The 1152983-nt window shown below is 40.8% G+C and overlaps 2 protein-coding genes, 1 long non-coding RNA gene, 3 other non-coding genes and 3 pseudogenes across 8 annotated transcripts; 5 read left to right on the forward strand and 4 right to left on the reverse strand.

The window, feature by feature from the left end:
* The first annotated feature begins 205469 nt into the window (after positions 1–205469).
* On the forward strand, positions 205470–205541 carry TRNAC-ACA (transfer RNA cysteine (anticodon ACA)). The gene has a single exon. It is a non-coding gene; the product is annotated as a tRNA-Cys (tRNA).
* A 63416-nt stretch (positions 205542–268957) lies between these two features.
* CPNE4 (copine 4) lies at positions 268958–955910 on the forward strand. 2 transcript variants are annotated; one of them, XM_059889222.1, is made up of 16 exons: positions 268958–269086; positions 428254–428434; positions 703594–703773; positions 759245–759316; positions 761952–762026; positions 787349–787432; positions 793151–793240; positions 901582–901680; positions 913355–913441; positions 917352–917411; positions 929563–929696; positions 937383–937437; positions 940423–940474; positions 942773–942906; positions 950297–950533; positions 955302–955910. In XM_059889222.1, exons 1-16 carry the CDS (start codon positions 269034–269036, stop codon positions 955434–955436), a joined length of 1728 nt encoding a protein of 575 aa, XP_059745205.1. In that variant the 5' UTR covers positions 268958–269033; the 3' UTR covers positions 955437–955910. The 2 variants fall into 2 exon arrangements, with proteins under 2 accessions (XP_059745205.1, XP_003585750.2); XM_003585702.5 differs by lacking the exon at positions 268958–269086 and adding an exon at positions 271537–271899.
* Positions 293349–293420, reverse strand: TRNAS-GCU (transfer RNA serine (anticodon GCU)). Its single transcript has one exon. It is a non-coding gene; the product is annotated as a tRNA-Ser (tRNA).
* Positions 433009–433085, reverse strand: MIR2288 (microRNA mir-2288). The gene has a single exon (NR_030840.1). It is a non-coding gene; the product is annotated as a microRNA mir-2288 (primary transcript).
* On the forward strand, positions 473032–478225 carry LOC100297276 (activity-dependent neuroprotector homeobox protein-like; annotated as a pseudogene).
* LOC100299975 (glycine cleavage system H protein, mitochondrial pseudogene) lies at positions 876734–877760 on the reverse strand (annotated as a pseudogene).
* A 38131-nt stretch (positions 955911–994041) lies between the features above and the next one.
* On the forward strand, positions 994042–1051062 carry MRPL3 (mitochondrial ribosomal protein L3). Its single transcript, NM_001080317.2, is given in 10 exon segments — positions 994042–994262; positions 995839–996023; positions 997033–997124; positions 999019–999117; positions 1015790–1015889; positions 1017457–1017517; positions 1033884–1033992; positions 1035986–1036063; positions 1038251–1038328; positions 1050730–1051062. Coding segments are annotated over 10 exon segments (1047 nt in total). The 5' UTR covers positions 994042–994170; the 3' UTR covers positions 1050883–1051062.
* Positions 1022288–1024030, reverse strand: LOC104971057 (ATP synthase subunit d, mitochondrial-like; annotated as a pseudogene).
* Positions 1051063–1085322: 34260 nt separating the features above from the next.
* Positions 1085323–1111620, forward strand: LOC104971058 (uncharacterized). Of its 2 annotated transcripts, none has more exons than XR_009495483.1 (3): positions 1085323–1091596; positions 1093477–1109880; positions 1110375–1111620. It is a non-coding gene; the product is annotated as an uncharacterized lncRNA (long non-coding RNA). The 2 variants fall into 2 exon arrangements; XR_009495484.1 differs by having other exon boundaries at positions 1085323–1093561; positions 1109662–1109880; positions 1110375–1111580.
* The last annotated feature ends 41363 nt before the right edge of the window (positions 1111621–1152983 follow it).

The following is a 1152983-nucleotide window of genomic DNA, read 5'->3' on the forward strand; positions in this document are numbered from 1 at the left end:
GACACATTGTAATCACCCAAAGTCCATAGTTTACACTAGGATTCATTCTTGGTGCTGTACATTCTGTAAGTTTGGACATGTATCTTTTTAACATTATGCAGACTATTTTCACTGCACTAAAAATTCTCGAAGGTTTGCCTAGTCATCTGGATTTTGATCATTCTAAGTATGTAGTGATATCTCATTGTTAATTTTATTTGCATTTCCCTGGTGCCTTTTGATGTGGAGCATATTTTCTTACCCCTGGGTTGGGAAGATTCCCCTGGAGGAGGACCTAGCAACCCACTCCAGTATTCTTGCCTGGAGAATCCCATGGATAGAGAAGCCTGGCAGGCTATCATCCATAGGGTCACACAGAGTCAGACACAACTGAAGTGAGTTAGCACTTGCATGTATTTTCATATGTTATCTGCCATCTTTATATCCTCTGTTGTGAGGTGTTTATTGTGATCTTTGACTCCCTTTTAAATTGGATTGTTTGTTTTCTTATTGTTGAATTTTAAGTGCTCTTTGTACATTTTAAATAACAGTCTTTTATCAAATATGTCTTTTGCAAATATTTTCTCCAAGTCTGTGACTTACATCCAAATTTTCTTGATGTTGTCTTTTACAGAGCAGAAGTTTTTAATTTTAATCATGTCTAACTTAATAATGATTTCTTTCATGGATTGTCTCTTTGGTGTTTTATCTTAAAAAAGGTTTTGCCATACCCAAGAACATCTAGGTTTTCTCCTGTGCTATCTTCTAGGAATTGTATATTTTTGTATTTTGCATTTAGGTCTGAGATCCATTTTGAGCATTTTTTCAGATATAAGTGAAATACTTCATTAATATTCATTGCAACTATTTTATTAAATTTATTTTTAAATTGAAGGATAATTGCTTTGCAATGTTGTGTTGGTTTCTGCTGTACAACAGTGTGAATCAGCCATAAGTGTACATATATCCCCTCCCTCTTGAACCTCCCTTCCACCTCCCACCCCACCTCTCTAGATTCATTTATTGCATGTAGGCATCCAGTTGTTTAATCACCATTTATTGAAGAGACTATCTTTATTGTATTGCCTTTGCCCCATTGTCAAAGATCAGTTGATTTATGATATGTTTATGGGAGTCTATTTCTGGGATCTTTAAACTGTTCATTTGTCTATTCTTTAGCCAATACCATGCTGTCTTGATTGTTGTAGTTTTATAGTAAGTCTTTTTTTTTTTTTTTGGTGTGATTGTAGAAATTTTTTAAAATATAAATTTATTTATTTTAACTTGAGGCTAATTACTTTACAATATTGTATTGGTTTTGCCATACATCAACATGAATCTGTCACAGGTGTACATGTGTTCCCCATCCTGAACCCCTGTCCTACATCCCTCCCCATCCCATCCCTCTGGGTCATCCCAGTGCACCAGCCCCGAACATCCTGTGTCATGCATTGAACCTGGACTGGCAATTTGTTTCACATATGATATTATACATGTTTCAATGCCATTCTCCCAAATCATCCCATGCTTGCCCTCTCCCTGCTGCTACTGCTGCTAAGTCGCTTCAGTCATGTCCAACTCTGTGCAACCCCATAGACAGCAGCCCACCAGGCTCCCCCATCCCTGGGATTCTCCAGGCAAAAACACTGGAGTGGGTTGCCATTTCCTTCTCCAATGCTCCAACAGAGTCCAAAAGACTGTTCTATACATCTGTGTCTCTTTTGCTGTCTCGCATACAGGGTTATCATTACCATCTTTCTAAATTCCATATATATGCGTTAATATACTGTATTGGTGTTTTTCTTTCTGGCTTACTTCACTCTGTATAATAGGCTCCAGTTTCATCCACCTCATTAGAACTGATTCAAATGTATTCTTTTTAATGGCTGAGTAATATTCCATTGTGTATATGTACCACAGCTTTCTTATCCATTCATCTGCTGATGGACATCTAGGTTGCTTCCATGTCCTGGCTATTATAAACAGTGCTGCGATGAACATTGGGGTACACGTGTCTCTTTCAATTCTGGTTTCCTTGGTGTTTATGCCCAGCAGTGGGATTGCTGGGTCATAAGGCAGTTCTATTTCCAGTTTTTTAAGGAATCTCCACACTATTCTCCGTAGTGGCTGTACTAATTTGCATTCCCACCAACAGTGTAAGAGGGTTCCCTTTTCTCCACACCCTCTCCAGCTTGTAGACTTTGGATTGCAGCCATTCTAACTGGTGTGAAATGGTACCTCATAGTGGTTTTGATTTGCATTTCTCTGATAATGAGTGACGTTGAGCATCTTTTCATGTGTTTGTTAGCCATCTGTATGTCTTCTTTGGAGAAATGTCTGCTTAGTTCTTTGGCCCATTTTTGGATTGGGTTGTTAATTTTTCTGGAATTGAGCTGCAGGAGTTGCTTGTATATTTTTGAGATTAATTCTTTGTCAGTTGCTTCATTTGCTATTATTTCCTCCCATTCTGAAGGCTGTCTTTTCACCTTGCTTATAGTTTCCTTTGTTATGCAGAAGCTTTTAATTTTGATTAGGTCCTATTTGTTTATTTTTGCTTTTATTTCCAATATTCTGGGAGGTGGGTCATAGAGGATCCTGCTGTGATGTATGTCGGAGAGTGTTTTGCCTATGTTCTCCTCTAGGAGTTTAATAGTTTCTGGTCTTACATTTAGATCTTTAATCCATTTTGAGTTTATTTTTGTGTATGGTGTTAGAAAGTGTTCCTGTTTCACTCTTTTTCAAGTAGTTGACCAGTTTTTCCCAGCACCACTTGTTAAAGAGATTGTCTTTTCTCCATTATATATTCTTATCTCCTTTGTGAAAGATAAGGTGTCCATAGGTGTGTGGATTTATCTCTGGGCTTTCTATTTTGTTCCATTGATATATATTTCTATCTTTGTGCCAGTACCATACTGTCTTGATGACTGTGGCTTTGTAGTAGAGCCTGAAGTCAGGCAGGTTGATTCCTCCAGTTCCATTCTTCTTTCTCAAGATTGCTTTGGCTATTCAAGGTTTTTTTGTATTTCCATACAAATTGTGAAATTATTTGTTCTAGCTCTGTGAAAAATACTGTTGGTAGTTTGATAGGGATTGCATTGAATCTATAGATTGCTTTGAGTAGTATACTCATTTTCACTATATTGATTCTTCCGATCCATGAACACGGTATATTTCTCCATCTATTTGTGTCCTCTTTGATTTCTTTCACCAGTTTATAGTTTTCTATATATAGGTCTTAAGTTTCTTTAGGAAGATATATTCCTAAGTATTTTATTCTTTTCGTTGCAATGGTGAATGGATTGTTTCCTTAATTTCTCTATTTTTTCATTATTAGTGTATAGGAATGCAAGGGATTCCTGTGTGTTGATTTTATATCCTGCAACTCTACTATATTCATTGATTAGCTCTAGTAATTTTCTGGTGGAGTCTTTAGGGTTTTCTATGTAGAGGATCATGTCATCTGCAAACAGTGAGGGTTTTACTTCTTTTCCAATTTGGGTTCCTTTTATCTCTTTTTCTGCTCTGATTGCTGTGGCTGAAACTTCCAAAACTATGTAGAATTGTAGTGGTGAAAGTGGGCACCCTAGTCTTGTTCCTGACTTTAGGGGAAATGCTTTCAATTTTTCACCATTGAGGATAATGTTTGCTGTGGGTTTGTCATGTATAGCTTTTATTATGTTGAGGTATGTCCCTTCTATTCCTGCTTTCTGGAGACTTTTTATCATAAATGGATGTTGAATTTTGTCAAAGGCTTTCTCTGCATCTATTGAGATAATCATATGGCTCTTATTTTTCAATTTGTTAGTGTGGTGTATTACATTGATTGATTTGTGGATATTGAAGAATCCTTGCATCCTTGAGATAAAGCCCACTTGGTCATGATGTATGATCTTTTTAATGTGTTGTTGGATTCTGATTGCTAGAATTTTGTTAAGGATTTTTGCATCTATGTTCATCAATGATATTGGCCTGTAGTTTTCTTTTTTTGTGGCATCTTTGTCACATTTTGGTATTAGGATGATGGTGGCCTCAAAGAATGAGTTTGGAAGTTTACCTTCCTCTGCAATTTCATGGAAGAGTTTGAGTAGAATAGGTGTTAGCTCTTCTCTTAATTTTTGGTAGAATTTAGCTGTGAAGCCACCTGGACCTGGGCTTTTGTTTGCTGGAAGATGTCTGATTGTTTCAATTTCCATGCTTGTGATGGGTCTGTTAAGATTTTCTATTTCTTCTTAGTTCAATTTTGGAAAGTTGTACTTTTCCAAAAATTTGTCCATTTCTTCCAAGTTGTCCATTTTGTTGGCATATAATTTCTGATAGTAGTCTCTTATGATCCTTTGTATTTCTGTGTTGTCTGTTTTGATCTCTCCATTTTCATTTCTAATGTTATTGATTTGATTTTTTTCCCCTTTGTTTCCTGATGAGTCTGGCTAATACAGTAAGTCTTGAAGTTGGGTAGTGTCAGTCATCCAAATTTGTTCCTCTCTTTCAATATTGCATTGGGTCTTTTGAGTCTATGCCTCTCTATATAAACTTAAGAATCAGTTTAATTACCATAAAATAACTTGATGGGATTTCAATCAGGACTTGATAATGTAATCTTTCTACTCATGAACATGGAACATGATCCCACTTATAGTTTTTCTTTGATTCTGTTCATCAAAGCTTTGTAGTTTTCTTCATACAGATCTTGTACATATTTTTGTTGAATTTATTCCTACTTCATTTTGGAAGGTGTTAATGTAAGTGATATTGTGTTTTTAATTTAAATTCCTATTGCTCATTGTTTATATATAGGAAAACAGTCAAGTTTTGTAGAACATTTTTTTAAATTTTAAAATTAATTTTGTAAAAAGTATGTTGTTGTTTAAAACCTAATTAAATTGGAAGTCAATCACAGAAAGAAGTTTGGTAAACTCACAAGCATGTGGAAATTCTGAAGTAAACAATGAATCAAAGAAGAAGTCACAGGGGAAATTAAGACTAGGTTGAGATGAATGAAAATGAAGATGCAACATACCAAACTAAAGTAATACTTGGAGGGAAATTCATAGTTGTAAAATGCCTGTATTAGGAAAGAATAAAGATCTAAAATCAATAACTTAACCTTTAAGGCACTGGGAAAAAGAAAAGAACAAACTAAACCTAAACAAGACAAAGAAAGGGAATAATAATGATTAGAATGGAAAGTGAAAGTGAAGTCGCTCAGTCGTGTCTGACTCTTTGCGACCCCATGGACTGTAGCCTACCAGGCTCCTCTGTCCATGGGATTTTCCAGGCAAGAATACTGGAGTGGGTTGCCATTTCCTTCTCCAGGAGATGTTCCTGATCCAGGAATTGAACCCAGGTCTCCCACATTGTAAGCAGACACTTTACTGTCTGAGCCACCAGGGAATGATGAATAGAGTGGAAATGAATGAAATGAAAACCTGAAAAACAGTAAAGAAAAATCAACAAAACCAAAAATTATTAAAAAAAAAAAAATCAACAAAAGAGGCAAAATTTAGCTATATTGACCAGGGAAAAAAGGGAAGACTCAAATTACTAATATCAGAAATTAAAGAAGAGACATTATTACTGACTGTCTTAGCTCAGGCTGCTATAATAATATATTATTGTGTACTGGGTGGCTTATCAAGCGTCAACATTTACTTCTCATAGTTCTAAAGGCTGGGAAGTCTGAGGCCAGGGACCCATGTGACCAGGTTTTGGTGAGAGTGTTTCAGTGGGCTGCATATAGTTGACTTATTATATCCTCGCATGGTGGGAAGAGAGCGTGCTAGCTCTCTGGCCTTTCTTATAAGGGCACTAATCCCACTCATGAGGGTGTTGCCTTCTTCATCTAATTACCAAAAGCCCTACTTCCAAGTATCATCACATCAAGGATTGGATTTCAATGTGAATTTTGCTGGGACACAACATTCAGCTTTAAACACCTTTCATAAATTAAAAAAAAAAAATGGTAAAGGAATACTGTGAACAGCTGCTGTACGCCAATAAGTTAGATAAGTTAGAGAAACTACAATCTGTAGAAAGACACAAATTACCAAAATTAAGTCAAGAAGCAGAATGTCTGAATAGGCCTATAATAAGAGATTGAATTAGTAGTTTAAAAAAATACAAAGAAAAAAATGACTTCATTGGTGAATTCTACTGAACATTTATAGAATAATTAATGTTGTGTGTGTGTGTGTGTGTGCGTGCAAATTCTTCCAAGAAATAAAAGAGGAACTTATGATTAATACAACCTGCTTTTTCAGTTCCCAGGCCTACACTTCAGTCCCTGGTTTATGATGCATCCTTGCACCTGGGCTTTCTAACACCACTTCAGTTTTTCCTTGGAATCCTTAACTGTGAACTGTCAGTGGAGAAATCTAATGAGGTGAAGCCCCAAATTCTAGAGATATTCCTGCCTTTTCCTGTCTTGGACCTCAGAGAACAGACCTGGCTGAGCTTAAATGCTATCTCTCTTTATCACCTCCACTGGTTAAGAAATGATTTAATCAGCCAAGAAACACAGGGCTAGGCTCTACTCTGTCATGCCTCTGATTGTGTTTAAGCCAATCAACAGGGGTACAGACTCCCTCAGAACATGTGACAACTGATTCTGTGTCAATTTTAATCCAGAATCTGTCTGGTAGCACCAGGTCAAGGGATGGGGTACCACAAGGGTGTGTGAACACCTGTCTAGATTTAGCCTTTTCCAGGAAAATGACCCATCTTCAAGAGGTTCTTGACCTCAACAAGCAGGACATTTTAGTGGCTGTGTCTGGCTTTATGGTCTATATCAGAAGCTTCTTGGAGTAAATTAAATCATAGGAAGGGCTTATAATAATGTCTGGGATGTAAAAACCCTCAGTAAATATTAACCATTGTTGTTCATTGCTTTTACGATGCCTGACCCTTAATGGAGACTCAGTCAATGACAATTTATTACTAACAGTAATTCATGCTAACCTTCATATCCCATAGAATTTACATGAAATCAAGAAGAAAATAATTCTGTGGGCTGTTAGTAATCTGAAAGGCATGAAACAAATGCAAGGGGAAAAATTCCTAGAAATAGCTGCATGCGTGATTTTCAAAGAATTATGAGAAAAAATAATATAGACATGCATGAAAGTATTTTGACTAATTGATTGTTACAAAAGGTTAGACAACACAATCCCTTTAGTGGTACCTGACCTTAGCCCTGCTGTGGAATTAAAGATTCTTAATAACAAGGAAAACATAGTGTGTGTGTGTGTGTGTGTGTGTGTGTGTGTGTGTGCGTGCATGTGCACGTGCACGTGCTTAGTCACTCAGTCATGTTTGACTGTGTGTCATGGACTGTAGCTCGCCAGGCTCCTCTGTCCACGAAAATTTCCAGGCAAGAACACTGGAGTAGGTTGCCATTTCCTACTCCAGGATATCTTCCTGACCTAAGGATGGAACCCACTTCTTGGATTATTTACTGGGAGGCCCACAATTTCTATAAAAGCACAGATTTATCATATGTTGATAGACATTCTAGGATATGTAATTTGAGATAATTCACACTCGTTATTCCTTACATTTTCTTTCTCATTATCTTGTTAGACTAGAGAAAATTGTTTTTGAACTTGAAATCTACGTAAAAAGAATGAGACTCCCATTGATTTTTAGTCAGTCAGTCAGTTTAGTCCCTCAGTCATGTCCAACTCTTTGTGACCCCATGAACCACAGCACCCCAGGCCTCCCTGTCCATGACCAACTCCCAGAGTGTACCCAAAACCATGTCCATTGAGTCAGTGATGCCATCCAGCCATCTCATCCTCTGTCATCCCCTTCTCCTCCTGCCCTCAATCTTTCCCAGCATCATGGTCTTTAAAAATGAGTCAGCTCTTAGCATCAGGTGGCCAAAGTATTGGGGTTTAAGCTTTAGTATTAGTCCTTCCAATGAACACCCAGGACTAATTTCCTTTAGGATGGACTGGTTGGATCTCCTTGCAGTCCAAGGGACTCTCAAGAGTGTTCTCCAACACCACAGGTCAAAAGCATCATTTCTTCGGCGCTCAGCTTTCTTCACAGTCCAATTCTCACATCCATACATGACCACTGGAAAAACCATAGCCTTGACTAGATGGACATTTGTTGGCAAAGTAATGTCTCTGCTTTTCAATATGCTATCTAGGTTGGTCATAACTTTCCTTCCAAGGAGTAATCGTCTTTTAATTTCATGGCTGCAATCACCATCTGTAGTGATTTTGGAGGCCAGAAAAATAAAGTCAGCCACTGTTTCCACTGTTTCCCCATCTATTTGCCATGAAGTGATGGGACCGGATGCCATAATCTCAGTTTTCTGAATGTTGAGCTTTAAGTCAACTTTTTCACTTTTTTTCTCCTCTTTCACTTTCATCAAGAGGCTCTTTACTTCTTCTTCACTTTCTGCCATAAGGGTGGTGTCATCTGCATATCTGAGGTTATTGATATTTCTCCGGGCAATCTTGATTCCAGCTTGTGCTTCTTCCAGCCCAATGTTTCTCATAATGTACCCTGCATATAAGTTAAATAAGCAAGATGACAATATACAGCCTTGATGTACTCCTTTACCTATTTGGAACCAGTCTGTTGTTCTATGTCCAGTTCTAACTGTTGCTTCCTGACCTGCATACAGGTTTCTCAAGAGGCAGGTCAGGTGGTCTGGTATTCCCATCTCTTTCAGAATTGTCCACAGTTTCTTGTGATCCACACAGTCAAAGGCTTTGGCATAGTCAATAAAGCAAAAAAAGATGTTTTTCTGGAACCCTCTTGCTTTTTTGATGATCCAGCGGATGTTGGCAATTTGATCTCTATTCCTCTGCCTTTTCTAAAACCAGCTTGAACATCAGGAAGTTCACGGTTCACATATTGCTGAAGCCTGGCTTGGAGAATTTTAAGCATTACTTTACTAGCGTGTGAGATGAGTGCAATTGTGTGGTAGTTTGAGCATTCTTTGGCATTGCCTTTCTTTGGGATTGGAATGAAAACTGACATTTTCCAGTCCTCTGGCCACTGCTGAGTTTTCCAAATTTGCTGGCATATTGAGTGCAGCACTTTCACAGCATCATCTTTCAGGATTTGAAATAGCTCAACTGGAATTCCATCACCTCCATTAGCTTTGTTTGTAGTGATGCTTCCTAAGGCCCACTTGACTTCACATTCCAGGATGTCTGGCTATAAATGAGTGATCACCCCATCGTGATTATCTGGGTCGTGAAGATCTTTTTTGTACAGTTCTTCTGTGTATTCTTGCCATCTCTTCTTAATGTCTTCTGCTTCTGTTAGGTGCATACAATTTCTGTCTTTCATTGAGCCCATATTTGCATGAAATGTTCCCTTGGTATCTCTAATTTTCTTGAAGAGATCCCTAGTCTTTCCCATTCTGTTGTTTTCCTCTATTTCTTTGCATTGATCGCTGAGGAAGGCTTTCTTATCTCTCCTGGGTATTCTTTGGAACTCTGCATTCAAATGCGTATATCTTTCCTTTTCTCCTTTGCTTTTCACTTCCCTTTTCTTTTCACAGCTTTGTAAGGCCTCCTCAGTCAGCCATCTTGCTTTTTTGCATTTCTTTTTCTTGGGGATGATCTTGATCCCTATCTCCTGTAGAATGTCACGAATCTCCGTCCATAGTTCATCAGGCACTCTGTCTATCAGATTTAGTCCCTTAAATCTATTTCTCACTTCCACTATATAGTCATAAGGGATTTGACCACACTGGAGCATAAGAGGAAAAAGCTAAAGGCAGATTTGGTAGCGGTAGAAAAAGCTAAAGGCAGACTGAGAGGACTGAGACCAGAGCCAGTGCTTTCAAGAACACTTGTGAGGAAAGCAAGATCCCACCCGGGGATCGTCCCAATCCAGGGATTGAACCCAATTCTCCTGCATTGCAGACAGATTCTTTACTAGCTGAGCCACAAGAGAAGCCCCCATTGTTTTTAATGTACCCTAAATACTCCAGGCAAAGTCAAAGTCAGCCAAAGATAAAGAATATTTTATAAAAATACCTCCAAATCAGTTTGTTCTCTCTCACCTCTGCCCCCCACCTGTCTGGTGGGACCTTGGTTTCCTCACAAGTGTTCTTGAAATCCCTGGCTCAGGTCTCAGTCCTCTTAGTTCCCCACCACCACCAAATAAATCTTCCTTTAGCTTTTCCTCTCATGCTCCAGTGTGGTGTGGTGTCTTCCTCCAAGCCCTGTCCTTCTCCCCAGGAGCTATTGCTACCTCAGTGGTGCCAATCCCTATCCAAAACCACCAATACTTACCCAGGATGTCCTGTAACCATAGAAACTAATGCTATTCATGTCGTCTTTATGGCTCAAGGAGATCATAGGCAAAAAAGTCTGTACTTGCTCACTAGTTTATTCAACCTTCCCTTTCCATGAATCAGACATGAGTCTACAGAAGTTCTGGAACAATCCTGGGAATGACCTGCTCTTCTCATGAGCAGAGCAGAGCGGCTCCACCCCTCACAGCCTGGGTCCTGCCCTTGAACCACACTGCCCCTCCTCCTTGCCTCCCTCCCCTTTGTCATAGCACACTTCAGATGTTCCAGCAGCCCAAATATCACAGCAAACACAGCCTGGGGCAAGTCTCAGACACCAGTTGTCACTAATGAAGTACCACTGGTAATTAATTTTTAAAATCAAACAGATCATTTTCTTTGAAGAGGTAAGCACCTTAAAAAGAAGATGATATAGTTCTTATTTCCAGAAGATCCTTCACAATTTGTTAACAAACATTTCCAAACAGCCCCATGGGTAGGTGTTACACCAGACATGAGTCCTGAAGTCACTCTGTATTTTAATCTTATCTCTGCCATTTAATTAGTTGTATATGGGACTTCACAGCACTGATTAAGTCTGGATGTTGGTCAAAACCCAATTTGGTGATGTATTCTCTGCTCTTTACATTTCTCTTTTCTTTAATGTTAGTATGTTGAAAGTAAGATAGATAATTCTCTAATAAATATCTGTGTTATTTATTTATATATAATGAGTGGCTTATTTTGTTAACAAATCCTTTGAACCTGAGATGAAAGTGAAAACTTTCGGCAAAACAGAATCTCCATACTGTATGGACTGTCTTATTACAAAATGACTGATCAGTTTACATTCCTACCAACAGTGCAGAAGGGTTCCCTTTTCTCCACATGCTCTCTAGCATTTATTGTTTGTAGATTTTTTTGATGATGGACATTCTGATTGGTGTGAAGTGATACCTCATTGTAGTTTTGACTTGCATTTCTCTGATAATGAGTGATATTAAGCATCTTTTCATGTATCTATTTGCCATCCATATGTATTCTTTGGAGAAATTCCTGTTAAGGTCTTCTGATCATTTAAACAAATTTATTTATTTTTAATTGAAGGCTAATTACTTTACAGTACTGTGTTGGTTTCTGCCAAACATCAACATGAATCATCCATAGGTACTCATATGTCCCCTCCCTCTCACACCTCCCTCCCCATCCCACCCTCCTAGGTTGTTACAGAACTTCAGTTTGATTTCCCTGAGTCATACAGCAAATTCTCACTGGCTATCTATTTTTTTTTTTTTTTTTGGCTATCTATTTTACATATGGTAGTGTATATTTGATGTTACCCTGTCCATACATCCTACCCTCTCCTTCCACCTCACTGTGTCCATAAATCTCTTCTCTATGCCTGTGTCTCCATTGCTATCCTGCAAATAATTTCATTAGTACCATCTTTCTAGATTCTATACATATGAATTAGTATACGATGTTTGTTTTTCTTTCTGACTTACTTCACTCTGTTTAATAGACTCTAGGTTCATCCACCTCATTAGAACTGACACAAATGCATTCCTTTTTATAGCTGAGTAATATTCCATTGTATGTATGTGCCACAGCTTCTTTATCCATTCATCTGTCAAGGGACATCTAGGTTGTTGCCATGTCCTAGTTGTTGTAAATAGTGCTGCAATGAACACTGGGGTACATGTGTCTTTTTCAGTTTTGGTTTCCTCTCAGGGTATATGCCCAGCAGTGGGATTGCTGGGTCATGTGGTGGCTTTATTCCTAGTTTTTAAAGGAATCTCCACACTGTTCTCCATAGTGGCTGAACATTCCTACCAACAGTGCAAGAGGGTCCCCTTTTCTCCACACCCTCTCCAGCATTTATTGTTTGTAGACTTTTTGATGATGGCCATTCTGACAGGTGTGAGGTGATATCTCATTGTAGTTTTGAGCTGCATTTCTCTAATAATGAACAATGTTGAGCATCTTTTCATGTGTTTGTTAGCCATCTGTATGTCTTCTTTGGAGAAATGACTGCTTAGGTCTTTTCCCCACTTTTTGACTGAGTTGTTTGTTTTTCTGGTATTGACTTGTATGAGCTGCTTGTATATTTTGGAAGTTAATCCTTTGTCAGTGGTTTCCTTTGCTATTATTTTCTCCCATTCTGAGGGTGTCCTTTCACTTTGTTTATAGTTTCCTTTGCTGTGCAAAAGCTTTAAAGTTTAATTTGTTTATTTTTGTTTCTATCTCCATTACTCTAGGAGGTGGGTCATAGAAGAACTTGCTGTGATTTATGTCAGAGTGTTCTGCATATATCTTCCTATAAGAGCTTTATGGTTTTTGGCCTTACATTTAATCCTTTAATCCATTTTGAGTTTATTTTTGTGTATGGTGTTAGGAATGTTCTAATTTCATTCTTTTCCACATAGTTGCTGAGTTTTCCCAGCACCACTTATTGAACAGAATGTCTTTTCTCCATTGTATGTTCTTGCCTCCTTTATCAAAGATAAGGTGTCCATAGGTGTGTGGGTTTATCTCTGTACTTTCTATCTTGTCCCATTGATCTATATCTGTTTTTGTGCCAGTATCATATTGTCTTAATGACTGTAGCTTTGTAGTATAATTTGAAGTCAGGAAGGTTGATTTTTCCAGCTCCATTCTTCTTTCTCAAGATTGCTTTAGAAAGAAGTAATCTTGAGAAGATTTGGGTATTTGGGGTCTTTTGTGTTTGCATAAAAATTTTGAAATTTTTGTTCTAGCTCTGTGAAAAATGCCTTTGGTAATTTGATAGGCATTGAATCTGTAGATTGCTTTGGGTAGTATAGTCATTTCAACAATAGTCATTCTTATACTCCAGGAACATGGTATATCTCCCCATCTCTTTGTGTCATCTTTGATTTCTTTCATCAGTGTCTTATGGTTTTCTGCAATACAGGTTTTTGTCTCTTTAGTTAGTTTTATCCTACATATTTTATTCTTTTTATTTCATTGGGATTGTTTCCTTAATTTTTCTTTCTAATTTCTCATTAGTGTATACGACTGCAAGGGATATCAGTGTATTAACTTTATATATTGTGATTTTACTAAATTTATTCATTCATTAGTTCTAATAGGTTTTTGGTGGTGTTTTTAGAGTTTTCTATGTATAGAATCATTTTATCTGCAAACAGTGAGAGTGTTATTTCTTTTCCAATCTAGATTACTTTTATTTCTTTTTCTTCTCTGATTGCCATGGCTAGGATTGCAAAATACTCTAGCTGTTAGAGTGGGCACCTTTGTCTTGTTCCTGATCTTAGAAGAAATACTTTCAGTTTTTCACTTTTGAGAATGTTTGTTTTGGGTTTGTCATATATAGCCTTTATTATGTTGAGGTAGGTTCCTTCTATACTGATTTTCTGGGAGGTATTTTTTTTTTTTTTTAATCATAAATTAGTGTTGAATTTTTCCAAAAGCTTTCTCTGCATCTATTGAGAGGTTCATATGTTTTTTTATCTTTCAATTTGCTAATGTGGTGTACACATTTATTGATTTGCATATGTTGAAGAATCTTTGGATCCCTAGGCTAAATCCCACTTGATTATGGTATATAATTCTTTAAATGTGCTGTTGGATTCTGTTTGGTAGAACTTTGTTGAAGATTTTTGCACCTGTATTCTCAGTGACATTGGCCTATAATTTTCTTTTTTTGTGATATTTTTATCTGTTTTTGTATCATGGTGATGGTGGCCTTGGAGAATGAGATTGGGAGTTTTTCTCCCTCTACAATATTTTGGAACAGTTTGAGTGGGATTGGTGTCAGATCTTCTCTGAATTTTGAATAGAACTTGCCTGAATTTTGAATAAAATTCACCTAGAATCTGTCCTTTGACTTTTGTTGGTTGGAAGATTTTTGATCACAGTTTGAATTTCAGTACTTGTGATTGATCTGTTCATATTTTCTACTTCTTCCTGATTCAGTCCTGGAAAGTTGTACTTTCCTAAGAATTTTTCCATTTCTTCCAGGTTATTTACTTATTTGGCATATGGTTGCTCATAATAATCTCTTATGATCTTTTGTATTTCTGTGTCTCTATTGTAATTTCTCCTTTTTCATTTCTAATTTTATTGATTTTAGTCTTCTCCTCTTTTTTCTTGGTGAGTCTGGTTAATGGCTTGCTTGTTTTGTTTATTCTTATAGAACCAGCTTTTAGTTTATTGATCTTTGCTATATTACTTTCATTTGTTTTACATTTATTACTGCTCTGATCTTTGTGATTTCTTTCCTTCTACTGACTTTGTGGATTTTGTCCTTTTTTTTTTTTTTTTTTTCTAGTTACTTTAGGTTTAAGGTTAGGTTGTTTATTTCATGTTTTTCTCATTTCTTGAGGTAGGGTTGTATTGGTACATACTTCCCTCTTGACACAACTTTGCTGCATCCCATAGATTTTGAGTTGTGTTTTCATTGTCATTTTTTGTAGGTATTTTAAAATTTCCTCTTTAATTTCTTCAGTGACTTCTTGAGTATTTAGAAGTATGTGGTTTAGCCTTCTATGTTTGTGCTTTTTACAGTTTTTCCCCACCCCTCCTGTAATCGATATCTAATCTTATAGCATTGTGGTAAAAAATCATGCTTGATACAGTTTCAATATTCTTAAATTTACCAACACTTGATTTGTGACCCAAGATGTGATCTATATTGGAGAATGTTCCATGTGTACTTGAAAAAAAAGTGTATTCTTCCATTTTTGGATGTAATATTCTATAGGTATCAATTAGGTATGTCTTGTCCAATGCAGGTCAAGAAGCAACAGTTAGAAATGGACATGGAACAACAGACTGGTTCCAAATAGGGAATGGAGTACGTCAAGGCTGTATATTGTCACCTGCTTATTTAAATTATATGCAGAGTACATCATGAGAAACACTGGGCTGGAAGAAGCACAAGCTAGAATCAAGATTGCCGGGAGAAATATCAATAACCACAGATATGCAGATGACACGACCCTTATGGCAGAAAGTGAAGAGGAACTAAAAAGCCTCTTGATGAAAGTGAAAGTGGAGAGTGAAAAAGTTGGCTTAAAGCTCAACATTCAGAAAACGAAGATCATGGCATCTGGTCCCATCACTTCATGGCAAATAGATGGGGAAGCTGTGGAAACAGTGTCAGAATTTATTTTTCTGGGCTCCAAAATCACTGCAGATGGTGACTGCAGCCGTGAAATTAAAAGACGGTTACTCCTTGGAAGGAAAGTTATGACCAACCTAGATAGCATATTGAAAAGCAGAGACATTACTTTGCCAACAAAGGTTCATCTAGTCAAGGCTATGGTTTTTCCTGTGGTCGTGTATGGATGTGAGAGTTGGACTGTGAAGAACGCTGAGCACTGAAGAATTGATGCTTTTGAACTGTGGTGTTGGAGAAGACTCTTGAGAGTCCCTTGGACTGCAAGGAGATCCAACCAGTCCATTCTGAAGGAGATCAGCCCTGGGATTTCTTTGGAAGGAATGATGCTAAAGCTGAAACTGCAGTACTTTGGCCACCTCATGCGAAGAGTTGACTCATTGGAAAAGACCCTGATGCTGGGAGGGATTGCGGGCAGGAGGAGAAGGGGACGACAGAGGATGAGATGGCTGGATGGCATCACTGACTCGATGGACGTGAGTCTGAGTGAACTCCGGGAGTTGGTGATGGACAGGGAGGCCTGGTGTGCTGCGATCCATGGGGTCGCAAAGAGTCGGACACGACTGAGCGACTGATCTGATCTGATCTGTCCAATGCGCCATTTTAGATTTGTTTTTCTTATTAGTTTTTTGGCTGCATGAACTGTCCATTGGTGTGAGTGGGTTGTTAATTACCTCCACTCTTATTGTGTTACTGTTGATTTCTCCTTTTATAGTTGTTATAATTTGCCTCATGTATTGAACTGCTCCTATGTTGGGGGCATATATATTTATAGTCATTTTATCTTCTTCTTGGATTGATCCCTGAATCATTGTGTAGTATCCTTCCTTGTCTCTTGTAATGATCTTTATTTTAAAGTCTATTTCATCTAATATTATTATTGCTACTCCTGCTTTCTTTGGATTTGCATTTGCATGGAATATCTTTTTCCAGTCCCTCACTTTCTGTCTGTATATATCTCTAGGTCTGAAGTAGATTTGTTGTATACAGCATATATAGAGGGTCTTGTTTTTCTATCCATTCAGCCAGTCTGTATCTTTTTGTTTGGGACATTTAATCCATTTACATATTAAGGTAATTATTGATGTGTACATTTACTTTATTTTTTGGCATTTGTTTTGTCTTTTCTTTCTCTTGTGTTTCCTGACTAGGGAAGTTCTTTTAACATATATTGTAGAGCTGCTTTGGTGGTGCTGGATTCTCTTAACTTTAGCTTATCTGTAGAGCTTCTGATTTCTCCATCAAACCCAAATGAGATCCTTGCTGAGTAGAGTAATCTTGGTTGCAGGTTTTTCCCCTTTTATCACTGTAAATATATCCTACCACTCCCTTCTAGTCTGCAGAGTTTCTGTTGAAATAGCAACTGTTAACATCATGGGGATTCCCTTATATGTTACTTGTTGCTTTTCCCTTGCTGCTTTTAATAATTTTTCTTTGTGTTTAATTTTTGTTAGCTTGATTAATATGAGTCTCAGTGTATTTCTCTTTGGGCTTATCCTGTGTGGGACTCTGGGCTTCTTTGACATTCGTGGCTATTTCCTTTCCCAAATTAGGGAATTTTTAACGTATAATCTCCTCAAATATTTTCTCATATACTTTCTTTTTCTCTTCTTCTTCTATGACTCCTATAATTTAAACGTTCATGCACTTGTCCCAGAGGTCTCTGAAACTCCTTATTTCATTTTTTTCTTTTTCTCTATGCTTCTCTGCTTCAGTTATTTTCAACCATCCTATCTTCCAGCTCACTTATGCATTCTTCTGCCTCAGTTATCCAGCTATTGGTTCCCTCTAGTGTATTTTTTAATTTTAGTTATTATGTTGTTCATTGTTGATTGTTTGTTCTTTATTTATTCTAGGTCCTTGTTAATATTTCTTGTATCTTCTCAATCAGGGCCTGCATTCTATCTATCTGCATCACTATTTATTTCTGAGCTTTTGAATCACCTTTACTATCATTACTCTGAATTCTCTTTCAGGCAGACTGCCTATTTCCTCTTCATTTGTTTAGTCTGGTAGGTTTTTATCATGCTCCTTCATCTGCTGAATGTTTCTCTGTCTTTTCATTTTGTTTCATTTACTGTGTTTTGGGTCTCCTTTTCAGAGGCTGCAAGGTTGTAGTTCTTACTTGTGAAGTCTACCCCCAGTGTGTGGGATTGGACAGCACCTTGTAAAGATTTCTTGGTGAGGGCAGATTAGTTCTTTGTCAGGGAACATTTAACAGGAGGATTCCTGCATGCTGTTTTCTATTTCTCAAGGATTCTCTGTTCCTTATCAGTTCCTATTCCAAGAATGAGTAAAGCTGCATGCAGTTCTCAGGACTGAGGTCATGGGATGAGACATGCAGTGACTCTTTTCAGCGTCAGAGACCTTGTATGTATTAGACTATTCATATTGTGGCTATTGATAAAATTTCACCCTGTGTAATAGCTGAGTAATCATCTTACTAAAAATACATAAGCCTGCATTTCTGCTAACAAAGCACCTTTGCTCCATCAGAGCTTGGGTCCCCGTGTCTTTCTTTCCTTCTTTCTCTCTCTCTCCTTGGCTGATTCTTCGGAGCACAGAGACCTGTCTGGCTCACTCTCCTGCCCAGGCTTCTAAGACTCTCTTGAGAAGGCGCCCTGTGCCTTCACCCGCCTGGAGAGGGCACCCAGTGCCTTCGTGAGAGACGCAAATCCTGTGTTGAGGGCTTTATTGGTTTTCTGCGTAAACTAGGAAGTATCAGCCTCTCTCTCTTTCACTTTCTTATTGTCGCCTCTGGACCGCCAGGTCCTGGTCCATTAAAGGACCCCAACAAGTGGTGCCCCCGAACAGGGACTCTGGTATACGTGGCATTTCAGTGAGAGGGACTCGGGACCTATTGAGGTCAGGACCTATTGAAGTCAGTAAGTACTAAGACATGGGTCAAATGGCTGGAAAGCCCCATCATTTCTCTACTTTACTTACCATTTGTTTAAAGCTCAGGGACTTTTTGTTTCACAAATTAATAGAGGCTTGCTTTCAAACAGTGGTTAAATGTAATCCTTGGTTCCCTGATAAAGGCAGTTTTGATTTAGAAATTTGGCACCAGGTCAAAGAAAATGTTGAATGAGCTGCCAAGCAAGGAAAAAATATTCCAATTGATTTCTGGCCATTTCAAGGTAAATTCTAGCCCTCTTAATATTGAACAGCAGACAGAATACTTATTGCATGTATATGAATTAGATGATGAAACTTTACAAAAGGCCCAATTAGAAAAACATAAAATATTTCAAAATTTTCTTACTAGCCCTGCCCTGGCTGCTCCATATGCTCCTCCTCTGCCAACAGGCGCAACTCCAAAAGCCTCTCCTTTGTTGGAACCTAATGAAAGTTATGCTAATTTTTTGCTAGATTAGAAACTGCTATTTCCCATACTGTAATCAGAGAAGAAACCAAGAAACAACTGGAGAAATTACTTGCTTATGAGAATGCAAATCAGGAATATCAAAGAGCTATCGCTGCAATTCGTGAGACTGGGACTCTTATTGATTATTTGAAGGCTTGTCACAATCTAGGACCAGAAACTCAAAAGATGCAAATGCTAGCTAAAACAATGGCTACTGCCTTTAAAAAGGGTAATGAAGGATGCTTTACATGTGGAGACAAAAACCGCTTAAAAGGGACTGCCCTAAGAAGGCTAATTAAAAAACCTCCAAGAATTTGCCTTCACTTCCGTAGAGGAATGCATTGGGCCAAAAGACTAAATTTAAATTTGATATTGATGGAAAACCTATTCCAGGGAACTTCAAACAGGGGAACCCCCAGGTCCCCTACAACAAAAACCAAGGGTAAATTCTATCTTTTCCCTCAAATCCTCAACATCTGGCAATGCTACCGTTAATATACCAGCCCTAGATGATTTTTTTCCTTTACCCTTAAGCAGTCCCTTCTAGAGTACCTACCGGATTTTTTGGACTCCTGCCCCCACAAACCTTCAATCTTTTATTTGGCCGATCTAGTTTGGCTTCTAAAGGAATTACTGTTCACCCTGGAATAATTGATTCAAATTATAAAGGAGAGATTCAAATTATGATGTCATCTCAGATTCTATAGAAATTCAAAAAGGGGGACAAAATTGCTCAATTACTTCTTTTGCCTTACATTTCTATTAACTCCTCTAATAATGTATGGACAGGCAGATTCAGCAGTACAGATCAAAAACAATCCTTATGGACATCATTGGTATCTGAATATGCCTGACCAAATATAAATATCAAAATTAATAATAAAAGATTTTCTGGTCTCCTCGACACTGGATCTAGTATTACTATTATTTCCAAACACTTATGGCCTATACACCTGGCCTATACAAAACACCTGGCCTATACAAAAGGTCTCTTGCCAAATTGTAGGAATTTCTCAAACCAAAGTACAAGAAATTTATCAAAATGTTTAGGTCTACCCATATGAAGGACCAAAAGGCCAACCTACAATATTAAGACCTTATGTGATAAATGCACCCCTTAATCTAATAGAAAGAGACTTACTTACGCAATGGCAAACTCAGATATACATCCCACATTTTTCCTAAGGGCCACCGCTCATTTAACAACCAAAGCAATTATTAAAATAACTTGGAAGAACGACGAGCCTATTTGGACAGAGCAATGGCCCCTTACGAAAGATAAATTACAGGCTACTAAAGAACTTATAGACAATTAGAATTAAAACATATCAAGGAATCTTACTCTCCTTAGAACTCTCCTATTTTTGTTATAAAAAAGGATTCTAACAAATGGTGTCTCTTAACAGACCTTAGAAAAGTCAATGCATCTATAAAACCTATGGGTACATTACAACTAGAGATCCCATCACCTATTACTATTCCTCAAAACGGGCACATTATTATTACTGATTTACAAGATTGCTTTTTAAATATACCTTTACACCCTCTAGATCGGGAGAAATTCACTTTATCTCTCCCTTATCCTAATCATATCAGGCCTCATAAAAGATTTCAATAGACTATATTAGCTCAAAATATGCTTGCTGCTGCTGCTGCTAAGTCGCTTCAGTTGTGTCCGACTCTGGGCAACCCCATAGATGGCAGCCCAACAGGCTCCCCGTCCCTGGGATTCTCCAGGCAAGAACACTGGAGTGGGTTGCCATTTCCTTCTCCAATGCATGAAAGTGAAAAGTGAAAGTGAAGTCGCTCAGTCGTGTCGGACTCTCAGCGACCCCATGGACTGCAGCCCACCAGGCTCCTCCATCCATGGGATTCTCCAGGCAAGAGTACTGGAGTGGGGTGCCAAATCCTAATATTTGTCAAAAATTTTGTAGCCAAGACTTTACATCCAAAGTGACAGCAATTCCCTCATGCATATATCATGAATAATATACTGTAACTACAAAAAGGAGAAACGATATTTTTGACACTGAATGGCCATGATATTCTTTAGACTCCAGAGAAAATTAATTAAAATAAAAACTTTTTTGAAATTGCAAAACCGGTTCTTCTGACACATGCAGTTAGGAAAAGGTTAATTTGTTAAAATACATTTTTGGAGCTTCAATTCTGCCTGGGAAACAAAACAGGCCTAAGAAAAAACCTAAAGTTAACTCTTATCATGTTCTTGAGATACACAGCCCACTCTATCCGGGACTGCAGCCATAAACAAAATTGGTGAAAAAAAAATTTTTTTAATGGAAAAGATATTTCCAACGGAAAACTATGCCTATCTATCTATGTCTCAATGTATGTATATGTTTTTTGATGATCCCAAAGAAAGGCAATGCCAAAGAATGCTCAAACTACTGCACAACTGCACTCATCTCACACGCTAGTAAAGTAATGCTCAAAATTCTCCAAGCCAGGCTTCAGCAATACGTGAACAGTGAACTTTTAGATGTTCAAGCTGGTTTTAGAAAAGGCAGAGGAACCAGAGATCAAATTGCCAACATCCGCTGGATCATCAAAAAAGCAAGAGAGTTCCAGAAAAACATCTATTTCTGCTTTATTGACTATGCCAAAGCCTTTGACTGTGTGGATCACAAGAAACTGTGGAAAATTCTGAAAGAGATGGGAATACCAGACCACCTGACCTGCCTCTTGAGAAACCTATATGCAGGTCAGGAAGCAAGAGTTAGAACTGGACGTGGAACAACAGACTGGTTCCAAATAGGGAAAGGAGTACATCAAGGCTGTATATTGTCACCCTGCTTATTTAACTTATATACAGAGTACATCATGAGAAACACTGGGCTGGAAGAAGCACAAGCTGGAATCAAGATTTCCAGGAGAAATATCAATAACCTCAGATATGCAGATGACACCACCCTTATGGCAGAAAGTGAAGAGGAACTAAAAAGCCTCTTGATGAAAGTGACAGAGGAGAGTGAGAAAGTTGGCTTAAAGCTCAACATTCAGAAAACAAAGATCACGGCATCTGGTCTCATCACTTCATGGGAAATAGATGGGAAAACAGTGGAAACAGTGTCAGAATTTATTTTGGGGGGCTCCAAAATCACTGCAGATGGTGATTGCAGCCATGAAATTAAAAGACGCTTACTCCTTGGAAGGAAAGTTATGGCCAACCTAGATAGCATATTCAAAAGCAGAGACATTACTTTGCAAACAAAGGTCCATCTAGTCGAGGCTATGATTTTTGCAGTAGTCATGTATGGATGTGAGAGTTGGACTGTGAAGAAAGCTGAGTGCTGAAGAATTGATGCTTTTGAACTGTGGTGTTGGAGAAGACTCTTGAGAGTCCCTTGGACTGCAAGGAGATCCAACCAGTTCATTCTGAAGGAGATCAGCCCTGGGATTTCTTTGGAAGGAATGATGCTAAAGCTGAAACTGCAGTACCTTGGCCACCTCATGTGAAGAGTTGACTCATTGGAAAAGACTCTGATGCTGGGAGGGATTGCGGGCAGGAGGAGAAGGGGACGACAGAGGATGAGATGGCTGAATGATATCACTGACTTGATGGATGTGAGTTTGAGTGAACTCCGGTGGTTGGTGATGGACAGGGAGGCCTGGCATGCTGTGATTCATGGGATCACAAAGAGTCAGACACGACTGAGTGACTGAACTAAACTCAACTGAATATCAAGTTAATGAGGTCTATTTAAATTTAGGTTCACGTGAATTGAAAAATATTCAATATTAAATATAAAGTTTATTTAAATATAAATATAATTTAAATATAATTGCTAATCTAATTAAGACATGTCTTAAATCATTAACACTATGTAATACTTTTATTATGCCTAGGTTTAAGGTAAACTAAATTTGTCAACAAAAGGGTAACTTTATATATATATATATATGTGTGTATATATACATATGTGTGTGTATATATATATGATGAAAATTTTTAAATAAACTCTATTAAAAATAATTATATTTTTAATAGAATAATCTATTATTATAATCTAAAATAATCTCTTAGGATTGGGGTAACTTAAGTTTCTGGAGTTATACTAAACTAAATAAAAGTTTATTAAATAGCTAGGTCATTTCCAAATAAAATGCCATTTTAAAACTCTAATTACTGAACATTAACTTCCTCTTACACAAAGTTTTTCTTATAGAAAAACTAAAGAGATTTTAGACTATTAATAAATATATTTAATATAATATATAATATGATAAATATATTCACCAATCTATAAAATACTAACATACAAGAAAGACACTTCAAAGTTGCTAAAGAAAAATAAGATGTATACTTTTAATAAAAGGATATAAGATATGGCAAATAAAATGATGAATACAAAAATATAAACGAGGTTTATGACAAATGAAAGAGAATTTTATGACAAATGGATTTAACTCATTACCCCGAACTTTCTTCCTCTTTTGTCTTGCATGTCTTGATCAATACAAATTCCTCTTTTATATGGGCCACACCTCTCCAAAATGAAGCTACACAACATGTTATAACCTACCTATCAACTTACTTTGCAATAAGAACACCTAATTCTATAAAAACAGACAATGGCCCTGCCTATATTTCTAAGCAAATTCAAACAATTTTTACATTCATTCTCTATTAAACAGATTACAAACATTCCTTATAATCCACAAACACAAGGCATAATTAAACAAACACTTTACACACTGTAACTGCAAATAAAAAATTAAATAAGAGGATATATACAGGAACACTTTTATCTTCCTTATCCAGAACAGACTTTACTAGATTCTAATGCAATACAGTCTTTAAGCCTATAACTATTATTCAGTTAAGTTCAGTTCAGTTACTCACTTGTGTCTGACTCTTTGCGACCCCATGAATCACAGGACGCCGGGCCTCCCTGTCCGTCACCAACTCCTGGAGTTCACTCAGACTCACTTCCCTTGAGTCAGTGATGCCATCCAGCCATCTCATTCTCTGTCGTCCCCTTCTCCTCCTGCCCCCAATCCCTCCCAGCATCAGAGTCTTTTCCAGTGAGTCAACTCTTCGCATGAGGTAGCCAAAGTACTGGAGTTTCAGCTTAGCATCATTCCTTCCAAAGAAATCCCAGGGCTGATCTCCTTTAGAATGGACTGGTTGGATCTCCTTGCAGTCCAAGGGACTCTCAAGAGTCTTCTCCAACACCACAGTTCAAGAGCATCAATTCTTCAGCACTCAGCTTTCTTCACAGTCCAACTCTCACATCCATGCACGACCACGGGAAAAACCATAGCCTTGACTAAATGGACCTTTGTTGGCAAAGTAATGTCTCTGCTTTTGAATATGCTATCTAGGTTGGTCATAACTTTCCTTCTAAAGACTAAGTGTCTTTTAATTTCATGGCTGCAGTCACCATCTGCAGTGATTTTGGAGCCCCCCAAAATAAATTCTGACACTGTTTCCACTGTTTCCCCATCTATTTCCCATGAAGTGATGAGACCAGATGCCATAATCTTCATTTTCTGAATGTTGAGCTTTAAGCCAACTTTTTCACTTTCCTCTGTCACTTTCATCAAGAGGCTTTTTAGTTCCTCTTCACTTTCTGCCATAAGGGTGGTGTCATCTGCATATCTGAGGTTATTGATATTTCTCCGGGCAATCTTGATTCCAGCTTGTGCTTCTTCCAGTCCAGCGTTTCTCTTGATGTACTCTGCATATAATTTAAATAAGCAGGGTGACAATATATAGCCTTGATGTACTCCTTTTCCTGTTTGGAACCAGTCTGTTGTTCCATGTCCAGTTCGAACTCTTGCTTCCTGATCTGCATACAGATTTCTCAAGAGGCAGGTCAGGTGGTCTGGTATTCCCATCTCTTTCAGAATTTTCCACAGTTTCTTGTGATCCACACAGTCAAAGGCTTTGGCATAGTCAATAAAGCAGAAATAGATGTTTTTCTGGAACTCTCTTGCTTTTTCCATGATCCAACGATGTTGGCAATTTGATCTCTGGTTCCTCTGCCTTTTCTAAAACCAGCTTGAACATCAGGAAGTTCACGGTTCACATATTGCTGAAGCCTGGCTTGGAGAATTTTGAGCATTATTTTACTAGCGTGTGAGATGAGTGCAATTGTGTGGTAGTTTGAGCAGTCTTTGGCATTGCCTTTCTTTGGGATTGGAATGAAAACTGACCTTTTCCAGTCCTCTGGCCACTGCTGAGTTTTCCCAATTTGTTGGCATATTGAGTGCAGCACTTCCACAGCATCATCTTTCAGGATTTGAAATAGCTCCACTGGAATTCCATCACCTCCACTAGCTTTGTTTGTAGTGATGCTTTCTAAGGCCCACTTGACTTCACATTCCAGGATGTCTGGTTCTAGGTCAGTGATCACACCATTGTGATTATCTGGGTCGTGAAGATCTTTTTTGTACAGTTCTTCTGTGTATTCTTGCCACCTCTTCTTAATATCTTCTGCTTCTGTTAGGTCCATACGATTTCTGTCCTTTATCAACCCCATCTTTACATGAAATTTTTCCCTTGGTATCTCTAATTTTCTTGAAGAGATCTCTAGTCTTTCCCATTCTGTTGTTTTCCTCTATTTCTTTGCATTGATCGCTGAGGAAGGCTTTCTTGTCTTTTGTTGCTATTCTTTGGAACTCTGCATTCAGATGCTTATATCTTTCCTTTTCTCCTTTGCTTTTTACTTCTCTTCTTTTCACAGCTATTTGTAAGGCCTCCTCAGACAGCCATTTTGCTTTTTTCGTTTCTTTTCCATGGGAATAGTCTTGATCCCTGTTTCCTGTACAATGTCACGAACCTCAGTCCATAGTTCATCAAGCACTCTATCTATCAGATCTAGGCCCCTAAATCTATTTCTCATTTCCACTGTATAATCATAAGGGATTTGATTTAAGTCATACCTGAATGGTCTAGTGGTTTTCCCTGCTTTCTTCCATTTAAGTCTGAATTTGGCAATAAGGAGTTCATGGTCTGAGCTACAGTCAGCTCCTGGTCTTATTTTTGCTGACTGTATAGATCTTCTCCATCTTTGGCTGCAAAGAATATAATCAATCTGATTTCGGTGCTGACCATCTGGTGATGTCCATGTGTAGAGTCTTCTCTTGTGTTGTTGGAAGAGGGTGTTTGCTATTACCAGTGCATTTTCTTGGCAAAACTCTATTAGTCTTTGCCCTGCTTCATTCCGTATTCCAAGGCCAAATTTGTCTGTTACTCCAGGTGTTTCTTGACTTCCTACTTTTGCATTCCAGTCCCCTATTTTTAAAAGGACATCCTTTTTCGGTGTTAGTTCTAAAAGGTCTTGTAGGTCTTCATAGAACCGTTCAACTTCAGCTTCTTCAGCGTTACTGGTTGGGGCATAGACTTGGATTACTGTGATATTGAATGGTTTGCCTTGGAAACGAACAGAGATCATTCTGTCTTTTTTCAGATTGCATCCAAGTACTGCATTTCGGACTCTTTTGTTGACCACGATGGTTACTCCATTTCTTCTAAGGGATTCCTGCTCACAGTAGTAGATATAATGGTCATCTGAGTTGAATTCACCCATTCCAGTCCATTTTAATTCGCTGATTCCTAGAATGTCGACATTCACTCTTCCCATCTCTTGTTTGACCACTTCCAATTTGCCTTGATTCATGGACCTGACATTCCAGGTTCCTATGCAATATTGCTCTTTACAGCATCAGACCTTGCTTCTGTCACCAGTCACAGCCACAGCTGGGTATTGTTTTTGCTTTGGCTCCATCCCTTCATTCTTTCTGGAGTTATTTCTCCACTGATCTCCAGTAGCATATTGGGCCCCTATTGACCTGGGGAGTTCCTCTTTCAGTATCCTATCATTTTGCCTTTTCATACTGTTCATGGGGTTCTCAAGGCAAGAATACTGAAGTGGTTTGCTATTCCCTTCTCCAGTGGACCACATTCTATCAGATCTCTCCACCATGACCCACCCCTCTTGGGTTGCCCCATGGGCATGGCTTAGTTTCATTGAGTTAGACCAGGCTGTGGTCTGTGTGATTAGATTGACTAGTTTTCTGTGAGTATGGTTTCAGTGTGTCTGCCCTCTGATGCCCTCTTGCAACACCTACCATCTTACTTGGATTTCTTGTACCTTGGTGGAGGGGTATCTCTTCACTGCAGCCCTTCCTGACCTTCAATGTGGGATAGCTCCTCTAGGCCCTCCTGTGCCCACGCAGCCACTGCTCCTTGGACGTGGTGTTGGTCCTCCTGGCCACCGCCCCTGGTCTTGGGCGTGGGCTTACTCCTCCCGGCCGCTGTCCCTGACCCTGGACTTGGGTAGCTGCTCTCAGCCATTCCTGCGCCATCATAACCTGGCACTCTCAGCCGCTGCCCCTGACCTCGGACGTGGGGTAACTCCTCTTGGCTGCCGCCCTTCGGGCATGGGGTTCTCCTGGCTTCTGCCCCTGACCTCGGACATGGGGTAGCTCCTCTTGGCTGCGCTTTAGTGCCCGGTCGTAGCCACATGTGCTTTATTAATATAGCTTTTATTAATAAAACTATTATTTTTATTGATAAATAAATATATTATTTTATTAATAAAAACTATGCCTGGCGTGCTGCGATTCATGGGGTCACAAAGAGTCGGACACGGCTGAGTGACTGATCTAATCTAATCTAATCTAATAACTATTATTAATAGTTTTATTAATAAAACTATTATTAATATAGCTTTATTTCTGTTTCCAATCTGTAAAATTCTTAAAACAAAATAACATCAACTTCAATGCCTATTTCACAATACAAAACAAAAACAAGATAAAAAAGACACCATTTGCCAAAAAAGTTGTTTGTTCCTAAGGGTATCAAAAGTGCAAAATATTCACCTTCTTTTCAAGTCTGTCTTGAAAATATAATCATCTTCCTTGACACACTGAACAGAGAGATTCAACAGCTACCAGGCTGCATTTCTTTTCCAAGGACAGGGTCAAATATATTTAGATATGAGCGACATTTCATTTATCAAGTTGTTCTGCATCAACTTCAATAATTTCACTTAGGAAAAAGTGTTTGAATGTTTGGTCCTAATCCTTTGCCCCAAATAACACAAACCACTTAAAACACAGTCAGATCCCATTTCTTTTTATATCAGGAAAAATGTATATACTGAATGAAGAGAAAATCAACCCATTAATTCAAAACCACAGCCAAATACCAGTCCCAAACAGATTTCCAGATGATTTTTTTTTCTTTTGGGCTGAAATATTTCCTAAGAATGTTTTCATCATTGTCGCTTTCCTTTCTTTCTATAACTATTGTCATTATAGCTTTATTTATTTAAAAAATTTTAAACTTACTGCAAGGAGATATTTTGACAAGAGCAGAAAAACATTTTGCAACATTAAAGGGCACCTCCCTTCTTTTGCCCATTTGATATCAAGACGGGTTAACTAATCTATGGAAATCTAAGAAAGTAATCTTACAGGGAAAGGGATATGCTTATATTTCTCCAGATGGATTCAACAAACTCATATAACTTCCTCTTCAGAAGATTCAACCTAAGGGAGACCCCAACATTCAGACTAAAAACAATACAACAAAAACCTCAGGAGGAAGGAATTCCAATACAAGCCATGGCGACTTTAAAAATTTCCAAAAAACACCACGCTCAACATCATCGATTTTATGATCTCCCTACTTAGGGACAGATAAAAACCCTTACTAATCAAACTGAAAATTTGATTTCTCAACAGGGAATGCCTCGGAATCCTGAAAATATTTTTCTTCATTATGCTTGCTTTGCTTGCTTTTGCTTCCCCTGCTCGGGCTGACTTGATTGATCACACTTAATGGGCTTATGTACCTAATCTCCCTTTTTTGTTGTAGGTTGTAGAATGGACAGATATAGGACCAATCGTATCCACTAATGACTCAACACATAAGCCCACTCCTTGGAACTTGGAGGGACCCTCTTATCCTGAAAAAGAAGAAAAACTAATTAATATCTCTCTAGGTTATGAAGTCCTTCCTTTGTATTTGGGCCCAACAGAATTATGCATAAATGTTAGCCAACAAACTTGGGCTTTAGCTCTACCTCTAAAAGAGGCCTTTTGGACACTGCTTGGATTATTTACTGCCCTTTCTTTGTCCATGAACCATGTTTACACTACTGAAACTTTAGGGAAAGAATTAGGGAAAGAACAAAGAACACTATGCAAAGAGTTTACTAATAAGAACTTTAAATATATTCCTATTCATTGGGACAAATGTCAGGCCAAATCAGGAAAATTAGCGTTAATGGCTAATCATACAATTGTTGTTTGGGGACCCCATAATATATGATTATCTAACTGCTCAAATGATATTAACAACACTGTATGTGATTATATTACTCAAATAACATAGAAGGTTACTAATACTACAATGGAACATTACCATGACAGAGGACTTCTTGGGTGACTTGACGGTGGAATGACTCCCCCTCATCCTCGCATCGTCCTTTATAAACAGGTTGGGCTTAAACAATGAGACATCTGGAAACTTGCTGCAAGCACTGAGGAACTTAGGACGTGGACTGGACATTTCACAGGGACCAATCGTAGTCATAGAAACTATTTCTTTTGTTATAATCAATCATATTTTATACAAGCCTATGTTCTACTTCCTTTTGTTGTAGCTATAGGAAATTTACAATTCAATAAGACTTTACGTTCTATAACTTGCATATATTGTAAGTTATATACTTGTCTTAACTCCTCTGTTTCCTTGAGAAATGACTCCCTTTTGATTCTTTGATCTCAACATAGTCTGTGGTTACCAATAAATCTCCAGCAGCCCTGGGAAGAAGGTCCCATGGCTGGACTTGCTTCCTGGTTACTTACTAAATTGCTCCGGTGATCTAAACGATTCACTGGATGGCTGATTTTTGGCATTTTGGGATTAATAGCTATTTGCACCACTGCTGCTATCACTGGTGTTGTTTTACAAACCTCAACTCAAACACATAATTTTATTCAAAATTGGACTAAAGATGCCCATACTATGCAGGCCACTCAGGCTCAGATAGATGAGGATTTCAAGATGAAATACAAGAACTAAAAACAGCCATCAAATGGGTTGGAGATCAATTAATAGATGTACAAAAACAGGTGATGCTAAAATATGATTGGAATTCTACTCAATTTTGTGTTACTCCTGTTCATGTCAATAATAGTGCCTACAACTGGGAACAAATCAAATTTCATTAACAAAACACATGATAATGCCTCTCTGAATGTACAATTATTACAAAAAGAAATTTTTGAAACCCTTTCTAAAAATCTGTCCTCTTCCACCAATTTGAAAACTTTAGCTGAACAACTAGCTGATCAATTATCTGGGCTAGACCCACGCAGATGGTTTCAAAACATTACTCACAGCATCGGGTCTGGAACTGTAATTTTGGTGATTGTCTTAACAATTATATTTTTCATCTACCGTTGCCTTCATGCCAAGATTGTTAAAACTAAACAAACTCTAATGGTCGGAATTCTTTTTACAAATAATATAAATAAATAGGGGGGAATTGTCAGGGGATGTTTAACAGGAGGATTTCTACGTGCTTTCTCACAAGTCCTTTGTTTCTCCTAAGCGGAACAGCAGGCTGCCCCCAGGAACTGAGGTCATTGTGTGAGACAGGCTTGAATCTCCTTTAGTAAACATTCTCTTTACGACAAACTCAATTAATCAAGACCTTTTTTACAAATATAATAAATAAGGGGGAATTGTCAGGGAACATTTAGCAGGAGGATTCCTGCATGCTGTTTTCTATTTCTCAAGGATTCTCTGTTCCTTATCAGTTCCTATTCCAAGAATGAGTAAAGCTGCATGCAGTTCTCAGGACTGAGGCCATGGGATGAGACACGCAGTGACTCTTCACAGCGTCAGAGACCTTGTATGTATTAGACTATCCATATTGTGGCTATTGATAAAAGGTCATTATATTATTACAACCTGTACATTATACAGGTTGTAATAGCTGAGTAATCATCTTACTAAAGATATATACTCCGGGAGTTGGTGATGGACCGGGAGGCCTGGCGTGCTGCAATTCATGGGGTCGCAAAGAGTCGGACACGACTGAGCGACTAAATTGAACTGAACTGAATGAACTGAAATAAGCCTGCATTTCTGCTAATAAAGCACCTTTGTTTCATCAGAGTTTGGGTCCCTGTGTCTTTCTTTCTTTCCTTCTTTCTCTCTCTCTCTCTCTCTCTCCTTGGCTGATTCTTTGGAGCGCAGAGACCCCTCTGGCTCACTCTCCTGCCCGGGCTTCTAAGACTCTCTTGAGAAGGCGCCCTGTGCCTTCACCCGCCTGGAGAGGGCACCCAATGCCTTCGTGAGAGACACAAGTCCTGTGTTGAGGGCTTTATTGGTTTTCTGCGTAAACCAGGGAGTATCAGCCTCTCTCTCCCTCACTTTTTTATCGTCGCCTCTGGACCACCAGGTCCTGGTCCATTAAAGGACCCCAACAGTTCTTGTGTTTTGGTGGGTGAAGTTGGGTCTTTTGTCTCTAAAGGGCAGTGCTGTACCTAGTGGTGTATTATGACATGTTTGTGAGCTTAGTATGACTTTTTGGGCAGCTTATCTGCTAATGTGTAGGGTTATGTTCCTATTTTGTTAGTTGTTTGGAATGGGGCATTCAGCACTAGAGCTTGCTGTCCTCTGGGTGGGGCTAGATCTAGTGTTGAAATGGAGGCCTTTGGGAGAGCACTTGCTGATTACTATTCCATGGGGCCAGGACTTCTCTAGTGGTCCAACATCCTGGACTTGGATGTTCAAGCTTGACACCTTGCTGGAGCACCAAGATGCCATAAGCTGTACAGAATAAAAAAAGAGGGAAAGAAATGGGGAATCAAACCAACATACAAACAAACAGACAGACAAAACCCCAAGACAAATGGTGAAAGAAAGCGACACTAATCAGATAGGAACAAACAAAGAAACTCAAAACTCACACTCACGAAAAGAATAAAAAAGGAAAGAATGAAGAGAGGAACACAAAAAAAGAAGAGAGAAATCAAACCAATAAACAAACCCATAAATGAAAACAAATGCTAAAAACTAGAGTAGCAAAAACACAAAGCCAAAAAAATGGAAAAAATTGTAATACAACAAAAATTTGTTGTAGAAATAGGAAAAAATAAAACAAATTTATTTAAAAATAAAAACATTAGAAAGGAAAAAGGAAGTAAAAATAAATACTAAAGGATTAATGAAAAGGAATAACAATAGAACAAAATGACAAAGGAAAAAACCAAATGTATATATGTATGGTGTATTCTGATGTATTCTAGCCTGCAGAGAGAGAGAAACAGTGGTAGTAAGAAGCACGGGGCTTCCCTGGTGGCTCAATGGTAAGCAATTCACCTGCCAATGCGGGAGACTTGGGTTCAATCCCTGAGTTAGGAATATATCCTGGAGAAGGAAATGGCAACCGACTCTAGTATTCTTGCTTGAAAAATTCCATAAACAGAGGAGCATGGTGGGATCATGGGGTTGGAAAAGAGTCATAAATGACTTAGCAACTAAACAACAAAGGAAGAAGAATATTATCCTGTGATGCCAGTTGTCCTCACCACATAGTGAGCTACAGCCAATCTGCCTACTCAGAAAGTCCTCTAATACATTTAGAAGTGTCTCTGGGGCTGGTGTGGGCACTGTGGGGTCAGCTCCTACTGGCCTTACTTCAGCTTGCTCTTGCTTCCAAAGTCTACAATTGCCCCCAAAGTCCACAATCTCAGGTTAATTTTCAGGGATTTAATGCACTGCATCTGTGGCTGCAGGAGTGAATTCCCTTCTTCTTTGTTCACACAGCCTCTGGTGCTCAGCTTTTGTTTTGGCCCCACCTCTGCTTCTAGGCTGCCTTCCAGTGTCTGTTCCTTGCACAGATAGGAGGTGGTAAGGGCTGAGGCTTATTAGGGCTCACTTGCTTAGTTGGGCTGGAGAGAGAGAGGGGTATAGCAGCCACAATTTGGGTATGTGGGGAGTGTCTGTGGTGGTAGAGACCTGTAGGAAGTTGCTACATTCTGAGGCGAGTCATGCACTTTCCCAGGGGAATTGGCCCAAGGTTGAGGGTCCCTCAGAAGAGTCAAGATTCATAGACTCCAAGGAAGTTTTTGGCAGTGACTTGCATCTGCTCATAGCTTGGTGGCCACTGCAGTGGTCATCATACCCATCTCTGGGGTCTCAGACCACAGGCCCCATCTCACCCCCTATCTCTGGCACTTGTGCCAGCCTTGGCAGCAGCAGGTCCACAAGCATGCCCACCTCTGCTATTGCAGATTGCAGCCAGCTTGTTCCACCTATGGCACTCAAGAAGCTGTGTCCTGTTGTCTGCGAGTACACAGAGTTAGAGTCCCCATGACAATGATCTCTTACCTCTCTGGCTGACCCAGGCTTTTCCCTGGACTCCCTCAGCTGTGTTGTACTAGCCTCCTCAGAGTATCTTCAATGCAGTTAACACCAGGCCTCTCCATGTCCAACCCCCAAAGCCTGAGCCTTAGCACCTAGTCCCCACTTGTCATGGCAGGTATGCAAATAGCTTCTCAGCTGGGAACTACTGGTCAGCACCGGTCTCTGTGCTGACTCTGCTTTGTCTTCCACGCACTTGTTGCTGTGCTCCCTTCTAAGGTTCTGAAGCTCCTCGCCATCCCTGCCGGTAAGAGGTTTCCAAGTGTGATGAAACTTTTCCTCTTTCACAACTCCCTCCCAGAGGTTCAGGGCCTGTACTATTTTATCTCTATTTTGTCTTATTGCTTTTTCCCTACCACTTTATGTGGAGTTTAGCTTGCCTTTTTGGAAGTCTGAGGTCTTCTGCCAGTGTTTAGTAGGTGTTCCGTAGGAGTTGTTCCACATGCAGATGTATTTTTAATGTATTTGTGGGGAGGAAGATGATCTCCACATCTTATTCCCCCACCATCTTCAACCCCTCTCAAGGGGGTTTTAATATTTTTGTGAATTCAAGGGAAAGACAGAAAAGAAGGTATCTCAGGCCTGCCTCAAATTGTATGACCTGAAAATAACACTCAATAATAAGAATATTAATATTTATGACAAGAAATCTATTTTCCTTGTGCAAAGGATGGGAAGAGGGATGTCACTAGTTGAGGTGGGACAAATAAGCTAACGGCTACCACTTTCCTCTCTTAGGAGGTACACTTAGGGCTGCCAGAGGTAGCAAAGAAAAATAAAGGACACCAAGTGAAGTTTACATTTCAGAAACGCAACTAATAATTTGCTAATATGAGTAGTGACCAAATATTGCATGAGCATCCTATATTTTGCCTGACAATCCTAAGTCCAATTATAAAACCTTCTACCTCTTCTCTTGAGATCCTGGCACCATCAAGCTTTCTGCTCTGGACATCTTACCAGACATTTTGGTAATGAGTTTGTCTGTCTGTGTCAAAAGATCAGCAGTTACCCTGAATTACAGAGCTCATATATCAAGCCTGCTCTGTTTAGTCAGTGAGGAGATGCTGGCTGGAAGGCTTCTGCCTGGCTCAGACCTTGAGAATTATCCTAATCCATTGCCCTTAAATATGCAGCCTAGAATATATGGGTCTTTGTGGCTGAAGCTAGCCCCCAAAACACTTGGTAAATGATGGTAGTTACTGTGATCCATATCAGGTGGATCTCCTGATCACTTGGCATCATCTGCTCTAGCTCCCTTGTGTGAGGAGTCTTGACGGAAATGCCTGTTCATCACAGCTGGGGCTCTGGGGAGTAGGATTAGTGACAATTACTTGAAATATATATTTGAGAAGGCTTCCCTGTTGGCTCAATGGTAACGAATCCACCTGCAACACAGAAGATGCAGGTTTTATCCTTGGGTCAGAAAGATCCCCTGGGGAAGGAAATGGCAACCCACTCCAAAATTCTTGTCTGGAAAATCCCATTAACAGAGGAGCCTGATGAGCTACAGTCCATGGGTCACAAAAGAATCGGACATGATTAGAGATTAAAGAACAACAATGCATTTGAAATCTCTAGATCTCTAGATCACAATAAACTGTGGAAAATTCTGAAAGGGATGGGAATACCAGACCACTTGACCTGCCTCTTGAGAAACCTATATGCAGGTCAATAAGCAACAGTTAGAACTGGACATGAAACAACAGACTGGTTCCAAATAGGAAAAGGAGTACATCAAGGCTGTATATTGTCACCCTGCTTATATAACTTCTATGCAGAGTGCATCGTGAGAAACGCTGGGCTGAAAGAAGCACAAGCTGGAATCAAGATTGCTGGGAGAAATATCAATAACCTCAGATACGCAGATGACACCACCCTTATGGCAGAAAGTGAAGAGAAACTAAAAAGCCTCTTGATGAAAGTGAAAGAGGAGAGTGAGAAAGTTGGCTTAAAGCTCAGAAAACTAAGATCGTGGCATCCGGTCCCATCACTTCATGGGAAATAGATGGGGAAACAGTGGAAACAGTGTCAAACTTTATTTTTTGGGGCTCCAAAATCATTGCAGATGGTGATTGCAGCCATGAAATTAAATGACACTTAGTCCTTGGAAGGAAAGTTATGACCAACCTAGATAGCATATTCAAAAGCAGAGACATTACTTTGCAAACAAAGGTCCGTCTAGTCAAGGCTATGGTTTTTCCAGTAGTCATGTATGGATGTGAGAGTTGGACTGTGAAGAAAGCTGAACGCCGAAGAAATGATGCTTTTGAACTGTGGCGTTGGAGAAGACTCTTGAGAGTCCCTTGGACTGCAAGGAGATCCAACCAGTCCATTCTGAAGGAGATCAGTCCTGGGATTTCTTTGGAAGGAATGATGCTAAAGCTGAAACTCCAGTACTTTGGCCACCTCATGTGAAGAGTTGACTCATTGGAAAAGACTCTGATGCTGGGAGGGATTGGGGGCAGGAGAAGGGGATGACAGAGGATGAGATGGCTGGATGGCATCACTGACTCGATGGACATGAGTTTGAGTGAACTCTGGGAGTTGGTGATGGACAGGGAGGCCTGGCGTACTGCGATTCATGGGGTCACAGAGTTGGACACGACTGAGCGACTGAACTGAACTTAACTGAACTGATGCATTTGAGAAGCTGCATTGCTTCATGATAATTATGAAATCATGAGTAAACTATGCTTCTCCCCTTCTTTACATTAATAGTCACAAGGGCATGTAGAAATTTCAATGGCATATTAATGATCTCTCCAGGAAACTCCTTTTCCCAGGCAGCTGGGGTGTTTGGGGACTGGGCAAGCCCAGTATGGCAACTGCTCTTCATCTTTTCAGAATGAACACAATAGTCTGGAGCTTCCTTAGGGCTTCTTAAGAGGCCACCTGCCTTCCTTCCCTTAGTCTCTCCTGACTTAGTGGGGAAGCTGGAATTATTAATAGAACTCATTGACTGAAGTTTGCAAAAGTCAACAATAAAACTAGACATTTGTAGAAAATCTTGCAGGATTCCTTCACACATTTTTTCTCTTTGTTCCAGTATCCTTGCCTGGAGAATCCCCATTGACAAAGGAGCCTGATGTGCTACAGTCCATGGAATTGCAAAGAGTCAGACACAACTGAGCAACTAAGCACAGCACAGCATGAAGGAACAAAGAGAAAAAAATGCATGAAGGAAACCAGGTATCCCACATTGCAGGTGGATTCTTTACCATCTGAGCTACCAAGGGAAGCCATTGTTCCTTCATAGCAATCACTAAAATCTCCATTTCACAGAAGAACAAGTGCTAGTGCTTCCCTATAGTAGTTACATTTCCACGATTAGAATCCAGATCACCTGACTATTGACAAGAGCACATTATATCTTACTTCCTTTTTAAATTAAAAAAATTTCAATTTTTATAATTGATTTAAAATATTATGTTGGTTTCTGCTGTATGAAATCATGAATCAGCCATGTGTATACATATATCTCTTCCCTTATGAGCTTCCCTTGTATTCACCCCCACACATCTAGGTCATTACAGAGCACTGAGCTAAGCTGCCTGTGCTGCACAGCAGCTTTCTGCTGTCTATATTACACATGATAGTGTACATATGTCAATGCTACTCTCTCAATTCATTCCCCCATCTCCTTCCCCACTGTGTCCACAAGTGATTCTCTATGTCTGCATCTCTATTCCTGCCCTACATATCTGACTTCCTTCTGTGGTTACCTTCTAGGAGAGGCAAGTTACTTCATTAGCACTTGCAGACAATTTCATGGTTCCAGAAGAAGGTATAATTCCCACTTGGCCCCAAATTTCAATTAAGGTACCATGAAACTCAGAAAATAGTACAAATTGTTTACCCCTCTGTAATGAGTTAAGCAATTACCAGTATACCACTGTTAACCCTACAGGACAGGACTTCTCCATCAATTTATATGGTCATTATTTTATAAAATAAATTTTCTTTACTGTACCTGCACTGTTTAGCATGGAAACACTAGGCATGTGTGTTTTCTGAGCTTTTGAAATGTGGCTGGTTTGGGCTGAGATGTTCTGTGCATGTAAAATATACACCAAACATTCAAGACTTAGTAGGAAAAATATATCTATCTAAAAACTATTGACTACATGTTGAGATGATAATATCTTGGATATGTTTGGTTTAATACAATGCATTGTATGGTAGTTTGAACCTTCTTGAACCAGGGTTTCCCTGGTGGTTCAGACAGTAAATAATCCTCCTGCAATGCTGGGGACCTGGGTTTGATCCCTGGGTCAGTAAGATCCTCTGCAGAAGGGAATGGCAACCCACTCCAGTATTCTTGCCTGGAGAATTCCATGGAAAGAGAAGCCTGGCAGTTTATAGTCCATGAGATTGCAAAGAATTGGACATGACTGAGCAACTAACACTTTCACTTTCACTTTAAACATTCTTTGGCCTTGTCCTATTTGGGGACTGGAATGAACACTGATCTTTTCCTTCCCTGTGGCCACTTCTACGTCTTCCAAGTTTGCTGACATATTAAGTGCAGCACTTTCACAGTCTCATCTTTTAGGATTTGAAATAGCTCAGCTGGAATTCCATCACCTCCAGTAGCTTTGTTCCTAGTAATGCTTCCTAAGGCCAACTTGACTTCAAACTCCAGGATGTCTGGCTCTAGGTGAGCGACTACATCTTCATGGTTATCCATGGTCATAAAACCTTTTTTATATTGTTCTTCTGTGTATTCTTGCCACCTATTATTAATCTCTTCTGTTTCTATTAGGTCCTTATCATTTCTGTCCTTTATTGTGCCCATCTTTGCATGAAATTTTCCCTTGATATCTCCAGTTTTCTTCAAGAGATCTCTAGTCTTTTCCATTCTATTGTTTTCCTCTGTTTATTAACATTGTTCTTTTAAGAAGACCTTCTTATTTCTCCTTGCTATTCTCTGGAACTCTGCATTTAGTTGGATATATCTTTCCCTTTATCCTTTGCCTTTTGCGTCTCTTCTTTCCTCAGCTATTTCTAAAGCCCCCTCAGGCAATCACTTCGCCTTCTTGCATTTCTTTTTCTTTGGAATGGTTTTTATCACTGCTTCTTGTACAATGTCATGAACTTCAGTTTATAGTTCTTCAGGCATTCTGAAGATCTAATCTTCAGGCACTACCAGATCTAATCACTTGAGTCTATTGGTCACCTCCATTGTATAATCATAAGGGATTTGATTTAGGTCATACCTGAATGCCTAGTGGTTTTCCCAGCTTTCTTCAATTTAAGCCTGAATTTTGCAATGAGAAGCTCATAATCTGAGCCATGGTCAGCTCCAGGGCTTGTTTTTGCTGACTGTATAGAACTTCTCCATCTTCAATTGCAAGAGGCATAATCAATATGATCTCGGTATTGACCATTTGGTGATGTTCATGTGTAGAGTCAACTCTTATATTGTTGGAAAAGGGTGTTTGCTATGACCAATATGTTCTCTTGACAAAACTCCGTTAGTCTTTGCCCTGCTTCATTTTGTGCTCCATGGTCAAACTTGCCTATTATTCCAGATATCTCTTGACTTCCAACTTTTGCATTCTAATCCCCTATGATGAAAAGGACTTTTTTTTTTTTTGGTGTTAGTTCTAGAAGGTGTTGCAGGTCTTCCTAGAAGCAGATGACTTCAGCTTTTGGCATCAGTGGTTGGTGAATAGACTTGGATTACTGTGATGTTGAATAGTTTTCCTTGCAAATGAAGCCAGATCTTTCTGTCATTTTTGAGGTTGCAACCAAGTACTGCATTTCGAGCTCTTTTGTTGACTATGAGGGCTACTGAATTTCTTCTAAGGGATTCTTGCCCACAGTTCAGTTCAGTTCAGTTCAGTCGCTCAGTCGTGTCCGACTCTTTGCGACCCCGTGAATTGCAGCACGCCAGGCCTCCCTGTCCATCACCAACTCCCGGTGTTCACTCAAACTCATGTCCACCGAGTCAGTGATGCCATCCAGCCATCTCATCCTCTGTCGTCCCCTTCTCCTCCTGCCCCAATCCCTCCCAGCATCAGAGTCTTTTCCAATGAGTCAACTCTCGCATGAGGTAGCCAAAGTACTGGAGTTTCAGCTTTAGCATCATTCCTTCCAAAGAACACCCAGAGCTGATCTCCTTCAGAATGGACTGGTTGGATCTCCTTGCAGTCCAAGGGACTCTCAAGAGTCTTCTCCAACACCACAGTTCAAAAGCGTCAATTCTTCAGTGCTCAGCGTTCTTCACAGTCCAACTCTCACATCCATACACGACCACTGGAAAAACCATAGCCTTGACTAGACAGACCTTTGTTGGCAAAGTAATATCTCTGCTTTTGAATATGCTATCTAGATTGGCCATAACTTTGATTCCAAGGAGTAAGCATCTTTTAATTTCATGGCTGCAGTCACCATCTGCAGTGATTTTGGAGCCCCCCCAAAATAAAGTCTGACACTGTTTCCACTGTTTCCCCATCTATTTCCCATGAAGTGATGGGACCAGATGCCATGATCTTAGTTTTCTGAATGTTGAGCTTTAAGCCAACTTTTTCACTCTCCTCTTTCACTTTCATCAAGAGGGTTTTTAGTTTCTCTTCACTTTCTGCCATAAGGGTGGTGTCATCTGCATATATGAGGTTATTGATATTGCCCACAGTAGTAGATATTAAATTTGCCTATTCCCACTCATTTTAGCTCACTGATACCTACGATGTTTGAATTTCATAGCTGCAGTCACTATTCACAGTGATTTTGGAGTGCAAGAATCTCCTGCTTGACCATAACCAATTTACCTTGATTCATAAACCTAACATTCCTGTGCAATATTATTCTTTGCCTTATCAGACTTTACTTTCACTGCCAGACACAGCCTCAACTGAATCATTTCCACTTTGGCCTAGCCTCTTCGTTCTTTCTGGAGCTATCATTAACTGCCCTCTGCTCTTGCAGATGGGCAAATCTGGTTTAGAAAAAGCAAGAAACCAGAGATCAAATCTCCATCATTCATTGGATCATAGAAAAAGCAAGAGAATTGCAGAAAAACATCTACTTCTGCTTCATTGACAATAAGAAAGTCTTTGACTGTGTGGATCACTGCAAACTGTGGAAAATTCTTCAAAAGATGGGAATATCAGATCATCTTTCCTGTCTCTTGAGAAACCTGTATGTGGGTCAGGATGCAACAGTTAGCACTGGACATGAGACAACTGACTGATTCAAAATTGGGAAAGGAGTACAACAAGGCTGTATAATGTCATACTGCTTATTTAACTTATATGCAGAGTATATCATGTGAAATGCCAGGCTGGATGAATCACAAGCTGGACTCAAGATTGCCAGGAGAAATATCAGTAACCTCCGATAAGCAGATGACACCAACTTTATGGCAGAAAGTGAAGAGGAACTAAACAGCCTCTTGGGGGAATAGAGGGGATTGAAAAAGTTGATTTAAAACTCAACATTCAGAAAACTAAGATCATGACAACTGGTTCCATCACTTCATGGCAAAAAGAAGGAGTAGAAGTGGAATCAGTGACAGATTTTTTTTTTCTTGCACTCCAAAATCACTATGGATGGTGACTGCAACCATGAAATTCAAAGATGCTTGCTCCTTGGCAATAGAGTTATGACAAACCTAGACAGCATGTTAAAAACCAGAGACATTACTTTACCAACAAAAGTCCATACAGTTAAAGCTATGGTTTTTCTAGTAGTCATATATGGATGTGAGAGTTGGATCATAAAAAAAACTAAGTGCCAAAGAATTGATGCTTTTGAATTGTGATGCCAGAAGAGACTCTTGAGAATCCCTTGGATAGCAAGGAGATCAAAACAGTCAATCCTAAAGAAAATCAACCACAAATATTCACTGGAAGATCTTATCCTGAAACTGAAACTCCAATACTTTGGCCACCTGGTGCCAAGAGCTGACTGATTGGAAAAGAGTCTGATGCTGGGAAAGATTGAAGGGAAAAGGAGAAGAGATCAGCAGAGGATGAGATGGTTGGATAATATTGTTGACTCAGTGGACATGACATTGATCAAACTCTGGGAGATAGCAGAGAACAGAGGAGCCTGGTGTAGTGCAGTCTATGGTAGCACAAAGAATTGAACATGACTTAATGACTGAACAACAACAACAGCATTATGAGTTATCAGCAGTATATGAATCTTCACCCACACACATTATTGTGTGTGTGAAGCATGAATTTCACCCTTATTTTTTGCATTTGTTACTGTGATGACTAGAAAATGTCAGAGGGCATTCATGATTCACATTATATGTAGGATGGGCAGCATTTCCGATCTGTAAGCTCCTTGAGGACAGGAGCCATGTTCCTTGGTAAATAGTGAAGTCTGCTATACAGCAGGTGCTTGATAAATGCATGTTGACCAAATGCCTAGAAGAAGATAAGCAAAAATAATAACTTTATAGGGGATGATTGAGTGGGATCTTATCCTCCATAGACCTGCACAACAATTAGAGCTAAAGGGATGAGAAGTAATATACATAGACCCAGTTCTTCGCTAGGGACAGAAAATCATCTTAGGATTCCTGGTGGAGGGCACTTGCATTTGCAGGAAAATGTTTGGTGACTGCAAACCTGATGCCTTAAGAGGGCATCTACCCCTGGCAGGGCCTTTATTTGCTCCAAGGATCCCACTGCATAGTCTTGGGCACATGCATCCACAGAATCCCAGCAGCTGCTTCATGGGTGAGAGTGGCTCCACGTTTTAACTCTCTTCCTCTTCCCTGTTGGCTCCATTGTTGGCCTGTTTCTGGGATCTTTGCTCTTCAACCAGCTATGGATAGCTTGGTGATGTTTTTGCATATCATCTGGGATTTTGAATGAATTCTTTACAGGGTGCCACTGCTTCCTTAGTTGCTCCCTCAGCATCACATATTCAAGTTCTCCAAACAAAGAAAGGACTCAGTTTCACCCTCATATGATTTTTGTGGGTAAAGATCACTGGCTTGGAGCACCATCCAGGGTTTATGCTGCTTTTAGACAGGGGAACTGAGATGGTATCAGTTTACTCTCTCCATTGCTGGAGATATTATCCAGGGGGAATCTTCTTAGCTTTAATTCTCACAATTGCCCTATGAGACAGGTAGTATTTTTTAAACTGAAGTATTATTGATTCACAATGTTGTGTTAATTTCTGCTGTACAGCAAAGTGATTCAGTTATATATATATATATATTATTTTTTTAAATATTTTTTCCATTATGATTTATCACAAGATATTGAATATAGTTCCCTGTGCTATTCAGTATGACCTTGTTGTTCAAGTAGTGTTATTAATTCCATTTATACTGATATAAGAACTAAGCCCTGACAAAATTAAATAACCTACCAAAGCTCATTCAGAAAGAATGACAGAATGGGAATTTGACACAAGTTTAGTCTGATTCCGAAGCCTAAATTACTAGTCATGTTGCTATGATGTTTTGTAATCAGTTAATTCTGCATTCTGAAGTTCACATTCTCTTCCTGCCTTCCTTCACAAGTCTTTCCCTGCTTTCACGGGGTCATTTTTAAAGAGTTTGAAGAAAGCAGTACCTTCCTCCTTGGCCTAATTAATTTATTTCAGACTAATCAATTTTATTTTCTTCTTCTTTTCCTCATCCAGTATGTCGAGTGGGTATGCTGCTACCATTCCATTTCCTCTGTCCAAGCAGCATGAACTGTCAGACCAATCCTATCACTCACACCTTCACTGGGAGTTGGTCATACTTCCATTTTAGAATTAGAAGAAGGGTATATAAGAAAATAACAACTTACAGCTCTTAAAAAGAATTTTTACATATATCATCTTATTTGAGTTTTACAATAACCTTGAGAGGTAGTCTTGATGTTTTCAGATATTGCAATGATTGCAGACAAGAAATTAAGTGACTTATCCAAAGTTATACATGTGATGAATTAAATAATTAAAATTTTGAGTCTAGACCATCCCATGCAAAGTCTATCCTTTTCCCACTTAAATGCACTAATACATGATGTTTATACTTATTGGCACATTAGCCCTGGGGCTTGGTTTCATGAGTTCCTGTAGTAGAGTTCCTTGGAAAGTCTGAGATTATTTTAACAGTAAGATTCACTCTTTCAGAAATATTGCAAAGGCATTGCCATTTATGTTTAAAGAAACAAGTTTTGAGAGAGTAATTGCATCTTTTTAAAAAGACTTAGCTTAGTTGAGAAACTTTCTTGGATGATTTAAAAGAAAGACAAGAGACTGAAGGAAACCATTATAAACACCTGATGAACCAACTCACAGCCCTGTGGACTCCTGGGAGAGCATTTAGTAAGGTCCCTGATGTGCAATAGGCTTTCAGTAAGTGTTCATTTCAATAAGTGAACTCATGTAGCCTCAGTTCAGTTCAGTCGCTCAGTCATGTCCACCTCTTTGTGACCCCATGAATCGCAGCACACCAGGCCTCCCTGTCCATCACCAACTCCTGGAGTTCACTCAGACTCACGTCCATCGAGTCAGTGATTCCATCCAGCCATCTCATCCTTTGTCGTCCCCTTCTCCTCCTGCCCCCAATCCCTCCCAGCATCAGAGTCTTTTCCAATGAGTCAACTCTTCGCATGAGGTGGCCAAAGTACTGGAGTTTCAGCTTTAGCATCATTCCTTCCGAAGAACACCAAGGGCTGATCTCCTTTAGAATGGACTGGTTGGATCTCCTTGCAGTCCAAGGGACTCTCAAGAGTCTTCTCCAACACCATGTAGCCTTACAAAGGTAGAATAGAGCACACTAACCTTCTTTTCCTGTGTCCAGAGCAATCAGAGCCTGAAAAACTGAGGTCACTTCTTAATATTTAGGAATATTGAATATTTAATGACTTAGCTAAGGCCAGAGCTCAGATTTATGTATGTGGGCCAGCCCTGGCTTTGGTTACCATCTATATCCTACCAGAGTCCCTTAGAAAGGTCTTTACGGAGAATGGGTGAATAGTTGTTCTGATAACCAGGTTACATTGTAACCAGACACAATTAGGATGATGATGGTGGTGAAGTTATAGCCAGTATATTTCCCCATCACTTCCAATAACAAGACTGCCTCACTGATCCTGGGGAGAGGACTAGGGCATGTCCAACAGCAAACAGGTTTCCAACAGAAATGAAGCAGCTTCATAAAGTTTCCTGTAAGATCACCACTGAATTATATTGATCAGCCCTCTAAGAAGTGTTCAGTGCTCTATTTAACAGCTCTCAGCCATATCATCACTGTGCAGTTAAATGAACTAGCATTTTTCTGGCTGTCAGGTGAGTTTTCACAACTTAAGTTAGTTTACTGCTTCTTTTGCCTCCACTCATTCACTTGAAAACAGTAACACCATTTTTCTTTCCTAGTTGGCATATATTTATAAATGCAGGTTGCTCTGCATTTATATCCAGCTTAGCGATAATGCATGCATGATGATAAAAATAATCATGGATGTCAGGGTACTGCTTTGCAGCTCACCAAGTGCTTAGTATAATCATTATATTTCCTCCACATATGACTCGTGGGATGTACTTATGATCCCAGCTTACAGATGAGGCAGAGCATGAGCCTCAGAAAGTGTAAACATCCTATTCGAATCAGGAAACTGGTAGTGAAAGGGATGGGACAAAAGAAAGGTCTTTTCAAAACTCAAAACTCTATGCCTCCTACCCCACTGCATGGAGCACAACCTCTTGTATGTCTTTCCAGCTTTTTTTCTTGCTGCTCCTCAGAGCCATCCTAATCTGTGCTGTTACATTCATAGGGAACTGTGTGCCTGGTCTTCTTCTCTATTTGCTGCCTGTTTTTCTTCTTCAGGAATCTTGTTTAACTTCTGTCCTGCTGGAAAGTGTCTCAGTCTGTTGAGTTCAGTCACTCAGTTGTGTCCAACTCTTTGTGACCCCATGGACTGCAACACACCAGGCCTCCCTATCCATCACCCACTCCAGGAGTTTACTCAAACTCATGCCCATTGAGTTGGTGATGCCATCCAACCATCTTATCCTCTGTTGTCCCCTTCTCCTCCTGCCTTCAATCTTTCCCAGCATCAGGGTATTTTCAAATGAAAGTGTCTACTCATCTTTAGAACTAGATAAAGCATTACCCTTTTCCATGAGAGATTCCTTGAACATCTCTGCTTGGCTGAAAAAGAACTGTCATTCTAAGGAATGGCTTTTATCACTTTTCCCATTTGTCTGTCCACTAGGCTACCAGTCATTGAGGGTAGGGCTTGCTTCTTTGCTTCTGTATTGCAGGACCTACCTCAGTGTCCAAAACTGGGTAGAAATATAATAAACAACTTTTGAAATGATAGGCCCATATATATTCCTTTTTAATTTTTAAATTTATTTTATTGAAGTATAGTTGATATGTAATGAGTTAACTTCTGTACAGAAAAGTGATTCACACATATATCTTTTTTCATATTGGTTTCCATTATAGTTTCCATTATGGCAGGATATTGAATATAGTTCTCTGTGCTATACAGTAAGACCTTATTGTTTATTCCTTCTCTATATAATAGTTTGCTTCTGCTAACTCCAAACTTCCAATCCATTCCTCCCTGCTGGCAACCACAAGTCTATTTTTTGTTTCTGGGCCCACATGTACTTCAAATTGTTAAATGCAATTCAATTCCATTTGGTTTATGAACGTGTCACTCCTTCCCATGAACTGACATATCCTTGCAGAGGATGTTTGGCCTCTCTTGAGGCGAGGTCTTCCAACTGACCAGTGTTCAAGTAGCTCGTGAGGTACATTTTAATTTTCATGTGAGAGCCAGAATGAGAGTCCTTTTCTTTTCAGTGGCAAAGATTATTGGTATTTATTATTAATTTCTACTCTTTAGTCTTTATAGCTCCTATTAGTTTACTTTTCTATAAAATTTTTCTTAACAATTACTGTGTACAGATCCAATTTATAACCCTTACTACTCAGAGAAATTTGAAAAACAACTTGTTCTAGACTCAAGAAGGCTGGACACTTTGCAGCTTACTCATCTCTTTAGAGCAGTGCTAAAAAATAATTTATTGTCTCAGCAAACACAATTTCTCAGTCACTGTGAATCCCACACTTGTCCTTCTCAGTGAACATAATGGTCTAAGATGACACTAATTTTCCTAAATGTAAAAAAGAGATTGGCATTACCATTAGATTTTGACAGCTTTGTTTTGCCTGGAGCTTTCATAGTTCTACTCCCTCATATATGGTGTAAAAAATTCCTGTGTTTTTAAGTAAAGGAGTGTCTTTAAAAAAAATATTTGCTAAGAATTAGACTATATGGTGCTTACTTATGCAAAAAGTATCTGTATTGGTATATGTGGGAGACACTGTTTTAGTTCCTGGCTAACAGAACTCCAGTTTTTTAATATATACATTCTTTTTCATTATGGTTTATCACAGGATTGTTTCCTGTGTTATACAGTAGTACCTGTTGCTTATCCATTCTATATAATAGTTTTCATCCTAAAATATGCTATATTTTAACTATATATAATTATACATATTTAACTATATAGTTATTTAACTATAAATAATTATATTTCAACTGTAATCCTAAACTCAGAATCCATCCCTCCCCCTGTCTCTTCTCCTTTGGCAACCACAAGTTTGTTCTCTATGTCTGTGAGTGAGGTTTCTGGGTCACATGATGGCTCTATTTTTAGTTTATGAGGAACCATCATACTGTTCTTCATAGTGGTGGCACCAATTTATATTCCCATCAACAGTATAGGAGGGTTAACAGAACCTCAGTTTAGTTTCCGGCAGCAGCATGTCCAGCCTTAACAGAATGCTTGTGATTAGTGCAGTGTATCATGGCTTTCTGGTTCTCCTTTCTCTGCCTCCCTGGCCTAGAGGTAAAATTGTGTCAGTGAGTTAATGGGAAGATTTTCTAATTAGATTGCTTTCATCCCTATCACTTCTTGCCTTGGGACCTTGAGGTGACAAGCATAAGCTTAAAGAACAAAATCCTTAGAAGGGTGGAAGAAAGCATAGCCATTGCTATATCCTTGAGGACACTTTTGAGTTTTTGAACCACCCATAGGCTCTTCACCTCTGGGCATGTTAAGTAAATGACAAATATCACCATGAGACTTTTCATTACTAGTAGTATAATTTCCACATCCACAGCAGTCAGGGACCCTATTTGCTTGCAAGGACCCATCTCTTCCTGGATTATGAGGTGCTACTCTAAAATATATTGCTTTTTCACCCTCTGGCTGACATTAAAGTTTGAGAAACACATGTATATAATAATCACTAACATTCTCAAGGGAAATAAATGTTTCTGATATGGGAATTTCAGTAGAAGGAAATGCAGAAGAGAAAGCTATTTAATCAAATTAAAATGTTAGCCCTAGGGGAGGAGAGGGTGAGATGTATGGAGAAAACAACATGGTAACTTACATTACCATATATAAAATAGATAGCCAATGTGAATTCGCTGTGTGACTCAGGAAACTCAAACAGGGGCTCTGTATCAACCTAAGGGAATGGGATGGGGAGGGAGATGAGAGAGAGGTTCAAAAGGGAGGGGATATATGTATACCTATGGGTGATTCATGTTGAGGTTTGACAGAAAACAGCAAAATTCTGTAAAGCAATTATCCTTCAGTTAAAAAATAAATAAATTTTTAAAAAGTTAGCCCTTATAGATTTTTAAAAAAGAAAGGAAAATCACAAAAGATGAAATGAGTAAAGCAGTTAAGTGGATGACAATATAATTTGTTATACTTAAGTTTTTCTTTTATAACCTTACTCTGGTGCTATACAGTTTGTAAGTAAAAAGCAAATTTAATTGATTTTTGTCACTATATTCATGCTTCCTAAAGTGTGTTTTGCTCAAGTGTTCTGAAAAGGTGGGTTTCATCAACCAGATTGCCGAATGCTATGAACCATATGCTGAGAAGGCGATGGCACCCCACTCCAATACTCTTGCCTGGAAAATCCCATGGATGGAGGAGACTGGTAGGCTGCAGACCATGGGGTCGTGAAGAGTCGGAAACGACTGAGCGACTTCACTTTCACTTTTCAGTTTCATGCATTGTAGAAGGAAATGGCAACCCATTCCAGTGTTCTTGCCTGGAGAATCCCAGGGACGGGGGACAGCCTGGTGGGCTGCTATCTATGGGGTCGCACAGAGTCGGACACGACTGAAGCAACTTAGCAGCAGCAGCAGCAGCATGAAGGATGTGGGGGCTTCCCAGGTGGCTCAGTGGTAAAGAATCCACCTGCAATGCAGGTGACACAGGTTCAATCCTGAATTGGGAAGATCCCCTGGAGAAGAAAATGGCAACCCACTCCAGTATTCTTGCCTGGGAAATCCCATGGAGAAAGGAGCCTGATGGGCGACAGTCCATGGGATTGCAAGAGTTGGACTTGACTTAGCAGCTAAACAATATACTTAATTATTTAGTGACTAAAAACAATAACGGAACTATATATTCTTCTTGGAGACTTCCAATAAACATTATTACTATAAAGGAACTGCAAAGTCCTGCTGAGAAATCCCTCTGACTTTTTCTAAAACACGGTTGTTCATGGAACTCTGTTTCATGTAATAACCATGAGCAAGCCACAAACTGTGTTCTCTTGACCATGTTTTATTTTTTAAAAATTATTTTATTTATTTTAATTGAAGGATAATTACTTTACAATATAGTGATGGCTTTTGCCACACATTGACATGAATCAGCCATGGGTATACATGTCCCCCCCATCCTGAGGCCCCCCTCCCACCTCCCTCTTCACCCTATCCCCACTGGGGTACTCGTGTCTTCTTCAATTCTGGTTTCCTCAGGGTGTATGCCCAGCAGTGGTATTACTGGATCTTATGGCAGTTATATTCCCATTTTTTAAAAAAGGAATCTCCATACTGTTCTCCATAGTGGCTGTATCAGTTTTCATTCCCACCAACAGTGTAAAGAGGGTTTCCGTTTCTCCACACCCTGCTTCTGCTGCTGCTGCTAAGTCGCTTCAGTTGTGTCCGACTCTGTGCGACCCCATAGAGGGCAGCCCACCAGGCTCCCCCATCCCTGGAATTCTCCAGGCAAGAACACTGGAGTGGGTTGCTATTTCCTTCTCCAATGCATGAAAGTGAAAAGTGAAAGTGAAGTTGCTCAGTCGTGCCCCACTCGCAGCGACCCCATTGACTGCAGCCTACCAGGCTCCTCCGCCCCTGGGATTTTCCAGGCAAGAGTACTGGAAGTGGGTCACCAGTGCCTTCTCCGTCTCCACACCCTCAGTTCAGTTCAGTTCAGTTCAGTCGCTCAGTGGTGTCTGACTCTTTGCGACCCCATGAATTGCAGCACGCCAGGCCTCCCTGTCCATCACCAACTCCCAAAGTTCACTCAGACTCAGGTCCATCGAGTCAGTGATGCCATCCAGCTGTCTCATACTCTGTCATCCCCTTCTCCTCCTGCCTCCAATCCCTCCCAGCATCAGAGTCTTTTCCAATGAGTCAGCTCTTCGCACGAAGTGGCCAAAGTACTGGAGTTTCAGCTTTAGCATTATTCCTTCCAAAGAAAATCCAGGACCAATCTCCTTTAGAATGGACTGGTTGGATCTCCTTGCAGTCCAAGGGACTCTCAAGAGTCTTCTCCAACACCACAGTTCAAGAGCATCAGTTCTTTGGTGCTCAGCGCTCTTCACAGTCCAACTCTCACATCCATACATGACCACTGGAAAAATCATAGCCTTGACTAGATGGACCTTTGTTGGCAAAGTAATGTCTCTGCTTTTGAATATGCTGTCTAGGTTGGTCATAACTTTTCTTCCAAGGAGTAAGCGTCTTTTAATTTCATGGCTGCAGTCACCATCTGCAGTGATTTTGGAGCCCCCCAAAATAAAATCTGCCACTATTTCCACTGTTTCCCCACCTATTTCCCATGAAGTGATGGGACCAGATGCCATGATCTTCATTTTATGAATGTTGAGCTTTAAGCCAACTTTTTCACTCTCCACTTTCACCTTCATCATGGGGCTTTTTAGTTCCTCTTCACTTTCTGCCATAAGGGTGGTGTCATCTGTATATCTGAGGTTATTGATATTTCTCCCGGAAATCTTGATTCCAGCTTGTGCTTCTTCCAGCCCAGCATTTCTCATGATGTACCCTGCATATAAGTTAAATAAGCAGGGTGACAATATACAGCCTTGACATACTCCTTTTCCTATTTGGAACCAGTCTGTTGTTCCATGTCCAGTTCTAACTGTTGCTTCCTGACCTGCATATAGGTTTCTCAAGAGGCAGGTCAGGTGGTCTGGTATTCCCATCTCTTTCAGAATTTTCCACAGTTTCTTGTGATCCACACAGTCAAAGGCTTTGGCATAGTCAATAAAGCAGAAATAGATGTTTTTCTGGAACTCTCTTGCTTTTTCCATGATCCAGCAGATGTTGGCAATTTGACCTCTGGTTCCTCTGTCTTTTCTAAAACCAGCTTGAACAACTGGAATTTCATGGTTCACATATTGCTGAAGCCTGGCTTGGAGAATTTTGAGCATTACTTTACTAGCGTGTGAAATGAGTGCAGTTGTGTGGTAGTTTGAGCATTCTTTGGCATTGCCTTTCTTTGGGATTGGAATAAAAATTGTTTGTAGACTTTTTGATGATGGCCATTCTGACTGGCATGAGATGATACCTTATTGTGATTTGCTTCCCTGGTGGCTCAGAGGTTAAAGTGTCTGCCTGGAATGCGGGAGACCCAGGTTTGATCCCTGGGTCTGGAAGATTCCCCTGGAGAAGGAAATGGCAACCCACTGCATTACTCTTGCCTGGAGAACCCCATGGAGGGAGGAGCCTGATAGGCTACAGTCCATGGGGTCGCAAAGAGTCAGAGACAACTGAGCGACTTCACTTCACTCACTTTAATAATGAGTGATGTTGAGCATCTTTTCATGTGTTTATTAGCCATCTGTATGAAGGAAATGGCAACCCACTCCAGTATTCTTGCCTGGAGAATTCCAGGGACAGAGGAGCCAGATAGGTTACAGTCCACGGAGTCACAAAGTGTTGGACACCACTGAGGAACTAACATATTATCCATCTGTATATCTTCTTTGGAGAAATGTCTGTTTAGTTCTTTAGCCCACCTTTTGATTGGTTGTTCCTTTTTCTGATTGAGTTGCATGAGTTGCTTGTATATTTTGGAGATTAATTCTTTGTCAGTTGTTGGGTCTATTATTTTCTCCCATTCTGGGTGAGAGAGTCAATTTTAGGTAGGTTGATAAGAAGTCCAGGGTCCTCAAGGAGGAGAAAGGGGTCTGGGACTCTCAAGGAGGAGATAGGAGTCTGGGGTTCTCAAGGAGGAGAAAAGACAAACTTTTTTTTGGTCTATATTCCTTGTCTTAGTCTCCTAAAATGCCCTTTTCTTTAAGCTCAGAGCTAATGATTACACAACAAAACAAATCATTTTGCCCAAGGATATGTTTTTCCTTAAACTCTGTACCAAGGATTATATAACAACAATTTATTCTGCTTGAGGACATGTTTCTTCTTAGTAAGAATCTTCTGACCAATCCTCTCATATTAAAATGTAAACTGTGGGAGTGGGTCTGGTAAAATCTTTCTATTGTTAGCTCTAATCCCATTATCTTAAAATGGATATTGTGAGAGTGGGTCTGTTAAGACCTTTACAACACTGAGACTTTCTTTAGATTTACTGTAATAACCAACTGAAAGTGTATATATCTCCCTTGCTAAGACTAGTGAGGGGGGCACTCTCCATCTCCCTTCTGGTGTCTGTGTCAGAAGCTTTCTCTGTCCCTTTTCAAACTTTAATAAAACTCATACACAAAAACTCTTGAGTGATCTAGCCTGGTCCCTGATTCCAAAGCTAAATCTTCTTTGGAGATCAGGAATCATTCATTATAAGCTATCATGAGGGCTGTCTTTTCACCTTGCTTATAGGTTCTTTCATTGTGAAAAAGCTTTTAAGTTTAATTAGGTTCCATTTGTTTATTTTTGTTTTTATTTACATTAATCTAGGAGGCGGGTCATAGAGGATCTTGCTGTGATTTATGTCAGAGAGTGTTGTGCCTATGTTTTCCACTAAGAGTTTTATAGTTTCTGGTATTACATTTATATCTTTAATCCATTTTGAGTTTATTTTTGTGTATTGTGTTAGAAAGTGCTCTAGTTTTATTCTTTTAGATGTGGTTGACCAGTTTTCCCAGCAGCACTTGTTGAAGACTGTCTTTTCTCCATTGTATATTTTCACCTCCTTTGTCAAAGATAAGGTGTTCATAGGTGGATTTATCTCTGGACTTTCTTTTTCATTCCATTGATCTATATTTCTGTTTTTGTGCCAGTACCATACTCTCTTGATGACTGTAGCTTTGTAGAATAGTCTGAAATCAGGTAGGTTGATTCCTCCAGTTCCATTCTTCTTTCTCAAGATTGCTTTGGCTATTTGAGATTTTTTGTGTTTCCATACAGATTTTGAAATTATTTGTCCTAATTCTGTGAAGAATACCATTGGTAATGAGACAGGAATCCAAGTTCTTGTCTGCAGAGCCGAAGAATGAAATCCACAAACATGCAAACAATCACAGTAGCAAGCAAATAGGATTTATTAAAGAGGAAGAAAGTGCAAAGCTCTCAGCAGAGAGGGGACTTACAGCAGTTTTTATATCTTTCCTTAAATAACATTAATTTTCAGTTCAGTTCAGTTGCTCAATTGTGTCTGACTCTTTGTGACCCCATGAACTACAGCACACCAGGCTTCATGTCCATCACCAACTCCTGGAGGTTACTTAAACTCATGTCCATCATGTCAGTGATGCCACCCAACCATCTCGTCCTCTGTCATCCCCTTCTCCTCTGGTCTTGAATCTTTCCCAGCATCAGGGTCTTTCCCAAGGAGTCAGTTTTTCACATCAGGTGGCCTAAGTATTGGAGCTTCAGCTTCAACATCAGTCCTTCCAATGAAGCTTCAGGACTGATATCCTTTAGAATGGGCTGGTTGGATCTCCTTGCAGTTCTTGGGACTTTCAAGAGTCTTCTCCCACACCACAGTGCAAAAGCATCAATTCTTCGGTGCTCAGTTTTCTTTATAGTCCAACTCTAACATCCATACATGACTAATGGAAAAGCCATAGCCTTGACTAAACAGACCTTTGTCAGCAAAATAATGTCTCTGCTTTTTAATATGCTGTTTAGTTTGTCATAGCTTTTCTTCCAAGGAGCAAGCATCTTTTAATTTCATGGCTGCAGTCACCATCTGTAGTGATTTCAGTTCAGTTCAGTTGCTCAGTCGTGTCCGACTCTTCGCGACCCCATGAATCGCAGCACGCCAGGCCTCCCTGTCCATCACCAACTCCCAAAGTTCACTCAGACTCACGTCCATCGAGTCAGTGATGCCATCCAGCCATCTCATTCTCTGTCGTCCCCTTCTCCTCTTGCCCCCAATCCCTACCAGCATTAGAGTCTTTTCCAATGAGTCAACTCTTCGCATGAGGTGGCCAAAGTACTGGAGTTTCAGCTTCAGAATCTTCCATCCAAAGAAATCCCAGGGCTGATCTCCTTCAGAATGGACTGGCTGGATCTCCTTGCAGTCCAAGGGACTCGCAAAAGTCTTTTCCAACACTACAGTTCAAAAGTATCAATTCTTCGGCACTCAGCCTTCTTCACAGTCCAACTCTCACATCCATACATGACCACGGGAAAAACCATAGCCTGGACTAGATGAACCTTTGTTGGCAAAGTAATGTCTCTGCTTTTGAATATGCTATCTAGGTTGGTCATAACTTTCCTTCCAAGGAGTAAGCGTCTTTTAATTTCATGGCTGCTATCACCATCTGCAGTGATTTTGGAGCCCCCCAAAATAAAGTCTGCCACTGTTTCCACTGTTTCCCCATCTATTTCCCATGAAGTGATGGGACCAGATGCCATGATCTTCGTTTTCTGAATGTTGAGTTTTAAGCCAACTTTTCACTCTCCACTTTCATTTTCATCAAGAGGCTTTTGAGTTCCTCTTAACTTTCCGGCATAAGGGTGGTGTCATCTGCATATCTGAGGTTATTGATATTTCTCCCAGCAATCTTGATTCCAGCTTGTGTTTCTTCCAGTCCAGCATTTCTCATGATGTACTCTGCATATAAGTTAAATAAGTAGGGTGATAATATACAGCCTCGACATACTCCCTTTCCTATTTGGAACCAGTCTGTTGTTCCATGTCCAGTTCTAACTGTTGCTTCCTGACCTGCATACAGATTTCTCAAGAGGCAGGTCAGGTGGTCTGGTATTCCCATCTCCCTCAGAATTGTCCACAGTTTATTGTGATCCACACAGTCAAAGGTTCTGGCATAGTCAATAAAGCAGAAATAGATATTTTTCTGGAACTCTCTTGCTTTTTCCATGATCCAGCGGATGTTGACAATTTGATCTCTGGTTCCTCTGCCTTTTGTAAAACCAGCTTGAACATCGGGAAGTTCATGGTTCACGTATTGCTGAAGCCTGGCTTGGAGAATTTTGAGCATTACTTTACTAGCATGTGAGATGAGTGCAATTGTGCAGTAGTTTGAGCATTCTTTGGCATTGCCTTTCTTTGGGATTGGAATGAAAACTGACCTTTTCCAGTCCTGTGGCCACTGCTGAGTTTTCCCAATTTGCTGGCATATTGAGTGCAGCACTTTCACAGCATTTCAGGATTTGAACTAGTTCAACTGGAATTCCATCACCTCCACCTGCTTTGTTTGTAGTGATGCTTTCTAAGGCCCACTTGACTTCACATTCCAGGATGTCTGGCTCTAGGTGAGTGATCACACCATCGTGATTATCTGGGTCGTGAAGATCTTTTTTGTACAGTTCTTCTGTGTATTCTTGCCACCTCTTCTTAATATCTTCTGCTTCTGTTAGGTCCATACCATGTCTGTCCTTTATCGAACCCATCTTTGCATGAAATGTCCCCTTGGTATCTCTAATTTTCTTGAAGAGATCTCTAGTCTTTCCCATTCTGTTGTTTTCCTCTATTTCTTTGCACTGATCGCTGAGGAAGGCTTTCTTATCTCTTCTTGCTATTCTTTGGAACTCTGCATTCAGATGCTTATATCTTTCCTTTTCTCCTTTGCTTTTCACTTCTCTTCTTTTCACAGATATTTGTAAGGCCTCCCCAGACAGCCATTTTGCTTTTTTGCATTTCTTTTCCATGGGGATGGTCTTGATCCCTGTCTGCTGTACAATGTCAAGAACCTCATTCCACAGATCATCAGGCACTCTATCTATCAGATCTAGGCCCTTAAATCTATTTCTCACTTGCACTGTATAATCATAAGGAATTTGATTTAGGTCATACCTGAATGGTCTAGTGGTTTTCCCTGCTTTCTTAAATTTCAGTCTGAATTTGGCAATAAGGAGTTCATGATCTGAGCCACAGTCAGCTCCTGGTCTTGTCTTTGCTGACTTTATAGAGCTTCTCCATCTTTGGCTGCAAAGAATATAAACAATCTGATTTCCGTGTTGACCATCTGGTGATGTCCATGTGTAGAGTCTTCTCTTGTGTTGTTGGAAGAGGATGTTTGCTATGCCCAGTGCATTTTTTTTTTTTTTTTGGCAAAACTCTGTTAGCCTTTGCCCTGCTTCATTCCATATTCCAAGGCCAAATTTGCCTGTTACTCCAGGTGTTTCTTGACTTCCTACTTTTGCATTCCAGTCCCCTATAATGAAAAGGACATCTTTTTTGGGTGGTACTTCTAAAAGTTCTTGTAGTTCTTCATAGAACCGTTCAACTTCAGCTTCTTCAGCATTACTGGTTGGGGCATAGACTTGGATTACTGTAATATTGAATGGTTTTCCCTGGAAACGAACAGAGATCATCTGTCGTTTTTGAGATTGCATCCAAGTACTGCATTTTGGACTCTTTTGTTGACCATGATGGCTACTCCATTTCTTCTGAGGGATTCCTGCCCGCAGTAGTAGATATAATGGTCATCTGAGTTAAATTCACCCATTCCAGTCCATTTCAGTTCGCTGATTCCTAAAATGTCGACATTCACTCTTGCTATCTCTTGTTTGACCACTTCCAATTTGCCTTGATTCATGGACCTGACATTCCAGGTTCCTATGCAATATTGCTCTTTACAGCATCGGACCTTGCTTCTGTCACCAGTCACAGCCACAGCTGGGTATTGTTTTTGCTTTGGCTCCATCCCTTCATTCTTTCTGGAGTTATTTCTCCACTGATCTCCAGTAGCATATTGGGCCCCTACTGACCTGGGGAGTTCCTCTTTCAGTATCCCATCATTTTGCCTTTTCATACTGTTCATGGGGTTCTCAAGGCAAGAATACTGAAGTGGTTTGCCATTCCCTTCCCCAGTGGACCACATTCTGTCAGATCTCTCCGCCATGACCCGCCCGTCTTGGGTTACCCCACAGGCATGGCTTAGTTTCTTTGAGTAAGACAAGGCTGTGGTCCTAGTGTGATTAAATTGACTAGTTTTCCGTGAGTATGGTTTCAGTGTGTCTGCCCTCTGATGCCCTCTTGCAACACCTACCATCTTACTTGGGTTTCTGTTACCTTGGGCATGGGGTATTCCTTCACTGCTGCTCCAGCAAAGTGCAGCCACTGCACCTTACCTTGTACGAGGGGTATCTCCTCACTGCTGCCCTTCCTGACCTTCACTGTGGGATAGCTCCTCTAGGATCTCATGCGCCAGCACAGCCACTGCTCCTTGGACGTGGGGTTGGTCCTCCGGGCCCCTGCCCCTGGTCTCTGGCGTCGGGGCGTTGGTTAGCTCCTCCCGGCAGCCGCCCCTGACCTTGTTCGCGGGATATCTCCTCTCGGCCTCTGCCCCTGACCTTGGACGTGGGGTAGCTCCTCTCGGCCGCTGGCCCTGACCTCATTCGTGGGGTATCTCCTCCTGGCCCCCACCCCTGACCATAGTGATTTTGGACCCCCCAAAATTAAAGTCTGTCACTGTTTTCATTGTTTCCTCATCTATTTGCCATGAAGTGATGGCACTGGATGCCATAACCTTAGTTTTCTGAACGTTGAGTTTTAAGCCGGCTTTTTCACTTTCATTAAGAGGCTCTTTAATTCTCCTTTGGTTTCTTCCATAAAGGTGGTTTTATCTGCATATCTGAGGTTATTCATATTTCTCCCAGCAATCTTGATCCCAGCTCGTGCTTCATTCAGCCTGGCATTTCTAATGATGTACTCTGCATGGTAGTTAAATAAGCATGGTGACAATATACAGCTTTGTCGTACTCCTTTCCTGATTTGGAGACAGTCTGTTGTTCCATGTTCAGTTTTAACTGTTGTTTCTTGACCTGCATCTAGATTTCTCAAGAGGCAGATAAGGTGGTCTGGTATTCCCATCTCTTTCAGAATTTTCCACAGTTTGTTGTGATCCACATAGTCAAAGGCTTTGGCATAGTCAATAAAGCAGAAGTTGATGTTTTTCTGGAACTCTCTTGCTTTTTCAATGATCCAGCAGATGTTGGCAATTTGATCTCTGGTTCCTCTGCCTTTTCTAAATCCAGCTTGAACATCTGGTTATTTCTAACCAATCAATTTAAAGGTCAAGATACTTAATATCTTTGTGGCTTCTCTTGATCCTTGTATTAACTCACCATTATTTTTTTTTCATGCCTCTGGCCATTTTATCATTGACCAGATGTATGGGTTTAAGATTAATGATAACCAGTTGTTTTTTCCTAAAACATATGGAACAGAATTTAACTATTGTCCTTCCCTAGATCTGAGTGCCTATAATTTATTAGACTAAAGACACATTCCAGGAATTCAGGACAATGGAGCAGGATGTTTGCTCAGAGTTCTACACTGGCTTCCTAATAATTTCTACCTCAGTAGTTTGATAGGGATTGCATTGAATCTATAGATTACTTTGGGTAGTATACTCATTTTCACTATATTGATTCTTCCAATCAAAGAACATGATATATTTCTCCATCTATATGTATCATCTTTGGTTTCTTTCATCAGTGCTTTATAGTTTTTTTATATACAAGTCTTTTTTTTTTAGCCTTCCCTGGTGGCTCAGATGGTAAAGTGTCTGCCTGCAATGCCAGAGACCTGGGTTCGATCCCTGGTTTGGGAAGATCCCCTGGAGAAGGAAATGGCAACCCACTCCAGTACTCTTGCCTGGAAAATTCCATGGGCAGAGGAGCCTTGTAGGTTACAGTCCATGGGGTCGCAAAGAGTTGGACATGACTGAGAGACTTCACTTCACTTTTGTTTCTTTAGGTAAATTTATTCCTAAGTCTATTTTTATTTCCCTTGCAATAGCGAATGGTTGTTTCCTTTATTTCTCTTTCTTATTTTTCATTGTTGGTGTATAGAAATGCAAGGGGTATCTGTGTTTTAATCCTATATCCTGTGAATTTACTATATTAATTGATTAGCTCTAGTCATTTTCTGGCAGCATCTTTAGGGTTTTCTATGTAGATGATCATGTCATCTGCAAACAGTGAGAGTTTTGCTTCTTCTTTTCTTATCTGGATTTCTTTTATTTCTTTTTCTTCTCTGATTGCTGTGGCTAGGACTTTCAAAGCTATGTTGAATAATAGTGGTGAGATTGGGCACCCTTGTCTTTTGGGTGAGCTCTTGTCTACTAATGTTCCCTGGGGTGAGACGTTCTATGATGATCTAAAGTTCTGGAGTTGAGCCTCCTGACTCTGGGTTTTGGTCTCCCTCTTACAGTAGCCTCAAGACTTCTCCATCCACACAGCACAGAAGAGAAAACCCCTAGGTTAATGGTAAAACAACTCTCCACAGCCAGGAACACCCAGAGAGATTCACAGGGTTATATAGAGAAGAGAAGAGGGAGGAGGGAGATAGAGATGTTCAGGAAGAGGAAAGGAAGAGTCAAAAGGGAAAAAGCAATCAAGCCAGTAATCAAATCTCTAAATGAAAATGGATACTAAAGATTAGATTCTTAAGGGTACAAAATTGATACCAAATATAAAAAAGCAGAGATCAAAAATCTAGTATAGAGATTAGACACTCAAAAATACAAAGCAAAATTGATCACAAAAATTAAAAGAAATATATGTATATGGAATTTGTTTGAAAAAACAGGTTTTTTTTTTTTTTTTTTTAAGGTGGGCTATAAGAATGAAAGTTAGAGGAGTAATAAAGAACTAAAATAAAAAAAATTAAAAAATGATAATAGTAAAAATACATCTAGGAATTTCTCTGGAACTGTTGTGGGCAGTGTGGGGTCATTTCAGTGTCACGTAGTCCCTTGTCCTGGCTTGTACTTGTTCTCAGAGTCTATAGTTGCTCCTCAAATGCACAGTCTCAGCTTAACTGCAGGGTTTTAATCTGTTGCACCTGTCACTTACAGGGTGGTTCCCCCTTCTTTGCTTATTTTGGCTTTCTGTTTGGAAGTCTCTTCACTGTCTAATCTCTGCCCTGACACCAGGGGGTGAAGGTGGCTACGTATTCAGGCTCACTTGCTCAGTTGTACTGTGGAGAGGCAGGGACACTGCAAATACTGCTAGCATATGTGGGGTGTGCTCGCAGTGGATGGACCACACTGGGGATGCCACAGCCCAAAGTGGAGGGTACTTCCCAGGTCCACACTGCTCAGGCTACTGGGTGCTCTGTGAGTGCACTGCCCCAAGAGGGCCTTGAGTTTTGTGCACTGCCCAGATCTAAGCCACTCAGGCTCTCAGGTGCTCTGCATGGAGCACCCGAGATGGGCTGTGTGTTTTGCTCCCTTCCCGGGTCCAAGCCACTCAGGTGAGTGGGTGCTCCATGAGGGCAATATCCCAACTGGGTCCTGTGTTTTGTGCACTTCCCAGGTCTAAGCTGCTTAGACTCTCAGGTACTCCACACAGGCACAGACCAAGGTGGGCTGTGCATTCTGCATCCTTCCCAGGTCCAAGCCTTTCAGGCATCTGGGTGCTCAGCAAGTGCACTGTCCCAGGTGCACTTATGCACCTCTCAGGTCCCAGCTGCTCAGTTTCCCAGGTGTGGTGCGCTGTGAGGGCACAGTTTCAGGTGTGCCATATGTATCCTCTGGTGAGCTGATCTCAGGCTGTGATGCTCCTGGCTAATGTGAACTGTCCAGGATCCCAGGAAGACACGGTTGGCAACTGGCAGCCTGCTCACAGGTCCGTGGGAGGTATGGTCTCTGGCTCCAAGATTGCAGTGGCCCTCTGCCTTCTGCCTCTGGCTGTTGCACACCTGCCTCTCGGCTCCCGGGTAGGGTGGGTTGAAAATGGCAGCAGGCTTGGTCTCATGTGGTATTTGCTAGGGCGCAATCTTTTGTTCCATGAGCATGCCACGGGTCACCTACCAGTAGCATTAGGGCCTTCTCTCAGGAAAGGTCCTTCCCCCCCCCCCCCCTTGTCTCTCTGGCATTCCCACAGTATCAGTTGCTATGTCACATTATCCCCCTCAGATTATCCTTAGTGCATTTAAACCCGGTCCTTACCCCAAGGACCAATGATGCAGCCTGTGTCTCTGCTCCCAGCCTCCATTTGCTGCTGGTAGATGGATGTGAGCATCTGAGCCATTTCTCTGCTGGTAACTGCAGTTTTGACTGCATTCTGTGGTGTGTGTGTGTGTGTGTGTGTGTGTGTGTGTGTGTATTTCGATTATGTTGTCCTCTGAGATTCCAAAACTCCACTGACCCCACCTGTGAGAGGGTGTCCTATTGTGTGGAAGATTCTCCTCCTTCATGACTCCCTCCCCAGGATAGGTCTCCCTCCCTAAATCCTTTGTCTCTTGCCGAGGTCCAGCCCTGGCTGATCCAGGGAGTTCAAAGCGGGGACGGCATTGGCGAGGATCAGGATACAATAGCTTCAATTAGGTATTAATTAGAGATGTAAAGAGTAATAGAATGAGGATAGCTCAGTAGGAAAATTCAGTGGAGAAAAGAGGCTGAGTAGCTTGGTTTATGCGGGAGACCAATAAAACTTCAAGACAAGAAGCTTGCACCACTTACGTAGGCCACAGGCGTCCTTCTGTTCTCTCAAAGGAGAGGATACACTGAGGTCTCCCCAGTCAGATCCTAGAAGCTCAGGCATAATTAGTAAGCATGGTGGGCTCCACGCTCCAGATGGAAACTCAGCCAGAGTTTGACAGAGAGAACGACATGGGGAGACCAGTCTTTCGAGGAACTGATCCCAATTCTCTATTTTCCATGGTCTACTTTTATACACTGAGATGCTATGCAAAAGTCACACGGGGTCAGCAGTCCTGACTTTTATCAAAGTCAGGTGCTTCATACAAATGTATACAGAGGTCTTAGGGGTGTTACATCATCTTCTGGCCAGGGGGCCTGCTGACAATTTATGACCTTCTCCTTGTGACAGCGGTCAGTCAACCAGGACACTTATTTCTCCAGGGGTGATTATTCTTAAAAAAGACTCCACCTTCCAAAGGTACCAGATAAAGTTACATTCCTATAGGGTGAGGGTGTAGTGGGTTTTAATTAAGGAAAGAATTTACTTAGCCTAAGGTCTAACGTGATTAATATCCAAGGTTAATACTTAATTCTTCTACATATTCATTAATGTGTGTAAGGGCAGGGGATGTGGAGACTTAGCAACAAACATTGGCTCAACAAATGAAAAACCCTTCACCAATACAATTTCTGATCAGCCCACTATACTTATACTAATGGCTTTCTAACTTTTCTAAGGAACCTGTTTTTAGAAGATTTAAAGCATCTCATGCCTCTCACAGTTGGGAGGCTGTGAGCAATCACATGTGGCTGGACAAGCCTGTCAGGCAGGCTAGAGAACCTTCAGAGGAGTTTGTAGGTTAAAACACTCTTGTCATGCCCAGAAGTTTTTATCAACTGGAGCTCTAAGTTAACTCCTTCTCCAAAAGAGGTGGTGGGGGACAGCCCCCCATAAAGTCAGAGGTGTAGGTGAGAGCACAAAGTAGTAAAGTAGGTAGGCTCTGGTTATGGGGGTAGATGCTCGAGGATTTCCAGGGGGATTCCTGAGGCTCGATCTTGCCTTTGCGTATGTCGAGCCTCCTTTCTCATGACCTTTGCCATGGGTGGAGGTCCTCACGCTGGCTCCCAACAGTCTCTATTTACATCTTTTATATTTTGTCCTACCTCCTTTTTTAGAGATTGGTTTGTTTTTCTGGGTATCTGGTGTCCTCCATCAGTGTTTATAAGTTGTTTTGTGGAGGTTGCTCCACATTCATATGATCTTTTGATAATGTGTGGTCTCCCCATCCTATTCCTCCACCATCTTGGTACTGCCCCTTGACCATGTTTTAGACTCTTCTAATAGAAATATCAATAACCTCAGATATGCAGATGACACCACCCTTATGGTAGAAAGTGACGAAGAATTAAAGATCCTCTTGATGAAAGTTAAAGAGGAAAGTGAAAGAGTTGGCTTCAAGCTCAACATTCAGAAAACTAAGATCATGGCAAATAGATGGGGAAACAGTGGAAACAGTGGCTGACTTTATTTTTCTGGGCTCCAAAATCACTATAGATGGTGGTTGCAGCCATGAAATTAAAAGACGCTTACTCCTTGGAAGGAAAGTTATGACCAACCTAAACAGCATATTCAAAAGCAGAGACATTACTTTGCCAACAAAGGTCCATCTAGTCAAGGCTATGGTTTTTCCAATGGTCATGTATGGGTGTGAGAGTTGGACTATAAAGAAAGTTGAGTGCTGAAGAGTTGATGCTTTTGCACTGTGGTGTTGGAGAAGACTTTTGAGAGTTCCTTGGACTGCAAGGAGATCCAACAAGTCCATCCTAAAGGAGATCAGTTCTGGGTGTTGGAAAGACTGGGGATTGGCAGGACTGATGTTGAAGCTGAAACTCCAATACTTTGGCCATCTGATGTGAAGAGCTGACTCATTTGAAAAGATCTTGATGCTGGGAAAGACTGAGGGCAGGAGGAGAAGGGGACAATAGAGGATGAGATGGTTGGATGGCATCATTGACACAATGGACATGGGTTTAGGTGGACTCTGGGAGTTGGTGATGGACAGGGAGGCCTGGCGTCCTGCGGTTCATGGGATTGCAAAGTGTCGACAAGACTGAGTGACTGAACTGAATATAAAACAAACCCTTCATATTAAATATGAAATATATTGCTAAAATTTATTGCTTTATTCCTGACTAGGTATGTACAACCCATATCTTTATAAATTCAGCTTGCATTAATCTTCATTTGATCTGTACTCCACCATCTAGGATTGTCTCCGCATTTTGTTTAATATTTCCAGGCAGCAGCAGATGAACCTATCCCAGCAAATATAATGAATGCTTTGTTCTACTTTTCTGATTGCATAACTATCTCTTTCATCTAGGTCAGTACTACCCAAGAGAAATATAACAAGAGCCCCATGTGTAATTTAAAATGTCCTAAAAGGAGAAAATACATGTAGATTACAGTACAATAATATCTTAGGAAATGCAATGGTTAGAGTTAAATGTACTCCTACCAAAATAATAAAGTGTGTTAAACAGAAAAAAAATTTTTGTATTGCTTCAGTTTAAAAATTGATATTAGTTAATATTAGTTTGTTGTATTGGCCATATTTCAAGCACTCAAATAGCTATATGTGAAAACTCTATTGGATAGCTCTAAACCTCTTGAGGGCAGAAACTGTGTTCCATGCAGGTCTCCCTTTGGTTTGTTTCCTAGAATACTTACCAGGTTCCCCAAGACTGGGTTAAGTGCTCCTCTTATGTGCTCCTACAGCCCTCTGCACTAACTTGTCAGGCAGTGCTTACCTCCCACATTGCAATTACTTATTTACCTGTCTGGAGGCTCCTTACAGCAAGGACTCTTTCTTTCTCCTTCTTTCTTTTTTTCTTTTCTTTTGATGTGCAAGACTCTTTTAAAAAAAATTATTTTCCATCATGGCTTATTACAGGATATTGAATATCCTGTGCTATACAGGAGAACCTTGTTGTTTATCCATTTTGTATATACTAGTTTGCATCTGCTAATCCCAAACTCTCAAATCATCCCTCCTCTTGACAACCACAAGTTTGTTCTCCATGTCTGAATCTGTTCCTGTTTTGTAGATAAGTTCATCTGAGTCCTATTTTAGATTCTATATAAAAGTGATATCATATGGTATTTATCTTTCTGACTTACTTCACTTAGTATGATCATCTCGAGATCCATCCATGTGGCAAATGGCATTATTTCATTCATTTTAAGGCTGAGTAATATTTCATTGTAAATATGTGCCACGTCTACCTTATCCATTCATCTGTTGGTGGGCATTTACATTGTTTCTCTGTCTTGGTTATTGTGAATAGTGCTACTCTGAACATAAGGGTGCAAGTATTTTTCTGAATTATGGTTTCATCCATATATATGCCCAGGAGTGGGATTGCTGGATTATATGACAACTCAAAATAGTTTTTTTGAGGAAACTCTACACTATTCTTTATAATGGATGCACCAATTTATATTCCCACCAACAGTGTAGGAGGGTTCCCTTTTCTCCACACACTCTAGACAAAACTGTTTCCAGTTGACAATTACATGCTCTGTGCTTAGTATGGGGCCAGGCATATCATAGACATTCATTAAATATTTATTGCTTTTTTGATGAATTATTAAATTCACCAAAATAAGTTGTTTGGGGAACTTTTATCAGAATAAGGATTTCTTGAAGGTAGAGATTATGATTTATTTATTTCTGTAGTCTCTTTACCTAGCATAAAGCTTAACACGTAGTAGGCACTCAGTAAATGTTTGTTGAATGACTACTGAACCCTGTCAAAACTCTAGGCTTTCCAGCCTTTCTATCTTCACAGCTGTGACTGACTGCAGCCTCAGATTCTTCCTCAGGGTTTGAGACTTTGAATCACCTTATGAAGACTTGTGTCTGACCCTCTGAGCTGGAGTCTGCCTTGTATCCTCTGTCTGGTGCTGAGGGCTGTCTTGGACTTTGTCAAACACCCTCTGCCTCCATCATCCTCTGTATGATGAAAGGCAATGGCCCCCTGGCTTTTTGAGTCCAGTCTCCCTTTGGAGTGCTTCATCTTGGATTATGCCTTCCTTTGATTTACACACTATGGTGTCCTGGTGTAGACTGATTTCTGGCCCATAACCATGGTTGCATGTACACTACCAGGCTAGATTTCCTCCTAAGTTGACCTAACTTTAGTTGTTTGGGTTTTGCAATGACAGAACATACCTCCAGGGGGAACATTCATTCACCCTAGATATGAATCATTATTTTGACAGCATTCCAGTAGATGGCAGTAAAGTGTTTTAAGCAAAATTGTCTTTTTTTCTAGTTTGCACAGTGTCCCCAGACAAGCCAGGATCTGGGCTACCAGTGGAGTCTGCCTGCAAGTCTAGCAGGAGCTTCTAGTTGTGGTTTCTTGTCTGTCTCCTTTTCCCCTTATCCTGGTAATTAATTGTACTTGGCCAGGTATACTGAGGAGAAGGCAATGGCACCCCACTCCAGTACTCTTGCCTGGAAAATCCCATGGACCGAGGAGCCTGGTGGGCTGCAGTCCATGGGGTCGCTAGGAGTCGGACATGACTGAATGACTTCACTTTCACTTTTCACTTTCATGTATTGGAGAAGGAAATGGCATCCCACTTCAGTGTTCTTGCCTGGAGAATCCCAGGGACAGGGGAGTCTGGTGGGCTTCCATCTATGGGGCACACAGAGTTGGACACGACTGAAGCAACTTAGCAGCAGCAGCAGGTATACTGAAGATATTATAAATAGGAAAACCTTAAGCTTGGAGAATGAGACATATTTCTTTAGGACAATTTCCTATTGCCAAGTATCACAGGGTAGCACAACACGGACCCTCCCCAGCCCTGCCCTGATTCTGGCACTCTGATCTCATTCTCTCACTTAATTCATCTCTCACATAATTCATCTGTAGACAACACTTGTGTTCTATCATAAGTTTGATTAAAGCTCTTTGCATGGAGCACTATGGCCCTGGAGACGTCAGAATATTCTATGCAGATTTTTTTTTAAGAGAAAGCTTTTAAAAACTATCAATAGGAAAGAATATCACTTGCAGCAATATGGGTGGACCTAAAGATTAACATAACTGACTAACTGAAGTAAGCCAGAGAGAGAAATGTTGTATGATATCACTTTTATGTGGAATTAAAAAAAATGATGCAGGTGAACTTGTATATCAAGCAGAATTAGACCTACAGACATAGAAAGCAAACTTATGGTTACCAAAGGGGAAAGGGGGGAGGGATAAATTAGGAGTTTGGGATTAATATATACACACTGCTATATACAAAATGGATAAACAAAGATCTACTGTATAGCACAGGAAACTCTACTCAATACTTCATAGTAAACTATAGTGGAACAAATCCAAAAAAGAACATATATATCTGAATAACTTTGCTGTATACCTGAAACTAACACAGCATTGTAAATCAATTATATATCAATTTTAAAAATAAGTAAGTAAAGGCATCAAAAGGAAAGAACAAAGAAATGAAAGGGAGCTAATTAGTGGTTCCAAGAGAAGGAAGGTTCCCAAATGTTTGTGATGCTAATTTTCCTTTTAGGCCCAATCCTCTGGACTGTGGAGTCATATCTAACTGTAAGATATGTGTAAAGCTGTGAGATATCTGTAAAGCTGTGAGCATCTCTGTGTGTGATGGAACAGAAGGAGGAACAGAACCTTCCAATTATTGGCTCTCATGGTGCAGTTTTGAGTGCATTTGGGAAGGAGAATTTAACCCCTGCAGGGCTAGACTCCATCCCTCCACTTAGCAGGCTCCAGAGAGAAGAGCACATCACAACATAAAGCATGTGGTCAGTTCTATCCTGTTTCAAGAGACAACTTCATACTCATGAATCTCCTTATCCCCAACTCCCCTGGGAATGTATTCCTGCTTAGGAGAGCAGAACCTGTCATTACCTTGTTTGGTTCTTCCAGGGTTGGATGGTTCTGGGTTATTTCTTAGTGGTTTGTGGGCCAATTTGATATTGATGACAAAAGACCATCACCCATTGCTTGGGAGAACTCCCCACTGACCTGGCATAGTGGAGATTTTCTCAGTTTTCTTTCCAAAAGCTGTGTAACAGATATGGATAAGATTAAAGGGAACTTCTCTCATTGTTGTGAAACATTGCTGAGGATAATAAAGAGAATTAGATGGGCAGAAAAGAAAACTGAGGTCTAACTTTTGGTCTTACCTTTCAAGCAGTTACTTAACTTTGGGAAATTCATCCTTTCTGAATGCTACTTCTTTTACATTAAATGCAAATTTGAAAGAGAGGAAGTTTCCAGAATTCTCTGATTTGGGTACTGTAAACAGCAGGCTTTTCGAGTAGAAATACTGAATCACTATGAGCAAGAATGGCAAGTGCCTGGAATGTTGCTGGTACGTTGCCCCAAATCAATCACACTACCCCAGATTTCCCTAGTGGTTCAGTGGTTAAGAATCTGCCTGCCCACGCAGGGCACATGGATTTGATCCCTGTTCCAGGAAGATCCTACACGCTGTAAGGCAACCAAGCTTTGCACCACAACTACTGAGCCCCCAGGCCCACAGCCCATGCTCCACAATGAGAGAACCCACCAAAATGAGAAGCCCATGCACCACAACTAGAGAGTAGCTCCTTCTCACTGCAACTAGACAATGCCCATGTGCAGCAACGAAGAGTCCATGAACCACAGCAAAGACCTAGTGCAGCCTCCCCCACCCCTCAAAAAAAAAAAAAAAAAAAATACACTACTCTTTCCACCACCAATTAACTGAAGCTGGCTTTCAAGATAGCCATCTCAGACTGTGAGTTCAATGCTCTACCCTTCTCATCATGCTGGAATTTCCATTTCCCTAAAAGCTCCTAAAGATGGTTAGTTGTTCATGACAAGAGTAGTCTCAACAGACTCATCAGCATAAACTCCCATTCCCAGCTTAGGCATATATCAAGGAAAGAATGCCTGAATGTGAAAACAAATGAAATGAACAACAATAAAAGCAGAGGCTACATATATCAATATAAATGAATAACATTTGATTTGTGCTCTATTAAGTAGGAGAAATAGAGGATTAAAAAAAAAAGATCTAAAATCTAGTTTGGCAAAGTAACCTCACATCTCTAAATAAAGGGAAAAAAATCTTTAACTGATGATATATTAACAATTCTGTGCTGCTGATTTGATTTCTTTGCCTTAGTATAAATTGATGCACAGTAGAGTCTGCTGTGTACATTCTCCAGGAACAAGAACCACTACATCCAAGGTCTTACATCCTTTATTCTTTAATATGAATCCTTTGCATTTTATTTAGATGCAATATTGTACAGTTCATAACATGTACACGAGGTGGTGACCAAAAACGTCCCAAAGAAAAAGAAATACAAGAAGGCAAAGTGGTTGTCTGAGGAGGCCTTACAAATAGCTTAGAAAAGAAGAGAAGCAAAAGGCAAGGGAGGAAGGGAAAGATACACTCAACTGAATGCAGAGTTCCAGAGACTAGCAAGGAGATATAAGTGAACAATGCAAAGAAATAAAAGAAAACAATAGAATGGGAAAGCCTAGAGATCTCTTCAAGAAAACTGGAGATATCAAGCGAAACATTTTATGTAAAGATGGGCACTATAAAGGACAGGAACAGCAAGACCCTAACAGAAGCAGAACAGATTAAGAAGAGGTGGCAAAAACACACAGAAGGAAAATACAAAAAAAGTCTTAATGACCCAGATAACCATGATGTGTGGTCACTCACTGAGAACCAGACATCCTGGAGTGCATAGTCAAGTGGGCCTTAGGAAGCATTACTACAAACAAAGCTAGTGGAAATGATAGAATTCCAGATGAGCTATTTAAATCCTAAAAGATGATTCTGTTAAAGTGATGCACTCAATATGCCAGCAAATTTGGAAAACCTGGCAGTGGCCAAAGGACTGGAAAATGAAATTTTCATTCCAATCTCAAGAAAGGCAATGCCAAAGAATGCTTAAACTACCATACAATTGTACTCATTTCACATTCTAGCAAGGTAATGCTCAAAATTCTTCAAGCTAGGCTTCAACAGTATGTGAACCAAGAATTCCAGATGTATAAGCTAGGTTTAAGAAAAGGCAGAGGAACCAGAGATCAAATTGCCAACATCCATTGGATCATAGAAAAAGCAAGGGAATTGCAGAAAATTTCTACTTCTGCTTCATTGACTATACAAAAATCTTTGACCATGAGAATCACATCAAATTATGAAAAATTCTTAAAGAGATGGATATACCAAACCACTTTACCTGTCTCCTACAAAACCTGCATGCAGGTCAGGAAGCAACAGTTAAAACCTTACATGGAACAGCAGACTAGTTCAAAATTAGGAAAGGAGTGTGACAAGGCTGTATATTGTCACTCTGTTTATTTAACTTATATGCAGACTGCAGCCTGGGGTGCTGCAGTTGATGGGGTTGCAAAGAGTCAGAGTATATTATGTGAAATGCTGGGCTGGATGAATCACAAGCTATAATCAAGATTGCTGGGAGAAATATCAACAATCTCAGATATGTAGATGATACCATTCTACTGGCAGAAAGCGAAGAGGAACTAAAGAGCCTGTTGATGAGGGTGCAAAAGAGAATGGAAAAGTTGGCTTAAAATGCAACTTTAAAAAACTAAGATCATGGCATTGGGTCCCATTACTTCATGGCAAATAGATGGGGGAAAAGTGGAAACAGTGACAGATTTTATTTTCTTGAGCTCCAAAATCACAAAGGATGGTGACTGCAGCCATGAAATTAAAAAAGTTTGCTCTTTGGAAGAAAAGCTATGATAAATCTAGACAGTATATGCAAAAGCAGAGACATGCTTTGTTGACAGGGGTCCATATAGTCAAAGCTATGGTTTTTCCAGTAGCTGTGGAAAAGTTGCATCGTAAGAGGGCTGAGTGTGAGTGATAGTGAGTGGCTCAGTCATGTCTGACACTTTGTGACCCCATGGACTATAGCTATGTATTTGAGCCTGTTTCTATTTTGTAGATCATAAAATAATCTGTTTTGTAGATAAGTTTCTTTGTGTCATACTCTAGGTTCCATATATCAGCGATATCATATGGTATTTGTCTTTCTCTGACTTACTACAACTGATGTTCAAATTGAAGGCATCAATTCTTCAGTGCTTAGCCTTTTTAATTGTCCAGCGCTCACATCCATATATGACTGCTGGAAAAAACCATAGCTTTGAGTAAACAGACCTTCTGTAGGCTGTCTAGGTTTGGCATTACTTTTCTTTCATGCAGCAAGCATCTTTTAATTTCATTGCTGCAGTCACCATCCAGAGTGATTTTGGAGCCCAAGAAAATAAAGTCTGTCACTGTTTCCATTGTTTCCCCATCTATTTTCCATAAAGTGATGGGACTGGATGCCATGATATTAGGTTTTTGAATGTTGAGCTTTAAACTAGCCTTTTCACTTTACTCTTTTATCTTCATCAAGATGTTCTTTCATTTCTCTTCCCTTTCTGCCATAAAAGTAGTGTTATCTGCATATCTGAGGTTATTGATATTTCCAAGAGCAATCTTGATTCCAGCTTGTTCCTCAGTCCAGCATTTCAGATGATGTATTCTGCATATAAGTTAAATAAGCAGGGTGACAATATACAGCCTTGACATACTCCTTTCCCAATTTGGAACCAGTCCGTTGTTCCATGTCCAGTTCTAACTGTTTCTTCTTGACCTGCATACAGGTTTCCCAGAAAACAGGTAAGGTAGTCTAGTATTCTTATCTATCTTTTTAAGAATTTTCCACAATTTGTTCTGATCTACAGAGTCAAAGGCTTTATTGTAGTCAATGAAACAGAAGTAAATGTTTTTGGAATTCTCTTGCTTTTTCTATGATTCAAGGGATGTTGGCAATTTGGCCTCTAGTTCCTCTGCCTTTATTATTATTATTTTAATTTTAAACTTTAAAATATTGTATTAGTTTTGCCAAATATCGAAATGAATCTGCCACAGGTATACATGTGTTCCCCATCCTGAACCCTCCTCCCTCCTCCCTCCCCATACCATCCCTCTGGGTCGTCCGAGTGCACCAGCCCCAAGCATCCATTATCGTGCATCGAACCTGGACTGGCGACTCATTTCATACATGATATTATACATGTTTCAATGCCATTCTCCCAAATCTTCCCACCCTCTCCCTCTCCCACAGAGTCCAAAAGGCTGTTCTATACATCAGTGTCTCTTTTGCTGTCTCGTACACAGGGTTATTGTTACCATCTTTCTAAATTCCATATATATGCGTTAGTATACTGTATTGGTGTTTTTCTTTCTGGCTTACTTCACTCTGTATAATAGGCTCCAGTTTCATCCACTTCATTAGAACTGATTCAAATGTATTCTTTTTAATGGCTGAGTAATACTCCATTGTGTATATGTACCACAGCTTTCTTATCCATTCATCTGCTGATGGGCATCTAGGTTGCTTCCATGTCCTGGCTATTATAAACAGTGCTGCAATGAACATTGGGGTACACGTGTCTCTTTCCCTTCTTGTTTCCTCAGTGTGTATGCCCAGCAGTGGGATTGCTGGATCATAAGGCAGTTCTATTTCCAGGTTTTTAAGGAATCTCCACACTGTTCTCCATAGTGGCTGTACTAGTTTGCATTCCCACCAACAGTGTAAGAGGGTTCCCTTTTCTCCACACCCTCTCCAGCATTTATTGCTTGTAGACTTTTGGATCACAGCCATTCTGGCTGGCGAGAAATGGTACCTCATAGTGGTTTTGATTTGCATTTCTCTGATAATGAGTGATGTTGAGCATCTTTTCATGTGTTTGTTAGCCATCTGTATGTCTTCTTTGGAGAAATGTCTATTTAGTTCTTTGGCCCATTTTTTGGTTGAGTCATTTATTTTTCTGGAGTTGAGCTGTAGGAGTTGCTTGTATATTTTTGAGATTAGTTGTTTGTCAGTTGCTTCATTTGCTTTTATTTTCTCCCATTCTGAAGGCTGTCTTTTCACCTTGCTAATAGTTTCCTTTGTTGTGCAGAAGCTTTTAAGTTTAATTAGGTCCCATTTGTTTATTTTTGCTTTTATTTCCAATATTCTGGGAGGTGGGTCATAGAGGATCCTGCTGTGATGTATGTCGGAGAGTGTTTTGCCTATGTTCTCCTCTAGGAGTTTTATAGTTTCTGGTCTTATGTTTAGATCTTTAATCCATTTTCAATTTATTTTTGTGTATGGTGTTAGAAAGTGTTCTAGTTTCATTCTTTTACAAGTGGTTGACCAGTTTTCCCAGCACCACTTGTTAAAGAGATTGTCTTTAATCCATTGTATATTCTTGCCTCCTTTGTCAAAGATAAGGTGTCCATATGTGCGTGGGTTTATCTCTGGGCTTTCTATTTTGTTCCATTGATCTGTATTTCTGTCTTTGTGCCAGTACCATACTGTCTTGATAACTATGGCTTTGTAGTAGAGCCTGAAGTCAGGTAAGTTGATTCCTCCAGTTCCATTCTTCTTTCTCAAGATAGTTTTGGCTATTCGAGGTTTTTTGTATTTCCATACAAATTGTGAAATTATTTGTTCTAGCTCTGTGAAGAATACCGTTGGTAGCTTGATAGGGATTGCATTGAATCTATAAATTGCTTTGGGTAGTATACTCATTTTCACTATATTGATTCTTCCAATCCATGAACATGGTATATTTTCCATCTATTAGTGTCCTCTTTGATTTCTTTCACCAGTGTTTTATAGTTTTCTATATATAGGTCTTTAGTTTCTTTAGGTAGATATATTCCTAAGTATTTTATTCTTTCCATTGCAATGGTGAATGGAATTGTTTCCTTAATTTCTCTTCCTGTTTTCTCATTATTAGTGTATAGGAATGCAAGGGATTTCTGTGTGTTGATTTTAAATCCTGCAACTTTACTATAGTCATTGATTAGTTCTAGTAATTTTCTGGTGGAGTCTTTAGGGTTTTCTATGTAGAGGAGCATGTCATTTGCAAATAGTGAGAGTTTTACTTCTTTTCCAATTTGGATTCCTTTTATTTTTTTTTCTGCTCTGATTGCTGTGGCCAAAACTTCCAAAACTATGTTGAATAGTAATGGTGAAAGTGGGCACCCTTGTCTTGTTCCTGACTTTAGGGGAAATGCTTTCAATTTTTCACCATTGAGGATAATGTTTGCTGTGGGTTTGTCATATATAGCTTTTATTATGTTGAGGTATATTCCTTCTATTCCTGCTTTCTGGAGAGTTTTTATCATAAATGGATGTTGAATTTTGTCAAAGGCTTTCTCTGCATCTATTGAGATAATCATATGGTTTTTATTTTTCAATTTGTTAATGTGGTGTATTACATTGATTGATTTGTGAATATTGAAGAATCCTTGCATGCCTGGGATAAAGCCCACTTGGTCATGGTGTATGATCTTTTTAATGTGTTGTTGGATTCTGATGGCTAGAATTTTGTTAAGGATTTTTGCATCTATGTTCATTAGTGATATTGGCCTGTAGTTTTATTTTTTTTGTGGCATCTTTGTCAGGTTTTGGTATTAGGATGATGGTGGCCTCATAGAATGAGTTTGGTAGTTTACCTTCCTCTGCAATTTTCTGGAAAAGTTTGAGCAGGATAGGTGTTAGCTCTTCTCTAAATTTTTGGTAGAATTCAGCTGTGAAGCCATCTGGACCTGGGCTTTTGTTTGCTGGATGATTTTTGATTACAGTTTCAATTTCCATGCTTGTGATGGGTCTGTTAAGATTTTTCTATTTCTTCCTGGTCGAGTTTTGGAAAGTTGTACTTTTCTAAGAATTTTTCCATTTCTTCCACGTTGTCCATGTTATTGGCATATAATTGTTGATAGTAGTCTCTTATTTCTGTGTTGTCTGTTGTGATCTCTCCATTTTCATTTCTAATTTTATTGATTTGATTTTTCTCCATTTGTTTCTTGATGAGTCTGGCTAATGGTTTGTCAATTTTATTTATCCTTTCAAAGAACCAGCTTTTGGCTTTGTTGATTTTTGCTATGGTCTCTTTTGTTTCTTTTGCATTTATTTCTGCCCTAATTTTTAAGATTTCTTTCCTTCTACTAACCCTGGGGTTCTTCATTTCTTCCTTTTCTAGTTGCTTTAGGTGTAGAGTTAGGTTATTTATTTGACTTTTTTCTTATTTCTTGAGGTATGCCTGTATTGCTATGAACTTTCCCCTTAGCACTGCTTTTACAGTGTCCCACATGTTTTGGGTTGTTGTGTTTTCATTTTCATTCGTTCCTATGCAAATTTTGATTTCTTTTTTTATTTCTTCTGTGATTTGTTGGTTATTCAGCAGCGTGTTGTTCAGCCTCCATATGTTGGAATTTTTAATAGTTTTTCTCCTGTAACTGAGATCTAATCTTACTGCATTGTGGTCAGAAAAGATGCTTGAAATGATTTCAATTTTTTTGAAATTTCCAAGGCTAGATTTATGGCCCAGGATGTGATCTATCCTGGAGAAGGTTCCATGTGCGCTTGAGAAAAAGGTGAAATTCATTGTTTTGGGATGAAATGTCCTATAGATATCAATTAGGTCTAACTGGTCTATTGTATCATTTAAAGTTTGTGTTTCCTTGTTAATTTTCTGTTTAGTTGATCTATCCACAGGTGTGAGTAGGGTATTAATGTCTCCCACTATTATTGTGTTATTGTTAATTTCTCCTTTCATACTTGTTAGCATTTGTCTTACATATTGCGGTGGTCCCGTGCTGGGTGCATATATATTTATAATTGTTATATCTTCTTCTTGGATTGATCCTTTGATCATTATGTAGTGACCATCTTTGTCTCTTTTCACAGCTTTTGTTTTAAAGTCTATTTTATCTGATATGAGCATTGCTACTCCTGCTTTCTTTTGGTCTCTATTTGCATGGAAAAACTTTTTCCAGCCCCTCACTTTCAGTCTGTATGTGTCCCCTGTTTTGAGGTGGGTCTCTTGTAGACAACATATGTAGGGGTCTTGTTTTTGTATCCATTCAGCCAGTCTTTGTCTTTTGGTTGGGGCATTCAACCCATTTACGTTTAAGGTAATTACTGGTAAGTATGATCCCGTTGCCATTTACTTTATTGTTTTGGGTTCGAGTTTATACACCGTTTTTGTGTTTCCTGTCTAGAGAATATCCTTTAGTATTTGTTGGAGAGCTGGTTTGGTGGTGCTGAATTCTCTCAGCTTTTGCTTGTCTGTAAAGCTTTTGATTTCTCCTTCATATTTGAATGAGATCCTTGCTGGGTACAATAATCTGGGCTGTAGGTTATTTTCTTTCATCATTTTAAGTATGTCTTGCCATTCCCTCCTGGCTTGGAGAGTTTCTATTGAAAGATCAGCTGTTATCCTTATGGGAATTCCCTTGTGTATTATTTGTTGTTTTTCCCTTGCTGCTTTTAATATTTGTTCTTTGTGTTTTATCTTAATTTGATTAATATGTGTCTTGGGGTGTTTCGCCTTGGGTTTATCCTGTTTGGGACTCTCTGGGTTTCTTGGACTTGGGTGATTATTTCCTTCCCCATTTTAGGGAAGTTTTCAACTATTATCTCCTCAAGTATTTTCTCATGGTCTTTCTTTTTGTCTTCTTCTCCTGGGACCCCTAATATTCAAATGTTGTAGCATTTAATATTGTCCTGGAGGTTTCTGAGATTGTCCTCATTTCTTTTAATTCGTTTTTCTTTTATCCTTTCTGATTCATTTATTTCTACCATTCTATCTTCTAATTCACTAATCCTATCTTCTGCCTCTGTTATTCTACTATTTGTTGCCTCCAGAGTGTTTTTAATTTCATTTATTGCATTATTCATTATATATTGACTCTTTTTTATTTCTTCTAGGTCCTTGTTAAACCTTTCTTGCATCTTCTCAATCCTTGTCTCCCGGCTATTTATCTGTGATTCCATTTTGATTTCAAGATTTTGGATCAATTTCACTATCATTATTCGGAATTCTTTATCAGGTAGATTCCCTATCTCTTCCTCTTTTGTTTGGTTTGGTGGGCATTTATCTTGTTCCTTTATCTGCTGAGTTTGGGGTGTCCTCTCTGTATTCTGGCAGTTTGTGGAGTTCTCTTTATTGTGGCATTTCCTCGCTGTGTATGGGTTTGTACAGGTGGCTTGTCAAGGTTTCTTGGTTAGGGAAGCTTGTGTCTGTGTTCTGGTGGGTGGAGCTGTATTTCTTTTCTCTGGAGTGCAATGAGGTGTCCAGTAATGAGTTCTGAGATGTCTATGGTTTTGGGGTGACTTTGGGTAGCCTGTATCTTGGAGCTCAGGGCTGTGTTCCTTTGTTGCTGGAGAATTTGCTTGGTATGTCTTGCCCTGGAACTTGTTGGCCCTTGTGTGGTGTTTGGTTTCAGTGTAGGTATGGAGGCGTTTGATGAGCTCCTGTCAATTAATGTTCCTTGGAGTCAGGAGGTCCCTGGAGTCAGGGTTTGGACTTAAGCCTCCTGCTTCCAGTTATTGGTCTTATTTTTACAGTAGTTTCAAAACTTCTCCTTCTATACAGCACCATTGATAAAACATCTACATTAAAGATGAAAATTTCTCTACCATGAGGGTCACCCAGAGAGGTTCACAGCGTTACATGGAGAAGAGAAGAGGGAGGAGGGAGTTAGAGGTGACCCGAATGAGATGAGGTAGAATCAGTAGAGGAGAGAGTGTGCTAGCCAGTAATCACTTCCTTATGTGCACTCCACAACTGGACCGCTCAGAGATGTTCACAGAGTTATACAGAGAAGAGAAGAAGGAGAAAGGAGACAGAGGTGGCCAGGAGGATAAAAGGGGGGAATGAAAAGGAGGGAGACAGATCCAGCCAGTAATCAGTTCCCTAAGTGTTCTCCACCGTCTGAAACACACAGAAATTCACAGAGTTGGGTAGAGTAGAGAGGGGTTAGGGAGGAGACACAGGCGACCTGGTGGAGAAAAAGGAGAGTTCAAAGGGGGAGAGAGCAGTCAAGCCAGTAATCTCGCTCTTTAGTGAAAAATGAGTACTGAAGATTGGGTTCTTAAAGGTACAAAATTGGTAACAAATACATAAAAGCAAAAATTAAAAATCTAGAGTAGAGTTTGGAATTTCAAAAATATGATGTTAAAGAAAAGAAGAAGGGAAAAAAAGAGAGAAAAAATGAACAAACAAAAACAAACAAAATCGCAAAAATTATAAAGAAAATACAGGTACAAAATTGATAACAAATACCAAAAAGCAAAAGTTAAAAATCTAGAGTAAAGTTTGGAATTTCAAAAATACAATGTTAAAAAAAAAGAAGAAAAAGAAAGAGAGAAAAAAACACCAAACAAAAACAAACAAAATCGCAAAAAATTATAAAGAAAATACAGGTACAAAATTGATAACAAATACCAAAAAGCATAAATTAAAAATCTAGAGTAGAGTTTGGAATTTCAGATATACAATGTTATATAAAAGAAGAAGAGAAAGAAACAGAGAGGAAAAAAAAAAGTCACAGAAATTATAAAAAAAAAAAAAGACTATAGGTACAAAATTGATAACAAATACCAAAAAGCTAAAATTAAAAATCTAGAGTAGAGTTTGGAATTTCAAAAATACAATGTTAAAGAAAAGAAGAAAAAAAAAATTCAAAAAAATTATAAAATATATATATATGAAGTTTGCTTTTAAAAAAAGGGTCTTTTTTTTTGCAAAGTAATAGGTTATAAAAGTGAAAATTAAAGGAATAATAGAGGACTTAAAATTTTTAAAACAATTTTTAAAAAAAGAAAGAAAGAATGATCGTAAAAATAGTAAAAATATATCTAGGACTTTCTCTGGTTTTGTTGTGAGTATTGTGGGTTCAGTTCATTTTTGGCTAGTTCCTTGGTCCTATTTATATTTCTCAAGATCTATAGGCCCCTTCCTATGTAGTTGGTACTAACCACAGGGTTTTAATCTATTGCCTGTAGCTTCCAAGGCAGTTCCCTCTGTTATAGCTTCTTCTGTTTGCTGGTCTCTTCAGTGTCTGGTTTCCCCCCTGACACAAAGGGGACAATGGAGGACACTTTTTTTTTTTTTTTTTTTTTAGGCTCACTTGTTCAGTCGCGCTGTGGGGAGCGAGGGAGGGATGCTGCAAACAAATAACACTGGCGTGTGCTTGCAGTGCCTCAGCCACACTGGGTCTGCCCCGGCTCACAGCACGTGTAGCCTCCCTGCCCACACTGCTCAGGTTCTAGGTTGCTTCACCAGGAACCATCAGTGGCCGGCCCTGGGCTGCCTGCACCTCCCAGGTCCAAGCCACTCAGGTTCAGGCACTCAGGTAGTGCCTGAAACTCAGAGGCGCAGACTCGGTTGGGCCTGCGTTTTGTGCCCTTCCCAGGTCCGAGCAGCTCAGGTGATGAGGTGTTTGGCGAGCGCGATTGCTGCTACTTATAGCCTCCCCACCGCTCGGTTATCTAGGTGTACAACTGGCGCACCTTCTCAGGCAGATGTTGACCATCCAGACCCCCAAGAAGTTTTAGTTAGCAAAGAAGCCTGCTTACAGTTTTATAGATAATGTCTCTCTGGGGCTGCGATTGCCCCCTTCCGGCTCTGGCTGCCTATCACCGGAGGAGGATGGTTTGCAGCCGGCTATCTCTGTTCAGTCCTTTGTTCCGTGTGTGGGCCTGGCGGTGTCTTAGGTTAGGGCTGGCTTCTTGCGTGGTAGATATCCCACAGTCTGGTTTGCTAGCCCAAGTTATTTCGCTCAGATAGCGCTCAGGGTATTCAGGCCAGATCTTTACTCTAAGCCATGCAGCCCGTGCCATGCCTCCCTGCCCAACCCCTGCTTGCTAGCGGCATGTGCAGGCATCTGTGCTGCTTCTCCACTGGGGGAGTTACTGTAGGGCTCGCAATCTGAGGGTTTCAATTGTTTATTTATTTTTTCTCCCTGTTATGTTGCCCTCTGTGCTTCCAAGGCTCGGCACAGATTCGGCAGTGAGAAGGTTTCCTGGTGTTTGGAAACTCCTCTCTTTTTAAGACTCCCTTCCCTGGACGGAACTCCGTCCCTCCCTCTTTTGTCTCTTTTTTTGTCTTTTATATTTTTTCCTACCTCCTTTCGAAGACTTGGGTTGCTTTTCTGGGTGCCTGATGTCCTCTGCTGGTATTCAGAAGTTGTTTTGTGGAATTTACTCGGCTTTTAAATGTTCTTTTGATGAATTTGTGGGGGAGAAAATGTTCTCCCCGTCCTACTCCTCTGCCATCTTAGCTCCTCCCCCTCTGCCTTTGTTAAATCCAGCTTCTACATCTGGAATTTCTTGATTCACATACTGTTGAAGCCTAGCTTGAAGGATTTTGAGCATTACTTTGCAAGCATGTGAAATGAGTGCAATTATGCAGTAGTTTGAACATTCTTTGGCGTTGCATTTCTTTGGGATTGGAATAACAACTGAACTTTTCTAGTCCTGTGGCCACAGCTGAATTTTCCAAATTTGCTGGTATATTGAGTGTGTCACCTTAACAGCATAATCTTTTAGGATTTTGGAAAAGGTCAGCTGAAATTCCATCCACTCCACTAGCTTTATTTACAGTGATGCTGCCTAAGGCCCACTTGACTTCACACTCCAAGATGTCTGGCTCTAGGTGCGTGATCACACCATTGTGGTTATCCCAGTCATTAAAGACTTTTTTTTTTGTATAGTTCTTCTCTATATTCTTGCCATCTCTTTTAAATATCTTGTGCTTCTGTTAGGTCTAAACCATTTCTGTCCTTTACTGTGCCCGTCTTTGCATAAAATGTTCCCTTGGTATTTCTAATTTTCTTGATGAGATCTCTAGTCTTTCCCATTTTACTGTTTTCCTCTATCTCTTTACATTGTTCACTTAAAAAGGCTTTCTTATCTCTCCTTGCTATTCTCTGGAACTCTGCTTTCAGATGGATCTATCTTTCCTTTTCTCCTTTATCTTTTGCTTCTCTTCTTTTCTCAGCTATTTGTAAGGACTCCTCAGACAACCATTTTGCCCTTTTGCATTTCTTTATCTTGGGCATGGTTTTGATCACCACCTCCTGCACAATGTTATGAAACTCTGTCCATAGTTCTTCAGGCACTCTGTCTTTCAGATCTAATTCCTTGAATCTATTTGTCACTTCCACTGTATAAACAACCATAAGGGATTTGATTTAGGTCATACCTGAATGGTCTAGTGGTTTTCCCTACTTTCTTCAATTTAAGTCTGAATTTTGCAATAACGAGTTCATGATCTGAGCCACGGTCAGCTCCTGGTCTTGTTTTTGCTGACTGTATAGAGCTTCTCCATCTTCAGCTATAAAGAATATAATCAATCTGACTTTGATCTTGACCATCTGGTGATGTCCATATGTAGAGTTGTCTCTTGTGTTGTTGGAAGAGGGTGTTTGCTATGACCAGCATGTTCTCTTGGCAAAACTCTGTTAGCCTTTGCCCTGCTTCATTTTGTACTCCAAGGCCAAACTTGCCTGTTACTGCAGGTATCTCTTGACTTCCTACTTTTGCATTCCAGTCCCCTATGATGAAAAGAACATCTTTTTTTGGTGTTAGTTCTAGAAGGTCTTGTAGGTCATCATAGAACCATTCAACTTCAGCTTCTTTGGCATTAGTGGTTGGGGAATAGACTTGGAATACTGTGATATTGAATGGTTTGCCTTTGCCTTGGAAATGAGCAAAGATCATTCTGTCATTTTTGAGATTGCTTCCAAGTACTACATTTTAGACTCTTTTGTCGACTATGAGGGCTACTCCATTTCTTCTAAGAGATTCTTGCCCAGAGTAGTAGATATAATGGTCTTCTCAATTAAATCCACCCGTTTTGGTTAATTTTAGTTCACTGCTTCCTAAAATGTGGATGTTCACTCGCCATCTCCTGTCTGACCACTTCCAATTTACCTGGATACATGGACCTAACATTCCAGGTTCCTATGAAATATTGTTCTTTACAGTATTAGATTTTACTTTCACCACCAGACACACCCACAACTGGGCATTGTTTCTGCTTTGGTCCATCCTCTTCATTCTTTCTGGAGCTATTTCTCCGTTCTTCTTCATTAGCATATTTGACACCTACCCACCTGGATGGTTCATCTTTTAGTGTCATGACTTTTTCTGTTTTATGCTGTTCATGGGGTTCTCAAGGCAAAAATGCTGCAGTGGTTTGCCTACTACACTTAGTATGATCATCTCTAGGTCCATGTTGCTGCAAATGGCATTAATCCTTTCTTTTTTATGGCTGAGTAATATTCCAGTGTGTACATGTGTGTGTGTGTGTGTGTGTATGTATTTCACATCTTCATCCATCCATTCATTGGTCAGTGAACATTTATGTGGCCTCTATGTCTTGGCTACTGTGAATAGTGGTGCTACAAACATTGGGGTGCATAAAGATACTGTTTATTTAGTTTATATATAGCATAAGAGGAAAGGGGTATATATACATTTATCATATATATAGTTATGACTAATTCATGTTGTTGTACGAAAGAAACCAACACATTGTAAAGCAATTTCCCTCCAATCAAGCACTTAAAAAATATATGCTACAGATTAGGAAACTCTGTGAAAGAATTCCATCAGCTAATCCATATGTCACGCAACCTTTCCAAGGGTCCTTGACACAGAAACTTGGTCATTTGGGATATGAAAATGACCAGGTGATTTGAGTTTGAAGCCCACAAAAGATACACACTGACTGAGTTATCTAGAAATTTAACCCATAAGCTTTAGTTTTCTCACATGTAAAATGATGTTGGTTAACATATTCCTAATGGGTTTGATGTAAAGATTGAATTACATGTACAATTCTTGGCTTGAAGTAGACAATTAACACTGACTTTCTTTCTGCCTCCATAAGAAATAATGAATGCACTCCTTAGGACATAGGCATTGGATAATCTGAAACTTTGTGCTTTCTGCTTTAATGCAGAAACTTTGTGCATTCAGCTTTAATGACCCTGAAGCTGTCCTTCTCTACATAAGACAGTTTAAGGGACTTTCCACTTGGTGCTATATTGATGCTCTTTTTATTGGTCTGTGCTTCTCTGAAGTGGGTTACCCATTTCTAACACTATCTTCTTCATTTAAAAGATTCTCAGCACTCGAGGAATGATACAGAACAACTACCTCATCTTCTTTCACTTGGAGAGCAATACACAAAGCATCACCCATAATTAGTGTGTTTCTGTCTTAATGTTCCCAAGTCACGCCTACAAATGGAGCCAAGGTTACTACATCCACTTGGAAAATCCTTTTCTACACCTCATCAGGAGACAGCAGAAGAAAGTTTGTGTTTCTCTCTTCCTCTGCAACTATTCTTCAGTCTGACACTGAAAACACTCATGCTTGAAGTTTAATTTGAATATCTATGGTATAAAATTACCAGCATTCAAATGCCCTAGCATCTTCCTGACAAATTAATTGCCAATACAATTTTGCATGGCAGGGGTATACGGAGGGTGGTGGAGTTGTAGGTTCATTTTACAGAGGTAATTACAGGAGCACTTGGCCAGGAAGAGCAGAGATGATACTAAGGAGGCCAATGTTAAGGATAAGCAACACCTGCTCCTTTGCCTACTCCATAGATCTTTGTGTCTAAGAAAAACATGTAATCTGGAGGGCTTAGCATCTGCCTTTGGTATAGGTAATTCAATTTTTTCAACGTGTTATGATCTGTGGCTTCCACAAATTATCTGAAACTACACCCTGTGTCACCATCACCTGGTTCTTAGGTCTTTGCCATATTTTCTCAGCATTCAGAGTCCTCAAAACATTAGGCTACTGACTTCAAATAACAAAACCATGCTCTGAGTACATACATGCTAAATCTCTTCAGTTGTGTCCGACTCTTTGCGACCCCATGAGCCCACCAGGCTCCTCTGCCCATGGGATTTCCCAGGCAAGAATACTGGAGTGGGTTGCTATTTCCTACTCCAAAGGCACGGGGTAAATGAGGTTAAAAAGAGATTCTTCATTTTGACTGGGTCTGAGGGAAGGGGTAATGGACAGGAACATCTACGGTTGCAAAGAGTCAGACATGACTGAAGCGACATAGCACTCATGCACAAAGGAAGGGGCAGTTTTGTTGACATATCTGAAAGTAACTGACCTTCACTAAAAAACATGGGGAAATATTCTGTTGGGACGAAGCATCTGACCTTTTAAGCAATAGTCTTTGCTCATTTCAAAGCCTTCATTGAAAAACCATTTCCCTGAAAGATACACCTTTGAAAAGATGCATATGTTTCTTTTTCAGCCAAAGCCTCTTACAGTAGTTGTAATTCTCTTGTTTCAGAGGCATTTCCTGCTGGAGTTGTTTTAGTTTTTTAGTATGCTTATATGCTAAGTCACTTTAGTCATGTCCAACTCTTTGAGACCCTGTGGACTATAACCTACCAGGCTTCTCTGTCCATGGGATTCTCCAGGCAAGAGTACTGGGGTGGTTTGCCATGTCCTCCTCCAGAGTATCTTCCTGACCCAGGGATTGAACCTGCATCTCTTACCTCTCCTGCATTGGCAGGTGGGTTCTTTACCATTAGTGCCACCTGGGAAGCCCTCGATTCCATATATAAGTATTAATATACTTTATTTATTTTTCTCTTTCTGACTTACTTCACTCTGTATAACCAGCTCTAGGTTCACCCACTTCACTAGAACTGACTAAAGTTCTCAATGATAATTTTAGAAATAAAAGGTTTTAACATTCAGTTCAGTTCAGTCCCTCAGTTACGTCCAATTCTTTGCGACCTCATGGACTGCAGCATGCCAGGCCTCCCTGTCTGTCACCAACTCCCAGAGTTTACCCAAACTCATGTCCATTGAGTCAGTGATACCATCCAAACATCTCATCCTCTGTCATCCCCTTCTCCTCCTGCCTTCAATCTTTCCCAGCATCAGGGTCTTTTCAAATGAGTCAGGTCTTTGCACCAGGTGGCCAAAGTATTGGAGTTTCAGCTTCAACATCAGTCCTTCCAATGATCTCCTTTAGAATGGACTGGTTGGATCTCCTTGATGTCCAAGGGACTCTCAAGAGTCTTCTCCAACACACAGTTCAAAAGCTTCAATTTTTTGGTGCTCAGCTTTCTTTATAGCCCAGCTCTAACATCCATACATGACTACTGGAAAAACCATAGCCTTGACTAGACAGACCTTTGCTGACAAAATAATGTCTTTGCTTTTTAATATGGTATCTAAGTTGGTCATAACTTTCCTTCCAAGGAGTAAGCATCTTTTAATTTCATGGCTGCAGTCACCATGCAGTGATTTTGGGGCTATGTGAAAAAAACAACTACAACATAAAACAGATAAGTGCATACATTTGATACCATTAAGTCTAGTTCTCAAGTTTTCCCTGTGATGTCAGTCGCTTTTAAAGATATTAAACATATAATGAAGATGAGATAACATTGCTGGCCCTTTAGTTCCTGGAATAATAGGATTGGAGAGAAGAGCATAAGACTCTTTGTTTGTCAAGGCTAATGAACAAGGACTTCACTTGGTTTTTTGATGAATTTGGATCTTATCCAAACATCTCATGTCTCCTAGTGAGATGGAGATCATTCCTAGTTTACAAATGAGAAAATCAAGGCTCAGAAAAGTTAAACATTTTCCCCAGCTGTTAGTGTAAGATTTGAACCCATAAATAAATGATTTCAAGTCCATTTATAGTTTTTCTATTCACTATCTTTGTTTCATCCATTTCAATATTATTTTTGTTACTCTTTCTAGCAGCATGAAAACCACAAAGCTGGGTCAAGATAATCAGCCTTATGAACTTACACAGGCATTTGTAGGACATCTACCAAACATGAGTTTTGTGTTGGGTGGGAGAAAAATACCAAAGGAATATGAGAACTTTATATAATTTTATGTTTCATCCTCAGAAACTGGAACATTGTCTGGCTCATGTTATGATTTAGTAAGAGAATGGACAATGGAAAATATTTCATTGCTATTGAAATTTCAACATTTTGATATTAAAAGCTAAGATTATTTGCAAATGTTTATTTAAGCAAACTACCAATCTATATAACACAGCATTTTTTTGTTTGCTGGTCTGAGATAAAGTTCTTTGGGGCTGCAATTCATGAATTAAGGAAAGAAATGTGTGGTAGAGGGAAAATTTTTCTTTTTAAACTTTTACCAGTTTCATATAAATTGATTTAGTTAGGGTAGCATTTAGGGATTTTTGATTTAACTGCTCAGGTGAGTTTTTCTCTAAATATTTATTCAGCATTTCCCTAGAGAAATGCAGATGTTTACCTTTGGCACATGCAAAAATGTGCATGAAACTTTCGCATTTAATTTACAGGCACCTATCATGAATCAGTTTATTTCTTGGTTAAAAACATTCATTTTGGAGAGAATTCATGCATACTTTATGAGCTAACTCTGCAAGAATCCACTGCAGATATTCTTAGAATGAAAAGGAAAGGTAGCTGCTCTAAATTCTGATGAGACATCCTGGGAAAAGCTCTCACATCTCTGATCTACAAAGGCCTTATAAAAAGGAAAATGAGAAAGAAAAATCATCTGATATGCAATATGTCAGGTGACACAAAAAATGTGATCTTCTTTTAGTTCTCATTGCAGCTTTATGAGTCAATATTGCCCTCATTTTACAGAGTGAGAAGCTAAGCTCGAGGTTAAGATTTAATCCAAGTCGTCCAGCTGCTGTCTACTTCAGCTTCATTGACTACACTAAAACCTTTGACTGTGTGCATCACAACAAACTGTGGGAAATTCTTCAAGAGATAAGAATACCAGACCACCTTACCTGCTTCCTGAGAAATCTGTATGCAGGTCAAGAAGCAACAGTTAGAACTGGACATAGAACGATGGACTGGTTCAAAATTGGGTAAGGAGTACATCAAGGCTGTATATTATCACCTTGCTTAGTTAACTTACAAGCAGAGTCTATCTTGCAAAATGCCAGACTGGATGAAGCACAAGCTGGAATCAAGATTGCAGGGAGAAATATGAATAACCTCAGATATGCAGATGACACCACCCTTATGGCAGAAAGTGAAGAGGAACTAAAGAGCCTCTTGATGAAAGTGGAAGCAGAGAGTGAAAAAGCTTGTTTAAAACTCAACATTAAAAAAACTAAGATCATGGCATTTGGTCCCATCACCTCATGGCAAATAGATGGGGAAACAATGCAAACAGTGACAGACTTTATTTTCTTGGGCTTCAGAATCACTGCAGATGGTGACTGCAGCCATGAAATTAAAAGACGCTTTCTCCTTGGAAGAAAAGCTATGACAAACCTAGATAGCATATTAAAAAACAGAGCCATTACCGACAAAGGTCCATACAGCGAAAGGTATGGTTTTTCCAGTAGTCATGTATGGATGTGAGAGTTGGACCTTAAAGAAGGCTGACTTTTGAAGAATTCAAGCTTTTGAACTGTGGTGTTGGAGAAAACTCTTGAGAGTCCCTTGGACTGCAAGGAGATCAAGCCAATCAATCCTAAAGGAAATCAGTCCTGAATATTCATTGAAAGGACTGATGCCAAAGCTGAAGTTCTATTACTTTGGCCACCTTATGTGAAGAACTGACCCATTGGAAAAGACCCTGATGCTGGGGAAGATTGAAGGCAGGAGGAGAAGGGAACAACAGGGGATGAGTTGGTTGGATGACATCCCCGACTTGATGAACATGAATTTGAGCAAACTCTGGGAGTTGGTAATGGACAGGGAAGCCTGGGTGCTACAGTCCATGGGATTGCAAAGAGTCAGACATGACTGAGCAACTGAACTGATCCAGCTGGTAAGCAGGAAATTCAAATCCATGTTCCTTCTACTGTATCACTGTCCCATCATACTTACTCACTCTCATCCTCCACCATCTACTGTCCTTGCTTGGATGTTTCTACTGCTGCCTTTTTACATGAAAACTCTTTTGTGGGAGCCAAATTTTCTACTTACTACAGAAGAACATAGCAGGGACCAATCACATTATAAAGGTTTTATGAGGAAAGCAGAAATGATAGTGCAAAGTCATCCATATTATACAGACAGAAAAGGCTGTCATTCTGGAAATCCAGAAATAGAATTTTGTTTACCTCACAGGACTTTGGCATGCTTGGTGAACAGATTCAACCAAAATGTAATTTATCAAGGATTTGAGAGGTCAGCTATTATGGTTTCCCATACACACACGTATATTGCTCTATTAGTCATACATTGTCCAATTGTTGTTATTGTACAGTTGCTAAGTGGTGTCCCACTTTTGTGACCCCATGGACTGCAGCACATCAGGCTCCCCCATTCTCCACTATCTCCCTGAGTTTGCTCAAATTAATGTCCACTGAGTCAGTGATGCTATCTAACCGTCTCATCATGTGCCTCTCCCTTCTCCTCCTGCCCTCAATCTTTCCCAGCATCAGGGTCTTTTCCAGTGAGTCAGCTTTTCATGATAGGTGGCCAAAGTATTGGAATTTCAGCTTTAGCATCAGTTCTTCCAAGGAATATTCAAGGTTGATTTCCTTTAGGATTGACTGGTTTGATCTCCTTGCTGTCCAAGGGACTCTCAAGAGTCTTCTCCAGCACCACAATTCCAAAGCATCAATTTTCAAAATTCAGCCTTCTTTATGGTCCAACTCTCACATCCATACATGACTATTATAAAAAACATAGCTTTTACTTGGATCTTCATTGGCAAAGTGATGTCTGTGCTTTTTTAATACATTGTCTAGGTTTAGACATAACTTTCCTTCCAAGGAGCAAGCCTCTTTGAATTTCATGGCTGCAGTCACTGCCCACAGTGATTTTGGAGCCCAAGAAATAAAGTCTGTCACTGTTTCTATTGTTTCCTCATCTATGTGCCATAAAGTGATGGGACTGAATGCCATGATCTTACTTTTCTGAATGTTGAGTTTTAAGTCAACTTTTTCACTCTCCTCTTTCACCCTCATCAAGAGGCTCTTTAGTTCTTCTTTGCTTTCTGCCACTAGAGTGGAATTATGTGCATATCTGAGGTTGTTGATATTTCCCATGGCAATCTTGATTCCAGCTTGTGAGCCATCCAGCCTGCATTTCACATGGTGTACTCTGTATATAAGTTAAATAAGCACGGTGATAATATACGGCCTTGTCGTAATTCCTTCCCAAGTTTCAACTAGTCTGTTGTTCCATATAAGGTTCTAACTGTTGCTTCTTGGCTTGCACACAGGTTTCTCAGGAAACAGGTAAGGTGGCCTAGTACTCCCATCTCTTTTAAGAATTTTCTGCAGTTTGTTGTGATCCACATAGTCAAAGGCTTTCTTGTAGTCAATAAAGCAGAAATAGATGCTTTTCTGGAATTCCCTTGCTTTCTCTATGATCCAACAAAACTTGCCAATTTGATCTCTGGTTCCTCTGCCTTTTCTAAGCCCAGCTTGCACATCTAGAAGTTCTTGGTTCATGTACTGCTAACACTGAGCTTGACATAGTTTGAGTATAACTTTACTCATGTGAAATGGGCGCAAATGTTTAGTAGTTTGAACATTCTTTTGCATTGCCCTTTTATGGGATTGGAATGAAATTCAACTTTTACCAGTGCTGTGGCCACTGCTGAATTTTCCAAATTTGCTGGTATATTAAGTGCAGTACTTTAACAGCATCATCTTTTAGGATTTTCTATCACCTCCACTAGGTTTGTTTGTAGTAATGTTTCCTAAGGCCCACTTGACTTCACACTGCAGAATGTCTGGCTCTTGGTGAGTGATCATACCATTGTGGTTATCCCAGTCATTAAGGCCTCTTTGGTATAGTTCTTCTGTGTATTCTTGCCACCTCTTCTTAATTTCTTTTGCCTCTGTTAGGTCCTTACTGTTTCTGTCCTTTATGGGGCCCATCCTTGCATGAAATGTTCCCTTGATATCTCCAATTTTCTTGAAGAGATCTCTAGTCTTTCCCATTCTATTGTTTTCCTTTACTTCTTTTGTTCATTCACCAAGTCGTGTTTGACTCTTTGCAACCCTATGGACTAGGCATGCCAGGCTTCCCTGTCCTTCACCATCTCCTGGAGTTTGTTCAAATTCACATCCATTGTGTTGGTGATGCCATCCATCCATCTCATCTTTGTCACCCCCTTCTCCTCCTGCCTTCAAGCTTTACTTTATATTTTCATTGAAGAATATCTTCTTATTTCTTGCTCTTTTCTGGAACTTTACATTCAGTTGAGTATATCTTTCCCTTTCTCCCTTGCCTTTCACTTCTCTTCTTTCCTCAGCTATTTGTAAAGCCTCCTCAGACAACCACTTTGCCTTCTTGCATTTCTTTTGCTTTGGGATGGTTTTGGTCACTGCCTCCTGTACAATGTTATGAATCTCTGTCTTCTGGCACTCTGTTCTTCAGGTACTCCCAGATATAATCCTTTGAATCTATTCATCACTTCCCCTGTATAATCAGAAGGGATTTGATTTAGGTCCTACTCGAATGGTCTTTTGGTTTTCCCTACTTTTTTTTTTTTTTTTCAATTTGAGCCTGTATTTTGCAATAAGGAGCTGATGATCCGAGCCACAGTCAGCTTCAGGTCTTATTTTTGCTGGCTCTATAGAGCTTCTCCATCTTTAACTGCAAAGAATATAATCAATCTGATTTTGGTATTGAACATTTGGTGAAGTCATTGTCAAGTGGAGGACCTAATTCAGACTGGATATACTGTGATCCTATGCTGACAACAGAATACAAAAGAATTTCTAGGACAATGTGATATTCAAAGAACAGAATCTTTCTTTCTAGTCAGGTGAAGGCAGTGAAAAGAGGGCAGAGGATTTCTTGGACACTTTCCCTTCCTTGTTAGATTGTAGAACTAGGACAAAGGCCCCTTATAGACATATTCTGGGGCCTTCCTTATTTCCTAAGATGCTCATTTTGCATCTTTCCTGCTGAGAGTGAACCTATTATTCTATTCCAGAGGCTATGCAAAGGTCCAAGACAAGAATTTCAAGTAAACCCAGAAGGCCACCTGGGTTTCCAGGAGTTTTCTGTTATAAACAATGAGGGCTTTTGCAAAATGAGTCCTGAAAGTGCATTAAAATTTTCCACAACAGTTTGTATAATTCCCACTAGAAGGTGCTAATCAGCAACTTTCTGGCAAACCTATAGTTAGAACTTTTTACAAAAGTACTGCAAAAAGGTTATATTTAAGTTTAAAATCTTTTGGAAAGCTAGAGCTTTGTAAAATACATTTCCTCTCATTTCCTGGTTCATAGTCCACTCTTTCAGAAATCAGAATTCAAAGGACAGTAGGGAATGAGGGAATGTAGCCCTTAGTTTATAAAGTTGCTTTCTTTAGTTTATAAAAATCTTGTTAACCTTAACATTTCCCATGGCTCAAAGAGAAAAAAACATAAAAGCAATTAGAGAATGATTCTTCTCCATCTATTCCCATTTTGTTTTCATTCCCACATAGGAGATGACTGTTCCCCTCCCCCTCCCTGAACAGAATTTTTTTTTTTAACTTATTTTATTGAAGTATAGTTGATTTACAATGTTGTGTTAATTTCTGCTGTATAGCAAGTGTTTTAACTATACAGTTATAGTTATATAACTTATATAATGGCCCACTTGACTTCGCATGGTTTTTCCAGTAGTCAAGTATGGCTATGAGAGTTGGACTATAAAGAAAGCTGAATGCCAAAGAATTGATCCTTTTGAACTGTGGTGTTGGAGAGTCCTTTGGACAGCAAGGAGATCCAACCAGTCCATCCTAAAGGAAATCAGTCCTGAATATTCATTGGAAAGACTGATGCTGAAGCTGAAACTTCAATACTTTGCCCACCTGATGTAAAGAACTTACTGATTTGAAAAGACTCTGATGCTGGGAAAGATTGAAGGCAGGAGGATAAGGGGATGACAGAGGATGTGATGGTTGGATGGCATCACTGACTCGAAGGACATGAGTTTGAGTAAGCTCCAGGAGTTGGTGATGGACAGGGAAGCCTGGCATGCTGCAGTCCATGAGGTTGCAAAGAGTCGGACATGACTGAGTGACTGAACTGAACTGATCTTTTATAATATACATATATTTCTTAAATAATTATTCTCTAATTAAATATATATATTCTTTTTCATTATGGCTTATCACAGATATTGAATATAGTTCCCTGTGCTATACAGTAGAATTTTGTTTATTATCCATCTTAGTTTGCATCTGTTAATCTTAAACTCCTAATCCCTCTCCCATCCCTACTCCTTGGCAGCCAAAAGTCTGTTCTCTGTGTCTGTGAATCTGTTTCTGTTTCGTAGATAAGTTTATTTGTGTCCTATTTTAGATTTCACATATTATATGTTATTTGTCTTCCTATTCCTGATTCCATTTACTATGATAATCTCAAAGTCCATCCCAGAGGTTTGTTTTATTTTGGCTTAATCCCCAACCAGGGATTAAACCTACAGCCACAAAAGTGAAAGCACTGAGTGCTAATCACTTGGCCACAAGGGAACTCCCTCTGGAGGTTTTTATTTGGAGATCATTTGTTTACAACGCAAAGTCCCCTTCTTGAAATGGGTGTTTTTAATAATGGTAGTAAGATATTTAAAAATGCCTGCTCAACACTTCTTGTGACACAGCGGCTGAAACAGTTCTTCTGGCACCAGTATTTTAGTGATTTCTTATCTTGGAGAAGGAAATGGCAACCCACTCCAGTACTCTTGCCTGGAGAATCCCATGGAGGGAGGGGCCTGGTAGGCTACAGTCCATGGGGTCACAAAGAGTTGGACACAACTGAGCGACTTCACTTTCACTTCACTTTATCTTGGATTATACAGGGGGATCTCAGGAGCATTTATGGTGTTTTGTTATTTTTTAATGGGCAAAGATTGATAGTTCCACTTCTAGAGGTAAACCTGAACTTTCTCCCCATCCAGGGCTGTGGGAATCCATTATTATTCTAACCAAATGATGCTTTTCCCTCAAAATCAAGTCTTCAATAATTTTCAGTATTCACAGTTTTATCTTTGGCAGGTGCTGCCCCACAATCAAGTAATCCTTTATAAAGGATAGCTGAGGGGAACATTTGAAGTAGAAAATGCTAAAAATGTAGTTCAGGGTGTAGCAGAATCAAAGTAAAACTTTGATGCTGAGTAATTCACTAAAAATCTTTTAGAAACTGTGGGTCACCTTTATCACTGCAAATGGGACCCATTTCTTTCTACGGTCAGGCCCTATCTGGTCTAAGAAGAGATGGGGTCCATAGGTTAGGTCTCAAATGTTTCCCAAGATTTTAGGATCCAGTTGATCAATCTGACCTTAACACAAAGTATGTTCTCAGCTCTTTGCTAAGTCTCAGAGGGGCAGAAATATTAAATTTTAGTGTTAAGTACATAAGAGACAATAAGGCTCTGTTAATAATATGCTATTGTATGCTCAACATCACTAATTTTTAGAGAAATGCAGCCTCAATCTGGTCAGAATGGCCGTCATTAAAAAGTCTAAAGATAATAAATACTAGAGAGAGTGTGTGGAGAGAAAGGAACCCTCACTATTGGTCAGAATGTAAATTGGCAGCCACTCTGGCAAACAGTGTGAAAAGTGTAAGTCACTGATTTGTGTCTGACTCTTTGTGACCCCATGGACTATACAGTCCATGGAATTCCCCAGACCAGAATACTGGAGTGGGTAGCCTTTCCCTTCTCTAGGGTATCTTCCCAACTCAGGGATCGAACCACGGTCTCCCTCATTGTAGGCAGATTCTTTACCACCTGAGCCACCAGGGAAGCCCAAGAATACTGGAGTAGGTAACCTATCTCTTCTCCAGCAGATCTTCCTGACCCAGAAATCGAACCAGGGTCTCCTGCATTACAGGTGGATTCTTTACCAACTGAGCTACCAGGAAAGTCCAGACAGTGTGGGGGCTCCTCAAAAAATGATATGGAGTTGCTGTACGATCCAACAATCCCACTCCTGGGCATAACTAAACAAAACTAGAATTCAAAAGGATACATGCACCACAGTGTTGATTGCAGCACTGATTACAATAGCCAGGACATGGAAGTAACCTAACTGTCCTTTTGACAGATGAATGGATGAGGATGGTGTGGTACCTATGTACAATGGAATATTACCCAGTCATAAGAAAATAATGAAATAATTCCATCTGCAGCAACATGGATGGACCTAGAGATTATCATAATAAGTGAAGTAAATCAGGCAGAGAAAGACAAATATCACATGGTATGGCTTACATGTGGAATCTAAAAGAGAAAAAAAAAAGAAAGAGATATAAATGAGTATATACAAAACAGAAATAGACCCACAGATGTAGAAAACAAACTTATGTTTACCAAAGGGTAAGGAAAGAATTTGAAATTTGCGATTAACATATACACACTACCGGATAAAGGAAAGATGGCAGGGGAGTAAGACAGGGAGATTACCTTTCTCCCCAAAAGTTCATCTGAATATGGAACAACTTCTACGGAACACCTTCTAAATGCTAGCAAAAGACCCCAAACTTTCAAAAAGGCAAGCCAATCTTCTTAGAATGAGGTCAAGCAAAAGATAAAGACAAAAATAAAAGAGACAAAGGATTTCAGGATGAGGACTTGTGCCCTGGGGAGGGAGTCATGAAGGAAGAAAGTTTTCTACATGCTAGGAAAAACCCCATAAGAAGGGCAAGGCGAAAGTTTTAGAATCTCAGAGGGAGGTGCAACAGCAGGGGCTCAGAAGGCAAAGCAGAGAAAATTCAACACAGAAATCACTGCCAAACAGCACTTCCCAGCCAAGAAGCAACTTGCAAACCTCTGCCAACAGCAGAGGATGAGGGCAGGGTGCTGGGGCTCAGGCCTGGGTGTCAGATCCCAGGGAGATGACCAGGGTTGGCAGCCATGAAGATACTCTGAGAGGGCTACTTTAACAAAGTGGATACAAGACTGGACCAGACTAGACTTTGCTCAGAGAAAAGACTGGGTGTCCCAGAGTGGCAAGAAGTCACTGTCACCAGCACACTAACTTTATACTAATAGACAGTGGCTGAGTGCCCACCTGAAGCTGCCAAAACTGGCAAAACCATTTGGAGCACCAGCCATGGAATTAGACATGACTGCCACTGCCAACGCTGGGGAAATTGCTTGAGGCAGCAGGCAAAATGCCACTGATGCAATCCTGACCCCACAGTTGGCAGCTACCACCAGACTGTGAGCAGGCAGAGGCTACTATCCACACCTTGCTGGTAGCTTAAGCATCTTGGCTCTTCCTAGTGTTAGGTAGGTAGAATAGGGAAAAGGAATCCAAAATGGCGGTGGCTAAAAGACAAGGAAGGTCCGAGGACCAGAGTGAAGACTTCAGGCAGAACAAACAGAACAAACAGCACTCCTGGCTAAGCCCAATTTGCATAGGGCAGGCCCAGGTGGAGGAAAAAAACATATAAAAGGAGGAGCCAAAGCAGTTTCTCTTGGACTTTCTCTCCCGCGTGCATGCGCACGCTCTTTCTCTCTCTCTTTCTCCCTCCCCACACACTCCTCCACTCTCTTCTCTTCGAGTCTTGGATTCTCCTGCTATCTTCTAAATAAAATGGAGCTGTAACACTGATTTGCCTAAGATCTGTAACACGGTTTGTCCAAGACCCGAGAGCTGTGATGCGCCGAGGGCTTTAATGTCCGTTGCTCCAAATCTTTGTTGTGACGAGACAAAGAACCGAGGAACATACACTCGCGTGACACTAGGGACCCACGATCTGGGACCAATTCCTCTGGGACAGCCCATGACTCACCTCAGACTGTAACAACATCTGGCAGGTCTCTATCACTACAGGCACCCCCTGATACATCCCAGTTGAGGGTGCCTTATCCTCCCCTCATCCCAGCCCAGGTGAGCAAGTGAGCCCTAATAGGGCCTCAATCTTCGCTCCCTCATTCCTGGGCAGGGAACAGACTGTGGACTCTAGGGGCAACTGTGAACTTTAGGAACAAATACAACCTGGAGTAAGCCCAGATCTGAGACTGAGCTGACCCCATACACTGACCAAGCAACAGGTCCAGAGACCTTCCTAGAAATATTGGAGGACTTTGGTGTGCATCTCTCTGGGTGTTCTGGGCTGTTGAGTGTTGTCTTCACCAACAGTCTTGGAATTTTGTCTTCTGTGCTCTGTGGCTTGTGAGATCTTAGTGCTACAGTTAGGGTTTGGTGTTGAACCCCTGAGGTGGGAGACAGGAGTCCAGGATTTTGAACTATCATAGAACTCCCAATCCCAAGAAACATTAATTGAAAAGAGCCCTCCCAAAGGCCTCCATCTCAATATTAAGACCAAACCTCACCCAAAAGCCAGCAAGCTCCTTTGCCTTGAGCCCTCCTTTGCCTCCAGCCCTTTGTGCTGGAAGCCCTATGCCAACCCTTCAACAAAACAGGAGCACAACCCTGCACATTAGCAGATTGCCCAAAGCCATACCAAATCCATAGACAACCCCAAACACACACTGGACATTGCACTGCCCTTAAGAAAAGATACAGCTCCACCCACCAGAACACAGGCACAAATTCCCCAAACTATGAAACCTTCACAAGATCCAACCCCACCCATGGTGAACAAACTCCAAGATTAAGAGAAACTACAACCTCCACAAACATAGTAAATTAAGCAAAATGAAAAGACAGAAACATACAGCAGATGAAGGAACATGATAAAAACCCACAAGACCAAACAAATGAAGAGGAAATGGACAGTCTACCTGAAAAATAATCCAAAGTTATGATAGTAAAGATGATCCAAAATCTTAAAATTAAAATGGAGGCATGGATAAATAGACTGGAGGCATGGGTTGAGAAAATGCAAGAAATGTTTAACAAAGACCTAGAAGATTTAAGAAAAAACAATCAATACAATAACTGAGATTAGAAATACACAAGAGGGAACAAACATTAGAATAACTGAGGCAGAAGAAGAGAGAAATGAGCTGGAAGATAAAATGATAGAGAATTAAAGCAGAATACAATAAAGAGAAAAGGATACAAAGTAATGAAGAGACTCTCAGAGGTATCTGGGACAACATTGAGAATAACAACTTTAAAATTATAGGGATCCCAGTAAAAGAACACAAAAGGAAAGGGCATGAGAAAATATTTGAGAGGATTATAGTTGAAAACTTCCCTAAAATGAAAAGGAAATAGTCACCCAATCCAGGAAGCCCAGTGCATCCTATACAGGATAAACCCAAGGAGAAACATGCCAAGACAGATATTAATCAAACTAACAAAAATTAAACAAAAAGAGTGAATATTAAAAACAGCAAGGGAAAAGCAACAAATAACATACAAGGGGATTACTACAAGGCTAACAGCTGATCTTCCAGCAGAAACTCTTCAGGCCAGAAGGGAATGGAGGGATATACTTAAAATGATGAAGGGGGAAAGCCTACAACCAAGAATACTCTGCACGGTAAGGATATCATTCAGATTCCAAGGAGAAATCAAAAGGTTTATAGATAAGCAAAAATTAAGAGAATTCAGCACCACAAAACCAGCTCTACAACAAATGCTAAAGGAACTTCTCCAAAGAACACAGAAAGAAAAGGTATACAAAACATGGATATAAGAGAAAATGAGGATTCAAGGCAACTTAAGTGTTTGGATGAAGTAACCAAGGAAAGGGTGACATACTATCTAACTGAAGAAGGTAGAATAAATTTGGAAACAGATATGATGAACAGTTTTGGGAAGATTAAGATGCCTGTTTGATATCCAAGTGCAGATGTCAGATAAACTATTGGATGTATATTTTTGATGTACTATCAAAATTGGAATGGTATCAGGATTGGAAATGAGAATTTTAGGGTAGTAGCATAACCATGGTAATGAAAGAGATTTCTTAAGGAAATAATCTTGATAGAAAAGAGAAAGCCACCGATTAGATATGAACATTACAGATATTCTCACCTGGGTATCTCACATTGCAGGAAGATCTGCCAGATCCCAGGATCTGGAAGATCCCCTGGAGAAGGAACTGGCAACCCACTCCAGTATTCTTACCTGGAGAATTCCATGGACAGAGGAGCCTGGAAGGCTAGAGTCCAAGGGGTTGCAAAGAGTTGAACATGACTGAAAGACTAACACGTGGACCCTTAAGAGGGCTATCGACTGCAGGTGATATTACAACTCTGATGATTCCTGACAGAGTTTGCCCAAAGTTTCCTTCGGTGTATGATTAGCTTGTTCCACATTTCCTGAGGACTGAAGTCTCCAAGATGAATGGAGGAGGTATTTAATTCCTAAAACCTGTGAAAGCTGTTGCTTGACCTTTGCTACAAACAAAAGTCCATTGTCACTCTGAAGGTGACAGGGCAATCTGAATTGAGGAAGAATTTTCTTTAGGAGTGTCTTAGTCACTTCAGTTGCCTTCTGTATTCTAGAAGGGAAGGCTTCTATCCATCCAGTAAAAGTATCTGCAAAGATTAATAAGTATTTGAAGCCCTAGAAGGAAGGCATCTGAGTGAAATCTATGTGCCAGTCCTCTCCAGGGTAACTCCCTCATAGCTGGACTGGGCTAAAAGAAAGGGAAGCTTGACATTACCTCCTGGATTACAGGTAGTACAAAGGGCACAGGCTCGAGTTACTCTTTTAATTGTCTCCAGGAGCCTTTTCCTTATAAAAGTTCATAAAACTATTATAGATACTACATCTCTCCCCAGGTTAAGAGAATCATGTAGCCCTTTAATAATTTTCAATTAGTTAGAAAGAGGTATGAGCAATTTCTGATCTATGTGTCACAATAAAGGACAGAGGGGGCAAACATACACAGAAGAACTATACAAAAAAGATCTTCTCGACCCAGATAACCACAATGGTGTGATCACTCACCCAGAGACAGATATTGTGGAGTGTGAAGTCAAGTGGGCCTTAGGAAGCATCACTATAAACAAAGCTAATGGAGGTGATGGAATTCCATTTGAGCTGTTTCACATCTTAAAAGATGATGCTGTGAAAGTGCTGCATTCAATTTTCCAGTAAATTTGGAAAACTCAGCAGTGGCCACAAGACTGGAAAAAGTCAGTTTTCATTCCAATCCCAAAGAAAGGCAATGCCAAAGAATGTCCAAGGTACTGAACAACAACTGCACTCATCTACACGCTAGCAAAGTAATGCTCAAAATTCTCCAAGCCAGGCTTCAATAGTTTGTGAACTGAGAACTTTCAGATGTTCAAGCTGGAATTAGAAAAGGTAGAGAAACCAGAGATCAAATTGCCAACATCCACTGAATGATAGAAAAAGCAAGAGAAAATCAGAAGAAATTCTGAAATTTCTGCTTCATTGACAATGCTAAACCCTTTGTCCGTGTGGATCACAACAAACTGTGGAAAATTCTTTAAGAGATGGGAACACCAGACTAACTTATCTGTCTCCCATGAAACCTGTATGCAGGTCAATAAGCAACAGTTAGAACTGGACATGGAACAACGGACTGGTTCAAAATTGAGAAAGGAGTACATCAAGGCTATATATTGTCACCCTACTTATTTAACTTACATGCAGAGTACATCATGTGAAATGCCAGGCTGGATGAAGCACAAGCTATAATCAATATTTCTGGGAGAAATGTCAATAACCTGAGATACGCAGATGACACCACACTTATGGCAGAAAGTGAAGAGGAACTAAAGAGCCTCTTGATGAAAGAGAAAGAGGAGAGTGAAAAAGTTGGCTTAAAGCCCAACATTCAGAAAACTAAGCTCATGGCATCTGATCCCATCACTTCATGGCAAATAGATGGGGGAACAGTGACAGACTTTATTTTCTTGGGCTCAAAAATCACTGCAGATGGTGATTGCAGCCATGAAATTAGAAGATGCTTACTCCTTGGAAGGAAAGTTATGACCAACCTAGACAGCATATTAAAAAGCAGAGACATTACTTTGCCGACAAATGTCCGTCTAGTCAAAGCCATGGTTTTTCCAGTAGTCATGTATGGATGTGAGAGCTGGACCAGAAAGAAGACTGCATTTCAAAGAATTGAAGCTTTTGAACTGTGGTGTTGGAGAAGACTGTTGAGAGTCTCTTAGACTTCAGGGAGATCAAACCAGTCAATTCTAAAGGAAATCAGTCCTGAATATTCATTGGAAGGACTGATACTGAAGCTCCATAACTTTGGCCACCTGATGGGAAGAGCTGACTCATTAGAAAAGACCCTGATGCTGGGAAAGATTTAAGGTGGTAGGAGAAGGGGATGACAGAGGATGAAACGGTTTGATGGCATCACTGACACAATGGAAGTGACTTTGAACAAGCTCCAGGAGATGGTGAAGGACAGGGAAGCCTGCCGTGTTGCAGTCCATGGGGTCGCAAAGAGTTAGACATAACTGAGTGACTGAACAACATGTGCCACCAACCATCTGTTCCCTTAGTTCCCCCTCTGTCTCGTGCCCAGTTTTCTTCATAAATTGAGTACCTGGATATAATATTAGGAGGATTAAAGGATTAGCCCATTTTGTTATAGGCATGGGGGCTGCTTTCTTGCTTCCCAATCTTCCCTGTCTTTTCCTCGGGAAATTTGAGGATTTCCCTTTTGGTGCCTGTAGCAGTGGATGACTGCTACCTGTTCTGGTTTCTGGACCACTTCTGTGAGATGTAAAATCTCAGCCGCCTACTTTTTAGGGAAGTTTCTTGCATTTAGCAGTCCTTTCTGTTTCAAGATATCTGCATGGGCATGTAAGACAAGGGAGGCATATTGTGAGTCTGTGTATATATTTGCAATCTTTCCTTCCCCAGATTATGGCTTGGGTTAGAGCTATCAGTTCAGCCTTTTGGGCCGAGGTGTTAGGTGGCAAAGATTTTGCTTCTGTAATGCTGTGACCATTCAAAATAGCATATCCTGCCCTCCTGGCTCCATCTCTAATGAAACTACTGCCATCAGTAAACCATTCTTCCTCAGAGTTTTCTATGACCTGGTCTGTTAGGTCAGACCTGTAGGCAAGAATGTGTTAGCTCTGGGCTTTCGGTAGGCATTAAGGTAGTGGGGTTAAGACTGTGGCAGGTTCTGAGGGTTAACTCTGGGGAGTAAAGGAGGAAAGCCTAGTACTTGATAAAGTGGCCTCCAGTTAACCTTTTATCTCTAGAATCCCTTGTACCTGATAAGGGGTCTGGACTTCAAGTAAGCTTGTTAGCTTTTTCCACCAATAAAGGCCAGCAGCTACTGCCTGGAAGCAGCCAGGCCAGCCTCGTGCCATGGAGTCTAGTTGCTTGGGAAAGTCTCCTGTAGGCTCAGGAACTTCCCCTAACTTCTGTATAAGAACCCTCAAGGCTGTCCCCTGCTTTTACAGTCATGTACAAGGAGAATATGCTGTTCTTAGTCACTCAGTCATGTCTGACTCTTTGTGACCCCATGGATTGTAGCCCACCAGGCTCCTCTGTCTTTGGGGATTCTCCAGGCAAGAACACTGGAGTGGGTTGCCATGCCCTCCTCCACAAAAAGTATCCTATAGGCTCAGGAACAAGAAGAATGGCTTTTATAAATTGGGAGACCTGGGGCAGGGGCTCTGGTACGGGCCTGCTTGATATTGTTAAAAGCTTTTACTGTTCCCCATTCCAGAGCAACTGTTTGTTATCTGGGCCTTTCGTGGCTTCATATAGGGACTTAGCCATTAGCCTGAATCCTGGAATACAAATTCTAGATAATCCTGCCATGCCCAGAAAGTAATGGAGATTTTCTTTGACTTTGAAGTATTTACACCCAATATAGCTTGCATTCCATCTAGAGACAACTGTCTACTTCTGAGGTTTATAATATATCTCAGATACTAACTTGTTTCTTAGAGATTTGTGCCTTTTTCTGAGAGACTCTGTAACCCTGGGCCCCAAGGAAATTAAGAACTTCAATGGCATTTTGATCCGATGCCTCCATGGAGGGACTACATATTAAAACATCATCTATGTACTGTAGAATAGCATCTTCTCTTAGGTGTTATTTCCATTAGCTCCTTTCCTAGAGCCTGGGCAAAACAGGTGTGGGCTGTCCTAAAATTCCCTGAGGCAATACTGTCCAGGTATATTACTGCATTTGTCTTGAGGCAGGATTGCATGTGTGCATGCTAAGTTGCTTCAGTCGTGTCCAGCTCTTTGCAACAGTGCTGGACTGTAGCGTGCTAGGCTCTTCTGTCCCTGGGATTCTTCAAGCAGGAACACTGGAGTGGGTTGCCATGACCTCCTCCAGGGGATCTTCCCAACTCAGAGATCGAACCCACATCTTGTATATCTCCTGCATTGGCAAGTGGGGTTTTTTTGTTTGTTTGTTTGTTTGTTTTTTTTACCACTAGCACCATCTGGAAAGTCCCTGAGTCAGGATTAGTCCACTCAAAGACAAACAGATATTGTAACAAATGGGAGGGTAACAGGCAGGAAGGCTAGGGGTCCCCAAGCAGAGGAAATGGGCTGCAAGTGTGTCAGACATTTTTTCTCTCTCTTAATCGGCAGGAGGAAACAAACCACAAATGTCAGACTTTTTTTCCCTTCTCTATACAAAATTAAAAAGAGGTTTCTTTTCAAATTCTGTGTTGCCATAATGACACCTGGTTCCACCTGAACTTAACTTTTCTCAAAACTTGAGCTACCCAATGCATTTTTTATGGAAATATCTTATGCCATGTTAATGAACTGTGTATTTACTTTAGACTGTCTTTCTTCAAGTTGGTCCCACCTCAGACTCAGAATCAATAATGGCTCAACAAACCAGTATGTTTTACTCATGGAAATGTTCTCTTAAGCTATGTTAATAAAACTATGTACTTGCTTGGAAACCTGCCTTTCTTCAAGATTCATGTCAATTGTTTTATGGCCCAGCATAACTCATCTTGTGCCAATGCTATCTCAAAATGCATGTTGTGGGTGAAGGACCTGGTGCCACTCTCTGTGTTTTGAGACACTTCCTTTCTCTAATTAGCAGCTTGCTAATAAGTATATAACTTCTTGCTAAAAACTAGCAAGGGGGCACCCTTTCTGCCCCCTTCTGATGTCCATGTCAGAAGCTTTCTTTATCTCTTTTATATTTTAGTAAAACCTTATTACACAAAAGCGCTGAGTGATCAAGCCTCGTCACTGGCCCCAGATCAAATTCCTCTCCTCTGGAGGCCAAGAATCCTGGCGTTGTTCACAGCTCATAGTGGCAAACTTTCATGAGGAGTGAACTGGGTTGCAGAAGAAGCCATCCTTGAGACTGAGTACAGTAAACCATTTAGCATCCTCAGGGATTTGGGTTAATATGTTATAAGGATTGGCCACAAGGGGAGGTATAGAGACCACTATGTCATTTACTACCCTAAGGTCTTGTACCATCCTATATTCTTCATTTGGCTCAATAACTGGCAGAATAGGAACGTTGTACAGAGATTGGCAGGGTAGCAAGAGCCCATGCCTTATGAATTTATCCACAAGAGGTTGAAAACCCTTTTTTCTTCCAATTTTATAGGGTATTCTCTTGTTAGGTTAAGCGGTTTCTGGCTTAAGGCTAATTCTTACAGACGGTACATTTATGACCCTTCTAGGGATTCCTTCTTTGAGCCCCTTTTTTTGGGGGGGGGGTGGCCAAGAATACTGGAGTGGGTTGCCATTCCCTTATCCAGGAGATCTTCCCTACCCAGGGATTGAACCCAGGTAGGTGGCTGCGATGGACCACGCAGGAAGTGCAGCCGAGAGGAGCTACCCCACACCCAAGGTCAGGGGCAGCGACCAAGAGGGCCAGGCTGCGACGGTGCAGCCAAGAGCGGCCAAAAGGAGCTACCCCACATCCGAAGACAGGGGAGGTGGCCGAGAGGAGCAACCCCACATCCAAGGAGCGGCGGGTGCACGGGTGCAGGAGGGCTGAGAGGAGCTACTCCATGTTCAAGGTCAGAAGGGGCAACTAGATCAAGATAAGGAGCAGCAGCTGCGCTTTGCTGGAGCAGCAGTGAAGAGATACCCTACGTCCAAATTAAGAGAAACCCAAGTAAGAAGGTAGCTGTTGCGAGAGGGCATCAGAGTGCAGACACACTGAAACCATAATCACAGAAAACAGGCCAATCTGATCACATGAACCACAGCCTTGTCTAACTCAATGAAACTAAGCCATGCCGTGTGGGGCCACCCAAGATGGATGGGTCATGGTGGAGAGGTCTGACAGAATGTGGTCCACTGGAGAAGGGAATGGCAAACCACTTCAGTATTCTTGCCTTGAGAACCCCCATGAACAGTATGAAAAGGCAAAATGATAGGATACTGAAAGAGGAACTTCCCAGGTCGGTAGGTGCCCAATACGCTACTGGAGATAGCGTATGTGGAGTGGAGAAATAACTCCAGAAAGAATGAAGGATGGAGCCAAAGCAAAAACAATACCCAGCTGTGGATGTGACTTGCTGATAGAAGCAAGGTCCGATGCTGTAAAGAGCAATATTGCATAGGAACCTGGAATGTTAGGTCCATGAATCAAGGCAAATTGGAAGTAGTCAAACAGGAGATGGCAAGAGTGAACATCGACATTCTAGGAATCAGTGAACTAAAATGGACTGGAATGGGTGAATTTGGGTGAATTTAACTCAGATGACCATTATATTTACTACTGTGGGCAGGAATCCCTTAGAAGAAATGGAGTAACCATCATGGTCAACAAAAGAGTGCAAAATGCAGTACTTGGATGCAATCTCAAAAATGACAGAATTATCTCTGGTCGTTTCCAAGGCAAACCATTCAATATCACAGTAATCCAAATCTATGCCCCAACCAGTAACACTGGTAATGCTGAAGAAGCTGAAGTTGAACGGTTCTATGAAGACCTACAAGACCTTTTACACCTAACACCCCAAAAAGATGTCCTTTTCATTATAGGGGATTGGAACACAAAAGTAGGAAGTCAAGAAACACCTGGAGTAACAGGCAAATTTGGCCTTGGAGTACGGAATGAAGCAGGGCAAAGGCTAATAGAGTTTTGCCAAGAGAATGCACTGGTCATTGCAAACACCCTCTTCTAACAACACAAGAGAAGACTCTATACATGGACATCACCAGATGGTCAACACAGAAATCAGATTGATTATATTCTTTGCAGCAAAAGATGGAGAAGCTCTATACAGTCAGCAAAAACAAGACCAGGAGCTGACTGTGGCTCAGATCATGAACTCCTTATTGCCAAATTCAGACTTAAAGCGAAGAAAGTAGGGAAAACCACTAGACCATCCAGGTATGACGTAAATCAAATCCCTTATGATTATACAGTGGAAGTGAGAAATAGATTTAAGGGACTAGATCTGATAGACAGAGTGCCTGATGAACTATGGATGGAGGTTCTTGACATTGTTCAGGAGACAGGGATCAAGACCATCCCCATGGAAAAGAAAAGTAAAAAAGCAAAATGGCTGTCTGGGAAGGCCTTACAAATAGCTGTGAAAAGAAGAAAAGTGAAAAGCAAAGGAGAAAAGGAAAGATATAAGCATTTGAACGCAGAGTTCCACAGAATAGCAAGGAGAGATAAGAAAGCCTTCCTCAGCAATCAATGCAAAAAAATAGAGGAAAACAACAGAATGGGAAAGATTAGAGATCTCTTCAAGAAAATTAGAGATACCAAGGGAACATTTTATGCAAAGATGGGCTCGATAAAGGACAGAAATGGTATGGACCTAACAGAAGCAGAAGATATTAAGAAGAGGTGGCAGGAATACGCAGCAGAACTGTACAAAAAAGATCTTCACGACCCAGATAATCACGATGGTGTGATCACTCAACCTAGAGCCAGACATCCTGGAATGTGAAGTCAAGTGGGCCTTAGAAAGCATCACTATGAACAAAGCTAGTGGAGGTGATGGAATTCCAGTTGAGCTATTTCAAGTCCTAAAAGATGATGCTGTGAAAGTGCTGCACTCAATATGCCAGCAAACTGGGAAAACTCAGCAGTGGCCACAGGACTGGAAAAGGTCAGTTTTCATTCCAATCCCAAAGAAAGGCAATGCCAAAGAATGCTCAAACTGCTGAACAATTGCACTCATCTCACACACTAGTAAAGTAATGCTCTAAATTGTCCAAGCCAGGCTTCAGCAATACATGAACCTCAAAGTTCCGGATGTTCAAGCTGGTTTTAGAAAAGGCAGAGGAACCAGAGATCAAATTATCAACATCTGCTGGATCATGGAAAAAGCAAGAGAGTTCCAGAAAAACATCTATTTCTGCTTTATCGACTATGCCAAAGCCTTTGACTGTGTGGATCACAAGAAACTGTGGAAAATTCTGAGGGAGATGGGAAAACCAGATCACCTGATCTGCCTCTTGAGAAACCTACATGCAGGTCAGGAAGCAACAGTTAGAACTGGACATGGAACAACAGACTGGTTCCAAATAGGAAATGGAGTACGTCAAGGCTGTATATTGTCACCCTGCTTATTTAACTTCTATGCAGAGTACATCATGAGAAACGCTGGGCTGGAGGAAGCACAAGCTGGAATCAAGATTGCGGGAGAAATATGAATAACCTCAGCTATGCAGATGACTCCACCCTTATGGCAGAAAGTGAAGAGGAACTAAAAAGCCTCTTGATGAAAGTGAAAGAGGAGAGTGTAAAAGTTGGCTTAAAGCTCAATATTTATAAAACTAATATCACGGCATCTGATCCCATCACTTCATGGCAAATATATGGGGAAACAGTGGAAACAGTGTCAGGTTTTATTTTTTGGGGCTCCAAAATCACTGCAGATGGTGACTGCAGCCATGAAATTAAAAGACGCTTACTCCTTGGGAGGAAAGTTATGGTCAACCTAGATGGCATATTAAAAAGCAGAGACATTACTTTGCCAACAAAGGTCCATCTAGTCAAGGCTATGGTTTTTTCAGTAGTCATGTATGGATGTGAGAGTTGGACTGTGAAGAAAGCTGAGTGCTGAAGAATTGATGCTTTTGAACTATGGTGTTGATAAAGACTCTTGAGAGTCCCATGGACTGCAAAGAGATCCAACCAGTCCATCCTAAAGGAGATCAGTCCTGTGTGTTCATTGGAAGGACTGATGCTAAAGCTGAAACTCCAATACTTTGGCCACCTGATGCGAAGAGCTAACTCATTGGAAAAGGCCCTGATTCTGGGAGGGATTGCAGGCAGGAGGAGAAGGGGATGACAGAAGATGAGATGGCTAGATGGCATCACTGACTCGATGGACATGAGTTTGAGTGAACCCCGGGAGATGGTGATGGACAGGGAGGCCTTGCATGCTGCAGTTCTTGGGGTCACAGAGTCGGACACCACTGAACGACTGAACTGAACTGAACTGAGGGATTCCTTGTTCCCTATTAAAGGGTCATCTGCTTGTAGAATATAGCCATGAATCTTCTGTATAGTCTTCATCAGAGTTAAAATAAGGGGTTCCTCAGGGCCTCCCTAACCAGAATATGACCCTGAGGAAACCCAGAAGGACCCTCTCAAAGAGAGGAGTAGACACTGAGGCACAATTAGAAAGGCATACCGACATTGGCAAGTGAGAGGCCCAGTGAAATAATGGGTTGGAGGTTTTCCATTGACACCAGTCACAGTACTGCTTTTGGAGGAGAGGTCCAGCATGAGAAATTAAGACAGAGTTTAAGTGGCTTCTGTATCAGTTATTAAACTGATTTTCTTGCCTGCCATGCCAAGGACTACGCAGGGTTCCTTGATAGAGATAGATATCTTGGTGGGGGAGTTGCTAGAATCCCTGGGCCACCTCAGTCATCCAGCATGGTCATTTCAGTAGTGCCTATGACCTGTTTGTTTGCAGGCTGGTCATGGCTCAGGGGGAACTTTCTGACAATCTCAGGCCCAGTGGCCGGTTGACTTGCATTTGCAGCATTCGCCTTTGTTGATCTTACCTCTGGATGGATATTTGGACTTTCCTGCCCACCTTGGGTTGTCCCGAGGTCTTAAGGCATGACTGACAGCAACGGCTATCAGTTGTGCATGAGTTAGGTTCTCTCTTCCTTCTGAGCTTGGTCTTGATTATTAAATATCCCAAAGGCCACATCTAAGAGCCTGGGCATAGGTGTTCCTGAGCCAAATTGTAACTTTGGGTGCTTCTGCCTAATATCAGAGGTGGACTGGCTAAGTGAAATACTGTCATGAACAAGAAGAGCTCAGTTTCGAGCAGGGTGGGCTAGGTTTCCCCCTTGAGAGACAGGAGAGCTTGGGAGTAAATCATCCAAAATGTCAAGAGAGTTGTCTGGTTCTCCAGGTTTTAAATTATGAGAGCCATATAGGGAAGGATTTTGGTAAAGGTCTATGAAAGCCTGGACATAGGGAATCTCACGTCACTTTCCAATCCTGTGATAAGGATCCAGTTGCAGAATGGTGTTATAATTCAGAAATGCATTTCTCCATTCCCCAACTTATAAAAAGGTTAGGAACTGCTACAGTAGAACTGAAGATTTGATAGGGCCCACATGGGGTGTCATTTTATGTGTTTTTATAGGGCTTCTGTTAACCTGGCTAGAAATTGTGCCAGGTTTTCGACTAGTCTTTGAGTTACTTCCCGGAGCTTATCAAAGATGGCTTTATGTCCTGCCTTTTGAAGGCCCACAATGAGGCAAGCAACCATGTGATTACCGGCTGCTTGCCCAGGTCTCCCTGCCTGATAATCCCAGTTGGGATCATCTCCGGGGACAGCCACTGCCCCTATGGGCTTAGTGTCGTCTGTCCTGTGTATCTCATCAGCATGCTCCTGAGAGGCTTGCCATACTCATTCCTTCTCTTCTAGAAGAAGAGTGGAGGAAAGTATAATGTAAAGATCATGCCAGTTTAAATTATAAGACTGGGTAAGATATTTGAATTCTTTTAGATAATTATCAGAATCTGAGGAGAAGGAGCCAAGACGATTTTCAATCTGAGATAGATCGGTGGGGGAGAATAGGATATGAACCCGAACAATGCCTTCTGCTCCAGCTACTTCCCCTAAAGGGAGGAGTAGAGCCGGGAAAGGAGCAAGGTCCTGCAATGAAGTGTTCAGTTTTAAAGTTGTTTGGACTGGTAAGGGGAGGGAATCTAGGGAGGTCGGGGTAAAGTCTTGGGACCCTCGGGGTGGGGTAGAGGGTAGGGCTGAGGTCTCAGAGCTTGCCTCAGGCACAGGCAGGGCAGGGGTGTTGGGAGCTGAGAAGGGGTGGTGGCCTGCACTTGAGAAGGAGGGAGGGAGGAGGGGGCATAAGGTGGAGGTTGTGCACAAAGCCAAAGGTCCGAGGGCCGTGGGGATCCTCCTGCCTAGTGGTAGGACTTGGAAACATGACAAGAGAGAGAAAGGATCTGAGGGAATGGGATTTCACTCACCCTTGTAACCCATGGATGAAATGTGGGCCAGTGTGTGGATGTCAGTCCAGCAAGGCAAGTGGAGAATCCTGTCCTGGAGCTCATCTCAGTTTCTCAGCAAGGTGCAAGGGAGGTGACCACTGGAGGTGGGTTAGTGAGAGGAGCCCAACCAGTTGTGATGAATCTTCCCTTCCGGGTTTCGGCACCAGAATGTAAGGGGAGTGCAGAGAAAAATAGAGCAAGCTGGGCAGTCAGGCAAGAAAAGTAAAATTTATTAGAGGGAAATGAGAGGGTGACAGGCCCTTAAAGAGAACCAGCGTCCTCCCGTTCTGACGGAGTCCTTCTTACACCCCATCAACAAAAAATTCTCTGAAGGGGATGGTCACGTAGCTGGAGGTCTGGAATCTGGTGGGCTTTCAGCTTTGGTGCCAGTGAGAAAACAGCATGCCATTTGGGCAATTTGGTCAGTCTTACGGATCACTGTGATTTTATTCTTTGTTTCAAAGTCTACATAATGAGCCATCTTATCAATGAGACCCCATGTGGGCCCTATCAAGAGTCTCCTTTTTTAACTCCTCAGTTTAAAAAAAATTCCAGTTCTTAAGGATATACTCCAGAAGTGTTTCTTCTGACTAGGAGAGGGATCCTCCCATGTTGAGTAAACTGCAACTGAGAATAAGACAGCCCTCCTAGAGTGGAATGCGGTGTCCTGGAAACACTTACCGGGAGACTTTAACCTGAAGGTGTTCAGAGTGTCCCCCAAATTCCCTTTGAACCTGATGGGGTTTTAAGCATCCTCTACTCTCCCATTGATTTCTGACCAGACATCTCTGGCCCTCGTGATAGCCTGTGCAGGGCACCCAACCCAGCAAGGCTGGAGGAGGACTTTCCAGAATAGACCGGTTGCCAGGATTTTCCTGAGGAAAGATTCCTTATCCATAGCGTTTCATCCACAAAATTTTAAATTCAGGCTTCTGGGTAGCAGCCAGCTTGATAGGCTGTCCGTAGCATTGTGGAGGCTACCAAGGCCTAGAGTGAAGGGGTTCCAATAGATATAAAGAGGAATCCTTGGAGAAATTGGGGTTGGGCACCAAGAAAGATGGTATGGTGCTCAAAGTCTGAGGGCTGGGAGGTGGAGAAATTATCATAGAGATTTCTGGGCCTAAAGTGAGGTGAGAGAGTAGATGTCAGAAGAACCCCAAATCCTTTGCCCTATCTTCCTGTCAGCTAAGATAGAATTGGGCACTGAGTTTGACAGTGTCAGGGATGCAGTTTAGGAATGATGACTAAGAAATCATTCTGTAACCAAGAGGGGTTAATTTTAAATTTACACTAAACCTGCTTCAGATATTTTAACTCTTTTTGTTATTATAAACAAACATAATGGCTTGCCTCAGGGAGATAACCTGAGCCACCCACCTGTGAAGGACTAACACATTCCCCTGTAAGGAAGTGAGACTAACACATTCCTCTGCCTGAGGCTTGCCATTCTAGGGGACGTTTTCAAGGATTGAGTAGTCTTTTTACTTTGTTTTCTCACCTTCCCCCATCTCTGATCCATAAAAGAACCTGACAGCCAGGCCCCGACAAGATGGTTATTTTGAGGTGCTAGACTGCCATCTTCTTGGTCAGCAGACTGCCAAATAAAGCCTCAACCCCTCATCTCTCAGATTCATTGGCCTATCATGTGGCAAGCAGAGCGAGCTTGGACTTGGTAACAATTCCCTAGAAGGGCACAGAGATAAGAAGTGAGAAAGAAACCTTTGAGTTGCATGAGCGAGTGAGAGCAAGAAAAAGACCCCTTGGGCTCCTGCATGGTCAGGAGGATAACATCAGCTGCCACTCAAGCATTATTTGAATCTGCAAGGCCTGGGGAATTCCCCTGCCACCCCCAATGTTGGGGGAAGCTATAATGCTATGAGCAGACAGAGATTATGCCTTGCGGGCCTTGAAAAGAAAGTGAAAGGGAGAGTGAGAGAAGGCTGGAGCCAAAGTTAGGGCCTCAAGCCACAGCTGGATGAGGCCCACAGTTTACCTTGACTTTTAGAATTCCCAGTTTCAGTACCAGATATGATCAACAGGTGACCTCGGCCTACAATGGCTTGGAGCAGGGCCTGCATTCCCAGTCAGAGATTGGGCTGGGTAGTGGTGGTGAAAGCACCAGATCCTAGCCACTAAACTTGTGGTCAGTGACCCTGGCCATTGGCTTTGCAGAAAAGAATTTCCACAAAGACAGAAAGTAGTGAAGCAAGTGAAGTATTTATTAAGAGGGGAAAAGGTACAGTACATGTGGATAGATACACAAGGGAACTCAGGGAGAGAGACAGTCAGGGAGTTGCACCCTTGTGGCAGTTGGAATTACTTTTATGGGATATTTATTCAGAGTTTCCTTTGGCCAATCATCTTCATTTACCAAGTTCAGAGTCCATTGATAGGGCCTCTATGGGGGCTCATGGTAGAAATGGCTCAATATGTTGACCATGCAAGCAAAGAATAAAATCACAGTCATCCATGAGACTGACCAAATTTCCCAAATGACATTGGTTTTCTCACTGGCACCTGCCTTCTCAAGGCTGAGACCACCAGATACCAGACCTCCAGCTACATGACCACAGGACTCAACTACAGTCTAAAAATTAACCATCCCTTCAGATAATTTTTCATTGGTGGAGTATAAGAGAGACCCTGTCAGAAAGGGAGGACACTAGTTCTCCTTAAGGGCCAGTCACCCTCTCATTTCCCTCTAATAAATTTCCTTTTTTGCCTGACTGCCCAACTCACTCTCTTTTTCTCTGCACTCGCCTTACATCCATATTTGGCATATCTCAAGACCCCCCATGTGTGCGCACACATATCAGCCAAGGTGGATTTCACTGAAAAGGTGTCTGGGTAGAACATCCCTTAACATAACTCCCCTTCAGCCTTCAAGGAGTCTTTCTGTGCAGGTGTGGTCAGGAGGTCTCCTGACTTTGAGAAGGAGAAATACATGGTATGGGCAGGGCCCAGCCTCCTTTCTTAATTGTCTTTCTATTCTCTTCATGAAGTTTTGGTCAATAGGGAATGAATCTCCAATTGCTTTACCAGCTGGGGAGAGCAGAAGGCATCTGCTGCCTGTCTCAGGCTGTCCTTAGCATGCTCTACCCTGATGACTTCATGCAATGATGGTGAGACATGAGAACTAGGACCAAGCTTGGGTTAGATGTCTTGGAAAATGAAAGGAAACACTAGAGCTGGGAGAAAGGAAGTTTCACCGGAAACACTGGGACACTGCTTTGTGAATTCCACTTAATCTCCTCTGTTTTCTAACTTTTCTACAAGTATGATGTACCACAGTTAACCTTGAACAACACAGGGTTTGGGGTGCAAATCCCCAAACAGTTGAAAGTCTGCATATAACTTTATAGTCAGCCCTCAGTAATTGAGGTTTCACACCCACAAATTCAATCATCAGAGGATTGAAGTACTGAATTTATTGAAAGGAATCCTTGTATAAGTGAATCCATGCAGTTCAAACCTATGTTGATCAAGGTTCAACTGTGGTTGTATCATTTGTGATATTGTGATTTATAATAAATATGCATTTGGGTTCTGTCCCAAGCACAGAGCTCCTAAAACCCTTGTAATTTCCTGTAAGGAGGGCAATAAAGGTACCTTTTGTTATGTTAATGAAGTTATATTTGGAACGCCTGTAAAGCAGGCGACTGTTGCCTTGGGAACCAACTCTTTATTAGAGGGTTGGAACTTTTAGTCCCTGTCCCTTCCCAACCTTTGGAAAGAGAGAAAGGCTGGAGATTGAGTTCAATCGCCAACAACCAATGATTTGAACATTCATGCCTATGGAATGAAGCATCTGTAAAAACCCAAAAGGAAGGGGTTTGGACAGCTTCCAGTTCAGTGAACCTAAACTCATCCATGTGCTGCTATGCTGGGCCTTAAATTCCTTGGACACAGAGGCCCCTTTGTTCAGGATCTTACAATGTGTATCTGGCTGTTTCGTGTCCTTTAATATCCTGTGTAATAAACTGGTAATCTAATGAGTAAACTAATTTCTTGAGTCCTGTGAACCACTCTAGCAATTAGTCAAACACAAAGAGTGGGTCATGGGGACCTCTGATTTGTAACCAGTTGGTCAGAAACACAGATAACCACCTGGATTTGAGATTGGCATCTGAAGGGGGGGGGGCAGTCTTGTGGGACTGAGCCCTTATCTGTGACACCTGATGCTATCTCTGGGTATTTGGTGCCAGAATTGAGTTGAATTATAGGACACCACACTGGTGTTAGAATTGGTTTGTGTGAGGAAAAATAAAAATCCACATATCCTCAGTGTGTATGCCCAGCAGTGGGATTGCTGGATCATAAGGCAGTTCTATTTCCAGTTTTTTAAGGAATCTCCACACTGTTCTCCATAGTGGCTGTACTAGTTTGCATTCCCACCACCAGAGGAAACCAGAAGGGAAAGGGACACGTGTACCCCAATGTTCATCACAGCACTGTTTATAATAGCCAGGACATGGAAGCAACCTAGATGCCCATCAGCAGATGAATGGATAAGAAAGCTGTGGTACATATACACAATGGAGTATTACTCAGTCATTAAAAAGAATACATTTGAATCAGTTCTAATGAGGTGGATGAAACTGGAGCCTATTATACAGAGTGAAGTAAGCCAGAAGGAAAAACACCAATACAGTATACTATTGCATATATATGGAATTTAGAAAGATGGTAACAATAACCCTGTGTACGAGACAGCAAAAGAGACAGTGATGTATAGAACAGTCTTATGGACTCTGTGGGAGAGGTAGAGGGTGGGAAGATTTGGAAGAATGGCATTGAAACATGTAAAATATCATGTATGAAATAAGATGCCAGTCCAGGTTTGATGCACGATACTGGATACTTGGGGCTAGTGCACTGGGACGACCCAGAGGGATGGTATGGGGAGGGAGGAGGGAGGAGGGTTCAGGATGGGGAACACATGTATACCTGTGGTGGATTCATTTTGATATTTGGCAAAACTAATACAATTATGTAAAGTTTAAAAATTAAATAAAATTTAAAAAAATCCACATATCAGGACTGGTGTTAGAATCATATTATTAAAAATTACCTTACCTTCCCCAACCCCATGTAGGCATTAAATGTATTGAATTTAAGCAAACTGTTTATCATGCATTTATTTCAAATCAGTGAGGTCAAAAGGGTGAAACTGTGTTTCCAGCTTGGCTTATGCTCGAGACTTGGGCACCTACAGAACTTCTCTATCTAAACAACATAAGTGTCACCAAGTCCAAGCTCACTCTGCTTGCTGCACGACAGGCCAATGAATCTGAGAGAGTGAGGTGTTGAGGCAAGGAAGAGACTTTAATCCGGGAGCTGGCAGACTGAGAAGACGGCAGGCTAGCACCTCAAAATAACCACCTTATTTGGGTCTGGGTGCCAGGTTCTTTTATATACCAAAGAGAAAGAAGCAATGAGGAACTAAAATCAAAGACAGAATAGAGTGTGAGAGGCAGTGGGGAAGTAAAGTGAAAGGGTCTTCAGTTTTGTAAAACATCTCCAAGGGAATGACCAATCTTCTGATGGTGTGTGTTAATCTCTTCACAGGTGGGCAGGGACAAACTACCTTTCCATGAGCTGAACAAAGGCACTTCAGTCAAGCAGAGGGGTCGGGTACTTCAGGCAAGTCATTGGAGAAAGAAAGTGTCAGTTGCTCAGTTGTGTCTGACTCTTTGCAAACACACGGACTATAGCCCATCAGACTCCTCTGTCCATGGGATTTCCCAGAAAAGAATACTGAAGTGGGTTGCCATTCACTTCTCCAGGTGATCTTCCCAACCCAGGGATCGAACCTATGTTCCCTGCATTGCAGGCAGATTCTTTACCATCTGAGCTACCACAGCAGCCATTAAGTTTGCTTATAATAACAAAAACAATGAAAAGCAAGACAAAGAAACAGTTTCCAACATGGAGTCAGAATTGGCTTCCTCCCTGCAACATCAGCACTTACTCAAAGCCAGTGCATCTGAGTTAACTCAAACTTAATTTTTTTCAGTTGATTGAAGTGGAGTTGATTTACAATGTTGTGTAAATTTCTGCTGTATAGCAATGTGGCTCAGTTATACATATATATATATATATATTCTTTTTCATATTTTTTCCATAATGGTTTACCAAAGGATACTGAATATAGATCCCTGTACTATATAGTATTATCTTGTTATCTATCCATCCTGTATAACAGTTTACATTTGCTAGTCCCAATCTCCCAATCCTTCCCTCCCTCACCAGCTGTCCCCAGTGGCAACCAAAGGTTTAACTCAAACTTTAAAATGTTTATGATTCATCTTGAGATCTTGTTACAATGAAGTTCTGGTTCAGTTTATATGGAGTGGGGTCTCAGATTTCTCATTTTTAACAGTTCCCAGGATCCTGATGTTGCTGCTTCAGGGATTGCATTTGAAGAGCCAGGATCTAGGTTTCTTCAAGGTTGAAAATGCTATGATTTTATGGTAGGGGATAGAGAAGGTGTGTCTTTGGCACCATTCATTCATTCAAAACATATTTATTTGCTGCTCATCATGCATCAAGACTTATGCCAGACATTGGCATTGCAGAGGTGAATGTGGCCCAATTCCATTTATCAAATCACATTCTAGTCAAGGAGACAGATGTGCAAACAAACGTTTTTCAGAATCAGTCCGACCCAGATTCCTGAACAGCTATTTCCTTCATTTCTTTAAAATCCCTATCCAGTCTCTGGCTAAGTCTCTTTTATTCATCCATTCTGAGGCCATCTTGAAAGATATAATGTAGGGCAGATTCTGATAGTCATGTTTCTAATGAAAGGATGAACTCACAGAGTTCTTTGTGAGTCTCAGCTCTTTTACAGCTACAAGATCTTGGGCAAAATTCTCAAGGCCTCAATTCTCCTATTGCAAAATGAGAAGTGCTATACCTCATTTCTTTATCATGTGGAATTTTCATGTAGCTTAGAATGAGATAATGGATGTGAATTGTATTTGAAACTGTAAAATGAAATCTAAATGGAAAGAAATTTTCAGCTTATCACATGCACATGAAAAATAATGTTATCTAGCCATAATGATAAAAATATAGATACAAATATTTCAAAAGTGGAACTGCAGTAAGGTTAAGGCCTTAGAACTAGGCTAATGAAATTAGGTGTCATATGTAGGCCATGGCAGTTAAGAACCCATGTACTTTCCTGGTCCCTCCCTTCCCCAGTGCAGACACCCCAAAGGCCACACATACAAGATTATCTAACTACACGATAGAAGTAGCCCTGATTTTCAAGTCACCATTTGGAGGAAAACCTCATAGAAGGACCACCTTGATCTTGGGAGTTATTTATTATTATAGAATAGCCTATTTTATCTTAATAGCACAGCTAACTCCTTCAGACTTTCAATGCATTTAGATATACAATTACAAATATATACTGTTTACATTGTGAATTTTTGCCATAAATGTTCTATTACTGTATATACTGTAGTACAACTTATTATTGTCACTCAGTAATATACTGGAGACATGTTTTAAGTTGTTTAATATAGCTCTACCTTATTCTTTCGATATAAAATATTCATATTAGATGTGTAGCCTTTCCTACACTGATGGATATTCCATTTTTCACTCTTTTATTTCAATACTGAAATAACCATATTTGTTCCTTGGTGTACATGTGGATGATTCTTTAGAATAGATCCTGAGTTATAGTGCCTGTGTTAATAAATATTAATAGAAAGAAAGAAAGTGAAGACGCTCAGTCGTGTCCAGCTTTTTGCGACCCCATGGACTATAGCCTACCAGGCTCCTCTGTCCATGGGGTTTTCCAGGCAAGAGTACTGGAGTGGGTTGGGTTGCCATTTCCTTCTCCAGAGTATCTTTCCTACCCAGGGATCAAACCCAGGTCTCCCGCATTGTAAGCAAGATGCTTTAAATACTGCCAAATTGCTCTTCAAATTAACTGCTTTTGTATAAAGTATTTGTATACTTTTTTTTTTTGCTTTTGCATTTCGTATATACTGAATTTTAGACCCATCAGCAGTATGTGAGAGTGTTCAAATTCCCCACACCTTCCTCTTACTTCTTAAGTAAGAATATCTAAAAATCATTGTTTATCTGTTACTGCATAACAAACCACCCTCAAACTTAGTAGAAACAATAGTCATTTTTATTATTTCTCATGACTCTAGCTTTACTGGGTTCCATTGGGCAGTTCTCCTGCTGATTATGTCGTAGGCAGAGGCTGCAGTTTTCTGAGGGCTCAGCTGCCCTGGAATGTCTGAGAAGATTCATTCTTGTGGTCGCCATTGTGTATTCTCCATGTAGCTTAGACATCTGATATTAATAGAAAAGCAGCTGGATTTCTGGAAAGGAAGCAGAAGCTGCCAGTTCTCTTAAGGTCTGGGTTCTGAAGTTCCAAGCATCATTTCCCTCACATTGGTCAAAGCACCCATGGGCCAGCCTAGGTTCAAGAGCAAAAGAACTCAGAAATCATTGGTAGCTCTCTTTAATGACTATTTACACAGGAATTGTACTATCAAAACTATATTTGTATCTTTGAGTTTGAACCAAGGTGAAGAAAGCCTATCTTCAAAACTTCCAATAAGCTAGTGGAGTTTAAAGGGTTGGTTTCTTGATTAAGAAGTAAATATGCTTTGTGCTATCAAGTTAGAGAAGTATGAATTTTGCTAGGAATTCTCTCAGCTTGAAGGTCAGTCAGTCATTTGACCAGTGACTGTAATTCAAGGTGTGAACAAGCTGTAGTTTTTTTACCCTTTCACACTAAGTGTACCAGTAGAAAATAAAATGAAGGTACAGGTTCAGGTTCATTTCCAGGTATGTATAATGTGCTTGGGAGCTTTAAGGTTAGATATGATGGGAAGCATTCAAAATAAGTGATTCAAACATGTGCAAGATCTGCATCATTCAGAGTGACAGCTCATTAATTAATCTCCTACTCTAGAGATGGGGTAGGAGGTGAGATAGATGAAGGGGTTGTGTTGGGAGGGGTGAGAAGCACCACTCAGAGCCTCCTTTAACAGAGAACTCACTCACTGCCCAGCAGGAAGGATAATGTTTGACTAACAGCTTCCAGCTGTAAGCACTTTCACAGACTGCCTACACTTTCAAGCCAAGGGCATACCATTTTGGGAACAGTCCCCAGTCAATGACTGACTGAAGACTTGGTAGTGGGAGTCTTGCTATCCTGAGAGCAGTCCCTAGCTAATAACTAAGCAAGACATGTGGTATAAGAACTAGCCATTGTCAACCAGTGTAGGACTCCTCCAGCGGACAATTTCTACCACACCCCAAACTCCTCATTGGGCTAGCAGACATTTTGCCAATTCAGGATCACAGTGTTAGCTCTCTCAGGGCCTGCTGGGATTGTGTGTCCAATTATGGATCAACTAGTGATGCCAAAGAGACAAGATAGAAAGCTGGCAACTCCAATTTATTTACTTATTTAATATGGTGAATTTTATTTTTAATTAATTAGTTTGGTTGTGTTGGATCTTAGTTGTGGCATGTAGGATCTCTCTGCAGCATGTGGGGTCTTAGTTCCTTAACCAGAGACTGAACCCATGTCCCTTGCATTACCTGCCAGAATCCTCTGTCCATGGAATTCTCCAGACAAGAATACTGGAATGGGGTGCCAATTCCTTCTCTAGAGTATCTTCACAATCCAGGAATTAAACCCAGGTCTTCTGCACTGTAGAGAGATTCTTTACTGTCTGGACCACTAGGGAAGGCCCTGGAAAGAACATAAAGAACATCAAAATCTCATTCTTCCAACGAGCAAAGATGCAGACACTCCTACCTCATCCACTGCTTCAAGAAACTCCACAGCTAAGATTTCTTCAGTTTTATTTATCTATCATTTTTTGTATCAGGGATATCAAAATAGGGGTATCAGTTTGTAGCAAAACAAACACTAAAATTCAGTCACTTGAAGCAACAGCATGTTTTTTTGCTCACAAATCTATGGGCTGGCTGGTGTTTCAGCAGGGCTTAGGGATGCATCTGTCCTCAGCTATCAGGCGGGTGCTCACGTGTCTGGCTATTAGCTGATTTGGGGCTGATCTAGGATGTCCTTATCTGGGAGAGCTGAGCTCTGCTCCTCTGGATGGGCTCTTGTCCTCTAGCAGGCTGCTGCTGCTACTGCTCTAAGTCACTTCAGTCGTGTCTGACTCTGTGTGACCCCATGGACGGCAGCCCACCAGGCTCCCCCGTCCCTGGGATTCTCCAGGCAAGAACACTGGAGTGGGTTGCCATTTCCTTCTCCAATGCAGGAAAGTGAAAAGTCAAAGTGAAATCGCTCAGTCATGTCCGACTCTTAGCGACCCCATGGACTGCAGCCTACCAGGCTCCTCCGTCCATGGGATTTTCCAGGCAAGAGTACTGGAGTGGGGTGCCATTGCCTTTTCCACTTTAGCAGGCTAGCCCAGCTCATTCATATGATGGTGACAGCATTCTAAGAAAATGAAAAGAAGTGTGGAAAGCTTCTTGACCTGGACTTGGAACTTGAAAAACATTAAAACAGACCAGATCCAAGGGGTGAGAAAATAAACTCCTTTTTTTTTTTTTTCAGTTGAAGGATAATTGCTTTACAGAATTTTGTTGTTTTCTGTCAAACCTCAACATGAATTAGCCATAAGTATACATATATTCCCTCCCTCCCACCCCCCACCCCACCCCACCCCACCCCTCTAGATTGATACAGAGCCCCTGTTTGAGTTTGCTGAGCCATACAGAAAATTCCCATTGGCTATCTATTTTACATATGGTAATGAAAGTTTCCATGTTACTCTTTCCATACATCTCATCCTCTCCTCCTCTCTCCCCATGTCCATAAGTCTATTTTATATGTCTGTTTCTCCATTGCTGCCCTGAAAATAAATTCTTCAGTACCATTTTTCTAGATCCTATATATAGGCATTAGAATACAATATTTATCTTTCTTTCTGACTCATTTCACTCTGTATAATAGGTTCTAGGTTCATCCACCTCATCAGAACTGACTCAAATTCATTCCTTTTTATGGCTGAGTAATAATCCATTGTGTATATGTACCACAACTTCTTTATCCATTCATCTGTCAATGGACATCTAGGTTGATTCCATGTTCTATCTATTGTAAATAGTGCTGCAATGAACATTGGGATACATGTGTCTCTTTCAATTTTGGTTTCCTCAAGGTATATCCCTAGGAGTGGTATTGCTGGGTCATATGGTGGTTTTATTCCTAGTTTTTAAAGGAATCTCCATACCATCTTCCATAGTGGCTGTATCAATTTACACTCCTACCAACAGTGCAAGAGTATTCCCTTTTCTCCACACCCTCTCCACCTTGCTTATAGTTTCCTTTGCTGTGCAAAAGCTTTTAAGTTTAATCAGGTCCCACTTGTTGACTTTTGTTTTTGTTACTCTAGGAGGTGGATCATAGAGGATCTTGCTTTGATTTATGTCATCGAGTGTTCTATGTTTTCCTCTAATAGTTTTATAGTTTCTGGTCTTATATTTATGTCTTTTATCCATTTTGAGTTTGTCTTTGTGTATGGTGTTAGGAAGTGTTCTAATTTCATTCTTTTACATGTAACAGTCCAGTTTTCTCAGCACCATTTATTGAAGAGACTGTCTTTTCCACATTGTGTATTCTTGCCTCCTTTGTCAAAAATAAGGTACCCATAGGTTCACGGGCTTATTTCTGGGCTTTCTATCTTGTTCCATTGGTCTATATTTCTGTTTGTTTTTTTTTTTCCCCCACTACCATACTGTCTTGATGACTGTAGCTTTGTAGTATAATCAAAGTCAGGAAGGTTGATTTCCCCAGCTCCATTCTTCTTTCTCAAGATTGCTTTGGCTATTCAGGGTCTTTTGTATTTCCATATGAATTGTGAAATTTTTTGCTCTAGTTCTGTAAAAAATGCCATTGGTAATTTGATAGGGGTTGCATTGAATCTGTAGATTGCATTTGGTTGTATAATCATTTTCACAATATTGATTCTTCCTACCCAGGAACATGGAATATCTCTCCATCTGTTTATGTCACCTTTGATTTCTTTCATTAGTGTCTTATAATTTTCTGTGTACAGTTCTTTTTCCTCCTTAGGTAAGTTTATTCCTAGGTATTTACTTCTTTGTGTTGCAATGGTGAATGGGATTGATTCCTTAATTTCTCTTTCTGATTTTTCATTGTTAGTACATAGAATGCAGGTGATTTCTGTGTATTGATTTTGTATCCTGCAACTTTGCTAAATTCACTGATTAGCTCTAGTAATTTTCTGATAAAGTGGACAACAGTGGATGAGATTGTTGGATGGCATCAGTGACTCTATGGACATGAGTGTGAGTAATTTCTAGGAGTTTATGATGGACAGGGAAGCCTGATGTACTGCAGTCCATGGGGTCACAAAGAGTCGGACACCACTGAGTGACTGAAATGAACTGAACTGAACTGACCTTTAGGGTTTTCTATGTACAGTATCATGTCATCTGCAAACAGTGAGAGCTTTACTTCTTCTTTTCCCATATATATTCCTTTTATTTCTTTTTCTTCTCTGATTGCTGTAGATAAGACTTCCAGAATGATATTGAATAATAGTGGTGAAAGTGGACACCCTTGTCTTATTCCTGATCTCAGGGGGGGAATGCTTTCACTTTTTCATCATTGAGAATAATGTTTGCTGCAGGCTTATCATATATGGCCTTTACTATGTTGAGGTAGGTTCCTTCTGTGCCCATTTCCTGAAAAGTTTTAATCACAAATGGGTGCTCAATTTTGTCAAAGGCTTTTTCTGCATCTATTGAGATTATCATATGGTTTTTATCTTTCAATTTGTTAATATAGTGTATCACATTGATTGATTTGCATATATTGAAGAATCCTTTCATTCCTGGAATAAACTTAACTTGATCATGGTGTATGAGCTTTTTGATATGCTGCTGAATTCTGTTGCTAAAATTTTGCTGAGGATTTTTGTATCAGTGATGTTGGCCTGTAGCTTTCTTTCCTTGTGTTGTCTTTGTCTGATTTTGGTATCAGGGTGATGGTGGCCTTGTAGGATGAGTTTAAAAGTGTTCTGAACTTTTTAAAAAGAGTTTTAGGATAGGCATTAGCTCTTTTCTAAATGTTTGACAGAATTCTCCTGTGAAGCCATCTGGTCCTGGCCTTTTGTTTTTCAGGAGATTTTTTTTTTTTAATCACAGTTTCATTTTCAGTGCTTGTAATTGGGTTGTTCATGATTTCTATTTCTTCCTGGTTCAGTCTTGGAAGATTGAACTTTTCTAAGAATCTGTCCATTTCTTCCAGTTTATCCGTTTTATTGCCATATAGTTGTTCATAATAGTCTCTGTAATACTTTATATTCTTCATCATCTATTGTAACCTCTCCTTTTTCTGATTTTGTTGATTTGATTCTTCTCTCTTTTTTCTTGATGAGTCTGGCTAAAGGCTTGTCAATTTTGTTTATTTTCTCATAGAACCAGCTTTTAGTTTTATTAATCTTTACTATTGTTTTTTTCATTTCGTTTTCATTTATTTCTGCTTGGATATTTATGATTTCTTTCCTTCTACTAATTTTGGGGTGTTTTCGTTCTTCTTTTTCCATTTGTTTTAGGTGTAAAGTTAGATTGTCTATTCGGTGTTTTTCTTGTTTCTTGAGGTAGGATTGTATTGCTATAAACTCCCCTCTTAGAACTGCTTTTGCTGCATCCCATAGGTTTTGAGTTGTCATGTTTTCATTGTCATTTGTTTCTAGAAATTTTTTGATTTCCCTTTTGATTTCTTCAGTAACCTGTTGGTTATTAATAAATGTGTTGTTTAGTCACCATGTGTTTTTTTGCTAGCAGTTTTTTTTCTTGTAATTGATATCTAGTCTCATAGTGTTGTAGTCAGAGAAGATGCTTGATAGAGTTTCAATTTTCTTAAATTTACTGAGGCTTGATTTGTTGCCCAAGATGTGGTTTATCCTGGAGAATGTTCCATGTGCACTTGAGAAGGTGTATGCTGCATTTGGATGAAGTGTCCTGAAGATATCAATGAGATCCATGTCATCTAATGTATCATTTAAGACTTGTGTTTCCTTACTAATTTTTTGTTTTGACTATCTGTCTATTGGTGTGAATGGGGTGTTAAATTCTCCTACTATTATTGTGTTATTGTCAATTTCTCCTTTTATGTCTATTAGTGTTTGTCTTATGTAATGAGGTGCTCCTATATTGGGTGCATAGATATTTACAATTGTTATATCTTCCTCTTGGATTGATCCCTTGATCATTATATAGTGTCCTTCCTTATCTCTTGTAATCTTTATTTTAAGGTCTATTTTGTCTGATATGAAGATTGCTACTCTAGCTTTATTTTGCTTCCCATTTCCATCTCTCACTTTCAGTCTATATGTGTGTTTACATCTGAAGTGGGTTTCTTGTAGACAGCATATATGTGGGTCTTGTTTTTGTATCCGTTCAGCCAGTCTGTGTCTTTTGGTTGGAGCATTTAATCCATTTACATTTAAAGTAATTATTGATATATATGTTCCTATTGCCATTTTCTTAATTGTTTCAGGTTGATTTTGTAGATCTTTTTTTCTTCTCTTGTGTTTCTTGACTTTATAAGTACATTTAACATTTTTGTAAAGCTGATTTGGTGGTAATGAATTCTCTTAACTTTTGTTTGTCTGAAAAGCTTTTTATTTCTCCATCAATTTTGAATTGGTGGGTACTGTAATCTTGGTTGTAGATTTTTCTCTTTTAATACTTTAAATATATCTTGCATCTCCTTCTGGACTGCAGAGTTTCTGCCAAAAAAGCAGCTGTTAAGCAATGGAGTTTCCCTTGTATGTTACGTATTGCTTCTTCCTTGCTGCTTTTAATAGTCTTTCTTTGTGTTTAGTCTTTGTTAGTTTGATTAGTATATGTCTTGGCGTGTTTCTCCTTGGGTTTATCCTGTATTGGACTCTTTGTGCCTCTTGGACTTGATTGACTATTTCGTTTTCCATGTTGGGGAAATTTTCAACTATAATCTCTTAAAAAATTTTCTCATACCCTTTCTTTTCCTCTTCTTCTTCTGGGACCCCAATAATTCTAATGTTGTTGCATTTGATATTGTCCCAGAAGTCTCTGAGACTATCATCAGTACTTTTCATTCTTTTTACTTTATTCTGCTTTTCAGAAGTTATTTTCACCATTTAATCTTCCAGCTCACTGATCCATTCTTCTGCTTCAGATATTCTGCTATTGATTCCTTGTAGAGTATTTTTCAGTTCAGTAATTGTGTTGTTTTTCTTTGTATGTTTATTTTTTTTTAAGTTTAATTTTTTTTATTCAATTTTAATTAAAAAAAAATTATACATGTGTTCCCCATCCTGAACCCTTAATTCGACTAGGTCTTTGTTAAATGATTCTTACATTTCTCCATTTTGTTTTCAAGGTTTTTGATCATCTTTACTATCATTATTCTGAATTTTTTTTTCAGGTAGTTTGCCTATTTCATCTTCATTTATTTGGACTTCTGTGTTTCTACTTTGTTCCTTCATTTATGTAGTATTTCTCTGCCTTTTCATTATTTTTTTTTTTAACTTATTGTGTTTGAGGTCTCCTTTTCCCAGGGTTCAGGGTTGAATTATTTCTTTCTTTTGGTTTTTTCCCTCCTAAGGTTGGTCCAGTGGTTTGTGTAAGCTTAGTATAGGGTGAGATTTGTGCTGAGTTTTTGTTTGTCTGTTTTTCCTCTCATGGGCAAGACTGAGTGAAGTGGTAATCCTGTCTGCTGATGATTGGGTTTGTATTTTTGTTGTTGTTGTTGTTTTTTGTTTAGAAGGCATCCTGCGCAAGGTGCTGCTGGTGGTTGGGTGATGCTGGGTCTTGTGTTCAAATGGTTTCCTTTGTTTGAATTATCACTATTTGATACTCCCTAGGGTTAGTTCTCTAGTTGTCTAGGTTATGGAGTCAGTGCTCCCACTCCGAGGTTCACAGCTTCATCTTTTTCCAAAGACTATGAAGAGGAATTTCACCTGAAATGAAAGGGCCTTTACTTGAGTTCCAAAAGCCAGTGCACAAGAACACAATGGAGATTTTTGATTGAGTGGAAACTCAGTATTCCCTGACACATGGACAGGCCTCCTTGGATTGCCTAAACTCCACTTCTTGATGAAAAGAGCTGCAAAGCCATGATGCAAAAGATGCAGGCAGATACAGAGAAATGTGAAGAATTATGGACAATTCTGAAAAAAGAAAGTGTACGACAGGAATTAAAATACACCTTACATTTTCCCCCAAATATGGTCTTTTATTATAAAATAATAATTACACTTTACCTGCATCCTCCCTTTATTTATAACTGTTTCAGCTTCTACTACCTTCTTTCCCTTGATACATCATTTACCGGTACATCACAGGTGAGAAAGTCTCAGAAGTTGAAGAGAATTCAGAGGAGATAAATTCTTTACTTAATAAACAAAAAAAGACACAGAAGCTGGATTTACTGTGTGTGGGAGGAGCTGTTAGATAAATCAATGAAAGGGAAAAAGACATGAAATTACCTCTGCAAAATGAGAAGGTATGGCTGGATCATTCTTTACATGCTGTCAGAATGGTCTATGTTGATTCACTCTACTATTTCCTTTTTTTCCACAGAAATTTCCCCCAAATAAGAGAAAAGGGTAGTCAGAGGAGTGGGGTCTAAAAGCCACTCATGTTATAAAACAAAATAGATGTGAGAAATAGCAACCTAGAGTTAGAGAGAGCAAAAGAGAAAAACAGCATTTATTGAGTTCCTTAGATCTGCTAGACTTAGAACTCTGCATCTGCTGGTGTATTTTACCTTTCCCACAATCTATGTAACCAGGTAGTAGCAACCCTATTGTACAGGTGAAGAAATGGAGACTCAGGAATATTAAGAAATATGTTCCAAATCTCAGCTAGTTAGTGGTAACTCTGCTGCTATTTATTTATTGGAGGGTGAGGAATTGCATGGAACTCTACAACAGAGTTTTGCAGGTGCTGATGGGGGAGAAGTTGCCAAGTTCTGTGGTAATGATTGTGAGCTTCTTGAAGACTTGACCTGTATCACCTTCACCTTCATATCCCAGCGCTCAGCACAGTTCCTGGAGGCATTCAGATGAAGTGAAAGTCATTCAGTCATGTCTGTGTCTTTGCGACCCCATGGACTATACAGGCCATGGAATTCTCCAGGACAGAATACTGGAGTGGGTAGCCTTTCCCGTGTAAGGGGATCTTCCCAACCCAGAGACTAAACCCAGGTCTCCCACATTGCAGGCGGATTCTTTACCAGCTGAGCCACAAGGGAAGCCCTCCTGGAGGCATAACCGTGTATTATTCTGCAGATAATAATGAGGGCTCCATTGATGTGTAATGGTTAGAGCACAATTGAAGTGCTGAGGAATAGACATGAATTTGAGGCATAGTGGAGATCATAGGAAGATAGAGGTGAAATCCAGAGCCAGGAGTCCACAGCTGCAAGATGGAGACCAAGCATAGGTGAGGAGGTAAGCTATTAGAGCCTAGCTTTCTCCACCCAACAGAATCAGATATCAGAACCACCTGGATTTGCTAGAGCCAGTACCAAAGCTTCTCTCATGGCACAAGTAAAGGAAACACTTGGATCTTTAGCTTTGAAACAGTTGGGGGAAATAGTAATAATGGAAAAGAGAAGATTCTAAGACTGGAATGAAGTATAGAGAATTGAGAAAAACTTCAGGCTGCTTCTGTGGGTCATGAGGGAATCCTGCCTTATCATATAGTGACAGGCACTGTGCACTAACCAGTTACTGCAGCAGGGATGGAACAAGTGTCCACAGACTTCAGACATGGGTTTAATCTATATGTCTTATTTTTAAATTGAGCAACCAGTAGGTACACAATTGAAGACTTTCTTCTAAAAATAATGGAAAGCATAAAAATACCCTGGAAAAACTGTAAGATCCAAAGTTTTTCTAGTGGATGATTTACCAGTGTGATTCCAGTTACTGTGATAACAAACAAGCCCAAGACTCAATGGCATAAAGTAACTGTCTTCTCATATTCACAGATTTTGTGCGTCAGGAATCCAGACAGAGCACAGCATTCTCTGATGCTCCTTCAGGTCTGGGTCCTCAGATTCAAACACGAAGGTCTATCGATAGCTTGGGGGGCTGGAATTACCTGGTAGTGGAGGGGTCTTCACTCACATGATTGACAGTCAGTTCTGAATGTTGGCTGGGACCTCAACTGGGCTCTCAGCTTAACAATTACAGATGGCCCATCTGTATGTGGTTTATCTTGAGCTTCTTTAAACATGGCACCTAGATTCCAAGAGAAGTGTCCCAAGAGAGTATGGTAGATGCGAATGGCATTTTCATGGTGTAGCCTCAGAAGATGCATCATTCATCCTGCCCTATTTTTGAAGAAATCAGTAAGATCTTCCAAAGTTTAAGAGAGGGGACACAGACTTCATCACTCCCTGGAGAAGTTTTGAGGCACATTGTAGGAAGGGCATGAAGCATAAGGGAGAGTGTTGTGGTCATTTTTGGAAAACACAGTCTTTCATAAATGCATATTCCCTTTTGATGATTTAATGGCAGTACTTGTCATAACTGGTACCATTGCTGGTACTAGACTCTTAATACATCAATACCACCCTGTACATGAGGAAAGCTTCTGGCAGAACTCATCCTAAAAGAACATCCTGGGTTGGAAATCAAGTGGCCAGAATTCCAGATCCAACTCTGCCACAACTAGTTGGACCTCAGCCCCTCATCTGTAAAGTTCAAGAGATCTAAGGAATTAAGAACTCTGTTCTTATTAGGGAAAGAAACTTGTTCCCTGGGCATTAAGTTGGATTCTCAGACCTCCCCTTACTCTAGCCCTAGAGATATGGCCCACCTCCCTGCCCCTCACCTGTTTGGCTGTCTGTACCCTGGAACCACGACTGTAAGCTGGCTCCTCTGGTGTTACCCTCTTGGAAATCTGGAATTCTCGGTTGGAATTCCTAAGACAAGATAGGTGGTGCTGGACACTGAGATAAGAAGTCATGTGGAACCATTAGACATTTCCCACCATAGGCCACTGAAACACAGAATATTGCTTTGCAGAAAGACAGGAGTAAGGCCTTTGCGGAGGCAGAGTAAGAGGAGGGAGTTGGAGAGGGCAAGCTGGGTGAGTAACACTGTGGTTTTATGGTCCCTGGTTTCAGTCTCTCATTAGATCTAATTGCTTTATCTACTTTAGTTGAAAGAAATCCCTGTAGTTTCTAGGAAATTACCCATTTTCTTGAGAAGTACATTAAATCATTCTATTCTTTTGAACAAACCCTGCCTGAACAAGATGCATATTCAAACTTCAGTGTAATGAATTTGATAGTATAACCCAGATGAGACCTGTCCATTTCAGACACTCCTCCTGCCCAGCTCTCAACATTCATAGCTTGGTGCCCATATTGTAAAATCTTGAGTGAGTATCACCCTGCAGTTTACTATTGAGTGAGGATATAGAACAGAGAAGAACATTTGTAGGTATCAGTCCTGGAACAGACCTTGGAGACAGTAGAGACCAAGTCTCTTATACTGGAGGGAACCAAGTGCACAGAGGTGAAGGGACTTGCCCAGGGTTGTGGATTATTATCAGTGGAGCTCGCATGAAAAGCATATCTGATTGTTATTTCAGCACATGTCTGACTTTAAATCAGCCAGAACTACCTAGAAGAGAGATAGCAAATGATTGAACAATCAAACAATTCTGCATCATTTTTCTCTGCTCCTCTATTCTCCCGGGAGTCAGGCTATATAGGAAAATCTTTACTGCTCACAATGACAGATTTTGGTTATTGCCGTGATGCAGGGCAGTGAGGGTAGAGGGGAATAAATGAGGCTTATAAAGGGGTCAAATTAAATTTGTGCAAGTCCGGCATGTCTTTTGAAAACTCTAGTGACACAATTGAGGCTATAATAAGTCTAAACATTAAAAACTTGTTTACCTCCCGGTGGGGGAGGGAAATAGATACGTCATCATCTCAAGCCACTTCTTGTTCCATGACTCTCATTATGTTGTATCAAAAAGACAAAGGTACTTCTTTAAAAATTTTTTTCTGGGATTGCTGGATCATAAGGCAGTTCTATTTCCAGTTTTTTTAAGGAATCTCCACACTGTTCTCCATAGTGGCTGTACTAGTTTGCATTCCCACCAACAGTGTAAGAGAGTTCCCTTTTCTCCACACCCTCTCCAGCATTTATTGCTTGTAGACTTTTGGATTGCTGGTGCACTGGGACGACCCAGAGGGAGGGTAGGGGAGGGAGGAGGGAGGTGGGTTCAGGATGGGGAACGCGGGTATACCTGTGGCGGATTCATTTGATATTTGGCAAAACTAATACAATATTGTAAAGTTTAAAAATAAAATAAAATTAAAAAAATTTTTTTTCTGGATTATTTTCAGTTCAGCTCAGTTCAGTCGCTCAGGCATGTCCGACTCTTTGCGACCCCATGAATCGCAGCACGCCAGGCTTCCCAGTCCATCACCAACTCCCGGAGTACACTCAGACTCACGTCCATTGAGTCAGTGATGCCATCCAGCCATATCATCCTCTGTCGTCCCCTTCTCTTCCTGCCCCCAATCCCTCCCAGCATCAGAGTCTTTTCCAATGAGTCAACTCTTCGCATGAGGTGGCCAAAGTACTGGACTTTCAGCTTTAGCATCATTCTTTCCTAAGAAATTCCACAGCTGGTCTCCTTCAGAATGGACTGGTTGGATCTCCTTGCAGTCCAAGGGACTCTCAAGAGTCTTCTCCAACACCACAGTTCAAAAGCATCAATTCTTCGGCGCTCAGCTTTCTTCACAGTCCAACTCTCACATCCATACATGACCACAGGAAAAACAATAACCTTGACTAGATGGACCTTTGTTGGCAAAGTGATGTCTCTGCTTTTGAATATGCTATCTAGGTTGGTCATAACTTTTCTTCCAAGGAGTAAGCATCTTTTAATTTCATGGCTTCAATCACCATCTTCAGTGATTTTGGAGCCCAGAAAAATAAAGTCTGACACTGTTTCCACTGTTTCCCCATCTATTTCCCATGAAGTGATGGGACCAGATGTCATGATCTCAGTTTTCTAAACATTGAACTTTAAGCCAACTTTTTCACTCTCCTTTTTCAATTTCATCAAGAGGCTTTTTAGTTCCTCTTCACTTTCTGCCATAAGGGTAGTGTCATCTGCATATCTGAGGTTATAGATATTTCTCCCAGCAATCTTGATTCTAGCTTGTGCTTCATCCAGTCCAGCATTTCTCATGATGTACTCTGCACAGAAGTTAAATAAGCATGGTGACAATATACAGCCTTGAGGTACTCCTTTCCCTATTTGGAACTAGTCTGTTGTTTGTTCCATGTCCAGTTATAACTGTTGCTTCCTGACCTGCATATAGATTTCTCAGGAGGCAGGTCAGATGGTCTGGTATTTCCATCGCTTGAAGAATTTCCCACAGTTTTTGGTGATCCACACAGTCAAAGGCTTTGCCATAGTCAATAAAGCAGAAGTAGGTGTTTTTCTGGAACTCTCTTGCTTTTTCGATAATCCAATGGACGTTGGAAATTCGATCTCTGGTTCCTCTGCCTTTTCTAAAACCAGCTTGAACATCTGAAGTTCATGGTTCATGTATTGTTGAAGTGTGGCTTGGAAAATTTGGGGCATTACTTTACTAGTGTATGAGATAAGTGCAGGTGTGGTAGTTTGAGCATTCTTTGGCATTGCCTTTCTTAGGGATTGGAACGAAAACTGATTTTTTCCAGTCCTGTGGCCACTGCTGAGTTTTCCAAATTGGCTGGCATATTGAGTGCAGCACTTTCACAGCATCATCTTTCAGGATTTGAAATAGCTCAACTGGAATTCAATCCCTTCCACGAGCTTTGTTTGTAGTGATGCTTCCTAAGGCCCTCTTGACTTTGCACTCCAGGATGTCTGGTTCTAGGTGAGTGATCATACCATTGTGATTATCTGGGTCATGAAGATCTTTTTTGTATAGTTCTTCTGTGTATTCTTGCCACCTCTTCTTAATATTTTCTGTTAAGTCCATACCATTTCTGTCCTTTATTGGGCTGATCTTTGCATGAAATGTTCCCTTGGTATCTCTAATTTTCTTGAAGAGATCTCCAGTCTTTCCCATTCTATTGTTTTCCTCTATTTCTTTTGCAGTGATCGCTGAGGAAGGCTTTCTTATTTCTCCTTGCTATTCTCTGGAACTCTGCATTCAAATGAGTATATCGTTCCTTTTCTTTTTGTTTGTCTTTTCATAGATATTTGTAAGGCCTCCTCAGACAACCATTTTTCTTTTTTGCATTTTTTTTGGTTGGAGATGGCCTTGATCCCTGGCTCTTGTACAGTATCACAAACCTCCATCCATAGTTCATCAGGCACTCTGTCTATCAGATCTAATCCTTTGAATCTATTTCTCACTTCCCCCTGTATAATCATTAGGGATTTGATTTAGGGAGTGGCATCTGCACGCTGGAGTGACTCTGAGGAGATACTCCACATCCAAGGTCAGAGAAACCCAGCAAGACGGTAAGAGGGGCAAATTTGCATTTAGAATCAAACTCCATTCCCACCATGGACGCTCAAGAGGGCTCAAACAAACCTTGTTTGCACCAGGACCCAGAGACCCCACAGAGACTGAGACAGAACTGTGTTTGAGTGTCTCCTATGGAGGTAGGGGTCAGCAGTGGACTGCCACAGGCGCATGGGCTCTGGTTGCAGCAGACTTGGGTATGGCATAAGCCCTCTTGGGGGAGATCACCATAAACCCATCATAGAGCTGCCAGAACTTCCACAGGACTAGGATATAGACACCTGGAGGGCACAAACATAACCTTGTATGCATCAGGACCCAGGAGAAAGGAGCAGTGACCCCACAGAAGATTGACCCAGACCTGCCCGGGAGTGTTCAGGAGTCTCCAGCAGAGGTGTAGGTTGGTGGTGGCCTGCTGCAGGGTTGCAGGGCAGTGAGTGTAGCAGTACTTGCATGGGATCTTTTGAAAGAGTCACAGTTGTCTTCATTATCTCCACCATAGTTTCAGTTCAGTTCAGTCACTCAGTCGTGTCTGACTCTTTGTGACCCCATGAATTGCAGCACGCCAGGCCTCCCTGTCCATCACCAACTCCCGGAGTTCACTCAGACTCACGTCCATTGAGTCAGTGATGCCATCCAGCCATCTCATCCTCTGTCATCCCCTTCTCCTCCTGCCCCCAATCCCTCCCAGCATCAGAGTCTTTTCCAATGAGTCAACTCTTCGCATGAGGTCGCCTAAGTACTGGAGTTTCAGCTTTAGCGTTATTCTTTCCTAAGAAAACCTAGGGCTGATCTCCTTCAGAAAGGACTGGTTGGATTCCTTGCAGTCCAAGGGACTCTCAAGAGTCTGCTCCAACACCACAGGTCAAAGGAATCAATTCTTTGGTGCTCAGCTTTCTTCACAGTCCAACTCTCACATCCATACATGACCACTGGAAAAACCATAGCTTTGACTAGATGGACCATTGTTGGCAAAGTAGTGTCTCTGCTTTTGAATATGCTATCTAGGTTGGTCGTAACTTTTCTTCCAAGGAGTAAGCGTCTTTTAATTCCATGGCTGCAGTCACCATCTGCAGTGATTTTGGAGCCCCCCAAAGTAAAATCTGACACTGTTTCCACTGTTTCCCCATCTATTTCCCTTGAAGTGATGGAACCAGATGCCATGATCTTAGTTTTCTGAATGTTGAGCTTTAAGCCAACTTTTTCACTCTCCTCTCTGACTTTTATCAAGAGGCTTTTTAGTTCTTCTTCACTTTCTGCCATAAGGCTGGTGTCATTTGCATATCTGAGATTATTGATATTGGCAATCTTGATTCCAGCTTGTGCTTCTTTCAGCCCAGAGTTTCTCATAGTTTGGCCCCAGGTAAATAGCAGGGAGGGAACATAGCTCCACCCATCAACAGAAAATTGGATTAAAGATTTACTGTGCATGGCCCTGCCCACAGAACAAGACCCATTTACCCCTTCAGTCAGTCTCTCCCATCAGGAAGCTTGGAGTTGGTGGTGGCTTATTAATTCTGTGTTTCTTACCAGCACCTCTTGTCATAAAATAACTGACACAGATGGTTACTATGGTGGTTAGCCAGGGTGGGCAAATTCAATCAGTGTGCTTCCCCTAACAGTTTTAGAAGAGCAATTATTTTTAATTTTAGTAAAGGCTAATTTAAAGAGATGGCAAGAGTGAATGTCGACATTCTAGGAATCAGCAAACTGAAATGGACTGGAATGGGTGAATTTAACTCAGATGACCATTATATCTACTACTGTGGGCAGGAATCCCTCAGAAGAAATGGAGTGGCCATCGTGGTCAACAAAAGAGTCTGAAATGCAGTACTTGGATGCAATCTGAAAAACGACAGAATGATCTCTGTTCGTTTCCAAGGCAAACCATTCAATATCACAGTAATCCAAGTCTATGCCCCAACCAGTAACGCTGAAGAAGCTGAAGTTGAACGGTTCTATGGAGACCTACAAGATCTTTTAGAACTAACATCCAAAAAAAGATGTCCTTTTCATTATAGGGGACTGGAATGCAAAAGTAGGAAGTCAAGAAACACCTGGAGTAACAGGCAAATTTGGCCTTGGAATATGGAATGAAGCAGGGCAAAGACTAATAGAGTTTTGCCAAGAAAATGCACTGGTCATAACAAACACCCTCTTCCAACAACACAAGAGAAGATTCTACACATGGACATCATCAGATGGTCAACACCGAAATCAGATTGATTATATTCTTTGCAGCCAAAGATGGAGAAGCTCTGTACAGTTAACAAAAACAAGACTGGGAGCTGACTATGGCTCAGACCATGAACTCCTTATTGCCAAATTCAGACTTCAGTGGAAGAAGTAGGGAAAACCACTAGACCATCCAGGTATGATGTAAATCAAATCCCTTATGATTATACAGTGGAAGTGAGAAATAGATTTAAGGGACTAGGTCTGATAGATAGAGTGCCTGATGAACTATGGAATGAGGTTCATGACATTGTACAGGAGACAGGGATCAAGACCATTCCCATAGAAAAGAAATGCAAAAAAGCAAAATGGCTGTCTGGGGAGGCCTTACAAATAGCTGTGAAAAGAAGAGAAGTGAAAAGCAAAGGAGAAAAGGAAAGATATAAACATCTGAATGCAGAGTTCCAAAGAATAGCAAGAAGAGATAAAAAGCCTTCTTCAGCGATCAATGCAAAGAAATAGAGGAAAACAACAGAATGGGAAAGACTAAGGATCTCTTCAAGAAAATCAGAGATACTAAAGGAACATTTCATGCAAAGATGAGCTCGATAAAGGACAGAAATAGTATGGACCTAACAGAAGCAGAAGACATTAAGAAGAGATGACAAGAATACACAGAAGAACTGTACAAAAAAGATCTTCACGACCCAGATAATCACGATGGTGTGATCACTCACCTAGAGCCAGACATCCTGGAATGTGAAGTCAAGTGGGCCTTAGAAAGCATCACTACAAACAAAGCTAGTGGAGGAGATGTAATTCCAGTGGAGCTATTTCAAATCCTGAAAGATGATGCTGTGAAAGTGGTGCACTCAATATGCCAGCAAATTTGGAAAACTCAGCAGTGGCCACAGGACTGGAAAAGGTCAGTTTTCATTCCAGTCCCAAAGAAAGACAATGCCAAAGAATGCTCAAACTACTGCACAATTGCACTCATCTCACATGCTAGTAAAGTAATGCTCAAAATTCTCCAAGCCAGGCTTCAGCAATATGTGAACCGTGAACTTCCTGATGTTCAAGCTGGTTTTAGAAAAGGCAGAGGAACCAGAGATCAAATTGCCAACATCCGCTGGATCATGGAAAAAGCAAGAGAGTTCCAGAAAAATATCTGCTTCTGCTTTATTGACTATGCCAAAGCCTTTGACTGTGTGGATCACAATAAACTGTGGAAAATTCTGAAAGAGATGGGAATACCAGACCACCTGATCTGCCTCTTGAGAAATTTGTATGCAGGTCAGGAAGCAACAGTTAGAACGGGACGTGGGACAACAGACTGGTTCCAAATAGAAAAAGCAGTATGTCAAGGCTGTATATTATCACCCTGTTTATTTAACTTCTATGCAGAGTACATCATGAGAAAGGCTGGACTGGAAGAAACACAAGCTGGAATCAAGATTGCTGGGAGAAATATCAATAACCTCAGATATGCAGATGACACTACCCTTATGGCAGAAGGTGAAGAGGAACTCAAAAGCTTCTTGATGAAAGTGAAAGTGGAGAGTGAAAAAGTTGGCTTAAAGCTCAACATTCAGAAAACGAAGATCATGGCATCCAGTCCCCCACTTCATGGGAAATAGATGGGGAAACAATGGAAACAGTGTCAGACTTTATTTTTCTGGGCTCCAAAATCACTGCAGATGGTGACTGCAGCCATGAAATTAAAAGACACTTATTCCTTGGAAGGAAAGTTATGACCAACCTAGATAGCATATTCAAAAGCAGAGACATTACTTTGCCAACAAAGGTTCGTCTAGTCAAGGCTATGGTTTTTCCAGTGGTCATGTATGGATGTGAGAGTTGGACTGTGAAGAAGGCTGAGCGCCGAAGAATTGATGTTTTTGAACTGTGGTGTTGGAGAAGACTCTTGAGAGTCCCTTGGACTGCAAGGAGATCCAACCAGTCCATTCTGAAGGAGATCAACCCTGGGATTTCTTTGGAAGCAATGATGCTAAAGCTGAAACCCAGTACTTTGGCCACCTCATGCGAAAGAGTCTGATGTAAAAGACTCTGATGTTGGGAGGGATTGGGGGCAGGAGGAGAAGGGGACGACAGAGGATGAGATGGCTGGATGGCATCACTGACTCGATGGACATGAGTCTCAGTGAACTCCGGGATTTGGTGATGGACAGGGAGGCCTGGGGTGCTGTGATTCATGGGGTAGCAAATAGTCAGACAGGACTGAGCAACTGATCTGATCTGAATGTATCAATTATTTCTTTTATGGATCACACTTTTGATATATTATTTAAGACCTCTTTGCCTAATTCACGATAACAAAGTTTTTTTCCTACTTCTTCTTTTAGAATTTTTAGTTATAAGTTTTGTATTTATGAGCAGTGGTTGAGAGGGTGCAGGAGGGTCGAGAGGAGCCACTCCACATTCAAGGTCAGGAGGGGCAGCGGTGAGGAGATAGCCCTCGTCCAAGGTAAGGAGCAGCAGCTGCACTTTGCTTGAGCAGCTGTGAAGAGATAGCCCACGCCCAAGGTAAGAGAAACCCAAGTAAAACGGTAATTGTTGTGAGAGGGCATCAGAAGGCAAACACACTGAAACCATAATCACAGAAAACTAGCCAATCTAATCACATGGGCCACAGCCTGGTCTAACTCAGTGAAACTAAGCCATGCCCTGTGGGGCCGGCCAAGGTGGGCAGGTCATGGTGGACAGGTCTGACAGAATGTGGTCCACTGGAGAAGGGAACAGAAAACCACTTCAGTATTCTTGCCTTGAGAACCCCATGAGTAGTATGAAAAGGCAAAATGATAGGATATTGAAAGAGGAACTCCCCAGGTCGGGAGGTAACCAATATGCTACTGGAGATCAGTGGAGAAATAACTCCAGAAAGAATGAAGGGATGGAGCCATAGCAAAAACAATATCCAGTTGTGGATGTGACTGGTGATAGAAGCAAGGTCCGATGCTATAAAAATAAATATTGCATAGGAACCTGAAATGTTAGGTCCATGAATCAAGGCAAATTGGAAGTGGTCAAACAGGAGATGGCAAGAATGAACGTCAACATTCTAGGAATCAGCAAACTAAAATGGACTGGAATGGGTGACTTTAACTCAGATGACCATTATATCTACTACTGTGGGCAGGAATCCCTTAGAAGAAATGGAGTAGCCATCATTGTCAACAAAAAAGTCCAAAATGCAGTACTTGGATACAATCTCAAAAACGACAGAATGATCTCTGTTTGTTTCCAAGGCAAATCATTCAATATCACAGTAATTCAAGTCTATGCCTCATCAGTAATGCTGAAGAAGCTGAAGTTGAACGGTTCAATGAAGACCTACAAGACCTTTTAGAACTAACACCCAAAAAAGATGTCTTTTTCATTATAGGGGACTGGAATGCAAAAGTAAGAAGTCAAGAAACACCTGGAATAATAGGCAGATTTGGCCTTGGAGTATGGAACGAAGCAGGGCAAAGGCTAATAGAGTTTTGCCAAAGAATGCACTGGTAATAGCAAACACCCTCTTCCAACAACACAAGAGAAGATTCTACACATGGACATCACCAGATGGTCAACACCGAAATTAGATTGATTATATTCTTTGCAGCCAAAGATGGAGAAGCTCTATACAGTCAGCAAAAACAAGACTGGGAGCTGACTGTGGCTCAGATCATGAACTCCTTATTGCCAAATTCAGACTTAAATTGAAGAAAGTAGGGAAAACCACTAGATCATTCAGGTATGTCTTAAATCAAATCCCTTATGATTATACAGTGGAAGTGAGGAATAGACTTAAGGGACTAGATCTGATAGATAGAGTGCCTGATGAACTATGGAATGAGATTCATGACATTGTACAGGAGACAGGGATCAAGACCATCCCCATAGGAAAGAAATGCAAAAAAGCAAAATGGCTGTCTGGGGCGGCCTTACAAATAGCTGTGAAAAGAAGAGAAGTGAAAAGCAAAGGGGAAAAGGAAAGATATAAACATCTGAATGCAGAGTTCCAAAGAATAGCAAGAAGAGATAAGAAAGCCTTCCTCAGTGATCAAGGCAAAGAAATAGAGGAAAACAACAGAATGGGAAAGATTAGAGGTCTCTTCAAGAAAATTAGAGATACCAAGGGAATATTTCATGCCAAGATGGGCTCGATAAAGGACAGAAATGGTATGGACCTAACTGAAGCAGAAGATATTAAGAAGAGGTGGCAAGAATACACAGAAGAACTGTACAAAAAAGATCTTCACGACCCAGATAATCACGATGGTGTGATCACTCACCTAGAGCCAGACATCCTGGAATGTGAAGTCAAGTGGGCCTTAGAAAGCATCACTACAAACAAAGCTAGTGGAGGAGATGTAATTCCAGTGGAGCTATTTCAAATCCTGAAAAATGATCCTGTGAAAGTGGTGCACTCAATATGCCAGCAAATTTGGAAAACTCAGCAGTGGCCACAGGACTGGAAAAGGTCAGTTTTCATTCCAATCCCAAAGAAAGGCAATGCCAAAGAATGCTCAAACTACCGCACAATTGCACTCATCTCACATGCTAGTAAAGTAATGCTCAAAATTCTCCAAGCCAGGCTTCAGCAATATGTGAACCGTGAACTTCCTGATGTTCAAGCTGGTTTTAGAAAAGGCAGAGGAACCAGAGATCAAATTGCCAGCATCTGCTGGATTATGGAAAAAGCAAGAGAGCTCCAGAAAACATCTATTTCTGCTTAGTGACTATACCAAAGCCTTTGACTGTGTGGATCACAATAAACTGTGGAAAAATCGTCAAGAGATGGGAATACCAGGCTACCAGACTGGCCTCCTGAGAAACCTATATGCAGGTGAGGAAGCAATAGTTAGAAATGGACATGGATCAATATACTGGATCCAAATAGTAAAAGGAGTAGGTCAAGGCTGTAGATTGTCACCTTGCTTTTTTACCTCATATGCAGAGTACATCATCAGAAACTCTGGGCTGGAAGAAGCACAAGCTGGAATCAAGATTTCTGGGAGAAATATCAGTAACTTCAGATATGCAGATGACACCACCCTTATGGCACAAAGTGAAGAGGAACTAAAAAGCCTCTTGATGAAAGTGAAGGAGGAGAGTGAAAAAGTTGGCTTAAAGCTCAACATTCAGAAAACTAAGATCATGGCATATTGTTCCCTCACTTCAAGGGAAATAGATGGGGAAAGAGTGGAAACACTGTCAGAATTTATTTTTCTGGGCTCCAAAATCACTGCAGATGGTGACTGCAGCCATGAAATTAAAAGATGCTTACTCCTTGGAAGAAAAGTTATGACCAACCTAGATAGCACATTCAAAAGCAGAGACATCACTTTGCCAACTAAGGTCCATCTAGTCAAAGTTATGGTTTTCCCAGTGTTCATGTATGGATGTGAGAATTGGACTATAAAGAAAGCTGGGTGGTGAAGAATTGATGCTTCTGAACTGTGGTGTTGGAGAAGACTCTTGAGAATCCCTTGAACTGCAAGGAGATTCAACCAATCCATCCTAAAGGAGATCAGTGCTGGGTGTTCATTGGAAGGACTGACGTTGAAGCTGAAACTCCAGTTCTTTGGTCATCTGATGTGAAGTGCTGACTCATTTGAAAAGACTCTGATGCTGGGAAAGATTGAGGGCAGGAGGAGAAGGGGATGACAGAGGATGAGATGGTTGGATGGTATCACAGATTTGATGGACATGGGTTTTGGTAGACTCCAGGAGTTGGTGATGGACAGGAAGGCCTGGCTTGCTGCTGTTGATGGGGTTGCAAAGAGTTGGACACGATTGAAGAACTGAAATGAACTGAGGTTAGTCATATCCTTCCTTCCAAGGAGTAAGAGTCTTTTAATTTCATGACTGCAGTCACCATCCGCAGTGACTTTGGAGCCCAGAAAAATAAAGTCAGCCATTGTTTCCACTGTTTCCCCATCTGTTTGCCATGAAGTGATGGGTCCAGATGCCATGATCTTATTTTCTGAATGTTGAGCTTTAAGCCAACTTTTTCACTCTCCTCTTTCACTTTCAAGAGGCTCTTTAGTTCTTCTTCACTTTCTGTCATAAGGGTGGTGTCATCTGTATATCTGAGTTTATTGATATTTCTCCCGGTAATCTTGATTCCAGCTTGTGCTTCCTCCAGCCCAGCGCTTCTCATGATGTACTCTTCATGTAAGTTAAGTAAGCAGGGTGACAATATACAGCCTTGACGTACTCCTTTTCCTATTTGGAACCAGTCTGTTGTTTCATGTTCAGTTCTAACTGTTGCTTCCTAGCCTGCATATAGGTTTCTCAAGAGGCAGGTCAGGTGGTCTGGTATTCCCATCTCTTGAAGAATTTTCCACACTTTATTGTGATCTGCACAGTCAATGGGTTTGGCATAGTCAATAAAGCAGAACTAGTTTTTTTTCTGGAACTCTCTTGTTTTTTTGATGATCCAAAGATGTTGGCAATTTGACCTCTGGTTCCTCTGCCTTTTCTAAAACCAGCTTGAACATCTGGATGTTCCTGGTTCACGTATTGATGAAGCCTCGCTTGGAGAATGTTGAGCATCACTTTACTAGTGTGTGAGATGAGTGCAATTGTGCAGTAGTTTGAGCATTCTTTGCCATTGCCTTTCTTTGGGATTGGAATGAAAACTGACCTTTTCCAGTCCTGTGGCTACTGCTGGGTTTTCCAAATTTACTGGCATATTGAGCACTTTCACAGCATCATCTTTCAGGATTTGAAATAGCTCAACTGGAATTCCATCACCTCCACTAGCTTTGTTCATAGTGATGCTTTCTAAAGCCCACTTGACTTCACTTTTCAGGATGTCTAACTCTAGGTGAGTGATCACCCCATCGTGATTATCTGGGTCGTGAAGATCTTTTTTGTACAGTTCTTCTGTGTATTCTTGCCATCCCTTCTTAATATCTTCTGCTTCAGTTAGGTCCATATTATTTCTGTCCTTTATCAAGCCCATCTTGGCATGAAATGTTCCCTTGGTATCTCTAATTTTCTTGAAGAGATCTCTAGTCTTTCCCATTCTGTTGGATTCCTCTATTTCTTTACATTGATTGTTGAGGAAGGCTTTCTTATCTCTCCTTGCTATTCTTTGGAACTCTGCATTCAAATGCATATATCTTTTGTTTTCTCCTTTGCTTTTCACTTCTCTTCTTTTCACAGCTATTGGTAAGCCTCTTCAGACAGCCATTTTGCTTTTTTTGCATTTCTTTTTCTTGGTGATGGTCTTGATTCCTGTCTCCTATACAACGTCAGGAACCTCCGTCCATAGTTCATCACACACTCTATCTATCACATCTAGTCCCTTAAATGTATTTCTCACTTCCACTGTATAGTGATAAGGGATTTGATTTAGGTCATACCTGAATGGTCTAGTGGTTTTCTCCACTTTGTTCAATATCAGTCTGAATTTGACAATAAGAAGTTCATGATCTGAACCACAGTCAGCTCCCAGTATTTTTTTGCTGACTGTATAGAGCTTCTCCATCTTTGGCTGCAAAGAATATAATCAATCTGATTTCGGTGTTGACCATCTGATGATGTCCATTTGTAGAGTCTTCTCTTGTGTTGTTGGAAGAGGGTGTTTGCTATGACCAGTGCCTTCTCTTGGCAGAACTCTGTTAGCCTTTGCCCTGCTTCTTTCTGTACTCCATGGCCAAATTTGCCTGTTACTCCAGGTGTTTCTTGACTTCCTGCTTTTGCATTCCAGTCCCCTAAAATGAAAAGGACATCTTTTTTGGGTGTTAGTTCTAGAAGGTCTTGTAGGTCTCCATTGAACCGTTCAACTTCAGCTTCTTCAGCGTTATTAGTCAGGGCATAGACTTGTACTACCGTGATATTGAATGGTTTTCCTTGGAAATGAACAGAGATCATTCTGTCTTTTTTGAGATTGCATCAAAGTACTGCATTTCTGACTCTTGTTGACTATGATGGCTACTCCAGCTTTAGCAGTTGTGGTGTATGGGCTTAGTTTATCTTAAGATGGGCATGTGGGATCTTAATTCCTGGCAGGTAATTGAACCCAACTTGCCTATATTGTTAGGTGGATTCTTAAGCACTGGACAGCCAGGGAAATAAGTCTTTTGACACCAAAGGGGGATTTGGCTGCCACATGACAGCATCTATTGTGCTTAATCTCCTTTTCCTATTGCCTTCACCGCCGCCCCCCGCTCCACCCCCATGCTTCTCACCCCACTCTCAAAGATAGTCTTCGAGAGTCAAGATCTCCTTTATTTCTTCTGTATTTTCTATACAGAACCCATTGTCTGGCACATAGCAGGGTTTCAGCAAACCCTTATTAAATGAATCAACAAAAATCTTGAGCCAAAAATAATTTTCTGTAACAAAAAGTACATAGATAGGAGAGAATGACTGAATGTTTATACTGCTTTTTCCAGTTTCCACAGGTCTTTCACATTTATCACACCTAAACTTCACCACAACTTGGTGAAGTAGGAAATGATTGTTCTCATTTTCTAGATGAATACAAAGCTCAGAGAAACAGAATGATTTGCCCAGGATCGTGTAGTTAATTAGTGGATTTTGCAAGATATTTTTTGCTTCAGCTTGAAGGGATTGTATTATGTGAACTAAATGTGTCCCAATCTTCTTAACTCCTGAGACCCAGCTCTCATAGTCGTGCTCCAAGAACTAAGTGAACAATCAATGCCTTTCCTTCCTTTAGCTACTCAAAAGGTGCTACAGATGTGTGTTTCCAGTAGCAGCAGGAGTTAAGGGAGACCCACCTTTCTGGACTCTATTGCAACTACTGATGTCAACAGTGGTTTAGGAGGCCTCCTTGGGGATAGAACTAGTCCCTTGTCCTCTTTATGTCACCACACTCTAACTACCAAGGCTAGTAATAAGACAAGATCAGGCTTGAGGCTATTATGAGGAGAGAGATTTGTGAGAGCTCTTCTGAGTTTCTCTTTTTACTTCCATGGTGCTGACCTTTAAAAATCCTGCAGACCATCAGATGGACCTAAAAATAGCCTTTTTTGGCATTGAATAATCTGATTTCCCTTGACAAAGAGGTCATATTCTCCTCTCTTTGATAGCTTCTTTTTGATTAACTAGCCAAATCTGTTGAGGAAAAAGCATTCACTTCTTTGGAGGAATAAAAATGGAGATATTTAGGTAAAGGACATCTTTTTTTTTTTTTTTTAATGTTCATAAAAGGTGACTTCCATTTGATCATATAGAACACATAAAGTACAGATCTGTGGGTTAGAATCATAGCAACAGAACTAAACTCTATTTTTTGAGAGCAAATAAGATGTACCGAATATGTCTTTGGTGCTTGCTAAAGAAATTAAAACCTAAAGAGCCCATTAATCAGTACTCTTAAAGCCATCTGTGATGTAATGGGAAACAATAGATTCAGATACAAGTAGATGTTGGTCCATTTACTAGCTCTGCGGTTCTAACCCTTAGTTCCTCAGCTGTAAAGAAGAATAAAAACATATGCCTTATTGAACTATTTCTCAGATAAAATGTAAGTGAAAATTCTCTTCAAAGAGTAAAGAGATTTTTACTATAAAGTACTTTATTTTTTAATATTTATTTAATTTTTGGTTGTGCCATGTGACATGTTTGATTTTGGTTCTCTGATCAGGGATTGAACCCATGACCTCAACAGTGGAAATTTGGAGTCTTAACCATCAGAAAAGTCCCACCAAAGTACTCTATTATTTATAGTATAAGTAATGATGAAAACAGATTTCTAAAGGCTGTATCAATTAGAATTACTGGGTATTAGGTCTCATGGTTAATTGTACACCATATTTAATCTAATCATGAATTACATAACAAGCCTCTTGGAATAATATATCAATCACTTGGATTCCAGAAAGTCTTTTGATATTATCTGAATCTAAAGAGTCTGAGTAACAAAGTGTGGTTTTCAAAGGATCACTACCCAATAATGGAGCCAAAATTAACTCATTCACTTAAAATATACAATACCATGCTTTTTTTTACAAATGTAGACATCCATTTAACCATCACCATAATGAAGATATAGAATATTTCCATTATCTCCTGAAATTCCCTTGTGCCCCTTGATGGTCAGTCTTCTCTTAGATCCCAGGAACCACTGGTATTTTTTGTCAGTAAGAGCAGATTTATATAGAATTTTATATAAACAGAATCACATAATATGTACTATGTCTTTCTTTTATTATAGAGTCTGTGAGTTTCATCCACATTTTGTGTATCAATAGTTTCTCTTTGTTGCAGAGTAATAGTCTTTTGTCAGGATATATCACAATTTGTTTACTCATTCATTTGTTGTTGGTGAAGGTTGTTACCTTTAAAGAAAATTTATTTTAGTAGAAGGATAATTACTTTACAATATTGTGAAGGTTTTTGCCATACATCAACATGAATTGGTCATAGGTATACATGTGTCCCCCCTCATCCTGAACAACCCTCCCATCTCCCTCCCCACCTATCCCTCTAGGTTGTCCCAGAGCTCTGGCTTTGGGTGCTCTGGTTCATGCTTCAAACTCACACTGGTCGTCTGTTTTATATATGGTAATGTATATGTTTCAATGGTGTTCTCTCAAATCATCCCACCCTCTCCTTCTTCCACTGAGTCCAAAAGTCTGTTCTTTATATCTTTGTCTCCTTTGCTGCCTGTATGTAGGACTGTCGGAACCATCATTCTAGATTCCACATGTATGTGTTAATATACAGCATTTATCTTTCTCTTTCTGACTTCAGTCTGTGTAGTAGGCTTTAGGTTCCTCCACCTCATTAGAACTGACTCAAATGCATTCCTTTTTATAGCTAATATTCCATTGTGTGTATGTACCACAATTTCCTTATCAATTCATCTATCAATGGGCATTTAGGTTACTTCCATGTCCTAGCTATTGTAAATTATGCTGCAGTGAACATTGGGGTACATGTGTCTCTTTTGGTTCTGGTTTCCTCAGTGGGATTGCTGGGTCATATGGGAGTTCTATTCTCAGTTATTTAAGGAATCTCCACACTGTTCTCCATAGTGGTTGCACCAGTTTGCATTCCCACCAACAGTGTAAGAGGGTTCCCTTTTCTTCACACCCTCTCTGGCATTTATTGTCTGTAGACTTTTCGATGATGGGCATTCTGACCAGTGTGAGATGATACCTAATTGTGATTTTGATTTGCTTTTCTTTAATAATGAGTGATATTGAGCATCTTTTCATGTATTTATTAGCCGTTTTTATGTCTTCTTTGGAGAAATGTCTATTTAGTTATTTTGCCCAGTTTTTGACCGGTTTGTTCATTTTTCTGGTATTGAGCTACAAGAGCTGCTTGTATATTTTAGAGATTAATTCTTTCTTAGTTACTTCATTTGCTATTATTTTCTCCCTTTCTGAGGGCTGTATTTTCATCTTGTTTATAGTTTCTTTCATAGTGCCAAAGCTTTTAAGTTTAACTAGGCCCCATTTGTTGATTTTTGTTTTTATTCCATTACTCTGGGAGGTGGGTCATAGAGGATCTTGCTGTGATTAATCTTATAGAGTGTTCTGCCTATGTTTTCCTCTAAGAGTTTGATAGTTTCTGGCCTTACATTTAGATCCTTAATCCATTTTGAGTTTATTTTTGTGTATTGTGTTAGAAAATGTTCTAATTTCATTCTTTTACAAGTAGTTGACCAGTTTTCCCAATGCCACTTGTTGGAATGACTATCTTTTCTCCATTGTATATTTTTGCCTCCTTTGTCAAGGATAAAGTGTCCATAGGTGCGTGGATTTATCTCTGGACTTTGTTTTGTTCCATTGATCTACATTTCTGTTTTTGTGCCAGTACCATAACGTCTTGATGACTGTAGCTTTGTAGTATAGTCTGAAGTCAGGGAGGTTGATTATTCCAGTTCTATTCTTCTTTCTCAAGATTGCTTTGGCTCTTTGGGGTCTTTTGTGTTTCCATACAAATTGTGAAATAATTTGTTCTAGTTCTGTGAAAAATCCCATTGGTAGTTTGATAGAGATTGCATTGAATCCATAGACTGTTTTGGGTAGTATATTCATTTTCACTATATTGATTCTTCTACCCAAGATCGTGGTATATTTCTCCATCTATTGTGTCATCTTTTGTTTCTTTCATCAGCGTTTTATACCTTTCTGAATACAAGTCTTTTGTCTCTTTAGGTAAATTTATCCCAAGTATCTTATCCTTTTCATTGTGATGGTGAATGGGATTGTTTCCTTAATTTCTCTTTCTGATATTTCATCGTTAGCATATAGGATTTCAAGGGATTTCTGTGTATTAACTTTATATCCTGTGACTTTACTATATTTATTGATTAGCTCTAGTAATTTTCTGATGGCATCTTTAGGGTTTTCTATGTAGACCATCATGTTATCTGCAAACAGTGAGTTTTGCTTCTTTTTTCCAACCTGGATCCTTTTTATTTCTTTTTCTTCTCTGATTGCTATGGCTAGGACTTCCAGAACTATTTTGAATAGTAGTGGTAAGAATGGGCACCCTTGTCTGGTTCCTGATTTTAGAGGAAATGCTTTCATTTTTTTGCTAATGAGGATAATGTTTGCTGTGGGTTTGTCATATTTGGCTTGTATTATGCTGAAGTAGGTTCCTTCTATGTCTACATTCTTGAGAGTTTTTTTTTTTTTTAAATCATAAATGGGTGTTGAATTTTGTCAATGGTTTCTCTGCCTCTGTTGAAATAATCATATGGTTTTTATCTTTCAATCACATTGATTGTTTTGTGAATATTAAAGGAGAGGTGCTGCTAAACATCCTCCAAGGCACAGGATTATTCCCCAAAGAATGTAACAATTATAAATGTCAATGGTGTCAATACTGGGAAACCCCGATCTACCAATTATCACTACTTATAAATATAGTTTATTTGCATTTTTATTTAATATCTATCTCCTTCACTATACTGAAAAGGATGCTAGCTGATTTATCAATGAACTCTCAGATTATAAAATATGGCATGCCATGTAGAAAGTGCTCACAAAATTTTGTTCAGTGAATAAAATAATTCCAAATGTAATTCACTCACATTTACTCATTTAAAATATTTTTTAGATATCTACTAAGTGTCAAGCACTGGAAAACCAAGATGAATAAACATTAGACCTAGCCTCTATACATCTTTCTTGCTGTATTCATTGTATTTACTATGCACAGCTAGTAAACTGTGAACTGTCTCTTCCATAATTCTCTCATTTATGCTTCACAAGGACCCTCTGAAATGGGTATACTATTATACCCATCATTTTCCCATAGTTAACACCCAGATAGTTTAGTCGATTTGCCAAATATCACACAGGAAGCACATAGAAAAACCAGAATGCTGCTTTAGTTGCATTGAATTATCAGTAACTCTTTCCAAACTACATCACAGTATTCATTGCTTTTGAATTTACTTCCAACCAAGACTTTGCATTTTTGTTTTATAAGTTTCTTTATTAGCACTAAAATGCAAAAGCCCTGAGAGATAAGAGGTATAGGGTTTATTGAAACTATTTTGTTTTTATTGTTTAAGATTTTTTTTTTTTTTTTGATGTGGACCATTTTTTAAAGCCCTTTTTGAATTTCTTACAATATTGCTTAGGTTTTAGTATTTTTGGCCACAAGGCATATTGGATCTTAACTCCATGACCAGGGATCAAACCCACAACCTCTGCACTGGAAGATGAAGTCTTAACAATTGGACTGCCAAGGAAGCCCTGTAACTGTTTTAAACATGAAGGAAAAGGTGTGCAGTAAAGCCAATTGATCTGTTGCAGGACATATGTCCAGTAAGTGGCAGAACCAAAGAGGAAGCGCAATGTTGATGTTTACCAGCCAAAAACCAGAAGGAAAAAACCTGTGATGGAACAAGTTGGCTTTACTGATACTTGTTTCAACAAGGGAGGGCATACACAATGGGGAAAAAGGGACCTTTCTGTATGAGAAGCTTGCTATGGGATTGAGCTTGGATTAGGAGCATTGGAGTAGGCTTCAAGGAAGCATGGCTTTATTCTGGATTGAGGGCTGTTAGGAGGAAATTTTAGATAGCTGCAGTTGAGTATCCCAAAAACTTAAATTCAGGAGGTGGGAGAAGTGGTGTAGGGATAGAAAGACAGCAGACACTCATTTTAGCCACTATAGTAGGATATCTTTGTGGTTTGCATAGTTCTAGAGAGGTTTTGTTTTGTCTTTGACAAAAATCATTTTGTTGGATGTTAATGTCCTGTGAAATAGTTAACTAGAAAATACCAGGCTTTTCCTGTGAGTGCTGACCAGTTAGCTTGTGGCAGCTGTCAGTAGCTGCTCTTTTTCTTTCTGAAAGTCTTGGTACTTCTAATTCAGTGATTTCACTATGCCACACTACCTGCTTATAAGCAATTTTCTCAATATTGTGTCTAGGTTTACAGGTGTCTGAGAAAGGGCAATGTGAATGGGGCTGGGAGTGGTGTGTTATGATCCCACCACCTCACCGCAGGCCAACAGTATGCCTTTTCCTTTTCTCCCTTTGCTCAACACTCAGCGATGTAAGTCTTGCCTCCTCTCAGTCCAAACTTGATCCCCGGGACTTCCCTGGTGGTCCAGTGGTTAACATTTCGCCTTCCAATGCAAGGGGTGCAGGTTGGATCTCTGATCAGGGAGCTAAGATTCCATATGACTTGGGGCCAAAAAACCAAATGTAAGACAGAAGCAATATTGTCACAAATTAAATAAAGACTTTAAACATGGTCCACATCAAAAAACCTTAAAGAAACAAACAAACAAACAAAAACAACCTTGCTTCTCTAGAAGATATGAAACTGAAAACTCCTTGGATTGTAAGTAATTGATGACATTCCCAGAGACCCTAGGTGAAAACAAGATACCAAAGTCCTATCTTCTTAGAGGATTGTGAAATTTTCACCAGTTTATTTTAAGAAGTCTTATTTTCATCAGAAAAGTACCATATGCTCACTAAATGAGGAATAAAAAGAACTGGAAATTCAAAGAGTCACTGAGAATCTCACCACCTGAAGAAAAACACTGTCAATATTTTTGAGCCTTTTGTATCAGAATTTTCTCTATGCATAATATTGTGTGACATATTTGTGATGTGTATTGTTTTGATCCGAATCACTCTAATTTTTGTCTTTTTCTTTTTATTAACTTAGAAAATAAGTTGTAATCAAGATTTTCAATGTTGACTTGATACTCCATCATATGGCCATGCCAAATTTGTCTCACACTTTAATTTGGGGGCATTTGTATCAGTTTCATTTTTTAAAATGCATGGTTGATCTTCAGTATCCATGGAGGATTGACTCTAGGACAAGCCCCCCAAAATCTGCAGATGTTTAAGTCCCTTATATAAAACAATATAGCATTTGCACATACATCCTAACATTACTTTAAATCATCTCTAGATAACTTATACTACCTAATACAATGTGAATGCTGTGTAAATTGTTGCATGCCTGCCAGAATTCAAATTTCACTTTTTGGAACTTTCTGGATTTTTTCCACAAATTTTTGATCAGCTGTTGGTTGAATCCTGAATTCAGATACAGAGGGTTGACTGCGATAAGCAATTCTGTGATAAACACCTCCTGCAAAAATCTTGCTGCATGTCTCTGTTTTGTTAGAATAAATGTTTTTACTGGGGTTGGTAAATTGGAGGATATAAACATTTGGAATACTATTAACATGTATTTTTGAATTTGGACACTTGTATTTTGAGAATGAAAGCCTTGACTACAGGAACGACAATTTTTAGTAGAATTCCAGGTGTTGGGCAGCTGGTGGGTGGGGGGAAAAGTAATGTGAGACATGAGTTTTCCTGAAAAGCACATCATTCGTTCTCTTCCACGTGAGGTTGGTTCAGGTGTTCAGAAGGTCTCTGGAGGAAGTCTAGCAGACCAAGAGGGCAAAGGGGCTGCAGAATTAGAAGGTCAAAGAGAAGAAATCCAAGATTTATCCTGAAAGTAGTGATCTTGCTTTAATTTAGTCCCTCCATTCCCACCCAGGTAGCTCAGCTGGTAAAGAATTGGCCTGCAATCCAGGAGACCCTGGTTTGATTTCTGAGTTGGGAAGATCCCCTGGAGAAGGGACAGGCCATCCATCCCAGTATTCTTGGGTTTCCCTAGTGGCTAAGCTGGTAAAGAATCCTCCTGCAATGAAGGAGACCTGGGTTTGATCCGTGGGTTGGGAAGATCCTCTAGAGAAGGGAATGCTACCCACTCCAGTGTTCTGGCCTGGAGAATTCCATGGACTGTATAGTCTATGCGGTTGCAATGAGTCAGACACAACTGAGTGACTTTCACACATTCACCTCCACCCTGAAGAAGCATTGCTTTGAGCTGCTCACAGAGTTGAGGGCTGCAGCAAGGATCCCAGGCCCTCACCCAAGGCTGTTGAGATGGGAAGAGTGATTGGTATTCATTAGCATTTGCAAAAATGAATCATGGGAGAAGGGAAATACACATTGGCAGTCAGGTCTTAAGCTGCAATTGGTGTTAAGGCCAAAGCTTCCGATTTTCAGCTGCTTCTCATTCAAGATATCTTAATTCCCCCTTATCCTCTGGTGAGGCATTAACTACACAGCCAAGGGAAGCCTGTGAACTCTGGGTGCCAGCAGAAGAGAGCATTAGCTAATTCTTTTCTGGTTGGCAATTCTCATTCTCTCTCTCTCTCTCTTTCTCTCATGACCTTACTATTAAGAATCCTGGAAGCTCTTTGAAAGTCTGACTGCTTGGTATAATCTATAGTATCTTAAATGAAAGGTAGAAACCAAGATGATATCGCTTTCAGAAGGACACCTGCAAGGTGGGAAGCTAGCAGGACTTAGCACTTCCCTGGAGCTGTAAGCCAAAGTGCAGGCAGGTTATGTTATCAAACCCAGGTTTGATTACTCATCACTCAAAGCCTTTCAAGAGGACAGGTTGGCTGAAAGTTTGCTTTATTTTGGATTCCAGCAACCACAGTGTTGGGGGCAGGGGACAGACACTTGTCCAAAGGCTGACTCCTTTCTGTCTGGACAATCAGTGGAAAAGAGCTCTTATAGGCTGAGGGAGGGGGCTACATGTAAAAGCAGAATAGTCAGCTCTGACAGTCATCTTGAAATTGGTCACTTGTAGTCTGATAAGTGTCATCTTGATTGTTCTAAGTATAGTTAATCTTCAGTTCCATGGTCAGTTGTTTCCATTTCTTTAAGGCCAATTCTCAGAATTGTGGCAGCTTATGTCATGACTTCCCTCGTGGCTCAGACAGTAAATAATCCATCTGCAATGTGAGAGACCTGGGTTCGATTCCTGGGTTTGGAAGATCCCCCGGAGGTCATGGCAACCCACTCCAGTATTCTTGCCTGGAGAATCTGCATGGACAGAGAAGCCTGGCAGGTTACAGTCCATGGGTTGCAAAAAGTAGGACACAACTGAGCGACTAAGCACAGCATGTCATGGCTGGACTTCCATGGTGGCACACTGGTAAAGAATTTGCCTGCCAATGCAGGAGATGCAAATGATGCAGGTCTGATCCCTGTGTTGGGAAGATACCTTGGAGGAGGAAATGGCCATCCACTCCAATATTCTTGCCTGGAAAATTCCATGGGCAGAGGAGACTGGAGGGTTACAGTCCATGGAGTTGCAAAGAGTCAGACATGACTGGGGGACTGACCACACATATTTGAATATCATGCCTACAGTCTGGTCATCATGCAGTTTACTTCTTCCACCTGGTGGGGGTTTCAATGTCTATAAGACAGCTCACAGAATATGGCTCAGAATGTTATCTATAGCCCTTGAGAAGGAACTGGAAGTCCTTGATTATGCTTAAAGACTAAACTATTATTCTTTGGTGTCCTCTGACTGTTTTCCCTAGCTTCTGCATTTTCTCACTTCTCTGATTAAACTTATTCTTTGTCTAAAATTTCTCCATAGACAAAAGGCAGGCAGAGGACATGAGGGTCAAGGACCATAGAGTCTTGCTCCATTTCAGTTATAGACAAGGGAGGTGGAAGCATGCATTCCCAAGAAAGCAGGGGAAAAATCACTGCTGTGGAATACTGTCACCTGGTAGAAGTGTTAGAGTTGCAATGTGCAAATTAGTTACCAAATGTTATACTTCAAGAAAGAGAACGAAGGAAGAAAATGAATATTTATCAAGCTTCTATTAATTAATAGGACCCTGATTGGCACTGATCTTGTATTTTCTCATTCATGTCCCAACTTGTTCTATGAAACAGGTGTGTAAATAATATTAAAATTCATCTTTAATGTAAAAAAATAGAGTTTCAGAGACATTTGCTGAATGCTGAGTTCACAGAGCTGATGTGGGTGGGAACAAGGATGCAGAAGTAAGGCTGATGCCATTATAACACATATAGTGTATATAGAAATGCATAAAAATGCATTGAAAGAAATAATTTGTAAGTCTTAAAAGTAAAACATTCAGGTGTGCTTTATTTAGTTATAATTTACACACCTTGAAAATCACCCATGGTGGGGGATCACCATTTATAAATCACCATTTATGGTTTAAAATAACCATTCAGAATGGTTTTAGTAAATTTATGAAATTGTGTAACTACCATCACAAGCCTGTTTTTACGATTTCTATCCAGGTGTACTTCTTTTATGCAATAAGGTTATGACTGAAGATATGGGTAGAGAAAAATACTATAATTTCTATTGATTGCCTATATTATCTTTTCTAGATTCTAGAAAATAGGATGTTCACCCAGGGTATAGAGAACCATGACAGCTTCTTAGAGCATACCAAAGCTGGGTGAGATTTCCAGAAAGATAACTCTAAAAATCAATGATGCCCTGTATGACATCATTACAAAATAAACTCTGTAGTGCAAACTAATACTCTCCTAGTATTAGTTAAATAGACATGCAACATTAGCACTTTAAATTACTGGCCTGTTGTTACAAAGTTCTATTTATATTTCACATTAATCTTAAACATTCTAGGATATTAAAGTATGTGGATGTAAAAAGCCTAAATGATCATGACTCAGTCTGTACTGTTTTTTCCTTTCCCCTATGATCTGCTTTGCTGGGTTTTGCTTGGTCATTACTTCCTCTGTGCATCTAGTTCTGACCTTATTTCTCTTCTTCCTAAGTATGGTTTGTATTTCCCTATAAAATCCTGTGATTATTGCTACCATATTATCATATTGCATGCTTTTATCCCTCTACATTTATTCCTTCCCCATTAGACACTAAGATACTTTAAGGCATAGGAACGATTTTTTTTTCCACTTTCAGGAGTAAAAAATTCACTTAGATTTCATTTGATTCTAGCTCACCTAGAGAATTGAAAAGCTACAAGGATCACATATTCCTTTAAATTTTTCTAGAAGGGGTGTCAACGTTAAAAAATAGTCACAACCTAAAAGTTGAGAGTTGTGCTTTACCCAACAGGAATTTTTAAGACTTCAACCTCAGGAGACAGCATCTCAAGTAACTGCCTTGAGGATGTTGGGGGCGGAGTCAGGTTATACCGAAATTGGCAACAAAGGGTAGGTAGTCTGAACATCAAAAGTATTGGGGGGAATTAAAGAAAATCAGATATCCCAAGTTAAAGAATTTAGCACTTTTCTATATACAGGAATATGCAAGAGTCTGGGCTCACTGAAATTATTCCTTTTATATTCATTGCAGCTACTCTGGAGTCAGTATTCTCTGTTTTTCACATCCTGAGTTCCTCAGGGCTCACCATAGGGAGTGGTTACAGCCTGATGGCTGCCAGATTGCAGGTATTCTTCTTCTTTCTAAGTGCACTTAGGACTCAGGAATTCACGTTTGAAGGGCTGGAATTTCTGATAACTGTGATATCCTTATTTACTGATATGGCAGGAAATATCTTTTTCTCAAGGGCTAGAAAAGACTGAAAAGTATTAGGGCGAAATTCTCTGGTGGTCCAGTGGTTAAGACTTGACACAGAAATGGAGTACTTCCCGCCATATCAGTAAACAAAGGATGTCACAGTCATCAACAATTGCAGCCGCACCCTGTGGGAACTCAGGAAGGAAAGATACCTGCCAGTTAGCAGCCATCAGACTGCAGTCTCTCCCCACAGTGAGCCCTGAGGAAACTCACTGTAGGGAGTGGCTCTTGCCAATCTTTTCATACATAGAAAAGTGCTAAATTCCTTATCTTGAGATATCTGTTTTTCTTTAAAAACAATAACCTTTTGATGTTCAGACTACTCACCATTTGTTGCAAAACTTCTGTATAAACTGGTTCCTCCTCTCACTTTCTCAGAACAGTTTTCTCAGGGTTACTTGAAATGCTGTCTTCTGGGTGTGAAGTCCTAAAAATTCCCACTGAATAAAACATAACTTTCAATTTTTAGGTTTTGAATATTTTTAAAATCCATAGTGCTTTCACTGCCAAGGGTGTGGGTTCAGTCCCTGGTTGGGAAATAAGATCTGGCAAGCCCTGCAGTGAAACAAACAAACAAACAAAACAGCGTCAGGACCATTGTCATCTAAAGGATGAAAGCCTATTGGAAAAGAATATGAAGTATTCCTAAATTTTCAATGTCATTAAGTGGGACTATATAACAGTTTGGGAATAGGAGTTGTTTAAGAAGATTCCCAGGCCTTCGCATGCAGTTCAGTGGAAAGAATCCACCTGCCAGTGCAGGAGAAGAAAGAGATTGGAGTTTGATCCCTGGGTCAGGAACATCCCCTGGAGGAGGAAATGGCAACCCATTCCAGTGTTCTGGCCTGGAAAATTCCATGCACAGGGAAGCCTGGTGGACCATGGGATCATAAAGAGTTGGACATGACTGAGAGACTGAGGTACAAGAAAATTTCTGGTTATAAAAAAAAAATGTATTTCATAAATTCACATACGGAAAGTAGAATCCCCAAAATTTCCAAATGATTTAGAAATTATTTATCTCACCATCTCCTTAATACTAGAAATCTTGAAACTTTCCTAGAATTAACATTTGACAGAAACTTTAAGCACAGTTCTTGAATTTTCATTTGATTCAATTTTGTGCAACTACAGTCCTCACTTTTAAAAAACATTTAATAGTGTATAATATATTGCCTGAAAAATGACTTTTCAAGTGATATTTGCAAATGTTCTACCACAGAAACATGATTTTCTTTTGGCTATCATATGACTGCATGCTAAATGAATGTCTGGGACTTTATCTTAAACATGAGGTTGAAAGTGAAAGTGAAAGTGAAGTCGCTTAGTCCTGTCCGACTCTTTGGGCCCCCTTGGACTGTAGCCTACCAGGCTCCTCCCTCCATGGATTTCTCCAGGCAAGAATACTGGAGTGGGTTGCCATTTCCTTCTCCAGGGGATCTTCCCAACCCAGGGATCGAGCCCGGGTCACCAGCATTGCAGGCAGACGCTTTAACCTCTGATCCACGAGGGAAGACCTAAACATGAGATTGGATACCAGTAACAGTCGGACATGACCGAGTGACTGAACTGAACTGAACTGAACACTGCAACAAGAACTTCACAAATTGAATAAAACATGAGATTGGATACCAGTAATTATTCAATTTGTGAAGTTCTTGTTGCAGTGTTCAGTTTAGTTCAGTTCAGTCACTCAGTCATCTCCGACTTTTCACTACCACATGGACTACAGCACACCAGGCCTCCCTGTTATCACCAACTCCAGGAGTCTGCTCTAACTCATCTCCATTGAGTCGGTGATGCCATCCAACCATCTCATCCTCTGTTGTCACTTTCTCCTCCTGCCTTTTCCCAGCATCAGGGTCTTTTCCAATGAGTCAGCTCTTCGCATGAGGTGGCCAAAGTATTGGAGTTTCAGCTTCAAAATCTTCTTTAGGATGGACAGGTTGGATCTCCTTGCAATCCAAGGGACTCTCAAGAGTCTTCTCCAACACCACAGTTCAAAAGCATCAATTCTTCCTCACTCAGATTTATTTATGGTCCAATTCTTACATCCGTACATGACTACTGGAAAAACCATAGCCTTCACTAGACAGACCTTTGTTGGCAAAGTAATGTCTCTGCTTTTTAATATGCTGTCTAGGTTGGTTGTATTTTTTACTACCTTGTACGCTCTATACTCTATATGACTGACTCTTCTGCAGATTCATATTTAAACAATTGTTTGCACACCTCAGGGGCTTCCCTGGTGGCTCAGAGGTTAAAGCATCTGCCTGCAATGCAGGAGACCTGGGTTCGATCCCTGGGTCGGGAAGATCCCCTGGAGAAGGAAATGGCAACCCACTCCAGTATTCTTGCCTGGAGAATCCCATGGATGGAGGAGCCTGGTGAGCTACAGTCCATGGGGTTGCAAAGAGTCGGACACGACTGAGTGACCACACTTTCACACACACACACTTGCACACCTCAACAAAATCACTCCCAGTTTTCTTATGCCTTTTGTTTTGCTCTAGAAAATATTTCTTACTCGTTGAAGCTATTTTTTCTTATTGCTTATTGGCAGCAAGTGTAACTGCTTCTGATTTCTTTATTTGCTTTCTTATTTGCTTGTTTATTAAGAACTAGGGAGTCTTCAGTCTGGATGGTAATTTAGGAGGTTAACTGTCTCCAATTATCTTTCTTAGAACAACCAATTATCTTTTCCTGATTTGGCTATTTCCTGGAATTTTTTCACCTAATTGAGGGATAACTGGGAAGCCACAGCAGAGTCATTGCTAAAAAGGTTTCAACTTTGGTAGGAAAGGTAGAAGGGTGGATTAGCATTGTGTTTTCCTCCCAAGTTACTATCTACCTTTCTCCTCTCTATCTGTGGCAGTCATTTATTTTTATACTAAGCTGGTTCAGATGTAATCACAACCATTATTTGTATTGATCTTTCCTCCTGAAAGCTAAAGATGGAACTGGGTTCTTACTGAACACCTCATGTGGCTTAGAGCTCTTCAGAATCACAGAGGAAGAATTGGAACTGAATGATAGAAACTGTCAACCTTCCCTGGAATCCGGGAGGGTTCATCCAATGATAATGGCAGAATCTTGACAGAAAGAGCCTGAAGATCATTATCAAGCTCAGTGTTTTGCCATTACCCTGTTTGCTATGCAGTATATACTTTATTTGTTTGGACCTCAGATGCATGGAGTTAAGATCAGCATTCTTTTCAGTTCATGGTGCACTATCACTAGAGTTCCCACTTTTTTTTTTTTAACTTAAAGTTTTTTTTGTCTCTGAGTATAAGGCTGAGTGGTAAAGAATTCACCTGCTAATGAAGGAGACTCAGTTTCAATCCCTAGGTTGGAAAGATAGCATAGAGGAGGAAATGCAGCCCATTCCAGTATTCTTGCCTGTAAAATCCCATTGACAGAGAAGACTAGTGGGCTACAGTCCATGGGGTCACAAAAGAGTTGGACATGACTTAGTGAATAAACAACAATAGCAACAATAGTTGATTTACAATGTTGTTAATTCCTGTTATACAGCAAAGTGATTTGATTTTAAAACATACATACAGTCTGTTTTAAATATTCATTTCCATTATGGTTTATCATAGTATATTTTTTTAGTTGGAGGATAATTGCTTTACAATATTGTGTTAGTTTCTGCTGTACAACAATGTGAGTCAGCTATACATATGTATGTATATATATATACCCCCTCCCTCTTGAACGTCCCTCCTATCCCCCCATCCCACCCATCTAGGTCATCACAGAGTACCATGCTGAGCTCCCTATGTTATGCAGCAGCTTCCCACTGGCTATCTTTCCTGCTCTTGTTATATTTTTATTTTCTCTTTTATGCCTTAGCTTCTCTCCCACTCTTTATCTATAGTGTGTTTCTCACTAGGCAGCCTGTTTAATGAGTCAGATGCATATCCTTAAGTTTGTGTGGATTCTTAGTGTCTAAAATGGTAATCACAACCTGAAAGTCAGGAATTCTGAGGACTTAAAGCCCAGGAGACAACATCTCAGGTGACCTTGTTTTCAAGGAGGTGGGTGGAGAGGAACCAGGCTATATGGAAGGGGCCTGGTAATCTGAATTTTTAAAGATTATTATTAATTAAAGAAACCAGATATCTTTTGTTAAGGGATTTAGCACTCTTCTATTTATGGAAAATGCAAACATCTGGGCTCATTGAATTCATTCCTTTCATGGGATTGCAAACATTGGACAGGACTTACTGACTAAACCACCACCACCAAATGCATTTAGCTATTTGGGGCCAAATTCTGCTTCTTGCTTGTTCACACCCTTAATTTCTCATTCACGTTTTATCGTATGGCGGATGGCTGCTTCTTGCACTTTCTCACATCACTCCCCCTACCCCTAACTTCTCAGCACTAAACTGGGAAGTGGCTGATGGCTGCCTGATAGCGCAATATTGTTTTCCTGGGCTCAGAAATTTACATTAGAAAGTCTGGAATCCCTGATGGCTGTGACATTCTTGTTTACAGGTATAGCAGTAAATATTTCATATCATATTAGAAAACATGATGTATGTGTTCTTTGGGGTGGTTTTAAATTGTAACGTTTATTATTTTTTAAAAAATTTGTATTTATTTATTTTTGACTGCACAGGGTCTTAGTCATGGCACATGGGAGCGTCAATCTCTGTTGTGGCATGCTGGATATTTAGTTGCAGCATGTGAGATCTTTTTAGATGTGGCATGCAGACTCTTAGTTTCAGCATGTAGGGATCCAGTTCCCTGACCAGGGATCAAATCCAAACCCCCTGCACTAGGAGAGCAGATTCTTAGCCACTGGACCACCTGTAGCCTTCATTTTGATTTTTACTTTGATCACTTGACACTAACTTTCTGAGATTTAGCTATTTTTTAAAATTAATTTATTTATTTTAATTGGAGGTTAATTACTTTATAATATTGTAGTGGTAGATATATTGTTTTATCATGTTGAACATCTAGTTCATTGCTTCTAATTCCAATGGAGTACTCTCCAGTCTACATTTGATTTCTTCATTCCCCTAATGAATAAACCAGGCTGCCTCCAATTTCCTACTTCCACAAAAAGGATTCAAATGAACATCCTTGACTCCTTTTGGACAGAGACAAGGATTTCTTTAGGGAATATGCCTTGGATTGGTGATGCTGTGATTTCAAGGATGCACACACTAATCTTTACTATCTACACCAGATTTATTTCCAAAGTGGCTATACCGAGTCATAATTCCAGTAGCAATGTATCAAGTTTCCCATTTCTGCATGTTCTTGCCAGTGCTTGGTATCACATAATTTTTTTTTTTTTTTACTTTTACTAATATGATGAACAAAAAGTAGCATCTTATTTTGATTTGCATTTCTCTGATTATTAGTAATATTAGCTTGGGGGTTTCTCTCTCTGTGAACCACCTATTCATATTTTTCTGCTCATTTGTTTTTATTAGTATTTTCATCTTTTATTGCAAACTGTATTTTGTTGGGTATAAATGAGTAATAATGAATCATTTTCCTATTTTACTGTACCTAAAGCTCTGCCTATCTTCATCTACTGACCATGGCTTCCTATCAGTCTTTCTAATCAATGAATTGATATAATTCCAGCTAAAATAAGACATTTATCCATTGATTCATAAGGTTATATGTTAATATAAACAGAGAATTTCCACTAGCCTTTTCAAATGCTTGTGGATAGAACATTGATGACACACCTCTAAGAACTCCTAGAAACCCATCTGGTAATCATGGACCTAACTCCCTAAAAGAATTAAAATTGTCCTAAAACCTAGAGTACTTTTTTCTGAATTTAGCATCTTTAAGGCTGACCACTTGGCTAATCAATGAAATGTTATTGCTCCATAAAGGAAGGTCATTATAAAGCCACAGTGGGTGCTGATAAAGTAAGTGATGCTGTTAAAATTAGATATGTAAGTCCTGGTTTGGGTTTCCTTCAAGAAGCATTTGTTTAATAATATTTATTAAGAAGAATCAGATGTGACGTCTTCCCTCGTGTACAATCTAGTTATCATTCAAATTTCCACCTTTGGAGATAACATCTTTTATCCAATGATGCTATATTGTTCAAAATATTGTATTCTTCAGTTCAGTTCAGTCGCTCAGCTGTATCCAACTCTTTGCAACCCCCATGGACTGCAGCACACCAAGCTTCTCTGTCCGTTACCAACTCTGGGAGCTTGCTCAAACTCATGTCCATTGAGTCAGTGATGCCATCCAACCATCACATCTTCTGTCATCCCGTTCTTCTCCTGCCTTCAATCTTTCCCAGCATCAGGGTCCTTTCCAATGAGTCAGTTCTTCACATCAGGTAGCCAAAATATTGGAGATTCAGCTTTCAGCATTAATCTTTCCAATGGACTGATTTCCTTTAGGATTAACTGGTTTGATCTCCTTGTAGTCCAAGAGATTCTCAAGAGTCTTCTCCAACTCCACAGTTCAAAAGTATCAATTCTTTGATGCTCAGCTTTCTTTAGGGTCCAACTCTCACTTGGTCCAACAGCTTTCTTTATGGTCCAACTCTCACTATTTCCCAGTAGTGGTATTATTCAGTTCAGTTCAGTTCAGTCACTCAGTCGTTTCCGAATCTTTGTGACCCCATGAATCTCAGCACACCAGGCCTCTGTGTCCATCACCAACTCCCGGAGTCTACTCAAACTCACGTCCATTGAGTCAATGATGCCATCCAGCCATCTCATCCTCTGTCATCCTCTTCTCCTCCTGCCCCCAATCCCTCCCAGTAACAGGGTCTTTTCCAATGAGTCAACTTTTGGCACGAGGTGGCCAAAGTATTGGAGTTTCAGCTTTAGCATCAGTGGTATTCTTACTATTTATAATTATTGAAAAATCCAAGTGATTACCTGCAGCCACCACTGTTTGTAACTGGAAATTCTGAACTACTCTTCAAGATAGCTGAGTTAACATGCAGCTTTATCATTCTTAGTTGTGAGATGCTGTGCATGGTGTATATGTAACTTGTATGGATTTCACTTTTCTCAGGCAACAGAGATCCCTCACTTACAGGGCTGGTGAGGAAGATAAACAAGATAACTTATAGAGAAAGTCCTAGCACAGTGATGGGTACAAAATTAATGTTTACAAATATTTCTTATATTGGAATCCAAATTTGTGTCAAAATCATAGTGAGCTTCCTAGAGTAGCCTTTATCTAAGTTATGAAATGTACTGAGGCAGAATGTAGGTGAATATCTCAAAGTTTTGTTTTGATGTTCACTTGTATGTTGGTGAAACACCACATTTGCCATCATTTTTTTTGAAGCAGGTCTGTCTGGTTTACTTCCTGACAGTGCCACCTGCTATGGAGTAGCAATAATTCTAAGCTTGGGTTGTTAAATGGAGTGATCTGAGAGTATCCAGAAACCTATCAGGGAGAGGGCTCTCTGCTTCTACCTGAAGTGGGGTCACCTAATACAATATTCTCTAACAATGGCTGATGGAAACTAAAAGCCCAAGCTTGGATTTTAGGGGCAGATTTCTGATGAGGCAACTGTAGACTTTTGGAAAATATTTGCCATTGGTAGTTGTCTTATTGAAGTTCTCCTGTTGTCACATTTATCATTTGGATTCTAAGAACACAGTGGAATAGATGCATCTTCCAACTTGTATTCTCATTTTATCCAGCCACATGACCTTGAATGAGTCTAATCTATTTGAGCCCCATTTTTTTTCATTTACAAAAGTTAAAAAGAGATCTCACAGGGCCACTATAAGGATTAAATAAGATAACGCTCGAAAATCCTAAGCACTTTGGCAGGCCTACTGTAGGTCTTTGGAAATTTTACTTGCTTTCTGATTCATTTAGCCACAGAAAAAGTAGGCTGCTCTGTAAGTGGAAAGCCAGTGTGCCCTGGCACCTCGTGTCTTATTCCAAATTGGGCCTCTTTCGCAGATGCCTGCCAGGTGCTCTAAACTCCATTCTTGTTTTGACAGAGGCTGGATTCTGGATTTACAAAGACCATTCTGAGACCTGCTGAGTATAGAAATGAAGCCTCTCCAAGAGCTGCTGAATGTCAGGAAGTAGCACTTCTGCCAAAGACTATCAGTCTTTTGCCATCACTGCTCTGAGCTCTTGGAGCACCTTTTAAAATTTTAAAACCAATGAACTTCAAGGGCTTGCCAAGACAGGACTCAAGCTTTCTCATTGTAGCTTGAGAGGCATGGTTAGACATAAGGATAAGGTGAGAGGCTCAGGGACGTACTCATGACCTGAGTTGGGGTTCTAATACCATGGGATCAGAGCACATAGTTTTGAGGGAGGAGAGGAAGGTGCTAACTCTCATTAGGTGTGATGGGGAACAGTGGCCTCCTTTACTGATAAAGAGGGCTCTTTCTGCTCAATGTGTCAGGGATCCATTTTCCAAGCTCTAGGATCCACAACAAGGGTGTGACTCCATGGTGAAGAGGAGGAGAGTGAGGCCCATTTCAAGGAATATGGCCCATAAGGCTTCACCAAGTAGTAGAGGTCTTTACTCAGGACTGCAGAAGGCAGGCATTTGTAAACAGACCACAAAACTAGAAGCAAAGAAAGTCAGGAACTCTATACTATTTATAAGTTGTTCTTGCATCTCTTACCTGGCATCCAATGCTTTTCTCTAGCTTTGACCTGGGCTTGCCCTTGGCTCCTCTCATGCACAAGTGTCAGAAGCTAGACATCATCATCATCATTATTATCATTGCAACAACAGTAGCAATAGTGATGATATTTTAAGACCTGGTACAGGTTACATTGTGTATGAGTAGGTCTTACAGCTTGAAGGGATCAGGCAGAATTTTATAACTGGCTTCAATGACATATTTCTGGCTTTTGGCTAGTGTAGTGGTTAGCTATTGCTGTATAACAAACAGCTACAAAAAAATCTCAGTTGTTAATGATAAGTGTTAACTTAGCTTACATGTCTTCTGGTTGGTCAAGGTGTCCTTGCTTTAAGTTGAGGTTCCAGCTGCTGCATGTGCTTTGTTCTAAGGTTCAGGATCAGGAACAGCTACTTCTTAAGGCAGTGGTAGAGGCACAAAACAGAAAATAAGAATACATGTGGCCTCTGAAGGTTGAGCCTTGAAACTGGTGCTCCTGCCTGTGTATAATTGGCTAAAGAAAATAACAAAATCAAGTCCAAAGGCAAAGGTTAGGGAACTGTATGCCATCAATGGAGGCAGGAGGAAATTTGTTTTTTTGAAAGCTCATAGCATAGTCCTTGGATATATGGAAGAATGAAAAATTGGGGCCAGCAATCTCTACCAGGAATTAACAGGAAGACTTTCTATTTTATTAAGTGTAATTCCTATTTATTTACTTAGCAGATTACTTTGTGATTTGTGGTACATTGTGCATTGAGGGCTAATGTTTCCTTCAAGCACATACATGCCAGCCAGAGTAGGATATGAGATATATGTGCTATTTCTCCATTCCAACTAACATTCATGAAGATAAACCAGTAACTGAAAATAAGTGAAGTTCCTAGAGTTTTCTTTTAAAAATGTTTTGTTGCTCATGATTAATATATGTTTCAAAATTCCAAAAAGTGTACACATCATGAGGGCAGTTGTTGTTGTTCAGTTGCTAAGTCATGCAACCCCATGGACTGCAGCATGCAAGTTTTCCCTGTCCTTCACTGTCTCCTGGAGTTTACTCAGATTCGTGTTCATTGAGTCTATAATGTCATCCAACCATCTCATCTTCTGTTGTCCCCTTCTCTTTTTGCCCTAAATCTTTCCTAGCATCAGGGTTTTTCAAATGAGTCAGTTCTTCACATCAGGTGGCCAAAGTATTGGAGCTTCCGCTTCAGCATCAGTGCTTCCAATGAATATTCCAGGTTGATTTCTTTTATGATTGACTGGTTTGATCTTGCAGTCCAAGGGACTCTCAAAAGTCTTCTCCAAGACCACAGTTCAAAAGTATCAATTTCTTGGCACTCAGACTTATTTATGGTCCAACTCTCACATTTATATATGACTTAATAGCTTAAAGAGTTCTTATTAATACAGATTGAGCACAGCAGTGTAACCAGCATGTAGACAAATTAAAAAAATCTAATCAGTATCCTGGAAGTCTGCTTTATACCATCTTCCAGTTGATATATCCAAAGAGTAGTCACTATCTAGACTTCTAGCATTATTGGTGAAATTTAGGACTTTATATTCTGAAGGAGATCAGCTCTGGGATTTCTTTGGAAGCAATGATGCTAAAGCTGAAACTCCAGTACTTTGGCCACCTCATGTGAAGAGTTGACTCATTGGAAAAGACTCTGATGCTGGGAGGGATTGGGGGCAGGAGGAGAAGAGGACGACAGAGGATGAGATGGCTGGATGGCATCACCGACTCAATGGACATGAGTCTGAGTGAACTCCGGGAGCTAGTGATGGACAGGGAGGCCTGGCATGCTGCGATTCATGGGGTCGCAAGGAGTCAGACACGACTGAGTGACTGAACTGAACTGAACTGATGAATGGATCATATCATAGCCAGATTCCATCTTTTGAGCCTCCAGCTTCTCCTTTACGTGGCTTTTCATAAGTTCTCCCTTTTCAAGTTTCAAGAGTCCTTAGCTTTCACATCCTTCTTGTTAAAGGATTCTATAGTTCATTGGCACTTAGCTTGGTATACAGTATCAGCAGTGTGGTAGTATTTAAAATTATTTTATTTCTAAATACCTATAGAAGATGTGTCCCCCTGATACAGACATGGTTGGTAATGGTATGAAGACAGGGTCAATTGTTCAGAATATTTATTGATGTTATCTAGTTATTCTAATATTTTTGAGAGAGTTGTGTTAAAGTTTTTGGCTAGAGTGGTTTTTTTGTCTCTTTCTTTAGTTTCATCAATTTTTGTTTAACCCATTTTGAATTTTTATTAGGTGTGTAACATTTATAATTGTTGTATCTTCCTGACTTTGACACCTTTATTATCTTAAAAAATCCCTTTTAGTCTATTAACCTATTTTGAAGATCTGAGATGATCCTAAGGATTCAGAGCCAAGTGTCACACTAGTGTGTCCCTTCCTGAGACCACCCTTACCAGAGAGGGGAACCTTTGTATGTAGGTCAGGTCATGGTCATGGAAGAAAATGGATGACACGATTGAGAGTTTTAGGTGAAGAGAGATTATTGACTGTGTCTTGAGATAAAGCAGACCCTGAAGGATGGGGAAACACCCAGAGACTGGCAACATAGAAGGGCTGTGAACTGCCCAGGCCTAGAAAGGGGAGGGAGGAGACATGGTGACCACAGTCTGTGGAGAGTTGTTGCCCAGCAGGAGCAGATGAGGAAGTAAACATGGCTGGCACTGTGAGGAGGACAAAGGAGTGAGGGAAGGGAATTGGGAATAAATATCCTGTTCTCTCCTTCTCATCTCATGTCAGCCCTTTGCAATGTCCAACCAGCAGCCTGAGGTCAAGGGAGCCTGCGTGATTCAGGCAGCGTTCAGTCTGTGGGACACAAAGGAAGGCAGAGAAGGGTGCAAGCTGGTAAGTTGAGGGGAGATAGAGGATAACCAGTGAATGCCTCAACCTGAGGTCCATCAGGGTTCCTACAGTATCCTGGGAGAGATAATGGAGAGCAATGCACTTAGGAGCACAGATTCTAGAGCCAGACTTCCAACATTCAAACCATGCCTCTATCACTCATCTTGTACTAAAACATACTTGTTCTATCACATCCTTATTCTGTAATACAATGTATAGGATATACATCCTATGCTATAACATACTTGTCCTATACTATAATGTCCTTGTCCTGTCCTATAATGTACTATATCCTATACTGTGATGTCCTTATCCTATACTATCACATACTGTATCCTATTCTATAATGTCTTTATACTGTAATGTATACTATGACATCCTTGTCCTATACTATAATGTACTATATTCTATACTATAATGTCCTTATCCTATACTATAACATCCTTACCCTATGTTGTAATGTTCTTATCATATACTATCATGTACTATATCCTAATGTCCTTAACTTCTCTTCCCCTCACTTCCACCTCTCCCCTTAAAGGTAACTGTAATAATAGCATGGTGTTTTTACATTTATTGTAAAAACATACAATATATAAAAAACAACTGCCTCACAGGGTTGTTTTGTGGAAATTAAATGAGCAAATGTATGTAAAACACTTAGAAGAGTTCTGGACACATAACACTACAGAGATGATGCTTCCATATTTACAGTCCAATGGCTGGGAAATCTTGCTTGTTTAGAGTCCTTGCCTTGTCCTTGCCTCTGGGTCATAGTATTTTGGTGTGTCAGTAACTTTGAAGCAAGGATAGAGGGGAGCATGGGTTGATAGGATTAAGTGAAGAAGATGCTGGGTGCAGAACAGGGCTCAGTAAATATTCATAGATTAATAAATTGAGTAACCCTGCAAGTCATGTCCACAGTTTGCCTTTTCTACTTATGTCAAAATTATGATATATCAGTCAACACCAGTCACTGTGCATCACCTCTCCAGAATTTCCTTATCATTCTTACTTGCCTTCACTACCTTCCCAGTAAATGGCTCAAATGAAGATGGGCTACATAGCTTCAATATTCCTTAGAAAGTTCCTCTTGTTAATTAGGAATATGTTCATCTGAAAATAAAATATCAGCTGAGAGAAGTTGAAACAAGGGATTTTTCTCAATAAAAAGCAACAAGGAAGTGTTGCAGCTACCAGTCCCAGAGGTGGCCCTGGGGACTCAGGCTCTGTCCCCATCCTGGCTGGGTCAGGCTTCCCTCCCCTTGCTGGTCACCTACTGGTTAAAGATGGTGAAGCGGCTATGTATCTAAGCCTCACAATTACAGGAAGTAAAGTGAATGGTGGTGGGGTATCTTTTTAGCAAGGCTTAGCCCTTTTATCCATGGATGTTAGCCTATATTCAATCAGTTCATTTCAGGTCAGTTGCTCAGTCATGTCTGACTCTTTGTGACCCCATGAATCGCAGCACGCCAGGCCTCCCTGTCCATCACCAACTCCCGGAGTTCACTCAGACTCACGTCCATCGAGTCAGTGATGCCATCCAGCCATCTCATCCTCTGTTGTTCCCTTCTCCCCCTGCCCCCAATCCCTCCCAGCATCAGAGTCTTTTCCAATGAGTCAACTCTTCACATGAGGTGGCCAAAGTACTGGAGTTTCAGCTTTAGCATCATTGCTTCCAAAGAAATCCCAGGGCTGATCTCCTTCAGAATGGACTGGTTGGATCTCCTTGCAGTCCAATGGACTCTCAAGAGTCTTCTCCAACACCACAGTTCAAAAGCATCAATTCTTTGGTGCTCAGCTTTCTTCACAGTCCAACTCTCACATCCATACATGACCACTGGAAAAACAATAGCCTTGACTAGACAGACCAATTAGGCATGTGCAATAGGACTACCACTATCTACAAGGGAGCAAATTGTAGATGGCTACATTACTGCCCTGAACAAATCAGGTTAGCAAGGAAGAAGCAAGTGTGAGCTAAGGGGGAAGATGGTAGGAGTGGGTGATGTGAGGTGGGTATAGCCATTGAATAGATAATTAGTGATGTCTGTGAAGAAAGCTGAGTGCCAAATAATTGAACTGTGGTGTTGGAGAAAACTCTTGAGAGTCCCTTGGACTGCAAGGAGATCCAACCAGTCCATTCTGAAGGAGATCAGCCCTGGGATTTCTTTGGAAGGAAGGATGCTAAAGCTGAAATTCCAGTACTTTGGCCACCTCATGCGAAGAGTTGACTCATTGGAAAAGACTCTGATGCTGGGAGGGATTGGGGGCAAGGGGAGAAGGGGGTGACAGAGGATGAGATGGCTGGATGGCATCACTGACTCGATGGACATGAGTCTGAGTGAACTCTTGGAGTTGGTGATGGACAGGGAGGCCTGGCATGCTGCGATTCATGGGGTCGCAAAGAGGCGGACACGACTGAGCAACTGAACTGACTGATGCTAAGAATTCACCAATCACATGGTTTTAGCAATGGGTTCTCTGTTCCGCTCACACAAACCCAGAAGACTGCCCTGTTTTATGCTCATACAGACATGAGTAAGGCTGAGTTTGTAACCCAGTAGACAGCTTCAGCAGAAGGTCCTGGAGGAAAGCTAGACTTTCTGTTTCACTTTTATCCATCTTAAAGAATAACTTAAGCGTGAGATAGTCACTCATTTTGCAGTAAATTTCAGAGATAGTAATTGGGGTGCATGCTACATGTGGAAAGTGAAAAAATCAACCCCTCTGTTGTTTCAGTGGAAATCAATAAAGAGAATCACTAGTCTAAAAGTTGGAGGGCTTTGATATTTTTAGTAGAAAGCCCCATCAGATAAAGGGACTTCTACTGTATTATTTGCTTGGACTTAGCTTCTGTCTCAAGCATATCAATCTTGAGTTTTTCTCCCTTGCAACAAACCAGCTCACAAACAGACCAATCCTCTCACTGAACCAAGAAGCCAGTGTCACATTAGAGAGATGACGACACCATAATATCATCACCTTGCATTTAAAGTCCCTTGTATTTCATAGCCTTTTCTACGTGAATCACTTTTTTTTTTTTTTTAAACAATTACATGGTGAGAGTTCAGGTACAGCCCAAGGAAAAAAATCTCAATTCATTCTCTTTGTAGATAGGCAGACTGAGGCTGTAAGAGAGGAACTTTGTTAAATTCACTGAACTGGCACTTGCCCAACTTCTGACCCTCACCCCACTGAACCAGGAACTTATTTTTGGAACCATTTATGGCACTTATTTATGGAACTTAATTTAAAAAGCCACAAATGCTAGCTGACATTTTGGATGATTTGATGCTCACCTCCTGTGTTATTTTTCTTTTCTCCCTAAATCTCTATTTTTGACTCTGTACATCTTTCTAACTTGAATATATTTGGGATTATTTTCAATTCTCTTCTTGATCTTGAACCTGGGTTCCTACACAGTTTGATATGCCCTTACTCCTTGTGAGCCCAGGCCTCCTTGGGCTCTTACTAGGGGGCAAACCATGCAGGGACCTTTGTACCAACTTGCCTCCTCACCTTTATACCATCTTACAAATCACAGGGCAGTTGTTTGGAATAAAACCATAACCAGAATAATACCACCCTTCAATCTTTAATGATCAATAACAAACACAAGCTTTTCAGATTGGCATTGCATTTTACATTCAGCTTATCTGGAAGTCTGATTCATTCTCTTGCTTTTGCTTGGCAGTGGCCCAAACAGTTTTCTCCCTTTTCATATTCACCCAATAATTCTCAGGATTTGCATGGATTCTGTTCCCTGTTCTCCATCTCTTTCTTATGTGGAAAACCTGTGTAGCGATTTGAATTCTGCTCACCCATCCTCCTCTGCTAGGAGCCTACCCAACCATGGTTTTAGCAAATTCTTTCTTGCCACCTTGTACCTATTTCCTGTCCTCTATTTTCTTGTCACTGGCAACAATGTTCCTGGTGCTTGGTATCTAATTTTCAATTTCTCCAACATGCATCTTTCAACAGAGAGGTCTTACAGTGTGGTGGGAGACCTAGGAAGGAAAATATTCCCAAATGACAACAGGCATTTGTTGTCTTCATTCTTGATTATATTTCTGCCTGCCAGCTGTACACAATTTCCCTGCTGACTGCAGCTTCCTTAGCCAGGGGCCCTATGCCGTATTTTTGGAGGAGGTTACTCTCAGCATCTCTCTCTCAGTTTTTTTCCACCTGATAAAAATGGATTAACTGGTTGCCAGGGACTCCTCTGGTGGTCCAGTGGTTAAGGAGCTGCCTGCTAATGTAGGGAATGCAGGTTCAATCCCTGGTCCAGGAAGATTCCACATGCGAAAGAGCAACTGAACTGTGTACCACAACTGCCAAGCCTGTGCTCTAGAGCCCATGAGCCACAACTACTGAGCCCATAGACTGCAACTACTGAAGTCCATGTGCCCTAGAATCCATGCTCTGGATTAAGAGAAGCCACCACAATGAGAAGCCAACACACCACAACTAGAGAAAGACCACATACAACAGTGAAGACTTAATACAGCCAAAAAAATAAAAAAAGAACTGGTGGCTGGCTTCCTTGGTCCAGAGCCAGGAAATAGAAAGGCTGAGTTAAAAATTAAAAGATAGGGAACATGTGTATGCCCGTGGCAGATTCATGTTGAAGTGTGGCAGAACCAACACAATATTGTAAAGTAATTAGCCTCCAATTAAAATAAATAAATTTAAATTAATAAAAAAATTAAAATTCACTCAGTTGTGTCTGACTCTTTGCAACCCCATGGACTGTAGCCTGCCAGGCTCTTCTCTCCATGGGGATTCTCCAAGCAAGAATATTGGAGTGGGTTGCCATGCCTTCCTCCAGGGGATCTTCCCAACTCAGGGATCAAACCCAGGTTTCTTGCCTTGCAGGCAGCTTCTTTACCATCTGAGTCACCAGAGAAGCCCAAGAATACTGGAGTGGGTAGCCTATCCCTTCTCCATGGGATCTTCCTGACCTAGGAATTGAACTGGAGTCTCCTGAATTGCAGGCAGATTCTTTACCAGCTGAGCTACCAGGGAAGCCCAGGAAGTAGAAAGGCTGAATTAAAAATTAAAATTCTCTTCAGAACTTGGAAATTAAAATCATCTCATTTGTTTCTTGATGAGTCTGGCTAATGGTTTGTCAATTTTATTTATCCTTTCAAAGAAACAGCTTTTGGCTTTGTTGATTTTTGCTATGATCTCTTTTGTTTCTTTTGCATTTATTTCTGCCCTAATTTTTAAGATTTCTTTCTTTCTACTAACCCTGGGGTTCTTCATTTCTTTCTTTTCTAGTTGCTTTAGGTGTAGAGTTAGGTTATTTATTTGACTTTTTCTTGTTTCTTGAGGTATGCCTGTATTGCTATGAACTTTCCCCTTAGCACTGCTTTTACAGTGTCCCACAGATTTTGGGTTGTTGTGTTTTCATTTTCATTTGTTTCTATGCAAATTTTGATTTCTTTTTTAATTTCTTCTGTGATTTGTTGGTTATTCAGCAGTGTGTTGTTCAGCCTCCATATGTTGGAATTTTTAATAGTTTTTCTCCTGAAATTGATATCTAATCTTACTGCATTCTGGTCAGAAAAGATGCTTGGAATGATTTCTATTTTTTTGAATTTACCAAGGCTAGATTTATGGCCCAGGATGTGATCTATCCTGGAGAAGGTTTCATGTGCGCTTGAGAAAAAGGTGAAACCATTAGCCAGACTCATCAAGAAACAAAGGGAGAAAAATCAAATCAATAAAATTAGAAGTGAAAATGGAGAGACCACAACAGACAACACAGAAATACAAAGGATCATAAGAGACTACTATCAGAAATTATATGCCAATAAAATGGACAACATGGAAGAAATGGACAAATTCTTAGAAAAGTACAACTTTCCAAAACTGGGCCAGGAAGAAATAGAAAATCTTAACAGACCCATCACAAGCACGGAAATTGAAACTGTAATCAGAAATCTTCCAGCAAACAAAAGCCCAGGTCCAGACGGCTTCACAGCTGAATTCTACCAAAAGTTTAGAGAAGAGCTAATACCTATCCTGCTCAAACTCTTCCAGAAAATTGCAGAGGAAGGTAAACTTCCAAACTCATTCTATGAGGTCACCATCACCCTAATACCAAAACCTGACAAAGATGCCACAAAAAAAGAAAACTACAGGCCAATATCACTGATGAACATAGATGCAAAAATCCTTAACAAAATTCTAGCAATCAGAATCCAACAATACATTAAAAAGATCATACACCATGACCAAGTGGGCTTTATCCCAGGCATGCAAGGATTCTTTAATATCCACAAATCAATCAATGTAATACATCACATTAACAAATTGAAAAATAAAAACCATATGATTATCTCAATAGATGCAGAGAAAGCCTTTGACAAAATTCAACATCCATTTATGATAAAAACTCTCCAGAAAGCAGGAATAGAAGGAACATACCTCAACATAATAAAAGCTATATATGACAAACCCACAGCAAACATTATCCTCAATGGTGAAAAATTGAAAGCATTTCCCCTAAAGTCAGGAACAAGACAAGGGTGCCCACTTTCACCATTACTATTCAACATAGTTTTGGAAGTTTTGGCCACAGCAATCAGAGCAGAAAAAGAAATAAAAGGAATCCAAATTGGAAAAGAAGAAGTAAAACTCTCACTGTTTGCGGATGACGTAATCCTCTACATAGAAAACCCTAAAGACTCCACCAGCAAATTACTAGAACTAGTCAATGAATGGAGAAAGCAATGGCACCCCACTCCAGTACTCTTGCCTGGAAAATCCCATGGATGGAGGAGCCTAGTAGGCTGCAGTCCATGGGGTCACTAAGAGTCAGACACGACTGAGCAACTTCACTTTCACTTTTGACTTTCATGCATTGCAGAAGGAAATGGCAACCCACTCCAGTGTTCTTGCCTGGAGAATCCCAGGGATGGGGGAGCCTGGTGGGCTGCCGTCTATGGGGTCACACAGAGTTGGACACGACTGAAGTGACTTAGCAGTAGCAGCAATCAATGAATATAGTAAAGTTTCAGGATATAAAATCAACACACAGAAATCCCTTGCATTCCTATACACTAATAATGAGAAAATAGAAAGAGAAATTAAGGAAACAATTCCATTCACCATTGCAACGAAAAGAATAAAATACTCAGGAATATATCTACCTAAAGAAACTAAAGACCTATATATAGAAAACTATAAAACACTGATGAAAGAAATCAAAGAGGACACTAATAGATGGAGAAATATACCATGTTCATGGATTGGAAGAATCAATATAGTGAAAATGAGTATACTACCCAAAGCAATTTATAGATTCAATGCAATCCCTATCAAGCTACCAATGGTATTCTTCACAGAGCTAGAACAAATAATTTCACAATTTGTATGGAAATACAAAAAACCTCGAATAGCCAAAGCAATCGAGGAAGAATAATGGAACTGGAGGAATCAACCTGCCTGACTTCAGGCTCTACTACAAAGCCACAGTCATCAAGACAGTATGGTACTGGCACAAAGACAGAAATATAGATCAATGGAACAAAATAGAAAGCCCAGAGATAAATCCACACACCTATGGACACCTTATCTTTGACAAAGGAGGCAAGAATATACAATAGATTAAAGACAATCTCTTTAACAAGTGGTGCTGGGAAAACTGGTCAACCACTAGTAAAAGAATGAAACTAGAACACTTTCTAACACCATACACAAAAATAAACTCAAAATGGATTAAAGATCTAAATGCAAGACCAGAAACTATAAAACTCCTAGAGGAGAACATAGGCAAAACACTCTCCGACATACATCACAGCAGGATCCTCTATGACTCACCTCCCAGAATATTGGAAATAAAAGCAAAAATAAACAAATTGGACTTAATTAAACTTAAAAGCTTCTGCACAACAAAGGAAACTATTAGCAAGGTGAAAAGACAGCTTTCAGAATGGGAGAAAATAATAGCAAATGAAGCAACGGACAAACAACTAATCTCAAAAATATACAAGCAACTCCTACAGCTCAACTCCAGAAAAATAAATGACCCAATCAAAAAAATGGGACAAAGAACTAAACATATATTTCTCCAAAAAAGACATACAGATGGCTAACAACCACATGAAAAGATGCTCAACATCACTCATTATCAGAGAAATGCAAATCAAAACCACCATGAGGTACCATTTCATGCCAGGCAGAATGGCTGCGATCCAAAAGTCTACAAGCTGGAGAGGGTGTGGAGAAAAGGGAACCCTCTTACACTGTTGGTGGGAATGCAAACTAGTACAGCCACTATGGAAAACAGTGTGGATATTCCTTAAAAAACTGGAAATAGAACTGCCATACGACCCAGCAGTCCCACTGCTGGGCATACACACTGAGGAAACCAGAAGGGAAAGAGACACGTGTAGCCCAATGTTCATCACAGCACTGTTTATAATAGCCAGGACATGGAAGCAACCTAGATGTCCATCAGCAGATGAATGGATAAGAAAGCTGTGGTACATATACACAATGGAGTATTACTCAGCCATTAAAAAGAATACATTTGAATCAGTTCTAATGAGGTGGATGAAACTGGAGCCTATTATACAGAGTGAAGTAAGCCAGAAAGAAAAACACCAATACAGTATACTAATGCATATATATGGAATTTAGAAAGATGGTATCAATAACCCTGTATACGAGACAGCAAAAGAGACACTGATGTATAGAACAGCCTTTTGGACTCTCTGGGAGAGGGAGAGGGTGGGATGATTTGGGAGAATGGCATTGAAAACATGTATAATACCATATATGAAATGAGTCACCAGTCCAGGTTCGATGCACAATACTGGATGCTTGGGGCTGGTGCACTGGGAAGACCCAGAGGGATGGTATGGGGAGGGGGGAGGGAGGAGGGAGGAGGGTTCAGGATGGGGAACACGTGTATACCTTTGGCGGATTCATGTTGATATATGCAAAACCAATACAATATTGTAAAGTTAAAAAATAAAATAAAATATAAAAAAAAATCTCAAACTTATAGTGTTTCAAAAGATGAAAAGGCAGCAGTTCTATATCTGATGGTTTATGTGAAGTGCAGCAAAGGAATAGGGGGTCAAAAGAATAAGCACGACTAGATATTGGGGAACCTGTTCTATTGCAGCCTTTGTGCTAACTAACTAGTTTTGTGACTTGGAGCAAATCAGTAAACCTTTCTGAGTCTTACAACTGGACTAGTCTGTTTCCAGCTTTAAAATGCTGAAAAAGGAAGGACTCAATGTTTTCATTTCCCTTCAGTGTTAGTCGCTCAGTCATGTCCAACTGTTTGCAACCCCACGGACTTTGGCCCACCAGACTCCTCTGTCCATGGAATTCTTCAGGCAAGAACACTGAAGTAGGTTGCCATTTCCTACTCCATGGGATCTTCCCAACCCAGGGATTGAACCCAAGTCTCCTGCATTGCAGGCAGTTTCTTTACCATCTAAGCCACCAGGGAAATCTCCCTTTAGAGCATCAGCTATTCCTGCTTGTTATCCTCTAAGTTTCATGCTCAAAATGTATTTAGAAGTAGGAGCCAGGGTCTGTGCTTTTTTAATGAAGGGTCTGCTACCATCAGCACCTTTTTCATTTTACACAATAGGCCTATGTCCTCTCTTATTGTGAATCAGTCTGGGACAAGGCAGGAGCTCTCAAATTTGAGTGTGCATCAGAGTTGCTCAGAAACCTAATAAAATATAAATTATGTGTCCCCCTCCCAGAGGTATTTTTTAGAAGGTCTGGGGGCAAGACCTCCAAATTTTCATTTGTGACATATTTCCAGATAATGCTGATACTGATGGAGTGGGGGTCACACTTTCAGAACTTGACACTGAAGTGAGCAGAGGTTTTCCAAACAGATAGGAGTTCAAACCTTGACTCTGTCATTTACTGTTTGTGTAAATTTGGGCAAATTATTTCATTCATCTAAACCTTGGTTTCCTCACAACAGGAGAAAAAATATTTTCTAGGTTGCTGTAATACTATACAGTTGCCATATACTAGGGTCTGGTATTTTCACAAAATTCATTTCCTATTCCCTTGTTCTTTTTCTCCTCCATTTTAAATCTTCCAGGAAAATAATCAAATCACGGATCATTTTTGTAGATAGTGACCATAATTTCACAAGCAGAATGAAAGGAAACAAGCCTCTATTCTAAGAGTCTTCCTAAAGGACATAATTTTAGTGTGTTTGATAAAAACCTTCTTGCACACTCAAGAATATCTTTAATAGGAATCTTCGCATCTGAAACTCTTAAATATTCTTCAGTTATAGCGTTCAGTTCCGTTGCTCGGTCATGTCTGACTCTTTGCGACCCCATGAACCACAGCACGTCAGGCCTTCCTGTCCATCACCAACTCCCGGAGTTTACCCAAACTCATGTCCATTGAGTCAGTGATGCCATCCAACCATTTCAGCCTCTGTCATCCCCTTCTCCTTCTGCCCTCAATCTTTCCCAGCATCAGGGTCTTTTCAAATGAGTCAGCTCTTCCCATCAGGTGGCCAAAGTATTGGAGTTTCAGATTCAACATCAGTCTTTCCAAAGAATATCCAGGACTTATCTCCTTTAAGATGGACTGGTTGGATCTACTTGCATCCAAGGGACTCTCAAGAGTCTTCCCCAACACCACAGTTCAAAAGCATCAATTCTTTGGTGCTCAGCTTTCTTTATAGTCCAACTCTCACATCCATACATCCATACATGACTCATGATGTACTCTGCATATAAGTTAAATAAGCAGGGTGACAATATACAGCTTTGATGTACTCCTTCCTCTATTTGGAACCAGTGTGTTGTTCCATGTCCAGCAGTACTTGTATGCAAGCTCAAAAATGACAGAACAAAATGATCTTGATTGGTTTAAAAGGCAAATCATTCAACAACACAGCAATCCAAGTCTATGCCCAAACACTAATGCTGAAGAAGCTGAAGTTGACCAATTCTATGAAGAACTTCTGGAACTAACATCAGTAAAAGATATCCTTTTCATCATAGGGAATTGGAAAGCAGAAGAAGTCAAGAGATATCTGGAATAATCAGCTAGTTTGGCCTTGGAGTTTAAAATGAAGCAGGGCAAAAGATAAAAGAATTTTGCTAAGAGAATACACTAGTCATATTAAACACCCTTTTGCAACCACACAAGAGAAGACCTACACATGGACATTATCCAATGGTCAATACACATGGACATTATCCAATGGTCAATACTGAAATCAGATTGATTATATTCTTTGCAGCCGAAGATGGAGAGGCTCTATACAGTTAACAGCAACAACAAAAAACCTGGATCCCACTTTGGCTCAGATCATCAGTTGCTTCCTGCAAAATTCAGGCTTAAATGGAAGAATTTAGGGAAAACCATGAGCCCATTGAATTCAGTTCCTTTCAGTCACTCAGTCGTTTCTGACTCTTTGCGACCCCATGGACTGCAGCACGCCAGGCTTCCCTATACATCATCAACTCCCAGAGTTTGCTCAAACTTATGTTCATTGAATCAGTAATGCCATCCAGCTGTCTGTCCTCTGTTATCCCCTTCTTCTCCCACCTTCAAGCTTTCCCAGGAGCAGGGTCTTTTCCAACAAGTTAGTTCATCGCATCAGGCTAAAGTATTGGAATTTCAGCTTCAGCACCAGACTTTCCAATGAATATTCAGGCTAAAGTATTGGAGTTCCAGCTTCAGCACCAGACCTTCTAGTGAATATTCAGGACTGGTTTCCTTTAGGATTGAGTTATTGGATTTCTTTGCAGTCCAAAACATTCTCAAGAATCTTCTCCAACTCCACAGTGCAAAAGCATCAATTCTTCAGAGCTCAGCCTGCCTATGGTCTAACTCTCACATCCATACATAACTACTGGAAAAACCATAGCTTTGACTAGATGGACTTTTGTAGGCAAAGTAATGTCTCTGCTTTTTAATATGCTGTCTAGGTTTGTCATAGCTTTTCTTCCAAGGAGCAGATGTCTTTTAATTTCATGGCTCCAGTCACCATGTGCAGTGATGTTGGAGCCCAAGAAAATAAAGTTTGTCACTGTTTCCATGGTTTCTCCACCTATTTGTCATGAAGTGATGGGACCAGATGCCATGATCTTAGTTTTCTGAATGTTGAATTTTAAGTCAACTTGTTCACTCTCCTCTTTCACTTTCGTCAAGTGGCTCTTTAGTTCTTCTTCGCTTTCTGCCATAAGGGTGGTGTCATCTGCATATCTAAGGTTGTTGATATTTCTTCCAGCATCTTGGTTCCAGCTTGTGTTTCATCCAGCCTGGCATTTTGCATGATGTACTCTTAATATAAGTTAAGTAAGCAGGGTGACTATGTACATTGTTGACATGCTCCTATCCAAATTTGGAACCAGTCTGTTGTTCCATGTCCAGTTCTAACTGTTACTTCTTCATATGCATACAGATTTCTCAGGAGGCAGATAAAGTGGCCTGGTTCCCATACCTTTAAGAATTTACACAGTATATATAGTCAAAGACTTTGGCATAGTAAATATATCAGAAGTAGTTGTTTTTCTGGGAACTCTTGCTTTTTCTATGATCCAATAGATGTTGGCAATTTTATCTCTGATTCTTCTGCCTTTTCTAAATCCAGCTTGAACATTTGGAAGTTCTCAGTTCACATACTGTTGAAGCCTGGTTGGAGAATTTTGAGCATTACTTTGCTAGTGTGTGAGATGAGTGCAATTGTGCAGTAGTTTGAGCATTCTTTGGCATTGCCTTTCTTTAGGATTGGAATGAATACTGACCTGTTTCAGTCCTGTGGCCATTGCTGAGTTTTCCAAATTTGCTGACATGTTGAGTGCAGCACTTTCACAGCCTCATTGTTAGGATTTGAAATAGCTCAACTGGAATTCCATCACCTTCACTAGCTTTGTTTGTAGTGATGCTTCTTAAGACCCACTTGAATTTGCATTCCAGGATGTCTGGTTATAGGTGAGTGATCACACCATCGTGGTTATCTGGGTCATGAATATCTTTTTTGTTTAGTTCTTCTGTGTATTCTTGCCACCTCTTCTTAATATCTTTTGCTTCTGTTAGGTCCATACCTTTTATGTCCTTTATTGTGCCCATCTTTGCATGAAATATTCTCTTGGTATCTCTAATTTTCTTGAAGAGATCTCTAATCTTTCCCATTCTATTGTTTCCTTCTATTTCTTTGCATTTATCCCTGAGGAAGGCTTTGTTATCTCTCCTTGTTATTCTCTGTAACTCTGCCTTCATTTTTCCTTTTCTCCTTTGCTTTCAGCTTCTCTTCTTTTCTCAGCTATTTGTAAGGCCTCCTCAGACTACCGTTTTGCCTTTTTGCATTACTTTTTCTTGGGGATGGTCTTGCTCATCACCTCCAGTACAATGTCATTAACCTCCCTCCATAGTTCCTAAGGCACTCTGTCTATCAGATCTGATCCTTTGAATCTATTTGTCAGTTCCACTGATTAATTGTAAGGGGATTTAATTTAGATCATACCTGAATGGTCCAGTGGTTTTCCCTGCTTTTTTTTTTTTTTTAATTTTAAGTCTGATTTTTGCAATAAGGAGTTCATGATCTGAGCCACAGTTAGCTGCTGGTCTTGTTTTTTTCTGACTGTATAGAGCTCTCCATCTTCAGCTACAAAGAATATAATCAATCTAATTTTGGTATTGATCATCTGGTGATGTCCATGTGTAGAGTCATCGCATGTGTTTTGGAAGAGGGTGCTTTCTATGACCAGTATGTTCTCTTGGCAAACTCAGTTAGTCTTTGCCATGCTCCATTTTGTACTCCAAGACCAAACTTGCCTGTTACTGCAGGTATCTCTTGATTCCCTACTTTTTCATTCCAGTACCCTATGATGAAGAGGATATATATATATGTGTGTATGTGTGTGTGTGTGTGTGTGTGTGTGTGTGTGTTAATTCTAGAAGGTCTTTTAAGTTATCATAGAACTGTTCAACTTCAGCTTCTTCGGCATTAATAGTTGGGACATAGAACTGGATTACTTTGATAATGAATGGTTTGCTTTGGAAATGAACAGAGATCATTCTGACATTTTTGAGATTGTACCCACGTACTGCATTTTGGACTCTTTTGTTGACTATGAAGGCTACTCCATTTCTTCTAACAGATTCTTGCCCACAGTATTAGATATAATGGTCATCTGAATTAAATTCACCCATTCTGGTTCATTTTAGTTCACTGATTCCTAAAATGCTAATGTTTGCTCTTGCCATGTCCTGTTTGACCATTTCCAATTTTCCTTGATTCATGGACCTAACATTCCAGGTTCCTATGCAATATATTATTCTTTACAGCATTAGACTTCATTTCCATCACTAGTCACATTCACAACTGGTGGAGAGTTCTGACAAAACGTAGTCCACTGGAGAAGGGAATGGCAAACCTGTTCAGTAATATTGCCTTGAGAACCCCATGAACAGTATGAAAAAGCAACGAGATATGACACTAAAAGATGAACTCCCCAGGTCAGTAGGCCATTTAAGTATGACCTAAATCAAATGTCTTAAGATTATACAATGCAAGTGATGAATAGATTCAAGGGATTAGATCTGGTAGAGAGAGAGGGCCTGAAGAACTATAGACAGGGGCTTATAACATTGTACAGGAGGCAGTGACCAAAACTATCACAAAGAAAAAGAAACACAAGAAAACAAATTGGTTGTCTGAGGAGGTTTTACAAATACCTGAGGACAAAAGGGAAGTGAAAGGAAAAGGAAAAAGGGAAAGATATGCCCAATTGAATTCAGAGTTCCAGAGAACAACAAGGAGAGATAAGGTCTTTTTCAACTATCAATGCAAAGTAATAGAGGAAAACTCTATGATGGGAGAGACTAGAGATTGCTTCAAGAAAATTGGAGCTATCCAGGGAACATTTCATGCAAGGATGGGCACAATAAAGAACAGAAATGGTATGGACCTAACAGAGGCAAAAGAGATTAAAAAGAGGTGGCAAGAATATCCAAAAAAGGTCTTAATGACCCAGATAATCTTAATGGAGTGGTCACTCACCTAGAACCAGACATCCTGGAGTGCAAAGTCAAGTGGGCCTTAGGAAGCATTACTATGAACAAAGCTAGAGGAGGTGATGGAATTCCAGTGGAGCTATTTCAAATCTTAAAAGATGATGCTATAAAAGTACCACACTCAATATGCCAGCAAATTTGGAAAACTCATCAGTGGCCATAGAACTGGAACAGGTCAGTTTTCATTCCAATCCCAAAGAAGGGCAGTGCCAAAGAACATACAGACTACTGGAAAATTGTGCTCATTTCCCATGCTAGTAAGGTTATGCTCAAAATCCTTCAAGCTAGGCTTCTGCTGTTCATGTACTCAGAACTTTCAAATGTTCAAACTGAATTTAGAAAAGGCAGAAGAACAAGAGATAGAATTGCCAACATTTGTTGGATCATAGATAAAAGAAAGGAATTCAAGAATGCTACCTCTGCTTCATTGACTATGAGAAAGTCTTTGTGTGGATCATAACAAAATGTGGGAAATTCTTAAAGAGATGGGAATATCAGACCCCCTTTCCTGTCCCCTGAGAAACCTATGCAGATCAAGAAGCAACAGTTAGAACCTTACATGGAACAACTGACTGGTTCAAAATTGGGAAAGGAGTATGATAAGGCTGTATATTGTCACTCTGCTTATTTAACTTAAATGCAGAATACATCATGTGAAATGCCAGGCTGGATGAAGCACAAGCTGAAATCAAGATTTCTGGGAGATATATCAATAACCTCAGATATGCAGATGATACCATTCTAATGGCAGAAAGCAAGAGGAACTAAACCTTTTGATGAGGGAAAAAAAGAGAGTGAAAAAGTTGGCTTAAAACTCAACATTCAGAAACCTAAGATCATGGCGTCTGGTCCCATCACTTCATATAAGTGGAAAAAGTGGAAGTAGTGACAGACTTTATTTTCTTGGAATCCAAGATCACTGCAGATAGTGACTGCAGCCGTGAAATAAAAGACACTTGCTTCTTGGAAGAAAAGCTATGACAAACCTAGACAGCATATTATAAAGCAAAGACTTCATTTAGATGACAAAGGCTCATGTAGTCAAAGCTATGGTTTTTCCAGTAGTCATGTAAGGATGTGAGAGTTGGACCATAAAGAAGGCTGAACACCAAGGAATTGTTGCATTCAAACTGTGGTCTGGAGAAGACTCCTGAGAGTCCCTTGGACTGCAAAGAGATCAAACTAGTCAATCCTAAAGGAAATCAACCCTGACTATTCATTGGAAGGACTGTTGCTACCTGAAGCTTCAATACTTTGGCCACCTGATGCAAAGAACTGACTCACTGGAAAAGACCCTGATACTGGGAAAGATTGAAGACAAAAAGTGAAGAGGGTGCCAGAGGATGGGATAGTTACATAACATCCCAAACTCAATGGACTTGAGTTTGAGCTCACTCCAGGAGATTGTGGAGGACAGGGAAGCTTGGCCTGCTGTAGTCCATAGGGCCACAAAGAGTCGGACATGGCTGAGACTGAACAGCAAGAAATTTCTGTTCTTTTATTTCACTCTTACAATGAATCATAGTAGGAATCAGCAGGGTTTTCTGAAGTAGGGAAATACAGAAATCCTTAATAAAGAGAATTGAAAAGTGTTCAGATATTACTGGAGGCTTCCCAGGTGGCACTAGTGTTAAAAGAACCCACTTGCCAATGCAGGAGATGTAAGAGACATGGGTTCCATCCCTAGGTCAGAAAGATCCCCTGGAGGAGGGCATGGAAACCTACTCCAATATTCTTGCCTGGAGAATCCCATGGACAGATGAGCCTGGCAGGCTACAGTCCATAGGATCCCACAGAGTTGGACACTACTGAAGTGACTTAGCATGCACACACAGATATTATTACTAGGAGGAAGTTTTCAAATATTTCTTTAATCCAGAGTCACCAAATTAATTATCTGACTTGTTCAGATATGCATCCTTGTTATCATTTGATTCATTAGACAACTTTAACTTACATTTATTTAACTCATATTCACTTTTATTATTTTAAAATCTTGAACCTAGAAAGAGAGAATTGACTCTAACATGGAGATACGTTTTCTCTCATTCGCTTAAAATGCATGTCTTTCTTTCTTTCTTTCTTTCTTTTTCTGTTTTCTTTTCTTCCAGCTTATTTTATTTTACCTTTTAAGATTTTTTTATGTGGACCATTTTTAAAGTCTTTATAGAATTTGTTACAGTATCACTTCTGTGTGTTTTTTTTTTTTTTTTTGCCTCAAGGCATGTGTGAGCTTAGCTCCTTGACCAGGGATTGAACCCACACCCCCTGCACTGGAAGGCAAAGTCTTAACCACTGGACTGGCAGGTAAGTCTCTCTTTCAACTCATTTTAGAGATATGAAAAAGAACTTAATATTATATTTAATAAAAGTGAAAGTCGCTCAGTAGTGTCTGACTCTTTGCTACCCCATGGACTATACAGTCCATGGAATTCTTTAGGCCAGAATACTGGAGCAGGTAGCCATTCCCTTCTCCAGGGGATCATTCCACTCTAGGGATCAAACCCAGGTCTCCCATATTGCAGATGGATTCTTTACCAGCTGAGCCAGAAGGGAAGCCCAAGAATACTGGAGTGGGTAGTGACAGGTTGCTGCTGGAAGCCACGTGTTATGCTGGGATTCGTGACCTCCAAAGGAGAGGATTTCCATCTGGGGTCAGAAATGAGGTTTGACTACTTGGAGCTTTTTGTGTAGCAAAGTTTTATTAAAAGTAGAATAGAGATAGTGAAAGCTTCTAACATAGACATCAGAAGGGGACAGAAAGAGTGCTCCCTTGATAGTTTTCAGCAAGGTGTTTTATGTCTATTTAGGCTTCCCTGGTGGCTCACAAGGTAAAGCATCTGCCTGCAATGTGGGAGACCTGGGTTAGATCTCTGGGCCAGGAAGATCCCCAGGAGAAGGAAATGGCAACCCACTCTAGTACTCTTGCTGGAAAATTCCATGGACAGAGGAGTCTGGTGGGCTACAGTTCATGGGGTCACAAAGAGTCAGACACGACTGAATGACTTCACTTTATGTCTGTTAGAAAGCTATTAATCAAACAAAAAAGACCTCAAGGCTGAGGGAGTTTCACCAGGCCCCTCTACCATAATATGCATTTTTGAGATAGGATGGCATAAAACAACTGACAGGAATACTGGTTTGTTGAGCCATTATCAGCCCTAGGTTTGAGAAAAGAAAAAAAGTTAGTCTTAGGTGGAACCATTTTGAAGAAAGGTAAATTCCAAAGCAAATACATAGTTTTGTTAACATAGTTTAAGAAAAACATTTCCATAAGAAAAACGTATTGGTTAGCTCAAGGCAGAACCAGGTGTTGTTAAAACAAAAGTAAAAGAAGCCTTTTTAAAATTTTGTGTAGAGAAGGAAAAAAACATCCGCCACTTTCAGTTTATTTCCTCCTGCCTCTTGGGGGCCTCTGGCCTTCCTACCTGTTACGCTCTCAGTAGTCTATCCCTTCTCCAGGGGATCTTCTAGACCCATGAATTGAACCAGAGTCTCCTGCATTACAGGCAGATTCTTTACCAGCTGAGCTAAAAATGGCAATACAAGTGTGGTGATGAATGGAAACTGTTGCTCAGTCTTAGGATAAAGAAGATGAAAAGGCAGGGGACAGATGGTGAGTAACTGAAACCTCAGGCCCTGCCTTTAGACACAGCTGCTACACACCTAGAGCAGATCTCTGCCATGTGAAAAGGAATGAACCCATGACCTCCTTACTACCCAATTAATAATAAAATTTAGTTGAGGAATTCGATAAGGGGAGCCGGGTTGGGGTCAGGAGTAACACCACAATCAGCAAATGACATATCTTCCATCTCCTTGTCCCTACTGTGTTTGGTATGCTGGGCACTGGGACCCTGGAACTGCATGTATGTATAAATGGTATACATGGCCCTACCTCATGGAAGATTTCTCTTGAGCATTTTACATGGGATGGTGGGTGGGGGAGAAGCTTCACCTTTGATTTCTTTGGTATAAATGAGGAGGAGCAGAGAATAAATATCTTCATTTAGCCTAGGAGTGGAAGAAGGGGATGGTGCACCAAGGTGGAGGGAAGGGTGGAGGATGCTACTTCACAGAATTAGAATTCACTAGTGGTAACAACCTATGTGAAGACCTCTCCCTTAATACCTGAGATAGCAGAGTGCAACCTTCAGACCCAGTTCAGTTCAGTTCACTTGCTCAATTGTGTCTGAATCTGCAACCCCATGGACTACAGCACACCAGGCTTCCCTGCCCAACCCCCCCCCCCCACACCCAACACCCAGAACTTGCCCAAATGCATGTCCATCAACTCAGTGATGCCATCCAACCATCTTATCCTCTGTCATCCCCTTCTCCTCTGCCTTCAATCTTACCCAGCATCGGGGTCTTTTCCAATGCATCAATTCTTCACATCAGGTGGCCAAAGTATTGGAGTTTCAGCTTCAGCATTGGTCCTTCCAATGAATATTCAGCCCTGGTTTCCATTAGGATTAACTGGTTTGATCTCCTTTCAGTCCAAGGGACTCTCAAGAGTCTTCTCCAACACCACAGTTCAAAAGCATCAAATCTTCAGCACTCAGCTTTCTTTATAGTCCAACTCTCACATTCATACATGACTACTGGAAAAACCATAGCTGTGAGTAGATGGACTTTTTTTGGCAAAGTAATGTCTCTGTTTTTTAGTATGCTGTCTAGGTTTGTCATAGCTTTTCTTCCAAGGAGCAAGTGACTTTTAATTTCACGGCTGCAGTCACCATCTGCAGTGATTTTGGAGCCCAAGAAAATAAAGTCTGTCACTGCTTCCATTGTTTCCCCACCTATTTGCCATGAAGTGATGGGACCGGATGCCATGATCTTCATTTTCTGAACGTTGAGTTTTAAGCCAGCTTTTTCACTCTCCTCCTTCACTTTCATCAAGAAAGTGAAATCTTTGCTTTCTGCCATAAGGGTGGTGTCATCTGCATATCTGAGGGTATTGATATTTCTCCTGGAAATCTTGATTCTGGCTTGTGCTTCATCCAGCCTGGCATTTTGCATGATGTACTCTGCATATAATTTAAGTAAGTAGGGTGACAATATACAGCCTTGATGCACTCCTATCCCAATTTGGAAATAGGCCATTGTTCCGTGTCCGGTTCTAACTGTTGCTTCTTGATATGCATACAGATTTCTCAGGAGGCAGGTAAGGTGGTCTGATATTCCCATCTCTTGAAGAATTTTCCACAGTTTATTGTGATCCGTATAGTCAAAGGCTTTGGCATAGTCAATAAATCGGAAGTAGATGTTTTTCTGGGAACTCTTTTGCATTTTTTTATGATCCAACAGATGTTGGCAATTTGATTTCTGGTTCCTCTGCCATTTGTAAATCAGCTCGAACATCTGGAAGTTTTTGGTTTATGCAATATTGAAACATTGCTTGGAGAATTTTGAACATTAATTTTCTAGCATGTAGATGAATGGAATTGTGTGGTAGCTTGAACGTTTTTTGGCATTGCCTTTCTTTGGGATTGGAATGAAAACTGACCTGTTCTGGTTCTGTGGCCACTGCTGAGTTTTCCAAATTTGCTGGCATATTGAGTGCACCACTTTCACAGCATCATCTTTTAGGATTTGAAATAGCTCAACTGGAATTCCATCCCCTCCACTAGCTTTGTTTGTAGTGATGCTTCCTACATCAGGTCAAGGCCCACTTACTTTGCATTCGGTGATCACACCATCATGGTTATATGAGTCATGAAGACCTTTTTTGTATAGTTCTTCTGTGTATTCTTGTCACCTCTTCTTAGTATCTTATGCTTCTGTTAGGCCCATACTATTTCTGTCCTTTATTGTGCCGATCTTTGCAAGAAATGGTCCCTTGGTATCTCTAATTTTCTTGAAGAGATCTCTCTCTTTCCCATTCTATTATTTTCCTCTATTTCTTTGCATTGATCTGCGAGGAAGGCTTTCTTAACTCTCCTTGCTGTTCTTTGGAACTCTGCATTCAAATGGGTATATCTTTCCTTTTCTCCTTTGCTTTTCGCTTCTCTTCTTTTCTCAGCTATTTGTAAGGTCTCCTGAAACAACCATTTTGCCTTTTTGCATTACTTTTTCTTAGGGATGGTCTTGCTCATCACCTCTGGTACAATGTCATGAACCTCCATAGTTCTTCACGTACTCTGTCTATCATATCTGATCCCTTGAATCTATTTGTCACTACTGTTGGTTAATTGTAAGGGATTTGATTTAGGTCATACCTGCATGATCTAGTGGTTTTCCCTGTTTTCTTTAGTTTAAGTCTGAACTTTACAATAAGGAGTTCATGATCTGAGCCACAGCCAGTTCCCAGTATTCTTTTTGCTGACTGTGTAGAGTTTCTCTATCTTTGGATACAAAGAACATAATCAATCTGATTTTGGTCTTGACCATCTGATGATGTCCATGTGTAGAGTCTTCTCTTGCGTTGTTGGAAGAGGGTGTTTGCTATGATTAGTGCATTTTCTTGGCAAAACTCTGTTAGCCTTTGCCCTGCTTCATTTTTGACTCCAAGGCCAAACTTGCCTGTTACTCCAGGCATCTCTTGACTTCCTACTTTTGCATTCTAGTTCTCTATGATGAAAATGATATCTTTTTTTAGTGTTAGTTCTAGAAGGTCTCTTAAGTCATCATAGAACTGTTCAACCTCAGCTTCTTCAGCATTAGTCATTGGGGCATAGACTTGGAATACTGTGATATTGAATGGTTTGCCTTGGAAGTGAACAGAGATCATTTTGTCATTTTTGAGATTGTACCCAAGTACGCATTTCAGAAGAAAAGTTATGACAAACCTAGACACCATATTAAAAAGAGGAGACATTACTTTGCTAACAAAGGTCTGTCTAGTCAAAGCTATGATTTTTCCAGTAGTCATGTATGGATGTGAGAGTTTGACCATAAAGAAAACGGAGCACTGGAGAATTGATGCTTTTGAACTGTGGTGTTGGAGAAGACTCTTGAGAGTCCCTTGGACTACTGCAAGGAGATCCAACGAGTCCATCCTAAAGGAAATCAGTCCTGAATATTCATTGGAAGGACTGATGTTGAGTCTGAAATGCCAATACTTTGGCCACCTGATGTGAAGAACTAACTCATTTGAAAAGAAACGATGCTGGGAGATATTGAAGGCAGGAGGAGAAGGGGACGACAGTGGTGATATGGTTGGATGGCATCACCAACTTGACAGACATGAAATTGAGAATCTCTGGGATTTGGTGATGGACAGGGATGCCTGGCGTGCTGGAATCCATAGGTTCACAAAGATTCGGTCACAAATGAGTGATGAACTGACTGACTGCATTTTGGACTCCTTTGTTGATTATGAGGGCTATTCCATTTCTTCTAAGGTATTCTTGCCCACAGTAGTAGATATAATGGTCATCTGAGTTAAGTTCACCTGTTCCTGTCCATTGTAGTCCACTGATTCCTAAAATGTCAATGTTCACTTTTGCCATCTCCTATTTGCCACTTCCAACTTACCTTGATTCATGGACCTAACCTCCCAAGTTCCTATGCAATATTGTTCTTACAGCATTGGACTTTACTTCCACCACCAGTCACATCCTCACTGGGCATTGTTTTCACATTGGCTCTGTCTCCTCATTCTTTCTGGAGTTATTTCTCCACTCATCTCCAGTAGCATATTGGGCACCTGCCACCATGGGGAGTTCATCTTCCAGTGTCATATCTTTTTGCCTTATCATACTGTTCATGGGGTTCTTGAGGAAAGAACACTGACGTCGTTTGACATTCCCTTCTCCAGTGGACCATGTTTTGTCAGAACTCTCCACCATGACCTGTCTGTCTTGGGTTGCCTTATGCAGCATGGCTCATAGTTTCGTTTAGTTAGACCAGGCTGTGATCCACATGATCAGTTTGGTTAGTTTTTTGTGATTGTGTTTTTCATTCTGTCTTCCCTCTGATGAATAAGGATAAGAGGCTTGTGGAAGCTTCCTGATGGGAGAGACTGACGGTGGGGGAATCTGGGTCTTGTTCTGATGGGCAGGGCCATGCTCAGTAAATCTTTAATCCAGTTTTCTGTTGATGGGCAAGGCTGTGTTTCCTCCCTGTTGTTTGGCCTGAGGCCAAACTACGGTAGGTGTAATGGTGGTAATAATGACCTCCTTCAAAATGACTTATGCCCACACTCTTTCATTCAGTGCCTCTGACCCCCCAGCAGGCAACTGTTGGCCCACGCCTCCACTGGAGACTCCTGGACACACCCAGGCAAGTCTGGCTCAGTCTCTTGTGGGGACACTGCTCTTTTCTCAGACTCAATGCTCCCCCACTAATGTGCTAAGAGCCTTTACCAGTAGCTCCTGCCAGCTCACCTGGTGCCACCTTCACCTCACACACATGAGCCAGCAGTGCCCACATGCTTTTGCTCTGCACTTTATGCTCAGCTTGCAGTGCTGTCGTGAAAAGCAGTCCCCGGAATCATTGCTAATCAACTGATTTTGTAAACTTAAAAATAAATTTAGATATCCTAAGCAATAATATCCATGAAATTGTTGCTGAGTCTAATCTCATTCTGCTCACCACATGACAGCCTAATGAATCTGAGAGACGAGGTGTTGAGGCAAAGAATATGACTTTATTTGGAAAGCCAGCTGACCGAGGAGATGGCAGACTAATGTCTCAGAGTAACCATCTTGTTGAGATTTGGAAGCCAGGTTAGCCAGGGAGCCCAGTTAGTGTTCTTTGTTCAGACAAACAGATGATGAGATATTCTGGGTATTCTGGGTATAGTTTTCAGGTAAAGCCATGTTGTTGGATTGAAGTGTAGTGAGGGAAAGAAAGAGTCATGATTAACTCTGGAGTTTATAACTGAATGATGAGAAAAATGCACTTGCCATCAATTGAAATGAAGCAAGTTTGAGAGGTAAAATCAAGAGTATTGGACACATTGAATTTCAGATGCCTATTGAAATCCAAGTGGCTAGACATTAAAATCTAGGAGAAAGCTCTCAATTCAAGATGCACATTTAGAAGTAGCTATTGTATATGTGTTATTAAACCCATGAAACTAGATTAAACTGTCTGATAGAGTGCATAGATAGAGAAGAAGAGATGACCAAGGACTCAGCCCCAAGGAACCTCAACATTAAGAGGTCAGATATAAGAGAAATCAGGAGACTAAGAAGGTGCTGCTGGGGAGATAGAAGTAGGAGCATGTGGTGTCCTTAGACCCAAATAAACAAAATGTAATCAAGAAGGAGGGAGCAAGGAACCATTAAATGCTGTTGATGGATTAAGAAAGATGAGGACTGGACACTGACCATAGGACTCGACCACAGAGGACACCTTCATATGAGCAGTCTTGGTGGAGCAGCCACAGAAAAAGTGAAGTTGGAGGAGTGCATTTAGGTGAAAAAAGAATTTTAGATAGTTTCTATGACCAACACTTTCAAAGGGTTTTGCTGTAAGGAAAGTTAGCTGGAGGGAAAGTGGGAACTAGTGGACAAGATGGTTTTTCATTGAAGTATATAGCTAATTTATAATGTTTTGTTAATTTCTGCTATATAGCAAAGTGATTCAGTTATATTTATATCAAATATATATATATATATATTATATTATTTTCCATCATGGTTTAATCACAAGATATTGAATATAGTTCCCTGTGCTGTACAGTAGGACCTTGTTTTTTATTCATTCTATATGTAATAATTTACATCTGCTAATCCCAAACTTCCAATCCATCCCTCTCCCCATCCCCCAACCTTGGCAACCACAAGTTTGTTCTCTATGTGTGAGTCTGTTTCTGTTTTATAGATAAGTTCATTTGTGTCCTATTTTAGATTCCACATATAAATGTCATCATATGGTATTTGTCTTTCTCTTTTGGACTTACTTCACTTATGATAATCTCTAGGCCCATCCAGAGAGCATTTTGTAAGATGGAAGATATAAAGTGTTTGTAAACTGATGTAGGTAATTTCAAAGAGGGTGAAAATTTGCTGATGTAGAGAGAGAATGGGGCTTCCCAGGTGGCACTAATGATAAAGAACGTGCCTGCCAATGCAGGAGACATGTAAGATGTGGGTTTGATCTCTGGGTCAGGAAGATCCCCTGAAGAAGGGCATGGCAACCCACTCCAGTATTCTTGCCTGGAGAATTCCATGGACAGAGAAACCTTGCAGGCTACAGTCCATAGGGTCGCAGAGTCAGGCACGACTGAAGCGACTTAGCACACAAGCATGCAGGAGAAAGCAACTAATTGCTAGGAAAATATCCTTCAATACCAGAGGGATGTCACCAAGTACAGAGAGGAGGGGTTTTAGACAGGAGTGTGGTTAATTCACATGTGAGCAGATGAACAGATAGGAAATGTGGCCTTGGAGATGGTAGATGGGTTGAACCGGTGGTGGGGTTTGCCTAATTTCTATTCTTCCAAACTTCTCCAGGAAGAAGCAAGTGAGAATTGGCTAAAAATAAGAATGTGGGAGGTTTCTTGGGAGTTTGAGGAGAGAAGGTGTGAGAAAGCACTTTGAAAGAGTAGGAAGTGAATGGACTGAAAAAGTAAAGTAAGATCTCTCTCTCCTCCTCCCCACTTCTCTTCCTACTTTCCTCCCTCAATCCCTCCCTTCTTTCCTTCCCTTAATCCAACTTCCTCTTGTGTGTCTATAACACACCAAGCACTGGATATATGTAAATGGAGGCACAAACATTTTTCTCAGTGAATTCTAGAGGAAGATGCAGCCTGTTCCAAGTTGGTATCATAGATGAAATAATCAGGTGTCAGACCCATCCCAAAGTCTTCAAAGCTGTTCCTAGCAAGCAACAAAGGATAGTTAGAAATGGGAGTAAAAATAACAGCTGAGTTTTACAAGAGAGTAGAAATCCAAACTCCAGCAGTGATACTGAGTTTGCCTCCCTCCCACACATAGGTTTCAAATTTCATTTTCAAGGGAGGCTGTTCTCATTAGTCTAGTTGACTAGAAATTTAATTTGGATTATTTCTCAGAGCTAGATGAAAAATATTTTTTATAATATAGCATTTTCAGAATTTATCCAAGCCAAGGAAATCCATCATATGAATCAGCTAAAGATTGTTGGTCAATATATCTTCCTCAAATACCATCAGGATTCTCAACACCTGCTGAGTGCTTGGAGCCTGTAATAGGGATTGGTTCTTGTTGTTCGGTCGCTCAGTCATATCGTACTCTTTGCAACCCCATGGACTCCAGCACGCCAAGCTTCCCTGTCCTTTACCATATCCCAGAGCTTTCTCAAACTCATGTCCACTGAATTGGTGATGCCATCCAACCATCTTGTCCTCTGTCATCCCTTTCTTCTCCTGCCTTTAACCTTTCCCAGCATCAGGGTCCAATAGTGATTGGACATTGTCTTTATTCATAGGGACCCAAGACAGAACAATATAGCATTTGTAGATTGAATCTCAAGTGGGAAGTTAAAACCTTCATGGGAAAACAGAATGGCTAGGCATTTTATTCTAAATAGCTTTTCTCCTTTCTTAAAATTCTAAGGATTAAACAACAATATGAGGTAGGTTGCTTTTAATCTTTCCAGGCACACCATTTTGGCTCACATTTTCATTATGTTGGCCTCTCTGTTGCCTCTTGCATTAAGGTGTTAACGTACGTCCAATAATTGAGTGCCCTGAAGGTGGTCAAGATAGTTGAGTGAATCTGGATCCATGGTTCTAACTAGAAATGCATTTTAGAGGTTTGATTAGAAAGTGATTGCATTAATTTTTTTCCACATTTCAATTACAATGTATTTTTCAGTTAAAGTATAGTTGATTTACAATGCTGTGTTAGTTTTAGGTGTACAGAAAAGTGATATATATATATATATATTTTTTTTTTCAGATTCTTTTCCCCTGTGTATTATTACAAGACATTGAGTTTAGTTCCCTGTGTTATACAATAGGTCGTTGTTGGTTATCTATCTTATATATAGTGGTGTGCATATATTAATCCCAAACTCCTAATTTATTTCTCCCTCCCTTTCCCCTGTGGCAACCACAAGTTTGTTTTCTATGTCTGAAGATCTATTCCTGTTTTGTATATAAGTTCACTTGTATCAGTTCAGTTCATCTACATGTAAGTTATATATATATATAACTATATATATGTACGTTATAGTACATATAACGTACATATATAAAGTACATATATATAATGTATACACACACACACACATATATATAGTTATATATATATAGTTATATATGTGTGTGTGTGTGTGTCTTTCTTTGTATGGCTCACTACACTTAGTATTGTCATCTCTTTTCAATTCAGTTCAGTTCAGTTGCTCAGTTGTGTCCAACTCTGCAACCCCATGGACTGCAGCATGCCAGGCCTCCCTGTCCATAAGCAACTCCTGGAGTTTAGTCAAACTCATGTTCACTGAGTCGGTGATGCCATCCAACCATCTCATCCTCTGTCGTCTCCTTCTCCTCCCACCTTCAATCTTTCCCAGCATCAGGGTATCATCTCTTTAGATCCATCCATTTTGCTGCAAGTGGCATTATTTCATTATTTTTTTAAGACTGAGTAATATTCAGTTGTATATATTTACCATATCTTCTTTATCCATTCATCTGTTAGGGAATATTTAGGTTGCTTTCATGTCTTGTCTATTGTGAATAATGCTCCTATGAACATTAGGGTTCATGTATCTTCTTTAATTAGAGTTTTCTCTGCATGTATGCCCAGGAGTGGTATTGCAGCATCATCTGGTAGCTCTATTTTTAGTTTTTATATGAACCTCCATACTTGTTTCAATGTTGTCTAGGAAGTGCTTGTGTTTCCAGGGGATTTAATTTTTTATTGTAATGAACTAAGATCATATCTACAACACAGATGGTACCATGGCATCATTGTCCCATTTGCCAGTAAATCATGGAGTGACTTGTGATTGTGTTCACTGTTGAATCTGTACTGAGTTCAACTCTGTGTTCCCCCACATATTTACCACCTTCTGACATGATGTCTTGATTAATTGATATGGGTCCTCTCTAGCTTTGCTATTGGTCACTTGTGGAACTCCCTGGGACAGCCCCCTTGGAGGGACATGTCTCCTTCATTGTGGGTTCATCCAAAGGCTGGATCTGGAACAGATAACATTCCTTCCTGCCCACCCCCAATTACACTGTCCTCAACATATACCTCTCCAAGTAGTATGGGGATGCTGATCTTTATTGAAGAGTTCAGAGAGATAGTTTTTAAAACTGTATTTTATTGAAGTTGAGTTGATTTACAATGTTGTGTTAATTTCTGCTGTACAGCAAAGTGATTCAGTTTTATATATGTATTTTTCATATTTTTTTCCATTATGTCTTATCATAGGATATTGAATGTAGTTCCCTGTGCTATACAATAGGGCCCATTCTATATACAATAGTTTGCATATACTAATCCCAAACTCCCAATCATTCCTTCCCCTACTCCCCACCCCATTGGCAAACACAAATCTCTATGTCTGTGAGTCTGTTTATGTTTTGTAGATATGTTCATTTGTGTCATATTTTAAATTCCACATATAAGTGATATCATATGGTATTTGTCTGGTTTGTTTCATTTAGTATGATCATCTCTAGGTCCACCCATGTTGCTGCAAATGGCATCATTGCATTCTTTTTTTATGCTGAGTTATATTCCACTGTACCACATCTTCTTCATTCATCTGTTGATGGGTATTTACCTTGTTTCTGTTTTGGTTATTGTTAATAGTCCTGCTACAAACACTAAACACTGGGGGTACATAGATATTTTTAAATTAGAGTTTTCTTAGATATATGCCTGGGAGTGGGATTGCAAGATCATATGGTAGCTCTATTTTTATTAAGGAACTTTCATATTATTTTCCATAGTGGCTGCACCAGTTTACATTCCTACCAACAGTGTAGGAAGCTTCTCTTTTCGGAGAGGAAATGTTAAACTGTAGATTAAATTCAACTTTTGGCAATTTTCAAGGGAGAAACAGGAGAATCAGACCTTTCTAGAGGTTGTCTCACAAAGACCCCTCTGGTTACTAGTCCTGCACTGCCAGGTGCTTGCCTCGCCCTGGCACAATTGATCCCCCCCTTTTTTTTCAACCTCAGGTCTGTGACTTTCTGTCCAACTTGTTGGAAACCTCATTTCTTATATGGTTAGATTTCAGATTCTTGACCTATTCAGTGAACCACTAGGTCTATCATGGAACCATCTTTCTTCAGGACCTTCCTCAAATAGTCCTAGAGTCCCACATTTTGAGGTCTTGACAAGCTCCATCCCCTTCTCTGTAGAGCAACCCCTTTCTTTCAGGGCCTTCAGGGGAATTCTCTCTCTTCTTTCTTCATTCCCCACTGAGACATAGAACATAACTTAAAGGAGTTTGGGCTTTCACCGTGACAGAACTATGTTTCATCATATGCATCACTAGGAACTTCAGCTTTTTGCTCAGTAATCACTCTCTGTGAATTACAGGGAATTAAAAAGAGCTTGTCTACTTTTTTGAAATGGAAATGGGAGAGGAGCTAAAAATTCAGATACAAAAATAAAATAATATTCCGTGAAACAAACAAAATACAAATGGTATAGTTAATAACATTGGTGGAATTAAAAGTAAATACTTTAGCCACGAGCCTCCACACCAAACCAGTTTTTTTTATTTTTAAGATCATCAAGACTAGGACTGGGTCAGTTAAAGCAGAAATCTGATTTTTCATGTGGTTCATCAAATGTGTTACATTAAAGGATTTATCAGGTATGAAAATATAGCATTTACTTTGAATTATAGTACAGATATCTCCCTGAGATGCTGTAAGGTGTCAAGGGCCTTGCAGTTGTGTACCACTGCCTTTCTCATCATAGAGATCTCAGAATTCAATAAACTAATAGCCCAGTTACTATCATTTAAAGCTTATGAAAGTTGTTAAGGCTTCGATATGGCCAATTACATCCTCTAACCCCAACAAAGGCATACACACACCAAAAAAAAAAAAAAACTGTTAAATGGTCATGTCAGTAGAATACATATCTTTGACCCATTGGGATCATACCAATGGTAGACTGGTTGGGGGTACCTCTAATTTGTTAACATGTATGACCTTAAATTCATAGGAATCCCAGGCTATACCTTCGTATCCATCCCTGTAGATGTGAAAGCCATAAATTAGTACCACAAATCCACTGAGTCCCACACCAATCACTCTCTCTAAGGGTAATATTAGGCATATTTCATAAAGCACCCAGCCTTGTCTCATAATTACCAGCTTGATCATTTTTATGATGATTTAACCCTTTCCAACATAGAGGAGTTTTTAAACTTAAATGACCATAGCCTGGTGTTAATCATGTAGATCCACACCATAATTGTGGGAGTTTTTCTTTTAATAGATGAGAGGCTATTTTTTTTTTTTTTATTGAGACTTAGCTCCTCACTCTGATTGTTTGAATGACCCTAAGAGAAAACTTAACTCTATGGCCAGCATCAGAGCAGGTATTATTAATTGGCCAGGTGAGAGGATCCCATCTAGTAATATCATGAAGATAGAACAGAACTGAACACTCATCTAAAATAAATTCCCTAGAGGGTATCCAATCAGAGCCCTAGAGAACAGAAAGCCACCAAGGTAACCCAGAATACTAGACACAGGTAATTGGCCACAACCAAACAATTGGATTGAGTTTTAAACTAGCATAGAATCATGTCCATGATAGAAAACATTTGATTGATAGGCATTGGTCCAAGGAGTCAACAACACTGTAAATGATCATATGAGTCAGACCAGCATCTTGGGCACTCTGTTTACTTCTGATGTCATCTTCTTCCCATCCTCGCGTAGTGTAATTTCCTCTGTTTGAGCATTGTTTTAAGGTGAGTTTGAGGTTAGTATATGCTGTCTAGGGTTGATCACAGCTTATATTTCAAAGAGCAAGTGTCTTTTAATTTTGTGGATACAGTCACCATCTGCAGTGATTTTGGAGCCAAGAAAATTAAGTCTCTCACTGTTTCCATTGTTTCCCCATCTATTTACCATGAAGTGATGGGACTGGCTGACTTTATTTTGGGGGGCTCGAAAATCACTGCAGATGGTGGTTGCAGCCATGAAATTAAAAGATGATTACTCCTTGGAAGGAAACTTATGACCAACATAGACAGCATATTAAAAAGTAGAGACATTACTTTGTCAACAAAGATCCGTCTAGTCAAGGCTATAGTTTTTCCAGTAGTCACGTATGGATGTGAGAGTTGGACTATAAAGAAAGCTGAGCACAGAAGAATTGATGCTTTTGAACTGTGGTATTGGAGAAGACTCTTGAGAGTCCCTTGGACTGCAAGGAGATCCAACCAGTCCATCCTAAAGAAGATCAGTCCTGGGTATTTATTGGAAAGACTGATGCTGAAGCTACAACTTCAATATTTTGGCCACCTGATGTGAAGATCTGACTCATCTGAAAAGACCCTGATGTTGGAAAAGATTGAAGGCAGGAGGAGAAGGGGATGACAGAGGATGAGATGATTGGATGGCATCACCGACTCAATGGACATGAGTTTGGGTAAACTCCGGGAGTTGGTGATGGACACGGAAGCCTGGTGTTTTGCGGTTCACGGGGTCTCAAAAAGTCGGACATGACTGACCGACTGAACTGAACTGAACTGAACTGATGGGACCAGATGCATGATCTTAGCTTTTTGAATGTTGATTTAAGCCAGGTTTTCCCCTCTCCTCTTTCACGTTCATCAAGAGACTCCTCAGTTCCTCGTCACTTTCTGCCATAAGGGTGGTGTCATCTGCATATCTGAGGTTATTGATATTTCTCCTGGCAATCTTGATTCCAGATGGTGCTTCATCCATCCTGGCATTTTGCATGATGCACTCTGCATATAAGTTAAATAAGCAGGGTGACAATATATAGCCTTGATGTACTCCTTTCCCTATTTGGAACCAGTCTGTTGTTCCATGTCCAGTTCAGTTGCTTCTTGATGCATATACAGATTTCTCAGGAGGCAGGTAGGGTGGTCTGGTATTTCCATTGCTTGAAGAATTTTCCACAGTTTGTTGTGGTCTATATAGTCAAAGGCTCTGGCATAATCAATAAAGCAGAAATAGATGTTTTACTGGAATTCTTTTGCTTTTTTTAATGATACAATGGATGTTAGCATTTGATCTCTGGTTCCTCTGCCTTTCCTAAACCCAGCTTGAACATCTGGAAGTTCTCAGTTCACGTACTGTTGAAGCCTGGTTGGAGAACTTTGAGCATTACTTTGCTAGCGTGTGAGATGAATGCAACTGTGTGGTAGTTTGAACATTCTTTGCGATTGCCTTTCTTTGGGATTGGAGTGAAAACTCACTTTTTCCAGTCCTGTGGCCACTGCTGAGTTTTCCAAATGTGCTGGCATATTGAGTGCACCACTTTCACAACATCATCTTTTAGGATTTGGAATAGCTCAACTGGGATTCCATCCACTAGCTTTGTTCATAGTGATTATATTTGTTCATAAGGCCCACTTGACTTCACATTCCAGGGTGTCTGGTTCTAGGTGAGTGATCACACCGTGGTGATTATCTGGGCCATGAAGATTTTTTTGTATAGTTCTTCTGTGTATTCTTGCCACCTATTCTTAATATCTTCTGCTTCTGTTAGGTCCATATCATCTCTGGCCTTTATTGTGCTAATCTTTGCATGAAAAGTTCCTTTGGTATTTCTAATTTTCTTTAAGAGATCTTTAGTCTTTCCCATTCTATTGTTTTCCTCTATTTCTTTGCATTGATCACTGAGGAAGGTTTTCTTATCTTTTCTTGCTATTCTTTGGAACTCTGCATTCAAGTGGGTATATCTTTCCCTTTATTCTTTGACTTTAAATTCTCTTCTTTTCACAGCTGTTTGTAAGGCCTCCTGATACAACCATTTTGCCTTTTTTGCACTTCTTTTCTTGGGGATGGTCTTGATCACTGCTTCCTGTACAATTTCATGAACCCCCACCCATAGTTCTTCAGGTGCTCTGTGTATCAGATCTAATCCCTTGAATCTATTTGTTACTTCTGCTGGTTAATTGTAAGGGATTTTATTAGGTCATACCTGAATGGTCTAATGGTTTTCCTTACTTTCTTCAATTTAAATCTGAATTTGGCAATAAGAAGTTCATGATCTGAGCGACAGACAGCTCCTGGTATTGTTTTTGCTGACTGTATAGAGCTCCATCTTCGGCTGCAAAGAATATAATCAACCTGATTTCGTTATTGACCATCTTGTGATGTCCATATGTACAGTCTTCTCTTGTGTTTTGGGAAGAGGGTGTTTGCTATGATCAGTGCATTCTCTTGGCAAATTCTGTTAGCCTTTGATCTGCTTCATTGTGCACTCCATGGCCAAACTTGCCTATTACTCCAGGTATCTCTTGACTTCCTACTTTTGCATTCCAATCACCTATGATGAAATGGACATCGTTTAGGTGTTAGTTCTAAAAGATCTTGTAGATCTTCACAGAACCATTCAACTTCAGCTTCTTCAGCATTACTGGTTGGTGCATAGCTTTGGATTACTGTGATATTGAATAGTTTGCCTTGGAAATGAACAGAGATCATTCTGTCATTTTTGAGATTGCACCCAAGTACTGCATTTCAGATTCTTTTGTTGAATATGAAGGCTATTCCATTTCTTCTAAGGGATTCTTGCTCACAGTATAGACATAATGGTCGTCAGAATTAAATTTGCCCGATCCAGACCATTTTAATTCACTGATTCCTAAAATACTGATGTTCATTTTTGCCATCTCCTGGTTGACCATTTCTTATTTACCTTAATTCATGGACCTAACATTCCAGATTCCTATGCAATATTGTTCTTTACAGCATCGGACTTTACTTCCATCACCAGCCACATTCACAGCTGGGTGTTGCTTTCACTTTGACTCCTTCTCTTCATTCTTTTGAAGTTTTTTCTCCACTCTTCTCCAGTAGCATGTTGGGCACCTACTGACTGGGGAGTTCATCTTTCAGTGTCCTTTCTTTTTGCCTTGTCATACTGTTCATGGGTTCTCAAGGCAAGAATGCTGAAGTGGTCTGCCATTCCCTTCTCCAGTGGACCATGTTTTGTCAGAACTCTCCACTATGACCCATCCATATTGGGTGGCTTTACATGGCATGGCTCATAGTTACATTGAGTTAGACTAGGCTGTGGTCCATTTTGACTGTGTGGGTCACAATAAACTGTGGAAAATTCTGAAAGAGATGGGAATACCAGAGCACCTGACCTGCCTCTTGAGAAACCTATATGTAGGTCAGGAAGCAACAGTTAGAACTGGACATGGAACAACAGACTGGTTCCAAATAGGAAAAGGAGTATGTCAAGGCTGTATATTGTCACCCTGCTTATTTAACTTATATGAAGAGTACATCATGAGAAACACTGGGCTGGAAGAAGCACAAGATGGAATCAAGATTGCCGGGAGAAATACCAATAACCTCAGATATGCAGATGATACCACCCTTATGGCAGAAGGTGAAGAGGAACTAAAAAGCCTCTTGATGAAAGTGAAAGAGGAGAGTGAAAAAGTTGGCTTAAAGCTGAACATCCAGAAAACTAAGATCATGGCATCTGGTCCCATCACTTCATGGGAAATAGATGGGGAAACAGTGGAAAGAGTGTCAGACTTTATTTTTTGGGGGGCTCCAAAACCACTGCAGATGGTGACTGCAGCCATGAAATTAAAAGACGCTTACTCCTTGGAAGAAAAGTTATGATCAACCTAGATAGCATATTCAAAAGCAGAGACATTGCTTTGCCAACAAAGGTCCGTCTAATCAAGGCTATGGTTTTTCCAGTGGTCATGTATGGATGTGAGAGTTGGACTGTGAAGAAGGCTGAGTGCCAAAGAATTGATGCTTTTGAACTGTGGTGTTGGAGAAGACTCTTGAGAGTCCCTTGGACTGCAAGGAGATCCAAGCAGTCCATTCTGAAGGAGATTAGCCTTGGGATTTCTTTGGAAGGAATGATGCTAAAGCTGAAACTCCAGTACTTTGGCCACCTCATGCAAAGAGTTGACTCATTGGAAAAGACTCTGATGCTGGGAAGGATTGGAGGCAGGAGGAGAAGGGGACGACAGAGGATGAGATGGCTGGATGGCATCACTGACTCGATGGACTTGAGTCTGGGTGAACTCTTGGAGTTGGTGATGGACAGGGAGGCCTGGCATGCTGTGATTCATGAGGTCGAAAAGAATTGGACACGACTGAGTGACTGAACTGAACTGTGGTCCATTTTATCAGTTTGATTAGTTTTCTAATCAAGGAGGGAACAGAGCCCCACCCATCATCAAAAATTGGATTAAAGATTTACTGAGAATGGCCCTTCCCATCAGAACAAGACCCAATTTTCCCCACAGTCAGTCTCTACCATCAGGTAGCTTCCAGAAGCCTCTTATCCTTATCCTTCAGAGGGGAAACAGAATGAAAATGCTCGTGTAGGTCATGAAGAACCTCCACCAGAGTTGAGTCTCAACATTAGAGACCATAGCTTATCTGTTTTTGAATGTTTTGCATGGAGAACTGTGTTGGATTCATAGTAGCTGCTCAATAAATGTTTATTGTAAAGAAGAACGGAGTCATTTAGCTTCCACCTGACCCAACCCTCAAGGACAGTTCCAAGTTCATGAAGAGAAGGGACTAAGAAAACTAAGAAGCCTGTGACTTTACAATAAACTTTATAAAGCTGCTGGTGACTGTGGCTACAGCCCCTCATCCCAGCTGGCAGAAATGGCATATATGACACTAGTGGCCTCAGCAAGGTCAGAGTCCATGAAGAAGAAGCCAAAGGAAGCAACAGCTGTTGTGCAAAGCCACTGTGCATTGGATTGGATATAACTCCATTGGTAACAGCAACAACAACAATAATAGTTATTATTGATATAATTATTAATATAACAGTCACAAAATTATACATTAGCTAAATTTACTAGAGAACCACGTGCTGGTGTATGTGCTAAGGAGTTTAGAAAAATAAATCTCTATGATCTCGAAAACCATCAAGCAAGATAGGCACTATTATCATTATATTTTAGATGTCAAAGCTGTGATCAAGAAAGATTAAGTAATTTCACCAATAACACATGTCTACCTCATGCGAAGAGTTGACTCATTGGAAAAGACTCTGATGCTGGGAGGGATTGGGGGCAGGAGGAGAAGGGGTTAACAGAGGATGAGACAGCTGGATGGCACCACTGACTCAATGGACATGAGTCTGAGTGAACTCTGGGAGTTGGTGATGGACAGGGAGGCCTGGCATGCTGCGATTCATGGGGTTGCAAAGAATTGGACACGACTGAGCGACTGGACTGAACTGAACTGATTAAGAGCAGAACTGGTATTTGAACCAAAGTAGATCTGATCCAAAAGTCTGTGCTCATTCCTCTGTATCTTGTGTCCTTCCTAGGAAACTTTCAATGGCTACTGGGGAATGTCAGATGCCTCCTTGAATAAACTAAGGATTTCCAGCTTTGGAGTGTCAGGGATTCTCAGGGTTGAGATAAGTGAAATAGTTACCAAGTTCTTGACTGATCTGACCTAGAAAACAAAGGTTATATTAAAATACAGAAGATGAGTGAATATCTCACTAAGAAGGAAAACTTTCTTTCTGAGTACTTCAATTTCCTGTACTTCAGTGCTCTGCATCTTGAAGACACATCCCTTTAAAATCTTTACTTGAATGGGATAGCATGCATTGGTTGCTATTTCATTTCATCCCTGGAGCATCTCAAACCATTTCATTACTTATTTGCAAATGGTCATTCAGGAAAGGTTGTATTCACTCTGGGTTTATGAACATGGACCTATTTCCTATTCATTTTTGTTCAAGCACTACTTACGGATTTAATTCCATCATAAGTAACTCATTTTAAGTCAGTTTTTAAAGTATTCATTTTCATCAAAGATTTACATGCAGATGATTTAACAAGTCAAACTGTGATATAAAGTTTGATACAAAAAACAGTAGCACTGCTCCTCTATCCAGATTTCTCTTTTAAGAGGGAGTTTCATGTCATTAGTGAATTCTTTTGATATTTACTGCCATATTTTAAAATAACATTTTCCCATTAGGCATTATCTATTGACTTCTGAACAAGAGGATTTAACTCTCTCTCAATCCCTGTAACCCTAATACTCACACTTCCCATTCTCCTGTCATACTATATTTATAAGTTAGAGCAATACTCAGAGTTTACACTATGCGAATGTAAAGAGTTTACAACTGAGCCATTGAGTTTATGACTCAGTTTACAACTGAGTTATTCTAGTGCTCTAGAATAACTATTTTGCACTGCTTTTTGTTTTCAGCGGTGAAATTGTCTCTTATTTGCTTGCTTTCTATGTACCGTTCCCTAAATTCAGTCCAAATTTCCATAGGCTATCCGATTCACCTCTCAATATATATTCATATATATCAGCATTAATACAATTTCATTTTCTTGAAGAAAATTATCCTCAAGCTGTCTTATTTGCTCCAGTATGGATGGATTGCTTTCTATCCTGGGTAGCAACTGCTTGGGGATTCTGGTGTTGTTTTTCCCTGTTTCCTGAACCCAAATCTTTTTCTTTCTGGTTTATTTTTCTTTCAAATAGCACATATCCCTCAGAAAATACCAAGAAATGTTGCATTAAAAAGTCAACTATAATTTTAGAGATACATATTTGGGTAGTAAATCTATAAAGTAAAACAAAAAAATTTAGGATAATGGTTACCTAGAGGGGAAAGCAGTGGTAGAGATTGGGGAGGTCCAATGAAAGTTTCTAAATATGGTAATGTTCTTCTTTTTTCCAAACCCAGATGGTGGATGTTTCCCACTAAGTTCTTGAACTATGCATTTTTATTTTGTGTGCCACTCTGTATGGATAATATATTTGACCATGTGTGTGTATTGTGTGTGCTCAGTCACTAGGTCGTGTCTGACTCTTTGCGACCCCATGGACTATAGCCCACTAGGATCCTCTGTCCATGGAATTTTTCAGGCAAGAATATTGGAGTGGGTTGCCATTTCCTCTTCCAGGGGATCTTTCAAACCCAGGGATCAAACCTGGGTCTATTGCATCTCCTGAATTGGTCAGCAGATTCTTTACCACTGTGACACCTGGGAAGCCACATATTTGACCATAAAGGGTATTTTAAAAAGGAGTTTAAACCATTGGTTAATCTGTAGTACACCTTCAGGAAATGTTTGCTATTAGTGTACTGTTAAAGCAGCAGTTTTCAACTCGTGGAAATTTCACCACTCTGGGGACATTTAGCAATGTCTAGAGATATTTTGGAGAAGGAAATAGCAACCCACTCCAGTGTTCTTGCCTGGAGAATCCCAGGGACGGAGGAGCCTGTTGGGTGCTGTCTATGGGGTCGCACAGAGTCGGACACGACTGACGCGACTTAGCAGCAGCAGCAGCAGAGATATTTTTGGTTGTTTCAGCTGAGAAGAAGAATGGTGTTACTGAATCTATTGGGTTGAGGCCAGAGATCCTGTTAACATGGTACAGTGTACAGGACAGTTCCCAATAGCAAAGAATTATTTGAACCAAAATGTCCATAAATTATGTTGAGGTTGAGAAACTCTGTTGTAAAGCCTCTCATATCATATGTAACGCCCAGAAGACCTTAATTAATGGTGATCAGCCCCCATCACAAATTATATTCTTTTCTTATATCTGTCTATAGCCTTCTTATGAATTATATCACTGTTTCAATATGATAACAATTCAGGGCTTCTGATTCCTTCAAGATCAAATACTGGATAAACTCTAAATAGATGAGAATAATGAAATGGACATGATTTCCTCTTAAATCACTTAGGTAGGATAATGTTTTATTTGCTAAGAATAAACTCTGCTCTCTAGGGAGTTATCAGATTTACTAGGCACATGCTGCATCTGTCTTTTCTTCTGAATAAACAAGGGTCATCCTCTGTTTTGTTGAAGGCTTTTTCCTGTAAATTCAGTATGCATCATTGCAGGCCTGGCTCCTCAGCCAGTAGTGGCAGAGGGTTCATAGATGTCACTTGCATAATCTTTACTTAAGCACCAGAGATTTAGACCAATGGGTACAAGTCAAGGGACATTGGCACACCTAATGTTTCTTCTCTGGACACAACTAAAGATCTGCAAGGTTACAGTAGCTGACTTTTCCAAGCCATAATGGTCAGATTATTAGATCAAGATAATCACAAATTATAATAATTTTTAAAAACTCACTTAAAAAAGATTACAGATAATCCAAAATTAGTGTGGTAGTGGTATAGGAAAAACCTCAAAAATGGAAGCAAGAGAGGCTTCCGGTTCAAGATGGCAGAGTAGAAGGATGTGCACAAATCTCCTCCTGAGAGAGCACCAAAATTGCAACTAGCTGTTGAACAATCATAGACAGGAGAACAGCAGAACCCACCAAAAATATACTCCAGTCCAAAGACAAATAAAACACTGCAATGATATGGTAGGAGGGGTGCAATCACGATATAATCAAATCCCATACTCCCCAGGTGGATGACCTACAAGCTGGAGAACAATAATACCAAAGAAGTTCCCCCACTGTTGTGAAGGTTCTGAACCCCATGTCAGGCTCCCCAGCCTGGGATCTGAAAAAGAGACTGGGAATACCCAGGGAATCTGACCTTGAAGGCCAGTGGGATTTAATTATAGGATTTCCACAGTACTGGGGAAAATAGAGACTCCAGTCTTGGAGGGCACAAACAAAACGTTGCATGCACCAAGAGCCAGAGGAAAGGAGCAGTGACCCCCCAGGAGACTGAACCAAAACTAGCTGCTAGTGATGGGAGGGGGTCTCCTGTGGAAGCATGGGTTGGCAGGAGTTTACCATATGGATGGGGGCACTGGCAGTAGCACTCCTGGAAAGTCCTCCTTGGCATAAGCCCTCTTGGAATTCACCATAAATCCTACCATAGAGTCCATAGACCCCAGGGCTGGGTTGCCTTAGGCCAAACAACTAACAGGGAGGGAGTGCAACCCCATCCACCCATTTTAATCCAGATAATTGGATTAAAGCTTTACTGAGCAAGGCTCTGCCCATCAGAGTAAGACCCAGCTTTTCCCATGCTAGTCCCTCCCATCAGGAAGCTTACACAAGCCTTTTAGCTTCCTCCATCAGAGGGCAGATAGAAGAAGCAAGAACCACAATCTCACAACTATAACAAAAATCACATTACAGAAAGTTAATCAGGATGAAAAAGCAGAAAGTTATGTCCCAGATAAAGAGACAAGATAAAACCCCAGAAAAACAACTAAATGAAATGGATATAGGCAATCTTCCAGAAAAAGAATAAAAAATAATGATAGAGAAGATGATCCAGGATCTTGGGGAAAGAATGGAGGCAAATATTGAGAAGATGCAAAAAGTGTTTACCAAAAACCTAGAAGAACTAAAGAACAAACAAATAGAGATATATAAAACACTAGAAGGAATCAGTAGCAGAATAATTGAGGCAGAAGAACGAATAAATGACCTGGAGGACACAATGGTGAAAATCACTGCCACAGAACAGAATATAGAAAAAAGAATAAAAGAAATGAAGACAACCTAAGAGACCCCTGGGACAACATTAAAACAAACATTCACATTATAGGGGTCCCAGAAGGAGAAGAAAGAGAAAGTTCCTGAGAAAGCATTTGAAGAGATGATAGTTGAAAACTTCTGTAACATGGGAGAGAAAATAGTCAACCAAGTCCAGGAAGCACAGAGAGTCTCAGGCAGGATAACCCAAGGAGGAACACACTGAGACACATAGTAATCAAACTGACAAAAATTAAAGAGAAAGATAAAATATTAAAAGCAGCAAGGGAAAAACAACAAATAACACAGAAGGGAACTCCCATCTGGTTATCAGCTGATTTCTCAACGGAAATTCTACAAACCAGAAGGGAAAGCCACAATATATTTAAAATGATGAAAGTGAAGAACCTACAATCAAGAATACTCTACCCAGTAAGTCTCTCCTTTGGATTTGATGGGGAAATCGAAAGCTTTCCAAACAAGCAAAGTTAAGAGAATTCAGCACCACCAAACCAGCTTTACAGCAAATGCTAAAGGAATTTCTCTAGGCAGGAAACACAAGAGAAGGAAAAGAATTACAGAAAATAAACCCAAAATAATTAAGAATTTGGTAATAGGATCGTATAAAGAAGAACTTGTAACACTCTGGCTTCCTTGGTGGCTCAGAGGGTAAAGCGTCTGCCTACAATGCAGGAGACCCAGGTTCGATCCCTGGGTTGGGAAGATCCCCTGGAGAAGGAAATGGCACCCCACTCCAGTACTCTTGCCTGGAAAATCCCATAGACTGAGAAGCCTGGGTAGGCTACAGTCCATGGGGTCGCAAAGAGTCGGACACGACTGAGTGGCTTCACTTCACTTCACTTCATATAAATCAATAATTACCTTAAATGTAAATGGATTAAATGCACCAACCAAAAGACATAAACTGGCTGGGCAGATTAAAACATGTGCATGTATGCATTTCCACTTATCACATCACTCTGCTTGAACCCCTCAATTGTATGTAATTATTTTATATTGTTAGGTTAATCATGTTCCCATTATGCTTTTCAATCTTAATTATCTTTTCTTTTTTTGTCTGGCTATTGATTGTGAAAACTGATAAACATCTTTTACTATTGTGATTACGTGAGAAGACAATGGCAACCTACTCCAGTACTCTTGCCTGGAAAATCCCATGGGTGGGGGAGCCTGGTAGGCTGCAGTCCATGGTGTTGCTAAGAGTCGGACACGACTGAGAGACTTCATTTTCACTTTTCACTTTCATGCATTGGAGAAGGAAATGGCAACCCACTCCAATGTTCTTGCCTGGAGAATCCCAGGGATGGGGGAGCCTGGTGGGCTGCTGTCTATGGGGTCGCACAGAGTTGGACACGACTGAAGTGACTTAGCAGCTGCAGCAGCAGCAACTATTACTCACTTAATACCATTGTATCATGATTGGTCAACAGAAAATTAATGGAATTCTATATCATCAAACTACCACTTCATAGAAACACCTGTAAATCACTTTTTAAAATCCAGATGCATATCAGAATTATCTTGGAGTTTTTTGAAAAATACAAATGCCCAGGTATTTCTCTTTTTCTTTTCTTTTTTTTGTTGAAAAGCTGGCTTGGTGGTGCTGAATTCTATTAGCTTTTGCTTGTCTGTAAAGCTTTTGATTTCTCAAAAAAATCTGAATGAGAGCCTTGCTGGGTAAAGTATTCTTGGTTGTAGGTTCTTTCCCTTTATCGCTTTCAACATATCATGCCACTCTGTTCTGGCCTGCAGAGTTTCCACTGAGAAATCAGTTGATAACCTTATGGAAGTCTCCTTGAATGTTCTTTGTCATTTTCCCCTTGTTGCTTTTAGTTTTTGTCAGTTTGATTACTACATGTCTCAGTGTGCTCTTCCTTGGGTTTATCCTACCTGGGACTCTCCATGCTTCCTGGACTTGGGTGACCATTTCCTTTTCTACGATAGAGAAACTTTCAGCTATTATCTCTTCAAATAACTGCTCAGGTTATTGCCCAGGTATTTGTCTTTTTCTCCAAAGCTCCAGATACGTTCCTAATGAACAGCCATGTTTAAAAAAACTGGACTATATGATGATCTTTTATTTAGTTTGTCTCACTTTTTCTGTTTCACATTCAGTGCTTCTATTTCAATTAGTTTATGTTTTCCAATTTCTCCATCTATTCTTTTTTTTTTTTTTTTGCTGTTTTTCTCAAGCCTTTATCAAGTGTAGTAGAAAAGTTTTTGTATGCATATATATAGTATGTATAATATATACATATTTTAGAAAGCATGAATTTTTGCCTAACTAAAAAAATTATGACATTTTGATTCCACTTGTTTGACTTAATATAAATAGAAGGCTACATTTCTAATTTTTAAAAATAGATAAGCAACAAGCTACAAAGGTTTACCGTATAGCACAGGAAACTATAGTCAATATCTTGTAATGACCTATAATGGAAAATAATCTCAAAAACAATGTATGTGTATATGTATAACTGAATCACTTTGCTGTGCACCTGAAATGCTGTAAGTCAACTATACTTCAATAAAATATATATTAAGATAAAAAAGGGAAGAAAGAAGCTGAATCAATATTTATCTATATTTATTTGGTGGAACAATTGTGAGGCAGTGATTAACTTGGGTGTTCTGTATAGTTTTTTTATATGCCTTCATAATAAGTAAAATAGTACATTTGAACCTTGTTAAGTTAAATCCTTTTCTTATGTTATTTCATCCCTTCTCTAAACCACTCTGCCTGAAAAACATAATGCTTTATAAGCTTAGGGATTCCACAAGCTGAACTAGGTATGATTCAACAAGCCACACCCTCAGTTTGGACCAGATTCTGATATCACACCTGTGGTTTTGTGGTTTTCCTTGTGTGCTTAAGACAACAACTTCCGCATGGAGGCTGCCCCTAGATCTGCATCCTTCCTGTTAGAAGCTATCCCTGGATACAAAGTTTAGATAAACATCTACCAACAAGGGATTCTGAATATTTTGATTTGACTCTTTGGTGCCAGGATAGAGGAATGTTCTCTTTCTCTAATATTAGCATTTCACCACAGTTTGAGGCAATTTTTCATGGTACAATTAAAATAACAAAGATCTTGGCTTTGTTGGATCCCAGTTCTGCCATTTACTGACTGCATGGGAACATTCACTTAAACTCTCTATGTCTAAATTTCCTCATCAGTAAAAGGAACAGATATTTTGAACAGCTATGAGAATAGGGAAGGAGGTGTCATGGGCTTTTAGATGGACAATTTTAAGAAGTGATGTGGGAGAGCCAGGGAATTAAAAACATCTCTTAGTAACTAGGGACTAGGAATTATGTTCTGAAGAAAAGCTAAAGACTTAAGATTTAATTTGGGTGACTATAGAGAGAGGAAAAGAGAATATAAAGCATCTTCGTGAATGTCTATATGCCCATCATATATGCTAGGTACATTTACTCATTTTCACCTTGTTTAAATCCTTACAATAGTCCTACAAAGTGAATATTAGCTTGTTCCTTTTCCAGTTGAACCATAGGCTTGCCAGAGACCTGTATATAATATGGCCTTGACTTCAGTGATGAACTGGACCCATCAGGTCCTGTTTCTTGGAAATCAGGAAGCAGAGAGAGAGAAAGGGAGAGAAGGGGAGAAAATGAGAGGGGAAGCAGGAGGGAGAGAAGAGAAGGGAGAGAGGTGGAGAACAAGGAGGGGAAGAATACAGCTCAAGAACTGGAGGACATGTACCCGGTCTACATAGCTGCCAAGGTGCTATCAAATCCTGCAGTTTCAAGTCAAATGTATCCTCACCTAATCCCAAACCTCCTGTATGTATGCAAAGATAAAATCATTTGGGCTATTCTCTGAGATCCTAGTTAACATTGTAATGTCATAAACACATACACAATCCCCAGCAAGCCTCTCCTGAGTGTTGCTTGTGAGCAAGGCAGCGTGCACAACTGACAAAGGTAGCTATCATGGCCACAGAGATATCCTTGGGTCTCTCCTCAGGGTTTCTCTCTGCATATTTTCTCACTTCTTCATAGCTGGCTCCTAATTTCTGGCTTTGACTGACCAATGAGAATGAATGAATGAATGGGTTTTTCTTTTGAATGGGGGTCTTAATCTCATGGAGCTACACACTGTATCCAGCACCACAGTAGGGAGTTATTAGGACCTGATCAACTCCTCTTCTCATATTGTGTATGGTCTTCTCTGCCTCTTGCCCTTTCTACCAGGTCAGTTTTCCCAAATACTTTAAAAAGCCAAATAAAACAACTGTGTGTGCTTGTAGCCACCACCTGGAGCTTATTCCCACCTCTGCTCCTGACCATTTGATTGTTCCTGGTTTTCTCTAGCCTCTGATATTCATCCTCTGATTTCCCAGTTCATCTCCAACCATGAACTTGTCCTCACTTCTGGTCTTCAGATTGATAGTTCTGTTGTGTTGTTCAGTTGCTAAGTTGTGTCCAACTCTGGGACCCCATGAACAGCAGCATGGCAGACTCCCTTGTCCTTAACCATCTCCCAGAGTTTGCTCAAACTCATGTCCATTGAGTCAGTGATGCCTTCCAACCATCTCATCCTCTGTCATCCCCTTCTCCTCTTGACCTCAATCTTTCCCAGCATTAGGGTCTTTTCCAATGAGTTGGCCCTTCACATCATGTGGCCAAAGTATTGGATCTTCAGCATCTGTCTTTTCAATGAATATTCAGGGTTGATTTCCTTTAGGATTGACAGGTTTGATCTCCTTGCTGTCCAAGGGACTCTCAAGAGTCTTCTTCAGAACCAATTGAAAGCATCAATTTTTAGGTCCTTGGCCTTCTTTATGGTCCAGTTCTCATATCTAAGGTTCTGTAGCAGGATTATCTAGTGTTTAAACCTCGGTAGGCTTTCCCATTCAGAATTTGTTGTAATATAACTACTGTTCATCATCCTGGCTAAAGTACCCTGACTAGCAGTTGTACCATCCCTTGTAAGATGGAGTCCCTTGTAAGATGAAGAGGGGCATGCAGGCATTCTCACAAAGTAAATTTTTCAACATCTGCACTGGTGGGATTTAGTAACCTAGTAGAGTAGCCCGTATGTCTGAAAGGGCTGGGATGGAAGGCAGGGGACAGAATTGAAATGAAATCAGAAACTTGAGGTGAATAGCTAGTGAATTTTTATTGGTCACTGGAGACTTTAACAGGAATCTGTTAAATCTGTTAAAGAGAGAAATCTGGCAAGTTAGAAGTTTATCCTGGTGCCCTGAATAATTCAAGTGTATGACAAGAATCCAGCATTGTTGATAAGCTGATTGATGGCTTCTTTTGGCTATTTATTCTCTTGTTCATCACACATTTATTAAGTATCTGCCATGTTCCTGGAACCCAGTCTAGCAATACATCTTTTCTGCTTCCATGCAATGCTTCAACTACTGGATTTCCAAAAATAAGCATTGTAATCTTGGCCATGTGTTAGACTAAGGTGAGAACAGGAGATCTCCATTTTCACACTGTGCTGTGACTAAGAATTTACTGGGACAGTTATGTTTGCTCTCTTTTCCCAACAGCCAGCTGCATGGTGCAATCTGAGCTCTAGTGAAGGAAGCAAAAAGGGCTTTGCTATAGAGTCTGTTTGGAAGGATTGTGTTGCTTGAATGGGACAGTTAGAGCAGGGACTCTAATCTGGGCTTAGTTAGTGAGTGAGCCATTCTCTGCATGTAGAAAACACACAAAAGTCTAGAGAAGAATTTTATATTTTCTATGACCTTAACCTTCTGACACAATTTTGTGTACAAATAAGATTATATGTATAATAGCAAGATATATGCTATTTGTATCAAGTGTTTCCCATTAACATTATGTCTTGAAAACTTTCCCACTTCATTTAATATTTTTAGGATATATATTTTTAAAAATTTATTTCATTGAAGTATTGCATTGGGAGGCAGATTCTTTACCACTAGTGCTACCTGGGGCTTCCCAGGCGTTAAAAAATTTGTCTGTTAATGCAGGAGACACAAGCGAAGTGGATTCAATCCCTGGATTGGGAGAAACCCTGGAGTAGGATATGGCAACCTCTTCCAGTATTCTTGCCTGGAAAATTCCATGGACAGAGGAACCTGACAGCTACAGTCATGGGACTGCAGAGAGTCCAACATGGCTGAGCAACTGAGCACGAACTTATTGTTGATTTACAGCACTGTGTTAACGTCTACTCTACAGCAAAGTGATTCGGCTGTATATATTTATATATACACACTTTTTCATATTATTTTTCATTATGGTTTATTGGTATTGAATATAGTTCCCTGTCCTGTAAAGTAGCGCCTCATTGTTTATCCATTCTCTATATGATAGTTTGTATCTGCTAATCTCAGATTCTCAATCCATCCCTCCTCAGGACCCTCCCCCTTAGAAACCACAAGTCTGTTTCTGTTTTGTAGGTAGCTTGATTTGTGTCCTATTTTAGTTTTTGGTCTGTTTTCTTTTACTTATGTGAATTTCTGTCTTATACATTTTGGTTTTTAAAAATTATTTATTTTATTTTTGGCTCCACTTTATTTTGGCTAAAGGTCTTCACTGCTGTGAAAGGAGTCTCTGTAGTTGCAGTGAGCAAAAGTTACTCTCCAGTTGTGCTGCACAGGCTTCTCTCCTTGCAGAGCACAGGCTCTATGGCACACTGGCTTCAGCAGTTACAGCATGCCAGGCTTGGTAGTTGTAGCCCCTGGGCTTTAGTTGTCCTATGGCATGTGGAATCCTCTCATACCAAGGATCTCACCCATGTTTCCTGCACCAGTAGGCAGACTCTTCATCACTGGCCCACTGGGAAGTCCTGTGTCCTATTTTAGATCCTACGTACAAGTGATATCATATGGTATTGGTCTTTCTCTGCCTGACTTACTTCACTTGATATGATCATTTCTAAGTCCATTCATGTTGCTGCAAATGGCATTATTTCATTCTTTTTGTGTCTGAGTTATAGTCCATTGTATATATGTACCACATCTTTATCCATTCCTCTGTCAATGGGCACTTAGGTTGCTTTCATGTCTTGGCTAACATTGGGATGCACATATCTTTTCAAATTATGGTTTTCTCCAGATTTATAACCAGGAGTTGGTTTACAGGACCATATGATAATTTTAGTTTTAGTTTTTTAAGGAACTTCCATACCATTTTCTATAAATGCTGCTACTGTGTAGCTGTGATGGTAAAGAATTTGCTTGCAATGCAGGAGACCCAGGTTCAATCCCTGCATTGAAGGGTCTCCAGGAAGATCCCTTGGAGAAGGAAATGGCAATCCTCTCTTGCCTGGAGAATTTCATGGCAGAGGAGCCTGGTGGGCTACAGTCAGACACAACTAAATGACTAACACCCACATGCACACATAATTTTAATGGCTACATGCATTTCATTATTTGAATGTGTCTTAATTTATTTAACAATATTATTTATTTTTTTTTATCATAAATGGTGCTTTTATGAATGTTCTTTGCCTGCATCTCTAACTACTTTTTTAGGTAGATTCTTAGAAGTGCTGAGTTTAGGAATTTAACTTCTAATGCTTTTGAGGCATACTACAAAAAGTAAGTTTTTTCAGACCAAAAGTCCCCATATGCATCCCAACAGCAAAGTATAAAAGTGATTGAAAAACCACACTGTCTCCAATATTGTGTATCATTTAAAAAATTCTTCTATGATTGAATTAGTTGTTGAATTATTAATTGGAAGCCAAAAAGAGTAACTTGTTGCATTTGAGGGTTTATTACCCTTTTCTGACTCTTTCCCTGGGAAAGATGAAGCGACTGAGCAGGTATCCGCAGTGTCATCATAACTTTTGTGTTCTGTGATGTGTCTTCATCTTGCTGTCAAGAAATGTTGTAAATGATTCCTGTCCCTCTTCACCTCTCCCCACTCAGAACACTTGTCTCAGTGATATGATGATTTCTCTCTTCTCATTCTGGCTGATAAAGAAGTCAGAATGTTCTTGGAGTATGATATAATTTGAAGCTGCTGATTGGGACCTGGGAAAGAAAAGGTTATCAAGACCTTAGCATTTTGACCCTGCCTTAAAATTTTACTTCAATAACACAGTACTATTTTGGTTTTGTAATACCTAGGGATATTTTAATTTTTACCCACAATTGCCATAAAATCTTTCTTTCCCAAAAGTAATTTAATATATTTAACTTGAAAATTAACTTAAAAAAACCTTTTTAGGAAGAAAAGAAAGTATGATAAAACCAAACAAATAAAGTGGGGTTTCTCAGCTCCCTGAAGATTCGCAAACAGTTCCCTGTTTTGTTCCCTGTTCCCTGACTGTTGGTCAGGAATTTTCCTCTGTGTGGGATATTTTTACACAGCTAAGGATGTGGTGTCTTGTTTGTTTGCATGTTTGCTTTTTCTGAGAACAGTGAGGTAAAGTTGACTAGGATGAGACCAGAGCTAGGATTATCTGCTTAATGGGGTTAGATGGCAGTTTAGGGGACAGAGCTAACTGTGGAAGTTGGAAAAAAATGTAGCCTATGTGTATAAAATAGTACCTAAATAATATGGTAACAAATATTAGATAATATGGCAATTAGTGATACACAAAGTGGGTTTCAACAGGAAATAATGGGAACATCCCAAGTGGTGGGTGCAACACAGTATGAAAGTAGATGGCTGTTGTGATCCAGCCAATGTGGTCAGCATTTCCAGCAAGGCTTTCAGAAGTTTGTATGTGTCCAGACATTATGAATATAGGACTAAACCCTAGTTCCTATCTTCCTGGGAGAGTAACATGGCTGAAAGACCTGCAAAGACTTGGATCCTAGGCAGAAGGCCAGGTAACCAGACTACTGCATAAGATTTTCAACTTATTTAGGAAAGAGGAATTCAAGTTTAAGTACAGAACTGCTTCACAACCCAGATGCAAAGCTGGATGGTGGTGTTGGGCAAGAGCTTATGATAATATGCCTGCCTAGAATTGACTTGGTCCTAGTATAGGCTGGCAATGGATGGCTCTGGGGACCCTGTTTCCAGGGTGAAGCAATTGTGCTGGGATTAAGAGCCAAGCAGGCTTGACTCTAGACTAGGAAGATGGCATGGATAATGCATTTCACGCTAAATGTCCCTGTTTGGCCTCAGCACAATATCTTCTCTTTTGAATGTATAGATGGATTATGAAGGCAGTTTTACATCCGTCCCACTTATCTTCCCTTTTCTCATTTATCTGCTAGAAGTCAATCATCAGCACCCTGTTGAAGAGGAAAAAAGAGAGGCCTGAGAAGAAAGTGCCTTAAATACACCTCACAAATGTCACACTTGTCAGAAGGTAGATGAGGGCTGCAGGGATAGCACATCCATCTTCTCCCACTCGAGTGTTCTTAAAAAAGTGATTCATGGGGCCAGAGCAGTCATCCAGCATAGGACACTTAGCCCTTACCACAACTGTGCAAAGTTAGAAAAGTTTTGTGCAAGCAGAATTTGGGGGAAAATGCTCTGAATTTAAGAGGAACATAAATGCTGTTATTTTTCTCCTCACCTTGGTCAAATCTTCTGTCTATGCTTTAAAGCACCTGCAGTGTCATGCAGGGGATAGAGCATGAACTTGAGGGTCAAATAGACCTTAAATCACCTCTTTTTACTTGAAACTGATCCTTAGTTTCATCAATTATAAACCTTTCTCTTCTTTGCTGTCTTCTAGGATTGTTTTGCATGTCAGTTGGAATAATGCAGGTTGAAATGCTCTGCATAGTCAAAAGTGCTACATAAAAATGACAGCTACTAAGTGAAAAGAACAAATAAAATAATGAGTCATCTGTCCTTCAAGTTGACTTTCCACCTTCCACTTTAACCCTGGTCAGAACTTGGACATAAGTAGGGTAGTGCTCTCAGATCCCAAATCAACAGAGCTCATGTCAGCCTGGAGGACCACACAGGGCCATCTCACACACAGTCCTGTGCCAGGAAGGGAAGAACCAGCTGGAGACCTTCTATCTACTCTCTTTTTATTGGGGGTGATACTCCTGGAAAAGAAAGAAAGCAAGAGATACAATCAAATTTCCTAGTAAAGAAGCTAATGATAGTTTTCCTAGAAAATATGTTCAGTCCTTGTCTATATGATGCTTTTGGAGGGTTTCAAGGATTTTATCCTAAATTTAAATCTTAAGAAAAGATATAGGATCTTATTCTAAACCTATACCTAGGGATTAATAAATTAATAGGTCACAGATCCTTAGGAAATGGGAGGTAAGCTGAGTTCTTCACTGTTCTGTGTAAGTGATATGAACTGTGCACATTGCTCAGAGACTCGTAGGTTAGTCTGGGCCTAAAGTGAGATGGATCAGAAGTTAGTGTCTGAAGTCCCCAGGCCTCTCTTTGCTTTGTCTGAGTCTTGTAGTTACCTATATCTTTGAAATTATTAGAAAAGTTTGATAACTGGGTAAGATTTTGGTTACATGTTGGTATGTTTTGACAATCTGACTTTCATGTAATCTCAAATACCTTCCTTAAAAATGAGCTGAAGCCCTGTAACAGGAATTACCTGTTATTCTCTTCAGAGTGTTTGTATTAATGGGCATTAAGATACGCCATTCAGGTATGACCTAAATCAAAACACATACAATTATATAGTAGAAGTGACAAATAGATTCAAAGGATTAGATCTGATAGACAGAGTCCCTGAAGAACTATGGATGGAGGTTCCTAGCACTGGACATGAGGCAGTGATCAAAACAATTGCTGAGATAAAGAAATTTAAAAAGATTAAAATGGCTGTCTGAAGAGACCTTACAAATAGCTGAGAAACGAAGAGAAGTGAAAGGCAAAGGAGAAAAGAAAAATAAACCCAACTAAATGGAGAGTTACAAGGAATAGAAAGTAGAGAAAAGAAAGCCTTCTGAAGTGAACAATGCAAAGAAACAGAACACAACAGAATGGGAGAGACTAGATATCTCTTCAAGAAAATTAGAATACCAAGGGAACATTTCATGCAAAGGTGGGCACAATAAAGGGCTGAAACAGTATGGACCTAATAGAAGCAGAAGATATTAAGAAGAGGTGGCAAGAATACACAGAGGAATTATACAAAAAAGATCTTCATGGCCCAGATAACCATGATGGTTTTATCACTTACCTAGAGCCAGACACTGTGGAGTGCAAACTCAAGTGGGCCTTAGGAAACATCACTACGAACAAACCTAGTGGAGGGAATGGAATTCCAGTTGAGCTATTGCAAATTCTAAAAGATAATGCTGTGAATGTGCTGCACTCAACATGACAGCAAATTTGGAAAACTCAGCAGTGGCCAGAGGGCTGGAATAGGTCAGTTTTCATCAAGGTAATGCTCAAAATTCTCCAAGATACACTTCAGCAGTACATGAACCAAGAAGTTCCAGATGTATAAGTTGCATTTAGAAAAGGCAGAGGAACCAGAAATCAAATTGCAATCATCTGTTGGATCATTAAAAACGCAAGCAAATTCCAGAAAAACCTCTGCCTCAGCTTCAGTGACTATGCTAAAGCCTTTGACTATGCAGAACACAATAAATTGTGGAAAATTCTAAAAGAGATCGGAATACCAGACCACCTGACCTGCCTCCTGAGAAACCTGTAAGCAGATCAAGAAGCAACAGTTAGAACCAGACATGGAACAATGGACTGGTTCCAAATAGGAAAAGGAGTATGTCAAGGCTGTATATTGTCACCCTGTGTATTTAACTTATATGCAGAATACATCATGTGAAATGCTGGGCTGGATGGAGCACAAGCTGGAATCAAGATTTCCAGGAGAAATATCAATAACCTCAGATATGCACATGACACCACCCTTATGGCAGAAAGCAAAGAGGAACTAAAGAACCTCTTGACAAAAGTGAAAAAGGAGAGGGAAAAAGCTGGCTTAAAACTAAACAATAAAAAAACTGAGATGATGGCATCTGGTCCCATCACTTCATGGCAAATACATGGGGAAACAATGGAAACAATGACAGACTTTATTTTTTGGGCTCCAAAATCACCACAGATGGTGACTGCAGCCACAAAATTAAAAAACACTTGCTCCTTGGAAGAAAAGCTATGACCAACCTAGACAGCATATTAAAAAGGCAGAGATGCACTGGGACGACCCAGATGGATGGTACAAGGAGGGAGGAGGGAGGAGAGTTCAGAATGGGGAACACGTGTATACCTTTGGCGGATGCATGTTGATATATGGCAAAACCAATACAATATTGTAAAGTTAAAAAATAAAATTAAATTAAAAAAATAAATAAAAAGTAGAGATATTACCTTGCCAACAAAGGTTCATATAGTCAAAGCTATGGTTTTTCCAGTAGTCAAGTATGGATATGAGAATTGGACCATAAAGAAGTCTGAACATGGAAGAACTGATGTTTTTGAACTATGGTGCTGGAGAAGACTCTTGAGAATCCCGTGGATTGGCAAGGGGTCAATCATTTGGGGATTGACTCTTTCCCAGTCAATCCTAAAGGAAATAAACCCTGAATATTCTTTGGAAGGAATGATGATGAAGCTAAAGCTCCAATATTTTGGCCACCTAATACAAACAGCAGACTCACTGGAAAAGACCCTGATGCTGGGAAAGATTGAAGGCAGGAGGAAAAGGGAATGACAGAGGACAAGATGGTTGGATGTCATCACCAACTCAATGGACATGAGTTTGAGCAATCTCTGGGAGATGGTGAAGGACAGGGAAGCCTGGCATGCTGTAGTCCACAGGGTCACAAAGAGTCAGACATGATTGAACAACTGAACAACAAAGAGAGGTGCAGCATGTTCATGACTCAGTGACCCAGTAGAAAACTTTGTGTTGAACAAAATCAATACTGATCTGTTTGGTCATCAGTTCATTCAGTTCAGTTCCAATCATCTCATCCTCTGTTGTCCCCTTCTCCTCCCACCTTCGATCTTTCTCACCATCAGGATTTTTTCAAATGAGTCAGTTCTTCGCATGAGGTGGCCAAAGTATTGGAGATTCAGCTTCAGCATCAGTCCTTCCAATGAATATTCAGGACTGGTTTCCTTCAGGATGGACTGGATGGATCTCTTTGCTGTCCAAGGGACTCTCAAGAGTCTTCTCCAACACCATAATTCAAAAGCATCAATTCTTCAGCACCCAGCTTTCTTTATAGTCCAGCTTTAACATTCATACATGATTCATTTCAGTTCAGTTCAGTCGCTCAGTCGTGTCCGACTCTTTGTGACCCTATGAATCGCAGCATGCCAGGCCTCCCTGTCCATCACCAACTCCCAGAGTTCACTCAGACTCACGTCCATCGAGTCAGTGATGCCATCCAGCCATCTCATCCTCTGTCGTCCCCTTTTCCTCCTGCCCCCAATCCCTCCCAGCATCAGAGCCTTTTCCAATGAGTCAACTCTTTGCATGAGGTGGCCAAAGTACTGGAGTTTCAGCTTTAGCATCATTTCTTCCAAAGACACCCAGGGTTGATCTCCTTTAGAATGGACTGGTTGGATCTCCTTGCAGTCCAAGGGACTCTCAAGAATCTTCTCCAACACCACAGTTCAAAAACATCAATTCTTCGGCGCTCAGCCTTCTTCACAGTCCAACTCTCACATCCATACATGATCACAGGAAAAACCATAGCCTTGACTAGACGAACCTTTGTTAGCAAAGTAATGTCTCTGCTTTTCAATATGCTATCTAGGTTGGTCAGAACTTTCCTTCCAAGGAATAAGTGTCTTTTAATTTCATGGCTGCAATTACCATCTGCAGTGATTTTGGAGCCCCCCAAAATAAAGTCTGACACTGTTTCCATTGTTTCCCCATCTATTTCCCATGAAGTGATGGGACCAGATGCCATGATCTTCGTTTTCTGAATGTTGAGCTTTAAGCCAACTTTTTCACTCTCCACTTTCACTTTCATCAAGAGGCTTTTGAGTTCCTCTTCACTTTCTGCCATAAGGTGGTGTCATCTGCATATCTGAGGTTATTGATATTTCTCCTGGCAATCTTGATTCCAGCTTGTGCTTTTTCCAGCCCAGCATTTCTCATGATGTTCTCTGAATAGGAGTTAAATAAGCAGGGTGACAGTATACTGCCCATACTCCTTTTCCTATTTGGAACCAGTCTGAAGTTCCATGTCCAGTTCTAACTGTTGCTTCCTGACCTGCATATAGGTTTCTCAAGAGGCAGGTCAGGTTGTCTGGTATTCCCATTTTTTTCAGAATTTTCCACAGTTTATCGTGATTCACACAGTCAAAGGTTTTGGCATAGTCAATAAAGCAGATATATATGTTTTTATGGAACTCTCTTGCTTTTTTGATGATCCAGTGGGTGTGGGCAATTTGATCTCTGGTTCCTCTGCCTTTTCTAAAACAAGCTTGAACATCTGGAAGTTCACGGTTCACATATTATTGAAGGCTGCCTTGTAGAATTTTGAGCATTCCTTTCCAGCGTGTGAAATGAGTGCATTTGTGCGGTAGTTTGAGCATTCTTTGGCATTGCCTTTCTTTGGGATTGGAATGAAAACTGACCTTTCCAGTCCTGTGGCCACTGCTGAGTTTTCCAAATGTGCTGGCATATTGAGTGCAACACTTTCACAACATCATCTTTCAGGATTTGAAATAGCTCAACTGGAATTCCATCACCTCCATCATACATGACTACTGGTAAACCAGAGCTTTGACTAGACGGACCTATGTTGGCAAAGTAATGTCTCAGCTTTTTAATAAGCTGTCTAGGTTGGTTATAGTTTTTCTTCCAAGGAGCAAGCATCTTTTTATTTCATGGCCACAGTCACCATCTGCAGTGATTTTGGAGACCCCCCAAAATAAAGTCTGTCACTGTTTACATTGTTTCACCATCTATTTCCCATGAAGTGATGGGGATGGATGCAATCATCTTAGTTTTCTGAATGTTGAGTTTTAAGCCAACTTTTTCACTCTCCTCTTTCACTTTCATCAAGGGACTCTTTAGTTCTTCTTCACTTTCTGCCATAAGGGTGGTGTCATCTGCATATCTGAGGTTATTGATATTTCTCCCGGCAATCTTGATACCAGCTTGTGCTTCATCTAGCCCAGCATTTCTCATGATGTACTCTGCATAGAAGTTAAATAAACAGGGTGACAATATACAGCCTTGACATATTCCTTTCCTGATTTGGAACCAGTCTGTTGTTCCATGTCCAGCTCTAACATGTTGCTTCTTAACCTGCATACAGATTTCTCAGGAGGCAAGTCAGATGGTCTGGTATTCCCATCTCTAAGAATTTCCCACAATTTGTTTTGATCCACACAGTCAAAGACTTTGGCATAGTCAATAAAACAGAATTCAATGTTTTTCTGGGAACTCTCTTGTTTTTTTGATGATCCAACAGATGTTGGCAATTTGATCTCTGGTTCCTCTGCCTTTTCTAAATCCAGCTTGAACACCTGGAAGTTCATGGTTCACGTACTTTGCTAGCGTGTGAGATGAGTGCAACTGCATGGTAGTTTGAGCATTGTTTGGCATTGCCTTTCTTTGGGGTTGAAATGAAATTTGGTCATACTGATTTTTTTTCCCCCCTCAGTCTTTCTCTACCTTTGCCTCCTCCCTGACATCTCCCTCCCAGAACCATATTCATCAGGTCCTGATCTGCCTCAGTTTACTATTTTTTCATTGGGCCTCCCCTTCCCAGGTAGTGCTAGTGGTAAAGAACCCACCTACCAGTGTAGGAGACATAAGAGACACAGTTCAATCCCTGGGTTGGGAAGATCCTCTGGAGGAGGACATGGCAGTCCTCCTATGACAACCCACTCTAGTATTCTTGCCTGGAGAATCCCATGGAGAGAGGAACCTCACAGGCCACAGTTCATAGTGTCTCAGAGTCAGACATGACTGAAGCTATTTAGCACTCATTGGGCCTCGTTAGCATTAAAATTAGTAGAGTTCTGCAGCTGTCTTGAGAGAGACTTGAGATGTTTTCTAATCAGTCATCTTCAAATTTCCATCTGTGTCTTTGAAAAGATGTCTTTGAAAAGATGTCTTCCATCTGTGCATTGAATATGCCAGGGGTCCCCAGTCCCCAGGCCATAACCATCATTGCCTGTTAGGAACCAAGCCACAGAGCAGAAACTGAGCAATGGACAAGTGAGAGAAGCTTCATCTGTATCTACAACTCCTCCCCATTACTTGCATTGTGCTGTGTGTGGTGTCACTTCAGTTGTGTCCAACTCTTTGAGACACTATGGACTGTAGCCTGCAAGGTTCCTTTGTCCATGAGATTCTCCAGGCAAGCATACTGAGTGGGTTGCCATGCCCTCCTCCAGGGGACCTTCCCAACCTAGGGATCAAAACCACGGGTCCTATGTCTCCTGCACTGGCAAGCAGGTTCTTTACCTCTATGGCCACCTATTGTCTAAAACTGCAAATGACAGTGGCCCTAAAAGTATGTTTGAGACAACTTCAAATCTCCCTAAGTTCTGGGTTAAAGTCAAGGCAGAATATCCTGAGATTGCCACAAATGCACTGAAAAGTCTGCTTCCACTTCCAACATCCTATCTTTGTGAAGCAGGGTTTTCTGCAGTGACAACAAGAAAAATGATATTGAGTGTTACTGCTTTGAGTGCTACTGTCTCCCATCACCCTCAGATGGTAAGATCTAATTGCAGGAAAACAAGCTCAGTGCTCCCATTTATTCTGTGTTATGGTGAGCTGAATACTTATTTCATTCTCTCTCACAATGTAATTATAATAGAAATAAAGTCTACAATAAACGTAATGTGCTTGAATCATCTTGAAACCACCCCCCATCCCTGGCCCATGGAAAATTTCTTCCATGAAACCAGTCCCTAATGCTAAAAAGGTTGGGGATGGCTGGAATACATGACCCTTGTGTAGATTCTTCATTCTTTTCTTGGAATGGCCACTCAGTGGTCACAGGAACGCAGAGGTTCCTGTCTCCCCCAACTTTCATTACATGGGTTGAGAACTATACAGCTGAAGCTCACACAGAGACAGTTATGGACCCAATAATACACTCTGCACATCCACACTGTTTCCTAATCTTCACAGCTCACATGCAAGCATCAGAATAAAGTTTCACATATTGGTAAAGAATTGCTTTACAGCTTCTCACAGACAAATAGTTAATTTCCTGCTGTACAGGGAGACATGGCCTTCCTAAAATCTTTGACAAATGAACCTGTTCTTCTGTACTGTTCTGCCCCTATGGGTTTGTTCTATTAGAGGTGCCCTTGGTATTTAAAAATCAGTTTGAGAGGTGTTTGAAAGATGTTGCTACATGGGAAGAACAACATCTAATTCTAATTTTTTAAAGTGTGTATTGAAAGCTTTGGAGTCCTTTCTGGGATGACTCTGTGTCCTTTTCATAATTCTTCTTGTGCCTCTTGGAGGGAGGAGCTAGGTAGTTTTGTGAGATAGTAAACGGATAGAAGGACAGGAAACTTTAAGCCATCAGGTTGTGAAGTGAAAAGAACCTCTCTTCCATTTAGTCACTCTGTGGCCTTGGACCCATCCTTTTTCCTCTCTGAGTCACACTGGCCTTATCTATAAAACTGAAATACACATGTACATTGATGGATGGTTGGGAAGGTCAAATGTGATAGTGAATATGAAAGCATTTTGTAAACTACAAAGTGCTACAAAGAACTGTCCTGATTTGGTATTTTGAATAAAAGTTCTTGATTGTTTCTGGGGCTTTCTAAGTTATCTTTATTACCCCTGCTCCCACTCTGATCAGAAGTTCCATAAACATCTAACATGGAAGTGTAGTATGCTCTATCAGGCCCTTGGCAGACCATCTGCTAAATGAATCCTGAGATCTGTCCAAAAGAGGGCAGAAATTCAGTGAACCAAAGTACACATAGATGACTGAGTGTGTACATGCACACACTCACACAGATACACACACACATACACACCCTTCCCCTCAAATCTCATGGGTGTGTACTAAGTTGCTCAGTCATGTCAGATTCTTTGCAAACCAATGGACTATAGCCTGCCAGGATCCTCTGTCCATGGGATTCTCAAGCAAAAATACTGGAGAGGGTTGCCATGCCCTCCTCTAGGGCATTTTCCCAACCCATGGATGGAACTACCTCTCTTGAGCCTCCTACATTGGTAGGTGGGTTCTTTACCACTAGTGCCACCTAGAATGCACCCCTCCACCCCCTCTGCTCCCACACACAAAAAATCAGAGCTACCATTTCTTCAAGTTATGTAATGAAAATAAAATCAGATTGTTTCTCCCACAGCTATTTATAATGTCAGCTGGAAAGCAGCATTCATGCCTTTTAAGGTGGTGCCTCCATGCCAGATTGGTAATCCACCATGACTGTGAGGTCTGAAGTGGGGGAGAAACAGGATCCTCCCACAGAAAGGGTCACCTTGGGATCAGAAACCAGGGTTAGAACTCAGATTGCAAAGCTCAATTTTCATCCTGGCATTGACTTTCTGGGGACTTATTCCTTACCTCCATCCCCATCTCTGGGGCCTCCTGCTGTTATCTCATGTAGATGGTCTGGAAGAGAGTGAGGAGCTCCAGTGAGCTTCTGGGGTGGAGCCAGAGAGCAGGACAGGCTTGGCATGTCATCTAGGGATAGAGGACATTGGAATCGGGTTACTCATGAGTACAAAGTCATGTCCAGGATATTTTTCATTATCCTAGATCTTTGTGGTTCAAACCAGGTTTGTGCATCTCCGAGTAGCTATATAATCCTTTCACTTTTCACTGGGCAAATCTTCATTCTTTGTCAAAAATAGGACTTAGAAAAACTAGCTGTTGAATTATGGTTTCCCTTCAATGCCGTTCTAGATATTTGGTACAATGGACCTAAACAGATTTGAGTTCAAATCCCACTAACTAGTTCTAAGGCTATGGGCAAGATGGCTATGCTCTCTGCAGGCAGTTTCTTTACTTGTAAAATGTGGATAATAATATTGATAAAATCACATAACTATTGCCTGTTTTGGAGTAGATACTCTCTAAATATCGGTTCTTTTCCAGCCTCCCCTTCCTTCTTCAGGTCTCTTTGTTGAGTCTCTCCAGGAAAACTCCCTCCACCCATAACTGCTCTTTAGATTCAGATTATTTCACACTCATTTGGTTATTTGTCCAATTGTTTTCAAGCTAATGGAGATAAAAAAGAACCTAAGAGGACCTATCACATGGGTCCATTGTAAAGGATAAATAATGTATATTTATGTTATATATAGAACAGTACTGAGCTTGGCAAGTAGTAGGTGGATACAGGCTAGCAAAATGTATTATCTTTCTGATAAGGGAAGAAAAGACAGTCCTTGAGTCCCCTGTCAACCCCATCTTTAATTGTTCCCTTGGTGCCATCTCCATAAGCCAGTAATCCTATTTAAATCAGAAAGTCCTCAAAATATTGTACCTATTCTGAGTGACCTAATACTACAGAAAAATTTCAGGTCAACTAGAGCCTTGTCTCTGTTCTGTGTATCCTGCATACCTTCAATGTTTGGCTTATTGCAATTTGAATTGCTGAGAAGACAAGACACTTCTACCATTCCCAAAGAGTAGACAATTAAATGTTTCAGAAAATTCTGTGCTGGGCTTTTTGTGTTTTACAGGGCTCATATTGTGAGGGTGAGATGGCAGGGTCTGGAAATCCTCCAATTTACAAAGGAAGAAACACTTTAATTTTATCATTTTCTGGTTCTAGCTTCAGATCACAATGCAAAGTCAGATCCACCACCCTCAACACACCTTCAGCAATCTAGGGATGGCACCCGATTCCAAATGATAACTTCTGGATTCCAATTCCTCAGAAGCTCTGCTTTCTTTTGATACTGATATTATTGGGACTCATTTTTTCTAATTTCAAGAGAATAGAATATGTAATAACACTGATCAAGAAAGGTAAAAGATTTCTACCTGGAAATGAATATTTGTGGCATCAGAAACAAGCAGCTATTTTTAGGTATGCATAGAACTGGTCCATTGGAAAACAGAATAAAAAAATGCTTCCCTAAATCTCAGTGTGCAGAGAATGGAAGATGTCATATTAATCAGGAAACAAAAAGAAAAATTGCCATTTTAAACAGCAGAAAAATGAAAGCAGCCAGCTTTTCAGGCTGGGGAGAGTTTTATTTTACATCAAAAGAGGTGGAGAATTAAGATGGAGAATTAAGAATCAATCTTGATTGTTTCTTTGTAGGTGGAATCTGAAGGCTCTTCATCATAGGACTTCAACTTAAGGGAGAGGCAGTAAGATGGATGCGTAGCAAGATTGCTCTGAACAATAAACCTAATAAATCTGGAGTGGGGGATTTTGGATTTCTAAGGACCACCCAGGAAGGGATACGACATGCAAAGATGCAAGGAAACTAGAAGAGGTGTGTGTATGTGTGCATGCTCAGTTGTATCTAACTCCTTGCGATCCCATGAACTATCCCATGGGAAATCCCAGGCTCCTCTGTCCATGAAATTTTCCAGACAGGAGAGGGGAGATAGCCAAATGAGGGTTCAGGCAGTCCTAAGTTGGCAGGAAGCCTAAAGGAAGAAACACAGCCAGCAAGAGATTATGAAAGGAAAGGGTGTATTTTGGAGCAAAATGCATGATTTTGCTGATGTACAAGAAGACAGAGCAGTTGCAGGAGGAGGGATGCAGAAGCAGGGCACTGGCTGTAGGATAAGATGACCAAAGGACAGATTAAGCCCTTTGTGAATCCTCGGAAATATCGCAGAGGTGGGGGCAGTGAGAAGGGAAGAGTGTAAGTGTTGGATTTTCTAAAGAAAGTAGGAGAAGCACTTTAGTTTCTGCTGGAAAATTAAAGGACAAAGGAGTCCCTGAAAGCTTGAAGATGCAGGTCCCCCAGAGGCAGCTGATTTGTGTGTATGTAATGGTGGTGGGGAAATCCTTAGGTAACGCAGTCAACAAATGCTGATACCTTTTATAGACATCATTTGTACTTGAGAGAGCTATTTTGTATAAATCATAAGGCTAAAAACAGAGCCTAAAAGCCTTGTTATGTGGTTCTGGTTCTTGACAGTAAACTATTCCACACTGGCATATTGGAGGTAATCCAGCTGATAGACACAAATAGGTCAGATCAGAGGTAAACTCGTTTTGTAGACAAACTTAAGATCCTTTTATAAAAAAGGATCAATTAGATTATGCTTCAATTAAATTATGATAGTCAATTAAGATTGTGTTGTTTTATCCTACAACTGTGCTATAGCTTCTTTGGCAGGTGGTGCTACAGGGTTCAGTTCAGCTCAGTTCAGTTCAGTCACTCAGTCATGTCCAACTCTTTGCAACCCCATGAATCGCAGCATGCCAAGGCCTCCCTGTCCATCACCAACTCCCAGAGTTCACTCAAACTCACATCCATTGAGTTGGTGATGCCATCCAGCCATCTCATCTTCTGTCGTCCCCTTTTCCTCCTGCCCCCAATCCCTCCCAGCATCAGAGTCTTTTCCAATGAGTCAATTCTTCGCATGAGGTGGCCAAAGTACTGGAGTTTCAGCTTTAGCATCATTCCTTCCAAAGAACATCTGGGGCTGATCTCCTTTAGGATGGACTGGTTGGATCTCCTTGCAGTCCAAGGGACTCTCAAGAGTCTTCTCCAACACCACAGTTCAAAAGCATCAATTCTTCGGTGCTCAGCTTTCTTCACAGTCCAACTCTCACATCCATACATGACCACAGGAAAAACCATAGCCTTGACTAGATGGACCTTTGTTGGCAAAGTGATGTCTCTGCTTTTCAATATGCTATCTAGGTTGGTCATAACTTTCTTTCCAAAGAGTAAGTGTCTTTTAATTTCATGCCTGTAGTCACCATCTGCAGTGATTTTGGAGCCCAGAAAAATAAAGTCTGACACTGTTTCCACTGTTTCCCCATCTATTTTCCATGAAGTGATTGGGATGGATGCTATCGTCTTAGTTTTCTGAATGTTGAGCTTTAAGCCAACTTTTTCACTCTCCTCTTTCACTTTCGTCAAGAGGCTTTTTAGTTCCTCTTCACTTTCTGCCATAAGGGTGGTGTCATCTGCATATCTGAGGTTATTGACAGGTGCTTTTTGTGTACCTGGCCTAGGTGGGAGTGGAGAGTTAACACCAGCCTTCACTCATCTTGAGAAGCTGTGCCTCTGTTAGCTAGTGGGCTCCAGAGCCTCGAAGGTAAAAGGCATGATCTCATTGTCATCACTCTTTTTATTTTACTTCTTTTGTGTCTTTTTGTAATTCCTAGAACAATGGTTCTTTGTGCAGTGTACCTTCAGAATATTCTTATTGATGGGCCAAACTTTTAAACTCAACCATTTTGTCCTCTCTGAGGTGACATGCTTCAATTTCCTCAACTTTAAAAAAAAAAAAGAGAGAGACCATGGAATACTATACAAAGTATCTACTTGGCAAGTTCTTGTGCTTTTCTTAAGGAAAATAAAGCAGTCATTTCACAGGAGACTTGGAAAACGAAAGTTTTCAATAAGACCTCATCATATCTATGGTTTGCATGGCCTATCATATTCAGACTTTAGAATTTCATATATTGCAACTTGACCATACCATCTGGAGTACACATCTAAATGGAAAGGGGCCATGCTTATACTCTAAGGCTAGGATAACAAGATTGTATTTTGGTATAATTGTTGGTAAGTGCCCTGACTGAGCAGTGTGTTGTAAAGATGATAGGGCCATATTCAAGCTGACTCAGGACTGGATGGCCACAATGGCACATGGTGGTGCCTGCTGTAGATATGAAAGAGTGGGGTATATGCTGTGTGGTATTATGTGGTCCTGCTCTAGGTTCTTTTTATAGTATTGAACACAGTAGGTACTCAATAAAACTTTGCTTTGTTTCATAAATTAAGACAAAATATATTACTACCAAAGGAATGCTGGAATTCTCACATTACTCAGCTTCTGTCTGTATAGAACAATAAAGTGTACACCTATAACCACATGGTTTATTGTTCAAATGGGTACGTTTTTAAAACAATTTTTTAAAAATTCTTTTCTATCATGGCTTATCACAGATATTGCATATAGTTCCCTGTACTATACAGTAGGACCTTGCTATTTATCCATCCTATACATTATAGTTTGTATCTACTAATCCCAAAATCCCACTCCACCCCTTCTCACACCCTTGCCCCTTGGCAACCACAAGTCTGTTCTCTATGTCTGAGAATCTGTCAAACTGGTACACTCTTGATAGTGAAATAGTTAGTATTAATTATTTGTTGGGACAGAGGATATTTGGGCTTCCTCTGGGTGGCTCAAATGGTAAAGAATCTGCCTGCAACGTGGGAGACTGGGGTTCGATCCCCGGGTTGGGAAGACCCCCTTAAGGAGGGCATGGCAACCTACTCCAATATTCTTGCCTGGAGAATCCCATGGACAGAGGTGCTTGCCAGGCTACAGTCCATGGGGTCACAAAGAGTCAGACATGACTGAGTGACTAAGCACACTTATTGGGACTGCTGCTGATAAACAAGACATCGGATCACCCTACCTATCTCCTTGAAGTGACTCTGTAGGGTAAATTAATATATTTCTTCTAATCCAAGGGCTAGCAAACTATGACCCATAGGCCAAAAACAACCAACCATCTGGTTTTGTAAATAAAGTTTTATTGGAACTTTGCAATGCCTATGTATTTATGTTTTGTGTCTCTAGCTTCTTTTGCTACAACTGTGTGAGTAGTAATGACGTAGACTGTATGGCCTGCAAAACCAAAAATATTTACTATGTATCTGGCTCTTTATAATAAAAGTGCTGACCCCTCCTAGTCAATGGTGTGCTTGTTGTCAGAAGGATCTATGAGCTGGCTTCTTGGAGAAGAAAATGAATGTACTAGGACTTACTATGTGCTGAGCTTCATGTTACTCACTTCACATATGTGATCTCATTTAATCTCAGATGACATCGAGACATATGCATAATCACCAATGAACCTGAAATTTTCCTGGCTGCCAAGGACAGAAGAAATGAGACTTCCTAGCCAGCAGTGCTCAGAATCTTTTCCTGTAAACCCTCTGACCACCTATGAGGCATTCATAACATTCCATTCAGCAATATGTGAACCGTGAATTTCCTGATGTTCAAGCTGGTTTTAGAAAAGGCAGAGGAACCAGAGATCAAATTGCCAACATATGCTGGATCATGGAAAAAGCAAGAGAGTTCCAGAAAAACATCCATTTCTGCTTTATTGACTATGCCAAAGCCTTTGACTGTGTGGATCACAAGAAACTGTGGAAAATTCTGAAAGAGATGGGAATACCAGGCCACCTGACCTGCCTCTTGAGAAATCAGTATGCAGGTCAGGAAGCAACAGTTAGAACTGGACATGGAGCAACAGACTGGTTCCAAATAGGAAAAGGAGTACGTCAAGGCTGTATATTGTCACCCTGTTTATTTAACTTCTATGCAGAGTACATCATGAGAAACGCTGGACTGGAAGAAACACAAGCTGGAATCAAGATTGCCGGGAGAAATATCAATAACCTCAGATATGCAGATGACACCACCCTTATGGAAGAAAGTAAAGAGGAACTAAAAAGCCTCTTGATGAAGTGAAAGTGGAGAGTGAGAAAGTTGGCTTAAAGCTCAACATTCAGAAAACGAAGATCATGGCATCCGGTCCCATCACTTCACGGGAAATAGATGGGGAAACAGTGTCAGAATTTTTTTGGGGGGGGCTTGAAAATCACTGCAGATGGTAATTGCAGCCATGAAATTAAAAGACGCTTACTCCTTGGAAGGAAAGTTATATCCAACCTAGATAGCATATTCAAAAGCAGAGACATCACTTTGCCAACAAAGGTCCATCTAGTCAAGGCTATGGTTTTTCCTGTGGTCATGTATGGATGTGAGAGTTGGACTGTGAAGAAAGCTGAGTGCCCAAGAATTGGTGATTTTGAACTGTGGTGTTGGAGAAGACTCTTGAGGGTCCTTGGACTGCAAGGAGATCCAACCAGTCCATTCTAAAGGAGATCAGCCCTGGGATTTCTTTAGAAGGAATGATGCTAAAGCTGAAACTCCAGTACTTTGGCCACCTCATGTGAAGAGTTGACTCATTGGAAAAGACTCTGATGCTGGGAGGGATTGGGGGCAGGAAGAGAAGGGGACGACAGAGGATGATATGGCTGGATGGCATCACTGACTCGATGGAGGTGAGTTTGAGTGAACTCCGGGTGTTGGTGATGGACAGGGAGGCCTGGCATGCTGCGATTCATGGGGTCACAAAGAGTCAGACACGATTGAGCGACTGAACTGAACTGATAGCCAACCCAGCAGCAAATCCTATGGACTCCACTTTCAAATTTTGTATCTAGAATTTGACCACTTCTCATCTTCACACCCCTGATGCCACAACCCCTATCTGAAGTTTCATGCAGAATCCACTGTCACCTCTCACTTGGATTATGTCAGCTTTCTCCAAGCCTATTCTTGAGCCTACATCTGTTGTTACTGTATTATCTACAGTGATCATTTAACCCAAGTCACTCATATGCTTTGATCCAGTTTCAGATCAGATCAGTTGCTCAGTTGTGTCCGACTCTTTGTGACCCCATGAATCGCAGCACGCCAGGCCTCCCTGTCCATCACCAACTCCCAGAGTTCACTCAGATTCACGTCCATCGAGTCAGTGATGCCATCCAGCCATCTCATCCTCTGTTGTCCCCTTCTCTTCCTGCCCCCAATCCCTCCCAGCATCAGAGTCTTTTCCAATGAGTCAACTCTTCACATGAGGTGGCCAAAGTACTGGAGTTTCAGCTTTAGCATCATTCCTTCCAAAGAAATCCCAGGGCTGATCTCCTTTAGAATGGACTGGTTGGATCTCCTTGCAGTCCAAGGGACTCTCAAGAATCTTCTCCAACACCACAGTTCAAAAACATCAATTCTTCGGCGCTCAGCTTCTTCACAGTCCAACTCTCACATCCATACATGACCACAGGAAAAACCATAGCCTTGACTAGATGAACCTTTGTTGGCAAAGTAATGTCTCTGCTTTTGAATATGCTATCTAGGTTGGTCATAACTTTCCTTCCAAGGAATAAGTGTCTTTTAATTTCATGGCTGCAATTACCATCTGCAGTGATTTTCAAGCCCCCCCCAAAAAATTCTGACACTGTTTCCACTATTTCCTCGTCTATTTCCCATGAAGTGATGGGACCGGATGCCATGATCTTCATTTTCTGAATGTTGAGCTTTAAGCCAACTTTTTCACTCTCCACTTTCACTTCATCAAGAGGCTTTTGAGTTCCTCTTCACCTTCTGCCATAAGGGTGGTGTCATCTGCATATCTGAGGTTATTGGTATTTCTCCCAGCAATCTTGATTCCAGCTTGTGTTTCTTCCAGCCCAGCGTTTCTCATGATGTACTCTGCATAGAAGTTAAATAAACAGGGTGACAATTGTACTCCTTTTCCTATTTGGAACCAGTCTGTTGTCCCGTGTCCAGTTCTAACTGTTGCTTCCTGATCTGCATACAAATTTCTCAAGAGGTAGATCAGGTGGTCTGGTATTCCCATCTCTTTCAGAATTTTCCACAGTTTCTTGTGATCCACACAGTCAAAGGCTTTGGCATAGTCAACAAAGCAGAAACAGATGTTTTTCTGGAACTCTCTTGCTTTTTCTATGATCCAGCATATGTTGGCAATTTGATCTCTGGTTCCTCTGCCTTTACTAAAACCAGCTTGAACATCAGGAAGCTCACGGTTCACATATTGCCGAAGCGTGGCTTGGAGAATTTTGAGCATTACTTTACTAGCGTGTGAGATGAGTGCAATTGTGCAGTAGTTTGAGCATTCTTTGGCATTGTCTTTCTTTGGGACTGGAATGAAAACTGACCTTTTCCAGTCCTGTGGCCACTGCTCAGTTTTTTTTTTGGAATGAAAACTGACATTTTTCAGTCCTGTGGCCACTGATCCAGTTTACTCCCCTCTTATTCAGAGTAAGAACAAAAATCTTGATAAGGGCTCACCTTCACTGCCCAATATGGTGGACCCATGGAGTTCTTTAAACATATGAAACTTAAATAAAATTAATAATTGAGTTTTTCAGTCATACTAGCCCCATCTCAAATGCTCAGCAGCCACACATGGCTGATGGCTATATTGGACAACACAGGCATGGAACACTTTTATCATCACTGAAAGTTCTTCAGAATGGCACTGGGTCCAGTTCCCTTCTTGTCTCTCATTGCTCTCCCTGCTCCATCTCAGTAACATGCTCTCCTGGCTGTTTCTTTAATATCCATGCCTCAGGGCCTTCAAACACATTTTATAAATCTGTTGTGAATGCTCTACCCCTAAACTATGATATGTCTGGATCACGTACAAACTTCAGGTCCTTGTTCAAATAGCACCTTCTCTGACACTCTGTTTAATCTCCAACTCCTTCCCCTGCCCTCTCTTGCATGTCATTCACCACCATCTAATATGTGTGTGTGTGTGTATACATCCTCTCCATTTCCAGTCACTTTAATGTGACTTCTAATGAGACAGCTTTAAGAATTTTGGGTTTTGATTGTCTTTTCCTCATGACTTTTCCCAGCTCACAGCAATGAACTCAAAGTGTCTGATGAAAGAAAGAAAGAAAGAATGAATATCCAGCTTAGAAGCCTACCTAACTTTCTCCACATTGTACCACACTGTTTTGTTTTGTTTTTTTCACCCACTAGTCTTGCTTTGTTCTGTAATTGACTGTGGTCCTGTCTCCCGTCCCAGATGCTTGTCTTCAGGAGTACACAGTCCCTGTCTAATTCTTCTGCCTCCTCCTCCAGTGCTCAGAGTGCCTTCAACCCTGTGTTTGCTGACTCACTGGTGCCCATCAAACTGGGAACCCTTAAGTTATTCTCCAAACTCAAAGCAGTAAGAATATATTAGGGGTTGTCAATATTTCTTCTTCATTGCTGCTTCTAAGAGCTATTTTCCCATTGCCTTGATAAAACTGATCTGCACTAGTGGCATTAGGCAAATGGTGAAGTGTTTCTATTATTTTAATTAATCAAAGTTCCATATGTACACAAAAGAAAAGATCTAATGAAAGATCATTTTCATGGCAACATGTAATTGTAGTATGCCAGTGGAGGAATATTTGTCCATCAGAAGTTATGTCTTCCTGTCCTTTGACAGGAATTTGGGTCAGATGAAGCTGGATCTTGATTACTGTTACTGTGCAAAATGGTGACAAATTTTTTTACCTGGTTTTATGACACACATGTTCTAGAGAATGAAGTGTGACTGTGTGCTTAGTTGCTCAGTTATGTCCGATCCTTTGTGACCCCATGGACTGTAGCGTGCCAGGCTCCTCTGTCCATGGGGATTCTCCAGGCAAGAATACTGGAGTGAGTTGCCATGCCCTCCTTCAGGGGATCTTCCTGACCTAGGAATCGAACCAAGGTCTCCTACGTTGCAGGTGGATTCTTTACCATCTGAGCCACTTCAATTCAGTTTAGTTCAGTTGCTCAGTCATGTCTGACTCTTTGCGACCCCATGAATCGCAGCACTCCAGGCCTCCCTGTCCATCACCAACTCCCGGAGTTCACTGAGACTCACGTCCATCGAGTCAGTGATGCCATCCAGCCATCTCATCCTCTGTCGTCCCCTTCTCCTCCTGCCCCCAATCCCTCCCAGCATCAGAGTCTTTTCCAGTGAGTCAACTCTTTGCATGAGTTGGCCAAAGTACTGGAGTTTCAGCTTTAGCATCATTCTTTCCAAAGAACCCTAAGTGTTAGTAAGTGTTAGTCGCTCAGTCGTGCCTGACTCCTTGAGACCCCATGGACTGCAGCCTACCAGGCTCTTCTGTCCATGAGATTTTCCAGGCAAGGATACTGGAGTGGTTTGCCATTTCCTTCTCCAGGGGATCTTCTCAACCCAGGAATTGAACCCGTGTCTCTAGCACTGCAGGCAGATTCCTTACCGACTGAGCTACTAACACTAGGGAAGCCCAAAGTGTGACTGAGACTAGGATAAATAATGAGCTATTGAGCATACATGCACAAGTAAATTCAGACTCTGGAAAAGTGCTGGCTGTGATTCAAATCCTCAGTTGGACACTTTGGGGCCCTGTGAACTTTTGCATCTTCTAACCTTCGGAGAGACATAAAAATGGCAAAAAGGAGCAAAATAAATGCAGATAGTTTGGGGAAGCCAGACCACCACTGAAATACTTGACTACTGGTTCTGTGAGCAAATTAATTTCTCTGAGCTTCAGATTCTCAGTTAAGATGAGATGCCTTGTGGGGATCAGAGATGAGTGGTCTGGCACAGACCAGGCACTCAATAAAAATGTTAGTTTTATTTATTGATAGTTCCAACTCTGTGTGTGTGCTTAGTTGCTCAGTCATGTCTGACTCTTTGTGACTCCATGGACTGTAGCCTGCCAGGCTCTTCTGTTCATGGGGATTCTCCAGGCAAGAATACTGCAGTGGGCTGCCAAGCCCTCTCCAGGGGATCTTCCCATCCAGGAATTGAAATGGAGTCTCCTGCATTGCAGGCAGATTCTTTACCATCTGAGCTACTGGGGAAGTCCGGTTCCAACTCTACTAGTAACTAAGTGTGAGAGTCTGGACAGGCCATGTATTTATTTTTTAAAATGTATTTTATTGAAGTATAGTTGATTGACAATGCTGTGTTAGTTTCTGCTGTACAGCAAAGGGATTCAGTTATATATAAATATACATTTTTTACATTCCATCCCATTATGGTTTATCGTAGGATATTGAATATAATTCCTTGTGTTATATAGTAGGACCTTGTTTTTTTACCCATTCTGTATATAATAGCTTACATTTACTAACCCCAACTTTCCATTCCACCCCAACTTGCCATGCCCCCAACTCCTCTTGGCAACCACAGTCTTTTCTCTATTGGGTAGGTCACTTCAAATGTTCAGTTCAGTTCAGTTCAATTGCTCAGTTCTGTCCAACTCTTTGAAACTCCATGGATTGCAGCATGCCAGGCCTTCATGTCCATCACCAACTCCTGGAGTTTACCCAAACTCATGTCCATTGAGACGATGATGCCATCTAACCATCTCATCCCCCATCATCCACTTTTCCTCCTGCCTTCAATATTTCCCAGCATCAGGGTCTTTCAAAAGAGTCAATTCTTTGCATCGGGTGGCCAAAGTATTGGAGTTTCAGCTTCAACATTAGTCCTTCCAATGAACACTCAGGACTGATCTCCTTTACAATGGACTGGTTAGATCTCCTTGCAGTCCATGGGACTCTCAAGAGTCTTCTCCAACACCGCAGTTGAAAAGAATCAATCCTTCGGAACTCAGCTTTCTTTATAGTCCAACTCTCACATCCATACATGATTACTGGAAAAACCACAACCTTGACTAGATGGACCTTTGTTGGCAAAGTAATGTCTCTGATTTTTAATATGCTATCTAGGTTGGTCATACCTTTCCTTCCAAGGGGTAAGCATCTTTTAATTTCTTGGTTGCTGTCACCATCGGCAGTGATTTTGGAGCCCCCCAAAACTAAAGTCTCTCACTGTTTCCACTGTTTCCCCATCTCTTTGCCATGAAGTGATGGGATCAGATGCCATGATCTTCGTTTTCTGAATGTTGAGCTTTAAGCCAACTTTTTCACTCTCCTCTTTCACTTTCATCAAGAGGTTCTTAGTTCTTCACTTTCTTCCATAAGGGTGGTGTCATCTGAGATTATTGATATTTTCCCCAGCAACCTTGATTCCGGTTTTTGCTTCATCCAGTCCAGCATTTCTCATGATGTATTCTGCATAGAAGTTAAATAAGCAGGGTGACAATATACAGCCTTGATGTACTCCTTTTCCTATTTGGAACCAGTCTGTTGTTCCATGTCCAGTTCTAACTATTGCTTCCTGACTTACATACAGATTTCTCAAGAGGCAGGTCAGGTCATCTGGTCTCCCATCTCTTTCAGAATTTTCCACAGTTTATTGTGATCCACACAGTCAAAGGCTTTGGCATAGTCAATAAAGCAGAAATAGATGCTTTTCTGGAACTCTTTTGCTTTTTTGATGATCCAGCAGATGTTGGTAATTTGATCTCTGGTTCCTCTGCACTTTCTAAATCCAGCTTGAACATCTGGAAGTTCACAGTTCACATATTGCTGAAGCCTGGCTTGGCGAATTTTGAGCATTACTTTGCTAGCAGGTGAGATGAGTGCAGTTGTGCAATAGTTTAAGCATTCTTTGGCATTGCCTTTCTTTGGGATTGGAATGAAAACTGACTTTTCCAATCCTGTGGTCACTGCTGAGTTTTCCAAATTTGCTGGCATACTGAGTGCACCACTTTCACAGCATCATCTTTTAGGACTTGAAATAGCTCAACTGGGATTCCACCCCCTCCACTAGCTTTGTTTGTAGTGATGCTTCCTAAGGCCCACTTGACTTCACATTTGAGGATATCTGGCTCTAGGTGAGTGATCACACCACCGTGATTATCTGGGTCATGAAGATATTTTTTGCATGGTTCTGTGTATTCTTGCCACCTCTTCTTAATATCTTCTGCTTCTGTTAGGTCCATACCATTTCTGTCTTTTATTGAAGCCATCTTTGCATGGAATGTTCCCTTGGTATCTCTAATTTTCTTTAAGAGATCTTTAGTCTTTCCCATTCTATTGTTTCCCTCTATTTCTTTGCACTGATCACTGAGGATGGCTTTCTTATCTGTATGTGCTATTCTTTGGAACTCTGCAGTCAAATGGGTGTATCTTTCCTTTTCTCCTTTGCTTTTCACTTCTTTTCTTTTCACAGCTATTTGTAAGGCCTCCTCAGACAGCTGTTTTGCTTTTTTGTATTTCTTTTTCTTGGGTATGGTCTTGATTCCTGTTTCCTGTACAATATCATGAACCTCCATCCATAGTTCATCAGGCACTCTGTCTATCAGATCTAGTCCCTTAAATCTATTTCTCACTTCCACTGTATAATCGTAAGGGATTTGATTTAGGTCATACCTGAATGGTCTAGTGGTTTTCCCTACTTTCTTCAATTTAAGCCTGAATTTACCCCACATTCAAGGTAAGAGAAACCCCAATAAGACGGTAGGCACTGAGAGAGGGCATCAGAGGCCAGACAGACTGAAACCACAATCACAGAAAACTAACCAATCTAATCACATGGACCACAGCCTTGTCTACATCAATGAAACTAAGCCATGCCATGTAGGGCCACCTGTGATGGGCCAGTTATGGTGGAGAGTTCTGACAAAATGTGGTCCACTGGGGAAGGGAATGGCAAATCACTTCAGTATTCTTGCCTTGAGAACCCCATGAACAGTATGAAAAGGCAAAAAAATAAGACATTGAAAGACTCCTCAGATCAGTAGGTGCCCAATATGCTACTGGAGATCAGTGGAGAAATAACTCCAGAAAGAATGAAAAGATGGAGCCAAAGCAAAAACAACACCCAGTTGTGGATGTGACTGGTGATAGAAGCAAGGTCCAATGTTGTAAAGAGCAATATTGTATATGAACCTGGAATTCATGGACCTGTTAGGTCCATGAATCAAGGGAAATTGGAACTGGTCAAACAGGAGATGGCAAGAGTGAACACTGACATTTTAGGAATCAGCGAACTGAAATGGACCGGAATGGGTGACCTTAATTCAGATGACCATTATATCTACTACTGTGGCAAGAATCCCTTAGAAGAAATGGAGTTTCCCTCATATCAACAAAAGAGTCCCAAATGCAGTTCTTGAATGCCGTCTCAAAAGTGGCAGAATGATCTCTGTTCATTTCCAAGGCAAACCATTCAATATCTTGGTAATCCAAGTCTGTCTTGACCAGTAACACCGAAGAAGCTGAAATTGAACGGTTCTGTGAAGACCTACAAGACCTTTTAGAACTAACACCCCCAAATGATGTCCTTTTCATTACAGGAGACTAGAATGCAAAAGTAGGAAGTCAAGAAACACATGAAGTAACAGGCAAATTTGGCCTTGGAGTACAGAATGAAGCAGGGCAAAGGCTAAAAATTTTGCCAAGAGAATGCACTGGTCATAGCAAACACCCTTTTTTAACAACACAAAAGAAGACTCTACATATGAACATCACCAGATGGCCAACACCGAAATCAGATTGATTATATTCTTTGCAGCCAAAGATGGAGAAGCTCTATACAGTCAGCAAACACAAGACCGGGAGCTGACTGTGGCTCAGATCATGAACTTCTTATTGCCAAATTCAGACTTAAATTCAAGAAAGGAGGGAAAACCACTTCAAATGTAGATTTTGCTTTTTCATGCAGAGTTGGACAGTATAGATGCATTTTTTACATCTCTTCTATCCTTAACATTTGAGAATTCAACTGTATTTGCACTCATAACACTGTGTTTTTAACTTAGAGTCCTGTGGGTTTTGCTCATCTTCTGAGTGTTCACGTTATCATTCATGTGATAACTCTTCGCTTTTAATTCCCCAGGATGTGATTCTTGACACCCCAAGCATAGCCCTGAGCTATATGGAGTCAGCCTAAGAGTGAAGTCTCATTCTTGCTTCTCCCCCTCCATGTCACTCCTTAGGTAAGCTAACACCCTTTAGAACTTTGTAGGCTTTCCATCTTATGCGATTGGAGTTTATGCAGGAGTTCCTGGGCTGCCTACATTTTAGATGACTCATCAGATGCTCATTTGGATGGCCACTGAGCGTTGTTGTTAGTGTACCCATTTGGATGATGTCTTGCCAACCTAGATTTAAGACAGAAAGCCTAGTGCTCAGCTCAGGATATAGCCAGGCTGTACCTATATACCTAAGGTTATATAACTAGTTACAGATGGAAAACAGTTCTGGTATCCAGGTCTTCCAATTCCAAACCCAGTGTGTACCTTGATGCGTTGACTGGAAACATCTGGGTATACCATATAGAAACACTATACATCCTTTGATTCATCAAGGTTGGCAGACTTAATAGAAAATGAACTTAGAAGGGAAAAGCTATGAAATGGTGACATTCTCAAGATTTCAAAGACGAGGATTGGGGATTACAGGTTGCATTTACCCAGGCTTCCATTTGTAATTTGTCTGAGGGTAGCAGACCAGAACTTGACCCAGGTGTTAGAAAAGCAGATTAGTAGGAAAAGTCATGGTGAAACTTTTACAATCAAACAAGAATAGGAGGAAGGGTCAACAGGTGAGGCTGAACACACTGCACTGGGTGCTTTGCATTATACTCTCACTTCAGTGGTGGTTATATCATCTGTGTTTCATTCACTGATGGGAAGTTATCCTGAAGTTGAGATATAATTTGGCAACTCATAGAGTTTGAGCAAGCTCCGGGAGTTGGTGATGGACAGGGAAGCCTGGTGTGCTGAAGTTCATGGGGTCGGAAAGAGTCGGACACGACTGAGCAACTGATTTGAACTGAATTGGAAATAGTATATTTTTGCTTCTTTCTCATTTTCAGCTCTGAAACTATGCATAAAAATGTACTCATCAGCCAAGTGGGAGAAGGATTTTCTTTATTTAACAGCTAAATGTATCCAACATTATGTTAGGCATTTGCAAAACATACCTAGAGAGTGGGAATTAAAGTGGGTCAGGGGGAATTTGGGGTCTCAGAACAAGAAGTGAGAAAAACAATGAAGTGTCTTTTGTGACATTGGATCAGGATGAAATTGGAGGTTGTAAAATCTCAAAGGTTATAAGAAGTCTTAATATGAGTTTGTTCAACAAAAACCCTAAGAAATTGGGAGAACCAGTTCTGGAATCCCTAAAGAGAGAAATGATTCCATGCAGGAGACAGCAAACTTATAAGATTTGTAACAAAAGGTAGCAGAGTTGAAAATGCTGTTTCTCTGCAAGGGTATAGATATATCCATGGGTGAAAACTTCATTCCAAGTTATTAGTAGAAATGAGGGTTGTTTGAACTAAATTGTTGACCTCATATGGCTGATGTCATTGGATACCATAATGACCTTCAAAACACATTTCTTGGGTTTCCTCTGAGAAATAGAATTCTAAATCAAATAAATTGTGTTTCTGAACTTGAAGTTTATTGTTGTTAATGACCTCACTATTTTGTAAAAATGTTTCATAGATTCAACCTAAGAGATTCAAAGAATATAAAAAGTACAAGTAACTATCATCAACATCAAGTGAACATTATTCTAAAACATCTCTCTCTCTTCTCTTCCCTCTTTATCTCTCCATATATGTACAAAAAAGAAAAGTGGGTGGTTTAGATGGAAATGACGATTACATTAAGAGATCATACTATATATATGTCATTTTACATAAAATTATTAAATCCCCTTAAATGTAAACTAAAATAATGACTTCCCAAGAGCATCTAGTACCTAAAGGCTCCTACTAAGACAGTGGTCTCTGGACCAGCAGCATCAACAATTGCTGAGAACTTGCTTGAAAGGTAGGTTCTTAGGCATCAACTCAAACCTGCTGAAGTGGAAAATCATGTGGGCCCAGCAAGTTGTATTGTAACAAATCTTCCAGATAACTCTGTGCATAGTAAGATTTCAGACCTGGGCTTCCCGGGTGGTGCAGTGGTAAAGAACCTGCCTGTCAGTGTAGGAGATGCAAGAGACATGGGTTGGATTCCTGGGTTGGGAAGATCCCCTGGAGTAGGAAATGGCAATGCACTTTAGTGTTCTTGCCTGGAAAATTCCGTGGGCCAAGGAACCTGGTGGGTTACAATCCATGGGATTGCAAAGAGTCAGATACAACTGAGCGACTAAACACACACAGAAGATTTGAGACCCACTGTTCTACTAATAAGAAAATAGTTGGTAGAAATGTTGACAGATACAAGTCCTACATGGGTTTTAACTGTGTTCCATGTTTGTGCAACGCTGATTGCTTCTCTATTATGAAAAATGAAAAAAACTTGCACATTTACATTTTCCCCATTTTCCTTTCCCTTATGTCTTAATTTCCTTTAGCTATATGTTGTGTTTAAGTTGTCAAGATCAATAATATTTACTTCTATTTCGTACAGTTCCCATAATTGTTTAAACCTAAATTATGGAAAGAAATTAGTCCCTTTTACTTCAGTTTCTATATTTTTGTATTTTGTATTTCACTTTAACTCTCTGTTGGTTTGTTCTGACCATCTATGGTTTGTTTTTTGTTGTTTTTTTTCCCCCTCAAGCTTTCTCAGACATTATAATCCCTTAACTCCTTCATGGTGAAAGCAATTTTTTGTTTCTTCTATATTTGAAAGACATCTTGACTTTGCAAGATAGTCAGGTTAACATTTCTTGAACTCAGAAACTTGTAGCCATTGATAATTGGCTTCTGTCATTAAATATTGCTGTGGAGATTTTGATGCCATACTCTATTTTTTCTCCTAATGGCTTGCTTTTTTGTCTACTAAATACCTGAAGAATTTTCTTTTAGCCTTAGAGTTCAATAACTTAATGATGATTTCATTAATTCTCTCACAATCATTAATTTTTCCTGGAACATTTTATGTCCTTTCAATCTGTAGATTATTTTCCTAATTTCAAGAAAAATCTCTTCAATAACTTTTAAATGCATTTTTGTCCCACTTACCTGAATTTTCTATTTCTGGAACAATAATATGCCTTTTGGGGGCAATTGTTTTTTTTTCTCCCCTCTTTCTGTTTTCTGCATTTATTACCTTTTTTTCTTATTTATTTAGGTTCTTGGGCTTTGTTTTGTTTTATTTTTGGTGCTGTTTTATTTTTGGAGTTTTGTTTTTTTCACCCCTCTCTGCATTCCTTGTGATTTCTTCTTTACATGTTAGTAAATGTTTTTAGCTGTGTCTATTATATTCCTTGTTCCATAATGGGTTGTTTTGGTCCTTGTCTTTTTTGCCTGTCTTAACAATCTCAGTTTTCATCTCATCCTTTTGTTTTATTATCTTTATTATATTTATTGGTTTGTGGTCTTATTTTACAGATTTCATTTTCCATAGAAGCCCATAGAAAAATTATAGCATGAAACATTTCCAGAGAACTTCTTCCACCTTAGCTTTAGGAAGAGTTTTGGCATATTCTGTCCTTCTTCTTTCACTTTCACTCCTGCTCCCCTCACTTTCACTCCTGCTGTGCCTTCTCTTAAGGTCACACTTTTCTTTGCATCTTCAGTGCCTGATGTGGACAACCCTACCTAGAGTTTTTATTGGTTCTAACAGTGTGGACATATTTTCCTTGACCCTTTTCTTGCTGTATCTGTGACTTGTTTGTCTTTCTTTTCTGAGCTACTTTGAAGTGTAGCAGCTTGTGAAATCTCCCCATTTTCAAAAATAGCCGGGAGCGGTGGGTGGGATCTTGGAGAGAAAAGCTTGGGTCATGTGCCACTTTCAGAGGATTTGAGTCTTCTCTTCCATCCAAAGCTTTGTAATTGTCCTGTATCAAGCCTCATTGCACTTGGTTGGCTGACTTCTATTCAGTTGCAGGTGAGCAAGGACAAGGATAGTGTCTTTCTTTGGTCTTTTCTCCAAGTCAGTGTTGACCTTACTTAATCAGAGTGATTGTCATATTTCCATTCCCACTCACCATCTTTTCTCAATAGCTTTTTCTTTCCCATAGTTAAAACAAGAAAAAGGACAATGATTAAAACTACCCAGATCTAACCATTTCCAACAATAACAGAGACAGCAGAACAAGACAAAAAGTGTGCTCCTAGGGTACAGATAGGGTGCTCTGAGAGGCCTGGATGAAGACTCTCTTCTTTGCTCAAAACTGTGAAGAAGGATCAAATCTCAAACAGACCTTTTTAAATTTATTTTATATTAATATATATTATATTATTAGGTTCTTTATTAAACTTAGAGGTGCCCCAAACTGGCTGATTGGATCAACAGTGATTGTTTATTGATATGTTGTATAAATTTGAGGTTGGAGAACATCGGGGTGGGGGTAGGGGGGTAGTGAGGTGGTTAACACTAGTATCCTTGAAATAGCCCCATGTGACATTGTCCATATGCTAGGAAATGCTCTTACTGAAAGTTCCACCAGGAAAAGCTTTCTCCGCCTTTGGGGAATATTCACGTGAAACAGTAAAAATGGCTTGAAATCAAATGGTGTAGTGAAGAAATATGAACTTTGAAGCCAAATAGGCCTAAGTTAAGTCCAAGCTTTATCATACACACTTATGTGACATTTAATCACCATAACTTCAGATTCTTCACCTGTGAATGTGAATAGTGTCCCTTGTCATGTAGACTAATGGAGAGGATTCAATGGGATGGCACAGTCAAAGCACTGGGTCTACATCTGACATGACTCTGTTGCTGAGAAATGTGGTTCATTTTCCCCCTCCCCCACCAATGCCCTCCTCTATCCTTTCTGAGCTGCAGACCCAGCCATCAGGAGATGAGGAGGAATGACTAGTATCCTGACACACATCTTATGTGTCACCGATGCTTTTCTTGCCTTGTATTATCTCACCTAACATAAGGAGTATGAGGTGAAATCAAATCGTGGGCAGGTGGGAAAGTGTTTTGCTTTTTGGCACAAGTGGTTTATTTGGGAGGTGACCCCAGGAAGCAGAAGTAGGGGATAAGCAGTGACTTAGAGGGTCAGAAAGCTGATGAAGATGCATTTATGAAGGGGTCACCAATGTGGCTCACTGGGGCTCGGTTTCAATAAGGGACGCTAAAAGACTATGCAGAAGACACCAAGAGTCATCACACACAAAGACAAAGAAACTATGGTGTTTATTTACAAACTTCCATTCCTCTTTGGTAGAGGGTCACTCTTGAAGTACTGATTTACAGCCAATAGTCAGAATACCCCTAGGCACAAATGCAGAGAGCTCTGTGTATATGAACTGTCTGGAGGTAATCTCAGATGTGGGCAGAGGTATTGTGGATCCACATTAAATGGCTCCAAGCCAGTTTTTGTCTTATGAACATCTCTGGAATTACTCAGCAGTCCCATCTTCACTCTCATCAACATTATCTTTTCCCCCCATCACTGCCACCATCCTAAATAAGCAGTCTCTTGATCTTCAATCAGTTCTCCACCCACCTGGTAGAAGGAGCTTTCTAAGATAGAAATAAAATCATGCTCAGTTCAGTTATGTCGCTCAGTCGTGTCCAGCTGTTTGTGACCCCATGGACTGCAGCACACCAGGCTCCCCTGTCCATCACCAACTCCCAGAGTTTACTCAAACTCACATCCATTGAGTCGATGATGCCATCCAGCCATCTCATCCTCTGTCATCCCCTTTTCCTCCTGCATTCAATCTTTCCCAGCGTTAGGGTCTTTTCAAATAAGTCAGTTCTTCACATCAGGTAGCCAAAGTATTGGAGCTTCAGCATCAGTCCTTCCAATGAACACTCAGGACTGATTTCCTTTAGGATGGACTGGGTGGATCTCCTTGCTGCCCAAGGGACTCTCAAGCGTCTTCTCCAACACCACAATTCAAAAGCATCAATTCTTTGACGCTCAGCTTTCTTTATAGTCCAACTCTCACATCCATACATGACTAATGGAAAAACTATAGCTTTGACTAGATGGACCTTTGTTGGCAAAGAAATATCTCTGTTTTTTAATAAGCTGTCTAGGTTGGTCATAACTTTTCTTCCAAGGAGCAAGCGTTTTTTAATGTCATGGCTGCAGTCACCATCTGCAGTGATTTTGGAGCCCCCAGAAATAAAGTCTCTCACTGTTTCCACTGTTTCCTCATCTATTTGCCATGAAGTGATGGGATCAGATGCCATGATCTTAGTTATCTGAACGTTAAGTTTTAAGCCAACTTTTTCACTCTCCTCTTTCACTTTCATCAAGAGGCTCCTTAGTTCTTCTTTACTTTCTCCCATAAAGGTTGTGTTATCTGCATATCTGAGGTTATTGCTACTTTTCCCAGCAATCTTGATTCTAGATTGTGCTTCATCCAGCCCAGCATTTCTCATGATGTACTCTGCATCTACGTTAAATAAGCGGGTGACAATATACAACCTTGATGTACTCATTTCCCTATTTGGAATCAGTCTGTTGTTCCATGTTAAGTTCTAACTGTTGCTTTTTAACTTGCATACAGATTCCTCAAGAGGCAGGTCAGATGGTCTGGTATTCCCATCTCTTGAAGAATTTTCCACAGTTTGTTGTGATCCACACAGTCAAAAGCTTTGGCATAGTCAATAAGGCAGAAGCAGATGTTTTTCTGGAACTCTCTTGCTTTTTTGATGATCCAACAGATGTTGGCAATTCGATCTCTGGTTCCTCTGCCTTTTCTAAATCCAGCTTGAACATCTGGAAGTTCACAGTTCATGTACTGTTGAAGCCTGGATGGAGAATTTTGAGCATTACTTTGCTAACATGTGAGATAAGTGCAATAGTGCAGTAGTTTGAGCAATCTTTGGCATTGCCTTTCTTTGGGATTGGAATGAAAACACTTTTTCCAGTCCTGTGGCCACTGCTGAATTTTCCAAATTTGCTTGCATACTGAGTGCAGCACTTTCACAGCATCATCTTTTAGGACTTGAAATAGCTCAACTGGGATTCCATCGCCTCCACTAGCTTTGTTCGTAGTGATGCTTCCTAAGGCCCATTTGACTTCACATTCAAGGATATCTGGCTCTAGGTGAGTGATCACAGCATCGTGATTATCTGGGTCATGAAGATCTTTTCTGTGTAGTTCTTCTGTGTATTCTTGCCACCTCTTCTTAATATCTTCTGCTTCTGTCAGGTCCATACCATTTCTGTCCTTTATCGAGCTCATCTTTGCATGAAATGTTCCTTTGGTATCTCTGATTTTCTTGAAGAGATCTCTAGTCTTTCCCATTCTATTGTTTTCTTCTATTTCTTTGCATTGATCACTGAGGAAAGCTTTCTTATCTCTCCTTGCTATCCGTTGGAACTCTGCATTCAAATGGGTGTATCTTTTCTTTCCTCCTTTGCCTTTCGCTTTTCTTCTTTTCATAGCTGTTTGTAAGGCCTCCTCAGACAACCATTTTGCCTTTTTGCATTTCCTTTTCTTGGGGATGGTCTTGATCCCTGCTTCCTGTACAATGTCACAAACTTCCATCCACAGTTCTTCAGGCACTCTATCTATCAGATCTAATCCCTTGAATCTGTTTGTTATTTCCACTGTATAGTTGTAAGGGATTTGATTTAGGTCAAACCTGAATGGTCTAGTGGTTTTCCCTACTTTCTTCAATTTAAGTCTGAATTTGGCAACAAGGCGTTCATGATCTGAGCCACAGTCAGCTCCTGGTCTTGTTTTTGCTCATATAGAGCTTCTCCATCTTTGGCTGCAAAGAATATAATCAATCTGATTTCATTATTGACCATCTGGTGATGTCCATGTGTAGAGTCTTCTTTTATGTTGTTGGAAGAGGGTGTTTGCCATGACCAGTGCATTCTATTGGCAAAACTCTTTTAGCCTTTGCCCTGATTCATTCTGTACTCCAAGGCCAAATTTGTCTGTTACTCCAGGTGTTTCTTGACTTCTTACTTTTGCATTCCAGCCCCCTATAATGAAAAGGACATCTTTTGGGGGTGTTAGTTCTAAAAGGTCTTGTAGGTCTGTATGCTGCTGCTGCTAAGTCGCTTCAGTCGTGTCCGACTCTGTGCGACCCCATAGACGGCAGCCCACCAGGCTTCCCCGTCCCTGGGATTCTCCAGGCAAGAACACTGGAGTGGGTTGCCATTTCCTTCTCCAAGGCATGAAAGTGAAAAGTGAAAGTGAAGTCGTTCAGTCATGTCTGACTGTTTAGCGACCCCATGGACTACAGCCCACCAGGCTCCTCCGTCCATGGGATTCTCCAGGCAAGAGTACTGGAGTGGGGTGCCATTGCCTTCTCCAGTAGGTCTGCATAGAACCATTCAATTTCTGTTTCTTCAGCATTATTGGTTGGGGCATAGACTTGGATTACTGTAATATTGAATGGTTTGCATTGGAAACAAACAGAGATCATTCTGTCGCTTTTGAGATTGCATCCAAGTACTACATTTGGGACTCTTTTGTTGATTATGATGGCTACTCCATTTCTTTTAAGGGATTCTTGCCCACAGTGGTAGATATAATGGTCATCTGAGTTAAATTCACCCATTCCAGTGCATTTTAGTTTGGTGATTCCTAAAATGTCAATGTTCACTTTTCTCATCTCCTGTTTGACCACTTCCAATTTTCCTTGATTCAGGGACCTATCAGTCCAGGTTCCTGTGCAATATTGCTCTTTACAGCATCAGACTTTACTTCCATCACCAGTCACATCCACAACTGGGTGTTGTTTTTGCATTGGCTCCACCTCTTCATTCTTTCTGGAGTTATTTTTTCACTTATTTCCAGTAGCACATTGGGCACCTACCCTTCTGGGGAGTTCATCTTTCAATGTCTTGTTATTTTGCCTTTTCATACTGTTCATAGGGTTCTTGAGGTAAGAATACTGAAGTGGTTTGCCATTCCCTTCTCCAGTGGACCATGTTTTGTCAGAGCTCTACATCATGGCCCATCCATCTTGGGTGGCCCTAACATGCAATGGTTCGTAGTTTCATTGACTTAGACAAGGCTGTGGTCCATGTGAGTAGATTTATTAGTTTTCTGTGATTCTGGTTTTCATCTGTCTGCCCTCTGATGGAAAAGGATAAGTGGCTTATGGAAGCTTCCTGATGGGAGAGTCATGCTAGTCCCCCTTTAAAATTTTTCAATGATCCCTTAAAGTCTGCTCTTGAGTGGCCTTGTAAGATCTTCCATTATCTGACCCTTCCCCCTCTTGATTCTCATTGAACACTTCACCATCTCTTTTTCCAATCTGCAACCCCTCGCTTAAGTTGCCAACATGCCTCTTTCTTTCAACTCTCTCCCCAGCCACTTTTATCTCCAGGTACCCCTTTCTCTGCCTTTTCCTCCTCCCTCATTACCATTTTCCTGACCAACTTGTGCTAATCCTTCAAGTCTAAGTCTCAATCTTACCTCTTAAGAAAATCTTTCCATTTCTTTTTCTTTAGATCATGTTAACTCCTCCTAAACCTGATGCTTCCTTGTAGCCCTGAAGATTCTCTATCATAATCTCACCATGCTTTATTAGATCAATCTGACCATGACCATCACCCCGTACAAGTCTATTTTATTTTCCCCATCTCTCCAGTGACAGGAAAAGGACCTGGTGTATAGAAAGTGCTTATCAAACTATCGCACAATTGCACTCATCTCACACCCTAGTAAAGTAATGCTCAAAGTTCTCCAAGCCAGGCTTCAGCAATATGTGAACCGTGAACTTCCTGATGTTCAAGCTGGTTTTAGAAAAGGCAGAGGAACCAGAGATCAAATTGCCAACATCGGCTGGATCATAGAAAAAGCAAGAGAGTTCCAGAAAAACATGTATTTCTGCTTTGTTGACTATGCCAAAGCCTTTGACTGTGTGGATCACAAGAAACTGTGGAAAATTCTGAAAGAGATGGGAATACCAGACCACCTGATCTGCCTCTTGAGAAATTTGTATGCAGGTCAGGAAGCAACAGTTAGAACTGGACATGGAACAACAGACTGGTTCCAAATACGAAAAGGAGTTCGTCAAGGCTGTATATTGTCACCCTGCTTATTTAACTTCTATGCAGAGTACATCATGAGAAACGCTGGACTGGAAGAAACACAAGCTGGAATCAAGATTGCCAGGAGAAATACCAATAACCTCAGATATGCAGATGACACCACCCTTATGGCAGAAAGTGAAGAGGAACTCAAAAGCCTCTTGATGAAAGTGAAAGTGGAGAGTGAAAAAGTTGGCTTAAAACTCAACATTCAGAAAACGAAGATCATGGCATCTGGTCCCATCACTTCATGGGAAATAGATGGGGAAATAGTGGAAACAGTGTCAGACTTTATTTTTTTGAGCTTGAAAATCACTGCAGATGGTGACTGCAGCCATGAAATTAAAAGACACTTACTCCTTGGAAGGAAAGTTCTGACCAACCTAGATAGCGTATTCAAAACCAGAGACATTACTTTGCCAACAAAGGTTCGTCTAGTCAAGGCTATGGTTTTTTCCTGTGGTCATGTATGGATGTGAGAGTTGGACTGTGAAGAAGGCTGAGCGCTGAAGAATTGATGCTTTTGAACTGCAGTGTTGGAGAAGACTCTTGAGAGTCCCTTGGACTGCAAGGAGATCCAACCAGTCCATTCTGAAGGAGATCAGCTCTGGGATTTCTTTGGAAGGAATGATGCTAAAGCTGAAACTCCAGTATTTTGGCCACCTCATGCGAAGAGTTGACTCATTGGAAAAGACTCTGATGCTGGGAGGGATTGGGGGCAGGAAGAGAAGGGGACAACAGAGGATGAGATGGCTGGATGGCATCACTGACTCGATGGACGTGAGTCTGAGTGAACTCCGGGAGTTGGTGATGGACAGGGAGGCCTGGCGTGCTGCGATTCATGGGGTTGCAAAGAGTCGGACACGACTGAGCGACTGATCTGATCTGATCTGATCAATACTAAATGAATGAATGATGATTAACACTTGCCTTTGATTCTGTGCTTCTCTATTCTCTGAATTCAAGAAGAAATGAATCATGAATAAATTGCTGTGGTCTTGTGGCAACTCTAAGTAGAGGCTGTGAAAAAGTAGTGTCTGTGCCATCTTTGTTCTCATTTCTGAAAGATGGAAAAATACAAAATAAAGGTCATTTTGAAGACTATAAAAAGTAGAGATATTTTGAGGTGTTGAATCACTTTCTACAAATCTGATGGCCTGAATCACACCATTAAATGACCTGACCAACATCTTTCTTTATCCTGAGTGTGTGCTAGTTGCTCAGTCATATCCAACTCCTTGTGATTCTATGGACTGTAGCCAGGCTACTCTGTCCAAGGGATGGTCCAGGCAAGAATACTGGAGTAGCTTACCATTTCTGCCTCCAGGGGATCTTCCTGACCTAGGAATCATACCTATGTCTCCTGTGTCTCCTGCATTGGCAGATGGATTCTTTACCACTGAGCCACCTGAGAAGATCCTTTCTTTATCTTACTTGTGCTAATTTTCATTGTAAAACTTAATATTGGCCGGAAGGAGCTGAACAGTAAAAATCTCTGACGTGCGAAATCCAGAAAGGATGTTTTATTTCACTATAGAAAGAATGATGTTTCTGCTTGAGGCAGGGACTTGATTTTAGTTCGAGCCTCATCTGAAAGCTACTCTTTCTGTTCCCAAAGAGCAGAATGTCAAATACTTTTCCACTATTGCAGATAAAGTGAAATACAGAGACTTCCTATAAGAATAATACAGAAATGAGGAGGCAGAAGAAAATGGCGGAGGAGTAAGATGGGGAGATCATCAACCTCCCCACAAATACATCAAAACTTCATCAAGATACAGAGTAACTACTACAGAGAAACCTTTAGGAGACAGCAGAAGACCCCAGGTCTCCAGAGGGACAGTCTAAGCTCCCTGGAATGAGGTAGGAGAGAAGATGGAGACATAAAAATGGAAAAGAGGAAGAAATTCTGGATGGAAGTTTGTGCCCTGAGGGAAGCAGGGAGTCACGAAGCAGGAAGAGTTCTGGTGCACTGGGAAGCTCCTTCACAGGGGGCCCCAAAGGGAAGCTGTGAGATCTCAGAAAGCTGGGCAAGGCAGGGACTAAGAGGGCAGAAAACAGAGAAAATTGCACTTCTCAGCCCGTCAACAGCTCTCGGACTGTGGCTCCGACCAGACGGCAGGCTCTGGGAACCAAGAGAAGACCACAGAAGCCCCATGCAGAGGTCGGGCCTGGGGAGGAGTGGGGATGAGAGAGGAGTGGTATTCAAAGCTCTCAAGTGCACATGACCCTTGAGGAGCAGAGGGCAGGCCCAGGTAGCTTAAAGAAGAACACTCAAGATCCAAGAGACAGTGGGCAGGCCACTGAAGATGCAAGGAAAGATTAACACAAGCCCTGTGACAATGGAGGGCAGGCCCAGGGAACTGAGACAAGTACACACAAGCCCTGTGACATAGAAGGTGGGCCCAGCGAGTTGAAACAAGAGCACACAAGCCCTGCAATATAGTGGGTGAGCTCAGGGGCCTGAGGGAAGCCCACACAAGTCTCCACAACACAGAGAACGGGGCTGGGGGGGCTGCCACACAAGCTCCTGCCTAGCAAGTTTGGCTTGCAGTGCACAGCAAGAACAGTTAACAGAAGCACCAGCAAAGATTCCAGAGACTGTATGAGGCTGGTGGCAGTGAAGTTACGCTGAAAGGGCCACTTTGATGAGGCTGCAGATATAGATGTATCTAACATAGCCAAAGCCAAAAGGACTCCCCAGAGATGTACTGAACCCATAGACAGCCCCAAACCTACTACTGGCCACTGCACTGTTCTTCAGAGAGATGAGATCCAGCTCCATCAACTTACAGGCACAAGCTCCCCCAACAAGGAAAACATCACAGGACACTAATCCAACCCCATCCACAAGGGCAGACTCCACAATCAAAAAGAACTATGACCTTAAGATTTTTTTTTTCTTTCTTGTAAATCACACTGTTTACTCCCCTTACATATTTCGGTGTTCACTTTAGCCTTTTGCAGTGCTGTGGAGTTTTCCTCTTTGCTTTTCTTATTAAAAAACTCTTTTCAAGATTTTTTTTTCATGCCACCCCGTTTGTTGTGTGTGTTTCTGATTTTGTTTTTGATACATTTGACTGCCTTTCTTATAGCTCTTTACTGGCTATGGTTATTCCTGAATATACATAAATCTCTTTCACATATGTCTATCTTTGCTTTTCTAATTTTCCTTTTCTTTCTCTCTCTCTCTCTCTCTCTCTTTTTTTTTTACCCTCTTCCACCCCTTCCTTTTCTCTTTTCTCTCCCTCCTCCTCTTTTTTCTTCACTCTTTCTTTTTTCACCATGTAAGTTATGTTGTTGTGCTCTCTTTGCTATATTCCCCAGTTGGCAATCTGCTCAGGCTCAGATTTCCAGATTGAGTATTAGTTGGTGTCAGGAAGCATTTAACAGGAGGCTTCCTGTGTGCTGTTTTGGATCTGTCAGGAATTCTCTGTTCCTTATTAATTCCTGAATATTCAGGAATTAAGAGGAGAGGCAAGCCTCTCCTGGGGGGCTGAGGAATCCAGGCATTTCATTTGTTAGTTTTTCTATACAGTGATAAGCACCCTCTTCCTTTTTATGAACCATATGGTAAAAGTGATTATTTACAACCCTCTCTCTTTCATATGGATGACCCCATGTTTCCTTGTAAGTTTTGATTTTATCTCTGCTGAAAATAGCTATCTTGTAAGACAGTATAAATACCTACACAATGTTGAATAAAACACCTTTGCTCCATCAGAGCTTTGGTCCCTGTGTCTTGCTTTCTTTTTCTCTCTTTCTCTCTCTCTCAGGCTATTTCTTTGGAGCACAGAGGTCCTCTGTGTTCACTTTCCTGCCTGGGCTTCTAAGACCCTCTCGAGAAGGCGCTCTGCGCCTTCACCCCATCAAGAGGGCGCCTGAGGCCTTCGTGAACAGAGCAAGCCCCATGTAGGGGCTTTATTGGCTTTCTGCATAAACCAAGGAATATCAACCTCTTTCTCTCTCCTTTACTTTCTTATCAGTCAACTCCGGACCACCAGGTTCCGGTCCTCAACAAGGACCTCAACAAGTTGGCTCTGCTTTTAATTGGTCAATATCACTTTTGGTTTCCCTTGTTCACCAAGTCAATCTCCTGTACTCTTTTCTTTAGAATACTTTGGTTATAACTGTATGTGTGGAAGTGTGTGTATATGTCCCATTATTTCTGCAACTGCCTGCTTGATCTGCTTGATCTCCTCCCACTAGAATACAGGCACAAGTCACCCTTAACAAGAAGTTAATACAAACCACTCAACTAACCTTTCTGTCCAAGGGGGAAAAAAAAAAAAAGAAAGAAGGAATACAACCCTAAAGCTTGGGAAAAGGAGACCTCAAGCAGAACAAGTTAGAGAAAAGAAGATGAAAAAAAAACAGAAAAACAGCACAAATGAAAAAACAAGTGAGAAAATCACAACACCAAATAAACGAAGAGGAAATAAACAATCTACCTGAAAGAGAATTCAGAATAATGATAGTAAAGCTGCCCTGAAGACTTGAAAATAGAATGGAGAAGATGCAAGAAAAGATTAACACAGTTACTATAATCACCAAGGACATAGAAGAAACAAAGAATAAGCAAACAGAGATGAGTAACACAATTACTTAAATTAAAAATACTCTAGAAGAAACCAAGCCAGGCTTCAACAGTATGTGAACAGTGATTTTCCAGATGTTCAAGCTAGATTTAGAAAAGGAAGAGGAACCAGAGATCAAATTGCCAACATCTGTTGGATCATCAAAAAAGCAAGAGAGTTCCAGAAAAACATCTACTTCTGTCTTATTGACTACACCAAAGCCTTTAACTATGTGGACCACAACAAACTGGAAAATTCTGAAAGAGATGGGAGACCAGACCACCTGACCTGCCTCCTGAGAAATGTGTATGCAAGTCAGGAAGCAACAGAACTGGACATGGAACAACAGACTGATTCCAAATAGGGAAAGGAGTATGTCAAGGCTGTGTATTGTCACCCTGCTTATTTAACTTTTATGCAGAATACATCATGAGAAATGCTGGACTAGATGAAGCACAAACTGGAATCAAGATTGCCAGGGAAAATATCAATAACCTCAGATATGCAAATGACACGACCCTTATGGCAGAAAGTGAAGAACTAAAGAGCCTCTTGATGAAAGTGAAAGAGGAGAGCGAAAAAGTTGGCTTAAAACTTAACATTCAGAAAACTAAAATCATGGCATCTGATCCCATCACTTCATGGCAAATAGATGAGGAAACAGTGGAAACAGTGAGAGACTTTATTTTTAGAGGCTCCAAAATCACTGCAGATGGTGACTGCAGCCATGAAATTTAAAAAGATGCTTACTCCTTGGAAGAAAAGTTATGACCAACCTAGACAGCATATAAAAAGCAGAGACATTTCTTTGCCAACAAAGGTCTATCTAGTCAAGGCTATGGTTTTTCCAGTAGTCATGTATGGATGTGAGAGTTGGACTATAAAGAAAGCTGAGTGCTGAAGAATTGATGTTTTTGGACTGTGGTGTTGGAGAAGACTCTTGAGAGTCCCTTGGACTGCCAGGAGATCCAACCAGTCCATCCTAAAGGAATTCAGTCCTGAATATTCATTGGAAGGACTGATGTTGAAGTTGAAGCTCCAATACTTTAGCCACCTGATGCGAAGAACTGACTCATTTGAAAAAACTCTGATGCTGGGAAAGATTGAAGGCAGGTGGAGAAGGGGACACCAGAGGATGAGATGGCTGGATGGCATCACTGACTCAATGGACACGAGTTTGAATAAACTCCAGGAGTTGACGATGGACAGGGAAGCCTGGCATGCTGCAGTCCATGGGGTCACAAAGAGAAGGACACAAATGAGCAGCTGAACTGAACTGAACTGATAGGGAACCAATAACAGAAATCACTGAGGCAAGAATGGATAAATGAGCTGGAAGGGAGAATGGTGGAAATAACTCCTGAAGAGTAGAATAAGGGAAAAAGAATGAAAAGAATTGAGGATAGCCTCAGAGACCTTTGGGTCAATTTGGACAATATTAAATGCATGAAGATTCAAGTTATAGTGATTCCAGAAGAAGAAAAAAAGAAAGGCGCTGAGAAAATTTTTGAAGAAATTGTAGTTGAAAATTTCCCCAACATGGGAAAGGAAATAGTCAAGTCCAAGAAGCACAGAGTCCCTTACAGGATAAACCCAAGGAGAAACACATCGAGACACATGGTAATCAAGCTGACAGAGATTAAACAGAAACAAAAATATTACAAGCAGCAAAGGAAAGGCAATAAATCACATTTAAGGGAAAACCCATACGATTAACAGACGATCTTTCAGCAGAAACGCTGCAGAGCAGAATTCTGCAGGTCAGAAGGGAATGGCAGGATATGTTTAAAGTGCTGCTGCTAAGTCGCTTCAGTCATGTCCGACTCTGTGCGACCCCATAAACGGAAGCCCACCAGGCTCCCCCATCCCTGGGATTCTCCAGGCAAGAACACTGGAGTGGGTTGCCATTTCCTTCTCCAATTCGTGAAAGTGAAAAGTGAAAGCGAAGTCGCTCAGTCGTGTCCGACTCTTAGCAACCCCATGAACTTCAGCCTACCAGGCTCCTCCATCCATGGGATTTTCCAGGCAAGAGTACTGGAGTGGGGTGCCATTGCCTTCTCCCATACAGCATGATCAAGTCGTTTATTTCAGGGATGCAAGTGTTCTTCAGTATACACAAATCTATCAATATGATACACCATATTAACAAATTTAAAGGTAAAAACCATATGATCCTTTCAATAGATGCAGAAAAAGCCTTCGATGAAATTCAGCATCCATTTATGATAAAAATGCTTCAAAAAGAATGGGCATAGAAGGAACCTACCTCAACATAGTAAAGGCAATTTATGATAAGCCCACAGCAAACATTATTCTCAGTGGCGAAAAACTGAAATCATTCTCTCTAAGATCAGGAACAATAAAAGGGTGTCCTCTCTCACCACTATTATTCAACATAGTTTTGGAAGTCTTAGCTATGGCAATTAGAGAAGAAAAAGAAAGAAGAGGAATCCAGATCACAAAAGAAGAAGTAAAACTCTCACTATTTGCAGATGATATGGTACTATACATAGAAAACCCAAAAGAAACCATCAGAAAATTACTAGAGCTAATCAGTGAATTTAGCAAAGTTGCACAGTACAAGGTCAATACGCAGAAAACACTTACATTCCTAAAATATGCTAAATGAAAAATCAGAAAGAGCAATTAAGGAATCAATCCCATTCACCATTGCAAAAAAAGAATAGAACATCTAGGAATGAGACAAAAAAAAAAAAAAAAACCCCATCTAGGAATGAGACAAAAAACAAAAAACAAAAAAAACAAACCCTGTATATAGAAAATTATAAGACACTGATGAAAGAAATCAAAGATGACAAAACAGATGGAGAGACATTCCATGTTCCTGGTAGGAAGAATCAATATTGTGAAAATGACTATACTATCAAATGCAATATATAGATTCAATGCAAGTAAAAGTCACTCAGTCATGTCCAACTCTTTGTGACTCCATGGACTATGGAATACTCCAGGCAAGAATACTGGAGTGGGTAGCCATTTCCTTCTCCAGAGGATCTTCCCAACCCAGGGATTGACCCAGGTCTCCTGCATTGCAGGCAGATTATTTTCCAGCTAAGCCATAAGAGAAGCCCAAGAATACTTGAGTGGGTAGCCTATCCCTTCTCCAGCAGATCTTCCAGCCCAGGAACCAAACCAGGGTCTCTTGCATTGCAGGCAGATTCTTTACCAGCTGAGCTACCATGGAAGTCCCTAGATTCAATGTGATTCCTATCAAATTACCAATGGCATTTTTCACAGAACTAGAACCAAAAAATTCACAATTCATATGGAAACACAAGATACCCTGAATAGCCAAAGCAGTCTTGAGAAAGAAGAGTGGAACTGGAGGAATCAACTTTCCTGACTTCAGACTATGTTACAAAGCTATAGTCATCAAGACAGTATGGTACTGGGACAAAACCAGAAATATAGACCAATGGAAAAGGATAGAAAGCCCAGAGATAAACTCACACACCTATGGGTACCTTATTTTTGACAAAGGAGGCCAGAATATACAATTGGGCAAATATAGCCTCTTCAATCAGTGGTGCTGGGTAAACTGAACAGCTATGTGTAAAAGAATGAAATTAGAACACTTCCTAATGCCATACACAAAGATAAACTTTAAATGGATTAAAGACCTAAATGTAAGACCAGAAACTATAAAGCTCTTAGAGGAAAACATAGGCAGAACATTCGATGACATAAATCAAAGTAAGATCCTGTATGACCCACCTCCTAGAGTAATGGAAATAAAAACAGAAATAAACAAGTGTAACCTAATTAAACTTGAAAGCTTTTACACAGCAAAGGAAACTACAAACAAGGTGAAAAGACAACCCTCAGAAAGGGAGAAAAAAATAGCAAAGGAAACAACTGACAAAGGATTGATTTCCAAAATATACAAGCAGCCGTACAACTCAATACCAGAAAAACAACCCAATAAATATGTGGAAAAAAGACCTAAACAGACATTTGTCCAAAGAAGACATACAGATGGCTAACAAATAAATGAAAAGATGGTCAACATCACTAATTATCAGAGATCAGATCAGATCAGATCAGTTGCTGAGTCGTGTCCAACTCTTTGCTACCCCATGAATCGCAGCACGCCAGGCCTCCCTGTCCATCACCAACTCCCGGAGTTCACTCAGACTCACGTCTATCGAGTCAGTGATGCCATCCAGCCATCTCATCCTCTGTCATCCCCTTCTACCCCTGCCCCCAATCCCTCCCAGCATCAGAGTCTTTTCCAATGAGTCAACTCTTCGCATGAGGTGGCCAAAATACTGGAGTTTCAGCTTTAGCATCATTCCTTCCAAAGAAATCCCAGGGCTGATCTTCAGAATGGACTGGTTGGATCTCCTTGCAGTCCAAGGGACTCTCAAGAGTCTTCTCCAACACCACAGTTCAAAAGCATCAATTCTTCGGTGCTCAGCCTTCTTCACAGTCCAACTCTCACTTCCATACATGACCACAGGAAAAAACCATAGCCTTGACTAGATGGACCTTTGTTGGCAAAGTAATGTCTCTGCTTTTGAATATGCTATCTAGGTTGGTCATAACTTTTCTTCCAAGGAATAAGTGTCTTTTAATTTCATGGCTGAAATCACCATCTTCAGTGATTTTGGAGCCCCCAAAAATAAAGTCTGACACTGTTTCCACTGTTTCCCCATCTATTTCCCATGAAGTGGTGGGACTGGATGCCATGATCTTCGTTTTCTGAATGTTGAGCTTTAAGCCAACTTTTTCACTCTCCACTTTCACTTTCATCAAGAGGCTTTTGAGTTCCTCTTCACTTTCTGCCATAAGGGTGGTGTCATCTGCATATCTGAGGTTATTGATATTTCTCCCGGCAATTTGATTCCAGCTTGTGTTTCTTCCAGTCCAGCGTTTCTCATGATGTACTCTGCATAGAAGTTAAATAAGCAGGGTGACAATATACAGCCTTGACGAACTCCTTTTCGTATTTGGAACCAGTCTGTTGTTCCATGTCCAGTTCTAACTGTTGCTTCCTGACCTGCATGCAAATTTCTCAAGAGGCAGATCAGGTGGTCTGGTATTCCCATCTCTTTCAGAATTTTCCACAGTTTCTTGTGATCCACACAGTCAAAGGCTTTGGCATAGTCAATAAAGCAGAAATAGATGTTTTTCTGGAACTCTCTTGCTTTTTCCATGATCCAGTGGATGTTGGCAATTTGATCTCTGGTTCCTCTGCCTTTTCTAAAACCAGCTTGAACATCAGGAAGTTCACGGTTCACATATTGCTGAAGCCTGGCTTGGAGAATTTTGAGCATTACTTTACTAGCGTGTGAGATGAGCGCAATTGTGCAGTAATTTGAGCATTCTTTGGCATTGTCTTTCTTTGGGACTGGAATGAAAACTGACCTTTTCCAGTCCTGTGGCCACTGCTGAGTTTTCCAAATTTGCTGGCATTTTGAGTGCAGCACTTTCACAGCATCATCTTTCAGGATTTGGAATAGCTCAACTGGAATTCCATCACCTCCACTAGCTTTGTTCATAGTGATGCTTTCTAAGGCCCACTTGACTTCACATTCCAGGATGTCTGGCTCTAGGTCAGTGATCACAGCATCATGATTATCTGGATCGTGAAGATCTTTTTTGTACAGTTCTTCTGTGTATTCTTGCCATCTCTTCTTAATATCTTCTGCTTCTGTTAGGTCCATATCATTTCTGTCCTTTATCAGGCTCATCTTTGCATGAAATGTTCCTTTGGTATCTCTGATTTTCTTGAAGAGATCCCTAGTCTTTCCCATTGTATTGTTTTCCTCTATTTCTTTGCATTGATCGCTGAAGAAGGCTTTCTTATCTCTTCTTGCTATTCTTTGGAACTCTGCATTCAGATGTTTATATCTTTCCTTTTCTCCTTTGCTTTTCGCTTCTCTTCTTTTCACAGCTATTTTGCTTTTTGCATTTCTTTTCTATGGGGATGGTCTTGATCCCTGTCTCCTGTACAATGTCACGAACCTCATTCCATAGTTCATTAGGCACTCTATCTATCAGATCTAGTCCCTTAAATCTATTTCTCACTTCCACTGTATAATCATAAGGGATTTGATTTAGGTCATACCTGAATGGTCTAGTGGTTTTCCCTACTTTCTTCAATTTCAGTCTGAATTTGAAATGCAAATCAAAACTACAATGAGATATCACCTCACACCAGTCAGAATGGCCACCATCAAAAAATCTACAAACAATAAATGCTGAAGAGGGTATGGAGAAAAGGGAACCCTCTTGTATTACTGGTGTATGTAATGTAAGTTGATATAGCCACTATGGAAGATGGTATGGAGTTTCCTTAAAAAAAAAAAAAAAAAAACTAGGAATAAAACCACCATATGACCCAGCAAACCCACTCCTAGGCATATGCACCTAGGAAACCAAAATTGAAAAAGACACATGTACCCCAGTGTAGCACTATTTAAAATAGCTGCATCATGGAAGCAACCTAGATGTACATCAACAGATGAATAGATAAAGAAGCTGTGGTACATGTGTACATAAAAGAACACATTTGAGTCAATTCTAATGAAGTGGAAGAAAATAGAGCCTGTTATAAAGAGTGAGTGAAGTCACTTAGTTGTGTCCGACTCTCTGACCCCATGGACTATACAGTCCATGGAATTCTCCAGGCCAGAATACTGAGCCTTTCCCTTCTCCAGAGGATCCTTCCAACCCAGGGATCGAACCCAGGTTTCCTGCACTGCAGGTGGATTCTTTATCAGCTGAGCCACAAGGGAAGCCCAATAATGTACTAACCCCCATTAAATTTTAATAAAGTAGAATTAACCCCCTTAAACAATGTTCTAATGTCATAGTAAGTTGGGAATTGTTGAGGCAAGCCACAAACATCAGGAAGCAAACTAAAGACAGGTGGGCATGAAAGAATTCTGATGGTCATAAGCCAATCAAGTATGTTAAGTAAGTCTATGCAGATACTGAATATAAAAGTTAATATTTGGGAACTCTGGATTTTTCATGTTGTTTAGTCGCTAAGTCATGTCTGACTCTTGTGACTCCTTGGACTGTAGTCCGCCAGGCTCCTCTGTCCATGGGATTTCCCAGGCAAGCCTACTGTAGTGGGTTGCCATTTCCTACTCCAATACAGAGTGAAGTAAGTCAGAAAGAGAAAGATAAATATTGTACACTAATGCATATATATGGAATCTAGAAAAATGGTACTGATGAATTTATTTGCAGGGTAGCAATGGAGAAACAGACATAGAGAACAGATTTATGGACATGGTGGGGAGGGCAGGAGGAAGAGGGTGAGATGTATGGAAAGAGTACCATGGAAACTTACAATACCATATGTAAAATAGACAGCTGATGGGAATTTGCCATATGACTCAGGGAACTCAAACAGGGGCTCTGTAACAACCTAGAAGGGTGGGATGGGGAGGTATGGGAGGGAGATTTGGGGGGGAGGGGACATGGGTGTACCTATGGATGATTATTGTTGATGTCTGACAGAAAATAGCAAAATTCTGTCAAGCAATTATCCTTGAATTAAAAAATTAATTAATTAAAAAAATGATACAGAAATGAAAAATAAGACCCAAAAGACAGAAGTCATTCCCAAAGCCAGGAACAACCAGCAGCTGGAGCTGGTAGAGCACATTTGAAGAACTGCTTTTTAGAGTTGATGAAGCCTCTGCATTTATTTTTTTTAATTTTTTTAATTTAAATTTATTTATTTTAATTAGAGGTTAATTATTTACAATATTGTATTGGTTTTGCCACACATCAACATGAGCCTCTGCATATAAAATGTTAACTTTGGGTGATTATTCATCAAGAGGCTGTAGAGTTTCTGCCAATCGTGATAAAGGAGCCCTACTTTGAGCACCGTTCAATCACAGAATGATGTTGCGATGGAGCTCACCAGAATTTGTATAATGTGAGACATATTGAGAGCAGATTACACAAAGAATGTATGTCCTGTGAATCATCATGAATTCATTCATGGAAAACAATGTGGTGACCAATGCAGAGTCATTTTTAGTTACAGCCTTTACACATGACTCTTCTTCTTCTTCTTTTTTCTTTTTAGACTTGTTATGAGGATAGATTTTCTTTTTCAAATATGTTTTATTGAAGTATAGTTGATTTACAATGTGGCTTTATTTCTGCTATATAGAAAATTATTCAGTTGTAGGAATTCAGTTCAGTTTAGTTCAGTTGCCCAGTCATGTCCGACTCTGTGGCTCCATGAACCGCAGCACACCAGGCCTCCCTGTCCATCACCGACTCCTGGAGTTTACCCAAACTCGTGTCCATTGAGTTGGTGATGCCATCCAACCACCTCATCCTCTATTGTCCCCTTCTCCTCCTGCCCTCAATCTTTCACAGCATCAGGGTCTTTCCAAATTAGTCAGCTCTTATCAGGTCGCCAAAGGATTGGAGTTTCAGCTTTAGCATCAGTCTTTCCAATGAACACCCAGGACTGATCTCCCTTAGGATGGACTGGTTGGATCTCCTTGCAGTCCAAGGGACTCTCAAGAGTCTTCTCCAACACCGCAGTTCAAAAGCATCAATTCTTTGGCGCTCAGCCTTCTTTATAGTCCAACTCTCACATCCACACATGACCACAGGAAAAACCATAGCCTTGACTAGACGGACCTTTGTTGACAAAGTAATGTCTCTGCTTTTTAACATGTGGTCTAGGTTGGTCATAACTTTCCTTCCAAGGAGTAAGCGTCTTTTAATTTCATGACTGCAATCACCATCTGCAGTGATTTTGGATCTCCCAAAAATAAAGTCAGCCACTATTTCCACTGTTTGCCCATCTATTTGCCATGAAGTGATGGGATCAGATGCCATGATCTTAGTTTTCTGAATGTTGAACTTTATGCCAACTTTTTCACTCTCCTCTCTCACTTTCATCAAGAGCCTCTTTAGTTCTTCACTTTCTGCCATAAGGTGGTGTCATTTGCATATCTGAGGTTATTGATATTTCTCCTGGCAATCTCGATTCCAGCTTGTGTTTCATCCAGCCCAGCGTTTCTCATGATGTACTCTGCATAGAAGTTAAATAAGCAGGGTGACAATATACAGTCTTGACGTACTCCTTTTCTTATTTGGAACCAGTCTGTGGTTCCATGTCCAGTTCTAACTGTTGCTTCCTGACCTGCATGGAGGTTTCTCAAGAGGCAGGGCAGGTGGTCTGCTATTCCCATGTCTTGAAGAATTGTCCACAGTTTCTTGTGATCCACACAGTCAAAGGCTTTGGCATAGTCAAGAAAGCAGAAATAGATGTTTTTCTGGAACTCTCTTGCTTTTTCGATGACTCAGAGGATGTAGGCAATTTGATCTCTGGTTCCTCTGCCTTTTCTAAACCCAGCTTGTACAACTGGAAGTTCTCAGTTCATGTACTGTTGAAGCCTGGCTTGGAGAAGTTTGAGCATTACTTTACTAGAGTGTGAAGTGAGTGAAGTCACTCAGTCGTGTCCAACTCTTTGCAACCCCATGGACTCTACCCCACCAGGCTCCTCTGTCCATGGGATTCTCCAGGCAAGAATACTGGAGTGGGTTGCCATTTCCTTATCCATACTAGAGTGTGAGATGAGTGCAATTGTGTGGTAGTTTGAGCATTCTTTGGCATTGCCTTTCTTTGGGATTGGAATGAAAACTGACATTTTCCAGTCCTGTGGCCACTGCTGCGTTTTCCAAATTTGCTGACATATTGAGTGCCACATTTTCACAGCATCATCTTTCAGGATTTGAAATAGCTCCACTGGAATTCCATCCCCTCCACTAGCTTTGTTCGTAGTGATGCTTTCTAAGGCCCACTTGACTTCACATTCCAGGATGTCTGGCTCTAGGTCAGTGATCACACCATAATGATTATCTGGGTCGTGAAGATCTTTTTTGTACATTGTATATACATTCTTTTGTATGTGTATACATATTCTTTTGAATATTCTTTTCCATTATGGTTTATCACAGGATATTGAATATAGTTCTCTGTGCTCTAAAGTAGGACCTTGTTGCTTATCCATTCTCTATATAATAATTTGCATCTGCAAATCCCAAATTCTCAACCCATCTATCCCTTATTGTAACCACCCCCTGCCCTTGGTAACCAGAAGTCTGTACTCTATGTCTGTGAGCACATGAACTCTTTTCTCAGTGTTGGCCACCACTTCCCCACACAACCCACTTATTTTTGGAGTGGAAAGCTTAAGCCATCAGCATTTCGCATTATCCTGCTCCCAGCATTGACCCTTTGATGGTTATATGGTCTAAGTGATCCAGCAGAATAGACCTTGAAACTTTTGCTTAGTGTTTCTGGACAAAAGTGGTCCCTTACATCCTTTGAATCTGTAAATGTGTAACCTGAGCAGTTACATAATAGATTGGTTGGTAAAGAATATGCCTGCAATGCAGGAGTCCCTGGTTCAATTCCTGGGTTGGGAAGATCCCCTGGAGAAGGGAATGGCTATATGCTCCAGTATTCTTGGGCTTCCCTTCAGCTGGTAAAGAATCTGCCTGCAATGAGGGAGACCTGGGTTTGATCTCTGGGTTGGGAAGATCTCCTGGAGAAGGGAATGGCTACCCACTCCAGTATTCTAGCCTGGAGAATTCCATGGACTGTGTAGTCCATGGGGTAGCAAAGGATCGGATATGACTGAGTGACTTTCACTTTCACTTCATTTTCTGTCAGAGCAGTAAGACAGCCAGAGTTTCTGGCTAAGAATCATCTGATTATTATCTTGCCTATTCTGTCTTCCAACTACATGAGCCAATCAATTCCTGGCTTTTTATGCTAGCTTGTGTTCCTTTTTCTAATACTTATTGCCAAAAAATATTTCAACTTTGCTTTCTTGTATATTGAGTCTGAAAAACCATGAAAACTCTTTTGAAGCTATATCATACATAAGGAAGAATAACGACATAATTCATATATTCAATGAATATTTACTGAGAGTTTACTACATGCAAAACTCTGTGACAGCTCTAGGCATACAATGGCAAATAAAACAGACAGCATTTTAAGGGATATGAGTAGTTAAACCAGCAAATACAGTACTGAGTGGTAAATGCTGCTGCTGCTGCTGCTGCTGCTAAGTCGCTTCAGTCATGTCCGACTCTGTGTGACCCCATAGACGGCAGCCCACCAGGCTCCTCCGTCCATGGGATTTCCCAGGCAAGAATACTGGAGTGGGTTGTCATTGCCTTCTCTGGTGGTAAATGCTATCATAGGGTAATACAGGCTACTTGTGGGAACATAATGAGACTGTGTTATCTCATTTAAGACATTCAGGGCAAAATTCTCAGCAGAAGGGAAATTTCTTCTAAGACTTAAAAAAAAAAATGTGTGTGTGTGAGTCTCTGTGTGCGTGTGTGCTCACATTCTTCAAAGGAATTCCCACTCGAGACAATAGCATATGGGAAGAGGGAAGGCTCAGAAATAGGAGCTAAAGGACCTGAAATAAATCCAGTCTAGCTAAAGTGTGTATATCAGGAGCTGGATGAGATCACAGTATGAGACAAGTCAGAAAAGCAGGAAAAACTGGGTCATGTAGGAACTACTTTGCTGTGTTAAGGAGTTCAGACCCTCCTGAGAACAATAGAAAAGGGCTGAAGGGTTTTAAACAGAGGAACATCATGATCTAATTCATTGTCTTGTGGAGCCAAAGAAAGAAGTAATGAACTAGAGGAATGACAAAAATCAAGGCCGGACAATGAAGTTATCAAATTTTGTCACTGACCAGCAGCTGCTTGATATGCGGCTCAGGTATAGCTGCTTCCCCCTCTCAATCTCAGTCTTGCGGGGACCCTGGACCTGCACCACCAGGTAGGGCACTTGCACCTCGGGCACATAGGCCTGCAGCAGTAAGTAGGCTTGTGAGCAGCCTGGCAGTGGACCCAATGAGCTTATGCTCCAGGCTCTCTTTGAGGTCTACAGAAACATCAGAAGTTCTTACTTTTGTGTTGAACTTGTCAAGGTTGGCCTGCCACAGGAGGTTCAGACTCCTGAACAGTGTGGCAGGAGCCACACTTCCCCAAGTTTATCCAAGTTTATTCAAACTTCCAGGGCTGAAGGTGTTAGAGTAGAACCCACACTGCTTCATCAGGGTATATTTATTATCATTGCCTGTCAGGGGCAATTTCCTGGGCCGCTCCAAGTCTGAGGGCATGGGTGGGGCCATAGGCGGGGTAAAGGTGGAGTCTTGGGGCCAGGGCTTGGAGGAAACTTCTCCAATCAAGAATCTGGTTCCTGAAGAATGCTTCCCAGGTTATGCTCCATGTTTCTCAGAATACACTCTTGGCCCAAAAGAGTTAGGGGAATGGGGCTATTAGGCATTAATTAAACTACTTTTATTTATGTTGTGGCAGATGGAAAGTTAGAGGACATGCACAGGAGACAAAAGGAGAAAGGTTTGGAAAGAGACAAGGCACAAAGGAGGGATGAATGGCAGAGCCCCACAGGGAGAGAGAAAAGGAGTGCTGAGTAGTTATTGGCCTTGCTTTTAAGGGAGAAATAAGCCAGTTTGTCAGAAGCAAATCATTTCTCATTGTGAGGTGATTACATTTTTACATCAAGGTTAATGAATTTGTTTCAGACTATGTTCTTGAAGTTAAAAAATAGCTGTCTCTCGCCCTTCTCTCCATTGAATACATCATTCTTTACAAAGGTACATATATGCACCCATGCTGTTCACTAATGGGAGAAAGCTAGGGAAGGAACTCTAGTTTTATCACATTCAAGTAACTGTGACACTTGGTTGTGCTGGTTTTTATTCTTGTTTTCATTCCATGGGCAGGGGTTCAGTAGAGGCCTTGGATTTATTTAGTCCTTGGGTTGACTCCTGACTTTCCCCACTTATTAACTGTGTGGCCTTGGAGACCTTATTCAATCTTTCTATGCCTCAGTTTTCTTTTAACTTAAAAAGAAATTTAACTTAAATTAATTTAACTTAATTTAACTTAAAAAAAAAATCCTCTTATACTTTTGATATATAACGAACTACTTTCAAAACTCAGTGGCTTAAACTATGAAGCATTTATCAGCTCAATCTTTTGCCCAGGCTCAGTTGTTGATGGCATGACTGATTCCTGTGTCTACAGCCAATCAAGGACTGTCTGAGAGCCAGTTTGCTGATCTTGCCCAGGTCGTCTCACATGTCTGGGCTTCAATTGCAGTAGCTCATCTCCACTGATCTGTTAATCACCCTCCAATAGGATGGACCAGACTTTTCCTGGTAACTGAGTGGAAATATGCCAGTCTTTTTAGAAGTCTAGGCTCAGAGCTGGCACCAAACTTCTGCAGCTTTCTCTTGAACACAAGGTCAACTTAGATTTAAAACATTTAAACCTCCCTACTCAATTGGAGGAGTTGTAAAGCCACCTGGCAAGGGATAGATCCATATATATCCACATATTTATTTGCATATATATATATATATATATATATATATATATATGAAGGGGAAGAATAGTGATAATTTTTTGGAATCTCTCACTCTGTTACCCTGCACTGTTGGGAACAATCAATGAGAACACATCTGAAGAGGCCTAGTACAGTGCCTGGTTTTCAGATGCTCTGCTGCTGCTGCTACTGCTGCTAAGTCACTTCAGTCGTGTCTGACTCTGTGCGACCCCATAGACGGCAGCCCACCAGGCTTCCCCGTCCCTGGGATTCTCCAGGCAAGAACACTGGAGTGGGTTGCCATTTCCTTCTCCAAGGCATGAAAGTGAAAAGTGAAAGTGAAGTCGCTCAGTTGTGTCCGACTCTAGCGATCCCATGGACTGCAGCCTACCAGGCTCCTCCGTCCATGGGATTTTCCAGGCAAAAGTACTGGAGTGGGGTGCCATTGCCTTCTCCGTTCAGATGCTCAGGACCTGCTAATATCTCTCTTTCCATAAATACCAACAGCAAGATCAGACACAACGGAGATCACCCTGCTGCATGCTGCTGCCAGAAGAGGTGATAGAAACAAAACAGATAAACTTTTTAGTATAGGCCTCAGCATTACTTATGCCTCTCCCAATAGGCAAGTGTTTTTAAAAAAGATTTTCAAAAGAACAAAATTACAGGCCTCACTTTTAGAAGAAAGAGGCAGTGTGGTCTTTCTCTGGCTCATCTTCCCTTTTCCTCCAAGAACACCCGCAGAATGATAGGATTTCACCTTCTCTTCTCTGGAGGAACAATGTGTTATTTTGGTCTGCCTTTGATCACCAGTGATTCACTTTAAAGGCAGTGCTGCTGGGAAAATGCAGAAAGCAGAGTTGCAATCAGGAAAATGACTATGTACAAATGACATCCTCTGACTTTCTGTCCTTGTTTCACAGGCGTTTTTTTTTTTTTTTTTTTCTGGTCACTTCTTAATTCCTTTGTCCTATGAGAACCAATCAGGCTAGGAGAGTTGGGCTGGTTCCTAATTCTTTGGCCATTCTCATCAATATTCTCTCTGAGTTCTGTGGAGAAACCTGGGAAATGTCTTCCTGTGGAATCTGCCAAGGAGACATTTGACTTGAAGATGCCAAGTAGATAAAGTAAGGTTTTTGCTGACAAAGTAGGCAAAAATGATGCCTTAAGTTAAATAACCATTATTTTCACAAAATTTATCCAGAGCATGAAAATTTTGCAAAGGCTTAACTTCAACTAGTCTAACTTTATCTTAAGGAGACAAGTGGAAAAGTTGTGTATTTTTTTAAAAAATAGACTTTTAATTGGGGATAATTTTAGATTTATGGAAAAGTTATAAAGAACAGTACAGAGAATTTCCATACAGTTATCACCCATTTTCCCCTAGTGCTAACAGATCATGTATATTACCATAGGACATTTGTCAAAACTAAGAAATCAACACTGGTGCATTACTATTAGGTAGACTCTAGGCTGTATTTCACCAGTTTTCCCATTACATTCTAGGCAAGTAGCTGTCTCTACAACATAGTGATAGTTGCATACTGACACTCCTTAAACCCAAAGGAATGGAGTCTTCATGTGCTTATCACTCTGGAGTGGTGTAGCAGAGCAGACATGATGTTGCTGAAAAGCAGAATCCCAGAACTGAAGATCAATTCAAATATCTTCCTTTTACAACGAGGAAACTGAGAGCCTGACCAAGAGGCCTAATTAAATGCAAACTCAAACTATTTTATATATAGGATGAATAAATAACAAGGTCCTACTATAGCACACAGGAAACTGCAGTCAATATCCTATGATAAACCATAATGGAAAAGTATATGAAAAAAACATAGATGAATCACTTTGCTGTACAGCAGAAACTAACACAACACTGTAAATCAACTAAACTTCAATAAAGTACATTTTAAAAAAGAGAGAAATGGGATAATCTGCTCTGAAACAATAGAAAGATAATTTAGTGTTTTTAAAGTGTCACCCATGGTAAAATATAAAATCCCAGAAAGAAAATGCTCTCTGCCAATGATTTTTAAAAAGCAATGAAGAGCTAAAGGGATTCTGATGCCACCTATTGGTAGACAAAAGAATAGGGCACTCCTTCATGCCTGGGAGATTGTGACTGGTGGATAGGTGCCTGAGGTCTTCATCTTGATACAAGGTTGGAATGTGCGTATCAGTTCTCTATTGACTCTCAGCATCTTAGAAGGACTTTCTTAGAGCATTCCTCTCTGCTTTCCAGTAACACAACCCATTTCAGGCATATATAGAAACACCAGAGGAAGACATATCAGTCAATTCTCAAAATCACCTAAATAGAAAAAAGAACACATTATATATATATAAATAACCCTAGGGGGAGGAATGCAAGATTCTTTTCTGATCCAAAGTCTCCAAAATAAGTCCTGTTATTTATAGCAGTCTCTTTGACTGGTTGAGGATGTAAAAAAGAAAAGATAAGAAAGAAAGAAAAAATGAAAATAGGAATTCAATTTCAAAACAAAATGCTCACCCTGACTCATTCAGGGAAGAATCCAAGGTTTTCAATACAGGGCACTGATTCTCTGTCTGTTTTTCCCCTTCATCATCTGTCACCCTTAAAAAAATGGGATCAATTGCATTGGTAAGAATCCCCATTTTTTTCATTTCCTGGCTTCATTCCAGTATTGCACTTGTCACACTGATGGGAGGGGTGCCTTTCATACCGGCATAGGACAGTAAGCAAATGCCTCCCCTTCTGTTATCAAACAGACCCAGTGAGAGGATCTGCACAGAACTGGAGGCTCCTTTTGCGGCTTGGGAATGCCAGTGGTGCTGTGACCTTGTGGCTTTCTTTAGATCGTTTTAACTATGTCTGTAGAGCCCAGCAGCTCAGAATCCATGAAGAGGAGAGTTGGAAGGCGGTGAGTGATACAGATCGGGGGTTTTGATGTAACAGTTGTTGAAGGGACTCCAGCGAACTTGTAGTGACTGTGACCTGAGTTCATGAGCTGGTTATAGATCTTCATTTGTAGAGATGGGCTGGACTGTTAGTTTCATGGGTAAGGTGGAAGAGAATTTTGCTTTCTGTGTCTGGCAGAGAGCCTCTTTGAATTTACCTTCAGTGTAATTTTTTTCCTTGAGAAAAATAAAATCCAAATTTCTGGCATAGAGTTGCACGTGTGTTCTGCACACTGGTTTGCAGGCAACAGTTTCTAATTAGGGAGCTGAAGCCTGCTGGCAGAGGAAACCATATTTGTCACAAGTAGTGGCGCTGTGTTCAGTTTGTGTGTTTGTGCCTTTAGCACAGGGACTAACAATGGTTATACTGGACTCTCTCTGTGGTTCTGTCTGTAATTTGCCCTGTGGTTCCTGGGTATGTCATTTTTAGTTGTGCTTTCAGAGCCTGCTTCCATCAACACTATGTTCTCTGGTTTGTGCATTCTGAACACCCAAACCCTGGGCTTTTTGTAAAGATAATAAAATCTATGTGGGCAATTGGTGATGGTCAATAGAGTAGCTTACAGATTGCCTGGAAATAGTACATGATCAACATACCTTAATGCCTTTTCTCTCATCTTAATTCCTTTTCCTATAAGATGCTTGTGCTTAATAAACTCCAAGGCATTTTGTAAATTTAACAAATGTTTATTGACTATCTGCTAAGTGACAGATATTGTAATGGCATCAGGGTTGTGATCACAAGACAACAAAACAGACTATCACTTGCTTTCATGGGACTTAGATTTCAGAGGACACAACCAACATGCAAGGAAATACATAATCACTTTCCTTTTTCATTCCCTCATTTTTGCAAATTCAATCCAGCTCAACTTCATCTCCAAGGCTACTTCTTTATTAAACTGGAAAGGAATATTTTCTTACTTAGTATTTCCACATTCAGTAAACATATGCTGACTTTGCCTGCACAGCATCTATTCCTCATTTTCTTGTAGTATGACAATGAATTTCCTTTAGGGAACCATCCTGTGTCTCATGCTCAGTTGCTGTGGATCAGGCGGAGCTCCACTTTGGCTCTAGAAGTGCAGCAGAGCGCAGTGAATGCTCCCCAGCTCTGTGGAAGGCCGTAGCATCAAGGGAATCCTGTGAAGCCACAATGATTGACTTGTGCTTAACCACCTGATCCAAGTTTCTCCAATCAAAGTGAATCAAAGGCAATTACTATACAGACAAGCTCCCTAAGTTGTGGCTGAAGGTCTCCAGACCTTAAAAATGGCATACTTGAGAGGTAACCTGGGGGAAGAGAAATATTATATTTTTCTTTCTGAAGTCTCTTCCTCTGCCTCTCAAAGATCTTTCTAATTGGCTCTACAGAACCATGAGTGAGGTACCTATTCCTCATCCAATTATTTCTTTTCTGGCCTTTGAAATTTAGAACACTGTGGTTGGTAAAAGTCTTTGGCTGATAACCTCTTTAAATGAAGAGAGGTCTTGTTAGACGTGCCTTCAGAAGATGCGGAGGAAGACGCAGCTATGTCCCTGTCTCCCTGTCCACATTGTGTGTAATATCCTCCATGTCATCCCAAATCGGACAGAAACAAATTTTTCTAAACCTTATGGATTCTGAAGTCCAATGTGTAGTTCTGACAATACCTTCTATGCTGAGAGAACGTAACTGTCTAGTTTATCTACAATTGTGGAAACAATCAAGAGCAGCTCACAGTATACACCTGAAGCACTCACTCACTTGCCTGAATTTGACCTTCGTTTGGAGCTGAAAAGTCAATAGTTACACTTTCTTTCTAAAGTGCTTCATAACATGTGGTCATGGTTGACCTCTTAACATAAGATGGCATGTTTATACTTATTTTTAAGCAGTGGTATTCCCCAAGCATTTCTTTATCTTATATTATTTGTAAAGTGGATGTATTCCCGAAGATATTATGAGATGAAAAAGAGCCTCAATGTCCATTCATTTATTCATGCATTTATTTACTAAAAAATAACTTCCAGGCTCCTACCATATGCCAAGCAGTCTTGTAGACATAGAGGATTCAGAGATGAGCGATCTCGTCACCGCTTTGGGTGGCAGTTGAGCATCCATCCAAGAAGTTTCCAGGAATGTGTGCAAAGAGTAGCATCACTGCTACCTCTTTCCAGATATTTCCGATTTCCTCTGAAATGAAGAGGAGGTCTCTAGGGTAACTTGACCCCAGGATTCCGAGGTGAGCGACTGGGCCTCTCGTGGAGCTAGGGCTGCAGCTGCCACCAGTGTGACCGCTATCCAGGACTCAACAGCTGTTCAGGATCCGCTCCCGGAGGGCGGGGCAGCGCCCTCGGCTCCCGGCCGCGCCCTCCTCCGAGGCCCCCAGGGGGCGCTCGCTCCCAGGCCTCAGAGCCGGCAGCGCGCGGGCGGTGGGGCCCGCGGGTTTCGTCAGAAGGTGGAAGCTCTCTGCCGAGCCGTAGTTCCCCGCCGCGGGGTCGCGCCCTGCTTCCTCCCTCCCGCTCCGCCCCCCTCCCCAGCGCCCCACCCCTCTCCCGAGGTGAGCGAGGGCCGAGCGGCTCCGCCCCCGCCCCCGGCATGGAGCCCGGGTCCCCGCGCAGCCCGAACTCCCAGCTCGGCGCCTCTTCGATCAGCGGTTGCTGAGCTGCCTAAGAGCCCGAGGGGAGGGCGGCACGACCCCCGGAGCCCGACCGCGTCCCCGCCCCCGGCCGCACCGCAGCTGCGTTCAGGTCGCCCGCCGAAGCCCAGTCCGCCTTCGGGGGCCCGCGCCAGGTAAGTTGGTCGGGACCCTGCACCGCGTACCGGGCTGCGGCCGGAGACCAACTTTTGAGGTGCGGGGCTTCACTCCGAGCCGGCGCTGCTGTCTAGGAAGAGCTGCGCGCAGCGTCTTGGTCCAGGGGAACTTCGGTCCCTCCCCTCGCCCCTCTCCTCCGCCCGGCAGGCTCGGCTGGTGGAGGTTGGGGAGGGGGTACATCTGCTAGTCCAGAGGGAATCGGGACCTGGCGGCGCAGAATCTATCCTCCTGACGGCGGGAAAGCGAGGAGGATGGGGTTGGGGGTTGTGCGGGGTCCCGGGGCTGGATCGCCGCGGTGAGACTCAGCTTCTCAGCCTCCTAACCTCCCCTCCTCCTCCCTACCCGCCTTACGAAAGGGTGCGATAATACTTAATTGTATTTTGGGTTCTCTGGCTTAAAACTCATCCTTGGTCCTCAGCTTCCTTGATTCAGCCACGTCCCTCTGCACTCCCTCCTCTATTAAATAAAGTACCACGGGGAGGGAACGGGGTTGGGACTGAGGGACCTCAGAAGCGCTGGCCGCAGCCCACTAAAGAGGTCGGGACCAAAGCGGTCACAGAAGCCCAAGGACCCTTAGGGTGAAATTGAAGGGTACAGTTAGGAGTTGGTACCTGCGGGGTCAAGTGTGTAATGATCACCGTCGTTTGGGGAGGAGGCTGACGTCTGAAAAGTGCTGTTAGGAAGATCCATTCCTCCCTCGCCTTGAAGGACGAGGGTGGGCTTTAAAGGTTTCAGTTCCCCCACGCTTCCTCCAGGTCCCACTGCTCCTCTAGCGGCCTTGGAAGCCTGACTTCCAGCCTCCGAACTTGCCAGGCTCCCGGAAGAATCCAGGTTGAAGAGATGGTCCCTAGGGGCTCGAGCTTAAAAAGTGTTGCTCCCGGGGTACCGGAGGTGGAGGGAGGAAGGGCGAATGGTAGAGCGGTGGTGTACTGAGGGATAAGTGTCCCGGGAGACTTTAAGAGAGAAATACCCTCCACCCACGCCCCCCTGCAACTGACCCATTGATACCAGAGGATTTTAATGCCTTTTGGAGCTGATGCTTCTGCTTCTTTCCTCCTGTATTCAAAACTATGCAGAACCAGCTCCTCATCCTCTTGCTGCTTTGCCAGGATTTTTAAAGCACTGCTGTGGCTCACTTGGTTTTTGGTTCCCTAACCAGGAGTTTTGAGCTGTCCAAGGTATTTTAAAGTGTTCTCCTGAAACTGATACTAAACCCTATTCTTTTGGAAAAGCTACCTTCACTTCAGAGGAGATGTGCTTTTCTCCCCATTCTTTCTCTTTATTGCCCTCTTAACAATCTCTGTTCTCAAAAAAAAAAAAAAAAAAAACACACCAAAAAAACCAATCTCTGTTCTCAAGGACCGGTTTTGTGTTTTACTTTTTTGCTTTATGTTAAAACAACCTTCCCCCCTGCGCTTTCCCACTCCCCCCACCCCTGGAAGAAAAAAAAAAAAAAAAAAAACTTTCCTACAACACAGGTGTTTCAAATCCATGCCATTGTTTTGTACTTCTTGTACACTGGTTGAAAAGACCCTGATGCTGGGAAAGATTGAAGGCGGGAGGAGAAGGAGATGACAGAGGATGAGATGGTTGGATGGCATCACCAACTCAATGGACATGAGTTTGAGTAGGCTCTGGGAGTTGGTATGGACAGGGAAGCCTGGTATGCTGCAGTCCGTGGGGTCACAAAGAGTCGGACATGACTGAGCGACTGAACTGACTGACTGGTTATGCTTCATAACGATCCCCTCAAAAGCCAGAGGCAAACAACTTTGCTTACTTCATTTGATGTTCTTCAAGCTTAGGAAGGTTCTGTTTTTATTACCCAGCAGATAAGACAGAGCTCTGGATGGCTGTGGTTGTGATTGGATAACTTCTGATGTTTTCATTTCCCTTACTAAACTTCTGCTTCTAGGTTAAATTCATTTTATTATCAGTCCATTTTTAAAGAAAGACTGACAAAGTTACTCTAATAGATAGGTCTGAGTTCAGAGCAGATGAAAGGTACCTACATGTAGAGAGGTGGATAAAAATAGGTTTGGCAAGTCCAGCCAGGACACTTGTGTTCATTGTGCATATTAATAAAGGCCAGGATCTCCTCATTTATCTCTGGAGGGAACTTCTGAGGATTTTATAGGACCAAACTCAAACCACATGAAAACTAGGTGATTTCCCTTAAGCATTACATAAAAGGAAGTATCCCTCCATAGTGGGAGTGGCTGTTGAATCCTGGGCTGGTTTTAACTGGTTCAATGAGAAGTTGTTTAGTCACTAAGTTGTGTCTGACTCTTTTGCAATCCCATGGACTTAGCCTACCAGGCTCCTCTGTCCATGGGATTTCCCAGGCAAGAATACTGGAGTGGGTTACCATTTCCTTCTTCAGGGGATCTTCCCAACGCAGGGATTGAAACCTCATCCCTTAAGTCGCCTGCATTGGTAGGTGGCTTCTTTATTACCAAGCCACCAGGAAAACCATCAATCAGAAGAGCTTTCCTATAATGGAACCAAAGGTCTGCTAATGTGTTACCCTGTGAAAAGGTTCACGGACGTCAAACCTATACCATTCCTGTGAGTGCTCATCCTGGCATAATTTATTGGGAGCAGTGAGCTTCCCAGCATAAGACAAGCAGTTTCCTACAGTTTCTGAATATCTCTTTAAAAATAGTTCTCTGAGATTTGTGTGTTTCTTTTTATTGGTTTATTTATTTTTAAATTGAAGGATAATTACTTTACAGAATTTTGTTGGTTTCTGCCAAACATCAACATGAATCAGCCATATGTCCCCACTCTCTTGAACCTCCCTCCCATCACCCTCCCCATCCCACCCCTCTAGGTTGTTACAGACTTCCTGTTTATCTTCAGGTCTCTGGTAGTAGCATGGCATTTTGCTTGAATCACTGATTTGTCTTAAGGAGACCCTGCTTCTGGAAGTTCTGATTTAAAAATGCCTTATCCGACAGGTTTCTTGATCTGCATGTGGGCATCTGATTTTAAAATATTGTACTTTAGTTAGTGGGAAGCAAAGTTGTTATCTGTTTCCAGAGTAGTTTTATGTAGTATTGCAGGAAATAGAGGCTGTATCCTTCTCATTATCCAATGATTGAGTCCACTATCATGACTGAAAACCTTTAGATTCTACTAGCTAGAAGGAATCACAGAGGGGGAAAAATAGGTCAATGGTGAAATCTTTATTCTCATCTATATTGGAATCTTTTGAAACTCAGCTGAAGATATTTATAGAGTTTGCACCATGCATCTTCTCTTTGCAAGTTTTCTGAAATATAATACACTGGACCTTTAACCACCTTTATTCACATAAAGAAAAGATTTTTCCATTTGGAGGTAAACACATTGGTGGTTAGTAGTTAATATTGTGTATAATCAGTGTCCCATACTTTCACAGGGGCCTCAATCCAGAACAAAAATATAAGAGAACTCTGGTGGTACCAGCCTCACTGGTTGAGAGAAAGTCTCTAAACCAGTTTGGAAAGTCACTTCACAAATCTTTGTATTTTTAAATCAGAGATGTGACCAGAGGATCTGTATTTCATGCATTTTGAAAAGGGGCTGAATTTATTCTCTGTATTTACTTTTTCCATTTTTGTCATGTTAATATTTAATAAAAAGCAACAACAACAACAAAACAAAACAAAAAACAAAAGCTTCTTTGGATCCCTGCAGTAACCCAAAGTCATATTTCCTTGGCAACAGTAGCCAGTATATTGGAGTCACAAAATATCTATCAATAAAGAAAAGTTTCAATGCACTTAAAATGTCACATAGTTCAAGACCATCCTGCTGCTGCTGCTAAGTCACTTCAGTCGTGTCCGACTCTGTGTGACCCCATAGATGGCAGCCACCAGGCTCCCCCGTCCCTGGGATTCTCCAGGCAAGAACACTGGAGTGGGTTGCCATTTCCTTCTCCAATGCAAAACCATCCTATAGTGCATTAAAACTGACCTGCCAGTATATGATAATAGAGTTGCCTTTAACTTTGCCTTTCTTCTGATTGAATGTAGATAGTAAAGACAGATTATAGAACTTTTAATTCTTTTTAGCATGTTCTAAAAATTCTAGAATGGTCTTTCTTTTGAGGAAGCATGTTATCAAAATTAAGGGGGCTGGAGTAACATACCCTTTCTTTGAGTTAGAAGTTCTTATGGAGGTTGGTAAAATCAAGCCCAATCAATGGGTCAGGCAAAATGTTATATTTTCTGTGTTATTTGAAATAGACAATATATAGTAGAACCTCAGTTAGCATTAAATTCAACCAATCTGCTAAAACTTGTGACTGCAGAGTAAAAACATAGTAATGCCTACATATACTTTTAGTCTTTTCTGTACTAGAAATCACATTTATGTGGGAGCTTTCTGCTACGAACTACTAAATATATATGACATATAGTATATGTTTTCCCTAAGTTAACAAATGCTGGGAAGTCTTTTCTTTGGAGTTGTAGTCTTGGGAAAGCGAAAGCATCTTGAGAACCACTAGCTTTTGAACTGAGTAAACAGAGAAGGACTGAAGGCAAGTCGTGAAGAGTGGAAGGTGATAAGGATGACTTATTTGGGAAGGTTTATCCTTGTTCTGTGATTTTGGTGCCCTTGTATGGGTGGAGGAGCCCCTCTAAGCTGGGCTGTGGTGGGCTTATCTCTGAACTGTGAACAACAATTATATCACTTTGACTCTTTGACTGTCAGAACCAGAAGAGAGCTTGGGGATCATCTATTGACTCCAGCTGTTTAATTTGACAGATGTGGGAACTGAGCCTCAGAGAGATGACATGCTCAAGATCAGGGAACTCACTAAGCAACCCTCTTGATTACTAAGCAAGTCTCTTGATTCTGAGAAGAGACTCACATTCCCTGGAGATAATTGCTGTGGTTGTGGCCATGGGTACTGATGATCTTGACCAAGTCCAAGTCGGGGATGATGGTGGGGGAAGGGCTCTCCTACCTTCATTGGCTGTCTTGAGTCTTAATATTTTGCTCTGTCTTGGAGCCAGTGCAATATTTACCCAATAGATGTGATTCAATTTGAACAAAGTCATTGTCTGCAGCCATCCCTGTTAATGTGCATGTTTTGTGAAGAATTGCTCATGCTCAGTCCTAACTGTCTATTTTAAATGTCACAATTGAGTCAATAAAGTAAATAGAGATTTTATGTGTATCCAGTTTAAGAAAATCCACAGGGGAATCCTTTATTCTGTCTTAAATGGAAGATCCATTCAAAAAGAACAAACTTTCTAAAATGTTGCTTTTCCATCTCTGGCTCAGAACATCATATTGCTGACTTTCTTCTGACTTAGAAAACTAGAGCTGCTGCTTCAAACATTAGGAGGAAAATGTAGTACTTAAGGTTAATTCTAGAAGCAACCTTCTCAGGTTTAAGGTGTATTGACTAAAAAAGCTTCCTTCTTCAAGAGATGCTAACCTCTGTAGGGCACTTCCTTGTAGAAGAGGACCAAAATCAGGAGGGCTAGTGCCCAAGGCGAGTGCATCCCCAGACCTGAAGAGGGAGGAAGGAGGAAGGGCTGAGAGATGGCATTAGAGCGGACCGCCGCTAGAGGGCGCCGGAGCACCAGCGGAGCCCTCCTGCAGCTCCCAGGCCGGACCTCCTGGCTGGGAGCTGGGGTTGGAGATGGGGGTGACAGAACCCCAAGGAAATGCCCAGAGGAGAGGGGTTGGTTACGAGCCACCTCTGACTCTCTGGCTCAAACCGCCTTGCTTCACAGAGGAGACAGAGATCTGCTTTCAGTATAGCCTGGTTGGGTCCTAGTGCCTGAATACCTGACACGCTGTCTACAGCCTCACAGCCCTTTGTTTCTCTGGAGGCAGGACTCCAGACCCAGAAATGCCTGACTCGAATCTCGGGCTTGCAGGTTTGCAAGCTGCAGGTCTGCTTGTGGTGGTGAATGTGGAGTGTGTAGAAGTGGTCTTTCAGTGCGCAGGCTGTGCTCATCCCTGAACTTTCTCTTGAAAGTTCTCCCTAAACTTCCTTCTTCCCTTTCCATTTGAGCCTTTTCCTCCTGTCCCCATACCCCTCTCTTCAGCAGAAGGGTCTCACGCATCCATCTGTCGAACAATCGCTGAACACAGCCTTTATGCTCTAGGCTGAGTTAGGTACTGGAATCAGTCAATATGGAGTTCCCCTGGTTTGGAGTTGTGGCTTGAGGGGCAGATGGTGATTATGAGAGAGAGATGAACAACCATGTGGGTTGAAAGAGACTGAGTCATTTGCTTTGTCTCAGAGACCCTGGGAAATGGTCTCTCAAGTTCTTTACACTCATGTTTTTTCACCTCCCTACATTTTAAGGAAACTGTTGTATAGAGGGTAGTTCTGAGGGAGGGAAAAGGGGATGAAATCTCTCTCAGCATGTGCTTTGGTTTATATGTATATTTAACTGTGCTAATAGAAGTTCTTAAGTCCAACCAACTTGTACTACCGCCCTCTATGTGTTGTTTTCATGAATATCATTAAGATAAATGCCTATATAATTGACTTAATTTCACTTAAGCAGAAAAATGATTTTTAAAGGAAAGAGAAATATAACAGCAAAATCCTTACTTCTAAAGGTTGGGTCTGAAACAACCTAAATCAGGGTTCTGTTTTTCAAGTATTACAGATGTGGTCAATACAAATAACAAAAATGAAAAATAACGAGGGCAGGAGAATGGTTGAAAGAAATACTTTATCATTAAAGTGAGAGAACACTGTTTATTAGTAAGCACTGGGGAAAACTGTTTATTAGTAGGCACTGGGGACAGAGGATGCCTGATTTGATGTCTTTGTTTTATTTGTGCAGTTATTTCAATGAGTCACTTGAAGACAATATGGGGAAACAAGGTTTGTGCCGGAGGTGGTGGGGTTTTTTAAATTTAACTTTTATTTTAATTATTTTTGGCTGTGCTTGGCCTTCCGTGCTGCACGAGGGCTTTCTCTAGCTGTGGCAGGTGAGGGCCACTCTAGCTGGGGTGTGCAGTCTTCTCCTGTGGTGGCTCCTCTTGCTGTGGAGCACCGGCTTTCGGTGCACAGGCTTCCGTGGTTGGAGGTCTCGGGCTCTACAGAGTGCAGGCTCAGTAGCTGTGGCGCATGGGCCTAACTGTTCTGCAGCACGTGGAATCGAATCCAGTGTATGGGCAGGTGTGTTCTTAACTATTGACCCGCCAGCGAAGTCTGAGATGGTGTCCATATGAAACCAGGGATGGCCAGCTGGGCCAGGTGAGTTAAGTTTACTTGGCCAGGTAGATAGCAGCGCTCCGGGAAAACCAGGGTTGTCATTCTTCTGCTGGTGCCCTGTAGGTTCTGTGACTTGATTGATTGTAAATTATGTTGGTGGGAAGGCCTGACCAGAGAAAAAGGGTGGAAACAGTTGATTTGGGGAGCAGCTAACAACATTCATCACATTTCATAGCGTGGCTGAGTTTTAAAGAGACAGGAAAACAAACACTTCATACGGAATCAGAGAATGTGAGGGCTGATTATAATCTCATAAAATTAGGAACACCTCTTCCCATTTTCCAGTTGAGGAAACAGAGGCCCAGCAAGATGAAATTCATTATTCAACCTGCACCCATTTCTCCTCCCAACTACGTGCTTCCCAGGAGGCAGAATTCCTCTTGTCTTGCTCACTGCTGAACCCCAAGCAGGGCCAGGCATCTGGCCGCTGCTCCAGAAAGTTTGATCAGTTGCATTAATAATGCTATTTCTTTTTCTCTCACTCTTATTCTGGATCACTAGGCTGTAACATAATTGATAAAGATAAATATTTATTGAGTTTTTTTAAGATAAGGGCTTAGGCTTAGAAGGTAAACAGACTTGGTTCAGATCCTGGTTCTGCCACTCAACAGCTGTTTGGTTTTGGGAAGATTACTAAATCTCTCAAGTTGTATTTCTTCATTTGTAAAAATGAGTATAAAACTGTGTAAGGCAGCAGAGGACCTGGACTGGTCTTTCTCGGTCTTCCATTCCTGCTCTGTTCTTCCTAGAGAAGATTAAAGGGGGATATAATGCTTTTTGAAAAGGAGTTTTAATTTCTTTCAGATAAAACACATTTGCAGAAAAGATTATTCCACTATAGAAATATAAATACCTGCTGCTGCTGCTAAGTTGGTTCAGTTGTGTCCAACTCTGTGCCACCCCGTAGATGGCAGCCCACCAGGCTCCCCCGTCCCTGAGATTCTCCAGGCAAGAACACTGGAGTAGGTTGCCATTTCCTTCTCCAATGCATGCACGTGAAAAGTGAAAGTGAAGTCGCTCAGTCATGTTCAACTCTTAGCGACCCCATGGACTGCAGCCCACCAGGCTCCTCCATCCATGGGATTCTCCAGGTAAGAGTACTGGAGTAGGGTGTCATTGCCTTCTCCATAAATACCTGAAATCACTACAAATACATATTCCATGGGTTAGATATTAGCTCTATTTTATAAATAATTGGACTAATGCCAAAGCACTGGAAATGGGGGAGGAAGAAGACTCAAACCTAGGGTGCCCCCATCCCATTTTCAGGACCAGAGAATTGTTTTTGTTTTTTTGTATCTCCATTTCCATAGGATATTGACTATAGTTCCCTCTTGTATACAGCAGGGCCTTGTTTTTTATCCATTCTATATAATAGTTTGCTTCTGCTAATCCCAAACCCCCAATCCATCTCCCTGACCCCCTCTCCTGTGGCAACCACAAGTCTGTTGTATATGTCTGTGAGTCTGTTTCTATTTGATAGATAAGTTCATTTGTATCATATTTTAGACTCCACATATAAGTGACATCATATAATATTTACCTTTCTTTGTCTGACTTATTTCACTTGGCCTGATAATCTCCAGATCCGTCCATGCTGCTGCAGATGGCATTCTTTCAGTCTTTTTTATGGCTGAGTAATATTTCATCATGTATGTATGTAGCACATCTTCTTTATCCGTTCATCTGTTGCTGGACACTTAGGTTACTTCTGCATCCTGGCTATTGTAAACAGTGCTGCAGTAAACATTAGGATGCCTGTATTTTTTTCAAATTATGGTGTTGTTTTTTCCCAGATGAATACCTAGGAGTGGAACTGCTGGATCATATGGCAACTCTATTTTTAGTTTTTTAAGGAAGCTCTGTACTGTTCTCCGTAGTGGCTGCACCAATTTACATTTCTGCAAACAGTGTGGGAGAGTTCAACCAGGGTGTTTTTTTAAGATCCATGTTTCGTGTGGTCTTTGTATCTCATCTGTCCTTCTGTGTCTGAGTCAAGAAGGCCCAAATCCTCCCTTTTCACATCCTCCTGAATGGCTGCTCTCTAGCCCGTTGTGTGGCACTGGTATGCACGAGTGTGCCTGCCACCCCAGGGTACCATGGGCTTCGTCGGGTAGTGGTCGTGGTGTGTGCTGCTTGCTGTGGCCAGAGTGCTTAGAACCTTCTGGTACGTAGGGTGTTCCTTCTATGTGTGCCTGTTTCCTTATCTTACATCCTTGCATCTGAGTCAGGTTCATTAGTAACTGCATTTAATTTAGTCAAAGTAAACTCTACACCCTCGATTACTTGTTAAAAATACTCATATTGCATTTTGATTGCTCGCTTTTTATTATATAATCTAATGTGTGACATTGTACAGATATATTACTGTATGATGTTATAATGTCATGTATTATACTTGGTGAACAATTTATGGGAATTTTTTCAAAAATCATTTTGACTTTGAATCATAGCCCTTACCTAAAATGTGGTCTATTATATTGTGTTCTGAGTGGGTAGGTAGAATCATTAGTGTTTCTGAGTTTGAATTCCAGCTCTGCTTAATCTCTTGAAGGTCAATTTCTACAGATGTAAAATGAGAATAATGTGAGAGCCTATGCCTTGGGGTTGCTGTGAGCCTTAGAAGATATGTGCATCCCAAGATCTGCTCATATTGTGGGCTCATGGAGATTCCTCAGATTGTCAGTTGTTGGCTGATGGCATCCCTCAAAGGTTAGTGTTTAGGAGCAATTACCCTAAAGGCAGTGGTTTGCTGTGTTGTGAGGGAGTTATGAAAACTAGAAGTGTGTGACGGGACAGTAGAAACTAGCAGTAAAATGTGTGCTCTCACAGCTTCTAACACAATCATTCACCGTCCTTCCGTCCCCCTCACCTCTGTTTCCACACACAAATTTTGTGCCTAGCCATAGAGATGACTCAAGGACTGTGCTAGGGTTTCTCCAAGGTAAAACCGCCTGCTGATTCCAGATTTACTTCAAATGCAAAGTATGTTTAGCACTGGCCCCCAGATACACAGCCAGAATACACAATGAATCACTTTGCCGAACAAGACCTCACATCAGACATTTATTGTATTTATACATCTCCTGTGTGTGTGTGTGTGGTGGGGGGCGGGGCATGCTCAGTCATGTCTGATTCTTTATGACCCCATGGACTTTAGCCCGCTAGGCTCATCTGTCCATATTTTCCAGGCAAGAATACTGGACATGGGTTGCCATTTTCTTCTCCAGGGATATATCTCCTATTTTCACTCAAAAGATTCTGGGCAGCCAGCAACAGATAGCATATTGGGTACACTGTACTGTCAAATCCACAATGCTACTAGCACAAGCCTTCTTTTTTTAGGGAGACCCCATTCATATTGTAAAACCATGGTTCTCATGCTGGAGAAGGAATCAGGAAATCTCCTGCAGGCCTCTTGTTACAGCACAGGTCTGTGGGCCCCACCATCAGGGTTTCTGATTTGGTGGGTATAGTGTTGCTGCTGCTGCTGCTGCTGCTGCTGCTAAGTCGCTTCAGTCGTGTCCGACTCTGTGTGACCCCATAGACAGCAGCCCACCAGGCTCCCCTGTCCCTGGGATTCTCCAGGCAAGAACACTGGAGTGGGTTGCCATTTCCTTCTCCAATGCATGAAAGTGAAAGTGAAGTCGCTCAGTTGTGCCCCACTCCTAGCGACCCCATGGACTGCAGTCTACCAGGCTCCTCCATCCATGGGATTTTCCAGGCAAGAGTCGTGGAGTAGGGTGCCATTGCCTGCTCCAGGGTATCATGTTAGAGTCAAATAATTTGTGTCTCTGACAATATCCCAGGTGATGCTGATGCTGCTGGTTTGGGAACCACACTTTGAGATCCAGTGCCTTAGATACGCACTTTATTTGGACAATCTGTGAGTTTTCTCTCCTGTGGGGTGTGACTGAGAATAGTGTTGATGATGAGAAAAGGGATCTGACATTTACTGAGCACCTGTGACATTTGCCATATTCCAGGTACCTCAACAGCACTTTACACATATTATCGTAGTTAAGCCTCACAACTGCCCCACCAATCAATTCATAATTATTTATTGAGACCCTGTCATGTATGTGCAGTGCTAGGTGCTAGGGATATGGAATCAACACCACAGACATAATCAGGGAAACATGCTTGAGCAGATAATTATGAGGGTGATTAGTCTGATCCATAGAAAATGGAAGATCAGACAGTTAAGTAACTGGACTAAGGTTACACAGCTAGTGGGAAACAAAGGAGACAAACTTAAAAATCATTTTACTCAAAAATGTACAATCCCTCCACTAAAGCAGAGGTTCTTAGATTTTTGGTTTCAGGTCACCTTTATACTCTCATAAATTATTAAAGACCTCAAAGATTTTTTGCTTACTTAGGTTATATCTATCAACATTTACAGTATTAGAATATAAAACAATGTGGTTCATACTTTGAGCACTGCTACACTAAACCAGGCTGCAAATAGTACCATTTTCTTATGCTCTAAACCCTGACTTGTTTTAATGACTTCTGTAAGCCATCAAAGATAAGAAACTTCTCCTAAACTATTTTTTTAAAGCACAAGTCTTTTCTTCTAGTGCTGATGGCTTCCTAAAGACAGGGCTGACCTGCTTTGGAATCACAAATGTGTGTTTGTGAGACTTCCCTGGTGCTCTAGGGGCTAAGACTGCACTCCTCATGCAGGAGGTCAAGGTTCTATCCCTGGTCAGGGAACTAGATCTCACATGCCCCCAACTAAAGATTCTGAGTGCCAAAACTATGACCTGGCACAGCCAAATAAATATTAAATTAAGTAAATAAATGTGTGTGTGTTTATGATAAGGAAAAGCAACAGTTAAATGACCAATTGCAGAACAAAACAAGATGTGGTGGCTTTATTGTTCACCGAAGTGTCCCTATCCCAGCCGGTGGTATTTAAAAAGTTACAGTTCACACAAGTTACTGACATGCATTGCCTTCAGTGTTCCTTGGGGCAAATGCCATGGCCAGAGAAGCACTGTGGGATCACTCTTGCTGTCTCGTTACAGTGAGAGAAATAGATGGAGGACTGGACTCAAGTCTAGCAGTTTGTATGTAATGTTGGCAGCTGAATCATGTTTAATTGTGGGTTAATGACTAAAATACTGCCTTTCTCATCATTTGTATTCATTGTCTAATGAGCATGAGATGGCCTAGTAGATACATTCCCCCTGTGTGTAACGGTCTGTGGTTGTTCAGATACGAATGCTCTGCCTGACTCTGAATGTTTTATGGGCTTCTTAAGTTTTACTGAGTAAAATCACCAAATCAGAGCTGCCATAACTCAATGCAATTCTTGGTGGATGATCAATGAGATCAGATCTCCTTTTATTTTTATAGAAACCAATGAACCGGTGTCAGGGGAGGGGAGCTTCTCCAGCAAGACCTGTGCAGTTATTTAAATGTAGCAGACCCTAGGATCGGAGAAGGCAATGGCACCCCACTCCAGTACTCTTGCCTGGAAAGTCTCATGGACAGAGGAGCCTGGTGGGCTCAGTCCATTGGGTCGCTAAGAGTCGGATACAACTCAGCGACTTCCCTTTCACTTTTCACTTTCCTGCATTGGAGAAGGAAATGGCAACCCACTCCAGTGTTCTTGCCTGGAGAATCCCAGGGACGGGCAAGCCTGGTGGGCTGCCGTCTATGGGGTCACACAGAGTCGGACACGACTCAAGTGACTTAGCAGCAGCAGACCCTAGGATGAGAAGCAGGAAAGAGAAACCTCCAGTCATCTGACTGTGTGGTCTTCTTGACACCAAACATATGGATCAGTGGTTCATGGGGAAACTTTTAAAATGTTTATCCAGGTATTTTGTGTGACACATGCACGTTCCACAGATAAATCGAAGTAAATGAAAAAAATGAGTGATGCTGGATGATCATTCATCATCTTCCTTAAAGGCTGAATTTTGACACCAAGCATCTCTGTTGGTCGACCTGAGGTAACATGGAGTCCTTCACATGGCATTTCTGCAGAGGGCATGTTTTGCCTGGTGACTGTAACATTTTAGAGGAAATATTTTCCTGGAAAGAGGCAATTGTAGGAATATCCAAGGCATGAGGCAAGTTGAATCTCCTTTTCACCATCACATCAAACGGGAGACTGTGTTACATCCCCTGAGGGGCCATCTCCTGTGAATCCTTTTAGCTGAGTTTCTTTTGCTGTTTGTAAATCGTGAGCTTCTTGCCCAGAATTCTGTTTCTGAGTCCAAGGGCTCATGTGAGCAGCTCTCAGTAATGAACCCTGTTGGTTTTGCAGGTTGTTAGGTCCATTTTCTAGAACCCCTATTTTCTTTTTTTTTTTAAATTTTATTTTATTTTTAAACTTTACATAATTGTATTAGTTCTGCCAAATATCAAAATGAATCCGCCACAGGTATACATGTGTTCCCCATCCTGAACCCTCCTCCCTCCTCCCTCCCCATACCATCCCTCTGGGTCTTCCCAGTGCTCTAGCCCCAAGCATCCAGTATCGTGCATCGATCCTGGACTGGCATCTTGTTTCATACATGATATTTTACATGTTTCAATGCCATTCTCCCAAATCTTCCCACCCTCTCCCTCTCCCACAGAGTCTATAAGACTGTTCTATATATCAGTGTCTCTTTTGCTGTCTCGTATACAGGGTTATTGTTACCATCTTTCTAAATTCCATATATATGCGTTAGTATACTGTATTGGTGTTTTTCCTTCTGGCTTACTTCACTCTGTATAATAGGCTCCAGTTTCATCCACCTCATTAGAACTGATTCAAATGGATAAGAAAGCTATGGTCCCTGCTTGGGGAACTAAGATCCTGAAAGCCATATGGCCAAAAAATAAGAAGATAAAAATAAAACAGGCACAACCATGAAAGGTAGCTGGGCCTCTGCTCTTTACCAGCCCTCCCTGTCCAGGGATGGGGCTCAGGGAAAACCAGACCTGCCCACTGACCCTCCATGTCTGCTCTGTGTCTACCTTGCCAACAGTCAGCCTCAGTTTCTGCCCGGCGAACACATGGAATCATGGAAATCCACCTGACATCATGGGAACATTGTCTTCCCTAAGTTGGGGAGAAGACACAGCATTTATTTAGGGAGATGCAGTGTGGTTACTTGGGTTTCCTAGGTGACACTAGTGGTAAAGAACCTGCCTACCAATGCAGGAGACTTAAGAGACTTGGGTTTGATCGCTGGGTCAAGAAGATCCCCTGGAGTAGGAAATGGCACCCCACTCCAGTATTCTTGTTGGGAGAATACCATGGACAGAGGAGCCCTGGTGGGCTACAGTCCATAGGGTTGTAAAGAGTCAGACATGACTGAAGTGACTGAGCACATAGCGTGCAATGTGGTTACTTAGGTGGAAACTTAAAATATTAGAGGAGGTGAACATTTATGCTTTGCACCCTAGTCTGCAAAGTGACAGCTACAGCCTCTTGAATCCTCATCAGTCATGTCCATTCAGCATGAGCCAGAGTTATTAGGCAATGTCAAAAAGCATGACCATCTGATGCTACTGTGTATCGAGTGTCTTATATAGAGAGAAACAAGGAGGGTTAAGAGTTGAGAGCATCCAAATTATGCTTAATGGCTGTTGCGAGTTGCTTTGTGGAGCATTGTTTGTGTTCTGCAGCTCATGGTGTGACCTTGGGTACGTGCCAGATGTCCCAAATCACAGTCCAAAGGGTGGTGAGTGGTAGATGGATGATGTGGTGGGGGATGGAGGGAGGGAGAGGTGATGGCATTAGTCTTCCACTCAGGGGGAAACGTGAGCTGTGCTATGGGGGAGAAAGGCTCATGCTCCATCATGTGATCTGGCAGCAGACTAATGATTCAAAGCTTATGCTGTTCCTTCCTTTAGGACCTGGAGTTCTTATGGTCTCCTTTCCCAAGGAGATAGCCAGAGTTTCCATCTGCTTAGCTCCACAGAGTTGACTGTGGGGTCATCATTTATTCATTCATTCGTTTGGGAGGGTGACAGGCTGCCTCTGCTGATATGTAAGCAGAGCCTCAGCCTTTGCATGTGCATCCAGGCTGCATCTTGGTTTTCCTTTCAGGAATTGCAGCCCTCAGAGCACTGGGTTTCAGCTGAATGGCCCTGCCTCCTCCCATCCCACACTTAATCACGGTGGCAGGTCTGAAGGCTAAGGTCAAGCAGGATGTGAGCAGCCCAGGGCTGAGAAAGGGGAGGCCTGCTCACTTGCTCTTGACTTTCATGTGTAGGAACCTTTGGGAAGAGAAGGGTAGAAAGGACAGGACCAGCATGGAGCACTATGCAGTTTGTGCTGTGTTCTGACTCTGATACCTTTAAGCTCCATGGCTAGGAGGCATATTGCAGCGACAGATTGCCTAGTCCTGCTGGAAAAGCAGAATTTGTTCATTCTAGATTTTTAATTTTTAAGAGCTTGTAGTTCTTAGAACTTCTGAAATTTTTTTAATCTTAGGACTGGAGGTAGAGGGATTGATCTGCTGAAGAGTGGCTAAAGTTGCAGTTCAGGAAATTGCATGATTAGGTCAAGTGAGAAAATTAAAGCACATTCTCTGGGGTCATTAGTTTTATATTGGTTGCTTCTGTTGTTCTGTTTTAAAAAGTAAGTATCTAATTGCAAACTTTCCTTCTTCCTTATATGTGTATCTTCATGTTTCCCGTGAATGTATATTTACCTTTATTTATCAAATTTATTTTTCAGATATATTGTATTACATACTGATGCAATACCATGCCCATTACTTTGAATCAGTTATTTAAGTCCTTCATCTGAAATAAGAGCTATCTGAGTATTTCTGCTACTTAATACTTAGGGCTTAGAAGATTTCATGTGCATTTGAGGCAAAGTCCTACAGTAGAAGAGATGGCATGCTTTCTAAAGCTTGGAAATGAAGGTGCTAATACTCAGCTTCACAAAATTGTACATAATTTAAAACTGTAACACACTTTCTTGCTTGCTTTATTTTTAAATGTTGATCCTGGCACTCAGAATCCCAGAGCTTCTCCTATTTTCTGATTTTACAACTCCTAAGGAACGTGCAAAAGGAAAGGTAATAAAGGACAATCGTTTCAAGATAAAAACATGATTCATAAAGGTGACAGCCATGCCATATGTGAGGAGTGACTAATAGCTGTCGTGTCTGCTAATGGCTTTTTAAAAATAAAATGATAAAGCAGATTTTCCTATTATTTTGTGTTTCAGTGCTTGCTCAAGTACATTGCCCTGATTCTTCTTCATACCCCAGCAGTGCTGTGTTAGAGCTTACTTAACTATTTCACATAGCTCCATGGTTATTCTTCTAGTATATTTTATGTTTCAAGACAATGATGTGGTATGTTAAAACCGTAACCGCCACTTTTTATTTCTGGAGAGTGCAGTTGAATGGATGGAAGGCAAAGCATTTTCAAGGTTTGCTCATTTGGAATTTCATCCAGAGCAGTGATGAACCAGTAGTCATGCGCTTAATGAAGCACAAGCACACATTTCGATGGCCTTCCCTTGCCATCCTCAGCAGATCTGCTGCAGGCCTCATGGGGACAGACAAACAGGCCCAAAGACAGCTGCGCTGAGTGAGGGATGGAAGGGGAGGAAAGCTCTTATTTTAAAATCCAGTTGTCTTGCATTTCTCTAATAATGAGTGAGGTTGAGCATCTTTTCATGTGTTTATTAGCCATCAGTATGTCTTCAGCCACTATAGAAGACAGTATGGAGACTCCTTAAAAAACTAGGATTAAATTCAATTGTCATCTTAGCAAAATTGGTTAGTTCTAGGAAATGCGTCTCTGTGAAATTCTGTTGTTTTTGGCAAATAACCGAACCCTTTCCCCTTCACTGATAAGCTCCTTGTATATGTCGGTAGTTTTCCTCTTGTTTGGGTCACAGGTCCCTTGGAGAATCTACTGAAAGCTATAGATTCTCTCACCTAAAAACTGAACACACTTACTTGTACACAAAAGTCTGCATCCAGTTTCAGGAGTTTATAGACCTCCCTGAGGCTGAGACCTTTTTCTTTTCCCACCAAGAACCCCTTCGTTATTTCTGCAGTGGATGTGTTCTTCATGGTAAATGTCTTTGAAAAACTACCTACATTAAACTTGTGACATGGTAGCGTTTCTTTTAGAGGAAAAGGGAGCAGTGGAACTGGGGACATTTAATTACCATAAATAGCTATGCATTGTGTTGTCTGGGGCACAGTCTGCATTGAGCATCTGGCTCCTCAGCTCCTGGGGATGCTTGGAGGAAGCAGGTGCAGGAGGGGTGAGGGCAGTGCCTTGGGGGTTGGCAGCCAGGGAGGCATGGCTGCGTGCCAGTCGTTGTCCTCAGGGCACTCCCTGCCCCTGCTCTGTGAAGTCCAGGGGCCCTGATTCCCTGACGGGCTGCCCAGGAAGCTAGAGAGTTGAATGCGTCATGTGATGCCCTGCCACAAATAAGAGGAGAAGGCCTCCTGCCGCATTTCTGGTGGAGGGCCAGCAGTGCCCAGGCTTTTGCCCAGATATCCTCCAGAGCTCCAAGCCCTGGGTCATGAGACACAGCATTTCTGGGACCTGCTTCCCTAGACCAGGGGTGCTGTGCTCACAGGAGATAGTGGTTGCTTACCAGTGAAGCAAATTGGCCTTGGAAGTGGTTCCCACACATCTTTATGCACGTGCATCAGGCAGCTTGGAACTAGGTGCTGGGTGCCTTATAAGGTCCCAAGAGATATTTTGGAAATAGAGAGGGAAGAAGAATGAACATGGAGGACCTGGAAGCTCAAGGGTAAGATGTGTCCTCCATCCCTCCTGCTTCTTCCTCTATCGTTCTGTCCATCTTTCTTTCCTTCCGTTCTTTCATTCTTCTCTCCTCCTTCCCTCTCTTTCTCCCTCTATTTTTCTTTCCCCTCCTCACTTTCTTCCCAGTACTCTTTCTTTCAATCCTTTCTTCCTTTCCGTCCCTGCTTTCAAAAGATGTGTTCAGGCGTCTGCCTGGTGCTGTTGGTTCTCAGCTGGAGTGGAATTTTGGTGCCCTTTCTGAGTCCAGCTCTTCCTACCAGGGAGCATTTTTGTACTGTGTTGCCTTCCCCTGCTCCTTCCTTCATCAATATATTGAACAGCTGCCTTTAGAGAAAAAAAGCTAAAATGATTATGGACTTCACTTTCAGGAAGGAAGATTAAAATCAAATTTAGGAATTGAGGTACAAATATGTGAAAAGCTAAATAATAGTGGAATGATAACATGATGTCTTCAAACAAGAAGGTGAGATGCCAGAAGACAGAATAAGCATTATTGTTAGATGAATGAAACGAGACATGTTTGAGTTAGGAGAATTGAGCAGTTTTTGTGGAATAGGTGGGTTTGGGAAAGGTTTAGAGAGAAGGAGTGTAAACTGGGGTTCCAAATAGGGTTTTCATATTTGGAAAGAAAGAGAATTTTAGTCCAGGAAAGGGGAATGACGTGGGTAAAATCTCAGTGGTGTTGGTCTTTTTCTTTGGTCTCCTACATTTTCAAGGGAAAGTTCCAGTCCAGGGAACCTGTCTTTCTCTCCTGGTCATGGCTATCTTGTCTCCAGTTCTGTATCTTTTACCACATTTTAAATTTAGCTGTTGACGTGCTCAGGGGAAGCACCTGGTGTGTCTCAGCCCCTGCTCTGATCAGCAGACTGGTCACTTTCTGCTACATGTAAGGAGCTACTTGGAGGGGATATTTAAACTGAAGAGAAAGCATTGAACCATCTTTCCCAGCGTAGTGGTTGAAATTCCAGCAGTAATTTTTTATCAGCCCTCTGGAACCAGAGCACTGCTTTCAGGACTCATGATTTAACATGCGGGAGGTCTCAGAGCACCTGAAGTCAAGGCTTTGGATTGTCATTCTTTATGTGACTTGTCCAGTGTGATTGAGTCCTGTCCAGGAAACACTCCCATTTTTCTTGCACATTTTATGTACATTTAGCCATTGTTCTTGTAAATTTTCATAGTAGATAGGTATTATAAGTTGAAGCCAATCTGTATTATTTTGTTCCAGCATCTTGAGTCCTTGAAGAAATAGTTGATTTTTAAGATGCCTGCTGAGCTTTGTACCTACCCTGGTGTCTGGGTCTTTCCTGGCAGTGACTTGAGTCAAATCTGACTAATATACTGTGGTGACACCTGGACTGTGGAAGTTGAAGATTCTAAGTTTAATCCCTCTGAGTCTCGAATTTCTCTTTGATTGTTCCATTGGATCCTTTCCAAAGCTTAGCCTCTTTGGCAACATTGCCAGGGAGATACAGGGTTGCTGGGATCCTCCTAGGCATGTGGGCTTTTGATATTTGCCCCTAAGTAAAAGAAATAATTCCTTCACCAAATACTTGCTAGTTGTCCAGAATTAAAATTTTCTCATTGGTCCATTACATTTGATTATTGAAAAGTTCACATTCAGGCATCGTATATGTCACATGTTGTGTGTGTGTGTGTTTGTGTGTGTGTGTGAAGAAAGAATTCTTTTTCAAGAACAGTGTGGTGATTCTCAGGATCTAGTTGATCTTCTCTTTCATAATCTGGTTTAAAAGGTTACTTTGGAGCAGAAGGGAAGGGAGATGATGACCCTGGTGGTAAATGTAAGCCTAACTGAAAGCTGTCCTAGAATGCTCTTGTCAGAGGACAATTTTGAAAGTTTTAATTCAGCTCCCCATGTTATGCAAAAAGGAAAACCTAGGTCCAGAAATGTGAAGTGATTTCTACCAATGTGATGCAACAGATTTTAAAGACAAACCGGGATCTGAGTACAGGTTCTCTGACTCTTAGAAATAATTACATGTACAGAATCTGTGCAGCCTGTTATCAAAATATGTAGGAAAAAGAAAGCAATGATAAATAGTTTTCAGCAGAATAAAGGAAACAGTTTTTTTGCCACATTTAATTAGGAGTGATTTAACAAAATGTTTCAGAAAAAATTTTAAATTGGAGGATAAATATTTCTCACGAATACAGAGATCTTTTGCTAGGATATTTAGGGTCTGTTTGAAAAATATTATCGGTTAAAAAAAGCAGTCAGACTTATTGCCCATGACATTCACATAACACCATATAATGACTTTGGAGAGGTGTAGGGTGCTAAGCTAATCAAAAGCTATTCAGTTGCTTGAAAACTATTAAATAACTGTTTTTGTGAAAGAAGCCAAGTACATAGTATATTAAAAGATACTAGAAGTGCAGTCTTCTCATATACCATGGGATGCAGTCAAAACTGTAATTAGACTATATTTCCTGCTCCCGAAGCCAGTGTTAGACAAAAGAAGAGATTAAAATAGTTTATGAATAATAAATATTTTAAGTAAAAAAGAAAGAAAAAGGAAAGAAAAATCACTTGGGTATTGAGGAAGGGAAAACCAAATGGTCTAATGAACAAAGCTACCATTTGTAGCCCAGCTTGATGGTGCCTCCTCCCACCTCTCCTTCTCAGCTGCCCCTCATTCTCACCCCAGTCTCTGAGAAATGCCTGGCCCCTGTACTCCCCTAGGATCTTGGGAAGGTGTGGAGAGGAGGCAGGGACTGCCCCGGCCATTTTCTCTACTCTGTTGCCTTAGGGAAAGCTCTCGTAGGGTCAGAGAGAGCGCTGTTCCCAGCTGTAGGCACATATCCAGGGCCTGGGAGGTGGTTGAAGAAAGGTCTTCTTTATGAGCTGCAGATAGGCCTTCTTTCAGCTCCTCTAGTAGCAGCTACCCTCTTAGAGCTGAGTTTGGGTGCAGAGCCCTTAAGATAGTCCTGGGTTCCCCACCCAGGAGAGTGTGCAGAGTGAGCTCATGGCAGTCATGAACAGTTTGGCTTAGCTTCAATCCAGATCTCTTCCTTGGCTCTCCTTCTCTCAGAGTCACTACTGTCATCTAACCCAAACATGTGCTGATCACCTGTGTTGTTGCATTGTTAGAAAGCTATGGTATAAATAGAGCAGAAGAGCTCTGGAGCTGGAATACCTGGGTCCATGTCTGGACTCCACACTTAGTAGCGCATGATTTTGGGCAAGTTATGCAATTTCTTTGGGCCTCAGTGCCATTATCTATGAACATGGAATAATAATGATGTGTGAGTGCCTAGTTGCTCAGTTGTATCTGGAGTGCCTAGTTGCTCAGTTGTATCTGACTCTTTGCAACCCTATGGACTTAGCCCGCCAAGCTCCTCTGTCCATGGGATTTGCCAGGCAAGAATACTGGAATAGGTTGCCATTTCCTACCCCAGAAGATCTTCCCTACCCAGGGATCGAACCTGGGTCTCCTGCATCAGCAGGCAGGTTCTTTACCACTGAGTCACCAGGGAAGCCCTGGAATAATAATGATGATAAGTCCCAAGACATGGGTTGTGAGGTTCTTAAATGAGAAGGGAAAAGCACTGTGATAGCACCTGACATGGAAGAGTGGCTCTGTAGATGTTAGTGATGATTATTACTCTAACCTGTATGGATGCTGGGAAAGGGTATGAATACCATCCCTGCCCTGAACAGATTATGCTGTAATCTGGGAAACTGAACATTTTTCGGTCATGAAGAAGGAAGTTGGTCTTGTAAAACTGGTCTAGTGGTGCTGAATTCTCTTAGTTTTCACTTGTCTGTAAAGCTTTTGATTTCTCTGTCAAATTTGAATGAGAGCCTTGATGGGTAGAGTGATCTTGGTTATAGGTTTTTCCCTTTCATCACTTTAAATATATCTTGCCACTCCCTTCTGACCTACAGTTTCTGCTAAAAAATCAGCAGATAATCTTATGGGGTTTCCCTTGTATGTTATTTGTTGCTTCTCCCTTGTTGCTTTTGATATTTTTTCTTTGTATTTAATTTTTGTTAGTTTGATTACTGTGTGTCTTGCTGTGTTCCTCCTTGCATCTATCCTGCCTGGGGCTCCCTGTGCTTCCGTGACTTGGGTGACAGTTTCCTTTTCCATGGTTGGGAAGTTTTTGACTATAATCTCTTCATATATTTTCTCAGACCCTTTCTCTTTTCCTTCTTCTTCTGAGACCTCTAAAATCCAAATGTTGATGTGTTGGAAGTTGCTCTTATGACCTTGTGTGTCTAGCAAAGGATCACTTTTATGTCTGAGGATGGATTGCTGGCCATGCCTGTGTGATCTAGCATGGATGGAGCAGAGGGTCCTTATTTTCCAAAAAGAGCTAAGCCCTCTAATCATGTTACTTTTTCCAGACCTTAGCCTTCTGAGAAATTCTGTCTGGGTTTCATTCACTCTTTAGGAAAAAAAATAAAAAGCACATGGTTACATAGGAATAACTACGTGTAACTGGCCAAAGAAGTAGAATACACATGAATTCTTAAATATGCTACTGTTTTCAAGGCCATCTTTTTGATTGTGCCCCTTTGGTATCCAGGGAAAATGCAGAGGGAAGACCAGTCTGTTTTGTGGAATCTTGTATGAATTTATCAATCTCATAATGCCTAGAAGATGCATCTCTTAGAGCGAAGCCTCCATACTCTAGTAAGTCCCTCCTCTTATTGTGTGATATCAGTCTTTTCAGGGAAGGATTTCACACCATTGCCACTTTGGATACTAACTTCTGTTTGGCTGGTAGTGTCAATTCTTGGTGGCTTTCATGGCTCCTGTCAGTGAACCGGGCTCAGGTTCTGCCCTCTTTATGCCCAGCACCGCCTCAAGCAGAAGTCAGCAAACTAACCAAGGAGCCCAATCTAGTCTACCACCAGTCTTTATAAATAAAGCTTTATTGAGATGCAGCCACAGCCATGAATTGACATATTACCTATGACTGCTTTTGTGCTACAAATGCAGCATTAAGTAGTACTTGTGAGATGCCATATGGTCCACAAAACCTAGTAAAAGTCCTGTGCAGCCTTCTGATCCTCGACCTAAAGATTAGATGTAGAGAGAGGGGGAGTCCTCCAAGGCCACCACATAGGGAGGCAGAGATCACAACTGCTCAACTGTAGGGAAATTCAGGACAAGAAAGTATAAGATGAGAGTAAGAAAGTTGCCTGTAGAACCAAGGAGATGAAGTAGAAGCTGAACTGTTTGGATACAGGCTTCTGCTGTGGTATGTAGCAACTTATCAGATTCCACTGGAAGTTGCCCCTGATCATATGTTTTTCTCATCACAGGGGTCACATGAAATCCTCCAGTGAAGGGAAAGGTATTGGGTCTGGGACACAATTCCCTCTCTCCCTACAGCTTTGCTGTGATGGCTCGTTACAGTCTCCAAACAAAACTGCCCTTGGAGATTTGACCTTACATTTCTGTGCTGATTCAGAACTGGGTAATGAGATTCCTGTATTTTCAGCTACCAGAACCCCTCACTCCTTTGAAGGTGCTGTGATACTTCACAAGTATCCCCAAGGAAGCCACACCACTCCAAGTGTCTGCCTTTCCCGTTTCTGTCATTGAAAGGGCCGCAAAGAAGACAGAGTATGAAATGCAGTCTTATTGACCCACCAATCTTGCTTTGTAAGGAGAGCAGTGGCTTAGGAGCCACTCATTTTCTGCATATTACTGGCTCCATCTCTACTAAGAGCTTGTCAGTCTGATCTCAGCTCTGTGACAACCCCTTCCCAGAGCTTCTTCACAGGACTGCCAGCCTGGGAATCTCTGCTACTTGCTGGCTGTTCACTGTGGCCCAGGACTGCCTCCATCCAGATGGGCACCATTTCCAACTTACACAAGGCACCCTGTGGACTGGCAGCAGTCCTGGGTCCTGTTCCTTCCCCTCTCTGGGCTTCGGTGTTGCCTGCTTGGGGAAACTGAGCTATATGACTTCCAAGGCATCTCTTAACTCTTTGATTCGTAGTCCTTTTGAGGAGTCTGTGTGGCTGGCGAAGTTCCCTTCATGCTCTGTGCTGCTTCCCTGCCTGGAGTGCCTTTGAAACCAGCAGGGAAAGCTGTGTGCCAGGAAATCCAAGGGCTTAAGAAGAGAGGGCTCTTGGGTTGCTCTGGAGACTGGATGTGACAGTGTCAAGGCAAATACTGGCTGTGAGTGTCAGACCAAAGGCAGATATGGCTGAGCCTAGACTGATCTTCTCAACGTCAGAGCAGGAGAAAAGCCGGAGCCCCTCTGGCTCCATGTGCAGGGAGAACAGCAACATGTGCGCAAGTATCTTCTCTCCCTGACCAGACCATGGCTGAGTCTGACAGTAGAGATCTGGACACCAGAGTGACCAGATGCCTGGGCTGAGCAAAGGGACAGTCATAGGGAGGAGAACAAGGCACCCTGTGGGTGTGAATACACAGAGGTGAGGCTCACTGAGGCCACAGACCCTCTAGGGAAGAGGCACCTCTGAGCTTCCTTGAGATCTTGTCAAACACACACTTCAGTTCCCTTAGGTTACTAAAGGTTTGGTATATTTTTCTTAAAAACCTTGTTTTCTTCTGTGTTGTCCCTACTTCGTTGGGTGTTGATAATGATGGGTGTGGACCTGGTGTGAAATGATTTCCTATTATCTCATGTAATTTAAACCTCACATGGCTAGCTGTGGCCAGTTCTTTCTACATTTGGCAGAAGAGACAACCATGGCTCACTGCAGTTAGATAATCTACACCAAGGCCACAGAGCTAGAAAGTTCTGCAGCTGAAATTCTAACCCAGACCTTCCACCCGGATGATATTGCTTTTAAATGCTGTGTCCTTATGCCTGTCCACATTGGCTTGAATGTGGCTAATGGAATTGCTAGTGCAATGAGGTTGCAGGAGCAGGGGGCGCTTTCTTACCTGTGCAGAGTTAACAGAACTCAGGGTTCCTTAACAGCACTGCTGACACTGGGGCAGAGAATTCTTTGGGTGGGGGGACTTCGCTGTGTGTTGTAGGAAGTTTAACAGCATCCCTACTCTCTACCCACTAGGTGCCAGTAGCATCTTCATCTCCACCCACTTGTGGCAACCCAGAATGTCTCTAGATTTCGTAAAATATTCCCTGGGAGACAAAATTGATCTTGCTCCAGTGAGATCACTGACATGTTAATTTAAAAAAAAAAAAGAAAAAAAATCTCTCATATGTAATTCTTTTATTGTCTACTGTTTTTCCCCCTTATACACCAAAATTCTACTCTTCAAGGGCTTGAGCCCTTCTTCCTACTTGGCTGACATCCTGAACTGTGTCACTGGGAACACTTTACCTTGCTGGCATCTTGTCCAGACACTCTCTCTTTGAGCCTAGAGCCTCCTGGGGGAAGTATTAAGAGACAACGAGCTATGAAAACAGTGTGTTCTTCCTTGTGCTAAGCACCTCTGCTCCAGCAGTAAAACGCTTCAGTGGTGCGAACATATGGCATCAACTCAGCCTCTGAAAACCATGCTGGGCATCTAACATGCATGGAGGAAAGGGGACAGGCTGTGTGAGCTCTGGAGGCTTTTGGAAGGGACTCCACTCTCCCCAGGAGCAGCTGGGTTGGGGTTCCTCAGAGATCTTGATTCCACGAAGGCCAAGGCTTTGCAGGCCTTGAAGCCATTGCATTTTGCTCCTTTAATTAAACTCCCTGCAGCCCTTGACATCTGCCACAGAGAAAGGCCTAGAGCAGAGCAGCCCCGTGGCGCAGTGCCAGCCCTCGCCTTGGCTCCAGGCAGGCGTCTGATAAGTGAGGGGTCAGGGCACACGAGTAGGGACCCACTACTGTGTGCCTTCTGCCCACACAGCTTTCTGAGGGTGGGGTGTCACTTGGAGACTTCTAGGCCAATAAACAGCCTGGGGTATTGGTCTCAGAGCAGGGTGTCTGAGCTGCTTAGCCACCCAGTTTAATAGTCCCAGCTGTAAAAGGTTAGTGAGGTCAGGGGTTTAATGTGCCAGAAAGTGATGCCTGTGAATTTTCATCAACGTGCTTCATCAGGGATGTCATCATGGGATCTGACAATGAGTTTTAAAATAGTCTTTTTTTCAGAACATAAATGTTTGGAGCTAAATAGAATTATCAGGAAAAATCTTTGAAAGCTTAGTCCACAGGGATTATATACATATCCTGAACCTAGGGTGTACATGTGCCCAAACCTTTATGCCCATGTGAACACATGCACTTGTCTCCATGTGAAGGATGAGGGGCTTAAATCCAGCTGAGCCTGTTTCACATTCCAAGTCAAGTCAGTTTCTTCATATATCCATGGATGAGTTACTTATGATCTCTGAGCCTGTTTCCTTATCCTTAAAGTAGGAATAATTGTACTGACATCATTGGCACTGTTCTGAAGGTTACCGATAATGTGTTTGAAGTTAACAAAGTGTAGAAGACACTCAATAAATGATGATGTTGTTTCTATCAAAATATCCTGTTGTGAATTGTTAGGGAAAAGATACCAAGTCTAAGGTAGAACTGAATTTCTTAGATTACTCTTCAATACTTAGGTTACTATATCTCATACTTCCTTCATTTCACTCTTGGGACTGAATGTGAGTATATTCAATTTCAAAATGCTCTTTCATTCAATAATAATAACATGATCTTTCAGGAATTTGAATTACTATCACTTAATACCTCCAAAGGCTCCTGTTTTGTGTTCATTGCTGTGAACCTTTATGAAGCATGTACTGTGTGCCAGACATAGATCCAAAGGCTGGGTATCCAGCAGTTAAAATAAAGCTCCTGCTTGCTGATGGTTTATGTGCTGAGTCTGCTTCAGCCATGCCTCCGGGAAAGATGTGCCATCCTATGGCAGAGATAACCACTGTGAACAGACTTCATGTCATGCTCTGTGTTGGATGCTTAGGGGAGAAACATGTAGTGATGAAAAGAAACACTGAAATATGGCAATGTGGTTGGTTTGTTGGGGAACTGACACATGAGCAAGTGATTGAGACAGAAAATGCAAAACCATGACAGGTGTCATGGAAATCTAAGAATTGATTTAGAATAAATTTATGGATGAATAATTCATTAAAGCTGATTAAGGGAAGTTGAGGGCATAGTTCCTGAAACATAGTATGCGAATGTTTGAATGGATGAATTGTTGAATGGAGGGGAGGTCTGCCATGTACAGTTGTGTAGGTTTCATATTGCACTCCACTGTAGGCCATTCAAACTGTGATGATGGTGTTCAGCCTCTGTGCTCATGTGCCAAGAATTTCACATGTGATCTCAGTCAATCTTCCTAACACTCCACCGTTTAAGTGGTGTTTTCTCCATTCTGCAGGCATGGACTTGGGCACTCAGTGAAGTTGCTACCTGCCCAGGTTCATAAAGGAAGTCAGTAGAAGAGGGGACCCACAATTGGAATCAGACCCCTTTTAACTCCAGAGTTCCTGCTTGGAGAATAGGAGAAAAGAGTAGCTTAAAAGGAAACTTAATGGTTTGGATCTTGTCTTTTAGAACAAAATGTTTGGGTCTCTGAGGTCAAAAGGAGAAGTAGAGACACTAAAATGATTGCTTTTCCAGGTTTCAGGCTTCACGTCACAAGCTTAGTGAGACCCTTGCTCTGTTTTCTCCACCGTGATCACATCACACTCTAAGTGCTCCATCCTTCTCTCCTTAAGGGAAGCATGGATCCCAGACCCCAGAAAAACCCATCTAGTAGAGGTGGTAAATACACCATTTGTATTATTCACAAAATTAATAATAAAAAAAGATAACAGCACTGGACCAGATGAGTATTATCATGTCCACTGTTATTGTAGTGGACACTCAGCCTCTTGGCCAGGAGATGACATGCAGCTCAGATGTGCTATTTCTTTTATGAGTAAGTTTATCCTCTCTCCATTCCTGAGTCAGCAATAAGCTGGATAATGCACTGCCATGTTGGTGTCCCATCAGGACTGTGAGCTAACAGGACCTTCCCAACACTGGCCCCTGAAGTCTCAGCACTTCATGCTCCTGTGTGATCCTGGAAATTGGCAGGAGCCGGGGGTCGACTGACTGCACCTGATTTCTAGTTGCTCTTAAAAGGCAGTTTATTTCTCATCAGATTCATAATGTATCTGTTCAGTCTAGAGAATTGTAGTTCTTAGGTGAAAGAAAACATTATGGCAGGTTAAGTAGAATTGTAGATAACGGTGAATACAATTTTAAAATTTCAGGAAATGGAGGGTTAGAAGTTGCATGGATTTTGAAGGGGAATGTAGTCTGCCTGCTTTGGAAACATCCTGCTTCGTATACTGTTCTTCTCTTCGAATTCCAGAACCTGTAGGATTCTTAGAGATAATGTACTTACAGTTGTAGACAGGCTGTACCTCTTTTGTTTGGTTATCTTAGAGAAAGAAGGGGAGGGGTGAGGAAGAGAATTATATTTCTGAGTTATGTGCTTATTTCCTTAATTTCTTCCAAGGGTCCTGACAATGAGATATTATTGTCTCAATTTTACTGTTGATGAAACTGAGGTCCTCAGAAGTCCCAGGGCCCAGGGTGTGTGTTCAAGATTTTCGTCTCTGGACTGCTCATGCCCTTTCTGTAGTAATGTTTATTTTTACACTCAGGGAGGGAGTTTTCTTAAATAGGAGGAGGAGCATTTCTGTTTTAACTAATATCTATTCTAGGTAAATAAAAACAACAATAATGGGTATTTAATGAGTAATTGCTATGTTAGACGCTATGCTAGGTGTTGTATTTTTCTGCTGAGGAAGGCACTGTTCTTCTGTATTTGACAAGTGATGGAGCTGATGCTCAGAGGCAAATGATTCCCTAGATTGGGACAGGTGTTAGAAGCGCTCTGTTTTTGTACTCGTTTACTCTTTGTACTTTGCTTCCTTCTCTGAAGCATAGTGGCTTACAGCTCATATGTATGCATAACAGGAATGGAATATTCTTTTTTTGTGTGTGTGTGACTGTATTAGTCAGGATAATACAGGTTGTGCTAACTTGACAAATACCCACAGTGAATTGGTATCTTGTAGCAGCTTTCTAGGGCCCCTATCCCCCATCATCAGTGGTGTAAGATGTGCCTTGACCTTTGGCTCTGCATTTCCACACAAAGCCCTTTCATAGTCACCCCAGTGGGACAGCTGGGTGCTGGGACTGTCCTGCCCTGGTCATTGAAGAGAAATACATCATACTGATCACATCCTATCAAGCTGAAATTAGTTGTATGCCCCTAGACAGCAAAGAAAGTGGAGAGGAGGAATTCTGCCCTCTGCACAGAAGAGGAAAGTTAGATGTAATTGATCTTGAAGATTCTAGTCCCCTGGTACTGATCCTTTGTTTTATTTCTTCTACTGAGTATAGAAAAAGTTAAAGGTAGCAGTTATAATACTATGATATCTCTTCAGAATACTTTCATGGATTTGCAGTTCCATTTGGCAAAGGGTACTAATTTCCATTCCATATGTTTAACCACAGTGACTCATGTCCAACTCTGGCTATTTTAAGTTTTTGTATGTTGGCTATACCAGTAACTGCAATTTTTTTAAAGGATAAGATACTTCTTCTAAACTGTCAAAAATGTTTTAGCTCAGGAAATTGTTCTATTTTCTTGATAATATCTCAAATTATCCCTTAACTGGAGTTCTCAACTTTTTTAAACATCAGTGTAAAAATATTTTCCAACAGATTGTTCAAATCCTTCACAAAATAATGCTAAGTGAACCTAACAAAATATAAAATTGTATATATTATGATTCCAAATTTCTCTGTCTCTCTGATAATTGTTGTCTGTGTCACTGTCTTCTACACACACACACACATGCACACACACACACACACACACATCCATATTGTAAATCAGTACATCAAAATATTGACAGCTGTAGTATCTGAGCCTAATGATTATTTTTATTATCTTTTCCAATCTTTTTGGAATTAAAAAAAAACTTTATACCAAAATATCTCTAAAAATTAACATACTTTTTCTCAGATATGTTATAATCAGAAAAATGCATTTTATATGTAGATATAAATATAGAATGATTATGTATTTCTTGTTATTTTGTCTCACAGAACAGAATTCAATGGTTGCTTATCATAGATTATTCCTTGTTTCCTTTTTCAAGTCATTTAGAACTTGGAGGCAGTGTTGAGAACAGGAAAGGAGAGAGATGCCATTCAGAGATGAAGGGAGTATCATTTGCATCATGAAATCCAGTTTAATTAGGGTCAGCTAGTCCCCACATCCCTCTCCTCTTTTCTTCTTCCTGGATAGTTACTGGTATCTTCTGATGAATGTCATCTTGCAGTTAACATGCTGGTGCCAGCGACTTTCAGCATCTCACCTGCTATGGCTCCTAGGTGTCAGCAGCCTTGTCTTTTCAATTAGGACATATATGGCTCTGTTTATTCAAGTAACTTTGTACTTTCCCAGATTCTAGTGAATTTGGATGGAGAAGAGGGACATTGGTTGAATTTTAGTTTAATCACTTGCCTATTGGGAAACATGGAAAAAAGATGGCATTAGGATGGTTTGTACGAGGCCAGGATAATGCATCTGCTGGGGCCTGATTCCTACTGCCTTGTCACCCTGCTACAGAGCACTGAAGGTGAGCAGCAGGCCTGCCACCCAGGAGCAGAAAGTGAGGATGGCTTCCCTTGAAAGAAGGAGAGAAAATCAGCCCATGGCTGTCAAGGTCATCCTAATCCTTGCTGTCTGAGTTGTGAGTGGAAGGGGATATGGCCTCCACATGCTTGCTCCCTGGGAACAAATGACTGAGGCAAGGTGCTTGCTGGGATCAGCAGAGGATGAGCTGATTGATGAGGGCTTTCTGAAGAGGCTGATCAGAGTGACAGCTCAGAGTCATCACAAATAGACTGAGAAGTTTTTCTCTGTGACAGATGTGTCCTCTCCTTCATCTTCCCTGACTTACACCTTAACTGCATGAGTCCCTCAGGCAGCACCTGTGTTGTCATCTGCATGACCTGTGTGGCTGTGTGGCCTTACAGTGTAGTGTGTGTACAGCTGCCAGCACTGGGCTGACCAGCAGGGTGTGCTGGCGGTGATGAATTCCATTCAAAACCTAAGAGCTCACTCATGGAACTCAAGGCTCTTGAGCCCCAAAGAGCAGACAGATCATCTGGGGATCTTGAAAAAATGCAGATTCTGTCTCAGTAGGCCTAAAGTGGGGCCTGAGAGTCTGCATTGCAGCAGTTTTTCAGGTGATACTGAGACTGCAGATTGCAGGACCTCACTTTTGAGTTGTCTTCACTGGGGCCATCAGCCTGTTAGGATACTGGCAAAGCTTGGCTTCTTGATACATTCTTCTATTTGAATTTTATCTGGGACTTTCCTGGTGGTCCAGTAGCTAAGAATCCGCTTTGAAATGCAGGGCATGTGGGTTTGATCCCTGATCAGGGAAATAAGATCCCACATGCCAAAGAGCAGCTAAGCCTGCATGCCCATGTTACACAGGGAGCCTGTGTTACACAGCGAAGACCCTGCATGCCACAACCAAGAGCCAACATAGTCAGATAAATAAATCACATAAATAAATACTTATATAAATAAATTTTTATCGATTGCAAAGGATGACTTTTTTAATGTAGCCTTTGATAGGGAATGGCAACTCAGTCCTGTATTCTTGCCCAGGAAATCCCATGGACAGAGGAATCTGGTGGGATACAGTCCTTGGAGTTGCAAAGAGTCAGACATGACTGAGCGACCAGTACACTCTGATATAAAAATAGATCTTAAAGGGATTGATTCATGATTTTCTTTTTGGTTGTTTGTTTAGTTGGAAATGGAAGTGCCTAGGTGGGCACTGTGGTCTCATTTTCTGCAAGAGGAGGAGCACATCACCTCATCTAAATGCTGCAACCCTAATTCCCTAAGTTGTAAGCTTCTGGAGAACAAGGGCCAATACTTGTGCAAACTGGTGCTTAATAAAAACTTTCTTATCATATTCTGTGTACACTTTTTGATGTGATCTATCTGGGCAAAAAATAAAAAGAATAAAAATGATGTAGGCATTTGAGTTAAATACGACGAGAAAAATTGAAGCAGTATCTCTGGAATGTCATGCCTTATCTTCCTGCTTAAATCACAGTTCAGCTCCTTACAAGACTCTCATGAGAGTGACAAGTTGGCTACACATTAATGAGAACTTTGGTCCCTGTCACTCACCTTTTCTTTCTGGCTCCCTCTGAGGCTTTCTGATGAGGCATAGGTTTAATTTAATATCCCCCCATCTCTACAGCACTTGGATTTTGGCCATCTCAGACTCTGTTCTAAATGCCATGGTATACTGGTAAGATGACAAATGGGGCAGATAAAGGAAGTTAAGCAAGTAGTTCTGGGAGGCTGTAGCCATAGGGTATGGGCGCCAGAACTGATGATGAGATTGGCAGCCTAATGGGTTTTATTAGCTAGTATCAGTTGTGTCTGCAGTGATCTCATCCCTTCAGAAAGGAGCTCAAGACTCGCTGGGAACAACATAACCTGGTTAAGAAAAATAAAAATGTTTGGAAAGAATCACACATGGGAAAACATTCCATTCAGCAGCAGCTGACTTAGGGAAGTTAGAAAAATGAACTCAGTTGCACATGGGTCGCCATAGTTGACATACAATGATTTCTTGCACTGAGCAAGAGTTAAATAACCTCCGTGACTTGGGGGACTCAGTGATGTGATCCAAGGATGTGGGTTTTAGCCTTGATGTAGCCCCCACGTCTCTAGATGTCCTCATTTGTGGAGCACACAGAAGGAAGAAGGGTTGAGCCTGTTTTCCATCTACTTTCAGTTCAGTTCAGTTCATTTGTTCAGTCATGTCCGACTCTGCGACCCCATGAATCGCAGCACGTCAGGCCTCCCTGTCCATCACCAACTCCTGGAGTTCACTCAAACTCACGTCCATCGAGTTGGTGATGCCATCCAGCCATCTTATCCTCTGTCATCCCCTTCTCCTTCTGCCCCAAATCCCTCCCAGCATCAGAGTCTTTTCCAATGAGTCAACTCTTCTCATGAGGTGGCCAAAGTATTGGAGTTTCAGCTTCAGCATCATTCCTTCCAGTGAACACACAGGACTGATCTCCTTTAGAATGGACTGGTTGGATCTCCTTGCAGTCCAAGGGACTCTCAAGAGTCTTCCCAACACGACAGTTCAAAAGCATCAATTCTTTGGCCCTCAGCTTTCTTCACAGTCCAACTGTCACATCCATACATGACTGGAAAAACCATAGCCTTGACTAGATGGACCTTTGTTGGCAAAGTAATGTCTCTGCTTTTGAATATGCTATCTAGGTTGGTCTTAACTTTCCTTCATCCAGGCATAAAGTCTTTTTGGAATTGTTATTTTGCATACAAGTTTTTCAGAATTGTTGCTTTGTATCCATATTCAAAGCATGGATGGAATTTTTTCTAAATGCTGAGAACTACAGGGTGTTCATTGGAAGGACTGATGCTAAAGCTGAAACTCCAGTACTTTGGCCACCTCATGCGAAGAGTTGATTCATTGGAAAAAACTCTGATGCTGGGAGGGATTGGGGGCAGGAGGAGAAGGGGACGACAGAGGATGAGATGGCTGGATGGCATCACCGACTCGATGGACGTGAGTTTGGGTAAACTCCAGGAGTTGGTGATGGACAGGGAGGCCTGGCGTGCTGCGATTCCTGAGGTTGCAAAGAGTCGGACACGACTGAGCGACTGAACTAACTAACTAACAGGGCAGTAGGTATTTCTTATGGTCTAGGCCAGCGGGCTTGGAGTTTCTGATTTTGTCGTATTTGTTGTCTGTGGTCTGTTGAATAAAACAACCACATTGCTGACAGTATCTACTCACCATACTTTGATAAAACTCCCCTCTGCTCCTTCATGAAAGTGTCTTATTCTGGTTCTTGTGAATCAAGACTAATCAACATCTTCATCTATTCAAGTTGAGTAATCTTTCGGTTGACTTAGTTAACTGTCTTGCTCTCAAGCCAGCAAAATAAATCATTTGGTATCAGAATTTCATTGAATTTGCTTTGCTTTCTTGATCCGGTTATAATATTTGGAACTTTAGACTTTTTCTCCATGCAACACTTGCATCTACAAAGCGAAGAACAGAGACTTTAATTGTACATTAGAGCATGGTACATGGTCATGATTAGAGCATGCTACATGGTCACAACGAATTCTACTGAGGGTTTGTTTTGAGTGGATTGAGTGTATCTTAACATTTCTGTGCTTTCGTTTTCTCACCTGTCAAATGTAGATTATTGTAGAATATAGCTCATATAGTTTATGACTGTGGGATTAAGTGAGATTATAATGTCTTCCCCACTTTTCCAACATTTGTTCTGTCTACCTAGAATGTTCTTCCTTCCCAAACTCTAATCATCAGCTAACTGTTTTATGTTTTTACTCAAGAATTCCCTTCTCGGACTTCCTTGATAGTCCAATAGTTAAGAATCTGCCTTTCATTGCAGGAGATGTGGGTTCAATCCCTGGTTGGGAAATTAGGATCCCACATGCCGTGTGGCAGCTAAGCCTGTGCTGTAACTACTGAACCCACGAGCCGCAACTAGAGAGAAGCCCAAGCGTGAAAACAAAAGATTCAGCATGCTGCAACTAAGACTGAAGGAGACAAATAAATAAATAAAATCTTAAAGAAAGAATTCCCTTCTCAATGAGTTTGCCTTATCTAAAATGTCACCTGCCCAATAATTCACATCCTCTTTCTCTAAGATAGCATTGTCTTAGATCTTATCACTGCTATTAAACTGGGCATTTTATTTATTTATCTTATTTATTGACTGTCACTCCCTCTCTCTAAACCACCCTGTTTTACTTGTAGCACTTGAGGATAAAGTAAATATGTATAGTGTGTGTGCTAAGTTGATACAGTTGTGTCTGACTCTGCGACCCAATGAACCAATGCCTTGGATCCAATGCCTTGGACTTTCCAGGTGATACTAGCGTCAAAGAACTTGCCTGCCAATGCAGGAGACATAAGATATGCATGTTTGATTCCTAGATTTGGAAGAGTCCCTGGAGGAGGGCATGGCACCCACTCCAGTATTCTTGCCTGGAGAATCCCCATGGACAGAGGAGCCTGGTGGGCTGCAGTCCATGGGGTCGCTAGGAGTCGGACATGACTGAGCAACTTCACTTTCACTTTTCACTTTCATGCATTGGAGAAGGAAATGGCCACCCACTCCAGTGTTCTTGCCTGGAGAATCCCAGGGACGGGGGAGCCTGGTGGGCTGCCATCTGTGGGGTCGCAGAGTTGGACACGACTGAAGTGACTTAGCAGCAGCAGCAGCAGCACAGCATGCATACTATGCTTCAAGCACAGTGTCTACTTAATAAACATCACATTGTGACTGCCTTATTTCTACTGATTGTCTGTGCTCTACAGCTGAATCCAATTTCATCATCTTTTTTTCTGGGTCCACTCAGATGCCCTCCTCTTGCCAGCTGCTTTCTTTAAATCCCATCTTTTATTTTTAAAAAAGAGTTTTTAAAGATTTTTTTTTTAATGTGAACCATCTTAAAAGTCTCTATTGAATTTGTTACAATATTATTTCTATTTTATGTTTTGGTTCTTTTTTTTTTTTTTGGCCACCAGGCACTGGGATCTTAGTTCCCTCTGAAGGGATCAAACCCACACCCACACTGGAAAGCAGGAAGTCCCTAAATCCCATTTTTTATGATAGCATTATCTTTTATCTTCCCTAATTGTGTCAACTATATCTACAGGTTTCTTGTGGGGAATAAATAGCTCATATCTGCCCTATTTGCTTCAGCATAGTTACTGAGGCATAGTGAGTATTCACTGAATATTGTTGCTGTATCAGTCTGCATTGAGGAAAAGATGTGTGACTACAGAATTTACTGTTTACTAACTAGAAACCATGACACCAGTTGAATGAAGGGAAAGAAGTATCATTCAACCAAAAATCACATTGCTGAAATGTTTACTTGTGTGAATGATTTGATTGATACTTGTCTTCATCACATTAGGGTACACCCCACTCCAGTACTCTAGCCTGGAGAATCCCAGGGACGGAGGAGCCTGGTAGGCTGAAGTCCATGGGGTCGCTGAGGGTCGGACATGACTGAGCAACTTCCCTTTCACTTTTCATTTTCATGCATTGGAGAAGGAAATGGCAACCCACTCCAGTGTTCTTGCCTGGAGAATCCCAGGGACGGGCGAGCCTGGTGGGTTGCTGTCTATGGGGTCGCACAGAGTCTGACAGGACTGAAGCGACTTAGCAGCAGCAGCAGCAGCAGCAGCTGCACTGGCCATCTTCTTGTCTTTCCCAAGCTTTTATTGTAAAAAAATTTAAATATCAGAAAAGTTGAAAGAATTTTACAGTAAATACCTAAGTACCCACCAATTAGATTCTACTGTTAAAAATTTTTGTTTATGTCATGTGTAAAATAGATAGTGGGAAGTTGCTATAAAACACAGGGAGTCTTTAGGGAACATTCTAATAGCAAATGTTACTATGCAGGGAAAAGAAGCCTATCATAAATAAACTACTTTGTCACTCAAAAACAAAACAAAACAAAACACAGGGAGCCCAGCCTGGCATTCTGTGATGACCTAGAGGGATGGGAATGGGAGAAGGGGAGGAGGTTTGGGAGGGAAGGGACATATATATAATTATGACTGATGGTCACGTTGTTGTACAGTAGAAACCAATGCAAAATTGCAAAGCAATTTTCCACCAATTAAAAACAATAAAAAAAGTAGTCTAATTGCATTATCACATTCTTCTGCCTATTAATCAAACATATATTTTGGTGCATTTCAAAGTAAAATGAAGGAACTTCCTGGCAGTCCAGTGGTCATGACTCCACTGTGCGTCCACTTCAGTAGGCACAGGTTTGATCCCTGGTAGGGGAACTAAGATCTGGCATACATGCCTAAATAGCATGGCTAAATAGATAAGTAGATAAGTAAATAAATGAGTAAATAAATAAAATTATTGATAGGAAATTCCCTGGTGGTCCAGTTGTTAGAACTCGTGGTTTCACTGCTGAGGGCTCAGGGAACTAAGATCCCACAAGCAGCTAGGGGGAAGAGGGTGGAGGCAGTGGGGAAGTAAACTGACAACATCAGGACATTTCTGCCTAATTGCTCAGCATATATTGAAATGGAGTTGACCATATAAATGGAAATTCATCATGTACTATCTGGTTGCATGAGGCTTGCTCACTAAACACAGTGTTCCTGAGATTTATCCACGTTCTTATAAGCTCATTCCTTTTCACTGCTGAGTTCCATACTTTGTCTTGCCCTAGCTGCTGGATGTTGTGACCTATTTGGATGCTATCCATGTATGTTTATGTGCAAAGCTATCTTTTACACCTTGGATTTCAAACACCTCAGATGAGATTTCTGGGTCATAGAGCACATTCTTCCTTGTTTGTCCTCAGACATACCAAGCTTTTCCCTACCTTACACCTTGGGCATTCACTGTTTCCTGTGTTTGAAATGCTGTTCTGTGTAGGAAATACTTTTACTCCTTATTCTCATGTAACTGCCTCTGTTGTATCACTTAGATCATAGGCTTCCGTGACAGACATTCTAAAGTAATCATGTAGTCTCTCTTTAGCACATGATGCTTTTATAATTATCTGCATAGTGTTTCTCATCCTCTTTTAATTTTGCTTTCCCCTAATGTAAGATATGAGATGTTAAAGATGGGATGGTTAGATAGCAACACCAATTCAGTGGACATAAATCTGAGCAAACTCTGATGGAGATGGTGAAGGATAGAGGAGCCTGGAGTGCTGTAGTCTATTGGGTCGCAAACAGCATGACTAAACATGCACACGCTACGTACTATGCCAGTTTGACCACAGAGTAGTCTAAACTATTAAAGCCTAAACTGTCGTTGAACACTTTAGGTTATAGAATGAGAAAAGTAAAGCTGACAGGCCCTTTCCCTAGCTTACAGTGTTCTTGGTTCAGTTACCCACTTGCATCTGACTCTTTGGGACCCAGTGGACTTTGTGACCCAGGGACCCCATGGTACCATGTACCCCCCAGGTTCCTCTGTCCCTGGAATTCTCCAGGCCAGAATACTGGAGTGAGTTGCCATTTCCTTCTCCAGGGGATCTTCCCAACTCAGGGATGGAAACTCCATCTCTTGTATCTCCTACATTTGCAGGTATATTCTTTACCACTGCACCACCTACGAAGCTGTAATAGGCACTCAAAAAACATTTCATGAAGAAGTGAATACAGGGATGAAAACACAGTTTTGAGTTGCTGGATCCCATCCACCTTGTTCATTGTTTAATCCTCAGTACCCAGCATGTAGCAAGTGTACCCCATCTATTTGAGGGTAGTTCTATCCTTGGAGGATCATAAACTCCTAAAATGCCACTCTGGAAAAAATATCTTCTTTCATGCCTTGTCATATGAAGGGAGTTAACTCAATTCCTTAAACATGTTCAAAACCTGGGTAAAAATATGTCACAGCTGCAGATTCGAGGTACCTGTCGTCTGCCTCGATATCCGGCGGGATGTTGCTGATGGCAAAGTGGAAAACACATTTATAAGCTGCCTTTAACATATTGGCTCATTAACCTGGTTTTTAATGGTGTTAAAATAGGTTTCTCCAAATTTAGTTACTAATAGTTACTCTGATTCAGGGAGTAGGGGTGAAGGAGGAAGGACTTAGGTGCCTAAAGGGCAGTTAGTACAAACGGTGGGGTTGGCAACTGGACTTGGGTTTCTTGTCTTGCTCAGGCATTGTCATCCAGGTTGCCCACAGCCATAGCAATAGGAGATCTTTGAAGTTCGAAGGAAGGAAAAGCCAGCATTTTATGCTCATAGAGTCCTGGGGTGGTGGAGAGGGACAAGAAAGAAAGACTTCCTGGTGACATCTACCTCTAGGTTCTTCCTTTTTCAATTTGGCTGACCTTGTACTATCTGGGAGCAAAGAGCTGGACATGTCTGTCCTGTGAATTGAGAAAGAGTCCTTATATCTTCCAATACTCCACCAAAGAAGTGGAGAACCAGTGGGGACACAGGAGGAAAATCTTCCCAGAATCAGCTTCCTTCTACCTTGGCCACTGTTGTGCATGTGTCCTGAGCATTACTATAGGCAGAGGTATGATTGGAGTTGTGAATAGCCCCCAAAACAGTGCTACCCCCTTATCCCTGGCCCTACCACAGTGCCCAGCAAATAATCTGCTTATGTGGAGATCAGACTCAAGCAACCACCTTCCACTGTGTCTTTCACTATTTACCCTTCTCTCAAGAAGAACTTGGAGAAGGCAATGGCACCCATCTCCAGTACTCTTGCCTGGAAAATCCCATGGATGGAGGAGCCTGGTAGGCTGCAGTCTATGGGGTCGCTAAGAGTCAGACACGACTGAGCAACTTCACTTTCACTTTTCACTTTCATGCATTGGAGAAGGAAATGGCAACCCACTCCAGTGTTCTTGCCTGGAGAATCCCAGGGGCGGGGGAGCCTGGTGGGCTGCCATCTATGGGGTCGCACAGAATCGGACACGACTGAAGCGACTTAGCAGCAGCAGTAGCAGGAAGAACTGGATCCAGATATTAAGGCCTTGCTTAGTGTCCAAGTTGAACCAAACCATATCTGTTAAATTCCTCCATTTGAGGGAAAGGAAAATGATAGCATCAAGACAGTCTAGGGAAGCTTGATGAGGGATGAGGGGAATCTTCTGTGGACTTCTCTTTCTGCACTAGGCATAACCATGAAATAGCCAAGCACTCATAAAGTTCTTTTTGTTTGTTTGTTTTTTAAATATCAGGCTATGGTAATTCTAAGGAGGTGCCAGATACTCTTAATGTAACATTTTGCAAAGCAGAGTTTTTCTGTAATATGAGTAACCATCTTACATTATATCCTTTAGAACCTTGGACTTTGATCTTTTTAGCTGTACTTGAATAATAAGTTTGAGTTCAGGGGACAATTTGTGGTAAGGGATTCTGGGAAGATGCAGCCTGAAGGTGTATCCTTCATGGCAGTCCCTCTTGATTCCAAATTATCTGCTTCTCATGGGCCAAGTAGCAGATGGGATTGACACTGGAGGTATTATTGAGGCCATTTTTCCTGGAATTTCTGGATAAGGGAGCAAGCTTAGGACTTTATTACCTTTGGGCCAGATGTTGTTGTTTAGTTGCTAAGTTATGTCTGACTCTTTACAGTGCCATGGACTTTAGCACACCAGGCTCCTCTGTCCTCCACCATGTCCTGGAGTTTGCTCAGATTCATGTCCATTGAGTTGGTGATGCCATCTAACCATCTCATCTTTTGCCATCCCCTTATCCTTTTGTCTTCAGTCTTCCCAGTATCAGAGTCTTTTCCAGTGAGTCTGCTTTTCACATCAGGTGGCCAAAGTATTGGAACTTCAGTTTCAGTATCTGTCGTTCCAGTGAGTATTCAGGGTTGATTTCCTTTAAGATTGACTGGTTTGATAGTCTTCTCCAGCATCACAATTCACAAGCATCAATTCTTTGGCACTCAGCCTTCTTTATGGTTCAACTCTCACATCTGTAGATGACTACTGGGAAAACTGTGACTTTGATTGTCCAGACCTTTGTCAGCAAAGTGATGTGTCTGCTTCTTAATACGCTGTCTAGGTTTGTCATAGCTTTCCTAAAAAGAACATGACTGCAGTCACCATCTGCAGTGATTTGGGAGCCCAATAAAAAAGGTTCTAGGAAATACAGAGACTGAGAGGCCAGGGGCAAAGAGTGGTTAGAGATGGGCACAGGAGAGATGAAAGGACCTCCATAAGGAGGGAGTCCAAGTATAGTCTTTGATGGCAGGCCTGATGGATCTTCCTGGACCCTGAGTAGCTGCCTGGGAGTTAATTGGATGGGATGAAATCCTCAAGTCTAGGAGACAACCAACTCTTGTAGTTCCAGGTGGTCTGGATGTGGAGGCTTCCTCAGGAAGAAGGAATAGAAAATGGAGGGTTACTGACCAGTGCTTCACCAGCCCCCGGGGACTGCTGTAAGTTGCCTGCTATCTTGGGTAACACTGACTTGATTGCTGGAAGGTGGGAGAAGTGTGGGAAGATTCTAAGTCATGATTAGTCAGAGGAAACAGTAGTGCAGCTGGAGGGAGGAGGGCAACAAATGTTGCCTAATGAAATTGAACCACTGGAGATACAAGCTGACCAATGACAATGAGACTAGTAAGAATATTTAGGAAAATTTTTACCAGGTAAAAAAGTCATTGGGATTTAAAAGTTATTCTTAAATTAAAAATGCAGTAGTTCAACTGAAAGAGAATAAGTGCTATTAACAAAAAAAAAGTGGCTTGGAAGGTGAATTAGAAAAAATATTTCAAAGCAGAGACCAAGGAGATAAAAATATGAAAGTAAGGAGGGATGCCAAAAGACCCAGAGGACAGTCTGAGATCCTCACTAGGCATTTCAGAAGGTCTGCAAAAGAACAAATGGTAGAGAGACAGTTATTTTTTAAAATGATGAAAAAAAATTCCTTACTTTGAAGAAAAACTTGAGTCTATAAACTGAAGGTCCTCACTGAGTTCTGGACAGGATTTATTATAAAGATATACATCTGGATTTTAAAAATATGGATGTAACTATCAAAAGCTTCCAAACATCAAGAAATTACTGACAAGCTCAGACCAGCGTCAGACTTGTCTTCTCCAACTCTAGAATCTAGAGCATGGTAGAAATAACATCTATGGAAAATCTGTTTTTTTTTTTTGTTTTTTGTTCTTTTATATCTGATGTTGAAAACTCTGAGAAGAGATGATTACTGGCTTGAGACCACATGATATAGAAACGTTAACTGTTTTATGGAGTCAGAACTTGGAAGACTAGTGGGCACTCCTACTGATACTGTCACTACAGAAAAAGTCTTTTGATTGCATTTTCTGGCAAGACTTACCATTCCTTCCTGGGAAATTTCTTTCCAGTATCACTGAAGACAGTTCTTAAAAATAGAATTATTTGAGAATTCCAGACTGAAAATGGGTCTTCTGTATTATCTGGTACTACTACTACCTTACAGAGACTAGGAAACTAAAAATATCAAATAAGTTAACCAGGGTTTCATAAGGAATGAGTATACAAACAGGATAAGAACATGGATCTGGTTTCCAGTCTAATCAGACTTCCAATTTAGTTGAGGAGAGGAAGTCCTTTACTTCTGTGATCTATTTTACATCCTTTGATGTATTTCTTTCTCAATAAAAGTCTAGCTGTTCTTTCAGTTTCAATAATAGCATATAATCATATGATTACTAACTTGATATTTCTAGGCACGACCTTTTCCTCTGCTTTCAATATCTCAGATTTCCTAAAAGAAGTCTCTCTCTGCGGAACTTACTCATTTTTTCAGATTCAGCAAGCATCAAGTCAGATTCACAATGTCATTTCCAAAATCAGTGTTTTCTTCGTGTTCGTGCTTATGTCATTTATATCACTTACTCTAGGAATTCAGATCACTTTTCATGAAACATTTTCATTGTCATTCTCTTCCTCAGAAATCTCTGCCTTTCTTTGCTGCTTGCAAGATCATGTATAACACCTTGGCTTAGCAGTCAAGTTCCTATCAAATCTCATCATTTTATTGTCACTAATCTATGACCATATCTGTGACCATACTGGACATTCCAACCTAAAGTGAATTTCCCTACCTGAGAAATTTTTTTGCATATTGCATGTAATAAAAGAAGACCTAGCTAGTATTGTACAGCAACTATCAGTTCAGCTCAGTTACGTCTGACTCTTTGCAACCCCATGGACTGCAGCGTGCCAGGCTTCCCTCATCAGCTCCTGGAGCTTGCTCAAACTCATGTCCATTGAGTTGGTGATGCCATCCATCTCATCCTCTGTCATCCCCTTCTCCTCCTGCCTTCAATCTTTCCCAGCCTCAGGGTCTTTTCTCATGAATCAGTTCTTCACATCAGGTGGCCAAAGTATTGGAGCTTCAGCTTCAGCATCAGTCCTTCCAGTGAATATTCAGGACTGATTTCCTTTAGGATTGACTGGTTGGATCTCCTTGCAGTCCAAGGGACTCTCAAGAGTCTTCTCCAACACCACAGTTCAAAAGCATCAATTTCCTTATGGTCCAACTCTCACATCCTTACATGACTACTGGAAAAACCATAGCGTTGACAAGATGGATCTTTGTCGGCAAAGTAATGTCTCTGCTTTTTTTTAATTGACGTATAGTTGCTGTCAATTAAAAAAAAAAAAAAAAAGCTCTGGCTCTGTGCTTAAAATCAAAGATTTAGTTCCACTAATCCTGGCTATGGGTCCTTGAAACTTCAGTTATTTTTATCTATAAAATATGCACATTTTCTGTTCTAGGCCAAATCTTTCATTTTTATAAGACAGAGAATTTTAAGGACTTGATCAAGGTCATGTTGCTTCCAAATAGAGGAAAGCTAAATGAATGTGAGATGCTACATTCTCAGGAGGACTGTTTCTCAGGAGTCCCCTGCCTGCTGCTGCTTGTAGCCTTAAGCATATTCAGCTGTGCACTGGGGATAGAGTGGGCGAGGGGAACAATTTGGGCAGAGTCTGATCTATAAAGTTTGTTTCAGTCTTTAGTATAACAGCAGCTGTTGGAAATGTCTGAAACTTTTATTTCTGAGTGACCTGCCCTTTCCACTTATGGTTAAAAACAGACTTTTAATATGTTGGGAAATATTTTTTCAGGGAGGCAAATTGGAAAATTGGAAAGCATGCTAGAATCCAGAGACCTTGATGTGAAAATGGGTTCCACTGAAACCACAGTGGAGGGAGGGACCCTTAACCATACTGAGTTGAAAGCATTTCTGGTCATAATGCCAGTGACTACACCGATTATGTGCCCCCCTCATCCCATAGGTCTCCCTGTATTATTATTTATGTGTACGAGTTTTTGGTATTACCCAGTCATTCTCATCACCAACATGTAGGTCTCCATCCTTCCTGAGGCAGGTGTTTTGCACGTTTAGAATTTCTTGAAATTCTCAAATTTCAAGAATGCTAGTGCAAACCTTCCAGGTTTCCTGAAATTCAGGCTATTCCATTTCTGGACAGAAGCACTTTTCAAAGAGGTGTGGCCATTGCTTCATTATCCCACCTCCTGACAGAAACCAGATTGTGCTTTGTATAGCTGTGACATTGCACTCCCAGGAGGTTGGGGATGCCACAGTCAGTATCAGCTGATGAGGTCTGCTCTCATACATAACCCACCTGACAGATCTGATCAGTTCATGCCTGGGCTCTGCAGACAGGTGCAAGCTGAGCTGAAATGTAATGATTGAAGTGCAAGGGGTGTTAAACAGTCTCCCTGACCGTATGAGGTTTGCTTGTATACTTGTTGTCTTGGGGCTTACTCCCCTCCTCTCCTTATTACCCTCCCCATTTCACTCTGATGTCATTGGGCTTCTCCTTCTAGGTCATCTCTTTCTGCCTTCGCCAGGTGCGCTGATTCCTTTCCCTCCTACTTGTTGACTTTCTCATCTCAAGTCCTCCTGCCTTCCAGCCTGAGTTCATTTTATTTTTAATGGAATTTCTCCTCTGGTTCTCTTCTCTCTCCTCCTACTCTCTGTGTTCTTCCACAGTCCCTAAGCTATAAATAACCCAAGGCATCCAACCTTTTGCTCTCATGGAGAAATGAATAATTAAAACTCCAAAGGAAGACACGTGGATTAAATCAGGCACTTAATTCCTACAAAACACAGAAAGCATTTTGTGGTGTCCTGTGCAAATAGATGAGTCATAGTCAATTACTTCCAGAGTGAGAGAAAGCTGAGGTTTGATTTGGTCAACAGCATAATTAAAAAAAATGGAGCATGCTCATGAATGTCAGATGCTGGATGGGAACAATGCTCCTCCCACATTCAACAGCATGAGCCCTGGAGTCCCAACTGTAACACATGTGAAAGTGATAGACTTTACTGACCAGTGATTCATAGAATGTTTCTCTGCAATATTTCATTTACATTATCAAATATCACAGATTTGAGTTCTTTCTTATTAAATGTACTTCAGCAACAATTCATTCATTAGCAATACTCTGTTTGGTGAAGTGGAGAATTGAGATTCTCTTAGAGACATTGTTGAGATGATGGCTTATGGGACTATTTAATAGTCAGTGCTCAGAAAGCTCAGGGATGTCTCAGGAATGGGTCCACAAAGGAGGCTGGCAGTTGCCAGGCTGAATGGTTCTCACTGGCTCCCCTCATGGTATAAGTTCTTCTTTAGCTTTCCAGAGACTGCCTGTATTCCTTCCAGAATGGTCTCATTTTATGGTGTCTTCTTTTACCCTGAGACATCTTGCTGATGTTGTCAAAAAAGCGCAGGCATCAGGATCCATTATGCCAGGCTCCTGTTCTGCTGCTTTGTAAAGAGACTTTCTGAAGGAAAGTCAACAAGCATTTTCAACCTGGATGAAGTCTACAGAGCCTTTTATGGGCGGCCAGAACCTTGAAAGGGAGCTATCTATCATTCAGAGACCCATGAAGAGAAAAGGCCTGGGTACTGGATTCAGAAGTAAAATACACACACAACTTTAAAGAAAATATTGGTAATTTTACAGAAATATCTCAGACCTGGCTCAACCCAGGAAATAACCATATGTTGGAACTCTCAAAAGAACAGGGTGTGTGTGTGTGAATTCTGCTTTGAGAACAAATAAAATAAAAACTGCCTTAGAGGAAATTACTCAGTGAGGTAGGAGGGAAGGAAGAGTGACATCTTAAAAACTGAACAGCAAGGAGGGCAGTAGACATATTTTTATTAAATCATTTGGCAGCATGTGCTTTTGTTAAATCCCTTCTTCTCTTTGAACAGTGATTAGCTGCTTTTCTCTACAAATGAGTTTCATTATAGAAAACCATGTTTTCATTTGTTTATCTCCCCTTGCTCATATGCTACTCTTTCAGAGTTTAGGTCCTTTGGAGGAGTAGGTGTTAATCAAGCTAATTACTTCCTTTAGTTTATTCAGACCTTAGAGATGGCTTTAGGGCCCAGTGCACAGGGCTCTCCCAAAGAAACAAACACATCTTTGAAATAATTTCTTTCCTTTATATACACTTTGCTGCTAAATAAGGAGAAAGACTTTGGATGAGGATAAGTTGTTTGGGGAAGGCCTGAAGGTGAAAGTCATGAACACAGTGCTTCTTAAGCTTTAGTGTGTATATGGATTGAATTGCCAGGGCATCTTGTTAACAATGCAGGTTCTAGTTGGGCAGGGCTACTAGATGGTGCCACAGCTGCTGGTCCTGAACCACACTCTGAGAACAAGGAGCTGGCATTTCAAACTGTGATTCCATTACGATTGCAGCTCACAATTATCTTTACTTTTTCTTAGGTAAGTTTATTTTTTATAATACATAACCACAAAACTCACCTTCCTGATACTTTGATGAGTGTTGAATTGAATGTCTCTCTCTCTCTCTTTAGTTCCCAAGTCGTGTCTGACTCTTGCGACCCCATGGACTGTAGCCTGCGAGGCTCCTCTGTCCGTGGGATTCTCCAGGCAAGAATACTGGAGTGGGTTGCCATTTCCTTCTCCAGGGGATCTTCCTGACCCAGGAATAGAAACCGGGTCCCCTGCAGTGCAGGAAGATTCTTTACCAACTGAGCTATGAATTAATGTGTACAGCAATATTAAGCGGAGAAGGCAATGGCAACCCACTCCAGTACTCTTGCCTGGAAAATCCCATGGACAGAGGAGCCTGGTAGGCTGCAGTCCATGGGGTCGCACAGAGTCGAGACATGACTGACATGACTTAGCAGCAGCAGCAGCAACAATATTAAGTTGTTCTGATATATTTCCATTTATTTAGGTCTTCTTTGATTTTTCTTGTTAATGTTTTGTGCTATTCAGCATATAATCTGGGGAGGATCTTGCTAGATTTAGATCTTTATCTCAATTTAAAATTCATCTAGATTTAATTTTGTGGTTTTGGTGCCACTGTTAATCGTACTTTTTAAAAATTGTTACTTTTTTAAAGTAACATTTCGGGGGGAGGAGCCAAGATGGCGGAGGAGTAGGACGGGGAGAACACTTTCTCCCCCACAAATTCATCAAAAGAGCATTTAAACGTCGAGTAAATTCCACAAAACAACTTCTGAATGCCGGCAGAGGACATCAGGTACCCAGAAAAGCAACCCAACTCTTCGAAAGGAGGTAGGAAAAAATATTAAAAACAAACAAAAAAAAAGAGACAAAAGAGGGAGGGACGGAGTTCCGTCCCGGGAAGGGAATCTTAAAAAGAGAGAAGTTTCCAAACATCAGGAAACCTTCTCACTGCCGAATCTGTGCCGAGCTTTGGAAGCACAGAGGGCAACATAACAGGGAGAAAAAATAAATAAACAATTTAAAACTCGCAGATTGCGAGCCCTACGGTAACTCCCCCAGCGGAGAAGCAGCGCAGACGCCTGCATCCGCCATTAGCAAACCGGGGCTGGGCAGGGAGGCGCGGTGTGGGCTGCATCGCTGAGAGTAAGAATCTGGCCTGAATACCCTGAGCGCTATCTGAGCGAAATAATTTGGGCTAGCAAACCAGACTGTGGGATACCTACCACGCGAAAAGCCAGCCCTAACCTAAGACCGCCAGGCCCGCGCACGGAACAAAGGACTGAACAGAGATAGCCGGCTGCAGACCTTCCCCCTCCGGTGACAGGCAGCCAGAGCCGGAAGGGGGCAATCGCAGCCCCAGAGAGACATTATCTATAAAATTGTAAGCAGGCTTCTTTGCTAACTAAAACTTCTTGGGGGTCTGGACGGTCAACATCTGCCTGAGAAGGTGCGCCGGTTTTACATCCAGATAACCGAGTGGCGGGGAGGCGATAAGTCGCAGCATTGGCGCTCGCCTGGGAAGAGCAAATTGGCGCTCGGACCTGGGAAGAGCACAAAACGCAGGCCCAACTGAGTCTGCGCCTCTGAGGACTACCCGAGTGCCTGAACCTGAGCGGCTTGGACCTGGGAGGTGCATGCAGCCCAGGGCCAGCCTCGGATTGTTCCCGGCGGAACAACCTAGAGTCCGAGCAGTGTGGACAGGGAGGCTACACGTGCCGTGAGCAGGGGCAGACCCAGGGTGGCTGAAGCACTGCGAGCCCACGCCAGTGTTATTTGTTTGCAGCATCCCTCCCTCCCTCCCCACAGCGCGACTGAACAAGTAAGCCTAAAAAAAAAAAAAAAAAAAAGTGTCCTCCACCGTGCCCTTTGAGTCAGGGCGGAAACCAGATACTGAAGAGACTAGCAAACAGAAGAAGATATAACAGAGGGAAACGCCTTGGAAGCTATAGGCAATAGATCAAAACCCTGTGGTTACTACGGACTACATAGGAAGGGGCCTATAGATCTTGAGAAATATAAATCTGACCAAGGAACTAGCCAAAAATGAACTGAACCCACTCACCCACAAAAAAAAAAAAAAAAAAAAAAAGTCCTAGATATATTTTTATTATTTTTACAATCATTCTTTCTTTTTTTTTTAATTAAAAAAAAAAATTTTAAGTCCTCTATTGTTCCTTTAATTTTCACTTTTATAACCTATTACTTTGCCAAAAAAAAAAAAAAAGACCCTATTTTTTTCTTCTTCAGCAAACTTCATATATATATATTTTATAATTTTTTGACCTTGTTTTTTTTGTTTGTTTGTTTTTGTTTTTTTCTTCTTTTCTTTAACATTGTATTTTTGAAATTCCAAACTCTACTCTAGATTTTTAATTTTTGCTTTTTGGTATATGTTATCAATTTTGTACCTATAGTTTTTTTTTTTTTTTATATAATTTCTGTGACTTTTTTTTTTCTTCTTCTTCTCTGTTTCTTTCTCTTCTTCTTTTATATAACATTGTATATCTGAAATTCCAAACTTTACTCTAGATTTTTAATTTATGCTTTTTGGTATTTGATATCAATTTTGTACCTGTATTTTCTTTATAATTTTTGTGACATTGTTCGTATTTGTTTGTTTGTTTTCTCTCTTTATTTTTCTTCTTTTTTTTTTTTTAACATTGTATTTTTGAAATTCCAAACTCTACTCTAGATTTTTAATTTTTGCTTTCTGGTATTAGTTATCAACTTTGTACCTGTACTTTCTTTATAATTTTCGCGACCTTGTTTGTTTTTGTTTGTTCGTTTTTTCTCTCTTTCTTTTCCTTCTTCTTTTCTTTAACATCGTATTTTTGAAATTCCAAACTCTACTCTAGATTTTTAATTTTCGCTTTCTGGTATTAGTTATCAATTTTGTACCTGTACTTTCTTTATAATTTTCACGACCTTGTTTGTTTTTGTTTGTTCGTTTTTTCTCTCTTTCTTTTCCTTCTTCTTTTCTTTAACATCGTATTTTTGAAATTCCAAACTCTACTCTAGATTTTTAATTTTTGCTTTTATGTATTTGTTACCAATTTTGTACCTTTAAGGACCCAATCTTCAGGACCCATTTTTCACTAGGGAGTGACATTACTGGCTTGACTGCTCTCTCTCCCTTTGGACCCTCCTTTTTCTCCACCAGGTCGCCTGTGTCTCCTCCCTAACCCCTCTCTACTCTACCCAACTCTGTGAATTTCTGTGCGTTCCAGACGGTGGAGAACACTTAGGGAACTGATTACTGGCTGGATCTGTCTCCCTCCTTTTCATTCCCCCCTTTTATCCTTCTGGCCACCTCTGTTACCTTCCTCCTTCTTCTCTTCTCTGTATAACCCCGTGAACATCTCTGAGTGGTCCAGTTGTGGAGTGCACATAAGGAAGTGACTACTGGCTAGCCCACTCTCTCCACTATTGATTCACCTCATCTCATTTGGGTCACCTCTAACTCCCTCCTCCCTCTTCTCTTCTCCATGTAACCCTGTGAACCTCTCTGAGTGACCCTCACTGTAGAGAAACTTATCATCTTTAATGTAGATGTTTTATCAATGGTGCTGTATAGAAGGAGAAGTTTTGAAACTACTGTAAAAATAAGACCGATAATCGGAAGCAGGAGACTTAAGTCCAAACCCTGACTCCAGGGAACTCCTGACTCCAGGAACATTCATTCACAGGAGCTCATCAAATGCCTCCATACCGACACTGAAACCAAGCACCACACAAGGGCCAATAAGTTCCAGGGCAAGACATACCAAGCAAATTCTCCAGCAACAAAGGAACACAGCCCTGAGCTTCAAGATACAGGCTGCCCAAAGTCACCCCAAAACTATAGACATCTCATAACTCATTACTGGACATTTCATTGCACTCCAGAGAGAAGAAATACAGCTCCACCCACCAGAACACCGACACAAGCTTCCCTAACCAGGAAACCTTGACAAGCCACCTGTACAAACCCACACACAGCGAGGAAACACCACAATAAAGAGAACTCCACAAACTGCCAGAATACAGAAAGGACACCCAAACTCAGCAATTTAAACAAGATGAAGAGACAGAGGAATACTCAGCAGATAAAGGAACAGGATAAATGCCCACCAAACCAAACAAAAGAGGAAGAGATAGGGAATCTACCTGATAAAGAATTCCGAATAATGATAGTGAAATTGATCCAAAATCTTGAAACTAAAATGGAATCACAGATAAATAGCCTGGAGACAAGGATTGAGAAGATGCAAGAAAGGTTTAACAAGGACCTAGAAGAAATAAAAAAGAGTCAATATATAATGAATAATGCAATAAGTGAAATTAAAAACACTCTGGAGGCAACAAATAGTAGAATAACAGAGGCAGAAGACAGGATTAGTGAATTAGAAGATAGAATGGTAGAAATAAATGAATCAGAGAGGATAAAAGAAAAACGAATTAAAAGAAATGAGGACAATCTCAGAGACCTCCAGGACAATATTAAACGCTACAACATACGAATCATAGGGGTTCCAGAAGAAGAAGACAAAAAGAAAGACCATGAGAAAATACTTGAGGAGATAATAGTGGAAAACTTCCCTAAAATGGGGAAGGAAATAATCACCCAAGTCCAAGAAACCCAGAGAGTACCAAACAGAATAAACCCAAGGAGAAACACCCCAAGACACATATTAATCAAATTAACAAAGATCAAACACAAAGAACAAATATTAAAAGCAGCAAGGGAAAAACAACAAATAACACACAAGGGAATTCCCATAAGGATAACAGCTGATCTTTCAATAGAAACTCTTCAAGCCAGGAGGGAATGGCAAGACATACTTAAAATGATGAAAGAAAATAACCTACAGCCCAGATTATTGTACCCAGCAAGGATCTCATTCAAGTATGAAGGAGAAATCAAAAGCTTTTCAGACAAGCAAAAGCTGAGAGAATTCTGCACCACCAAACCAGCTCTCCAACAAATACTAAAGGATATTCTCTAGACAGGAAACACAAAAACGGTGTATAAACTCGAACCCAAAACAATAAAGTAAATGGCAACGGGAACATACTTATCAGTAATTACCTTAAACGTAAATGGGTTGAATGCCCCAACCAAAAGACAAAGACTGGCTGAATGGATACAAAAACAAGACCCCTACATATGTTGTCTACAAGAGACCCACCTCAAAACAGGAGACACATACAGACTGAAAGTGAAGGGCTGGAAAAAGATTTTCCATGCAAATAGGGACCAAAAGAAAGCAGGAGTAGCAATACTCATATCAGATAAAATAGACTTTAAAACAAAGGCTGTGAAAAGAGACAAAGAAGGTCACTACATAATGATCAAAGGATCAATCCAAGAAGAAGATATAACAATTATAAATATATATGCACCCAACACGGGAGCACCACAGTACGTAAGACAAATGCTAACAAGTATGAAAGGAGAAATTAACAATAACACAATAATAGTGGGAGACTTTAATACCCCACTCACACCTATGGATAGATCAACTAAACAGAAAATTAACAAGGAAACACAAACTTTAAACGATACAATAGACCAGTTAGACCTAATTGATATCTATAGGTCATTTCATCCCAAAACAATGAATTTCACCTTTTTCTCAAGCGCACATGGAACCTTCTCCAGGATAGATCACATCCTGGGCCATAAAGCTAGCCTTGGTAAATTCAAAAAGATAGAAATCATTCCAAGCATTTTTTCTGACCACAATGCAGTAAGATTAGATCTCAATTACAGGAGAAAAACTATTAAAAATTCCAACATATGGAGGCTGAACAACACACTGCTGAATAACCAACAAATCACAGAAGAAATCAAAAAAGAAATCAAAATTTGCATAGAAACGAATGAAAATGAAAACACAACAACCCAAAACCTGTGGGACACGGTAAAAGCAGTCCTAAGGGGAAAGTTCATAGCAATACAGGCACACCTCAAGAAACAAGAAAAAAGTCAAATAAATAACCTAACTCTACACCTAAAGCAACTAGAAAAGGAAGAAATGAAGAACCCCAGGGTTAGTAGAAGGAAAGAAATCTTAAAAATTAGAGCAGAAATAAATGCAAAAGAAACAAAAGAGACCATAGCAAAAATCAACAAAACCAAAAGCTGGTTCTTTGAAAGGATAAATAAAATTGACAAACCATTAGCCAGACTCATCAAGAAACAAAGGGAGAAAAATCAAATCAACAAAATTAGAAACGAAAATGGAGAGATCACAACAGACAACACAGAAATACAAAGGATCATAAGAGACTACTATCAACAATTATATGCCAATAAAATGGACAACGTGGAAGAAATGGACAAATTCTTAGAAAAGTACAACTTTCCAAAACTGGACCAGGAAGAAATAGAAAATCTTAACAGACCCATCACAAGCATGGAAATTGAAACTGTAATCAAAAATCTTCCAGCAAACAAAAGCCCCGGTCCAGACGGCTTCACAGCTGAATTCTACCAAAAATTTAGAGAAGAGCTAACACCTATCCTGCTCAAACTCTTCCAGAAAATTGCAGAGGAAGGTAAACTTCCAAACTCATTCTATGAGGCCACCATCACCCTAATACCAAAACCTGACAAAGATCCCACAAAAAAAGAAAACTACAGGCCAATATCACTGATGAACATAGATGCAAAAATCCTTAACAAAATTCTAGCAATCAGAATCCAACAACACATTAAAAAGATCATACACCATGATCAAGTGGGCTTTATCCCAGGGATGCAAGGATTCTTCAATATCCGCAAATCAATCAATGTAATACACCACATTAACAAATTGAAAAATAAAAACCATATGATTATCTCAATAGATGCAGAGAAAGCCTTTGACAAAATTCAACATCCATTTATGATAAAAACTCTCCAGAAAGCAGGAATAGAAGGAACATACCTCAACATAATAAAAGCTATATATGACAAACCCACTGCAAACATTATCCTCAATGGTGAAAAATTGAAAGCATTCCCTCTAAAGTCAGGAACAAGACAAGGGTGCCCACTTTCACCATTACTATTCAACATAGTTTTGGAAGTTTTGGCCACAGCAATCAGAGCAGAAAAAGAAATAAAAGGAATCCAAATTGGAAAAGAAGAAGTAAAACTCTCACTATTTGCAGATGACATGATCCTCTACATAGAAAACCCTAAAGAGTCCACCAGAAAATTACTAGAAATAATCAATGACTACAGTAAAGTTGCAGGATATAAAATCAACACACAGAAATCCCTTGCATTCCTATACACTAATAATGAGAAAACAGAAAGAGAAATTAAGGAAACAATTCCATTCACCATTGCAACAGAAAGAATAAAATACTTAGGAATATATCTACCTAAAGAAACTAAAGACCTATATATAGAAAACTATAAAACACTGGTGAAAGAAATCAAAGAGGACACTAATAGATGGAGAAATATACCATGTTCATGGATTGGAAGAATCAATATAGTGAAAATGAGTATACTACCCAAAGCAATTTATAGATTCAACGCAATCCCTATCAAGCTACCAACAGTATTCTTCACAGAGCTAGAACAAATAATTTCACAATTTGTATGGAAATACAAAAAACCTCGAATAGCCAAAGCGATCTTGAGAAAGAAGAATGGAACTGGAGGAATCAACCTACCTGACTTCAGGCTCTACTACAAAGCCACAGTTATCAAGACAGTATGGTACTGGCACAAAGACAGAAATATTGATCAATGGAATAAAATAGAAAGCCCAGAGATAAATCCACGCACATATGGACACCTTATCTTCGACAAAGGAGGCAAGAATATACAATGGATTAAAGACAATCTCTTTAACAAGTGGTGCTGGGAAATCTGGTCAGCCACTTGTAAAAGAATGAAACTGGACCACTTTCTAACACCATACACAAAAATAAACTCAAAATGGATTAAAGATCTAAACGTAAGACCAGAAACTATAAAACTCCTAGAGGAGAACATAGGCAAAACACTCTCCGACATACATCACAGCAGGATCCTCTATGACCCACCTCCCAGAATATTGGAAATAAAAGCAAAAATAAACAAATGGGACCTAATTAACCTTAAAAGCTTCTGCACATCAAAGGAAACTATTAGCAAGGTGAAAAGACAGCCTTCAGAATGGGAGAAAATAATAGCAAATGAAGCAACCGACAAACAACTAATCTCAAAAATATACAAGCAACTCCTACAGCTCAACTCCAGAAAAATAAACGACCCAATCAAAAAATGGGCCAAAGAACTAAATAGACATTTCTCCAAAAAAGACATACAGATGGCTAACAAACACATGAAAAGATGCTCAACATCACTCATTATCAGAGAAATGCAAATCAAAACCACTATGAGGTACCATTTCACACCAGTCAGAATGGCTGTGATCCAAAAGTCTACAAATAATAAATGCTGGAGAGGGTGTGGAGAAAAGGGAACCCTCTTACACTGTTGGTGGGAATGCAAACTAGTACAGCCACTATGGAGAACAGTGTGGAGATTCCTTCAAAAACTGGAAATAGAACTGCCTTATGATCCAGCAATCCCACTGCTGGGCATACACACTGAGGAAACCAGAAGGGAAAGAGACACGTGTACCCCAATGTTCATCGCAGCACTGTTTATAATAGCCAAGACATGGAAGCAACCTAGATGTCCATCAGCAGATGAATGGATAAGAAAGCTGTGGTACATATACACAATGGAGTATTACTCAGCCATTAAAAAGAATACATTTGAATCAGTTCTAATGAGGTGGATGAAACTGGAGCCTATTATACAGAGTGAAGTAAGCCAGAAGGAAAAACATAAATACAGTATTCTAACGCATATATATGGAATTTAGAAAGATGGTAACAATAACCCTGTGTACGAGACAGCAAAAGAGACACTGATGTATAGAACAGTCTTATGGACTCTGTGGGAGAGGGAGAGGGTGGGAAGATTTGGGAGAATGACATTGTAACATGTAAAATATCATGTAAGAAACGAGTTGCCAGTCCAGGTTCGATGCACGATACTGGATGCTTGGGGCTAGTGCACTGGGACGACCCAGAGGGAGGGTATGGGGAGGGAGGAGGGAGGAGGGGTCAGGATGGGGAACACATGTATACCTGTGGTGGATTCATTTTGATATTTGGCAAAACTAATACAATTATGTAAAGTTTAAAAATAAAATAAAATTAAAAAAAAAATAATAAAGTAACATTTCATTTTACATTTCATGGCTATTATATGGACATGCTGTTGTTTCTTATATGTTGTCTTCGTATCAGCAATTTGCTAATAGGCTCACTGTTAGTACTGATAGATTTTTTGTAGACTTTTGGGATTTCTTACATAGATAGTCATTTTGTCCAAGGACAGAGACAACACTATTTCTTTCTTGCTAAAGCGACTTAGTACTTAGCACATAGCATGCAATCTGTATGCCTTGTTTTTTCTCATTTCTGTCATTTTTGCACCAGCAAAGATCGCTAATATGATGTTGAATAGGAGTGTCTTATTAGGAGTTCTTTTAAAGCTAGGAATATTATTTTAAGCAATAATTAAAGCAGAGGCGAAGGGGATGACAGAGGATGAGATGGTTGGATGGCATCACTGACTCAATGGACATGAATTTGAGTAAGCTCTGAGAGTTGGTGATGGACAAGGGAAGCCTGGCGTACTGCAGTCCATGGGGTCGCAAAGAGGCAGACACTTAACTGAACTGAAAGCGGATCTAAGAGTGGTATCTTAAATTGAGGGTTGTTGCCTATTAACATATCTTCAGGCAATTTTTTTCAGTTACTGGAGAAAGAGACTCTTCTCTGTGGGTTAGAAACCTTCCAGGGCTCATCCTCTTCCCGAGTTTTGTTTTTGCTTATGCTAAACTTGAGATGTCAGTATTTGCTCAGACACCCTCACTTCACAGACAAAGTTGTGCTAGTGACGGCTGGACCTCTGGCTCACAGTCTCTGAGCTGTGCTGTCTCTTATCATTCCTGCCACAAAAGAGGGGTGTCTTCTGCCAAGGCAACCCACACTTGAATAGCTCTAACTAACAGCACTTCTGACTGTCTTTTGCCTTCTCAAAAGATTGCTGAATGTGAAATAAAAATCACAAGTTTCCTGTGCTCTACTTTTAAAAAGAGCCTGAACCCAGCTAGCCTGTGTCAGTCTACTTAGCTTCCATAGCAAAGGAGACAGCAAATATGTACTCACTTCAGAAATGGAAAATCATCTGTGATGCCTTCACATCAGGGACGTAGAAGAGAGCAGACAGTTTTGTGTGGACCCACCACCTCCTAAATCACAGCTATGCAGTCCTTTATAGTTCTGCAGAGCCATCCCTGGGAACTTCTTCTGGCCCTGCCCTGTGCTTTACCCTTCATCAGCTTTTCAGGCTCTCTGTACTCCTTTTCTATTAATGTCTTTATCAATGAATATCCTGGACAAATAAATTATACTGGGAGCAAAAGGGACACTAGTGATTTTTTGAATCTATTTTTGAACTATAAATTTCCAAATCGATATTTATTTTAAGAGATCAAAGAAAATAAGGTCAACTTTTTTCATATTTTCACTTTGTATTGGCATCATGTTGTAAAGTCAGGTAACATTTCTGTTACATTTTTTCATTGAATATGTCCTCGAAAAGCTTCCTACAATTGTTATTATATTTGTTGGAGGATTTTAAAGGGGAAAAGAACTTAAGACAACACTTATTCCACATGTATAACATTTTAGTCAGTTCAATCACTCAGTCATGTCTGACTCTTTGCAGTCCCATGGACTGCCCGCACACCAGGCTTCCCTGTCCATCACCAACTCCCAGAGCTTGCTCAAACTCATGTCCATGGAGTTGGTGATGCAAGATGGTGGAGTAGAAGGACATGGGCTCATCATCTCCTGTGAGAACCCCAAAATTAAAACTCACTGCTGAACAGCCATCCGCAGGAGAATGTTGGATCCCACCAAAATAAGATACCCCACATCCAAAGGCAAAGGAGAAGCCCCAGCAAGACGGTAGGAGGGGCAAAATCACATTTAGAATCAAACCCCATACCCACCAGAGATGCCCGGAGGGCTCAAACAAAACCTGGTGTGCACCAGGACCCAGAGACCCCACAGAGACTGAGCCAGACCTGCCTTTGAGTGTTTGAGTGTCTCCTGTGGAGGTACAGGTCAGCAGTAGCCTGCTGCATGGGCAGGGACTCTGGGCGCAGCAGACCTGGGTCACACAGCGTGTGGCCTAAGCCCTCTTGGAGGAGGTCGCCATTGACTCCACTGTAGAGCCACTGAGCAGACGACCCACAAACTGCAGAACAATTATACCAAATAAATTTTCACACTGTTAAGATAAGTTCTAGGACCCACAACAGATTTTCCAACCTGGGGATCTGGCAAAGGGTCTGAGAACCCCCAGGGAATTTGACTTTGGAGGCCAGTGGGACTTGATTACAGAACTTACACAGAACTGGGGAGACAGACTCTTGGAGGGCACAAGTAAAACATTGTGTGCACCAGGACCCAGGAGAAAGGAGCAGTGACCTCAGAAAACACTGACTCAGACTTGCCTGTGGGTGTCCAGGAGTCTCTGATGGTGGGTCAGTGGTGGCCTGCTGCAGGGTCGGGGGCACTAAGTGTGGCAGTGCGTGCATGGGACCTTTTGAAGGAGGTCGCCATTATCTTCATTATTTCCACCATAGTTTGGTCTCAGGTCAAACAAGAGGGAGGGAACACAGCCCTGCCCATCAACAGAAAATTGGATTAAAGATTACTGAGCATGGCCCCCGCACATTGGAACAAGACCCAGTTTCCCCCACAGTCAGTCTTTCCCGTCAGGAAGCTTCCATCAGCTTCTTATCCTTATTGTCAGAGGGCAGACAGAATGAAAACCACAATCATAGTAAACTAATCAAACTGATAACATGGACCACAGCCTTGTCTAACTCAGTGGAACTATGAGCCATGTCATGTAGGTCCACCTATGACAGGCGGGTCTTGCTGGAGAGTTCTGACAAAATGTGGTCCCCCGGAGAAGGGAATGGCAAACTACTTCAGCATTCTTGCCTTGAGAACCCCATGAACAGTATAACATTTATTCTCTCTCTATTCAATAATGGCCATTTGGACTTCGTTGCTACAAAATTGGGTAAAACCCCAAACTCACTTCAGCCCTCAAACCAAGAAGTGTTTAGGGAAAAAAAGAACCTTTCTATGGCATGTACAATCACAATTTAGATACTGAAATTCTTTTTACAAAATAAAACCTATGGACTCTCTTTTCTTTAAGAAACCTGAAATTAGATTTTTTTTTTCCCCTCTTGGAGATATAGTCATGTAAGTTTCTGGAGGCTTGTATGATAAGCAGAAAATGATAAATGATGTGCAGTTTTAAATCTTTGGTATTGTTGTTCAGTCGCTAAGTCATGTCTGACTCCTTATGACCTCATGAACTGAAGCTCTCCAGGCTTCCCTGTTCTTTACTGTCTCCCTGAGTTTACTCAAACTCCTATCCATTGAGTCATGAGTCAGTAATGCCATCCAACCATTTCATCCTCTGTCGCTCCTTCTCCTCTCGCCCTCAATCTTTCCCAGCATCAGGGTCTTTTCCAGTGTGTCAGTTCTTTGCATCAGATGGCCAAAGTATAGGATCTTTAGTATGTGAAGTTGTTATTGAGACCATGAGCATCACAGTTCAACTGGAGAGACTTTGGCTCTGACTTTGACTAAAAATTCTCAAGAATCCAATGTTTGTATTGTTCCCTTTATCCAACAGTCCTTCTCCAGAACCTTCAGTGTCTTCCTACAGCCCCATGCATCACATGTCAGCCTACCTTGCCCAGGATTCTGCACCTTCCTTGCTTAGTCAGATCCTACCTACTGCAGGGCAACAAAATTTCACAACAGACTGCTCCCTGTTTCCCAAACTCTGATTGCAGTTTTGGTTCTCAATGCTTTTGACATTGTATTGTCTTAATCTGGACAGGCTTTCTCTGCCTGTTGAAATTTTATTTGTCAACCACCGCTCAGATTTCATTGTCTTTATTATGTCTTTCCTGTTTCCCCAGTAAGAGAAAATGTATAATTCCTCTCCCTTTCACCAAAATTCCTTCTCTCTCTTTGTATCACTAATTTCATTCTGTTTAGGTTATCAACCTAGATAGCATATTCAAAAGCAGAGACATTACTTTGCCAACAAAGGTCCATCTAGTCAAGGCTATGGTTTTTCCTTTGGTCATGTATGGATGTGAGAGTTGGACTGTGAAGAAGGCTGAACACCGAAGAATTGATGCTTTTGAACTGTGGTGTTGGAGAAGACTCTTGAGAGTCCCTTGGACTGCAAGGAGATCCAACCAGTCCATTCTGAAGGAGATCAGCCCTGGGATTTCTTTGGAAGGAATGATGCTAAAGCTGAAACTCCAGTACTTTGGCCACCTCATGTGAAGAGTTGACTCATTGGAAAAGACCCTGATGCTGGGAGGGATTTGGGGCAGGAGGGGAAGGGGACAACAGAGGATGAGATGGCTGGATGGCATCACTGACTCGATGGACATGAGTCTGAGTGAACTCCGGGAGTTGGTTGTGGACAGGGAGGCCTGGCGTGCTGCGGTTCATGGGGTCGCAAAGAGTCGGACACGACTGAGTGACTAAACTGAACTGAACTGAGGTTATCTTTTCTTCTTACCGTGTCTGTCTCCTGGAAAATTACATTTCCATGAGATTAGGACTCTTGGTTTATGTGTTCCCAAATTTGCACTGGGTTTTGGTCATTGTTGATGTTCAAGAAGTATTATTAAAACAAGTGTATTTTATTTAAAAAAATTATCTGGGGCACACATTATCTGGGGTACATACATTGATGTATGTATATAACAAAACTATTGCCACAAAAAGTTATTAATGCCTGAGACTCTCTCCAAGTGAATTAAACCGGAATATATGGAACAGTAGTTCTCAGTCTTCACTGTAGTCTGGACCCACCTGGGGAACTTTAAAAACCATGATTCCTGGGTCTCACTCCAGAGATTCTTATGAAAACCCTCAAGGTGATGCTGAAGTACAGCCGTGGTTGAGAACCACTGGTCTAATTGGCATGGGTATTTTTATAGCTCTGTGTGATTCAGATGTACATGTAGGGTTGAGAACCACTGCTAGAAATGAATGTGCCTAAGAATCACTGGTGAAATGTAGTTTAAAAAAAAATATGTGTATTTGTAGCCAAAGCCTCTTGTGATACACTCAAAATGGTTGATGGAAATTCAGTGTTTATGTTCCAGAGGAGCATTTTGTGCCTGAAACAAGCCTGTGTGCTTTTAGGGGCATTTAGTTGACTTACCTTTAGACACCCCAGGAAGCTCTAAACTCCCGTATTTTTATGTTGCATCTGATCTCAATAGCCACCCAAAGTGGATGCACTATAATGAACCCAGGACTGTGGCTTGTCTCCTAGAGGTCATGTTCATCATCATCTTTGCAAGGTACCTGCTGTCATCCAGGAAGTGGGCTCTGAATGCACATTAAAAATGCATGCTGTATACTTTAAAAATGTACAGCTTTTATTTGTCAAGTATACCTTAATAAAGCTGGAGAAAAAACTGCACAGTTTTACATGTTAAAAAATACATTACTCTGGGAAGTAAATTCAGCACATTGCAAGTCAGAAGAGCACACAATTATGAGCAGTTTCCTAAATGTGTGTCTTCATATACAGTAGTCAACTATTGATTTATGAGAGCTAAAGGGAGGAAGGAAGGGATGCACAAAGAGAAGGATTATTTGGATCCAGTTTTTGAGTTTTGGGGGCTTTATATTCACAGTGAAGTGTAAGTGGACTTGGCATTACAGTGATCCATGGTTATGTGGAAAGAGCTATATTTACATAGGGAAAGAGCTATTGTGACCGTTGGAAAAGAGATGCCGTTGTTGTCAAGCTGTTTTTTAAATTTTGTGGGTTTATTTCTAGGAAAAGTCTTATACTGATAAACTATGTTTACTGGAAAATAATAAATTTGTATGAAATTGGGAGTACTCTGGAAAGCCTTAAAAATATGTAAATAATAAGCATAGTGTTCTCCACCTTTGCAAATGACACCCCCAGTTTTATAAGAGTTGTGCAAATGAAAAGACTCAGACTCATCTTTGACAGCCTCATAGTCATCTTTCATGAAGACCTCCTCGTGTCCTAGATAAGTATCCTTAAACCATCTCTGTCTCTACAGCTGTCACCTTGTCCAAGGTAAAGTTACCTCTCCTCTGGTCTACTAGATTAGGCTTCTCTCCTGCCCCGCTCTAAGGGTTCTCCACACTGGAGTTAGAGTGATCTTTTTAAAAATGCAAATCTGATTATGCCACCCCTCAGCTTAAAACCTTTCAAAGGCTTCCCATTGCTCCTCAGATAAAGACTAGAATCCTTACTGTGGCTCTCAAGCTCTGGCCGCTGCTTGCATCGGTGAACCCATAGCTTAACTGCTGACCATCACTCCTGACTTTCAGCCACACTGGACTTATTTCTGCAAACTCAGTTTTACACTGGTCTTATAGTACTTCTGCCAATTTGGATGAGTGAATATTTAGGATGAGCATTTTCTGGTCTAATAACTCTGGGGAGGGGAAACAGGCACCTGCTCATAGGAAATGGCAGAGACTCACTGAGATTTTTTTTTTTTTTTTTCAGTTAGTGAGTTTTTTTTTTAACTTTTTATTTATAATGGAGTATAGCTGATTAATAATGTTGTGATAGTTTCAGGTGGACAGCAAAGGGACTCAGCCATACATCCATATACATGTATCCATTCTCTCCCAAACTGTCCTCCCATCCAGGCTGCCACATAACAGTGAACAAAGTTGCCTGGCTATATAGTAGGACCTTGTTTGTTACCATTTTAAATATAGCAGTGTGTACATGTCAATCCCAAACTCCCTATCACTTCCTCCCATCCTTTTCCCTGGCAACATACATTTGTTCTCTAAGTCTGTGTGTCTTTCCGTTTTGTAAATAAGTTCATTTGTATTATGTCTTTTTAGATTACTCACATAAGGGATGTCTATGATATTTCTCCTTCTCTGTCTGACTTTCTTCAGTGAGTGAATTTCTTGTATGAAAAGTGTTGGACTGTGACTTCTTCAAGGATAGTACATGCTGGAAACATGTCCAGGGCCTGTTGTTCATACCAGCTGGGCCCAGCCCTGCATCTGGCACAGATGGGCACTGGGTAAGCATTTGTAGCACATTTACTTTAAGTCACAATGACTCCAGCTGAAAGCCTAAAGACTCAGACAAGCAGCATCAGCATTGCTTGGGAGCTTATTAGATCCAGACTCTCTTAGACTCACCCAGCCTTACTAAAGCAGGTTCTGATTCCCTCCCTAGACTCACTGTTTAATTGTTGAAGTTTAGCATATATACAGTAAAGTATGTAAATTGTACTAAACTTCAGTGCATGACTTAATGTGTTACTTGTGTTACCACTTCTCAGATCAGAGGTAGAACATTCCCAGCACCCAAGAGTATTTCTTTCTTCCTGTTGTTTTGCCAAAAGTTTTCACTTTCATCTCAGGCTCAAAGGATTTGTTAACAAAATAAGCCATTCGTTGTATACAACTAAATAATGCCAGTATTTATCAGAGAATTATCTAGCTTACTTTAAGTATACTAACATTAAAAGAAAATAAAAATAGAGCAGAAGATACATCACCAAATTGGGTTTTGACCAACATCCGACCTTAATCAGCCAAGGGAAATACCATGTCACAGCACATCTATAGTCGAGTCCTAATTGGGAATGGGTCCCAGGTAGCATCTCTGCTCTGTGGGTGAGACTTCAAAGATTGCAATCTGGGGTTCCACTTATAATCCCAAAGATGGGCTCAATAAAGGACAGAAATGGTAGGGACCTAACAAAAGCAGAAGATATTAAGAAGAGGTGGCAAGAATACACAGAAGAACTGTACAAAAAAGATCTTCACAACCCAGATAATCACGATGGGGTGATCACTCATCTAGAGCCAGAAACCTGGAATGTGAAGTCAACTAGGCCTTAGGAAACATCACTACGAACAAAGCTAGTGGAGATGATGGAATTCCAGTAGAGCTATTTCAAGTCCTAAAAGATGATGCTGTGAAAGTTCTGCACTCAATATGCCAGCAAATTTGGAAAACTCAGCAATGGCCACAGGACTGGAAAAGGTCAGTTTTCATTCCAATCCCTAAGAAAGGCAATGCCAAAGAATGTTCAAACTACTGCACAATTGCACGCAACTCACATGCCAGCAAAGTAATGCTCAAAATTCTCCAAGCTGGGCTTCAACAGTATGTGAACCCTGAACTTCCAGATGTTCAAGCTGGTTTTAGAAAAGGCAGAGGAACCAGAGATCAAGTTGCCAACATCCTCTGGATCATCAAAAAAGCAAGCGAGTTCCAGAAAAACATCTGTTCTATTGACTATGCCAAAGCCTTTGATCATGTGGATCACAATAAACTGTGGAAAATTCTGAAAGAGATGGGAATACCAGACCACCTGACCTGCCTCCTGAGAAATTGCTATGCAGGTCAGGAAGCAACAGAACTGGACATGGAACAACAGCCTGGTTCCAAATAGGAAAAGGAGTCAGTCAAGGCTACATATTGTCACTCTGCTTATTTAACTTATATGTAGAGTACATCCCATGAGAAATGCTGGGCTGGAGGAAGCACAAGCTGGAATTGAGATTGCTGGGAGAAATATCAATAACCTCAGATATGCAGATGACACTACCCTTATGGCAGAAAGTGAAGAACTAAAGAACCTCTTGATAAATGTGAAAGAGGAGACTGAAAAAGTTGGCTTAAAGCTCAACATTCAGAAAACTAAGATCGTGGCATCCAGTCCCATCACTTCATGGCAAATAGATGGGGAAACAGCATAAACAGTGACAGACTTTAGTTTTGGGGCCTCCAAAATCACTGCAGATGGTGACTGCAGCCATGAAATTAAAAGATGCTTACTCTTTGGAAGGAAAGTTATGACCAACCTAGACAGCATATTAAAAAGCAGAGATATTACTTTACCAACAAAGGTCCTTGTAGTCAAGGCTATGGTTTTTCCAGTAGTCATGTATGGATGTGAGTGTTGGACTATAAAGAAAGCTGAGTGCTAAAGAACTGATGCTGAGGCTGAAACTCCAGTACTTTGGTCACCTCATGCGCAGAGTTGACTCATTGGAAAAGACCCTGATGCTGGGAGGGATTGGGGGCAGGAGGAGAAGGGGAGGACAGAGGATGAGATGGCTGGATGGCATCACCAACTCGATGCACATGAGTTTGGGTGAACTCCAGGAGTTGGTGATGGACAGGGAGGCCTGGCGTGCTGCGATTCCTGGGGTCGCAAAGAGTCAGACATGACTGTGCGACTGAACTGAACTGAAAGAATTGATGCTTTTGAACTGTGGTGTTGGAGAAGATTCTTGATAGTCCCTTGGACTGCAAGGAGATCCAACTAGTCCATCCTAAAGGATATTAGTCCTGAGTGTTCATTGGAAGGCCTGATGTTGAAGCTGAAATTCCAATATTTTGGCCACCTGATGAGAAGAACTCACTTATTTGAAAAGCCCCTGATGCTGGGAAAGATTGAAGGTGGGAGGAGAAGTGGATGACAGAAGATGAGATGGTTGGATGGCATCACCAACTCAGTGGACATGAGTTTGAGTAAACTCTGGGAGTTGGTGATGGACAAGGAAGCCTGGCATGCTGCAGTCAGTGGGGTAGCAAAGAGTTGGACATGACTGAGGGACTGAATTGAATTTATAATCCCAGGATGCAAACTGGTATCTATCTGTGAGTGAATTGCAGTTCCAGTTTCCTGTTAATGTTGTTTGTTTTGTTATGTAGAACTTGGAATGTTGTTAAGCCCAGGGCTTGGTTGGCCAGGCCCTCTCCAGAGGCTTAGCAAATTCCAAGATCCACTCCCTATCTCTCTGTTGTGTTTCTTTTCTGACACTCACTGCAGATGTGGCTGACACCCACAGCAGTAGTCAGGGCAGTGTCCAGGTAGGTCAGAAACAAGGTCAGAGGGCTGCTCTGCTCTTTTGTCTCTGAAGCCCGAGCAAAGCCACTTCTATTTAATTTCCCTAACACTAATTTTCAGTCAGTGCTCTCTCAGAAGTAACCACTAGTCTTAACTTCTCTCTTTATTAATTAGCTTATTAGCTTTTCATGTTCTTGAATTTACAGGGTGAACTTTTTCACTTAACATTTTCAGAATCTGCATTTTCACAAAAAACCTAGGTGAGTTGCATTCAGGTTCAAGTTTGAGAAGTATTTCTAGAGAGTTTTAGTTCTTACCCTGGCGGCATATTGATGTCGATAGGTGCCCAGGTACTGCCTTCACTGATGCTGATTTAATTGGCCTTGGGTGATCCCTAGGCAGCAATTTTTTATTTTTTTTAAATCCTGAAGGGATTCTAATTTGCAGCAAAATTGAAGACTGCTCATGTATGTCCTGTGTCAGCCAGTGCTCCCTGCCTCTCTAGTCCATGCTGGGAAAGAACAGTCATTACCTCTCTGAATGAAACAGATATTACCCAGAGCAGATTTTGTCAGCTTTCTCAGTTTACTGCTTTTCTCATCTCCCATCTTCCCTAGAACCTAAAGAAGTTACACTTAAGCCTTTGACTTGTGTTTTCATCACTCCATGGGAGCAGTGACATGCCAGAGCTGGCTCATACAGGCTTTTGAAAGCAGACTTTGTGCTTCTCTTTCCAAGTGTGCATTGAAAGACATGTTGGCAGCTCAAAATTGGCCATGGTGGGGGTTTATTTACACCACAGAAATGGGCAAACACAACCATTCAGGTTCTGTTTCTTCCCCTGTCTCTTCCTGGAGGGTTGGTTTGCATCACATATTCCCTTAATATAGGCAAAGTACTTTTCAAGTGGTTCCCAGTGTCCACGCATTCTTTCACTTCTGCCAACCCCTAACAAACCACTTGGCGTTTAATTGTATGTTTCAGTAATATTGGCAGTGCATCCACTGCTTTGGGAGTATAAGAAGATGGGCATGATTATCATGTTTCTTCCATCCAGCTCATTTGGAAATCCCTAGATGTATGCTTCCAGGGTCACTACTGTCTGGCCTTATTTAGGCCATCAGTATGTGAATAATGAAGCATAAGTCAGTGAGAACATTCATTACTGTACCTCACTTAAGATTTTTCATTGCATCTAGTGTTCTCTTGGAGTTGTTCAGCATTTGACTTATCTGATTTCTGTTGATCATTGAATACCACTGATTACAAAGTGATTCAGGACATGTTGCAGACGTTTTGTAAGTATATCTGTTGGTCAACACCGATAAAAGATTTATGGTTCCTAGTACTTTAAAACAGGTCTTTTAAGTCAGATTTGTGTATTAATTGTGACTTATGCACTCCTGACTGGACGATGGTGGGCCTGTTATAACATTTCTAAGTTTCTTATTCCTCATCTGTAAAATGAATGTAAAAATCCATTGTGGAATTGTTATGAAGATTAATTAAGGTAAAATAGGCAGTGCACTAGGCTTCAAATCTGACACATAGTCAAACTTTATTCATTGTCTTAGGTTGGGTGCCAAGGAATAGACCCCAAGACAAGGATTTGGGTGGAAGTAGTTTGAGATGTGATCTTAGGAAATACAGGTGGGTAAAGGGTGGGAAAGCGAAACAAGCAAGAGCTGGAAACAATAAAGGCTAACATTGTTAAAACACTTTACACTGTTAGCAATTAGAACTTAATCCTACTGGAAAACTCTGAGAAACAATGTAAAACAGTGGTCCCCAACCTTTTTGTCACCAGAGATCTGTTTTGTGGAAGACAACTTTGCCATGGACTAGAGTGGGGGAGATGGTTTCAGGATTATTCAAGCACATTGCATTTATTTTGTACTTTATCTCTATTATTATTATATCAGCTCCATCTCAGATCATTAGGCATTAGATTCTGGAGGATGGTAACACCTGATGTAGAAGACAGAACTCAGGTTTGTTCCATTAGAAGGTAGAGGAAGCTGTGGTATTAATCCATCAACCCAATAGTAATAGCTGTGTATGGGAAAGTTTCCCATACCAGAAGTTTGTTTTTCTGATCCATAACTCTGAGAAAGGCAGGATAGTGTAGCCAGAGGAACATTAGTTCATCTCCTAAGGTTTGTTCTAGCTCTGTTATTCACAAATAGTCTCATGGCTTAATTTCATTTTGTATGCACAAACATTACTGCTGGTATTGAATTAAAATCACATTCACACATACACTCACACATGCAGAAAACCCTTGTACAGTTTTACTTTTCTTACTGTAGTGATAGGAAACAGTAGCTATTCAGCTTAATATACTGAAGCATAGATTTGTCTAGAGGCAGTGTGGCTCCATTGTAGTATCACAGGATGAGGAGTTAGGAGGCTTTTGTGGAATCTTGACTCAGTCACTTACTATTTTTGTAGTCTTTAAAAGGAGCAAAATTTCCATGAAACTCTGCTGAAGGGGAAGAATTTACCTGCCAAGTTAATTCTTTGTGGTGAGAAGAACAAGGATAGTGGTTTAAAAAGGGGTTGTCTCATATGCTGTGGTCTATATTGGAGGAGCCAAGTCTCCATCAGTCATCAGAGCAAGGTGCTTCTGGTTGCTTTTGGCAGGATTCTTGAATTCCCTGTAGGGCTTGGGAGTTACCTTGTTATTCTCCTGTATCCACAGCATTGTAGTAATTTGTAGCCTAAAGACATGGTGACTCTCGGGAGACCCTAAGACACCCTGATGTAAATCTGCTGGTTCTGAGGATTCTGTGAGTCTCTTGGCTTCAGTGGAGAGCGTGGCTGCAACAACTTTCTTTAGTTTCTCCTAGAAAACAGTGTTGATATCAGTCTGACATCCTGGAATATTTCCTTGGCTCCTTGGACATGAAGGAGAAGGACAAATACTTACATAACTTTATTCTTCCTTGTTCTAAAATCCCAGGAATGATCATGTTGGACTTGGACAAAAGCTTCTTTGCCCTTAACATGTCCATCAGTTTATGAATTAAGTTCTGTATGCATACAAAGTCTTCGATTACTGAACCGATTGTTACTGTGTAAATATTTAGAGGGTTCCCCCGTTGTTCAGTGGTAAAGAATATACCAACTGTTGCAGAAAACACTAGAATGGGAAAGACTAGTGGTCTCTTCAAGAAACTTAGAGATACCAAGGTACCAAGGGAACATTTCATGCACGCATGGGCACAATAAAGGACAGAAACGATATGAACCTAAAAGAACTGGAAGATATTAAGAAAACATGGTAAGAATATATAGAACTGTACAAAAAAGGTCTTAATGACTCAGATAACCATGATGGTGTGATCACTCACCTATATCCAGACATCCTGGAGTGTGAAGTCAGGTGGAGCTTAGGAAGCATTACTGTGAACAAAGCTAGTGGAGATGAAGGGACTCCAGCTGAGGTATTTCAAATCCTAAAAGGTGATGTTGTTAAAGTGCTGCACTCAATATGCCGGCAAATTTGGAAAACTCAGCAATGGCTACAGGACTGGAAAGGGTCAGTTTTCATTCCAATTCCAAAGAAGGACAGGGCCAAAGAATGTTCAAACTACCTCATAATTGTGCTCATTTCACATGCTAGCAAGATTATGCTCAAAATCCTTCAAGCTAGGCTTCAGTAGTATGTGAACTGAGAATTTCCTCCAGATGTCCAAGCTGGATTTTGAAATGGCAGAGGAACCAGAGATCAAATTGCCAACACCTGCTGGATCATAGAAAAAGCAAGGGAATTCCAGAAAAACATATATTTCTGTTTCATTAACTGTACTAAAGGCTTTGACTGTGTGGATCATAACAAACTGTGGAAAATTCTTAAAGAGTTGGGAATACCAGACCACCTTACCTGTCTCCTGAGAAAACCTGTATGCAGGTCAAGAAGCAACAGGTAGAATTGGACTTGGAACAACTGACTAGTTCCAGATTGGGAAAGGAGTATGTCAAGGCTGTATATTGTCACCCTGTTTACTTAACTTCTATGTAGAGTACCTCATGTGACATGCCAGGCTGGATGAAGCTCAAGCTGGAATCAAAATTGCAGGGAGAAATATCAGTAACCTCAGGTATGCAGATGATACAACTCTAGTGGCAGAAAGTGAAGAATTAAGAGCCTCTTGATGAAGGTAAAAGAGGATAGCAAAAAAACTGGCTTAAAACTCAACATGCAGAAAACGAAGATCATGACATCTGGTCCCATCACTTCATGGCAAATAGATGGGGAAGAAATGGAAACAGTGACAGACTTTATTTTCTTGGGCTCCAAAATTGCTGTGCATGTTGACTGCAGCCATGAAATTAAAAAACGCTTGCTCCTTGGGAGAAAAGCTATGACAAATCTTAAAGCTTCCCTAATGGCTCAGTGAGTAAAGAATCTGCCTGCAATGGAGGAGACACAAGAGATACTGGTTTGTTCCCTGGGTCAGGAAGATCTCCTGGAGAAGGAAATGGCAAGCCACGTCAGTATTCTTGCCTGGAAAACCCCATGGACAGAGGAGCCTGGTGGGCTACAGTCCACAGGGTTTCAAAGAGTCAGACATGACTGAGTTACTAAGCACAACACTTATATAAAACGTCTAGAAATGACAAATCTAGACAGTGTAATAAAAAGCAGAGACATTACTTTGCCAACAAAGGTCCAAATAGTCAAAGCTGTGGTTTTTCCAGTTGTCATGTATAGATGTGAGAGTTGGACCATAAAGAAGGCTGAGTGCCAAAGAACTGATGCTTTCAAACTGTGGTGCTGGAGAAGAATCTTGGGAATCCTTTGGACTGCAAGGAGATCAAACCAGTCAATCCTAAAGGAAATCAACCCTGAATATTCATTGGAAGAACTGATGCTAAAATTGAATCTCCAAGACTTTGGCCACTTGATGTGAAGAATTGCCTCACTGGAAACCATGCTGATGCTGGGAAAGACTGAAGGCAGGAGGAAAAGGGAGCGGCAGAGGATGAAATGTTTGGATGACATCACTGACTCAATGGACATGAGTTTGAGCAAACTCTGGGAGATAGTGAAGGCCAAGGAAGCCTGGCATGCTGTAGTCCATGGAGTCGCAAAGAGTCGGACATGGATGAGCAACTGAACAACAAAATATTTAGATGGAAAACTTTGGAATTGCAAGACTTTACTCCATGTTTTGAACATTAAAAAGGTCCTTTTCTATAAATTAGGTTGTCCAACATAAGTTTTTCTTGCAGCTCCATGTGGGAGCAAGAAACTTGTATTATGTATTTACTTTAAAGATGCAGTGTGGCATTCTAGCAATTAAAGAATCTCAATATGATGTAAATGTAAATTAATCTCATCAGATTCTATGTTTTAAACTGCTGTGAAAAACTATATACATTTTAATGATGGACCTACTATTAGGGAAAAAAAACACTTTATTTCAAAAAAATAGATGTAGACAAATATAGAATAAGCTAGAATTAACTAGAGTTGATTCTCAAGTCCCTAAACTTAAGTACTTGAAAATTTAGATATTTATAAATTAGTAGTTTTTAATTGTAAATTCTAATGCTTACCATTATTCAGTATTAATGTGGTTACAGTATTTTTAGTTTCAATTTCTAAAAAATAAATTAGGTTCTTTAGAAAGTAAAAATAATGACACAGATTAAAGATCATAGGAAATAATTATATCATCCTTTTCAAAGGTGGTTTTACTTGTTTAAATCAGCATTATCTATAACTTCAGCATAAGCATACATTTCAGAGTATCAAAAGATAATGTGTGCAGAATATTTCTAGATAGTTTCTTGTATAGTACATGTACAATAGCTTTATTATGAGCCAATTAAAAGTTTTGTTCAGTATTGCACATCTAAATTAAAATAAATATGGGTCTTTTTTCTATCAATAGAATTTTTTATACATGAGCAAAAGAACAGCTTTTATGAGCAAATACTAATAATAGGCCACCAATGATCCCAACAATGAAGTATACAAATAAAGTGGAAGTTATGATTTTCCTTATGGTTATAAACTCTAATAATGGCAAAGGGGATAAAACAACATTATTTATAATAATTCAGTATTTAATAATTATATTTGATAAACTGATTATTCCTTTTATGTAACCTCATTTTCTAAATCTAACACTTCAATTCTGTGAGTGGAAGGACCTGCATATTGTAGCCAGTATATAGAAATTGTACACTGAATAACTGCAAATTGATTGGACTCTTTTGACTTTTTTAGTAATTTTAAAAATTGAAGTGTAGTTGATTTACAATGTTATGTTAGTGTCTGGTGTATAGCAAAGTAACTTGGATATATATATATATGTTCTTTTTCAGATTCTTTTCCACTATAAGTTATTATATGATATTAAATGTAGTTCCCTTTGCTATATAGCAGGACTCTGTTGTTTATCTGTTTTATATATAGTAGCTTATATTTGCTAATCCCCAACTCCTCATTTATCCCTTTCTCTGCTTCCATCTTTGGTAATTTTAAATTTGTTTTCTGTGTCTTTCAATCCATTTCTGTTTTGTAAATAAGTCCATTTGTATCATTTGTAAGTCCATTTGTAACCGGAATCTAATGATTCCAGTTTTACATTCCAGTAATACATTTGTCTTTCCCTGACTTCACTTAGTACAATAATCTTTGGGTCCATCTCTGTGGCTGCAAATGGCATTATTTCATTCTTTTTTATGGCTGAGTAATATTCCATTGTGGGCTTCCCAGGTGGCTCAGTGGTAAAGAATCTGCCTGCCTGTGCAAGAGATGCAGGAGACGTGGATTCATTCCCTGGGCTGGGAAGATCCTCTGGAAAAGGGAATGGCAACACAGTAAGTATTCTTGCCTGGAAAATTACATGGACAGAGGAGCTTGGCAGGCTACAGGTCGTAAAGAGTCGACCATGACAGAGCACACACGCTGTGTTCCATTGTACATATGTATATCTTCTTCATCCATTCATCTGTTGATGGACATTTAGGTTGCATCCATATAGTGCTGCTACACTATTGGGTATATACATTGGAGTGCATGTATCGTTTCAAATTGAGGTTTTCTCCAGTTCTATGCCCAGAAGCACGATTGTTGGATCATACGGCAACTCTAATTTTTAGTTTTTTAAGGAACCTCCATACTGTTTTCCAGTGGGTGCACCATTTTACATTTCCACCAACAGTGTAGGAAGTTCCCTTTTCTGATTGGACCCTTTTGAATTCTTTTATGTTCACTAACTTATCTCTCTGACACTTTATTTGTATCTTTGTGTTTTTTAAATTAATTTATTTTATTTTGACAATAATTACTTTATAATATTATGATGATTTTTGCCATACAACCACATAAACCAGTCATAGGTGTATACATGTGTCCCCTCCATCCTCAACCCCACTCCTACATCACTCCCCACTCTATCCCTCTGGCTTTGGGTGCCCCTCCTAATGCATCAGATTTTTGGAGTGTTTTTAGTAAATCATGTTATTTATGTAAGACTTCCTAGTTGTTTAAAATAACTAATCTGTTAAAAGAGATCTGAACAGATAAGTCTTAGTGAAAAGAGAATTTACCCCATAGGTTCCATTGGTACATGATGCTTAGGGATATATAGTTAGAAATTTTTAGAGCTTTCAGTGATCAAACAGTGGACATTTTAAAGACCCATTTACAGGAGATGCCTGAAGCTAAATAGCATTGCAGTGGTTTCTACATGGTGGATCAGTGAGGAAGTATTTTCCTCCTTGGGTGATTTATTGTCAAATATGGGTTAACTGGATATTCAGCACAGGATGTCACCTTAATCACAAGTCCTTACTGAGGTGTGAGCTTCTATTCTTATGCTACTTTTCATAGCCCTGAAAGGAGAAGGTGTCCTAGTGGCTAATTATTACTGTATCTTGTTATTACTGCACAACAAAATGGTGTCTTGCTTGAATTAATCATCAGTCCATGTGGTGAAGATTCCTTCCTGGGACTTAGCAACTTATTAAACAGTTGAACTGCAGTTTTGCGGAGAGGGTGGTTATCATCCAGTGTCTGCTGCCATCATGCTCTTGTAAGTAACAGGAGACTGTGGTCTCTATATTCCCCTCTCATAGTGGTTCCTTTGCTTCAAGTCCAGCATCCTTGAATACTGGATAGAATTAGTTCATATTTGATTTTCATCTTTACAAAGACTGTTGAGGAAAGGAACAAAATAAGTTTCAGATGGACAGGGAGGCCTGGCGTGATGCGATTCATGGGGTCGCAAACAGTCGGACATGACTGAGCGACAGATCTGATCTGAAAATAGCCTTATCAGAAATGATAGTGTTTTTTTTCTTTATTACCTATTAATTTTTAAGTATTGGATGTTTATTCCTTTCAGATATTTAGAAGCCAGTTGCCAAATCTTTCACCAGTCATTACACAACCAGGTCATTTCCTTTGGCACCAACTTGGAAATAATTTCCTCGATCATTTATGCAATTTTCCCTCCTGAACTTCCCTTATTTACTCTTCCTTTTAGATTTTATGCAGCCTGGGACGCTAGATAAAATTCTGACAATCATTTCAGAAGACTACTTAGGGGGACAGATTTCTTATTCCTTTTTGTGCCCTCCGCCTGCACTCTCAAATAAATAAAACCAAAGCCAGAAAACAAAGAACCAAAAAACTTTTTCTTAGTGTCTCAGGCTGCAACTGCCATAAATAGGCTGATATCTTAAAGAAAAAATAGCTTAGGTAAACTCTGAAAGTTTTTGTTGTCAGTGTTGGGTTTTTATTGTTTGCTTGTTTTTATATGAACGATTTTTTTAATTGGAAAAGTAAACCATAATCATAGTATTAAAAAAATAAACCCCATAGCAGTGTATTTCTGTCCCTACTCAGACACCTGACCCCAGACGCTTCTGTTGAAGTGATAGATATGCTGATTTCAACAAATAAGGCCTTCTTACAGGAGAGAAAGATGAGGCAGCTATTTTGTAGCATCTTTAACTACCTCATTGGTTTTATCTTCCCCCAAATCAGTGAATTTCCAAATTCAGTGACTACCTGATTGGTTTTATCTTCCCCCAAATCAGTGAATTTCCAAATTCAGTGACTACCTGATTGGTTTTATCTTCCCCCAAATCAGTGAATTTCCAAATTCAGTGATTTGTGCCTAAAGACAGGGTGGTGACTCTCCAGAGACAGGAAAACACACTTAATGTAAATCCACTGGTTCTAAGGATTCTTTGAGTCTCTTGGCTTCAGTGGAAAGTGTGACTGCAGTGGCTTTGTTCAGTTTCCTCCTGGAAGACAGTATTGATATCAGTCTGTCTGACATCCTGGAATATTTCCTTGGCTTCTCAGACATAAAGGAGAAAAATCAAGGACAAATGCTTATGTAACTTTATTCTTCCTTGTTCTCAAATCCCAGGAATGATCATGTTGGATTTGGACAGAAGCTTCTTTGCCATCAACATATCCATCACTTCATGAATTAAGTTATATATGCATACAAGATACTGGCTTTCAGTTACTGAACAGCTTGTCACTAGGTAAATACTTAGGTAGAAGACTTTGGAATTGCAAGACTCTACTACATATTTTGAACTTTAAAGAGTCTTCCCCCCGCTCCAAGTTAGGATTACTCGTGATCCTAGAAATACGCCAAGGATTGAATGGTACATGGGAAAGGGGATAGGAGAGAATGAAAGGAAGAGAGAGCATTCCCTTTTTTAAAAAGATTAATAGTGACAGCCTAAGTTTTGTTTTGTTTTAAACTCAACTATATATTTTAGAGGTCTTTCTATATCAACAAGTCTACTTTATCCTTCATCACAACTGCATAGTATGGATAAGTTATAATCTCTTTTGGCTATTCTTTATCAGTTGGGCATTTCAGTTATTTCACTCATTCATTCATTTTTGACTCTTAAAGTCATGGTGTAGTGATTGCCCTTATTTGTATACCTCATACCTTGTATAGTCTTGTCAAATAAAATTCTGTGCATGCTACACATAAATGTCATCATATGCAAATATGGTATAACTGCTTGTATACTCAAGCAGAAGCATTAAGAATGCAGTTCTGCATCACCCTAATTTCTTCACTTTACAAAATATCTTAGGATGGCAGCAGGTACAGAGCCATCTCATTTTTCAGGTTTTCTTGCCTTTCCCTCCATAGATGTAGATGTCAAGGCGTTGTTTTTACAGTGAAGACATTCAGTCCTGCAGAAGTAGCATGAGTAGATGCCCCCTGGATATGAAACGAATGGGCTGAAGAGGTTGGAGCCAGTGGCAGGCATGCTTGTTGTAGTTCAGAAGACTGGGCTCTTGGCCATGGGAGAGACAAAGGGGTAGTGGAGCCCAACCCCTCGTTCTCTGAGTGGAGGAACTGGACATCCAGGCAGGGTCAATCTCGTGCCAAAGTCACTTATCCAGTGAGGGGCAGAGCCTCCCAGTTCTCCACTCAGGGCTTTTTCTACTCCCATGGAAAACTCCATGTTTGTCTGTTTCTTGTTTGCTGACTCTTCTGTTGTTTATTATTTCTCCTCGTGACCTTGACTGGGTTCTTTTGACTCACTTGAAGGGATATTTAAACACCATCCCACTCAACTTCTAGAACATAGTTAAAATTTGACAGGCAGTTTTGTCTTGTAGAGAGAGTTTTGCCAACTTCTCTAAGGCCCCCATCTCAGTATAATAATAATTATTTCAAAATCATTGCTAAAAAAAAGTGATATAACTTTGGGAAAGAGGAGGGGAAGGGGAGAGTGAGACAAATTGGGAGATTAAGATTGAGATATACACTACTGTGTGTAAAACAGATTGCTAGTGGGAACCTGCTATAAAGCACAGGGAGCTCAACTTTGTGCTCTGTGATGATCTAGAAGGGTGGGAGGGAGGTCTGAGTGGGAGGGGATATATGTATACATATAGCTAATTTACTTCATTGTACAGCATAAATGAATACAGCATTGTAAAGCAGTTAAATCCCATACAATATGTATCTCTATATGTAATCTTAAAAAATAACTTTGGGGCAAAAATGATGGTTCTCTGTCTTTCTCTCTCTTGCATCCCATTTGAAGATGCTTAGGTGATGGAGAAATAGTGGGCAGCCGGGCCTGGTCCTATTGATATAGTATGGGGGAGGGAAAGAAGCAGTGGTGACCTTAATGAACCAGATCGCATCTGCGTGGGCCCTTCTCTCATGGAGATCAGAGAAGAGAAGATGCTGCTTGGTATCCTTTCTCAGCTGAACTCAGCCTCCAGGTGGACAGGCATCTTTCAGAATCATGAGCTGAGAGTACCGTGGAGAAAGGAAGATGGGAAGTCAGGAAATATCCATCGTCATTTGAATGTGCATGTTATAAATATATACACACATGCATTTGCTATATTTATATGTATGCATGCCATGTACATGTATGTATATGTGTGTACAAATGGGGCATATACACATGGCCTGTATATGCACACACATTGATTTTACAGTGTATGGCTGTGAAGGGAAGAAGAAGATAAGGACTCACTCAACCCTCTTCCATGTAGAAAAAAAACAAAAACAACTGTATTAATAAGATTTGAGAACAGAAAGTTCTGACAAAAGCAAGGATGTTTGTCTTTCTAAAGTGAAAGAGCTCCCATAGGACAGATTATCTCCAAATACCCACTTTCTATCACAAGCAGGATTTTAATGACAGCCCTTCTTCTATTTGTTTACATGGGGGCATCTCCACTGACACTGGTTGCCATGGTAATTTGAAGCAACTGATCTGGGCCTGTAGTTTAGGATAATATATTTTGAATAGGCAGGGTAACTAAGGAGCCCAGAGAATGCACATTTGTGGCCTGGCATCTTGCTAATCTGTGCTGAATTCTTAGGGTTAAAAAAAAAAAAAATCAATGGTATGCTGTGTGAACCAATTTCTTTTGGCAAGATAGGTGCTTGAGACATGTCTGCTTTTCCCAGGTAATTGTTAAATAGATCTGCAGATTAAATTGACCTTAGAAATAAACAGTCACACTCATTCTTCCATGGTGATGATAACTATTTAAAACCTTCCTTCCGAGTTTCTTTGAACAAGATTCCCATGTGGGAGGATGTTGTGGAAGCACTGACTCATGTCCAATTACCTGGGTTTGAATCCCAGCTCTGCCGCTTACTGGCTGGGAGACCTTGAGAAAAGTATTTAAACTTTTGGGTCCTCAGCTTTCTTACCTACTATTGGGAATGATAATAGTCTCTACCATTTGGGGTTGTATTGAAGAAAAATTAATTGATATACAGAAAGCAGTTAGAATTGTGTCTGATCCATACTACATGCTACATAAATGTCAGATATCACTATCACCATCATATTTCTGTTATTATTATCATATTTAATTTTTATTGGGAAAGACTTGACTTTTTTTCTCCATCCTACACTTTGATGAACTCAGAGAGAAGAAGAAAGACAATAAGGTTCCTAGAGTGGAGTCTGAGTGGAAGCTTGAAATCTCAGAAATTCTTTTGAGATAACTGAAAATATTCTTGAACACATCTGAGAACCTCCAGCCTTTCTTTCTTCTCTTAAACTCAGGTTTTGGTAGCTTTTGAAGTTTTAAAGTAGCCATCATTCCACTAATCAGTTATTAAAGTGTTTTTTCTCCAAGCCACTGAATGCACTGAGATTCTGTACTTGGTCACACTCTGCTACTACAACCAGTTGGAGTTTTTTGAGCCAGGAGATGAGTTAGGGAGTGTTGGTACATGTGAGGGGGAGAAGATGGGACCAAGTTGAGTTATGGACCTTTGTTACTTTCTAATTCCTTTTTTTTTTTTTTTTTACTGTATATGAGAAAGCTGAGTTCAGGGAAAGAAGAGTAAAACTCATTGTGCAATCATTTCTTAGGAATTGTGATCTCATAATGGCAGAGCTGGGATGAGTCCATTGGGAATATTTGCTTTTACACTCTGCAGGTAAAAAATGGAGATGGACCTGCAGGGACAAGCACAACTCTAGCATAGTGGACTTTGGTAAATGAATCCAGATGACCCTCTGGGGCCAAAAGGAAAGCATTTAAACTCATAGGGAATTACTATTTGCTCATTAAAGCTTAATGTTATTACTGGGGTTTTTTGAATCTAATGATATTGTAGGGAATCAGATAAGCAGTCAAGAGGGTGCTTTTTCATGATATAATACATATAATTACAGATGCTTTGTTTGCCCTGGCACTGAGTTGCAGAATTTAATTCCCCTTGCTATCAACTAGACATAGCATTTTTTTTTTTTTACCAGTAAGTCTCAGCAGAAGTAAAGTTCTGGGACTTTTAAAGCTAGATCCTAAGAAGCCTTGCAGATTCTACCTTGGAACACTCTAAGAAATCCAGTTTCCTGAGATGACCATGTTGGACTAGGTCCTGGATTAACATAATCAGATGGATCCCTGTCTTCCAGCCATCCCTACTATAGTTCCAGACATGCAAAGGAAGACATCTTAGACTCACTAGACCAGCCTCTTCACCACATAAGCACTGGTAGATGGCCTCATCTATGCCACTGAGCAGCTGCTGCTGCTGCTGCTAAGTCGCTTCAGTCGTGTCTGACTCTGTGCGGCCCGATAGACGGCAGCCCACCAGGCTCCACTGTCCCTGGGATTCTCCAGGCAAGAACACTGGAGTGGATTGCCATTTCCTTCTCCAATGCAGGATAGTGAAAAGTGAAAGTGAAGTCGCTCAGTTGTGTCCGACTCTTCTCGGCCCCATGGACTGCAGCCTACCAGGCTCCTCCGTCCATGGGATTTTCCAGGCAAGAGTGCTGGAGTGGGGTGCCATTGCCTTCTCCACCACTGAGCAGAGCCCTTCCCAAATTTCCCACTCATAGAACCAGTGGTATACAATGAAATGGTTGTTGTTTTAACACTAAGTTTTGAGGCAACTTATTAAGCAGTAATAGATATTTAGGAAATGCCCTTACCATTTATGTCCACATTGTTAAAAGGGGCTGGCAATGACCCTCCACCAACCGCTATATACAGAGATACTAACACATACCACTTTAATTTTACAATTCTGTTCTAAGCAATCTAGGCAGGTAATTAAGTCTAATGTGAAACTGTTGATTCTGGATGAATTTTGAATTTGGAGAATGGAGAAATCAGTAAAGAGCAGCACCACCAGTTAACCTGTGCAGCCTGGGGACAGTGTTGAGTTGTGTCTGACTCTTTGCAACTCTATGGACTATCAGTCCATGAAATTCTCCAGGCCAGAATACTGGAGTGCATAGCTGTTCCCTTCTCCAGCCCAGGGATCGAACCCAGGTCTCCCACATTGCAGGCAGATTCTTTACCAGCTGAGCCACCATGGAACCCTGGGGACAGTGCAGCTTGGTGAAAGATGCCTGGGGATAGAGCAGCCTGGGGAAGGTGCAACGTGGGGAAAAATGATCATCTGTATTACCTCAAATTGTTTTTAAATAAAAGTCTAAGAAACTATAATATATGCTCCTTCCCCTGATGTTTCATAGAAAATCAAACAAATCTTTTACTCATATCAGAGTGATTACACCAATTTCTAAGGAAAAATGCAGCAAAGAAGTGGCAGGTAATGAGACCTACTCAGAAAAGGAATGAATATTAGTAAACAATGTACTGGTCAGAATATACGGGACTATGCCACTGTAGCAAACTCCAGATCTCAGTAACTGTATACAGGTAAAGCTTTTCTCCTGCTTTTCCATAGGTCCAACTCAGGTTGGTGTGTGGGGTTGTCTCCATTTATTGAAGTTACTCAGAGACACAGAATAACTGGGCTTCACACAGTTTATGCTTCCACCATGTCCTGAGCTTCAGGAAAGGGAAGTGGCAACTCACATATGGTTCTTTAAGCTTAATTTGGACTAAAAGAGAGACCTTCCATTCACACTTCACTGGCCAAAGCAAGTTATGGTGTGTGTGTGTGGGGGGGGTGCATGCTAAATCACTTTAGTCATGTCTGACTCTTTGTGACCCTATGGACTGTAGCCCCCCAGGCTCTTGTTCTTCATGGGATTCTCCAGGCAAGAAGACTGGAGTGGGTTGCCATTTCCTCTTGCAGGGGATTTTCCTGACCCAGGGATCTAACCCACATCTCTTGTATCTCTTTCATTGGCAGAAGGGTTCTTTACCACTAGTGCCACCCAGCTTAAAAAGGGCAGAGAGTTCTCCTGGGAGAAAGTAGAATGGGTAACCCTTGGTGAGGAGCACTGGTTATGACAACAAGTGTGTCTTATGGGACCGGTACTCTACCAGGCATGTCTCACTGAATTCTAACAAAACTCCATTTTATAGGTAGAAAACAGGCCTATGGAGTGAAGCAAGCTGTCCATGGTCACAGCTGATACTTATAAGGAGGGCCTGAGACCCGAGTCCTTGGATCAGATTCCAAAGGGCAGACTCTTTTTGACATGATACTTAACCAAGATTATTCATATTACTGAGGAACAAGAACAGACAAAGAAAGTGAGGAGAATTTGATAATTATTTGTATTTTGCAGCAACTTTCATCTTAATAAGGCACTTTGCTTCTCCTTTGACCTATGCTGTGAGATACATTGAGATGCTTGGTAAGTTACTGTGTTCAGGGCAGTGTTCTTGGTCTGTGGGCAAAAGAAAGAAATCAGAACACAGTATCCTTGTAGAGTTTATTATACTCTAGTAAAAGGAGACATACTTTAAAAGAATAAGGATCCCTTTTATATACAAATATGTGTGGAACTTACTCAGATATAAATATATATTGTTCCAAGCAGATTTTAGAACAGTGGTTCTTAATTTTTTTAATGTGCTGAAAGCTATTCTTTTTCCTATAAAAGTAAATTTGCATACTTGAACATTTTTCACAGTTTCTAGGTCTCCACAAATGCATTTTCCTCTAGAAGCTCATCCATTTGCTCAAGACTCCATGATTTAGTCAATTATTCATTGGAAGGACTGATGTTGAAGCTGAAACTCCAATACTTTGGCCACCTGATGCGAAGAGCTGACTCATTTGAAAAGACCCTGATGCTGGGAAAGTTTGAAGGCGGGAGGAGAAGGGGATGATAGAGGATGAGATGGTTGGATGACATCACTGACTCAGTAGACATGAGTTTGAGTAAACTCTGGGAGTTGGTGATGGACAGGAAGGCCTGGTGTGCTGCAGTCCATGGAGTCACAAAGAGTCAGAGGTGACTGAGCGACTGAACTGAACTGATACAGTTTTAAGTTCCTACAGCTGTACCTATCCCGTATCAGGTGCTTTCTATCTGTGTGTGTGTGTGTGTGTGTGTGTGTGTGTATATATATTTCTATATCTCTATAAATATATATTTTGAATCAACTGTACAGTTGATGTACAATGATTCAGGTATACAGCAAAGTGAATGAATGGGAAGAGAAGGAAGGAATATTTAGATGTAGTTCTAATATATACTCATCCTTATATGGCTGTTACTCAGAAGTATGGTCTGTATTTTCTCTGGGGCATCTTAGCACATTTTTATTGTTGTTCATGTTCATAGCATGAGAATTGGGTCCCATGAAACTGAGAGAAGATCAATTACTGAATGGAGAATAAAACGATGGATTGATTTTAACTGTCAGAGTAGTTGCTGTTAGGGTTGTTGCTGAAACATGTAACAAATTCTGTGGGAAGAAGATATTTCATCATCTACCCTTGACTGAGCATCCACTAAGCACCAAGCACTTGTTGGGTGGGCACTTAGGAAATAGAAATTAAAGGGAAAATTATGATCTTGAGAGGCCCTTAGTCTAATGGATGAAACAGAAGGAAACAACTACCTACAATGCATTGTGAAAACAGCAGCAGGGACTTGAGTGACTTGGAGTAAATGGTGTTCCTGGATCTGGTTCCCATGTGTGTGAGTGTGTGAGTGTGTGTGTGTGCTTGGCAGGGTCCTTCCTCATACCAACAAGGACATCCTGGTGGTGTCTGATAATTCAATTCAGTTCTGACACTCTCTTCCTGGAGATAGATATGAGAAGATACAAGAATTTGGGCTCATAAAATCTTTGGAAAATAACTATTTTAATGCCTTATTCTGCAAGGTTTTCTCAGAGCACAGAGTATCTCATTCCTGATCTCCACCCTAAATTCCCTCACAAGGTATTGAGGTTCGGTGGCTGCAGTGGCCATTGACTTAGTTCCTGCAGAGGCAGATGGCAGGTGCCAATTTTCAGTTAGCAGGGCCCCTTCAGGGTCATAGACTCAACCATGAAACTATGGGTGGTATTTCATTACCATTTTGTCCCATAGTGCTCAGAATGCTTATTCCCAGGTATGGCAAAGATTTCACTGATAGCCCACCCAATGTGCTATTATTGGACTAGGCCTTATTATCAGTGCCAAAAGACTCTGGACCACCTGTTTTACTAGTCTCTTACGGTCCAGGAAAATATTCCCTCTTGTTACCTCTTCCCATACTTATGGTTATACGAATACAACCGTTGATCTCATATGAAGCTATATATCACCATTTTATCAGAGGTACACATTGGTAATGGAAGAAATAATTTTGTAAAATTGGCAAAATAAAAAATAATATAGCTAGCAGTATTCATAAGGTCATAAGTAAGAATTTAAGAACTTCCATTAGGTGCAGCCCAGTATATCCTAGATCATCTGGCTTTGTCTGCTCACTATCAACCCTATGTTTAAGGAAAATTATACATTTATATTGTCCAAAGTTTCCCAGTGCAATTTCTTGTGTTACTAGGCTGGTTATTCCTAGTATGGTTTAATTGTCTCCAACATAAGGCAGCCTTCAAATTTAAATAACCATAGTCTGGTATTAACCTCCTGGTTGTAGATCATGGAGCATCTGATCTTCATCCAAAGATAGATTACTGAGTTAAACTTCAGAAACAAACTTAAAGTGTCCTTTTAATAATTCAATTAAACCTGCAGTTCAGTTCAGTCGCTTAGTCATGTCCGACTCTTTGTGACCCCATGGACTGCAGCACACCAAGCCTCCCCGTCCATCACCAACTCCTGGAGTTTACTCAGATTCACGTCCATCAAGTCAGTAATGCCATCTAACCATCTCATCCTCTCTCGTCCCCTTCTCCTCCCACCCTCAGTCTTTCCCAGCATCAGGGTCTTTTCCAGTGAGTCAGCTCTTCGCATCAGGTAGCCAAAGTATTAGAGTTTCAGCTTCAACATCAGTCCTTCCAATGAATATTCAGGATTGATTTCCTTTAGGATGGACTGGTTGGATCTCCTTGCAGTCCAAGGGACTCTCAAGAGTCTTATCCAATACCACAGTTCAAAAGCATCAATTCTTTGATGCTCAGCTTTTTCTATAGTCCCAATTAAACCTTACAACAATGTAACATAACAGCAAGGAACTATCTGAAAAGTGAGTCTTAGTGAATACAGACGTCAGTAAACAGAATTATACTTTGGTGTCCATTGAAACATCTCTTTCTCTCTAAAATTGCTCTCATTTTTATCAAATACAGTCAAATCAAGATTAATTTTTCCATAAATTAACTTTGATTAATTGATAAAGGGCCTACCTGGGCCAGGAAAGCCTCACCAAGGGCTTGTCACAGATTTAGGTAAAGTCCTCCCTTTTTGATGTCTACAGAATACCCTCAGCTTCCTGCGCCTGTTAGGAGGTAGGATTCCTGACTTATCTTAATTGCTAGAAACCTAAGAATTTAGGAAGGATTAGGTAAAGAGAAAACAGAACTGTTTCAACTCTGCTTACAAAGGTATAATTTACCAAGTTGCTATAAGTAATAATTAGTTTGAGAGGAGTTATATTAGTTATATTTGAAAAACAGATTGCTGTTTTTCACTTGCTAGGTTGTGTCCGACATTTTGCAACCACATGCACTGAAGCATGCCAGGCTTCCCTGTCCTTCACTATCTCCTGGAGTTTGCTCAGACCCATGTCCATTGAGTCAGTGATGCTGTCCAACCGTTTCATTCTCTGTCATCCTCTTCTCTTGCCCTCAGTCTTTCCCAGCATCAGGGTCTTTTTCAATAAGTTGGCTCTTCACATCAGGTGGCCAAACTCTTAGAGCTGCAGCTTCAGTCCTTCCCGTGAATATTTAAGGTTGATTTCCTTTAAGATTGACTGGTTTGATCTCTTTGCTGTCCAAGGGAATCCCAAGAGTCTTTTCCACAGCACACTTCAAAAGCATCAATTCTTCGGCACTCAGCTTTCTTTATGGTTGAACTCTCACATCCATCCATGACTACTGGAAAAACTGACACATGGACCTTTGTTGGCCAAATGATGTCTCCAGTTTTTAAAATGCTGTCTAGATTTGTCGTAGTTTGTCTGACAAGGAGCAAGCATCTTTTAATTTCATGGTTGCAGTCACCATCCAGAGTGATTTTGGAGCCCAGGAGAATAAAGTCTGTCACTGTTTCCATTGTTTCCTGATCTACTTGCCATAAAGTTATGGGACTGGATGCCATGATCTTAGGTTTTTGAATGTTGAGTTTTAAGCCAGCTTTTTCACTTTCCTCTTTCACTTTCATCAAGAAGATCTTTAGTTCCTCTTTGCTTTCTGTCATTACAGTGGTATCACCTGCATATCGCAGGTTGATATTTCTCCCAGCAATCTTGATTCCAGCTTGTGAGACATCCAGCCTGGCATTTCACATGATGTGCTCAGTATAGAAGTTAAATAAGAATGGGACAATATACAGCCTTGACATACTCTTTTCCCAATTTTGAACCAGTCCATTATTCCATGTCCGGATCTAGCTGTTTCTTCTTGATCTGCATACAAGTTTCTCAGGAGACAGGTAAGGTGGTCTGGTATTCCCATCTCTTTAAGACCTTTCTACAGTTTGTTGTGGTCCACACAGTAAGAGGCTTTAGAGTAGTCAATGAGCAGAGGTAGATTTTTTCATGAATTCCCTAGCTTTTTCTATGATCCAGTTGTATGTTGACAATTTGATCTTTGGTTCTTGTGCCTTTTCAAAATCCAGCTTGTACATCTGGAAGTTTTTGGTTCATGTACTGTTGAAGTCTACCTTGAAGGATTTTGAACATAATCTTGCTAGCAGGTGAAATGACTGCAGTTGTATGGTAATTTGAACATTCTTTGGCATTGCCTGTCTTTGAGATTGGAGTGAACACTGACATTTTCCAGTTCTGTGGCCACTGCCACAGTTTACCAAATTTGCTGGTGTATTGAGTGCAGCACTTTAACAGCATCATCTTTTAGGATTTGAACTAGCTCTGCTGGAATTCCATCACCTCTGCCAGCTTTGTTTGTAGTAATGCTTCCTAAGGCCCACTTGACTTTACACTACACGATGTCTGGCTCTAGCTGAGTGACCAAACCATCGTGGTTATCTGGGTCATTAAGACCTTTTTTGTATAGTTCTTCTGTTTATTTTTGCCCTTGCCTTTATTTCTGTCCTTTATTGTACCCAACTTTGCGTGAAATGCTCCCTTTGTATCTCCAACTTTCTTGAAGAGATCTCTAGTCTTTCCATTCAGTTGTTTTCCTGTTTCTTTACATTGTTCACTTAAGAAGGCTTTCTTATCTCTCCTTGCTATTCTCTGGGACTCTGCATTGAGTTGGATATATCTTTCCCTTTCTCCTTTGCCTTTTGCTTCTTTTCTATTCTCAGCTATTTGTAAGGCCTTTTGAGACAATTACTTTGCCTTCTTAGATTTCCTATTCTTGGGGATGGCTTTGCTCACCACCTCCTATACTATGTTAAGAGCCTCTGTCCTAGTTCTTCATGAACTCTGCCTACCAGATCTAATCCCATGAATCTATTTGTCACCTCTACTGTATAATCATAATGGATTTGATTTCAGTCATACCTGAATGGCTTAGTGGTTTTCCCTACTTTGTTCAATTTAAGCTTGAATCTTGCAATAAGAAGCTTATCATCTGAGCCATAGTCAGCTCCTGGTCTTGTTTTTGCTAACTGTATAGAGCCTATCCATCTTCAGCTGCAAAGAATATAATGAATCTGATTTTGATATTGACTTTCTGTTGATTTCTCTATGTAGTGTCTTCTCTTGTGTTACTGGAAGAGGGTGTTTGCTATGACCAGTGCATTCTCTTGGCAAAACTCTGTTAACCCTTTCCCTGCCTATTTTGTACTCCTAGGCCAAACTTGCCTGTTCCTCCAGGTATCTCCTGACTTCCTACTTTTTTCTTCCAATCCCCTATTATGAAAAGAATATCTTTTTTTGTTGTTAGTTCTAGAAGGTCTTATAAGTCTTCATAGAACCGTTCAATGTCAGCTTGCTTGGCATTTGTGATTGGAGTATAGATTTGGGTAAGTGTGATATTGAATGGTTTGCCTTGGAAATGAACTGAGATCATTCTGTTGTTTTTGAGATCTCATCCAAGTACTACATTTTGGAGTCTTTTGTTAACTATGAGGGCTACTGCATTTCTGTTAGAGGATTCTTGCCTGCAGTAATAGATATAATGCTTATCTGAATTAAATTTGCCCATTTCCATCCATTTTAGTTCACTGATTCCTAAAATGTCGATGTTTAGTCTTGCCATCTCCTGCTTGACCACATCCAATTCAATTCACCTTGATTCATGCATCTAACATTCTAGGTTCCCATACAAAATTGTTCTTTACACTATTGGACTTTTTTAACCACCAGACACATCTACAACTGAGTGATGTTTCTGCTTTATCCCAGACTCTTCATTCTTAGTGAAGCTGTTTCTTTGCTCTTCCCCAGTACCATTTTGGGATGCCTACTGACCTGGGGGGCTCATCTACTGGTGTCACATCCTTTTGCCTTTTCACTGTATTCGTGGGGTCCACAAGGCAAGAATACTGACGTGGTTTGCATTCCCTTCTCGAGTGGACCACATTTTGTCAGGCCCTGACTAGCAGAGACATGTCCTTCAGCTGCTCCATGTAGCTGGATGACATGCCTGGCACCCTGGTTGTCCTACTGCTGGTCCTCATTGACTGTGTAAACCTTCACTGACCACTGGGTGTCAGTCAACATGCTGCCCAGGGGCCAAGGCAAAGCCCCTGCTGGAGTCAGTGGGAAGGGGATGGGGGAAAGGCTGGACACAAGGTTGGAGGACACCCAGGAGTGGATGGTCCCTGGCCTCACTGCTGCTGCTGGCTGCCCTGGGGCCGATCTACCACCCAAGAGTAGGTAAAACTCATAAAAATTATAAACATATTCACTAGTTCACTCCATAACTAATACTTTAGTCACTTTTTATGAAGCCACCAGGTTTTTCTTTCAGTTCAGTCACTCAGTCGTGTCCGACTCTTTGCGACCCCATGAATCACAGCACGCCAGGCCTCCCTGTCCATCACCAACTCCTGGAGTTCACTCAAACTCGTGTCCATCGAGTCGGTGATGCCATCCAGCCATCTAATCCTCTGTAATCCCCTTCTCCTCCTGCCCCCAATCCCTCCCAGCATAGGGTCTTTTCCAATGAGTCAACTCTTCTCATGAGGTGGCCAAAGTATTGGAGTTTCAGCTTCAGCATCAGTCCTTCCAATGAACACCCAGGACTGATCTCCTTTAGAATGGACTGGTTGGATCTCCTTGCAGTCCAAGGGACTCTCAAGAGTCTTCTCCAGCACTACAGTTCAAAATCACCAATTCTTTGGTGCTCAGCCTTCTTCACAGTCCAACTCTCACATCCATAGATGACCACTGGAGAAACCGTAGTCTTGACTAGATGGACCTTTGTTGGCAAAATAATGTCTCTGCTTTTGAATATGCTATCTAGGTTGGTCAGAACTTTCCTTCCAAGGAGAAAGCGTCTTTTAATTTCATGGCTGCAATCACTGTCTGAAGTGATTTTAGAGCCCAGAAAAATAAAGTCTGACACTGTTTCAACTGTTTCCCCATCTATTTGCCATGAAGTGATGGGACCAGATGCCATGATCTTCGTTTTCTGAATGTTGAGCTTTAAGCCAACTTTTTCACTCTCCCCTTTTACTTTCATTGAGAAGCTTTTTAGTTGCTCTTCACTTTCTGCCATAAAGGTGGTGTCATCTGCATATCTGAGGTTATTGATATTTCTCCTGGCAATCTTGATTCCAGCTTGTGCTTCTTCCAGCCCAGCATTTCTCATGATGTACTCTGCCTATAAGTTAAATAAGCAGGGTGACAATATACAGCCTTGATGTACTCCTTTTCCTATTTGGAACCAGTCTGTTGTTCCATGTCCAGTTTTAACTGTTGCTTCCTGACCTGCATATAGGTTTCTCAAGAGGCAGATCAGGTGCTCTGGTATTCCCATCTTTTCAGAATTTTCTTTAAGATTCATTAATTTCTTATCCAGTTGAGCATTATGGTCTGAAAGTCAGAATTTCGTATTTATGCAAAAGTCAAGGGAATTCAGAAAAATGTCTCTGTTTCATTGACTAAACTAAAGTCTTTGACTGTATGGATCATGAAAAACTGTGGAAAGCTCTTAAAGAGATGGGAATACTGGACCATCTTACCTTTTTCCTGAGAAACCTGAATGCAGGTCAAGAAGCAACTGTTAGAACCCTGTATGGAACAACTGATTGTTTCAAGATCGAGAAAGGAGTACGACTGAGCTTTCTGCTCTCATCCTGTTTGTTTAACCTATACCTTTGAGTACATCATGAGAAATGCCGGTTTGGATGAGTTACAAGATGGAATCAAGATAGTTGGGAGAAACATCAACAACCTCAGATATTTGGATGATACCATTCTGATGGCAGAAAGCAAAGAGGAACCAAAGAGCCTCTTGATGAGGTTGAAGGAGGATAGTGAAAAAGCCAACTTAAGACTAAATATTAAAAAAACTAAGATCATGGCATCCGGCCCCATTCAGTTCAGTTCAGTTCAGTCGCTCAGTCATGTCCGACTCTTTGCAACCACATGAATTGCAGCACGCCAGGCCTCCCTGTCCATCACCAACTCCCAGAATTCACTCAAACTCATGTCCATCGAGTCGGTGATGCCATCCAGCCATCTAATCCTCTGTCGTCCCCTCCTCCTCCTGCCCCCAATCCCTACCTGCATCAGGTCCTTTTCCAGCGAGTCAGCTCTTCGCATGAGGTGGCCAAAGTATTGGAGTTTCAGCTTTAGCATCAGTCCTTCCAAAGAACACCCAGGACTGATCTCCTTTAGGATGGACTGGTTGGATCTCCTTGCAGTCCAAGGGACTCTCAAGAGTCCTTTCCAAAAAAAAAAAAAAGAGTCCTTTCCAAAAAAAAAAAAAAAAGAGTCCTTTCCAACACCACAGTTCAAAAGCATCAATTCTTCGGTGCTCAGCTTTCTTCACAGTCCAACTCTCACATCCATACATGACTACTGGAAAAACCATAGCCTTGACTAGACGGACCTTTGTTGGCAAAGTAATATCTCTGCTTTTGAATATGCTATCTAGGTTGGTTATAACTTTCCTTCCAAGGAGTAAGCGTCTTTTAATTTCATGGCTGCAGTCACCATCTGCCCCATTACTGCATGGCAAACAGAAGGGAAAAAGGTAGAAGTAGTGATGGAATTCCACTTCTTAGGCTCCAAAATCACTGGATTTTGGTGACTGTAGCCATGAAATTAAAAGACATTTGCTTCTTGGCAGGAAAGTGATGAAAAACCTAGGTGGTGTGTTGGAAAGCAGAGACATTACTCTGCCGACACAGGTCCATATCATCAAGGCTTTGGTCTTCCCATTGGTCATGCATGGTTGTGAGAGCTGGACCATAAAGAAGGCAGAGTGCCAAAGAATTGATGCCTTTGAACTGTGGTGCTGGAGAAGACTCCTGAAAGTCCCTTGGACAGCAAGGAGCTCAAACCAGTCAATCTTAAGGGAAATCAACCCTGAAGATTCACTGGATGGACTGAAGCTGAAGCTCTAGTATTTTGGTCATCTGATGCACATTGATGACTCATTGGAAAAGTCATTGATGCTGGGAAAGATTGATGGCATAAGGAGAAGAGGGCATCAGAGAATGAGATGGCTGGACAGCATCACCCATGCAGTGAACATGAACTTGAGCAAAAGCTGGAAGATGGTGAGGGACAGGGAGGCCTGGTGTGCTGCAGTCCATGGGGTCTCAAAGAGTGGGACATGACTGGGCAACTGAACAACAACAATAACCTTTCTATAAATCTTCTTGAAGAGGAAGCATTTTTGCAGAGACATCAGAGTGAAACCATAACTGTCTCTAATGCAGAACACTTAAGAGTACACATTTAAATCTGATTACAATGCAGTTGACAAAGTAACTTGGTTATTGCTATGACATACAACTTTCAGATAAAAAATAGAATTATGACTGACATTTTACCAGGACATATGAGATTTTTAGGAACACCATATAATTTCTAGAATACCTATATTAGTAACATTTATCATACAGTATAACTTAAGATTTATTACTCATTTGACAATATTTCCCATATAATTTAACATACCTAATAAACCTAATTAGCTTAGTATCTCTCTTTGGGATGTTTTAGGGGCCCTTTGAAGTTAGCTAAAGGTCAAAAAGGTTTCATTAGAATTTGATGTAGGAAATTTTTTTGTCAAAAAATATCAAAAGGATTTAGAACGCTTAGTCAGATAGATAGGTCACTGTGAGACAATAGTTATTCACTTAGCCAAAGTGACAATAAAAGATTTCAAAGGCAAATATAGAACAGATCACTTAAAAAGTGAGAAGCTTAAAATCTGTTGTCAAAGGCAGTTTAACATTTCAAGAAAATTTTTAACAGAAAGCCCACATTCAGTTTTGGTACCAGCTTACTTTTTTTTTTTCAGAAAAAATAATTTTTACATTAATATTTAAAATTTGTTTTAAATTATGAACATATAATAACACATTTACAGAAGACTTGGAAAATACAGAAGACTTGGAAAAGAGTTGCATATAGTTCCACTGTATATTACAATTATTTTTTAAGTAGGTAAATTAAGATTTCTAGTTGGAATTTCTGGAGAAGACAATGGCACCCCACTCCGGTACTCTTGCCTGGAAAATCCCATGGACGGAGGAGCCTGGTGGGCTGCAGTCCGTGGGGTCGCTAAGAGTCGGATACAACTGAGTGACTTCACTTTCACTTTCATGCATTGGATAAGGGAATGGCAACCCACTCCACTGTTCTTGCCTGGAGAATCCCAGGGACAGGGGAGCCTGGTGGGCTGCCATCTATGGGGTTGCACAGAGTCGGACACAACTGAAGCAACTTAGCAGCAGCAGCAGTTGAAATTTCAATATTCAACTCTCAAAAATTAATATAATGAATAGAAAAGTAGAAGAATATAGTAGACCTGAAAAGCAGTATGAACCAGTTCAACATGATTAAGATTTAATGCAATTTTCACACAACAGCAGGTTTCAAATTCTATTCAAGTTCCCAGGGACATAAAACATGGTGCAGGAATTTCATGGTCTAAAGGTATTGAAATCATTCAGAATTTGTTCTCTTATCACTGTGGAATTGTGTATTAGAAATCAATATGAAAAGATATTTGAAAATAACCCACATATTTTTAAGTGCAATGTGACATTTACCAAGTGAGATCTTTTACTTAGCCATTGAAAGCCTCAATAAAATTAAAAGACTGAAGAAACACAGAGGGTGATTGCAAAGAAGAAAGCATCTAAATGAGAAATTAGTATCAAAAGTACTTTTAAAATACCTTGTATTTAGATATTTAATGTCCACTTTTAAATGATGCGTGTATCTAAGAGGTCATAACAAGGAAAATTAGAAAATATTTGTAATGGAATAAAAATGAAAAAAGTATTTATCAGAATTTGTTGCATGCTGCTGAAGCTGCTCAATGCAAACAAATACAATGTGAAATCTTAAATAAGGTATGGAAACAAATAATGGACACTAACAAAAATTTGTGAGATTTGAATAAAATCTGTACTTAATAGTACTGTATCACATGTTAATTTCCAGTTTTTTGGTTTTTTTTTTTACAACATAGTATTTCTTTATAGTCTTAGAATTGGATTAGACGTTTCAAGCCTCATTCAATTTTTTGAAAAAAAAATCACTAAAATAATAAGCTTACTAGACTTTTAGCAGTAATACTAGATGCCAGAATAAATGGAACTATATCAAAGTTTTGAGTGAATGTAAATTAAAAGTCTAGCATTCTATTTATACTTAGTCAAACAGGTGGAACCAAAGTGTCATAAATTTTTTAGCTAAGCAAAGTTTTATAAGTTTTCTAAAGCATATGTATTATGTATTATATATAGGTATACACATATACACACATACATATGTATCAAAAGTTTGTTTACTACATTTGATAAAGGCTTGGAAAGACTCTTGAGAGTCCCTTGGACTGCAGGGAGATCCAACCAGTCAATCCTAAAGGAAATCAGTCCTGAATATTCATTGGAAGGACTGATGCTGAAGCTCCAATACTTTGGCCACCTGATGCCAAGAACTGACTTGTGTTTCCTGCCTAGAGAAGTTCCGTCAGAATTTGTTCTAAAGCTGTCACCAACTTACTGTTATAATTCATTTACTCAGTTAACTTCAATCTAAATGTGGCCAGCACTGATCATCCATAAACATTCCATCACTTTCTCTATCCAATTAGTCTGTCCCCCATTCTCTTCTCCATCTAGAAAAAAAAATAGTTACTTACTTTCCTTTCCCTTAATAAAGTACGATTCCATTCCTCGTACCTTCTTTATTTAAAACACATATCCTACTTTCCTACTGTATACTGAAATGTGTCCTTTATTATTTCTGGTAGCTTTAATTACATATTTAAGTTAGACTCCTCAGCTCTTAAAAACTTAATTTCTTGAGAAAATTAAGAAGGAAGCAATTATGAACTGTCTTTTACATTAGTGCTCTATAGATTGGTAAACATAAATACCAATGATAATTTCTAAAAGCATTTTTTAAAATAGAGAACTTCTCAGGGTGGCACAGATCATATTCACTAATAGTCCCAAATACTTTTGGTTTCTCTGTTTGGTAATTGATACCTTTAATTTCTATTGAATATTTCCTAGATCTCATTTAACTTGAAATTTATTCTGGCCAGTTTTATATTTCTGATTATACAAGTGCATTGTTTTAAGCCAATTAAGAAGAGCCTAATTTGGTTATGTTTTTGGTTATACCATACATCTATGACATACACAGATACATACATACATGCACATAGAGTGCATGTCCTCATGCACTCTCATTTCGAAATTTCAGCCCTGAGTCAGGTACAACAACATAAAATCCATCAGTTATAATGGTTTGGATTCACATTGGGCTTCTGGCAGATGGAACAAATCAAGGTCGTTTGTCTAGATGGCTAAACCCTTTTTTACTAATATTTACAGAAAAGACATTTAGGATTTCTACTACTCCTTGACAAGTCAAGTTGTAATACTTTACCCCCTTTTGCAAAATTTGCATTTTAAAAAGATGGCAGAGATAAGGGTCCCTGAGAAGACCAGGTAAGACATTTATATCTCAAAGGTACAGGCAACTATATATGCAAAAAGAAACAGTTTTGGAATTTTCAAGACTTTTTCCTACACCAGTTTTTTCCAAAGTCTAAATAATATTATGGCCACACACTGTCATAATAAAATAATACCTCTTTCTTAGACGTGGGGTCATACCTAGAATCTTCCCAGTCACACAGAATTTGTTCAAGAAGGCTCCACAGTGGAACAGAACCAGAATTTCCCATTTGACAGTGCAGAATGACCATCACAAGTCGCCACACAGAACCCAAAGTGTAAAACACACAGGCATGGCTGTCCTAATTGAAAATTCCCTTCGGTACAAGATTGCAGTCTTTAAAAAAAAAAAAAAAAATCTCATACAGAAACATAGCTAAGAACTGACAAAGAGGAAATGGAAATATCTTGAACTTCAAAGATTTCATAGGGAGGAAAGGAGGCCAGATTGAAAGAAGGGAAGGGGAGGGGACAAAAGTGGCCTTATGGCTATCTCCTGCCACCTGCAGATGCCCAGGCATTATCGGACTTTTCCTTGGGCTTCCAAGGAGGATTGGAGCTTGGTCCTACCAGAAATCAGATTGTCGTTTAGTTGTTAAGTCATGTCCAACTCTTTTGCAACCCAATGGACTGTATCTGGGTAGGCTCCTCTGTCCATGGGATTTCCCAGGCAAGAATATTGGAGTGGGTTGCCATTTCCTTCTCCAGGGGATCTTCCTGACCTGGGGACTGAATCCATGTCTCCTGCATTGGCAGCTCAATTCTTTACCATTGAGCCACCAGAGAAGCCCTCAGAAACCAGATACAAGGCCAGACCAGAATTTGAGTTCTCTGCCCACTGAGGGTGATCAGGCTCTAACCCTCAGATCATGCTGAAGCCCTTCAATTGGACTGTTGAATCTAGGACCTGGCAAGAGAAAAAAGGGTAGGATAGGAGAGATTGAAAAGAGGAAAGGAAGAGGAAGGGGGAAAGAGGTCAGTAAAGCCTGTTATTTCTTACCCCATCAGGGTACTCTGCATCAGGAGGAGACCAGGGACAAAAGGTTTCAGTTGTGGCTGCTAGGTCTGGTCCATTGGTGGGTCAGCTGGTCCCCAAGAGTGGTCAGGATGTTAGTTGTGGTGAAAGAGGGGTCCTGCCAGAGTCACCATTTGTTGTAGGAAGGGGACCCCTTCTAGGGCCTGAGAGTGGGCTCTTGTCTCACACTCAGAAATGAATTGAGGAGACACTTGTGCTAACAAAGCAAAAGACTTTATTGGGAAGGGTGCCCTGGCAGAGAGCAACAGGGTAAGGGAACCCAGGAGAACTGTTCCGCCACGTAGTTTGCAGTCTTGGGTTTTATGGTAATGGGGTTAGTTTCTGGGTTGTATCTGCCCAATCGTTCTGACTCAGGGTCCTTCCTGGTGGTGCAGATGGCTACACCAAGATGAATTCCAGGGAGGAGGATTCTGGGAGGTTGGTAGGACATATGGACTGGCATCTCCTCTCTCCTTTTGACCTTTCCCACATTCTTCCTGGAGAAGGCAATGGCACCCCACTCCAGTACTCTTGCCTGGAAAATCCCATGGACAGAGGAGCCTGGTAGGCTGCAGTCCATGGTGTTGCTAAGAGTCGGACACAACTGAACGACTTCACTTTCACTTTTCACTTTCGTGCATTGGAGAAGGAAATGGCAACCCACTCCAGTGTTCTTGCCTGGAGAATCCCAGGGATAGGGGAGCCTGGTGGGCTGCCATCTCTGGGGTTGCACAGAGTCGGACACGACTGAAGCGACTTAGCAGCAGCAGCAGTAGCAGCACATTCTTCCAGTTGGTGGTAGCTTTACAATTCCAAACTCCTTACCAGGACCTCCTATTGTAAGATAATTCATACAAGTGGCTACTGTCTTGCCTGCCCACAGCGGGCAGGTTCAGTCAGTGTTTCCTCCAACAACAGGGCTCACTCGCTCTCTTCCCTCACACAGAATATTGCCAGACTCACAATTCTTTTCTTTTCAAGGCTGAGTCATTTAAATGATCTGACTCTTTAGAAGCATCGCATAGTATGACATATTACTTGATTTGTTATGGATTTTGGTATTGAGAAGATATATTTCTTAAAATAAGGGATTAGTCAGTCAAAGATAGTTCTTTTAGATATTCATATCCATAGCTCACTGTCATTGTAATTCAGGGCACTGTATGACATTTAATTTAGGTGGCTTTATATGAGAGTGGGAGGGAAAGGGTAGTAAAGGGGAGCAAAAGGATTTTGCCTTAATTGCATCTGAGAGTGGAAAACATTCTTTATACCTTCCACTGTTATTCAGAGGTTCCATCATGCTTTGGTGTTACAGGCAGTTACACAGGCAAGTTAGACTGAGTGGAGGAGAGACTTTTTAATTGGGAATTTCACTTTTTCTCTTACAGTCCCATGGACAGAAGTCTGCCAGGCTTCTCTGTCCATGGAATTTTTCAGACAAGAATGCTGAAGTGGGTTGCCATTTCCTACGCCAGGGGATCTTTCCGACTCAGGGATCAAACTCATGTCTCTTGTGTCTCCTGTACTGCAGGTTGATTCTTTACTGCTGAGCCATCAAGGAAACATCCCCCTTTCATAGTGGTCCTCTAATGAGAATGTTGTCAACTGAGAAAAAAAAAAAAAAGGCACAACGTGAGAGTTTGAGTTAGGTTTTATCTGGGGCAAAATGATATACAGCCTGGAAGACAGCATTTCAGATAGTTCTGATAAACTGATAAACTGTTCCAAAGAGATGGAGAGGAAGGTCAGTCTTATATATGATTTTACTGAGGGGGGATACATGTAGTCACACATTTTGGCAAAGACTTGCTGCTAGTCACAAGGAGCAGATGTCTCTGTTAATGATTTTAGTGCTTTTCTCGATATGAGGAGGTGAAGGAATTGTCTGAAGGCCTGTTCTGCCAGTTTTCCTGGAGGACAGAGTGCCTCAGCACATCCTGCAGCCACTCATGATGTGCTCCTTGTAGAGGGAGATGGCAAGTGCCAGTTTGTAGTTAGCAATGTTTAGGAAGCTGGTGGCTGCGCCTTGGTGATTGGTCATCTGTCCTAAAAGGGCAGTGTTTGAGTTTGTGATTTTTCTCTTCTATGGGTTTTGATTAGAAGCAGCCTGCCTTTTCTCTCTTACCCTTCTTGTACCCCTGCTGCCTAGATTTTGAAATATTATACTCATTTCTCTACTGTTTGATGTTTTTGATCTTTGGTGCCCAGGGATGACTGGCTCCTGTGGACCTCTGCACGTGTTAATCCAAATCCCTCCAACCTTTTTTTTTTTTTTTTTTTTTTGCTATCTTGTTTGTTTTGGTCAGAGAATTGTTACTTGATTCACAGCCTATGACCAGTTTACATCCAGATATCATTTATGGAGCCTTCACTGCTCTAGGTTCTTGCATTTTATCTCATTATATTCATTATAAAACCCACTAGGATTGGGGAATACAGGGTTGCTTATTATTAACTCCATTTTTTTAATACAGAAGAATTGAAGCTTAGGAAGGTACATAGATTGTCAAAGGTCATACAGCTGGTACATAGGAGAGCTAGAATTTCATTCCCGATGACTGACTTCAGAGTCTGGGATAGAGCAGTGGTTCTCAGGCATCATGTGTGTCAGAACCCTGAAGGGCTTGCTAAAAGTAGCGTCCTGGACCCTAGCCTCAGTTTCTTAATCAGCTTGTTAGGGACAGGACCTGGAAATTTGCATTTCTAGTATGACCCTGTGTGATGACCATGCAGCCAGTTTGACACTGGAAACAAAAATGTACAGAGAAAGGATTTCTAGAGTCGGTCTACCTGGATTTAAATACAGACTCCATTACTAATTAAGGGAAAGCACAGTGGAACATCACTTGGTCTCTGAAATACTCATGGCTCATCTAGACCTGCTTCAGAGAGTTATAGTAAGAATGACATGAAATAAAGCACTCCAAATGGTTCACAGAGTGCCTGAGCTATGTGAAGTTTCATATTGTTACCACTCTTAGTGAATTTCTCTGCCAGAACTCTGCAAGTCTTTCTCATGCCTTGAGATACCACGTTTTCTATTCTTGAAGTCCTGTGATTTGCTTAATGCACCCATGTTGTTTTCTGTCAGACTCTGAGGTGTTCTTTATCCCCTTCTTAACAACTACTTCTCCAGGCTCACTTCCGATCCAAAGTACAATGTTGAGAAGCTTCTGCATCCACATGGGTAGCATAAAACTCCCAATCTCAACTTTATCTCCAACTGTTTTCTGCTACCTTCTGACACAGAAGATGCAGTAGAATCATTTGACTTCTGAACTTTTCTTCTAGAATAAGCTTCTGGAAGACAGGTGTGGTGTGCAACAAATCTTTGATCCTCTGCAATGCCTCTCAGTGTTAGCAGGACCCTAACACGTATCTGGTGAGTGAAAAACTAAGTGAGGGAATTGGAAGGCATGAGGTCAGAAAGAGCCTTGCTACCTAGGGTGGATTATTTTCCCATTGTGGGTTTTGGTTTCCTCAATGAAAATCTTGAATTAGAATTTTTTAAAAATATAAATGCATGCCTTTTCTATTACATCTGTACACACCTCAGGTCTAATTATTTCCTATTCAGTAGTTTGATAGTAATGCTGGTAACCAAAGGCTCTATGCATGCTCCTCTTATCTTATTTTACTATAAGTCTCCTTCTTGTATACCTGGTGCTGAACAAAAGGCAGGACTTGCTAGTGACCATTTTGGTGACTTTTCTTTTTCAAAATCCCCGTGATTCAGTTCAAGAAGCTATTATATTTGTCCCAGGATCAGGCGGACAAGCATGGGGACAAAGTTCTCCTTCAGTAAGGTTTGCTTCGTTTCAGTTTAGAAGTTGCCCTAGATGTATTCTGACAGGCCTAAAGTTTTAGTTGGGACGTGTTCTGATGCCAGTTTTAGGTGTCAGCAGTTTCTCCTCAAGTTGCAGTGTTGGGTTATTTTGTATCCTTACTCAGTAAGTAGGACATAGCATTGAATTAGTAGAGAATGCCTTTCTGCAGGAGGAGCTAACACCCCATCCTGGATTAGTGTGGCTTTAAAAAACAGGAATGACTTTTTAAAATCTGTTATAACATGTTTTCTTCCTGATGGCAGAAGTATCATTCATGTTCATGATAAAATATATATGTAACAATTTAATGAAAAATATAGCAAGGTTAAAACTTTGGGATATGTACTATGAGTCTTCTATTCTCTCTCTTCTTTTCCTTTCCCTCTGTCTCTCTCTCCCTTTCTCTTTCTGTCTCTCCCCTTCCCTCCTCCCTCCCTCTCTCTTATTTGCAAATGAAAGTAAAAGAATATATAATTTTTTTTCACCTTTCAACCCATAATATGCTCTCACACTCTCTAAATATTCTTCAAGAATATAGCTTTTGTTGGCTGTATGGTATTCAATTGAGTAGATATGATTCTTTGCTGAAAACAATCTCAATTTTTAATATTTATATTGTTTCCAAAATTATTGGTGTTATAAGAAGTACTGCATTGAACTTCCATCCCTATGTATAAATTTTGTGTATCTTTTTGATAATTTCAGTCAGTAAACTAAAGTGGAATTTTACTGGATCACAGGGCATAAACGTGCTGTGCTGTTCCATAGATTTCAAACTACATTTTTATGCAAGCTATTTTAATACTTAAGATTTTATTGACTGAAGGTGACATAGAAAACCACAGTGAGCCAATATCCGTTAAAGAAATAGTCTTTGTAGTTAAAAATATGCCTCTATCAATTCTATACCTCTCAAGAATAAGAACTACATCAGGCCACTAAAATTTGAACACAAGTTTCATCAAACATCAACTGGTAGTCCCTGTCTTATACATATTTTAGAGAACACAAAAAGAAAGAAAATTGTAGACTTTTTTTTAGCTATATTATCTTGATTTAAAGAAAATTTAAAGAAAAGGCTACTATAGATTAATTTCACTTAGGATCATAAATAAATAATTCCTAAATGAAATGCTAGTGCATGAAATCCAGTATTTTTGAAATATATCCTGTCCAAGAAGAATTTATCCTGAGGGTGAAGGATCGGTTGACATCCATCTTTGTATCAGTATATATCAGCATATCAATGTCAGAGATTAAAAGAGAAAAATGTTACCACTGTCTTAGTAGATGTGCTAGATTTTAGTCTGATTATCCTAGGCTGGATCTGCTAGAAAGCAGAGCCTGGGGGGCAGATTACAAAGTTGACACTTTGAGGGGTACAGATCTCAGCAGGGAAAATGAGAAAATAGGTGATGTCTGGCAAGGAAAGCTGTGAAGTAGTTGTACTGTTGCCATATTAGCCACAACTTCCAAAGAGATTACAGACATTCAGGCTTGTGACTTCAGCTTATGGGAATTTACACAAAAAGTTTGCAAGAAGGAAGTGCCCCCATTGAGCAGATCCATAGAGGAGCAAAGGGAGGGTAAATTTATCTGTCTGACTTCCTCTTGACTTTGTTTTCCATTAGTCATGGTCTATTCCACAGAGACCTGATGCTTTTTTATACCTGTCAAGATGGTGACAACTAAATAAGCCCCATTGTGTGACATTTCATCCAAGTCCAGAAGCAGAGGGCAGATTCAGCTGGTTGGAGGACCAAGAAAGGGAAACAGGTGATACACAAAAACTTTAGATGCAGTGCAGCTTGAAACACTGGATGTAATGTAACACTTATGATAAAAATAAGTAAAACCAAAGGAAAATTTCATCATCAACATGATCAATATATCTATCCAAAAGCTCTTGAAATTTCAGATTTTAAAAGCTTAGAGATAGTTCCATTAAGTCAGATATAAGACAAGGATGCCCACTTTTCTGCTACTATTCTATCTTTAACTGAAGATTCTAGCCTTACCCTTGTGGCTCAGCTGGTAAAGAATCTGCCTGCAATATGGGAGACCTGGGTTCAATCCCTGGGTTGGGACAATCCCCTGGAGAAGGGAAAGGCTACCCACTCCAGTATCCTGGCATGGAGAATTCTGTGGACTGTATAGTCCATGGGGTTGCAGAGTCAGACACCACTGAGCAACTTTCCCTTTCTAGTCTTACCACTTAAAAAACTGAAGTGAAAACAAAAACAGAGGGCTTCCCTGGTGGTCCAGGGGCTAGGACTCTACCCTCCCAATTCAGGGGGCCAGGGTTTGATTCCTGGTCAGGGTAATAGATCCCACATGTAACTAAGAGTTTGTATGCCACAGCTAGATATCTTGCATACTGCAACTAAGACCCAGCACAGCCAAATAAATAAATATTTTTAAAAACAAACACAGAAAACCCATAACTTAATCACATGATTACAAGGGAGCCTAAAATATGTTATGTTTAGCTGGTGGCCATGTACTTAGCTAAAACAGGTGTGTGTATTGGGGAGAAGGCCTTTTAGCAAAATAAAAATATGGTGAATGGGTGCTGGGACCATAATTAGCACTTTCTGCCCCATCTATGTGGGGAAAATACCAATAGTATCTACAAACAATAATAAAAAATAATAGAGCTCAGTGGTTCCAGATAAAACATTAACAAAAACTTTGGTGGTATGAGAATGTAAATTAGTGCAGTCATTATGAAAAACAGTGTGAAGGTTCCTCAATAAATTACAGTTAAAGCTACCATTTGTTGTTGTTGTCCAGTTACTCAGTCGTGTCTCTTTGCGACCCCATGGACTGCAGCACAACAGGCTTTCCTGTCCTTCGCCATCTACTGGAGCTTGCTCAAACTCATGTCCATTAAGTCAGTGATGCCATCCAACCATCCCATCCTTTGTCCCCCCCTTCTCCTCCTGCCTTCAATCTTTCCCAGCATCAGGGTCTTTTCCAATGAGTCAGCTGTTCACATCAGGTGGCCAAAGTACTAGAACTTCAGCTTCAGCGTCAATCCTTCCAGTGAATATTCAGGGTCGATTTCCTTTATGATCGACTGGTTTGATCTCCTTGCTGTCCAAGGGACTTTCAAGAATATTCTCTAGCACCACCGTTTGAAGGCATCAATTTTTTGGCACTCAGCATTTTCAATTGTCTAGCTCTCATATTGGTGCATGACTATTGGAAAAACCATAGCTTTGACTATATGGACCTTTGTCAGCAAAGTAGTGTCTCTGCTTTTTAGTATGTTGTCTGTTTTAATTTCATGGCTGCAGTCACCATCCACAGTGATTTTAGAGTCCAGAAGAATCCAGAAATTCTAATTCTGGATATATTACATATCCAAAGAAAACAAAAATACTGTCTTGAGATATATCTGCTACCCCCATGTTTATTGTATAATTATTTACAGTAACCAAGACATGGAAACACACCATGGTCTGTGTCCATCAGCAGATGAATGGATAAAGAAAATGTAATTGATGACATCCATTGGATAATAGAAAAAGCAAGGGAATTCCAGATAAACTTCTATTTCTGCTTCATTGACTATGCTGAAGTCTTTGACTGTGTGGATCACAACAAACTGTAGAAAATTCTTTAAGAGGTGGGAATACCAGACCACTTTACCTGCCTCCTAAGAAACCTGTATGCAGGTCAAGAGGCAACAGTTAGAACCAGACAGAAAACAATGGACTGGTTCAAAATTGGGAAAGGAGTATATTGTCACAAGGCTGTATATTGTCACCCTGCTTATTTAACTTCTATGCAGAGTACATCGGGCGAAATGCCAGGCTGGATAACTCACAGGTTGGAATCAAGGTTGCTGGGAGAAATATCAGCAACTTCACATATGCAGATGATAACACGAATGGCAGAAAGCAAAGAGGAAATAAAAAGGCTCTTAATGAAGGTGGAAGATGAGAGTGAAAAAGCTGGCTTAAAACAATGTTCAAAAAACTAAAATCATGGCATTCAATCCCATTACTGCATAGTAAATAGAAGGGTAAAGTGACAGATTTTATTGTCTTGGGTTCCAAAATCACTGCAGATGGTGACCACAGTCATGAAATTAAAACACTGGTTCCTTGGGAAAAAAGCAATGACAAACCTAGATAGTGTATTAAAAAGCAGAGACATCACTTTACCAACTAAAGTTTGGATAGTCAAAGCTATGGTTTTTCCAGTAGTCATGTATGGATATGAGAGTTGGACCATGAAGAACTGAGTGCCAAAGAACTGATGTTTTTGAATTGTGGTGCTGGAGAAGATTCTTAAGAGTCCCTTGAACAGCAAGGAGATCAAACCAGTCAATCCTAAAGAAAATCAACCCTCAGTATTCATTGGAAAGACTGATGCTGAAGCTCCAATACTTTAGCCACATGATACAAAGAGCTGACTCTGGAAAAGATTGAAGGCAGGAGGGGAAGGGGGCAGCCAGAGGATGAGATGGTTAGATGGTATCATAGACTCAATGAACATGAGTTTGAGCAAACTCCCAAAGAGAGTGAAGGACTGGGAAGCCTAGCCTGTTGCAGTCCATGGGGTCACAAAGAGTCAGACACGACTTACTGACTGAACAATAGCAACTATACACACACACACACACACACGGACTTCCCTGATAGCTCAGGTGGTAAAGAATCCACCTGCAGTGCAGGAGATCCTGGTTCAATTCCTGTGTTGGAAGATCTGCTGGAGAAGGTGTAGGCTACCCACTCTAGTATTTTGGGGCTTCACTTGTGTTTCAGCTGGTAAAGAAACCACCTGCAATGCAGGAGACCTGGGTTCGATCCCTGGGTTGGGAAGATCCCTTGGAGAAGGGAAAGGCTACCCACTCCAGTATTCTGGCCTGGAGAATTCCATGGACAGTCCACGGGGTCACAAAGAGTCAGACACAACTCATTGACTGAACAACAGCAACAGAATACACACACACACATACATATATATACACATATATATGTATATATAAATAGTGGACTATTATTCAGCCATAAAAAGAAGGAAATCCTGCCATATAAAATAATACAGATGTACTTTGAATTCATTATGCCAAGTGAACAAATAAAGACAAATACTGTAAATCTAAATTAATCGCAGTTATATGTGAAATCTTAAAAAAACAAACTCCTAGAAACAGAGAGCACACTGGTCATTACCAGAGGTTGGGGGTCAGAATCTGGTGCTAAGCTGCTAAGAGAGCAGATCTTAAAAGTTCTCATCACAAGAAAAAAATAACTATGTGAGGTGATGAATATTAACTAAACTTATTGACATGATCATTTGGCAATATATATGTATATCAAATCAATGCATTATATGCTTTAAATGAATGCAATGTTTATGTCAATTATATCTCAGTAACACTGGGAGGATTATCAGTAATGAACCCTACAGCAACAGTAATCAATTAGAAAATGTTATGGGGATATATAAATTATAACAAAAACTACACAGTGACTAGAAATAAATTTAATTCCCAAATGTACAATATTTTTCCAGAGAAAAATCACAAAACATCTCTGAAATACATAAAAAAGATAGTAACAGATATTTTAACAATGTTGTTTCTCCTCAAACTGACCTATAAAATCAATGCAATTCTAATAAATTTTCCAATAATTTTTTTTTAAGTGGGCAAACTTGTTCTAAAATTTCTATGTTGAGATACATATCCAAGGATAACCAATTCAAACCAATCAGCAAACAATAGGAAAATGGGAAATGAGCATCTGGGCAATTCAAAGGGGTTCTCAATCTTATTAGTAATCTGATAAATCTACCTTTAAGCAACCAACCACACATTGCCATTTTATGTGCCCTGGATTGACAGAAGTTAAAAATAGTAACAATACTAAGGGTTGGAAATGATGTGGGGACATTAGATGGGGTGAAACTTATGATGGAAGTGAAAGAGGTACAACCGTTTTGAGCAACAATGTGCTAACACCTAATAAATCTGAAGATGGCTATTGGTTAATATCTAGCCAGATTTGCAAATTTGTGCACTTGCTAAAATGCATTTGTAATCCTCAAATCAGTACCTACAGTGCTTTCACAGTCACTTGTAGATGAAGAGTGGCAGAAGTTTGCATCCCTTCATGTGCACAGTCCCAACTGAGGCCAAACGAGGTGACACTCTGCCTTGAGAAATGGAATATTTTCTTCTATATCAGTAAACAATGGATGTCATAGTCATCAGCAATTACAGCTACTTTGGATAGTGAGCTGGTGAGCCCTGAGGGAACTCAAGATGCTGTGAAAACACAGAATAATGGCCCCAGTTAGCTGAGGTACATATCAAAGGAATGATTTCAGTGAGCACAGACTCTTGCATCTTTCCATACAGAGAAAAGCACTGAATTCCTTAACTTGGGATATCTGATTTTCTTTAATTAACAATAATATTTTGATGTTCAGACTACCTGACCTTTGTTGTAAAACTCCTGTTTAACCTGGCTCCTTCTCCTTGCCTCCTCAGAGCAGTTCTCTCAGGGTCACTTGAGTTGCTGTCTCCTGGGCTTGAAGTCCTAAAAGTCTCCACTGAGTAAAACATAACTCAGCTTTTAGGTTGTGAATATTTTTGAAGTCCACAGCCTTCTTGTTTTGTTTGCAAATGAGTGTCCTTCTAGTCATGGTCATTTTAGTGCCCCACCCCCACCCGGCCCGCCCCCGCCCCCCTTTTTTTTTGCATTTTGTGGATTTTGTTGGTGATTTCATTTTTAAAATGCCTCCCCCCACTCCTCCCTGCCCCATATATGCTGAAGTGCCGTCTTGTGTTCCTAAATTCAGGAAGGCTGCTTGTGTTAAATATACTTTGTTTAGCCATGAGTCACAGTGCTTTGGATTGTGAGTTCAATGTTAGTGAATCAGTAGCACATATATAAGGTGTCTTGAAACAGAAATACACATAAAACAAGAATTGGTTGACAAAAATATTGTGACCAGAGGTTTGCAGGGATCTAACCCTATGTTTCCTCTAGGAGCACACAATATCTGCTAATTCAGTGTTTGCAGTACTTTATAAAGCACAACTACTGCAAATAACAAGAATCAACTATAAATCACAGAGAAACTCTCATATGTGAATAAAAAGACATAAAGAATGTTCTTTATTTTTAATGGTGAAAATGTAGATATGACGCTGGTGTGTTTCATGCAGGGAATGGATGAATGCATTACGATATATCCTTGCAATGAAACACTCTCATGGTGCTAGCATTTTGGCAGAGAGACATACAATAAACAAAATTACTATGTAAAGTATATAATTTGTTAAAAGGTAGTGCATGCTGTGGAGGAAAATTAAGTAGAGAAAAATTTCAAGTCCTGCTTTGAAATTTTAAATAATGTGGCCAAGGAATGCCTCCCTGCAAAAATGTAAAATAATTAATATTTTATATTCTCTTATTTCATAAGATAGAACTTCTAGAATTTATTAAATAATGATTAGTAATAGCACATATTTTACTCCTGGCTCAGAATCTAGCAAATAATAGGGGATGCATAAATGTACATAATAAATGTCTCTGATGTTTCACCTAAATATCATTTTGGTTAATGTCCAATACATCCGCATTTCAGCGCTCTAGGAATTTTGCGTGTTTTTTGTGTGTTTTATTATTTCAGTTGGAAGAAATGTTGTAGGTTTTCCTGGCTTTCCTCCATTCTGAGCTGGAGTTCCTTGACTGACATTTTAATGTAAGTGAAGCATTGGGCCTGACATAAATTAACACTCAATAAATGTTTTTAAATTGAATTAATGAAGAAACTGAGAGGGGGGAAAGGAATACAATGTTTACCTTGATTTGTAATTTTTAAACAATCATATATTTATTTATTTATTTTTTTCAATCATATATTTATTAACTAAGCCTCTTTTTCTCCTTTTGCCACGAGCCCTGCAGATGGTAGGGGTGGGCTTAGCCAAGAGAACTAGTATTTGTTTAGCTGCAAGTATGTTCTAAGTACAGAGTATAGAGTGCAGTCCTTCACATGTAATCATAACAAAACCCTGCAAGGCTGCTATTATTTCTACAGAAAAGGAAATAGTTTCAAAGAGATTATACAAATTTCTCAATGTGACACAACCTGAATCATAGCAAAGCTGGATATTCCAGCCTAGTTGATCTAACACCAAAACCTGCTGTTTCCTTCACATAATGGTGCTGGCTCCTAGAAACACATCAGAGTGTTCAGAACTGTCTATATATTTTTGTTTGCTTTTTCCTCCATTGGCATTTTATACTCAGCATTGCCACGCCAAAGCATATCAGCATATAGGGAAACATCACTTCCTGTTTTCAATTTAATAAATACTTAGAGTTCCTACATTGATTATTTTCAATACTTTATAAAAAATATGACCTTCTCAACATGATAAAAGGCATTTATAAAAAACCCACAGCTAACATCATGCTCAATGGTGAGAGATTGAAAGTTTTCCCTTTAAGGTGGGGAACAGACTAGGATGCCCGCTTTTACTACTGATATCCAACATTGTACTGGAAGTTGTAGCCAGAGAAATTTTTTAAGAAAATAAAAGGCAATGAAATTGAAATGGAAAAAGTAAAATTATCTCAATTTGCATATGACATGATCCTATATATCTCAAAGAATCTACAAAAAAACTTTTAGAGCTAATAAACAAATTTAGCAAAGTTGCAGCATACGAGATCAACATACAAAAACCAGTTGTGTTTTTAAACTCCAGCAATTAACAATCTGAAAAGGAAAATTCAGGAATCAATTTCATGTAATATCCCCCAAAAGAGTGAAATTCCCAGGAATGAACTTAGCCAAAGATGCTAAAGACCTGTGTGGTATAAAACATTGCTGAAAGAAATTAAAGAAAACTTATATAAATGGAAAGATATCTGTGTTTATGAATTAGAAGACTTATTCAGATATCAGTACAATTCACAGTAATCTATAGATTCAGTGTGTAATCCCTATCAAAATTTCATTTTTGGCAGAAATGTAAAAGCTGATTTTCAAATTCACTTGGAATTATAATATCCCTCAAATAGCCCAAACAATCTTGAAAAAGACAAACAGCTTCTTGATTTCAAAATTTACTACAAAGCTTCAGTAGTTAAAAGTATGGCACTGGCACAAAGATAAACTTATGGGCCAGTGGAATAGAATTGAGAGTTCAGATATGATTTCATACCAAATTATGGTATATTCATGCAATGAAATATTATTTAGTCATAAAAAGGGAGTAAGTACTGATATATGCTGCAAAACAGATGAACCTCCAAAACCTCAAGCTAAGTATAAGAAGCCAGACACAAAATGACAAATATTGTATGATTCCACTAATATGAAATATTTAGAATTGAGAATTTCATAGAGAGATTACAGATTGGTAGTTGCCAGGGGCTGGGGAAAGTTGGGAGTAGGGAGAAACCGTTTAATGAATAAGAGGTTTTGTGAGTGATGGAAATGTCTTGGAACTATATAGAGAAGATGATTTCAAGAAAACTTTAAAGATACTAAATGACACTGAATTATTCTCTTTAAAATGGTTGATTTCATTGAATGTGATTTTCACCCCAGTAAATTACTTTTTTTAAGTCATGACCAATCTCAGAGATTCCAGTAGGTCTGAGATTGGTATCAACTCTGTCTGTTTTGTAAACATAGCACTAGTGATTCAGATGTATACCAAAGGTTGTGAACTTTTGGTCTCCATGCCACCAGTGTCCTGGGATCTTTCACAACATTATCCCCTTATCTCATTCCTGTTCTCATTTAACTCTCCTAGGACCTGACTCTGTGGGTTATATTTGCTATATGTATGCCAGTTTTGGTCCTCCAATAAGAAGTTACCAAGATGGAATTAGACATTGGAGAGATTTATTTGTGGGAAATAACTGCAAAGAATAAAGGAGGAAGAAAACAGATTTGGTGGAAAAGGCTTTCAGAGTATGATGCAAGTCTGATGCCTGTTCAAGGGGAACCAGAAGGAAGGAGTCTTCAGGAGGAAAAGCCTCAGACTTCAATGCAGCCCTGAGAAATGCTCATCTAGGCAATAAGATCCCCAGAGTAGATTGTGCTATCAGAGGAGTTCTTCTCAGGATGGAATGGCCCATCTCTTGTACCTGAATTATTGCCTTTCATTGGCCAGGAGCAGCCCTGGGAGATAATGGTCTCAGGGATGGATGCTGCTGAAGATTTGAGTATAAGGCACCTGGAGAATGTCCACCAACCAGCCTTCTTGCAGCAGGTTTTCTTGAAAGATCTGAGTACAACACATCCACCACCACCAATAGCGTGATACTGGGCAAGTCTCATAATCTCTCTGAACCTTATTTGCAAAATGGAGTTCATGTCATCTCCATCACATGTTTATGTGAAGACAAAATTAGATAAGTAAAAGTACTGGTGAGGTATTTGGAGTGAATATAAGTGATTGACAATTCTTCCTTTTGCCATAATACATGTGAGCCAACTGTGGCTAAGAGAAAAATGACCTTCCTGAAGGTTGCAAAGCTAGTAAGTAGCAGAAGCAAGATTAAAACCCAGCTTGACTTCATGTCCTACACATGTTCTATTTAGTAATATAGTTGACCGAGATTTTTACCCCAGTACCTGGAACTGGGATCTACATGAACTTTCTGTAAAGCTGTGGAGATACATCTGCCAGCTCTGGGTGTGCAGTACATACTTTTACTTTATTTCCTCGTGTCTTCCTTTCTGTTGGCACATCACAGAAAAGAGCCAAGCATCTTATGTTGTCTTTAAAGAGAGTTTGTCTGTTCCTTTCTTGTTTAGATGCCCTTCATTTGTTTTTGTGAACTAATTGTGCTGGCTAGGAATTCTACTACACATGGAATAGAAGTTCTGAGAATGGACACCTTTGTCTTATTCGTGGTCTGAGAGGAAAAGCTTCCAGCTTTTCATTGTATGGTGATAGCTGTGGGCTTCTTATATGTGGCCTTTATTATGTTGAGGTATGTTTCTTCTATTTATATTGTTGAGAATTTTTTTATAAAAGGTTGTCCAATTTCATCAAATGTGACATGATCATATGATTCTTTGTTTTATGTGGTGGGTGATTGATGAATTCTGAGGCCTATAGCTCCCAGAGCTGGGTAGTTTGTGATCCAGTCCCTCAGAGACAGCCATAACAGTTGGGGTGCTAGGTATGGACAGGCTCCTTCCAGGGAGAAGCTCGAAACCTGATTTGAGTTGCAGTGAACCAGAAGAGGTAGTGGAAGATGTGCCCATGAGCTGTTTCAGGCTCATGGGAGGATCCCAGTCTCTTCCCACATTCAGGCTGATTAGAAGCCAGAGCCTCTGGCAGCAGCTGGGAAAGCATGCAGTAAATCCAATCCATGGAGAGACTGGGAGATGAGTATTTTTGCCTTCTCCCTCTGCAGTAAATCTGGAGAGGGTAGCTTCAGGAAGTGCTTATGCAGCTGTTGGAAAACTGGGTGGGTTTTTTCCCGTTTGTTTATAATGTTTCTGTGGAACTCATGAACACTGAGCTCATTGGCTATCAGAACCAGATGATTTGAGGGCCCATGTCTTGTTTGGAAGCTTCAAAAGTATGGACAATCTACTTGGACCCTTGGTTTTGCTGTTGAAACTAGGTGGAGAAAGTGTGGTTTCAGGCTCCCAGGAGAATCCAAGTTGGCCCTAAAATTCAGGCTGACTAGAAGCTGAACCTTCAGAGAGCAGCTAGGAAAGTATTGTAATCAAATCTCTTTCAAGAAAAAACTGGGACATGGGCATTTTTGTTTGTTCCATGTACACTGAAGCTGGAGGGGATGTCCAAAAGGAGTGCTTGTGTTCTTTGTTTGCTACTGTCCTGTGGGACTTTGAAATTCAAACCTCACTTGCTGTCAGAGCTGGATGATTTTGTCCATCACTCAAGTGACAGCTTTAAAAGTTGGTACACTCCATATGTGGCCCAAACCCTTTGCTTCTCATGGAGAAGCTGTCAGCTTCCTTCTCAACTGTGTGGTATTGTGCTTAGGGCAGAGATCATGGTGAGAACGTGTTTCAGTCTTTCCTACTCATTTCAATGTGGGGATTTTCTCGGTTGCCTGATGCACAGGAGTCACTCAACTTCTTTTTGGATTTTCCTCAGAGGGAAGTGATCCATGTATAGCTGTATATTTAATGCATAGGTAGGAGGAGGCTAAGTCAGGAGCCTTCTAAATCATCATCTTGGTCAGTCCTTAATTTCCATCACCAGAAGCAATTAATAGTGACCAGTAAATATACTGACTCTTTCCCTTCTTTCTGGCTTTTCTCTTTTATCACTTTATTTTAATCGATAATATTATCTTTCTTATTAACTTTGTACTATTAAATATACCTTTATTTTTCTTAATTGATATATCAGTTTTAAATGATACGTGGCATGCTTTTTTCTGTCAGATGCTCGATAGAGCACACAACACTTTTTTTTAAATTTATTTTTAAAGGCAGCTAACTTTTACTGGCTGGAAGAAGCACAAGCTGGAATCAAGATTGCCGGGGGAAATATCAATAACTTCGGATATGCAGATGACACCACCCTTATGGCAGAAAGTGAAGAGGAACTAAAAAGCCTCTTGATGAAAGTGAAAGTGGAGAGTGAAAAAGTTGGCTTAAAGCTCAACATTCAGAAGTCGAAGATCATGGCATCTGGTCCCATCACTTCATGGGAAATAGATGGGGAAACAGTGGAAACAGTGTCAGACTAATTTTTGGGGCTCCAAAATCACTGCAGATGGTGACTGCAGCCATGAAATTAAAAGACGCTTACTCCTTGGAAGGAAAGTTATGACCAACCTAGATAGCATATTCAAAAGCAGAGACATTACTTTGCCAACAAAGGTTCGTCTAGTCAAGGCTGTGGTTTTTCCTGTGGTTATGCATGGATGTGAGAGTTGGACTGTGAAGAAGGCTGAGCGCCGAAGAATGGATGCTTTTGAACTGTGGTGTTGGAGAAGACTCTTGAGAGTCCCTTGGACTGCAAGGAGATCCAACCAGTCCTTTCTGAAGGAGATCAGCCCTGGGATTCCTTTGGAAGAAATGATGCTAAAGCTGAAACTTCAGTACTTTGGGCACCTTATACGAAGAGTTGACTCATTGGAAAAGACTCTGATGCTGGGAGGGATTGGGGGCAGGAGGAGAAGGGGATGACAGAAGATGAGATGGCTGGATGGCATCACTGACTCGATGGATGTGAGTCTGAGTGAACTCTGGGAGTTGGTGATGGACAGGGAGGCCTGGCGTGCTGCAATTCATGGGGTCACAAAGAGTCGGACACAACTGAGTGACTGAACTTAACTGAACTGAACTTTTACTTATTTATTTAGTTAATTTTAGCTGAACTAGGTCTGGGCCTTCATTGCAGCTTGCAGACTTTCTCTAGTTGTGGATGGGGGTGGGGGCTTCTCTCTACTTGCAGCATGTAGACTCTGTTGTGCCACAGCATGTGGAATCTTCCCAGACCAAGGATCAAACCTGTGTCCCCTGGTGGATTCTTAACCACGGGACCACCAGGATAGTCCTAGATACCACATTTTCTTTATCTCCTAATTTCTTTCCTCTTTGCTCCCTCATATTTCTGTTATTCACCTAATTTATGTGATCATGATGTTGATAGACACATTTTGTTTTGGCATCTTAATGCTCACATTTGTTTTTGTCTTAGTTGGAGACTTAAATACCTTCAATGTTCCTTTGCCGTAGTTTCTTCAGTTATTTTGTAATTGGTTTGTCTTCTAGTATTTCCTCAAGAAAATCTCAGAAGTACAACATACCTATAAGTTGCAAAATGTTAGTCAGTGATCTTTATACCTAAAGTATAAGTTCAGTTCAGTTCAGTCACTCAGTCGTGTCCGACTCTTTGCGACCCCATAAATCGCAGCACGCCAGGCCTCCCCGTCCATCACCAACTCCCGGAGTTCACCCAAACTCATGTGCATTGAGTCGGTGATGCCATCCAACCATCTCATCCTCTGCCCTCAACCTTCTCCTCCTGCCCTCAATCTTTCCCAGCATCAGGGTCTTTTCAAATGAGTCAACTCTCCACATCTGGTGGCCAAAGTATTGGAGTTTCAGCTTCAATATCAGTCCTTCCAATGAACACCAGGACTGATCTCCTTTAGGATGGACTGGTTGGATCTCCTTGCAGTCCAAGGACCCTCAAGAATCTTCTCCAACACCACAGTTCAAAAGCATCAATTCTTTGGCACTCAGGTTTCTTTGTAGTCCAACTCTCACATCCATACATGACTACTGGAAAAACCATAGCCTTGACTAGATGGACCATTGTTGGCAAAGTAATGTCTCTGCTTTTTAATATGCTATCTAGGTTGGTCATAACTTTCCTTCCAAGGAGCAAGTGTCTTTTAATTTCATGGCTGCAATCACCATCCACAGTGATTTTGGAGCCCAGAAAAATAAAGTCAGCCACTGTTTCCCCATCTATTTGCCATGAAGTGATAGGACTGGATGCCATGATCTTAGTTTTCTGAATGTAAAGCTTTAAGCCAACTTTTTCACTTTCTTCTTTCACTTTCATCAAGAGGCTCCTTAGTTCTTCTTCACTTTCTGCCATAAGGGTGGTATCTTCTGCATATCTGAGATTATTGATATTTCTCCTGGCAATCTTGATTCCTGCTTGTGCTTCCTCCAGCCCAGCATTTCTCATGATGTACTCTGCATATAAGTTAGATAAGCAGGGTGAAAATACACAGCCTTGACGTACTCCTTTCCCTATTTGGAACCAGTCTGTTGTTCCATGTCCAGTTCTAACTGTTGCTTCCTGACCTGCATACAAGTTTCTCAAGAGGCAGGTCAGGTGGTCTGGTATTCCCATCTCTTTCAGAATTTTCCACAGTTTATTGTGATCCACACAAAGGCTTTGGCATAGTCAATAAAGCAGAAATAGATATTTTTCTGGAACTCTCTTGCTTTTTTGATGAACCAGCAGATGTTGGCAATTTGATGTCTGGTTCCTCTGCCTTTTCTAAAACCAGCTTGAACATCTGGAAGTTCACGGTTCATGTATTGCTGAAGCCTGGCTTGGAGAATTTTGACCATTACTTTACTAGTGTGTGAGATGAGTGCAATTGTGTGGTAGTTTGAGCATTCTTTGGCATTACCTTTCTTTGGGATTGGAATGAAAACTGACCTTTTCCAGTCCTGTGGCCACTGCTGAGTTTTCCAAATTTGCTGGCATATTGAGTGCAGCACTTTCACAGCATCATCTTTTAGACTTTAAAATAGCTCAACTGGAATTCCATCACCTCTGCTAGCTTTGTTCGTAGTGATGCTTCCTAAGGCCCACCTGACTTCACATTCCAGAATGCCCCGCTCTAGGTGAGCGGGAGTGATCACACCTTCGTGAAACCTAACATGTAGTTTGGCTATATTTGAAATCCTTGGATTATCATTTCATTCTTTCAAAACTGTGTAAGTGCTACTACATTGTATTCAGTGTAGAATTTGTCTGTAGAGAAATCTAATGCCAGTCTGATCTTCCTCCATGGTTTTATATAGTTGTCCAAATAATTACTTAAAGTGTGATAACTTCACTGGGATATGTCTTTGTTGTTGTTCATTCACTCAGTTGTGTCTGACTCTTTGCAACCCTGTGATCTGCAGCATGCCAGGTCTCGCTGTCCTTCACCATGTCTCGGAGCTTACTCAAAGTCATGTCCATTGAGTCAGTGATGCCATCCAATCATCTCATCCTGTATTGTCCCCTTCTCCTCCTGTCTTCAATCTTTCCCAGCACCAAGGTCTTTTCCAATGAGTTGGCTCTTCATATCAGGTGGCCAATGCATTGCAGCTTCAGCTTCAGCATCAGTCCTTCCAGTGAATATTCAGGGTTGATTTCCTTTAGGATTGACTTGTTTGATCTCCTATGTCCAAGGGACTCACAAAAGTCTTCTCCAGCACCACAGTTCAAAAACATCAATTGCCCAGAGGGATGGTATGGGGAGGGAGGAGGGAGGAGGGTTTGGGATGGGGAACACATGTATACCTGTGGCGGATTCATTATGATATTTGGCAAAACTAATACAATTATGTAAAGTTTAAAAATAAAATAAAATTAGAAAAAAAAATAATTATATATAAAAAAAAAAACATCAATTCTTTGGCTCTCAGCCTTTTTTATTGTCTATGACAATAGACAAATGGATAAAGATTGTATTAATATACAATGGAATATTACTCAACTATAAAAATAATGAAATTTTTCATGGCTTTGACTATACAGATTTTTGTAGGCAAAGTAATGTCTCCACTTTTTAATATGTTGTCTAGGTTTGTCACAGCTTAATTAGTGTCATAATTTTTTGTGTACAGTTCTTTTGTCTCCATAGGTAAGTTTATTCCTAGACACTTAATTCTTTTTGTTGCAGTGGTGAATGGGATTGATTCCTTAATTTCTTTTTCTGATTTTCCATTGCTAGTATATAGAATTGCAAGTGATTTCTGAGTATTGATTTTGTTTCCTGCAACTTTGCTAAATTCACAGATTGGCTGTAGTAATTTTCTGATAGTATCTTTAGGGTTTTCTATGTACAGTATCATGTCATCTGCAAACAGTGAGAGCTTTATTTCTTTTCTGATCTGGATTCCTTTTCTTTTCTTTTTAAATTCTCTGATTGTTGTAGCTAGGACTTCCAAAACTATGTTGAATAATAATGGTAAAGTGGACACCCTTGTCTTGTTCTTGATCTTAGTGGGAATGCGTTCAGGTTTTCATCATTGAGAGTAATGTTTGCTGTGGGCTTATCATATATGACCTGTACTATGTCGAGATAAGTTCCTTCTCTGCCCATTTTTTGAAGAGTTTTCATCATAAATGGGTGCTGAATTTCTTCAAAGGCTTTTTCTGCATCTATTGAGATTATCATATGGTTTTTATCCTTCAGTTTGTTAATATGCTATATGACATTGTTTCATTTGCGTATATTGAAGAATCCTTGCATCCCTGGAATAAACCCAACTTGAGCATGATGTATGAGCTTTTAAATGTCTTATTGAATTCTGTTTGGTAAAATTGTGTTGAGGATATCTGCATCTATATTCATCAGTGATATTGGCCTGTAGTTTTCTTTTTTTGTGTTGTCTTTGGTTTGGGTATCAGGGTGATGGTGGCCATGTAGAATGAGTTTGGAACTGTTCCTTCCTCTGCAGTTTTTTGAAAGAGTTTTCAAAGGATAGGCATTAGCTCCTGTCTAAATGTTTGATAGAATTCTTCTGTGAAGCCATCTGGTCCTGGACTTTTGTTTTTTGGGAGAACTTTGATCATAGCTTCAATTTCTGTGCTTGTAATTGGGTTATTTATAATTTCTATTTCTTACGGGTTGAGTCTTGGAGATTGAACCTTTCTAAAATCTGTCTATTTCTTCCAGGTTATCCATTGTATTGCTATATAGTTGTTCATAATAGTCTCTTATAATCCTTTGTATTTCTTCACTGTCTGTTGTAACCTTTCCTTTCTCATTTCTAATTTTGTTGATTTGATTCTTCTCTCTTTTTTTCTTGATGAGACTAGCTAAAGGGTTGTCAATTTTGTTTATTTTCTCAATGAACCACCTAGTTTTATTAATTTTTACTGCTGTTTCTTTCATTTAGTTTTCATTTATTTCTGCTCTGAAATTTTTGATTTCTATCCTTCTGCTAATTTTGGCATTTTTTTGTTTTTGTTTTTCCAGTTGTTTTAGGTGTAAACTTAGGTTATCTATTCGATGTCTCTCTTGTTTCTTGATGTAAGATTGTATTGCTATAAACTTCCCTCTTAGAACTGCTTTTGCTGCATCCCATAGGTTTTGAGTTGTTGTGTTTTCATTGTCATTTGTTTCTAGGAATTTGTTTATTTCCCTTTTGGTTTCTTTCTTTGGTCTTCCCTTGTGTCTCAGCCTGTAAAGGATTGCCTTTAATGTGGGAGACGTGGGTTCGATCCCTGGGTTGGGAGGATCACCTGGAGAAGAAAAAGGCTACCCACTCCTGTATTCTGGCCTGAAGAATTCCATGGACTGTATAGTCCATGGGGTCACAAAGAGTTGGACACAACTGAGCGACTTTCACTTTCACTTTTGATTTCTTCAGTAACCTGTTCATTATTTAGAAACCTGTTGTTTGATCTTCATGTGTTTGTGTGTTTTTTACAGTTTTTTTTCCCTCATAATTGATATCTAGTGTCATAACGTTGCAATCAGAAAAGATACTTGATACGATTTCAATTTCCTTAAATTTACTGAGGTTTGATTTTTGACTCAAGATGTGGTCTATCCTGGAGAATGTTCCATGTGAACTTGAGAAGAAGGTGTATTCTTCTGTATTTGGATGGAGTGTCCTGAAGAGATAAAGGAGAACCATCTCATCTAATGTATCATTTAAGACTTGTGTTTCCTTATTGATTTTCTGTTTTGATGATCTGTCGGTTGGTGAGTGTGGGTGTTAAAGTCTTCTACTATTATTGTGTTATTGTCAGTTTCTCCTTTTATGTCTGCTAGTGTTTGTCTTGTGTATTGAGGTGATCCTGTGTTGGGTGCATAGATATTTACAGTTGTTATGTCTTCCTCTTGAATTGATCCCTTGATCATTATGTAGTGTCCTTCCTTCTCTCTTGTAATCTTCTTTATTTTAAGGTCTGTTTTGTCTAACATGAGGATTGCTATTCCAGCTTTCTTTTGCTTTCCATTTGCATGGAATATATTTTTCCATCCTCTCACTTTCAGTCTATATGTGTCTTTAGGTCTGAACTGTGTTTCTTGTAGATAGCATATATATGGGTTTTTTTTTTTTAGCAATTCAGCCAGTCTGTGTATTTTGATTAGAGCATTTAATCCATTTACATTTAAATTAATTATTGATATATATGTTCCTATTGCCATTTTCTTAATTGCTTGGGGTTTGATTTAGCAGTTTTTTCTTCTCTTGTATTTCCTGACTATATTAAGTCCCTTTAACATTTATTGTAAAGCTGATTTGGTGGTACTGAATTCTATTAACTTTTGCTTGTCTGCAAAACTTTTTATTTCTCCATCAATTTTGAATGAGATCCTTGCTGGGTACAGTAGTCTTGGTTGCAGATTGTTCCCTTTCAGTGCTTTAAGTATATCCTGCCATTCCCTTCTGGCCTGTAGAGTTTCTGCTAAAAAATCAGGTATTAATCATACTGGGTTTTCCTTGTATGTTACTTATTGCTTCTCCCTTGCTGCTTTTAATATTGTTTCTTTGTGTTTAGTCTTTGTTAGTTTGCTTACTATGTGTCTTGGTGTGTTTCTCCTTGGGTTTATCATGTGTGGAACTCTTTGCATCTGTTGGACTTGATTGACTATTTCCTTTTCCATGTTGGGGAAATTTTCAACTATGATCTCTTCAAAAATTTTCTCATACCCCCCCCCTTTTTTTTTTCTCTTCTACTTCTGGGACTGTATAAATCGAATGTTGGTGCATTTGATATTGTCCCAGATGTCTCTGAAACTGTCCCCAGTTCTTTTCATTCTTTTTACTTTATTCTGTTCTTCAGGGGTTATTTCCACTATTTTATCTTCCAGCTCACTGATTCGTTCTTCTGCTTCAGATATTCTAGTATTGATTCCTTCTAGTGTATTTTTCATTTCAACAATTGTGTTGTCTCTGTATGTTTTGTCTTTAATTCTTGTAGGTTTTGTTAATTGATTCTTGCATTTTCTCCATTCTCTTTTCAAGCTTTTTGATAATCTTAACTATCATTATTCTGAATTCTTTTTCATGTAGTTTTCCTCTTTACTCTTCATTTATTTGGACTTCTGTGTTTCTAGTTTGTTTCTTATTTTGTGCATTATTTCTCTGTCTTTTCATTAGTTTCTGTTTTTAAACTTATTGTGTTTGAGGTCTCCTTTTCTGGGCTTCAAGGTTTAATTATTTCTTCCTTTTGGTTTCTTCCCTCCTAAGGTTGGTCCAGTGATTTGTGTAAGCTTCCTATAGAGTGAGATTTGTGCTGAGCTTTTTTTCCCCTCTAATGGGCGAGGCTGAGTGAGGTGATAATCCTGTCTGCTGATGATTGGGTTGGTATTTTTATTTTGTTTATTGTTTGGATGATGTGTCCTTCTCAGGGTTCTACTGGTGGTTGGGTGATACGAGGTCTTGTATTCAAGTGGTTTCCTTTGTGGGAGTTCTCACTATTTGATACTCCCTAGGGTTAGTTCTCTGGTAGTCTAGATTCTTGGAGTCAGTGCTTCAGCTCCAGCAGCTCAGGGCTGATCTCTGGTCAGGAACAAAGATTCCACAAGTGGTTTGTTATGGCATTAAATGCGATTAAACCAAAAGCCAAATATGAGAAACCAAAGATGAACCCCAGACAAATGCCAGTTACAAAATCAGGCACATAATAATTTAAAGACTAGAATACAAATACACAGACACACACACACACACATACACACACTCATAAGCAAAATCAAAACAGTCCAACACTGTTTTGGAATCCAAAAATGATATCTACCAGTTAAGAACAAAACTAGCTAAAGTCCAAACTGGAAAGCACAACTAAAGCAAGGTGCTAAGTTGTTTATTGGCATGGGATAAAGATTTATAAAGATTTATGTCCATTAAATATTAACTTCAAGGGGAAAAGAACAGTTGGAAAAGCCAACAAAGTAATAAATGTAGAAGAATGACATGTTTAAAAAATTAAAAATTCATATTAAAAAAAGGAGACAAGAGGAGAAAAAAAAAAAAAAAAGGAAAAAGAAGAAAGGAAAATGCCACAGAACTGCCAAAGCCCAACATAGAGGCAGAGGTTTATAACAACAATAAAATATTTGATTGAAAAAAAGAAAATGGCTCAAAGTTTAATTAGATTTCATAGTACCAACAAAATCAACAACTATGACAGAGGGGAAAATAAAAGGGAAAAGAAAAAAAAAAAAAGGATAAAAACTCTAAAACATACCACATCACAATCCAAACATAACAATATTAAATATTTTTCCTGAGTCATTGCTGTCAGGGTCCTTTCCCTCGCTGGGAGTCACAGTTACCTCATTTCTCTAAGTTACCCTCCAAAACTGTGCTGGTCTCTGGACCTGCTGTGGGGGGCAGCTCAGATTTTAATCTGGTCCTACTCCTGTGTGTTCTTGCCTACATTGTCTACAGCTATCAGAAGTAGTGTATTTTCTTTTGTGGGAGCTCTCAATGTCCTGTTATATATTCTATAGTCACAGAGTCTGCCTAATTGATCGTGTGGATTTAATCTGTAGATTGTACAGCTGGTGGGAAGGTTTTGGGTCTTCTTCCTTAGCCACTTTGCCCCTAGGTTTCAATTGTGGTTTTATTTCCACCTCTGCATGAGGATCATCCACTGGGATTTGCTCCTGAGGCTGCCCTGGAGGGCTTGGATGTGCCCCAGTGAGGGCCAGGTGTGGAGATGGTACAGCTGCTTGGGTCACAGGGTTTCTGGCAGCAGATATTCAGGGGAGTTGGTGACTAGGGCAGCAGGAAATACAGTGCTCCAGAAGGGTATGGCAACCAGTATTGGCCAATACACTCCAGTATTCTTACCTGGAGAACCCCACTGACAGAGAAGCCTGGCAGGCCAAAGTCCTCAGATTCACAAAGAATTGGACATAACCAAAGTGATCCTATGTGCATAGACGAAAGATTTTTTGCCTGTTGCAGCTCTGCCCCAGTGAGGGTGAGTGTGAAGGTAGTGCAATTGCTTGGGTTTTGGGGTCCCTGGACGTGCCAAGTGTGCAGGGACACGGACTGCCTCAGCCGCAGGAGTTATGGGCCTACCAGAGTGTTTTTTCAAGCCTCTGGTAGCTGGCAATCAGAAGGCCTCTTTGGCCAGTCTTTCTCCATAGCTCCGCCTATTCAGGCACTTAGAGGGCTCCCTTGCCTGGGTTCCTTCTCTGCTGCTCAGTGTGTCAGGCACTTTTTAAAGGGGTACCTTGGGTGGGGTCCTACTCTGTAGTTCAGCACATCAGTCACTTAAACAAGGACCCTGGATGGGGTCCTACTCTGTAGTTCAGTGCATCAGGCATTTGATGAGCCAGCCTCTCTATTGTTCAGCTGTGGATCCTGGCATGTGGGGAGTGAGGCTATGGGGTGATGGCTCCATCCACTATGCATGACTCAGCAGTATCTCCTTGCTTCTGTGGCTGCCTGGGTTTCCTTCACAGGCATTTCCCACGACAATCTCCTCCTTCACATCCCCTTGATCCATCTCTCCACAGTCAACAGCAGTCTCACCTTAGGATAGTGCCACACTTCCTTAAACTCCAGCTCCTAGCCACTGCGCCTTCTAGGGGACCTGTGTCCCTGTCTGGGGTACATATGGCTGTGGCATGGACTATCTGATTCTCATTCCATTTAGGTTGCCACAGATCAGCTGTTTCACTCTCAGCCTTAGATGTTTCTCCTCTGACTCAAGACAGTTGCCCTCATGTGGGGCTTGGACCCTTGCTTCAGTTCCCCCACCCACCAAGGGCAGGTCCAACCCTCCTGTTTTTCCCCCTAGTTCCTTCATCCTACCGAGTTTTGCGTGGTTCTATATATTCTTTTCTGCTGGTCAGGTACTCCTGTCCACTCTCAGCTGGTGTTCTGCATGCATTTCTGTGTCTGAGGGTGTAATCCTGATTGTATCCATGAAGAGAGATGTACTTCACGTTCACCTACTCCTCCGCCATCTTGTTCCCTGCCACCTGGCCTTCATTTTAATGTCTCTTTTGCAAATACTCTCATGTTCTTTGACCTTTTCTCTATCATTATGGCTATTTGATCTCAGCTCAGCTAAACCACTTATGTGTCCACACCCAAGAGCTAGGTCAGGTTCTCTTGAGAATATCACGCATTGGGAAAAGGTGGTGATTTGTAAATCTATGACCACCATCCCTCAACTGGGCCCTCAATAATGCCAAAATAGCTTGTTTATGTTTTCTTATTGAGGTTTTTCTTCATCATTAAACTAATATTGCATCTCCTCCATGCTCCTTATATATCTAAACACCTTTCCCACAATGTGCATTAAATGGCATGTTTCTTTTTTAAATTATTTCTATTGGAGTATAGTTCATTTACAAGTGTTATGTTAATTTCTGCTGTACATCAAAGTGAGTCAGTCATACATAAACACAAACATACATAAACACAAACATAAACATACATAAATATACTCATTTTTAGATTCTATTCCTATATGTCATTACAGAGTTTTGAGTAGCATCCCCATGTCATACAGTAAATTCTTTTTTTTTTGGGACAGGCGTTTTTTGAAGTTAGAGAATAATTGCTTTGCAATGCTGTGTTATTTACAACAATCTGAATCAGTCATTTGAAGGCCAGAGAAGTAATTTCACCAAGGTCACATGGTTATGAGACCCCTTTGTCCACACCCTTCACTTTATGTGCGTGCCTGCTTTAGATCAGTTTTCTTTGGAATGTTTTTTTGAGTTGTAAAAAAGTAGAGCAGAAGGAAGATGGGGATGAGATGGGTATGGGAACTTAAACATCTTTGTGGTTAGAGGGAAAGGTTTGAGCTTTGCATCTCTCAGTGTTGAAGGAGACCTCACAAGTCATTAAGCCAAAGTAGTGTGGCGGATCCTATAAACCCAGTGGTATGAAGCTCAGTCAGTCAGTTCAGTCACTTGGTCATGTCCGACTCTTGCAACCGCATGGACTGCAGCATGCCCAGCTTTGCTGTCCATTACCAACTCCTGGATTTTGCTCAAACTCATGTCCATTGAATCAGTGATGCCATCCAACCATCTTATCCTCTGTCGTCCCCTTCTCCTTCTGCCCTTAATCATTCCCAGCATCAGGGTCTTTTCTAATGAGGCAGTTCTTCCCATCAGGTGGCAGAAGTATTGGAGCTCCAGTTTTAGCATCAGTCCTTCCAATGAGATTCAGAACTGATTTCCTTTAGGATGGACTGGTTTGATCTTGCAGTCCAAGGGACTCTCAAGAGTCTTCTCCAACACCACAGTTCAAAAGCATCAATTCTTCAGTGCTCAGCTCTCTTTATGGTGCAACTCACACATCCATACATGACTACTGGAAAAACCATAACTTTGACGATTTCGACCTTTGTCAGCAAAGCAATGTCTCTACTTTTTAATATGCTGTCTTGGTTTGTCATAGCTTTTCTTCCAAAGAGCAAGCATCTTTTAATTTCATGGCTGCAGTCACCATCCACAGTGATTTTGGAGTCCAGGAAAATAAAGTCTGTCACTGTTTCCGTTATTTCCCCATCTATTTGCCATGAAGTGATAGGACTGGATGCCATAATCTTCATTTTTTTAATGTTGAGTTTTAAGCCTGCTTTTTCACTCTTCTCTTTCACTTTCATCAAGAGGCTTTTTAGTTCCTCTTTGCTTTCTGCATAAGGGTGGTGTCATCTGCATATCTGAGGTTATTGCATTTTTCTTAAATAACTCTCTTTCCCTGCATTCTAGCTCCTCCGGTTGTCTGTTTATTGTATTATCTCTTGAATTTTCCCTGTATCACACTTACCCTAATTTGAGTGTGATATTTTTTTCCTTGTAAGGACCCTAACTTATACAAGCTAAATATTAAGATGAAGTCTGTCTCACTAGAAAGTTAATGTCCTTACCGTAGATAAAACAGGAACTGTGTTCTTATTCATGGAGCTGAGGAATGAACTTCATGAACATGCAAACACTCACAGTAGCAAGCAGGCAGAATTTATTCTAAAGAAAAGCACAAAGCTCTTAGCATAGACACTGAGAGCGGGTGAAGTGCCCTGAAAAGGCAGAACTTACAGCAGTTTATATCCTTACTTGTATTGATCTGTACATTTTTGGTGGATGCTTAGCCTTAACATATGTCATTTCTAACCAATGCTTAACTTGACAGTGCTTAACTTGACATCTTTATGGCTTTTTTGACCCTCAGTTTCTAAGTCTCCTCAAACACTGAGTCACCATCCTGTGACCCTGTCTTATGACCCTTGGCCATTTCACAAAGGACCAGATATCGGCTAAAAGTTGATGGTCTGCCTATTGTTTTTCTTTTAATAAGAGGACCAAGAGTTAATGGTTGTCCTGTCCTGGATCTGGTGGTTTTGTGATCTAACAGGCCAAAGAAGCATTCCTCTGAAAGTCAGAAAACTAAAACAAAGGGTATGGCTTTAGGTTAATGAAGTGATAGGTTTATTGAAAAAAAGACTGAGGTCTCAGAGTCTTACACTGACTGCCTAGCAATTTCTACCTTACTTCTATCTCTTAATAATACCTATGAAAAAGGGCCAGTACTTTTATGTGACTGTTAAGTGGAGTCTCTGGCAAGGACCTCCATGGTGGTACATGTTAGTTGCTTACTTGCAAATCTTCACAGCTTATTTATAGTAGCACTTGTAGCCAAAAAGACATGCTGTCTATGTGCATGTCATATATGGTTCTCAAGTGATTTCCTAATAAGACACATTGCAATAGTCCTTCCTGTGGAAAGGCTCCCCTGCTCCCAGCATCTTGTCAGGCAGCCAGTGCTGTTAATGCGGATCCATGCCACAGCACTAAGATTTGCATCTAGAAGTGTTCAGTTAAAGGTTTAAAAAGCCCTGTCAGGGGAGAGAGTACACACTTGTGACAGAATGGCTAATTTCTTGATGTGCTTTCCAATAAAATAGCTAGGTGGAGAGAATGGAATGAAGAAAGGGTTGACTGTGATAAGGGGGGAGAGAATATGCAGAACAACTCTGTGTAGATAGCGGGTCTGTGCAGGTGTACGGGATGATGAGGGGGGCTGGGTGGCTAAGGGAACACCTGATGGAGTGGGCGGGAAGACATAGGAGGACTAGAAAACAGATGTGGAACAAAGTGGAATCTCCACCTCCCTTAGAGGTTCTTTTTTTTGCCAGCCCTGAATGATGTCATTATAGATCTCTGGCCAGTCATCTTCCTGGCTTAGAGTTTAATCCTTTCACCTCATCGTGAAAGTCACTCTGATTTCCTACTTAATTTCCAGCAGAAGTGGAGTTCGAGGCAGATAGATTATCATAATGAGTCAATAGGCTACAGGGCATCTCCATGAAAGAGATCCCAAGAGCAGGAGAGGTTGGCACACTTTCTGAGGGGATGCGTCCTTTCTTTAGTTGTTTATCCTTTGAATTAGGTCTAGGGTTATGGGTAGGGACTACCAAGAAACTATGGAGCCTATATAAGTGCCATCTCTGTCTCATCCTCTGTAGCCATAGGGAGAAAATGGATGGAATGGAAAGATAGAGGTGATATACAGCAGGTGGAAGGACCATGGAAGGAAAGCAGTGGCTAAGCTCAAGCTCTGATAGCAGATTCTGACATCACTATTACTATTACTACAACTGCTGCTACTAGTACTGCTACTAGTACTCCTACCGCTACTCCTACTGCTACTGCTGCTGCTCTTATTACTGTATACCTCCCAGGTTTGCTATGAGAGTTAAAGAAATTAAGTACTTAGCACAATTCCTGGCCCACACTAAGAGCTCACGCTATGTTCAGATCAGTTCAGTTGTTGCTCAGTCCTGTCCGACTCTTTGCGACCCCCATGAATCGCAGCATGCCAGGCCTCCCTGTCCATCACCAACTCCCGGAGTTCACTCAGACTCACGTCCATCGAGTCAGTGATGCCATCCAGCCATCTCATCCTCTGTCGTCCCCTTCTCCTCCTGCCCCCAATCCCTCCCAGCATCAGAGTCTTTTCCAATGAGTCAACTCTTCACATGAGGTGGCCAAAGTACTGGAGTTTCAGCTTTAGCATCATTCCTTCCAAAGAAATCCCAGGGCTGATCTCCTTCAGAAAGGACTGGTTGGATCTCCTTGCAGTCCAAGGGACTCTCAAGAGTCTTCTCCAACACCACAGTTCAAAAGCATCAATTCTTCGGCACTCAGCCTTCTTCACAGTCCAACTCTCACATCCATACATGACCACAGGAAAAACCATAGCCTTGACTAGATCAACCTTTGTTGGCAAAGTAATGTCTCTGCTTTTGAATATGCTATCTAGGTTGGTCATAACTTTCCTTCCAAGGAGTGAGTGTCTTTTAATTTCATGGCTGCAATCACCATCCACAGTGATTTTGGAGCCCAGAAAAATAAAGTCTGACACTGTTTCCCCATCTATTTCCCATGAAGTGATGGGACCAGATGCCATGATCTTCATTTTCTGAATGTTGAGCTTTAAGCCAACTTTTTCACTCTCCTCTTTCACTTTCATCAACAGGCTTTTTAGTTCCTCTTCACTTTTTGCATAAGGGTGGTGTCATCTGCATATCTAAGGTTATTGATATTTCTCCTGGCAATCTTGATTCCATCTTGTGTTTCTTCCAGTCCAGCATTTCTCATGATGTCCTCTGCATAGAAGTTAAATAAGCAGGATGATAATATACAACCTTGACGTACTCCTTTTCCTATTTGGAACCAGTCTGTTGTTCCATGTCCAGTTCTAACTGTTGCTTCCTGACCTGCATACAGATTTCTCAAGAGGCAGGTCACATGGTCTGGTATTCCCATCTCTTGAAGAATTTTCCACAGTTTATTGTGATCCACACAAAGGCTTTGGCATAGTCAATAAAGCAGAAATAGATATTTTTCTGGAACTCTCTTGCTTTTTCCATGATCCAGCGGATGTTGGCAATTTGATCTCTGGTTCCTCTGCCTTTTCTAAAACCAGCTTGGACATCTGGAAGTTCACGATTCATGTATTGCTGAAGCCTGGCTTGGAGAATTTTGAGCATTACTTTACTAACATGTGAGATGAGTGCAATTGTGCAGTAGTTTGAGCATTCTTTGGCATTGCCTTTCTTTGGGAATTGAATGAAAACTGACCTTTTCCAGTCCTGTGGCCACTGCTGAGCTCTCCAAATTTGCTGGCGTATTGAGTGCAGCACTTTCACAGCATCATCTTCCAGGATTTGAAATAGCTCAACTGGAATTCCATCACCTCCACTAGTTTTGTTTGTAGTTATACTTTCTAAGGCCAACTTGACTTCACATTCCAGGATATCTGGCTCTAGATGAGTGATCACACCATCGTGATTATCTTGGTTGTGAAGATCTTTTTTTGTACAGTTCTTCTGTGTATTCTTGCCACCTCTTCTTAATATCTTTTGCTTCTGTTAGGTCCATACCATTTCTGTCCTTTATCGAGCCCATCTTTGCATGAAATATTCCCTTGGTATCTCTAATTTTCTTAAAGTGATCTCTAGTCTTTCCCATTCTGTTGTTTTCCTCTATTTCTTTGCATTGATCACTGAGGAAGGCTTTCTTATCTCTTCTTGCTATTCTTTGGAACTCTCCATTCAGATGCTTATATCTTTCCTTTTCTCCTTTGCTTTGTTAGCTATGTTAGCCATCATAATTATTGTTGCTGTTATGCAGAAAGGGAAGGAAGGAGGACTATTAACAGTTGATGAGAGGTTGCCAGAAAAACTTTCCCAACTTGAGTTTGGCTGGAACTAGTCCTAGTTGTGTAACTCAGAACCACCTTTTGGATCCCTTTTATTATTTATTCACCCATTCAACAAATATTTCTTGAATGTCTGCAACATGCTAAACATATAAGGGGTTGGCTTTGTGATGTGAAATGTTTATAGTGTCTCATGTAACTCAAGAGTGAAGGAGAACTTGGAGAACAGATTATTACATACAGGAGGGCATGTACTATATTAGGGGTGGAGGATGTTAAGTGTATATGGAAAAGGAAGACAGGAGAAGGGGGTGGGAATTTAAACTGGCTTGGAATAATGTCCAGGTTGGCTTCCCACTAATGCTGACTAACCCCTTAGCTGAAGAAGACTGATACAGGTAGACCTTGTTTTATTAGCCTTTACTTTATTACACCTTGCAGATGGTGTTTTTTTTTTTTTTTAACAAATTGAAATTTTATGGCAACCCCATGGCAAGCAAGTCTGTTGGCACCATTTTTCCAACAGCATTGGCTTACTTGAAAGCAAATGTAGCCATAGGGAGAAAATGGATGGAATGGAAAGATAGAGGTGATATACAGTGGGTGGAAGGACCATGGAAGAAAGGCAGTGGCTAAGCTCAAGCTCTGGTAACAGATTCTGTGCCATAGTTTGATAATTCTTGCAATATCTATAACTTTTTTTATTATCATTGTACTTGTTATGGTGATCTGCCATCAGGGATATTTTTCATGTTACTATTGTAATTATTTGGGGGCATCACAAACTATGCCCATATAGAATGATGAAATTAATAAATGTTCTGTGTGTTCTGAATGTTCTTTCTTCCTGTCCCCGGGTCTCCTTCTTCCCTGAGATGCAACAATACTGAAATTAGACCAATTAACAATTCTAAAATGATGTCTAAGTGTTTAGGTGAAAGGAAGAGTTCATGTCTTTAAATCAAAACCTAGAAATGATTAAGCTTAGTGAGCAATGTTGAAAGCCCAGACAGACCGAAAGCTAGGACTCTTGCTCTAAACAGTTAGCCAAGCTGTAAATGAATGCAAAGGAAAAGTTCCTGAAGGAAATTAAAAGTACTGCCGCTGTGAACACACCAATGATAACGTGAAAGAACCTTACTGTGGACATGGAAAAAGTCTGAGTGGTCTGAATAGGGGATAAAAACCAGCCATCACATTCCCTTAAACCAAAGCCTGATCTGGAGAAAGGCCCTAACTGTCTTTAAGTCTGTGAAGCCTGAGAAAAGTGAGAAAGCTGCAGAAAACAAGTTTGAAGCTAGCAGAGGTTACTTCATGAGGTTTAAGGAAAGAAGCCATCTCTATGACATCAAAGGGCAAGGCAGAGCAGTGAGTGCTGATGAAGAAGCTGTAGCAGTTATCCAGATGAGCTAAGATCATTATTAAAGGTGGCTACATTAAACAACAGCTTTTCAATGTAGATGAAACAGGCTTCTACTGAAAGTAGATGCCATCTAGGACTTCCATAACTAGAGAGGAGAAATCAATGCCTGACTTCCAAGCTTCAAAGGACAGGCTCACTGTTGTTAGAGGCTGATGCAGCTGGTAAGTAAGATAAAGTCAGTGCTCATTTACCATTCCTAAAATCCTAGGGCCCCTAAGAATTATGCTAAATCTCTTCTGCCTGTGTTCTCTAAATGGAACAACAAAGCCTGGGTGACAGCATATCTGCTTACAATATGGTTTTCTGAATATTTTAAGCCAATTGCTGAGACCTATTGCTAGAAAACAAAATTCATTTTGAAATATGACTGCTCATTGACAAGGCACCCAGTTAATCAAGAGCTCTGGTGGAGATGTACAGTAAGATTATTGTTGTTTTCTTGCCTATTAACACATCTATTCTCAGGCAATGGATCCAGGAATTGTTTTCACTTTCAAGTCTTCTTATTTAAGATATACATTTCATAAAGCCGTAACTGACATAGATAATGATTCTTCTGATGAATATTGGAAAAATAAATTGAAAACCTTCTGGGAAGTGTTCACAAATGTGATTCATGAGAAGAGGTCAAACTATCAACATTATCAGAAATTTGGAAGAAATTTATTCCATCCTCCTGGCTGACTTTGAGGGGTTTAAGACTTCAATGGAGGAAGTAACTGCAGATGTGGTAGAAATAGCAAGAGAACTAGAATTAAAAGTGGAGCCTGAAGACGGGACTTAGTTACTGTACTTTCAGGATAAAACTTCAATGGATGAAGAGTTGCTACTTATCAATAAAACAGAGAAGGTGGTTTCTTTCTTCTGGTGAAGATGCTTTGAAGATTATTGGAATGACAAAGGGTTTAGAATATTAAACTTAATTGATAAAACAGTGACAAGATTTGAGAGGACTGATTATACTTTTGAAGGAAGTTATGCTGTGGGTAAAATGCTACCAAACAGCATTTCATGCTACAGAGAAATCAGTCCTAAAATTGATGTGGCAGGCTTCGTTGTCTTAGCTTTAAAAATTGCCACAACCACCTCAACCACCACCCTGATCCGTCAGCAGCCATCAAATCAAGTTCAGACTCTCCACCAGCAAAGATATTATCATTTGCTGAAGACTCAGATGATGGTTAGCCTTCTTTAACAATAAAGTATTCTTAAGTTAAATTAGGCACATTGATTTTTATGCATAATGCTATTGCACACTTAATAAACTACAGTATAGTATAAACATAACTTTTATGTGTGCAGGAAACCAAAAACTTCCTGTGATTCACTGTATTATGATATTCACTTTTTTGCAGTGTCTGGAACCAAACCTGCAGTATCTCTGAGGTCTTCCTGTATCTGTGCATTAAGCAATATTCCCATGGTCAAAGTTACTTTACTGATTAATTCAATAAGTGTTTATTGAACACACTTCCCTGGAAGCCATCAAATGAGATGCTTTAAAACTCCATGAGGTCAGAGAATTTATCTCTGTTACTGTCTTCTCAGTCAGTAGTCTGAGAAACTCAGAGATCCAGATAACACCAAAGGTCATTTGAATCTCAGTCCTTCCTAGGAGTCTCTGGTCCCTATGAGCTTGGTGTTTGTAATAAGGTGATATGTGAGTTTCTTTTCTGGCACAAATGAATGTGCAGGGAGTAAATGCAGCTCTTCAACTCAATGTTATCATCCAAACACAGCATGTCTTTCTTTGTGGACACAAGTTGGGGACTGGTGATTGTTGAAGAAAGATGAGTGTCAGAATGTGTGACATATTAATCAGGCTGAGCTGAAAAATCTTAATGATTCATAGGCAAAGGGAGTTTCCTTTCTCCTCTGGCTTGATGAGGTTAGAAATCTGAGTGAGTTTCATTGCAGTCATTGTTTGGAAAGTGCTCAGCTCTGCTTCCCCTCAGCTGGTCCTGGGACTAGCCTTCTCCTCTGGACACAGTCCAGAGACTCCTTACACACTGTTAATACCAGAAGCTGGGCTTTGATGCTGAATCACCCAACTGCTGCTTTTTACTTCAGTTTTCTGTATCTTGATGGCTGTGTCAAGAAACATGACTTCTCACATGACAGCTTTCCCTGGTTTAGGCCTGAGAGGCTCAATATTCTTCCACCTATGCTAATCAGGCCTAGACCAAATGTGGACAGCAGGTAGTCCCTCAAGGATGTTGTCTTAACAAGCATGGTCAGCTACAGTTGTGGAAGGACATAGGCCCTGTTTCCTTGTGGTGGTCACACTTCAGGCACTCCCAGTTGGACACAGCTCCAAGTCTCGAGGTTGGCTTTGGGACACATGCTGTAAGCAGTCACTGCCAGGGTTCTATTGTCCTCTTGTGCCGGGGTCCAGCCCCGGCTGATCCAGGGTATTCGAAGGAGAGACAGCATCGGCGACCTATTTATTTAAATATTCATCAAAGATATAAAGAGTAATAGAATGAGGATAGCTCAGTGAGAAAATTTAGTGTAGAAAAGAGGCTGAATAATTCAGCCGGAAGGTGAGAGAAAGAACGACATGGGGAGACCAAGCTTCAGTGAACAAGGCCTGCACTTTATTTTCCAAAGTAGTTTTTATACCTTAAGTTATGCATAGAGGATAATGGGGGAAGGGGTAGAGTCATGCAGTAAGCCAGGCTTTCTTCCTGCAAACTTATCATATGCAAAAGTTTAGGTGATTTGCATCATCTTCTGGCCTGGAGGCCTGTTAACATTTTAAGACCCTTTCTTCAGAAAACTTATTTTTCTCTAAAGGTGATTTAGTCAGGCGCCACCCTCCAAAGGCATTAAAGTTGCATTCCTATAGTGCAAAGGTGTGGTGGGCTATAACAAGAAAAAGAATTAACTCAAGGGTCCAAGGTTACAAACATTAAAGCTACTACTTACACCAATTATATTAATCAATACACTGCCAGAGACACAGCAAGTAAGGTATATGGAGACTTAGCAGCAAACATTGGCCCAACAAGTGAAAAACCCTTCACCAATACAATTTCTAATCAATCTTTTAACTGCTCAAAGGAATCTGTATTTAGACAGTTTGGAACATCTCATGCCTCTCACAGTTGGGAGGCTCTGAGCAATCACATGTGGCCGGAAAAACCTATTCAGGCAGGCTAGAGGACTTCCAAAGGAGTTTGTAGGTTGAAACACTATCATACCCAGGAACTTTATTAACTGGAGCTATAAGTCAACTCTTTTTTCAGAGAGAGGTAGTGGGGGACAGCCCCCTCTGTAAAGTCAGAGGTGTAGGTGAGAGCACAAAGCAGAAGGTAGGCAGACTCTGGTTTTGGGGGTAGATGCTTGAGAATTTCCAGGGGGACTCCTGAGGCTCGATCCCGCCTTTGCGTATGCCGAGCCTCCTTCCTCCTGACCTTTGCCACGGGCGGAGTTCCTCGCGCTGGCTCCTGGCAGTGATAGAATTCCAGTTGAGCTATTTCAGATTCTGAAAGATGATGCTGTGGAAAGTGCTGCACTCAATATGCAATATGCACTCAATATGCAATATGCCGGGAGATGGCTCCCGGCACTCTTGTACCTCTATCTATAACAGATAGGTACCTCTTGTTGCTGAATGGCAGAGAATAGTGGGGGCCACCAGCTTGAAAGGCTTTTTCCTTTCAGCTGCTTTAATTATAAAATTCCCTTAGGATTTCATAGTCGAGTAGATTTAAAGCATGAGTTACAAAGCTTTTGTGTTAAATACAATCCCAATTTTATGTGCAAACTATTTTTTTTTTGAAAAGCAGACTGTTAAAATTTTGAATTATCTCTGCTTTAATTCACTGATATGGTATGTATAATTACTACATGCTTATTCTAGATTTTGAACATTGATATAAGAACTCATCTATAGAGTTTGTTTAATGCTTAAAATGTAATACTTATTGTATTTTTGTTATAAAAGTAATATATGCATGTATATTATCTACAATTTAGAAATATCAAAATGTGAAACACTGAAAATTAAAATCATCTGTAATCCTATTACTCTGAAATAAATTAAGATTAGCATTGTAGTGTATTTTCTTCTGTGATTTTACCCAATGCATACATCTAGCATGTTTTTGAATGATTTTTATATATAAAACTTGTATCAGGAATGTAGGCAAAAGAAAATGGAATTGCTTTTTTTACCTCTTGGCAAGATTATCTTTGAATGAATGGTCTTTCAGACATAACCCAGCCACCTGTACTTCCTGCTACAAAGACAAAAGCAGAAAACTATGGTGGGGAGGTGCAATGTGGCGACAGGCAGAGAAAATTGAAACTCTGGTTACTGTCCAAAACAGAGGGTCAACTATCATGCAGAATGTATTTGGAGGACTGTTTTATATAGTAACCAAAGATGATGTGATTGATTGACTCATTCATCCATTCAGCAAACATTGATTGAGCCCTCATTTTGAACCATGTATTGTACTTGGCAATAGGATAAAAATACAAATAGGACCCAGCCTTGACCTCTAAGAGCACCCAGCATGAGGTAGGGCAAGATGAATAACTCAGCAGTGACAATGAGATGTCTTTGAGTTGCGAATGTGTAGAAATAAAAGCCATTTGCAATGGATGGGGAAAGGTACTTGAGTTGGGGCAGGAGAAGGGCTCTGTGTTAACATGATACTAGGTAGTTTGTTCTTAATCTTTAAAACACCCGGAGCCCACAGAATGATTGTAAAGAGGAGAGTTAAATGATCACTTTTGTATTTTGGCTAGACTGTTGGGATCTCTGGGTAGCTCAGTGGTAAATAATCTGCCTGCCAGTGCAGGAGATATGGGTTCAATCCCTGGGTCAGGAAGATCCCCTAGAAGAAGAAATGGCAACCCACTGCAGTATTATTGTCAGGAAAATCCCATGGACATAGGAACCTGGTGGGCTAAAGTCCATGGGGTTACCAAGAGTCAGACACAACTGAACATGTGCACATGATGCCTATTGGTAACAAACAAGATTTTGATATTACAAAGATCTATGATCCTCTGAAAAGCAAACAAAACTACTGAAACCCAAGCAAATCAATAAACATGATTCTTCAAACCTCAGTCTGGTCTTCTGTAAAATGGGAATAGTAACTGCCTGTAAGGTGGTTGTGAGAGAAGAGACAATATGGTGGAGAAGAATATAAGCTCACCTCTTCTTATGGAAGTACCAAAATCACAGCTAACTGTTAAACAACCAATGGCAAAAACAAACAAACAAACAAACAAAACTACCCTGGAACCTCCCACAAGAGATAGCCTACATTCAAAGACAAAGAAGCTGCAACCAAACAGTAAAGAGATGCAATCATGATTAAAATGAATTCCATACACTCCAAGTGTGAGACCCACAACCTGGAAAATAATTATGCCACAGATGTCATCTCACTGGTGTGAAAGTCTTGAGGCCCACCATAGGGTCCCCAGCCGGGAACCTGGGGTTGGAAGAAGGAGACCCCAGAGAATCAGGCTTGGAAGGCCAGTGAGGTTTAATTGCAAGAATTCCACGGGGCTGGGAGAAGCAGAAACTCTACTCTTGTAGGGTACACACAGGAACTCATGTACACCAGGACACAGGGTAAAAAGTGGTGACCTTGTAAGACTTCAGTTCAGTTCAGCCACTCAGTCATGTCTGACTCTTTGCAACCCCATAGATTTCAGCATGCCAGGCTTCTCTGTCCATCAACAGTTCCGGGAGCTTGCTTAAACTCATGTCCGTCAAGTTGGTGATGCCATCAAACCATCTCATCCTCTGTTGTTGCCTTCTCCTCCTGCCTTCAATCTTTCCCAGCATCAGGGTCTTATTCAAGGAATCAGTTCTTCACATCAGGTGGCCAAAGTATTGGAGTTTCAGCTTCAGTGTCAGTCCTTCCAATGAATATTCAGGACTGATTTCCTTTAGAATTGACTTGTTTGATCTCCTTACTGTCCAAGGGACTCTCAAGAGTCTTCTTCAACACCAAAGTTCAAAAGCATCAATTCTTCGGTACTCAGCTTTCTTTATAGGCCAACTCTCACATCCATACATGACTACTGGAAAAACCATAGCTTTGACTAGACAGGCCTTTGTCGGCAAAGTAATGCCTCTGCTTTTTAATACACTGTCTAGGTTTGACACAGCTTTTCTTCCAAGGAGCAAGCGTCTTTTAATTTCATGGCTGCAATCACCATCTGCAGTGATTTGGAGCCCCCCAAAATAAAGTCAGCCACTATTTCCCCATCTATATGCCATGAAGTATGGGGCCTGATGCCATGATCTTAGTTTTCTGAATGTTGAGTTTTAAGCCAACTTTTCACACTCTTCTTTCACTTTCATCAAGAGGCTCTTTAGTCCTTCTTCACTTTCTGCCATAAGGGTGGTGTCATCTGCGTATCTGAGGTTGCTGATATTTCTCCCGACAATCTTGGTTCCAGCTTGTGCTTCATCTGGGCTGGCATTTCTCATGATGTACTCTGCATGTAAGTTAGATAAGTAGGGTGACAATATACAGCCTTGACATACTCCTTTCCCGATTTGGAACCAGTCTGTTGTTCCAAGTCCAGTCCTAACTGTTGCCTTTTGACCTGCATACAGATTTCTCAGGAGGCAGGTAAGTGGTCTGGTATTCCTGTCTCTTTAAGAATTTTCCAGTTTGTTGTGATCCACACAGTCAAAGTCTTTGGCATAGGCAATAAAGCAGAAGTACATGTTTTTCTGGAGCTCTCTTGCTTTTTCAGTGATCCAGTGGATGTTGGCAATTTGATCTCTGTTTACTCTGCCTTTTTAAAATATTGCTTGAACATTTGGAATTTCATAGTTCACATACTGTTGAATCCTGGCCTGGAGAATTTTGAGCATTGTAAGACTTACTTGCTGGTAGTGGAGGGTCTCTGTGGAGGCAGGGGACAGCTGTGGCTCACTGTGGGGACAAGGACAGTAGTGGTGGCCTCAGCATGAGCCCTCCTGGAGACCACTATTTTCTCATCAAGACCTGCCCTCCCCCCCAACAACCTAAAGGCTCCAGTGCTTGAACACTTCAGACAAAAAAACAACAGAGTAGGAACACAGCCTCACCCGTCAGAAGACAGGCTCCTTAAAGTCTTCCTCAGCACACAATTGGTTGACAAACACACTCTGACATGGTTCTTCCCATTAGGTGGACAAGACACACCTCCACTCCCCACAGGCAGGTACCAATCCCTCCCACTGGGAAGCCTCTAAAGCCTTTTAGACAGCCTCTTTTACCAGAGGGCAGAGACCAGAAGCAAGAACTGTAACTCAGCTACCTATGGAACAGAAACAGCTACCTATGGAACAGAAACAGTGTTTTTCTAACACAGAAAGTTAGAAAAAATGAGAGAGCAGAGGAATGTGTCCCAGATGAAGGAACAAGATAAAGGCAAAGAAAAACAACTAAAAGAAATCGATACTCAGGAGATGTACATTGTACCTGAAAAGAATTCAGAGTAATGATAGTAACGATGACCCAAGATCTTGGTAAAAGAACAGAGGCACAGATTAAGAAGTACAAGAAATGATTAACAAAAACCTAGAAGAACTAAAGAACAAAGAAATAACATTGAACTATGCAATAACTGAAATGAAAAATACACTAGAAGGGATCAACAGCAGGAAAACTGAGGCTGAAGAATGGAGAAGTCACCTGGAAGAGAGAATGGTGGAAATTGCTGCCACAGAGCAGAATAAAGAAAACAATTGAAAGAAACAAAAAAGAATTGAATAAATAATTGAAACAAAGAAAAAATTGAAAATAAATGAAAACAGTCTGAGAGACCTGTGGGACAGCCTTAAACACACCAACATTCATGTTGTAGGGGTCCTAGAAAGAGAACAGAGAAAGGATCTGGGAAAATAATTGAAGAGATAATAACTGAAAATTATACTAACATGGGAAAGGAAATAGTCACCAAACTCCAGGAAGTATAGAGTCCTAGGTAGGATAACTCAAGGAGGAACACACTGAGATAATTAGTAATCAAATTGACAAAAATTAAAGGTGAGGAAAAAATATTAAAACTACAAAGGAAAAACAATATCCATCTAATGTGCAAGAGAACTCCCTTAAGGATATTAGCTGTTTTCTCAGCAGAAACTCTGCAGACCAGAAAAAAGTGGCATGATACATTTAAACTGATGGAAAGGAAGAACCTACAACCAAGAATACTGTATCCAGCGAGTCTCTCATTCAAATTCAATGGAGAAGTAAAAAGCTTTACAGACAAGCAAAATCTAAGAGAATTCAGTGCCACCAGACCAGCTTCACAGCAAATGCTAAAGGAACTTCTCTAGGTGGAAAAGAAAAGGCTCAGTCACTCAGTCATGTCTGACTCTTTGCAACCTTATGGATTGTAGCCCACCAGATTCCTCTGTCCATGGGATTCTCCAGGCAAGAATACTGGAATGGGTTGCCCTGCCCTCCCCCAGGGGATCTTCCTGGTCCAGAGATTGAACCAATATCTTTTGCATTGGCAGGCGGATTCTTTACCACTGAGCCACCTGGGCCCATAATTATATGTATGTTTTAATTGCCATTTTGTTAAATGTGCTCATTTTGTTTTTGTAGGTCTTTTTCCTTCCCTTCCTCTTTTGTTCTCTTTTCATGTCAATTGATGAATAACTTTAATATTGTGTGTGTGTGTGTGTGTGTGTGTGTGTGTGTGTGTGTGTGACTGAGCACGTATGATTGATAATTACTTTAAATGTAAACAGTGTAAATGCTGCAATCAAAGGACACAGACTGGCTGAATAGATACAAAAACAAGACCATCATATATGCTGGCTACAGGAGACCCATTTCAGATCTAGGGATACATATAGACTGAACATGAGGGGATGGAAAAAGTTACTCCATGCAAATAATCAAAAAGAAGCTGGAGTAGCATTACTCATATCAGACAAAACAGACTTTAAAATAGACTGTTGCAGAAGACAAAGAACACTACATAATGATCAAGGGATCAATCCAAGAAGATATAACAATTGTAAATATATATCCTCCAATACTTCCAATACTTTGAAGCTCCAATACTTTGGCCACCTGATGAAGAGCCAACTCAGTGGAAAATACTCTGATCCTGGGAAATATTGAAGGCAGGAGGAGAAGGGGATGATAGAGGAGGAGGTGGTTGGAATTGCATCACCGACTCAAACATGAGTTTGAGCAGACTCCAGGAAGAAGTGAAGGATAGGGAAGCTTGCCATACTGTATGTAGTCCATGGGGTTTCAAAGAGTTGGACACAACTTAGCTACTGAACAACAATAACAAGTATATATGCATTCAACATAGGAGCGCTTTAATATATAAGCAAACACTAACAGTCATAAAAGAAGAAATCAATAGTAAAACATTTGGGGGACTTTTAACACTCTATTTTCATCAGTGGAGATATCATTCAGGCAGAAAATAAGGAAACACAGGCCTTAAATGACACATTAGACCAGATGGAATTAATTGGTATTTATGAAGCATACCATTCAAAAGCCACAGGATGAACATTCTTGTCAAGTGCATATGGAACATTCTCCAGAATTGACCACATTCTGGGCCACTAAGCAGCCCTCAGTAAACTTAAGAAAATTGAAATTATATCAAGCATCATATCAATCATATCCAGCACCACAATACTATTAGAAATAGCATAAGATTAGAAATCAACTACAAGATTAGATTAGAAATCAGCTACAAGGGAAAGCTATAAACAAACACAAACACGTGGAGGCTAAACAATATGGTACTAAACAGCAAATGGATTACTATAGAAGTCGAAGAAGAAATAAAAAAATACCTAGTGACAATGAAAACAAAGGCACAATGATCCAAAACTTATGAGATTCAAAGAAAGCAGTTCTAAGAGGAAAGTTTATAGCAGTACAGTCTTACCTCAGGAAATAAGAAAAATCTCAAATAAACAACCTAACCTTACATCTAAAGCAACTAGAGAAAGAAGAACAAACAAAACCCAAAGTTAGTAGAAGGAAAGAAGTAATAAAGATCAGAGCAGAAATAAATGAAATGGAGATGTAGAAAACAAGAGATAAGACCAATGAAATTAAAAACTGGTTTTTTTAAAAGATAAACAAAATTGCCAAGCCTTTAGTGAGATTCATCAAGAAAAAAGAGGGGGAGGACTCAATCAAAATTAGAAATAAAAAAGTTACAACTGACACTGCAAAAATACAAAGAATCATAAGAGACTACTACAAGCAACTTTTTGTCAATAAAATGGGCAAACTAGAAGAAATGGACAAATTAGAAAAGTACAGTTTTTCAAGACTGAATCAGGAAGAGTTAAGAAGCATGAACAGACCAATCACAAGTAGTGAAATTGAAACTGATTTAAAAAAATCTTCTAGTAAAAGAAGTCCAGGATCAGATGACATCACAGGTGAATTCTGTCAAACATTTAGAAAAGAGCTAACACCTAACCTTCTCAAAGTCTTCCAAAAAGTTGCAGAGGGAGGAACTCTCCCAAGCTCATTCTATGAGGACACTATCACCCTGATACCAAACCAGACAGAGATATCACACAAAAAAAGAAAATTGAAATCCAATATCTTGATGACCATAGAAGCAAAACCCCTCAAGATTCTAACAAACCAGTTTGACAACACATTAAAAGGATTATGCACCATGATCAGGGGCTTCCCAGGTAGTGCTACTGGTGGAGGAAAAAAAAAAAAAAAAACCCACATGCCAATGCAGGAAATGTAAGAGATATGACTTCCATCCCTGGGGAGGATAACCCTCTGGAGGAGGGCATGGCAACCCACTCCAGTATTCTTGCCTGGAGAATCCCATAGACAGAGGAGCCTGGTGGGCTACAGTCCATAGTGTTGCGAAGAGTCAGACACGACTGAGTGACTAAGCATGCATGCATGCATGCACACAGTGATCAAGTGGAATTTATCCCAGGGATGCAAGGATTCTTCAGTATACATAAATCAATCGCTGGGATACACTACATTAACAAATGAAGAATAAAAACAATAGTATCATCTCAATAGATGCAGAAAAAGGTTTTGACAAAATTCAGCACACATTTATGAAAAAAAAAAAGACTTTCCAGAAAGAGGGCCTAGAGGAAACATACTTCAACATAATAAAGGCCATAGATGACAAACCTGCACTAAACATTATTCTCAGTGGTGAAAAATGGAAAGCTTTTCCTTTGAGATCAGGAACAAGACATGGATGTCCACTCTCACTAACTTTACTTAACATAGTTTTGGAAGTCCTAGCCATGGCAATTAGAAAAGAAAAAGAAAAGGAATCCAAATTGGAAAAGAAGAAAACTGTCACTCTTTCCAGATGACATGATACTATACATTGAAATCCTAAAGATGCCACCAGAAAGCTCCTAAATCTCATCCGTAAATTTGGTAATGTTCAGTTCAGTTCAGTTGCTCAGTCTTATCCAACTCTTTGTGACTCCATGGACTGCAGCATGCCAAAATTAGCAACAGCAAAAAAAAAATAAAATAAAATAAAAATGAAAAAAATAAAAAGAACAGATGTGACTACAAAATATTAAAGTACAACTAAACCAAATCCAAACTCTAAAATTTTAGGAAAGGCATTTTGTTGATTTATTAAGTACATTTCACAAAAAAAAAAAAAAAAAAAAAAAACAAAAATCTCTTACATTCTCATGAGTGATCAGAAAGAGAAATTCAAGAAACAGTCTTGTTTACCATCACATCAAAAAGAATAAAATACCTAGAAATAAACATATCTAAAGAGACAAGAGCGATCTACTCAGAAAACTATAAGATACTGATGAAAGAAATTAAAGATGACACAAACAGATGGAGAGACATACTATGTTCTTGGATTGGAAGAATCAATATTGTAAAAATGACTATACTACCCAAAGCAATCTACAGAGTCAATGCAATTTCTGTAAAATTACCAATAGTATTTTTCACAGAATTAGAACAAAAACATTCTACAATTTATATAGAAATACAAAAGAACCTAAATAGCCAAAATAATTTTGAGAAAGAAAAATGGAGCTGGAGGAATCAGGCTCACTGATTTTAGACTACACTACAAAGCTACAGTAATCAAGACAATATGGTACTGGCACAAAAACAAAAATATAGATCAATGGAACAAGATAGCAAACCCAGAGATAAAACCACGCATCTATGGGCACTTTAAGAAGTGGATGGCCACTTTCAGTTTTCCCCATCAACTGTTACAAAGTTAGTGCTCAATGTACCATGGCATCACTGATTCAATGGACATGAACTTGGCAAACTCTGGTTGATGGTGAGAGGCAGGGAGGCCTGGCATGCTGCAGTCCATGGGGCCACAAGTAGTTGGACACAGATTAGTGACAGAACAACAAATGGGCACTTTGTCTTTGACAAAAGAGGCAAGACTATAAATGGAGAAAAGATAGCCTCTTTAATAGCTAAATATCAAAAAACCAAACAACTCAATTGAAAAATGGGTGGATGATCTAAATAGGTATTTCTCAAAGAAGACAGAGAAGACCAAAAAGTACATGGAAAAAAATGCTCAGCTTTACTAATTATTTTTTGAAAGTTGCTCAGTCGTATCCCGTTTTTTGCGACCCCATGAACTATACATGGTCATGGAATGACCATGGAATTACCCAGACCAGAATACTGGAGTGGACAGCCGTTCCCTTCTCTAGGGCATCTTCCCAACCCAGGGATCAAACCCAAGTCTCCTGCATTGCAGGCAGATTCTTTACCAGCTGAGCCACGAGGGAAGCCCAAGAATACTGGAGTGGGTAGCCTTTCCCTTCTTCAGGGGATCTTCCTGACCCCAGAATCAAACTGGGGTTTTCTGCATTGCAGGCAGATTCTTTACTAGCTGAACTACCAGGGAAGCCCTGGTACTTACTAATTATTAGAGAAATACAAATCTTACTAATTATTAGAGAAATGCAAATCAAAACTACAGTGAGGTAAATCACCTCAACACCAGTCAGAATGGCCATCATCAAAAAAATCACCAATAAATGCTGGAGAGGGATGGAGAAAAAGGAACCCTCCTACAGTGCTTATGGGAAAGTAACTTGGTATAGGCACTGTGTAAAACAGTGTGGAGGTTCCATTAAAAACTAAAAGTAGAGCTACCATATGATGTAGCAGTCTCACTCCTGGGCATATATCCAGAGAAATCTTTAATTTAAAAAGATATATGCACTCTTAATGTTCATGGCAGCACTGTTTGCAATAGCCAGGACATGGAATCAGTCTAAGTGTCCATGACAGAGGAATAGATAAAGTTGATGTGGTATATATCTATAATGGAATATTACTCAGCCATAAAAAATAAAATAATGCCATTTGCAGCAACATGGATGGACCTAGAGATTGTTATATGGAGTTAAATAAGTCAGTTCAGTTCAGTTCAGTCACTCAGTTGTGTCGGACTCTTTGTGACCCCAGGGACTGCAGTACGCCAGGCTTCCCTGTCCATCACTAACTCCCGGAGTTTACTCAGACTCATTCCCATTGAGTCGGTGATGCCATCCAACCATCTTATCCTCTGTTGTCCCCTTCTCCTCCTGCCTTCAATCTTTCCCAACATCAGGGTCTTTTCAAAAGAGTCAGCTCTTTGCATAAGGTGGCCAAAGTATTGGAGTATTAGCTTCAGCATCAGTCCTTCCAATGAATATTCAGGACTGATTTCCTTTAGGATGGACTGGTTGGATCTCCTTGCAGTCCAAGGGACTCTCAAGAGAAAGATAAATATTATATAATATCACTGATATGTGAAATCTAGAAAACTTTTAAAAATGAACTTATTTACAAAACAGAAATAGAGTCACAGATTTAGAAAAGAAATAATGGTTACCAACAGGGAACAGGGGGAAGGGATAAATTGGGAGTTTGATATTGACATATACATACTGCTGTATATAAAATAGATAACTAATAAGGACCCCCGTATAGCATGGGGGAACTCTGCTTGATACTCTAATAATATATATGAGAAAATAAAAAAGAATGGATATATATATATATATATATATATATATATATATAGCTGATTCACATTGCTGTAAAGCAAAAACCAAATAACATTGTAAATCAACTATACTGCAATCAAATTTAAAAAAAAAAACTTATCTGATATTTCCCATTTGCCTGCACATTCCTTGGATTAGTGACCCTGTCCTTTCCTCTTTGTATGTGTCAGTACCCAGCATGGTTCCCAGAACATATTTGAAATGTTAAATAAATATTTTATGGATGAATGAATGAGATATAACTCTCTGGGACTGTCAGGCTTAAGGGACTCATGTATAATTAGAAACTGCACTGGGATGTTAAGGTTTACAGGGGAGGCCAAATAACATTACAGGCTGAATCCTGTAACTTTGGAGGTAAAAGAATCTGATTGAATCCTGTGATCTAGGACTTTACTTAGATTTTCTGAATCTCAGTTTTCTCATCTGTAGAACTGAAATAATACTGAGTTACCCTTCATAACTGTTGAAAGGATTGAATGTGCTGGTGTAACTAGCAGCACTGAGGACAGTGCTGGTCACGCAAATATCCAAGAACAGTTGTGGTTGGTTTCATTGGTACTATTATGGTCGTTCTTGTGGCACTTGTTTGTTTCTATGCTGTGTCTCTGCCTACACGGGAACCTGTAGGTCTTCCTGTGTTCCTAATTCTCCTTAAAGTCAGTGAGGATGGATGTCTTTGGAACTTCCAGCCCCTACACACATGGCCTCTGTCAGGTTTCTTTGTCATCTAATCATGTCTTGCACATGCCTTGTCCAGGTGCTTAAACTTGATCTATTCAGTCAGTATCTCTTCCTGCTGCCAGCAGATGCCTGAAGTTTCTCAGTGCTCATGAGGAAACTGTATTTTTCCTTTTCAGACTCCTCCACTAAATGTAAATTTTTCACATTGTTACACAAAAGCAGCCCCACTTTGTACTTTGGAAATTCATTGGAGAGAGAGGGAGAGAATTAATGTGTGCATGTGTCCACATGTGAATACTGACATGCAGATACCATACCTTCCATATCTGCTCTTGGCTTTCGAAGCATCATGATTTGTACTTACAACAGATATCTGAGACAGATAATGATACTAACCTGCAGAACAGCTTGCCTTTCCAGCAGTCCTCTCTCCATTCCCAGATCACACCCACTTTACATAGTACTTCTACCTCAAGTCTCGTCTCTCATTTATTTTCATCCATTGCTACTCTAGCAAGGCCATAAGCTTATGTTTTGCCATTTTGAAACTTTCTATAGAAAGGTCATTACACATCAAGCATAAAGGTAATGCCACATTAAAAAAAAAAAAAGTTCTAATTTCTTAAGGAAACTCCATAGTGTTTTTCATAGTGGCTGCATCAGTTTACATTCCTACCAACAGTATAGGAGGATTCCCTTCTCTCCACACCCTCTCAAGCATTTATTGTTTGTGGAGTTTTTGATGATGGCCATTCTGACCAATGTGAGGTGATACCTCATTGTAGTTTTTATTTGCATTTCTCTAGTAACTAGTTATGTCGAGCATCTTTTCATATGTCTCTTGACCACATATATGTCTTCTTTGGAGAAATGTCTATTCAGGTCTTCTGTTCATTTTTTAATTGGGTTGTTTGTTTTGATGATATTAAGCTATGTGTACTGTTTATAAATTTTGGAAATTAATCCATATGATCCTGAAGTCCCACTCATGAGCATATACCTAGAGAAAAAAACATTGTCCTAAAGGATACATGTGCCCCTATGTTCATAGCAGGACTATTTACAATAGCCAAGACATGGAAGCAACCTAAATGTCTATCAAGAGAGGAATGGATAAAGAAGATGTGATACATAAATACAATGGAATATTACACAGCCATTAAAAAGAATTAAATAATGCCATTTACAGAAATACAAAGAGACCTAGGGATTGTCATACTGAATAAAGTAAGTCAGACAGAAAGAGAAATATCATATGATATCGCTTTTAGGCAGAATATTAAAAAAAAATGAAACAAATGAATGTATTACAAAACAGAAACAGACTGACAGAGAATGAACTTGTGGTTAATGGGGAAGGTTGGGAGAAAGGGATAACTAGGGAGTTTTGGATCAACAGGTACATACTTCTGTGTTCAAAATAGATAACCAACAAGGACCTACTGTATAGCACAGGTATAGCTCAGTATTCTGAAACAACCTAAATGGGAAAAGAATTAAAAAAAAATAAATAAATACATGTATATGTATAAGTGAATCACTCTGCTGTATACTTGAAAGTAACACAACATTGTTCATCAACTCCAATATAATATAAAAAGTTTAAAAAAGAAGTTCTAAGGAGAAGCACACTCCAGTATCTCCCATAAGCTGCTACATCCCCAAACTGTGTGGACGGCAGCCACTGTTAATCAACCACACTCTTTCTCCTGCAGTCTGTCTCTGTGCAGCACTGTAAGCATTCACCACTGATCGACTTGCCCTGGAAAATGAGGAAAAACCTATGGACCAAACCAGGACCCATCAAATCCTTATAGTACCTCTGTGTCCAGTCTCACTAAAGAGTGGGAAGTCAATTTCTTTATAAAAGAATCTTGTTTCCCTGACTTACTTTGAGGTGAGGTCCTTGACATCACATTCATGTTGGAAGGTTCTTTTGAGCAGCAGCATTCAGGTTTAGTCTTCAGTAGAAACAAAGGAGAAAAAAGAAAGCTGTGAACAGTAGTTTAATACAGTATGTCAAGGACATGTCAGTTATGGTAGCCACCAGCCACAGGTAGCTATTTAATTTTAAAATGAAATAAAATTAAATATTCATTTCCTCAGATGCACTAACCCCAGTTCAGGTACTCATGGCTGCTGTATTGGACAGTGTAGATAAAGAAAATATCCATCATCACATATTTCTGTGGGGCAGTGCAGAACTAGAGGTTGTGTTTTATACCCTACGAGGTAGTATTTTTTATACTTTGTAATCTACTAACCCCCTTCTTCTTTCCCAAAACACACGATACTGCCCTGTGCTAACTAAGCAAAAGCCTATTAATGCTAGGATGTCATTCAAAGAAGAAGCAAGTCTTAAACGAGGTGCAGGAGCAGAACAAGACCCATCACTAGATCTATTATGATGCTTTTTCAAGGAAATTTGATTCTGGCTTCTTATACTATCTATAGTGTCTTCTGGTGAACATAAAAATAATGTTGTTCCTCTTTGCTTTTAAACTTAGTGACATATATGAGACTAGAAACACACAATCCATTTTGTGAGTCTCCAGCTTCCTGTTAATATGACATTAGTAGAAGAATCCACCCTGTGATTATATTAGAAAGGAAAATAACTGAACAAAAGAAGAGTGGGATTTGATTTTTCTATTGGCTAAATTTAGTTGCCTGAGAAACAGGAGGAAATTATTTCAGTACCAAAATAATAAAACATCATCTAAATTTGCTTTTTCTCTTTTTTTTCAGGAAGCTATAATTGCCTTGGTGTGGTGGGAAAAGGAAGGGCTGTTAAAAGGAAGAGACAACCATTCATACAATTTCCTTTAACATTTTGTTCATGTTTCCCTTTTAAAACTTTCTGTCAGCCTTTATAATCATCCAGTTAAATTTGTCTATCTAGTTCTCCTAAAACTGGGTGACATTTGAGTGCTATAAAATTAATATGAATGTGATGCAATGGACATAATTGCTTTCTAGAAAAATCTCGTCTTTATGACTCATTGTCAGAGACACAACTGTGAGCCCAGAAGTTCCTAGAACATTGATATATCTGATTCCTCATGTACATTTAACCAAGAAAGCTCTTTTTCAGGAAATAGAATCTCTGCTGGATTTTTTTCTTTTGGTTTCTTGGTTGTCTCAAATTAGAAAGTCAGGAAATTTCTGAAATAATAATTTACTGCACTAGTGTGATTTGACATGGTACATTTCAAGAAAAACATTCAAATCCACATGTTGTCAATTTTGAATCTTATTCGTTAGCACCATGGCCTTTTGAGGTTCATGTGGTTTTATTTCCAGGTTTGCTGGTGTTGTAGCCCCACCATCTCTAACCCATTGATGAAATCAGGAGGTCACTGAGTTCCCAGACCCCTCAACCTCTTGATGATGCTGTTGTTAAAGAGTTCCAAAATGACTTGGGCTGCCTTGAGAGTAAAGGGAGAAAGTAAAGTGAATTTTTCAAGGCTGTTGGAGCAAAAGGTCATTAATGTACACAGTACACCTTAGAGATTTATTAAAATTGGAACAAGTTTGAAGTTTGCCTTTGCATAATCTAGAAGGAAAAGAATTGTTAAGCTAATTAAGAGTATAAATCATTTTATAAGCAATTATCAGAAACGCAGATTGTGGAGTCCATTAGACCCAGGCTTAATTCCTAACTCTGTCACTTAGCAGCTGTGACTTCACCACCATGAGCCTTATTTTTACATCTACAAAGTGAGGCTGACAATACTTAAGAGATTTTTTCAAGAACCATGTGAAACACTGTGTGGTTTGTTATTAGTGTTAGTGGTTAGGAAAAAAAGCTATTTTTAAAAGAGATTTATAGAACATTATAGGCTTCATGAAAACAAAAAGTATAAATATTTCCAGCTTTTCTCTTTTTTCAGCTCTCATGGGAAGATTCAGTGTTTATGCAGTGAAAGCAGGAACCAAGGGGGCCTGAGCATGGTTAAAGTTGTGAGAGGAAAGGAACCTAGAGGAAAGATTAGTTTGTAAAGTAAAGAGCTCTCTATGAAGGAAAAATAATAAGGAATCTAAAAGTTTTGAGGACTGAGAGAGAATGGTCCTGGAAGTTGAGGGGATAGCCAGAAAGAGGGAGGAGCATAGCAGTGTGACACTTAGGAAAACCAGATGAGTCAGGAATATTTGAGGAAGTGTTGTGCAGTGTAATTCCCCAGTTGCCAGTTTTATTGAGAGTCTTCTTTAAAACATTTTTTTTTAATTGAAGTATAGTTGATTTATAATGTTGTCTTAATTTGTACTATATAGTAGATTGATTCCGTTATACATATGTACATTCTTTTTCATATTTTTTCCATTTTGGTTTATCACAGAATATTGAATAGAGTTCCTTGTGCTATGCAGTAGAACCATGTTGTTTATCCATTCTATACGTAATACTTTGCATCTGCTAATTCCAAACTCGCAATCCATCCCTCCCCCAGTGCCCCCTTGGCAACTACAAGTCTGTTCTCTATCTCTGAGTCTGTTTCTCTTTTGCATATAAGTTAATTTGTGTTGTACTTTAGAGTTCACATACAATTGATACATGTGGTATTTTTCTTTCTCTGTCAGACTAATTTAGTATGATAATCTCTAGGTCCACCATGTTGCTGAAAATGGCATTTACTCATTCTTTTTTATGGTTGAGTATTATTCCATTATTGTGTGTGTGTGTGTGTGTGTGTGTGTGTGTGTGTATCACATCTTCTTCATCCATTTGTCTGCTGCTGGATTTCCACATCTTGACTATTGTTAATGGTGCTGCTATGAACATAAGGATGTATGTATTCTTTGAATTATTGTTTTGTCCAGAAACATGCCAGGAGTGGGATTGCTGGATCATATGGCAGATCTAATTTTTAGTTTTGTGGAGAACCTTCATACTGTTCTGCATAGTGGCTATACCAATTTACATTCCCACCAACAATGTAGTAGTTGTTGTTCATTCACTCAGTCGTGTCCAACTCTTTGCAACCCCATGGATTGCAGCACACCAGGCTTCCCTGTCCTTCACCATCTCCTGGAGCTTGCTCAAACTCATGTCCATTGAGTTGGTGATGGCCATCTAACCATCTCATCCTCTGTCATCCCTTCCTCTTCCTGCCTTCAGTCTTACCCAGGATCAGGATCTTTTCCAGTGAGTCAGCTGTTCACATCAGGTGGCCAGAGTATTGGAGCCTCAGCCTCAGTCCCTCCAATTAATATTCAGGATTTATTTCCTTTAGGATTGACTGGTTTGATCTCCTTGCTATCCAAGGGACTCTCAAGAGTCTTCTCCAACACCACAGTTCAAAAGCATCAATTCTTTGAAACACAGCTTTTTTTATGGTCCAACTCTTACATTCATACCTGACTACTGAAAAAATCATAGCTTTCACACACGGACCTTTGTTGGCCAAATGGTGTCTCTGCTTTTTAATATGCTGTCTAGGTTCGTCATAGCTTTTCTTCCAAGCAGCAAATGTCTTTTAATTTCATGGCTGCAGTTCCCATCTGCAGTGATTTTGGAGCCCAAGAAAATAAAGTCTGTCACTGTTCCCACTGCTTACCCATCTATTTGCCATGAAGTGATGGGACTGGATACCATGATCTTAGTTTTTTGAGTATTGAGTTTTAAGCCGACCTTTTCACTCTCCTCTTTCACTTTCATCAAGAGGCTCCTTAATTCCTCTTTACTTTCTATCATAAAGGTGCTGTCATCTGCATATTTGAGGTTATTGATATTTCTCCCAGCTTGACTCCAGTTTGTCTGCATGCAGCCCAGCATTTCTCATGATGTACTCTGCATATAAGTTAAATAAGCAGGGTGAGAGTATGCAGCCTTGACATACTGCTTTCCCAATTTGGAACCAGTCCATTGTTCTATATCTGGTTCTGAAGACATTATGAGGATTAATTCATTTAATTTAGTACAGCTCTACAAGTCAGGAGCTATCATTATTTTCATTCCACAGATGTTAAAACTGAGGTACAGAGGAGTCAATTAACTTAGCCAAAGTCATACACAAGGAGTAGCAGAGCTTGTTTTAGCATCAAATATTCTAATGCTGGACCCATACTCTCGTCCTCTATACCAGAGTTACCCAATTCCCAGGCCATGGACCAGTACCCAGTAACAGTCTGTGGTCTGTTAGGAATCACACCATAAAGCAAGAGGTGAGTAGCACTTTAGAGAGTGAAGCTTCATCTGTATTTACAGCTGCTCCCCATCACTCACATTACTGCCTGAGTTCTGCCTCCTGTCGGATCAGTGGTGCCATTAGATTCTCATAGGAACATAAATTCAAGTGTACTTGAATTATCCTGAAACCATCCCCATCAGGAAAAATTGTCTTTCATGAAACCAGTGCCTGGTACCAAAAAGGTTGGGGACTATTGGCATCTCATACATGTGTCTGGTCTTCAGATGAACAACCTCAATGGCAGTTTGCCTTGTTTTATAAATGGTTGGTTTGTACTCAGCAATCTTGCCACTCAAGTGTGGTCCATAGGCAGTGGGATCAGTGACATCTGGGAACAGTCTCAGGCCCCCTACTCCAGACTCTTGAAACAGGAACTATGTCTTAACAAGCTTTCCACGTGACCCATGATCATGCATAGCCTGAGAAGCTGCTCTAGGATATGAATATGTAGTAGATGGGCTGTCTTATTAGTATGCATCATCACGCTTGCTGCCTATGAGTAGAGTTACTGTTAATCTACAAGTAGGTTAAATATGAAATTCAGAAGTTGAGGGAATAATACCTGCTTTCTCCTCAGCTGAGTGAATGATGCCTGGGGCCTTGGATCCACTGCAGCACAGGCACATAGTAGATTCCCCATCATATTTCTTGCACTGCAATGAAAATGTTGTGTGATAGAGACATCCAGCATAGTAGCATTCTGCTGCAACGTTGAAAAAGGCTAGATAATGCCAGGGCAGGCAGAACAGAGATTATGCACTTAATCTTAACACAGCTTTAAGACAAGCTCTGCTCAGCTTGTTCCCCTGTGAACTGGAGCTGATTCTCTTCTCTCTTGGGCTCTTTATTGTCTTGGTGCTGTTTGCAACTCATTCAGAAACTAATTAAGTTTCAGTATCAGTTTGTCCTGTTAAAAGAGTGTATATATGCTGAAGAGGTGTTTTTTTTTTTTTTTAAATAAGTTTTCTAAGTGAAAGGACAATTATAATTTGCTTCTAAAATTAGCCAAAAGTCAGCTTTCATCAAAATAATTCTCAGCACACATTAGTCTCTGTAAAACCAGAGTATTGTAAAGAAGGCAACAAATGGATTTACATAGGCCATGGAAAATGTATTGATAATCTGGCCGTATTAATCCTGTCCTCTAACAGAGTGTGAAATTACTTGTTTACTCCACTTATCTGGGGCTGGAGGTAGCTGATCACTGGTTGACAGAGCTGTATTTTGTGATCACCTTTCAACCATGAGCTTCAGCTGGGCCAAGGCCAAACAGTCTGACTTCACTGGCCTGCATACCACCTCCAAAGTCAAGGTCAGGACTCCTGCTACCTCTGGGCAGCCAGAGGAACTCATGATCTCCAATATGTCCATCTAGGTATGGCTTTCACTTGTGCATGGGTATGTTCTATATCCCATCCCCCGAAAGTGAGGGTCTATAGTGGTTTCATCATCAGTGTAGAAATATTATCAAGGTGAACACTATTAGGGATATAATAAAGTATAAGAAGTAGTCCTTGACCTAAAGTAGACTAACCACTGTGGTCAAATGGACCCTGCTGATACTCTTCCCAGTTTCCTTTTATCAAGGTAGTGCATGTATCCTCCAGTGCCCAGTAGATGTGAGTGTTGGCTGCTAATGGCTCACAGCTGCCCTTGTTCTAGAGACTTGACCCATTGCTCTCACCTCATGGGTGGCTGGAACCAAATCTGAGGGGTTATGGTTCCCCAACTCTAGCATAACTGTAAGCCTGAAGGAGCCAAAGAAAGAACCTGTATTCCCAAAGCACTGTGAGAGCCTTGGAAATGGAGTTGCCCTACAAGACTGGGTCATGTCGGGATTTGGCTCACATTTCTGGTGGCTAGACATCCCACAATCAGAGTGCCATCATGGTTAGATGACAGCTCTTTTCCCACTGTGTTTTCATGTGGCAGAAGGGCCTGGGGAGTTCTGTGGGTCTTTTTTATAAGAGTACTAATGTCATTCATGAGGGTTCCACCCTCTTGAGGCTCCACCTTCTAATCTCATCACCTTCAGGGATTAGGATTTCAACCTTGGAATTTGGGGGTGGGGCACATTCAGTCCATAGCAACAGGAAGCTAGCCAACAGTGGTCTGTTATTCAGTGGAGATCAGTCTCTTAGGTCCCTGAACAAAAGAAGAAGGGGGAAATCAATGAGAAAAGCAGAAATAAATAATGACCTTATACAGCCTTAGACAGTCATAAGTTTTCTTTTCTCCTCCAGTTCAACCATTGTATTGGCACTAGATTGATTTTTCTTGAATGATTATTTCATCATCTATTTTCCAAGCTCTAAATCCTCCAAATCTTTGCCATTGTCTAAAAGAATGATTCATTAAAAAAGTTTTGGATCATATACCCAATTGGTTAAAAGAAAGTCTCTAAACATGTGCCTCCTGTTCATTTTTTATTCACTTATCAACAATTTAAATTTACTACCAACTAAAGGCTATGGTTTTCCCAGTGGTCATGTATGGATGTGAGAGTTGGACTGTGAAGAAAGCTGAGCACCAAAGAATTGATGCTTTTGAACTGTGGTGTTGGAGAAGACTCTTGAGAGTCCCTTGGACTGCAAGGAGATCCAACCAGTCCATCCTAAAGGAGATCAGCCCTGGATATTCTTTGGAAGGAATGATGCTAAAGCTGAAACTCCAGTACTTTGGCTACCTCATGCGAAGAATTGACTCATTGGAAAAGACTCTGATGCTGGGAGGGATTGGGGGCAGGAGGAGAAGGGGACGACAGAGGATGAGATGGCTAGATGGCATCATCGACTCGATGAACGTGAGTTTGAGTGAACTCCGGGAGTTGGTGATGGACAGGGAGGCCTGACGTGCTGCGATTCATGGGGTTGCAAAGAGTTGGGCACGACTGAGTGACTGAACTGAACTGAACTGAATGGCTCAGAATACTATAGAATACTACATACACTTAAGGCTTAGGATGCCATTCATGGTTATGGCATGAAAGAAGCTTTCCTAATAGTTTTAAATTATTTTAGACAGCTTTTGGCCTATGTGATCAAATTGTCACATGTTTTACTATCTGCCTTCAAAACATGTGAGAGTTATCAGCTAATCAATGTATATGAATCTCCCAACTACTGATTTGAGAGGCAGCTCTGTGCTCTTAGGTGGAAAGTGTAATACCCAGACTGTGGGCTGAAAAGACAGAATGAATTTAAGGGGTCAAGTAGAAGCTTGAGCCTAGAGTAATAGCAGAAAATCTGAGAAAGTTCCAGTTGGCAGTGGGAGAATGAGTGATTTAATCTTGAGAGCAGTCAAATTACAATAATAATAGCTCTACTTTTGGAGCATCTACTGTATACTTGGGCTTCCCTGATAGCTGACTTGGTAAAGAATCTGCCTGTGATGCAGGAGACCCCTGTTTGATTCCTGGGTTGGAAAGATCTGCTGGAGAAGGGATAGGCTATCCACCCCAGTATTCTTGGGCTTCCCTCGTGGCTCAGCTGGCAAAGAATCTGTCTGCAATGGGGGAGACTTGGGTTCGACCCATGGGGTTGGGAAGATCCCCTGGAGAAGGGGAAGACTACCCACTCCAGTATTCTGGCCTAAAGAATTCCATGGACTACATTCCATGGGGTCGCAAAGAGTTGGACATGACTGAGCGACTTTCACTGTATACTTGGCATTGTGCTAATCACTTTACATGTATTATTTAATCTGCCCTTCATATCAGCTTCAAGGTAGGTATCACCACAAGAGAGGTTAAGATCCTGTTCAAGTTTACATAGTGAGTGAAGGAGCCAGGATTTGACCCTGGAAGGAACTATGTGTCTTGACAGTCTTTTTTCCATCACATCCCATAATTGAGATGCAGCCTTAGAGTAGGTGTCCCATATTATAACCACACTTGTTTTATATAGAAAGGAGTCCTGGATGAAAGGAGCCAGACTGAAAAGGTTCCCATCTTTGTGACATTTTGGAAAAGGCAAAACTGTGGAGACAGTAGAAAGAATCAGTGGTTTCCAGGAGTTAGGAGGTATGAATAAGTAGAGCACAGAGGATTGTTAGGGTGGCGAAACTACTCGGTGTGGTACTATAATGGGTGTACACATTATTATACATTTGTCCAAACTCATGGAACATGCAACCCCAAGAATTAACCCTGATGTGAACTGTGGACTTTGGGTGACTATGGTGTGTCAATGGAGGTTCACTGATTGTAACAAACATCAGTCCAGTTCAGTCGCTCAGTTGTGTCTGACTCTGTGACCCCATGAACCACAGCATGCCAGGCTTCCCTGTCCATCACCAACACCAACATAATGGAGATGAAAAGGTGGCATATAGGATATCCCTGAACCTTCCTCTCAATTTTGCTATGAACCTAAAACAGCTCTAAAAAAAGCAGTGTTTAAGAAAAAGCAGTGGTGGGGGGAGGTATGGAGGGGATGGACATGGCTATAAGTCTATATGGATAGGGCCAGTTAGAAAGAGGTAGCAGTGCCTCCCAGAGATAGAAGAGGCCACTCAGAACTCAGCAGAGCAGTGTGGATCCAAGGAGCCAATTAATGCTTTGTGAAAGCAGAATTCATGAAGGATAAGCTGTTCTTATCAAAAGGTTGATAGTTAAAAAATTTTTTCCAATATTGTCTGATACAAAGCCATCCTCATACTTGTCTATTTTTCCTCTCTGTCCCTTTTTATAAATCAAAGTTCATATATTCTCTGCCTTCTATGTTGCTCTAATAATTGGTCTGCTCACTGTCTGTAAAAATAGAGGAACCATCATTTACTAAGCTGTGCATTTATGATTTATGCATTTTCTACATATGAATAAAATGTATTTAAAAATAGAATGATTCTGTATGGAAGTTGAAATAAGTCAAGGATATTGTCATATTCACCGTTGCTTGGTAGATTCAAACAATTCTTCAGTCAACCATTTTACATATGATAAATAATAGTGTGGGCAAAGAGATAGAAAACTGGCATTCCAGTCTTAGCTCTGCTGTTAGAATAACTGTGTGACATAGTCAAGGTACCCAGTCCCTTCTGAGCTTGGATTTCTTCGTATGTAAAAAGCGAATGTCCCAAATTCCCTATTGATTTTCTTTGGATAGAGGATAGAGCAACTCTCACCCTCAAACTAATCCCATAGCACATATTGAAACAGAATCCCAACTCTTCCCAACTGCAAACTCCCCTTACCTGATATTTTAGAGCAGAAATTGGGAAACATTTCTGATTGGGAGGGCCAGGGAGTAGGTATTTCAGGCTTTGCAGGCCATGCAGCCTCTGTTGAAAGTACTCTGAGCTGCCATCTATTAAGGTATCCGCATATACTATGTAAATGCATGACAAGGCCTGTGTTCCAACAAAACTTAATGTATCAAAGCAGGTGGCAAGACAGATTGGGCACAGAGGCCATAGTTTGCCCATTTCAGTTCTAGGACATAACTTTTTGGGATTCAGTTCAACTTCCCTTCAGAATATATGGGAAAAACCATCTGTTCACAATAATTAAATAAAATAGGGGACTCGAGACTTGGAGGGCTTCCCTGGTAGCTCAGCTGTTAAAGAGTCTGCCTACAATGCAGGAGACCCCAGTTTGATTCCTGGGTCAGGAGCATCTGGAAAAGGGATAGGCTACCTACTCTAGCATTCTTTAGCTTCCCTAATGGCTTAGATGGTAAATAATCTGTCTGCAATGCAGGAGACCTGGGTTTGATCCCTGGATTGGAAAGATCCCCTGGAGGAGGGCATGGCTATCCACTCCAGTATTGTTGCCTGGAGAATCCCCATGGGTAGAGGAGCCTGGCAGGTACAGTTCATGGGGTCACAAGGACTTGGACACGACTGAGCAACTAAGCTCAGCACAGCAAAGAGACTTGGAATGTACAAGGGAGGGAGAGTAGAGAGCCTTATGATGCAGGATTGGGAGAGAAAATTCCAGTGATATCTGCTATGAATGAGAGGCATTGTCACATTGGAAAAATTGGCTTTGGCATGGAGCTAGCTGCCAGGTTTGGAGAGACCAGCTGGTGTATGTGTGTATGTGTACAGGTGTGTGTGTGTACAGGTATGTGTGTGCAGGTGTGTGGGTACATGTATGTGTAAGAGATTACAGTGTACTCAAGACTACTGTAGTACCAGATACCAAGGGGATTCACTGAATATTTTTGAAAAAGGGAAGGAAGAGGGATGGATTATCCTTATTTATAGATGAAGAAATTCCACTGTGGGACTCCAGCGTAGTTTCTCATAAGGAATCTACAGGGAAGCAGAATTTCATAGGAAGGATATTGATTTCACCCTAGAGAGAATCTGTCAACGTCTGTATAGGCCCAGCCCTTCTCAGAAGAGGAGAGTATTGCTGGGCTCAGAGTTGCCTGTAATCCTGAGCTGCGGTCATGCAAAGTGTCAGTGAAAGGTGACCATATGAAGACAGGAAGGGGGGCTGCAGTTATTACTTGTGGCAGCTGTTTCCATGGGTTAGGCTTTATGCTGTCCCTAAATGGTCACAGTCGCATTTCTGACATGGCAGCAGGAGCAAGGAAGGGAAATGGACTTATGAAAATGGACTTATGCATTTGAATCAGGAGATCAGATGCTGAGTCTCTCTTGGACTTGGTTTGCTGAAAACATCTTGGAAAGGAGGCCAGAGTTTGGAGAAGGGAAAATTGTCCTTCTCTGTGCCATCACACAGAAGCTGGATTTGGGGGAAATCTTAACATCTTGGAATGTGGTTAAATTGATGAACTACCAACTATGTAAAATTTCACACAAGCCATGCTCTTACTAGAGAGCTGATTAAGGTTTTCAGTCTGCTGCACTAATTCATTAATATAATTTCATAGACTAAAAATTTTACTATGCAAATGTATGCAAATCATATAAGAAAATAGTGTTCTTAGCCAAGTGCATTAGTACCTATTTCTTTGGTTTTGTTTGTTTGTTTCACTGGAACTCTGGCCCTGCTAGATAAGTAATATATTCAGTACTCAAAAGTGTGTGTTTAACATTTTCCTGAAGGGTGATTGAGAGATTTTCTCTTTTGACAAATACTGTAGTGATTGGCATGTCTTTTTTCCTCTTTTTCTTGCCTAAAACAGAATGAAGAAGATGAGCAACATTTATGAGTCAGCTGCCAATACACTGGGAATCTTTAACAGCCCCTGCCTGACCAAAGTTGAACTACGTGTGGCATGCAAAGGCATTTCCGACAGAGATGCCCTTTCCAAACCAGACCCCTGTGTCATCCTCAAGATGCAGTCCCACGGGCAGTGGTTTGAGGTAGGCATGTCCAGTGAAATGGAGAGAAGCATGGCAGGAGGAGAGATTCGAAAATGTTTTGGCATTTCCTGTCTTTAGGTGGTTTATATCGGTGAGGCAGAAAATTCTAGAAGTGGATATGATCACATTTCTGCTTGTATCATGATTTTTAAAATTTATTTATATATTTAAATTAAAAATTTTATATTATAGTTGATTAACAATGTTGTGTTAGTTTCAGGTATAGAGCAAAGTGATTCAGTTATACGTATCTATTCTTTTTCAAATTAGTTTCCCATTTATATTATTACAGAATACTGAGCGGAGGTCCTTGTGCTGTGCAGTAGGTCCTTGTTGATTATCTGTTTTATATATAGCAGTGTGTATATGTTAATCCCCAAATCCCAGTCTATCCCTCCCCTCCATCCTTCCCCCTCTGCTAACCAAAAATTCATTCTCTAAGTCTGTGAGTCTGTTTCTGTTCTATAAATAAGTTCATTTATATAATTTTTTTAGATTCCACATATAAACACTATCATATGATATTTGTCATTTGGTATCTGAATTTCTTCACTTAGTATATAATCTCTAGGTCCATCCATGTTGCTAAAAATGGTGATATTCCTTTCTTCTTATGGCTGAGTAGTGTTCCACTGTGTATATGTACCGTATCTTCTTTAGCCATTCATCTGTCAATGGACATTTAGGTTGCTTCCATGTCATGATGTTTTAATACTGTGGATATTTTGACATTTACCATTAATTTGTGTGCTGATTGTGGATATAGTATCTCCTGGGGATGGGCAGCAGGGACTGCTTTACTGAGGCCACATCACACACTTATTTTGGGGCAATAAACTTAATATTAGCTAAACTTTATTGGGTGCTTATTAAGTATCAGGCACTGTTCTAAGTGCTTTATGTAAAACAACTAATTTCATCTGTACAATAATCCTATGAGGAAACAGAAAGATTAAGGATTTGCCCAGGATCATCCAGTTTATAAGTGGAATAGCTAATATTTCCCAGTCAAGCTCCAGGGCCTGAGCTCTTTATTGCTATTTTATACTTAGAGTGCCCATTGGTGTGGCCTTTGGTATTTTGTGTGGCAATACAGCATGTTGAATTCTGCAGTTGGGTTTTGTTGGTTTATTTAAAATTGAAACAAATTGGACAAGGACTGGTTTTTAAGTTTGTGGGGGGCGGGTGTGGTTGATATTTTTTTCTTTGTTCTAGGTACCTGGTTCAGTTCAGTTTAGTCGCTCAGTCATGTCCAACTCTTTGTGACCCCATGGACTGCAGCACGCCAGGCTTCCCTGTCCAGTCCAAGGACTCTCAAGAGTCTTCTCCAACACCACAGTTCAAAAGCATCAATTCTTCAGTGCTCAGCTTTCTTTATGGTCTAACTGTCACTTCCATACCTGGCTACTCTTAACAATGTTTTAAAAAGATCTGATCTCAGGTGAAATGTGAGATAGGGAGGAATAGGGGATGCAGCTGTGGAAATTATTATCGTCTCTAAGGGAATGAGATGCCCAGCAGAATTTGGAGGAGGGTTTTGGATCCATGCTGAGTAGAGCAAGTGTACACAAATACCTTGCTTGGATCCCTCAGGACAGACTTCAGTCCTCTTTCTATGTGTTTGCATGGAGCTGACCGGTGCTTCTTTTGGGGCCATTGTCTTCACTGAACAGTAAGAAAAAGGTTCAGAAGATCTCATAGGTAGTATGTTTCCTTACTTGTACATATGTGAAAAAAGGTACTTCTGTGAAAGGATAGTTTGATAGAAGTTGGTGATAAAAGTTGGTGAGCTGATGAAATGTAGGTGAGAAGGCAACAACACACAAGGAAATCAATGACAGATGGCAGATTGGGGATCTTCCTTTAACCTCCATCTTATCCAGGGCTTATATTTTAAATATAAAATAGCATTCACAGGAATCTTAATGTGTAATGTCTCTTTTTCCCTTCTAAATATTCTCCCTGACTTTGTTGGTGGACTTCCCTGTCTTTTATTTTTTGTTTAACAAAACTAAGTGGAAAACCTACACTAGGAAAAAGAGACTTGTGGAAAAATAGAGGAAAAGACTTCATCTCCTAAAACTCCCTTTACATCATTTGTTTATTTGTGTATATTTCTTTTCAGTCTTTTCCTTCTGGCATTCATATTCTTACACGATATTTATGATGCACATAAATTTTCTTTTGTGATTTTATTACATAGCAGAATGTTTTTTGCATATTGCTATAATATTCATAATTTTAATTTTAAGCCTGCATTATATCCCATCAAGTAGATTTATTTAATCATTTTCCTATTTTTTTCACTTTTAATTGTTTTCAAAATTACCCTACTTTAAATAATGCTGCAGGATCCGTCTTTGATATAAGGCCTTCCCCTTCCTTTTGGATTAGTTCCTATGAGAGATTCTGTCAGAGTGGAACTAGTGGGACAGGATAGGACACTTTTGGGGCTTTTGATGCATTTGCCAAATTGCTTTTGCAAAGCGTTTTTCTACAGAGTTACTTGAAGTGTGTTTGCACACAGCTATCAGCTTGCAAACATTTTGTTACCAGTGCACAGTGAAATCAGAAAGTTGTGCCACACTGTAAGGTAATTCACTGCTTCCTTCATCTCTGAAGTCTTTTTAAAAATAGTGTCAGCTGAGCTTCCAGCATCCTTTGTGACATGACTGAGTTATATTTTGGAACTTTTGAGAAGCACTTCTCTAATAAATTTTAGTCTTAAGAGTGTATATTTAGGGTATAGTTGGGAAAACAGAGCCCACACAAAGTAACTAATAGAAGAGATTTAATACAAATAACTAGTAAGAAAAACATTGGAAATGTTGAGAAACGAAGTAAGCACTGTGTGAAAACCCAGAGATTAACAATAGGGAGGTGCTGGTTGATTTAGGGTAGAGCAGTGATGTGCTGAAGCTAGCTTATAGAGGTTTGTGAGTCAATTGTTAAATCCAGGAATTTTGCAAGCCTGGGTGTAAGTATTTACACCATGCTGCTGCTGCTGCTGCTAAGTCACTTCAGTCGTGTCCGACTCTGTGCAACCCCACAGACGGCAGCCCACTAGGCTCCTCTGTCCCTGGGATTCTCCAGGCAAGAATACTGGAGTGGGTTGCCATTTCCTTCTCCAATGCATAAAAGTGAAAAGTGAAAGTGAAGTTGTTCAGTCGTGCCCGACTCTTAGCGACCCCGTGGACTGCAGCCTACCAGGCTCCTCCGTCCATGGGATTTTCCAGGCAAGAGTACTGGAATGGGGTGCCATTGCCTTCTCCGACTTACACCACAGATACTGGCAAACATTTCAAATCAGAACTTTACTTCCTATCAAGAGAACCAGTTGTTGAGCATTTACTGGGACATACCACTGGGATAGAGGGACAGATGTTAGTACCAGCTGGACCACCCAGCAGAAGCTGGATTTGTGGAAGGAGGGCCTATCTAATGGGAGCCAGAAAGGTAGAGGAGATGCAGGTAGTGCTGGAAACATTGCCAGAAAAGGATATGAGGAAGGAGTGGCATCCCAGGTCTCCCATCTATGTCTTCCAGTGACCACACCCCTGGTGGAAGCTGGTTGCCAAGGTTGCAGGAAGAGTCTGGAACACAGTTGAAAATACCGAGGTAACTGACCAGCCAGGAGAAATATCAATAACCTCAGATACGCAGATGACACCACCCTTATGGCAGAAAGTGAAGAAGAATCTAAAGAGCCTCTTGATGAAAGTGAAAGAGGAGAGTGAAAAAGTTGGCTTAAAGCTCAACATTCAGAAAGCTAAGATCATGGCATCCAGTCCCATTACTTCATGGCAAATAGATGGGAAAACAGTGGAAACAGTGGCAGACTATTTTTTGGAGCTCCAAAATCACTGCAGATGGTGATTGCAGCCATGAAACAAAAAGACGCTTACTCTTTGGAAGAAAAGTTATGACCAACCTAGACAGCGTATTGAAAAGCAGAGACATTACTTTGCCAACAATGGTCCATCTAGTCAAGGCTCTGGTTTTTCCAGTGGTCATGTATGGATGTGAGAATTGGACTGTGAAGAAAGCTGAACGCCAAAGAATTGATGCTTTTGAACTGTGGTGTTGGAGAAGACTCTTGAGAGTCCTTTGGACTGCAAGGAGATCCAACCAGTCCATCCTAAAGGAGATCAGTCCTGGGTGTTCATTGGAAGGACTGATGTTGAAGCTGAAACTCCAATATTTTAACCACCTGATGCAGAGAGCTGACTCATTTGAAAAGACTCTGATGCTGGGAAAGATTGAGGGCAGGAGGAGAAGGGGGCAACAGAGGATGAGATGGTTGGATGGCATCACCAATTCAATGGACATCGGTTTGGGTGAACTCCAGGAGTTGGTGATGGACAGGGAGGCCTGGCGTGCTGCAGTTCATGGGATCGCAAAGAGTTAGACACAACTGAGCTGAACTGAACTGACTAGCACATAGACCTTCTGACAACTCTCAGTAAGTGAGAGAATCACACACTCAGTCATGAAGTAGTACATATTTATTTAGTGCTAACACATGCCTTTTAGTGCCAGTTCAGTGCGTGGTCCTGTGCTCAAAGTGAGAAGCACCTGACAATCTATTTAAACCACACACCTACTACCTTCTATGTTTAGTGAAAGCTGGCAAATGTGGACATTGCCCTGGGACATAACTGATGCACATTCTTCTGTATCTGTCCCTTGGAACAAGACTGGATTTACATCTCTGTTCTTCGTGCAGAACTACAGAATTCAGAGAAAGCCTTGTAGAATATAATTCATGCTAGCTGTGCCAGTTCCTGGGTGTCTTTGTTATGTGGAATCTGGTAACTAAGTGAAGAAAAAAAGAAAAAACCTGGGAGGCTGAACTTCTTTGCATAATAAAGAGACTGTTGTGGGTGTCAGGGTGAGAGAGAGAAAAACAAGGTGAACTTCTGTTTTAGAAAATTTTGAAGTTTGGCAAAAGAGACTCCATGGAGATAAGCACTGTCTACCAGAACTTCCTACAGTGATGGGAATGTTCTGCATGTGTACTGGCCAGTACTGGCCAGTTGCTTGTCCCAGGTGGCTCCTGAGCAGTTGAAAGGTGGACTGTATAACTGAGGAATGGAAAAGTTTAATTACTTAAATTTAATTAATTTGAGGGTAAATAAGTAGCTGGTGTGATTTCAGAGTCTCTTTGGGTGATAAAGAATTAGGGTATGTGGGGAGATGAGGAAAGGGAGTTAGTTAACATGTTATATTCATAGGATGTTGTTTTTATAGCTAAAATTCTTTTGGGGAAGATATACCTAGAGATTGACATCTCTTTGTTATTACTTGTGATTGCTGGCCTGTGCTTTTTGTAACAGTATTCCATCTGGAAAAGGCTGTTATTCCCTCATTAACAGCTCAGGTACTACTGCTGTAATTATAACTACCTTCAGATGCCCTGCTCATATCATATATGGTGAGGGGGAGTGCTCTTGCTCTTTAATAGTATGTAGCCTGTTTGCACAGAGTCGGACACGACTGAAGTGACTTAGCAGCAGCAGCAGCAGCCTGTTTGCATGGAGAAGGCAATGGCACCCCACTCCAGTACTCTTGCCTGGAGAATCCCATGGATGGAGGAGCCTGGTAGGCTGCAGTCCATGGGGTCACTGGGAGTCGGACACGACTGAGCAACTTCACTTTCACGCATTGGAGAAGGAAACGGCAACCTACTCCAGTGTTCTTGCCTGGAGAATCCCAGGGACGGAGGAGCCTGTTGGGCTACCATCTCTGGGGTCGCACAGGCGACTTAGCAGCAACAGCAGCAGCAGCAGCAGCGGCAGCAGCGGCAGCAGCCTGTTTGCAATGGAAGAGAACATTTGATCTCTGAAGTGTATCATAAAAATGTAAGCCTGATTGTCAGACTCAAAAGGACCTACAATCCGATCTTCTGTGTTATTAACCATTGTTGTTGCTGTTCAGTTGCTAAGTTGTGTTGACACTTTGTGACCCCATGTACTGCAGCATGCCAGACTTCTCTGTCCTCCACTGTCTTCCGGAGTTTGCTCAAATTTTTGTCCATTGAGTCAGTGATGCTATCTAATCATCCTATCCTCTGTTAATGGTATTGAGTCAATAAGATTACATAGTAGTTTGCGTCTCTTAAACTCCCTCCCCTATATTACCCTTCCCCACTTCCATCTCCCTGCATGTAACCACTAGTTTATTCTCTGTATCTGTGAGTCTGTTTCTGTTTTGCTATATACATTCCTTTGTTTTATTTTTTAGATTCCACCTGTAAGTGATAACATACAGTATTTGTCTTCCTCTGACTTACTTTGCTAAGCATAATACTCTCTAGGTCCATCCATGTTATTGTAAATGGCAAGATTTCAATTTTGGGGGGAGAGGAGTAATATTTCATTGTATATATATACACCACATCATTTTATCCATGAAGGATATATTGTACAGTACAAGGAGTTATAGCCATTATTTTGTAGTAACTTTAAATAGAATATAATCTATGAAACTACTGAATCACTTTTCTGTAAACCTAAAACTAATATAATATTGTACATCAATTATGCTTCAAAAAATAGTTGAGGATAAATTGTGTCTTTGAAATATTGGGAATCAGTCTTTCTGAAATGTAGAACAGATTGTCACTCTTTGCAGACCAGCAGGGTTTGGAGTGTATGTCTGAGGGCTGAGGAGCTGGAAAGGATGCTTTTTGTTTCTTCTCAGAGTATAAACACGAGATGGTAAAACTTCTGGTAAATCTTTAATGAACATGACTGTAACTCTCAAAAAGGAAGGAAAGGAAAACTTGTAGCTTGGAAATATATTCCCAATGGAGAATTTCAGATCTGTCATTTAATTTCCCTAATTTAATTCATATCCATTTTAAAAATCACCCCTGCTTCTCGACATGTAATTGTGACAGTAAATGGTACAGTTCAGTGTGATGAAGATAATTTAGAACACATTTCGTCTTCCAATGAAGAATGGAAATATTTCCCTCTGTCTTCTAGTGAGTGCTGATATTCACTAACTCCCTGAAATGAAGCTTCTTATGTAAATAGAATAAATTGACACTTCTCAGGGATTTGAAAGGCAAGAGCCCTTGTGAACTGGAGACTTTTATTCAGTTTCCAGGAGCATATCCTCTGTTCCCTGGATGTGCTGGATGTTCTCCATGAAGCAGAGCTATACTCCTGCTACCTTGGCCCTTGGCAGAGATCTTGTAAATAGCATAGTACTTGTTCTCATTGGAAAAAGCCGAATGATTCCCCACACTACTAGAATGTTGTTCCATCACCTCTAATTCCATTTTCCATTTAATTTCTTCATAGGAAGCTCTAAATAATTCTGAAGATGAATTACCCTTGGATAAATTCCATATGAAAACATGTTATGATGAATCACATGCTTTGGTAGATTGTTGGTAATAATTGTTAATAATCAATGTGGTTATATTCAGTACATTATCAGTGGATATTAATGCAAGATTACTATTGTTTGTAATAATAAAGTATCCATATAATACTTTACGTTCAGAAAACCCATCTAATTATATTACTTCATTTATTTCTCATAATATCCCTGTAAAAAGGTGACACAGACATTGAAATTAACCCTAGCATGAACTGAGTACTATGAAAAAGACATGGTTTGTGTCCTCGATGACTTCAGGCTCCAGTAGAACGAAGCCCATCTCAGAGACAGAGGCCTTGGAGACTTAGATGGTCATGTGAACTTGACAAAGGGGGCTTAAAACAAGGTCCTAACTTAAACCCCTTCCTTTCCTTGAATGTGTGGAGGATAGTCTATTTCAAGGGTCCCTAGACTACCTTTGTTTGAGGTAGAACTAAAAATCAATCATTCCTCCATCCCTCCACTATTTCCCATCTTCTCTCACCACTCCCCACCTACCCAGATGTAGGGTCTATATGCCACATGACCCAGCATCCCTACTGGCAGCACCAGGAGAAATATGGGTTCGTGGTGGTGGGCTTGCCCACTCCTAGATATGTAGGCTGTGAACTGTTTTCAGAGGTTCTTTCTTGACTGGAGGGCTCATGGAGGAGTGGAACTTGTGGAACACATTTCTTTCATGCTTGGGTAAAGGGTGAGGCAGCATCCTTTTGTGTGTTGAACCAGGAGATAGTCCAAGATAGTAGTTTCACCTATATTGGAGATTTTCAATTTTCTATTGCTCCAAAGTGCTAGAATTTTATGAAAATGTGTCAGGCAATGTGAACATTTAGGTGTAACAAAATAAAGTAATCGTCTCTAATTGTTAATACCAGCCATGTATTCATCATTTTACGTGTTTTCCTTCTAATCCTCACAAGTGCTCTGCAATGTAGACTTTATTAACCAGGTGAGAAAACTGAGGCTTGGGCCGAATTAATAAATCACCAGGTTCCAAAGCTAGTCAGTGGTAAAGCTGGAATCTGGTTGACTCTAAAACCCACGTTCTCTCTGTTTTCCCAGAGGTCGAGAATTTAAAGCTAAATACCTCTATTTAATCTCCAGACATGTTTTACCTTCATGGTGTTTTAACAAGTTTTGCACTGGTTGACAAAATTTAAAGATCGGGAGATTTTTCATAAAATTCCAGATCTTTTGTTCCTTTTGTCAGGAAGACTGGCAACATTAATTCTTGTGAAGTTATGGTCAGCAGCTGCCCCCTATCCAGAGTCCGAGTGTGTCCTTGTGCTCACTTGGAGGATGCCTTCTTCTCTCACTGGGATGGCTTGAATGGCCCCCTGGAGGTGTTTGAGTTCAGACCTTACTCCTGCAACTGCTGGGCTGGGCCTCTGAAACATGGCTAACCTCTCAGTTGTGGACTCAGACAAGAGCTGAAAAATGAAAATTAAGTCAAAGCATTCCCTCTGGATATCACAAACAAGCTCCTTTCTTGTAAGATTTTCTGTTCACACTTCACTGACTCTCAGCATTTGAGTAGGTAACACCTAGCATGATGATGATGATGATGATAAAAAACAACAGTTTTCTGCGGTTGTTCACAAAGTTTCCACCGTGGTTTCACATCAAACTGCTATTTGGGAAAACTTTGATGTTGCTTTTCATTTCCCCCTTAACATGTCCTTAAATGAGAATAATTTCTTTTCTTAAAAAAAAAGAAATTAATTTTGGTGATATTAGAAACCTTACCCTGAGCACTGAATAGGAAAGGAAACAAAATGAAATATTAGAAGCAAAAAATATTTCCTTTCTGCCGCTGGTGGTTACATCCCTGTGACCAGGGACTGCATTGCCATGATGCTCACTGCAATTATGATGCTTCTTGGATGAAAGGGAAGATTACTGGATTGTGTAATATGTGACTAAGTAGTTTTTTTAATCATTGAAATCAAGTTGTCAATGTTATGATATCTGAGAGCAGAATGACACAATATGGGAAATTTGAGGCTGCAAATGAGAAAAAAAACCAATTTGAATTGAAACTTTTTTTACTACTAATTCTCTTGGGGACCTGGAAGGCAGTTTATCAGCTGGAAGGATAATATCAGGCCTCCTGCAAAGAGGAAAGCACCATGATATGGGTTTCACTGCCTCCTTAGCTCAAACAACTGGCAAGGTAAACTCAGCATTGCTTGCCATGGGTTTTGTAATGTGTCTTGATTTCCTATGTTGAGTGTTTGAAAATGTGATTCTGGGCAGGGAAAGAAGATATCTGTGATTTAGAGCTCTCTGACTCTAGCTCAAACCACCTGCAACATTTCAAAGGAGATATTTTCAACACCTTTTCTGGGTATTCATTTTAATATTTATCTAGTTACTATGATAATCATCTTAAAATTACCTTGCCTTTGTAATTTCAATCAATCTTATCTTTTTATTAACTGTAATGGTGCTTTACTGATGATACCTTAAATATATTGAAAGTTATCGTGCAATGTATAAGGCACTCTTTTTAAGCACTTTACATGTGTCATCCTATGTACATATCAAAACAGCCCTACAAATTGTCCTATGAAGTGTAGTTATTTTATAGAGAGGCATAGAAGAATTAAGCAACTTGCTCAATGGTCACACAAGTTATAAGTGGAGGAGCTGTGACAAATTGAATCCAGACTGTCTGACTGCAGACCCTGCTGCGAGGACCCTTCACTGCCCATCTCTGAGAATAATGCATCTCAGTCATTGGGTGTCTGCTGCGTGCCATGTGCTGGATTTTTACATGCATATTCACAGAGTTCTCACAACAATGTTAGCAGACAGGAACTGATTATCCATTTTACAGGTGAAAAAATGCCACTCATGTCAAGTCTAGTTAGAAGTGGTATTAGGACTTGAACTCAAACCTTCATATCTCCAGTGCCCACGAAGCTTGAGTGACCTTGGAATGCCTCCTAACTTTTCTGAACCTCTCATACCGCCTCATGTCTAAATGGTTGTCATTAGGATTGAGATATTGGCTGACAGGATACTGATAGTGCTGATACTGTAGTCTCTGCAATTAGACCATTTTGGTCATATGTAAACTTACATAGAAGCCTTACCTTCCCTGGCCCTGCATTCTCTCCATCTACAACATGGAGGTAACAATAAAACCTGCTCCATGAATTTACTGTTAATGTAAGGACAGAATGAAATGATGCTTAACAGAGTCCCTGTGGCATAAACGTTAAATGTTACTTTGCTTAAAGAATATAATGTGTGCAAAACTAACATGGTTAGTATATTACATAGGATTCCATAAGTAGAAGATGTTATCAGGTAATACCTTACATGAGGTGTGTTTAACACCACCAATAAGTTTTTGTTGGCTGCCTCGTCCAAGTGTTCTTGGTTCCATTCTTTGTGTTAAAATAAGAGAACTTTCAATCAAAAAGTCTGACAGGTCTCTAAGTTTCTCCCAAACCTCTGACTAACCACTTTGATTGATCTGTTTTGGCTCTCCTGGTAAGGAATTATCTAAGCCTCTTCCTCCCCTGCAATCCCTGCATCTTGAAAGAAGATGAATAGTCTTGAAGCAACTTCCTTTTACTTGTCTGTGTTCTCTAATCTGTGGATGCGAATCAGAGAGGCCATTCTGATAACCTTGCCTTTCCATCTTTGCTTCTGTACCAATGTCAGCTAGCACTGTTCAGCAGTCTTAGAAGAGAAGTGACAAGAAAATCCTTCCTTCAGGAAGCTCCAGATGTTCTCAGGGTCAGTTTATAGGCTAATTAAATATTTTATCTCTACTCAAGCTCAGAAATGTTCAACTGCCTGCCTTGGCTAGTCTGTTTTCAAATACTTGATATTTCAAAACCTTCCAATTTGAGAATTCAGTCTTAGATAGTTTCTTCTTGAGTGTGAAGACTAGTTCTTATTAAAAGATTACAATTTGAGAACTGTGTATGTAAATAAGAAATTTTTTAACTTTTAATTTTATTTTTAGAAATTTATCTATGTATTTAAATTGGAAGATATTTACTTTACAATACTGTGATGGGTTTTGCTATACATTAGTATGAATCAGCCATAGATATACATGTGTCCCCTACATCCTGAACCTCGCTCCCACCTCCCTCTTCACCCTATCCCTCTAGGTTGTCACAGCGCACTGGCTTTGGGTGCCCTGCTTCATGCATCAAACTTGCACTGGTTATCTGTTTTATATATGGTAATGTATATGTTTCAATGCTATTCTCTCAAATCATCCCACCCTCTTCTCCCACTGAGTCCAAAGTCCGTTCTTCATGTCTGTGTCTCCTTTGCTGCCCTGTATAACTGATTAACAATGTTGTGGTAGTTTCAGGTGGACAACAAAGGGACTCAAGCTTCCTTGGTGGCTCAGACTGTGAAGAATCTGCCTACAATGCAGGAGACCTGGGTTCAATCCCTAGATTAGGAAGATCCCCTGGAGAAGGAAATGGCAACCCACTCCAGTATTCTTGACTGGAGAATTCCATGGACAGAGGAGCCTGGTGGCTGCAGACCATGGGGTCACAAAGAGTCAGACACAACTGAGCCACTAACACTTCCATACATATACATGTATCCATTTGCCCTCAAAGTCCCCTCCCATCCAGGCTGCAGAGTTCCCTGTGCTATACAGAAGGCCCTTGTTGGTTATCCATTTTAAATACAGCAGTGTATATGTCAATTCCAAACTCCCTTCCCCCCCATCCTTCCACCTGGCAACTGTAAGTTCATTCTCTAAGTCTGTGAATCTGTTTCTGTTTTGTACAAAGTTCATTTGTATCATTTTTTTCTAGATTCCAAGTATAAATGAAATCATATGATATCTGTCTTTATCTGACTTACTTAGTATGATAATCTCTGCATCCATCCATGTTGCTGAAAATGGCATCATTTTTTATGGCTGAGTAATATTCCATTATATATATGAATGTATATATATATATATATATATACATATATATATATATATACACACACACACACACAATATCTTCTTTTTTAAAAATTTATTTATTTTAATTGGAGGCTAATTATTTTACAATATTGTGGTAGTTTTTGTCATACATCAACATGAATCAGCTGTGGGTGTACATGTGTCCCCCTAATACTCCATACATAATATTCTGTAATGTCATATTCCATTGTATATACATACCATGTCTTATTTACCCATTCATTTGTCAATGGACATTTAGGTTGGAAGCAAGAAAATTTGGTACCTTTTAAACACTCACTTTGAATTCTAGCCTTTTCAGATAACTTCTGAGGAACTGGGATTTGTGGTAGGAGAACCAATATAAGTCTGCCTCTCTTGAATCTTTTGTTTTCCAGTTTGTTCCAATTACTTCTGTTGTATAACAATCACCCTAAAGTTTAACAGCTTGAAACTACAATTTTTTTAATCTGATGGATTCTGTGACCTTAAACAGGGCCCAGTGGTGCAGGCTTATCTCTGATCCCAAGGGTCCAGGGCCTCAGCTGGGAAAACTAGAGAGGATGGCAGGACTTGGGGCTAGGGTTCAAATCACCTGAAGGCCCTTCAGTCTAGGACTTCCAACTGGAGCGTCTGCATGTGGCCCTCTATGTTTGGTGATCTCAGGACAATAAGTAAAGTGTTTCATGTTTGCTATCCAGTTAAACCATGGACAATGAAGGCTGAGGTCCCTCTTCTGGTTCTTGACACCAGTTTTAAGAATAATGTATAAGAAATAGAGATGCTGACATAGAGAACAAACATATGGTCACCAAAGGAGGAAAAAGGGTGGGATGAGTTGGGAGATTTGGATTGACATGTATACATTGCTATGCATGGGATAGGTAACTAGTGAGATCCTGTTGTATACCACAGGGAACTCTATGGTGACCTAGATGGGTGAGAATCCCAGAGAGGAGGGAATATGTATAAACATATGGCTGTACAGCAGAAACTATCAGAGCACTGTGACAATAAACTGGAAAAAAGAATAATGCATAAATATTACTGCACTAAATATAAAGAAGAAGAAATAAAGGCATAACCCTTCCACGATTTTTTAATAGATTCCCCATATCAATCTATGAAAGTCAGTACTGTTATTTTTACAGCCAGTTTAGAGATGAGAACCCGAGATTCAGAGATCCCATAATTACATTTCCAAGATCATATAGTCTATTTATATGGTACCTGCTCTCCAAAATCTTCTGACTCAAAGTTTGAGATCCTTTAGTTGCATAATAAATCCTCTCCCACTGGTATTCATCATTCAAATCCTGGCCCTTTCTGAGAACCCAGTACATCCATGGCTGTGGGAGCCACTTGAGCCCAAACACAACTCCCTACATCTATTTGCTACTTCATTGTTTTCTTGCCCACTCCCTGCCTGCTGCCTTGAAATTTGCTCAACTACATTTTCCAATCCCAGTAAATATTTTCCACACTGATTTACTGGCAAGAGAACAGTTTATCCCATGGGTCAGCCATGATTCACCTACCATGGTGCACATGAAAGTGGTTCATTTTGTATTCATTTAGCAAACACTTATTGAATTCCTACTATGTGTCAGACACTGTGCTATCCATGGGCTAGAAGAACAGCAGGGAGTAACACACAGCCCCAGTGTTTTGTGCAGGTGAAGAGAATAGAAAGTAAACAATGAATGTATAACCTGTTGTCAGGTAGTGGCCATAGTGGGAAGCAAAATGAAGCAAGGAAGAGGGTGAAGAATGCTGAGAGCATCAGTTTAAAAATTATGGTTAGGGAAGACTTCCTCTGACTATTAAATTGTGCATGGGTAAAGAGTATTCTAACAGAAGGATGAGCAGAGGCCATGATACAGTGACACATGTTTGCTACACTTTCTAAGAAATAGCAGGGAGGCAGGATGGATAAAGAATAGTGGTGTTGGAAGGCAGGGGTGAGAGGAATGTTGTAGGGAGGAAATGAGGGGCTGGGTCGTATAGAGACTTACAGGCCACAGTAAGGATCCTGGGGGTTCCTGACTTTTATTCCAACATGGAGGGCATGGAAGGCTTGGGGCCTGGGAGTTCAGTTCAGTTCAGTCGATCAATCATCTCCAACTCTTTCCAACCCCATGGACTGTAGTATGCCAGGCTTCTCTGTTCATCACCAACACCTGGAGCTTGCTCAAACTCATGTCCATTGAGTTGGTGAAGCCATCCAACCATCTCATCCTCTGTTGTCCCCTTCTCCTCCTGCCTGCAATATTTCCCAGCATCAGGGGCTTTTCCAGTGAGTTGACTCTTTGCATCAGGTGGTCAAAGTATTGGAGCTTCAGCTTAAGCATCAGTCCTTCCAATGGGTAATCAGGACTAATGACCTTTAGGGTTGACTGGCTTGATCTGTTTGCTGTCCAAGGGATGCTCAAGAGTCTTCTCCAACACCACAGTTCAAAAACATCAATTCTTCAGCGCTCAGCTTTCTTTACGGTCCAACTCTCATATCCATACATGACTAGTGGAAAAACCATAGCTTTGACTAGATGGACCTTTGTTAGCAAAGTAATGTCTCAGCTTTTTAATATGCTGTCTAGGTTTGTCATAGCTTTTGTTGCAAGGAGCAAACGTCTTTTAAATTTCATGGCTGTAGTCACTATCCACAGTGATTTTGGAGCCCAAGAAAATAAAGTCTGTCACTGTTTCCATTGTTTCCCCATATATTTGCCATGAAATGATGGGACTGGATGCCATGATCTTCGTTTTTAGAATGTTGAGTTTTAAGCCAGGTTTTTAACTCTTCTTTTTCTCTTTCATCAACAGGCTCTTTAGTACCTCTTTGCTTTCTGCCATAAGGGTGGTGTCATCTTCATATTTGAGGTTATTGATATTTCTCCCAGCTATCTTGATTCCAGCTTGTGCTTCATCCAGCCTGGCATTTGCCATGATGTCCTCTGCATATAAGTTAAATAAGCAGGATGACCATATGCAGCTTTACCATACTCTTTTTTCCCAATTTGGAACCAGTCCATTGTTCCATGCCTGGTTCTAACTGTTACTTTTTGACCTGCATACAGATTTCTCAGGAGGCAGGTAAGGTGGTTTGGTATTCCCATTTCTTTTTGAATTTTCCACAGTGTGTAGTGGTCCACACAGTCAAAGGCTTTGGCATAGTCAATGAAAGAAGTAGATGTTTTTCTGAAACTCTCTTGCTTTTTCCATGATCCAAGGATGTTTGGTAGTTTGATCTCTGGTTCCTCTGCCTTTTCTAAATTCAACTTGAACATCTGGAAGTTCTTGGTACACATACTGTTGAAACATAGCTTGGAGAATTTTGAGAATTACTTTGCTAGCATGTGAGATGAGTGCAGTTGTGCAGTAGTTTAAACATTCCTTGACATTGCCTTTCTTTGGGATTGGAGTGAAAATTGACCTTTTCCAGTCCTATGGCCACTGCTGAGTTTTTCAAATTTGCTGGCATTTGAGTACAGCAGTTTCACAGCATCATCTTTTAGGATTTGAAATAGATCAGCTGGAATTTCATCACATCCACTAGCTTTGTTTGCAGTGATGTTACTTGACTTTGTATTCCAGAATGTCTGTAGATGAGTGATCACACTATCATGGTTATCCAGGTCATTAAGGTCTTTTTCGTACAGTTCTTCTGTGTATTCTTGCCACTTCTTCTTAATATCTTCTGCTTCTGTTAGGTCCATAACATTTCTGTCCTTTATTGAGTACATCTTTGCATGAAATGTTCCCTTGGTATCTCTAATATTCGTGAAGAGAGCTCTAGGTCTTTCCATTATATTGTTTTCCTCTATTTCTTTGCATTGATCACTTAGGAAGACTTTCTTATCTCCACTTGCTATTCTTTTTAACCCTGCATTCAGATGGATATATCTTTCTTTTTCTACTTTGCCTTTCACTTCTCTTCTTTTCTCAGCTATTTGTAAGGCATCCTAAGACAACCATTTTTCCTTTTGGCATTTCTTTTTCTTGGGGATGGCTTTGATCACCTACTCCTGTTCAATGTCACTAACCTCTGTCCATAGTTCTTCAGGCACTCTGTCTATCAGATCTAATCCCTTGAATCTATTTGTCACTTCTACTGTATAATCATAAGGGATTTGATTTAGGTCATACCTGAATGGTCTAGTGGTTTTCCCTACTTTCTTCAATTTAAGTTCTGAATTTTGCAATAAGGAGTTCATGATCTGAGACACAGTCAGATCCCCGTCTTGTTTTTGCAGACTTTATAGACATTCTCCATCTTTGGCTGCAAATAATATAATTAATCTGATTTTGTTATTCATCATTTGGTGATGTCCCTGTGTAGAGTCATCTCTTGTGTTGTTGGAAGAGGGTGTTTGCTATCACCAGTGTGTTCTCTGGGCAAAACCTTGTCAGCCTTTGCCCTGCTTCATTTTACACTCCAAGGCCAAACTTGGGCAGGGAAGTGATTGGGATTTTAAGAGATAACACTGTTGTACCAGTGTACAGAGACTACATTTGTCTAAGGGAGAGAGATTATAGTTTGGTAACCGTGGAGATGAGAAGTGGTTGGAAATGATATCTATTTAAAAAATAGAATATACAGTTTGCTGATGGATTGGATGTAGAGTGTGAGAAGAAGAGAGGAATCAAGCATGATTCCAGAGGCCGAAGCACCTAGGTCACTGATGGCAATACTGGGGGAAGGAGGAGTACGAAGATAATCCTATGATGAACATGTTTCTAGTAGTGAGAGGCAGAGTGGTGCATTTACAGTGTGAGTCATGAACATCTACATTCGAATCCCAGCTCTGTTATTTATCTACAGTAAAATCTTACCCAGGGATCTTTCTGACCCAGGGATTCAACCCAGGTCTCTGGCATTTCAGGCAGTTTCTTTACCCTCTGAGCCCATACCCAAATCAGTTAGACCCATTTTCTTATCTAGATAGTGGAGACCCTGATGCTGGGAAATATTGAAGGCAAGAGGAGAAGGGGACGACAGAGGATTGAGATGGCAGAATGGCATCACCAACTCAATGGACATGAGTTTGAGCAAGCTCCAGGAGTTGGTGATGGACAGGGAAGCCTGGCGTGCTGCAGCCCATGGGGTCGCAAAGAGTCAGACACGACTGAGCGACTGAACTGGACTGATAGTGGAGACGATAAAAGTACCTACATTGTCAGGTTTTTGGGGGACTAATACATAGCAGTACCTAGCACTTAACTGCCAGCCATCAGTGTCATTATAAACATAAATCTGTTAATACTTAGATTGTTTTCTTAGGGGAAGTGCTGGATCAAAGGACATATACACATATTAAGCCTTTAAAATTATCCAATTCCCTATCTAGAATGATCATATCCATATGTTCCTTACAGCAAACTGTGAAATGAAAAGGAGGCAATTCTTTGTTTAAAATATGTTTTAAATATTTAGCATTTAATATATAGGCTCCCCAGACCTGTTGCCCCCTCCTGCCCCAGTCACAGAGGGAGGCTTTCTTTGGTTTGGCATGACTTGAGCTCACATAAGGGATTCTAGTCACACTTCTACCCTTCTCCTTCTGAAAGTATCATTATATTAATACATATTAATTATTAAAATAATATACTATGCCTAATATAATAAAACACTAATATAATTAAACATAACTAATTGATACTACTTTTTATTACCATACAGTGTGGGTTTGCGAGACTGAGAGCCTGAATGAGAGAGATGTGGGTTTTGTGTGCATGTTAGGGCTGGAGACTGAATCCAGTATCTCTAGGTGGTCATCTCTAATTCTGAAAGATCACTGTACTTGATGCTGTGCTTTATTTAAAGAGAGGGAGAGAAATTGATTTAATAACCTGTCACATTATACAACACAAGAAGAAGTTGGGAAGAAAAAGTGCTCTGGTATTCTCAGTGGGAAGAAAAATATTATGACAGTTCCATGGAGAAATCTTTGTACAAAGAAAGCTGGTAGAAATTATGGTGGTGAGCTGAGGATCTTAGTAAAATGTACTGCTTCTGTAGAAAAAGTGTGATGACTATACCAGCGAGCTTTCTTTTATAGAAAACTATTTCCCTCTCTCATTTAAGGGAGTAAGAAAATAGAAACTCTGATTGTTCCTTCTCTTATTCTAATTCCTTAAAATAATTTATCCCAGCATCATTTCCTCTATGGCTTCCTAAAATATTTTATTTACCTGAGGTGGGACAGAATATCAACAAATTATGATAACAATAGGATAGTATTGTAAAATTTAATCAAGAGACTTTAATATCTTAGTGCAATGTTCCACAGCCTTTTTGGCACCAGGGATTGGTTTCACAGAATACATTTTTTTACCATGGACTGGGGAGTAGGGGATGGTTTTAGGGTTCGTGCTTCTATGAGGATCTACTGCCACAGGTGACCTGGCAGAAGGCAAAGTTCGGGTGGTATTGTGAGTGATGGGGAGTGACTGTAAATACAGGTAAAACTTCACTCACAAATGCCCCCTGCTCACAAATGCCTCCTGCTATACGGCCTGGTTCCTAACAGGCCACTAGTCCATGGCCTGGTGGTTGGGGGACCTTTGTCTTGGTGTAAATGCTGGCAGTTGGGAGAACTTAGTTTGTACTTTAGTGAACTGATAAATGTATGGGAATAATACTCTCCAGCCACCAGAAAGACATCTATAGTTGAACAAGCTGGACTTGTTGCTTTTTGCCTCACAAGAACACTGTCCTTGGGGAACTCTGAGGCAGGACTTATAGAACTTGGGCTATTATTCAGTGATTTGTGGAGAATAGACCAAGGCTGAAGCTAAAACTGATAAAGAAGCAGCAGTTAGTCATTTTTAACCAGGATGGGAGATGTTTGGTCATTTTTGTGCTTTGGACAAGGTTTGTGTTTTTGTACGGCTCCAGCATGATAATGAAGTAGTCTAGTTTTTGCCTTGCTCCATCATGTTCTTGTGATATATTGGTGTTCTGTGAAAGAGTTTTGTTTCACAGGACACTGAAACCTAGCTGTAAGTGCCAGGCCAGCTGCTAGCAATACTAAAGTCAAGTTGATAGCACTGAGATGTCAGGGGATGCTTTCCTCTGGCTCAGAGTGAAACTCAAATGTTAAGCTGTTCTACTTAAAAATCATATTCTTAACAATAGACCAACTTGTTGACTAAGCAAAATGTAAACCATAACAAGTCTTAAAACCAAATAAAATGACCTTTACTTCTCAGCTGTCCTTATTATCCAAAAAATGATAGTTATGATATTCAATGTATATAGATTCTGTAAGTTAATATGACTTCAATTTAACTCCAAATCTCCCATAAATATATTAAAATAACATATAAACACATATATATTTAATATATAAAATATATACATATAAATATATATTTAAATCTCATATATATATGAGATTTTAAAATCCCATAAATATATATATATATATTTAAATCTCCCTTATATACTTAGAAATGTCTCTTAATAATAGGCTTCCCTGGTGACTCAGATGGTAAAGAATCCGCCTGCAATGTAGGAGACCTGTGTTCAAACCTGGGTCAGGAAGATCTCCTGGAGAAGGAAATGGCAACCCACTCAAGTATTCTTGCCTGGAGAATTCCATGGACAGAGGAGCCTGACAGGCTACAGATCATAGGGTCGCAAAGAGTTAGACATGACTGAGCAATTATCACTCACTCCCTTTTTTTCTCTATCTCTCTGTTTAGAGGGAAAATTCCCAGGAGCTCTTGTGAAAACATTCAAGTTTCTGCTCATCTTTTCTGTAGAAATCTCTTTAAGTAGTATCCTCAGTCCATCGTATAGGACATGCATTTTCATTAGATATCTGGGCAGGATACTTTTTTTTGAAGATGAGATAGAGGGCTTAATTTGTATCACATTTATTAAGCCAGCTCTAGTTAGTTATGTTTGGGGGGAAATTATTTTCCAGAAGGTCCATTTTATAAGCACCATATGGTCACTGACATTCATTCAACAAATGGCTAATGAATACCTGCCATGCGCCATGCACCCTCCTTGCCACTGGATATGAAAATTGGCAATTATGGGTCTGTCTTCATAAAATTCATAGTTCTCAAAGGACAAGAAAATGTGTGACCCAAAATATTCTTTCAAAGCTTGGAGGAGTCACAGGCAAGTATATTCAAATCTAGATTGAGAAGAGGAATGAGGGAGGGTTTTATTAAGAAGATGTGACTTAATTAAATCTTAGGTGATGAGTCTACCAGGTAAATAAAATAAGGAATAACATTGCTTAAAAAGGGAAAAATTATGCTATGTGCAAAAGATTCACTTCAACAGGAGCATCAAATAACCTCTACAATCACCAAGCCTGGATAATTCTGATAAATGTCTCTTGACAGGACTTTGTGAAAGGACCATCTTCTTGGCTAGAGCTCTTCATAAGCTATACTCCAATAAGAGAATATCTCTCCTATTTTTAAAGACTTTAAGGAGTCCACAGTCATCTTGGCAGGTCCACAGCTTTGAGTCACGGAACCTTATTAACACAGATGGTGTAGCTCTCAGTGTAGGAAGGAAGGGATTTTCCAAGAGGGATCCAAGACCAGTTTTGAGGGTTTAATACTTTGAATAGAGAATAACCTTGATGCAGCCATGAGCTAGGATTTTCCCATGAATATACCACAGGAGACAGGATATGGTAATGTCAGATGAAACAGCTAACTTTTTTTAAATCTTGGGGAACAATGGGTAAGTTTCAGGAAAGACTCATTAATGGAAGTAGATTCCTATTAGTCACAAGATTTCAGCCTTGGTTACATGTACGCTTACTCATGGATTCCCTAGAGTGTTCCATGCTCCCTTCCTTCACTTTACTTAATCATATTTTAAGTTGTCTCTTGGACAATCTCACATGCTCTGTGTAGTTTATGCTCACTGACAAACTCAAACCCTCTGAGTCTGTCTGTGCTTTTTACAAAGACACACACACCCTTATACACATTTAGATCCAATTCATAGTTAACCCTAGTTAAGTGACCTTATTAGCAAATGAAACTGAGTCAAGAAGGAGGCAAGAATATACAATGGATTAAAGACAATCTCTTTAACAAGTAGTGCTGGGAAAACTGGTCAACCACTTGTAAAAGAATTAAACTAGAGCACTTACTAACACCATACACAAAAATAAACTCAAAATGGATTAAAGATCTCAACGTAAGACCAGAAACTATAAAACTCCTAGAGGAGAACATAGGCAAAACACTCTCTGACATACATCACAGCAGGATCCTCTATGACCCACCTCCCAGAATACTGGAAATAAAAGTAAAAATAAACAAATGGGACCTAATTAAACTTAAAAGCTTCTGCACAACAAAGGAAACTATTATCAAGGTGAAAAGACAACCTTCAGAATGGGAGAAAATAATAGCAAATGAAGCAACTGACAAACAACTAATCTCAAAAATATATAAGCAACTCCTACAGCTCAATTCCAGAAAAATAAATGACCCAATCAAAAAATGGGCCAAAGAACTAAATAGACATTTCTCCAAAGAAGACATACAGATGGCTAACAAACACATGAAAAGATGCTCAACATCACTCCTTATCAGAGAAATGCAAATCAAAACCACTATGAGGTACCATTTCACGCCAGTCAGAATGGCTGTGATACAAAAGTCTACAAGCAATAAATGCTGGAGAGGGTGTGGAGAAAAGGGAACTCTCTTACACTGTTGGTGGGAATGCAAACTAGTACAGCCATTATGGAGAACAGTGTGGAGATTCCTTCAAAAACTGGAAATAGAACTGCCTTATGATCCAGCAATCCCACTGCTGGGCATACACACTGAGGAAACCAGAAGGGAAAGAGACACATATACCCCAATGTTCATCGCAGCACTGTTTATAATAGCCAGGACATGGAAGCAACCTAGATGTCAATCAGCAGATGAATGGGTAAGAAAGCCGTGGTACATATACACAATGGAGTATTACTCAGCCATTAAAAAGAATACATTTGAATCAGTTCTAATGAGGTGCATGAAACTGGAGCCTATTATACAGAGTGAAGTAAGCCAGAAAGAAAAACACCAACACAGTATACTAACGCATATATATGGAATTTAGAAAGATGGTAACAATACCCCTGTATACAAGACAGCAAAAGAGACACTGATGTATAGAACAGTCTTTTGGACTCTTTGGGAGAGGGAGAGGGTGGGATGATTTGGGAGAATGGCATTGAAATACGTATAATATCATATACGGAATGAGTCACCAGTCCAGGTTCGATGCACGATACTGGATGCTTGGGGCTGGTGCACTGGGAAGACCCAGAGGGATGGTATGGGGAGGGAGGAGGGAGGAGGGTTCAGGATGGGGAACACAGGTATACCTGTGGCGGATTCATTTCGATATTTGGCAAAACCAATACAATATTGTAAAGTTTAAAAATAAAATTAAAAAAATAATAAATTAAAAAAAAAAAGAAGCAAAAGTTAAAAAAAAAAAAAAGAAGTGAACAGTAGGAGGCAACTCAGCTATACTTTTAATGGAATTATCTAGGATAAACAAACAATTTTTTTAGATGTTTTTTCTTCTGGAACTTAGTGAAATGCAACATAAGATCCATAAGGGTGAGATTTTCATCTATCTTACTCATCACTGAATCTCCAGCTCTTAAAATAGTGTCTAATACCTAGCAGGCACTAAACAGATGTTTGAATGTGTAATTGAGTGAGGTTTTTTCTTCCTTGTAGAAATTGTTGGTGTTTCATCACTGCTGAACTTGATCATTTAGAAATTCTTCTATAGAGATCATTGAACCTCTTTTAGTTTTAGCATGTTTGTTCTTTAAAAAAAATACATATATATGTATATTTTATTGAAGTATAGTTGACTATGTTTCAGGTGCACAGCAAGGTGATTCAGTTGTACAAATACACATATATTATTTTTGAAATTATTTTTCCATCATAGGTTATTACAAGATATTGACTATAGTTCCCTACACTATACAGTAAACCTTTGTTGTTGTTTTTGTATATCTATTTTTAATTAGTAATCTAGCATTCTATTCATACTAAGTCAAACAAGTTGAATCAAAATGTAATAATATTTTTAGTTAGGCAAAAATCAATGTTTTCTGAAAGATATATATTATATATATATATATATATATATATATATATATACACAAAAGCTTTTTTTTACTACACTTGATAAAGGCTTGAGAAAAACAAAAAAAAAAAAAGAGAGAGAGAGAGATGGATAAATTGGAGAACATAAACTAATGAAATGGGAGCACTGAATATGAAATAGAAAAAGTGAAAACAAACTAGATGAAAGAAAAAGATCAACATATGGTCCAGTAGTTTTTAAACATGAGTGCTTATTAGAAACATATATGGAGCTCTGGAGAAAAAAAGCAATACCTGAGCATTTGTATTTTTCAAAAATAAATTGAGATAATTCTGGTATGCATCTGGGTTTTAAAAACTGATTACAGGTCTTTCTATTAGATTCTAGTTTTGGTGGTATAGAGTTCTGTTATTTTTCTGTTGACTGATCATGATACAATGGTATTAAGTGAGTAACAGTTACATGATCACAATAGTAAAAGATGTTTATCAGTTGTCACAATCAATAGCCAGACAAAAAATAAAAGATAATTATAATTGCAAACCATAATGGGAACATGATTAACTTAACAATATAAAATAATTACAATTTAGGGAGGTCAAGCAGAGTAATGTGGTAAGTGGAAGTGCATACATGCATATGTTTTCATCCACTCAGTCTATGTCTTTTGGTTGTTGCATTTAGTATTTTTACATTTAAGGCAGTTATCAATATGTATGATCCTATTACCATCTTCTTAATTGTTTGGGGTTTATTTTCTGTAGGGCTTTCCCTTCTCTTGTGTTTCCTGCCTAGAGGAGTTCCTTTAGCATTTGTTTTAAAGCTGCTTTGGTGTTGCTGAATTCTCTTAACTTTTGTTGGAAAGCTTTTGATTTCTTTATCAAAGCTGAAGGAGAGTCTTGCTGGGTAGAGTATTCTTGGTTGTAGGTTCTTCTCTTTCATCACTTTAAATACATCATGTCATTCCCTTCTGGCTTGTAGAGTTTCTGTAGAGAAATCAGCTGATAGACTGATGGGAGTTCCGTTGTATGTTATTTGTCACTTTTCCCTGGTTGCTTTTAATATTTTATCTCTGTCTTTAATTTTTGTCAGTGTGATTACTATGTGTCTTTGTGTGTTCTTCCTTGGGTTTATCCTTCCTGGGGCTCTCTCTTTCTTGGACCTGGTTGATTATTTCCTTTCCCATGTTAGGGAAGTTTTCAGCTATCATCTCTTTAGATATTTTCTCAGGTCCTTTTTCTCTGTCTTCTCCTTCTGGAACCCCTATAATGTGAATGTTTGTGTGTTTAATGTTGGTCCAGAGGTCTCTTAGACTGTCTTCATTTCTTTTATTTTCTTTTTTCTATATTCTGTACTGTGGCAGTGATTTCCACCATTCTGTCCTCCAGGTTGTTTATTCATTCTGCCTCAGTTATTCTGCTACTGATTCCTTCTAGTGTATTACTCTGGAGAAGGCAATGGCAACCCACTCCAGTACTCTTGCCTGGAAAATCCCATGGACAGAGGAGCCTGGTAGGCTGCAGTCCATGGGGTCGCTAAGAGTCGGACACGATTGAGCGACTTCACTTTCACTTTCCACTTTCATGCATTGGAAGAGGAAATGGCAACCCACTCCAGTGTTCTTGCCTGGAGAATCCCAGGGATGGCGGGACCTGGTGGGCTGCCATCTATGGGGTCGCACAGAGTCGGACACGACTGAAGCGACTTAGCAGCAGCAGTGTATTACTCATCTCTGTTTGTTTGTTCTTTAGTTATTCTAGGTCTTTGGTAAATGGTAAACTTTTCTTGAATGTTCTCAGTCTTTGCCTCCATTCTTTCCCTGAGATCCTGGATCATCTTCACTATCATTATTCTGAGTTCTTTTTCTGGAAGATTGCCTATCTCTACTTCTTTTAGTTGTTTTTCTGGGGTTTTATCTTGTCCCTTCTTCTGGGACATAACTTTCTGCTTTTTCATCATGATTAGGTTTCTGTAATATGGTTTTTGTTTTACCTGCTGTGAGATTGTGATTCCTCTTGGGTCTTCTGTGTAGCTTCTGATGGATGAGGCTAAGAGGCTTGTGTAAGCTTCTTGATGGGAGGGACTGGCAATGGGAAAAACTAGGTCTTGCTCTGGTTGGCAGATCCTTGCTAGTAAAACTTAATCCAATTATCAGCTGATGGGTGGTGTTGCACTCCCCTGAGGCAACTCAACCCTGAAATCTATGGTGTGGATAATGGTGGACTCCAAGATAACTCCATGGGCCCCCCCATCCCTGTGGTGAGCCGTGCCCTCCCACACCTTCACAGGAAGCCTTCCAACACTAGCAGGTAGTTTTGGTTCAGTCTCCTGTGATGTCACTGTCCTCTCCTCTGGGTCTCTGTGTGCACAAAATTTTGTTTGTGCCCTCTAAGACTGAAGTCTCTGTTTCCCTCAGTCCTCTGGAAGGCCATTAAACAAATCTGCTGACTCTCAAGGCCAGATTCCCTGGGTATTTCCAGTCCCTTTGTCAGATCCCCAGGCTGGGAAGCCTGACTTGGGATTCAGAACCTTCATAAGCAAGAACTTGTTTGGTATTATTGTTCTTGAGTCTGTGGGTCACCCACCTGGTGGTTATGGGATTTAATTTGATCGTGATTATGCCCCACCTACCATCTCACTGTGGCTTCTTTGTCTTTGGACGTGGGGTATCTTTTTTTGGTGGATTCCAGTGTCCTCCTGTCAATGGTTGTTCAGTAGCTAGTTGCAATTTTGGTGCTCTCACAAGAGGATATAAGCAGATGTCCTTCTACTCCATCATCTTGAACTGGAAGCCCAGCATGCTTGTTCTTAATAGAAATATCTTATTTCTTGATAGCATATGAGTTGAGTTTATGCCTTTTTGTTATTTTAATCACATAACTGATGTGAAATTTTGTCAGTTTGCCTTTGTGGAAACATACTCCAATAATTATTTTAGGTAAACTTTTAATTTTACAAGTTTTTGGTGTTCAACTCAAGGTATTTTCAGGAAATTAATCCAATTGTAGAACCTAGATTAATAAACAGAACATCAGCACAACCACAGAGCCCCTCTTGTGTCTTCTTCTATTTACTACTTCTTCACCTGTGTCAGGAATAAACATTGTGCTGACATCTAACAGCATTGATAGCTTTTGCCGATCTTTGACTTTTATACAAATTGAGCATGCACTTTGTACTTTTTAATGTTGACCTTCTTTCATTGAGATTATTTATGAGGTGTTGTATACCATTCTGTTGTATGGATATGTCCTACTTGATGTATCCATTCAGCTGTTAATAGACATTTGAGTTGTTTCCAGTTTAGGGCTCTTAGGAGTAATTCTGTTATGAACATTCTTTGGGATGATTTTTAATGAGTATATTGATGTGTTGGTTTTGGATAAATACCTAGGAGCATGATTGCTGGATCTTAATGTGAGCAAAAGATGAGCTTTAGTAGATATTTCCAAACAGTCTTTCAGAATGGTTATATAAAAGTCATCCCCATGAGTAGTGTTGGGAGTTCTAATTGCTTCACATCTTCAACCTTTGATATTATTGCCTGTCTTTTTAAGCTTAGCTATTTAGGTAATGTGTAGTCCTAGCCCATTGGGATTTTAATCTGCATGCTCCTGGTGAATAAGAAGATAATCTCTTTCATTTATTTGTTAGGCATAAATATTTTATTTAAAGTTTTTTTTTTTAAATTGTATCTCTATTGGGCATATATGTTTCCAACTCCAACAGTCACTCTCTTTTCAACCTATTTTAATTCACTCCCACAGTAGTTATTATTGTAGTTATTGTTATAAAACAGTGTATTTCTTAGCTATCACAGTCATTTTTGCCATAACTCTTATTGTGGAACTTCACACTTAAAATTGTTTATATTATTGATTACTATTTATAATATTGATATATCCTTCTATTTACAATGCTATTCCTAAAAAAAAAAATAAGATGCTATTTGTGACTCATAATTGTTATCATCATCCATATTACATCATTAGGCTTTATAGTAAACCACATTACATCTCTGTACCAGCTAAAAATACTTTCTGTTTTGATAAAAAGGAGGCTAGAGGGTTTTGAAGAAATAGGGGTTCATTTTTCTCATAAAAGAAGAAGTTATTTGTGTTGGGTCAGTTACTGTCAGAAGTTGAGATTTTTCTGCATTTTCTTTGTGCTACTCTTAGTTAAATTATTGCATTTTCTTCCCTATAGCTGTTGCCTCTTAGACACAAGTCAGTTGTTGAATTGCCAAATATGATGCCAACATTCCTTACCATTCAGGAAAAATGGTGGTAGGCAGAAGGCTATGCCATCCAGTTTAAAACCCTTTTCTGGTAGGCATAGTTTTGTCCCTAGAACTCTGATCTGCTTGCATATTAGGGATCACTTGATGGTAACGATGTCACTGGTTACTACTAGAAGCAAGGCAAGCTGGGAGATTAGTGGTTTACTTTGTAGCCCTAAAAGCAGAAGGCAAGAGAGAGAGGTGTGGGTTTGGTGTCAAGGAAACAAAATACACGATCTACTGTCGATTATAAGAAAAAAGAAGGCACAAACAGTATGATACAATCAACTCCTCTTTAGCCTTGAAAAATATAGCTCTAGAGTGGCTTTTAAAAAGATAGATAATGTCCTTTGCTGATGCTTGTGTACTTTATACCTCGTACTCAGATTTTGATTTAGCGAGTACTTGCCAGGTTGTCCCAAGCTGTTCCTTCTGATTAGTGATGTGCCACACGTGGTTCATTAGACTCTGTCACCTTCTGTCACCTACCACACAGATTAACCTTTAGTAAAATTGATGATAAAACACACACAGACACAATCTCTGTGAAAAGGGGGAAAGACATCTCAAAGCAATAAACAGCTCTCACAAAAAAAAATGAAAGGCTTGCCTTCCATTTGGTTGTAGTTGGGGTTTTGTGTACACTAGATAAATACTATTTGCTTTTGTCTTTTATAGGTAAATATGGGACCTTGTTTGTCTGTGGAAAGTGGATTATTTATTTTTTAAACTGCACTAGTGAGAAAATAAAATGAAAATACCAACCAGAAAAATCCAACAGCCTGTTTTAAAGTTTTTAAAAACTCAGTGAAATTTTTTATGGTAAGAGGCAAAGTGGTTTCAATTTATAAAATTCTTTTCTAGCCTTATTGAGGTATGGTTGACAAATAAAAGTTATCTATATTTATGTTTTACAAGGTAATTTTAAGCTGTGCAATATGAGGATTTAATACATATATATTGTGAAATGATCACCACAATCAAGTTAACTTACACATCCATTACCTCATGTAGACCTTAATGTGTGTGTTTGATGAGAACACTTAAAATATGTTTTAAAATATGCTCTTTTAGCAAATTTCAAGTATACAGTGAAGTATTATTAACTGTGATCACCATGCTGTACATTAGATCCCCGGACATTATTCACCTTATAACTGAAAGTTTGCACCCGTTGACCAACATGACCATATTTCCTTATCCTCCACTATTCTATTGGTTCTATGAGTTTGACTTTTTTAGATTCTACATATAAGTGAGATCATACAGCATTTATTTTTCTGTATCTGACTTATTTCACTTAGCATAATATCTCCCAGGCTTATCCATATTGCCATAATAACAGGATTTCCTTCTTTTCTATGACTTTATAAATCCATTGTGTGTGTGAATCCACATATATATGTGTATTGTTAGTTGCTCACTCATGTCTGACTCTTTGTGACCCCATGGACTGTAGCCCACCACCTCCTCTGTCTGTGGAATTCTCAAGGCAAGAATACTGGAGTGCATGGCCATTCCCTTCTCCAGGGGATTTTCCCGACCCAGGTGTCGAACCAAAGTCTCCTGAAGGCAGATTCTTTATGATCTGAGCCACCGCAGAAGCCCATTATGTGTGTGTTTGTGTGTGTGTGTGTGTGTGTGTGTGTATTCATACGTGTGTATTATCACTTACACACGACTTCCCTGGTGGCTCAGATGGTAAAGCGTCTGTCTACAATGCAGGAGACCTGGGTTCGATCCCTGGGTCGGGAAGATCCTCTGGAAGAAGGAAATGGCAACCCACTCCAGTATTCTTGCCTGGAAAATCCCATGGATGGAAGAGCCTGATAGGCTACAGTCTGTGGGGTCGCAAAGAGTCAGACACAACTGAGCGACTTCACCACCTTCACCACCAATCTTCTTTATCCATTCATTCATTTATAGATACTTAAGTTGCTTCCATGTCTTGTATAGTGTAAATAATGCTGGACATGAGTTTGAGTGAACTCTGGGAGTTGGTGATGGACAGCGAGGCCTGGCGTGCTGCAATTCATGGGGTCGCAAAGAGTTGGACACAATTGAATGACTGAACTGAACTGAACTGAACTGAAGTTGCTTCCATGTCTTGTATAGTGTAAATAATGCTACAGTGAAAATAGGAGTGCAGATATTTCTTCAAGATACTGACTTCATTTCTTCTGGATGTATACCAGAAGTGGGCTTGCATGACTGTATATAGTAGTTCTATTTTTAATTTTTTGAGAAACCGCCATACTGTTTTCCATAGTGGCTGTACCAATTTACATTCCCACCAATAGTGCATGAGGGTTCTTTTTTCTCCACATCCTTGCCAACACTTAATATTTTCTGTGTTTTTGATAGTAGTCATTCTAACAGGTGTGAGGTGATGTCTCATTGTGGATTTGAATCTGCATTTTCCTGATGATTATATTGAGAATTTTTTTATAAACCTGTTGGCAAATATGTCTTTGGAAAAATATCTGTTCAGGTTCTTTGCTCATTTTTAAAAATCAGGTTATTTGTTTTGTTTGCTATTGAGTTGTATGAATTCCTTAATATAAACATTTTGGATATTAACCTCTTATCCCATATATGGGCTTCCCTGGTGGCTCAGATGGTAAAGCATCTGCCTACAATGTGGGATACCTGGGTTCAAACCCGGGGTTGGGAAGATCTCCTGGAGAAGGAAAGGGCAACCCACTCCAGTACTCTTGTCTGGAAAATCCCATGGATGGAGGAGCCTGGTAGGCTACAGTCCATGGGGTTGCAAAGAGTTGGACACAACTGAGTGACTTCACTTTCACTTTCATCCAATATATGGTTTGCAAATATTTTATCCGATTCCATAGGTTGACTTTTCATTTTGTGGGATAATTCCTTTGTTTTGCATAGCTTTTTAGTTTTATATAGTCTCACTTGTTTATTTTATTTTATTATTTTTTTTTGCCTGCACTTTTCATGTCAAATCTAAAAAAATCATTATCAAGACCAAAGTAAAGATGCTTGCCCCCTATGTTTCTTCCAGAAGCTTTATGACTTCAAGTGTTATATTTAAGTCTTTAACCAATCCAATCCAAGTTAATTTTTGTGTATGGTGGGAGATAAGAGTACAGTATCATTTTCCTCCATCTGGAAATACAGTTTTGTCATCTTATTGAAGAGACTATCCTTTTTCCCTTGTGTATTCTTGACATCCTTGTTAAAAAAATAGTTAACCTTATATATGTGTTTTTGTTTTGTTTTTACATTTGTGCTCTCTATTCTGTTCTTTGGGCTATGAATCTCTTTTTATGACAGTACCAGGATGTTTTCACTATTATAGTTTTGTATCAGAGTTTGAAGTCAGGAAGTGTAATGTCTCCAGCTTTGTTGTTCTTCCTCAAGATTACTTTAGCTATTTAGTCTCTTCTGTGTTTCCACACAAGATTTAGGATTTGTGTGTGTGTGTGAAAAATGCCATTGGGATTTTGATAGGCATTACATTGAATATGTAGATTGTTTTGGATACTTTGGGCATTTTAATGATATTAATTCTTCCAATACATGAACATGAGATTTTTTTCTATTTATTTATATCTTCCTCAATTTCTTTCTTAAATGTCTTACAGTGTTTTTGTTTGTTTGTTTTTAATTTATTTACTTTTTAATTGAAGGATAATTGCTTTACAGAATTTTGTTGTTTCTGTCAAAACTCAACATGAATCAGCCATAGGTATACATATATCCCCTCCCTCTTGAACCTCCCTCCCATTTCCCTCCCCATCCCACCCCTCTAGGTTGATACAGAGCCCCTGTTTGAATTTCCTGAGACATAAAGCAAATTCCCATTGGCTATCTATTTAACGTATGGTTATGTAAGTTTCTGTGTTACTCTCTCCATATATCTCACCCTCTTCCCTCTCTTCATGTCCATAAGTCTGTTGTACGTGCTGATACTCCATTGCTGCCCTGCAAATAAATTCTTCAGTACCATCTTTCTAGATTCTGGATATATGCATTAGTATACAATATTTATCTTTCTTTTTGTGACTTATTTCACTCTGTATAATAGGCTCTAGGTTCATCCACTTCATTAGAACTGACTCAATTGTGTTCCTTTTTATGGCTTAGTAATATTCCACGTGTATATGTACCACAACTTCTTTACCATTCATCTGTTAATGAGCATCTAGGTTGCTTCCATGTTCCAGCTATTGTAAATAGTGCTTCAATGAACAGTAGGATACATGTGTCTTTTTCAATTTTGGTTTTCTCAGGGTATGTGCTGAGGAGTGAGATTGCTGGGTCATATGGTGGATTTATTACTAGTTTTTTTTTTTTTTTTTTTTTAAAGAATCTCTATAGTGTCTTTGATAGCAGCTGTATCAATTCGATCCCTGGTGAGTGAAAAAGTTGGCTTAAAGCTCAACATTCAGAAAACGAAGATCATGGCATCTGGTCCCATCACTTCATGGGAAGTGGATGGGGAAACAGTGGAAACAGTGTCAGACTTTATTTTTCTGGGCTCCAAAATCACTGCAGATGGTGATTGCAGCCATGAAATTAAAAGACACTTACTCGCTGGAAGGAAAGTTATGACCAACCTAGATAGTATATTGAAAAGCTGAGATATTAGTTTGCCAACAAAGGTCCGTCTAGTCAAGGCTATGTTTTTTCCAGTGGTCATGTATGGATGTGAGAGTTGGACTGTGAAGGAAGCTGAGCGCCGAAGAATTGATGCTTTTGAAGTGTGGTGTTGGAGAAGACTCTTGAGAGTCCCTTGGACTGCAAGGCGATCCAACCAGTCCATCCTAAAGGAGATCAGTCCTGGGTATTCATTGGAGGGACTGACACTGAAGCTGAAACTCCAACATTTTGGCCACCTCATGCAAAGAGTTGACTCATTGGAAAAGACCCTGATACTGGGAGGGATTGGGGGCAGGAGGAGAAGGGGACGACAGAGGATGAGATGGCTGAATGGCATCACTGACTCTATGCACATGAATTTCAGTGAACTCCGGGTGTTAGTGATGGACAGGGAGGCCTGGTGTGCTGTGATTCATGGGGTCGCAAAGAGTCGGACATGACTGATTGACTGAACTGAACTGAAGAACAAAACTAAACTGGAAAACAAAACTAAAGCAAGGTGTCAAGTGGGGAATAAAGCAATGAAAATAAAACTAACAAATACAGTGAGAGGAAAGGAAAGAAAGAATAGATATGCCAGGTTAAATAATGGTAGATAAAGAAGATTTGTATACATTAAAGATTAACTGCAGTGGGAAAAGAACTGTAGGAAAAGCAAAGGAATAAATGTAGAAAAATAATTTTTAGTTTAAAAAATTTTAAACTGAAATTTAAAAAGAGAAGAAGAAGAAGAGGAAGAAAGAGGAAAACGTAACAGAACTGCAGAAGACCAATGTAGAGGCAGAGGTTTATAATAGCAAAAAGTGTGATTGGAAAAAAAAAAACAACAACAACTCAAAATCTTATTTAGATTTCATAGTGCCAATAAAATCAACAATTACAACAGCAGTGGGAGGGGGAGACAAAGGGAAAAAAAAGAAAAGAAATAAAAAAAATCCCAAAGAATCTACAGAACAAGTCAAAACATAAGAATAATAAATGTTTTTGAGTCACTGCTGTCAGAATCCTTACCCTCACTGGGAGTCATAGTCGACCTCACCCCTCCAGTGTGCCTTCCAACTCTGTGCTGGTCTCTGGACCTGCTGTGGGGGCAACTGAGTCTCTAATCTGTCTCCAGTCCTGTGTGTTCTTGCCTCCAATGTCCACAGCTATCAGAACTAGTGCAGTTTCTTTTGTGGGAGCTCTCAATGTCATTTTATATAGTCCATAGACACAGAGTCTGCCTAGTTGACTGTGTGGATTTAATCTGCAGCTTGTAGAGCTTGTGGGAGGGTTTTTGGTCTTCTTCCTTAGCCACACTGACCCTGCATTTCAATTGTGGTTTTAGCTGCTCTGGAGGACTTGGGTCTGTCCCAGTAAGGGCCACGTGTGGAGGTAGTGCAGCTTCTTGGTTCTCAGGGGTTCTGGAAGCACCAGGTACTCAGGAGAGTTGGCGGCCAAAGCAGCAGGAGATACAGTGCTCCAGAAGGGTATGGCAATCAGTATTGGTCAATACACTCTAGTATTCTTGCCTAGAGAACCCCACTAACAGAGAAGCCTGGAAGGCCATGGTCCACAGGGTTGCAAAGAGTTGGACATGACAGAAGCGATTCCACATGCATAGATGCAAGACATTTTTTTGCCTGTGGCAGCTCTGCCCCAGTGAGGGTTGAGCATGAAAGTGGCGTAGCTGCTTGGGTCAGGGGGACCCTGGTGGTGCCAAGTGTGCAGGGACACGGACTGCCTCAGCTGCAAGAGTTGTGGCCCTACCAAATTCTTTTTATGAGCCTCTGATAGCTGGTCAGGAGGCCTCTTTGGCTAGTCTTTTCCTGTACCTCCACCCATTCAGGCACTTAGAGGGCTCCCTTGCCTGGGGTTCTTCTCTGTTGTTCGGTGCATCAGGCACATAAGGGGCCCCTGGCTGGAGTACCACTCTGTAGATCAGTGTGTCAGGCACTTAAAGGAGCACTCTGGATGAGGTCCTATTCTGTAGTTGGTGCATCACCCACTTAAAGGAGCACACTGGATGGGGTCCTACTGGAGTTCAGTGCTTGATGGGCCAGCCTCTCTGTTGTTCAGCTGCCAATGCTGGTGTGTGGGCAGAGAGAGGCTATGGTGATGCCTCCACCCCCCATGCATGACTTGGCATTATTGCCTTGCTTCTATGGCTTCCTGACTTTTCTCCACAGGCATTTCCCACCATGGTCTCCTCCTTCATATCTCCTTGGTCTGTCTCTCCAAAGTCAACAGCAGCCCTTGCCCAGGGATTGCTCCACAATCCCTAGCTCCAGCTCCCAGCCACTACACCTTCTAGGGGACCTGTGCCCCTGTCTGGGGTATATATGGCTGTGGCAAGGACTGTCTGATTCTCATGCCATTTAGGTTGCCACAGATCAGCTGTTTCACTCTCAGCCTTAACTGTTTCTCCTTTGACCCAGACAATTGCCCCGATGTGGGGATTGACCCCTGCTTCAGTTACCCCACCCGCCGGGGGCAAGTCCAGTCCTACTGATACTCTTGTATTTCCCCCTAGTTCCTTCATCCTACCAACTTTTGTGTGGTTCTGTATGTATATTCTTTTCTGCTGGTCAGGTACTCCTGTCCACTCTCAGCTGGTGTTCTGCAAGCAATTCTGTGTCTAAAGGTGTATTCCTCATGTATCCATAGAGAGAGATGTAACCCAAATTCACTTACCCCTCTGACATCTGTTCTGTTTTATGTATTTAATTTATAGATCTTTCACCTCCCTGGTTAAATTTTTGCTAAGTAGGGTTAGTAGGAATTGAATATGTGAAAGAGCAAATAGGAGACAATATGGTATCCAAATAATAGAAACTGAAGGAAGCAGCCTTAGCCCTTAGAGCTGGAAGAACAAGGAGGAAAAATGGGCTAAAACCCAGGCACCTGAGGAAGAGATGGTGCCATGTCGCTGAAGGGTGTGATAGGCTGGTTCTGTGAGTGTTAGAGAAACTTAAAGTAGATTCAACAGCTGCCAAGGGAAGTGCCTTTGTTGGAGTGAGAAATGCCTTTGTTGGTGGGGGAAGATTGCTGATGCTCCTGGGGTGTGGGAGCCAGCCCCATCCACTTCTCCATTCTTATCATCACCTCTAAGGGACCCTGCTTGGCACTAACAGGGGTCTGGTTGCCAAAGCAGACAGTGGTTTTCAGAGTTCTAAGCTTTGATATCACAAAGAAATATAGAAGGGTGAGTGAAACTGAGAGACAAGTTTAATAATTGGCAAACCCACCTACCTTCCCCAAGCTGTCAGTCACAGAGTATGAGTGTCTTTAATTATTCCACAAGACAGCTAAGCTCCTATCCTGGCCATAGCTAATACTTAATCAAGTTTCATCCTCATACTATCAGTGGTCCTAGGTAGGTTTCAGGGGTGGATAGAGCAAAATAAGATGGGTCCTGTGAAAATTCATCTGCCCAACAAATATTTATTGCCCTGTTCTAGGTCTTGGAGACATACAAGTAAAAAGACATGGTTCCAGCCATTTGAGATTTCCCAATCTTGTGATTGATAAAGTAACCAGATTATAATATAGTGTGATAAGACCAATGATTTCATTGAAATGAATACTGTAGAGTCGTGAAAGATGGCATAAGGTAACAAAAATTATTTATTATCTCTCACCTTTTCTGTTGGTAAAGGATTAAGGCAGGGCACCTCAGGGAGAGTTTGTCCCTACTCTACAATGTCTGAAGTCTTTAGTAGAAAATTTGAAGGCTAAGGGCTGAAATCACTTGAAGGTTCATTCACTCATATGTGGGATATGTTGGCTGGGGGCCGAGCTGGGGCTCTGGCTCAGAACATATGGTCTCTTCATACAGTCTGAGCTTCTTCAAAACATGGCATCTGGGTTCCTAAGGCAATTATGCCAAGAGAGAGCCAGGCAGAAGCCACATGCCTTTTATGACCTAGTTTCACCTGCCATGTACTTCCATCACAATATTTTTCTGAGACATGACAAAGGTCTACTTAGGTCAGTGTAGGGGAACCAATTTCCCACCTCTCTTTGGAGAAATGTCAGTGTCATGATATAAGGAAGGGCGTGTGCAGTGGGATATATATCAGTGCAGGCATCTTTGGAAAATGTCATCTGCCACAGTATCTAACTCAATCCATGCTTAGGGTACAAGGTAGTCAGAAAATATTCCTAGAGGGGATGGTATTCCTGATGGATTCTGAAGACCCAGAAAAATTTCATCAATGAAGAAGAGAGGAAGGTTATTTCAGATTAAAAAATAGTCCCAGAGTCTTAAGGTAGATTTGTGTCTAGAAAAGTGCCTATAGTTCATTGTGTTTAATTTTCTTTGAATGCTAGAGTCTCTGTTTACCAAGTCTTTCTCTTTCAGAAGAAAGTCAGGCTGACATGGGAGGAATAGAGTCCGGCATTCTGAAGCTAGTCTGCCCACGCTCGTCCTCCCTTCTCCTCTGTCTGGACACACAGAAAGTGTTGAGATGCTCTGGGTAGTCAGTTTCCTGTTGTCACAGGACTGTATCACAGGGCTGAGTGTGAAATGGTGGGGAAGGAAATGCCTTATATCAGCAACCCTACTCCAAAGCTGCTCACCAGGCTCTCTGCATCATTCTGAAGAATCAAGAAGAATTCTTGATGCTGACACCAAAAATACAGTCTTCTTCTAAAGATCTCTTCAGTCTTTTATTGCTATATCTTATTGCAATCCCCTCAACTCTTCTTTTTAGGAAAAATACCAATTGATCCTTATTTTCTATCTGAGATCACCTCCTGGGAGCATGTCATCCTGTTCTGTCTTAACTCAGCAAAGTTATATAGCCCTTAGCCACCATCAGCTTCTAAGTACCCCTTACAAATATCTTCTTAGTGCTAGTTCTTTCTCTCTTATTCTCCTCACTTTATCCCAGTCAAACTCTGCAGTATTTTTTTTTCTTCATTCATTCTTTTATATCTCATTTGCCCTCACTCTAAACTTTTAGAATTTTCTTCTTAGACTTTTAAGGTGGTTTAATAATTGGTCTCCCAACCTGTTATCTTTTCTCACTCTCAGTCATACTCAGAATCACTAAGACCTCTTTGCAGAGGCCATTCAATTTGGTTGATTTTTCCTAGGAGGCATTTATTGAATTGTTCCCAAGCTGGATGCTCCCAAAGGTACCCCACTGCATCCTGTGTGTCTCTAAACATGGCTCAGTGTGATGTCTGCTGCTGAGCTAAATGACTTCTAGATAGAAGCCTTCCTGTTTCTGGCACCATCATTAACTAGCATTCATTCATAAGAACATTTAAGAGAAATTAGTTGGATGAATAATGTGCTCCCACACAAAACTAATGAAACATGAAAGTTAGCAACATTAAATAAAATAAATAAGTACATGCAGCCTTTGTTGGTTAACTGCTCATGCAGAGTTTACCAAACATACCTCTTTTTGACTTCTTGCTGTCCCTTGACCCTCTTACCTACTGCCTTCTTGTCCTTTCTCCTTAGAATTACAACTGTAACCATGCTCAGTCATGTCTGACTCTTAGCAACTCCAGCCTCCTCTGTCCATGGGATTTTCCAGGAAAGAATACTGGAATGGGTTGCCATTTCCTCCTCCAGGGGATCTTCCAACCCAGGGGTCAAACCAGCTTCTCCTGCATCTCTTGCATTGACAGGCAGATTCTTTACCACTGAGTCACCTGGGAAGCCCCAGAATTAAGACTACTTGTCTTTAAAGATCACATTGTGTCCTGTTCATGCTTGGTTATTAACAGCTGCAACTCTCATACCATCAACTTAAGCCCAGACTGCCTCTGTTGACAAAGTTTGTTTCTCCTCAAGGATAAGGACCATTTCTTATGTGTCCCTCTAGGCTCTGTAAGTCGGCTCATTGCACTGGAGGCCAAAGTAATGGAGCTTCGGCTTTAGCATCAGTCCTTCCAGTGAAAAGTGAGGATTGATTTTCTTCAGGATTGACTGGTTTGATCTCCCTGCTGTCCAAGGAACCCTCAGGAGTCTTCTCCAGCACCACAGTTCAAAGGCATCAATCTTTGTCACTCAGCTTTTTTTACTGTCCAGCTCTCACATTCATACAGGACTACTGGAAAAACGATAGCTTTGACTATTTGGAGCTTTGTCAGCAAAGTAATGTCTGTGCTTTTTAATATGCAGTCTAGGTTTGTCATTGCATTTCTTCCAAGGAGCAAGCATCTTTTAATTTCATGGCTGTAGTCACCATCCACAGTGATTTTGGAGCCCAAGAAAATAAAAAAGTCTGTCACTGTTTTCATTGTTTTCTCATCTATTTGCCATGAAGTGATGGGGCCTGATGCTGTGATCTCACATTTTTAGATGTTGAGTTTTAAGCCAGCTCCTTCACCTCATCAAGAGACTATTTCCTCTTTCTGCCATAAGGGTGGTGTCATGTGCATATCCGAGGTAACTGACATTTCTTCTGGCAATCTTGATTTCAGCTTGTGATTCATCCAGCCTGGCAGTTCGCATGATGTATTCTGCATATAAGTCAAATAAGCAGGGTGACAATACACAGTCCTCACACATGCCATTCCCAATTCTGAACCAGTCCATTGTTCCATGTTTGGCTCCAACTGCTTCTTCCTTACTTGCACAGGCTTCACAGGAGGCAGGTAAGATGGTCTGGTATTCCCTTTCTTTAAGAAATTTCCACATTTTGTTGTGATCCACACAATCAAAATCTTTAGTATAGTCAATGAAGAAGTAGATATTTTTCTGGAATCCTGCAGCTTTTTCTATAATGCAATGGATGTTGGCAATTTGATCCCTGATTCCTCTACCTTTTCTAAATCCAGCTTGTATATCTGGAAGTTTTCAGTTCATATACTGCTGAAGCCCAGCCTGAAGGACTCTGAGCATCACCCTGCTAGCATGTGAAATGAGTCCAACTGCACGGAAGTTTGAACATTCTTTGGCATTGGCCTTCTTTGGGACTGAAATGAAAACTGACATTTTCCAGTCCTGTGGCTACTGCTGAATTTTCCAAAATTGCTGGCATATTGAGTGCAACACTTTCACAGCATCATCTTTTAGGATTTGAAATACCTCAGCTAGAATTCTATCACCTCAACTAGCTTTGTTCATAGTGATTCTTCCTAAGGCCCACTTGATTTCACATTCCAGGATGTCTGGCTCGAGGTGAGTGATGAAACCATCGTGGTTATCTGGGTCATTAAGATCTTTTTTTGTGTAGTTCTTCTGTGTGTTTTTGCCACCTCTTTTTAATATCTTCTGCTTCTGTTAGGTCCATACCGTTTCTGTCCTTTACTGTGCCTATCTTTGCATGAAATGTTCCATTGGTATCTCTAATTTTCTTGAAGAGATTGCCAGTCATTCTCATTCTACTGTTTTCCTCTATTTCTTTGCATTGTTCAAAAAGGCTTTCTTATCTCTCCTTGCTATTCTTTGGAACTCTACATTCAGACGGGTATATCTTTGCTTTTCCCCTTTGCCTTTTGCTTCTCTTTTCTCATCTATTTGTAAGTTCTCCTCACACAACCATTTTGCCTTTTCTTTTTCTTGGAGATGTTCTTGATCTCTGCCTCATGTAAAATGTTAGGAACTTCTGTCAGTAGTTCTTCAGGCACTCTAAAAGATCTAATTCCTTGAATCTATTTGTTATTTCCACTGTATAATCATATGGGATTTGATTTAGGTCTTGAGAGTCTCTTGGGCTGCAAGGAGATCCTACCAGTTCATCCTAAAGGAGATCAGTCCTGAGTGCTCATTGGAAGGACTGATGTTGATGCTGAAACTCCAATACTTGGCCACCTGATGCAAAGAGCTGACTCATTTGAAAAGACCCAGATGCTGGGAAAGATTGAGGGCAGGAGAAGAAGGGGATGACAGAGGATGAGATGGTTGGATGGCATCACTGACTCAATGGACATGAATTTGGGTAAACTCCAGGAGTTGGTGATGGACAGGGAGGCCTGGCATGCTGTGGTCCATGGGGTCATAAAGACTTGGACACAACTGAGCAACTGAACTGGACTGAACTGATTGGTCACTTCCACTGTATAACCATATGGGATTTGATTTAGGTCATACCTAGATTGCCTAGTGGTTTTCTCTATATTCTTCAATTTAAGTCTGAATTTTGCAAATCCTAGTAAGAAGTGTTATTTTGCCCATTTTGGGTAAGGTAGCCAAATGGGATCTAGGCTAGTATCTTGTCCTGATGCCACTGAGATGCTCCTAAACAGTCACCCATGCAGTTTATTCTGCTGAGGACAATCTTCTCATCATCCAGATCATCTCCTAGTCATCGTGGGTAGATTTTAGCTTAACTGTCACTTCTTTGAGAAACTTTCCCCAACATGTTCCCGCCAAATTTCAGTTTTCCTTCCTTCTTTGCCAAATTCAGTTCACTCGCTCAGTCATGTCCAACTCTTTGCAATCCCATGAATCACAGCATGCCACGCCTCCCTGTCCATCACCAACTCCCGGAGTTCACCCAAACCCAAGTCCATTGAGTCGGGGATGCCATCCAGCCGTCTCATCCTGTGTCATTCCCTTCTCCTCCTGCCTCCAATCCCTCCCAGCATCAGGGTCTTTTCAAATGAGACAGCTCTTTGCATCAGGTGGCCAAAGTATTGGAGTTTCAGCTTCAACATCAGTCCTTCCAGTGAATACCCAGGACTGATCTTTAGGATGAACTGGTTGGATCGCCTTGCAGTCCAAGGGACTCTCAAGAGTCTTCTCCAACACCATAGTTCAAAAGTTTGGCACTCAGCCTTCTTCACAGTCCAACTCTCACATCCATACATGACCACTGGAAAAAACATAGCCTTGACTAGATGGACCTTTGTTGGCAAAGTAATGTCTCTGCTTTTGAATATGCTATCTAGGTTGGTCATAACTTTCCTTCCAAGGAGTAAGTATCTTTTAATTTCATGGCTGCAATCACCATCTGCAGTGATTTTGGAGCCCAGAAAAATAAAGTCAGCCACTGTTTCCACTGTTTCCCCATGTATTTGCCATGAAGTGATGGGACTGGATGCCATGATCTTAGTGTTCTGAATGTTGAGCTTTAAGCCAACTTTTTCACTCTCCTCTTTCACTTTCATCAAGAGACTCTTTAGTTATTCTTCACTTTTTGCCATAAGGGTGATGTTATCTGCATACCTGAGATTATTGATATTTTTCCCAGCAATCTTGATTCCAGCTTGTGCTTCTTCCAGCCCAGCCTTTCTCATGATGTACTCTGCATATAAGTTATGTAGCAATCTTGATTCCAGCTTGTGCTTCCTCGGGACTCCTATATGTACTTTTTTATACTTTTCAGGTTACAGGAAATGCCATATTTTACTGCTTGCCTATTTGTTATATTCACCTTCAAACTTCATAACCCATAAGACAAAGGTCCATATGTATCTTTTAGTATCATATTATCAATATCGGAGTGCCTGGCATACTGCACACTCCTGATAAATATGAATATAAGTATATAGGAATGATTAATAAAATCAAGACCTTTCTTGGGGGTCTTGGAATAATATTCTCTCCCCTTTCCTTCTCCCAACATAGAACTATAGCATCTATATAGTTAGAATTGGGCTATAGAAACAATAAAACCATAATAAAATATATACAATGTCTTGTACAAAGAAACCCAGCAATGTCTTTTATTCATATTTTTGTCTAAAAATATTCCATTACTGTAAAATATAAAATATGCAGCAGTAGAGGATACATGGCCTGCAAGTTTTCCTTAAGTTGAAAACCTGAGCTCCCAGTGGGCTTTGGCATCTCTACTGTTACTTGTGAATAAGCTGCTCCAGCTGCTCTTGGCATCTGAGGTGCCATCTACTTAGTTCTTAGAGAAAAATATGATTACTATGAGAAACACTGGCATTTTACCTAAGGAAAAAAAAAAAAAATAGACATGATCCATTCTGGAACTCATTTTTAAAGGATAGTAAGGATGAGTTCTATTCCTTACTTAGATGGTTTGAGAAGAATAAGAGTCCTTCATAGAGGTGGAATCCAACGTCCCCTCAATTTTAGAGAGGTAATTGTCCCCATTAACTTTTCTGGGAGCCCAGTGTTTTTCAAATTCAGGGCAACATGAGCTGCCTCTGAGCTGTTCTGGTCTATGATGAATTCCATTTTAAAGAGTATATTTCAGCTTAAATCTACTAATGGTTGCTTGTATATGTTTAGAGAGAATTAATAAGTTCACTGGGCTTGGGTATCAAAATTTTCCTGTATTCGCTTTCTTGGCCGCCATTCTTGCTAGGGCAAGTTCAGGAGTCTTCAGAGGCGCTAGTATTGGCTGCCGAGGGGGAGATGCGAGAGCAGCCCCCCACCCCACTTCTGTTGCCGCTGCCACCACTTCGGCTACAGGTGCCTCCAACCGGTCGGGTCTCCACTCTGCTGCCAGCCAGGATCCATGACCACATCCGGCCGCCGCCATCTTGTGCCCCCTCCCCCTCCCGCAGACAGAGTTAAAGGGGATTTTGGCACCTCCCCAGACATAGCTGGCTCTCTCCGTCCCGGCTACTGAGGAGGTATAGAAGTGCTGGGGCAGCCGCCACCACCCACCTGCCTGTGCCGGGGAAACCGCCTCTCCCACACCCTCCATCTCCTCCTTCCTCCTCTCCTCTGCACCAATCAATGATGCTGCCGCCGCAGCCACCAGTGCGGAGACTGGAGGGATCTGCTCCCGCTGGAACACGAGCCGGAGGCTGGTGAGGCTGCCGACCTAGAGCGCAAAGAGGCCCTGGGCGCGCCCTCCCTGCCATCGGCGCCATGCCACCTCCATCCGCCCTCTGCTCCTGCAGCAGCCACAGGGCCCCAGAGCACTCTGGCCCCGCACGCGCCTTTAAGCCTAGTCAAGGTCTGAGATGCACAATGCGAAGCCTAGGCCCCAGCTTTTGCACCATGATGCACAGGGTTGTACTTTTTGTACTGAACTGATAGGTGGCCTATAGGTTGCTGCTGCTAAGTCGCTTCAGTCGTGTCTGATTCTGTGAGACCCCAGAGACGGCAGCCCACCAGGCTCCCCCGTCCCTGGGATTCTCCAGGCAAGAACACTGGAGTGGGTTGCCATTTCCTACTCCAGGGCATGAAAGTTAAAGTGAAGTCACTCAGTCGTGTCTGACTCCTAGCGACCCCATGGACTGCAGCCCACCAGGCTCCTCCCTCCATGGGATTTTCCAGGCAAGAGTACTGGAGTGGGATGCCATCGCCTTCTTGTTAACTTATATTTAGCTTATATGCAGAGTACATCATGAGAAACACTGGGCTGGATGAAACACAAGCTGGAATCAAGATTGCTGGGAGAAATACCAATAACCTCAGATATGCAGATGACACCACCCTTATGCAGAAAGTGAAGAAGAATTAAAGAGCCTCTTGATGAACATGAAAGAGGAGAGTGAAAAAGTTGGCCTTAAAGCTCAACATTCAAAAAATTAAGATCGTGGCATCTAGTCCCATCATATCATGGCAAGCAGATGGAGAAACAGTGGAAATAGAGACTTTATTTTTGGGGGCTCCAAAATCACTGTAGATGGCGACTGCAGCCATGAAATAAAAAGATGCTTACTCCTTGGAAGAAAAGTTATGACCAACTAGACAGCATATTAAGAAACAGAGACATTGCTTCACCAACAAAGGTCCGTCTAGCCAAGGCTATGTTTTTTCCAGTGGTCATGTATAGATGTGAGAGCTGGGCTATAAAGAAAGCTGAGCACCGAAGAATTGATGCTTTTGAACTATGGTGTTGGAGAAGACTCTTGAGAGTCCTTGGACTACAAGGAGATCCAACCAGTTCATCCTAAAGGAAATCAGTCCTGAATGTTCATCAGAAGGACTGATGTTGAAGCTGAAACTCCAATACTTTGGCCATCTGATGCAAAAAGCTGACTCATTTTTAAAGACCCTAATGCTGGGAAAGATTGAAGGAAGAGGAAAAGGGGACGACAGAGGATGACATCACAAACTCAATGGACATGAGTTTGAGTAAACTCCAGGAATTGGTGATGGACAGGTGACTGACGTGCTGTAGTCTATGGGGTCACAAAAAGTCGGACACGACTGAGCAATTGAACTGAACTGAACTGAACTGATAGGTCTGAGAAGGCAATGGCACCCCGCTCCAGTACTCTTGCCTGGAAAATCCCATGGACGGAGGAGCCTGGGGGGCTGCAGTCCATGGGGTCACTAAGAGTCAGACAGGACTGAGTGACTTCACTTTCACTTTTCACTTTCATGCATTGGAGAAGGAAATGGCAAACCACTCCAGTGTTCTTGCCTGGAGAATCCCAGGGAGGGGGGAGCCTGGTGGGCTGCCGTCTATGGGGTCGCACAGAGTCGGACACGACTAACGTGACTTAGCAGCAGCAGCAGAACTGATAGGTGGCTTAGTGGTTATGCCCTGTACTACCATTTTGAGCATCTGGACTCCGTTCCTACCTTGCTCTTTGGACCACATTGTCAATTCACACCGAAACTATGTTGCAACTTCCTGTCAGCAATCCTGGCATTTTAAGAAATGCCCGGAAAACTGAAAAAAAATACTTAGTGACATTGGGTTGGAATACTGTGAAGAACACTTAGAAGACTTTAAACAGTTTGAACCTAAAGACTTTTATTTGAAAAACACTACATGGGAGGATGTAAGGCTATGAGACCCTTTGCTTACAAAAAAACAGGATTGTTGGACAAAACCTTTTTGCTGCAGTGCTTGCCCATTTTCTTTAAAGTCTTTCTCTGCCTACAAAAGTCATTTCTGGAATGTCCATAGTGAAGACTTTGAAAATAGGATTCTCCTTAGTTGCCCCTACTGTACATTCAATGCAGACGAAACGACTTTGAAAACACATTAAAATATTCCATGCTCCAAATACCAGCGCAGCAGGTAGCCTCAGCACATTCAAAAATAAAAGCAAAAATGATGGCCTTAAACCTAAGCAGGTTGTCAGTGGAGAGCAAGCTGTACCGAGATCCTCTTTAAGAAGTAGTTAGGAAGCACATCTACAGGAAACATTTTCAGCATGTGGTAGCACTTTACATAGCAAGGGCAGAAGAAAAATCATTCAGTGGTTCAATCCCTTTAGACACAAATGCCAGGAAAGAAAGTAGTATTCACTGCAAGCGATGCCTTTTTATGCCAAAGTCTTGAGGAGCTTTGGTACAACATGTCATTGAAGACCACGAACACACAGGCTTATCAGATCACTGTCATGATTGGCCATACAAGTTTGGTGGTTCCCAGATCCAAACCCTTGATGCTAATTGCTCCCAAACCTCAAGAGAAGAAGGGCATGGGACTCCAATCAAGAATTGGTTCCCTCGCTTCCGGAAAAGTCAGGTCTTTGCCATCACAGCAGATGGTAAATCAACTCCATACCAGAGCCTAACTTAAATTCAATAGTTGTCAACATGATGTCCAGTGTTCACCTGGAGCAGGAAAACTATGGAGTTAAATCTGTAGGCCAGGGCCATGTGTTGGTCAGTCAATGAGACTGGGGCTAGGTGGCAAGACATCTGTTTCCATCCCTCAGTAGTCTCGGTCTGTTAAGCAGTTACTTCCAAGTGGAAATGGAAGATCTTACTGTCTTGGGTCAAAACAGAGGATCCAGGCACCAGCAACATACTCACAACAGTCTCCAAATGCCCGTCTCTCTCTTCAGGCCAGTTAAAGTCTCCTTTCCTCTCCTAGTCACAGGCATCCAGAGTATTAGGTCAGTCCAGCTCCAAGCTGACTGCAGCTGTTACTGGCCCTCCACCACCCAATACTTCCTCAACTCAAGTGGAAAATATGTACGATCTGTAATGAGCTTTTTCCTGACAATGTATATAGTGTGCACTTCGGAAAAGAACATAAAGCTGAAAATCCCAGCAGTAGCCAACTACATTATGAAAATACACAATTTGACTATCAAATGCCTCTACTGTAATCACTATTTGCCCACAGACACTGCTCAACCATATGTTAACTCATGGTCTGTCATGTCCATATTGCTGGTCAACCTTCAATGGTATGGAAAAGATGGTGACACACATGTGGATGGTTCACGTTAATGAAGAGATGGGATCTAAAACAGATTCTACTCTGAGTTTTGATTTGGCATTGCAGCAGGGTAGTCATACTAACATCTATCTCCTTGTAACCACGTATAACCTGAGGGATGCTCCCACTGAATCTGTTGCTTCAGTTCAGGTCAGTCGCTCAGTCATGTCTGACTCTTTGTGACCCCATGAATCACAGCACGCCAGGCCTCCCTGTCCATCACCAACTCCTGGAGTTCACTCAGACTCACATCCATCGAGTCAGTGATGCCATCCAGCTATCTCATCCTCTGTTGTCCCCTTCTCCTCCTGCCCCCCAATCCCTCCCAGCATCAGAGTCTTTTCCAATGAGTCAACTCTTCGCATGAGGTGGCTGTAATATTGGAGTTTCAGCTTCAGGATCAGTCCTTCCAATCAACACCCAGAACTGATCTCCTTCAGAAAGGACTGGTTGGATCTCCTTGCAGTCCAAGGGACTCTCAAGAGTCTTCTCCAATGCCACAGTTCAAAAGCATCAATTCTTTGGCGCTCAGCCTTCTTCACAGTCCAACCCTCACATCCATACATGACCACAGGAAAAACCATAGCCTTAACTAGACGAACCTTTGTTGGCAAAGTAATGTCTCTGCTTTTGAATATGCTATCTAGGTTAATCATAACTTTCCTTCCAAGGAGTAAGTGTCTTTTAATTTCATGGCTGCAATCACCATCTGCAGTGATTTTGGAGCCCAGAAGAATAAAGTCTGACACTGTTTCCATTGTTTCCCCATCTATTTGCCATGAAGTGATGGGACTGGATGACATGATCTATTGCTTACCATGCCCCCAAATAACCCACCCATCCCTCCAAAGCCATAGCCAAAAGTGCAGGAAAAGGCAGATATCCCTGTTAAAAGTTCACCTCAAGCTTTAGTGCCCTATAAAAAACATGTTGGGAAAACCCTTTGCCCTCTTCACTTTTCAGTCCTAAAAGGACCCATATTTGCACTTGCACATCACTTATGAGAGAGGCACCAATTTATTCAGACGGTTTGTCCAGTGGAGAAAAAGCTCACCTACAAGTGCATCCACTGGCTTGGTGTGTATACCAGCAACATGACACCTTGACTGTCACTCTGCATCTGGTTCACTGCAAGGGTGTTGGAAAGACCCAGAATTCCCAAGACAAGACAAATGCTTAACCAGTCACCAGGCCTGGCACCTGTTATGTGCACTTATGAGCAAATGGAATTTCCTTTGCTGAAGAAGTGAAAATTAGATGAAGATAGCTGTTCATCCAGCTTCTTTAAAGAGAGCCTGAGGAGCCTGTTTTAGCTTTAGACCCTAAGGGTCTTGAATATGATTCCTATGAAGCCAGGAAAATCTTCCTAACAAAATATTTCAACAAACACCTTGTCCCACCAGGAGAGAAATTGAGAAGCTGGCGGCCAGCTTATGGTGGTGGAAGAGTGACATCGCTTTCCATTTTAGTAACAAGAGGAAGAAGTGTGTCTGAGACTGTGGAAAAGTACAAGCCTGGTATGTTACTGGGCTTCAACATGAAAGAATTGAAAAAAAAGTTAAGTATGAGATGAATTTTGATGTTGAGTGGCTATTTGAAAATCATGATAAGAAGGATTCCACAGTCAGTGCTAGTAAAACAGCAGACAAAAAGCTCAGTCTTGGGAAGGAAGATGACAGTTCCTCAGACAGTTTTGAAAATTTGGAAAAAAATCCAATGGAAGTGATTGTTCTTTTAAACCTGTTTTCAAAGTTGAGTCTAAAAGCCCTAGTGATAACCCAGATGAACACATACTGAAGGTAATTTCTGAAGATACTTTAGGATCTGAGAAGCTAGACCAAAAGGAGGAGGATCGTTCAAAATATGAAACTATTCATTTTACTGAAGAACCAACCAAACTAATGCATGATGCCTCTGATAGTGAGGTTGGCCAAGATGATATTGTTGAGTGGAAAGATGGTGCTTCTCCATCTTAGAGTGGCCCTGGTTCCCAACAAGTGTCAGACTTTGAAGACAACACATATGACATGAAAACAGGAACCTGGTCCAATGAGTCTTCCCAAAGTGAAGACGCAAGGAACAGTAAGCCAGCTGACAAAAAAAAGGCTCCTATGCAGGGTGACAGAGAGCAGATGAAATGGAATAATAGTTCCTATGGAAAAGTTGAAGGGTTTTGGTCCAAGGACCAGTCACAGTGGAAGAATGCAACTGAAAATGATGAGCACTTGTCCACCCCACAGATTGAGTGGCAGAATAGCACAATTGACGGTGAGGATGGGGAGCAGTTTGACAACATGACTGATGGAATAGCTGAGCTGATGCATGGCAGCTTGATGGGAGTTAAGCTGAGCAGCCAACAGGCTTAAGGGCCAGGTTTTCTGGCATTGGTGACAAATGCTGCATCCTGGAACTCTGTTCTCCTTTCAGTTTTGACTGCAAAGCTATGTTCTAACTGGTACTGCCTTTTGAGTGCTGGGTCATCAGGCTGTGGGAACATGTGGTCACTCCAGTCCCAGTGGTTATTTCTAAGTCTATGACACATGATTGGCTGATATTGCTTTAGAATGTTCTGTGACAGACACAGTAACTAAATGTGAAAAACCAATAAGCTGGTGGCTCATAAATGCACACGAGAAAAAGCATAGGTTTGTTTTATCTGCCTTCTCCACATTTCTTTCCCTCTGTTAAACAATGTCTGGTTGGATGTCCTTGAGAAATGTTCTCCTGATTAAAATGGTAGTGTAGGGCCAACACACAAGCTACCAGTCCAATGTGTATAGTAGAGTTTGGGGAAATCAATTTTTTTTTCATGTATTGATTCTGAATAGTTGAAACGTATATTACAGTCTTTTAGACCTATTCAAGTGAGGCTTATGATATTGTTATGGTATACCCATCATAGATTCATGTCTTTTTTTAGTGTTGTTCTTGCCATGTAATAAGCATTGTATCTGGTTGACCTAGCAAAAGCCTGAAACTACACTAGTGTGGACTTAGGGACAGACTTAGTTTTTGCACGCAACCTTGTACAATCTCGTGACAGAGACCAGCCACATAAGACATATATCTGGACTCTCTTGTATTATATAATTTTTCTTGTTCTGAATACACTTGACATTACAGCTGATAAAAACAAAAACTGGTATTTAAGATGTTTTCTGAAATCTTTTAAGCTAAATGTCACATGCAAGTATTGACTTTGCAGCTACTAATTTTGACACCTATTAGATCTGTGTGGAAATGTGTTGTGTTGAAGCAGCAGACCAATGAGTGCTGCTTTTTGGATATTTAGTTTTATTTTTGTTAAACACCATCCTGGAGTATTCATTTATACCATCTAATATATTGACACACTGTTGTAGTAGTGTGATCTTTATTTCCCTTTGTACAATTTTGTATAATTTTGTGATCTTTATTTCCCTTTGTATTCATTTTAAACATCTAAATAAATTGCTGTATTGTGCTTAAAAAAAATTGTCCTATATTCATATGTTAGCTCTCTTGAAACTTTTAGCAACTTATTAAATTTGTAAAATAAAGCTGTTAATTCCTATATTTGTATAAGTTAGGAATTATTTGGGCTGCAAGGGAAACAAAAGTATTAGTTATTTATGCAAAACACAAGTTTATTTTGCTCACATATTATCCAGAGTCTGCTAAAGTAAATTCATGGGGTCATTTGGAATCAAGGCATTTTATCCTGTTGCTTTGCCATATTTCACCTGGAGTGTCTACTTTGGTCCAAGTTGTTGCTTGACTTCTACCAACTGGTCTGCATCTCAGCCAACAGGAAGGAGATGGGGGAAAGAAATTCATGGCCACCAATTTTAAAGGATGTGTTTTGGAAATCATAACACTGCTTTTGCCAGAAGTTAGACAAGTATCACACCTAGCTGTGTGAGGAGATTGGGAAAGGCATTATCATTTCAGATGTGGTCATAGGTTACAACAAAAACCAGGAGCTGAGTCCTCTGAAGACAAAAGAATGGATATGGGGGACAATTAAAAGCCTTTTCCACCACTCCTCACCTTAATATTGTAGAGATTAAGTGATACAAATGCATTTCATAAACTTAAATCCTGTATCCTTGACAGATTTTGTTTTTAAGATACTAGTAGCAGTATTCTTATGGGTGGGAATTCAGAAAACTAAATAGAAGTTAAAAGAATTGCCTTCTTAAAAGGACAATTGCTAGATAAAGTTTTATTCTAAAGGGTGATTGTTGAGATTTGTTTTTGAAGCATTCAGTTCAGTTCAGTTCAGTCACTCAATAATGTCCGACTCTTTGCAACCCCATGAACTGCAGCACGCCAGGCCTCCCTGTCCATCACCAACTCCCGGAGTCCACCCAAACTCATGTCCATTGAGTCGGTGATGCCATCTAACCATCTCCTCTGTTGTCCCTTTCTCCTCCTGCCTTCAATCTTTCCCAACATCAGGGTCTTTTCAAATGACGCAGTTCTTCACATCAGGTAGCCAAAGTATTGGAGTTTCAGCTTCAACATCAGTCCTTCCAATGAACACCCAGGACTGATTTCCTTTAGGATGGACTGGTTGGATCTCCTTGCAGTGCAAGGGACTCTCAAGAGTCTTCTCCAACCCCACAGTTCAAAAGCATCAATTCTTCGGCACTCAGCTTTCTTTATAGTCCAACTCTCACATCTATACATGACTACTGGAAAAACCATAGCCTTGACTAGACGGACCTTTGTAGACAAAGTAATGTCTCTGCTTTTTAGTATGCTGTCTGGTTTGGTCATAACTTTCCTTCCAAGCATTATTATAAGGAAAATACTGTTCATTGCGTGCTGCTCTGTCACTTCAGTTGTGTCCGAGTGTTTGCAACCCTATGGACTGTAGTCCGACAGGCTCCTCTATCTGTGGGGTTCTCCAGGCAAGAATACTGGAGTAGGTTACCATGCCCTCCTCAAGAGGATGTTCCTGACTCAGGGATTGAACCCATGTCTTCTGCATCTCCTGCATTGCAGGTTTTACCACTGAGCCCCCAAGGAAGACCTATTGTTCATTACCCATCTACATAAAGGATGGAGGAACTGGGAGATGGATGGTGTTTCGCTTTCATTTTGCAAATGAAGAAATGAAGTCCAGAGAGGGGATGTTATTTTTCCAAGGTTACAGAGCCAGTTAGGGGTAGAGCGAAAATTAAAATTCAAGATCTTTTGAAGAATATTAAATATTTTATCCAATGTACACCCCTACCTTCCCAAAATGACAATTAGCTGTGAAATGAGGGTTGATTAAACTGTCAAGGGAAGTTGCTAGAATTTTCTGAGACTGGCTAAGAGGACCTCTTCAGGCCATCTCAGTTCCAGGCTTTCCCTGGGACTGGAGTTAAAATTCAGAGTAGCTCATTTAACATTGTCTCCTTGTCCTTTTGTTTCTTAGTGGCAGAGTTTATTTTGCACCCCCCCCCCCCCCGTGACTACACTGTGGGGGTCCATTTTTTTTCCGCTTCTAGAAATTTGTTTGATGTTTTGCTTATGCTTTGATTTCTACATTCTGAATTCAAGCATTCTCAATTTATCAGCTCCCAATGTTTTTTGTCCTTACAGCTTTTCTTACCCACTCCACCAGCAGCCATTCCCCAAGGGCTGTGGGGATGTCAGTTCTTCCTGAGTGTCACAGCACTTTCCCCATCTCTTTCCTAGCATCAGGAAAACCTATTTCTGTCTCAGAATGTGACTTTTAGCTTCTTGTATGAACATAGGCAGCAGACTCTTCCCTCTCTCCCAGTGGCACCAGCCGCCTCTCTCAATTCTCACCTGAATTCCTGAATGTTGCTGACTAGTTGCTGAGGTATCTGTGCTTCATGTTTTATGCTTGATGTTTTGTTTTAATGTTTAGTGGTATCTTGTTCTCATTTTGCCCTTTTCTTTGTATTCTTTTCTTTGCTCTCTCTCATTGAAGATGACTTTGATTCTTTATCCCAGAAATTTGTTTTCTGCTGTGTCAGGACCTGGGTGCCGCTCTTCCCCTAATCTACTTTGGCAAACTTAATTAATTCATATAATTTTGTTTTGCTAAGTGGGAAACGGTCACTTTACAAAACAACAATTACTGTATGATACCATGTTATCCAATCTTATTACATGTCACTTGTTTCTCCTTTGAATGTGGATTTTTAAAAATTAATTAATATTTTTATCAAAGGATAATTGCTTTACAGAATTTTGTTGTTTTCTGTCAAAACACAACATGAACCAGCCATAGGCATACATATATCCCCTCCCTTTTGAGCCTCCCTCCCATCTCCTTCCCCATCTCACCCCCTAGGTTGATACAGAGCCCCTATTTGAGTTTTTTGAGCCATATAGCAAATTCCCATTGGCTGGCTATTTTACATATGGCAATGTAAGTTTCCATGTTACTCTTTCCATACATCTAACCCCCTGCTTCCCTCTCCCCATGTCCATAAATCTATTCTCTATGTCTGTTTCTCCACTGCTGCCCTATGAATAAATTCTTCAGTACCATTTTCCTAGATTTCATATATATGCATTAGAATATGATATTTATCTTTCTCTTTCTGACTTACTTCACTCTGTAAAATAGGTTCTAGGTTCATCCACCTCATTAGAATTGACTCAAAGTTGTTCCTTTTTATGGCTGAGTAATATTCCGTTGTGTATATGTACCACGATTTCTTTATCCATTCATCTGTCGATGGGCATCTAGATTGCTTCCATGTTCTAGCTATTGTATGTTCACCACTATTGTAAATAGTGCTGCAGTTAACAATGGAATACATGTGTCTTTTTCAATTTTGGTTTCCTTGGGGTATATGCCTAAGAGTGGGATTGCTGGGTCATATGATGGTTTTATTCCTAGCTTTTTAAGGAATCTCCATACAGTATGCCATACTGGCTTTATCAATTTACATTTTCACCAACAGTGCACGAGTGTTCCCTTTTCTCCATACCCTCTCCAGCATTTATTGTTTGTAGACTTTTTGATGATGGCCATTCTGACCAGTCTGAGGTGATATCTCACTGTAGTTTTCATTTGCATTTCTCAAATAATGAGCAATGTTGAGCATCTTTTCATATGTTTGTTAGTCATCTGTATGTCTTCTTTGAAGAAATGTCTGTTTAGGTCTTTCCCCCACTTTTTGATTGGGTTCTTTGTTTTTCCGGTATCGAGTTGTATGAGCTGCTTGTATATTTTGTAAATTAATCCTCTGTCCATTGTTTCATTTGCTACTATTTTCTCCCATTTTGAGGGTTGTCTTTTCACCTTGTTTGTAGTTTCCTTTGCTGTGTAAAAGCTTTTAAGTTTAATCAAGTCCCACTTGTTTACTTTTGTTTTTATTTCCATTAATCTAGGAGGTGGGTTATACAGGATCGATTTATCTCGTCAAGTGTTCTGCCTATGTTTTCCTCTAAAGGTTTTATAGTTTCTGGTCTTACATTTAGGTCTTTAGTCCATTTTGAGTTTATCTTTGTGTATGGTGTTAGGAAGTGTTCTAATTTCATTCTTTTAATGTAGCTGTCCATTTTTTCCCAGCACCATTTATTGAAGAGGCTGTCTTTGCCCCATTGTATATTCTTGCCTCCTTTGTTAAAAATAAGATACCCATAGGTGCATAGGTTTATTTCTGGGCTTTCTATCTTGTTCCATTGGTCTATATTTCTGTTTTTGTGCCAACACCATACTATCTTCATGACTGTAGCTTTGTAGTATAATCTGAAGTCAGGAAGGTTGATTCTTCCAGCTCCTTTCTTCTTTCTCAAGACTGCTTTGGCTATTCGGGGTCTTTTGTGTTTCCATATGAATTGTGAAATTTTTGGTTCTAGTGCTGTGAAAAATGCCATTGGTAATTTGATAGGGATTGCATTGAATCCGTAGATTGCATTTGATAGTGTAGTCATTTTCATGATATTGATTCTTCCTACCCAGGAACATGGAATATCTCTCCATCAGTTTATGTCATCTTTGATTTCTTTCATTAGTGTCATAATTTTCTGTGTACAGTTCTTTTGTCTCCTTAGGTAAGGAGACAAAGGAGAGTCCTGGATATTAAATTTTTTTTTTTTGAATGGTAATGGAATTGATTCCTTAATTTCTCATTCTGATTTTTCATTGTTAGTATATAGAAATGCAAGTGATTTCTGTGTGTTGACTTTGTGTCCTGCAACTTTGCTAAATTCACTGATTAGCTCTAGTAATTTTCTGCTACTATCTTTAGGATTTCCTATGTAAAGTATCATGTTATCTGCAAACAGTGAGAGCTTTATTTCTTTTCTGATCTGGATTTCTTTTATTTGTTTTTATTCTCTGATTACTGTAGCTAGGACTTCCAAAACTATATTGAATAATAGTGGTGAAAGTGGACACCCTTGTCTTGTTCCCTATCTTAGGGGGAATGCTTTCATTTATTCACCACTGAGAATAATGTTTGCTGTAATCTTATCATATATGGCCTTTACTATGTTGAGGTAGGTTCCTTGTATGCTCATTATTTGAAGAGCTTTCATCATAAATGGGTGCTGAATTTTTTCAAAGGCTTTTTCTGCATCTATTGAGATGATTATATGGTTTTTACCTTTCAATTTGTGAATATGGTATATCACATTGGTTGACTTGCATATATTGAAGAATCCTTGCATCCTGGAATAAACCTGACTTGATCATGGTATATGAGCTTTTTGATGTGTTGCTGAATTCTGGTTCCTAAAATTTTGTTGAGGATTTTTGCATCTATGTTCGTCAGTGATATTGGCCTGTAGTTTTCTTTTTTTGTGTTGTCTTTGTCTGGTTTTGGTTTCAGGGTGATAGTGGCCTCATAGAATCAGTTTGGAAGTGTTCCTTCTTCTGCAATTTTTTAAAAGTTTTAGAAGGATAGGCATTAGCTGTTGTCTAAATGTTTGATAGAATTCTCCTGTGAAGCCATCTGGTCCTGGACTTTTCTTTTTGGGAGATTTTTGATCACAGCTTCAATTTCAGTGCTTGTAATTGGGTTGTTTATAGCTTCTATTTCTTCCTGGCTCAGTCTTGGAAAATTGAACTTCTCTAAGAATCTGTCCATTTCTTCCAGGTTATCCATTTTATTGCCATATAGTTGTTCATAATAGTCTCTTATAATCCTTCATATTCATTTTCTCTTGTAACCTCTCGTTTTTCATTTCTTTTTTTTTTTAATTTATGTACATTTTTAAAAATTTATATTTATTTATTTTAATTGGAGGCTAATTTCTTAACAGTATTGTATTGGTTTTGCCATACATCAACATGAATCCGCTACGGGTATACACGTGTAGCCCATCCTGAACCCCCCTCCCACCTCCCTCCATTTCTAATTTTGTTATTTGGTTCTTTTTTCTTGAGGAGTCTCACTAGAAGTTTGTCGAATGTATCTTCTCAAAGAACCAGGTTTTAGTTTCATTTTTATTAAGAGCTTTTAGCTTTTAGTTTTATTAAAAGGAAAACTCCACAGAACTGCAAAACCCAATGTAGAGGCAGAAGTTTATAAGAACAATAAAAAGTGTGACTGAATATATACATATACATATACACCCATAAGCAAAATCAAAACAGTCCAACAAAAATAAAGTACTGTAGATTAACCTGTTGAACAAAGGAAACCAAAAATTATATCTATCAGAACAAACCTAACTAAAGCACAAAGTGGAAAACAAAACTAAAGCAAGATGGCAATTGGGGAAAACAAAACTAAAGCAAGATGGCAATTGGGGACAGAAATGGGCAATTTCATTAAAGCAATGAAAATAAACTAACAAATATGTTGACAGGAAAGTAGAGAAAGTAAAGAAAGAAAGAATAGATATGCAAAGTTAAATAGAGGTAGATAAAGAAGATTTATATACATTAAAGATTAACTGCAAGGGGAAAAGAACAGTAGGAAAAGCAAACAAAGGAATAAATACAGAAAAAATAATAATAGGTTTAAAATATTAAAAGTTAAAATTTTAAAAAGAGAGAGAGAAAAAAAGGAAAACTCCACAGAACTGCAAAAGCCCAATGTAGAGGTGGGAGTTTATAACCGCAATAAGAAATCTGACTGAGGAAAAAAGAAAAGCACAACAGTAGCAGTGCCAATAAAATCAACAACTACAACAGAGGGGGAAAAATAAAAGAAATCAAAAAACCCAAAAGAATCTACAGAACAAGTCAAAACATACGAATAATAAATGTTTTTCTTGAGTCACTGCTGTCAGAGTCCTTACCCTCGCTAGGAGTCAGAGTCCACCTCACCCCTGTAGGGTGCCTTCCAGCACTGCACTGGTCTCTGGACCTGCTGTGGGGGCAACTAAGATGCTAATCTGTTTCTACTCCTGTATGTTCTTGCCTCCAATATCCACAGCTATCAGAACTAGTGTGTTTTCTTTTGTGGGAGCTCTCAGTGTCCCTTTATATATTCCATAGACAGAGTCTGCCTAGTTGATCATGTGAATTTAATCTGCAGCTTGTACAGCTGGTGGGAAGGTTTTTGGTCTTTTTCCTTAGCCACACTGCCCCTGGATTTCAATTGTGGTTTTATTTCCACCTCTGCATGTGGGTCATCCTCTGGGGATTGCTCCTGAGGCTGCCCTGGAGGACTTGAGTCTACCCCTGTGAGGGCCAGGTGTGGAAGTGGTGCAGGTGCTTGGGTCTCAGGTGTTCTGGCAGCACCAGGTACTCAGCAGAGTTGGTGGCTAGGACAGGAGGAAATATAGTGCTCTAGAAGGGTATGGCAGCCAATATTGGCCAATACACTCCAGTATTCTTGCCTGGAGAACTCCCATCCCTGACAGAGAAGCCTGGCAAGCCATAGTTTACAGGATGACAGAGAGTCCCGACATGACTGAAGTGACCCTGCACACATAGATGGAAGACTTTTTTTGTCTGTGGCAGCTCTGCTCCAGTGAGAGTTGAGCGTGAAGGTGGCACAGCTGCTCAGCTTGTGGGGACCCTGATGATGCCAAGTGTGCAGAGACACAGACTGCCTCAGCCGCTGGAGTTATGGCCCTATCAAAGTCTTTTTTTGAGCCTCTTGTAGCTGGTAATCAGAAGGCCTCTTTGGCCAATCTTTCTCCGTAGCTCCTCCATTCATGCACTTCGAGGGGGCCTTGAAGGATGTGAAAGTTTTACCATATAAATTAGGAGGTAAAGGGCATCAAAAAGGGAAGAGTATCCTTAAAAGACACATGGCTTGAAAGGGCATGGCATGATTAAAATAGACAAATGATTTTCTGGCAGGTGGGGAGTCAGGTGATTTGAAACCTGATAGTGGAAGAGATTATATAAGTCTTTGAGAATTCATTGGTATCTGTAAGAGTTAAGGTTTTATGATAATTTGAGGACTGAGAAGAAAGCTGAGTGACGAAGAATTGATGCTTTTGAACTGTGGTGCCGGAGAAGACTCTTGCAAGTCCCTTGGACTACAAGGAGATCCAACCAATCCATCCTAAAGGAGACTAGTCCTGGATGTTCATTGGAAGGACTGATGCTAAAGCTGAAACTCCAGTACTTTGGCTACCTCATGCGAAGAGCTGACTCATTGGAAAAGACCCTGATGCTGGGAGGGATTGGGGGCAGGAGGAGAAGGGGACGATAGAGGATGAGATGGCTGGATTGCATCGCTGACTCAATGCATATAAGTTTGGATGAACTCTGGGAGTTGGTGATGGACAGGGAGGCCTGGCGTGCTGTGATTCATGGGGTCGCAGAGTTGGACACGACTGAGCGACTGAACTGAACTGAATTGAACTGAGGACTGATGAAAGACCAACTATTGGTCATGTGAAAGGTAGATTAAGTAGGAAGGATCAGAGGTAGGCAAACCAGCAAGGGCTCTTTGTTAGCTTATCCAGGCAATAAGTGATGGGAGTCTAAACTAAGACAGGGACTGTAAGTACAGAGAGGATGTGATGGATTTCAGAAGTTTGAGTAGAGGAATCAAGAGGGCTTTAATCTATATTGATGTAGATAGTAAGAAAGTCAAAGATGACTGAGAATTTTGGCTAATGAAATGCAGTTATGGTAGTCTCAAAAGCCTAAAGAGGGATTAAAAGAGATTTGAAGTCTTGAAGATATCTAGAAAAACAATTTGAAATAGATTTCTAGCATACAAAACCATCCCTGGACAGCAAATGTAGGTTTCTAATGCTAGTAAGGTGATGCTCAAAATTCTCCAAGCCAGGCTTCAGCAGTACGTGAACCGTGAACTTCCAGATGTTCAAGCTGGTTGTAGAAAAGGCAGAGGAACCAGAGATCAAATTGCCAACATCCGATGGATCATGGAAAAAGCAAGAGAGTTCTAGAAAAACATCTACTTCTGCTTTATTGACTATGCCAAAGCCTTTGACTTTGTGGATCACAATAAACTGTGGAAGATTCTGAAAGAGATGGGAATACCAGACCACCTGTTCTGCCTCTTGAGAAATTTGTATGCAGGTCAGGAAGCAACAGTTAGAACTGGACATGGAACAACAGACTGGTTCCAAATAGGAAAAGGAGTACGTCAAGGCTGTATATTGTCACCCTGCTTATTTAACTTATATGCAGAGTACATCATGAGAAACACTGGGCTGGAAGAAGCACAAGCTGGAATCAAGATTGCCGGGAGAAATATTAATAACCTCAGATATGCAGATGACACCACCCTTATGGCACAAAGTGAAGAGGAACTAAAAAGCCTCTTGATGAAAGTGAAAGAGGAGAGTGAAAAAGTTGGCTTAAAGCTCAACATTCAGAAAACGAAGATCATGGCATCAGATCCCATCACTTCATGGGAAATAGATGGAGAAAAAATGGGAACAGTGACAGACTATTTTCTTCAACTCCAGAATCACTGCAGATGTTGACTGCAGCCATGAAATTAAAAGACACTTGTTCCTTGGGAGAAAAGTTATGAAAAAACCTAGAAACTATATTAAAAAGCAGAGACATTACTTTGCTGACAAAGGTCCATCTAGACAAAGCAATGGTTTTTCCTGTGGTCATGTATGGATGTGAGAGTTGGACTATAAAGAGAGCTGAGCTCTGAAGAATTGATGCTTTTGAACTGTGGTGTTGGAGAAGACTCTTGTGAGTCCCTTGGACTGCAAGGAGATCAAACCAGTCTATCCTAAAAGAAATCAGTCCTGAAGATTCATTGGAAGGACTGGTGTTTAAGCTGAAGCTCCAATACTTTGGCCACCTGATGCGAAGAATTGACTCACTGAAAAAGATCCTGATGCTGGGAAAGATTGAAGGCAGGAGGAGAAGGAGACTATAATGGATGAGATGGTTGGATGGCATTGTCAACCCAATGGACATGAATTTGAGCAAGCTTTGGAAGTTGTTGATCAACAGGGAAGCCTGGCATGCTGCTGTTCATGGGGTCACAAAGAGTTGGACATGACTGAGTAACTGAACTGAACTGAGGAATATATCCATTTTCTCTGGTTATCTGCTTCATCAGTGTATAATTGTTTATAGTAATCTCTTAACAAATGAACAAAATGAAGAAGGGCACATGCTGACTGAATTCTGCCAAGAGAATGCATTACTCATAGCAAATACCCTTTTTCAACAACACAAGAGACAACTTTATACATGGACGTCACCAAATGGTCAATGCCAAAATCAAATTGATGACAGTCTTTGTAGCCGAATATGGAGAAGCTGTATACAGTCAGCAAAAACAAGACCAGACCTTGAGCTGACTATGGCTTAGATCATCAGCTTCTTATAGCAAAATTCAGACATAAACTAAAGAAAACAGGGAAAACAATAGGCCAGCCAGGTATGACTTAAATCCTTATGAATTCACAGTAGAGACAACGAATAGATTCAAGGGACTAGATCTTAACCATTTGCCTGAAGAACTATGGACAGAGGTCTGTAATATTGTACAGGATGCAGTGAACAAAATCATCCCAAAGAAAAAGAATAGCAGGAAGGCAAAATGGTTTTCTGACAAGGCTTTACAAATAGCAGAAGAATGAAGAGAAGCAAAAAGCAAGGGAGAGAGGGATAAATGCATCCAATTAAATGCAGAATTCCAAAAAGTAGCTAGATAAGACAAGAAGACCTTCAATGAACAGTGCTTAATAATAGAATAAAACAATAAAAGGGGAAAGGCAAGAGATCTCTTCAGGAAAATTGGAAACATCAAGGGAGCATTCTGCCCAAAGATGGACACAATATAGGATTTAAAAAATTGGTAGAGACCTAGTAGATGCTGAAGAGATCAAGAAGAGATGGAAGGAATACACAGAAGAACTATTTTTTAAAAAGATCTTAATGAACTGGATTGCTATGATGGTGTGGTTAGTCACCCAGAGCCAGACATTCTGGAGTATGAAGTCAAGTGAAACTTAAGCAGCATTGCTGTTAATAAAGCTAGTGGATGCGATGAAATTTCTGCAGAACTATTCAAATCCCTAAAGGAGGATGCCATCAAGGTTTTGCATTCATTATGTAAGCAAATCTGGAAGACCTTGCAGTGGACACAGGACTGGAAAAGTTCAATCCTCATCCCAGTACCCAAGAGAGGTAGTACCAAAGAATGTGCTAACAATCAGGCAGTTGCCCTCATCTCCCATGTTAGTAAGGCCATGCTTAAAATCTTGCATGAGAGACTTCAGCATTATGTGAACCAAGAACTTTCAGATGCCTGAGCTGGGTTGAGAAAAGGAAGAGAAATTAGAGAGCAAATTGCCAACATTCACTGGATTGTAGAGAAAGCATGGGGATTTCAGAAAAACATCTATCTCTGTTTCATGGATTATGCTGATGACTTTGACTGTGTGGATCCTAACAAACTGTGGAAAGCTATTAAAGAGATGGGAATGCCTGACCATCTTATCTGTCTCCTGAGAAACCTGTATGTGGGTCAAGAAGCAACAGCTAGAACCCAATATGGAATAATTGGTTGGTTCAAGATGGGGAAAAGGTGGAAGTAGTGACAGATTTCCTCTTTCCCAGGCTCCAGAATCACCGCAGATGGTAACTGCAGTCTTGAAATCAGAAGACGGTTGTTTATTGGCAGGAAAACAATGACAAACCTAGACAGTGTGTTGGAAAGCAGAGATGTTACCCTGCTGACAGAGGTCTGTATAGTTAGGCTATGGTGTTCCTAGTGGTCATATTTATATGTGAGAGCTGGACCATAAAGAAGGCAGAGTGCCAAAGAATTGATGCTTATGAACTGTGGTGCTGGAGAAGACTCTTGAAAGTCCCTTGGACAGCAAGGAACTCAAACCAGTCAGTCTTGGGGGAGATCAACCCTGAATATTCACTGGTTGAACTGATGCTGAAGCTGAAGCTCCAGTATTTTGGTCATCTGATGTGCACAGATGACTCATTGGATAAGTCCCTGATGCTGGGAAAGATTGATGGCAGAAGGAGAAGAGGGTGTCAGAGAATGAGATGGCTGGATGGCATCACCGATGCAATGAACATGAACTTGGGCAAACTCTGGGAAATGGTGAGGGACAGGAAGGCCTGGTGCGCTGCAGTCCATGGGGTTGCAAAGAGTTAGACACAACAGGGTGACTGAACAGCAACAACAACAACGACCTTTATGATCATTTGTGTTTCTGTGGTGCCAGATGTAACTCCTCTTTCATTTCTGATTGTATTTATTTGGGCCCTTTTTCCTGATGAGTCTGGTTAAAGGTTTATCTTTTTTTTTTTTTTTTTTTTTAATCTTTTCAAAAAAAGTTTAGTTTCATTGATTTTTTTATTGTTTTTTTTTTTTTTTTTTTTGTCTGTTTCATTTATTTCTACTCTAATATTTACTGATTTCTTATGTGGCTCAGCTGGTAAAGAATCCTCATACAGTGTGGTAGACCTGGGTTCCATCTCTGATTTGGGAAGATCCCCTGGAGAACAGAATGTCTACCCACTCCAGTATTCTGGCCTGGAGAATTCCATGGACTAAATAGTCCATGGGATCGCAAAGAGTTGGACACGACTGGACAACTTTCACTTTCACTTTACTTTCTACTTTGACTTTTGTCTGTTTTTCTTCTTCCAAGTTCCTTTAGGTATAAGATTAGATTGTTGAGATTTTTCTTATTATCTGCCTTAGGTGTGTGTCACTATGAAGTTCCCTCTTAGAACTTGTTTTACAAACTCCATAGATTTTTAGATCATTATATTTCCATTTTCATTTGTTTCAATGTATTTTTTTCTTTGCTCTTTGATATCATCAGTGATCATTGGTTATTTAGTAGTATATTTTTTAGCCTCCGTGTATTTGTGGGTTTGGCTGTTTATTTTTCTAATAGTTTACTTCCAGCATCATAGTGTTGAGGTCAGAAAAGATGTTTGAGATGATTTCAGTCTTCTTAATTTTATTGAGACTTGTCTTGTGCCCTACATGTGATCTATCCTGGTGAATATTCCATATGCACTTGAAAAGAACATATATTCTGCTGTTTGTAGATGAATGTTCTCTAAATATTAAATATTAATAACTGTACTTAATAAAAAAGTATCTTATTTGGCCAGTGTTTTCTTTTTTAATTTATGTCTGCATATTTGTCCATTGATGTAAATGGAGTGTTAAAGTCATCTAGTTTTGTCAGTTCAGTTCAGTTCAGTTCAGTTCAGTCTCTCAGTTGTGTCTGACTCTTTGCAACCCGATGAACCGCAGCACGCCAGGCCTTCCTGTCCATCACCAACTCCCAGAGTCCACCCAAACCCATGTCCATCAAGTCGATGATGCCATCCAACCATCTCATCCTCCATTGTACCCTTCTCCTCTGGCCCTCAATCTTTCCTAGCATCAGGGTCTTTTACAATGAGTCAGGTCTTTGCATCAGGTGGTGAAAGTATTGGAGTTTCAGCCTCAACATCAGTCCTTCCAATGAACACCCAGGACTGATCTCCTTTAGGATGGACTGGTAGGATTTCCTTGCAGTCCAAGGGACTGTCAAGAGTCTTCTCAAACACCACAGTTCAAAAGCATCAATTCTTCGGTGCTCAGCTTTCTTTATAGTCCAGCTCTCACATCCATACATGACCACTGGAAAAACCTTGTCATAGCCTTGACTAGATGAACCTTTGTTGGCAAAGTAATGTCTCTGCTTTTTAATATGCTGTCTAGGTTGGTTATAATTTTCCTTCCGAGGAGTAAGTGTCTTTTAATTTAATTGCTGCAATCGCCATCTACAGTGATTTTAAAGCCCAGAAAAATAAAGTCAGCCTGTATTTCCACTGTTTCCCCATCTGTCTGCCATGAAGGGATGGGACCAGATGCCATGATCTTAGTTTTCTGAATGTTGAGCTTTAAGCCAATTTTTTCACTCTCCTCTTTCACTTTCATCAAGAGGCTCTTTAGTTCTTCTTCATTTTCTGCAATAAGGGTGGTGTCACCTGCGTATCTGAGGTTATTGATATTTCTCCCGGCAATCTTGATTCCAGCTTGTGCTTCCTCCAGCCCAACATTTCTCATGATGTACTCTGCATATAAGTTAGAAAAGCAGGGTGACAGTATACAGGCTTGACATACTCCTTTTCCTATTTGGAACCAGTCAGGTTTTCCATGTCCAGTTCTAACTGTTGCTTCCTGACCTGCATACAGATTTCTCAAAAGGCAGGTCAGGTGGTCTGGTATTCCCATCTCATTCAGAATTTTCCACAGTTTGTTGTGATCCACACAGTCAAAGGCTTTGGCATAATCAATAGAGCAGAAATAGGTGTTTTTCTGGAACTATTTTGCTTTTTTTGATGATCCATCAGATGTTGGCAATTTGATCTCTAGTACCTCTGCCTTTTCTAAAACCAGCTTGAACATCAGGAATTTCACGGTTCACGTATTACTGAAGCCTGGCTTGGAGAATTTTAAACACTACTAGCGTGTGAGATGAGTGCAATTGTGCAGTAGTTTGAGCATTCTTTGGCATTGCCTTTCTTTGAAATTGGAATGAAAACTGACCTTTTCCAGTCCTGTGGCCACTGCTGAGTTTTCCAAATTTTCTGGCATATTCAGGGCACCACTTTCACAGCATCATCTTTTAGGATTTGAAATAGTTCAGCTGGAATTCTATTGTCTTCACTAGCTTTGTTCATAGTAATGCTTCCTAATGCCCACTTGACTTTGTACTCTAAGATGTCTAGCTCTAGGTGACTGATCACACCATCGTGATTATCTGGGTCATGAAGATCTTTTTGGTACCATTCTTCTGTGTATTCTTGCCACCTCTTCTTAATATCATAATAATATCTTTTTCCATTCCCTCACTTTCAGTCTGTTTATATCTCTAGATCTGAAGTGGGTCTGTTTCTTTTCCAATTTGAATTTTTAATTGGAGCATTCAGTCCATTTATATTTAAACTAATTATTGATAAGTATATACTTATTTTAAGTTTTGTTGTTTTCAGGTTGTTTTGTGTTTTTTTCTTTCTTTTTTTCCTCCTCTCTCCTTGTTTTCCTCTATTTCCATGATTTTCTGCCTATCTTTAGTGCTATCTTTGGATTTCATTCTCTTTTTTGTGTGTGTATCTATTAATGGTATTTGGTTTGCAGTTACCATGAGGTTTATATATAACATTGTGTGTGTATATACATGATTACTTTAAATTGATAGTCTCTTTAGTTCAAATGCATTTTAACAACCGTATATATTTACTCCCCTCACCTATATTTAGTGTTTTTGGTCATATTATATATCTTTTTGTTTTGTATGTCCCTTAACTACTTACTGTGGATATAGGTGTTTTACTACTATTATCTTTTAATCTTCCTACTGGAGAAGGCAATGGCAACTCACTCCAGTACTCTTGCTTGGAAAATCCCATGGATGGAGGAGCCTGGTGGGCTGCAGTCCCTGGGGTCACTACGAGTCGGGCACGACTGAGCAACTTCACTTTCACTTTTCACTTAAATGCATTGGAGAAGGAAATGGCAACCCACTCCAGTGTTCTTGCCTAGAGAATCCCAGGGACGGGGGAGCCTGGTGGGCTGCCGTCTCTGGGGTCTCACAGAGTCAGTCATGACTGAAGCGACCTAGCAGGAGCAGCAGCAGCAGCAGCTTTATAAGTGATTGATCCACCACCTTTACTGCTTATTTGCCTTTACCAGTGAGGTTTTTTTTTTTTTTTTTCATAATTTTCGTATTTCTAATCCTGACTTTCTCTGCTAAGAGAAATTCCTTTAACAATTATTGTAAAGCCTATTTAATGTTGCTTAACCCTTTTTCTTTTTACTTTTCTGTAAAGCTCTTGATAGCTCCTTCAAATCTGAAAAATAACCTTGCTGGGTAGACTATTCTCAGTTGTATGCTTTTTTCCTTTCATTATTTTGAAGATATCATGCCATGCCCTTCTAGCCTGCAAAGTTTCTACTGAAAACTCATGTGATAGCTTTATGGGAGTTTTCTTGTATGTAATTGGGTGCTTTTCTCTTGCCACTTTAAAAATTATCTATTTTTAAATGTGGACCAAAGAGGTCCACATCAAGAGACACTGAAATTAAAATAGCAAATATTAGTCGAGTCAGACACGACTAAAGCAACTTAGCAGCAGCAGCAGCAGCAGTGTAATTTTAAAAATTAATTTATTTTTAATGGAAGGATAATTCCTTTACAGAAGTTTGTTGTTTTCTGTCAAACCTCAACATGAATCAGCCATAGGTATACATATGTCCCCTCCCTCTTGAACCTCCTTCCCATCTCCCTGCCCATCCCACCTCTCTAGGTTGATACGGATCCCCTGTTTGAGTTTACTGAGACATACACCAAATTCCCATTGGCTATTTATTTTACATATGGTAATGTAAGTTTTTATGTTACTCTTTCCATACATCTCACTCTAGTTTTTATTTCCATTATTGTATTCTTCAATACTGTTTGTTTCTTCTTTATATTTTCTTAACTCCTTCTTAAACATCTTACTGTGTTTATTCGTTCTTCTCCTGAGTTTATTGAACTTCTATGACCATTTCCCTGAAATCTTTACGGGAAGATTGCTTATCTTCTCTTCACTAAGTTCTTTTCCTGGAGTTTTGCCTGTTTCCTCATTTGGAACATATTCCTCTGTCTCCTCATTTTACCTAATTTATCTGTGTTTTTTCCCCCTATGTATAAATAGGTCTGTTATGTTTCCCAAGCTCAGAGAAGTGGCCTTATGTAGGATAAGTCCTCTGGGGCCCAGCAACACTGCCCTCTGATCACATGATCTGCATGCACTCAAGAGTGCCCTCTAAGGGCACTGCACAGGCTCTTCTGTTGTGACATACCTGATTACTGTGGGTGTATTGGTAAGCAGAGCTGGCATTGGCCTGGTTGACTTCCAGGAGCTGCCTCATGTGTTAGTTGTCAGCCTGCTTTGGGCCATTCATTGCTGGGTCTCTGCAAGGCTGGCTGCTTGTCTCTGGACTCCCAGGTTGGTGCCAGTCCACTACTGAGTGGGGCTGCATCACTGCACTGCTGGCTAAGCAGCCCTATGGGCTGGCACTGATGCTTGCCAACTGGTGCGCAGGTAAGCCTCTGGCTTTAATAGGCTGGGAGGAAGCACTCCAAAATGATGTGTGTCAGCATAGTGTCATGGTAGAATGAACTCGCCAAAATGTCTGCTACTCTATGTCCCCAGGAGCAGTCCCAGTTGACTTTTGCCTTTCTGGGAGGCTCTCCAAGATCAGCAGGTATGTCTGACTCAGGGTCCTTTCCAACTACTGCCTTTGTGCTAGGGACTGGATTATGCCAGATTTTGAATGTACCCTTTGAGTGCAGAGTCGCTATTTTCTTCAGCCCTCTGTCTCTCCCATAGAAGTGCCCTGCTTCCTTTTAAAGCTGGGCACTCTTATACATTGTAAATGACCCTTGGCTTGCATAACCTGATATGGAGCTTGGACCCCTCACTGCTTCAGAAGAACCTCTGTGATCATCCTTTTGTTTGTGAGTCACCCACCCAGAACTGTGAGTTCTGACTGTACTGCATCTCCACCCCTCCTAATCATCTTGTTGTGGTTCCTTCTTTATATCTTCAGTTGTAGAAAATATTCTCTGCTCGTCTCCAGGTCATTCCCATAGATATTTGCTCTGCAAATTGTTATAATTTTGGTGTATCTGTGGGAGGAGGTAAGCTCAGGGTTTTTCTGCTCTGCCATCTAGGCCACATCAATGTCAATATGTTTATGTTTGTACTCAGCAATGACGCCAGGAAACTTTTATATTAAATGATACCTGAGCCTTTTCAGGCTGCTATAACAGACTATCATAGACTGGGTGGCTTGAAAATGACAAAAATGTGTTTCTCACAGTCCTGGAATCTAGGAAGTCCAAGATTAAAGCACCAACAGACTTGGTGTCTGGTGAGGATTAACTTCCTGGTTCATAATCAGCTGTCTTCTCTCTTGTATCCCTACTTTGCAGAAGAGACAGGGTAGTTCTTTGGGGGTTCTTTGATAAAGGCACTAATCCCATTCATGAAACCTCCACCCTCATGACCTTTTGAAAGGCAATAATCACTTCTGAAAGGCCTCACCTCTTCAGTTCAGTTCAGTTCAGTCACTCAGTCATGTCTGACTCTTTACAACCTCATGGACTGTAGCACTCTAGGCCTCCCTGTCCATCACCAGCTCCAAGAACTTCCTCAAACTCATGTCCATTGAGTTGGTGACACAATCCAACCATCTCATCCTCTGTTGTCCCCTTTTCACCTTCAATCTTTCCCAGAATCAAGGTCTTTTCCAGTGAGTCAGTTCTTCACATTAAGTGGCCAAACTATTGGAGTTTCAGCTTCAGTATTAGTCCTTCCAATGAATATTCAGGACTGATTGCCTTTAGGATTGACTGATTGGATCCCCTTGCAGTTCAAGGGACTCTTGAGAGTCTTCTCCAACATCACAGTTCAAAAGCATCAATTATTTGGCTCTTAGCTTTCTTTATACTCCAACTCTCACTTCCATACATGACTACTGGAAAAACCATAGCTTTGACTAGGTGGACTTTTTTTTGGCAAAGTAATATCTCTGCTTTTATTATGTTGTCTAGATTTGTCATAGGTTTTCTTCCAAGGATAAAGCGTCTTTTAATTTCATGGCTGCAGTCACCATCAGCAGTGATTTTGGAGCCCAAAAATATAAACTCTGTCTCTATTTCCTTTGTTTCCCCATCCACTTACTGTAAAGTGATGGAACTGGATGCCATGATCTTAGCTTTCCGAATGTTGAGTTTTAAGCCAACTTTTTTACTCTCCTCTTTCACTTTCATCAAGAGGTACTTCTTTGCTTTCTGCCATAAGGATGGTGCCATCTGTGTATCTGAGGTTATTGATATTTCTCCCAGCAATCTTGATTCCTACTTGTACTTTATCCAGCCCAGCATTCCGCCTGATGAACTCTGCATGTAAGTTAAATAAGCAGGGTGCAATGTACAGCCTAATGTACTCCCGTCCCAATTTGGAACCAGTCTGTTGTTCCATATCCAGTTCTAACTGTTGCTTCTTGACCTGCATACAGATTTCTCAAGAGGCAGGTCAGGTGGTCTGGTATTCCCATCTCTTAAAGAATTTTCCACAGTTTGTTGTGATCCACACTGTCAAAGGCTTTGATGTAGTCAATAAAGCAGAAGTAGATGTTTATCTGTAACTGTCTTGTTTTTTTGATGATCCAACAGATGTTGACAATTTTATCTCTGGTTCCTCTGCCTTTTCTAAATCCAGGTTGAACATCTGGGATTTCATGGTTCACAGGCTCTTGAGGCCTGGCTTGGAGAATTTTGAGCGTTACTTTTCTAGTGTGTGATATGAGTGCAATTGTGTGGTAGTTTGAACATTCTTTGGCATTGACTTTCTTTGGGATTGGAATGAAAACTGACCTTTTCCAGTCCTGTGGCCATTGCTGAGTTTTCCAAATTAGCTGGCATATTGAGGGCAGCACTTTCACAGCATCATCTTGGAGGATTTGAAAGAGCTCAATTGGAACTCCATCCCCTCCACTAGCTTTGTTTGTAGTGATGCTTCCTAAGGCCCACTTGACTTCACAAACCAGGATGTCTGGCTCTAGGTGAGTGATCACACCATCGTGGTTATCTGAGCCATGAAGATCTTCTTTGTATAGTTCTTCTGCGTAGTTTTGCCACTTATTCCCAATATCTTCTGCTTCTGTTAGTTTCATACCATTTCTAGCCTTTATTTTGCCCATATTTGCATGAAATGCTCCCTTGATATCTCTAATTTTCTTGAAGAGATCTCTAGTGTTTCCCATTCTATTGTTTTCCTCTATTTCTTTGCAGTGATCACAAGGAAGGTTTTCTTATCTCTCCTTGCTATTTTTTGGGCATATCTTTCCTTTTCTCCTTTTGCTTTAGCTTCTCTTTTTTCCTTAGCAATTTGTAAGGCCTCCTCAGACAACCATTTTGCCTTTTTGCATTTCTTTTTCTTGGGGATGGCCTTGATCCCTGCCTCCTGTACAATGTCACAAACCTCCTTCCATAATTCTTCAGGCACTCTGTCTATTAGGCCTAATCCCTTGTATTTGTCTCTTCCACTGTATAATCCTAAGGGGTTTGATTTAGGTCAAACATGAGTAGTCTACTGGTTTTCCATACTTTCTTCAGTGAAGTCTGAATTTGGCAAAAAGGAATTCATGATCTGAGCCCAGTCAGCTTCTGGTCTTGTTTTTGCTGACTGTATAGAGCTTCTCCATGTTCGGCTGCAACGAATATAATCAATCTGATTTCAGTATTCACCATCTAGTGATGTCCATGTGTAGAGTCTTCTCTTGTTGGAAGAGGGTGTTTGCTATGACCAGTGCGTTCTTTTGACGAAACTCTGTTAGCCTTTGCCCTGCTTCATTTTGCACTGGAAGGCCAAATTTTCCTGTTAATCCACGTATCCCTTGACTTCCTACCTTTGCATTCCATATTGGAGTGCAAATTTTGCATATTGGGGATTAGGTTTCAATATAAGAATTTGGGGTGGAGGACAGTTATTGAGTTCATAGCAGGCAAATATAAATTCACAAAGTCAGTGGTAACAGAGGCAGCAGGACATACTGGAGATGTAATTCATATACTGAAACTAACTGCTTAGGAAATTGGCATTTGCACTGATGTCCAGAAATCTCTGGGTCTTCCTAGGTGGCTCAGTGGTAAAGAATCTGCCTGCCAATGCTGTAGACATAGGAAATTCAGGTTTGATCCCTGGGTCAGGAAGACCCTGTGTAGTAGGAAATGGTAACCTACTCCAGCATTCTTGCCTGGAAAATCCCATGGACAGAGGAGCCTGGCAGACTACAGTCAAAGAATTGAATGTGACTGAGCGATTGAGCATGCACACTAGTGCATACACTAGTGCAAAATCACACAGTGTTCTTTTTCATCAGTTATTAAAGACATACTCATAAAACAGGTGTTATTCATTCAAAGACAGAGTCACCTTTCACTTTTGAGTATTCTGTGTGCTAAGTACTGTGGTTTATTTTCTTGTTTTGCATTGCTTAACACAGGAAAGATACAAATTATTTTATTCTTTCAGCATCCTCTGTGATATAAGCAATATAACCTCCATTAACAAATAAGAAAACAAAGACTCTTTGTACTTGACTGACTTAGTCACCACAATCTAGATCTTTGATTCACACTGAGGTCAAATTGATGAAAAGTCCTATATGCTTTAAAACATGTCCACACTGTTTCCATTAAATCCTTCATTTAAAATGTATGCATAACCTAAGTAAAGGGAAGTAAATACAATTTTCAGATTTCTTTATTATCTTAGTGTATCATCCATGCCAGGATCAGGAACTGCTGGGGGATATGCAGACTTTGTCTCAACTGTTTCCCATTGCAGATCCTGCCATTTCTTTTAGAGGTTTATAACAGTCATTTAAACAAGTCTGTCTTTTACTTTTTTGTATCTTAGCCCTCCTCTGCTTATGTTTTGCACAAGTAATCCTCATTTAATATCTAATCAGCTTCCAAATGTTATTATTGTAACTTAGTAACTCTTTTATTTTGTAAGGCTATAGCCTTAGAAACATCTAACTCTAGTGGATTGAGTCTTTATTATGGCCATCTTTATCTCTTCAGAATAACTTCTGAGGCATTCGTTGTCATGCTTTGTTGGGTGATGTGCCAAAATAACTTTATAGACACAAAAGGACTGACTGATAACAAACAGTTAAAGGCCCAAGTGCCCTAGCTTGTCTAAATAATGACTTGAGTTTGATATAATTATGTGACCATGAGAAATGGAACCCAGGAGAAGGTGATTTGTTTGAAATAAAGGAAAGGAATGAGGAAATAATTGCTGAGTGAGAAAGTATGGGATAACTTGGTCATTCTGTGGATGGATTTGCATTGATGTTTTCTATTTTAGTTTATGCCCTAGGTTCTGGTGGATCAAAATCATTATTTCTTTTGGCAGTACCAGTGTTTTTCTGTGCATCTTTCCCCATCGGACACAAGTTTTGCATTTTGATGTAAGGTTCTTGAGAAATAGAAGAGTTTGGACATCAGCAGACTCACTGAGAGTATTATGAATTGGACAGAGTTCGGTGGATAGCAACACTATCTCCTTTTTGTAATTGCCCAGAGAGTACTGAGTCTCAATTGTGGCTATACACTCAAATCATCTTTAAAAAATACTGATGCCTTATGTTTAACCATTGGAGATTCTAGTTTTATATACCTGGGATATGGCTTTATTGTTGTTATTCAGTCGCTTGGTCGTGTACAGCTCTTTGCAACCCCATGGACTGTAGCACATCAGGCTTCCCTGTCCTTCACCATCTCCCAAAGTTTGCTAAAACTCATGTCCATTGAGTCAGTGATGCCATCCAAACATATCATCTGTCATCTCCTTCTTCTTCTGCCTTCAGCCTTTCCCAGCATCAGGGTCTTTTCCAGTGAGTCAGTTTTTTGCATCAGGTGGCCAAAGCATTGCAGCTTCAGCTACAGCAGTAGTCCTTCTAATGAATATTCAGGAATTTCCTTTAGGATTTCCTTTAGGACTGACTGGTTTGATCTCCATGCAGCTGAAGAGACTCTCAAGAGTCTTCTCCAACACCCTCTTGAGTTCAAAACCATCAGTTCTTTGGCACTCAGCTTTCTTTATTGTCCAACTCTCATGTCCATACATGACTACTGGAAAAACCATAGCTTTGACTATACGACCTTTGTCAGCCAAGTAACATCTCTGCGTATTAATATGCTATCTAGGTTTGTCATAGCTTTTTTCCCAAGGAGCAAGCATCTTTTAATTTCATGGCTGCAGTCACCATCTGCAGTGATTTTGTAGCCCAAGAAAATAAAGTCTGTCACTGTTTCCATTTTTTCCTCATCTATTTGCCATGAAGTGACGGGACCAGATGCCATGATCTTTGTTTTTTGAATGTTGATTTAAGCCAGCTTTTTCACTGTCCTCTTTCACTTTCATCAAGAGGCTTTTTTGTTCTTCTTCACTTTCTGCCATAAGGGTAGTGTCATCTGCATGTCTGAGGTTATTGATACTTCTCCCAGCAATCTTGATTCCAGCTTGTGCTTCATCCAACCTGGTATTTTGCATGATGTACTCTGCATATAGGGCTTCTCTGGTAGCTCAGTGGAGAAGGAAGTGTCAACCCACTCGAGTACTCTTGCCTGGAAAATCCCATGGATGGAGGAGCCTGGTAGGCTGCAGTCCATGGGGTTGCTGACAGTTGGACACGACTGAGCGACTTCATTTTCACTTTTCATTTTCATGCATTGGAGAAGGAAATGGCAACCCACTCCAGTGTTCTTGCCTGGATAATCCCAGGGCCAGGGGAGCCTGGTGGGCTGCCGTCTTTGGCATCGCACAGAGTCAGACACGACTGAAGCTACTTAGCAGCAGCAGCAGTTGGTAGCTCCGCTGGTAAAAGAATCTGCCTGCAATGCAGGAGATCCCCATTTGATTCCTGGGTCAGGAAGATTCCCTGGAGAATGGACAGGCTACCCACTCTGGTATTCTTGTGCTTCCGAAAATTGGTGGCTACTTCTTGAGCCACCAGTATTCTTGGTGGCTCAGATGGTAAAGAATCTGCCTGAAATGTGGGAGACCCAGGTTCAAGCCCTGGGTTGGGAAGATCACCTGGAGGAGGTCATGGCAAACCACTCCAGTATTCTTTCCTGGAGAATCCCCATAGTCAGAGAAGCCTGGTGGGCTACAGTCAATGGGTTAACAAAGAGTTGGACACAACTGTGCAACTAAGCACAGCACAGCACTCTGCATATAAGTTAAATAAACAGGGTAACAATATATAACCTTGAAGTACTCTGTTCCCAGTTTGGAACCAGTCCATTGTTCCATGTCCAGTTCTAAGTGTTGCTTCTTAACTTGCACATGGTTTCTCAGGAGGCAGGTAAGGTAGTCTGGTATTCCCAGCTCTTTAAGAATTTCCCACAGTTTGTTGTGATCTACACATTCAAAGGCTTGATGTAGTCAATGAAGCAGAAGTAAGTGTTTTTCTGGAATTTTCTTGCTTTTTCTATGATCCAATGGATGTTGGCAGCTTGATCTCTGGTTCCTCACCCTTTTCTAAATACAGCTTGTGCATCTGGAAGTTCTTGCTGCATATACTGTTGAAGGCTAGCTTGAAGGATTTTGAGCATTACTTTGCTAGCATATGAAATGTGTGCAGTTGTGCGGTAGTTTGAGCATTCTTTGGCATTGCACATCTTTGAGATTGGAATGAGAACTGAACTTTTCCAGTCCTGTGGCCATTGCTGAGTTTTCCAAATTTGTTGGCACATTGAGGGCAGTACTTTCACAGCATCATCTTTTAGGATTTGAAATAGTTCAGCTGGAATTCTATTGTCTTCACTAGCTTTGTTCATAGTAATGCTTCCTAATGCCCACTTGACTTTGTACTCTAAGATGTCTAGCTCTAGGTGACTGATCACACCATCGTGACTTTGTGGGTCATGAAGATCTTTTTTGTATAGTTTTTCTGTGTATTCTTGCCACCTCTTCTTAATATCTTCTGCTTCTGTTAGGCCCTTGCTGTTTCTGTCCTTTACTGTGCCCGCCTTTGAATGAAATGTTCCCTTGTTATCTTTAATTTTCTTGATGAGATCTCTAGTCATTCTTGTTCTGTTGTTTTCCTCTATTTCTTTGCATTGTTCACTCATAAAGGCTTTCTTTTCCCTTCTTGCTGCTCTTTGGAACTCTGCATTCAGATGCACATCTTTCCTTTTGTCCTTTGCATTTCACTTCTCTTCTTTTCTGAGCTATTTTTAAGGCCTCCTCTGACAACCATTTTGCTTTTTTGTATTTCATAATTCGGTATGGTTTTGATCACTACCTCCTGTACAATGTTATGAACCTCCACCCATAGTTCTTCAGACACTGTGTCTATCAGATCTAATCCCTTGAATCTATTTGTCACTTCCACTGTATAATCATAATGTATTTGATTTAGGTCATACCTGAATAACCTAGTGGTTTTCCCTACTTTCTTTAAGTCTGCATTTTGCAATAAGGAGTTCATGATCTGAGCTGCAGTCAGCTTCTGGTCTTATTTTTGCCTACTGTATAGAGGTGCTTGTAAATGTAATCTGTCCAGCAGTTTCTAATGTGTTGTGAGAACCACTCAGATAGAGATTGAGAATCGCTGAGATCAGTCCTTAATTTGGTGGAAGATAGTATGGGAGAGAAGGAAGAATGGAACTGAAGGAATCAACCTGCCTGACTTCAAATAATACTACAAAGCTAGTCATCAAGACAGTATGGTACTGGCACAAAGACAACAATATAAATAGATCAGTGGAACAAAATAGAAAGCCAGAGATAAATCCATGCACCTATGGACACCTTATCTTTGACAAAGGAGACAAGAATATACAATGGAGAAAAGACAATCTCTTTAACAAGTGGTACTGAGAAAACTGGTTAACCACCTGTAACAGAATGAAACTAGAACACTTTCTAACAAAAATAAACTCAAAATGGATTAAAGATCTAAATGTAAGACCAGAAACTATAAAACTCCTAGAGGAAAACATAGGTAGAACACTCTCTGACATACATCACAGCAAGATTCTCTATGGCCCACCTCTCAGAGTAATGGAAATAAAAGCAAAAATAAATAAATGGGACAAAACTTTTAAATTTTTGCACAATTAAGGAAACTATAAGCAAGGTGAAAAGGCAGGCCTCAGAATGGGAGAAAATAATAGCAAATGAAACAACTGACAAAGAATCTCCAAAATATACATGCAGCTCAATACCAGAAAAATAAATAACCCAATCAAAAAATGGGCCAAAGAACTAAACAGGCATTTCTTCAAGGAAGACATACATGGGTAATAAACACATGAAAAGATGCTCAATATCACTCATTATCAGAGAAATGCAAGTCAAAACAACAATGAGGTACCACCTCATGCCAGTCAGAATTGCTGCCCTCAAATGTCTACAAACAATAAATGCTGGAGAGAGTGTGGAGAAAACAGAACCCTTTTACACTGTTGGTGGGAATGCAAACTAATACAGCCACTATGGAGAACAGTGTGGAGATTCCTTAAAAAACTGGAAATAGAACTCCCATACGATCCAACAATCCTATGCTGGGCATACACACTGAGGAAACCAGAACTGAAAGAAACACGTGTACCCCAATGTTCATTGCAGCACTGCTTTACAGTAGCCAGGACATGGAAGCAACCTAGATGTCCATCAGCATGTGAATGCATAAGAAGGTTATGGTGTATATACACAATGGAATACTGCTCAGCTATAAAAAAGAGTGTATTTGAGTCAGTTCTAATGAGGTAGATGAAACTGGAGCCTATTATACAGAGTAAAGTAAGTCAGAAAGGAAAACACCAGTATAGTGTATTAACACATATATATGGAATTTATTTTTTTATTCAGCTGTGAATATATATATATATATATATATATATATATTTCACTCAGTTTCATTTGACTCAAATGTTTAGTCATCATCAGTCTGCTCCGGAGAAGGCAATGGCACCCCACTCCAGTACTCTTGCCTAGAAAATCCCATGGACGGAGGAGCCTAGTAGGCTCCAGTCCATGGGGTCACAAAGAGTCGGACACGACTGAGCGACTTCACTTTCACTTTTCACTTTCATGCACTGGAGAAGGAAATGGCAACCCACTCCAGTGTTCTTGCCTGGAGAATCCCAGGGACAGGGGAGCCTAGTTGGCTGCCATCTCTGGGGTCGCACAGAGTCTGACACGACTGAAGCGACTTAGCAGCAGCAGCAGCAGCAGTCTGCTCAGGATTCACCAGTATTTATTCAGGTCTTATTCCAACTCATTGGAAAGGACTCTGATGATGGGAAAGATTGAAGTTAAAAGGAGAAAGAGGCTAGAGGATAAGATGACTAGATAGCATCACTGACTCAATGGATATGAATTTGAGCAAGCTCTAGGAAATATAGAGTAATAAACTTTTTGAATTGCCTTTGTTGAAAATCAGTTGAAAGTGTTTGTGTGGGTTCATTTCCAGACTTTCCTCTGCTCTGTTTATTACTTTTCTATCCTTACAACAGTATCAGACTTTCTTGGTTAGTGTATTTTTATAGTATGTCTTGAATTTGGATACTGAGGGTCCTCAAACATTTTTATTTTTCAAGATTGTTTTGGATATTCTAGATCATGTACATTTTAAGAAAAATTTAAGATCAGCTTAACAATGTCTTCAAAAATCTTGGCTTGTATTTTGTTGAGATTGTTTTGAATATTATATCAATCAGGGAATAATTGACATTTAACATGTATATCTTAACATGAGCTGTCATTTTTTAATTTTTTTTTAATTTCTCCTATAAATTTTAAATAATTTTTACTGTCCAGGTCTATGCATGTTTTGTTCATTTTATTTCTATGTATTTTTATGCTATTCTAAATTATATCTTATTTTCTAATTATTTATTATTAGTAAATGAAAATACAATTGATTTTTGTACATGACTTTGTATCCTGTGAATTTCATAATTTGTTTTATTAGTTTATTTTTTAGATTCCATAGGAATTTCTGAGTACACAATAATATTGTCTAAAGTAATGATCATTCTCCTTTTAATCTCTTTTCTTTTTGTCTAGAACTATGTAGAACTTCTAGTACACTTTTGAATACATGTAAGGAAAGTGGAAATCTCTACTTTTTTCCTAATCTTGGGTAAAAATGGCTGGTAATTCAACATTAAATATGTTAGCTCTAGGTTTTTCATAGGTACCCTTTATCACACTCAGGAAACTCCGATCTATTTCCAGTTTCCTGAGAAGTTTTAATATCAATAGACTTTTGAATTTTTAAGTACATTTTCTGGCTTTCTTGTTCTGATGTTTTTTCTCTTTTGTTCTGTTAATGTGGTGAATTATAATGATTCATTTTCAAATGTTAATGTGATCATGAATCCCACATGATCCATTACCCTTCTTGTATATTGCTGGATTTTATATATTGCTGGATTTTATATATTGCTTATATATTGCTAATATTGCCAGTGGCACAAAATCATCATACTCTCCTATTAGATACAATTCTTGAGAAGGGAATTTATTTCTAATCTGTGAAAGTTTCCATTACTGTATCGTACTCTTAATGACCAACAAGTGCATATAAAATGTTTTATTTTAGGAATAAATGAATTCATAAATAAATAAATATATATGCCTTTGTTCTCCAATGTCTCTTTCAAGAGTAGGCTTTACTTAATAAAAAACTTGGGATGTATAACATCCTTGTACTGTAGCACATGATAAATTAATACCATTGTATATGAGAGTAAGTCCTAAGATTTCTCATCACAAGGAAGAAAATTTTTTTCTATTTCTTTCATGTTCTATGTATGTGAGATGTGGATGTTCACTGTATGTATTGTGGACATATTTTCATGATGTATGTCAGTCCAGTCATTATGCTGTGCACCTTACACTTACACAATGCTTTACCTCAATTATATCTGAATAAAATGGGATCAATAAAGTGGGAAAGAAATAAGAAAGCTCATGCTCAGCACCCTCGCCTTTGGACAGGCCTGAGTGCCTTACACAGGTGTGAACGCTGTAGCTATCTGTGGTGTGCACAGTCATCCCAGGGGCTCCATTCTCAGCCATGAATGAAGACTCAGACCTGAGTCTATGGTGATCGAGGAGGGTTCTGCTAGGGTCTCAGCCTGGGCTCCAGGAGGACTGCTACCAGGAGAATTTGAGCAATCTACCTCCTGCCCTTGTCTTCATTTCCTCATCTGTGCAGTGAGAAAGGTCTTGGGTCTCTAAGACCTTCTTTGAGTGTCAGATATTCTGTGTCTGAAGGTGGCAGTGAATTACAGGAAGACCAAAAACAGAATTCAGGTCTCCTCAGACTGAGCCACTGTCTCCTCCACTGCAACCCTCTGTCTTCCTCTTCTAATGCTCACTGTTTCATGCTGTCTGTTTTAAGGCTTATACTAAAATTTTTCAGTGCAGGGGATGTTTACTCTTCTCTCTTCCATCACCAGTTCCCAGGAAGTGACTGTGTAAAAGTTTTTTATGCCCATTCACTATTAATATGAGGGTAGTCGTCAAACTGTTATTTTTAGCTTAATTGAGGTATACTTGACAAATAAAATTATAAGATATTTACTCACTCCCTTTCTTACTGCCGTGTTAATCCTTCAGTGTCTTTCAGCATTTTTGTATGTATGATTCGTCTGGGGAGTAATGGTCCTATCTATGTTTTATGATTTTCTGGCTCTAATTTTTCCAGCTTGATAAATTTCCTCTGTCCAACTGTTATGCAGCTCATGCTACGCTCATAGAATATTCTTTCAGTCAGCCTTTGGAGTTTCTCACCGAATTTTTTGTTAGGAAGGGATTAAAAATATTAATTTTTAATTGAATGAGAAATATATAAATGCAGTATAATATTAAAAGCCACCCCCTCGTTTCCTGGTCACTTCTCAAGAGGTTATCTGTGTGGTAACTTTTCTTATATATTTACATACATACATTCAGTTCAGTTCAGTCACTCAGTCATGTCCAACTCTCTGCAACCCCATGAATCATACCACGCCAGGCCTCCCTGTCCATCACCAACACCCAGAGTTCACCCAAACTTATGTCCATCGAGTTGGTGATGCCATCCAGCCACCTCATCCTCTGTCGTCCCCTTCTCCTTCTGCCCCCAATCCCTCCCAGCATCAGGGTCTTTTCCAATGAGTCAACTTTTCTCATGAGGTGGCCAAAGTACTGGAGTTTCAGCTTTAGCATCATTCCTTCCAAAGAAATCCCAGGGCTGATCTCCTTCAGAATGGACTGGTTGGATCTCCTTGCAGTCCAAGGGACTTGTAAGAGTCCCTTCAGCACCACAGTTCAAAAGCATCAATTCTTCATGTATCTAAAAAAGTCTGAAATCATAATACAAACGGCATCTTGCAATGCTCATTTTTCATTACCCTTCCTCATTGTATTGTTTCAGTTTATCAGTATTGTAAACGGTTCTGCAGTGAACCAAGTTCTTAGACACATTGTATTGCACACGGGAGCAGGCAGAGCTGGCAGGAAGCAGTGTTTCTGTGTCACAGAGCTTGTGCATATTTACTTTAATAAATACCATCATAGCAGAGGAATAAGAGCATGGGCCCTGGATCCAGACTACCTAGGTTTGAATCTCTGCTCTGCTTCTTCCTAACTATGCGAATTGGAGGCTGCCCTGAAAAATGGGGATAAGATCTCACAAGATTGTTAAGGGAATTAAATGAGATGATAGATAAAATAGTACCCACTCCAGAGTGTTGTCTGCTACACTTTAGTTCACTAAAGCTGCGGATCATGTCTTACTCATGTTGTATCCTCAGTAAAGCACTATGTTTGCTGCTGCTGCTGCTGCTGCTGCTAAGTCGCTTCAGTCGTGTCCGACTCTGTGCGACCCCAGAGACTGCAGCCCACCAGGCTCCCCCGTCCCTGGGATTCTCCAGGCAAGAACACTGGAGTGGGTTGCCATTTCCTTCTCCAATGCATGAAAGGGAAAAGTGAAAGTGAAGTCGTTTAGTTGTGCCCGACTCCCAGAGACCCCATGGACTGCAGCCTACCAGGCTCCTCTGTCCATGGGATTTTCTAGGCAAAAGTACTGGAGTGGGGTACCATTGCCTTGTTTAGCACATATTAGAAATTCAGAGATCCTATTAATTGTGTTTAACACCAATTTTTTTTTTTTTCCACGTAGCCATAGTAGCTCCTTGAATAAGATAGGAGGGGAGTCAGAATAAAAAAGAAAAAAAAATACTTGTTCTGTTACTTGCATATGTCAGGTATCAGGCTGTGTATTCTACATTCTTACCTCATTTAATGCCCCATGAGATCTCATTTTATCAATTAAATAATTGAGCCTCAGAGAGGTTAAATAACTTGTTCAAAGCCATGCAGCTAATGATTTTGAATTCAAATTCAGCATTGTCTACTTTCTGATCTAATGAATATCCTTCCAGAACAAACAGCAGGATGCCTTCAGTTCCTATAGGCACAGTCCCACTGGGGGAAGGTATGGTTTTTGTAGAGGTGTCATAACCCCACACCAAGAACTCTTAGAAAGCATTTTTTTCAAGGCCAAGCCCCATTTTAAGATATAGTTAGCATTAAGTGGTTCATGTATTGCTGAAGCCTGGCTTGGAGAATTTTGAGCATTACTTTACTAGTGTGTGAGATGAGTGCAATTGTGTGGTAGTTTGAGCATTCTTTGGCATTGCCTTTCTTTGGGATTGGAATGAAAACTGACCTTTTCCAGTCCTGTGGCCACTGCTGAGTTTTCCAAATTTGCTGGCATATTGAGTGCAGCACTTTCACAGCATCATCTTTCAGGATTTGGAACAGCTCAACTGGAATTCCATCACCTCCACTAGCTTTGTTCGTAGTGATGCTTTCTAAGGCCTACTTGACTTCACATTCCAGGATGTCTGGCTCTAGGTGAGTAATCACACCATCGTGATTATCTTGGTCATGAAGATCTTTTTTGTACAGTTCTTCTGTGTATTCTTGCCAAATAATTGATGCTTTTGAACTGTGGTGTTGGAGAAGACTCTTGAGAGTCCCTTGTACTGCAACGAGATCCAACCAGTCTATTCTAAAGGATATCAGTCCTGGGTGTTCTTTGGAAGGAATGATGCCAAAGCTGAAACTCCAGTACTTTGGCCACCTCATGCAAAGAGTTGACTCATTGGAAAAGACCCTGATGCTGGGAGGGATTGGGGGCAGAAGGAGAAGGGGATGACAGAAGATGAGATGGCTGGATGGCATCACCAACTTGATGGATATGAGTTTGAGTGAACTCAGGAGTTGGTGATGGACAGGGAGGCCTGGCGTGCTGCGATTCATGGGGTCGTGAAGAGTTGGACATGACTGAGTGACTGAACTGAAGTAAACTGAACATTAAGTGGATGAGAGGAGTTCTAAATCTTAGCCAAAAAGCTAAAAATTGTTTTAAAATTTAGGAAAATGGAAGTGATGAATTGTGCAGACTGCTGCAACCCAAAAAGATACTCTCAGTATTAAGGAGATGCTGGTCATGAATATTGTACTCACAATGAAAGACAGATTTATAGCACCAAACCAAGAACAGGGTACTCCTAGCTTTCAGTGCTACTAGATAGTACTATAAGAGTCTGCTGTAGCTATGATCATTCTGTGGAACAAATGACCACAGAAACTCAGTGGCACAGAGATGAGTAGGGTGTGTCTGTGGGTTGACTGAGAGCCAGATGGTTTGAGCTGGGCTCCTTCACATTCTTTTTGGTTGAAGCAGCTCTGTTCCATGAATTTTTCATCCTCCTCCTGGGAGCAGAGGGATACAAGGGGAATGTTGTATTGTGGTGATGACAAAAGTCCCAAAGAGCAACAAGTCCCAAAGAGGCCCATGCATCACACAAGGCCTCTTAAAGCTGGACTCAGAGCTAGCATACTGTTTCTGCTGCTTCATTCTATGGCCAAAGAAAGTAACATGGACAAACCAAAGTCAATGTGTGGAGAAACATACTCATCACCTTTACAGGGAGGAACTTCGAAATCACTTGGCAAAGTGCATAGATTTGGGCAGGGTGAAAATTGAGACCAGTGATGCAGTTTACCTTGAAGATTAGTCAGATTCCCCTTGTTGCTGTGTAGTTGCTCCTCCGGCCTTGGTTGAGCAGCTAAGACAGAAAGAAGTGGCTGTATCTCATCTGTGTCTTTTCTATTTTTTTTTTTTTTTGAATCACCACTGTCATTCTACTAGTGATGGAAAATGCCTTCTTCAATTCTCCCTCCCCTGTGGTCACATGGAATGAAGAGTAATTTAAAATGAACAGACTGCTTTAGATTTTTCAGAACACCTGTATCTTATTTTAGAAGCAATTGACGCTCTTGGCCTGGTTTGTACTTGAGCAATTTGGAATGATTAAAGAATTTTATATTTCTTAAGTGCTTCTGTGTTCAGATGAGCCAAATACAGGTTGGATACAAATTTTCTTCAGTGCTATTTTTTTTGAGACATTTTAAATTACTAATCACCTGATAAAGTGGCTAAGATATGAAGTTCCCAGTGTTCCAGTTTGAATTCACAGCAGAACAAATTTAGAAGCCCTCATGGCAAATTCTACTTCATTGGCTTGATATTTTTTCCCCTTTCCCTTTTTATTTTTACCAACAAGAAGTCCTTGCCTGTCTCTGTTTGTCATTTTTGCCCACATGATGTAGGCTTAAAGGAAATCAGCTTAAAAGTATTGGTCTCTTAAATGAGATTATTTTGGGATGGGGACTGGTGGAGTGAGATGAAGTAGGAAAAGAAGAGTAGGGGCATGAATGGGATGGAAGTCACAAACAAGATTAGCCACTGGTAATACTTGCTTAGCAATAGACAAATAACCTAGAGATAAATGGGCATGATGCAAAGGAAACAACAACATCTGAAGTTTTTAAAATGAATCTATTTTCCAAAGAGGGTGAAAGAAAAGAAAGTGAAGTCACTCAGTCGTGTTCAACTCTTTGCAATGCCATGGACTGTAGCCTACCAGGCTCCTCCATCCCTGGGATTTTCCAGGCAAGAGTACTGGAGTGGGTTGCCATTTCCTTCTGCAGGAGATCTTCCTGACCCAGAGATTGAATCCAGGTCTCCTGCATTGTAGGCAGACACTTTACCATCTGAGCCACCAGGGAAGTCAAAGAGGGTGGATTGTACCAAATACTAGTTCAATTTTTTGTGTAATACATTGGGTTTGGAAAGGCAAAAAGTGCGTGTGGAAATGTAACTTGTCAATAGGAGCCTGGAAGAGCAGAACTGATCTGCGTGGAACAAAAATACAAAATTTCCCAAAGCCTTCCACAGAGTATTGTCTTGGGACCAGCATGGGCTACAACCACGAACTTGTCAGAAATGGAGAATCTTGGACCCAAGCTACATTGCACCAAGATCCCCAGATATTTCGTTTTGAAGGTGAACTGCCTTAGAACAGGACTATTTGATTTTACACCTGAGTCTAGGTGGGAAAGACTAGAACCAGCAGATGCAACAAGGCAGGGTGACTAAGTACCTGAGGGAATCTATTGGAATTGGGAGTCTGAGATAAGAGACCACCAAGGTGATGTTAATACAATGAGGATGTTTTAGAACTTAATCTTTTTCCCCTTTAGCATGTGCTTGTGACCTCCACATCAACTAAAAGAAACCTTTGCCTCAAGGTACTGGTATTATTAAAGACACAGGGCAATCAGAGATGGTCAGTATGCAAATTCCAGGTGTCTTGGCAATTCCAAGAATTTCCTAAATTATAGATGGTTCCCATTACATATCAAGACTCTGACTTGTCTGGCTGTAATCATAGCATTTTATTGTAAACTCTGGTGTAGAGAAGATCCAGACTGTAATCTTGAAGAAGGGACCATGTGACAAGAAGTAGACACTAATCCAGGAATCCAGTTTCTCCACTGCATTGGCTTTACTCAGGACCTGAGAAGTAAGAAATCCCAGTTAGGCTGAAGAAGAAGTCAACAGTGAAAGGGCTTCTATCTGCTTTCTCCTTATGACTCTGGGAAGAGATGCGGCTGCGATGCCTCAGGGTGATATATGGTGACTAGAGTAGGATTGATGTGGCATTGTTCAGTGTGGAGTGATAACTTGACACTGTTTCTCCCTCACACCCACCACACTATTCTTAAGACTTGTGATAAAAAGGAAAAGACCAGGTGGTACTTTGCTCAGGACTATGCTCAGTGAAAATATGGTATATAACTGAAGAACACTCTGGCAAGTTCTGGCTAAAGTGACTCTGTGGCCAAGGGCTTGAAGTAGGGCAGGCTAAGCTGGCAATTAAATTGGAGTCATGGTCAGAGCTCAGAAGATTTGCTAAGTCTGTATGAGCTGCTGAGATTGGGAGGAGAACCCAGGCCTCGACCACAGGTGACCTGAACTGTAGAGAGCAGTGTTTACACTGAGGACAGGGGCCACTGCCTAAGTCCTTGGTGAGGTGAGCTGTCCTCAGCCTTGAGTTTATCAAGGACCATGAGGAAGGACAACATAGGACCTGATACCCCTTCCCTTGCTGCCAGGAAGATATGAGCTTCACCTTACTCCAAGAATGGCTTGTAGAAAGGTGGGGTGGTGGTGGTGATGGTGGTGGGGAGATCCTTTAAGAAAAGAGAGAAATACACTTGATGATGTGTATTTTACACTTAAATTGACAAAGTACTTACCTAAAGAAGTTAAAATAACTAGAAAGTTTATTTTAATATATACTTTTAAAATTAGAGATGCCAAGGAAACATTTCATGCAAAGATGGGCATAATAAAGGACAGAAACAGTATGGACCTAACAGAAGCAGAAGATATTAAGAAGAGGTAGCAAGGATACACAGAACTGTACAAAAAAGATCTTCATGACTGCAATACTGTGATCACTCTCCTAGAGCCAGACATCTTGGAGTGTGAAGTCAAGTGGGCCTTAGGAAGCATCACTACGAACAAAGCTAGCAGAGGGTGATGGAATTCCAGCTGAGCTATTTAAAATCCTAAAAGATGATGCTATTAAAATGCTGCACTCAATATGCCAGCAAATTTGGAAAACTCTGTAATGGCCACAGGACTGTAAAAGATTAGGTTTCTTTCCAATCCCAAAGAAAAGCAGTTTAAACTACTGCACAATTGTACTCATTTAACATGCTAGCAAATTAATGCTCAAAACTCTCCATGCTAGGCTTCAAAAGTATGTGAAGTAATAGCTTCCAGATGTTCAAGCTCTATTAAGAGAAGACAGAGGAACCAAAGATTGAATTGCCAACATCTGTTGGAAATTAGAAAAAGCAAGAGCATTCCAGAAAAACATCTATTTCTGCTTCATTGACTATACTAAAGCCTTTTGACTGTGTGGATCACAACAAACTGTGGAAAATTCTTGAAGAGATGGAGATACCAGTCCACCTTACCTGCCTCCTGAGAAATCTGTATGCAGGTCAAGAAGCGACAACTTAGAGCCAGACATGGAACAACGGGCTGGTTCAAAATTGGGAAAGGAATCAATAAAGGCTGTATACTGTTACCTTGTTTATTTAACTTTTATGCACAGTACATCATGTGAAATTCCAGGCTGGATGAAGCACAAGCTAGAATCAAGATTGCCAGAAGAAATATCAATTAAACTCAAATATGCAGATGACACCACCATTATGGCAGAAAGCAAAGAGGAACTAAAGGGCCTCTTGATGAAGGTGAAAAAGGAGAGTGAAGAAGCTGGCTTAAAACTCAACATTCAAAAAACAAATATCATGGCATCCAGTCCCATCACTTTATGGCAAATGGATTGGGGAAACAAAGGAAATAGAGACAGACTTTATCTTCTGGGGCTCCAAAATCATCATAGATGGTGACTGCAGCCATGAAATTAAGATACTTGCTCCTTGGAAGAAAAGCTATGACAAACCTAGTGATAGTGATAGTGAAGTCGCTCAGTCGTGTCCGACTCTTTGCGACCCCATGGACAGTAGCCAACCAAGATCCTCCGTCCATGGGATTTTCCAGGCAAGAATATTGGAGTGGGTTGCCATTTCCTTCTCCAGGGGATCTTCCTGACCCAGGGATCCAACCCAGGTCTCCCACATTGTAGGCAGGCGCTTTACCATCTGAGCCACCAAGGAAGGCCATGACAAACCTAGACAGCATATTAAAAAGCAGAGACACTACTTTGCCAACAAAGGTCCATCTGATGGGAGAGTTGGACAATAAAGAAGGCTGAGTGTCGAAGAACTGGTGCTTTTAAACCTTGGTGTGGGAGAAGACTCTTGTACTGCAAGGAGATCAAACCAGATAATCCTAAAGGAAATCCACCCTGAATATTCATTGGAAGGACTGATGCTGAAGCTCAATACTTTTGCCACCTGATGTGAAGAGCTGATTCATCAGAAAAGGCCCTGATGCTGGGAAAGATTGAAGACAGGAGGAGAAGGGGACAACAGAGGACAAGATGGTTGGATGTCATCACCGACTCAATGGCCATGAGTTTGAGCAAGCTCTGAGGATGGTGAAGGACAGGGAAGCCTGGCATGCTGCAGTCCATAGGGTTGCAAAGAGTCAGAGATGACTGAGCGACTGAACAAAAACAATATTTTAATGTGAAGAGTGTGACTTTTAATTGGTATATGCATATTTTCTTTCAAAATTGAAAAGAAATGATGAGATGAATTAATACAAGATAGAGCAAACTACATTTTTTGAAATCTGACATATTGAGTTAAATCTCCCTGTCCAGTTTCCCTAAAACATAGACACACAAGCACACATACAAACACACACGCATGCAGTGTGCACATTTCTGAGAATTTTTTTAAAAGACACAAAGGGCATCTTTAATTGTTCCACAGTATAGGAAGTTGGAGCTTTCAGTCTTCATGGGCCCTGAGACCCCAAATGATATCCAAGTGACAGTAGATGTCAGGTACTTGAGTATCTTTTGTGCTGATACTTAATACATTATTTAAAATAACTTGTACAGAAGAGTCTGATTTATTAGTAGGTGGTGATATTCCAGTTTACAGATGGGAAACCAGAGGCTCAGAATGGCTGGTTTACAGGTAACTTGCCCAGTGTAATGTGGCCAATAAGTGACCACACTGGGACTCCAACCCAGATTTAACTCCAGAGTTTATGTTTATATCCCGCAGTCTGTTTTTGATACTCTCCCAAATGTATGCTTGCAGCATAACAGCCTTCCCTATTCCTTCTTCCTTCTAGGTTCTGCATTTCTATTTTCTCTCCCTTTGCTTGCTTCGTTTGTAGTTGCATGATGACTGTTTGTCTCTGGGTGTTAGCACAAGCATTAGCATCTGCTGTCACATGTACTCCCCTGGGCTGAGTCCTGTGTCCTAACTGGACCTTTTCCAGTGGTCCTTATATATGAAGAAGAGACACATGTAACCCAGTGTCCATGCAGGTCTCCCTGGAGACACAAGTGTGGGCGAGCCTCTGTCATGGTTCCTGGTACTGTGGCCTCCCATTTTCATTCTAGAAAATAGCCAGGGTGCCTCAGCCAGGGAGCCACCCTTGTGTTGGCTGACATTGACTTTGGTTGGTTGTGTTCTCTCTAAGTGCTGGGAACTCTGAATGTGTCCTGTACTGTTGCTGTGCTTTACGACAGCAGTGGACTGGCAGGTTCCGCTATTACATGAGAGCTGAAAACTTCCTCCTCTTCTCTCACTGGCTCACTTATTCCCTGGACGTACCTTCCTTGTCCCACTTCTGTTCCCTAGAGTCTCACATAGACTTAATATTTAAGGATTCAGTGATTGAGTAAAATATTGTATGTAGTTATTATCAAGCCTCCCTTGAGTGATGAGACCTGGGATAATTTGAAAACGCTGCTTACTCAGGCTGTAAAATCAGAAGTTTTAAAAGAACAGAAAAATCAAGAGATACCTTCATTTTTGTTTCTCTCATAATGTCTTTATTTTAGGAAGCTGGTCTACAAAGTAGGGGCTTTCCAGGTGGCACTAGTGGTAAAGAACTCACCTGCTGATGTAAGAGATATGGGTTCAGTATCTGGGTCAGGAAGGTTCCCTGAAGTAGGAAATGGCAACCTGCTCCCGTATTCTTGCTGGAAAATTCCATGGACAGAGGAACCTGGCAGGCTACAGTCCATGGGGCCTCAAAGAGTGAGACATGACCAAGTGAGCACTACAAAGCAATCTTGTACCACTGTTTTATAGGGTCTCAGTACTACCTGTATTCTGATTCTTCATGAGTTACCCTTATTTACTATCCATGCTTCTCTCAGATTAGCAATTGATATCTCAATAGATGTCCAAATATATGTCAATATCTTACTTTGCAAAACAGGATGACATGACACTGCCTGAGAACACAGAGGCTATACAGGACATAAAAACAGATTGGCTGAAAGACAGGGGTGAGCTGTGCAAATGAAAATACAATGCTGGTTATCCTCAATATAAATCAGTGAAGGGAGCCAAGAGGCACAAACGTTTTCATATGTCTTGAACTCGTTATTCCATTTTTGGGAATCTTTCCTAAAGGAATAATGAAAGATACAGACGAAAACTGCACTGATTAGATAATATGGGATTTACTAAGTCCTTGAATACTTTATAGAATTTGCCTGTAAAACCATAATGGCCTAGTATGTTTTAAGGGGAAATACTTCATGAACTTTCCAATTTCTTTAATGGTTATTAGACAATTCAATTATTTTTTCTTGTGTCAATCTCAGTACTTAATATTTCTCACCAATAGTCCATTCCATCAAACTTGTCACATTCCTTTAGAGTTTTTTAAGTCTTCTCCATGTCTTTGGTAATAAGATTTCACTAACATTGTATTGTGAAACTTCAAGCATTCAGAATGTTGGAAAGATTTTATAATGAGCACCCAAACACTCACCACCAAGATTCTACCACTAACATTTTACCATGTTTGCTTTATCACACTTCTATCCATCACTCCATCTTTGTAAAATGAATTCCAAAGTAAGTTGCAGACATAGTATTAGGATTTTAACATGAAGAAAAAAATTGTTTTAATCTCTTAGTAGTGTAATAGCCTTAGTATTATTAGTTGACATATCTGAGATTCATGGAAGGAAAGAGATGGTATGTAATATTGAAGACTGTTCACAAAGATGGGAATAGTGCCACCCCAAGGCATTGGGGTGCCAATGCCACCCTGGGACCTAGTTCAGTTCAGTTCAGTTCAGTTGCTCAGTCGTGTCTGACTCTTTGCAATCCCATGAACCACAGCACGCCAGGCCTCCCTGTCCATCACCAACTCCCGAAGTCCACCCAAACCCATGGCCATTGTGTCAGTGATGCCATCCAACCATCTCATCCTCTGTTGTCCCCTTCTCCTCCTGCCCTCAATCTTTCCCAGCATCAGGGTCTTTTCAAATGAGTCAGCTCTCCACATCAGGTGGCCAAAGTATTGGAGTTTCATCTTCAACATCAGTTCCTCCAATGAACACCCAGGACTGATCTCCTTTAGGATGGACTGGTTGGATCTCCTTGTAGTCTAAGGGACTCGCAAGAGTCATCTCCAGCACCACAGTTCAAAAGCATCAATTCTTCAGTGCTCAGCCTTCTTTATAGTCCAACTCTCACATCCATACATGACTACTGGAAAAACCATAGCCTTGATTACACAGACCTTTGTTGGCAAAGTAATGTCTCTGCTTTTGAATATGCTGTCTAGGTTGGTCATAACTTTCCTTCCAAGGAGTAAGCATCTTTTCATTTCATGGCTGCAACCACCATCTGCAGTGATTTTTGAGCCCAGAAAAATAAAGTCAGCCACTATTTCCACTGTTTCCCCATCTATTTGCCATGAAGTGATGGGACCAGATGCCATGATCTTAGTTTTCTGAATGTTGAGCTTTAAGCCAACTTTTTCACTCTCCTCTTTCACTTTCATCTAGAGACTCTTTAGTTCTTCACTTTCTGCCATAAGGGTGGTATCATCTGCATATCTGAGGTTATTGATACTTCTCCTGGCAATCTGGGACCTAGTCAGTTCAGTCAGTTCAGTCGCTCAGTCGTGTCCAACTCTTTGCCACCCCATGAATCGCAGCATGCCAGGCCTCCCTGTCCATCACCAACTCCTGGAGTTCACTCAGTCTCACGTCCATCGAGTCAGTGATGCCATCCAGCCATCTCATCATCTGTCGTCCCCTTCTCCGCCTGCCCCCAATCCCTCCCAGCATCAGAGTCTTTTCCAATGAGTCAACTCTTCGCATGAGGTGGTCAAAGTACTGGAGTTCCAGCTTTAGCATCATTCCTTCCAAAGAAATCCCAGAGCTGATCTCCTTCAGAATGGACTGGTTGGATCTCCTTGCAGTCCAAGGGACTCTTGGGAGTCTTCTCCAACACCACAGTTCAAAAGCATCAATTCCTTAGCACTCAGCTTTCTTCACAGTCAAACTCTCACATCCATACATGACCACTGGAAAAACCATAGTCTTGACTAGACGGACCTTTGTTGGCAAAGTAATGTCTCTGCTTTTCAATCTGCTATCTATGTTGGTCATAACTTTTCAAGAGGGCACTCACTAGAACTAGGTACAGAACTGTACAGAGGCAGTTTCCCCACAGGGAAAGTGCATGTAGGAGCCTGGAAGACTAGACACCAGCTTCACCTGCCTCTCTCCCTTCAGTCTCCTGCTGGTGCTACCATTGCCCAAACCCAGCCAGAAGCCAGAAAGCAAGGTTAGCCTTTGGAGCAGATATAGGGTGGAGAAGGGAAGAGTCAGGAGTTACATAAATTCTAGGTAGAACATAGCATGTTCAGCAATAACCTGGATTTTGAAAACCTTGGTGTGTGTAGCTCAAGTAGATATATGCATAGTAGTTGTCCAGGAAATGTTAGTTAAATTAATATCAGAGTTGTGAAAAGCTTAATTTATGGTGATAAATCCTGGAAAACCCATCAGCATAGTAGCAGAAAGTCTTCTGTGTGGTAGAGGTGACTCTGAGGGAAGGAGAGTTCAAGATAACCATGAGGTTGATTGATCACACTGTCAGCGTTTTTTGTGTGCGTATCTAGTGGGTCTTCTGCCTCACTGGATGGTCTCAGCCTTGCACATTTGGCCCCCTCCTGACTCACTTAGCTGGCCTGCTGGCTTCACAGCCAAGAAAGTTAATGCCCTTTCTAAAGGAGGTGTTCAAGACATCATGTCTTTGTATCTGGGAGTCTTCTGGAAGGTGCCATCCTAGGTACTGTGGGGATTTCAGGCAGGGAAGGCTACCCACAAGGAGTGTCTCATCAGTTAATGAGCTATAAGGAGGCATAACTGACATCTTAATTGCAGGTGTCATTGAGACGTGATCCCTGGGTGTGCCCAGGTCATCACTGATTTCTGCTTTATCCTAACACTGTAGGTCACACCAATGACAAAGAGAGAAGAGGCCTCCCACTATAGAGTGTAACAGGTGCTTCACTTTTGTTTGAGCTCCCCACCTGCCATCTCTTTCTGTTATGGGAAATCTCCATCTCAGGAGTTTGGGTTGTGCATGCAGGTGTCCTCATTCCTGTGGAGTCTAAGGCTTAGTTAATTTGCCATGTGGTGCCAGACTTTGACTCAAAAGCTAGTGAAATGAGACACAAAGAGCAAGGAGTTTCTCTCTCTGGTGGCTGTTGTATAGGGGCAGTAGTTTCTTGACCAGAATCAGTTGAAAAGGGAGGTGTTAGTCATATTTCCTGTCTGTTTAGCCTCCAGGTTAGTTTTCAAGCCTTCCCAAAGACACTAGGAACTACCTCAGATCTTTTTAACATAACCTTGTTTCTTCCTTCTTTCTTTCTATATTTCCTTACTTTCTCTCTTTTTTCCTTGCAGTTAAAAACCCTGACTTATACATAAATTTCTGCTTCAGATATTATCATCACATGCCCACAGATACATGTGCACAAACTATGGGCATAATTCCTAAAATAGACTCTTAAATGGCTAATAAACACATAAAAATATTCTATTCTGTTAATCAAATAAATGTGAATATAAAATAAGATACAATTTTACAATTATTGTAATTCCTTAAGTTTTAAAAATGATGAAAATTGTTTTTGAGGGGGCAAGGGGGAGATATTCTAAACTTTTTATTTTTGCTAATGAAAATAGGATCTAATTAATATGTGAACCTTATGTATAAAGAAGGTTGCTCCTCACAGTGGTGGTTATAATAGTAGAAATATTAAAATAGCTTATATGTACAACAATAGGAAAATAATTACATAAATTATCTTCATACAGTTCAATAGTGTTCAGCTATTAACAGTGAAATTTTGAAGCAATATTTAATAATATAGATAATGAAATATCACTTTTAAAAGAAGGATGTAAGGGTAATATGATCCCATAGCTGTCAAAATTATGAAAGAATATGTTATAATATACACAAAATTAAAAAATTCACCAAAGGTACATACTTTTCTCTGAGCTGTGAGCAAATAAGATATTTTATTTTTTCTTTATTCATGTTGATATATTCCAAATAGTCTTCAATAATCAAGTAAAAATTTTAAATCGATGGTTATCATTTTCTCCCTTATCACTTATCTAGTAGCCCATCTGCTACAATTAGCTTCTGTTTCTCCATTTGAATTTTTGATACACTATTTGAAATAGTGGATGTTCTAAACATTTGGGTCTCTAAAGTGGATGTGTAATTTTTATATTTCTATGCTGGCTCCTAACACTCATTGCAACCCCTTGGACAAACCCCGGTATGTGGGATTTGAATGAAATCCCATTGGTCTGGCCTTTTAACACAATTAAAGTGGCCTTGAATTCAGTCTCTACTGATCTATGATTCTATTCCAGCTCTGTCCCAAGTCAGAAAATATCTAGATTTATACTCTGAATATACTGTGTCAGCAATGCATTCAATTGTACTTATTCCTATATGTTCAGGATTGTGAGAAAATTAATCATTAGGAACATTGGTTCTTAGAACTAGTAATACTAGATATAAGGCTTTCCTGGTGACTCAGATGGTAAAGAATCTGCATGCAATGTGGGAGACCTGGGTTTGATCCCTGAGTTGGAAAGATCCCTTGGAGAAGGAAATGGCAACCCACTCTAGTATCTTGCCTGGAGAATTCCAAGGACAGAGGAGCCTGGCAGGCTACTGTCCATGCGGTCGCAAAGAGTCGGAGGTGACTGAGTGACTAACACTTTTTCATTTTCAATACTAGGTATGACTAACAATGAACTAAATGGAATTTGCTTCTCTGTTGGAAGAGAAACAGAGAGGCGAGGGATATATATGTAAAACTCACATTAGACAAAACTGACCCTGAGTGGAAATAGTGGTGATGAACAAAACCAAGTTCAGGCGGGCACCAGGACCAGGGCACAGCCATGAGGGGAAGATGAGATGGATGATTTAGGGTACCAGTGTCCACAAGAAGAATGGCAAGCAGACACTTGAATGAAGAGCCAGTAATGAGATGACATCATGCCTGAGAGCTAGAATCAGGGAAGTGGGTGTTTAACACATTGTGTCTTCCAAAGATGGCTACAAAAATTGGACCCTTCCTCATGTTCTTCCTGTAATAGGACTTTGACATCCTTCCTTTCAAGGTGTGAGATCTGGGTAGACTCATGACTGTAGTGAATTTTGTGCACCTCTGAGGCTGGATTATGTGAGGAAATACAGCTTCTGCCTGGTTTGGAGCAACACTTGCTCTTGAAACCCAGCAGTCATGGTGTGAGGAACTCACACAATCCATGAGCATGTTGAAATGGTTGCTCTACACCACTGTGTTTGGGATATTTGTTACAGAGGATACTAACTGGAATAGGAAGAGGTAAACATAAATGAAATGAGTCACAATCTGGGGATTTGGTGCAGAGTTAAGGTTGGACCCCCCAGGCTAGAATCATGTGGCTAAAGAAGGGTAAAAACAAAGTTATCTAAAATAATAATGACATTTAGCTTGTAGTAACTCTATGCTGCAGTATCACAAAACACAGAAGAAAATCTACAGCACCTCCAAATATGGAGAAAGACTATCACTGTTGGGGTTTCACATGCTTCAAATTTCACAGAACTGAATTGGGAATCTCAATAGTCAGCCTGCCATCTGAAGCCATTCCTCACTGCGGAAGAAGCAGGAAATAACTTTCTTACTTCCTTACTAGGGTCTGAACCGGGCAGAAAACTGAACAGCTTTTTACTGTGTGGGTGACCTCAGGAAACAGCCACTTATTCTATCCTTGCCGAACCTGCTATATGTATTCCTAGTAAATTCTAATCTGATTCATTACCTTTACCCACCTCCTGAATAAGGCCAAGCCCTTAGACCTCTCTTACTATTGATGCATCTATTCTGAGACAAGTTTTACCTGTCAACAAAAAATGGAGGTAACAGGAAGTGGGTTGTACTAGGGAAGCTTTAGGGTGTGGCAGAGGACTTTTAGAGGTAGACTTCTGACAATAAAACATAGGAACTAAAAGACAAAAAAAGAACTCAGGTAGCTGGACATGAGGGTTAGATTTTTGTTAGTTTATTCCATCAAGAGAGTTGGAAGTTTCTAGCAGCCCCACCCTCTTTAGAAACAAAGACTGGTTGCAAGGAAGACAATTTTTCCACAGACCAAAGACCAGGTTGGGGGATAGTTTTGGAATGACTCAAATGCATTACATTTATCATGCACTTTATTATTATTACATAACTCCACCTCAGATCATCAGGCATTAGATCTTGGAGGTTGGGGACCCTTGCTATAGTCAGTAAGAAGGGAAGATATCAGCTCATTCTAGAGGATCTGTGCTAAACAAATGCCTCTTGGACACTAGAAATTATACTAGATGTTCTTGAAAAATATATATTTAATGCCAAGCACTTCTAAGTAATGTACATGTATTAACTCATAATAACTCCATTAATTAAGTGCATTATTTCCCCCATTTTACATATAGGAAATAGGCACAAAAAGGTTAAACGCCTTGTCCAAAATTGTATGGCTTGTGAAAGTGAAAATCTAGGCAGTCTGGGTCTAATCCCAGTGTTGTTGACCTCTGTTCTATCAGACTTCAAATGCTTGATTTAATTCAATTTAACTTTCCAGAACTGAGAATAGAATCAAGGATGATCAACATTCTGTGTGTTGTGTTGTACTTAGTCAGTCAGTCGTGTCCGACTCTTTGTGACCCTATGGAGTGTAGCCCGCCAGGCTCCTCTGTCCATGGGGATTCTCCAGGCAAGAATACTGGAGTGGGTTGCCATGCCATCCTCCAGGTGGCATCAAACCCAGGTCCCCCACATTGCAGACAGATTCTTTACCATCTGATCCACCAGGGAAGCTCCTATAGGGAATAGTCTATAGTAAACTAAATGGGAAAATAATTTGAAAAAAAAAAAAAAAGTATATGTATAACTGAGTCACTTGGCTGTACACCTGAAACTAACACGACATTGTAAATTAAATATAGTACAATATAAAATAAAAATTTAAACGAAACAGTCTTCAACTCAGTGTAACTAAATTTTTCTCACTAAGCAAAAATGTAAAGCATATAACCATCCAGGAATTTTAAACATATCCTAAGGGGAATCTAAATCAAGCTATTTTCCAATTTCTGCTTCATTAAATACCAAAAGAGAAACCAAACAGCATCTACATGGTCTTTGAACAGGAAAGGTATGGACCAACAATTTGATGGATGCCTAATTATTATTTCATTGATCATTCATTCAATCAACATACTTATTCAGCATCTATTATTGTAAACGGAGTACATGAAAGTAGTAGAAAAATATTCTTAGACATATTTTAACTTCATTGGACCTATGTTCCATCTTTGGGCCCCTTGTCTTCCTGGATTCTTAAAGGTACAGCATGTTTCTCATGACAAAGTTAAGTAGCTTAATGGAATTGTGTTACAGTTAACTTTAGCTTTCAGAAGATTTGACTACGGTTAAGTGGCTGAGCAGTATAACCTTGGAAGGCAGATTGCATGGTAAAGAGGAAAATCTTTTATGCCAGAGAATGCTGTTTGAGTGCTATGTCTGCTACTCAGATGTGACCTCAAAGAAAATAATTATCTCTTTTAAACCTTATTTTCCTCATTGTCAAATGGAGTTAATGTATCATAGAGTTGTGAAAATTAAGTGGGGTAATATATTAGAATGATTGAACCTGGTACCTGGTATAGAATTAATATTCCACATAAGTTGATGATGTTGACAGTTATGATGATGGCCTATTTGTATATGGTGAAGAGTCAGTATTTAAATCAATCTACTAAAGCTTTTCAACAAGTGTTTTTTTTGAGATTTTTTTTTTATTGAAGTGTAGTTTATTTACAATGTTGTGTTAGTTTTAGGTATACAGCAAAGTGATTTATATGAATTCATCAGTGCAGTTCAGTCACTCAGTCATGTCCAACTCTACGACTCCATGAACCGCAGCATGCCAGGCCTCCCTGTCCATCACCAACTCCTGGAGTTCACTCAAACTCATATCCCTCAAGTCGGTAATGCCATCCAGCCATCTCATCCTCTGTCATACTTTCCTCCTCTTGCCCCCAATCCCTCCCAGCATCAGGGTCTTTTCTGATGAGTCAACTCTTCACATGAGGTGGCCAAAGTATTGGAGTTTCAACTTTAGCATCAGTCCTTCCAATGAACACCCAGGACTGATCTCCTTTAGGATGGACTGGTTGGATCTCCTTGCAGTCCAAGGGACTCTCACGAGTCTTCGCCAACACCACAGTTCAAAAGCATCAATTCTTTGGCACTCAGCTTTCTTCACAGTCCAACTCTCAGATCCATACATGACCACTGGAAAAACCATAGCCTTGACTAGACGGACCTTTGTTGGCAAAGTAATATCTCTGCTTTTTAATATGCTGTCTAGGTTGGTCATAACTTTCCTTCCAATGAGTAAGCATCTTTTAATTTCATGGCTGCAGTCACCATCTGCAGTGATTTTGGAGCCCCCTAAAATAAAGTCTGACACTGTATACACTGTTTCCCCATCTATTTGCAATGAAGTGATGGGACCAGATGCCATAATCTTCGTTTTCTGAATGTTGAGCTTTAAGCCAACTTTTCCACTCTCCTCTTTCACTTTTATCAAGAGGCTTTTGAGTTCCTCTTCACTTTCTGCCATAAGGGTGGTGTCATCTGCATATCTGAGGTTATTGATATTTCTCCCGGCAATCTTGATTCCAGCTTGTGCTTCTTCCAGCCCAGCGTTTTTCATGATGTACTCTGCATATAGGTTGAATAAGCAGGGTGACAATATACAACTTTGACATACTCCTTTTCCTGTTTGGAACCAGTCTGTTGTTCCATGTCCAGTTCTAACTGTTGCTTCCTGACCTGCGTACAGGTTTCTCAAGAGGCAGGTCAGGTGGTCTGGTATTCCCATCTCTTTTAGAATTTTCCACTGTTTATTGTGATCCACACAGTCAAAGGTTTTGGCATAGTCAATAAAGCAGAAATAGATGTTTTTCTGGAACACTCTTGCTTTTTCGATGATCCAGCAGATGTTGGCAATTTGATCTCTGGTTCCTCTGCCTTTTCTAAAAGCAGCTCGAACATCTGGAAATCCATGGTTCATGTACTGCTGAAGCCTGGTTTGGAGAATTTTGAGCATTACTTCACTAGTGTGTCAGATGAGTGCTTCTGTATAGCACAGAGAAATATATATATTCAGTATCTTGTAATTACCTATAAGGAGAAAGAATCTGAAAATGAATTAATTTTCAGATTCTTTCTCCTTATAGGTAATTACAAGATACTGAATATATTTCCCTGTGCTATACAGGAGGTTCCTGTTGGTTATCTATCTTACATATTGTAGTGTGTATCTGTTAATCTCAAACTTCTAATTTATCCCTCCCCCCTTTTCCACTTTGGTAATCATAAGTTTTCTTTCTATGTCTGTGAGTCTATTTCTGTTTTGTACATAAGTTTGTTTCAGTTTTTAAATTCCACATGCAAATGGTATCAAATGATATTTGTTTTTCTTTTCTGACTTACTTCGCTTGTATTATAATTTCTGGGTCCATCTATCTTGCTGCAAATGGCATTATTTCACTATTTTTTATGGCTGAGTAGTATTCTATTGTGTGTATGTGTGTGTGTATATATATATATATATATATATATACACACACACTACGTCTTCTTTATCCATTCTTTAATCAATGGACACTTAGGTTGCTTCCCTGCTTTGGCTATTGTAAATAGGCAGCAAGTCTTAAACCCAGTAAAAATGCATAAATGAAATCAAAACATTGACGGAATCTCTTTGTCTTTTTGTTAGCTATTACTCTAAACCATCTTTTAATCTCACCTAATGTTGAAATGTAGTATGAAAGAACTAATAAGGAAAGTGACTTTCCTAAATAACAAAGGTATAAACTGGGAGTAGCAGATTCAATAAAGCTTATAGCTCAGAGTAACCACTTTTCCAACTGTGGTGACTTGTAGGGTATCCAAAATATGTGTTAGTGTCATGTGGAAGCCATTATGAAGAACTTTCAAAAGCAAGTTTGTGGCTAGAAAAAATGCACCACAGATATTATATAAGTTCTCCCCCTACACCCTCTCAATCTTCACTGCTTACTACTCATATCTGTGTCTCTGTCTCTCTTAGTCTCACTCTAGGTTTCTCTAACACAGGCAGTTTTTAATGTCCTCACAGTGCAGCAGGAAACACCTTCAAGTTTATATCCTAATGTCTTATATTCCATGGTTGATAGCTGAGTGCACAGCTGAGGTGATCCCTGAGGAAGCTGGTGTTGAGGCTGGGGCAGCAACTCCTTCCATGGAGGATCTGGGTGGTGCATTTCCGACTGCATCACAGTGATAGTGGCTTCTCTGCTAAGTGATGTAATTATTGCTGTCATTCTTTCTGTGCTCATCTGAATACCTTAAGTTATTTTCTCATGTAGGAAAATCTTTGCCTCATTGCAGTGAAAGGAGGGGCCAGTTTATGCTCCTTTGGGAGGCCTCAGTTCAGTTCAGTTCAGTTCAGTCGCTCAGTCGTGTCCGACTCTTTGCGACCCCATGAATTGCAGCATGCCAGGCCTCCCTGTCCATCACAAACTCCCGGAGTTCACTCAGACTCATGTCCATCGAGTCAGTGATGCCATCCAGCCATCTCATCCTCTTTCATCCCCTTCTCCTCCTGCCCCCAATCCCTCCCGGCATCAGTCTTTTCCAATGGGTCAACTCTTCGCATGAGTAACACTATTTAATTCCCCCTGTTGCTAAAGGAGCTCAATGGTTCCTTTTTAGACATTCCAGGCTTACTATGGTTTTTCCAACCATAATTTTTCCAGTAGTCATATATGGATGTGAGAATTGGACCATAAAGAAAGGCAAGCGCCAAAGAATTGATGCTTTTGAGCTGTGGTGCTGGATAAGACTCTTAAGAATCCCTTGGAGACCAAGGAGATCAAACTAGTCAATAATAAAGGAAATCACTCCTGAATATTCATTAGAAGGACTGATGCTGAAGCTGAAGCTCCAATACTTTGGCCACCTGATGCGAAGAGCTGACTCATTGGAAAAGACCCTGATGCTGGGAAAGATTGAAGGCAGGAGGAGAAGGGGATGACAGAGAATGAGATGGTTGGGTGGCATTACTGACTCAATGGACATGAATTTGAGCAAATTCTGGGAAATGGCAAAGGATGGGGAAGCCTGGTGTGCTGCAGTCCATGGGGTTGTGAAGAGTTGGACATGACTGAGCATCTGAACAAGGCTTACTTGATGAGTTGTTTCAGGAACATGAAAGACAGCATTTCTCCTCCTTTGGAGGTGGTGATGGGTTGGAGAAGAACTCTGTTCAGAAGGGAATATGAGTGCAAGGCAGGAGGGAGACAGCAGAAAGGTTGAAAGGAAGCTACCTCACTCCTTGTGAAGTTCCCCCAAAGGAATGAAACAGCAGGTAGCCCTATTCAGATGAATGGTCACATCCAAGCTCCCTGCCCCCCACCCCCACCCCATAGTGTGAATGCCTGTTTGTAAATTACTACTGGACGAACTACTCCAGGTTCATTTCCTATGAAGGTTAGGTCATTAACAGGCCAGAATCTGTGTTCTACAAGCCCACTTTGGGAATGTGGGTACATTCAACTGGTATGATGTAAAATGCCAGATAATAAACTCCCAAAAGGACTCCATGAAGGGTTGCCAAGGACTCTGATTGGTGTCTGTATTCAAGAGCCTTGCCATCTGAGGTTGGCAACAAAACTCTCACACAAATATTTGTCTTGCTGCTTTGAAAGTCCTTTGATTAGGAATCTTACCAGCTAGATATACCACATACTTAGCTGAGCAGAAATTTAAATCAAACTGTAGAATTAAAATCCTGTTGATAAATATTTTGGCTGACTGTTTCATAGTGAGCCTGGCATTAAGCCAACATCTTTGTGGTTCTGTGTCACTCTTACACTTCTGACAGGATTCACTGCAGAGGAAATTGAAATAAAAACTAATAACGATTCAAAAAATTAATGGAATAAAATTGGAAGCCAATTGAGAAAATTACAGAGGAGAACATCAGTTGATTTTGCAAAATCCTTTATGAAAATGTTTCTGCTCAACCTGCAAGATGTGGCTTCTCCTCTGCGAACATCATGACTCCCAGCAAACGCTCCCTCATGAACAATGGATTTAGATATGTACATGATTGTTTCCCCTAAGTAGATAATAATGTGTTTGAGGTTCAGTTCACATCTTGCATGGCCTTGCATCAGTTCACTTCAGTTGCTCAGTCACATCCAACTCTGCGACCCCATGGACTGCAGTATGCCACGCTTCCTTGTCCATCACCAACTCCTGGAGCTTGCTCAAACTCATGTCTATCAAGTCGGTGATACCATCCAACCATCTCATTTGCCTTGTGTAGTGCCTCACATATTCTAGGTAATTGAACTGTAAAATAATAGGGTTAACAGAAACTCCGAGATGACATAACTCACTCCTCCTTTAAGAGGACAGGGACATTTTGTAAAGTTGGTCCAAAAGTAATTGCAGTTTGCATTGTTGAACTTTGCTGTATGATATTGAAATACATTCTTAAATGTGATCATGTTATACATCATTTTAATGCAAATTTCTAGCTTTATTTTTTTTTCTAAGGACTTATTCAGTTCACTCCTGTCCAACTCTTTGCAACCCCATGGACAGTATGCCAGGCTTCACTGTGCATCACCAACTCCCAAAGCTTGCTCAAGCTTATGTCCATCAAGTCGGTAATGCCATCCAACCATCTCATCCTCTGTCATCCCCTTCTCCTCCCGCCTTCAATCTTTCCTAGTGTCAGGGTCTTTTCCAATGAGTCAGTTCTTGGCATCAGGTGGCCAGAGTATTGGAGCTTCAGCTTCAGCATCAGTCCTTCCAATGAATATTCAGGATTGATTTCCTTTAGGATGGACTGGTTGGATTTCTTTGCAGTCCGAGGGACTCTTGAGAGTCTTCTCCAATGCCACAGTTCAAAAACATTAGTTCTTCAGTACTCAGCTTTTTTTATGGTCCAATTCTAATATCCAAACATGACTATTGGAAAAACCATAGCTTTGACTAGAAAGACCTTTGTTGGCAAATAATAACTCTGCTTTTTAATATACTGTCTAGTTGATCATAACTTTTCTCCCAAGGAACAAGTATCTTTTAATTTCATGGCTGCAGTCACCATCTGCAGTGATTTTGGAGCTCAAGAAAATAAAATCTGTCACTGTTTCCATTGGTTTCCATTGTTTCCCCATCTATTTGCCATGAAGTGATGGGACTGATGTCATGATATTCATTTTTTGAATGTTGAGTTTTAAGCTAGCTTTTTCACTCTCCTGTTTCACATTCATCAAGAGGCTCTTTAGTTCGTCTTTGCTTTCTGCCATAAGGATGGTGTCATCTGGGTACCTGAGGTTATTGATATTTCTCCCAGCAATCTTGATTCCAGCCTGTGCATCATCTAGCACTGCATTTTGCATGATGTACTCTGCATATAAGTTAAATAAGCAGAGTGACAATATACAACCTTGACGTACTCCTTTCCCAATTTGAAACCAGTCCATTGTTCCCTGTTGCTTTTTGACCTGCATACAGATTTCTCACGAGGCAGGTTAGGTGGTCTGGTATTCCCATCTCTTGAGGAATTTTCCATAGTTTGTTGTGATCTTCATAGTCAAAGGCTTTGGCATATCCATAAAGCAGAAGTAGATGTTTTTCTGGAACTCTTGCTTTTTCTCTTGCTCAAACTCATGTCCATCGAGTTGGTGATGCCATCCAACCATGTCATTCTCTGTCTCCCCCTTCTTCTCCTGCCTTCGATTTTTCCCAGCATCAGGGTTTTTTTCCAAGGAGTTAGTTCTTTGCATCAGGTACCTTTTAAATGATCCAGCAGATGTTGGCAATTTGATCTCTGGTTCCTCTGCCTTTTGTAAATCCAGCTTGAACATCTGGAACTTCATAGTTCACATACTGTTAAAGCTTGGTTTGGAGAATTTTGAGCATTACTTTGCTGCATGTGACATGAGTGCAGTTGTGTATGTAGTTTGAACATTTTTTGGCATTGCCTTTCTTTGAGATTGAAATGAAAACTGACCTTTTCCAGTCCTGTGGCCACTGCTGAGTTTTCCAAATTTGCTGGCATATTGAGTGCAGCACTTTCACAACATCATCTTTTAGTATTTGAAATAGCTCAGCTGGAATTCCATCACCCCCTACTAGCATTGTTCATATTGATGCTTCCTAAGGCCCACTTTACTTTGCATTCCAGAATGTCTGGCTCTAGGTGAGTGATCACACCATCGTGGTTATCTGAGTCATGAAGATCTTTTTTGTTTAGTTCTTCTGTGTATTTTTACCACCTCTTCTTAATATCTTCTGCTTCTGTTAGGTCCAAACTGTTTCTGTCCTTTATTGTGCCCATCTTTGGATGAAATGTTCCCTTGGTATCTCTAACTTTATTGAAGAAATCTCTAGTGTTTCCCATTCTATTGTTTTCCTCTATTTCTTTGCAGTGATCACTGAGGAAAGCTTTCTTATCTTTCATTACTATTCTTTGGAACTCTGCATTCAGTCGGGTATGTCTTTCCTTTTCTCCTTTGCCTTTAGCTTCTCTTCTTTTCTCAGCTATTTGTAAGGCCTCCCCAGACAATCATTTTGTATTTTTACTTTTATTTTTCTTGGGGATAGTCTTGATTACTGCCTCCTGTACGATGTCGTGAGCCTCTGTCCATAGTTCTTCAGGCACTCTATCATATCTAATCCCTTGAATCTATTTGTCACTTCCACTGTATAATCATAAGGGATTTGATTTATGTCATACCTCAGTGGTCTAGTGGTTTCCCCTGCTTCTGCTAAGTCGCTTCAGTCATGTCCAGCTCTGTGAGACCCCATAGATGGCAGCCCTCTAGGCTCCCCTGTCCCTGGTGTTCTCCAGGCAAGAACACTGGAGAGGGTTGCCATTTCCTTCTCCAATGCATGAAAGTGAAACGTGAAAGTGAAGTCGTGTCCGACTCCCAGCGACCCCCTGGACTGCAGCCCACAAGACTCCTCCATCCATGGGATTTTCCAGGCAAGAGTACTGGAGTGGGCTGCCATTGCCTTCTCCCTACTTTCTTCATTTTATGTCTGAATTTTGCAGTAAGGAGTAATTGCTATTTATTTTGTATTTATTTTAGACTATAGAAATGATATTAGACAAAAAGCAAATTTGGGTGATTTTTTTTTTTTTTTTTTTTGAGTTCAAATGGGTTCTTAAGCAGCAGAGACGACTTGCAACATCAGGAAAGCATCTGGCCCAGGAACTGCTAGCAAGCATACAGTGCAGTGGTGGTTAAAAAGTTTTGCAAAGGAGATGAGATCCTTGAAGATGAGGAGCACAGTAGCTGGCCATCAGACTTCATACTACACTACACAGCTATAGTAATCAAGACAGTATGGTACTGACACAAAAAACAGAAATATAGATCAATGGAACAAGATTGAAAGCCCAGAGATAAACATAAACCCACATACCTTATTTTTGAGAAAGGAGGCAAGAATATGCAATGGAGCAAAGACAGCCTCTTCAATAAATGGTTCTGGGAAAACTGGACTGCTGCTGCTAAGTCGCTTCAGTCATGTCCAACTCTGTGGGACCCCATAGACGGCAACCCACCAGGCTCCACCGTCCCTGGAATCCTCCAGGCAAGAACACTTAAGTGGGTTGCCATTTCCTTCTCCAATGCATGAAAATGAAAAGTGAAAGTGAAGTCGCTCAGTCGTGTCCAACTCTTAGCGACCCCACGGACTGCGGCCTACCAGGCTCCTCCATCCATGGGATTTTCCAGGCAAGAGTACTGGAGTGGGGTGCCATCGCCTTCTCTGGGAAAACTGGACATCTACATGTAAAAGAATGAAATTAGAACACTTCCTAACACCATACACAAAGATAAACTGAAAATGGATTAAAGACCTAAATGTAAGACCAGACACTATAAATCTCTTAGAGGAAAACATAGCCAGAATGCTCGATGACATAAAGCAAGATCCTCTATGACCCACCTCCTATAGTAATAGAAGTAAAAACAAAAATAAAAAAGTGAGACCTAATTAAACATAAAATCTTTTGCACAGAAAAGGAAACTATAAACAAGGTGAGAAGACAACCCTCAGAATGGGAGAAAATAATAACAAATGAAACAACTGACAAAGGGTTAATATAAAAAACGTACAAGCAGCTCATACAAGTCAACACCAGAAAAACAAACAACCCATTCAAAAACAGGGAAAAAGAGCTAAACAGACATTTCTCCAAAGAAGACATACAAATGCTAATAAACACATGAAAAGATGCTTAACGTCACTCATTATTAGAGAAATGCAAATCAAAACTACAATGAGATACCACCTCACACCAGTCAGAATGGCCCTCTTGAAAAAATATACAAAAAATCTAAATGCTGGAAAGGGTGTAGAGAAAAGGGAACCTTCTGGCACTGTTGGTGGGAATGTGAATTGATACATCCACTATGGAGAACAGTATGGAGATTCCTTTAAAAACGGGGAATAAAATCACCATATGACCCACTCCTAGGCATACACCTTGTGGAAAGCAAAACTGAAAAAGACACATGTATCCCAATGTTCATTGTGGCTCTATTCACAATAGTTAGGACAAGGAAGCAACCTAGACATTCATCATTGACAGATGAATCCGTTCATTGACAGATGAATGGATAAAGAAGCTGTGGTACATATATACAATGAAATATCACTCAGGCATCAGTCCTTCCAATGAATATTCAGGATTGATTTCCTTTAGGATTGACTGGTTTGATCTCCTTGCTGTCCAAGGGACTCTCAAGAGCCTTTTCCAGCACCACAGTTCAAAAGCATCAATTGGTTGGTGTTCAGCCAACTCTCACATCCATACGTGACTACTGAAAAAACCACACCTTTGGCTAAATGGACCTTTATTGGCAAAATGATGTGTCTGCTTTTTAATACGCTGTCTAAGCAGCAGCAGCAGCAGCAGGTTTGTCATAGCTTTTCTTCCAAGGAACGAGCCTCTTTTAATTTCATGCTGCAGTCACTGCCCACAGTGATTTTGGAGCCCCCCCCCCCAAAAAAAAAATCTGTAACTGTATCCATTTTTCCCCCATCTATTTGCCATGAAGTGATGGGACTAGATGCCATGATCTTAGTTTTTTTAATGTTGAGTTTTAAGCCAGCTTTTTCTCTCTCCTCTTTCATCTTCATCAAGAAGCTCTTTAGTTCCCCTTCACCTTCTGTCATTAGAGTGCTATCATCTGCACATCTCAGGTTATTGATATTTCTCCTGGCAATCTTGATTCCAGCTTGTGAGTCTTCCAGCCCAGCATGTCACATGATATAGTCTGCATATAAGTTCAATAAGCAGGATGACAGTAAACAGCCTTAAAACACTACTTTCCGAATTTTGAACCAGTCCATAATTCTACATCCGGTTCTAATTGTTGCTTCTTGACCTACATACAGGTTTCTCAGTAGATAGGGAAGGTGATCTGGTATTCCCATCTCTTTAAGAATTTTCCTCAGTTTGTTTGGATCCACAAAGTCAAAGATTTTAGCATAGTCAATGAAGTGGATGTTTTTCTGGAATTCCCTTTCTTTGTTTATGATCCAGAAGATGTTGGCAAGTTGATCTCTGGTTCTTCTGCCTTTTCTAAATCCAGCTTGAACAACTGGAAGTTCTTGGTTCATGTACTGTTGAAGCCTAGCTTAGGATTTTGAGCATAACCTTGCTAGTATGTGAAGTGAATGAAATTATGCAGTAGTTTGAACATTCTTTTGTATTGTCTTTATTTGGGATTGGAATGAAAACTGACCTTTTCCAGTCCTGTGGCCACTGCTGAGTTTTCCAAATTTGCTGATGTAATGAGTGCAGCACTTCCACAGCATTATCTTTTAGGATTTGAAATAGCTCAACTGGAATTCCATCACCTCCACTAGTTTTGTTCATACTAATGTTTCCTAAGGCCCAATTGGATGTCTGGCTCTAGGTGAGTGATCACACCATCAGGATTATCCAAGTCATTAATAACTTTTTGTACAGTTCTTCTGTGTATTCTTGCCACTTCTTCTTAATCTCTTCTGCTTCTGTTAGGTCCTTGCTGTTTCTATCCTTTATTGTGCTCATAATTGCATAAAATGTTCCCTTGGTATCTTCAATTTTCTTGATGAGCTCTCTAGTCTTTCTCATTCTATTGTTTCCCTCTATTTCTTTGCATTGTTCACGTAAGAAGGCTTCCTTATCTCTCCTTGCTATTCTTTGGAACTCTGCATTCAAATGGGTATATCTTTCTTTTTCTCCTTTGCCTTTCACTTATCTTCTTTTCCTCAGCTATTAATAAGGCCTCCTCAGATAACCATTTTTGCCTTTTTGCATTTCTGTTTTCTTGGGGATGGTTTTGATCACCGTCTCCTCTACAATATTAGGAACCTCTGTCCATAGTTCTTCAGGCACTCTGTCTATCAGATCTAATTCCTTGAATCTATTTGTTACTTTCACTGTACAATCATAAGGCATTTTATTTAGGTCATACCTGAATGAGCTAGTGGTTTTCCCTACTTTCTTCAACTTAAGCCTGAATTTTTCAATAAGGGAAAAAACTATAGTTTTGTCAAAACTATATGTCAAAAACATATAAAAAGACAAAAACGATGGAGAAATTTTATAGTAAATTATTATAAGCAATTCCTAAAGCATTCATATTAAATAATTAGAAAAACATTTAAATATCATTTGAGATTGACCAAAGGATATGAATAAGTTATTCAACGAAGAGGAAATAAAAATTAACACATATAGAAAACAAAGTCAATCTCACTAGTAATGAAAATAAAATAATAGGAGGTTCTCTATCTCGTCAAGGTGGAATAAATACATTTTATCCTACTTCTTGGAGAAGGCAATGGCACCCCACTCCAGTACTCTTGCCTGGAAAATCCCATGGACGGAGGAGCCTGGTAGGCTGCAGTCCATGGGGTCGCTAAGAGTCGGACACGACTGAGCGACTTCACTTTCACTTTTCATTTTCATGCATTGGAGAAGGAAATGGCAACCCACTCCAGTGTTCTTGCCTGGAGAATCCCAGGGACAGGGGAGCCCGTTGGGCTGCCATCTATGGGGTCACAGAGAGTCGGACACGACTGAAGTGACTTAGCAAACATCCTACTTCTGGTAATTATAACTAAAACCCTGGGCCCACAGAAAGTAATTATCAGAAGATTTTGAAAAAGGTGAAATTAAGAAAGCTAAGAAGAAGAAAGCTTTATGGTGAATTCCCTGAGCTTAATTTATTTATTTCTCATGTATATCCTTTTCTGGGTGCTAGAATGTCCTGGAACTCAGAATCACCACAGGACACAATAAAAAAAAAAAAAAATCAGTTATTCCCAGGAGAAGTCTGCTCCCTCCATCCAGAAGACTGAGAGGAAGAAGCTCTTTGATGACATCCTTTTTACCCTGCTTTGCCCTCTAGCACCTCAGAAGAGGCAGCTCTGGGCAGAGTCCCTTTCTTTACTTGTAGTTTAAGAGTCTTGGAGTATAGCCTCCATCAAAGCACTCCTTTTTACTGAACAAATAACAGCAAGGAAGTGGTACCCTCTCCCCATCCTCACACCCTAATCTGGCATTATTGCTGCATATACAGTGGTAGAGTTCCATCCCCTTCATCAAGCAAATGCAGGAGAGGCAGCATCGTGTCTGTTTGCTGCTTCCCCTTAACTAGAGACTGGGGAGATCACTGAGAAGACAAGCGAGAGAAAGAGACCCTTTGCATCTATGTCTATAGCCCCAGGCTCAGCCTGAAGTGGCCTATGCATAAAAGTGACTAAAAATGAACACAGTGAATGCTTTGAGAACTGAATTATGATATAAAACATTACCCAGGTTTTAGGTTGGCCTCTACATAGGACCAGAATTGACATTGCAAAGACTTTAAAATATAATTGGTATTTGAACCACAGATCTCCTGGTCATAGATTCAAAAAGTTTTAACAAATATTTACAAATATGTAAAGGAATAACACATCATGACCAAATGGGTCAAAGTTGTTTCAAAACTCAAAAATGAATTAATGCAAACTGCCATGCAAACTCTAAAGGAAAAAACACATGATCATATTGATTGAGGCATAAATGTCTTTTGAGAAAATTTCACACCCACTCATGCTAAAACCTCCCAGCAAAGTAGAAATAGAAACTTCAACATGATAAAAAAAGTATCTACAAAACAACAGTAGCTCACATTGTATTCAGTGTAGCAGACTGAATGTTTATCCGTAAGTCTCAGATAAGTGTGTCTACTTTCACCAGTCTTTTTCAGCATAAGGGTGTTCCACTCTGAACAATAAAGCAAGCAAAAAAAGAAAAGGAGTTTGGAAAAGAAAAAATAAGATTTCCATTCATCACCAGGGGTTAGGTGAAGAATACTTAGATATACCATCAAAAACAATTTATAATAGAGCTGATAAAGTAGACTTTATCAAAACAAAACAAAACAAAACCACTCTTGCTAGGCTAAAGGCAATGTGAAGAGAATGAAAAGACATTGCACAGACTGGGAGAAAGAATTATAAATCAAATGTCTAACAAAGGACTTGTATCCAAAATATATAAATAATTCTTTGAATTCAACAGTAAAAATTAAGTAACCCAGTTTAAAAATGGATAATATATTTGAATAAAAGCTTCACCACAGATATGCTGATGGAAAACAAGCAAATGAAAAGATTTCAACAGCACTAGATCTTGCTGCTGCTACTGCTGCTAAGTTGCTTCAGTCGCGTCTGACTCTGTGCGACCCCAGAGACAGCAGCCCACCAGGCTCCCCCATCCCTGGGATTCTCCAGGCAAGAACACTGGAGTGGGTTGCCATTTCCTTCTCCAATGCATGAAAGTGAAAAGTGAAAGTGAAGTCGCTCAGTCGTGTCTGACTCTGTGCAACCCCAGAGACAGCAGCCCACCAGGCTCCCCCATTCCTGGGATTCTCCAGGCAAGAGTACTGGAGTGGGTTGCCATTGCCTTCTCCACACTAGACCTTAGTAATATGTAAATTAAAGCCACAATGAGATACCACTACACATCTATTAGAATGGCTGAAGTAACAAAAGGCTTGAAACAGTAGGTGTTTACAGGAGAACAGAGCATCTGGATCTCTCATACATTGCTGGTCAGAATGTAAAATGGTGCCACCATTCTAGGAAACGTCCAGTAGTTTTCTGAGAGTTTACCATATAGAACAAAGATTTGTATTTACACAAACACTTGTACATAAATGTTCATAGCCTAAAACTGGAAGCATCTCAATGTCCTGCACAAAGTGACTAGATAAACTGTTGGATGTTTGTACCATGGAATACTAACTGCAGCACTAAACAAGGACACACTCCAGGTACGCACAACAACTTGTATGGCTTCAAGAGCATTATCCTGAGGGGAAAAGGCCAATATCAGATGACTATACGGTGTGATTTCACTTTACATAAAAGTAGATGCACTATGACAAGATCTTAGTGATGGTGAATAAATTAGTGATTGCCATTGGGGTTATGATAGGGAGGGATTGATTTGAACAGAAAGCTCAATGTTTGTGAGAGGTGATGGAGCAGCTCTGTAATTGTGGCAGTGGTGACACAAATTTACACATGTAATAAAAGTAATAGAACTGTATGCTTCCACTGCAAAATAGCAAAGGGAAAGAGTATGAAAAAAAAAAAAAACTGATGAAATACACTTTATACTTGTCACTCAGGTAATATTGTTGTACCAGTGTCAAACTGCTGGTATTGATAACTGCACTAAGGTTATTAGTGGCCACAGGACTGAAAAGGTCAGTTTTCTTTCCAATCCCAAACAAAGGCAATGCCAAAGAATGCTCAAACTATCACACAATTGAACTCATCTCACATGCTAGTAACATAATACTCAAAATTCTCCAAGGCAGGCTTCAGCAATACACGAACCGTGAACTTCCAGATGTTCAAGCTGGTTGTAGAAAGGGCAGAGGAACCAGAGATCAAATTGCCAACATCCACTGGATCATCGAAAAAGCAAGAGAGTTCCAGAAAAAATATCTATTTCTGCTTTATTGACTATGCCAAAGCCTTTGACTGTGTGGATCACAATAAACTGTGGAAAATTCTTAAAGAGATGGGAATACCAGAACACCTGACGTGCCTCTTGAGAAACCTATATGCAGGTCAGGAAGCAACAGCTAGAACTCGACATGGAACAACAGACTGGTTCCAAATCGGGAAAACAGTATGCCAAGACTGTATATTGTCACCCTGCTTATCTAACTTATATGCAGAGTACATCATGAGAAACACTGGGCTGGAAGAAGCACAAGCTGGAATCAAGATTGCCAGGAGAAATATCAATAACCTCAGATATGCAGATGACACCACCCTAATGGCAGAAGATGAAGAACTAAATAGCCTCTTGATGAAAGTGAAAGAGAGAGTGAAAAAGTTGGCTTAAAGCTCAACATTCAAAAAACTAAGATCATGACATCCAGTTCCATCACTTCATGGCAAATAGATGGGGAAACAATGGAAAGAGTGGCAGACTTTACTTTTCTGGGCTGGAAAATCACTGCAGATGGTGACTGCAGCCGTGAATTAAAACACGCTTACTCCTTGGAAGAAAAGTTATGACCAAGCTAAACAGCATATTAAAAAGCAGAGACATTACTTTGCCAATAAACGTCTATCTAGTCAAGGCTATGGTTTTTCCATTGGTCATGTATGGATGTGAGAGTTGGACTATAAAGAAAGCTGAGCACCAAAGAATTGATGCTTTTGAACTACAGTGTTGGAAAAAACTCTTGAGAGTCCCTTGGACTGCAAGGAGATCCAACCAGTCAATCCTAAAGGAAATCAGTCCTGAATATTCATTGGAACGACTGATGTTGAAGCTGAAACTCCAATACTTTGTCCACCTAATACCAAGAACTGACTCATTTGAAAAGACCCTGATGCTGGGAAAGATTGAAGGCGGGAGGAGAAGGGGATGACAGAGGATGAGATGGTTGGATGGCATTACCGACTCAATGGACATGAGTTTGAGTAAACTCCAGGAGTTGGTGATGGACAGGGATGCCTGGCATGCTGCAGTCCATGGGATCGGGAAGAGTTGGCTATGACTGAGCACTTGAACTGAACTGATCCTGAGCTTAAAATAAAGATACTGTGCTACTACACTCTATACAAGTACAAAGTACACAAAAGCATAACCACTTGTAAAGGATGCTGGCATGTGACAAGGTACACCAGACACATGAACTAACTTTATTGCACATGCAAACACATGTTCACATCTTTGAAAGTTCTCCACTTGAAGGTTTGTATATAGAACTTACTCTAAAGTCTTGAAAATATCAATTAAGTCTAACTGTTCTATTGTATCATGTAGGATTTCTGTTGCCTTACTGATTTTCTGTCTCAAAGATTTGTTCATTAATGTGAGTGAGGTGTTAAAATCTCCTACTGTTATTGTATTCTTGTCAATTTCTCCCTTTAAATACTAAGAAATACTAATCTGTTTTGTTTGCATTTGTTTTATGTATCTGAGTGATCCTATATTAGGTGTATATATTTTGATGAGTGTAATATCCTCTTCTTGTGTTGATCCTTTTATCAGTATATAGTGTCCTTCTTTATCTTCCTTTATGGTCTTTGTTTTGAAATCTATTTTGTCTGATGTGAGTATTGTGATCCCCACTTTTGTGTCATTTCCATTCTCATGAAGTATATGTCTCCATTCCCTCATTTTCAGTCCATGTGTGTCCTTTGCCCTCCTGTGGGTCTCTAATAGATAACATATTGTAGGCAAAGACCTATATATAGAAAACTATAAAACACTGGTGAAAGAAATCAAAGAGGACACTAATAGATGGAGAAATATACCATGTTCATGGATTGGAAGAATCAATATAGTGAAAATGAGTATACTACCCAAAGCAATTTATAGATTCAATGCAATCCCTATCAAGCTACCAACGGTATTCTTCACAGAGCTAGAACAAATAATTTCACAATTTGTATGAAAATACAAAAAACCTCGATTAGCCAAAGCTATCTTGAGAAAGAAGAATGGAACTGGAGGAATCAACCTACCTGACTTCAGGCTCTACTACAAAGCCACAGTCATCAAGACAGTATGGTACTGGCACAAAGACAGAAATATAGATCAATGGAACAAAATAGAAAGCCCAGAGATAAATCCACGCACATATGGACACCTTATCTTTGACAAAGGAGGCAAGAATATACAAAGGAGAAAAGACAATCTCTTTAACAAGTGGTGCTGGGAAAACTGGTCAACAACTTGTAAAAGAATGAAACTAGACCACTTTCTAACACCATACACAAAAATAAACTCAAAATGGATTAAAGATCTCAACGTAAGACCAGAAACTATAAAACTCCTAGAGGAGAACATAGGCAAAACACTCTCTGACATATATCACAGCAGGATCCTCTATGACCCACCTCCCAGAATATTGGAAATAAAAGCAAAAATAAACAAATGGGACCTAGTTAAACTTAAAAGCTTCTGCACAACAAAGGAAACTATTATCAAGGTGAAAGGACAGCCTTCAGAATGGGAGAAAATAATAGCAAATGAAGCAACTGACAAACAACTAATCTCAAAACTATACCAGCAACTCCTACAGCTCAATTCCAGAAAAATAAATGACCCAATCAAAAAATGGGCCAAAGAACTAAATAGACATTTCTCCAAAGAAGACATACAGATGGCTAACAAACACATGAAAAGATGCTCAACATCACTCATTATCAGAGAAATGCTAATCAGAACCACTATGAGGTACCATTTCACGCCAGTCAGAATGGCTGCAATCCAAAAGTCTACAAGCAATAAATGCTAGAGAGGGTGTGGAGAAAAGGGAACCCTCTTACACTCTTGGTGGGAATGCAAACTAGTACAGCCACTATGAAGAACAGTGTGGAGATTCCTTAAAAAACTGGAAATACAACTGCCTTATGATCCAGCAATCCCACTGCTGGGCATACACACTGAGGAAACCAGAAGGGAAAGAGACACATGTATCCCAATGTTCATTGCAGCACTGTTTATAATAGCCAGGACATGGAAGCAACCTAGATGCCCATCAGCAGAGGAATGGATAAGAAAGCTGTGGTACATATACACAATGGAGTATTACTCAGCCATTAAAAAGAATACATTTGAATCAGTTCTAATGAGATGGATGAAACTGGAGCCTATAATACAGAGTGAAGTAAACCAGAAAGAAAAACACCAATACAGCATACTAACACATATATATGGAATTTAGAAAAATGGTAACAATAACCCTGTATACGAGACAGCAAAAGAGACACTGATATATAGAACTGTCTTATGGACTCTGTGGGAGAGGGAGAGGGTGAGAAGATTTGGGAGAATGGCATTGAAACATGTATACTATCATGTATGAAATGAGTCGCCAGTACAGGTTCGATGCACGATACTGGATGCTTGGGGCTGGTGCACTGGGACGACCCAGAGGGATGGTATGGGGAGGGAGGAGGGAGGAGGGTTCAGGATGGGGAACACATGTATACCTGTGGTGGATTCATTTCGATATTTGGCAAAACCAATACAATATTGTAAAGTTTAAAAATAAAATTAAATTAAAAAAAAATCTGATCTCCCACTCTGTGTTTTTTGATTGGAGCATTTAGTCCATGCCATGTAAGGGTAATTATTGATAGATATGTACTTATTGTCATTTTAGGCCTAGTTTTCCCATTGATTTTATATTTCTTCTTTATCCCCCCCCCCCTTTTTTTTCCCTTTTGTGGTTTAATGATTTTCTTTGACATTATGCTTTTGTTCTCTCTTTTTTGCTTCTGTGGATCTATTGCATGTTTCTGACTTGTGGTTACCCAATTTTTCAAGTACATTAACCCCTTCCTATATCTAAATTGCCTTAGTCTGATAGACATATAGGTCTATCAGTCTATACACATTCTATACACATTCCCCCAAACACATTCTAGGGGGAAAAATCTATGTTTCTTACTCTCCTCACCTACATTGTATAATTTTGGTATCCTCTTTTACATTTTCATGTTCATTCTTTTGCTGTTCATTAAAAAAAAACTTTAACTTTTTTAATCTGTGTGAAGTAAAAGTTTTTTGGTCATGTCCAACTATTTGAGACCCCATGGACTATATACAGTCCATGGAATTCTCCAGGCCAGAATCCTGGAGTGGGTAGCTTTTCCCTTTTCCAGGGGATCTTCCCAACCCAGGGATCGGACCCAGGTCTCCTGAGTTGCAGGTGGATTCTTTACCAGCTAAGCCACAAGGGAAGCCCAAGAATACTAGAGTGGGTAGCCTATCCCTTCTCCAGGGGATCTTCCTGATCCAGGTATCAAATTGGAGTCTCCTGCATTGCAGGCAGATTCTTTACCAACTGACTTATCAGGAAAGCCCTAATACTTTCCAATTGTGATTTTTCCCTTTCCTATAGATTCTTCTTTTCTATTTATAGGAGAATTTTCAATATTTTCTTTAGGATAGGTTTAGTATTGCTCTGTTTGTTTGTTTGTTTGTTTGTTTTAGTTTTTGCTTGTCTGAGAAATTCTTTCTCTCTCTTTCTGTTCTAAATGATGTTCTCTGTCTGTTCTGCTGGTTAGAATATCCCAGGTTGCAAAATTTTCACTTTCAAGACTTTGAAAATATCTTGCTGCTCTCTTCTGGCCTGCAGTGTTTCAGTAGAGAAATCAGCTTATAGCCTTATGGGGGTTCCCTTGTAATTAATTCTTTTGTTCTTTTCTTGTTGCCTTTAGAATCCTCTCTTTATCTTTAACTTTAATCATAGTGTGTCTTGGTGTATGTCGGTTTGGGTATATTTTGTTTGGGACCCTCTGTGCTTCCTGTATTTGGACATGTTTCCTTCTTTAAGTTTGGGAAGTTTTCAGCCAAAATTTCTTCAAATATATTTTCCATTCCCCTTTCTCTTTTTTTCCCTTTCTAGAATCCCTATTATGCATAGATTGGCACACTTTATGTTATTCCATAGGACTTATATTGCTTTTTTTTTTTTTTTTTTTACTTTCTGTCTCCTGTACTGATTGGGTGATTTCTATTATTCTATTTACCAGATCACTTATTCATTCTTCTGAAGTATTCATTCTTCTATTTATTGCCTTTAGCTCAGCTTTTGTCTCAGCAAGTGAAAAGTGAAAGTGAAGTCACTCAGTTATGTCTGACTCTTTGCAACCCAATGGACTGTAGCCTACTAGGCTTCTCCATCCATGGGATTTTCAAGGCAAGAATACTGGAGTGGGTTGCCATTTCCTTCTACAGGAGATCTTCCTGACCCAGGGATTGAACCCAGGTCTCCTGCATTGCTTTACCATCTGAGCCACGAGGGAAGTCCAGCAAGTGAGTTTTCTAATATTCCTGGTTCCTCTTTATAATTTCTAGTTCCTTTTTAGAGTAATCTGCATTTCTGTTGATGTAGCCTTTCAGTATTTTCATTATCTACTTTTAGAAATCCATGTCATTTGACTCAAGAGATCTGTTTCATTGTGTTTTTTCAGGGGAATTTTCTTGGTCTTTTTTTTTTTTTTGGTTATGCCAGGTCTTAGCTGCAGTATGAGTGACTGTCAGTCTTTGTTGCTGCATGAGGGACCTTTTAGTTGAAGCATGCAGACTCATAGTTGTGGCATGTGGGATCTAGTTCCCTGATCTGGGATTGAACCTGGGCTCCCTGCATTTGGAGTGTGGAGTCTTAGCCACTGGACCACCAGGGAAGTCCCTCTCTTGGTCCTTTAACTGGGAGTAGTTCCTCTACTTCTTCATTTTAATTTTCTTTTCCTTACTTTGAGAGTTTAGGAGAAGCAGTTATCTACTGTGTTCTTGGAGGGCTGTTTATGTGGGAATATCTCTATGTAGCTCATGTGGTTTTAATATTTTTTGTGGAAGGGTTTTATTTTTAGTATGGATGCCTGTTGCCTCTTCCTCAGCGTGTGCTGGTTATTGTCTCCTTGGTAGGGAGTGTGCAGATGTGGTCGTCGGTGTCTGGTCCTGGAGTTCTCAGGAGCAGTGAGCAGCAGTGAGCAGCAGTAAGCAGTGAGCAACAGTTAGCAGCAGTGAGCAGTGCTCACATGCATCCCAGAGCATACAATTAAGGAGGTAGTAGCTTGTGACCACTCCTGAAGCTCAGGATGTGGCAGCAGCAGCTTATAACCACTCCTAGAAGTTGTATAGGTCATGTCCTTCCACCTGACAGCATGCACAGGGAAAAAGGCTGCAGTGGTGGGTCCCAGCCCTCCCCATATGCACCACTAACAGTGGCCTCTGGCCTCTAAGGTAGTCCAGGCTTCCTCCACATATGCCCTCAGTTGCAGTCATACTAAACTTCAGCTTCTTCAGGCTGTTTCATGCAGCCAACCCCAATTTTCCCCCCTGGGTTTGATCTCTGAAATCTGTGCTTCAGCACCCAGCTCCCACCTGAACCAGCAGATATGTGTCTCAGGCTGGAGAGTGTGGGGTGGTGGCACTGACCATCTGTGCAGGTCTGTCTTCATTCTGGCTGCCACAAAGCAGTTGCTGTGTTCTCCTCTGAGGCTCTGAAGCTCCCACTCTGTCCTTGCTGATCTCCTGCTGGTGAAGGGATGTCCCAGAGTGTAGGAACCTTTCCTCTTTTACAGCTCCTTCCCAAGGGCACAGCTTCCATCCAGATTATTTTCTTATTTTTCTTTTCTCCTACCAAGTCACATGGAGGCTTTCTTGCCTTTTTAGAAGTCTGAGGTCTTCTCCCAGTCTTCAGTAGACATACTTTGTGAATCATTCCATGTGTAGATGTATTTTTGATGTATTTGTGGGAGGAAGTGAGCTTTACGTCCTGCTACTTCTCCATCTTGATCACATTTTATTTTATTTAAAAATAAATTTGTAGTCTTTTGTGAAAAGTGATGTAACTTGATCTTTCTTCCAAATAATTGTCTCAGCATCTTTCTTTATTTAGTAATCCTTTTTCTCTACTAAGAGATGTAATTATTGAATGAATAAACCCTTTTTCCCTCAAAGAAGAATTTCTTTGCCACCCACACCTTCAAGCCCAATAAACTTTTTGAATCAAAATAATAAAATATAATCTAACTTCTGTCATAAAAGGTGACATAGAAAGCATCTCCTTGTCTTCTCTTTTCTACTCCCCACATAACAGTCCACATTAAAGAGATAAACAAGTAAATGAGCCAAACAAAGAAATAAGAGGAATTTAAAAGGAGATAATTAAATCTGGCTGTCCTGTGATATTAATGAAGGAAGAAAATACAGAAAGATAAAGATTATTATAAAATCTAAAAAGAATTTAAACCACAGGCTTTCACTGTAGTCTGCATTTTCCTCCTAGCTACTGCCTTTTTAAAAATGAAAAACATGAACATTTATTGCCACCTTTTCAAAATGTGAAATTAAAATTGGTTTTTCATAGAGAAGTAAAACAATTGTATTTTAGTTTGTAGACATTTCTGCTTTTCCTATTTAATTTTTTGAGTTATTCAAATAATGTTAATTGGCCATTTTAATAGTTATATGAATTTAAAAATATATCACCTCCCTCAATGGCCCCTGCTTTTATACAGATGGGGAAAATATACCCAAAATGCGAGTTTCCTCTTGCTGGGATGTATATTACTTGGTAAAGGCAGGAATCATGGTGAAATGTATGGTAAAGAAGAGGAAATGGTGAATGTTCTTGATGAGTCAGTGGTGACCTTTGCAGATTACCTGAGTTCAGTGAATTATTCTTGAGCAAGTCAGCCAAGCCAAGTTTTATAACTTGAATACTCTGAGCCAGCCCTCTTCTGGCAGAGATAACATTTTTAACTGTAAAGGCTGAGAGATCATCTTTGTTCCCCAAACAGACTCACTTGACCTAGCATTTACTGTCACACTCCACTCAAACCACCAAACTATGATAACATATTGACATAAATGTCAATTATACAAAAAAACCATAAGCCCATCAAATAGAACTTTGAGCCCTTGACAGTGAGGATGCAAGCATGGCCTGAACAGGGTTTTAGTCATTGATACTAAACTCCAAGACTCTTTTTTGACCAGAAGAGTTCTTTGTTATTCAGTCAGTAGTGTCCGGTCTTTACAACCCCATGGACTGCAGAACGCCAGGCTTCCTTGTCCTTCACCATCTCCCAGAGCTTGCTCAAACTTATGTCCATCGACTTGATGCCATTCAACCATCTGTTCTCCATAGTGGCTGTACTAATTTATATTCCCACCAACAGTATAGGAAGGTTCCCTTTTCTCCACACTCTCTCCAGCATTTCAGTTCAGTTCAATTCAGTTGCTCAGTTGTTTCCGTCTCTTTGCAACCCAATGGATTGCAACACGCTGGGCTTCTCTGTCAATCACCAACTCCCGGAGCTCCCTCAAACTCATATCCATCGAGTCGGTGATGCCATCCAACCATCTCATCCTCTGTTGTCCCCTTCTCCTCCTGCTTTCAATCTTTCTCAGCATCAGGATCTTTTCATATGAGTCAGTTATTTGCATCAGGTAGCCAGACTACTGGAGTTTCAGCCTCAGCATGAGTCCTTCCAATGACTATTCCAGACTTATTTCCTTTAGGATGGACTGGATGGATCTCCTTGCTGTCCAAGGGACTCTCAAGAGTCTTCTCCAACACCACAGTTCAAAAGCATCAATTCTTCGGCCCTCAGCTTTCTTTATAGTCCAACTCTCACATCCATACAAGACTACTGGAAAAATCATAGCTTTGACTAGACGAACCTTTGTTGTAAAGTAATGTCTCTGCTTCTTAATATACTGTCTAGATTGGGCATAGATTTTCCTCCAAGGAGCAAGTGTCTTTTAATTTCATGCCTGCAATCACCACCCAGAGTGATTTTGGAACCCAAGACAATAAAGTCTGTTGCTGTTTCCATTGTTTCCCCATTTATTTGCCATGAAATGAAGGGACTGGATGCCATGATCTTCATTTTATGAATGTTGAGTTTTAAGCCAGCTTTTTCACTCCTCTTTCACTTTCATCAAGAAGCTCTTTAGTTCCTCTTCTCTTTCTGCCATAAAGATGGTGTCATCTGCATATCTGAGATTAATTGATATTTCTCCTGGGAGTCTTGATTTCAGCCTGTGCTTCATCCAGCCCAGCATTTCACATGACGTACTCTGCATATAAGTTAAATAAGCAAGGTGACAATATACAGCCTAGACGTACTCCTTTCCCAGTTTGGAACCAGTCTGTTGTTCCATGTCCAGTTCTAAGTGTTGCTTCCCGACCTGCATACAGATTTCTCAGGAGGCAGGTCAGGTGGTCTTGTATTCCCATCTCTTGAAGAATTTTCCACAGTGTATTGTGATCCACACAGTCAAAGGCTTTAGCCTAGTCAATCGAGCAAAAGTGTTTTTCTGGAATTTTCTTGCTTTTTCTATGATCCAATGGATGTTGGCAATTTGATCTCTGGTTCTTCTGCCTTTTATAAATCCAGCTTGAACATCTGGGACTTATCATACTGTTGAAGCCTAGCTTGGAGAATTTTGAACATTACTTTGCTATGCTAAGTCTCTTCAGTTGTGTCCGACTCTGTGCGACTCCATAGATGGCAGCCCACCAGGCTCCCCCGTCCCTGGGATTCTCCAGGCAAGAACACTGGAGTGGGTTGCCATTTCCTTCTCCAATACATCAAAGTGAAAAGTGAAAGTGAAGTCGCTCAGTCGTGTCTGACTCTTAGCGACCCCATGGATTGCAGCCTAATAGGCTCCTCCGTCCATGGGATTTTCCAAGCAAGAGTACTGGAGTGGGGTGCCATTGCCTTATCCGATTACTTTGCTAGCATGTGATAAAGAGTGCAATTGTGTGGTACTTTGAACATTCTTTGGCGTTATGCTTCTTCAGGATTGGAATGAAAGCTGACCTTTTCCAGTCCTGTGACCACTGCTGAGTCTTCCAAATTTGCTGGCATATTGAGTGCAGGACTTTAACATCATCATCTTTTAGGATTTGAAATAGCTCAGCTGGAATTCCATCACCTCCACTAGCTTTATACTAATGCTTCCTAAGTCCCACTTGACTTTGCACAGTGCAAGAACTTCTTTGGTATAATTGTTCTCCAGTTTGTGGGTTGTCTGCACGGCTACTTCTATAGTGGGACCAGAAGAGTACCAATATTTAAGAGTGCTTGCTCAGCTGTTTCTCATATTCTACTGTCACATCAGTCTTCAAAATAGTCACTATTGCCCCCATTTCACAAGTGAGGGAAAATGGCTCCAGGTCAAGTTTTCAGAGTTGGTAAGTGATGGACTTGGCATTTAAATCTGTGTTTTGGACTCCAGAGCCAACGCTAAACTACTCTAAGGTTCTAGGGACACAGAGATGATTTTAGGGGAAATCTGGATGCAGAATTAAGTAATCCTGAATCACATAGTGAAACAGTTAGCCCTTCTAAATTCTCTTTCTTTTCTTTTGGTGCTGTCAAAAAAGTTTTGTTTTTGTGTTGTACATTTTCATATCTTTTTAACATTTTATGTCCTCCATTTTCAATAAAGAAAGTGAAGATCTCATACCCAAAGTATTGGGCCAACAAAAGTATCTGCTAGAATTTATTTGCTTTCATTATATATATTTTTTATTTTCCTCTGTATTTATTTGTGTATTATTTTATTTAAATTTTATTTTAAGTATTTATTTAAAATTTTATTTTAAAATTTCCATTTATGGTAGTGATGTAAAGCTTCACTTGTTTGGATAGATATACTTAATTTTTTTAACATGTCAATTTAAAGGAAAATAGTATTTAAATGCAAGTGTGAGTAGTATATGAAAGACTAATTTGTAGAAAACACATATTTTGTTTTAGATATGATGCTATAAATTCTTAGGATAATTTCAGTGCTTGAACAATATGATGTATGCTCTCTTACTCTAGGGCCCACATTCGTCCCAATATGCCATGGACCACTGGATATGAGAAATATCAGTACCAGAACATGATAGCATTTTTCTTGCAGAGTAAAGAAAAACTTACTGTTCTCCATTTTGATAAATTCCTAACAATATTATAATACTAGACAAATTGCATATTTTTTTCTTCCTTTAAAAGCCCTCCTCCACTTCTGGGTACAATAACTTTTACCTGAGATTCTACATGTAATATAAAAATTGGCCTTCAACAATAAATCTAACAGTGTCTCTCAATATATTTTCTAAATTTTCCATAGTGAAGTCAACCTCAAGGAAGGCCTTCATTACTGAAGCATCTAATGCAAAGTTTTCATTTGTTCAACAAATGTTTATTGAGTACATATTGTATGCTAAACATACACTTGGGATATATCAGTGAACAAAATATATAAGAATTTGTAGATCCTGCCTTTGTGAAGATAGGGAAACAAGACAATAGATAACATATATAATAGGTGAGTCTAAAAAATATGGCAAAGACTATGGTGTGAGGATTGGAAAGGGAGCAGGGGTTGGAATTTCATTGGGGGGTCTGAGCAGCCTTTATTGAAAGGGAACATTTGAACAGAGACTTGAAGGAGGAAATACCATTGCAGTTGTAGAGAATAAGTATATCCAGGAATGTTTTAGTAATATTAAGGAGGCCTGAGTCACAATAGTGTGGGATGTAAAGAAGTGGAATGAAAGGAGGTGAAGAATTTGGAAGAAAACAGAGTAACAATGATCCAGCTTATCTCTTAGAAGAATCATGCTGTCAGCTTGGGAATAAGCTGTTGAGCTGTTGAAGAACAAGAATGAAGTCAGGAACCCAGGTAGAATGGTATTGTAGTCATACAGGTGAGACCTTGTGATGACTTGGAATAGGGAAGAGGTGCAGAAAACTAGTTGTTTTCTGGATGTATGCTGAAGGTCAATGGATTTCTCAATGAGTTGGATGTAGAGTGTGAAAGAACTTGTCAACAAGAGGGCAGCACAGAATGGTATATCTGGGAGAGAATCTCTGTAGCAAAGGCATAAATTCAGAGGAGAATATGGTCCTTGAGCAGCCACATTGTAATGAAATTTTATAAGCTCCAAAGAGTGAATTTAAGAGAAGAGACCCATAAAATGCTTAATTTTTGCCTGTAGAGCTGTGTACATCTGAATGATGATCACCACTTCTTGCAAGAATCTTCCAGTGTTAACTTTTGGAGGTGTGTTTGCATGCATGTAGGGTCTTTCCAGTTTCCACCTAAAAAATATCACCTAGTGGCTTGATTGAAATGCAGTACCACATTTTCCTGGTGAATAGTCCTGGTGACAGTGATATGTATAAAGTTAATTCAGCAATCAATGACATATATAAATCCAACGATTTTCTCAGTGTCCTTTGTGAAGGGGTGTTGCTTCTGATTTATTCAAGTTTAACATCTTCAACACTTGTCAAGTAATGTCCCATTTGGACTTGTTACTCCTTGGTTTATTGTTTTTTATAGTGTGGTTATAGTATCATTTTATAGAATCATCTGGTTAATGTGCTGGGTATCATTTTTGTCTTTACTACCTCATCAGCTCCATCTAGGATTTGAATGTTAATTTCTTGCTCTTGTAACTTTTCACCTTGCACTGATGAGGCTGGTTTGTGGATAAGAGGGAATAACTAAACTGCACCAGTGAAGTTAAATTTGAGTGACTCAGAAGAAGCACACATTTTATTTGAAAAATACTAACTTCTGGCCATGTGCCAGGCACTGGGATCATAATGATGAAAAGATACATACCATCCCTACCTCAAGGTGGCATATCCCAGGTGAATGATGATAATACCTAGCTTAAAGCAATGACATTGATAGTTGATGAGAGTGGAGATGGATTTGAAAAGTTTGTCATCCATGTATATATTTTAAAAAATATATTTTACATAGATTTTCAAGAAACACACCATTTTTTAATCATTTATTTATTATTACTTTTTTTTTTTTTAACTTTACAATATTGTATTGGTTTTGCCATACATCAACATGAATCTTCCACGGGTGTACACGTGTTCCCCATCCTGAACCCCCCTCCCACCTCCCTCCCCGTACCATCCCTCTGGGTCATCCCAGTGCACCAGCCTCAAGCATTCTGTATCCTGCATCAAACCTGGACTGGTGATTCATTTCTTATATGATATTATACATGGTTCAATGCCATTCTCCCAAATCATCCTGCCCTCTCCCTCTCCCTCTCCCTCTCCCTCTCTCTCTCCCTCTCCCACAGAGTCCAAAAGACTGTTCTATACATCTGTGTCTCTTTTGCTGTCTCACATACAGGGTTATCGTTACCATCTTTCTAAATTCCACATATATGCGTTAGTATACTGTATTGGTGTTTTACTTTCTGGCTTAGTTCACTCTGTATAATAGGCTCCAGTTTCATCCACCTCATTAGAACTGATTCAAATGTTTTCTTTTTAATGGCTGAGTAATACTCCATTGTGTATATGTACCATGGCTTTCTTACCCATTCATCTACTGATGGACATCTAGGTTGCTTCCATGACCTGGCTATTATAAACAGTGCTGCGATGAACATTGGGGTACATGTGTCTCTTTCAATTCTGGTTTCCTTGGTGTGTGTGCCCAGCAGTGGGATTGCTGGGTCGTAAGCCAGTTGTATTTCCAGTTTTTTAAGGAATCTCCACACTGTTCTCCATAGTGGCTGTACTAGTTTGCATTCCCACCAACAGCGTAAGAGGGTTCCCTTTTCTCCACACCCTCTCTTGCATTTATTGCTTGTAGACTTTTGGATTGCAGCCATTCTGACTGGCGTGAAATGGTACCTCATTGTGGTTTTGATTTGCATTTCTCTGATAAGGAGTGATGTTGAGCATCCTTTTATGTGTTTGTTAGCCATCTGTGTGTCTTTGGAGAAATGTCTATTTAGTTCTTTGGCCCATTTTTTGATTGGGTGGTTTATTTTTCTGGAATTGAGCTGTAGGAGTTGTTTGTATATTTTTGAGATTAGTTGTTTGTCAGTTGCTTCATTTGCTATTATTTTCTCCCATTCTGAAGGCTGTCTTTTCACCTTGCTTATTGTTTCCTTTGTTGTGCAGAAGCTTTTAAGTTTAATTAGGTCCCATTTGTTTATTTTTGCTTTTATTTCCAGTATTCTGGGAGGTGGGTCATAGAAGATCCTGCTGTGATTTATGTTGGAGACTGTTTTGCCTATGTTTTCCTCTAGGAGTTTTATAGTTTCTGGTCTTACGTTTAGATCTTTAATTCATTTTGAGTTTATTTTTGTGTATGGTGTTAGAAAGTGTTCTAGTTTCATTCTTTTACAAATGGTTGACCAGTTTTCCCAGCACCACTTGTTAAACATATTGTCTTTTCTCCATTGTATATTCTTGCCTCCTTTGTCAAAGATAAGGTGTCCATAGGTGCATGGATTTATCTCTGGGCTTTCTATTTTGTTCCACTGATCTGTATTTCTGGCTTTGTGCCAGTACCATACTGTCTTGGTAACTGTGGCTTTGTAGTAGAGCCTGAAGTCAGGCAGGTTGATTCCTCCAGTTCCATTCTTCTTTCTCAAGATTGTTTTGGCTATTCGAGGTTTTTTTTTTTTTGTATTTCCATACAAATTGTGAAATTATTTGTTCTAGCTCTGTGAAGAATACTGTTGGTAGCTTGATAGGGATTGCATTGAATCTATAGATTGCTTTGGGTAGTATACTCATTTTCACTATATTGATTCTTCCGATCCATGAACATGATATATTTCTCTATCTATTAGTGTCTTCTTTGATTCCTCTCACCAGTGTTTTATAATTTTCTATATATAGGTCTTTAGTTTCTTTAGGTAGATATATTCCTAAGTATTTTATTCTTTTCGTTGCAATGGTGAATGGAATTGTTTCTTTCATTTCTCTTTCTATTTTTTTATTATTAGTATATAGGAATGCAAGGGATTTCTGTGTGTTGATTTTATATCCTGCAACTTTACTATATTCATTGATTAGCTCTGGTAACTGTCTGGTGGAGTCTTTAGGGTTTTCTATGTAGAGGATCATGTCATCTGCAAACAGTGAGAGACACCATTTTTTAAGATACATAATGCTTACCAAACCTTTCAGCATTCTAATATGTGACCCAGTTTACCAAAAGATTAATCAAGAGTCTGAGAATAAAATGTGTGAAGTCAGTTATCCCCCTATTTGTATTCATCCAAGAAGAAAGATATATACATATAAAGACTTATGTAAGAATGTTCATAACAGCTTTATTTATAATAGCCCAAACTGGAGGAAATCTAAATTTCTTCAATTTGAGAATGAATAAGTAAATTGTAATATATTCATACAATGGAACACTACACAGCAATAAAAAGAAAAATGCAATGCATACAAGAACGGATAAATCTCATATATATTTTTTTTTAATTGAAGGAAAGCAAATGTAAAAGATCTTCCCTGGTGGCTCAGATGGCAAAGAATCTGCCTGCCAATGCAGGAGATCCCAGTTCCAGCCCTGGGTTGGGAAGATCCCCTGGAGACGGAAATGGCAACCCACTCCAGTATTCTTGCCTGGAGAATCCCATGGACAGAGGAGCCTGTCAGGCACACAGTCCAAGGGGTCACAAAGAGTTGAACATGACTGAGAGACTGACACTTTCAAATTTAGAAGAGTACACACTGTATGGTTCTATATATATGAATCAAAAATAAGCAAATAAAAGCTAGGATGATAGAAATCAGTATAGGAAAGAACTTGCTTACATTATGGAAATGTACCATTTTGATTATGGTACTGGTTGCACTAGTATATAAAGTTGCCAAAACCCACTGAACTGTGCTCTTGAAATTTGTGCATTTTAATGCTGGTAAATTATACCTCAGTAAGGAAATACTAGAGATGATGGATGAAATTTGAGGATGAAACAATTAGAAGATTATATCAAGCAAATTTAGGATTCAAGTAATAGTGTTATACTGGCTTGTACTAGACTGACAGGGTTACCATTACCATATTAATGAACTACTATTTTAACTATGGCACCTCATTTTTTCTCCTTCATTGAAATATGAACTCATTAGTCTCTGATTTATTGTAATGGAGAGTATAATGCATGTCACAAAGTATTTTCTTGGAATTTCATGGCTTCAGCCAAAGGAAACCATACAAGATACCAAGGTTTGTGCTTGTGCCTTGCCTGATCCAGATCAGCCCCATGTTTATTCCTATTGTTTTATCTTATTAACTTCCTGTTTGTTTCTGCTACAAATTCAACCTGAAGAGCTATCCCTTTCCTATACTTCAGCCCCAACTCAATACTCTTCCTTTTGATATAATGAAGTAAGGGTAAAGACTGAAATTAAATACTCTAAGACATGACAGTTATTGTGGCAAAAATGTGAAAATTCACGAGTGGATTTGACTTACTTTTATGTTGCAGTTTTTTATTTATGGCGATGTTTAAACCATAAAATGCTTTATATTTTGCTATGCTATCAGTTGTATCCTATTTGTCCATTGCTGCTATTTTCTACAAATAAAATAAAGCTGGAGGCTATTGCTGTGATGAGCCCGCAGATTACTCTATCTTGCCTCACCCTTGAGTATATGCACATTCAAGTCATGTGTGTAGTGAAGCAATTTCTGTTACTGGCAAAGCCAAGAAACCTTGAAATAAATAGATCATTTTCACAATGAAAAGTCTGATTTCTTCCTAGAACACATGTTAGGTAATTCAGTATCTATGGTTGGACATAGAAACAATTGGGAACTGGACTGACTAGGTTTTATGGTATTTTTTTCACATGTCATGCTGAGACATTTTCCTTTTTCCTCCCAAATATGTATCTTTGACACTAAAATTTTAGATGCATCTTTTTTTAATCCCATAAAAATTCCTCAAGATAATTCAAATTCTCCCACTTTGAAAGTGAGGTATGATGTATTTTGTAGCTTCAAATCACATGGAACAATCTTCATAAAAAAAGGAAGATTAAGAGGGGTGGGATGAGCTGGGAGGCAGGTTCAAGAGGGAGGGGGCATATATATACCTGTGGCGGCTAATTCATGTTAATATATGGCAGAAACCAACACAATATTGTAAAGCTATAACTTATTGTAAAGCTATCCTCCAATTAAACTATCCTCCAATTAAACTATCCTCCAATTAAAAATATAAAAAGTAAAGATTTAACAAGTACATCATCAAAATAACCTATAATAACTATATATGACTTTACTAAATAAAACTTAAAAAAAAAATGAACAGTAAGAAGGAAAAACTCAGGATGCCTACATAGACAAAGAGCTCATTGGATTTTGGTAACTAATAAAAAGACAGTTTTTGTGATAGAGTGTATAGTACATCTGTGTGTTTACATCACAAGGTAGGAGTGGCTGTGAAGACATCAGTGGATGGCCCTGTGGAAGAAAAGCAATGTTTAAGGATGACGTTTAGGGAAGGATGTTAGCTTAAAGAATAAGTGATCATAAATTTTTTCACTTACTTCATCTCCCTCAGTCTGAGTGTCCTGGTACAAGGGAGCCCATCCCACGTGGGAGCTGGAAGAACCAAGATACACTGAACCCAAAGATAGATGGGAATCTTCCCTGAGAAATTATTTTTCTCTTCCCAGGTCCATCGTACTGTTTTCCTTTTGTTCTGACCTTTATATTGTAAGAGAGTGAATGAAGAGTGGCCTTCATAAAGCCCTGCAGTGGGAAGCCTGCTTAGTGTTAAAAGTCACAGAACAGAGTCAGAACTGTGCACAGTCCCACATTGTCTTAGGCAAATACATCTTTGTCCTCAAGCCCTTTTTGTAATAGGAAAAATAAGGGTTCTCTGAGTTTCCTTCCAGTCCACTCTGACTTTCTGTGATTGTTGCTAGGACCTTTCTCAGGTATGAAATTACCTTAAACCTTTTCTTTTCCAAGCCACCCAACTGTCCTCAGGTGGTTTAGTTTTCATTCTTTAACCATTTGCTTTACCCTAACCCAGAAGATCCCAAGATACACTAGAATACCTTTAGATCATGAAGAGCCTAAACAAACTTTTTGATTACCTACTTATTGTAGGCCCACGTGTGTGCATACACGTGTACACACACAAACACACATACACAGAAGCAATTTTACTTTATCCTCACCCACAATCACTTTAAATAGGCGTTATTTACCCTATATTTGCATTGATCCCTGAGGAAGGCTTTCTTATCTCTCCTTGCTATTCTTTGGAACTCTGCATTCAAATGGGTATATCTTTCCTTTTCTCCTTTGCTTTTCTCTTCCCTTCTTTTAACAGCTATTTGTAAGGTCTCCTCAGACAGCCATTTTGCTTTTTTGCATTTCTTTTTCTTGGGGATGGTCTTGATCCCTGTCTCCTGTACAATGTCACGAACCTCCATCCATAGTTTATCAGGCACTCTATCAGATCTAGTCCCTTAAATCTATTTCTCACTTCCACTGTATAGTCATAAGGGATTTGATTTAGGTCATACCTGAATGAATGGTCTAGCAGTTTTCTCCACTTTCTTCAATTTCAGTCTGAATTTGGCAATAAGGGGTTCATGATCTGAGCCACAGTCAGCTCCCGGTCTTGTTTTTGCTGACTGTATAGACTTCTCCATCTTTGGCTGCAAAGAATATAATCAACCTGATTTCTGTGTTGACCATCTGGTGATGTCCATGTGTAGCGTCTTCTCTTGTCTTGTTGGAAGAGAGTGTTTGCTATGACCAGTGAGTTCTCTTGGCAAAACTCTATTATCCTTTGCCTTGCTTCATTCTGTACTCCAAGGCCAAATTTGCCTGTTACTCCAGGTGTTTCTTGACTTCCTACTTTTACATTCCAGTCCCCTATAATGAAAAGGACATCTTTTGGGGGTGTTAGTTCTAGAAGGTCTTGTAGATCTTCATGGAACTGTTCAACTTCAGCTTCTTCAGCATTACTGGTCAGGGCATAGACTTGATTACCATGATATTGAAGGGTTTGCCTTGGAAACGAACAGAGCTCATTCTGTCGTTTTTGAGATTGCATCCAAGTACTGCATTTCGGACTCTTTTGTTGACTATAATGGCTACTCCATTTCTTCTAAGGGATTCCTGCCCACAATAGTAGATATAATAGTCATCTGAGTTAAATTCACCCATTCCAGTCCATCTTAGTTCGCTGATTCCTAGAATGTCAATGTTCACTCTTGCATCTCGTTTGACTACTTCCAATTTGCCTTGATTCGTGGACATAACATTCCAGGTTCCTACACAATATTGCTCTTTACAGCATTGAACCTTGCTTCTATCATCAGTCCCATCCACTATGGGGTGTTGTTTTTGCTTTGGCTGCATCCCTTCATTCTTCCTGGAGTTATATCTCCACTGATCACCAGTAGTATATCGGGCACCTACCAACCAGGGGAGTTCATCTTTCAGTGTCCTATATTTTTGCCTTTCACACTGTTCATGGGGTTCTCAAGGTGAGAATACTGAAGTGGTTTGCCATTCCCTTCTCCAGTGGAGAATAATAAAGGACAGAAATGGTAGGGACCTAACAGAAGCAGAAGATATTAAGAAGAGGTGGCAAGAATACACAGAAGAACTGTACAAAAAAGATCTTCACAACCCAGATAATCACGATGGTGTGGTTACTCACCTAGAGCCAGACATCCTGGAATGTGAAGTCAAGTGGGCCTTAGGAAGCATCACTACGAGCAAAGCTAGTGGAGGTGATGGCATTCCAGTTGAGCTATTTCAAATCCTGAGAGATGATGCTGTGAAAGTGTTGCATGTAATATGCCAGCAAATTTGGAAAACTCAGCAGTGGCCACAGGACTGGAAAAGGTCAGTTTTCATTCCAATCCCAAAGAAAGGCAATGCCAAAGAATGCTCAAACTACCACACAATTGCACTCATCTCACATGCTAGTAAAGTAATGCTTAAAATTCTCCAAGCCAGGCTTCAGCAATACGTGAACCATGAACTTCCAGATGTTCAAGCTGGTTTTAGAAAAGGCAGAGGAACCAGAAATCAAATTGCCAACATCTGCTGGATCATGGAAAAAGCAAGAGTGTTCCAGAAAAACATCTATTTCTGCTTTATTGACTATGCCAAAGCCTTTGACTGTGTGGATCACAATACACTGTGGAAAATTCTGAAAGAGATGGGAATACTGGACCACCTGACCTGTCTCTTGAGAAACTTGTATGCAGGTCAGGAAGCAACAGTTAGAACTGGACATGGAACAACAGACTGGTTCCAAATAGGGAAAGGAGTATGTCAAGGCTGTATATTGTCACCTTGCTTATCTCACTTATATGCAGAGTACATCATGAGAAACGCTAGGCTGGATGAAGCACAAGCTGGAATCAAGATTGCCGGGAGAAATATCAATAACCTCAGATATGCAGATGACACCAGCCTTATGGCAGAAAGTGAAGAGGAACTAAAGAGCCTCTTGATGAAGGTGAAAGAGGAGAGTGAAAAAGTTGGCTTAAAGCTAAACATTCAGAAAACTAAGATCATGGCATCTGGTCCCATCACTTCATGGCAAATTGATGGGGAAACAGTGGCTGACTTTTTTTTTCTGGGTTCCAAAATCACTGCACATGGTGAGTGCAGTCCTGAAATTAAAATACACTTACTCCTTGGAAGGAAAGTTATGACCAACCTAGACAGCATATTAAAAAGCAGAGACATTACTTTGTCAACAAAGGTCCATCTAGTCAAGGCTATCGTTTTTCCAGTGGTCATGTATGGATGTGAGAGTTGGAATATAAAGAAAGCTCAGCGCCGAAGAACAGATGCTTTTGAACTGTGGTGTTGGAGAAGACTCTTGAGAGTCCCTTGGACTGCAAGGAGATCCAACCAGTCCATCCTAAAGGAGATCAGTCCTGGGTGTTCATTGGAGAAGTTTAAGCTGAAACTCCAATCCTTTGGCCATCTGATGTGAAGAGCTGACTTATTTGAAAAGACCCTGATCCTGGGAAGCATTGAGGGCAGGAGGAGAAGGAGATGACAGAGGATGAGATGGTTGGATGGCATCACTGACTCAGTGAACATGGGTTTGGGTGAACTCCAGAAGTTGGTGATGGACAGGGAGGCCTGGCGTGCTGCGGTTCATGGGCTTGCAAGAGTCGGACACGACTGAGCTACTGAACTGAATTGAACCCTGTATTAGTGTTGGGGGGATAGAGATGTATAGCAATTAAACAATTTACCCAAAATTTAGCTTATGTAAGTCAGAACTAGACTCCAGGGCTCATTATCTCCCCTCTATTTTGCTTCAGCTCCTGAAATGCTAATTTCACTTATTTATTCATGCAACCAGAATTTGCATCGAACACTTACTATATTCTTGTCTCTGTACTGGGATTTGGGATGTCCCTAGTGTCTATAAAATATTAATTCAGGCATTTTCTTTCCTTCAGGAGTGAAAATAGTCCAACATATATTCCACCAAAATTTTGTAGAGTTCTCTGTTTTTATCACAAGCATTTATGAGGCCCTTTCTCTTTTATTTTGTCCATTTCTGCCTTCACACAATGCTGATCCAAGACTGGGGCATAGGGTCTGGACCTTGCTTATCATCCACCATGCTAGAAACAGCTGGCCTGTGCTGTCAGTCTCCTGTTGGAGACAGCAATATTGAATGAGATGACCGAGAGTTAACCATGTGTTATAGCCTTTATGAAGCCCAGGGACATTGGCTGGGCCTCTTTCTGGTGACCTGAGTCATAGTCATCAGCCTGGGGAAGGATTTGATGACCACTTTCAATCTAAACCTGCACAGAGTAGATGTATTCTTGTGTTGTGCTAAGTCTCTTCAGTCGTGTCCGACTCCTGTGACCCCATAGATTGTAGCCTGCCAGGCTTCTCTGTCCATGGATTCTTCAGGCAAGAATACTGGAGTGGGTTGCTGTGCCCTCCTCCAGGGGATATCCAGGACCCAAGGATTGAACCTGTGTCTCTTGCGTATCCTTCATTGGCAGTCAAGTTCTTTAGCACTGGCGCCACCTGGGAAGCCATATATATTCTTACTTGCCTTGAACTTTGTGCACTCAATTTATTATATTCAGGACCCATTAGGACATGACCAAGAACCAGCTGACACTGGTTGGGAATGAGTATGTTTCTTCATTCTAATATTCTTCTTCGGATGAAGTTCTACCTTAGAAATGACTACTCACAAAAGTTACCATGGTTTTATTTGTTGATTGGGCCTCCAAGAGTGAAAATTGTTTTGCCAAGTTTTAGCTGCCATCTCTGAAGATTACTCTTAAGCATATGCTATAAGAACTACTCACATGGTTCCTATTTCACAGTATTAATTACATTTGCAGTAATTTGGACAGAACCCTATGGTTCCTGAAACTCCTGGGTTCCTCACTGGGTCTTGCTTCAACTATTCCATTGATGGTGGAAGTTCAGGTCACATTCCATGAGAAGAAGACTAAACTTCCAGTTATATGGTCACTTGTATGGCCCCTTCAAGACTTCAAAATTTTGTGCTGCTATGGAGAATTTTCAAGAATATCAGCTTGTCTTACTTCCTACTCCTTAATATGCTGTCCTCTCCAGGACCTTTACCAGAGTTGCTCTGCAAATCCAAGGTGCCCTAGAAATGAGAGCAAGGAAATGTTGCCTCCATTCTCTAGTTATCCCTTCTCTTGTTCTACTCAGGAGGAGAAGGGAACAGACACACCAAAAAAATGGGGAACATTCTCCTTCTGAGAAGGTTCCTATGCTTAATCTGCTTTCACTCAAATAACCTTTTGTTCTTCCCAGTGGGAGATCAAACTGAAACCCAGAGACATTAAAAAAATCTGAGCAGACCCCTGACTGGTATTATTAGCTTCAGCAGTTCTGCCTTTTCCCCCATCATCCCAACTAAAGGATTAGACTGGTCTCATCACACATTAGACTAGGTCGTGTAACATTTGCAAAAGTTATCGTCATCCAGTATCTTTTGACAACATACTCAGGAACCCTTAAAGTAAGCTGCCTCCTAAGAGGCAGTTCTTTTTTTTTAAACTCTGATTTCTACATTTCTTTCTAAGCCACATTTATGTTAAATTCCTATGTTATTGGATAACCAGAAAATTAACAGAATATGTATGATCTGAATAACTGGGTTTGATTTATAGAATCAGAGTCATATTGTTAGCTTGAGCCTTTCTTTTTTTTAAAACTTTAAACTTTTTATTTTGTATTGGTGTATAGCCTATTAACAACTTTGTAATCATTCCAGGCAAACAGTGACGGGACTCAGTCATACATATACATGTATTCATTCTTCCCCAAACCCCCTTCCCATCCAGGCTGGCACATAACATTGAGCAAGTTCCATGTGTTATACAGTAGATCCTTGTTGATTATCCATTTAAAAATATTAATAACATTGTGTCCATGACCTTCCCAAAGTCCCTAACTATCCCTTCCCCCCACCCAATAACCATAATTTTTTCTGTGAGTCTCTTTCTGTTTTGTAAGTAAGCTCATTTGTATTGTTTCTTTTTAGATTCCACTTATAAGGGATATCATACGATATTTCTTCCTCTCTGTCTGACTTACTTCACTTAGTATGACACTCTCTAGGTCCATTCATGTTGCCACAAATGTCGTTATTTCATTCATTTTAATGGCTGAGTAATATTCCATTGTGTAGATCTACCATATCATTTTTTAATTAATTAATTTTAGTTGAAGGATAGTTAAAATATTGTGATGGTTTTTGCCATACATCAACATGAATTGGCCACAGGTATACATGTGTCTCCCACCTCCCTCCCCACCCTATCCCTCTGGGTTGCCCCAAAGCAACGGCTTTAGGTGCCCTGCTTCATGCATTGAACTTGCACTGGTCATCTGTTTTACATATGGTAATGTACGTGCTTCAATGCTATTCTCTCAAATCACCTCACTCTCTTCTTCTCACATTGAGTCTAAAAGTCTGTTATTTACATCTGTGTCTCCTTTGCTGCCCTGCATATAGGATCATTGGTTTTGTCTTTCTAAACTCCATCAGTGCAGTTCAGTTCAGTTGCTCAGTTGTGTCCAACTCTTTGCGACCCCATGAATCGCAGCACACCAGGCCTCCCTGTCCATCACCAACTCCTGGAGTTCACTCAGACTCACGTCCATCGAGTCAGTGATGCCATCCAGCCATCTCATCCTCTGTCGTCCCCTTCTCCTCCTGCCCCCAATCCCTCCCAGCATCAGAGTCTTTTCCAATGAGTCAACTCTTCGCATGAGGTGGCCAAAGTACTGGAGTTTCAGCTTTAGCATCATTCCTTCCAAAGAAATCCCAGGGCTGATCTCCTTCAGAATGGACTGGTTGGATCTCCTTGCAGTCCAAGGGACTCTCAAGAGTCTTCTCCGGCACCACAGTTCAAAAGCATCAATTCTTCAGCGCTCAGCCTTCTTCACACTCCAACTCTCACATCCATACGTGACCACTGGAAAAACCATAGCCTTCCCTAGACGGACTTTTGTTGGCAAAGTAATGTCTCTGCTTTTCAATATGCTATCTAGGTTAGTCATAACTTTTCTTCCAAGGAATAAGTGTCTTAATTTCATGGCTGCAGTTGCCATCTGCAGTGATTTTGGAGCCCAATAAAATAAAGTCTGACACTGTTTCCACTGTTTCCCCATCTATTTCCCATGAAATGATGGGGCCAGATGCCATGATCTTCATTTTCTGAATGTTGAGCCTTAAGCTAATTTTTTTACTCTCTACTTTCACTTTCATCAAAGGCTTTTTAGTTCTTCACCTTCTGCCATAAGGGTGTTGTCATGTGCATATCTGAGGTTATTGATATTTCTCCCGGCAATCTTGATTCCAGCTTGTGCTTCTTCCAGCCCAGCGTTTCTCATGATGTACTCTGCATAGAAGTTAAATAAGCAGGGTGACAATATACAGCCTTGACGTACTCTTTTTCCTATTTGGAACCAGTCTGTTGTTCCATGTCCAGTTCTAACTGTTGCTTCCTGACCTGCATACCGATTTCTCAAGAGGCAGGTTAGGTGGTCTGATATTCCCATCTCTTTCCATATATATTCATTAACATGCAGCATTTGTCTCTCTCTTTCTGACTTACTTCATTCTGTAAATAGGCTCCAGCAAAATACTAAAGAGAATTTAAATGTCTTACCCAACTAATCCGCTGTAGGAGTCAGGTTTTCTATCATCCATATTAGTGTTTTTAATTCTCTGAAAGTTCAGCATATTAAAGATTCTTAGTCTTGAGAATAAGGAATCAGACTCTCATTCATTTATTCATTCAATACGGTTTTGTTATAGATCCTTTCTGTGCTAGGTGATAAAACAGCTCCAAAGAATCATGAAACAGTTCTTCACAGTCTCATGAAACAGTCTTACAATCTTGTTGTAAGTTCCAGTATGCACACCAGTGCCTCTGTTTCTTTTTCTCTTTTTTTTTTTTTCATTTAAATTATTGAAGAGAAGAAATATCTGACTTGCTACCCTTGATATCAGACTGAAAACAAAATATAGATTTGATGTATAGTCTTATTTAAATCCCACAACATGTTCTTGTATTTACATAATATGCAGTATGGCTGATGAACGTAACTTGGTCTTCATGCCTAACCTTTAAGGAGGGTGTGGTTGCAACATGATTTTGCAACTCTGGTCATTTTTGCATTCTAATGAAAGTGCATTTCTAATGAAAGTGCTTCAGTGGTGCTTCAATGTTCACCCTCCATCATTTGCTTTCAGAAAGGTATTTAATTGTCATGCACTCAGTGAAAATGAAAGTCTTGACCCTCTCTTCAGAGCAGGTGATACACTTCAGTTCCAACATATCAACAGGTGATACACTTCAGCTCACCATGGTGGTGTCTGTAGTGATGTGACGAGACAATTTCTGAACTACGGCAGCATCACACTTATGTCTTGCTGTCAGTGTCATAGCAGAAAGCTCACAAGTGCTGTTGTTACAGTCAAATGCTGACTTGCCAGTTATGAACTGTGGGATCTCAAGCAAGTTGCTAACATTTCCAAATGTCCATTCAGTGAATATAACCCAGCATCCTGCAGGGTTGTGATAAGGACAGAACGATACACAAGGCATCTAGCAATGCCTGGCACATAGAAAGCTTTCAATAAATGATAGATTTCTCCCCACTTCTCTTGCATTAAAAAAAAAAAAAAAAGCTTGAGATGATATGTGAGTTGCCATTTATTTCTGCCTCATTCCTGAGAAGTGGGGAAATTATTTTAGAGACCTCATACTGGACACAAATAATAAGTTGAAGCATATGAAACAGGAATACTTCCCCAATGATCATAAGTGGATGGGTTTTTCTGGGGCTGCAGGAGTGAGGCGATGACCTTGATAGGTGTTACCTTTGTGTGAACAACGTACTTCCTGACTCCATACAACTATGTCTAGACAGGCATTCGGTTCCCTGTGCAGGTGAAAAAGCCAGTTCACTCCCCAAGGAAGACAAGAACATTAACTTGGATGGATGAATAACAAACTCAGCCAAACTCTCCACATGTTAAATTAGTGCATCTTGAATTACATGGGGATTTGGGAGTAGGGTGGATATTTAAGGAGAAAAGAATAGATCAGTTATTTTCTAACCTTTGTTAGTTCATTCCTTTGGAATATCACCCACTTGTGCTAAGGCTGGAATTACAATCACTGGTCTATGCTGGTCTAAGTATTAGGGCAGTTGGTGTATTTAGCATATAAAAATCCCCTCTTTGGGATTTCAGGACAAAGAACCAAATTCCACATCTTCCTACAAAGGCATAACCAAATACATTTTGTTGTAGCCTGATTAGAGGTTAAAATTTTAAGTAGTTTACTTGCAACCTGAAAAAAAGTTCTATTTCACATAATCAGCTGGTTCGTCAGCTCCATTGGCTTTTACTTTATTTTGAAAATACAATTTCACTGAATTTATAGAATTTGGGAATTAAATGGCTTCTTCTTCCTCAGTTATCAGGAGTATATATAAAATAACAATTTTCCCAGATAGTTGGAATATTTACCAAGTCCTTCTTACTCCTGGAAATATTATTTAACATTACACTTCTCTCGGTAATGAGGGAATAAACAATCCCTTGAAGAACTACTCAGGGTTGATTTGTCCAGTTTTCCTATTTTCTAAAGGAGTTTATCAGCTATAAATGGAAAACATAAGAATCCCTGGAGAGACGTAGGACCGGGAAGCAGAATCCAGAGATGATTTGGACAGCTTCAGAATACAAAGAAAAAGTTGATTTGCTTCCTGGACATAAGTCTGAGTAAGCAACCTTGCACTAAGTATGGGGATTTGTATTCCAATACCCAGTCACATTCCCCTTTCCAAATATACCCTGGTTTCCTTTTGTGAGGTAAAATCTCCCCAAATTTGTGATGCTTTGGTGGGAGAAAAATTCCATATGTCCACACTTACAGTAGAAACGAAAGGGCTTGTGACCTCTCTCTCCTTACCTGGTATAGCTATGGGACAGCTTAGCAGATGATTTCTCTTCAGACTTCCCATTTTGGGTGAGTGATAAAGGGTGGAAGGAGTACTTGGGAGTCATTCTTCTGTGGCTGCACTAACACCATGGATAGTACGTGTCCAGGCTTCTTGCAATAAGCAGATAGCTGGCTTCCTGATTGCCAGTCCTCAGGGACTGCATAGTTCTGCCAGTTCCACTGACTCCCTAAACTCTTCAGTTCAGTTCAGTTCATTCGCTCAGTCGTGTCCGACTCCTTGCGACCCCATAAATCGCGCCCTAAACTCTTATCATTCTCCAAAGTATTCTTTTGCATAACTTGGCCAAAGCTAGTTTTTATAGCATGCAACCATAACTGATCTAGACCTATGTTCTAAGCTTGTTTCAAAGTATCTTCAGTTCAGTTCAGTTCAGTTCAGTCGCTCTGTCATGTCCGACTCTTTGCACTCCACCTATTAAGGTGGATTATCAGTGGAGAATTCTCAAGTCAAAAGGGGCTCCAGTGGTGCTGTAATCCAATCACCTTCTTCTGCAGTTCTTGGGGGAAGTGGAGGGATGAGGCATTATACTTTACAATGTAATCATTGTAACATAAAGGGAACATTGTGACATAAACATTAAGTGAGTTGGCAAGATACATGTGCCACCATTCTCAATAAACAGGAAGAAAGGGAACCTTTGTTGTTCAGCTGTTGATGGGTTGAGCTGAGGTTGGCCAGGCACATCAGTGGTGTAGCAAGAAGTGCCATTAAAAACCTATCCAATATCATGTCCTTTCACTCTGAACCACTCATCAGAACTACTTCTACTTACTGTCTGCACTTGTTTCTTCACTTTTAAGATGGAGATGAATTTTATATCATGGAGTTATTGATAAGTTTTAACTGAGTATGAGTTTCAAAGGCCTGGAGCCCAGGATCTAACAAAGTACTAAAATCTATTTTTAAGAACAGATAACCAAAATTGATAAGATGTTAATCATAATGGCATCTTTCTGGACACCAGAATCTCTATTTGTAAAAGAAGTTTTTAAGGACTGTGTAAGCAAAGGAAAGGAAATAAACATGACTTGCAGAGTATGTGTTGGATGAAGAGACAGCACCCAGATCCCCTGTTAAGGGGTTTGTCACCTAGCTGCCAAGAATGCTGTCTTCCCCTTCAGGGACTTAGTTGGCTGCAGAGAACCCCCTCACCCAAGGTCATGTTCTTCCCTGAGCTTCCCATCTCTATTGACTGACTGATGGGTGTGGGATAAATATCTGGCTGTTTCAGCCCACTGTCAGACAGCTGTGTCAGGCCATGTAAGCTCTGGAGTTCTCATGAGGTCAGCCAAGTCCACTGTTGGGGCTCATTGCAGCATCTCCTTCTGTCCTCTCTGCTCCTTTTTCTTTCCTTCTACAGATGTTTTGGCCCCAAGGGCATTCCCTAACACGTCTACTGAAAAGTAAACTCAGAACCTGCTTCATAAGGAACTTAATCTACAAACACCCTTTGTTGGGCATTTTACACAGAATTCTTGCAAGAAACCTTCTGAAACATCTCTTATTTCCCCACTGTAACAGATGAAGGAATTGAAGCTCAGTGAAGTCAGCAGCTTGTCTCAGGAAACACATTATGTGACAAAGCTGGCATCCAAATCTAGTTCAGTTTGGTTATAAGGACTGTGTTTCAAGAAATTATTAATATATCTCTTCTTGGCCTGAAAAAACAGTTTTCTCTCCCAGAGTGAGCAGCTGGGCTCAGTGCTTGGTCAGAATCATTCTGTCCACATAACTGTCTAGGTTGTTTCAGATGAGATTCCCTTTCCTTTTGCCTTTATTCCTTTTCATCCTTCCTTTGTTCCCTGAGTTAATGTCTATTGTTTAGCTTAAAAATAGCAAGTGTCAGTTTCTACACATTTTCAAAAATGTCAACGTAATCATTTAAAAATAGGCACTGAAATTTTGTTTTCTCTCTGTTGGCAACCACAGTTGCTATGGAGTTCAAGTAATAGATTGTGATGTTTAACACTGAATTAATTACTACTCCTCACTCGCAGGGAACATCTAATTATATGTATTCATGCCAAGCAGGATTTGATTTTCTTACGGAAATTGTGGTGTGATGTGTGTGTGTGTGTCCTTTTACTCTATAAGATACATGGGGGAAGGGTCTTGGTTTGTGATCTTCTAGAAAAAGACTTCTCTTTCCTCCTTAATTACAGTTTTTCCTGACTAGATCTGACCAGTATTGAGATCATACTTCTCTCTTACACACCTGAGTGAATTTTTATTTTTGCAAATGGCAGCCTCTTTCTTTTATTTTAAACATCTTGGTGAGGAAAGCATGAAGATTTCCTCTCATTTCATCCCCTAGCCTTCTCCTCTTGGACACATGTTTCATGAGCTGGAGACAGCTATATTATCTCTTAGAATCAGATATACCTGAGTCTGATTTCTGGTTTTGTAACTTAATTGACTTGGAGCCAAATCAGGTCAGGACTGAATTTCAACTCCTTAATTGATGAAATGTGAATGATTTTATCTACCACTTGGAGCTGTTGCAAATATTAAATTACATTTTAAGCAAACTTAGCACCATGCTTCTCAAACTTTAATGTGAAAGATGGAGCTCTAGTTAAATTGCAGATTCTGATTCAGCTGGTTAGGTTTGGGGTCCAAAGTCCATTTCTAACTGGCTCCCATTTGATGCTGATACTGCTGGTCTTTGGCTCACACTGTGAGTAGTAAGAATGTCCATGATGCTGGCCACATAGTATGAGGTAAGTGCACTTGTAGCTATTAGTACAAACTCTTAATTTGTTACCCTGTACCTTTTGGACAGAAGAGCACAAAATTCACACCCACCAGCCAAATGGAGAAACAGAGGCATGGGCAAGCAGACTGTCACCAAGAGGATGCCCCTGGGTGTCTCTGCCATGTGTTGCCTTCCCTTGTAAAGATCCTGTTTTTCCCTTATGTGGGCTGTTGCAACTCCTACTGCTACTAATGGGAGTTACCCAGACATGTGGAGGAAAGAACATAAATTCTGTGGCGTTTCTATCTGCTCAGCTAATAAAGCAATTTTGTATTTTGCTGAAGAGAAACCACTTTCTTGACAGTAAGCTGTTGAGAAATTTTTGCTTTCAATTGGCCCATCAGGTGACTAGTTTTTTTTAAATTGAACTCATGGTGTTCACTTGAAACATGATTGTGACTCAAAGGCTTGGGAGACCTAAGTGGTTGAGATTGTGCAACACAGCACTGAGTTTTTTAAGATTAGAAGGCAACCTCTTGCTGAAAAGATCTAGGGATTCTTACAAAACAGGAGTTGGCAACCTTTCAGATGTGGGTAGGTGGTATTTCTTTTATTTATACACTTCATTTAGGGGAGATGGTAAATTGCTTCTTCTTTGAAAGGGTAAGGAAAGGACTTTTCCACCTTCCTTTGTCAATGGTTCAAGGAAATACTTCTCTATTTAATGTCTGCCATGGGCATCGTCATAGTTTCCCACCTCCTGGGCTTCCTGGCTTTTTCCTAGAACTTCTGTGTCTTTCTGGCCTGCCCTTTTGAAGCTTGTATCCCTTGCTGCTCTATCCTTTTGATCCAGGATGGAGCAGCAAAGGTCAGAAAGGAATATATCTGATCCATCCGTGGACCAGGACCAACACATACCTGCCACCTTCCCCTTAGCTGATGGCTCTGCTGACCCCTGCTGGCCTAACCACACGACCCTACCACATGTAAAATAACAGTAATAACCAGAGTCCTCCAGTGGCCATCTGCAGCCAGCGTGGTTTGATTCCACCATGAGCTCTCTGGTCTGCAGTCCTCCTATTCACTCCTCACTTCTCATGTTCCAGCCATGGTCTCCTTGGTGTTCCCTAACTGTGTGAGGTATGTTCCAGCATCAGTGCTGGATTGTTGCCATAGCTGCCCCCTTTGCCTGGAACTCTTTCGCCTGAGTTAACTCTCTCCCCTCCTTCAAGGCATACCTTCTCATTGAAGGCTTGCCTGATTTACTCCTTTAAATTACAAACTGCAAATTAAGGCCATCCCCACTCCACCATTCCTGATCCTGTTACCCTCTTTCCTTTTTCTTTTTTCCATAGGGCTTATAACCTTCTGTTCCTATGCAGTAAACTGCAATTCTAGTAGAAAACACTCCTCATTCTATCTCCCTCTCTCAATGTTATTGATTTGGTTTGAAAATTCATCCCCTCCACTATAGATGGCAAATCTAAGTCTTCAGAAACAGCAGAAATAATTTCTCCTCAAGAAAAGTTCAGGCTTTTGTGTGTCTTGATTTTGGTGGTAGCTACACAGGTGTACAGGAGAAGGCAATGGCAACCCACTCCAGTACTCTTGCCTGGAAAATCCCATGGACAGAGGAGCCTGGTAGGCTGCAGTCCAGGGGGTCACTAAGAGTTGGACACGACTGAACCACTTCACTTTCACTTTTCACTTTCATGCATTGGAGAAGGAAATGGCAACCCACTCCAGTGTTCTTGCCTGGAGAATCCCAGGGACAGGGGAGCCTGGTGGGCTGCCATCTATGGGGTCACACAGAGTCGGACACAACTGAAGAGACTTAGCAGCAGCAGCAGCAGCACACAGGTGTACACATTTGTCAAAACTCATCCAGATACTTTAGTGAAGTTGATTTTTTAAAAAGAAGATGTAACTGTTCCTTTCAGCACGTGGGTTGGGTGTGAGGTGGGCTGATATTATACGGTAGAGGTAGTAGTTGGCATTTAGGAAGGTAAGTTTCTTCCTCAGAAATAGTGTGGACAAAGAAGTCAGTACAAATGTATATCATGTGAATCACTCCCTCTGGCTTGAAATGATAAGAGCAAATATTTGGTGTTTATAGATCTGGATTGTCCCTGCTGACTCTTCTTTTATTTGCAGAGTGACTCTCAGAAACCCAAAGATTAGAAATTTTCAGGTCAGTTTAGTTTTATTATTTTCTAAAGTGAATTGATCCCTGTTGCGTTCCTATAAAGATGGTATGGATTAGAACTCTTCGCTCTGAAAACATATAGTTTTCTCTTGGATAAACAAAAACAGAAACAAACAAAACCTCTTATCTTTTTTGGTTGAAAAACAAGCTGGGAAAAGGTAAATGATTGAACTTTTCTTGTTTTAATACAGGAAACAACCAACAGGAGAACAGCTAGCAAACTCCCAGATGTACACACTCAGGTATCTAAAGATGACCACTCTCCCTCCTCAGCCCAATTTCAGTTTTCAGCTTTTCAAAATGAGTCAGACAAATCTTTGATGTGAGGATGCAAGGAAGTAAAAGAAAGATAAGTCTAAAATCTACCGTCTCTGAAACAGCTGCCATGACAACATGGAAGGTTTGAAAAAAACTGTCAGTACCTGAGTATTGATATTAGTCCTGGACATATTAAAACCTTTGGTTCTAGACTAGAAAAAGAATTAAAATGCTTACAGAAGTATCTTAGTCAGTCACTGTTAGTCGCTCAGTTGTGTTAGACTCTTTGCGACTACATGGACTATAGCCCACCAGGGGTCCATGCAATTCTCCAGGCAAGAATACTGAAATGGGTTGCCATTTCCTTCTCCAGAGGGTCTTCCCAACCCAGGTATCAAACTCAGGCATCCTGCATTGCAGGCAGGTTCTTTACCCTCTGAGCCACAGAGGTAAGCTCATAGAAATGTCTTCAGTTCAGTTCAATTCAGTCGCTCAGTTGTGTTTGACTCTTTCCGACCCCATGAACTGCAGCATGCCAGGCCTCCCTGTCCATCACCAACTCCCGGAGTCCATCCAAACCCATGTCCACTGAGTCGGTGATGCCATCCAACCATCTCATCCTCTGTCATCCCCTTCTCCTCCGGCTCTCAATCTTTCCCAGCATCAGGGTCTTTTCAAATAAGTCAGTTTTTCGCATCAGGTGCCCAAAGTATTGGAGTTTCAGCTTCAACATCAGTCCTTCCAATGAACACTCAGGACTGATCTCCTTTAGGATGGACTGGTTGGATCTCCTTGCAGTCCAAGGGACTCTCAAGAGTCTTCTCCAACACCATAGTTCAAAAGCATCAATTCTTCAGTGCTCAACTTTCTTTATAGTCCAACTCTCACATCCATACATGACCAATGGAAAAACCATAGCCTTGCCTAGACAGACCTTTGTTTACAAATGTCTCTGCTTTTTAATATGCTGTCTAGGCTGGTCATAACTTTCCTTCCAAGGAGCAAGCATCTTTTAATTTCATGGCTGCAGTCACCATCTGCAGTGATTTTGGAGCCCAGAAAAATAAAGTCAGCTACTGTTTCCACTGTTTTCCCATCTATTTGCCATGAATTTATGGGACCGGATGCCATGATCTTCGTTTTCTGAATGTTGAGCTTTAAGCCAACTTTTTCACTCTCCTCTTTCACTATCATCAAGAGGCTCTTTAGTCCTTCTTCAGTTTCTGCAATAAGGGTGGTGTCATCTGCAAGTCTGAGGTTATTGATATTTCTCCTGGCAATCTTGATTCCAGCTTGTGCTTCTTCCAGCCCAGTGTTTCTCATGATGTACTCTGCATATAAGTTAGATAAGCAGGGTGACAATATACAGCCTTGACGTACTCCTTTCCTGATTTGGAACCAGTCTGTTTTTCCATGTCCAGTTCTAACTGTTGTTTTCTGACCTGCATATAGATTTCTCAAGAGACAGGTCAGGTGTTCTGGTATTCCCATCTCTCGAAGAATTTTCCACAGTTTATTGTGATCCACACAGTCAAAGCCTTTGGCATAGTCAATAAAGCAGAAATGGATGTTTTTCTGGAACTCTCTTGCTTTTTCGATCATCCAGTGGATGTTGGCAATTTGATCTCTGGTTCCTCTGCCTTTTCTAAAACCAGCTTGAACATCAGGAAGTTCACGGTTCACATATTGCTGAAGCCTGGCTTGGAGAATTTTGAGCATTACTTTACTAGCATGTGAGATGAGTGCAATTATGCGGTAGTTTGAGCATTCTTTGGCATTTCCTTTCTTTGGGATTGGCATGAAAACTGACCTTTTCCAGTCCTGTGGCCACTGCTGAGTTTTCCAAATTTGCTGGCATATTACATGCAGCACTTTCACAGCATCATCTCTCAGGATTTGAAATAGACATCTTAAGTAACTCTAATTAATGTAGATACTAGGACTTTTCCCCAAACATTCTGCAAGTATTAAAAATATCAGTGGCCCCCAGCCTTTTTGGCAGCAGGGACCATTTTTGCGGAAGACAATTTTTCCTTGACAGGGGTTGGGGAATGGTTTCAGACTGATTCAAGCACGTTACACTGTGTACTTTATGTCTATTATCAGCTCCACCTCAGATCATCTGGCATTAGATCCCAGAGTTTGAGGTGAATGTGCATGCTAAGTCACTTCAGTTGTGTCCGACTCTTTGCGACCCTATGGACTGTAGTGCTCCAGGTTCCTCTGTTCATGGGGATTCTCCAGGCAAGTATACTGTAGTAGGTTGCCATGCCCTCCTCCAGGGGATCTTCCCAACCCAGGGATTGAACCTGTGTCTCTTATGTCTCTTGCATTGGCAGGCAGGTTCTTTACCACTAGCACTGCCTGGGACCCCTGGTATATAGGCAGGTTCTGGAATCTTCCCATAGTGGAATAGAGGGAGGGTTCTTTATAAAGTGCACCAAAATTGAAGTAACAGTATCTTAATGTTCAGTGTTCTTATGAAATTCTAAATAAATAACAGCTATAATAGCACTTTGAAAAAAAGTTAAGAGCTATGCAGATAATAATAAAGAGTAAGCAAGTGATCAGAATCTGGGGAGCCCATATGTAGTGTAATCACTTACCCTTAATCTCATTAAAAATCAATCTTATCCATTCATCTGTTGATGGACAACTAGGTTACTTCCATGCACTAGCTATTTGTAAACAGTGCTGCAGTGAACATTGGGGTACATGTGTCTCTTTCAATTCTGGCTTCCTCAGTGTGTATGCCCAGCAGTGGATGTATGGCAAAACCCACCACAATATTGTAAAGTAATTATCCTTCAATTAGAATACATTAATTGATTTTTTAAAAAGAAAAATAATCAATTTTAGTAAATCTCTGTATAAGTTTTCTTTAGAAGCCTCAGTTGCTCTAAACTCTCAGAAGTGTTATCAAGAGGATGGTAGAAGCTTCCTTCCCACCCCCTCAAGTTGAAATCTGACTAGCAGTCAGGAACTTCTTACGTGAATTTAGGGCCCTCCATTTTCATCCTGGATGGTTCCAACCCTCTTCAGTTCTTATCCACTGGATTTTTTTTTTTTTTTTCCTGTCTTCACAAGGAAAAAGTATTCAAAGTGCTTCTCTCTCTTTCACTTTATTTATATCATTAGCATTGTCCAATTTCATGATCCCAGAGCCTATTTCCTTATATATCTCTCTAGGATGCCTAGTGATACTTTCTGATTTTCATGCTCAATAATTCTCCCTCTGGTCCTTTACATCTGGTGGATATTTTTAGATTGCTACCCATCCACCTCCACCACCCACTGTTGCTCCCCACTGAGTAAGCTCAGCCAAACTATACATATTTAATTCTTCTAATCTTCCTTTATCCACCAGACCCACCAGTCTCTTAAAATTGTTTCAAACTTTTTGAGACCTCCTCCTGATTGTTGCTGCCCTGTGACCCTGCAGACTGTCTCAGAGATGGTGTATGAAGGCACATCTCAGTGAATCCTGACTCTGTTAAAAATAAACAGTGGAGACACTGCTTTGGGGAAGCAAGTGCTCTCCTTACTTGCTGCAAGTGATAAATCCTTCTCTAAATAATAATAGTAAACAGTGGAGAAAGGAAGACTTTTATGGCAGTCATTAACAATATTTATCCAGTTCTTTGCCTTCTGAACACGCAGTAGGATTTTACTTCCTGGGCCCTGGTTATTGGTAGAAACTTGTGACCAATTTTGGGAACTGAATTATGAGTAATGAAACACTTCTAGACCAGCAAGACCCTTGAGTACTGTCTTTGTCTCAGGAAAAGTGCCAATGTTCAAGATAGTGATTGCTCAATGCAAACCATTGCATGTAGAATGGATAAATAACAGGTCCTACTGTATATCACAGGGAAGTGTATTCAATAACCTGTGATAAACCATGATGGTAAAGGATATGAAAGAGAATATATTTATGTGCATAAATGAATAATTTTGCTGTAAAGCAGAAATTAATACAACATTGTAAATCAACTGCTGCTGCTGCTGCTAGGTCGCTACAGTCGTGTCCGACTCTGTGCAACGGCATAGACAGCAGCCCACTAGGCTCCCCCGTCCCTGGGATTCTCCAGGCAAGAACACTGGAGTGGGTTGCCATTTCCTTCTCCAATGCATGAAAGTGAAAAGTGAAAGTGAATTCACTCAGTTGTGTCCAATTCTTAGCGACCCCATGGACTGTAGCCTACCAGGCTCCTCCATCCATGGGACTTTGCAGGCAAGAGTACTGGAGTGGAGTGCCATTGCCTTCTCCAGTAAATCAACTATACTTTAATAAAGAAGATAGTGGCTGCTTTGATAGCCTGATTTCTTGAGTTACTGAAGTGAGTTGAGACACCCAACCCCACCCTGCCAAGCTATGCTATCCATTCAACAAGAACAAAGAGTATACTTTTATTGCTTTAAGCCTCTGAGGTGGGAGGGCTATTTGTCACTGTAGAATAACCTAATCTCTGCTGACTAATACAACTCTAACAGATGCCCTGAGTTGCTCTATATATAGAGAGGTCTGTGTCATGCCCAGAAACCTGTTATAGTGCAGCTTTGTTTGTGGATATATCAAATCTCTATTGGATACAGTTAATATCTAGTTGAAGCCTTCACTTAGACCCTTGCCATTTATCAGTCATAGAGAAATCAGGTCCGAAGAGATGACACAAATGGAACATCTTGTCAAAGACTCAAGATACAAAAAACTTAGTAATCCTCCATATCTTATTGCAAAGCCATCTTGGGTGTAATTAAACACATCACGTCTCAGATCCAGATACTGTGACAGCAGCAGGAATAAGTAAGTTTTCTGGAACTTTTCTTCCCAAAACCTGCAGCTTCATAGCATGGGAATCACTCCCACTTCAGTTGGCAGCTGTTTGATATTTCTGTTTAACAATGGAACTTCTTGATTTAAGAATGGAAACCATAAACTTCTTATTTCCCTGGGAAAAAAATAGGTTAATGTGTTTCTTTCAGACTTAGATTAAATGGAATATTTTAGATAACTGACTAAACACTTTTAAAGGATTCTGATTAATTTGCTATCATTTTGGTTAACCAAAATTTAAATCTGTACATACTTGTGTGTATGCATAGATGCCTATATTATGCACACATATGTATAAATTAATATGAATTGATTTTTAATATTCTCATTGCATCTGATGTGCTGTTACAACAGTTATTCTCATTTCAGTTTTCTTTTTCATCTTTGTCAACACAGAAACATTTTACATGCTTGAATTATGTTACACGTGGATTATTTGTTATTTTTATTTTACCTGTCTTTTTATGAATTCTTTTCTCTGTTTCTACAGATTTTCTCCCATTTTTATTGGAATAACTACTGTTAGACTGAAATTCCATTGGGTTAAGTAATGTGAAATTATTCTTCAATGGTTGAACATGTTGATTGTTTCCATGTTTGAATTTCAGAGTAAATCTGCTTTCAATATCCTTATGTGCTATTCTTAGTTGCTTAGTCATGTCTGACTCTTTGCAAACCCATGGACTGTAGCCCCCTCCAGGTTCCTCTGTCCATTGGGATTCTCCAGGCAAGAATACTGGAGTGGGTAGTCATTCCCTTCTCCAGGAAGTCTTCTCAACCCAGAGATCAAACCCAGGTCTCCCGCATTGCAGGTGAATTCTTTACCATCTGAGCCACCAGGGAAGCCCCAATATCTTCATACATTTTATTTAAAATCTTTTTTCTTGGCATATATTCCCAGATATTGTCTTACTGAATAAGATATTTATTTTTCTTTGTTTTTCCTCTGACAAGTTCCTATGTATATTTTGAGATCAACTCAAATTGCTCCCTGTTTGTGAAGGGGTCCAGTATTCTTGACTCCCCCAGCAGTACTGTGCCTGTTCTGAAGTACTATCTATTTTGTAGATCTTGAAATGTTTAGTCTACCAGTCTGCTTTCTTGGCCTCTAGCTTCTCGGCTGCAACTTACTGTCCTGTAGACAATAGTGCTGTCAGCAGTGCTTGGGATACAGTTAGTGCTCAGTGTACATTAGTGGAATGGAACAAACCAAAGGTTGAGCACTCTCCTGGGTACCTAACATTTCCATGTGAGTTCAATATTTATTGCCAAGGCTGTTGATCTAAGGCAGAGAAACTCAGATTCTTTCAGTTTTATTTGAGTAATGGTGAAGTGGGTTTTGGGCTAACTGATAAAATAGCAGCCTCCAATACCTTTGTTTTTGTGCCTAAACCCTGATTGCTACCTTGACTTGACCTGCAACTTACTTTTTTGAGCATTATTTTGCTAGTGTGTGAGATGAGTACAATTATGCGGTTGTTTGAACATTCTTTGGGATTGCCTTACTTTGGAAGTGGAATGAAAACTGACCTGTTCCAGTCCTGTGGCCTCTGCTCAGTTTGCCAAATTTGCTAGCATATTGAGGGAAGCACTTTAACTGCATCATCTTTTAGCATTTGAAATAGCTCAACTGGAATTCCATCACCTCCACTAGGTTTGTTCATAGTTTGTTCCTAAGGCCCATTTGACTTTGAAGTTATTTACTCCTTCTTTATATTAAATTTGCAATTTCTGTAATAATATATCATATAATTATGATTTGTCCACACTCTTATAAGTGAACATTGTGGCTTATGTGTGTTTGTCCGTATTTGGTTACTTGTTTGCACAGGTTCCACTAGTTTCTCATTAACCCTGGTGCACATATTGTCAATCTCATCCAAGTTTTATCACCACACAGTTCCTAGGTATTTACTGAAGCTGTGTGGATGAATGGAGAGTGCATATTTAATCAGATACATAAAACAAATACAAACAAAACAGATTAGTATTTGTTAGTATTTAAAGGGAGAAATTGACAAGAATACAATAATAGTAGGAGATTTTAACACCTCACTCACATTAATGAACAAATCTTTGAGACAGAAAATCAGTAAGGCAAGAGAAATCCTACATGATACAATAAAACAGTTAGACTTAATTGATATTTTCAAGACTTTAGAATAAGGTCTATATACAAACCTTCAAGTGGAGAACTTTCAAAGATGTGAACATGTGTTTGCATGTGCAATAAAGTTAGTTCATGTGTCTGGTGTACCTTGTCACATGCCAGCATCCTTTACAAGTGGTTATGCTTTTGTGTGCTTTACTGTACAATACTTGTATAGAGTGTAGTAGTACAGTATCTTTATTTTAAGCTCAGGATCAGTTCAGTTCAGTTGCTCAGTCATATCCGACTCTTCGCGATCCCATATTAGGTGTATATATTTTGACAAGTGTAATATCCTCTTCTTGTGTTGATCCTTTTATTTCTCACCACAGGGACCTTCCCATGGGAATATCTGGTTGCCTTTATGTTTATTAAGTTGTTTCCCCTATAGCAAGTGACTCAAGGGAGAGCAAGGTGAACACTGACCTGGCCTCAGAAGCCACACATCTATTGATTGTGCAGGCTGGCCCAGTTCAGTGTGGGAGGGAGCTACATAGGAAATGGGAATCACTGGAAACTATCTTGGATATTGGCTATCACAGAATTATTTTCCAACTTTTTTAGCCACATATCTGAAGGAAGGCGTGGACAGACTAGAGCAGACAAGGAAAGTGATTTCTAATTCCATCACATTTTATGATATATCATTAAATAAGAATGGAATTTTTTTCACATGATTTTTCCTTCAAGTTGTTGTTGTTCAGTTGCTAAGCCACATCCAGCTCCTTGGGACCCCATGGACTGCATCACACCAGGCTTCCCTGTCCTTCACTATCTCTTGGAGTTTGCTCAAACTCTTCCATTGAGTTGGTGATACCATCCAACAATCTTATCCTCTGTCACCCCCTTCTCCTCTTGCCCTCAATGTTTCCTGGCATCAGGGTCTTTTCCAGTGAATTAGCTCTTTGCATCAGGTAGCCAAAGTATTGGAGCTTCAGCTTAAGCATCAGTCATTTCAATGAATATTCAAGGTTGATTTCCTTTAGGATTGATTGGTTTGATCTTCTTGCTGTCCAAGGGACACTCCAGAGTCTTCTCCAACACCACAGTTCAAAAGCATAAATTCTTTGGTCCCCAACCTTCTTATAGTCCAACTCTCACATAGGTACATGACTATTGGAAAAACCATAGCTTTGACTATATGGACCTTTGTTGGCCTTCAACTTAATTATATTCAAATTGCCCGGTCTTTCATGATTGCCTATAGGAGGTGAAGACTAACACATCTGGATGCTACTTCAAGCAACCTTTGCACATTTGTCATAATTAAACTGTTCAAGAGTCCTGTACAGAAGTATGCTTTGTTTCATATCATGGATGACAAAATTGAGAATAAATGAAATGCTCATAATACATACCCAGTCAGTAGTATCATCAGGATTTGAACCCAAAACTGCCTGTCTCCAGGTATTCTTTCTACTAAACTGGGATGAAAGATATTTCCTCCTTCTCTAATTTTCTGTCCACTATTGTAAAATTAATTTTCTTGAAATTAAGAAAATGGCAACTGCAAAAATATTTATTTCTCAAATAACAATGCAGTGGTTATGAAGTTTAGTCTACAAACTGGTGAGTGAGAAATATAACTTGCTTCATTTTCTGTAATAAAATTTAATATTTATGATCATAGTCTCACTAAGCTAATAGGAAGCTTCAGCCTCTGTTTTTTCTGTGACTCCCTGAATCCATCTTGTTCCATCTATATGGTGTCAGAGTTGGGCAAGAAACATGGACCATATGACCCAGAAAGGTCCCTGAGATGTCCTTTGCGACATGGCCTTGAGATCTGGTGATTGTATGAGGTTTCTGTGTCTGGTTTGGGCAAGGGTACTTTTGTTCAAAATGGCACCTCCCCTCACCTATACCCACCATAACCATTGCTCCTCATGGATTTGTGTGCCTCCCTTCTCTCTAACACCTTAAATCACTGGCAGCTTATATTACCAGTTACTGATCTCTAAGCTCTCCCATATCTCTCTCAATTTTCATGGCCTTGTCAGGAATTCATGTTCCCTTGCTCTCCTATTATGCATGCCTTTTTTCTGCTCTTCTCTCTTCCTCCTAACCTTGGGAAATCTCTGGTTGTAAGCAGAACCTTTTCACCTCCTGATTTAAGAATTTTTGTGAAAACTACAAACTTACTCCGTCCTCATCCATTCCCCTGGATAGATGTTAGGTTTTTGAAAACACATCCAGGAAGACTTACAAGTAATTCACTCACCCTTACCCCCACCACATCCTTCAGAGGCAGGGGAACTGGAGTAGACCACCTATGACAAATCAAAGCAAGGAAATCCAACAATAACTTTGCTGTAGTTTGTGGCTTCATAAAGTGTCTAAGAGTCTTTTGATGTTGTTGTTGAACATTTTCCCTGTACCTGGGATTTAATTTAGTTGACCAAGTTGGCTATGTTTTTTTTTTTTTTTTTTTTAATCCAGGCAGAGGCTGACAACAGTAAAATTACTGTGCTCTGAAGTTAGTACTTTACAGCAAAGTTCATATTTTTAAATTAAATATCATTTAGTTGTGTGTGGAAAGATGGTACCCAGCCAACAGAAAGGATCTCATTAACTTTCAAGGTACTTTTAGGCAGACTCAGATCAAGCAAGTTTCAAGTTCTAGTCAAGACCTGGCTGAATCTGGCCATACAGTATTTAATGTGTAAATCATTAGTAGGATTCTAACTGCCTGTTAATAAAATGTCTGACTTAGGGCAAGGAAAAATGACTCAGAAATTTCCTGATTTCCTATTATTTATCTTCACATCTGGAAAGTTTTATTTTCCATTGAAGGCTGTAATAACATCTCCCACCCTACATGTTTTTCTTTAAATGTGACCTTTCCAGATCCATGAATATTAGAGGTAGAATCTTTGTCCCTTTTTCTTGCACCTAGGCATGTCTTTTTGACTGAGTACCGTTCAACAGATCATAGTGTCAACTTCACAGTAGAAGTGATACTCTGTGACTCCTGAGGCATTAAAGAAGTTACAACTTCTGCCTAGCTGTCTCTCAGAACACTTATTCTTGGTGCCCAGTCACCCTGCTGTGAAGAACCCCAAACCATGTAAAAAGCCCACTTGTAGATTGTACAGCTGGCATGAGCCACCAGCCAGGTGAGTGAAGAATGTTCAAGGTGACTTCATTGCCACTCATAATTGGGCTGCAGCTTCATGAGAGATCCTAGTTGAGAATCGCATAATTGAGCCCAGAACTGTAAGAGAGAATAATAATAAATGATGAATTTTTCCCCTATACTATTACAAACAGGGTTGTTTTTTGTTTTTCTCCCCAGACAGTTACAAGAAACTAGAACAGCACATTGGCCCAGGGACAAAAACACCCTGAACTAAAGATGTCAAAGTTGGTGGAATCATCTGCTTGTGGTCTCACTGTAGCTCTAGATGCTAATCTTCTTCCATTCACCTGTTTATCTTGCCATAAATACTTGTAAAGCATGGGCTCTCCCTGTCATATACATCTCTGTAAAATTATTCTTCAGATCAGGTATCCAGAATAATGTATCTCCCTAAGGCACAAGGCAAGTAAGACAATGCATCTCTCTAGGTTTTACTGTGTGATTCATTTATTGATTGAGAATGAGGAATGAGGAAAGAAAACTCACAAATGGGAAACTAGAATTCCGGCTGGACTCATGGTAGATGAATCTGGGAAGTGCCCAGAATTCTGCTCATTTTGGAATCTAGTTTGCTTCTGTTTCCCTTAAGTAATAAACCATCCAAAATATAATGGCTTAAAACAACCACCATTTATTTAACTCAATATGTGGGCAGCAGTGTGTGCCATGCTTAGCTGAGCATTCTGGTCTCAGATGAAATTTCTCATCTGTATGTCTTAAACCACAGTAAGGCTTGGCTAATGGAAAAGATAATGGGAGTGATTGGGCCACATGTTCTCCTACTTTTCTGCAGTATAGCCTAGGATCAGTCACATGGCAGTGGTTTAGCTCCAAGAGAAAGAGCAGAAGCCGGCAAGTGTCTTAAAGCTAGGCTTAGAATTGTCAACAATAGTTCTGTCACATCCCACTGGCTAAAGCAAGTTACAAGGCTAGCTCAGAAGCAGAAGGTGGGGAAATACACTGTACATGTTGTGGAGATGAGTTGAAAAGTCACATTGTAAAGATGTGGGACATGGGGAATGGTTTTATATATATATATATATGCTAAGTTGCTTCAGTCATGTCTGACTCTTTGCGACCCCATAGATGGCAGTCCACGAGGCTCCCCTGTCCCTGGGATTCTCCAGGCAAGAACACTGGAGTGGGTTGCCATTTCCTTCTCCAATGCATGAAAGTGAAAAGTGAAAGTGAAGTCGCTCAGTCGTGCCTGACTCTTAGCAACCCCATGGACTGCAGCCTACCAGGCTCCTCCGCCCATGGGATTTTCCAGGCAAGAGTACTGGAGTGGGTTGCCATTGCCTTCTCTCTCTCTCTCTCTCTCTCTCTCTCTCTATATATATATATATATATATATATATTCATTCATTTTGGAATCACTTAGTCCTGGCCTTGATTGACCAGTAGGAAAAACCTTTGTGCTAGTTCTATGGATAAGGCTAAGGAGGGCAGTCTAAGAATGAAAAAGAGTCAGGTGCTGACCATTGATTCTTAAGGCTGTGGTCATACTCAAGAGAGATATACCTCCCTGTTTGAAAGGCATTTTCAAATCACATATTCAGTAGATATTTACAATTTGTGTTTTGATAATACTTTCTCACTCCTTGACATTAACATTTCCCCAACTGCATTTGGATAAATCATGTGGATTCTTCTTAGGGCCAGCAACTGGTTTCCACAGAGGTGTAAATACTGATGATGATAAAATGTGAATGGGTAGGGAAGGCAGAAATGGTAACAGCTCTCAGAACTTGTACATGATGGTTGAATCAAAGAATCTCAAACTGTCAGTGCTCAGAGGAAATTTCCTCTTCAACTTTGTTGGGATAGATTAATTAATAATATTGTGTGTGTATGTGTGTGTGAGGGGCTTCCCAGGTGGTGCTAGTGGTAAAGAATCCACTTGGCAATGCAGGAGACACAAGAGATGTGGCTTCAATCCCTTCAATTTCTATGGCTCCAAGATCCCCTGAAGGAGAGCATGGCAACCCACTCCAGTATTCTTGCCTGGAGAATTCCACAGATAGAAGAGCCTGATGGACTACAGTTCATTGGGTTGCAAAGAGTCAGACATGACTGAAGTGACTGAGCATGCACACGCATGCATGGGTGCGTGTGTGAGAGAGAGAGAGACAGAAACAGAGAAATGGAAACAGAGATACAGAAAGACAGAGTTTGACTCTAGGTACTGCAAAAGATAAAACAAGGTGAGGAAAAAGAGCTGAAGTGTGTTGTGTCAAGAAGTCTATCTTACAGATGCTCAGGGATGGAGTCAAACCTTAATAAGGACCTGAATTTCTTATTCAGTAAGAAGATAGTTCTTATTTATAGTTGTCCATTCTTTTCACAACCATCATGTGATCACTGCATAATGCTCCAGCAATTAGAAGTACATAATTTACCTAGCCTCTTGATGAAAGTGAAAGAGGAGAGTGAAAAAGTTGGCTTAAAGTTCAACATTCAGAAAACAAAGATCATGGCATCTGGTCCCATCACTTCATGGGAAATAGATGGGGAAACAGTGTCAGACTTTATTTTGGGGGGCTCCAGAATCACTACAGATGGTGACTACAGCCATGAAATTAAAAGACGCTTACTCCTTGGAAGAAAAGTTATGACCACCCTAGATAGCATACTGAAAAGCAGAGACATTACATTGCCTACAAAGGTCTGTCTAGTCAAGGCTATGGTTTTTCCTGTGGTCATGTATGGATGTGAGAGTTGGACTGTGAAGAAAGCTGAGCACCGAAGAATTGATGCTTTTGAACTGTGGTGTTGGAGAAGACTCTTGAGAATCCCTTGGACTGCAAGGAGATCCAACCAGTCCATTCTGAAGGAGATCAGCCCTGGGATTTCTTTGGAAGGAATGAGGCTAAAGCTGAAACTCCAGTACTTTGGCCACCTCATGTGAAGAATTGACTCATTGGAAAAGACTCTGATGCTGGGAGGGATTGGGGGCAGGAGGAGAAGGGGACAACAGAGGATGAGATGGCTGGATGGCATCACCGACTTGATGGACATGAGTTTGAGTGAACTCCAGGAGTTGGTGATGGACAGGGAGGCCTGGCGTGCTGCGATTCATGGGGTCGCAAAGAGTCGGACACGACTGAGCGACTGAACTGAACTGAACTGAAGTTACTTAGCCATTTCCCTGTTGTTAGGTATTTATATTGTGTCTAGTTTCTTATTATAAATAATGTTGCAATAAACATTTCTGAGCAGAGTTATGTTCTCCCAAACTTGTGTATAAGCATCAGGAAATCTGAGAATTGTTCATCTTTATGTCTCTAGTGCCTAGAACAGTGCCTGGCACAGAGTAGGTACCTAACAATATTTTTAAAATATCTTTCCTCACATTTTAAATTCTTCATTTTGAAAAGACTACCAGATGTCTATATCTTCAAAGTGTTCTTATCCAAGTATTTCCTTTAAGGACCAGAACAAATCACATACTCAGTTTTTCTATCACTGAAAAACTTTATAGAAGCAATTATCAGCAAAACTTCCTCAATAGTTTTGCTTTTTGGGGGGGAAGGGGGACTAAATTTATATAGAGCTGAGTGGGCAAAGGATGGGGAGAGACTTCCGGTTCCCTTTCACCTGTCACATGCCAGGCTCTGTGCTAAGCATGGTGCTGCATCATCATCATCTTCATGACAGCCAAGATGTGGGTGAAGTCATGCCCATTTCCAAACCTTCAGGAGATTATGCAACTTGTCCAATTCCAAGGCCATCCAGCAAGCTAACAGCAGAGCCACATTTGAATTCACATTTGTCTGATTTCAAAGTACTTTTTAATTTTACCTTTCACTACTCCTCTGGAAACCAATTTGGAATTATAAGGTAGAAAATGTTTGAAGTCAACCTTGGAAACTTCTAATTCCAATCCTGTGTTCATCAAAGTTTTCAGACTAAGGACAGGATGCCAAGAGTTGAAGTACTCATTCAGGGATGGTTTTCACTGTGAGTGCTGACCTATTCTGCTGTAGCTCTGTGTTACTATAACCTAGTCTCTGCAAATCATCAGGAGCAAAGCAGCATCTTTTTCAGTGTCTATAACGCTGAATATTCTGTCTTGACTGCCTATCTGACTCTTGCCATCTCCTCTAGGGATTCTAGCAATGAGACTCTTTCACTTTCTCTCCAGTCCTGTTGGCTTCTGGCTTAGTTTCTTTGGACTCCTAGCATGGCATGAGCTCAGGGTCACTAGTCAGTGTACCCAGACTAGGTCCTGACACTGAGCATTTACTAAGTACCTATTAGCCCTCCCAAGCCTGAGAAACTCATGAAGTACACTACATTTTATATCCCAGAACTTTTTACACAGTGATGCCCTCTCTGAAGAGTGAGCCAGTGGTCAAGTCCTATGTTTGGTAAGAAGTCATGGCCCAGAGTCCCCCTCATTTCTCCTCTGTTGACATAAAACTCTGGCAGAGAACTGAGCTAATGGAACATCTGGAGTGGATTCCAGATATTGTTTGATGCCTGTTTAAAGACACAAGGCAACTGTTTTGCCTGTAGTGTATAGATTTATCTCTTCTACAGTGATCTAAATGGTTTGGAGTGATTGGACAGGAAGTTATTGTAAAATACAGTTAAGTACAAAAATAAACCTGACCCCATTTCAGTCAGAAAAGTAGCATGAGCTTTTTAGAAAATTCCAGGCACCACCTGCATAATGACTGATTGGCCTGCTGTGGGCATTGCTGATAGAAGCAGGTCACTCCTCCCAGTCCCCAGGACAAACGATAGAGGCTGCCTACAGGTGCCACTGAGGAAATATATGTCCATGACTGTGCTGCAGGGTCTGGATACTGACTCCACTAGATATATAAGCCCCTGATGGCATTTTGAATGAGCCCCTTGGAAGTCATTCTAGATGATTTCTTTCTGGGGTAATATGGTGAGTTCACTCCTATAGTAGCTCTCAATCTCACACTCTCATGGAGACTTCTTCACTTCTCTCATAAAAGATGAAGTAGCTGCCAGTTAGGCTTGTCCACCTTTGTCTTCAGCCTTCTCCGGTTACTGCCAGAGGTAGTTACACAATATAGATCAATCCTGTCACTTATCCCAAGCATTCATCCAATAATATCTCTCATTTGTTCAGAGCTTTATCCTGGAATTAAGGTCACACACTTAAGCTAACATTGAAAGCCTCCCCGATTGTAACCTCAGTATTTCTTTCCTGTGTTATCTTCACCCAGACCTTCCCATGCCACTCTTGGGCAACACTAGTGAGAAGCACGTGGTGGAAGGGCTGAGGCAGAATTGAAAGAGGCCCTCCTTTTATTACCCTTCAAATATTAACACAAGTAATGTCTTGGCTCCATTCTAACGCTGACATTTTAAGTGTCCATAAAATTAAAATATTGGTACATTTAGGATCAAAATCCTAAATATTGTTTCCTTTTCTTTATGCCAGTAATGGATTTATTGAATGTGACAAAACTATCAGGATTTGTGAAAAACTATTTCTTCTGTCATTTTATTGTAAGGCTACAACCCCAAAGCCTTTCCACCACTTATCTACCATAGAACAACTACTGTATACTCGGTAGTTGATATGGATCAGTAGAACATATAGATCCTTAAGATAAATGGACCCTGTCTTCAAGCATCTAACCATGTGATAGTAATAGAGACCTGTAAGCAGAGCTATATTATTAGGTGTTGTGAGCTAAAACACTCTTTATGATTACAGAGGGAGCACAAACCCCTGGGGAGGTTAGGGAAGGCTTCTGGAAGGAGACATATGAAATACACAGATATATAATGAACAGTCCATTTGGAGCCTAAGACCTAATGTCTAGAGCTCTAGGATACCAAAGCCCACTCCAGTCCTAAACTTTACGTTTTTTCTACAACAATATAGAGAAGGCAGTAAATCTAGCTGCTGGCACTGGCCATTACTTCACTAACCCTAGGATGACCTGCAGGCCACTGAATTATCATTCCAGGTATGTTTCACCAGTGGTCATACTAGTGGGGGGGGTGCGGATCTAGGCTACCACTGAAAATGGTGATTATATTTGACTCTTGTGTCAATGCTGGAGCATCATTTGTCGGAACTGAAAGATGGGAGAAAGAGGAGATCATGGAAGAAGATTATTCTAGTTCTTTTCATAACTCAATTTGGAGACTGAGGAGTAACAGCAAAATATTAGAAAAGAAAAAGAAATGAAACAAAACCTAAGAGCAGGTAGAAAATAATGATCTCTTTTCATCATATGTAACAATTCTATGACTCATTCTTGCTTGTAGTAAGGATGCAGTGAGATGGGACTGAATACATCCCTGAAAGGCTCTCATGGGAGAATTCTGAGCTCAGTTCAGGACCTTGGATAAGATTATGATGATGGCCTTCATTCAATATTGTAGCTCCGCTTCATGCATTGGTCTTAAAGACACTGCATAGAGTTTATACCTTTAATAAGTTTATTTTTACCACAGGAGCAAGTCCTGGCCCAGCTGTCTGTGTCTTTTCTAAATCAATTATGCCCAGTCTCTCATGAGATAACTCTAAAAGTTAAAAATGTATCCACAGTAGTGATCATGACATTTTTTTTTCTTTCAGAGTCAGTTTTCAAAACCCCACAAAGTGAGCAAATACATCTTAAGCTCTTTGGAAATGTCAGAAGAGTTTAGAGAAAAGTGCCTTTAATTGACTGTGGGGCATAACAAGTTCAATTTAAATTCCAAGGTGCAATGGAATTATATCTTGCACAATTTTATCTTATTTTCTTCTACGTTTTTAGATTAAAAAGTAGAAAAAATAAAAACTTCCAAGAATTTATTTTTCGTTTATGAAATTCAAGCTATAATGTTAGTAGTATCAATGCCATATTAACAAAACATTGCCAATTTTCTACCACCTTGTCAATACTTCACAGTCGATAGCTATAGAAAGTGGGTTAAATACTTTACTTACATTAAGAATAACAGTATTTGTGTCAGCGATGTTCTAAGATAGACAGACTGCAGTGTTCAGACACAGCACATCAATGCCTCTTACAACAAAATTCCCTGAATGAGTCATGTCAAGGCTTGCCTGAAGTGTACCTGTTGAGCAAAACTGCCCACTGAGTGGATATGAGAACTCAGATACTCTGCCACTGAACCAATAATATAATTATGAGAAGAGTGCTCCTCAAAAGCTTCAGTCACAGGCTTCTGCCAAGTAAGATCGGTCTGTGGACATGTACACAATAATTCATTGAATTACCATCAAGGACCTATTTTGTACCATGGCTTATGCAAGATAATAGGAAGATAAGCAGGAATATCACTATATAAGAGAGACACATAAACAGATACTTAGTAAATACTTTAAACAGATACAGATTAAATAGTCTTTAGAGTGATGTTTAAAGTGACTTCCCTGGTGGCTCAGTGGTCAAGAACCCACCTGCCAATGCAGGACATGTGGGTTCTATGCCTGGATTAGTAAGATCCATGGGAGAAGGAAATGGCAATCCACTCCAGTATTCTTGTCTGGAAATTCCATGGACAGAGTGGCCTGGCAGGCTACAGTCCATGGGATTACAAAAGGGTCAGACATGACTTAGTGACTAAGCAAAAACAACGATGTTAAAGAAATGCATGTGAAGTGTTAGTGTAAGTGTTAATGTAAGTGAAAGTGTTAGTCGCTCAGTCCAGTCTGACTCTGTGATTCCACAGACTGTAGCTTCTGTCGATGCATAGAGTGATATAAAAAATCACGTGTAGTAGCATCATCTACCCCGACCTATGAAGGGTGGTTGGAAATCCCTCCTAGAAGAGATGGCCCTTAAGCTGAGTGAGAGATGACAGTTTTCTGAGATGGCTGGGAGTCTGAGGAAGAAGTTTTTCAACCTTCCAATCTTCTTTCAACTAGGTATGTGTTTAAGTCTGAATTTTGCAATAAGGAGTTCATGATCTGAACCACAGTCAGCTCTCAATATTGTTTTTACTGATGGTATAGAGCTTCTCCATCTTTGGCTGCAAAAAATATAATGAATCTGACTTCAGTATTGACCATCTGGTGATGTCCATGTGTAGAGTCTTCTCTTATGTTGTTGGAAAAGGGTGTTTGCTATGACCAGTGCATTCTCTTGGCAAAACTCTGTTAGCCTTTGAGCTGCTTCATTTTGTACTTCTAGGCCAAACTTGCCTTTTAGTAGAGATATCTCTCGATTTCCTGCTATTGCATCCCAGTCCCCAATGACAAAAAGGACAACCTTTTTTGATGTTAGTTCCAGAAGGTCTTGTAGGTCTTCATAGACATGTTCAACTTCAGCTTCTTCAGCATTGTGGGCATAGGCTTGCATTACCATGATATTCAATGGTTTGCCTTGGAAACAAACAGAGATCATTCTGTCATTTTTGAGATTGCACCCAAGTACTGCATTTCAGACTTTTTTGTTTACTATGAGGGCTACTCCATTTCTTCTAAGGGATTCTTGCCCACAGTAGTAGATATAATGATCATCTGAATTAAATTCATCAATTCCAATCCATTGTAGTACACTGATTATTAAAATGTTGATGCTCACTCTTGCCATCTCCTCTTTGGCCACTTCTAATTTACCTTGATTCATGAACCTACCATCTAGGTTCCTATGCAATATTCATGTCAATTGAAGAAAGTAGGGAGAAACACTAGGCCATTAAAGAAAGAAAGTCAGTTATCTGGTTGTGTCCAACTCTTTGGGACCCTATGGACTGTAGACCACCAGGCTCCTCTGTTCATGGAATTCTCCAGGCAAGAATACTGGAGTGGGTTGCATTCCCCTGCTCCAGGGGATCTTCCTGACCCAGGGATTGAACCTGGGTTTCCTGCATAGCAGTCAGATTCTTTCCATTTGAGCCACCAGGGAAGCCCAAGCCATTAAGATTTTATGTAAATCAAATCCCTTATGATTATACAGTAGGAATGACAAATAGATTCAAGGGATTAGATCTGATAGACAGAGTGCCTCAAAAACTATGAATAGAGGTCTGTGACATTGTACAAGATGTGGTGGTCAAAACCATCCCCAAGAAAAAAAAAATGCAAAAAGGCAAAATGGTTGTCTCTCTTACAAATAGCTGAGAAAAGAAGAGAAGCTAAAGGCAAAGGAGAAAAGGAAAGATACAACCATCTGAATGCAGAGTTCCAAAGATTAGCAAGGAGGGATAAGAAAACCTTCCTAAGTGAACAATAGCCAAAGAATTGATGCTTTTGAACTATGGTGTTGGAGAAGACTCTTGAGAGTCCCTTGGACTACAAGGCGATCCAACCAGTCCATCCTAAAGGAGATCAGTCCTGGGTGTTCATTGGAAGGACTGATGTTGAAGCTGAAACTCCAGTACTTTGGCCACTTGATGCAAAGAGCTGACTCATTTGAAAAGACCCTGATGCTGGGAAAGATTAGGGGACGACAGAGGATGAGATGGTTGGATGGCATCACTGACTCAATGGACATGGGTTTGGGTGAACTCCGGGAGTTGGTGATGGACAGGGAGGCTTGGCGTGCTGTGGTCATGGGGTCGCAAAGAGTCGGACACGATTGAGCAACTTAACTGAACTGAAAGTGAACAATGCAAAGAAATAGAGGAAAACAATAGAATGGGAAAGACTAGAGATCTCGTCAAAAAAATTAGAGATACCAAGGGAATATTTCATGCAGAAATGGGCCCAATAAAAGATAGAAACAATATGGATCTAACAGAAGCAGAAGATATTAAAAAGAGGTGGCAAGAATACACAGAAGAACTATACAAAAAAGATCTTCATGACCCAGATAACCACAATGGTGTGATCACTCACCTAGAGCCAGACATCCTCAAGTCTGAAATCAAGTGGGCCTCAGAAAGCATCACTAGGAGCAAAGCTAGTGGAGGGGAGGGAATTCCAACTGATCTATTCCAAATCCTAAAAGATGATGCTGTGAAAGTGCTGCACTTAATATTCCAGCAAATATGGATAACTCAGCAGTGGCCACAGGACTGGAAAAGGTGAGTTTTCATTCCAGTCCGTGTCCAACTCTTGTGACCCTATGGATGGTAGCCTGCCACTCTCCTCTGTCCAAGGGAATCTCCAGGCAAAAATAATGAAGTGGGTTGCTATTTCCTTCTCCAGGGGATCTTCCCAACCCAGGAATCGAACCCAGGTTTCCAGCATTGCAGGCAGATTCTTTGCCAGCTGAGCTACACGGAAAGTCCTTTCCAATCCCAGAGAAGGGCAATGCCAAAGAATGTTCAAACTACTGCACAACTGCACTAATTTCACATGCTAGCAAAGTAATGCTCAAAATTCTCCAAGCCAGGCTTCAACAGTATGAGAACTTACAGATGTTCAAACTGGATTTAGAAAAGGCAGAGGAACCAGAGATCAAATTGTCAATATCCATTGGATCATGGAAAAAAGCAAGAGAGTTCCAGAAAAACATATACTTCTGCTTCATTGACTACTCTAAAGCCTTTGACTGTGTAGTAGTAGTAGTGAAAGTTTCTCAGTCATGTCTGATTCTTTGTGACCCCATGGACTCTATAGTCCATGGAATTTTCCTGGCCAGAATACTGGGGTGGGTAGCCTTTCCCTTCTCCAGCAGATCTTCCCAACCCAGGAATCAAACCCAGGTCTCCCACACTGCAGGCAGATTCTTTACCAGCTGAGCCACAAGGAAAGCCCAAGAATACTGGAACAGGTAGCCTATCCCTTATCCAGCATATCTTCCCAACCCAGGAATCAAACCTGGGTCTCCTGCATTGCAGGGGGATTCTTTACCAACTGAGACTGTGTGGATCACAACAAACTGAAAAATTCTTCAAGAGATGGGAATACCAGACCACCTTACCTGCCTCTTAAGAAATCTATATGCAGGTCAAGAAGCAACAATTAGAACTGGTCATGGAACAACAGACTGGTTCCAAATCAGGAAAGGAGTACGTCAAGGCTGTATATTGTCACCCTGCTTATTTAACTTCTATGCAGAGTACTTCATGAGAAACGGTGGGCTGGAAGAAGCACAAGCTGGAATTTAAAAAGTTGGCTTAGAGCGCAACATTCAAAAAGCTAGGATCATGACATCTGGTCCCATCACTTCATGGTAAATAGATGGGGAAACATTGGAAACAGTGACAGAGTCTAGTTTATTGGGCTCCAAAATCACTGCAGATGGTGTCTGCAGCTATGAAATTAAAAGGCACTTGCTCCTTGCAAGAAAAGCTATGACTAAACTAGACAGCATATTAAAAAGCAGAGACATTAGTTTGCTGATGAAGGTCCATATATCAAAGCTATGGTTTTTCCAGTAGTCATGTATGGATGTGAGAGTTGGACTATAAAGAAGGCTGAATGCCAAAGAATTGATGCTTTTGAACTGTGGTGTTGGAGAAGACTCTTGAGAGTCCCTTGGACTGCAAGCAGATCAAACCAGTCAATCCTACAGGAAAGCAGTCCTGAAAATGCATTAGGAGGACTGATGCTAAAGCTGAAGCTCCGATATTTTGACAACCTAATGCAAAGAGTCGACTCAGTAGAACAGTCCATGATACTGGGAAAAATGAAGGCAGGAGGAGAAGGGGACAACAGAGGATGGTACCTGTGACACAATGGACAGAGTCTGAGCAAACTCTGGGAGATGGTGAAGGCCAGGGAAGTCTGGCGTAGTGTAGTTCATGGGGTCACAAAGAGTAAGACATGACTGAGTGACTGAACAACATCAAGGTATGTGTTTGGAAGAAAGAAAACAGTCACCTCTTAGTCTCTTTCTCAGCCTGATCAAATGATTTTTACAGCTGAATTAGGACATTTTAAAAGGCACTGTGCTGGGTATATGCTCAGTCATTGTCTGGTTCTTTGTGACCCCAGGAACTCTAGCCTTCCAGGCTGCCCTGTCCATGGAATTTTCCAGGCAATATTACTGGAGTGGTTTGCCATTTCCTATTCCAGGGGATCCTACTGATCCAGGAGGAGAACCTGCATCTCTTGTCTCCTGCATTGGCTGGCAGATTCTTTATAACTGAGCCAGCAAGGAAGCCACTTTAAACATCACACTTAAGCTATTTAATCTGTATCTGTTTGTTTTACTTATTAGTAACTGTTTATGTGTCTCTCTTATATTGTGGTATTCCTGAGGGTGGAAAAGCTGGGCCATGCTTATATGCCTATTGTCTTGCACAAGTCATGGTACAGTTTAGGTACTTGATGGTGATTCAGTGAATTATTGTACATATCCATAGACTAATCTTAATTGGCAGAAGCCTGTGACTGAGGCTTTGAGGATCACTCTTGTTGTAATTTTATCATTGGTTCAGTGGCAGAGCATCAGAGTTCTCATGTCCACTCAGTGGGAAGTCTTGCTACTTGACATGACTCATTCAGGAAGTTTTGTTTGTAAGAAGCATTGATGTGCTGTGTCTGAACAGGGCAGTTAGTCTATCTCAGAACATCACTGACACAAATATGGCTATTCCTAATGTAAGTAAAATATTTACCCCACTATCTATAGACTCTAAAGATTGGAAGGTATGTAATAGAGCCCCTTTGTTTCCATGTTCCTGTTTCCTACAGAATAAAACAAAAACAAATAATAGGTGTCCTGATAGTTGGACCCCTCTAGTGTGTTCATTTGGAAAGGTTGTAGTGCAGTCTAACCTTTCCTACACTTTGGGAGGAATCCCTGTGATAGGATAAACGAATCAGTCTTGATTAGCCACTTGCATGAAGTTAGCTACATCATGGTTCATTCATGCTTGAGATATCATGGGCAGATACACAGTGAGTTGAATGTGTCCTGTGTTATCCTCCTCAGATCCCTCCCTTTGCCAATTTGGGGATACTTGCTTTGGAAATATTAAATCCAAGAAAGCAGGCCATTGCAAATGATGAGGGGTCTGAAGTATCCTACTTTCAGCCCAACTGTCCTTGACAAATGAGAATGACAAGAAGATGCTGTTGCTGTGGCCAGCATTTCAATCCAGAATTCAGATTTCTGTTGCTTAATAAAACCAGAGCCACTGTGATCTGCAGAGTGTAATCATAGTGTGGAGTGAATGAAACCTAAGTAAACACCTGTCAGAGGCTGGCACTGACCAGTGTCATCTGGTCAGTGAAACCACTCAGACCCCTCTCCAAAGAAAGATCAGTATTCTGGTTGGAGGCACAGAGCTGTTACTTTTTCAAAGAAAGTTAAACTTGCCCAGCATCATCAGAGGAAAAGAATATATGTGTATTATTCTAACAACAAAGCAGTGGCTTGAAGAGGAAGACTCCTAAGGTCTACCTCTGAACTGCAATGACACTGATGTTCTTTGAGTGGGAGGTTTCTGTTCATTTGATATTTTCAGCTTTTTGTGCCAGAAACAGAAGCACCTTGGGAGACTTGTGGGTGAATGAATTCTCCCTAGAGAGCAGCAGATGAGGTTAAACCCATGTACTGATGGAGGGTCTGGGGATAAAGGTGGGGAGTAGGAGAGGAAGGGGCAGTTGGATGTGTGGCAATGAACTGACTTTAAAGAATAGTTGCTTTCCAGCCTTCCTCCAAAGACTTCAGGAATGAAGCTTGGGAAACATGTCTTTCAGCAGAAAGCTATGGGGTAGTTCATGTTCTTGACCTGAGGGAGCAGGTCCAGAATAGATGAATGTGTCTAAATAGTCAGGGTTGGGACACCTGACTTCATCCAAAATGTGGCAGAAGTTGTCTCACAAAATGGCTTTGATTCAAGTAACCTTGGACAGTGCAAATTTGGGTGCAGAAAATTTGGTACCAGCTTTCCTCTGAGGTTTTCATGATTCCATTAGGAAGAACATCTATATGATTTCTTTGAAAGATGTCATGCTCTTAATCAGTGTAAGTCCTTTTAAGATACTGAAAGTGGTGTATGACAGGTATATCCCTTTATAGCCAAATTGTGCTTGGGCATCTAAGTTGAAGCTCATTCTATTCCTGAGAGCTTTACACCCCAGTCAACTGCATCTCTGAAAAAGTAGCTTCCTAGTGATAATCCTGATGGCATCTCAGGAAGTCTGTGTACCATAGGCAAGGAAACAGGAAGGCAGCCCATGGCAATGAGCTCATGGAAACAGGATACATGAGACAGCAGTCACTGGGGCATGCATACTGGTAAATCCCGATAAAGGACTTTGATCTCATGTACACAGACATGGAGGTTTACAAGTCTGTTGCCCACTTCTCTGTGACTCTCTTCTTTGAAGAGGTGATATTTGAGCAAAGAACTAAATGGTGGCCTGGAACCAGCCAATATCAAAATCTGGGAATAAAGCATTCCAGAGAGAGGAAACAGCTAGTGCAAAGATCCTGGGGCAAGCACAGATTTGGTCCATTCAGAAAGAGATTTGAATCAGTATGCTTGGATTTTAGTGAGTGAGAGAGGCCGTGATGGAAGAAATGGTCAGAGCAGGAGACAGAAATCTTATCATGTTGGACAGTGGTTGTTATCAATCACTGTGTATCAAAAATGTAGTCACTCTACCTGCATTGATTCCCATTTAGGTAGTCTAGGATGGGGCACTGCTGTTTGATTCTTGTTTTCATTGTTGTGGTTGTTCCTGCTCTTGTGGTTATTTTATGTCTCCAGGTGATTAAAATCACAGGTGAAAAATCACTAATGAGGAGCCTTATAGGTTCTTCTAAAAGTTTGGATTTTATTTGAGGAACAATTTTTTAAAGTCACGAAGGATTTTAAGCAGGGAAATGACATGATATGATTTCCATATTCAAAATGTCATTCTTGCTCCTGTGTAGAGAATTAATTAAAAGAGGCAAGAATGAGAGAAACTCTTAGAAGTCCATTGCCAATATCTGTGGAACCTTAGTCTATCAGAGGAAGAGTTGGATGGAGAGAGGAAGCATGCAGGTTTGTCCTACACATTTTGTAAGATATATGTGTGCTGATGAATTGGATTTGGGAGTATGAAAAAGATGAATGGCCAACAGATTTTTTAGGAATTCAATGCATTGTGGTGCCATTTACAGAAATAGGACACCCTGAGGAGAAGCACATCTTTTGAAGGATGAGGAGTGGAATAAAAACTTCCATTCCTGGAGTGTTATGTTGAGACTACATCTTGATTCACAATAGGAATTTATGGGAGAGATACAGACTATGCATAGAAAATTGTGAGTTTGTACGGTACATCAAGCTATATGTTGAGATTTCCTTGCAATCGAATGTGGAGAGTGTAGGGGTGTGGTAATGTTTAGGGGATCTAAAGCAAATGGGTGCTTTTTTTGTGTGAATTAAAATTGGGAATAATGGATCTGTGCAGAGAATTCTTGTATTCATATTAAAATATTTCTTGAAGAAATAAAAGAATCTGAAGTGGAAGATGAAACTTAAGAGTTTGTTGTATTTTAAATAAGCCGTGTGTTGATCAGCTTTTCTCTATAGAAAGAAATGAAACTTATGAGATGACATTAGGGTGGGGGCAGTAATAAACTTTTCAGTGACAACAGCCTTGATTCTAGGGACAATTATCTGAAGATGAATCATTGTGTCCTGTTCCTTATCTGCCCCTCACCCTAGGGTGGTTCTCCTACCAAGTGAGGGGGTACTTTCAGATTCTAGTTCCCTTTAATTCTGCTTCAACTGTCAGTTTCGTGACTATAGTCCAGTATCTTAACAGTGTCTTCAGAAAACCTTAATACCAGTGAAGTGGTTCACCTAATGGTAAAAATAAGTCCTTTTCTTAAAGAAAACAACTGAAATCACTGAGGAACCATGGCTTGGTGATGGCAGACAGCCCTGGAGAGGTGAAACCTGCCTCTAGCATGGCTCCAGAGCACCCAGTGGCTGTGGGGAGTGAGGGGTTTGGTACCTTCCCACACACAGTGAATTACTCCATTACACAAGCACATCAGTACTTTTCCTCCTTTCCCAATCTTGTATGGTCTGTTGATTAGTTGACTTAGAGCAATATTCTTCAGACCCTAGAGGCACATGCTCTAAGGAAACATGAAGATTTTCCAAAGAGTACAAGGGCATAATTACAGATCTTCTAGTTCCATCTGTACTGCTTCCTAAGAATTGAACTGTGTAGGAATTCTCCATTCTCCTACCTTATCAAATAAAGAAACTTGCTCCTGGACTCTGTCTAGTCGCACATTGTCCAGTGGTTTACAAAATCTTCCTAAATGCTAAACAAGGGGCTATTTGAATGTTAGTGTAGATGCTGAGAAAAAGGAGGACAGTCCTGACAAATCTTTCTGCAAGTCAGGTTTTCCAATTCTTTAATTTTACAAAATTGAAGGTGAACTGATTGACTTGTCAGCTGCTGCTGCTGCTGCTGCTAAGTCGCTTCAGTTGTGTCCGACTCTGTGCAACCCCATAGACGGCAGCCCATCAGGCTCCCCCATCCCTGAGATTCTCCAGGCAAGAACACTGGAGTGGGTTGCCATTTCCTTCTCCAATGCATGAAAGTGAAAAGTGAAAGTGAAGTCGCTCAGTCGTGTCCGACTCTTAGCGACCCCATGGACTGCAGCCCACCAGGCTCCTCCGTCCATGGGATTTTCCAGGCAAGAGTATTGGAGTGGGGTGCCGTTGCCTTCTCCGTGTCAGCTGCTAGATCATTAAAAATAATTTTGATGATAAATCACTTTGTGATTTTGAGATACAACTTGAAAGGTGTACAAAAATTAAATGGCACTTCTATTACAAAACTCATTCATGTCTGTTTATTTACAAGAAAAAAGACTTTCAGTTCTAGTTGTTGTTCAGTTGCTAAGTCATATCTGATTCTTTTCAGCATGCCAAGCTTCCCTGCTCTTCACTATATCCTGGAGTTTGCTCAAACTCACTTCCATTGAGTCAGTGAAGCCATCTAGCCATCTCATCCTCTGCTGCCCACTTCTCCTCTTGCCCTCAATCCTTCCCACCATCAGAGTCTTTTCCAGTAACCAACTCTTTACATCAGGTGATCAAAGTATAGGAGCTTCAGCTTCAGCATCAGTCCTTCCAATGAATATCCAGGGTTGATTTCCTTTCTGATTGACTGGTTTGATCTCCTTGCAGTCCAAGGAACTCTCAAGAGTCTTCTCCAACACCACAGTTTGAAAGCATCAATTCCTCAGTGCTTAGCCTTCTTTATAATCTAATTCTCAAAATCCATACATGACTACTGGAAAAACCATAGCTTTGACTACATGGGCCTTTGTTGGCAAGGTGATGTCTCTGCTTTATAATATGCTGTCTAGGTTTGTCATAGCTATTCTTCCAAGGAGCAAATGTCTTTTAAGGTCATAGCTACAGCCACCATCCATATTGATTTTGGAGCCTAGGGAAATAAAATCTGACACTTTTTTCACATTTTCCCCATTTCTTTGCCATGAAGTGATAGGACCAGATACCATGATCTTCATTTTTTGAATGTTGAATTTTAAGCCAGCTTTTTCACTCTTATTAAAGATACTTCAATAAGATACTTTTTAGTTCTTCTTTACTTTCTGCCATTAAAGTGGTATCATATGCATATCTGAGATTGTTGCTATTTCTCCTGGCAATCTTGATTCCTGCTTGTGATTCATCAAGCCCAGAATTTTGCATGATGCATTGTGCATATAAGTTAAATCAGCAGAGTGACAATATACAGCTTTGAAGTATCCCTTTCCCAATTTTGAAACAGTCCATTGTTCAATGCCCTTGTTACTTCTTGTCCTGCATAAAGGTTTCTCAGGAGGCAGGTATTGTGGTCTGGTATTCTCATCTCACAAAGAATATTCCACAGTTTGTTGTGATCCGCACAGTCAAAGGCTTTAGCATAGTCAATGAAGCAGAAGTAGTTTTTTTGCAATTGTCTTGCTTTTTCTATGATACAGTGTGTGTTGGCATATGCTCAGTTCTAAACATTTATAAAAATAAAAAGGAATGCAATGGAGGTGGAATCTGATTTGTGCTAGAGATTGGTTATATTTATTCTTTTAAATGAAGTAATTATTATTCATCTTACTAAGAAATGCATTTTGAATTATAATTTTAACTAATAATTATTAATCAAAATTTACAATATATTTCATTGTAATGATCAATGCTATATTCATTATTCTCTTATCCTTATCTGTCAGACGGCAGATAGAATGAAAACCATAATCACAGAAAATTAATCAAACTGATCATATGGACCACAGCTTTGTCTAACTCAATGAAACTGTGAGCCATGCCATGTAGGGCCACACGTGGCGCTACATGATGAAGGGTCATGGTGAAGAGTTCTGATAAAATTTGGTCCACTGGAGAAAGGAATGATGAACAACTACAGTATTCTTGCCTTGAGAACCTCATGAACAGTATGAAAAGCAAAAAGATATGATGAACTGAAAGATGAACTCCCCTAGTCAATAGGTGCCCAAAATGCTACGGGAGAAGAGTGGAGAAATAACACCAGAAAGAATGAAGAGACAGAGCAAAAGCAAAAAGAACACCAAGTTGTGGATGTGACTAGTGATAGAAGTAAGTCCAATGCTATTAAGAACAATATTGCATAGGAACCTGAAACGTTAGATCCATGAATCAAGATAAATTAGAAGTGGTCAAACAGGAGATGGCAAGAGTGAACATCAACATTTTAGGAATCAGTGAACTAAAATGGACTGGAAACAGTGAATTTGACTCAGATGACCATTATATCTACTACTATAGGCAAGAATCCCTTCGAAGATGGAGCAGTCCTTATAGTCAACAAAATAGTCTGAAATGCAGTACTTGGGTGCAATCTCAAAAATGACAGAATGATCTCTGTTTGTTTCCAAAGCAAACCATTCAATATCACAGTAATCCAAGTCTATACCCCAACCAGTAATGCTGAATGAGCTGAAGTTGAACATGTCTATGAAGACCTACAAAACCTTCTGGAACTAACATCAAAAAAGGTTGTCCTTTTTATCATTGGAAACTGGGATGCAATAGCAGGAAGTCAAGAGATACTTCTACTAACAGGCAAGTTTGGCCTAGGAGTACAAAATAAAGCAGCTCAAAGGCTAACAGAGTTTTGCCAAGAGAATGCACTGGTCATAGGAAACAGTGTCTTCCAACAAAACAAGAGAAGACTCCACACATGGACATCAACAGATGGTCAAGACAAAAATCAGTTCATTTCAGTTCAGTCACTCAGTCGTATCCGACTCTTTGTGACCCCATGGACTGCAGTATGCCAGGCCTCCCTGTCCATCACCAACTCCCAGAGTTTACCCAAACCCATGTTCATTGAGTCGGTGATGCCATCCAACCATCTCATCCTCTGTCGTCCTCTTCTCCTCCTGCGTTCAATCTTTCCCAGCATCAGGGTCTTTTCAAATGAGTCAGCTTTTCGCATCAGGTGGCCAAAATATTGGAGTTTCACCTTCAACATCAGTCCTTCCAATGAACACTCAGGACCGATCTCCTTTATGATGGACTGGTTGGATCTCCTTATGGTCCAAGGAACTCTCAGAGTCTTCTCCAACACCACAGTTCAAAAGCATGAATTCTTCAACACGCAACTTTCTTTATACTCCAACTCTCACATCCATATGTGACTACTGGAAAACCATAGCCTTGACTAGACTGACCTTTGTTGGCAAAGTAATGCTTTTTAATATGCTGTCTAGGTTGGTCATAACATTCCTTCCAAGGAGCAGGCGTCTTTTAATTTCATGGCTGCAGTTAACATCTGCAGTGATTTTGGAAGCCCGAAAAAGTAAAGTCTGCCACTGTTTCCCCATCTACTTGCCATGAAGTTATGGGACCAGATGCCATGATCTTAGTTTTCTGAATGTTGAGCTTTAAGCCAACTTTTTTACTCTCCTCTTTCACTTTCATCAAGAGGCTCTTTAGTTCCTCTTCACTTTCTGCCATAAGGGTTGTGTCATCTGCATATCTGAGGTTATTGATATTTCTCCAGGCAACCTTGATTCCAGTTTGTGCTTCATCCAGCCCAGTGTTTCTCATGATGTACTCTGCATATAAGTTAAATAAGCAGGGTGACAATATACAACCATGACATACTACTTTTCCTATTGGAACCAATCTGTTCCAAATAGGAACAGTTCACGTCCATGTTGTTCCATGTCCAGTTCTAACTGTTGCCTCTTGACCTGCATACAGATTCCTCAAGAGGCAGGTCAAGTGGTATGGTATTCCCATCTCTTTCAGAATTTTCCACAGTTTATTGTGATCCACACAGTCAAGGGCTTTGGCATAGTCAATAAAACAGAAATAGATGTTTTTCTGGAACTCTCTTGCTTTTTTGATCATCCAGTGGATGTTGGCAATTTGATCTCTGGTTCCTCTGCCTTTTCTAAATCCAGCTTGAATATCTAGAAATTCACAGTTCATGTATTACTGAAGCCTGGCTTGGAGAATTTTGAGCTTTACATTACTAGCGTGTGAGATGAGTGCAATTGTGCAGTAGTTTGAGCATTCTTTGGCATTGCCTTTCTATGAGATTGGAATGAAAACTAATGTTTTCCAGTCCTGTGGCCACTGCTGAGTTTTCCAAATTTGCTGGCATATTTAGGACTTGAAACAGCTCAACTGGAATTCCATCACCTCCACTAGCTTTGTTCATAGTGAGGCTTCCTAAGGCCCACTTGGCTTCACTTTCCAGGATGTCTGGCTCTAGGTGAGTGATCACACCATCGTGATTATCTGGGTTGTGAAGATCTTTTTTGTACGGCTCTTCTATGTATTCTTGCCATCTCTTCTTAATATCTTCTGCTTCTATTAGGCCAATACCATTATTGACCTTTATTGAGCCCATCTTTGGCCAAAATCATATTGGTTATATTCTTTGCCGCCAAAGATGGAGAAGCTCAATACAGTCAGTAAAAAATATTGGGAGCTGACTATGGCTCAGATCATGAGCACCTTTTTGCAAAATTCAGACTTAAATTGAAGAAAGTATGGAAAGCCACTAGACCATTCAGTTGTGACCTAAATCGAGTCCCTTATTATAGAGATTATACAGAGGAAGTGACAAGTAGATTCAAGGGGTTAGATCTGATGGACAGAGTGCCTGAAGAACTATGAACAGAAGTTCGTGACGTTCTACAGGAGGCAGTGATCAAGACCATCCCCTAGAAAAAGAAATGCAAAAGGCAAAATGGTTGCCTCAAAGCCTTAAAAATATCTGAGAAAAGAAGAGAAGCTAAAGGCAAAGGGGAAAAGGAAGGATATACCCATTTGAATGCAGCATTCCAAAGAATAGCAAGGAGTGATAAGAAAGCCTTCCTAAGTGATGAATCCAAAGAAATAGAGGAAAACAATAGAATGGGAAAGATTAGAGGACTTCTCAAGATAATTAGAGATACCAAGGAAACATTTCATGGAAAGATGGATGCAATAAAGGACAGAAACATTATGGATGTAACAGAAGCAGAAGATATAAGAAGAGGTGGCAGGAATACACAGAAGAACTATACAAAAATGACTGGAAAAGGTCTGGAAAATGTCAGTTTTCATTCACATCCCAAAGAAAGGTAATGCCAAGGAATACTCAAACTACTGCACAATTGCACTCATCTCACACAATAGCAAAGTAATGCTGAAAATTCTCCAAGTCAGGCTGCAACAGTACGTGAACCCTGAACTTCCAGATGTTCAAACTGGATTTAGAAAAGGCAGAGGAACCAGAGATCAAACTGTGAACATCCGTTGGATCATCAAAAAAGCAAGAGACTTCCAGAAAAACATCTACTTCTGCCTCATTGACTATGCCAAAGCCTTTGACTGTTTGGATCACAATAAACTGTGGAAAATTCTGAAAGAGATGGGAATACCAGACCAACTGATCTGCCTCCTGACAAATCTGTATGCAGGTCAAGAAAGAAAGAGAAATCGCTCAGACATGTCTGACTCTTTGCGACCCCGTGGGCTTTAGCCTACCAGACTCCTCCATCCCTGGGATTTTCCAAGCAAGAGTACTGGAGTGGGTTGCCATTTCCTTCTCTAGAGAATCTTCCCAACCCAGGGATCAAACCCAGGTCTCCCACATTGCAGACAGACGCTTTAACATCTGAGCCACCAGGCAAGCACATGCAGGTCAAGAGGCTGCAGTTAGAACTGGATATGGAACAAAAGACTCATTCCAAATAGCTAAGGGAGTACATCAAGGCTGTATATTTTCATCCTGCTTATTTAATTTATATGCATAGTGCATCATGCGAATTGCTGGACTGGATGAAGCACAAGCTGGAATCAAGATTGCTGGTAGAAATATCAATAATCTCAGATACGCAGATGACACTACATCATGGCAGATGACAGAAAGTGAAGAAGAACTAAAGAGCCTCTTGATTAAAGTGAAAGAGGAGAGTAAAAATGTTGGCTGAAAAATATTCAGATAACTATGGTCATGAAATCTGCCCATCATTTCATGGCAGATAGATGGGGAAACAATGGAAGCAGTGAGAAACTTTACTTTTGAGGGTTCCAAAAACACTATAGATGGTGACAGCAACCATGAAATTAAAAGACACTTCCTCCTTGGAGAAAAGCTATGACCAACCTAGACAGCATATTAAAAAGTAGAGACATTACTTTGTCAACAAAGATCCACCTAGTCAAAGCTATGTTTTTTCCAGTAGTCATGTATGGATGTGAGAGTTGGACTATAAAGAAAGTTGAGCGCTGAAGAATTGATGCTTTTGAAGTGTGGTGTTGGTGAAGACCCTTGAGAGTCCCTTGGAGTACAAGGAGATCAAATCAGTCAACCCTAGGGAAAATCAACCCTGAATATTCACTGGAAGGACTGATGCTGAAGCTGAAACTCCAATACGTTGGCCACCTGATGCGAAGAGCTGACTCATTTGAAAAGACCCAGTCCAGGTTCGATGCGCGATACTGAATGCTTGGGGCTGGTGCACTGGGATGACCCAGAGGGATGGTATGGGGAGGGAGGAGGGAGGAGGGTTCAGGATGGGGAACACATGTATGCCTGTGGTGGATTCATTTTGATATTTGGCAAAACTAATACAATTATGTAAAGTTTAAAAATAAAATAAAATTTAAAAGAAAAAAAAAAAAAAAGACCCTGATGCTGGGAAAGATTGAGGGCAGGAGGAGAAGGGGATGACAGAGGATGAGATGGTTGGATGACATCGCCGACTGGATGAACATGAGTTTGAGCAAGCGTTGGGAGTTGGTGATGGATAGGGAAGCCTGGCATGCTGCAGTCCATGGGGTTGCAAAGATTCAGACATGACTGAGTGACTGAACTGATAATCATAATGATAACTCAATCCAAATTAAAATCTTTAACACTTAGGGTTACAGAAACCTTTTTAAAAATGTACATTTATAGACATATTTTTGCCACAAAAAGGTATTAGAGACCAAGAATAAAATAATTTAACACATAAAATTATATTTCATGAGATAAAATTCTATGAGGAAAATGAAATGGAAAATAAATTTGAAGGGACCTAAGGGACTTTGTAAAATTTAATGAAGAACTTGTCCATGTATTTTTCAATAGATAGTAACATTAAGTCACCATGGCATCAAATTTCTACTCTTGAGAGTTCAAGCAGTTTTAAGATGGCAGTGTATCAAAATACTCTGAATGCTATTTGTTATGAAAGCTGGTGATGAAGTATTTCAGGTGGCAGCTTAGAAGTGTTTTAGTGGATTCACGGCTTTTCAAACTTCTTTTAAGGGGAAATTTAAGCACAAAGATAGAAGATGACTCTCAGAGCATGTGATAGATCTTCATACAGGCTGTTTAGGTTCTTCTGATGCCAAAGACACAACTCTTCATTCAATTTTTTTAAAGTTTTTATTTTATTGGAGTATAGCCAGTAAACAACACTGTGGTAATTTCAGCTGGACAGCAAAGGGACTTAGCCATACATATACATGTATCCATTCTCCCCCAACTCCCCTCCCATCCAGGCTGCCACATGACATTGAGCAGAGTTCTCTATGCTACACAGTATGTCCTTGTTGCTTATCTGTTTTAGATATAGCAGTGTGTACATGTCCATTCTATACTCCCTAACTACCCCTTTCTCCCTACAAATCTTCATTTTAAATGGCCACTCTCAGGTCATCGAGCTTGGTGTTGCAGTCTTAGTTCAGGACAATTTCAAAGTGACCACTGAGGGGATATAGACAGACAGACAATATACATAACATAAAGTTTATCATTTTAACTATCTTCAAATGCACAATTCTGTGATATTAAGTACATTCACACTGTTGTGTGTCCTTCACCACTATGAAAACATGTGTTTTAAAAAATATTTAGCACCTCAAATCTTTACCATCAGTGAGTTGTATTTTATTGGTGTTTTCTGAGAGAGAATTCAGCATATGAGAAATTTCACCTTAGTTTCTGTATAATTCTGACCGAGAATTTTGTTTGCTCTGTACTGCCATGTAAGTCCCATGTGAGATACCTCCTAGCATTCAGATCTTGGAAAGAATTTCATTTTAAAAGTATTATCAGTGGCTGGGCTCTTTATTTTATTTTTCTGCATTAAAAAAGCCTGTAACAATCATGTATTCCTTATGTGGTAAAATATAAAACAAGAAAGAGTTTGAAGGCCTTTTATTGAGGGAAATAAGCTATATGTTCAGCTTTACATGACTAAGGTGGCCCTCTGTGAAGCCCTGAGAGTCCTAGCAGGAATCTGTAAGGATGCATTTCTGCCCAGGATTTGCTCTTTTATCTTACATTAAGTTGTATACCTGATTTGTATGAAAAGTTTGCTTTTTCATTCACTCATTTATTATTCACTCATCAAATACTGATTAGACACCTGTTACATGCCATGTCACCACCATACTGGCACTGGATTACAGTGCCACACTTACAACTTCATGGTTTAAAGTGGGAAAGAGAATTCTAAATGTTACTGGTGGGACTGGTGCTGTTGCTGACGGTACCTAACTGAGCAAGGAAGCAGAGTCAGAGAATGTGTTTCAGAAGGGGTGATGCCATAGTTGAGATTCAGCAGACATAAGGAATCAGCATGGTAGAGAGAAGAAGGACAGGATTTCTAGCCAATCCTTTCCAAAGGATTGGAGCAGCTGGCCTTTCCAAAGAGCTCTCCCCAGGCTTGGCCCATTCTTGACCTGCACTGGAGAGATTTGAACTTCTAAATTAGACTCCTAAGAAAGGTGCCAATTAGGGGCAGGCATGGAGTGACTGGAAAACAAAATCAGCTGTTTTGGTGTAGGGAGTATCCAGACAGGTCCTGTTTGGCCTAAAGAATAAAGAAGTACCCCTGGGGATGTTGGATATTGACTAAGCAGTTTAGTTAATTTTCAGACGTCCTGTGTTCCTAAAACTCTGTGACAGCAAGACATGGGTATTTACTGCTTTGTGAGCAGAAGGGTTAGCATAGCCTTTCACTAAAGGTCAACCCAACCCACGGAGGGGAAGTACAGAACTGCAAGAGCAGGAGAAACAGCCTAGAAATGGCAAATGCATGTCAAAAACGAGGGCAAATTTGTAGTGAACAACCAGTTACCTACAGTGGGCATGGGAAAGTGAACTGGAAGAAAAGCATGTCTGCTCCTCATTCCCTCTCCTGTCTCCTAGTCTCCTCATAGGATTGACAAGGGGAGATGATTAGCAGAGTGGAATAGAGGAAGAAATGGACGTGGGTGAGATACCTATTGTGTGCATCATGATCAGCATCACTTCCTTCTCTGAACTCCTAGACTAGACGGATGAAAAGCCCTTTTGTGCTCCTAGAGTGCCCTGTAAAGACTCCAACCTGATTTACTTAATTCTATTCGGGAAATTTTTTTCTTTCTATACGTCCCTCCTTCTCAAAATCATTACTTTCCCAAAAGCTGCTGGTGCTAAGTTGCTTCAGTCGTGTCCGACTCTGTGTGACCCCATAGACGGCAGCCCACCAGGCTCCCCCGTCCCTGGGATTCTCCAGGCAAGAACACTGGAGTGGGTTGCCATTTCCTTCTCCAATGCGTGAAAGTGAAAAGTGAAAATGAAGTCGCTCAGTCGGGTCCGACCCTCAGCGACCCCATGGACTGCAGCCTATCAGGCTCCTCCATCCATGGGATTTTCCAGGCAAGAGTACTGGAGTGGGGTGCCATTGCCTTCTCAAAATCATTACTTTCCCAAAAGCAGAGGTTATATATTCTGCTATCGTGGATTCCTTAGAAGGACTTGGCACATAGTAGATATTCAGATTCTGGGTTAACTGAATTGCATCTCTTTAATCATGTTTTATACCCAGTGCTTCATTGAATTATTGTGGAAAGCATGGGTTTAGTGTGTACCATGTACCAGGATGGATCTAAGTATTTCTTAACCCATATGCTTCTCCTAAAACCCTGTAAAGTGGACACTCTTATTATCTCCCATTAAATAGGCAGCCACCACATCTCATAAAGGTTAAATAACTTGGCCTGATATCACAGTTAGCAGGTAACCAAACTGGGATTTGAACTGAGGCAGCCTGACTCTTGAGTTTGTGCTTTGAACCAGTTGAACAGTTATTCCCATCCTGGTCTTGTCACATTAATATTGGATATATATTTATAACCAAGTAACCTTGCTTTGTGAAGGAGGAAAGTAAGTCTCATAAAATACATATAAGGGAGTTGACCAAGAGACACAGCTTGTAATTGCCTGGCCTGAGATTCACATTCAAACTTGTACAACTCCAAAGCTATTTCTGTTATACTCCAGAACAATCTGCACACTCTCAGCTCTGGACAGTCATCTCAAGTGTTTTGACTAAAGATGCTGAGAAGGTGAAGGTGTCATTTCTTCAAGAATCTAGAGTGAGTAGCTGAAGATGGGTGGCTGGTGAAAGAGCAGGAGCAGATTTAACTTCCTCTGTTATTAGCTTCCTATTTAAAAGTGTATGTGTGTTGAGTTATCTGAAATGCACAAAGTGTAAAAGTTTTGAAAACAGAGAAAGAAATGAATAAGGAAATCCGTCATTACCATTCCACCCTCCTGACATAATCACTACTAACTTCTATGCATCTAGTATGTATATGTATGTATGTAAATAAATATATTTATAAGTGAATTTAGACTTACAATGTTGTCTGTGACTTTTTTCAACTTAACATTATAACCTAAGCACTTTCTAATTTCATTAAATATTCTTCAATTAGGGGCTTTTTAATAGCTTCACAATAAGTGGATAAATCATTATTTAATCCTAATTCCTCTATTGGTGGATGTTTATCAGTGTTTACATCTTAGATCATTTTACAGAAAAATTTTAAAGTTAGAATAGTTGGATCACAGACTTTTTATGCACACAGAAAATATCCTTAACAAAGGTGATATAAATTTATTTTTCCTCCCAATCTATATGTAAATCTCATCTCCCCAATCTTTGTCTACAGTATTATCTTTTCAAAATTTGTAGCTGGATAGATTAAAAAACATTTTCTTCAGTTTTAAAATTGCAACCGTTTGATTATTATAAAATGGCTAGATGTTTTCTGTATATTTCTTGGTCATTGTATTTCTTCTTTTTGGAAAAGTACTTTCATACCATTTTTTTCCATTAGTATATTTTTATTATCCTAATCACCTTTTCTGAACTCTTATTAAAAAGAAGACTTTATCTGCTACAAATATTTTCCAAATATTTGCTTTAATTTTTTTTCTTTTTTTTGCATCTGGAAGTTTAAAATTATAAAAGCAAACTCTGAATTTGCTTTGTGATTTCTTTCTTTGCTTCTAAAATTTGAAAATATCAAAATCATATGTACCTGCTTTTTTATAATTATATTTATTTATTTTTAATTGATTTATGATTGTGTTACAATATTGGTTTCATTTCTGTCATACATCAACATGAATTAGCCATAGGTGTACATATGTCCCCTCTCTCTTGAACCTTCCTCCCACCTCTCACCCTTTCCCAGCCCATTAGGTTGTTACAAAGCCCCAGGTTGAGTTCTCTGAGTCATACAGAAAATCTCCATTGGCTATCTGTTTTACATATGTTAGTGTATATGCTTCCATGATATTCTCTCCACTCATCTCACCCTCTCCTTCCTCTCCCTCACCCTTTTCCTTAAGTCTGCTCTCTATGTCCGTGTCTTCATTGCTGACGTGCAAATAATTTCATCAGCAGCATCTTTCTAGATTCCATATATATATGTTAACATATGGTATTTGTTTTCCTCTTTCTGACTTACTTCGCTCTGTATAAAAGGCTCTAGGTTTATTCACCTCATTATAAATGACTCAAATGTGTTCCTTTTTCTAGCTGTAGTAATATTCCATTATATATATGTACCACAGTTTCTGTATCCATTCATTTGTTGATGGACAGCTAGGTTGCTTTCAAGTCCTAGCTACTGTAAATTGTGCTGCAGTGAATACTGGGGTATATGTGTCTTTTTCAGTTTTGATTTCCTCAGAGCATATGCCTAGATGTGGTATTGCTGGGTCATATGGTGACTTTTCATACATACCTGTTTTCTTACACTGTGGTTTCAGTTTTTATCCATTCAGTTCAGTCACTCAGTCATGTCCAACTCTTTGAGACCCTATGGACTGCAGCATGCCAGGCTTCCCTGTCAATGACCAAACAACATATTAAAACTCATGTCCATGAGTCATGTCATGCTCAAACTCATGTCCATTGAGTCAGTGATGCCGTCCAACCATCTCATCCTCTGTCATCCCCTTCTCCTACCACCTTCAATCTTTCCCAGCATCAGGGTCTTTTCCAATGAGTCAGTTCTTCCCATCAGGTAGCCAAAGTATTGGAGTTTCAGCTTCAGCATCAGTCCTTCCAATGAATATTCAGGACTGTTTTCCTTTAAGATTGGACTGGTTTGATCTCCTTTCTGGCCCAGGGACTCTCAAGAGTCTTCTCCAACAGTTCAAACGCATCAATTCTTCAGCACTCAGCTTTCTTTATAGTCCAACTCTCACATCCATACATGACTAGTGGAAAAACCATAGCTTTGACTAGATGGACCTTTGCAGTAAAGTAATGTCTCTGCTTGTTAATATGCTCTTTAGGTTGGTCACAACTTTTCTTCCAAGTAGCAAGCATTTTTTAATTTCATGGCTGCAGTCACTATCTGCAGTGATTTTGGAACCCCCCAAAATAAAGCCTCTTACTGTTTCCATTGTTTCCCCATCTATTTGTCATGAAGTGATGGGACCAGATGCTATGATCTTAATTTTCTAAATGTTGAGTTTTAAACCAACTTTTTCACTCTCCCCTTTCACTTTCATCAAGAGGCTCTTTAGTTCTTCACTTTCTGCCATAAAAGTAGTGTCATCTGCATATCTGAGGTTATTGATACTTCTCCCAGCAACTTTGATTCCAGCTTGTGCTTTATCCAGTCCAGCATTTTGCATAATGTACTTTGCATATAAATTAAATAAGCAGGGTGACAATATACAGCTTTGACACAACCTTTTCGCCATTTGGAATGAGTCTGTTGTTCCATGTCCAGTTCTAACTGTTGCTTCTTGACCTGCATACAGATTTCTCAGGGGGCAGGTAACACCTATTCCCATCTCTGGTATTCCCATCTCTTGAAGAACTTTCCACAGTTCGTTGTGATCAACACAAAGGCTTTGGCATAGTCAATAAAGCAGTAGTAGATGTTTTTTTGGAACTCTTATTGCTTTTTTGATGATCTATTGGATGTTGGCAATTTGATCTTTGGTTCCTCTGCCTTTTTAAATCCAGTTTGAACATCTGGAAGTTCTGGGTTCACATACTGTTGAAGCCTGGCTTGGAGAATTTTGAGCATTGCTTCGCTAGTATGTGAGATGAGTACAATTGTGTGGTAGTTTGAATGTTTCTTTGGCATTACTTTCTTTGACATTAGAATGAAAACTGACCTTTTCCAGTCCTGTGGCCACTGCTGAGTTTTCCAGATTTGCTGGCATATTGAGTGCAGCACTTTCACAGGATTATCTTTTAGGATTTATTTTTATAGTTAATACTTTGATACATTTGCCATTCATTTTGGTACATGATATGATATAAGTGCCAATTAATCTTATTAATTGTTGAAACAATTGTTCAATAATTATTTGCTGACAAATATCCATGTAGTCAAGGCTACAGTCTTCCCAGTTGTCACGTATGGTTGTGAGAGCTGGACTTTAAAGAAAAGGCAGAATGCCAAAGAATTGATGCCTTCAAACTTTGGTGCTGGAAAAGACTCCTGAGGGTCCCTTGGACAGCAAGGAGATCAAACCAATCAATCTTAAGGGAGATCAATCCTGAATATTCATGGAAGGAATGATGCTGAAGCTGAAGCTCCAGTATTTTGGTCATTTGATGCACCTAGATGACTCATTGGAAAAGTCCCTGATGCTGGGAAAACTTGAGGGCAGAAGGAGAAGAGGGCATCAGAGGATGAGATGGCTGGATGGCATCACTGATGCAATGAACATGAACTTGGGTAAACTCCAGGAAATGGTGAGGGACAGGGAGGCCTGGTGTGCTGCAATCCATGGAATCACAAAGAGTTGGACATGACTGGGTGACTGAATAACAACAATATCAATAATAATCTACTAAGCAATCCTTTTCCCCATGGCTCTTGGTAGAATTCTCCCCTAGTTTTGTACTTAACAACATCCACATCCTCCTCATTATATAAGGGGGCATCCTATGTGTCATGGGATCTTCAGATGCATAATCCCTAGTTTCTGCCCTTTATGAATGTGTAACACTGTGGGGAAGGTCAAGCTATTTACTTAACTCCTGCACAAGACAGAAGGAAGAAGAAGAGTGATCATTTTGGTCAAGGCCTCAAGGTTTTCTTCAGAATATTGATGAAATCTCAGGTCTAGTTTCAACATCCATGCAGAAGTTGTAGAGATTCACCACCCCGACCTCCTTCAAGGAAGCTTGACACTCAGCAATGGGAGGGACGGTCATCAGAGAACCTTAAACTGTCATAGCCTTCAGGGTTGCCTGGGTGCAGAAGAATGCTCACCCAAGAACATGCCCTTTCCAAAGCATCTGGTGCCTAGGTGAGGCCGGTTGTAAACACCAAGCTGTGTGGACTTAATGTAGGATGATCCTGACAGGCAGTATTTGCTCCAGGCCTCCCCACAAATTGGCCAAGACTTTATCATCCCTGCATTGCCATTCATCTACTTCCTCTGCCAAATCTGCCTTTTCCCACCTTCCTCTCACAGGAGTTAATCCTTGATAAACCAACCTCAACATCTGCTTCTAGACTCCCTAACTAGAGATTCTCCCTCCTTCCCCTGAGCATCTCCCTGGGCCTAAGGGGGCTAATCAAGCCTTCCAAGGCACCCACAGGAACTTAATTCTGGAGATCAAGAGGAAACCTTACAAACAACTTCACTGCGCCAGGAAATAAGTGCATCAGCATCAGTTAGCAAGTACTATGAACTTAAAATGTGTGAAGATACAAAAGAGAAGCAGAAGTTCAAGCTGGTAATAACTGATGTGTTCACAGAAGGTGTACAAAGAACCACCTGGCAGTCAGAAACATGTGCTAGTGCTAACTTTTTAGGATCTGATAAAAGAAGCATAGCCTCATTGACTCATATTCACAGAGAGGATATTCTCTTTCCCTGCACAATACAAATATGATTTCTAAATGGGCACTGTGTGATAGAAGTAACATTTACAGGGTGTGCCATGTACAGGCACTGAAATAGGCACTTTCTTTTTTTTTAAATTATTCTTCTGTTGAAAGGATAATTGCTTTACAGAATTTTGCTGTTTTCTGTCAAACATCAACATGAATCAGCCATAGGTATACATATATCCCCTCCCTTTTTAACCTCTTGCCCATCTCCTTCCCCATCCCATCCCTCTAGGTTGATACAGAGCCCCTGTCTGAGTTTCCTGAACCATAGAACAAGTTCTTGTTGGCTATCTATTTCACATATGGTAATGTAAGTTTCCATGTTACTCTTTCCATACATCTCACTCTCTCCTTCCCTCTCCCCATATCCATAAGTCTATTCTTTATGTCTATCTCTTGATTCAGTTCAGTTCACTTCAGTCGCTCAGTCAAGTCCGACTCTTTGAGACCCCATGAATCGCAGCACGCCAGGCCTCCTGTCCATCACCAACTCCCGGAGTTCACTCAAACGCATGTCATTCGAGTCGGTGATGCCATACAGCCATTTCATCCTTTGTTGTCCCTTTTTCCTCCTCCCCCTGATACCAGAATCAGAGTATTTTCCAGTGAGTCAACTCTTCGCATGAGGTGGCCAAAGTACTGGAGTTTCAGCTTTAGCATCTGTCCTTCCAAAGAACACCCAAGACTGGTCTCCTTTAGAATGGACTGGTTGGATCTCCTTGCAGTCCAAGGGACTCTCAAGAGTCTTCTCCAACACCACAGTTCAAAAACATCAATTCCTCGGTGCTCGGCTTTATTCACAGTCCAACTCTCACATCCATACATGACTATTGGAAAAACCATAGCCTCGACTAGATGGATCTTTGTTGGCAAAGTAATGTCTCTGCTTTTCCATATGCTATCTAGATTGGTCATAACTTTGCCTTCCAAGGAGTAAGTGTCTTTTAATTTCATGGCTGCAGTCACCATCTGCAGTGATTTGGGAGCCCAAAAAAATAAAGTTTGACACTGTTTCCACTGTTTCCCCATCTATTTCCCATGAAGTGATGGGACCAGATGCCATGATCTTCGTTTTCTGAATGTTGAGCTTTAAGCCAACTTTTTCACTCTCCTCTTTCACTTTCATCAAGAGGCTTTTTAGTCCCTCCTCACTTTCTGCCATAAGGGTGGTGTCATCTGCTTATCTGAGGTTATTGATATTTTTCCCGGCAATCTTGATTCCAACTTGTGCTTCTTCCAGCCCAGCGTTTTTCATGATGCATATAAATTAAATAAGCAGGGTCACAATATACAGCCTTGACATACTCCTTTTCCTATTTAGAACCAGTCTATTGTTCCATGTCCAGTTCTAACTGTTGCTTCCTGACCTGCATACAAATTTCTCAAGAGGCAGGTCAGGTGGTCTGGTATACCCATCTCTTTCAGAATTTCCCACAGTTTATTGTGATCCACACAGTCAAAGGCTTTGGCGTAGTCAATAAAGCAGAAATAGATGTTTTTCTGGAACTCTCTTGCTTTTTGATGAGCCAGCAGATGTTGGCAATTTGATCTCTGGTTCCTCTGCCTTTTCTAAAGCCAGCTTGAACATCTGGAAGTTCACAGTTCACATATTGCTGAAGACTGGCTTCGAGAATCTTGAGCATTACTTTACTAGTGTGTGAGATGAGTGCAATTGTGCAGTAGTTTGAGCATTCTTCGGCATTGCCTTTCTTTGGGATTGGCATGAAAACTGACCTTTTCCAGTCCTGTGGCCACTGCTGAGTTTTCCAAATTTGCTGGCATATTGAGTGCAGCACTTTCACAGCATCATCTTCCAGGATTTGAAATAGTTCAACTGAAATCCTATCACCTCCACTAGCTTTGTTCATAGTGATGCTTTCTAATACCCACTTGACTTCACATTCCAGGATGTCTGGCTCTAGGTGAATGATCACTCGTGATTATCTTGGTCATGAAGATCTTTTTTATACAGTTCTTCTGTGTATTCTTGCCACCCCTTCTTAATATCTTCTGCTTCTCTTAGGTCCATACCTTTTCTGTCATTTATCGAGCCCATCTTTGCACAAAATGTTCCCTTGGTATCTCTAATTTTCTTGAAGAGATCTCTAGTCTTTCCCATTCTATTGTTTTACTCTATTTCTTTGCATTGATTGCTGAGGAAGGCTTTCTTATCTCTCCTTGCTATTCTTTGGAACTCTGCATTCAGATGCTTATAGCTTTCCTTTTCTCCTTTACTTTTCGCTTCTCTTCTTTTCACAGCTATTTGTAAGGCCTCCCCAGACAGCCATTTTACTTTTTTGCATTTCTTTTCCATGGGGATGGTCTTGATCCCTGTCTCCTGTACAATGTCATGAACCTCTGTCCATTAGTTCATCAGGCACTCTATCTATCAGATCTAGGCCCTTAAATCTATTTCTCACTTCCACTGTATAATCACAAGGGATTTGATTTAGGTCATACCTGAATGGTCTAGTGGTTTTCCCTACTTATTCTTCAGAACCATTTTTCTAGATTCCGTATATGTGCATTAGAATACAATATTTATCTTTCTCTTTCTGACTCACTTCACTCTGTATAATAGGTTCTAGGTTCATCCATCTCATCAGAATTGACTCAAATCCATTCCTTTTTATGGATGAATAATATTCCATTGTGTATATGTACCACAACTTCTTTATCCATTTATCTGTTGATGGGCATCTAGGTTGCTTCCATGTTCTAGCTATTGTAAATAGTTCTGCAATGAACAATGGGATACATGTGTCTTTTTCAATCCATGTTTCTTCAGGGTGTATGCCTAGGAGTGAGATTGCTGGGTCATATGGTGGTTTTATTCCTAGTTTTTTAAGGAATCCCCATATCGTCTTCCGTATTGGCTGTATCAATTGACATTCCCACCAACAGTGGAAGAGTGTTCCCTTTTTGCCACACCCTTTCCAGCATTTATTGTTCATAGGCTTTTTGATAATGGTCATTTTGACCAGTGTGAGGTGATATCTCAATGTGCTTTTGATTTGCATTTCTCTATTAATGAGCAATGTTGAGCATCTTTTCATATGTTTGTTAGCCATCTGTATGTCTTCTTTGGAGAAATGTCTGTTTAGCTCTTTTTCCTACTTTTTGATTGGGTTGTTTGTTTTCCTGGTATTGAGTTGTATGAGCTGCTTGTATATTTTGGAAATTAATTCTTTGTCAGTTGTTTCATTTGCTATTATTTTCTCCCATTCCGAAGGTTGTCTTTTCACCTTGCTTGTAGTTTATTTTGCTGTGCAAAAGCTTTTAAGTTTATTCAGGTCTCACTTGTTTACTTTTATTTTTATTTCCATTAATCTAGGAGGTGGGTCATAGAGGATCTTGCTTTGATTTATCTCATCGAGTGTTCTGCCTATGTTTTCCTCTAAAAATTTTATAGATTCTGGTCTTACACTTAGGTTTTTAATCCATTTTCAGTTTATCTTTGTGTATGGTATTAGGAAGTGTTCTAATTTCCTTGTTTTACATGTAGCTGTCCAGTTTTCCCAGCACCATTTATTGAAGAGGCTGTCTTTGTCCCTTTGCATATTCTTGCCTCCTTTGTCAAAAATAAGGTGCCCATAGGTGCATGGGTTTATTTCTGGGCTTTTCTATCTTCTTCCATTGGTATATATTTCTGCCTTTGTGCCAGTACTATACTGTCTTGACGACTGTAACTTTGTAGTATAATCTGAAGTCAGGAAGGTTGATTCCTCCAGCTCCATTCTTCTTTCTCAAGACTGCTTTGGCTATTTGAGGTCTTTTGTGCTTCCATATGAATTGTGAAATTTTTTTCTAGTTCTATGAAAAATGCCATTGGTAATTTGATAGGGAACACATTGAATCTGTAGACTGTGTTTGGCAGTATAGTCATTTTCACAATATTGATTCTTCCTACCCAGGAACATGGGATATCTCTCCATCTGTGTATGTCATCTTTGATTTCTTTCATCAGTGTCTTATAATTTTCTGTGTACAGTTCTTTTGTATCCTTAGGTAAGTTTATTCTTAGATATTTAATTCTTTTTGTTTCAGTGGTGAATGTGATTGATTCCTTAATTTCTCTCTCTGATTTTTCATTGTTAGTATATAGAAATGCAAGTGATTTCTGTGTATTGATTTTGTAACTTTGCTAAATTCACTGATTAGCTCTAGTAATTTTCTGATATTATCTTTAGGGTTTTCTATGTACAGTATCATGTCATCTGCAAATAGTGAGTGCTTTACTTATTCTTTTCTGATCTGGGTTCTTTTTATTTCTTTTTCTTCTCTGGTTGCTGTAGCTAGGACTTCCAGAACTATGTTGAATAATCGTGGTGAAAGTGGACACCCTTGCCTTGTTCATTATCTTAGGGGGAATGCTTTCAGTTTCTCAACATTGTGAATAATGTTTGCTGTAGGCTTATCATATATGGCCTTTAGTATATTGAGGTAGATTCCTTACACAATGGAGTATTACTCAGCCATTAAAAAGAATACATTTGAATTAGTTCTAATGAGGTGGATGAAACTGGAGCCTATTATACAAAGTGAAGTAAGCCAGAAAGAAAAACACCGGGTTTTGAAGAGTTTTAATCATAAATGGGTGCTGAATTTTGTGAAAGACTTTTTTGCATTTATTGAGATGATCATATGGTTTTTATCTTTCAATTTGTTAATATGGAGTATCACATTGATTGATTTGAGTATATTGAAGAATCCTTGCATTCCTGGATAAATCCAACTTGGTCATGGTGTATGAACTTTTTGATGTGTTGCTGAATTCTGGTTGCTAAAATTTTGTTGAAGATTTTTGCATCTATGTTCATCAGTGATATTAGCCTGTAGTTTTCTTTTTTTGTGTTGTCTTTGTCTAGTTTTGTATCAGGGTGATGGTGGCTTAGTAGAATGAGTTTGGAAGTGTTCCTTCCTCTGCAATTTTTTGAAAATTTTAGAAGGATAGGTATTACCTCTTGTCTAAATATTTGATAGAATTCTCCTGGACTTTTGTTTTTGGGGAAAATTTTTTATCATAGCTTCAATTTCAGTGTTTATAACTGGGTTGTTCATAATTTCTAGTTCTTCCTGATTCAGTCTTGGAAGATTGAACTTTTCTAAGAATCTGTCCATTTCTTCCAGGTTATCCATTTTATTGCCATATAGTTGTTCATTATAGTTACATAATTGTTTGTGTTTCTGCATTGTCTCTTGTAACCTCTCCTTTTTTATTTCTAATTTTGGTAATGTAATTCTTCTTTCTTTTTTTCTTGATGAGTCTGGCTAAAATTTTGTCAATTTTGTCTTCTCAAAGAACCAGTTTTAGTTTTATTAATCTTTACTATTGTTTCTTTATTTCTTTTTCGTTTATTTCTCCTGGGATCTTTATGATTTCTTTCCTTCTACTAATTTTGGGGTTTTTTTGTTCTTTTTCCAGTTGTTTTAGATGTAAACTTAGGCTGTCTATTCAATGGTTACATTGTTTCTTGAGGTAGAATTGTACTGCTATAAGCCTCCCACTTAAAACTGCTTTTGGTGCATCCCATAGGTTTTGAGTTGTCGTGTTTTCATTGTCATTTACTTCTAGAAATGTTTTGATTTTGCTTTTGCTTTCTTCAGTAACGCATTGGTTATTTAGAAGTGTGTCGTTTAATCTCCATGTGTTTGTGTTTCTTACAGTTTTTTTTTTTTTTTCTTTTAATTGATATCTAGTGTAATAGTGTTGTGGTCGGAGAAGATGTTTGATATGATTTCAATTTTTCAGATTTGATTTGTGACCCAAGGTGTGGTCTTTCCTGGAGAATGTGCACTTGAGAAAAAGGTATATTCTTCTGCCTTTGGATGGAATGTCCTGAAGATATCAAGGAGATCCATCTCATCTAATGTATCATTTAAGACTTGTGTTTCCTTATTAATTTTCTGTTTTGATGATATGTCCATTGGTGTGAGTGGGGTGTTAAAGTCTCCTATTATTATTGTGTTACTGTCCATTTCTCCTTTTATGTCTGTTAGTGTTTTATGTATTGTGGTGCTTCTACATTGGGTGCATAGATATTTACAACTGTTATGTCTTCATCTTGGATTGATCCTTGATCATTATGAAGTGTCCTACCTTATCTCTTGTAATCTTCCTTATTTTAAGGTCTATTTTGTCTGATATGAGAATTGCTACTCCAGCTTTCTTTTGCTTCCCATCTTCATGGGATATATTTCTCCATCCTCTCACTTTCAGTCTATATGTGTCTTGAGGTCTGAAGTGGGTTTCTTGTAGACAGCATATATATGGGTCTTGTTTTTGTATATACTCAGCCAGTCTGTGTCTTTTGGTTGGAGCATTTAATCCATTTACATTTAAAGTAATTATTGATATATATGTTCCTACTGCCATTTTCTTAATGGTTTGGGGTTGATTTTGTAGTTCTTTTTATTCTCTTGTGTTTCTTGACTATATAAGTCCATTTAACATTTGTTGTGAAGCTGGTTTGTTGGTACTAAATTCTCTTAACTTTTGCTTGTCTGGAAAGGTTGCTATTTCTCCATCAATTCTGAATGAGATCCTTACCAGATAGAGTAATCTTAGTTGTAGATATTTCCCTTTCAATATTTTAAATATATCCTGCCATTCCCTTCTGGCCTGAAGAGTTTCTGCTGAAAGATCAGCTGTTAAGCATATGGGGTTTCCCTTGTATGTTACTTGTTGCTTCTCCCTTGCTGCTTTTAATATTCTTTCTTTGTGTTTGGTCTTTGTTAGTTTGATTAGTGTCTTGGCGTGTTTCTCCTTGGATTTATCCTGTATGGGACTCTGTGTTTCTTGGCCTTGATTGACTATTTCCTTTTCCATGTTGGGGAAATTTTCAACTATGATCTTTTCAAAAATTTTCTCATACCCTTTCTTTTTCTGTTCTTCTTCTGGGACCCCTATAATTCGAATGTTGGTATGTATGATATTGTCTAAGAGGTCTCTGAGACTATCCTCAGTTCTTTTCATTCTTTCTACTTTATTCTGCTCTTCAGGAGTTATTTCCACCATTTTATCTTCCAGCTCACTGATTCGTTCTTCTGCTTCAGATATTCTGCTATTGATTCCTTATAGAGTATCTTTCATTTCAGTAATTGTGTTCTTTGTCTCAAGCATGTTTATTCTTTAATTCTTCTAGATATTTGTTCATTGATGCTTACATTTTCTCCATTTTGCTTTCAAGGTTTTTGATCATCTTTATTATAAGTATTCTGATTTCTTTTTCAGGTAGTTTACCTATTTTCTCTTCATTTATTTGTAGTTCTGTGTTTCTAGTTTGTCCCTTCATTTGCATGATATTTCTCTGTCTTTTCATTAATTTTTTTTTTTTGACTTATTCTGTTTGAGGTCTCCTTTTCCCATGCCTCAAGGTTGAATTCTTTCTTCCTTTTGGTTTCTGCCCTCTAAGTTTGGTCCAGTGGTTTGTGGTGAAGTCAAGTGGGCCTTAGAAAGCATCACTACAAACAAAGCTAGTGGAGGTGATGGAATTCCAGTTGAGCTATTTCAAATCCTGAAAGATGATGCTGTGAAAGTGCTGCACTCAATATGCCAGCAAATTTGGAAAACTCAGCAGTGGCCACAGGACTGGAAAAGGTCAGTTTTCATTCCAATCCCAAAGAAAGGCAATGCCAAAGAATGCTCAAACTACCGCACAATTGCACTCATCTCACACACTAGTAAAGTAATACTCAAAATTCTCGAAGCCAGTCTTCAGCAATACATGAACCATGAACTTCCAGATGTTCAAGCTGGTTTTAGGAAAGGCAGAGGAACCAGAGACCAAATTGCCAACATCCGCTGGATCATGGAAAAAGCAAGAGAGTTCCAAAAAACATCTATTTCTGCTTTATTGACTATGCCAAAGCCTTTGACTGTGTGGATCACAATAAACTGTGGAAAATTCTGAAAGAGATGGATATAGACCACCTGACCTGCCTCTTGAGAAATTTGTATGCAGGTCAGGAAGCAACAGTTAGAACTGGACATGGAACAATAGACTGGTTCTAAATAGGAAAAGGAGTATGTCAAGGCTGTATATTGTGACCCTGCTTATTTAATTTATATGCATCATGAAAAACACTGGGCTGCAAGAAGCACAAGTTGGAATCAAGATTGCCAGGAAAAATATCAATAACCTCAGATATGCAGATGACACCACCACCCTTATGGCAGAAAGTGAAGAGGAACTAAAAAGCCTCTTGATGAAAGTGAAAGAGGAGAGTGAAAAAGTTGGCTTAAAGCTCAACATTCAGAAAACGAAGATCATGGCATCTGGTCCCATCACTTCATGGCAAATAGATGGGGAAACAGTGTCAGACTTTATTTTTTTAGGGCTCCAAAATCACTGCAGATGGTGATTGCAGCCATGAAATTAAAAGACACTTACTCCTTGGAAGGAAAATTATGACCAACCTAGACTGTATACTCAAAAGCAGAGACGTTACTTTGCCAACAAAGGTCCGTCTAGTCAAGGTTATGGTTTTTCCAGTGGTCATGTATGGATGTGAGAGTTGGACTGTGAAGAAGGCTGAGCGCCGAAGAATTGATGCTTTTGAACTGTGGTGTTGGAGAAGACTCCTTAGAATCCCTTGGACTGCAAGGAGATCCAACCAGTCCATCCTAAAGGAGACCAATCCTGGGTATTCACTGGAAGGACTGATGCTGAGACTGAAATTCCAATACTTTGGCCGCCTGATGTGACGAGTTGACTCATTGGAAAAGACCCTGATGCTGAGAGGGATTGGGAGCAGGAGGGGAAGGGGACAACAGAGGATGAGATGGCTGGATGGCATCATTGACTCAATGCACATGGGTTTGGGTGAACTCCAGGAGTTGGTGATGGACAGGGAGGCCCGGCGTGCTGCGATTCATGGGATCTCAAATAGTCAGACACGACTGAGCAACTGAACTGAACTGAGCTTATATGGTGAGGTTTGTGCTCAGTTTTTGTTTGTTTGTTTTTCCTCTGATGGGCAAGGCTGAGTTAGGTGGTAATCCTGTCTCCTGATGATTGTGTTTGTGTTTTTTTTTTTTAATGAAATTTATTTATTTTAATTAGAGGCTAATTACTTTACAATATTGTATTGATTTTGCCATACATCAACATGAATCTGCCACAGGTGTACACGCGTTCCGAATCCTGAACCCCCCTCCCACCTCCCTCCCCATACCATCCCTCTGGGTCATCCCAGTGCACCAGCCCCAAGCCTCCTGCACCCCGCATCGAACCTGGACTGGCAATTCATTTCCCATATGATATTGTACATGTTTCAATGCCATTCTCCCAAATAATCTCCCCCCTCCCTCTCCTACAGGGTCCAAAAGACTGTTCCATACATCTTCGTCTCTTTTGCTGTCTCCCATACAGGGTTATCATTACCTTCTTTCTCAGTTCAGTTCAGTTCAGTTCAGTCGCTCAGTCGTGTCCCACTCTTTGCGATCCCATGAATCGCAGCACGCCAGGCCTCCCTGTCCATCACCAACTCCCAGAGTTCACCCAGACTCACGTCCATTGAGTCAGTGATGCCATCCAGCCATCTCATCTTCTGTCATCCCCTTCTGCTCCTGCCCCCAATCCCTCCCAGCATCAGAGTCTTTTCCAATGAGTCAACTCTTCGCATGAGGTGGCCAAAGTACTGGAGTTTCAGCTTTAGCATCATTCCTTCCAAAGAAATCCCAGGGCTGATCTCCTTCAGAATGGACTGGTTGGATCTCCTTGCAGTCCAAGGGACTCTCAAGAGTCTTCTCCAACACCACAGTTCAAAAGCATCAATTCTTTGGCTCTCAGCCTTCTTCACAGTCCAACTCTCACATCCATACATGACCACAGGAAAAGCCATAGCCTTGACTAGACGAACCTTTGTTGGCAAAGTAATGTCTCTGCTTTTGAATATGCTATCTAGGTTGGTCATAACTTTCCTTCCAAGGAGTAAGAGTCTTTTAATTTCATGGCTGCAGTCACCATCTGCAGTGATTTTGGAGCCCAGAAAAATAAAGTCTGACACTGTTTCCACTGTTTCCCCATCTATTTCCCATGAAGTGGTGGGACCAGATGCCATGATCTTCGTTTTCTGAATGTTGAGCCTTAAGCCAACTTTTTCACTCTCCACTTTCACTTTCATCAAGAGGCTTTTGAGTTCCTCTTCACTTTCTGCCATAAGGGTGGTATCATCTGCATATCTGATGTTATTGATATTTCTCCCAGCAATCTTGATTTCAGCTTGTGTTTCTTCCAGTCCAGTGTTTCTCATGATGTACTCTGCATATAAGTTAAATAAACAGGGTGACAATATACAGCCTTGATGAACTTCTTTTCCTATTTGGAACCAGTCCGTTGTTCCATGTCCAGTTCTAACTGTTGCTTCCTGATCTGCATAGGGCACTCTTAATAATTCTATTATAAACATTGTTTTATTATAAAATCTAGATTTATTTTTAAAAATTAAGTAAAAACCATAGTATTTTAGAGATCTGTCATTTTAGTGACATAGAATTATTTGTTTATGTAGAGAACACACTGATTTTAGAAAGCTTTCAAATTACTTGGATTTATCATTTCCTTATTAATTAATACTCCAAAAATTTGTATGTACATTTGTGTGGAATCTAGAAGACATACAGATGGCTAACAAACACATGAAAAGATGCTCAACATCACTCATTATCAGAGAAATGCAAATCAAAACCACTATGAGGTACCATTTCACACCAGTCAGAATGGCTGCGATCCAAAAGTCTACAAATAATAAATGCTGGAGAGGGTGTGGAGAAAAGGGAACCCTCTTACACTGTTGGTGGGAATGCAAACTAGTACAGCCACTATGGAGAACAGTGTGGAGATTCCTTAAAAAACTGGAAATACAACTGCCTTATGATCCAGCAACCCCACTGCTGGGCATACACACTGAGGAAACCAGAAGGGAAAGAGACACGTGTACCCCAATGTTCATCGCAGCACTGTTTATAATAGCCAGGACATGGAAGCAACCTAGATGCCCATCAGCAGATGAATGGATAAGAAAGCCGTGGTACATATACACAATGGAGTATTACTCAGCCATTAAAAAGAATACATTTGAATCAGTTCTAATGAGGTGGATGAAACTGGAGCCTATTATACAGAGTGAAGTAAGCCAGAAGGAAAAACACCAATACAGTATACTAACGCATACATATGGAATTTAGAAAGATGGTAACAATAACCCGGTGTACGAGACAGCAAAAGAGACACTGATGTATAGAACAGTCTTATGGACTCTGTGGGAGAGGGAGAGGGTGGGAAGATTTGGGAGAATGGCAATGACACATGTAAAATATCATGTAGGAAACGAGTTGCCAGTCTAGGTTCGATGCACGATGCTGGATGCTAGGGGCTGGTGCACTGGGATGACCCAGAGGGATGGTATGGGGAGGGAGGAGGGAGGAGGGTTCGGGATGGGGAACACATGTATACCTGTGGCAGATTCATTTTGATATTTGGCAAAACTAATACAATTATGTAAAGTTTAAAAATAAAATAAAATTAGAAAAAAAAATTCTACATTTCTAATTCAATAAACTCTAATAACCAACTAAACTGAGTAATGATCTTATTTTTATGTGGTATAAAAATAGAAACATTTTTATATATGTTATCACTTTTAAAAATTAATGATTCTTATTTTAAGAATTTTATTTAATAATTTCTTTGAAGGTCACTTTTATTACTAGACCTTTTCTTCATGCTTGAGATATTATCTACCCAATCTAGCTATGTACATATACACTTATCGGTGAACTATTATGAAAGATAACTCATCTCAATTATTTTTTTCAGGGTACACAGTAACTCTTGGAATTTATTATTTTTATGCCAAATTGTTTTGTTTATTAATTTGGATCTTTCTAAATAAACATGTATGGAATCCTAAGTATTTAGCACTAAATCAGTCACTTGAAACATAAAAAATGAATACAATATTCTGAATGTCAATGAACTCATGATCTTGGGTGGAAAGGTGAAGGGCAAAGAAATTTTGCCATTGTGTGATTCTCATTTAAGGAAGATGTTTTGCCAGTGTAGACAGGGATGCATTTAGATTTGGAGGAAGTTTCTGGAAAAGTCTTTCCAGATTTAGTGATATCAGCTGAATCTTGAAACACAAGCACATGTTAGCAAGAAGCCTCGGGGAGGAGATGACAGTCAAGGAAGGACAGGCATAGAATCTGTATAGAGAAAACATAGCACATCTAGGAGAGATTGAAACTTAAATCCACAAGGCTGGAAAGTCAGGAAAGATAAAAACACTGACAATCTGCATGCCATGAATGCTAAAGAGTTTGGATCTTTCACTGAAACAAAGGTGAGTTTCAAAAAGGATAATACTTCTGAAAATGGTCAGAATAAAAACTACCATTTTTCTGTAGATCTTACAAGGTATTCACTACCAAACTGACAAAATAAGTAAAACTGAAGGCATGTCTCCTCATGAAGAAACTATGACTACTTTAAACAACTTTGGAATCACCTTGTTTATAAACTAATATTTATATTTGGTATAATCATCAGAAAGCACCCCTTTTATATTTTAAAGTAGATTCCACACAAATGTACATACAAATTTTTGGAGTGTTTTTGTTTTGTTTGTTGTTTAGGTGAGGCTTCCTGCACAGGGTGCTATTGGTGGTTGGTTGATGCTGGATTTTGTATTACAGTGGTTTCCTTTGTGTGAGTTCTCACTATTTGATACCCCGTAGGGTAGTTCTCTGGTAGTCTAGATTCCTAGCGACAGTGCTTCTACTCCAAAGGCTCAGGGCTTAGTCTCTCTCATAACCAGCATGTCCTTGGACAATCACTTCCTTTTACTATGCCTCAGTCTCCTTTTCAGCAGCTACAGAGAGTTTGCATGGATAAATTCTGCTAGAAGAGCCTCCAGAGCAGAAAACTCCCGGCCTGAGAAGACAGAGCCCACTTCAGGCCTCTGAACTAGGCACTTTCTAATCTTCACACTGAGCATTATCATCACCCTCAGTTTCTTTAGAAAGTACCTGACCAAAATCATGCATATTGTAAGAGGTGGACTTAACACAGGACCCTGAGATTTGAATATAGTTTTTTTTTTTCATTTATTTAATTTAAAAAAAATTTTTTTAATTGTAGTATAATTGCTTTACAATGTTGGGTTGATTTCTGCTGTACCACAAAGTGAATCAGCTATATGTATACATACATACATATATATAAACATACAGCTATATATGTACATGTATCCCCTCCCTCTTAAGTCTCCCTCCCATGACACTCCAGTCCCACCACTCTAGGTCATCAATGAGCTCCCTGTGCTATATGGCAGCTTCCTAACAGCCATCTATTTTACACATGATAGTGTATATATGTCAGTGCTTCTCTCTCAATTTGTCCCACCCTCTCCTTCCCCCACCGTGTCCACAAGTCTTCTCTACATATGCAGCTCTATTCATGCCTTGCAAATAGGTTCATCAGTACCATTTTTCTAGATTTCACACATACACAGTATTTGCTTTTCTCTTTCTGACTTACTTCACTCTGTATGATGGATTCTAGGGTCATCCACATCTCTAAAAATGACCCAGGTACCTTCTTTTTTATGACTGACTAACATTTCATTCTATATATGTACCACATCTTTATTTTGGAGGATATGCCAAGAAGCAGGCATGAAGGAATTTGGAGAAGGAGTCAGGGAAGAGAAAAAGACAGTAAAGGCTCTTCTAGAATGGGCAGCTCCCCCCACCCCCCCGCCCTGGCTTATATTAAGGACTTTCTGAGAAATTGTGTAGCATGCATCTTAGAACTGTCCCTTCAAAGTGTGGGAGGCTGGTTAAGGTCACTCAGGGGAGTGATAACTCACCACACATCCAGGCTGCCTCCAGATGGGCTCCCACAGCTTCAGATAAAGTCCAGATCCTTTGCTCTCTCTTTCTAGAGAAAATGTCAGCAATGCGTGAAATACTTAGAGACCTATGTTTTTACTCATTATTCCCTAACAAAGGGACCTAGAATCTCTCATACCATCCCCCAGCTGCCACTCTTTCACAATATATCACATTCTTTTTAAAAATATTTTAAATCTAGTTGCCTAATTTCAAAAAACATATATGGCCTTTTTTGAATAAAATTAATCTTTTCCAAATAACTAGGAACAAATGAACTATGTGTATGCATGTATGTGTATATTGTACTTAAATTAGATAAACCAAACTGAAATTATTCAGATATGTTCAAAGTGCATCAAATATTGGGAGCGTGTAGATTAAATTAGTAATAGTTTCAATATAGTTAAAATTATTTATAAGATATGACATGTTTGTTGTTATTGTTGTTTAGTTGCTAAGTCACATCTGACTTTGACACACCATGGATCACAATATGCCAGGCTCCCCTGTCCTTTGCTATCTTCTGGAGCTTGCTCAGATTCATATTCATTGAGTTGGTGATGCTATCCAACCATCTCATCCTCTATTGCTCCTATCTCCTTTTGCCTTCAATCTTTCTCAGCATTAGGGTCTATTCCAATAAGTTGGCTTTTTGTATCAGGTGGCCAAAGTATTGGAGCTTTAACATCAGTCCTTCCAATGAACATTCAGGGTTGATTTCCTTAAGATTGACTGATTTGCTCTCTTTGCTGTCCAAGGGAGTCTCAACAGTCCTCTCCAGCACCACAAATAGAAAGCATCAGTTCTTTGGCAGTCAGCCTTTTTTATAGTCCAATTCTCACATCTGTACCTGACTACTGGAAAAACCGTAGCTTTGACTATATAGACCTTTGTCAGCAAAATAATGTCTCTGTTTTTTAATATGCTATCCAGGTTTGTCATAGTTTTTCTTCCAAAGAGCAAGTGCCTTTTAATTTCCTGGCTGCAATCACCATCTGCAGTGATTTTGGAACCCAAGAAAATAAAATTTGTCACTGCTTCCATTTTTTTCCCCGTTCTATTTGCCATGAAGTTATGGGACCAGATGCCTTGATCTTAGTTTTTTGAATGTTGAGTTTTAAGTCAGCTTTTCCACTCTCCTCTTTTACCCTCATCAAGAGGCTCTTTAGTTCCTCTTCACTTTCTGCTAGTGATGCCATATGCATGTCTGAGGGTGTTGATGTTTTTCTTGGCATCTTGATTCCAGTTTATGCTTCATCCAGACAGGCATTTAGTATGATGTCCTCTGCATATAAGTGAAATAAGCAGGGTGACAACATACAGCCTTGCCATATTCCTTTCCTAATTTTGAACCAGTCTGTTGTTCCATGTCTGGCTCTAACTGTGGCTTCTTGACCCGCATACAAGTTTCTCAGGAGGCAGGTAAGACGGTCTGGTATTCCCAGCTCTTTAAGAATTTTGCAGTTTATTGTGATCCATACAGTCAAAGGCATTAGCGTAGTTAATGAAGCAGAAGTAGATGTTTTTCTGGAATTCCCTTGGTTTTTCTATGATCCAAAGGATATTGTTGGTCTCTGATTCCTCTGTCTTTTCTAAATCCAGCTTGTATATCTGGAAGTTCTCAGTTCATGTATTACTGAGGCCTATGACAAGATGTGTTAGGGACCATTAAATATGTTTGAAAAGAGATGAGATGCTAATAGTATATGAAAATCTTTTGTGTTGGAGGTCTCTTTTCACTAAGGTATTCTATTTTATTATGAATTTTAGAAGCTGTTATCTTCAGAGTTGACCAAATTGATACTACTAAGTTTGATTTCCTTGGTTTGATGTACTCATCTGCTTTTAATTTTGAGGATGCTTAACAGCATAATGAATATTCAGGAGAGATCTGATTATTGAAAGGGAGAAATGAAGAATGGCAGAAATAGTTTATTTTTAAGTTGTTTAACCATTTCAAAGTATTTCCATATTATTTAGCTCTTATCCTCATCTACTCAGTCATTTTAATAGACAGTAACTACTGAACCCTCTATATGCCGGAATCAGTGGCAGGCACTTGGAGGTAAATATTCAAAAAACCTACCTCTACTTCAAGAAACTCTCGTAGCAGGGTTCTGGCATGCATGGTGAGGTCCTTCTGTGTGATGAGGGAATAGACTAAAGAGATGAAACAAGAGAACAGGTTGTTAGTATTTGAAAAGGCTAAAATTTTAATCATGTCTCCAGCTTAAGCAGGAAGCCCAGACTTTTTTTTTTTTTTTTTAAGATGATACATTTAACAGTTTCACTTGGCATTTAGACCTAGGATGTTAATTTCTGAGCCAGGCCTGACCCACTGGGAAAATAGTAGGAGAACAGAACATGCAAGAATTTCCACTTACTTATCCTCACTTCAAGGAGTGTTTTTCTTTGACTTCACTTGACTTTGCACTCCTGTGCATATCTTAGCTACGTACATTTTAAATTTAATTTTTCAGTCTCTTATTTAGGAGGACCCTGTACTCTGCTATGCCATGAAGATTCTGAGTGGCCTCTGCATATTTATTGTGCATTGCCTTCTTCATCTTAGATATTCAAATGACTAGGATACACCTTGAAGCTTTAACTCTGATTAACACAAGATGGGGTCCAGTTTGATGATGTCCTCATCCTTATGGAGGGGTCTTCCCTGATGGCTAAGCAGTAAAGAATCTGCCTCAAAGAGTCACAGAGATGCAGGTTTGATCCCTGGGTCAGGAAGATCTGCTGGAGGAGGACATGGCAACCCACTCCAGTATTTTTGCCTGGAGAATCCCATGGACGGAGGAGCCTGGCAGGGTACAGGCCATAGGGTCACAAATAGTCAGACATGACTGAAAGGCAGGCATCTTTATAAAAGGCAGGCCAGACATCTAACAAGTTTTCTGCTCTTTTAGCATATTTGTTCATGAAAATTGTCTGCCTCTAGCCTTATTCAGGCAACTGGTATAAGAACTCAGTGAAATATTCCTTATCTTTGCTGCTTTCTTACAAATTTTGCTTGACTTCTTGGTAAAAGTGGAGTCAAAGTTAGACCAAATTTCATTTTATCTTCACCTTAGTTTACCAGTGGCACGGGACATATTTATTCAGAGGGAATTTTGTCTCCTTCTGTCCCTTACTTCAGAGAAACATTGAGTTGGTTTCACTCATGCAATTGTCAGGGAGTCCCTGAGCAAACTGGTTCTCACCACAGCCAAGATCATGGCCTGTCCTTTTGCAGCCTCCCAACCTCCATTCATCTGTTTGACATCAGTCCAGGTTCACATGCCCCCTCCTGGACCTGATGGCAGGTGTATCTTTTCTCATTTGCTCCTGGGTATTTCTCCCTGGATTTTATATTACCCTCTGGCTCAGTAAGCTCTCCAGCCCAACCTCCCTAGCTCCAAAGAGGGGAGATAAGATGGATGTGGAAGAGCATTACTTGCTCTCCACAGTGTCTGGTCATGCTGGGGATTTTCTCAGCATGCTGTGTCATGGGTGATCTTTCTGATCAATCACCCCTGGGATTTGAACAGGGAGGCCAACTGTGGAGGGAGCAGATATATCTGCCATTTATTGAGGATCTGCCATCCTTTATTCTGTATTCTCTACTCTGCATGCAAACTGCACTTTACATGTACTTCCTGTGTGGCAGTGATTATAATCCCCACTTTTCAGGAAATGAAACTGAGTTTCAAGAATGTTATATGACTTGCCCAATGTCATATCATTTGTAAGTGACAAGACTTGAGCCTTACTCCAAACCCATACTCTGTACAGAACAGGCTACATCTTACCAGATCTGAACTAGACATGTACTTCTGGAAGGAGCGCCTGATGGAGAGTGGGGGCAGTGGGTGTTCAGGAAGTACATTGGGCAAGCAGCTGGCCCCAAGGCAGTGCATCATCCCTAAGGGAAGAATGTAGGAGTATAGGGAGCCTTGTGAGATCTGTCTTTGGTCCCCAGAGATAAGCCTGATGCTTGAGGTCAGCCACACTCTAATCCAGAGGACAAGACAGGACCCTTTGCATGAGGAATGCAGTCACTGGAGAGCAAAAGCCAGTCCTGATGGGAGAACTGGATTTGACAGTTGGGCCAGAGTCTTACAGAACCAGTATGAAGCCCTTTTCTGAAGACAGCTATGAAACTCCGCCAACACATCATCACTAAGTACCAGGCTCAGGGGTGTGTTTTGCCTCCAGACCTGCTCAGGAGAAGGTCTCTGAGTGTTTCCTTCAACTTTGCCCAAGCATAGGTGTCAAATGCTTTCCATTCCACACCCTAGTTCCTTTCCCGTGTGCCAAACCACCACCCTCGGTCTTGGGGGAGGGGGTTTTAAGGTTCCCCTGGAATGTGGGTAAGTGCTGCCCATAAAAGGTGGGACCACCTGGGATTGCATGAAGTCCTGGGGTGCATACTGAGTCCCCAATAATACGCCCTACTCAGGGAGGACAGCCTTTGTGCCTTCTGATGAGCAATGAGCCAGGAGTCTCCTCCTGGGTCCTTCTCAACCTGGGTCTCCAGTGTGATCCATACTCCAGTGAAACAGCCCTCATCTACCCTCTGGGGAGGTCTTCCTGCTCTCCAGTTGTTTCTCCTAATTATTCATAATAAGGTTTCCTTTTGTTATTTGAAATTTCTGGGCTCTTGAAACTAAAATAAAAATCTAGAAATGCTGTCATCTCTGGCCCAAAGTGTTACTTAAAAACTCAAAGGTGAGCACACCTCACATTTTTTTTTTTTCTGTCTTCATTTCTACCATTTCAGATGTACCTGAGAGCAGGGTATGTTCAATGTTCCTCCTGCTTTTTGAGTGCTGGGCGAGGTCAGGTTCAAGTTCTTATCTTACAAAGGAAAGATTAACATGGGTTACTCTAATAATGGCACCTCACCACACAACCTCCCAAGGGAAAAAAAGAAGCACTTCCACGTGAAAGATATATATTTACTGTAAGAAGAGCCCCTCTTTGGGGAAGATTAATGTGTGTATTTTAGAATACATCTTGGACCAGGCAAGTCTGCAAATGAGGTGTGGTCCAATGGCTGTGCTCTGAGGATGGAGGAGCATGGCCTCTCCAGCTGGAAAGTGTAAAAACTCAGCAGCCTCTGACCAGCCTTCCTGTGTCGCAGGGGACAGGTGTATCTGTAACTGATATAAAGCTTGATGAATTACCCTGTCACTCTTTAATTCAATCTGTACACTTGCTTCAATGTACTTCTTAATGTTTAACAGTTCTCCCTAAATCTTTGTGTACCAGGTAGAGGATGAGGAAGGGAGTTGCTTTCTCCCTAAAGATAGGTCCTTAATCAGCTGTCAGCTCCTGATGAATAAAAGGCCATTGTGCAGCAAGATGGGACAAAGCAGTGTGTTAGGCGAGGTGGCCTTGTCCTCAGTGTTTTGTGTAAACTGGGTTGGCTTTTGAAGATACTGATTGCTTCTCGTCTGAGTGCTTTTGTCCACTGCTTTCCCTAAATTGGCATTTCCTTTATCTCGGGGGTTATCTCTCTTGCTTGGCTTCAGTGCCTCAATTTGAAGCTGACTGGAATGGGTTTGTCTGAAATAAAGTTCCCATCATTACACTCTCTCCTCATCCCTGGTGGGTGGCAGTAGTGTGCGGAGGTGAAAAATCTCCAGCCATGATGCTATCAGCCTCCTCCCTCTCCTGTTCTGGCTTCAATTTCTGGAATCCTCCGACTAGGACTTTGAAATGTCCTGAGTCAGTGAAAAGAGTCCCCCAGTTGGAATCCTGGCCTCCCACTTGCTATAAGCGAAAATCAGTAAATGTCAAAATTTCTGAGCCTTGGCCACCTGACTTATGAGAAGGGAAACTGTTTTATTGAAGGAGATTGGAATCACCTACATTGATATCAGGCCCATGACAAATACATGAAGAGGCCGACATCTGATCATCCAAGATGCTTGGTTGGTTTGGGAAGCTTATTGGAAAGCTAGTGAGAAGTTGGGTTTGGACTTACCTGGGCTTCGCAAGTGGTGCAGTGGTAAAGAATCTGCTTGCCTCTTCTCCTGCAGGAGCTATAGGAGATGTGGGTTCGATCCCTTGGTCAGAAACATGCCCTGGCATCGAAAATGACAACCCACTGCAATATTCTTGCCAGCATAATCCCATGGACAGAGGAGCCTGGCAGGCTACAGTCCATGGGGTCACAAAGAATCAGACTGAAACACAACTGAGCAACTGAGCATGCACACACACTTACCTTCTCCTGGATCACATTGTGCATAGAGGCACAATGATGCATGTCCTCCTGTCCTGATGCATGTCCCTCCCTCCTGAGGGAGGACAGTCCAGCCTGTCTGGGCCAGTGCATTTATTTTGCACTTACTTTCATGCTGGCCCACAAAGGCCTCTCTTATCTGCATATTCTGACACTCTCCCAAACACAATGAAGTCATGACATCTGCACTGTTTCCCTCACCTTTTAATTCTGAAGTCTGAGATTTTGGATTGAGGTAAATACAGAAGAAAAAGAAAAAGGTGAGCCCTGAAGTCTCCTTGTTTTCCAGCGGGAAATTTTTTCAATTTTTTCCTCCCGATTTGCTCTCTGACCCTGTGCAAGTTGCCATCAGGAACCCTAGTCCAGAGAAAACAAAATCTGAATAATCAGGGCTTTCAGACATCATGTCCATCTCTCAGTTGAAAACCTAGACAATTCAGGTTCCAGCCTCCCAAAGAAGTGGAAAGGCTCCAATGGCATCTTTAAATTTCTTCCTTTATTTATTTTTGGCTGTGCTGGGTCTTTGTTTCTGTGTGTGGGCTTTTCTAGTTGCAGTGTACTGGCTTCTTTCTTGTGGAACACAGGCTTAGTTGCTCCACAGCATGTGGAATCTTCCCAGACCAGGGATTGAACCCATGCATTGGCAGTCAGATTCTTAACCACTGGACTATCAGGGAAGTCCCTCCAAAATGGTATTTAAACGGATGGGAGAGGTTGTTGGAACACTGCCTCACTCTGCCCCTCCCCCCAACCTGTCTCTTTCTCTAGCGTCCTTTAGACGTATATTGTATATGAACCAAAATTCCATGCCCCTAAAGGTGGTTAATCTTCTGGAACAAAAGAAAATAGTCACCGAAGTCTGTCTCAGGAGGAATCTAAGGTTTTAAAGAACTTATGCTCTGGTTGTTTCCACAGTACAGTCAGATGTTATTGCCTCACAAACTCTTTTCTACAGGACCTGTGGTCATTTCACTCCTCATCAGTACCTTCCCTAACAGGTGAAAAGTACAAGGGAAAAGAAGAAGATGGTGGTTAGAACAGAAAACAAAGTGATTTTAGCTATTTAATAGCTCAGAGGAAGAGAGATCTAGATAAGAAAGAAGATGTTAGACCAATTCAGTTAAGGAGTGATTTCTGAATTGCCTTTGGGTTTCATCTTTCCTTCCTTTCTGCCCCATACCTTATCAGCAAAAATCACTGAAGCAAAATTTAGACCATGATTTTAAGGGTAGTCTTCTTAAGCAGAAGAAAACCATCTGTTTAGAATTACCTTGAAGAAAAAAAAAATAATCTGTCTTCAAAGAGGCTGCATAGAGTGGTGAAATGGTTTTCCATTATTTTTTATCAGGAAAAACTTTTTAAGAACAGTATCTAACTCTGAACTTCTACATGTTAAACAGTGAAGTGGAGGAGGGAGCAGTGGAGATCTCTCCAGTGTAGCTCCTCCCTTGTTCTTGCCAGCACCTCTGAGGCACAAAGTTTGAGCTTTGTACTCAGGCCTGTGTTTAAAAATCTCATTTCTGTCACTCTTCCAGTTAGAATGCTGTTGATTACAAGTAGAATACTCAGTTATTTATTAACTATTATTAATAATTAATGTCCTACAAACCCAGGATCTTTCCTCCTATTCTCTCCTCCAACCAGAGTATGTTGGCTTCACATTCAGGCTGTTTCTGCAGGACTGTAAGTTGCTGGCCATAGCTCAGAAATTATGCCCTCACTCTGCTATGTACATAGGAAGAAAAGAGATTCTTTTGCTGTGCCTCTCTCCTTTTTTTAAGGGTAGAAAACATGTAGCAGAGGTCTTCAACGGACGTTCCTGCTGTATTTTTGGCTGGACTAGATAGAGACTCGCCTCTAGATGAATCACTGATCAGAGAGAATGAGGTTACCATTTTGAGTTTTGACCAGTTGTGCTCCAGCTCAGGGTAAGGGCCCATCTTCTCTGTGGGTCTGTTAGTGGTAGATAAGGCAGCACAGGCAAGGGGTAGCCAGCCTTCAGTCGACGGAGCTCACGGGTGCCCCCAAATACGTTCACAATGAGCCTACAAATCACACGTTCTGAAAAAGAGCAAAATTCCAACAGGAACAGAACGGAAGGACTGTGCTGACATTGACTCGCATGTAGTAAGGTCCAGGGTAGCTCAGCATCCCTCTCCACTGCTCTTACTCCTTTCTTTTGACAGGATGTTACAAAGCAGTTTGTGTTTCACAAATCTTAGTACAAAGACCAGGGACTTCACATTAATAATTTAAGTTTCAAAGGAAAAATTATGACTTCTTGTGCCTGCGACAGTCTAAGTCTGTTAGGGAAGGAGATGCATGTAGTGATTCTGATGCTGTGAGGGAATTCCCTTGCACATGTCTAACATGGTGGTGCTGCCTCATAGCTCACATGCCCTCGTGGAAACTCTCAACAGAGCTTCCAGAACCATACTTTGGCAGCAAGACTCTTTTTTAAAGAGATTTTGTTTTAATTGAAGTAGAGTTGGCTTACAACGTTGTGTTACAGCATTGTGTACAGATTTTTTTAATATAAATTTATTTTAATTGGAGGCTAATTACTTTACAATATTGTATTGGTTTTGCCATACATCAACATGACTCCACCCCGGGTGTACACATGTTCCCCATCCTGAACCCCCTTTCCACCTCCCTCCCCATAGCATCCCCCTGGGTCATCCCAGTGCACCAGCCCCGAGCATCCTGTATCATGCATCGAACCTCTACTGGTGATTTGTTTCATGTATGATATTATACATGTTTCAATGCCATTCTCCCAAATCATCCCACCCTCGCCCTCTCCCACAGAGTACAAAAGATTGTTCTATACATCTGTGTCTCTTTTGCTGTCTCTCATACAGGGTTATCGTTATCATCTTTCTAAATTCCATATATATGTGTGTTAGTATAGTGTATTGGTGTTCAGTTTCTGCTATACAGCAAAGTGATTCAGTCATATATGTGTGTGCTAAGACACTTCAGTCATGTCTAACTCTTTGCAATCCTATGGACTGTAGTCCACCAGGCACCTCTGTCCATGGTATTCTCCAGGCAAGAATACTGGAATGGGTTGCCATGCCCTCCTCTGGGGATCTTTCCAACCCAGGGATTGAACCCACATCCCTTTTGTCTCCTGCATTGACAGGCAGGTTCTTTACCACTGGTGCCACCTGGGAAGTCATGCAAATATATAGTTATTAGATTCTTTTACATTATATATTATTACAGTAACTATTATTTCCATTATAGTTTATTATATAGTGCAGGGAGCTATACTGAATACAGTTCCCTGTGCTATACAATAGGACTTGTCATTTAACCGTTCTGGATATAATAATTCATATCTGCTAATCCCAAACTCCTTATTTATTTCTCCTCCCTTACCCCCTTTGATAATCCTTAGTTTATTCTCTAGGTCTGTGAATCTGTTTCTGTTTTGTAAATAAGTTCATCTGTGTCATATTTTAGATTGTACATATAAGTGATATAATTTGACATTTGTGTTTCTCTTTCTGACTTACTTAGTATGATCATCTCTAGTTGATCCATATTGCTGCATTATCTCATTCTCGTTTATGGCTGAGTGGTGGTCCCTTGTATATATGTACCAGATTTTCTTTATCCATTCATCTCTCAGTGGATACTTAGGTTGTTTACATGTCTTGGCTCTTGTACCCAGTGCTGCTATGAACATAGGGGTGCATCTCTGTTTTCTAATTAGAGTTGTCCAGATATATTCCCAGGAGTGGGAGGGTGGCAAAGCTCTTGAAGTCTCACTCTGTAGTTCCCTCCTAATGCCAATGAGCACTTATATTAACATGTATCACAGATGTTTCTTCATGTAACATACCTTTTTTGGCCACCTGCTCCTCACTGGGCACTGTTCTTAGTGTGAGGTAGGTACAGGCCACTTAGCTTTGTTTGCTCTGTCAATCCCTTCCTCTCTGTCTCAATGAAGATAGTTCTACCAAACCTGTGATGCTGCCTCCCCTTGTGGCCCAACTCCTGTGGTGAGAAGCTTGCTTTGGGACAACAAACATGGTCAATTCCTGGGACACCATGTGGAGATTCCTTTCAGGAGATTCCTTGTGGCCTCTCTCTTCTGTTTTTGTTTTTGTTTTTTGGTCATTTGCTTACTGATTGTGAGGGATGCTAGTGATTGTTCACATTAACTAGTTGAACTTCATGTAGACTCAGAGGCAGGAATGATTGTATCTGAAAACGTGTGTGTTGGAAAAAATAAAAATAAAACCTGATGCTAACCCCAAACTATGCCTCAGGCATCTGAGAAGGAGTCAGGAGCACATGGAACCATTTTCAGATGGTATTGACTTCTTCAGAATGGGGATTTTGAAAACTCAATATGGATTTCAGACCCAATTTCCTTATGTCTGGTATAAATAAATAAATGCCTGATAACTAGGCTATGTCTGTTTGAGGCATTATAAAGTTTATTTATTGTTTCTTCAACAAGTATTTGTTAAACATCTATTATGTGGCATATTTTGCCATAGACACTGAGGGCAACAGCATTAAAGGATTAGAAGTGCTTCTCATTTTCATGGGGCTTACAACTTGGTAGGGGCAAAACTTTAACAGACATATAGAAATAAGGAATTACAATCAAGATGAGTATAATGGTTATCATACATTACACTTAGCCATCACTTTCACCTTTTTATTAAGTATAGTAGATCTACAGTGTTGTGCCAATCTCTACTGCACAGCAAAGAAACTCAGTCACACACAAACACACACACACATACACATACACACACGCATATATATATTCTCTTTCATTATGGTTTATCACAGGATATTGAGTTTAGTTCCGTGTGCTACACATTCAGTTCAGTTCAGTCGCTCAGTCGTATCCAACTCTTTGCGACCCCATGAATCGCAGCACACCAGGCTTCCCTGTCCATCACCATCTCCTGGAGTACAGGAGACAGGGATCAAGACCATCCCCATGGAAAAGAAATGCAAAAAAGTAAAATGGCTGTCTGGGTAGGCCTTACAAATAGCTGTGAAAAGAAGAGAAGCGAAAAGCAAAGGAGAAAAGGAAAGCTATAAACATCTGAATGCAGAGTTCCAAAGAATAGCAAGAAGAGATAAGAGAGCCTTCCTCAGCAATCAATGCAAAGAAATAGAAGAAAACAGAATGGGAAAGACTAGAGATCTCTTCAAGAAAATTAGAGATACCAAGGGAACATTTCATGCAAAGGTGGGCTCGATAAAGGACAGAAATGGTATGGACCTAACAGAAGCAGAAGATACTAAGAAGAGGTGGCAAGAATACACAAAAGAACTGTACAAAAAAGATCTTCATGACCCAGATAATCATGATGGTGTGATCACTCATCTAGAGCCAGACATCCTGGAATGTGAAGTCAAGTGGATCTTAGAAAGCATCACTACAAACAAAGCTAGTGGAGGTGATGGAATTCCAGTTGAGCTATTTCAAATCCTGAAAGATGATGCTGTGAAAGTGCTGCACTCAATATGCCAGCAAATGTGGAAAACTCAGCAATGGCCACAGGACTGGAAAAGATCAGTTTTCATGCCAATCCCAAAGAAAGGCAATGCCAAAGAATGCTCAAACTACTGCACAATTGCACTCATCTCACATGCTAGTAAAGTAATGCTCAAAATTCTCCAAGCCAGGCTTCAGCAGTATGTGAACCGTGAATTTTCAGATGGTCAAGCTGGTTTTAGAAAAGTCAGAGGAACCAGAGACCAAATTACCAACATCCACTAGATCATGGAAAAAGCGAGAGAGTTCCAGAAAAACATCTATTTCTGCTTTATTGACTATGCCAAAGCCTTTGACTGTGTGGATCACAATAAACTGGAAAATTCTGAAAGAGATGGGAATACCAGACCACCTGATCTGCCTCTTGAGAAATCTGTATGCAGGTCAGGAAGCAACAGTTAGAACTGGACATGGAACAACAGACTGGTTCCAAATAGGAAAAGGAGTATGTCAAGGCTGTATATTGTCACCCTGCTTATTTAACTTCTATGCAGAGTACATCATGAGAAACGCTGGGTTGGAAGAAACACAAGCTGGAATCAAGATTGCTGGGAGAAATATCAATAACCTCAGATATGCAGATGACACCACCTTTATGGCAGAAAGTGAAGAGGAACTAAAAATCCTCTTGATGAAGGTGAAAGAGGAGAGTGAAAAAGTTGGCTTAAAGCTCAACATTCAGAAAACAAAGATCATGGCATCTGGTCCCATCACTTCATGGCAAATAGATGGGGAAACAGTGGAAACAGTGGCAGACTTTATTTTTGGGGGGCTCCAAAATCACTACAGATGGTGACTGCAGCCATGAAATTAAAAGATGTGTACTCCTTGGAAGAAAAGTTATGACCAACCTAGATAGCATATTGAAAAGCAGAGACATTACTTTGCCAACAAAGGTTCGTCTAATAAAGGCTATGGTTTTCCCAGTGGTCATGTATGGATGTGAGAGTTGGACTGTGAAGAAGGCTGAGTGCTGAAGAATTGATGCTTTTGAACTGTGGTGTTGGAGAAGACTCTTAAGAGTCTTAGACTGTAAGGAGATCCAACCAGTCCATCCTAAAGAAGATCAGTCCTGGGTGTTCATTGGAAGGACTGATGTTGAAGCTGAAACTCCAATATTTGGCCACGTGATGTTAAGAGCTGACTCATTTTAAGAGACCCTGAGGCTGGGAATGATTGAAGGCAAGAGGAGAAGGGGACGATAGAGGATGAGATGGTTGGATGGCATCACTGACTCAATGGACGTGAGTTTGGGTAAACTCGGGGTATTGGTGATGGACAGGGAGGCCTGGCATTCTGCAGTCCTGGTGTCGCAAAGAGTCAGACACAACTGAGCAACTGAACGGAACTGAATAATTAGTAATGTTGAGCATCTTTTCATGTAGTGGCCATCTGTATATTTTCTTTGGAGAAATGTCTATTAAGGTATTCTGCTGCTCTTTCAATTAGGTTGTTTGGTTTTTGCTGTTGTTGAGTTATATGAACTGTTTGTATATTTTCGAGATTAAGCCCCTGTCTCTCACGTCATTTGTAAGTGTCTACTCCCATTCTATATATTCTTTTTTGTTTCCTTCACTGTGCAAAAGCTTTTAAGCTTGATTATGTCTCATTTGTTTATTTTCTATTTCCATTGCCTCAGTAGACTGACCTAAGAAAATATTGGTATGATTTATGTCAGAGAATGTTTTGCCTGTACTCTCTTCAAAAAGTTTTAAGTGTCATATCTTTTTTTAATATAAATTTATTTATTTTAATTGGAGGTTAATTACTTTACAATATTGTATTTGATTTGCCATACATCAACATGAATCTGCCACGGGTGTACACATGTTCCCCATCCTGAACCCCCTCCCACTTCCCTCCCCATACCATCCCTCTGGGTCATCCCAGTGCACCAGCCCCGAGCATCCTGTATCATGCATCGAACCTCTACTGGTGATTTGTTTCACATATGATATTATACATGTTTCAATGCCATTCTCCCAAATCATCCCACCCTCGCCCTCTCCCACAGAGTCCAAAAGACTGTTCTATACATCTGTGTCTCTTTTGCTCTCATACAGGGTTATCGTTACCATCTTTCTAAATTCCATATATATGCATTAGTATACTGTATTGGTGTTTTTCTTTCTGGCTTACATGTCTTATGTTTAAGTCTTTAAGACACTTTGAGTTAATTCTTTTGTATGGTGTGAGGGTGTATTCTGACTTCATTTATTTACATGCAGGTGTCCAACTTTCCCAGCAGCACTTGCTGAAGAGATTGTCTTTTCCTCATTTTATATTCTTGCTCCCTTTGTTGAGGAGTAATTGACCATAGGTGTATGAGCTAGTCATTACTTTTATAAGTAGATTTTCATGTGTTCTGATTTGGCCAATAAAATGAAACATCCAATTTATGAAGGAAAAAAACATGTGATCTCTCCATATTTGCAGCCAGACAAGTCTAGTAAATGTCTTGTGATGGGCGGGAAGGCTTCAGCAATTTAGATTCAGGGGTCCCTTCATGACCTATAACTCAGATAAGTAAGTCAGTGAGGTTTTCCAAGATAAGAACTTTTGGTGGCAGGGGTACAGCTTAAACTGGTTCCAGGGTGGCAGAAATCTCAGGATATCAGCTTTATAAATTGCCCTAGAATTAAATGCCAGCATGTGGTCACAGCACTGGGCAGAGGCCCGCAGCCCTCTTCACTCTTGCCTTTAGAGAATTATCCCATGATTTCCTGGAACTCCTGGAGCCTCAGTTGACTCTTAATAGTAGGATGCATGCAAGACAGTTCAGTGATGCCTGGCTTCCTGGATATCATTTGACCAACAGAAGTAACACCCATCTTTGTCACACCAAATGGTAGATTCATTAGCCAACTTGCCAACTATCTTCTTTCACTGCTCAGATCAGTGCCAAGGAAATATTAGCAAACCACTGCATAAGCAGGTGGCCAACCAAGGATCCCCTTCCTGCTAGCCCTCTCAGTTTCTGAGGAGAGTTCTCCTGCAGGAACTCTGCTCCCCTAACTTTGCAGAGTGAAGCTTTACCTCCCTTGAGGGAGGAGACAGCAGTCACCACACTGGCCCTCCGCCAATAAGAACAAATCCAGCCCTTCTTGGCCCTACCTTCCTTCCTTTCTAATCATAAGCTTAAATTGGAGGCACTGATGTTTATGGGTTTGGTCACCTCAGAGAGGTGTTTGGCTCCCAATTTATCCCACTCTTTAAAATATGAAGTAACTGATGTTTGTGTTCTTAGCTGGAGGTAATTCCAGGGTAATAGGAGAAGCTCCATTTAAAGTTCCTTCACATGTGTAACACACTAACACAAACCTAAAGCCAAAAAACATCTTGTGAATCCACATGATAGCTGGGTCAGTGCTCAGAACACATTTTGTGCTATGAAAATAAACAAACAAAAAAACCTCACATACATTTAGAAATGGAGTATCTGAAATCACTCAAAAGTTCGAGATTCATGCTTTGTTGTTGGAATAAATGAATCATGAACTGATTGAGTATTTTGGGGCCCAAACCAAGATTAATTTATAAGAATAAATCAAATTAGTTTATAAAGAATAAATCAAAGATTATCTTTGGCCCTATTTGGCAAAAAAATATATAGGTAAGGGGAAATAAACAATTTCTGTTCTGTTCAGTCACTCAGTTGTGTCTGACTGTTTGCAACACACAACACATGATCCACTGGAGAAGGGAATGGCAAACCACTTCAGTATTCTTGCCTTGAAAACTCCATAAACAGTATGAAAATAAACAATGTTCATGTCATAATGCAGTTTTAATTATTTGACTTTTACAGAAATCTGTTTAAAAGATAAGGCACACGTTATTCATAGTCCAGTTACTAGAGAAAGGAGAGAACTCCCTCCCATCAGTAGTGGCCAAGGGATGGCCTCCATTGCCATCTGCATCCTAGGACCAGCCAAACTGGTCATTCAGGAAGGAGCAGCAGGAGGAAGAGAGCAGATACCAAGGAAGAAAGAAGCTTCTTAAACAGTCTTGACTCCCCAAAAAGGAGTCATAGCCACTGTGGCTTGGGGAATCTCAGGTTACCATTCCTTTCTGGATGTGATTCACATCTCAACCTCTTACTAATTTATCATAAGGAAAAGTTTGATTGTTTCTTTTTCAGCACAGACCAATCAACTACTGTCAGCTATATCATCTACAAAAGTAAATGTTAGATTTAATATGTACATATTCTTCACACAAGTGTGCATCCTCATTTACAGACAGCCAAGTCCTATGGAACTTCCTTGGTGGTCCAATAGTTAAGACTTCTTCCAGTGCAGGGAGTGTGGGTTCATTCCCTGGTTGGAGAGCTAAGATCCCATACACGTGCTTTGGGTCCAAAAATCCAAAACATAAAACAGAAGCAACATTATAATAAATTAAAGACTTTAAAATGTGCTGCCCTTTTTTAAGAAAAGAAGAAGTAAAAGGGAACCTGGCACTTAAGTTTTCTTTACATCTTCCCACAACCCTGAGAGATACCCCCAACCAGCTGTGTTTCTCTGTTTTCACTGTGTAGTAACCTGATTTTAGAGTACCCAAAACCTGTCCCTGAGCTTGCATGATGATACTAATTCCAGAAGAGGGTCACTGAACCAACATCACCTCATCTAACTCTATGGATCCTATTAGCACTGGACGTTTCTGGTGGCTCAGATGTTAGAGAATCCGCCTTCAATGCGGGAGACCTGGATTCAGTCCCTAGGTTGGGAAGATCCACTGTAGGAGGGCATGGTAACCCACCCCAGTATTCTTGCCTGAAAAGTCCCATGGACAGAGGAGCCTGGAAGGCTATAGTCCATGGGATCACAAAGAGTTGGACACTACTTAGAGACTAAGCACAGCACAGTACTGGAAAATTCCATGGGCAACAGAACATAGAAATGTTTACCAGCACCAATGGGTGAACACCGGTTGGGTGAGGTCAAGCTTTGTAGATAGTTGATGGAAATCCACATACTCACACCAGCATATACCTAAATATAATACTATTTTCCCTGGCAGTCCTCAGGGCTAAGAAATATTTGGAATGCCTTTTTGTAGCATAGTCAAGCTATAAAAAACTAGAATTTTCCCTGAATAAGCAAATTGCTTTGAGTGGGGGACAAGTAGCCTTTGTTTCTAGCTGGTCTAGTTTTGGGGCTTGAGTTCCTTTCCAGGAGATTCATTCAGTATTCATGTCCAGTCTGGTTGTATTGCAAGGAAGTGTGGCATTAAATTCATGGATGATAGAAAACAAGGTAAAGTCATCTTCAACAGCAGAAGCAATTCTGTTTTTCCCAGGCCTTTCAACAGCTGATCAGTGGGAGCCATTCCCCATCCTGCTTAAGATGAAGTTGTTCAGCAGACGTCCCTCTGATTAAAGTGGGTTTTGCAGATAGTGTTAGCTAAAGCTCAGCCAGTTCAAGCTCCTAAAAATACTGCAATTTCTCAAAATTGAGAGATTCTATTTGATACCACCACAGCACTGAGAGGAAAGAATAGATCACCATGAAGGGCATTTATGCAAAGGGGAATTTCTGATTCAATTTCTATCCCGATGGATGGGCTCATCCTGGGCTCAGGATATTACATTTATGGTAGGATTTTTTCAAGTCTCTCCTGAACCCAGTTTAGCCTTCCTAGTGGTCTTCATTTCCACCTTTCCTTGCAAAACTAGGAATTGAAACTCGTGGGTTCTGATGGAATCTCTCTTAATGGTCATCCTTAGTGACTGTACAAGCCACGGGAAGTCAGAGTTGGGTTCTAGAACTTGTTATTGTTGTTGTTTAGTCGTGAAGTCATGTCCAACTCTTATGTGATCCCATAGACCATAGCCTGCAGGCTTCTCTGTCCATGGAATTTTCCAGGCAAGAATACTGGAGTGGGTTGCCATTTCCATCTCCAGGAGATCTTCCTGACCAAGGGACCGATCCCTCATCTCCTGTGTCTCCTGTATTGCCAAGTGAATTCTTTACCTCTGAGCCACCAGGGAAGCCCTGGGTTCTAATAGAATAAGTGAGTAGAAGCATCCTCAAGACCAGCCTATGGTTTTCTGCAGAAACACTGAAACTTCCAATACATGCAAACTGGCTTCAGCTTTATAACAATCACAAGTTGTAGCCTCCTCTTACACCAAGCTTTGGAATTCCAGATATCCTGGCCAATAGCTACAGTGAATGGCCTTTCTTTCCCTGTCTTCTCCTAAACCAGACCTGGGAGGACAAATAAAGCAAGATAACAGAAAAGCCTAAGACCTCAAAAGTCCACAAACTGGTTTCCAAATAAAATAATAGGGTGTGGGTTCAGTTTTATAAGGATACAGGCTTGGTTTTTGACTTTCTGGATACAAGCACTCAAAATATATTTCTCCTAATACCTGTGAAATCTGAATGTGGGTGTTTGGGGGTGGGGATTTGGGGAATTGAAAAAAAAAAAAAACAACCTTCTAGAAAGTTCACTCCTTGGTAGGCAGATTGGATCTGAGGCTCTTGTTTTGAAGAAATACTCACTGAGGTGGCAGAGGGGAAATTATAACTGTGATTTTTTTTTCCCCCTCTCAAGCCTGACAAAGTATGAATAGCATTCTTTCCTTGCCTAAAGGAGAAAGGGGTCACGGCTACCCCCAGTCCCCATCAGTGCCCCAGCCAAGCTGACTGGACTCTTTGTTTAAAAAAAAAAAAAAAAAAGAGCTACTCACTGGATTCCAATGGGTCCAGCCCTTCATTATTGAGTCCTAATTTTTTTTTTTAAATAATCCAAACTGGTTTTCTTCAACTTTCTTTTAAGGGCCAGCTCTAAATATATGTCTCAGTGTGGTTTGTCACTTTGTCGTTTTTTTTCCCCAAACTTTAAACTTTTTATTTTGTATTGGGGTATAGCCGATTAACAATGTGGTAGTTTCAGGTGGACAGTAAAGGGACTCAGCCATGTATATACATGTATCCATTTTCTCCCAACCCCTCCTCCTATCCAGGCTGGTACATAATATTGAGCAGAGTTCCATGTGCTATACAATAGGTCCTTTTTGGCTTTCCATTTTAAGTTCAGCAGTGTGTACATGACCTTCTCAAAGTCCTTAACTATCCCTTCCCCCTAGCAATCATACCTTTTCTAAGTCTGTGAGTCTCTTTCTGTTTTGTAAGTTCATTTGTATCATTTCTTTTTAGGTCCCATGTATAAGGGATGTCATACAATATTTCTCCTTTTCTGTCTTACTTACTTCACTCAATATGAACCTCTCTACGTCCATCTGTGTTGCTTCAAATGACATTATTTCATTATTTTTAATGGCTGAGTAATATTCCATTGTATATATGTACCACATCTTCTTTATCCATTCTTCTGTTGATGGACATTTAGGTTGATTACATGTCTTGGCTATTGTAAACAGTGCTGCAATCAACACTGGGGTGTGTATATCCTTCTGGATCATGTTTTTCTCCAGACATATGCCCAGGATTGGGTTTCTCACTTTGGGTTAGAGGTTAATCTACGCTGAGAAGTGATGTAGGTTTTGTGTGTGTGTTTACTAAAAATATGAATACAATACACATGCACACCACACACACATGCACACATCTAACACTTTCCACACTCTGTGCTTTTATTACCCCATAATCAGATGTCTTAGATAAAGTTACAGACCAAAGACAAAGGAAGGAAGGAAGGTGAGAGGGAGGATAGGCTTTTCCCCTTTCTTGCACACATGCTTTTATGTCCAGGTGCATACTCTATTTTAAAGTTTCATTGATTTATTGTTTGTGCAACATGAACAGGCATCCAAATGAATGGAAGAATTCCCTGATGGGATTACTTCAACAGCAGATCAAATGGTGTTCGCTTTACTCTTTTCCTGTCCCCATCCCAATGTTGGCATCAATTTATCTGCCCTTTACTGTTGATTCTAGAGAAGCATAGCTTATGTGGGGCACCACTGATGAAATAACTGCTTTTCAGAAAAACAACAAATACATGGAAAAACGTTAAGTGGAGATTGTAAGATGCACAGTGACCACAGAAAATCAGCAAAACTCTGAAAACCATGCATCTTAGAATCAAGGAAGGGACTTTTCTGGTGGCCCAGCAGTTAAGAATCTACCTGCAAATGCAGGGGACAGGAGTTTGATCCCTCATCCAGGAACTAGGATCCCATATGCCACAGGGCAACTAAGCCCGTGCGTCACGACTACTGAAGTCCGTGTGCTCTAGAGCCTGTGCACTGCAGCAAGATAGTAGCCCCTGCTCACCACAGCTAGAGAAAACCTGCCTGCAACAACAAAGACCCAAGGCAGCCAAAATAAATCAATAAGAATCAAGGAATCCTGTGGGTTACCATTTCATTATAGATATGGTTTTGAATCTAGACTTTTTATTATGGTAAGCTTTTTGTAAGGCTGTATCTAGTCTTTATAATTCCAATTTCCATAAGGTATGTTATCAAGGGACTATTCTTCTTCCACAGATATTTAAGCCTCCCCACAGTGGGGAGCAGTGCTTGTGCCACCTCAAGGGGTCCATCATTCATATCTCATCTTTACCCTGCCTTCAGAGCCTTCAGGTTGGTGGCTTCAAATTGGCCATGATAGGAACTTCTACACCATGGAAGTTGGCAGATATGACCAGTTTACTAGCACTCCACTACTCATTTCTAAAACTTTCCCTATTATATGTGATACCATAATGATTGACTAAGCATCCCAACTTTTTCTTATTCTACATCAGGAATAATTCTGCTAAGGGGATAATGATAATTTAGTAGTAATAAATAAATACTAACTTTTCCTGAGTGCTTACCAAACAAGGTACTATGTCAGCTACCTTATTTATCCACCTTAGAATATCCTACATCAAATTAGGAATTATTTGTAAATTTACTTTACAGATGAGAAGACTGAGGCTTTTAGAACCATTTGGATAACAGTCAAGCAGCTTACCCAGCATTACACAACTAGTGAGTGGCCAGGACAGAGTGCAGGCACTCTGAAGCCAGAGGTCACCCTCCTAATTCACAGTGAGGTCAAAAGGATTCATGAGAGTCTGACTCTGGTCCCCAACAAACAGACTCTCTGAAGCCCAAGCCTGCCAGCTCCCTCCCTACCCCATCACAAGCTCACACAAAGGTTCACACTGTCCTTGGCTGCCCTGAAGATGCTGGTGCCAGATCTGCTTGTTCTCTTCTGTCTTCCTTGCACCATCTGGTTCCAGCACTCTGTGAATTGATTCAGTTTCTCCATTCTCAGGGTTTCTGATGCTTTTTCTCACAGGTCTTCTTCTTTTCATGCCTTCCAGATACTGTGGCTCATCCTTCTCAGGGCTCTAGGGTTTTCTTCCACCTCAGCAACATCACTGCCACCACCTCACCCATTCCTCTTGCTTCCAGTTTCTCCTCCTGTCCCTTGACCTGAGAGAACCTGAGAGGAGTATGCAAAAGACCCTGAAATCCTGCTGGTTAGGACAGCAGAGTTTGTTAAATTTGCTGCAGTGAAGGACAAGGCCACCTGGACAGTCTTAGGAGTTTATCAGGGAAATGAGAGGATGTTCAAAGGCTTCAGGGTCTGGGCTCCATGATTCAAGATAGGTCTTAGGAGGCAAGGAACTAGTCAGGGTTGGGGAGACTTTACAGGCTTTTGGTTTGTGGGCACAGTCAGGGATCACCTAAAAGCACTCCTGATCTGCAGCCAGCCACTGATCTTCATCAATAGGCTCTCCTGTGGTTCATGTTGTCATCTTCTCAATGCAAGCACTTCCCAGAGCACTTAAGCAAGTTGCTTGTGAGTTCCCAGTACTGTGTTTAGCACATAAAAAGGAAATACATTTGCTCCCAGTATTGTTTATCAGAGAGATAAAAGTGATAGTTTAGTTCTTAGGAGGAAGAGGTCCTTTCTGCATCTATGCTTTGTGATCCCAATGGACTGGTAGAAGCCTGATCATGTCCCTGAAGCCTAGACAGGTGACAGGATCTCTAAAGGCCATCTCTCCTACAACCCACGGGCATTCCTGGAGTTAAGTCTAGTCTGTACTTTTTCCGGGTGGGCTTCCTGGCCTTTAGGACACCAGGACTTTGACAGGACGTTTTGGTCAACCACACAGTTTCCTTCAATATGTCTGGTCAATGTCTTCCCTCATACACCCATTGGCAAACTGTGCAAAGAGGGGGCCTAGAAGCCTCTCAGGGTTCTCCTATCAGACACAAATTAAATATTTCAGTTTTGTATTTCTTACTATGTGCATAAAGCAGATTTCTTCTTTTAAATTGTGATCATAAGATAATTTCCACAAGTGGGACCATAGGCTTAACAGGAAATGAACATTTTCATGAATGATTTTCATTGTCAGCTTACTTTCTATAGAGGTTCATAACAATTTATACTGTGAGCAGCAGTGCATGATTGAATTGTTTTCACCACAATATGGTTGACATTAGGTTTTATGGTTCAAAACATATATCTTATAATTATACTATTATTTCTTGTACTTAAATTTCAATGTGTTTTACTTCTAAGGTGCTTAACATTTAAACACATGGTCTGTATAACAATGATTAGAACTAAGAGAGAAGCAAAAGGAAAATTTCAGAAGCATCTAAACATGCTGCCCCAAAGAAAGCACTGTCAATAGAGTTGGTTATAAAAGATCTTTCAGCTCAGTTCAGTTCAGTTCAGTTGCTCAGTCGTGTCCGACTCTTTGCAACACCATGAATCGCAGCACGCCAGGCCTCCCTGTCCATCACCAACTCCCGGAGTTCACTCAGACTCACGTCCATTGAGTCAGTGATGCCATCCAGCCATCTCATCCTCTGTCGTCCCCTTCTCCTCCTGCCCCCAATCCCTCCTAGCATCAGAGTCTTTTCCAATGAGTCAACTCTTCGCATGAGGTGGCCAAAGTACTGGAGTTTCAGCTTTAGCATCATTCCTTCCAAAGAAATCCCAGGGCTGATCTCCTTCAGAATGGACTGGTTGGATCTCCTTGCAGTCCAAGGGACTCTCAAGAGTCTTCTCCAACACCACAGTTCAAAAGCATCAATTCTTCGGCGCTCAGCTTTCTTCACAGTCCAACTCTCACATCCATACATGACCACAGGAAAAACCATCGCCTTGACTAGACGAACCTTTGTTGGCAAAGTAATGTTTCTGCTTTTCAATATGCTATCTAGGTTGGTCATAATTTTCCTTCCAAGGAGTAAGCATCTTTTAATTTCATGGCTGCAGTCACCATCTGCAGTGATTTTGGAGCCCAAAAAAATAAAGCCTGACACTGTTTCCACAGGTTTATTTCTTTCTACAAATGCTGTCTTCTTTTTTCTGTGAAAACAAGGTCATACCATTCAACCTATTTTACAACCTGTTTTTTTTTTTTTTTTTTTTCACTAACCTCTGTATTCTAACACTTTTTCATGAAATGGCATGTTGCCCTAACACCAACACTGCCAATGGAACATTATCTCATTGTTGTGAGGCAGTGTAAGTGATGATTAAGAATATGGACCGTAGCGCCCAGTTCAGTTCAGGCACTCAGTCTCAGTCGTTTTCGACTCTTTGTGACCCCATGGACTGCAGCATACCAGACTTCCCTGTCCATCACCAACTCCCAGAGGTTGCTCAACTTCATGTCCATCAGTCGGTGATGCCATCCAACCATCTCATCCTCTGTCTCCCTTCTCCTCCTGCCTTCAATCTTTCCCAGCATCAGAGTCTTTTCCAAGGAGTCAGTTCTTCACATCAAGTGGCCAAAGTGTTGGAGTTTCAGCTTCAACATCAGTTCTTCTAATGAATATTCAGGATTGATTTCATTTAGGGTTGACTGGTTTGATCTTCTTGCAGTCCAAGGGACTCTCAAGAGTCTTCTCCAACACCACAGTTCAAAAGCATCAATTCTTTGGCACTCAGCTTTCTTTATAGTCCAACTCTCATCCATGTCCATCCATACATGACTACTGGAAAAACCATAGCTTTGACTAGATGGACCTTTGTCAGTAAAATAATGTCTCTGCTTTTTAATATGCTGTCTGGTTGGTCATAGCTTTTCTTCCAAGGAGCCTTTTAATTTCAAGGAAATTCTTTCCAAGTAGTATTTTAATTTCACAGCTACAGTCACGATCTGCAGTCATTTTGGAGTCCCCAGAAAGTCTGTCACTGTTTTGCCATGAGGTGATGGAACCGGATGCCATAATCTTAGTTTTTTGAATGTTGAGTTTTAAGCTAGCCTTTTCACTCTCCTCTTTCAGTTTCATCAAAAGACTGTTTAGTTCTGCTTCACTTTCTGCCATAACGATGGTGTCATCTGCATATCTGAGGTTATTGATACTTCTCCCGGAAATCTTGATTCCAGCTTGTGCTTCATCCAGTCTGGCATTTCACATGATGTACTCTGCATGTAAGTTAAATAGGCAGGGTGACAATATACAGCCTTGACATACTCCTTTCCCAATTTGGAACCAGTCCATTGTTCCAGGTCCAGTTCTAACTGTTGCTTCTTGACCTGAATATAGATTTCCCATGAAGCAGGAAGATGGTCTGGTATTCTCATCTCTTGAAGAATTTCCCGCAGTTTGTTGTGATCCACACAGTCAAAGGTTTTGGTGTATCAATAAAGCAAAAGTAGCTGTTTTACTTGAACTCTTTTGCTTTTTTGATGTTCCAACAAATGTTGGAAATTTGATCTCTGATTCCTCTGCATTTTCTAAATCCAGCTTGAAATCTGGGAGTTCATGGTTCATGTACTGTTGAAGCCTGGCTTGGAGAATTTTGAGCATTACTTTGCTAGCGTGTGAGATGAGTGCAGTTGTGTGGTAGTTTGAACATTTTTTGGCATTTCCCTTTTTTTGGAATTGAAATGAAAACTGATCTTTTCCAGTCCTGTGGCCACTGCTGAGTTTTCCAAATTTGATGGCATAATGAGTTCAGCACTTTCATAGCATCATCTTTTAGGATTTGAAATAGCTCAACTGGAATTCCATCACCTCCACTAGCTTTGTTCATAGTGATGCTTCCTAAGGCCCACTTGCGTTCTCATTCCAGAATGTCTGGCTCTAGGTGAGTGATCACACCATCGTGTTTATCTGGGTCATAAAGATCTTTTTTGTATAGTTCTATGTATTCTTGCCACCTCTTCTTAATATCTTCTGCTTCTGTCAGATCCCTACCATTTCTGTTCTTTATTGTGTCCATCTTTGCACAAAATGTTCCCTTGGTATCTCTAATATTCTTGAAGAGATGTCTAATCTTTCCCATTCTATTGTTTTCCTCTATTTCTTTGCATTTATCACTGAGGAAGGCTATCTTATCTCTCCTTGCTACTCTTTGGAACTGTGCATTCAAACGTGTATATTTTTCCTTTTCTCTTTTGCCTTTTGCTTCTCTTATTTTCACAGCTATTTGTAAGGCCTCTGCAGACAACCATTTGGCTTTTTTGTATTTCTTTTTCTTGCGGATGGTCTTGGTCATTGCCTCCTGTATGATGTCACAGACCTTGGTCCATAGTTCTTCAGGCACTCTATCAAATCTAATCCCTTGAATCTATTTGTCACTTCCACTGTATAATTGTCAGGCATTTGATTTGGGTCGTTCCAGAATGGTCTAGTTGTTTTCTGTACTTTCTTCAAATTAAGTCTGAATTTTGCAATAAAGAGTTCATGAACTGAGCCACAGTCAGCTCCCAGTCTTGTTCTTGCTAGAGCTTCTCCATCTTTGGCTGAAAATAATACAATCAATCTGAAATCAGTATTGACTATCTGGTGATGTCCTTTTGTACAGTCTTTTCTTGTGTTGTTGGAAGCAGCTCTTTGCTATGACCAGTGTGTTCTCTTGGCAAAACTCTGTTAGGCTTTTGTCCTTTCCATTTTGAACTCAAAGGCCAAATTTCCCTGTTGCTCCAGGTATCTCTTGACTTCCTACTTTTCATTCCAGTCCCCTATGATGAAAAGGACATCTTTTGGGGATATTAGTAGTAAAAGATAGTGCCCAGCTGCTGGATTCAAGTGCCAGGTTAGCCATGTGGAAGCTGTGTAACCATGACTAGGTTATTTATATCCTTGTGACTCAGTTTACTCACTTGTGAAATAGGGATCATGATATTACTGCTTCATAGGGTTGTTTTGGGGAAATTAAATAAGTTAAAACATGCAATACTCAGTCTGACACATTATGTGCTTATTTCCTGGAAACAACATTGGGTATGTAATAAATAATTCACCAAACTATATTATTGGACATTTCAGCTGTTTTGTTTTTTCTTCTGATACAGAAAATGCTCTAATGAATATTTAAGATAAATTCCTGAATATTAAATTGCTTGGTCAAAGAATACATGCCTATTTAAGGTTTTATTCCATATTGCTAACTTTTCTTGAAAAAGTGTATCTCATAAATAGTATTTTTATTGTTCCATCGCTAAGTCATGTCTGATTCTTTGTGACTCCATGAATTGCAGCATTCCAGGCTTCCCTGTCCTTCAGTATCTCCCTAAGTTTTCTCAAACTCATGTCCATTGAGTCAGTGATACTGTTCAACCATCTCATCCTCTGTCACCCGCTTCTCCTCTTGCCATCAGTCCTTCTCAGCATCGGGGTCTTTTTCTAAGAATTGGCTCTTCACATCAGGTGGCCAAAGAATTGGAGCTTCAGCTTCAGCATCAGTCCTTCTAATAAATATTCAGAGTTGATTTCCTTTAGTATTGATGGGGTTTGATCTCCTTGCTGTCCAAGGGACTCTCAAGAGTCTTCTCCAGCACCACAGTTTGAAAGCATGAATTCTTCAGTGCTCAGCCTTCTTTATGATCCAATTCTCACATCTGTACCTGACTACTATAAAAATCATACCTTTGACTATATGGACCTTTGTATGGACTTGCTTTTTAATATGTTTTCTAGGTTGGTCATACCTTTCCTTCCAAGGAACAAGCATCTTTTAATTTCATGGCTGCAGTTACTGTCTGCATTGATTTTAGAGTCCAAGAAAATAAAATCTGTCACTGTTTCCATTTTTTCCCCATCTATTTGCCATGAAGTGATGGGACCAGATGCCATGATCTTTGTTTTTTGAATGCTGAGTTTTAAGCCAGATTCTTCACGCTCCTCTTTCATCTTCAAAAGGCTCTTTAGTTCCTCTTCACTTTCTGCCATTAAAGTGGTATCATCTGCATATCTGAGGTTGTTGATATCTCTCTCCTATATGAGTAGTATATATAGGAGAGTGCAATTTCTTCCCTGATGTTAGCAACAAGTGTCCTTTATATCCTTTGCCTACCTGAGAAAGGCGAAGTCTGGAAGGTAAACATGAGCTGACTCAAGAGCCAGGAGTGCAATTTCCTGTGGCCTCTCTGTTCTGCCCATCATGATCTCCTCATTAGCTGACCTAGACTCTACCTAAAGCAGGGAACATTCACCCTTTGGGCACCTTTTAAAGTGAGAAATAATAATTTGTAATATTGTAGTTAGGGTTATCATTCAGTCAGTTCAGTTCAGTTGCTCAGTTGTGTCCAACTCTTTGTGACCCCATGAATTGCAGCACACTAGGCCTCCCTGTCCATCACCAACTCCCAGAGTTCACCCAAACTCTTGTCCATCGAGTCGGTGATGTCATCCAGCCATCTCATCCTCTGTCATCCCCTTCTCCTCCTGCCCCCAGTCCCTCCCAGCATCAGAATCTTTTCCAATGAGTCAACTCTTCGCATGAAGTGGCCAAAGTATTGGAGTTTCAGCTTTAGCATCAGTCCTTCCAAAGAACACCCAGGACTGGTCTCCTTTAGGGTTATTATTTACTTGAACTAAATTACAATGAGACAACTCCAGAAGCAAGTGGAAGACTTTAAGAAATAACAATGTAATTTATTACAGCTCCATATGCCCACAGAGAGCACTGGGCTGGGCATGCTCATCACAATGGGGACTTCAGAGAGTGGGCTTCAGACCAGCCTCATCTAACAAAGACTGCTTGATGTGGCAGATGTGGTTCGTGTTATCTCAGGTATTAAGTCAGTTGGTAAATCACATTTATCATGAATCCTTATTACTTGTCCAGATTAAAGAGGAAAAATGAATTGCAAAGAGAATCAAACACCAGCTTCTTTATCATAATTAAGTACACATGTACACCGAATTTCTCTGGGGAATATACATTATTGAATTTCGAGGAGATTCTAGATGGTCATGTCCTGGGTTGAAAAGGTAGTTTTATTTTCTGGAAAAAAAAAAATTGTGATATATACATTCTTTCTTGCTTTATCTCCTTCACCATCAGAATTTCAGTGGGAATTCTCTAGTCACTTCTGTGTGTGTGACTTTTTTCCTGCCTTGACATATACAAGTTTATTTGTAATATTGAAAAGATCATGAGCTTTTGCCCACTGTAACTTGGTCAAGGAAAAAAAATAATGTATACCTAAAGTAAGGGGGAAACAGTTGATTTTTTTATGTTATTACCTGAGTTTTCCCACCAAAAAGAATTAAACTGTGTTTATCATATCTTTGTATTTCAAGGAGTGGTTATCTAGTTCTTGTTTACACTTGTTTGGAAATCAGCTCCCTTCGTTTCTGGTTATCCTCTTTGGGTCACATGCCTGATTATTAACTTGTTAATCCATGAGAAAAAAGCTAGAATATGTATGTCATCACACTGTCTTCTTTTGCCTGTGCTGAATCTTCGTTGCATTGTGCAAACTTAGTTGCCTGTGGCATGTGGGATCTTAATTCCCTGACCAGGGATCAAACCCATGATCCCTACATTGGAAGGCAGATTCTCAACTACTGGACCACCAGGGAAGTTCTGATATTGTCCTTCTTAAGCTGCTCTGGAAAGAAGTTTGAAGAGGAGGTTGAAGCTCTTGGACAGCATGAGGTGACTGAATAATCTCCATCCCTGATACATTTCTTCCCCCCAATCATGCAGATAGTGACTGCTTATGAGTGCCTGTCATTTACAGTATTCAGAGCATGTATGACTCACTCTGTTATTCAAGAAACAAAGGTCTAGAAAGTTGTGTGTTTTGACTAAGATCAGAAAAAGATGAGACAAGACTCTAACCAACATACGTTGAACATCAATTACAGACTGCTGCTGCTGCTAAGTCACTTCAGTCATGTCCGACTCTGTGTGACCCCATAGATGGCAGCCCACCAGGCTCCCTCGTCTCTGGGATTCTCCAGGCAAGAACACTGGAGTGGGTTGCCATTTCCTTCTCCAATGCATGAAAGTGAAAAGTGATAGGGAAGTCGCTCAATCGTGTCTGACTCTTCGCGACCCCATGGACTGCAGCCTACCAGGCTCCTTCATCCATGGGATTTTCCAGGCAAGTGTACTGGAGTGGAGTGCCATCGCCTTCTCCGAATTACAGACTAGACATGCTAATGTGTGGCAAATGACTTAACCTCAGCCCACAGCAGTGAGATAAGGTTGGAACATATCCTGGCCTGGCAGATGTGAAATGCATCATCCAGGTCCATAAAGACCATAGGTGTTTTAGTTAATTGTAGTTGATCCCCAGGTATATTGCAGAACTTATCAGGGTCTTCAATTTGCTGGTTAGTATTGTGTATCTTTAAGAAGGGTACATAATATTCAGAATTTTCTAACTCTCTTGGCATACCTTCCCCCCTACACACACACACACACACACACACACATACACACACACACACAGACGTATATATATAACCCACAAACAGGCATAATTTTTAAAAAACAATAAATTTTCAGTTAATGTTCCATAAAGCACATTTGGAAAATACTCTTCACTGTACTGGTGAGATATGAGAGACCCAGAGTGGCTAAGCAACTTTCTCAAGCTCACACAGAGATTTTGAGGTAGAATTGGCACTTAGTCCCACCAATACAAATCTTAAACTTAAGCTGTTATAACAGTGCTTTAACAATAATCCTTACACAGTGGCCAGAACTTGAACTCTAGCTGATAGTTTCTCCTCTGGTTTCTTTTTTTTTTTTTCCTACATTTTAATATTACTCAGTATTAATTCTCAACTTCAGGTAAAAAAGCAAGTCATTCCTTGTTTGTCCTAAGCAAAAGATGGTAAGATACTGAACCTTAGATGAGGATGAGATGTGGTAGAGAAGCTTATCAGTCTCTGATGTGACCAGACATTCCGCAGTGATGAAAGACACAGCCTTTGGTGGAGACATGCAGCCCTGATCATACCTGGCTCTGTCACTTGACTGCTGAGCTTTTTAAGTTAATGAGGGCCGTGTCTAAGATGGTTTTGCTCAATAGCATATACCCACTTTTGGCTTACAGACCATTAAGGAATAATAGTTAAGTATGCTGCTGCTGCTGCTGCTGCTGCTGCTAAGTCGCTTCAGTCGTGTCCGACTCTGTGCGACCCCATAGACAGCAGCTCACCAGGCTCCCCCGTCCCTGGGATTCTCCAGGCAAGAACACTGGAGTGGGTTGCCATTTCCTTCTCCAATGCATGAAAGTGAAAAGTGAAAGTGAAGTCACTCAGTCATGTCCGACTCTTAGCGACCCCATGGACTGCAGCCTACCAGGCTCCTCTGTCCATGGGATTTTCCAGGGAAGAGTACTGGAGTGGGGTGTCATTGTCTTCTCTGATAGTTAAGCATACATATATAATATATTTTGTGTGTGCTCAGTCATGTCCAATTTTTTGTAACCCCATGGACTGTAGCCTGCCAGTCTCCTCTGTCCATGGAATTTTCCAGGCAAGAATACTAGAGCAAATTGCCATTTCCCTCACCAGGGGGTCTTCCTGATCCAGGAATCAAACCTGCGTGTCCTGCATTTGCAGGCAGATTTTTTACCACTGTGCCACCTAGGAACCAGAGAAGGCAATGGTGGGCTGCCGAATGGGGTTGCACAGAGTCGGACACGACTGAAGCAACTTAGCAGCAGCAGCAGCAGCACCTAGGAACAATAAAATATGACATACATTATATATTGGATTAACCAAAAAGTTCATTTGGGTTTTTCCGTAATAGTTATGGAAGCTTCCATATATTTCCCCCCCTCCATTCCAACCCTCCAATGGCCTTGCACATCTCATTAAGCCAAAGTGCTTACAGTGGAGAAGTAAATGGCAATCTATTCCAGTATTCTTGCCAGGAAAATCCCATGGAGAGAGGAGCCTAGCAGGCTATAGTCCATGGGGTCGCAAAGAGTTGGACATGAGTGAGACTGAGCACACACCCATACATACACACAGTTAATGGAAATTAAGGATTTTGAATGTTGAACTAAACTTACAGGTCCTCTTATGATATTCTCTTTCATCTACAATGTTAAATATTGGTTAAAAATAAATTGAATAAATAAAAATATCAAAGAGAAAACAAAAACAAACAAAAATACTTAGTCCTTCCAATGCAGGGGTTGTGGGTTTGATCCCTGGTCAGAGAGCTAAGATCCCATATGGCCCATGGCCAAAAACCAGAACATAATACAGAACCAATGTTGTAATAAAACTCAATAAAGACTTTAAAATGTATTGCATTTATTTTTAAAAGTGTTTACAGTGACCGGCCTGCAGAGTCACACATCTCTCTAACTTGATGCACTTTTGCTTTTCCCTTCATTCAGTCTGCTGCAGCCACAGTGGCCTCATCATTCCTTGAGACCTCCAGGTCTACTCAGGGCCTCTGAAAGTCTGTTCCCTCTGCCTAGAATGCTCTTTCTAAATGAACTTGCTCCCTAACCCTATTTGTGCCATTACCCCAAAGTCACCTTTCTTCAGGTTATCAATCACTATGTAGGAAAGAGCCCCCCAAATTAGTGGTGTAAATAACCATGTACATATGATTGATTCTGCAGAAAATAAGGCAGAACAGAGGAAATTTGTTTCTGAACCCCAAATTCTGGGGCCTCAGCTGGGATGACTTGTATAGATGAAGATAGGAACAGCTTGGGGATGGGTCTCTCTCTCCCTCCACATTTCTTGCTGTGTATAGCCTGGGCTTCCTTTTAGCACGGCACCCCTAAAGTAGTAAAAGTTCTTGCATAGCAGCTCAGAGAAAAATGAGACCAAAGTGGAGGCTGCTGGTCATCTTGAAGCTGCTCCAGCAAATAGGCACAGCATAACTTCTACCAAATACTGTTACATTTGGTAACAATTACAAAGACATCGAACATCCCAGATTCTAGAAGAAGGTTGTCAATAGCACCCTTCTTTTAATAAGAGGAACTGCAAAGAATTCTGCCCTATGTAACCTACTACTTACTTCAGGTAAGGCCTTCTCAGTCTACCCTACTTAAAACTGCAATCCCCCTAATGCATTTATTCACCTATTCTTGCTGTATTTTTCTCTATGATGACATAATCATTTCATATATTTTATATCTCACATATTTAGTTTATTGTCTGTAACCCCTACTTGTTTATAAATTCCATATGTCCAGGGATTTTTTTCTGTTGTGTTCACTGTTACAATCTTCATCAACTAGTATAGTGTGTGACACATAGTAAGAACTCTATAAATAGTTATAGAAAGGAAGGAAGGAAGGAAGAAGGAAAGGACGAGGTTGGGGGACGGAGGAGACTAAACCTGGGGTAAATCATGAAATTAAAATACACTTGCTCCTTGGAAGAAAAGCTATGACACATGTACACTGCGTATTAAAAAGGAGAGGCATCACTTTGCTTATAAAGTTATGTATAGTCAAAGTTATGGTTTTTCCAGTAGTCATGTATGGATGTGAGAGTTGGACCATAAAGAGGGCTGAGCGCCAAAGAATTGATGCTTTTGAATTGTGGTGCTGGAGAAGACTCTTGAGAGTCCCTTGGACTACAAGGAGATCAAATCAGTCGGTCTTAAAGGAAATCAACCCTGAATTTTCATTGGAGGACTGATGCTGAAGCTGAAGCTCCAATACTTTGGCCACCTAATGCGAACAGCTGACTCATTGGAAAAGATCCTGAGGTTGGGAAAGATTGAGGGCAGGTGGAGAAGGAGACAACAGAGAATGAGAAGGTTGGATAGCATCACTGATTCAATGGACATGAGTTTGAGGAAACTCCGGGAGATAGTGAGGGACAGGGAAGACTGGCATGCTGCAGTCCATGAAGTCACAAAGAGTTGGACACGACTGAGTGACTGAACAACAGCAACAAAGGGAGAGCAAGGATTTAATGAAAGGGATAGGAGTGACTTATTTTAAAAACAGGGTCCCTTTTGAAGTGAACAACAAAGTTGCTAGAAAGATCCTTAATAAAATGGACGTGAGGATGAGTCACTGTATGTATTTCACTGAGAATGGAAACCTCATTTGAGTGCTGTCCTTTGCTCCCTAATTGACTATAAATAGTATTTCAATCATTTATTTCCACTCAGAAAAAAGCCTACTAATTTGTTCATGTGAGCCTTAAAGCAGTGCTAATGCAGTTTCATCTCCTCCCTGCTAGAGAATCATGGTTTGGTAGGTCTATTTTTTGTTTGTTTGTTTTTGAGAAATGTCCAGAATCCTACCTGCTTCCATTTCTACATCAGTTTTTGCTTCTTCTTCTTCAGACAGTTGACCAAAATTCACTCAAGATTTCATTGTGGGGTGGTGGTGAGAGTCCCAGTGTCCTCAGAGAGGCAAATAGAATGAGAAATCAAGAATACAGAGTTGTAAAGCTACCAGTGCAGCTGAAGCCTTCTGTGAGAATCTGGGTGAACTTGGCCCAAGCTTTTCATGGCTGTGGGACCCACACCCTGTCCCCTACCAGTGGATAAACGTTCCCAGAAGCTTACTTCCTTGTGAACTCTGCCTCCATGACCACCAGTTTTCTCCTGTAGTACCAATCTGTCACTCCAGACAATGTGCCCAGGCTTTTCGTGATTTAGTATTCCTTTTTATCAAGTGTTTTGTGACTTTCTTTGGTAATCTGATTAGGAATGAGGCTGGGAAATGATGTGGAATTACTTCATAATCAAAGAGCCCTTTCCTCATTTTTTCTGCTCTACTCTCTTTTCCCTGTCTCCCTCTCCCTTACTGTCTTCTCCCTCTTTGGGGGAAAAAAAAAAAACAAATGCTACCCCAAGTCTCAGGCTAAACTATTTTATCCTCATTCTGGCCCTGAAGGTTCAGATTCTATCCCAAAATGGACTTATTTGGGCACCTACTCAACAAGGAAGGCATATATCTTCCTATGGAAGGCAAATATCTTCTTGGACTAACTGCCAAGAAAATGAAATCATCACCTGAATCTCCTTTTCTTGCCTGAACCAAGTTCAAAATCCCATATGATTTGTTGTCCGGTTGGCCCAGTACAACCCTAAAACATGTGAATGGACGGGACCCTGACCCTGATCTTGACGTTGGGAATATATATGTGAACTTCCAAAGCTTTGCTTAGCAAATCATCCTCAAGAGCAAAAGGATTTATCCTATCCCATGAAATATGCAAATAAGCATGTACCCTGAACCTCAAGAGTGACACAGTGTTTCAGGAGATGGAAATGGAAAAAAGTGCAGGCTTTCTGCTACATTTGGGGCTAAGATTTAAGCTCTCTAAAGTAGGTAGCTCAGCTGGTAAAGAATTTGCCTGCAATGCAGGAGACCCTGGTTTGATTCCTTGGGAAGATCCTCTGGAGAAGGGATAGGCTACCCACTCCAGTATTCTGGCCTGAAGAATTCCATGGACAGATGAACCTGGCAGGCTACGGTCCGTGGGGTTCCAAAGAGTCAGATACAACTGAGCGACTTTCTCTTTTACTTTCAAAGTGAAATTTAGAAACATGTCACATGGGAACCTGGGTTTGTTTAGTGAAAAGGAACAGACATTTTTTGTGTGTGTATGTATGTGTGTGTGTGTTTTAACAATTAACTTTAAGAAAACCAATACAATATTATAAAGTAAACAAATAAATAAATAAAATTTAAAAAAAAAAAAGAAAAGGGTCAGATTCAAATCTGCAACTTAACAGGTAGACATCCTTGAACCAGCTATAAATCCTCCCTGAGCCTCTTTTCTCTCATTTGTATGATAGTAGGGAGGATGCCCACTTTACAGGGATGCTAAGAGGATTAAGTTCTATAAACACACAAAAAGGTCAGAAAAAATGCCAGGCTCATGATTTCCTCCCTTAAGTCAGAAAAAAAAAATCCTACAGTTATAATTTATATGGGCTTCATTGTCAGTCATTTCATTCTTGGGTATCATAGTGACCAAGGCATTTTCTGTATAATGAAGGATGTACTATTTCAGAAGTGGCAAAGCTGCTTACGGTCATTCCTATAAAATGTACACTTGACAAAGCCATAATATTGACAACTATCTGCAAGCCACAGCGCCTAATCTATATTAGAGTGCAGTCTTTAGAACAACTAGCAATGTGCCTTATAGATTTATTCCTATTTATAGGAGGGATGGTGCTGATTTGAGCTGTTCCTTGCTGCCCAGTGACTTACACTGACTCTGTTTCCCTAACTTGTTCTTTCTTGCTTGCTTGATTCCATCCTCTTTATGCTGTCCCTATTATCTGACTAGAATCCCACTGGTGTCCTAACTTGCTTGGTTTTCTGTTTGAGTTAGACACTTTTCAGCCCTCAATTCTAGGCCTTCAACTCAAGTCTTTGCTATTGAGTTGCTAAATCCCCCAGAACTGTAACTAATGGCCCAGTCCCAAAAGGGACCCCAAAAGGATCTGCCTTCTCCATGAGGTACTCTCTCCTGCCATCTCTTTGTCAAAGGTGAGCTACCAGCTGCCACCCTCTGCTCATTCTTTTCATCCCAAGGACATCATGGATGGATGATAATGGAATTTAACTTTCTAGGAGAAGGGAGTCTGGGATAAGAGGATATCAGCACAGTAGCATAAGCTCTGCCCTATAATGGTACTTCAAGTTTGGCCCTGGTTAGAGATAGTGCCAGAGTCTGGTGGGCTCCTGTGTGGGTCTGGTGGATGCTGAACGTTTAGAATTTACGAGGTAAAAATTGAAACTTGAGCTAAGAATAAATACCCTTGAGAAAAACCTAGTTTTTGTCAGCATCTTACAAAGGAGTACTGAACAGGGTAAATACACAGTTGTTAATTTTATGAGGTCATTTTTACCTTAGCACTAATGAGTATTTGTGTGTCTAATTACCAATATGTATCAACACTTCTTGTGTTTGGCCAAAGAGATATCAAAGTGTTTTGGACACCAAATCTTCTTGGCATTTTTTACCCACTGTCTCTTTATGGCCACCCACAAAGCCCTGGCATAACCCTTGGCACACACTTGTTCTTGGCAGTAGGATGATTATTGGATCAGGAGGACTTAGATGAGTTTACTCACCTTCTTTCAGGATGAAATAGAGAATTTATGGAAGCACGCTGTCAAGATTTCTTTGGGCCGTACCAGGGCTTTTAGAAATTGGTGTTGCTTTTGGAAATTGGTTTGCAGAATCTCTCAGAAAATGCTTCACAATACTAGCAACGCTGACAGTCTCCAAGATAAGAGTGCCTAATGTAAGGGGACAGATGATCCTAATATGATTTATTTAATAATGATATAATAAGTTGGACATGCAGCCTTTATATTTAACAAATCCCATTACAAAACACACAGAGGAGGTAATCAAACACTAGAATGTGCCAACTCTAAAGACATCTGACACCTGGTTTCTGAATATTGAGAAACTTGTCAAACTTACTGTGTCTCCTAGCAAGGCCGTGCTCAGATTTATGGTGCCTGAAAACCCAATGTAACAGTAATCAATTTGTAATTGTTTTGTATTCTTTTCTCCCTACAGGTTGTAATGGAGACAGGAAATGGAATAGCAATTAACTTTTGGGGATTAATATGAGTAAAGTCGGTGGCAGCACATTTAGCATTAAAAAAGTTCTTTTAACAGATTTATAGAGGAAAGACTTCATTGTATTTTAGTAGTGATCATCCATCCCAGGCCCATTAATGATTTTCATAGCAGTTGCAACCACTTGCCTCCTTCCTTGTGGAGGTTTGAGTTGCCTAGCTTCATCTCTATCATCTTGTAGCAGGGGATTCTCTCACAGCCTTTTTAGTGGCTCAGTAATTTTCTTATGAGTTTCTCTGTTGGTTCAGTGGTAAAGAATCCACCTGCCAGTGCAGGAGACACAGGTTCGATGAGTGGGATGGGAAGATGCGCTGGAGAAGGAAATGGCAACCCACTCCAGTATTCTTGCCTGGCAAATCCCATGGACAGAGGAGCCTAGCAGGCTACAGTCTGCAGGTTGCAAAGAGTCCAAAACAACTCAGCGACTAAAAAAGTTTTCTTACAATGTATCTAGGCTGAAAGAAATACCAGTTCCATCTATTAAGTAATTAGGTTCAAACAACTAAACAAGGCATTTGAAAAAATAGTAAACATAAATTGAAATAAAAAATATTCAAAACTGTATTCTTTAGTAATCATAGTTACTTGATAGCAGAATGTATGTGACTTTTGGGCACACATTTTCAGACCTTGAAATGCTATCAGACCACACCACTCTTATTTCTTGTTTCACATTTTGGCAACTGCCAAAACACCTAGTTTCACAAGGATATCATGACTTTGAAAGAAATGTAGTAAAGTGATCCAATGTTGAAAATGTAAACTATTTAAAGTTTGCAAGATATCCATCATATATCAGATATCAAATGTCCCTGTACTTCTCTTGAAAATGTATGTTGCTGTGAGTTCACTGTAATACCCTGGGTGCCATGATATACCCAGCTTAGAGCCAGAACACATTGATTCATGTCACAGGAGTGCCTTACTTATTATATAAATTCAACTACAGTAGCCCCCTCTTATCTATGGGACATACGTTCTAAGACCCTCAAGTGGTGGTTTAGTCGCTAAGTCATGTCCAACTTTTGTGACCCCATGGACTGTAGCCCTCCAGACTCCTCTGTCCATGGGATTTTCCAGGCAAGAATATTGGAGTAGGTTGCCATTTCCTTTTATAGAGGATCTTCCCGACCTAGAAATCGAACCTAGGTCTTCTGCATTGCAGGCAGATTCTTTTCTGACTGAGCTACAAGAGAAGTCTGAAACCACAAAGAGTAATGAACCCAGTATATACTGTTTTTTCCTAGTATCTAAATATCTAAAGTGAAATGAAGTCACTCAGTAGTGTCCAACTCTTTGCAACCCCATGGACTGTAGCCCACCAGGCTTCTCTGTCCATGGAATTTTCCAGGCAAGAGTACTGGAGTGGATTGCCATTTCCTTCTCCAGGGGATATTCCTGACCCAGGGATCGAACCTGGGTCTCCCTCATTGCAGGCAGACACTTCCACCAGGAAGCATATATATCTATGGGTAACAGCAGTAACTGATAATAAAATAGAAGTTATAATACTGTAATCAGTTATGTGAATGTGGTCTCTTTCTCAAAATATCTTATTGTACTATACTCACCCTTCCTCTTGTGATGATGTGAGATGATAAAATGCCTACTTCATGAGCTGAAGTAAGGTGAATGACGTAGGCGTTATAAAATAGCTTTAGGCTGCTACTGAAATTCTGCCAGTGTGTCCCAAGGAGCATCACCTGCTTGGGCGTTTCTGTTTTATAGAGCCATGAGTTAATGGTTGAATGTCAGGAGTAGATGATGTCAATGTGGGGATACCAGGTGGGACAGAACAGTATGGCATGAGCTTTCATCACTCTGCTCAGAACCATATAAAGCAAATTAAAACTGATTGTTTATTTCTGAAATTTTCCATTTAATTTTTTTGGACCACAGTTGATAGTAGGTAAGAAACTGTAGAAAGTAAACCACCATAAGAGGGGACTACTGTGCCCTCCCTTGCTGCTAAAAGCTATTCCTGTGTTCAAAGTTACATATTTTTTTTCACAGTTACATATTTTTAATACAGCATGGTCTACAAATGTAAATCAACTAATTCAACTTACCTCACACAAAGAGTCAGAGTCTGTACCAACATGGGCAGAAAAGTTAATTGTTCTGGATATGCTGAAAGGTTATGTCTATATTTTATGGGTAATTTGGGTATTTTTTTAATTTTTAAACTTTAAAAAATTACAGGATACTTATACACACAAATGTATATATAGTTTTATATAAATATAAAAGTGTATATTTATATAAATATACAAATATATCTTTACCTTATGAGAACAATCTCTCTTTTTCTTGTACTTTTTTTGCTTGATTTCACCATCATCTTCTTCAATCTTTCAATTTGTATTCTTACTCTAATATAAACAACTTAGATTATAAGCATTTAGATTTTTCTCTTTTTTCATGTAATCTTAAACACTGTCTTGATAAACACACTGATATGGACACTAATCATTGATTTACATGATGGAGATATATATATATATATATATATATATGGGTTTCTGTCCTTTCTTTATATTCTTGGGGGAGAATGGATACACTTATATGCATGATTGAGTCCCCTCACTGCTTACGCAAAACCATCACAACAGTGTCAATCAGCTACACTCCAATACACAACAATGAGTCCAAAGAAAAAATAATACCTTCCCTCAGACTTGCAAGGCTATAGAGAAGAGCCTGGAATATAAAATAATATGTGAGAAAATACTTTGTAGATTATTGATTAATGGACAAAGAATTTCAGTGTCACAAGATTAGAAGAGTTATAGAGTTGGATTGGTGATGGTTGCCCAACAATGTGACTGTACTTAATATTTCTAAATTATACACCTGAAAATTATTAACAGGGTAAGTTTTATGTTATGTGCATTTACATATACATTGTTTCTTGTGTCTTGCATTTTTAAATAGAAAGTACTAAGTTTGTTGCTATGTTAATTTATTTCTTTAAATGGCTGCATGATATCCCATGGTGTGGATGACAGTGTATCCAGCCATGCTCTTGTTATGAGCAGTCACCATGTTTCCAGTTTATCCAGCCCCCAAACAACTCTACAGTCCATAGTTATGTTCATATTTTCTCACATACTCAGTGGTTTCATTTCTAAGGGTTACATTCTCAGGTATAGAATTGCTGTGCTGAAGGACATATTCACATTAATTTTTTTTAATAGATGTTGATAAATGGCTTTTATTTTTATTTATTTTATTTAGATTTGATTTGTTTCTGCTTTTTAAAGTAGTTTTCAGCCATTCCTCTTTCACTTAGTAGCATCGTTTTCAGCTTCTATAGATCTGAGCACATGGTTTCCTCCATTTAATGTATTGATATAATTAATTACATTAATAAATTTCCTAATGCTTCATTTGTATCACAGGAATAAACTATGTGGTCATAATGTATTTTTGTGTACACACTGGATTCTTTTGCCAATATTTGATTTATAATTTTCACAATATTCCAAATGAGTTTAGCATATACTTTTCTGTTTTTTTTCTATTCCTTATCAAATTGTAGTATGAAATTTGTGCTTGTCCCATAAAATTAATTGGGGAGCTGTCTAGTTTTTTCTATAGCCTGGAAAAGTAAAAGTAGCATTATAATTATTCTATAAAGTTTAGCTCAATCTCAGCTGTGATCCCATCTGGTCCCAGTGCCCTCTTCAATGTTAAATCTCTAATCACCTTCACAAGCTTGTCTATATTTGCTAGTCTATTCAGGTTTTCCATTTGTTCTTAGATAAGTTTGAATAATTTATATTTTGCTTTTCTTTTAATATAAATTTATTTATTTTAATTGGAGGTTAATTACTTTACAATATTGTATTGGTTTTGCCATACATCAACATGAACCTGCCATGGTATTTTGCTATAAAATAATTTCCTCTTGGAAATATTTAATATTAAGTATTGCTTTGGTCTTTTTAATATTCTTTTTCTCTTTTATCTATAATCACACTGCTAGGTGTTGGTCTATTTTACTTTACATTGTTTTCCAAAGAGCTGTGTCCCAAATTTGTTTATCCTTTCTATTTTTATTGCTTTATTTTCTATTTTGTTGACATAAGCTCCCATTTTCATTAGTTCCTTCCCCTAGTTTCTTCTGATTTATTTTATTCTTCTAGTTCCTCAAGATGAGTAGTACCAAGTTTCTAAGAAATTTTTTTTATTCTTTATTCTTAGTGGTAAAAGCATTTAAGGCTAAATTTTTTCCAAAGAATAAAATTTTCAGAGTCCCATAAGTTTTGATTATTCATTTAGTTCCTTTCTAGAATGTTTGAAATTTCTATTTATTTCCTCTTAACATAAACATATCTATAAATTTTGTTTCTAACTTTCAAAGTAAATAAGATTTTTGGTCACATTTTAGTTCTTTACTTTTATTTTTGTTGGATTCATCTCAGAGAATATGTCTATAGAATCTTTACTGTTTACATTTTCTGAATTAATTTTTATTGGAGTATATTTGCTTATAATATTGTGTTAGCTTCTGTTGTAGAACAAAGTGGATCAGCTGTAAGTATACATATATCCTCTCTTTTTTAATTTCCTTCCCATCTAAGTCACCACAGAGCACTGACTAGGGCTCCTGAGCTATACAGCAGGTTCTCACTAGTGATGTGTTTCATACTTAGTATCAATAGTGTATATGTCAATCCCAATTCTCCAATCCATTCCACCTCCCCTTCCCACCTTGGTGTCCATACTCTTGTTCTCTACATCTGAGTCTTGATTTCTGCTTTGCAAATAAGATCATCTATATCGTTTTTCTGTATTCCACATATATGTGTTAATATTAATTAATTTGTTTTTATCTTTTTAACTTCACTCTGTATGACAGTCTCTAGGTTTTATCCATGTCTCTACCAATGACCCAATTTTTAAAATTTATTTATTTATTTTAATTGGAGGCTAATTGCTTTACAATATTGTGGTGGTCTTTGCCATGTATCAACATGAATCAGCCATGGATGTACATGTGTCCCACCATCCTGAAACCCCCTCCCACCTCCCTCCCCACCCCATCCCTCTACATTGTTCCAGTGTACCGACTTTGGGTGCCCTGCTTCATGCTTTGAATTTGTACTGTTGATCTATTTTACATATGGTAATATACATGTTTCAACACTATTCTCTCATATTGTCCCACCCTCTTCTTCTCCCACATAGTCCAAAAGTCTGTTCTTTACATCTGTATCTCATTTTCTGACTAGCATATAGGGTCATTGTTACTGTCTTTCTAAATTCCATATATTTGCATTAGTATACTATATTGGTGTTTTTCTTTCTGGTTTACTTCACTCTGCTCCAGTTTCATCTGCCTCATTAGAACTGACTCAAATGTGTTCTTTGTTATAGCTGAGTAATTTTCCATTGTGTATATGCACCACAACTTCCTTATCCATTTGTCTGCAAATGGACATCTAGGTTGCTTCCATGTCCTAGCTATTGTGAACAGTGCTACAATGAACATTGGGATACATGTGTCTCTTTCAGTTCTGGCTTCCTTGGTGTGTATGCTCAGCAGTGTGATTACTGGGTCATATGGCAGTTCTATTTCCAGGTTTTTAAGGAATCTCCACACTGTTCTCAGTAGTGGCTGTACATAGTTCGCATTCCCACCAACAGTGTATGAGGGTTCCCTTTTCTCCTCACCCTCTCCAGCATTTATTTTTTGTAGACTTTGATGGCAGCCATTCTGACTGGTCTAAGATGGTACCTCATCATGGTTTTGCAGATGCCCCAATTTTGTTCATTTTTATGGATGAGTAATGTTCCGTTGTATAAATGTACCATTTCTTCTTATTAAATTTCAGTTGATGGATAATTATAAAGCCAATTTGCATAAATGTTCCACAGAAGTAAAGAAAAATAACCTTCTATTCAGTGAGGATAAGGCATCAGTTCAGTTCAGTTCAGTTGCTCGGTCGTGTCCAACTCTGTGCTTCCCCATAGACAGCAGCCCACTAGGCTCCTCTGTCCCTGGGATTCTCTAGGCAAGAATACTGGAGTTGTTTGCCTTTTCCTTCTCCAATGCATGAAAGTGAAAAGTGAAAGTGAAGTCACTCAGTCGTGCCCAACTCTTAGTGACCCCGTGGACTGCAGCCCACCAGGCTCCTCCGTCCATGGGATTTTTCAGGCAAGAGTACTGGAGTGGGGTGCCATTTCCTTCTCTAGAGGATCTTCCTGACCCAGGGATAAAACCCGGGTCTCCCACATTGCAGGCAGAAACTTTACCATCTGAGCCACCAGGGAAGCCCCCATTTCTGCTAAGGTGGAATGAAAAAAACCATCCTTCAGTTTTTTCTGATTATAGGTAAATTCCTCTCTTTATGGAGCCAAGATTTGCTTTGCTTTGCTTTGTCCTTGGCCTGTTAATTCCTAAAAGCCTGATTACTTGCTGTACAAATACAATAAACACTCAGCCCAGCCCCCTAAATAACTGCCAGATCAAATAAACTGTGTAGTGAGCTTGCAGAACTGACAAAGGACACTTGTATTTTCTTTCTCTAAGCAGGGCAGGGAAACATCCACTGTAGGGAACCCCAGGGTGTTGCCAATAGCCACTGCTACATAAAGTTTCCTTCCCTCAGAACAGATAGGACAATGAGTAGGACACCTGTATTATAAATTGAAGTCTTGACTTTGAGAGGTATGGTATATAGTTTAATGCTGAAGCCCTAAGGTCTAGCTGAGTGCTGGAAAAATCATATGCACTCATTAAATCTTCATTGAGTTGTGCTTCCATTGCAGGGGGCATGGGTTTGAGCCCTGGTGGGGGAGCTAAGATCCCACATGCTCAATGCAGCTAAAAAACATCTTCATCGAGTGAATGAGAGTTTACATGGAAATGAATATGAAGTGCTAATCAAAAGCATTGCAAATAAGCAAAAAAACAAGAAAAGAAGCTTTGGGTTGCTAATAGAAGGAAAAAGCAGTCCTCCAGGGAGCCAAAGTTAGGCACTGGAATCACTGGTGTGGCTCCAAGAAGGCAATATATTCTTTTTAAATTTAAATTTATTTATTTTTAGTCGGAGGATAATTCCTTTGTAATATTGTGTTGGTTTCTGCCAAATATATCGCCATGAATCAGACATAGGTATATGGCTATGATTTTCTCCCTCTTGAACCTCCCTCCCACCCCATCTCACTCCTCTAGGCTGTCACAGAGTACCAGATTTGAGCTCCCTGCATAATACAACAAATTTCCACTGGCTATCTAATTTTATTATGTTTTCTCACCTGTTGAGCAAAGGCCGACATAGAAGATTGTTATCTAGCTTTAAAGAAAGAAGGAGCATTAGGAACTTAGCACAGAGCCCATGATGAACATTCAAAGCAATCCAGCTATTGTTGATTTGGTACTTCTGTATACAGTTGACTCTTGAACAACTTGGGGGCTTGGGGTGCCAACTGCCTCATGCAGCCAAAAATTAACATATAATTTTTGACTAAAACTGAACTACTAATAGCCTACTGTTGACTGGAAGCCTTGTCAATAACATAAACAGTCAATTAACACATATTTTGTATGTTATATGTATTGTCTACTGTATTATTAAAGTAAGCTAGAGAAAATAAAATGTTAAAAATTACAAAGAAGAGAAAATACATTTACCGTACTGTATTAAACTGTAAACTACATCATCTGTTTGCAAAATGAATCATCTATACTAAATGAATTAGTTAGTACCTATATCAATTTGTCTTACATAAAATAAAAGACTGTAGCTGTTATATGTATTACTACCACTAGGCATCACAAATGAAAAGATGATGTGAAAAAGAAATTTATATTTAGATACAGGTATAACGAATCATTCATTGATAATGGAGAAGCAGTAGAAATATTTCTTCATGGTCACCTAAGAATGAACTGTTATAAAATGACTGTGGCATACAGTCTTACAATCATATTAATAATACAGTATTGGAAACATACTAGTGCATTTTAAAGAAACTTACTACCTATGATGATAGGCTGATATGCAGTTTCTCCAACTATGAGAGAGAGAAAGAGGCATACTGTACAGTAACATAATTCTTTGAAAGCAATGTTATAAAACAGTAAAAAAGACTAGCACATTATTAACTTTATATTCCATACTACTCACCCAGTGCTTATGTAATGATAGGTTATCCACTTCAATACAAGTCTTACACACAATGTTCTACATGATGAACACTTAGGAGATGGTGACGATGATAATACAAAAATGCCTACACCATTCTTGCTGTAAGTTATTAGAGTTCACAACAAAACACATACGTACTCCCGGCAGGTAAGTTTATCAACTTGCATGACATGGCAATTATTTACTATTCATTTCGTGAAAGTGGATCATCTTTATCACATGTCTGCACACTGAGTGAGCTGAGTGGGAGGAGAAGGCATTGGTCTTGCTGTCTTGCTTCAGTGGCAGAGGTGGAGGCGGCAGACGTGCAGACAGGAAGCAGCCTCACTGAGTGTAAACTTATACATCATAGTTTTATATATATATATATATATATATATATATATAAAAACATATCATATAGAGATGCATCATAGTTTCTGACTTTTTTCAATTCAGTTCAGTTCAGTCACTCGGTCACCCAACTCGTTGTGACCCTATGGACTGCAACATGCCAGGCTTCCCTGTCCATTACCAACTCCCGGAGCATGCTCAAACTCATGACCATTGAGTTGGTGATGCCATCCAACCATCTCATTCTCTATCATCCCCTTCTCCTCCTGCCTTCAGTCTTTCCCAGCATCAGGGTCTTTCCCAAGGAGTCAGTTCTTCGCATCAGGTGGCCAAAGTATTGGAGTTTCAGCCTCAGCATGAGTCCTTCCAATGAATTTCATTTAGGACTGATTTCATTTAGGATGGACTGGTTGGATCTCCTTGCACTCCAGGGAACTCTCAAGGGTCTTCTCCAACAGTTCAAAAGCATCAATTCTTCTGTACTCAGCTTTATTTATAGTCCAACTCTCACATCCATACATGACTCCTGGAAAATCCATAGCTTTGACTAGACTGACCTTTGCTGGTAAAGTAATGTCTCTGCTTTTGAATATGCTGTCTAGGTTGTTCATAGATTTTCTTCTAAGGAGAAAATGTCTTTTAATTTCATGGCTGCAGTCACCATCTGCAGTGATTTTTGGAGCCCAAAAGTAGAGTCTGTCACTGTTTCCATTGTTCCCCATCTATTTGCCATGAAGTGATGGGACCAGATGCCATGATCTTTGTTATTTGAAAGTTGAGTTTTAAGTCAATTTTTTCACTCTCCTTTTTCTCTTTCATCAAGAGGCTTTCTAGTTCCTCTTCACATTCTGCCATAAGGGTGGTGTCCTTTGCATATTTCAGGTCATTGATACTTCTCCTGGCAACCTTGATTCCAGCTTGTGCTTTATCCAGGCTGGCATTTCGCATGATGTGTGCTGTATATAAATTAAATAAGCAAGGTGACAATATACAGCCTTGATGAACTCCTTTCCTAGCTTCTAGCTGTTGCTTTTTGACCTGCATACAGATTTCTCAAGAGGCAGGTAAGGTGGTCTGATATTCCCATCTCTTTCAGAATTTTCCACGGTTTGTTGTGATCACACAATCAAAGGATTTATCGTAGTCAATGAAGCAGAAGTAAATGTTTTTCTGGAACTCTCTTGCTTTTTTGATGATCCAGTGGATGTTGGCAATTGGATCTCTGGTTCCTCTGCCTTTTCTAAATCCAGATTGAACATCTGAAAGTTTTCAATTCACATGCTGTTGAAATGTAGCTTGGAGAATTTTGAGCATTATTTGCTAGCATGTGAGATGAGTTCCGTTGTGCAGCAGTTTGAACATTTTTTGGCATGGACTCTCTTTGGGATTGGAATGAAAACTGACCTTTCCATTCATGTGGCCACTGCTGAGTTTTCCAAATTGGCTGGCATGTTCAGTGCAGCACTTTCACAGCATCATCTTTTAGGATTTGAAACAGCTCAACTGGAGTTCCATCACCTCCACTAGCTTTGCTCATAGTGATGCTTCCTAAGGCCCACTTGACTTCATACTCCAGGATGTCTGACTCTACGTGAGTGATTGCACCATCGTGGTTATCTGGGTCATAAAGATCTTTTTTGTGCAGTTCTTCTGTGTATTCTTGCCACCTCTTCTTAGTATCTTCTGCTTCTGTTAGGTCCATACTATTTCTGTCGTTTATTGTGCCCACCTTTGCATGAAATGTTCCCTTGGTATCTCTAATTTTCTTGAAGAAATCTCTAGTCTTTCCCATTCTATTGTTTTCCTCTATTTCTTTGCATTGATCACCAAAGAAGGCTTTCTTATATCTCCTTACTATTCTTTGGAACTCTGCATTCAGATATTTTTTTCCTTTTATCCTTTGCCTTTTACTTCTCTCCTTCTCAGCTATTTGTGAGACCTCCTCACACAACCATTTTTACCTTCTTGCATTTCATTGTCTTGGGGATGGTTTTGATCACCACCTCCTTTAGAGCACAGGCTCGGTAGTTGTGGTGCAGGGACTTAGTTATCCCATGACATGTGAAATCTTCCCAGCAGGTGAAGTCTTAATCACTGGACCACCAGGGAAGTCCCTCAGTGATTTTCTTAATGGTGACTGGACACTTATCTGTGGTCTCTTGGTTGGCAGAATTTGCTTCTCCTGTTACGTGGACATTTTTAAAACCAAGCCTCTTTCTAAAATTATCAATCCATCCTTTCCTGGCATTAAATTCTCCAGTTTTAAATTCTTCATCTTCCATTTATTTTAAGTTGCCATATAATGATTTTGCTTTTTTCTCAAATCATATTACAGTCTTACGTGTACCTTTCTTTTTAAATTTTTACCTGTGTGTTTATTTATTTTTGGCTGTGCTGGATCTTCATTGCTGCACACGAGCTTTCTCTGTGGCACGTGGGGGCTATGCTCCAGTTGTGATGTACAGCCTTCTCATTACAGTGCTTCTCTTTTATTTTTATATTTTGACTGGAGAACAGTTGCTTTACAACGTTGTTAGTGTCTGCTGTACAATGAAGTTAATAAACTGCATGTATGCGTATATCCCTCCCTTTTGGACCTCCGTCCCACCTCCCCCATCCCATGCATCTAGATCATCACAGAGCATCGAGCTCCCTGTGCTGTACACCAGCTTCCCACTAGCTATCTGTTTTATACATGGTAGTGTATATATGTCAGTTCTACTCTCCCAATTCAACCCACTCTCTCCTTCCCCCTCTGTGTCCACAAGTCCATTCTCTACATCTGCGTCTCTATTCCTGCCCTGCAAATAGATTCATCAGTACTGTTTTTCCAGATTCTCTATATATGCATCCACATGAATGCTGCCATCAAAAAATTAAATGCTATTTCACAAAAAGTGCAAGATTTTCACAGCTGCTGGTGTAGCAGAAGCGATCGCTTCACACATTTCCTTTTCTTTTTTTACAATGGTCCTTACACTGGATTTGGGCTTCCCTTGTGGCTCAGCTGGTAAAGAATCCGCCTGTAATGTGGGAAACCTGGGTTCGATCCCTGGGTTGGGAAGATCCCCTGGAGAAGGAAAAGGCTACCCACTCCAGTATTCTGGCTTGGAAAATTCCATGGACTTATCCATGGGATTGCAAAGAGTCAGACACGAGTGAGCAACTTGCACTTTACCCCGGATTCATTCATCTTGAGAGGTGGTAATCACAGTTGCAGGCCTCAATCTAGGGTACGCATCAAGCAACTCAACTTTTCCTTGTAATGCCATGACTTTCTCTGCTACTTGGGAGCATTGCCAGCATCACCAGTGGCACTTTGTGTGGGTCCCATAGGTGCTAAGGTTCATGGCATTGAACTAATAAACATGATGAAAAATACTCAACAACTGCGAGGGATCACTTTCTACTGCCATGTGCAATTTACTAGAGACAAACTGTTCACAGGGAGATGACTAGCATAACATGGCATCTTAAACAGATACTCAAAAACACTTGAGCTCATCACAATAGCAACAGATGACTACAAATTATTATAGTAGCACAGTATGTACTACAGTTCACTTTCTGCAGATATGATTGAATACTGCATCTTTACATTTGTTTACATTTCTCTCAACTGAGAATGGCACCATGATGGTCTGTAAGTGTTTGTGTATGTAAGTTTTGATAAATTTTAACTTTTTAGACTATATTTGTATATGTTTTGTGGTGGTAAGTGGTGAAATAGACTAGTATCTACATATATTTTATGCACTAATGACATATGTAACTTTTCCTTATTTTTGCCAATATTTCTAGATAGTGCAGTATGTGAGTTTTTCGAATTGTCACAGATCTTCAAAATATTTTCCAATATACTTATTGAAAAAAAAATCCACATATAAGTGGACGCATGCAGTTCAAACCTGTATTGTTCAAGGGCCAGCTGTAATCATAGGAGTATCTAACCCCGTGCTTATAAAATGTAGGCAGGCAATAAATATTAGTCACTGATGATCATTTGAATGATGCTGATGGTGATGAGAGTGTGGCTCCACTCCTGATAGTGCTTGTACCTAGTGAAGGACCCAGCAATGTAAGCTTTTCAGTGTCAACAGAATTAATAACAAATAAGAGGGGTGTCACAGCATCTCTAGGAGATGCCTCTAAAAGAGACTTGTGCTTTGTAAAGAAGCCTTGTATGCTGTATGTATATATGTTTATTTAAAGTTAGAAGAAGTAGATGTTTGAGAATGTGAAAGATAAAAAGAAAGAGATTGATTATTTTTACCTCTTCTAATGTTATCTTGTGACAGTCTTAGAATAACTGTGGTCATAAAGTGATCATAAAGAATCAGTCTGGGGGCTTTCCTGGTGTCTCTTTGGTAAAGAAATCTGCCTGCCAATGCAAGAAACATGGGTTCAATCCCTGGTCCAGGAAGATCCTACATGAGCAACTAAGCCTATGTGTCTCAACTGTTGAGCCTATTCTCTAGAGCCTGGGAAACCACAATTATTGAGTCCATGCACTGCAACTACTAAACCCCACATGCCCTAGAGCCCATGCTCTGCCACAAGAGAAGCCACCACAATAAGAAGCCTGAGCACTGTAACGAAGAGTAGCCCCCACTTGTCACAACTAGAGAAAAGCCTGTGCAGCAGCAAAGACCCGGCACAACCAAAAATAAATAAATAAAATTTTAAAATGGTCCTCATTTTAAAACACCTTTATAAAAAATAATAATCAGTCTGCCAAGTGGTTGGCAGTAAATTAAAATATCCATTGAGATTCATGTTAGGATTACCAGTCCTTTTCATTTATCAGAAGCTCTTTCTGTTGTTTACAAGAAAATTAATAGGAATAGGGGGGAAATATATATATAATTAAAGAGCCTTTGTGGTATGTGGAGTAGCTTGAATCTTCTAGGGTGATGCCAGAGCAGTCATCATCCACCATAGCCTTGAACATCCCAGTATTCAGCTTACCGCAGGGTAGGCTCAGGACAGACAACCGGGACTTGACTAGGAGAATGTACCTCCTACACTCTGGGTATCCGTCCCACCATGTTCTCTCTCAGCCCTGTGTAGGCAGCTTCAAATTTTAAATTAACTAATATATTAAATATATTCAGTTACTAAGTTGTGTCCGACTCTTTGTGTTCCCATGGACTGCAGCAGACCAGTCTCCTCTGTCCTCCACTGCATCCCAGAGTTTGCTCAAATTCACGTCCATTGAGTTGGTGATGCTATCTAACCCTCTCATCCTCTGCCACTCCCTTCTCCTTTTGCCTTCAATCTTTCCTGGCATCAGCGTCTTTTCCAATGAGGTGGCCAAAGTGTTGGAGCTTCAGCTTTCCCATAATATATTGAATCTAATTTCTTGGATTCTAAAAGAAGTCTTTCAGGGACTGAAAAGTAAAGTGAAATATGTGGAAATGGGACAAAAAGTGGCGGGGGCGGGGGGGGGGCACTGATAGTTGAGTCTCAGTGGAAGGAGAACCCGGATTAATGGCTGAACTGACAGACACTCCCCAGAATTGTCACCAGCTGTGGCCTGTGGCTAAACAAACTGTTTGATCTAAATTGAGTGTGGCAAGAAGGCAGGGGACTATGACACGTGTCAGGATCCACCCTAGGCTGAGAAGAAACTCAGCTCTCCTACTGCCTTCTAGTTTCTGAACTAGAGTTTCATGATGATAACAACTTATGGTAACTGGGGTTTGGCTTCAGGTAGAAGCTCAGCACTTTAAAGAGGAGCTCAGAGAGAGAAGCTGATCAAGAGAAACATCAGGCAAGATGAGAGGCAAGGACCACAGAAACTGCAAAACATTGAACACACTCAGTGGTTTATTATGTATCATTAATTTAATAAATACTGAGCAAACAGTTTGTGTTTGGCACTGTGCCTGTGTGGAGCATGTAAGTCAACACATCCTACTTGTGTTGTAACTTCTTTGCCCTTAGAGAAAGTAAAAGATATCTATTTTCTTAACACTTTAGTGCAAAATCCTTCAAGTGTGTTTTGTTGGATATTAATATGTATATTTTGGGAGAAGGGGAAAGGAGAGTTAAGTACACTTGGAAAATTTTAGACAAGTTAACACATTAATTGCTGCAGAATCCCTCAGGAGCCTGTAACATACTACACTATGCATGACGACTTTCTAAGAAAAGGGTACGGTGGACAGTGAAGTGTAAAGTAAAAGTGTTAGTCACTCAGTCATGTCCGACTCCTTTCGATGCCATGGACTGTAGATTGACAGGCTCCTCTGTCCATGGAATTCTTCAGACAGGAATACTGGAGTGGGTTGCCATTCCCTTCTCCAGGGAATCTTCCCAATGCAGGGATCGAACCTATGTCTCCCACATTTCAGGTAGATTCTTTATTATCTGAACCACCAGTATTCTTGCCTGGAGAATTCCATGGGCAGAGGAATCTGGTGGACTACAGTCCATGCGGTCACAAAGAGTCAGACATGACTGAGCGACTAAAACAGTGGACAAGACTTCCAAAATTCTTTTGACCACAGATGCCTTATGTCTAGGAGTTGCTTGTTGAACCCAATGTTGCATAGCATGCTTCTGTGTGGATGCTGCTATAAAACACTGATCAGAGACTTCCCTGATTGTCTAATGGTTCAGACTCTGTGCTTCCACTGAAGGGGCATGGGTTATTTCCCTGGTTGGGTAGTTACAATCTCATATGCTGTGCAGGGACAGGATGCTATTATCCTTATACCTCAGAGAGCAAACAGAATGAAAACTATAATCACAGAAAACTAATCAAACTGGTCACATGGATCACAGCTTTGTCTAACTCATGAAACTATAAGCCATGATGTGTAGGGCCACACAAGATGAACAGGTCATGGTGGAGAGGTCTGACAAAATGTGGTCCACTGGAGAAGGGAATGGCAAACCACTTCAGTATTCTTGCCTTGAGAACTGCAAGAACAGTATAAAAAGGCAGAAAGATATGACACTGAAAGATGAAATCCGCAGGTCAGTAGGTGCCCAATATGCTACAGGAGAAGAGTGGAGAAATAACACCAGAAAGAATGAAGAGATGGAGCCAAAGGGAAAACAACACCAAGTTGTGGATGTGACTGGTGATGGAAGTAAAGTCCGATGCTGTAAAGAACAATATTGCATAAGAACCTGGAATGTTAGGTCCATTAATCAAGGTAAATTGGAAATATTCAAATGGGAGATGGCAAGAGTGGACATCCACATTTTAGGAATCAGTGAACTAAAATGAACTGGAATCAGTGAATTTAATTCAGAAGACCATTATATCTACTACTGTGGGCAAGAATCCCTTTGAAGAAATGGAACAACCCTCATAGTCAACAAGAGTCCAAAATGCAGTACTTGGGTGCAATCTCAAAAATGACAGAATGATCTCTGTTCATTTCCAAGGCAAACCATTCAATATCACAGTAATCCAAGTCTATGCCCCAACCAGTAAGCTGAAGAAACTGAGGTTGAATAGTTCTATGAAGACCTACAAGACCTTCTAGAACTAACAACAAAAAAAAATGTGTCATTTTCATTTTAGGAGACTGGGGTGCAAAAGAAGTCAAGAGATACCTGGAGTAACAGGAAAATTTGGCCTAGGAATACAAAATGAAGTAGGACAAAGGCTAACAGAGTTTTCCCAAGAGAATGCACTGGTCATAGCAAACACCCTCTTCCAACAACACAAGAGAAGACTGTACACATGGACATCACCAGATGGCCAATACAGAAATCAGATTGATTATATTCTTTGCAGCCAAATATATTGCCAGGAAAAACAAGACCAGGAGATGACTGTGGCTCAGATCATGAACTCCTTATTTCAAAATTCAGACTTAGATTGAAGAAAGTAAGGAAAACCACAAGACCATTCAGTTAGGAGCTAAATCAAATTCCTTACGATTATAAAGTGAAAGTGACAAACAGATTCAAGGAATTAGATCTGATAAACAGAGTGCATGAAGAACTACGGACAGAGGTTTGTGACATTGTACAGGACGCAGTGATCAAGACCATCCCCAATAAAAAGAAATGCAAAAAGGCAAAATGGTTGACTGAGGAAGCCTTACAAATAGCTGATAATAGAAGAGAAGCTAAAGGCAAAGAATAGGAAAGATATACTCATTTGAATGCAGAGTTCCAAACAATAGCAAGGAGAAATAAGAAAGCCTTCCTCAGTGATCAATGCAAAGAAATAGAGGAAAACAATAGAATGGAAAAGACTAGAGATCTCTTCAAGAAAATCAGAGATACCAAGGGAACATTTCATGCAAAATGGACACAATAAAGGACAGAAACAGTATGAACCTAACAGAAGCAGAGGATATTAAGAAGAGGTGGCAAAAAAATACACAGAAGAGCTATACAAAAAAACTTCATGACCCAGATAACCACGATGGTGTGCTCACTCACCTAGAGCCAGACGTCCTAGAATGTGAAGTCAAGTGGGCCTTAGGAAGCATCACTATGAGCAAAGCTAGTAGAGGTGATGAAATTCCAGCTGAGCTATTTCAAAACCTAAATGATGCTGTGAGAGTGTTGCCTTCAATATGCCAGCCAATTTGGAAAATTCAGCAGTGGCCCTTCTGCTTCTCTCTCCTTCTTTTCCAGGACTGGAAAAGATCGATTTTCATTCGAATCCCAAAGAAAGTCCATGCCAAAGAATGTTCACGATTGCACTCATCTCACACGCTAGCAAAGTAATGCTCAAAATTCTCCAAGCCAGGCTTCGACAGTATACGAACTATGAACTTCCAGGTATCCAATCCAGATTTATAAAAGGCAGACGAACCAGACATCCAATTGCCAACATCCATTGGATCATTAAAAAGCAAAAGAGTTCCAGAAAAATATCTACTTCTGCTTTATTGATATGCCAATGCCTTTGACTGTGTGGATCACAACAAACTGTGGTGAATTTTTCAAGAGATGGGTATACCCAACTACCTTACCTGCCCCCTGAGAAATCTGTATGCAGGTCAAGAAGCAACAGTTAGAACTGGACATGGAACAGCAGAGTGGTTCCAAATAGGGAAAGGAGTACATCAAAGCTGTATATTGTCACCCTGCTTATTTAACTTATATGCAGATTACATCATGCAAAATTCTGGGCTGCATGAAGCACAAGCTGAAATCAAAATAGATGGGAGAAATACCAATAACCTCAGATATGCAGATGACACCACCTTTATGACAGAAAGCAAAGAAGAACTAAAGAGCCTCTTGATGAAAGTGAAAGAGGATAGTGAAAAACCTACTTTAAAACTCAACATTCAAAAAACAAAGATCATGGCATACAGTCCCATCATTTCATGGCAAATAGATGGGGAAACAATGGAAGCAGTGACAGACTTTATTTTCTTGTGCTCCACAATCACTGCAGATGTTGACTGCAGCCATGAAATTAAAAGACGCTTTATCTCTGGAAGAAAACCTATGATCAACCTAGACAGTATATTAAAAAGCAGAGACATTATTTTGCCGACAAAAATCCATCTAGTCAAAGCTATGGTTTTTCAAGTAGTCATGAATGCATGTGAGAGTTGGACTATAAGGAAAGCTGAGTGCCAAAGTATTTATTGATGCTTTCGAACTGTGGTTTGGAAAAGACTCTTGAGAGCCCATCGGACTGCAAGGAAATCAAACCAGTCAATCCTAAAGGAAATCAGTCCTGAATATTCATCGGAAGGACTGATCCTAAAGCTGAAACTCCAATACTTTGGCTGCTGCTGCTGTTGCTGCTAAGTCGTTTCAGTCGTGTCCAACTCTGTGCGACCCCAGAGACGGCAGCCCACCAGGCTCTCTCATCCCTGGGATTCTCCAGGCAAGAACACTGGAGTGGGTTGCCATTTCCTTCTCCAATGCATAAAAGTGAAGTCGCTCAGTCATGTCTGACTCTTCACGACCCCATGGACTGCAGCCTACCAGGCTCCTCCATCCATGGGATTTTCCAGGCAAGAGTACTGGAGTGGGGTGCCATTGCCTTCTCCAAATACTTTGGCTACCTGATGCAAAGAACTGACTCCTTGGATAAGACCCTGATGCTGGAAAGATTGAAGGCAGGAGGAGAAGGGGACAAAAGAGAATGAGATTTTTGGATGGCATCACCAACTCGGTGTACATGAATTTGAGCAAGCTTAAGAGTTGTTGATTGTAGGGTAGCCTGACATGCTGCAGTCCATGGGATTGGAAAGAATCGGATACAATGAGCGACTGAACTGAACTGATGCTGTGCAGTGCAGCAAAAAAATAAGTTAAATAATAATAAAGCACTGATCATCCCATTTGGGGTAGACAGGATGCCTGACTGGGCACTGCTCTGTTAACCAAGCATCCTAATCTATCTGGCTGGATGGTCACCTCTGAATGATGCTTGCATTGAGAGGCATCTGGAGTGGTTTAGCCCATTTCCTAAGATTGCATTCCCTGGCATGGCCTGGTTCCATAGTGTTGTCCATTTTAGGGATCCTGGCTTTTAGAATGTTGTTTCAGATGTTGTGGGATTAGCCCTTATTAACCAAAACTACAAAAAATGGTTGAATATGTCAGTGTTTTTTTTGAACTTTGAAGTTGAAATGCTGTGCCCTGGGTCCCATAAGCATCTGTGTAGCTGTGTAAGCAGTTGTGAAATAAGCAGTTTGGTGTGGGGAGACCAAGTGCTGAACCAGCAGGCAGGGAACCTAGTTTATCCACATGCCCACCTATCAGTCTATAGCTTCAGGAGTTTGAGAATGTTGTTTTAATATCTGTGGGCCTCAGTTTCCTCTGTTACAAGTTGAATCACCAGAGTAGAAGAATGACACACATTTGACACCTGAGCCATCCTGCCCCTCCCACACCTAGGACAGACATTGCTAAGCAACCATCTTCCTTGTAAACACAGAGATGTCCTTGGGCACTTTTACTCTACAATATTCCCACCAACCATTCAGAACCAAGAAGGACGGAAAGTGAAAGTGAAATCCCTCAATCATGACTGACTCTTTGCGACCCCGTGGACTGTAGCCTACCATGTTCCTCTGTCCATGGGATTTTCCAGGCAAGAGTACTGGAGTGAGTTGCCATTTCCTTCTCCAGAGGATCTTCCCAACCCGGGGATCGAACCCAGGTCTCCCAAGCTGTAGGCAGACGCTTTCCTGTCTGAGCCACCTATCTCTCATTAGCTGCTGCCATTCTAGGACTGGATGAATGCTAAGATCTGAGATTATTACTATCAACAACATCTACTTTCTGAGAAAAGCCAAGGAGAGGTGAGTGCCCCCAGTGAATGGGGGAGCACTGTGGGGAAGAACCTCAGGCATAGGATCATCGGCTTCTCCCTTATCAATGGCATTCAGAAAAGGTCCATTTGGATCATTTCACAATCTGGGCAGTCAAGAGTTGACTTATAAGCAGAGTGGATGTTGATTATTCTAAAGGAGTCAGGGGAGGAGGAGCTGGAACCTAGAAGGTTGACCCCAAGCAACGGGACCACCCCCACTGCTTCATTCCTGCATGTGGGCACCTGTTGTAAGGATGGGGAGGCAGCCTCTAGAGCCCACCTGCATAGTTGGCTAGTTGGTGCACATGTGGGACTTGGCATGCATATGCAGCATCCTGCAGATGTGTTTCTTTTCACTATTTCACATCAGTCAATAAGAAAGCTAGTGCTCTCCAGTCTTGGATGACCTTTCCCAAGGTCTCTAGAACTGTGGTAGAGAGATGAGATGATGGGACCATTCTGTTAATAACCAGCATCTGAGTGAAGTGCAAATTTCTTTCCACTTGTGTGGGCTTAACCTATGTTTTCTCATGTGTAAAATAGTGATAGTGGTGCTATAGGGTTGTTGGGAACACTAATGGGATAATACTCTGAATTGGTTAGAAAAATGCCTGTGGCATATGAAGTGTTCAGCAATGTTCCTTGTGATCTATTACAGAACCCAGTTGAGGAATAGACGTTGAGGCTAAGAGGAAGTTACTACATGAATCATATATTGATCACCAGTTTTCAGACTCTTAAAAGAGCATATAATGCATTCATCGTGAGCCACCAGACTGGACGCAATTTTGCCTGCCCTTGGGATTCTGAAGGTTCTTCCATAAGACATGTTAATGACACACATAGGGATGTGTGTGCAGAGTTAAAGGGATCAGCAAGAGATGCTGAGATGCTCTGGGAGTAGCAATAGTGGGAAGGCACCACTAGGCTTGATAGGCAGGTGGAGATGGCAGTGTTACCAGAACCCAGTGAGAGCTAGGACCTTGCAGGCAGGCTACTAGCAGAGGACTGCGGGATGGGAAGACATAGTCACTGTACAGTTGCAGTGTGGGGCAGGGAGAGGGACAAGAAAAACACACTGACCTCTCTTCCCTCCCCCTTTCTAATCTCCTACTGATGCCTCCCATTGGCTGAAGGAGGCAAGCTGGCAAAGAAATCCTAACAAAGCAATTCATGCAGCCAGTCTCCTGGGGGCACAGAGTAGATCAGAAAATCTGTGGATGCAAAGGAGGCTAATCACCACATTCACTAACTCCTCTCACAAATTGAGAGTGTTCCAGTTAATGGAGTGCGTGGATGGATAAACCTCCAACTAAATCAGCTCAAAGTTTAGTTATTTCCTTTAGTCTTCATATCCTGTAGCACGATGAGCAGCAGTCAAGATGGCAGCTCCCAAGAAAGCAAAAATGTGCCAACACACAATCTGACCAGGATGTGGGGATGCTCAGAGTAGATCACATGATACCTTCTGGTCACCCTGATCTTGGAGCTGAGCCATAGCACCTGGTAATATAATATTCAGATCAGATGAGATCAGATCAGATCAGTCGTTCAGTCATGTCCGACTCTGCGACCCCATGAATCGCAGCACGCCAGGCCTCCCTATCCATCACCAACTCCCGGAGTTCACTCAGACTCACGTCCACTGAGTCAGTGATGCCATCCAGCCATCTCATCCTCTGTCGTCCCCTTCTCCATCTGCCCCCAATCCCTCCCAGCATCAGAGTATTTTCCATTGAGTCAACTCTTCGCATGAGGTGGCCAAAGTACTGGAGTTTCAGCTTCAGCATCATTCCTTCCAAAGAAATCCCAGGGCTGATCTTCAGAATGGACTGGTTGGATCTCCTTGCAGTACAAGAGACTCTCAAGAGTCTTCTCCAACACCACAGTTCAAAAGCGTCAATTCTTCAGCACTCAGCCTTCTTCACAGTCCAACTCTCACATCCATACATGACCACAGGAAAAACCATAGCCTTGACTAAATGAAACTTTGTTGGCAAAGTAATGTCTCTGCTTTTGAATATGCTATCTAGGTTGGTCATAACTTTCCTTCCAAGGAGAAAGCGTCTTTTAATTTCATGGCTGCAGTCACCATCTGCAGTGATTTTGGAGCCCAGAAAAATAAAGTCTGACACTGTTTCCACTGTTTCCCCATCTATTTCCCATGAAGTGATGGGACCGGATGCCATGATCTTCATTTTCTGAATGTTGAGCTTTAAGCCAACTTTTTCACTCTCCTCTTTCACTTTCATCAAGAGGCTTTTTAGTTCCTCTTCACTTTCTGCCATAAGGGTGGTGTCATCTGCATATCTGGGGTTATTGATATTTCTCCCAGCAATCTTGATTCCAGCTTGTGTTTCTTCCAGTCCAGCGTTTCTCATGATGTACTCTGCATTTAAGTTAAACAACCAGGGTGACAATATACAGCCTTGATGTACTCCTCTCCCTATTTGGAACCAGTCTGTTGTCCCATGTCCAGTTCTAACTGTTGCTTCCTGACCTGCATACAAATTTCTCAAGAGGCAGGTCAGGTGGTCTGGTATTCCCATCTCTTTCAGAATTTTCCACAGTTTATTGTGATCCACACAGTCAAAGGCTTTGCCACAGTCAATAAAGCAGAAATAGATGTTTTTCTGGAACTCTCTTGCTTTTTCCATGATCCAGTAGATGTTGGCAATATAGTATTACTAGTTCTCAAACTTAACTGTGCATTGGTTAAGATTTCTAAATTACATAATTACATAATTTAAATTACATAAAAAGTTTAAAGATCACCTTGTGTCTTAGTCTGTTAGGGCTGCTATTACAAAATACCATAGACTGGACGATTTGTAAACAAAAGAAATTTACTTCTTACAGTTCTGGAGGCTGGAAGTCCAAATCAAGGGGTCAGAAGATTTGATGTCTGGTGAGAGCCTGCTTCCTGGTTACTAAACACTGAGGTGTCTTCTTGCCATGTCTTCATGTTGCTGAAGGGGCAAGGGAGCTCTTTGGGGGCTTTTTAAGGGCATTAATCCCATTTGTGAGCATTCCACCGTCATGACTTAATTACCTCCACAAAGCCCCATTTCCTAATAACATCACACTGGGGCTTATGTTTCAAATAGGAATTTTTGGCCATGAGAACTAAGCCACACACAGTGGGCACTCATATTGGGGAGAGGAACACATGAGGAGGATGCAGAGGTGGATACTTGTGACCCCTGCCAATGGGGTCTGAGGAGGCCAGCAAAGGAAAAGGAAGACCCAGGAATCCTGCCTGTGGCCCTTGAGACCTCTCTGAAGGTGCCTCTAGGTGATGCTCATTTCATTCATTTCTGAGCTACACTCTTCAATAAGGTGATATGATTCTGCTGTTGACTCTGAGCAGTACAAACCCAGCTGAGACTCGTGCTGAAAGGACTGCCTCACACCAGGTCCTCCAGCAGACTAATCCCATGGGCTGCATAAAGAGAACCCAGCTCACACAAGGGACTCTGTTCCTTGAAAGGAAGATGAAGTGCAGAGCAGAAAGTTAAGTGATATGTGTGTGTTGAGGGTGGGGTGGCGTGGTGTGGGGGTTGGCAATGGATTGACTTTTGTAATTCTAGATTAAATTCATTCAATTTAATCTAGAACATTTGAAGATTTTCTGTGGGGTGGGTGGGGAATGCCTTTTCAGAGATGAATCTTTTTTTTTAATTGGACTATAATTGCTTCACAAGGTTGTGTTAGTTTCTACTGTATAGCATTGTGAATCAGGTATGTGTATACAGAGATCCCCTTCCTGTTGAGTCTCCTTCCCACCTCACCCCCATCCCAGCCCTCTAGGTCTCCACAGAGCACCGAGCTGAGCTCCCTGTGCTGTACAGAAGCTTCTTGCTAACTATTTTACACATGGTAGTGTATTCCTGTCAGTGCGACACTCCCAGTTTGTCCCACCTGCTTTCCCCTGCCTCCCATGTCTACAAGTCAGTTCTCTGTGCCTGTATCTCTATTCCTGCTCTGCAAATAGGCTCATCTATGCCACAGATTCCATATATATATGTTCATATATATATTTGTTTTTCTCTTTCTGACTTACTTCAGTCTGTACAACAGACTCTATGTTCTTTCACATCACTCCAAATGATTCAATGTCATTCCTTTTAGTGACTAATATTCCATTGTATATATGTACTGCATGCACGCATGCTAAGTCGCTTCAGGGGTGTCTGACTCTTTATGACCCTATGGACTGTAGCTGGTGAGGCTCCTCTATCCATGGGATTCTCCAGGCAGCAATACTGGAGTGGATTACCATGCTCTCCTCCAGGGGATCTTCCCAACCCAGAGAATGAACCCACATCTCTTGTATCTCCTGCATTGGCATGTGGGTTCTTTACCATTAGCACCATCTTGGAAGCCTGTATATACGTACCACATCGTATTTATCCATTCATCTTTTTTTTTTTTTTTAAGTGTTTTAGCTATTTCAGCTTTATTTGGATTGTGATAAGAACATGAACTCTGAAGTGAGATACATTTGAGTTCTGACACTTATTAGCTGTTTGAATTTATGTAAGTCATTCAGTTCAGTTCAGTCACTCAGTCATGTCTGACTCTTTGTGACCCCATGAATCGCAGCACGCCAGGCCTCCCTGTCCATATCCATTCATCTTTTATTGGACATTTATATTGTTTCTGTTCTCTTGATGTTGTTCAGTCCCTAAGTTGTGTCCAACTCTTTGTGACCCTAGGGACTGCACCATGCCAGGCTTTCCTGTTCTTCCCTGTTTCCTGTAGTTTTCTCTAACTCATGTCCATCGAGTCATTAATGCCGTCTAAGCATCTTATCCTCTGTCACCCCTTTCTTTTGCTACCCTCAATATTTCCTAGCACCAGGATCTTTTCCAATGAGTTGGCTCTTCACATCAGGTGGCCAAAGTATTGACGCTCAGCTTCAGCATCAGTCCTTATAATGATAATTCAGGATGGATTTCCTTTAGGGTTGACTGGTTTGATCTCCTTACTGTCCAAGGAGACAAGAGTCTCTTCAACACCACAGCTCAAAAGCATCAATTATTTGGCACTCAGCTTCTTTATCATCCAGCTCTCATATCTGTTCATGACTACTGGAAAAACCATAGCTTTGACTATAAAGAGCTTTTTCAGCCAAGTGATGTCACTGCTTTTTAATATGTTTTCTAGATTTGGCATTGCTCTCCTTCCAAGGAGCAAGCGTCTTTTAATTTCATGGCTACAGTCACTATCCACGATGAGTTTGGAGCCCAAGACAATAAAGTCTGACACTGTTCCCACTTTTTCTCCTTCTATTTGTGATGAAGTGATGGGACCAGTTGCTATGATTTTCATTTTTTTGAATTGAATTTTAAGCCAACTTTTTCACTCTCCTCTTTCACCCTCATCAAAAGGCTCTTTAGTTCGTCTTAGCTTTCTGCCATTAGTGGTATCATCTGCATATCTGAGGTTGATATTTCTCCTGGAAATCTTGATTGCAGCTTGTGATTCATCCAGCTTGGCCTTCACACAATGTACTCTGCATATAAGTTAAATAAGCACGGTGACAATATACAGCCTTGAAGTACTCCTTTCCCAATTATGAACCAGCCCATTGTTCCATGTCCGTTTCTAGTTGTTATTTCTTGACCTGCATACCGGTTTCTCAGAAGACAGGTAACGTGGTGTGGGATTCCCATCTGTTTAAGAATTTTCCACAGTTGGTTGTGATGCACACAGTCAAAGGCTTTAGCATAGTCAGTGAAGCAGAAGTAGATATATTTCTGGAATTCCCATACTTTCTCTATGATCCAAAGGATATTGGCAATTTGATCTCTGGTTCATCAGCCTTTTCTAAATCCAAGTTGTATATCTGGAATTTCTCGTTTCACATACTGGTGAAATCTAGCTTGAAGTTTTTTTTTTTTTTTTTTTTTTTGAGTGTTACGTTGCTAGCATGTGAAATGAGTACAATTGTATGGTACTTTGAACATTCTTTGGCATTTCCCTTCTTTGGGATTGAAATGAAAACTCACCTTTTCCAGTCTTGTGGCCACTGCCAAGTTTTCCAAATTTGCTGGCATATTGAGCACAACACTTTAAAAGTATCATTTTTTAGGATTTAAATAGCTCAGATGGAATTTCATCACCTCCACTAGCTTTGTTCACAGTAATGCTTCCAGAGGCCTACTTGACTTCACATTCCACGATATCTGGCTCTAGGTGAGTGACCACACTATCATGGTTATCTGGGTCATTAAGATCTTTTTTTGTACAGTTCTTCTACGTATTCTTGTCACCTCTTCATAATATCTTCTGCTTCTGTTAGGTCCTTGCCATTTCTGTTCTTTATCATGTTCATCTTACATGAAATGTTCCCATGGTATCTCCAATTTCCTTGAAGAGATCTCTAGTCTTTACCACTCTATTGTTTTCCTCTATTTCTTTGCATTGTTCACCTAAGAAGGCTTTTCTTATCTCACTCTTCTTTGGAACTCTGCATTCAGATGGGTATATCTTCCCTTTTCTCCTGTGCCTTTCACTTCTTTCCTTTTCTCATCTATTTGTAAGGCCTCCTAAGACACTTTGCCTTCTTGCATTTCTTTTTCTTTGGGTTAGTTTTGGTCCCTGCCTCCTGTACAATATTCCATCTGTAGTTCTTTAGTGACTTTATCTACCAGATCTAATCCCTTGAATCTATTCCTCACCTCCACTGTATAATCATGAGGATTTGATTTAAGTCATACCAGAATGACCTAGTGATTTTCCCTACTTTCTTCAATTTAATCCTGGATTTTGCAATAAGGAGCTCATGATCTGAGCCACAGCTATTCTAGGTCTTGTTTTTGCTGACTGTATAGAGCTTCTCCATCTTTGCCTGCAAAGAATATAATCAATCTGATTTCAGTATTGACCATCTGGTGATGTCCCTATGTAGACCACATGGAAGAGGGTGTTTGCTATGACCAGTGCATTCTCTTGACAAAACTCTGTTAGCCTTTGCCCTGCTTCATTTTGTACTCCAAGGCCATACATGCCTGTTACTCCAGGTATCTATTGACTTCCTACTTTTGCATTCCAATCCTATATGATGAAAAACATCTTTTTTTTTTTTTTTTGGTGTTAGTTCTAGAAGGTGTTGTAGGTCTTCATAGAACCATTAAACCTCAGCTTCTTTGGCATTAATGGTTGGGGCATAGACTTGGATTATGTGATGTTGAATGGTTTGCCTTGGAAATGAACTGAGATTACTGTCATTTTTGAGACTGCACCCAAGTACTGCATTGTAAACTCCCTTATTGTCTATGAAGGTTTCTTCATTTCTTCTAGGGCTTTTTGCCCACAGTAGTAGATACAATGGTCCTGTGAGTTAAACTCACCATTCCCATCCATTTTAGTTCATTGATTCCTAAGATGTTGATGTTCAATCTTACCATGTCCTCCTTGATCACATCCAGTTTACCTTGATTCATGGACCAAGCACTCGAGGTGCCTATGCAGTATTATTCTTTACAACACCAGATTATACTTTCACCACCAGACACATCCACCACTGAGCATTATTTCTGCTTTGGACCAGCCTCTTCATTCTTCCTGGAGCTATCTCTTCCCTCTTCCCCATAGCATACTGGACACCTACTGACCTAGGGGTCACAGCATTATGACATCTTCTGGTATCATATCTTTTTGCCTTTTCATACTGGGTTCTCAAAGCAAGAGATGAATGGCCAGAGATGCATGGCCATGTTCTGGTATTATAACATTGTAAATATACATGCCCTGGCTATTGTAAATGGTACTGCAGTGAACATTGGAGTACATGTATCCTTTTGAATTATGGTTTTCTGGATCGTATGGTTGTTCTATGTTAACTTTTTAAAGGCTCTCCATACTGTTCCCCACAGTTGCTATATCAATTTACATTTCTTGAGATAGGTAGAATAATAGGACTGCTGTAAGAAACTACCATAGACTGGGTGGCTTAGAAGACAGAAACTTGTTGTCTCACAGTTCTGGAGGCTGGAAGTCCAAGATCAAGGTATAACCAGGTTTTGATCCTTCTGAGGGCATTAGGGAGAATCTGCTCTACATGTCTCTTCTGGCTTCTGGTGGTTTGCTGGCCATCATTGGTGTTTCATAGATTGTAAGTGTATCACTCCAGTCTCTTCCTTCATGTCCAGATGGCATCTCCCTGTATTCATATCTGTATATCTGAATGTCTCTATTTATAGGACACCAGTCATATAAGATCAGGCCTCCTCCCTATTCTAGTATGACTTCATCCTAACTTCTAACTTCAGTAACAACTGTATCTTCAAATAAGATCACATTCTGATGTACTCAACATATGAACTTTGAGGGACATAATTCAACCCATAATAAATCTTAAGGTAGAAAGAGCATATATTTTTTTAGTTGGACAGACTGAGTTTGATCCTTTCCTTTACCAATGCTTTTCTGATTCAGTTTTATTTTGTCACCTGCAAAATAAGGATGATGCTTTAATAGACTTATTGGTTAAATAATAAATATATAATAATAATTATTATATTTAAATTATTGTATTATAATTATATATTTAAGTTAAATTTTAATAATCAATAGATATATAATTATATTATATAATTATAAATAATATAATTTATATTATAATTTTATAATAAAGTAATATAATTTTATATATAATTATATGTAAATAAAATATAATTTATATTATCAATTTATAATTATTTTATAATTATATATCTTTATTCCTCTCTTGGCTAGTAAGTCCACACATATGCTTGGTTCTGAGGCCCAAACTCCCTTGGGTAAGTTTATTTATTTATTTGGGGTTGAAAGTGGGTTGGGCAAATAGAAGACACCACTAGCTTTGGATAGTGTTTAGTTCCAGGCACATTGTAGGGTATTTGGCATCCAGTGATGTCACCCCATCATTGTGACAACCCCAGACACCTCTATGCATTCCCATGTGCTCCCTAGAAAAGTGAGTATTGCCCCCACTGAGGACCACATGTGTCCAGGTGCAAGGTCAGTGAAGGAGAAGCAAAGGTTGACAAATACTCAGGCATATTTTGATTCCTAGTAAGCAGGAGCCATCCATGTGGCACGCCACCAGAATGATGTAAGCGCAAAGACATAGAGCAAAAATGGCGTCAGGAAACCCAGGTTCCCACGTGTGACTTCTTACATAACCAGCAAAATGTTAAAGAGTTTAGTCCTGTTCAAGTAGAAAACCCACTACAATGAAAATAAAAGCCATATCTCACCAGCACCAACCTATCTCCCCCTGTTGAGTGATTTTCAAGACCAGTGACTTGTTTCCTACAGCTGTAGGGAAGCCCACTAACCCCACAGCCAGCACTTGAAAGCATCTAAAGCTGAATAATGCTAATTCCTGTGACTCAGTGACTTATCTAAATATCTAAATTCTATGTGGTTTAATATGTCCCTTTGGAAGTTCCATGGTTTGAAAACTTGTCTGTAATCAATCCTTTATTTTGATCCTAACATTATCCTTTCTTTATTCAGAGAAAGTTAGTTTCTTCTCACCCTCACTAAATAAATATTGAGAAAATATTTAAGGAATATAAGTTTTAAATAATATCTAATTATAAGCCTGCCCTAGGGGTTAGGTTATGTCTCTCTCTGGCACATGATATCACTCTTCTCCAGCCCTGTTATCCTTGGGATAAAGACTTGTACTTCTCCAGGAAACCTTAGACAGTTCAGTGAGACATCAGTTTTGGCTCCTGGCTTTAGTTTTTCCCCCATTAATAGCATCACATTGTTTAGTGCTCACCTCTCAGTCCCCTCACCTCCTTTGCCTCTGTCAGTCCCAGCCCTTGGGGGCCTCGGGGAGCAGATGGCCATTACCTGTGTGGAATTATTTTTGATGACAGACTGAGCTTGTCCCATACACAATTCCCTGGGCAGTTTATGGGTCTCCCACTGTATCTCCAATGTGCCAGCGGACAAACTAGAGACACAACTACAGCCTCATTCACTGACTTTCCCCATTAGTTCCATATCCATGTCTGTTGTTTATTTTGTACAAGAGGATTTAGGTGAAAAAGCTTCAAATTTTCATGACTATTTAGCATAAAGATGAAAAATCCTACCTCTCACAAGCTGTATGAAATTGGGAAAGGTATGGGTGTCTCTACCTCTCAGGAAAGGGGATGATAATAGTACCTACATCACAATGTTGTCATAAGGATGAAAAGAGAGTCAGAAGATTTGAACATACACCTCACCAAAAGAGACAGATGGAACATAAGCACATGAAAAGATGCTATTAAAGCCCTCATGGGTTATTAGGAAAACACAAACTAAAACCACAATGTGAGACCACTACACACCAGTTAGAATTTTAGAAGTTAAACATACACCTATTTCACTGCTAGAGAGAAGAAATATAAAGTCCATACAAATGTTTGTACATGAATATTCATGGCAGTTTTATGTGTAACAGTCAAATTGGAAACAGATCATCAGTGAAATATTACTCAGAAATAAAAAAGATGAACCACTGATGCACAATGAATAAATTTCATAATAATTACACTGAATGAGAGAATAAAGACAAAAAGACTACACAGTGTGCAATTAACTTATATGCCATTATAGAGGATACAAACTGATTATGGTAACAGAGAACGGATTGGTAGTTGCTTGGGAACAAAGGCCAGGAGGGGTGAGAGGAAAGTTTTAAGGGGACATGAAGACACTGTAGGGGGTCCGGGTGCCTTCACTTGCTTGTGGGGATGGTTTCCCATATCAAACCTTACTGAATTGCGTACTTTAAGTGGATGTGGTTTATTTTATGTAAATTATACCTCAATAATGCATTTTTTAAAAGTGAGTGCCTGTGACACACCAGGCCTTCCATAAACATTAACTATCATAAACTTTACTGATATACTGAAAAACGTTTTAGATAAAAGTCTTTAAAATAGCATCTCATCAAAATCAATATTCAATGATTGATTCTATCATCATGATATCATAACACAGCTACATTTTTTCTTTCCTTCTAGGGGTGCTTATGAATAAAGATGAATTAAGAAAATAGTCCAGACTTTATGGTCAAAAGGCCTGAGCTCACTGCCCATTCTGTCATCCAGTACTTTGTCCTGATGTCTGACCTTGATTTTACTTTTATATAAAATAATATAAATCTACAGCATATGATTGTTCTAAGAATCAAACGAAAATGGGTGTGAATATGTTCTGCAAACCATAAGCAACACTAGGATATCAGTCATTACAACTGCAGAGGAGAGAAGCAGAGAAGTGTTGACAGTTTTGCAGACTCGGTAACAGAAAGAAAGCAAAATTTTTAAAACCTTGACCAAAAAAAAAAAAAAAAACACACATAAGAGCAAGAGCTAGACCCTCCATCTCTTCAATTCTTTTACTCTGATATTCTCACATTCAGATTGCCTAGGACACCTTTAAAATACATATTTCTAGGATCCCCTACTCTTACTGAATCAGAACCCCAAGTGTAGGGATCATGAATCGAGTGTAAGGAAACCTGCCCCCAATGATTCTGATGCAACTGGCAGCACCAGGCAAAGGGTGGTCCTTTGGAAACAACTGCCTTGACCTTGAGGCTTCTCAATGAGAAACAACAGCTATCCTAGGCTCTCCTGCTCAGGTTAAACCTGACTTCAGTCTCCAGAAAAGATAATGTATCTCCCATAAAGACTAAGAACACCAAATGTTTTGAAACATCACCAAGTATTACAAGCATTTCCCCATCACCATTGTCCTTCTAGTCCTGAGCATCCATACTCAAGAGTCTCACTGGTCCTGAGATCATCCTTGTAATTATCTATGTTGGAAATGCAAATGTGTGTTACTTAACTTCTTCCCAAATCATTCCTTTCCCTCACAAAATGAAGTCATTCACTATTGCTTTGGATGGTCCATCTGAGGTGTGGCATGATGTTTGTGTGGGATCAGCATTTGAAAATCAAGAAGTAAGAAGAAAAGCAGCAGAACTGATGCACATCAGCCATTTGTGCCCTTTGGGATGGTTAAAGCAGAGAAATAAATACCTGAATTTCCATCTCCTATCTCTTATAATCTAAACCTGTCCAGGACTCTGTTCCTTCAGCCACAAGAAAAGCATCTTTTCTGTATCTTGAGAATCCACTTATAAGTTACTTCTTGGGGATTGTTGTTTCAAAACCCTCTATCAAAAGGCACTACATGAATGCAGTTAAATCCCTTTTCGTATGGTTCATGATTCTATGAATTTTGACCGAATGTTGCAGCAATGCCTCTAGGAGTCAGATGGGAGAATTCATTGAAGATTAAGAGCTTGGAAAATGGAGAAAGAACACCCATCTGAATGGGGCAGCCCCCAGTTGGTTTCCATGTACAAATCCAGCCCCAGGTTGCCAGATAATCTCAGTTTCCCCCCCACCCCCCCAAAGGTAGGGCAATAGAAATAGTACTTCTGTTCTATTGGCAAATTAAGGGAAAACTACTTTTTTTTTTTTTTCTGTCGCAGCTCAGATTTATTAGGAAAAACAAAGGATAATACACCCTCAAAGAGTGAGGGCAGGCCGACCCCAAAGGAGAGGACTCAATCTGCCTAGGCCTCTTCCTTTTATACATTTGTCTCCTCCCCCCTGAGCCTGCCCTATGCAAATTGGGCTAGCCAAGAAGGGGCAGTGTTTATTTCACCTGAAGTTCTCATTCCCCTCCACGGATTTCCTTCTGTTCCACTTTTGCGGACTTTTTCCTTTCTTTGTCTTTTAGCCACTGCCATTTTGGACACCTTTTCCCTATTCTAACTACCTAACATTCCCCCCTCAGGAGATGGGAGGCCCAATTCTTTGGCAATGGAGTGTCACAGTCTCTCTGGCTATTGCTGAGCTGGGACAGCAAGGGGGCATTGGACCTCCCCTTCTTGCTTCTCCCAAGCCTCAGAGTCCTTATATGATGTCCATCTAAGGATGAATGGTACTTTCTGTGGTCAGGTGTAGTTTTACATATCCTTGTTGAACTGGCACTCTATGTTGTAGCTTGTTGGCCTGGGCAGAGACAAAATGGCTTAGACAATTGATAATACATGGAGCAATCATGGAGAAGGCAATGGCACCCCACTCCAATACTCTTGCCTGGAAAATCCCATGGACGGAGGAGCCTAGAAGGCTGCGGTCCATAGGGTCGCTGAGAGTTGGACACAACTGAGCGACTTCACTTTCACTTTTCACTTTAATGCACTGGATAAGGAAATGGCAACCCATTCCAGTGTTCTTGCCTGGAGAATCTCAGGGACGGGGGAGCCTGGTGGGCTGCCATCTATGGGGTCGCAGAGTCGGACACGACTGAAGCGACTTAGCAGCAGCAGCAGCAGCAGAAGCAATCATAAGCAGCATCAATGTGGTGATAACAGATATTAGTAGGGGCATTCAGTTCAGTTCAGTTCAGTCACTCAGTCGTGTCCGAGACTCTTTGTGACCCCATGAATCGCAGCACGCCAGGCCTCCCTGTCCATCACCAACTCCCAGAATTCACTCAGACTCACATCCATCGAGTCAGTGATGCCATCCAGCTGTCTCACCCTCTGTCATCCCCTTCTCCTCCTGCCTTCAATCCCTCCCAGCATCAGAGTCTTTTCCAGTGAGTCAACTCTTTGCATGAGGTGGCCAAAGTACTGGAGTTTCAGCTTTAGCATCATTCATTCCAAAGAAATCCCAGAGCTGATCTCCTTCAGAACGGACTGGTTGGATCTCCTTGCAGTCCAAGGGACTCTCAAGAGTCTTCTCCAACACCACAGTTCAAAAGCATTAATTCTTCAGCGCTCAGCTTTCTTCACAGTCCAACTCTCACATCCATACATGACCACTGGAAAAACCATAGCCTTGACTAGACAGGACCTTTGTTGGCAAAGTAGTATCTCTGCTTTTCAGTATGCTATCTAGGTTGGTAGAGGCATTAGCCAACTCCAAATTCCCCCTTTCCCGGAGAAAGATCCCCCAAAGAGAGGTTGTAGCCACCCCAAGAACTCTCAAGCTCATTCTCTGAGATCCTGTAGGATCTGAACGTTTTTCTTGAGGTCTGTGAGACTTTCTTCAACTTGACTGGAAGTATTTACCCAAAAACAACACACCTCATTCAAGGTGGTTCAAGTCCCTCCATTTTCAGGAATCAGGAGATCTATCTCCTGTCTATTTTGGAGTACCACCCCTGCCAAGCTGTGTTGGCTCTTTAGAGCTATCCTGAGAGATCTTATCTCCAGAAACTTAATTTTGGGGGTTTCCATTAGAATGGTGCTCATTTGTAGTTCTGAATAGGTGTCTGAGATCTCCCAGGGGCTCACAGGTGTATTGAGTGTCCTCTTCTGTTTTCTTCCACACTTGACTCATGAATAGTGAATCCAGGAGTTGTGTCCTAGTACCTTGACTACTGTGGGGGTAGAAAGTATTACAGGTAGGGGCCCTTCCCTGTGGGCTGGAGTTGAGCCTTTGGGGGCCCATCTTTCCAGACTTTAATTAGGACTTGAGTTCCTGGAGCCTATAGTGGTAGCTCTTTAGAATTTTGGGGTCCTTGTTGATCCCACAAGTGTATATCTTGTTGGAGTTGCCCAATGGCCATACTATAAGACTGGAGGGTCTGTGCCTGTGGATCTAGGAAAAGGTCATTGACATAAACAAAAGGTCTCCTATATACCATCTCATAAGGACTAAGACCAACCTGTTCCTTAGGGGCAACATGCATGCAGAGGAGAGCTATTGGTAAAGCCTCCTTCTATCCCAGGGAGGTCTCCTGGGTTATCTTTTTTATCGCTGATTTTAAGAATTAGTTGCTTCTTTCTACTTTTCCTAAAGACTGAGGCCTCCTGGCACAATGGAAGTAATAAGTAATGCCCAATGCTTTAGAGACCCCTTGGGTGACCTTAGAAGAAAATGGTGTCCTGTTGTCACTTTGTAATGACCTGTGCAGACCAAATCTCAGAATGATTTCATGGAGCAGGTTTTGTTTGTTTTTTTTTTTAACACTTCCTCAGTCTGGGCGGGAAAACCTTCAACCTATCCTGTGAATATATCTGTCATAACTAATAGGTATTTTTACCCTTGAGAAACTGACATCTACCAGTCCTCTCCTAAGCAGGTCCCACCCCATTGGATGGGCTGGGCCACCTGGGGTCTTCAAGCTCCTTGGGGGTTGTTTAACTGGCAAGTGGGACAAGAGCAGACCACTTGCCTTATACTCGGTTGGAGGCCTGTTCCTCTAAAGGACCTTTCTAATAATCTTTGGAGGGCCTTCTCCCCTAAATAAGTGGTGGCTTGTAAGGAGTTAACCAGCTTCCACTGGAGGTTCCCACGCAGAAAAAGGAGTCCCTCCTTTTGGAACCACCCCATATGATCTTCTTGAAAGCCCTCACTCTTAGCTTTTTTTTTTTTTTTTTTTTAATAATTGATGCATTTGAATCAATTCTAATGAGGTGGATGAAACTGGAGCCTATTATACAGAGTGAAGTAAGTCACTCTTAGCTTTAAGAGTCTCACCTTCAGTATATGAAGGAGTTTCTGGCAAATTAGTCTGTGGAACTAAGGTGGCAACCCCTATTAGGTCATTGTTCTGGACTTCTGCTCTCTTAGCTGCCTGGTTGGCTGCTTGGTTCCCTTGTGCCACTTCCACGCTCCCCTTTTGGTGTACTTTACAATGAGAGACTGAAACCTCAGCGGGCAGATAGACTGCCTCCAAGAGCCTAAGGATTTGATCACCAGTTTTGATTGGGGACCCTTGGGTGGTCAAGTGGCCTCTTTCTTTCCAAATAGCAGCATATGCATGTAGCACCAGAAAGGCATACTTGGAGTCAGTGTAAATGGCTATTCTTTTTCCTTTTCCCAGATCTAAAGCTCAAGTCAGGGCTATGAGCTCAGCCAACTGGGCTGAAGTACCTGGTGACAAAGGTTTGGCCTCTATGATCTCGAAATTGGAGACTACTGCATATCCAGCCGGAGAAGGCAATGGCACCCCACTCCAGTACTCTTTCCTGGAAAATCCCATGGATGGAGGAGCTTTGTAGGCTGCAGTCCATGGGGTCGCTAAAAGTCAGACATGACTGAGCTACTTCACTTTCACTTTTCACTTTAATGCACTGGATAAGGAAATGGCAACCCACTCCAGTGTTCTTGCCTGGAGAATCTCAGGGACGGGGGAGCCTGGTGGGCTGCCATCTATGGGGTCGCAGAGTCGGACACGACTGAAGCGACTTAGCAGCAGCAGCAGCCAGCAGCAGCAGCAGCAGCAGCAGCAGCAGCAACATATCCAGCTCTTCTTTTCCCATCTAAGACAAAGCTGCTTCCATCAGTGTACCAGATTTCCTCAGGATTAGTCAGAGGATCTTCTGACAATCCCTCTCTGGATTTTGTCCAGTGGTCCAAGGTTTCTTAACTAGAGGTCTTCTGGAATCTGGGACTGAGCCGCGTGAGCTTTCTGCCCAGTTTGTTTTTGCTGTCCCAGTTTCCAGCCTGCTGGGCTTCTTCTTACTTCCACTGCACTGGGTTTTCTACGTGTTCAGCTTCCACTGTGTGAGATTTCGCCAAGTTGGGCTTCTCCTGTGCTTGGCCTCTGCTTCACAGGGGCTGAGCCAACGTTGTTTCAGCCAGGTTAAATCCGAGAAATGGCACCATATATGTTGGAGGAGTGTGTAATTTCCTTGATTCTGTCTCGCCATAGCAAAGATTTGAAATGGCAGGCCAGTGTTACAGCTAGGTTACAGCTTAGCTTTATTAGGAAAAACTCAAGGCACAAGGGCAGGCCAATACCAAAGGAGAGGCTGAAAACTACTTTTAAGTGGAATGAATGAAACACCTCCAAGTCACTATGAACTTATAGGCCTCTGATTTTTACTATTATTCAAAAGTATAATCTCTTAATAACAAAAAAATAAAAGTATACCAATATAATAAATCTTGTACCCACATAATCAGTCAATAACATATACAATCCTGCCTCCCAGAATGAACATTTTAAAGCATATAAATTAAGCTCAAATAGCTGACTCTTCATGGAAAGAGTCAAATAACCATTGGTCTGAGCAGTAGCTTGTCGAATCCTAATCAGCAGTGGATTGAGGTTTGGTTTTCTGTCTCTTGCAGCAGGACGTGAAAGAACCATATTCTCCTTCTCCTCACAACCAGGATCATCCATCCCACCAGAAATAGCACCATCCTTACAGGGTAGCCCTCTCTCACACAGGGCACTGCATAGGAAGAGATGGGGCCAGGGATCAAACCCTGAGATCAAGAGTGTATCACATTTTTTCTTTGATGGATAACATGTACATGCGTGATATGGTCAAAAATGGCTCCCCTCATTTTATTGAGAAACTCTTCTTGTACTGTAATGAAAGTGGGCAGGTGTTTTTCACAGTTGGTGCTAATGAATGACTCTTGGGGAGTATCCAGTAAACTATCAACTGAAAAAAATTGCACTACAGAAAAGTTGAGAATTATGTTTTATTCAGAGGACATTCTGAGCACTTCAAGCCTGCGAAATAGCATCTCAAATAATTCTGAGAAATTGCCCCCAAGAAGCAAGGTGAGGAGCCAGTATATACAAGAGTTTTTGCAACAAAGACCAGGTGGTGAGAACATTAAAAGATAACTATTAATTAAAGAAAAACAGCTGTCTCAAGCCAATGAAATTTAGCACTTTCCTATGTATGGGAAGATGCAAAAGTCGAGGCTCACTGAAACCACTCCTTTGATATGCACCTCACCTACCTGGGTCCAGAATCCTGCTTCTCTCCATCCTGAGTCCTTTCAGGATACCCCATGGGGCTGCTGCAGTGGCATGTAAAGAACTGGGCCACACAGCAGGAGGTGAATGGCAGTTAAGTGAGCAAAGCTTCATCTATACTTACCACCACTCTCCATTGCTCACATCCCCCTAGATGGGACTGTCTAATTGCAGGAAAAGAAGCTCAGGGCTCCCACTGATTCTGAATTATAGTGAGCTGTATGTTTATTTCATCATATATCACAATCTAATAATAATAGAAGTAGAATGCACAATAAATGTATCTGAATCATCCCCAAACCCCCTCCCCCTTACCCCGGTCTGTGGAAAAATTTTCTTCCAGGAAACCGGTCCCTAGTGACAGAGTGGGGACCACTGCCCTAACCCTCTAGCCCTCACTGGTTGATGAGGGGACTGAGACAGAGGGTGCTGAGGTCCAGCCCCGGCTAATCCAGGGTATTCGAAGGGGAGACAGCATCGGCGACCTATTCAAATGTTAATGAGAGATATAAAGAGTAATAGAATGAGGATAGCTCAGTGGGAGAATTCAGTGGAGAAAAGAGGCTGAGTAGCTTGGTTTACGCGGAAAATCAATATAACCCGTGACACCAGGTTAGCTCTGACCACGGAGGCTGCAGGCGCCCTCTCAAATAGTGGAAGGTGCCCCACCTTAGACACCTTCTCGAGTGGGTCTTAGAAGCCCAGGCAAATGAATGGTCGCAGAGGACCTCCGCGCTCCAAATGGAGACTTCAGCCAGAATGTGAAAAGAAAGAATGACATGGGGAGACCAAGCTCTGGTGAGCAAGGCCTGTACCTTTATTTTCAACAGGGGCTTTTATACCCTAAGTTACACATAGAGGATAATAGGGGATGCAAAGTCAGCAGTTTTTGATCCTTATCAAAAACCAGGGTTTCTTTCCTGCAAATTTATCGTATACAAATGGTTTAGGTGATTTACATCATCTTCTGGCCAGAAGGCCTATTAACATTTTATGACTCTTGACAAAGACTTATCAACAAAGACTTATTTTCTCTAAGAGTAATTATTTTAAGGTTTGGCGCCATCTTCCGAAGATAAAATTGCATTCCTATAGGGCGGATGTGTAATGGGTTTACAACAAAGGAAAGAATTTATTACCTTAAGGGTCTAAAGTTACTAACACCAAGGCCACTACATATTTTTTCTACATACCAACTATATTAATTAATACACATTCAAGGATACACTACAGGGGATGTGGAAACTTGGCAGCAAGCATTGGCTCATCAATGAAATCTTTTCCTAGTTTTATTCTGACAGTTTCTAACTCTCTGAGAGGCTCTAAGCTATTTGAATATCTTAAGCTTCCTGTGCCTCTGGAGGCTGGGAGACTGTAAACAATCGTATGCATAGCTGTAGGAGTCCGGGTAAACTTGTCAGGCGAGTTAGAGAGCTATCTGAGGGGTTTGGATTTAAACACTCCTAATTGCCCAGAAACTTTATTAATTGGAGCTGTAAGTTAACTCTTTGACAGAGAGAGAGCGAGATGGTGGTAGGGGACAGCCCCCAGTAAAGTCAGAGGTGAGAGCACAAAGCAATAAAGTAGGCAGACTCTGGTTTTTGGGGGGGTAGATGCTCAAGAATATCCAGGGGGACTCCTGAGGCTCGATCCCGCCTTTGCGTATGCCGAGCCTCCTTCCTCATGACCTTTGTCATGAGTGGAATGCCTCACCGGCTCCCGGCAAGAGGGACAGAAACTACTGAGTCAACATGTGTAAGCCCAATAAGAGACACACTGGAGACCACAGGGATTCATATGACACTAACACTAGAATAGGGTGGCTAAAATGGACATCTATGAGGTTATTTGCCCAACTGTGCCCCTAGGACATCAGGAATTGAGTGCAGATTTTTTTCCTCCCAAGCCAAAACATGCCCTCAGACTTTTTCCTGAGGCTCCAGGTGGCCCTTAATAATCAGTCCATCTTCTTGCCTTACTACTTAACAATACAAGGTGCTCTAAAACCCTTACACATAAAGCTCATATTATTCTGTGATTTTCCTCCTTGAACCATGACTCATTCTCAGAAGGTGTATCCTTAAAGATGTCCAGACTGCTCGCCCTGGTGACTTGGTGGAGGGCACTGACAGTTTGGAAGGAGACAGAGCACCATAGAATGAAGCTTCCTGAAGGATAACGATACAAGGCCCTGATCCCTGATGGGTTTTCTCTTCCTCTGTCCTTCAGGTTGACAGAACAGAGGTGATTCGCACCTGCATCAACCCAGTCTATTCAAAACTGTTCACAGTAGACTTTTACTTCGAGGAGGTGCAACGCCTGCGGTTTGAGGTCCATGACATCAGCAGCACCCACAATGGGCTGAAGGAGGCTGACTTTCTGGGCGGCATGGAGTGCACGCTTGGCCAGGTGGGTCCATGATGCCCTTCCTCCCCTTTAGCCTTCTGAGGGCCTTTCTCCTTCCTTTTTTCCCCTCTCCCCTCATTCAGTCCTTGCTTTCTTTCTCCTGTTGATTTTATTTCCTTTAACATGTAGCATTGTGTGACATGCACTGCCATGTCCATTATATTCAGTGTTACACTTTCATGTGGATGATGGTGCCGATATATCATGTGTTACCTATTTTGCAAAGTTAATCATTTTTGTTTCTGAATTCCTTCATTCTGTCAATCATTTATTTAACAACTATTTATGGAACACCTACTCTGCTCCAGTTGTATGTCTGCTATTGCTTATCCTGATACATCATAATCTTCCATCTCCCAACTCAACTATGGGAACCATTACACAGGGAGTATCGCTCAGTCACAGCTATCCCAAGCCTCTGGTGCCAAAAGCAGCCCAAGAGAAGGCTAAATAGATACACTGTAAATGATAAATGCTTTACTTAATCCTCACAACAATGTTTGGAAATAAACATCCATTTGTGAGAGAGAAACTAAGACTCAGAAGTAATCGACTTGCCAGAGACCCCACACTAACAAGGGCAGAGTTACACCCAAGTGGGCCTTACTCCAAGCCCCATGATTTTGCCTTTGTAACACGTTTCCTTTTTCCCTTCCTTCCTGCTGTACCCAGAACTTGAATAAGTGCTGAGGTGGAATCTAAGTAGAAATAGTCCCTGTGTTGAAGATTAATTGGAGAAGGCTCAGTGTGTGCCCCTCAAACAGAGCCACTCATGATGTTCTCTAAGCTCTCATGAGACAACTCATCCTGGGTTCTACATATGGTTGTGGGCCTGCAGGGAAGGGAGAGCTTTCTGCTGGGGAGAATGACAAAAGGCATTGTGAAGCCAAACTTAAAAAATATGGTCCAGGAGTTGAAGGAGGAGGAGGGATGTCTTCAGGTAAAAAGGCAATGTAAACAAGGCATAGAGGTCAGAGCAAACATGCAGAGGTAAGGGGTGAGAGGACCAGCCACCCTTAATCAAGGTCACAGACTGATTTACTGGGAAACTAGTGTAGCTTAAAATTCAGAGACCTTCACTTATGTGGATCCTTCCAAAGTTCTGTATCATGTTTTTATTTGTAGTGTTGTACTTTTTCCACAAAGAAAGATTACAAATTATATAAGCCTCAAGCCTCACAAAACCTGCATTAATCCCCATGTAGAGGTAAGGATATTGTTTAGGGATTAGTAAGAAAGAGTTAAGTTGACTTAAAACAACATTCAGAAAACTAAGATCATGGCATCCAGTCCCATCATTTCATGGCAAATAGATGGGGTAACAATGGAAACAGTGACAGACTTTGTTTTGGCTTCAATATCACTGCAGATGGTGACTTCAGCCATGAGATTAAAAGACACTTGCTCCTTGGAAGAAAAGTTATGACCAACCTAGACACCATATTAAAGAGCAGAGACATTACTTTGCCAACAAATGTCCATCTAGTCAAAGCTATGGTTTTTCCAGTAGTCATGTGTGGATGTGAGAGTTGGACTATAAAGCTACACTCCTCTTCCTGCCTCACTGCTCTACTCCACTGTGGTGCTTCCTTCACCTCCTTTGACTTTCAGTCTCAGAGTCAGTTTTTTGGGAAATCCAAACAAAGATACTCTGCAGCATATGCCAAACTCCTTCCTGATTCCAGAGACTGTAAGCAGTGTTCCCATCTGCTCAGAATGTGCTTCCTTTCCCTGCTCACGCTCATGTTCCCTTCCCAATTTCAGTGGAAATGTCACTTCTTTCTAGGAGCCTTCTCTGAGGTCTTGTCTGCTTGATACCATCCTTTCAATGTTTGCTTCCTCTTCTGTGCTTCTCCCTAAGAATGGCTGTGATTTACTTGTGTAATTATTTGTTTTACATCTTTATCCCCAACTAGTTGTGAGCTGTTTGAAGGCAAAGACAGTGTCACTGGCCCCTGGCACAATGCCTGGCATGAGGTAGAGGCTCAAGGACTGGTTGGACATAGGAAGATAAGCCTTACAAAAGAGGTAATTTTGAGGATCATTCACACAGATCAAATTGTGAAAGTTTTGGATAAACAAGATCTTTTATTCACGTGACTTAGTGGATCTACATTTACTTCTTGGGACAGCATGTAACTTTTATGCATAGGCGGGATGCTCATTGCTAAGTGAGAATCTTAAAATGGTTCTTTTCTATCTGAAAAATGCCATTTTAATCACCTTTTAAGTTTATTTGTTATTTATTTAAGTTTACTTAAGTTTATTTATACATTACAGAATTTCACCTCAAATCCACTATTCATTCATTCATTCATTGCCCACTTTTTGTGCACTGTACCTATCAAGAACTACAAGCTCTTGACTCTTTCCAAAAGTCATGAGAGATATATACAATGATTATTATATAATATATGATGAAGAATATCCCCGGAACCCACCTTCTTGTGGACTTCTCCTCAGGAAGGAATAAGGTGCCCTGCTGTCTAAGCCCTTTGGGGTGAGGCTTCCCATTACGTAAGTGAAAAGCATCAGGGTTGGTATGGAGAAATGGCCAGATGGCCTAGAGTGGAAGGAACAGAGAATCTGAGGGGTTCATTCACGTAATCTTCTTAATCTCTCAAGACAAGAAATACGTAGACCTGAGCACTTAAGGTGAATTACCAATATCCCTTCCTAAGTATACTTTGATGCTTTTGAAAGGGCTTTCAAACTGATCATTTCTGGTGGCTTTTTAAAAATTTATGTTTTTTGAAATATAGTTGAGTTACAATATTGTGTTAATTTCTGCTGTACAGCAAAGTGACTCAGCTGTCCATGTATATACATTATATTCTTTTCCATTATTGTTTGTCACAGGATGTTGAATATAGTTCCCTGTGCTATACAGTAGGACCTTGTTCTTTATCCATCTTATATATGCTAGTTTGCATCTGAGTTGAGAAAACTGAGAATCAGAAAGGTTCCATGCCTTGACAGAGCCAAGACCAGAAGTCATGAGCTGTTGATCTTTAATTCAGAGCTCTTTCTTCTGCCATGATTTAGGAAAGGATAATGCAGGCAGTTCTTTGGAAGGAATGATGCTAAAGCTGAAACTCCAGTACTTTGGCCACCTCATGCGAAGAGTTGACTCATTGGAAAAGACTCTGATGCTGGGAGGGATTGGGGGCAGGAGGAGAAGGGGACGACAGAGGATGAGATGGCTGGATGACATCACCAACTCGATGGACGTGAGTTTGAGTGAACTCTGGGAGATGGCGATGGACAGGGAGGCCTGGCATGCTGCAGTTCATGGGGTCGCAAAGAGTAGGACACGACTGAGAGACTGAACTGAACTGAATGCAGGGAGGTTGCATGTTGTGAGAAATTTTTTTGACATTGTGGCTTAGGAAGAAAAAAAGACATGAGTAGCAAGTCAGCCATGCTTCCTGAGCCATACTACTGCATCCCCCACCCACCCTGGTGATTTGTGGGCCAGACTAGGTATCCTGTATATTTTTAAACAACCACCTTCTCATAATATCAGCTATGTGATTGGTGCTGTTGACCTGGCCCACACTTTGGGATGCCACTGACTGAAATCAATCAGAATGTCATGATCTTTGTTTTCTGAATGTTGAGCTTTAAGCCAACTTTTCACTCTCCACTTTCACTTTCATCAAGAGGCTTTTGAGTTCCTCTTCACTTTCTGCCATAAGGGTGGTGTCATCTGCATATCTGAGATTATTGATATTTCTCAGGGATAATGAGATGTAAATATATTGGTTAGAGCCTTATAGGAAAGAAAATATAGGGTTGTGAGGTGGAAATGGACCCTGCAAGAGAAAAACGTGGGTGCTATTGGAGGAAAAGAAAGAAACTGAGTGGTGTTCTCTGCACCCTAGACAGAGTCTTGTCTGAAGCCAGCCTGTCCTTAACATTTCAATCATTATCTTCTCTTTGCTGTTTGAACCACTATAGGCTAATTCATTTTGCCATTTACAAAGTGAAGTCTAACATATTTAATTATATGCCACAGAACCCCTTTCCCAGACCATAATGATCTCTTTAAACTCCAAACTCCTATAACCCAACTTCACTTCATTCATGTAAATCATTCTACATTGCGCTGAGAAGTTCCTTTTTATCAGTTCATTAAAATAATTTCTCTCTTAATTATCACTTATTATTATAGTTACCTGGTCCATCCCCAGATTACAAGTTTTTAAAGCCGGGGGCCACAGACCACATTCAGCACTTTTTTGGTTCTAAAGCAATTACATATGCTTTATATATCATGTGCTTAAGTCAAATTTATTGATGAGTTAATTTTGAAAATTTCAGATCAGTATAAACTTATACTTTGACATGATAAATTTAACTCTTTTATGTATTCATTTTTTTCAGCAAATATTTAGGAAGGACCCCAGGCATAAAAAGTACTGTGGTAGGTGCTACAGGCACAAAGATGAAAAAGACAGGGGCCCTGCTCCAGAAGAGCTTATAATTAGCTAAGAGATACAGACTAGTAAAGAAATCATCAAAATGCATATTACTAAGTGCTGTGTAATGAGTTGTGTTTCAGGGGCCCTGAGGGAAGGACTTACCTCTGCCTAAAGGCAATTGAGGAGGTCTCATAAGAAAATTGTATCACTCTGGACCTGAGTCTCAAAGAGTGAATAGGGATTCACCAGCAGAGAAAAGAAATAAGGACTCTCTGCAAAAATGACTGATACACGTCAATGCACAGCAGCATGAGAATGTCAGAGAACTCTAAGTGACTCGGCTTGGTGGGATGGGCAAGTGAGTTGGGAAAGGGATAAAGGAGGCCAGACAGGAGAGGGTGAGCTGAGCTGACCCCATGCTTTCATGAGCCTTCCATTAAAGTTTGGGGAGTTCAGACTGGATGCACAAAAGGCCCTGAGGAGCTTTAAAAAGGGGAGGGCCAAGACTGATTGTGGGTACTGGAAAGATCACTTTGGTATTCCTGTAAATGGTGGATGGGAGAGGACTGACGTGTAGGCAGAGAAACAAGTTAGAAGGCTGTTAAAACAATAAAGAAGAGTTGGGAAGGAAAGTGGTGAAGAAAGTTGAGAAGAGGAGATGCAGAGGGGAATGTGTCTGAGAGCACAATCAACAAGTTTTCGAACCTGGGTGAGAGATGCAGAGTCTTCTGGCATCTGACAAAGGTTACTGGAGGAACGACTTGCTGTCATTGAGGGGAATCAGATTGAGGAATGAGATGGGGAGTAGGATGTGGTGCCAACACCTTAAGTTCAGGATGTCTGTGAAAAGTCCAGAGGAGGTTGCCACTTGTTTTACCACATGGACCTGATGATGACACAGATTTGGGAGCTGACTCCCTACAGATGGTAGTTGGTAGCAGAAAATCAAAATCCTTTTCTATATGTAGAGTTATTTGGATGGTTATTTAGAATGGGGTAAGTAAAACAGACATGATTAAAAGAAGATTTGATATTGCTGTACTACATAAAGGGGGCTTCCCTCATAGCTCAGTAGGTAAAGAATTTGCCTGCAATGCAGGAGACCTGGGTTAGATTCCTGGGTCAGGAAGATCCCCTGGAGAAGGAAATGGCAACCCACTCCAATATTCTTTCCTGGTGAATCCCATGGACAGAGGAGCCTGGAAGGCTACAGTCCATGGATTCACAAGAGTCAGACATGACTTAGCGACTAAACTAGCACCATGTATAGAGTAACACAACAGACAAATGCATTTGTCATGAGAGCTCTGTGAAGAGGAGGCAGACCTTCTTCACTCTTCACACTTTGACAGTTTGTTACATTTTGGTGAGAATGGGAATTTTCTCGCTTTTTCCAAATTGTTCTTCTCTTTAATGTGATCAAGCAAAAAAAAAAAAAAAAACACAATCAACATTTTCCTTCTTTGTAACTTCAGCAGTGAGAGAAGATTCCTTTTCCTTGCACTGCTTAGTTGGGCAGGGAATGGTGGACATGGGAGATGTAGGAACAGTGTGGTGGGGGCCCAAAGCGCTGTTTCATGATGCTGCACCACGGAGCTGAGTGGACTAGTGTAGGATCCCAGCTCAGCCATGCTCAGTTGTATGTCCAGAGGCAAACTCCTGCAGCCATTTAAACCTCAGTCTCTTCATTTGCACAGTGGAGATTATAATAGTTCTGACCTCAAGAAATAGTGTGAGGATCAAGTGAAAAAATACATATAAGGTGCTAAGCAGTGTTCCTGGCATTCAGGGTCTGAAACCTGTTATTAAGGAGCTACCACTATGGACACTTGTAAGGACCAACATTGTTTCAGGAGTAAATGTGGAAGGGAAAAAAGGTGAAAACTTTATGATGGAACCCATGTCCTGGGCAATTAGTAAAACTGAACTTATAATTTTGCCTTAAGTTTGTTGCATAATTTATATAGTTAAAGATTCAGTGTGTGTAATATTTACTCTTATCAAGCTACTTTAAGTAAAAGATGGTTTCTCTGAAATAATTTGGGACATATGTTCCTGATCGTATCTTTCTCAGCTGAAGCCCAAAACAAAAGGTAAAATGACTTCCCAAAACCCAACCAGAAAGTCACACATTCAGAGCCTCTAAAGTACCTACTCTGTCTGAATTTGTCACATTTCCATTCTGCCATGTGAATCAGCAGGACTCATGGTATTTGGGGAGGGAAAATAGCAGCCCTCAGCATGCTAGAAACTGGCATTGGCCATAATATTGGGTACCAGCAGCGCAAGTGACTTAGCACTGAGTGGTGGTGCCAGATGAAGGTTCATGTCCTCTAAAAGCACTCAAGGCAGAACTGTGTGTTCTCAGCAGATGGATGAAGAGGGCGAATCATAGATGCAGGGTGCTCAGAAGGCTGTGTGTGCCTTCTGTGTCAGTGTGGAGACCATCCATGGGTTGCCGTTGGCTGAAAGAAGACCAGAAACTAAACCCCGTTCCTGCTGCGCCCATCAGAGAGCATGCTAGGGAGAAACTCAACCCCTCACCGTCTTGAACAGCAAGCCAACTTTCTTTTTTATTTAACTTTATTTCTTTATTATTTTATACAAATTTATTTTTCTTAATTGAAATATAATTGCTTTAAACATTGTATTGGTTTCTGCCAAACGTCAAGATGAATCAGCCATATGTATACCTATGCCACCTCCTTCTGAACCTGCCTTCCACTTCACTCCCCATCCCACCCCTCTAGGTTGTTACAGAGCCCTGGTTTGAATTCCCTGAGTCATACAGCAAATCCCCATTGGCTATCTATTTTACATATCGTAATGTATATGTTTCCATGTTACTCACACCATTATCCCACCCACTCTTTCCTCCTCCCAACCCTTGTCCATATGTCTGTTCTCATTGTCTGTGCCTCCATTTCTACCATACAAATAGGTTCATCAATACTATCCTTCTAGATTCCCTACATATGCATTAACATACAATATTTGTTTTTCTCTTTCTGACTTACTTCACTCTGTATAAGAGGCTCTAGGTTCATCCACCTCATTAGAACTGACTCTAATGTGTTGCGTTTTATGGCTGAGAAATATTCTACTTTATATATATAAAGTGGAATATTTGCCCCACTGTGTGTGTGTGTGTGTGTGTGTGTATGTTATATACCACAGCTTCTTTATCCATTCATCTGCTGATGGACATCTATTTTGCCTCCATGTTCTACCATTGTAAATTGTGCTGCAGTGAACATTGGGATACATGTGCCTTTTACAATTTTGGTTTTCTAAGGGTATAAGCCTAGTAGTGAGATCACTGGGTCATATGCTGGTTTTATTCCTAGTTTTTAAAGTAATCTCCATCTGTCTCTCATAGTGGCTGTATCAGTTTACATTCCCACCAACAGTACAAGAGGGTTCCCTTTTCTCCACACCCTCTCCAGCATTTAATGTTTGTAGACTTTTGGTGATGGCCATTCTAACTGGTGTGAGGTGATATCTAAGTGTAGTTTTGATTTGCATTTCTGTAAGAGTGAGCAAAGTTGAGCATCTTTTCATGTGTTTGTTAGCCATCTGTATGTCTTCCTTGAAGAAATGTCTGCTTAGGTCTTTTGCCTGTTTTTTGATTGATTGTTTGTTTGTTTCTCTGGTATTGAGTTGTATGAGCTGCTTGTATATTTTGCAAATTAATCCTTTGTCAGTTGTTTCATTTGCTATCATTTTCTTTTTTTTTAATTTATCATTATTATTATTATTTTACTTTACAATATTGTATTGGTTTTGCCATACATCAACATGCATCCACCACGGGTGTACACGTGTTTCCCATCCTGAACCCCCCTCCCACCTCCTTCCCTGTACCATCCCTCTGGGTCATCCCAGTGCACCAGCCCCAAGCTTCCTATATCCTGCATCGAACCTGGACTGGTGATTCGTTTCTTATATGATATTATACATGTTTTAATGCCATTCTCCCAAATCATGCCCCCCTCCCTCTCCCACAAAGTTCAAAAGACTGTTCTATTATTTTCTCACATTCTAAGGGCTGTCTCTTTACCTTGGTAACAGTTTCCTTTGCTGTGCAAAAGCTTTTAAGTTTAATTAGGTCCCGCTTGTTTATTTTTGTTTTTATTTCCATTGCTCTAGGAGATTGGTCATAGAGGGTCTTGCTCTGATTTATGTCATAGAGTTTTCTGCCTATGGTTTCCTCTAAGAGTTTTATAGTTTCTGGTCTTACATTTAGGTCTTTAATCCATTTTCAGTTTATCTTTGTATATGGTGTTAGGAAGTGTTCTAATTTCACTCTTTTACATGTGGCTGTCCAGTTTTCCCACCAGCACTTATTGAAGAGACTAAATATCTTTGCCCCACTGTATATTCTTGCCTCCTTTGTCAAAATTAAGGTACCCATAGGTGTGTGGGTTTATCTCTGGGCTAGTTCTATTTTACTCCACTGGTCTATGTTTCTGTTTTTGTGCCATTAACTTACTGTCTTGATGACTGTATATTTGTAGAATAGTCTGAAGTCAGGAAGGTTGATTCCTCCAGGTCCATTCTTCTTTCTCAAGATTGCTTCAGCTCTTTGGAGTCTTATATGCTTCCTTATGAAATGTGAGATTTTTTTGTTCTAGTTCTGTGGGAAATGTCATTGGTAATTTGATAGGGATCACTCTGATTCTGTAGATTGTATTAGGTAGTATGGTCATTTTCACAACATTGATTCTTCCAACCCAGGAACATGGAGTATCTCTCCAATTGGTTATGTTGTCTTTGATTTTTTTCATCAGTGTTTTATAATTTTCTATATACATCTCATTTGTCTCCTTAGATAGGTTTATTCCTAAGTATTTTATTCTTTTTGTTGCAATGGTAAACGGGATTGATTCCTTAGTTTCTCTTTCTAATTTTTTATTGTTAGTGCATAGGAATGCAAGTGATTTCTGTGTATTGATTTTGTACTCTCAACTGTGCTGAATTTACTGATTACCTCTAGTAATTTTCTGATAATATCTTTAGGGTTGTCTATGTATATTATCATGTATCTACAAACAGTGAGAGTTTTACTTCTTCGTTTCCAATTTGATTTCCTCTTATTTCTTTTTCTTCTCTAACTGCGGTGGCTAGGACTTCCAAAAGTATGTTGAGTAATAGTGGTGAGAGTGGATGCACTTTTCTTCTTCCTGATGTTACAGGGAATGCCTTCAGTTTTTCAACATTGAGAGTAATGTTTGATGTGGTATTATCACATATGACCTGTATTAGTTAAGGTAGGTTCCTTCTAAGCCCATTTTTTTTAAAGAGTTTTTATCATAAAAGGGTACTAAATTTTGTCAAATGCTTTTTCTGCATCTATTGAAATGATCATATGGTTTTTATCTTCCAACTCATTAATATGATATATCATATTGATTGATTTGTGTATATTGAAGAAACCTTGAATCCCTGGGATAAACTCAACTTGATCATGGTGTATGATCTTTTTAAATTTTTTTTAAATTTTATTTAATTTTTAAACTTTACATAATTGTATTAGTTTTGGCCAAATATCAAAATGAATCCACCACAGGTATACATGTGTTCCCCATCCTGAACCCTCCTCCCTCCTCCCTCCCCATACCATCCCTCTGGGTCGTCCCAGTGCACTAGCCCCAAGCGTCCAGTATCGTGCATCAAACCTGGACTGGCATCTCGTTTCATACATGATATTTTACATGTTTCAATGCCATTCTCCCAAATCTTCCCACGCTCTCCCTCTCGCACAGAGTCCATAAGACTGTTCTATACATCACTGTCTCTTTTGCTGTCTCGTTCACAGGGTTATTGTTACCATCTTTCTAAATTCCTTATATATGCGTTAGTATACTGTATTGGTGTTTTTCCTTCTGGCTTACTTCACTCTGTATAATAGGTTCCAGTTTCATCCACCTCATTAGAACTGATTCAAATGTATTCTTTTTAATGGCTGAGTAATACTCCATTGTGTATATGTACCACGGCTTTCTTATCCATTCATCTGCTGATGGGCATCTAGGTTGCTTCCATGTCTTGGCTATTATAAACAGTGCTGCAATGAACATTGGGGTATACATGTCTCTTTCCCTTCTGGTTTCCTCAGTGTGTATGCCTAGCAGTGGGATTGCTGGATCACAAGGCAGTTCTATTTCCAGTTTTTTAAGGAATCTCCACACTGTTCTCCATAGTGGCTGTACTAGTTTGCATTCCCACCAACAGTGTAAGAGGGTTCCCTTTTCTCCACACCCTCTCCAGCATTTATTATTTGTAGACTTTTGGATCGCAGCCATTCTGACTGGGGTGAAATGGTACCTCATAGTGGTTTTGATTTGCATTTCTCTGACAATGAGTGATGTTGAGCATCTTTTCATGTGTTTGTTAACCATCTGTATGTCTTCTTTGGAGAAATGTCTATTTAGTTCTTTGGCCCATTTTTTGATTGGGTCATTTATTTTTCTGGAGTTGAGCTGTAGGAGTTGCTTATATATTTTTGAGATTAGTTGTTTGTCGGTTGCTTCATTTGCTATTATTTTCTCCCATTCTGAAGGCTGCCTTTTCACCTTGCTAATAGTTTCCTTTGATGTGCAGATGCTTTTAAGGTTAATTAGGTCCCATTTGTTTATTTTTGCTTTTATTTCCAATATTCTGGGAGGTGGGTCATAGAGGATCCTGCTGTGATGTATGTCAGAGAGTGTTTTGCCTATGTTCTCCTCTAGGAGTTTTATAGTTTCTGGTCTTACGTTGAGATCTTTAATCCATTTTGAGTTTATTTTTGTGTGTGGTGTTAGAAAGTGGTCTAGTTTCATTCTTTTACACGTGGTTGACCAGATTTCCCAGCACCACTTGTTAAAGAGATTGTCTTTAATCCATTGTATATTCTTGCCTCCTTTGTCAAAGATAAGGTGTCCATATGTGTGTGGATTTATCTCTGGGCTTTCTATTTTGTTCCATTGATCTATATTTCTGTCTTTGTGCCAGTACCATACTATCTTGATGACTGTGGCTTTGTAGTAGAGCCTGAAGTCAGGCAGGTTGATTCCTCCAGTTCCATTCTTCTTTCTCAGGATCGCTTTGGCTATTCGAGGTTTTTTGTATTTCCATACGAATTGTGAAATTATTTGTTCTAGCTCTGTGAAGAATACTGTTGGTAGCTTGATAGGGATTGCATTGAATCTATAAATTGCTTTGGGTAGTATACTCATTTTCACTATCTTGATTCTTCCAATCCATGAACATGGTATATTTCTCCATCTATTAGTGTCCTCTTTGATTTCTTTCACCAGTGTTTTATAGTTTTCTATATATAGATCTTTAGTTTCTTTAGGTAGATATATTCCCAAGTATTTTATTCTTTCCGTTGCAATGGTGAATGGAATTGTTTCCTTAATTTCTCTTTCTGTTTTCTCATTATTAGTGTATAGGAATGCAAGGGATTTCTGTGTGTTGATTTTATATCCTGCAACTTTACTCTAGTCATTGATTAGTTCTAGTAATTTTCTGGTGGAATCCTTAGGGTTTTCTATGTAGAGGATCATGTTATCTGCAAATAGTGAGAGTTTTACTTCTTCTTTTCCAATTTGGATTCCTTTTATTTCTTTTTCTGCTCTGATTGCTGTGGCCAAAACTTCCAAAACTATGTTGAATAGTAATGGTGAAAGTGGGCACCCTTGTCTTGTTCCTGACTTTGGAGGAAATGCTTTCAATTTTTCACCATTGAGGATAATGTTTGCTGTGGGTTTGTCATATATAGCTTTTATTATGTTGAGGTATGTTCCTTCTATTCCTGCTTTCTGGAGAGTTTTTATCATAAATTGGTGTTGAATTTTGTCAAAGGCTTTCTCTGCATCTATTGAGATAATCATATGGTTTTTATTTTTCAATTTGTTAATGTGGTGAATTACATTGATTGATTTGCGGATATTGAAGAATCCTTGCATCCCTGGGATAAAGCCCACTTGGTCATGGTGTATGATCTTTTTAATGTGTTGTTGGATTCTAATTGCTAGAATTTTGTTAAGGATTTTTGCATCTGTGTTCATCAGTGATATTGGCCTGTAGTTTTCTTTTTTTGTGGGATCTTTGTCAGGTTTTGGTATTAGGGTAATGGTGGCCTCATAGAATGAGTGTGGAAGTTTACCTTCCTCTGCAATTTTCTGGAAGAGTTTGAGCAGGATAGGTGTTAACTCTTCTCTAAATTTTTGGTAGAATTCAGCTGTGAAGCCGTCTGGACCTGGGCTTTTGTTTGCTGGAAGATTTTTGATTACAGTTTCAATTTCCGTGCTTGTGATGGGTCTGGTAAGATTTTCTATTTCTTCCTGGTCCAGTTTTGGAAAGTTGTACTTTTCTAAGAATTTGTCCATTTCTTCCCCATTGTCCATTTTATTGGCATATAATTGTTGATAGTAGTCTCTTATGATCCTTTGTATTTCTGTGTTGTCTGTTGTGATCTCTCCATTTTCGTTTCTAATTTTATTGATTTGATTTTTCTCCCTTTGTTTCTTGATGAGTCTGGCTAATGGTTTGTCAATTTTATTTATCCTTTCAAAGAACCAGCTTTTGGTTTTGTTGATTTTTGCTACAGTCTCTTTTGTTTCTTTTGCATTTATTTCTGCTCTAATTTTTAAGATTTCTTTCCTTCTACTAACCCTGGGGTTCTTCATTTCTTCCTTTTCTAATTGCTTTAGGTGTAGAGTTAGGTTATTTATTTGACTTTTTCCTTGTTTCTTGAGGTGTGCCTGTATTGCTATGAACTTTCCCCTTAGGACTGCTTTTACCATGTCCCACAGGTTTTGGGTTGTTGTGTTTTCATTTTCATTCGTTTCTATGCAAATTTTGATTTCTTTTTTGATTTCTTCTGTGATTTGTTGGTTATTTAGCAGCGTGTTGTTCAGCCTCCATATGTTGGACTTTTTAATAGTTTTTCTCCTGTAATTGAGATCTAATCTTACTGCATTGTGGTCAGAAAAGATGCTTGGAATGATTTCTATTTTTTTGAATTTACCAAGGCTAGCTTTATGGCCCAGGATGTGATCTATCCTGGAGAAGGTTCCATGTGCACTTGAGAAAAAGGTGAAATTCATTGTTTTGGGATGAAATGTCCTATAGATATCAATTAGGTCTAACTGGTCTATTGTATCATTTAAAGTTTGTGTTTCCTTGTTAATTTTCTGTTTAGTTGATCTATCCATAGGTGTGAGTCGGGTATTAAAGTCTCCCGCTATTATTGTGTTATTGTTAATTTCTCCTTTCATACTTGTTAGCATTTGTCTTACATACTGCGGTGCTCCCGTGTTGGGTGCATATATATTTATAATTGTTATATCTTCTTCTTGGATTGATCCTTTGATCATTAAGTAGTGACCTTCTTTGTCTGTTTTCACAGCCTTTGTTTTAAAGTCTATTTTATCTGATATGAGTAGTGCTACTCCTGCTTTCTTTTGGTCCCTATTTGCATGGAAAATCTTTTTCCAGCCCTTCACTTTCAGTCTGTATGTGTCCCCTGTTTTGAGGTGGGTCTCTTGTAGACAACATATGTAGGGGTCTTGTTTTTGTATCCATTCAGCCAGTCTTTGTCTTTTGGTTGGGGCATTCAACCCATTTACATTTAAGGTAATTACTGATAAGTATGATCCCGTTGCCATTTACTTTATTGTTTTGGGTTCAAATTTATACACCGTTTTTGTGTTTCCTGTCTAGAGAATATCCTTTAGTATTTGTTGGAGAGCTGGTTTGGTGGTGCAGAATTCTCTCAGCTTTTGCTTGTCTGAAAAGCTTTTGATTTCTCCTTCATACTTGAATGAAATCCTTGCTGGGTACAATAATCTGGGCTGTAGGTTATTTTCTTTCATCATTTTAAGTATGTCTTGCCATTCCCTCCTGGCTTGAAGAGTTTCTATTGAAAGATCAGCTGTTATCCTTATGGGAATTCCCTTGTGTGTTATTTGTTGTTTTTCCCTTGCTGCTTTTAATATTTGTTCTTTGTGTTTGATCTTTGTTAATTTGATTAATATGTGTCTTGGGGTGTTTTGCCTTGGGTTTATCCTGTTTGGGACTCTCTGGGTTTCTTGGACTTGGGTGATTATTTCCTTCCCCATTTTAGGGAAGTTTTCAACTATTATCTCCTCAAGTATTTTCTCATGGTCTTTCTTTTTGTCTTCTTCTTCTGGAACCCCTATGATTCGAACGTTGTAGCATTTAATATTGTCCTGGATGTCTCTGAGATTGTCCTCATTTCTTTTAATTCGTTTTTCTTTTATCCTCTCTGATTCATTTATTTCTACCATTCTATCTTCTAATTCACTAATCCTGTCTTCTGCCTCTGTTATTCTACTATTTGTTGCCTCCAGAGTGTTTTTAATTTCATTTATTGCATTATTCATTATATATTGACTCTTTTATTTCTTCTAGGTCCTTGTTAAACCTTTCTTGCATCTTCTCAATCCTTGTCTCCAGGCTATTTATCTGTGATTCCATTTTAATTTCAAGATTTTGGATCAATTTCACTATCATTATTCGGAATTCTTTATCAGGTAGATTCCCTATCTCTTCCTCTTTTGTTTGGTTTGGTGGGCATTTATCCTGTTCCTTTATCTGCTGGGTATTCCTCTGTCTCTTCATCTTGTTTAAATTGCTGAGTTTGGGGTGTCCTTTCTGTATTCTGGCAGTTTGTGGAGTTCTCTTTATTGTGGTTTTTCCTCGCTGTGTGTGGGTTTGTACAGGTGGCTTATCAAGGTTTCCTGGTTAGGGAAGCTTGTGTCGGTGTTCTGGTGGGTGGAGCTGTATTTCTTCTCTCTGGAGTGCAATGGAATGTCCAGTAATGAGTTATGAGATGTCTATGGTTTTGGGGTGACTTTGGGCAGCTTGTTTCTTGAAGCTCAGGGCTGTGTTCCTTTGTTGCTGGAGAGTTTGCTTGGTATGTCTTGCCCTGGAACTTGTTGGCCCTTGTGTGGTGCTTGATTTCAGTGTTGGTATGGAGGCGTTTGATGAGCTCCTGTCTATTAATGTTCCTTGGAGTCAGGAGTTCCCTGGGGTCAGGGTTTGGACTTAAGCCTCCTGCTTCCGGTTATTGGTCTTATTTTTACAGTAGTTTCAAAACTTCTCCTTCTATACAGCACCATTGATAAAACATCTACATTAAAGATGAAAAGTTTCTCTACTGTGAGGGTCACTCCACAACTGGACCACTCAGAGATGTTCACGGAGTTATACAGAGAAGAGAAGAAGGAGGAAGGAGACAGAGGTGGCCAGAAGGATGGGTGGAGTGAAAAGGAGGGAGACAGATCCAGCCAGTAATCAGTTCCCTAAGTGTTCTCCACCATCTGGAACACACAGAAACTCACAGAGTTGGGTAGAGTAGAGAGGGGTTAGGGAGGAGACACAGGCGACCTGGTGGAGAAAAAGGAGAGTCCAAAGGGAGGGAGAGCAGTCAAGTCAGTAATCTCGCTCCCTAGTGAAAAATGGGTCCTGAGGATTGGGTTCTTAAAGGTACAAAATTGGTAACAAATACATAAAAGCAAAAATTAAAAATCTAGAGTAGAGTTTGGAATTTCAAAAATACGATGTTAAAGAAAAGAAGAAGGAAAAGAAAGAGAGAAAAAACAAACAAAGAAAAACAAACAAGGTCGTGAAAATTATAAAGAAAATACAGGTACAAAATTGATAACTAATACCAAAAAGCAAAAATTAGAAATCTAGAGTAGAGTTTGGAATTTCAAAAATACAATGTTTAAAAAAAAGGAAGAAGAGACATAAAGAGAGAAAACAAACAAACAAAAACAAACAATGTCGCAAAAATTATAAAGAAAATACAGGTACAAAATTAATATCAAATACCAAAAAGCATAAATTAAAAATCTAGAGTAGAGTTTGGAATTTCAGATATACAATGTTATATAAAAGAAGAAGAGAAAGAAATAGAAAAAAAAAAAGTCACAGAAATTATAAAAAAAACTATAGGTACAAAATTGATAACATATACCAAAAAGCTAAAATTAAAAAACTAGAGTAGAGTTTGGAATTTCAAAAATACAATGTTAAAGAAAGAAGAAAAAAAGAAAAAAAAAACAAGATCAAGAAATTATAAAATATATATATATGGAGTTTGCTGAAGAAGAAAACAAATAGGGTCTTTTTTTTTTTTTTTTTGCAAAGTAATAGGTTATAAAAGTGAAAATTAAAGGAACAATAGAGGACTTAAAATTTTTTTTTCTAAAAATTAAAAAAAAAAAGAAAGAAAGAATGATCATAAAAATAGTAAAAATATATCTAGGACTTTTTCTGGTTTTATTGTGAGTATTGTGGGTTCAGTTCATTTTTGGCTAGTTCCTTGGTCCGACTTATATTTCTCAAGATCTATAGGCCCCTTCCTATGTAGTCCGTAGTGACCACGGGGTTTTAATCTGTTGCCTGTAGCTTCCAAGGCGTTTCCCTCTGTTATAACTTCTTCTGTTTGCTGGTCTGTTCAGTGTCTGGTTACCCCCCTGACACAAAGGGGATGGTGGGGGAAACTTTTTTTTTTTTTAGGCTCACTTGTTCAGTCGCTCTGTGGGGAGGGAGGGAGGGATGCTGCAAACAAATAACACTGGCGTGCGCTCGCAGTGCCTCAGCCACACTGGGTCTGCCCCCGCTCACGATGCGTGTAGCCTCCCTGCCCACACTTCTCGGGTTCTAGGTTGTTCCGCTGGGAACAATCTGAGGCCGGCCCTGGGCTGCATGCACCTCCCAGGTCCAAGCCACTCAGGTTCAGGCACTCGGGTAGTCCTCAGAGGCGCAGACTCAGTTGGGCCTGCATTTTGTGCTCTTCCCAGGTCCAAGCAGCTCAGGTGATGAGGTGTTTGGCGAGCACCAATGCTACGACTTATCGCCTCCCCACCACTCGGTTATCTGGGTGTAAAACTGGCGCACCTTCTCAGGCAAATGTTGACCGTCCAGACCCCCAAGAAGTTTTAGTTAGCAAAGAAGCCTGCTTACAGTTTTATAGATAATGTCTCTCTGGGTCTGCGATTGCCCCCTTCTGGCTCTGGCTGCCTGTCACCGGAGGGGGAAGGTCTGCAGCCGGCTATCTCTGTTCAGTCCTTTGTTCTGTGCGCGGGCCTGGCGGTGTCTTAGGTTGGGGCTGGCTTTTTGCGTGGTAGATATCCCACAGTCTGGTTTGCTAGCCCAAATTATTTCACTCAGATAGTGCTCAGGGTATTCAGGCCAGATTCTTACTCTGAGCGATGCAGCCCACGCCGCGCCTCCCTGCCCAGCCCCCACTTGCTAATGTTGGATGCAGGCGTCTGCGCAGCTTCTCCGCTGGGGGAGTTACCGTAGGGCTCGCAATCTGCGAGTTTTAATTGTTTATTTATTTTTTCTCCCTGTTATGTTGCCTTCTGTGCTTCCAAAGCTCGGCACAGATTCGGCAGTGAGAAAGTTTCCTGGTGTTTGGAAACATCTTTCTTTTTAAGACTCCCTTCCCGGGACAGAGCTCCGTCCCTCCCTCTTTTGTCTCTTTTTTTGTCTTTTATATTTTTTCCTACCTCCTTTCGAAGAGTTCAGTTGCTTTTCTGGGTGCCTGATGTCCTCTGCCGGCATTCAGTAGTTGTTTTATGGAATTTACTTGACGTTTAAATGCTCTTTTGATGAATTTGTGGGGGAGAAAGTGTTCTCCCCTCCGCCATCTTGGCTCCTCCCCCCGATCTTTTTAATTTGTTGTTGAATTCTGTTTGCTAGAATTTTGTTGAGGATTTTTGCACCTATATTCATCAGTGATATTGGCCTGTAATTTTCTTTTTTGTGTGTTGTCTCTCTCTGGTTTTGGTATCAGGCTGATGGTAGCCTCACAGAATGAGTTTAGAAGTGTTTCTATCTCTGAAAATTTTTGCAAGAGTTTTAGAAGAACAGAAATTAGCTTTTCTCTAAATGTATGGCAGAACTCATCTTTGAAGCTATCTGGCCCTGGGCTTTTGTTTTTTGGGATTTTTTTTTTTTTTAATCACAATTTCAATTTCAGTGCTTGTAGTTGGCTTGTTCATAATTTCTCTTTCTTCCTGGGTCAGTCTTGGAAGCTTGAACTTTTCTAAGAATCTATCTATTTCTTCCAGGTTGTCCATTTTATTGGCATGTAGTTGTTTGTAATAGTCTCTTATGATCCTTTGTATTTCTGCATTGTCTGTTGTAACCTCTCCCTTTTTGCTTATAATTTTGTTGATTTGATTCTTCTCCCTTTTTTCTTGATGAGTCTTGCTAATGGTTTGTCAATTTTGTTTATCTTCTCAAAGAACCAGTTTTTAGTTTTATTAATCTTTACTATTGTTTTCTTTGTTTCTTTTTCATTTATTTCTGCTCTGATCTTTATGATTTTTTTTCTTCTACTAACTTTAGGGGTTCTTCTTCTTCTTTCACTTGTTTTAGGTGTAAAGTTAGTTTGTATGTTTGATGTTTTTCTTGTTTCTTGCAGTAGGGTTGAATCGCTATAAACTTCCCTCTTAGAACTGCTTTTGCTACATCCCATAGGTTTTGAGTTGTTATGTTTTTATTGTCATTTGTTTCTAGGAATTTTTTTTATTTCCCTTTTGGCTTCTTTAGTAACCTGTTTGTTATTTAGAAAATATATTGTTTAATCTCCATGTGTTTGTGTTTTTTACAGTTTTTTCCCCTGTAATTTATATCTAGTGTCATAGTATTGTGGTTAGAAAATATGCTTCATATGATTTTAATTTTCTTAGATTTTCTGAGGTTTGATTTGTGATATGGTCTATCCTGGAGAATGTTCCATGTGTACTTGAGGAGAAGGCATATTCTTCTGCATTTGGATGGAATGTCCTGAAGATATCAATTAGATCCTTTTGATCTAATGTGCCATTTAAGACTAGTTTTTCCTTGTTAATTTTCTGTTTTGGTGGTTTGTCCATTGGTGTAAGTGGGATCTTTAAGTCCACTACCATTATTGTGTTACTGTCAATTTCTCCTTTTATGTCTGTTAGTGTTTATCTTATGCATTGAGGTGCTCCTATGTTGGGTACATAGATAATTACAATTGTTATGTCTTCCTCTTTGATTGATCCCTTGATCATTATGTAATGTCCTTCCTTATCTCTTGTAATATTCTTTAATTTAAGGTCTATTTTGTCTGATATGAGGATGGCTATTCTGACTTTCTTTTAATTTCCATTTGCATGAAATGTCTTCTTCCATCCTCTCACTTTCAGTCTGTATGTGTCTGAAGTGGGTCTCATATAGATAGCATATATATGGGTCTTATGTTTGTATCCATTCAGGCAATCTGTGTCTTTTGGTTGGAGCATTTAAACCATTTACATTTAAAGTAATTATTGATATTTATATTCCTATTGCCATTTTCTTAGTTGTTTAGGGTTTGTTTTTGTAGGTATTTTCCTTATCTTGTATTTCCTGTCCGTTTAAGTCTCTTTAACATCTGTTGTAAAGCAGTTTGGTGGTACTAAATTCGACTTTGTTTGCCTATAAAGTTTTTGATTTCTCCATTAATTTTGAATGAGGTCCTTGCTGGGTAATCTTGGTTGTAGATTTTTCCTGTTCAGTATTTTAAGTATATTCTGTCATTCCCTTCTGGCTTGCGGAATTTCTGCTGAAAGATCCTCTGTTAATCTTATGGGGTTTCCTTTGTATGTTACTTGGTGCTTTTCCCTTGCTGCTTTTAATATTCTTTCTTTGTGTTTAATCTTTGTTAGTTTGATTAGTATGTATCTTGGCATGTTTCTACTTGGATTTATCCTGTATGGGACTCTCTGCACTTCTTGAATTGATTAAGTATTTCCTTTCCCATGTTGGGAAAATTTTCAACTATAATCGCTTCAAAACTTTTCTCAGACCCTTTCTTTTTCTCTTCTTCTTCTGGGACCCATGTAATTTGAATGTTGGTGCATTTAATATTGTCCCAGAGGTCTCTGAGGCTATCCTCAGTTCTTTTCATTCTTTTTCCTTTATTCTGCTCTTCAGCAGTTATTTCCACCATTCTGTCATCTGGCCCATTTATAGATTCTTCTGCCTCATATATTCTGCTATTGATTCCTTCTAGAATATTTTTAATTTCAGTAATTGTATTGTTCATCTCTGTTTATTCTTTATTTCTTCTGAGTCCTTGTTAAATGTGTTAATTGATTCTTGCATTTTCTGCATTCTATTTTTGAGGTTTTGAATCATCTTTACTATCATTATTCTGACTTCTTTTTCAGGTAGTTTGCCTATTTCCTCTTTGTTTATTTGGTCTTGTGTGTTTCTAGCTTGTCCCTTCATTTGCACAATATTTATCTGCCTTTTCTTTTCTTTTTTTATCTTATTGTGTTTGAGCTCTCATTTTCCCAAGCTCCAAGGTTGAATTACTTCTTCCTTTTGGTTTCTGCTCTCGGTGGGTAAGTTTGGCTCAGTGGTTTGTGTAGGCTATGTTCTGGGTGTGACTTATGCTTGCGTTCTGGTGGGAGGAGGCAGTGGGTATTTTCTCCCCCTCTGATGAGCAGGGCTGTGTGAGGTGGTAACCCTGCCTACTGATAATTGATTTGTGTTTTTTTCTTGTTTGTTGTTTAGATGAGGCATCCTGCATTGGGCAGTTGTGTGGTCCCAGTCTTGCATACAGGTGGAGGCCTTTGGGGGAGTTCTCTCTTATTAAAACTCCCTATGTTTAGAAGTTCTTTGTCAGCCTAGGGTTTTGCATCAGAACTCCTACTTCAAAGGCTCAGGACCTGATCCCTGGCTGGGGAACTGAGATTCCACAAGTGATTTGTTATGGCATTAAAGGGGATTAAAACACACAGAGAAAAACAATAAACAAAACAAGAAACAAAAAATGAATCCTAGACAAACGGTAAGTACAAAATCAAGCAAATAATAACAAAAATAATGGAATACACACACACACATATACACACATAAACAAAACCAAAACAGCCCAAAAGAAGAAAGTACAAGAGACTGACCCAGCAAGCAAAGGAAGCTAAAAATGATATCAATCAGTTAAAAACAAAACTAGCTAAAACACACAGGAAAGCAAAACCAAAGCAAGGTACCAACTGGAGGATAAAGCAGCAAAAACAAAACAAGCTAACAAGCATGGTCAGAAAAAGGAAGAAAAGAAAGAATAGAAAATCAAGATTAAACAGAGGTAGATAAAAAAAAGGTTTATATATATTAAAGAATAACTGCAGCAGTAAAAAGCAATAAGAAAAGCAAACAAAAGAATAAATATAAAACATAATAAAATTAAAAAAAAAATTTTTAAGATAAACCCCACAGAATCACAAAAAGCCCATGTAGAGGCAGAAGCAAATAAAGGAGATAAAAATTGTAATTTAAAAAAAATTCTCAGGATGCTTGGGCCTGGTGCACTGGGATGACCCAGAGGGATGGTACAGGGAGGGAGGTGGGAGGGGGGTTCAGGATGGGGAACACGTGTACACCCATGGCGGATTCATGTTGATGTGTGGCAGAACACATATAATTTTGTAAAGTAATAAATAAATAAAAGTGGTTTACAAAGAAAAAAAAATTCTCAAAAGCTTAAATAGATTTAATAGTACTAACAAAATCAACAACTACAGCAACAGAGGGGAAAAAAGAAAGAAAAAGAAAAAAAATCCAGAAGCAGCTACAGAACAAGTCAAAACATAAGAATAATACTAAAATGTTTTTCTTGGATCTCAGCTGTCAGAGTCCTTTCCCTTGCTGTGAGTCACATTCTACCTCACCTCCCTAGGATGCCATCCAATACTGCACTGGTCTCAGACCTGCTGTGGGGGCAGCTCAGACTCTAATCTGATCTTATTTCTGCATGTTCTTGCCTCCAATGTCCACAGCTGCCAGAGCTAGTGAGTTTTCTTTTGTGGGAATTCTCATTGTCCTTTTACATATTCCATAGACACTCTGCCTAGTTGATCATGTGGATTTAACCTGCAGCTTATATAGCTGGTAGGAAGGTTTGGGATCCTCTTCCTTAGCCACACTGCCCCTGGGTTTCAATTGTGTTTTTATCTCCACCTTTGTATGAGTCATCCACAGGGGTTTTCTCCTGAAGTTGCCCAGGAGGACTTGGGCCTGCCCCAGTGAGGACCAGGTGTGGAAGTGGCACAGCTGCTTGGGTCACAGGAACCCTGACAGCACTAGGTATGCAGGGGAGCTGGCAGCTAGGGCAGCAGGAAATATGACGCTCTTATGGTTTTTTCCTAGTCTTTGGCAGCTGTGTCTCAGTGGGAATCCACTGTGAAGGTGGTGTGATTCCTTGGATCACAGGGACCCTGGCAATACCTGGTACACAGGGATGAGGGCCTCTATTATCACAGAAGATGTGGTGCTATTAGAGTTTTTTTTTTTTCTGGCCTCTGACAGCTCTGCCCTAGTGAGGATTGAGTGTGGAGGTGGCACAACTGCTTGGTTCATGGGGACCCTGGTGGTGCCAAGTGTCCAGAGACACTGACTGCCTCAGCCATAGGAGCTATGGCCTTATAGAGTCTCTTTATAGCCTCTGCTAGTTGGCAATCAAAGGGCCTCTTTGACTGGTCCTTCTCTGTTGCATGGCACATCAGACATTTAAATGGCTACCCTGGCTGGGGTCCTTCTCTATTGCTTGGTGCTTCAGGCACTTAAATGGCCACCTGACTGGTGGTAGTTTAGTCGCTAAGTTGTGTCCAACTCTTGCAATCCAATGGGCTGTAGCCTGTCAGGCTGCTCTGTCCATGCCATTCTCCAGGCAAGAATACTAGACTGGGTTGCCATTTCCTTCTCCAGGGGATCTTCTTGGCCCAGGAATCCAACCCGGTTCTCCTATATTGCAGGCAGATTCTTTAGCAACTGAGCTGTGAGGGAAGCCCAAAAGTGAAACTGTTAGTCATTCAGTTGTGTTTGACTTTTTGTGACCCTGTGGACCCCAGGCTCTTCGGTCCATGGAATTCTTCAGGCAAGAATACTGGAGTGGGTAGCCATTCCCTTCTCCAGGGGATCTTCCCAACCCAGGTCTCCTGTGGTCCTCCACTATTGCTCCATGAATTAGGCACTTAAAGGACCACCCTCTGTGGGGTCTTCTTTATTGTTCAACTGCCAGTGCTGGTGTGGCTATAGTGATGACTCCACCCCCTGCACAGGACTCTGTAATATGGCTTTGCCTCCGTGGCTGCCCGATTTTCCTCCACAGGCATTTCCCACCACAGTCTCCTCCCTCACATCCCCTCGTGCCATCTCCTGGTAGTCAAAAGCAGACCTAGCCCTGGGATTGCTCTTCAATCCCTACACTCCAGGTCCCAGGAACCGCACTTTTTAGGGGACTTGCGTCCCTGTCCAGGGTATGTAGGGCTGTGGCAAGGATTGTCTGTGTGATTATCATTCCATTCAAACTGTCACAGATCAGCTGCTTCACTCTCCAACAGCCTCAAATGCTTCTCCTGTGTCCCAAACAATTACCCTGGCTTGGGGACTGATCCTTACTTCAGTTCCCCCATCCCACTCCTGCCCCAGGTGTAGGTCCTGTCCTGCTCACCCTCCTCTTCTTTTTCCCCTTCTTTCCTTTATTCTACAGAGTTTTTGCATCAGTCTATATATTATTTTCCAGTGGTCAGGTATTCCTGCCCACTCTCAACTTGTGTTCTTCAAGATCTTCTGTGTGTGAAAGTATATTCCTGATATAACCTTGCAGAGAGATGTACTCCATGTCTACCTACCCGTCTGCCATCTTGTTCTCAATTATCCAAGCTGACGTTTAATGTGATGCTTTCATTTTCTGTCACTGCTTATAAACTCATTCATTCATCCCCATATTTCTCCACTCTGTCATCCACCTATATGTGGACAGTGAGTCAGAAATAATAAAAATAATAAACATAGCAGCCAACTTTCTCTGTGGTGGTTTAGTCACTAAGTCGTGTCTGACTCTTGTGACCCCATGAATTGTAGCCTGCAAGGCTCCTCTGTCCAAGGGATTCTCCAGGCAAGAATACTGGAGTGGATTGCCATGGCCTTCTCCAGGGGATCTTCCTGACCCAGGACCCAGGGATCAGGCAGGCGTCTCATGTTTCCTGCATTGGCGGGTAGGTTCTTTACCACAAGCACTACCTGGGAAGCATTTTTATTTACCAGCCACTGGCCTGGGTACTCACTAGACTTCAACTCATTGATCAGCATCCCTGCAAGGTAGACACTACCATTATCTCTACTTCCATTTGAGGAAGCTGATACAGTAAAGCTTGGTAGGTTCTTCAAAGTCATGTAGCTGCTGAGGGTCTAGCTAGAATCTGAATACAGAACTCTTTGGGTTCCTAAGGCCCTCAGGATCTTTTGCATTTACCCTAATAGCTTATCACTAACTACTATAAATTATGATGTAGTGGCTATTAATGCAAATTCATATTGGAGTTTACCTTGATGGGTTTTATTTTTTTAATTGCATTTATTTATTTTAATTAGAAGCTAATTACTTTATAATATTGTATTTGTTTTGCCATACATCAACATGAATCCACCACGGAAGTACACGTGGTCCCAATCCTGAACCCCCCTCCCACCTCTCTCTCCATACCATCCCTCTGGGTCATCCCAGTACACCAGCCCCAAGCTTCCTGCATCCTGCATCGAATCTGGACTGGTGATTCGTTTCTTATATGATATTATACATGTTTCAATGCCATTCTCCCAAATCATCCCCCCCTCCCTCTCCCACAGAGTCCAAAAAACTATTCTATACATCTGTGTCTCTTTTGCTATCTCCCATACAGGATTATCGTTACCATCTTTCTAAATTCCATATATATGCATTAGTGTAATGTATTGGTGTTTTCTTTCTGACTTACTTCACTCTGTATAATCAGCTCCAGTTTCATCCACCTCATTAGAACTGATTCAAATGTGTTCTTTTTAATGGCTGAGTAATATTCCATTGTGTATATGTACCACAGCTTTCTTATCCATTCATCTGCTGATGGACATCTGGGTTGTTTCCATGTCCTGGCTATTATAAACAGTGCTGCGATGAACATTGGGGTTCATGTGTCTCTTTCAATTCTGGTTTCCTCGGTGTGTATGCCCAGCAGTGGGATTGCTGGGTCATATGGCAGTTCTATTTCCAGTTTTTTAAGGAATCTCCACACTGTTCTCCATAGTGGCTATACAGAATTCTAGCAATGAAAATCCAACAAAACATTAAAAAGATCATATACCATGACCAAGTGGGCTTTATCCCAGGGATTCAAGGATTCTTCAATATCCACAAATCAATCAATGTAATTCACCACATTAACAAATTGAAAAATAAAAACCATATGATTATCTCAATAGATGTAGAGAAAGCCTTTGACAAAATTCAACACCCATTTATGATAAAAACTCTCCAGAAAGCAGGAATAGAAGGAACATACCTCAACATAATAAAAGCTATATATGACAAACCCACAGCAAACATTATCCTCAATGGTGAAAAATTGAAAGCATTTCCTCTAAAGTCAGGAACAAGACAAGGGTGCCCACTTTCACCATTACTATTCAACATAGTTTTGGAAGTTTTGGCCACAGCAATCAGAGAAGAAAAAGAAATAAAATGAATCCAAATTGGAAAAGATGTAAAACTCTCACTGTTTGCAGATGACATGATCCTCTACATAGAAAACCCTGAAGACGCCACCAGAAAATTACTAGAGCTAATCAATGAATATAGTAAAGTTTCAGGATATAAAATCAACATACAGAAGTCCCTTGCATTCCTATACACTAATAATGAGAAAACAGAAAGAGAAATTAAGGAAACAATTCCATTCACCATTGGGTTTTATTTTTTTTAAGTTTGTCTTGTACAAAATTGATAGAAGCAATATAGGAAAACTTTTGGGGTGAAAAATATCTTTTATTATCTCTCCTCAAGATTTGCACACTGAATTCATTTCAAATATAACATGATTTCTTAAATTTTGCCTAATGTGCTATGCATATAAGTTAAATAAGCAGGGTGACAGTATATAGCCATGACGTACTCCTTTCCCAATATGGTACCAAGCTGTCATTCCATATTCAGTTCTAACAGTTGTTTTTTGACCTGCATACAAATTTCTCAGGAGGCAGGTAAGGTGGTTTGGTATTCCCACCTCTTTCAGAATTTTCCACAGTTTGATGTGATCCACACAGTCAAATGCTTTGGCATAGTCAATAAAGCAGAAGTGGATGTTTTCTGGAACTCCCTCGCTTTTTCAATGATCCAACAGATGTTGGCAATTTGATCTCTGGTTCCTCTGCCTTTTCTAAATCCAGCATGAACATCTAGAAGTTCTTGGGTCACATACTGTTGAAGCCTGGCTTGGAGAATCTTGAACATTACTTTCTTAGCATGTGAGATGAATGCAATTGTGTAGTAGTTTGAACATTCTTTGGCATTGCCTTTCTTTGGGATTGGAATGAAAACTGACATTTTCCAGTCCTGTGGCCACTGCTGAATTTTCCAAATTTGCTGGCATATTCAGTGCAGCACATTAACAGTTGAAGCACAAGCTGGAATCAAGATTGCCATGAGAAATATCAATAACCTCAGAAATGCAGATGATACCACCCCTATGGCAGAAAGTGAAGAGGAACTGAATAGCCTCTTGATGAAAGTGAAAGAGGAGAGTGAAGAAGCTGGCTTAAAACTCAACACTCAGAAAACTAAGATCATGGCATCTAGTCCCATCACTTCATGACAAATAGATGGGGAAACAATGGAAACAGTGACAGACTATTTTCTTGGGCTCCAAAATCACTGCAGATGGTGACTGCAGCCATGAAATTAAAAGACACTCGCTTCTTAGAAGAAAAGCTATGACCAACCTAGACAGCATATTAAAAAGCAGAGACATTACTTTGCCGACATAGGTCCCTCTAGTCAAAGCTATGGTTTTTCCAGTTGTCATTTATGGATGTGAGAGTTCAACTATAAAGAAAGCTGAGCACTGAAGAATTGATGCTTTTGAACTGTGGTGTTGGAGAAGACTCTTGAGAGTCCCTTGAACTGCAAGTAGATCCAACCAGTCCATCCTAAAGGAAATCAGTCCTGAATATTCATTGGAAGGACTGATACTGAAACTCCAATACTTTAGCCACCTGATGTGAAGAACTGACCCCTTGGAAAGCACCCTGATGCTGGGGAATATTGAAGTCAGGAGGAGAAGGGATTACAGAGAATGAGATGGTTGGATGGCATCACCAACTCGATGGACATGAATTTGAGCAAGCTCCAGGAGTTTGGTGATGGACAGGGAAGCCTGGTATGCTGCAGTCCATGGGGTTGCAAAGAGTCGGACACGACTGAACTGACTGACTTTTTAAATAGTGTATTAACCTCACAAAATAATAACCTTACATATTCAGCACCCAGAGGTTGTCCTTCCTGGTCTTTTCACCCTCAACAATGTTGTATAAGCCCATTATCCAACTTCAGTGCTTGCCCTGAATTTCATCTTCACTTTTTTTGCAGGCATTTTCTCTCCTCCATGGCTGGGAGGACAGTTACACTTTGTGGAGTCCTCTCCTCATTGTCCTGTGACTGTTCTTTTGTGTATTTCTCCTCTAAATGTCAGAGAATATATGTTAACACCAAGAACTTCCTGTCATCATAAGTGAGCAGGAAATCTTTAAGCCCTCAAAGGAGTCTGAAACTCTCTGGGGACTCTGACTTTTATTCATGAGAGAAGAATCATGTCCCATCTTCCCACAAAGCAGGGGTTCTCAAACTTGAACTTATCAGAGTCACCTGGAGACTTACTAAAACATGGAGTATGGGACCCACTCTCAGAGTTTCTGATTCAGAAGCTTTAGCAAGAATACAAGTGATTTGCCTTTCTGAGTTCCCAGGTGATGGAGATACTGCTGGTCACACTTTGAGAATCACTGCCCCAGAGTCTTGGGGGAGGAATGCTAACCTGAGGGAATGCTAATCTTGGACAGTACATTTTTTAATAACAAAAGAACTAATATTTGGGGGGCAATTATCTAGAGAAATTAAGGAAAATAAAGAAAACATCTGGAGAGCAGGGAAAAAATTACTTCATAAAGTGTAGTCACCCAAAGAAGCATGCATTTGGCTTTGGGTTTATATTCTCAGTGAGGATCTTGATTTCCAAAGTTTGTTTCTCCTAACCACTCAATGTAGTTGAATGGACCTGTTATCTAGACTATTGGTGCCTCTCCTGACACAAGTGAATGTTAGGATTAGATAAGCCACAGTGACTCCTGAAAGGATTGCAGACCACAAGCTGTCAATGATCTACATGCATTTGGTTTCAGGCTGGGATGGGGTCAATCAGTGCGCACTGTGAAGGTTTGATGGTGCAGAGGGTGCTATGCAAACTCAGTGTAAAGTCCAAAGTGAGATTCCCACGGTTGATTTTTTGCTACATAACATGCAGTATCCTCATGACATAAAACTGATGGCCCAGGGAAGTCAAATTTACACTTTAAGATTGGCAAATCATTTTCCTTCTGCAGCTCACATGAAAAGCTTCTCTAATTTTGCAGAATTACTGCAAGCAGAAGCCACAATGTCATCAATAATTGTCATTATCTTGGCTCCCATGGACCAGTTGAGGAATCCTGGGAAGCAGTGCTGCTTCCATGCTGACTGTGGGATTCACATAAGGTAATTGTGAGTGAGCACACCTCAGCTCTCCAAGAAGAAGAAAACTAATTCTTGCCTTTTTCTTTGCTATCTTTGTGCAGCAAGTAGTCTTCTTACATTTGGCTACTAGGGAAACCTCTCTGCTTCCTCTAGAGTCTCCTTTTGTACCTTTAAATCTCCTCTATGGTCTCCTAGACTGGCATCATAAGCCCGGGCCTGGATCTTGGTGATCCCACAGGCTTGTGATGACGTAGTAACCTCATCTGTGGTTGTTGTTCAGTTGCTCAGTCATGTCCAACTCTTTGCCATCCCATGAACTGCAGCATGCCAGGCTTCCCTGTCCTTCACTATCTCCCAGAGTTCACTCAAACTCATATCCATTGAACTGACGGTGCCATCCAACCATCTCATTCTCTGTCATTCCATTCTCTTCCTGCCTTCAATCTTACCCAGCATCAAGGTTTTTTCCAATGAGTCAGTTCTTCACATCAGGTGGCCAAAGTGTTGGAGTTTCAGCTGCAGCATCAGTCCTTCCAATGAATATTCAGGACTGATTTCCTTTAGGATGGACTGGTTGGATCTCCTTGCTGTCCAAGGGACTTTCAAGAGTCTTCTCCAGCACCACACTTCCAAAGCATCAGTTCCTAAGTGGTCAGTGTTCTTTATGGTCCAACTCTCACATCCATACATGGCTACTGGAAAAGCCATAGCTTTGACTAGACCTCATCTGTAGAGGGAAGGTTTTGTATTGATTAATCTCCAAGTTCCTTCCAGTTCTACTAGTCAATGATTCTCACTCATCTCTTATCTTCCCTTTGTTTCTGAAAGTAAAGCACCCCTCCCTGCATCCTCATCCCTTTGCAGGGTGCTCTCTGCTCACCTTCCCTCAGCTGCTGCTGCTGCTAAGTCACTTCAGTCGTGTCCGACTCTGTGCGACCCCATAGACAGCAGCCCACCAGGCTCCCCCGTCCCTGGGACTCTCCAGGCAAGAACACTGGAGTGGGTTGCCATTTCCTTCTCCAATGCATGAAAGTGAAAAGGGAAAGTGAAGTCGCTCAGTCGTGTCCGACTCTTAGCGACCCCATGGACTGCAGCCCACCAGGCTCCTCCATCCATGGGATTTTCCAGGCAAGAGTACTGGAGTAGGGTGCCAGATCCCCACCCAAATGCTTCTCTTCTCATCCAAGATTGACCCTGCCAATCATAGACATCATTCAGCCATATATTGTCTCTCCCACCTGAGTGCCCCCCAGGAAAGCAGCTCATGTCTACTTAATTTCAAAGATAACTTTCAAAAGATATATTTAGTGACAATTAAACTGAGTCTGTGTATACAGGCCCTCTCCCACATACATTCACAAGAATATGGTACCTCTCCTATCTCCATATAAGTACAAGAGAGGAGGGCAAGTGACCTGGAACTGAGTGAGAATTCTAAGAACTGACATATTACTGCTGAAAAGAAGCTCTAGGTGTTTGACCTGATCTCAACACATTAAAATAGGCCAGTGCAGGCACTCAACTTTCAGCCTACCTGGTCAGGGTGCCCTGGGCCTGTTTACCCATACAGGGAGCCACAAGTACCAGCTGGGTTTGAAGGCAGCTACTGGGACCAGACCAACCACTTCTGCTTATTTCCAGCTAGCCTTCATTCCAATCACTCTTCCACCCAACGCAGAACTACTGACTGTAAAAACCCACCCTGACCCATCTTTTCGGTATTCACACAGGCTGTCTTCACTATGTGGTCCTGGCCTGTATTCTCAGCAATGTCTGGTTGCACCTTCTCAATTATCAACATTCTGAGCACCTTAAACAAAAGTGTACTAGACTTGTCTCAACTCTTAAGCATGAGGCACTACAACACTATGAACCAAATCCTCAATATGCCAAATGGCCAGTTTGCTGAAGTCAAATAACCAGAAAGTCAATCCACCAAATAATATAGTAGCCCCCAAATTAATTCTCTACCAAATATTTTTATTTAGCAAAAATAATTTTTTGAAATATATTTGTGTTTTATTGACATTATTTTAAAACTTGAGAAGATTACTGCATTTTTTTTTTTTTAGCTTGGCTGCTTATGAAATTTAGTTACCAGTTACCATAAACTCCTCTGAACATCAAATGTAGCCATCAGAAAACTAACTCTTCTTGGTCTTGTCTCTCAAATGTGTGTATGGGATGGGGGGCAGTGATGTTACTAGCTATTAAAGTCCTAATTTCTTCATAGGCCAAAGGACTAGGACTTGCCATTTTTAAATGACAAGAATGAATATGTGGAGTGTAGGGTTATGAGTGATTTTTAGTGTCACCTCCATAATTTTTTATATTTTCTAAAAAGAATATGTATCACCTCTATAATCAGGGAAAAATACAATGAATATTAGTAAAAACATAGTAATTTTTTAAAAAGCCAAGCCTGCATGATGCCTTGGAAGAATTCATATTCACACAGAAAACTATGACACCTAGTATTGTATAAATTTCAAATTTTGAAGAATTTAAAATGTGTAAAGATGCTTAATTTAGGGAATTGATCAGAAGTGCTTTTGAATGAGGTATCTGCTGAGTCTGTGCTTTGTGTTTGTGTATATTTTTGTTGAAGTATGGTTGATTTACAATGTTATGTTAACTTTAGATATATACCACAGGGACTGAGATATCTATCTGTAGATACACATAGATAGATAGATAAATATTCTTTTTCGGATTCTTTTCCCTTGTAAGTTATAAAATATCAATCATAGTTCCCCATGCTATTTGTAGATCCTTGTTGGTTATCTATTTTGTATATGTTGTTGTTTGGTTGCAAAATCATGTCAAACTCTTGCAACACCACAGACTGTAGCCTGCCAGGCTCTTCTGTCCATAGAGTTTCCCAGGCAAGAATACTAGAGTGGGTTACCATTTCCTTCTCTGGGGGATTCCAGGTGATCTTCCCAACCCACAGATCAAACCTTCATCTCCTGCATTGGAGGGGGATTCTTTACCACCGAGCCACCAAGAAAACCCTATTTTATATATGCTGCTGCTGCTAAGTCGCTTCAGTCCTGTCCGACTCTGTGCAACCCCATAGATGGAAGCCCACCAGGCTCCCCCGTCCCTGGGATTCTCCAGGCAAGAACACTGGAGTGGGTTTCCATTTCCTTCTCCAATGCATGAAAGTGAAAAGTGAAAAGGAAGTCGCTCAGTGGTGTCTGACTCTTAGCGACCCCATGGACTACAGCCTACCAGGCTCCTCCGTCCAGGGAATTTTCCAGGCAAGAGTACTGGAGTGGGGTGCCATTGCCTTCTCCAACTTTATATATAGTAATATGTATATGTTGATCTCACCCTCCTAATTGATTTCCCCCACCATAAATTTGTTTTCTAAGTCTGTGAGTCTGTTTTGTAAATAAGTTTATTTGTATCTTTCCCACCCCCCCACATGTAAGTGATGTAATATGGTACTTGTCTTTCTCTTTCAGGCTTACTGTACTTAGTATGGTAATCTCTCAGTCCATCCATATTCCATTTGTATGTATTTTTTAGATACATATATATCACATCTTCTTTATCCATTCCTCTGCTGATGGACATTTAGGTTGCTTCCATGTCGTAGTTATTGTAAACAGTGCTTGCTGTGAACATTCAGTTCAGTTCAGTTGTTCAGTCATTTCCAACTCTTTGCAATGACATGAACTGCAACACACCAGGCCTCCCTGTCCATCACCAACTCCCAGAGTTTGCTCAAATTCATGTCCATTGGATCAGTGATGCCATCCAACCATATCATCCTCTGTCATCCCATTCTCCACCCACCTTCAATCTTTCCCAGCATCAAGGTCTTTTCAAATGAGTCACCTCTTCGCATCAGGTGGCCAAAGTATTGGAGTTTCAGCTTCAACATCAGTCCTTCCAATGAATATTCAGGAATGATTTCGTTTAGGATGGACTAGTTAGATCTCCTTGCAGTCCAAGGGACTCTCAAGAGTCTTCTCCAATATGACAGTTCAAAGGCATCAATTCTTCCATGCTCAACTTTTTTTATAGTCCAACTCTAACATCCATACATGACCACTGGAAAAACCATAGCCTTGACTAGATGGATCTTTGTTGGCAAAGTAATGTCTCAGCTTTTGAATATGCTGTCTAGGTTGGTCATAACTTTCCAAGGAGTAAGCATCTTTTAATTTCATGGCTGCAATCATCATCTGCAATGATTTTGCAGCCCAAAAAAGTAAAGTCTGTCACTGTTTCCACTGTTTCCTCATCTATTTTCCATGAAGTTATGGGACCAGATGCCATGATCTTTGTTTTTTGAATGTTGAGTTTTAAATCAGGTTTTCCACTCTCCTCTTTTATTTTCATCAAGAGGCTCTTTAGTTCTTCTTCATTTTCTGCCATAAGGGTAGTGTCATCTGCATATCTGAGGTTATTAATATTTTTCCTGGAGATCTTGATTCCAGCTTGTGCTTCATCCAGCCCAGTGTTTCTCATGATGTACTCTGCATGTAGGTTAAATAAGCAGGGTGACAATATACAGCCTTGATATTCTCCTTTTCATATTTGGAACCAGTCTGTTGTTCTGTGTCCAGATCTAACTGTTGCTTCCTGAACGCATACAGATTTCTCAAGAGGCAGGTCAGGTGGTCTGATATACCCATCTCTTTCAGAATTTTCCACAGTTTACAGTGATCCACACAGTCAAAGGCTTTGACATAGTCAATAAAGCAGAAATAGACGTTTTTCTGGAACTCTCTTGTTTTCTCAATGATCCAGCAGATGTTGGCAGTTTGATCTCTGATTCCTCTGCCTTTTCTAAAACTAGTTTGAACATCTGGAAGTTCATGATTCACGTATTGCTAATGGCTGGCCTGGAGAATTTTGAGCATTACTTTACTAGTGTGTGAGATGAGTGCAATTGTGCAGTAGTTTGAACGTACTTTGGCATTGCCTTTCTTTGGGATTGGAATGAAACTGACCTTTTCCAGTCATGTGGCCACTGCTGAGTTTTCCAAATTTGCTGGCATATTCAGTGCCACACTTTCACAGCATCATCTTTTAGGATTTGAAATCGCTCAACTGGAATTCCATCACCTCCACTAGCTTTGTTCATAATGATGCTTCCTAAGGCCCACTTGACTTCACATTCCAGGATGTCTGGCTCTAGGTGAGTGATCACACCATCGTGGTTATCTGAGTCATGAAGATCGTTTTTGTACAGTTCTCCTGTGTATTCTTGCCACCTCTCCTTAATATCTTCTGCTTCTGTTAGGTCCATACCATTTCTGTCCTTTATTGAACCCATCTTTGCCTGAAATGTTCCCTTGGTATCTCTAATTTTCTAGAAGAGATATCTAGTCTTTCCCATTCTGTTGTTTTCCTCTATTTCTTTGCACTGATCCCTGAGGAAGGCTTTCTTATCTCTCCTTGCTATTCTTTGGAACTCTGCATTCAAATGGGTATATCTTTCCTTTTCTTCTTTGCTTTTCACTTCTCTTCTTTTCACAGTTATTTGTAAGGCCTCCTCAGACGGCCAGTTTGCTTGGGATGGTCTTGATCACTGTCTCCTGTACAATGTCATGAACCTCCCTCTATAGTACATCAGGCACTCTGTATCAGATCTAGTCCCTTAAATTTATTTCTCATTTCCACTCTTTAATCATAAGGGATTTGATTTAGGCTATACATGAATGGTCTAGTGGTTTTCTCTACTTTCTTCAATTTAAGTCTGAATTTGGCATTAAGGAGTTCATGATGTGAGCCACAGTAAGCTCCTGGTCTTGTTTTTGCTGACTGAATAAAGCTTCTACAACTTTGGCTGCAAAGAATATAATCAATCTAATTTCAGTGTTGACCATCTGGTGATGTCCATGTGTAGAGTCTTCTCTTGTGTTGTTGGAAGAGGGTGTTTGCTATGACCACTGAGTTCTCTTGGCAAAACTCTGTTAGCATTTGCCCTGCTTCATTCTGTACTCCAAGGCCAAATTTGCCTGTTACTCCAGGTGTTTCTTGACTTCCTACTTTTGCATTCCAGTCCCCTGTAATGAAAAGGACATCTTTTTGGAGTGTTAGTTCTAGAAGATCTTGTAGGTCTTCATAGAACCGTTCAACTTCAGCTTCAGCATTACTGGTCAGGGTATAGACTTGGATTACTGTGATATTGAATGGTTTGCCTCAGAAATGAACAGAGATCATTCTGTCGTTTTTGAGATTGCATCCAAGTACTGCATTTTGGACTCTTTTGTTGACTTATGAGGGAAACTCCATTTTTTATAAAGGATTCTTGCCCATAGTAGTAGATATAATGGTCATCTGAGTTAAATTCACCCATTCCAGTCCATTTTAGTTCGCTGATTCCTAAATTGTCAACATTCACTCTTGCCATCTCCTGTTTGACCACTTCCAATTTGCCTTGATTCATGGACCTAACATTCCAGGTTCCTATGCAATATTGCTTTTTATAGCATCAGACCTTGCTTCCATCACCAGTCACATCCACAACTGGGTATTGTTTTTGCTTTGGCTCTGTCTCCTCATTCTTTGTGGAGTTATTTCTCCACTGATCTCCAGTAGCATATTGGGCACATCCTGACCTGGGGAGTTCATCTTTCAGTGTCCTAACTTTTTGCCTTTTCATGTTGTTCATGGGGTTCTCAAAGCAAGAATACTGAAGTGGTTTGCCATTCCCTACTTCAGTGGACCACATTTTGTCAGAACTCTCCACCATGACCTGTCCATCTTGGGTGGCCCTACACAGCATGGCTTATAGGTTCATTGAGTTAGACAAGGCTGTGGTCCATGTTATTAGATTGGTTAGTTTTCTGTGATTGAACATTGGCGTTCCTGAATCTTTTTAGAGTTTTGTCCAGATATACACCCAGGAGTGTGATGGCAGGAATGTATGGTAACTCCATTTTTAGTTTTTTAATGAACCTCTATACTGTTCTCCCAGACAAGGCAATGGCACCCCACTCCAGTACTCTTGCCTGGAAAATGCCATGGACGGAGGAGCCTGGTGGGCTGCAGTCCATGGGGTTGCTAAGAGTCGGACATGAATGAGTGACTTCACTTTCACTTTTCACTTTCATGCATTGGAGAAGGAAATGGCAACCCACTCCAGTGTTCTTGCCTGGAGAATCCCAGAGATGGTGGAGCCTGGTGGGCTGCCGTCTATGGGGTCACACAGAGTTGGACACGACTGAAGCGACTTAGCAGCAGCAGCAGCAGCATACTGTTCTCCATAATGGGTGCACCAAAATACATCTCCACCAACAGTGTAGGAAGGTTCCTTTTTCTGCACACCCACTTCAGCATTTATTATTTGTATACTTTTTGATGATGAGGCTGTCCTTTTTGTTAGGTTTTTGAGAAAATTTTGCAGGTGCTGCAGGTAAAGCCTTGATTCCCACGCCACTGCCCACAGGGAGGAGGTTTTCCTTGGGTAATCCGATTCTGATATGTCATAGTACTGCTTTTGATTACAGAAGAGGCCCAAGAGGACTTGGACCACTAATAATGAAAAAGTTAAGCAAGCTTCATTAGAATTGCAAAGAGGTTCTGACATTCCCCCAAACTCCAGAATCTCCAGTTCAAGCCTAATTTGACAAAGAGAATATTTTATTTTGAATTAAACTAATAAAGTTTATTTGTTTTTTTATTTTAATATAAATTTATTTATTTTAATTAGAGGTTATTACTTTACAATATTGTATTGGTTTTGCCGGAGAAAAAACAATAACTGCTTGGGTTACAAAATCATTCCTAAGTGTCTTGGGTTCAGATTCAAGGGCAAAATGAGGCTAAGTATGAATTCATTAACTTTGTTTTGGACGGAATGTGAGCCTTTGAGGTTCCTCTGTCCTCCTGGGCAGGTCAGGTGAGCCCTCAAGTGAGCTGATTATAGTGCTCAGCACTCTTTCCTGGCATCTGCCCACCAGGAGACTGAGGACATCACGTACTCTGAAGCCAGTTTTCAGCAACAAATGAATGGCAATCATTCAGACCTCTCTCCCCATAATGAGACTTGAACCAGGAAAACTAATAGTATGGTGAACTTGCAGACATAGTTCCAGTGGAATCAGAAAAGCTTGAAATGGGGAGGAAGACCAAAGGCCAGCTGGGTTCAGCCAGCATTATGCAGGTGTCAGCCCTCATGCTCCTGGCTTCAGCTTAAGTACTTCCAAGGAGGGGAATTCATCCTTACTGTAAGGTATCCTCATAAGGATATGGTAACCTAGACTCCATTTGCCCTAGGCCATCTTGGCTCATACCTATTGTCATGGTTTAATTATTAACACTGCTCTCTTTCATTTTCAAGTGTCCAAATTAGGACAATATATTTTACAGTCCCTTCATGATAATAAATCACTTTCATAGCTGACATTTATCAAGTGCTGATCATACGCCAGGCATTCATGAGCTTGGTGCTGTCAACACCATCATCACAGTTCATCACAGATCATCATCATCATCACCAGACCAAGATCCACACCTCCTGAGTCAGAGTCAAGATGTAATAACAGGCTTCTGGATTCAGAGTCAGAGCCCTAAGCTTTTCCTCTTTTATCTCTAAAATGCACTACCTCTGGACTTCTGTTTTATATACCTAATAATAAAAACATCCATATCCCTCTCCAGATGTCCCCACCACTGACTTTCTCTTAAGTGCTCAGTTGAGGGAGGAGACTGATATCTGAGGGCCTTGTATATCTCAGGTGCTATGTTACCTAATAAATCAAGAACTGGGCTCTGAGAGCTCAACTAATTCATCCGCACTCAAGTTGACAGCAAGTTGTGGGACTAAAATTCAAAGCCAAGTAGACCTGATATTGATACTTGCCTTCCCAGTATATCATTTTCCCATCCCCATTGCATTCAGTTTGCAGATTGGAAAAACTGGAGAATAATTCTCCCTAAATGTAAACTGCAGTAACTGCTCAGTGAGGTCAGGAAGAAAGCCACCCTTTCCATATGTTGATAAATTGACTTCTGTATCTTTTTCCCAGCTCAGGAAAACCTATGACATCCATCTGTGAGTGTTTATCTTCATACTCCTGGACCACAGAATCTGAGCAACTTACAGTATTCAGGCCTCACCCTTCCCTGGGCACAGACTTTTGTTCATGTACCAAATATGGATAACAATCAGATAAAAATAGCTGATATATATTCATTTATTCATCCATTCAGTGAATAACACATTCAATGCAAACAACAATAATAAAAAGCTAATATGTATCTATTCACTCATTCAAATAAATATGTATATATTCATTCATTTACTGAGCCCTTACTATATGCCAGACACTCCTCTAGACCCTGGAGCATCAGCTGTGAATAAAGGGACAAAGCCCTGTTATCATGGAATTTACCTGTTCCTACATAAAATAATAACAGTGACAGTCCTATGAAGGAAAAAATCTTGACAGGGTGAGAATAAAGAGTGATGGGAAGGGATGGGTGCTAATTTAAATAAGGGTTCTGGGAGGCCCTTTCTGAGCTGAGACCAGAATAAAGTATGGGCATAATCCATGCAGAGAATTGTAGGAAAGCAGTCCAGGCAGAGAGCAAAGTGACCACCCATACATACTGCCCTATGCTGAAAACTGTGCCAACCAACCATCTGATTTCATTCTAACAGAACCCCTGAGGGAAAAGCGCGGTATTTCCATATTTTCTGCTAAAGACCCAAACCTTGAAGTGACTTGCTTAAATGCAAGCCATTTTCAAGTGGGCAAAGTTAAACCCAGGCCTCCTGACACCCAGATGATGTCTTCACTGTAGCTCCTGGGCACTTCTGTGCCTTTGCCTGTGGGTGACACCTACCAGGCTTTCAACACAAGATTTACAGGATGACCAGGAAGCAACCTCTGTATAGCCTGCATCATCCATCTTATTCTGCATCTGGTTCTGACCTTTTGTTACATATTTTTGATTATAGAAGTGGCCCTGGAGGGCTTGGAGCACTAACAATGGATAAGTTAAGGACCCTCAGGGGCCCGTAAGGATGGGAAGTTTAACTCTCCATGTCCCAGGCTCACCAAGCAAGCCACAGGCAAGCAGGAATCTTTGATCTGGGGCCAGGCCTGGAATAGATGGAGTAGGAAGAACAACACACTGGGAGCCTTCCCTTGTGCCACTCATTCCCTCTGCCCCACAGCCCACCCATTATGCTTTCCCAATGCCCATTGTTATTCACACTGAGATCAACTCAGTGTCTTAAATATCTTTACTCTCTACTTCTTTTTCCAGTCTACTTCCAGGACCCCAGTCCAAGCCAGTCAATGACTATAATCATCTTTTTGTGGAAATTGATTAGATGGGAGAGAAAAGAAGAGGAAGGAGCATTTCCTAAGCATCTCCATGTGACTGATGCTGTAATTTTATTGGTACTCATTATGCACATGATAATAAACCAGTGGAGTGGATAGTATTTTCACCATTTCACAGAAGAGGAAACTGAGGCTTGAGGAGGTCACCCTGCTTGTCCTATACCGGGCTCAGCATTTGGAGCCTCATGTGTGATTCTTTTTAAAATTAATTTATCTTCATTTTTAATTGAAATATAGTTGATTTAGAATATTTTGTTAACTTCAAGTGTATAGCAAAGTGATTCATTATATATCCTTTTTTTCAGATTTTTTCCCTTACAGATTATTATAACATACTGAATATAGTTCCCTGTGCTATACAATAGGACCTTGTTGGTTATCTATTTTATATGTAGTAGTGTGTATATGTTAATCTCAAACTCCTAATTTATCCCTCTCCCCTTTCCTCTTTGATAACCATAAGTTTTTGTGTCTGTAAGTCTATTCCTGTTTTATAAATAAGTTTATTTGTATCATTTTTTTAGATTCCACATATGAGTGGCATCATATATTAGTTGTCTTTCTCTGTCTGACTTCACTTAGTAAGATAATCTCTAGGTCCCTCCATGTTTCTTACTCAACATTATATAGGAAGAGTGAAGCGTGAAGCTAGGGCACAAGTCAAGCGGCTTCTGCAGTGGTTTGAGGGAGAGGGAACACCCCTCTGAGGTTAGCTTCTCCAGGGTGAGGGGTGAGTATGAATTATTGCATACATCTGGCAGTGTTTAGTGCAGGATCAAGTCCAGCCTCTGTCATTTATAGGAGGCAGCAGAGAAGAGATGGACTCTGGCTGTACTGACTGGATTCAAATCTCATCTTCTTTACTTCCTGGCTGTGGAACGTTGAGCAAGTCACCTAACCTCTCTATAGTGGGCTGAATGGTGGCCACCCCCAAAATATGTGTGCATCCTCAACCCCGCAGTCTGTGAATGTGACCTTATTTGGACAAAGAGTCTCTGCAGATCTAGTTAAGTAAGGGTTAGCAAGATGCAGAGGTCATCCTGGGTTATCCATGTGGGATAAGTCCAATGACAAGTGTCCGTACAAAGGAACCACAGAGGAGGGACACAGACAGGAGAAGGCCACAAGAAGGAGGTGGAGTGATGCAGCCACAGGCCAGGGGAGCGCGGCAGGCACCAGACTCTGGAACAGAGACAAGAAATAGAAATCACCTTCAGAGCCCCTGGAGGGAGCATGGCCCCCACAGACAGCTTGATTTCAAACTCTGCCCTTGAAACCATGAGAGAAGATGGTTCTATTTTTTAATGTCAATTTGTGGTAATTTGTTATAGCAGCCCTAGGAAACCAATACACTCTTTATACTTCATTTTCTTATCTGCAAAATGGACGTAATACTTACTTTATAGGGCTGTTATGAGAATTAATCAGTACACTTAAGTCATTTCAGAGCAGTAGCTGGCACACTTAAAGTAAGTGCTCTTCCTGCAGTAGTAGTATTATTCTTTGACAGTTGTGTGACTTAATTATCTCTGAGCTTCTGTCTCTTCACCTGTTAACTGGCAATAAAAATACTTGGTCTAATAACCTGAAAGTTGGAATCTGCATCGTTCACTTAAAAGTAGTCCAGGGATTTCTCCCATCCTCCTCTTCCTGTAGACTACTAGTACCAAGTTGCCAGCCTCACTGACAATGAGTCACCCCCTGCCAAAGGCGAGGATGGTTGAAAAGGCGAGGATGGTTGACAAGCTGCCTTGTGCCCTTGACCTGACCCAGGGCCCTCCCCTGGGCAGCAGCTGCTTGGAGATGCAGCTCTTCCTCTTTCTCCAGATCGCCATGTGGTATCCCTCAGGTTGGGGTGAGGAGATGGCCTCTGGGCCAGGAGGCAAAGGTGCAGAATACACAGGCAGTCGTTAAATCCTTCTCTGAACATCTCTCCATCCCTTACTAATGAAGTCAGAGAAAGGGTAAAAGCCTGTAATTACACTGGAAGTAATTAGAACATTGCTTAATAGAAAGCCGGAGACAGGAAGCCCAAGCGAGCAGACTACCCATCACGCCTGTCACTTGAAATCATTCCTGCTGGGCTGGTCCTTCAGTAGGTCTCCACTGGGGAGCTGGGGACCAAACTGAGTTTATGTAAAACGTGCGTGCACACATGTGTTGCCGTTCTCTCTCCTGAATATCTGAGAAAGCTTCTAAGCTGCTACAACTTTATTCTTAATCCAAGTCTAAATCAGCAGAATGGATTAATTTAAAACCCTTTTCTAAAAATCCTTTAAATCTGATCATACTGTACTGAAATTCGACATGAAATGTTGATGTGTAATTCTCACTTCTAGCTCAGTGCTTATCACTTTTAATGTACATGCAGGTCACCTGGGGACCTCATCAAAATGCAGATTCTGGCTCAGCAGGTCTGCAGTGGGCCCTGAGAGTCTGCCTTTCTAGCCATGCAGGCTGTGCTGCTGCAGCTGGATAGTAGCCAGCTAGGATGAGGAGGCAATGGCGACCCACTCCAGTACTCTTGCCTGGAAAATCCCCTGGACAGAGGAGCCTGGTGGGCTGCAGTCCATGGGGGTCGCTAAGAGTCGGACACAACTGAGCGACTTCACTTTCACTTTTCACTTTCATGCATTGGAGTAGGAAAAGGCAACCCACTCCAGTGTTCTTGCCTGGAGAATCCCAGGGATGGGGGAGCCTGGTGGGCCGCCATCTATGGGGTAGCACAGAACAGACACAACTGAAGCGACTTAGCAGCAGCAGCAGCAGCAGCAGGATGAGGAGGGGAGGACACAAGTGAGGGAGAAGGAATAATTCTCTCTCCTACGGGTGACTCCGCATCCCTCCTATCAGAGCAACCACTCCAAGCTTCTAATGAAGTTCATAAAAATGAATAAAATTTTCCAATTGAGGGGAGAGGGAACAGCATAAGAAAAAACATAGCTCTTTAAAGGCTATTTTAAAATGATCTTTAAAACAATGGTAAAGTTTCCCTTTACTGGTAGTGTATACAAGATACCAAGCTTCTTAGGCATTATTCTGTGCTCAGATAGGACTGTGCATAAGAAAAAACATAGCTCTTTAAAGGCTATTTCAAAATTATCTTTAAAACAATGGTAAAGTTTCCCTTTACTGGTAGTGCATACAAGATGCCAAGCTTCTCAGGCATTATTCTGTGCTCAGATAGGACTGTGGCTCATCTGGGTCAGTGGTGGAAGCCAGGTGACCAGAAAAGGGAGGGAAAGTGTCAAGACTAGGGTCTTCGGGCATATTTATCTTAGCAGGTCTGATGTCTACCAGGTGAAGTTATATCTGTCTACCAGCAGTCTTGGGAGGGAAAGGAGACGGTAGGGAATTCCCTAAAATCAGTCATCATCAAAGCCATCATCACATCTTTTCCTGGGACTTTGAACCCGGTCATGGGCTAGGTCAGTATTAGTTCCCTGTTACAAATGACCACAAGCTTGGTGGCTTGAAACAACAAATTTATTCTCTCACAATTCTGGGGAAAGAAGTCCAAAATCAGGGTGTGAGTGGGGCCATGCTCCTTCTGAAGGCTTTAGGGGAGAATCCATTCCTTGCCTTGTCCATCATCTTCAAATATTTCTCTGCTCTGTCTTCATATTTCCGTCCTTTCTAAGTGTATGTTATCATATCTCCTTCTGATTCCTTAGATTACATTTAGAGTCCACCAGATAATCCAGGATTATCTCCACATTTTAAGATTCTTAATTATATCTATAATGACTTTTTTGCCGTATAAGGTAATACACACATGTTTCAGTGATTTAGTGTATGGATATCTTTTTGTTTAGTCATGTCTGACTCTTTGTGACACCCTGGACTGTAGCCCACCAGGCTCCTCTCTCCTTAGGATTTTCCAGGCAAGAATACTAGAGTAGGTTGCCATTTCCTCTTCCAGGGGATATTCCAGACCCAGGGATCAAATCCACATCTCCTGCATTGGCAGGCAGATTCTTTACCACTGAGCCACTTGGGAAGCCAATGGATATCTTTAAGGGGTCATTTTTAACCTACCCCAGCCAACATTGCTAAAGTACCTGGTGTCAGTCAGAGGACAACACTGCCAGGAACCTGGTCTCTAGAAATAAAGGAAAAGTCTTCTTTTCTGCCTGATATATTCATCCTGCTCCTCATACTCATACATGGCCTTGGTAGCTACTATTCTGTCTCCTCTTTGACTCCTCAGTTGTCATCCATGAGCCTTCAGGTCAGGAGCGATTTCTTCAGAAGTGCCTCACCTGACCTTCTGGGTCAGGTGAGCCTCCTCTCATGGCACAGCATTGCTTCTCCTTGCAGAGTCGGAATTTGACACGTGTTTTGTGTTGCTACCTCTAGAGAGCAGTGTGTGCCTGCCTTGTGCCTTCATGTTATTCTCAATATCCAGCACATGATAGATACTCAATAAATAGGATACTCAGTGAGGGAGTAAATCTTGGCCTCAAATCTTATATCTTTGTGTATTAGTCTATTAGAACTGCCATAACAAAATATCACACATTAATGACTTCAACAACTGCAATTTATTTATCATATTTCTGGAGGCTGGAATTCCAAGATCAAGGTGACAGCAGGGTTAATTTGTGGTGAGGCCTCTCCTGCCTTCTCGTCTTCTCATAAACCTTTTTCTCTGTGCATATACGTAGAAAGAGACAGAGAAAGAGAGACTTCTACTGTATCGTTCTCTTTTATAAGGACACTAGTCCTATTGGATTAGGGCCCCACACTTATGACCTCATTTAACCTCAGTTATTTCCATTATAGGCCCTGTCTCCAAATACATTGTGGGTCAAGGCTTTAAGATTTGAAGCCGGGGGAAGGGACCCAATTAAGTCCATAATGCTCTGTGAACTTAGATAAACACACTAATTTCTCAAAGCCTTGCTTCTCTCATCCCTGTTTCTCTGGGCAAGAGAGAGTTTTGCTCATTGTGCTAAGTTGCTCAGTCATGTCCAACTCTTTGTGACCCCATAGACTGTAACCTGCCAGGCTCCTTTGTCCATGGGGATTCTCCAGGCAAGAAGACTGGAGTGGGTTGCCATGTCCTCCTCCAGGGGATCTTCCCAACCCAGGAATCAAACTGGGGTTTCCTGCATTGCAGGATTTAATATTTTGCTCATTGCTGCTGCTAAGTTGCTTCAGTTGTGTCTGACTCTGTGCGACCCCAGAGACAGCAGCCCACCAGGCCCCACCGTCCCTGGGATTCTCCAGGCAAGAACACTGGAGTGGGTTGCCATTTCCTTCTCCAATGCATGAAAGGGAAAAGTGAAAGTGAAGTCGCTCAGTCGTGTCCAACTCTTAGCGACCCCATGGACTGCAGCCTACCAGGCTCCTCTGTCCACAGGATTCTCCAGGCAAGAGTACCAGAGTGAGTTGCCATTAAATGACAGTAAATGAGATCATGTATGTGAAACACTCAACACATTATCTAATACAGAGCAGAATGTCAATAGTGTCTCCCAGAAGCAGACAAGCATTGAAAAAAAGACTATTGGAAAGTAAAAGAAACACTAGAAAGGGAGTGGAGAAGTGGCAGGAAAGGAGGAGGAGTCAATAAAGCAAAGGCTGTGACGTCTAAGGAATCACCACTGGGAGTAACTGGAGCTCCATCCACTGGGGAAACTCAGCTTCTGTGAAGAGCAAACACCACAGAGTTACCCCCATGCCTGGGCAAAAGGAGCTGGGGCATTTCTGTCTGCTCCCAAGGGTGTTAATCCTCTCCACTTACAGCTTTCTGAGCTGGTGGGCAGTGGACACAGACTCCAGGGGAACCTGCAGGCAAAGAGATGCCAATGTAAGCTGTTGGGAGCCCAGCCAGCCCTGCAAGAGTCCAGCCTGAGGGGACCTGGACCTGTCCCCTTCTGTTGCTGTAGGAGCCATCGTGAATGCTTATACACTGTAGTGATGGGAGTAGTAACTACTACTTTACGGAGCACCAGGGATGCTCCTTGACAAAAGGTTCTGGGGCCAAAAAAGTATAAAGAATACTCCTACCATGGCTGTACTCAGGGTAATTCAAAACTAGAGCTCTGTTGATGTCCTGCAGTTAAGATGTCAAGCTTTTTTCTAATCCTATGATTTCCAGACTTATCTACAGAAAGACTTTCTCATACAATATTTACTTACCTTTTAAGGAATGAATGTTCTCGGACACATGCTTTGCTGTTGTTATTGTTTAAACACTAAGTTGTGCCTGATTCTTTTGTAACCCCATGAACTGTAGCCTGCCAGGCTCCTCTGTCCATGGGATTTTCCAGTTAAGAATACTGGAGTGGGTTGCCATTTCCTTCTCCAGGGGATCTTCCTGATCCAGGGATTGAACCCATGTATCCAGCATTGGCAGGAAGATTCTTTATTACCTAGGAGTAGTAAAGCCACTGGGGAAGCCAACACATGCTTTGGGCATTCTCAGTTCTGGCTAACAGGTGTGATTGTCCTGTATTGTAAATATGTTCTCATCTGTCCACCTCTGTTGTCTCAGAACAGCACCTAGCACAGAAAAGATGTTCAATAAATGTTTGTTTTGCAATACATTCCTAAAGAAATTTCCAGAAATGATCTGGAGATATTTTCAGTAAAAGGAGCTCATGAAAAACAACTGTCTAGTCCCCAAAATGACTGTTTTGAAAGCCTTTGTATGCAAATCCAGCTGAATATACATGTTAAAATATTGACCAAAATGTTTTTTATTCACCTGGATTTTTTCCATTTATCTAAGTGAAACAGTGGACTTGCCTAGAAAATGAGGGTACCTGCTGTTAGAATAGTGTTCACTTCAGAAGGAGAGAAGCATCTCCTCCACAGATTCACGCGTGAATGCAGATCAGAGACTTAATGGTCGTAATGTCCCTCTGATCTCACTTTGCTAATAAGAGTGTTTGCTCCCCCTATACTTCACCTTTCTCAGGATTGCAGCTGTGACCCCACTCTAGGGTGAGAAGAATCAAATGAGAGGACTTCTGACATGTGCATCCCCTTCAGCCCAATGCTAAATACTGCCTATTTATTGGCATCAGTGTCAGCTGGGACAAGGGTGAGTCCTTGTCATTCAAACCCCCTCATCCTCTGACAAGACCAAAGGTTTTTCTTGAGTCTGATGCAGTTGCTTCAGTTGCAACAAAGCCTGCGTGAGATGGGGATTGGCATGAATAGGCTTTTATTCAAAGATCACTGCTCCAGCTGGGTATCCTACTGTTCTAGCCCAAATGCCTAAAATTAAATTTTTAAAAAAAATGGCAATGCCAATATCAACTCATTGTCAATCATTATTACAATGAGAGATTTGAGACTTTAATTGTTACTCATTTTTTGGAGCTAAGATGGAGGCCTGGAACTGTAAAATAAATTTGTTTGAATACCTGCTTGATTAGCCACTTATGTACTCAAAGGCCCATTTCTTAAGAAGGAATATTTTCTGGGATATTGCTTGTCTTCCTAGCATTCGTAAAAGGCAGGAGGTGGTACATGGTAGCATTCTTTTCAGGCCCTACCAATGGAAATGTTAGCATTTCTAAATAAGTTCTCTTCTTCTGTGAGAACTCCAAAACAACAACTCGCTGCTGAACAACCGTCTACTAGAGAATGTTGGATTCCACCAAAAAAAGGTATCCCATGTCCAAGGGCAAAGGAGAAGCCCCAGCATGATTATAGGAAGGGCAAAATCATGTTTAGAATCAAACCCCTTACCCACCAGAGACGCTCAGAGGTCTCTGGTGTGCACCAAGCTTGTGTGCATCAGGAACCAGAGACCCCAAACAGACTGAGCCAGAACTGTGTTTGAGTGTCTCCTACAAAGTTACAGGTCAGCAGTGGCCTGCCACAGGGCAGGGGCTCTAGGTGCAGCAGACCTGGATATGGCATAAGCGCTCTTGGAGGACATAGCCATTAATCCCACCAGTTGAGCTGCAGAACTTACACAAGACTGGGGAAACAGACTCTTAAAGGGCACAAACAGAATTTTGTGTGCATCAGGACCCAGGAGAAAGGAGCAGTGACCCCAAAAGAGACAGACCCAGACTTGCCCATGAGTGTCCAGGAGTCTCCAGCAGAGGCACGGGTCGACGGTGTCCTGCTGCAGGGTCAGGGGCACTGAGTTCAGCAGGGCATGCATGGGATATTTTGAAGGAGGTACCTCCATCACAGTTTGGCCTCAGGTCAAACAACAGGGGAGGGAACACAGCCCACCCCATCAATAGAAAATTGGATTTAAGATTTACTGAGCATAGCCCGGCCCATCAGAACAAGACCCAGTTTCCTCCTCAGTCAGTCTCTCCCATCAGGAAGCTTCCATAAGCCTTGTATCCTTATACATCAGAGGGCAGACAGAATGAAAACCACAATCACAGAAAACTAACAAAACTGATCACATGGGTCAAAACCTTGTATAACTCAATGAAACTATGAGCCATGCTGTGTAGGGCTATCCAAAATGGATGGGTCATAGTGGACAGTTTTGACAAGACATGGTCCACTGGAGAAGGGAATGGCAAACCACTTCAATATTCTTGCCTTGAGAACCCCATGAACAGCATGAAAAGGCAAAAGTTAGGACACTGAAAGATGAACTCCCCAAGTCAACAGGTGCCCTATGCTATGGGAGATCAGTGGAGAAATAACTCCAGAAAGAATGAAAAGACACAGCCAAAGCAAAAACAACACCCAGCTGTGTATGTGACTGGTGATGGAAATAAAGTCTGATGCTGTAAAGAGCAATACCCATAGGAACCTGGATTGTTAGGTCCATGAATCAAGGCAAATTGGAAGTGGTCAAACAGGACATTGCAAGAGTGAACATTGACATTTTAGGAGTCAGTGAAGTAAAATGGACTGGAATCAGCGAATTTAACTCAGATGACCATTATATCTACTATTATGGGGAAGAATCCCGTCAAAGAAATGGAGTAGCCTTCATAGTTAGAGTCAACAAAAGAGTCCGAAATGCAGTACTTGGATGCACTCTCAAAAATGACAGGATGATCTCTGTTCATTTCCAAGGCAAATCATTCAGTAGCACAATAATCCAAGTCTATTCCCCAACCAGTAATGCTGAAGATGCTGAAGTTGAATGAGTCTGTGAAGGCCTACAAGACCTTCTAGAACTAACACCAAAAAAATAAAAAATAAATAAATATATAATATATATATATATATATATATATATATATATGTATTTCATTATAGGGAAAGTGAAAGTGAAGTCGCTCAGTCATGTCCGACTCTTTGCAATCCCATGGACTGCAGTTTACCAGGCTTCTCTGTCCATGGGATTTTCCAGGCAAGAATACTGGAGTGGGTTGCCATTTCCTTCTCCAGGGGATCTTCCTGACCCAGGGATTGAACCTAGGTCTCCTGCATTGCAGGAAGATGCTTTACCCTCTGAGCCATTATAGGGAACTGGAATGCAAAAGTAGGAAGTCAAGAGATACCAGAAGTAAAAAGTAAATTTGGCCCTGGAGTACAAAATGAAGCAGGGGAAAGGCTAACAGAGTTTTGCCAAGAGAACACACTGGTCCTAGCCAACACCCTCTTCCAACAATACAAGAGAAGACTCCGCACATGGACATCACCAGATGGTCAACACAGAAATCAGATTGATTATATTCATTGAAGTCAAATTTGGAGAAGCTCTATAAAGTCATCAAAAACAAGACTGGGAGCTGACTGTGACTCAGATCATGAACTCCTTATTACCAAATTCAGACTTAAATTGAAGGAAGTAGGGAAAACCACTAGACTATTCAGGTATGACCTAAATCAAATGCCTTACAACTATACAGTGGAAAGGACAAATAGATTCAAGGGATTAGATCTGATAGACAGAGTACCTGAAGGACTATGGATCAAGGGTCATGGCAGTGTATGGGAGGCAGTGATCAAGACCATCTCTAAGAAAAAGAAAGGCAAAATGGTTATCTGAGGAGGCCTTGCAAATAGACGAGAAAAGAAGAGGAGCTAAAGGCAAAGGAGAAAAGGAAAGATATACCCATTTGAAAGGTAAGTTCCAACGAATAGCAAGGAGAGATAAGAAAGCCTTCCTGAGTGACCAGTGCAAAGAAATAGAGGAAAACAACAGAATGGGAAAGACTAGAGATCTCTTCAAGAAAATTAGAGACACTAAGGGAACACTTCATGCAAAGATGGGCACAATAAAGGACAGAAATGGTAATGATCTAACAAGCAGAAGATATTAAGAAGAGGTGGCAAGAATACACAGAAGAACTTCTGACCCAGACCCAAAAAAGATCTTCATGACCCAGATAACCACGATGGTGTGATCACTCACCTAGAGCCAGACATCCTGGAATGCAAAGTCTAGTGGATCTTAGGAAGTATCACTACGAATGAAGCTAGTGGAGGTGATGAAATTCCAGTTGAGCTCTTTCAAATCCTAAAAGATGATGCTGTAAAAGTTCTGCACTCAATACGCCAGCAAATTTGGAAAACTCAGCAGTGGCCACAGGACTGAAAAAGATCAGTTTTCATTCCAGTCCCAAAGAAAGGCAATGCCAAAGAATGTTCAAACTACTACACAATTGCACTTATCTCACAAGCTAGCAAAGTAATGCTCAAAATTCTCCAAGTCAGGTTTCAACAGTACGTGAACTGTGAACTTCCAAATGTTTAAGCTAGATTGAGAAAATGTTGAGGAACCAGAGATCAAATTGCCAACATCCGTTGGATCATTGAAAAAGCAAAAGAGTTCCAGAAAAACATCTACTTCTACTTTATTGAATACACCAAAGCCTTTGACTGTGTGGATCACAACAAACTGTGGAAAATTCTGCAAGAGATGGGAGTACCAGACCACCTGGTCTACCTCCTGAGATATCTGTATGCAGGTCAAGAAGTAACAGTTAGAACTGGACATGGAACAACAGACTGGTTCCAAATTGGGAAATGAGTACATCAAGGCTGTAAAATGTCACCCTGCTTATTTAACCTATAGAGTACATCATGGGAAATGCTGGGCTGGATGAAGCACAAGATGGAATCAAGATTTCTGGGAGAAATATCAATAATCTCAGATATGCAGATGACACCACCCTTATGGCAGAAAGCGAAGAAGAACTAAAGAGCCTCTTGATGAAAGTGAAAGAGGAGAATGAAAATGTTGGTTTAAAACTCAACATTTAGAAAACTAAGATCATTGGCATCCAATCCCATCACTTCATGGCAAATAGATGAGGAAACAGTGGAAGCGGTGACAGACTTTATTTTCCTGGGCTCCAAAATCACTGCAGGTGGTAACTGCAGCCATGAAATTAAAAGATCCTTGCTCCTTCAAAGACAAACTATGACCAACCTAGACAGCATGCTAAAAAGCAGAGACATTACTTTGCCAACAAAGGTCCATCTAGTCAAAGCTATGATTTTTCCAGTAGTCATTTATGGATGTGAGAGTTGGACTGTAAAGAAAGCTGAGTGCCAAAGAATTGATGCTTTTGAACTGTGGTTTTGGAGAACACTCTTGAGAGTCCTCTGCAAGCAGATCCAACCAGTCAAACCTAAAGGAAATCAGTCCTGAATATTCATTGGAAGGACTGATACTGAAGCTGAAACTCCAATATGTTGTCCACCTGATGTGAAGAAGTGACTCACTGGAATTGACCCTGATGCTGGAAAAGACCAAAGGCAGAAGGAGAAGGAGATGACAGAGAATGAGATGGTTGGATAGCATCACCGACTTGATGGACATGAGTTTGAGTAAACTGTGGGAGTTGGTGATGGACAGGGAAGCCTGGTGTGCTGCAGTCCATGGGGTCGCAAAGAGTCGGACACGACTGAGTGACTGAACTAACTTACTGGCTAAGTAGGAGTGAGAAGAGAGACCTAAGATCATAATTGGTCTTCCTTGAAGAAAGAGATTGTGGATCTTGGAAGACACAATCTGTAAAGACAATCTACCAACACCTGGTAACACAATGCATGGATCATCTCAGTGCTGAGAGGATTGTTGGGGTCATTGGGAGCTATTGGAATGGGTAACAAATGCGGATGGAACACAATGACACTAAACCAAAATATTTTTTGAAATTTATTTTATCATGTCGTGTCTTAGTTGCATCACATGGGTTCTTTGTTGCTTCATGTGGGTTCTTTCGTTGAGGCACACAGATTCTCCAGTTGTGGTGCACGGACTCTGGAGTACACGGGCTTAGTAGTTGCAGCATCTGAACTTAGTTACTTCGTGACATGTGAGATCTTAGTTCCCCAACCAGGAATTGAACCTGCATCCCCTGCTTTGCAAGGTGGATTATTAACCACTGGACTACAGGGAATTCCTGACCAAAGTATTCCTGAGACCAGATTTATTTGGGAATGGGGCATAATATTGCCTTTCTTTAGACAGACATTGACCTGACTGCTGCTTATCAATAACTCTTATTTTGTCATCTATTCATGTGTCTTCCCCTCTACCCCTCTACTTAAACACCCTTGGAGAGAAAGTCTTCCTAATGTCATTTTACTGTTTGTGTTCTGTGCTTTGGTTTATTTCAAGTTAAAAAAAAAAATAATGTCTACATTATTCTAGGAAATGGTAGCTTTTCTACAATGAGTGATAATCTGGGAATGGGGTAAGGGGGATAATGATTTTGCCAATAAGACTAAAAACACTGAAACATTTTTAATGATAGGGTGGGAAAGGTGAGGAGTTTGGGTTCAAAATTAACTATGGGAAGGAAAGCCAATCCTTTATTATCTGAATTTTTCATGTCATTTTATTGATAGCTATACATAAAAAACCTATGTTATTTTATTGGAATATAATTGTTTTACAGTGTTGTATTAGTTTGTGCTGTGTAACAAAGTGAATCAGCTATATGTACACATATATTCCTTCCCTCTTGAGCCTCCTTCCCACCCTATCCCCACATCCCACCCCTCTAGGTCATCACAGAACACTGAGCTGAGCTCTCTGTATTATACAGCAGCTTCCCACTTAGCTATCTATTTTGCACACGATAGTGAATATGTGTGAGTGCTACTCTCTCAGTTCATCCCATTCTCTCCTTCCCACCCTGTGTCCACATGTCCAATCTCTACATCTGTGTCTCTACTCCTAAGCTGTGAATAGTTTCATCTGAATCATTATTCTAGGTTCTATATATACGTGTTAATATTTGTTTTTACTCTTATTTACTTAACTTCACTCCATATGACAGATTCTAGGTCCATCTATATCACTAAAATGACCCAATTTCATTCCTTTTTATGGCTGAGTAATATTCCATTATGTATATATATATATATATTTAATATATATATTATATATACACATATATATCCACCAGCAGATGAGTGGATAAAGAAAATATCTTACATATTTACAACGGAAGACCTATGTTCTTAGTCATTATGCCACAGTGAGCTTAACCAAAGCCAGTGTCTTTAGATTACTTCATTCTTAAGGTTTAACTTAATTATTTCTTTACCATCTTCTCCAGGCTTACTCACTGAGACTTAGGCACTAACATGAGATCTAGGGCTTAAAAGCAAACACATGTAGTACAAACCCCATTGTGGACATTTTCTGAATCTCTTTTAGGAGTTTCCTTACCAGTTATAATGTAACTGGAGGTCAGTTTCTGGAATCAGACCCAGGTTCAAATCCCAGGTATATCCCCTCTTATCTCTATAACCATAGGAGAGTTACTTAAATTCTGTGTACAGCTTTGCTCCTCTATCAAAAGAAACTAATACTACCAAATTTGTAGGGCTGTAAAGTTAGCAACATAGTGACCACTAAGACAGAAATCTTACTGAATTTCTCCTTGCCCACAGGGTCTTTTCTCTCTTCCCCACTTTATAGCAAAACTTATTGAAAGAATTACCTTCTTATCCATTTCCTTCCTCTTTTCTCTTCATCAACCTACTCCAGTGTATTTTCTGCCTCAAATTTTGTTCTTTGCCTTCCAATTTAATATCCTCTTCATTGACTCAACTCAATGAAGGGCATTTCTGTCTGATTCAATGATGCCTTTAGGATGCCTCCCACTCTCTCCATATTCAATCCATTTCCAAATTTTGACTATTTTACATTTATCTCATAAATCCAGTCTTTTCTCTCCATCTCAAAAGTCACTGTTACCTCTCACCTGGCCTGTTGCCAGAGATTTATAAATGGTTCACCCTCAATTATCCCATTCATCATCCCCACCATGGCCAGTACATCTCTCCTTTGTGACAAGTTACATTTGTTTGACCATTTGGTGTGTTACTTGTGCTTGTGCTAAGTCGCTTCAGTCATGCCCGACTCTGTGACCCCTTGCTCAGTAGTCCGCCAGGTTCCTCTGTCCATGAAATTCTATAGGCAAGAACACTAGAGAGGGCTACTGTTGCCTCTTCCAGGGGACCTTCCTGACCCAGGGATCAAACCCCCATCTCTTATGCCTCCTGCATTGCCAGGTTATTTACCACTAGCACCACCTGGGAAGCCCTGATTTATTGCTGTCTCATCTACTGAAAATGTAAGCTCCGTGAAGTCAGAGATTGTATCTGACTTTGCTCACCACTCTATTCTTAGGGCATAGCACCAAGTTTGTCATACAAGAGGGGCTAAATAATTATTTTTGGAATGAACAAGGCACTTGCCGCATAATCTGTGTTCTTACATGGGAGCTCCCATTGTTTTCCTTGATGTCATCATCATCATCATCACTAGTGATTTTTTATGGAAACACACCTTCCTCTTCAGGGGATAGCAAACTGAACATTAGGATAGTTCAATCTGCTTGCTAGGGAAGTTCTCTGAGCTTTTTTGCATTAGATATTAGCACACTCCTGATATTGCTCTAACACAGAGACAAAATAAGGATTTCAGAGAATAAGGTTATGCCCCTACTTTTCACAGTGATCTCCTTCCCTATTATGTGTACTTCTACTGATTACTGCATCAAAGATTATCCCAAAACTTGAAATCTTAAAAAAAAAAAATTATTATCTCACAGTTTTTGTGTGTCAGGAGTTTCAGCAATGGTCCTCTGGACCAGTGTCACTCACAGGCTATTGTCAAGGCACAGTTATCTCAAAGCTCACCTGCGGGGAGGACCTATTCTGTGCTTACCGTGGCTGCAGATCAGCTTCTGGTTCTCACTGGCTGTTGAGTGGGGACATCAATTCCTGGTCATGTGGGCTGCTCTTAGAGGGCTGTTCACAACCTAGCAGCCTGCATTCCGAAGAGCAAAGACAGAGAAAGAGAGATGGTGAGCAAGAAAGAAGTCAGGGTGATTTCAGAACCTAATCTTCGAAGTGAAATCCCATCACTTTTGCGGTATTCTGTTCATTAGAAGCAAATCACTGGATCCACCCAACACTCAGGAGAGGGAATTACACAAAGGCAAGAACACCAGGAAGCAAGGATCACTGGGGCCATTGCAGATAGAATGTGCCACAACAACTGGGGACTTTGTTCTCCCTCCTGAGAGCATGGCTTTCGCTCAAGTCTTTTAAGCTTTGTCTCCTTTAGAAATCATTGGGTACATCTGAGCCTCAATGCCTTGCCATCTTTCCCTTCCAGAAAAGAAAATGAGACGGGGATGGGGTGGGTTCTAATGAGAATAATTCCCAGTGGACTGATGATTTTAGTTGACACCGAATTGTGGAGAGGACCCCAATTACTCCTTTTGGCTTGTTTGAACATCAGTCTCCTGATGACTTACTTTATAGCTTCATAATGAATATATTAAAAATAGAACTCTAGAGGTTATAGATACAGGAGGTATATATTTAGACCTTGAGTTTCTTTCCTCCCTTCACCCCATCCCCAACTCTGCACAGAGGTTTTAGTGCTAATTTGAGATCATTCTGAAACATCATCTTTATTTTAATTTACATATCCAACATGTTTTGTCTAATTTTAATATAAATGTCTCAGCAATGATTAAGCCACCTCCTAAGTGACTAAATTATCTGTAATCCTTCACTCACACAGCTCAGGCTGTAAGAGGAAAGGAGAGAATGACCTGTATTTAGCAGAGGTTTGTAGAAGAACCTTGGAAAATAAGTGGACATTGGTGTCATAATTTAAAGGAGAAGTGTAAATGTAGAATTATATAAGAAAAATACTGAAGTGCATACCTGCAAATATATGACCAGTATCTCCACCTTGTGTTTCCTTCATACAGATTGTTTCCCAGAGAAAGCTGTCCAAATCCTTGTTGAAGCACGGGAACACAGCAGGGAAATCTTCCATCACGGTGAGCCCTCCCTCAGGTGCCCAGATGGAGCCTGCTGGTCCAACCCAGCCTCATGGGAAGCTGACCCTCTGGATGTTAGGGGTTGATCCTATAACTGCTCAGCTATACCGGTTGCCTCTTTTTTTTTTTTTTTCCAATCTTTCTCCTTCCTGATAACACAATTTTAACCTTTTCATTGTAGGAAAAAGGATTTGAAAGTGAGGCCATTCACTTCAACTAAGCACTTCTATAATTAAGTATAGGTTTTAGCAGGGAACAAAGAAAGAAGTTATTGATCATAGTAAGAATATGGAATTGTCTGGCATTTTCAAATTATCAAAGCTACCTATCCCAGCTTCTCAGTTTCTTGAGAAAAAACATCTAATAGCATTTAGTCCAAGGTTTGGTCTGTTGCCTAATGATCAGAGAGCCTAGCATTTAACTCTTCTTTTTAATATGATAGTTTGGAGCTGCGCTGTTCTATTTGGTAGCCATGTGATTTTTCAACTTAAAATTATTTAAAATTAAATAAAAGCAAATAGTCATTCCTTACACTAGCCACACATATCAAGTGCTCAGTAGATCCATATACTGGACAGTGCAGATTACAGAACATGTCTGTCATTACAGAATGTTCTCTTGGGCAAAACTGGAAGTATTTCTAAATAAAACATGCAATGCTCAAGAAGAACTCCAGGATTTAAAACTTTGGCATCTTGTATTGAAGATCTTGTGAAAGATAAAGTAGTCTAACCATTTAGTTGTGTGGGCAAAAAATAATAGGTTTAAAAAGTGCCAGAAGAATTTGAGTTGCTTGCAAGGCAAATTGCCTTAGGAGGAAAACCTAAGTTCTTTGAACATTCCTTTTTAACTCAAAAGTGACTGATTCATTAAAAAAAATTAAGCCAATTTTTAAGGAAGAATTTAAAAATATTTTATATCTACTGGTCAAAGTTAGGACTGTTCTCACAAGAACTTAGCTGGGTTTGTTGGTTTGGATATTTTAAATGATGCAGTCGTATCAGATCTGTTTCTTGACTACCATTTTCAATCATGAACAAATGGTTCAAATGGACTTTGACGGTGCCACTAGTGCTCTAAAAAACTCACACACAGAGCCCACAGTCCTAGAAAAGACTTGGGATGGTGAACCCAGTTATGAGATCTACCACGGTTCCTTCCCAGGAAAACAAAAGCTCATCTTCCCACCTTTTCTCTCAGAAGTATTGGGAATTTCCTTTCTCTACACAGCCCATAAAAACTCAATCTCCTTCCTAATTTTAAATATTTAAAAACTCCTCTTGATCTTGGATCCTTGGGTCAGAACAATTACTCTAGCTTCTGGAAAACACTTGAAAATATGTGCACATTTTTCTAGGCTTTGCAGATGAAAGTCATAACTTTCATCATCTTTACAAAGATGTCTATAACACAGGATAGTTGAAGGCCATAGTTCAAGTGGAGTATAAGAGGCATTAAAGTACAAAAGAGAATCAAATGAACAACCTAAATATGATGATTCCTGGTTTATCAAGTCATTCTTGAGTTTTATAGCAAAAATTCAAAAATGACTTGAATTTTGTATGGACCCATGTTCTCTATTCCTCAGGTGCTTACAACTTTGGAGGGATCCTTCCCTATATAGATAGCTCTTTTAGCTTTAATTTTATGCATAAAATAAAAATTTCCAGAGGCTTCCAAAGTGTACTCAAAACAGATGAATGCAACTCATAATGAAAAAGTTTAGCTCAGATAGAATGGAGATAAAACTCAATGTCTTCACATAATGACTTTGACAAGGGTATCCACAAGGTCAGAGGCATTATGGCCTCTGAATGCATAGTGAAGTCTTAACATGACTTAGAAGTAGTTTAACCTATGTGCAACTACATTGGTCCCGTATTTTGTTGTTGTCGTTGTTTTTCTCCTTTTCCCATCAATTTCTGCTTCAAGGGTTTAAGAGTCATTATCCAATATTAGGAAGTGAACTTTTTATGAAACAGGCTTTTAGATACTATTATCTCTTCATTTATGTCAAAGTTGTTGTCAAGAATTCTCTGTTCTTTGAAGTTAAGGGTTTAGATCCTTGTTCTCTTTCTTCCCTCTCCTCCCTCCTCTTTCTCTCTCCATCTCAAAAAGTCCAGGGACCGTCTTTTGTAAAGCATGACAATTAGAATTTTCTTTGATGACCTTATAACCTTTGGGAGGGCCATACAGACCAGTTTATTTCACAATCCTTTGTGGGTCTGGTAGAAAACAGTGGAGAAATATTGCTGCCTGCTCCTCATTTTTTGGTCACTTCCCAAAGAAGAAAATATATATAATTATTTATGGACGTCCTGTTCAGTGCTGTGTGGCCTTTGAAGGAGAAGCTCTCCCTAATTACTCCTCTAAAATGTCTTCCTCCAGCTTACACCCCATATTTCATGTTCTCATGCTCAGCACCAGTGAGGTCTCCTTATCTTCTGTGGTTTGTTCTAGGGACTTCCTTTGCACACCTGGACTTGCTGTGCCACATTCACTGGATTGTGGGAAACTCCATGCCAGGTGTCAGTCTTTGTTGATTTTTGGATCAAACACGAGCTAAATTGTTCATGAATCCCTGGGTTGAGTGGTCCAACTGCCACTGCTCCTGATGAATGCTTTTTTCCTTTAGGTGATTGCTGAGGAATTATCTGGTAATGATGACTATGTTGAACTTGCCTTCAATGCACGGAAACTGGATGACAAGGTAAAGTGTTTGGCATCAGCCTTATTGAAGAAAGTAATAAAGCTAACACACAAAGCTTAATAAGATTTCCCCTCAAAGCTATTTTTTCCCTTTCAACTCACATTATTAAACAGATCAATGATTTCAGAGAGGATGGAAAGTAAGACTTCCCCCTAATTGAGAATCAGTTAATGAGAAGAAGGGAGGACTATAATTAAAACAATTTTATAATTAAGTTTATAATTAATAATTATAATTAATTTAATTTATAATTAAGACAGTTTTATTACACTAAGACTTCATTTGTTCCCAAATGCTACAGGTCACATGGCATAGGTGAATGTGATTTAAACCCATTGCTAGGAGCTTTTCAAAGGAAAAAAGAAGATGGGAAAGGGAATAAAAGTAGCATTTTTTAAGCATCATATTTGCAGGCATGGGGTTAAGAGCTTTTCAAGCATGATTACAGTTAATCATTCTTATAGCATCCATGTAACAGGTATTATTAACTCTGTTTTACAGATGAAGTAACAGGCTCAAAGATAAAGTAATTGTCTAAAGTCACTCCATGTGTTAGTCCAAATAATCCAAGAAATAGACACCAAGAAAGAGTTAATGATGCAAGCAGGATTTTATTAGGAGAAACGCCTGTGTAGGGAACACAAGAAGGAAATCTAGGAGAGCTGACAGGCCACAATGCAAGTCTGAATATAAGTAAAGAAGAGAGGGAAAGAGGTGGCAGTTTCTGCAACACCACGTAGTCTAAGGAAGATTCTAAAGAAGGTTCTAAGGAAGGAAGTCTAAGGAAGCCAGCAAGGAGTCCTGTGTGTCTCCCATGAGTGCCTTTATAGCCCCTACACACACAGCAATGGCTAGGAGCAGCCCCTGTGCAGCCTGGCCTCGGAACGAGGGCAGGACTGGATTTCGGAGTACAACAGCAGTGTTACATTCCCTAAGTGGGAGATCTGCAAAGCACATGCTGAAGGATACCCTGCTAGTTGGTGGTGACTCTGAGGACTCAGTCCCAGGTCAGCCTGACTTCCATCTGCACTCTTTCAGTTATATCTCACAATTTCCATGCAGCCACAGGCCATGTTAGTCTTGTGTATACAGAAAAAATCCTATGGATTCCACCCCTTTAAAAAAAATGTTTCCTATCCAACCATAACCTCATATCCACCAGTGCATTTAGGCAATGGCACCCCACTCCAGTACTCTTGCCTGGAAAATCCCATGGACGGAGGAGCCTGGTGGGCTGCAGTTCATGGGGTCTCGAAGAGTTGGAGATGACTGAGCGACTTCACTTTCACTTTTCACTTTCATGCATTGGAGGAGGAAATGGCAACCCACTCCAGTGTTCTTGCCTGGAGAATCCCAGGGACAGAGGAGCCTGGTGGGCTGCCGTCTATGGGGTTGCACAGAGTCGGACACAACTGAAGCGACTTAGCAGCAGCAGCAGCCATTTTCCTAGCATACAACTAAACAGGCGATTTGGGGATGTGGCACTACTTTTTCAAACAATTGCTTGTAGGTGTTAGAAAAAGGAAAAACTTTTTTCACAGCTCCCCATAGTATTAAGCAGCAGCTCATATCCTGGCATAGTTCATTTTCATACACAAAGAGTATTCAGCCTAATTATGTGTTCATAATTCACTCTCTTATCAGTTCATTCATTCACTCCTTCATCATTCACTTACCAAACCTTTGTTGTGTGCTTGTCATGCATCTGTTGATGGGAAATGGGCATCCTTGGAGCCAGTCTTATATCCAAAACCTGTAATTCACCATCCAAGTGACACATCAATTTAAACAACAAATGACATAATGATACCAACGCTATAGGAGGATGATACATAATCAGAGTGTCCTGAAAAGGGAATCCATTCTGCCTTGGAATAGTAGGAAAGACTTTGTTCTTAAGAAGAAATCATAGTTGGATTTTTTTGTTATCCTGAGTGGATTGTGTGACACTTTCACAAACTGTCACCTTTTGACATTAGCTGAACGAGGTACTGGGAACTACAGAGTGCAATGGTGTCAATGGAGTGTAAGATCTTACCGCTCACTTCCTGTGATTATCAGGATCTTTCTCTCTATCATCTTCAAGTTTCAGAATAATTCACCAGACTCCTTTGTAGTATCTTACCTGGGGACATTTTAAGCCATTGGATCACAGTGTAGCAGTTTTAAACTACTCACTTCATGGCTTCTCATGATTTCTTTCCACTTAAGTCATGCACCCCAACTGATTTATTTTATGAGCAAGGGGAAATGGGGGTTTGTCAGTTGGCCCATCAGCTCTAAGGTGTATAAGCAGCTTCCCTCCATCCAAATAAGCACTTGCTCACAGAACTGAAAGATCCCCATCCACACCTACCATGGTTCTCAATGGCTGTGCCCACCCTGGACTGTGTAGATTGCTAATTACTGAGACCCCAATGACCTGGAGCCACAGACCACAGGTCTTCTATAATGAGGTTGGATCTTTCCCAGACTCAGGCACCCAAAGAGGAGTGGGCCCTGTTCAGAACAAAGCAGAAGCCACTGCTCCAGTGTGGACTAGGAGGTGAATGGTCTCAGATGGAGAGAGACTGTAGAGAGGAGGAGCAAGATGATACCATGAAGATCAGCTCACACAAACTCTTCAGGAAACAGGCTCAGCGAGCCCTGATGATTTTCACCAAGACACTGCTGCCTGGTTATTTATTGTTGCATCACAAACTACCTCAAAACCTGTTGACTTAGATTAACAACTACTTTTTTATATGTCATCATTTTGAGGGTCAGAAATTCAGGCAGGGTTCAACTGGGCAATTCTTCTGTTCCTTATGACGTTGACAGAAGTCACTCAGTTAGGGACTTCCCTTGTGGTCCAGTGGTTAGGAATTCACCTGCCAATGCAGAAGATGTGGGTTCAATCCCTGATCTAAGAAGACTCTACATTCTGTGGGACGACTAAGCCCATGCACCACAATTAAGGCGCCTGCACTCTACAGCCTGTGAACCATACCTACTGAAACCCATGCACCCTAGAGCCCATGCTCCACAACATGATAAGCTACTGCCATGAAAAGTCTGCCCACCATAACTAGAGAGTAGCCCCTGCTTGCTGCAACTAGAGAAGCGTGTGCCCAGCAACGAAGACCTAACACAGTCAAAAATAAATAACTAATAAAATTAAAAAGAGTTCACTCAGTTATACTCAGAGAAGGCAATGGCACCCCACTCCAGTACTCTTGCCTGGAAAATCCCATGGATGGAGGAGCCTGGAAGGCTGCAGTCCATGGGGTCGATGAGGGTCGGACACGACTGAGCGACTTCACTTTCATGCATTGGAGAAGGAAATGGCAACCCACTCCAGTGTTCTAGCCTGGAGAATCCCAGGGACAGGGGAGCCTGGTGGGCTGCCGTCTATGGGGTCACACAGAGTCGGACACGACTGAAGTGACTTAAGAGCAGTTATACTCAGCTGGTGGAAGAGCTTTGCTCACATGCTTGGCACGTAGGATTGCTAGATGGCTGGGATTCCCCAGGTTGGTCAGTCAGAGTGCCTTCATGGTGGTCTTAGGTTTATCACATTTTCTGTATGGTGGCTAGCTTGAGATATCATTCCAAGAGAAGACAGTGAAAGCTGTGTGGTCTTTCCTTTTTTTAATTTTTTTTTAATTGGAGGATAGTTGCTTTACAATGTTCTGTTAGTTTCAGCTGTACACAGCAGGGGAAGAAGATGGTAGGACAAATTGAGGAAAGTAGCACTGACATAAAAACACTGTCATTTGTATGGCCTTTTCTGACCTAGCCTTGAAAGTCATGCATTATCCCTTCTGCTGCTTCTGTTGGTTACAAGTGAGTCATAAGGCTGCCCAGAGTCGAGGGGAGGAAAATGACTCCATGTCTTGGTAGGGGAGTGGCAAAATCATAATGCATAAAAAAACGTGTGGACATTGTAGTGGAAAATGCAACCTGCCACAGTATTTTTGTGACAGAATCAGAATAAGACAGGACAATTATTTCATGTCACAGCTAGTAAAATAGTTCCCAGAGCTTCTCAAGGAAGACCTCCTTCTAGCCTTAGCACCAAATGAAGTTGTCGCTCCCTTCCTGTTAACAGTTAAACTTATATCTATTAATTGACAAAATAGACCATGACTAAAAGCCACTGGGGTAAACAGCTCTCTTAATTTAAAACATTTTGCTAATTAGTATCATGAGAGCAACTAATTTCTACCTGCATTTGAAAAATTGCAGTATGAATATGCTATATCCAATTCAGAATAGTTATGGACATCTGGGCCCCCAGTCTCCTTGAAGTAATTCTCCAGTTATCCACATACCTCTGGTAGAAAACTCTGGCCTAATACAAATAGCCTTCTTTTACATATGAAAATGTCAAAGTTTAGGGATGTGAAATGACTTACCCAAGACCACAGACACTCACACCCACACTCACAGTCAGTGACAGAGAGAAACCCAATCAGTTTGTCCAACTACAATCTAAATCTTTTGGGGGGGCAGAGACTTAATGAACACAGGTTAGATTGGTCTTGGGCTGTGGAGAACTTGGTTATATTCCCATGTATTTCAGGGAAGAGGGGATCCAGGGAAGAGGAAGATGAGGGTATGTATGCTATTAGGAAGCACTCCTCAAGGTGTGGTCCCAGGTCCCAAGACGCTTTCAGAAGAATGTATAAGGTCAAAACCATTTTCATAGCAATGCTAGGACATTATTTTCTATCATCATTCTCATTCTGTCACATGTGTACAGTGATTTTCCAGAAACTACTGGATGCCTAGTATCCAGCATCACAAGTACTGATGCCTAGTATCACAAGAGATTGAATGCAGCAGCAGGTATGAGAATCCCACTGCCTTCTATTGATCCAGTCATTAAATTGATTTACAAAGTGTAACATAATGGGATTCTTCTGACAATTTTATACATTTAGAAAATATAATTATATTCCATTAAAATGCTATTTTATTATGATATAATGGGTTTATATTTATTATTTTTAAAATGATATAACAAATGAATATTTTAAAAATTTCTCAGCTTTAGCTTATAATGTGGTAAAGTATTGTTAGATATAATCCACATAAGCAAAAGCTCCTTGGTGTCCTCAATAATTTAAGTGTATAAAATGGTCCTAAGACCAAAAAGTTTGAGAACTGCTATTGTGGAGTATATTATTTTTGCAAACCATGAAGACAAGTAAATGCCTCTTTTCTTTTGATAGAAGTAGTTTAAAAAAAAAATTGCAGATCAGAATAATTCGTTTTTTCAGAGCTTATAATTGCTTTACAGTATTGTGTTGGTTTCTTCCATACATCAACATATATCAGCCATAGGTACACACATGTCCCCTCCTTCCTGAATCTCCCTCCCACCTCCCACCCCATCCCATCCCACTAGGTTGTCACAGAGCACCAGATTTGAGCTCCATGGGTCATACAACAAATTTCCACTGACTATCTAATTTTATATATGGTAATGTATATGTTTCAATACTGCTGCTGCTGCTGCTAAGTCGCTTCAGTCGTGTCCAACTCTGTGCGACCCCATAGACGGCAGCCCACCAGGCTCCACCATCCCTGGGATTCTCCAGGCAAGAATACTGGAGTGGGTTGCCATTTCCTTCTCCAATGCATGAAAGTGAAGTCGCTCAGTCATGTCTGACTCTTAGCGACCCCATGGACTGCAGCCTACCAGGCTCCTCCGTCCATGGGATTTTCCAGGCAAGAGTACTGGAGTGGGGTGCCATTATCTCAATTAATCCTACCCTCCACATCCACATATCTACTCTCTATATCCGTGTCTCTATTGTTACCCTGCAAATAGTTTCATCAGTAGCATCTTTCTAGATTCTATGTGTGTGTGTGCTTAGTTGTGCCCAACTCTTTGCAGCCCCATGGAATGTAGCTATATATACGTTAATATGCAATATTTCTCTTTCTCTTTCTGACTTACTTCACTCTGTATAACAGGCTCTAAGTTTATCCACCTTATTAGAACTAAATCAAATGCTTTCCTTGTTATGGCTGAGAAATACTCCATTGTATATATGTACCATAATTTTTTTATCCATTTATCTTTTGATGGGCACCTACTTGTTTCCATGTCCTATCTATTGTAAATAGTACTGCAGTGAACATTAGAGTACATGTATCTTTTTCAATTATGGTTTCCCCACTCCAGTACTCTTGCCTGGAAAATCCCATGGATGGAGGAGCCTGGAAGGCTGCAGTCCATGGGGTCCCTGCGAGTCGGACACGACTGAGCGACTTCACTTTCACTTTTCACTTTCATGCATTGGAGAAGGAAATGGCAACCCACTCCAGTGTTCTAGCCTGGAGAATCCCAGGGACGGGGGAGCCTGGTGGGCTGCCATCTATGGGGTCACACAGAGTCGGACATGACTGGAGCGATTTAGCAGCAGCAGCAGCAGGGTATATGAACAGTAGTGGGATTGCTGGGTCATATGGTAGTTCTACGCCTAATTTTTTTTTCTAGTATAAATTTATTTATTTTAATTGGAGGCTAATTACAATATTGTATTGGTTTTGCCATACATTGACATGAATCCGCCACGGGTGTACATGTGTTCCCCATCCTGAACCCCCCTCCCACCTCCCTCCCCATACCATCCTTCTGGGTCATCCCAGTCCACCAGCCCTGAGCATTCTGCATCATGCATCAAACCTGGAATGGCAATTCGTTTCACATATGATAACATATATATGTTTCAATGACATTCTCCCAAATCATCCCACCCTTGCTCTCTCCCACAGATTCCAAAAGACTGTTCTATACATCTGTGTCTCTTTTGCTGTCTTGCGTACAGGGTTATCATTTTTTGAAGGAATCGCCATACTGTTCTCCAAAGTGGCTGTATCTTTTTACATTCTCACCAACAGTGCAAGAGGGTTCCCTTTTCTCCACACCCTCTCCAGCATTTATTCTTTGTAGATGTTTTAGTGATGGCCAGTTTGACAGGTGTGAGGTGATACTTCATTGTAGTTTTGATTTGCATTTCTCTAATAATGAGTGATGGAGCATCTTTTCATATGTTTGTTGGTCATCTGTATCTCTTCTTTAGAGAAATGTCTGTTTAGATCTTCCACCTATTTTTTTTTTTTTTTTTTGATTGGGTTGTTTGTTTTTCTGGTATTCAGCTGCGTGATCTGCTTGTATATTCTGGAGATTAATCATTTGTCAGTTGTTTCAACTTGCAATTATTTCCTCCCATTCTGAGGGTTGTCTTTTCACCTTGCTTATAGTTTCCATCATTGTGCAAGAGCTTTGAAGTTTAATTAGGTCACATTTCTTTATTTTTGTTTTTATTTTTATTGCAATGACCCAATGAGGTCTGTCGTTGCTGTGATTGATGTATGTTGAAGAGTGTACTGCCTATGTTTTACACTAAGAGCTTTACATTTCTGGCCTTACATTTAAATTTAAGTCTTTAACCTATTTTGAGTTTATTTTGCATAGGATGTTAGGAAGTGTTCTAGTTTCATTCTTTTGCATGTAGCTGTCCAGTTTTCTCAGAACCACTTATTGAAGAGGCTGTCTTTTCTCCATTGTATATTCTTGCTTCCTTTGTCAAAGATAAGCTGCCCATAGGTGTGTGGGTTTATCTTTGAGCTTTCCATTTTGATCCACTGGTCTATATTTCTGTTTCTGTGCCAGTATCATACCATCTTGATGACTGTAGCTTTGTAGTATAGTCTGAGGTCAGGAAGGTTGAGACCTCCAGTTGTATTCTTCTTTCTCAAGATTGCTTTGGCTATTTGGGGTCTTTTTCCATACAAATTGTGAAATTTTTGATTCTAGTTCTGTAAAAAAAAAATATCATTGGTAGTTTGATAGGGATTGCACTGAATATGTAGATTGCTTTGGGTAGTATAGTCATTATTACAATATTGGTTCTTCCAATCCAAGAATATGGTATATCTCTCCATCTGTTTGTATGATCTTTGATGTCTTTTATCAGTGTCATAGTTTTTTGCATACAGGGCTTTTTTCTCTTTCAGTTCTGTTCAGTTCAGTTTCTCAGTTGTGTCCAACTCTTTGTGACCCCATGGCAGCACGCCAGGCCTCCCTGTCCATCACCAACTCCTGGAGTTCACTCAGACTCACGTCCATTGAGTCAGTGATGCCATCCAGCCATCTCATCCTCTGTCGTTCTCCTGCCCCCAATCCCTTCCAGCATCAGGGTCTTTTCCAATGAGTCAACTCTTTGCATGAGGTGGCCAAACTATTGGAGTTTCAGCCTCAGCATCAGTCCTTCCAATGAACACCCAGGACTGATCTCCTTTAGAATGGACTGGTTGGATCTCCTTGCAGTCCAAGGGACTCTCAAGAGTCTTCTCCAACACCACAGTTCAAAAGCATCAATTCTTCAGCACTCAGCCTTCTTCAGAGTCCAACTCTCACATCCATACCTGACCACTGGAAAAACCATAGCCTTGACTAGACGGACCTTTGTTGGCAAAGTAATGTCTCTGCTTTTGAATATGCTTTCTAGGTTGGTCATAACTTTCCTTCCAAGGAGTAAGCATCTTTTAATTTCATGGCTGCAGTCACCATCTGCAGTGATTTTGGAGCCCAGAAAAATAAAGTCTGGCACTGTTTCCCCACCTATTTCCCATGAAGTGCTGGGACCAGATGCCATGATCTTCATTTTCTGAATGTTGAGTTTTAAGCCAACTTTTTCACTCTCCTCTTCCACTTTCATCAAGAGGCTTTTTAGTTCCTCTTCATTTTCTGCCATAAGGCTGGTGTCATCTGCATATCTGAGGTTATTGATATTTCTCCCAGCAATCTTGATTCCAGCTTGTGCTTCATCCAGCCCAGTGTTTCTCATGATGTACTCTGCATATAAGTTAAATAAGCAGGGTGACGATATACAGCCTTGATGTACTCCTTTTCCTATTTGGAACCAGTCTGTTGTTCCATGTTCAGTTCTGACTGTTGCTTACTGACTTCCTAAGTATTTTATTCTCTTTGTTACAATGGTCAATGATAATGTTTCCTTAACGTGTATTTCTGAATTTTCATTGTTAGTGTAAAGGAATGCAAGGGATTTCTGTTTATTAATTTTATATCCTGAAACTTTACTATATTCATTGATTGGCTCTAGTAATTTTCTGGTGGAATCTTTAGGGTTTTCTATGTAGGGAATCATGTCATCAGCAAACTGTGTGTGTTTTACTTCTTCTTTTCCAATTCTGATTCCTTTTATTTCTTCTCTGATTTCTGTGGCTAGGACTTCCAAAACTATGTTGAATGATAATAGTGAGACTGGGCACTTTTGTCTTATTTCTGGTCTTAGAAGGAAATGCTTTCAGTTTTTCAGTATTGAGAATAGTGTTTGCTCTGGGTTTGTTGTATATGGCCTTGATTATGTTAAGGTAGGTTCCTTCTATGCCCACTTTCTGGAGAGTTTTTTTCATACATGGGCATTGAATTTTATCAAAAGCTTCTCTGTATGTATTGAAAAGTTCATATGACTTTTTTCTTTCAATTTGTTCATATGATATATCACACTGATTGATTTATGTATATTGAAGAATTCTTGCATCTCTGGATAAAACCCGCTTAACCATGGTGTGAAGTCATTCAGTCATGTCCCACTCTTTGTGACCCCATGGACTGTAGCCTCTGTCCATACAGAGAGCTGTAGGCTCCTCTGCCCATGGGATTTTCCAGGCAAAAGTACTGGAGTGGGTTGCCATTTCCTTTTAATGCATTGTTGGATTCTGTTTACTAGAGTTTTGTTGAGGATTCTTGCATCTATGTTCATCAATGATATTGGTTCCCTGGTGGCTCAGACAGTAAAGTGTCTGTCTACAATGCGGGAGACCTGGGTTCAATCCCTGGGTCGGGAAGTTCCCTGGAGAAGGAAAATATATATATATATATATATATATATATATATATATATATATACACATATACATATATATATATATATGTATATATATATTTGTGGCATATTTCTCTGGTTTTGGTATCACAGTGATACTGGCCTCATAGAATGAGTTTGGGAGTTTTCCTTCCTCTGCAATTTTCTGGAAGAGTTTGAGCAGCATATGTGTTAGTTCTTTCCTAAACTTTTGGTATACTTTGCCTGTGAGGCCATCTGGCCCTTGACTTTTGTTTATTGGAAGAATTTTTTATTACAGTTTCAATTTCAGTGCTTATAATTTGTTCATGTTTTCTATTTCTTCCTGGTTCAGTGTTGGAAGGTTGTACTTTTCTAAGAACTTATCCATTTCTTCCAGGTTATCCATTTTATTGGCATATAGTTGTTCATGATAGTCTCTTATGATCCTTTGTATTTCTGCATTGTCTTTTTTTGTTTCTAATTTTATTGATTTGAGTCTCCTCCTTTTTTCCCTTGATAAGTCTGGCTAGTGGTTTGTCAATTTTGTTTATCTTCTTAAAGAACAAGCTTTTAGTTTTAATCATCTTTGCTATTGTCTTCTTTATTTCATTTTCATTTATTTCTGCTCTGAACTTTACATTTGTTTCATTTCTTTGACGATTTCCATTCTTCTTTTCTAGTTCTTCTTTTTTAAGTGTTTATTTTTTGTCTCTCTTGTTTCTTGAGGTAGGCTTTAATTGCTATAAACTTCCCTGTTAGAACTGCTTTTGCTGAATCTCATAAGGTTTGGGGTGGTTATGTTTTCATTGTCATTTATTTCTAGGTATTTTTTAAAATTTCATTTTTGATCTCTTCAGTGATCTATTGGTTATTTAGAAGCATGTTGTTTAGCCTCCATGTGTTTTTGTTTTTTACAGTTTTTTGTTTTTTGTTTTTTTACCTGTAGTTGATATCTAGTCTCATACCATTGTGGTCAGATAAGATGCTTGCTACAATTTCAATTTTCTTAAATTTACTGAAGCTTGATTTGTGACCCAAGATGCAATGCATCCTGGAGATGTTCCATGTGCACTTGATAAAAATGTTTATTCTGTTGCTTTGGGATGGAATGTCCTGAAGATATCAATTAGGTCCACCTGGTCTAATGTGTGATTTAAGGCTTGTGTTTCCTTATTAATTTTCTATCAGGATGATCTGTCCATTAGTGTAAGTGGGGTGTTAAAGTCCCTCACTATAATTGTGTTACCATTGATTTCCTCTTTTATGATTGTTAGCATTTGCCTAATGTATTGAGGTGTTCCTATGTTGGGTGCATAATTTATAATTGTTACATCTTCTTTTGGATTGATCCCTTGATCATTATGTATGGCCTTCCTTATGTCTTGTAACAGTTTTTAAAAATCTCAATTTTGTCTGATATGAGAATTGCTACTCCTCCTTTCTTCTGATTCCCATTTGCATGGAATATCTTTTTCATCCCCGACTGCCAGGGTCCAGCCCCGGTTGGATCCAGGGATTGCCTCAGGAGGACGGCGTTGGTGAAAAGGATAGATAAAAGGATAAAGAGATAAGGAAAGAATTTTGCAGTTGAGAAAATAGAGGAGAGAAAAGAGGCTGATATTCCTTGATTTACACAGAAAGCCAATAAAGCCCCAGCATGGGACTTGCTCTGTTCACGTAGGCCACAGGCGCCCTCTCGAATAGCTGAAGGTGCTGCACCTTAGGCACCTTCTCGAGTGGGTCTTAGAAGCCCAGGCAGGAAAGTGAATGCAGAGGGCCCCTGCGCTCCAGGGAATCAGCCTGAAAAGGAAAAGGAAAGAGAAAGAACGACATGGGGAGACCAAGCTTGATGAGCATGGCCCACACTTTATTTTCCAAAGTAGTTTTTATACCTTAAGTTGTGCATAGAGGATAATGGAGGAGGGGGGTAGAGTCATGCAAGGTCAGCAGTCCTTGATCCTTATTGAAGCCAGGCTTTCTTTCTGCAAACTTATCATATACAAAAGCTTTAGGTGATTTACATCATCTTCTGGCCAGGAGGTCTGTTAACATTTTATGACCCTTTCTTCAGAAAACTTATTTTTCTCTAAAGGTGATTATTCTAAAGTTAGGTGCCACCCTCCGAAAGCATTAGATAAAGTTGCATTCCTATAGGGCAAAAGTATGGTGGGTTATAACAAGAAAAGAATTAACTCAAGGGTCCAAAGTTACAAACAGTAAAGCTACTACTTACATTTCTATATACCAACTATATTAATCAATACACTCCCAGGGACACAGTAGGTAAGGGATATGGAAACTTGGCAGCAAGCATTGGCTCAACAAAGAAATCCACTACTAGTTCTATTCTAACAATTATAACTCTCTTGAGAAGCTCTGCATTGTTAGAATATCTTAAGCTTCCTATGCCTCTTGTGGTTGGGAGGCTGTGAACAATCACATGCGTAGCTGCAGGAGTCTGAACAAACCTGTCAGGCAAGCTAGAAAGTCATCAGAGGGGTTTGAATTGAAACACTCCTATTATGCCCAGGAGACTTATTAACTAGAGTTTTAAGTTGATTTTCTTACAGAGAAAGGTGGTCGGGGATAGCCCCCCATTAATGTCAGAAGAGTTAGTGAAAGTCATGAAATAGTAAAACAGACAGATTTTGGTTTGGGGGTAGGTGCTCGGGCAGGTCCAGGGGGCCTCTCGAGTCCTGATTTGCCTTTGCATGTCAGGTCCTCTCTGCATGACCTTTGTCATGGGTGGGAACTCCCGTGCTGGCTCCCGGCACCTGACTTTCAGTCTGTATGTGTCCTTAGGTCTGAAGTGGGTCTCTTGTAGGCAGCATAAACACAGACTTTGCTTCTGTATCCATTTATCTAGTCTGTGCCTTTTGGTTGGGGTATATAATCCATTTACATTAAAGTAGTTATTGACATGTGTGTTCCTATTGCCATTTTCTTAATCATTTGGGGTTTGTCTTTTTCTTCTCTTGTGTTTCCTACTAGAGAAGTTCCTTTAGCATTTGTTCTAAGTCTGGTTTGGTGATGCTGAATTCTCTTAGCTTTTGTTTGTTGATAAAGCTTTTGATTTCACCATCTAATCGGAATTAAATCCTTGCTGGGTAGAGTAATCTTGGTTGTAGGTTTTTGTCTTTCACTTTAAATATATTCTGCCACTCACTTTTGGCCTGCAGATTTTCTGTTGAAAAATTCGCTATTAGCCTTATTCCTTTGTATGTTAATTTTTGCTTTTCAGTTGTAGCTTCTTAGGTTTATTTTTTGTTAGTTTTATTAATATTGTCTTGGTGTACTTCTCTTTGGGTTTATCCTTTATGGGACTCTCTGGGCTTCCTGGACCTGGTCGCTATTTCCTTTTCCATGTTAAGGAAGTTTTCAACTATAATCTCCTCAAATATTTTCTCATATCCTTTCTTTTTCTCTTCTTCTGGGACCCCTATACTTTGAATGTTGGTACATTTAATATTGTCCCAGAGGTCTCTAAGACTGTCCTCAATTCTTTTCATTCTTTTTTCTTTACCCTGTTCCTTGGCAGCTATTTCTGTCATTCTATCTTTCAGCTCACTTATCCTTTCTGCCTCAGTTACTCTGTTATCAATAGAGCATTTTTAATTTCAGTGAATGTGTTTTTTCATCACTGTTTATTCTGTATTTCTTCTAGGTCTTTGTTAAATGTTTTAAGTGTCTCTTTCATTTTCTCCATTCTATTTTCAATATTTTGAAAATTCTTTACTATCATTACTCTAAATTCTTTTTCAGATAGGTTGCCTATTTCGTCTTCATTTATTTGGTCTTGTAGTTTTTTCCCTTACTCCTTCATCTGTAACATATTTTTTTGTCATTTCATTTTCCTTTTTGATGAGTGGAACTGTGTTCCTGTCTCACTAGTTGTTTGAGCTGAGGTTTCCAGCAGTGGAGTTTGCAAGCAGTTTGGTAGATCTGGGTCTTGGTGTTGAGATGTGGACCTCTAGGATCCCTCACTCTGATTAATATTCTCTGGGACCTGACATTCTCTATTGTTTCAGCAATTCATACTCAGTGCTCCCACCTCAGGGGCTCAAGCCTGATCTCTGGCCAATGAACTGGGATCCCACAAGCCATGAGCTGTGTGTGTGTGGGGGGGGGGGGGGAAAACTTTTAAAAAGGGGGGGGAGGCAGAACAGTAACAAAAAATAGCAACCCCTGAAGGGTAAAAATGTATTCCAAGAGTAAAGAGAGAGAAGAAAAAAAGGCGGGGGGTAGGGGGGGAATTATATATATATATATAAGAGGGGGCAGAATATAAGTAAGAATATAAATAAGAGGGGGCAAAGACTAAAAAGTACTAAAATAAGTTTAGAAAACTAACAGAAATAGTAGAAAAAAATAAATATATGTATGAAACAACTACTGGAGAGTAAAACCAAACTCCACTGGTAAATAGTAAAAATAATAATAAAAACCAAAAGGCAGAACAAACCTTGGCTGTAAAGGGTAGGGCTTAGGTAGGGAATGGCTTAAGAGGTGGCAGTTTTTAGGTGGAAGTGGGAGTCCCGTGAGGGTGAGGTCCTGACTCAGGACCCAAGCCTCCAGAAAAGGCCCTGGATGAGGATGGAGGGAGGCCCAGGCTCCATGCAACTGAGGTGGCCTCTGCATTGCCTTTGGCTTTGAGGAGTAGAAGATAAGGTCCAGGTCCCAGGAGGCTCCCAGGGCTGAGTGGGTGGCGGAACACCAGATGGATTCCCCTTTCCTCCACACCTGTAAAGACCCCTTCCCTGCTGGCCCTAGGTGGGCAGTGTGTGCCCTTGATGGTGGCCCTGAAGGACAGAGGGGGCCCCATAGAGCAGAGATGGATCCCCAGAGGGCAGAGGGCTCAACCTGGAAAGCAGAGAGCTCAGCCTGGAAAGCAGAGGGGAGGTCAGAGGGAGAAGGGCCCTAGAGGATGGAGGGGGTGCCCCCCAGAAGGAGGAGGGAACCAGAGGGTTTAAGGGGGTCCCAGATGGTGGAGAGCCAGTTTCAGAAGGCAGTCAGGGCCCTTGGAGGGGTGAGGGACTCACAGAGGGCAGGAACCCTGGAGGGAGGAAGAACATGGAGAACAGAGAAGGAATCTGGAAGGTGGAGGCGGGTATCCTTTATGGCTGAGTGCTCAGCCTGGAGGGATGACGGTGCCTGAGAAGGGGGGGGGGCGCCTTGAAGGGTAGAGGGGAGCCTCAGGGGTTTCCCAGAGGGAGGGAGGAAACGGGAAGGTGGAGAGCAGAGGGAGGCCTGGAGAAGACTTTGGAAGGTGACCTGGGCCCTGGACGGCAGAAGTCGTCCCAAAGGGCAGAGAGAGGTCAGCCTGGGGGCCTTAGGAAGCTTCCCAGGGCCCATGGGCAGGGGACACCAGGCAATTCTCTATTCCTGGAACCCTGCAGGAGCCTCCCCACTCCTCATGTGCAGATGACCCACGGTGTTAGGGATAAGGAGTGGGGCTGGGGAATCCCTGCAGAGCAGGGCACCCCAGAGAACAAAGGGAAGATGGCTCAGTGGGAGAGTAGATAGGGCCACGGAGGGCAGAGGAGCCCCCAGAAGGCAGATACCCCAGCCTCTGGCCCCAGAAGATTCCCTGGGGCCAAGTGCAATGGGTACCCCAGGAGGGTTCCCCACTGGATCCTCCAGCCCTCTCAGGGGTCCCTCCCAGTGGAGCAGGCACACTGCTCTGGATGCCCAAAGGCACCCAAACCATTCCCAGCTTGGTGCCCAAACCTCTTCCCCTCCCCCAGCAGCCCTGAACTCCTCCAGTTGGAGTGAAAGGGAAACCCCACAGGCTTCCTCCAACCCTTGAGGATCCCTCCCCCTCCTGGCCGAGCAGGCATGCTGCTCCTGCCAGCCAAGGGCTCCCAAACCGCTTCTAGTGTGCCCAAATGGCCCCTGCACCCAAACTGCTTCCCCTCCCCCAGGAGCGCCTCTATCTTCCCAGGAAGTGAAAGAAAAGCACGTCCCTCCCTCTCCCAGCCAAACAAGCACACTGCTCCAGGCACCCAAAGGCATCTAAGAAGCTCTTGGCACCCAAATATTCCCCGAGCCCCAACTGCTCCCCCTCCCCCAGCAGCCCCTTTGTCTCTGGTCCTCTGTCCTGGACCTTCCCTCACTCCCCACTTCCTGGTACCTGGTCGCCCCTGGGGCTCCTCCTGGCAGGCTGTCTGCCAGAGATCCCTCACCAGTGCCTGATAAGCCCTTTCAAATGCTGTCCAGATCAGCAGCTTTCTACTCAAGACAGAAATCCAGTAGGCTTCATGAGATTCACACATAAAATAGGTGAGGTTTGCAGGAAATAATGGTTTTAGTGTAACGTTAATGTAGTTCACTTAGTGGAGAGATGGACTTTTTAACTCCTAAAGCTCCTCATTACATTAGCAGCTAGTTGGTGATTAATCTAACAAGTAGAGATATGAATTGAATTACTTTGGAACATTCAAGCTGACAAAGTGTTCTTTCTTCTGTCTTTCCTGAGAAAGTATTCTTGTTGGTATGTTGAAACTGATTCTTGCACTGGTGTTCTTCACATCTGTAATCATGATCATTATATGCTGTATTTTCTTAATGTTGCTGTGATGCTAGTTTGATGGGGTGCTATATAAGCAGCTAAATGTCTCTAAAGTAGAGGTTGGCAAACTTTTCCTATAAAAGACCAGATGGTGAATAGTTTAGACTTTGCAGATTGTATGGTCTCTGTCCCAACAACGCATCTTTGCTTTTGCAGTATGAAAACAGCCATGTGCTGTACTGTGCTTAGTTGCTCAGTCATGACACTACATAAGTCAATGAGCATGACAATGTTCCAATAAAACTTTATTTACAAAACAAGCAGTGGGCTGAATTTGGGCCACATGCCATAGTTTGCTGATCCCTGTTCTATAGCAATGGTAACTCTGTCAGGCTATGCTGTGATTTTGCTATGTTCAAGTATGCCTGCCTGAACACTAATCCATCCTACATTAGTGATACAAATTATCATTCATGAGCATCTACAATATACCAGGTGTCAGGTGTCAGCCCACATTACTCCCCAAACATAACCATATTCTTAACAGTGGGTCTCATTACTTCCAGTCTACAGATGAAGCACAGTGAGGCCAAAAAATTTTCCCAGAGTCACAAGGTGAAGAAGTCACAGTGTCTGGATATGACCCCAAATCATTCAGTCTTTTCCAGTTCCAGTATTCCATTTTCATGATCACTGTCATGGCTGTGCACTGCTTCCTTTTCTCTTTCAAACCTCAACTGACATCTCCCTTAACTAAATTCCTTTCATATTGGACTAAAAGAGCAAGGGCATATAGCCTCCAAGTTATTTAACTATTAACATTTCACTATAGCAAAACTTTAGTAAAATGCCTCTATCATTAATTTTCATTGTACTGAACTGTCCTAAAGGCCTTCTTAACACTGATGGTCAAAGCCAAGAAAGCTGAAAATTCCAGATTGTGGTCAAGTAACTGTACAATTAGATGCAGATTTGTTGTTTTTAACTATGAATCTCTGAGTATACATTTGAGACGCTTTTGAGCTGCCTATAAGTAGTTTTATTTCCAGAAATCAGATGGAAATACTGCTAAATTCTTAATAGTAATTATGCCTGATATTTGTACAGTGCTTTTCCAAGTGTCCTCATGTATTCTCCGGAGAAGGCAATGGCAACCCACTCCAGTACTCTTGCCTGGAGAATCCCAGGGACGGGGGAGCCTGGTGGGTTGCCATCTATGGGGTCGCACAGAGTCGGACACGACTGAAGCGACTTCGCAGCAGCAGCAGCATGTATTCTCTCTTTTATTGGTAATAATAAATAGCAGTAATGCTTTCTGAGTGCTGATCATATGCCAGGCACTGGACTTAAAACTTTATGTGCATCACTTCCTCTAATCCTTCTGCATTGCTATGAGGAAAGGCTGATATCCTCTCCAATTAATGGATAAGAAAACTGAGATGTGAAAAAATTAAATATCCTGTCCCAGATCATCCCAATTGTATATGGTGAAATCAGGATTTGAAAGACAGTGCAGTACATATTAGATTTTTAGTTGCTTGAAGGTGAAGATTGTATCTTGATTTATAGTACCTCCTCCTGACAATTCCATGCCAATCTTGAATAGTATCTTAAAAGAATGTGAAATGAAGTTTTAAAAAATTACAATATACTTCTATTAGGAAAAATAAGATACCAAAGTGTATATAGAGTACAAGTATTTTTTATAAGAAAAAAAATTATGTCTAGATTCTAGAAAAAATTATCAAACTGTTATTGATATTTGTGGTATTATGGGTGAGTTATGGACCATTTTTTTCTTCTATTTTTTTATATTTCTATTTATATATTTTTTTTATTTTTAAAAATAATAACAAAAAGTTTAAAATGATCAATAAAAGGAAAAAGAATAATAACTGTTAGAGTTCTTCCAGTGTATTAGGGACCAAGAGTCTGTCCCCCCGGAAGAGGGCCCCAAGGACATGCAGAACATGCTAGTGTGTCCACACTAGGAAGTGGGGAGGGGGCTCCAGTTCTTTCACATAAGGGATGAAACACAAATAGACTTGAGGGGTCAATGTCTTGAACAGATGCATATTTGTGTGTTCCTGCACAGTGAAGCCAAACAAACCAAAACATCGGAGTTTGGAGCAGAGAAAGATTTCTTTCAGGGCCAAACAAGGAGAGACGGATGGCTTATGCTCTGCTGCTGCTGCTGCTAAGTCGCTTCAGTCATGTCCGACTCTATGCAACCCCATAGACGGCAGCCCAGCAGGCTCCTCCATCCCTGAGATTCTCCAGGCAAGAACACTGGAGTGGGTTGCCATTTCCTTCTCCAATGCATGAAAGTGAAAAGTGAAAGTGAAGTCACTCAGTCGTGTCTGACTCTTAGCGACCCCATGGACTGCAGCCCACCAGGCTCCTCCATCCATGGGATTTGCCAGGCAAGAGTACTGGAGTGGGTTGCTTATGCTCTAAAGTTTGACAAAACTTTTTTTTTTTTTTGGCCGCACCGCTTAGCTTGTAGAATCTTAGTCCCCTGACCAGGAATTGAACCCGTACCATTGACAGTGAAAACCCAGAGCCCTAACCACTGCACATACTGCGCCACCAGGGAATTTCCTCAGCACAGCATTTTTAACATGCCAGGTGAAGGAAGCGAGTCCCAGGGTATGTGATCAGCTCATGCACAATTCTCTGATTGGCTGATGGTGGTGGGATAACAGGAAAGTGTCATAGGGTTTAACATGATCAATCCTTGGGTTCCAGAAGGCCTGGGTGCTATGTGCTGAAGGTCATTGTGTAGTTCACATCTGTTGGGTGGGAGGTTTTCACATCTGGGAAACAACTCAGGACATGTGCATCAAATACTGTTATCTGGGTACTTCAGAGAGGAGCTGAAGCAGAGGATGTAGTGGAAGGGTTTGTCTCAGAAAGGCCCCATAGGATCCTGCTCAGTTACACAAAGATGTAGCCATTAGATAAAAGTGTGTCTGGGGAGGATGCAGGAGCTGTTTCTGTGAAGAGACACGGTTTGCAGGGCAGACTTACTGATGAATGCAAGTGTCAATCAGGCACCTTCCAAAATAGAAAGGAAAGGTATTTTCTAGACTCTGCATTTCGTCCTGGTTGGGTGGGGAGGACAGCCAAACAGAAGGCAGATATCCCCTCCTCCCTCCTCTTTCTAAAGTATCCTACAAATTTTCACTATAGAGCCAATCACATTATTTTCCTGCTCAAAATCCTCCAGTGGCTCCCCACCGCCTCTTAGGTGGATGCAAACACTTGGGATGCACCTGTAAGGTCCTCCACTTCATGGAGCTGCTCCACCAGTATTGCCTCCAACTCTTCCCCTGCACAACCTAAGGCTACAGTGTAATTCAGCTACTTGGTGTGTATTTTCTCTTTTACACCTTCAGTCAGTCTATTCCCTCCCTAGAAACATCCTCCTCACAACTGTGTACTTAATATTCATAACCTAAAAGTTGAGAGTTATGTTTTATTTGGTGGAAATTTTTAGGACTTCAAGCCCTGGAGACAGCATCTCAAGTGACCTTGAGAGAACTGCTCTGAGGAGGCAAGGAGAGGAGCCAGGTATATAGAAGTTTTGCCACAAAGGCCAGGTAGTCTTAGCATCGAAAGATTATTGTTAATTAAAGAAACCCAGATATCCCAAGTTAGGGAACTAAACACTTTTCTATGTATGGGAAGATGTAGGAGTCCGGGCTCACTGAAGTAATTTCTTTGATATGCACCTCAGCTATCTGGGACCAGTATCCTGTGTTTTCTCATCCTGAGTTTCCTCCGGGTTCACTGTAGAGAGTGGCTACACTCTGATGGCTACTAGATGGCAGGTGTTCTTACCTTCCTGAGTTCCCTCAGGGTCCACCAGCTCACCATCCCTGGTGGCTGCAATTGCTGATGACTGTGACATCCTTTGTTTTCTTTTTCTCACAATCGTATTTTATAGTCAAAATCCATTGACTTTCCCTCTTCTCTGTTGTTAATTCATTTACACTTAACCCTTGGTTATGTTTATGTGTATACTTAGCACCAAACTAAATAGCACTTTGGAGGGCTGAGAAAAGGTTTTATCCTTCCTTGAATCTTAATATCAAGCACAAGTTTCCATGATTGGTATATTCCTTGAGAGTATTTTTTTGACCTAAAGACTAAGATGGCTTTAGGCTTTATTCTACTTTGCTGCCACCTGGATTTCTGGGGCAGGGAATAACCTGGTGAAATACATAGTAAGAATGTGATGACTAAAGCTGTGTCTCAGATAACCTCCTATTATATACACAGTGTTCATGTCACTCATTCATTCACCTATGTATTCATTCATATATCCAGTAAATACGTGTGCCACTAAAAACTAGATGCTATAGAAGATGCTAAGGAAAAGGTAGAAGTATAAAAGAAAATAAAACATAATTCTTCTTCTCTGAAGAGTTTATAATGTATTGGGGTAAAAAGCAAACTTAAAAGAAAGATATGCTGCTTCCAGTATTAAAGTGCCTGTTTGTTTTATGTTATTCTGCCACTGAAAACAACTGTAAACACTGAACAAGATATAAGGACGTCTCTTTGGGAGTCTTTTAAGGCAGTCAAAATTTAGGAGTGGAGAAGCCAAGAAGAAGAGAAATCCATTGAGATGATTCAGATAGTCTACACAGATTTTCCACTCAAGGCAATTCCATAAGGCTGATTCATAAATCCTAGAGAGAAAACAGCTGCTAAAAAAATAAACTGAGCAGTGGTTTTAATAGCCTCATGGTGTTGGGGAAGCAAAACTGGAACTCAGGGTTACAGGGACAGCTTGGGTTATTTGTAGAGGCTTCAGAGGAGGGAGCAGCCCAACAGTTGGAGTGACTTACTCTCTCAGGGCATTCACTAATTAGCAAATAGCAACTTAGAAAGAAACTGAACCAAGAACTGTAGAGCCAAGAGATTATGGCCTAGAGCCTGCTATACACAGTGAAATATGTCAGAAAGAGAAAAACAAATATCATGTTTTTTAAAAACTATAAAAACAAGTAACACATATACATGAAATCTAGAAAAATGGTACAGATGAACCTATTTGCAGGGAAGGATTAGAAACACAGACATAGAGAACAGACTTGTGGACACAGTGTGGGGAAGGAGAGGGTGGGATAAACTGAGAGAGCAGCACTGACATACATACACTACCATGGGTAAAACAGCTAGTGGGAAACTGCTTTGTAACACAGGGAGCCCAGCCTGGTGCTTGTGATGACCTAGAGGGGAGGGATGGAGGAGGGGTAGGAGGAAGGCTCAAGAGGGAGGGGATTATATACACACACACACACACATACATATATACAATTATGGCTGATTCACATTGTTGTATGGCAGAAATCAGCACAACATTGTAAAGCATTATCCTCCAATTTAAATATTTTTTAAGTAAAAGAGAAAAAAAAGAAATAACAGATATAAACAGTCTTCCAGAGACTCTCACCAACAAAAATGAGTATTGACGGCTTTTCAAGGAGAAACATCCATCATAAACAGTGAGTTTTTGAGTGAGAGTCTTAAAGGATTATACCTAAGGAATAAAGAAATCAGAACTACATCAGACTTCTAAAGACTTTCAAAAAAACCAACCTGTATAAAGAGCTCAACTTTAATTGGATTCAGGTGACTGCCCCCTTTATAACTGCTTGCTAGAAGCTAAAGTCTCATCTAAAGCCTTTATAACTGTTTTACATTGTATCTAGTATTACATGATGTCTCAGAAAATGAAGATCATGGCATCTGGTCCCATCACTTCATGGGAAATAGACGGAGAAACAGTGGAAAGTGTCAGACTTTGTTTTGGGGGGCTCCAAAATCACTGCAGATGATGACTGCAGCCATGAAATTAAAAGACGCTTACTCCTTGGAAGAAAAGTTATGACCAACCTAGATAGCATATTCAAAAGCAGAGACATTACTTTGCCAACAAAGGTCCATCTAGTCAAGGCTATGGTTTTTCCAGTGGTCATGTATGGATGTGAGAGTTGGACTGTGAAGAAGTCTGAGTGCCAAAGAATTGATGCTTTTGAACTGTGGTGTTGGAGAAGACACTTGAGAGTCCCTTGGACTGCAAGGAGATCCAACCAGTCGATTCTAAAGGATTTCTTTGGAAGGAATGATGCTAAAGCTGAAACTCCAGTACTTTGGCCACCTCATGTGAAGAGTTGACTCACTGGAAAAGACTCTGATGCTGGGAGGGATTGGGGGCAGGAGGAGAAGGGGACAACAGAGGATGAGATGGCTGGATGACATCACTGACTCGATGGACGTGAGTCTCAGTGAACTCCTGGAGGTGGTGATGGACAGGGAGGCCTGGCGTGCTGCGATTCATGGGGTCGCAAAGAGTCGGACACGACTGAGCGACTGAACTAAACTGAACCTAACAGAAACAGGTAATATTAAGAAGAGGTGGCAAGAATACACAGAAGAATTGTACAAAAAAGATCTTCACGACCCAGATAATCACGATGATGTGATCACTCACCTAGAGCCAGACATCCTGGAATTTGAACTCAAGTGGGCCTTAAGAAACATCACTATAAACAAAGCTACTGGAGGTGATGGAATTCCAGTTGAGCTATTTCAAATCCTAAAAGATGATGCTGTGAAAGTGCTGCACTCCATATGCCAGCACATCTGGAAAACTCAGCAGTGGCCACAGGACTGGAAAAGGTCAGTTTTCATTCCAATCCCAAAGAAAGGCAATGCCAAAGAATGCTCAAACTACTGCACAATTGCACTCATCTCACACGCTAGTGAAGTAATGCTCAAAATTCTCCAAGCCAGGCTCCAGATGTTTAAGCTGGATTTAGAAAAGGCAGAGGAACCAGAGATCAAATTGCCAACATCTGCTGGAACATCAAAAAAGCAAGAGATTTCCAGAAAAACATCTATTTCTGCTTTATTGACTATGCCAAAGCCTTTGACTGTGTGGATAACAACAAACTGTGGAAAATTCTGAAAGAGATGGGAATACCAGACCACTTGACCTGCCTCTTGAGAAATCTGTATGCAGGTCAGAAAGTAATGGTTAGAACTGGATATGGAACAGCAGACTGGTTCCAAATTGGGAAAGGATTACATCAAGGCTGTATATTGCCACCTGCTTATTTAACTTACATGCAGATTACATCGTGAGAAATGCTGGGCTGGATGAAGCACAAGCTGGAATCAAGATTTCTGGGAGAAATATCAATAATCTCAGATAAGCAGATGATACCACCCTTATGGCAGAAAGCAAAGAAGAACTAAAGAGCCTCTTGATGAAAGTGAAAGAGGAGAGTAAAAAAGCTGGCTTAAAACTCAACATTCAAAAAACTAAGATCATGGCATCTGGTCCTATCACTTCATGCAAATAGATGGGGAAACAATGGAAAAGTGAGAGACTTTATTTTTTGGGGCTCCAAAATCACTGCAGATGGTGATTGCAGCCATGAAATTAAAAGATACTTGCTCCTTGGAAGAAAAGCTATGACCAACCTAGATAGCATATTCAAAAGCAGAGACATTACTTTGCCAACAAATGTCCATATAATCAAAGGTATGGGTTTTCCAGTAGTCATGTATGGATGTGAGAGTTGGACTATAAAGAAAGTTCAGCACTGAAGAATTGATGCTTTTGAACTGTAGTGTTGGAGAAGACTCTTAAGAGTCCCTTGGACTGCAAGGAGATCCAACTACTCAACCCTAAAGGAAATCAGCCCTGAATGTTCATTGGAAGGACTGATCTTGAAGCTGAATCTCTAATCCTTTGGCCACCTGATGCAAAGAACTTACTCCTTGGAAAAGATCTTGATGCTGGGAAAGATTGAAGGCAGGAGAAGGGGATGAAAGAGGGTGAAATGTTTGGATGGCATCACCAACTCGATGGACATGAGTTCGAGTAATCTCTGGGAGTTGGTGATGGAAAGAGAAGCCTGGTGTGCTGCAGCCCGTGGGATCATAAAGAGTCAGACACGACTGAGTGGCTGAACTGAACTGTCTAGTATGTAATAAAAATTAACAAGCATAACCAAAGGCAGAACAGATAATAACAGGCCCACAGTGTCTGTAGTCATTGTCAACTTAAAAAATAGTCAAAACCTAAGAGTTGAGAGTTATGTTTTATTTTGTGGGAATTTTTAGGTTTTCAAGCCTGGGAGACAGCATCTCACATGACCCTGAGAGATGGAGGGTGTATCCATCTGTTTCACGGAGGCAGGCAGGATGGGGAGTCAGGTTTAAAGAAGTTTGCAACAAGGGGCAGGTAGTCGAACAAAGAAGATTATTGTTAATTAAGGAAAATTATTTCCTTATAATTTATTAAGGAAATATTTCTTTACATATTCTGAGTTAAGAAATTTAGTGCTTTTCTATGTATAGGAAGATGCAAGAATCTGGACTTAACTGAAATCATTACTTTAATATGCATCTCAGCTATTGGGGCCAGCACCCTGCAACTTGATTTTTCACATCCTTAGTTCCTCATTCACCATAGGGAGTGGGGGCAACTTGTGGCAGCAGCTTAATGGCTGCCAGTTGGAGGCATTGCTCTTCCTCGGTGCCCTCTGGGCCCAGAAATTAAATTTGGAGGCTCAGAATAGCTGATGACTGTGACATCCGTGTTTACTATGGTGGAAATACTCTGTTTCACACATCAGACACAGGCTTTACAATAACTAGGATGAACCTGTTTAAGACAGCAGATACACTGCTTCTTAGAGACCCGGCATTTGAACTGATCTTTGAAGACTGCTTGGGACTTCAATCAACCAAGTCCTGTCTTCTCAAAGGACTTGGGGGTTGAGATACAGCTCCTTCTAGCCAAAGGTGATGAAGACTAAAGCAAGGAAGGGTCAAATTCAGGGGTATTTTATCCAGGGCTGTAGTAAATGTGTTTGTGCAAGGGGGAGAGAAAAAAACTCATTTTTGCTTATCTATTTTAGGATTTCTTCAGTAAATCTGACCCATTTCTGGAAATTTTTCGAATGAATGATGATGCAACTCAGCAGCTTGTGCACCGAACTGAGGTGAGAAGTGCCATCTTCAGTTTTGCCATCTCGTTTCCTTAACATGATACACTGACTTTACCTTCTTAATGTCTGTAGGTCTCCCCCAAGACCTGGGGTCTTCCCAGTCCTCTCTTTATTCTGAATGTGGGTGTTATAAGAGGAGACCCTTTCTCACACATATTCTCCACTATTGACCTTTAATACAGAAAGCCAGCAACTTATTAATAATAAAAATATGAATCCTAGTCAACATTTGGTGAGCGTGACGAGGTGCCAAGCAATCTGCTGAGTGATTTTACATACACCATTTTATTTACTTCTCACAACTATGCCTTGACATGGCTATTATTACCCCATATTACAGACGAAGAAGCTGAACTTTGAGGAGGTTAATTCACCTTCCAGTTCTCACAGTGAGCAAGAGGTAGAGCTAAGGTTTGAACTGTTTGTGTTTGACCCTGAGCTTTGCTGTAATTTGAGAAGCCAATCAGCCTCCCCAGGGAAGTCCACACACAGTACTGATGTCAGGTCTGCATATGAACAGCTGCCCTGTGTCAGCAGGCACTTGATCTGGCTGCCTCTCCCTCTCATACTCCCACCTTCTCTCCACATGTCTGTGAACCTCATCCTTCAGTATCCCACCCACCACTACCCGTGACCACACACCCGTTTAACAACCAACCCTAGACTCCACTTTGTATTTTATTTTCTGTATAAGTTCGTTCAAGAGAGAGACTTGTTGGGGTGAGAAGTGCATTGATAAGGAGGAATGGCTCAGAGCTGAGAGAACTGTTGTGCTTGCAGCATAGCGTAAAGGAAGAAGGAACTGTCATGTCTCCTACAGGAGTATAGCAGGTTCTGTGTTCCCACACCTCACACTGGAAATCCAGTTCCTTTTTCCTGAAGTGGTAGAGTTGCACGTAGCATTAGGGGAACATTTCATGTCATATTTAAGGTAAGCAAAAACTGAATAATCTTGGACAGGCTAGTCTGTGAATGTCATTTGGTACATGGTTAGCATTTAATAAAAGAATGAATACATGAATGGAGCTGGATATACATAGTATGTCCACTCCCTGTAATAGCACAGTATGACTCTTTGGACAGTCACAAACTATTCCCTAGGGAATAGTTTCAAATGCAACTTGGATGGTTACCCTGAGTGGCACCTCATCACCACCACCAAGTAGAACTTTTTCCCCATATAAAGATTCCTTTGATGGAACGAAGTTCTTTCAGAAGAAGTAACTGAATGTTGGAGAGAATCAGAAGTGGTACCCATTCATGCCTTTGCCCAACCAGTGCACAGGGACTTGAATGTACAGGGAGAAGGAAGAGGGGTGGCATCATATTAGACTTCTCTCCTGACGGCATCCCTTCTTTCAGTTTTAATGCTGGTAAATTCCCCTGTTCCCAGAGTCTCTAACACTTCCCCATACCCCATTGTGAGGGGCTCCTGGAGTCTCACAAGAAATGTGATTGTAAAGTTTTCCAATGAATCGATCAACATAACATTGCTTTTTCCTCTTTCTTACTCAATAGATATAAAATAACCAGGCAATACTATTCTCCCTGGGTAAGCACATGTGTGCACACACACATACAGATTTAAATTTCTAGTAGAAATTTTGATTTGTTATTGAGTTTTACATAACTGTTGTAGTGAAACATCTTCACTCTTAATATTTCTATAAAGGTGAGAGATTTAACCAAAATAATTTTATCTAACTTTTCTTCTCACTATCACTTTGATCATTCAAGGAATGAGAACAAAAAGCAAAGTCACACAGGAACATTATTTTTCTACTCTTTAATGCACTACAGGAAATTTAATAATGAGCCTACAGTATACTCAATAATTCATCATTATATTAAGGAATTCAGAAGAAGAGGGAATCACTTATAAAATAATTATGTTGGATAGAGAATTAATTTTTTTACAATACTAAGATTTCTGCTAACTAAAAACTTCTTATGAAGGAAATCAATATGACAGAATTCCATTTAACTTCATTTGTATGTCCGCTGGAACAGTGGTTCTCAAATATCATGCATCAGGATCACCTAATGACCCACCTAGGGAGTTTCTGTCAGTATATCTGGTTAGAATCTAGGAATTTGTACTTAAAAAGTTCCTGCAGTTCCAAGAATCACACTTTGGGACCCAGCCCCAGAGCATACAGTACAATCCTAGATATGAGCAAATACTCACACATTCTAAACCAAATTGAATTATTTGAATCATTTGATGGCAGAATAAGACTTGACTCAAATGGACCCTCAGGCAGGATTTAACCAAGTTCATGATTGGTAAACTGCTTAAATAGAAAATCTTAACAGACCCATCACAAGCATGGAAATTGAAACTGTAATCAAAAATCTTCCAGCAAACAAAAGCCCCGGTCCAGACGGCTTCCAGCTGAATTCTACCAAAAATTTAGAGAAGAGCTAACACCTATCCTGCTCAAACTCTTCCAGAAAATTGCAGAGGAAGGTAAACTTCCAAACTCATTCTATGAGGCCACCATCACCCTAATACCAAAACCTGACAAAGATCCCACAAAAAAAGAAAACTACAGGCCAATATCACTGATGAACATAGATGCAAAAATCCTTAACAAAATTCTAGCAATCAGAATCCAACAACACATTAAAAAGATCATACACCATGATCAAGTGGGCTTTATCCCAGGGATGCAAGGATTCTTCAATATCCGCAAATCAATCAATGTAATACACCACATTAACAAATTGAAAAATAAAAACCATATGATTATCTCAATAGATGCAGAGAAAGCCTTTGACAAAATTCAACATCCATTTATGATAAAAACTCTCCAGAAAGCAGGAATAGAAGGAACATACCTCAACATAATAAAAGCTATATATGACAAACCCACAGCAAACATTATCCTCAATGGTGAAAAATTGAAAGCATTTCCTCTAAAGTCAGGAACAAGACAAGGGTGCCCACTTTCACCATTACTATTCAACATAGTTTTGGAAGTTTTGGCCACAGCAATCAGAGCAGAAAAAGAAATAAAAGGAATCCAAATTGGAAAAGAAGAAGTAAAACTCTCACTATTTGCAGATGACATGATCCTCTACATAGAAAACCCTAAAGATTCCACCAGAAAATTACTAGAACTAATCAATGACTATAGTAAAGTTGCAGGATATAAAATCAACACACAGAAATCCCTTGCATTCCTATACACTAATAATGAGAAAACAGAAAGAGAAATTAAGGAAACAATTCCATTCACCATTGCAATGGAAAGAATAATATACTTAGGAATATATCTACCTAAAGAAACTAAAGACCTATATATAGAAAACTATAAAACACTGGTGAAAGAAATCAAAGAGGATACTAATAGATGGAGAAATATACCATGTTCATGGATTGGAAGAATCAATATAGTGAAAATGAGTATACTACCCAAAGCAATTTATAGATTCAACGCAATCCCTATCAAGCTACCAACAGTATTCTTCACAGAGCTAGAACAAATAATTTCACAATTTGTATGGAAATACAAAAAACCTCGAATAGCCAAAGTGATCTTGAGAAAGAAGAATGGAACTGGAGGAATCAACCTACCTGACTTCAGGCTCTACTACAAAGCCACAGTTATCAAGACAGTATGGTACTGGCACAAAGACAGAAATATTGATCAATGGAATAAAATAGAAAGCCCAGAGATAAATCCACGCACATATGGACACCTTATCTTTGACAAAGGAGGCAAGAATATACAATGGATTAAAGACAATCTCTTTAACAAGTGGTGCTGGGAAATCTGGTCAACCACTTGTAAAAGAATGAAACTGGACCACTTTCTAACACCATACACAAAAATAAACTCAAAATGGATTAAAGATCTAAACGTAAGACCAGAAACTATAAAACTCCTAGAGGAGAACATAGGCAAAACACTCTCCGACATACATCATAGCAGGATCCTCTATGACCCACCTCCCAGAATACTGGAAATAAAAGCAAAAATAAACAAATGGGACCTAATTAACCTTAAAAGCTTCTGCACATCAAAGGAAACTATTAGCAAGGTGAAAAGACAGCCTTCAGAATGGGAGAAAATAATAGCAAATGAAGCAACTGACAAACAACTAATCTCAAAAATATACAAGCAACTCCTACAGCTCAACTCCAGAAAAATAAACGACCCAATCAAAAAATGGGCCAAAGAACTAAATAGACATTTCTCCAAAGAAGACATACAGATGGCTAACAAACACATGAAAAGATGCTCAACATCACTCATTATCAGAGAAATGCAAATCAAAACCACTATGAGGTACCATTTCACACCAGTCAGAGTGGCTGCGATCCAAACGTCTACAAATAATAAATGCTGGAGAGGGTGTGGAGAAAAGGGAACCCTCTTACACTGTTGGTGGGAATGCAACCTAGTACAGCCACTATGGAGAACAGTGTGGAGATTCCTTCAAAAACTGGAAATAGAACTGCCTTATGATCCAGCAATCCCACTGCTGGGCATACACACTGAGGAAACCAGAAGGGAAAGAGACACGTGTACCCCAATGTTCATCGCAGCACTGTTTATAATAGCCAAGACATGGAAGCAACCTAGATGTCCATCAGCAGATGAATGGATAAGAAAGCCATGGTACATATACACAATGGAGTATTACTCTGCCATTAAAAAGAATACATTTGAATCAGTTCTAATGAGGTGGATGAAACTGGAGCCTATTATACAGAGTGAAGTAAGCCAGAAGGAAAAACATAAATACAGTATACTAATGCATATATATGGAATTTAGAAAGATGGTAACAATAACTCTGTATACGAGACAGCAAAAGAGACACTGATGTATAGAACAGTCTTATGGACTCTGTGGGAGAGGGAGAGGGTGGGAAGATTTGGGAGAATGGCATTGAAACATGTAAAATATCATGTAGGAAACGAGTTGCCAGTCCAGGTTCGATGCACGATGCTGGATGCTTGGGGCTGGTGCACTGGGACGGCCCAGAGGGATGGTATGGGGAGGGAGGAGGGAGGAGGGTTCGGGATGGGGAACACATGTATACCTGTGGCGGATTCATTTTGATATTTGGCAAAACTAATACAATTATATAAAGTTTAAAAAAATAAAATTAGAAAAAAAAAAAAAAGAATTACACTCCATTATAGTCTTAGTTTGTGATCCTGAAATTCTGAAGATCTGCCTTCATGCCTTCCAAGCATACTCCTAGGATTTTTCTTCTGACTTGCAATTTGATCTAACCAAGGTCACGGGTCACCAAAGACCACTCAACTGCAGCAATAGAATTTCCCACCTGTAGACTTTATGTATGCTGACCTCAATAGAAGGGAATTTATGCCATAGCAATGACCTACAGAACAGGGAATCCTTTATCAGAGGCAGAGGCAGCCCATCTCCTTAATCCTACCCTCTTTTGATATAGAAAGGGTCATCTCCAACACCCACATACTGTACAATATTATTGTTATTATTCATAAAACAACACCCAGGCTAGTGATCACAGGAGTTCTGCCCATAATGTTCACTTAGTGAGCACCTTTCAAAGGTTTACTACTGCAAGTTTTCATTAAGGCACCTGTTGCAGACAACTGTCCATTTCATAAGCTTCTCTAGCTTTCGATGCTTCTCCAGTAGTTTTTATGTTGAAAATGAAAATGTCAAGCATTTCCTCTCCCACCCACCACTCCTTTCTTTTTTCCTCAGGTTGTGATGAATAACTTAAGCCCAGCCTGGAAATCATTCAAAGTATCTGTAAACTCTCTATGCAGTGGAGATCCCGACCGCCGGCTGAAGGTCAGAAATCTGTCTATGTCTAAGAAATGCAGTTTTACATATTTAATCCTCCTGTTTCTCCTCAAGCGAATGTTGGCAGGCTCAAAATTTTCTGTAGCTTTTACCTAGATCTCTTAGCATCCTGATGAAAAAAAACAAGGGGTTTCCTTCTGCTAGAGCCTTTGAGGCTCCTGAGATAATAAGAGATAAATCCCAGTTGTGTTAGGTTGAGAAGCAAATCCCATGGCTTCTCAGAGAGAAATGTGGCAATAAGTTCAAGGACTAATTTGGAGTTATTATAAACACAAATACTGTTGTTGTCAGTTATCTACTGCATAAAATACCACTCCAAAATTTAATATTTAAAACTATAACCATTTATTTAGCTTATGATTTTGTGCCTTGGCAAGCTGAGTTCATCTAAGAGGATCTTCTGGAGAAAGGCAATGGCAACCCACTCCAATATTTCTTGCCTAGAAAATCCCATGGACAGAGGAGTCTGGTGGGCTACGGTCTATAGTGTGACAAAGAGTTGGACATGATGTCCAAAGAGTTGGACATGTGACATACACCATGGCACAAGAGGGTCTTCTCTTGGTCTTGGGTGGACTTCCTCATGTACATGCAGTCAGCTGTACCAAGCAGAGTACCTCTCTTCCTGGGGTTTGTCTGGCTATCCTCTGGAATGACCAAGGTGGTAGGGACATTTGTTTCTCATCATTCAACAAGTTAGTTTGGACTGATACACTCAACAACTTTAGGGTCCAAAGGATCCAGGACAGAAGATGCACATGTCTTGAGCCCCAGTCTCGGACTCACATGAGGTCACTTCCTCTGTGTTCTACTGGCCAGTCACATGGCCATCTCAGATTCAGGGATGAAGAAATAAGACATAGACTCTACTTCTTGGTGGAAGGAGCTGCAGAATATGATGGCCACTTTTTTCAATCTACCACACATGTTTTTTGAGTATCATGGGAATGTAGAAGTTGGAAGACAAGATGCGTTATGACAGTCAGGATGACCAAAGAGGACAACAGGCTAGTGCCAGAACCAGATTCCCAGAGGTGTTTCTTATGGTCCTTGGTCTGGCTCTCACGCTACCTTGGAAGTCCAGAAGCTCCATGTTGTCAGTGTCCCAGAGGTTATTCTATCAATCAGGATGACTAAGTAGATTCAATAGAGGCCAGAGCCAACAGATAAGTTGGTTCCTGTTTAGTGAAAAACATGGCCCTCAAGCAAACTCAACATTCGTTATCAACTTTACCAGGTCATTTTCTCCATGACCTGGATGACCTGGGTTAACTATGGGGAAGACCATTATTAGAGGGTTGTGTGAGAGCCTGAAAACAGAGCCAAAGAAGCTGGATAGTGGAAATGGTTAATGGCTTCAGACTTTAAAAGCCTGGTACACCTACCACCGCAGTGGAATAATAATAAGCAGACTAAACATTCATATTGGGGGCACCAGCTCCCCTGGAAAGTGTTAGATGGGCACTGCCAATGCCTATATTTGTAACTTTACACTTTCCTTACTCTTTTTGCCCTGTAAACGTCTTCTAGTGGATATAATTATTGGATTTGTCAATGTTATCCTTCAGATCAGAATTCTATCTGTTGGTTACTCTCAGACTCTTCATGTGACTTTACATCTTTGCTTAAAAACATTGTTTGGACTTTGTACTATCTATGGACATGCTTACTTCTGTGGTCTGGATGAAGAGTTCAGAATTATCTCTGATATCTCTTGTGGAAGCCTCCTCTTTCACTGCAACTGTCTTTCATGCCAAAATCAAGACTCCTGGTTATTTGGGCCTCAGGTATAAGCTCATGTGCAGGGTGGCCAAGACCTACAGCTTCAGGTCTGAGGTGGGGACTGTCACCTATACTCTGAGCAATCCCATCCCACTCCCAGGAAGAGAAATGGACCCTTTGGGACAAAAATAAGATAATGCCCATATTAACCACAGGTCAACTTAGTCCTGAGGCATTGCTAATTCAATAAAAGGAGATGGTTATCTGTAACTGAGTAAATAACAAATATGTGGAAAAGGAGAATTTTGTGGTTTTTTGAGTGCTCTGCTGTCTGTCTGTAGAGGACAAGTGGGAATAAAAGAGAGACAAGAAGGAAGGAAGGAAGACACAGACAGAGAAAGAGAGGATCGGGATTTCTCAACAGCTGTACCACTGAGATTTGGATTTTTTGGCAGGGGGCAGGGCAGGGGAAGGGGTTGTCTTGTGCATTGTAGGATGTTTGGCAGCATCCAGGCTACGAAACACTAGTAGTAGTACTTTACCCCCATCAGTCATACAGCCCAGAGTATATTCAGACATTACTAAATGTCCCGTGGAGGGTAAAATCATTTAGAGAATCTCCTACAAGGCTGGTTAAGACAGATTATTGGGCATTACCCACAGGGTTTCTGATTAAGCAGGTCTGGGTTGAGCCTGAGAATTTGCACTCTCCAACTTCCTGGGTGATGCTAATGTTGCTGGTCCTAGACCACACTGAGAACCCTGGCACAGATATTTGCCCCTTCGTTAGAGCCCTTCCTCAACTCAGTGCCCCCACCACTTTCTACCATTCAGTCTCCCCTCTACAATCTTTTCTCTGCCCAGCACTCATGCCCACCCTGCCTTCCCCAAGCCTTCAGGACTTGGCACATGCCCCTCCCTGCTCCTTACTCTTCTACTTTTCTTGGATTATCATCATCTGCTACTTTCCTTCAGATCTCTTCAAAATCCCTCCACTTCCAGAAACCTTCCCTGATGTCTTTAGCTTCCATGGGTGCCCTCCAGTTCTCTGCACCTACCTCAGGGAGACACCTCTCTACTTGTTTAAAACATTTCTGTTTCCATCTCTCTTTCCTGAGCATGTGACTCATTCTTCCTGGTTTGCTCCTGCAGGGTGAGAACCATGTTTCTTTCTGTGCGTATGCATGCATCCAGCCCAGTGCTTGGCACAGGGTACACACAGAAGCTGTTTCTAGAGGGAATGGATGGAGAACAGGGAGTGCTACAAGGTTGACAGCACCTGATTGGGCTAGAGGGGATACCCAGGTGTGCTGAGCTCCCTAGGTGACAAACCCAATATCATCACTCACCTGCAGCTTTTTTGAGAGGCAGGAGAGACTTCCTATACTGTTCTTTATTTGTATTCATTATTTTGTCACAAATGCCACTGTGAAATTCTCATAGTGCTGTCCCACTTTAGTTTCCCTAATATAAAATGGTGCCATATGCCATATTGGAAGGCAGCACCTCCTTGCCACCACAAAATTAAAAAAAAAAAAAAAATAGAAAGCGAACTTTTAAAATAAAAAAGTTTTAAGCCCTCTGTCCATTTATAGTCTCAGTCTTAGCAAAATTCTAACAATGAGATCTTGGTCCCAAATGAGACTTGATATCTTTAGCTATCATTTATTCAGGGTCACAGTAACACCAAGTTGAAGTAAAACCAGCGCTTTCTTTTGTTTTATTTTTCCTATTCCTCCTTTGTGGGGAAAAATTTTTAAACAAATAAGTATTTTTCAGAAATGATTATTTATTTATTTATTATGAAAATTTTTAAACATCCATAAAAGTAGTCAGTTACCTGTTTACAATAACCAAGACATGGATGCAAACTTAATGTCCATCAACAGAGGAATGGATAAAAAAGATGTGTTACATATATACAATGGAATACTACTCAACCTAAAAAAAAAAAAAGAAATAATGCCATCTGTAGCAAATGGAAATGCCTGGAGATTATCATGCTGAGTGAGGTAAGTGAGACAGAGAAGGAGAAATATTGTATGACACCTCTTTTATGCAGAATCTAATAAGAAATTATACAAATGAACTTATTTACAAAACAGAAAGGCTCATAGACTTAGAGAACGAATTTATGGTTGCCAGGTGGGAAGAATAGAGGGTAGGGATAGTTAGGGAGTTTGGAATGGACGTGTACATGGACATGTACACACTATTATATTTAAAATAGATAACCAACAATGACCTACTGTATAGCACCAGGAATTCTGATCAATGTTATGTGGCAGGCTGGATAGGAGGGAAGTTTGAGAGAGATTGGATACATGTATATGTATAGCTAAGTCCCTTTGCTGTCCACCTGAAACTATTACAACATTGTTACTCAATGATATTCCTCTCACCCTCAATCTTTCCCAGCATCAGGGTCTTTCCAGTGAGTTGGCTCTTTACATCAGGTGGCCAAAGTATTGGAGCTTCAGCATCAATCTTTCCAATGTATATTCAGTGTTGATTTCCTTTAGGATTGACTGGTTTGATCTCCTTGCAGTCCAAGCGACTCTCAAGAGACTTCCCCAGCACCACAGTTTGAAGGCATCAATTCTTTAGTGCTCAGCCTTCTTTATGGTCTAACTCTCACATCCATACATGACTACTGGAAAAGCCATAGCTCTGACTATACAGAAATTTGGCAGCAAAGTGATGTCTCTGCTTTTTAATACACTGTCTAGGTATGTCATAGCTTTTCTTCCAAGGTGCAAGTATCTTTAATTTCATTGCTGCAGTCACCATCTGCAGTGATTTTAGAGTCCAAGATAATAAAGTCTGTCACTGTTTCCATTGTTTACCTATTTGCCATGAATTGGTGGGGCTGAATACCATGATCTTAGTTTTCTGAATGTTGAGTTTTAGCCAATTTTTTTCACTCTCTTCTTTCACTTTCATCAAGAGGTTCTTTATTTCCTCTTCGTTTTCTGTCATAAAGGTTGTGTCAACTGTGTGTCTGAGGTTATTCATATTTCTCCTGGCAATGTTGATTCCAGCTTGTGACTCATTCAGCCCAGCATTTCACATGAAGTAATCTACAAAGAAGTTAAATAAGCAGGGTGACAACAGCCTTGATATACTCCTTTCCCAATTTTGAGCCAATCTGTTGTTCCATGTCGAGTTCTAACTGTAGCTTCCTGTCCTGCATACAGGTTTCTCAGGAGACAGGTAAGGTGGTCGGGCATTCCCATCTCTTTAAGAATTTTCCAGTTTGTTGTAATCCACATAATCAAAGACATTTGCATAGTCAATAAAGCAGAAGTACATTTTTTTCTGGAATTCTCTTCCTTTATATATGACTGAACAGATGTTGGCAATTTGGTCTTTGGTTCCTCTGCCTTTTCTAAACTCAGCTTGTACAACTGAAAGTTCTCAGTTCATGTACTGTTGAAGCCTGGCTTGAAGGATTTTGAGCATTACCTTGATAGAATGTTAAATGAGTGCAGTTGTGTAGTAGTTTGAACCTCCTTTGGCATTGCCCTTCTTTGGGACTGGAATGAAAACTGACCTTTTTCAGTCCTGTGGCCACTGCTGAGTTTTCCATTGAGGGCAGCACTCTAACAGCATCATTTTTTGGTATTTGAAATACCAAAGCTCAGTTGGAATTCCATCACCTCCACTATCTTTGTGCATAATAATGCTTCCTAAGACCACTTGACTTCACGCTACAGGATGTCTGGCTCTAGGTGAGTGGCCAAACGATCGTGGTTATCTGAGCCATTAAGAACTTTCTTGTACAGTTTGTCTGTGTATTCTTGCCACCTCTTCTTAATCTCTTCTGCTTCTGTTAGGTCCTTACCATTTCTGTCCTTTATTGTGCCCATCTCTGCATGAAATGTTCCCTTGGTATCTCCAATTTTCTTGAAGAGATCTATAGTCTTTCCCATCCTATTGTTTTCTCTATTTCTTTGCACTGTTCACTTAAGAAGGCCTTATCTCTCCTTGCTGTTCTCTGGAACTCTGCATTCAGTTGGGTATATCTTTCCTTTTTTTCTTGGCCTTTTGCTTGTCTTCTTTTGTCAGCTATTTGTAAGGCCTCCTCAGACAACCACTTTGCCTTTTTGCATTTCTTTTTCTTGGGGATGGTTTTGGTCACTGCCTCCTGTACAAACCTCTGTCCATAGTTCTTCAGGCACTCTATCTATCAGAGCTAATCCCTTGAATCTATTTGTCACTTTTACTCTATAAGGCGTTTGGTTTAGGCCACACCAGAATGACTTAGTGGTTTTCCCTACTTTCTTCAAGTTATGTCTGAATTTTGCAATAAGGGGCTCATGATCTGAGCCACAGTCAACTCCAGGTCTTGTTTTTGCAAACTGTATAGAGCTTCTCCATCTTCGGCTGCAAAGAATATAATCAATCTGATTTGGTATTAACCATCTAGTGATGTTCCTGTGTAGAGTTGTCTCTTGTGTTGTTGGAAGAGGGTCTTTGCTATGACCAGTGCATTCTATTGGCAAAACTCTGTTAGTCTTTGACCCACTTCATTTTGTACTCCAAGGCCAAACTTGCCCATTATTCCATTATTCTCTTGACTTCCTACTTTTGCATTCCAGTTCCCTGTGATGAAAAAGACATCTTCTATTGGTGTTAGTTCTAGAAAGTCTTTCAGGTCATCATAGAACCATTCAGCTTTAGCTTCTTTGGCACTAGTGGTTGGGGCATAGACTTGGATTACTGTGATGTTGAATGTTTTGCTTGGAAATAAACCAAGATCATTCTGTTGCTTTTGAGATTGCACCAAATTAGTGCATTTTTGGACTCTTTTGTTGACTATGAAGGCTGCTCCATTTCTTCCAAAGGATTCTCACCCACGGTAGTAGACATAATGGTCACCTGAATTAAATTCACCCATTCCTGTCCATTTTAATTCACTGATTCCTAAAATGTTGATGTTCACTCTTGTCATCTCCTGTTTGACCAAGTTCAGTTTACCTTGATTCATGGACCTAACATTCCAGGTTCCTATGCAATATTGTTCTTTACAGCTTTGAAATTTGCTTTCACCACTAGACACATCCTCAACTGGGGTATCATTTCTGCTTTGGCTCAGCTTCTGCATTCTTTCTGGAGTTATTTTTCTGCTCTTCCCCAGTAGCATATTGGTCACCTACCAACCTGAGGGGCTCATCTTGCAGTGTCATATCTTTTTGCATTTTCATACTGTCCATGAAGTTCTCAAGGCAAGAATGCTGAATTTGGGGTTTGTTCATTGACATGTGAACAAGGTCCAAGCATTACATTTGACTGAAATATCTCCAGTCTCTTTCAGTCTCTCTCACTCTTTTTTATCCTTGCAACTTACTTACTGAAGAAACCAGCCTGTTTTTTTCTCTGTGTACCCTCTAAATAGCTAGCTGGGTTTGATCAGATTCAGGGGTTATTTTGTAGCAAGAATATTTTACAAAGGATGGTGCTCTTTTGTGATCTTAACAGTCACTGAGGCATATTGCCTACATACATGATTTCATTAGAATTTCCAAAATGGTAGTTTTCTAATTCTGTTATTCCTCTTTATTATTTAGAGTTCTTTACAGAAAAACTGTCTGGTTAACAGTTCAAGAACTATTTGGTTCCCTGGGGTGTGATTTGTATAAGAAAGACAGGAAAATGCTTTATTCTTTCTTTTTTAAAAACTATTTTCAGAATAACACATTTCTACTCTAGCATCCTTCATTGGTGACTAATGGGATCCCTCACATTATCAAGAATTCATGATTTTTTAATGTATTCTAGTGTTTCAATCTATTTCAGTTAATATTATTCCTTTGAAATCTTATATCGTTCCATGTTTCATGAGTTAAAACCCCTTCAAATTCTCTCTTGAGTTCTTTTGATGTAAGCTGAGTAGTTTGGATGGGATTGGGGTGGGAGGGAGGTTCAGGAGGGAGGGGACATATGTATACCTATGGCTGATTCATGTTGATATATGACAGAAACCAACACAACATTGAAAGCAATTATCCTCCAATTAAATATATTTTAAATAATAGTTTCCTTGCTTTCTGGTATCAATTTTTTAAATTCAAGAGTTTGAATTTTTTTTCTGTAAGATACATATCTCCTTATGAATGCTCAATCATACTTTAAAGTCTAGAGAGAATTCCTCTCCATGGTTGAAGCTCTAACCCATGGAACTGTTGGGTTCCTTTGTTTAATTTTGCTTTCAGCTTTTAGAATTTAATTTTCAACAAAATTAGTTTTATAATTATATAAAATGCTTACATGATTCTAAAGTCAAAACTACAAAATATATTCAGAAAAGCTTAGCTCCTATTCTGCTTCTTCTAGTTTTTACTCTCTTCCCTTATATGTAATTGCTGTGTAGCGTATTTTAATACCTGATAGAACTAGGTTTTCTCACTTCTGTATTCTTTGTCTTTTAAGGATTTTCTTGAATATTTTCTTGTTACTCTTTCCAGTCAGTTCTCTCATTGCATTTATAAGCAACTAGTTATTCAGTCACCTAGTCATGTCCGACTCTTCATGACCCCAGGGACTGCAGCATGCCAGGCCTCTCTGTCCCTCACCATCTCCCAGAGATGTGTTATTCTGAAAATAGCCCAAGTTCATGTCCCATTTGAATCAGTGATGCCATCCAACCATCTCATCCTCTGTCACCGTCTTCTCCTTCTGCCTTCAATCTTTCCCAGCAACAGGGTCTTTTCCAATGAGCCATCTCTTCATATCAGGTGGCCAAAGTGTTGGAACTTCAGCTTCAGCATCAGTCCTCTCAATGAGTATTCAGTGTTGATTTCCTTTAAGATTGACTGGTTTGATCTCCTTGCTGTCCAAGGGACTCTCAAGAGTCTTCTCCAGCACAACAGTTAGAAAGCATCAATTCTTTGGTGCTTTGCCTTCTTTGTGGTCCAGTTCTCACATCCATACAAGACTACTAGAAAGACCATAGCCTTGGCTATATGGACCTTTGTTGGAAAAGTGGCACACTGTCTAGCTTTGAATAGTATTCCTGCCAAGAAGCAATGGTATTCTAATTTAATAACTGCAGTCACAGTGATTTTAGAGCCCAAGAAGAGGAAATCTGTCACTGCTTCCACCTTTCCCCTTCTATTTGCCATGAAGTGATGGGACCAGATGCCATGATCTTATTTTTTTAATATTTAGTTTTAAGCCAACTTTTTCACCCTCATACTTTACCCTCATCAAGAAGTTATTTAGTTCCTCTTCATTTTCTGTTGTTAGAGTGGTATCATCTGCATATCACTGAGGTTATTGTTATTTCTCTTGGCAATCTTGATTTCAACTTATAACTCATCCAGCCCAGCATTTTTCATCATGTGCTCTGTGTATAAGTTAAATAAACATAGTGACAATAAGCAGCTTTGTCATACTCCTTTCTCAATCCTGAACCAGTCAGTTGTTCCATACAGAGTTCTAACAATTGCTTCTTGACCTGCATACAGGTTTCTCAGGAGACAGGTAAGATGGTCTGTTATTCCCATCTCTTTAAGAGTTTTCCACAGTTTGTTATTATCCACACAGTCAAAGGCTTTAGCATAGTCAATGAAACAAAGGTAGATGTTTTTCTGGATTTCCCTTGCTTTCTCTATGATCCAGCAAATGTTGGCAATTTGATCTCTGGTTTCTCTCTTTGAAACCCATCTTGGACATCTGGAAGTTTTGGTTCATGTAATGCTGAAGCCTAGCCTGCAGGATATTGAGTATAAGCTTACTAGCATGCCGTCATCCAGTGGTTTGAACATTCTTTAGTACAGTACTGCCCTTCTTGAGAATTGGAATGAGTATAGACCTTTTTCTGTGGCCACTGCTGGGTTTTCCAGATTTACTGATATAAAGTACCAGAAGGCAAAAACTGATAGTATTTTTATTGAAATTGCAAAGGAAATCTCTTCTAATGCTGTGTTCCCAGCTCAGAACATGACTTTTCTTCCAGTTCATTCAAGTCTCCTTTTGTATTTGCAAGAGCACTTAGTGTCCCTCTTAGACGTTTAGAATATTTAAGTTTATGCCTAGTTTTGTGTGTCTTTCTTTCTCTTCCATTACTCCTTCAGACTATTGTTTGTAAACATAAAAGCTGTTGAATTATTTTCTCAAATTACTATTTTACTGTTGTACTGTTGTTTATAGTAATTTTCTGTAATTTTTTGGAGTTTTAAAAATATATTTCATCTGGAAATAGTGATAGTTTTGCCCTTACTCACTTACCTAGTGATTCTCCTTATTTATTTGTTTGGACCAGTGCTCCCAACACAGTGTTAAATAATAGTAGAGAATGGAGGGCATACCCATTAGCCTTATCTATCACTATAGTGGAAAAGCCTCTGGTATTTCCCTATTAATTCTGAGAGGTTAATTTTCTAAAGTAATTGTGAAGCTGTCAGAGACTTAGAACTTTCTCAACCATGTCTACTGAGCCTTAAATCATAGAGGATTCTTTCTTGGTAACTCAAGAGATGATGCTGCAACCAGCTGAAATGTCTTCTGAAGTATGTAAAAGACTTTGCACTGCTTCCTGAGTAGATTTAGGGTTACACTTAATATTATCTATTTAACAAAATATTCTAGTAGTCATGTATAGATGTGAGGGTGGGACCACAAAGAAAGCTGAGCACCAAAGAATTGATACTTTTGAACTGTGGTGTTGGAGAAGACTCTTGAGAGTCCCTTGGACTGCAAGGAGATCCAACCAGTCCATCCTAAAGGAAATCAGTCCTGAATATTCACTGGGAAGACTGATGCTGAAACTGAAGCTCCAATACTTTGGCCACCTGATACAAAGAACTGACTCTTGGAAAAGACCCTGATGCCAGGAAAGATCGAAGGCAGGAGAAGAAGGGGACAACAGAGGATAAGATGGTTGGACGGGATCACCAACTTGATGAACATGAGCAAGGTCCAGAAGTCAGTGATGGACAGGGAAGCCTGGAGTGAAGCCCTAAAACTGAACTGATGTATTTAATATCTAATGCTACCTATTTAATGAAATAGGTTTAATAATTGATATTGGTTATTTAATGAAATTCATATTTTATATTAGCTATCCAATGAAATATATTTAACGTTAGCAATTGAATGAAATTATCCATGATTTCTATGGCATATTAGTTCTGTTCAGTTCAGTAATTCATTCATCCCCAGCTTTTTGTGACCCCATGGACTATAGCATGCCAGGGCTCCCTGTCCGTTACCAACTCCCAGAGATTACTCAACTCATGTCCATCGAGTTGGTGATACCATCTAACCATCTCATCCTCTGTCATTCCCTTCTCCTCCCACCTTCAATCTTTCCCAGCATCAGGGTCTTTTCAAATAAGTCAGTTCTTCATATCAGTTGGCCAAAGTATTGGAGTTTAAGCTTCAGCATCAGTCCTTCCAATGAATATACAGAACTGATTTCTTTTAGGATGGACTGGTTGGATCTCCTTGCAGTCCAAGGGACTCTCAAGAGTCTTCTCCAATTCCTTAAAAAAAACTGCAAATAGAACTGCCATATACCCAGCAATCCCACTGCTGGGCATACACACCAAGGAAACCAGAATTGAAAGAGACACATGTACCCCAGTGTTCGTCACAGCACTGTTTATAATAGCCAGGACATGGAAGCAACCTAGATGTCCATCAGCAGACGAATGGAAAAGAAAGCTGTGGTACATATACACAATGGAATATTACTCAGCCATTAAAAATAATACATTTTAATCAGTTCTAGTGAGGTGAATGAAACTGGAGCCTATTATACAGAGTTAAGTAAGCCAGAAAGAAAAAACACGAATACAGTATACTAACACATATATATGGAATTTAGAAAGATGGTAACGATAACCCTGTATGCGAGACAGCAAAAGAGACATAGATGTATAGAACAGTCTTTCAGACTCTGTGGGAGAGGGCAAGGGTGGGATGGTTTGGGAGAATGGCATTGAAACATGTATATTATCATATGTGAAACTGGATTGCCAGTCCAGGTTTAATGCATGATACAGGGTGCTTGGGGCTGGTGCACTGGGATGACCCAGAGGGATGGGATGGGGAGGGAGGTGGGAGAAGGGTTCAGGATGCGGAACACATGTACACCCATGGCGGATTCATGTCAATGTATGACAAAACCAATACAATATTGTAAAGTAAATAGCCTCCAAAAAAATTTTTTAAGTAAAAAATAAATAAAAAATAAAACAAAGAAGAGTCTTCTCCAACACCACAGTCCAAAAGCATCAAATCTTTAGCACTCAGCTTTCTTTATAGTCCAACTCTCACATCCATACATGACTACTGGAAAAACCATCAAAATCACTTCATTTACTTCTAACCAAACTTTGAGGTAGATTCCATGTGTTCATTTTACAGATGGAAAAACTGAGGCTCAAAACCCCATGCAATCAAATGCCAAATTTCATGCTTTTTGTTGAATTATACTGCCTCTATTTTGTTGTATTTCATATAAAATAAGTCACCCTTATTTTATAATATCATTATATCCATATCCCATTACTCTTACCCAACCAAAATGTTTATCATCATTCAAATATTTAATAGAAAGACATGTCTCTATGTAACATAGTTCATAAAGTCTGAGAAGCTATCAACTATTGACTATACCACTAAAGGGAGAAAAAACACTCTCAGTGAAGCTATAACACAGTGCTTTCCTACCAATTTGTGGTTGTTAAAAAAATAAATATGTGTCTCTTTGATCCTGTGAAATATGATATGAATCATTTCCTTTGATTTTATCAACACATTATTAATATCTAGTATATATTTGTTAGGAGACACTGCTGGTATTTAGAACAGATTCTTGCAGAATAGAATCTTAAAGAGGAAGAGAGGGAAAGGGGTCCACCAGCAAGTATTATTAACACCCTAATCGTACCTAACCCTGAGGGAAAGACCATGCAGAACAACCCAAATACCATGTAAGCACCCAGAGGCCCTTTCCTGTCCTGTTCTCTGGTGCTCAGAGAACTGTACAGGTAACTTGTAGATTTTCCCCTAGAGAGTTTATCAGGCATGCTCTGAAGATAATTGATAGAAGCTAGTTGCTTTGAAGAGGAGTCTAGGGTGATGAGGACCAGTTGTTTCTATATAAACTTGCCACCCAGCCTTATTAAGCAGAGAGGCCCAGGTTATTAACTGAGGTCATGGTGGGGTGGGCACAAGTAAGACAGAACCAGGAGAAATAAGTAGCAGAAAAGAAAGAGAAGCAGGTCCTCCAAGTTAAAGCAAAGGTGAGAATCTCAGGAAAACATGAGGATTGACAGGAGGCCTGGACACACATCTAAAGCAACCATACAATGGCATCTTCACCCACTGCTCATCTTGCTCTTTCTTCATGCCCTCCCTCTTCTGCAACCATGCCTGGGTGATTTAAAACAGCGTGTTCACAAGCTCCCTCTTAACACCTCAAAGTCGGATTCCTGGTCAGTCAGCAGAGTGCTCTGTGGAATCAGAATCCCAGTAGTCCCAGAAGTTTCAGTGTAAAGGTTTTCCTAAGCAGTGCTGGTGCAGGCCATTTGCCAAGCTTACATGGATAAACACTGATTTTTTACGGAATCTCCAAACCTAGCTGGCTTCCTGGCACTTCTCTTAGGTAGCTCAGTGTTTTTCCTGCCACCTCACTGCAAAGCTCACGTTTGCTCCTCCTCTGTAGGCAATCCTAGCATTTGTCCTTGGCTTCTATCCAGCTGCTCCTGTCCTCTCTTCTCACGTGTGACTAGGCCATCTTTTCCACAGAATCCATGTCTTTGCTTTGGACACTCTGAGCCAGACTGTCACATAGCTGCTCAATGGATTGGACTCCTGGAGTATGCTCCTGGAGTTTGCCCAGAACATTCCCCCCTTATTCCCAACCCCCATGTGACTCCTTACTCCTGGACCCTAAGTGTTGCTGAACCTTTGGATTTTGTTGCCATATTTTTTTCATCCTTAACAAACCCCAGTTCTTACTGCTTGGAAAGGAAGAAACCCCACCCCTGCTCCAACCCCAGGATCTCAATCCTTGGCAGGGGCCCCCAATTCAGCCCCATCAGATCAGATCAGATCAGATCAGTCGCTCAGTTGTGTCTGACTCTTTGCGACCCCATGAATTGCAGCATGCCAGGCCTCCCTGTCCATCACCAACTCCCGGAGTTCACTCAGACTCATGTCCATCGAGTCAGCGATGCCATCCAGCCATCTCATCCTCTGTCGTCCCCTTCTCCTCCTGCCCCCAATCCCTCCCAGCATCAGAGTCTTTTCCAATGAGTCAACTCTTCGCATGAGGTGGCCAAAGTACTGGAGTTTCAGCTTTAGCATCATTCCTTCCAAAGAAATCCCAGGGCTGATCTCCTTCAGAATGGACTGGTTGGATCTCCTTGCAGTCCAAGGGACTCTCAAGAGTCTTCTCCAACACCACAGTTCAAAAGCATCAATTCTTCAGTGCTCAGACTTCTTCACAGTCCAACTCTCACATCCATACATGACCACTGGAAAAACCATAGCCTTGACTAGACGAACCTTTATTGGCAAAGTAATGTCTCTGCTTTTGAATATGCTATCTAGTTTGGTTATAACTTTCCTTCCAAGGAGTAAGCGTCTTTTAATTTCATGGCTGCAGTCACCATCTGCAGTGATTTTGGAGCCCAGAAAAATAAAGTCTGACACTGTTTCCACTGTTTCCCCATCTATTTCCCATGAAGTGATGGGACTGGATGCCATGATCTTCGTTTTCTGAATGTTGAGCTTTAAGCCAACTTTTTCACTCTCCACTTTTACCTTCATCAAGAGGCTTTTGAGTTCCTTTTCACTTTCTGCCATAAGGGTGGTGTCATCTGCATATCTGAGGTTATTGATAGTTCTCCTGGCAACCTTGATTCCAGCTTGTGTTTCTTCCAGTCCAGCGTTTCTCATGATGTACTCTGCATAGAAGTTAAATAAACAGGGTGACAATATACAGCCTTGACGTACTCCTTTTCCTATTTGGAACCAGTCTGTTGTTCCGTGTCCAGTTCTAACTGTTGCTTCCTGACCTGCATACAAATTTCTCAAGAGGCAGATCAGGTGGTCTGGTATTCCCATCTCTTTCAGAATTTTCCACAGTTTTTTGTGATCCACACAGTCAAAGGCTTTGGCATAGTCAATAAAGCAGAAATAGATGTTTTTCTGGAACTCTCATGCTTTTTCCATGATCCAGCGGATGTTGGCAATTTGATCTCTGGTTCCTCTACCTTTTCTAAAACCAGCTTGAACATCAGGAAGTTCACGGTTCACATATTGCTAAAGCCTGGCTTGGAGAATTTTAAGCATTACTTTACTAGCGTGTGAGATGAGTGCAATTGTGCAGTAGTTTGAGCATTCTTTGGCATTGCCTTTCTTTGGGATTGGAATGAAAACTGATCTTTTCCAGTCCTGTGGGCATGGCTGAGTTTTCCAAATTTGCTGGCATATTGCGTGCAGCACTTTCACAGCATCATCTTTCAGGATTTGGAATAGCTCAACTGGAATTCCATCACCTCCACTAGCTTTGTTCGTAGTGATGCTTTCTAAGATCCACTTGACTTCACATTCCAGGATGTCTGGCTCTAGGTCAGTGAATCACACCATCGTGATTATCTGGGTCATGAAGATCTTTTTTGTACAGTTCTTCTGTGTATTCTTGCCATCTCTTCTTAATATCTTCTGCTTCTGTTAGGTCCATACCATTTCTGTCCTTTATTGAGCCCATCTTTGCATGAAATATTCCTTTGGTATCTCTGATTTTCTTGGAGATCTCTAGTCTTTCCCATTCTGTTGTTTTCCTCTATTTCTTTGCATTGATCGCTGAGGAAGGCTTTCTTATCTCTTCTTGCTATTCTTTGGAACTCTGCATTCAGATGTTTATATCTTTCCTTTTCTCCTTTGCTTTTCACTTCTCTTCTTTTCACAGCTATTTGTAAAGCCTCCCCAGACAGCCATTTTGCTTTTTTGCCTTTCTTTTCCATGGGGATGGTCTTGATCCCTGTCTCCTATACAATGTCATGAACCTCATTCCATAGCTCATCAGGCACTCTGTCTATCAGATCTAGGCCCTTAAATCTATTTCTCACTTCCACTGTACAATCATAAGAAATTTGATTTAGGTCATACCTGAATGGTCTAGTGGTTTTCCCTACTTTCTTCAATTTCAGTCTGAATTTGGCAATAAGGAGTTCATGGTCTGAGCCACAGTCACATAGTTGCCCCAAACTCATAGAAGGGGCTTTAATCATTAGAAAACCTATGGCTTACACCAGCATTTCCTGATTCTTGGTAAAAAACAGAGCAAGTTGGAATTGAGAGGTTCATCACTATGTTCAGTGTTGCTGGAAACCCCTCTAGTAAAGAACCTGACATTCCCAGGCAGTTGGGAAGTGAGTTCACTTCCTTCTCTGCCTACGTAATAATAGAAAGGGAAAAACTGGAGGGTGGCTCAGGGTCCCGTGAATCTTTCTCAACATCAGTTAGAATGTAAGTGCTTTCTTGATGGCCTTTGGACTCTAGAGCTGCTGGTTTTATGCCTGTCGATAGCCTGCTCAACCTAGATGCCCTGCAATTACCAAAGGACTACAGACTCACCAATGTGTCTCTGTATTGGATCAGCCCTGGCTCAAGAATTCTCAGTGCTACTTTAAGTAAATGGCACCTGAGCCCAGCAGGCTGCCCCTACTGAGATCTGTAATCAATACAGTACTGCAGCAAGAAAAAGCAACAGCTAGCTTAAAGAATGTTCAATCATGCAGGAATAGAGGTTTCTGAATGGGAGAAAAACTACATATTCTCTTAATTTTAATAATATTTTTCCTTTTCATTAATATTATTTCCCTTTTTACAGATCAGTAATTAAAAACTCTTTGAGAAAATTGCTTAAGATTACTTAGCAAACTAAGTACAGCCTTAGTTTAAAACCAGGTCTCGCATGCTGTATCATTCTGGTTCTTCACTGTTAAAGGACAGTTAACATCCACCAGCTCCCAGGTGCTATGTTGGACACTGCTTAAATTATCTCATTTAACCCTATAATTATCTTAGGTTAAATAATGCTGCAGTAACAAAGAGCCTCCATGCAATATAAGCTTATGTCTTGCTCACATAGCAATTAGAACTAAAACTTGCTAATCAGTGTCTGCCTCTCCTCCGTGCCGTGATTCAGAACCCAGGTTGCTTCTATCTTGTGGCTCCTCCATACTCTGGGCCTCACTGTTCCTTGCACTGACAGGAAGACAGGTAGAAAATGGGGAGAGTGCACTCTGTAGAAGTTTTAGGTGAAAACAGCACTTGGCACTGCTGCCTATATTCCAATGACTAGAGCTCAGTCAAATGGCCACACTGAACTGCAGTAGAGGCTGAGAAATGTGGTCTAGTTGGATTTTGTGTGGTTTTTGATGGCTAGTGAGCTGGCTTTCCCACAGGGTGACACTCTTAATATCCCCGTTTTGCAGATGAGAAAACTGAGGCTTGGAAAAGGGAAATCATTTGACTCAATTCACAGAACTTGCAAGAGACATAACCAGAATCATATCTGTCTGACTCTGTCCAATAAAACTCTCTGTGATGGAATATTCTGTATCTGTGATGATCAAGAAAGTAGCCACTGCCCATATGTGGCCAGAGCAATCCCCTCTCACCCTCTCCTCTCTTTCTCTTCCTATATCTACTCATCCCATCCTGGGAACCCATTCCTTCTTCTTCAAAAAACATCGTCCCAGAAGAAAATTTCCCCCTCTTCATGTGTCGAGTGCTCACTGTTCATGGGAGACATTCTCTGCCCAGTCTTCAGTGATTCCAAATGGAGAGGAATGGGTGTCCTGAAAATCATGTCAAAAGTAGGCACTTCAATGCAAGGATAATTTTTTCATCATGGGGAATCAAGTCTGATTTCCTTAATACCTAAGAAGAGAGAACACCTTGTCAAAATGCTGTTTTCCTCCCCTAGGAAGCTATACCATCTGGTCTTCCATAAAAAAGGAACCTTGCAAGTTAGTGCTTAATACTTAATGGGTATACATTTTCAGTGGGGAAGATGAAGAAGTCTGGAGATGGATGGTGGTGCTGGGTACACAGCAGTGTGAATGTACTTAGTGTCACAGAGCTGTGCACTTTAAATGGTTAAAAGTAGATTTTATGTTATTTAGCTTTTTCTACAATGAAAAAATGTGTGCAAAAACAGAATCTTCTTTTAAAAAAAAAAAGAATCTTCTTCCTGCTGATGTGACTTTGAACTTGCTGCTTATGAAACACCTGCTTGGCATTACTGTACTAAAGAGCATTTGAGTGCTGCCCACACCTGGCAAACCGCACCTAGGATGGCTCTTGCTCACACAGTAACCTGGGATGAAGGTGTGGCAACTCCTCAGATCCCCACTCCTCCCTTTCCCTCTCAGAAACCTTTGTGAGATGTAGGGGAGGTCCTTCCTTGCAACATTATGAATGAAAAGTGTAGAAGAGTTGGCACAGTCTAGCCCAACTATTTTGTGGGGATAATTGTCAATGGTTATACTCCAATTAACTCAAAAAAGATTTTTGAGGAAATCACCTTTGGAAAATACTTTGAAGTTCTGAACTATGAAAACCAAATAAACACTAATCAGTGCCCTGGTGAGATCTTTCATGTAAAGTAAAGAGGGAACCCTCTTGTCATCCAAGGTGGACATGTCCCACTAGACAGAACACCTATTTCAATAAATTGTAATTTGTTGCTCTGATGAGAAGCAATCTCTTCACATTATTTAACCCATCAATTCCTGCGTCTTCACTGAAAATTAAGGTAGCTAACTAACTCCTGGAAGATGCTTAGGGAGAACTAGGCAGCTGGACCAAGTTGCTGAATGAAGGCAAGGAAGGAATGCATTAAGTATGGGGATGCTCTGTACAGCCTTCAGGCACAATTCAACCCAACGGGGCTCCCTGCTCTGATGAATGATGCTTTGTGCGGGTGACATGGGCATTTCCCTTATGCTGGTTGCTCTTGTTTGCTTGTGTGTTTGTATTTATTTAGGTCACTGTTCATCGCTTATTGTACCACTTTGTTAGCGTTGAAGCTGAAAAAGTTAAGTTGCCTCAAGATCTCAATTTTCGTGTTTGTACTTTCAAAAACGTTTTTAAATGTAGCCTTGTCAATAGGAAAGTTTTCATAAACTGGGTTGACATCCCTAGAGGCCACTGTATTGAGTCCATTTCTGTAGGGCATTCAGCTACTCTCCAACATTTTAAACATTAAAGAGGAATGTAGGTTTAAATAAATAAGTATTGCAATCTGCAGCCATCCTGGGCATTTCTTGTGATGTCTTTTCAATAGAATTTCAAATAAAACATTAACAGAGCTCTCTTTTACAAGGAAGGATAACTTTTATAGAGAGTTATTGAGGCCTAGAGAAATGACCTTTTCACAGGTGCTGAGGGCCCACAGGCCTTCCTTCTCAGGAGCTGAAGGAGGTGTCAATATCTCTTCATGGCCACTGTGCTCATGAAATCCCAGCTGCTAAAAGGTGCTCAGGCTTCTAAAAAAGGGTTGGAGAAGGCTATGATTTTGTCTGTGGGGAGTACATGAAATGATTGTCAGGGGAGGCAGACTGACTGACATCATAAGAAATAAAGTATTTGTCCCCTGGGAGCATGTGAGTTCCTTCCTTCCTGTGACCTTGCAATCATGGCAGAGGTTGCAGATGTCCATCCCAATGAGGAACATAAAGCTAGAATGATCATCACCCACCTCTACCCAACAAGTTAGAAACAAGTGAGATGCTTTTCGTGTTGCCTAGAGTGGCTGCTCAGCTAAACAGCTCCAGCCGGGCCCCTGTCCACCTGCTGTGGTCTGTCTCTAGCTTCTTTTATTAGACAGCCACTCAGACTTGATGGGTCCTGGAAGAAGTGACCCCTGTTAGAATTAGATGCATACATCAGGAGACCAATATATGAATTTATAAAAAGTTTAATAATTTAACAAAACTATAATCTCCATGCTCCACACAAGGTACTCATTTCCTGATATCTAAACCTTTAAGAAGCAGAGTTGGCCATCAGAACATTGTTTGAAAAATCAAGGCCAGGGCGTATGAGGAGTCTTGAGAGATACTACTGTGGTTAGCAGTGGACACAAAAGCCCCCTTGGAGAGTCTGAGTAATAGAATATTTGCCTTTTAAAATGCAGACAATTTCAAGGCTACACGTACTCATTAAGGCTGAACTCTGGCCCAGAGCCCTGGGCTGAGCTATGGAGAGACTTGTCAAAATATAATTTTCCAAAAGTTAAAAGCATGACTCATTTGACTATCAGTGATCACATATAAAAAATTTTAATCAACTCATTCATTGTTGAGGAAACCAATATGATGATATACTATTTTCTAAGAGGAATAGGGTTTACACAGTCTTTTTATTTAAACATGACTAGACTAAGATTTCTAAACATAAAATTGGTCAGTGTTCCTCACAGCAACAAATCATAAATTTCAAGGTTATCTTTGCTATTATATAGAAATCACTGCATCATATGTAAGTTTAACATATATAACTTTGCAGAGTCTGAGCTCTCAATTAATAAGTAATAAATAGCAAAATCTTGCAATGGTACATTCTTGTAGGAAAATCAATCATCCTTGGGGCTGTTAAACAAAGCTTCAGTATACCTTTGAAAGGACTTGCAGCGTCACTCTTGATGCATCTCCAGGTTATGGATAATTTTTCTTAATTTCATTGGCTCCCTAGTTCACATTTCTGGAACTTGATATATGCTTGAAATTTCTGTCTGTCCTCCTTCACTCCCTCTCCATCTCTGAATGGCTGTAACATTCTTAACTTTGAGATGTCAGCTCAAAACCCAGCCACTCAGAAATATCTGAGTGGTTCATACATACATTTGTTCAAGTACTGTCCGTCTCACCACCCTATTCATCTCTCTGATGGCACTTATCATCATCTGTCATCCTCGTGTTTACTTGTTTACATATTTATTGTCTGTCTCCTATCCTGAAATGCATGTACCAAAGTCCAAGGGAAAGGAATTGGCCTAATTCACCTTTATATCCTTAACTCCTAAAGCAGTTCTGAGCATTATAGTTGATGCTTGATAAATATTTGCCTAAAGGATGGATGCAGGCATGCATGGATTAATGCATGAATAGATGGTGTATATGCATGCCCACAGTTACACTAGCAAGATCTTTTTAGAAGCATTCTGCAAGTTTTTGCTCTTAGGTCTACCCTTTTAAGGGTTCCAAGAAAAACACTCCTCTCATCCACTTATTTATTCTTACCCTCACATATATTGACACTATGAACTTCTCATTGCCATCCATCACTTTGACCTGGAACACTTCCTTTTATGTAAGGCAAGTCTAAATGCATTACAGAAGCATTCCCTCCTCATTGTCAGTGTCTCGGAGAACACCCCACTACAGCCTGTTTACCATCATGTCCCTCTCCTGATAGTTTCACCCTTAAATTTAAGCACATCTTTCCTTCTACCAGGCATGTAGGATTGTGAGAAATAAAGGAAGAGGGCAGTCTGAATGAGGGAGAAACCAACAGGAAAAAACACTCCTTCAGGATGAAGAGCTAGAATGAAAGACACAAAGAGGATAAACTAGATCTTGACCTCAGCTGGCTCTCACGGCATAGCTCTTGGAGGCCAGTGGGGCCAAAATTCCTCTCAGAAAAGAAAGGGAAGGAAAGTAACCTTGTGAATTTTCCAAATGCCAAGTCTCAGACAATCTTTCAAATAGCAGGGACCAAATCTAGGACTGGGAATGAAAAATTCCAGTTCATCTGTAAGCTGTAAGATTTTCAATGGAAAAAGTCAGAAGACAGAGGTAGGGTGAATGAAATAAGCAGGATTCAATTAAGCCCCCCAGAGTAGGTGAGAAAATAAAGGACCATCTTCTATATTCTGACCCTCAGAACTTTTTCTGTAATTTCATTTTCTGTTTTTTTTAACTTGTATTTCCCTTGGCAATTAAACATCTATCCAAATTTTATTGCTGTTGACCACCCAGCATGCCTGGTTGCACTGTCATTTAAAATATGTTATGACAGCTATCCCACGAAAGAGTAAAATCTCTAAATGGACTTGTCAGGAAGCATTACCTCCAGCTCATCTCCCCTGCAGACCAGCTGGTCCTCTTCATATGCTCTCTTACAATTCACTAACCCCTGCTGCTCCCTATAATGAAATCAACTCTTGGAGGCCAAACCACAACAGACCTTTTTACAGGTCAACATATGATCTGCAGTCCATGGGGTGGCAAAGAGTCAGACACAACTGAGCGACTGCACTGATATGATATGATCTAGAACAGTGTTGTCAAACTTGGGCATGCATCAGAATCTCTTGGAGGGCTTGTTAAAACACACATATCTGGGTTCTAACCCCAGAGTTTCTGACTCAGTCCTACTCAGGGTAGAGCCAGAGAATTTCCATTTCTCACATTTACCATGGGATGCTGATGCTGCTGCTGGTCCAGAGTTCACATTCAGAGAATCACTGACATTGAAGCCGCAGTTCAGAGACAACCTCAACAATGTTTCCTTCAATTCATCATCTCCACCTTAAAATTTCTCAATATCTGCATCCATTGTTTCCTTCTTGCCAAAACTAGCTTATTCATTCATTCACTCTAGTTCCTCATAATACTCAAAGACCCTTTCATGGCTAGTCATCGATACAAGTATTTTTTAAATTTATTTAAAGTAAAGCTGATTTACAATGTTGTGTTAATTTCTTCTGTGGACCAAAGTGATTCAGTTACACATATACATATATTCTTTTTCATATTCTTTACCATTATGGTTTATCACGGGATGTTGAATATAGTTCTCTGTGCTATAGGACCTTGATGTTTATCCATTCTACATATAACAGTTTGCATCTACTAATCCCAAACTCACAATCCATCCCTCCACTAGTCCCCTCCCCCTTGGCAACCACAAACCAAATTTGTTCTCTGTGTCTCTGAGTCTGTTTCTGTTGAGTAGAAAAGTTCATATGGTATTTGTATTTCTCTTTCTGACTTACTTCACTTAGTATGATAATCTCTAGTTTCATCCATGTTGCTGCAAATGGCATTATTTCATTCTTTTTTATAGATACATACTGAAATCACCTGGGGACCTTTAAAAAGTATTGATCCCACTTCAGACTAATTACGTAATTTCTGGGTATGAGCCCAAAGCATCAAAAACTTTGAAAAGCTGCCAAAGTGATTCTAATGTCCACCCAAGGTGGAGGACCACTGCTTTAACCAGAGTCCCTGGTTGGTTATTTCTTAAAGGTAATGAGGAGAGAACAGTCTGATACAAGATCTCCCAGGAAGTTTTGTTAAGTCTTTTTTGGTCAACTGGTCTTTAGACTTCTGCTGCCATGTAACTTAAATTTATTATAAAGAACATAAAATATTTATAGGCTTCAAAGCAGGCTTCCTGTGAGAGTAGAGCATCTAAGTCAGGACCTTGAAGATATATAAAAAAGCACAGAAGTTCATTATTAATAGGCCCAATGCTGCAAAATTTTAATGTGTTGAGGAAGAGGACCCAGGGGAGGATTAGAGGTGGGCAAACAGAACCCTATGGGTCATGTTAAGGAATTTGGATTTTTATCCTGAGAGCACTGAGAGGCACTGGAGTGTCTATGCAGGAGAGTAACATGATTATATTTGAATTCTTGGGATCAGTACTCTGCCTATTTGTGGAATTTGGATTGAAGCAAGAAGGCTTGAAGCAGAACATCTAGTTGGAAGTCACAGCAATCATCGAGGTAAGAGTTACTTTCCAGACAGAGAAGATGAGACTTGGTACCAGATTGGCTGTTGGATGGAGAGACAGGAAGAGGAAGGCCTCAAGCATCAGTCCCTAACTCCTGGCATGGTCAAATGGATGAAAAATGGTATCATTCCTTGAGATCTGACCATCAAAGGAATAGGAGTTTTAAGGTGGGAATGATGAGTTCTGTTTTATACCTGATAAGTTTGAGGTATGTATGGGTCATCCAGTGGCAGTTGGCCCAAGGTTGTCTCAGTTTTAGCACAGAAAGGCCTGCATCCCAAGAAACTACTTTTGTATTGTTATCCTGAGAGCAATGGGAGGCACTGGAGTTTCTATGCACTGGTACCATTTAGCATCTGTGTGACTAAGCCAAGAGTTAGAGACTGATGCTTGAAGCCTTCTTCTTCCTGTTTCTCCATCCACCAGCCAATCTGGTACCAAGTCTCATCATCCCTGTCTGGTTTCATCCCTGGTCTTAGGCAAACCAGGACACTTGGACCTGGCAGATACCTAGGTGAGTTTGACTCTCAGAAGAGAAAGCTGGCTGAATATAAGAGTTGTTAATGAATAGATGGTGTCTGTCTGTGTGTGTGAGCCTGTGTGAAGTACACATGTGCATATGATTAGAAAGAAACATACCAAAATGATGTTAACAATCCATATTACTCAGTGACTGAATAAATACAGCAATTTTTAAGAATTAAAAAAATATTCTACCTTAAGAATTGCAACAAGGAAAAAGAGAAGATCAGTTTAAAATACACACACAATTTTTAGTATCCATGCCAACACTGTCTATTTGCTTAGTCCTTTTTACTTCCTATTAAAAAAGTAAAATTTGAAGTAATTATTTTTAAAAGTCCCTGAGAGTCTTCCAGGTGATAGGCAAACATGCCTTATTTTTGTATTCAAAATTTATTTTTGTATTCATACCTTATCTTTGTATAATTTTGCATACCTTATACAAAATTAGGAAATAGACTATAAATCAATGTAGCTTATCTTCTTATAAATTCCACTGTCTACTTAGGCTTAGAGAAATCTGGCAATATAGAGTGATTATCTGGTGACACAAACTCACACAAGTAAAAGTACTGTCCCTCTATACTTGTGTTATTTTTCTGAAATGGGTTTGTCTTTACCCCATTTCTGCATTCTTCAGTCTTGACCACAACCTATTCTGAGGACTGAGTGTGCATTTGAAACTGTAGCTACAGCATCTAACTTCTTTACAAAATGTGTGGCCACAGATTTCATCAGTTCAGTTTTTCAGTTCAGTTGCTCATTCATGTCCGAATCTTTGTGACCCCATGAATTGCAGCACGCCAGGCCTCCCTGTGTATCACCAACCCCTGGAGTTCACCCAAACTCATGTCCATTGAGTCGGTGATGCCATCCAGCCATCTCATCCTCTGTCGTCCCCTTCTCCTCCTGCCCCCAATCCCTCCCAGCATCAGAGGCTTTTCCAATGAGTCAACTCTTTGCATGAGGTGGCCAAAGTACTGGAGTTTCAGCTTTAGCATCATTCCTTCCAAAGAAATCCCAGGGCTGATCTCCTTCAGAATGGACTGGTTGGATCTCCTTGCAGTCCAAGGGACTCTCAAGAGTCCTGTCCAACACCACAGTTCAAAAGCATCAATTCTTTTGCAGTCAGCTTTCTTCACAGTCCAACTCTCACATCCATACATGACCACTGGAAAAACCATAGCCTTGACTAGATGGACCTTTGTTGGCAAAGTAATGTCTCTGCTTTTGAATATGCTATCTAGGTTGGTCATAACTTTCCTTCCAAGGAGTAAGCGTCTTTTAATTTCATGGCTGCAATCACCATCTGCAGTGATTTTGGAGCCCAGAAAAATAAAGTCTGATACTGTTTCCAATGTTTCCCCATCCACTTCCCATGAAGTGATGGGACCAGGTGCCATGATCTTCGTTTTTTGAATGTTGAGCTTTAAGCCAACCTTTTCACTCTCCTCTTTCACTTTCATCAAGAGGCTCTTTAGCTCCTCTTCACTTTCTGCCATAAGGGTGGTGTCATCTGCATATCTGAGGTTATTAATATTTCTCCTGGCAGTCTTAATTCCAGCTTGTGCTTCTTCCAGCCCAGTGTTTCTCATGATGTACTCTGAATATAAGTTAAATAAGCAGGGTGACAATATACAGGCTTGACGTACTCCTTTTCCTATTTGGAACCAGTCTGTTGTTCCATGTCCAGTTCTAACTGTTGCTTCCTGACCTGCTTATAGGTTTGTCAAGAGGCAGGTCAGGTGGTCTGGTATTCCCATCTCTTTCAGAATTTTCCACAGTTTATTGTGATCCACACAGTCAGAGGCTTTGGCATAGTCAATAAAGCAGAAATAGATGTTTTTATGGAACTCTCTTGCTTTTTCCGTGATCCAGCGGATGTTGGCGATTTGATCTCTGGTTCCTCTGCCTTTTCTAAAACCAGCTTGAACATCTGGAAGTTCATGGTTTCATCAATTGTTCTTTAAAATCAGTGGGCTGGGAATGATGACTAAAATGAGGAGGATGACATGGAGGACACTCCCATGACTTGTCCCGGATCTTGTGGGATCTCATGCAGCAATGCTGTTTGAACCTAGAACTCCTTAGAATTATGGACTAGAACCCCAGGGAGGAGAAAGTACTGGCCCTGGACCACATGGCTCATTAGAAGCCAAATCATGACTTGAACCTGGACTTACAGAAGAGAAAAGAGCATTAAGCCCCTATTGTGTGCCTACTGTATGCCAGGAACCATGCCAGATACTTTCCCATTTTCCATTCCTTCTAATCCACACAACAAAATTTCATGGCTAACAGGGAAATTAAAGCTCAGAGAGTTGAACAAGCCCCTCAAAATTCACAGATCTCTTAAGACCCAAGCCCAGATCTGGTTGATTCCAAAGGCTATCTGATACTTCCTGAAGGTTTCCAGAGGTCCTTCTTTTATATTTCCTGTTTTGAAAATTGAAGGCAGGAGGAGAAGGGGACGATAGAGGATGACATGGTTGGATGACATTACCGACTCAATGGACATGAGTTTGAGTGAGCTCCGGGAGTTGGTGATGGACAGGGAAGCCCGGCATGCTGCAGTCCATGGGGTCGCAAAGAGTCGGACACTACTGAGTGACTGAACTGAACTGAGCTGAACTGATTCTGATGTCTGGGAGAAATGGAAGAACGGTTTCAACTGCTGTCTTCAAAGAAGGAGAAAAAAAAATAGGAGATTTATTTACCCATCATTGTCAATGATTAAACGACGAGAGAAGAGGAGAAATGCCAAAGACTTTCCTGCAACTTAATATCACCCATCACATTTCAGGTTAAGTGCCCTTGCTGTGAACAGCCAGGAAACAGGAACCTAAAGGGATTTTGTAAGCTTGTTGTAAAATCCCGGAGAGCCCTATAGTATTTTCAGTCTCCTGGGGGGAACCCTGTATATATGTTGGAGAAATCAAGTATAGGCAGAAAGGAGATGCACCTTGAACAGTTCTTTCTTGCTTTTCTTAGTGTAAAATTAGAGATGATAACCTACTTTTTAGGTTTTCTGCCTACTTTGTATGTATTTTGTCTATTTCCAAATGTTTCCCAACATTTTCTCTTCAGGACCTCATCAGGGAGATAGACAGGGATGGAATTATTATTCCCGTTTCTGCACATGAAGAAGCTGAGTCATAGATTAAGTAATTTGCATAGAATATCACAGATAGTTAGCAAAAGTGAGAAGAGAAAGTAGGGGAAAGATCTGTTGCTTGAAATCATTTATAATTTTTTATGATGCATTTCTATCAAAAGCACTTTTAATATATACATATTTTATTAATTATACACCTTTACTAATACTAATAACAGTATGTATACTAATAACAGTACTTATACTAATAACAATATGTATACTTCAAATTGTATTCAATGGTAGACTTTTCAAGGCTATGATAAAAATGAGTACAAATGCAAGTGCTAATATTTTCCCCATTGACTCCAGTTGTACACAACCAGGATATGGTGATTGCCACCCTCCAGTATCCATGTCTGTGCGTATTTCCCTCCCCTCAAGTGTGGGCAGGACCTGTGACCTTTTAGCCCGTAAATATACCAAAGGTGGTGGGACATAATTCTTGTGGTTGTGTTACTTTATATGGCAAAGGTGAAAATGTCATTAAGATCCCTAATCAGTTGACATTAATTGCTCAGAAGGGAGATTATCCTCGTGAACCTGATCTAATTATAAGCCCTTTAAAAGAGGGCCTGTGCCTTCCCTGAAATCAGAGACTTCAAGTAGCAGACAACCCATATCTCTGTTTCTGGCTTTCAGGAAACAAACTGCTATGAATTCTACAGCCACAAATTCTCCCTAGTCAAGCACCCAGATGATAATGCAGCCCAGCCCAGACCTAGACCTCAACCTGTGAGAGCCTGAGCAAGTATGCAGCTAAGATGTGTCTGGACTCCTGATCCACGGATATTGTGAGATAGCAAGTGTGTGTTCTAAATCACTGTGTTGTAGTAATTTGTTACACAGTGACATAAAATGAATGCACCAGAGGGTGGTCTCTGTACCCCCTTGTTTTTGTAGAATTTATTTTCTAGTAAAAAATCTGAGCACCAAGCACTAGGCATTCTGCTCAGCACTTTACCTTTAAGATGTCATTTAATCCTCCCTACGTTATGGAGTTAGTATTTTTGTACATAGTTGGGAGTGATAAATCTGAGATCAGTAGGATTAAGCAATCTTCCCCAGGCTACACAGTCAGAAATGAAAGTCAAGGGTCTTGACCCTCAGTTTAGAGCTGAGAATAAAAGCAGTTACTCTCTTCCCTTCTTCTGTTGCATCCAGATGACATTACAGAAGACAATAATGGTAAACTTATTTCCCACGGCTTTGTCTACTCATGAAATGCTGATTATGTGCAACTACTCTAAATACGAAAATTTACACATATCAGACTGCCCTATTCTTGCCCACAATTTGGCTAAGAGAATAACAACAAAATGCTTTTCGCTTAAGGGATCTAGTCCACAACCATATTTTTTTTTTTTTTTTTTTGCTTTTAAAGTTTCTATTTTATATTGCAATATAGCTGATTAACAATGTGAGTTTCAGGTGAACAGCAAAGGGACTCAGCTATACATATACATGTATCCATTCTCTCCCAAACTCTTCTCCCATCCAGGCTGCCACATTACATTGAGCAGAGTTCTCTGTGCTATATAGTAGGTCCTTGTTGGTTATCCATTTTAAATACAGCAGTGTGTATGTGTTGATCCCAAACTCCCAGCTATCCCTTCCCCCTGTCCTTCTCCCTAGCAACCATAAGTTCATTCTCTAAGTCTGTGAGTCTCACAAACATGTTTTAATACTGTCTCTGGCAGTGTGTTTTCTTTCCACATTTTTCTAGGGCAGAGCTAACAGCTTGTTCTCTTAAGGAGAGAGCTGAAAATTATTTCCTCCTCTGTACCTTTCAGGATGCTGACAGGGCATTTAATGAAGGACTACTCTACAGATGTAAAATGAGAGATGGTTAAGTGTCCAGGAATAACAATAGCAGGAAGCTTTTACCATCCCAGGTCTAAAGGAACAAGGACAGGGGATTATGTTACAAGAGGGTAAAGCTATAGAACCCATCTCCTTTCCCCACACCCAGGAGCTGTAGCAACAAAGGAACACAGGTCCTACCACAACCTCAGCATGGCAGGGAGGGAGCAGAAGTAGATGCCCTGATACTCCTCTCTCCTGATGGTGCTTCCTGTTACAGGAAGGGAGTCCGCCTTTCACTAGCCTTTCTACTGGATTTCCATTCATGCTATTCACACTGTCCTGAATACATTTATTGTAGCACTGATGCATTGTGTGTGCAAAACTCTTAACTTGCAACAGTGGGTTCTGTATGTAGTAGTTACTCATGAGAATGGGTCTGTGTGAGAACCATCTGTCAGGGCCAAAAAATATATTGAGGTGGGGAGTTCAAACCGTTGAATGATTGAGTATCACTGGAGCTTGGAGCTCTCGGGAGCAATTTGACATGACCTCCCTTTTATTCTATTGTGATGTGCTGATAAAGTATAACAGTGTGCCCCGAACACTGCTTACTGCAGATCAGCTTTTCACCTGTCAACAGCTATCCTTGCAGCTGCTGTTTCTGCATTTCCATGTTCCAAAACTTGCAAATCCATCACTGATCAACACCAAGAAAATAGAGCAAAGTAGGAACATTCTTTCACTTTCATCAAGAGGCTCTTTAGGTCCTCTTCACTTTCTGCCATAAGGGTAGTGTCATCTGCGTATTTGAGATTATTGATATTTATCCCCGGCAATCTTGATTCCAGTTTGTGCATCATCCAGCCCAGCATTTAGCATGATATACTCTGTATATAAGTTAAATAAGCAGGGTGACAATATACAGCCTTGACGTACTCCTTTCCCAATTTGTTTTTTTTTTTAATTTATTTATTTTAATTGGAGGCTAATTACTTTACAATATTATAGTAGTTTTTACCATACATTGACTTGAATCAGCCATGGGTGTACATGTTTTCCCCATCCTGAAGCCTCCCCCCATCTCTCTCCCCATCCCATCCCTCTGGGTCATCCCAGTGCACCAGCCCTGAGCACCCTGTCTCATGCATCGAATCTTGACTGGTGATCTGTTTCACATATGATAATATACATGTTTCAATGCTATTCTCTCAAATCATCTCACCCTCGCCTTCTCCCACAGAGTCCAAAAGTCGGTTCTTTACATCTGTGTCTCTTTTGCTGTCTCATATATAGGGTAATCATTACCATCTTTCTAAATTCCATATATATGCATTTGTTTACTATATTGATCTTTTTTCTTTGACTTACCTCACTCTGTATAATAGGCTCCAGTTTCATCCACCTCATTAGAACTGATTCAAATGCATTCTTTTTAATGCCTGAGTAATATTCCTTTGTGTATATGTACCACGGCTTTCTTATCCATTCATCTGCTGATGGACATCTAGGTTGCTTCCATGCCCCAGCTATTGTAAACAGTGCTGCGATGAACACTGGGGTACATGTGTCTCTTTCAATTTTGGTGTGTATGCCCAGCAGTGGGATTGCTGGATCATATGGCAGTCTTTTCCCAATTCAGAAGCAGTCTGTTTTTCCATGTCCAGTTCAAACTGTTGCTTCTTGACCTGCAAAAAAGATTTCTCAGGAGGTAGATAAGGCGGTCTGGTATTCTACCTTAAAGCTGGCTTAAAACTCAACATTCAAAAAATGAAGATCATGGCATCCAGTCCCATCCCTTCATGGCAAATAGATGAGGAAACAATGAAAAGAGTGACAGACTTTACTTTCTTGGGCTCCAAAATCACTGTAGATGGGGACTGCAGCCCTGACTTTAAAAGACATTTGATTCTTGAAAGAAAAGCTGTGACCAACCTAGACAGCATATTAAAAAGCAGAGATATTACTTTGCTAACAAAGGTCCGTCTAGTCAAAGCTATGGTTTTTCCACTAGTCATGTATGGATGTGAGAGTTGGACTATAAAGAAAGCTGAGTGCCAAAGAACTGATGCTTTTGAACTGTGATGTTGGAGAAGACTCTTGAGAGTCCCTTGGACTGCAAGGAGCTCAAACCAGTCAATCCTAAAGGAAATCAGTCCTAAATATTCATTGGAAGGACTGATGCTGAAGCTGAAACTCCAATACTTTGGCCACCTGATGTGAAGAACTGACTCCTCGGAAAAGACTCTGATGCTGGGAAATATTGAAGGCAGGAGGAGAAGGGGACAACAGAGGGTGAGATGGTTGGATGGCATCACCGACTCAATGGACATGAGCTTGAGCAAGCTCTAAGGTTTGGAGATGGACAGGGAAGCCTGGCATGCTGCAGTCCATGGGGTCGCAAAGAATCAGACATGACTGAGCGACTGAAAAGAACTGAAGAAAATTCGTTTCCACATTTGCCCAGCTGGTTACATTGTGTTCTGTTGAGGAAGGACTTTTGCAGAACGTAGTGGCAGGCAAACCACCAGCACTTAGTTCGGGCCCTGCCACCTACTTCCAGGTGATGGGCCTCCTTGGGCATGTCCCAAAGCTTAGCAGCAACTTATCTAAGCTAAGCCTTACTCTCTTCCTCAGTCAAATGGAGATAATTGTCCTTTCCCTTATTCCAGAGGATTCATTCATTCATTAATTTATTCATTCAGCAAATCTTGGATCCCATAGACAATCTTAACAATTCACATAAAAAAAAAAAGAAAAATGTCATCAAGGAGCAAAACCAGGGCTTCCCTGGTGGCTCAGTGCCAAAGAATCTGCCTGCCAGTGCAGGAAGTAAATATTTGATCCCTGGTCCAGGAAGATCCCATATGCCATGGAGCAACTAAGCCCATGCACCACGACTATTGAGCCTGTGCTCTGGAGCCTGGGAGCTGCAACTACTCAATGAGCCTACATGCAGCAACTACTGAAGCCTGCACTACTAGAAACTACGAGAGCCCATGTTCTGCAACAAGAAGAGGCACCACCACGAGAAGCCCAGGCACTGCAATGGAGAAGCCCCTGTGCACCGCAACTAGAGAAAGGCCTGCACAATCTCAAAGATCCAGTGTTGCCAAAAATAAGCATATAAATAAATAAATAATTTTGAAAAAAGGAGCAAAACCAGAATTTTCAAAACCATCTCAATTCTAAGTATTCAAACTATTTAGTCCTTGAAAGTGATAATCATTTGCTGAATAGCTTTAAATGCAAGCTTCTTAATACATTAAATATGTGATCATTTATTTAATTATATATGTCTCTATTCAAGACCTATAAAGAAGATTTGATATATACATGTATATATATACAAACACAGTGGAATATTACTCATAAATATAATCATAAGGAAGAATGAACCAATACCATTTGCAGCAACATGGATGGACCTAGAGACTGTCATAATAAGTGAAGTAAATCAGATAAAGACAGATATTACTTATAAGTAGAATCTAAAAAAATAATACAAATGAGCTTATATACAAAACAGAACTAGACCCACAGACATAGAAAAGAAACTTAAGGTTATCAAAGGGGAAATTGGGGGTACAGGGATAAATTAGGAGTTTGGCATAACATAAACACACTACTATATATAAAATAGATAACCAGCAAGGACCTGTGTAGCACAAGGGAACATACTCAATATTTTGTAATAACCTATAAGGGAAAATACTGAGAAGGCAGTGGCACCCCACTCCAGTACTCTTGCCTGGAAAATCCCATGGATGGAGGCGCCTGGTGGGCTGCAGTCCATGGGGTCACTAGGAGTCGGACACGACTGAGCATTTTCACTTTCACTTCTCACTTTCATGCATTGGAGAAGGAAATGGCAACCCACTCCAGTGTTCTTGCCTGGAGAATCCCAGGGACGGGGGAGCCTGGTGGGCTGCTGTCTATGCGGTTGCTCTGAGTCGGACACAACTGAAGCAACTTAGCAGCAGCAGCAGCATAAGGGAAAATAATCTGAAAAAGTGTATATATATGTATATATAAACACGCATATACATATATATGTGTATGTATATGTGTGTGTGTATATATATATATATATATATATATATATATATAGCTTCCCTGGTGGCTCAGCTGTAAAGAATTGGCCTGCAGTGCAGAAGATGCAAGAGACATGGGTTCAGTCCCTAGGTTGCCATTTCCTTACCCACTCCCGTATTCTTGCCTGGAGAATCACATGGACAGAGGAGCCTAGTAGGCTAAGTCCATGAGGTCAAGAAGAGTCAGACAGGACTGAACAGCTAATACACACACACACAGACACACACAAATCACTTTGCTGTAAATCTGAAACTAACACAACATTGCAAACCGAAAAAAAAAAAAAAAAGCTACTCTTTGTGAAGCACCATGCCAGTTTCTGGAGGTACAAAGTTCAATGTCTCCACCATAAGGGAATTCAAAGTGTGATGAGGAAACTTGATCACAGCATATAAAAAGACAGATATATCTTTAAAGTGCAGAAATACCAGGAAAAGAAAAAATCTATAGGACACCCATCCTGGGCTATGAGACATGGAAACTGTAGTCAGATTCGCATTTCTGATAGTTAATCTGACTCCCTGAACTTGAACAAGAAAAAAGCAATTGTGTTTCTGTGGTCCAGGAAAGAGATAGAGGTCCTGCAGTGCAGTGATGTTGAGTGTAAGAGCAAAGTAGTCTTTTGGAGACTACATAGTACATTTTACAGTAAACTATGAGGGCCTTGATATCACATAGGGAAGAAGAGAAAGGGAAGGGGGATTAGTATTCCTCTCTGATTTCTTGCTTGAGTAATCTTATTAATTCCTCTCATCAGCCCTACAGGGTAGGTATTCTTATTAACATTTTACTCAGAGCCTCAATATCAAGTAGCTAGTAAGGTCAGGGCCAAGATTCATACCCACAGCCTGATTGTACTACAAACCCATCCCTCTCCAGGATCCTCATATCAGTCTTTCTATGAAACCCTCTTTTTAGATTCAAAAGTCTGCTCCCTGGATCATTAGATGTGACAAGGGAAAAGAAAGGGTATGGAAGGATTGGAGATGACAGAGGGAAGAAGTGTGGGGCTGCTAACCAGTCTTATCTCTCTTCCATCATCCGTTCCCCCACCTCTCTTCTCTACCAGCAAGTACATGATTCTGGGGCTCAGGGCCCTCCTGATAACCTGGTCCTCTCTATAGGAATCAACACAGTCAGTCTCTGCAGTGTCCCCTGACAGTAGATTTGATGGGGTTTCTCACAGCATCACCAGGTTTGGGGATATCTAATGTGCTCTAAAGAGAATGGTTTAAGAGATGAGAATCAAGAAACTCTAGTTTGCTGTTTGCTTACCAGCATTCTTAGGCTCCATCCTCACTCCAGTTGTCATGTGCAAGGCAGAATTTTCTGCATGGCCATGTGCATGGCCAAGGCAGTATCTTGACAAGTGGGTGGGAGCTATTTTAGCCTTCAGAGTTTCCTCTGGATCTACACAGCAGTTTTAAAATTTCTGGGGGCAGAGTGGAAAGGCTTTCTTTCTCCATCTTTTCCATGATGCTCTGCTCCCAAAGACTGGGGTCTAGTGGTTCAGATGACAGGATGGTGTCATCCATGGACCAAAGTTCTACATCATCAATGATTTCCAAGGTAGCAAAGATGTTACCTAGCAGTAACAGAGCCCACTTGCTGCTCAACCCTTTTCCTCATCCTGATGTGTCTCATTTTTCTTCTTCAACTTGTCTATTTACTACTGCTCTAAATTGCCAAATAAAATATCAAATAATGCTAACAGCCCAGATTTTAGATGGGTTTCTAATACTGGACACACTGTAGGTGTCCTCAGTAGGACTCATTCTCTGAATTTAGCCTGTGGCATTTGTTGAGCCTTTGGAGACCTGTGAGAGGTTTTTTGAGGAGATTTCCTGAGGACAAAATTCTAACTTGTGAACTCTTCTGCTGTCATAGTAAGTAGGAGAAGAATTTCCTTATTTCACAGAATAGGTGGTTTCAAGGAAAGTTAACAATACAATTATCTAAAACATTTAGATAATTTCATTCGATTTTATAATAAGAAATATATTGCTGTGGATGGGGGGAGAAAATACTTTTGCCTAACCCTTAATTCTTGGGGCATTGTATGTTTTAAGAGAAATGTAGCCAGAACTCTTCAGCATTTTAGCCTCATATGCACCAAAAGATTTTCTTTTATTATCCTTCAATTTGTGTGTAGTGTGTCACCCTTTTTGCAGCAGAGTTTGTGTTCTTAGTCAGTTACAAAGAGTGAAATTCTGACTTCTTTCTGTGCACAGAACCTCCTATGTTAGAAATTGGATATTCTGCAGCCGTTGAAAAGAGGTCTTTTATGGGCAGCTTCCTGAGTCCTCTCCAAGGTCAAGGTCTGATTTCCACTCACAATTCTGGAACTCTCCTTACTGACTTTGGATTAATAGCTTTCTTGTACTTAAATTGCATCATCTACAAAAGAAAGATGATAGTGTCTTCCCCCCACCCCATCCCATTTTTTTTCAGTCAGTGAGAAAGTCTGAAAGCACTTGAATCACTCTATGGGACCTATTTCAGAAATGCTTTATTAGCAGCCGGTCCACTCAGACAATTGCCACAAAGGCTCAAATGCTTAGACTTAAATAATGAAAACCCAGCTCATAGCTCACTGTATCCAAACTCTATACTTGAAACTTTGGACTTATTTAATTTATAACCAGGAGAGATACTGGTTATATCATCATTGGCATAAAGTAGTACCTGCTTTATAGAGATGTTGTCAGATTAAAGGAAGAAATGCAGACAACTCATGCAGCATAAAACTCAGGAAACATAGGCTACATCACCTGTATTATATGTTATGATAGACCATTCATTAAGAAGTTTTATTGGCCAGAGGCCAAATAAAATCAAATGTACATATGTTCTCTGAGGTACCAGCCCCTGCCAAAAACAGTGTCAGTATTTCCAAGAAAAAATCTGGCTAAACCTGAAAGATGTGGTGATACTATCTGTAACTGGTAACCAAGAAGCCATCTGTGTAGATAACTCCAGCTCTTAGTGGTGAAGGCCTCATCACATCTCAAGGTATACGAAGTGTTAGTTTGAACATTACAGATGGACAGTGGATGGATCAGTCAGTCAGTTCAGTTGTTCAGCCATGTCTGACCCTTTGCAACCCTATGGACCGCAGCATGCCAGGCCTCCCTGTCCATCACCAACTCCAAGAGTTTATCCAAACTCATGTCCATTGAGTCGGTTATGCCATCCAACAATCTCATCCTCAGTCATCCCCTTCCCTTCCTGCCTTCAATCTTTCCCAGCATCAGGGTCTTTTCAAATGAGTTAGCTCTTCACAAAAGGTGGCCAAAGTATTGGAGTTTCAGCTTCAATATCAGTCTTTCCAATGAACATCCAGGACTGATCTCCTTTAGGATGAACTGGTTGGATCTCCTTGCAGTCCAAAGGACTCTCAAGAGTCTTCTCCAACCAAAGTTTAAAAGCATCAGTTCTTCAGTGCTCAGTCCAACTCTCACATCCACACATGACTACTGGAAAAACCATAGCCTTGACTAGACAGACTTTTGTTGGCAAAGTAATATCTCTGCTTTTTAATATGCTGTCTAGGTTGGTCATAACTTTCCTTCCAAGGAGTAAGTGTCTTTTAATTTCATGGCTACAGTCATCATCTGCTGTGATTTTGGAGCCCAGAAAAATAAAGTCAGTCACTGTTTCCACTGTTTCCCCATCTATTTGCCATGAAGTGATGGGACCAGATGCCATGATCTTAGTTTTCTGAATGCTGAGCTTTAAGCCAACTTTTTCACTCTCCTCTTTCACTTTCATCAAGAGGCTCTTTAGTTCTTATTTATTGTGCCATAAGTGTGGTGTCATCTGCATATCTGAGGTTATTCATATTTCTCTGGGAATCTTGATTCCAGCTTGTGCTTCTTCCAGCCCAGCGTTGCTCATGATGTACTCTGCATATAAGTTAAATAAGCAGGGTGACAATATACAGCCTTGACATACTCCTTTCCCTATTTGGAAACAGTCTGTTGTTCCATGTCCAGTTCAACTGTTGCTTCCTGACCTGCATATAGGTTTCTCAAGAGGCAGGTCAGGTTCTCTGGTATTCCCATCTCCTTCTGAATTTTCCACAGTTTATTGTGATCCACACAGTCAAAGGCTTTGGCATAGTCAATAAAGCAGAAATAGATGTTTTTCTGGAACTCTCTTGCTTTTTCAATGATCCAATGGATGTTGGCAATTTGATCTCTAGTTCCTCTGCCTTTTCTAAATCCAGCTTGAACATCTGGAAGTTCATGGGCCACGTACTATTGAAACCTGGCTTGGAGAATTTAAGCATTACTTTACTAGCATGTGAGATGAGTACTAAAAAGCCTCTTGATGAAAGTGAAAGTGGAGAGCAGAAATGTTGGCTTAAAGCTCAACATTCAGAAAACAAAGATCATGGTATCTTGTCCCATCACTTCATGGGAAATAGATGGGGAAACAGTGGAAACAGTGTCAGACTTTACTTTTTTGGGCTCCAGATGGTGACTGCAACCATGAAATTAAAAGACACTTACTCCTTGGAAGGAAAGTTATGACCAACCTAGACAGCATATTCAAAAGCCGAGACATTACTTTGCCAACAAAGGTCCATCTAGTCAAGGCTATGGTCGTGTATGGATGTGAGAGTTGGACTGTGAAGAAGGCTGAGCACCAAAGAATTGATGCTTTTGAACTGTGGTGTTGGAGAAGACTCCCAAGAGTCCCTTGGACTGCAAGGAGATGCAACCAGTCCATTCTAAAGGAGATCAGCCCTGGGATTTCTTTGGCAGGAATGATGCTAAAGCTGTAACTCCAGTACTTTGGCCACCTCACGCGAAGAGTTGACTCATTGGAAAAGACTCTGATGGTGGGAGGGATTGGAGGCAGGAGAAGAAGGGGACGACAGAGGATGAGATGGCTGGATGGCATCACTGACTCAATGGACATGAGTCTGAGTGAACTCCGGGAGTTGGTGATGGACAGGGAGGCCTGGCGTGCTGCGGTTCATGGGGTCGCAAAGAGTCAGACGCGACTGAGCAACTGAACTGAACTGAACTGAGATGAGTGCAATTGTGCAATAGTTTGAACATTCTTTGGCATTGCCTTTCTTTGGGATTGGAATGAAAACTGACCTTTTCTAGTCCTGTGGCCACTGCTGAGTTTTCCAAATTTGCTGGCATTCAGAGCATCATCTTTTAGGATTTGAAATAGGTCAACTGGAATTCCATCACCTCCACTAGTTTTGTTTGTAGTGATGCTTCCTAAGGCCCACTTTACTTCACAATCCAGGATGTCTTTCTCTAGGTGAGTGATCACACCATCGTGATTATCTGGGTCATGAAGATCTTTTTTGTACAGTTCTTCTGTGTATTCTTGCCACCTCTTGTTAATCTCTTCTGCTATATGTTAGGTCCATACCATTTCTGTCCTTTATTGAGCCCATCTTTGCATGAAATGTTCCCTTTGTATCTCTAATTTTCTTGAAGAGATCTCGTCTTTCTCATTCTATTGTTTTCCTTTATTTCTTTGCACTGATCACTGAAGAAGGCTTTCTTATCTCTTCTTGCTATTCTTTGGAACTCTGCATTCAAATGGTTATGTCTTTCCTTTTCTCCTTTGCTTTTCACTTCTCTTCTTTTAACAGCTATTTGTAAGGCCTCCTCAGACATCCATTTTGCTTTTTTGCATTTCTTTTCCTTGCGGATGGTCTTGATCCCTGTCTCCTGTACAATGTCATGAACCTCCGTCCTTAATTCATCGGTGCTCTGTCTGTCAGATATTTAAATCTTAAATATCTATTTCTTAAATCTTAAATCTATTTCTCACTTCTGCTGAATAATCTTAAGGGATTTCATTTAGGTCATACATGAATGGTCTAGTGGTTTTCCCTACTTTTTCAAATTAAGTCTGAATTTGGCAATAAGGAGTTCATGATCTGACCCACAGTCAGCTCCCGGTCTTGTTCTTGCTGACTATATAGAGCTTCTCCATCTTTGGCTGCAAAGAATATAATTAATCTGATTTCAGTGTTGGCCATCTGGTGATGTCCATATGTAGAGTCTTCTCTTGTGTTGTTGGAAAACAGTGTTTGCTATGACCAGTGCGTTCTCTTGGCATAACTGTATTAGCCTTTGCCCTGCTTCATTCTGTACTCCAAGGCCAAATTTGCCTATTACTCCAGGTATTTCTTGACTTCCTACTTTTGTATTCCAGTCCAGATGAAAAGTACATCTTTTGGGGCTGTTAATTCTAAAAGGTCTTGTAGGTCTTCATAGAACTGTTCAACTTCAGCTTCTTCAGTGTTACTAGTCAGGGCATAGACTTGGATTTCCATGATATTGAATGGTTTGCCTTGGAAACTGACAGAAATCATTCTGTCGTTTTGAGATTGCATCCAAATACTGCATTTCAGACTCTTTTGTTTACTATGATAGCTACTCCATTTCTTCTAAGGGATTCTTGCCCACAGTAGTAGAAATGATGATCATCTGAGTTAAATTCACCCATTCCAGTTCATTTTAGTTTGCTGATTCCTAGAATGTTGACATTCACTCTTGCCATCCCCCTGTTTGACTACTTCCAATTTCCCTTGATTCATGGACCTAACATTCCAGGTGCCTATGCAATATTGGATGGATAGCAACACAGAAATGTGATTTAAATCATCAGTGTCCTTTTAGTTGGAGGACTTCCCAAGGTGATTTCAGCCTTCCAATATTTTCCTGTTTCCTCTTCCAGGCAATGATAGTTTGGAACCTCAAGCATCTCTCTTGGCAATAGATTCCCAGGCCTGGTTCATCAGAGGCAAATCATTAGTTCAGTATCACTCTCTGTCTCTTCCCTTATTATCTAAAAACTGTTTTTTATTGAGCTGTGGTTGGATTATATAAATCTGGAATAATTTGTTTGCAGTTTCTTTTTTCTGTCCATTACTAGAAAGCCTTTTAAACTTTAAATTGTTCCCAACTATTCTTGACCTTTCTTGATTTTGCCTCTCTTCCATTCCTGCTAATTTTATCTAGAGTTCATATCATGCTTAGACCTTAAAACTCCTAAGGCCCAGAGGATTGTATGACTTACTTAAAGTCACAGATTCAATCCACAGGCTAAGTCAAGAAGCAAGAACTCCTAACTCATCATTCTAGAATCATTTTACTTTCTATATGGATGACCTTTTCTTCCATAAAGATGAATATAACTCAGAACTACAAACTGGACGTGGGAAATGGCCTAAGCTAAAATTAATGATTAACAAGCATTAGCAAGAAGCTAGTATTTCTCAGAGTGTGATCCTCTAACCAGTAGCATCAGCACCACTGAGTAACTTGTTAGAAATTCAGAATCTCAGGCTCCACCCAAGACTTACGGAAGTAAAAGCCACCAACGACGTCCTCTTCATCGGTAATATAAATATTTAAGGCTTTAAATTTTCACTGAAGGATCACTTTAACCACATGATACAAATTCTGATATTTAGTATCTTCATTGTTATCTAGTTCCAAGTTATTTTCAGTTATCATTATTACTTCTTTTTTCATGAATTAATTTGATTAATAAAATTTATTTAAAAATTAGAGTATGAAGATGTAGTTGTGTTTTAAAATCAAGTTTTAACTTAGTAGTAATGAGTAAGACGTAAGTATCAGACAGAGGCTTCCAGTTCAAGATGGCAGAGTAGAAGGATGTGCACTCACCTCCTCCTGTGAGAGCACCAAAGTTGCAATTAGCTGTTGAACAGCCATCCACAGGAGGATGCTATAACCCACCAGAAAAATTTACCCTGCATTCAAAGAAAGTAAAGAAGCCACAGCAAGATGGTAGGAGGGGCACAATCATGATAAGATCAAATTCCATACCCACAGGGTGGGTGACCCACAAACTGCAAAGCAATAATACTAAAAAAATTATCCCACTGTTGTAACTGTTCTGAACTGCATGTCAGACTTCCCAACCTGTGGATTTGACAAAGGGACTGGTAATCACCCCAATACAGGGTATATGACCTGGAAGACCAGCAGGATTTGATTATAGGATTTCATAGGACCAGAGGAAACAAAGACTCCAGTCTTGGAGCGCACAAACAAAATCTTGACAAGACCCAGAGGGAAGGAGCCATGAGTCCACAGGAAACTGATCCAAAACTATCTGCTAGTGTTATAGGGTCTCCTGAGGACCTGTGGGTCAGCAGAGTCTCACCACAGGGATAGGGACACTGGCAGCAGCAGTCCTGGAAGGTCTCACTTGGCATAAGCCCTTTTGGATGTCCCATTAACAATGTCACAGAGCCTGTAGATCCTAGAGCTGGGTCATTTCAGGGCACACAACTGACAGAGAGGAAGGACACCCCACCCATCAACAGATAATTGAATTAAAATTTCACTGAGCAAGGCCTTGCCCACCAGAGCAAGACCAGTTTTTTTCCCACTGCAAGTCCATCACATCAAGAAGGTTAAACAAGCTTCTTAGCCTCCTCCATGAGAAGTCAGACAGAAGAAGCAGGAAAGAACCACTATCCCATAGCTAGAAAAAAGTCACATTAAGTTCAGTTCAATTCAGTCGCTCAGTCATGTCCGAATCTTTGAGACCCCATGAATTGCAGCATGCCAGGCCTCCCTGTCCATCACCATCTCCGAGAGTTCACTCAAACTCAGGTCCATCGAGTCAGTGATGACATCCAGCCATCTCGTCCTCTGTCATCCCCTTTTCCTGCTGCCCCCAATCCCTCCCAGCATCAGAGTCTTTTCCAATGAGTCAACTCTTCGCATGAGGTGGCCAAAGTACTGGAGTTTCAGCTTTAGCATCATTCCTTCCAAAGAAATCCCAGGGCTGAACTCCTTTAAAATGAACTGGTTGGATCTCCTTGCAGTCCAAGGGACTCTCAAGAGTCTTCTCCAACACCACAGTTCAAAAGCATCAATTCTTTGGCGCTCAGCTTTCTTCACAGTCCCACTCTCACATCCATACATGACCACTGGAAAAACCATAGCCTTGAAGATGGACCTTTATTAACAAAGTAATGTCTCTGCTTTTGAATATGCTATCTAGGTTGGTAATAACTCTTCTTCCAAGAAGTAAGCATCTTTTAATTTCATGGCTGCAGTCACCATCTGCAGTGATTTTGGAGCCCAGAAAAATAAAGTCTGGCACTGTTTCCACTGTTTCCCCATCTATTTCCCATGAAGTGATGAGACCAGATACCATGATCTTTGTTTTCTGAATGTTAAGCTTTAAGCCAACTTTTTCACTCTCCACTTTCACTTTCATCAAGAAGCTCTTTAGTTCCTCTTCACTTTCTGCCATAAGGGTTGTGTCATCTGCATATCTGAGGTTATTGATATTTCTCCCAGAATTCTTGATTCCAGCTTGTGCTTCTTCCAGCCCAGCGTTTCTCATGATGTACTCTGCATAGAAGTTAAATAAGCAGGGTGACAATATACAGCCTTGACATACTCCTTTTCCTATTTGGAACCAGTCTGTTGTTCCATGTCCAGTTCTAACTGTTGCTTCTTGAACTGCATATAGGTTTCTCAAGAGGTAGGTCAGGCACTCTGGTATTCCCATCTCTTTCAGAATTTTCCACAGTTTATTGTGATCCACACAGTCAAAGGCTTTGGCATAGTCAATAAAGCAGAAATAGATGTTTTTCTGGAACTCTCTTGCTTTTTGATGAGCCAGCAGATGTTGGCAATTTGATCTCTGGTTCCTCTGCCTTTTCTAAAACCAGCTTAAACATCTGGAAGTTCACATTTCACGTATTGTGGAAGCCTGGCTTGGAGAATTTTGAGCATTACTTTACTAGCGTGTGAGATGAGTGCAATTGTGCGGTAGTTTGAGCATTCTTTGGCATTGTCTTTCTTTGGTATTGGAATGAAAACTGACCTTTTCCAGTCCTGTGGCCACTGCTGAGTTTTCCAAATTTGCTGGCATATTGAGGGCAGCACTTTAACAGTATCATCTTTCAGGATTTGAAATCACTCAACTGGAATTCCATCACCTCCACTAGCTTTGTTCGTAGTGATGCTTTCTAAGGCCCACTTGACTTCACATTCCAGGATGTCTTGCTCTAGGTGAGTGATCATACCATCGTGATTATCTTCGTCGTGAAGATCTTTTTTGTACAGTTCTTCCATGTATTCTTGCCATCTCTTCTTAATATCTTCTGCTTCTCTTAGGTCCATACCATTTCTAACCTTTATTGAGCCCATCTTTGCATGAAATGTTCCCTTGGTATCTCTAATTTTCTTGAAGAGATCTCTAGTCTTTCCCATTCTGTTGTTTTCCTCTATTTCTTTGCATTGATCACTGAGGAAGGCTTTCTTATCTCTTCTTGCTATTCTTTGGAACTCTGCATTCAGATGCTTATATCTTTCCTTTTCTCCTTTGCTTTTCACTTCTCTTCTTTTCACAGCTATGTGTAAGGCCTCTTCAGACAGCCATTTTGCTTTTTTGCATTTCTTTTCCACGGGGATGGTCTTGATCCCTGTCTCCTGTACAGTGTCACGAACCTCAGTCCATAGTTTATTCAGGCACTCTATCTATCAGATCTAGTCCCTTAAATCTATTTCTCACTTCCACTGTGTAAGCATAAGGGATTTGATTTAGGTCATACCTGAGAAATATCAATAACCTCAGATATGCAGATGACACCAGCCTTATGGCAGAAAGTGAAGAGGAACTAAAAAGCCTTTTGATGAAAGTGAAAGAGGACAGTGAAAAAGTTGGCTTAAAGCTCAACATTCAGAAAACGAAGATCATGGCATCTGGTCCCATCACTTCATGGGAAATAGATGGGGAAACAGTGGAAACAGTGTCAGACTTTATCTTTTGGGGCTCCAAAATCACTGCAGATGGTGTCTGCAGCCATGAAATTAAAAGATGCTTACTTCTTGGAAGAAGAGTTATGACCAACCTGGATAGCATATTGAAAAGCAGAGACATTACTTTGCCAACAAAGGTCCGTCTAGTCAAGGCTATGGTTTTTCCAGTGGTCATGTACGGATGTGAGAGTTGGACTGTGAAGAAGGCTGAGCACTGAAGAATTGATGCTTTTGAACTGTGGTGTTGGAGAAGACTCTTGAGAGTCCCTTGGACTGCAAGGAGATCCAACCAGTCCATTCTAAAGGAGATCAGCCCTGGGATTTCTTTGGAAGGAATGATGCTAAAGCTGAAACTCCAGTACTTTGGCCACCTCATGTGAAGAGTTGACTCATTGGAAAAGACTCTGATGCTGGGAGGGATTGGGGGCAGCAGGAAAAGGGAATGACAGAGGATGAGATGACCGGATGTCATCACTGACTCGATGGACCTGAGTTTGAGTGAACTCTGGGAGTTGGTGGTGGACAGGGAGGCCTGGCATGCTGCAATTCATGGGGTCTCAAAGATTCGGACACGACTGAGCGACTAAACTGAACTGAACTGGACTGAACTGAATGGTCTAGTGGTTTTCCCCACATTCTTCAATTTAAGTCTGAATTTGGCAATAAGGAGTACATGAACTGAGCTTCTCCATCTTTGGCTGCAAAGAATATGATCAATCTGATTTCAGTGTTGACAATCTGGTAATGTCCATGTGTAGAGTCTTCTCTAAAAGCCACATTACGGAACATTAATCAGGATGAAAAAGCAGAAATTTATATCCCAAATGAAGGGACCATTTCTCCCCTTTACAAAAGTGGGACGACTTTTTTAGTAATATTGTTCTGCAGTTTTGGGTCACCTACCCAGTGGGTATGGATTTAATTTTATCATGATTGTGCCACTCCTACCATCTTGCTTTGGCTTCTTCTTTTTCTTTAAAACTCCCCCAGAAAAACAACTAAATGAAGTAGAGATAGGCAACTTTTCACAAAAAAAAAAAAAAAATGAGAATAATGATAGTGAAGATGATTCATGATCTCAGGCAAACAATGAAGAAGATGCAATAAATGTTTACTAAAGGCCTACAAGAACTAGAGAACAAACACAGATGAATAATATACTAGAAGAAATCAATAGCAGAATAACTGAGGCAGAAGAATGGATGAATGACCTGGAGAACAGAATGGTGGAAATCACTGCCACAGAACGGAAAATAGAAAAAGAATGAAAAGAAATGAAGGCAGCCTAAGAGACCTCTGAGACAACATTAAATGCGCCAACATTTGCATTATAGGGGTCCCGGAAGGAGAAGGAAAAGAGAAAGGATCTGAGAAAATATTTGAAGAGATGATAGCTGAAAACTTCCAGAGTATGGGAAAGGAAATAGTCACCTAAGTCCAGGAAGCACAGAGAGTCTCAGGCAGGATAAACCCAAGGAGGAACATACTAAGACACATAGTAATCAAACTGACAAAAATTAAAAACAGAGATAAGATATTAAAAGCAACAAGGGAAAAATGACAACATACAAGGGAACTCCTATCAGGCTATCAGCTTACTTCTCAGTAGAAACTCTATAAACCAGAAAGGAGTGGTATGATACATTTAAAGTGTTGAAAGGCAAGAATCTACAACCAAGAATATTATATCCAGTAAGACTCTCCTTCAGATCTGATGGAGAGATGAAAAGCTTTCCAGACAAGCAAAAGTTAAGAGAATTCAGCACCACCAAACCATCTTTACAACAAATGCTAACGGAATTTCTCTAGGCAGGAAACACAAAAGAAGGAAAAGCCCTACAGAAAATAAACTCCCCAAAATTAAGAAAATGGGAGTAGGATCATACATATTGATAATTACCTTAAATGTAAATGGATTAAATGCATCAACCAAAAGACATAGACTGGCTGGGTAGATGAAAACATGTGCATGTATGCACTTCCACTTACCACATCACTCTGCTTGACACCCCCCACCCCAAGATGTATGTAATTATTTTCTATTGTTAGGTTAATCATGTTCCCATTATGGCTTGCAACTGTAATTATCTTTTTTTTTTTGTCTGGCTATTTATTGTGACAACTGATAAACATCTTTTACTGTTGTGATTATGTAACTATTACTCACTTAATACCATTGTATCATAATTGGTCAAGAGAAAAATAATCACCAAAACTACCATTTAATAGAAAAACCTATAATCACTTTTTAAAATCCAGGTACATATCAGAAGTATCTTGGAATTTTTTGAAAAATACAAATGCCCAGATATTGTTTTTTTCCTCCAAAGCTCCAGATATGTTTCTAATGAGCAGTCACATTTAAAAACAACTGGATTATATGATGATCTTTTACTTTAATCTATTTTATTTCACATTTTCTATTACATATTCACTGCTTTCATTTCATTTAGTTTATGTTTTCCAATATCTCCATTTCTTCTTATTATTTTTTGATGTTCTTTCTCAAACCTTTATCAAGCATAGTAGAAGCTTGTGTGTGTGTATATGCATATATATATATATATATATATATATGTATATATATAACTTATCTTAGAAAACTTATGAATTTTTGCCTAACTAAAAAATTTCTGACATTTTGACTTCACTTGTTTGACTTAGTATGAATTGAATGCTAGATTTCTAATTTAAAAAATAGATATACAACAAGCAGCAAAGATTTACTGTATAACTCAGGAAACTATAGTAGATATCTTGTATAACCTGTAATGGAAAATAATCTGAAAAATAATATATGTTTATATGTATAACTGAATGTGTACCTGAAACATTAAGTCAACTATACTTCAATAAAATACAAATATATATTATGAAAAAGTTTTAAAAAAGGCAAAAAGCAAAAGTAAATATTTTAAAGTCACATGGAAAGACATAAGTATAATACAAATAAGTAATAAGACAGAACAAAATCTGTCTTTTACTGATTCTTTGACTTTTTGAGCCAGAGGTCAATTTTCATAAATATTTCATGTGCACTTGAGAAGAGTATGATTCCTCAACATGGAAGGTATTCCTATAGTAGAGTGGGAATGATTGTGGGGAGTTGATAGAATTAGAAAGGGGCAAGCATATGGTTTTAAAATGGTGGCTTGGACCAGGAAGTGAGTAGTGGAAGTGATGAGATGCAATTGAATTATGGATGTATTTTCGAAGTAAAACCAAGCAGAATTTCCTAAAGGACTGAATATGGGAGAGAGAAATCTTGCCTGAGCAACTGAAATGGGTTGGACCATAGGTGGAACAGATTTAGGGTCAAAGACTCATGGAAGGTTCATATTACACACCCAGATGGAGAGGTCGAGGAGACAGAGGAGAGTTCTGAACTGAAGATACAAACTTGAGTATTTTGCACTTGCTGGTGGTTTTTAAAGCCATAAAATTAGCTGAGAATACCTAGGACAATCGGAGAAGGCAATGGCAACCCACTCCAGTACTCTTGCCTGGAAAATCCCATGGACAGAGGGGCCTGGTGGGCTGCAGTCCATGGGGTCACTAGGAGTTGGACACGACTAAGCAACTTCACTTTATTTTTTCACTTTCATGCATTGGAGAAGGAAATGGCAACACATTCCAGTGTTCTTGCCTAGAGAATCCCAGGGACGGGGGAACCTGGTGGGCTGCCGCCTATGGGGTCGCACAGAGTCAGACACGACTGAAGCGACTTAGCAGCAGCAGCAGCAGCACCTAGGACAATGGTTTTCAACTGGGAGTGACTGAGGTGGTTCTAACTGAAATGTAATGATTCCACTACAAGGGATGGGATGCTGCTAAACAGGGCTTCCCAAATGGGGCTAGTGGTAAAGAACCCACTTGCCAAAACAGGAGTCATAAGAAATGCAAGTTCAATCCCTGGATCAGGCAGGTCTCCTGGAAGAGGGCATGGCAACACACTTCAGAATTCTTGTCTGAAGAATCCCATGGACAGAGGAGCCTGGCAGGCTACAGTCCACAGGGTCTCAAAACGTTGGATGCAACTGAAGCGACTTAACTCGCAAGCATGCATGCTGCTAAACATCCTGTAAAAGCACTGGATTGTCTCATTATAACAAGGGATTATCTGGCCCAGGAGACCTAAATTGACATTTCTCCAAAGAAGACATATATATGGCTAATAAACATATGAAAATATGCTCAACATTGCTTATTATTCAGTTCAGTTCAGTTCAGTCGCTCAGTCATGTCCCACTCTTTGCAACCCCATGAATAGCAGCACACCAGGCCTCCCTGTCCATCACCAACTCCCGGAGTTCACTCAGATTCACGTCCATCGAGTCAGTGATGCCATCCAGCCATCTCATCCTCTGTCATCCCCTTCTCCTCCTGCACCCCATCCCTCCCAGCATCAGAGTATTTTCCAATGAGTCAACTCTTCGCATGAGGTGACCAAAGTACTGGAGTTTCAGCTTTAGCATCATTCCCTCCAAAGAAATCCCAGGGCTGATCTCCTTCATAATGGACTGCTTGGATCTCCTTGCAGTCCAAGGGACTCTCAAGAGTCTTCTCCAACACCATAGTTCAAAAGCATCAATTCTTCGGCGCTCAGCCTTCTTCACAGTCCAACTCTCACATCCATACATGACCACTGGAAAAACCATAGCCTTGACTAGACGGACCTTTGTTGGCAAAGTAATGTCTCTGTTTTTGAATATGCTATCTAGGTTGGTCATAACTTTCCTTCCAAGGAGTAAGCGTCTTTTAATTTCATGGCTGCAATCACCATCTGCAGTGATTTTGGAGCCCAGAAAAATAAAGTCTGACACTGTTTCCACTGTTTCCCCATCTATTTCCCATGAAGTGATGGGACCGGATGCCATGATCTTCGTTTTCTGAATGTTGAGCTTTAAGCCAACTTCTTCACTCTCCACTTTCACTTTCATCAGGGTGACAATATACAGCCTTGACGTACTCCTTTTCCTATTTGGAACCAGTCTGTTGTTCCATATCCAGTTCTAACTGTTGCTTCCTGACCTGCATACAGATTTCTCAAGAGGCAGGTCAGGTGGTCTGGTATTCCTATCTCTTTCAGAGAAATCAAAACTACAAGCATACCGTCTCACACCAGTCAGAATGGCGATCAACAAAAAGTCTACAAATAATAAACGCTGGAGAGGGTGTGGAGAAAAAGCAACCTTCTTGCACTGTTGGTGGGAATGCAAATTGATACAGCCAATATGGAGAAGAGTATGGAGATTCCTTAAAAAAAAAAAAAAAACAGTACCAAAACTACCATATGATCCAGAAATACTACTACTGGTATATACCTTCAGGAAACCAAAATTGAAAAAGGCACATGTACCGCAATGTTCATTACAGCACTATTTACAATAGCTAGGACATGGAAACAACCGGGATGTCTACTGACAGATGAATGGATAAAGAAGTTGTGGTACGTATACACAATGGAATATTCATGCTCATGCTCAGTCACTTCAGTCGTGTCCGACTCTTTGCAACCCCATGGACTGTAGCCTGCTAGGCTCCTCTCTCCATAGGATTACTCAGCTATAAAAAGGAATGTGTTTGAGTCAGTTCTAATGAGGTAGATGAACCTAGAGCCTATCATACAAAGTGAAGTAAGTTGGAAAGAGAAAAACAAATATTGTATATTAATGCATGCATATGAAGTCTAGAAAGATGGTACTGATGAACCTATTTGCAGGGCAGCAGTGTAGGCGCAGACATAGAGAACAGACTTCGGACACAGAGTGGGGAATGACAAATGGGTGGGACAAATGGAAAAAGTCACATGGAAACCTATACATTATCATATGTAAAATAGATAGTGGCAATTTACTGTATGACTTAGGGAGCTCAAACTGTGGCTCTGACAATCTAGAGGAGTGAGATGGGGTGAGAGGTGAGAGGGAGGTTCAAGAAGGAGGGGACATATGTATACCTGTGGCTGATTCATACTGATGCATGGCAGAAACTAATACAATATTGTAAAGCAATTATCTTTCAATTAAAATTTTTTTAATTTTAAAAAACAAATAATAAAATTGAGTTATTAATTTTTAAAAAAGGAATTGTCTGGCCCAGATGTCAATACTCCCAAGGTTGATAAAACACAACCCTGAGAAATGAGAACATGAGCATAGCTGGAGAAGAGGAGCTACTTACAGACTCAGCTCTGGGGCACTCCTTCCTAGGCATTCAAGATGAGAAACAGTCAAAGAAATAGGAGGGTTTATGTCCATACACTAGAAATCACATCTAGGAAGTCTATTACAGAGTAGAAAGTGATCAGCTATGTCAAATGCTTATGATAGGTCAAGAAAGATGAGGACTGAAAATCAGCCATTGAATTTTTCATCATAGTGTCATTGAAAAGACCCCCACGTTGACAAGAGTAGTTTACCAGAGTGGTGTTAGCAAAAGTTCATTGAGTGACCTTGGGCAACCTACTTAGCCTCTCTAAGTTTTAGTTTTCTCACTCATAAGATGAAGATAATTACCTGTATCACAGAGTTGCATGAGATAATGTAAACAAGGTATGTAAAGCACCAGCTCAGAACTGGCACCTACTCAAGAAATGTAAGATCTCCTTCCACAATTTTTGCATCATTTCCAACTTCTATCCTCCTGCACCCCTACACTCACATACAAACCCACTGCTTCAGTGTTTTATCACACACTATAGTATTATAAGAGGCAGTTCTTGCATTGAAACACACTTTATGAAAGGAACTATATTTCAATTATCTATCATGAATCAAAGAAAAAGGAATGTGTTAATAACTTGAGGTTTTCTGTATAAGGTGATAAAGTGTACTGAGAGAACCAGGTAGCGATTTGAAAATATAGCGAATCACACAGTAATTTCTCATGAATTTAAGAATTCTCTTGTTAAGTTGCATTAGGTATGAAGTCTCAGGTTTTGGAACTGTGCAAGCCTGAAACAGTAACCCCATTTTCTAAGTCTACTTATAGCTTCACACATTTTCCTCACATAAAACTCTTATATTTCAAACTCACAGTCAAAACAAAAAATCCTCAGAGAGATGTCAAAGGATGAAGATTGGGGAATATCTAGAGAGGTGGATATTCACTCTTTAAAATCTTTTACTCGAAACTCTCACTGATATTTTTTTTTTCTCTCTTGGGACTCAGAAAATAATTATATCACTCTAATGACTGCATAATAACTTTACAAAAATAAATTGAATTTCAAGAGGTCAAAGGTAGCTATATTGTGGGAAAAACTATCCAAAAAGAAGTCGTTCTGTATTCAATTCTAATTTTCACAGAGCTAAGGTCCCTGGAAGATCATCCAAGTAATGAGACTTTGTGCTAACTCCCAGCCCAACACAAACAATAGCTCTCAGCCCAAGTGGCTCCTGACTGCTATAGAAACTCAGAAAACTGAAGAGGAATTCTCCATGATTTGGAAGTTCTAGATACCTGGACTCAGTTCCAAGTGATTCTCAGGCAACCTGATTCTCATATCTGCCTATTCCTCAAAGCAAAGCTTTCAATCATCTCTCTACTTCTGCATCTACTGTATTCCACTGAGTCTCAAGGAGCACACTTTTCTCAAATTCTTGTCTCAGAAATCAGACTATGTCATACAATCAATGGCTTTTTACTGTCACTGTTGGTCTGTCCTGTCCAAAAGAACACTTTCTATGTTGGAATTATCCAAATGCTGCTGGCTATTCTATCTAATATGTACACCATTGGATTTTGAAGTCACTCATGGCTTTTGAACACTTGAAATGTAGCTGGTGCAATTGAATAAGTGAATTTTTAATTTTATTTAATCTTCATTGTTTTGATTTTAAATAGCCACATGGGGCTAGTGGCCACCATATTGGACAACACAAGTCAAGTTGAATTTGTCTAAGTATTTACATTTGTTTTTTCTACACACTGGAGGAATGATGATCTTGAGAGTCTTTTAAATTAAATTCTCTGCTTGAGGCTTTTTTGCACTACTCTGGTGGTACAATTTCAGATCATGGCCCTGAGTAAATACCAGGTTTGGCTTAAATTCTCAGAGGGGATTTTTTTTTTCCTCCATTTAACTACTGCCAGTATTGACATATGTACATTTTCCTGCCATCCCTTCCTGCATGGTGGGCTTATTTTGGTACTTATTTGCTCTTACCCTCAGAGAGTGGCCCTTGAGTTCCAACATGCAGAAATAATTTACTATTGACCCAGCAATCCCACTGCTGGGCATACACACTGAGGAAACCAGAATTGAAAGAGACATGTGTACCCCGATGTTCATCGCAGCGCTGTTTATACTAGCCAGGACATGGAAGCAACCTAGATGTCCATAGGCAGATGAATGGATAAGAAAGCTGTGGTACATATACACAATGGAGTATTACTCAGCCATTAAAAAGAACACATTTGAATCAGTTCTAATGAGGTGGATGAAACTGGGGCCTATTATACAGAGTGAAGTAAGCCAGAAAGAAAAACACCAATACAGTATACTAACACATATATATGGAATTTAGAAAGATGGTAACGATAACCCCATATGCAACACAGCAAAAGAGACACAGATGTATAGAACAGTCTTTTAGACTCTGTGGGAGAGGGAGAGGGCGGGATGATTTGGGAGAATGGCATTGAAACATGTATAATATCATATAAGAAATGAATCACCAGTTCAGGTTCAATGCATGATACAGGATGCTTGGGGCTGGTGCACTGGGATGACCCAGAGGGATGGTACAGGGAGGGAGGTGGGAGGGGGGTTCAGGATGGGGAGCACGTGTACACCTGTGGCAGATTCATATTGATGTATGGCAAAACCAATACAATATTGTAAAGTAATTAACCTCCAATTAAAATAAATAAATTTAATTTAAAAAATAAAATAAAATATCATGGATTTTTTTAGTTTCATATTGAAACCAAAAACAATGATGCTTCTTTCAAACAGTATAACTAAGAATAAATGAAATATAGTAATATAATTTCTGATGGATAGTAGAAGCTTAATAGATATTGAAAGAGAAAAGGCATACAGCAAAGGAAATCATTAACCAAATAAAAAGCAACCTATTAAGTAACAGAAAACATTTGCAAATCATATACCTGAGCAGGGGTTAATATCCAAAATGTATAAAGAACTTACACAACTCAATACCAAAAAATCGAACAATCTCATTTTTAAATGGTCAGAGAATCTGAACAGACATTTTCCCAAAGACACAAATATGGCCAATAGGCACATGAAAAGATGTTCAGCATTACTAATCATCAAGGAAATGGAAATCAAAACAATGATGAGATGTCACTTCACACCTGTTAGAATGGCTGTTATCAAAAAGACAAGCAATAACAAATCTTGTTGAGGATGTAGAGAAAAGGGAATACTTGTGCACCTTTGGTGGGAATGTAAATTGGTGTAGCCACTATGAAGAACAGTATGGAAGTTCCTCAAAAAATTGAGAAAAGAACTACCATATGATCTAGCAATCCCACTTATGGGTACATATCCAAAAAAAATGAAAACATTAATTCAGAAACATGTATGCACCCCCCATTTATAATACCAAGCTATGGAAAAAACCTAAATGTCCAATGGTGTATGAGTGGATAAAGAAGATGTGAGATAGATATACGTGGAATACCATTCAGCCATAACAAAGAAAGAAATCTTGTCATTTGTGACACCATGGATGGACCTTGAGGGCATTGATAGTGATACCGCATTTGGTGAATGGTGCTAGATTTGCGGTATCCAAAGGAGAAAATTCCAAAGATGCAATCTTAGTCACTCGGAGCTTTGTGTAGATTTTATTAAAGTGAAAGTGATAGAAAAAACTTCTGACATAGACATCAGAAGAGGGTAGAAAGAGTACCCGCCTTACTAGTTCAAGCAGAACATTATATACTTTTCAACTGGCTGCTGAGAATAGATTTAAAAAATCTCAAAGTTGTGAAAGTTTCATCAAATGTATTTTCCCATAACATACATCTTGATCTTAAAAAAAGCATGTCCTTGAGGAAAGATATTGCTTACAAGGCCTATGTGACTAAGGCAAAAGAATGTGAAAAAGAAAGAATGTTCACCTCCTCCTTAAAGGGACCTTGGACTCCCTATCAACCTGCCTAAGTTAAATCTCTCAGCATTATGCTAAATGAAATAAGTTGGGACAGAGAAAGAAAATACCATACGATCTCATTTATATGTGGAATACAGAAACAAAACAAAAACACACAAAAACAAGCTTAAAGATACAGAGAACAGATTGGTGTTTGCCAGTGGTGGGATGGGAGGTAAGCAAAATAGATGAAGAAAATCCAGAAGTGTGAATTTCCAGTTCTAAAATAAATAAGTCATGGGATGTGTGTGTGTGTGTGTGTGTGTGTGAGAGAGAGAGAGAGAGAGAGAGAGAGGAGCAAGGGAAGAATCCAAAATTGTTTCTAAAGTGATGGTTCTCTAGAACTGATGATGAAACTGGTTTAACAGTGAGTACCAAAAGAAACACCTAGTATACTAACTTAAAGGATTTAGAAATGTAAAATAACCCTGTGTACGAGACAGCAAAAGAGACACCGATGTATAGATCAGTCTTATGGACTCTGTGGGAGAGGGAGAGGGTGGGGAGATTTGGGAGAATAGCATTGAAACATGTATAATATCATGTATGAAACGAGTCGCCAGTCCAGGTTCAATGCACGGTACTGGATGCTTGGGGCTGGTGCACTGGGACGACCCAGAGGGAGGGTAGGGGAGGGAGGAAGGAGGAGGGTTCAGGATGGGGAACGCAGGTATACCCGTGGTGGATTCATTTCGATATTTGGCAAAACTAATACAATATTGTAAAGTTTAAAAATAAAATAAAATTTAAAAAAAAAAAGTGATGGTTCTGTGACCACCTAGTTATTTTAAAGAAGGGAGGTGTTAAGTGCACTGTTAACTTCTGTTTGAATAAAAGAAGAGAGAAATTGGAGAGTGTGTGTGTGTGTGTATATATATATGTGTGTGTGTGTGTGTGTATGTATGTATAATCCTTATAGGGTACAGGGCTTTCCTGGTGGCTCAGATGGTCAAGTGTCTGCCTGCAATGCAGGATACCTGGGTTCAATCCCTGGGTCAGGAAGATCCCCTGGAGAAGGAAATGCAAACCCACTCCAGTACTCTTGCCTGGAAAATTCCATGGACTGAGGAGCCTGGTAGGCTACAGTCCACGGGGTCGCAAAGAGTCAGACACGACTGAGTGACTTCACTTTCTTTTTTTTCTTTCTTATAGGGTACAGGAAAGAGAAAACTTAATACTTAGTGTATCAGTCAAAGTCCTGGCAGGAAAGAGTTGGTACATGATAGGGAGATGAGACAGCATCATCTGGCCTGGTTTCTTGAACTGAGCTGGAGCCCTGTTTGCACAGGGGGAAGACTGAAGCTAAAGACACTGTTTCATGAGATCTTTATGAGCTTCTGTGTGTAAGAAGCACAAATTTGGGACTCATAAGTGCAGGGTGCAAGCACAGGTTCCTCTTTACTTATGCAAAATCCATCTCTCTGGGTACTGGCCTCCAATGTCTTGGAGCTTAGAGAACTTTGAGGGCCACTTTCCTTAATGGGCCTTTCCCTGGTGGCTTAGATGGTAAAGAATCTGCCTGCAGTGCGGGAGAGGAGGTTCAGTCTCTGAGCCAGGAAAATCCCCTAGAGAAGGGCATGGCAATCCACTCCAGTATTCTTGCCTAGAGAATTCCATGGACAGAGGAACCTGGCGGACTACAGTCCATGGGGTCACAAAGAATCAGACACGACTGAATGACTAACACTTTCACTTTTCCTTCATGGAGGCATCATTCTGGATGCCAATGACAGCTGTAATCACAAGGCAACCCAAAGTGACTAAGGAGGAAGCTGAACAAGAAAGGAAGAAGCATGACATACCCCATGGGAATGTGGCTGGACAGGTTGGTTTCTGTATGTAACTGAAGACTCTCTAAGATACTTGGGGTATGAGGGTGACTATAACTTTATAAATGACCATCATTTATGCTTGAACTCATGTACTCATTGATAGAAAGATTTTTCTGTTGTTGTTGTTTAGTCACTAAATCATGTCTGACTCTTTGCAGCCCCATGGACTATAGTCTGCAAGTCTCCTCTGCCCATGAGATTTCCCAGGCAAGAATACTGAAGTGGGTTGCCATTTTCTTCTCCAGGGTATCTTCTTGACCTAGGGATCAAAAGCACAGCTCCTGCATTGCAGGCAGATTCTTTACCACTGAGCCACCTGGGAAGACCCAGAAAGATTTTAGTTCATAATATTTATATGATCTCACTTCAGTTGAGGAGAGGATGAGAACTGGGATATTCAGTTCATGAGAGAAGAAAAATAAAGGAAAAAAAATAGTTAGCTATTCCCAAGGCTGAAACTGAAATTGCGAAGGAAAACGTGTATATCCCTTTTTGTCTGATTCATTCAGATTTTATCCAGAAGATGCAAAAACTGGGAAACCCATTTGAGGATTACTGGAAAGTTGTAAGCCTGTTGGGCCCAAGACATAAGACCAGAATTTTTGCAGAGTCCATTTTTGGCATCTGGGTTGTTGTGCATGAAAGTAACCATCCTCTGTCTCCACTAGGGGCATATCAGACTTTATAGACAGATAGCACCAGCCTTGGGTTAAGACTTGGGTTTGAGTCAATTCTGTCAAAGGTACAGTGAATTCACTTAACTTGCCAACTATGAGATCCTCATCTGAAAATAGGATATGATACACCCTATGAGACCTCAAAGTTTCTGTAATGTCATCAAATGAGATAATAGAAATTCAGTAATGTCCTATATGAATGTAGGAGGGAAAGAGTATGTTTTAAACAGAGTCCCTCTGTGTAGTTGTTCAATTGCAGAGTTGTGTCCAACTCTTTGCAACCCCATGGATTGAGACACACCAGGCTTCCTTGTCCTTTACCATCTCCTGGTGGTTGCTCAAACTCATTTCCATTGAGTCAGTGATGCCATCCGACCATCTCATCCTCTGTCACCCCTTTCTCCTCCCATCTTCAATCTTTCCCAGCATCAGGGTCTTTTACAGTGAGTCAGCTCTGTGCATCAGGTAGCCAAAGTACTGGAGCTTCAGCTTCAGCATCAGTCCTTTCGATGTATATTCAGGGTTGATTTCCTTTTGGATTGACTGGTTTGATCTCCTCACTGTCCAAGGAACTCTTGAGAATCTTCTCCCATACCATAGTCGAAAAGCATCAATTCTTGGGCTCTCAGCCTTCTTTATGGTTCAACTCTTACATCCATACATGACTATTGGAAAAACCATAGCTTTGACTATATGGACTTTGTCAGCAAAATGATATCTCTGCTTTTTAATGCACTGTCTAGGTTTGTCATAGCTTTTCTTCCAAGGAGCAAGTGTCTTTTAATTTTATGGCTTCAGTCATTGATGGTGAAGTATTATTTCATTGAAGAGAGTAAAAAGCACAAATGATGCTCACCTGAAAAATTACTCCAAATTAAAATCTGTAGTTGTGAGTCCAGCTCTCTCAACTTATTGAATCTACATGTATTTGGGGTTGAATTGAATATACAGTAAGTTCTGTCAGTGATAAAAGAGAATGAAAAGGATATGGAAAGTTAACAGGCTGTCTAAAAACTAGACCTATTTGCTACTCCAGTTGTGGCTCATTACTCTACTATTGGAAAAAAACACTTAAATTTGAGAAAGGACAAAAAGAAGCTCTGGAAAAAGGATCTACTTTGTGTGGTTGGAAAATAAAGCCTTTTGTTTTCCTGTCAAGGGAAGGTTACTTCTCCCAAAGGTATGTTGCTAAAAGTCTCTAGGGATAGCCACAATTCCTAGAACCTGGACACAGATCTCAGTAGCAGCTAGGATAGTATATGTCTCACAGCTAAAAATGAGAAAGCTGGACTTCTCTGGTGGTCCACTTGTTAAGAATCTGCTTGCCAATGCAGGGGATACAGCTTCAATCCCTAGTCCAGGAAGACCCCACATGCCATGGGGCAACTAGGCCCTTGTGCCATAACTACTGAGCCTGTGCCCTTGAACCTGTGCTCCACAACAAGAGAAGCCTCACAGTGAGAAGCCCACCCACCACAACTAGAGAGTAGAGTCTGCTTGCCACAACTAGAGTAACGCCTGTGCGCAGCAATGAAGACCCAGTGCAGCCAAAATAAACAAGTAAATGATTTTTTTAAAGAGAAAGTCATGTTCCAAGGCCAAATGTAACAAGGGCACATGGGCACAGAGAAGGGAGTCTCGAGAAACTTGATAAATAAGGCAGAACATGATGATCAGAAAGATGTCACAAATTATAATCAGAAAATTCAGATGGATTCATGACAGCACAAAAGCGAAAAACAGTCAGATAATCAGGAATATTTTGGAAAAACACAAGTAGCAGAGAATAGAGCCAGGTCAGATACCCAAAATTAAAGAGAATGGTAAGAAAGGGGAAGGCAAATCGGAGCCAAATGACAGGGCAAGGTAGTGAACAAGTGTCATAGCAAATAGAAAGAAAAGGAATTGTACCCTCTCTACCTTTATCCATAGAACCTAGAGAAGTGCCTAATATATAGTTGACGCCCACTACTAAATGAATGCATAAACCCAGAAGCAGACTTAGGATACTTAAAACTGACTTTTCGAATTCAACCAACTAATAGCCTAAACTGAGAAGCCTAAAGTTTCTCGAACTTTAATGTGCACACATATCACTCAGGGATCTTCCAGGGTGCCTGGGGTAAGTCTGGGGTGGGGCCTAAGCATGACTGTGCCTGTAAATAAAATGCTCCTGATCCATGGACACACCAATTCACCCCATAATTTGAATAATAAGGGCCTTGACTCAACTCAGCAACTTGTATTAGCTTTTTGTTAAGACAGAAATCTATTACAAGAAAGACTGAGAGTGGAAATAAGAAAAGTATTTCCCAGGAGTAAGGAAGTCAAGTTCAGACAAGAATAACAATTCCTGAAGAGAATTATTTGGGGAACTTTCCTGGGGCAGAGGCTGTCAACAGCCCTGTGCCCAGAAAGAGGAGACCATGGTGGTTCAGAATTATATTGATACATGCAGATTTGGAGGAGTGCAGAATTTTTTAAAGGTTTATCCACTGTTCAGTTCAGTTCAGTCACTCAGTTGTGTCTGACTTTTTGCAACCCCATAAACCACAGCAAACCAGGTCTTCCTGTCCATAACCAAGTCCTGGAGTCTACCCAAACCCATGTCCATCGAGTTGGTGATGCCATCCAACCATCTCATCCTCTGTCATCTCCTTCTCCTACTGCCCTCAATCTTTCCCAGCATCAGGGTCTATTCAAATGACTCAGCTCTTCACAAAAGGTGGCCAAAGTATTAGAGTTTCAGTTTCAACATCAGTCCCACCAACAAATACCCAGGACTGATCTCCTTTAGGATGGACAGGTTGGATCTCCTTGCAGTCCAAGGGACTCTCAAGAGTCTTCTCCAACACCACAGTTCAAAAGCATCAATTCTTCAGTGCTCAGCTTTCTTTCTACTCCAACTCTCACATACATACATGACCACTGGAAAAACCATAGCCTTGACTAGACAGACATTTGTTGGCAAAGTAATGTCTCTGCTTTTTAATATGCTGTCTAGGTTGGTCATAACTTTCCTTCCAAGGAGTAAGCATCTTTTAATTTCATGGCTGCAGTCACCATCTGTAGTGATTTTGGAGCCCAGAAAAATAAAGTCAGCCATTGTTTCCACTGTTTCCCCATCTATTTGCCATGAAGTGATGGGACTGGATGCCTTGATTTTAGTTTTCTGAATGTTGAGCTTTAAGCCAACTTTTTCACTCTCCTCTTTCACTTTCATCAAGAGGCTCTTTAGTTCTTCTTCACTTTGTGCCATAAGGGTGGTGTCATCTGCATATCTGAGGTTAATGATATTTCTCCCGGCAATCTTGATTCCAGCTTGTGCTTATTCTAGCCCAGCGTTTCTCATGATGTACTCTGCATATAAGTTAAATAAGCAGGGTGACAATATACAGCCTTGACATACTCCTTTCCCTATTTGGAAACAGTCTGTTGTGTCATGTCCAGTTCTAACTGTTGCTTCCTGACCTACATACAGGTTTCTCAAGAGGCAGGTCAGGTGGTCTGGTATTCCCATCTCTTTCAAAATTTTCCACAGTTTATTGTGATCCACACAGTCAAAGGCTTTGGCATAGTCAATAAAGCAGAAATAGATATTTTTCTGGAACTCTCTTGTTTTTTCGATGATCCATTGGATGTTGGCAATTTGATCTCTGGTTCCTCTGCCTTTTCTAAAACCAGCTTGAACATCTGGAAGTTCACAGTTCACATATTGCTGAAGCCTGGCTTGGAGAATTTTGAGCATTACTTTCCTAGCATGTGAAATGAGTGCAATTGTGCTGTAGTTTGAGCATTCTTTGGCATTGCCTTTCTTTATCCACTGTAGTCATTACAATGTTTTAGAACCTGAACAGAAGTCATTTACCCAATGATGGACTTCATTTCAGCATGCCCCACCTATCTTATTGCATAAAAGTAAAAGGTTTATTTTCTTTAGTTTGAGTATATCACTACAATGGAGTTTAGTGACAAAGAAAGCTGATATAAAAATAGAGTTATGTGTGTAGCAAAAGGGTAGAAATGGGAAACTGTAGACACTGCAGACAGAGAATTGTCACATGAACTCTCTAGTCTCCCATTTTCTGCTCCCTCCTTCACCTCATACCTACTGTCTTCTGTGAACTATAGCATGCGATCTGGGTTTAAAGAGAACTTGGAGAGTACCTTCATCTCTAATAGATGACCTTAGATGTGGCTACAAAGCACCAGTCCCAAGCGGTGGTGCAGAATCAACCCCAAATTGACTGCGATGAAATTCTGTGTTCTGCGATCAGCAACTTCAGCACCAGGGACAGAGGCAAATCCCTGTGGACATACAACTCTGATATCAGTATGAGGCTTTCAGACCATCTTGACCCTCTTGCCACTGTGCAGAGGACAGTCACTTCTGACCTGCCCTATCAAGTTCCCACCTTTCCTGCCAATCATGTTCCCATTCTTTATATTACTGTCCCCTGCTATGCTTATGCATACAAAACAACATACTCCTTTTCCCATGGGCAGACTTTGCCATTTTAATTCCAGGAATTAGGCATCCATATGTCAAACAAGTTTTCCAGGATGCATCACTAGCTCACAGACTGTTTAATACTGATTGTCTACTCTGCTTTGGTGTCTCTGTCTCAGCTATTAGCTGTCAGATGACATCTGCTCATGTATATTGAAATAGGAGATGGTCTTCAAGACTTTTACTTGAGGCACACTTTGTGACAACAATCAATGACATGGTTCATGCACGACAATCTTAAGGTCTTGTGTGGGTACTTAGATATTCTAATTCATTTACAAACTGAGCAAAATCAAGCTGCCACTCTTCTTAGTATAATATAGCATGTGAAATCCCTTTAGAACAGGGGGTTAACTGCATGCAGCCCCTAAGACCAAAATTGGAGTAAAAAAGTTAAGTTAAAGAACGTTGCTGAGAGTGGTGAAACCAGGCAGAAGACAAAAACCAAAGTTAGTGCTGATGACTACATATAAGAAACTCTCTGAGTTACAGTCATGAGGCATAGGTCTCAGCTAAAGGACCCACTGATTATAATTAGGAAAGGACACATTAGAATGAGACACCTAGACACAAATGGCCCTGTTTCTAGCAAACACTTAATTTCCTCAGAGTGAGATTTGCAGACTGAAATGGTCAATAGGAAAGACTTTCTGAAGCTGGCCATGAGCACTACAGTTTCAAAGGGATAATGGCCTAGGGGACACCTGAAGTGGCAGCATCAGAAGAAGTAAGAATAGATAGCCATAGGAAAAGTCTTGAGATGGGACACTGTTACTTGTAGTCATACAGAATAAAAGCTCTGGGACTTTCCTGGTTGTCTAGTGGTTATAAATCCACTTTCCAATGCAGAGAACATTGATCCCCAATCCAGCCCCAGAGCAAACTAAGGCTGTGTGTCACAGCTACTGAACCCTGCATGCCTTAGAGCCCATGCTCCACAGCAAGAGAAGCCACCAAAATGAGAAGCCCATGAACTGCAACTAGAGAAAGCCTGCATGCAGCAACAAAGACCCAGCACAGCCAATATAATAATAATAATAAATTTTTTAAAAAAGGAATAAAAACCCCAGTTGAGGGAGGAAATTGGGGCTTTTTGCCCAATGGTGGTTCTAAGTCAGAGTCAACACCATGAACTTTGAACTTGGGGCTTAATCTGACACCCATGTTGGCTTCTCCTAAGGATCCCACTTGGCCTCAAGAGCCTTCCTAGTCAACATGGAAATAATGAACAAAAGCCTGATAGTGTATTATTTTCCTATTTCTTCTGTAACAAAGTACTACAAACTTGGTGGCTTAACACAACACAAACTTATTATTTTACAGTTCTGGAGATCTGAAATCCAAAATGAGTCTCTCTCTAGGCTAAACTAGGTGCTGTCAGAGCTGCATCTCTTATGAAGTCTCAAGGGGAGGATCTGTTTCGTTGCCTTTTTCAGCTTCTGGAGGATGCCTGTACCCCTTGGTTCATGACCTCTTTCCAGCACTCACATCACTTTGACCTCTGCTTCCATCATCACATCTTTTTCTCTGATTCTGACCTTCTTGCCTCCCTCTTATAAGGACCCTTTAGGTTACATTGGTCTTACCAGGATAATCTAGAGTGATCTTCCCATCTCAATATTTTTAACTTCACCACATCTGCAAATTCCCTATTGCCGTATAAAGTAACATATTCACAGGTTCCAGGGGTTAGGGTGTAGACATTTTGAGGAACATACTTTGCCTATCTTCACTGAAGATAGTGATATCTTCACTAAAGGCCAAAAAAATTTGCAAATATTAATCTGACCTTCAAGTAGCTGGTAAATCTGGACCCAAGGGCTCAGGGAAAACAACCTGTTGTGCTAAAAGGAAAAGGATTTACCCTGGTACAATTTGGTCAATTTAAAACATTTTAAAACTTACATAATTTCTTGCTCCAAGAAACTCTCTCTTCAAATCATCTCACTGCAATACATCATCATCATTAGTTTCTAAATAAACCAAACAATTACAGTAACTTTTGTGTTCTGAAAACATGGACATGATAGTTGGCTGCTCTTCCAAAACCCTTTTACATTGCTTTCCACCTATGAGTATAATGAAGATCATCTCCAGATGTGCACTGCTGCTGCTGCTAAGTCGTTTCAGTCATGTCCGACTCTGTGCGACCCCATACACAGCAGTCCATCAGGCTCCACTGTCCCGTGGGATTCTCCAGGCAAGAACACTGGAGTGGGTTGCCATTTCCTTCTCCAATGCATGAAAGTGGAAAAGTCAAAGTGAAGTCACTTAGTCGTTCCCGACTCTTAGCAACCCCATTGACTGGAGCCTACCAGGCTCCTCTGTCCATGGAATTTTCCAGGCAAGAGTACTGGAGTGGGGTGCCATTGCCTTCTCCGCCAGATGTGTACACCTGCATGCAACTATGCTCTGGCTGAAGCTCTCTTGAGAGCTCACACTCAGGGCAATGTGGTAGGGACATTCTCTGCTTTTGTTCTGCTCAGAGAAGGATGTAGGTGAGAGGACAGGGATTTAGAGCCCACAGAACTCCAGGCAGAAAGTGTTGATGAGGTATTGGAGACTTTGCTTTCTTACAGTCACAGTCCAATCAGACAGTTCTACCTTCTTAATCTCTCTCTGGGCTTCTCTGGTAGCTCACCTAGCAAAGAATCCACCTGCAAGGCAGGAAAGCCAAGTTCTATTCCTGGGTCAGGAAGATTCCCTGGAGAAGGGATAAGCTACCCACCCCAGTATTCTTGGGTTTCCCTGGTGGCTCAGTTGGTAAAGAATCCGCCTGCAATGCAGGAGACCTAGGTTCGATCCCTGGGTTGGGAAGGTTGCCTGGAGGAGGGCATGGTAACCCACTCCAGTATTCTTGCCTGGAGAATCCCCATGGACAGAGGAGCCTGGCAGGCTACAGTCCATGAGGTTGCAAAGAGTTGGATGTGACTGAACAGCTAAGCACAGCACAGCACAATCTCTCTCTATGCCATCCCACTTCCTCTCCAACCTCATGCCACTCGTCAAGGCAATGTGATACATTGTAAGACCTCCCAAATAACCTGATCTTACAAAATGCCTAGGATATATATAAAACATCCCAGAAACTCCACTTAGAAATTCTGATTTTAACTCTTGCAGGGGCCTTGGAATTTGCAAGCAATTCTTATTATCTGGCAAGAATGGGCAAGACACATTTCCACCTTTAGCCAAGAAATCAGGCACATTTTTTTTTTTTTGAATGTTTCTCAAACTGGTGAACTTGGGAAGTTACTTAAGCTTCCCAGAACCTGTACAGTAAGGAGTTCACAGGGTATTTGGAGAATTTGATAGGATCATGTGCACATTTCACTGAACACAGAGCCCAGAGTTTAATAATTGTGAATTATCTTCTTTCCCTGCCCTTCATGCCTCTCCTCTCAATGCCTGCCTTATTGTGATTTTCATAGCTGGGAGATGCTGGCTGACTCTGCAAATGTCATAAAATGACAATGAGCAACACTTGGTTAGTTTCTTTGCCAGGAACCTCCCTACCTACCCAGTTATCAACATTATGGTATAATTACATGGGCTTTCAGAGGTTTCCCTGCCATAAAGCTTCCTCTAGTCTCCAAGGAAATGTCCACAAAGATTCCCCTTTTTTCACAGTACCCAAAGAAAGCTAATCTTCCCCTATAGCTATGTCAACCAACTTCATAGCTCCAAGAATTGTCTCCAGGAAGTGCTTGACTTTTATTCTTCAAGAGAAAGAATCATGACAGTTTTACTCCTCAGCAAGCTGAGACTAGGAATGGACCCTAGATAGGGGCACCTGTTGGCTGGAGAGTTTCTTTACCATTCCCAGAGTTTCATGGCTCCATGCATCAGGAATGTATGTCGCATGTCACAGGCCACATGCTGCTGTGATGTATACCTTTAGCACATGCTGTAGAATCAGCTCAGTTTTTAAGTTCCCTCCCCATTTTATTTTTGGCAATTTTAGGCTTGGTATGAATAAGGGAGCAATTTTATTTCTTAGTGGCTCCAAAGAATCTTCAGAGTATATGATGACTGGTGCTCTATTTTATTCATTTTTTTTTTTTTTAACCACTTATCTCAATTCTCTTTTTATTCTTAAAGTTATAGCAGTGGGTACAGAGTGATGATCACACTCTTATAGTAGTTTATATATCTTAATCCCCTACCCCTATATTGCCCCTCACCCTCTCCCCACTAGTAACCACTGGTTTGTTCTCTGTACCTATGAATCTGCTCCTTTTTTTGTTATATTCACTAGTTTGTTGTATTTTTTTATATTCCACATATAAGTGATATCATACAGTATTTCTCTTTCTCTGATTTACTTCATTTAGCATAATACCCTACAAATCCATGCATGTTGTTGTAAGTGGCAAAATTTAATTCTTTTTTATAGCTGAGTAAGATTCTATCAGGGCTTCCCAGGTGGTACAGTGGTAAAGAATTTGCCCGCAATGCAGGAGACTCAGGAGATGTGGGTTCAATCCCTGGGTCAGGAAGATCACTTGGAAGAGAAAATGGCAATTCATTCCAGTATTCTTGCCTGGGAAGTCCCATGGACAGAGGAGCCTTGTGGACTACAATCTATAGGGTTGCAAAGTGTGAGACACGACTACGTATGCACATATGTATGTAGGATTCCATTGTATATATGTACCAAATCTTCTTTTCCCATTCATCCCATCTGTTGATGGACACTTGAGTTGCCTCCATACCTTGGCTATTATAAATAATGCTTCTATGAACATTTTCTAATTAGTGTTTTTGTTTTTTCCCATTATATACTCAGGAGTGGAATTGCTTGGCCATTTGGTAGTTCTACTTTTAGTTTTCTGAGAAATTGTTGCCCAAATCACTGTTATCTCTTTCTCTCTGTATTTCCCACTCCTGACACTATAGCAAAGTGTCAAAGTGTGGCCTCTAGGCCAGAAGCATTACCTGAGCACTTGTTAGAAATGCAAATTTGGGCTATACCCCAGATCTGCTGAGTCAGAAATTCTGAGAATGAGGTTCAAAGATCTGCACTTTAAAAGCCCTAGGTGTCAGGATGGGGGGACACATGTATACCTGTGGCCAATTCATGTTGATGTGTGGCAAAAACCATCACAATATTGTAAAGTAATTATTTTCCAATTAAAATAAAGTTTTAGAAAAGCCTTAGGTGATTCACATGCTCTCAGTTTGAGGTTCATCACCCTGTAGCCATTTCCTGTCTATCAGCCATCTCCTGAAAGCACCTTCACAATATATCTTGTTTTTAGTAGCTTGGAATGCCACCAACGTCTCCACAGAATGCTTAGGAATCCTCCCCACCATTCCAACTGATCTCATTTTAATTTGCTTTTCTCCCACCCCATGTACATGGGCCACTATCTCATTCTCCATACCCACCTCCCCAAACTTTAAGACACAAAAAGATAAACTGGAAATCACCTGAGAGATCATCTAAGCCAAATGTGGCAGTGGTGTCTCAGTTGTGAGTTCTGAGCCACTGGTAGTAAGCTACTTAGACTGCCAATGGTATTCTGAGGTCGTGTCCAAGTTCAGTTAGTAAATCTGGCAGGTACTTATGGGTACTATTAAGGTTATAAGGGAAAGTAGCAGCAAAGTGCCCTACATAAGCTTTACCAACGTAGGCTACCCATAGCCCAGGATTTTAGGGGACGAAACTGAGGCCCAGGGAAAGGAAGTGAGTTTGTAAAGTCTCACAGCTAGTGATGGTAGAGATGCTTCTTGAAACCATGAATATACTCTTCTCACAAGACCCATGTTCTTTCCCTTTGCTATCCCTCTATTTCTCCTTTTCTTGACTCTCCATCACATTTGTAGACTTCCTGCTCATCGTTACCACAAATGAATCAAGGAAATGGGGGTGGGATGGTGAGAATCAATAGACTGAGCTCCTTTATACTGAGAAGTCTTGAAGAGAGGACAGGTGGAAACCAGTTGCTCCATAAAATGTGCTATGGGGGACTTCCCTGGTGATCCAGTGGTTAAGAATCCACCTGCCAATGCAGGGAACATGGGTTCAATTCCTGGTCCAGGAAGATTCCACATGCTGTGGGGCAACTAAGCCTATGTGCAGCAACTAGAGAAAGCCTGCACAGCAGTGGAGACCCAGTGCAGCCAAAAATCCAAAAATAAACACATAAATAAAAAAATTTTTTAAATGTGCTGTGGGTCTTCCTCATCAGTCTCTTTACTGCATGAAAGTAAACATGCCTTTCTTCCTTTTCTTTCCTTCTTTCTCTTCTCCTTCTTTACTTTCTTTCATCAATAAATTTTTGTTGGGTACATACTGAGTCCAGGCACTTTTATAAGCTCAGAATACAGCATTAATAAAACACCCAAAAAATTCTGCCCTCGTGGTCCTTGAATTCTAGTAAGGAAGATAGAAAACAAATAATTAAGCAGAATATGTGGCATGTCATATGGCCACAAGTCTTATAGAGACAAATTAAACAGGCAAGACAAATAAAACGAGGAGAGAGAACAGTGTCACTAGGATGGTCAGAGAAGGCCTCAGAGGAGGTGACATGTTAGCACAAACCAGGAGGGAAGGGAGCAGGCCACACTCAACCTGTGAGGAAAATGTGTTAGGACGAGTGAACGCAAGCACCAAGTCCATGAGACAAGCATGTTCCAAACAGCTTTGGGGGGGATAGGAGGAACCATATATGGAGCAGAATGAGCAAGGGGAGAGGTGGTAGACGATATCACTAGGGAATTGCTGGAGGGATGCCTTGTGTAAAGTCCTGTACACCATTGTGGGAACTTGGGACTTTTTCCAGCCCTGTTAGGAAGTCCTTTCTGGGTCTTTTAAGCCCAGCCTTCCTTAATTAGTCTCCATATTTTACCTATAGTTACAACTCCCTTGCCCAACAATTCCTTTCTTCCAAGCTCTCTTTGCTCAGAAAGGTTATTTTCCTCCCCCCATTATGTGGGCAGCCACTTCACAAGCTCATCTGCAATGCTTCCTACCCTTCCACTGGCCACACTGCTTGTTCTTCAAGTTCAAACTTTACTGTCTGCCATGAAACCTTCCCCAGCCTCCCCAAGGTAAAGTCAATGGTCCCTAATCCTGGATTACACACAAGCCCTTGGATGTGAACCACTGTTTATTGCTCGCTCAGCCAGTGGTCACAGGCCAATGATGTCTCCCTCCTTGGGGACAGGGGCCTCTTCTGCTTCTCTTGCCCCAGTAATGGATATCCCATGAACATATAGGGCTTGATGGGTACTCCAAGTATTTGGGAAATGTCTCTTCTAATGTAGACATACTTGGACACCTAGGAGTTGGACCATAAAGAAGGCTGAGCTCCAAAAATTGATGCCTTTGAACTGTGGTGCTGGAGAAGACTCGAGAGTCTCTTGGACTGTCAAGAGATCAAACCAGTCAATCCTAAATGAAATCAACCTGAATACCCCTTGAAAGGATGATACTGAACTGAAGTTCCAATACTTTGGTTACTTGATGCAAAGAGCCAGCTTACTGAAAAGACCCTGATGCTGGGAGAGATTGAGGGCAGGAGGATAAGGTGGTGACAGAGGATGAGACAGTTGGGTGGCATCATCAACTCTATGGACATGAGTCTGAGAAAACTCCAGGAGATAGTGAAGGACAGGGAAGTCTGGTGTGCTACAGTCTTCCATGGTGTGATCCATGGGATCACAAAGAGTCAGACATGACTGAGTGAATGAACTACAACAATAAGAAATAGAACAGGTTCCTGGAAGTTTAGAACAAAGGAAGAAAATACATTCTGCCATGATTGCACTTTCTCCAAGAATATCCTTGAAATGCTCCAAGAAGTCTCAGATACTACAGTACATACAGGTGGAAAACCAAAGGACCAATATAGTTCTCAGAAGCACATAGGACAGTAAGAGCAGAGACATCTTGACTGCCATCCCTTGCTACATTTTTAGCATTAGCTCTGTCTTCCCAAATCATCTGTGTACTCACCTCCAAGCCCCTTATAGTTACTCAAAGTCTCCCATTATCAATCCCTTCAGAAATTCCCTATAGATCCAGGATATATTTTTTACCTTATTTTTTTCACCCAACTCCAAGTTGATGTCTCAGTTCTCTTACAGTTTTTGGTGGTAACAAAGCTGCTCATAATTGATAAAATAATGAACCCTAAGATTGTAACAATAGATTATGCTTTCTTATCAGAAGTCTCTGCCATCCAACTTCGCCCCACTTATGGTGGACACTCTGGCTCCTAAGAGATAAATATTTTAGAAGCAGAGGGATCTTTGGGGAGTGCTCATTTGAACCTATCAGACAGGTCTTTTCTGTATTTATGTAAGACCATAAGGCCAAGGGAAGCTTATTCTCCCAAATTACTGTGCAGTTAAATAGCTCAGGACTGTATGAAGCTCAACATTATTCCTTTTGGCCTGTCAGTACACACAGAAAACAAAGACAAAAGAGCCTATTTCTGATTTAAAGAGAAACATATCTGCGGAGGGGGCAGCAGCGCTCAGGATACTTAGTGATAGTGATAGTGTTGGTCTCTCAGTCACGTTTGACTCTTTGTGACCCCATGAAGTGTCTCCTAAGAAATCTATATGCAGGTCAAGAAGCAACAGTTAGAACTAGACATGGAACAATAGACTGGTTCTAAATTGGGAAAGGAATACATCAAGTCTGTATACTGTCACCCTGCTTATTTAACTTATATGCAGAGTACATCATGCGAAGTGCCAGGCTGGATGAAGCACAAGCTGGAATCAAGGTTGCCGGGAGAAATATGAACAACCTTAGATATGCAGATGACACCACCCTTATGACAGAAAGTGAAGAAGAACTAAAGAGCCTCTTGATGAAAGTGAAAGAGGAGAGTGAAAAAGCTGGCTTAAAACTCAACATTCAAAAAACAAAGATCATTGCATCCAGTCCTATTACTTCATGGCAAATAGTTGGGGAAATAGTGGAAACCCACTATGAGAAACCTTATTTTGAGGGGCTCCAAAATCACTGCAGATGGTGATTGCAGCCATGAAATTAAAAGACACTTGCTTCTTGAAATAAAATCTATGACCAACCTAGACAGCATATTAAAAAGCACAGACATTACTTTGCCAACATAGGTCCATCTAATCAAAGATATGGTTTTTCCAGTAGTCATGTATGGATGTGTGAGTTGCACCATAAAGAGAGCTGAGCACTGAAGAATTGATGCTTTTGAACTGTGGTGTTGGAGAAGACTCTTGAGAGTCCCTTGGACTGCAAGGAGATCCAGCCAGTCAATCCTAAAGGAAATCAGTCCTGAATATTCATTTGAAGGATTGATGCTGAAGCTTAAACTCCAATACTTTGTCTGTTGTTCCATGTCCGGTTCTAACTGTTGCTTCTTGACCTGCATACAGATTTCTCAAGAGACACTTCATGGGCTCACAACAAGTCAGACACGACTGAGAGACCAACACCAACACTATCACTATCACTAAGTATCCTGAGCACTGCTGCCCCCTCCCCAAATATGTTTCTCTTTAAATTAGAAATAGGCTCTTTTGTCTTTGTTTTCTGTGCACACTGACAGGCCAAAAGGAATAAGTTTGAGCTTCATACAGTCCAACAAAGAAGTGACTCATTGGAAAAGACCCTGATGCTGGAAAATATTGAAGGCAGGAGGATAAGGGGATGACAGAAGATAAGATGGTTGGATGGCCTCACCAACTCGATGAACATGAGTTTGAGCAAGCTCCGGTGATGGACAGGGAGGCCTGATGAGCTGCAGTCCATGGGGTCACAAAGAGTCAGATACAACTGAGTGATTGAACTGGACTGAAGTGTAGTCCGCCAGGCTCCTCTGTCCATGGAATTCTCAAGGCAAGAATATTGGAGTGGGTTGCCATTCCAACCCAGGAATCAAACCAGGTCTCTCCACATTGCAGGCAGAGTCTTTAACATCTGAGCCACCAGGGAAGCCTGAGACTTGGGTTTGAGTTATCCCAGTCAATGATTTCCTGTCTTTGGGATACTCACTTGATTTCAGTGAGTGTCTGCTTATCTGTAAAATGGATCCTTGGACCAAACACTTTTAAGAAAAGTTATATAGTTTAATATAACTTAATATAACTTTAGGCTGAGATGTCAGCAAGACTTCATTATTATTCTTCCTTGATCCTTCCCCTTTTGCCATACAAGTTTCCCTCATCTGGTAGAATATAGAACTATAAAGAAGCATTCCCTGCCATCTGTAGCCATCTTGACTTGCACCAAGAGCTCTCCTTCAGATTCAGAAAGGCAGGTGGTCCTTACAGAGGGCTTGTTCCCAGGATGAGTATTATCTCCTCCAAAATGCCTTCTCTGACCCCTCTTTCTGAATCAGAACCTTCTTCTGTGTTTTCACAGTATCCTGTCTGCACTTCAACTATAGCAAAAATATTTTCATTGTTGGCATAGTTTCCTGTCTCACCTTTTTCCCCCTCCTCCATTTAGCACCTCACCTCCCTAAATTACACTAAATTATAACCTCCTGGGAAAAGAGATATTCTGCCTTGTCATCTTTGTATCTTCAGCCTTCAACACAGTGTCTGGCACACAGTAGTTGCCTACAAAATGATGAATGAATGAATGAATAAACAAATGGTTTTGGTGGTGATAGGTTAATGCTGGTGTCAAAAAGAAGTCTCTGAAGAAAATGGTCACAGTGATTCAGCCAAGGCTCAGAATGGTTTTGGGAGAAATTTTTAAAGTCACCAGCATTCCAAAGGATCTTATTTATAATCCAGTGGAGACTCTGACTTAATTTGTGGGAAATTCCTATAATTGCAAAGTGTGCAAAGAACTGAAAATACAAAGAAGACACTGTCTTTAATGACAGACCTTTGCAGTAGTCCAGAGAATATGATATGGGGCTTAAGGTGAGGGTTATAATAAAGGCTAGCATTTCTATTTCAAATTTTAGTTTACAAATTGTTTCCAAATATGTTCTCTTTTGGAAAGGCATCTGGACTACACATCAGAAAATCTGGGTTTCAGGAAAGTGGCCTAGCCTTTCTCAGCTTTATCCTCTTCAATTGTAAAATAGAAATTATACCTCTGCCCATCTCAAAGGGTGGTTGAAAGGAGCAAATGAGATATGTGACAGCTATTTAAAAATTTACAAGTGTAGCTGCTGGTGTGGAAGAGTAAGTGTGGGGAGATATTATAAATGACCCCACAATTTAAGTGACTGAATAGATTGTTAAGATGAAGTTTTTACTCCCTCTGAGCTAAGAATAAGTAGAAAAAGACTTTAAAACAATACTATCATGAATAAATTTAGTGATGTTTGCCCTCAGTTTTCTTATCTTTAAATTAGAGAATCCTAAAGCAATGATCCCCAAATAACTATTGAACTACTAAAATTCTGGTGATACTTGAGACAGGCATGGTGAGTAAGCTCCCATTCAATGAATCTAAGAATACCAGAACTCCTCAGAACAGTGCTCAGACCCTGTAAATCTACATTACATGAGTGCAGAGTGAGTATCTGGAACACACTGTCCTCTGATTCATGTTAGAGCTGAGCTTGCTGGCAGCAGTCCTAACCCTCATTATCCCTAGTGGGCCTGGACCAATTGGCCAAAGCCTCACAGAGGCTGGCAGAGCTAATTATTTCTAGATGCAACTCTTCAATGCTTTGCACCTTCTTTTGTGTTGAGGGCTGATCTCCTGACTCTCATTCTTCCTTTCTCTTTTATGTACTGTCTGTGCCTTAATTCCTTGCATTTTGATGTGCCTTCAGTTCTGATGAATTCAAAGCTCTGAGGATTTTAATGTCCTCGTCCATCAGGTGCAGTGATCTGCGGGGAGAAGAAAGAAATACTATCCCGATTTTGCAACTATGTGCCAAATCTGTCACTAGGGCATTTTTCCATTGGAGTATATGTCAGTTAGGCTACTTTTATTAAAAGGAATTTTGATGGCCTTTAGTTTGGGTGAGTTAGGTAACAATTCCTGAGTAAAAGGAAGAAGATATTAGGGGTTTTGCTCCAGTCTCAGGATTCTGGGAACTGCTAAACCACTAGGTCTCACAGAACTTACTAAAGAGTTCAAGACTCAATAAACCATTCAACATTCAGAGTGGCAAAAGTGACTAGGTCATCTGGTCAGCCTCCTGAGCAAAAGGGGTTCACAAATACCTATTCTCATGCTCTACCATTGTGGCAACTTGTGTAGACAGAAACCCTCAGAAGAGGTATATACAAGAAGCAGATGTTCTGAACCCCAGCCTCCAATATACTGCTGCTGCTAAGTCACTTCAGTCGTGTCCAACTGTATGCGACCTCATAGACGGCAGCCCACCAGGCCCTGCTGTCCCTGGGGTTCTCCAGGCAAGAATACTGGAGTGGGTTGCCATTTTCTTCTCCAATGCATGAAAGTGAAAAGTAAAAGTGAAGTTGCTCAGTCGTGTCCAACTCCTAGCGACCCCATGGACTGCAGCCCACCAGGCTCCTCCGTCCATGGGGTTTTCCAGGCGACAGTACTGCAGTGGGTTGCCATTGCCTTCTCCAGAGCCTCCAGTATAAATCTGACTTAAAAGGCACAAAGATTTTAAGAACTCCTTTATGCACAATTTCATGAGCCTCCAGTATAAATCTGACTTAAAAGGCACAAAGATTTTAAGAACTCCTTTATGCACAATTTCATTATTTTTATGCCATGCTACTCTATATTCTTTGGTTAAAGATCATTCAGTTAGTGAAGTTCCCAATATACTGAAATAAATTTATCAAAACTTCAGTTCAGTTCAGTTCAGTTCAGTCCCTCAGTCGTGTCTGACTCTTTGCGACCCCATGAATTGCAGCACACCAGGCCTCCCTGTCCATCACCAACTCCCGGAGTTTACCCAAACTCATGTCCATCGAGTCGGTAATGCCATCCAGCCATCTCATCCTCTGTTGTCCCCTTTTCCTCCTGCCTCCAATCCCTCCCAGCATCAGGGTCTTTTCCAATAAGTCAACTCTTCGCATGAGGTGGCCAAAGTACTGGAGTTTCAGCTTTAGCATCAGTCCTTCCAATGAACACCCAGAACTGATCTCCTTTAGGATGGACTGGTTGGATCTCCTTGCAGTCCAAGGGATTCTCAAGAGTCTTCTCCAACACCACAGTTCAAAAGCATCAATTCTTCAGCACTCAGCTTTTTTCACAGTCCAACTCTCATATACATACATGACCACTGGAAAAAACATAGTCTTAACTAGAAGGACCTTTGTTGGCAAAGTTAGTGGTATGTAACATCTTAGTATCAATCTGTCAGCATGAAGCACACATGTTAAAGGTTGTGTTTGATTTAACTGGTGGTTTGGCCATGGTGTTATTTTGGCACCCCACTCCAGTACTCTTGCCTGGAAAATCCCATGGATGGAGGAGCCTGGTGGGCTACAGTCCATGGGGTTGCTAAGAGTCGGACACAACTGAGCGACTTCACTTTCACTTTTCACTTTCATGCATTGGAGAAGGAAATAGCAACCCACTCCATTGTTCTTGCCTGGTGGGCTGCCATCTATGGGGTCACACAGAGTCGGACACGACTGAAGCAACTTAGCAGTATCAGCATGACGAACTGAGTGCATTAGCTGTATTCCAGGTGACCTGGGCTTTTTTGGTGACCTGGAGACCTAGTTAAATACTATTTAACTTTGTTGTTTTGAGTTCTCAGCATCCAATTAACAGCAGGAACTTTGGAGTTATAGCCATTTATACATTGAAAATCAATGCAGTTTTATTCCAGAAATCTTACACCATCTGAACAACTTTGAAACAACTGCCTTCAGAAAACATTATTAAAAGATCTAATCATCACAGACATCTTATGGCATTTGATTCTATGTCTTGGATAATGGTGTAAATATGAGGGAAAGATAACTGTATATTTATCTAAAACAGTGGTTTTCAAACTGTGGTCCCAGAACTAGCAGATCAGCATCACCAGAGGACTTGTTAGAAGTACAAATCCTCATGCCTTACCCCAAATATGCTGAATCAGAAAGTTTGTTGATGGGACCCAGAAATCTATGTTTTAACAATCCTTCCAAAAGATTCTTGTGTATACTAACATTTGAGAATGCTGGGCTAAGACTTTTGTCTTAGATCCAGAAGACCCCCAGGAAGACATGAGAACAATGCAATATCCTCATTATGTGGTTAGGATCAAGAGCATGTGTTGTTTCTCTACGTACTTCTGACAGGGGTCAGATTTGGGAAAAAGTCCAAACCAAAGATCAATGTCACCAATGTACGCTGTTTCTCTTTCGTATTCTCTGTCCTTCCCTTCTGCTCCAGCAAGTTATCCCCTCATTATTTCTAAGCTCCTTCAGTTTCCTACATAGAATTTCCTCCTCCTTCCTCTTTGTTAACCCAACCTCCATATTTCCTTCAAGTTCTGCTTCAAAAAAGATCTTCAGGATTCTTCCATGTTTCCTCTCAGTTGCATTCATCAAGTATTTATTAAATACACTTACTTTTTTTCCTGGCACACTTTTCAAAGAAAAGACTTTGTCCCTGTTCTCATGTGCAGTGAGAACCCACAACACAACATGCTTCTGTTGTTTTCACTCAGACCTTTCTCCACAGTTCCTAATAAATTTCCGGACGACTTCACTCTGGTTTTAGGTTACTTCCAATATGTGTTTTAGCTTCCCTACTAGAGAGCAAGCTCCTTGAGGGCAGTGACACAGTTTAAAACTCATTTTGTACATTTTGTGTTTCTTGGCAGACTATGGAGAATGTGTTAGGGGATGGTGTTGAGTTGAATGAATGAGGTAATGGTTGAAACAATAGTATATATGTGCACAGAATGGACTTAGTACCTTCATAGTGAATCTCTCTGTCTTTTGTTCATTGGCCCTTTGATTGACTCTTACCCACTTACCTAGGGTATGAAACCAATAAAATCCCAAAGATAACTCACTTGAATGAAAGTGGATTCATGTTTCTCAGATCTGGGCTGCAGAGGGGAGGGGAATCCCAAGAAGTGCCAAGCCAGACATCAGGTCAAATGCCAATTAACAGTTTAAAAAATGTATCTTAAATCTGTATCTTAATTCCACCCTGTGTTTTTGGTTGTGATGATGTTTGGGCTTTGAAGAAAAATTTTGTAGAATCCTGACTCAGGGCCAAAAAGACCAATAGTTCGCCCTTAATTAGTGGAATTACAAAGAACCTACCAAATGAATGATTTGTATAAGACCAGAGAGACACAGAGGAGAATGATGGTCCATTTAGTAGTTATTATGTGTCCAAATCTTTTAAATTCCCTAGATTACATGCCAAGCTGAGTCTTCCAAGAGTACCTGCCTGCAGGTAGCTTACAAATTCTCTTTTGATTCACATGTCAAATCAGTACTTAGCTTTATAGAGCACATACTTGCTTGCCAAGGTAATTGTTTGTGAATATGAATAATAAGATATTAAAAAGTCCACATTTGCCAATTTGTTCACCTCTTCATAGATCAAAGCTCCAGAGAGCATCTTAAAAGCTAACCATTTGAGTAGAACAGGAGAAGACATTTCCTGTGGTTCTCTTAGAAACTCATGCCAGGGAAATCATCATCATCAATACTATATTGATTGGATGTTGGGGCTTGAGTCATCAGGGAGCTCTGAGATTTGGTACCTGACCTAAAATTAGGACTTGTCATGGAAAACACATGACTTTTTGAAAATGAGAGGTGGGAAGAAGATGGATGGGATGGTAATTTCTGTGAATGAAATATTTTTTGCTGGCTCATTATGATTCTTGAGTCTTGTCAAGGTGGTAAAAAAGAAAGCTACTTTCTCTAATAGAACACTCTGGATCACTAAAGTTGTCAGTAGGAGGAAGAATCCCAGAGCAAGAAAAAGCAGCTGAACTATAGGACCTACATTTCCTAGGAGTGTTTATTAATTAGTAGTCTCAAGGTAACCAGCTTCCCACTTAACTCTGACCCAATCATGGCCATACTGTTCTCCTCTGGGTGTTATGTGGTCCAGCTATGACAAAGTCAAGTTATTCAAACCACATGTTGCTAAAGGCAGATAGGAACAAAGAAAATAAACCCAGTGAGTACAAGTAAGTGAAAACGATGTGGTTTACATGATATGGCTCACTCTTCAGGGCTTCTATCCCTGCCCCGATGGGTAAGACAATGACATTCAGGTAGTTTCTTTCCTCCTAGAAACCACCCTACAAACATGCATCCTGACTCATCAGATTTGAAACTGACAATAGGAAACAGGTTTTAATCTTGTATTCCAACTATGAACAATAGACAAGGCCTGCCTGGGATGCTGGATTGAGGAAGAGTCTGAGTGAGTAAAGTATAACGACTGATTGGTGATGTCTGCAATGGGCGAGGATAAGAGGATGGACAGGGAGTAGTAGGGGAATGCTATGTCCGTGCCAGGTATTTGCCATCCTGGCCAAGACCTAAGAAAGAAATACCAAAACAGAGGTATAGAATTCTCTCTCTCTCCTCTCTAAAGACCTGTCTCTTCTTCTATTATTGGTATTTGAAATAATGCCTCCGCATTTCAGAGAAGACTCCACCTAAGCACAGGGTCCAGTTTCTATAGGCAGCCTTGTCAGATTCTTGCATATCAGCCTCAATATTCACACAGGGGGAAAAAAAAAAAAAAAAAAACCTCATTCTGATGGGAGAGGCATATCTTTCCATCAGACATTTTTCTCTCTGGAATGACTCTCAATAACTATCTCAGTCTTTCTTTTGGCCCCACAGGATGTGGAGTTTCTAAGTTACAAGTAACTGTCATAGGCAGAGGGCTAACCCCATGGGGTGACTAAACTTTACAAAACATTCCCTGCATGGGAGGGAAACTCTGGCACAGTCTCCTCTACTCTTGCTCATAGTGAAGTTGTTCCTGATCAGCTCAAAGAGGAGGACAAGTTAAAAAATAGCTCTAGTGAAGGGAAACACAAAATAGCTGCAGTGAGGGGAAACTTGGAGAAGAGTGGAAATTGATTGCTTTAAAGGCAAATGGCAAAAGGAAAACAGTAAAAGCAGAGATTCATGGGCAAAGGAAAAACTCATGACTTGGTGGGGACCTAAAAAGAGGAGCCATTCTAGATAAGGAGGAACTGGCAAATTCTCCATACCAGCCCCCTCCCAAAGATTAAGCTAGATGGCAAGATGATACTGAATATCAAAGTAGAACTACCAGCTTTGACTCTGGATCTGAGGATAAAGTTCCCATCAGAGGTGGCCCCACACCAGCCCAGAGCAACAGTCTAGACAGGGAAGCACTGAAATACCACAAGTCAACCTTCACATTCCACATGTAGCCTGGTAACAAGTGTTTATAAAATATGATTGATCACCATGCATTTGTTATGTCAATCCATCATGGAGTTAAATACGTGTTACCCTTGGGCACTATTATAAATAATGATATGGCAAACACAGCTAGGTTTAATGGTCCTTTGCATTCAGCTATTAAATTGATGACACAGCATCAGTATTGATGAACAGAGATTTTCTCTATCAAGGATAATTTGTATCCCTATGTCTAATGGGCTATCCCCACTCCCATTTTTGCCAAGGCATCATTCACACTGATAAAGGCAATGAATCCATCAACAAAGAAGAAATACATTTTTTAAAAATACATTTTAAAAAAAGAACCCTGATAAATGCTGCTCATGAGGAAACAGAGATTTTTGCATTGCTGACACAGAGATTACAGAAAATGTGAGCTCACCATAAAATTACCAGAACAGAAAAATAAGATGGATTCAGAAGAAAGAATTTGCACCCAAGCACAGCTTCTCCAGAATGTGCTGTCCACCTGCCAAGGACATCCTTCTTTACTACCTATTCTACAAATACACGTCCAAGTTCCTTGACCAAGTAAGTTGTGTATTATATACTGCATATATGCCCTAATCTTGAAAGTTATTCACAATACAAATTAGCAGGATGTGGAGTAAGAAAAGGCAAAAGGAGTATTGATGCAAATTTTAAGGAAGAACTCACTCTCAGCTTCATGCAAGTGACAAGCCTGTGCTTGTGCTGCCCTAAGAACAAGTGCTTCCTTAAATTTTGTGCCCTTGTTGCTTGGTTAGTCTCATGCTTGCATTTCAAAGTCTGCAAAACAGAGAAAACCGTTTAACTTTGATAACCCAAGATTATTTGAGGATTCAGCTCTTTTTCGTTGATACCTTATTAACCTCCCATAAAATAGGTCCTCTATGAAATGCACTTTTAAAAGGCTTTGCTACCATATAGATTTTGATTTCTGCTCTTTGAAATAATAACCTTGATGTGGAGAATGGAATTTAGATGGAAACTTGGGTCCATTTATCAAATACCACCAATGAAAATGCGCTATTATGAAAGCCAGAAAAAAAAAAAATCTAGTTTCCACTACTTTTTCTGGCTTTTAAAGTAGTTATTGATGACCCTCTTACTAGGAGGGCCTTCCCATCAGTGAATGGACTAATTTACACTTCCAGGTAAAGAAATTCTGTGTCATCTCCCCAGAGACAAATAAACCTATTGATCTGTCTGGTGATAGAAATGGAATGAGGAAAAAAAAAAAAAAGGTTCAATTACTTGGGAAATAAGCTTGATAAGATAGGTCAGTGGCCCTGCTTAACACTGTCAAAATCTCAGCTTTCTGCTTGTCCATCTTGCAAATGTGTTTCTGACTTCATCCAGATGAAAAAATAGGGCTTCTTCCTGGATAACTCAGAACCAAGCCCTCCTATGTCTCAGGGAAGTGTTCAACTCAAAAGTCTGTCTATAATAATTACTGCTTAGAAGAGGAAAAATGATTCTCTCTGACCAGGAGAGTTTCACCAGTAGCCACTGCTACTTAGTACCATTGTTTGACTTTCTTATTTCATCCTGAATCTCCATACTCTTCTCCTTACACTCACGTACTAGGCAGCATTGCTCAGAGAGGCACAGATTGACCAGGAACAGCTGGTGCTATGTAGAAAGGCTAACTGACAGAGGAACCTCATCACAAGGAAGTAAATGAAACTAAAAGCAAATGTTTTGGATTTCCCTAAGCTTGGTTTCAAAGGTGTTGGAGTAAATCTATACAAGACTTCAGTCAGAAGTTAATTCCTAGATGAGTATTCAGGAGCCACATGAAGGTCATATGTGATGTCAGCCCACAAGAGACCTGGGTGAGAGTGTCCCAAGGTGGAGCCAGAACCTGAAGAGATGAGCATGCATGGGGGCCCAAAGGATAAGTTAGGATGCCCAGAGAGGCCAAAGAAACATTATAAACACAGGGACATAGCACAGGCCAGTCTGTGGTGGTGATGAGGCAGGAGAATCCAGAACAATATTTGTGAATCTGACTGGGATGCCCGAGATATTTTATACTGTCTGTGGATAGATTGGTGGTGTTCAGTCGCTAAATCATGTCTAACTCTTTGAAACCCCCTGGACTGCAGCACATCAGTCTTCCCTGTCCTTCACCATTTCCCAAAGTTTGCTTAAACTCATGTCCATTGAGTCAGTGATGCCATCCAACCGTCTCATCCTCTGTTGCCCCCTTCTCCTGCCCTCAGTCTTTCGCAGCATCAGGGTCTTTTACAGTGAGTTGGCTTTTTGCATCAGATGGCCAAAGTATTGGAGCTTCAGCTTCAGCATCAGTCCTTCCGATGAAGATTCAGGGTTGATTTCCTTTAGGATTGACTGGTTAGATCTTCTTGCTGTCCAAGGGACTCTCAAGAGTCTTCTGCAGCACCACAGTTCGAAAGCATAAATTCTTTGGCACTCAGCCTTCTTTATGGTCCAGTTCTCACATCCATGTGTGACTACTGGAGAAACCATAGGTTTGACTATATGGACCTTTGTCAGCAAAGTGATGTCTCTGCTTTTTAATACACTATCTATGTTTGTCATAATTTTCCTTCCAAGGAGAAAGCAACTTTTTATTTCATGACTCCAGTCACTGTCTGTGGTGATTTTGGAGCCCAAGAAAATAAAATCTGCCACTGTTTCCATTTTTAGTTGAATTCAAACTCCCAGAATTGGCTTGGATGTGGCAGCCACAAAACTGTTTTCCATAAATCATTTCTTGGGATTGGTTAGGAACAGCTCCCTTCTCCATGATTTTAGGGTCTAAATTTTGTCCCCTTGTTTTAAAACCTCCAAATTTTGAACACCTATGATGATCCCAAGGGCTTCCCTCATGGCTCAGCTGGTAAAGAATTTGTCTGCAATGTGGGAGCCCTGAGTTTAATTCCTGTGCTGGGAAGATTCCCTGGAGAAAGGAAGGGCTACCCACTCCAGTATTCTGGCCTGGAGAATCCCATGGACTGTATAGTCCCTGGGGTCACAAACAGTCGGACACGACTGAGTGACTTTCACTTCACTGTGATGGTTCCAAATGCAATAATTAAACAAGAGAAGTGAGTAAATGAGCTTATGTGGGAAACACACAGTAATGAAGTTGCCTGGCTGAGCCAAGACTCCCTCCTGGCTGTCAGTGAGCCCCATGCTGCCAGCTTGTGGTTTCCAGACTGATTAAGCCATATGAACGGAGTCATCTGTTCTTTTCTGGTTTTCAAGTGCCTTTTCCTCCTCAGGGACCAATAGGATATTACCTCCGGGCATTAAATTAGAGCAATCAATAAACCATGAGCAGCATGGCTCATTTAGAAATAGAGACACAGGCATTTTTCTAGAAAAAACAATGATTACCTGTCTTGAGCACAGAGATTCATGGTGTTTATTAGAGGTCAGGAACGTGGGAGTCAACGTTCGACATAGCCAAATACTAAACCACCCCTTGCGCCTGCCGGTGATTGGCATCCAGCTGAATGGTACATTGAATCACTCAGACCAGCAGATTGCAGGTAATAGCAATTTCTTCTTTTTCTTCTTGCTCAACCCCAACCTCTACTTAGAGATTGAGACCCATAGCTGCCACTTCTGTAATACCTCTGTTCCCATGCCATACATTTACTGCAGGCCATCTCTGGACTTCTATCCCCACCCCTTTTATTCTTACTCCACTTAGCAGGCACAGTAATCTCTCTGCACTGCTAGTCTGATTATGTCATTCCCCTATTTAGAATAGTTTACATCTCAGACTTGCCTGCAGCTAAAGAATTCTACAGGATTCTCTGGGATTTGATAAATGCTGAGGTGGATAGACTTCATAAAAATAGTGAAATGGCATCCTGTGTCAATTGTAATGTCTCCAGAAAGTTACAGAAAACACAACAGATAATAAATATCCATTTAATGATGAGTAAAAATGCAGTGTGGTATATGGAAAAGCAGGGGCTCTTTCTCAAGAGACCAGGGTTCAAATCTCAATTTATCACTTTCTAGCTGAGTGACCTCTGGAAAATTACCTTATGTCACTGGGCTTTAGTTTTCTTCAAAATATTGTTATCAACTCTTGCCTAACAGGTTTGTTATGAGGATTAAATGAGATGTACTTAGAGGACTTGGCCAGTGAGCACCTGGTGCTTAGAAATAACTCAAACACCAATTGTATTAAAAAAGAGATAAACTAACAGGGCAATAAGCATGTATCCAGCTGCCGTCTGTGGGGTTGCACAGAGTCAGACACAACTCTGAAGCGACTTAGCATAGAGGGTACTTTACAAGGAAATGGGGGAGGTGTAACCTCTGACCTGCAGGACCTACATTGCACAGAGGGCATTTACTCAAGGCTCATCATGCAACTACAATCTGGGCTTTTTGAACAGGGCTAAAGAATCTAACACAGAACATATTGTGGATACTATATCTGACCCTGGAGTCCTAGGATGGCTTTTCTGTCTTGAAACTCTGAGGTTCAAGTTGAGGCTATGGGTTATGTACCTAATCTGAATTCTAAATGAAAGTGGTTTTGTACCAGATCCCACTGATCCTCCAAAATATTTGGAGTGAATTTGAATTAGCATTTGTGAAGTTCTCCAAGGTCCTTAAATAAAAGATCTCATTTGCATGTTGGTGTCATTACTCATTCATTTATCTAACCAACTCTTACTGAGACCCAATGATGTACCCACTTTAATTTTACATTTTTTTTTTCTATATGTGATTAATGTCTGCTTTACCACTGGACTGTGAGTTTTTTTTTTTTTTATTGGAGTGTAATTTTTTTTTTTTACAATATAGTGTTGGCTGCCTCTGTACAATGAAGTGAATCAGCTATATGTATACATACATCCCCTCCCTCTTCACTCTTCCTCCCACTCCCTTCATCCCACTCCTCTAGATCACTACAGAGCACTGAACTGAGCTCCTTGTGTGATACAGCAGCTTCCCACTAGCTCTCTATACACTATCACACGATAGTGTATATAGGTCAATGTTACTCTCTCAATTTGTCCCACCCTCTCCATCCAGCCCTGTGTTCACTCGTCTGTTCTCTATATCTGTGTCTCTATTCCTGTCCTGAAAATAGGTTCATCTGGACCATTTTTCTTCATATATATGATATTTATTTTTCTCTGTCTTTTTTTTTTTATTGTTTATTCTCCTGCAAGGCTGTTGCTTCACTGTATAAAAATAGCACCAGCAAACACAGTGTATTGCAAAATTCAGATAGTAATATTCTTCACTGGACACTATACAGCTAACAAACTTTTCTCCACTGGCAGTTATTTCTAGTGGAAAGATAATTTTGACCCAAATCCAAGGATAGCTGTAAGCAAGTTACAAGTCATACAAGGTTTAAGATAACCATGTTATCCTTGAATTACATAATTTTTGTAATTAGTTTTACCTGAGATAATTTCAGGAATTCTGAATATTATAACTGGAGCCTAGCCTAAAAATCACAGGATGCTGTGGAAAAAGATGCAGTGTTTATCTGAAGTCATTAGAAAGTGAAGGGGTATTTTCTTCAGGAAACATTGTTAAAAGTAGTTTCTTTTGCTAAAAGTTGCTTTCTGAATATCTATCTACCACTAATTTAAGACAACTATGCTAGATTAAGTTGTTTCAAAGTAGTTTATTTAGGGGTTCCAGTTTCACTCCTCAATAGATTTTATGTATCTCTCATATGCTTCTTCACTCATTAGTTCATCTAGTTCTGAAGGGTTACTGAATGTCATCTTGATCAGCCAACCATCTTCGTAACAAGACTTGTTGACAAGTCCTGGATTTTCTGCTAGAGCTTTATTAATTTCAGTTACTTCTCCTGATAGAGGAGAATAGAGTTCACTAGCAGCTTTCACACTTTCCAAAGCACCAAACTCCTCTTGTTTATTCAACTTTGTCCCAACTTCAGGCAGACTACAGTAAACAACATCTCCCAAAGCTTCCTGTGCAAAATTGCTGATTCCCACTGTTCCGACACCATTTTCTGTTGTTACCCACTTCGTGTTTTTCTGTCAATTTCCGCACTGACAGCAGAGCATGGCCGGTGCGCAGCTCCCGGACTGCACCCGCTCGCAGTCCCCAGGGCCGTGGCGAGCAGGGCGCGCTGGGTGCCGAGATGGCGCGCAGGCCGCCGACCGCGGCCCGCACGCTCCACACCGCGCGCAGCGCCATGTTCGCACGGGTGCCTATTTTTCTCTGTCTTACTTCACTCTGTACAACAGACTCTAGATTCATCCGCATCGCTACAAATGATCCAATTTTGTTCCTTTTTATGGCTGAGGTAATATTCCATTGAAAAAATGTACCACACTTTTTTTATCCATTCATCTGTTGATGGACATTTAGCATGGTTCCTTCCATGCTAGACTGTGAGCTTTATATAGGTAGAGATCAGTTCATCTATCTGCCCCGTGTGTTGCTCCATGGACTACATCTAGTTCATTTCCTGACACATTGGAAGTAGTCAATAAAGGTTTGATAATGAATGAAAGGAAACCATCAGATAGGAAAAATAAAACCTATTTTTTCACTTTTTCTGCCCCTATTATAGAATACATCAAACTCATCCAACATAGGTTTCAGGAAATACATAGAGGATGGAGATATAGATAAAAGAGGCAGAGGGACCAAAGAGAGAAAGGAGAGACACTTGCAACTTCAGAATTCCTTGAGGACAGAAGTGCTTCAATAGATGTTCAGAAGAGTATGCATCATACTACAACAGCCCATTGGACTGTCTGGTATTATCAAATATCTGTGCTTTGAGTAGGGGTTATATTCACATTTGCAGTTCACCCAAGGAAGTTTCCTGAGTTCAACTACTCATCAGTCCTCTGATTGAATATCAGCTTCTCAGACAGATATAATACCTGTAAATTCGGTAGAAGTATAGAACAGGTTGAGGCAACACAAAGTAACCAGTCATGGAGTTGGAGCTCCTGACAAAAGCTTGGGGCATAAGTCGCTATCAAAGCTGGCCTCTTCACTCCACCCACACAACTCTAGGGCTTTCAATATTCCTAAAGACTAGTGAGGTGTGAAGTTAAAATGGTTTGGACAAGCATTGGAGGCCCCTGAAGCTTATCTGAACTAATCGAATCTCCCAAAGTCGTACATTTCCAGTGAAAGCATCCAAGGCTGACACACCTCACTATGGAATGCCTCCAGGCTTGGCTGCAGTCCAGAAGAGACGAGATGTATGCACCAGCGAGATAAAGCAGACAGGTGCATCACCCTTCCTCCTGGGCATCTCTCAGTCCAGCTCTCGTGAGTGTAACATTTCAGGATTTTTTGCTGCCTATTTAGAGTGGTGCTACACTGAATGACCATTAAGGAATAAGGATGGCCCTTGGATATTGTTTTCCATCTGTGATCAAGTTTCTTATTGATTTGAAGAACACAGAGTGTAAGCCAGAATGTTGTTGTTCAGTCATCAAGTTGTGTCTGACTTCTTGCGACCCCATGGACTGCAGCATGCCAGGCTTCCCTGTCCCTCACCATATCCTGGAGTTTGCCCAAGTTCATGTCCATTAAATCCATGATGCCATCCAACCATCTTATCCTCTGTCATCCTCTTATCTTTCTGCCTTCAATCTCTCCCAGTATCAGGGTCTTTTATAAGGATATAATTGTAATTATTGCCACCATTGTCACAAGCCATGGACTCCTGAATTTTCTGTCCAGTGTTTCTCGATGTGTCCAGAGACTACATACATCCAAACTGACAAGCTGCTTGCTTCTAAATCAAGTTCCTTGGGACCCTCCTCCAAAAAACCGAAATCAGAATCTCTGAAGGTAAATCCCAGGAATCTGAAAATTAATAAGCTCTCCTTAGACATATCAAAGAGTTGACTCTTGACTGTTGCAGGTCAGGAAGCAAGTTAGAACTGTACATGGAACAACAGACTGGTTTCAAATCAGGAAAGGAGTACATCAAGGCTGTATATTGTCACCCTGCTTATTTAAATTATATGCAGAGTACATCATGCAAAATGCTGGGCTGGATGGAGCACAGGCTAGAATCAAGATTGCTGGGAGAAGTATCAATAACCTTCAGATACGCAGATGACATCACCTTTATGGCAGAAAGAAGAAGAAGAACTAAAGAGCCTCTTGATGAAACTGAAAGAAGAGAGTGAAAAAGCTGGCTTAAAGCTCAACATTCAGAAAACTAAGATCATGGTATCCAGTCCCATCACTTCATGGCAAATAGATGGGGAAACAATGGAAACAGTGAAAGACTTTATTTTCTTGGACTCCAAAATCACTGCAGATGATGACTGCCATGAAACAAAAAGACACTTGCTCCTTGGAAGAAAAGCTATGACCAAACTAAATAGCATATTAAAAAGCAGAGACATTACTTTGCCAACACAGGTCCATCTAGTCAAAGCTATGGTTTTTCCAGTAGTCATTTACAGATATGATAGTTGGACTACAAAGAAAGCTGAGCACTGAAGAATTGATGCTTTTGAACTGTAGTGTTGGAGAAGACTCTTGAGAGTCCCTTAGACTGCAAGGAGATCCAACCAGTCCATCCTAAAGGAAGTCAGTCCTGACTATTCATTGGAAGGACTGATGCTGAAGCTGAAACTCCAATACTTTCGGCTGCCTGATGCGAAGAACTGACTCCTTGGAAAAGACCCTGATGCTGGGAAAGATTGAAGGCAGGAGGAGAAGGGGACAACAGAGGATGAGGTGGTTGGATGGCATCACCGACTCAATGGACATGAGTTTGAGTAAACTCTGGGAGTTAGTGATTGACAGGGAAGCCTGGCACACTGCAGTCCATGGGGTCACAAAGAGTTGGACATGACTGAGCAACTGAACTGAACTGACTGAGACATATTAAAACCATACACATGAAAATTATATCACTCTTCCTCCAGTGCAAGATAGTCATTCTGACAATGAGGACTGAAACCCAGAGAGATGAAATGACCTGCCCAATATCTCACAGATACTAGCATCACAGGCCACAACAGGACCCACATCCTGGGGCATTCATCATAGCATAGTACAAGGTCCTGCAGAGACATGCTCTGATAGGCTTGTCCTTTTGCTTGGACACGTAATTTGAGGGGAGAGGAGAGACTCAGTTAGATTGCATTCCTGTTGCATTAAGGCTTGAGTGTAAACAAGAGAAAGAAGAAAGTACCCCTGCATCCTCCAGTGGTCCCTTCAGGTAGATGCTCCCCTGCTCTATCTGTCCCTACCTCATGGAAAGGTCTGATTTTAGTTATTTGTCTTTCTGTGTGGATGAGATCAAGACCCCTCATGCTTCCCTATGCTGTTCTCTGGGGGCTCTTTTCTCATTTGCTGTCTGACTTGACTGTCCTTAGTGAAGACTCCCAGACAACCCTTGATGCAACCCTCCAGTTTTGCCATTTCTGCTCTATTTGAACATCCATCTCCTGTGCCACATCATCAGCATCTTGAGAACAGGAGCTAAGTCCCTCATTTCTTTTCCCCATTGCCAGCGTGATTACTAGTCCATGGTAGGTGATAAATAAATAACATGTAAATGTCTAACAAGTCCTCACAACAACCTAGTGAGTGGAGAGGAGTTATCATCCCTACCTTAGAGATGAATAAACTGATGGGGGGCGGAGGGAGACAGCATGAGCTGGGGATGATTACACAGCTGTCCAGGGAAAGAGAGGAGATTTGAATCAAATTCTGAATGACTCCACTAGCAAATTCCTCCCAAGGTCAAGGTATTTCCTCCCTTGGAGGCACTTACGTTTTTAACCAACAACTCTGTAATTTTAGAAAAGGAAGCTGTGCCCCATTTGTGAAAAGGTAGTGAGGCAAATGCAAAATATAAATCAAGAGCATATTTAGAAGAAAAAGCAATGAAGTCAACAGCAGTGGAGTCTGGAACCTGAAGATCAAGACATAAGGAGCAGATTGAGGTACATGGCTCTGACCCAAGTCTGAAGGGAAACTTGTGCTTTGGGCTGCTTCTCCCACGGAGTACCTGAGCTTGGTTTCATGATTAGAGGGAGTCCCACCAGTCTGGACACAGGGCGCTGACAAGGAAGGTGGTGTACCCCCAGGCTGGACACAGCGCACCTCCCCGCTGCCGCTGGACTGCATGTCCCAGACACTCTGTGTTTCCTCTTGAGGTGGAGTCAGCAGGCTGGGCAGGGAAAACAGGTGGTGGATTGGTGGATGACTGTGCACAGACTCATGTAAGGGTCTGCACCTGAGTTAAGACAAGTTGATATATCCAATATTTAGTATGGATTTGAAAATAAAGACTGGTGGTAGACTACATTTTTCTTTGTCTTGCTCCATCAACTAAAGCAGGACCTCTGACCTCCCTTCCCTTTAAAGGTCACCCTTCAACTATTTCTTGAATTTTTCAAGCTTGTTCTTGCATTTGTTCACCCACATGTCATTTCCGCTACCTCTGGCTTGGGCCATGCCCTGTCCCTCTTCCTGTGCATCACCTCCTGCTTCTGCCTCCCCTGAAGCCCACTGAGGGCCCTTCCCCACTCTCACTCTATCAGAAGCGCATGGAAAGTATTAGCCCCCAGATCAAAGGGTGTCATCTTCCGTGGATACCTAAGATTTCAGCAACATTTTCTCTCCACTGCTGCTGCTTCTGCCTTGGTACCTAGGTGCCTGAGTGTGTGGAGACCCAGACTGTGCTCTCTAAGCTGCCAGACCACCCTGCTGTGGCTGCCCTGCCATCCCCCTGCCCTCAGCCCCCAGCAGCACATCCCCTGCATGAAGAACACTGAGCCCTCAGCATCCTCAAATCTGGGCTTCTTAGTGCATCTAACTCCCTCTCTTCTCCTGATCTACATATGACCCTGCTATATTGTGAAAACTGCTCTGTCGGGCTACCTTTTACTTACAACTCCCTCCCTCAAACTCAGACATGAATCTATTGGGGTTAAACTTATGGAAAATTCTGAGCAATGGTCACCAGATTCTGTGCAGCCTTGCCCACTCCTTGAAAATGCAGTTCTTTGTTCCTGGGCCCATCTTGTTGTCTTACTCTCTCTTCCCCTTAGGTCGAGTCCCCAGAAGATACTCAGGCTCTCAGACAGACAGACGTCCACTAGTCCTGCCCACTAGCCCAGCAAAGGTGACTCCCAGAGATGCAGATGGTTGAGGCCCCAGCCCTGCCTGCATTTCTGTGGTTATAGCTACATTATGTTCATTTGAGAGACTCTTTCCTCCATCCAGATGCTGCATGTGTCCATCTCCCAGAGTTAGGCTTCATTCCTGCTCTACTGGGAAGATTTCTGTCTAAACTCCCTATGCAGCCCATCCTGCCAAACTCAGAGATCCAAATCAGAGTGTTCTCAATTACAAATGGAGAAACTACATTTAACTCCCATCCTAGTAGCTGAGTTGATGTTAGAAGGTTACTGCCAAGTCTGAAGTGAGTGAAAACAATCAAGTAATGATAAAATAATCAAAGGAGTGTTCTCATGGACACCCTCACCAAGGTCTGCCTGTCCCCAAGTCACAACCACCAAATAAACAAATAGGTATTTAATACTCTTTTTTTGTAGATGTTTATAGTCCTGTATAAATTATTAAACAAATTTTGTGTTAAGGATTATCATTGAATTTTAACAAAAAAGAAGCCATTCCAAGTACTAAACTATGAATGAAATTCTCCCAAATCCTTAATCATACTATCCTGAAATACAGTTGTGTATATTTGCCTGCTACTGCTGAGTCACTTCAGTTGTGTCCAACTCTGTGTGACCCCATAGATGGCAGCCCACCAGGCTCCCCCTGTCCCTGGGATTCTCCAGGCAAGAACACTGGAGTGGGTTGCCATTTCCTTCTCCAATGCATGAAAGTGAAAAGTGAAAGTGAAGTCGCTCAGTTGTGTCCAACTCTTCGAGACCCCATGGGCTGTAGCCCACCAGGCTCCTCCGCCCATGGGATTCTCCAGGCAAGAGTACTGGAGTAGGGTGACATTGCCTTCTCTCCTTAAAATGACAGAGCATTGACTGATTTCCAAAAAGCTGAAGTTAGGAAATTGGTCTGGACTAAGTAATATGAGAACACAGTCTGATTCCTACATTACTGATTCTGTTAGCATTTAATTTTGATGGTCTCAATTTAAAATTCTACCTTTAAATGAGCTCAGTAAGGCTCTGACTGGTTTAATTATTCTGGGCAATTTTAGAGTGCTTATTACCAAAGAGAACATTAAGAATGTACATAAGTATACTCTTCCCTGGGAGAGGTCAGATGTCCATGATTTAGTTGGTTATTAAAAAAAGAAAAAAGAAAGAAAGAACTTAGAGAAGAGCTAACACCTGTCTTACTCAAACTCTTCCAGAAAATTGCAGAGGAAGGTAAGCTTCCAAACTCATTTTATGAGGTCACCATCACCCTAATACCAAAACCAGACAAAGATGCCACACACACAAAAAAAAGATAGAAAGAAAGAAAACTATAAGCCAATATCACTGATGAACATAGATGCAAAAATCCTTAACAAAATTCTAGCAAATAGAATCCAACAACATATTAAAATGATCATACATCATGACCAAGTGACATGAAAAGACAGTCTTCAGAATGGGAGAAAATAATAGCAAATGAAGCAACTGACAAACAACTAATCTCAAAAATATACAAGCAACTCCTGCAGCTCAATTCCAGAAAAATAAATGACCCAATCAAAAAAAATGGGCCCAAGAACTAAACAGACATTTATCCAAAGAAGATATACAGATGGCTAACAAACACATGAAAAGATGCTCAATATCTCTCATTATCAGAGAAATGCAAATCAAAACCACAATGAGGTATCATCTCATGCCAGTCAGAATGGCTGCTATCCAAAAATCTACAAACAATAAATGCTGGAGAGGGTGTGGAGAAAAGGGAACCCTCTTACACTGTTGGTGGAAATGCAAACTAGTACAGCTACTATGGAAAACAGCGTGGAGATTCCTTTAAAAACTGGGAATAGAACTACCATATGACCCAGTAATCCCACTGCTGGGCATACATACTGAGGAAACCAGAAGGGAAAGACACACGTGTACCCCAGTGTTCATCGCAGCACTGTTTATAATAGCCAGGACATGGAAGCAACCTAGATGTCCATCAGCAGATGAATGGATAAGAAAGCTATAGTACATATACACAATGGAATATTACTCAGCCATTAAAAAGAACACATTTGAATCAGTTCTAATGATGTGGATGAAACTGGAACCTATTATACAGAGTGAAGTAAGTCAGAAAGAAAAACACCAGTACAGTATACTAACACATATATATGGAATTTAGAAATATGGTACCAATAACCCTATATGCGAGACAGCAAAAGAGACACAGATGTATAGAACAGACTTTTGGACTGTGTGGGAGAAGGCGAGGGTGGGATGATCTGAGAGAACAGCATTGAAACATGTATATTATCATACGTGAAACAGATCCCCAGTCCAAGTTCAATGCATGAGACAGGGTGCTCAGGGCTGGTGCACTGGGATGAACCAGAGGGATGGGATGGGGAGGGAGGTAGGAGAGGGGTTCAGGATGGGGAACACATGTACACCCATGGCAGATTCATGTCAATGTATGGCAAAGAGCACTACAATATTTTAAAGTAATTAGCCTCCAATTAAAATAAATTTTTTAAAAAATTAAGAAAGAAATAAAGACAAAAGGAAGAAGAAAAGCCTGCCATTGAAATTGCACCTGGCATGAGTATATTATGAAGCTATGTAGTGTAATGAAAAGGGCCCTGGGTATGGAGAAATAAACCCAGGTCCACAGGCTAATTCAATTCTTGGGAATAAGCCACTTTTAGTTGCTTTATTCGGAGATGGCAATGGCACCCCACTCCAGTACTCTTGCATGGAAAATCCATGGATGGAGGAGCCTGGTGGGCTGCAGTCCATGGGGTCGCTAAGAGTAGGACACAACTGAACGACTTCACTTTCACTTTTCACGTTCATGCATTGGAGAAGGAAATGGCAACCCACTCCAGTGTTCTTGCCTGGAGAATACCAGGGACGGGGGAGCCTGGTGGGCTGCCGTCTATGGGGTCACACAGGGTCGGACACGACTGAAGTGACTTAGCAGCAGCAGCAGTTGCTTTATTGCATTTTAGCAACATCACCTGTGAACACGGACCTGCCATCTCATGATGCTCTTGTGAGGATCACCATGAGAAATTAATAATTGAATTTCAATTGTTCAAGGGGTGTAAAGATACCTTGCAAAAGACAATAAAGGCAGTAGTGTTACATTAATCAGATAATTAGTAATTTTATAACTTTAATATGATCATCTCAGACTTTGGAACAGAAAGTTGCAAAAGGAATAAAGGACTTCCCTGCTGGCCCAGTGGTTAAGAATCCTGGCAATGCAGTGGAAACAAGTTTGATGTCTGGTCTGGGAAGATCCCACTTGCCTCAGGGCAAATAAACCTGTGCCACGACTACTGAGCCCACACTCTACAGCCCACATGCCACAACTACCAAAGCCACCACCATACTCTGCCCACCACAACTAGAGAGTAGCCCCCACTCCCCATAACTAAAGAAAGACTGCGCATAACAGCAAAGATTCAGCATAGCCAAAATAAATAACTATTTCAAAACATATTACCTGGTTTAATCATCTATTTTAATAAAAATTAACCGGTTGATTATGATACCTTCCCTTTGCAGTACGGCAACTGGACCGATTTGAGAACTGCCCTCCACTTAACTTAAGGAGAAAGACCTTTTTCATGAACTCATCACAGATTTATCTGAGTTCTTGCTTGTGACCAAGAACTGAGCTAAACTCTGATAGAAAGCTCAATACTCAGAAGTTTCCTTCAAGTCATGGATATAGACCAGTGGTGATCAGGTAGCCAGAGACACGTCAAAGCAGATATAAACAGATTGCACTGGAAGCTTTGGGGATGGTATAATCGAAGAGCCTAGAGAAAGTCAGCCGTGAACCCTACTTTACCTGGACAAATGACAGGTTACAATGTTAAACATATGTAAAAATTTTAAAAGCAAGGGAAGAAGAATAGATTCCATTTACTATAAGGACTCTGCAGTGATGAGCTACAGTTATGTAGTTTCATAAACACAGTTTGGATGGCTAGCTCGTCCTGGCCTTCCAGGAAATGAATCACATTCAGATCCCAAGAACTTGGATCTCAAAGCCAGTTGTAGTTTAAACACCAAAATATTCCATAACAGTAGATCATTCCTCTCTCTGTGTCTAAGCTTCCTTATCTGTAAAGTGCAGATGACAATAATAGTGTCCCACTAATGGCGTTACTGTGAAGATTAAGTACCAGAGCTTAGAATAATACCCAGGACAAAGTTAAGGGTTCAATCAGATCAGATCAGATCAGTTTCTCAGTCGTGTCCAACTCTTTGCAACCCCATGAATCTCAGCACACCAGGCCTCCCTGTCCATCACCAGCTCCCGGAGTTCACTCAGACTCACGTCCATCAAGTCAGTGGTGCCATCCAGCCATCTCATCCTCTGTCATCCCCTTCTCCTCCTGCCCCCAATCCCTCCCAGCATCAGAGTCTTTTCCAATGAGTCAACTCTTTGCATGAGGTGGCCAAAGTACTGGAGTTTCAGCTTTAGCATCATTCCTTCCAAAGAAATCCCAGGGCTGATCTCCTTCAGAATGGACTGGTTGGATCTCCTTGCAGTCCAAGGGACTCTCAAGAGTCTTAACCAACACCACAGTTCAAAAGCATCAATTCTTCAGCACTCAGCCTTCTTCAAAGTCCAACTCTCACATCCATACATGACCACAGGAAAAACCATAGCCTTGACTAGACGAACCTTTGTTGGCAAAGTAATGTCTCTGTTTTTGAATATGCTATCTAGGTTGGTCATAACTTTCCTTCCAAGGAGTAAGCGTCTTTTAATTTCATGGCTGAAGTCACCATCTACAGTGATTTTGGAGTCCAGAAAAATAAAGTCTGACACTGTTTCCACTGTTTCCCCATCTATTTCCCATGAAGTGATGGGACCGGATGCCATGATCTTCCATTTTCTGAATGTTGAGCTTTAACCCAACTTTTTCACTCTCTACTTTCACTTTCATCAAGAGGCTTTTTAGTTCCTCTTCACTTTCTGCCATAAGGGTGGTGTCATCTGCATATCTGAGGTTATTGATATTTCTCCCAGCAATCTTGATTCCAGCTTGTGTTTCTTCCAGTCCAGCGTTTCTCATGATGTACTCTGCATATAAGTTAAATAAACAGGGTGACAATATACAGCCTTGACGAATTCCATCAGTACAAGAAGACCAATTGTCACTGAAAACTCACATGAAGGTATGAATGTCAAGGCAGAAGGTGAGAGAAGGTGCATAGGCCAGGTTAACCAGAGAAACAGAATCAGTGGAAAATAGACATTAATAGATTTATTGCAAGAAACTAACTTATGCTGTTGTGGAGGGCTAGCTGCACAAGTCTGAAATCCCTAGAGCAGCCCCTCAGGAAGATCAGACTGGAACCCTGTAGTGGGACTAAAGTTAAGTTATGATCCCAAGGCAAAATTTCTCCTCCCTCAGGGAAGCCTCATTCTGCTCTTAAGTCTTTCAACTGATTATATCAGACCCACCCAGATTGTCAAGGAAAATCTCTACTTTGAAATTCTTTGACAGCTTTATTTAATTGACATATAAAGAATTATACATATTTAATGCATATAATTTTATTAATTTGAACCTGTGAAACCATCACCAGAATCAAGGTAAAAGACAGATCCTACACATCCCAATGTTTCTTTATGTCCCTTTGGCTTGTTTTGTGATATAAACATGTGATGTGAGATCTACACTCTTAACAAGTTTTGAAGTGCACAGCACTATATTATAAGCTATAGGCACAGTGTTGTACAGCAGGTCTCTAGAGCTAAGTAACTTGAGTGACTAAAACTTTGTACACACTACAAAAGCACCCAATTTCCCCCACACCTCAGCAGCCTCTATTGTATTATCTGCTTCTTTGAGTTTGACTGTTATAGATGCCTCATAAAAGTGGAATCAGGCACTGTCATCCATCAGTAACTGGCTTATTTCAGTTAACATAATGTCCATCCATGTTACAAATGGGAAGGTTTTCTTCTTTAAGGCTGAATAATACTCCTTTAAAAAAATTTTAATTACAAAACTATGGTAGCACATTTACAAGAGACTTGGAAAATACAGAAGAAAGTTACATATAGCTCCACTATATAATTATTTTTAAGTAGATAAGATTTTTAGCTGAAGTTTCAATATCAAACTCTCAAAAATTAATAGGATCAATAGACAGAAAAGTAGAAGGACATAGTAGATCTGAAAAGCACTATGACCAGATCAACATAAGATTTATACAATTTTCACACAACAGCAGGATACAAATTCTACTCAAGTTCTTATAGACTATAAACCAGAAGACACTGGAACACATATAGGGATGTAAAACAAGGTGCAAAAATTTCATGGTTTAAAAGTATTGAAATTATACAGAATATGTTCTACTACTGTGGAATTATGTTAGAAATCAATATCAGAAGATATTTGAGAAAAACCCACATATTTTCAAGTGCAATGTGACATTTACCAAGAAAAATCTTTGACTTAGCCATTGAAAGCCTCAATAAATTTAAAAGACTGAAAAGACACAGAGGGTGATTGCAGAGAAGAAAGCGTATAAATGAGGAGCTAATATCAATATTAGAAATTAATATCAAAGATACTTTAAAAAACACCATGCTCATTAGAATCACATCTGGAGCTTTGGGGGAAAAAAAATACCTGGGCACTTGCATTTTTCAAAAAATTCCAAGATAATTCTAATGTGCATCTGGATTTTAAAAAGTGTTTACAGGTTTTTCTATTAAATGATAGTTTTATTGATATAGAAGTCTATTATTTTCTGTTGACCACTCATGATAGTTACAAAATCACAATATTAAAAGATGCTTATCAGTTTTCACAATCAGTAATATGACAAAAAATAAAAGATAATTCCAAGTCATAATGGAAGCATGATTAACCTAACAATATAAAATGGTGGCAGTGTTTAGTTGCTAAGTCATGTCCAACTCTTGTGACACCCTGAACTGCAGCCTGCCAGGCTACTCTGTCCATGGGATTTCCCAGGCAAGGATACTGGAATGGGTTGCCATTTCCTTCTCCAAAAATATAAAATAACTACATACAATTTAGGGGGTTAAGTAGAGTGATATGATAAGTAGAAATGCATACATGTACATGTTTTCATTCACTTAGCCAGCCTAGGTATTTTGGTTGGTGCATTTAATCCATTTACATTTAAGGTAATTATCAACATATATGATCCTATTACTATTTTCTTAATTTATGGGGTTTACTTTTTGTAGGTCATTTCCTTCTCTGTGTTTCCTTCCTAGAGAAGTTCCTTTAGCATTGCTGATAAAGCTGGTTTGGTGGTGCCAAATTCTCTTAACTTTTGCTTATCTGTAAAGCCTTTGATTTCTCTGCCAAATCAGAATGAAAGTCTTGCTGGGTAAAGTATTCTTGGTTGTAGGTTCTTCCCTTTCATCACTTTAAGTATATTATGCTATTCCCTTATGGCTTGTAGAGTTTCTATTGAGAAATCAGCTCATAACCTTATGAGAGTTCCCTTGTATGTTATTTTATCATTTTCCCCATTTTTAATATTTTATCTCTGCCTTTAATTTTGGCAATTTGATTGCTATGTGTCTCGGTGTATTCTTCCTTGGGTTTATCCTGCCTGGGACACTCTGCATTTCCTGGAGTTGACTATTTCCTCTACCGTGTTAGGGAACTTTTCAACAATTATTTCTTCAAATATTTTCTCAGGTCTTTTCTCCCTATCTTCTCCTCCTGGGACCCCTATAATGTAGATATTGATGTATTTAATGTTGTCCCAGAGGTCTCTTAGACTGTCGACAGTCTTTTTTCTTTCATTCCTTTTTCTATATTCTGTTTTGCAGCAGTGATTTCTACCATTCTGTGACCTGTCTTCCAGGTCACATATCCATTCTTCTGCCTCAGTTATTCTGCTACTCATTCCTTCCAGTGTATTTTTCATCTGCTTGTTTGTTCTTTGGTTCTTCTAGGTGTTTATAAACACTCCTTGCATCTTCTCTATTCTTTTTCCAAGATCCTGGATCATCTTCACTATCATTATTCTGATTTTCTTTTCTGGAAGGATGCCTATCTTCACTTCGTTTAGTTGTTTTTCTGATGCTTTATCTTGTCCCTTCACCTGGGACATAATCTGCTGCCTTTTCATTTTGGTTAACTTTCTGTGATGTGATTTTTCTTCTGGTAAAAGGAAAATTGTTGTTCTTGCTTCTTCTGTCTGTCCTTTGATGGATGAGGCTAAGGGCCTTGTGTAAGCTTCCTGATGGGAGGAAGTAGCAGTGGGAAAAATTGGGTCTTGCTCTGGTGGGTAGGGCCATGATCAGTAAAACTTCAATCTGATTGTCTGCTGATGGGTGGGGCTTACTCCTTCCTTATTAGTTGTTTTGCCTGAGGTGACCCAACCCTGAGGTCTACATGCTTTATGGTAGGGTTAATGGTGACCTCTGAGAGAGCTCATGCCAAGGGGCACTTCCCAGAGCTGCTGCTGCCAGTGCCCCCATCCCTACAGTGAGCCACTACTGATGCATGCCTCCACAGGAGACTCTACAACACTAGAAGATAGGTCTGGTTTAGTCTCCTGTGGGTTCACTACTCCTTTCCCCTGGGACCTGGTGCACACAAGATTTTGTTTGTGCCCCCCAAAAGTGGAATCTCTGTTTCCCTTGGTCCTTTGAAAGGTCTGTAGTCAAATCCCACTGGCCTTCAAAGTCAAATTCTCTGGAGATTCCTAGTCCCTTTGCCAGATCTCTAGGCTGGGAAGCCTGAGGTGGGACTCAGAACCCTCACAACAGTGGGAGAGCTTTTTTGGTATTATTGTTCTGCAGTTTGTAGGTCACCTATTGAGCATGAAGGAATTTGATTTTATTATGATTGCACCCCCTCCTACCATCTCACTGCAGTTTCTCCTTTGTCTTTGGACAAGGGGTATGTCTTTTTGGTGAGTTCCAGCATCCTTCTGTCAATAGTTGTTCAAAAGTTGCAATTTTGGTGCTTTCACAGGAGAAGATGAGTGCACATCCTTCTATTCTGCCATCTTGAGTCAATCTCTAAGGCTGAATAATATTCTATTGTACAGGTATACCACATTTTCATTAGTCATACACCTGGGTTGTTTTCATATCTTAGCTATCATGAATAATGCTGCTGAAGTTAACATGGGAATGAAGGTATCTTCATTTGGGATCTTGACTTCAGTTCTTTGAATGTATACACAAAAATGAGATTGTTGGATCATATAGTGGTTCTATTTTTAATTTTTTAAGGAACCACCACTGTACTCTTTTCCATGGATGCTGCATTGTTTTATGTCCCCACCAACCATTACAAGGGCTTGAATTTTTCCATATCTTTGTCAACAATTGTTATCTTTTGCATTTTTTAAATAACTGTTATCCTAATAGATATGAGATTGTATCTCATTGTCATTTTGATTTGAATTTCCTAGTAGTTAATGACTATGAGCATATTTTCATCTACCTGTTGGCCATTTGTATATCTTCTTTGGAGAAACATCTGTTCAATTTCTTTGACAATTTTTAAATCAGGTTATTGGGGAATTTTTTGGTAATGAGTTGTAGGATTTCCTTATATATTTTGGAAATTAATCCCTTATTAGATATACAGTTTGAAAATATCTTCTCCCATTCTGTAGGATACTTTTCACTTTATTTATGGTTTCCTTTGCTATGCAGAAGATTTTTATAATTCCTGTAGGAGTTTGATGTAGTCCCACTTATCTATTTTTGCTTTTGTTGCTTGTGCTTTTGGTATCATAGCCAAGAAATCATTGCCTAGGCAAACGTCAAGAATATTTTCCCCTGTGTCTTTTTTCTAGGAGTTTTACAGTTTCAAGTCTCATGGTTAAGCCTTCAACCCATTTTGAGTTGATTTTTATGTATGATGTAAGGTAGGGATTCAATTTCATTTTTTTGGCATGGAGATATTCAATTTTCAAAAAATCACCTGTTGAAGGAACTACATTTTCCCACTGTGTATTCATGACACCTTGTCAAACATCAGCTGACCATACATGCATGGCTATTTCTGGGGTATCTATTCTGTTCCATTGGCCTACAGATCTGTCTTTATGGGAGTACCATGATGTTTTAATTCCTATGGCTTTATAATATATTTTGAAATCAGGAAGGGACATCTTCAGCCTCATTCTTTCTCTCAAGATTGCTTTAGCAATTCTGTGTCGACAAAATTCAAAAACTTTTCATGGTAAAAATGCTCAAAAAATTAGAGATTATTTCAACATAATAAAGGCTTCATATGACAAGCCCACAGCTAATATCTTACTCAACTGTGAAAATGTTAAAGCTTTTTCTCCAAGATTAGAAATGAGACAAGAATGCCTGCTCTTGCCCCTTCTTTTCAACATAATGTTGAAAGTCCATGTCAGAGCAATTGGACAAGAAAAAGAAATAAAATCCATCTTTGTCACTTTCTATATGTCTAGTCAAGTCTTTAATCTCTCTAAGCCTGTAACCAATGTGGAGCCTACGAAGGTGGAGTAGAAGGACATGTGGAGAAGGCAATGGCACCCCACTCCAGTACTCTTGCCTGGAAAATCCCATGGACGGAGGAGCCTAGTGGGCTGCAGTCCATGGGGTCACTAAGAGTTGGATACGACTAAGTGACTTTACTTTCACTTTTCATTTTCATGCATTGGAGAAGAAAATGGCAACCCATTCCAGTACTCTTGCCTGGAGAATCCCAGGGACGGAGGAGCCTAGTGGGCTGCCATCTATGGGGTCCCACAGAGTCGGACACGACTGAAGCGAGTTAGCAGCAGCAGCAGCAGAACATGCGCTCATCTTCTCCTGTGAGAACTCCAAAATTAAAACTCACTGCTGAACATCCATCGACAGGAGAATGTTGGATCCCACCAAGAAAAAATAACCCATGTCCAAGGGCAAAGGAAAAGCCCCAGCAAGATGGAAGGAGGGGTGAAATCACATTGAAAATCAAACCTCATATGCGCTAGAGAAGCTCAGAGGGGAGGGCTCAAACAAAAGCTTGTGTGCACCAGGACCCAGAGACCCCACAGAGACTGAGCCAGAACTGTGTTTGAGTGTCTCCTGTGGAAGTACAAGTCACCAGTGGCTTGATGCAGTGGCAAGGGCTCTAGGTGTAGGAGACCTGGTCACACACTCTGTGGCATAAGCCCTCTTGGAGGAGGTCACCATTAACTCCACCATATAGCCACCAAGCAGACGGCCCACAAACTGCAGAACAATTATACCAAAGAAATTCTCTCACTGTTAAGAAAATTATAAGACCCACAGCAGATTTCCTAACTTGGAGATCTGGAGAAGGGACTGAGAACCCCTAGGTAATTTGACTTTGGAGGTCAGTGGGATTTGATTACAGAACTTACACAGGAGTGGGGGAAAAGATTCTTGGAGGGCACAAAGAAAACTTTGTGCACACCAGGACCCAGGAGGAAGGAGCAGTGACCCTACAAGAGATTGAGCCAGACTTGCCTGTGAGTGTCCAGGAGTCTCTGGCATGGGACAGCAGGGGTCTGCTGCAGGGTTGGGGCACTGAGTGTGGCAGTGCATGCCCAGGACCTTTTGAAGGAGGTTGTCATTATCTTCATTACTTCCACCATAGTTTGGTCTCAGGTCAAACAACTGGAAGGGAACACAGCCCCACCCATCAACAGAAAATTGGAGTAAAGATTTGCTGAGCATGGTCCTGCCCATCAGAACAAGACTCTTTCCCCTACAGTCAGTCTCTCCCAAAAGGAAGCTCTCCCAACAGGAACAAAATGGTCTCTGTTCATTTCCAAGGCGAGCCATTCAACATCACAGTAATCCAAGTCTATGCCCGTCAGTAATGATGATGGTTCTATGAAGACCTACAAAACATTCTAGAATTAACACCCCAAAAAGGTGTCCATTTCATCATAAAGGACTGGAATGCAAAAGTAGTAAGTTAAGAGATACCTGGAGTAAAAGGCAAATTTGGCCTTGGAATAAAAAATGAAGCAGGGCAAAGCCTAACAGTTTTGCCAAGAGAACACACTGGTCATAGCAACCACCCTCTTCCAACAACACAAGAGAAGACTACACAAGGACCTCACCAGATGGTCAATACTGAAATCAGTTTGATTATATTCTTTGCAGCCAAACATGGAGAAGCTCTATACAGTCAGCAAAAACAAGACCAGGAGCTGACTGTGGCTCAGATCATGAACTCCTTATTGTAAAATTCAGACTTAACTTGAAGGAAGTAGGGAAAACACCTAAATCATTCAGATATGATGTAAATCAAATCCCTTATGATTATACAGTGGAAGTGACAAATAGATTCAAGGAATTATATCTAATAGAGTGCCTGAAGAACTATGGTTGGAGGGTGGTGACATTGTACAGGAGGCAGTGATCAAGACCATCCCCAAGAAAAAGAAATGCAAAAAGCAAAATGGTTGTCTGAGGAGGCCTTACAAATAGCTGAGAAAAGAAGAGAAGGTAAACGCAAAGGAGAAAAGGAAAGATATATCTATCTGAATGCGGAGTTCCAAAGAATAGCAAGGATATATAAGAAAGCCTTCGTAAGTGATCAATGCAAAGAAATAGAGGAAAACAATAGACTTGGAAAGACTAGAGATCTCTTCAAGAAAATTAGAGATACAAAGGGAATATTTCATGCAAAGATGGGCACAATAAAGGACAAAAATGTTATGGACCTAACAGAAGTAGAAGATATTAAGAAGAGATGGCAAGAATACACAGAAGAACTATACAGAAAAGATCATGACCCAGATAACTGCGATGGTGTGATCACTCACCTAGAGCCAGACATCCTGGAATGCAAAGTCAAGTGGACCCTAGGAAGCATCACTACAAAAAAAAGCTAGTGGAGGTGATTGAATTCCAGTTGAGCTATTTCAAGTCCTAAAAGGTGATGCTGGTAAAGTGCTGCACTTAATATGCCAGCAAATTTGGAAAACTCAGCAGTGGCCACAGGACTGGAAAAGGTCAGTTTTCATTCCAATCCCAAGAAAGGTAATGCCAAAGAATGTTCAAACTACTGCACAACTGCACCATCTCACAGGCTAGCAAAGTAATGCTCAAAATTCTCCAAGCTAGGCTTCAATAGTACATGAACTGTGAACTTCCAGATGTTCAAGCTGGTTTTAGAAGAGGCAGAGGCATCAGAGGTCAAATTGCCAACATTCGTTGGATCATCAAAAAAGTTAAGAGAATACCAAAAAACAAATGTTTTATTGATTACACCAAAGCCTTTGACTGTGTAGATCACAGAAAAACTGTGGAAAATTCTTCAAGAGATGGAAATACCAGACCACCTTACCTGCCTCCTGAGAAATCTGTATGCAGGTCAAGAAGCAACAGTTGGAACCAGACATGGAACAACAGACTGGTTCCAAATTGGGAAAGGAGTGAGTCAAGGCTGTATATTGTCACCCTGCTTATTTAACTTATATGCAGAGTACATCATGTGAAATGTCAGACTGGGTGAAGCACAAGCTGGAATCAAGATTGTGGGGAGAAATACCAATAACCTACGCAGATGACACCACCCCTATGGCAGAAAGCAAAGAGGACCTAAAGAGTCTCCTGATGAAAGTTAAAGAGGAGAGTGGGAAAGCTGGCTTAAAACTCAGCATTCAAAAAACTAAGATCATGGCACCCAGTCCCACCACTTCATGGCAAATAGATGGGGAAACAATGGAAACAGAGATTTTATTTTTGGAGGCTCCAAAATCACTGCAGATGGTGAATGCAGCCATGAAATTAAAAGGTGCTTGCTCATTGAAAGAAAAGCTATGACCAACCTAGTCAACATATTAAAAAGTGGAAACATTACTTTGCTGACAAAGGTCCATCTAGTTGAAACTATGGTTTTTCCATGTAGTCATGCATAGATGTGAGAGTTGGACTATAAAGATGGCTGAGCACTGAAGAATTGATCCTTTTGAACTGTGGTGTTGGAGAAAACTCTTGAGAGTCCCTTGGACTGCAAGGAGATCCAACCAGTCCATCCTAAAGGAAATCAGTCCTGAATATTCTTTGGAAGGACTGATGCTGAAGCTGAAACTCCAATACTTTGGCCACTGATGTGAACAACTGACTCCTTGAAAAGACCCTGATCCTGGGAAAGATTGAAGGCAGGAGGAGAAAGGGACAACAGAGAATGAGATGGTTGGATGGCATCACCAACGTGATGCATGTGAATTTGAGCAAGCTCCGGGAGATAGTGACAGACAGGGAAGCCTGGAGTGCTGCAGTCCATGGGGTCACAAAGAGTCAGACATGACTGAGCGACTGAACTGAACTGAACTGAACCCTGTGACTAATATCTGTAAATTATAACAATAATATTGTCACTTCAAGATTATTGTACAGGATTAGAGACCATAAAAACAAATTGCTTGGGTTCACATGAAATGACCAGTTAGAGCAAACTCTGAAGTTTAACTTCTTTTCATTCAAAGATTACCTATTGTTAGCTGTGTAGTCTTAGAAAACTTACTTCACCTATCTGTGCCTTGGTTTCCTCATCTGTAAAATGGGCATAATGATAAATTGTTCTGGGTAATACATGAATCTGGATAAAGTATTCAGAACAGTTTCTGGCACATAGTAAGCACTATATGTGTTGCAATTATTGTAATTTTATATTTTGTGTTCAGCTGGAAATTAGGTAGGTAGGAAACCTGGACTTCATCTCCATCCTGTACTGGATGAACTTGTAGGAGTCACTTCCCTTCTCTTTAATTAATTTCCTTCTCTGTAAACAAGGGCATTGATAAGACCATCTATCAAGCTTAAACATTTTAAGATGATAAACTCCACTGTGAGCTTAAGAACTCGAGAAGGCCTCCTGGCTTGTAGATGGTTTTGAGCTGCTGCTCTCTCACCAGTCTGTCAAGGCTTCCTTATTGATTTACACCAAGAACCCTGCCTCTGTCTCAACTTTTCTGCAGAGCAGTTGATCTGTTTACTCTTCACCAAGATGCATTCCTCTGTCAGCTGCATCAGAGCTGTCATATAAGCCAGCTTCATGGCAGGGAGAGAGAGGAAAATAGTGTTTTTATATTTATGTCTCACTGTGTCTTCCTTCCTCTGGGATCCCTTCTGAAAAGGTTAAAACAGAATTCTGCAACTGCCGTGATGAGAAATGACACTGATTGAAGAAGCAGAGCCTATGTTAGCAGTCGTGCCCACCCAAGGAGGCGGGGCCTGGAGCCCTGTTGGGCCTGACTCATCCTCCACCCCAGGGTGGTTCTGCCCCTAAAGAGAGCAAACGTCTTGAACGTTATGGCAGCAGGTGGAAGAAGGGTAGTAACTAACAGAAGCATGATGGGAAACCTAAAAGAGGGCAGAGAAGAAGTGATAGTTCTGCTTCAGATTCAGTGACAAACCAAAATTTGCCTATATTCTTTTTTTAATTGGAGTATAATTGCTTTACAATGATGTGTTAGTTTCTGCTGTACAACAAAGCGAAATCAGCCATCATTTCAGTTCAGTCGCTCAGTCGTGTCCGACTCTGCGATCCCATGAATCACAGCACACCAGGCCTCCCTGTCCATCACCAACTCCCAGAGTTCACTCAGACTCAGGTCCATCGAGTCAGTGATGCCATCCAGCCATCTCATCCTCTGTCGTCCCCCTCTCCTCCTGACCCCAATCCCTCCCAGCATCAGAGTCTTTTCCAATGCATCAACTCTTTGCATGAGGTGGCCAAAGTACTGGAGTTTCAGCTTTAGCATCATTCCTTCCAAAGAAATCCCAGGGCTGATCTCCTTCAGAATGGACTGGTTGGATCTCCTTGCAGTCCAAGGGACTCTCAAGAGTCTTCTCCAACACCACAGTTCAAAAGCATCGATTCTTCAGTGCTCAGCCTTCTTCACAGTCCAACTCTCACATCCATACACGACCATAGGAAAAACCATAGCCTTGACTAGATGGACCTTTTTTGGCAAAGTAATGTCTCTGCTTTTTAATATGCTATCTAGGTTGGTCATAACTTTCCTTCCAAGGAGTAAGCGTCTTTTAATTTCATGGCTGAAGTCACCATCTGCAGTGATTTTGGAGCCCAAAAAAATAAAGTCTGACACTGTTTCCCCTGTTTCCCCATCTATTTCCCATGAAGTGATGGGACTGGATGCCATGGTCTTAGCTTTCTGAATGTTGAGCTTTAAGCCAACTTTTTCACTCTCCTCTTTCACTTTCATCAAGAGGCTTTTTAGTTCCTCTTCACTTTCTGCCATAAGGGTGGTGTCATCTGCATATCTGAGGTTATGGATATTTCTCCCAGCAATCTTGATTCCAGCTTGTGTTTCTTCCAGTCCAGCGTTTCTCATGATGTACTCTGCATATAACTTAAATAAGCAGGGTGACAATATACAGCCTTGACGTACTCCTTTTCCTATTTGGAACCAGTCTGTTGTTCCATGTCCAGTTCTAACTTGCTTCCTGACCTGCATATAGGTTTGTCAAGAGGCAGGTCAGGTGGTCTGGTATTCCCATCTCTTTCAGAAATTTCCACAGTTTATTGTGATCCATACAGTCAAAGGCTTTGGCATAGTCAATAAAGCAGAAATAGATGTTTTTCTGGAACTCTCTTGCTTTTTCCATGATCCAGTGGATGTTGGCAATTTGATCTCTGGTTCCTCTGCCTTTTCTAAAACCAGCTTGAACATCAGGAATTTCATGGTTCATGTATTGCTGAAGTCTGGCTTGGAGAATTTTGAGCATTACTTTACTAGCGTGTGAGATGAGTGCAATTGTGTGGTAGTTTGAGCATTCTTTGGCATTGCCTTTCTTTGAGATTGGAATGAAAACTGACTTTTTCCAGTCCTGTGGCCACTGCTGAGTTTTCCAAATTTGCTGGCATATTGAGTGCAGCACTTTCACAGCATTATTTTTTAGGGTTTGAAATAGCTCAACTGGAATTCCCTCACTTCCACTACCTGGAGAAGGGAATGGCAAACCACTTCAGTATTCTTGCCTTGAGAATCCCATGAACAGTATGAAATCAGCCATAAGTATACATATATCTCCACCCTCTTGCACCTCTGCCCTCCCTATCCCACCCATCTAGGTCATCACAGAACACAAAGCTGAGGGCTCTGTGCTATATATACAGCAGCTTCCCACTAGCTATCTATTTTATGCATGGTAGTATTTACATATGTCAATCCTACTCTCCTGCTTGTCCTATATTCTAGGGAAGAGTTAAAAAGAAACACAGTAAGACACAGGGAGTGTAGAAAGGTCTGCTTTCTCTTCTCTTCCTCTTATTGGTTTTGACCCCTTTGCATTTTTATCTGCTTCTCCCCAGAACAGAAGACTGGGTATCTGACCATCAGACTCAGGTATCCCAGGGCTGAGTTCACTACTGGGCAAAGTTAAGAGCCTAAAAAAAAGAGCCCCAGGAACACACTTCTTTCTCTTTCTGTGTCCAAGCTGGACAAGCTTTCCTTTGCTTCTGGCTCCAGGTAATGACTGTGTGAGTGCCAGGGTCAGTGGGCAGGAACTGACAGAGAGAAAAACCCCTGTGGTGAGTAGCTGAAATCAGTGGACAAGTGTTTGACAGTGTGCTTCCTGAATGATGTTACCCACTGGATGGATGTTGATAAATCCACTGTGATAGAAAATAAATGAGTAGGAATAAGTTTGAAAGAAAAGAAAGAAAGTGAAAGTCACTCAGTCATGTCCAACTCTTTGCAACCTCAAGGACTATACAGTCCATGGAATTCTCCAGGCCAGAATACTGGAGTGGATAGCCTTTCCCTTCTCCAGGAGATCTTCCCAACCCAGGTGTTGAATCCAGGTCTCCTGCACTGCATGCAGATTCTTTACAAGCTGAGCCACAAGGGAAGCCCAGGAACAAGTTTAGGGGAGATTATGTTTTGTTTGGGGCAATATTTCATTTTAGGTCTGTGCAGTATCCCACAGTCAGAAAATAGATTTACACACCAAGTTTTCCAGGAAGGACTGACCAGCAGGTTCTTCATCCAAAAAAAAAACAAACAAACAAACAAACCAGGATGCCCCATGTACCCCAATATTCCAGGGAAAACCTCTGAGGTAAATGTCTCATTTATTCCCTTGATCTTATCTGAGGTCTGGGGTTCCTGATTGTAAATCCCTGGTTTAAGATGTAGAAGTGACATTTGAAGTGCTTGAGACCCTGGTCCAACCTCCTCACTAGAAAATATGGGACTCCCTCTTTATCTAAGAGCATGTGACCAAGCAGAGGGGTGGCTATTGATTTAATCTGCATTACTCTGCAAAGTGTTACTTGGGAGCCCAGAAAGTAGCATTAGCACTGTTAGGTGGAGCCCTCTTGTTGGAAGGTCTTGTCTTAACTGTGATGGATGCCTGCTTTTTAACCAATGTAACTCACCTCTCTGTTTTTCACCCATTTTTTGCTTGGGTACAATTAATGATCTCACTTTTTGGCTCTCTTGCCTTCAGAGAAAAAAAGAAAAAGAAAATGTGATTCATATAATCAAATCGTTGCTGCCACTGTGGAAGCTACAGGCATGAACTCAGGCACCTGGTCCCATTTGCAAACCACAGAGGCTCTGCTGTGGGGAAAGCATTAGAGTTGGAGTCAGGACACATACCTTCAAATCCCAGACTTTTCATTCACTATGTGGTACCTTTGGCAAGTCACTTATCTCCTTTTGGTCTTACTGGCCTTATCTGAAAAATGGGCAAATTATTAGTCACTGTTGCAGAACAGGGCTTCTAGGAGATCATGGCAAAAAATGCTAAGTAAAGCCAGTGGAAACCAAAGGCGTACCTCATTCCACAGGCTGCAATCCTAGACTTTTGACCCAGAAAGTTTTCGTTGCCTTCAGCTGCTGTGGACACATTCTTAAGTTAAAAAAAAAAATAAATTACTTCTTTTCTGTTGCAGTGCATAGTATGGGACTGGGACTCCAATGGCAAACATGACTTCATTGGAGAATTCACTTCAACCTTCAAGGAGATGAGAGGAGCAATGGAAGGCAAACAGGTACGTGGTGAGCCCCCTGTGGTATTTCTCCCAGATTCGCCTGTCACGATGCCTCGTTAGCACCCAGACAGAGCAGCTAGAGGTGAAATATTAGTGTATAATTAAATGAGGCCAGGAGGGAGCATGGAGGGATCCATAACCCAGGTTCTAGTGCCAACCCAGACTACAGCAATTAGTGCGACTTTGGACAGGACCCTGCCCAGTGTGATACCATTCGTCCACTGGCAAAGTGGAGAAGTCAGATAAGGATGGTTCTGATTTTCTTTAGCTGTGTAGACCTGGACAAGTGACTTAGTCTCTCTGTGTCTCAGCTTTCTCACTTAAAAAAGAATTAAGGTGATAATGGTACCTACCTGTGAAGACTAAATGAGATAATTCATGATTCACACTTGGCAGGGTATCTGGCACTTACAAAACATGTACTATTATTATTATCTAGTAGCAGTACTCTTTCCATCTCTACATTTCCATAACCTGATAGCATTAATTACACATTTAATGCTTTGGACAAATTGATTCCTTCAAGTTTGAATTTTGGGCACCAGATTTTCATTTAGTCTCACCATTTAATTCTTACACTCTTGATATCAAGACATAAATCTGAACACTACCACATACCACAGGGGCGCATAGGGATTTCACTGCATCATGCAGAAGCCTGCCCCTTCTCTGTGTATACTTCAGGCACCTGTACCTTGATAGATACATACATGCATCTATTATTTAGTTGCTGTCATCTGGACCCTGACCATGTAAGTTCTGCTCTAACCTGTTCAGGGTTCACCTGCCCAATTTCAGCTGCAGAACCTGAATCTCTTTGCTTGAGAGCTTTTTCTGGTTGCTGAATCCTGCTCTGCACCTGCCAACAGCAGGCTGAATGTGTCGGGGAAGATGTACATATTTCAGACAGCTGCCCTCAAAAAATAGCTAGTGGTAAGCAGGATATAACACCCCATCTCTATTGCCCTTCAGGCAGCAGAACTCTGAGGTGTGCTCTGAGCAGCTGCCCACAGCTGACCAGCAGGGAGTGGCTCTGGCTGACAGTGGAGTCCCTGACTTGATCACACACCCCTTTTTGGCTGCTTCCCTCTCCCAGTCCCCCACTCTTCTACTGCTGTTTCCTAGAAATACCTACTAGATGAATTGTTGTTCTTGTTGTTGTTGTGCAGTTGCTAAGTCATGTGTGACTCTTTGTGACCCCATGGACTGCAGCACACCAGGCTCCTCTGTCTTCCACTGTCTCCTGGAGTTTGCTCAAATTCATGTCTATTGAGTCGGTGATGCTATCTAACCATCTTATATTCTGCCACCACTTTCTCCTTTTGTCTTCTTTCCCAGAATCTTCCCCAGCATCAAGTCTTTTCCAGTAAGTCAGCTCTTCATATCAGGTGGCCAAAGTACTGAAGCTTCAGCTTCAGCACCAGTCTTTCCTATGAATATTCATGGTTGATTTCCTTCAGGATTGACTGGTTTGATCTCCTTGTGGTCCAAGGAACTCTAAGAGTCTTCTCCAGTACCACAAATCAAAAGCATCTATTCTTCGGGGCTCAACTCCTTCTTTATGCTCCAGCTCTCACATCCATTTATGACTACTGGATAAACCATAGTTTTGACTATATTGACCTTTGATGGCAAAGTGATGTTTCTCCTTTTTAATATACAGTCTAGGTTTCCTTACAAGGAGCAAGTGTCTTTTAATTTCATGGGTACAGTCACCATCCACAGTGATTTTGGAGACCAAAAAAATTAAATCTGTCACAGTCTCTACTTTTCCCCCTTCTGTTTGCCGTGAACTAATGAGACCAGATGCCATGATCTTCATTTTTTGAATGTTGAGTTCTAAACCAGCTTTTTCACTCTCCTGTTTCAGCTTCATCAAAAGGCTCTTTAGTTCTTCTTCACTTTTGGTCACTAGAGTGGTATCATATGCATATCTTAGGTTGTTGATATTTCTCCTGGCAATTTTGATTACAGCTTGTAATTCATTTAGCCCAGCATTTCACATGATGTACTCTGCATCTAAGTGAAATAAGCAGGGTGACAATATACAGCCCTGCCATACTCCCTTCCCAGTTTTGAACCAGTCCATTGTTCCATGTCCAGTTCGAACTGTGCTTCTTGACCCACACACAGGTTTCTCAGGAGACAGGTAAGGTGGTCTGGTTCTCCTATCTCTTTAAGAACTTCCATAGTTTGTTGTGATTCACACAGTCAAAGGCTTTAGCACAGTCAATGAAACAGAAGTAGCTGTTTTTCTGGAACTCCCTTGCTTTCCCCATGCTCCAATGAATGTTGTCAATTTGATCTCTGGTTTCTCTGCTTCTTCAAAACCCAGGTTGTATATCTGGAAATTATCAGTTCACATACTGCTGAAGCCTAGCTTGAAGAATTTTGAGCATAACTTTGTTAGCATGTGAAATCAGCAAAATTTTTGGTAGTTTGAACATTCTTTGGCATTGCCCTTCTTTGGGATTGGAATGAAAACTGACCTTTTCTAGTCCTATAGCCACTGCTGAGTTTTTCCAAATTTGCTGGCATATTGAGTACAACACTTTAACAGCATCATCTTTTAGGATTTTAAATAGCTCAGCTACTTGAATTTAAATCTTTGCTTCAGCATTAGCTTCTGGAAGAACTCAAACCAAGATACCTGCCATCCTTACTCTGGGACCACTAGACCCATAGACCAGAAAAGAGTGATAGCAAAGAGAGACCTTTTCTATAAGAGATAAGACTCTGTGCCTGGTCTGCTCAGAATTACTGCTCAGGGAAAATGTCCCAACTCATTGTTCAAGTCTCTCCTTTCAGATATAAGTCAAGATATAACCAGACTGGATGGACATAAATTAATATCCTTTAGGATCAGAGACTTAATCAGAATCAGACCATTTGTTGAATACCTTTCTTTGGCCTGAGAAGTCAAGCGCAGTTCTCCGCATAGCTTCCACAACCCACTCTATATACTGTTGTACACCCAGCATTGCAAGAAATTTGTCAGATAGAGGCCTTTACCCATGAGCAGGCTTCCTGAGTTTCAAGACTATAATTAAAACCAACAGTAAGCTATAAATAAAGTGACTCCCCAAATAACTAGGAACTTATCCAGAGATGTTGTTGGTTCTTTGAATGCACAAGACAAGGCCCCTTTGAGTTAATTAATTAATGACAGTTATCCACATCACCCTCTGGAATTTTAAAGAGTTTTACCAAGTTTTGCCTTGTTCTCCTTTCCAAAGAGAAATAAACAAACCAATAAACATGGGAAACATTGCATCTTTAGAATGCTGGGAACATATTAAAAGTAAGATTATAGCATACATCACAACTGAAGCATACTGAAGTCTGATGCTTTAAAACAAACAAGAAAGAGTCTTTAAGTGCCTCTGAGGAAATGGATCGTATGTTCTTGTTCAGGTATTAGTCAAGTCGCTCAGTCATGTCCGACTCTTTGCGACCCCATGGACTGTAGCCTACCAGGCTCCTCCGTTCATGGGATTTTCCAGGCAAGAGTACTGGAGTGGGTTGCCATTTCCTTCATTAAGATGTGTCCAAATCTCTGCAGCCCCATGGACTGCAGCATGCCAGGCTTCCCAGTCTTTCACTATCTCCCTGAGTTTGCTCAATTCATGTCCATTTAGTCAGTGATGCCATCAAACCATCTCATTTTCTGTCATTCCCTTTTCCTCCTGACCTCAATCTGTCCCAGTATCAGAGTGTTTTCCAATGAGTTAACTCCGCATCAGGTGGCTAAAGTACTGGAGATTTAGCTTCAGTATCAGTCCTTCAAATGAATATTCAGGGTTGATTTCCCTCGGGATTGACTGGTTTGATCTCTTGCTGCCCAAGGGACTCTCAGAAGTCTTTTCCAACACCACAATTTGAAGGCATCAATTCTTCAGCACTCAGCCCCTTCGCTATGGTCCAACTCTCACATCTATGTGACTACTGGAAAAACCATAGCTTTGACTATGTGGACCTTGTTGGCAAAGTGATGTCTCTCCTTTTTTAATACGCTGTCTAGGTTTGAACTGTGGTGTTGGAGAAGACTCTTGAGAGTCCCTTGGACTGCAATGAGATGCAACAAGTCAATCTTAAAGGAAATCATTTCTGAATATTCATTGGAAGGACTGATGCTGAAGCTGAATCTCCAATACTTTGGCCACCTGATGTGAAGAACTGACTCATTAGAAAGGACCCTGATGCTCGAAAAGATTGAAGACGAGAGGAGAAGGGGACGACAGAGGATGAGATAGTTGGATGGCATCATCGACTCAATGGACAGGAGTTTGAGTAGGCTCCAGGAGTTGGTAATGGACAGGGAAGCCCGGCGTGCTGCAGTCCATGGGGTTGCAAAGAGTCAGACATGACTGAGCAACTGAACTGAACTGAACTAGGTTTGTCATATCTTTTCTTCCAAGGAGCAAGCATCATTTAATTTCATGGCTGTAGTCATGATATGCACTGATTTTGGAGCCTAGGAAAAGGAAATCTGCCAAGGGTTCTACACTTTTCCCCTTCTATTAGCCATGAAGTGATGAATTAGTCTTTTCAATGTTGAGTTTTAAGCCAGCTTTTCACTCTCCTCTTTCACCCTCATCAAGAGGCCCTTTAATTCCTCTTTGCTTTCTGCCATTAGAGTGGTATCATCTGCATATCTGAGGTTGTTGCTGTTTCTCCTGGGAATCTTGATTCCACCTTGTGCTTCATTTAGCCCAGCATTTTTGCATGATGTACTCTGTATATAAGTTTAATAAGCAGGGTGACAATATACAGCCTTGACATACTCCTTTCCCAATCTGGACCCTAGTACATTGTTCCATGTCCAGTTTGAACTGTTACTTCTTGAACTTCTTGGCCTCCAGTTTCTCAGGAGGCAGGTAAAGGTGATGTAGTATTTCCATTTCTTGAAGAATTTTCCACAGTTTGTTGTGATTCACACAAAAGCTTTCACCTAGTCAATGAAGCAGAAGTAGATTTTTTCTGTAATTCCCTTTTTCTGTGATCCAATGGATTTTGGCAATTTGATCTCTGGTTCCTTTGCCTTTTCTAAATCCAGCTTGTATATCTGAAAGTTCTCAGTTCATGTAGTGTTAAAGCCTAGCTTGAAGGATTTTGAGCATTATCTTGAGTATGTGAGATGAGCCCAATTATACAGTAGTTGGCATATTCTTTGGCATTGCTTTCTTTAGGATTGGAATGAAAACTGAATTTTTCCAGCCCTGTGGCCATTGCTGAGTTTTCTAAATTTGTTTTCATAATGAGTACAGTACTTTAACAGCATCATTTTTTAGGATTTTAAATAACTCAACTGGAATTCCATCACCTCCACTAGCTTTGTTTGTAGTAATGCTTCCTAAGGCCTACTTGACTTCACACTACAGGATGCCTGGTCCAGCTGAGTTTCCACACTACCGTGGTTATCTAGGTCATTAAGGCCTTTTTTTGTATAGTTCTTCTGTGTATTCTTGCCACCTCTTTTAATCTCTTCTGCTTCTGTTAGTTCCTTGCCATTTCTGTCCTCTATTGTGCCCCATCCTTGCAAGAAATGTTCCCTTGGTATCTCCAATTTGCTTGAAGAGATCACTAGTCTTTCCCATTCTATAATTTTCCTCTGTTTCTTTGCATTATTCACTTAAGAAGTTTTCTAATGTCTCCTTGCTATTCTCTAGAACTATGCATTCAATTGGGTATATCTTTCTATTTCTCCTTTGCCTTTTGTTTCTCTTCTTTTCTCAGCTATTTATAAGGCCTCCTCAGACAACCATTTTTCCTTCTTGGCATTTCTTTTCTTTGAGATGGTTTTGGTCACCACCTCCTGTACAATGTTATGAAGTGCTGTCCATAGTTCTTCAGGCACTCTGTCTCCCATATCTAATCCCTTGAATCTACTTGTCTCCTCTACCAGAGTAAGACCCAGTTTTCCCCGCAGTCAGTGTCTCCTATCAAGAAGCTTGCCTCTTATCCTCATCCATCAGAAGGCAGACAGAATAAGCAAGAACTACAATACCACTGCCTTTGGAATGAAAACAAAAATCACAGAAAGCTAACCAAAATGATCACATGGGTCACAGCCTTGTGTAACTCAATGAAGCTATGAGCCAGGCCATCCAGGGACACCCAAGATGGACAGGTCATAGTGGAGAATTCTGACAAAATGTGTTTCACTGGAGAAGGGAATGGCAAATTCTGTTAGTGTTTTTGCCTCGAGAAACCCATGAATAGTATGAAAAAGGTAAAAATATATGACACCTGAAGATGAGCCCCCACCCCCACATCCCCACCCAGATCAGTAGGTATGCTATGAGGATGAGTGGAGAAATAGCTCCAGAATGAAGAGGCTGGGCCAAAGCAGAAACAACACTCAGTTGTGGATGTGTCACCACTAGGTCAAAGTAAAATCCAATGCAGTAAAGAATAATGCTGCATGCTAATGCTAAGTCACTTCAGTCGTGTCCGACTCTGTGCAACCCCATAGACGGCAGCCCATCAGGCTCCCCCATCCCTGGGATTCTCCAGGCAAGAACACTGGAGTGGGTTGCCATTTCCTTCTCCAATGCATGAAAGTGAAAAGTAAAAGTGAAGTCGCTCAGTCATATCTGACTCTTAGCGACCCATAGACTGCAGCCCACCAGGCTCTTCTGTCCATGGGATTTGCCAGGCAAGAGTACTGGAGTGGGGTGCCATTGCCTTCTCCAATGCTGCATAGGCACCTGGAATGTTAGGTCCATGAATTGGATGTGGTCAAGCAGGAGATGGCAAGATTGAACACTGACATCTTAGAACTAAATGAACTAAAATGGATGGGAATGGGTGAGTTTAATTCACATGACCATTATATTGCCTACTGTGGGCAACAATCCTTTAGAAGAAATGGAGTATCCCTCACAGTCAATGTACTGTGTGCTTAGTTGCTCAGTCATGTCTGACTTTTTGTTACCCCACGGACTGCAGCCTGCCAGGCTCCTCTGTCCATGGGGATTCTCCAGGCAAGAATACAGGAGTGGGTGGTCATGACCTCCTCCATGGGATCTTCCCAACCCAGGGATCAAACCTAGATCTCCGACATTGCAGGAGGATTCTTTACTATCTGAGCCACCAGGGAAGCCCAAGAATACTGGAGTAGGTAGCCTATCCCTTCTCCAGGTGATCTTCCCAACCCAGGAATCGAATCAGGGTCTCCTGCACCGCAGGCAGATTCTTTACCAACTGAACTACCATGGAAGCCCAATAAGAGAGTCTAAAATACAGTACTTGGGTGCAATCTCAAAAACAACAGAATGATCTCGGGTTTTTTTTCAAGCAAACCATTCAACATCACAGTGATCCAAATCTATACCTCAACAACTGATGCCGAGCTGAAGTTGACAAGTGCTATGAAGACCTACAACACCTTCCAGAACTAACACTCAAAAAAGGTGTCCTTTTCATCATATACCCATGGCGGATTCATGTTGATGTACGGCAAAACCAATACAATATTGTAAAGTAATTAACCTCCAATTAAAATAAATAAATTTATTAAAAAAAATAAGGGATTGGAATGCAAAAGTAGGAAGTCATGAGATACCCAGATTAACATGCAAATTTTGCCTTGGGGTACAAAATAAAGCAGGGCAAAGGCTAACAGAGTTTTTGTCAAGAGAACAGGCTGATCATAGCTTATACACTTTGCCAACAACACTAGATGTGACTCTACAAATGGACATCATCAGATGGTCAATATCAAATTCAGATTGACTATGTTCTTTGCAGCCAAAGGTGGAGAATCTCTATACAGTCAGTGAAAACAAGATCTTGGCACTAAATGTGGCTCAGACCATAAACTACTTATTGCAAAATTCAGGCTTAAATTGAAGAAAGTAGGGGAAACCACTAGGCCATTCAGATATGACCCAAATCAAATCCCTTATGATTTTACAATGGAGGTGACAAATAGATTCAAGGGATTAGATCTGGTAGACAGAGTGCCTGAAGAACTATGGACAGAAGTTCATAACTGTACAGAAGTCAGTGACCAAAACCATCCCCAAGAAAAAGAAATGCAAAAAGGCAAAGTGGTTGTATGAGGAGGCTTTACAAATACCTGAGAAAGAAGAAAAGCAAAAAGCAAGGGAGAGAGGGATAGATATACCAAACTGAATTCAGAGTTGCAGAGAACAGCAAGGAGAGATAAGAAGGCCTTCTTAAATGAACAAGAACAAAAATAGGGGGAGACAATAGAATGGGAAAGACTAAAAATCTCTTCAAGAAAACTGGACATATCAAGGGAAATTTTCATGCAGGGGTGGGTATAATAAAGGACAGAAACAGCAAGGACCAAAAGAAGCAGGAGAGATTAAGAAGATGTGGCAAGAATAAAAAGAAGAACTGTACAATTAAGATCTTAATGACCCAGGAAACCATGATGGTGTGCTCCCTCTTTCTGAGCTGGACATCCTAGAGTATGAAGTCCAGAATACATTACTACAAACAAAGCTACTGGAGGTGATGAAATTCCATCTGAGCTATTTAAAATCCTAAAAGATGATGCTGTTAAGGTGCTGCACTCAATATATCAGCAAATTTGGAAAACTCGCGGTGGCCACCCAGCTGGTAAAGAATCTGCCTGCGATGCAGGAGACCCCAGTTTGATTCCTGGGTCAGAAAATTCCCCTGGAGAAGGGATAGGCTACCCACTCCAGTATTCTCAGGCTTCCCTTGTGGCTCAGCTGGTAAAGAATCCACCTGCAATGTGGGAGACCTGGGTTTGATCCCTGGGTTGGAAAATCCCCTGGAAGAGGGCATGGCAACCCACTCCAGTATTCTTGCCTGGAGAATCCCCATGGACGAAGGAGCCTGGCAGGCTACTGAGCATGGGGTGGTCAAGAGTAGACACGACTGAGGGACTAAGCACAGCAACACAGCACAGCAGTGGTCACAGGACTGGAAAAGGTCAGTTTTCATTCCAATCCCAAAGGGCAATGCCAAAGAATGTTCAAACTACTGTACAACTGCATTCGTTTCACATGCTAACGAGGTTATGCTCAAAATCTTTCAAGCTAGGCTTCAGAAGTATGTGAACCAAGGTCTTCCAGATGTACGATTTGGGTTTCCAAGAGACAGAGGTACTAGAGATCAATCAAATTGAGAACATTCATTAGATCATAGGGAAAGCAAGGGTGTTCCAGAAAAATACCTACTTCTGCTTCATTGACTACACTAAATCCTTTGACTATGTGAATCACAACAAAATGTGGTAAATTCTTAAAGAGATGGGAGAACCAGACCACCTTACCTGTCTCCTGAGAAACCTGTGTGTGGGTCAAGAAGCAACAGTTTTAACTGGCCATGGAACAATTGACTGGTTCAAAAATGAGAATGGAGTACTTCAAGGCTGTGTATTGTTACCCTACTTCTTTCACTTATTAATATATGCAGAGTACATTATGTGAAATGCTGGACTAGATGAATCACAAGCTGTAATCAAGATTGCCGAAATATCAACAACCTCAGTATGCAGATGATACCATTCTAGTGGCAGAAAGTGAAGAGGAATTAAAGAGCCTCTTGATGAAGGTGAAAGAGGAGGATGAAAAAGCTGGCTCGAAATGCAACATTTCAAAAACTAATATCATGGCATATAGTCCCATCACTTCATGGCAAATAGAAGGGGAGAAGTGGAAGCAGTGACAGATTTTCTTTCCTTGGGTTCCAAAATCACTGTGGAGGTTATTGCCACCATGGAATTAAAAGACCCTTGCTCCTTGTAAGGAAAGCTGTGACAAACCTAGACAGCATATTAAAAGGCAGAGGTATCACTTTGCTGACAAAGGTCAATATAGGTAATGCTTTGGTTTTTCCAGTAGTCATGTGTGGATGTGAGACTTGAACAGTAAAGAAGTGTCTGAGTCCAGAAGAATTGATTGATAGTTTGGAATTATGGTGCTGAGAAGACCCTTGAGAGTTTCTTGCACTACAAAGAGATCAAACCAGTCAATCCTGAAAAAGGAAATCAACCCTGAATATTCACTGGAAAGACTGATGCTGAAGCTGAAGCGCCAATACTTTGGCCACCTGATGCAAAGAGCAGACTCATTGGAAAATACTCTAATGCTGGGAAACATTGAAGGCAAAAGAGAAGGGGTGGCAGAGGATGAGGTGGTTAAAAAGCATCACCAACTCAATGGACGTGAGTCTATGCAAACTCCAGGATGTAGTGGAGGACAGAGGAGCCCAGGGTGCTACAGTCCATGGAGTTGTAAAGTGTCAAACATGACTTAATGACTGAACAACAACAAAACAAAAACTGTAATTATACATTGTGACAAATGCTATTAAAAAACTGAGCCATTTTAGTTATAAAGGTGTAAGGTAAAAGAGATCACCTGAAAAAAATGAAATTTAACATGAGGACCCTTAAAAATGAAATGTCAACCATGTAAAAAGCAAAGAAACAGCATTTAAGGTAGAGAGAACTTTGCAAATTACTGAGTCAGAAAAGAGTTTGGTGTGTTTAAGGATCTGTAAAGAGACCAGTTTATCTGTAGCAGAGAGGGTGAGGGAGCCATGCATGGACATGCATGATCAAGGACAGAGGCAGAGGCCAGGAAAAGAAGGTTCTGATAGCTTGGAGAAAAGAGTTTATATTTTCCTATAAATGTGTTAAGAGCACACTGAAGACTCTCCAATTTAGTAGCCACTACCTATATATACCTATTTCAGTTTTAATAAGTTTTAAGTTAAATTCAATTAAATTTCAGTTCTCTCTCTCTCACTTACACACACACATACACACACATATCAAGTGCTCATGTGGCCAGTGTCTTTCACATTGGTTGGTACAGATGTGGAATCTTCTCATTATTGTAGAAAGTTTTATTGGGCAATGCTATGAGGAGTCTAGGCTGGAGAATGATAAGATTGGAGAATGACATTAATTTTTTTCAAGATTACTCTGGCTACTGTATAGAGAATCAACTGTACAGAGACAAGAGAGTGAGGTAGGGAGATTTTTCAGGAAGCCATAGCTATAGGCAGGACAAGAAGTCAGCAATCTGGGCTGAGTTCCTCTGGGAAACTCCTCTCTGCTCCAAACAATGCCAAGAGGACTCACTCCTGCATTTGTGCTTCTGCGGCTGGAGTAGCTGAGATGTTTCTCAGTGTGCTCTTTCGTCCTCTAGGACACCAGCCTAGGCTAATTTCACATGGTGGTGAAAACATCCAATCAGCAAGAGCAGCGCAAGCCCCAGTGCACAGGCACTTGTGAAACCTCTGCTCATATCACTTTTGTTAATGTCCCATAGGTCAAAACAAGTCACCTGACGAAGTTCAGAGTCATCATGCACTGGGAAGAATGCATTATAGGGGTTACTCATTCAATCCTCATGGTAACCCTATGAGATAGCTATAATTATGGGCTTCATTTTACAGAGGCAATATGCAAGGTGTGAGGGAATTGAGTCATTTGTCAAAGGTCACACAGCTGGAAAGTGAGGAGCTGGGATTCAAACCAGGCAGATGATGTCAGAGTCTTCCTCTCACCACTTCTCCTTCCTTCCCCTCCAGATGCAAAGAGATCAGCTATAGACCAGGTGTCAGTCCTCAGGACTGCCTGCAATGGCACCCAGGGGCCTCCTCATGAATGACTCCACTTCTTCCTGAGCTGGCAATCATAGTATAACCTTTCTTATTGCAGGTGCAGTGGGAGTGTATCAACCCCAAGTACAAAGCCAAGAAGAAGAATTATAAGAACTCGGGCATTGTGATTTTGAATCAGTGCAAGGTATAAGCATAGCCCCTGTCTTCCAGGAGTATGAAACTAAGGCCGTCTGGGAGGAAGGCCCAGGTGGTCTGCACAGAAAGAGTGTCAAGAAGATATGATCTTTTTAAAATAAAAAAATAAGAAAGTCAAGGTATTAGTGGACATACATTATAAGTTTGGGTGGTTTTGGAGCTGTGGTAGGCCAATGCCTCCATCACCTCAACAAAGACAGTCCTGCCCAAAGATAACAGAGTCCTGGTCACAAGTCAGGGCCTTCTCTTCCCAGGACATCACCAGAGGGAGGTCCCCAGATGGGGATAACCAACATTTCTAAAGCTCCTGAGTGAGTGAGTGAAAGTCGTTGAGTTGAGTCCAATTCTTCGCGACCCCATGGACTGTACAGTCCATGGAATTCTCCAGGCCTGAATACTGGAGTGGGTAGCCATTCCCTTCTTCAGAGGATCTTCCCAACCCAGGAATCGAACCCAGGTCTCCTGCATTGCAGGCAAGTTCTTCACCAGCTGAGCCACCAGGAAAGCCCAAGGATAATGCAGTGGGTAGTCTATCCCTTCTTCAGGGAATCTTCCTGACCCAGGAATCAAACCAGGGTCTCCTGCATTACAGGCAGATTCTTTACCAGCTGGGCTAAATGGAAGCCCCAACTTCCATGTAATAAGTACTAAGTTTTTAATAAAAAGATTTTAAATAGAATAGTTAATATTACCAGAACTGTACCAAGACAATGTAATACCACAAAAAGTTATGGAAAATAGCAATAATCTGCCAATAACAGGATTATTTCTATTACATTCTAAATTCAAATTTTAATCTTCATTTATGCATATTTCACAAAAGAAAACACTAATATTAAGTTTTAGAGTAAATTTTTACTCTTATTTTTTTGTACTTTTATTCCATACATTAAAGTATTGCCATTTCAAAGTAACATCTACAGCTTCCCAGAAGAACTAGTTTTAATACTGGCAGTCTACCTGTTCAATACACACCTATATAAATCTTTTCTTGTCAGAGATCTCAATATTAAGTACTCTACACCAGGCTTTTTTGTTCTGTGAACTCTGTTTCACTAAAACTTTCGTTCTCCATTTCCCCTTCCGTAACCACAGGCATACTCAGACTTAAAGATTTATCTTTCTTACGTATATTCTGCATGCCACCTCTGTCTCTGGAAGACACTTTCCTTCCTGCTGACACTTTCTAAAGTGTCATTTTTAGGCACTTTCTAAAGCACCTACTCTGTGCTTATCACACAAAGTGATCATCACTAGTACTTACCACTCAGTGTTCTGTATGTGGCACCTCCTCCATGCTGAAGAGATACCATGAAAACAAGACATGGGGGATGAGTAAAGCACCTAAAAATTTCTCCCAGAGGGGCTCTAACTCCACAGAAAATCTCTGGGAATAATTTTGCCACTGGTTGAGTACTTACTTTGGTAAAAAATAACTATAATACGTTCTGTTATTCTTACCACAACTCTGAGATTTCTACTTTCAGATGTGATTGTAACTACTTCATTGTCACACACATGGTAAGAGCTGAGATTGTAATCTCTGTCTGTCTGACTCCATGATGTGAGACTTCCATGCCATCCAGTTTCTCTCTAAATATATCGGGTTCCTCTTCTCAGAGTTGGCATTCCTGGCTTCCAGGGGCTGTAGGAGCCCATTCTCATATAACGGAAGAGTTGGGGGGAAGACTGATGGGTCTGGCTTAGGTCACAGGCCTATCTCGTGAACTAATTACTGGAACTAGACGATAACAATGCTTACCCCATCTGGGGTCATTGTTTTGATAATGTTTGCCATATTTTATGATGCTTTGATATCTTGGGGCCTTGCATACTGGAAGGAACTGCCTGTCTTAGGTTTAGCTAATTACTCAAGATAGCAATTAGCGTGCCTATGAGCCCATCTTTGATATGCAGATGGAGCAATCCAGAGCCTGTATCCCTAGCCACCCCCTTTCCTGAGCTCTCACACACCAAGCCAATATTCCCCCTGCAAGCCCAATATCCCCCCAGAGCCAGCTTCAGACAATTAGAGACCATCCCTATTTCCCAGAGCATCCAGAATCACTCATTATTCAGTCCTAAACCTGATTAACTGCTTACCTTGCCTCACTCATTCCTCCCCACAAAAACCACCATAGTGACTTTTGTCTGTGCTTTCGCTGTATGCCTTCTACCTCCTGACTAACCCAGTGCTACCCCACGTGGCCCCCTTGTGTAGCAGGACATGCCTTCAGTCCTTTGGGGAGCTGTGAATAATAAACTCTCCTTTCAAAGGCAGTTGTCTCTGGTCATCTTACTTACCTACCTATACAGACCAAATCCTGGTGCATTCAAAACAGTCCTGTGCCCCTAGAAGCAGGAGAAAAGACGATCCAGATGAGTCAGTTCAACCGTCCATCTCTGTAAGGTGACTGTGCATATAACTGTTTCGATCTAAGAGTCTGGTACTCAGAGGACATGGTATTGATAGGGATATAGTAGTAGGTCCACCCACTCCAGTATTCTTTGGCTTCCATGGTGGCTCAGACAGTAAAGAACCTGCCTGCACTGGGGGAGATCTCCCCTGGAGGAGGGCATGGCAACCCACTCCATTATTCTTCCCTGGAGAATCCCCACGGACAGAGGAGCCTGGCGGGCTACAGTCCATCTGGTCACAAAGAGTCAGACATGACTGAGTGATTAAGTACAACACAGCATCTCAACTATCAGGCAAAGCATCCCCATAAGGAAGCCAGGAGCAGGCACTATTCTGAGGGCCCAGTAAACATCAGCCCTGAGACAAGTCTGCTGATAGATGTGTGCCACCTGGAGGTGGTGCCTGGAAATGCTGCCACAGGGTTTTGTGGGTCAGTCTTTGAGAAGCTGCCCTGAGCTTCAGATGGAATATGAGAAGCAAGGGTCAAAAATCAGCTGATGGTTGTACAAGTAAAATGATCCAGATTGTGAGCTCTATAACTGCAGGTACCGTGCCTGTTTCTTTTCTCCCTGTATCCTTAGCATCCAGGGCATGGTGGAGGCTCAATAAATCCTTGTCAAATAACTGCATAGATGAATGTCACCAAGACTCAAGCAGCAGAATCATAATGAAGCAGAAATGAAGGCTAGAAATCAGTAAAGAGTGTGAGGACACGGAAGCTAGGGGTGGGGCAGGAAGCAGGAAGCCTGTTGACTTCCAGCCTAGAGGTCAAAAGGATGCATTTGGGTCCCACCTCCACCATCTAGGTAGATGATCTTAGCCTCAGTTTCCTCGTGGATTAAATGGACACAATAATAATCATAGCATCACCTTCACAGGCTCGTTCAAAGAATTAAATAAGATCATGTATGTTAAGAGCTTGGCGTACAGTTCCGTTCAGTTCAGTTACTCAGTCGTGTCTGATTCTTTGCGACCCCATGAATTGCAGCAGCGCTCAGTAAATATTAACCCTTGTTCTTCATGGCAAGGGAGGAATCTCACTAGCTGGCAGCTTACAGTGAAGAGCTTCTTGGATAATTGTGACCTTGAAGCTGCTTGTCTTTTTCACTGTGGTGTTAGGAACGTTACCAGAACTGGGACTTAGACACAAGCAGCAAGACTGAAGCTAAGTGTGAGACTTCATGGATTTCAAACCAGTGGTGACCCATGAAAACACAGTACCAGTCTCACCCCAGAGGCAGAGGCTGATTAAAATCATATGTAAACCCAAAAAGAGTGAGAAAGAGGACGATGGTTGCAGCCCTCACAGGCCCATCTGTTTTCTTTCTCTCCTCTCATGAAAGATAATCAGCTGACTCCTCTTTTCCCACAGGCCTTTCTCTGCTCTCCCCTCTAGGTCAGCAAACCCCATGCTTAGGCCTTTAATGTGTAAGTACTCGGATCACACTGTTCTAATACAGCTTCCTCTCCTCCTGTGCAGATCCACAAGATGCATTCTTTCTTGGACTACATCATGGGTGGCTGCCAAATCCAGTTTACAGTGAGTTGTTTGTTTGTTCTTACTCAGGGAGCGAGGTTGGAGGGCAGGGCTGGGTGTGGGGCACGAGGACCCACAGTCTGTTCAGACCCTGGGTTGGCTTTGCTCAGGTCTCACTGCTGAAATATCATACAGTAACATCTCTGACCAACCTAGATAGCATATTCAAAAGCAGAGACATTACTTTGCCAACAAAGGTCCGTCTAGTCAAGACTATGGTTTTTCCAGTGGTCATGTATGGATGTGAGAGTTGAACTGTGAAGAAAGCTGAGTGCTGAAGAATTGATGCTTTTGAACTGTGGTCTTGGAGAAGACTCTTGAGAGTCCCTTGGACTGCAAGGAGATCCAACCAGTCCATCCTAAAGGAGATCAGTCCTGGGTGTTCATTGGAAGGACTGATGCTAAAGCTGAAACTCCAATACTTTGGCCACCTCATGCGACGAGTTGACTCATTGGAAAAGACTCTGATGCTGGGAGGGATTGGGGGCAGGTGGAGAAGGGGATGACAGAGGATAAGATGGCTGGATGGCATCACCAACTTGATGAACATGAGTTTGAGTGAACTTCGGGAGTTGGTGATGGACAGGGAGGCCTGGCATGCTGCGATTCATGGGGTCGCAAAGAGTTGGACATGACTGAGCGACTGAACTGAACTGAACTGAACATCTCTTTACAATGAGGTCACACTTATGTTTTCCCCATGACTATTTTTTCAGCATCCTATCAGGAAATGCATGCCATTCAACCTCAGGGGGTTTGGGGAACCAGTCTATTATGTTTTCCATTCTTTCAGTAACTGCAGGAGGCAGGAGGTAGTGGGTGGGTTGCCAGATTCCACCACTGGGTGAAAAGGTTTGGGGAAGGAGTGAACCGTGCTAAAACATCCCACTGAACCATGGCTGACATCTTGGTTGTGTTCATTTGGACAGAACACAAGCTTACATGTTGAGCCCAATGGTCAGTGCCAAGAGTAAGCCATCTAGATGACTCATCAGGCAATGAAAAAGTGAATTCCAAAAGACTAGAGAACCAGTCTGTCAATGTTGAGAAATAGAATTAATGAGTGGACTAAGGGTCTTCTCCTACATGGAATCTGTAAGCCCATGGGATTTGTACACTCCTAATAATGTATTTGGTGGTGGGCTGGGTCTTTTTTAAGTGTCTGGGTGGGCCAAGATTGTAAATTCACCTGCCCTTGAAAAATTTGCTCTCAGTGGCTTCATATTCAAAATCCTCCTAGTTTCCAGTAGACATGACCTGCAAAAAGAGAATACCCAGATGACAAAAAATAGATCTATTAAAACCTGTGGGAAAATCATGTGGATGTAAACAAGTTGTGCAGCATCTGTGCCCCATCTTACAGAAGTGTACTTGTGAAACTCAGCCCTATTTAGCTCCCTAGACGGGCTCAATCATGTGAGGAAGGCAAAGAAAATGGTTTGAGCCCAAAAGAGTCAACTGAACCAATGTGTTCCTGAGACAAAAGGTAGTGCAACCCAAAGGATTAGAGGGGGCTTTCGCAAGGGGATGAGATAAGGCCTCTCCCTAGATAGAGGCTGGGCTTTTGCTATAACCTACCTATGTCCTGCCTAAACTTAGGCCATTGTTCATTTGCCACTGAATATTTATGGGAGTTAATTATAGATTATGGTCATTTTTTTAAAGTCTAAGGTTCTCTAAAGGCACACCCATAGAGCACCCCACCCCCATATACACACTGGCATGTTTAGAAGGTAGTAACCATGTGCATTGTGGGCAAACACCCCGACCTCTGTCTGTCCTGGGCACTTGGAGGTGGAGGAGCCAGCAATGTCACAGAGGAGACAGTGTCCCATGATCTTAGGCAAAAGGCTGGTTTCAGGAAACTATTCATAGATTTTCAAGTGAAAGCTCTATCGATTTGGGTCTGTTTTAGGTTCTATAGATCCCATGCTTTTGGACAACTCTTTAGTCAACCTTCAGGGGCTTGCTTTGCCCTTGGAGTTGGGCTGCAAAGAGTCAGCCCCAGTGAAAACTGAAAATTTGAGCCCAGAAGGTTCCAGCTCTACACCCTGGCTCACAGAGGAGAGGGGAGGTCGTGTGGTCCCCCTGACCCAAGGAGATTATTCTTCTGGTGTTGCTCTCCCCTCCTTCTCACTTTTTTAAAAAGTGCTTGAGTAATAAGAAATTACTTGAGTAATAAGAAACCCATTTTTTAAAACTAGTTACTTGCCAATTAGCTTTTTATTTTTTAACTCTATTTATTTTGGCTTCACTGGGTTTTTGTTGCTACATGCGTGTGGACTTTCTCTAGTTGCAGCAAGTGGAGGCTACTCTTCATTGCAGTGCACGGGTTTCTCATTGTGGTGGCTTCGGTAGGTGTGGCTAGCAGGCTCTAGAGCATGGGCTTAGTTGCATGTGGAATCTTCCTGGAGCAGGGATCAAACCTGCGTCCCCTGCATTGGCAGGCAGATACTTAACCACTGGATCACCAGATGTCCCATCCTTCTCACTTTTGCTGACCCTCCCCAACTTGGAGGGACCACCTCAGTTGTTATCACCACCACTTCCCCAGCCCCCACTTCTCAGCCTCTCAGCCCTCCAGCATCCTCAGAGGGACCTGCAGGAAGTCCGCAGTGAGTGAGGAGCAAGACCGCTGAAGAGGGAGAGCAGGTGTAGATAAATGCCAAGGAGAGGAGGCCAGACCATAAGCAGTGCCTAGAACAAAATCCTTCCTCCTGGAGGGCTCCAGGCCAGGGATGCAGGAGAAGGTGCTAGGTGTTCTATTTTGAGGTTTCTGTTAAAGAAAACATAACAACTACCTCATTGTCATTTTCCTCTAAAATTAAGTCAATAATTTCTTATTACTCAAGCATTGCCAGCTAATGTAAATGATAAGCTATAATGCAAACTATTATTAACAATTGATCTGCCTTACTTAATTTGGCCTCGTATTTATTATCTGCCCAGTCATTTCATTGAAGCCATCTGGAAAAATGAAGGGAACTTTGCAGAGGGATGAGAAATGAGAAGAGTGCTTCCTGGTGTGGAGATGGGCAGAACAGAGGAAGTGAGTCCAGGATGACTCAAATGTTTTGTGCCTGAAGACAAAGCATGTTGGCCCCATTCACAGAAATATGGAAATCAAGATTAGCCACCAGACAGAAGAATGAACTTCCCCAAAGATGTGGTGAGGGTGTTTTCAGGTATCCCAGTGAGATGGCATTTATAAAGATGGCCCTTGGTTTCAGGAGAGAGGTGGAAGCTGCACATATATAGGTCTGGAGGAGATAGCTAAAGAGAAGAAGACAGAAAGATAGGGGGCCTGGTAACAGAATGTTATGGAAAATATGCATTCAGCAACAGGGAAAAGAGGAGCCAACAGTAAGATAAGATATGCCAGAGGAAAAGGTCCCAGAGGAGGCAGAAACTCAGATGATCAGGAGAAAGTCTTACAGGATCAAGAACAATAATCTCATATGCTAAAGAAAAGATAAGGTGAAGAATGAAAATCAGTGACTGAGCCATGTGATGAGTAAGCACAAGTCGTCTTCAGAAGAGCAACTTCAGCAGAATGAGACCGTAGGCCCAGGTGTTTGGGGTGTAACAGACAGTGAGGACATGAATGCAGTGGGTATATCTACTCGTTCAAGACAGCCGACAGTGAAGGAAAGACAAGAGGCAGAAAGTAGGTGCCAACCTGAGGATGAGAAGAGGGAAATTTTAAGTAATAAAATAAGCAGAAAAGATCCCAGGGAGGGAAGCAGATAAAGGATGCTAAAAAGAGCCCCCATCAGTGATTCTTCCTCTTTTTCAGTCCCATGGACCACTTGAAATCTGACACAAGATCTATATCCTCTCACTGGAAAGTGCACACACTCCACCCCACACACAACTGCAGGATGCCCTTGGGCACCTGTGAGAACAACCTTTGTTCCTCGTGTGAATTCTTGAGTCATAAGGACTCTGGAGCAACAGTCGTGTCGTGGTCTTGGAAGAGCTGGGCAGAGACTGAGGGAGAGAGATTGGGATCCATGCATTTGGCACATGGCACAGCAGCCAAAAGAAAACCAGACACTAGAATTTCACCTACAAAATCAACAGCTATAGACAGCATAGATGAGGCCAGACTCCATAAGACATCTGGAAAGACAATGGTAGAAGAATTAAATGTTTCTGTTGAAAGTTATTGCCTTTCCAGATGCGAAAAACATTCATTGTAAAATGGATTTTCACGGAATCAGGTTGTAAGCAACACAAACGTCCAACAATAAGATAATGGCTATATAAATCACTGTAGCTCATCTAGGTGGACTGTGATAAAGCCATTTTAAGTGATAATTATAGTGACTTGTAATCACATGAGGATATGTTAATGTCATTAAGTGAAGAAAAAAGAATATAAAGCAAAGCTACCCTATGATTACAATTATGTTAAATGTCTTTATGTGTTATATATATATTTTACATATAAAATTTTAAAATATTTTGTATTTATATATATGTAAAACTAAAAAAGAAAAATATGACTTACTGAACTAGTAGAATCCTGAGTGGTCATTTTTCTCATATTATATTCAGATGACCCTTTTCATTATTTGTAATTTTTTTAAATTAAAAGGGGTATTGCTGGGACTTCCCTGGTGGTCCAGTGGTTGGGACTTTGCCTTCCAATGCAGGGAGTGGGGATTCAATCCCTGGTCTGGGAGCTTAGATGCCACATGCTTGGTGGCCAGGGAACCAAAGCATAAAACAGAAACAATATTGTTACAAATTCAATAAAGGCTTTAAAAATGGCCTACATCAAAAAAATCTTAAAAAGGGCGAGTATCACTTTTCATTATCTCTGATTTTATTATCTATTTTTTAATAATATGATATAACAAGCTAAATGTGGCTAAGCTTGAAGATTAGCCTTCAAGCCTAAGAAAACATTACCTATTAAAGGTCCTCTCCTGTCATCTTTTCTGACCTTAATACACTTAGGACATCCTATGCCCACACTATGTCTCAGTTTAGTTTTAAATCCTGATTTTAAATGCCAGACTAAATAGTGATGGACTCTTGTGTAGTCCTCTGAGACATGAGACTGAGTCCTGGGTTGAAGAGGAAAATGTTTTGCACGTTCCAGGAAGTGAACCAGACAACATCCAGGTTCTTTCTCATCTTGTCTTGGTTCCTATTTCTTTCCTGCTATGGAGTTTTGAGGAGGCAGAAAAGCACAAGAATTATATATGTTATTTAAAAAATGGTCCAGACTGAACAGTATCACCACCTATAAGGCTCGTTGTATAGGCCCAAATTGTATACAAACTTAAAAAGAAGAATGACCAGCTGCCCTATAGCAGATGATATCAAAAAGATTTCAGAGAGATCAGACAGCTAACCAGAGATGGGTTCACAGCAGCTTTCCCCAAAAAAACATCCAGGTGGGTCTTAAAAGGCCCAGTTGTCAGAGGCAGGGAAGGGATCTGAGGCATGGGCTCGGTTCAGGTAAGAAGCTAAAAATATCCAAGGAAGGATAACATCGTTAGCATCCAGCCTTTTTCGGAAGCAGTTCTTCACACTGGGGACTTGGCAGCATAAAGAAAGTAAGCACTTTGCTCTCATACTTTACAAGATTTTGCAAAACTGCACCATGGCTCTGCTTAATGAACAGCAAGGCCTCCTGGGCAGAAGGGGAAACAAAGGAGGCCTGCTCTGGGGCTGCCCACTGGGAAGACGGGAGTGCAAACCAGAACCGCAGGCTTTCCTAAATGCTTCATAGCAGAAGAGGAAAATAGTAGCTCTGCAAGCCAGCCACATTCAGGAAGCCAGGAATCAAGAGCCTCCTCCACAAACTGGCATTTTTCAGTCATTTTCTTGCTTTTATTTCTCAACTTAGTCCCATCTTTCACAGCCTCCCTGTTGCTTTTTAAAATAAACCTAACCTTTCTCTCTGTTCTCTTTGCACTCATGCTAACTTAAAGAGCACAGAGAATTGGTGGTAGAAGACCACCTCCTGAAGACAAAATTCTTATCTCCAGCCTCATCAGGGAGATTTTAGGGAACCATCACTTGCCGGCGGGCGGGGGTGAATATTTGAGCTGCTTTGTACCTGAGACTGTCTATTTACTGTCAAGTAAAATGATAAAGTGAGACGAGGTATCCGAGAACTATATTGTAAAGTAAAAAAAATAATAATAAAATTTAAAGAAAAGATTTTAATGACCCAGATAACCACGATGGTGTGATCACTCATCTACAGCTAGACATCTTGGAGGAAGTATGAACTCAAGTGGGCCTTAGGAAGCATCACTACAAACAAAGATAGTGGAGGTGATGGAATTCCAGTTGAGCTATTTCAAACCCTAAAAGATCATGCTGTAAAAGTGCTGCACTTATTATGCCAGCAAATTTGGAAAACTCAGCAGTGGCCACAGGACTGGAAAAGATCAGTTTTCATTCCAATCCCAAAGAAAGGCAAAGCCAAAGAATGCTCCAACTACTGCACAATTGCACTCCTCTCACACACTAGTAAAGTAATACTCAAAATTTTACAAGCTAGGCTTCAAGAGTATGTGAACCGAGAATTTCCAGATGTTCAAGCTGGTTTTGGAAAAGGCAGAGGAACCAGAGATCAAATTGCCAACATCCGCTGGATCATTGAGAAAGCAAGAAAATTCCAGAAAAATATCTACCTCTGCTTCATTGACTACACTAAAACCTCTGATTGTGTGGATCACAAAAAACTGTGGAAAATTCTTTGGGAGATGGGAATACCAGGCCACCTTACCTGCCTCCTGAGAAACCTGGATTCAGGTTTCTAACAAGAAGCAACTGTTAGAACCGGACATGGAACAACAGACTGGTTCCAAATTGGGAAAGGAGTACATCAGGGCTGTATATTGTCAACCAGCTTATTTAACTTCCATGCAGAGTACATCATGCAAAATGCTGGGCAGGATGAAGCACAAGCTGGAATCAAGATTCCCAGGAGAAATATGAATAACCTCAGATATGCAGATGACACCACCATTATGGCAGAAAGCGAAGAGGGACAAAAGAGCCTCTTGATGAAAGTGAGAGAGGAGAGTGGAAAAGCTGGCTTAAAACTCAACATTCAAAAACTAAGATCATGGCATCTGGCCCCATCACTTCATGGCAAACAGATGGGGGGAAAAAATGGAAACAATGACAGACTTTATTTTCTTGGACTTCAAAATCACTGCAAGTGTTGACTACAGCCATGAAATTAAAAGATGTTTGCCCCTTGGAAGAAAAGCTATGACCAACCGAGACAGCATGTTAAAAAGCAGAGACATTACTTTGCCGACAAAGGTCTGTCTAGTCAAACTTATGGTTTTTCCAGTAGTCATGTATGGATGTGAGAGTTGTACTACAAAGAAAGCTGGGTGCCGAAGGATTGATGCTTTTGAACTGTGGTGCTGGAGAAAACTCTTGAGAGTCCCTTGGACTGCAAGGAAATCAAACCAGTCAATCCTAAAGGAAATCAGTCCTGAATATTCATTGGACAGACAGATGCTGAAGGTGAAACTCCAATACTTTGGCCACCTGATGTGAAGAGCTGACTCATTAGAAAAGACCCTGATGCTGAGAAAGATTGAAGGCAGGAAGAGAAGGGGACGACAGAGGATAAGATGGTTGGATGGCATCACTGACTCAATGGACATGAGTTTGAGCAAGCTCCAGGAATTGGCAAAGGACAGGGAAGCCTGCCATACTGGAGTCCATGAATTGGACACAACTGAGTGAATGAACAACTACAACAACAAATAATAAAATATTTTTATGAGCAGAGGGAACTATAGAAAGCAGCACATGATAGGGATCATTATTTTATTTCCTTTTTTCATCAGATAATGTTTAGTTTAATACCCTTCCCCAAAGTTTCATCAGCATCTCCTGAGCTTGAAGAGCCTCTGTGGTTGTCATAAATAAGGGGGTCATCCCCACTAAAAGAGTGCAAACCCCAGAGGCCTGCAGAAAAATAAAAAGCAATTTCCATTGGGCATGTTTTTCTCTACAGCACCACCAGGAACAGACAACTCAATACTGCCTACTAACCTTGAACTTCAAGTTACCCCACTTCATAATCTCCTCCATCCCCAAGGAGATCTGGCCACTCCCTTCCCTAACTGGCATCCGCTTCACAATCAGTCAATGAATATCTTATTTCTATTCCATGCTTAATATATTCCATCACAATCCTCTTCTCACCACGATCTCTGCCTCTCCCTTGTTTGTTAAGCATAAGGGAATTATTCCAAGCCTAGGGATGAAGAGTTGATAGAAATGAAAAGATGTAGAGCACTGGGACCAGAGTGAAGAAAGAGAGGAAGGCACCTAGGGTGCAAAATTTAAGGATGCATCACTCGGATCAGGCAAGTGTAGGATCAGCTCAGATGAGTGCCTTCCTGAGTTTATGCCTCTCTTGTCTTACTCTAATCCCAGCCCTATGATTTTTTTCAAAATTTAATATAGTTGTTGCCAAAATTTTTAATGCTCATCCAGATGTTACATGCACTTCTTCCCACACCACAGAGACTCATCCAGGTGATACACCTGGGCTCAGATGCTGCCTTTTGGTGCCTACATGCTTGGAGGATCTCACCTGTGCTTAGCAGGATTAGATGTTCAATTATGTTTCTTGAGTTGCCATTTTTCTTTATGGAGGTTTCCCCCTCTGTTCTTTATATTATCTGATTTATCTGATTTCATTCTCTGGTTTTACATCAGGAGAGCAGCATGTTTTTGTCATCACAAGACACCCTTGACAATCAGGCAATCAACACACTGGGGACAACTGCAGTATTAAAAAACACAGGTAGACTGGAACATCAGTGATTTGCAATATTTGCAATGACACTGATAAATCAGAGCAGAATCAAGTGTGTGTGTGTGTGTGTTAAGTCGCTTCAGTCATGTCTGGCTCTGTGACTCTATGGACTATAGCCCACCAGGCTCCTCTGTCCTTGGGATATTCCAGGCAAGAATACTGGAGTGAGTTTCCATTTCCTTCCTCAGGTGATCTTCCTGACCCAGGGATCAAACCCACATCTCTTATGTCTCCTGCATTGGCAGGCAGGTTCTTTACCACTAGTGCTACCTGAGAATCAAGTTTATCTCTGCAACATCCTTACAGTCTCTAGAATGTTCTACAGTTCTAAAGTGCTTTCTTTCCACAGTAGGAGAGAAAAAGATGCTTTTCTTCTAGCCTTCCCAGCACTATGTTTACTTTTAAACACTATGTACACCTGTGAGGTGCCATGATCTCTTAAGTGTGTCTTGTCAGGACAGAAGTCAAGTGTGGTGGGTGTGTGTAGAAGCTTAGCAAATCCAGGAGGCCTGAGATGCTTGATTTCTCCAAACCCTGTCTCTTGGGTACCTTTTGAGTATCTTCCTTGGAGAAGTTTTCCAGGGATTATCTGAATGTATCTGGACCTTCGTCTGGTTGGTGCCCCATAGGTGTGACCTAGAATGCTTTTTGATTGCAAAATGCATGTAGACTTGCCACCCTCAACTAACTTTTCACCACAGTTCATGTTATCTTCCTCTCTTTTTTCACTGGCTTGGCTTTCACCTTCAGGATGAAATCTATCTCAGAAGATATTAGATTTCACTGATCCTTTTAGGTCACCCTCAATTACCCATTACTCAGTCACCCATTATCCCACTATTTTTTTTCTTTTTAAAAATTATTTTATGTTCATGTTTTTATTGAAGTATATTTGATTTACAATGTTGTTTTAATTTCTGCTCTATAGTAAAGTAATTCAGTTATACATATACACACATTCTTTTTAAAATACTATTTTCCATTACAGTTTATCATGGGATGCTGAATACAGTCATCTGCAATATACTGCCGGGGACCAGCCCCGGCTGATCCAGGGTATTCGAAGGAGAGACGGTGTAGGCGAAGATCAGGAAACAATTGCTTAATTAAACGTTAATTAAGGATATAAAGAGTAATAGAATGAGGATAGCTCAGTAAAATTCAGTGAAGAAAAGAGGCTGAAATAAGGATAGCTCAGTGAGGAAATTCAGTGGAGAAAAGAGGCTGAATAATTCAGCCAGAAGGTAAGAGAAAGAACGACATGGTGAGACCAAGTTTCGGTGAACAAGGCCCGCACTTTATTTTCCAAAGTAGTTTTTATACCTTAAGTTATGCATAGAGGATAATGGGGGAAGGGGTAGAGTCAGGCAGCAAGCCAGGCTTTCTTCCTGCAAACTTATCATATGCAAAAGCTTAGGTGATTTGCATTATCTTCTGGCCCGGAGGCCTGTGAACATTTTAAGACCTTTTCTTCAGAAAACTTATTTTTCTCTAAAGGTGATTGGTCAGGAGCCACCCTCCAAAAGCATTAGATAAAGTTGCATTCCTACAGAGCAAAGGTGTGGTGGGCTATAACAAGAAAAAGAATTAACTCAAGGGTCCCAGGTTACAAACATTGAGGCAACTGCTTACATTTCTATACACCCATTATATCAATCAATACACCGCCAAGGACACAGCAGGTAAGGGATATGGAGACTTAGCAGCAAACATTGGCCCAACAAGTGAAAATCCCTTCACCAATACAATTTCTAATCAATCTTTTAACTACTCAAAAGAATCTGTGTTTAGACAGTTTAGAACATCTCCTGCCTCTCACAGTTGGGAGGCTCTGAACAATCACATGTGGCCGGAAAAACCTATTCAGGCAGGCTAGAGGATTTCCAAAGGAGTTTGTAGGTTAAACACTGTCACACCCAGGAATTATTAACTGGAGCTGTAAGCTAACTCTTTTTTCAGAGAGGTAGTGGGGGACAGCCCCCCGTAAAGTCAGAGGTGTAGGTGAAAGCACAAAGCAGAAAGTAGGCAGACTCTGATTTTGGGGGTAGATGCTCGAGAATTTCCAGGGGGACTCCTGAGGCTCGATCCCGCCTTTGCGTGTGCCGAGCCTCCTTCCTCATGACCTTTGTCATGGGCGGAGTACCTCACGCTGGCTACCGGCAGTGATAGAATTCCAGTTGAGCTACTTCAGATCCTGAAAGATGATGCTGTGGAAAGTGCTGCACTCAATATGCAATATGCACTCAATATGCAATATGCCGGCTCCCTGCAATATACAGTGGGACCTTGCTGCTTATCCAGTCTATTATAATAGTTTACAGCTTTTTGTTATTGAGTCATCAAGTTGTGTCCGACTCTTTACAACCCCACAGACTCTAGCCCACCAGACTTCCCTGTCCTTCACTATCTCCCGGAGGTTGCTCAAACTCATGTCCATTGAGTCAGTGATGCCATCCAACCGTCTCATTCTCTGTAGCCCCCTTCTCCTGCCCTCAATCTTCCCCATCATCAGTGTCTTTTCCAATGAGTTGGCTCTTCACATCAGTATTGGAGCTTCAGCATCAGTCCTTCGAGTGAACATTCAGGGTTGACTTCCTTTAGTTTACAGCTGCTCACCCCAAACTCCCACTCCATCTTTCCCCCACACCCTCTCCTCCTTGGTAACCACAAGTCTGTTCTCCATGTCTCTGAGTATGTTTCTGTTTGTACATAAGCTCATCTGGTCATATTTTAGATTTCACATATAAGTGATATCATATTTGTCTTTCTCTTTCTGACTTACTTTTTGCTTAGTATGATAATCTCTAGTTGCGTCCATGTTGCTGCAAATGCATTATTTCATTCTTTTTATGGCCGATTATTATTCCCCTGTATATATGTACCACATCTTCTTTATCCTTTTATCTGTGGATGGACATTTAGGTCGATTCCCTGTCTTAGCTATTGTGAATACCACTGTTATGAACATAGAGGGTGCATGTATCTTTTTGAAATAGAGTTTTGTCTGGATATATGCTCAGGAGGAGGATTGCTAGATCACATGGTAACTCTATTTTTAGTGTTCTGAGGAACTTCCATAAGAACCTCCATACTGTTTTCCATATTGGCTGCACCAATTTACATTCCCACCAAGAGTATAGGAGACTGCCCTTCTCACCACATCCTCTCCAACATTTGAACAACTAGTTTTTAAAGCTAATGAATTTCTTCTCTAACTCTGATTGTCAGCAGGATGTGTAACATACCATTTTCCCCCTCCCTCAGGCTGCATCGCTGTCAAGGTTAAATGAAATATGTTCACTTTAAATCCACCCACTCTCCTATCTTCTCTTCCAGGTAGCTATAGATTTCACGGCCTCCAACGGGGACCCCAGGAACAGCTGTTCCCTGCACTACATTCACCCCTACCAGCCCAATGAGTACCTGAAGGCCTTGGTGGCAGTGGGAGAGATTTGCCAAGACTATGACAGGTATGAGACTTCCCATCTCTGGTGGTTCTTGTGACCCCTAGCTGATCCTGGGCAGAATAATGGAAATGAAGTTATGCTGAGACTCATGAGGGGACAAAATAAAGCCTAGCTCTAAATGTGTTATCCTCTTCACCTCTAGAGGAACTGAATTCATGCCAAGCTCACATTGGCCACCAAAAAATCCTTTCTTCTCTTACTTGGCTGGCAGGACCACTGGATAGAGATTTTGTTTCTCTTTTGTGAAGTTTCATTATGTGCCTTACTACATACAGAAACTACAAAGTTGGTTGCATTGACTAGCAGCATAATGTCGAAGAACATCAAGCTCCACTTGAACATCTAAATCAGCATCTGCATTGTAACATGATTCCAAGATGATTCGTGTGCAATTTGAGATTTGAGAAGCACCGGTTAATTGGGCACTATTCTTTCTGATCCTCATACTAACCCTTCTGTCACGGGTGTTGTTTAACAGAAGAGGAAAACTGTGCAGGGAGATGAAGTAGTGTGTGCCCTGACCTACAGCCAAGGGCAGGATTTAAACCCAGAGCCAGCTCCTTCCACAGCATAAGCTCATAATCATGGGATTTCACTGGTCTCAAGAGCTATTGGTAACTTCAGCAGAGGGTGTGCATGTGCCCATGACAGTGTTTATATGTGTTTGTATGTCTGTATAGAAAACACAATTTTGAGATCAAATCAGTATTATACTTATTTTTACTTGATGGCAAACATTGACCTTGCCCACCAAGAGAATTCCTTGTAAGAAGTGATTTACATAAACTACATTGAACTGAATTTATTTTGCCTTTCCAGTATTTCTAGATTGAGGTGAAGTTGTTCACATGTTTGATTAAGAAGGTTCTTTGAAATAGAACCAGGGTAAATATATTGTGGGTAAATCTCAGTTGACAGCCTGATGTGATTGTAAATCAGGACTAGTTGGTAATAAGCAATAACTAAGTGACTTGAAAGTTGCTCAGTCATGTCTGACTATTTGCGACCCTATGGACTATACAGTCCATAGAATTCTACAGGCCAGAATACTGGAGTTGGGTAGCCTTTCCCTTTTCCAGGGGATCTTCCCAACCCAGGAATTGAACCTAGGTCTCCCGCATTGCAGGCAGATTCTTTACCAGCTGAGCCACCAGGGAAGCCCAAGCAGTAACTAATTGACCAGGAAAATAAAGTGACTCTGTCCTCCAATTTCAGAGAGATTTCATGAAATGGCCTGATTTCTGTTCTTTCTAGTCTCATAATTGGTGAAAACCATATTAAAAACCTGATACCCAGGCGCTTAGGGAGTGACACAACCTATGACCAGAAGGTGCATGAGTGTCCTTCCCACTGGCGAGTCTCTGGATTCAGATTGGTCATCACCAATAACTCAGATGTGTATGATGCTAGTTGGGGATGAATGCACAGATGCAGTCAAATCAGATAGTGCTAAACATGAGGCCCTTGCCAACACTTCCCCTCCATGTTTGAAACAGAGAGCAGCAATAGCATTTTAAATTACCTTGTTCAAATGATACTGGTACTTAACCTTGAAATATTGTCCGTGAAGGCAACTTGAATCCCAGCTCTTGATTTCTTCAGGCCCCAATTCAGGAAGGATTCTTAGAGAGGCTCAAGTCATAATGGAGATTTCTACCGAGAGGGAAAAAACAGACAGATTGCAATTCCCACTGTTAGAAACGCCTCCAAATATCCCCCAAGATACCACCACAGTAATTTCCTCCTTTCTTTCTCTCTCTCTCTCCACTCCCCCCCAAACACACACACAATGTTAGCTTGTGTCATAATGTGTCCATTTAAGAGAAGAAAAGTGAGAACTTCTTCAGGATTCTTAATAACTTTTAAATATTGAAATGCTCATAAAATAAAGTAGGTAAAAGCAGTTAATACAACACAATAGACACTTAGTTGAGTCAGTAAAGTTGGCCTTGACTGACTCTGCAGGCACAAGGCAGCCTAGTAATGAATTCCAAAGAGCAAACTAATGGCTTGGCCAGAAATTAAGATGCCAACACTCAGAGCCCTTGCTGTGTTTCTGCAGCAGATTTATTGGACAGGCTACAGAACTTCTGTTTCCTGATTACCTCAAACTCAAAATGCAGATAAGACAGTCAGAGGGACCCGCACACCTTTTGGAGCTATTATCCCTTTATAATATGAGCCAGACAAAGCCTGCAGAGGATTTTTGTATTTCCTCAAAAGTACAGATAAAAGTAAGAGAGATCACCTTCGGGTTACATAAAGAATCATCTCAGATGATTCTTTTAAAAAACTGATTCATGTTATATGTGACAAAACCCATCAAAATATTGTAATTATCCTCCAATTAAAATAAATTAATTTTTTAAAAATTTTTAAAGGAAAATACCAAAGCTGTTGGTCCCAACTGGCCAAGAAAATCAGATTTCTTCAACTCACTGGAGCATTTTTATTTTTCATGTAAAGAAAGCACCTCAGCATTGAAATCGGCACACTAATCACTTCATGAAAACTGACAAGTTTCCCTCACTTCTCTGTGTGGGTGGAAAGACAATAGACAGACAGTCAGGACAGTGTAAGTAGGGGCTTTGGAATTAATTTATTTTTGCATCAAAGTCAGTGAGGTTGCTGCTCAAAAAGAAACAGTTGAGTAAAAACTGACAGAAGGCTCCCTTTGCCCACCTGCAGCGACCCAGAGGCATTTAACCCCCAGGAACCTTGAAATTCCGCTCAGCCTCTGACAGCTAAGAGTTCTCTTCCTGCCTTGTACATTCACTGCTTACGGGTCATGACGAGCTGATCCATGAAGCTGAACAGCTTGAGAGACGCGTGAAGCTCAGAGTTCTCAGGGCTGCCTTGAGGGGAGGCTCAGGTCCTAAGCCTGGCAGGCAGCTCTGCTAGCCCGTTTTCTCTGTGTTTCTGAAAGAGAGACCCCTACCTTCCGTCTCCTCCAACTCCCCAAGTGTGTACCTCCCAAACGAGCTCATCTTTCCCCAGTCGGTTGTAGCCCTCCCCCAGCTCCTACAGACAACGTGGTCTCTTTAGGCTGCTCAAGGCCAGGGTGGCATCCATTCCTAGGGCTCAGCAGAGATGTGAGTCTCTGACAAGCGTCTCTTCCAAAGACTGCTGGGTAGGGTGCTATGAGGTACAGTTAGAAATGAAACAGGCTGGAATGCAGAGGATTGGGCTAGAAGTCAAAAGTCACATCACAGTGCTGTCTTTTTCACTCTGCAGACACCAATCCTGTTCTCTTGGCTCCCCTTTGGAACCATTCAGTTCAGTTCAGTCATGTCTGACTCTTTGCGACCCCATGAATCACAGCACACCAGGCCTCCCTGTCCATCACCAACTCCCGGAGTTCACCCAGACTCACGTCCATCGAGTCAGTGATGCCATCCAGCCATCTCGTCCTCTGTCCCCTTCTCCTCCTGCCCCCAATCCCTCCCAGCATCAGAGTCTTTTCCAATGAGTCAACTCGTCACATGAGGTGGCCAAAGTACTGGAGTTTCAGCTTTAGCATCATTCCTTCCAAAGAAATCCCAGGGCTGATCTCCTTCAGAATGGACTGGTTGGATCTCCTTGCAGTCCAAGGGACTCTCAAGAGTCTTCTCCAACACCACAGTTCAAAAGCAGCAATTCTTCAGCGCTCAGCTTTCTTCACAGTTCAACTCTCATATCCATACATAACCACTGGAAAAACCATAGCCTTGACTAGACGAACCTTCATTGGCAAAGTAATGTCTCTGCTTTTCAATATGCTATCTAGATTCATCATAACTTTTCTTCCAAGGAGTAAGCGTCTTTTAATTTCATGGCTGCAGTCACCATCTGCAGTCCTAAAACAGTCTGGTGCCTGGGCCTGATCCCCAGATTTAATTAGTCTGGTGCACATCCTGAGGTTAAACTCCTTGGGCCTTGTTTCCTTGACAGCAAATGAAAGATTCAGCTAACTTCCCCTGCAGAGTAGTTGTAAGAATTAGATATAAAAGTTCTGCCTTTTGTACATTCTTAATAAATAATAGAGGCTTATTAAGTGATAGAGGCTTATACTCTTTACTTATATTTAAAACATCAACTGACACAAAAGGGAAAAGAACTATAGTGTCAGACCTAAAAGTCATTTTGGACCAATGACCTGTACAATTTTTGGCTCACATACCCCTAAAAAGAATGTTTAAACATATAACCTTCACACCCTATTATATTGAAATCTAACATTTTCCATCATGAGTTTAAATAGTGACAAAGAATGAAAATTCTAATGTAATGTAAATATGGACATTTAAAAACAAATCTCTTACATAACTCTACTGAATGCATCCAGCAGAACTAAACGCCACTGGATACCTACCATCATCCATTTAAAAACTGCGTGAACAAGTTCATCAGCTTGAGTTGAGAATTCTGTTACTTCTTTTTCATGAAGTCATATTTTCATTCCCTTCTCCCATAGAATTTCATCCCAATGTATCTTTAAAATTTGATTTGAAATTCCTTAATCAATCACTATATCTTTAATTAAAATATGAATATAAATTGTTAAATTTCCAATTTCTAAAATTTCCTATTTCTAAATTTCAAATCTAATGAAAAGATCTGAAGCATTTAAAAATATCTTCTGGTTTAGTTTTTATTATAATCATTATTGTTTCCTACTTGATCACAAATATTTGGGAAATTTCAATAACTGATTATTGCCTATAAAAATCTTTTTTTAATCTTAATGAAACAGATACACCCCAGTTAGTTTACATATCTGTGGGTAACTGCCCCCTCTGACCAGAATGGAAAAGTCCAGCATCAGTTCTAATTCAATTTTTTGTTTTATCAATGTAAATACTAAGAAAGCTTGTTTTTATAAGTCCATGGTAATGGAAAGAGCTTGCCTAGCAGTGTTATGAAGTTCTCTCAATTCAAAGTTTTATATAAAAAATTACATATCTATCATCAAAAGATATTTTTAATGGTCTACCATCTGACATCAGCACTTCCAACAGTTCTTTTAAGCAAAAACTGGCAACTACCTGACTCATGAAAGGATTTGTTTGCTAGCAAGTCATTCTCATCAGGAAATGTCCCTTTGTATTCTGCTTGGAGCTTCCACAAAGGGGAGCAGTGCACACGGCGGCTGAGATTCTGCGTGGGTGAGCAGAGGGTAACTGGGAGAGGGGAGGTGTGAATGAGGAGCAGGTACTTCAATCACAGACGTTCCCAGATCAATTTCAGCAAAGACTACATGGAGACGTAAAGGAGCTGAATATTGATTTCCTTTAAAAGCAAAGAGGCTATGCTCTTATATCTATAGAAGGGCTTTGCACCTCCACATAACCCAACTTTAAGACCACCACTTTAGAGAACAGCCTTTATTTAATGTCTAGCTGTTCTAAAATGCGATTTTACTGAATTCATCTCCACTTCCTTATGGACACAGTCTCTCCTTTAATTCATCTCTTGCTTTAGCCCCCTCTACCTTACCTGGGAAGATAAAAATGCATCTCCCATTGGCAGATCATCTGACCAAGGTCTTTTCCTAAGTTCACGACAGCAAGCTCATTGCCACTGAAAACACTGGGCTCTTTGATCATATTTTATACTATTTTATTCCAATAGTAAAAAATAGTGCCTTCAGAAAATTCAATCTGCCTTGAATTTTCCAGATTGGGAGGTTCTACCAGTCTTCTCAGTAGTTTCTAAATGGCCCCTTTATAAGTGCTGGTAGGTCTCATTTTAAGTTCTCTGATGTGTTGGCAAGCCTTCACTTGCCTGTGTGCTCAACTTGCCTTCCCTTTCTCTGTCTAGTTTTATTTTTAATCAGCAAGAGTGAATGTTTAAATCTATTGTTCTTAGGCTTGATTATTTTTTCCTTTATATGCTTATTAGAGCCTGTGTGGTGGTTAACTTCAGAGAATTGACACCCTCATGACTCATTAATTATTCCCCTTGTAGGTGAGACATTTTCCCTACCTTCCTGCTGTTGAAACTCAATTGTGTAACAGTGCCTCGTGCTCAGTAAACTTCAAATCCCCAAGGGTGGCTTGAAGGTATAAAATCTGAAACACTGGTTTGCTGATTAGAAACAGAATACTAGATCTCACCTCTCTTAAACTCATCAAAGAAAATAAAAGGTGTGGAGCTTCCTAATTTTCTCTGCTTTGACTTCTGAACCATCTGAGTTGGAAGAAGCTGGACCCATCCTCCACCCAGAACAGCTTTCTTCCAGACTTAACTAGAAAGTACCTCTAAAAACTCCCTGACATTCCTCACCCTTATCCTAGCTAAGAAAGAATCTCTGAAACAAAGCATTTCAATATTTCCAAGGCCCAGAAGTATTTCAGACCTGTGTCTAATCCTTTATAAGCTTTTATGATTTTCTGTTTATCATCATTAATACCCTAATACCTGCTGCTGCTGCTGCCAAGTCGCTTCAGTCGTATCCAACTCCGTGCGACCCCATAGACAGCAGCCCACCAGGCTCCCTATCCCTGGGATTCTCCAGGCAAGAACACTGGAGTGGGTTGCCATTTCCTTCTCCAATGTATGAAAGTGAAAAGTCAAAGTGAAGTCGCTCAGTTGTGTCCGACTCTTAGTGACCCCATGGACTGCAGCCTACCAGGCTCCTCCATCCATGGAATTTTCCAGGCAAGAGTACTGGAGTGGATATAAGCAAAGTCCATATCTACATAACAGAGAGGGAAAGGGGGAACTGGTAATTTTCTGACAAATTTAGCCTATGATTTCAAAGAATTCTGATTTCCCTGAATCTCCCAACCCCTACCCCAAATTTGGTCAAATTGGGTGTATTTTGGTGAAGGTCTATCAAAGCCATCTTTGGCTACCAGTGACCTCATCTAAATCAGTAGATGGTGATAGGTGACAGTTTGGCTTTGATCCTTTGACTTCTCGGCCTGGGGCTCCCCTTTTGCTTCCAGAGACATTCCAGGGACAGTGAGCCCTTATCTGAATTTCCTCTTCTCTTTGACTGACTCTGCAAGAATTGAGAAACGGAGGAATTGTTCCAAGAACAAATCTCAATTGAGTCTTTAATGGGAGAGCAAATAAAAAGTAGGTGTCCTGAGAAGGACATGCCCTCTTCAAAGAGCAATATTCCTGAACTCCACTGCAACAATCCCTTGACAGCACAAAATTCACTTAAGAAGTGTCTTGTTTATGGTCTGATCAGGGGCCCAGTTACAGAAAGCACAAGAGGAAACCACATTTAATACTGTACATAATCATTAAGTTTTGATGGTATAATAGAAAATTCATAGGCTTTGGAATTAAACAGTGCTTGCTGGTAAACACCTTAGTTCACTTTCTTAGACTTTTTGAGGCTCAGTTTATTCATCAGTAAAATAGAAATAAAAAGTAGGTGGACCTTCAAATGTTGTATGAAAATTAACTAAGTATAGACATGGCCTAGCATCATATCTGGTGTTGTAGTGCCAGTCAATGTTCATTCTTCTCCTTCTCACTTCTCACCTATAGCATAGGAAAGCAGTAAAGTGATGAGCTTTGGGGATTGTTTCTTTATTTCAGTTTTCCACTCTATTGCTGTCCCCTGTTACCACAGGTAATCAAAAAGCATGAGTTAGCATTTGGCATAATGACCTGTTCTAGGGAGGCAATGCAGGTTTATGTTTTTCTTTCTCATTAGATGAAAAAATGCAGCAACTTCTTTTTTAATTTCAGTGACAAAATGTTCCCAGCCTTTGGGTTCGGTGCCAGGATACCCCCAGAGTACACGGTGAGTGGGTGTTTTACTATAAACAAAGGATGGCATGGGTTTCCCTCACAGGAGTCTCACACTTTCAACATTTAATATAATCATGTAAAGGCCCATAGTCAGAAGTGATCTTCACAACCAGTGAGGTTAGCTCCTCGAGCTGGTGTATAGATGTCACCCATTCTCCTGGGATTCTCGATGGGCTGTCTCAGAGTCAATTCCAAATGAAAACTTCCATTGTTTAGCTTCTTATAGACAAGTCAGACACTGTGGAAACACTTGGAAGTTGATCTTCAATGGCTCAGAGCCCATCTATTCAGATCTCCCCTAGAGAAAGACCCTATTGACCATTCTGACAGTGAAAGTCCATGACAGTGAAGTCTACAGACTCCCTCATCCCAAGTTCCTAAGTGCCAGTCTTGTGTAGGAGATACACAGAGATACACAGAAAGAGCTACTTGGGTTCAGAGAATTTGGAGCTGAAAAGCTACTGTAAAAACACTGGAATCCTATTTGACCTTGATGCCAATTTCTCATGACACAAAGAAGGCAAAGACTGTATATGGAGAGATTTGTGCTGCAGTGGGGCTGAGGCACTCTCCCATGGTATACCAGATGGCCCGGCTGGGAGAATCTTGGGGAGTAGCAGGGCTCCCTGTTCTTCAGGAGGCCTCTGAGATCCCAGATAAATACAAGCAATACTGCCCACTTATCAATTTCTCTTTTACTGACCAATCTGAGCTGCACTTCAGGAGGCAGATGCCAACTTTTGCTCCCACCCCACAGCAGTCAGACTGAAGGCCTTTTCATGAAAAAAGGAATCCACCTTCCTTTTCCTGCTGGAGTGAGCAGTGATGGAGTAGCCTGTCTCCATGACCTGTCCTCCTGCTTGTTTGCCTATGGCCCACACTGTTTTCCCTGCTGGCCATGCTACAGAATTCCGGAAGCATTTGTTGGAAATGGAGCACATGATGGGGGAAGAATATAGATCAAGTGTTGTCAACTGTTGGCTTATAGGTGTTAATCAGGCCACAAATATATTCTGAGACTTTTTTTTTTTTTTTAAGAATTAGACAATTACATGAAAATGTCAGATTTCTGGCTTCTCTGGAAAAACTGAAAGACATGGAAATACTAAAATTAAAAGATCATACATAAAAGAATTAACCAGATCTCAGGATATGCAGTCACCTTCAGATGGGGTATCAGTTCCAGGATGTAGGCAGGTGGGTGCCCACCTTCCTCATAGAACTGCTAAGCCTCTAGCCTGGAATTGAACCTGGACAACCATCAGTCCAGCTGTCCTGAGATGTGTAAGTATATTCCCCAATCCCCCTAGGTCGCCTTGGCCCAGTGGGGCTAAGGATAGAGGTGTGCGGCATACCTGGCTCCAGGCCTTCCTGTCCTCATCCCTGACATCTGCCTGGTCCCCCTCCTAAAGCAACTTCTTCTAGCTGTTAGCTAAAGTCCTGATTCCCCTCCTGATCCACTCTGCCTGACAGCTAACTTCTTCCTGCTACCCTACCAGGCATCCCTCATGCATCCTCACTCTATTCCCCCAAAGCCATTCAGACATCCCTTTTCCATGCCTCATCTCCATGCCTCATCTCCCCTCTGCTCCAGACAGGCCCTGATGGTCTTAGCAACTCAGGTGCCCCCAGAGAATTTATAAGGTTACCATGACTTATTTCTTCAGGACAAAATCTCAGTTTGCATTGAAACTGAGTCACAATCACCTCCGTCTTAGTTTGCAGTCTCCAGGGACCTTGCAGCAAGGATTAGGATCCAAGCAGTTTATTTGAGAGGTGGAGAAAGCCTCAGTAGAGAGAGGGCAAATGGGAAGAAGTCAACATAGGGTTTACTAACAAGTCATTACCAGCATGGACAGCCAAAGCCAAATCCTGGGAGACAGTGCAGGGTACACACAGACCCCAAGGGATTAGAGGGCTGGGATACTGATTCACAGCCTCCTGTCAGCCCATGTTGAAGAGCTACTCTCCAGGGACATTACTCTCAGGGGACATTAATTCCCCAACACTTTTTGCCTGTCACCTGGGTAAGTCATGCCAGCTCTGGAAGCCCAAGAAAAACTTAAGGTAAATAAACCAGGTAAGATAACTGACAGTTGATTGAGTTGCCTGGGAGAGCCAAGGGCAAGGGAATGTGGCTAAGGCACCAACAGCATCAGCTCTGACCCCCACTGGGAAAAAAGGGATTTTTACCACAATGACCTATTTTCTTGGCCCCAGAGAGTCAGTGCTTTGGGAAATAGCCTTTGAAATGGAAACCTCAATAAAATTCCATGTGACCCAATAAAAATGTCTAGATGCCAAGACACACCTCTTATTTTATCAAGTTTTAGAAGGAAAAAAATAAGCCACATACTATTTGACCTTGTATTGTACATAGGTCCCACCAGGTAGAGGAATCTGTATTGGAAGTTTCCAAATTATGTTACTTTATTACTTTTCCAAAAGCTAGAGTCTATTTTTGCCTGTATGTATGTGAAAATCCTCCTGCCCAGCAGTTCTATATATTATGTTAGAATGAGTCGTAAATGTCAACAGCTTAGCTGGAGCCTTCGTAAGCATAGCCATCTCGAGCAGACAGCTTGGGTTATTGAGTTATCATTTTTTAATCACTTGGTCCAAATAGAACTCAGCCAAATCTAGCCTCTGTTCTGAGGCCACTTCTCTCTTGAAGCTATTTGGAGTTAACATTTTTCTGAAATCTTTCCTTGTATTTTTTTTCATATACCTTATTCTTCCTCCCCTGCCAGCATTTATCTGATTCTAGAAAATCTCCCTGTCACCTCAACTCCACAGGGAGCTTAGAATCCACCCTCCATCTCAGAGAGATTCTGTAAAGGCTTAAAATGGTTCCTGCTGCTTGACACAAAATGAATGTAATGAGCGTCTGTTTGCAGACTCTAACCCCAGTGCCTCCTGACTGGATTAATGTTGTCATTCTCCTGTCTTCCTTTTGTAAATTTTAATTGGTGTCCAGGTCTCTCATGACTTCGCCATCAACTTTAATGAAGACAACCCGGAATGTGCAGGTAAATCACGATGTGAAAGGAAGCTGGGGTCCCACAGGCCTTCCCTTCCCCCTTTTCCCATCTTAGTTTCTCTCTCCTGATGCAGTACGTCAGTGATGATTGTCCACAGCAGAGAATTAGGCTCCCTGGACCCAAATAACAAGAGAGCAGAGGTATAAGAGCTGGAAAAGACAGAATGCAGAAGAGGTCTTGAGCTTACAGCAAGAATATCAATCCCAATTCTGGATTCCTCTGGCCAAAAAAAAAAAAAAACTTGAGGGAAGGGTCACCTGATGGGCAGTGATAAGATAACCCCCTTTCTGCTTTCCAAGCTGTCATCAAGTATTTATTTTTTACAACTTACTATGTAGTAATAAGAAGAGGGGAAGTATGGACATCATATGACAATCTTACCATATTGGTAATGGAGTCGTTTCAGTGGTTTTGTGCCAGAAAGAGCTCCTTAAAGACTTTGATCCCTATTCTGTTATTTCCAGCTGGAGATTCTCCAACACATTCCACAAAATAATGATGATGACTATGATGATAAATTGTATCCTAGAATCATTTTTCCTGGTTTCTAAATGATAAATAGAGCCAATCACATCTGTTGCTATGAAAATGGTAAGACATTTTTACAGTGGGCTAGTGGAAATGTTCATGTCTCTCCTCCTTCCTGTCAAGGAGGAACCCAGAACATAGTTAATTCAGATCCTGTGGGGGGTGTCAAGCTTTCTGCAGTTTCTTTCACAAATCTGGCACTAACTGTCCAAGAACATGACATCAGTATCCCCAGGTCTGCACAGAACAACCTCTGAGACCAGATCTCCACTCAGCTCTTATTCCCTTTCATCATCCTTCATGCCAAGTTTATTACAATTTAGGCTTCCCTCATCTGGAACCATGCCTGCTCTTCAACTGTAAGAGTGATTTTCCATCAAAGCAGAGTGAAGGACATATCCCATGTTAACCTGTTTCACATCTTAGAATTTATCTGCCTGGTACCTTTGAAAGCGAATTCAAACTTGCTTATCTTAAGCAAAAATTCACTTAACTTCAAAACCAGGCTGTGTATATTGATTTGGTATCTGTCTTTAGAATGGCAGACTAAAGAGAATGGAACACTTCCAGTCATTTTCATACACATTTTGTTACATATGTGTGTATAAATTAAAACAGAATACAGCTACATCCAAGATGCCCAAAAGCTGGTTAGAAAGATATGGACAGAAAACAATCATAGGCGGGACTGTGTGAGTCTCTCTGGCCTGAAGGACCAGTGTGCTGTTTTAGGGTAGAGAGGGCTTTAGGAACACAGGCACAGGCATGGAGAGGACCCTTTGAACAAAAATCACTGGTAATGGGACTGTGTCACCGTGGGATCATGTTAGAACCTTCAGTGTGCAGTCAAGACTCAGGCTGGGAGAAGCTGCACAAACAAAGCCCACCTGTCATGATGTTTGGATGGAAGCCCCCTTAAATGGGGGGTGCCCATGGTGATGAGCGTCACTTGTCTGTATTACAGTCCCCAACAGATAACAGTAACAGTCATTTTCCTCATCCATCACATGTTTGGGGAGCAGCTACTATGTGCCTGACATGCCTTGAGCTTATGAGAGAGGAAGGTGCAATTCCTGCCCACAAAGACTTTAGCCTCTGGAGAGACGGCTGTATGTACACATTATTCACATAGGTGGCCTGGGACGGGTGTACTAGAGTCAACAGGGTGGTGCGAAAAGTAGAGAAGTGTTAAAGCCTTGAGCATGGCCCTTACAGCCAGACACACCTATGTGAATCCTGAGTCTGCAACAAACCTCTCTGAGCCTCAGTTTCTTCACCAGTAAAAATGATCGCTTTTGATGTGAACCTTTTAAGAGGATGAGTTCTGACTAAAAGATTTCTCTCTGAGTTTTAAGCTATAGGGTTGCAAAATATCCCCAACATGAATCCCTTATTTTTAAAAGTGTAGAAAAGTTTTGGGAATACATAGGTTTGTAACTGCCATTTTTTTAACTGGGTCTAGACTATTCTCTTTGTCATAAAAAAGGTTGTTTGTATTCTGTAGGAAACACAATCATTCATTAACAAATTCTTCCCAAGCCAATTTCAAAAATAACTAAAATGCATAAAGAGAATGATTTTAGTGGAATGGAGGCAGAAACACCAGCCCAGATGTGATGTTTTCTTTTTTATCTTAAGAACATAAATGTGCTGTTGATAAGGACTCTTTGAGGAAAGTTAATACTTCATGTGTGTGTGTTTGAATTTAAATATATTTAGAAGACTATTAGCTATTGATCTTTGCCAATTTTACCTCAGGGATTCAAGGAGTTGTGGAAGCCTATCAGAGCTGCCTTCCCAAACTCCAGCTCTACGGCCCCACCAACATCGCTCCCATCATCCAGAAGGTGGCCAAGTCAGCATCAGAGGAGACCAACACGAAGGAGGCGTCGGTAAGGAGAGGGGTGGTCTGCCTGCTAATGGGTGCCTACCCTTCCTCCCCTGGCCATAGCACCCACCCGACTCTGACAATGAATTTGCATTTTTACCTGCATGAGTTTGAATAAATGGTTTAACCTTCCATCCCCAGTCCTCAGTCTCCTCATCTGAAAAATGGGGATAATCATGCCCATCACTGCTGGAATAACATGAGGTTTAGGGATGACACAACTCAAATGTCTTTAACATTACCAGAACACAAGAGTCACTGAACAAGGGAAGCCTCTATATTCTCCGGAGTGTAAGTCCATGTCACAATGCTCAACTCACCTTCAGTTCCTGGGAAGGAAAAAAAGAAAAAAAAAAACTGACCAAAACTAAGCTTAACTTCCAGGGTATCCAGGTTACAGATGGAAGTGAAATAAAATGACGGGTTATTCTTCTACCTAGTAGTCAAGTGAAGTAACACACAGCATCATGGGGAAGATGTATGATGTTTGAGGTCCTTTTGGTGGTTTTCTTAAGAAAAATGCAAACCAAAGCTGAAAGGCCAGAGTTTAGTTTTTTTCCTAATATGTCGTGTGCATGCTGTCACTTCAGTTGTGTCCGACTCTTTGTGACCTCATGAACTGTAGCTTGCCAGACTCTGTGTGTCCATGGGATTCTCCAGGCAACAATATTGGAATGGGTTGCCATGCCCTTCTCCAAGGGATCTTCCTGACCCAGGGATCAAACTTGTGTCTCTTACATCTCCTGCACAGGCAGGTGGGTTCTTTAACACTAGCACCACCTGGGAAGCGCCACCCAATTACATTAGAGTTACATATATTACCATAATATAATAATTTTTCTATGTATCTTTTTTCAATACCATAATTATGTGCCTCTTGAGAAACTTGTATGCAGGTCAGGAAGCAACAGTTAGAACTGGACATGGAACAACAGACTGGTTCCAAATAGGAAAAAGAGTACGTCAAGTCTGTATATTGTCACCCTGCTTATTTAACTTATATGCAGAGTACATCATGAGAAATGTTGGGCTGGGTGAAGCACAAGCTGGAATCAAGATTGCCGGGAGAAATATCAATAACCTCAGATATGCAGATGAAACCACCCTTATGACAGAAAGTGAAGAAGAACTAAAGAGCCTCTTGATGAAAGTGAAAGAGGAGAGTGAAAAAGTTGGCTTAAAGCTCAACATTCAGAAAACTAAGATGATGGCATCTGGTCCCATCACTTCATGGCAAATAGATGGGGAAACAGTGGAAACAGTGTCAGACTTTATTTTTCTGAGCTCCAAAATCACTGCAGATGGTGACTGTAGCCATGAAATTAAAAGACATTTACTCCTTGGAAGGAAAGTTATGACCAACCTAGATAGCATATTAAAAAGCAGAGACATTACTTTGGCAACAAAAGTCCGTCTAGTCAAGGCTATGGTTTTTCCTGTGGTCATGTATGGATGTGAGAGTTGACCTAGAAAGAAAGCTGAGCACTGAAGAATTGATGCTTTTGAACTGTGGTGTTGGAGGAGACTCTTGAGAGCCCGTTGGACTGCAAGGAGATCCAACCAGTCCATCCTAAAGGAGATCAGTCCTGGGTGTTCATTGATGGGAGTGATGTTGAAGCTGAAACTCCAATACTTTGGCCACCTGATGCAAAGAGCTGACTCATTTGAAAAGACCCTGATGCTGGGAAAGATTGAGGGCAGGAGGAGAAGGGGACGACAGAGGATGAGATGGTTGGATGGCATCACTGACTCGATGGACATGGGTTTGGGTGGACCCTGGGAATTGGTGGTGGACAGGGAGGCCTGTCGTGCTGCGGTTCATGGGGTCACAAAGAGTCGGACACAACTGAGCGACTGAACTGAACTGAACTGAATTTTTTTAAGATTTAGCAGAATATTAATGATGTCTGAAATTTTCTTTATGATTTTATCCTGGATTCCCCAATACTAGATTTGCATAAAGAACATGATATACTGCTGCCTCACCTTCCTATGTGAGCCCATCTTTCCCCCATGCTCTCTGCCTGTGTTCTCAGCATCCCTTATGTTAGAATGGGCTGGATATATTCCCATCTCACAGTGGTGGCTGCTCTGTGCACTGCATCACACACCTCCCAACTATCCAGGAACACTGACCTCGTACTTGCATTCCCTTTCTCTCCTTATCCTCTATTTCTCTTTCTACTGAAGACTCATTCCTATCAGCAAATAAAACATGTTGTAATTTCTCTTGTTTAAGTTCAAAGCTCTCCCTTGACACCACTCTACCCTTTAGCTACTGTCCCTTATTTTACTCTTTTTGAGCAAAATTCACTGAAAGAACTGCCCGTACTCACCATCTCCATCTCTCTTTCCTCTGGTGCCTCTACCCACACCATCCAAACTTTGCTCCTGACACCACTCTGAAGACCACACTTGTCAAAATCAATAGCAGCTCCATCTTAACAAACCCAAGAGGCCTTGGAGAAATTCTGAATCCTCACAGATGCAAGGTTTAGGGATAGGGTTGGACAAGATCAGTATTTCATTTATTTTAACCCCTTTAAATTACCAGAACCTCAAATTCTTCAAGTAATATCTTTCTTAGAAACCAAACATATAGATTTTAAGAAAACAGACTGTTCTGACTCAATCTGGGCTAAGGGGTGGGGTCCACACTTAAGCTGCTTTATCCTTAAGAGGATCCAAGGCATCTCTAGGGCTCCACGGAGCCCAGTTTGAAAACTGAGTTATCTCAGCCTCTCTAGGGTACCAACACTTACAGGAGTAAAGAGAATCTGACATAGGTGTGCATTCTGGATTAATAGAAACCAGAATGAGGTTTTGGGCATCACTTACTCCTCCAGGGCCAGATGGGTCTACTCTGAAAGGACAGATCAGAAAACAGTACTGAAAGGATCTAATCCATATCTTCTCAAATAACTCATTCTTGTATGCCAGGAACACTGATGCTTTCCCTAGGAGTTTCTGTTATCTTATTAACAGAGTGTGGTCCAGGGCCCCCTTGTTATCACTGATTGCCAAGTGTCCTAACCTTTTGAACCTTGTAGGCAAGTGGTTTCAGGAAGTCTGGGGCTATAGGATTTTTTCCCCAGTTTTATGAAACTCTTCTAGAAAGAAAAAATCCCCTTATTATTTAAACAGGACCTCAAGTACATTCAGACTATAATGTTTCACCCATGAGCATTTTCCTACCCTGATTTTGGAAGCAAGTGTTACTGCAAGCTTTATTGGAAATTTCCATCAGGGTTTCGATCCAGCAGTCTGCAGCCTATTACCTTTATCGAGATTAAACCTGGAAGGATCAGGTCTAGAATCTTGACAGTCTCTTCAGACCACAGCTTCTTAACCCTTTTTGATCCATGGACACCATTAGCAGCTGGTAAAGCCCATGGACCCCCTCCTCAGAATGGCCTTTAAATGCACAGAATAAAATATATGTTATAAAGTAAACCAATTATGTTGAAATGCAGTTAGCTAAATATTTTTAAATGTGACATAGAAGCATCATAAATATAGCAATAAATTTAAATTATGAGAATTAGTGCCTGGCCTAATAATTCGTTATTTCTAAGTAATATTGAATGTAAATGATACACTCTATTGTAACAGGAACATATTCTGTAATTTTATTGGTGACTCAGCCACAAGTACAGTTAAAACCAATTTTATTTGTTGATTATACTCAGAATTGAAAAATGATACATTTTTAGTTAAAGGTAAGTGAAAACAGAACTTTAATTTACCCCAACTGTGCAGATGGCCTGAAATTATTTCAACAGTCTGCAAGCCCAGGTTAAGAATCCCTGCTCTACCTTTTGAACCTCCCTCCCATCTCCCTCACCATCCCACCTCTCTAGGTTGTTACATATGTATACCTATGGGTGCTTCATCCTGATGTTTGGCAGAAACCAAAAAAATTCTGTAAAGCAATTATACTTCAATTAAAAAATAAATTAAAAAAAAATGAAATCAAGGCAAATGAGAGAGAAGTAAAGAATGAATAAAAATTACTGGAAAGAAAAAAAGAATCCCTGCTCTAAATGAAAAGCCAGCAACATTCTGCAACCTGTTTTTCAGTTAGCTAAGAATGGCTTCTACAGTTTTAAATGGTTGAAAAAAAATCAAAAGGAGAATCATATTTCATGGCACACAAAAGTTATATGACATTAAACTTGTGTCCCTCAGTAAAGTTTTATTGGAACACAGCCATGCACATTCCTATTAAGTAATATCTATGCCTATTTTCTGGAGAAGGCAATGGCAACCCACTCCAGTACTCTTGCCTGGAAAATCCCATGGATGGAGGAGCCTGGTCGGCTGAAGTCCATGGGGTTGCGAAGAGTCGGACACGACTGAGCAACTTCGCTTTCACTTCTCACTTTCATGCATTGGAGAAGGAAATGGCAACCCACTCCAGTGTTCTTGCCTGGAGAATCCCAGGGATGGGAGAGCCTGGTGGGCTGCCGTCTATGGGATCGCACAGAGTCGGACACAACTGAAGCAACTTAGCATGGCTATTTTCATTCTAACAGGCATAGTTAGGTCATTGCCACAGACACAATTATGGCCCACACAGCCTAAAGTATTTATCATAGCCACTTTACAGAAAATATTTTCCCAGCACCCGATCTAGACAATGACAACTCTAAATTCCCCAATATGGTGGTGTGATTGTCAGGTTGTTTGCTCCTGGAGGTGTTGTAGGGGACAGGTTGGGGAGATCCATGCCCTGAACCATGAAGATCAGATCAAACAGGAGTTAGGGGAAGGTGAGGAGTGAATGGTAGGGGTGCAGAAGTGTGATTCACTCACAAGGCCACCTGCTCAGGAATCAGGAGGAGGCTCCAACCAGATTTGGTACCTGTTATAGCCTCCAAGGCGCACCCTGCAAAGAGTCATTTATGACTCTGGTATTTCCTACGTCACATCCATCCATCCCTAAGCCACCAAGTTGCCTCCTTTGGCCCCTTCTCCCTACACCTCCCTAGCTCCTCCATCACTTTCCCTGATTAAAACCTTCCTTCAAACTCCCAGGCCACTTTCTCTGTGAATGTATAAGACTCCAAAAGCATAGGTATGGATGAAAATTGATAACTCAAATGAATGTAAAAATTGTTCGGTTAGAACTAGGGATGGGTAATTAGCAGACATGGAACAGAATTTGCCTCTATATTAAACTGAAAAGCGTTAAGGACACGTGTCTGTCTTCATCATAGTATGACTTTCTCTTCTCTCCAGTTGTGTTTTGACTGGGTTGTTTTGCTTAAAAATATTTTTTTCAGGCTCACAGAGAAAAATGGGAACTCTTTAGCACTACCAGCCCTAAATGCAACCTTTTAAGTGTGATTCTCAAAACCAGATGTGTTCAACATGTGATTTCCTATCTAGCCTTTCTCCTTTGAAATGTGGCAACTTGGAGTGGTTTCACCATCTCACATTTATTCCCTGTAGATGAGCATATTGCAAAGGTTACATTAAAAGTTCTTTAGAGTTTGGTGTGAGTAGCATCTCAGTAACCTCATTCCCGAATCCCTTCTCATCCGAGATGCTGTCATGATGCCTTTAATAACTAAGGACAATGAGGTCCTCCCTGAACTTTCCCTCTTCAGACCCCATAGCCCTTCCCTAGCCCTCCCTGTGCTGATGAGTATGGAGCCTCCTGTCCAGTCTCCACCTCAGATGAGACTCCCACAAGCCTGTTCAGCCATAATTTAGAGTAGTAAGAGCCTTCACCCCCATCCTTGGAGAAGGGCAGCCATCTGCAGGCCACTCACCAGTCCAGGGCACGCAATCTAAAGAAGGAGAGCCCACAATCCTCACCTATCCTAGGGCTTTAGTGCAGTGCCATCCTCTAGAAATAGAGTGGGAGGTATGCGGAAATGTTTAATTCTCCAGTAGTCACAGTTTAAAGCTGAAGAAAAACAGGGAAATTCATTTTAATAACATATTTTATTTAACCCAGCATAACTAAAACCATCATCTTAAGAGGTACTCCATATAAAAATTATTAATAAAGTATTTTAAGTTATTTTTTGTACTAAGTCTTCAAAATCTAGTGTGTTTTATCCTTGCTACTGCTAAGTCACTTCAGTCGTGTCCGACTCTGTGCAACCCCATCAGGCTCCCCCATCCCTGGGATTCTCCAGGCAAGAACACTGGAGTGGGTTGCCATTTCCTTCTCCAATACATGAAAGTGAAAAGTGAAAGTGAAGTCGTTCAGTCATGTCTGATTCTTAGCATGGACTGCAGCCTACCAGGCTCCTCTGTCCATGGGATTTTCCAGGCAAGAGTACTGGAGTAGGGTGCCATTGCCTTCTCTGAATTTTATCCTTATATCATCTCAATTTAGATGCTAAATTATCATCAAAAATACTTGATCCTTATATAGATTCAATAAATTGATAATTGAGAAAGTAGATTCACATATTTTTTAATTTATGTTTTAATTGAAGGATAATTGCTTTACAGAATTTTGTTGTTTTCTGTCAAACATCAACAAGAATCAGCCGTAGGTATACATATGTCCCCTAGATTCACATATTTATAGTTGTGCAAATATACTTAAAATATTTCCAGTAAATCAATCAGGTATCCATTTTTTTAAGTTAAATTTAAATTTATTTGAATGAGATAAAATTTAAAATTCTGTTTCTCCATTGCTTTCACGGCATTTCAAGGCCTCAGTAGTCACATGGAGCTGGTGGCTAAATTAGGCAGCTCCACTTTAGATTTGCAAATCTCCAAGCTGAAGAGGACCGTATGAATGATCCAGCTCTACCACTCACTTGAGAGCTGAAAAGGGTGAGACCCAGAGGATTCAGGGGAAAATTCCCACCATCTCAGAGAATGAGGCTTTGAAACCAGTCCCCTGACTCCTCTACTATTCTGTCTATACCCCGTGGAGAAGGCAATGGCACTCCACTCCAGTACTCTTGCCTGGAAAATCCCATGGACAGAGGAGCCTGGTAGGCTGCAGTCCATGGGGTCGCTAGGAATCGGACATGACTGAGCGACTTCACTTTCACTTTTCACTTTCATGCACTGGAGAAGGAAATGGCAACCCACTCCAGTGTTCTTGCCTGGAGAATCCCAGGGACGGGGGAGCCTGGTGGGCTGCCATTTCTGGGGTCGCACAGAGTTGGACATGACTGAAGCAACTTAGCAGCAAGGTGATTATCTGGGTTTACTTGCAATTACTGAGCCAGCCTTTAAGTTCCATTCATCCTAAGTCTTTGGTGTTTAGGGCTGTAAACTCAGGCATTCAGGAAAAGTTAGTCATCACTTTTGCTGTGGTCAGTGTGCACTGGAGCCACCTGAGTGTGTAACTGGCTTTGTCCTTGTCTCCTCCACCTCTCTGTCCCCATTGTCTCCTGATGTCCGACCTATGGCAGCAATACTTCATCCTGCTGATCCTGACTGATGGGGTCATCACAGACATGGCTGACACGCGGGAGGCCATCGTCCATGCCTCCCACCTCCCCATGTCAGTCATCATCGTGGGAGTAGGCAACGCAGACTTCAGTGACATGCAGATGCTGGACGGTGATGATGGGATTCTGAGATCACCCAAGGGAGAGCCTGTCCTCCGTGACATCGTCCAGTTCGTGCCCTTCAGGAACTTCAAACACGTACGCATATTTGGGGGGCTTACCTTGGGAAAGCAGAAACCCCCCATTTTCCCACCAGTGTTGGTAGTGAAGCAATGCCAGCCATACCTGCCTGGGCCAGGCCACCTCCCAGCTAGGACATGTAACGCTTGACTCATTGGAGAAAGAAGTATGCCCTGAGTTATGGATGAGGAGTCATGCTAACTATGTAGCCAAACTTTCATTGGAATTTGGCCTCATCTACATAATTTAGGGTCTTCAGTGTACCCAAGGCTGGCATATACAGTTGGACAGATTGTTTCCTGCTCAAGGAAAGTAGAAAGAGGAGCTGAAATGCAGCCTCATTTCTCCTTCTCAAGCCATGTGCCCTGGCAGAGGCCTGTGTTTGCCTTGGCAAAGTATGTTTACAAAATGATAGAATCCTAAATCCTCTATAAATATATAGTAAGCATCATCAAAGATTTATTTAATTCAGTAATGAAAGAACCAGCAAGATGACAAAGTTAGTTTAAAGGATAATATTAAACAATTGATTGTGATCAGTAGGGAAAAATGCTGAAATCAGTTTGCCAAGGTAGACTCAAAACTGGTTCATGACCAACGGGTTAAAAAAGAATTTTTTTTTTCTGACTCAACGTGAAGTTTCCCTCTGGGTTGGTGGTGGGCCTAAAGAGCCCTGCTGTGTTATAGAGTCCCCTTCATCCCACGCCCCTTGTGAAAGCTGCCACAAGTAAGGGCAGTTAAGCCTGGGGGAAGGGTACCTCTGCTACTGTAGCCTATCTTCAACTTGCCCAGGGGAGGTTTCAAGCCCCCAAGGTGTCTGCACAGGACAGCAAGGAGGGGCATCTTTGTCAAGTCGGGGTGTGCTGGAGCTGAAGCCCCTACAGTTGTATCCATCAATGAAGCTAGTTGCTCGGGTGATGCCCAAGGTGGGAGAGGGCATTCTTCCAGACTGTAATATCCAGCTGACACAAGTACCACAGGAGTGACCACCACCCACAATATTGCCTGAGTGATGAGGGGTTTAAGAGTTTCCCCAAACCACCCTCTCCCTACCGGCTGCAAACACACACACACACACATATGCCTCATTGCCATGTAGGGCTGCCGCTTTCGTTCCAGCCGCTGCTCTCCCTCACACACTTACAGACTGCCTGCTGCGTGCTTGCACTGGGACCACGGTGAGATGAGGAGCCATGGGTCTAACTTCTGGGAATTTACTGGAGAATTGCCCAGTTGGAACACAGGTGTCCACCTAAGTGATCTGTGGGTGGTTGAGGAGGGCTACCCTGTCACTACAAAACTTCAGAGACATGGCCAGAGTTGCGACATGAAGAAGGCAGACCTTGGTGGGGTGGCAGGAGGGGACGAGGGATCTGCAATAAGGAAGTGCCTAATGGGGCCAGGAAGGGGGTGGGCTGGCTGTCCCTCTGCCCCAGGGTCCTAGCTTCCTGTGGACCACAGAGCAGAGCACCAGGAGCTCAACACGCACCTTATCTTCCTGAATTTCAAATTAGATTCTGAGAACTATTTCATTATCCAAATTAATCTACTCTGAATTCAATATACCATAAATAAAGCACCAGATGAAGTGCTGATATCATTTCATACAGCCAGGAACCCGTGAATTGCCTCTCGTTTTCTGCTCTGCAAAGTAACTCAGACCTTCAGACAGGCAGAGGCTGTGGGCTGTGTGACTCAAGGCAATTTACTTAACCTCTCTGTGTCGCAGACTTTCGTTTGTAAAATGGGGTAAAGGATACACACTTTGGAAGATTAGAGGAAGGGCCTATATAAAGCTCAGCATGGTGCCTGGTGCTTGTAGGTGGTGAATAAATGCAGCTGTTATTACTGTTGTTGCCAGCTACTTTCATGTTTTTTTCCTTTTCCTAACCTGAGGACTCCAAGCAGTCTTTGCTCACCAGAACCACCAGTACAGATGTGCAAAGGGCAGGAGAATCTTTGGGAGCTGTGCCATCCAACACAGCAGCAAAGGGCCACATGTGGTTATTTAAATTTAAATTCATTAAAATTAAAAAGTGGGTTTTTCAGTCACACTAGCCATATCACAGGGGCTCAGAGACACCATGTGTCTGGTGACTACCACATTGGACAGCATAGATACAGAATACTTTTATCACCCAAGCAAGTTCTATTTGACACACTGGTCAGGAATATTTTTGTCTCAACATAACAGCAACCCCATATCACAGTGGATCACATGAGTTGTTCTTAACCAAGGATGATTTTTTTCTCCCCAGAAAAAGTTGGCAATGGCTAGAAACATTTTTGATGGCTACTTTCATCCAGTAGGTAGAGGCCAGAAAGGCTTGTAAGCATCCTATGATATAGTGGAATAGTCCCCACATGAAGAATAATCAAACATATCTAGTATAGCAAAATAGAAATTGTGCCAAAAGTGATTATGTAAGTACAAATATACTTTTCTTTTCTCATGTAACTAAATGTTAGGGGCTAGTGGCTACTGGCTAGTTTTTTCAATGATTCAATAGTGTCAGTACCACTTAGAGATTCTTTTTGCTATTTCCTCATAATGATAAAATGGTTGCCAAAGCTCTAGAAATTCTAGAATGTGATTCTAGAAGGGAAAAGAGATATAGAACTGATGATGTCTGTTGAAGAGCTTTCCAAGAAACAGCCCCGAGGAAACTTCACTTGGGTCTCAAATAATGAAATTGGGTCACACGGCATCCCCACATGCCAGGAAGACTGGGAGATAAGTCCTTATCTTTCTAGCCTTTGTGTGGGCAACAACCAAAGAGAAAAGAGAGAAAATGACTCTTGTGTTTTCCCCAGTGTACAAGTTGGCCATGATCTAACACACCTGAGCAGTTATTTATAAAATAAAAGAGTGTTAATGGATGCCAATGGCCAACATACTGACATCTTCAAAATGTGAGCAGTCACTTTAGAAGCACAGTATTTTCAGATCGTTTTTGAAATTTTTAAGATCTCTTGCATTTTGAACCACCTAGAATGTTTGAGGTAGAATGAATTCCTATTCTTTCCCTTCCTGTCTCAAAACATCAGGGCTTAGCAAAGTCGAATGGCTGAGTGACAAGGAAGGCAAGAGGTAGAAACCTCATCGCCTGGCGTTTAGGCCAGCCCTCTTTCCTTCAGGACTTTTCCTGAGGGACCTCAAACGTTTCACTCTGCCTCAAGTTCTCAACCTCTGCAGTAACTGCTAACAATGAGAATCAGGCAATCTTACTTGCCCAGGGGCTGGGCAGTTAATAGAGAGTGCCAGGGTCAGAAGTCAAGCCCAGCTCTGCATGAGTCCAGAGTCCATGCAGAATGTCAGCCTCCACCTTCCTCTGCCCCAAGGCTTAGAGTCTATACTGCTGATAGAAGAAAGGCTGCAGAAACTAGCGCAGTATTCAATACATTCCATCACTCGGCCACAAGCTCATTTTCCAGCTAAATGCACAGCCAATCCTACATCCCTAATACACACTTCCTTCAGAGCCCCATCAGATGACTCACTGTCCCTAGAATGATCAAATGCCAGTCCTCTCCTTCTCCCTGTTTCAAAACATACCCAACTTAAATGCTATCTCTTCTTGGAAGCCTGCTGTGATCTCTTAGATGACTTACGCTCTTGATTTTCTGTGCTCTAGCTACACAGTGTTTGTGACTCCCTAGGGCAGTGCTTCTCAAATTTCAATATGCATAGGAGTCACCTAGTCATTGGGTTAAAATGCAGATTCTGATACATTAGCTCTGGGATGGGTTTAAGGATCTTAGTTTCTAATAAGTTCACATGTGATGTGATCTGCTGCTCTGTGGTGTGGATCGTGTTCTGCCTCATGGGAGGGTTCATTTCAGCCCCACCAGGCTCCCCTCACATGTGTGTGTGTGTGTGTGTGTGTGTGTGTGTGTTAGTTGCTCAGTTGTGTCTGACTCTTTGTTACCCCATGGACTGTAACCTACCAGACTCCTCTGTCCATGGAATTCTGCAAGCAAGAATACTGGAGTGGGTTGCTATTTCCTCCTCCAGAGGATCTTCCCGAACCCAGGGATCAAACCTGCATCTCCTACATTGCTATCAGATTCTTTAACGTCTAAGCCACCAAAGAGGGAGAAGGCAATGGCAACCCACTCTAGTACTCTTGCCTGGAGAATCCCATGGACAGAGGAGCCTGGTGGGCTACAGTCCATGAGGTCTCGAAGAGTCAGACATGACTGAGCGACTTCCCTTTCACTTTTTACTTTCATGCTTTGGAGAAGGAAATGGCAACACACTCCAGTGTTCTTGCCTGGAGAATCCCAGGGACAGGGGAGCCTGGTGGGCTGCCGTCTATGGGGTCGCACAGAGTCGGACACAACTGCCACGACTTAGCAGCAGCAGCAAGCCACCATGGAAGCCCTCCACACGACTGTAACTTCTCTAATGGCAAGAACCACAGACACTAGGAACACTCCCAGAGTGCCTGGGACATAAATAGGTGTCTGGATTTGAATGTAATTCAAACACAAAACTGCAAGGCAGTTCTTCCTACCATCCAGTGTTCACCCATCCTCAGATGTGAATAGTTCTTATTTTGAGACAGATATGAAAAAACCGTAGTTATGAAATTAAAAGCTCACTTTCCAACAATCTAACAACTCTTGCTTGGAGTAGATGCTGACAAGTACAGAATGAATGATGAATAAATGAATGAGTGAATGAAACCGGCTGTTCAGAGCAGGATTCAAGTGTTTTAGGCTGATTTGGGTCAGATTAGTTCAACCAGGTGCCAGAGTCATGCTGATTTCTTCTTCCCTGCAGGCATCTCCAGCTGCCCTGGCAAAGAGCGTATTGGCTGAAGTCCCAAACCAAGTCGTGGACTATTACAATGGCAAAGGGATTAAGCCAAAATGTTCATCAGAAATGTATGAATCTTCCCGGACACTGGCTCCATGAACTGTACACACTTTTACTGAGTTCTCAGATACTATTCCTGCTAATATTTAATACTTCTATTACTCCTGTACTTAAAAAGACACACAAATACACATTTAAAAATAGCACGTTTGGTGATTTTTAACTAACTGACAATTTTTTTTGCATGTGTAGCCCTGAGGCCTGGATCTGTTAATCCCTTGTATTGTTAAAGACTTTTTACAAAGAAACACAGATAATTATAACTTACTCTTTACATTACAGCATGTTGCCTTGAAATAAAAAGTTATCTGTATCTGTTTTTTATACAGGTTTGTTGAAATTTTGCTAAATTTCTTATTATCTTTACACTGTAAAGCATTTTGAAACATTTCTTGAATGTTGATAGCCAAAACATATTTGGTTTTATCTGCTACAGGATGAGAGACTTTTTAAAATGGCAGATGCATGGACTGTATTTTGCATGTTTAAAATAAAAAAAAAACAAAAACCATACTGTTTTTGCAGTTGTCATCTATAATTCCTCCCTGCTGGGAATGGTGTCTCCCCTGAAGAAGATGTTTATCCAGCTAGAGGTGATCTTCTTAAAGTGGGGCTGGGGCACCCAGTGCAGCACTTCTTAGACTTCCTTGTGTATACAGTTCACCAGAGGATCTTGTTAAAGTTTAGACTAATGCAATAGGTCTGTGTGAGCTCAAGACGTAAGCAGCTATCACAGAATCCCAGATGATGCCAATTCAGGCCCCATGTTTATGTCAATCCTTAGGTGTGACCTCAAAGAGTCTTCAATAGACCCTTGACAGTGGAGACTTGTCCACAGAAAATGGCCATGTGGTGTGGCTCCCCAGAGAGGTGGCCCACCAGACTGATCTTTATGTTTAGCTTGGGCTTCTTTGTGCTTCTTATCACTCCTGAGAGCAAATTCAATCATCAACACAAATGCTTGGGACTGTTTTGGGTAGAGGTGTTTTGTTTTGATATAAACTGGCCACTCTTGAACCTAAAGAATGAATGTTTCACTTGTATAATCTTCTTACAGAGAAATGGGCAAGCTTTTTGCAAGTATAAAATGCCCTAGGTGGAGCCTACTTTTGTTCACAGATACAGGAAGGTAAATGACAAGGCACAATAGATTTGTTTGTTGTTTGGTAAGGGGGGAAGTATTTAACGTGCAAATCAAGTGCCTTGTATGATTTCCAGTATTATAAATATAGATCTTAACCTTACAAATATATGTTAGCCAAAAGCATATTTGGGTATGATGGTAAATATATGACTGAAAAAAATCATAAATATTGAAAGTGTATTATTTTATGAATAAATTGGGTACTTACAGAATTTTTTCCAAGAGTTATAGTCCTGTTTCTCATTTTAAGGCCATTTTTGAACAGTGATTTATTTCATGTATGTTAAAAGCAAAGGAGAAAAGGAAAAATATAAGCATCTGAATGCAAAGTTCCAAAGAATAGCAAGAAGAGATAAGAAAGCCTTCTTCAGCGATCAATGCAAAGAAATAGAGGAAAACAACAGAATGGGAAAGACTAGAGATCTCTTCAAGAAAATTAGAGGTACCAAGGGAACATTTCATGAAAAGATGGGCTCAATAAAGGACAGAAATGGTATGGACCTAACAGAAGCAGAAGATATTAAGAAGAGGTGGCAAGAATACACAGAAGAACTGTACAAAAAAGATCTTCACGACCCAGATAATCATGATGGTATGATCACTGACCTAAAGGCAGACATCCTGGAATGTGAAGTCCAGTGGGTCTTAGAAAGCATCACTACGAACAAAGCTAGTGGAGGTGATGGAATTCCAGTGGAGCTATTTCAAATCCTGAAAGATGATGCTGTGAAAGTGCTACACTCAATATGCCAGCAAATTTGGAAAACTCAGCAGTGGCCACAGGACTAGAAAAGGTCAGTTTTCATTCCAATCCCAAAGAAAGGCAATGCCAAAGAACGCTCAAACTACCGCACAGTTGCAATCATCTCACATGCTAGTAAAGTAATGCTCAAAATTCTCCAAGCCAGGCTTCAGCAATATGTGAACCGTGAACTTCTTGATGTTCAAGCTGGTTTTAGAAAAAGCAGAGGAACCAGAGATCAAATTGCCGACATCCGCTGGATCACGGAAAAAGCAAGAGAGTTCCAGAAAAACATCTTTTCTGCTTTATTGACTATGCCAAAGCCTTTGACTGTATGGATCACAATAAACTGTGGAAAATTCTGAAAGAGATGGGAATACCAGACCACCTGACCTGCCTCTTAAGAAATCTGTGTGCAGGTCAGGAAGCAACAGTTAGAACTGGACATGGAACAACAGACTGGTTTCAAATAGGAAAAGGAGTGTGTCAAGACTGTATATTGTCACCATGATTATTTAACTTATATGCAGAGTACATCATGAGAAACGCTGGGCTGGAAGAAGCACAAGCTGGAATCAAGATTGCCGGGAGAAATATCAATAACCTCAGATATGCAGATGACACCACCCTTATGGCAGAAAGTGAAGAGGAACTAAAAAACCTCTTGATGAAGGTGAAAGAGGAGAGTGAAAAAGTTGGCTTAAAGCTCAACATTCAGAAAACGAAGATCATGGCATCCGGTCCCATCACTTCATGGGAAATAGATGGGGAAACAGTGGAAACAGTGTCAGACTTTATTTTTCTGGGCTCCAAAATCACTGCAGATGGTGATTGCAGCCATGAAATTAAAAGACGCTTACTCCTTGGAAGGAAAATTATGACCAACCTAGATAGCATATTGAAAAGCAGAGACATTACTTTGCCAACAAAGGTCCGTCTAGTCAAGGTATGGTTTTTCCTGTGGTCATGTATGGATGTGAGAGTTGGACTGTGAAGAAGGCTGAGCACTGAAGAATTGATGCTTTTGAACTGTGGTGTTGGAGAAGACTCTTGAGAGTCCCTTGGACTGCAAGGAGATCCAACCAGTCCATTCTGAAGGAGATCAGTCCTGGGATTTCTTTGGAGGGAATGATGCTAAAGCTGAAACTCCAGTACTTTGGCCACCTCGAGTGAAGAGTTGACTCATTGGAAAAGACTCTGATGCTGGGAGGGATTGGGGGCAGGAGGAAAAGGGGACGCCAGAGGATGAGATGGCCGGATGGCATCACTGACTCGATGGACTTGAGTCTGAGTGAACTCCAGGAGTTGGTGATGGACAGGGAGGCCTGGTGTGCTGTGATTCATGGGGTCACAAAGAGTCGGACACGACTGAGCGACTGAACTGAACTGAACTGAACTGACTTGGTCTTATGTTAGGAATAAATCTTTCAGCAGTCCCATAGAAACATGTGGATCTTTGTTTATAACAGACAGGGAATTAAAATACTTAGACCCTGTTCATCAGAAATAGTTGATGGTCGTTTCTAACCCAAAACAAGGACATGAGCTTCCATGTCTATGTGCCAGGAACATAGTAAGTAATATGTTTAATGAATAAAAAGCCATTCAATAGACTGATACTTAAAGAATAAATAGAATACTAATCAACTAGGTAAATGCATGAAAGAACAAATGAATGGACTTATTAATATGCCTCATGAGCAACATCAAATCCACTATAGATTTTTTTAAAATTTTAATAAAGTATAGTTGATTTACAATTTTGTGTTAGCTTCAGGTGTATAGCAAAGTGATTTAGCTTTTTAGATTCTTTCCCATTATAGAGTATTACAAGATATTGAGTATAGTTCCTCTGTGCTATAGAGTAGGTCCTTGCTCATTATCTATTTTTTATGAAGGAGTGTGTGTGTTCTAGTCCCAGACTCCTAATTTATTTCTCCATTCCTCCCTTCTCCTTTGGTAATCATAAGTTTGCTTTCCATGTCTGTGAGTCTGTTTTTCTGTCTTGTAAATAAGTTCATTTGTATCATTTTTTAGATTCTACATATAAGTGTCTTATGATAGGTCTCTTTGTCTGGCTTACTTCACTTAGTATGATAGTCTCTAGGTTCATCCATGTTGCTGCAAATGGCATTATTTCATTGCATATGTATGTGCCACCTCTTCTTTATCCATTCAACTGTCGATGGACAGGTAGGTTGTTTCCATGACTTGGCTATTGTAAATAGTCCTGCAATGAAATTGTGGTGTATGTATCTTTTTGATTTATGGTTTCTCTGGATACATGCCCAGGAAATGGATTGCTGAATCATATTCAGGAGGTAAAGAATCTGCCTGCAATGCAGGAGACACAGGAGATTCGGGTTCAGTCTCTGGGTCAGGAAGATCCCTGGAGAAGGAAGTGACAACAACTCCAGTATTCTTGCCTGGAGAATTTCATGAACAGAGACCCTAAAGAGCTACAATCCAATGGGTCGCAAAGAGTCAGACATGACTGAGCAACTAAGCACAATGCAGATGATAAATGGTAGCTCTATTATTAGTTTTTTGAGGAACCTCCATACTGTTCTCCGTAGTGGCTGCACCAATTTACATTCCCACCAACAGTGCAGGAGGGTCCCCTTTTATCCTTACCCTCTCCAGCACTTAGTGTTTGTGGATTCTTTTGCTGATGTCCATTCTGACTGGTTGAAGTGATAGCTCACTGTAATTTTGATTTGCATTTCTCTAATAATTAATGATGCTGAATGTCTTTTCATGTACCTGTTGGCCATCTGTGTGTCTTCTTTGGAGAAATGTCTATTTAGGTACTTCTGCCAAATCCACTGTAGATTTAACAGGTATGAATTGAGTAACTGTGCCCATCAATCAAAATGAGGCACCAGGTCATTCTCAAATATCTGTTGAAATCCACTGCATTCATGTCAGGATGCCTGGGATCTGGGAGATAGGGTGGTAAGGACAGAGTCCAGGTTTTCTGGCAGAACCTAAAGCAGCTGACTTTCCTTTTCATAGCCAGGCTCGAGCCCAGCTCAAAAGAATAATAAAAATAACAGCTAAGAATCATTGAAGGCCTCTTTTGTGCCAGCCACTATTCTAATTGCTTGTCACATACTGCCTCATTTAATTCTTCCAACAACCCAATGAGGTACATTATATGAGTCTCATTTTTCATTTATTTCATTTATTTATTCATTGAAACTAAAACATACCGAGTTTGGATAACTCATCCAAGGGCACACAACTATCAAAAGGTTTATAACCAAGATTTGAACACAAACACTCTGGCTCTTGAGCACAAACTCATTTTTTAACCCCCATTTCAGCTACTCTCCTGACACCTTACCCATCCACTTGCCATATTCAGCAGCAGATTATTAAGATATTTGAGAAAATGAGTCTTAAAATATAACATTTGCCTCCATTTCAAAAATCCCTGACTCATCTGGTGATTTTATCTTCTCTTCATGGGCTCTTGGCATCTTGTGATATATAACATCTCCCAAGGAGCAGTGGAAGAGTCTCGAGACACACCCAGGTCTTCCCAGCTTCTTGCTACTGAGAAGACCATGTAAATGAGATATTTCAAACACAGATGTTTCCAGGAGCTTAGAAACCATGTGGACAACTGAGGAGGAGCAGGTTTAAAGGGAGGAATGTAAAGAATGGGATGTGGCAAAAATGGAGGGACACTGGAAGGCATGCATGCAGAGGAAGGCTACTCCACCCAACCGCAGGGGCCAGGCAGGATGCGGACCCAGTAAAGCCAGGCCATTTAGTTTTTCAAGACAACTGAAAAATGTGGTATTTCACATAAAACCTGCCAGTTTGTAATTAGAGAAAATTCATTCAAAATTCAACAATTGTCTTACATAGTAAAAGGGCTAAAGTCAAATGAAAAGTACTCTGGTTTTACATTGGCTCTGGAGTGCAAATTTGGAATTATTGAGTTACATCCATGTGAGGCCTCCAACAAGCCTCAGTAGATATCATCCACTCTAAAATTTCTGCTGTTAAGCTGCTGCTAAGTCGCTTCAGTCGTGTCGGACTCTGTGCGACCCCATGACGGCAGCCTATCAGGCTCCACCATCCCTGGGATTTTCCAGGCAAGAACACTGGAGTGGGTTGCCATTTCCTTCTCCAATGCCTGAAAGTGAAAGTGAAGTCGCTCGGTCATGTCCGACTCTTAGGGACCCCATGAACTGCAGCCTACCAGGCTCCTCTGTCCATGGGATTTTCCAGGCAAAAGTACTGGAGTGGGGTGCCATTGCCTTCTCCCGCACCGGCAAATTTCTGAGGACTCCAGAAATATTTTATTTCTGTGGTTTATGTCTATTAATATGTGCGGTATTTGAAGTTGAAAGAGAAATTATAATTAATTTATTAATTAATTTAGATCAATAATGAACTCATTATATATTAACATAAAATATGTTTAGAAAAATCTATATTTTCAAAACCAAAAAATGGTCAGTGAGACAAGATGCATTGTGTCTCTTGCTTAACAAAAGACCACTGGATTCTTATTTCTGCCTCTGCATTCAACTTGTTGTGAAATGAGGTCTTGGCTAAAGTACAATGAAGCAAATCTAGCCTCATGTGATTTTGTAGTTGGTAACAGGATGAATATTTTTAAGATAATTGTGCTAATTCTTTTTACCACAACAAAACTCAACAAGTTTCTTAAAGGTTAGTTGCAATTTGGAATATGGAAGCATATCAATAAATACCTGTCATTTTCCATGGTTCCTTTACTCATGCATGATTCTGTAACATTGGTCATTTGGAAAATAATGACCTACTCTTATTCACATGCTTCAAATACTTCCACACTTTATTTTACAGTCTAAAAAAAAATCACGTTCTTCTGCTGTGTAATATCACAGTTGATCTCATCAGACAGTCTGAGTATTGAGGATCAGTCAAATTCCAGCAGCAGACACAGGTTTTCCAAAATTCTATTCTTTGCTTGAAAGCTCAAATACTGTCATTGGAAACAAATACTGTCAGTTGTTTTCATTGAAGTGGCAGGCTCACTTCATTCATTTTCAAGAAAATATCTCCTGAATACCCATGTCTGAGTAACTCTCATTTCTGTATCAGTCTTTTGTTAAATAAAAATGATGTTCCATGAGAGAAAAGGCACACGTGCCTTTCTTTGAGGCAGAGGGGCTTTCTGGTGCTTTTATCACCCAGCATATGGAGAAGACATGGATTTAAGGGTCAAGATTTAATTTGTTTTGTTTTGTTCAGTAGCTCAGTCAAGTCTGACTCTGCAACCCCATTGACTGCAGCATGCCAGGCTTCCCTATCCTTCACTGTCTCTCGGAGTTTGCTCAAACTTATGTCCATTTGATAGCACTAAGAATTTTTCTGCTCCTTAACAGCATCCTTAAGTGAAACTGCATGTTCTTTCCTTCAAAGTTGTGCTGGCAAAACTGGAATGACCACTGGTAAAGTGATGCTACCTTGACAGGAGCCAAGACACCAGTGGTTTTCCCCACCGATGCTTTTGCACTATTGGTGCAAATATCAACAACATGAAAAAGGCAAATATCATCTTAGTGTTACTGTGAAAATCATCTTCCCTTCACGGACTTTCTGAGAGAGTCTAAGGGACCTTCAGGAATCACAGTTTAAGAAGTGCTTGCTCTAGAGGAATGAATAAAGATGTGGTACATATGCACGCTAGAATACTACTCAGCCGTTAAAGAGAAAGAAATCATGTCATTTGCAGCTACAGGGATGGACCTAGAGATTGCCTCACTGAGTAAAGTAACTTAGAGAGGGAAAAATAGGACATCCCTTACAGGCAGAATCTAAAAAGTGATGATACAAATGAACTTATTTACAAAATAGAAACAGATTCACAGACTTAGAGAATAACCATATGGTTGCCAGGGGGAAGGATAGGGAAAGGGATAGTTAGAGAATTGGGGATGGACATGCGTACACTGTTATATTTTAAATGGAATAACCAACAGAACCAACAGGACTTGGCTATACAGTGTAGCCAGGAAACTGTTCAATGTTATATGGCAGCTTGGATGGGAAGGGAGTTTGAAGGAGAATGAATATATGTCTATGTATGGCTGAGTCCCTTTGCTGTCCACATGAAATGACATTGTTAATTAGTTATATTCTCATATAAAATAAAAACTAAAAAAAAGAAAAAAATAGTCCAGGCAGAATCAGCTGGGTTCTCTCAGCCTCATAAGGCTGAAATCAAGATGTCAGCGGGACTGCATTCCTCACTGAATGCCCAGAGAAAAAAATCTACTTCCTGGCTCATTCAGGTTGAAGTCCCATTTCCTCACTAGCTGTCAGCTGGGAGGTTGGGGTGGGGGGTGAGTGGTCTTTACTCCTAGAGGCCTCTGATCCTTATCTGTTCCCACGTGGCCCCTCCAGCATTGCATTGGTGTGTCAAACTCCTCTAAAACATTGACACTCCCTCACTTCTTCTGCAGCATCCCTCTGACTCCAGCAAAAGAAAGTTCTCTGCCTTCAAGGTTCATGTGATCACATTGAACCACCAGATAATCCAGGATTCACTATCTGAAAATCTATAACCTTAATAACATCTGCAAAGTCCCTGATGTCATGGATATAACATGTTTAAAGCTTCTAAAGAATAAGGCCTGGGCATCTCTGGGGGGCCATTCTGCCTATCCCAGAGGGAATGTAGGATACTGCCAGATGATTCTATAAGGAAACATCAGGTGTTCAAGAACTGAAAAGGCTCCCAGGAAAAAGAAAGAGAATCCAGACAAAGACAAGGAGTGATGGTAAAAATATACATTGATTCCACATTGCTGCCCAGGAGAGCTTCCTCTGAGTCTGTTTAAACATCTTGCTTCAGGCTTTCCATCATTTGTTAAATACCAATCTGTTCTAAGTTCGGGGGTGGGGATGGGCATGCAGAAGGGAATAGTTATGAGTAAAGGAAGCAGAGGAAATACATGATCTCTGTGTCCAGAGGAGCTCCCAACCCAGAACTGCTGATTCTAGGGCTTTGGATCCTGCTAGACATACAGTCAGAGAAGGCGATGGCACCCAACTCCAGTACTCTTGCCTGGAAAATCCCATGAACGGAGGAGCCTGGTAGGCTGCAGTCCATGGGGTCTCGAAGAGTCGGACACGACTGAGCGACTTCACTTTCACTTTTCACTTTCATGCATTGGAGCAGGAAATGGCAACCCACTCCAGTGTTCTTGCCTGAAGAATCCCAGGGACGGGGGAGCCTGGCGGGCTGCGGTCTATGGGGTAGCACAGAGTCGGACATGACTGAAGCGACTTAGCAGCAGTAGCAGCAGGCATAATGTACATGACTAACATTAAGACACACAAGATTTAAGGACTTTCTCACGAAGATGCTCTTAAATATTAAAAGGAGAAGAGTAGTGGAAGGAGAGAGTTGGGGACACGTGTGAGAGGAAACATGAGGCTGACCAACCATTCCCATGATCCTCTTCCTCCCTGCCCCCAGCATGAGACAGACCTTCAAATCAGTTCTGAAAAAAAATTCTACTTTTCATACAAAGATGGGCACAATAAAGGACAGATATAGTAAAGACCTAACAGAAGCAAAAGAAGTTAATAAGAGGTGGCAAGAATACACAGAATTATACAAAACAGGTCTTAATGGCTTGGATAACCATGATGGTGTGGTCACTTACCTAGAGCCAGACATCTTGGAATGTGATGTCAAGTAAGACTTAGGAAGCACTACTAGGAAAAAAGCTAGTGGAGATGATGGGATTCCAGCTGAGCTATTTAAAGACCTAAAAGATCATGCCGTTAAAGTGCTGCGCTCAATATGCCAGAAAATTTGGAAAACTCAACAGTGCCCACAGGACTGGAAAAGGCCAGTTTTCATCCCAGTCCCAAAGAAGGGTAATACTAAAGAATGTTCAAACTACCATACAACACGCTAGCAAGGTTATGCTCAAAATCCTTCAAGCTAGGCTTCATCAATATGTGAACCAGGGAACTTCCAGATGTACAAGCTGGGTGTCGAAGAGGGAGAGGAACCAGAGACCAGACTGTCAATGTTCATTGGATCATAGAGAAAACAAAGAAATTCCAGAAAAACACCTACATCTGCCTCATTGACTACAATAAACCCTTTGTGTGGATCAAAACAAACTGGAATATTCCTAAAGAGATGAGAATACCAGATCACCATACTTGTCTCCTGAGAAACCTATATGCAGGTCAAGAAGCATCAGTTAGAACTGACATGAAACAGGTAACTGTTTCAAAATTAGGAAAGGAGTACGACAAGGCTGTATATTGCCACCATGCTTATTTCACAAATATTCAGAGTGTCTTATTCTTGTTCAGTTGCTTAGTCATGTCTGACTCTTTGTGACTCCATGGACTGCAGCACACCAGGACTCCCTGTCCTTCACTCTCTCCCAGAGTTTGATCAAACTCATGTCCACTGAATCAGTGATGTCATCCAACCATCCCACCTGCTGTCATCCCCTTTCTCCTCCTGCCTTCAATCTTTCCCAGCATCAGGGTCTTTTCCAATAACTCAGATCTTCACATGATGTGGCCAAAATATTGGAACTTCACCATCAGTCCTTCCAATGAACACTGAGGGTTAATTTCCTTTATGATGAAGCTTGACCTTCATCTAGCCTGGCATGATGTACTCTGTATATAAGTTGAATAAGCAGCATAACAGTATAAATCCTGATGTACTCCTTTCCAATTTTGAATCAGTCCTTTGTTCCATGTCTGATACTAACCATTGACTCTTGACATGCATACAGGTTTCTCAAGAGGCAGGTAAGGTGGTCTAGTATTCCCATTTTTTTAAGGATTTCCCACAGTTTGTTGTGATCCACAGTCAAATGCTTTACTGACTGTGGTTCGATCATGAACGTCTTTTGCCAAATTCAGACTTAAATTGAAGAACGTAGGGGAAACCACTAGACCATTCAGGTATGACCTATATCAAATCCCTTACAATTATACTGTGGAAGTGACAAATAGATTAAAGGGATTAGATCAGAGAGACAGAGTGCCTTAAGAAATATGGACGGAAGTCCATGACGTTGTACAACAGGTAGTGATCAACACTATACCCAAGAAAAAGAAATGCAAAAAGGCAAAATAGTTGTCTGAGGAGACCTTACAAATAGATGAGAAAAGAAGAGAACCTAAAGGCAAAGGAGAAAAGGAAAGATATGCCTCTTGAGAAACCTGTATGCAGGTCAGGAAGCAGCAGTTAGAACTGGACATGGAACAACAGACTGGTTCCAAATTGGGAAAGGAGTACTTTAAGGTTCACCCTGCTTATTTAACTTACACGCAGAGTACATTATGAGAAACGCTGGGCTGGATGAAAAACAAGTTGGAATCAAGATTGCTGGGAGAAATATCAATAACCTCAGATATGCAGATGACACCACCCTTATGGCAGAAAGGGAAGAAGAACTAAAGAGCCTCTTGATGAAAGTGAAAGAGGAGAGTGAAAATGTTGACTTAAAGCTCAACATTCAGAAAACGAAGATCATGGCATCTGGTCCCATCACTTCATGGGAAATAGATGGGGAAACAGTGGAAACAGTGGCTGATTTCATTTTCTGGTCTCCAAAGTCACTGCAGATGGTGATTGCAGCCATGAAATTGAAAGACCCTTGCTCCTTGGAAGGAAAATTATGACCAACCTAGACAGCATATTAAAAAGCAGAGACATTAAATTTGCCAACAAAGGTCCATCTAGTTGACACTATGGTTTTTCCAGTGGTCATGTATGGATGTGAGAGTTGGACTAGAAAGAAAGCTGAGTGCTGAATAATTGATGCTTTTGAACTATGGTGTTGGAGAAGACTCTTGAGAGTCCCTTGCACTGCAAGGAGATCCAACCAGTCCATCCTAAAGGAGATAAGTCCTGGGTGTTCATTGGTAGGACTGATAGTAAAGCTGAAACGCCAATACTTTGGCCACCTGATGCGAAGAGCTGACTCATTGGAAAAGACACTGATGCTGGGAAAGATTGAGGGCAAGAGGAGAAGGGGACAACGGAGGATGAGGTGGTTGGATGGCATCATCAACTCAATGGACACGAGTTTGTGAAAGCTCCATTAGTTGGTGATGGACAGGGAAGCCTGGTGTGCAGCTGTCCATGGAGTTGCAAATAGTTGGACACAACTGAGTAACCTAAACTGAACTGAATCAATGAAGCAGAAGTAGAATTTTTTCTTGCTTTTTCTATGATCCAATGGATGTTGGTAATTTGATTTCTGGTTCCTCTACCTTTTCTAAATCCAGCTTGTACATCTGAAAACTCTCGGTTCACATACTGTTGAAGCCTAGCTTGAAGGATTTTGAGCATTGCTTTGCTAACATGTGAAATGAGTGCAATTGTGTGGTAGTTGAACTTTCTCTGGCTTTGCCCTCCTTTGGGATTAGAATGACCTTTTCCATTCCTGTGGCCAAAGTTGCTGGCATATTGAGTGTGGCACTTAAACAGCATCATATTTTAGGATTTGAAATAGCTCAGCTGAAATTCCATCACCTCCACTAGCCTTGTTTGGGTATATTCAGAGTACATCATGCGAAATGCCAGGCTGAATGAATCACAAGCTGGAATTCAGATTGCAAGGAGAAATATCAACAACCTCAGATATGCATATAATACCACTCTAAAGGTAGAAAGTGAAGAGAAACTAAAGAGCCTCTTGATGAGGGTTATAGAGGAGAGTGAAAGAGCTCTCTCGAAACTTAACATTAAACAAACAAACAAAAAAAGATCATGGCATTTGGTCCGATCACTTTACAGCAAATAGAAGGGGGGAAAGTGGAAGCAGTGACAGATTTTCTTTTCTCGACTCCAACATCACTGTGGACAGTAACAGCAGCCATGAAATACAAAAATGCTTGCTCCTTGGAAGAAAATTTGTAACAAACCTAAAGAACGTATTAAAGAGCAGTGACATCACATTGCTGACATAGGTCAGGATAGTCAAAGCTACGGCTTTTCCAGTGGTTGGGTATGAATGTGAGAGTTGGACTATATAAAGGCTGAGTGCCAAAGAATTGATGCTTTCGAATTATGGTGCTGGAGAAGATTCTTGAGGTCTCCTGGACTGCAAGGAGATCAAACAAGTTAATCCTATAGGAAATAAACCCCACATATTCATTGGAAGGACTGATGCTGAAACTGAAGCTCTAACACTTTGCAATGCAAAAAACCAACTCATTGGAAAAGACCTGACACTGAGAAAGATTGAAACCAAAAGGAAAAGGGGGTGGCAAAGGATGAGATGGTTAGACAACATCACCAACTCAATAGACATGAATTTAAGCAAATTCTGTGAGATAGTGGAGGACAGAGAGCCTGGCATCCTGCAATCCAAAGGGTTATGAAGAGAATGACACGACTTAGTAATTAAACAACTTTCTAAATGCCTTTGGACCCTGTGCTCTCCTACTGAGCATGGTCCAGTGGAAATACCTAGTGTTTTCCATTCAGAACAACCTGGATCCAAATCCAATCTTTGCTACAGGATTGTAGTTAATGCTCAGTAGTGTCCAACTCTTTGCGATCCCATGGACTGCAGCACACCAGGCTTCCCTCTCCTTTACCATCTCCCTAAACTTGTTTAAACTCATATCCATTGAGTCAGTGATGCTATCCAACCATCTCATCCTCTGTTGTCTTTTTTCTCCTCCTGCCTTCAATCTTTCCCAGCATCAGGGCCATTTCCAATGAGTTGGCCCTTTGCATCAGTTCCGTTCAGTTCAGTCGCTCAGTCATGTCTGATTCTTTGCAACCCCATGAACTGCAGCACACCAGGCCTCCCTGTCCATCACCAACTCCCAGGGTCCACACAAACCCATGTCCATCGAGTCAGTGATGCCATCCAACCATCTCATCCTTTGTCGTTCCCTTCTTCTCCTGCCCCCAATCCCTCCCAGCATCAATGAGTCAGCTCTTCACTTGAGGAGGCCAAAGTATTGGAGTTTCATCTTCAACATCAGTCCTACCAATGAACACCCAGGACTTATCTCCTTTAGGATGGACTGGTTGGATCTCCTTGCAGTGCAAGGGACTCTCAAGAGTCTTCTCCAACACCATAGTTCAAAAGCATCAATTATTCAGCACTCAACTTTCTTTCTAGTCCAACTCTCACATCCATACATGACCACTAGAAAAACCATAGCCTTAACTAGATGGACCTTTGTTGGCAAACTTAATGTCTCTGCTTTTCAATATGCTGTCTAGGTTGGTCATAACTTTCCTTCCAAGGAGTAAGTGTCTTTTAATTTCATGGCTGCAATCACCATCTGCAGTGATTTTGGAGACCAGAAAAATGAAATCAGCCACTGTTTCCACTGTTTCCCCATCTATTTCCCATGAAGTGATGGGACCAGATGCCATGATCTTCGTTTTCTGAATGTTGAGCTTTAAGCCAACTTTTTCACTCTCCTCTTTCACTTTCATCAAGAGGCTCTTTAGTTCTTCTTCCCTTTCTGCCATAGGGTGGTGTCATCTGCATATCTGAGGTTATTGATATTTCTCCCAGCAATCTTGATTCCAACTTGTTTTCATCCAGCCCAGCGTTTCTCATGATGTACTCTGCATATAAGTTAAATAAGCATGGTGACAATATACAGCCTTGACATACTCCTTTTCCTCTTTGGAACCAGTCTGTTGTTCCATGTCCAGTTCTAACTGCTGCTTCCTGACCTACATACAGGTTTCTCAAGAGGCCGGTCAGGTGGTTTGGCATTCCCACCTCTTTCAGAATTTTCCACAGTTTATTGTGACCCACACAGTCAAAGGCTTTGTCATAGTCAATAAAGCAGAAATAGATGTTTTTCTGGAACTCTCTTGCTTTTTTGATGATCCAGGGGGTGTTGGCAATTTGATCTCTGGTTCATCTGCCTTTTCTAAAGCCAGCTTGAATATCTGGAAGTTCATGATCACATATTGCTGAAGCCTGGCTTGGAGAATTTTGAGCATTACTTTGCTATCATGTGAGATGAGTGCAATTGTGCGGTAGTTTGAGCATTCTTTGGCATTGCCTTTCTTTGGGATTGGAATGAAAACTGACCTTTTCCAGTCCTGTGGCCACTGCTGAATTTTCCAAATTTGGCTGGCATATTGAGTGTAGCACTTTCACAGCATCATCTTTCAGGATTTGAAATAGCTCAACTGGCATTCCATCACCTCCACTAGCTTTGTTCTTAGTGATGCTTCCTAAGGCTCATTTGACTTCACACTCCAGGATATCTGGCTCTAGGTGAGTGATTACACCATCATGATTATCTGGGTAGTGAAGATCATTTTTGTACAGTTCTGTGTATTCTTGCCAACTCTTAATATCTTCTACTTCTGTTAGGTCCCTACCATTTTTATCCTTTATTGAGCCCTTCTTTGCATGAAATATTTCCTTGGTATCTCTAATTTTCTTGAAGAGATCTCTAGTCTTTCCCATTCTGTTGTTTTCCTCTATTTCTTTGCATTGATCGCTGAGGAAGGCTTTCTTATCTCTCCTTGCTATTCTTTGGTACTCTGCATTCAAATGGGTATATTTTTCCTTTTCTCCTTTGCTTTTCACTTCCCTTCTTTTCACGGCTATTTGTAAGGCCTCCCCAGACAGCCATTTTGCTTTTTTTGCCTTTCTTTTTCTTGGGGATGGTCTTGATTTCTGTCTCCTGTACAATGTCAGGAACCTCCATCCATAGTTCATCAGGCACTCCATCTATCAGATCTAGTCCCTTAAATCTATTTCTCAGTTCCACTGTATAATCATAAGGGATTTTATTTAGGTCATACCTGAATGGTCTAGTGGTTTTCTCCACTTTCTTCAATTTCAGTCTGAATTTGGTAATAAGGAGTTCATGATCTGAGCCACAGTCAGCTCCAGTCTTGTTTTTGCTCACTGTATACTGCTTCTCCATCTTTGGTTGTGAATAAGACTTCATTTTGGGGGGCTCCCAAATCACTGCAGATGGTGATTGCAGCCATGAAATTAAAAGATCCGTACTCCTTGGAATGAAAGTTATGACCAACCTAGACAGCATATTAAAAAGCAGAGACATTACTTTGCCAACAAAGGTCTGTCTAGTCAAGGCTATGGTTTTCCTTGGACTAGAAAGAAAGCTGAGCACTGAAGAATTGAAGCTTTTGAACTGTGGTGTTGGATAAGACTCTTGAGAGTCCCTTGCACTGCAAGGACATCCAACCAGTCCATCCTAAAGGAGATCAGTCCTGGGTGTTCATTGGTAGGACTAATGCTGAAGCTGAAACTCCAATACTTTGGCCTCCTCAAGTGAAGACCTGACTCATTGATGCTGGGAGGGATTGGGGGCAGGAGGAGAAGGGAACGACAAAGGATGAGATGGTTGTGGCATCAGTGACCAATGGACATGAGTTTGTGTAAACTCCGGGAGTTGGTGATGGACAGGGAGGTCTGGTGTGCTGCGATTCATGGGGTCGCAAAGAGTTGGACACGACTGAGTGACTAAACTGAACTGAACTGAATATAATGAATCTGATTTCAGAGTCGACCATCTGGTGATGTCCATGTGTAGAGTCTTCTCTTGTGTTGTTGGAAGAGGGTGTTTGCTATGACCAGTGCGTTCTCTTGGCAGAAGTCTATTAAACTTTGCCCTACTTCATTCTGGTAGGTTATTAAGAGCTCTTAAGAGAAAATTCTTGGAAGTAAGACCTGTGGAAGGAGAGAGAAGGAAGTGATCCTGGGCAGAGGAAATGTTAGGTTGCAACAGGTTTATTTGAAGCTGTGATAGTCTTTCCAAGTTACCTTGAGTTGGGGCAAGACAGCCAGGTCTTTATACTCCCTTATAGACCAGCCAGTGATGTGAGCTGCCTCAAGATGAGGGGTGGTTTGGAGTCAAGTCCTTCAACCCTGAAGGGGAGATCTGGGTTGCACAGCACAACACCCATGACACCTGGCCTATGGCAAGTACATAACACATTGTAACACTTGCTATTATAATTTCAGCATCATTTTTATCCTTCTTTTCATAGTCACTGCCCTGACTTAGTTTAAGTCTTTATCATCTCTTGTCTGGAATATAAAAGAGCCTCCTAACTGCTTTTCCTCATTTACATTGTCTCCCTCAGATCTGTCCTTCGTACCCTTCCAGAGTGATGATTGTAATCTAAGCTTCTCACCACCCTGCTTAAAACCTCCAGTGGCTCCCCACCAACTTCAGAATAAAATAGCTCACTTTAAAGTGACCTTAAACATAGCATGTACCTGACATTTTCATCTGATCTTTGCCCACTTTCCCCACCTACCTCAGTCATCTCACTGCTACCTGACCACCTCTTCACACTCCATTTGTTGAAGCTTCCGCACCCTTCTTTTCACTCAGTTGGCTTCTGCTTATCTGAGTTCTCAGCTCAGGTGACAACTCCTCTCAGAACCCCTCCCAAACCAAGTCGTGGCTAAGTATTCTTCCTACCAGTTCCCTTTTCATCTGGGCATACCTCTGTCAGAACTCTCTCCAGCTAGGACCTGAGTTTCTCCCAGAGAGTGAGCCCTTGGGTCCTAATGTCAGCACAGATACAGTATCAGAGTGTGCAAGGCTAAACCAGTAAGAGGAGGTGCTCTTCTGGTCAGTGACAGACCTCCCACAGTCGTTTGAGAAATGCAGCTGCCAAGCACAAATCAGAGATTGGTGCAATAACCACCACCATCACTACCATGGACACAGTCTCCATGCTTAATTTTCCAAAATATAACCAAGAAGAGAACAGCACTCAGCAAAGCTTTCCTAAATGTTTGAACTGAACAAAGAACATTTTTAATATGATGGAGATACATTTTAAAAGGGAATGCACTGTTTGCTCTAAGAACTCGTGGATTACATGATATGTCATTCATCTAATAACCTGAGGAGAAAAAGAAACAATATAAAATATTTACAAGAATTTCACATTTGCCAATAATAGCACACATTCATTCCCACAATCCCATTCTTCTTTCTTCTTCATAGTCAAAATGCATCTAAGCCTTCTTCATATTGTGATATGCTTCTGCTACTTACAAGTAAACTACTGCTTAGTCGCTTAGTCTTGTCCGATTTTCTTTGGCCCCATGGACTGTAGTTTGCCAGTCTCTTTTGTGCCTGAAATTTTCCAGGCAAGAATACTGAAGTGGATTGCCATTTCCTACTCCTGGGTCTCCTCCCAATGCAGAGATTGAACCCACATTTCTTGAGTTTCCTGCATTGGCAGGCAGATTCTTTACCACTAGTACCACCTGGGAAGCCCTACATGTAAGCAGAACATCAGGAATAAATATTGGGATTTGTAACCGCTTGGGACCTTGACCTTTTGGGGTCTTGAGGGCAGATTATATAATTCTGAAGTTTACCCAGGAACACTGAGGTTTCAAACATGGTTCCAATTTGGTGAAACTTATAGATACCCACTCCAGTGTTCTTGCCTAGAGAATCCCAGGGACGGGGGAGCCTGGTGGGCTGCCATCTATGGGGTCACACAGAGTCGGACATGACTGAAGCGACTTAGTGGCAGCAGCAGCAGCATAGTGATTTCTAATTTTAAAAGCTTAGAGTGGATTCACAAAGGAATACCAGTCTGCCATTTCTTTCCTGCCTGTTTCTGTGACTCCTGAGAACACAAAAGAGTCCTAAAGTTGCAGTCGTGTTGATGGAATGAAAAACATTTCCCCAGACTGTAAACACAGCTTCAAGTTCAGACGGCATGAAATTTCTCCAGTCTTGCTCAAAATTTTCTAAAAGAAAAATAAAACAGATTCAAGCATACATTGTTTTCTTATAGTATATGGAGTGCTTTTTTCTTTTATATATCTATGTACACATATGCACATGTATTCATTAGCTTTCACTCTGTAAAATTGAAAGCAGAGCTGAAGGTTGGCTGAGTTCCCTCTAATATGAACAGACAGGACTTCCCCCATTATCACCCCATCCTGATGGCCAGATGAGATTTCTAAGAAAGGGATTTCTTTCACAGATGATTAAAAGGCATGGCATACTTCAAAAGAAAGATCTTTTCTTCCCTCTTGCATACTGAATGATTTTTCTAAGTGACATAAAATGCTAAAGAGGACCTTCTGCATACATTAACAATCCACAGGTAAATCTTTGGCAACTGGGCCCCACTGAGACCACAATCCCTGCATTTCAGAAAACTACCAAAGTCAAACTCAGGTGGACCGGAGTGCAGGATATGAAAAATATGTACACCCACAGGGACTGAATTAGGCTGAGAAAATAATTTCATAATCTAAGCTAATTCATTTAGAGTTGAATACAAATCAAATGAATTGGAAGTGATTAAAAATATCATCAAATATAGCCACAGTCCAAAAATTAACATCATGTTCAGTTTAAGTTTCTTTTGTTAGGTAGTTAGAATAGGAAAAAAGGAGTCCAAAATGGCGGTGGATAAAAGACAAAGAAGGGAGAAGCACACAAAAAGTGGAACAAAGGAAGGTCTAAGGACCAGACTGAGAACCTCAGGTGAAAAAAATAGCCATGCTGCTGGCCCAATTTACATACGGCAGGGAGAGGAGAAAAAAACATGTAAAAAGAGGAGCCAAAACTGAGCCCCTCTCTTCTTTTTTATTATTATTATAATTTTTTTTTTTTTTTTTTACTTTACAGTATTGTATTGGTTTTGCCATACATCAACATGCATCCGCCACAGGTGTACACATGTTCCCCATCCTGAACCCCCCTCCCACCTCCCTCTTTTTGGATTGGCCCACCCTCACACCTCAAGGATGTATTTTCCTTTGCTTGCCAAATAAAACTGAGCTGTAACAGAGCTATAACACTTGTCCACCATTTCAAGTTTTTATTGCGGTGAGACAGAACCGAGAAAATTACACACTCCCCCGACATATCTGGTGCCATTTCTCAGATTTCACCTGGCTGAAACAACCTCAGCTTGGCTCCTGTAAGGCAGAGGCCAAACATAGAAGAAGCCCAACTCGGTGAAAGCTGATGCAGTGGAAGCTGAATGCAAAGAAAATGCAGTGCATTGGAAGTGGCAGGAAGCCCAGCATGCTGCAAACAGGGACAGTAAAAACAAAGCACAGCAGAGGGCTCATGCAGGCTCAGTCTCAGATTTCAGAAGACCTCCGTTAAGGTAGGAGGTCCTTGCTCCTATGGCTGGAAGGACATATGGGTAGCTAAATCTTAATTCCTTTACAACCTCTTGTTTCTTGTTTCCTTGAACCCCCTGTGAACAGGTGAGCAGCAGGGGGTGCAATTGAAGGACTCTGGCAGGGGCTTCTCCCCAGTGTGTCCTGAAGGCTCCACTATCTGGTATGACCTAATAGCTGTTGCCCAAGTAGGTGAGGGTTCTTCTGTCCTTAACCTCTTTTGTGCCAAGGATTAGGCCAATGAAAATTGTGGGCACAGGTCAGGCATTAAGCAGATTTTCCAACAAGTTATGAAGGGGATTCCTCAACATGCTTTTCCCACTGCTTTTTCCTCTTGTCCTTCAGCTCCTCTCTCCATCTATTTCACTGCTTACAGAGTATTGGGCAACTCATAATCTTCCCATTTCTGAAAGTTGTGTTTGAAATTGTTTACCTAAGATTGGGACTCAAACCCACATGGCAGGGACTCTGCTATGCTTAGTCACTTAGTCGTATTCAACTGGGACTTAAGCCTGGCCTACACCCAGAGTGCCTGGCTTCAGGACGTATTGAGTTCAGGTTTTTGATGTCTCATTGCAAAAAATTCAGTGAGAGACACAGCGATAGGTAAGAGGTAGATTTGTTTGGATTCAGAGAGAAACACAGTCCACAGAGTATATGCCAGCACAGAGGTTGTATCCGGCGGCCATGAAATGTGGTGTTTCCCTGAGCTGGGTGATTTCATATGCTAATGGGTGGGGGGATCGGTCCAACAGTCGGGGAACCACCCACTCCTTGGTCTTTTGACAGTGCCTTGGAACTATCATGGTGCTTCTGGGTGTGTCATTTAGCTTGCAGATTGAGAAGCAAGGTTTAGTTGAATTTGACTTGTCTGTCATTTTGGACCCATTTGATTTTAATCAGTTTATGTTATGCCCTTGGGCTATCTCATTCTTTCAAAAGTTGTGCCCTGCCCCCTTTGTTCCTGTTTCATGCTCTTTTCCTGAGCCCCGTAGGGGCCCACAGTGTTACCTCTACAATCTTTTGGAGAGACAACCAGATCATATCTGGCCCTTGGGAGGGAAATACTGTATAATATCCAATCCCTCTAGATATTCAGGCCTCATCTTCCATGTTTCCTACAACATGTGCAAAAACAGCATCTCTCAGAGAACCTGCTACAGCAGGTGACAGGCACACAATGCCTGCTAGAAGTCCATCTGTTGGTGGCATCCTTCAAGGGCAATTGGGCTTCTGGGGATAGTGTTTGCCACCTTGGAATTAGCCCTGCAGGCCATTTGGGTCCAAACCCTTACCACCCTTCTCCTAAAGTTACAAACATGCCCCTGGATCAAATCTCCACTCCACTTTTATGGAACATCTGGTCTGTTGCCTCTTATCAATTTGTCCTTAAGTCACTTACTAACGTCTACAACTAGGACCCTGACCCCTTGTAGGCAACATTGCTCCACCCCCTTATTAAAATACTCGTAATGCCCCAACAGGACCAGATAACCCACTTCTTTGTCATTACTTCTGTTATTACCTAGAGGGAGTCTATGACAATGAAATGTTTACCACTGGAAACACCCTAAACTGCTCTTATGGAGGATGAGGGGAAGAAATCAGTAACTTACATTCCTTCAGAGCAATAAGAGGATAAGGCTTATGGTTGTTTAGCCAGGTTCCCAGTTTCAGGGCACAGGCTTGCACTGCTTTACATCATGGTATCTATTCTTATCTGTGGTGGACAAGCCAGCAATGAGGTAAGATTACAGTGCCTTAATCCTATCCAGCACTAGTCACGCTGGAGAGCCTGGGGATGCCCAACTCCAGCCTGGGGTCCCAGGAGGTCGACCTGCCTTGACCTGCCTAGGGATCTGGTGCCTGGTAGGTTGTCACACCTCAGGCTTCTCAGGGATCCACCAGCCCGGGGTCCCAGGAACTCAACCTGCTTCTACCTGCCTAGGATCAGGTCCTCGGGAGGTTGTCATGCCTCAACCTGCTTGGGGATCCACCAGTACAGGGGTCCCAGGAGGTTGACAAGCCTTGACCTGCCGGGGGATTCAATCTCCAGGAGGCTGTCATGCCTCAGCCTGCCTGGGGATCACACCTCAGCCTGCCTGGGGATCTGCACCCTGACCTGAGAACATCCGGCTCTCAGGTTGCAACAGTACTGGTAAGGATAAGCTTCAGAAAGACTCACCCCTAAGAAAGTCCACCCATGGAAATAGAAGGAAGCTTATTAGTCGTGGAACTGACTTCTCAGCAATGACTCAGGAGTCCAATAAGAACCCCATTGCCTTTCTGGAAAGTCTAAAAGAGGCCCTCCAAAAGTTTACTAAACTGGACTTAGACTCTAACAAGGGACAGGTGATTTTGAAGGACAAATTCCTGTCCCAATGTACACCAGACTTCAGGATAAAGTTACAACAGCCACAGCAGTAGGACCCTGCTGCCTCTTAAGATGAGATGGTCCAGACAGCCACCAATACCTTTTATAACAGAATAACAGAGGGAAGCCAATGCCCAGGAAAAGGAGAAAAGCAAAGAGACAAGGCATGCCCAGATGCTGGCCACCCTCCAAAGAAGCCCTATAGTTTCCTTGAAGGACAAGGCATGAGGCAAATGCCTAATCTAGACAGGTGGGACATTGGGCTAAGGAGTGTCCAAACCATGGTATGTCTCCAAAAATTTGTAGGCTTGCTACAAATGCCATCAATTGGGACATTGGATGGCACTCTTCCCTCAGGACCCAAGAGCCTCAAGGTCAAGCACCAAGCCTTCCCTCACGATGGTTCAACAGAACTGAAGTAGCCCACTCCAGCCAGCCTGCCTGGATAGCCATCATGGGACTGGAGCCAAGGGTGCGACTGGATGCAGCAGGTAGGTCTGAGAATTTCTTGTTTCAGGGACTACCAACTCTGTCCTTACCTCCTGTTCCAGAGCCTTCTCCTCCCAAACCTGTACCAGTTTGGTTGCTACAGGAAAAATAATTAGAAAAAGATTCACCTGAGCACTTTGTTGCTGGGATGGACAAATATTTTCTCACCAATTTCTGGTGGTCCCTGAGGGTCCTACTCCCTTACTGGGAAGAGATTTTTCCCTGCCTTTGAAATCTTGCAGCTATTGCAGTCCTGATAGAAGATGCTTTAAAACTCTCTTTGGGGGGCAAACTAACTACTTTTAGCAGCCACCAAACGAAACAACTCTTGAATGAGAGAAGCCATTTATGGATGTCTGATCAAGGGATCCTCAGATATTAAGCAGTGCTGATGAAAAATCCAGGCCTGACAATATCCCCCTGTGAGGTTCTTAACCCAGCTACCCTCCTACCTACCCCTGAGGGCTCGCTCCCCTTTCACTCTTGCCAAGAAACTTTGGACCATTGGACAAAACCCCGAGAGGGGTTGTCAGAAGATCCTCTGACCAGTTCTGAGGGAATTTGGTACACTGATGGAAGCAGCTTTGTCTTAGATGGAAAAAGAAAAGCTGGATATGCAGTAGTCTCCAATTTTGAGACCATAGAGGCTAAACCTTTGCCACCAGGTACTTCAGCCCAACTGCCTGAGCTCATAAGCCTGACTTGAGCTTTAGAGCTGGGAAAAGGAAAAAGAGTAGCCATTTACACTGAATCCAAATATGCCTTTCTGGTGCTATTTGCACTAGCTGCTATTTGGAAAGAAAGAGGACACTTGACCACCTGAGGGTCCGCAATCAAAAATGATGATCAAATCCTTAGGCTCTTGGAGGCAGTCCATCTGCCTGCTGAGGTATCAGTCTCCCATTGTAAAGGACACCAAAAAGGGAGCATGGAAGTGGCATGAGGGAACCGAGCAGCTGATCAGGCAGCTAAGAGAACAGCATTACAGAACAATGACTTAATAGGGGTTGCCACCTTAGTTTACAGACTAGTTTGCCAAAAACTCCTTCATATACTGAAGGTGAGACTCTTAAAGCTAAGAATGAGGGCTTTCAAGAGGATCATATGGGGTGGTTCCAAAAGGAAGGACTCCTTTTTCTGCCTGGGAACCTCCAGTGGAAGTTGATTAACTCCTTACATGCCACCATTCATTTAGTGGAGAAGGCCCTCCAAAGATTACTAGAAAGGACCTTCAGAGGAACAGGCCTCCAAAAGAATATAAGGCAAGTGGTCTCCTGCTGTCCCATTTGCCAATTAAACAACTCTTAAGGAGCTCGAAGACCCCAGCTGGTCCAGCATGTCCAACAGTGTGGGACCTACTCAGGAGAGGACTGGCAGATGGACTTCACCCAGATGCCAGTTTCCCAAGGGTATAAATATCTACTAGTTATGATAGATACATTCACAGGATGGGTTGAAGACTTTCCCACCCAGACTGAGAAGGCTGAGGAAGTGGTAAAGAAACTGCTCCATGAATTCATTCTGAGATTTGGTCTACCCAGGTCATTACAAAGTAACAATGGGACATCATTTACTTTGAAGGTCACCCAAGGATTCTCTAAATGATTGGGTGTTACTTATTACCTCCATTGTGCCAGGAGGCCTCAGTTTTCAGGAAAAGTAGATAAAGCCAAAGATAACCCAGGAGACCTCCCTGGGATGAAAGGAGGCTTTTCCAATAGCTCTCCTCTGCACCTGTCTTGCCTCTAAGGAACAGGTTGGTTTTAGTCCTTATGAGATGCTATGTGGGAGTCCTTTTGTTTATGTCAATGACCTCTTCCTAGATCCAGAGGATCAGAGCCCCCCAGTCTTATACCATGGTCATTGGGCGATCCCAACAGGATATACTCTTGTAGGGTGTCAACCAGGACCCAAAAGATTCTAAAGAACTACCACTATATGCTCCAGGGACTCAAGTCCTAATTAAAGTCGGGAAAGATGGGTCCCCAAAGGCTCAATCTCAGCTCACATGGAAGGGCCCGTACCCTGTAATACTTTCTACCTCCACAGCAGCCAAGGTACCAGGACATGACTCCTGGATTCACTACTCATGAGTCAAGTTGTGGAAGAAAACAGAAGAGGACATTCAATACACCTGTGAGCCCCTGGGATATCTCAGATACCTATTCAGGACTACAAATGAACACCATTATAATGAACACCCCCAAAATTAAGTTTCTGGGGATACGACTTCTCAGAATAGTTCTAAAAAGCCAGTATAGCTTGGTAGGCGTTGTACTCCAAAATAGACAGGAGATAGATCTCCTGACCCCTGAACAAGGAGGGACTTGAGGTATCTTGAATAAGACATGTTGTTTCTGGGTAAATACCTCCAGCTAAGTTAAAGAAAGATTCACAGTCCTCAAGAAAATTACTCAGATCTTCAGTTCAGTTCAGTTCAGTTGCTCAGTCGTGTCCGACTCTTTGCGACCCCATGAATTGCAGCACGCCAAGCCTCCCTGTCCATCACCAACTCCCGGAGTTCACTCAAACTCACATCCATCGAGTCGGTGATGCCATCCAGCCATCTCATCCTGTCGTCCCCTTTTCCTCCTGCCCCCAATCCCTCCCAGCATCAGAGTCTTTTCCAATGAGTCAACTCTTCATATGAGGTGGCCAAAGTACTGGAGTTTCAGCTTTAGCATCATTCCTTCCAAAGAACAGATCTTACAAGATCTCAAATAATGAGCTGGAGAGTTCTCAGGATAGCTACAATCTTTCTTTGTGGGCTCCTTCTCCTAGCAAGGGAGAATTTGGAGTTGGCTAATGCCCCTACTATTCCTTATTATCACCATATTTATGCTGCTTATGATTGCTTCATATATTATCAATTGTCTAACCAGTTTTGTCTCTGCCCAGGTCAACAAGCTACAACATGCAATGCCAGTTCAACAAGGATATATGAAACTACACCCAGCCACAGAAAATATCACTCACCCTTAGATGGACACCATTATAAAGACTCTGAGGCTTGAGAATAGCAAGAGGGGGAGGCCAAATTCCCCTCACCATCCCAGCTTAGCAGGAAGTAGCCAGAGAAACCTCAATGTCCCTACTCCCAAAGGATTGTATCTTCTATCTCTTGAGGGGGGATGTTAGATAGTTAGAATAGGAAAAAGGAGTTCAAAATGGTGGTGGATAAAAGACAAATAAAGGAGAAGCCCACAAAAATGGAACAAAGGAAAGTCCCAGGACTGTAGTGAGAACCTCAGGTGAAACAAACAGCCCTCTTGGCTAGCCCAATCTACATAGGGCAGGCTCAGGGGGAGGAGAAAAAACATACAAAAAGAGGAGCCAAAATTGAGCCCCTCTGTTCTTTTGAGTCAGCCTGCCCTCATGCCTTGAAGATGCATTTTCCATCGCTTGCCAAATAAAACTGAGCTGTAACAAAGCTGTAACACTGGTCTGCTGTTTCAAATTTTGCTGTGGCAAGACAGAACCAAAGAAATTACACACTCCCCCAACACTTTATTTAATAACTTCAGGATCAGAATCAACTTAGCTGAGCTGCCATCCTTCAAGTCTCAATTTATTCTAGAGTAGGCATCCATTCTAGAAAGAGGAGTTATGAAGCTGGTCCAACCCTCTTGAAGAAGGCTGACTTCTGATGGTTATGAGCAAGAGTTTTGGTGTCAAGCCCAAATATGTTTTGTAGCGAATATAAATTTAGTTATCTTCTCTTATCCTCCCATTTCCCATCTGCAAAGTGATGGGAAAATGATACTGTCTCTTAGAGTCGTTGTGAAAACTCCAGGAAATAATATCTTTAAAATATTGATCTCAATGCATGGCGTCTAATAAGCAGTCTCTAAGTAAGTATTTGTAGCATAATGGGCCAGATGTGTAGCCTGAAAGACAAAAAGATGGCTAAAAACTTACTCAAGTAAGCACAAAACTATAGCATTTGATGGTCCTTCTCACAGTGGCTGACTCAAGGATAAACATGTGACCTGAGCCAGGCCAAAAACTCCAAACCCAGGACTTAGGCTGGAGCTCCCAGGAGAGAGTAACTGTCCCTTGATGTTGCTGCTCTGTAAGGACATGAACCTGCAGGTGTGGAAGCATCCTCACTACCTCATGGGAATGAGTCCAGTGCAGAAGGAAGAGGTGAAAAGGGAAAAGGAATGACCTCAGCCAGGCTCTGGATTCAAACTTGCCCCCAGAACTCTCAACGACCAAAGCCCTTAGTTATCCTTTCACCTAGTCTAGTTGAAGTTGGAATTCTATTGGTCACAATCAGAGATGGGACTCAGCTTTGGGCAGAGAGGAAAGACAGCAGGGAAGCAGTGGAGGGAGGTGGTGCTACATGGCTATTCCTTCTCTCACTAGCCATGAAGGGAACCCATTCCCCTCACTTCTTTCTGGTTGCTGAACCCTTGCAAGGATGAGAAGTATCTAAATGAATAACAATTACTCATCTATTAATATTTTATTGTAGGTCTTCTGCCTTAGAACTTTGGAGAACAGGCTCTGTCCCTGTAGGATTTCGCATACAGATAGCAGGTGGGATGTGAAACAAAAGAAGTCCTTTCATGTTCATTGAATGAAACAGACGTGTTGTACATTCATCAGGACCTCTTCCTTGTGTGAGATAGAAAAGAAACAGAGGATATACAACTTGTTTCTGGAATGGATCAAATCATGCAAGTTGTCACTGCAGGGAAAGAACAAAAGGAAAGTCTTCCTATCCTCTGCCTACAGGAGCCCACCATGTTCCTTCTTAACATTATATATCTACCACCTCTTAGTATTTCCCTTGGTGTTTATTATTTGATGGCCCATTAAACTTCTCATTTCAGGATTTGGAATAAGATAATTCAGAAATAATGAAGAGATTAAAATCTTTCTCACATCCTTGAAAGCAGGAAGGACATTCTAAATTTGTTAGAAGTTCAAAGAGGAAAACTGAGAGAAGTTTTAGGCAGAATGGCTCCTTGTCCATAGGATAACCTTTTTTTCCTTCTCAAGAAAAGCCACTCTATTTTGAAGTCCAAGAAAGCATCCATCAAGCCTGGCATCTTTCTGCTGCCTGAGATCTCCAACTTTCCAGTGAAGGAAGCTCACCTCTGTTCATGGAAGGAAGAGCCAAGTTTCAGTGGCAAAGTCAATTTCCCCAAGAGTCAATTTCTGATATATTTTATTTTGTTTGTGACCAAATCCCAAACTCCCTTTTGCAGAAACCTTGCCTATGCAGAATGACATTTTACATTAGTTCCAATCTAGCTGATATTTCATTTTAAAGATCATCCCTCCCCTCTTTTCTACTGGCATAACTTCTGTTTTTGGTCACCTAAAACAGCAAACCCAAGGTCTCAGCAACATATAAACTGGTGAAATAGAACAGGAATTAAAATATCTGGTTTTAAAGCAGACTGGGCTAGGTACATGGCTTTCTTGCGGGCATTTGTCCATGTTTGTCCTGTTGTCAATCTTGGACAATTTATCTAACCTCTCCAGCCACAATACTTTCTCCATAGATTATTGTAGGGATTAAATGAAATAATATTTGCAAAACATTTATCATTACACCCAACACTATATAAGTGATTAAAAAATTACTATGAGCCTTTTCATTACTACTATTAGTATTGCTACCATATAAGTGGTTTGTTTTCCAGAAAACTCATGCTCTCTCATACAAATTACTGTTCCCATAATGACTGATTCTTGGAGAAGGCAATGGCAACCCACTCCAGTACTCTTGCCTGGAAAATCTCATGGGCAGAGGAGCCTGGTAGTCTGCAGTCCATGGGGTCTCGAAGAGTCGGACACGACTGAGCGACTTCACATTCACTTTTCACTTTTCACTTTCATGCATTGGAGAAGGAAATGGCAACCCACTCCATTGTTCTTGCCTGGAGAATACCAGGGACGGCGGAGCCTGGTGTGCTGCCGTCAGTGGGGTCGCACAGAGTCGGACACGACTGAAGCGACTTAGCAGCAGCAGCAGCAGCAATGACTGATTCATTTGAAGGAAACTTTAAGACAAAGTTTGCTGACCCACATCTAGCATTCTCTGCACTGCTCCTAGACTAGAGACTGTGGATTCCAAGAGTAAATAAAGAAATGGAAGGAAGAGAGAGGAATAGGCTTAGCATACTACACCTTGAGCCCAGGCTCCTTGATGGCAGTGTGATGTTGATGATGATAAAGATGATGATGAATATGGTGGTGATTATAATAAAGATGATAAAGAAAGTGGTGGTGATGGTGATAAGGCCAATAATGATGGTGGTGGTGCTGCTGCTGCTGATAATAAAATGATGATGACTCTGATAATGGTGATGTTTTTAAACAATGAAAACACTATCCTTTCATATGTTGTATTTCTGTAGTATTGAAAGGAGATCAGCAAACATGATGATAAAGGACACTATAGGCAAATCAAGGACAAAGAGATCTAACACCTGTTAGGAATCTTGTATGATTGGATCAAGATGAATTTGTTCATGCAGGAAATATTAATGAGAAAGTTTGAAAAGAATAAGCCAAGATTTTTCATTATTATTGCAGTATCTAACAGAAAGTAAATGTAAATACTATTAATAGTAATAGTAGTTGACTTTTTTCTTTTGGTTATTACTATATGCCAACTACTGTGTTAAGCATTTTGCATGCATCATTTCCCCTGTATTGTTGTCTTGAGAGGGGTTCTTTTCCCCTGATTTTATATATGAGGAAACTCAAAGAAACTAAGTGACTCCTCCAGGTGCATGGAAATAGTAGCAGACACAGGATCTGAAACCAGACTTTCCCACTTGTAAAAAGAAGTCTGCTCCTAGGTATTATATGAGTAGACCAAATCCTTTGCCCCTGATGTTGGTGGAGGAGACAAAAAGAGCATGTTGGTGAGCAAGACAGACTCTTTTCCTTTTGTTGGTCATTTGGTCACCCAAGTTCAGGCCCTTTCACCCAAGCTACTGTTCTGGAGTTGTGTCTACTTCTGTTGGGGTGATGATTCTGACTACTTTTGATCTTTCACATCAGATTCAAGTATTTGTTACTGAGGCATAACTCACATACCTCAAATCCTCCCTTTCAAAGTGTACACCTCAGTGGTTTTTAGTATATTCACAAAGTTGTGCCACCATCACCACTAAAATTTTCAAGTGTTTCTGAAGCTCTTATTTTTTATATATATATATATATATATATATATATATATATATATATATACTTTTTCCTTTTTTAATGGGATAGTGAGGTGCCACATGGCTTGCAGGATCTTAGTTCACCAATGAGGAATGGAACCTGCACCCTTGGCAGTGAAAGTATGGAGTCTTAATGACTGAACTGCCAGGGAACTTCCCTGGAGCTCTTATTATAAATGTAAGGTTTCTGGGAGAACTGAGGAAATATATTACCCTGCCTTGAAAGAGTTTGTAATGGCTTGTAAACTTCAGGCTCCTCACTACTTATAATAAAAGAGAACAATATTGTATAAGAATGTAATACATAAAATGCTAAGAGAGAAGAATTAACAAGCAGGGCTAGTGATGGAGTCTTCAGTGAGGAGGCAGGCCTTGGAGATGAGGAAAAATTGGAGAAGTGGTGTGAGCAGGAGGGCATCAGTTGCAAGAAACTGTCAGGCTAAACAGCCAAAGTGTTAAACTCTTGCCAAGCTAACTATTTGCCCTACTGAGAGACTAGCTGGGACTGCAATAGGAAATAGAAAAGAGGTGAGATGAAGACCAGAGATATCAGCCAGAGATTGCCTGGCCTATTCGAAGGTAATTTATATAATAGTGACCAGCAGCTCCTTTCAGAAACTAGGGTGTGATGCTCATTGCTTTCAGCAGGATGTATGTTTTGCAGAGCAAAGACAGCATTTGGCTCTTAGTGGAAATTCCTGCTTTAAAAAGCCATTCTGTTCCATTTTGAAATAAAGTGGGAGTGAAAGTCATGCCCCATGATGCTTCATGGTTAACAAAACTGCAAAGGCATTTCTGCCTGGGCATAAAAGATTATTTTAAGCATCATCTCCTGGGCTTCTCAGTTACTAAGAGAATCCTGTCTCAGCTCAGCGGTGCAGACAGGCGAGTTGCCATGACAATCCTGCTAGGCCTGGTTGGAGTCTAAATACCACAGAGGTAGGAAATGCTGTCACTGCCTGACCCCTCAGCAGCTTGACAGTGTCCTCCCTATCCCTGCAACCAGTCACTCCTCCTGGACCCACCTCTGCTGCACAGTCCTTGCCACTAGGAGGCACAGGCGTGCCTGTGGGCATTCAAGGGTCAGTAGCTCAACCTGTTTGATGGTCAGTCTCCTCTTGCATCCCAGACTGTGCTGTTCATGTTGAGTCATATTCAAGTCTTCCTGAATGCTCATAGTCCCTCAAGCCTGGCCTTTGTCTCTCCAAATAGAGGCTGCTGCTGCTGCTGCTAAGTCACTTCAGTTGTGTCCAACTCTGTGCGACCCCATAGACAGCAGCCCCCCAGGCTCCACTGTCCCTGGGATTCTCCAGGCAAGAACACTGGAGTGGGTTGCCATTTCCTTTTCCAATGCATGAAAGTGAAAATTGAAAGTGGAGACGCTCAGTCATGTCCGACTCTTAGCGACCCCATGGACTGCAGCCTACCAGGCTCCTCCATCCATGGGATTTTCCAGGCAAGAGTACTGGAGTGGGGTGCCATTGCCTTCTCCCCAAATAGAGGAAACACTAGATATTTACGAAGAAGTTGCACTAGGAAGCAGGAGAAAATCTTGAATGAATCTTATTCTCTTTCCAGCCAGATTATGTGTAGCCAGACATAATCTGAAGCTTTTTCACAGAGGACACCTGTCATGGTATTGGTCAATCAACAACTGACCAGCAATTGATCAATCCCTGCAATTGCCTAGATGCCTTTCTACCCTTTCACGTGGGTGCACATAGTGTAAGTGAGCAACAGTGCTTTCTAAAGTTGGCAGTAACCACGTCTTCCATCTCTTGTGCTCTTCAACAATGTGACTCAATGCTCACATTGAGGCATGGATCTATATTCTTCAAATCTGGGCCAGTATGTGTCTAAAGTGAAATAGTGACGTAATTTCTAAGGTTAGGTCATAAATGGTAACACAGCTTACATCTGGTCTTCCTGGGATGCTTGCTCTTGGGATCCAATGCTCATGTTATGAGGAATCCCAAGCAGCCACATGACAAGACCACCTACAGATGCTCCAGAGAACAGCCTAGTAGAGGTCCTGACTGACAGATAACATCAAACACCAGACGTGAAGTGAAGAAACCTTCAAAATACTTCAGCCCCATAGCTGATATCACCCCCCAGTCTTCCATCATCTCAGCAGAGCTCCCAAACATAACGAAGCAGAAACAATTTGTCCTCACTATGCCCTCTCTGAATTCCTGACCAACAGAAAACATGCAAAAAATAAGAGTAATTGTTCTGGGCTAAAAACTTTGTGATGATTTAGAGAAAGGGAAAGACATAACTGAACTGAATGCAGAGTTCCAGAGAATAGTAAGGAGAGATAAGAAGGCCTTTTTCAATGAACAATGCTAAGAAATAGAGTAAAACGATAGAATGGGAAACACTAGTGATCACTTCAAGAAAACTGGAGATATAAGGGAACATTTCCTGCAAAGATGGGCATGTTAAAGGACAGAAATGGTAAAGACCTAAACGAGAAGAAGAGATTAAGAAGAGGTGGCAAGAATACACAGAAGTATACCAAAAAAGTCTTTATGATCTGGATAACCATAACTCTGGGAGTTGGTGATGGACAGGGAGGCCTGGAGTGCTGCAGTTCATGGGGTCGCAAAGAGTCGGACATGAATGAGCGACTGAATTGAACTGAACTGAACTGAACCATGATGGTGTGCTCATTCACCTAGAGCCAGAAATCCTGGAGTGTGAAGTCAAGTGGACCTTAGGAATCATTATTATACTCAAAGCCAGTGGAAGTAACAGAATTCCAGCTGAGCTATTTAGAATCATGAAAGACTATAAAACACTGGTGAAAGAAATTAAAGAGGACACTAATAGATGGAGAAATATACCATATTCATGGATTGGAAGAATCAATATAGTGAAAATGAGTATACTACCCAAAGCAATCTATAGATTCAATGCAATCCCTATCAAGCTACCAACGGTATTTTTCACAGAGCTAGAACAAATAATTTCACAATTTGTATGGAAATACTAAAAACATTAAATAGCCAAAGCAATCTTGAGACAGAAGAATGGAACTGGAGGAATCAACCTGCCTGACTTCAGGCTCCATTACAAAGCCACAGTCATCAAAACAGTATGGTACTGGCACAAAGACAGAAATATAGATCAATGGAACAAAATAGAAAGCCCAGAGATAAATCCACGCACCTATGGACACATTATCTTTGACAAAGGAGGCAAGAATATACAATGGAGAAAAGACAATCTCTTTAACAAGTGGTGCTGGGAAAACTGGTCAACCACTTGTAAAAGAATGAAACTAGAACACTTTCTAACACCATACACAAAAATAAACTCAAAATGGATTAAAGATCTAAATGTAAGACCAGGAACTATAAAACTCCTAGAGGAGAACATAGGCAAAACACTCTCCGACATAAATCACAGCAGGATCCTCTATGACCCACCTCCCAGAAAATTGGAAATAAAAGGAAAAATAAACAAATGGGACCTAATTAAAATTAAAAGTTTCTCCACAACAAAGGAAACTATAAGCAAGGTGAAAAGACAGCCTTCAGAATGGGAGAAAATAATAGCAAATGAAGCAACTGACAAACAACTAATCTCAAAAATATACAAGCAACTCCTGCAGCTCAATTCCAGAAAAATAAATAACCCAATCAAGAAATGGGCCAAAAACCTAAACAGACATTTCTCCAAAGAAGATATACAGATGGCTGACAAACACATGAAAAGATGCTCAACATCACTCATTATCAGAGAAATGCAAATTAAAACCACAATGAGGTAAGATTTCACACCAGTCAGAATGGCTGCTATCCAAAAGTCTACAAGCAATAAATGCTGGAGAGGGTGTGGAGAAAAGGGAACCCTCCTACACTGTTGGTGGGAATGCAAACTAGTACAGCCACTATGGAGAACAGTGTGGAGATTCCTTTAAAAACTGGAAATAGAACTGCCATATGACCCAGCAATCCCATGTCTGGGCATAAACACTGAACAAACCAGAATTGTATCAGACACATGTACCCCAATGTTCATCACAGCACTGTTTATAACAGCCAGGACATGGAAGCAACCTAGATGTCCATCAACAGACGAATGGATAAGAAAGCTGTGGTACATATACACAATGGAGTATTACTCAGCCATTAAAAAAGAATACATTTGAATCAGTTCTAATGAAGTGGATGAAACTGGAGCCTGTTATACAGAGTGAAGTAAGCCAGAAAGAAAAACACCAATACAGTACACTAACACATATATATGGAATTTAGAAAGATGGTAATGATAACCCTGTATGTGAGACAGCAAAAGAGACACAGATGTATAGAACAGTCTTTTGGACTTCTGTGGGAGACAGCAAGGGTGGGATGACTTGGGAAAATGGCATTGAAACATGTATAATATCATATATGAAATGAATCACCGGTCCAGGTTCAATGCATGATACAGAATGCTCGGGGCTGATGCACTGGGATGACCCAGAGGGATGGTATGGGGAGGGAAGTGGGAGGGGGGTTCAGGATGGGGAACACGTGTACACCCATGGCAGATTCATGTTGATGTATGGCAAAACCAATACAATATTGTAAAGTAATTAGCCTCCAATTAAAATAAATATAGATTTATATTTAAAAATTAAATAAAATTAATTAATTTTAAAAATAAATAAAATCCTGAAAGATCGTGCTGTGGAAGTGCTTCACTCAATATGCCAGCAAATTTGGAAAACTCAGCAGTGGCCACAGGACTGGAAAAAGTCAGTTTTCATTCCAACCCCAAAGAAGGGTAATGCCAAAGAATGTTCAAACTATCACACAATTGCACTGAATTCACATGAATTCAAATTGCCAACATCCGTTTGGATCACAGAGAAAGCAAGGGAATCTCAGAAAAACACCTACTTCTCTGGCTATGCTAAAGGCTTTGACTATGTGGATCACAACAAACTGGAAAATTCTTAAAGAGATGGGAGTACCAGATCCCTTACTTGTCTCTTAAGAAAACTGTATGCAGGTCAAGAAACAATGGTTAGAACTGGACGTAGAACAACAGACTGGTTCAAAATTGGGAAACATATATGACAAGGCTGAATATTGTCACCCCGATTATTTCACTTCTATGTGAAATGCTGGGTTGGATGAATCACAGCCTGGAATTAAGATTGCCAGGAGAAACATCAACAACCCCAGATACATAGATGGTACCACTCTAATGCAGAAAGGGAAGAGGAACTAAAGAGCCTCTTGAAGGTGAAAGAGGAAAGTGAAAAAGCTGGTTTAAAACTCAAAATTTTTTAAAACTAAGTTTATGGCACATGGTCCCATCTCTTCATGGCAAATTGAAGGGGAAAAAGTGGAAGCAGTGACAGATTTTCTTTTCTTGGGCTCCAAAATAACTGTAGACAGTGACTGTAGCCATGAAATTAAAGATGCTTGTTCCTTGGAAAGAAAGCTTGACAAACCTAAACAGTGTATTAAAAAGCAGAGACATCACTTTGCTGACAAAGGTTGGGATAGTCAAAGCTATGGTTTTTCCAGTAGTCATGTACATATGTGAGAGTTGGACCATAAAGAAGAGTAAGCACTGAAGAACTGATGCTTCCGAATTGTGGTGCTGGAGAAGACTCTTGAGAGTCCCTTGGAATGCAAGGGTATCAAACCAGTTAATCCTAAAGGAAAGCAACCCTGTATATTGACTGGAAGGACTGATGCTGAAGCTGAAGCTCCAATACTTTGGCCACCTAATGGTAGAGCCAACTCATTGGAAAAGACCCTGATGCCTGGAAAGATTGAAGGCAAAAGGTGAAGGGGTGGCAGAGGATAAGATGGTTAGATAGCATCACCGACTCAATAGACATGAATTGAAGCAAACTCTGGGAGATAGTGGAGGACAGAGGAGGCTGGCATTAGGTCACGAGGAGTCAGACATGGCTTAGTGACTGAACAACAACAACAAAACACTAAAAGAAGATAACAGGGTTATCTTTTTTTCCAGTGAGAAATAGAAGTCCCAGAGAGGCAAAATGGTAACAGGGTCCCAGGCCCATGGTACTGTGAAGCTGGAGATCAGTGCCCTAGAGAAGCCCTGGCTAGGTCCCTCAAGAATTGGATTGGTTCTTGTCAATTAGAAGTACACTGTAGTGATTAAATTAAGACAATACTTCCCAGACCCAGCTGATTGACCCAGTCAATCAGGAAATACGTGACAGAAGACAGAGCATGTTTTGCTTTGATTCGGTTTAGCAATGGTGTCTGCTAAGGATTTCTTCGTTCAAGGTTGCCATCATGGACTAGGAGAATTCTGGCACTAGGGGCAAAGGTTAGACTGACTGGCTGCCTCCTCAGGCCTCACAGACTGCCCTGTGTGATATGATCACTTACCAATTTTCCTCTCAGCAATATAGGAATTCCAATGCAAGGGTAATAACATACTTGTCTTAGAGAATCAAAGAAACAGAATGGCTGGGAGCACAGGCTCTGTGATCACACTGCTGAGATTTAAACCTTGGCCCTAACTAGTCAGAAGAACTTAAGTCATGTAGTGTCCCTGTGTTTATTTTCTAAACTGTAAAATGGAGATAATTATAGTATTATCCTATGGGGTTATTATAAAGATCAAATGAGGAAATACACCAAAGAGTGAACATGAATTCTGTTAGGAATCAGACTTCAGTGTTTAATTTGTAATGCAATGTCAACACAATACTTCTAACAGATCACACCCAAGGCCACACTCCAGTTACAAAACAGTTCTTTCTTCAAAAAATCTTATCCTCAAAACAGATCTGCTCCCTCACCATCATTATCCCTAGTTTCATGCTGTCCTTCTTACCTCCAACAAAATTACTGTGATGCCCAAATGCTGAACTTTTGCTGAATAGTATCCATTTCAAAAGAAGTCTGTTTCCTTCACGCCACTCAGTGTAAGTCCAAATATTATGACTCATTTGTAGGTGTATGCTCTCTCTTGCTGCAGGAAGCTAATGAAACTTAAATTTATGAATTCAAGTATGCTCCTGGTAGTCTCTGACTGAGATTTCCAGGGCTTCCACAATATTCATCCCATATTATATGCTCAAGAAATGCTAGCCATCGGCACTTGTAGGCAAGTCTTTTTATTTATAGCTGCTTGCATACAGCATACCTCAAGATATGCTTTCTCAGTAAAGGGCTATTCTCAAATAACTGGGAAGCCAGGCTAGCATGAGCAAACAAAGATTTTGAGACCATCCTTTGTTTTCTAATTTTTATCTCTATAGAACAGTCCAAGTAGTTATCAGGAATTGACCATGGCCTGGACTTTTTAAGCCAGCATAGCCATATCTCAGATAAAAGAGGGTCTTGAAATAGCTTAAGTCTTTCTATTTCTGAATTTCTACAAGCACTCATCTGACTAAGAAGGAAACAAAGTAATAGAATGAATACCCAAGATCACACATGGTGATTAGGCTGACTCTGGAACCAAGGACAAGGGTTTATTTGTACCTAACGGAGAAGGCAATGGCACCCCACTCCAGTACTCTTGCCTGGAAAATCCCATGGACAGAGGAGCCTGGTAGGCTGCAGTCCATGGGGTCACAAAGAGTCGGACACGACTGAAGCGACTTAGCAGCAGCAGCAGCAGCAGCAAAGTATATTAGGAATAAATGATTGCGCAAAATAATTTAGTAATCGTTTCTCTCTCCAGGAGTTTCTCCTGGTCAGGAACTCATGAGTTTCTTAGCTGGGTGGTTCAGGCTTAGTCTTTCATGATTGCAGTCATTGGAAATGCTGCCTGGAACCAGAGGAATCCCTTCCTAAGTGGTTAATTCCTAGTTGGAAAGATGGTCCCTCTCCACATGGGCCCCTCCACGGGGATGTTTGAGTGCCTGCAGGACAGACTGCTGGCTTCCCTCATACAGAGCCATCCAAGAGCCCAAGACACACTAGCAATACCTTTTATGATCCACCCCTGGAAAGTCACACCACATCAACTTGGCCATAGTCTACTAGCACATGTCAGTCCCATTTTAGTACCAATTCTTCCATCTGTTTTGGACCCAGCACTGTCTGTATTCCTTCATTTGTAATATAAAAGTAACGACCTTTTTTCAGGGATGTTTTGAACATAACCCAATATAAGAATATCAAGAGCTGCTTAGTACAATGAGGGGCCCACAACAGGCACTACTTAGAAGTGACTTCGCTTCCTTAAGAAGCCTGTCCCTAGTTTGTCTCATTCTCTTAAATTCCAAGAGTCAAGTTCTTTTTCCCATCCATGGAGAGCCAGATCCTACCCACCCCACCCTGCTGCTGCTGCTGCTGCTGCTAAGTCGCTTCAGTAGTGTCCGACTCTGTGCGACCCCATGGACTGCAGCCTACCAGGCTTCTCCGTCCATGGGATTCTCCAGGAAAGAACACTGGAGTTGGGTTACCATTTCCTTCTCCAACCACCCCAACCTACTCAGAGCCAAAGTTAGGACTATTCCGAAGGCGGAACTCTAGTTCTTGGAGCCGATCCCAGCACCGGCGCGCTTTGCGAGCGGACCGGAAATGGTTCTGGCAGTTCTTTTTCATCCGGGAAGGCAGTGAGGGAGGCTGCGGGACAGCTCCGGACGGTTCAGAGGACTGGGATACGGTCGCTGCGGCGCCCTGAAAGCTAAGCCGAGCGGCAGGGCGCTCGAGGGTGAAGGGGCTGCGCTCTCCCGGCCTCACCATGCCTGGTTGGAGGCTGCTGGCTTGGGCCGGCGCCCGGGTGCTGGACCGCGGCACGGGTGGCCTGGGTACTGCCCTGGGCTCGGGAAACAGGTGGGTGCTGGGGAGAGACGAGCGTTGGGGGTGATCCTTGCACTCGCGGCCGCGGGCTGTGGCTAGGCCCGGCCCAGGGTAGGAGGGAGCTCCGTGCAGGCCTGAAGAGTTAAGAATCACTACTCAAAGGACGTGCCCTTTAAAGGGTTGAAGGGATAGGTTTTTTATTTTCAAAGCTGATAAGCCGGCGACTAGCAGCAAGAAGTACCAACCGCCATAATATTATCTTCCAATTAGTGAGTGTTTATAATAAATGTTGTTTTAGAAACATTAGACACCTTAGTTCATTTAGCCTCATGAGAGCTGTTATCATGCGTTTTACAGACACCACCGGAGAAGGCAATGGCACCCCACTCCAGTACTCTTGCCTGGAAAATCCCATGGACGGAGGAGCCTGGTAGGCTGTAGTCCATGGGGTCGCTAGGAGTCGGACACGACTGAGCGACTTCACTTTCACTTTTCACTTTCATGCATTGGAGAAGGAAATGGCAACCCACTCCAGTGTTCTTGCCTGGAGAATCCCAGGGATGGGGGAGCCTGGTGGGCTGCCGTCTATGGGGTCGCACAGAGTCGGACACGACTGAAGCGACTTAGCAGCAGCAGCAGCAGCACAGACACCACCATTATTCCGTCCTATCATTATTCAGTTTTACAGATAAAAGAGTCTTAGAGACAAGCGATTTGCCCAAGGTCACTTAACTAAGAAGTGCAGAATTGAGACTCTAGCCTGGCTGTATCTTCCTGTCTACAAAAGAGATAGACCTCAGAAAGCTTTACTTCTTTCTGACCCTCCTCTCAAGAATTACACACCTCTTTCCTGACCTCTGTCCCCTAAAGTCTTTGTTGTGTGTTCAGCTAGTAGAGGTCAGGTCTTTTATGGATTTTTAGAATTTGCACACTCCATTTTTTTCACCATTCTGAGCCTAGGCCATGTCATTACAGATAAGAGGTGAGTTTATAAGAAAAATAATCAGTAAGCCCACATTCTGTCACCTCTACTGGATGTAAACTGTTACGGTACATGCTCAAATGGGCCTGTGACTTCTCTTGTCTACATAGGACTATGCTATGCTATGCTAAGTCACTTCAGTCGTGTCCAACTCTGCGACCCCATAGACGGCAGCCACCAGGCTCCCCCGTCCCTGGGATTCTCCAGGCAAGAACACTGGAGTGGGTTGCCATCTCCCTCTCCAATGCATGAAAGTGAAAAGTGAAAGTGAAGTCACTCAGTCTCGTCCAACTCTTAGCGATCCCATGGATTGCAGCCTACCAGGCTCCTCCATCCATGGGATTTTCCAGGCAAAAGTACTGGAGTGGGGTGCCATTGCCTTCTCCGCTACATAGGACTACCCTGTTGGAAATCTGTTTATCCCAGAGGAGAAAGGGAGAACTTTTTCTCCAGGATTAACGGTTAAAATATGAGCCCCGTTATTTTCATGAGGAATGTCAGTGAAAAAAAACTGGAACAGGATGCACACCTTTCTCTAAGGCCCTGACTATACTTTCCAGCTGATGTAACCTCCTGTACATTAAATGGGGAACCTTTTGAATTGTACTTTGTTCTCTATTTTTGCAGAACAGACATCTGCGTTTTGGTCAGAAGTCTCCATGGCAAGAGTGGTACTTGGTGGGATGAACATCTTTCTGAAGAGAATGTTTCCTTTGTTAAGCAATTGGTCTCTGATGAAAATAAAGCCCAATTAGCAAGTAAACTCTGTCCTCTGAAAGATGAGCCGTGGCCTATACATCCTTGGGAACCAGGTGGTTATTTTGTGTATGTTGTGTTCTCATTGCCTGATTACTGTCTGACTGGCACATTTAAAGTCATAGTGACTTCTAGATAAATTTGTCATATCTGTTTCATGACATAATGGTGTCTGTTTCATTGTGGTTTGGTTTGCAAGTATATTTCCAGCATCCTAGTCTACTGTTAGTGACTGTCTGATGATCATCAAAACTTCCTTAAGAAACTGCATAGTAGGTGAAAAGAGAATCATTCTGCAAATGTTTTTTTTTTACTTTCTTCAGATAAAAAATAGAAAAGAAAAGCTGGAAGAGTGCAATGAACTAAAATGTATCACTCAGAGATTTGCATTTGAGGTGTTGCACTCAATGCCTGCCAAGCATAAGCCCACAATCAGCTCTTAGTACCAGACAGAGTGGTACATCCATCTTTGGCCAGAGCAAAAAGCATAAGACCTTTCCTGCTGAGGGTGTTGTCTTTGACTGGGGGCTATTGTGGCTGTCAAATTGTTTAATGACTAGACATCTCAGTGGAGCAACTTCATCAATTTATACAACAAACTGAGTGCCATGGTAGATGCTAACATTTTTTAGCCACAAAACCACTTAGATCATCTCTGTAACTTCAGCTAACTTCTTAGAGTTTGAGTAGTAGATATTTCCTGATTAATGAGGTTGGATATGAATTGATAGTAGGAAAGCAAGGCATAAAGGTGGATTCATCATTCTTTCTATTAATTACCACTGTTCTAAATACTAGAATATACCACTTTAACTGTTTTCTTTATTTTGTATAGTTCTCTTATATTTTTTTATTTTACCGAGATTTATCGAGTAATACTATGTCAGGCATGGTTGAAGGCACTTACATCTGAAAGGAACAGTTGTAGTTTACTCTATGGATATATCAGCATGTTTGTTATCTGCCTATTCCTTATATGAAACCAAAATTTAGGAAATCCTATAGTATCAAGTTGACAAATGTTGGAAAAAACTGTGTGAATACTGATTTGTCTTTAATTGCCAGGTTCCTCTAGAGTGGGCCTTGTTGCACTGAAGCTAGGCATGATGCCATTATGGACCAAAGATGGTAAGAAGCATGTGGTCACATTACTTCAGGTGAGAAAGAAATAGAAAATAATAGCAAATCTGTTGTGTGTACTGAGATCTATTTGTACAAACATGTTGCGCAATAGACAATATTTGTATCCTGAAACATGTGAAGAAGAGGTAGAATGGAGCATAAATTCTGTGAAAGAGGCTTCTGAGGATGTCAGTGAATGTTCTTACTCATGCCTGAGTGGTGGCTTTCTTGATAGCGGTATTGGGATAACTGGAGCAATAAATTTAAAAAAAAAAAAAAAATTGGAACCTAACTTCTTACAGATCTACTAGTTTAACTCACAGTCAGAAAAAAGTCTCAGTCCCATCTTATTTTCATTTATGCAGTTCTTTCAACTCCAAGTTGTAATTTTGATCTCTTTACTAACTCAGAGTATAACACTTACCTGGAAAAGAAGCATTTTGTTGTCTGAAACAAGGTTACTGGTTAAGAATGTAGGGCCTGGAACCTGAATATCTCATATCTCGGTTATACCATTTCCTAGCTGTGTTCTTTGAAGCACTGCCTCATCTGTAAAAGATAGGATTTTATTCTTCAGGAGAAATCACTATGACCTCCCTCAAAGGGTTACTGTGAGGCTTGCACAAGATGATAAATGTCAGGCACTTAAATTTAAAACAGTGTTCAATGTCCAACATTAGCTGTTGCTGCCTTTATCAGTATTATAAAAATCACTGGTAAGTTGAGACCATCATTCTCCAGATTACTTTAAACAGCTCACTTCATCTTTGGAGTTAAGCCTTGGACAAGCGATTAGGCAAGTGATGGAGATTAAAGTGAGAGCCCATACATGGAAGTGCTTCCGGTACTGTCAGGCACAGGTGGCCTGCAAGCCCTTAGTAAGTTTTTACTGACTCTGAATGATCAAGGAAAGAATTATATCAGTAGTTTCTAGAACTCTACAGAACTTTGGGAACTTTCAGGAATGACGGGTGGGATTGTAACTTGGAACAACTACTTCAGGAAATAGCATTAGGGAAAGTTGAGGTAGGTGAACCTGTGGTCTTCCAGTTTCACTCCTAAGTGTTGCTAGAAAACTCAAACAGATGAGTTATAGCAACATTACTCTTAATACTCCAAAAATAGAAATAACTCATGTTTCCATCATGGTAAAATGGATAAAGAAATCATGGCATATTTACATGATAAAGTGCTGGGTGGCAGTGAAAATGCACAGAATGGAGCTGCAAAAAGCAGTGTGGGTGAACCTTACCAATAGAATCTTGAGCAAAAGCAGGAAAATTTGGAGGAGTCTATGTGGTCTGACTCCACTTACATGAAGTTTCAACAGATAGCACTAAACTACAGGATTAAGCAGTGCTTTCAAAGGTAGTAATTATAATGAAAAGTTAGATAAATAATTACCACAGTCTCAAGAGGGATGGTTGTTTATTTGAAGGGCAGTGCCTCTCAAACTTTTCTGTACCTCAGAATCACCTGGGGGGCTCAGAAAACACAGGTTCTGTTTTAGTAGGTTCTGGCAGGGGCCTGAGACCCTGCATTTTCACACAGTTCCCAGGGGATGCTGATGCAGCTTGTCTAGGGACCACACTTTGAGAACCACTGCTCAAAGCGTAAAAAGGACAGGGAGGAATGGGTGTGAGGTGGGGATTGGGAAGAGACACAGAGGTTTGGGGGATTTTTGATGTGGGTAGCGGTTATATGCATATTTTCTTTGTAAATACTCCATTTTGTTGTATATTTTTGTTTTATGCACATTATGTACTGTGGTTAATGGTTTTTTTAGATTGTGATTGGTTTTAGAGGGATGATGAGATCAGAAACTTTAGAGAATTGTTAACTGTCTTAGGGACTCAGTGTGGCTGGTATGTAATATTAACATGTATTCCAGCACATTGATTTTGTGTGTGTGTGTGTTTTGTTTTTTAGGTACAAGACTGTCATGTCCTAAAATATACTCCGAAGGAAAATCATAATGGAAAAATGGCAGCCCTGACTGTAGGAGGAAAAACTGTGTCACGTTTCCATGTAAGGATGCATTTTCATTCCTAGAATACTGCATTTCATTAGCTTTAGATCTGAATTCTTTGAAATTCTGAATTAAGTTTTGAGGCTATCCCATAGTCATAAACTTGTCCTGGAGGTAAACAGTGGATTTGGGGGAAGACAGTCTGATAGAGGGGCATCCCTGGTGGTAAAGAATCTGCCTGAGATGCAGGAAACCTAGATTTAGTCCCTGGGTTGGGAAGATCCCCTGGAGAAGGGAATGGCAACCCACTCCAGTATTCTTGCCTGGAGAATTCCATAGACAGAGAAGCCAAGGAGAGACAAGAAGGCCTTCTTCGATGAACAGTATATAAAAATAGAGGAAAACAACAGAAGGAGAAAGACTAAAGCTCTCTTCTGGAAAATTGGAAATGCCAAGGGAATATTTAACCCAAAGATGGGCACAATAAAGGACAGAAGTGGTAGAGATCTAGTAGATGCTAAAGAGATCAAGAAGAGATGGAAAGAACACACGGAAGGACTGTACAAAAAATATCTTAATGAACTGAATAACTGGTTCATGTTACCCAGAGCTAGGCATTCTGGAGTGTGAAGTCCAGTGGGCCTTAGGAAGCACTGCTGAGAATAAAGCTAGTGGATGCAATAGAATTCCAGTAGAGCTATTCAAAATTCTAAAAGATGATGCCATCAAAGTGTTGCACTGAATATGTCAGCAAATCTGGAAGACCTAGCAGTGGCCACAGGACTGAAAAAGGTCAGTCCTCACCCCAGTTCCCAAGAAGAGATGGGACTAAAGCATGTTTGGTACTAAACATTTTTAGTACTAAAGTACTAAAGAATATTCTAACCATCCAACATTTCCACTCATCTCCCATGCTAGTAAGGTCATGCTTAAAATCTTGCTTGCTAGGCTTTAGCATTATGCGAACCAAGAACTTCCAGACGTCCAGGCTGGGTTTAGAAAAGGCAGGGGAACCAGAAATCAAATTGCCAACATTTGCTTAATCATAGAGAAAGCAAGGGAATTCCAGAAAAACATCTACTCTGTTTTATTAACTTCACTAAAGCCTTTGACTGTGTGGATCATAACAAACTGTGGAAAGCTCTTAAAGAGATGGGAATACTAGACCACCTTACCTGTCTCCTGAGAAATCTGTATGCAGGTCAGGAGCAACAGTTAGAATCCTGTATGGAACAACTGATTGGCTCAGGACTGAGAAAGGAGTATGACAGTGCTGTCTGCTGTCACCCTGTTTATTTAACTTAAACACCGAGCACACCATGAGAAATGCAGGGCTGAATGAGTTACAAGCTGGAATCAAGACAGGCAGGAGAAACATCAACAACCTCAGATATGCAGATGATACCACTCTAACGGCAGAAAGTGAAAAGGAACTAAAGAGCCTCTTGATGAGGGTGAAGGAGGAGAGTGAAAGATCATGCTTAAACTAAATATTAGGAAAAAAACACACTAATATATTGGCATCAGCCCTACTACTTCATGGTAAATAGAAGGGGGAAAAGTGGAAGTAGTGGCAGATTCCTCTTCTTGGGCTCTAAAATCACTGTGGATGGTGACTGCAGCCATGAAATCAGAAGATGTTTGCTTCTTGGCAGGAAAACTATGACAAATCTAGACAATGTGCTGAAAAGCCAAAACATTACTGTGCTGACAAAGATTAGTATATCAAGGCTATAGTCTTTCCAGTGGTCACATGAGGTTGTGAGAGCTGGACCGTAAAGAAGACAACACCAGAGAATTTATGCCTTCAAACTGTGGTCTGGAGAAGACTCCTGAGAGTCCCTTGGACAGCAAGGAGATCAAACCAGTCAATCTTAAGGGAAATCAACCCTGAATACTCATTGGAAGGACTGATGCTAGAGCTGAAGCAACAGTATTTGACCACCTGATGCAAAGAGCTGACTCATTGGAAAAGACTGATGCTGGGAAAGATTGAAGACAGGAGGGGAAGGGGACAACAGAGGATAAGATGGTTGGATGGCATCACCAATTCAGTGGACATGAGTTTGAGCAAGCTTTGCAAGATGGTGAAGGACAGGGAAGCTTGGTGTGCTGCAATCCATGGGATCACAAAAGAGTCAGACACAACTGAGCGACTGAACAACAACAACAATTCCCAAGTAGAATGCTGAGTTTGTAGTTTAAATGTGAAAACATCTGCACAATTAGTATTTTGGAGTTTTTTTGGATAACTAAAAGCAGAGAATACCTTTTAAGAAATGGTGATGATTTTCACTAATGGCTGCTGAAATATCTTTATGTTTACTAAAACATTGCTTGTCTCTAGATTAATATTTTTTTATTATAAATTGTTTATGAAGTGAGCATGAATGGAAATTAGGAGATAACCTGTGCTATGCAGCTGTCAAAATTAGCAAGTGTTTATCGTTTACCTTTTATTTCCTTGTCATAGTTAATTTTTTATTTAAAAGTTTTAATTTTCTTTTTTTTTTTGAATTATTTAATTTATTTATTTCTAGCTATGCTGGGTCTTCGCGGCTGTGCAGGCTTTTCTCTAGTTGCGGTGCGCAGGCTTCTCATTGCAGTGGTTTCTCTTGCTGCCGAGCATGGGCCCTGGGGCGCGCGGTCTTTAGTAGTTGTGGCTCCCGGGCTCTGGATTGCAGGCTCAGTAGTTGTGGCCCATGGGCTTAGTTGCTCATTGGCATATGGGATCTTCCTGGATCAGGGATCAAACCCTTGTCTCCTGCATTGGCAGGAGGATTCTTTACCACTGAGCTACCAGGGAAGCCCCATAGTTAACTTTTCAGCACTTGTTACATGCTGATAATATAGGCATAAGTCTTTTACATTTATTAACCAATGAACTTTTTCAGACTCTAATAAGGATAAGTAACCCTCTCAGGGACACCAACTAATAAGAGGTAGACAGTCAGACTCCAAAAGCCTTACTTTCTTAATTGTCTCTTGATATCCACCCTTTGGAAACATACAGGGAAGGCGGACTAATAAATCAGCCATCTCAATACGGTACTATAAATTGCAGCAAGCACACTGGCCAGTTCTGCTTGTGGAAATCTTAGGAGGTTTCACAGGGAGGAGACCAGAAAGAAGGGCGGGTGTTAAAGGTATGCCAGGGGGAGTGGGCTTTACAGAAGCAGACCTGTGGAGGAGAATTGCTGCCTGGGAGAAGGACAGTGTGTCTGGATCTTAAGGTGTGGTGGGGCTGGTGGGAGAGTGTGATAAAGGTGTGAAAGGTGGGGCTGTCAGGATGGAGTTTAGAGTTTCTGAATTCTTTAACCAGAAAGTGAAAGAAAGTGTTAGTTGCTCAAGCTTGTTGACTCTTTGTAACTTCATGGACTGTAGCATGCCAGGCTCCTCTATCCTTCAGGCAAGAATACGGGCGTGGGTTGTGATTCCCTTTTCCAGGGGATCTTCCCAACTCAGGGACAGAACCTGAGTTTCTTGCATTGCAGACAGAGCCATTACTGCTCACTACTTTAACCAGGGCAGTAGTCAGATTAGTCAAAGCTATGGTTTTTCCAGTAGTCATGTATGGATGTGAGAGTTGGACTATAAAGAAAGCTGAGTGCTGAAGAATTGATACTTTTGAACTGTGGTGTTGGAAAAGACTCTTGAGAGTCCCTTGGACTGCAAGGAGATCCAACCAGTCCATCCTAAAGGAAATCAGTCCTGAATATTCATTGGAAGGACTGATGCTGAAGCTGAAACTCCAGTACTTTCGCCACCTGATGTGAAGAACTGACTCATTTGAAAAGACCCTGATGCTGGGAAAGATTGAAGGTGAGAAGAGAAGGGGATGACAGAGGATAAGATGGTTGGATGGCATCACCGACTCAATGGACATGAGTTTGAGTAAACTCCAGGAGTTGGTGACGAACAGGGAGGCCTGGTGTGCTGCAGTCCATGGGGTCGCAAAGGGTCGGACATGACTGAGCGACTGAACTGAACTGTAGTCATATTGTTATCACAGTTAACTAAATTATAAAATCCTCCATGCTGGGAGGACTTTTAAGGGATGAGCCCTCTGGGAGAGTTGATTAAAGTCTTTTGCGCTGGAGCAGTTGCCTTGGGCTTGGGAGAGACAAGCATTATAAAAGACCAGGTGAGGATGAGCTGGTGGGACAGGACCCAGCAGGTCAGTGCTGATGCTGTGACCTGGGACAGAGACAAGAAATGGATTGCTTTGGAGGAAAGATGTAGAGTTTACAGAAAAGGCAGGTGGAACTGTCCTATAGGTAGTGGGGTATGTGTGCTAAGTCACTTCAGTCGTATTCGACTCTTTGTGACCCCATGGACTACAGCCCATCAGGGTCCTCTGTCCATGGGGATTCTCAGGCAAGAATACTGGGAGTGGGTTGTCATGACTCTTCCAGGAAATCTCCCAGACCCAGGAATAGAATCTCTTATGTCTCTTGTATTGGCAGGTGGATTCTTCACCACTAGCGCCACATGGCATATACTGATCAGTAAATTGGCAATGGTTGAAGTCCTATGGTTTAATAGGCCTGTCTCATAAGTATTATAGGACTTATTTTTGCATATTATGGTAGTATGTTTAGCTTATTTTTCATTAAGACTTCATAGTAATATCTGCTACTCTTGACAGTTTATTGACTAATAATTATGTGTTCAGATAAGGTAGTTAAAAGTACAATGTGATATTTTTGGAAACTTTAAAAAAATGTCAAATGTTTGAATTTTTAAGTGTAAATATTTGCCAGACCTCCTGTGAATCATATGAGCAATTCTTTACTTTGCTAGATACCACTGTTTTCTAATTTATTATATTTCTGTGTTTTTGTTAGGACTAGCACTGTCATCTTTATTTCATTACCAGTTTTGTAAATTTCTGGCTCTATAGCCTTCATATTTGTAAATCAGGTGTCATGTTGGGGTAATCCATTCTGCTGTAGCAGATTTGTGAACATTACTTCCTCAGGACTGTGAGACAGTGGGAAATGAGTGGGCATGGCATCAGAAGAGCTGAGTTCTGTTTCTATGGCTGCCATTAGCTCCTTCACTCCACCTTTCAGAACATCCATTTTCTTACCCACCAAAATAAGCAATTGGACTTGATGGTCTCTGTATTCCCTCCCAGTTCTAGAAGTTTCACATTGATTCTCAAATACTTTGGTTTTTAACAAAAAACAAAAGTTCCTCTCCTACTTGCCAGCTCAATTTATTTATTTTCCTTAATGATGAAGACAGTCTTGTTGATAAAATCTTAATAACTAAACTATTAGAGAAATGTTAGTACTTTTATTTCTACTTTTGTACTTGAGACTGGTCTTCATACCTTAAGTTTTATCTCACCAGTGAATGTATAGCACAGCAGGATGCTGATTTGGATGCTGGTTCTTAATACTGTGGTGAATTTTAACGGCATAACTGACATGAATTTTTTAAACTATTCACTACCGTGGTATAGGAAGTGCTTCAGAGGCCCATTTATTCTTCAAGATATTAATTTTCTAGGTCCAGAGGTCATGTATTGCAATATTAAGAAACAAGTTTGTCTTTGAATGACCTTTTGTCAGAATAGGATGTGAAAATGAAGTTCTAGAATTCTTTAGAAGTAAAGCATTTTGGTTCACAAAGAAAGATTTTTGAAATTCAATGTATACAAACTTCAAACTTTCATTTGCACATTGTAACCCTCAGTGAAACTGCAAGTAGATTGATTTTGGAGGGTCTGAGAGAGAGAGAGATCTATGAATATTAAATAGTGTAGCATTTTACAATGATTTGATTGAATCAGTTTTATTTATAGTAAGGCTGGAATGTTATTTTTCTTAATCTGTAAAGAATTTATGCCTCCAAGAAATTAGACTACTTGGCTTTTGCTATTTGTGTACCATATTATAAATAAAAACTGATGTGGTACATAATATTTTTGAACAAGGAAGTTCAAGTGCCTTACAAGTTGATTAAATCAATTCATATTTGGAGCAGAGAAGCATTTTCATTGTGAGAAGGATAATTGAAGAGAACTTTGAAGAGGGAGAAAAAAATGCAACCTTGTAGATGGGATTATCCAAGTGTGACACTGCTGTCAGTCTTTTAAATTGCCTTTTGAAATCATTTATTTGGAAGTTAGGAAAAAACCCCTGTAACACTACTGTTGACTTCAGCTCAGCTTGAACATTTGGTTTTTCTCAGGACAGATGCATGATTAGTTTTATGATATTTTTATTTAAAAGAAAAAAATTATTCAACTTTAGTGAAATTGGAAGATAATCAGGAAGTATGTATTACCTTTGTCCTCCTTATGTCTCAGTCTAGAGTTACTTAGACAAGATGTTTATCTTGTCCATTTTGTATTACTAAAAAAAGCACAAGATTTTTCTCATAAGCCTCCTGGAATACTTAAAAACTGATATTAATAAAATATGTTTTTTAAATTGCCAAGTAGAATATGTGAAGGTCAAATATAAAATTGAAATTCTGTTCTAAAATTCAATAAATTTGAATCTGATCCATCAGGGAAATAATTTTAAGTATCCACGTTTTTAGATGTTTTATTGAAATTAAATTGATCTAAAACACTGTTAGTTACAGGTATGCAACATAGTGATTCAGTATTTCTGTACATTACAAAATGATTCCCATGATCAGTATAGTTACCATCCATGGCCATTCAAACTTACTACAATATTGTTGACTATATTCTCCGTGCTACTATATTCATCCTCAAGACTCATTTATTTTGTAACTGGAAGTTTACCTCTTAACTGCCCTCACTATTTCATTCATCCCCCCAGCCCCTCCCATCTGGCAACCACCTGTTTGTTCTCTATATCTATGAGTCTGCTTCTGTTTTGTTACCTTCCATTCATTTGTTTTTTAGATTCTGCATATAAGTGAAATCATATGGTATTTGTCTTTCTTCATCTGACTTACTTCACTTTGCATAATATCCTCTAGACCCATCCATGTTGTTGCAAATGGCAAGATTGTATTTTTTTCATGGCTGAGTAATATTCCATTTTGTATGTGTTTGTGTGTGTGTGTGTGTACATGTGTGCATGTGTACACAAACATCTTCCTTATCCATTCATCTGTTGACAGACACTTAGGTTGCTTTCATATCTTAGCTATTGTAAATAATGCTGTGGTGAAAATAGACATGCATATATCTTTTCCTATGAGTGTTTTTGTTTTCTTTAGAAGAATACCCAGAAATAGAGTAACTTAAATAATATGGTGTTTCTATTTTTAATTTTTGGGGAACCTCCATGTTGTTTTCCATAGTGGCTGCACCAGTTTATGTTCCCATCAACAGTGCATGCGGGTTCCCTTTTCTCCACATCCTCTACAGAACGTGTTATTTTTTGTCTTTTTGATACTAGCCATTCTGACAGGGGGAGACAATATCTTCTTGTAGTTTTATTTGCAGTTCCCTGAAGAGGAGAGTGAAAAAGTTGGCTTAAAGCTCAACATTCAGAAAACTAAGATCATGGCATCTGGTCCCATCACTTCATGGCAAATAGATGGGTAAACAGTGGAAACAGTGTCAGACTTTATTTTAGGGGGCTCCAAAATCACTGCAGATGGTGATTGCAGCCATGAAATTAAAAGACGCTTACACCGTGGAAGGAAAGTTATGACCAACCTAGATAGTATATTCAAAAGCAGAGATGTTACTTTGCCAACAAAGGTCCGTCTAGTCAAGGCTATGGTTTTTCCAGTGGTCATGTATGGATATGAGAGTTGGACTGTGAAGAAAGCTGAGCGCAGAAGAATTGATGCTTTTGAAGTGTGGTGTTGGAGAAGACTCTTGAGAGTCCCTTGGACTGCAAGGAGATCCAACCAGTCCATCCTAAAGGAGACCAGTCCTGGGTGTTCATTGGAAGGACTGATGCTGAAGCTGAAACTCCAATACTTTGGCCACCTCATGCGAAGAGTTGACTGATTGGAAAAGACCCTGATGCTGGGAAAGATTGAAGGTAGGAGGAGAAGGGGATGACAGAGGATGAGATGGCTGGATGGCATCACCGACTTGATGGACATGAGTTTGGGTAAACTCTGGGAGTTGGTGATGGACAGGGAAACCTGGCATGCTGCGATTCATGGGGTTGCAAAGAGTCAGGTACAACTGAACGACTGAACTAAACTGAACTGAACTGATAAGTAATGTGTACATTTTTTTGTGTGTGTCTTCTCATGTGTCTTTTGGTCATCTGTAGGTCTTTGAAAAAATGACTGTTCATGTCTACTGTTAATTTGTTAAGCAGGTTGTTGGGTTTCTTTTGCTATTGTATAAATTCTTTGAAATTTTGAATGTTGACCCCTTATCAGATTTATCTTTTACAAATATCTTCTCCCATTCAGAGGGTGGTCTTTTTGTCTTGTTAATAGTTTTCTTCACTGTACAAAAACTTTAGTTTGATGTAGTCCCATTTATTATTTTTGTTTTTGTTTCCCTTGCCTGAGGATAAAGATTATGCTACCTATGCTTTCTTGGAGTTTTCTGGTTTCAGCTCTTACGTTTAAGTCTTTCATTCATTTTGAGTTTATTTTTGGATATGATATGAGAAAGTGATCCAGTTTGATTCTTTTACAAGTAGCTGTCCAGTTTTCCCAACACCATTTGTTGAAGAGGCTGTCTTTTCCCCTTTGTATTTTCTCGCCTCTTTTGTCATAGATTAGTTGACCATTTAACTGTGGGCTTATTTCTGGGCTCTCTATCCTGCTCTGTTGATCTATATGTCTGTTTTTGTGCCAGTACTTCATTGCTTTGATTACCATAGCTTTGTATAGAGTTTAAAATCAGGGAGCATGATACCTCCAGCTTTGTTGTTCTTTCTAAAAACCGTTTTGTCTATTCTGGGTTTTTTGTATTTCCATATAAATTTTAGGATTTCTGTTTTGGGTCTGTGAACAGAGCCATAGGTATTTTGATAGAGATTACATTGAATCTTTCCATTGCCTCGGGTTCAGTTCAATTCAGTTCAGTTGCTCAGTTGTGTCGGACTCTTTGCAACCCCTTGGACTGCAGCACACCAGGCCTCCCTGTCCATCACCAACTCCTGGAGTTTACCCAAACTCATGTCCATTGAGTCAGTGATGCCATCCAACCATCTCATCCTCTGTCGTCCCCTTTTCCTCCCACCTTCAATCTTCCTCAGCATCACGGGCTTTTCAAATGAGTCAGTTCTTTGCATCAGGTGGCCAAAGTATTGGAGTTTTAGCTTCAACATCAGTCTTTCCAGTGAACACCCAGGACTGATCTCCTTTAGAATGGACTGGTTGGATCTCCCTGCAGTCAAAGGGAATCGCAAGAGTCTTCTCCAACACCACAGTTCAAAATCATCAATTCTTAAGTGCTCAGCTTTCTTCACAGTCCAACTCACATCCATACATGACCACAGGAAAAACCATAGCCTTGACCAGACGAACCTTTGTTGGCAAAGTAATGTCTCTGCAATTTCATATGCTGTCTAGGTTGGTCATAACTTTCCTTCCAAGGAGTAAGCATCTTTTAATTTCATGGCTGCAATCACCATCTGCAGTGAATTTGGAGCACAGAAAAAAAATCAGCCACTGTTTCCCCATCTATTTGCCATGAAATGATGGGACCAGATTCCATGATCTTAGTTTTCTGAATGTTGGTTGAGCTTTAAGCCAGCTTTTTCACTCTCTTCTTTCACTTTCATCAAGAAGCTCTTTAGTTCGTCTTTACTTTCTACTATAAGGACGGTGTCATCTGCATATCTGAGATTACTGGTATTTCTCCCAGCAATCTTGATTCCAGCTTGTGCTTCATCCAACCCAGCGTTTCTCATGATGTACTCTTCATATAAGTTAGATAAGGAGGGTGACAATATACAGCCTTGACGTACTCCTTTTCCTATTTGGAACCAGTCTGTTGTTCCATGTCCAGCTCTAACTGTTGCTTCCTGACCTCCATGCAGATTTGTCAAGAGGCAAGTCATGTGATCTGGTGTTCCCATCTCTTTCAGAATTTTCCACAGTTTATTGTGATCCATGCAGTCAAAGGCTTTGGCATAGTCAATAAGCAGAGATAGATGTTTTTCTGGAACTCTCTTGCTTTTTCCATGATCCAGCGGATGTTGGCAATTTGATCTCTGGTTCCTCTGCCTTTTCTAAAACCAGCTTGAACATCTGGAAGTTCATGATTCACGTATTGCTGAAGCCTGGCTTGGAGAATTTTGAGCATTACTTTGCTGGCATGTGAGATGAGTGCAATTGTGCGGTACTTTGAGCATTCTTTGGCATTGCCTTTCTTTGGAATCGGAATGAAAACTGACCTTTCCAGTCCTGTGGCCACTGCTGAGTTTTCCACATTTGCTGGCATATTGAGTGCAGCACTTTCACAGCATCATCTTTTAGGATTTGAAATGGCTCAACTGGAATTCCATCACTTCCACTAGCTTTCTTCGTAGTGATGCTTCCTAAGGCCCACTTGACTTCACACTCCAGGATGTCTAGCTCTAGGTGAGTGATCACACCATCGTGATTATCTGGATCGTGAAGATCTTTTTTGTACAGTTTCTGTGTATTCTTCCCACCTCTTAATATCTTCTGCTTCTGTCAGGTCTCTACCATTTCTGTCCTTTATTGAGCCCATCTTTGCATGAAATGTTCCCTTGGCATCTCTAATTTTCTTGAAGAGATCTCTACTGTTTCCTATTCTGTTGTTTTCCTCTATTTCTTTGCATTGATCGCTGAGGAAGGCTTTCTTATCTCTCCTTGCTATTCTTTGGAACTCTGCATTCAGATGCTTGTATCTTTCCTTTTCTCCTTTGCTTTTTGCTTCTCTTCTTTTCACAGCTATTTGTAAGGCCTCCTCAGACAGCCATTTTGCTGTTTTTCAGTTCTTTTTCTTGGGGATGGTCTTGCTTCCTGTCTCCTGTACAATGACATGAACCTCCGTCCATAATTCATCAGGCACTGTGTCTTATCAGATCTAGTCCCTTAAATCTATTTCTCACTTCCACTGTATAATCATAAGGGATTTGATTTAGGTCATACCTGAATGGTCTAGTGCTTTTCCCCACTTTCTTCAATTTAAATCGGAATTTGGCAATAAGGGTTTTATGATCTGAGCCACAATCAGCTCCCAGTCTTGTTTTTGCTGACTGTATAGAGCTTCTCCATCTTTGGCTGCAAAGAATATAATCAGTCTGATTTCGTTGTTGATCATCTGGTGATGTCTATGTATAGAGTCTTCTCTTGTGTTGTTGGAAGAGGGTGTTTGTTATGACCAGTGCATTTTCTTGGCAAAATTCTATTAGCCTTTGCCCTGTTTCATTCTGTATTTAAGGCCAAATTTGCCTGTTACTCCAGGTGTTTCTTGACTTCCTACTTTTGCATTCTAGTCCCCTATAATGAAAAGGACATCTTTTTTGGGTGTTAGTTCTAAAAGGTCTTGTAGGTCTTCATAGAACTATTTAACTTCAGCTTCTTCAGCATTACTGGTTGGGGCATAGACTTGGATTACCATGATATTGAATGATTTGCCTTGGAAACAAACAGAGATCATTCTGTCGTTTTTGAGATTGCATCCAAGTACTGCATTTCGCACTCTTTTGTTGACCATGATGGCTACTCCATTTCTTCTAAGGGATTCCTGCCCATAGTAGTGATCTAATGGTCATCTGAGTTAAATTCACCCATTCCAATCCATTTTAGTTCGCTGATTCCTAGAATGTGGACGTTCACTCTTGCCATCTCCTGTTTGACCACTTCCAATTTGCCTTAATTTATGGGCCTGACATCCAGGTTCCTATGCAATATTGCTCTTTACAGCATCAGACCTTGCTTCTATCACCAGTCACATCCACAACTGGGTGTTGTTTTTGCTTTGGCTCTGTCCCTTCATGCTTTCTGGAGTTCTCCAGTAGCATATTGGGCACCTACCAACCTTTCAGTGTCCTATCTCTTTGCCTTTTCATACTGCTCATGGGATTCTCAAGGCAAGAATTCTGAAGTGGTTTCCCATTCCCTTCTCCAGTGGACCACATTTTGTCAGAACTCTCCACCATTACCCATCGTCTTGGTGGCCCCACATGGCATGGCTTAGTTTCATTGAGTTAGACAAGGCTGTGGTCCATGTAATCAGGTTGGCTAGTTTTCTCTGATTGTGGTTTCAGTCTGCCTACGCTCTGATGCCATCTCTCAGAACCTACTGTCTTACTGGGTTTCTCTTCCCTTGGACGTGGGGTACCTCTTCACAGCTGCTCCAGCAAAGTGCCACCATTGCACCTTACCTTGGATGTGGGGTGTCTCCTCATGGCTGCTGCTCCTGACCTTGGACTTGGGGTCTCTCCTCTCGGCCGGCTGTCCTGACCTTGGACGTGGGGTATCTCCTCTCGGCTGCTCTGGCGCCGCGCAGCGCACCACCGCTCCTGGGGTAGTATGATTATCTTCAACGCATTCTTTCAGTCCATTAGCACAATATACCTTTCCATTTCTTTGTGTCATCAGTGTCTTTTAGTTGTCCAGTATAGATTTATTCCTAGGTTTTTGGGGGTTTTTTGAGTACAATTGCATATGGAATTTTTTTTCTTAATTTCTCTCTCTGTTCATTGTTAGTATGTAGAAAAACAACAGATTTCTGTATATTAATTTTGTTTGCTGCCACTTTTCTGAATTCATTTTTTCTAAAAGTTTTTAAAATTTTTTCCATATATAGTATCATGTCATCTGCAAACAGTGATAGTTTTACTTGTTCCTTTCCTGTCTGGATTCCTTTTATTTCTCTTTCAAGGAGCTATATTTTTAAATGAAAACTTTTATGTTTGCTTTCATAGAAGAATTGAGTATGATTAAAGATGAAAAGCAGGGTCCTTGGTGATGTTGAATATCAGTCTTAGGTTTCAGCATATGGGAAGTGAAACCATAGAGAGTGACAGGAATGAATGTATATTATCACTCTTGGAGGAAAGGACAGCTTCCGAGGGGTCTTTGAGGTAGAAAACAGTCTTCTGTGGACATCCAGAGCATGACTTCTTAGTATTTGTTACATGGTCTCACTGTGGGACTCCAGGGAGATTCTCACATGGGGGAGGTGGGTGGCGTATGGACTGATCCAAAACTAAAGTTCTCTGCCCTCGGGCCAGTGCCACCCAATTTCATGTCACCTAAGAGCAGCCTACTCAGTAAGTTATAAAGGGGCACAGTTCATATTTCCAACTGAAATTAGCAAGTACCTTAAGTTTGCTGGATATTCAAATATATGTTCTTCAGATAAGAGTGGCTGATCACTGGAGCTGGGGCTGGGCATATATTTAACAGAAAGTGTACATAGTGGGAGGAGATTATGGACCAAGAGACTGGGATAGGCAGGCACGGGTAAGCATATATGGAGTACTGTGGCTCATCAGGGCCCTGCAAGTGCTTTGTGTAGGATCAGAGGGGAAGCTGAGGGAGAGGGAATAGCAGGAAGATAAATACTGTTGATTATATTCTCAGGAGAGAGGCTCTTCACATCAGGAAATGTAAAGTGGTACAACTTTTTAGGTAAGTCTTACAGCAATCTATGTCAAGAGTGTTAATTTAAAAAGATACTAGGACATTATGTTAAGGAAATAAGTTGTCCATAAAATCTTCTGTTCAAGAATATTCACAATAGCTCACACAAAAAAGTGAGAGTGAAGGGAAGAGCAGACAGCAGGACCTACGAGGAGCTGGGGATGGAACAGCCATTAAAGTGTCTGCTCTCTGGAAGCGTACATTTTGGTGCAGTTGGGTGTGAGTCAGAAGCTCTTGTACAGAAAATAAACAACTCAAAAAATATATATTATGACAGATGGAGGGAGGTGCTTTGAAGATTAATAAAGTGAGCTCAGGGCATTGCAAGAGACAGAAAATGGTGCTATCTATTTTACGTAGAATAATTAGGAAAGGTAGGTTGATATTTGGGTGGGAACCTGAATAAAATGGGGGAGCATATCATACCAAAATCTGGCAGAGGCGTGAGGAGAGACATAAGTGAGGGAGGTTAAGAAGTACAGACTTCCAGTTGCAAAATAAATGAGTCATGGGTATGAAATGTACAGTGTGGGGAAGACAGTCAGTAATTATGTAATATCTTTGTATGTGACAGATGGTAACTAGGCTTATCATATTGAATCTTATGTAATGTATAGGAATATTGCATCACTTTGTTTTATACCAGGAACTAACAATGTTATAGGTCAATTATACTTTAACAAATTCATAGAAAAAGTTTTCAGATTTGTGGTTACCAGAGGCAGGTGATAGGGGGAAGGGGAATTGGATGAAGTCAGTCAAAAGGTACAAGCTTTCAGTTATAAGGTAAATAAATACCAGGGTTAAAATGTACAATATGATAAATATAATTAACACTACTGTGCATTACATGTGAAAGCTAATCTTCTAAGAGTTTTCGTCAAAAGGAAAAAATTTGTTTTCCTTTAATTTTTTATCAACATGAGATGATGAATGTTCACTAAACTTATTGTGATCATCATTCTGTCATGTATGTAATTCAAATCATTATTCTGTACACCTTAGACTTACACAGTATGGTATGTCAGAAATAGAAACAAATGGGCCAAATTTTGATAATTATTGACTCAGAATGTCAGCATTCATGCATATGTTTGAAATTTTCCTTAACAAAAGCATACTCCTGAGTTTAAATAAAGTAAATCTCCTGTCTACAGTGGATATAAGTGGTACAAACTTAAAAAGAACGGACATGTTAAATTTGCATAACATATAGAATTCATATAGAATCCATAATCTACTGGGGGAAGAGATTGAAACCCTGGAAAAGCATAGAAAAGGTTTCCTTCTTGCCCTTTTTTAAAATAGTGAGGCAGACATTTTCCACAGCTATAAATAGGATAGGCAGTTTAAGACTTTGAAGAGGAAAAGGGAAAACAAACTTGGCAGAATTGCCTTCTAGGCAGAGGGCCAGTAGGTGTGGAGGACCTGAGGTTGTTATTAGGTGAGTTCTTGGACTGGTAAGGAGCACATTGTCCCTGAGGCAGGGAAAGTTGGGAGAGTAGGTGGTGTTAGAACCTTGTAAACCATGGTGAGGACTTAGGACTTGATTCTACATAAGATGCACACCTTTGTGGAGATTAATGTAGCTTGAGTTTAGAATGATTGTGTGATTGGAAAATAGACCTGTGAATGGAAAATAGACCAGGGAGTCAGTCAGGATTATGGAAGCTGGAGAACTAATAGGAGGCTACTGAAATAATCCAGACAGTATACAACTGGCTGGGATAGGGGTGAGAAGTGGCTGGCTGGGATAGGGGTGAGAAGTGGCTGATGTGGCCTGTGTGTTTAAATAGAGGCTAGAGGAATGGCTGTTGGATGGACATGAGATGTGCAAAAGAGAGGAATTGTAGGTGACCACAGGATTTTTGGTCTAAACATCAGTACAGAGCTGCTGTTGAGACTCAGAAGAAGAGGCAAGCAGACCTCATAGAGTATGAGTCATGCTGAGTTCAAATTTAAGACGTGTTGAACTTGAGTTGTTCTATGATATCAAAGTGAAATGTTGACTTGGCAGTAGGGCAGAAGAATCTGTAGTTCAGAGTAGAATTTGGGATGGATATTGGAGAAGTGGGTCATTAACTTGTGCAAAAACCAGAGGGTAGTAGCTAGAAGTCAAGTGGAGGCCTTCCAAGAGAGAGTGACTGCCTGTGCCCATTTTTGCTCATGCACTTGCCTGGAAAATCCCATGGATGGAGGAGCCTGGTAGGCTGCAGTCCATGGGGTCGCTAAGAGTTGGGCACGACTGAGCGACTTCACTTTGACTTTTCACTTTCATGCATTGGAGAAGGAAATGGCAACCCACTCCAGTGTTCTTGCCTGGAAAATCCCAGGGATGAAGCCTGGTGGGCTGCCTTCTACGGGGTTAACAGAGTCGGACACGATTGACGCGACTTAGCAGCAGCACCAGTGTGTTTGGTGATTTTAACCAGTATGTTTCACAGGGGCTAGAATCCCCTGGTGAAAGTGGATTTGAGAAAGGGAGGAGTATTTATGGCTGAAGAAAAGTTTTTGTTTTAATATGAGTTATTGTGATTCTTTGTGTGCTGATAGGAAAGTTCCAGTGGAAAGGGGGAAATTATTGATTCAGAAGGTGGTGGGGACAATTTCAGGAGTAAAGCCACTGAACTGGTGAAAGGGCTTAAGAATTAGTACACAGTGGAGGATTTGGCTTTAATGAGAGCATCGACAGTTCATGTGTCATTGTGGTTCCCAGCCCCAGATTCACATCAGAAACATATGGAATGCTGAAAACACACTGCTGCCTGGCTGCCCCTTAGACCAGTGAAGTTACAGGCTCCAAGCTAAGGCCCTGGCACTGGTGTTCTCTGAGAGCTCCCTCTTTGCTGCTTGGCACTTGGAAGAGGGGTGGGAGAATGACAGTGTATAGGGCTGGTGCAGGCAGTTTGATCAGCTTGGTGAAAAAAGCTTGGGGAAGGTCTCTCCGTTTTATTTTTTCAGTGAAGTGAGAAGCAACATTATCAGCTCAAAGCGGGGAAGAGAAGGGAAGAATGTGATGGATGAAACTCTCACCTCCCTTAAATAAGGGGAATGGGGTACTATTTGTTCATTAGGGAAGCAGAGTGCACTCTGATTTGTTTTCTGGGCTGTTAGTAACTTAATTTAGTTTTCTGTGCATTAAATTCACATATTTATTTAATGTATTGTTTTTATGTGCTGCTTTTCTTCTAGAAATCTACATCTATATTGGAATTTTACCAAGAACTTGGATTGCCACCAAAGCAGAAAATTAAAATGTTTAACGTAACAGATAATGCTGTTATTAAGCCAGGTAATCTGAGATCGGGGAGAGGAGGGAGGTAAAAATACCCAAATATGTGATTTGTTTAATGTCAGCCCTTTCAATAAAGCTGATTTCACAATACAAAGTCCCAAACATTTATTTTTAAATATAAAACCGTGTCTGATTTAATCACTAGGGACAAACAGGTCTTTTTCTCTTTTAAGTGGAAGGAACTGTAGAGAACTCTTTGTTTTCCATGAAAGAAGGAGGAACGCTTTTGTTTTTAATGTACAGAGTGTTTCACATTTGGAAAAGCCTCTCCAAATAAGTAAGTGAACTTTTAAAATGTGAAGTTCGCTGTTTGTAGGCTGGTATTTTATTAAGTGAGGAATAGATTCTCACTGCGATAGAATAAGAAAATATAGCCAGAAACAGAGAAGTGACTGACCATGGCACCTCGATGTAAAGATTCTTACTTAAAAATTCCAAAGTATTTTACCTATTCCATGGAATATCAAAAAGTCAAATTTGGCAATATGATTATATTGGTTCACATAGTTAATGGCATTTTGATGTCTTTGAACTTTAGAAAAACTTCCTAATGTCTTGAACTTGAGTTCTTGAGAAGTAGACTGTAGAAGGATGTTTTAAGATTTGATATTTTAATACCTGAACTGAATTTCTTGAGGTAGAATACAGTTGCAGTAGGCCTTGTTAATTGGGGTGATAGAGTCAACCTTGATAAAAGCTAGAATTGAAGGTATTTTTTTAAGAGCAAATTTTTCATCTTTGAGGTAAAGTAAATGGATTTAACTAGTATAAACATGAAGTCTGTGTTAACTTCTGCTATAGCTCAAACTGTATGATAATGGGGTTTTTATGTGGATGAAAAATGGCCAAATATCAATTCAGGTGATTCAGCCGTAGAAATTTGATCATTTTCAATCTCTTTTTTCTTAATTCAAGGTTTTTCTCTGCCCATATAAATCTACATTGGGTCCTACTTAAAGGACCCTATCCTCTGAAACCCTGCAGCACTTTACTCCTTGTTTTAAAACAAATACAAATTAGCTTTTGATTATACTGTCTACTACATTGGTTCCAGTTTTTTTTTTTTTTTGAAATCTTACTGAGTGATGTTAATGTTGGTTCCTATTTTTGGATAACTTATCTCCAATAGGAAAAAAAGAAAAGCCATGATATCCTACGTTTATCTCTTATTTTTATTTTTCTTATTAGAAATGGAAAATATATCTTAATATATTGTTATTCACAAGAAAAAAACAAAGAATCTCATGTATTTACCAGCAGGAACAGTATTGTCACAGGAGTTGCCTGTTTCAGCTAGTATCTGTGAAGGTACAAGCAAGTCAGTGGCTGTGGGCTGCTGACCACTCGAGCACCATGTGCCCCATACTTCAGCCCCTGTACTGTCCATTAAAATGCATTTATTGAGCTATTTTATTGTTGATGTTTCTAATCATTAAAATGGCAGAAGAGACTATCCTGACATTTTGAAATCTGGTAGCTAGAAAGCTTCCTATCTAGTTTGTTTAATGAAATTGTTTCTGAGCTAACAAATTTCATATTGATTTTTTGTTTTATTTTCATAAAGGCACTCCTCTTTATGCTGCTCACTTTCGCCCAGGACAATATGTGGATGTCACAGCCAAAACGTAGGTCCACATAACAGGTTTTTTCCTTTTGTTTTCCTTGTATATTAAAAAACAGCAGAGTGAGTGAAAGAAGTGCAGTCTTTCAAAGTCAGTGAATAAAAGATAAGTAATCATTATTCTCATTCATTATTCTAATCTTTAATGTAACTGATGGTACCAGTTTTTAAATTGCACTGAATTAGTTGTGCATGAAGAGTTTACGTTTTAAATTGAGATGTGTGCTTCTTCAGATGGGACTAAGAGAAAGGTTACATTACTCAAGTTCCTTGTGGGGTGGGCCCACATCTATTTGAAGACAAAAGGCTGCGTATATTCTATCGGTAAAAGATACAGGAAGCAGTTAAATTACAGATATCTTGTACTGTAGAGCATTTTTGGAACTGTGTTAAAATCCTATCAGAAACTGGAAGAAGAAAACAGAATCATACCTTAGGCCTCTTCAGTAGCATGACATCATCTTCTTGGCATTGGAAGGGACAAAATATTTTGTCATATGTAAAGAAGAGTTCAGATTTGGTAGAAATGAACACTTAATTGTCACTAACAGAAATGCTGACTTTGAATCATACTTTAAGTTCAGCACTGACTAGATAACTTGCAGGAAACTTTAGAACTTGTAGAAGTAGTTTTTTAAAAATCAGTTGTGACAACCTAGAGGAGTGGAATGGGAAGGGCAGGGGAGGCTCAAGTGGAAGTGAGTATATGTACACTTCGGCTAATTCAGATTGTGTGGCAGAAACCGACACAACATTGTAAAGCAGTTATCCTCCAGTTAAACATTTTTAAAAATCAGTTGATGTTATCTCACTATGGAATAAAGTCACCAAGCCCTTTTCAGTATCATTTCTTATAATCCATATGATCTAGGCTAAGCTTAACTCCAGATATCAGCTCCCATCCATTCTTTTGTTTGACTTGGCTTGTTTGATCTTAAGTTCCCCTATAGGGATTGAACCCCCAATCCATGGTAGTGAAAGCACCTAGTCCTAACCACTGGACTGCCAGGGAATTCCCAAGTTCTCATTCACTCTTATTTCTTGTTCTGTTAACATTGAGGACAGTTTCACTGCTTTATGTGTCTCAGTTTCCTTTTGCCATTTGACAAGGTATGCAGCCTATGTTCTAGAAATATTCTGACTGAGAACCGTTTGAAAATGAAAATAGCCTCGAGGTGCTCTGGGATAACCTTAGATCACAGTGACTGAACCAGAGCTGCTGCTTGTATCCACGGAAACCAGATAAATCTAGTGTCAGTTTCCTAAATGCAGTCAGATACTTCTTCGCTTCCTCATTATTATTGCCTACTTTCTAATATGGGCCGTGGCACACAGGTCCTAGGGACCTTAGGTTTTGATTAGCTATTTAGAAATGGAGGGGGTTTGGCCTGGAGAGGAGAGTAAGGCTTTAAAGAGACTGAACCGTCCTCCTCTTCTCCCTTCCTCCTGATTGTTGTGAATTCATTCCTACTTGCTGGGGCCTCTGAAATTACTGGTCTTATGGTAACGTTTGTCCTGCGTGCCCTTGTGAAGAAGTCAAAATATTGGAGCTATAAAGCTTTGGTTTGGGTAGATAGGGAGACATGTGTTATGAATCAGATGGTTTTACTTTTTAAATTCCTAAATTATTACATATAATAAAATACTTCATGGTAATTTGTTAACTTACAGTTAATAATGTGTGCTTTCCACTACATATTTTGTAGGGTAAATGAGATATTCAAGAAGCCCCACCAAATCAGTTTCCTTTGTTAACAGATGCCTTGTGGCAGTGTTTGTGACTAGCTTGGATTGGAGCCTAGCCTTTTTAGTGTCTGTGTTCAGCAGATGCTTTTATTTCATATGTTGTTGTTGGGTTTCTTTGACGTCTTTTTTTTTTTTTTTTTAATTTTTTAATTGAAGGAAAATTGCTTTACCATGTTGTGTTGGTTTCTGCCATACAGCAATGCAAATCAGCCAAAGTTATACATATATTACTTCCCTCTTGAACCTCCCTCCCCTCCCCCCATTCCTTAACTTCTTAGAAGCTGTTTTTAAAACTTCAGCCTTCTTGTGAGAGTGTGTTGGTTTTGTGTTTTAAGAGCATATATCTAGAAGACAAGAGTGTGTATAGCCATATGCATTTCAGCCTCAGGACTAAACAGCTGATGAGAACTGAGAGAGGAAATAGCCTTAGGCTTTAGAGTAGTTGACACACACCTGTGAAGGGGGACCTCCATTTGTTGTGTGGCTGCTGTACCACCTTCTGTTTGACTGTATAATGTGTGCACAGTACTCTAGTGTATGTACCTTTTGGGGGTATTGCTATGCTAAGTCACTTCAGTCGTTTCCGACTCTGTGCGACCCCATAGACAGCAGCCCACAGGCTCCCCCGTCCCTGGGATTCTCCAGGCAAGAACACTGGAGTGGGTTGCCATTTCCTTCTCCAATGCGTGAAAGTAAAAAGTGAAAGTGAAGTCACTCAGTTGTGTCCAACTCTTAGCGACCTCATGGACTGCAGCCTACCAGGCTCCTCCATCCATGGGATTTTCCAGGCAAGAGTACTGGAGTGGGGTGCCATTGCCTTCTCCATTTGGGGTATTACCTGAGATCAAAATGAAACAGACTGATCTTTTGCTAAATGTTGCTGATAACTGTAGTTTTCATAGCTGGCATGTTATTATGGCCTCAGGGTGCTTGTAAGTGCTTTCAAATTTACAGAACTCTGTCCTCCTCATATGGAGACGTTTTGGATCTCTCCTGAGCAGGCTTGCATCTAAGCTACACACAGTCCTGGTGGCAGCTGTCACTGCCATTGACTTTCCCCATATGTGTGTGTACCTGTGTACATGCACGCAAACATGAATCTGCTTGCTTTTCTTTCTCCTCTTTAAATTCTTTTATCTCCTTTCCATGATGCTTCTCACTTTTTGAACAGTTCCCCCAGCTTGGAGTTTTAGTCCTTTACAGCCAGTGAGAATGTTTTTTCTTTGTTGACTATAAATGGAACCGTTATCTTTTAGACATAGGCTCCAAGTTGTGGCAGTCAACTTTGTCCTCCTTTTTTATACTTTGTCCTCCTCTTGCAGCCCTTGTTTTAAAATTTTGAAACTTCTGGGTTCCATCATCTTGATTATTAATGATGTTATAAATGTACACACTGGAGAAAAAGTGTTGCACTGACATAGTTAGGTCAGATGAGGGACAAGGATTCATAGCCTGGAGCATCAGTTCCCACACTTGAGTGGGCTTCAGCATCTCCAAGAAGGCTTGTTAAACAATCTTCTATCTACTACCAGTCTTCAGATTCATTAGATCTGGAAAGTACCTGAGAATTTGCATTTCCAACAAGTTCCCAGGTTGTGTGGATGCTGCTAGTCCAGGGACGACACTGAGAACCACTGGACTGAAGAACAGTCAGAAGCTCATCAGTGAACTCGCTTTTCTGTGCTCCTTTACCCAGCACAGAGTCCCAGTGCCTGCCTTTTCTCAGCTCTTCTCAAATTAGTCCTGAGAAATCTGTATGCAGGTCAAGAAGCAAGTTAGAACCAGACATGGAACAACAGACTGGTTCCAAATTGGGAAAGGAGTATGTCAAGGCTGAATATTGTCACCCTGCTTATTTAACTTATATGCAGAGGACATCATGTGAAATGCTGAGCTGGATGAAGCACAAGCTGGAATCAAGATTGCCAGGAGAAATATCAATAACCTCAGATATGCAGATGACACCACCCTTATGGCAGAAAGTGAAGAAGAACTAAAGAACCTCTTGATAAAAGTGAAAGAGGAGAGGGAAAAAGTTGGCTTAAAACTCAGCATTCAAAAAACGAAGATCATGGCATCCGGTCCCATCATTCCATGGTGATTAGATGGGGAAACAATGGAAACAGTGGCTGACTTTATTTTTGGGAGCAGATGGTGACAGCAGCCATGAAATTAAAAGATGCTTGCTCATTGGAAGAAAAGCTATGACCAACCTAGACAACATATTAAAAAGCAGAGACATTACTTTGCCAACAAAGGTCCATCTAGTCAAAGCTGTGGTTTTTCCAGTAGTCGTGTATCAATGTGAGAGTTGGACCATAAAGAAAGCTAAGCACCAAAGAATTGATGCTTTTGAACTGTGGTGTTGGAGAAGATTCTTGAGAGTCACTTGGATTGCAAGGAGATCCAACCAGTCTGTCCTAAAGGAAATCAGTCCTGAGTATTCATTGGAAGGACTGATGCTGAAGCTGAAGTTCCAATACTTTGGCCACCTGTGTGAAGAACTGACCCACTGAGAAGACCCTGATGCTGGGAAAGATTGAAGGCAGGAGAAGGGGATGACAGAGGATGAGATGGTTGGATGGCATCACTGACTCTATGGACATGTGTTTGAGCAAGCTCCAGGGGATGGTGATGGACAGGGAAGCCTGGTGTGCTGCAGTCCATGGGGTCGGACACGACTGAGCAACTGAACTGAACTCAAATGATAACATATGGACGTCTGTTTTAAAGTATGCAAGTCTAGTCAATCTGATTTCAAATAACATTGCAGTAAAAGTAAGCCTGTGTATTACTCACATTTTAGTTAGCATGAAACTGAAAACTGGTCTCCTTAGTAACTGGCCTCATCATCTCCTTTCCATTAGAGATTAATTTGAGACTTGTTTCTAATTGAAATTTATTTTTCTCATGTTGTAATAATTATATTTAATTGTTAAGTCTACACTTATATTTTGAGTAATTCAAATTTTTTACCATATACTTTCAGTTTTAATTACTGGATTAAATATACGTTAGAAATAACTTAAGAAAAATTTAAAATGGAAAAACAGTAATTTAAGAAAATATGGTGTTAATAGAATCTATCTACTTGAAGAATGAAATTGTCCACAGACATTTTCTTTTAAGTGACCAGTAACCAACACTAGCAACCCCCCTTTTTTTACATTTTTAAAACATTTATTTATTTTTAATTGGAGGATAATTGCTTTACAATATTGTGTTGGTTTCTGCCATTCATCAACGTGAATCAGCCATGGGTATACATACGTCCCTTCCCTCTTGAACCTCTGTCCCACCCCTGTAGGTTGTCACAAAGCCCCGGCTCAAGTTCTCTGCGTCACGCAGCAAACTCCCCCTGGCTGCCTGTTTTACGTATGGTAAATGTATGTGTTTTCAGGCTACTCTCTCCATTTGTCCCACCCTCTCCTTCACCCACTGTGTCCCCAAGTCTGTTCCCTATGTCTGGATCTCCATTGCTGCTCTGCAAATAGCTTCATCAGGACCATCTTTGTACATTCCATATATATGCATTAATATACGATATTTTTCTCTTTCTGACTTACTTCATTCTGCATAATAGGCTCTAGGTTCGTCTGCCTCATTAAAACTGACTCAAATGTGTTCCTTTTTATGGCTGGGAGCCTCTTCTTGAAGACTTCCTTAAATTGTCTTTTCACTATAATTATCTTTAATGTCCAGAGTTTATAATTCAGGGCCTTCTCCCAGACTGAAGTTTATAAATTCTCAGTTGGCTTGTGAGGCTAGTAGGAGTACTTTTTCTTGTCTGATATGGTTTCTGGGAAAACTTCATTCAAGTCCTCAGTGGTCATCTGATCAAGTGTTATTAAGTTCCTCATCTTCTCCAGCTCTTTCTCATATTCCTCAATTCTGATCTTTGAGAGAGACAGAAATTCAGCACAGCTTTTCACATCTTCTTTTTCTTCAGTGTGTACCTGGGCAGTGTATTTATCCTCTGGCATAGGAAACTTCGGGGCATTAACTCCTTCTCAAAGTCATCTTTCAAGCCAGCCTTTGCCACATTGGCCTTGCAAGCCCAGTCAAGGGCAGGTGGTTTCTCAGGCAGGTTAGCCAACCTGGAGGTATGGGTCTCATTCCAGAATTTCAAGGAATTAGCAGTGGCCTTTGGGAGATAATCTCCCTGAAAGCTACCCAGTCAATGGCTTTTAGAGCAAGTTTCCATCCAACCATCTTGAGGACCTTTATTGACCCGGGGCCCACAGTCCACAACAGGCTTCCTGAATTTATAAAATGTTCCTCTTTTAATGATTACATTGGAAAATTTGCTTACATCGAAAAAATATATATATTTACCTGTGCTGTATTTTTAAATCAGAAATAGTTTTTTATCTAGAGAGTCTGAGAATACAAATTCTATTTAGATTATGTGGGAAAGATCCTTAACATCTAATATATAAAACTTTTCTATCAGAATAATTTTTCAGTTTTCATTATTCTATAAACATTAAGTCTCAGTCTTTGAAATGTATCAGTTTTATGTAATTTATTCTAATTAAAGCCTAGCATGTATAATGATGCAATCCCCACACCACCACAACCACCGCTGGGTAGTGGTACTCCCTAGTGTACTAGGGCCCTTTTAAAGGCTATATCCTTGTTCTGTAACGGCGATTATATTCCACTGTAATTTCTAACAGATGATGGGTTTGGAGGTTCAACATTTTTCCCTTTCTTTCTCTCTCAGTTTTGAGGAGGAAACATCTCTAGATAATGTAGAAAGAGTCACTAATATAAAGTATGACTGTTGATTCTACCCTTAACATGCAGTGTTTAGTCCATTGTTTTCTGTTGAATTCTAGCAGTGCTTATTTTAACTTTTGCGTTTTTCTTTTTTTATGTTAAAGGAGAACTCTGAAAAGAATGAAAGTAAGATAAACAAAAAGAAAACTGTAAATACACATTCTGCATTGTTTAGGAGATAAATGTTAGGTCTCTCTTAGAGAACTTGGAAGACACTGGCGATGGTGATGAGCCCATACTGGTGGGCATGGGACACTTTCCTGCCAGGTGTCTTACTGAACTTTGAATTCATGACAGTGGCATCCCTGAAATAATTGCTCAAATCTCAGATTGAAATCAGAAAACATTTCATTCAGTTACTTAAAAGATTTTTTTCTTTTTGTACATAAGATCATCTGAAAAATCTGTCTATGAGTCTGGGCTAATGAAAACAACCCATATATTTTCAGGCATAATCTTATTACTTAAATAGCAATTTCTGTCATAATCTTATTATTTTTGAAGTTATCAGTGTCATTTAAATTCTCATTACCCTTTGGCTCAAAATAGGAAAAATATGTATGTATGCTCAGTCATGTTCGACTCTTTGTGAGCCAGTGGACTGCAGCCCACCAAGCTCCTCTGCCCATGGGATTTCCCAGGCAAGAATACTGGAATGGGTTGCCATTTCCTTCTCCAGGGGATCTTCCTGACCCAAGAATCGAACCCACATCTCTTGTGTCTCCTGCATTGGCAGGCAGATTCTTTACCACTGAGCCACTGGGAAGCCCAAAGAGAAGCAGCTGCCAGGAGAGACAGACAGGGTACTTACTTTGATAATACCACTGGTAGTAAAAATGAAAGGAGTAGGGAAGAGTTAATTTGGGTTCTTTCATTAAAACATCGAAGTATGTACAGAAATGTTTTCCATCAGAGCCTTCAGGTGATTAAAAAGCTAGGTAGGTTCTTAACAAAGCAGAGACTCTTTTGAGCTGTGTGCTCAGTCCTGCATACTGTTCAAAGAAGGGTGCTTCCACACGGTCAGAAGCTCGAGGGAAAACAAGATACATGCTGCCTTCAGGGAACAATTGTTCTCCAGCCCTGCACATTTTAATAAGTTACTTTATTTACTGGTTATTCAAAGCAGTAAAATTTTAAGCATACTAGTGAAAATTTTTCTAAATGAGTAAACTATAGAGGGAAATAGTCTCTGTGAAAAAACTATGTTTTCAGTCAGTCAAAGTGAGGTGGTCTAGGGAGCGTGGTCAAAGCATGGCTCTGCTTCTCCGAAGCTCTGTGACCTAGACAGCTTTCTTAACCTCTCTGTCACCTCATCTTTGCTGTTGTTCAGTTGCTTAGTTATGTCCGACTCTTCGCCACCCCACGGACTGTAGCTCACCAGGCTTCCCTGTCCTTCAGGGTCTCCTGGAGTTTGCTCAAACTCATGTCCATTGAATCAGTGATGCCATCCATCCATCTCATCCTCTGTCTCCCCTTTCTCCTGCCTTCAATCTTTCCCAGCATCAGGGTCCTTTCCAATGAGTTGGCCCTTCGCATCAGGTGGCCAAAGTATTGGAGCTTCAGCATCAGTCCTTCCAGTGAATATTCAGGGTTGATTTCCTTTCGGATTGACTGGTTTGATCTCCTTGCTGTCCACAGGACTCTCAAGAGTCTTCTCTAACATCACAGTTAGAATGCATCAATTCTTCAGCACTCAACCTTCTTTATGGTCCAACTCTCACATCCATACATGACTACTAGAAAAACCATAGCTTTGACTATATGGACCTTTATTGGCAAAGTGATAACTCTCCTGTTTTCATATGTTGTCTAGATTGGTCATAGCTTTCCTTCCAAGCAGCAAGTGTCTTTTAATTTCATGACTGCAGTCACCATTTGTAGTGATTTTGAAGCCCAAGAAAATAAAGTCTCTCACTGTTTCCATTTTCCCCATTGTGTTTGCCATGAAGTGATGGGATTGGATGCCATGATCTTTGTTTTTTGAATATTGGGTTTTAAGCCAGCTTTTTTACTCACCTCTTTGACTTTCATCAAGAGCCTCATCTTTTTTTCTTTTTCTTTTTTTTAATGTAAATTTATTTATTTTAACATGAGACTAATCATACCACCTGCCTCATAGCCTCCTAGTGTTAAGGTTGAATGAAATAATGCACATAAGGCTCTTAGCTCAAGATCTGGGATGTAGTAAATGCTCCAAAGTATTGGCTGCTGTCATTATTACTGTTTTTTCATTTGTTTCAAATTTTTTTTTTGGTTTCAAAATTTTAAAGGAAAAATCTATGTTTTCCTCAATAGGAAATATCTTTTAAAATGAATTAACTACATTGAGTTATTTAGAATTCAATTGTGGTATTTTCTAATACATCAAGTTATGGCCTCTTAAACTGTTTTGTATAGCCAAGTAGTAACCTTACAAAGCACTCTAGGTAATTTTAAGAATACATAATACCTGCCACATCTAGAATTTACAGTGTAATGAGGATGCCCTTGAAATAGCTCCATGCTTCTCTGATATGCTACTTTACTTTTGTTTTACTCTGTTTATCAGGAGGCAGTGTGACCTGGGTTGAAAGCATAACCAGATGCTTTCATTTACCAGGGATTTAACCTTGGGCAAGTGGCTTAACTTCTCTGGATACATTTCATTATCTTTAACATAAAGGTTTAGGATTAAATGGTTTCTAAGTTTCTTCTTTTTTTTTTAATGTGGGTTTTTTTTTTTTAATTTTTTATGTAGTTTTTTTTTTTAAATACAGTTGGTTGACAATATTCTGTTAGTTTCAGGTGTACAGCAAAGTGATTGAGTTATATATATATATATATATATACATCTTTTTTCATATTCTTTTTCATTATGGCTTATCACAGGATACTAAATATAGTTCCCTGTACTATATGGTGGGACTTTGTTGATTATCTGTTGTGTATATAGTAGTTTGTATCTGCTAATCCCGAACTCCTAATTTATCCCTCTCCTACCCTTTTCCCCTTTGGTGACTGTAAGTTTGTGTTCTGTATCTATGAATCTATTTCTGTTTTTTAAATAAGTTCATTTGTATCTTTTTTTTTTAGATTCTACATATTTCTAAGTTCCTTTCGGTTATATAAATCTGTTTCCAAAAAATGATCCCTTGATTTTCCAAGTGGCATAATTCACTGTTTTCTATATTAATGAAGTAATTAATGAACTAATACTCAGAAAACTGTTTTGTCTTTTCATGATGTTACAGAATTATTTGAGTTTTCTGTTTTGAGAAGAGCAGACTGAACTTAGGACAGCAAACATGGTGTCTGGGTTTAATTAGGACAGCCAGAAAATGCTCCCTTCTATAAAAGGGCCCAAAAGAATCACTGCACATTTGGCTCTTTGTCCTACTGAATGAGGGGCTTCCCTGGTGGCTCAGATGGTAAAGGATCTGCCTGCAATGCAGGAGACGCAGGTTCAATCCCTGTGTCAGGAAGAAGGAATGGCAACCCACTCGAGTATTCCTGCCTGGAGAATCCCATGGACAGAGGAGCCCGGCAGGATACAGTCCATAGGGTCGCAAGAGTCAGACACAACTTAGCAACTTAAACAACAAATATTGTATGATCTAGATTTAATGTCAGAAAGCTGTAAGCAGTGTACACTTAGCAGTCATTTGTTGATAAAAATATTCACAGACATTGATAGTTTATAGTTTTTAATGATAGTTTATAGCTTTATAGTTTTTTGACAGAAACAGAATACCTCCTGTCAGGTCATGCTGTCACGAATTCATCCTGGAGAGTAACAGCCAAACAGATCTTCCATGCTAGCTTTTACCTTGTGTGTGATGAGATGCAGAGCACCTGAAACATTCCACGATGACTTACTGTGTGCTCAGGAGCTGTTTTACATCTCTGATTGAATAGGGTTAGACAAAAACACTGCATTGGGTAGAAACTGACTTCAGACATTTACAGGGGTCTTCAGTGGCCAGGGCAAAACTTGGTGAAATTCCTTCAAAATTCCTCAGAGAACTCAGAATGGATGGACTTGAGAGTACTCCTCACTTGTAGACCTTACTTTATCCTCATATACAAGTGTATTCGGAACCATGCAATCAAAGGCAGTTACCCACTAAATAGGGAAATATTTGATGAGTGTGTATTAAATCTTTATATCTGCTGGTAGACATTTAAATGTTTGTCAGAGTGTGACAGAGAAATTAAATTCATAGTAGTAATCTCTGGAGATTTATGGAGTACAGTTAGAAACACTAAATTATGCATTCTCTTCTGCAAGGTTCTTAACAGTCAGACCTTCACACCCTTCCTCCCCTTTTCCTAATACAGTCTTCTTATACTTCTATTAAAAACCCCATTATATATAGCATTTGGAAACTATAGGACCAAATCAAGGAAATAATTATTTCTTCCAGACACAGTTAAAGCCAGTAACAGGGTTACTCTGAGTTCTCAGGATAGGGTGCTGCTTTTAGATGCTGCACAATCCCTGTGCTTCATGAACTTAAAGTACAGTGAGGAGAAACAAGGATAGTGAAGTCTAAATTTAAATCGTATCTTTGAGATTTTTTGAAATTTTGTTTTAGAAAGTATGAATGCTGTAAATAAAGTACACTTTATATGTTTACCTAATTTTCACATATGCTTCACTAGATTTGGACCTTAACATTGTGTTCTTAAATGATTTGAATTTTCCTTTATTTCATTTTTTCTGCTGTCATTAACTAAAAATGGCAGCAGAAAAGGGGTGGGTGAGATTAAAGCATATTATGTATTTTGTATCCCTTTTAGTGAGATGAAGGTTTTATTTTATGCGACCTGTGAAAATCCTATGTTGGAACTGTGCATGGGTATACTAAGTGTATATTCCTTCATTTCCTGCTTTTGTCTTGTTTTTGTTCTCCAGTTGGGTGACAACGGAGAGAAACAAAGGAATAGACACCTGTTCTGCACCCCCACCCCCCACCCCAGAGCAACAGGTGCCTTTTGTTCTCTATGGTCTCAATTCAGCCAGTGATTTGTCACATCATGGGTGTCTTATCCTTTTGTTTAAAGGTTATTTATTGAAGAGACTCCCATTGTACGCAGTATAACAACATGATGTGTTCTAGAACTAGATTGAAAAACAGTCTGTAATTAGCTGACAGTAATTAACACTTTCAGGATACCACTTTGATTTTGTAATCATCTGCTGGTAAAATGAGCTAAATTATCTTCTGAAATTTACCCAGAATGGTTTTTTTCACCAGTGCACACTTGCATGCTCTCTCTGTAAGCAGGAGCTGAATCAGTTTGAGAATTCAGAAGGTACCAACAAACTTTCTACCAAGAATGACCACTGTTAGTATTTTGAAACCATGCTCACTTTAGATTTGGCATTGCCACTCCCTTCCCTTTTTTTCTTTAAAGTGTTATTTGCTGAACAGTATCATAAGTTCAAATAACTTTTTAGGTACTATTCTATTTTTAAATTGCAAAGAATTTATTTTTCAAACACATTCTAAAATTCAGTGTTAAGTTTCTGAAACAAAACTGCAGTGAAATATTTTATTATTTACTTCCTAGATGCTAATCTTGCAAAGTTTATGGTGACTTTCAGTGAATATGGAAATTCATTAAATTCCTACTTTACCTCTTTGATCAAGGATAAGCATTATTTTGAGTTCTTGAGGCCAAAAAGAATTACGTACAGGCATGCCTTGGATATTTTACAGTTCAGTTCCAGACCACTGGAACTGGTAAAGCAAGTCAAACAAATTTTTTCGTTTCCTAGTGCATGTGGGAGAAGGCAATGGCACCCCACTCCAGTACTCTTGCCTGGAAAATCCCATGGACGGAGGAGTCTGGTAGGCTGCAGTCCATGAGGTCGCTACGAGTTGGACACAGCTGAGCGACTTCACTTTAACTTTTCACTTTCATGCATTGGAGAAGAAAATGGCAACCCACTCCAGTGTTCTTGCCTGGAGAATCCCAGAGACGAGGGAGCCTGGTGCACTGCCATCTGTGGGGTCGCACAGAGTCGGACATGACTGCAGCAACTTAGCAGCAGCAGTGCATGTAGACGGAGAAGGCACTGACAACCCACTCCAGTACTCTTGCCTGGAAAATCCCATAGGCGGAGGAGCCTGGTAGGCTGCAGTCCATGGGGTCTCACAGAGTCAGACACGACTGAGCGACTTCACTTTCACTTTTCACTTTCATGCATTGGAGAAGGAAATGGCAACCCACTCCAGTGTTTCTTGCCTGGAGAATCCCAGGGACGGGGAGCTTGGTCGGCTGCTGTCTATGAGGTTGCACAGAGTCAGACATGACTGAAGCGACTTAGCAACAGCAGCAGTGCATGTAGAAGTTATGTTTACACTGTATTATAGTCTGTTAAGTGTGCAATAGCATTATGTCTAAAAAAAAACAATTTATGTGCCTTAATTTAAAATACTTCTGGCTTAAAAGAAACTGTCATCTGATTACACAGGGTTGCCACAAACCTTTCAAATTGTAAAATCCACAGCATATGTGGAGCACAATGAAACAAGGTATGCTGGTCAGTGTATACCGTAAGTGATGTGTTAGTTGATTAATGTGAAAAAAAACTACATTTAAATTATTCATATACAAATAGCTTTGACCTGTGATTTGATAATATTTAGCTGTTATATCCTATACATATTCATATTGTTTTTATGTTGATATTATCTTGATTTGTCTAAAACAAGTCATCTTAGTCAGGTGGGCTTATTTACTTCAATCCATTAATCTCTGATGATTATTTATTTAGTGATGGCTTTGTTAAATTAAGGAAACATAACAGTAAAAAATGTTGACATATTAATATCTAATGAAAGGTAGAGAAATTGTTTTTATCTTCAGTTCAGTTGCTCAGTCGTGTCCGACTCTTTGTGACCCCATGAATTGCAGCACGCCAGGCCTCCCTGTCCATCACCAACTCCCGGAGTTCACTCAGACTCACATCCATCGAGTCAGTGATGCTATCCAGCCATCTCATCCTCTGTCATCCCCTTCTCCTCCTGCCCCCAATCCCTCCCAGCATCAGAGTCTTTTCCAATGAGTCAACTCTTCACATGAGGTGGCCAAAGTACTGGAGTTTCAGCTTTAGCATCATTCCTTCCAAAGAAATCCCAGGGCTGATCCCCTTCAGAACGGACTGGTTGGATCTCCTTGCAGTCCAAGGGACTCTCAAGAGTCTTCTCCAACACCACAGTTCAAAAGTATCAATTCTTTGGTGCTCAGCCTTCTTCACAGTCCAACTGTCACATCCATACATGACCACAGGAAAAACCATAGCCTTGACTAGCCGGACCTTTGTTGACAAAGTAATGTCTTTGCTTTTGAATACTCTATCTAGGTTGGACATAACTTTTCTTCCAAGGAGTAAGCGTCTTTTAATTTAATGGCTGCAGTCACTATCTGCAGTGATTTTGGAGCCCAAAAAGATAAAGTCTGACACTGTTTCCACTGTTTCCCTATCTATTTGCCATGAAGTGATGGGACCGGATGCTATGACCTTCGTTTTCTGAATGTTGAGTTTTAAGCCAGCTTTTTCAACTCTCCTCTTTCACTTTCATCAAGAGGCTTTTTAGTTCCTCTTCACTTTCTGCCATAAGGGTGGTATCATCTGCATATCTGAGGTTATTGATATTTCTCCCGGCAATCTTCATTTCAGCTTGTGTTTCTTCCAGTCCAGCGTTTCTCATGATGTACTCTGCATATAAGTTAAATAAGCAGGGTGACAATATACAGCCTTGATGTACTCATTTCCCTATTTGGAACCAGTCTGTTGTTCCATGTCCAGTTCTAACTGTTGCTTCCTGACCTGCATACAGATTTCTCAAGAGGCAGGTCAGGTGGTCTGGTATTCCCATCTCTTTCAGAATTTCCCACAGTTTATTGTGATCCACACAATATGCCTGAAAGAGTCTTAAAACTCATTCTAGGCATTTCTTTGTACCAATCGTCTGCATATATTTGACAATCAGAGACAAACTTTAATACTGTTTGAACCTTAGTATTGTTTCTGTCTACAATGCATAATGTTTCTCTAGTTAGCAGAATTTGAAAATAGAATGGTTTTGTTTAAAAATTGAAATATTAGACTTTTAAGAAATTGTTCGTGTCTGATTTTATTTTTCCATTGGCTTTTTTTTTTAATTTTTATTTTTTATATATATATATAATTTTTATTTTATTTTTAAACTTTACAATATTGTATTAATTTTGCCAAATATCGAAATGAATCCGCCACAGGTATACATGTGTTCCCCATCCTGAACCCTCCTCCTTCCTCCCTCCCCATACCCTCCCTCTGGGTTGTCCCAGTGCACCAGCCCCAAGCATCCAGTATCGTGCATCGAACCTGGACTGGCGACTCGTTTCACACATGATATTATACATGTTTAAATGCCATTCTCCCAAATCTCCCAACCCTCTTCCTCTCCCACAGAGTCCATAAGACTGATCTATACATCAGTGTCTCTTTTGCTGTCTCGTACACAGGGTTATTGTTACCATCTTTCTAAATTCCATATATAGGCGTTAGTATACTGTATTGGTGTTTTTCTTTCTGGCTTACTTCACTCTGTATAATAGGTTCCAGTTTCATCCACCTCATTAGAACTGATTCAAATGTATTCTTTTTAATGGCTGAGTAATACTCCATTGTGTATATGTACCACATCTTTCTTATCCATTCATCTGCTGATGGGCATCTAGGTTGCTTCCATGTCCTGGCTATTATAAACAGTGCTGCGATGAACATTGGGGTACACGTGTCTCTTTCCCTTCTGGTTTCCTCAGTGTGTGTGCCCAGCAGTGGGAATCCTGGATCATAAGGCAGTTCTATTTCCAGTTTTTTAAGGAATCTCCACACTGTTCTCCATAGTGGCTTCTGATTCAGACCTTGAAACCAAGATCCAACTTCTCATCTTGCTGAGCATTTAGGGCATTATTAATATTTTATTTCATGTTATATTGTATATACCTGCCTAGAGTTTTAAAACACAATAGCCTGAAACAATAAGCATTTATTACCTCACAGTTTCTGTGATCATGGCTCCCAGTACAGCTTAGCTGGGTGCCTCTGGCTCAGAGTCTCTCACGAAGCTGCAGCCGACTCATCACTCAAGACTGCAGTCATCTCTGAGTTCAACTTGGGGATAATTGCCTACAAGCTCATTAATGTGGCCACTGGTGAGCAACAGGCCCACAGTTGTTGGCTACAGAGGTCTTTGCTGCATGACTCTCAATAGGATAGCTTATGTTATGGCACCTGGCTTCTTTCAGAGCTGAGAGCACAGAGATGAAGCCAGTCTCTTTGTAATGTAGAGTCAGAGGTGATGTTTATCACTTCTGCCATAGTTTATTGCTTAGAGGTGAGTTGCTGGTCTACACAGACTCAAGGGATGGTGATTCATCATACAGGGGCATGCATGCTGGGGGGTAGGGGATTTTTGTTTGTTTGTTTTGCTTTTTTAACTTTTATTGGAGTACAGTTGCTTTATAGGAGGTGGGGAGCTTAATGATTGCCTGCGGCATCTCTTGCAAGTACCTTGAACTTCTAAAATGTCCCACTTTTACTGTGTCGTTACATAGGATTAGGATGATAGAACTTCTGCTTAACTTGCTGTTGTCTTACGATCTTTATATAGAATGAGACTCCAGGAAGTGGTGCAATCAGGAGAAAGATAAAGGCATGTTCATTTGCAATTTTACTTATATGGCCTTTTCTAGTTATTTAGATAAGGAACTTTGCTGAAACTCTAAAATACTATCAAAGTATGCAGTTGGGGATATTTTACCTCTCTTCATTATGTAAATTGTAACCGATTTATCTTGCTCAGTATTGGTAAAGGTTTTCAAGGTGTCATGAAAAGATGGGGATTTAAAGGCCAGCCGGCTACTCATGGTCAAACAAAAACCCACAGGAGGCCTGGAGCTATTTCAACTGGTGTAAGTATAAGTTAGCGATCCTCTTTTTAGTGGTGAAGATTCAGCTTTTGTGCATATGGTGCTTTGGTCTGTCTTTAGGATCAGGTCACATAATTTGAATCTTATTTCAGTTGGGTGCTAGTAAAAGTCACACTTCTATGGGTTCTGGCCTTTTTTACTTTCCAAAGCCAGACTTGAATTATCTGGTTATGTCCTGTGTACTTACAGCCAATGTTCTCAGTACTGTCTGCCTACTTTCTTTCCCATCTCTGCCTCCCATGCTAAACTCTGAAGTCCACTAAAGTGATCAGGGATCAGAGTGCCCTTCCATCTGGCTTCACTGGTTCCTTAACAGATTTGTTTCTGCCTTAAAAGAGACCATTGGTAAAAGTTGTCAAGGACAATATAATGATAAAGGGGAAAGTAGTAGAGAAAGAAATGAGAAATAGACAATAGGGGCATAGGAAGGAGAGAAGGAGTTTTCTACTACTAATTCAGCCCTAGTGAACACCTCTCCCAAAGGTATAGCCTGAAGAACCTAGGGGAATGTTACTCTTTGGAGCATCAGAGGATGCAAGGTTAATTCTAAAGCTTGATAATGTATTCTACTTCTTATAAGAGAGATACAGTTGAAAAACACTCTTGAGTTAATTTCTCACCTAGCAGATTGTGCTGTCAAGCTGTTTAATTTTTTCCACTCTCTTGGCAAGGATGTTCTCTCATCCATTGCTAATGGAAATATAAAAGATTGTATTCTTTATGGGGGGAAATGTGGTGATATCTAACAAACTACCCACGTATTTGCTTTTGACACAGCAATCCTACTTCTCAGAGTTTACCCTAAAGATATTCTCCCCAAAATATAAAGATGCATTTGTACAAAATTAGTCATTGTAACATTATTTGTTATTTATAACCATAAATGTCCATACCTGGGAGTCGGGATGAACTCATCTGAACTCCCAGGTATAGTGGAATACTATGCAGCTGAAAAACAAACAGCAAGGTCATTGTGAAACAATGACGTGATTTCCAGGATATAACAAATGCACACGTTACCTGCTTATTTTTGCAAAAAGAAGGATGAAAAAGATAAACCAGAAACTAATAAGATTGATTGCCTACTAAGGATGAGTTAGAATAGCGTTGAAGAGCTCAATAGTGGCAGGAGTGACACTGAAGATACACTTTTTTATTACACTTTTTACTTTGGAACCATGTTAATGTTTTACATATTCAAAGTAAAATAAAAACAGGGGTGGAGGGATCCATAAGGAAATATAAGAAAATAAACCTATTTCAGATGAGTAACAGACCCTCACTAAAATGGAGGTCTAGAGTGGACTAACTCAAGTAACTTGTGAACACAGTTGTTGGCTGTCTACCCAGAATCTAAACTTAAAATGTTCTGTGTGCAACTATTGAGTTCTAATTATGTTTTTTGAAGTAGTGTTAATTAGCCATTCTGAGATAATTTCCTGTGAACTGTAGGATTGACCAGATGAATAAATATAATGATAATGGAAGCCAAGTTTCTCACTGTTAGAGATAACTGAGTCTGTCCTTCAGTCACTCTGCAGAAAGATAGTAACATCAGAAGCAGGGGTGGGAGAGTAGGACCATTCCAGCTGCCGTGGATGGATGGAGTTCAAGTCAGTTATTACAGAAGATTGGTGAGAACAGGCCAGGCAGTCCACATTTTTTCTTTGAAAGATATTGAGATGTGTTTGTATGTCCTTCTAAACACCTCATTTGCTGCTCTCTTGTTACTGAAGTTTTCTCCTAAAGGTGTTCTCCGTCTGTGCTTTTATTGTTCTAATCTAATTAGAAAGGGAATTTTCTAGGGGTAAATGTGACTAAGTCCATGTTCAGTTTTTTACTGGGGCCTAGCAAAATGGGGGGAGGGTGTGGAATATTTTATGACTTATTTCTTATTTGCATTTTGGTTAGATTGTTACTGTTGGAAATTGAGAGGCACTACTTGAAAAGTGCTAATTTGGGTTCTCTTCTTTAGGATGTTGCCAGAGTCTGGCCTGGAACTAAAATGCCTGGACAGTTGGGGAATGTGGATAGGACAGCATTTGGACTAAAAGTAAGTTTCTGGAGCGACTCTTTTTAGGAATAAATTAATGCCTAAATGCAAATGCAACAGTATATGTATTTAACATGTGTCAGTGTATGGTTTTACAATTATTGAGGGGTGGGGCTATATGAGCTGTGTGTGTATGTGTGTGTGTGTGTGCATGTGTTGGAGTTGCTATCATATGTATACATTTAACATCCAAGCCTTGGAAAATGCACTCATTAAAAAGAAAAAGTTAATTATATATTATTTGACTTGAAAGATTTCTACAAGGTGTATGTGAAAAAATAAATATTCAGAACATTATGTGTAATACTCTTATAATAAGCATAAGCTCCCTACATACATGTTGCCACACCATGTAAACACAGAGTAGATGGTTATATACCAGATTATTTTTTATTAAATGTCAAATGTGTGGGTGGATGTGGGTGAGGAAAAGAAGAGAGGGAGACAATAGAGACAATCAAAATAGGAAAAAAAGTACTAAAAAAGCATTGTGTTATACATCCATTGTGAAATAATTATATATTTAAAAGAGGGGAGTTAAATTCACTCTCTTTGACCTTGAGGAATATATGTAATATCTAAGTGAAAATGAGTTGTAGATATTAGGTGGCATATAATTATATTTTTATTAAAACAACTAATCTGTGTATATGTGTGAAACACATAGAAAGTACATGAAGAAAATAAGCCATTCAAAAGAACCACCTCAGAAGATAATCATTGGTAACATTTTGGTGCACATTCTTTCATTCTTATTCTAGATATATATTATTTATAAATTTTAATCAGCAGAAGTTTTTTAAATTTTATATAATTAAAAATAATAAATTTTTAAATTTATATAATTATTTTTCCTCTTCTATTACTTTTATATGTGCCAGTTCAGTTCAGTCTCTCAGTCGTGTCCAACTCTTTATGACCCCATGAACTGCAGCATGCCAGGCTTCCCTGTCCATCACCAACTCCCAGAGCTTACTCAAACTTACGTCTATCGAGTTGGTGATGCCATCCAACCATCTCATCCTCTGTCATCCCCTTCTCTTCCCACCTTCATCTTTCCCAGCATCAGGGTCTTTTCCAATGAATCAGTTCTTCACATCAGGTGGCCAAAATATTGGAGTTTCAGCTTCAGCATCAGTCCTTCCAATGAGTATTCAGGACTGATTTCCTGTAAGATTGACTGATTTGATCTCCTTGCAGTCCAAGGGACTCTCAAGAGTCTTCTCCAACACCACAGTTCAGAAGCATCAATTCTTCGGCACTCAGCTTTCTTTATAATCCAACTCTCAGATCCATACATAACTACTAGAAAAACTGTAGCTTTGACTAAATGGACCTTTGTCGACAAATCTGCTTTTTAACATGCTGTCTAGGTTGGTCATAGCTTTTCTTCCAAGGAGCAAGCATCTTTTAATTTCATGGCTGCAGTCACCATCTGCAGTGATTTTGGAGCCCAGGGAAATAGTCTTTCACTATTTCCATTGTTTCCCCATCTATTTACCATAAAGTGATTGGACCGGATGCCATGATCTTCATTTTCTGAATGTTGAGTTTTAAGTCAACTTTTTCACTCTTCTCTTTACACAGACATCTATTTGTATCTACTGTGTGTATTTTCTTTTCATGTGTGCATATGTGTGACAGGAGAGATTTCAGTTTCCCTAATATTTAACATTTACCCATGAGGTATAGGTGAAACTGGATTTTCCCCCAAACCTTTTCTCAGTACTATTTCTTGACCATTCTCACTTGTATAAATGTTTTCCCCACATTTGTTTGAAGGCCTGTTTGAAGGCCATCTGCTTAGCACACTTTTTAAAAAAATTAGACCCAGAGAGATGATGGCTTCCCAGTTTCTAGTTGCAAGCTCATATTAACTAAAAATAAACTTGAATTTCCACTTGTTACCCTTAATGGTACCAGCAGAATATTGAGATATCCTAGTAGTCTTGATTTTTCAGTCACATTTATACTTAAAATGAGAGTTTTCTACCACTTACATGAGACATGTGTTGTAGTATTACAACACAAGTCATCCATAGGATTTGAAATTTTTATTCTCATCCAATATTTTGAGTTGCTAACATGATTATGACTCCAGGCTACTTATAGCCTCAGCTTTTGTATTAATGTAAGTGTATTCTCATTACTTTCAACTCTTAAAGTTTGATTTTATTTCTACTTTAGGTATGGCGAATAAACACAAAACACAATATAATCTATGTCAATGGTTCTGTACCTGGACACAGAAATTGCTTAGTAAAGGTATGTGTAATGGTCTTTATTTTCTCTTGTTCAGAGATGTGGATGTGTGCCATGAGTTCTCTTCTCACCCATATGTGACTTGAAAATAAGTTGCTGTTTCCCCACGTGTTCTTTGCTAATTTTTCTACTTATGTAGGAGCACCTGAGTGAGAAAATTGCATAAAATAACCTATAGGTTATGTCTCTAAAACCATAAGCCCACACAAAGGGTAGGTCTAAGAGGCTCTTTAGAAATACAAAAAGGTTATTAGCAAAACTACTTATTAAAAATAACAATATATCTCCATCCTTCCAAAAACTTTTTCATTTTTAAAGAGTACTTTGACATGGGAACTGGAATTATGTGAGGTGAAAGTTAAATGAGAGTCAACAGGAAAGGTGGTTTGAAGTGAACATTTTGAGAGATTTATTATTATTACTAGCATTGTTCTGTCTTTTCCTTGAAAATGCATTTTTGTGTTCAAACATGAAGATAAGAAAACATGTTGTATGAGATAGACTTGAAAAAAATTCTTAAGCTCTTAGAGACATTTTTTCCCATCAAATAAAAACAAAATAAATATTCAACCTGGGATTTAAGTCAACATAATACAAAATGAGAGATAACTTTTGAATTTTGAATTGTCCATTCTGAAAAGTGAACTTGTAGTAGAAGTGTATCAGCAGCTCCCAGAAATAGGCTCTTCATTATTCTAACAAGAACAACAGAATAGGCTGAAACTTAAATCCTAGATTTTTCCAGTCAGGTCAAGTAGGTTGCATTACTAGCATAAGGTACCAAATTTGTTTCAGTCTTCAGTTCAGTTCAGTGGCTCAGTCGTGTCCGACTCTTTGCGAGCCCATGAATCGCAGCACACCAGGCCTCCCTGTCCATCAACAACTCCCAGAGTTTACTCAGACTTACGTCCATCAAGTCAGTGATGCCATCCAGCCATCTCATCCTCTGTCGTCCCCTTCTCCTGCCCCCAATCCCTCCCACCATCAGACTTTTCCAGTGAGTCAACTCTTCACATGAGGTGGCCAAAGTACTGGAGTTTCAGCTTTAGCATCATTCCTTCCAAAGAAATCCCAGGGCTGATCTCCTTCAGAATGGACCGGTTGGATCTCCTTGCAGTCCAAGGGACTCTCAAGAGTCTTCTCCAACACCACAGTTCAGAAGCATCAATTCTTTGGCGCTCAGCTTTCTTCACAGTCCAAGTCTCACATCCATACATGACCACTGGAAAAACCATAGCCTTGAGTAGACGGACCTTTGTTGGCAAAGTAATGTCTCTGCTTTTGAATATGCTGTCTAGGTTGGTTATAACTTTTCTTCCAAGGAGTAAGCGTCTTTTAATTTCATGGCTTCAGTCATCATCAGTCTTACAGTAATTAAAATTCACTTTCTGACTTACCTGGTGGCTCAGATGGTAAAGAATCCACCTGCAATGCAGGCGCCCTGGGTTCGATCCCTGGGTTGGAAAGATCCCTGGAGGAGGGCATGGTAACCCACTCCAGAATTCTTGCCTAGAGAATCCCATGGACGGAGGAGCCTGGTAGGCTGCAGTCCATACGGTCACAAAGAGTTGGGCATGACTAAGTGACTAACACTTTGACTTTTCTGGAACTCTTCACTTCTTTGAATTCTCATTTTTTTTTTAAGGGAAAAAAATACATTTGATTAATTATTGCAAGATTTGGGCAGGTTTTTGTTTTTTGTTTTGTTTTGGTTTTGGTTTTCAGGTTTTTAGGTTTAGGTGTTTCCAAGCTCCAGGTCACCCAAGTCATACTGGTACTGGAAGCCAGCAGATTATCACTGTGCTTCTCCTAACATTTTGGCCTCAGAATTCAATGCATTCCTTTCTCCAGATTTTGTTACATCATTTTAAATCACAACCTAATAAAAGAGAAAAAAAGGAAAATGACCATTTTTCATAATAAATTATACTAGATAGCAGATGACATTTTAAACATTGCCAAATCCTCCTTTTCTCTCCATTTGCTGTATACAGTTCTAGGCTAGCTTCCAGCTAAGAACTGCTCAGGTTTACCTCACTGTTGTCCTTGACACCAACAGGGATGAATAGGTCAACTACCTTGAAATACCATATGTACAGGGTTCAGATCTGGTTGTTATAAACAGTTTACAATCAACAACACTTACTATTTAGATTTTCCATCCACTTCAACAAAGATTGCTTCCAAAAACTCAATCCACTTAATGACTGGTGGCTTGCTATCACTGAAGATGTTCAGAAAGTACACTGAGGGCAATTCCAAAAGAGGAATCCAAATACATTTTGAGAAACTGTACCATCAGAGAAATGTCTGGCCACTTTGAAGTGTTAACACACTAGTAAATATATTTCCAACAAACAGATTTTGATAAAAGAACTCATCTTGAAAAAAGTCTTTGAAATATACTATCCTTTAACTGTCTTTATATTAAAGTGTGGGTTTAGGGGAGTGTTTTGTGGGTTTGTGCTTTAAATGTCAGAAGTTTGGTAAATCTTCTGAAACTATTCACCCCACTTTGTCCATTCTTCCCAGTGATTCCATAGCAGGTGAATAAGCCCCTTGTCCTTGGGGGTCTAGGCTCTTCTTCCTGGACAGGCAGCCGCATCAATTCACTCACTCCACGGGAGCTTTTGGCTCCATCAGAATACAGAGTACTAGGCTGCCAATAACTTTTTTTTTTTTTCATTCTAAAGTTAGTAAGTGTCTTAGGGATAATAAAACCTGTTTAATCAATGTAAGCTTTTTGTTGTTGGAATTCACTAAATGTATTGAGAGCCTAAAGAACTGTTTTCTACAACATAATGTACTTACTATGCATGTGTACTTGTCCCTATATCCTGATTTATAATGTGAGTTTATTTTCAGTTTTGCCTGTTTCGTGTGTGTGTTCTACCTCCAGCTTTCCTAAAAAGGATTTGAACTGGTTTGCCAATATACGTAAATATAAAAGAATGAAAGAGAGAGTCCTGAAGGCAGGGAAATAATAAAGCCAGTGGTAAGATTCAGTACACAAAAACATGTACCAGCAACTTTGGCAAAAGATAGTGGAGTAGAGGGACCTTGAGTTCACCTCTTATGAGCATACCAAAATCACAACTAACTGCTGACCAACCATCAATTTAAAAAAAAAAAAAGACTGGAACCTCCCAAAAAAGATACTCGACATCCAGTGGTATAAAGAAGAAACCACAATGAGATGGTAGAGTGTGCACTTGTGATATAATCAAATCCTCTACCACCTGGCTACCCACAACCTGGAGAATGAGTATATCACAGAAGTTCTCCCACAGGAGTGAGTTCTGAACCTCCCCAGGCCTGACATCAGAAAGGAGCTCCCAGAGCATTTGGCTTTGAAGGCCAGCAGAGCTTGATAGCAGGAGCTCCACAGGACTGGGGGAAGCAGAGACCTTACTCTTGAAGAGAACATGCAAAATCTCATGTGCACCTGAAACCATGGCAAAAGCAGTCATTTCATAGGAGCCTGGGTCAGACCTACCTTGTGGTCTTGGAGGATTTCCTAGAAGTTGTCAAGCAGCTGGGTTCAACATGGGGATGTAAAAACCTGTGGCAGATATATTAGGGAGTATTCATCATGAACTATCATTGGAGGCTGATGTCTTGCTTGGGTCATTGGTACAAAGACCTGGCCCCACCCAACAGCTTGTAGGCTCCAGTGCTAGGACACCTGGAGGCCAAGCAACCAAGTGGGCAAAGACACAGCAGCATCCATCAACAGACAGGCTGCCTAAAGACTTCCTGAGCCCATAGCCACCTTTGGACATACCTCTTGATACAAGCCTACCCACCAGAGGGCCAAGAACCAGTTCTACCTATCAGTGAGCAGTCACCAACCGCTCTCCCTTCAAGAAGCCTGCACAAGCTTATAGAGCAGCCCCATCCAGCAGGGGACAGATACCAGAAACAAGAAAACTAAATCACACAGCCTGTGGAACTGAGTCTGCAAACAGATCAGATTGTCCGCTGGGGGCAACTGGTTCCTGAGCCTTTGATGATGAGCTAGGAGTGTACTGCTGGGATACACAGGACATCCCATATAGAGGGCCACTTCTCCAAGATTGAGAAACCTAACTAACGTACCACACACAAAGAAATACAAGTAGAAATTTAGACAGAATGAGGCAACAGAGGAGTATGTTTCAGATGGAGGAACAAGATAAAACCCCAGAAGAATAACTAAGTGAAATGAAGTTTAGGCATTGTATTCAAGGAGTTCGAAGTAACGATTAAAAGATTATCCAAGAACTTAGAAAAAGAATGGATATGCAGAGCAAGTAGTTAGAAGTTTTTAACAGCCAGAAAATAAGCAAACAGAGATGAATAATGAGGACAATTGAAGAGACCTTTGGGCTAACATCAGAAACACTAACATTCTTATTATAGGGATCACAGAAGAGAGAAAGGGCATGAGAAAATATTTGAAGAGGTAATAGCTGAAATTTTCCGTAACTTGGGAAAGGAAACAATTACCCAAGTCCAGGAAGTGAAGAAGGCAATGGCAACCCACTCCAGTACTCCTGCGTGGCAAAACCCATGGACAGAGGAGCCTGGTAAGCTGCAGTCCATGGGGTCGCTAGGAGTCAGACACGACTGAGCAACTTCACTTTCACTTTTCACTTTCATGCATTGGAGAAGGAAACGGCAACCCACTCCAGTGTTCTTGCTTGGAGAATCCCGGGGATGGGGGAGCCTGGTGGGCTGCTGTCTCTGGGGTCGCACAGACTCCGACACGACTGAAGCGACTTAGCAGCAGCAGTAGCAGCAGGAGGTGAAGAAAGTCTCATATAGGACTAAGCCAAAGAGGGACACACCAGGACACATAAGAATCAAATTGACAATAATTAAAGATATAGAAAATATTAACAGCTACTAGGGAAAAACTATAACATACAAGTGAACTCCCATAAGACTGTCTGCTGATTTTTGAACAGAAATTCTGCAGGCCAGAAAAGAATGGCATGATACATTTAAAGTGATGAAAAAATCTATGAACAAGGATACCCAGCAAGACTCTCATTCAGATTTGATGGAGAACTCAGAAGCTTTACAGACAAGCAAAAGATAAAGATTTCAACATCACCAAACCAGCTTTATAGCAGATACTAAAGGAAGTTCTCTAAGCAGAAAAGAAAAGGCCACAATTAGAAACAAGAAAACTATGAAATGGAAGAGCTCACTGATAAACAGTGAGCAGACATACAGTAAAGGTAGGAAATCATCCATGCGTACTAGTTGGGAGGTTAAAAGACAAAAGTAGTAAAATCATCTGTATCCACAATACACAGTTAAGGTATACATAAAACAATTAGATGTAAAATATGAAATCAAAAAACAGTAATCACAGGAGAAGGGTACTAATGTGGGGTATATAAAATGCAATTGAAATGACAAAATCAGCAACTTAATCCTGTGTATATAGCTGATGTATCAAAACCTCATGGCAATCACAAACCAAAAATATATATATACACAGATAGCTTTACCATCTGAGCTGTAGGACTTCTCCATAGTTCAGATGGTAAGAATCTGCCTGCAATGCAGGAGACCTGGGTTCAATCTCTGCATCAGGAAAATCCCCTGGAGGAGGAAATGGCAACCCACTCCAGTATTCTTGCCTGGACAATTCCATGGACAGAGGAGCCTGGCAGGCTACAGTCCATGGAGTTGCAAAAGAGTTGGACACAGCTAAGTGACTAACACATACACAAAAGTAAAAGGAACCCAAACATAACACTAAAGGTAATCATCAAATCATAAGATCAGAGAACAAAAGAAAGTGGTGTGGGGGAGACCTACAGAAGTCCACAACAGTTAACAAAATGACAATAACATATATTGATAATTACCTTAAATGCAAGAGTACATCATGAGAAATGCTGGACTGGATGAAGCACAAGCTGGAATCAGGATTGCTGGGAGAAATATCAATAACCTCAGATATGCAGATGACACCACACTTACAGCAAAAAGTGAAGAACTAAAGAGCTTCTTGATGAAAGTGAAAGAGGAGAGTGAAAAAGTTGGCTTAAAACTCAACATTCAGAAAACTAAGATCGTGGCATCTGGTCCCATCACTTCATGGCAAATAGATGGGGAACCAAGGGAAACAGTGACAGACTTTATTTTGGGGGGCTTCAAAATCACTGCAGATAGTAACTGCAGCCATGAAATTAAAAGACACTTGCTCCTTGGAAGAAAAGCTATGACCAACCTAGACAACATATTAAAAGGCAAAGACATTACTTTGCCAAGAAAGGTCTGTCTAGTCAAAGCTATGGTTTTTCCAATAGTCATGTATGGATGTGAGAATTGGACCATAAAGAAAGCTGAGTGCCGAAGAATTGATGCTTTTGAACTGTGGTGTTGGAGAAGACTCTTGAGAGTCCCTTGGACTTCTAGGAGATCCAACCAGTCCATCCTAAAGGAAATCAGTCCTGAATATTCATTGGAAAGACTGATGCTAAAAGCTGAAACTCCAATACTTTAGTCACCTGATGCGAAGAGACCCTGATGCTGGGAAAGATTGAAGGTGGGAGGAGAAGGGGATGACACAGGATGAAATGGTTGGATGATATCACCGACTCAATGGACATGAGTTTGAGTAAGCCCCGGGAGTTGGTGATGGACAGGGATGCCTGGCGTGCTGCAGTCCATGGGGTCGCAAAGAGTTGGACACAACTAAGTGACTGAATTGAACTGAAGGGGATTAATTGCCCCAATCAGAAGGCATAGACTGGCTAAATGAATACAGAAACTAAACTTGTATATGTGTTGTCTAGAGCAGACCCACTTCAGTTCTAGAGACATGCAAACTGAAAGCAGTAGGATGGAAAAAGGCATTCCATGCAAATGGAATTAAAAGGAAAGCTGAAGTAGCAATATTCATATCACACCACTTTTAAAAATAAAGAAATGTTGAAAGAGACAAGGAAATTACATAATGATCAAGAAAAGAAGATGTAACAATTGTGAGTGTATACACACCCAACATAGGAGCACCGCAACAAGTAAGACAGATATTAATAGACATAAAAGTGGAAATTGACAGTAATACTAGTGGGGAACTTAAATGCCCTCTTACATCAATGGACAGATCATCCAGACAGAAAAATCACTAAGGAAACACAGGCCTTAAATGACACATTAGACCAGATGGAAATACACGTTTCAAGGGCACATGTACCATTCTTCAGGTTTGGTCGTGTGTTGGGTCACAAAGCAAGCCTTGGTAAATTTAAGAAAACTGAAATTGCATCAGGCATCTTTTCTTATCACAGTGCTATGAGATTAGAAAGCAACCAGGGAATTCTCTAGTGATCCAGTGGTTAGGACTCAGCACTTTGTCTGCTGAGGATGTGGATTCATTCTTTGGCCCTGGAACTGATATACCACAAGCTGTTTGGTGCAGACAGTGAAAAAGAAAGCAACCACAAGAAAAAAATCAAAAACATAACATGTGAAAGCTAAACAATATGCTACTAAACAACCAATGGATCACTGAAGAAATAAAAAAATACCTAGAGAAAAATGAAAATGAAATCATGATGACTGAAAACATATCGAACAAAAGCAGTTCTAAGAAGGAAGTCTGTAGCAGTACAAACTTGCCTTAGGAAATAAGAAAATATCAACATAGCTTTATACCTAAAGCAACTAGAGAAAGAAAAACGATTGAAATCCGCAGTTAGTAGAAAATAAGAAATCATGAAGATCAGAGCAGAAATAAATAGACACTAAAAAAAAAAAAAATGTAGAAAAGATCAATGAAACTAAAAGCTGATTCTTTAAAAAGATAAACAAAGTTGATAAACTTTTAGCTAGATTCATTATGGGGAAAAAAAGGAGAGGACCCAAATCAGAAATGAAAAAGCAGAAGTTAAAGCCTATACCACAGAAATACAAAAGATCATAAGAGGCTGCTACAAGCAAGTATTACAGAAGGAAATGGCAACCCACTCGAGTATTCTGGCCTGGAGAATCCCATGGACGGGGAGCCTGGTGTGCGTCCATGGGGTCGCAAGAATTGGACACAACTTAGCGACTAAACCACCACCACAAGCAAGTATATAACCATAAAATGGACAACCTGGAAGAAATGGACAAATTCTTAAGAAGATGCAGTCTCCCAAGACTAAGCAAGGAAGAAACAGAAAATATGAACAGACCAATTACCAGTACTGAAATTGAAGCAGTAATTTAAAAACTTAACAGACAAAAGTCCAGGACCAGATAACGTCACAGAAAAATTGTATCAAACATTTAAAGAAGAGTTAACACCTATCCTTCTGAAGCAGTTTCAGAAAATAACAGAGGAATGAGCACTTCTGAACTCATTCTGTGAAGCTACCATCACCCTGGGTTTCCCAGGTGGTGCTAGCAGTAGAGAACCCACCTGCCAATGCAGGAGACGTGAGACTCAGGTTCAGTCCCTTGGTTGGGAAGATCCCCTGGAGAAGGGCATGGCAACCCACTCCAGTATTCTTGACTGGAGAATTCCATAGACAGAGGAGCCTGGCAGGCTACAAGTCCATAGGGTCACACAGAGTCAGACACGAGTGAAGCAAATTAGCACACATGCACCATCACCCAGATACCAAAATCAAAGATAATTACAAAAAAAGAAAATTACAGGCCAACATCATTGATGATCATAGATGCAAAACTCCCCAATAAAATAAAATTAAAAAAATCTAGCCAGCTGAATCCAAAAATACATTAAAAGGATCATACATCACAATCAATTGGGATTTATCCCAAGGATGTAATGATTTTTCAGTATCTGCAAGTCAATTAATATTATACAGCACATTAACAAGTTGAAGAATAGAAACAATATGGTCATCTCAATACATGCAGGAAAAGCTTTTGATAAAATTCAACATCCATTTACGGTAAAACTCTCCAGAAAGCAGCCATTGAGGGTACCTGCCTCAACATAATAAAGGCCATATATGACAAACCCACAGCTAGCATCATAATCAACAGCAAAAAGCTGAAAGCGTTTCCTCTAAGATCAGGCAGAAGACAAATACCCACTCTTGCCACTTCTATTCAACATAGTTTTGGAACTTCTGGCCACAGCAATCAGAAGAAAAACAATCCAGACTGCAAAAGAAATAGTAAAATTATCAGTGTTTGCAGATGAAATGAGACTGTACATAGAAAATCCTGAAGATGCTATCAGAAAACTACTAGATCTCATCAATGAATTTACTAAAATTGCAGGATACAAAATTAATACACAGAAGTCTGTTGTACTTCTTTACACTAACAATAAAAATCAGATGATAAAATTATGGAAATAATCCCATTTACCATCACATCAAAAAGAATAAAATATTTAGGAACAAATCCACTAAAGGAGGCAAAATACCTATAATCAGAAAACTGAGATACTGATGAAGAAAATTGAAGACACAAACAGATGAAAAGATATACCGTGTTCTTGGATTGGAGGTATCAACATTATTAAAATGATCATACTGTCCAAGGCAATCTATAAACTCAGTGTATTCACTATGAAATTTACAATGACATTTTGCATAGAACTAGATAAGAAATTTTAAATTTGTATGGAAACACAAAATCCAGGATAGGCAAATTCAATCTTGAGAAAGAAGTGCAGAGCTGAAGGAATCAGGTTCCCTGACTTTATACTACAAAGTTACAGTAATCCAAACAGTTTGGTACTGGCACACAGACAGACATATAAATCAATGGAATAGAATGGAAAGCCCCAAAATAAAGCCACACACCTATGGTCAGCTAACCTACATAAAAAAGGCAATGATATACAATGGAGAAAGATAGTCTTTTCCATAAGTAGTGCTGGTAAAATTGGACAACTGCATGTACAAGATCAGAACGTTCTCTAACACCATTTACAGAAATGAATTGGATTAAAGATCTAAAAATAATGTGGGATGCTATAAACTTCTACAGGAAGACGGGCAGAACACTCTGACATAAATCACAGCAATATCTTTTTTGATCCATCGCATAGAGTAATGGAAACACAAAAATTAACAAATGGAACCTAATGAAACTTAAAAGCTTTTCACAACAAAGGAAACCATAAACAAAGTGGAAAAACAACCTGGAGAATGGGAGAAAATATTTGCAAATGATGCTACCAACAGAGATTAATTTCCAAAATATATAAACAGCTCATACAGCTCAACTTCAAAAAAACAAACAACCCAATCAAATAACAGGCAGAAGATCTAAGCAGGCATTTCTCCAAAGAAGACATACAGATAGCTAAAAGGCATATGAAAAAAAAAAAAAAAGCTCAACCTCGCTAATTAGTAGGAAAATACAAATCAAAACTACAGTGAGGAAGTCACCTCATACCAGTCAGAATGACCATCATTAAAATGTCTATCAGTAATAAATGCTGGAGTTGGTATGGAGATGAGGGAACCCTCCTACACTGTTGGTGGGAATGTAAATTGGTGCAGCTACTATAGGAAACAGTATGGAAATTCCTTAAACTAAAAATTTGAGTTACCATATAGCCCAGCAGTCTGACTCCTGGATGTATAACCAGAGAAAATGATAATTCAAAGGGGTACATGTTTGCCATTGTTCATCACAACCCTATTCACAGTAGCCAAGACATGGAAATAACCTAAATGTACATCGAAAGAGATATAAAGAATCCATGGTACATTTATACAGTGGAAAATTGTGGGTGTGGGTGTGGGTGGGTGCACTCACTCAGTCATGTCCAACTAACTCTGTGCAACCCCATGGACTATAACCCACCAGGCTCCTCTGTCCATGGAGTTTTCCAGGCAAGAAAAGTGGAGTGAGTTGCCATTTCCTACTCCAGGGGATCTTCCCAATCCTGGGATCGAGTCTGTGTCTCCTGCATTGATGGGATTCTTTACTACTGCATCACCTGGGAAGCCCATGGTGGAATATTACTCAGCTATAAAAAGAAAATGCCATTTTGCAGCAACATGGATGAACCTAGAGATTACCATACTAAGTCAAACAAAGAGAAATATCATATGTCACTTGTATGTGGCCTCTAAAAAAAATGATATAAATGAACTTATTTACAAAAGCAGAGGTAGACTCACAAACATAGAACACAAACTTGTGGTTACCAAAGGGGAAAAGAATAGGAGAGGGATAAATTAGTAGTTTGGAATTAGCAGATGCAGACTACTAAAGATCAAAATAGATAACCAACAAGGACTTACTGTATGGCAAAGGGAAGTATACTCAATATCTTGCAGTAAATTACCACAGAAAGTTTTGTTGTTCTCTTTATTGTGTATTTGCTTGGGTTTTCTTTTATAAATTCTGAGACAGTTTCATTGGTAAGAATATCTTTTTTTCCCAAGTTAAAGTTGAACCCAGATTAGTGAATTGGAAAAAAAATTAAAACAAGTATTTCTTTTAGGCAACTGACTGATAATTTCTAACAATTTTAATGAGAGAAATGAATATAGATGTTTTCTTGTACTTTGCTATTCCTAGCAGCTGTGTACTAACGTCAACCAAATTACTCATTTCTTATTGCCAAAATGTCTTATTTTAATGTGTGTATAATTAACATGTAATTTTTTTTTATCTCTGAATGGAGGTTGTGGAATGAGTCAGAAGCTTTAAAGAATCCAATAATATTTTCCAAAAATATAACAACATTTTAGATCATATCAATATCTATGTTATTCCTCAGTTTATGAATTCACACATGTAATTAAAATATTTTTAGAATATAAAGATTAGTTAATAGAGCTAATTTAGAGACTCTGGGGTTATTATTGTTTTTTGTTAAATACTACTCTATCCTTAGCTACTCAGAGAGAACACTACTTGTTAAATATATGCTAATTTCCTTAATATAACTTGTTATTTGGGGTTATGTGTTAGAATTAAGACTAACAAAAGTACTAGATAAATTTTATTTTCTTTGAGCTCAAAAAATTCTGTGGTAGAATATAGAATAATAACATTGGGTTGGCAAAAATGTTGGTTCAGTTCAGTTTTTTTCCATAAGATGGTTCTAATAGCATTTGTGTGCATTTGTGCTCAGTCACTTCCATTGTGTCCAATTCTGCAATCCTATGGACTGTAGCCCACCAGGCTCCTCTATCCATGGGATTCTCATATGGTAGTTGATTAACTTGAGGAAGTCTATGTTTCTGTCATTGGCTTAGTTAAGTTTATTGGTATAAATATATATACACATATATATAAAGTAAGAGGAACTCAGTGTATAACAGCTATATTTTTCACATTAGAAAATGTAGAAACTAAAAACAGAAAAAATAAACAAAATGCGAGAACAGATATTCTAGGATTATGAATAAGTAAACCAGACTATCTTTAAATAACTTATTAATAAGATCTTTGCTTCCCCCACCCCCCAGATCAAAGATTCTGTACTGCCTGCATATAAGGATTTCTGTAAAAATCTACCATTTCCAACATATTTCCCTGATGAGGACGAAAAGGAGCTACCAGAAGATTTGTATGATGAAGAAGTGTGTCAGCCTGGAGCACCTTCTATTACATTTGTTTGACTTCACTGGACATGAGAGAACCCCACATATACTATGAATTCTGATGAGCCAGAACAGTAATATAACCAGGAATTATGGAGTTTTTTCCTTAGTTAAAACATACCACATAACCACATGGTTCTCTTTTACCATGTATTTCTCAAATTATCTTAAGTGTTTATAAATTTAATTTCTACTAAAGATTTGTCTGTCTTTGTGAAAGGGTGGTTGTGGAACGGTGTCAAGTCATATGGAGACTAAATAACTTATCTAGATTAAAGAAAAAACCATTTCTTGAGACTCAAAAACAGAGGAATTCAGATCTTTATCTAAATTATAGAAATGTTGATGTTATAGTTAAAGGCCTGACACATAATAAAATCACAAATTATGGGTCTTATATATTACACTTGTGTTAGGAGGTATAGTACTTTTAGCTTGATTTCTCAACTGTAACTCTTTTTTTTTTTTTTTTTTTGGCTGTGTCTCACAGCATACAGTGGTTAAGACTCTGCACTGAATCACCAGGGAAGTCTTGTAATCATTTTTCCTTGATGCCTTCCAAAAGGGATTTGAAACAACCTGGATGTGCATTCAACAAACTTATTAACCACCTGTTACTCAAAATGTTAATAATAGCTCCTGGGTTTCTCTTCATTGTATGAAATGAAAATATTTACTAATGGCTACTTGTGACAGATAATTAAGCCTAACAATGTTAGTATCATGCTCACGTTCAGTTGTTCAGTCATGTCAGTCTCTTTGCAATTTCATGGACTGTAGCCTGCCAGGCTCCTCTGCCTATGGAATTTTCCAGGCAAGGATACTGGAGTGGGTTACCATTTCCTGTTCCAGAGGATATTCCCAACCCAGAGATAAAACCCCAGTCTCTTGCATCTCCTGCATTGGCAAGCAGATTCTTTACCTCTGAGCCATGCTCTAGGCCAGTGTAAGTATAAGCAAGACTTACTTAACTATTGGATTTCCTCTGGACTAAATTCCTGAGGATACACAGAATTTTAACTTTTTAAACTTCAGGTGTCTTCTAAGACTTGATTCACATAGCCACCCAAGAGACTCACTAACCACAGTGTTACACCTTTTAATAACAAATTCACTAGTTATCAGGAAATCACACAAAGACCTACCAGTATTTTTGGGTCCACATTGCATTTCTCATTCTTAATTTTAAATCCAGCTGAAGCCACATCCCTCTTAAAGTTTTCATTTATACTTCATCTCATTTTGTTATCGATTTGTGGTAGTTGACAGATCCATGTGTTAAAATAGTAAAGTAAGGAGAAAGCATGAAGGATTATATAAATTAGTATAAGTGGGGGTTGAGAAGGAATGGTGCCAATATAATACAGTTGAGCAGGCTGTGGTCTCAGTTGAGCAGAGGTGTTATATGGCTCTTAGCTTCCTGGATAGCAAAGTAAAACAAATAACATTGATTTGTTTCATGTTTCTCTTTAATTACGAGGTCCTCAAGAGGAGTAATTTTAAACTGCAGTAAATCTTGTTTAACACGTTATTTTTTATTAAAAATAATTTATCAAACTAGAAATTTCTAAACTTGTTAAAAATAAACATATTCAAGGGTAAAATATTAGACACATTGTTGTCAGAGATCAAGTAAGACTATCCTTCACTATTTCTAGACAACAGTGGTTTTGGAGATCTTAGCCAATGCAGTAAAACAAGAAAGAATAGTGATACAGATACAGGGAAATGAGAATAAATCTCATTTGTAAGAAATATGATCTACTTAGAAGATTTAAGACAGTCAACTGATAAGCTGTCAGGACAAATGAAGACAGTTCTGGTGACTAAGTACAGCATCAGTATACAAACATGGACAGAGGAGCCTAGTGGGGTACAGTCCATGGGTTGCAAGGAGTCAGACATGACTGAGGGACTAACACGCTTTATACCAACATATAATAGCAGTATTAGGAAGTTCTGTGGTATGGAAGTGAATACTATCCACAGCAGCAATTTTTTAAAAACTTACTGAGGAAAGAAGCCTAACATATTCTGAGGTCTTACTGGAGAACTAAAAATGTAATTGAAGAACATGAAAGAAAACCATGATGGTCCTCTCTATTATTTAAGTTATGAATGAGGAGATGTAATATTGTAAAGAATTTAGCCTAATCCTATTTTTAAAATCTCAATATGACTTACCATAGAATTGTTCAAACTGATTGTAAAAATGGAATTAATGCATAAATGTAAGAATAACCAAAACTTAAAATGGTACCCATTCGTTAGGTTTGCCCCATTGTTTATTTAGGGATTATTTATACCTATTTAATTTTGAAATTCAGAATATTGTGTACATCAGTTCACTCCTTTAATTAACTGCATTTGACCAAAAGATTTTAGTAAACTTATAGATGTGTCAAGGTTGCTGATGAAATGATGGGAAGTAGTTGTTAACCTACAAGACAGATGAACAGTTATTGCTGGAGAACATAAAATCTCGTTTCTGAGTAAGGTATTTGCTGAGGTTTGTATCAGGAGTCCCCAACCTCCTCTGAATGAAAAACTGTTTAATTTCCCAGAAGCCATTGATGGGGGAAATCATTACTCAGGAAGGATGCTTTATGCAGTGCAGGAAACGAATCATATCATCTGAAAGTAACCAGATGACAGAAGAAGGGCAGGATGTGTGGCCTTTTGAAGAAGTCAGGAAATCCTCTACACCAGAGAACCTGCCCCACGCCCATTATCATCTTTGACCAGAGTTTATGTTACCCAGTCCAACCCAGCAAACCAGGAGATGAGTTGTTGGGGCAAGGAAAGCCAGCAGACGAATAAGATGGTGGGCTCATGTCCCAAAAAAAGCAATGTTGCCTAAATCAGGATTCAAGTTTCTTTTATACTAAAAGGGTAGGGAGTAAAGTCAAACACCCCCCTGGTTCTGATCAGACTCTTGAGAGGATGTTTTAATTTCTTCCTGCAGTCATTCACAGGTGGGCCTGGTCAGGGTGTTTCCTCTGAGCTAAAAAGAGGTATTTTAGCTTAATGCTCATTACCTGCGAGGCAGGGTTCCCAGAGATGGGCCATTATGTATAATTTAACCTTATAGGCAGCATCCCTTTAGTGATTAACTTATAACAGAAAACAAAGTTTCTTACCCATTAAAATTTCCTACAGTCAGTGTCCATTCCGGTGAGAAAAGGGACAAAGACAGTTGTGGCTCTTTCCTGCTGAACAAGGGCAATGAATATTCTTTAGAATCTTTAGTAGTAAAATTGTCTTTCCTTTATTATCTACAACTATTTAGTCCTGTGGTCATGTATGGATGTGAGATTTGGACTGTGAAGAAGGCTGAGCACTGAAGAATTGATGCTTTTGAACTGTGATGTTGAAGACTCTTGAGAGTCCCTTGGACTGCAAGGAGATCCAACCAGTCCATTCTGAAGGAGATCAGCCCTGGGATTTCTTTGGAAGGAATGATGCTAAAGCTGAAACTCCAGTACTTTGGCCACCTCAAGCGAAGAGTTGACTCATTGGAAAAGACTCTGATGCTGGGAGGGATTGGGGGCAGGAGGAGAAGGGGACGACAGAGGATGAGATGGCTGGATGGCATCACTGACTCGATGGATGTAAGTCTCAGTGAACTCCGGGAGTTGGTGATGGACAGAGAGGCCTGGCGTGCTGCGATTCATGGGGGTCGCAAAGAGTCGGACACGACTGAGTGACTGATCTGATCTGATTTAGACCTGATGGAAACTCTTAGCTCTTTGTTTCTAATATGTAATTGAACATAGGATTGGGCATAGGGATGGACTTGGGTTCTAGTTCTCAATACATATATACTAAATACCTATGCTATAGAATAAAATACATTGACTCCTCTCCAGCCATAATGAAATTACCATTTACTTCAGTTGTGTACGCAGACCTGTTGGAGGCAAATTCATGAGGAATGTTTAGTATAATGTGCAAAGTTTTAATATAATTGTCAACTTCTAGGTCTTTCAGAGCATTTATAGATTTATCCCATCTAGGTGGATGCCTAGAAAAAACAACCATACAGTATTTCAAAGGGACTTAATTTAATCCTATTTCTGAGAGCAACTGATCTGGAGCAAGCCTTGTTGTCATTGTTCAGTCGCTAAGTCATGTCTGACTCTTTGCGACCCCATGGACTGCAGCATGCCAGGTTTATCTGTCCTCCACTATCTCCCAGAGTCTGCTCAAATGCATATCCATTGAATCAGTGATGCTATCTAAACATCTTATCTTCTTTCGCTCCCCACCCCACACCCGTCTTCTCCTGCCCTTAATCTTTCACAGCATCAAGGTCTTTTCTAATGAGTTAACTGTTCACATCAGGTGCCCAGAGTTTTGGCACTTCACCTTTAGCAACAGTCCTTCCAATGAATATTCAGGGTTGATATCCTTTAGGATTGGCTGGTTTGATCTCCTTGCAGTCCAAGGAACTCTCAAGAGTTTTCTCTAGCACCACAATTTGAAAGCATAAATTCTTCAGCATTCAACCTTCTTTATGGACCAATTCTCACATCTGTACATGATTACTAGGGAAACCATAGCATTGACTATATGGAACTTTGTCAGCAAAGTGATGTCTCTGCTTTTTAATATTTAATCTAGGTTTCTATAGCGATCCTTCCAAGGAAAAAATGTCTGAATATCATGGCTACAATCAATGTCCGCAATGATTTTGGAGCCCAAAAAAGTAAAATCTATCACTACTTCCACTTTTTCCCTTGTATTTGCCAGGAAGTAATGGGAACAGATGTTATGATCTTAGTTTTTTTGTTTGTTTATTTTAATTGGAGGCTAATTGCTTTACAGTATTGTGGCTTTTTTTGCCATTCATCAACATGAATCAGCCATGGGTGTACATGTGTCCTCCCATTCCTGAGACCCCCACTCGCCTCCCTCCCCACCCCATCCCTCTGGGTTGTCCCAGAGCACCAGCTTTGAGTGCCCTATTCATGCAACAATTTTCACTGGTCATCTATTTTATATACAGTAATATACATGTCTCAATACTCGTCTCAAATCATCCCACCCTCATCTTTTCCCACAGAGTCCAAAAGTCTGTTCTTTACATCTATGTCTCTTTTGCTGTCTTGCATATAGGGTCATCACCATCTTTCCAAATTCCATATATATGTGTTAATATACTATATTGATGTTTCTGTTTCTGATTTACTTCACTCTGTATAATAAGCTCCAGTTTCATTCACTGCATTAGAACTGAGTTCAAATGTGTTTTTTTTATAGCTGAATAATATTCCATTATGTATATGCACCACTACTTCCTTATCCATTCATGTGCTGATGGGCATCTAGGTTGCTTCCATGTCCTAGCTATTGTAAACAGTGCTACAATGAACATTGGGGTACATGTGTCTCTTTCAGTTCTGGCTTCCTCAGTGAGTATGCCCAGCAGTGGGATTGCTGGGTCTTATGGCAGTTCTATTTCCAGTTTTTCAAGGAATCTCCACACTGTTCTCCATAGTGGCTATACTAGTTTTCATTCCCACCAGCAGTGTAAGAGGGTTTCCTTTTCTCCACACCCTCTCCAGCATTTATTGTTTGTTGACTTTTTGATGCCAGCCATTCTGACTGACATGAGATGATACCTCATTGTGGTTTTGATTTGCATTTCTCTGATGAGTGATGTTGAGCATCTTCTCATGTGTTTGTTAGCCATCTGTATATCTCTTTGGAGAAATGTCTGTTTAGTTCTTTGGCCCACTTTTTGATTGAGTAGTTTATTTTTCTGGTATTGAGCTGCATGAGCTGTTTGTGTATTTTGGAGATTAATTCTTTGTCAGTTGTTTCATTTGCTATTATTTTCTCCCATTCTGAAGGCTGCCTTTCACGTTGCTTACAGTTTACTTTGTTGTGCAAAAAAGTTTAATTAGGTTCCACTTGTTTATTTTTGTTTTTATTTCCATTACTCTGGAAAGTGAGTCATAGAGGATTTTGCTGTGATTTATGTCAGAGAGTGTTCTGCCTATGTTTTCCTCTAAGAATTTTATAGTTTCTGGTCTTACATTTAGATCTTTAATCCATTTTGAGTTTATTTGTATGTATAATGTTAGAAAGTGTTCTAGTTTCATTGTTTTACAGGTAGTTGACCAGGTTTCCCAGCACCACTTGTTAAAGAGATTGACTTTTCTCCATTGTATATTTTTGCCTCCTTTGTTAAAGATAAGGCATCCATAGGTACTTTCCATTTTGTTCCATTGATCTATATTTCTGTCTTTGTGCCTGTACCGTATCGTCTTGATGACTGTAGCTTTATGGTATAGTCTGAAGTCAGGAAGGTTGATTCCTCCAGTTCCATTCTTCTTTCTCAAGATTGATTTTGCTATTCAAAGTTTTTTGTGTTTCCATACAAATTGTGAAATTATTTGTTCAAGTTCTGTGAAAAATGCCGTTGGTAGCTTGGTAGGGATTGCATTGAATCTATAGATTGCTTTGAGTAGTAAACTCATTTTCACTATATTGATTCTTCCAATCCACAAACATGATATATTTCTCCATCTATTTGTGTCATCTTTGATTTCTTTCATCAATGTTTTATAGTTTTCTACATGTAGGTTTTCTACATGTAGGTCATTTCTTTAGGTAAAATTTATTCCTAAGTGTTTTATTCTTTTTGTTGCAATGGTGAATGGCATTGTTTCCTTAATTTCTTGCTGTTTTTTCATTGATAGTGGATAGAAATGCAAAGGATTTCTGTGTATTAATTTTATATCCTGCAACTTTACTATATTCATTGATTAGCTCTAGTGATTTTCTGGTGCTTTAGGGTTTTCTATGTAGAGGATCAGGTTATCTGCAAACAGTGAGAGTTTTACTTCTTTTCCAATCTGGATTCCTTTTATTTCTTTCTTTTCTCTTATTGCTGTGGCTAGGACTTCCAAAACTATGTTGGATAGTATGGTGAGAGTGGACACCCTTGTCTTTTTCCTGATTTTAGAGGAAATGCTTTCAGTTTTTCACCATTGAAGATAATGTTTGCTGTGGGTTTGTCATATATGGCTTCTATTATGTTGTGGTATGTTCCTTCTTTGCCTGCTTTCTGGAGAGTTTTTATCATAAATGGATGTTGAATTTTGTCAAAGGCTTTCTCTGCATCTATTGAGATAATCATACGGTTTTTATCTTTCAATTTGTTAAATGGGGTATCACATTGATTGATTTGCAAATATTGAAGAATCCTTACATTCCTGGGATAACGTCCACTTGGTCATGATGTACGTATGATCTTTTTAATGTGTTGTTGGATTCTATTTGCTAGAATTTTGTTACAAATTTTTGCATGTATGTTTATCCGTGATATTGGCCTGTAGTTTTCTTGTTTTGTGGCATCTTTATCTGGCTTTGATATCAGGGTGATGGCGGCCTCATAGAATGAGTTTGGAAGTTTGCCTTCCTCTGCAATTTCCTGGAATAGTTTGAGTAAGATATGTGTTAGCTTCTCTCTAAATTTTTTGTAGAATTCACCTGTGACACCATCTAATTCTGGGCTTTTGTTTGTTGGAAGATTTTTTACTCAGTTTTGATTTCCATCCTTGAGATGAGTCTGTTAAGATTTTCTACTTTTCCTGGTTCAGTTCTGGAAGTGGACTTTGTCCATTTCTTCCAAATTGTCCATTTTTTTGGCATATAATTGCTCATAGTGGTCTCTTATGATCTTTTGATTTCTGTGTTGTTGTGATTTCTCCATTTTCATTTCTAATATTATTGATTTGATTCTTCTCCCCCACCTCCTTTTATTTTTTTGATGAGTCTGGCTAATGGTTTGTCTATATTATTTATCTTGTCAAAGAACCAGCTTTTAGTTTTTGCTATAGTCTCTTTCATTTCTTTTCATTTATTGCTGTTCTTATTTTTATGATTTCATTCCTTCTACTAACTTTGGGGTTTTTCTTTTTTTTCTTTTTCTAGTTGCATTAGGTGTAAAGTTAGGTTGTTTATTTGATGTTTCTCTATTTTCTTGAGGTAGGCTTCTATTGCTGTGAACTTTGTATTGCTCTTAGTATTGCTATCACTGAATTTCATAGGTTTCAGATTGTTGTGTTTCCATTTTCATTTGTTTCTATGCATATTTCCATTTCCTTTTGATTTCTTCCATGATCTGTTGATTATTCAGAAGCATGTTGTTTAGTCTCTATATGTTTGTGTTTTTAATCATTTTTTTTTCCCCTGTGCTGCTGCTGCTAAGTCGCTTCAGTCGTGTCTGACTCTGCAACCCCATAGACGGCAGCCCACCAGGCTCCCCCGTCCCTGGGATTCTCCAGGCAAGAACACTGGAGTAGGTTGCCATTTCCTTCTCCAATGCATGAAAGTGAAAAGTGAAAGTGAAGTCACTCAGTCGTGTCCGACTCTTTGCGACCTTATGGACTGCAGCCTACCAGACTCCTCCACCCATGGGATTTTCCAGGCAAAAGTACTGGAGTGGGTTACTATTGCCTTCTCCTGTAGTTGACATCTAATCTTACTGCATTGTGACCAGAGAAGATTCTTGAAATGATTTCAGTTTTTTTTAAGTCACTAAGGCTAGATTTATAGCCCAGAATGTGATCATCATTCTTACCTGCTTCTTCACAGAATAGCCACCATAAAACCATAAATATCTATTGATCACCTCTAACCTTTAACAGGATGCCTTTTTGCCTTGGCCTCCACCAACAGGACTGATTTTGGGTTGAGGCTTTTGGTGATTATAGGAACAAAGTGGAATCGTCTGTTTCTTTCTTCCATTTGACATCAATAAAACTCTTAAACATCACAAAATTGATTCAGCTGTAAGTAGAGAAGCATTAGCAAACAAAATGAAACAAAGAACTCAGAGGACAGACAACCCTCAAGTTTGGTTTTGGGGTTTTACATATGCAGTGACTTTGGAGACCATAAATGATATAATTAACATAGCAAGGTTAGCAGAGCATGGTGCACAGGATTCCAAGATAACCCTACCTTAACCCATCGTGGAGATCCTAACAGGTACTCTGGCCACATATTTTTACAATAAAATATCATCTTCTCACTCACAGGTTAATTTTTGTAATCAGAAATTAAGATCACTTATCCAAAGTCCACCTGAGAGGACTTTCTCTAAGGAATAGTTGAAATATTCCTCTTTTTTAAGACAGAAATTCAAGACAAAACACAAATGGCACATACAAATACTAGCATTCAAAGAAGCAAATGAACCAGTTCGTTCACAAATCGAGTAGAAGTCTAACAACTCTTTCCTTCCTCCAAAATGTACTCCAAACAAAGGTATTTTACCTTAATGCTTATTTCCTGGGAGGCAGGGTTCCCAAAGATGGGCCGTTATGTAAAATATAAACTTGTAGGCAACATGCCTTTGGTGATTAACTCATAGTCAAATACAAAGGTTCTTCCCCACTACACCTACAGATGGACTGTGTGTCTGCATTTGAATTTGAAGGAGAAATTTTCTGATCGCCTCTTTGGATCACAAATGTGAGCCCTGCCACTTATAGCCAAACAGGGAACAGAACATCCACTCCACCCCACTCCCCACCACCAGCACCTTGTACAGGTACCTATCTTTGAAGAGATCAGGCCCCATTCCTGCAGAATATTTCAGTTGCCTAGAAGTGACATGAGTTCTACTGAGCCAGATGGTAGAGGAGGATACCATCTCCACCCTTATGGGATAAAAAAGCCCAAGTCTGCCTGGTCCAACAGACACTAAGCAAAACACATGTAATCTGCTAAGAAACTTGGGTCGCAATTTCCAGTTCCAGCTTTTTTCATGCAGTAGTCAACTTGAGGAAAACAGAACTTTGCCTGCTATAGATAAGCAGTACATGGTCTGGACACGGGCCATTCACTTGCCTTTCTGTTTGGAGCCCATGCAGTAACAGTGGCCAACTCTTGAGCTGTGTTGGCTTCTGGATAAGTGGGAAGACATGGAGTTCAAGTGAGCTTGAACTTGATCTACTGTTTTAGATTTTGTCTTGAAATGGGGGAACTTTCTGTAGCCAAACTTCTTTCAGATTAGACATTTCTTCCTTAGTTGGTACTAGCTATTAGTTATAAAATTGGTAAATACTGGACCTTCTATAAATTCTGAAAGGCTCAGGAAGGCCAGTTGGTCAAAACATACCTGCTTTAGAATTATTCACAATAGCCAAGATAAGAAAAACTAAATGTCCATTGACAGAGGAATAGATAAAGAAGATAGAGAATACTGTTGAGCCATAAAAAAGAATGAAATAATGCCATTTGCAGCAACATGGATGCAACTGAAGCCATGAAATTAAAAGACGCTCACTCCTTGGAAGAAAAGCTATGACAAACCTAGACAGCATATTAAAAAAAACAGGGACATTACCAACAAAGCTCTGTGTAGTCAAAGCTTTGGTATTTGCAGTAGTTATGTATGGATGTGAGAGTTGGACCATAAAGAAAGCTGAGCACTAAAGAATTGATGCTTTTGAACTGTGGTGTTGGAGAAGACTCTTGAGAGTCCCCTGGACTGCAAGGAGATCAAACCAGCCAATCCTAAAGGAAATCAATCCTGAATATTCATTGAAAGGACTGATGCTGACATGGAAACTCCCCACCTGATGTGCAGAACTGACTCATTGGAAAAGACCCTGATGCTGGGAAAGATTGAAGGCAGGACAAGGGGATGACAGAGAGTGAGATGGTTGGATGGCATCACCAACTCAATGGACATGAGTTTGAGCAAGCTCTGGGAGATAGTGAAGTACAGGGTAGTCGGGTGTGCTGCAGTCCATGAGGTCACAAAGAGTTGGACACGACTGAGTGACTGAACTGAACTGGATGCAACTAGAGGTTATAATACTAAGCAAAATAAGAAAGAGAAAGACAAATACCATACAATATCACTTATGTGTGGAATCTAAAATATGACACAAAATAACTTACAAAACAGGAAGAGACATAGAAAACAGACTTGTGGTTGCCAAGGGGGAGGAGAGGCAGGGGAGGGATGGATTGGGAGTTGGGATTAGCAGATGCAAACTATTGTATATAGAATGCATAGACAACAAGGTCCTATATAGCACAAGGAACAATATCCTGTGATAAACAATAGTGGAGAAGAGTATGAAGTGAAGTCGCTCAGTCGTATCCGACTCTTTGCAACCCCATGGACTGTAGCCTACCAGGCTCCTCTGTCCATGGGATTTTCCAGGCAAGAGTACTGGAGTGGGTTGCCATTTCCTTCTCCAGGGGATCTTCCCTACCCAGGGATCGAACCCAGGTCTCCTGCATTGTAGGCAGATGCTTTACTGTCTGAGCCATCAGGGAAGTCCACCAGGAGAAGAGTATATATACCAGAATTATGTTTCTGTACTGAAGAAATTAACAGAACATTGTAAATCAGCTATATTTCAATAAAAAAAAATTTTTTAATGCCCGTAAGTGTGAGTTTTGGCTGAAAGTCACTACTTTGGAAGTCTCCTTCCCACACTCTTGCAGGAAGTATGGCAGGAGAATGGGCTTATGGTGATCTGGTTTCTATAATTTATTTCATAATGAAGCACTTTTGTGATGAGGTGGGGAACATTACTGATACTGGTGTTGCTGAACTGCTATCCCTAAAGCAGGTAAACATGTTCAGACCAAAGTAGGTCTTGTGCTGTGAAGCCCCCTTAGACATCTTTAGTTGGGAACTTTGTACTCACATGTCACTTGTTGGCGACCTATCTTCTGGACAGGAACTAGTTCTTCACAGAAGAGTTTACTTGACTAATGATGAATGAAGTTTCCCCTGCTTTCAGAGATTTTCTGTGAAAGAAGTTGACTCCTCTGTAATGTGAGACCATTCCCCTTCAGCTTCCAGTGTTACTGCTGTATCTGCTATAGAGCCAGATCTGCCAGTTTCCGATCATAACTCCTGAGGACTAATGGGAACGAGTCCCCCAAAACAACAGTGATCCCTCAAAGCATATGGTACAAGACAGCCACTATACACATCCCGCCTCTAGCAACTGCCCAGGCCCCCTGAAGTGAGAGGACCCAACAGAAGTGTCATCATCCCTTTTGGAAAACAGCCAAAGTCCTAGTTGTGCATGGTTGCCAGCCTCCACCCCATCATTTGCTTTCCTGCTTTTAAATTTTGCTTTCAAAGAACTTACAGCAGTCCCTGTCATGCATTGTTTTTCGTTCTTTTTAGATTAATGAGGTAGCCTGCTCAAGTTAGATGAGCCAAATTAATCTCAATGAATGCAACTCATAATACCATTAAAGTAAATAAATGACTTTAATTCCACTTGCCTGGCGTGGGAGTTGCCTAATTGTTCTTTCTTGACATTTGACAGAAAGAGTGAAAGTGACAGTTGTGATCTTGCTTCTCCTAAAACAGATTTTTTATGAACATCAAGTATATGTCAAGACATTTAGAAAGTTTGTTATTTTTAAAGAAAAAGGATAAGATGTCCATCAAGTTCTGCCACTGCATTGAGTTTGCTTTATTTGAGAAGGAACTAAACACTGCATCACAAAAGTCCCGACAAAAATGCATGGCTGACTGTATTAATCCACTCATCAGAATGAGTAATAATAATTGATTTTCTTGGGTATCCAACAAAGATGTCCTTATTTAAAATAGTATGTTGAGATGATGAAGCAAAGATGGCATCAGAACTGTTGGTTGACTGTCCATTTTTATCTGTTAATTGCAAAAACATTGAACGTGATGTTTCACCTCATAAAGGAGTACTGGGAATTGTAAGGAGGGGGCCCCTCCCCTCCTCCAACAGAGAGTTTTACCGATAACCGCCAATAACCCGCCAGCCTGACGCTAAAATGTCATCTTAAGAGAACTGAGTTATAGTATGCACAGAGGACGTGGATATGTAGGAAAACATGAGTCAAAGCAGAGAAAGTTGGCAAAGGACAACTGATGAAAAGGAAGTAATAAGGAAAAGATCTATAAAAACTGTAGACTGTCTAACTGTAAAACTAGAACAAGCAGCATCTCCGCCCTGTGTACATGGTTCCTTTTCTCTAGTCACTAACCATAAGGATGCCCTTACCATGGGAATAATACTGTGATTTAATGAACCTAAGTTCTTTGTTAAATGCCACTTCCTAGGACTTCCCTGGTCATTCAGTGATTAAGAATCCACCTTCCAGTGCCAAGGACACAGGTTCGATCCCTGATCAGGGAGCTAAGATCCCACATGTTATGGGGCAGCTAAGCCCCTGCCCCACAACTAGAGAGCCTGTGTGATGCAATGAAACCCTATGCAGCCAAATAAATAAATACATAGTTTTTAAATACCATTTCTCACAAAAAGAGAGGTTCAAGGATCTGGTCCCCAGGAGCCATCAAGATGTGTTTTTATGATGAGGTTCATCCAAACTATGTCAAACACAAATGCCTGACACAGTGCTTGTCAATGTTGGCTGCACCTTAGAACCACACAGGGAGCTTCTAAAACCCTAGCCCAGTGTCCTCAGAATCTCTGGGGCTGGTTGCCAGATGCCAGTGTTTCTTGTCTTAGGTAATACAATGCACAGTGGAGATTCAGAAGCCCTAGCACGATGCACAGAGAGGCAAGTCATGTAGGACACCTCTGCCAGTTATTGGGGAACCTCCCTAGAGCAAGTCATGTTGGAGAAAATTTTATTAAAATGTAATAATAGGGACTTACCTGGTGGTCCAGTGGCTAAGATTCCATTCTCCCAATGCAGAGGAACCGGGTTTGACCCCTGGTCAGAGAACTAGAGTCCACACTGCAACTAAAGATCCAGTGTGCCACAAGGAAGACCCAGTGCAGGCAAATAAATAAATCATTTTTAATAAAAGAATAAAATGTAGTAATAGTAACATGTGTATGTACACAGTACTACTTTATATTATAAAGTGTTTTTATGTCCTTGTGAGAGTGCCCCCCAGGAAAATGCTTAAAACTATACACATGTTAGATGTAGTCAGCCTGGGACTTCCCCAGGGGTCCAGTGGTTAAGATTCTGTGCTTCCACTGCAGGGAACAAGGGGTCAGTCACTGGCCAGGAAACTAAGCTCTCACATGCCTCACAGCCAAAAAATAAATAAGATGTAATCAGCCTGTTTGATCACTGAGGAATGAAGGGCCTGGGACGAGGTCAGGTCTCAGCAAACAAGTGGTGACAGACCTTATACCAAAATCGGGCCCCTGACTTTCCTGTGACAACCTGAGAGTCAGGATTATCTCCTGACTCCTGACTCTTTTAGTCAGATCTCCCTAAAAAACTGACACATTTAGGTTCCTCTATTATGAGCTGTGACTTAGCCTCATATGCAAACATGTATTAAAAATTGCTCTAAGTTGCCTTTGGAGAAGGAAATGGCAACCCACTCCATGTTCTTGCCTGGAGAATCTCAGGGACGGGGGAGCCTGGTGGGCTGCCATCTATGGGGTCGCACAGAGTCGGACACTACTGAAGCGACTTAGCAGCAGCAGCAAGTTGCCTTAGAAATATGTTGCTTCAGTATCTCCATGGTAAGGTCATGAGTGAAACAAGCTCGATTTTAGCTCATCTGAAGTTTTCAAAGTTTTGTTACTGTTTTTGTAATATTTGCAATTGTATTTTCACTTGTCCTGCACTTGCAGCAAGTATCAGAGGTTCAGGAAAAACTACTGAGAGGAAAAATGGAAACAGAGAACTTTATGAACTTAAGTTTCTTTGGATGCAAATTGGAATAGATGTGGAAGTGGAAGGTTTTGGGTGGGATGAAACTGACTGACTGATTAGTGAGTCCCTCTCTCAGGCCTCATCAGGGCTTCTCTCCCTCAGACTTAAAGGTAATAACCGCATGGCAGTTACGGAACTCACCAATGTCAGGTGTTTTTCACACAGCCTCTCATTTAATCCTCAACCACCCTGCGAGTCCGTTGTTACCACCTCTACTTATAGATGAGGATTTGTGACTCAGAGACGATGTGCCATCTCCAAATCAAATAACCAGTGAATGGCCACGCTGGGCTGAGAGCCGAAGGCCTCTCCCCTGGGGACTCCTGGTCCTGCATTCTGGGCAGGGCCCCAGCTTTGTAATCATTCTGGTGGAAAAGCCTTCTCTTCAGCTGTAGAGAGAGGGAGTCCCTGTCCCCTGGCCACACCTATTGACATAGTTTAAACAACTTTCCTGGAAGGAGGTTTCTCCTAAGTCTGCAGAAGAAAAGGTGGGTGTCATGTCTCTTAAATTTACCACTTCTCACCTCTTCTCCCATCACTTGAAATGGGAAGAGAGTGGAAAGACTGGTTCACAAGAGCCAGGCCTGATGAGAACTGTGTGGGAGCGAGTGTTGGAAGAAGGCCTTGAGTGTGGGATCACCTACCACTAGACTGTAGCTCTGGTTGACACCACTCATATTTATAACTGAGCTTTCATGCCAGGGCTACCTGAGCTTCCCATCTTCAAAGAGCGAGAGGGCTGAATATGCATCTGAGGGGTCAGATGCAGATGGTGGTGAATACGTGGTGATGTAACACTCCATGTCACAAGTCAAAATAGTTACAATACCCTCTTGATCAACTCCAAAATTACTGTTTTCACCTGAGCAAAGGTCTTAATTAAGCCTGACTAACAGATATTGATTAGACCTGCAAAATAGCTTCAGGTAGTAAAACTTTGTAAAACCCTGAAGTTCCAGAATACCAGTGGTCATACCAGCTAAAACTGCTGAACCAACTTCTTTAAAAATGAGCATTGATTCAAAATCTCATTGAATAGAGAACACTTGCAGCTTTTTAAGAGTGTCATCCCAATTTTCTCTCCATCTAATGAGGAGGGTAGGACACTGGGCAGGACAGATAGGCGCTCTTGGCCTCTGTGCCTTTTCATGGCTGGGTGGCCTATGAAGAATGTATGGATTAGTCAATCCTAGAAATGCTGGACTGGAAGAAACACAAGCTGGAATCAAGATTGCCGGGAGAAATATCAATAACCTCAGATATGCAGATGACATCACCCTTATGGCAGAAAGTGAAGAGGAACTCAGAAGCTTCTTGATGAAAGTGAAAGTGGAGAGTGAAAAAGTTGGCTTAAAGCTCAACATTCAGAAAACGAAGATCATGGCATCCGGTCCCATCACTTCATGGGAAATAGATGGGGAAACAGTGGAAACAGTGTCAGACTTTATTTTTCTGGGCTCCAAAATCACTGTCGATGGTGACTGCAGCCATGAAATTAAAAGACGCTTACTCCTTGGAAGGAAAGTTATGACCAACCTAGATAGCATATTCAAAAGCAGAGACATTACTTTGCCAACAAAGGTTCGTCTAGTCAAGGCTATGGTTTTCCCGGTGGTCATGTATGGATGTGAGAGTTGGACTGTGAAGAAGGCTGAGCGCCAAAGAATTGATGCTTTTGAACTGTGGTGTTGGAGAAGACTCTTGAGAGTCCCTTGGACTGCAAGGAGATCCAACCAGTCCATTCTGAAGGAGATCAGCCCTGGGATTTCTTTGGAAAGAATGATGCTAAAGCTGAAACTCCAGTACTTTGGCCCCCTCATGCGAAGAGTTGACTCATTGGAAAAGACTCTGATGCTGGGAGGGATTGGGGGCAGGAGGAGAAGGGGACGACAGAGGATGAGATGGCTGGATGGCATCACTGACTCGATGGACATGAGTCTGAGTGAACTCTGGGAGTTGGTGATGGACAGGGAGGCCTGGCATGCTGTGATTCATGGGGTTGCAAAGAGTCGGACACGACTGAGCGACTGATCTGATCTGATCTGATCTGATTTATGGAATAAGTTAGGTTGACATAATTATGAGGCACAGAAGGTCAAAATCAGGCCAACTTTGAGGAATCATCTAGTGACCCTTCTATTTCACTATCAGTCAGAAAAGTGTCCTAAAAGGACCTTGACACTCCCGGCATGGATCCTACAATTTTCTTTTTAACCTTTCTTTCTTTATTTTATTTTTGACTGCTTCAGGTCTTAGTTGCAGTGCTCATGCTTAGTTGTCCTGAGACATGTGGGATCATAGTTCCCCAACCAGGAATGGAACCCATGTCCCTTATACTGAAGGTTTATTGTTAACCACTAGGCCACCAGGGAAGTCCCCCCACCATTTCCTTTTTTTACAAAATATTTATTTATGGCTGCCCTGAGGCTTCATTGTTGCAAGCAGGGTTTCCCTAGTTGCAGCAAACAGCAGTTACTCTCTAGTTGCAGTATGAAGATTTCTCATTGCGGTGGCTTCTCTCATTGCAGAGCACAGGTTCTAGAGAGTGTGGGTTTCAGGAGTTGTGGTGCATGGGCTTAGTTGACCCTCAGCATATGGGATCCTCCCAGAATAGGGATAGAACCCATGTCCTCTGCATTGGTGGACAGACTCTTAACCACTGGACCACCAGGGAAGGTCCATCATTTCTTTTCTGCTTGTCTCTGTGTGTAAGTATTTGTCTGACAATGGTGAGGGGAGTGGTCTTCTTTGTTACCTCCTAAGCTCCTGGTGTGTTGATTCTACCTTGAGATACAGGTATTTCTTATTCTCATTGAAATTAGAGAGAAGTCCAGAGAACCCACTGACTGAATAAATAAAAATTAGGAAAAAAATCAATGTAGGTCAATCATCCAGTTGGATTTTGTTGTTGTTATTCAGTCACTCAGTCCTGTCTGACTCTTTGTCAGGCTTCCCTGTCCTTAACTATCTCCAGGAGTTGGCTCAAATTCATGTCCTTTGAGTCAGTGATGTCATCCAACTATCACATTTTCTGTCGCTTCCTTCTCCTCTTGCCCTCAATTTTTCCCAGCATCAGCATCTTTTCTAATGAGTCGACTCTTCCCTTTTGGTGACCAAAGTATTGGTGCTTTAGTTTCAACATCAGTCCTTCCAATGAATATTCAAGGATGATTTCCTTTAAGATTAATTGATTGGATCTCCTTACATTCCAAGGGACTCTCAAGAGTCTTCTCCAGCACCACAATTCAAAAGCATCAATTTTTCAGTGCCCAGCCTTCTGTATGGTCCAACTCCCACATCCATACGTGATTACTGAAAAAAACCTTTTTGACTACACAGACCTTTGTCAGCAAAGTAATGCTGCTGCTTTTTAATACATTGTCTAGGTCTGTCATCGGAGAAGGCAATGGTACCCCACTCCAGTACTCTTGCCTGGAAAATCCCATGGGCAGAGGAGCCTGGTAGGCTGCAGTCCATGGGGTCGCTAAGAGTCGGACACGACTGAGCGACTTCATTTTCACTTTTCACTTTCATGCATTGGAGAAGGAAATGGCAACCCACTCCAGTACTCTTGCCTGGAGAATCTCAGGGATGGGGGAGCCTGGTGGGCTGCCATCTATGGGGTCGCACAGAGTCCGACACGACTGAAGTGACTTAGCAGCAGCAGCGGCAGGTCTGTCATAGCTTTCCCTCCAAAGAACAAGTGTCTTTTAATTTCATGGTTGCAGTCACAGTCCACAGTGATTTTGGAGCCCAAGAAAATAAAATTTGACACTGCTTCCACTTTTTATCCTTCTATTTGTCATGAAGTAATGGGACTGGATGCCATGATCTTAGTTTTTTCTGAGTTTTAAGCCAGCTTTTTCACTTTCCTCTTTCATCTTCATCAAGAGGCTCTTTAGTTCCTCTTCACTTTCTGCCATTAGATTGGTATCATCTATATATCTGAGGTTATTGATATTTTTCCTTGCAATCTTGATTCCAGCTTGTGATTCATTCAGCCCAGCATTTCACATGATGTACTCTCCATAGAAGTGAAATAAGCAGGGTGACAATATCCAGTCTTGTCATACTCCTTTCCCAACTTTAAACCAGTCAATTGTTCCATGTCTAGTTCTAACTGTTGCTTCTTGATCTGCATATAGGTTTCTTAGGAGACAGGTAAGGTGATCTAGTATTTCCATCCCTTTAAGAAAAAATTTTTCACAGTTTGTTGTGATACACACAGTCAAAGTGTTTAGATAGTCCATGAAGCAGAAGTAGATGCTTTTCTGGAATTCCCTTGCTTTCTCTATGATCCAACAAATGTTGGCAATTTGATCTCTGGTTCCTCTGCCTTTTCTAAATCCAGCTTGTACATAAGAAGTTCTTGGTTCACATACTACTGAAGCCTAGCTTGAAGGATTCTGAACATAACCTTGCTAGCATGTGAAAATAACACAATTGTACAGTAGTTGGAACATTCATTGACATTGCCCTTCTTTGGGATTGAAATGAAAACTAACCTTTTCCAGTTCTGTGGCCACTTTTGAATTTTCCAAATTTGCTGACATATTGACTGCAGCACTTTAACAGCATCAACTTTTAGGATTTTAAATAGCTCAGCTAGGATTCTATCATCTCCATTAGCTTTATTCATAGTAATTTTTACTAAGGTCCATTTGACTTCACATTTCAGGATGTCTGGCTCTAGGTGAGTGATCACACCATCGTGGTTATCTGGGTCATGAAGATCTTTTTATATAGTTCTTCTGTGTATTCTTGCCACCTCTTCTTAATTTCTTCCACTTCTGTTAAGTCCTTATCATTTCTGTCCTTTATTGTGCCCATCCTTGCATGAAATACTCCCTTGATATCTCCAATTTTCTTGAAGAGATCACTAGTCTTTCCTATTCTGTTGTTTTCCTCTATTTCTTTGCATTGTTCACTTCAGATGACTTGTTTATCTCTCCTTGCTATTCTCTGGAACTCTGCATTCGGATGGACATATCTTTCCTTTTCTCCCATACCTTTTGCTTCTCTTCTTTCCTCAGCTATCTGGAAAGCCTCCTCAGACAATTACTTTGCCATTTTGCATTTATTTTTCTTTGAGATGATTTTGGTCACTGACTCGTGTACAATGTTATGAACCTCTGTCCATAGTTTTTCAGGCACTCTGTCTACCAAATCCAATACCTTGAATCTGTGCATCACCTCCACTGTATAATCATAAGTGATTTGATTTATTCATAACTGAATAGCCTAGTGGTTTTCCCTACTATCTTCAATTTAAGCCTGATTTTTGTAACAAGGTGCTTACGATCAGTTTCAGACTGTTTTAACAGACAATATAGAGCTTGTCCATCTTTGGATGCAAAGAACATAATTAATCTGATTTTGGTATTGAGCATCTATTGATGTCCATGTGTAGAGTCGTCTCTTGGGTTGTTGGAAAAGGATGTTTGTTATGACCAGCGTGCTCATTTGACAAAACTGTTAGACTTTGTCCTGCTTCATTTTGTACTCCAAGGCCAAACTTGCCTGTTATCTCTTGACTTCGTACTTTTGCATTCCAATCCACTATGATGAAAAGAACATCTTTTTTCGGTGTTAGTTCTAGAAGGTGTTATAGGTCTTCATAGATTCAGTCAACTTCAATTTCTTCAGCATCAGTTGTTTGGGCATTGACTTGGATTACTGTGATATTGAATGATTTGCCTTGGAAAGAAACAGATCATTCTGTCATTTTTGAGGTTGCATCCAACTACTGCATTTTGGACTCTTTTGTTGACTATTAGGGCTACTCCATTTCTTCAAGGGATTCTTGCCCACAGTAGTAGATATAATGGTCATCTGAATTAAATTCACCCATTCCCATCCATTTTAGTTTACTGATTCCTAAGATGTTGATGTTCACTCTTGCCATCTCCTGTTTGACCACGTAAGAGGACACAAAATAAAAGGGGTAACTATATTTAAAAAATAGACTGTAGTATAAAATATTTTATTACAAAAAATTTTTAAAGGAAAAAAAACACTTCATGATCCCACCGTGTAGCATTACTAAGACTGTTAACATCTTCTAGAACTTCTGTGCCTATATATGTGTACATTTGTGTAATATATAAGATTATACTGTGAATGCTGTTTCATAGTATTTTATCAGTAGATAATTCATCTTTCAGTGTCCTAAGGTTTGAGGGCTTTTGTTTTTTCAGTTGGAAACAGGCCTATGATGGGCATCCTTATAGCTGAACCTTTATGGACATCATTAATTGTTCTTAAGTAAATTACTGAAAGGGAAATGACTGAATCAAAGATGTGGAATTTCAAATTCCCCCTCAGGAAGACTGTACCAAGTTACATGTGCTCAAAATCTCCTCTATTAAAGACAAGAGTAACTGGCACCCTAGGCAACAACATGGATGGGCCTGGAGATTATCATATTAAGTGAAATAAGCTTCCCTGATAGCTCAGTTGGTAAAGAATCTGCCTGCAATGTAGGAGATCTCAGTTTGATTCCTCGGTCGGGAAGATCCACTGAAGAAGGGATAGACTACCCACCTGATATTCTTGGGCTTCCCTTGTGGCTCAGCTGGTAAAGAATCTGCATGCAGTGTGGGAGATCTGGGTTCGATCCCTGGGTTGGGAAGATCCCCTGGAGAAGGGAAAGGCTACCCACTCCAGTGTTCTGGCCTGGAGAGTTCCATGGATTGTATGTACAGTCAACGGGGTCACAAAGAGTCAGACACGACTGAGCGACTTGCGCTTTTCAAGTCAAACCGAGGAAGACAAATACCATAGGATATCATTTGTACATGGAATCTAAAATTTGATGCAAATGAACTTATCGTCAAAATAAAAACAGACTCACAGACATATAGAACAGACTTGTGGTTGTTAGGGTGGCCGGGAGATGAATTGGGAGTTAGGAGTTAACAGATGCAAACTGTTATGTATAGAATGGATAAATATCAAGGTCCTACTGTTATATGCAGAGTACATCATGAGAAACGCTGGGCTGGAAGAAGCACAAGCTGGAATCAAGATTGCCGGGAGAAATATCAATAACCTCAGATATGCAGATAATACCACCCTTATGGCAGAAAGTGAAGAGGAACTAAAAAGCCTCTTCATGAAGGTGAAAGTGGAGAGTGAAAAGGTTGGCTTAAAACTCAACATTCAGAAAACGAAGATCATGGCATCTGGTCCCGTCACTTCATGGGAAATAGATGGGGAAACAGTAGAAACGTTGTCAGACTCTTTTTTTGGGTGGGGGGGCGGGGGGAGAGCTCCAAAATCACTGCAGATGGTGATTGCAACCATGAAATTAAAAGACGCTTATTCCTTGGAAGGAAAGTTATGACCAACCTAGATAGCATATTGAGAAGCAAGACGTTGCTTTGCCAACAAAGGTCTTTCTAGTCAAGGCTATGGTTTTTCCAGTGGTCATGTATGGATGTGAGAGTTGGACTGTGAAAAAAGCTGAGTGCCGAAGAATTGATGCTCTTGAACTGTGGTGTTGGAGAAGACTCTTGAGAGTCCCTTGGACTGCAAGGAGATCCAACGAGTCCATTCTGAAGGACACCAGTCCTGGGTGTTCTTTGGGAGGACTGATGCTGAAGCTCAAGCTCCAATACTTTGGCCACCTCATGCAAAGAGTTGACTCATTGGAAAAGACTCTGATGCTCGGAGGGATTGGGGGCAGGAGGAGAAGGGGACGACAGAGGATGAGATGGCTGGATGGCATCACCGACTCGATGGACGTGAGTCTGAGTGAACTCTGGGAGTTGGTGATGGACAGGGAGGCCTGGTGTGCTGCGATTCATGGGGTCGCAAAGAGTCGGACACGACTAAGTGACTGAACTGAACTGATCTGTATATCCAACTTTGTTGTTTGTTTTGTTTTGTTTACATTTAATTGAGAAAAACAAAGTGTCCCCCCCCCCCACTATGGATTGCTTATTAGTTAAAAGGGGAAAATGCTAACTATACAGTAATTACCAGGTGATCAAAATTAATAGTACCACTGAGGGCCAAATGAATATTGTGAAACCAGATATAATACATTGAGACAAAATGTCACTTCTGCCATATCCCAGCTAGAATGTTTAATTTGAATTTAATCATTTAGGAATGTCAGGCAATTCCCCCAAAGGAAAAAGAGACTGAATGCTTTCAAAACATGTCAAGTGCATTAAAACAAAAAAGACTGGGTATAGATACCAGGTTAAAAGTGATTAGAGACATGACAACCAAATGTAATACCTGATCCTAAACTAGTTCCTGTATAGGAAGGGGAAGATGTGGGAAGAGTTCAAGAGAGAACATTACTGGGGCAATTGGTAAAACTGGAACATGGGCTTTATTTTTTGTTTTATTTTAGTATAGTCGGCTGAGGCCGACCATGCAGGAAGCGCCTCCGAGAGGAGCTACCCAACGCCCGAGGTCAGGGGCGGCGGCCGAGAAGAGCAACCCCATGTCCAAAGAGCGGTGGCTGCGCGGGCACAGAAGGGCCAATAGACCTACTCCACGTTCGAGGTCAGGAGGGGTGACTTGTCCAAAGTAAGGAGCAGTGGCTGAGCTTGAAGGAGCAGCCATGAAGAGATACCCCACGACCAAGGTAAGAGATACCCCACGACCAAGTAAGATGGTAAGTGTTGGGAGAGGGCATCAGAGGGCAGGCGCACTGAAACCATAATCACAGGAAACTAGCCAATCTAATCATACAGACCACAGCCTTGTCTAACTCAATGAAACTAAGCCCTGCCGTATAGGGCCACCCAAAATGGACAGGTCATGGTGGAGAGGTCAGACAGAATGTGGTCAGCTGGAGAAGGGAATGGCAAACCATTTCAGTATTCTTGCCTTGAGAACCCATGAACAGTATGAAAAGGCAAAATGATGGGATACTGAAAGAGGAATTCCCCAGGTTGGTAAGTGCCCATTATGCCACTGGAGATCAGTGGAGAAATAACTGCAGAAAGAATGAAGGGATGGACCCAAACAAAAATAATACCCAGTTGTGGATGTGACTGGTTTTAGAAGCAAGATTCAATGCTGTAAAAGCAATATTGCATAGGAACCTGGAACGTTAGGTCCATGAATCGAGGCAAATTGGAAGTAGTCAAACAGAAGATGGCAAGAGTGAACATCCACATTCTAGGAATCAGCAAACTAAAATGGACTGGAATGGGTGAATGTAACTCAGATGACCATTATATCTACTACTATGGGCAAGAAAACCTAGAAGAAATGGAGTAGCCATCATGGTCAACAAAAGAGTCCGAAATGCAGTACTTGGATGCAGTCTCAAAAACGACAGAATGATCTCTGTTCGTTTCCAAGGCAAACCATTCAATATCGCAGTAATCCAAGTCTATGCCCTAACCAGTAATGCTGAAGAAGCTGAAGTTGAACGGTTCTATGAAGACCTACAAGACCTTTTAGAACTAACACCCAAAAAAGATGTCCTTTTCGTTGTAGGGCACTGGAATGCAAAAGTAGGAAGTCAAGAAACACCTGGAGTAACAGGCAAATTTGGCCTTGGAGTACAGAACGCAGCAGGGAAAAGGTTAATAGAGTATTGCCAAGAGAACGCACTGGTCATAGCAAACACCCTCTTCCAACAACACAAGAGAAGACTCTACACGTGGACATCACCAGATGGTCAACACTGAAATCAGATTGATTATATGCTTTGCAGCCAAAGATGGAGAAGCTCTACACAGTCAGCAAAAATAAGACCGGGAGCTGACTGTGGCACAGATCATGAACTCCTTATTGCCAAATTCAGACTTAAATTGAAGAAAGTGGGGAAAACCGTAGACCATTCAGGTATGACCTAAATCAATTCCCTTATGATTATACAGTGGAAGTGAGAAATAGATTTGAGGGACTAGATCTGATAGACAGAGTGTCTGATGAACTGTGGATGGAGGTTCGTGACATTGTACAGGAGACAGGGATCAAGACCATCCCCGTGGAAAAGAAAGCAAAAAAGCAAAATTCTGTCTAAGGAGGCCTTACAAATAGCTGTGAAAAGAAGGGAAGCAAAAAGCAAAGGAGAAAAGGAAAGATATAAGCATCTGAATGCAGAGTTCCAAAGAATAGCAAGGAGAGATAAGAAAGCCTTTCTCAGCGATCAATGCAAAGAAATAGAGGAAAACAACAGAGTGGGAAAGACTAGAAATCTCTTCAAGAAAATTAGAGATACCAAGGGAACATTTCATGCAAAGATGGGCACGATAAAGGACAGAAATGATATGGACCTAACAGAAGCAGAAGATATTAAGAAGAGGTGGCAAGAATACACAGAAGAACTGTACAAAAAAGATCTTCACCACCCAGATAATCACGATGGTGTTATCACTCACCTAGAGCCAGACATCCTGGAATGTGAAGTCAAGTGGGCCTTAGAAAGCATCACTACGAACAAAGCTAGTGGAGATGATGGAGTTCCAGTTGAGCTATTTCAAATCCTAAAAGATGATGCTGTGAAAGTGCTTCACTCAATATGGCAGCAAATTTGGAAAACTCAGCAGTGGCCACAAAAAAGGTCAGTTTTCATTCCAATACCAAAGAAAGGCAATGCCAAAGAAGTCTCATACTACCACACAATTGTACTCATCTCACACGCTAGTAAAGTAATGCTCAAAATTCTCCAAGCCAGACTTCAGCAATACGTGAACTGTGAACTTCCAGATGTCCAAGCTGGTTTTAGAAAAGGCAGAGGAACCAGACATCAAATTGCCAACATCCGCTGGATCATGGAAAAAGCAAGAGAGTTCCAGAAAAACATCTATTTCTGCTTTATTGACTATGCCAAAGCCTTTGACTGTGTGGATCACAATAAACTGTGGAAAATTCTGAAAGAGATTGGGAATACTAGACCACCTGACCTGCATCTTGAGAAACCTATATGCAGGTCAGGAAGCAACAGTTAGAACAGGACATGGAACAATAGACTGGTTCCAAATAGGAAAAGGAGTATGTCAAGGCTGTATATTGTCATCCTGCGTATTTAACTTCTATGCAGAGTACATCATGAGAAACGCTGGGCTGGAAGAAGCACAAGCTGGAATCAAGATTGCCGGGAGAACTATCAATAACCTCAGATATGCAGATGACATCACCCTTATGGCAGAAGGTGAAGAGGAACTAAAGAGCCTCTTGATGAAAGTGAAAGTGGAGAGTGGAAAAGTTGGCTTAAAACTCAACATTCAGAAAACAAAGATAATGGCATCTGGTCCTATTACTTCATGGCAAACGGATGAGAAAACAGTGTCAGACTTTATTTTTGGGGGCTCCAAAATCACTGCAGATGGTGACTGCAGCCATGAAATTAAAAGGCGCTTGCCCCTTGGAGGAAAAGCTATGACCAACCTAGATAGCTTATTCAAAAGCATACACATTACTTTGCCCATAAACGTCTGTCTAGTCAAAGCTATGGTTTTTCCAATAGTCATGTATGAATGTGAGAGTTGGACTGTAAAGAAAGCTGAGCACCGAAGAATGGATGCTTTTGAACTGTGGTGTTGGAGAAGACTTTTGAGAGTCTCTTGGACTGCAAGGAGATCCAACCAGTCCATCCTAAAGAAGATCAGTCCTGGGTGTTCATTGGAAGGACTGATGCTAAAGCTGAAACTCCAATACTTTGGCCACCTGATGTGAAGAAGTGACTCATTTGAGAAGACGTTGATTCTGGGAAAGACTGAAGGCGGGAGAAAGGAATGACAGAATGAGATGGTTGGATGGCATCACCAACTCAATGGACATGAGTTTGAGTAAATTCCAGAAGTTGGTGATGGACAGGGAGGCCTGGCGTGCTGCAGTCCATGGGGTCGCAAAGGGTCGGACATGACTGAGCGACTGAACTGAACACCTGTAAAACACTGACTTTACAGACTTTCCAGAAATGTGTTTTGTATCTCTATTTATTCAGAAAAGTACCTTTGTTTACTTATTGAGCACCTATGATTCATCAACATCATGCTTGGCTCTGGGGAATCCAGCAGGAAACCAGATAGAGGATGTTTCTGTGCCCCACCCCCTGACCCCCAGAGCTGATTTTCTCAGGCCTGAGGGGCAGGGTCTTGTCACCTGCCTTACCCAGGGTCAGCCACTGCTCTTCTGCTCTAGCTTGCACCCTTGTGATGGTCAGGCCCTGGTAGCTTCCTTGCAGTGTCAATATTTTATTATTTGATTTTCTCCTGAATTGTATGAATTTGGGAAGCATATATTTATTCCAGAGGCTTTCTTTTCTTTTACTAAGACAGCTATAACATGGGGAAAAGAAAATACAATATATTCAAGGTCATGTAAATAGAAACTGTTGTCATTTTTAAAACATCACAGCAAACGTGATGGAATTTCAATGTAAATTATTTAGCGTCCATGAAAGAATCCCTCCAAAGATTACCCCACTTTTAAAGTAGGTCAGACTCTGGGCTGTGTCTCTAGAGTGTACCTAACTGAAATTCAACTATGTTTAGTGCTCTTGCATTTAAATGATTTTGACATGAAATTTTAATTAGTCTTCAAAAAAGCATTGTATGCCTGCTGCTGGGAGATGGGGAATTTGGTAACCCTGCCTTTTTTGTTTCTCCTGGATGTTACACCAACAGAGCCAATGTAATGAAAGATGGGGTTTTCTTGCCCTTCATGCCTGGTCGATTGTGTAAGGTGAGAAAGAGAAAAGTTGCACTTAACATCTGGGAGCTGGCTTAGTGCTCTCTCCTGGGCTGTGGTCCTCTGGCCATCAACATCAGATGAGGCCATTCAATCCAAGAGCCCTTTGCCTCATCCCATGTGCCATCCTCTACCCCCAGCTCATCTGGGACCTAGAATATCTCTTCTTTTAATTTGGGCCACTCTAGAGGCTTCTTCTTTCAAACTCCACAATCACCGGCCTTTTTCCCAAAGGCACCCCAGTGTTAATAAAAAAAAAATTTCTGCTCAAGCCACAGTCATAAAGCATCTAGTGGTAATGCCCATATATGGAAGTAAGAAGGCATTCTTTCTTATAGAGTGTGGTAGACTGAAAATGGGCCCCCAAAGATATATCTGTTCTAATCCTTGGAAGCTGTGAAAGTTACCTTATCTGGCAAAGCAGAACTTTGAGAAGTGATGAAGTTGAGGATTTTGAGATGGGGAGATTGTTCTGGATAATGGGAGTGAACCCTAAATGCAATCCCATGTGTCCTCCCAGGAAGGAGGCAGAGAGAAGACAGGCAGAAGAGAAGCAGAGTGAGGATGGAGGGAGGGATTACAGGAGTGCAGCCACACAACAAGGAAGACCCACAGCCCCCAGAGGTTGGAAGAGGCAGGAAAGGATTCTCACCTGGAGGCCCCAGAGGAAGCCCAGCAGGCTGACAGCTTAATATAAGCTTCTGCCCCCTAAACTGGAGAGAATATATTGCTCTCTGAGCCACCGAGATTGTGATGGTTTGTCACAGCCACCCTAGGAAACCAGTGCAGGGAGGTCCCACCTCCCCATCTCCTGCCTCAGCTGTGGCTTCCTCTAGAGGCAGCCCCAACTCTGTCAGCAAGCTGGGGAGCAGCCTGTCTGGAGCAGAGAATGGGCATCAGACACAAAAAGACAAAGAAATGTGTGCAGAGCAGCACAGGGATTCCAGCAGAAGTGTTTGTTCTGTTCTTGACCTCTCCCTAGGCAATGAGGGTTTCTACCCCACAAGAGGCAGAAAGTCTATTACTTCAGATGAACCACAAGCCCTCAGCTACAAATCAGCTTCTTTTGGGGCGGGGGGGGGGGGGGGGGCGGGGAAGGTGGAAAACATTTTTGGAATAGAAAAAGTTTAAGGGAATGCCTTCAGGGAGGTGACCTTTCTTGAAATGTCATGGCCCATGCAAACTCCCAGTGTTCAGTTTGGAAAATGAAGAGCTCCGTGGTAGGAGAGGAAGGCACAGGATAAGCTCATGCTAATGAGGGCTGTTGGTTTAAAATAAGCTGGAAGCACCAGTGGCTGAAACTGTTTGCAGAAAACTGCCTTCTTTCCTTAGTTCACCTAAATGCAGTGTTGTCCAGCAGGAGCTAAGGAACCAAAAACTTTCAATGAATAAAAATGTCTCTAGCTTTTCAGACTACCCCTTCCCAGGCTAGTGTGAATGGCAAAAAATAATCCCTTTGGGGGATTGTGAACTATGCTTGCCCAAAAGGAATCTCAGATCTCTTAAACCAATGCTTCTTTCTCTTAATAGTTACTTTTCAAGATTAAAATGTATAAGCATCTTACAGAAAATTTGTAAAATAGGGAATAGAAGGGGGAAAAAAATCACACACCCATCTCTCTAATGCACCTATCCACTGATGGAATTCCAGAGTATTTCCCTCTTTCACAGCATTGTTCTTTGATTTTAGAAAACTATAATCAGAGAGGACTAGATTCTCAAATTCTGAGGGCTTGCACCTGACCACTCACTCTGAGACAGTTACCTGTCACCTCTCCCTGTTTTTATGTTCCTTGTAGCCCACGTCATCTTTTGCAACACTCACCTGCAGTCTAATCACAGACACTGTAGGGAAAAGGGACAACGAGAAGGAAATTGAAAGCTGGTATAGACTGCCAAAGCAAAATTAAGCTCAAGTTGGATAAATGGTGTTCATTAGTAATGTTAAATCCAAGTGGCAAAAGTGAAAACACGGACTTTATACAGTTGATTCTCATTGTTCATGGATTTGTGAATTCGCCTACACACCAAACTTCCTCTGTAACCTGACAATCCATACTCATAGCCCTATGGTCATTTACAGACACACAGGAAGGAGTGAAAACCTTGAGACTCTGCCACATGTTCCCAGCAGAGGTCACACAAAGTGACACACCTCCTTACTTCAGTCTGTCCTGTAAACAAGGGTCTTTGTGGCATCTACTTAGTACTATACGTGTACATGTTTGCACTGTGTGTTGGTGGTTTTGCTATTTTCTGAGCCTAGTGCTGAAGTGCTGTCTAGGATCCCAAATGCAGAAGGCGGTAATGAAGCTTACAGAGAAAAGGCACGTGCTAGGTGAGCTTCATCCCAGAATAATTTCTAGTGCTGTTAGGCATGAGTTCAACCCTTACCAACCAACCAAATATATTAAAAGGTGTCTTTAAACAGAAACACACAGTAAACAAAGTATGTATCAATTGATTGACAAAAGCACCATGACTAGAAGCCAAGGACTCTAATCCTGTACTTCCACCAGCGGTGGGTGGAGGGAGGGGGGTGGTTCCAGGTTCATGAATCCAGTGTCCATGGCAGCTTTATGGAACATCAGGACCACGAATAGCAAGATTCAATTAGACACCTTTTTTAAAATGGTTTTCCTTAAAAAAAGAAAAAAACTAAAAATATGTCCCACTCCTGGGCATATATCTGGTGAAAATTCTAATTTGAAAGATACATGTATCCTTATGTTCATAACAGCACTCTTTACAATAGCCAGGACACAGAAACTGCCTAAATGTCCATTGACAGATGAATGGACAAAGAAGATATGGTACATATGTACAATGGAATATTATTCAGCCATAAAAAATGAAATAGTGCTATTTGCAGCAGCATGGATGGACCTAGGGATTATGATACTAAGTGAAGTAGGTCAGACAAAGTACCATGTGATATCACTCATATGTAGAATCTAAAATATGACACAAATGATCTTATTTATGAAATGGAATCACAGACAGGGAAAGTAGACCAGGGTGGGGGCTGGAAAGCTTGCAAGTTTGGAGGTAGCAGATGCGAACTACTATATATAGGATGGATAAACAGCAAGTTCCTGTAGTACATGTGAATGAATATGTTAGTCACTCAATCATGTCTGACTCTTTGCGACTCCATGGGCTGTAACCTACCAGACTCCTTTGTCCATGGGATTTCCCAAGCAAGAAAACTGGAGTGGGTTGCCATTTCCTTCTCCAGGTAATCTGCCTGACCCAGGGATCGAACTCAGGTCTCCTGCATTGCAGATGAACTCTTTACCATCTGAGCCACCAGGAAAGTTGTACATATAGGGAACTATATGCAATGTTGTTGTTCAGTCTCTAAGTCATGTCTGACACTTTGAGACCTCATGGACTATAGCACACCGGACTTCCGTATCCTTCACTATCTCTCGAAGTTTGCTCAAACCCATGTCCATTGAGTTGGTGATGCCATCCTCATTCTCCCTTCTCCTGCTTTCAATCTTTCCAAGCATCGTGGTCTTTCCAGTGAGATGGCTCTTCATACCAGGTGGCTGAAGTGCTGGAGCTTCAGCTTCAGCATCAGTCCTTCCAATGAATATTCAGGTTGATTTCCCTTAGCATTGACTGGTTTGATCTCCTTGCAGTCCAAGGGACTCTCAAGTCTTCTCCAGCACTGCAGTTCAAAAACATCAATTCTGTGGGCTAAGCCTTCTTTATGGTCCAGCTCTCACATTCATACATGACAACTGGAAAAACCATAGCTTTGACAATATGGACCTTTGTTGGCAAAGTGATGTCCCTGCTTTTGAATATGCTGTCTAGGTTTGCAACAGCTTTCCTTGCAAAGAGCAAGCATCTTTTAGTTTCATGGCAGCAATGATTTTGGAGCCCAAGGAAATAAATTCTGTCACTATTTCCACATTTTCCCCTTCTATTTGCCATGAAATGATGGGACTGAATACCACGATCTTAGTTTCTTGAACACTGAATTTTAAGCCAGCTTTTTCACTCTCTTTCACCTTTATCAAGAGGCTCTTTGGTTCCTCTTCACTTTCTGCCATTAGGGTGGTATCATCTGCATATCTGAGGTTGTTGATATTTCTCCTGGCAATCTTGAATACAGCTTGTTCACCCTGCCAAGCACTTCACATGATGTACTCTCAGTTCAGTTCAGTTGCTTAGTCGTGTCCGACTCTTTGCAGCCTCATGGACTGCAGCATGCCAGGCTTCCCTGTCCTTCACGAATTCCCAGAGTTTGTGCAAACTTATGTCCATCGAGTTGGTGATGTCATCCAACAATCTCATCCTCTGTCATGCTCTTCTCCTCCTGCCTTCAATCTTTCCCATCATAAGGGTCTTTCCCAACGAGTCAGTTCTTTGCATTGGGTGGCCAAAGTACTGGAGTTTCAGCTTCAGCATCAGTCCTTCCAATGATTAGTCAGGACTGATTTCCAGTAAGATTGACTGGTTTGATCTCCTTGCAGTCCAAAGGATTCTCAAGAGTCTTCTCCAACACCACAATTCAAAAGCACCTATGCTTTGGCCTTCAGCCTTCTTTATGGTCCAACTCTCACATCCATACATGACTACTGGAAAAACCGTAATTTGACTAGACGGACCTTTGTTAGTAAAGTAATGTCTCTGCTTTTTAATATGCTGTCTAGATTTGTCATAGCTTTTCTTCCAAGGAGCAAGCATCTTTTAATTTCATGGCTGGAGTCACCATCTGCAATGATTTTGGAGCCTCCAAAAAATAAAGTCTGTCACTGTTCCCATTGTTTCCCCATCTATTTGCCATGAAGTGATAGGATGTACTCTGAATATGTTCAATAAGGAAGGTGGCAATATATAGCCTTGATGTACTCCTTTCCTGATTTTGAACCAGTCCATTGTTTCATTTCCAGTTCTAACTGTTGCTTCTTGTCTTGCATACGGGTTTCTCAGGAGGCAGGTAAGGTGATCTGGTATTTCCATCTCTTTAAGAATTTTCCACAGGTTTTTTTTTTGTGTGTGTGTGTGTGTGTGTGTGTGTGTGTGTGTGTGTGTGTGTGATCCACACACTCAAAGGCTTCAGTGTAGTCAATGAAGTAGAAGTAGATGTTTTTCTGGAATTCCCTTGTATTCTCTATGATCCAATGAGTGTTGGCTTTTTGACTTCTGGTTTCTCTGCCTCTTCAAAATCCAGCTTGTACATTTGAAATTTCTCAGTCACATGCTGCTGAGGCCTAGCTTGAAGGATTCTGAGCAAAACATTTTTAGCATATGGAATGAGCACAATTGTGTGGTAGTTGGAACATTCATTGTCATTGCCTTTCTTTGGGATTGGAATGAAAACTGACCTTTTCCAGTCCTGTGATCACTGCTGAGTTTCCAAATTTGCTGACATATTGTGTGCAGCACTTTCACAGCATCATCTTTTAGGATTTGATATAGTTCAGCTGAAATTCCATCACCTCCACTAGCTTTGTTCATTGTAATTCTTCCTAAGGTCCACTTTCCCAAGGTCCACTTGACTTCACATTCCAGGATGTCTGGCTCTAGGTGAGTGATTTTACCATCGTGATTATCTGGGTCCTGAAGATCTTTTTTGTACAGTTCTGTGTATTCTTGTCACCTCTTCTTAATCCTTTCTGCTTCTGTTAGGTCCTTACTATTTCTTTTATCATGCCCATCCTTTGGTGAAATATTCCCTTGATATCTCCAATTTTCTTGAAAGATCTCTAGTCTTTCCCGTTCTGTTGATTTCCTCTATTCCTTTGCATTGTTAATTTATGAAGGTCTCCTTATCTCTCCTTGCTATTCTCTGGAGATCTGTGTTTGGTTGGATATATCTTTCCCTTTCTCCCTTGCCTTTCACTTCTCTCCTTTCCTCAGTTATTTGTAAAGCCTTCTCAGACAACCACTTTGCCTTCTTGCATTTCCTTTCCTTTGGGATGGTTTTGGTCATTGCCTCTTGTACAATGTTACAAACTTCTGTCCATAGTTCTTTAGGCTGTCTGTCTACCAGATCTAATCCCTTGAATCTATTCATCACCTCCACTGTAACATCATAAGGAATTTGATTTAGGTTGTACCTGAATGGCCTAGTGGTTTTCCCTACTTTCTTCAATTTAAGCTCAAATTTTGTAATAAGGAGCTTATGATCCGAGCCACAGTCAGCTCTAGGTCTTATTTTTGTTGATAGTATAAACCTTTTCCGTCTTGGCTGCAAAGCTGGAGGTGCTCATCTTCTGGTGTCATATCTTTTTGCCTTTTCATACTGTTTGTGGAGTTCTTACAAGAATACTGGAGGGGGTTGCCATCTCCATTTCCAAGAGACCACAATTTGTCAGAACTCTTCACTATGACCTGTCTATCTTAGGTGACCCTGCACAACTTCACTGAGTTACACAAGCCCCTTCTCCATGACAAGGCTGAGATCCATGAAGGAAGGTTATACATACCATGTGTATATACCACATTTTTTGCATTGATTCATCTGTCCATATACGCTTGGATTGTTTCTACCTTTTATTTATTGTGAACAATTCTATTATGAATAAAGAAGTGAAGTGAAGTCACTCAGTCGTGTCCAACTCTTTGTGACCCTGTGGACTGTAGCCCACCAGGCTCCTCCATCCATGGGATTCTCCAGGCAAGAATACTGGAGTGGGTTGCCATTTCCTTCTTCAGGAGATCTTCCTGACCCAAGGATCAAACCCAGATCTCCCACATTGCAGGCAGACACTTTAACCTTTGAGCCACCAGGGAAGCCTGTGTTCAGATCCCTCTTTCTATTATTTTGGGTCTATACCTAGAAGTGGAATTACTTGATCATTTGGCAATTCTATGTTTACTTTTTTTTGACAAAGCTGCTAGTAATGCTTTTAAGATAGCCCTTCAAAATCACCTCTATCAGGGGATGAATATTTTACCTCTCCCTGCTTCCTTTACTTTCTCTCTAAATGTGGATGTGATGACTGGCACTTCAGCAACTGTCCTAGAATTGAAGGCACTTTGAGAATGGGGACTAGGCACTAAAAAACAAAGAGGAAAATTTCCCTTGTCACATTATGAAGTGTACTATAGAGATGGTGATGGCCAGGTATCCTTCATGTAAGAGAAAAATCCAATCCCTCATTTGTCTTGTGAGGTTAGAATGATCTCTGATACTTAGCCAATACTGGTCCTGACACACCTCCCTTAGTACTGACCTCCATCCTGGGGTAACATTGGTTGGATCAGAAACACTGGTTTGCATCTGCTAGCCCTGAACTCCTAATCCTTCCCTCCCCCACCACTCCTCCCCCTTGGCATCCACGAATCAGTGAACATTGTGATTCTTTTATGTTCCACAAATAAACGATATCATGATATTTGTCTTTGTCTTTATGACTTACTTCACTTAGCAGGATAATCTCTTGGTCCATCCATGTTGCTACAAATGGCATTATTTCATTCATTTTATGGCTGAGTAGAAGGAAATGGCAACCCACTCCAATGTTCTTGCCTGGAGAATCCCGGGTTCGGGGGAGCCTGGTAGGCTGCCGTCTATGGGGTCGCACAGGGTCAGACACGACTGGAGCGACTTAGCAGCAGCAGCAGCAGTATTCCATTATATATATATCACATCTTCTTTATCCATTCATCCGTTGATGGGCATTTAGCTTGTTTCCACATCTTGGCTATTGTGAACAGTGCTGCTATGAACATAAGCATGCATGTATCTTTTGAATTATGGTTTTGTCTGGGTATATGCCCAGGAGTGAGATTAGATGCGTTCCTGTTACTTTAAATTTTGTGCTGCGTTGCCTGTGCTTAGTCACACTGCTCTGCTCCTTTTGTAAAAGAATGTTGTCTCTAGCCTGAAATAGAGAGGAGAGCCTATTCTCAGGGCTCTGACCTTTAAGAGTCAGAAGTAAAAGTTGCAAAAAAAGAATAACATTTGTTGGAGGTTTACAGGAACATCATGACCTGAGGAACGTGATACAAGAACAAAGCATTCCAACACCAAAATTTAGTAACAACTAATCAGGTCCCTCCCTTTCCTTGCCTTAAGAAATACTTTGTTGAAACCCTACAGGAAGTTCTGGGTTTGAGGGGCAGAGCTACCTTCTCCTTGCATGGCCCTTCAACACACCATTTGCACTTTGTGGTTTTTAGACAGTGATTATATAGATTAACTAGGCAAATGCATGTAGAGGGTCTGGCAAAAGGAAGGGCATAGGCTAATAACATTATTATAACTCTTCCTTTGGCAAAAGCCTCCTGTCCATTCAACTTCACACAGTGATTCACATAAAAGAGCTCCTTAACAAGGGCACATGAAGCAACAAACACTAGGATTTATGTGTATTTTCCCATTTAATCTTCCTGGGAAACTTACAAGGTGGTTGCCATTAATATCTCCATTTTACAGATGCGAAACTTGAGGTTCAGAGAGATTGAGTAACTTGCTCAAGGTCACAAAGCCCATAAGTCGTGCAGCCAAGATTCAAATCTGGGACTCTCTGTGTTCAGAGCATGAAATAATAAGAAATACACATACTTGTCTCTGCTTCAAGATTCTAACACAGAGTTCCTAAAATCCTTGTAGATAGGGTGGCTGGGAGAATCTTTAGTTCTAATATTTAGTCTTTTTGACCCTTGTTCCTGATACTGAGTTTCTAAATCCCCTGGAATTTCCTGAAAGGTAAGAACATCTTTTGTTTAAATAAGGTGACTCTATGTGGGCTCTTGGATGAGGGCTGATCACAGGGAAGACCAAGCCATGATTAGAAGCTTGGAACTTTCAGCCCCTCTCTTCATTCTCCAAAGAGGGGAGAGGGACTGGAATCAGAGTTCCTAATTGATCATGGCTATGTGATCTTCAGTTCAGTTCAGTCACTCAGTTGTGTCCAACTCTTTGTGACCCCATGGACTGCATCCCTGTCCATCACCAACTCCTGGAGCTTATGCAAACTCATGTCCATTGAGTCCATCCAACCATCTCATCCTCTGTCATCCCCTTCTCCTCCCACCTTCAATCTTTCCCAGCATCAGGGTCTTTTCAAATGAGTCAGTTCTTCACATCAGGTGGCCAAAGTATTGGAGTTTCAGCTTCAACATCAGTCCTTCCAATGAATATTCAGGACTGATCTCCTTTAGGATGGACTGGTTGGATCTCCTTGTAGTCCAAGGGAGTCTCAAGAGTCTTCTCCAACACCACAGTTCAAAAGCATCGATTCTTCAACGCTCAGCTTTCTTTATGGTCCAACTCTTACATCCATACCTTACTACTGGAAAAACCATAGCCTTGACTAGATGGACCATTGTTGGCAAAGTAACGTCTCTGCTTTTTAATATACTGTCTAGGCTGGTCATAATTTTTTTTTCCCCAAGGAGTAAGCGTCTTTTAATTTCATGGCTGCAGTCACCATCTACAGTGATTTTGGAGCCCCCCAAAATACAGTCAGCCACTGTTTCCATTGTTTCCCCATCTATTTGCCATGAAGTGATGGGACCAGATGCCATGGTCTTAGTTTTCTGAATGTTGAGCTTTAAGCTAATTTTTCCACTCTCCTCTTTCACTTTCATCAAGAGGCTCTTTAGTTCCTCTTCACCTTCTGCCATAAGGGTGGTGTCATCTGCATATCTGAGGTTATTGATATTTCTTTCAGAAATCTTGATTCCAGCTTGTGCTTCATCTAGCCCAGCATTTCTCATGATGTACTCTGCATATAAGTTAAATAAGCAGGGTGACAATATACAGCCTTGATGTACTCCTTTCCCTATTTGGAACCAGTCTGTTGTTCCATGTCCAGTTCTAACTGTTGCTTCCTGACCTGCATAAAGATTTCTCAAGAGGCAGATAAGGTGGTCTGGTATTCCCATCTCTTTCAGAATTTTCCACAGTTTATGGTGATCCACATAGTCAAAGGCTTTGGCATAGTCAATAAAGCAGAAATCGATGTTTTTCTGAAACTCTCTTGCTTTTTCAATGATCCAACAGATGCTGGCGATTTGATCTCTGGTTCCTCTGCCTTTTCCAAAACCAGCTTGAACATCTGGAAGTTCACATATTATTGAAGCCTGGCTTGGAGAATTTTGAGCATCCCTTTACTATGTGATGAGGTTTCATAAAAATCTCAATAGTACGTATGGGGAGCTTCTGGGTTAGCAAACACATCCAGGTACTGGGCTATTTGCACACCTGTCAGGGAGGAAGAACTTTCCCCCCTACCTCTCCTGGGTTCTTGCTGCTGGACCAATAATGAAATTAACACAGGACAGATTAACAGGAGGAAAAGAAAACAGTTTAAATGGTGAGCACAAAGGTCTCATAGAAATGGTACCTACAAAGTGGCCAAAGCAGACAGCTTTTATACTTTTTAGACAAAGAAACAGTAAATTTGAAAGGAATTGACAAGACAAACAGGTTTGGGTGCTTAATTCATTCCGTGAGCTATTCTAGCAAATGATGGAATCCAGGGAAGGGACTGTGCAAACATCCAATTTGTAAGCAAGTTGGATAGAAGTTGTGTGTCACCTGGGGACCTATTGTGTGTAACTGGCATCTAACATTCAGGGGACAGTCATGTGGAACTTAGCTCCTAACCTTCAGGGTCTGTGCTAACTCCAGTTAGTGTCAGACTTGAACTGAATTGTGGAACACTCATCAGGTTGCAGAGAATTACTTGGTGAAGGGAAAATGTCCAGACACTTGGGGACCAGAAGTGTCAGACCAAGTGTTCTGTGTGAGGAGCAAGAAGCTCCACGTGTGCCCGTCCTGGACAAGCCTCAGAGGCTGACCACTTTGCTGCACAGCCCCCATGCCCCTGGCTCTGTGCCCGTATCAAACCCTTCCCAAAGTAACAGGGACTGAAATGATGATTGCTAGTTTAATACTAGGCAGAGAAAGCCTCAGGGAGGATGCAGATACAGATCAGTATCTGCTTCTATTATCTATGTTTATTGATTTTGGCTTGGAAAAGATAATCCTCAACACATGCCCTGGATCAAACTAGGGCATAACTGAAGAGTGCAACTGCTCTCAAGTGAAGCTCCTCTGGGTACCCCAGAGGGAGGGAGTGAAGGAGCTGGAAATACAGAGAAGGGGGAGGAGGAACAGAGCACAGGTCAAACTGGACAGGACAGTGGGAACCAGAAGGGACAGTGAGGGGCAAAGCCCAGGCAGCCGCTGTGCTGGGGACGTCTAAGAACAGGGATCCCTGGTATCTGGTGTTGATTGACCTGCTGGTCTGACCCAGGCGCCCAGCCCCACAGTGATCTGCGAATGTTGGTGGCAGAGACTTCATGGGAGTGTGGCTGGTTTGGGAGGCAGCAGGGAAAGGAGGTGGGGGCTGGTGTTTGGGGAGTTGAGCACATCCAAAAGTAGGAATGGCCACAAGAGACAGAATGGGATCCAGAAGTGAGCAAAAACAGGAAATCAGAGTTAAGTGATAAGTAGGAGAAACACGTGCCTTTAAGAGTCTCCCCCAGATACAAAGTGTTGGGGGCCAGAGTGATGTACTCCGCCCAACATACGCAAAGGCGGGATCGAGCCTCAGGAGTCCCCCTGGAACTCCTCGAGCTTCTACCCCCATAACCAGAGCCTGCCTACTTTACTACTTTGTGCTCTCACCTACACCTCTGACTTTACGGGGGGCTGTCCCCCACCACCTTTTTCGGAGAAGGAGTTGACTTAGAGCTCCAGTTAATAAAGACTCCTGGGTGTGACAAGAGTGTTTTAACCTACAAACTCCTCTGAAGGTTCTGTGGCCTGCCTGACAGGCTTGTCCGGCCACATGTGATCGCTCACAGCCTCCCAACCGTGAGAGGCACGAGATGCTTTAAACCTTCTAAAAACAGGTTCCTTAGAAAAGTTAGAAAACTATTAGTATAAGTATAATGGGCTGATTAGAAATTGTATTGGTGAAGGGTTTTTCATTTGTTGAGCCAATGTTTGTTGCTAAGTCTCCACATCCCCTGCCCTTACACACGTTAATGAGTATATAGAAGAAATAAGTATTAACCTTTGATATTAATCGCGTTAGACCTTAGGCTAAGTAAATTCTTTCCTTAACTAAAACCCACTACACCCTCACCCTATAGGAATGTAGCTTTATTTGGGTGGCGTCTGTTTTTAAGAATAATCACCCTTGGAGGAAAAAGTGTTCTGACCACTGTCACAAGGAGAGGGTCGTAAATTGTCAGCAGGCCCCCATGGCCAGAAGATGATGTAACACCCCTAAGACCTCTGTATACATTTGTATGAAGCACCTGACTTTGATAAAAGTCAGGACTGCTGACCCCGCGTGACTTTTGCATAACATCTCAGTGTATAAAAGTAGACCATGGAAAATAAAGAATTGGGATCAGTTCCTCGAAAGACTGGTCTCCCCATGTCTCTCTCTCTCTCTCACTCTGGCTGAGTCTCCATCTGGAACGCGGAACTCACCATGCTTACTAATTATGCCTGGGCTTCTAAGATCCGACCGGGGAGGCCTCAGTGTCTCCTCTCCTTCGGGAGAACGGAAGGACGCCTGTGGCCTACGTAAGTGGTGCAAACTTCTTGTCTTGAAGTTTTATTGGTCTCCCGCGTAAACCAAGCCACTCAGCCTCTTTTCTCCACTGAATTTTCCTACTGAGCTATCCTTATTCTATTACTCTTTATATCTTTAATTAATATCTAATTGAAGCTATTGTATCCTGACCCTCGCCGACGCCGTCCCCGCTTCGAATACCCTGGATCAGCCGGAGCTGGACCCTGGCAACAAAGGAAGCCAAGATTTTGGACTTGACACATCCAGGTGGTGCTAGATCAGACTGATTGGAAACTGGCTGGGTGCCTCCAGCTCAGTGTCTGCTGCTTCTGCAATGGCAGAGCCTAGACGTTCTCTGAACAGCTCCCTTCAAGAATCCTAAATGGAAAGAGAGATAGTGCCCCACCCCAAGTTACCTGAGAGAGAGAGTGCATGTGTGTATATACGTGTGTGTGTCTGTGTGTGCGTGCATGTTATGTGTGTGTATGTGTAGGGGCAAGGAGGATTCTCTGGGACTGGAGTTGACCCTGCCTTCCCCTCCCCTTGGGCTAAAGCTTCAAGAGCTGAGGAGGCAGAACTGCAGAGAGAGGGCTGCTGAGGGCTGAAGGGAATCACGCCTATAAGCGGGCCCTGCCAGGACCTAACATTTTCCCTTCTCCAGCCACAGTAAAAATAAATGCTCCTGCCATTAATAGGACTAGACCTTGCCTGCCAATGAACACATCTGCAGAGGAGCCACCTGGAGGGACAAATACACAAGGACTTGTCAGCTATCCACCTGCCAGACTACTTCTCTTAAAGGCCCTGTGGGAAGCCCTCACATACCACCCAGAAGAGAACCTGCTGAGTTCTGTGTGGCAGAAAGCAGGCAGGTAAGGGGACAGAGGGCTTCCCTGGTGGCTCAGACAGTAAAGCTTCTGCCTGCAATCCCTGACCCTCTCCTGGCCATCCCCCTCATCAAACCAGATAGCCCTGTTCCACCTGTCTCTTCCCCCAACACATACAGTGACACGGAGAGGCAAGAAAGAAAAGCAGCTGTGGCAGAGCCCATGCCACTTCCACAGCACACACAAAGCTAATCCCACCTGGATCCTGCCTTCCCAGGGTAGGAGGCAGCAGCCTGGAGCAGAAAGACTAGATAGCCTGGGGTGCACACCCAGCCTAGCACCTGTGAGATGGGAGGCATTGTGAAAGCAGCAACCCCTGATGCCTGTTTCCTCGCCAGTAGAAATAGTGGTTGTGGGAGTTCAGAATATCTCACCTCAAAACATGCCATTTGGGCATATTGATAATTCTGAATTAAAGATATTTAAGAGGCAGCCAGTAAAAGACACTCTGAATCTTCCACGTGAAATGTACCCTCCCAGTGCCGGGAAGGGAGAAGTCACCCTCATCACCATAAGTAGGGAATACAGGGCCCAGTAGTCTGTATGAACAAACCTGTTACTTCTTCACCAGTTCACTGCCCCAAGCCCAAACCCCTTGTCTTGTCAATTCTTCACAAATGTATTACTTCTTTGTCTATAATGTATAAAAGCCTCCTGCTTTGGTCACTTCTTTGAGCCTCATATTTTTATGGGGCTCCTACACATAGTAAATTAAATTTCTTTTCCCCCACTCTCAGTCTGTCTTATGTCAATTTAATTGTTAGACCTGCCAAATCATCTAGAAAGGAAGAAGGGAAGTTTCCCTCCCACTCAATCCTGTGCCCACAGTGGGGCTCTAAGGATAAGATTGTGAACATGATATGCTTAGAGCAGAACTGGTGCTCAGCAGATAGCAGTTTATATTTTCTCTGGAAAACCCAAAGTCCTCCCCACCACTTACTCTTTCCCCCAAGTCAACTTGAAAAGGCAATAGAGGGTCATCACGTGACTTGAAGGAAAGTCAGTATTTGCAAGCATACACCATGAATTGCACAGGTTGTTATTCAGTCACTCAGTCATGTCCTATTCTTTACAACCCCATGGACTGCAGCATCCCAAGCTTCCCTGTCCTTCACTATCTCCCAGAGTTTGCTCAAACGCATGTCCATTATTGAGTCGGTGATGCCATCCGACCATCTCGTCTTGTCGTCCCCGTCTCTGCCTGCCTTCAATCTTTCCCAGCATCAAAGACTTTTCTAATGAGTTGGCTCTTCGCATTAGGTGGCCAAAGTATTGGAGCTTCCATTTCAGCATTAGCCCTTCCAATGAATATTCAGGATTGATTTCTTTTAGGATTGACTGGTTTGATCTCCTTGCAGTTCAAGAGTCTTCTCTAACACCACAATTCAAAAGCATCTATGCTTCAGCCCTCAGCCTTCTTAGTGGTCCGAATCTCACATCCAAACATGACTACTGGAAAAACCATAGCTTTGACTAGACGGACCTTTGTTGGTAAAGTAATGTCTCTGCTTGTTAATACACTGTCTAGGTTTGTCATAGCTTTTCTTCCAAGGAGCAAGCATCTTTTAATTTCATGGCTGCAGTCACCATCTGCAGTGATTTTGGAGCCCAAGAAAATAAAATCTGTCACTGTTTCCATTTTTTCCCATCTATTTTCCATGAAGTAATGGGACTGGATGCCATGATCTTAGTTTCTGAATGTTGAGTTTTAAGTAGAGGCTGTGGACCTTCCTAACAAAACAGCTTCCTAACAAAACAGTGGTGTGTGGGATGGGATCAAGAAGCCGATCCTCCTGTTGCAGGGAAGAAAGTGCATCCAAGTCCCTGGGACAGGCCACCAAGTGTAGGTTTTTGGCTTTTTGCAGGAAAGAATTTGAGAGCAAGCCATAGTAAAGTGAAAGATTTATTCATGGAGATGCACACTTCATAAAGTGTGGGCCATCTTAGAAGGTAAGAGGCACTAAGGTATGGGGTTGTCAGTTTTTATAGGGGTGGATAATTTTATAGATTGAAGAGTGGGAGGATTATTCCAGCTATTCTAAGGAGGGGGTGGGGATTTCCAGGAATTGTGCCACCACCCACAGTTTTACCTTTATAGTCATGGCATCTATAGATGTGTCATTTAGAGTGCTGATGTGTTACAACAAGTATGTGCTGAGGCTCAGGGTCAAAGGCAAGTTGATTCATCAACCATCTTGGACTTATTTGATTATAATCAGTTTATGTCCCTCTTAAACCAGAGGTTTAAACCCTCTTGCAACAACATAAGAGAAGACTCTACACATGGACATGACAGGATAGTAAATACCAAAATCAGATTGATTATATTCTTTGCAGCCAAAAATGGAGAAGCTATATACAGTTAGCAAAAACAAGACTGGGAGCTGACTGTGGCTCAGATCATAAACCCCTTATTGCCAAATCCAGACTTAAATTGAAGAAAATAGGCAAAATCACTAGACCATTCAGGTATGACCTAAATCAAATCCCTTATGATTATACCATGGAGGTGACAAATAGATTCAAGGGGTTAGATCTGATGGACAGAGTGCCTGATGAACTATGGATGGAGGTTCATGCCATTGTACAAGAGGCAGTGATCAAGACCATCCCCAAGAAAAAGAAATGCAAAAAGGCAAAATGGTAGTCTGAGGAGGCCTTACATATAGCTGAGAAAAGAAGAGAAGCTAAAGGCAAAGGAGAAAAGGAAAGATATACCCATTTGAATGCAGAGTTCCAAAGAACAGCAAGGAGAGGTAAGAAAGCCTTCCTCAGTGATCAGTGCAAAGAAATAGAAGAAAATAATAGAATGGGAAAGACTAGAGATCTCTTCAAGAAAATCAGAGATACCAAGGGAACATTTCATGCAAAGATGGGCACAATGAAAGACAGAAACTGTATGGACCTAACAGAAGCAGAAGATATTAAGAAGAGGTAGCAAGAATACACAGAAGAACTTTACAAAAAAGATCTTCACGACCCAGATAACCACAATGGTGTGATCACTCACCTAGAGCCAGACATCCTGGAATGTGAAGTCAAATGGGCCTTAGGAAGCATCATGACATGCTAGTGGAGCTTAGCATCCACAAATCTAGTGGAAGTGATGGAATTCCAATTGAGCGATTTCAAGTCCTAAAAGATGATGCTGTGAAAGTGGTGCACTCAATATGCCAGAAAATTTGCAAAACTCAACAGTGGCCACAGGACTGGAAAAGGTCAGTTTTCATTCCAATCCCAAAGAAAGGCAATGCCAAAGAATGCTCAAACTACCGCACAATTGCACTCATCTCACATGTAGTAAAGTAATGCTCAAAATTCTCCAAGCCAGGCTTCAGCAATACGTGAACTGTGAACTTGCAGATGTTTAAGCTGGTTTTAGAAAAGGCAGAGGAACAAGAGATCAAATTGCCAACATCCGTTGGATCATCGAAAAAGCAAGAGAGTTTTAGAAAAACATACAATTCTGCTTTATTGACTACACCAAAGCCTTTGACTGTGTGGATCACAACAAACTGTGGAAAATTCTGAAAGAGATGGGAATACCAGACCACCTGACCTGCCTCCTGAGACATCTGTATGCAGGTCAAAAGGCAATAGTTAGAACTGGACATGGAGCAACAGACTGGTTCCAAATAGGAAAAGGAGTATGTCAAGGCTGTATGTTGTCACCCTGCTTATTTAACTTATATGCATCATGTGAAATGCCGGGCTGGATGAAACACAAGCTGGAATCAAGATTTCTGGGAGAAATATCAATAACCCCAGATATGCAGATGACACCACCCTTATGGCAGAAAGTGAAGAACTAAAGAGCCTCTTGATGAAAGTGAAAGAGGAGAGTGAAAAAGTTAGCTTAAAGCTCAATATTCAGAAAACTAAGATCATGGCATCCAGTCCCATCACTTCATGGCAAATAGATGAGGAAACAATGGAAACAGTGAGAGACTTTATTTTGGGGGGTTCCAAAATCACTGCAGATGGTGACTGCAGCCATGAAATTAAAAGATGCTTACTCCCTGGAAGGAAAGTTATGACCAATCTAGACATCATATTAAAAAGCAGAGACATTACTTTGCCAACAAAGGTCCATCTAGTCAAAGCTATGGTTTTTCCAGTAATCATATATGGATGTGAGAGTTGGACTATAAAGAAAGCTAAGTGTTGAAGAATGGATGCTTTTGAACTGTGGTGTTGAAGAAGACTCTTGTGAGTCCCTTGGACTGCAAGGAGATTTAACTAGTCAGTCCTGGGGGAAATCAGTCCTGAATATTCATTGGAAAGACTGATGTTGAAGCTGAAACTCTAATACTTTGGCCACTTGATGAGAAGAACTGACTCATTGGAAAGACCCTGATTCTGGGAAAGATTGAAGGTAAGAAGAGAAGGGGACGACAGAGGATTAAAACGTTGGGTGGCATCATCAACTCAATGGACATGAGTTTCAGTAAGCTCCAGTAGTTGGTGATGGACAGGGAAGCCTGGCATGCTGCAGTCCATGGGGTCGCAAAGAGTTGGACATGACTGAGTGACTGAACTGAACTGAGTTCATGTCCTGTCCTTGGGCCATGTTATTCTTTTAGAGGTTGTGCCACGTCCCCTTCATGTCAGACTCCCAACCCCAACCTGTGGCCCTTGATTTTCCCAGAGAGAAAAGCTGAAAATGACAAAGGGTTTGCTCAGGATTATGTATGAAGCCTAGAGCAGAGCCCATCTCTGCTCCCAGTCTCTTGACCTTCTGGAGGGAAATCAAGAGAGAATGAAATGGGGTGCAAACCTCTGGTCTCATTGAGCTGGTCTCATTGTCTTACAATAACTGGGAGTGGGAGCAGGCAAAAGGCTCCAGTTTCTTCCTTGAACCAGAGTTTCCTATAAAACAAAAGCCTTACCCTGCTGGCTAAGGGGCAGCAGAGCTTACTGCCTCCAGGGCACAAAGATCCATATATCCATATATATGGAGGACGGATGGAAGGAAAATTCTACTGCAGCTTAAAGGGCAGAAACCTGTCTAGGGGGAAGGGAGCTGCTGCACTGTGAAAACACTCAACCAGCCCTCTGGAGAGACTCTTGTGAATAAAAGCTGAGCCCTCTCCCCACTCTACCCACCTGTCAACTGCAAACTGGCACTTGCCAAGGGCATTTGCCATCTGCCTCTGCAGGGACCGAATCTTGTGCTGCTGCAACTGTTGACCTACAACACACCCTGAAGAGAGTTCATGTGGAGAACAAGAATGAGGCACTTTGTGCTCCAGGAAAACTGGTGGAACTGTTGCAGGAAAGGGGACCCCTTCTAGGGCCCAAGAGTGGACTCAGAAATGAATTGTCTGAGGAGACACATAAGCTGACAAAGCAAGAGATTTTATTGGAAAGGGTGCCCAGGCAGAGAGCAGTAGGGTAAGGGAACCTAGGAGGACTGCTCTGCCATATGACTTGCAGTCTCGGGTTTTACGTTAATGGGATTAGTTTTCCAGGTTGTCTTTGGCCAATCACTCTGACTCAGAGTCCTTTCTTGTGTTGCATGCATTGCTCAGCCTAGATGGATGCCATCAAAAGGGATTCTGGGAGGTAGTCGTACACGTGGTGTCTATTTTTTACTTTTTCTGAACTCTTCCGATTAGTGGTAGCTTATTAGCTACCTTGTTCCTCACTAAGACCTCTTGTCATCCTAGTAACTCATATGCATCCAACACTCATGCAAATGGTTACTATGGTGCCTAGCCAGGGTGGGTAATTTCACTCAGTGTGTTTCCCCTAACAGAAAAAGCCTTAGATACTTAGATATTTTCAGGAATTGATTTTATGAGTTCAGGCCTTGTATCTCCTCATATCTAGAAAAGCACTAAATCTCTTTATGAGTACATCAGCTCCTTATGTGGCTCAGCTGGTAAATAATCTGCCTGCAATGCAGGAGACCTGGGTTTGATCCCTGGGTTAGGAAAATCCCCTGGAAAAGGGAAAGGCTACCCACTCCAGTATTCTGGCCTGGAGAATTCCATGGACTCTATAGCCATGGGGTCGCAAAGTGTCAGACATGACTGAGCAACTTTCACTTACTTACTTTTGTTAGATAAGTGCTTGATCACAAGAATTTCTTCACCACAATCACATCTATTGACCTTCCCTCTCTACCATTTTGTTGCAATTTTGAAACCATTTACCACAGATTGGGAATTGCACCCATGTGCTGCTACTCAAATCCAGCCAAAACCCTGCTTGGAACTTGAACCCATGTGGCTGGGACTCAAACCCAGCTGAAACCCTGCTTGGGACTTGAACCCATTTGGCTGGGTCTCAAACTCAGCCAAAACCCATGGTACCTGGTCTCAGGATCTAAGGAAGCTCAAGTTCTTGCTGTCTCATCACAGAAAGAATTCAGTGAGAGACAAAGTGATAGGTAAGAAGTGGATTTATTCAGATTCAGAGAGAAGCACACTCCACAGAGTGTGGGCTATTGCAGAGGGTGAGTGCAGACATGAAATGTGGCCTGGTTAGTTTTTATAGGCTGGGTAATTTCATATGCTAGGGAGTGGGAGGATTATTCCAACTATTTTGGGGAAGGGGTGGAGATTTCCAGAATTTGGGCCACTCCCCAATCCTTGGTCTTTTGACGGTGCCTTGGAACTAAGATCATGGTATCTAGTCCCATCACTTCATGGGAAATAGATGGGGAAACAGTGGAAACAGTGTCAGACTTTATTTTGGGGGGCTCCAAAATCACTGTAGATGGTTATTGCAGCCATGAAATTAAAAGACACTTACTGCTTGAAAGGAAAGTTATGACCAATCTAGACAGCATATTCAAAAGCAGAGACATTACTTTGCCAACAAAGGTCTGTCTAGTCAAGGCTACGGTTTTTCCTGTGGTCATGTATGGATATGAGACTTTGACTGTGAAGAAAGCTGAGCACTGAAGAATTGATGCTTTTGAACTGTGATGTTGGAGAAGACTCTTGAGAGTCCCTTGGACTGCAAGGAGATCCAACCAGTCCATTCTAAATGAGATCAGTCCTGGGTGTTCTTTGGAAGGAATGATGCTGAAGCTGAAACTCCAGTACTTTGGCCACCTCATGCAAAGAGCTGACTCATTGGAAAAGACTCTGATGCTGGGAGGGATTGGGGGCAGGAGGAGAAGGGGATGACAGAGGACAAGGTGGCTGGATGGCATCACCAACTTGATGGACATGAGTTTGAGTGAATTCTGGGAGTTGGTGATGGACAGGGAGGCCTGGTGTGCTGCAATTCATAGGGTTGCAAAGAGTTGGACACGACTGAGCGACTGAACTGACTGACTGACTGACTGGAACTGTCATGGCAACTCTGGGTGTGTCATTTCACTTGCTGATTGAGGATCAAGGTCTAGTCTTGTCTGCCATCTTGGTCCCATTTGATTCTAATCAGTTTATGTTGTCTCCTTCAGCTATGTCATTCTTTCAAAAGTTGTGCCCTTCCCCTTTCCCTCCTGTTACAATTTCTCAGAGCTATCTTAGGTGCTATCTTCTGGGCTACAGTCCTCATTTTGCCCCAAATAAAACTTAACTCACAACTCTCATATTGTGCGTTTTTTTCAGTTGACACCACCACCAATGGGCTTCCCTGATAGCTGGTAAAGAATCTGCCTGCAATGCAGGAGACCTGGGTTGAATCCCTGGGTTGGGAAGATCCCCTGGAGAAGGGAAAGGCTACCCACTCCAGTATTCTGGCCAGGAGAATTCCATGGACTGAGTAGTCAATGGAGTCACAAAGAGTCAGACACGACTGAACAATTTTCACTTTCACTTTCACCACCACCCCACCCCAACCTCTGTGGCCTCAAGAGCCAGCATGTCCTTGCCAGTTATATGAATAATACACCTTAGAAATGCTGCCCCAGTCAAGACTTTGGTTAACAACTGATTTTGACCTCATAAGAAATACTACGCTAAACCATTCAGCCAATCTGGTCCCAAATTTTTCACCCATGGGAGTTAAAACCAGCCAGGACCCTGTGGAGCCCTCTCTGCTACAAATCCTTTCTGTTTACCCAGTTTCACTGCCAAAATCTTGGCTCTCTGTGCATCAGTGACAAACAGAAATATGAAGACAGAGTTCTGAAGGAGAAAGAAAGACTGTTTTTATTACTTTTCCAGGCAAAGGGGGAACATAGTACCTTGAGAAATGTGCCCCTCCATCCCTGGTGAGTAGGGGATAGTTATATAGTTAAGCAGGAGTACGTGATAAGAATCAAGGCAGGAATAGTCCTCTATTCTTTCTTCTGCAGTTGCAAAAGGGTGGGGTTGCTGACAAGTTAGGGTGTGCACAGGATCCTAGGTTTCAACCCTGAATATTCATTGGAAGGACTGATGCTGAAACTCCAATACTTTAGTCACCTGATGTGAACAGTCAACTCATTGGGAAAGACCCTGGTGCTGGGAAAGATTGAAGATAGGAGGAGAAAGGGACAACAGAGGATGAGATGGTTGGATGGCATCACTGACTCAATGGGCATGAGTTTGAGGAAACTCTGGGAAATACTGAAGGACAGGGACACCTTGCATGCTTCAGTCCACAGAGTCGCAAAGAGTCAGACACGACGGAGCAACTGAACAACAGAAAGGATCCTAGGTGGTCTATCCCCTAATCTTGATGAGCCTCTGCCTCAGTTGGTTTTGTTGCTGCCCCTTCCTTGATTGATAACTGTTCTGCCCTTTGGAACACAGAGAAGGTCATGGAGGCTGGAGTTCTCCATGCTTATGAGGAATGCGGGACAAAAAAGCTTCTGAGCCCTGGAGTCCCACAGGGCCCTGCTCAGCATCAATTTCTTGTTTGTAGAAAATAGGTTCATTCAGCTTCCTTGACCTTCCCTGAATTCCAAAAGACAGGCTAAAACAGGAAAGTCATGACCAACCTAGAGAGCATATTAAAAAACAGAGACATTACTTTGCCTACAATGGTCCATCTAGTCAAGGCTATGGTTTTTCCAGTAATCATGTATGGATGTGAGAGCTTTACCATAAAGAAAGCTGAGCGCCAAAGAATTGATGCTTTTGAACTGCAGTGTTGGAGAAGACTCTTGAGAGTCCCTTGGACTGCAAGGAGATCCAGCCAGTCTATCCTAAAGGAAATCAGTCCTGAATATTCTTTTGAAGGACTGATGTTGAAACTCCAATACTTTGGCCACCTGATGCGAAGAACTGACTCATTTGAAAAGACCCTGATGCTCGGAAAGATTGAAGGTGGGAGAAGGGGACGACAGAGGATGAGATGGTTGGATGGCATCACCAGCTCAATGGGCATGAGTTTGAGTAAGCTCTGGGAGTTGGTGATGAACAGGGAGGCCTGGCATGCTGCAGTCCATGGGGTCACAAAGAGTCTGAGTGACTGAACTGACTGAACTGAAAACAGTTGCTGATCAGGGAAAGGAGGAGATACAAAAACTAGGGTGGAGCAGTAAAAAAATAATAGTGCAGCTTTGGGGCAAAATCTTGGTTCCTCCTTGCTGCTGCTAAGTCACGTCAGTCATGTCTGACTCTGTGCGACCCCATAGATGGCAGCCCACCAGGCTCCCGTCCCTGGGATTCTCCAGGCAACAGTACTGGTGTGGGTTGCCATTTTCTTCTCCAGTCCATGAAAGTGAAAAGTGAAAGTGAAGTCGCTCAGTCGAGTCCGACTCTTTGTGACCCCATGGACTATAGCCTATAAGGCTCCTCCGTCCAGGGTTCCTCCTTGAGGGATATACATAATTGTATCTTTCAGTTCTTCTACAGAATTAAAGCCCCCACCCAGGTAGAGGATGGTAACTTTAGACTCAGCACAAGATTCCTGGAGAACCACCTATTACCTTACCACCAACCAATCAAACATTCTGCAACTCTCACCACAGATTTGCCTATGAAATCTTTTTCCCAAAAACTATCTAGGAGTTTGTGGTTTTTGAGCATGAGTCACCTGTCTCCTTGCATAGCTCTGCAATAACCCTTTCTCTGTTCCAAACTCAAACGTTTCCATGTTCTGGTTTGGTTCTGTACACTGTGAGGCATCATAAATTATTACTTGCTTTAGGTTACTTCCCTGGTGGCTCAGACAATAAAGCATCTGTCTACAATGCAGGAGACCTGGGTTTGATCCCTGGGTTAGGAAGATCCCCTGGAGAAGGAAATGGCAATCTACTGCAGGACTATTGCCTGGAAAATCCCATGGACAGAGGAGCCTGGTAGGCTATAGCCCATGGGGTCTCAAAGAGTCATACACAACTGAGCGACTTCACTTTCTTTCACTTTCTTTCTTTAGGTCACTAAGTATTGGGAAGATATGTTTAGCAGTAATATAAAACCAATAAATGATTTTATACATCAAAAGTCCAAGTAAAATTTCACTTGAAGAACTCTGTTGCATAAAAGAAAACAATACCAAACAAAGAAACTTTACAAAGTATTCATGTAACCCAACTTCCTTTTCTTAAATTTATTTATTTTTTAATTGAAGGATAATTACTTTACAGAATTATGTTGTTTTCTGTCAAACCTCAACATGAATCTGCCTTAGATATACATATATCCTCTCCCTCTTGAACCTCCCTCCCATCTCCCTCCCCATCCCACCCCTCTAGGTTGATACAGAGCCCCGGTTTGAGTTTCCTGAGACATACAGCATATTCCCGTTGGCTATCTATTTTACATATGGTACTGTAAGTTTCCATGTTTATTCTTTCCATACATCTCACCCTTTCCTCCCTTCTCCCCATGTCCATAAGTCTGTTCTCTATGTCTCTTTCTCCACTGCTGCCCTGCAAATAAATTCTTCGGTACCATCTTTGTAGATTCCATATATATGCATTCAGATCAGATCAGATCAGTCGCTCAGTCATGTCCGACTCTTTGTGACCCCATGAATCGCAGCACGCCAGGCCTGCCTGTCCATCACCAACTCCCGGAGTTCACTCAGACTCACGTCCATCGAGTCAGTGGTGCCATCCAGCCATCTCATCCTCTGTCGTCCCCTTCTCCTCCTGCCTCAGTATATGATATTTATCTTTCTCGTCTGCTTACTTCACTCTGTATAATAGGCTCTAGGTTCATCCACCTCATTGGAACTGACTCAAATGCTTTCCTTTTTATGTCTGAGTAATATTCCATTGTGTATATGTACCACAACTCCTTTATCCATTCATCTGTCGATAGACATCTACATGTAACACAACTTTCTTAATTCATTAATTAGAAATAGAGCCAAGAAAGATCAAAATATGGTGACATACTGTCGACTAAAAAAATATTAGTCACAATCTATAAATAGAGTGTTATTTTATTTGGTGCAAATTTTAAGAACTCTCAGCCCAGGAGGCAGCATCTCAGTAGCTCTGAGAAAACTTCTCTGAGGAGGCAGGAGAGGGAGTTAGGCCATTCAGAAGTTTACAACAAATGGTTTAGGCAGTCTGAACATCAAACATTATTATTAAATAGTAAGGAAAACCAGATATCAAGCTAAGAAACTTAATATCCTTCTATGTATGGAAAGCTTCAACATTCTTTGGCATTGCCTTTCTTTTGGACTGGAATGAAAACTGACTTTTTCCAGTCCTGTGACCACCACTGAGTTTTCCAAATTTGCTGGCATATTGAGTGCAGCACTTTAACAGCATCATCTTTTAGGATTTGAAATAGCTCAGCTGGATTCCGTCACCTCTACTAGTTTTGTTCATAGAGATGCTTCCTAAGGTCCACTTGACTTTGTGCTCCAGGATGTCTGGCTCTAGGCGAGTGATCACACCGAGAACTTCCAGCTGTTCAAGCTGGATTTAGAAAAGGCAGAGGAACCAGAGATCAAATTGCTAACATCCATTAGATCATCGAAAAAGCAAGAAAATTCCAGAAAAGCATCTACCTTTGCTTCATGGACTACACTAAAGCCTTTGACTGTGTGGAGATCACAAAAAACTGTGGAAAATTCTTAAAGAGACAGGAATACCATACCACCTTACCTGCCTCCTGCAAAACCTGTATGCAGGTCAAGGAGCAACAGTTAGAAATGGACATGGAACAACCAGACATGGAACAACAGACTGGTTCAAAATTGGGAAAGGAGTACATAAAGGCTGTATATTGTTACCCTGCTTATTTAACTTCTATGCAGAGTATATCATGTGAAATGCCAGGCTAGATGAAGCACAAACTGGAATCAAGATTGCCAGGAGAAATATCAATAACCTCAGATATGTAGATGACACCACCCCTATGGCAGAAAGCAAAGGAGAACTAAAGAGCCTCTTGATAAAAGTGCAAGAAGAGAGTGAAAAAGCTGGCTTAAAACTCAACATTTAAAAAACGAAGATCTGGTCCCATCACTTCCTGACAAACAGATGTGGAAACAATGGAAACAGTGATGGACTTTATTTTGGGGGCTCAAAAATCACTGCAGACGGTGACTCCAGGCATGGAATTGAAATACACTTGCTCCTGGGAAGAAAAGCTATGACAAACCTAGACAGCATATTAAAAATCAGAGACATTACTTTATTGACAAAGGTCCATCTAGTCAAAGCTATGGTTTTTCCAGTAGTCATGTATGGATGTGAGAGTTGGACCATAAAGAAGGCTGAGCACCAGAGGGTTGATGCTTTTGAACTGTGGTGTTGGAGCAGACTCTTGAGAGTCACTTGAACTGCAAGGAGATCCAACCAGTCAATCATAAAAGAAATCAATCCTGGATATTCATTGGAAGGATTAATCCTGAAGTGGAAGCTTCGATACTTTGGCCACCTAATCCAAAGAGCCGACTCATTAGAAAAGTCCTTGATGCTGGGAAAGATTGAAGGCAGGAGGAGAAAGGGACGACAGGACGAGATGGTTGGATGGCATCACTGACTGAATAGACATAAGTTTAAGCAAGCTCCGGGAGGTGGTGAAGGACAGGGAAGCCTGGCTTGCTACAGTCCATGGGATCACAAAGAGTAGGACAAGACTGAGTCACTGAATGACAAAGATGTATGGGAAGATGCAAGCCTCTGGGCTTACTAAATTCATTCCTTTCATATGCATCTCAGTTATCTGGGCCAAATCCTGTTTCTTGATTGTTTATGGGCTTCCCTGGTGGCTCAGATGGTAAAGAACCTGCCTGCAATGCAGGAGAGCTGGGTTTCATCCCTGGGTTGGGAAGATGCCCTGGAGAAAGGAAGGGCTATTCTTGCCTGGAGAATTCCATGGGCATAAGAGCCTGGCATACTAAAGTCCGTGGAGTTGCAAAGAGTGGGACACGACTGAACAACTAAAAAGTCATTGTTCACTGTAAAGGGTGGCAGCTGTGGCAGATGGCTGCTTCTTGCATCCCCCTGTGTCCCTCAGCAATCACCGTAGAAGTGGCAGCAGCTGCTGGATCACAAGTATTGTGTTCCCTTTTGGGGGCCAGAAATCACTGATGACTGTGACATTTCTTGCCCACTGATATGGCAGGAAATATTTTGTTTCACATAATCAAGTCAAGGCACAGACAAACCAGCAAAGGATTTCCATGACTACTTTATTCCATCCCATTCAACAAGATCAGATATTGGGGAACAAGGTACTCAGAGTTTTGTTGAGGGAGAATACTGATTTATCCAACCTGGTTGAGAAGACAGTATCTTCATGATAGAAGATTAGATAAGTCTGGTCTTCAGTTTAAAACAGGAGGGAAGAGGGCCGGGCACAAACTTTAAAAGAATGACAAACCTCAAGGACACACATAAACTAATTAGAACCAAATGGGTCCAAGACAGACAAGTCAATTTCCACTAGACCTTGAACCTCCATATACGCTCATCATAACACATCAGCAGACTGACACACCATCAGATGCCGCGACAGTTCTGAGGCAAAGTACAAAGGTCAGAAATGGGTGGTTATCCAATTCCTGGAAATCTCCACCCCAAAATAATTGAAATAATCCTCCCACGTGTTGTTGTTGTTGTTCAGTCGCGCAGTCATGTCTCACTCTTTGGGACCCCACGGACTACAGCATGCCGGGTTTTCCTGTCCTTCACCATTTCCCGGAGTTTGCTCCAACTCATGTCCATTGAGTCAGCGATGGCATCCAACCATCTCATCCCACTTTTTACTGAGTCCAAGCTCACTCTGCTCGCTGCACGACAGGCCAATGAATCCCAGAGATGAGGTGCTGAGACGAGGGAAATGCCTTTATTCGGAAAGCCAGGTGACTGAGAAGATGGCAGGCTGCTGCTAAGTCGCTTCAGTCATATCCAACTCTGTGCAACTCCATAGACGGTAGCCCACCAAGCTCCCCTGTCCCTGGGATTCTCCAGGCAAGAACACTGGAGTGGGTTGCCATTTCATGCATTCTCCAATGCATGAAAGTGAAAAGTGAAAGTCAAGTTGCTCAGTCGTGTCTGACTCCTAGCGACCCCATGGACTGCAGCCTACCAGGTCCTCCGTCCATGGGATTTTCCAGGCAAGAGTACTGGAGTGGGGTGCCATTGCCGGCAGGCTAGCACCTCAAAATAACCATCTTATTGAGGTTTGGATGCCAAGTTCTTTAATAAATCATAAAAAAACAATGAGGAACTAAAGTCAAAATGCAGAATAGAGAGGGAGAAGCAGTGGGAAAGTAAAGTCAAAGGGTCTTCAGTCTTGCAAAACATCTGCAAGGGAATGGCAAGCCTTTGAAAGGGATGTCTTGGGTGTGTGTGCTTAGTCACTCAGCCGTGTCCAACTCTTTGAACCCCATGGACTGTAGCCTGCCAGGCTCCTCTGTCCATGGGATTCTCCAACGAAGAATACCAGAGTGGAATGCCATTTCCTTCTCTGAAGGGGTGTGTTAATTTCTTCTATTCATGGGGGGCAGAGACAAACTAAAAGAACTTTAGTTTACAGTCAAGCAGAGGGGCAGTGTCTTCCAGGCAAACCATTAAGTACGATTACAATCTGTCTGTGGAGTGTCTCTCTCTTCAGTCACTAAAGAAAGTGAAAGCTCAGTCATGTCCGACTCTTTGCGACCTCATGGACTGTAGCCTACCAGGCTACTCCATCCATGGGATTTTCCAGGCAACAATACTGGAGTGGGTTGCCATTTCCTTCTCCAGGAGATCTTCCCAACCCAGGGACTGAACCCGGATCTCCTGCATTGTAGGCAGACGCTTTACCGTCTGAGCCACCAGGGAAGATAGTCACTAAGTCATGTCTAATTCTTGTGACCACATGGACTGTAGCCTGCCAGGCTCCTTTGTCCATGGGATTCTCCACGCAAGCATACTGGAGTGGGTTGCCACTTCCTTCTCCAGGGGATCTTCCCAATCCAGAAATCAAACCCAGGCCTCCTGCACTGCAGGCAGATTCTTTACCAACTGAGCTATGAGGGAAGCATAAATCCACTTTTTACCTGACACTTTATCTCTCACTGAATTCTTTCTGTGAAGAGACACAAAGCACCTCAGTTCAGTTCAGTTCAGTCACTCAGTTTTGTCCAACTCTTTGCGACCCCATGGGCTGCAGCACGCCAGGCCTCCCTGTCCATCACCAATTCCCAGAGATAACTCAGACCCATGTCCATCGACATGATGATGCCATCCAACCATCTCATCTTCTGTTGTCACCTTCTCCTCCCACCTTCAATCTTTCCCAGCATCAGGGGCTTTGCAAATGCGTCAGCTCTTTGCATCAGGTGGAGTTTCAGCTTCAACATTAGTCTTTCCAATGAATACTCAGGACTGATTTCCTTTAGGATGGACTGGTTGGATCTCCTTGCAGTCCAAGGGACTCTCGAGAGTCTTCTCCAACACCACAGTTCAAAGCATCAATTCTTCAACACTCAGCTTTCTTTATAGTTCAACTCTCATATCCATACATGACCACTGGAAAAACCATAGCCTTGACTAGATGGACCTTTGTTGGCAAAGTAATGTCTCTGCTTTTTAATATGCTGTCTAAGTTGGTCATAACTTTCCCTCTAAGGAGTAAGAGTCTTTTAATTTCATGGCTGCAATCACCATCTGCAGTGATTTTGGAGCCCCAAAAATAAAATGTGCCGCTGTTTCCACTGTATCCCCTTCTATTTGCCATGAAGTGATGGGACCAGATGCCATGATCTTTGTTTTCTGAATGTTGTGCTTTAAGCCAACTTTTTCACTCTCCACTTTCACTTTCATCAAGAGGCTCTTTAGTTCTTCACTTTCTGCCATAAGGGTGGTGTCATCTGCATATCTGAGGTTATTGATATTTCTCCCGGCAATCTTGATTCCAGCTTGTGTTTCTTCCAGTCCAGCATTTCTCATGATGTACTCTGCATATAAGTTAAATAAGCAGGGTGACAAAATACAGCTTTGACATACTCCTTTTCCTATTTGGGACCAGTCTGTTGTTCCATGTCCAGTTCTAACTGTTGCTTCCTGACCTGCATACAGATTTCTTAAGAGGCAGGTCAGGTGACCTGGTATTCCCATCTCTTTCAGAATTTTCAGAATCACAGTTTATTGTGATCCACACAGTCAAATGCTTTGGCATAGTCAATAAAGCAGAAATAGATGTTTTTCTGGAACTCTTTTGCTTTTTTGATGATCCAGCAGATGTTGGCAATTTGATCTCTGGTTCCTCTGCCTTTTCTAAAACCAGCTTGAACATCTGGAAGTTCACATTTCACGTATTGTTGAAGCCTGACTTGGAGAATTTTGAGCATTACTTTGCTAGCATGTGAGATGAGTGCAATTGTGTGGCAGTTTGAGCATTCTTTGGCATTGCCTTTCTTTGGGATTGGAATGAAAACTGACCTTTTCCAGTCCTGTGGCCACTGCTGAGTTTTCCAAATTTGCTGGCATACTGAGTGCAGCACTTTCAGAGCATCATCTTTTAGGATTTGAAATAGCTCAACTGGAATTCCATCACCTCCACTAATTTTGTTCATAGTGATGCTTCCTAAGGCTCACTTGACTTTACATTCCAGGATGTCTGGTTCTAGGTGAGTGATCACACCATTGTGATTATCTGGGTCGTGAAGATCTTTTTTGCATAGCTCTTCTGTGTATTCTTGCCACCTCTTCTTAATATCTTCTGTTTCTGTTGGGTCCATACCTTTTCTGTCCTTTATTAAGCCCATCTTTGCATGAAATGTCCCCTTGTTATCTCTAATATTCTTGAAGAGGTCTCTAGTCTTTCCCATTCTATTGTTTTCCTCTATTTCTTTTCACAAAGCACCTGCTGCTGCTGCTAAGTCACTTCAGTCATGTCCAACTCTGTGCGACCCCAGAGACAGCAGCCCACCATGCTCCCCCGTCCCTGGGATTCTCCAGGCAAGAACACTGGAGTGGGTTGCCATTTCCTTCTCCAATACATGAAAGTGAAAAGTGAAAGTCAAGTCGCTCAGTCGTGTCCGACTCCTAGCGACCCCATGGACTGCAGCCTACCAGGCTCCTCCATCCATGGGATTTGCCAGGCAAGCGTACTGGAGTGGGTTGCCATTGCTTTCTCTGTCACAAGGCACCTGAGCCTCAGTTAAATCCAGACACCAGGCAAGTGATTCAAATTAAAAGAGCATGAGTTCAAGTTTCAAGCTGGGCTTTGGCCTGGTTCAAGTCCCACCTGAGTTATACAGTTCCAATACCAAGAGTTGAAGTAAATGGTAAGAGATGACTGTTTATTACTATCCTGAATGTAAGGCATGATGAGTGGAATTTTAAGAGTCTTTATTTAAAAAAAAATTTTTTATAAACAAATGTAAAACTCATCAATCCATTAACTAAAAGCTTTGCTGCCCCAAACATGGCAATTTCTCAAACATGAAATCAGTGATTTGCAACGTAAATAAAGCAATCAGAGTGATGAAAATAGAAAGCTTCCAGCAAAATCAACTTCTGAGAACTGCTGCCAAAGGGAGAATAACAAGCATTTTCAAGCTAAAATTTGGGCTGAAAATGAGCTGTGAATAAGCTGCAAATGATCACCTCTCTCTGAAACCCAGTGGTTAATTATGCTGTTTCACAGCAAGGTATGTACAGATACATCCCAGATAAAAGAAATAAATGTACATTCAGAGAGAATTCAAACCACAATTCCTTTGATGATGTATCACTCATTTGTTTTTCTTGAGCACAGACCAGGTTGCAAATATACACTGACTTCCTTCAGTAGAAGTTGTGAAATTGCTGGAAAATGGCTGAGGATCTTTGACCTGTCTCTTCAAAGGACCAGTTCCCAAGTCTCTCCTTTCAACACTCCCTGCTCGCTGCTATTTAAGCTACCACCTGGAAGCATATTCAGCATGTGGGACCAGCCCTAAAACTTGCTGGAGTTCTTGTTTCTTCCTTGGTCTGTGTGAGTAGCAAAGACATGTAAGATCCTACATGTGCAGGTTCTGGGGGCTGCTGCACAGCTCTACATGGAAGCTCTATTCTCTGTACTCAAAATATGACTTATGATTTAATTTTCATATAAACACATCTATTCACAATCCTAGGCAGAGAGAATAGAACTTTTTAAACAATTAAAATGAGCATAGTAGCTCATGTTGAAGTGAAGCAGGATCCTATGGTTCTCCTGGATACAAATCCTTTCTGTGCCCCCTGTTTCTTTTTGTAGGAAATAGGTTTAATTCAGCCTCCTTGACTTTCTCTGAGTTTCAGACAGGGAAGAGAGCAGATGCAGAAGTAAAGGAGGAGTAGTAAGAAAAGTTTAAAAATAGTGTGACCTTGGGGTAGAGTCCTGGTTCCTCCTCAAGGGGTATACATAACAATATCTTTGAGCAGAATTAAAACCCCCACCAAAATGGAAGATGCTAACCACTTGGTGACATATTCTTTATTCCATAGACAAGGCCACCATTCAGTAACCTTGAGAACCATTAAACCCATCACAAGACCACCTGATGCCAGATGATTGAAGGAATGAAGGCCCTGCATGCACCCTGATCCTTATCAGCACCTCTGCCTCTTGACTACAAGACTCCTCACAATCCACTTATTCCACCCCCGGTTGGGACATACAGTTTTGAGGGCATTAGCCTGCTGCAGCCCCCTTTGCCTGGCAAAGCAATAAAACTATTCGTTTCTATGTCATCCAAAACTGTGTCTTTGAGATTCAATTTGGTGCTGGTTGCACAGAGGCTAGGTTTCTGCATCACACATGGACTAAAAATATTCCAGCAGTTTCTTAATGTGTCTCCTTTGCCCAATCTTAAGCTCCAGTCCACACCATGGAGCCAGATTAAGCTTTCCATTGTCCACCTCAGGCTATATGATCCCCATGTTTAAAACTCTTCAATAGTTGCCTCCTCTTGATGCAAGAAGGTTCAAAAGCATTAGCTTGGTATCCCAGGCCTCTTACAATCATACCCCAACCTCTCTAGATCTATCCTTGACTTCAGGTAGACAGTAGGTACCTAATGTTTGGTAACAAATGGATGGTTAAACTCATTAATATCATTTACCTGAATAGAATGGCTTACTTTCTGCTGTTAAGAGTAAAAGCTGTTGTCCCTTTCCCTTATTGAGTATCCCACTTAAAGTGTTTCTCATTTGGCTTTCCCCAGGAGTAGAGCCCAAGACAGGGATTCAGGGATCATATTTTGAGAAATGATCTGAGAAAAACTCCAGCAAAGCAGTAAGAGAGCAGTGTGACAGAGGGTATGTGATGAAGCCAGTTCCCATGGTAATAACTGTGGATCCAAACAGAACCCCGCACCCCATCCCCCAAAGGCCTCTCCATGTTTATAAAAAAGCTGAAGTTTCCCATGCCTCTTTAAGTCACAAAAGAGCAGGTTCAACCAGCTAATAATTAGGATGATAGAGTCACAGACTCAGGGTATGATGAATATTCCTGTGTTGTCTTACAGATCCTGTAACCTGCCATCAGAGGGGAAAAGCTAACTGCATGATGACCAGACTGTAGCTATAACTTAAGCTGTTCCATCTTGAGAAGTACAGAATCCATGGCTAGTACAATTCCAAGAACTAGCCTTAGGAGAGTGGGGTTAACACTATTACTCATAATAATCTTTATCTTTGTGGGCAAAGTAGCCCACAAAATAATGTAGCCTCTTCTGCCTGTATATGTAAGTGGGCAGCTGTCAGCAAAAAGATGCTGCAGGCGGTAGCTCAGCTGGTAAAGAATTCAGTTGCAGTGCAGGAAACCCCGGTTCAATTCCTGGGTTAGGAAGATCCACTGGAGAAGGGATAGGATACACACTCCAGTATTCTTGGGCTTCCCTGGTGGCTCAGCTGGTAAAGAATCTGCCTGTAATGCGGGAGACCTGGGTTCGATCCCCGGGTTGAGAAGATGCCCTGAAGAAGGGAAAGACTACTCACTCCAGTATTCTTGTCTGGAGAATTTCATGGACTTTACAGTTCATGGGGTTGCAAAGAATAGGCTTTCACTTTCACATTGACATCTTCCAGTCTAAGAATATGACAATCTGTGTCAGCATGAAGTTTCAGAAAACAGACTTTCACCCATTTTCCCATAGAAACAAAATGATGTTCTGAAAAGTGGGGATTTGTAAGCACCTTTTGGCAGAAAAAAAAACTCTGTAGGAAAGAGTTCTCTGCAGGAGGCCCCTTTTCTCTTCACTAATCTTAAATCAGACACCCCCCATCTACTCATCTCTGGCTCTAGCATACTTTTCAAATATTTTGTTCACTCAATATTTTGCCTAACTTATTGGCTCTTTCTGTAGATCAAAAAAGTAGAAAGAATAAGGAATTAACAAATGACCAGATCTCTTCCTCAGCTTCCCTGTCAATATTCTCACGAAGAAACTGAGTGAAATAACATCTGAAGAAAGATCAGGAGACATCAATAAGCCTGCACACAGTGGGGGATGGTGATGTCTCTCCCTCCATCTCAATGAGTAACTGAGATTACTTCCTAGTTTCCCTTTAAAAGCTTTCATGGCTGAGCAGAATCTTCAGAGATGGTTTTGGGAGACCCTGTGTCCACCATCTCCCCAGATAGCCAGGTTTCTGATTAAAGGTAACTTTCCTCCCTACCATCATCTGTGAGTATTGATTTTGTAAAGAGCAAGGAGCAAGAGAATCTGTGGGATCAGATTCCATAACAACTGGAGATCGCTTCTACTGGGTGTCCTGAGGAATAGAAGACTGCCTTCAGAGCCAACCAAGAGGTGAGAACACGGTGGGTATTTATTGACTAATTCCCCATCTGTTACTTGAGTTGAGTGTTGCTTCTGTGGACATTGTCTCCTGACACTTGCAGCCACTCTGCACATGGCTCTCTCCTCCAGACTGAAATGCTTAAGCAAAGTCACAAACCTTCCCAGTAAGCAGCCTTTAGGGCACCAAAAGCTGCAGTCCTGCAGAAATTCTGAACCAAGTGACTCAATGATTTCCTACAGATTAAGACAGGCTCCTCTCTCTTAACATTGCTCTTTCAGAAGAAAAAAATTTTTTTTCCGATTAGATTCTAGCACTATTGAGTTCTATTGCAGTCCTAGATTTAGGCGATATGGCTTTGGAATATACTGAAGAGTCTCAGGAGTCTGGACTCATCAGTGTTTGGCGATACAGGCAGTTAGATATCTGCAGTTTTTTTTAAGATTGTATTATGTGTCAATTACAAGCAAAATGAGATTGATTGGGACTCCTGCTTGCCTTTATGTCATTACTTCTCTGTGTATTTAATGCGCTCCCTTTGGGTGTTTATTTAGCATTGCAGGCTACAGTGTGGGGAAGCAGAGGGGAGGGGAGGGAGGAGGCCAAATGCTGGAAACCTGAATCATCTTCATTAAAAGATACTCTGCATGTAAATGAGGAAAGAAAGTGGAGAGGTTCATGTCTCTCTGCAGTAGATACTTGAAAACCAATCACAAACAGGTCACTGTACATCTCTGAGATGGAAGAGGACCAGATCAAACGTGGTTTTGGGAACACATTGAGTCACAAGAAATTTCAGGTGGTGATAAAATTTAACTACAGTTGTCTCCAACACAGGTGGAACAAGGCTTGTAACCAAGCAGGAACCTTCAGGGCCTTCCCTGAACACACCCCTTTGCCACATCCTGTGCCATAGCTCTTTTCCAAAGTACCCAGATAACAGTATCTCATGCATATATCCTGAGTTTTTCAGATCCTAGAAACCGGCACCAAAAGTGTTGCAGGAAGGGGATCTCCTTCCCAGGGCCAAAAGTAGGCTCTTATCTAACACTCAGAAATGAATTGTCCAAGGAGACATACATGCTGACAAAGTAGCCCTTTATTGGGAAGGGGCTCCTGAGCAGAAAGCAGTAGGGTAAGAGAACCCAGGAGAGCTGCTCTGCTGCGTAGCTTGAAGTCTTGGGTTTTATGGTGATGGGATTAGTTTCTGGGTTGTCTTTGGCCAATCATTATGACACAAGGTCCTTCCTGGTGATACATACATTGCTTGGCCAAGATCGATGTCAATGAGAGGGATTCTGAGAGGTGGAAGGGCACATGGCATCTCCTGCTGACCTTTCCCAAACTCTTCTGACTGGTGGTGGCTTGTTAGTTCCATGTTCCTTACCAGGACCTCTTGTTATAAAATAATTCACACAAATGATTACTATAGTACCTGGTCAGAGTGGGAGGCTTCAGTCAGTGTGCTTCCCCCAACAAAAGGAAAAAATTAGTGGGGACTTCCCTGATGGTCCAGTGGCCAAGATTCTGTGCTCCCAATGCAGGGGATCTGGCTTTGATCCCTGGTCAGAGAACCAGATTTCACATGCCACCACTAAAAGATCCCACATGTCACAACTTAGACCTAGTACAGCCAAATAAATAAAATCAATAAAAATAAACATTAATGGAGGCCCCAGACCTACTGGTACCTACAGATTGATGATGTTAACTGCTCTGTTATCTCAAAATCAACCAATCAAAGAATCAAGCAGGAGCTGATCACACACCCTAGAACCACCCTCTCTCACTTGGCCTTGAAAAGGTCTTGCTGAAACCCTTCAGGGAGTTTGGGGTTTTGGGGGACATGAGTCACACATCCTTGTGTGGCCCTGCAATAAACCTTGTTCTGTTCAAACCTCTGATGTTTTGGTTTGTTTGGCCTCACTGAGCATTAGGCACACGGACTTGTGTTTGGAAGAGACTAACTCCCCATTCAGTTGGGGGTTTATACTTGGAGAAGTGCTGTAATCTGTAGATTTATTACCCCCAAACTGAGCTCACCTCTTGGTGAGTGTTGAGCCAAAAGACAGCCAAGCCAAAGAGCAGAAGAAAGAAGGACTTATTACTTGTAGCAAATAAAGAGATCACCACAAATCTTTCCCAAAGTAGTGTCACCCTGAACAGCAAACTTGGGGAAGTTTTAAGCTAAAAGTATTTGCATATTCATGAAGGGCTTTAATGGGTGGGGCGGCAGCCAAGAGGAGCTACCCCACTTTCAAGGTAAGGAACACCTGCTGCACTTTGCTGGAGCAGCTGTGAAGAGATACCCCACGTCCAAGGTAAGAGAAACCCAAGTAAGACAGTAGGCGCTGAGAGAGGGTATCAGAGGGTAGACAGATTGAAACCACAATCACAGACAACAACCCAGCCTGATCACATGGACCACAGCCTTCTCTAACTCAATGAAACTGAGCCATGCCGTGTTGAGCCACCCAAGACAGACGGCTCATGGTGGAGAGGTCTGACAGATGTGTTCCACTGGAGAAGGGAATGGCAAACCACTTCAGTATTCTTGCCTCAAGAACCCCATGAACAGTATGAAAAGGCAAAAAGATAAGGCACTGAAAGATGAACTCCCCAGGTCAGTAGGTGCCCAATATGCTACTGGAGATCAGTGAAAATATAACTCCAGAAAGAATGAAGGGATGGAGCCAAAGCAAAAACAACACCCAGTAATGGATGGGACAGGTGATAGAAGCAAGAGTTGATGCTGCAAAGAGCAATATTGCACAGGAACCTGGAATGTTAGGTCCATGAATCAAGGCAAATTGGAAGCAGTCAAACAGGAGATGGCAAGAGTGAACATCAACATTTGAGGAACCAGCGAACTAAGATGGACTGAAATCGGTGAATTTAACTCAGATGACCATTATATCTACTACTGCGGGCAGGAATCCTTAGAAGAAATGGAGTAGCCATCATAGTCAACAAAAGAGTCCGAAATGCAGTAGTTGGATGCAATCTCAAAATCAACAGAATGATCTCTGTTCGTTTCCAAGGCAAACCGTACAATATCACAGTAATCCAAGTCCATGACAAGTAATGCCGAAGAAACAGAAGTTGAACAGTTCTGTGAAGACCTACAAGACCTTTTAGAACTAACACCCAAAAAAGACGTCCTTTTCATTATAGGGGACTGGAATGCAAAAATAAGGAGTCAAGAAACACCTGAAGTAGAAGGCAAATTTGGCTTTGGAGTACATAATGAAGCAGGGCAAAGGCTAACAGAGTTCTGCCAAGAGAATGCACTGGTCATAGCAAACACCCTCTTCCAACAACACAAGAGAAGACTCTACACATGGACATCACCAGATGGTCAACACCGAAATCAGATTGATTATATCCTTTGCAGCCAAAGATAAAGAAGCTCTATACAGTCGGCAAAAACGAGACCAGGAACGGACTGTGGCTCAGATCATGAACTCCTTATTGCCAAATTCAGACTTAAATTGAAGAAAGTGGGGAAAACCACTAGACTATTCAGGTATGACCTAAATCAAATCCCTTATGACTATACAGTGGAAGTCAGAAATAGATTTAAGGGACTAGATCTGATAGACAGAGTGCTTGATGAAATATGGATGGAGGTTCACAACATTGTACAGGAGACAGGAATCAAGACCATCCCCAAGAAAAAGAAATGCAAAAAAGGAAAATGGCTGTCTGAGGAGGCCTTACAAATAGCTGAGAAAAGAAGAGAAGCAAAAAGCAAGGGAGAAAAGGAAAGATATACCCACTTGAATGCAGAGTTCCAAAGAATAGCAAGAAGAGATAAGAAAGCCTTCTTCAGAAATCAATGCCAAGAAATAGAGGAAAACAATAGAATGGGAATGACTAGAGATCTCCTCCAGAAAATTAGAGATACCAAGGGAATATTTCATGCAAAGATGGACTCAATAAAGGACACAAATGGTATGGACCTGACAGAAGCAGAAGATATTAAGAAGAGGTGGCAAGAATACACAGAAGAACTGTACAAAAAAGATCTTCATGACCCAAATAATCACGATGGTGTGATCACTCACCTAGAGCCAGACATCCTGGAATGTTAAGTCAGGTGGGCCTTAGGAAGCATCACTACAAAGAAAGCTAGTGGAGGTGATGGAATTCCAGTTGAGCTATTTTAAACCCTAAAAAATAATGCTGTGAAAGTGCTGCACTCACTATATCAGCAAATTTGGAAAACCCAGCAGTGGCCACAGGACTGGAAAAGGTCAGTTTTCATTCCAATCCCAAAGAAAGGCAATGCCAAAGAATGCTCAAACTACCACACAATTGCACTCATTTCACACGCTAGTAAAGTAATGCTCAAAATTCTCCAAGCCAAGCTTTAGCAATACATGAACCGTGAACTTCCAGATTTTCAAGTTGGTTTTAGAAAAGGCAGAGGAACCAGAGATCAAATAGCCAACAACTGCTGGGTCATTGAAAAAGCAAGAGAGTTCCAGAAAAACATCTATTTCTGCTTTATTGACTATGCCAAAGCCTTTGACTGTGTGGATCACAACAAACTGTGGAAAATTCTGCAAGAGATGGGAATACCAGACCCCCTGACATGCCTCTTGAGAAACCTGTATACAGGTCAGGAAGCAACAGTTAGAACTGGACATGAAACAACAGACTGGTTCAAAATAGGAAAAGGAGTAAGTCAAGGCTGTATATTGTTACCCTGCTTATTTAACTTATATGCAGAGTATATCATGAGAAATGCTGGGCTGGAGAAAGCACACGCTAGAATCAAGATTTCTGGGAGAAATATCAATAACCCCAGATATGCAGATGACACCACCCTTATGGCAGAAAGTGAAGAAGAACTAAAGAGCCTCTTGATGAAAGTGAAAGACAAGAGTGAAAAAGTTGGCTTAAAGCTCAGCATCCAGAAAACGAAGATCATGGCATCCGGTCCCATCACTTCATGGCAAATAGATGGGAAACAGTGGAAACAGTGGCTCATTTTATTTTTCTGGGCTCCAAAATCACTGTGGATGGTGATTGCAGCAATGAAATTTAAAGACGTTTGCTCCTTGGAAGGAAAGTTATAACCAACCTAGACGGCATATTAAAATGCAGAGACATTACTTTGCCAACAAATGTCCATCTAGTCAAGGCTATGGTTTTTCCAGTGGTCATGTATGGATATGAGAGTTGAACTATAAAGAAAGCTGAGTGTTGAAGAATTGATGCTTTGAACTGTGGTGTTGGAGAAGACTCTTGAGAGTCCCTTGGACTGCAAGGAGATCCAACCAGTTCATCCTAAAAAAGATCATACCTGGGTGTTCATTGGAAAGACTGATGCTGAAGCTGAAACTCCAATATTTTGGCCACCTGATGTGGAGAGCTGACTCATTTGAAAAGTCCCTGATGCTGGGAAAGATTGAGGGCAGGAGGAGAACAGGACGACAGAGGATGAGATGGTTGGATGGCATCACAGACACGATGGACATGGGTTTGGGTGGACTCTGGGAGTTGGTGATGGACAGGGAAGCCTGGCATGCTGTGGTTCTTGGGGCTTGCAAAGAGTCAGACACGACTGAGGGACTGAACTGAACTGAACAGAAGGGGTTTGGGTGGTGTACGCACATTCATGAAGAGGCTGGGGCAGAAACGAATCAGCACAGAATTGGGGCAAAAGTCAACAGAGTCTAAGCATTAATTGATTACAGTCAGGAGTGTCAGGAAAGGTCAATGTCATCATCCCTTAGGTCCAGTTGATCTGGGTGGTTGAGCTTCAGACAAATTTTTATCTTTGAAACAGAACTGGGAAACTTTACACCTAATTTATTTTCTTTGCTATTGTTACTCCTCTTGCCTGATAACAGTCTTTGTTTTTTTGCTCCCTTCAGATCACTAATTACTGAAATCTGTTCAGGGGAAGCATTGAAGTCAGGTCAGATCCCAAAATGGCTTGGATACCAAAATGGCTTGTGTTATATCAAGAAAGTAATGTTTGGTTCCCCTTCCTCGGGATCCCCTATCCTATCTGCTTACAGATTTACACACCGAGCTGCTCATCCTTCACCATTTTCCTCTGCCTCTGACCCCTTTCAAGCATCCTTTTTACCTCTCTGGGTTCTAGTGTTCTTAGAGGCTTCTTCAGATTTGCAGTGATACTCAAGAACAGTAGTTCTCAAACTTGTTGCCGCTGCTGCTGCTAAGTCGCTTCAGTCATGTCCGACTTTGTGTGACCCCATAGACGGCAGCCCACCAGGCTCCGCCATCCCTGGGATTCTCCAGGCAAGAATACTGGAGTGGGTTGCCATTTCCTTCTCCAGGGCATCTTTCCAACTCAGGAATTGAACCCAGGTCTCCTGCATTGCAGGCAAATTCTTCACTGACTAAGCTGTGAGGGAAGCCCTTCAATTCCAATACATTTCTCCAAAACTGAACTCTTGATCCAGCTTTCAGCATCTCAGAAAGTGGTGATGGAGAGGAACAAACTGAATGTGAAAGGGTTTTAGTCCCTGGCCAAGAGTGCAAAAAAGTTCTCACATCATTACTGGAATTTTTCATGGCCAAGGAGTGATAGGATTAGGACAGTCCTTCTGTTAAATCCCATTAGAATGCAAATTTCCCAGAGAAAGATAGCATCACCTCAATCTGTATCAAGCCTTACCACCTTTGTGTGACTAATTTGACCAAAACCTGACCAAAGGTATGTGCAGGGGAACATGCTCAGGGCAAGAGTTCCCAGTCCAAGGGACCACCCAGCCTGGCAGATAAAGTGAATGAGTGATGCCAGTCCTCTTGCAGAGGATAAACCGCAACCTGTGCTATTGCTTTGTTAACAAGGTCATGCTGCTTCTCCAGCCCAGCCCCTCCCTCACACATGACAGTACTGCTACAGCTTACAGTTTTCTAAGATGGATTTAAGTGTGAGAACACTCATTTTTAAACATTGGGACTAATTCATACTAAATGAAAAAAAAAAAAAACCCTCCAAGGCAGGGGGTGGGAGAGAAGAAAAGGAAAAACGAGGTCAATCCTTGCAGTAATCTTGAAACTTCTAGACTAGTATGTTTAGACATTAATCCATTCTTAACATTAGTCCTATTAGGGTAAGTGAGAGTTTCCCCATTTTGCAGATGAGAAAACTGAGCCTCCCAGGGCATGGAATTTGGTCCCAATTAGGATTTCTTTGGAAGGAATGATGCTAAAGCTGAAACTTCAGTACTTTGGCCACCTCATGCGAAGAGTTGACTCATTGGAAAAGACTCTGATGCTGGGAGGGATTGGGGGCAGGAGGAGAAGGGGACGACAAAGGATGAGATGGCTGGATGGCATCACTGACTCGATGGACGTGAATCTGAGTGAACTCTGGGAGTTGGTAATGGACAGGGAGGCCTGGCATGCTGCAGTTCATGGGGTCACAAAGAGTCGGACACGACTGAGCAACTGAACTGAACTGAGCTGAATTGAGTCTAAGATCTTGGGCCTGAGTTTCTTTATCTGTAAAATGAGGAAGAGGAGGTTTCTGAACCCCCTAAAGTTGAATGTGAAGGTCTGAACAAGTTAACGTGTGTGTATTTTTCTCAGAAAAGGATGCAAAAGCTTCGTCATATTCTCAAAAGGGTCCCTGACCCAAACAGCTTGAGCATCACCATCCCAGGGAGGATAAGGATGAGAAATTTACAGAAGAAGGTTGTTAGATGTCCAATAAACATGAAAAACCACTCAATTTAACTGCAGTCAGGGAAATGCATGTGAAAGGGGTTTATTTCAAAGATAAGCCAAGTGGATCCAAGGACTTGAGGTGGTGAAGCAAAGGTGCAAATGGGTCATTCAGTCAGTTATGGCTGCTTTGATGGCTGCGCCTCTTCTGCTTGGCATCTGCGGTCACCCAAGCACTAATCCCACCAACAAGTGCCCACTGGCTGCATGTTTTCTGTGCACAGCCTTCAAGGAACAATTATAAAGCTCAGTGTATCAGGATATAATTCAAGGCCAATTCTAGCTGTTTGAAAATATTTTCTATCTTTTGATTCATTTTGAAACATCCTACCTCCTCTCTATAGCAAAAGGATTTTCAGTGATAACTATGAAATGAAACTGATGATGATAATGATCAGAAGGGAAATGCAGAATGTTTCTATTCTAAGAGTAAATGTTTCTGTTGTTAAATTGCATGTGCATAATTATGTTAGTAAATAAATTTTAAACTAAAGAAGGATTATATTACAAAAGATAAAAGATAATATTTTAAAATACATTGGTGCAATTTTTCAAAAAGAAAAAATTACCTACTCCATCTCAATGATGAAATAACATTATAGTTCTTGTGCTTAAACCCTAACTTTTGAAAATGTCAATGAGTTGGTCAAAATTTGCATCTTCATGTTAAATAGAATATCCAGATTTGTCTACCAATCTCTTCACTTACAGTTCACAGAAGACAGTTTTTATTAACTTTTTTAAAAGATTTTTTGATGTGAACCTTTGGTAAAGCCTTTATTGAATTTGTTACAACATTGCTCTGGTTTATTTATGTTTTGGTTTTTTGGCGCCTACACATGTGGGGTCTTAGCACCCGACCAAGGATCAAACCCACACTTACTGCACTACGAGGTAAAGTCTTAACCACTGGACTGCCACGGAAGTCCCAGGTTTATTCATTTTAATTCTGAAAGTTTTCTTTCAGCTGAAGTAAGTTATTCAAATCATTAAGAAAAGTCTTCAAGATAAATTTGACTGATTCATAAAAACCTTAATTTACAATGAATTTCAGAAACGGCAGCATTCTCCACATCTTTATGTCTTCAGGATTGTTCTCAGTGGTTTTCATATGTCTCTGTAGCTGAAACATTTCCCTTGAGTTTCACTAGAAGATTCATCATAAGTGAGAGAGCTTATTCTTAGGTAGATTAATAAAAAGACCAGATTCCTTGAGGAGGAGAAAGGGGCAAACATTTTTTTCCCTACATTCCTTCATCTTAATCGCCCAAGACTGTTTTTCTTAAGCTCTGAGTTATGGCAACAATCTATTTTGCCTAAAATTAACTTTCTTTAAGCCCAGAGCCAATGATAACACAGCAAAACAACACATCTTGCTCAAGAATATGTTTTTCCTTAAGCTCTGTACTAATAATTTTACAATAACAGTGTATCTTGCTCAAGGATATGTTTCCCCTTCTTAATAAAAACCTTCTGACTAATCCTGTTATGTTAAGATGTGTGTTGTGGGAGTGGGTCTGGTAAGACCTTTACAAACTTGAGATATTCATTTGATCTATTGTTTGTAACCAATTGAAAAAGTGGACTTCCTTGGCAGCTGAGTTGGTAAAGAATCAGCCTGCAATGTGGGAGACCTGGGTTCAATCCCTGGGTTGGGAAGATCCCCTGGAGAAGAGAACAGCTATCTACTCCAGTGTTCTGCCCTGGAGAATTCCATGGACTGTATAGATCATGGGATCGCAAAGAGTCCTACATGACTGATCAGCTTTCACACAATTGGAAAAGTATATAAAGCCCCACCCAAACTTGTGAGAGGGCACTCTCTGCCCCCTTTTGATGTCTGTGTCAGAAGCTTTCTCTGTCCCTTTTTCACTGTAATAAAACTTTTGCCACAAAAAGCTCTGAGTGACTGAAGCTATGTCTTTGGTCCTAAAGCAAAATTCTCTCCTTTGAAGATCAGGAATCCAATACCATTCACCATAAGCTATCAATAAATTTCTATTGTGTGTGTGCATGTGTGCTAAATCACTTCAGTCAGGTCCAACTCTTTGCGACCCTATGGACTGTAGCCAGCCAGGCTCCTTTGTCCATGGGATTTCCCAGGCAAGAATATTGGAGTGAGTTGCCGTGCCCTCCTCCAAGGGATCTTCCTGACTCAAGGATTGAAACTGCGTCTCTTAGGTCTCCTGCATTGTCAGGCAGGTTCTTTACCTCTAGCACCACCGGGAAAGCCCACGTTTCTATTACATTTAGTAAGATCTCTGAATATTTTCCTCTTATACTGAATTTAGAGAAAATGACTAAAGAGCAAGCACTGACATTATCTGATCCATTTCTTTAGAATGAGTGTCTTGTTGCTGGTAAAAATGATCCAGGTGTTCAAAAAATGTCCTTCTGATTTCTTTTGGCAACAGAAGACCAGCACTTTCATCATGTTTCCTGACATTCTTCTTCAAAATTTGACTCTATTTTCCATGGATTGTCTATTTCCTTACTTGCATTGTTGTTGCATTGTTCCTAGCCTTCTGCACAGTTTCTGTGCCCTGACCCTTGAAGAACAATGTTAAAGCTTGGTGCTTCAGAATATGTGATTCAGGCCTCATTATATTTGAAAAAATTGTTGTGTGCTCTTCAACTTCCATTGGATCATTGAAAAAGCAAGTGAGTTCCAGAAAAATATCTACATCTGCTTTATTGACTACACCAAAACCTTTGACTGTGTGGATCACAACAAACTGTGGGAAATTCTTAAAAAGATGGGAATACCAGACCACCTTACCTGCCTCCTGAGAAATCTGTATGCAGATCAAGAAGCAACAGTTAGAACTGGACATGGAACAACAGACTGGTTCCAAATCGGGAAAGGAGTACATCAAGGCTATATATTGTCACCCTGCACATCATATGAAATGCCGGGCTGGGTGAAACACAATTTGGAATCAAGATTTCTGGGAGAAATATAAATATCCTCAGATATGCAGATGACACCACCCTTGTGGCAGAAAGTGAAGGGGAACTAAAGAGCCTCTTGATGAAAGTGAAAGAGGAAAGTGAAAAAGTTGTCTTAAAAGGCTAACAAACACACGAAAAGATGCTCAACATCACTCATTATCAGAGAAATGCAAATCAAAAACCACTATGAGGTACCATTTCACGCCAGTCAGAATGGCTGCAATCCAAAAGTCTACAAGCAATAAATGCTGGAGAGGGTGTGGAGAAAAGGGAACCCTCTTACACTGTTGGTGGGAGTGCAAACTAGTACAGCCATTATGGAGAACAGTGTGGAGATTCCTTAAAAAACTGGAAATAGAACTGCCTTATGATCCAGCAATCCCACTGCTGGGCATACACACCAAGGAAACCAGTATTGAAAGAGACACGTGTACCCCAATGTTCATTGCAGCACTGTTTATAATAGCCAGGACATGGAAGCAACCTAGATGCCCATCAGCAGATGAATGGATAAGAAAGATGTGGTACATATACACAATGGAGTATTACTCAGCCATTAAAAAGAATACATTTGAAAAATAAATAAATAAAAAGAATACATTTGAATCAGTTCTAATGAGGTGGATGAAACTGGAGCCTATTATACAGAGTAGAGTAAGCCAGAAAGAAAAACACCAATACAGTATACTAACGCATATATATGGAATTTAGAAAGATGGTAACAATAACCATGTATACAAGACAGCAAAAGAGACACTGATGTATAGAACAGTCTTTTGGACTCTGTGGGAGAGGGAGAGGGTGGGATGATTTGGGAGAATGGCATTGAAATACGTAAAATATCATATATGGAATGAGTCACCAGTCCAAGTTCAATGTACAATACTGGATGCTTGGGGCTGGTGCACTGGGACAACCCAGAGGGATGGTATGGGGAGGGAGGAGGGAGGAGGGTTCAGGATGGGGAACACATGTATACCTGTGGCGGATTCATTTCGATATTTGGCAAAACCAATACAATATTGTAAAGTTTAAAAATAAAATAAAATTTTAAAAAATAAATAAAGTTATCACTGTAAAAAAAAAAAATCAACATTCAGAAAACAAAGATCATGGCATCCAGTCCCATCACTTCATGGCAAATAGATGGGGAAACAATGGAAACAGTGAAAGACTTTATTTTCTTAGGCTCCAAAATCACTGAAGATGGTGACTGTGGCCATGAAATTAAAAGACACTTTCTCCTTGGAAGAAAAACTATGACCAACCTAGACAGCATATTAAAAAGCAGAGACATTACTCTGCCAACAAAGGTCCATCTAGTCAAAACTATGGTCTCTCCAGTAGTCATGTATGGATGTGAAAGTTGGACTATAAAGAAAGCTGGGTGCTGAAGAACTGATGCTTTTGAACTGTGGTGTTGGAGAAGACTCTTGAGAGTCCCTTGAACTGCAAGGAGTCAAGGAGTGAATCCTAAAGGAAATCAGTCCTGAATATTCATTGGAAGGACTGATGTTGAAGCTGAAACTCCAATACTTTGGCCACCAGATGCAAAGAACTGACTCATTGGAAAGGGCCCTGATACTGGGAAAGATTGAATGTGGGAGGAGAAGGGAATGACAGAGGATGAGATGGTTGGATGGTATCACTAACTCAGTGGACATGAGTTTGAGTAAACTCTGGGAGTTGGTGATGGACAGGGAAGCCTTGCGTGCTGCAGTTCATGGGGTCACAAAGAGTCAGACACAACTGAGCAACTGAACCAAACTGAACTCTTCAATGTGTGGTACCACAGGGGCTGAAGGCACAAGCCACACCTGAATTGCACTAAGATTATTGAGAATCATCATAATTCACTTTTGAAACAAATATGTGTGACTGGATTCATGTGCATTTGAGGCCAATTGTGTAGCTGGGATGTGATGCTTACATGTATTATTAAAACTCAACAGTACCCACAGCAATAGTTTAGAATGCAGGCCAACGAAAGATTTTTAACATTTATTTTATTGAAGTGTTGATTTACAATGCTGTGTTAATTTCCACTATACTGCAAAGTGGTCCAGTTATAAATATAAGTTCTTTCATTTTCTTTTCCATTATGATTTATCACAGGATATTGAATATAGTTCCCTGTGCCATACAGTAGAACTTAGTTGTTTATTCACTCTATATATAATAGTTTACATCTGCTAATCCCAAACTCCCAATCCCTCATTTCCCCAACCAACTCCCCCTTGGCAACCACAGTCTGTTCTCTATGTCTGAGAGTCTGTTTCTGTTTTGTACATAAATTCATTGTGTCATATTTTACATTTCACAAATAACTGATGTGGTATTTGATATGGTATTTGTCTTCCTCTTTCTGACTTACTTCACTTGGCATGATCATCTCTAGGGCCATTCATCTTGCTGTAAATGACATTATTTCCATCTTTTTATGGCTGAATAGTATTCCATCATATATATGTACCACGTCTTTTTTTTTTGGCTATGCTGGGTCATTGTTGCAGTGTGTGGTTTTCTTCAGTTGTGGAGCACAGGCTGCAGAATATGTGGGCTCAGTAGTTGTGTCAGATGGGCTTGGTTGCCCGGTGGCATGTGGGATCTTAGTTACCTGACCAGGAATGGAACCTGGGTCCCCTGCATTGGAAGGCAGATTCTCAATCACTGGCCCACCAGGGAAGTCCCAGCACCACATCTTCTTTATCCATTCATCTGTCCATGGACACTTAGGTTGTTTCCATATCTCGGTTATTATGAATTGTGCTGCTATGAACATAGGGGTACATTTATCTTTTTGAATTATAATTTTTTATGGATATATGTCCAGGAGTGGGGTTGCTGGAGCATATTGCAACTCTACTATTACTTTTTTGAGAAACCTCCATACTGTTTTGCATAGTGGCTGCACCAGTTTATGTTCCCACCAACAGCAACAAAAGATTTTTGAGAGAGGAGTACATTAGCAATAACATTGTTATAATGGCCTACATGTGGTGATCGCTAAAAGCAAACTGACCTTGTTTTCAATCTTTCATTGCCTGTACCTTGGCAACTACTCTCACAGGAGTCAGTTTGCCACTGTTGAGAGACACCACTTTTAATCATAATTCTAAAAAAAGTCCAGAATGTGATAGTGAAAGGGTAACAGGCAGGAAGGCCAGTGGTCTTGAAACAGAGGAAATAGGCTGCAAGGATCAGACATTTTTATCTCTCCCTTAATTGGCAGGAGGAAACAAACTACAGGTGTCAGATTTTTTTTCCTTCTCCATACAAAATTAAAAGGAGGTTTCTCTATGGAAATGTTTTTCTTAAGCTATGTTAATGAAACTCTGTCTTTGCTTTGGAATTTGCCTTTCTTCAAAGTGGTTCCACCGAAGACTAACTTTTTTTTTTTTTTTTGCATATCTCGGGTTAATAATAGCTCAACAAATTAGTATTCATATTAATTGTTTTATGGCTGGAGGATGAAATACTCATGCCATCCTGTCTCAAAAATGCTTATTATGGGAGAGGGGCCTGGTGAAACTCCGACAGCCTTGAGGTATCTCTCTTATCTGATTAATAGCTTTCTAACAGAAATAAAACAGCTTGCTAAAACTAGCTGGGAGTTGGGGGGAAAGGATTCTCCGTCTCCATTCTGATGTCTATGTCAGAAGCTTTCTCTGTCCCTTATCACTTTAATAAAACTCTGCTACACAAAAGCAGAAAGGGTGAATTTAACTCAGATGACCATTATATCTACTACTGTGGGCAGGAATCCCTTAGAAGAAATGGAATAGCCATCATAGTCAACAAAAGAGTCCAAAATGCAGTACTTGGATGCAATCTCAAAAACAACAGAATAATCTCTGTTCATTTCCAAGGCAAACCATTCAGTATCACAGTAATCCAAGTCTATGCCCTGACCAGTAACATTGAAGAAACTGAAGTTGAATGGTTCTATGAAGATCTACAAGACCTTTTAGAACTAGCACCCAAAAAAGATGTTCTTTTCATTATAGGGGGCTGGAATGCAAAAGTAGGAAGTCAAGAAACACCTGGAATAATAGGCAAATTTGGCCTTGCAGGAGTACAGAATGAAGCAGGGCAAAGGCTAATAGAGTTTTGCCAAGAGAACACACTGGTCATAGCAAATACCCTCTTCCAACAACACAAGAGAAGACACATGCATATCATCAGATGGCCAACACTGAAATCAGACTGACTATATTCTTTGCAGCCAAAGATGGAGAAGCTCTGTACAGTCAGCAAAAACAAGACTCAGGCTGACTGTGGCTCAGATCATGAACTCCTTATTGCCAAATTCAGACTTAAATTGAAGAAAGTGGGGAAAACCACTAAACCATTTAGGTATGACCTAAATCAAATTCCTTATGATTATACAGTGGAAGTAGGTAATAGATTTAAGGGACTACATCTGTTAGACAGAGTGTCTGATGAACTATGGACAGAGGATGTGACACTGTACAGGAGACAGGGATCAAGAGCATCCTCAAGAAAAAGAAATGCAAAAAACCAAAATGGCTGTCTGAGGAGGCCTTACAAATAGCTGAGAAAAGACAAGAAGCCAAAAGCAAAGGAGAAAAGGAAAGATATACCCATTTGAATGCAGAGTTCCAAAGAATAGCAAGGAGAGATAAGAAAGCCTTTCTCAGCAATCAATGTAAAGAAATAGAGGGAAACAAAAGAATGGGAAAGCCTAGAGATCTCTTTGAGAAAATTAGAGATACCAAGGGGACGTTTTATGCAAATATATGCTCAATAGGGGACAGAAATGGTATGGACCTAACAGAAGCAGAAGATATTAAGAAGAGGTGGCAAGAATACACAGAAGAACTGTACAAAAAAGATCTTCACACCCAGTTAATCACGATAGTGTGATCACTCACCTAGAGCCAGACATCCTGGAATGTGAAGTCAAGTGGGCCTTAGGAAGCATCACTATGAACAAAGCTAGTGGAGGTGATGGAATTCCAATTGAGCTATTTTAAATCCTAAAAGATGATGCTCTGAAAGTGCTGCACTCAGTATGCCAGCAAATTTGGAAAACTCAGCAGTGGCCACAGGACTGGAAAAGGTCAGTTTTCATTCCAATTCCAAAGAAAGGCAATGCCAAAGAATGCTCAAACTACCACACAATTGCACTCATCTCACACACTCATAAAGTAAGGCTCAAAATTCTCCAAGCCAGGCTTCAGCAATATATGAACCATGAACTTCCAGATGTTCAAGCTGGTTTTAGAAAAGGCAGAGGAACCAGAGATCAAATTGCCAACATCCACTGGATCATTGAAAAAGCAAGGGAGTTCCAGAAAAATATCTATTTATGCTTTATTGACTATACCAAAGTCTTTGACTGTGTGGGTCGCAATAAACTGTGGAAAATTCTTCGAGATGGGAATACCAGACCACCTGACCTGCCTCTCGAGAAACCTGTATGCAAGTCAGGAGGCAACGGTTAGAACTGGACATGGAACAACAGGCTTGTTCTAAATAAGAAAAGGAGTATGTGAAGGCTGTATACTGTCACCCTGCCTATTTAACTTATATGCAGAGTACATCATGAGAAACACTGGGCTGGATGAAACACAAGCTGGAATCAGGATTGCCAGGAGAAATATCAATAACTTCAGATATGCAGATGACACCACCCTTATGGCAGAAAGTGAAGAAGAACTAAAGAGACTTTTGATGAAAGTGAAAGAGGAGAGTGAAAAAGTTGGCTTAAAGCTCAACATTCAGAAAACGAAGATCATGGCATCCAGTCCCATCACTTCATGGAAAATAGATGGGGAAACAGTGGAAACTGTGGCTGACTTTATTTTTCTGGGCTCCAAAGTCACTGCAGATGGTGATTGCAACCATGAAATGAAATTAAAAGATGCTTGCTCCTTGGAAGGAAAGTTATGACCAACCTAGACAGCATATTAAAAAGCAGAGACATTACTTTGCCAACAAAGGTTCGTCTGGTCAAGGCTATGGTTTTTCCAGTGGCCATGTATGGATGTGAGAGTTGAACTATAAAGAAAGCTGAGTGCAGAAGAATTGATGCTTTTGAACTTTGGTATTGGTTAAGACTCTTGAGAGTCCCTTGGACTGCAAGGAGATCCAACCAGTCCATCCTAAAGGAGATCATACCTGGGTGTTCATTGGAAAGACTGATGTTGAAGCTGAAACTCCAATATTTTGGCCACCTGATACCAAGAGCTGACTCATTTGAAAAGACCCTGATGCTGAGAAAGATTGAGGGCAGGAGGAGAAGGGGACGACAGAGGATGAGATGGTTGAACGGCATCACCAACTCTATGGTCATGGGTTTAGGTTGGCTCTGGGAATTGGTGATGGACAGGGAGTCCTGGCATGCTGCAGTTCATGGGGTCGCAAAGAGTCGGATACGACTGAGCGAGTGAACTGAACTGATGAAAAAGCTCTTGAGTCAGCAAGCCTGGCACCTGGTCCTGAAGCTAAATCTTCTTCTTTGGAGATCACGAATCTGACACTGTTCACTGTAAGCTGTCAATAGCACCTAATGCTGGGTCAGAATGTGGAGTGTCTGGGGACAGTGGGGGAAGGCAGAATATACTCACTCATTACTGGAGAAAGTAGGGGTCAGTCTCACCTTTGGGCTGGAATCTGGTAATATCTATGAAATGCTTTTAAATCCAATCACCCAACCCCTGTGAAAGATGCTGAAGGCACCTCAAATTTTGTCTTATACATGAACAGTGAAATTCCACAAGGCTGCAAACAAGAATAAGTTAGATCTGGATTGGCTGACTCAGAAGTATTTCCACAATGTTTTATTAACAGAAGAAAAGCAAGTGTTTACCAACAATAAACCTTTCTACATGTGATATGAAACTTCCCATGAGGGTAAGAGCACAGGGGAAGGCCCAGAAGGGCTCTTACACACCCAGCTTATCCCAGTGAGAGAGGGGAGAGGTCAAAGCTAGAAAAAATGAGCCATAGACAAGAGAATAACCAAAACAGCATATAAAACATTCCTTTTATATAAAATTACATGTATTTGTTCACTGTCCCAGAGAACTGTGGGGAAAAAAGGCCAAGTTACTCAGGGCTACCAATCAGAACTTTCTGTGATGATGAAAACATTTTCTATCTGTGCTTTGTCATCCAAACCAGTAGCCGGGAGATGCATGTGGCTACTGAGCCTGTGAAATGTGCTAAGTGCGACCAAGGAACCAACTCTTTAATTTATTTAATTTTAATTAAATTTAAGGAGCTAATACATTTACAGACAATGGTTTACCATCAACAGTACAGTTGCTTTTTAAAGAAAGTTATTTTCATTGTGCTGGGCCCTTGTCGCTGCATGAGGGCTTTCAATAGTGTGCAGGATTCTCATTGTGGTGGCTTCTTTCGTGGAACACGGGTTCCAGGGCACAAGGGCTTCAGTAGTTGTGGCATTTAGGTTCATTGCCCCACAGCATGTGGAATCTTCCTGGACCAGCAATCAAACCTGTGCCCCCTGCATTGGCAGGCAGATTCTTAACCATTGGACCACCAGGGAAGTCCTATTTTCTTTTTTCTACTCTTCTATAGTGTTTGAATGATTCTATGATGAAACTATTATGTAATCAATAAAATAAATAAATAAAATTAAAAGCCTGTAGAGAAACAGTATGTGTGGTAATTAAGAGTTCAGGTTTTGAGCCACACAATTCAGTTCAGTTCAGTTCAGTTCATTTCAGTCGCTCAGTCATGTCCGACTCTTTGCGACCCCATGAATTGCAGCACGCCAGGCCTCCCTGTCCATCACCAATTCCCGTAGTTCACTCAGACTCACGTCCATCGAGTCAGTGATGCCATCCAGCCATCTCATCCACTGTCGTCCCCTTCTCCTCCTGCCCCCAATCCCTCCCAGCATCAGAGTCTTTTCCAATAAGTCAACTCTTTGCATGAGGGGGCCAAAGTACTGGAGTTTCAGCTTTAGCATCAGTCCTTCCAAAGAAATCCCAGGGCTGATCTCCTTCAGAATGGACTGGTTGGATCTCCTTGCAGTCCAAGGGACTCTCAAAAGTCGTCTCCAACACCACACTTCAAAAGCATCAATTCTTCGGCACTCAGCCTTCTTCACAGTCCAACTCTCACATCCATACATGACCACTGGAAAAACCATAGCCTTGACTAGATGGACCTTTGTTGGCAAAGTAATGTCTCTGCTTTTGAATATGCTATCTAGGTTGGTCATAACTTTCCTTCCAAGGAGCAACCGTCTTTTAATTTCATGGCTGCAGTCACTATCTGCAGTGATTTTGGAGCCCCCAAAAATAAAGTCTGACACTGTTTCCCCATCTATTTCCCATGAAGTGGTGGGACCAGATGCCATGATCTTTGAATGTTGAGTTTTAAGCCAACTTTTCCACTCTCCACTTTCACTTTCATCAAGAGGCTTTTTAGTTCCTCTTCACTTTCTGCCATAAGGGTGGTGTCATCTGCATAGCTGAGGTGATTGATATTTCTCCTGGCAATCTTGATTCCAGCTTGTGTTTCTTCCAGTCCAGCATTTCTCATGATTTACTCTGCATATAAGTTAAATAAACAGGGTGACAATATACAGCCTTGACGTACTCCTTTTCCTATTTGGAACCAGTCTGTTGTTTGTTCCGTGTCCAGTTCTAACTGTTGCTTCCTGATCTGCATATAGGTTTCTCAAGAGGCAGGTCAGGTGGTCTGGTATTCCCATCTCTTTCAGAATTTTCCACAGTTTCTTGTGATCTGCACAGTCAAAGGCTTGGTATAGTCAATAAAGCAGAAACAGATGTTTTTCTGAAACTCTCTTGCTTTTTCGATGATCCAGCAGATGTTGGCAATTTGATCTCTGGTTCCTCTGCCTTTTCTAAAACCAACTTGAACATCTGGAAGTTCATGATTCACATATTGCTGAAGCCTGGCTTGGAGAATTTTGAGCATTACTTTACTAGCGTGTGAGATGAGTGCAATTGTGCAGTAGTTTGAGCATTCTTTGGCATTGCCTTTCTTTGGAATTGGAATGAAACTGACCTTTTCCAGTCCTGTGGCCACTGTGAGGGTGCAGGAGGGCCTAGAGGAGCTATTCCAAGTTCAAGGTCAGGAGGGGCGGCGGTGAGGAGATACCCCTTGTCCAAGGTAAGGAGCAGTGGCTGCACTTTGCTGGAGCAGCCGTGAAGAGATATCCCACTTCCAAGGTAAGAGAAACCCAAGTAAGACTGTAGGTGTTGCAAGAGGGCGTCAGAAGGCAGACACACTGAAACCATACTCACAGAAAACTAGTCAATCTAATCACACTAGGACCACAGCCTTGTCTAACTCAATGAAACTAAGCCGTGCCCATGGGGCCACCCAAGAGGGGCGGGTCATGGTGGAGAGGTCTGACAGAATGTGGTCCACTGGAGAAGGGAATGGCAAACCACTTCAGTATTCTTGCCTTGAGAACCCCACGAACAGTGTAGAGCCACACAGCCTGGTTCAAATCCTAGCCTTGTGACTTCATTGCTTATCATTTGGGGAAAATTTTTAGCCTCAAATTACTTTCTCTGCTATGCCTTAGTGTCCTCACCAGTAAAAGGGGCGTAATCATAGTACCTACCTCATGGGATTATTGTGAGGATGAAGTGAGTCTGTACATGAGGAGGTCTTAAGACCAACTCCTGGTACGTGATGTTTGTTAATTATTTACAAATGTAAGTATTCAGTTCAGTTCAGTTGCTCAGTCATGTCCAACTCTTTGAGACCTCTGGGACTGCAGCATGCCAGGCTTCCCTGTCCATCACCAACTCCCGGAGCTTGCTCAAACTCGTGTCCATCAAGTCGGTGATGCCATCCAACCATCTCATCCTCTGTCATCCCCTTCTCCTCCTGCCTTCAAGTTTTCCCAGTATCGGGGTCTTTTCCAGTGAGTCAGTTCTTCACATCAGTATTACCCAGGGTTTAGTTGCAAGTGGTAGGAGACTCCGGCTAAAGGATGTACTACTTGGATACTTGTTGGCTTGCAAAAATGTTGAGATGTCTGGTGCACCAGGTGTCAAGCCCAGGAACTGATCCCTCACTGCTGTTCTGATACCAACCTAAGTTGTCAGGGGCCACTGCTTCCCTTTATAACCAAAAGTAGGGTCCTGCTGCTTGCTGTTAAAGAGGCCTGAGAGAGCAATATTGATGGAAAGGGAAGTTTGCTTTATTTGGATGCTGGCAATGTGGGGGAGGGAGAGCAGTGCCTGTCCAAAGGCTGACCACCTTCCTTCGCCCCTGACAGTAAGTGGACAAGAACTTTTCTAGGCTTAGGCTGGGGGCTACAGGCAGAAAGAGCACAGTCAGTTCTAACTGTCGTCTTGAAATTGGTCATCAGTGGTCTGACCAGCAACACCTTGATTGTTTTAGATACAGTTAATCTTAAGTTCCAAGGTAAGTTTGTTCCCATTTTCTCAAGGCCAGTACTCAGAATAGTGGCAGTGTATGTAATGGCTTCAGTCTGGTCATCATATAGTTAATTTCTTCTACCTTGGAGTTTCAGTGTCTATAAGGCAGCTCACAGGATATGGCTCAGAATCCATAGAAAAACTATTACCAACCTAGACAGCATATTAAAAAGCAGAGAGATTACTTTACCAACAAAGATCCATATAGTCAAAGCTATGGTTTTCCAGTAGTTATGTATGGATGTGAGAGTTGCACTATAAAGAAAGCTGAGTGCTGAAGAACTGATGCTTTTGAACTGTGGTACTGGAGAAGTCTCTTGAGAGTCCCTTGGACTGTGAGGAGATTAAACCAGTCAATCCTAAAGGAAATCAGTCCTGAATATTCATTGGAAGGACTGATGCTGAAGCTCCAATACTTTGGCCATGAGATGTGAAGAACTAACTCCTTGGAAAAGACTCTGATGTTGGGAAAGATTGCAGGTAGGAGAAGGGGATGACAGAGGATGAGATGGTTAAATGGCATCACTGACTCGATGGACATGAGTCTGAGCAAGCTCCGGGAGTTGGTGACGGATGGGGAAGCCTGGTGTGCTGCAGTCCATGAGGTCACAAAGAGTCAGACACTACTGAACAACTGAACTGAACTGAACTGATAATCTATAGCCCTTGAGAAAGAATTAAAGGTCCTTGACTGTGCTTAATTATTATTTTGTCTTCCTTTGTTTTTGCATGTTCTCACTTCTCTGGTTAAACTTTTTCTTTGGCTGAAGTCTTTCCACAGATATAAGGCAGGCAGAGGACATAGAGGGGTGAGAGGAAGAGCATAGGGCCCTGCTCTGTTTCACCTTTGGTTCCCAAGGGAAAGTCCTGTCGAGTGCATCAGGTTGACACAGCCTAGATCATGAGTCTGGGCCAGAGCCCTGGCTGAAGGGAGTCTGTACTAGCAAGTCCCCTATCTTGTTAATTCAGCTTCTGTCAGGGAGGTGGCTCTATGATGGGAGTGGAAGGGTGCATACTAGTTGCTTCAGTTGTGTCTGACTCTTTGTGACCTTGTGGACTGTAGCCCACCTGTCTGTAGCCCACCTGACCGTAGTCCAGCCCTCCTCTGTCCATGGGATTCTCTAGGCAAGAATACTGGAGTGCATAGCCAAGCCCTTCTCAAGCGGATCTTCCTGACCAGGGAATGAACCCACATCTTTTGTGTCTCCTGTATTGGTAGGTGGATTCTTCACCATTAGCACTATCTGGGGGAAGCCCTTTCAGAAGTGAGACAATATTCCAGTAGGTGAAAACTACTTCTCACCATGTTTGTGCTGTACCGTCTACACAAAAAGCCACCCAGATGGGACACTCCGAATGTGGGTTCAAGGACACAGAAAGCCCTGAGTGGTGAGTGTTCCAGGTCATTGGAAACAGGGGCTCAGCTGTCCACAATCATACAATAACACTTTATGAGGAGCTACTACTTCTAGCTGTGTGAACTTGGGCTCACCCCTATACCTTGGCTTGTCTCAGTTTCCTCATCTATAGAATGAGGGTCTTGTTAATATAATGTTCTTCTATTATCATGAAGTTGTTAGCAGATTGCATGGTCATATCCAAAGCACTTAGAGCAGTGCCTAGCCATACATCAAGTTCTATACAAGTGTTTTGACAGGTAAATAAAAATTTCATTGGACTGGCTCCTTTCTCAAGATATTTAAAAAATTTTGTTCCCAATAAAAAAGACTGCCCTTACTTACTGCTCTCACCAGAATTCACAGAGCAAGTTTTATACTGGTAAGTACTAGGACAGGATTCCTACTTCCCCTTTACCATTGGCATTTTTTTCCTCTCTTTACACATGGTGGGTTGAAGAATTTACATAATAGATCCTGCTGGTTATCCTAAGCAAGGTCACCCATGTTAGCAAGAGAAAGATGTATTTGGTTTAGACTTGTGATAGGCCTGAATAATGGCCTTCAAAAGATGTCCCATGGTAATTCCCAGAACCTGGGGATTCACCAGAACCTGGTGAATATGTTACTTTATATATATATAATAAGGTAGGTGTGATTAAGTTAAGGACCTTGAGATGGGAAGATTATCCTGGATTATCCTGGTGGGCCAGTATAATCATCAGAATCTTTATAAGAGGCAGGCAGGTGGTCAGAGAGGAGGGAAGATGCTACAGTGCTGACTTTGAAGATTAAAGGAGGGACTGTGAGTCAAAGAATGGAGGCCGCCCGTAGAAACTGGTAAATGCAAAAAAACAGAGTCTCCTTTAAGCCTCCAGGAGGAATGCAGCCTTGATTTAGACTTCTGACCTCTGGAACTATAAGATGGTAAATTTGTGTTGCTTAAAGTCACTAACTTCACACTAATTAGTTACAATATGAACCATAAAAGAATACAACGCTCTGTATACCGAAGACTTTCTCCAGATGATCCATGAAAGTTCAGATGACTTGTCCTTGCAGAAGATGCTCAGAATGAACCAAGAACAACAGGATGTTTTTTTTGTTTGTTTGTTTTGTTCTTTTTGAAGAAAGATTTGGCATCATCCTCTGGACTCTGCTTTGTGATCAACTAAGAACAAGATCATTTGCCATGTGGTCGTAAATTGCACCTGTAGATGTTTCCAAACATAGCAAATCCTCTCCTTAGAACATAATTGAAAAGTTCCCATTTTTCTCTTGTGCCATTCCTTCTATTGTTTTTGTTGACTTGTTACCTAAATCTTTTGTTTACATTTTTACATATTTATATAATAGTACTGACAACTACCCTGTATCACAAACCTGTGTATCAGACACTGACCAAAGCAGAACAAACATGCATTCACTCATTTAATCTCCACAATAACCTATGGAAGAAGACACTGCAGTTATGCCCAGTTTACAGATGAGGAAACCAAGGCACATAAAGAATAAGTAACTTTTCCAAAGTGAAGTAGCTTCATAGTAAGTCGTGCTTCAAAACCAGGTCATGAGCCTAACTGCTCATAATTATAAAGTTCCTCAGGGCCAAGACCCAATGTTATTCTTGTTTTAACCTCCCTCGCTCCCATCCACCACACCTAGCACATTTATTGAGCTCCTGTCACTGCTAGCACTGCGGCAGACACTTGCACATCGTCTGTACTATAGTCTCAAGTGCCTTATCCAAGGCCCTACAAATACTAAAGTGGAAGAGCTTTCCAAGCCTCCAAGATGAATTACAGATATGCGCGCCCTGGAGTTGGGGCCAGAAATCTGACTGGAGCCTTAGCTCTCCCACTTTTTACAACAATGAAACTTGTGCCAATCTCTTCACCACCATTGTCTCTGCCACTTCACTTCTAAAATGGGGGTGATCAAACCTACTTTGTAGGCATTTCAATTTCCTCCTGGATGGGGGTGGTGGCACATCAAAGCTGGGAGACAGACCTGGCTCCCCTCACAGCAGCAGCAGGTGTCTGAGGCTTCTTGATGGAGCAGAGCTCTGGAGGGTACTCTACCCTTTCCCCAGTGAAGCCCAGTTCCTGTCTTCCTTCCTGGCCTTCTCCAAGAGGAGTTACCATCCATCTGGAAATGTTGATTACTTCCTTCCAGGGAGCAGCACCACATCACCTACCCCAGCTCCCATACCATTCATTAGGAGCAAATACAGTTTCTCCCTCCATCCACTCCTCAATCAGGGTCTTGTTGCCACAGGCATCAGCAGCGCCTTAGAAACCCTCACTGTCACGTGTGAATGGGGGACCGCAGGCTAACATGCTACCTGATCCTTTCCTTCACCATGGTTCCAGACATCTATCCAGGCACTGAAGGAAATTTGAAGATGAAAGGGCTATAGGACCTTTATGTGTGAGATGAGGGAGCAGGTCCCAGTCCCTGGGAAATAGACATGCCACGAGTTTCACTACTTCTCTGACCGAAAGATAAGGGAGAAATGAGGCAGCCCAGAGCAACCTCTAACCTCGACTCTAGGAACCAGAATGGATTCTAAGCCACCTCCCAAATTATTCAAAACATAATTCAGGAGAGATCAGCCAAGAGAGTAGAAAGAACTGAGCTTACCTCCTCTCATGAGTACACCAAAATCACAATTATCTACCGGACATCAATGAAAAAGATCAGAACTTACCAGAGAAGACTTTCTACAGTAAAGCACAAGGAAAGAACCACAACAAGATAGGGAGGGGGGTGGGGGTACACTCAAGACACCGTCAAGTCCTGTACCCCCAGGTGCGGGATCCACAAGCAAGAATAAATGTAGTGTGTAGGTTATTCCACAGGAAGGAGAGTTCTGAGCTCTCCCCAGCCCAGGGGTTCTGCAGCGTGAAGACCAGCCCCCAGTTGTTGTCATTCGCTCAGTCGTGTCCAACTCTTTGCAGCTCCGTGGACTGCAGCACACCAGGCCTCCCTGTCCTTCACCATCTTCCAGGTTTAACTTCAGCAGCCCCAAAAGCCTGGGTTGAATAGAGACAGCACTCTTAAAGGGTATACCTGAAACAAACACAACATTGTAAGTTTACTTCAGTTTTTTTTAAACGGGTTAAAAAAAAAAAATTTGACACATTTCACAGTACCTAAGCTTCACTTAAAAAAAAAAAAATGTTGAACCTCTACCTAATACTACTATGTGTTCTGAACCCTTTAGGGTAGAGTATGCTGGCATCTGCACATTACTTCTAATTATATCACAAAATACGATGAAATGATGGCTGGATAAAGGGAAGGATAGATGACTGCAAATGTAATAGAACAAGTACAGGAAAATCTTAGTAGTAAAATCTAGATAACAGGTATTTGGCTACCTTCTGTACAATTCTTTAAGTTTTTATTTATGTTTGAAACTTCTTATAACAAAATGTTAGAGAAAACGTGGGCAATTTATATAAATAGTTGACTGTACTCAGGGTAGAGTAGTCATATATGGATGTGAGAGTTATACTATAAAGAAAGTTGAGAACCAAAGAATTGATGCTTTTGAACTGTGGTGTTGGAGGAGACTCTTGAGTGTCCTTGGACTACAAGGAGATCAAACCAGTCCATCCTAAAGGAAATCAATCCTGAATATTCATTGGAAGGACTGATGCTGAAGCTGAAACTCCAATACTTTGGCCACCTGATGACAAAGAACTGATGCATTGGAAAAGACCCTGATGCTGGGAAAGATTGAAGGCAGGAGGAGAAGGGGATGAAAGAGGATGAGATGGTTGGATGGCATCACCAACTCAATAGTGATGAGTTTGAGTAAACTCTGGGAGTTGGTGATGGACAGGGAAGTCTGGCATGCTGCAGTCCCTGGGGTCGCAAAGAGTAGAACACAACTGAGCGACTGAACTGAACTGAGGGTAGGGACACTTGTGCATTTATAGATGCTAATGAATTCTAAAGCAGTAAAGCGTCTAAGAGATTTATTCCAGTTACCTCATTTAACAGATGAGGAAACAGAGGCTCAGAGTTAAGTGACTTTCCCTGGGTCACACAGCTAGCTGGTGGCAGGGGAGGCCTTAAACTGTCGAACTGAAAACCTTCTTGATTCTATCATTAGGAAAATGTTTTGCCTCAAATTGAAGCATTGTTATCAAATGCATTTTAGAATCTCAGAGTTTTATTTTGTACTTCTGCAAATGATAATCTTTGTTATCTACTGAAGCAAAAAACACTATTTTTTAAAGTTTGTAGACTCTAGAGGTAAAAAAAGGGAATGAAATAGTACTTTATTTTAAGCAGTTTAATTAAAGTTTTTAGCTACTTATCTATTTATTGCTTTATTATAAAGTGCTTCTGCAATGCCTAAATGCTTTGGCAGAGCATAGAGAAATGCAAATATTAATTGCTGTTATCATAACCACTTCACAAAGCAGTAAGTACTTAGACCTTCACCTCTACTTCCTAGGAGCAAAAGTTTCACACCAAACATTCCTCAAATATAAGCAACTTCAGAGTAAAATATTCATATGAATCACCAAGAGCTATTATTAATCCTTTTTCAGAGTGTCTGAGTCATTACCTAAAAGATTTCCCTTGGGTTTAATGTGAGGAGAAAATAAAGGGTTCAAATGTAATACTTTTCTTCTGCCTTAAAAAGTACTGGTCCTGGGCCCTGTTTCCTGGCCTGCTCTCCCCCTTACTCCTTCTGAGACAGGAGGTGCTCAGAGGCAAACCGACTGCTCCGTGAAATGAGACGTGTGTCCAGGCCTTTTCCTATTTCTGCCAAGGTAGTATATTGACCACCTTTCTGTCTCCCTGCACCCAGATGTGCCCTAGAAAAGCCATACAAGCAGATGGAATCGTGGATCTGAAAAAACTATTAAAAACACCTCCAAAGTGTGAGATGCCCCTGGGGAGAAGGCAGGTGTGTTGCAGGGAGACAGCGGGAGGGCAGAGCAGATGGATGGCAAGGGTGGAGGAAAGATTCAATTCTCTTCCCTCTCCACGGCCTTGAGTGGGTCAGAATGGCCTCTGGCTACAGAAACCTGCAGCATCAGCGCAGGAAGCCAGGGTTGTCAGGGAGTATGAAAGTACCACAGAAGCCCTGCTGGGGTGAGGGGCTGATAAAAAACAGGACTGACAGCTGATATTTAGCATTCACTCACTCACCTCTCCCCCTTCAAGCTTCCCAGGATGAGGGATTCTAGCCTAGGAGAACCCTGATCACAGGAAGTACCTGGCAGTGTGGGCACCAAAGTCATAGTTTACAGAGTTCTGTGGGTCCAGAGCAGTCTTCCAGGGGGCTCATCCCTTTCCCTGTCATTACACTCCCCTGGAGAAATCTGACTCTTCTTCAAAACTAAATAGAGTAGCTTAAAACAGTAACATGAATTCCTTGGGCAAAATAACCATGCATCTAAAGATGACAAAGAGAACAAGAGACGTTGATTAGAACTCATGGGGCAAAACTTAAATAAGCACAATAAATATTCTCTACAGGGCTGGAGGTTGGGAAAGAGGTGAGAATGTTGGCCAAAGGGACAAACTTCCAGTTACAAGATGAATAAGGTTCAAGGTATCACCTGATGACTAGAGTTAACAACACTGGGTTGTGTACTTGAAAGTTGTTATGAGATCTTAAATGTTCTCACAACAACAGCAACAGAAATGGTGGTTGTGGGAGGTGAAGGAGAAGTGAGCTAAGTGATTAGGAAAAACCAAGTCCTAACCAGGTCGTCTGAGCATCAACAGCTAAAACCAACCACTGATGAACTTCCCAATGGCACAAGCCAATAAAATCCTGTATGTGTGTGTGTGTGTGTGTGTGTGTATGCACACATGGGCACATATGATAGACAGCTTACAGACAAGGACCTAAGAGGGGATGGGACGGGGTAGGATCAGACATCACTAACCTTGCTTTTAGTTCTGCCACTTTGTGATGCAATGAACAGAGCAATTTCACAAAGAGCGCCTTTCTGAAGGTGTTACTTTAACTAATAACTCCCTGGCTAAAGCCTCTTTTCTTCTTGTCCATTCTTGATTTGGCAGTCTCCACGATCTCTTTGGAATATAGTCATATACACTTTGATTCTATTTATGTAAAGCTCTAGAAAATAAAAACTAATCTCCACTGACAGAATGCAGATCAGCAGTTGTCTGGGACTAGAAGCATTTAAAAAAGGGACAGAGCATTTAAAAGGAGGCAGGAGAAAATGCTTGGGGTGATGGACATGTTCCCTCTCCTGTTGGTGTTTATGGTTTCAACAGAATATACGTATGTAGAAACTCACCCAAATGGATACTTAAATATGTATAGTTTATTATGTGTCAGTTGTATCACAATATAACTGTTAAAAAGAAAAGGAAATAAAAACATATTGACAAAACAAAAAGCAAATTGGATAATGTCACCCTATTTAACACTCTGCAGCGGTTTCCCAGTCCTCTCAGTGCAAAACCCAGTCTATAATGGGATTTGGAAGGCCATCCTGATCTGGCCCTGTTGATCTCAATGCAACTCTTACCATGTCCAACTTCTCATAGGGTCCCAGATATCCTCAATTTCTCCCAATTCCTGGCTCCACTCCAATCACGTGCCATACTCTGCTTCTTGGAACATCCCACTTGCACCCAATCCTGCACATGCACCTGTTATTTACCCAATACCTGCTTTAGGCTCCTGCCCAGACTTTCCCTCCTATGCACCTCCTATGTACTCCTGCCCAGCTTCTCCTTACCCCCGTGACTGTGAGGCACCCCTCTGACATACCACGTTGTACACAGAACTTCCCACAGCTCAGCGCCTATACTCCATCATCTAAGTGCCTTTTTACTTCTCTGAAGCCCCTCACCATCCTATGAGGTATTCTAAAGATCTGTCTTATATATCATAGCTCTGGTGCCCTGAACACTGTCCAGAATATCATGTGCTTGTTGAATAATTTGATAAATAAATCAGCAGGTCATAGACAGTCCAAGAGTATATCTTAACTACTAAACTTAGAGGAGGGACTTCCCTGGTAGTTGAGTGGTTAAGAATCTACCTTCCAATATATAGAACACAGGTTCAGTCACTGGTCAGGGAACTAAGATCCCGCATGTTGTGTGGCAACTAAGCCTATGTGCCACAACTAGAGAAGCCTGTGTGCTGCAGCGAAGACATAGCACAGCCAAAATAAATAAACAATAAACTTGGAGGAGACTCAGGCCAACCTTCAGAAAGGGCAAGAGGCAGGGTAGCACAGTGGTAAGAGCTCAGGACCCAGTGTTAGGTAGACTTGGGTTCAGATATCAGTTCTGCCACCCTGTAGTGTAACCATGTGGATATTCCAAAACATCTCCGTGCCTCAGTCTCTTCCTCTGTTAAATGGAGATGGTGACATCTATCTCATTGGGTGGTTTAGAGGAGTAAAGGAGATCATCTGCATAACTTGAGGTCCAAATGTTAACTACAATTAAGCAAAATAATATCATAGTGAAAGGTTGTTGCTGAAACACGAAAAGATGCAGGCATTCTTGGCCTCCAGAGGAGAAGAATTCAATCTGGGGCCAGAGACAAGGCTTGATCGCTCAGAGCTTTTGTGTAATAAAGTTTTATTAAAGTGTAAAGGAGATAGAGAAAGCTTCTGACATAGGCATCAGAAGGGGGCAGAAAGAGTACCCCCCTGCTAGTCTTCAGATGGATGTTATATAGTCACTAGCAGTTTTTTAATGAAAGAAAGGAATGTCTTAAAACTCAGAATGGCACCAGGCCCCTCATTCATAAACTGTATTTTGGGATAATCTTGGCGCCAGACGAGTCATCCCAGGCCATAAAATGATTGACTTTAATCTTGTAGAAGGGCAGATTACCATACACATAGTTTCATTTACATAGATTAGGGGAACAATGTCTAAGTATAACACAATGGTTTGTCAAGTAAGTTCTGAGCCATTAGGCAGAACCGACTTGAAGACAGAGTCTGGGTAAATGCATAGTACATTAATATAGCTTAAGACAAACATTTCCATAAGAAAGATGCATTGGTTGACTCAAGATTTGAGAATAGTTAACTTCAAGTGGAAACAGGTGTCATTATGGCAACACAGTATTTTAAGAGAAACCTCCTTTTTAAATTTGTATAGAGAAGGGGAAAAAAATATATCACTAGTTTGTTTCCTCCTGCCGCTTAAGAGGGAGAAGGCAATGGCATCCCACTCCAGTACTCTTGCCTGGAAAATCCCATGGACGGAGGAGCCTGGTAGGCTGCAGTCCATGGGGTCGCAAAGAGTTGGACACGACTGAGCGACTTCACTTTCACTTTTCACTTTCATGCATTGGAGAAGGAAATGGCACCCCACTCCAGTATTCTTGCTTGGAAAATCCCGTGGACGGAGGAGCCTGCTAGGCTGCAATCCACGGGGTCGCTAAGAGTCGGACACGACTGAGCGACTTCACTTTCACTTTTCACTTTCATGCCTTGGAGAAGGAAATGGCAACCCACTCCAGTGTTCTTGCCTGGAGAATCCCAGGGACAAGAGAGCCTGGTGGGCTGCCGTCTATGGGGTCACACACAGTCAGACACGACTGAAGTGATTAGCAGCAGCAGCCGCTTAAGAGAGAAATAAAAAATGTCTAACACTTGCAGCCTATTTCCCCCGTTTGGAGACCCCTGGCCCTCCTGCCTGTCACTCTCTCATAAGTCCTTAAGAGAAAAAGGAACTACACCAATAGAAGTCAGTCAAATAAATGTCTCTGGTATCACCAAATGAGGTAGCCAGTTCAAAGTTAAGTAGGAGCATAGCAGTCCAACATTTCCCTCTGACCAGTTTGTGCCTGAAAACCCATCTCAACCAACTTCTTACCTGAAAATCTCTGGGCCAGGACCTGCTTCCCTGGAAACTGGACCCACAGCATTAAGTCCAAACGCCCATATCTTGAAGCACCAGTCCCTCCAGTGCCCCTATACCCATGTGCCACTGGGCAAGCAGCCAATTCAGGGCCAATGTCTCCTCTGAAGCCAAAACAATGGGACAGCTGAGTAACCTGGATCAGAAGACTAAACACATTTCCACTTCCCTTATGAATATGAAATGCTGATCATATTTCAGGGCAAATAGCTTTTGGGAAAGAGGCCCTGAGTTTATTGAATTCCTTATTGAAATTTCCTTATTGAAAGGAAAAAGGATTTCTAGAGTGAAAATCTGGGAGAGCAGGACCCAGACAACTGAGCTTATTTTTTATAAAATGCAGGCTCCTATAGGGAGGACTTCTGTCTGTAGTGTTCACCTCTATAGCATCTGGCTTATGGGAGGTGCTCAGTCAGTATCTAGTCAATGAATAGAGTTTGACAGGGCAGGGAAGGAGGCAAAGCTAAAAAGAAAATAAAAAATCTGTAACTTAATTCAAGTCCTAGAGAAAGATTGAGACAGTGGAGCTCAGCGGGTCCAATACTGAGCTGTTTCCTTGCCTGTGAAATGGGATTCATACTTAATACAGCGACTCTGCAGATGAAGTAAAATGATTCCAATTAAGTGCTTGTACACAGTAGACACAATTCCCTGTTCATAAGTGGACACACTGAATACACACACACACACACACACACACACACACACACACTCACACCATCTCCAGAGACTCGAGGGTGACTGTTTTAATTCTGTATTTCCAGAGGAAGGAGGGTGGTGCTTTGTTCATTGCAACATATTGGCATTAAGGATGGTGAGAATCAGTGCAAAATGTTCTGGCCAAGTAGAGCCTGTGAAATAAACTCGAAAGGCTATGCCAGCTCATTAATTTGAATCCTAACCATATTATTGATTTTATAGTCACTTAAGCAAATAAATGTTTCGAGACACACTTTGGAGAACAGCCTAATTTGTGAGAATTTTTTTTTTAATTGGCCATTTGAGATGTTGCCACTGAGGCTTGACTACTCTGCTCTGACTTAGAGCAAAATGCTTGTTCCAGACAAAGGACAGGTCATTTCACTCTTTCCACTCAAGCATTCTAAACAAGGAAAGCTAAGACACAAGATTAGCTGCAGCCTCTAGTTTTCATAGTAAATAAACTACAAAATTCATTTCTGACTCCAGTCTCTAATTGAATATGGGACAGAATTGGGAAAGCTGCCAGAGAGCCAATGGTTTTATTGTAATTGTAATTTTATGTAATTCTTCAATTACAAGGAACTGTTTGAAATCAGGCAGAACAATACAAGTTTCCTTCGTATCCCCTTTCCACTTCGACTGACAGAAATAATTATATACTTATTCAGGGAAAATGTTCTGTCTGCCATGGTACCATTACTGGTTGTTTGGACATTTGTGATTTTCTTGTTGTTTGGACATTTGTGATTTTCTTTCCTCCCTCATTGAATAGCAGTCATGAGATGTGAATAGAACTGACCCTCACTTAAGCCTATTCACCTGGGCACAGTCACTGAGGCCTCCCAAGCTGAAGTTCATGGTCATCCTGATAGCTTACGGTGAACGGTGTTGGATTATTGATCTCCAAAGAAGAAGATTTAGCTTCAGGACCAGGGGCCAGGCTTGATCACTCAAGAGCTTTTGTGTAGCAGAGTTTTGTTAAAATGTAAAAAGGGACAAAAAAAGCTTCTGACATAGACATCAGAAGGATAGAGAGTGCCCCATGCTAGTTTTAGCAAGCTGTTTTATGTCTGTTAGAAAGTTATTAATCAGATAAGAGAGACACCTCAAGGCTGACGGAGATTCACCAGGCACCTCTCCCACAATATGCATTTTTGATATTTGACAGGATGGCACGAGATGTGTCATCACATAGCCGTACAACAATTGATATGAATACTGGTTTGTTGGGCTATTATTAGCCCAAGGCTTGAGAAAAGAAAGTTAGTCTTAGGTGGAACCATTTTGAAGAAAGGCAAATTCCAAAGCAAATATATAGTTTCATTAACATAGCTTAAGAAAAACATTTCCATAGAGAAACCTCCTTTTAATTTTGTATGGAGAAGGAAAAAAAAAATCTGACACCTGTAGTTTGTTTCCTCTTGCCGCTTAAGGGAGAGATAAAAATGTCTGATGCTTGCAGCCTATTTCCTCCTTTTGGAGACCCTGGCCTTCCTGCCTGTTACCCTCTCAATCCTTTGACCACAGGGGTTGGGCAGGGCTGATCAATCATGGCAAAGCTCAGAACTCTTGCTTTGGATACAAATAAGGGGAACCAACCTTGAGATGCAGCCCTCACTAGAGTAGTACAGAGTAGAGAGAGAAAGAGAATAAAACTAAGTCACTGAGACTTTGGATCAACTATTCCTGAAATCTATATACTTCTCAGATTTCCAGATATATGAGCTAATATGGTTTAAATTGGAGTTTCTGTTACAACCCAAAACTTCATAAATAATAGATGCTCATCAGCAGATGAAAATATATCAGATCAGATCAGATCAGTCACTCAGTCGTGTCCGACTCTTTGCAACCCCATGAATCGCAGCACGCCAGGCCTCCCTGTCCATCACCAACTCCCAGAGTTCACTCAGACTCACGTCCATCGAGTCCGTGATGCCATCCAGCCATCTCATCCTCTGTCATCCCCTTCTCCTCCTGCCCCCAATCCCCCCCAGCATCAGAGTTTTTTCCAATGAGTCAACTCTTCGCATGAGGTGGCCTAACGTACTGGAGTTTCAGCTTTAGCATCATTCCTTCCAAAGAAATCCCAGGGCTGATCTCCTTCAGAATGGACTGGTTGGACCTCCTTGCAGTCCAAGGGACTCTCAAGAGTCTTCTCCAACACCACAGTTCAAAAGCATCAGTTCTACGGCACTCAGCCTTCTTCACAGTCCAACTCTCACGTCCATGCATGACCACAGGAAAAACCATAGCCTTGACTAGATGGACCTTTGTTGACAAAGTAATGTCTCTGCTTTTGTATATGCTATCTAGGTTGGTCTTAACTTTCCTTCCAAGGAGTAAGCGTCTTTTAATTTCATGGCTGCAGTCACCATCTGCAGTGATTTTGGAGCCCCCAAAAATAAAGTCTGACACTGTGTCCACTGTTTCCCCATCTATTTCCCATGAAGTGATGGGACCGGATGCCATGATCTTCGTTTTCTGAATGTTGAGCTTTAAGCCAACTTTTTCACTCTCCACTTTCACTTTCATCAAGAGGCTTTTGAGTTCCTCTTCACTTTCTTCCATAAGGGTGGTGTCATCTGCATATCTGAGGTTATTGATATTTCTCCCGGCAATCTTGATTCCAGCTTGTGTCTCTTCCAGTCCAGCGTTTCTCATGATGTACTCTGCATAGAAGTTAAATAAGCAAGGTGACAATATACAGCCTTGATGAACTCCTTTTCCTATTTGGAACCAGTCTGTTGGTCCATGTCCAGTTCTAACTGTTGCTTCCTGACCTGCATACAAATTTCTCAAGAGGCAGATCAGGTGGTCTGGTATTCCCATCTCTTTCAGAATTTTCCACAGTTTATTGTGCTCCATACAGTCAAAGGCTTTGGCATAGTCAATAAAGCAGAAATAAATGTTTTTCTGGAACTCTCTTGCTTTTTCCATGATCCAGCGGATGTTGGCAATTTGATCTCTGGTTCCTCTGCCTTTTCTAAAATCAGCTTGAACATTAGGAAGTTCACGGTTCACATATTGCTGAAGCCTGGCTTGGAGAATTTTGAGCATTACTTTACTAGCGTGTGAGATGAGTGCAATTGTGCGGTAGTTTGAGCATTCTTTGGCATTGCTTTTCTTTGGGATTGGAATGAAAATGTATATGCATTTCCAAAACTATATTTGACTTCCTGCATTTCATCCCAGCCCCAAATTCCTTGGAGTGCATAATCAAGGTAGACAATTTTACTTATGCCAAATGATTTTTCTTCACATCTGAAGTAGACTATGTACCCTAATTTTGCAGCTTGTTTGTAAGTAAGCACTGCACATTCTGACTGCCTCTGATTAGTAAAAGCTCAGAAAGTCATGCAAAACCTGAATTAGATCTGGAAACTGCCTGGTTGGTTCAGTATCAATGAGGCAATCAGTCAGGCAAAGCACCTTAACATCCATTAGCCAATGAGTGGGTCAGCAGAAACACAGGAAGTGCCCACAGCCTCTGTGAGCCAGCCTCAAAAGGCTTCTCATCTTTGCTGTTGGATGAAGTTTAGCAGCAGATTTATCTGCCCCTTTCTACCTGACCATCTTGTTTAGTTTCACGTGGTTAGTAAGCAGCATTAATTACAATCTCCCTGAATTAAAGCTACGAAGTAGGTTTGCTGCTTCTCATAAGAAATTCAGAATCATTCAGGTGAATAAAAATAAATATGAAGGCAGGAACAAGTGGATAATTCTAGTAACTTTTAAAAGTCTGTTCTTACAAAGCCCAGAATGTTCTAGCTGGAAAGGATAAGATGGCAGACCACAAGCTGAGCTAGGAGGTTTTCAGCCATATTAAATCATACCTAATAATCTATCATTCAGCTTCGTTTATCTGTTAAAATATATGGAAGTAATACTTTCTATAAATAACTTAGATCTTAGTGTAATTATGATTACCTATAATGAATGCACTTGGAGACCTATCCTGCAGTCTGGAAAATTGCCACCCACCTGTCATACTGCAGACCTGAAACAATGATTTGTGAGTTTAATTCCCTGAAAGTAATATTATGAAACTGAAGCAATATTCACCAGTGTTGTCTTTAAAAGTTCCATGCAGCCAGTACACAAAGATGTTTATTCTGATACTGGACACTGTTTAAAAAAAAAAATTCTATGCTTTTTGAAGAGCATAAAGCCCTTCCTATCACTTGATAGGGGGAAGGGAATCTGAGGCATATCCCTAGGGACCACTAACACCTTATCACATAACAATCAGTAAGGCTGGTCTTGAGTTCCAAACCTCAGTGTAATACTAGTTTAGCTCATCTTGGAGAGTACCTATATTTGAAGACTAGCAAGTGTGATATTGCCATGGTAATAAGTTGCTAGGATACTTCCCAGCAGCCATCTAAGCTGACTTTGTTAAACTGTATCACGTAGATTAAGAACTAAGATATGGTTTTATGAGGCTTCCCTGATAGTTCAGGCAGTAAAGAATCTGCCTGAAATGCAGGAGACCCAGGTTCAATCCCTGGGTCAGGAAGACTCCCTGGAGAAGGGGATGGCAACCCACTCCAGTATTCTTGCCTGGAGAATTCCATGCACAGAGCCTGGTGGGCTACACTCCATGGGGTCACAAAGAGTTGGACACGACTGAGCGATTAACAGACACACAAAGTGACTTAAATATTCCTAAAACTTCTGCAGAGTGTCCAACTCTTTTGAATAATTTTTCATCTTGTGGTCATGGGTATTCCTGTTTTTCTACAAAACATCAATCTCTGTGCATTGAGAGCAATGTTTCTGAAGAGTTCTCCGCCTGAGTTTCTGGGATTTCCTCCCAGGCTGCTGACATTTATCCCACAACTTTTCAGGCCACATGTAGCAGGTGACAACCATATCAAAGCCACTGCCTGATATCAGTTGTAAGACCCATCCTGACTTCAGAGAGTTTAATGTAAGTCTTACAATAATGGAAGCAAGGGGAAGTCAGACTTCTATCCTCTGCAGACAATCACTGCTGCAAAACTTACCAGGGAACAGTCCAGGAACTGAACTTGTCTCCTCCGCCTTTTTGACATGGCACCACCCCATGTGCCTCTCTGGAGATGTTGAAGCCAGTGGCCCCCAATCCTTTTGGCACCAGGAACTGGTTTCATGGAAGACAATTTTTCCATGGACCGGGATGAAGGTGAGGAGATAGCTTTAGGATGATTCAAGAGCATTACACTTATTATGTACTTTATTTCTAATATTACAATAATGAAATAAACATATTAATACAACTCACCATAATGCAGAATAAGGGGGAGTCATGAGCTTGTTTTCCAGCAACTAGACTGTCACATCTGGGGATGATGGGAGAATGATGAGGAGGGGCTATAAAAACAGATGAATCGTGGCTCGCTGACCCCCTGCTCACTTTCTGCTGTGCAGCACAGCTCCTAACAGGCCACAAAACAGTACCGTGGTCTCTGGCCTGGGGGTTGGGGACCCCTGGCCTAAGCTGTGACTGGCTTTTCCTGGCAGTCTCATTCCTATCATGCCCACCCCAGAGGGAGAAGAATGAGCTTCAGAACTGGCACCACAGCAGTTGGTATCAGAGTTCCCAGAGTTCTAGGATCAAGATCTCTGATTTCAATCCTGTCAAATTCACACCTGTATCCCTCTGAAGAATTCCTGGAGCTGCATGCTGAGTAGGGTAGGTCTACAAGGAGAGTTCTCACACCTAATATCCTCTTTTTATAATCAACACTTCTAGACACCAAAGATGGCTGCAAAGCTATCTGCCCCACATGATCTTCTAGAGATTGGTCGCTCTCTTATCCAGAGACAGAGTCAGCCTCCCCACCACTCAAATCTATGTGAGTTTTGTCTTATTTGTGACAAGTAGAACATGGCAGAAATGAAGTTGACTTTTGAGGCTAATTCAGACAAGGCTGTGTGACTTCCATTTGGCTTGCTAGAGTCCTGATGGCCAGGTAAGCAATCCAGCCACCCTGAGGTGACCACAGAGGAGCACAAGACAGTTACCATAAAAAAAGCCTGAGACTATGTGGGGAGAGAGAGGCCTGGCCAGCCCCCAGCTGCTCAAATTCAGACTAGAATTGACTCTAGCCATGAAAGACAAAGCAACTGCTGTTCCTCTAAGCCATTGCATTTGGGGATGATTTGTTATATGACTGTAGCAAATGGAACCACCCTTTGGGAATGGAGTGTCATTGCCATAGGGGAGTGACTGGCTTAGAGCCATTGAAGCCTCCACATGACCACCATAGTTGCCAACTATGGTGCCGAAGTTCTGTCTAGTCAAAGCTATGGTTTTCCCAGTAGTCATGTTTGGATGTGAGAGTTGGACTATAAAGAAAGCTGAGCACTGATGAATTGATGCTTTTGAACTCTGGTATTGGAGAAGACTCTTGAGAGTCCCTTGGACTGCAAGGAGATCCAACCAGTCCATCCTAAAGGAAATCAGTCCTGAATATTCATTGGAAAGACTGATGCTGAAGCTGAAACTCCTATACTTCGGCCACCTGATGCAAAGAACTGACTCATTGGAAAATACCCTGATGCTCGGAAAGATTGAAGGTGGGAGAAGGGGACGACAGAGGATGAGATGGCTGGATGGCATCACCAACTCAATGGACATTAGTTTGAACAAGCTCCAGGAGTTGATGATGGACAGGGAAGCCTGGCGTGCTGCAGTTCATGGGGTTGCAAAGAGTTGGACACGACTGAGCGACCGAACTGAGCTGAACTGAACTGATGCCCACCAAGAACAGTGACATCAGGGAAAGACTTGGAGCTCACTGACCACTATTTTCAGCCACTTCTTGCTCACAGAGCTTCAGTGACCCTCTCCATCCCTTCTTCTCTTCATTCCTAAGTCCCAGGATGGAAAATTTAGATCACTTGTCATCTATTGCATAAAAAGGGAATAATTTGAGCTAGCTCTAGAAGCTTAAAAAGGTCAAACGGATGACAGCTAATTCCCTATGTAATTAAACCCTGGCCTTCACTTTGGGCTCCACCATCCTGGGATTGGGGGCTTCAGGGGTATGAGGTGGTGACAGGCCCTGCCTGGCTTCCACCACTAAAATAGCAAGTGTCCAGACAGCAACGCAAGGCAGGACCAGGTCTCTTGGGATCTGAATCTTACACAACTTGGGGAATGTTCTTTAGGTGAAAAAAGAAACCAAAATTATAAAAAGGAAACCAAAGGAGATATTGATATAGGATGTAAAAGCACAACCAATTATAACTTTAAAAAGCTAAAAAATATCACAAACATGACAAAAATCCAGGAAAAAAAAATTATGAGTTAATTCCCTGACATGCTTTTATAGTATTCTTTCCTACTTATAGGAGAGTGGATATCCCTTTATTCCATTTTACACTATCATTTTCTACACAGTGTAAGGTAGATTCACCTAGTCCAGAAGATCAGGACTAGAGACTGCTTCCATTAGGAAGTGACATTAAAAATAAGAAAGGATTGGAGTTAGTGAGGCAACATGTGCAGGTGGGAGGCGGGGCTGGGGCTGGGGCTGGGGCGGGGGTGGAGGGGTGGGAAAGGGCATGGCCCGGGGAAGGGGGTGAGTGTCCCACTGCAAGAAGCCTGAGGTGGAAATGGCTTTCTCAGCTCTGGTGGGTCAGAGGATGAGAAAGGAGAGAGGAGGTGATCAAAATGCAGGGGAAATACCTCCATGGAACATTATGCAGCCATTAAACGGGATTCTGTGGGGTCTACGCAGCAACATGGAGCAAAGCCTTGGCGGAAAATTACAAGCATGAATTTCTACACGAAAGTATAGCCATGTGAAGAATTATGGAATCTCACCAACAAGGTTCCTAGTGAAACAAAGAGTAAGTTTGAGTCCTTAGTCCTTTTTCCCACCTGTGGGCGGCGTGGACTCTTTGTGCTGACCCCTTCCTCAGGAGTCTGCTGCGTCCCCTCCTTCAGCCACTGCGGAGGCCAAGGAGCCAGGCCTCCGGTCAGGGGCGCAGTCCAGGAGCCGCCAGGGAGGAGCCAGGTGAGCACGTGACTTTCTCATTTGGGGCTGAAGAACTTCCTCCCCCCTCAGCTCAGCAAGTGGACCCAGCATTCTTCCTGGGATGGGTCGTGTGCCCACCCTCAATCCTTTCTTTGTTTCTTTAGACTTATTTGGGTCCCGTTTCTGTAAACTCACAAGAAAAAAAAGCAGTTTCGCTCTTACTACTCTAACTGGTCACTTTATAAACAAAATACATACACA

The sequence above is a fragment of the Bos taurus genome, chromosome 1 (genome assembly GCF_002263795.3).
Source record: "Bos taurus isolate L1 Dominette 01449 registration number 42190680 breed Hereford chromosome 1, ARS-UCD2.0, whole genome shotgun sequence".
In the NCBI taxonomy this organism is placed as follows: domain Eukaryota; kingdom Metazoa; phylum Chordata; class Mammalia; order Artiodactyla; family Bovidae; genus Bos; species Bos taurus.

What these genes read in the sequence shown, in the direction of transcription:
- CPNE4 (XM_059889222.1), top strand. Translation starts at nt 269,034, where the DNA reads ATGTCTGTAGAGCCCAGCAGCTCAGAATCCATGAAGAGGAGAGTTGGA. An exon ending in CCAACACGAAGGAGGCGTCG is followed by an intron (nt 942,907 to 950,296) that starts GTAAGGAGAGGG and finishes GACCTATGGCAG; the next exon opens with CAATACTTCATCCTGCTGAT. An exon ending in CCTTCAGGAACTTCAAACAC is followed by an intron (nt 950,534 to 955,301) that starts GTACGCATATTT and finishes TCTTCCCTGCAG; the next exon opens with GCATCTCCAGCTGCCCTGGC.